This window comes from Ambystoma mexicanum, chromosome 1p (genome assembly GCF_040938575.1).
Source record: "Ambystoma mexicanum isolate Mex_15411 chromosome 1p, UKY_AmexF1_1, whole genome shotgun sequence".
In the NCBI taxonomy this organism is placed as follows: Eukaryota; Metazoa; Chordata; class Amphibia; order Caudata; family Ambystomatidae; genus Ambystoma; species Ambystoma mexicanum.
The window spans coordinates 1,116,408,126-1,117,491,290 of record NC_090921.1 but is presented as its reverse complement, the minus strand read 5'-3'; the positions used below and the strand labels follow the sequence as shown (position 1 = coordinate 1,117,491,290).

Genomic DNA, 1,083,165 nt, shown 5'->3' with positions numbered 1-1,083,165 from the left:
AGCTATATGTAAATTTGTAAACTCTTCATTTCTCAATCGCATTGTTCCAGATGAGATGAAGCAAGCCTGTGTTACTCCCCTTTAAAAAAAAAAAAAAAATCCAACCTCGATCAGACGGTCCCTACCAATTATAGGCCGATAACCAACACCCCCTTTCTGTAAAAAAATATTGGACCGGGTTGCATATACTCAAATTGCCCAACATCTTAATGCACACCCGATTCTCAATTCCTCTCAATCAGGTGTCAGACAAGGCTTCGGCACCGCGACAACTCTACTGGACCTTAAATCTCAATTGCTACAGAGACTGGATAACCAGCAGATTTCGCTGTTAATCTCGTTGGACCAATCTGCGGCATTTGATCTCGTCGACCCTTCAATTCTGACAGACAGGCTTATGTCAGTTGCCAACTGCTCCCAGGGCGCCACCAAATGGCTGCTCTCATTTCTATCAGAGTCAGCAGGGTGTGTGCCAATGAGGAAAAGGCACCGGCCATTCAGGTGCTCTTTGGCGTTCCACAAGGAGCTAGCTCCAATCTCCTTGTATTTACAATATATTCATGGCTCCCTTCTTCGCCCATCTTACTCGAGGGTATATTATTTTCTAATTATGCTGGTGACACAATGTGTCATCCCTCTCACGGCTCAGCATGACCGGGATGAGAAGGAACTCAATCGCATATTCTCAATTTTCGAACAATGGATTATGTTAAATAACCTTGCTCTCAATTGCAGTAAGAATGAACTTATGGTGGTAGGATCGGAGGGCATTTTAGCTAAACTTGATCCAGTTTATAAGCATTTCCAGTTGGGGGGATTATCAAATCCCCACCCTCCTAAAGTAGAAATCCTGGGTGTGGTCCTGGATCAGTCGCTTAACATGAAACCCTATGTAGCCATTATAGTTTCATCTGCCGCCTACTATATCAAATTGTTGGCACACTTGAGACCGTTCATCTCTCAACAGAATGCCGAGTCTATCGCCCGAGCGATTGTAGGCGCCAAACTTGGTTATTGCTGCAGTCTGCTAGCATGCGCCAGTAAATCCACCATCAATCGTCTCCAGGTGGTTCAGAATGGCGCGGTCAGAGTCGTAGTGGGACTCTCATATAGAGCCCATGTCTCTGAAGCGCGTCGAGCTTTTCACTGACTCCCTGTGGAGTCTCGGATACCCTTTAGACTTTTGGTTATCACCTTTAAATGTCTTAAGGGAACAATGCCCGGAGCCCCCTTACTTGCAAAGGCATATAAGAAAAAACCCTGCCTCAGAAATGTACGATCTAACAATCTTAACCTCCTTAACCAGCCAAGATTTAAAACCAAAAAAGTGCAATTGGGTGCCTTTGTGTTTGAGGCCCCGGCACTTTGGAATGCCCTGCCTAGTCACCTGAGTAATTCCTCAGTCCTGAGTAATTTTAAAAAGGGTTTAAAAACATTCCTTTTTAAATAAGCATCCATCTGATAGCCTCTCTCCGGCAACTCCTTGACCTCAGGACCTTCTGCCTGTTTTTGTTATGTTTGTTTTTGTCCGCGCCCTCACACCCAAGGGTCTATGGCTGCGCAATACAAATGTTATAAAGTAAAAGTAAAATAAAGTACATGTACACAACTGTTTAACACATACATTTGGGAGTGCTGCCTGGGTCGTCGTCATGTGTGTTTTTATATTACTGAATGCAATTAATTGTATGGTGATGGGCCCAACATATATTATCCTGGAGCATCAGCAAAAAGCATGTGATCCATTGCATCGGTTTAGAAATAATGTTATTGTTAAATTAATCGTTTCACACAGTTCATTATGACATCAAAAATAGAATGCATTTCAATTCTAGTAAAAGTATCAGCCAATCATCAAATGAACAGTTATAGATTTAAAAGTTAGAAGAAACTAAGCAAGTTCCAATACAATGGTAATACATTTTAGTAGCCACAATAATCGGAGATATCTGTTGTCCGTTAAGAATTCAATACCAGAAATGTTTGGTATATAGAGATGGAGTATAAGTGACAGAAGGTTATAGTTCTCAAATCATGTAATTTTATGAACCAGTGTTGGCAGAGTTACATAGTCTAGAGATATGCAATTCATACTTTACATTCAGTCTGCATCCAATCATGTCGTAAGTCTTATGCACATTCACGAACGAAATTATGACATGCGTATTTAGATGGACAATTGACTAGATAATGCAGGGATGCAGTTTCTCTTTTTCCCTTCCAATGGCAAGTTGGAAAATAGCCTGAAAGAGGACACTGAATTCCTGGTTAAGCACCAATCACAATCCCAAAGAGCTTTCATTATCCTCAGCTGATTGGCAATTAGAACCTCTCTAGTCATGCCAATATTGAAAAAGATTTGATCGCAAGCGTTAAGATACATCGTTAAAACCTAGCAATCACTCTTCATGGCTGAATTTATCAGTAGTGGAAATAAAGAGTTTACGGGGCAGTGCCGCATTTGTCAAAATAAGGGAATCTTTTGCCACTAAATGCTGGCTACCAGGGACGCAAGCCCTAGTTCAAACCTCATTACTGTGCAAGGAGGGGAGTGTAAAAATAATTAAGTACGTTGCATTTTTAGCTCTATTGATGTTGCTGCGCATATTTTAGTGAATTGCACTGTAAAATGTCATTAAGACTGGTTGCAAAGCATTTCCGCACATTAAATTGAGTACTGTTTGATTTAGGTCAAGTAGAAAAACCCTTACCCTGGAAAGGTCTAGTAATGCAGTACTGAAATTATCCACCATGGAAATGGGGCATTTTCTCTGGCTTTACAAATATGGGGGTATTTTAGATCCATTAAATTGCAAATAGTTGTAACATCTTCCTGAAAGGTCTTAAAAAAAAAGCACCTCAAATGTGATTTTACACCTATAGACAAATCAAAACATTTTACTGATGTGATTGCTTTTAGTCCTGTCTGGTACTAGGCAAGCCGCAGGGCCGTAAACCAATTAAATGTCCAAAAGCGGTGGACCCCAGCTTATCTTGGTGCAAACATAATAAGTCGACGCTGACAACTTTGGGCCATGAGGATCTGTGCATAATCCCTGTGGTATTAACAGTAGCACAAAGGCAGTATTAAACCATGCACACACAAGCTTTCTGAAAGACAAGATCAACACATTTTGCAGTCTATCTACCGAAGTAGCTGGTTATTGGAGTTGTAAGCAGACTTGGGTATGAACCCTACTTGAATATGATATTCCCCCTAATGCATGGCCACTTAATATAAGATTTCGCTAGGTAAACTACCTTTGTCTGCACTTAAACATGCGTGGCACATGATCCATTCTGACATGTGCCCAACTTGCTCTGTGGGTAAAGACGTACATTTTCTTTCTCTTCCCGCTATATAGAGACTTGAGAGCACTTTACTTAGTATATTCAAACCTAAGTTATTCTTGCTACACCTAACTGAATAGCTTATTTTGTGTGAATCCACCGACAACAATTTAGCAATCTGTGACGTTTCTAGATTTAAATACAGAACATGGTTAATGATGAATAGCATGTCTGTGTAGTAAATATACTGAATGCACTGCAAATGGTAATGAATCATATTGATCAGGATAGGTTTTACTATAATTGTCACCAGGCCTGGACTGACCCACTGGGACTTCCTTGGTAGGCCTTGGGCCGCTTTTCTTGGGTGAAGGATACATTAAAGGCGACAGATCAGCCTGAATTGGCCTGAGTGGCTCGCTGGCTAGTGGCTGCTACCTCCATGATTGTTTCCGGGCCGTGGCTTGCCTCGCACCTGCGCATTGTGGTTGGTTGTGTTGCGCATCATTGTGAGGGCTGCAGGGAGCAGCGAGGTGTCGTACTTTGCATGTGGCGAGGGGAGGGAGCTTGCAACTATCTTCACTGCTGAGGCCACTGAAGGCGTTATTCAGGTTTTAAATACAGTAAACTCACCCACACGCTGCAGAACGAACGATAATGCAAACACATCAATACACAGTCGTTTCATGTGTATCTTTTGTGTTACGCATGTGTGTATTTGAGTGTTTTTTGTTGTAAAATTGCCTTGCTAAAAATATTGTTGATCTGGCAGTCATAATGTTACCTAACTGAAACAGTAATTCAAAATGAGAGAGAAACAATCCATCGGAAACTGTATTCGGGTATACGTATTCATTGCTGCGCTTCATTAGCAGAATTTTAAAAATGAAATGTTAATACAAATAAGCTGCAGTTGCAATTAATGTTTCTTTGAATCGTGGTTCTGTGTGATGTTGATCACCAAATTGCTGCACTGTACACGTTGTGTTGCTTCAACTGAGCCAAAGGCTTTGCCCTAACTTGGTCTCAGTGTATACAAAGCAGCATATTTCAAAATAATAATACTCATTTATTCTTTTTCCTGTTTTTAATATGAGGGTATTTCAAGGAAAATAACGTGCATGAAATAGCAAATTTATTAATGTACAGCTATGCCAGGGGCATCTCTTAGCAAACTGCAATAGTCCAGATTGCACAGGACCTCGTTCCAAATGTGGGGTTTAATTAAGCGGGTTCTAGTTATTTGCGCCTTACTCCATAAAACGTTTTACAAATATTTCGATTTGCGTATAAACACGAAGCGAAGAGGGGGTAAAAATCAAGTCTCCCTTATTTTGACTGTGTGCAGAGCGTAATTGGTAGTCTCGATCGGGGGTCGGTACTTGCATAATAATTAAGAGCAGTACATTAATGTGATATTCTGCACCCATCTCAAATTATCCGCAAGGACATTTTTTCTTGCACGTCTCGCGTATAGAGGGGTCCAACTGCTCTACTGCCAATCAACATCTGTGCAGTTAATAATTTGATAAACAGCTAATACAAATAAGCCCTCAATTGCCCCCTTAATGCCAGGCCCTTTGTAGGATTGCGGGCCCCGCCAGGGTCCCTGAACACAGGGGGGGGGGGGGGGGAAGTATTTTACGGAGCCTGCATTGAGGCGCCTGCCTGTGGCCACGCACTTGCTTTCCTGCTTTATACTCGTAGCCCAAAGCCACACCCCTCCAGAAGTCAAGAGCACATTATAAACCAGAGTCGTTTTTGCAATCAAATAAAGGAGGGATATAGTAGGGAAGGGATCAAGTACTATATTACTATAATATAGTAGTAGCAATATTTTAATGAAAGCATATATTCCCAGGTGTGATAATCCTTACCAAAGCCTGTGCCGCCCACCGATAGATTGCCAGTGACTGGCTTGTTTACACGAATAAGGATCAGGGACGCCTTGTGCAGCCCCTGACAGATGCAGGCTTTAAAGGAGGTGCAACCCCATTGAGATGCAGTTATTGTTAGCCATTGACACTGATACCGCCGTGAAGAGACACAATAAGTCTTGTGTGCTGCTTTAGCAAGATTGTGAGACTTGACTACTCCTACAAATATAAATACTTGCACAATGTTTTTTTAAACGTTAAGTTTCATCAAGTGTAAGCGGGCAGTCTGTCACCCTAGGCTAAATGCCCAAGTGACTCTAATGTTGTTATATTGAGGGAATCTCATGCCAGAGAAATGCACGTTTAGGTCCAAACACATCGCACACCTGTGAACAACCGGACCATTAGAATTCCCGGGTCACCATGTATGTCCTGGGTCCAGTGTTGCTCTGTGCCTTACTGTTCAGGTGCCTGAAGGCCAGAAGGATGTGCTTGTTTATCAGGAGATTGGATGCGAAAACTGCCTTCATGACAGGTGATATGATCAACTCTAATGTCATGGGTCTTTACACATTTCTACCTTCTCAAAAACGCTTTTAGGTTGTCAGTTTGTAAGAAAAAAGGTCGTTTTTCCAAAGTATGCCTACACTTGTGCATGGATAAAGTTCGTTAGGTTATCTTTGAGTTCATGAACGTGCTGATTTTGTTTTTTTCACACAGCATACATTTTTTACGTTGGATAGCTAATTTGGTAAAATCCGTAGCATAGGTACGTAGGGGTCTTTTAAGAGTGCCAGGGTGATCTCTCACTAGTCATGAAAAGACACTTTTCAACGTTTCCTTAGTGGTTATAGCCACTTTCACTTTGTAGATTTTCCCACTTAAAATGTATCTGTCAACTGAGAGCTGGATGTCAGTTAACATTAGAGTTCTTAGCCGATTTACTGCATCCACCTCAATCTATTTATGGGGTTGTTACTTTACAGAGCAAGCTGTGAGCACCCTCTTTCAGCACTGCTGCAGGGTCACTCTGAAAGCACAAAACCACTCCTGCACCGAGTGATGTTAGATTGGATAATCATATACCTTATTCGGCCTGTGGGGCCTCCCTTTAAAATTGAATTTCTCCTACCCTTATTTGCCCCCTTGTGCTCCTATATATACTGACCGTCTTTTAATATCACTGTATCTTTTTAAAAAAGAAATGGTGAAAAGTTCCTCGTTGGCTGTGCTGCTCACTTCCCCACAGACAACACAGCTATGGAGACTCACACATCCCCTCCCAGGCAAGTGAAACAATTACTGCAAGGAACCAGGGTCTGTTATTGGGTAAGGCTAATGGGCTTCCTAGGGTACCACTGACGGGGTCCCTAGATTTGGCTGTTATAAGCTGCAGAGGGTGCCACTCGGTCAAATGGAAGGGATGATAAAAATGTATCCATGATCAGGGTACTACAAATCTTTGTCCCTCCCAACACTACACCCAGTCAGAGCACGTTCCTATACTCAACCCTGGACCATTGTCCGTCTGTCATTGAAGATCTACATTGTGAGGTCATGAACTTATTTAAAACATGACATTTTAATCTGCGTATGTTAAAACATGCTGTAAAGGCACTCATTTTGCCATTTTCTTGAGGATTCTCCCAATCCCCTCATAAGAAGGGTTGAGCTTGCGCGTTGTGCTCGCACATTCAGCGAAATATGGGCCCACTTTGAAAGAAATTTCCAGGGCCACTTTTGGTTCCCAGTCCAGCCCTTATTGTCACAATGCATTGATGTTTATTATGGAAGTAAACTCTTATTTTTTGGAATTATATCAGCAATATACTCCAAATAGCATTGGCCATTTTATACATAGATTGTGAGAAGATACATTGAATTCAACAAACACCTTGAAACATTTGCCTTATACAATCTAGAGCAGCATAACTTTTAACACACAATGCTTTGAGGACAAATGTTCCAATTGATGGGCATTATTATAACACGGATTTCTTGGCATCCTGTGAAATTAATTTTAACACATTGTACATATTTATTTTAAGAAATTGCTTTTTTGAAGTCAAATACAAAATAAAGTATGTTGGACGTTACTTGAATTAGTAAACAACTGTTTCTTGTATAAAATAATCGAAAGACTCATGCACCGACATGGTTACTACTGACTTTCGTGGTTCTGTGTAATCAGTTTTGTGTATAGTTTCTATGACAAAAAGGAATGAAACAAAACCTTCAATGCTTTACAATTGAGACTTATTTGATTATATAAGGACATGCTTAATACATGAAAATCACGTGAAGCCCAAATTCCATGTGTATTTATGTTGGTCACACTACTCCACATTACCCAAGTGAACCTTGCCAGATCTAAGCAACGAGTTCTAGTCCAGTCTGTCTTTCAAAACCTAGCTGGTCAGCAATATTTGAACAAGTTAATAGTTGATGGATAAAAGAAAACAATGTTAGGGCAACTACTTATGGAATTATTTGGGGTTCTCATATATACTGTAATTGTGTTTTTGTATTATGCCTGGCAAGAGCGATGTTTTATTAAAACAAGCAATACATTGTGACTCCAATGTATAACTATGGAAATAGTTTAATTCGTAACAATGTACATGGAAATCCACTCGGTCCCCTGATGTTGCCTAGAATATTTGTGCATGTCATATTACTCCATTTTTTTACAAGTGTGTGTTGCCTGGCCTAAAAGAAATAAAAACATGTTGAAAGAACTGGTAACAAAGCGTAATACCCCAACCATTTGTTTTTACAGATAAGTGTGAATATGCGACCTACTGATTAAAACTTGTAAATAATCACAGGCCAACATCACTTATCTGTGTATTGTGTATTTTTCAGGTAAAGGTGAAATTATGTGTGTCCGATCAATATTTTCAAGGGAAGAAATAATGCTATTGCAGACATATTTGAACACGTTGCCATCCATTTGCTGCATGAAAAAGATGTATTGCCCCTTACAGGGGCATAGTGGTTTGTGTTTTAGTGTTCCATCCAATCCATTTGTACTTTGTCTGGCTGGAGCAATAATTTCTACGAATACAAGCAACAAAGCATGACCTTAAATGTAGAAATATTTGACTATTCATTACAGTAATAATAATAATACTCTGAAATGGGAATAACACTGTGGTGTGCGCTGGTCCTAGTATTAATAGTTATGTGGTCTGTGTGCTGCAACTACCAGCATGTGTGGTCCCCCTAAACACACACCCTTAGAATACAAGATACAAACGTGATGCTGTATTGCGCAGATAGTCTTGAAAAAAGATACTATAAATACAAAATTATCACAAATTAATGTCCACAAGTTGTGTTCAGTCCATTGGTAAATTCCATTTAATTGGTACAGCCGACAAGTGTTTCGACCTATGGGTCGTCCACAAGGCTGTGAATTAGTTGCCAAACATATAATAACAGATTGAAAATGAAATAACCAATTATCAGAGGAACATATATAACAAAAAATAGTTACATACCCATTACAAAAAGTCCATGGAAATGATGGTGAGAGAAAACGGGGATTATAATATATAAATAAAAACACAAATTACCAAACATCAAATATCAATGTGTAGCCACATTGCATAAAAGTATGACATGGTTCACAATGAATTTGAAAGCACAAAACATTGTGAGTTCATTGCCAACTCCAAGTGTGACACCACAAACCGTGACCAAAACTATGAAGTCGAATAACGGTGAAATAGGTTCTCAAATCCTCACACACTGCACCCACATGCTGTGGTGAATTACACCAGTGCATTAAAAAACCCTCAAGTCAAAAGTGATCCTGGTGACTGCATGTGGTGGTACCAATGAAAAGTGGAAATGGGGGCGGCGGGGGGATGAAAATAAGATGGGCCGCACACTCACCAAAAATGTTCTGTTCAAATAAACAGATTTGCCAATGAGGGCGCAAACTTGTACCAATTATCCTTTTCTCGTCGAGGTCCTTATAATTGCTTTGTTTCTGACATGAGGGAGCAGGAGGGGAGGAAGGTGAGCGCATATGCATCTAACCAGATGCAAGCAGAACAAATATTGAGGCTTGTGGATCTGCTCAAAATCACATGCAGTGCAAATACCAGTAGAACGTGGTGGGTAGCAGCAAAAAGATGTCTTAACACTGCTTGACCCACCTGTGAATCACCCTTAAAATGTGTATTGTGAGGGGTCATAAATGTGAGGTGGACACCTTTTGGGAAGACATTTCAAAAGATGCCGTTTTATTAAATTAAAAGGTCGTTTAAAAGCTTATCTATCCCTATTCGGACAAGGATTTCTCTTCCTAAAATAAACTAAGGTGCCACTCTAACAAAGGATATCTGTCCATCACATTTATACATATAATAAATCCATGGGACTGAATGGGCCTAGTAAAACCTTAAAGGTGTGGACCCTGCAAATTGGGCATAGTCCTCACTAACCTGTTTGAGAGTATTGTCAATAAATTGGAATTTCTGTCTTCTTGGCGCTCAGCCTATGTTGTCCCTATCTATAAAAAAGGTAATGGGAATGAGGCTATTAGCTATCGGCCAATGACATTAATTGATGCTGATCGCAAAGTATTTGCTACTGTGCTACTGACACATTTAGAAAGTTGGGCTCATCTGCTGGAAGAATTTCCAAACTACAAACCGCGTTCAGACGGTGACACACCACAAATCTGAATGGCTTTATTATTAGGATTTTGCAAGAATATGCTTGGTTGGTTCAATGATTTAACAGCCGCCTTTGATTTGGTAGACCGTAAGAGATTGTGGTCTAAACTCTATGCTTGGTGTGTGCCGAAGGGTCTTCTGTTATTAATTAGGTGTTTATACGAAGACTCTGGCATACGATTAAGGAAGGTGACCTCTCGGAGCGTATTGATTAAGCGCTGTTCTAAAACAGGGATGTGTGCTTGCACCAATGCTCTTTAACCTTTATGTATCTCTAGCCCTTCGGTCTTTTGTCCTCTCACCTGACCCCCAAGCTTGGCATAACAACGATTGCATATGCAGATCATTTTGTTGCTTCTGTACAATACTAAGATCGGTCTCCAGAGGCTATTATCATTCTCAAGTTATGCGGCAGAGAACGACATAACAACAAACCCAATTAAGATGAAAATATTGTTTTTCAAAAATACAAAGCCAATTGATTGTACCTGGCTTTTTGAGAATACTGTGGTTAAATGATCTGCTAATGTGGTGTACTTCGGTTTCCATATAACAGGACTTTCAGCTGACAATATCTGTACAGGTTTGTGCAGAAGGCCAAACCCTTACTAACCAACTGTTAAGGATGGACCATAAATATGGAATGTTTTCTCTGAAACCAGCTTTGGCCTTTTATGAAGGGAGGCTGATGCCAAATATTACGCATGATGTGGAACTTGGTTTTCATGATGTTTTAGTCAGTTTAGATCAAATTGAAGCTTGGATACCGAGGCTTAGTTTGTGTGTCCCGAATCCAGTAGAACCGGCTGCTATAAGATTCAAACTGGGTTTATTCTCACGGTATCCTTTGGAAAATGCTCTCCTTGTTTAGAGGCATTGTATCGCCAGTAAAGGATTCCCAATATTCAGAACTGTCCCAAGATGCGGATAGTCCCTCTTTGTGGGGCCTAAAACATTTGTAAGCTTATTGAAGAAGTGTCTTAACAGTATTGAATGAGTTGAATTATGACACTGATGATTTGATAAAACGACTGACAAAAGTAAAGGTAGCCCTTTACGATGCTGACTGGATAATCATGATGGAAAGCTTTCCTAGTTATTCCTCCCTACAGCTCTTGGGACATGAGCATTAAAAAAAAGAGTGTTAGCTCCTTATCTAATTCTGTTTCCAAATCAATATTACTGATCTTTATACTTGCGCTAACGATGGAATCTTATACCAAATAGAAATCTTTTGATTAGAAGAGGTATGATTAATAGCGAAGCGCCACATTGCAGATAAAGACCGCATTGAAACCAAAAAACATATACTTCTCTATTGTACAGCACTGGAGAGTCTAAAGAAAAAATATCTGGACCCACACATTGATATAGAATGGCTGAACAATGAACATTATGGAAATTCTGATATAGTAACAGTTGCAGCCTATTGTAACTCACTTCAACTGTTAGCCTGATGAATTGTGCTTGGTTTATTGTTGACTTAATTGTAATCTGTACTTTGTTATTGGTGTTTGAGCTGTAGGCTGTAAATTATATAATTGGGAATGTTCTATTTTAATTAATAATTAATTTGTATTTGTTATGGTGGATAATGATGTAAAGGTTTTTTAAAACCACAAACATTAATAATACAACCAAAACAAAATCAATAAGGTCATGTATGGCACTTCAGTGGCAACAAGGAACATGATATAACACTCGAATTTGTAATATGATAAAAGTCTCTCCTAATATTCTGGTGAATTCCCCCTTCTCCAGATTAAAGTAGGATTCTGCTCCACAGTTCCAAAAAGAAATAACAAAATCCTGCTTTGTAACAAAGTTCCAACACAGTTCTTCGTAACTCCTAAGTGACAACCAAATGTCCCAGCTCTCTAGTGATTCAACAAAGAGAATGGAAGGTTCTTTCTTATCTTGAGCAAGATTCAGAATGATCATCTTCACATAAAGAATATTTTCTTAGTTTATCAATAGCAACAATAATTGTTATTGTCAGGATAATGTGCCTCAATAGTGTTTTTCTGAAGAAATGCCACTCCAGTTCTTCCTTCACCACAAACAACTTTGCTTTGTCAGGTTGACTTTACAACAACTTCTACCTGGTTTACCTCCATGCCAGACCCCACTGCTTCAATCACACCTCCATTGCAATGCCTACTACTTCAAAGGTTTGATGTCTGGGTATTCTCCCCGGCCCAAACAGCGTTTCACAAATAGTATATGCGTATTCTAAGAATAAAATAATTGTGAATATAAGGATGGTCCCCAGTCTGACAATCTTGGAGTATATATTTTGACGAAATTGTTATAACATTACACAATTACAGATATTTCTCATAATAGTAATGTAGTTGGTGCCTGTTAAATGCTGCAATCTTTAGCAAGGATGTTTTTAGCACTATTATGGTAAAAAGATTTTTTACTAAACCAAGGAACAAACCATGACATTTATGTAAATGCTTTAAAAAAATGTTACCCAGGCTTTTTTTTTATCCTGTTTGCACATTGCAAATATTATATATTTTAGAGAAATTTGATGTGGAAAACAATTGAACAAACATCTTTTTAAGTTTTGTGTACAATGATCTTACATTGAAATGTATTATTTGCTTGAATAATTTGTAAAGGTGTCCTTTTCTTTTGTAAACCAAAAAAAATTTAAATAACAAATAGTAAGTGCTTCTGTGGTGAAGATAGCTTTACAACCCCAGCATTAAACTTTTAGCAACTCTTCAGGGAAAACAAGATTCACATTGGTGCTCTTTAATACTTTGCAAGTTATGCTCCTCACCTTCTGAACAACGTTTCAAGGACAGCCTTTTTGCAACTTTCGTTTTCCCACTTCACAAGTAACCAAATACTGACAAGGATTGGGTCCTATACCGCTTCTTCCTTGGCTATGCTTCTCAAAGTATGAGTAAAAAGCTTCACAACCTTTGGAATTGTCATTAGACCCCAATATTTGTTGCATTTGAATTGCCTTGTTTTTGGTTTATATTGGTTTGGGCAATGGTTGAATGTATTAGCTTTTAACAATATTACCCCGTTGGGTTGCTGGGTTCTCCACAAACTCACCCGTTTAAAGTTAGTCATTAGCAAATAAGACTTTTGATGCTTTCTGAGAGTTCAGTATTCAAAATTACTTCTAGTATCACTTTCACTCCTACACAAGTGTTTGCTGCTTGTTAAACGCCTGCTTTAAGCACGTGAGCGGTCACAGTATGCACTGCCGATCCCCTCGCTGCTCACAGGTGTTCTGCTTCAGTGCCTCCTCTCGGTCCGGCAAACTGCTACTCCCAGGCCAACGTTGCGCATGCCACTTGTAAAAGGAGCTTGCTTTGCTCCGAAGGCTCCCTGGTGCTTGCCAGCCACCGTAGACAGTATCTTGGGAAGGAAAGCTTTCCCTGCCTTTGCTTCCCGCTGCACAACCTCTTCTAGGTCTTCAGAGAGCAAGCACCCCTCTTCCACGCTTCCCGCTGCTCGACCTCTGCCAGTTGAGCTTCTGGAGGCACAGACCCTCTCAGGACTGGCAACTGTTTTCTTAACAGTGGTCCCGGTGTCTTCTCTCCCCTCCAATTTCTGCATCAGCTGCATACGCGGATCACACTGCTCTTCCTGCTGCACCTGATAGGGCCTTTTAAGCCGCCCAGGCTCGCTCAGGTGTGGGTCAGTTCCATTTAACAACCTGAACACTCATGCAGCTTTGTTCCTCATTAGCTTTCTTCTTCATCCCAGTACTGGGGGAATAATGGGACTGGAAGTCCCTAATAAAGTACGTTTTTGTCACTTCTTCAATTTTACAATACCAGAAGATTGGGGTTTCGGGGAAAGTTGAACAAGGTTTCCCATTCCGCCTGACTAGCTTCTCCCTCTCGTGATCCTCCCGCAGAACACCACCCGACCAGCTTCTCCCTCTCGTGATCCTCCCGCAGAACACCACCCACGGGGTCGGGGTCAGAAAGTGTTTGGTGAGGGGGTGTGGCTTGGCACCGAGCGGGAAGGCAGGCTAATTTCTGTGCTCTTCACACTTTCGGAAAATAAATTATGCTTTGAAAGTCCGCTTTTCTTACCCGCTTTGTGTCCGGGTGATGTGAAAGAAGGAAAGCCCTGATGCGATGTTTTGAAGACCTTGAGTGCTGTTAAGGAGCCTGTGAGAGTCGGTCACTCAAGGCCGTAAAGCGGCATACTGCTGTAGTAACGCTGCTGAGGTTCCTGTCAGCTGCTCCGGCTGATGCAGTGCATGCGTGCTGCCTCAGTGGAGAAGCACATTTCCAGCACAACACGTACCGTTTTAAAGGCAAAGCACAGCCATGAACATTTCACCTTTTTGTTTCTTATTGCTACATGTATTTAAAAGGTTATAGCACTTACTTTTGTCACCAAGCTAATGCAGTAAGGCTATTTTCTGTGACTCCCAAAGGCAAAGTAAATGCTGAATAATTGCTTTGTTGAAGTATCTCTACAATTTCAATGAAGTATACGTCCTCTTGTGCATGAAAGTGTACTTTTCCTCATCTAAGTAACTGAAGGTTTACTCTTTAAGGTACTAGTAATTATTTTGAGTTTCTATAACACTAAGAGAGTATACCCCTCAAGGCTATCACCTCTACCAAAGAATTATGGCTACGCCCAAGAAAAACCTTGGCAAGGATTCCACCTCAACAGCCACAACATTAAAAAGGCAAAAAAAATAATCGCTCATTCCCAATGAAGAAGGTATGGACCCAGCCGTGCTTACTATTTTTTAAATGAAATTACAGCCCTAAAACCTTTTATGAATGCAACTAACAATAAACTGCAACTTCTAGATGACAAATGGTCAGTGTTTCATTCTAGGATTTCTGAGGTAAAGCAGAGAGTTAGTGATCCAGACGATATCACAAATAGTTACCAACTTAGTAAACTCGGACACAGCGCTTCAAACACATTCAGAAAACCTAGAAAATGGGAGAAACAATCTTCGCTTTGTAGGCCTTCCTGAAGGTATTGAAGGAGATGATGCCATTTAACGTCTTACTAACATGTTACTTAAGTTATTGGATCTCTCCCCTCCCCTTCACTGCAACGTAACATTCAACGTGCTCAACGAATTGGCCCTATACGCCCTTTGGTTAGCACTAGGAATGCATCAAGAACCTTACCTTTGCTCTCCTAGACTTCAAACATGTGCAATTTATAATGAAAAAAGTCAAGATGATTGAACCCCTTGGAATGGAAACAATATTGTCTTTTCTGAAGATGTTGCAAATACTACTGTCGCAAGAAGAAAATAACGCCTTGCTCTAAGGCCAGCTCTGAAACAACCCAACATCAGATATTGCATAGTTAATCCTGTATCCTTTAAGGTAACTCTTAAAGGCCATACAACGTCTTTTGACAACCCAGGAGATCTAAGAAAATGTATTCAGTCTCAAAGATTGGATGAAATGGGTCCTTCTAAAAAAACGCTGCTTCTTACAGCCTTCGAAAATGTTTTTTTCTTCAACTATTCCAGTATAACTGTGCAAGAGTGTTGCATTGGAAGGCCTGGTCTCATTTGGCTTACCGCCCTCATTATTGATTTTTCTCTTCAACATGAAGTGCTTGAACATGAAGTGTTTTGGCTGTTTCCTGTTAGCCATACTGTTATGTCATATTAAGAGTTATAATCTACTTTTAGGCATGTTCATGTTGTTGTTTGTCACTCCTTACGTTTCTCTTTATCTTTTTGTTTCTCCCCCAAGGGTACTGTAACAGTCATAATATTTGATTGCTATATCAAAATTATGTGGACATCCTTATATTCTCCCAATTCTTGCTTAACTATTTATTTCAAGCTTATACAGTTTACCTTTGAAGCGCCATGCCTATAAATATATCATCTTGGAATGTTAACTGTCTTCACAATCCCATCAAAAGACAAAAGGTACTTTCTTATCTGAACAGAAACAAAGCTGCTAAACCTGAGAAGCTCTGGGTGGGGAAGTATTTAGTGCAGCACAGGATAAGAAAAAGTGTTTTACCCTGGTAAATAAAGATTTTGATTGCAGAATCATTAGCTCAGAAACCGATGACTCGGGTGGATGGGGTCCTTCTAAACCTTCTCTCTAACTCTATTCATTACTCAATTTTAAATGTTTATGGTCCTAATGCAGCAGATCCTATTTTCTGTAAACCACATAAAGAATGTCTGCTCTGCACAAATATACAAAACCACCTTGTATGAAGAGATTGTAATGGAATAGAAGACCCATTCATAGAAAGAAAATCTGAATGTCTTTTTAAAAATTCAGTCCTATAATCAATTTCTAACGTTCATCTCTGAATTAAGCCCGACTGATGCTTGGCACTTGCATCACCCTTCAGATAAGGAATTCACCTTTTCACTCCATGCACCATGATTCATTTTCCAGAATTGATTATATCTTCATGGAGAACTCTTTAACTTCAAATGCTAACATAATAGATTCTTCTATAGATTCTATATCCTTGTCCGATCATGCTCTTGTCCATATTAAATTTTATTATATTAATCCTGCTTTCAAATCGAACAGATGGAGATTTAACTCGGCCCTATTAAAAGATGAAAATGTGTTTCTTTTCTAACAAATGTCCACAAGAATTATTATGAGATGAACAAATCTGAAGATACATCTGTCCCTTAATTGGAATTGCTATGAAGCAGTACTAATTATTTCTTTTGTTGCAAAAAAAGGTATAAAATGTATTCATTAAATTCTATCATCAGTTATACTCCTCTCAATCTACAGCCAATAACCCAAACACTGCTGCCTTGCTACAAAATATGACACAATCTATCTGATTATTAATGTTGACTCATTTGAAATCATCAAAGGTATGCATGAGCTTAAAAAAGGTAAGGCACTAGGACCAGATGGATTTTCAATTGACATCTATGTTCATTTTAATTCATTACTTACCCGACAAGACTATATGAACTTTTCACTCACTCACTTTGTCTAAAACTCAAAATCTGAAGTCACCTTTACTAACGCTATGCAGCTGGCATTTCCTAACCCTAATAAGGATCCGGAGCAGCCACAAGGTTATAGACCTATTTCCCTAATCAATACTGACAGTAAAATCTTCGCAAAAATCTTAGCTAATACTCATCCTTTTTTTGCCCAAATTAATTAAACGGGACCAGGTTGGGTATGTAAAAGGAAGACTTTCAGCATTCATTGTTAGAATATTTTTAGATGCCTTGAATGTGGCAACCCTCTGGAGTGATCCCTATGCCTTACATGTTCAAAATGCATTTGATGAGAGGCGTGGTACTACATGTTTGCTGTGTTGGCATGGTCTTCATGTAACTTTTATATCCATGGTTACAGTTCTTTACTCTAACACTATAGCATCCATTTTGTTATTTATTTTAGAAACTGTTGGACTACATCCTTGTATCCAGGAAATATCGTTTGGTGAATCTGCATGTCAAACTGGCAGCCCATGCTTAAGAGACTGAGTTTAGGGAATTTGCTTGATATTGTATCAAATTTTTCGTTAGCCTCAGGTTACAAATTGAATATGGACAAATGGGAAATTATACCCCTAAATATTTATTGTACCAAACATCTTTTTCAACCTTGAGGCATGAAATGGTGTCCGAGAATATTAAATATCTAGGACTGTAAATGTTTGCGCATGTCAAGGATATTAAACAAAATACTAATATTGCATTATCAAAATTAAAGGTTCCTGGTCCCTTTTTATATTTATCCTGGTGGGGTCATCTTCAATCCATTAAAATTATGATTTCCCCAACCATCTTGTATATTTTATAAATGCTTCCTGTACCAATTCCCACAAAATTCTTTAAAGATGTTGATTCATGTCTTGCCAAATATTAGTGGGGTAAGCAAAAGCATAAGATCTGCCTTGGACTAAAGAGGAAAGCCATATTGGGGTAAGGGGTGGAGGGGAGCAGGGTTTCTAGTTTTGTCTAAATATCGTTATGCCCTCATATTAAAGCAAGCACAGTGCTGGTTTCCTCAAGCTGAAATTTATTTTACCCCACATGGGTTTGTGTGGAAAGCAGTATGGGTTGGCCTTTTCCTCTATTTGACTGTTAATTTGATAATAAAAATAGATGTATTAAAAGTAAGAATGTTCAATTTACGGCCAAACCGATAAGCATGTATTTCATCTCTACAAATCACTCCAAGTTCGTATGATTCAGTAATCTTATACGGATTAATGGCAAATAATTAGTTGGAAAAATTGGATAAAAGGGCTTAAATATGTACATCCACTTTTAATCAAGAGATACTGTTAACATTTAATGAATTCGGGGAAAAATTCCTCTCTCAAGTCTCTATCACCGATACTCTATTAATGGATGCTATTATAGAGAATTTGCAACCCCTGATGGAATCCTTCAGACTAACCTGTGTGGTCAGACAAAATCATATGTATAATTATCATCTTTCAGCCTCTCTTCTATAAAGAATTTACCAATGTTGTGATGGAAAATCCTCTGTGGAAAACGCAGCATGAATGGCAACAAGACTGCTCTCTTACATTAGAAGACTGGTTGGCCTTCATTTTGGAAAATGACTCAACCAGAACTGTCAGCCAATCTTACCCAAACTATTTTTCTTTTTTTGTCACAGATTATTTATTACCCCTGCTATGCTTTTTAAGTGTAAAATAGCCTTAGATAACAAATGCTGGAACTGTCATGATGCTGAAGGTTCTTTTAAACATGTTGCAATCCAAGTATATGAAAAAAGTTTGGACAACTATATGGCGCATCATAAAATACCTTTAAAGTAGATTAATTTTCATTTTAAGATTTTAGATCAGGGGAGTGATCTTTTTTAACATCATTTAGACATGATCTATTTGATCTTTTTATTTTGATTGCTGTTCAAGTTATCACGCCTAATTGGAAGACTTTTGACCAGATTAAAATATGGTGGAGCTCCATTTGCAATATACATGGAAATTAGGGATGTATTGCTTCAACCCCAATACTGCATCACAAATATCAATTGAAATGGGGAATGTCTTCTGATTTCCCAACGTCAATGGATTACACTATTTTGAATTCTCTTTAGTATGGTTTAATATAGTATCCTTATATCTTTTACCTGGCCCCTTGTCCCTTCCCACTACCTCAACTCTCTTGTCTGTAATGTATGTTCCCACTACCTCAACTCTCTTGTCTGTAATGTATGTTCCCACTACCTCAACTCTCTCGTCTGTAATGTATGTTATGTTCCCCACCCAATATTTTAAAGGCAAGTCTTTTTCTTTTCGCTTTGACTCATACATGGTCCAAATCCAATGCGTCAAGTGTTATATCAGCAATCTATGTTCCTAAAATGGACTATTATACAAAATGTTTGAGCCTTATTTTACTCTGGACTATGCTGTATTTGTATTGTTGGATGTCTTTATGGGTCCCAGGCCAGGTATTCTGGGGGAATCATTGCTGATAAATCACATTATCAAAGCATTAATGTTGTGTAAAGTGTGAGTGGAACTCAGTAGCTGCCCTGCAAATGGCTTCTAAAGATAAATTTGCAATGAAAGGTAAAGTAGCCCCTGTGCCTCGAGTACAGCGTGCTCCAAGCGTGAAAGGTAAAGTTCTCTTTGAAAGAGAATAACACATTTGGATGCATTTCACAATCCATTTTGAAATAGTTTACTTGGAGACAGGATCCCTCCCCATTCTCTTCCAGTGTCTATGGAAATAAATAATTGGTTTGATTTCCGAATGGGTTTGTCTTATTGAGAATACATCACAACTCTCCTTACATCTGATGTATGGAGGCTTCTCTCTGCTGAATCTGGAAGGATTTTGGAAGAAAGCTGCAAGTTCTATAAACTGATTGATATGGTACTAAGAGATGAATTTAGGAGAGAATTGTGGATGTGCGCGCAAAACCATTTTGTCCTTGGTGACAAAAGGATCTTGAACGGAGAGCGCCTGCAGTTCACTCACCCTCTTTATTGATGTAATGGCCAGGCTTGTATTACAAACCTGCCTAGTCGAACATCGAAAACAAGATGCAATACTCTGCACCTACCACTAGATGTTGACGTATGCACAGCATGGTATTCTAAACCGATCCACAAGCTTCAGTAAGAGGGTTACTCTATTCTGCCTTGCCCATACTGCATTTACAAGAAAATGCCAACCAGCATAATGCCTGGTGTATGTTTGTGTAGAGACATTTTTAAACATGTACCACCTGTTTAATGCATGACAAATTATGTAGGTCCCTAATCTTTTAATATACTCCTATATATTTAAGTGAATTTTGCCTTACATAAACATGTAAACAATGAGTGTCCATGGTGATCCACTGATATTTGTGGATTTTTTATAACTTCATGTAATTCGATTGCATGTTACTAGGCCAAATAATTTCCTTCTCTGAAAGTAACATGCCACTTAGTGCATTCATACACAGAAATAATTGCATAGGTAAACATATAATTACTTAAAGATCATGCTGGTGGCTCGTTTGGTTTTATCAGACCGCTTAATTTTTATTAAAGTATATGTTGACTCGTCAAAAACACTTTCACATGAAAGACGAAATACACCAAAACCTTTCTCTGAAAGGAAATGACTTGTGTAAAACCTGAATCTTGGTCAAGTGATTGTGTTTTTTTTTCTTTTTCCATTTACTTAACATCCAACTGAAACTTTCTTGGCCCTATCGTCAATTTCCAAGCAACAAAGACTTCCAACCCATGCGTTCATAGGCAGAAATATTTGAATCTAGTAGTTAAAAAAAATGTAATGCATGAAATCCTGTTCAGTTCACATGTATGGGCAGGGTGACGTTTGTTTTCATGTTGCTTTATGTGAGTTAATGGTGTATTGCCAAACCTTAAATTCATTATCAAAAAAGTAAAAACACAAGACCTCTAGTATTTCAAATGCTTCCAAAGGAAGTTACTTAATACATGTAATGTTGGTATGTTTGGGTGTCTCTCACTCTACTCCATATTACACAAGTGATATTAGCCTGACCCCCAACATCATTTTCCAATCCACAAATGTTGGCCCCAATGTGATTCGATGCAATAATGTTGGTAAACACTTTTAATGCATATACATCACCCTCACCGACTGATGGGGGCATTGCTATTTTGTGGCCAGGTGATGTGCAGTGCTGGAAGCCCTTTCTTGTTACATATTTTATATTTTCTTCATACTGCTCCATGAAATCATTAATATATTGATTGTCTTGAAACTATTTAATATCAAAATAAGCAATATACGTTTTTCCTGAATCGCTATGGGCATGAAGATTTTTTAACATTCAGATGGAATCTTTTTCCCACAAAGCACGTACTTTTTATCGGCTGTCAAATTTTGAGAGATGAAGCCTTCTGCCGTTTTTGTAAGGATGAAGCTGAGCTTGAAACGTTAAAACATTTGATTTTGTATTGTAAAGCATTACTGCGAATTGAATAATGTATTTTAAAAATCTGGTGCCTAATATAACCAGTGTTGACGTTGATGCTCTTTGACGGAGACACCTGGGTGGCTTTTCATACTTCGGTGGATATCGCTGTAGCAGGATTAAGCAAGAATACCTAATCCCCCACACTAGCGTGAGAAGGGGGTTTAGATTCTATTAAAGACAAGTAGGCGAATATTGTGCATTACAATCTTTACTCTGAAACCACAGGAGCAAAGAAGTAAAAACTTTGCAATACAACTCATAACAGATCCAACAGTGTAATGGAAAACATCCCTTTCAAAAATGGAGGGCAGGTCATGCCCTTGGGGCAACCAATGGGCTGAGAGCCAATCCCATAAAAGTCCATACCTGTTAACACTTACATAATCCCATAAAAGTCCATACCTGTTAACACTTACATACACAATAATGGGGGGAGGTGTGTCGAGACTCTCCCCCGAACCACAGAAGCCAAATGTAGTCGACCCTCCCCCGTGGTAGGCACAGGTACCTGGGATGTAATTACAGGATACCACGTGGCAGCCAGTGGGGGGGGGGAAGAGGGTTAGGGAGAGGTTGCGGACAGGGAGGGGGATGTAGGAAACCCGGATAGAGGGTTAGGAAATGCCTAAGGTGGATAGGTATGAGGGAAGAACAGGAAACAAACCCTACACTGTCTTATCACCTGTAACACCATAGACCAGAACCCTAACAAGACCGACCTCGATAACCCACTTAATACTGGTTACAAATGTACCTCCTTGAAGCATGTGCCATACCTAATGCCCCTTAAGACAGGCACAGGTTGTCATTCACATACATAGAACACATGTAAGCAAGCAGAATACCCCTTAATACAGGCACAGGTTGTCATAGAACACATGTAAGCAAGCAGAGATGAAAACAGACTTCTGGGAGATATTTCCCATATGAAAAAAGCAACACATGGCCCTCTGGGCAAGCATCAAGCATTAGCAACACATAGCATTAGCAACAGATATACACATAACACTTCTAGAGTCCTAGAACTGGGTTGATAATGGTAGAGCCACCCACTCTGAGTGATCAAGTTAGCAGCACTGATACTTGTGTGGGTTAATTTGATAGCAGCCAGGAAATCAAAAATACATAATCATAGCACGTTAAGATTCGAAAGAATCCCTCCTGAATCATAAACCCGCCACAGCAGTGGAATGCAACAAAACCTCTTTGAACTGATCTTTTCGTCCTGGAAGCAAATCAGCCTTCCTGGACTTAATGTTGTGTCGCCTTGAGAGTAGCACGGATTCTAATGTAGCCGAGGCATATTCGAAAATAACATAACATGCTTTTCGCAACATCAAAGAAGGAAACAAAACCTGTCGGCACTTATCTTTTTGTCCGTGAAGCTAAAGAGCATTCTCGGACGTAATCTGATTTCGCCTAGATAACGCGCGTCGTCTTCCCATGGTCTGCCGCTCGCAATCACCCCAGTTCAAGAAGGGAAAAGCAGTTGGAGACGCGATCATAGGTCCTCAATCCTCCGGCATGGCTTCCGCACGTACAGACAAAATAAGCCACACCTGCCGTGCGCCGTTGGCCCATGATAAGCTGCAACTAATCAGTCAGCTGGCCATACGCGCGCACGGCAAGAACTACTGGATACCAAGGAGGCTGCTGGGCAATGTAGTTTATAACCCAAACATGTCTTTTTAAGCCTTCTGAAGAACCTGCTGACATTGCTTCCGTCTCCACCAACCCATATTCCTAACATTACGTCCTCTCCCAGGACCCTTCCGAGGGCCTAGTTTTTCCGGATGTTTCCGATGGAATTGTTCAACCAGCCTTGGAGCATGCACCGCATCTGCGGGTTCCCAAGAAGTCTTCTGGTCCATAACCTTTCCACTGAATTAGATACCACAATTTACAATTTCTTTTCTTCACATCCAAAATCCGCTGCACTTCATATTCTTCTTGGTCTTCTTTCATGATAGCGGGAGGTCGCTTCGTAGTCATGCTGCAGGTTTAAGTAAAGAGACATGGAACATTGGGTGTATAGGCAAAGAGGTAGGTAAACGCAATTTCATAGCAATTGCAGAGATACATTTACTAATCTCGTAGGGTCCAACAAATCGCGGTAGAAATTTCCGTGACCCTTGTAAAGATAAATTTCGAGTAGACAACCAAACTCTGTCCCCCACTTTATATTGAGGACCTTCCTGATGGTGTCTATTTGCTTGCTCTTTGTACTGCCTCTTGGCTTTCTCCAGATTTTCCCGTGCCTTCCCTCTCATCTCAAGAGGCAACTGTTTGCGCTCTTGTAACACTGCCATATTTCCCAAATCCGGCAAATGTTCTGGTAACATATTTAATTCATGGCCATATAAACATTCATGAGGTGCCATTCCCAAAGATGTATGATATGTGTTATATGTAAATTCTGCCAACCATAGGGCCTGTACCCATGATTCTCTACCATCACCCAGATAACCTCGTAAATATTGCTTAAGGGTTTGGTTCACTCTTTCAGTCTGACCATCTGTCTGGGGATGATAACTGGTGGAAAGCGCACAGTTGATTCCCAACATACGACAAAAGGCATGCCAAAATCTGGAGGTAAATTGTGAACCTCTATCCGAGACTATACTTTGTGGCAACCCATGCAGCCTTACCACATGTTGTAAGAATAACTCGGCCAACCTACCTGCCCCAGGTATTCCCTCACAGGGAATGAAGTAGGCTTGTTTTGACAGAAAATCTACCACTACCCATATGGTGTCATATTGATTATCGGGCGGTAGATCAGTAATAAAATCCATGGAAATGTCTCCATGGTTGCTCAGGAGTAGGTAATGGCTGTAATAAACCTCTTTTCATAACATGCTCTGCTTTGTTACGTGCACAATTCTCACATAATGCCACGTATTTTTCCATGTCCAATCTTAAAGTGGACCACCAAAAGTATTTTTCTAACATGGTCTGCATCTTTCTCAACCCTGCATGTCCGGCTAAAGGAGACTGATGACACCAAAATAATGCCTTGTAACTTCTTAGTTGGCAAATATAACCGCCCTTGATGATATGGCAACCCTTCTCTTATCTTTCGTGCCGGATGACTGTTCTTCCACTCTAACAATTGTCGTGAATTTAGGGTTTTCTTGATTTGTTCTGTGACCTGCGTGGTAATGGCCCCAACAATCTTATCTGATGAAATCACAGTTTTCACCTCTCCTACAGTATGGTCCAAATTTTGCTGCCTAGACAGCACATCTGCCTTTCCATTTTTGCGGCCTGGTCTAAAAGGAACTACAAAATCAAATTCATTAAAGAACTGAGACCATCGCAATTTTCTAGGACTAAGCATGTGAGCTGTTTTAAAATATTGCAAATTTTTGTGATCGGTCACCACCATCACCTGATGTCTAGCTCCCAGTAAATAATGTTGCCACTCAAGAAATGCAGACCGAATTGCCAACAACTCTTTATCAGTAATAGAGTAATTCTGCTCACACCCTGACAATTTTCTGGAATAGAATGCTACAGGATGCCATACTTCCGTCTCATCTTTTTGTGACAAAATGGCTCCTATAGCCACGTTACTTGCATCTGTCTCAACTTGAAATGCCCTTTCAGTGTTAGGATGTTTTATCACGGGAGCGGTAGTGAAAGCTATCTTCAACGCCTGAAAGGCTTTTTCAGCTTCAGAAGTCCAAGTAAATTTCACAGCCTTTGTTAACAAATGCGTGATTGGAGTAACAATTTTAGAGAAATTACTGATAAATCGTCTATAAAAATTGGCAAAGCCTAGAAAAGATTGTATGTCCTTGATGCATTGTGGCGAGGGCCAGTCTCTAACTGCCTGCACTTTCTTAAGATCCATCACAATCCCGGTATTGGTCAAAATAAATCCCAAAAATTCTACCTGAGTCACATGAAATGCACATTTCTCCAATTTGACACACGGGTGACAATCTTGCAAACGCTTTAGACTGTCTTTAAATGTCCTACATGCTATTCCTCTGATTCAGAATGAATCAAAATATCGTCAATATAAACAATGACAAAAACATCAATAAATTAATGTAAAACTTCTTGCATACAGAACTGAAAAGCGGCAGGAGCATTGCATAAACCAAAAGGCATAACCCGATATTCAAACAAACCAAACTTAGTCCTAAACGCTGTCTTCCACTCATCCCCCTCCTTGACCCGTATCAGATGGTAAGCACCCCTTAAATCCAATTTGGCGTACACTTTGGCGGACCTCACTTGATCTAAAAGAACTGAAATCAATAGTAACGGACATCTGTTTTTTATAGTTAGCTTATTTAAGGCCCGATAATCAATGCAAGTACGTAAGGTACCTTCTTTCTTGGGAACAAAAAATAAAGGTGAGGAGACTGGGGACGTGGAGTGTCTGATAAACCCCTTAGCCAACATCTCATCCAAATATTCTCGCAAATACTGATTTTCCTGTTCAGTGAGTGCATAAATTCTGCTTCAAGACCATTTTGCTCCTTCCTCTAAATCAATAAACACAATCATAAGTTCTATGCGGAGGTAATTGTTCTGCCCTTTTTTTTGTCAAAAACTTCACTAAACTCCCGGTATAGAACAGGGATTCCTGAAGGTTGTGTCTGTGCTGCATTTCCTTGGCACTAGCACCTATCAACACACGGTCGGTGAGCTGCACGGCATATCACATCCCTGTTTCTGGAAAATCCTGGTACAGGTACTGGATGCCCTTTTGCGCAATGTGTCGGAACACATAGCCCTACCCCGTACCCTCCCCGAGGTCATTGCCACAAAGTTGGCCTTCCATGCCATAGCAGGCATGCCAAATTGCATATGTGCACTTGACTCACCCACATTGAGCTGACAGTACACGTGCAATTGAGATTGTGTTCCGCAATAGGAAACAGTATCACTCACTGAATGTACAGATGGTATGTGATGCCACGCTACTGATTACACACTGCTGCACACTTTTCCCAGGCTCAACCCATGACTCAATGGTACTGCGGAATTCCACGTTGCCACGGTACATGGAATACTATGCCGGAAAAAGCACATGGCTATTGGGTGAGTACAGCTGACAATGCTCTGACCCTGTTGAAGCGTTTTGTAAGTGTCCAGGCCAATGAGCAATGTGAGTGTGCCGCTGGACCGCACATGCATCACCCCCTCCCATCTACCAAATAGACAGCGGATACCAAACATCACAAAGGAAGACATGACAGGTCACCACAGTGTGCCTGTACACACCCCATCCTGTCACTGTCCCATACACCTTGTGCCACTGCAGACACCCACCCACAAATGGAACACTGCCCTCCCTATGCACGAGATGCCTGTAAATAAGACGTCGTGCATTGACTAATTCAGTACAGTGGAGTCACTCTGCCATGTGTGCACATCACTGCACTATGACATACTCACAATCCAATGTCACCCGCAGGGCACAGTACACATGCACATAAATGTGCAGGCCAATATTCAGTTGGGGACATCCACTGTGATGCCCAATGAACACTTCAAACCACTGCATGGCACATATGCATGAATGAACAATGAAACAAGATAGCACAGTATCCGATTAAGACATGATACCACAAACACTGACATGTCCCCCTATCTTCATCCCATGTAGTTGATGCTGGATATGCACTCAAGCCATTGATGACACCTGTACGGAGACCAAGGAACAAGCATGAAGAGGCATTCAATAGGGCACCTGCCCGCACACGTGGAATGATTGAGAGGACATTCGGACTACTGAAGGCCCGTTTCCGCTGTCTGATCAGATCTGGGGGAATCACCGCTGTACAGCCCAGTGAAGACGGGTAAAATCACGCTCGTATGTGCCATGCTGCACAATCTGTGCCTGCGCAGGAACATCCCAATGCCCCCAGATGAAGAAGATGCGGATGGGGATGGGGATGGGGGATGGGGATGGAGATGGCACCACCTCCCCCTGGGGGTGCATTTGATGTCCAAAGAGCATGGGATGAGCTGATTCGCATTTACTTTTGAGACACAGCACATTCACAGCAATGCATAGAGTGATGACAATAAATAATTTGTTGTACTACAGATGAAATGATAGATGTCAACACATGTTGTACTACAGATGAAATGATAGATGTCAACACATGTATGTTTTGCTTTCTAATGATGATATATTGATGAATTCACAACAGGGAAGGAGGTGAAATGGTTAGGGAAGCTGTACACCCAAGCCCACCCCCACCCACGCCCCAATGTTCAAACACCCAAAACAACCTCCCCCACCACCCAAACGTACCCACCCCCACCCAGGCCCCAATGTTCAAACACCCAAAACAACCTCCCACACCACCCAAACGTACCCACCCCTCACACCATTCAAGTGTGTGCGCTTCTGTGCCTGTGCATCCTTGCCCGAGAGCCCTGTTAGCCGACTTGAGCGCCTCCTCGGACTGGCAGTAGTGGAGCTTGATGGGGTGGTGGTATTTGATGGCACAGAATCCGGTATGGATGGCATCCGTGCAAGATTTGCCTGTTGCCCAATCAACATGGCCTCAATGAGCCTTGAGGTGTTGTCGTTACCCTCCCGCATATGGCGTGCCAGGGTGACTATTGTGCTTGCAAAGCGTCCAATAGACCTTGAGAGGCGACGCACTGACGTGCTATAGCACTCCCTCTGCAGCCTAGATTCTTCAAGCTGCCTCTCCACCAGCTGGGTGAGGGTTGCCTGCTGCTCCTCCATCCGCTGCATGCGGGAATTCAGCTTTGCCATGGATGGGGTGGGTGACCTCATGGGACTTTTGAGTGAAGTGGAAGGAACCCAGGTCATCCAATGTGGGCGTCACCCCCTGTGGCCCAGTATCAGAGTGCTCTACCGGGGCACTGTTGTCACTACAGGCCGCCTCCTCTGCAGTGCAGCTGCCTTCTGTGTTGGGTTGGGTGGGCATGGTGGGTTCCCGTGGCACCTGTCTTGCCTCAGGCAGTGTGTAGACGGTGGGGATGTCGGTGGTGGTGGCCGGCACATCTGTTGCAGTTGGTAGTGGGGGCTGAGATGCCGAACTGCTGGCAGCATCCTCTTGTGTGGGGGCGGTGGCTTGGGCACGTGCCGGTGCGGATTGCCTGGCCTGTTGTGCAGTGTCACTGGATACAGCTGTGGGGACACAGAGGACATGCAATTAGTGTTGTGGTTGTGGCTGATGGGTGCATCACATGCATCATACAGGTTGGTCATTGTATAGTGTTCGTTACATGCATCTTATTGCTGGGGGTATGCATTGTTGTGATATTGGGTGCCATACAGATCTTGATGGGTCCTTTGGGCCAGTCATGCACTGCCGGGGGGTTGGTGGGGTTATTAACGGGTCCTTTGGGCCAGTCATGCACTGCCTGGGGGGAGGGAGGGTTATTAACGGGTCCTTTGGGCCAGTCATGCACTGCCGGGGGGGGGTTATTAACGGGTCCTTTGGGCCAGTCATGCACTGCCGGGGAGGGTTTATTAACAGGTCCTTTGGCACTGTAATGCCATCAACATATTCTCATATGGCATTCATGTTTGACAACTTACCAGCATCTGCAGGTGGGCTCACTCCTGCCTCAGCCTCCCCGATCCCATGAACGCCCTCAAGGTGGAGAACACTGCTGCAATGCTCCTCCCATGCTTGCAGCCTCAGTGGGGAAAGGGGTTCCTCCACCTGTCCCACTGCTGCATTGGCGGTGTGTGGAGATGAGGTTACGAACCCTCAGCCTGAGTTCGTCCCACCGCTTGTGGCAGTCCTTGACGCTCCTCACTGTCACGCCCACAGCAGTGCACTTGCGTGCTGCTTCTGCCCACACTTCCTTCCTCCGCTGCTGTGTGGCACGCCGTTGATCGGCACTGAACAGCATCTCTGCATGCTCCACTATGTGCTCCACGAGCACAGTTAGCTCCGCCTGACTGAAGCGCTGTTTGCGCTGGAATCCTGGCAGACATGCTGGTGTGGCCCCTTTTGCCTTCTCACAGTATGGATTGTGCTTGTGCTGACTCTGGATGGCAATGGATTGTGCTTTATATGATGGCCGCCTCTCTGTTTCCGGTTTTTGGCAATCATGGTATTTCCGTTTCCGTGGCGACGGAGGCGGACACGGGTTTTGCGCTACTTGTGGCAGCACTATGTCCATTTCTATGGCTTTTTCCGTGACGGCGGTAACAACGTTTCCGCGTCCGTGTGGTGCGCGCGACCGACAGCACGTAATCGTACGGTGTTTCCGCAACCTTGCGGACACGGAAACTTTATTACCGCTGTCACGGAATCACCGCGATCCGAAGCTGCCAGGTTGTAATGAGGCCCAGTGTCTACCAACGAAAACTGTTACTATCCCGAATGTAACAAACAGGTTCTTCCCATACATGGAAGCAGGCTAATGGAGATTCTTAACTACCATCTGCCTTTAAGGATTATTAAAATCAGTGACTTAAAATTTGTTGAACAGTGCCTGGACTTTGTAACTAAAGACCACTGTTACTCTGAAGAAGTGGTATCCTTAATCAGGGATGCAGTCCCGGATTACAATAGACGGGACTATGATCTCGACTGCATTTATATTGTGAATAAAGCTGATAAGTTGAATGGGAAGAAGGCAGATAATGACAGACTGCGTGTAAAAACTGACCTTACTGCTAAAAGCGACGCTATTGTGAAATCGCATTGGGAGTCGCTATGTTCTTTCCTTCCCCCTATAATTAAATACAAATGAAGTGATATAAAAATCTCCTGGAATACTAAAGGCCATCAACATTTATTTGGCCACAATGGATCCTACAGTCTCCTTAATAAAGCAGAAATGATATTTTGGAGGAAACATGACTTTTAGACTCTGCCCAGTTTGATGGATATACCTCATACTTTAGGCATGTCAATAGAGGAGAAAAAGGTAGACCATATGGGAGTCTGGCTATACTGGTTTCCAGTGATATTCACTCTATAGAGTGTTCTCCAAGAGAGATTGACCATAATGTACTAATGGTGGAAATCCAGGTTCAAAAGGATCTGAAAATTCTATTGGTGATTGTTTATGACCCTACCGGTGACAATCTCACATTGGCCATACAGTTAAATATCTTGGAAATCACCAGCAATTATATTAATAATATTTCCACCTATTGCGTAGTTATTAATTACATATTCAATGTAAATGGCCTTGTCGATATTTGATCAACCAAGGCTAATAATGGTGCTCTAACTAAAAGCTATCATAAAAATCTGAGGTGGAAAACCTTTTTTGCATTGTGAATGGGTCTGTAAAAGACGATATTCCGGCTGGTTCTACCTGGAATAATGGTTCGTTTTTTTTACTTTAGACTACCTATGTGTTAGTTACATACTATATTCTCTGATAGACCTGCACATCTTTTTTAATTAATTTACTTGCCTCAGTAAAAAATAAGCCATTGGTAAGGTTGGTGAGGTAATGGCGACTCATAATGGAAACAGTCTAGCCTGGTCTGATCGAAATCTGGACAAAGCCAGAAACTGGAGTAGAGGCCTTAGGGCAAATAAATGGCCATGACAAAAGCAGATGAGATTGTAAGTTGGCTATCCGTTTGTATGCATGGCTTTATACCCATGGGCAAATCTTTAACCATGAACCAGGGTTCGAATTCAGGGAGTCCATTTGATAAAATATGCCTGAAAAAGATGCCATTGGAAATCTGAGCAATCGATTGTACACATGCTTATAGATGAAATAATCTCTAAGAAACGAAAAAAGAATACAGTAACTGGCTCGCACATCTGAAGACAATATAGTTTGGCAAAATATGCTGAGGATACTGTTGGATGGGCATACCGAAACATTTTGGTCCAATTTTATAAAAGTCACCAATAGTGGGCAACACACGCTTCTATGTAGTATTGATGAAATACATGGGAAAGTACCTCACTGATAAATTCTCTGGTGAAGTAATATAAACTATTTTCAATTTCACTATAGACATAACGAGTTAATAGCTGTTATTAAGAAGCTGAAGTCATCTACGGCTCAGGGCCCTGACGGTTTATGTAAATTAATTATCAAAGATAACTCAGAGCTCTGGTCTATCATCTTTGCGACACTCTTTGAAAAGATAATTAATACAGGTGTGATACCTGAATCCTGGAGAACCTCAAATAAAAATAACAGTCTTAAAAAAGGGATCCTAACAATTGCCTGAAACTATCGTCTTTTGTTATTAACTGATGTCTCTAGTAAAATCTTCTGTACCTTGGTTCTGAAGGAGATTGATGCATGGATAATTAGGGACAATATCCTTGGCACGTTCCTGATGGGTTTTAGACAGGGAGGTGCTATTGGTACTAACATTATAAACTCCTTTCTGGAACAAACCAAGTGTAGAGGTGAGTTGCCGCTTTACCTACTATATGTGGACTTTTCATCAACATTTGATAATGTTGGTAGATCCAAACTTTGGGCAAAATTAGAAAAAATGGGTATGCCAGAACATTTATTATATGTGCGTAAGATGATTTACAAAAATAATACAGCCAGAGTCAGGTTGAGTAATCTAGGTCACATGTCTTGACAGATTCCCATTAGAAAGGGAGTCAGACAGGGGTGTGCTCTTGCGCCCATACTATTTGATCTGTTCCTTGCTGACTTTGGCAAAAGCTAAATGCATTCCCAAAAATAGAGATCAATAAAGTGGGATAGATTGGTTACGTGGATGACCTGATTGTCTTAGATAATATCTTTATTGGCATCTGCCATAGCGTCGAGGCTGTATTCAAATAAGCTGAATTGAATGGCCTAAAAATAAATTTGGAAAAGACGCAATTTTTGACAGTAGGCCAGATGTGCTCGAATAAGGCCTTTATAACTAGCCCCTTTGGTAACATCAAAAGGGTCACTTGGTATAGATACCTGGGATATGAACTTGCATCTGAAATAAAAAAGATAACATAATGCTGCAGAATAAGCAGGCTAAAGTACTATCAACAATGTCTGCTGTAATGTTGTCCAAGAGGATTGCAGGAATGTATACAAGCAGAGATTGTCTGCAGCCTTCTTATATGCCCTGGAAACATCGTATGAAGACTGGTTTTACTGGTCTGATCGTATAGAAGGGCTAATTTGGATAAGGATCCTGGGAATTACTAATTGTACCCCTATTGAAACCATACGTTTGGAGCTGGGGATGATATCCCTCTCTACTCTTATCAAGATGAACAGAGGCAAATTGTATATAAAGATCATGTATGCAGAATCTTACTCCCTCTTGTTTATTCTGAAATCTGCTATGATTGAGAATAGTTGTGACCTCTCGCAGAACTTTTAAATAAAAAATGAGAAGTTCTTTGGTAACATTGGATGGCAACCACATTGGGAATATGGAGAAGGCGCTGTCTCTAAAGCACTTGCAGAAAAATGGGATTGGGTGATGAGCCATGATAACGTTGCCAGAATGAAGTCCCTAAGTACGTTCTCTGGGATGTACATTGCGTATAAACGACTACAAGCTTATCTTGGGCTCTTACAGCCTCGCAGAGAATATTTATGAATATACGGCTAAATAGTTTGGAGGTCTTGGAGGTTAGAGGAGCCCAGATTGGGTTTACAGATTGAAAAGAGATCTTGTAGAATTTGTAATGACACGCAAGCCACTGAGTCAGCCAGGCATGTTCTCACCTCTTGCCTGATTATGAGGACTGCCTATGAATGTAATCTGAGTAATTATGTGGAGAATCTGGAAGCTATCTCCAGTGAAGTATTTTGGTTCAGATGTGTGTCGGGATATAGTGGTGGTTTAACCATTGCAATTTCACAGGTATGGTAAAGTGTGCGTAAACATCTATCGAAATTTGAAGAGGACGTAAAACTGGTCAGATTTCTAAATTGTGTTTAGCTGGCAGAAAGTTAGTTTGTAGCAAGAATAATACGTATGTCTGCCATCTATTCTATTTAGTTTTCCTTTATTGACTTCCTTGGTGGGCTTTTTTATATATTGTGTAGAGGTATATTGGACTTATTTTTTAGTTGCCTTTTTTGTTGTAGTCATTTTATTTGAATTTTAATTGAATTCTACCTCTCTACCTTTGTCTTTATTGCTCGTATTGTATTTGTGGTTGTAATATGTGTAAACATTTGATTTAACTATTTACACAATAAAAAAAGAACAAACCATTTACTAGACTTCATTAAATTCCAGTTCTGTATAGAGATTCTTGCATTGAAAACAGCAAGGGAAATAAACAATGTCAGACATTTTTAAATGTATGTAAGACTACCCAGAACCACTGAGAACATTTATTTTCTTTTGCCCAATATTGCCACTAAGTAAAAAAAGGCTTTCTCTAATGATGGTTATAAATGATTGGTCTTTCTCCTTTACCTTTTTCATAATATTTGTGGATTGAAAAAGTTTTCTTTTGACACTAATGGGATGCACTTACCTTTTTCCCCAAAAAAGAAATTAAAAAAGCATACATTCAATTTTTTGTCTGAGAAGCAAACCTAATCCACTTGAAAGTTGGCCATCTACCTAATGAAAGCAATAGTATTCTGAAAGTGCTACCTTTGTGGTCAGTGATATATACTCTTTACTGTGATACTTGTCCACCATATTTAATTATGTCATGTGGCCTCAGGGTGAGACGCAAACATGTGCTTTTTGGCTCCTTTATAGAGGAAAATGTAATGAAAAAGAAAATATTTGGTTATCCTCTACTATTATGGATTTCTAGTGAGCTACAGCAGTTTGAGATGAAACAGCTAGAAATCAGAGAAAATAGCATGGTACTGAGGGTTTTCCAATGGACAAATATGGTTAAGCCATTTAATGAGCTCTCGAAGTAACAGTCACGCAAAGATTTTCCCAGGAATGTCCAACAAGGCAATGGGAAGATAATTTATGGGATCATTTCAATCCCCCTTCTTGAACACGAATTTTAATCTACTCTTTCCATGAGTTCGGAATTTGACCTGTCATCAATATATTTCGAAATATGGTTTCTAAAATAGCAGCCCATTGATCAGGGTTGGCTTTAAGTGTCATATTTATAATGCCATCCGGGCCAGGAGCTCTAGAAGTACTAAGTTTATTAATTAATAAAAAATATGGTGTGATCAACGACTAACTCTGTTGTGAGAAATTGGGGAAGAACAGGCAGGCCAGATACATTTCAGAAGAGCTCAGAGAAGTGATTCACCCAACCGTGTTCACTTACTGCATTTGACAGCAGGGAAGAAGAAACGTTGGCATTGCCTTCCTTGAGTAACCCCTATATTCTTGCACTTGATTTATTGGTTATTGCAGCCATCATTCGTTCCCCATCGATTTGTTTTTTGGACAACTTGTATTGTTTAACCGCATTTGTATAGTGTGTGCGAAGTTTCCTTCTTTGTCTTTAGAGTTATCCTTTTTAAGGTTCTTCAGGTTTCTACGCAGTTGCATTTTCAACGAATGAGTGACCGAATTATAATGATGTTTATGTTTAAACATAGGTCCGAAACGCTTAATGGATTTTTCAGTAAAAAGATGCAGGGTATCCGTGTATACCAGACCTCTAGGCAAAGACGACATGATGAGATTGGTTTGTAGTTGATTTAAGAAGGATTCTAATTTGGGAACCGACCATTTTATTCTATTTATACCCTCAAGTGCAATTTGATGATCATAGTAATCTCGCGGCAGTCTCTCAGGCATCAGCCTCGTAATTTCCCGTATGTTATGATCGCTTGTTAAGGAGGGAAGAACAGAAAAACATTTGATTCTATTAACGGCACCAGCTGAGATGAGAACTTGATACAAAATCACAGTGCCATTTAACATATTAAGGTTCCTTACATACATCAAATGTATCCATCTTTCTACTCTCGATGCAGGGACTTTGTTAGAATTTGATATGCATCTGATATTCGAATCACCAGCCACAAGTGTTTTGTATTTGGTTGTTGTGTGCAATCAGTTCTAGTATTTGATTTATAGGGTCAAAGAATCTGTCATCTGAAATAGCCACTGGGTTCCAATATAGGTTTAAAATCACTGAGTGTGCCCAAAGGAAATAAGGAATATGTTGAGGATAGCTTGGTTCATTGTATACCGGGATGCAGTGAAGCCCATGCCTCTAATTTAATTCCTAAGTACAGATTTACCTCTGTCAACATTCCTGCAGCGGGACGACCCTTGGCCTGCTTTATTGCCGGGATGCAGGATATTTCATAATTTGGCCAAGTGGGTTTAGAAGTTATCAATGTTTGCTGCATAGTAATGAGGTCAAATTTAGCTAGAGAGATTGTATTGTCTTGAAGTAAAGTTTGAATCTAGTTTTCCAAAGGGCCATGGTGAGATTCTGATTTAGCAAGGTCTCCAGGCGTTAATAGTTTTTAGTGTGATCGGTGTCCCTAATGGCTATTTTGAGCCACTGCCAATTTCGCAGACCCTGATTCGAGGGGCCATCTTTAAAGTAGACTTCCCATTAAAATTGACGTCTCTCACCCTCACAATTCATAAGTACAGGTTCAAATTTGGGCTGTGCGGAGTTAGGTATTGCATGCATTGTATTGGCTGCTTCGCATTATCTGAATTTATGGATCTTTGAGGATAATGTTCAGCTGTGGCATGCTTGCGATGTGATTGCCGGTTCCCATTCAATAGTTCAAAACCATAATGCTGCAGTTTATCCCTTGTATTCCACAACAACTCCTTCATAATCTGAGAAGGAATAGATAGCTTCACCATATCCATCATTCCATCATGTAGCCTGTATATTAACTATCTAGAGTTACATTTTTCAAAAAGTTCTGAAAGCACATTACGCTGTGGAAGGCCCTGGATTTTCACGGGCTCCCCTCCTGAAACTTGCAAAGGCTGTAAAGGATGCATCCCCCCAGATGCACGTATTTACTGTTTAAGTAATTCACCATATGGTTGCAGACCTTCCCACATCCTATGTGCCAAACACCACTGGTTTCACTTTGGGCATGAGGAATTCTGCAATGTGTATTTCCACTGATCCCCTATGTTGCTAACAGCTTTTCTTAAGGCTGCCAGAATCCGCAGCTCCAGAGCGCTAAACATCAATGGTGTTTCAGTTTGAACCCTAGGAATGCTGCAACGTGTATTTTCATATTTTCAGGGACACACAAGTGTTGCTAACAGCTGTTTTTTTCTAAACTGTGACGGTGTAAGAAAAGGAAATTCCAAAACTCCCCTTAACTTGCACACATTACAACACAGCATTGCTTCACAGATGGAGCCCGCAATAGCTATAAATACCAGCAGGCCGTAGTTTACACAAATTGCGCAAAACATTGTCCTGCAGAATCTCCACACCGCCCAACGTACAGCTATACCTTCAGGACCCCACAACCTAGACTTTTCAAAGAACATATGCATTGCTTAACAAACCTGGCGTGCTCAGAACTAACACGCCCTTTTGACACATTTATTTTTGGAGATTTTCTTTGCTGAAATCTTTTTATACATATTAGGATTTATGTTCACGCTTTATTATAACGAAACCCAAAAGCCAGCGCAATACTACAAACCTCTTTACCAAACTACCGGCTCAGCAGTCAGAAAGCATTATAGATCTATTTAACTATTGTGCAGTTACTGGAAAATTATATTTTGTAGCCAAACTTAGGCACAACCCTGGCGACACAATTATGTTGTTGAAATGATTGGTATTAATCACAGGAAAAACTTGAAGTCGTCAGCATGGGTGTCTCGCATTGTGTGGCTACTTCACAAGCTAATTGCTTTAATTGATTGGTATGCGAGAAAATATCACTCTAGTGTGCCAACCTTTAAACTTGTTGAATAAAAAGTGATTTACTCTGCGTGGTGAGTCAAATAAAATGTATTGCCTTAGTGTTATTTTCACACTAAACAAGATTTGACTTTAAGTTATATTTCCACATTGCCTTAGTGTTGTTTTTACAATGGTAAAGGTTTAACATAAAGTTTTATTTTCAAAGAACAAATTAATTAATTGTCTCGACACGTGTGTCCCCATTGTCAATTCCAATGGTTCCTCAGGAGAAAGAAAAATACTTTTTTGTCCCATTAATGTAACTGTCTAAGCATGATTTCCTTATTCATTTATTGTAATCCAGCAAATTGTCAATAAGTCTGATTTCTTTTGAAATAGTTAACCATTTTTAGTGGGCTTAGTTCAATGGAGCTTTCTCTTCAAAATAACACTGATTCCTGGCCCTGGTAAGCCCCTCTCGTCCTCGGAAGCTTTCGCCTGTTACACCTTCAGGCTTGGTTTAACAGTCCCGTCAGCATGATAGCCAATGCTTCAACAGGTATGTATACCTACCCATAACTCTATTGAGGGCACTGTGCAAGCAGGTTTTCCCCGGGCTTCAGGAGCGGCGTATACCTCCCTCCAAAACATTGTTGTGTATATATAAACCATTCACGCCAGGCCCTAAAGGCGGCACCGCACAGGCATTATCTCCAGGGTGCACTATTAAAAACTGTGACACTTCCGTGTGATGAGTTGGACACCCCCAGAGCAGGGCTTATTCAACAGGGCCACTTTTCATGACCGGGGCAAAGTGGTCATAACACATACCCACAACCTAGAAGTGGGAAGACTGTTAGATAAACCTCACTAGGCCACTTCCCGGATAGGTATTCCAAAAGGGGTGGACTTCTGGGTGGGGATTGTTCAGGGCTATTAGGTAACACCTATGTCACATCCGGGGTAACACTTCCACTAGGGCCAAAGTACCGGTTAACCACCACTACCTCACTTCCGGGATAGGCCTTCTGCTAGGGGAGGGCTTCCGGGTCAACCACATGATGTCACTTCCGGAGCGGGACTTCCATTTTAAAGAGGTGTTCCCACCTGTCAGGTATCTTATTCTACTGAAATCGATGTTTAGACCCTATTTCAACACTATATTTGAAACAAGTATTAATTTACTGTCTTTTCTACTCAAATACATACTATAATACGTTAATTCTACATATTAACATAATAAACATTTGTTCATTTTTGGCAATTTTATGCCAAAATCCGAAAGTCTGAAGCATACTAATTTGTTATCGGTACAGTTTAAAATCTAGTTAGACGATCAATGGGTGCTTCATTAGCTATTGCATCAATCCATATCCAGGTGAATTATATATGTGCTACTTTCAGGAGAAGTGTATAGTTAATAAGTATTGTGTATCAATCAGACATTATTAGAATGTCATCAGGGATGGCATAATAATCATTTTTATTTTTTTTAGTTTTTCACATGAGATTTCTACTGCTCTAAAGAACTGTAATAAATTATGTTACTATTATCCAATGTAATGGTATTAAAAGCATCAATATTGTAAGGATGAAATGCTGATTAGAGCCTGCTATGATACTTGATGTTCGCTCTATGTGAGATGATAGGATTAAACGTGAGCTAACAAGAAACACTGCACAGATGTGCTAACCATAACATTGACATGTCTTCTGAAGTCGGGGTGCATGATTTATGAAGCATTGTTTAGTGGGATTTTACCCTTGAGGACTTGTGTAATCAAGTCCCATTAATCAGATTTTAACATTCACTTGTAGATATGTTATGGCTGTGAAACTAATATTAGAAAAACATGCAGATACTCCAGTGTAAAAAATACTCCTAGGTATGTAAAAGCTGTGTGCATTATGTTTAAATGGATAATTTGTAATGTTAATGTGAAGATTACACTTACTTCTGCTAATACATATTTCCGTACTGCAGGCATTGTTTGCATTACAAAAATTATCAATGTTTAATTCAAAATAAATAGAATGAATTCAACTTAAAACCTTTCTGTCCAAAACTATCTACTAAATCTGTGCATTGAGAACCTTAAATAAAAATATTGTCCTAGTGAATAATGTAAAATGTCAATATTGTGAAATTTACATTTTTAAATACTATTGGTATGGCGTGTAAAATCTTTGTTTTCTTACATCATTTATGAGCCAGCTTCCTAATGCAACATGTCTTAGATTTGTCTTCCAAAAGCATGCTAACAAAAGAAAGGGTTTCAAGACCCTTTGCACAGAGTGGACTGTTACCCACTAATGCTAAACTTTCCTCTTCATTACCACACTCATTCAAATTTTCTTCAGATGCTCCTTTTATGGAAGAAGCATTGTTTCGAATTAATATATGTAGCTGTCAAATATTTAGATAGTTAATCATCCAAAAAGTTGCAGAATCACATGTTCAAAGATATGCATTTAAATCTTTTTGTTATTCTCCCACATAGTGTATTATAGTCATAAGCACGTTGCAAGTATAAGGTAAAATATGTACAAAACGTAAAAATTATTTAGTGGATTGACATCTTAAATAATACTTTCTTACTATGAATTCTCTTGGAAAATCACACATTCATTTTATTGTTGTCTTGGAGAAAAACAAAATAGAAAAATTGAGCTGACAGACTACAGTAAACCTTTTGATCATAACCCCTGAGATAGCCACAGGTACATTGGGAAAATAACAACAAATAACTGCAAGATTGTGAAGACATTCTGCCCACTTGCATATGACTTGTGCAGAGGAAAATTGCATTGCCAAAACATCAGCATGTTCTAGGCTGGTGGTGATAACGACCACTGAATCCAAATGTAAAAAAAATATTTGCACAAGTATATGACTTGTGTGACTAATCTTAAATGAACATGGTGCGTGTTGAGTGTGCGCTGAATGTCTTGTGTGGCTTGGATTTCTGCTGCTGCTCCAAGCGCCCCTGTGACAAGGATAACACTTGTGGTGGCGTTTGGGATGCCTGGAGGCAATCTAACTTCATTGTGGCTGGATCTGCCATCAAACTTTCTACGATCCTCAGCCTTTAAAGACATAACTCGAGTGCGTCAGCGCATGCGTGTTGAGTGTCTTGTGTTCTGGTGGGCGAGGGGAGCAAGGCTTTCTTTTCTCTGCCCCCCTATTAACATATCTGTTATCACCTGCCGCGGCTACTAAAGGTAAGAACATTTAATAGTGATCTCCTCTGTTTAAAGAAATGACACGAAAAGCAACTTTGCGCAGTGCTGCTGCACACAATACGCGTCATTCTATGAGAACCCAAACCATACACAATCTGGTTAAAAACAACACACATACCTTACCCTCTCAAGCGGAAATGACAGCCTTTTTTGGGTCAAAACCCTCCGCAGCCCCTCGTCATTCATCTGTAACATTGGACGAGGAACATGAACAATGCCTTTCCCAGGCTATCGATAACAATTCTTTGTTGAAGCTTGTAGTAAATCGGAAACGGGCATCTATGGGTGGTGAACTGACTCGGCCTGAAATAAATTATCTGGAGGATGCTATTGATATCAATTTAGCCAATACACCGGATATGGCGGTCTTTGCATCACATTCTGATTCAGCTAGTACCGATGAGTCTCCAATGAAGCGAGAAAAGCCTTAAAGCTACCCTGATCTCTCCAAGATGGATTACTAAAATTGACCTTCAATACTCAACTTTGGCCTTAATAATGGAGGAACAGCGTGCTAGCAAAGCACTTCTGCTTAAATTGATCTACCCCATTTCAACTTCTACAAAAAATACTGAGCAGCAAACTACTACTAATGATAAAATCAACAGCATTGGGGGTCATCATCAGCCCGGCACACTGTGCAGTAAAGACGTTGATAGAAAAGAAAGGTGAAAACGATATTAAACTATCATTGCTTCTTGAGATGATTAAGAAAACGTCCTCAGTGTGCTGGGATTTTGAGGAAGTACACATCGCCCCCACTAAACCCCCAACAGAACAAAAAAATGTCCTCAAGAATAAGCACCTACCACAGATTACATATTTACCACCCGTAGCACAAAAGCCCTTGACCTTAATAACTAAGACAAAACAAAATGTAGCTCATGGAGTGAAGAATGACTGCTGTTGTAAGGGTACACTGATTGAAAAATGCGCTCCTGACGGTACTATCCGTCAGGCATAACTGCAGGGCCCTTTGAAAATAGGGGGAAAAGACTGCTTGCGAAATTGCAATCAATGAAGGTCCACCCTAAAATAAGAGCAGATAATCGGGGGTGTTGATTTTTCTTCATCTGACCTGTCCACCCCTGTAGATAGTTTCGTAAAGAGTGAGCAGGCGAAGGCGTTAACAAATCATACGCCTCCACAGTCTGTGGAATCTAAGATTATTCTAACAATTATACATCCTAATGCCCTCAAAGACAAGGGAACGTGGATCATCCTGGAAGAGAACTCTCAACAATGTATAGTCCTTTTCTAAATAGGTCGACTCTTTTGTCCATTTTAAAAAAACTGCCATATCTGGATGTAATACTATCAATGAACATATTGAAAATTGAGCAACCTTTATGGAACAATGCCACAAACTGGGCACTGGTTGAGGTTGTGCCCCCTTTAATGGTGGCCCTCTTGAAAACCCAAGCAGAACTTTTGTTCCAAGCAGGATACACCTTGATTGCTTGTAGAAAAATCCAAGGCTCCACCCAATGTGAAGATAATAAAGTACCTGCATGGGACAGAACAATCACCATGCAAACATCTGAGTGTGCTGTGCTGAGAGCCATGCACAATCAAAGCCCTCAAGCATGTGAAGAAGCAATAGTCAACAAATTCTGGATGCCAGTGTGCCCTCATAATTGGTCAAATTGAACAACTGAATCAACATTTTCTTTACGTTGGCTATCCTGGAACACACAGGGTTTTTGCTAGTTTTTGGTGCACATAGAGGGATAAAGATTGGTTGGTCGAGGATTCAGACATATTCGCTTTACAAGAGACATGGTGCACTAAATCAATTTTTATTGATGGCTATCAAATATGGTCTAATAACGCAAACCCCACTAAGAAGGGCAGGGCCAGTGGTGGCATAGCCATTGTAGTAAAAGCTCATAAAAATTGTCCCCTTTCCCAAATGTGAAGCAATCCGTAAATGTTTTAATGGAAATATTGCAACTCCCCTTGTATAAATTGGAGGAAATTCTGATCATAAATATTTTTTGATCCTCCAGGTGGTGCTCAAACCAGTATTGTGCAAAATATTCAGATAAATGCCGTCTCTTACTTGCTCGATAGATCACCAAATGGTCACATATTAGTGGGAGACTTTAATAAAATGGCTCTACATCTGTATGATAACACCTCTACTAGGAGATATAATTCCTGGCTTAAAATCACTGATTTGTATGACCTAAGGTTCCTTGGTTTATCACTATAAATCTCAATATGCCTGGTCAAATGGAATTGTAAAATAATTTGATTATGTGATGGCCAATTCGGAGTGAAGTGCCCTGTGTAGCCCTATTACTATCATTCATAATAAATTAAGTGATCAAGGGGGTTTATGTTGGAACATGAAGCTAAAAATAATTTACATCACCCTCTAACAGTTTATTCCACCAAGAGTTGGCGGATCATAACAGGCCTGCATAACTATGCCCAGATATAAAATCCTTAAGTGTGGTCTCCTGGAACATCCGAGGGCATAGCCACCTTAATTCCACCACCATTGGGGATCTGGTTGATATTGACATTATTGCCCTCCAGGAAACCTGGCTCTTGCTGCCACCAATATGGGACTCACATGCCATATTGTTTACATCAGCAGAGAAAGGTTTCTTTGGGAGGCCAAAGGGTGGGCTCTTAATAGCAGTGAAAAAGAAATGTGGGCTGAAATTGACCACTTGTAAGTCTCCATCTCCATCATTTCAAGTGGCAAAGCTAACTAACAGCCATCAAAAAATAGCAATTGTCAATATTTATTGGTGTTCCAACATGTTGAAATCAGAGGATTTTTTCAATCAGCTTGTGAAAATATTAGATGCATTGACCCTAGAGGTCGGATTAAAGTACATTCTAATACTAGGCGATCTTAATTTGCATCTCATTACAGAGGGAGACTTTGCTCTGACAGGAGATGAGTTGATATGGTCTACAATTATGGCTGAGCGCAATTTCCTGATGCTAAATGGAAATGTGAGGGGCGACTGCCCCGCCTAGGCCACCTGGCAAAGAGGCGCTCAGCATGCCATAATAGACTATATTTACACCAAAGCAAAAGCATTTAGTTCTGTCCAAAAGTTGGAGGTTATTCAGACAGATTTGAGTGATCATCACAAACTAAAATTATCCTTGCAGATTGGACAAACACAAATGACACAGTGGACGAATGCAAACATAACAGATGTTGTAGTGAATAGTGGGAGAAACAGATTGAACTGGGACAGAAAGAAATTAAGAAGCCTGGATCATAATCTCAGGAAAATATATCAAAGCCATGGTCTTTTGGAAAAAGATTATACAACTGCCATGCAGATGTTTAAATGGGTTGTCAGTGGTAACGGGTTGACTAAACAACAACATAATCATGTCTATGATTCGGAGATAAAATATCAAAAAGCTGAGCTAAGATATGAAATTCGACAGTTACTAAAGTTAAATGAAACTGAATCTGCTACAAAAATCAGATCAGCGAAGCAGAGATACAAAAAATGGCTCAAAACAAGAAGAGCTAAGCTTTACGACCAGGAGGGGGCATCCATGCTGAAGCAACTCGTATCGAAATCAATAGCTGGTATCTGGGCCCTGCTTAATCACACCTCCGACACACCTCAACTCGATATCAGATGTATTTTCAAAAATGATCTCTCTCTCTCCTTTCCCTGGCATGCGATTGTGTTTCAATTTGATCTCAGTACCTGGAGAATTCCCATTTGATATTGATGATATAAAACTCTGCATTAAAAAATTGAGTTCTTCCCGCGCAATAGGTCCTGATGGCCTGCATAATGCTATGTTGAAAATGCATGTTAAAGAATGGGCAAGTATTCTCCATCGTATCTTTAAATCTGGCTTTATTCCCGAGACTTGGAAAAAGTTCATCATTCTTGCCATCTTTAAAAAAGGTAATCGAGAGAATCCTAAGTCCTATAGGCTAATAGCATTATTGGACTGCCCGGGTGAACTGTTTGCCAGGCTGCTCTTAAAAATATTCAATAACTGGCTACAGGATAAAAATCTTCGAGACCCATTCCAAACGAGGTTCCTGCAGGGTACATGTACTGGAGTAAACATCATTACCTTATTAAGTCTCATTCAAAGAGCCTATCAACGGAAACAGCCCCTGTATCTCGCATTTATTGATTTTAAAATGGCTTTTGATGCTGTTCCGAGAGAGCTTCTGTACAAAAAATTTGCTGATGCTGGCTTCCCATGGAACATTCTGAAATGGATCATACAATTGCACACTAATACCTCGATCCAGGTCAGACTGACCAATGGCGGACTGTTAACATCTCCGATTGCAACTGCCAGAGGCCTAAAACAGGGTTGTTCACTAGCATCAGCATTATTTAATTTTGTTATTTCCGACATTCTCCAAACCTTTGCTAAATTGATATCTGACTCTCCGAAAATGATGGGGGTCCAAATACAATGATTATTATATGCCGATGACATGGTGCTAATGTCACATACCCCTAAAGGCTTGCGACATCTATTGGGTGCCTTGGATCGATCAAAACAAACGGCATAACCATTAACATTGTAAAGACAAATATAATTCAATTTGGTACTAGAAAAGAAAGTCTTGCCCAGTTACATTGGCCTCTGCAAAATTGCAAGATCACACCAATGTTTATGTGCACTTGGGTATGATTATATCCAATCAGTGCGCACTTGATCAGTACTACAAACAAAGGTTGCATAAATTACAAATGTTGATCTCACAAGCACGTATCATTAAAGCGAGATACTGTAAATTTTCCATTTTACCAATACTCACCTACTTCAAATTAAAAGTTGTGCCTGTCATTCTCTATGGCTCAGAGACCCAGAAAATAATGTCATACTCTTACTGGGCCCTCGGGGAAGGTCGATTTTGGAGGCAAGTTCTAAATTTGCCAAACCCACAACCTCTACCACTTTTAAGATATGAATTGGGCCTAATTTCGGTTTATGCAGTTTACAAATGGAAATTGTGTGCACTGTATCGTAAATGTCTATTGAATCAATTTACAAAAGGGATTACTAACATCATCTCCACATATTTATTGAGTTCAATGGATATTTTTCCGAAAGTATGGCGTTAAAAATTCAATCCATACTAGAAAAAGCCCAGATAGACTCAACCTTGTTTAATGGAAAACCCAAATAAAGCGAAAGTATAAATCTGGGAAGCAGACTGGATCCACACACGTCTTGCATGTGCCAACTATAAAAATTTTGAGGAAAATCCATTTGAACTGAAGCGTTACAATACTGTGGCAGATTACATGGTGAGATCACCTAGCCCTAGCCATCGAAATGGCTTTGAGATTCAGGCTAAACCTGTGATTGACAAATGACGTGTTGAACAGACGTAGCAATGTTGGTTTTGATCTGCCTTGTCGGTTCTGTAAACAGCAGGCAGAAACTCTTAAGCACCTATGTTCAGAATGCGATAAATTACTATTGGTCCGTTGTGTTCATTTTAAGCCTTTATTCATGGACCAACAAGTCTTGACCTCAAAAAATGAATGGGATCTATTATTCTATACCAAAGGAAAGGCAGTAAGATATGCTGTTGTAAACTACTTGCACCAACTAAAAATAGCAAAATATGCAGCGACAAAATGATGATTGTTTTGATGTTTTATTATGATGACTTGGATTTGTTTGTAATTTTGGAAGTTTAATGTGAGTTTTTCTACTCCTTTTAATATGTTAATACTCTTTATCATTTTTAATTATGTATGTATTTTAAATTGAAAGGTCTCGAATTTCTTTCGGTGACCAAAACAACTGTCAAATAAAAAAAAAAATAATAATTTTCCCGTTTGTAGGAAAATGTTCCATGGTGTTGACAAATTATGGAGGGAAATAGACTGATGGGATATTAAGGATATCAAAACTGTGAATGGGATTATACACCATAGCTTACCTGCCCTGGTGACTGCTTTCACTGGAGCAGAGTGGCACCTGGGAAGAATGGTTATCGCCGAGATGCAATTGCCTGTAAATGTGACGTGGAGAACCAGAACGAATAATAACTTGTATAGTTCAACTCCCTATGATTATGCCATCTCAGAAAGAAAGACTATCATTGGGAACTATGATCATTCAAACTAATCCCAGTATAGGCCCCCAGCAAAAAACACATTTCTGATACATTTTCAGAAATTGCCTAAGTCATCAATAAGAGGATCAAACTGGCTGAAATTATTTCAGTGTATTTCACACATCCCTCTCACCGACTGAAATGAACCTTATATCCCAGGCAGTATGGTTATATATTCAACTGTTATATTTTATTCCATTGAATTAATCTATGGAACCTAGGCTGGTTGGTCCTTTTGAGTCTGTTAATATCGAGGCAGTGAAACTGCCCACTCAGGGCTGAAATGAATGAAGAAAATGTGGTGTGTTTAATTGTAAAATCTAAAGCTTTGCGTGTTCCAGTCCCTGATGGAATTCCTTATACAGTGTTTAAGGACGATCCGATTCTGTGGGCGAGGGTACTTGAGGTATTCTTCAATCACATTATTCGGACTGGCTATATACCAGATTGTTGGCAGAGATCCATACTAGTTCCGATCTTTAAGAAAGGAAATTTACTCGAGCCATCAAACAATCGCCTGTTGGCAATGATCGACTCCAGCCAGAAATGATTTGCAAACATGCTCTTGGAGTAGCTAGCTAGTTGGTTGGAGGAAAAGAACATCTTGCGCATTTTCCAAACGGGTTTTAGAAAGAGGTATAATATGATTACTATCATCGCCACTCTACAGTTTCTTACAGATCTAACATCCAAGGTGAAGGGTAAACTGTATTGTTATGTGGACCATACCAAGGACTTTGATTTGGTCTCATGGGCTAAATTGAAAAAGTGGGCATAGATCCACAACTGTTATATTCTATATAGTCACTTTATACAACTACATCAGTTGCAATTCACTTTAGCTCTGAGGGTCATCATTCAGAAAATACATCTACAAATTGGGGATTGAAGAAAGGCTGTGTACTGGGCCCCATCTTGTATAATGCGTACACTGCAGATATGGAACCTGTCCTTAAGTCCAAAAGTAATATTCCAACAAGGATAAACGGCATTAAAGTAGTCAGCATGTCATGTGCCGATGATATTATCCTATTTGACCAGACCCAAATTGGCTTATTGGCTTGCAGCGTACATTGGATGCATTATCCAACTACGCCAGGGAAAATGAAATGGTCATTAAATAAAACAATGCCTAAACCAATGTGCTTGAGGGTTGAGGGGGTCTCACGGAGCTGTGGATAAATTTAAATGGCAGATGGAAAACACTTGCTCAAGAGGTATTATATCTAGGTTTTCCCATAACGACTAGACCAACGCCAACTTCGTCTAATTATGAAGCATTTATACACGTGAAGATCTGGAAGCGATGGCTGGTGATCAAAACATTATATTGAACACTGCAGGGGACGAAATATTCAAGGCTTTGTTGAGATTTATCTATATTATACTGGAGGCAAAATTAATACGGTCAATTATATACCTCCCTAAAGGAGTGCCAGTGGAAGCTTTAAGGCTGGAATATGGTCTTCAATCCCTGTTTTCTATGCTCTCTGTTAAAGTACTGTTCGTGAAATTGCGTAAAAATGACTGCCGTTGACTTGTTGAAATTGCTGGGTCAAAAGATGTAGACAGATTGTCAATCATGGATCATCATGGATCTTCGAACCTTCAATAAAACGTATGTCTGATTTGGGTTTCCAATTGGAAGTGTTTGAAAGTCGCCCAGATTATGAAAGAGTACACGCAAAGCATTGCAAATGGACTTAGCTATTAGCATTGACAAGCTACATAACCATAAAAGATATAGTGAATATTTGCTTCAATCCTTCAAGGGTGGATTGCCTCACAGTTGTCTAATCAAATGGTCTAGCCCAGATTTCAGGCGTTTCACAATGCAAGTTCGCCTCAATATCTTGCAGAGCAAAGAATTTATTAGCCATTGAAAAAATGCTTTAATACAATACGAACTATGTAGGTGCTGTAAGTCAGAGGTTGAGACCAGCCAGCATATATTGACTTCCTGCCCGGGATTGAAGAAATGTTATAGAAGAGGGTATAGGAGATTTGTTAGTTCAGTTGAAACTGTAAGTGGGGATCAATTTTGGGCCACAATTGTTGGTGATAAATTCGGCAGCTCTTTTTATTTGGAAGCTAGTCTCGAATATAAAAATAGATGGATACGTACACAATGTATTTTTTATTCTTACTAACGATATGTTAAATTGACTGTATGACTTGACTAGGGTGATTAATGAGATTGTTTATGGTTTTGTATATCCAAAGAAGGTTTTTATATCGCTGATTATGGCGAATTGAAAATGTTTTGCTGTTTTTATGGATGTTTTTATATCTTTTCACATTTTGTTAAAATGTGCTTAAAGTTTTGTAATTAAACTAATGCACAGTAAATAAAAAAGAACAGTGTGGGCTCATGATGGTCTGTCACAGACAAAAAGGCATCCCAATTCACAACCCAGTGCACTTTAAGTATAATATTTGCACAATTTTTATTTTTGTCTGGTCTCCTCTGTCACAGGCCAGACACAGAGAACCAGGTGCCCGGCTAACAATACTCTGAAAAGACTTGGGACTGCAATGGTCATTAGAAAATAGAAGCTTTCATGTGTTGTATGAACATTGCATTTTTTTTGTCTACTCCCTAACCTTTTCACGTCTTTGATGCTGGTGGAAATGTTAAAAGTGCATTTTTGATGGGCCCTTCAAGGCTTACCCTATGATACCACCAACATTAACCAGTGAACCATAAGTAAACTGGAATCTTCAAAGTGAACATTTGGATTTTCCTAGATCATCTGGCTGAAGGTGCCTCATACCAACTATCAGATCATTCTTTGCTACGTAAGTTCCCTATGTCGACTGAGGTCCTCGGAGGAGACGAGACCGATGTATCACAAAACGATGCAGGTTGTAATCAAGTCTCTGTCCCCACTGATTTTATGTATTGGCCCTATCGTTTATTAGAGGCACTTTCTATCACTCAAACATTAATATTCTGTATGAATAGATGTTTTATTTGTTCATAATAATGTTTCTGCTCACCTAATTTTTTGAATTTATTGAATGTATCAGTCAAAAAAGCTTAATGTTTTCCCTTTGGTGATTTTTGTATTTGAAATTCCATTTCATTTTCATCGTGATTTTTCAAATGCTTTTTGAAGCATTTTTGCATCTAACAAGGAAAGAATGACTAACCATAGTTCTATATAAATCATCAAGTTAAATATACACATGGATGTTTTACATGGTATATCTTAAATAATTTGTCTAATTTGCGAACGGCTATGAACAAAAAGAAAGGACTGGAAAAGCAATCTGGATTTAAAACTGGATAATAATTCACCTGCTGTAATTTTTTTTATCATTTGGTTTTCTCGAAAGTGCGATTTTATTTTTTCATTTTGTAAACAAAATAAAAGGCGAATTGAAAACACAATGTGAGTCTTTCATGTTACAAAGTATCAGTTGGATCCATACGCTGTGTTCATTTGTTCAGCTTCTGCAGTATTCACATCCAAACAAGTCAGATACTAACATGATGCTCTGTAACATTTCCTCTGTTTTGTTTCATGAAAACGATCATATAAAGATAATCTTTGATTTGTACCAGAAATGGGATGCTGTTTCTGGCACTGTTGAATTTTAGAACTCTATCTGCATTGCATAGGATTGTTAGATTTTAGGTTCTTTAACCATGGGATTTCAATATTGTGAGTCTTATCTGTGGCTTTCTTAATATTTGTCTTAATTGATTCACAGTCTTCCATCATTAGGCTGGAAGAATACTTGCTGTGTTCTGTTTGTATGTCTAGCAACTTAACCAGCAATGTTGGTAATGTATATAGTAGGTGGGAATTCAAATCTCCTTAGCCCATCAGAATGACCTCTTGCTGATTCTTGCGTCACAATGGGGAACTATGACAAATTACTGAATTAATGCAACCCATGTGAAGGACTCCTTCTGCAACAACATAAAATGCAAACAGCCTTTGCAGTACATGATCTCATAGTTTTATTCTGATTATGTTTTGCTTTTTTTGTAAAGTACCCTGTCGAAACGTCAAATGGAGTATAACATTAAAGGTAAACATTAAAGACATGCCAAAAATATCACCATGTATAATTATTATATTTAATTTGAAGATAACCTCAAATGTGCCGTATGCAATACTAAACAATTGTAGGGAGGCATAATTTGTGAGACCAAAATAGACTTTTTATATAATGTTACCTTACAAGAACAACACAAATTTAACATAATTGTTTGCCTTTTGCCCAAAATGTTTATACAATCGAATTAGCTAAGCATTTTTATTTCATTTGAACTCATGCCTCCTCCGGTTTTCTGAAGTGAAAACATTTTGGGGTACATTTCTTTGTAGAGAACAAGCTCTTGAAGTCAGTTTATTAGGACTGTTCTGGATCCCATCCCCTATACATCCAAGATTTGGCAAGCACTAACCAATTCCTCTTTTGATGCCTGAGAAAATGTTATCGAAGCATATGATAACCATATCTAGTGTAATGAGAGCTTGCATTTAGTATAAAAATAATTAAAACACTATTAATAATTTAAACAAAACATTAATGATGTGAGAATTTAAATAACAGATTTAAGTATACATGTGCTGTTTGAAAATAAAAGATTATGAAAAGTGGCATGTAAGAGGATTCAATTCAGCACTACAGCCAAGTCAATGCCTAGTCTAGAATACTGAATGAAAACCCTTATTGATATATCTTTATGTCCAGTTCGTGCGTTCTGGATGACTACCCCTATATAACACCCCTCTCTTGGAATCCTCCTGACCCCACTGAGCCAAGAAGTAGTTCTGTTTTGCAATTTAAAAGGTTTAATTGATAATTTAAACAATAGATATATCACACTTTAGAATAAATTAATAATTGAATAGCACACTTAATCTGATATGATAAAGATTAACAACGGAGAATCTGGCACTAGCACACCTCTTTATAATCGCTAAGGAGTTGACATGAAATGGATAAGGTAGCACACTGGTGAATAGGAACAGAAGAATAAGGTTGTAGAGAATACTTTATATAAGTTCAGATGGATGTAATGTTGAATGAAAAATGCAATACAGAAAATACTCAATATGATTTCAACATAACAATGTAATCACTTTTCTCTGGCAATCCCCTCCCCCCTTTATGCAATGCAAGGAAATTGAAGGAAAGCACACAGTTCTCAGAAATGCAATCAAATGTAATTCAGTTCACCCCAGCAAGCTTAGACTACAGATCGGAGTTTTAAACACAGGCCCAACATGCTTTTACATGTGCTGGCAATGAAGTGGAAAAATATGCTAAAATGCTTTTAATTCCCTCTAGAGGTTCAGGGTGAGTGGTATGAAGTTAATATTAGTCCAGGCTCACTTTAGCAAGGTTCTAGGGTGTAACTAGCAGGTTAAACAAATTTTTGGCAAATGAAAGCAAGAAAACTGCTGTTTTCACACGTTGAGAAACTTGCAAATCGCGGTAAATTCGCGAGTGCGCTTTTTGCGATTGCGGCAAAAGTATCGGGGGTAGGAATGCGGTTCTAGGTTCGTAGAAAAGCCACGATTCCCAGCTTTCAGAGGGAAGTTACTGCAAGTCTCTAGCACAAACGGTTACGGAGATATGAGCGATTAAATGAAGGTCGTTTTTCAGATTTGAAATTTTAAAGTTCAAAAAGACAAGTGACAGCTAGCAACTAGAAAATGACAGGTGACAGCTTTGCAAATGACAGGTGAGAGTTAGGAGGCAGTTCTACTTAGATTAAATAGATTTAATTATATTATTTTAACTAAGAGATTGGTTCTGCACGGTTTGCTAGGTACTCACACTATATTCTTGAATTAGAATGGGCCTCGCCACGGATCTGTTCAGGTTTTCTTCACTCGCCCCGGACGGTCTCTGCGCACAGCGTCTGGGTCAGCTCTACTCTGCTGGTCTGGTCTGGGTCTCTGGTTCTGCTAACAATGATCTGGGTCAGCTCTGCTCTCTCTCTGGTTCTGGAAATTTGATAGATTTGAAGTCTCTATGTCTGCTCTCTGAAGGTTGAGGGAGGTAAAGTATGGATTTTCCCGGCAGAGCTTCCAGCTGCAAATGGATTTGAAGGTCCCTATCTGTCCTGACTGTCTGCTTTTATCTGTTTTTAAAATGGGTGGAGAGGCTAGCTTCCTAGGCCCTACCCTTCTCCCCTTGTCATTGGCCACTTCATCCGCTTCCCCTTGATTGGGGAAGGAACTGTGAGTCAGAGCGATGTCATTTTACAGCCTGCAGAAAGTTCACTCCTCCTGTCAACTTGCACACAAATCTAGATTTGAACCAAATACATATTTGCAGAGGTACATATTCGTTTAAAATTACACGCACCCCTCACATCACAGGAGGTATACCCTTGTCCAAATCTGCTCTTCCTGGGAGCTTGCATTCAGAAATGGCACATATTTCACTTTTTAACTGATTTTGCAATTTCGGACATTAACCCAAATTTACACACATGTGCGCAAGGAGTATGGACATTAGTTGATGAAGTGTCAGATTTTTCACATGCACACATTTTGAGTAATATCCTTTTTTCCGCTAAAACCCCCCTGAACATACCACCGGGTCCTAACACGTCTTAAAATGTGGGCAGAAAAATCACAAGAATTATGGTGTCATTTAAATAATTTTCACAAGTCCGTACTATGAGTTATTCATCTTTTTAGAGTTATGTTCTGGCCCCAAAGGGGTGTGGTTTCCCCCCAGCACAAGGTTGAATTTCTGGTTTTTCCAGTTCTGCCAAGCCAGCTTGCTCTCACAGGCAGTGCCCCTCCCCTGTCCTTCCAGGAGGAAGCTCCATTTACGACTCCCGCCAATAAAACATTTGCCTGAGTCAGGACAGGGCTTCGTTCAGAGCTCCTGTATTCTGTGGGGGCTCCCCTTAATTCAATTATCAGAGAGATGGCATATCCTTAGTGTGGCCAGCAAAAGGCAGATAGGCCTGGGAACACAGCTGTGACTCAAGTTTCACTTCTGATGGGGGGTAGTTGCCAGGCAAAATTGGAATCTCTTTAAGCCAGTTTTTAGCTACCTGTCATCTCTGTTCCCCAGCTTTCTGCATTCAAATAAAACTAAACATTTTTACATATGCAGCTAGAATGCTGATTCTAAGTTTAAAACTATGACATTTAAACAATTGAAACCTATGTGACACTCAAAAGTAGGTCACTCAGTCAATTTAAACATTTAGATTTTGTGTCTTTCAGTCCAAATTTACTGAAATCCACAGCTCAGCCAGTCTTGTTATAAACCTTCAAGTCACTTCAGAATATAACTTTACATTGGATCCACCTCTCAGTAAGTCTTTCTTTGGCTTGCCTTGGGTTCATTTATTCAGTTTTACACAAAATCTGGTGGTTTTAAAACGCCGGCTTTCTGATAGTGGTGAGTACTGGTACTGCACCCCTTTTTGGGATTTAAGAAAATGAATTCCCAACAGTTATGGGTTTGCTTTTGGCAATCAGCATTGCCATTCCCAATGGTTTCAGACTACTGTGTGGGTAGTCCAATGGTGGTTTTAGGCAGTGTCCTTCTGTGCCCATAACATCGGCAAAAATGAGTGGCAGCCCATTCTTCATGCATTTCCCTGTGCATTTTCTGGGACGCTCTGGCCATCATGATGTTTTCCATGTCAGTACTGCACGGTTTTTGAGGTAGGGCTCGGATGCATGGGTAAAAACATCCCACAGGCATCATTTAAGAATTTTTATAGTATTTGTTGAAAAGCAAATGTAGTATGAAAGAGATGTACACCTTTCAAAATAATGCAAAGTTCAAAATGTATCTGGGCCTCATGAGTACAGTGTTAAAGGTAAACACATACAGTATTTAATTGCCACAGTTTAAAAATGATCACCTAAATAAGTTTTCTTTGCATGCAATATTTTCAACATTGGGGCATCGAGAAAGTACTGCATTAAGTTAATGGCCCATATTTCCACCATGCAATAATGTCTATTTACACATTAAATACCCCACACAATAACACCTCCCAATTTGTGGTATTTAAAATAATTCATTTTTTTACCATTACCAACATCCTCCCATAGAGTGCTTTAGTTGGGTACATGTCGATATATATATATCCACTTGGCACTTCAAATATTAGCAAAACAACAAAAAGAGTTTCTAATATGCAATATGCTAAGGAAGGTGGCGGTGAGTGTTGTTGGTGAACTGGATTAAACAAAACAGACTAACCTTAAAATGCAAAGTGGCGGCGAGTGGCAGTCCTGCAGTATCCCCTACCTGCAGAGTCTGCCTTCCCTATCCTCACTTTTGGAGGCGAAGTTGGCCACACGTGGATGATCCAGCGGTGGCAGAGACTGAAGTAACCGTACCCTGCAGCCGAGTCGCAGTCAAAGCTATCATACACTGCGACGCAGAGGCAGGAGAAGGAAACCCCGACCATTGGAGGCGTGACTCTTCGGAACTGGCATCGAAGGCGTGCCTGATGCCTGTGACTATGGCGCCCTCGTGAATTCACCAACAATGTTAGACAAGCCGAGCACCATCACTATACCGGCTCAGCCAAATCAAAGAAAACGCCCTAGACACTCGCCTACAGTCCGCAACATGAAAAGTAAACGACCCGAACGGGAAAATAAAAAGAGGGCTGTGTTTACACAAGGGCATAGTCACCAAGAAAAACAACAATGGAATGACAGCCTATATTCGAACAGAACAGGAAAGGGAATGCATAACGCCACCTCACAAAACCTGCTCACAAGTTTTTTCAACTCTAAAAACCCCCAACGTCCACTTTACACAGCAGAGCTCACTGATATTGAAATCTTGGAAGCGCTCCAGGATAGCCAACCAATGTTGAAACACAGGAAGTTGGACCACCGGACGTTCTGTCCACAATCGCTGGTGGCCCTTGCAGCCTCTAATTTCAACCAAACTCAGAGAGGTTTTACCTCCCAACACCCCAGAGCAAACTTTAACTCCGCCAAAACAGAAATCGCAGGATTTGAAGACGGACGGGGTGGCGCTCCAAAAAGACCTCCGTGAACCATCAATGGTATCGCCTTGGACAAACCCTAGTTCAAATGATGACCAGGGACTAGGAGACCTAAAAAAAAGAAACTTTAATGGCAACACCTCAGACTCCCTACTTGTAACTACTAAAGCGCAAGTGCGTGTTCCATCTAGCACACCAAAAAACTTTTCTGAAGACAAATCATTAAAGGCACCGCAGGGCCTAATTCCAGGGCTACCAACGTCCAGAATCGAGACATATATCAAAAACATTGCAAAGGAAATATCTCGGACTTTCAACCTTTAGTGCTTGAAGCACAAGTACCAACAAGCCCCCGAGAAGAGGAAAACCAACACAGTCCTCAAACACCGCGGCGGGACATAAGGTCCCCGGTAGACCATGACAAGACTGATGTCTCACTAGCGGCGAAAGGTCGTCCCTCGTCTGGCCTCTTGACAGCTATCTGCATGGGGCATGGTTTAAATTTTACTGCTAAAATGGCCTCACCAAAGTGACCGTGATAAGAAAGAACAAAGCACGCCCCTAGCCATCCTGAAGACATACTGAAATCCAGCCAAAATAGAAACGTCAACCTTCCTCAGAGAAATGGAATCAGAAATTGATGAGATCTTAACAGCCCACTCAGTGACACACACATTAATTTGTGGAGCCCTCAACGGCGTATGCTCATCACAAAAACCTAAAAAATCCTTGACCCCGGCCAGTTCCAAAGTCTGGATTCGGTTTTTCCTGACCAGTCCCATCCACCGCTCATCACAAAAACCTAAAAAATCCTTGACCCCGGCCAGTTCCAAAGTCTGGATTCGGTTTTTCCTGACCAGTCCCATCCACCGACTTAGTGCAACGGTGTGTCTCAGTCATCAATCGACCACATATTCATTTCGCGACCGTTCCTGGATCTGATCACGTCCTTTGAGGTGAAACAAACCAAGGCCAGTGACCACAATCCTCTAATTGCATCGTGGCAAAGCGCAAATGACTCAGTGGTTACGCTGACCTATCAGCCTGAACTAAATGCACAAGGAAACCGACTACGCCTCTCAGTGAAAGACATCAAAGATCTGTCAAACAAGTACAACAAGGCCAAATCCAGTGAACTGGAGTATGTGACTGACTATGGTCCCCTGCTAATAACATACAAGAAGCACGGCCAAACGAGACCACCCTCTAAATCTGTGAAGCACTCGTACGACATATTGCTAGTAGAAAAACGACGAGAATACCGAAAAGCCACTAGACTTGCGGCTAAGCTTGACAATAAGCAAGCGAAAAGCACCAAAGCGAAAGCAAAATCCATCTACCGCTCCTGGCTAAAATCACACCAAAGAATCCTATATCAACAAGATTGCGAAGACACACTGAGATCCATTTGTACAAAAAATTCGAGAGACTTCTGGTCATTGTGCTCCTGATGGATAGCTCCATGTTACTGAAAAGGTTCCAAATATGGGCCCATGACGCTCCGTGCAACGATCCATTTCAATCTGGATTTAAAAAGAACTTGGGAACCGCAGCTAACATCCTCTTAATAAGCATTCTGAAAACCAAAGTGCTAGAAGGGAGGTCCTGGCTACATCTGGCCTTTATCAATTTTTCTCAAGTGTTCGACAGAGTCGACAGGACCCTCCTATGGAGCAAACTGAAAAACTGGTCCTGTCCCGAGGCCATACTGAACCCCATCAAATCTCTGCACACAAAGACGTCAGTACGAGTCAGACTAAACTGTCAAGGATCTCTATCAAAAATTATTGTGATCCAAAGGGGAGTCCAGCAGGGATGCCTGTTGGCCCCCGCACTCTTTCTGGCCTATCTTGGTGACTTTCAAACATCAGAAACCTCTGTGAGATCGTTCCCACCGCGGTTGGGTCAACAAAAAATCTTTTTTTGATTCATACAAATAAATTTAAAAAAAAGGCAATTGAAATATTTACAATTATTCAATATGTTTTCACTGTATTTTAAAATAATCATTTTAAATCTTATAACACAGTTTAAGTGACACTGAAACAGCTACATTCCCCAGCAGAAAACAATTTGAGAAAAGTGTAATTCATTTCAATTGAAGTTTCCTAAAGAAATAAGACCTCTTCAATAGTTTTTTTCTTCTCTATAAACACTTTCTTCTATAGGCTTTAATGGAAGTATTTTCTTCTCTTCAGTTTCTGGGGCCAAATATCCCAATCTGCTTGAACTCCCAATCCAAGGTACAACATTAGAATGGTTTAATTCAATGTAATATTTGTTTTCTTTGTTACCTTAAATATGAAGCCCGCGTGGAGGAAAGGGCGCTTTTATCTGCTGAACGACTGGGACACTCATAAACTGCTTTTTCTCACCTGAAAGATCTCTGAAAGACTCTTTTTACTTCACCCGCTCCGATTTGCGTAAGCCTGTCCGCTTGAGCAAGCCGACAGCAGTTGAGGCGAGCGGGAGCTGCAGGACGATTTGCACTGTCACGTGATTGGATCACGTGTCCTTGGAAGCCACGCCCCTGATCAGCCTTTAAAATCTTAACAGCGCGACCCCTGCGGCGTGAAGCCTGCGTGGAGGAAAAGGAGCGCTGTTATCTGCTGTACGGCTGGGATCGGTGGGATTTACCGGTAAGTGTATAGAAGTAAAACAGAAACATAAAGACATCATGAAGTGTTTGTTAAAACTACTCTATATACAAAGGTTATTTATCCCTTCTAAATGGAAGTGACCAAACCCCGTACAAGACTACAAGAGAAACTTGAAGAGTCAATAGCCTTATTTAACAAAATCACACACCGGCCAGAGATGATTCCGAAACCTAGCACACCCACTAAAAGTAAAAATGTGAGAAATGGCCCATACAAAACTAGTGAGACGGCCATAAAAAACAAAGTCCAAAAGAGAAACTGGGCGAGCAGCCAACAAAGGCATTCATGACTACGGATGGTAATATGGCAGAGCAAGATCATAACACTACTAAAGATGCTACAGACCTGACAACGGGGTTACCTACTGTAACTATACCACCAGCTAAGGACAAAGCGGGTAATAGGTTACCAATACAGCCAGACATCAAATCCTACAAAACCAACAGCGGGATCTCTCAATTACCAACTACAGAGAAAGTGCATCTGGATAACTCGCCACTTGACATTCCAGTACCGACAATCCAACACCAAACTAGAATACCAAATAAAAAATTACAAAAAGCCAAATCTGAAGATACCACTTTCACTCCAACACTTCAGGAGAGAGCCAGGATAGCGAAACAGCAATGGCATTCAACATACTATACTACAGACTCCATTAATGATGACTATACCAAATCTTTACCCATTCGAATAGGAAGGCTGTCGCTTGATATCACAGAAATAGATGCAATAATGGATTCCCAAGAAAAAATTGCAGAAGTGTTTAATCGAGTCCTTACACCTGCTCAAAATAAACAGATTAACACAGCTACACCGATCATACCTAATGGAAAGCAGCAGAGCCCGCTAAAGATAAATTTATAAACACCTTGCAACCGTACAAAGAACCAAAGAACAGAGGATTCTAAATCCCAATCTGAGTATGAAAGATGAGTCTTTAAGGAATATGTCCATATCTCCATATAGAGTGCCGACCACGATGCTAGACCTACAGAACACCTTGGTAGCAGTACTTTCAAATGCAATGATCCCTTTCTTAAAAATACAGGAATATATGGTTGACGCAACAAAAGATGTAGCAACCCTGCTTGCAATGATAATGACTAAACAAACGCAGCTTGAATCTTTCACAAACGCCATACAAGAAAGACTGAAATATGAAGCTGAAACTTCCAGGATGTGGCGAACAAGATTAACAGACATGGCAAGAGTAGATTGCATAGACAAACAAAACTTGATGGAAACTGTGTCTACTATAACAAAAAGACTGATAGACGACAAAGCAAAAAAACAAACACAAATACCGGCCCAAATATCACCTCTGGCTAAAGAAACACAAACTGAAGAAAAAATGGAGGTCATGAATTCTGATCAAACACCACAATATGAAATGCAAAATATTTCTATTGACCTTTGTGACATTCCAGTCCCGTCAATTCCGGGCAATATCAAACCACCAATATGTACTCCCTTTGACATTTTTGATTTGGCCAAATGAGGGACAGTAGATCAAAGCTTGCCAAATAAATCATTCCATAAAAAAGCCATTAAGAAAACGCAAACGGGTTCCCATGCATTCCTCCGTAAAATGCAAACAGTTCAAAAATCGTTAAGTGAAAAGACCCAAACAATGCAATACTACTAAAAATACGGTGGGACAGAAGGTGAACTTACCAACAATCAAGAACTTGACAACTATACCTCAAAAAGAGAATAACATCCAGACTGAACCATTGGATGAGTTATTAGCAGAAATTAAGTAGGACACATCAAACAAACAAACAAACTCTGCCAATTGGTGGAGAGATAGTGATAAGCGAAGATCTGTCAGAAAGTAATCTATCCTCCATAAATTCACAAGACGGTGCATTAATAATCATAGTTGAATATGATGATACAACCATGAACACTACAAGCAACACACAAGGCTCAGATGAACCATACTCAGTTGTATCGAATGATGAAACGTGGTTATCCGCAGCAGTACAAAAGGGAACAAGAGGAAACAAAAGATCCGTGCATTCTGGACTGATATTGAAGTAATCATCTTCCCAAATAAAAACCATATGGAAGAAGTGAATATTGATTTCTACTCTGAAGAAATTATGCAGCGTGTACTTGCAATGAATTACCAATTAGGAAAATTAGGATTTAATACAGAAGAAATCTTTGTAACAAGATGCATGGCGGAAAAAAAATCCAAGAATATAGCACGCTCAGATCAAATCCAAAAAGAGAGAAAAATAGAGCAAACAAACAGAGGCAAGAATGGGAGAGAACCAAAGAGTTCTCCAACATTAAGACCAGAATTTAGAAGAGTATATCAAAGCCAAGAAATGAAAAAAACATACTTATAACAACCAAAAAAGCAAGAAGATCAGCTAAATAAAATATCTTTAACATCATGGAATACGCGAGGACACAAACACCTCCTAAAAGCTGCTTCACTAACCCTGGCAGATTCAGAAATAATCTGTCTGCAAGAAACATGGTTGGCAGAAGAGGTGCTCTGTGAGGGATACATAACTTGGAGGAATCCTGCAATAACTTCGATTCTTGGTCGGCCTGCATCAGGAATGATGATTTTAATGAAAAACATTCCTTCATGGTCAATAGTAGCAAGAAAAAATATACATCCATGGGCTCAATACATCACCATTAATTTGGATGGTGACGAAGACAACTTGACACAGTCCACGAAATCCGGGTGTATATCAGTTTTTAACATCTACTGGAATCCGACAGCAATTAATGATGACAAACTAATTGATTCGATATGCGATGAAATTGACTACATCACTCTGTCCAATAGCAACAATGGATTTATCATTGTAGGAGATCTTAATATACACCTATTCAATAAAAGAGTGGACAAATGTAACACAATAAATGACAAGTCGTGCAAGAAAATGGACGAAAGAAATGAGAATCCGCAATATCACCTTATGCGAACAGCCTATGAATGATAAGGGCTTACCTTGTCCAACCTGGACACATGAACATTCTTCCTCAATCATTGATTATATATTCACTTCAGTGAGTTTACAGAAACTAATAATGCCGACCAATAATTTACCGCACTTTGCAAGCGATCATCACCAAATATCTATGACGGCAAAAATTCAACAACACCAAGTACCAGAAATACTTACTCTACTGGAAAATGTGGTTCTGAAAGATCGAGCAAAATTGAAATATGGCTGGATACTAGAAAAATATAAAAAGGCCAACTCAAAGCCCAAGTATACATCAAACCATATATACAAACAACAGTATAACAGTGAAATTAAACAAACAGCAACACCAGAAAAGATTGCAACAATTGGAAAAAATGAAAGAACCGGACTATAAAATTCAAATCGGAAAAGAAAAGGCAATGATGAAACAAAAAGATGCGGAAGCAATTCTTGCCGCACTCCAATTAAAAAATATGAGATATCTTTGGTCAATGATGAACAACGCATCAAAACAACAAACAATGATTCAAGAAGTAGCGTCCACTTTATGGGTCAAGCATTTTACAGGACTGTATAAGAACAAAGAGCAGAAGTTGATCAAAGAGATCGAAAAGGATATTTCATCGTGGAACCTTAATTGGAATGAAGAAGAAGTTATAAATACCATCAAGGCTCTAAATTCGTCCAGCGCCTCAGGCCCAGATGGACTTCCAAATACAATGCTGGCAAAGTTTCTACTCCATCTGTTCCAAATCATGGAAAAGACAAAGGAAATCCCTGATACCTGGACAACTGCCATCTTGATTCCGACCTTCAAAACAGGTGATAGAAAAAACCCAGGTAATTATAGACCAATAGCACTTCTAGATCCCCTGGGAAAGCTTTTTGCAGGTTATCTTCAAAACAATCTTAATAACTGGGCAGCAATCAACGGAAAACGAGCAAAAAGACAAACAGGCTTTGTAACTAAGATTGGAACGAACGTAAATCTTTTGTTATTGAACATCTTAAAAACGGAAGCATTTACCAGAAACCAACAAATTTATGCTCTCTTCATAGACTTAAAAATGGTGTTTGACTCAGTGAACCGGAACAAACTTTGGATCAAATTAAACTCATGGGGCTGTCCTTCCAACATCCCAAATACAATAAAAAACTGTATGCAAATACATCTGTGCGAGTATGACTAACATCTGAAGGAACAGTCACTGAATCCATCCCAACTTGGAATGGGTTAAAGCAAGGATGTCCCCTAGCAGCATGCTTATATAACCTGTATACAAATGACTTTGGAGAAAAAATCCAAAATACCAAAGCAAATCCACCTAAAATTAACAGCGAACCAATACAAACACTAATATACGCTGACGATATCGTCATTCTCGATAAAACTGTGAAAGGATTACAACAAACCTTGGACAAAGCACAATATATGGTGGAAAATGATTTACAAATCAACACTGACAAAACAAAAGTGATGAAATTGTCAACACAGAAGACAACAACTCAACAAAACGGAAAACTCATGTTAAAAAGTCAAGTAATTAATACAACAAAGACAATAAAATACTTGGGTGCCTTGATTAACCCTTCGAAGAATGAAAACGAATGGAAGGAACATATCGAAGGGAAAGCGAGATTCCTGGCAAGACAAGGGCAATTTTTCCACTTGAAATATGGAACATATTCGGCTAAAGCAACAACTTTGCTATATAAACAAAAAGTAATTCCGATACTAACCTATGCAAGTGAAACCCTAGTCAACCAGGAAGCAATCAAATGGTCTTATATTGAAGGAATATACTGGCGAAAGACGTTAGCTCTTCCTAAAGCATTTCCAACAGTCAGAATTAGATTCGAATTTGGACTACAATCCATAGTGCTATGGAAGCAGATGGATTTGTATAGAAAAATAATATCTGAGGATAAGATTCCATCACTAGAAATTTTAAAAGAATAAAAACAAGCGATGCAAGTATCAGCATTCTCAAAATGGACTGCAGAAATAAAAAAGAAAATGCTGACAAAAAGACCACAACAGGCGAAATGAAAACTAAAAACAAATGACTGGATAAAGACGATAGAACTTCAAACAGGCTATAAACGACATCTTAAAGGCGGAAATGAAGTGTCACGACTCGCTCCCGTTCCCACCACTTGGGGGCATGATTTGGGGTTTATTCCCTACTGGACCTTTCCTCCGAACCTTATGCTACAGTGCTGTGATGAATGGGGAGCGCTAAATCCCTATTTTCCAAGCTACTTCCCTTCCGGATCCATTCCAGGTTTTTGGCAGCCAGCATGCTTCTTTAACCTAAATGACTATGCTTCCCAGAATGCCTGGCCCACTGCTCCACCTCCACCCTTGCAGGAAAAGGTTGGGTGGAGGATAGGTAACAGCTGTGGCTGCAGGTGCAGCAATCAGCACACCTGAGGCGTGTGCTCGTTAAGCAGCTTTAAAAGCCTCAGTCTTACTTCAGTCCAGCGCTGGTCATCGTTTGCTGTGTTCCTGTTGTGACTAGTCCCTTGTTCCTTGTTCCTTGCCTTTGTACCTAGTTCCTGTTTTCTTGTTCCTCCGCCCTGAATCTCGGATTCATGCGCTAATTGATTTCTGCTCCCTTGATTCCCTTTTTGTCTTCCTCTGTTTGCAGGCAGCATTTTTCAGTGCTTTCCCTTTTTAGATGCAGCCCAGTTTGTCTGTGTTCTATATTTCTTTGACTCTGTCCTTTGCTGCTGTAAACCCGTATGCCTTAGCCTTCCTCTTAGATTAGCTTCCTGTCTTTTCCTTGGAGGGGTAGGGAGAAGTTTGCATTGGTTATTTCGTTTTTCCCTGCTCCTGATCCTTACTTTCTAGTGGGATCCATTCTATGTTTTCCATTGCACTTCTGCATTTATTTCCCATTTGATTATTAGGTGTGGTGTAGCTAGCTCCTGTGTGAATGCTTGTTTTCCTCACTAATTAGTAATCACTATTCCAACTTAGGTATTTAGTTTTCCTCCCATTGCTGTTCTAGCCTTTCCTCGCGGTCAGGTGCTTACCCCCACATCCCTTTTCATATATTGGTTTTGTTGTCACACTCTATTTGCACTCCTGGGTTCTAGCATACATGAGTCGTTGTTCCTGTGTGCACGTAGTTTAATTTGAAGCTATTCACTGTGTGATTTAGTGCACATTTCCCTTGCCATATTCGCTGCCTTTGTACTCGCCTGACTAATCCTGACTGAATGACCAGCCCAAAATTCCCATTGAATATGGCAAGTTTAAGAAAGAAAGGCAGCAAGGCCTCTAACAAGTTTGTACAGAAAGCTTCCCCTACATTTACCTGTGACAATCAAATCACTAGTCCTGACTTAAATGAACAACTTGTCGCAAAGTATTTTTCCCATAGGACGGCACATCCTACATTGCCTGATCCTAGTTCTATCTTTTGTTTTGATCCCGATTGTATGTCAGCGCAAGCCTTAGCCGCAGAAAACAACACACTGTTAGACTTATTTTACAAGAGTACCTCTGTTGTTGAACCCCATGATTCCAGTTGTGCTTCACCTCAGATAGAACAGTTTCATGGTACAAACATAAAGAATGGAGGGGTTCCTTGCATAACTTCTGTTTTCTACCCTCAGTCTAAAGCATACTCCTTTGCACAGGTACATACTGTAGTCCCTAATGCCAAGAGGTCTAATGTCAATAGTTTGCTTAAGGGAAACACAGACCAAGTTGGTAAGAGAAACTATAAATCACAGAACCCGCAAGCAGTAGAGGACAATGTACAATCGGTGCACATCCAGATTGCTAGTGCAGGATCCAGCCCTGATGCCACTATGCCTAGGTACATACTGTAGTCCCTAATGCCAAGAGGTCTAATGTCAATAGTTTGCTTAAGGGAAACACAGACCAAGTTGGTAAGAGAAACTATAAATCACAGAACCCGCAAGCAGTAGAGGACAATGTACAATCGGTGCACATCCAGATTGCTAGTGCAGGATCCAGCCCTGATGCCACTATGCCTCCCCCTGTGCCTACTGATAGTGATGTACAGTTAATGCAGGGCATGCTAAGAGCTAAGCTTGAGGAGTTAAGACAAGAATTCATTTCTTTACAAGAGGAGAATAAAACCTTGCACTCTTTACTGAATACACCTCAGACTTTATCTGTTGATGTTGAGGAAGTGAACACTGTTCAGCCCCTGAGTGCAGAGAATTTGGTAAACCATGATATTTGTCAATATGTTAGATCTATTGGGAGTGAAGGTCTTTCGTCTAGCACAGCGCTTAATCTGGGCACAGTTTCTAACAATTGTTCTGCTGTTTGTCAGGGGTTGCAGTTAGCTGAAGATTTACAAGCCACTCCTTTACCTAAAATTTCCTGTGTAGCAGTTTGTCATAATTCTGAGCTAGCACACATACAAGCTTCTGATTTCCAAACACAATCCACAATGGTGGCATACACAGATTCAGTCACTACAGTAGGCTTAGGCCCTGCTCTTGATACAGCTGCTGAGACTGAAGTAGATGTTAAAGCTGATGTGGAAAACTATGTTACCTCTGGGTTCACTCTTCCTTCTGCCAATTCTGATCAATACGAACAGTCAGAGACAGTACAGATTTCATGTTCTGATGGACTCATTCCACAGTATACAGAACCAAAAAACCGGCAGGCGATTCCTGAACTGTTGATTGTTAATCTGCCTCTTTCAGAAGCTAAAACAGAGGAATGGACAATTGACGAAATCCTGATTAACAGAGACTTTACTATGGTGATTCCACTGGTTGATTTTGACTTCTACAAAGAAAGAGACTCTGTGTCACCCACTAAAGAAAGGGACTGCAAGGGTACAGCTCAGTCTTTGGTTACTGGTGCCAAGGAGTCTACTGCCCTAAAGGTGCCCTCCATTCCTGAGCCACCAATGTGTCTGTCAACTTCTGGCTGTCCTCCTACAACCATTGACTCTTCTATGATCCAATCCACAGCCCTGCAGTCATCTTTGGCACACGTGTCTTCAACCAATGAACCGCTGCCATGTCTGCCATTTACTCAAGAGCCAGTCCCAAAGACCTGGACATGTTTGTATCCAGCAACCGAGATTGCTTCAGCTTGCATGCCTTCAGCCTCAAGGTTTCCCCTGGCCTGTCTGTCTTCAGCTACAGTGACTCATCCTGCAGATCATCCTTTAGCTTTAGAGCCTCCGGTAGTCCATCAAAAGTGCATGTCTTCAGTCCCGGAGTATACTGAGTATTTGCCTTCAGTTCATGAGACGCCTGTATCCTGCTTAGCCTCGCTGCCAATATCAGAGGTATACCTGTCTACACCATCAGATCCTGCTGTATTTTCTTCTGCTCCAGCGATTCCTCCTGAATCCCAACCATTTACTGTCGATGAACGTCTAGCTTGCCTTTCTTTTGCTTCAGGAGGAGCAGCAGAATGCCTGCCTTTTCCACAAGACGATTCTCCCAACTGCTTCACTTTAGCATCAGAGCCTCCTAAAAATGCAGCATCAGAGTTTGAGACTTTTGCCAGCTCCCGCTTCAGAGTCATCAAGCTGGACCAAGTGGTGAGTCAGAACCAGTCAACTGGGTGTGCACAGGGGGTGGTGCAGACTGGCGTATTACCTACAGGACTTGTGCAACAGAATTCCGCCAAGAAGCACCAGTTGGGTGCTAGTAGCCAAAGGAAGGGAATGACTGCTGCAGTTGAAAATGTGTCTGTTATTGCTCCTTCTGCGAGTGTGCCTGAAATACCAAGTACTGCGTCTATCACTCCTATCAGTATGCCAAACGTCCCTGCTGTTGTATCCCACGTGCAACAAGGTGGTTACACGACTGTCACCAGGAGTACCAGCCTTGTACAACCCATTGGACTTTCAGGTCCCCAAGGCGTAGAATATGTGCAGTCAAACCTTAGTCACTTTCAACCACAAGCCTTTTCCCAGATGGATGACAGAAGAAAATCTGAACCTCTACCTCAGCCGCCACCTTCTCTAATGGCTGAACATAAACCTTTCCTGAAGCCAGCAATTTCCTCACCTCCCGCATGTCCACTCTCGGCAGAAAGGCTAACAGGGCTTCTACCATTGTCTAAGGCATGTTGCACCAGCCTGCATCCCTCGTCAAAGACTTATAAGGGTCCAGTCCCAGTGACTGAGCTTCCTGGACCTTCCAACTCTGCTTCAGGTCCTGCAAGTCCTTCATGCCTTTCTTCGAACCACGAGTCTCTTCCTCACCAGAAGCCACCGTTTCCATCAGTACCACCTCCAAAGACAAAGCACTCCTATCATGGAAGTCCATCTGCCTTTGCCCACAGGCCACCATTTCCATCAGTGCCACCTCCAAAGAAAAAGCACTCCCATCATGGAAAGAAGATGTCTTGTGCGGGTGGCGGGCACCCGAAGACGGCCGTAGGAGGGGGTATACTGTCACGACTCGCTCCCTTCGCTCCCGTTCCCACCACTTGGGGGCATGATTTGGGGTTTATTCCCTACTGGACCTTTCCTCCGAACCTTATGCTACAGTGCTGTGATGAATGGGGAGCGCTAAATCCCTATTTTCCAAGCTACTTCCCTTCCGGATCCATTCCAGGTTTTTGGCAGCCAGCATGCTTCTTTAACCTAAATGACTATGCTTCCCAGAATGCCTGGCCCACTGCTCCACCTCCACCCTTGCAGGAAAAGGTTGGGTGGAGGATAGGTAACAGCTGTGGCTGCAGGTGCAGCAATCAGCACACCTGAGGCGTGTGCTCGTTAAGCAGCTTTAAAAGCCTCAGTCTTACTTCAGTCCAGCGCTGGTCATCGTTTGCTGTGTTCCTGTTGTGACTAGTCCCTTGTTCCTTGTTCCTTGCCTTTGTACCTAGTTCCTAGTTCCTGTTTTCTTGTTCCTCCGCCCTGAATCTCGGATTCATGCGCTAATTGATTTCTGCTCCCTTGATTCCCTTTTTGTCTTCCTCTGTTTGCAGGCAGCATTTTTCAGTGCTTTCCCTTTTTAGATGCAGCCCAGTTTGTCTGTGTTCTATATTTCTTTGACTCTGTCCTTTGCTGCTGTAAACCCGTATGCCTTAGCCTTCCTCTTAGATTAGCTTCCTGTCTTTTCCTTGGAGGGGTAGGGAGAAGTTTGCATTGGTTATTTCGTTTTTCCCTGCTCCTGATCCTTACTTTCTACTGGGATCCATTCCATGTTTTCCATTGCACTTCTGCATTTATTTCCCATTTGATTATTAGGTGTGGTGTGCGGTTGTAGCTAGCTCCTGTGTGAATGCTTATGTTTTCCTCACTAATTAGTAATCACTATTCCAACTTAGGTATTTAGTTTTCCTCCCATTGCTGTTCTAGCCTTTCTGGGTCCCAGTTTCATCAACAGGATTCGTGGGCTAGCTGACATTCAAGAGGTTTATCTCGTCCTCGTGAGTACAGTTCTTTAGTTCCCTTATTTAATACCATCAAGAGTGTTAGTTCACAGATCCTGTCATTGCTTGCCCTCCACGTGGGTTTAGCGCTGTCAGTACCTGTAACAGCAATTGGGGGTAAGGCGCTTGCCGACTTTCCTCGCGGTCAGGTACTTACCCCACATCCCTTTTCATATATTGGTTTTGTTGTCACACTCTATTTGCACTCCTGGGTTCTAGCATACATGAGTCGTTGTTCTTGTGTGCACGTAGTTTAATTTGAAGCTATTCACTGTGTGATTTAGTGCACATTTCCCTTGCCATATTCGCTGCCTTTGTACTCGCCTGACTAATCCTGACATGAAGTAAGATCACTCAACGAACTTCCCCAATACTTACAACAATTTCCAGATACTAAGATCCGTGATCTCTTTCTGCGGTTTTGACTCAACATTTTACCAACACGAGACTATTTAGCGATGATCGACAAACAAGCTAATATATCTCCCGCATGTCGATTTTGTAGAAAACAGGATTAAAGAGAGACCCTATTTCACTTGATTATGATTTGCTCAGCATTGAAAGAAAAAAGAGAATTGTACAGAGACTTTTAAGATTTCGCAGAAAAAAATTACGACAGAAGAGAGATGGGCACAATTGTTACAAGGAGAGGACAAAGGGCTCATTATCACAGTAATTAAATTTTGGATAGAAATCACAAAAGTCTTAATTGCATGTAGAAACGTGAAAGAAACTGTCGCATTATAATTGATCTAGATAAAATTGTGTGAGAATATAAATAAAGTTTGTAAAACCAAACAAAACATGTTAATTAAAAAAATAATATATTGTGGAAAACAAAATGCTTTGGGTGGTAAATTACACACTATAAAGGAATATATTTAAAAATCTAATTGGTTTTGCTTTTTCAAATTCAAAGCATAAACTCTGTAAACTAAATCGTTCAACATAAAATCCTCTCACATTAACAATTACATGGAGCAAATTAAAAGCATAATATTGCTGTTGCCAAGCACAAGTCATTGGAGATTTCTCATTGATAATTACTGTGAGAGAGAAAGCTAGATGTCTGCATAGAAATGGTGGGATAGTCCAAAATTAGAGATAATGGGCATCAAGAGGGCACATGTAGAGGGAGATGAGATGGAGAACTGGGACAGAACCTTGAGGAATACTCTGAAGAAGAGGAAATAGTTGGAGAGACATTTCCTGACCAAGGGACAGAATAGGTGCTATTAGAAAAATAGGAATTAAACTAGTTAAGTATAGAACCTGAAAATCCAAGGGAGGAAAGAGAACAAAGTAAGAGCGAGCGAGAGGGAGATGAACAGTAGCAAAGGCTACTGATGGATCAAAGAGAATTCAGATTGAAGTGTGGTTAGCATAATGGCCAGAAAGAAGAGTTAGACTGAAAGAACATTCTCAAAGGAATGATGAGTGGGAAAGGCAGATTGGAAAAGAGAAAGCAGTGTAATGAAGGATGGCATTTGAAAGTAGGCCGAATGCTGCAAGAGCTTAGAAAGGAAAGGAAGAAGAAGGTATATGGGATGACAATTAGAAGGCAGAAAGGGATTCAGGGGGTGTTTTTTCTTAGATTGAGAGAATAGTAGCATGCTTGACCGGTGGAAAGAAGAAATGGAAAAAGGGGATTGATTTTTAGAATAAGAGTTCATGAAACGGGATCACGAGGGTCTGAAGTGGGGTGTGCCTTAGCCCGCAAAGCAGTGGAAGCAGTGTCTGAAACATGGATAAAGGAAGACAGTGAAGCTGATGGTAGAGACAAAGAAGAGCACGTTTGGGAGGATGGAGAGGATAGAGAAGATTGCCATTGCAGGAGAAGTACAAGTCCAGGTTGCTGGCAGAAAGGGAAGATGAGAGAGCAGGATCAAGAGAAAGTTTTGAAAATATGATGAGGATAAGTACGAATGAAGGCGTTCAGAATAGCATGATTGTTTTGCAGAGAGACGGGCAGCATCGAACGCAGATTGAAGAGAAGATGGTATCTGTGTCGGAGCACCAAAAGATATGCCAGTTGCGTTCAGTTAGGTGAAGATTATGGTGCAGGGAGCAAGTATATGAGGGATATGGGGTGAGCCAAGACTGGAGTTTTGGGGATAGGAGAAAAAAAGGAGATGTTATGTTATGACCATTTCTAAAGCACAGCCTTCACCAACTAGGAAATCATGGTGTTCAGGATGCAATCCTGGAGGGGAGGCAGAATGAAAAGATAGAATCAAGCTAAAAATAGAAACGCGCCAGAATGGCAGTGATCACGAATACCACAAAGGGACAGAGGAAGGTAGTTCCTAACTGAAAAGGAACGTCCTTCAACACGAGAGCGCTTAAAACGAGGGACAGCGATACGCAAAGCGTCAGAGCGAAGAGGACGAGAAGGAGTGTTCTGACCGAATTTTGTCTAAAGATACTTGTGCCCCGTTTGTAGAAGGCCCGATGAACAATGCAAAGAGCTTACATTTAATCAGTTTGGGCATCGGCAGCCAATGAAGGGAGTTCAGGAGCGCACAAACTGAAGAATAGCGGGATGTGTCAGTGGCCAGTCTAGCCTCAGAGTTTTGAAGATCTTGTAAACGTTTGCAGAAGGTAAGCCTGTTGTGCAAGATAGTGTATTGCAGTAATCTAAGAATCCCATGAACAAATAGGATAACACCAGAGGACTTTATGTCTATAAACACCCATTCATCATTTACTATATTGTGGAAAGCTAATTCCCTGGGGATATATTTTAATACTGAGATGAACATGGATTGCCAAACTCTCAGCCATTGTTGGCTCTAGTCATTAACTTTGTTTGCTCGGCTAGTGAAGACCATTCATCAGAGTCCAATGCTTGCTGTTTAGCCAGGGCCATTCTAGGGACTAAATTCACTATGACAATAAACTCACTGTGACAATGCAATGCTTGCTGGAGCAACGTCGTATGGGATTGCAAGGCTCCAGCTGATACCAAATGTTGTGGCCAACATTCCCAAAATGTCCTGTATCACATAGTGAGGGGTTTGCCAACCCCATTTAAGTTAGTTGTCTGCCTCTCATTTCTGAATCCTAAGTACAGAGAAAGTGAGCCACAAGATGGTAAAATCTCAGGGGGTCGTATGCCAGGTATTATGAATGATGAGCATAGTAGTTGCAAGGGAGGAAATGTGATAGAGAGAAGACACACAGCTACCATCCGTTGATAGCACAGACAGCAGTGCAGTGACTTCTCCACACTTCGGTGGGGCTTTGCCCAGTTTGTGTAATTGTTTATTGTAACATTGACCATGATTCTGCTTTTGTTTAATCCCAGTTTTTAAATTGGACAATAATAATCCATCATGCCGCATGTTAAAATTACAATGAGGGTATGTTAAGAACAAAAGGTGAGATTTAATTGAAGGCATGAAGGATAGTATGATATGCTCTCTTCATGATTTTGTTAACGATTAATTGAGTGCCAATATTATGTTTGTGCATTTATATAGGTCACAGGTTGGTATTCATATGGGATGTTTCTTCCAGATTCAGTGCACTGGCTGGCATCCCATCAAAAAGAATTAGACTTGCTGTTGTGTCTATGGAGATTAAATTGTGGGAAAATAGGCAGGACACTTTAACTCAAATGAACATTAATGGCAGAACTATGCAAATTGTTTTGTTATTGGTGCACAAATAAATAAAAAGCGATTCGTATAATACTGACCTCCATGTCTCAAATAAAATCTAACTTTTATTTTGTAGGCTTGTATAATTATAGGTAACAAAGCATGTTTCACAATGCCGACAGAATGTGCAGCATGATCCATATCACTGGTGGTTCTTGCACAGAGTAGGAGCATAAAATGCAGGGGAAAAACCTGAATATCTTTTCCTGTTTTTCGATGGACACATTGGGGGTCATTCCAAAGTTGGTGCTAAGGGAACAACGATGCAGGTAAAGGAATACCGCCATCGATTACCGCTACGGCTATTCTGACCAGCCCGACAGCTATTAGCTGCATCGTAAAGTACAGTGCCGTTACTAGTGGTCTGGGCGCGGGCACGCGATCCACCATGCCGGCAATAGCGGCATGCTGTAAACTGGAGTAGCTCACAAGTGAAGCGGACTTGCAAATAACTGCCTCATGAAGGCGGAAAAAGTGGTTACCGGCATGCCATAAATACCGGCATCACCGACCTACCGTAAAATGCCTTGAGCAGTGTTCCCAACTGCAACAGGTGCACACAATCAGCACAGGTGGAGGCAATGGAGTCTGGCCCAGTACAAAAGGAGCACACCCACACACCACACCCTCTCCCACACCAAGATGATTCCAATGGTAGTAGCATTACTGGAGCTGGAGGACATGCTTGCATTGCCACAACAGCCGGCACCACAGAGGAGACGCAGGTGAAGAGGGTGAGACAGGCCCAGCATTCCCCACGAGTGCAGCCACCACTACCACGCCGGCAGCCCCCAATCCCTTGCATCAGAGCCAGTCCTTTCAACCTGAGCAGATCCACACCCTGTACCATCTGGACCGGGACACCATCACCACCATAGTGGACCTGATACACAACGACATAGTGAGCCTCATAGAAATACGCACTGCCATCCCCCTCTACTGAAGGTAGTGTCTGTGCTCCACTTCCTTGCCACAGGCACCTACCAGCACACAGTGGGGCACATGCATGGCATATCACAACCCTTATTTTCTCGGATTCTGAACGAAGTGCTGGATGCCCTCCTCAAGCACACAAGGCACTACATATCCCTACCGCAGACTCCCCAGGAGATAATTGATACAAAAGTTGCCTTCCATGCACTGGCAGGTATGCCAAATTGTGTAGGTGCCCTCAACTGCACCCACGTGGAGTTGGTGGTCCTGCATGCCATGGAGGTGGTGTACCGCAACCGCAAGCAAGATCACACATTGTTGTGCCCGATATCCCGGATCAACTCATGGCTCTTATGTTCCGGCAGAACTCTACGCTACCACGCTTCATGGAGCGACATGCTGGACGACGTGCCTGGCTGCTTAGTAAGTTGCAGGAGTGGCACATGGCATTGAAATGGGTGGAGAGATGCACACACCACCATGCTGTCAATGTTGATGTGACTGCATGATGTGCACATCACCGAACACTGTGCCCCAAACCATCACAAACGGTACATGACACCCAAATCCCATATGTTAAAGGACATTTTGTACCGTGCACTATCACCACCGAAGTGGTCCCCTGGCGCTGTGGCGGCTCTGAAAAAGGCGAGGAGAAGGGGTGGGTTAGTGGGAATAAGCTGGAAAAGTGCAAGAGAGCAGTGATGTGCCGTTGGCTGGGCTTGAGGTGTTTCATGGTCCGTAGTCGTCGTGTGCTGTTGTGCAAGTCTATGTGTGGTTTGTTTTGTTGTGAAGTTTGTGCGGATTGCTGCGTTTAAGGCTTGTGGTTGTGTTTGGTTATAGTTTGAGAAGTGTATGCAGAGGGATGGAATTGTTAGTTAGTTGGCATTGCTGTCCTTGCAATTGTGGGATTCCATCTAGGTGCGGTACATGCCAACAGTCACATTTCTGTCTAGATGCGACGCAAGCTAAAGTTCAGATTTCCATACTAGTGTGGCACAAGCTAACAGTCAGAATTCTGAACCTAGCTTGTGTCGCATCTAGATAGAAATGTAAGTGTGGTGCATGCTAAGAATCACATATGCTAACAATCACATTTCTATCTAGATGTGACGTGGGCTGAGCTTGAGAATTCCATGTAAGTGTGACATATGCTAACAATCACATTTCTGAAATTCCATCTAAGTGTGCCATATGCTAACAATCACGTGACGCAAGCTAAGATTTCAGCAGAGTGTGGCACATTCTAACATCGGCGTGTATGTTAGTGCGTTGTGCAATGCAACATTTATAGCCCATTCAAGAATGGATTTAGGCTGAAGTTAACAAATCTCTCTAAGCATGCAAGTTGTAAAACTATGGCAGTCCACATTATGGAGAGGCAAGGTAGAGTGGCGAGGGCTTTCTGGAGCAGAGTAATTGCTCTGCCCCCCACCCATGCCACACTCACGGTTTTGTTGGTGTCTATTGACTATTATTGACATAATCAAAATACCAAATGCACATAACTGAAGCCTTTCAAATTCCGTAAGTAAGCGTTTGTTTGCGCGGCGGCCATCAAGCACAAAAGGAATTGCCAAAAGCCTGCAGCATGGCCAAGCAACGATAAAAACATCCCCAGGAGAGACCGGACCCTGGATTCGATCTCCGGTCTCCCATATTGCAAGAGCGGGCATTTACCGCTTGTGCCACTAGATGCTGTGCTGGGAAACGCAACATTGCAGCCAGTATACAGGTTACCATTTTCAAGCAATTGCAACTTTGCAATGACGTGGCGACCATTAAACGTAAAGCATCACAATTTCGAAGGGCGCGGTGTCTGTCTGTGGTTAACCCTTTATCTAGCCCAGCGGCTGGAGAAACGACAACATTTATAAGCATGTATTTATGCGCTGCCGGTGCGCAACCCCCCCTTCTCCCCATACTTACCCCTTCCAAAATTAGGCGCCAACGAGTAGACGATCAAGAAAGGCGGGAGCTGCAGGATAAAGAAGTAAGGTCGACACCTATCACTACATGACTAACAGGAAACCACCCCACATCCCACAACACGTGCGCCACTCATCAGCAGCCGTCGCCCTCCGTAACGCCATCCAGCACCTTGCAGTGCATATGCACTATGTTGTTGTCTCCAGCATATCACCACACAGGGCAGGCATCCCTGTGAGTGCATCAAACTGAACCTACTAGGGAATCCATTGTCACAGGGCCGGCACACCCCCAGGAGTGATGCATGTCACCATGTGAATGATCAGTGCTCTTTGCCCAATTTTGCACAGACAACTGCCAACGCTCCCTCTAAGTAAATCTGACAGAACACAACACCTCATTAATTTGACACTAACACAGCTGTATGCGTACACGATGCATGTGCAAAAAGACATCGGTGCACACCATGTATCATCTTGAAGATGCAATCCACACCATTAGTTCATGGCACAGGACACATTGAGGGACTGAAAATGGCGTCAATACATCCAGGGACAAGTGCATGTGGGCAACGATAACCTGCGGGCATGTGTGACTAGCACAGCTGTCCATCATGAATCGCCTAACATTTACCTTTAATTGCCTCTCATGCAGGTGATAGTGGCTATCCCTTGAAGCCGTGGCTCCTCACCCCTGTCCGAAACCCACAGAACAGGCACAAGGAGGACTACAATTGTTCCCATACCCGTACCCGTGTGGTCATCGAGCAGACATTTGGCCTGTTGAAGGCACAATTTCGCTGCCTCAGTCGGTCGGGTGGGGCCCTCTACAGGCATGAGAAGGTGGCCAAAGATAATCATGGCATGTGTCTTGCTGCACAATATGTGCATCCGCCGGAACGTGCCCCTGACATTGAACTGCTACCATCTGGTGATGATGAAGGGGAAGAAGATGTGGCTGGACATCATCGCGGTACCGATGCACAGGAGGGACGTGATGTGTGCCAGTCAGTGATTGCACAATGTTTCTGACACATGGCAGCAGAGGGTGACGTGATGGTTGGACAGAAGGCACTGGGTGTGGTGGTACATGTACACTATGCACTGTAAATTAATAAATGACACATGCGCAATGATGAATGTCCACTCAGGTCTTGATTTTTACACAACGGGTGTATTAAATGTAACAATGTAAATGTAAGTGCAAACCCCCCCCGCCCCAACTCCCCCACACTTGTCCCATCGAGTCTACAATGCCTACATGAGGCTGCTCTGACGATCAATTGGCACTCCCTGGTCCAGGTGGCGGCATGTCTTGCCGGCGCAGGGTACGTGCTGACCTGTGGAGCGGGCTTGTCTGGGTAGAACTGGATGAAGACGAGGGTGGCTGCCTGATGGGATAGTGAAGCAGGATGCCCTGGCTCCATGGCATCCGCTATGCGGCCCAAGACCTGGCGGAGGGGCGAGACCTCGCAGAGGCGGCTGGTGTTGTCAGCAAAGGATTTGGCCATGGAGGCAGTGTTGTCCGTGATGGACCTGCCTAGCGAGGCAAAGTTTTGACGTCACTCCTGTCTGGCCATTCTGTTGTCCTCGACAAACTCCTGCACAAGGGCAGTAAGCAGGTCAGACCTTTGCAGCCCTGCGGGTTGTTGGTCCCTGCCTGTCCGGCCCAGCCTGCTCAGCCTCCCTAGTTGTCAAAATGGCACTGAAGTGCCCTTCTGTCTGTTCCTGACCAGACTGCTCCGGGGTGGTGGCGTGCTCTGTATCGAGTGACGATATTAGTGGGGATGCTGGTGGACTTGGCATACGCACCACTTCCAATACACCATCCTCAATGGGCACCCATATGTCGTCCTGTGGGTCCTAAACTGGACTCCTCTAACTGTGGTGCCTCGCCTGATTCGTAAGGATGGCCGATGGGTGGTGGTGCTTCGCCCTCTACTGGCCTAGGTGGCATCGGTGTTATGGCTACCTGGGTGCTTGGCGGCCCCTGGGTTGTTGCCTCGAGGTCGAAGGGCAGTTGGCATCATCCCGGGACCTCTTCCAGGGTTGGGTGTGTGCAGGGGTTGCGTCCTGCCCATTGCTGTCATAGTCGGAGCCTGTGGGGGTCGAAGAGAGGGACAGTATGAGTGATGTTTTGATGGGCATCATGCATATATTTGGACAAGTGATCATCCACAACATTGGGGGTAATAGGCATTTGTGTTTGGATGAGCAGGTTGTTTGATACACGGGTGGGTTATGAAGGCATATGTCGGCGTCACTCATGTTGGCCAAGAGCATGCTACCTGACATGCATAGTATTTTGGGCCTGCACGCTGTGTGACTATGGCATTTACAACTTTGTGTGGTATGTGTGAGGTACAGCATTGCCTTGCAGCAGGCATCTGCATGTGTATGTGATGGGTCCGCCTACTTTGCTGGGAGTGTGTGTGTTGGACCATGGCTTGACTCTTTGGACTGACATTGGTTGACTTTCATCAGACTTGGCATTACAATGTTTTATTAGGACAATTGCCTCCATCGCCCGATGTTGTGGCGCCACACTCCATCTCGCCAACACCTTCAATCCCCTCCATTCCTATCATACTGGCGCAGATGTCCTCTTGTTAGGGGAACTGGAGCCTCCTCCTGTTCCCATTGCCTTGCTGCGGTTCACTGAGAGGATATTTCGTACCCTAAGTCGCAGGTCATCCCAGCGCTTGCGGCAGTCTTTGATCGTGCGTGGGGTGTTCCCCACAGCACTGAACTTCTGAGCGACAAGTGCCCAGATCTCCTCCTTCGGTACTGCCTCTCTCTTCATGTTATTTGAGAAAACTATGGCAGCATGCTCCTGCAGTGTGTCTACCAGCATCTGCAGCTCATCCTCTTTCCTCTGGTGGGCAGCTCCCTTCTTCAGGGCCTTGGGCATTGTGATCTTATAGGTGGATCTTTTCACGACAACAGCAGATTCCGAAGGGTCCTGTGTTGTGAGGATGGCAATGGATTGTGTTTTTAAAGATGGCCGCCATGCTCCTTCCTGTTCCTGTGCGATGACGTTACTTTCGGTTCCGCTTATTAGCGGTGACCGTTAATTATAGTCACCGCTAATGCAACATTGGACCTTGTCGGTAGTGTTATCTGCCCTATGCTTGATGCCGCTAAGGGCATTTTAGGTGCCTTTAACGGCATGGCGCTAATGACCTTACCGGCATGGCGTAAAGCTTGTGCCCGCGAAGTCGTAATAGTCCTCTATTAGCGGACTGAAGACTGCCCGGACACGCTATTTACGCCATGCTGGTAAGGCGCGTTACTTACCTCCAAACTCAGAATGAGGGCCATTGTCTTTTTTAAACAGTTAATTGAACGATGCATAGGAGAACGCAAAGCACCCTGTAATATTCACATACGCCCTCAACCACAAAGGTTGCCTTCACTATGAAGCAGGTCCAGAGTTTGGGAGGTGGGTCATGGGATCGGACAACAGTGGAGGGCTGGCATTAACAATTAACCGGGCAAAAGTGGGATTGACATGTATAGATCAAATTAACTGAAATGCAGCAGGATTAAGAAGGCATCAGGTAGCCCCTCTAAGGCTAACTCCAACATGGGACAATGTAGGAGAACTTTGGCGATTGGGTATAGGGAGAAGCTGCTGGTGCATTAGCCAGTGATATGGATCAAGTGGGAGTCCACTCCCTGAAGTGTGAGCATGCATCTTACTAGGGCTATATTAACTATTCAGCGCTCAATTACATTTTCAGTAAGGGGCACATCTTCAGCACCATTGAATGCTTAATTTACACACATAAATAAACAGTGGAGCAATTTGTTTTTGAGCGGGTTGCTGGTTAATTTTTTATTTCAATGTAATAAAATGCCTGTTTCTGGCTGTACATCCAAATTGCACACATGGGTTTGTTCACAATTCAGAACCTAACGCACACTACCGTATAATGCATCACAAAACACTAACTTTGATTTCAGTTAGAAATTATTTAAATATTTTAAGTCAACTGAATAACATTATACCGTTGAAAAGACCCCATGCAATTATTTTGTTTTCTACATAATCCCAAGCATTTTTGATGTTGACTTTTAAGTCCACTTCTTTATCATGACAAAGCATCAGCCTTTTAAAGAAATGCACTATTAAAATAGTAGACAAGGAAATGCATTTTATTTTATACACATACATTTTCAATTGTGTGCAGTGAGAAAATAGAACAAGGCATGTGGTATATTTAGCAAGTTGTAGACAGAACTGTATACAATAGCTTCCTTGAGCTCATCATATATGAACAAGGAGGAAGGAAAAGAAACATGAGACATTAAATATGGATATTTCTTCACATGAAGAATCTAACCAGATGAAAGTATCAGCTATGGGAGTAATGATGTAACCTTTTCTGAAGTCAAAGCAGAAAAAATAATTGTTTTGCTCTATGAATTTTCTTGATTCCAGTGTTGGCCATACATAATTATTTTATCTACAATAATTACTAAGAATGCACCTTGAAGCGTCAATGAGTTCAGTAAACAATTGTTCATACAACAATCACACAACCTTTGTGCCGATTTATGACCAGTATTTAAATTCCATTATAGTTGCACTGCGTCCATGTTTCATATTTTCATAAAAGGAGTACATCGAAAAATATTGAGATTGTGTCGGGAAAACTGACCACAGTGCCACTGCATGGCGAATCGCCGCCTGCGGACCATATGGTGGCGATGGAAGGGCCTACAGCCTTTTCCAAGATGGCGGTCATGAGCCTGCCTACACCGGGACTACAAAGGACACCCGGATTGGTTCTTAATACCCTGTCCATGTCCAGCATCTTGCTCTCGCAAGTTGTTTGTCTCCTTACTACTGCTTCTTGGTCATTCGTGCCGGATGCTCTTCTGCTCCAGCGATAATCATTTGCTGCGCTTACTATTTTTCTAGGATATCCATGTTTTGTGCATCCTGCATCATTCAAGCTTCTGCGTGACTTTAAAGGTTTTTTTTCCCAGATATTGGGTTTCCTCATGCTTTGGACATGTACTCCGAAGGTAGCCTTCAAGCCCCTGTTACAATCACAGGTGGCGAGGTGGATTCTTGGGGAGCCAGGCCTTACATCTTCACCACAAAGCACCGTGAGATTCTCCATGTAAGGCCTGTTGCTGGTGGATTGATTAAGACAAAAAATGAGGCAGATGTTCAAAGAAATTGAAGAAGAAAAAATATATTGTAATTAAATTGCACAAAAACCTATGCCATTTAAATTTGTTCTAAAAATAACAATTGAATATAGGCAGCTGTAAATAGAAGAAAATTCAAATGAAAAATACTTTAAAGGAGAAATAAAAGTTATATATTAAGCATGTATTCACTGGGAATATCAAATGAAAGTTTCCAGTTTGCATCTGCTATTGGAATCTCAGGATGGTAACCATATTGAATGCAGAAGTTGTCAGAATAGTTTCTCATTGCAGAGAAATGAAAGAAAGCCTTCCCAAGTGTATCATGATGACATTGTATCCCCATAAAATCCTCCAATAGCAGTGTGGTTCTAGTGCATTATAATTAAATTACTGCCATTATAATGTTACAGAAAATGTATATGTTGCACTAGTCCACATAATTCACATTCTTTTAATAATGTATTCATCTTTATGAAAATAAAATAAACCCACATCTTCATTGCCAATGAATGTATTCCCTACTTTGATTTTGATGCTCAGTGTATCAATGTGATGCATGACTCAATGTGATTTTGCTCCAGTGTAATGCAGAACAGAAGCCAGATTATCTAACATGTGCACTGATGCAATACACAGATACACAAAAAATAGAATCGTAATGCTAACTAGATGAGCAATCTGGTTTTGTTCCAAATAGTATTATCTAAAAACATTTGCAGTTTGGCATGAATGACTGATAATTTGAGAAGCGTATAAAAACATACACTGGACTACTGAAAAGTAAATTCAGTTGGTGTACATATGAATACAGGTAGCATGTCACTATATCGCTATTTTCTTGAAATAATAAGGGAACATTTTGCTCATTGCTCAATATCATGCTTAACAACTTTTCAAACTGGTTTATACAATTAGTTCTGCATGATAAATATATCTTTTGAAACTGTCATGAGTATTAAAATAAAATACTTGAAATGTAGTGGTTAAAAGAATGCAGAGAGGAATTGTCAAAAACACCCTGTAATTAAAATTGTGGAAGCCTTTTGTATATTCCTAAAATTGTACCGGAGTACAACCAATTGGGCAAATCTTCCCAAAAACATGAATACCTGGTTAAATAACAGAAACGTTCAATGTTCATGAAATAAATTCTTGTTATACAGTTCAACACAAATATTACCAGAACACTGTGTGGTGCTACAAGATGGAGAATACAATTAAATTCGTATTTCACAAATCACAGTTCGAATTTTGGCTTGATTTTCTTGAATTTTTAAATTATTTGTATGTTGTATTGTTGAATGTGAGATAAATAATGTCTGCATTAATTACTCTTTAATGCAAGTCTAATTCAAACTATTTTGTTTTAGCTTAGGTACAAGAGTTCCCACTTGGGGGGGGTATTCAAGTATTATGCTATGGGACATTTGTGAAGTACCTTTGTTAAGCCCTAGAACCATTGTGGGTTGTATGGGAATATGATTGACTTCACTACAAACTTAGCATTATAAACTGTACTTTACAGTGTGTAAAACAGTAGTTTGGGTCATGGGAGTTTGTCACCTAGCTGATTCGGCCATGAGGTACAACATGATTTTGGAGGAGGACTTTTGAAGTACACGGAAGAGAGAGTAGAAAGGCTGCTGAAACGCTGATAGTGATATCTGGCCTTGTGTGTAGAGAGAGACAATTATGACACTGAACATAGTATGGGAAATAGACTGATGAGGCTGTGCCATCACTGAGAAGCTCCAAAAGGGATGCGGGGAGGCAAGCAGTGTCTTGTAAAATGTTTGCAGGAGGAAAGAATTACAAGATCTATAAGTGAAGAAGAGCAGCGCGTGCAATACCACACAGGGGATGGGCAGAGATGCCCAGAATTAGAAACCACAGTTAAGGTGGAAAACTGAAGCTCTGAGGTCAAGAAATGCAGGACATTGACTAAGGACGTAGTCATTGACACCAGAAGCTTAAAGACAGACTAAGGAAGAGCTCTGTAAATATAGAGGCTGAGGAAGAAAAATTGCAAATATTAAGATTGTGATTGTAACAATTCAAACAATAGACACAATCCTGAAATGGAATGAGAAAACATGTTAAAAGAACAGTACACATTGAAGCCTTGGACATGACTATTTGTAGCATCTTTCGCAGGCCTTAAATCTTGGGGGCACTGCAGCCACGAAATAGGAACTGATACATTCTGGTTAAATGGACATAAAGCAAAATGTCTATGGCATCAGAAACATAAAGGGCATGAAGCTGAGCCTGTTGTCTTCATCCACGCACATTTAATGTCACAGGCACATTAAAGTGGAACGATCTGATATTCCTCCTGTGCAATTCCTCCTTAGTTGCGTGATGGCCCGTAAACAAGAGCAACAACAACATAGTTGCTAGAGTCATTGAACCTATGTTTTCCAATACCTTGAGTATTGTCTTAATAGGCATATGAGCAAAAAACACACAATTTAAAAAAGTTGTTTGTCTGCCCACCAGATTTGTGTCTAACACAACTGCATGCACCATTAAAACAAAGCAGAGTAAGGATCTAACCGTCCTTCCCATGATGTCCGAAGCAGCAACACTCCATCTACCAGGGAGAGATCTGTTGAAGAAACAAGTCACTCACCAAGCTCAATGAGCTCAAAATATAGCACATAATTGGTTACCTCATAATTAAGTCGGCAAACTCCTTATATTACACTTTAAAATAAGAGGCAGCATGAAAATTCAGAGCTGCATTTAAAGCAATAGAATGGAGCAACAAATGACACAATGGGCCTTATTACGACCCCGGCGATAAGTGAAAAACGATGCCGGTAAATGATTACCGGCATTGTTTTCCGCTAGGTCCGATCATGACCCGTGACCGTTAACTACGATGCCATTAGCGGCAATGTAGTTAACGCTCCCGCTAACTGCACCAAGGTTGCACGCACGCGACCTGCCACGCTGTAAATACCGGCATGGCGCAAAGCTAAGCGGATCACGACCCAAGCGGACAAGCACCTAACGCCATCACAAAGCCCTTTAAGTACCTTACCGCCATGGTGCTAATTACGCCATCGCGAACCAACCGTAAATGGCCATGTAAAGTGAACCCAGCTGCCACAGGTGCACAGAATCAGCACAGGTGGAGGAAGTACAAAAAGAGCACACCCCACCCCTTCCCACACCCAGTCACACTCCACAGTGATACCAATAGGACTAGCAATGTTGGGGCTGGAGGACCTGATAGCAATGCAAGTGCTACAACAACAACAGGCAGCACAGAGGAGACCCAGGAGGAGAAGGAGGGCAAGGGAGGGGCAGCAAGCCCCACCAGCACAGCCAGTGCTACCACGCAGGCAGCCCCCAATCCCACGCATCAGAGCCAGTCCATTCAACCTCACTGCTGAGCAGATCCACACCCTGTACCGTTTGGACCGGGACACCATCACCGCCATCGTAGACATGACACACAACGACATCGTCAGCATGATAGAAACACCAACCGCCATCCCACCCCTACTGAAGGTAGTGTCTGTACTCCACTTCCTGGCCACAGGCACCTACCAGCACACAGTCGGGCACTTGCATGGCATTTCACAACCATTATTTTCACGTACACTGATCCAAGTGCTTGATGCCCTCCTCAAGCACACAGACGACCACATCTCATTACCACGGACTGTCCAGGAGATTGCAAACACCAAAGTGGGTTTCCATGCACTAGCCGGCATACCTGGTTGCATTGGTGCCATCGACTGCACCCATGTGGAATTGGTGGTTCCACATGCCTTGGAGGTACCATACCGCAACCGTAAACTATTTCACTCAATCAACGTGCAAATGGTCTGTGACTCAACAGGATCATCACACATTGTTGTGCCCGATTCCCCGGAGCAACCAATGATTCAATGGTCCTGAGGAACTCCACAATACCACGCTACATGGAGCGACATGCAGGCCCAAGATCCTGGCTACTCGGTGAGTCTAATGTCATGACCATGGAAATGTGAAGTGGGTAGGTGAACTATGTACCAATGCATACTCCACCTGGCTGAAAGGGGGGGGGGGATGATGCATACTCCACCTGGCTATGAGTAGCACAGACAACGGAGCCAGATCATACCCTAAAGCAAAACAAACTTCACCCAACACCAGTAAACCCAATGCCTTATGTATGCAGCCCTACCATGTGAATGAGGTTGTGTCCCAACCATGACACAACCATCTGCAAGTGCATTGTACCAATTCAGACCACATTGACTACAACGAAATGCACCTATATGCACGTCACCAAACACCATCAACCGAAAGGCCTGTCCCCCATAACTGCGCACGAAGGAGGCACATGACGGACAGAAACATCAACACACCATCACACAGACAGCAGGGCCCCCAAAATGTCCCTATAAACATCAGTATTGCTCACTGGGGTCATGATGAGGCCAACAGCAATGTTGCAATGATGTGAGCATTGACATCACAGGACACGTGCCAGGCCACCAAAACAAACGGCATGAAGGAACACAGTGGATGGGCACTCACAAGGCACTTGACCCCCCTGCATACATTGGTTGATGGCATGCAAAACAGGCCATGAGAGCCATGAGCATATACCGGTCGCTTAGTGTGAATCCATTAGTGCATTTAGAAGTGGTCCAAAGTAGCAGTTGGATGCAAGCCATGGTGGCACATCATGTTTCGAATTAGACGTCATGACTGACACATACATTCTCGCCCACATACAGGTGATGCAGGCTATCCCCTGAAGAGGTGGCTCCTTACACCAGTCCGGAACCCACAGAACCAGCACAAGGAGGACTTCAACCGTGCACATACACGTACCCGTGTGGTCATTGAGCAGGCATTCGGCCTATTGAAGGCAAGGTTTCGCTGCCTCAGCAGGTCTGGTGGGGCACTCCTGTACCGCCATGAGAAGGTGGCAAAGATCGTCATGGCATGTGTCATGCTACACAATATGTGCGTCAGACGAAATATGCCCCTGCCGAAATATGCCCCTGCCCCTTGACGCAGAACTGCAACCACCTGACGAGGATGAGGAGGGTGCAGATGGGGCCGCACCTCATGGAGGAGGTGATGCACAGGAGGGGCGTGAAACGCGTCAAGATATCATCAACCAATGCTTCTAGCACACACGGCTGGTGTGTATGACATGGAGACGGCACTTGGGGCACTGTGTGTGTTGGGGACATGCACACTGTGGACTGCACACCAATAAAGCACACATACGCAATGAACAATGTCCACACATTTGATTTGTGCAAAATGAAAATGTGTATTTTAAATGTGAATTGTTGTGACACACCGTCCCCCCTCCCCCCCTGAACACCCCAACACACCCTCCCCCCTGGACTCCCCAAAACACACCCTGTGACTAAGTGGCTAATGTTGCATGATAACGGTGGGCAGCCGCTATTGCAAGCCCCCTCTCCCGGCCCCCGGGGCACCCCTGCCTGTGCTGCGCAGGTTCCTCCCCGATCGGCGGATGGGGCTGCTTTGGGTGGAACTGGCAGCGGAGGAGGTCCCTGCCTGCTCATGTGCACACATGTCCCGAATGGAGTTGGCTAGCTCTGAGAGCACGCGCCGCAAGGCGGCAAGTTCCGCACACATGTCCTTTGAGGAGGACTGCATTTCAGCCCTCAGGGTCTCTGTGCTCCGCTCCATTTCAGCCCTCAGAGTCTCTGTGCTCCGCTCCATTTCAGCCCTCAGAGTCTCTGTGCTCCGCTCCATTTCAGCCCTCAGAGTCTCTGTGCTCCGCTCCATTTCAGGTCTCAGTGCTCCGCTCCATTTCAGCCCTCAGGGTCTCTGTACATTGCTCCATAGCAGCCCTTGCCCCCCCCCCCACTTTCTGCAGCATGCTCATTCATAAGCGAGGAGAGTTGTTGCTGGCGCGTGATTATCTCCTCCAGGGAATGTTGGCTCTGCTGGCCCATGCCTATTGCAGATGGTGTTACGAAGGGGCTGCTCCCCTCCTGCTGATTTTCGACAGGCATGGGGTGGATGGCCAGTCCTCATCTTCTGAATGCCCTGTGTGGGATCCTCATGGGGGCTGTTCTGGGACAGACGGGGGGAATGATGGTGGTCAGTGGGGGGTCCGTGAAAAATGGGCCCCTGTGTCACTTTCAGAGCATGCTGCAATGGCAGCAGTTTCACCTATGGTACTGCTTCCTGCATAACATTGTGGGGATGTGTGGTGCTGCTGCTGCCATGCTGCCTGCTGGGGTGCCTGTCAGTGGCCCGACTGTCAACGGATTTGATGGGTCTGCGGACATTGGAATCGCGATGACTGACATCATTTTGGTTACTAGATGCAGCACATTTGAAGCAGGGGCATACAGGTTGTCTACTTTTTGTGTGGCTTTAGCATGGAGGTATGTGGGTGCCTGCAGTTAGGGTGTGCATACTACATGTGTACAGGGTGGAGGTCGGATGTGGCTGTGGGCAGTCTCCTGCTGATGTGTTGCATTGACACTGTAGGGCAACATTGTGCTGTGCTACACATGAATCGACTTCAGTGACTATTGCATGGCTTGATTTGAGGCACCTACCTGCATCTCCTGATGTCGGTGCTCCTCTCTCCATCCCTCCTACCCCTTCTATGCTCTCCATGCCGATTGTGGAGGCACAGATTTCCTCCCATGGCTGGAGTTTAATTGGGGAATCCGATCCTCCCCCGGTTGCCAGGCCCAGGTTGCGGTTTGTGGAGAGTATGCTCCTGACGCGGAGCCTCAGGTCGTCCCACCTCTTTCGACACTGCTGTGCGTTGCGGGGTACGGTTCCCACCGCACTGACCCGCTGTGCCACCAGGGCCCATATGGTCTTCTTAGCAATTGCCGGCCTGGTCATTTGTGTGGAGAAGACCACCGCCGCATTCTCCTGGAGGGTCTCCGCCAGCATAGTGAGTTCCTCCTGAGTGAAGCGGTCATGCTGCTGCCGATCGCAGGCTTTTTTGACAGCTTTTGGCATTTTGTAGTGGGAAAATGGGTGGGTAATGGGTTTTGACAGGTCTCAGGGTCGGATGTAGACTGGGTGGGGAGGATGGCAATGGATTGTGTTTGTAAAGATGGCCGCTGTGCTCTTTCCCGTTCCTGTGCAATGACGCTACTTCCGGTTCCGCTTATTTACGGTGACCCCTAATTACAGTGACCGCTAATTACGGTCGCTGCTGTGATGGATGGCGGTAGTGCACCTTGGGGTCTTTTATGGCATGGCGTAGTTTACATTACCGGCATGGCGTAATGCTCGTGCGCGATGGGTCGGAATGTGCCGGACTTTATGGCATCGGACCAGGGCGTAAACGTTAATTACGCCATTCTGGTAATGTTGAATACTTACCGCCTGGTTGTAATGAGGGCCAATGAGTGAAGAAAGACAATGGGCCTCATTATGGGTCCTACGGCAACCGTGCAGGTTCTACTGGCAGGTTGCCGCCGGACCTGTAATGATTTACCGGCGCCTGACTTCCCGGTGCCACCGGAAGATTATAACCCCCAGTGCCACCGGAAGATTATAACCCCCCGATTATAGTCCCATAGGACGCTAGGGAATGGGGACTTACAATTTACCGGCGCCTGACTTTCCGGGACGTCGGGGTTATAATCTTCCGGTCCTATGTGACGCTAGGGAATGTGACTACGGAAGCACCAGCACCGTTTTCAACAGTGCGAGTGCTTCCGTGACAGGTCTGCCTACCGTGGCCACTGTGCCCGGCAGGGAAGGACCTGTCTGGCACAGCGGCTAAAGCCGGCAAACCTGTAGTTTGCCAGTCCAGAAACAAGCTTATCGCACCGTTTTTACAGACCGGCAACCTTAGAATTAGGCTCAATGTCATGAAACGTTGTTAATGACAAAATCCCCCAAATCAGGGAACAGATTGAAGCAAAGAAGCATCCAAGCCAAACTCAAATAATGTAAAGCAGTTGTAAAAATTCAAACTCATCATCCAAGAAGATTTGTGCTATCTTTAAATCCATTGTGCGCGCCACATGTTTTATTTACTTATTTCATTTATAAAGCGCCCAAACAACCCAGAGGCATCATGGCGCTGTTACATATCAGTTACTTGCAATCAACAGGAGAATCGCATATAGGCTGTAGTAAGGGAGGTAGGGGTCTAGTCAAAGAGCCAGGTTTTTGTGGGAACTTCGGAATGCCGAATATGAAGGTTCAGCCCTCAAGGTAGGTGGCATGGAGTTTCACTATTTAGTTGTAATATATGGGAAGCTCACGCCTACATCTTTAAAGTGTCTGCCATTGGGTTAAGTGAGGCGGTGGGTATATGGGGTCATTGTTGGATGGGAAGAGTGAGCTCTTGAGATTTTTTGTGAGAGGTTTTGCAGGGCCATGTTGGAAAAGCACTTATGGGTAATGGAAAGGGTTTTGAAGATGATACGTTGCTGGCTAAGGAGCACGTTGCTGGATAGGGAGCCAATGTACTGCTCTCCTTGCTGCCATGATGTTTTCCCTCTTGGGAATGTTGAGGGCTGCTTGGAGGTTGTTGTTTTGTATAACTTGCAGTTTTTGGAGTTTTTTTGCAGCGGTGCGGGCGAAGAGGATGTTACTATAGTCCTGCATCGAACCTAATACTGCTTTCGCAATGGTAATGCAGCTATCTGTGGATAGATAGGGCCTTGGGCATTTAGCACTTTGGTCCGTAAGCTGCAGAGGAGGTGATTTGCACTGACCCGGTCGGACATTGAGAGGGTGGCGTCCTGCTAGACCCCTAGTGGCTTCACTGAGGAAGAGTCAGCATTCCATATCAACTTCATCCGGGTCACTAAGTATTGGTGGTTAAGGATTTTCAGTACAGCAGGGGGCCCTACGAGTAGAAGCTCAGTCTTATCCCCATTCAGTCAGAGGCTGTTCACCGCCATTCATGCCTGAATGGTGGAGTAAACGTTGTTGAGGGTGTTGGAACACATTGTAGTATAAGTGCTAGTGAGTGGGAGGAGGCTCTGTGTCATCGGCACATTTTCAAAAGGAAGGGCACAGTGGTGATGGTCTATAGTTAGGGGCAGTGGGGTCAAGGGAGGTTTTTTTTGTAATGGGCGTACCCAGGAGTCCTTGAGGCTAGTGGGTACTGTTTCTACGGAGAATGATGTGTTTATGAATAAGATGATGAATACTTCTGAGCAATCTTTGAGAATGGTGGCGGGACAGGCATCTCCTTTACAGGTGGACGGTTTTAAGCTCTTGAGGATGGCTAGAACATCTCTCTGTGACCTCTTTAGAATGAAACCACGGGTCGTGGAGCTCGGGTGAGTGTGGGTGGTGTCTGAGATGCATTGAGCTGGGTGCAGGCTGGCTTGATTAGAGAGGATTTTCTTGTTGGGCATGTCTATTTTGTTTGCGCAACGCTGATTGGATGTTGGTGCAGTAATGATTGCATGCTTATAGTGTTTGGTGGACTTGGAGTATTCTGCTCTCAACGTGTCGGATGTTTGCAGTGTACCATGAGTTTGGGTGTCTGACCAGTTTGTCTTTACGGGGAGTTAGAGGGTCAAAGGTGTCTACGGCTGTAGTTAGGGTAGAAGCATATAGGTCTGCCAGGATGTTGGGATCCTTTGAGTTAGGGGGTGTAAGCTTAGACGTGTCTGGCAGGGGCAAGTGGCGCTCTTTAGTTAGCTTGCATGAACTGTGTGTGAGAAATGGTGGTAGAGGCACACTAGTGAGTTTGGGGTTTCTTTTGATGCAGGATGCTGAAGTCAGAGCACGGGCATAGGGGTGTTAGATACAGTAGAGATCATGTACTTAAGATCTGCAATCTAGTCCAGTACACGACCCTTGGCATGGGTGGGTTTATCAATGCACTGCCTGAATCCTAGGGTTTTAAGGGCGTTGTCTAGTGAGGAGGCCTGAAGGATCATTAAGGCCTAGGTTTAGGTCGCCAAGCACAATGGTTTTTGAGGAAGTCTTGATGTTGTCTCCTATGATGTGGAGGAGATTTTCTAAGAATGTTCGGGTAGGGCCAGGAGGGCGGTATATGAGGTGGATTGTGATGGTGCACGTGGGCAAAGGGGACAGTTTGAGTGAGAGGATGGCTCCATTACCTTCTAGGGTGGTGTAAAGCTGTCTAATGGGAAGCAAATACTTGGCCAGGAGGGCGAACCCCGCTTCCTCTGGCATTCAGTTCTTTTAGGTAAATTGAGTAGCCTTGGGGGCGGGGGGGCTAATGTGAGGGCTCGCCCAGATGCTTCATGGAGCCATGTCTTGGAGATGGCAAGAGCATCTAAGTTACGAGAGGTGAGGAGGTAATTTATGTCGAGGGCATGTGCAGGTAGGGAGAGAGTGTTAATTAAGGCACAGTTCATGTAATTGGCCACATCTTGTGGAGTTCAGAAGTTCTTGGGTAAGGTGGGATTTGTGGTGACAGCTCTAGCGCTGCTTATGAGAGTGTGATTGTTGCTCGATAATGCCGCATCCATGCAGGTAGCATCATGTGAAGAGCTGGAGGCAGTTATGGTGATGCTAGCATTGTAAGGTACATTTTCTGGAGCAGTGTAGCAGACATTCAGTGGGGAGACAATGTTTGGTACATTTGTGGCCTAGTGTTGAGCAATGGCAGGTGAAAAATGAGGTAAATCCTAGCTTACAGTGGCAGATACGGTATGAGGCAAATCAAACCTTAGTGGCAGGAGCAATATGAGGCAAATTATAGTTTACGGTGGCAGGTACAGTATTAGGCAAATCAAAATTTATGGTAGCAGGAGCAACACGAGGCAAATCACAGCTTACAGTGGTGGGTACTGTATGTGACAAATCATGGCGTACATCAATATGGCATTTCACTTGATATCCCTTGTGATAGGGTTGCTTAGAGTGAGAAGGCAAAGTGGACAGTGGCATTGGATTGCTGCTGGTAATAGCATTGTTAGTGGTGTAGTCCTTGGATGCTGTGGGTCCTGCAGGCCTGATAGCTGCAGGGTGCCCTGTGCACACTCTGAGACAGTTGTTTCTAGAAATAGTCTGGCGCGGGTAAGTGGGCTGCTGAATGTGCCAGGTTCGTAGGCCCAATGTTAAGTTGCGGATCTCCCAGCATTGTGGGCTGTGGGTAAGCGTGGCTAAATATCGTTTGAGATGCGGTTGTGTGTCTGCGATGCAGGCTTGGCCACGTTTTATGGGTGGTGAGCAAATATGAGGAGGACAAGATACATCCCTTAGAGGATGGGATGAAGGCTGGCATGATTTGGCAGGCATGAAAGGTACCGGCTTGATCTTTTGGTGTGGCAGAGGCTGTAGGGCGTGGCGAGTGGTACTCGGGTTGAGTTGGCTCGGTGTGCATTCCATGCAAGGAGGGGCAACGTAGGTAGCTGGCTGGTGTGGGTGTTACAGCTTGGCCAGAGAGAGATTGCCCATCTTCTTTTGATGATTCTGAGTGGCGGAAGGGTGTCGGAGGTGTTGTGGGGATTGATGAAGCACATGAGAGCCTAATAGGCCATGCAGCAGTGTGTGAATGAGACTTGCCTTGCCCACAGTCTACCAGGGTGCAAGGGGCATTCTGCTGCTGGTTGCAGGGATATAGTGGTGTGCTGTAGGCATGGCGATGTTGCAGCATGGCATGCTTTGTCTCTGTATCGCTGGCGGAGACAGAATGAGGCCTTGACTCCTGGCCTTTGCTCTGGGCTGGCTGTGGCTGCCGGCTCAGTGATTTGCTTTGCTTTTCATATTCCGGCATCCAAGTAAGACTTTAGGTTGCTGCTGTGTGTGCGCCGAACAATTGTGTATGATGTTCTTCCATCCACAGTCAGAAAACCAATCAATGTCAACTGCTGATGCCCACCTCTACGTGATCAATGCACCACTATCGCAAACGACCTTCTCCAAAAACCTAATAGCATGCTTTATAGCCTTCTGCTAAAAAATCTGGATCTAGAACCAAAATGGCTGACAATAAAATCACACATCAACATTGCTCTACTGTAAAAGGTTATCATCAAACATTGCCTCCATGCTTACAGTATCATCACTTTACAATAATACTGCTTCTGTAAATACTCCTCCTTACAACATCTGTTAATTACTTATGTGAATAAGACTGTACATGTAAATATTATCAATGAATACTGTATGTCTATTCTTACGGGTTCTCGGTATCTGTAAATACCTCATGACTGTAAATTATGTTGAATCCGATATATGTTAAGCATATGTCTTCCATAGTTGCCTGTGGTAACTCTTGTAATGTGTATTACCTGCTCTCCAGCGCCCAGATACCCACGGGTTTGGCGTGCTCTACAAATGTTAAATAAATACATTAAAAAAATTAGGCCTGCAACCATATGAGCAACGTTGTCTCCTGAAAGATGAGTAATCTCAGTTCAGTACTAATGTTCCTATGAAAAATAAGGCCAGTGCTGCAACCCTCGAAGATAAGAACATGTGTATAATGATTGTCAATATCACATTTGGATGTGGATGATGCACAAATCTAGGCATTGACACCACAGCTAGACGTGTGTGTGTGTGTGTGTGTATATGTATATGTGTGTGTGTGTATGTGTATATATATATATATATATATATATATATATATATATATTTTTTAGTTGTTTATTTGCATTTTGAACATTGAATAACTGTGTTTCTTACAGTCTTATTCAACATTAGCTCCCAACCCCCTCCTTCCCCCAATCCTTGATCTCTGCATTCAGGGGTCAAATGTTCGGTCAATAGTAACACCACTCAGGGATGGGTGCTCAGTACTCTTAAATCCCCTTCTGCACCCTCTCAGTCTCTAAGTCAGTCCCCTGTGCCCTCCAACGTGGACATCAATGGCCCCCATTCCTCTGAAAATGACACCATATAATCATTAACAATGGTGGTCAATCTCTCATGATGATATTACATTTTACATTCCCACTCTCGTCTTGAGGGCACCCTTCCTGTCTTCCAATGTTCAGTCACCACCTGTCGATCTGCTTGCCGGATCGCCTCACACACCCTGGGCAATTGGTACCCCTCCCAGTCCTTGGCTGGGATTCCCAGCAATATCTTGAGTGGGTCGAGTCTCAGCTGGATCCCCACAAGGTCCTTAATCCAACTAATCAGCTCATGCCAAAAAAAAAGCGGGAGCAATGTCACCACATGTGCAAGGGACCCCACCATCCCACAACCTCTAGGGCACAGGGGGGGAAGCACCCGCAATTTTTTTTTTTTTTAATCTTCAGCGGGTTCTTATGACACGCTTGGAGCATCTTGAAATTGTGTTCAATTGTGGAGGTGAATATGTTGCTGTGGAACGTCACCCAAATGATTCTGACCCAGTCCTCATAAGTAATTTCACCCCCAATAATTCTGCCGAAATTTCTTTTGACGGTATACCTCCCCACCTCTGGGGTTGAGACCAGCATTTTGTATTTACTACAGAGAGTCCCCTTCGGGTAGTGGTCCCATCGAGCCACTTCTCAAACTGGGTGAGGTTCCTGGAGAGCCGGGTGGCACACTTCGGATCGGGAAGCAACCCCTTCAACCTCAAGTATTCAAAAACTGAAATCTTGTCCCAGCCCAACGCCTCCTGCACTTCCCCATAGTCTCGAAAGCACGCCTCCCCGAACAGCTGTCCCACCCTTCCCAGGCCATCGTCTCACCATTGCTGGGCATCCCTCATCACTTGTTTCATCAGGTTAAAGGGGTGGGGCACACTGACGCCATAGGTGAGAGCCAAGTGGAGAGGGATCTATTCGCACTGTTCCTCCACAGGTCCCACAGGTTCCCTGGCATGGGGTGCTCTCGCTGCCCTCGATGGGAACCATAGGAAGTTCCTCACCTTCATGGGCCCATAGGAAGTTCCTCACCTTCAGCGGGTGCACTACCAGGTCCTCTAGGTAATACCCGTAGGTCCTGAGGCTTTCCTTGGAGTGTTCTAGTATTACTTTTAGCTGGGCTGCTTTATAATATAAATACGGGTCTGGGAAGTCAAATCCCCCCCATATCTTGTGAGAGCTTCATGGTAGCCCACTTAACTCGTGGTCTCCTGTACTGCCAGATGAATCTGGATAATTCCCTCTTCAGCTCCCCAAAGAAGCCCTCTGGGAGTTTCAGCGGGAGGGCGGTAAACAGGTAGGGCAACCATAAGAGCATAAGGGGCCTCCATCTCTAGAGATCGTATTTAATCTTGAGTAATATCGGGTCAAAGTTCGCCCTAGCAAGGCCTGTGAGGTCCCTCGTGAGAGTCACCCACAGGTACTTGGTTTGGGTTTGTTCGACTCTCATACCCGAGTATCTGGTGCGCTCGTTTCAATCTGGGCAGACTGTCCCCACTGGCATAACAGTGGAATTATCCACTTTGAACTTTAACCGCAAGAGGTGACAATATCTCACTATTTGTTCTAAGAAATTAGGCAGCGAGGACCTCACCTCAGTGATATAGGTCAGAATGTCATCCGCAAAGAGGGAAAGTTTAAGCTCCACCTCCCCACAGCGTATGCCCTTAATCCCCTGGTTGGCCCTGATCGCGATCGCCAGAGGCTCAATTGTGAGAGCATACATGGCAGGGATATCGGGCGTTAGGAGGCGCATCTCTCTGGGTTACGGCCCTCTTCATGTATTGTCACAATCAGTGTGCGTTGAGCTCGGCATGGGATCCCTGAGAGCACTGCATTGTATACTCGTGCCATATATGGGGTCAACGTGTATCTAAACTGCTTGTAAAATTGCGCTGAGAATCCATCACTCCTCGGTGCTGTACCAGACTTAAGCCCTTTAATGGACTTCACTACCTCTTCCTTGGGTATGGGTTCCCCCAGGCGCTGTGCGTCCCCCCATTGTACCCCGGTAGGTCAAGGGAATCCAGAAACGTAGCTATTTGCCACTCGTCACCCTCAAATTCTGTCGCATAGAGCCCTTCATAGAATTTTGCGAATTCCCTCCCCTCTTCCACCGGGTCATGCACCATCACCCTTAAGGGTCCCAATTGTCTTCTTTTACCTCTCTGCCCCCAATTTCTAAGCTAGGATTTGATCTGCTCTCTCCCCTCGCTTGTGGTATTTCTGTTTCAAGAAAAATAAATTCTTCTGTGTGCTGGACTAGGATTGCCTTGTAGCGTAACAGCCTCGCCGCACTAGACATCGTGAGATACATCCCCCTAGGCCCGCCCAGCTGTAGGTCACAGATCCTGCCCCTCTGCTCCTCCTCCTCTTAACCCCCAAGTCCTTGTGGGGTGTCACTGGACAGAGATCTGCATCCCTGGGCTCCCTTTATTTAGGTCCCCTTTATTTCCGTTGTGCTCGGAGCACACAGAGCCAAATCCATCTCTATGCACCCCCTGGTGGCCTCCCATACTTTAATATTTTGCATTTTCTAATGCACTACACAGATTCAGAACACAATTTACATTTTCTGTGTCACATACATACATAGATATTTTAAATATGCTAATTTAAAAATTCTATTGTGTATAAGCACAGCCTTGACAAGAAGTTTGATAATCACCATGCACACCTATATTGTGAGTGTATATAGTAATGATTCAAAGTAGTTAAATCAGGAATAATAAGTAATTTGAGGTGCAGGGGAGAGGTGCTCAGCCTTGGTATCTAGGCTGGAATACATACATGGAACAATAGTTTCCTATTTAAGGAAACCCGCGTCCCCTGCACACTATCAACAAGAGGCTAAAAGCCTGTATAGAAGTTTTAATAGGTACAGTCAGTAGCCTAGTAGTTTTCACAGTTTTTAAATAAATTTCATTGCTTTGTTTAGCTCACAAAGTTATTCTTAAATCATCCAATTATTTCTTGACAACTTTTCTGTTTATCCAACAAACAGTAGTTTATTCATTTTATAACAACAAATCACAATTTAATGTGGCCCAACGTGTTTCGAGTATCAATTTTCACTCTTCATCAGGGGCAATGTGTTCTGTATTCTTAACATTCAATACAATTTCTGTAGAAAAAAGTAATACATTAATTATCTAATATGTATTCATGTTTATACTTATGAACCAAAACAAGGTACTTCATTAGTTAGACAGGAGTACAAAAAATGACATCATCGCATGTTTTCAACCAATAACATTAGTTTGAGATTTAGTCTTGTAACAAAGGATGAACTTATTCACCAAATGCTTGGGAGCCTATTGAGTTTGTAGACAATACCATCAATAGAATCGGAGTGTGATTGGTAACCTATTAAGAAAAAAAAGTGGGGAATGGTGTAACAAGATCCTGTTCCTGTGCTATTTAGACATGTAAGAACTACAATGGTGACAAATGCCAAGTACCCGTGGTGATTTATGAAGTGTAGAATAAAACCTAGACTCACTTCACGATGTCATGTAGGACACCCCCAGTAGTCTTTTAAAGGGATCAGTGTGAACTGGTTGTAGTATTCTAAAAAAGAGAAATAGCATGGCTATATTATAAAGAAAAGGTCAAGCCGCCTAAGAAAAGGTAGCCTTAACCCTTTAAGTGCCATGGGTATTTCTCCCCAGTGCCAGAGCCTTTTTTGGTGATTTTGGTATGTGGCCATTCAATGACTTGTAACTTTTTCGTTACATGAGATATCTCGGCCAAATTTGGCTCCTTTTTTTCCCACATGTAGGCGGTCGTAACGCCACGCAGGAATCCCAGGTTGCTGTAGGGGGGTGAGAGAAAATAAGGAAAATGTGCGAAAATTTTGGGTTTTTTCAAAAAATGCCAATAAAATGATGTACAAAGAAGCCTGTGGTTTTTTCCTTGTAAGAGCTAGGAACAAATGGTTTGCTGTGCTGAGTTCCCCAATGTGTTGGCCTTCAGGAACAGGTTGAGTGGAAATGGAAAAAAAAATATTTTGATGGGGTTATCAACCGTTTTGTGAGAGGTAGGCGATTTTTGCCAATTGGACATGCATGGACGGAATGGAAGTAAAGGGCAGGAAAGCCAAATTGGAGGACAGAAAGGCATATATTTCTGAAAAGTAGACAAAATTCCAAGTTTAGGAAGGGGTGATTTGCATAGGTCAGGCAACAACTAGGTAGGGGAAACTGCCATCGAATGGGGGAAAAGCGGGAAAATGACTGAAAAAAAAGGTATGTGTTGGACATGGTTGGCTTGGTACGGCAATGGCTTCTATGAATTTTGAGAAAAGCAATGCTCCGCTACATTCCCCCGACTCTTGCAGTTAGGAGAGCATACCATTTTTGTAGTGTTTGTACAAAACAAGCAATACCACAAGCCAAACACTGAGCCATGGTACACAGGAGTTTTACGCTCACGGCCTGACCAGACGCACTTAGCATGTGTAAATTGGGAAAACCAATGTGGTGAGGAACGGCAGCCATACATTTTTTGAAAGAGCACAGGCAGACCTTTTCAAGGGTAGGTGACTTGTGCAGGTTACAAAAGTGTATGGTGGCTAAAGCAGCGACTAAATGTAGGTCACATTTGGGAAAAGAAAGGGTTGTGAGACAAAGGGCTCCAGCAAATGGGTCAAAACGTTATTAAAACCGCACAAACACAACACATGGCCTACCGTCCCGCGTTCCCACAGGTGTCCCGATGAAAACGGCACCCCGCATGTGTGGGTTCACCTACCTGGCCGGCAAGGGGAAAGCCTAAAACACAAGTAACCCCAAGTCTGTTTTCAGAGGGAAATCTCAGACATTCTGCCGACCGCCACGATGTACAGATATGGGCCTCGGGTGTCCAAGCCACCAAGGAAAACAGGGAGCCCCATGCATTTCCGAAAAGAGGACACCAGTGGGAATCCGCAGAGGTGTGATTTGCGCACATCGCCCCAGAATTTATTACCCAGACACACCCGCAAAGTCCGGGGCACATTTCGGACTTTGCGGGGGTGTCTGGGTAATAAATTCTGGGGCGATGTGCGCAAATCACACCTCTGCGGATTCCCACGGGTGTCCTCTTTTCGGAAATGCATGGGGCTCCCTGTTTTCCTTGGTGGCTTGGACACCCGAGGCCCATATCTGTATGTTGTGCCGGTCGGCAGAATGGCTGAGATTCCCCTCTGCAAACAGACTGGGGGTTGCTTGCGTTTTCGGCTTGCCCCTTGCCGGCCAGGTAGGTGCACCCACGCATGTGAGGTACCGTTTTCATCGGGACACCTGTGGGAACGCGGGACGGTAGGCCATGTGTTGTTGGGGGCGTGTTTCGATGGGTGCGTCGAGCGAAATGTGCGGAATAAGCGTTTTTTTGCCCACATTTCGGACTTTGCAGGGGTGTCTGGTTAAAAAATTCTGGGGCGATGTGCGCAAATCACACCTCTGCGGATTCCCACGGGTGTCCTCTTTTCGGAAATGCATGGGGCTCCCTGTTTTCCTTGGTGGCTTGGACACCCGAGGCCCATATCTGTATGTTGTGCCGGTCGGCAGAATGGCTGAGATTCCCCTCTGCAAACAGACTGGGGGTTGCTTGCGTTTTCGGCTTGCCCCCTGCCGGCCAGGTAGGTGCACCCACGCATGTGAGGTACCGTTTTCATCGGGACACCTGTGGGAACACGGGACGGTAGGCCATGTGTTGTTGGGGGCGTGTTTCGATGGGTGCGTCGAGCGAAATGTGCAGAAAAAGCGTTTTTTCCCCACATTTCGGACTTTGCAGGGCTGTCGGGGTAATAAATTCTGGGCCGATGTGCGCAAATCATACCTCTGCGGATTCCCACGGGTGTCCTCTTTTCGGAAATGCATGGGGGTTCCTGTTTTTCTTGGTGGCTGAAGCACCCCAGGCCTAAATCTGTCGGTTGCCTCCCCAAACCCTTTGGGGGGGATAGCAGTGTTTTAGGCTTTCCCCTTGGCGGCCAGGTAGGTGCACCCACACATGTGAGGTACCGTTTTCATCAGGACACCTGTGGGAAAGCGGGACGGTAGGCCAGGTGTTGTTGGGGGCGTGTTTCGATGGGTGCGTCGAGCGAAATGTGCGGAAATGCGTTTTTTTCCCCACATTTCGGACTTTGCGGGGGTGTCTGGGTAATAAATTCTGGCCCGCTTCGTGCAAATCAGACCTCTGTGCTTTCCCACGGGTGTCCTCTTTTGGGAAATGCATGGGGTTCCCTGTTTTCCTTTCTGGCTTCGACACCCTAGGCCCAAATCTGTAGGTTGCCCACATGAACAAATTGTGCTGTGGCGAAAGGCTTGGGGGTTACCAGCGGGTTACCCTTTTCCTTTTGCGACCCCGGTAGGTGCACCCACACATGCGAGGTACCTTTTTCATCGGAACACCTGTGGGAACACGAGAAGGTATGACATCTGCTGTTGGCAACGTGTTTCGGTGAGTGGACACAGTGAAATGTCTCTGAAATTGGCCGGAAATGAAGACAAATCTCAGACATTTCCCTCTGGCCACTCACCGAAACACACCGCCAACAACACGTGGCCTACCTTCCCGCATCGCCACACGTGTCCCAATGAGAGGCTGACCTCTTGTGTGCAGGTGTGGTACCTGAGTGACAATGGGTACATCTTTAGTATAGTAACTTCGCTGTAGTGCGCTTAGGAAACAGTAAAGTACTGGCAGTAAGCCATTTCACATGCACCTTTCCTCACACTTCCCATACATACCAGACGCAATGCAGTTAGACACGCAAGGTGGGATTTAGCACAAGGACAAACCTCCTTGTGTTGCACAAGAAGGTTTGTCCTTGTGAGCAGTGATGCCACGACAAGGCACCCACCGTATCACTGGCCATTCGTATCCCTTTCGTGTCTGCAGTCAGTTGGCATCCATTTCAGCAGTTGCACTTCTACCAAATCACTAGCACCAGAGCAAGTGTATCTACACATGAGCATATCTACACACTTATACCACATGGACATGTGTGTACAATGCAACTGTGTCTCTAGCAATATCTTAACTATCATTTGGCATCAATTTCATAGCAACTGTGTCTGCATGCAAACTTTGTGCCGGCAATCACATGTGGACAGTGATAGCAAGTGCATACTGGCTGAGTTCGCTATCCTGCCCTACAGGCGCTATCTTCCACACCAGCTTTCAGTATGCCCATAGCAACTATGGGCAAACATTCTTATGTTCCACCATACCCACACAAAACAGCCATCCTGCAACATGACAATCATTTCGGCAGTGCTGGAAAAGTCCATTCACAGAAATTGCATCTGCATGTTCTTTGTATCTTTACCTAATTCACACAACAATCATATCTAATTAATTCCTACAGAAGACGTGTCACTTACACCACACATAACATTACTCGCAGTAAAACAATAAACAAGGCAGGATCTTACGAGGTACGTAAGACACCGCTGCCATATAGTTGGTGTCCAAGTACCACTTTCATGACACTTAGACCTCAAGGGAGGGAGCCAAAGTGGCGTGTATTATTTTGAAAAGACACCCCTTGAGTGGATGGAACCTGAATGGTGTTCTGGTCTTCCACAACGCACGGCTTGAGTAGAGGGAGCGGGACTGGCCTTTCTTTGCTTGCCAAACCTTAGGTGGAAGGAGCCAGATTTGGGTTCCTGTCCAAAGTACGCCGGAAGCGGATGGGGTTTTCCAGACGTTTTTTTTTTTTTGTAAGGCAATCCCGAACAGGAGCAAGCTGCACTCCCATAGGGGAGTGACCCAGAGTGCTCCACCCTTCTTCTCCATGGCCCGCCTCAACTAGAGGCGGTGGAGTGGCATTCCTTTCCAAGATGCGCCTTCTTTGGAAGAAACAAGCATTGCGTTACTTTGCAAGGCACACCACGCGCAGAGGGAGCTAGACTGCCTTTTCCTTATGAGGCAGACCTGAAGTGAAAGGTACCGGGGGTGATGTCTCTTTCCCAGGCAGGCCTCAAGTGGAGGGGGCAGGACTAGCATTGCTTGCCAAAGCACGCCAAAGGGGAGTAAAGCAGAGTGCTGTCCCCACCTACTCCAAGGCACACCTCAAATGGAGGGAGCTAGAGTGGCATTTCTTTCCAAGATGTGCCTGCTTTGGAAGAAACAAGCATTGCGTTACTTTGCAAGGCACACCACGCGCAGAGGGAGCTAGACTGTTTCCTTATGAGGCAGACCTGAAGTGAAAGGTACCGGGGGTGATGTCTCTTTCCCAGGCAGGCCTCAAGTGGAGGGGGCAGGACTAGCATTGCTTGCCAAAGCACGCCAAAGGGGAGTAAAGCAGAGTGCTGTCCCCACCTACTCCAAGGCACACCTCAAGTGGAGGGAGCTAGAGTGGCATTTCTTTCCAAGATGTGCCTGCTTTGGAAGAAACAAGCATTGTGTTACTTTGCAAGGCACACCACGCGCAGAGGGAGCTAGACTGCCTTTTCCTTATGAGGCAGACCTGAAGTGAAAGGTACCGGGGGTGATGTCTCTTTCCCAGGCAGGCCTCAAGTGGAGGGGGCAGGACTAGCATTGCTTGCCAAAGCACGCCAAAGGGGAGTAAAGCAGAGTGCTGTCCCCACCTACTCCAAGGCACACCTCAAGTGGAGGGAGCTAGAGTGGCATTTCTTTCCAAGATGTGCCTGCTTTGGAAGAAACAAGCATTGCGTTACTTTGCAAGGCACACCACGCGCAGAGGGAGCTAGACTGCCTTTTCCTTATGAGGCAGACCTGAAGTGTAAGGTACCGGGGGTGATGTCTCTTTCCCAGGCAGGCCTCAAGTGGAGGGGGCAGGACTAGCATTGCTTGACAAAGCACGCGAAAGGGGAAAGACCCGCATGGCACAACTCAAGTACAGGGACTCATAATGATTACTATTTCGTAGGCACGCCTCCAATGGAAGGAGCCTGATTAGCGTTCCTTTGCAAGTCACGCTTTGAGCTGAGGGATCTAGACTGATGTACATTTTCTTGGCAGGCCTCAAGGGAAAGCTACGGCTGTGGTTGCCTTTCCAAGGCAGGCCTCAAGTGAAGGAAGCAGGACTAGCGATGCTCGTGAATGCACGCTAAATCAAGTGAAGTGAGTTGACATCCTGTTGCATTTTCATTGAAGGTACTCCTCCAGGGCAGGGTGCAAGAGTGCCATTCCTTTACAAGACATGCACGATTTCAGTGGCTAAGGGTCCCTTTCAAGGAATGATGGGCATTTTCAGAAATCGGTCGATCTCCCAATAATATTCCTTTGTATGATACAAAAGGAAACAAGGCTGAAAGCAGAGGGCAGGCTGGGAAGGGCATTGGGGACAGTACACCCGAGTATCCTTCCTCTTTCCTTGTTTTGTACACACCTTACATTTTCGGTACGGTTGTGCCTTCGTGGCAGTGGGAGGAACATAATCACCAAAGTGTCGCTCTTGCAATCTGGCCACATCTTCGACCTCTGGAAAGGAGGGAATTTGTACATGAACATTAGCCAGAGATTGAACAATTTCTAATTCAAAATCCAAAAAGGAGACCTTGTTTTGTGGAGTAGCTGCACGGTACACCACATAAGCATTGTACGTTGCCATATGCACAATGTGTGTGGCTAACTTTTTGTACCAGAAACGCGACTTGCGTTCAGCGTGGTATGACTCAAGCACTTGGTCATTTTTGTCTACTCCACCCATGTACTTGTTGTAATCCAGAATGCAATTGGGCTTCAACACTTGCTGAGTCTGCCTGCGCAGAGGGACAGCTGAAGTACTTTCATCATGAATAGTACTTAGCATGTACACATCCCTTTTGTCGCAGAATTTCACTACTAACAATTCATCCTGCCGCAATGCCATACATTGTCCCTTGGCCAACTTCTTACACACAAGTTGTCTGGGGAAGCGTTTGCGGTTACTGCGGATTGTACCGCAAGCCAGTGTGCCCACATTGAACAATTCCTTGAACAGTGGAATTCCGGTGTAGAAATTGTCTACATACAAATGATGTCCCTTGTGGAGCCATGGTGTGAGAAGATCCCAAACAATCTTCTCACTTGTCCCTAAATGGGCTGGGCAGCCCGGAGGGTTTAGGGTAGAGTCTTTACCGGTGTAGACTCTCATGCTGCTGACATACCCAGTGGTACTTTCACACAACATGTACATTTTAATCCCATATTGTGATCTCTTGCTAGGAATGTATTGCCTGAATACAAGGCGACCTTTGAACAACACCAACGATTCATCAATGGATATGTTCTGGCTAGGAACATACACCTCTGCAAATCGGTAAGTGAAGTGGTCCAGAAATGGCTTAAGTTTGAACAGCCTGTCAAAGTTTGGGTCCGTTTTGGGTAATGCTGGCGAGTTGTCATTGAAGTGCAACATACGATGCAGTGCTTGAAAGCGATTTCTGCTCATTGTAGCTGAAAAAAACGGGCAATAAAGTGGTGCTACAGTAGTCCAGTATATTGCGACAGACGGCTTGTGTCCAATTCCCATGAGCAAAATGAGACCCCAAAACTGTCTCATTTCAACATCGTTTGTGGGTACCCATGCTTGTGCTCTAGAGTGGGACCCCTAGACCTCATGAACTGTGCAGCGTATAAATTGGTTTGCTGAACCACATCTACAATGAACCCATCATCAACAAAAAGGTTGAAATAATCAATAGGCTGAAACCCTTCTGTATTCACTGTGCACCCTGATATACCAGTGAAAGGGGGCACAACAGGCTGAGCCATTGCTGGAGGCACCCAGAGCGACTCTTGAGTCATGTCAGGAACTGCCACATTGCGTGGCCGTCTTGCACGTCCCCTCCCCCTTACAGGTCCCCTGCGTGTGGGAAGTGTGCGAAAAGGTGGACGCACTCTTCCTTCCTCTTCATCATCAGATGATGACGATGATGAGTGGGAGGAGGGACTTTCGTCAATGGCCATCTCACTTCCCCAATCACTTCCCTCGTGCCCCTCAGAAGCACTATCTGTTTCAGAATGCATGTACACATCTGTGCCTTGCTCTGAGCCAGACTCCATCACTGCAGCTAATGCCTCCGCACCAGACATTGATCGCCGGGAAGCCATGAGTACCTTCGCTATGGAACCCTTCACTGCCCAAAGACCAGATGAAGACTGAAACAAGAAGTATGTGTGCTTCTGAAAGTATGGAACGTAGCACAGTAAGTGGTATTCAGTGCCACAAACCTACTCCACACAAGTACACCAAAAGGTCCAGACTTTGCTCACAAACTGTAGCAGCCCTCTGCAATATGACTTACTCCCTGCACGCTACAATAAACGGAGTAGTACTTTGCAAACACTCACGTGAAATGCTAAGGACCAGCTGACTGCTTTCCTACAAGTGGTTAGACAGCTACAACACACCTGCACCTAAAAGAAAGAGAACAAAAAATCTATGGACAATGTACTATTCCGCTAAACTGTACAGAAATAAAAGCGTGGGGACGAGGATTTCAGCCACACTACCTATTCAGAAACAGCCAATATGCTTTGCACCATGCCCTCCTCCATGGGATGCTTGTGGATGGGAAATCGAGGTGAGAAGGAACCATGCAACGTATTAGTAATTGGGTGAGTTGAAAAGCCATAGGCAATGAAGAAGCAGAAAGGGAAGATAAATAAAGTACACGGCAGGCCCTTCCGGGCAACTGCTGGCACACTTTTGACAAAAACACCTGCTCATTCATATAGGGGTGTCTATTGTAAGGGGAAAGCTCACAAGGACAAAATTATTGCAAGGCCAAGCAAATTGATGTAGGCTGAAGCAAGTAGTGATGGGTACCTAAGAAATAAGTAGCAGAAACATACTGAATGCTTTGACATGCCATGAATGCAAACAATTGCTAGAAAGTGGAAGTCTCACTGCCAACATACTTACTACCATTTCTATTCACTTTTCACATCTTCCAGTGTGTCCATCAGTCACTGGGCAAACTCCCCCTAAAATAGCGTCTGGGCAAAATCCATTATGTTTCCAATGAACAGCTCCATGCCTGTTTTGGAAAGGTGCACCCCATCTCTGTGAAACATCACAGCACCTCTGATATTGCCATGGTGAATGGTCCGTATTCTGGTGTTGCCCTCTGTCAGTCTAGTGAACTCGTCATTCATTTTCCACACCGAGCGGTTGATGGCCCTTCTATTCCCTTGAGTTCTCCAATCCATCCTGGGAATCATCTGGGACCAGGCCACCACAGTGTTTGGAAACCTCTGTGCAATCCATTCAAGGTCTGCCATGAGCTGCTCCCGTACCCCTTTCCGTCCCACAGACGCAAAATCATTTCCTCCCAGGTGAACCACTATAAGGTCAGGGGGGGGCCTTTCCTTTTGCTTGGGCAGCGATGATGGCTCCTCGGAGCTGGTGAAGGCGCATCCCCCCCCCAAACCAATGCACTGCAAGGCCATCCCTTCCAGACCCAGATGTAGGTGGCCCTCGGAAAAGTCGTGCAGCCCTTTGGATATAAGAGTGGCCGAAAATCTCACAACCCTCATCCTCACTAGGAAATGGAAACAGGAAAACCCCCATGATTATGGCTACACATACATTTTACCACATTACACAACAATTGCACCAATACATGACTCTTGTAACAATCCCAGACACACACTTCACCCATTCGGAAACCACCTCTCATTTGAGATAACAGTAGGTCGACACATAATTGCCACATTATTTTCAGGGGAAGGAGGTGAAGAAGATAGTATGTCACCTTGTGCCAATAACACAGTTGTGCTGGCGCAATTGTTATCAGTAAAAGTTGTCTGCTCCTGTGGCCCACCGCCTGCCCAGCACGGTGATAAGGTGACTTGCACATGCTACATCGTTACAATTTGGCAGGGTGACTAGTCTCACAGAGGATATGAAGTCCACAGGAAGTGTGCTTTGTACGCTCTCTGAATATAGGTACCCTGACAGAATGTGCCACATTTACCACAAATGGGTGCACCTTCAGACACTTTCAATGTGAGTGTTTCGGCCATAGCTCCAGGACCACTAGTGACCTTGGGGGCACTTCATTACCAAGGAAGGGAGGTGGCCAAGGTCACACCCATCACCCACCACTACCCTACATAGCTTCCTGGTCAGCACTACAGCTTTCCTCTCCTGGAAGGGATTGGACCCTGCCAGGGCACCCTGCACCCACTGCTGAATTTGGAGGACAAAATATCCACCTGGGGGACGGACGCCCAAGGCCAATGACACCCCCCTCTCTAGCTACCCTGCGTTACAGTTTTTCCCCCTGCAAAAGGATGGGGACCCTGACAGAGCACACTGGGACCACTGCTGAAATTGGACCACAGAAATGGTGAACTTTGCAGTGAAAGGAATGAGCTCTGTAACAAGTGTGCATAGCATGCTCAGAAAAAATGACCATCTATATAACTACTGGAAATTTTTTTAAAAAATTTGCTGCTACTTGTCGGCCAAACCTTTCCTTCTGCAAAGCAGCTGCCTTACTCAATGCAAGGCACACCCATCACTGGCCCCCGACCCTCCCCACTACCCTTTCCCACCCTTATCACTGACAATGCAGCCACAATTCCTTCCACCACAGTAACCCTCCACCCACACATTACCGAGTAATAAATGTTGTACTTACATAAGTCAGCAATAGCTTTTCAGTAGCCGCAACTGCAAAGGAAACATAAAAGAATTAAAATCAATGCTTTGCCTACCAATTACACATCCAAACTGTCTGGCAACTATCTGTACATTTTTCACTTCCTTCCACCAGTTCCATGACACTTCTCAGTCATCTACCACTACGGAAGACTAGACTGCACACGGACTGGAAATGGAAATAAGACAAGTGGGCATATGGCATCCTGCAGAAAAAGCATAAAAATAAATAAATCCCGGAAATCTGGCACCAAACCATCACTGTTTGGAAACATCTGTGCTATCCATTCCAGTTCCTCCATTAGCAGCTCATGTATCCCTTCCCCTCCCACAGACGCTAAATCTTTTCCTCCCAGGTGGACCACTGTAGGGTGTTGGGGTTGCATCTCCTTTTGCATGGACATCGCTGATGGCTCCTCTGAGCTGGTGAAAGCACTTCCCCCTAACCCCAAACCAATGCACCAGGAGGGCATCCCTTTGAAAGCCAGATGTGGTTGGCCCTCGGAAAATCGTGCAGCCCTTTGGGTGAAAGAGTAAGCAATTATCTACACAACCCTCATCGTCACTATGATATGGAAACAAGTGAACCCCCATGAATTTGCCTATACATACAGTTTACCAACTAGCTGAATGATTGTGTGAACACATAGCTCTTGTAACAATCCCAGACACACACTTCACCCATTCGGACATGCACCTCTCATGTGAATTTACAGTAGGTCATTACGTAATTGGCACTTGTGTTTTAGGGGAAGGAGGTGGCAAAGAGGTGAGGAAGACAGTATGTCACCTTGTGCCAATAACACAGTTCTGCTGGGGCAATTGTAATCAGTAAAGGTTGTCTGCTCCTGTGGCCCACCGCCTGCACTGCACGGTGGTAAGGTGACTTCCACATGCTACACCATTACACTTTGGCAGGGTGACTAGTCTGACAGAGGATATGACCTGTGCAGCAAGGGTGTTTTGTAACCTCTCCGAATATAGTTCCTCTGACAGAATGTGCACCATTCATTACACATGCATGCAAATTTGGACACTTTGATTGTGGGAAATTGGGGCACAGCTCCTAAAGTACTGGTGAACTTGGGGCCATTCACCTGCCAAGGTCACACACATCAACCACCACCACACTACATCTCTGCCTGGCCAGCACTGCAGCTTTCCCCTCTAGGACGGGATGGGGACCGTGCCGGGGCACCCTGCACTCACTGCTGCTTTTGAGGGACAAAATATCCATCTGGGAGATGGACGCCCAAGGGCAATGACTTCATCCCCCACCCCTCCTGCCCCTCTAGCTACCCTGCGTTACAGCTTTTCCCCCTGCAAAAGGATGGGGAGCCTGGCGGGGCTCGCTGGGACGACTGCTGGAAAAGGACCACAGAAATGGTGATCGTTGCAGTAAAAGTTGTGTTCACTGTATCAAGTACGCGTACCATGTTCAGAACAAAATGACCATCTGCATTACTACCGGCAACATTTTTGAAAAGGAGCTGCTACTTATGTCAGCCAATTTTTCCTTCTGCAAAGCAGCCACCTTCCTCAATGCAAGGCACTCCCATCACTGGCCCCCGAACCGCCCGACTACCCTTTCTCACCCATACCACTGACACTGCAGCCACAGTTTCTCCCACCACAGTAACCCTCCACCCGCACATTACCAAGTAATATATGTGGTACTTACATAAGTCAGCATAAGCTTTTCAGTAGCCGCAACTGCAACAGAAACATAAAAGATTTACATTCAGTGCTTTGCCTACCAATAACACATCCAAACTGTCTGGCATATATCTGTACATTTTTCAGCTCCTTCCACCACATGCATGAAACTTCTCAGTCATCTACCTCCACAGAAGGCTGGACTGCACAGTGATAGCAAACTGGCCTAAGACCAATGGGTGTATGGCAACCCCCAGCATACAAAAAAACATTGCACAGATGGCTAAGTGGCAAACTGCCCTCCCAGGGAAACAGCACTGTTCAGCTGCACTGGGGGGGCGTTTTGTCCGCAACCCGGGCAAGTGTGTTCCTGGCCACCCCAATCCCTCCCCAGAGCACCCACTTCCTTCACAACAGAACACTACAGGCCCTGTTCACCCCCAACCCAATAGCAATGTGCCCTCCACCCACTATAAAATGTTGGAATAAGCAAAATTTCATACGTACATAACAAGGGAGAAGCTTGAACTGCTCAAGACCTGTAAAGGAAGAACAAAACGTATATTATCTGTGTCAGCCCACCCAAATACCAGACCACCCATATTGGCCCCCCCTGTTGCATTGGCCTGTACGTTTTGGGCACCCCGGCGCCAGACTGGCACACCAATGTGCCCCTCTGCACCAAGGCAGGTATAGTAAACGAAGAACCCAATTCAAAATGGCAGGCTGCCCTTTTGTGGGGGCGGAGGGGCCCCCTACACCGCTGTGGAATTTCCTAACGTGATGGGGGTTGCACCTCTCCACCACCACCCCAATTTGAGGGGCGGCCCATCTCATGTAGCCCTCCCAAGGGGCAGATAAGGGGGAAGGCTGTCCTGCACTCCTCCCTAGGCTCAGGCGTCCATTCTAGGAGCAGATATCTGGTCCCAGGGAGGGCTGCATGACATGGCACCCACTCCATTGTGGGCAGGGGGGGGTTAACGCCCCATTCCTTTAGAAGCTTTCCCAACCCTTTGGGGTGCTCCACCGCCCCCCCTAAAAAACCTTCCAACAATTTCACTGTTTTCCTTTGGTAACCCAACTCCCCTTTGTGCACAGGGGCACATTGGTGTGCCAATATGGCGCCAGAGTGCCCAAACCCTACTGCCCCATCTATTGGGGGTCCTGCCCCACCTTTTGGGGTGCCCCCCTACCCCACCCCCAATGGCTGGGGGACACACCTCATGCAGGCCTCCCTGGGCCTCCTCCAAACGGCTGCGTGAGGTACACCCCACCTCCATTTGGGGTGAGGGGGGAGAGGGCCACCCCAAAAGGTGGGGCAGGACCCCCAATAGATGGGGCAGTAGGGTTTGGGCACCCTGGGGGCAGATAGCCTTACTAATGTGGCCATCTGCACCAAGCAAAGTTGGTAAACAAAAAACAAAATGCAAATTCACAGGCTGCTTTTTAGGGGGGGCTGAGGGCCACCCTAAATTGGCAGCGCATGATGGCCACCCTAAATTGGCAGCGCATGATGTACCACAACGGGGGGTGGCCCTCAACCCCCCCCACCCCAAATGGAGGGCCCCACCTCATACAACCCTCCCTGGGGGCAGATATCTGCTCCTAGGAAGGGGCATCTGACCCCAGGGAGGGATGCATGAGGTGAGGCCCCCCCTATCTGCGCCCAGGGAGGGTTGCATGAGGTGGGGCCCTCCATTTGGGGTGGGGGGGTGGTTGAGGGCCACCCCCCGTTGCGGTACATCATGCGCTGCCAATTTAGGGTGGGCCTCAGCCCCCCCTAAAAAGCAGCCTGTGATTTTGTGTATTTTTTTTTGTTTACCCAACTTTGCTTGGTGCAGATGGGCCCATTAGTGTGGCTATCTGCCCCCAGGGTGCCCAAACCCTACTGCCCCATCTATTGGGGGTCCTGCCCCACCTTTTGGGGTGCCCCCCCACCCCACCCCCAATGGCTGGGGGACACACCTCATGCAGGCCTCCCTGGGCCTCCTCCAAACGGCTGCGTGAGGTACACCCCACCTCCATTTGGGGTGAGGGGGGAGAGGGCTCCCACCCCAAATGGAAGGCCCCACCTCATGCAACCCGCCCTGGGGGCAGATAGGGGGGGCCCACCTCATGCATCCCTCCCTGGGGTCAGATGCCCCTTCCTAGAAACAGATATCTGCCCCCAGGGAGGGTTACAAGGGGTGCCCCCTTTCTACTTCGGTTGGGGGGGCACCCCCCCATGGGGGGACATCCCCCTTTCACTCAGTAAAAAAATCCATGGTGGCTAGTGGCCCCCACCCCTTCCCCCAACCCCGTTTCCCATAATTTCATTTTTATTTTTTATTTTACATTCCCTTGGGGCAGATGGTCAGCCATCTGCCCCATGGTTCACATGCACGTGCCCCCATGCTTTGGGGTTGGGAGGGGGAGAGGGCTGCTTACTTGAAGCAGCCCCCTTCCCCCCCCCACCTCACAAAGAGATCCATGGTGGTCTAGTGGGTTGCTGGTCACGGATCGAGCGCTCTGCGCCGATCCTTGACTAGCAATGCCTCATATGTGGTGTCCTTGGAAAGGGGAGAAAGTCCCCTTTCCAGGGACACCACTTTTAGGTCAATCCCTGGTGGCCCAGTGGGCCCCAGGGCCCAAAACCCCCTCCCTCCTTCCCTCGAATTTTTCCCCCCCCCCCCCCCACTCCTGGGTGCAGTGATCATCTGCCCCCAGGGGTCCCTGGCGCTGTGGCCCCATGCTTTGGGGCCACGGGGGAAGGGGGCCGCTTACCTAGTAAGCAGCCCCCTCTCCCCCACGCGTCACAAAAGGATCTTCGTTTGATCCGTGACGTTGCTGCCCGCGGATCGAGGCGCCCTGCGCCCGATCTGCGGGCAGCAAAGCCACACAATGGGTATCGTTGGAAAGGGGAAGTTCTCCCCTTTCCAACGATACCCGCCTCGATCTCCGGCTTGAAATACAGCCGGAGATCGAGGCGGAACAAGAAGGGCACTCACCTTCTCTCTCCAACGCAGCAGCCGAAAATGGCTGCTGCGGTGGAATTACTTTCCGTTTCACGCCGACATGCGTCACGCACGTCGGCGTGAAACTGAAGGAAATCCAACCCCCGGTCAGTGAGGGGGGACCTCCCCCTCACATAGCCCGGGGGTTGGATTACAGTTTTGAGCGATCCCTGCAGGGATCGCTCAAAACAAGGTGCCGAAAAGGACGAGATACCTCGTCCTTGGCACTTAAAGGGTGCTTACAGTACAAGAAGGTGACTGCTGGTAAGAGGTAGAGTATGGGCATTCTCCATCCGCACCCGAATGCCGGATAAGAGTGGTATGTATATTTATAGTCCCGAGTGACGTCACTCGCGCATGCGCGTGATGACGTCACGTCGCGAGCTCCAATTCTGATTGGATTTAAGTGTAAACATGGTCGCGAGTGACGTCACCCGCGTGTGTTGCGTGATGACGTCGACGCAAGCAACCACGCACAAAATAATCGTGTAGAGGGAATCATGGGAATTGAAGTTTGTTTTCCCATCGTACTGTATGTCAGACGGCAGGATCTTCTAGAACGCAGAATATGTTTTCCTACTGGGAGGCTAAAGGTGGTAGTCCGCCTTGTTTGTCTGTAGATGAATCTGTATATGTATGGACGCTCCCTAGATGCACTAAATGATCGTGTATGAGTGTTTCTGTGTGTTATTCAAGGCTTGAAATAGCTGAAATAAAGTGTTGAAAAAAAGTGTTATTGCACATAATAAATGTCACTGTGACCAGTGGGAGAGTGGGCAATGTATGCCCACAACCTAACTAAGTGTTGTTAGTGAGATAGAATAAATATTCAACAAAATAATAATAATTTGGTGAGCAAGTAATAAAAACAAAATAAGATAAATCGTCTTAAATACAAAAGAGACTCCCATGCATTTTTCAAAAAATGGTATCAGAACACAAATAACACTGTGTATCTAGATGAATCTGACCCATGAATGGGTGTACATTCTAAAAATCAAAGTATACACTTGTAATAATTTTATATGTCTATTATATTCCATTTGAACCCAGAATTTGAAGGGTTTTCATCCTCTTTGGTAACAACGTGTAGTTGGACATGCTACAATTTAGGGAACTTATTGAAAATCAATTATATTAAAAAACTGTATGGTATTAAAAATCAGGGGTGGTCAAAGGAATCAACAAATAAGAGAAGAGGTACCATGGCTGTGTATCCAGATAAGTATACAAGCTCACAAGAATGGACCCAAATGGTCTTCTCTGGGATATATTTTCTCTCGCCCCCCCCCCTTGAAAACAAAGAACTCATAGATTTTTAATTTATCCCCTCAACACGTGTTTCTCAATCTTGTGTCTATAGATGGTTCATCAGGACGGTTCCAAAGCAAAGTATCGAATGCGTTAACCTAAAGCAAATACAAAATACTGTATGTAAGATGTAATGTTATGCCTGTTAATGATACTATTTAAAGTTTCAGGTTCAACTAGAAATCCAAATGAGTAAAATATTTGTACTCACTATTTGCTGTGAGCATTATGGTCTAGAATGAATTCTTTTTCTTGCATCACTCTTTGAAAGCACTTATTTAAAAATTACCTTTATTGATCTTGAACATTGTATACATTGCTGTCACTTCTGGGCAGTATGGACAATGTGTTTCGCAGTTTGGACAATGTGTTTCGAGTGGAACACATTATAATGGTGTTTTTTTGTCTTCCATAGTCAAATTCTGAAGGAGCACTTTTGGAATTTTTTTTTTTATATGTAAACATTCAACTATTTTCTTCATATGGATACTGTTTTGGTGGGTACTCGATGAATCAACAGTAATTAGATCATCTGTATCAGCTGAGTGGTCATCACAGTCAATACCAAGAATACTGTTGCTATTTTCATGGTCTTTACCTGGAAAAACCACCACATTAAAAGTTGTCTATGAACGCAGTTAGGAGCCTTGCAGCTTCCTTTACACTGGCAGTGCCAATTTCTGATTTTCGTATCAAATGCGACACGTATTGTTTTGAAAAGATAACAGTAGTCTTGCTTGCCAGTGTACACAGAGAAATATACATATAGATCTGAAAAACCTTGTTCTTTGTAAAAGACTGGGTACACAGCACAACCACCTGTATCACACACAGCTGAAACTATTTCCTGGCATTCTTTTTCTCTTGTTGGGGAAATAAGGTTTTTGTTAATCATTTCTTTTAATGAGATTTTAAGCAGTTCATTAGGGAACTGAAATGGGTCTTTCTTTTTTCCATTTCCAAATGTTTGCATTCTAATACTGAATGGCCAGTGCGGCAAGCTAGTGCCATAAATTCCCTACATTTGGAAATTTCATAAGCCGTAAGTTGATTGGCAGATGTTTTTTGTATGTGTATTGGTGCTCGTTGTCCACTTTTAGCACAGATCAAAAATACATTCCATTTTGAACGGGATACTAGAAAATAACAATGCTTTGCTGCTGGTTTCGTCTCAGTGAAGATTGGATGGAAAATTTAGCATCACAATTATCAGACTGTACTGTTTTATAAGATTGTTCATGTTTATTTGTTTCTATCTGGATACTGGAATAGGTATAATGGTTATTGAAAACCTATTATTGTGGATGAATTTAGCTAAGTTCATTCAAAAAGATACTTGGACATCTTTATAAATGATTGGAAGTAAAAAGTTAACACATAACAGCATAATAGGTAAATGTACATATGGTAGCCGATTTAAGTACATTTTTGCAATTCTTATATTGCAAAAATGTCATTAGTTCCGAAGTAACCATTTTTTAGATGGTTTTAAACACTGCCAAAAAAATATTTAAGATGCTTATTTAAATTTGCACCCTAATGGCAGGAGCCAGCCAATCTGGTGTCTAGTAACACGGACTGAAACCAGCGATTTCAGCCCGCATTCCAAGCTGCATGACTGCCGGGTCCCCAGCTACCATCTTTCCCTCACCCTCCGTCCCCTTTAAAAAAAATGTTAATTCCCACCCTCCCACTTAACTCATTTCAGTGGCGGCAAGTGCTGCACCCGCACCTTCCTCTCTGCTCATGACAGCCATCATGGAAAGCGATGAGGGGCAAGATATGGAGCCCCGCCTTCCCTTTTCATGGTGGCCATCTTTGAACAGTCTTTCATTCTGGAACAAAAATACTTTCAATTAGCCCTGTCCCAGCCCATAGGATGGATGCTTATGGCGTTAAGCACCAGTTCCAACGGATGCAATAGGTGGCAACGGCCCAGTGACCTAAAGGAAATGTGCCCAGTGAAACATTCACTGAGCCTATTATGTAGTAAATACTACTTCAAAATGTTTCAACCGTTCAATTTTGTAGAATTTAATTGTCAAAAGAAATTCAGTAGTCCTTTTGAGTATATTGTAGTCTGATATTTTTCTTTTTAATTTTCACTTTTAGTGCAGAAGCCAAAGCCAATGCATTTCAGACACATGGGCCCTCATTCAGAGTTTGGAGGTAAGGGAAAAACGATACCGGTAAAGGATTACCGGCATCGCTTACCACTATGGGCTATTCTGACCAACCATACCGCTATTAACGGCACTGTAAAGTACAATGCTGTTAATAGCGGGATGGGCGCGCGCACGCAACCCACCATGCCGGCATTGGCGCCATGCCTTAAACCGGAGTAATCACAAGTGATGCGGACATGCAAACAACGGCCTCATGAAGGCGGAACAAGTGCCTACCGGCACGGCGTAAATACCGGCATTGCCAACCTGCCGTAAAGAGCCCTGAGCAGTATTCCCAACTGCCACAGGTGCACACAATAAGCACAGGTGGAGGCAATGGAGTCAGGCCCAGTACAAAAGGAGCACACCCACACACCACACCCCTCCCACACCAAGATGAATCCAATAGTAGTAGCATTACTGGAGTTGGAGGACCTGCTTGCAATGCCTCAACATCAACTACAACAACAGCCCGCACCACAGAGGAGACGGAGGAGGAGGAGTGTGAGACAGGCCCAGCATGCCCCACCAGTGCAGCCACCGTCACCACGCCGGCGGCTCCCAATCCCTTGCATCAGACCCACTCCCTTCAACCTAACACCTGAGCAGATCCACACCCTGTACTGTGTGGACTGGGACACCATCACCACCAGAGTGGACCTGATAAACAACAACATAGTGAGCCTCATTGAAATATGCACCGCCATCCCCACTCTACTGAAGGTAGTGTCTGTGCTCCACTTCCTTGCCACAGGCAACTCCCAGCACACAGTGGAGCACATGCATGGCATATCACAACCCTTATTTTCCCGGTTCCTGACCCAAGTGCTGGATGCCCTCCTCAAGCACACAAGGGACTACATATCCCTACCACAGACTCCCCAGAAGATATTTGATACAAAAGTTGCCTTCCATGCACTGGCAGGCATGCCAAATTGTGTAGGTGCCCTCGACTGCACCCACGTGGAGTTGGTGGTCCCGGCTGCCATGGAGGTGGTGTACCGCAACCGCAAGCAATACCACTCCATCAATGTGCGGATGGTATGCGACGCCAGCAAGATCACACATTGTTGTGCCCGATATCCCGGATCAACTCATGACTTTTTGTCCTGCGGAACTCCACGCTACATGGAGCGACATGCTGGACGACGTGCCTGGCTGCTTGGTAAGTAGCAGGACAGGCACATGGCATTGAAAAGGGGGGAGAGATGCACACGCACCATGCTGCCAATGTTGATGAGACTGCACAATATGCACATCACCAAATAGTGCCCCAAACCATCACATACTGTACAAGACACAAAATTCCAATATGAATGAAGTAAGGTCCACACCTATAACGACATGACTAACGGGAAACCACCCCACATCCCACGACACGTGCACCACCCATCAGCGACCCTCACCCTCCGTAAGGCCATCCTGCACCATCCAGTGCATATGCACCATGTTGCTGTCTCCAACATATCACCACACGGGACAAGCATCCCTGGGAGTGCATCATACTGAACCTACTAGGGAATCCACAGTCCGGCACAGGGCCGGCAAAATCATAGGAGTGCTGCATGTCACCATGGGAATGCCAATGCTGATTGTCCATTATTGCACAGACTAATGCCAAATCTCACAGGACACATCACCTCACTAATTTGACACTTACACAGCTGTATGCATACACCATGCATGTGCAACTAGACGTCCGTGCACACCATCATCATGAAGATGAAACCCACAACTTTAGACCATGGCACAGGACACATGGAGGGACAGTAAATGTTGGCAATGCATCCTGGGACATGTGCATATGGGCAACCATAAACTGCAGGCATGTGTGACTAGTACAGCTGTCCTCCATGATTCCCCTGACATTTACCTTCATTTTTATCTCATACAGGTGACAGTGGCTATCCCTTGAAGCTGTGGCTCCTCACCCCTGTCTGAAACGCACAGAACAGGCACGAGGAGGACTACAATCGTTCCCATACCCATACACATGTGGTCATCGAGCAGACCTTTGGCCTGTTGAAGGCACAATTTCGCTGCCTCAGCTGGTCAGGTGGGGCACACCTCTACAGGCATGAGAAGGTGGCCAAGATCACCATGGCATGTGTAATGCTGCACAATTTGTGTATCCGCCGGAAACGTGCTCCTGCCCCCTGACATGGAACTGCTAGCACCTGATGATGATGAAGGGGGATGAGGAAGATGTGCCAGGACATCATCATGGTGGCGATGCACAGGAGGGATGTGCTGTGCGCCAGTCAGTGATCGAACAATATATCTGACATACATGTTAGCAGAGGGTGACATAATGGTTGGACATAGGGCACTGTGTGTGGGGGTACATGTACACTATGAATGATTAAATGACACACGTGCAATGATGAATGACCACTCTGATGGTCTTTTTCACACAACCGGTGTATTGAAAGTAACAATATTAACGTAAGTGTCAAGACCCTCCACCACCCTCACCCTCTCCCCCCACAACTCCCCAACACACCCTCACCCCATGGCACTCCCCCACACACCGTCACTCCCTCCCCCCACAACGCCCCCACACAAGTCCCATAGAGTCCACGAAACCTACATGAGGCTGCCAGTACTTCCACTCAGCACTCCCAGAGCTAGGGGGTGGCATGTCCCGTCGGCGCAGTGCACGGACAGACCGGCGGAGCGGGCTGTTTTGTGTCGAACTGCTGGTGGATGGTGTGCCCTCCTGCTGGGGTTGTAGAGCCCGATGACCTGCCTCCAAAGCATCAGCGATGCGCCGTAGCACCTGCCGGAGGCCCGAGACCTCCTCGCAGAGGCGGTTGGTGTTATCCGTAAAGGACCGGCTCAGTGCTGACAACTCAGTGCGCCACTCCTCCCTAGCCTGGCAGTTGTCCTGTACAAATTCCTTGATGAGTCCAGTGAGCAGGTCAGCCCGCTGTGGTCCTGCTGCTGCACCTGTGGCTGTGCTCGGAATCTGCCCAGCCTGCTCATCTTCCATGACACTGCTGGACTGATTATGTCCCTGAGTGTGGTCTTGGCCAGACTGCTCTGTGGTGTTGGTGTCTACGGTATCGCTCGTAGATACCTGGGGTGATGCAATTTGGCTTGGGTGTGGACAGCATCCATTGTATCATCCTCAATGGTGCCCCAGATGTCATCCTGGCTGTCTTCCACTGTGATGGGTGCCATGACTGCCACCTCCCCACCCACACTGGATTCCTCAGAATGGGGTTTCTCACAGGTCACCCTAGGCAGAACAGTAGGTGGGGGGTGGTGCTGTGGCCTCCACGGGCCTTGGTTGTACTGGTGCTGTTTGTACCTGTGGTGGCTTTGGTGCTGGGACACAGCGCCCCCTGGCTTGTCCCCTGGAGGTAGACAAACGGCTGCTGTCCTTCTAGGACCTCTTACTGGGGTCTGGCCTGTGCAGAGGTGGTGTCCTGCTCTTCGTTGTCATGGGAGAGAGGGACGGCATGAGTGATGTTTTGATAGGCATCATACATACATTGGGACAATTGCTCATCCACACATTTGCGGGTAATAGGCATTTGTGTTTGGAAGGGCACCTCATTTCACACATGGGTGGTAAATGCAGTCATATGTCGGTGTCACTCATGTTGGCCAGGAACAGTGCTGTCTGACATGCACACTATTTTGGTCATGCACGCTGTGTGCGTCATGGAATATCCTGCTTTGTGTGGTATGTGTCATGTACGATATTGCCTTGCACCAGGCATCAGCATGCGTCTATGATGCTTCGGCCAACTTTACGGGGAGTGTGTGTGGCCGACCATGGCATGACTCTTTGGACTGCATTGGCATTGACTTACATCAGATTTGGCATTGCCGTGTTTACTATGTTCATTCACCTCCATTGTCAGATGTCGTGGCGCCACACTCCATCTCACCCACACCTTCAATCGATTCAGGCCCGATCATGCTTGCACATGTGTCCTCCCACGGGGTGAGCTTTATGGGGGAACTAGGTCCTCCAGTTTCCATGGCCTGGGTGTGATTTAACGATAGTATGTTGCGCACCCTTAGGCGCAGATCATCCCACCGTTTTCGGCAATCTTTCACCGTGCGGGGTGTGTTGCCCACTGCACTAGAACAAGTGCCCAGATCTCTTTTTTGCGCAGCACTGCCTCTCGCCTCATGTTGCTGCTGCATACTGTGCCTGCATGATCGTGGAGAGTGTCCACGAGCATCTGGAGCTAGTCCTGGCTGACTCTTTCCTTTGGAGGCGGGAAGATCACTTCTTCAGAGCTTTAGGCATTCTTGGGTAGTAGGATGAAGTTTTTAGACTATCACCAGTGTCCCAGAGGGGTCCTGTGTGCTGATGGTGGCAATGGATTGTGTTTTTAAAGATGGCCGTCGTGCTCCTCCCCGTTCCTGTGCGATGACGCTATTTCCGCTTCCGCTTATTTACAGTGACCGTAAATAGCAATGTCCGCTAATTACGGTCACCGCTATTTACGGTCACCGCTAATGCCGCTCTGGACTGTGGCGGTAGTGCTATCGACGATACGCCTGATGCCGGAAAGGGCTTTATGGGGGCCTTTTGCGGCATGGCGCTAGGTACCTTCCCAGCATGGCCCAAAGCTCATGCCCGCAAAGTCGTAATACTCTATTAGCGGACTGGTGCCAGCTCGGACACGCTATTTGTGCCATGCCGGTAAGGGACGATACTTACCTCCAAACTCGGAATGAGGGCCATGGTCCTTCAGGGCGAGCTCTACAAGAATACAATCTAGTCTATAGATACAATGTCTCAATTCATAACATCATAGTAGAGACCTTTGTAGTCCTCCTTCTAAATCATACCTTTATGAATACCACCTATTTTCCTCCTATTGTCACTCTTTGTTGTGCTATGGTGTTACATCTGCCTCCTATCCATCTGTATGTATTGCCTAATTGAAAAAAAATGCTGTTATTCAAATGCCCTCACCTTGACAATATATATGTATACTTCTTTCTCATCACCACTGTATAAAATAAAGATTACCTTCACTGTTGTTCAATTGTCCTATTAATAGATCCTGGACATTTTTGTCTTTCAAGGCAGAAGTAGACCAAGGCATCAGATCCTTTGTGTAAGTTCACATATAGAATGGAAATAAGCAAAGGAGGAGCTTTAGGCAGCGTGGATGTAAGTATGTGTGGGAAATCTAGTGCCAGTGTGTTCATCCACTTTTTGAGTAAATAACATAGTTTATAATCTTACCAACAATTAATTACAGATTAAATGTCTCTAGCTGCTGTTAGATCGATGTGGTTGTCCTACGTTTGTAGCAGGGATGCCTAACGTGTAGGAGATAGTGATATGCTTACATGCTTTGCGCGAGCGATAAAAATATAAGAATATTGGTATGGTTCGCGTAGGAAGAAAGGTTAACGGGCGGTCCGTGTTGCTTACCTGTTGGGCAAGCAGTAATTCTCCTGCTCTGTGCCTGGGGTCTTGGCACATCTGTTGCCTCATGGAACGCAACCGTTGTCATAGGAACAGACACACTGGGTCTATCCGAAGAAATATAGTTAACGTCACCACGCAACTGCCCGATGACATGGAATGAGGAAGTAATGTGTTCTATTGCTCTATGAATCATGGGATTTGTGGTTTTAGGGTGGTGAAACCTACGTGTGTAGGTTAGCTAATGCTGTGATTCCAAAATAAATGGTGAGATAGGCACCCGTTATATATACACGGTATCCTTGGGTTTATCGTTATGTTCAAGTTGGATCTTAATTGCATGTATTTGCTCGCTCCTATTACTGGCTTTAAAATAATATGGAAACCGAGACCCGTATTGGTAAGCTCCTTTCGGAGAGTCAATCCATATACTATTTACATCAAAGATTATCCATGAATTTAAGATCCATTATGGTTATGCAGGCATAATTAGTGTGCCAAAAATGTTTAGGTGTGGACAGTGTTCAATGGGTACTTGGGTGTATACATTGGTAAATGCAATGTAAGGTCATATAGGTTGACAAATAAGGCCAAAAGCGATTGTATTACTTATTGTTCCTAACTACAATGATAATCAAGCGTGCTTTTTCTGTGGTTCTTGCATACTATAAGTCACCTTCAATAATTATATTACAATAACATCTGGCTGTAAAGTCTCTACAGTATGCAAGTGATATCGGCCCGGTGACCTCATTATAGGCCTTTGCTTCGCGCGGGCCCATAACTCCCAGATTCCGGGCTCTCCTCAATCCCTGTCCCTTCTACATTTACCACTTTTGACCCCCCACCCATATCTGACGTACCACATGCTGGCCAATGCTTTCTCTCGTGCCTTTCAGGACAGCCAACACCAGAGATCATAGAGAGGGAGAACCAAACGTGCAGCTCACAAGTGCCAGTGAGATTAGACCATTGAGTACTACAGACTGGCAATCCAGACAAAGGATACAAACACAGAGACTGACTTTGTTTTTAGCCAGACACCATTGCAGGCACAGGTGGTGCCGTGATCAAATAGGGGGCACGGTTGAAATGGGGCTTTATGCTTTCCCAGCTCTGCAACCCAGGCCCAGGAGGAGAGCAAGATGGACATTGGAGCAAAGAACCAGTTGATGCACAGATGCAATGGGAGGTATAGGAGGAGGATAAAACGGGACCGTGTGGGTTGTTTAGGTGGGGTGAATGGAGGAGTGGGCAGACTTCAAGACCTGGCGGATGAAGGACAGTGATGCAATCCTTCTCTTGTTATGCACCCATCCTCTGGAACTCGACCCAGGTGTCTGCTCTTAATGCCCCCACAATTCTACAATATCGTGAATCTCACAAAACATGACACTTTCAACAACACCTGACCAAGGACTAATTCCAATGGACGCACATACTGATGCACAGACCTCACAGTAATGAGCTACTATTACAAAATGTCAGCCCAAATGCTGGCTACCCACACTCTGTACAACACTCCACTGCTCTACAGTTGGGTCCTTGCTTTAAACAATAAAATACATTGAGTGGACCTTTCTGTGACAGTTGCAAATTGAGCCAGTTGCATTTTGCTGCTTTTAAGAAAGGGACATGTATTTGGGGACACACACCATGTTTTCACATTTGTCAACTATGACTTTCGTAAATGAAGATACCGTATAATATGGAACTTATTGCACTTTGAGATAACATATCGATAATGTTAGCAGAAAATGTAATAAAGTGAGTCTTACACTTGATCAATAACAGTTCATTACACTTGTACATTTGCTGAATCCATTTGATAGAATGCTATGTAATAAATTAAGCAGTATTTGTATTCCATTATGCTTAGTATAAATTAAAACAACTTACAATTTGTTCACAAATGGTTTCTAATGTTGAATGAATTCGTTATTAGGATGAAGAAAATTGTACATTGGCAGTGGTTTGAATTTTATTTTTGTAGTTGTCATTTTGGGCAATTGCAAGGAATTATGTATCCATGTGTAGAATTACAAATAATGCATGTTGTATTACGAAAACAGAAAACTTGCAAGACATAGTGTATTAAATTGATGAAAATGAAACCTCTCTTTTAATGATGTGAATTGGATACTCATCTTTGTCAGTCCTTCTCCAGCATGGGGTCTGGCATGGATGTACTGCTCATTAACAGTTACACTTTTTTTTATAAACTGTCTTTCTCCTATAAACCAATCACTGAGCTCTGGGTCATAATGCCCCGAGCCAAGGATTGCCCTCTCCCTAAGCCCCTCCTCTGGCAGCCATCTTCAGATTTTTACTGCACGTACAAGTGTTGGGAGAAGACTCCAGAGAAGAGGATGCCGGACCTCAGACTGAAGCCGACCCTTCTGGACCCGAATAAAGTGGGGGGGGGCGTGGAGGAGCTACAGGGCACAGATATTTCTAAGTACAATGAGGAAGACGTTGTTTCCGTCCATACAATCCCGTAGGAGATTGGTGACAACGAGAAGGCTGAAGAGTCGCTCGCCGGAGGCGGCGACGTAGGGGGTGACGACACAGGCACTGGGCCCAGCGACCCAGTCTCCCAGGTACCTCCCAGAGATCTGTCGAACCTCCACACAGTGGTGTCGGAGATTCAGAAGAGGGTGCCGACGGCGCCACCAGCGACTCCACAGCCGAGGACCATGTTGACACTGGGGACACCACCACCGAAGAAAAGGGGGAGGCACCATACACCTCCTCTCCAACCATCACTGCCCTAGGGACACAGGGATGGACACGGCTACGACGGACACAAACGACGACGGACCCGATGACGGTAGGGCTTCTCCGCCAGACGAAGTGGGATGCTTCCACTCCATGATCGCTAGTGCATTAGAACTTTTTCAGTTCACCCCGAAGTAGAAGAAAAAGGAAGGCTTCCTGTATCAACGCTGGTGTCACGATCACACTTTAAAGGAAAGGAAGAGAGCTCTGCACTCTCCCCCGAACCACGGAAGCCGAATGAACTCGACCCTCCCACCGTGGTTGGCACAGACGCTCGATATATATAAAACAGGTTGCCACGTGGCAACCATTGTGGGGGAAGATGGGTTAGGGAGAGGTTGTGGATAGGATGGGGAATTTAGGAACACCGGAAAAAGGGTAAGGAACTCCTACTTTGGATGGGACAGGGGAAACACCAGGAAAGAACCTTCATCTGTCCAGCATGTAACGCTGTCCACGTATATAACCTGACCTCCTACCTAGTACACCTTAATACGTGTACTAACCCCTGTTGGTTCACAAGAAAACACATAAGCAAGCAACATAATGAGAACAAACATTAGGAAAACTTCCCATCATGATAAATAAGACACATGGCCCTTAGGGCAGCAAAGCAACATATAACATAAATGATTTCCCTCCTACACTAGTTTACTGCACCAGTGAAGATTTGGTGAACTTGGTAAACGTAATGTCCATGTATCATATTGAGTCTTTTGTCAGTAAATAGTTCATTACTCATAGACACCCATTAAAGATGCAGATTCACTATTGCTTGATACACACTAGGTTTGCCCAGCACAACCGTAAATGAGTGAACACCCTGGATGTCCCAACGCAGCAGTACATGAGCGCATACACTGTGTTTTCTCAGCACAACATTCCAAAAACATTCGCCGCTACTTATCTTATGTCTGGGAGCCCCTCGGGACTTCCCCAGACGAAATGCGACCCGCTGTAAATCACTCCCAACAATGTAAGCAATCACCGTGCATTTCCCCGTACTTATCTTTTTTCTGGGGAGCCCCACAGGACTTCCCAGACAATGACCGTAAAGCCGTGATCCTTATCTACACTCTCTTGCTCCTTCCGAAATGCGGCCGTCTGTAGTTCATGCAGTCCTGCTCTCCATCGTTCCTCTCTGCACGCGGCCTGCCTGCCTCCACGCTGAATCAGAATAAGCCACACCTGCACACTGCCGTTACCAGTTAATATGCTGTCCTTAATCCCAGACAGCTGGCCAAGCGCGCACGTGTCGAACTGCACGCAGACCCAGAGAATGCTAAGAATTGTAGTTTCTAGATCTTCCCAGTTTAAGAGGCATACCTAAACACTCCTCGTCTTTGCCAGCCCTGAGTCCTGACAGCCGGGAGGCGAAAAGGAAGACCATTCTGTTGATACCGCTCCTAAATGACGTCTGGGATGAGGAGCTGGCACTTCTAAAGAACCCCTCCTCGGCTCCGGCGAAGATGGACTGGCTGGAGAAGAAATATCGAGTGCTGTAGTCTGCGCCCAAATGTCTGCGGTCGCAACCATCGCCAGTCTTGGCTGCGGCAAGGAAGATGTCCAACCCGTCGTCAACCTCTGTTCCCCCGGACGGCGAGTGGAAGAAATTGGATGTAGTGGGACGGAAAGTCATTTACTCGGCAGCGACAACGGTCAAGGCGGCGAATGCCTTTGCGATCCTGGCCAGGTACGACCGGGAGCTATGGCATTGATTCTGGATTTCCTCATCGAGGTCAAGCGGGTAGAGGCAATGGCGATCATTCAGTAAGACAAGGTGGCGTCAGACCATGCCGTCACCATGGCACTGGACATTGCAGACACAGGTTTTCTGGCTTTCGGAGGTGGCTGTCTTCAAGGCTCCTAGGGTGGCACGCCAGCCTCCAAGCAGGATTGAACCGGCCAAGATGTCCGCCTCTGCACCCCAGTGGGAGGCCTGCTGGCAAACTTCGTGAGCATGTGGGAAAACATCTCCACCGATCAATGGGTGCTGTACACTCTAGCCCACAGACACACTTTGGAGTTTCAGCGAGTGTCTGCGAAAAACACTGGTAGCCCAGCCGAAACAACACATCCCTCAGCTGCTGCTGGAGGTTCAGGCCATGTTCAGAAAACGGGTGATAGAGCTGGTATCGAAGCGACTCCGGGGCTCTGGAGTTTACTCAAGAAACTTTCTAGTAAGAAACAAGACCAGCGGCTGCAGGCCCATACTCGACCTACGACGACTCAACAAGTACATCAAGTCCCAGAAGTTCAGGATGGTCACATCGCAGCACATGCTCAGCCAACTGGAGGAGGGAGACTTTCTGTTGTCGTTGGATCTGGAAGACGCATACTACCACGTCCCCATTCACGTAAAACAGTGCAAGGTCCTGCACTTTGTCATACAAGGTAAGCACTACCCATTCAAAGCTCTCCCGTTCGTAAAGACTCTGGGCGACGACTTCAGACCGAAGTGCCTGGCCCCAGTGGTGGTCCATCTACGATTGCAAGGACTTCATGTGTTCCCATAACTCGACGACTGGCTCATCCGGGCCAAGTCGAAGAAGATAGTCGTCGATCACACGGAGCAGACCATCCGGTACTCACGGATCTGGATCTGATATGGGGTTCTCGGTGAACTTTGAATCCTGCTTGACTTCATCGCAGAATGCTCTGTTCCTGGGGTCCAGGCTCAACACTGCGTCCTGTCTGACGGCTCCGTCGGAGGAGAGGGTAGCGGCCATTTTGGGCAAAGTTCAAGGGCTGTTAGCACTAAAGATTGCCACGGTGAGGACCATCAATTCACTGCTGGGCATGATGTCGTCATGCATCTTACCTGATCCGGCTTTGCAGTTTGCGAATGCAACTGCTCCAGTAGTGCCTGGACGCCCGTTGGATCCAGATGTCCAGAAGTTTCAAAAACAGGATTATGCTCAACGAGCAGTTCCTTCAAGCGATAAGGTGGTGGGGAGTGCGCTCCAACATAGCTGGGGGCACATATTTCCAGAGCCCTCCACAGCAGGAGACTGTCACGATGGGCGCTTCCATGGAAGGGTGGGGAGCACACACTGGACGTCTTGGCCGAAGGAGAATGCGCTACACACAAACGTCCTGGAACTACGGGCCGTGTTTTGGGCCCTCAAGTAATTTCTTCCATCCCTCAAGGGCAAAGTTGTGAGGGTCTTTGCGGACAATACCACAACAATATTTTACATCTGGAAGCAGGGTGGCACCAGATCACCGGCATTCTCCAGAGAGGCGCAGGAGATGTGGCACTAGGCCGTCACCCAGGGGATAGTCGTAATTCCTTTTCACCTGGGTGGAGTCAAAAACACTGTTGCCGACTCTCTCAGCAGGGAGCTGTGCTCTTGCCACAAGTGGGAGCTTTGGCAAGATCAAGTGGACAACCTCTTCCTCAGGTGGGGCCGTCCCTAGATTGATCTGTTTGCGATGGCGATGAACACCAAGTGCTGGCCAGGTGGGGAGCCTGGAAAGGCCTGTTCCTTTAGGCGTTGCTGCTGCTACTGTGACTCATCAGTCAACTCAAGACCGTGCCGGTGCAGGATGATCCTCGTCGCACCAGTGTGGCCGAGGCAAACTTGTCAGCATCCCCTCCAGTCAAACTGCCAGTGGTCGCTGATCTTCTCGCCAGGGAAGGAGGCGCAATCCTGCACCACGACCCAGCATTGCTGAACCTTAAGGCCTGGCTCTTGCAGCACTAGAGTTCGGTGGTTATGAGCTGCATGCGGACTGTAAGGAGGTCCTGGCTGAGGCCAGGTCGTCGTCGACGCCGGAGTGCTACAGACACAAATGGAAGCGTTTTGCGACTTGGTGCTGGTCGCAGATGATTAACCCCCTGAGGGTCACACACCCCCACGTCTTTTCGTACTTGTTGTTGGCTAAATCGAGGCTAGCGAATGCCTCCATCAAGGTGCATCTGTTGGCTATCTCCCGCTACACCAGGTCTGCAGGACGGTCTTCTCTTTGGTTGGACTGTCTAGTGAAGGAGTTCAAAGTGCCAGGCTATTATTGAAGTCTATGCAAAAAGGAGGAGCATACTCGTCCTTGGCACTTAAGGGGTTAAAGGACTGTTCAGTTTGTTCGCACGGTGAAGGCATGGGAAATCAGCGTGGTGCTGACTAGGCTCATGGGGGGGCCCCATTTGAGCCGATGCATCAAGCTCCACTTGAGTTCCTGTCTTGGAAGACTGCTTTCCTCGTGGCCATCACCCTTGCTAAGAGAGTAGGTGAGATCCAGGCCCTGTCCTGCAAGCGCTCTTACTTGACTTTTCACGAGACGAGGGTGGTGCTGTGGACGAGCCCTTGGGGTTACCTGTGTTTTTTCCGACGCCTTCATAGCCGGCTGAAAAGACTTTGCTCTTGGTGGATGTGGCTCGAGCGCTGACGTTTAATGTGGCCTGCACAGAGTTTTCTGAAGACTTCTCAGTTTTTTGTGAACTTTGTTCCTGTGAACCATGGGAAGGCCTTGTCCAAGGTTTCCATCTCCAGGTGGCTCTTCGGCTGCATCACTCATTGTCACCGGTTGGCAAACCGACCACTGTCTCGCCGTCCAATATCCCATTCTACCAAAGAAATTGCTGCTACAACGGCATTCCTGTCTGGTGTGCCCCCTGCTGGACATCTGCAGGGATGCTACATGGAGGTCAACGCACACCTTTACGAAATTCTACTGTGTCGAAGGGATTCCAGGGATGAGTCCAGAGTCGGCCAAGCAGTGCTATGCAACCTGTTCGCTTGAAGGTGAGCCTGGTGAGGAGGTAAGAGTAATTGCTTCTGTTGTGACACAGAAAAGCATTATGATTAATCTCCTTTTAATACTGCTTAACAACAGCTTTTTAAATCTTAACTTTTTTTAACAGTTGAAAACTATACAACTGGCATAAAAAACAAACTTCCATCCAAAAAGGATCTGCAGATAAACCAAGGGGGGGGGGGGTGATCCAACTACAGCTCCCATGAGTCCCAGTAGGCCATTAGTCCCTAGCCTCAGTCCCAGCATCCAATGAGGGCTCCTCAGTTAGCATAATTCCCTGTAGCACTAGGTGCCTTCCTCTTCTGTTTTGATGAACTGATTTCACTGCAACCACAGTCTAGGTAAATAGTACAGTCAAACTCTCTCTGGCATTGCTATCCTGTGCAGTCTTTTATCCACTCCGCTGCACTGCCACATATTCACCCTCAAACTCTTCTGCTCTTCCCCTAAAAGAAAAGAGAGCAAGATCTTTAGGGAGGGGAATTCGCTGTCACCCATATTAGCACATCTTATATATATGATACATCTCAAGCTAACAGCGACATTCCTCTTGGGAGGGCTAACGCTCACCTCCGTGTCTTTAATAGAATCAAGACTTCCTGCGCTGTGCGTTTGGTCAATCTTCATTCTATGACAAGACCGGAGGCAAGTATTGTGCCCGTTCAAAGCTTTGCACTACTGCTGATGCAATGTTAGATAGTTGCTTAAAATAGAAGGTTCTGAACACTGAGTCACTGGACCAGTCTGCTGCCTTCATGATCTCCTGCAGCGGAACACTGGCTGCAAAAGCTCCGGAAGCTATAGCTCCTCTGGCCGAGTGAGCTCAGAAGACAGAAATGTCTATTCCCGCCAACTCCATCACTTCTTTCACCCATCTCGCTATGATAGCAGGAGCGACTGCTTTGAAAGGTTTCCTTTGTGCTATTAGGAGCCGAGTCACATTCTGCGTCCTTACCGCTGCTGTCCTTGGCTAGTTCTGCTAGCATCTTGGACCTCGTGGCTCCTAGCTTGTTGATATATCTTACTGCTGAGGTATTGTCCTCCGCAATAGAATGCAGCGTTGCGCTCTGTCTGGCAAATGCCTTGACTGCGAAATATGCAGCTAGAAGCTCTAGACAGTTGATGTGCAACGCTAGTTCTCATTGAGAGCATTTTCACCTGTCTCTACGTAGCCGCACCTGGCTCCCCAGCCCGACTTGCTGGCGCCTGATTCTATGATGAGCTCTGCTAGGTCTCTGAATATGGCTCGGCCATTCCACGCCTTCATGTTGCTGAGCCACCAGCGGAGCTCTGTCACGCTGTTGTTGTCTAGATGTACTTGGTGGTGATATCTCCATCCTTTTCTGCAAGTATCTGATCTTGAGCCTCTGAAGGGCTCGATAATGTAAAGGGCCCGGAAATATCGTCTGGATAGAAGCCACAGGAGTCCAACTATCCTGGGTAGATTCCGAAGCGATATAACCGGTCTTTTCAGAGCTGTCCTCAGATCCCTCTTTATTGCCCTTATCTTGGGCGCCGGAAGCTCTAGCGTGGCTTTCTTCGTGTCTACCATGAAGCCTAGAAATTCTATTCTTTTGCATGGCTCTAAAGCCGATTTACCCATATTGATTAGAAATCCTAGCCCTGAGATCAAGGATGTTGCCCATTGCATGTGCATCTGCAACCTCTCCTTGTCCTCCGCCATAAACATTATGTCTAAATAGATGATCATGCGAATCCCCTGGTCTCGTAAAGCCGATGCAAGGGCCTCAAAAGCTTGGTGAAGACCCGTGGCGCAGAGGCAAGGCCGAATGGCAGGGTCTTGAATTGCCACCTCTGCTCCTTCCCCATAAATTGTAGAAAGTACTACTACTGTGGTGCTATGGGTAACGTCAGATAAGCATCCTTCAGGTCTAAGCGTGGTAGCCAGTCTCCCTTCCTGAGAAGATCTGCTAGTAGATGGATTCCCTCCATTTTGAAATGTCTCTAAACTAACCAGCTGCTCAGTTCTTTCAAATTGATGACAGGTCGTACCTTGCCTTTTCGGTGGGCTAAAAACATGTTGCTCAAGAACCCTGCTGAGTGAGGTTGTGCTCTCTACTTGGCTTGCTTACGCGTTAGCGCTTGGATTTCTGCATCTAATAACTTCACTTCCGCTTGAGAGCTGTGCGTGCGCGACGGGGGACCTTGCTGTATGGGAGGCTGCAGGAACTCTAAATGATAGCCCTGTGCTGTTTGTAAAATGCATGTGTCTGCTGAAAGCTTGCACCAATTGTGCATGAAGAGCAAGGTTCTCCCTCCCACCGGGGGTGGTACATCGCTCTGCGCACTCTCACCTGAGTTGTTGTTCTGGCGTCTGAAGTATCCTCTCCCCCTGCGGCCCCTGAAGCCTCTTCTATTTAGAAAGAAGGCGTCTTGTTGGTGGGATTCCCAGTATTCGGCTCTCGGGCCCTGGGGCCTCCTGTTTGAATTGAATCGGCCCGTCGAATGGCCTCTATATCGACTGTCCCCGGCAAAAACCCATCCAGGGAAAACCTTCCATATTGAAGCTTGTGCTTTTTCAAGTGCTGTATAAATTCCCACAAACTTGTTCATTTCCTTGACAGACGTGTCTCCGAAGGACAAACCTTGAGTCCCTTCTCCAGCTTCGTATGAGGCCATGTCCCCGAGCTTACTTTCTATTTTTAGCAGCTTTGATCTCCTCCTCTCAGCTGAGATGGCACAATTCGCGCTCCCAAGTAAGCACACAGCTCGTGGCGCACAGCCAGCCCAGATAAACGGATCTATGAGTTCCCCCATGTCATTGGACCTCTCTGCCAGGTCCATGATTTTTGCTATGAGCCTTGTGAGGTCCAGTATCTTGTCTTGACAAGACCTCCATGCACGCCCATACCCTTCCTGGCGTCCTTGCCTGCTTTGTTGACAAAGGTGAGCATTTTAGCGTCCGGCTCTGGGGTATCGGATACCTTCCTGCTAAACTCTGGGGCATTTTGACCTAAGACGAAATCTAATTTCCTTCTCTGACTTTTTAATCTTCTGGGCCATATATATTACCACTCTTGGAGATGGGGTCCACTCCGTGGACCAAGGGTGTCAAATAGTATCTGGCTCGAACATATTGGATATGTCCTTTTCCTCAGGGATACGCTCCACTATGCTGGATTTATTGCCACAGGCTACCTTGTCCTGTACTGTTATGCTCTTTTTACTGAAACTTCTGTCGTCCTCCTCCTGTTCCTCATCCTGCCTGAACTCCTCAGAGGATTAAAGAGCCTCCCCTATGTTTTTGCCCGTGGGGTAGGGGGTACGAGGATGGGTACTGCTGATCTTGCCAGAACACATCTTTAACTCTGTGAAAAGCATCAGCTGCCTCCTGGGCCTTCTCTCTCTTTCCCATATCAGAGCCTGCGGTGGGGAGGGGGCTTTGGGGTGGCAGAGGAGTGCTTTCTCTTCCGGGTGACCTTACTCCCCCTCTTAGTGTTTTCCAGAGGCTTAATTGTGGAGGTCCCCTCACCTGGATCATCTTGTAAGCCAGCTCTGGTGCCCAATATGTTCTCTAGGACTTGAAGTCTCTCCTGGATAGGTTGTACTCTCTGAGCCACTGCTCTTACCAGGGAATCACCCAACACTCTCTTGAAACTGAGTGAGAGATCCATTTCCTCCTCCTGCAGCTCTTGCTCCTGCTCGCTGTACTCTTCCCAATATTCCTCACCCCTGTCGCATGCCATGACTGCTGTATGCCAATACAGGGAAAAGGTCACTGTAGACCAACAGGTCCGTACCGATCGACCTGTATGCTGATTTGCTAGCTTGGTCAAGTGTTTGTTGGAACTTTATTTTCACTTTTTTATTTTTTTTGTCTAATTAAATGATGCCTCTGAATGCCAGCTGAAACGCTTAATTGCAGTGTTTCCCTCGGGCGTACACATTATGGAGCGCTGCTTCGTACTTCCTGATGATCACAGCCACCGTTAGGGACTGAGGAGGTCGACCGCGCATGCCTGAACATGTGCAGGCTGTCGGCCCTGTGCCCCACAGCCCCAGTCAGGTGTGCGGAAAGCCGGTGACGAACTGGGGCTTTTTGCGTTTTAAACCTTATGAAAGGTATCCAAGCCCTAATGCTAGCGAGATCGCTCGCGGGCCGGTCCTTTCTTCCTGACACACTGAATTCAACTTTGCGGCGGACTCCAAACGGCAATTTGCTCGGTGCAAAACAATTACCACAGCGCACCTAGTTACTCACTGCGCATTTGATCTAATATGCAGATATGTTATACATATATAAAGCATATATCAACAGTGTCACGCGCCTCCAATGATACATCGTAATGGGTAGTTAGCTGTGCAAGCAGCAAGAAAGAAGAGGAAGGCCCCTAGTGCTACAGGGACTTATACTAACAGAGGAGCCCTCGTTGGATGCTGGGACTGAGGCTAGCGACTACTGGCCTACTGGGACTCATGGGAGCTGCAGTTGAATCACTCCCCTTGGTTTATCTGCAGATCCTTTTTGGATGGAAGTTTGTTTTTTATGCCAGTTGTATAGTTTTAAAAGCTGTTGTTAAGCAGTATTAAAGGAGATTAAGCATAATGCTCGCCTCTGGTCTTGTCATCGAATCAGCCTTGTGAAGAGTGATTGAGCCATTGATGGCATTGTAAGCCTTTGGCATGCAAAGAAAGACAAAAACTAGTAAATATAGTATGAGATAGTTAGTTGCGTCTATCCTCCTAGGAGAGACGTTCTTTAATTATGAAGATTACCGAGGCGTGTAATAGAATAAAGACTCCCTGCGCTAAAGACACTGAGGCAACCATTATGCTTGAACTCCTTTAATGCTACCATCCAGCAGCCTTCAAATCTCAGAAAACAATTTCCATAAACCACTTTTAAAACGTTTTCTAAACATGTTTTCTAATTACTTTAAATCCATTGGAAATTATCTGGGGAAAAAACTCCCATGAGTCCTTTTGCTCTTCCAGTAGTTTACTCTTGCAAAACCGACCAATGAGGTCCTTCCAGGCTTCCCCATGTCATGTATTGTCCGGGTCCCTTCCTCTTCTTTTTGACAACTTGAACAGCCAACGAAGATCAATGCACACGAATGTCACATGAACAACCCCAATGCAGGCAACCATACAACCAGTCTGCTAGAGGATCAGCTTTAGCTTCTCCACTACTCCGGACGCACTCCTGTATCATGCCCTCTCACAGGGTCTTTGTTGTACGTATTCCCCACCCTAGTAGTACAATCCTCCTTACAGTTATCCCTTTAACCCATGTATTTCACTGGGCGGGATAATGGTTGCCTCTGTCTGAATAGAATCAAGACTCCCCGCGCTATACGCCTGCGTAATCCTCATTCTGTGCCAAGACTTGAGGCAAGCATTGTGCTTGTTCAAAGCTTCTCACAACCGCTGCTGCTAATGCAAATACCGGCTTAAAGTTAAGTCCTTAATGTGGAGTCACTGGCCCAATGGCCCAATCAGACGCTTTGAGAGAAGCTATGCCCCCCCCTCACAAAATGTGTGCCAAAAACGGAGGGATCTATACCCGCAAGTGTTTGTATCTCTTGAACTATCTGGTTTTAGTTGCCATTGCTTGAAAAGGCTTCCTGCGCGATACGCCCTTGGGCCTAACTGACACTGATACTCGTTCATACTCCTTAATACACTGCGTTACACAATAAATGGGTAAGATATGATGTCCGAATTCCCTTTGATCTGTCTGGCAATGTTAAATTCCACGCTATCCGGATCGAAGACTTTCCTGTCGATCTACAGGGCACGGACAACGGACACAAGCCTACAGATTGTTGCTCTACCATTGCGTGAATAAGTCCAGAACTCTGTAAACATCCCACAATATTTCACTTAAGGCGACTTAACCAATTTTCCCCTTTAAGCAGCCGGATCACTGATGTGTGCTCACCCACAGGGGTGCCGTCTACAGGCTGTGACTGGCGGATATGGCCGATTTGGGATAATGATGCTAGAAAATGTAGCACCTGTACTACACGGGCTGAAACGGGATGTACACCCTGCTGCTGTCACCACTTATCCCACTGCTACCATGCTGCATTATAGCTTCTGTGTGTGGAAGGAGTCCAGGATTCTCTGATAAAGTCGCTTGTTCTGAAATTCCTGGCATCTTCCATTTTTGCCCGAAACTCTGCCCACCAAAAGCTTGAGGCTCTGCACCTGAATCAGAGGATGAGGACGGACCTCTGGATTATATAGGTCATTCCGCCATGGAATCTTAAATCCAAGGAAAGTTCCATTAGAACTTGAAACCATGCTTGCGATTTCCACTTGGGTGTTATCACTACCACCTCTCCTCTCTCCCGGTGTAAATCATCGCCAGGGTCCAGGCCATCATGATAAATGGGGGGGGAAGGCTTAGTGTGTGTGTCCTCCAAAATTGGGCCGAAGTGTCATGGCCTCCGCATCCAGTCTCCAGCTGAATTAACTAGGTAATTGTGCATTCAGCTGGGTTGCAAAGAGGTCTGTGTGCAGGGGATCCCACAGATCCAGAATCCTCCCGAACATCTCCCTCTGAAGCCTCCAGTTGCTAGAGTCCCTCCATTTGTGGGAGTTCCAATGTGCAATGGACACCTGATTGTTGAGGATGTAGTGCCAGAAGTCCTTTGCTAACTCCGTCAGTATTATCGATCTGGTACCTCCCAGATTGATATAGCCGATCGCTAATGTCACTTGTTTTTTTAATACTGTACAGAGATATGATACAATGTGGAAAGAGAGAAAAATCATCCATATGGGACTACAGGCTAGTATATCTATCTACTGGCGGGTCAGCGCTAAGCAAGTCTGCTGGTATATAAAGAGACTTGCTTACCCCCGTGCCTTTATAGCTATTTTCTTTCTGGTCCCTGCACTACGCCACTTTTTACTCCTCACAGGCACCATTGTTGTGATATGTTGAATTTTAGGGACTGTTTTTAGGCATCTTGGAAAACTTAATAAAAAAACATTTAATTTCGATTTACATTCTTGTTTGTTGTGTGCTGACTTCTTTACCATTTTTGTCGCATTTAGTGCTTCCAAAAGTTTTTTTGGAGCCTTTAAATGACTGCTTTCCTACACATGCTTCCTGAACTACAATTCAGTCCGCTTGCAAATATTAACTTGGGTCAGGTGCGTCAGCACCAAGCAAGTCTGTGCGAGTCCGCACGGGATGCTGACCCGGGACAATTGTGGAATTACAGATTCTTCTTTTTGATGGGTAGTATTTCCGGTTGGCTGCAGCAGCTTGTTTGTTTTTAGTAATACTATGGAATCCGAATTGTGTGCATTGCTGGCTATGCAGAAATTGGCTTGCCAAGCAAGCACACAAAAGTATTGTACCTTGGACACAAATGCTGTTGCACTTGAGTCAAGGACAGCTGCAACATCTCACTCAGGCCCCCAGCACAAATTAGATCACTTCTGATGGTCTTGGGGACACTGAATGGCCTAGTAAGACTCTACAATGATGATGATGATTTGGGAAACGGTGTCAGTGCATTAGACATTCAAACTGGTGATGGGACCAAAAGTCACAGATTGGTTATATACTTTCACAATAGTACAGAAACTGCATTGACAACTAAAGTACAAGACTAACAGACAGGCAAAACTGCTAAAGATACTCCGGCAAGATAGCTGGAGGAGGACAAACTCACAATATATCTTTACTTAATCCTCGCTCAATGGACAAGCACACCATAGATATCCGCAATTATATTTTAGATAATAAAATAGACATCATGTGTATCACGGAAACCTGGCTGAAAAATCCTGTGGTCCTAATATTGATTTAGCAACCCCTGAGGACTACGAGTTTGTTGTACAAAATAGAGATCATAACAAGGGCAGTGGGGTTGCAATCTTTTCCTGCGAGGGATGTGAAATAATGTTGAGTTACCCCCGCTCCTAATGAGTGTGTTAACATGATTCTACTATACCGCCCCTCCCCCCCTTAACAACATGCCTACCTTTAATCAGGAAATTGCGGACATTTTAACCTCGTTGGATAGACCTAATAGCTCTGACATATTATTGGGTGATGTTAATGGATGGTTAGGCAATACTGTAGATACTGAAGCTATGCTTCTAGAACAAGTGCTTCAGAATAGTAAGTTTGTCATCCATAGTAAACAGCCAAGCTACATTAAGGTAAATGTGTTAGACTGGGTGGCAACAAGGACACTTTATCTTGGTCCTTTGGATATCGGACCATATATCTGGTCGAACCATTGTTTCATCAACTGTGAACTTAATCGACCGATTATGATAGTTCAAAAAAAGGACATGCTTAAGAAATTTCTCGGTAGAAACTTGACGAAGGAATGTGCGGGAGAATTAGGAGACTGTATGGCAAGGCACATGGAGGCCACATCAAACACTGATTGCATGCGCAGTAGCAGATGGATAGAAAGCCACTTAACTGCACTATTTAATAGAATGGCTCCTAGGAAAGAAAAGACAATAAGGGAAAGGTCCAATAACCAGAATTGGTTCACACCGGCTCTTACAGCCCGTAAACAAGAAAAAAGAAAAGCTAAACAGGGCTGGGTAAAAGTTAAGATAGAAAAAAATAAGGAAAGCCTTAGAAAAATTGTACAGGAATGAGGCAAAGAAAAATGTGTTGAATACACAGATTGAAGAAACGGGATACAACACCAAAAAATTGTTTGAAACTCTTGAGAAATTAGAAAAATCACATACTCGGTCAGATCCCTTAATCCTCACAAATGACTGTACGGTGGTCCAGGTAGCTTTTTCTGCGGACAAAGTTAGAACAGCTCATCTCAAAATTATTGCTAATACTATGAAAACTACTAATTTGATTGGAGACAAGGTTTTAGCACAGACCCTCCTTAATATGTTCTCCTTTGACCCCCATATCAGAATACCAAATGGAGAATACATTGAGAAAGATGCTTCCAGCAACATGCCCTGGGGACATTCTAAATGTTGAATTTACCCCTTTCTGAACACGCTTCTCTAATGCTACATTTTGAGAAAGCATTAAAAATGTGACAGTTACCCCCCCTGATTTAAAAAAAACCTGGTAAAGACCCTGAGATAATTCCTTTTTTGTTAAGAATAACGGACACATCGTGTTTCAGGTCTTACAGCACCGAGAGTGCCTTGGTGGACCTACAATCTTGTATGTTAAATATCATTGACAAAAGTAAATCGGGCTGCTGATGTTATTGAATCTGTCAGCACCCTTCAATCTTGTGGATCATAAGAAGCTCCTTGATATCTTGTCAAGTACAGGGTATTGCTCTGGAAAAGCCACAGAATGGATCAAGTATTTCCTTACAAATAGGAAGTCAAAATATGTTGGGGGAATGCTACTTCAGAACCAGAGCTGATTACCTGTGGTGCACCCCAAGACTCCTGCCTTTCTGTGGTGCTATTTAATGTGTGTATTCGCACCCTATGTGACCTTCTGGTTATGTTGAGGACACTCAGCTCATTATTGAGATGAGTGGGAATTATGACAAAGATGTAGAGAAAATCCTACACATTTACAAAAGGATTCAAGATTGGATGACAACTAACGATGCCAAGACTGAACTGCTTGTTCTTAGCTCGGTACAAGCAAGAGCTAAGTTCGGTGCCCAGTATGCAAGATTCTCTATTGATAACCAACATATTGAAGTAGCAAAAAAGGTGACAAACCTAGGAGTTTTGTTTGAAGCTTCCTTAGGGACAGACACTCAGGTAAGCAACGTGGTGAGAACATCTCAATACCATATGAGATTGTAACGGCTGGTTGAGCCATATGTCCCAACAAGAAATTGTACACCACTCGTTACAGCGACTGTAATGCTGAGGCTTGAGTATTGCAAAGCCTTGCTGAGCGGTGCAAACAAAGGCTGTATAAGAAAATGACAGATCCTGCAAAATGATGCAATCCTCATCAAAGGGTGTGCCCAGGAACAAACACATCTCTGCATAGAAGGGATCTGCACTGGCTGGTTGCGGCCAGAGTCTCTTTTAAGATCAACACCTTGACGCATAAATGCTTGTATGGATTGGCACCATCCGATTTACGGGAAAACTTTGTGCAGCAACAGTCTACACGAGTCACACAGTCTAGCAGTGCTATGTATCTAACCTGTCCTCAGAGTAAGTGTGCTGGAGGAAGTGGCTGCTCTTCTCCTGTTCAAGTAGCCCTGGCTTGGAATAAGTTGCCAGAGGATTTACATATGGAAAAGAATCTGTTTCGTAAACGTCTGAAAACCTTATTGTTTATTTGGCATGTCCACCGGCCCATCATGTCTTTTTAGGATGTTATTGTTTGTTAGTTTTTGTGTGCACCCTGATGCCCGCGGGCTCCGGTGTGAAAAAAGTAAATGAAATAGTCAGACTACAGGTCGACAGATTGTGTTTCGGCCCCTGGTACAAGTTATGTCTGTTAATGTGGATGTAGATATGGAAACCCCTTTCCTCATCTAGGAAACTAAGACATTAACAGTATATATGTTTTTTAAGTATTTCTGAGAAGTATTTTATTGGTCATCTCCCAACCATAACCTATTTCTTCTTCTCATATGTTTAGGGCTCTTTTGTATGGCTCGCTTTTCATGTTTAGATTCATTCACGGTCAGTGGCGGTTTCTCACTCCTTAAAGGAAACAAGAAACCACCAATGAGTATATAATCCTGAAGAAAAATGGCTGTGTGTGTATATACACTTTTAGTCATAGTTATTGCGACCAACCTTGTTTTTACTTCTAAAGTAATTTCAGATGGTCATGTAAATGGATATTCTTTTCTTTCTTGTTTACTTTTAACTTCTTTCTTTTCTGCTACAAAAAACAGTCTGAAAACACAATTAATGTGTCATTTTGAGGATTAATTAAACCTGTCCTATCATTTTTAATATAACTCCTTTTTGTGCTCATAAGTGTGTACTAAAGTTGGTTGTATTGAACGCTGGTCTACCATTTCAAATATAACCTATTCATTCAACCTAGTCCTATTCGTAGGATTGGAATTTAGAAATGACACCCAGCATGTGGATGACCAGGCGTGTTGGTTTGGGACTTCATATGTCTTTACCATGGCTAATGCATTAAAACAAGCACACTGTTCCATCTCAGTGCCACATACTGTGGCGTCACTTGCCTCTTTGCAATCAAGACTATAACCGTGGAATGTTTGCCATTATAAGAGTCTGCCTAGCTCAAGCGAGACCCGCAGTGTAATTTCACATCATCGCACCCATATTTTTCTACTTACATCTTTCCAAGTGTTTTCCTGCTGGCTTAATGTAGATGTACGAACAAAGCCAAGTGTCAGTGTTGGCACAAGTGAGAGCTATGCTATACTCTTGTGTGTGTTTAAGCTTGGAAAAAGCCCTCGTTTCGTTAACAACTCGGCGCCATTTTGAAAAGGACTAACCACTTAATTACGCTATTTCAATGAATTACCATAAATAATCACACGTTGGATGGACTCAAAATCAGAATCTTTACTTCACATGTGTTTGTGACTGGATTCCACTGCACACGCTTAGTCATTCATAGATGGACCATTCTTTTAGTGCATCCGTATTGGTCCATAATATGGCCTTTCTGATGTGAAACAGTGCCCTTATGGGAACAGCATTTTCAAAACAGACTTTCGACTTCATTACATTATGCCATTTCAATTGGTGACCATGTAAAATCAGATTTTTCATGTTTGATGGACTCAAAAAAGTGTAACCATTTCCTTCATATGCGTTTGACTGGATTACACTACTCACTCCTAGCTACTCTTAACTGGACAAATCGTTTATTGCATAAATATTGGTCCCTAATAAGGCCACTTTTATTTGACATCAGTGCCCCCATGGGAGGGCCCTAGCCTAATGCATGTTCAGTTAACTCGATCAACTCTGGCTGGAAATGATGCACTTATAAGGTCATACTTTGTATGCTCTAGCGCAGTGGTCTCCAAAATGTCGATCGCAAATGACCAGGGGCTCGACAAAGCCTTTTCAGTTGCTCGTGATCCACAATCAGGAAAAAAAGACAGTTTTATTTAATTGAATGTGATATAGTTTTCTAAACAAAAACTTTACACATAAATCAACAAATTCATACATTATTTTTTCTCTTAATTCATAGATTCATAATCATCTTAAAACATAAACATAGACATAAATGTAAAATCAATAGAAAAATATTCCTTATATGTTTTCCGCTCTAAAAGTAATAAATATCTGATAAATCACATAAAACACATTCAATCAATGCCTCCTATTGTAATTTGCTGTTTTGTTAATCATTATTGGTTACTCATATGGTTTTGGCTTAATTACCCAGTATTGATAAACTTGCTAGGGATTCTAACATTAATTCTACTGCAAACAGCATGACACTGATTTACTTTCATAATTCCATCTTTTGTTGACTATAATCCACACTCTGAATGCTAGTCTCCATTTAGCACTCTATAACGTATTAAAGTATATGTGCCAAAACTCATCCTCTTTAATATAATCCAAATTGTGGACATATCTGCCACAATGCTTGATATAAATTTAGCCCATCTCCGGGCATAGCATTAGGATGTGTCTTGCAGTTTCTAGTGCCGCTCTACTTTTACAAATTCGATAACAACGTTCACTTTTAGGCAACGATCATTCACGCCCTTTCACCGCTAATATTGGTAGATGGTCAATACGTAATAACAATAGGAACCGCCTTAGGTTGTCCGAAGGGCAAAGATTTAGATATTCTTGGGCCTTTCTAAAAGTATACAGTACATGAGTGAAAAATCTATAGCTCTTCAGACATTCCAAGTGTGCATAATTATGTTGCCAATCCCACAACTTCAAACGCTCTCCCAATTAATATTGCACATTTTCATAATCTTCACCGCACTTGGGAATTGCTGTTTAATGCAAAGAAGTGCTTTGACCAATCACAGCGCAGCAAATCTCTATAAAACATAGAAGGAATGCTGTGATTGGTCAGAGCAAGTTCCTTACTGAGACCTGCACCCCCATTGGCCATTAGGTTTTCTATAGGATTCCCTATACTGGTTTAGGCCAGGCTATTTTCGTTTAAATGACTGTGTTGCTGCTGGGCATGTCCAAAGTTTGTAGCTGCGGACTAGAGGGAGAACTTCACACAGAGAACAAGAGAAGGCAGCGGATTAATCATTTCATCAAACACCGGAGGCTCAAACTGTAATAGGAAGTAAGACAGTCGATATCCAGTCCGAATCATTTGCTACATTTAGGATGACAGTTGTGTGCTTTAAATCACATGCTGACAGCTATCAGCGGGGTCAGGAGAGGTGGGTGGCAGCAGCATCACGGGAAACTTGTTGTTTTTTACACTTCTATGCAAGCTGCTGCAGACTCCCCTCCTCTCATCATGCACAAAGCTGTTTGCACTATAAGAGGAGGGGATACAGCTCAACAGCAGCCACTTCTGCGATTTCCATGTATATTAAAGTCCCTTATTATATTTGGAGGACCTTTAATGTCTCAGTTTACTGGACATATTTTCTGTCAAAGGCGCTACATTTATAAACAGCACGGCCACGTGAAAGCTGCTGAAGACCAACATCAGTAAATCAGCAGCAGTCATTCTCACGGACGCTGTCAGCCTGGCACACTTGGGGAAATTGGCAGGGCGTGCTCATTGGAGCTGTACTATTTCTAAATATGGCTCCTTTGACTGAAAATACTTACTGGACCAAACAGAGTCGAAACGGAAACATAACAGGAACATGATTTGTAGAAGCCTGTTTCTTTACCTAGAAAAATCTTGCCAGGAAAGAAACTTGCTTCTATGAATCTTGCCATCAACTCTTTTAGCTCTGAAAAAGCTGCTTCTCTGCCTCAAACAGCCTGCGCTTACGGGATCAGTGCTGGTGATTGGGTCGGCTATTGCGGATCCGAGATCCGGCACCAGATGTGTAGCCGGATCTTGCAATCTGGCCAGAGTCAGCCGCCCCAAACCCATGCTCTGCGCTGGATTAAAGCACGTGCAACGTCCTGGAGTAGGGTGGCATAGCAGCACATTGCTGCTATGAGTGCTCTTCTGGCTCTGCCCCCTATGTGTACACAGCTGGACACTAGGCCAAAGGCCTTCTTAAGGACGGCCTGGCCTGCACTCAGCCCACGCCATCTTGAGGAGCCGCCACATTGTCTTCATCAGCCTACTTCCATCGCCATCATTATTCTGGAGCAGCCAACGCCATTTTCCTACTCGCCGTCAGCACTGGTAAGCACTTTTCTCTGTATCTTGTCGTCGATCCTGCCCTGCTGTCATTTTTGCATTTCTTTCCTCCCATACTCTCCCCATCTCCCTCTGCGTCTCTCCCTTCCTCTCTCCCTCCCTATCTACTTGCGCCCTCCCCCCCACTATTACATTGTTTCATTGCCATAATTGTATATGGAGCACTGGGCTTATAATTAAAAAAAAATATCTTAATTTGGAGCACCATGGATTCTGGCTGGGTGGAGCGCCCAGTCGCCGGCGCTGCTGTTGGCAATGAATAATGTGAAGGACGGCCGGGCCAGGTGTGCAGCTGCCCCCCCTAGCCCAATCCCATGGACAATTTGCGCAAACCACACCACACACCAGGGAGATGCTGTCAGATACCCACAGGAAACCCCCTTCTGTTTAGAGTAGACAAAGCAGCACCTGCGTGATAGGAGCAAGCTCTCAGCGCACTCCTTCAGCTTGTGGTCTGATGGAGGGGGGCAGCGCAGGGGGCGTACATCGGCGGGAGAAGGGTGGCTCACAGGAGCACATGGCGCTCCGGGGGCTAGCACATTACAGTACTGGGGATGGGCGGTGTCGGCGTGTGTTGGTTGGGTAAGCTCCCCTTATTGCTGTTACCCACAGCTGCGGGGGCAGAGAGTATGCACACAGCATCTAAATCTTTAAGAGCAGGCAGTGCTGACAAGGGTGCCCGATGATGGAAGTGCACACTGCTGGAGTCTATAGCAGGGACAGATCACTGCTGTGGGCGTGGGGCAGGAGGGGGCACGACCACACTTGGGGTTTGGTATAGCAGAGACAGGTCACACGGATGGAGGAAGAGGGTCACTCTGCTAGACTGAGTCCTAAACCGCTGATGGTGTTGGGGCCATGTAGCATTGCTAGACCCCTGACTGGCGAAAGTTCTTTTGTGTTATTATATGGTACTTAGCTTATTTTCTCTTTGCATTCTGGCACCTGTAATATTGTGTCAATAAAGCCAGGCAAAAACCCCAAAAGGATTTGAGGAACTTATCACATGTGGCAAGATCCAAATTGCGAGCTTCTGCCAAGTGCACTAGAGTATGAAGGTCACATTGCTGGTCCTTTGCAGTATTGAGAGGGACAGCTCACTGAAGGGGCACTGCTAAGAGGACTCTCACTTCACCCAGCTGGGTTCTGTGGTGAAAGCGGGGCACTGCGGTTGAGGGGGTTCAGCTCAGACTATGACACTGCCACATATTTCTTTCATTATTCACAACATTAAATGTGCACAACGTGCATGCTACATGCTGCCTTTGCTGTGTTTTGCGGTGCACACGATTACAGGTCTCTGGGCTTCACTGTTGATAAGCATATTTTTTTGGCAATTGAAATTGTGATGTGGGGTGTGCACTTGGATGCCCTCTCCTGTCCCCCTACCCTTCCAATCACCGCCCTGCCATGGAGCGATTGGAACGTTAAGGGAGACAGGAGACAGCTCATTCTCACATCAGCCCTTAAGTGTGTGGTTTCAGATCTTACGGAGAGAGTTAACTACTTGTAGCATTGAAGCTGCTCTAGAATAATCTCATTAGAATGTGTAAAGGAGTTAGATGGATCCCTCAAGTTTTGTTGAGCAAAGTGGTGATGAAGCAATATTGCATGCTAGGTCATTTATGTATGTGTGTGTATATGTATTGTGTGTGTCTGGAAACTACATATGGTTGTCATTTGAAAGAACACGCACTATGCATGCTTAAGCATACATTAAAGTCACCTTTAAAAGACTGATTGGAACAAGATGAACAGCCCAGTTTGGGACTCCATCACTGCAAAGTTATAGGATGGTGCACATTCATTCACCTCACCACTTCTGTCATTAGTTCAGGAAGCACAAAAACAATGTTTCACATAGGGGAAAAATGTTATGCGTCCTTGTGACAGACTCCTCCTTAGTCTGACTTGTATGCATCAATGTTCTCACAAAAATGCAATATCCTATTGCAGGCCAGATGATTGATTGCCTGTGTTCTCAATACATTCCATCCGCGTAGTGAAGATGATCCACTGCCGTTCTGGCTTGGCAAGTAGTCACTGCGGCCATCTGTACTTGTTTCAATAGCTGTGGAACCAATAACCTGTCTTGTTGCTAAAGTGTATTGTGAGCGGTTATTTAGTGTTCTTGGGCTATTGTGTCAGACCAAAGGTAATGCCTTAATTACACACAGCTGAAAGAGAATACTGTCATAAAAAGGCAGCAGCATTTGCCTCCAACAACCAGTGGAACCACTCTCTTTTGGGCTTACTGCACACAAACACCCAGACTTGTTGGTAGTGGAAAAGGTTGCTTTAATGTGACAGCCGCGAACCTGGCTCCCTGGCCTCAAAGACTATTTGTTATCTTTGGCCTAACGCAAAATGTTTTAACAACCAATTTAATAATTCAACACTTTAATTTCCCCCAACAAATAAATAATTAATTAATTCTACTTCCTCCCTACCTATCCCTTGGTCCCTACCATCTCCTTACCATCTTCTCAAGGCGTCCCACTTTCTCCCGGGGTTATGCCCATCCATCTTCAATACCTGTTCCCCCGGGGTAGGCTGTTTGTGCAAACAGAGTCACCCCCATCATTTCCTGATCTATTCCCCCATTGTGCTTCACTCCCCCCTCATCTAAAGGGGCCATGCCCCCGGCAACAGAAAAACCCTCCACTGAGGTGTTATTTTTGCCCCACCCCTACCCACTCCTTTTACTTCCAACTCCTTATTATCTCTTGCACCTACAAAGTCAAATCCAAAAGGTAATAACTGTTCCCATAAATTGATAGGTGAACCCCATCCTCCCTGAAAATCTTGAAATCCTCATAAACTATTTCTTTGTGCTCCAAAACCTTCACGGCCACCAAGGCACAACATTTCTCCATCTCACTATTTCTTCCTTTCCTCCCCCGCTCTATTGCTCCCTCACTTCTCGCTCCCCTCCAAACTCTCCGCGGAAACAGCTTAGCCCAGACTACACTTGCTTTGGGCCACATTTCCCAGACCCATACCAAATCCCTTTTCATTCTTCTCAGCAGAGCCACACCTGCGTCCCTTACTAGGTCATTCTCTCCGGCATGAATAATCACCCCCTTTGGAGACCCATAGTGCTCCTTCAACCCCGCCAACATAGGCAGCAGCTGATCCCAGTGAAGCTCCCCTAAACCTGACCACCTTACCAGTGCCACTCTGTAGCTGCACCCCAACTGTGTGCCAAAACCCTTGTCTCCGCCTCCTTCCCCCGCCCACTTAAAAATAGAGTGGCCCACAATCCAAATCTGCGGCATCTCCCCTGGCCTCTGGGCAGCATCTGAAAAAGAAATTAGAATGTCACTTTCCAGTCACGACTACTCCACCACATTCAACCCTCACCTACACCCTGACCCTATTTCAAACAGCCCCTTTACCCAAGTCCCTTATATACCCTTTGTACTTCCCGGACTTTCACCTTATCCTTGGATAAGTCCAACCGACTACCTTCAGATGCTGCACCCATCCTAAATGAATGAGTTCTAAACTCCTCCGCCTTTTCCCCAACCACTACCAGCACCTTCCGTAGCACCCCCAAAACCTGCGTTACTGATACTGCCGCCCCATCCTCATGCCGAAAAACCAAACCCGTCCTTCCCCCACATAGCTCCTTCCATGGCAAACCTGTCCTCACAGGGCACAAATCCTTACAACACCCAACAGCCCTTTCCTTTTTGATCCATCATTGACCTGTTAATCCTGATATGCAGTCCCAACTCTGAAAAATAAATATCTTCCCAGCGCAGGCCATTTACTCCACTCTTTCCTCCCACCAGCTCAGAAACCCTAAAGGCCCCAAAGAACAACCATGTAAAGCAAGTTGCAAACATCACTCCCTCCCAAGCCGACCAGCAGACCCCCTCCACAGCCCGACACAACCTGACCAATAGAGCCGCCGATACCGGCCTCCTACTGTACTTCCCCCTCTTACTCTCCCTTGCCCATCCCTCTAACATTCTGCTCGCCATTTCTCCACAGCTCAGCTGGAAACCCCAAAACCATTTCCCACAGAAAGCGACCCCCGCAATCTTTCCCGCTATAGTTGTCTTAGCCCAACCCTTATCCATACACCTCAAGAGGAGTTTACTACATCATCCCTTCTCTGCTCTTCCGCATCCCCCCTGCCCTTCCAACTACGAGCTCCCCCTTTTTACGAAATCCTCCCATGCTCTCCTGTATGCCTCCCTAGATGCTGGGGCAAGCAAACCCTCCACCAAAGAAAGCAATCTCAGCTTCCTATCTTCCACAGCTCCTCTGGGATCCGCTGCTCCACCTGTTCCACTCCTGGAGCCAACCCACAGAATATCTGCCATTGAAAAAGAGATAATGCATGTTGCCCTAAATACCACATTCTATTCCATGCAACACAGAAAAAACTCTCCCATTAATCTTGCCACCCTGTGATCCCTTGCGGACTGCCTGTTCACTACATGACCACGCATTCGTTGTCAATTATGAAGTTCACTTTCCTGTTCTGCAACTCCATCCCCCACAACTCCATTGTAACCAACAAAGGAAAACATTTGAGAAATGCTATGCTTCTCTCTTTCTTCAACCAACGCGATAGCCACTTCTCGGCGCACCATTTTCCTCCCCAAAACACTCCAAATCCACCCCCCCCCCCGCACCTGCTGCATCTGAGAATATCTGCACTTCCCATGACACGGGATCCCCTTGCAGCCACATGGACACCCCGTTAAAGCTCTCCAGAAAATGCAACCAAATCCTACAGTCTTCCCAAACTGCCCCCGACACCCTTACCCGATGGTGTGGGCACTTTGCTCCCGCCATAGACCGTGCCATGTTCCTTCAAAAAGTCTACCCTGTAGCCACCACCTTGCATGCAAAATTTAAATGCCCCACCAGCCTCTGCATTTCAACGAGCATCATCTTCCGATCCCCCACCGCTTTCTCTAGCAAACCTATCAATCTGCTCACCTTGTCGTGCATCAAGCGTGAGGTTATGGCCACTGACTCTAATTCAATCCTTAAAAAGTTCAACACCACTGCCTCTCCCTCCATTTTGTCTTCTGCCAACAGCACCCCCAACTCTCCCATCAGGTCCTGAAACATCCTTAGCATCTCCGCCCCCCACTCTCTCTTTGTCCGCCCCACTATATGAACAGAAAATCATCTAGGTAATGCAATACCTTTTCCAATCCAGAACTATATGAAAAAACCCACTGCAAAAATGAAGTGAAACGTTCGAACAAGGCACAAGAAATTGCGCACCCCAACGGCAAGGCCTTGTCAATGTAAATGCGGTCCTCAAATTGCATTTCCGAGCAGCCAAAAATCCTCCGGGTGCACCAGCAACAACCTGAAAGACGCCTTAATGTCGCACTTGGCCATGAAGGCTCCACATCCCGCTTTCCTCACTAAACCCACCGCCTGATCCACACTTGCGTATACAACCCCATACCCTCTGGAGCAATAAAATCGTTGATTGACATGCCCTCTGGCCATGACAAATGGTGTATCAACCTAAATTCCCCCACAAACTTCTTGGGTACAACACCCGCGGGAATACCACTAAATCCCCTGGCAGATCAGCAAATGGCCCTACCACCCTACCCGCTGCTATCTCCTTGCTCAATTTCTCTTACCACTTCCATATTTTCCCTGGTGGACTTCAAATTCTCCGCCCAACGACGCACCCTTGGCCCCTCGTAACCCAGCCTGAAACCATAACGAAAACCGTCTCCCAAGATCTCTGCCCCCTCCCTGTCCGGATAAAATTCAAGCCACTTCTCCAACACCTCCAATTTAATTGGAGTAAATGCCTTTCCCCACAACCCCCCTGCCTGCTCCTCGCCCTCTCCCCCTGTCTCTTTGCTGGAAACACTGAGTAATTGGGTGCCTCCCTGCACACTTACTGCATTCATGTCTAAACCTACACACCGTCCTTGTGCAGCTGTCCTTATTAAAGGCCCAGCATGCCGCTGAGGGTTGCCCTCTGCCTCCTCCCCCACCCCCTTGTGGGTCGGGCGACCAAGAAAGGGCCGGAAAGGCACAGGCAAACCACTCGCTGTGTGCAATGTCAGTGCTGGCCTCGTCGGTGTCATCCACTGCAGCCAGAGAACCATATCTATTTCACCCCAGACCGCCTGGCTGTCCTCTGCCATCCTTGCCCTAAATTCTTCATTCTAACGCACCCACGCGAAACCCCCAAAACTCGTAAATGCCTTTCTAATCACGTCCATGTACTTTAGCAGAGCCACACATCTCTCTGGAAATTTCTCACAGTAGACACTCGCCTAGACAATAAAAGCAGACGTCCAATTCTCGATCGTCACCTGTACCTTTGGGTGCAAGGCCTGCTCCCTCTCCTCCTCCTCCTTAGAACCCTCTTTGGCTCTCACTTCCCTATGAAGCAGCTTAAACACATCCACAAATTCCCCTGCCCATATTTTATCCTTTGTTGTCATGAAATGTGCTCCCAAAGGTTTCGTAATGCCCATGTATGGTAGCTTTTTCTCCTTGCCCTTCACCTCTACCTCTTTTTCCTTTAGAACCTGTACCTCCAGCGCCAAGGGCTCACTCACCTTGTCTGTCTGCACCTCCACTGAGCAATTCTCCTTCTCCCCAACCAAGGCTCCAATAGCCTGTACACCAGTCTCTCTCCTCACCCCTTGCAACATTGCCCCTTCCCTTCTTGGCCCCATCCTTGTCTCCCCGCTCTGCCATACCGCTGACCAGTCCCCTTCCCACTCACCTCTTTCTGCCCTGCCATCACCCGACTGCAGCCTGGCCTCAGCTCTGATGCTCCTCATCTCCTTCCTTACTGGGCTCCTGCTGCAGGGACAAAACATGTCTTGCCCCCCAGTCCCTTTGCTCCTGTCTTTCCCATTCCCATCGTAGGCCCCTTCTCGCCCTCCTCCTTACAGCACTATACCCTTCATCCTCCCACTGCCCCACATATTCTTCCATCCTTTAATTATCACCCATGTAATAACATTACTGTTGCAAGCACATGCTCGGGCCGGGCAGGTCCTCATTTTGTGAGCCATGGGCGTCCGCCCGCCACTCCGTCGGTGACTTATTTGCACGGCCGCAGAAACCCCATCCTGGTCCTCTTCTCTCAGGCGAGGGGTCCTCCCCTCCACCCTGTGATCTTCCTCGCGAGCGGCCGTGCTGTGCTCTCTAGACTGTCCTCGCAAAGTTTGTGGACGGGCCGTTCTTAAACCCTCTCCATATTCCACCTCTGCAATAGCGCGGGTTGCTCTGTGCCCTCCGCCCAAAATCCTCCTAACCAGGGGGGACGTTCCATGCCCCTCCCTAACCTCACTAATCGAAGGGAACCACACTCTCCTCCCACCGGCACTCTTCTGCATGTATTTACCTCCCTTGCTCCTCTGCCCTGTCGCCCCTCTCTGCACCCCGTCACCTCCACCTTCATGCCCCACTCGGCCTACACCTTTTGGGACACTTCTAACTTCCCCTTCATCCACCTGTTCATATCCCCAAAACCCTTTCTGACCCCTTTCCCAACTGCACTCCCCCCTAGAAGCTCTCCTGTCAATCTCCCTCCTCATCACCCTACCACTAGACTCCCAGACCTCCCCTCTACCCGCCACAGGGCTGCAACCCACCACTGCTGCGAGACCCCCTTCTGACACTGCTCTCCGCTGCGGCCTACCTCCACCTTCCTCCCCTTCACCCGTAACCTCAACCACAGCCCCTTCCAGCTGGGCTTTGGATGCCCTGCTAATGATCTCTAAAGCTTCCCTCAGCGCCTTGGCATCCACCAGACCCTTCTTCTTTGCCCCCCTGACCCACCATGGCGCCCAGCACTATTCTAACTGGGTGCTAATAATTTTTTTTTTATATTAGCCCCCAAGCCCCAGCTGGCATGCAGGTTGAACACCAACTAAATAAACCTCTGTCCTGCTAGCCCGCAGCATAGGTTTAATTGGCTCAACTAACTCCTAAGCAGAGTTAGTGCACACGTGGAGAAAAACCGTATTGCTGCTCTCCTGTAAATAGTGTGCGGCCCTTTAAGGGCTCCGCATTGCCCCCTGGTGGACGCTGCACCACACCGCGTGCACCGTCTCACAAACAAACACCCAACAGCACAAAAGACATTCGCCTGCTCTTCCCCAATGCACCCCCCCTCCTTGAAATACCAAAACCTGCCGCCGGCCCTAAAGAAAGACCCCTCCCAACCTCCACCCCCTATTCCTGCACCGACGAGCTGGACCTGCACCGAATAACTGCACGCGTAGAGGGCCGGGTTGGAGAACACCTCCCATCCGTCCCCACTCTAACAGACACTGAAGAGGGGACTGTGCAACTAATGCGGTAAGGGGGGGTACCTCATTTACAGTACCCCCGGCTAATTTATATAATTTTAAAAACAAAATACCATTCCCTACTACTATACCTAACCTCCCCTATTACATGCCAAAGAAAACCACCTCACCTCCACTAAACCGACAAAAATCTAGGCCCAACGCTCAACGAGGTCCAAACGCAGGGAAAATCTCAGGAGCAGGTGACCTGAACAAATGCTCGTCCTAATTGTTGCCTGCTCCCGGACCCTCCCTGCCCCCTTAAATATCCCTGGGGGCGCGCTACGCACAGGCCATCTCATTGGCCTGTGTGCAGCGCCCAAAATAACCCTGGGGGGAAACCCTTCACGTTACCCCCAAGGCCCCCCAATTCCTAGTACCACACCCACAAACTGGAGGCTCTGTTGCAGTTCATTTGGATCTGTCAATGTGAAAACCTACAGGTTAATTTTTCCGGAAGTCTCCCTGTCACCATGCTTAGACTTTTTGTGCCTTCTTACCCACTGACCAGTCATCTAGGTTTAGTGTCCCCATTGCATCTACCATTGCCACCTGATGCAACTCCCCGACTGACAAATGCCAGGAAATGCAGGCAGTAAATGCTTGCATGCCTCATCACTCTAGCTCTACCTACTAGCCCAAATGGCACCCTAAATAATACTAACACCAACAGGATGCCCTGGTGCTGTTGGTGAAAAAGTGGCCCTTTGTGTGGATGGTGCCACTGTGTCAGGCTGTGCTGCGATTTTTAGGAAGCTCACAAAGGGGGTGAGGGTCACTTGCTACAACATTACCAGAAACACACTACTTTGGCACTCCTTTTTTCATTGCTATCACCTCTATAGGATTCTGTAGTATGGGGAGTCTGTGGCAGGTGGTGAAAACTCTCCATGCATATCCTTGTGTGACACTTGACAGCACTTGAGCATCTCTATGGTGCCAGGGCACTCTTAGACGGGATAACCTGCTTAACTAACTTTTGGCAAAGTTGTCATATCACTATGCATTTGTCCCAGTGTCAGACTTACCCCCTGGCAATCTGAAGTAGTATCGGACCCATGACCCAGGTGTGCTGTCACATGGGTGGAGATGGCATCCAACCCACCCAAAATGTCTTAAAGAAAACATAAGACTCCTTGGCCACTCTGCAGAAATCTCCTTGTCGTCCTTGTAAATCCTACTCTTCTACCTCTTTCATTATTTCCTCCACCCACGTGTGGTTTTTCTTCTCTACCTTCCTCCACCTCTAATCTGAAAACTCAATTTCTCTTTCTTCTATAGCCATTCTCCTCTTTCTCTGATGCTATATCTTCTTCCCAAATTTCCTCCACTAGCAATTCCTCTCCTCTAACAGACCATTACCATAGCTTTACATTTCTCCACATCCTGTAGCTCTACCCTTGCTTTTCTTTTAACATCCCATCTCCTCCTCCCCCTCCAACAACCCATTTATTTGTCCTTTTACCATCATTGCTGCCACCATGTCACACTAGTGTTCCTTTCCTCCTCTTACTAACTTTTATCTTCACCACATCGAAAGTCTCGCCTTAACTCCACCACTCCATTTATTCCTTGCCGCCACACCATAGGCTATTTTCTTCCTCCACTTCACAATTTTGTTCCTTGTGTTTTGACATGCTCTGCTTCCTCATCTCTCACTGCTTTCCAACTCCCACATTTTATGCCCTTCTCTCAGCAAAATAACCTGGCACTCCGTATACTGTGGTGGCTACTCATTCATGCTCAGCTGTCTCTTCTCAGTAACGGAGCCAAGGCATTGGTTGTTGGATTTCAAACGGATTTGTAATTGGTCCTATTGGTTTGCATGCCGCCGTGAATTATCTTTGAAATCCAAGATGGTGATCCACAATATTCAGTCATTCGCTATGCTGGCAACAGAAATGGCACCCTGCATGTCCTGATTTTGCTAACAGCTTTCTGCAGCACTGATGTTCACTTTGGCATTGCTGTCCACAAGCACTATAACTCCTTGCTTGTTATTTGTGGATTTAGACAACTATTGGACATGTCGGCAAGCCAACTGTGAATGTCTCTATTGTCATGTCAGCTGGTTCCCTCGGTTCCTATTCATGGACAACTCTCAGAGAGGGATGCAATTCTGTATCCTTTAATGATAACAAATGTTGCCTGACTGACACATTGAGGTGGACAGGTTACTGAAGTCTTTAGCCTTAAGGAAGTCTCCCGCTTTCCAGGGACACCCCATGGTGTTTCTAAATTGCTCTTGGGTTAAGGAAAGGGTCCCTGAATTAACCTAGACAAGGGATGGGTTTGGGAGGCACTAGGGAACTCCAACCTCCTCTGGGTCGAACATTACAATGCAGGGTTTGGAATCCGATTCCCAAGTTCTTCATATTCCTTTTGCCCAACCTAAATTATGAGACTTCATCACACTCTCGAATACCTCGACTGCCCCATCCTTTCAGTTCGACCCTCATTCTCTAAATGTTTCTAGAATAATTTCACTCTTAGCTATTGTTTTATTTTTTAATTATTAGGATTATCAGGAGGGCAGCACCTATACCGAAACGTTGTAATAAAATGCATCAAAATACAGGTGCCTCCTGCATTTGTAACACAGGTTAGTCCCAAAAACAGAATGGTGCATTTCAGTTTATCAGAAAAAGCACAACACATGAAAAGTTATTTTAAAACTCAATATGTAGGGCATTTCTATTGTATTTTCAACTGAAATAAGCACTCAGGGCCCGATTCTCAACAAGTCGCAGTGAACGTGCTAAATAGCACGATTCACTGCGCCATTTTGCGACGCCCAGGCACCACTGCTATTCTGAAGTGGGCCTGGGCGTCATCGCAAAGCACGACAGTGCTTTCGATAATATCTGCTTGTTTCCTTTGGAACCAGGCAGATGAAGATTCTCGGCAGCAGTTTCGCTAAATAACTTGTTTAACGAAACTGCTGACGACCATCAAAACAAAACCACGTGCTGCCTGGAGCCCTGCAGCTAGCCGGCTGTACTGCATTTTAATGCATTTTTGTCCATTATTTGCCCATATTGAGTGGACAGCAGTGCACAGGAGTGAAAACAAAGAAGCTGTGGGCCTTTTTGGAAAGTTGTGAGGGAAAGTTTTAGCCCATGGTCATGAGCTGTAGGTGCAGCATTGGCAATTTCAACACCAACATCAGTGCACTGGAGTGCAAACTGTGTTGTTTTTTGCCAAACAAAAATCTTTATGTACAATTTGATGACATTTGCTTAGATTTTTGGAGCATTTGGGCTGCAATTGGACATTGCACAGGAGTGCAACAAGGTGTTGGTGTGTGTGCAATTTTAGAACTTTCTTGTGGAATTTTGGAAGCTTTTTGTGATTTTGCCAAAGATTACATATAGCAGGCTACCATGGCTGATGGGGGGGGAAAAAAGGCTGATGCTCAAAGTGGAGAGCGCAAAAGAAAGGCGAAGTTCAGTGAGGTGGCACTGGGCATCCTCGTGGACGAGGTATTAAAGTACGAAGTGCTATTATTTGGTGCAATGTCCCACAGAACCCCTTTGTCTGAGAAAAACTGCCTGTGGGATAGCATTGCTCTGAAAGTTAACGCAGTATCAAACACCTTACGCACAGTAGATGAAATGAAAAGGCGCTGGTATGATGTTCGTCGCAGGGTTTGTGAAAAATGTCTGGAAAACAAAGACCACTGCAAGGGCACAGGTGGTGGTTCTCCATATGAGCCAAATTACGCAGCTACAGAATAGAAGGTGTTTGCAGCAATGGACCCCGGGAGCCTGGAGGGTGTTGGTGGCATGGATACGCTTTGCAGTGGTAAGTGGATGAACATGTGCTTTATTGTATTGCATCATTTTTGTTCATTTATATTGTGCTCTTTCCCCATTTGTGTGGCCTCAGTGCGCTTTTCCCTTGGTTGAATGCCCTTGGCGACCATAGTCAATGTGGTTGAAAAATTGTAGGGGGACAGCTTATGGAATGTGAGTGTGTGTGTGTGGGTGGCTGACCAGGCTCAAGCAGGCCAGGTCAGACACATGGGTGGCTGATGTTGGGGGTTAAAGGTAGATTTGAGAGTCCTGTATAGTGGGGGAAAGGCCTAAACCTGACAATGCAGTTAGTTTGTAGACAGATCACTTTGTGTGAGGGCAATAGCTTCACTTTTGTGCATGCAAACCCTAGTAAAGCAAGTCTGTTTCAGTGCTTTGGGTATGCCATGGTGTTAACATACTATTGTGTTGGTAAAGGACGTGCACTACCGCATGTGAAGGGTTGGTCACGGTTATCATTCATTGTCAATGACCATTATCGGAATGTGGTTGATGCATCAGCAGTCTAAAGTCTACATTGTTGTTTTGCTTTGTGTAGGTTACTCTTTAGGAGGTGATGTGACAGTGCAATCCATTGCAGACGCAGTGACTGTACCTCCTGAAAATACGGATGTTGCGGAGTCAGATGATGTACAGGAGGATACAGAGATAATGCTCTGAGTATTATGGAGATAACAACAATGAGGTCCATTATGTAGAGGAAGCAACCATTCCGGAATCAATCCCTGTTGACATCTTGCCCACCCAAACTCAAGCAGCGGAGTGCACTGAGACAACAAGTGGTGTAGGTATATAGAATGACGACCCTTTGCTTCACTTATCAGAAAAGCAGACCTTAGCTTTGGATCAAATTCGTGCCCACTTGAAGAGTGAACTGATTGCATTTAGGAAAGCCAGTTCTGTAGCTCATGCTGACATGAGTGTGGCGGGGGCCTTGATGGACATGAAGGGTGATATGGGAAAAGTGTGGACATCGGTTGATCATGTGGCCAGCGCAGGAGTGCAGACATGCAGAGTGAATTAATGAGGGGAAATGCTCAAATTATGAATGCATTGAAGGAGGCTGTACACATGTGCTCAACTGCCGCAAAGGTAAATGCATTGTGCCTTCAGAAACTGACTAACTTACTGGAGGTGCAGGAAAAGGAGTACTCACTACTGACAGCAAGCATTGCTGTCCCTGTATCTCAAGAGAAGACTGCTATAGAGGAATCGTGCAATGCACACACTACCTCGAATGTTGGCAAGGATGAAGTCGTGCTGCCTAGCAGACCTCTGCGACAGAGTAAGAGGAAACTAAATAAAAAATTACAGAAAAAGACATACATTGTGTGAAGTCAGATGCATCCCATTTGGTTGTTGGTAGATTGTGGTAAGTTGCCGAAGTTCAGAAACACGGGTTGTCCATGGCAGTTCATGGGTTAATGGTTATCTGTTTTCAAAATATGGTGATGGGGGTGCTTCACACACACACATGTTGTGATGGTATGTCACATGCACTTGTTTGTTGCAGTTGCACTCATTCTTTTTGCACACATTTGCACATAATGTACGTTGTTAAATAGTTGTGGTTATGCCTTTGCATGTAAAGTTGTGTTTTCAAAATGTTCTCCTTTCCGCATGTGGTTCAATAAGTTATTTATCAATGCAAATGGAAAGTTACATGTCTCATTTTATTACAAAAGTCATTGTAGAATGATTTGTACATTTACATGCTTTCAGATATTGGTTTTACGAGAAACAATGTTTAATAACATTACGACACACGTCTCCACCTTCCATCACACAATCCACATTGAGTATGGGGTCCTCCACCTCCTCCAATATCCCATCTCGTGGTTCTGGTAGTCTGCTTCGAATTGCTAAATTGTGTAGCATGCAGCACAACACTAATTTTACAAACTTTCTCAGGTGCATACATAAGGTCCCCTCCAGACACATGTAAAATGACTTTTCAAAAGTCCAAAAGCATGTTCTATTGTGTTCCTTGTTTTGATATGTGCAGCATTGTATTTTTGTTATGCTGCACTGTGTGAATACAAAATTGGGGTCATGAGCCATGACTTAAGAGGGTAAGCTCCATCCCCCAGCAGCCAGCTGTTGTCTGGAGACATACTAAACATCACCACAGGGAGGTTGCTGCTGTGTAAAATGTATGCATCATGTGCAGACCCACCCACACCTTACCAGTAGCCCTGCATTGTTGTATATTATATGTCCAATACATAAATACATACACTACTCATGAATTTACTTGTGTGCACTTTATAAAACTTTTAAAAGCAACCACATGAGACCTACTAACTACGTGCCCATTGGTGCACCTACTACTTACATCAGCCCATGACCTTACCATCAAGTCCTATTCAACGTTTTTAGTGGTTTCGAAGATTAACAATCTTTTTTTACTGTATGATAACGAAAAAATAAGTTTTCTTTTTTTAAGGTTACCAACAATTCCGTGGAACAGGGGGAAAATGTGCTTTCTTTTGTCTGTTTTTACACAACTGTCTTCGTAGTAGTTTGACATTAGACATTTGGCCTGCCACATGAAATGGTAAATTGTTGCTTTTATTTACCGCTTTGGTGCCATCTGGTATGTGGTTGTGGGTTCCCTCATTAACTATCTTCTCCCCCAGTGTTACTGCTCTTCCTCTGCAATTGTTCACGTAGTAATCAGCACATGTCCAATATATTTTTTTTCTTCCTTTTCTTTGTTCATTATAAAACCTTTTTCATAAAAGCAGTTTTTTCCTTTTTTTTGATTCAATATATTCCAGGCCGTCACTCATTGTGTTGCACTCTCAAATGAATGAAATACCTTGTTTTACTAACTGAAATGTCATTTTAGAACCCTATAGAATTCAGCTATTGCCTCTTTTAAATGTTCAAATTATTAATGTTTTACATAACTTTTACATTATAAAACTTACCCGAGCAGTTGATAGGCTGTGTTTTGCTTTTGGATTGTATTTCTTCCTTCACTCTCTTCAGTCAAGTCACGGCAGTGTTTTGTCTATCAATTTAACTGTCATTGAACCGTTGCTCTTTTATTCAAACATACTTCCCCATTAGGGTCCTTTTCTCAGAGTTCTTTGTTTACTATCGATGTTTGTTCAGTTCGTTATACACGTTTCGTTATATGAACTGATTGCATGTTTTCAATTGCATTTCGGTAAATCTGTTTTTGTTATATAATTGTTGTTTTGTTTGTTTATATAGCATGCCAAACCCGAAGTTATCTGGCTGCATTAGCAAGGATACAAAGTATTACATAAAGAGAAGGACAAGCACATTATTTACATTACGTTGGTGAGGTGAGCAGTGTACATTCTAAATTACAGGATTACAATACAGTGCAGGTATATACAAGAATAGTATGGTGGCTCCAGTTTAGGCATCATGTGAGAAGAGCCATATTTTAGTTGTATTTCTAAAGCTATGGAATGGGAGTTCTGACCTGAGTGCAACAGGGAGGGAATTCCACAATTTGGCTGCCAGAACTGGAATGCTGCTACCCCCTGCTTTCGTCAGTTATATCTGGGAACCTTAAGGCTGTGAGAGTGTAGGGTTCTGGTAGGTTGATTTGATGTGTTTTTGGAGAATTTTTCTACTAAGTATTTAGGTGCTGAATTGGCGAGGCATTTGTGGGTAATGGTTAAAGATTTAAAGTTAATTCTATCCTTCCCAGATACCCATTTTGTGGTGCCTTTAATATCTGAGATGTGTTGTGTTCTGGGAATGCTTAATTCCGTTCTTGGTGCGTTATTTTGCAAGATTTACAATTTGTTGATATTGTATTTACTCGAGCCTATGTATAAGGCATTACAATAGTCAATTTCTGACAAGATTAGTGCCCTAGCCAGGGTAGTACAGCTTGATGTAGATACGTTTGCACGCATTAATTAACTTGCAAGTGTATGCTGTAGCGGAGTGTTAAGGATTTCAATCAGGCGACACACACCTTAGTCTCGGCCCAGTATGCAGCGCGCGATTGAAATGCTTATGTTAGATTAGATTCAATATTGAGATGATACACCACTCATATCACACCACCTTTTCAAATACCCCGGGTCACAATGGACCATGAACCAGGCTGGTTGGTAAAATATAATATTTATTTGAAAATTAGAAGAAATCATACTATTTTTTAATATGGGGCCACAATCGCCAATGTGGTGGTAAGAACAATAGGAATGTAAGCAATGCACTTAGTTTAACCTTTTATTGACACAACTACAAAACACTAGGTAATAGGAGCACTTTTGATTTTAGGTAAGATAGAATTGATTATTTGTGGGTACACTGCAGGGGGACATTCTAACTCGGGTGCTAAGTGGATAAACGGAAGCAGAAGGTAATCAGGAATGACAAATGGAAAACAGAATTAAAACCCTACTTTTACTCCCCAAACAAGAGAGAAAAACGGATTTTAAACCCTGGCAATGCTAAAAATTCCACTTGGAAATGGATGAATAAATGAATGAATGTGTATAAAACTCTTGAAACAAAACAATTCTTTACTGGAGCAACACTGGAAAGATACTAGCAATCACAAGCAATGGATTGAGCAAAAGCATACAATTCGGAATTAAAGGGAAGATTTAAAACAGTTTATAATCAAAATGACACGTTGTAAAATTAGCAAACTTTTGCAATTCCCGCCTGAATTTACCAAAACGGTTTTTAATACAAACTGGTGAAATATTGTAAATCACGATGCTGTTTTTGTGTTGGGGTGTAGCTATGGATCATAGGTACAATATGGAAGTGAAATGAGATCTCTAGCTGTTAAATTGAGTGAGTTATCCAAGATCTAGTGAGGTGCGTTTTTGAGAAAATGAAGGCACTAAAAGGAAAAGAAATCAATTTTGACAAGAACAGTTTTACTCTACACGAGAGCATTCAGGCTAGGCTACCAGATTGAGACACAGTATGCTCTGGGGTTGACTCGCAAGTTCAACCTTAGCACCTCTGCGCCCGCCCTGGCGGACCCAGTCCGATCACTCAAAACAGGATTAATAGCTTAGGATTTTACAAAACAAAATGACTACAGAGATGGCGCTAGCATAAGAATTAAAAGCAGGGTAGCAAGAATGATTGCAACAGTTTTAATAAGATATCGGGGCCAGAATAGGGTAATTTAGAGATTGGGATGAAACAAAGCAAGGCAAGGTATACCATGTTTTTTATGGTTCCGATTGAAACTCAGTCCACTTTTTTTAGTTTTGGGATTTTTGGACAGTCAGCGCTCTGGTCACCACACGGATCTGGTCTAACAAAGGACACTCGGACAAAATCAGAGGGACAGGATCAGCTGGACATGGACTGGTTACTGGGTAGCACTTGTGGTTACTGGATAAGATAGGGCATCAGGAGAGCAGGATGGGAGCAGCGTGCAGTGAGTGGCAAGCCAGGTTAATTCAGGATGCTTCCCAAAACACCACAGCTTTTCCCTTGGTTATTGGAATTATTTTAGAATTGAGGCCCAGCTGAAGCAGGATCAGCAATGCTTGGCCTTGTGGTTGGCGTTTAGATTGATAAATGCAAGATGAAGACAGGAACAAACAGGACGCCGGCATAGGAAATCAGGAATCAGTGTGTGTCTAGGGTCTTGTCAGGGACCCTTATTTATAATGCAAAATGACATCAGGCTGGGCAGGGTTAACTACACTACGGCTGCTCCTAAAATCCTTGGATTGGGCAGGGGAGCTAGTCTCCGCCTCGCTCTCAGTTGGTTGGATTTCTGTAACGCTCACCTGATTCCCGTAGAGGCGCCGGTCTTGACTGGGCGTATACCGTATCTGCAAAGGTGATGTGTAACACACGGCTGGCTCTTTGGGCTGGACCTCTGTGCACTGTATGTCTGACTTGAAGGGTAAGATGTCTGCAGATAGAAAATATGGGATTAAGGAACTGGGTTATTGAATGTCTCTCTCTTCTTCCCTTTCTCTTCTCCTGTAGAACCCCAAAGGTTAACGCTCTCACCTTAGGTAAGTGAACGCCGTGCTCTCCATCTGCCTCGGGGCAGGGTGCTGTAACCAGTTTCTTCACTGGATAAGGGGAGCAGGCCTCTTGACTTCAGAGGACTGCTGTCCGTCGTTTACTGCACGAACTGTAAGTTTCGAGTAATTCTAATGTCTTTAAAGTCTTTAGTAATGATGTTTCTTGTTTTGCAGGGTTCCGGCGATGGCGGATGACGGGCTGAAGTGAGTTGAAGATGGAGCCCGTGTGATGAATAGAAGCGCCTGGAAGCACGTAAGTAAGCGCTTGTTGCCTGCTTCACGATGCGCTCTAACTGTCTTTTTATTTTGCAGGTACAAGTTCGGAGCGGCTGCAGGGTGCCGGAATACCCACTGGGTTAGATGTGGAAAGGAGTAATGGCACGTGAGTATTAAAGTTCCCCAATGTCTTTAAACGCACCTTGTTTTGTCTTTCAGATGCGGGATGCAGCGCCGAAGGCCTCCGGAGCGTGCGAAGAGTTGGTAAGCTTTTGTCTTTCAGATGCCGGAATGCAGTGTGAAGACCTCCGGAGCGCACGAAGAGTAGGTAAGCCTTTGTCTTTCAGATGCCGGAATGCAGCGCGAGGCGTTGGTGACAGCCGATGGACCAGGTAAGTGAAGAGCTGTCACTGAAGACCGTAATGCTAACCTGTTCTTCCTTGTCTTTATAGGTGTTGCTGAAGACTGGATTCAGGATGGTAAGCCTTTTTCCTTAGGCCCAGGATCAGATGCAGAAGACACGATGAGCGTTCTGCTGCAGAGGATGCAGAATAACGCAAAGCAAGATTCATCCATCGGGTGTGGTTTAAATAGCCTCCTGTAGTGCTTAGGTGTCTCCTTCCACAGCCACGCCTAGGTAAGAAAAGAGTTCCTGCTTTCCAGAAGAGTTCCAGTGTTCTGAATCTAGTGAGTGGCTCCTGCCCCACCCAACAGGAAAAGTAGTTCCAAACAGAAGAGGATCAGAGGCTCAACTGGCAGGCAAGTAAGCAGCATGGTCTGCTGCAGGTAAGTCCACCCAAGCATTATGAGCCCGGCGCTTCCAGCGCTGGGACTGGGCATATTTATGAGCCTGGTGCCACTGGCGCCAGGAATGGGTCCAAAAGGTCCCAATTGGGACTGGTTGGCACTCGGAACCTGGGTTATGGATCTGCTTCCAAGGGAGTTGGGAAAACCCTGACCTTTTGGAAGCAGAGATCATGACAATTTCCAAGGGGATGATGTCAGGTTTATGAGGTGAGGTTTACAATGTCCCAACACTCCCACATTTACTTAACTTAAAATTGAATTTTGCCAAAATCCTACATTTCTTCACTGGCAATCTCTTGGCAAATTATACACACGGTTCACATATTATGTGCATCACATCTCCGTCCCATCCTCAGGTCTCTGTGACCTTGTTTCGCCTTTCTGATGCATTTTGGTGGTTTTACACATTAAAGATTTGGCCTACAATTCCAGTTTTATACACCAATGTGAATTGTCCCCACGGATTTATGTACAAAATCTTAATGTTTGCCACATTAATACTTTCCTTGGAATCTGTCATATTTCATAACTTCTGTACCCCATGCGGCAATGATTTCTACCAAGTTTTAAAAGATAGCCCACACAATTAGATTTAACACTGCAAACTTTTAAAATGTTTGCTACTTATTGCTACAGAAATAAGTCTTTAAAGTTTCTTTATAACATAGTCTCTGTAACCAAAAGGCAGTCCCTTTGTTACTAGATCCTGTTTTTTTCTTTCTTCCTCCAACTGCAAGCAGCTGTCATTTCCTTCCAAGCAAGGGGGTTTCCAGTCGTAATTAAAGGTTGTATTGCCCCTTCACACTTGACAGGTGAGTGTCCCAGGACTGCTATTGTCCCAGCCTGGAGCCCAGACGAATGTCTGATGAGCATGTGAACTTTCATTGTTCTGTCCCATACAAAGTTTTTCAAGCTGGCACTTCGCACCTACATGTCCTGGATTTATGGTGTATCTCCCTTCCTTGGAGGAGTTTCATGGCTGGCAACTGGAATAACAGGTTTTTCTGAGCGCTTGCAACTCCAGCCTAAGTGTTTTAAACTGTTTAATTTCTTACTTTGGTCTTGAATTAAACAAACCTATGACAGAAGATATCCTATGTGTGTATTATCACCACTAACATAATTCCTTTACATTGCTAAGTAAACAGGCTTTCGTTAACAATTTAGTTTTAAACAGCCATTTTATTTCTCTTCAGTCAGCACAGACCATTTTTCCATATGTGTTGAAAACTGATAGCATTTCTTTCTTTAATTCGGTTTGCAGCTCCTCAGATTGCCACTGTGTTTGCAGCTGTAGTCCTTTTCCTTGCCGCAGGAGTCTTATCTAAAGTATAGATACATTTATCCTTGACCTGGCTCGGAGAGTAAAAAGTCTCTTTGAACTGCTGCGCCTGGATACATTTTGGCAAGAAATAAAGGCGTGTTCCCGTGCGAGTGAAAAGAAAGTTGCTGGTTGATTTCTTTCAAATCTACTTTGACAGGACCTGTCATTCAGGAATTATGCCCAGTTTCTCTGAGTCACAATGACTTTCCCTGGGCCTGGCAGGGCCATCACAGTGGTTTCAGAATGTACAGATGGAAATAGCATAACACAGCATTTTGAAAGGGTGGAAAAATAGGTTTCATTCTGAAGGGGAATTTTTGGCTTTTGCAGCAATGCAGTGCAGCTGGTTCACTTGATTCCATATATATGTCTCAGAACACACTGGCATACTTTTTCAGTATGTCCCCTTATTCCATCTTGCCTGAAGTGTACTAGGCAGGATGGTGCAGCCATCTTTTGTTGCTGCCAAAACACAGTTTTGAGGTCCTGGTGCGCACCGGAGACAGCGCCACTAGGTTGCTAGGTTGCTGCTTGGTGAGGTCGTGCAATGGTGTTGAGTGGGTTAATATATCCCACAGGAGGCTGTGGCATTGACTTGTCTTCTCAAGTTTAAAGCGGAGTCAAGATAAAAACGTAAGGGTTTTATTTCCTTAGATACTTTGATATTGTTGCCTTCGATGTTGAAGGAAGTGTAATGGCTGCTAAATTTGTTTAGACTTGCTGTAGAGCCTATGAGCAGGAGCTCTGTCTTTTAATCGTTAAGACAGAGCCCATAAGTGGTCATCCATACTTGGGTTATGAGATAGATTTTGTTCACCATGGTAGAGTCCGTATCGTGATCGCCAGTGATAGGTATGAGAATCTGGGTGTTGTCAATATAGTTAGTGTAAGAGACACCCAGATTGTAAAGGTCAGTGAAGAGGGGCTTAGTAAATATATTGTACATTGTAGGCGAGACACACAACCCCTGTGGTACTCCACAGGTGATAGGTGCAGGTTCAGAAGAGATGGTAGGGGATAAGACCCTTGTGGTGCGATTATACAAAAAGATTGTATCTTAGCGGTGGCCTCAGGGGAAAAATCGACCGCTGATTTTAAGTGATTGCATAAGACTTTGTGATCCACTAAATCAAATGCTGCTGGGAGATTTAAGAAGAGGAGGAGGAGGAGGAGGAGGGCTAGTTTTCCTTTGTCCCTAATGTCATCCATTTGGTTTTTCAAATCTATTAAAGCATATTCTCTTCCGTGTTTGGGTCTAAAGCCAGATTGCTGCAAGCCTAGAAGGTTGTTTGATTCAAGGTAGGCTTGTATCTGTAAATAGGCTGCCCTGTCTAGTATTTTCAAGAAAAATGGAACAGTGGTTATTGGTCTGTAATTAGTTGGGATGTTTTGGACGAGGTTAGTTTTTTTGAAGAGTGGAAAGACCCATGCATCTTTTAGATTAGTCGGGCCGTACATGTATCAAAGGAGGAGTTTATTAAAGTCATGTTGATTGGCGCTAGTGCCTTAGCTGCCTCTTTAATTATAGGTCCCGGGCAGGTGTCCCCTTGGCATCTGGATGGTTTGAGGGAGGCTATTATGTACTCAACATCATGACTGGAGACAGAAGTGAATTTGAAGCGGTTGCAAGGTTTAGTTGAGGTGGTCTGTACTTCAGTAGGGGGATGTCCCTTGAAAGGTTGAGTTTTTTATTTTCAATTTTCTTTTGTAAGAGGTCAATTTTCTTCTAAAGTGTCGCTTGGATATTTGTGCACCAAGACTTGTCTTTGGTGCATGTTTCCGTTGGAGGGGTGGTTGACTCTAGTTCTCTTAATATGATGAAGAGTTCTCTGGTGTTGGAATTAGCTTTATTGATACGATCATTATAGGTATCTTTTAGTTTGAAGGATCTCAGATTTATATCTAGCAGTGATTTTGGGGAGTTTTTCCTTATTCTCCATAAGGATGTTTTTCCATACGGATTCTACATTTCGTTTTTTATTACGTAATGCTTTGAGATTATGTGTGAACCATGAGTTTGTGTGCTCGAGGTTTACCTTTGCACAATTTCAAAGGACATGGGTGAAGAGAATGCCACAAAAACAGCTACCCGCCTACCCACGTGCTAGGTGTGACTGGTTGCAAAATGTGCTACCTTTCATGTCGGTTGAATAATTACGACAGAAGTAATAGGGATATACCTCTTTTAATTTATAGAAAACACTCAATAAGATTTATATAAAAAAAAGAGACAAAAATGCATTTTGTTTATACATAACTTCACATAAAAAACATATAGTGGAAATCAATATTTTTAACTGGTAAAAGTGTGAGGTGATCATTTTGTTGTTGAATGAAACCTTGGAAAACAATTTGTTTGTCCTTGACTCTGTCAGAGTCTGCCCCCTTGTGACTGTCTTTTTTTAATATAATGGTTTTGTAGCTTGGTGCACAGCTTTAAAACAGTTTTTTAACTGACAGAGTCAAGGACAAACAAATTGTTTTCCGAGGTTTCATTCAACAACAAAATGTTCACCTCACACTTTTACTAACCTCACAACATCAGTAGTACACGATGATTGTGTTAAGTTCAAAAAAATTGTTTTTGGTTAAAAATATTGATTTCCATTATATGTTTATGTGAAGTTATGTACAAACAAAATGCATTTTTGTCTCTTTCAATATAAATCTTATTGAGTGTTTTCTATAAATTAAAAGATGTATGTCTCTATTACTTCTGTCGTAATTATTCAACTGACATGAAAGGTAGCACATTTTGCAACCAGTCAAACCTAGCACGTGTGTAGGCGGGTAGCTGTTTTTGTGGAATTCTCTTCACAATCTACCTCTATGGCGCGCTTGAATGAGTAATCCAGAATTTGCATGGGCTAAGTTGACTACGATACAATAGGCATTAAAATCCCCTCCTAGAACAATCTCACATGTAGGATGTCGAGTCAGAACCTCATCAAAAAGTGTGTCCAATTCTTGAAAAGCATCTGATTGATTGAGTGTTACTGGGTTGTGATATAACGATACTACTAGAAGAAGTGTTACCGGCGGGCCCCAGAGCAAAAGCAAAGCAGCCAGCATTACATTTGCATGAAAGACATCCAATACCAATATGTTTAGATGTATATTCAAACAGATCGCGAGCCCACCATAAGGTCGACCATTTGTACTACGCTTCGCTCTAGTTTGAAGAACGATAAATCCGGGCAACAAGAGTTCATGTACACACATGGTTTCTTGACATAACATGATGTCGCATTCAGTTCCTAAACACGGTTTACAGAACCAAGATTTAAGATTGTTAAACCCGCATGAATTCCAGGATAGAAGAGTTTTGGGTGTTTTGGAGAGCAGATAACCATGACCAGTCCTTATTGGAGTTGGATAAACTTACCAATTAGGCAATCACTTCTGTATTTAGACCAGTCACTGGAGCCCCAACGGCCGTATTTGGCAGTTGTAAAGGCGGGGGCGCCAGCGGCGTTTCATTGAATGCAATGGCATCGTCAATTAAATCGAACGGATAAAGCATTAATCCAATGAAACGTAACTCTCCGGTGAATTGCACAAGGAGATTGGTGATGATGGCTGATTACACCTTGCATACCATGCGATGATTTTGAAATGGTGGCAATGTAATCCATTCGATGTCATTAGAGTGCAGTGTGCGAAGCCCGGGTATACGATAGAAAGCTTGCATTAAAGCTGAGCGATTAAGTCGCTTTGTACCATTGCTAAATGATATAATTTCCCACCCTATAATGGTTGCGGAATGCTTAGTTGGTTCCCCTAGTATCACGGATCCCTCCTTAAGCCCCTCTAGGGCCGCCCCGTGGAGGTTTTGTTTAACCCATGCACCCTTTGTGTCAGGCAGGGGGGAGATTTTCCTAGCATCCCCATGAGTAGGATCAGAATGGGAAGGTTTCAAGAATTCATCACTGCATTCGGGCAACTCAGCGGCAGTCCTCGGAGCCCTCACCATCTCAATGGCATCATCGAGAGCCCCTTCTACCTTTCCTATTTGCGATGTTTTATTCCCAATTGGTTTAAAGAAGTTAGGTAGTTGTGTCTGAGATGAAGAGTGTTCACTCTCTTCAATTCTAGACTGTGGCATATGGAGAAGAGATTTTTTGGAATTTTTATTAGATATATTTTCTCCTAGGTCCGTCCCATTCCCAGGGATTTTCATCGTAGCAGGCTTAGTCTTTGAGTTGACTGCAGTGCTATTCACAGATTTTGTTTTTTTTGTATCACTTGGTTTTAAATTAAAACGCAATTCCTCTTGGGATGTTTTTAGGTCCTTTTTTCGATCAGCTTTTCTTTTCAAGGCACGAAAGAATAGCCTTTTCTCTTTCCTTGAAATAAAGGACCGCTCCGCGGAAGGGGGAGAGTTTTGAGCAACAACAGATTTCCTATGTGGAGGTGTGGCTGCAATTGCAGCAGGTATAGGATCAGATGGGTTGGATGTCTCAAATAGTTTAGTTAACGCCGAAGGGGTATCTGGATAAAAAACCTGACCCCCATCAACGCAAGTTTGAGAGAGCCTCATTCCTTCCTCCCCCTGACTAGGTTGAAGAAAAAACAGGAGCTGCTCTATTTTTTCAGCGTGGGATGCCACCGCCTTACATAGCTGTGCATGCGTAAGGATGTGGCATGTATTCTCAGCTTTAGGGGCAATTAGTGTTTGTGCAAAGGATTGTGGAAAGGCATATGTGACCTGGGGAGGCATTGTGATATTAAGGTCACTCCCTGGAAAATCTAGAGCATCTGTTTGAGTATATGCAGAACTATTTGCTGGGACCTCTTTTTGCGTGTATTTGAGATCACCTAGTTCATGTCTAATGCTGTCCGCAAAGATGAAGCCTTCTAATTTGTTAATTTTTAGTAAGACTTCTGTCAAGGCGGTTTTGCAATCCCTTAGTTCGTAGTGCGTGTATTCATGTCCACGGTCAAGTAGGTTGAGTATTCTTGTTAAAACCGGGTAAGAAGCTTCAAGGGAATGCATGTCACCAGTCGGTTCCAGAATATCGAACCCCAATGGGTTAGTCAAAGACTTTTTATTAGGGGAATGGAGAGGCTCAGTCATCACTTTGTTGGACCTAGGTGGAAACGAGGTGGGGGAGGAGGGCCGCAGAGGGGATGATGGCCACAAGCTAGACATCGGAATGGCGGTGGGGGGGATGCCTTTATAGGAGGTGCTAGGGAGGTGTTCAAATCCACCATATGAATGGCATCTTTGCGATGAATATGTACATCAGCCTTTTTAAATCCCGGAAAGGTAACTGGTGTTGAAGGTCCCTCTGATAGCCTTACCCGTTTTTCCAGTGTGGCAAGTATTACTGGAGCTAAGAGCGAGTTATCAGAGGGCGAAGCGAGGATATCCTCAGTGGAATGAGAGGGCTCAATTGGTGCGGTGTCCATACGCATGCTCAGGAAGCTTTTACGAGATGGATTATGTTAGGCAGAAACCTGTGCAGTTCCCTTGGGGAACACTGCAAAAGATTTAAGACTACAGGTATAGCAGTAAACCCACTTGGTAGCAGTCTGCACCACCCAGATTTACCTGGTAGCTGTGGCTGAGCAGTCAGACGTCCCTCAAGAAGAGTTAGGCAGTATGCAAAGTATACACAATATGTACTCAGACACAATAGCACAAGCAAGCACTGACCAGAGCTTGGTTTCAAAAGTATATAGTTATTTATTTTAAGAACACATAAGTTGAAAACACTCTAGCAATATATAGTAAAACACTCCAAGCACAGTTATATGGAAAGCAGTCCCGACCCTTATTTCTAACTAGACAACTCTTGGTTAACACCACATAATTCAAACAGAGGTGAGTGCTTAACTTTAGATGACACTCTAGTAGGTTCAAAGAAGGGAGGGAGAAAGAGCAGAATTAGGCTAAACACACCACTCTAAGGTCAAGAACAATTTCAGTAAGCTCAAAGAAGCACAAAGTCACAGGTGAGCAAAAGTCACTAGGCAGGGCCCACTCTTAGAGCGGACAGAGCGAAAACGTGCCCAAGATCACACCGTTTTTTGGGATTCAGAGTCTTGCAAAAGAGTTCGGAAAAGAGTTAGAGAGGCTTAGAAAGTTTAGCCAAGGTGTCCCAGGCAATCCCAGGATCGAAAGCCGGGGGCTAAAACTACCCCGTACAGTCGGTGGCAAGGGAAGCCAGGCGGAACACGGTACCTTAACGGGAAGGATCCTCCAGCGGTGGCAGTTGTTCCAGGCAGTGGCAGCAAGGCTCGACGTCGGTCAGGGGAGAAGATCTCGCTGAAGAGCAGAAGAAGAAGGTCGTTGCACTGCCCGGGAAGAAACCAGCCACGGAGTCCTCCGGTTAAAGGGTTGTACCGACTTTCGCGGTTGTGGTACAAGTGGGGGGTATTCCGGTTGCCGGGGTGCTTGGCACTGGCAAGGCGGCCACGAGATACCTCGAAGAGCGGAAAGAAGGTGAAAACTGGTTGTCCCCACCAGTCAAGGGAAGGAGCCACTCCGTTAAGAGTTCTCCTCGGTCGTCGGGAAAAGTGGTGAGATGGTTCAGCAGGGCTCCACCGGCGGTGTCGTCGTAGCAGGTCAGCTCAGCTCTTCCCTCGTTGGATTCTTAGGTCCTGTGGCGACTTCTAAAGTTCCAGTCCCCAAAGCCCTGCTTTTATGCAGCAAACCCCCATTCACCCAGCCTAGCTGTCACTCAAACATGCTAAGTGGTGAGCCGGCCGGCTCACCACTTGGGCCAATCAGGATGGAGTGCGACTTGAGTTACCTAGGTAACTCAGTCCAGGGTGCCTAAATCCCCCTCCACCCCTCCTAAGTACCCCAGACAGAGTGGCACCACTTTGGAGGGCTTCTGTGGAGAAGCCCGCCAAAAGTGGGACAAAGGGCTCCACTTTGGGTCAGAGTTACAGAGGCGAATGCCAACGCCATTTTAGAATCAAGTTTTGGCAAAAAATCCCAACCGGAGTTATAATAATAAATATATAAACCGGCGGTATGTTTAAGGCTACCGTAAATAAATAATTAAATGTGTTAGCCTAAAACAATGGGAAATCCCATAGGAAAATATTCGCGGTCGAATATAAAAAGTAGTTTCCACTGCCACCAGCCAAAACTCGATCAGGGGGGACGGAGACGTGCCCCCTCGACTAACAGACCCTGGGGCAATCGAATTGCCCCAGCCAGTACGTCCACAATATGATGGTTTGTACTGGTTCTGTTCAGGATTTAAGACTAGTAAAGTCTTTGGTGACTTTACATGCCCTGGGAGACAGTAGTCAGTCCCAGGGTATGGAGTCTATGTTGGGGAGTCCCTAGGACACCCCTGGGTTACGGCACGGAGGGTGCTGTGTAACCCATATTACAAAAACACATGAGGCCCTATGGGGTAAAAGACCCCATAGCCCATTCAACACAAGGTAAACCACAGGAACACACTTCAAACATGCCCAAGAGTGAGGGTAAAAGAGTCTCACTCTTGGCAGGAGAAAAAAAAGAAACCCCAGAAATCCAGCAAAGCTGCTGGGGGACTCACTAGGTAGGGAAATTCAGCCTAAACAGAGAATTCTCCCTAACAGATTAGGAGGTAGCTTTGTGGAGGGTACATTGCATGCTAAGGGGAGAGACCGACTTTGTGCTATTTGCAGCGCCTGATCACGCGCATATGAGAATGCTACTTCGTCCCCTATATCTTTTTCCCATCGCTGCCTGAGAGGTTCCGTGGAGCCCTCACCTGCTTCTATTAGTACCTTATATAGGGCTGCAATTAAACCTTTCGTTTCTGTTCTGGAGTCCAATATGGTTTCAAACGGAGTGAGTTCCCTTCTTAGTTTGTCCTTCCACTCGGGTTTCGTCAAGACACCATTAATATGCAGGAAGAGGAACACAGACAGTGTACCCACTCCCAGTGCTTCCTCCAGCTCAGGAAGCGAGATGAATGAATCTTCCTTAAGGAGTTGCCCCACCCTCTCTAGACCTGCTTCGTAAAAGGACTGGAATCTCTCCACATTGGGAATCTGGTAATTGATGCCAGGGGACCACAGGTGACTCAGTGGTGACGGCCACATTGTGATCTTTGCCATATCTTTGCCTTCCCGCCATATATCGCATGTGGTTTCGAACATCGGGTGTGCTTTAGTTCTCTGTAACACCCTCCTCCTAGGGGACCATAGCCACTCAGAAACTGTTGCCGGGGACAAGTAGTGGTTATCCATGGCAATCCACTGGGGTAATTTTTGGTTGCGGAGATGGGAGATGAGCACCCGCAATTGGGCCGCCTCGTAATATTTTTGAATGTCAGGGAGGCCAACCCCACCTTTGTCTTTAGTCAGTATCAGGTTAGAGTATGCTATTCTAGCCCTCTTCCCCTGCCATAGAAATCTCATAATTGCCTTCCTGACCTCCATGAAAAAGTGTTGCGGCATCTGGATAGGGAGTATTTGAAAAAGGTATAGAGATCTTGGAAAGCAGGCCATTTTTATTGCGTTAAGGCGTCCTAGCCAGGATATAGTCAGTTTGTCCCACCGGGCGAGGTCCACTTGGAACTTTCCGAGAAGCGCCGGAAGTTAGCATCGTAAAGCTCACGCAATGATCTTGTGACATATATCCCTAGATACTTTAGTTTATGGTGTTCTATCGTGAGGCCTAAGGGCTGATATTTATCATTGTTCGTTTCTACTGACCCCTGGAGAGGGAAAAGTATGGATTTGGATTTATTAACTTTAAACCCCGATATGCAGCCATATTCATCTAGGAGGTTGAGTGCTCTGGGGATGGATGTGTTGGGGTTAGTCACGTGGAGGAGTAAGTCATCGGCGTACAGCGCCACCTTATATTCCACTTGCCCCAGCCGCATGCCCTCTACTTGGGTGTCCTCTCTCAACTTTTGGTCCAGGGGTTCAATCGATAAGGCAAAAAGAATGGCCGAGAGTGGGCATCCCTGCCGAGTACCGCATTTGAGCTCGAACCACCTCGAGTACCCCCTGTTGACTGCTACTGATGCTTTAGGTGAGGTATAGACTGCCTGTATACCCCTTCTGAGTTTTGGTCCTATCCCCTCTGTGCGGAGGACTGCGACTAGGAAGCCCCATTCTACTCTATCAAAGGCTTTTTCAGCGTCTATGGAGAGTAAGGCGGGGTCGTCGCACCTAGTTTGGGAGGCAGAAATTAAATGGAGTGTCTTCCTCATAGTATCCGCTCCTTGTCGCCCAATTATAAATCCAACCTGATCGGGATGGATAAGGTGGGTCATATGGGTCTCCAATCTGGCGGCAAGTACCCTTGTGTACATTTTGGTATCCAAATAAGTAAGGATATGGGGCGATACAACCCGCATTGCTTGGGATCTCTGCCTTCCTTGCGGATGTCTGTTATAAGTGCAAGGACGAAAGAGTCTGGGGCAACCCCCGATTCAAGAATTTAATTGAACAACTCGGCTAGGAATGGAGTAAGGAGGGTGCTGAAGGTTTTGTAGAAGCCGGCTGTGTATCCGTCTTCGCCAGGGGATTTGCCTAGCGTTAGTCTATTGATCGCTCCTTGTACTTCTTTGTCTGTTATGGTGGACTCGAGGAGGGCCGAGTCCATGGGCGCAACCCTGGGGAGATCGATGTTGGCCAGGTAATTGTCTTTCTCACTTGCATTAGGATCAATTTCGGAGGTGTAAAGGGATTCATAAAAGTCAGCAAATAATTCAGGAATAGAGGGTTTGGGTTGCTCCTGAGTAGGGTCAGCGTGTGTTATCTCTGTTACCCTACGTTCCGCCCGTTGAAGCCAAAGTCTAGCTGCCAGTACTGCGTTGGCTTTATCTCCTTTTTCGTAAAACTTTTGTGTCAGTAGATGCAGCCTGCGCACTATCTGGAGTTCTTCCCTTTTTTTTTGGCCTCCTGGATCTTACTGGGGTCCGTGGTGTCACCTTCTCTGGCCTCTTCATCTAGCCGGCATATTTCACCCCTGAGTCTGTTTTCGATGAGCACTCTTTCCCTTTTCTTCCTGGCCCCCTCCTCTATGAGGATTCCCCTCCAAGTTGCCTTTGCTGCTTCCCATACTCCCTGTTTAGGGACTTCCCCAATATTGTTGGTTTTAAAATATTCTCTGATCTCTGTTTCCAATTCATCCTTAAAGACCTGGTCTCTCGAAAGGGCCTTGTTACATCTCCATTCCCCCCCACTAGTCGGCAAATCCTCCCAGCGAATATCATTTAGAACCATCTGGTGATCGGACCAGGTTATTGGGGTGATTTCTGAGTGCGATGTGGCGTTATACAGGTCTCGTGAGAGGTAAATATAATCTATGCGAGTGAAAGTGTTGTGGGGGGCCGAATAGAAGATGTATCCCCTTTCCTCGGGGTCAGTCAGCACATATACTTGCATCATACTAGCATAATCATTGCAAACCCCTCTTGTTTCATCATCTGCGGTTGGGTTGCCCGCCTTTCGGTCTAAGTCCCGATTCGCCCAGAGGTTAAAGTCACCACCCAGTATAATGTGACCAGTAGCCTCCAGCATTATTTTCGGGATGGTTCTGGAAAGAAACCTGAGCTGTCCCAGATTGGGAGAGTAGATCGTGGCCAGCGTTACTTCAACCCCCCCAATAGCCCCAGTCACCAACAGGGCAAGACCCTCTTCATCCGACCAGGTTTTAGTGACTTGGCATTTGATCCCCTTTTTGATAAGAATCCCCACACCCTCTTTGCGCAGTGCCCCCGATCCCCAGAATTCTATTCCACAATTTCTCCCCAAGACAGGTCTCTCTTCCCCTCTCATATATTTAGTTTCTTGAAGAAACAGAATGTCAATTTTGGCCCTCCGGAATTCCCTGGAAACCAATGATCTCTTAGTCCGGGAGTTGAGTCCCTTAACATTAAGTGTCCCCACTCTCAGGGGGCCTTGTGTGTTGCCTTCAGGGTTGGCCATCTATACACAACATGAAGACATTCACATTTGTAAGCCACCCTACCCCGGGCATCGCTTCTTCTACCTGCACTGGTGTTTTACCCTTCCCAGCGGTGATTAGGGAATTTGTGTCGTATTTTATCTCCCTTATGTCTTGGAATCCCACCCCTCTCCCTTCTTCTCCCTCCCCATACAACGGCGTCTGCGCGGGTCCAGTTGATCGCACTGAACCGGCCACGAACCACCAGCAGGAACCGTTACCTCACGGTCGCTTCACTAACAATAACCACATGAGTCTGAGCCCTCATTACGCCCCCCCCCTTTCAAACCTTAACTTACAGCAGTTGAGCATAAGTCTTGCACTGGGTCAAAAGTAGGCACCTTTTGAAGCATTAGCATCATGCAAGGTCTTTTGGTGCATCTCTGGTATATTTGGTTCATTTGCCCCCCTCCGGGGAAACATTGCCTCCGATATTTCCTCGACCCCCTTAACTTTCTGTCTTTTGGGGCCTTGGAGCCTCCATTCTCTCCCTTCATTCGTCGGTGCGTCTCCATCGTTCCTCTTTTCATTCGCCTCCACTAGTTCAAATATACATGCCTTTATTTCTCACTCAGATCGCAGCCTGATCCCCGCACCATTGTGTTCAAAGGTGAGGGAGAAGGGGTAACTGAGTGTCATAGCAGACAGATCCTGATATATCGTTATTTGTGCTCCGTTAAGAGTGATGACACCACCGCGCCTCGCTTTCTCGATCTTGGCCTTATCCTGGTATCTGTGGAAGCGGGCGAGGACCGACCTCGGTCCTCGCGCCGGCCCTGTGGATTCGTTCTGTCCTTGGTTCGTCGATCTCGTCGTCAGCAACCAGGATCTTAATATCATGGAGTGTTGATCTTAGGCCTTCCTCTGTCTCTCCGTCTTGTTCCGGGATTCCGAAGAAGCGAAGGTTGTTTCGTCGCTTCCGGTTTTCCAAGTCGTCCATCTTCAACCTGTCGTCCTCCTCCCTCCGCTCAAGTTCCGTTATCCTATGTTCCAGCTGCATCTCCATGGTGTCTATCGAGGTTTCGTTGTTTTCCACTCCGTCCAGTCTATCCTCGATCTTGTCCATGCGTTCAGTCATCCTATCGATTTTGCCGCCTATGTTGGCCCCCGTATTCTTTATCTCTGCCAATAAGGTTGCAACATCGTCTTTCGTGGCGGCTGTGTCCCCCTGTGTTGCCGCTTGAGTTGCCATTTCGGGGGTAGTAAGTTTGCCGGAGGGAGGTGCGTAGGCGTACGTAGCTAACTTTTCTCTTGCTTGCATATATTCCAATGTCCCAGCCCTGAGTGTAGTGGGAGTGGGGTCTGGACTCACTGGTTATGCCGTGTGTGCACCGGTAGCTTGTTCGTGGTGCTCCCACACAGCGATTCCCGGCCTTAGGGAGCTGGCTGGATGCGGTCGCGAAAAGTTTGCTACCTGAGGTGGCACACGCCCCTGGTACGGGGGCCCAACCCTCAGTCCTGGTAGCTTTCCCGTGAATTGAGAAGTTTGGTGCAAGATCTCTCGATCTGGCTGAGTAGAGGGTCCCTCTGGTCGGAGTTTTTCAGCAGGGGCAGGAGGGCCTCAGGAGTCAGTACCTGCGGCCCCCATGTGAATATGATTGTAGAGTGCGGGAACTGTGTTTAAAGTGTCCACCCTACGCCATATGAGGTGCCCCTATTCCACTCAGTTGTCGTGTGTAGGTTCCTCAAGGGCTCTCCTGGGGGGAGGGCAGCCGCATCATCGGGCGCGCGAACACTTCACTTCATTCACTGTAGCGGCCGCTAGGCCCTGTCACCTTGCCGGAGAGTGTCGCCCATAGGCCTTCGGCAGTAGTATGGGGTTATGCTGGCTGCTTAAAAGGAGGCCCCGCTCCGCGTGTTGTGTCCTGATTCCGTCCGGTTATCATGCACAGGTTCTTCAGGGGCCCTCCTGGGTGAGTGGGTACTCCACTTAACTCGCCAGGGTGAGCGCTGGGCCTTCTCTCCCCGCCGGAGGGTGTTGTTTGAGGGCCTTGTGCGCTACGCGGCCCTCAGCAGGAGTAGGGGGAGGGGGAGGAGTAGGCCTCATCGCGCCAGGGATGTGCTGGAGGCTTGGAATAATGCTGTAATAGCGCTGAACAGTTTTACGGGCTCCCGTAGACAGGAGGAGAGGGACGGTCGCTTACCTTGTCCAGTTGAAGGGGACCCGTCTGGGTCCAGCCCACGCGGCCATCAGCGCCGAGCCAATTCTCAGCTCGCGGAGCCCGGCCAGTCAGACTGGTTGGGGCGAACACGAGTTCTGGAAGGATTCTCCTGGGAGCGCAGAGCAGAGGCCCAGGGCAGTCTCTCTCTCCAGGGTCGTTGTTCGCTTCGTCCGAGGAGGCCGTGCGGGTCAGCCTTCCCCTCGAGCGTAGGCCAGCAGGGCTTCACTTCAACCACGTAGCTGCGCAGGTCGCGGCCAGGGGCTCCTGACGTCTTTGCCTTTTTCTAAGTGAGGGCACCTCCGATTTTAGTTGAGTTTTTTCCTGGGTGAGGGGGGTCACCTTCCCACACCTTATGCTCCGCCGCCAGCTCCGGCGGGGGCTGCAAAGTGGGGGCTCAGGTCCACTTTCAGGACCTCGGGTGCGGAGCTCACACGGAGAGCAGGCTCATCCGTGTGCCCCCCGGTGGCCGATCCGTTGCCTTTTGGTCTCCCGATCTGTTACGGAGCCCTCAGCAGGCGGGCCCGCTGCATCTTCTCGGCGCCGCTGCCTCCTCCCACACTCTCCCAGGGGGGGGTGTTCCATTGCTACTCTTGTGTGGCGTGGTTCCGTTCCCTCCGATTGCCGCTCCTGTTCCTCTTGATGCGCCCGTACCCTCGGGGGGAAGGGGGCGCCTGCCTCGGGCACAGTTGGGAGCCGTCCGGGACTTCTGTCACCAGGCGATGCTGCAGCGCCCCAGCCACCGATTGTTCCAGCCTCCACACTGCCGGGCGTTCTCCGCTGTTTTCAGATGTCTGCTAATGTTGAGCCGTCCGCAGGCCAGGGGAGGCGCGAGCCGCCTTTTGCTGGATGAGTGTATTAAGGCACAGTGCGAGACGCCGCCCCCCTCACCCTTCTCACTGCTGGTCCGCGGCTCCATCCGCCATCTTGCCCGTCAGGGGGCACCTGTTCAGAAACCTCGGTCTGCGGCCGAGGAGCTCAGATTTTCTTCATTTTCGTTGCGATTGTTGGCAGGAACGCTTTGTCTATACGTGGATGTTGGTACAATAGTTGTTCACCTCCATTGCCTTGAGAATTAAGGATCATGGCCATGACGGGAGCTCTGTTTAGGCACGCACTCACTCCATGAGCCCCAGGCCACGCCCCCCCATGGAGAATTTTCCTAGGTTGTAATGGAGTATATGTGTCCCTTTTTTAAGTTGCATCATTAAGCTCACGCAAATTCACAGGATGGGATACATGTAATCTGAACTAGAGAAATACAGGTCTGCTCATTCAACGAGAAACTCATGTTGCTCTATATTTTATTAAACATTTTAAAAAAGAGGCTGTAAATAGTGAGTTTCCTTTGTTGGAGTCTGAACTTGCTTTCCAGTTGAAGTCCTAGATAATAACCTTTGTTGGTTGTTTATTAGGCTATGGTGTGTATGGATTTAGATTATTATGCAGTAAAGGAGAAGATGACCCATCGACATGCTGGTAGCTATTCATATACTGCCTTTGCAACAGAGAGTTGTACAGTATGCTTATTATGCAGCACACTTGCAAGGAGGATCTTCATGAGGTAGCTACACTACAACTTTCTTTTTCAGTAGTACACAGGATAGCACACCCTATCTTTTTAGAAAAATAAAACATTTGTTTTCTCTGCCATAATCTGATATTTGCTGATTTACATCATGCGGTTTCCATTATAAAAATGTGATAGATCATTAGCATCTTGCATCTCGTTTACCTTTTCTTCTTCTGGCCTTCAAATTCCTCTGCTCCCAAATGCTAGCCTCTTTTTTTTTTTCTGTCGCCGCAGGTTGCGCCAGTAGTTTTTGCTGCAACTGTAACAAAAGAATACGTTATTTATGGGTATTCATTTTTGAATGTGTATGTTTTGAAACACTACTTCTTGTGTAACGTATGAGCACCCCACCTGTCTGGCACTTGCCGGTAGTTTTTACAGCACAAATGACCGATCATAGCATTTGATCTGTACATGAAATAGGGAGCACCAAATTTACATTTACACATGTTATCTAGTATGTCATAAAAATGCCTATCGGGGCTGTTGTACATGCATAACCATTTTCAAGCCCATATTTTTTGCACAGTGAGGGTTAGTACAGGTTGTGACTTACACGGTAGTGGCTGTGTAGTTATGGTTAAGTTGCTGTTTCCATAGGAAGAGCACTTTTTGGGCGGCCTATAACTCCGCTCCCCCTGGACTAATCCTCACCAGAATTTGCAGAAAAAGGTATATGGGCCACTCTGATTTGTTTTGGAAAGTTTGGTGATGTTTGGTCCAGGGGGGGAAAGTTATAGGGGGGGTTCCAAAACGTCTTTTTTTCCCATAGACTGAATGGGGGAAAACTTTGCGCACGGATTTGCACCAAATTTGTGGCAGGGGCTTAGGCGCGAAAGCGTGCTTTTGTAAATTTTGTGACAATCCATTCAGTGTTTCCCTGAAAAACCAACAAAAAGTATGTCTGTAAAAATTAGTGATATCCATGTCCGCTCCGCGGACACACTTCCCTGTTTGCTCCGTGGACAAGATTGCAATTGGTTATTCCGTGGCGTGCTGGCCGCGACCATGTTGCGCTTTCACCGATGGTTGTGGCACAGCATGAAGTGCGTCGTAATCTTTCTATACGGCCGCCATATTTACTTTGTTTTCTGTTCAATGCAAACATCGGCTCTAACAAACCTAACCGAAGAAGACACCAATGCACTTGTTGCACTTATGGAACACTGTTTGGAAAGGCGAGCATTAAGGAGACGTGGTAGTAGAAAAACAAACATGGAAGAATTATTGATAGCACTGTCATACGGTAGGGTGCGCCTTACTACTCATTGTACGAAAAGAACTTACTGCGTTCATTGTACAACACATACACATCATTACTGCGGTCAAGCTGGCATCCTACTGTTTGAAATCTGAGAATGCCACCTGCACTATTTCGTATCCACAAGTGCAGAAGATTAGCCGTTCTCATGAATAGTCGCTGATATGTTGTTGCAAAACTGAAAATGTATTTGCATTCAGAGTGAAGGCCACTGCGTTTTCTGTTTTCGATATGCGCTCAGTACGGCTGCATATTTGTCGACACCCATAAGGGTCCCTTGTTTTTTAACCTTGACGTACAGGGAAAGAGTAGAAAGAATGTAGGGAGTAACAGTTTGAAAAACATATCACTTGATAAGGTTATGCTTCAAAAACATGTGCTCCGACCATGCAAAATTAGTTCCCGAAGAGCCACTGATCTCCATATATTACTTTATGCCTGCAGCGCCCGCAATAGAGGCCGTCCAAATTATGTCAGTGTTTTTCTGCCGACTATATACTACTTTGACGTTATTTCATCACTTTGCCCATATAAAAAAAAAGTTTTCCCTAATGATTTACAAGATTAATGCTCAAGTGCAATTTTTTTGCCCACTATGGACATTGCACATTGTCGCTGTTTGTATGATACCACTACATTTTCCCAACTTCTAATAATATTTAATTAAAAAAGTATGTGTTAAAATTTTGTTTTGTAGAAAGGTTGGGTGGTGATACAAGTTTTGTTTGCCATTCCATCGCGCTGCTACCTCCAAACAATAATTTTATTATTAATTAGGACATTCCAGCTTTCAGTGCCGTTCCATTTTCTAACCCACATATGGTCATTGTACATTGTCGCCTTCCATAGGTTCCCACTGCATTTCGTCCTATTGAATTAAATTTTGAATAAAAAAGCTATCAGTGATGTCATCAATGATATTTGTGATGTCATGTTTGATGTCCTGAGTGTTAGTCTTAGCAATGCACGTAGATGGTAGGAGTTATGGTTGCTAAGCTTAACATAATGGGGGAATGTGCAGTGTTTGGTGTCACTGTGAAGTATAACATCCCTTTAACAAAGTTTTTTACCGAATACATAATTAAATATGGCAGGGAACAAAAACAAAGGGGCTAACCATGTATTGCCGTCAGTGATGTCATGAGTGACATTTGAGATGACATCTTTCATGTTCTGGGTGTTAGAGCTAGCAGTGTACAGTGGTGTTGGCAAGTAAGGGGGCTCAGTCTGCCATACCTGGCGAATTTCAGGGGTTTTTCGTTTTTAATGTGAAGCATAAAAGGGAGGGCGAACATTTTTTTTTTTGTAGTAAAGTGCACCGGTATTTGGTACGGCAACTTAACCATAACGTCCCCTCAACAAAGTTTTTTTTTGTAGTGAATATAATTCGTACAAACACCCATAAAATATGGGGTTGAAAATGGTTATGCATGTACAACGGCCCCGATAGGCTTTTTTATGACTTACACATTTGACAAATTCTATTATCTAGTATATGTAAATTTCGGTGCTCTAATTCATGTACAGATCAAATGCTATGATCGGTCAAATTGTGCTGTAAAAACTACTGGCAAGTGCCATACAGGTGGGGTAGCCTATGTCCTTGTGTTATATAAACTGTCCTATACCCTCATGACATAGGCCCCCCCATATCAAAAAAGAGGGCCCTCACCCCTTATATACTCTAAACATATGAGCACCCTGCTGGGGGAGCCAGCCAATCAGGAAGCTCTGAACGCGGGCCGAATCTGCTGATCCACGCCCCCATTCCAAGCTGCCTGATGGCTGCTTGCCCCATCCGCCATCTTCCTCCCACCCTCCCTTCCCTTATTTTTGAATGCCCCTTTCCCCACTCACCTAATTGCGGTGGTGGCGGGACCTGCCGCCGCAGCTGCTTCCACTCTGTTGTGGGCACCATAGAAATGGAACACGGGCTCCATACGGAACCCTGCCTTCCTGCTTCATGGCAGCCATGTTGGGAAAGTATTTTCATTCAATGAATGGGACACCACCAGGCAGCCCATTCACTGAATGGAAATCCTTTCCACTTTGCTCCTCCACTCCACAGCCCAGCGTTATGTTCCCATTCCATGAGCTGTACCGGCTGGCAACCTCCCCCCACCTCGCAGCCCTAGTGATACGCCCTCGCTATGCCCAGGCCTCCTACGCTGTTACCTCCTGTTACAGTGGAACAGGGATTTAATGTTTAATCACAAAAGGACAAACTATGAAGAGTAGAATTTCAGTGTTACATTCTAAATGCCATTGTTTTCTTAAAACTATTTCATACTGGTGGACTATCATTTTACCAGCCCTTCTTTAACATGACACTTCCTTGTGGACTTCTAAATACAATTCAACCAAATTACTAGTTCAACCCTGGTTGTCTCTTTCCATGTACGTTAGTAAAGCAGCCTGTGAAACTAAACATTGGACGAGTTGCAGGACCTAATCATTTGCATTACTGGGGTTACATTGATATTTTCTACCTTCCTAGGTCGGACTGAGTATTAAGACTGTACATTGATACCTCCAAATGCCATGTACCCCACAACAGAATGCACAAAATAATAACCACCCTGTTTAAATGAATAATGCATATGTGTATCTCTGATCATTAGAACCTGATTATCAAATACGGTATTAATATATATTTTTTCAAATAACTTTTATTTAAATCAACATGTTGTGAGTACAGAGACACTCTTCGCTTTAATACAGTAAAATATAACAATTTTGGGGAGGCGACCGCGGAATACACAAGATTTGCGGAGTCACCGCTAGAGACAGGCAGGGATAGAGCACATCTCGGACCGGCTCACAGCAGGGAAAACTGTTGCAACGTTGGGGGGTTTTAACAACCATAGCACAGTATTTTTCTGCAAAGTTAATGACCAGTGCCCACACTGAGACATACCTTGCATAGTGTCCCTCGTACAGTGCTGTGATTTTGTCTTCCACCAGTATGTCCCAGACCCTAACCCAACACATGTGTGCCGTGGGCACCCTGTTCCATATGCTGTGGGCGTGCCCCAAGGTGGGTCTTTACTTGAAGAAAGTGCTGGCAAAGACATGCGATTTAATGATTCCAAGTATAAAAGTTTTCATGTGCCGGGGAGGACTGTGGGCCTGGCACAGAACCACCACTCAAAACAAGGAAAAAAAAAGAAGAGGATCCATAGGTAGAATCCTCCCGTGCCCTGCACACTTTGTAGAGCTGTTGATGACAGTAGGCAAAAACGATTCAAATGTTATCCTTATGCAAGTATTATAAATGATTTCAGCAAGACTAGCTAGTTCAGATTTTGTGAATAAAATATTCAATTTTAATTGTAGAAAGTTTCAGGCAAAACAATCTGCATTTCCGGTATCATTGGCTGACGTGTTTCGAGGATGGAGCCTCTTCTTCATGAACCTTATGGACTGCAGAAGAAATATCATACAAAAGAACAGATTCAGTCAAGTATAAATCGAGTCAAGTGAGTATAAAATCTTTATAACGGATGTACATAACAGCAATAAAAAATTGAGGAGCATGAAATTTAAGTGGGCCAGTTTTCATAATTATTCCTTGTGTACATGGAGCCATCTGTATGTGAATTATGGTTGTACAAATCCTCAAAATTGTATGGTGGTGGTTAGCTTGATGTTGAATCACTATATTTTGCTTAAAAGATCATCATAAACATAAAGGACCGACAAGTTTACTGAATAGTACCTAATTTTAGACCCGTAATGAGACTCTCATGTTCTTTATAAAGGTAATTGAGCCTTTTCTCTTCTTTGCTCTCTGCAGACTCAACGGAGTGTACAGTGTACTTCTGGTCCTATGGGAGAACGACATCCCATGGTAAGCCCGAGAAGGGGATCTTTTATGTTCAACTAACTTTGTATATGTACAATGGCTAATGATACGAACGCTCATGAACACAAGTGGGTCATATACGAAAGTACAATTCAACAGTAGGTATTATAGAGAAGTGAGGGCACTCACCACCCACAGTGGTGCTACCATTTAAGGGTTCAGCGATGAGTGATGCGCTTGAGGAATCTGGAGCCCGTAATGGCTCTGTCATTCACCATCCAGATAAACCAGAGTTCGTAAAGCCTATTAAAAACTATACATACAGGCTCCTTGAAAGGATGCATAGATCTATAGATCTATTAAACCATATATATATATATATATGCATGCTGTTACCATGTATTGGATTGTAAAAATAGCACTCACCCCCTGTGCACTAGCTCCAGTGGCTGTTCACGCTACAGTTGAATTTGCGGGAAAGTAAAGCAATATTCACTTCAGGCCCATAACATTGTGTGTTGTGGAAAACAAACATGTGTTCATTCTGAGGATAATGTACAAAAAGAATATATTAAAGTGGGTACCCCAGGAGCGAGCAGTAGCTCAACTCCTATCTCCTGGAATATTTCCTTTAGTCAAGCGGCATACCCGTGCGGCGTGTCTGTCGCTGCTATCTCCTGTAGTCTGAAGGATGTTGGTGTCCGTAGTCACAGCAACAGTCCTAGCTGTTGGTGTATGATCTGTGCCATATTACAAAAGTTCAAAGACTCGATCGAGCTAGTGATTAAAAGACAGACTAAGTAAATGGCATAAGATGCAGCGCCCATCTTGGAGTGCATAGAACATCACAGGTAAATTACATAGGTACACGTGGAGGACCATAATGGCCCTAAAACTTAAAGGGGTACATACAATTACATACATTAGTGAAAAAATGCTATGGTGGCAATAGTCTAATGTGACAAAGGTTAATTCGAGAATTCCAATTGACCAAGGAAATCGTAGATCAACACCTAGTTGGCTTGCATGTTTCACTACTAAATATGTTACAATTAATGATAGGATCTGCTCAATGTCACTTATATGTACGAGTAAGAGGGCAAAAAGGGGTACGGGGCCTCAATATAACAAATTCATCAAAGAAATGTGTGCCCCTATCCCAATCTCAAAGTGAGAAGAAATTTTGTTTAATTGGGTTACAACACGCCATTAGCTTGTGGATGTCGGGTGATGTTCCTTGCTTGTCGTAACACTTTTTTTTCGTGCAATTTTTGGACAAAGCATCTGAAGGCAACCACTCACGTTACTCGTGCATATGTAACCTCAATTATATGAGGAATAAGAAACTCAAAGAAAAAATCAAATTAGTTTTATTATATGTACGAGGGCAACTTCTTCTATAACTCCTTCACCTGTACCTCTTACATTTCTCTTAGTCCTCACATATTGGGACTCCTTCAGTCAGTGATAGTTATTTTATTACATCTTGCAAATATCCTCATTAGAGTACAGGTGAAATAGCAATATGTAGTAATTCAGTAGATCCAAAAGGTCTTCTGCACTTATAAAGTTGCATTATGTGAAATCAGAAATTGTTTATTTTTACATAGTTCAGACATCTATCTTCATAGTCATTCATATATCTTCATAGTCATTCATATATCTTTATAGTCATTCATATATTGTACGTTGTTCGTGTCACAATTGATGTAATGGTGTTAACAGATCCCTCCATTGACACAATATCTGTGGTATTCATGTCAGAAAGCGGACAGGTACAAAATGGTTAACAAAAATAGTTATGTACGCAGGGGTTCAAGCATTGTACTGTGATTACCGGGTGGTGTTCTAAAGGGCGGATTGTATACAGTGAACAGAAAACAATCAGAAATTAAACATTCCTAAGCAGCACACTTATTGTGGTATACATGTCTCAATTTCAAGCAGGAGTGGGTACACTTGGCATATAAAAAAGTTCAGTGAACATTCCTCATTGAGGCCCTTTGGTTGAAGTGTCCAAGAGATGGATCCAATACTTCTCTATTTGTGAAAGCATGGAATGGTAGTTGCCACCCCTCAGTGGGCGTTTAACCACTTCCAACATCTGGAATTTCAATTGGGCAATTGTGTGGTGTTGCTTTACAAAGTGCCTAGCTACCGGTGACTTGACATTTTTACATCTTATGCTAGATTTGTGCTCCGTCCATCTATCTTTCACGGGTTTAATAGTCTGTCCTATATATAGTTTCCTACATGGACATTTTATGGCATAGATTACTCCTGGGTTGAGGCGGTTGAGAAGTCTCTTAACTTTATCTTCTTGCCGGTTTGGGGATGAGAGATTGTGCCCCCTTTTATGACATTATTGCAGTGGGTACAACAGAGGCATGGAAATGTGTAACCACCTTAGTTTTCAAGAGCAATTGTTTTTCTTTTTCTTTTGGAGGTTTCTCTGCCCTCACTAGTCTGTCCCTCAAGTTCCACCCTCTCTTAAATGCCATCAGAGGAGCCTTTGGGAATAATTTGAATAGTGTGGGGTCATTATGGTGAATACTCCAATGTTTTCTGATAGTTTTACTGATTTGGAAACTCTGCCTAGAGAATTTCAGGATGAACAGAAGGGATATCTCCTTATTTCTATCCTTAGGGGTAAGTAGCTGATCCTTTTATTCCTGTGGATCTTGACCTGGCCTCATCCAGGATCCCTTCCGGATACCCTCTTGTCTTGAATTTCTCAATAAGCGTTGAACATTCTGTCTCCAGTCCTGCAGGGTCGAGATTATCCTTTTAAGCCTCAAAATCTGGCTGTATGGTTAACTCTTGAGCATGGCCCTCGGGTGGAGACTTGTGTAATGGAGTAGGTTATTAGTGTAAGTCGGTTTATGGTAGATGGATGTCGCTATGTTCCCATCCTTGATCTCGAGACTTGCATCCAGAAAGTGGAGTCTAGGTGATCCAATGCCCATTGTGAATTTGATTCTAGGTTCAAATAGGTAATAAATGATGTAAGTTCTTCCTTAGGTCCACATCAGATGCCAAAAATGCCATCTGTAAACCCCTTCCATATAAGTATATTGGGTGACCATTCAGGATGATCAAGTACAAAATGTTGTTCAAATTTGTACATGAAGGTGTTGGTGTATACTGGTGCCATTGCTGACCCCATAGACATGCCCGAGGCCTGTATGTAATATTTACCTTGGTATCGAAAGTAATTGTTATACAGAATTAGGTTCAGTAGCCCGAGGACAAATTGTGCATTACCTCTCAGTTCAGAGGAGTTAAGTAGGACCCATTCAATCGCCTCTAGTCCTTCCTCATGGGGAATAGACGTATACAGGCTACATAGGGTACATTCCGAGCTCAAGGCTGAAATCTCTTCAAAACAGTTGAGAAAATCAGTTGTGTCTTTGAGATATGTTGGTATTTCTTTGTATCAGTGGTTGGAGCACTTTGTCTACATAGATAGCAAGAGGGTTGAAAATACTCTCTGTACATGCTGCTGTAGGTCGTAGTGGGGGATTATTGCAGTCCTTGTGTATCTTAGGTAGACCGTAGAAGACCGGGTTAATGGGTGCCTGTTGAGTAGAAATTGGCGGGTCTTTTCACTGATCCATTCATTCTCATGGGCTTTCTCAACCGTCTACTCAATCAATGTCTTGATTTCATTAAGGTGGTCACTGTCCAGCCTGATGTAAGTGGATTCATCGTTAAGAAGTTCCAGACATCTTGTGGTGTAATCGGTGGTGTCCATCACAATGATGGCCCCACCCTTATCAGCGGGTTCGATGGCGAGTTCCTCATCCTTCGCTAGAGTTTCAATATGTTCAAGTTGACAGTTTTTGATGTTCAGAGGAGTAGTCCTCTAATAATCCTACTGAGGTCTGTTAATACGCTTTTCTCAAATAGGTTTAAGATGGAGTTCTGTATTTGAGGATCAAATTCACTCTTAGGGCGCATCTGTAGCCTGCCATGCATTGGTGGTGGTGATTCCATGTTGAATTGTGTCTCGAAGAATATTTTAAGTCTCACTTTTCTAAGGAGCCTATATAGACAGACTTTCTCATCAAAGAGAGATGTGTTGCAAGTGGGTGTAAGAGATAGTCCTCGATTGAGGATATCTAACTGGCCACTTGTGAGATTCTTGCTCAAGATGTTAATGACAAGGTTCTCACTTATTTGTTCTTATGTTCCTGTTGCTCCCGATGCTGTCTGGGGTTCAATGGTTCCCCCTACCACACTACCTGATGTTTCTCCTTGATTGTTAGGGATATTGATGGGTGGTTGTGGTCTGTCAGTTTGGATCGGTTCCCCTATACTGCTATTACTACTGCTACTCCCTGTGTTAGGTGAACCGGTTTGCTGTGGTCTACCTCTATTGAGGTTTCTGTGGTGGTAAAATTCCGGCAGGTGTATACAATGTCGTTGAGGTACTCAAAGGTATACCGTTTGAACTTCCTCAACTTTCTCTGCTCAATGTCAGATTTATAGCTAGTTAGTTTGGAATTTACTTCAAGCAGCTGGGTAAGTTCTTGCTCTGATTTGAATTCTAATAGCTGGGTCTTAAGTGATGTAATATCTGCATCGATAGATGTGAGGGATTTAGATAGTTTGTCGATTGTAAGGAGGATCAGATCCAAAGAGCACTTGTTCAGGATCTGGTCCCACTTTGCTACAAATTTGCTACAAATGCTTTATTTTCAATACAGAGAGTTGGTCTCAGGTAGACCCTGAGGACCCTTGGGATCCTCTGTGATTTATAGTATTCCACTGGTGTGCTTGCGTGAAGTTTTTGAGAAATTTCATGTCTTAAGAGTTTTTCTAATTTGAATATTAATTTGCCCGGGTTGAGTCCGACATCCAGTGGTCACTGCGGAGTATTGCATTTTGTTTTTCGTAGTCGAAAAGGGGACGTCGACAAGGCGTGTCTGTAACACTATCCCTATAGTGCCGTGCGGTATACCCACAATTCCTCACGCGTCGAGGTCCCTCTGTATTTTTTCTGCCCTGAGGGAGCCTTCTAGACGTGAGTACAGAAAAGAGAGATATAAAAAGATGTCTGTTTCTTCCATCCGAGCGGGGAGGAAGGGTGGGCGCATGTGAATCTAAGCAGATACAGCCATCAGAAATGCTTTTACAGTAAGTAATGCATTGTCTTCTGATGTTTGTTAATCTGCTTAGAATCACATGCTGTGCATAGACTAGTGAGCAGTACCCGGAGTTGTAGGTGGGTTGTGAGAAGGAACAGTAGAGAAAAGATGTCTTAATACTGCTTGTCCCACCTGGGAATCAGATCTAGAGTGGGCATCTAGACAGTAGTGTTTTGTAAAGGTGTGTAGAGAACTCCAGGTTGCCGCTTTGCAAATGGACTCAAGGGGAACATTTGCAATGAATGCTATGGATGCCCCAGTGCCTCGAATAGAGTGTGCTCTTGGCTTGAAGGGTAGTTCTCTCTTAGCAGAGTGTAACAGAGAGTGATGCATTGAACAATCCATCTAGATATAGTGGACTTTGAGACTGCATCTCCTTCTCTTCCTGATGCCACCGAGACAAAGAACGGATTAGTCTTTCTCAGTGGTCTAGTTCTTTCCATATAAAACATGACAGCTCTGCGCACATCAAGTGTATGCAGGCTTTTTTCTCCCAAATTTGAAGGGTTTTGAAAGAACGTTGGTAGTTCTATTGACTGGTTGACATGGAATTTGAGATGAATTTCGGTGCAAACCTCAGGGTATGTGCGTAGAACCACCTTATCTTTGTGAACCTTTACAAAGGGGTCTAGAACAGAAAGAGCCTGTAGTTCACTTACTCTCCTAATGGAGGTGATAGCGATTAGGAAGGCAGTCTTAAGAGAGAGGTCTTTAAGAGTTGCCTTGTGCATGGGTTCAAAGGGTGAGCCCTGGAAGCCTGGTAAGTACCACATTTAGGTCCCAGCCGGGAGCTGGGTTTGCTATTGGACGGTGTATTCTCTTTACCCCCTCCATAAATGCTTTAATAACTGGGACTTTCCACCATGACACTTTAATTTGGGAAGTGGTTTATGCAGAAAGTGCCGCTAGGTGGACTTTAATAGAATTGAATACTAGACCTAAGTCCAGTAAATGGGTCAGGAACAGAACAATTTGTGGGGGAGAGCAGTCAACAGGGTTGATGTTTCTTCGTCTACACCAGATGACACATCTCTTCCATTTGCTAGAATAACAGTGACGAGTGTTAGGCTTTCTAGCCTCCTTGAGGATGTCCATGCATCTCTGCGGGAGTTGTAAATATCCAAATTCTATGATCTCAGGAGCCAGGCTGCTAAATTCATGGTCTGAGGGCATGGATGCAGTGTCCTGCCCTTGTCCTGTGACAGCATGTTGTACGGGCAGGGAAGTTTCACTGGAGGAGATAGACATCTCCATCAGGTGAGCGAACCATGGCTGCCGGGCCCACATAGGGGCCACTAGTATCATGGTAACTTGTTCCTGGTGCATCTTGTGCACAATCTTGTTCAGAAGGGGAGTCTGGGGGGGGGGAAGCGTAAACAAATTTCCCTGACCATGGAATCGATAGACCGTTCCCCTTGGATTGGTTCTGGGGGTACCTGGAGGCGTAATCTTGGCATTGTGAGTTCTCCAGAGTTGCGAACAGGTCTATTTCTGGGAATCCCCATTATGTGAAAACGTCTAAGACGATGTCTCCGTGTAAACGCCATTCGTACTCTGAGGGCAGGGGGAAGTCTCTGCTGAGTTCGTCTGCTAGCAGATTGAGTTCCCCTGGTACATGTTGTGACAGTAGGAACATGTTGCGTCTGAGAGCCCACTTCCAGATGTTCTGGCACAGCTTGGACAGTCCTGGAGAGTGAGTGCCCCCTTGTTTGTTGAGGTAGTACATGGCTGTGGTGCTGTCCGTGAGGACCATCACTGTCTTCCCTTGTAGGTGTGCCTGGAAGGCTTTTAGTGCCTTGAACACAGCCAGTAGCTCGAGTAAGTTTGTGCTTGGATGCTACGCTCAGAGTCCAAACTCCGTGAGCAGTCTGATGGGATAGGTGAGCCCCCCATCCTGTGAGGGATGTGTCTGTGGTTAGAGTGGCTTCCACTGCGGGGGTGCCGAATGGTTTTCCTATTACCAGGTTTTCCTTCCTTCGACCACCACCGTAGTGAGAGAACCAAGGCCTGCGAGACCACCACTAGATTGTCCCATTGTCCGCTGGCCTGACACCTCTGGCTGTTGAGCCACTCTTGCATTGGGCGCATGCGCAGGCGCGTGTGGGGTACCAAATAAATACATGACGCCATCATTCCTAGCAAGCGCATTGCTTTGCGTACCGTCACCTCACGACCTGCCACATATTGAGGGATCTGAAACAGCATGTTTTGGACCCTCTCGTTGGAGGGGAAGACGAGGCCGTCCTTTGTTCGAATTAGAGCCCCTAGGAATTGTTTGACTTGGCTGGGGTCTAGGCTGGACTTCTTTTTGGTTGATGGAGAAGCCCAGTTGGAACAAAAGGTCTACAGTCTTTTGGGTATTTGAGAAGCATGTTTCGTTAGAATCCCCTGTTATGAGCCAATCGTCGAGGTAAGGGTATACTGGGATGGACAACCTGCGCAGGTGGGCCGCTGCCACTGCCTGTACTTTCGTGAATACCCTCGGTGCTGATGCTATCCCGAAGGGTAGCACTCTGAACTGCTAGTGTTTGCCCTCTATCATGAACCTGAGGTATTTTCTGTGCGCTGGCAACATTGGACATGAAAGATGCATACTTTCATATTTTAGTGTTGTCATGTAATCTCCTTGTGATAGCAGAGGGATCACTTCCTGTAAGGTCACCATATGAAACTTTTGAAGTTTGACAAATTTGTTCGCTGGGCGCAGATCTAATACAGGGCGCATGGTTAAGTCCTTTTTGGGTACAAGGAAAAAATACCTTCCGTTATCTGAGATAGAGGCATGACCTCTATAGCTCCTTTTTCCAGTAGCTGGTCCACTTCTTGCAGAAGGATGGCGAGGTGTTCTGGTGTCATGCGTCGTCCCCTTGGGGGGTCTGTACGTTGGGGAACTGTTGAGTTCTATACAGTAGCCGCGGGCTATGGTTCAGAGTACCTAGCGGTCTGATGTTATTCCCTCCCATGCTGGAAGAAAGAATGTTAACCGGCCCCCGACCGGCAATGCATGGGAGGGGAACCGAATCTTCGAGTCATTTGTTGTTGGTGGCTCGGGAACCTCTAGGGGTGGAACCCCGACCTCTCCCTTTGCCACAGCGTTGTCCTCTCTGGTTGTATTGCCCACTGGTGCCTTGGTTAGAGGACCAGTTGTTTGCAGAGTATTGCTGCTGCTGATTTTGCTGCTGGCGTTGGCCTCGAAAAAAGTGCCTATTGCCATAGCCACATTTGTTAGGAGGCCTAGAAATCTGGTCTAGGGTTTTGATGGTGTCAAACTCTTTCTTTGCTGTTTCTAGTGACTCATCAACCGCCTTTCCAAAGAGGTTGGCATCTTCTATAGGCTTGTTGATTAGAGATGCTTGTGTTTCAGGTTTAAACCCCGAATTACGCAGCCAGACATGGGGTTTGAGGAGTATTCCGTGGACTAGGGAACGGCCAGCCATTTCTGCAGCATCCAGAGTGTTTTTCACGATGCTTTGGTTGACTAGGGTCCCTTCAGTAATCGTGGCCAGAAGCCGTGTACGTAGGGGTTCTGGTACCTCCTTGGCGTCCTTATGTAGCTTGCTCCATTGTCCATCTGTGTAACTTGCTAGCAAGGAGTTGTTGTTTGCAATCCTTGCGGAAAAACCAGCGCAGGCTGTGATCCTCTTCCCTAGGGCATACCATTTTTTACCCTCTTTATCTGGTGGTGCTTCGCTGGTAGACAGCGGGACACCTGCTCTTTTCCTTGTATTTGTCACCACTAGGGAGTCTGATACTGAGTGGCCCCTGACGTACAACGGGCCTGAAGGAGAGGGACTGAATAGTTTTTATATCCTCGGGTTGACCCCTCTGACCAACGCTGGTGTAGATAGTGAAGGGATAATTCATCTCCTTACTGAGGCGAGGAGGGGAATGGTTTGGCTAACGAGGGGTTTCTCCTTGATTACATTCTCCACAAAGTCCATGTCAGGAGAAATCTCCCCAGTGTCTATTTCGAAATGCGCTGCTGTCTTGCATAGTAGTGCATTAAATGTAGGTTGATCGTCTATATGTGACGTTATCCTATTGGGTGAGTCCTCGTGAGGGGCCAGGTTTAGTGCATCAGGGTCTGAAAATGCTGATGGGGACTGCCAGGGCTGTGAAGCACCTTCCTCCTGGGTCTTCTCCGAAACCCCCCCCCCCCACCTATATCTGGATTATCTTCAAAACCCTCCTCCTCTAGGTTTTGTTCCTCTTCGTTGTCTAAAAATTTGTCGTCCTCCTGAAAGTGGGGGTCCTCTTCAGTGACGTCATATAAATTTACATCCACTTGGGAGGGATTAAACAGCCTAGGGATGTTAGCCCTCGGGTCCACTTGAGGTCCCTCTCTTGCCCTTTTGAGTGGTGGTAGGTTTTGAGTCTCCATAAACCTCTCCATCTTCTCCATACAGAACTGGGGTCTCTCCAGGGTCTCATGAGGTACCCCTGAGCGGTCGGGGGGAAAAAAATAGGGTTTTTGGCCTGAAAACGCTTTGACCTCTCCCATAACGTCGAAGAAAGGTTTTCGTCGCCGTCTGAAAAGCCTTCTGGCAGGCTAGGAGTCCCTCTAGATGAAGGGGGCAGTTCCTGCCTTCCTTCCAGCCTTTTCGGCGTTTCTCTAGCCTTTTGAGCGGTATTTGGCGTATCTTTCGCCGTCCGCCTCTGGCTATCGGCGGAAACGATCCTCGCCAGGCTCTCGATGACTAATCTGTCTGTGGAGGGCTCTGGTATTGACGTTATGGGCGTCGCGTGTTCTATGGCGATGGGCGCTCTCTGACAGAGCGCTTCTTCTGGCGGTTTGGGGGTAGCGCCCTTATCTGGGGGAAAGCCCAGTCGCTGGTCGCGTCTGCGGTTGCGAGGGGGGCTTAAGACTCTTACGGTCTGAGGAGGACGCCGGTGGAACCTGCGTCTCCGTTGGCGCTGATGGTTCCTTCGTCTTTGACGAAGAAGAGCCGTGGGTTATGTGTTTATGGGAGTGTTTTTGTGTGCGTCAGTGTCGCTGGGGTGTTCATCCCACAAGCAGGGCGTGAGCCGAGCTTGCCGGCGACAGACGAGGAGCGCGAGCGTTCCTTAGAGAGGTCTACGACTTACGAAACGGATGTCGGGTTATCACATTCCTCGTCACTTTCTGCTGCGGCTGGTGAGGCGTAGGCCGCCCACCTTTTGACCCTGCGGTCCTTTAAAGTCTTAGGCTTAAGAAGCTGACCAGCCGAGCAGCCGTCTTCCTTGTGGTCGAGGGTCAAGCAACGGTTACACCGTTTATGCTTGTCTTTCCAGGTGAACTTGCCCTTGCAACGCGGGCAAAACCTAAAGGGTGTCCTCTCCATAGCTGAGGAAATATTTCAATGTGATAACAACCCCGAGGGAAAGGTATTCTCAGAGAGAAACAAAAAATGTCCCACAACCCCACTCTCCCTACTGCCTTTTGGCCGGCGAGGCCAAGCCACGTGTTCGGCAGCGCCGAAGGATCTCCTCCGTCTCGTCCCCGCCGTCGAAGTTCTTACTCGGCGGAGAAACAGCTTCGCAGCTACGTCGAGGGAGGGATCTATGTAATAGATATTAATAAGTAACGACCAAAGGTTGAGTAAATGAATTTGAAATGTCTCTCGAGGAGTAGAGCTTGATTTTAGAAAATGACATCTTTTTGAAGCCTAAATGTGTAGGGTGCTACCAGTTATTTGTGCCACACTAGACAGCAAGTGAACAAATATATATCCAAGGGTTACTGGTGCACACCAAAATTCAGATTAAATATTCTATGTGACTTAATGATTCCAAGTACAAAGGTTTTCAGGTGCAGGGGAGGAACTGTGGCCCTGGTACAGAACCACCACTGAAAACAAGAAAAAAAAGAGGATCCATAGGTAGAATCCTCCCGCGCCCTGAACACTTTGTAGAGCTGTTGATGACAGTAGGCAAAAAGATTCAAAGCTTATCTTTATGCCTGAAACTTTCTACAATTTTAATTGGAGAAAGTTTCAGGCATATTTTATTTACAAAATCTGTGCTAACTAGTCTTTTTGAATTCAGTTATAATACTCGCCTAAGGATAACCTTTGAATCTTTTTTGCCTACTGTCATCAACAGCTCTACAAAGTGTGCAGGGGACGGGAGGATTCTACTTATGGATCCTCATCTTTTTATTTTCTTGTTTTGAGTGGTGGTTGCTAGGACCACAGTCCTCCCAGGCACCTGAAAACATTTATACTTGGAATCATTAAGTCTCATGTCTTTGCCAGCACTTACTTCAAGTAAAGACCCACATCTATGAAGCGCCTTCCCTATGTAGTAGAGAGTATATTTGGTTGTTGCAAGCAAGGAAAAGCCCTCCCTCCTGTCCCAGGTGTCTCCCCCTTCATATAAGGCAGCCATGCCAGGTCACTGAGCCTGTTCAATGAGTTTCCATTTTAGCGGCGAGGACTTTCTACTCCATGTAAGATCTGAGCATCTAGACTGTAACGGAGCATGTCCAGAACCCCCAGTCCTCTAATCCTTGCGGGTCAATAAAACCGTTTTGGATATCAGGGCCCTATTGTTCCCCCAGATGAAGCCTAAAATATTTCCCTGCAGAATACGAAGGTTTTGAGTCCGGAAACCTCACCCCCAGAGTCAAGCTCACGTCTGACCGCCGCTATGTGGCCAAACCAAGAGATCTCCTGTTGTCCGGACCTCATCTCCAGTCAGTTCCCCAACCAGCAGAGGAAACTTGGCTCGATACACCTCAGAAAGTCTGCTTGGAATGCGGACCCCCAGATACAGGATAGAATCCCAAGACCACTGTACAGGGGCAAGAGATTCCCTGTCTCTGGGCCTAAGGGACACATCCAGGCTGTGTGATTTGTCGTAGTTCACCCTGAACCCAGAAGCCCGACCAAACTCATCCAGCTCCCCCAGCACCGCTGCCAGGGAAGCAGGACATTGTCCGCGTAGGACACCTGAAAGTCCTTGGCCCCCACCCTTACACCCTTCATTGTCCATGCTGATCGAATGTGACTGGCAAACGCCTCCAAACACAAAGCAAAACTTAGGGGGTAGAGCGGGCAGCCCTGCCTTGTACCCCTAGTGAGTTTAGCCTGGCCGTTGTTCCCTCCCCCCATTCATTCATAGGTGTGTGAATTGATTCTGGTAGATAACCATGATCCAGTTAGTGAAATTCGGCCCAAACCTGAAGCGTTCTAAGACCCTCCTCAGATAACCCCAGTCTACTCTATCAAAGGCCTTGTGGATGTCCAAGGCGATTATCCCCAAGTCTAGGCCCAATCTTACACCTAGCTCCAACAGCCCTAGAGTACGCCTCCCTTTGTCCTGCGCACCCGACCTGAGATAAATCCCATTTGGTCCCCCATCTATGAGCCCGGGCAGAACCCCCATCATCTGGCGGGCCAATATTGTAGAGAATAGTTTTGAGTCCACGTTGTTGAGTGTAATGGGCCAAAACGGATCACACATGGTCAGGTCCTTCCACGACTTAGGCAGAAGGACCGTCGCTGAGGCGCCCATAGATGGAGTGACCCTACCAGAAGCCAGGAAACAGTTGAATAACCATACCAGCGGGGGGACCAAAATGCTGCTGAATTTTTTTATAGAAGGGGCTTGATTCTTTAATGATTTATATCCCACTCCACTTCCCCATGTGATATTGGTGCTTCAAGGCCTTCTTGATCCTCCTGTGTTAAAACACCTAGGCAGATGTGCCTCCCCAAGTAACGGCCTTGAGTCTCCCCAACGGGAGCTCTCCCTTAAATACTGCAGAGGAATGTGTCTCCAAGATTCCCATTTTAGTGGTCTCGTCCCGTTGCAGCTTCCCTTCCCCATCCCGTAGTGCCTGAATCGAGTTCCAGGTCTAAAATGTACACAGTTTGGCCACCAGCATCCGATTAGCCCAGTTCCCCTTTGCATAATAGTATTGCCTGGTTTTCATTATTGCTTGGGCTGTTCTATCCGCCAAGTGTGCTTCTAGCTGTTTCCTTGCCACCCTCAAAGCTCGCAATGCTCTGCGTCACCCTGACTTCTTGTGTTCCCCCTTAGCTTGGTCGACCTCCCCATCGAGCCTCTCGCGGACCAATCTCCTTGCTCTGGTGTATGCTGCAGTCCTGCTGATAAGTTCCCCCCTTACCACCGCTTTCATAGCATCCCATACTGTATCCTGTGGGGGGCCGGACCCTTCGTTCTCCTTGAAGTTTTTGGATATTACTTCCCCTATCTCCCTAGCCAGGATGGGATCCCTGAGCAGCAGGTCATAGTTTCCATGGGTGCCTGGGTCTAACGGGTCTGTCTGCGACTGCCAGTGCTACTGATACAGGAGCATGGTCGGACAATGTGCGTATGCCTATATTCGTCTCACAGGCTCACGGGTACAGTCTGCTAGGTATCGGTATTAAGTCCAGTCTTGAGAAACCACCATGAACATGTGAGTAGAAAGAGAAATCCCTATCATCCCCATGATCCAACCGCCAAACGTCCACCAGCCCTAGCTCCGGGAGGAAAAGGCAGAACGCTGTGGAGTGTTTAAAGTATAGCTTAATAGGTGGGAGTGTTTTATCCTGTATAGGGTTTCCGACCAGGTTAAGTTCTCACCCAAATAGGATCTGCCCCTCCACAAAATATGATATCTTGAGTGTGAGGCCTTCCAGGAAGCCATCTTGCCCAACGTTTGGGGCATACATGGACACCAGGGTGAATGCTTGATCCCAAAATAGACCCTTAATGCAGATATCTCACCTGTGGGTCTTCGAGAACCTTGATTTTTGTGATTAGAATTTGGCCGCTTATCAAAATAGCCACTCCCCTCTTTTTCTCCCCTCCCGAGGCAAAGTATTGGTGCGGAAATTCCCTATTTCTCATGTGCCCCTCCTCTTGAGGCAACAGGTGAGTTTCCTGCAGGAACACAATAGACAGTGTCATATCCCTCAGTTTGCCCAAGCAAGCACTTTCTCTTATTTGGGGAGTTCAGACCCTGGACATTCCATGTGCCCCAGAGCTATGTTGTTCTCCATCCCATTTGCCCTTGCTCCATCAACAGCTATGGACCACTGGTTTTAAGTCGCTATCTTGCCACCCCATTCCATGTGTCATATCTCCCACACCCTCATGATGATGGTGTCTGCCTCACGAACAACATTTCAACGTTGAATAATCCCAACCATCCCCCCCACCTGCCGCCCCGAAACCCCCAAACAAGCTCCAACATGAACAACTGTTGAACATTGGGTAGAACTATTGATGGCGCGAATTGGAGGGTGGAAGAGCTCAACTTCCATTGGTATCCCATGCCCCTCCAATATCCCAGCCCAGCCTGGGAACCTCCTTCCCTCCCTCGCTCCGCTCCAACCATCCCAAACCCCCAGTCACCATCAGGGACTCCAAGGGCAAACTTCTATGACCTCGACCACTTCAGGTCTTCCTATTTGGACCCCTCAGTCGCTTCCCTCTACCCACCTTGCACCATTTCTGCTGGGACCCCAGCTCCGCCACTTCATCAGGCTCCCACCCCTCCCCTGGAACTCTCATCCCCCCTCAGGGCTCCCCTGGTTCAGCAGCCCCTCTGCCAAGGAGCGCACAAATGCAGGGCAGTGTGGAAACCACACCGATAGGGTATCTCTTTTGTGCGCAGCCATTCAGCTAGTATGCGCAGTGCCTTGTGTTTCATTAGGGTTGCTGCCGCCAAGTCTTGGTACAAGGGAAGCGAAATGTTATGAAATGTGATAGTTGCCGTGGGTCTAGCTGCTGTCATAATGCGCTCCTTTAGTTGGAAGAAATTGACCCCGAGTCAGAACGTCTGCAGGCCTGTCCTGAGTCAGGGCAATGCGTGATCTAGTGCGGTGCGTCCGGTCCAGCTCCATGTCCTGGTCCGCTGGTGCTTTGAGAATGAAGCAAAATAGTCTGCTACAAAGGCTGGTAGTTCCTCGCCCCTCACTGTGGCTTAGATACCCCGAATGCGAATATTGTTCCTGCGGGAACAATTTTCCCCCTCCTCCAGCTTTTACTCTATGGTCTTGCAACATGCCTCCAGAGATTGTAGGCGCTTGGAACATTCCTCCACAGCATATGATTGCTCACAGAGTGTGTCCTCCACCTCAGACACCCTGTGTTGCGCTTCAGCAACTCTCGTATTTAGTGCCAGGATTTTGTGGGAGAGTTCTTCTGTACTTTTATGTATCAACTTCTGGATTTCGGCCAGCTGGTCCTGCAGGTCAACTTTTGTGGACATCTGCATGAGCATTTCGGGCAAGGGGTCCGTATTGTGGATCTGGGCTGTCACTGTCTATGTTCGTTTGCCCCTGTCCACAGTTTGCAGCATATTTGAGATATCCCCCTTGTTTGCCACTCTTCAGGGTTGAGGCCATTGCAGATGACATGGGGGCTAGAGCCCTGGGCACCTGGGTGCCTGCTCAATTTAGCTATCTACCTCGCGGGGGCATGGGCCCCCTACGGGTGGGCCCTGCTTCAGGAACCCCCACCAGATGTTCAAAGTGTGAATGCGGTGCCACCAGCCAATTCCGCCAGTAGTCTGTGCTGAAACCCCCTTTTACTGCTCAAGGTTCTGCTTAGGCTGGCTGTGCTCGAGGAGTCAATACGATTCTGCCATTGGGGGATGATCCCCTCAGACCTCACACGGCTGCTGTGTGGCTCATGAGCTCCCTGCACACTTCCTCCCCTTCAGGCTCCTGTTGTCGTTTCAGGACGGTAGCAGCTTTTGCATTAGGATTAATACATGTGGAGGATCCCCATGCTGGGCTGGTGTGGAATAGTGGCTCCTGAAAACAGCATGCAGGCTGGTGACCACTCCCCTCCGCTTATTGCATCTCTTCAATCATAGCCCTGGGGAGCCATTATGCATCATGGGATGTCCATTCCTAAGCCCCTGCTCCCTCACAGGACACCATCCCATCCCTTGCCATTGCTGCCGCTCTGGGCCCTGTCAGCAGAGCTCAGCCCGCACCGCCGCTCCTCCAAACAGAGGGAAGGGAGGGCCCTCACTGTCGCCCGCACTTCTCTCTGAGGGGCACCCTCCCCCCCAACCGCTTTCCTCACCGTTCCAGACCGGGGCGCTGGTTGCGGCTCTCCCTCAGCCACTGGGCACTCACCAGCACCCACCTGGCTTGCTTCTCGCTCTGCTGTCTGGTGTGCATCACGGCCTGCCACGCGGCTCATCCAGGATGGCTCGCAGCAGGCAAGTGCAGGTACCCCCAGGGACAGCAGGCCCAACAAAATGCAGTGGGCTACGTGCAGAGGCTCATTCCACCATTTATTTCAGGGAGCAGATCCCATGGGTGTTTTTCCTCCTGCTCTGCCCTCTCGACGCCAGAGGCTCTTAGGTGGCCATCTTGCCAACGGTGCCCCCACTGCATTAATATATTTACACACAAAGGTGTATGAGTGTTTCTGTGAAGTATCTCACATCTTTTATCTTTTGTTCCTTACCCTCTTTAGTCCATATTTCCTCTATTCCTCCACTTGTCATGTTTCGTCTCTAAGTGCAAGTTTGAACAGATGGGCAGAGGAGGTCCTACGGTCCTAGACTCTTTTGGACCTGTGTGCGGGAGTTAAAGGCTATCACCTACTTAGGGGAAGACTGAGCGCAGACAATATGGTGACCTAGGGGCAGACTAGTTGGTGGTTGAGTCAGCTAAGGTAATCCAGGTTGTCCCAGCAACCTCTGAGGAAGGATACATGAGGGGTAACCGGGAACAATAATTTCTAAAGATATTTGAACGTGCACTTACACCTCATTTTTTGAGGAGGGAGATAATCCTGTCAATAGTGGTCTAATGAGTGGGACCTTAATTATTCCAGAACTGGAGCCCCTACTATTGTTCCACTCTAGGTGGCTTTTAGTCACCATCCTTTTGCATTATGGTCTGGTCATAAAGGTTATGAGGAGGCCAGATGAACCAGGGCTTATCAGTTGGTAGCACACAAATATCTCTCTTGGGAGATAACTCGGATACAGTTGACCCATGTATCAACACATATAGATGGGGGCATTAGCTTGAGAGAAGCCAACGGCCCCAGAAGCTGGGCACCTTAAATCTAGGGCAAACTTCACTTTAATCTAATTTGGTCAAACAATATGCTTGGGTTTAGTTTTATGTGCTCATCTGATAATTAATGAGACAAACTCATTTAACATTGCGACCTGACCGAGAAAATATTAAGGGCCCAATTCATGGAATTGACTGCGCTGGATATTTTGCAGACTTGTGTTGATTACCAGCATGATCTGCGTGTCACTGTGAGCGGCTAAGTGTCACGATCCACTTCCTAAACCCCCCCCCCCCGGCAGGTACATGGGCCAGGAGGGGTCTCGGCATCCTTTGCCTAGGCCCTCTTGGGGCCAGTCCTGGCACCTTTGGTGCCAGGCTCATACTTAATGAAGACTTGTGCTTTGGGACTACTTTATTTCAGTGCCAGTCAACATGGAGGCTTCCACATAGCTTGGCCCCTTAGAACCAAGCTAGGCGGTATAGTGTTTTGGGTGTGGTAGCCTAGGGTCTATTTTACCTGGACTCCTTTCTTGATGCTATTTAAACCACACCCGACTTGGATAACACGCTTCGCGTTACTTTGCAATCCTGCAACGTGACGCTCATCGTGTTCAGCTGCATCTGCGAACCTCGGAAGAACAGCATCTGAAAAACAAAAGGACATCATTAATAGCAGCAGCTTACCTGTGATTCCCCCACAAGCTGCCCTCCGCTCCTGCAACCAGCATCCAAGGAACACTGAGTCTCCCAGACCGTCGGATCTGCAAAAAGGAGAGAAAAGGGACATCAGACATTTTACAATTGTGCCGGCAGCTGAGTCGCTCATCGACCAGCATCGCCTTGGGACTTCTTGCTCCGGGTGAGCACCGCAACCTACGGGAACAAAAGACAACAGGTTAGCAAAGGCAAGGCATCATAGCGCTGCGCATAGCGCCTACTTACCGCATCAAAGCGCTCTCGAAGCACCATCACCTGCCAGCGAGTCCCAATTCAGCCAACGTTCCACAGCGAACTTCCGCGCTCCTAAGGAGAGGGAAAAGACATGATTTAAATCCAAGAAAGGCATACAGTTCCAGGCAGAACTTCTCTGCTGATTATACCTGGGAGCGGCTGAGAAGGGTACCAGAGTCCCCGCAGCTGGGTGGCGTCCCCGTGGGTACCAGGTGAGCGTAACACTAAGTGCCTTGGGCGAGGGACCAGGCAGGGCTTGGGTGATGCCTACGCAGAGGGTGGATTTGTAGGCAGCACACCGAAAATGGGGAACAACATGCCAAAAAGTGGCTGGTACGAGGGATGGCACGCAGGCAGTCCATCGCACGCCCACAATTGCGCACGACAAAGCATATTCATGGATGTGACCGCACAACCTCTCGCCTGCAAAATGCTCACGCAAAGCCCTCAAACTTTCTGCCACCTGAAAGCAGGCGTACAAACACGCGCGAAGGAGTCACAACTTTGTAGGTGAGTTTGCATGTCGGATTTAGGGGTGGGTGCACACAGACTGGGTTCCGGTCATAATTTGGGGTGCGTGTACGCAGTTTAGTAGGGTGCAGGAAGGGTTAATGGGGTTTGCATGCAGAGTTATAAGTTACGACAAATCTTACGCATGTTGCTGGGGTTCCGGTGACCATGCTTGCGGGGATCCCATACACTGTTTAAAGGGTACATGTATGCTCATCTGAGGAGTTAAATCAATGGATTCCAAAGCGGTATCTGCTTGCTTTTTACACCCTCAAAAAGCAGGCAGATTACATAGGAATCCATTGTAAATTTTGCTTGGCAGGCAGCCTTTGCTCAATCTGCCTTGCGTAGTGCAAAAACAAAGGCTTGCAGGTGAATATGGATGCATTTACACCTTTGTATTGTATTTGCAGTGTAAATAAAGAATATTGCCCAGATGGGACCTGTTTGTCCATTAGGGACCTGTTAAGTTTGCACTTCTGGCAATTTAATTCCAGGAAGAACATTCCTTCCTCTGTGTTTATGTCCATTTGTGCAGCTTACATCAGAGTTTACCATTTGTTTCTTCAATGGATGCATCTGGGTTTCCCCCCTCATATTTTCATGTAATTGAGATCTTAAGGCACAATTGTTCTTCCCCAAAGTGCTGTAAAAAAGAAATTACATGGTGAATGACCCATTGATAACGTATATGCTCTGAATTAAAATGTGAATATCTGAACTGAAGAATGGATAATAAAAATTGGAAAGGTGTTGCACTAATCATCACCGACAATATGCATGCAATTTTGTTGATTTGATTAAGCACAAAGAAACACACATTCACATTTCTAAAAACTCCAACAGCTGTGTCTACAACAGGTTGACAATATATGCAGTCCATTTGCAAATGGGGAGCATCACTGCTGCCCTCCTTTTAACCACAGAGTTGATTGTGGCCAATCCCTCACTTCTATAAATCTGTATTAATCTGCAGTTAGATTTTAGTGAAAATATTAGCAAAAGAAAGTTTACCACCTTAGTTATATATACACTGCCAATTATCAAGATCGCAATCGAAAAATGCAATTTACCAGCAAGTGGTTGCAGAGCTCTTTTTTTTTTTGCTTAGGAAACTAGAAACATTTTTCACACTTCATTGATTGAGAAGCTGGGGAACAGAACCTGGGGAAAATCGCTTAGCCACGCAGTTAGCTTGGAATGTGGGCTTCGCTGGCTGTTAAATTATGTTTTTCCAGGATTGGCTGATAGCTCACCCTCAGGTGCTAATAACATATCTGGCGTGCAGATAATGTATCAGAGTAGGTCTCACTGAAAAGATTTAAGAGATTTCACTTTTGCCGAGATTGTGTTGAATTCTACTTTATTACAATTAGGCTTGAACAAATCTATAGTAGGGCTTTTTCTTTTTACAGACAAATACATTTTAGTCACTACAAATATGCAATTGCAAAATTCAGAGAGGGGAAGCAGATTTTCTATTATGTTAATGTAGTAAAAAACACAATAATATTGTCATACTCCTCTTCTGTATCCCACATTGGCATGTTCTCAAAATCGGTGTAGTATTTATAGCCACATTCAAATTTCACAGAAAAGAAAAACAAAATGGTAGCAGACCTAAAGACTTCTATCCCAGACTCAGGACTACAATGCATGACTGACACTGAGCATGCTCAGACAGTACACCTTCTCAGTCACTAAGCAAAAAGCTATTAAGTGTGTCCTACCAGACCCGGGGGCCCTGAATGTTTTAAGGAGACCTGCCATATGCCTGGCCGCTAACAAGTTACTGGGCATAGCATCGGCTGATGATATTGCAGGGAACACCCCTGGAAAGTTTTGTTGTCCAGCATCCTGTTGCTGTGCAGCTTAAGCGGCACCATCATCCTGGCTGTGATGTGAGCCTGGGGCTGGTAACGATCAAGGGGAGTAGGAGATGGCCTGGAAGGAGCGGCCCGTTCGGAGGAGCTTGCTGGGGCTGCTGGAGACCGGGTGTATTCAGACTCCCAAAGCACCTGGAAGCCCAGCAGTGGCGAGTGGCTGTTAGGTTTGTGTCTCACGCTGGGAGCGCTGAAAGCTGCTGGTGGGGGCTCGACCCTGGCAGACACTGCAGCGAGATTTCTCGCTCGCCGAGGTGAGGCTGCAGGAAAGTAGCTGGGGCCATGTCCTTCCTTTGGGGGCACGTGAACTACATATCCCAAGAGGTAGTTCACTTATGCCTTGGCAAAGACAATGGTGCACGCTCTATGGTGGGCTGGCTCACTCATAGGATCGGGCTGAATACACAGAATTGAGCAACGGGGCCCCAGTGGCTTGGATTGCTATTGGAGAGGAGGATGCTGTGCTCCAACAGGGGCTCAGTGGTGTGCGGAGAGGAAACTTGCCGTGCGACTGGCAGTCTGGGGACACTACTGTTTTCACGTGGTACATCCACCACCATTTTTTGTTTCTAGTGCTTTTGGCTAAAATCGAGCTTAGGTGTGCATCCACCACTTCTTTGTGCTGTTTCTAGTGAGTGCTTTGGGCTAAAATCGAATTTAGGTGTGCTACCAATTGTTAACTGATCTGCATATCTGGGCATTTGCACCGTGCTCATAGATATGTCTGCTTGGCTGCCTGGTCTGATTCTACAGTTGCATGGTGCTTAACCCTCTCCCCTGGTATCCTCTGGCTTCACCACCTCCTCCTCTTCTCTCACCCCATGGCACTCTCCGTCTCTCCTATCTTTTCTTGCTACTTCTCCGTCTCATACCCTCCCTCTCTCATCTCACTAAGTCTGGTAGGAAGAAACTAAAAAAGGCCTTCCTGAATTCCAACCCTGGTCTGCCCATCACAGACATCTACATCAATGTCTCCTCTAGACAGACTATCACTGATATTCTCTTTGACGTTCCTTCTGCTATCCTATGGGCCCCCCTATGGACATGGTCTCTGTCCTCTCCCATTACTGGCGGCACCAGATGGGAAGTTCTCTTGGCGCTCTTTGCATCTTCCAAATTCCCCATTAATGTCTTAATGGCACTATCATGGCCCATGACTCTCGGCCCAAACTCTGCCTTCTCGACAGGCACCTTCCTTGACGGTGTCCAGACAAATGGTCGAATAAAAACTGGTCGAAATTAATTTGGTCGAATAAATATGGTCGAATTACAATTATCTCGAAATGCATTTTGGTCGTTAGTATTATTTTTGGTCGAAATGCAGTAAACTAAACTACATGTGTAATTATATATATGTATTGTGCTTTTGTAATTGCTTTAAACATTGTACAGCAATACAGTTTGTATTAGTGTACAATGTTTTAATTACAAATACAGTTTGTATTTGTAAATGTTTTATTTATTTTTATTTCTTAATACAATTCTTTAGTGATATTTGATAAATAAATATTTGCAATGTAATTTTAAACTGAACAAGTTATAACTGTGTTTCCAACTTTTACCGCTAGATGGTGCTATTTCACTATTATTTAAAGGATAGTTCCGGGACTTTTTTTTTATTGTTCCTATGGTTCGGCCATGTGTTTTTAAGCATAAATCGGTAGATCGTAGAAAACTTTCCTATGGACCTTACGCGACTTTTCGTCCATTAACGCACTCAAAAACAGCTGCCATTTTATGATAATCCTATCATTTCCTCCCATCGCCCTGGCTCACCTGCTTTTGCGGCACTAAATCAAATCCCCCGCCCCTGAAACAGACTTGATCAAAACATTCATATTCCCCGCCTCTATCCGTGACGTGACTGAGCTGCGTAGGCAAACGCGCCCAGGCGTCTTCTACGCGACTCCACACAGAACCAGGAAATCAACACAGATGAGCTCACACAACACAGTGCGCCACAATTGGGAATATGAAACTGTACTTTTAAATTAAACCGCAAGATTGTAAATTTGGTAAAGTACATTTATTTGACATCAAATGTTTTGAGAATATTCAGCGATTTTGCATTTTTATTTGCTCACGTTCCAAAAAGTTCGTTTCGAGGCAAGCGATGTTCGTGTGCAGTACACAGGGTGTTGGTTTACGATAAAATAAGCTCTTCGGTCGCACTGATAATCGCATGGCTGTTCCAACAACGAGGCACTAGGCCACCACAACGGTCTGTATGTTGCATCTAGCCGTTAGTACCGCGTAAGGGCATACTTGTACTTGGCGATCGTCCCATAAAATGGTCAGGGTGGTAACGTTGTTCACGCGGAGAAGCAACTGGCGGTTGAAAAATCCATCCGCCGGTGTCTGGTACTCGTGACACAGACAATAATGGATGATGTACCTGTTTGAAAAACATAAAAAATGAAATTAGTCTCACCATCAGATCTTTATTAAAATTATTCATTTTATATATTAGGTCGGGAAATTATTTCATAGCTAGGACAGTGCAACTGGGTATTATACGTCAAGGGGGGGCTGTAGGATACTGAGACAGTCCCCCAGTGCAGGGGTTGACAGGGAGGCAGTGCAGGTGGAGAGTGGAAGGGCCCAGGACCGAGGTCGCAGACAGTGGACCAGTTGTAGCAGGGGAGAGGGAGAGAAAAAGCAGAAGCAAAGAGGAAGGTTTTTAGGTGCTTCCCTAAAAGGAGATGGTTCTCCTCAAGATAGTGCGCGGTACAAAACAATATGCCACATAGAACGAACAAGTACAACTTAACCCGTCTTTAAAGCTACTGTATAGTAATTAAATTGCGGTATAAACTCATCTAAAGAGTTACTTACATTATATTTGCATTTTCCATTGTGTCTGTGCGTAGGGCAGCCCCGAAATACCACTCCTTCTATGCCGACGTTATTTCTTCTAATGAACGAACATGAAATGGCTTTCGTTTCTGAAATTATATTCATTATCGTTTCTTACGTTATTGCCCCACACCCCCAAAAAGAAGTCTTTCGGGATGGTCCCGGCCTGTCAAGGTCAAATAACAATAGAACCTTATACTGAGTCGTGGGCCATTCCGGCACCCGAGCAAAAAATCAAAGCAGCTGACCTTCACTTTGAACGAGCACACATTCCTAGTTAGCTACATTCAGTGTAAGGCCATCTCACAGGACTTGAAATTTACACTCCATCTTTGCATTTTGTCTGCGTGCATTTGCAGCCCCAGAGAACCATAAATACGGAGACATTCTATATTTTTTGAAAAATTATTTATAATACTGTTTGGTTTAATTTAATGCGCAAATGAACAAGGTTGGATAGACACATTGCATGTACACTGAGCAATCACTTTTATTTACACATTACATAGATACACATATTCAATGGGCCTGCGACATGAGGAGACTCGAGAGAGAATCTTTTCAATGGCTTTGTGAGTGGGTGATGAAGGAATCAACCACTTCTTCTTCCGTGCCTCCTCTGTGGACAAATGGCCATGTTCACAATTGTGGAAATGTTGGTTTGTGTTCCAACAGTGAACGTTGGTACAGTGTAACATTACTGACCGCCATTTTTCCAGTAGAATTTCCAACGACCCTCCACATGTTTTTGAGCTCCACCAAAGATGGTTGCTGATTGACTTGGACCACTGTGAAATACCTTGCATTTCTTTTTTTTTACCTGCAGCAGACATTTTTTTGATTGTTTTTGCAAGATGCCAAACGTCAAATTGGTGATTTATATTTTTGTACTCTTCTCTCATTGTCTTGGCAATTGAAACGTGTCTGTCCGTGGCTATCAGGTCGATCACCATTCCCCGCGATTGTAGTTCTTGCAATGATGCTACAAAGCCAACTTTCTCCATGGCCACTGAGGATGTACTTTGTGACACCTGCACGACCACCGAACTCACAATTTTCTTACTTTCCATGTCCTGAAAGTGGTAGGTGCAGTACTTGGCTGAAAATCCTGGGCTGTCGCACTGTCCATCACCGGCTAGCCTGAACCGTTTGCCCGCGAATGTACTATCAATAGACATTTTTTCCATTCTCCAAGCTTCGCTAATGGCTGGAAATAGATAATCGGTTTGGTATTTGTAGAACTGAGTTTTCGCAATGAAATGGATTCCCACAAACTGAAAGACTCTAACTTTTTAAAACTTGAACCACTAAAAAGTGCAGCCGCTGCACAAAGTAGATTGCCTGCTGGCAGTTGCCCCAGCATGGGTTGTGCAGACCATGAGAAAGGATGATATTTTGTACAGGTGGCATGTATTTTAAGGTTAGTGCCTCGAATTGCACGAATCACATTAATCAATGGCTCCCCACATACTTCCCCACCTACCGAATGCCCACATTTCAACCGAATAATAATATCAATCAAACAACTATCGAATACAATGAATTTGGCCTCTTTCCTTATACTGTCACTCTGCATCCCAGCTGGTTCAGCCTGTAACGTTGAGGACATGTCACTCACATGAAAGGTAGAATCTCTGATATCGTCTTCCGCTATGTTCAGTGATATTGATGGTGTTTCATTGTAATCCACTTCATTCTCTTCCATTGCAACATCTGTTCCTTCTCCGGCGATGGGTGAATAAGACAATTTCTTCAACTTTCTCACGGTCTTAGTTTTTGCGGGTGTGGATTCTGTGAAATGATCTCCGACTGCATCCGAACTACCAGGAGGACATTCACTATCAATGGCTGGTGGTGGTATAGCTCCGTTGTTAATCACTTCATATTCTTCCCATTGGCACGATGCATCTCCAGTCTCAAGTCCCTGCCAAAAGGTTTGACAAGCAACATCTCTCGTTCGCTTCACTGTCTGTGTAGATCTAGTTCGTACACCCACTCGCAACTAGAGGACAGATTGGAAAAGGGATGTTCAGTTTAAACACAACTTACAGTATTGAACTATTAACAGTGAAAAACAACATAATATAGTGACCAGGACACTAACCTTCTTTTGCTTTCTTTTCTTTGAAACTTTCTTGCCTCGAACTTCAACATCAGGACGCTGTTGCTCCGACTCGTGTGTGCATGTCTCCACTTCCTCTTGCGCTGCAACGACTATATTTTCATGATAAGCACATCCATCACGCACTGACGCTCCATCGACTCCCTGAAACATAGAACTTTCATTAGTTTGTATAATAATATCGAAAACACAAAATGTACTTGGGGACCAATACCCACGTACATCTCAATAGCAAAACACAAATGAACGCTTTGTGTAGAACATTCAAACGACAATTATTCACGCATTGTTGATCTAGTTAGATGGAACTGTCAAGATCCATACCTCGGGCTCCTCATAGACTTCCATTGATGATATTATTGAAGATGATGCTTCAGTAACTCCCTGAAACACAGTAATTGCATTAGTATGGTTTTCTATTTTGATAAAAAGAACAGAAACTTTGTGCAGGCGTCAACGGCTCATCTAAATAGACCTGCAAAAATGATCAGTTGTCTAAAATAAATAATGGATATGTAAATATGATTCGATTTGCTCGATCGTTGTAAGTGTCACCACCCAGAGATCTGCATCAACTACTAGGGGTGATGTTCTTGTAGAAGAAGGTCCGTCATCTCCCTGAAACATAGTACTTGCGTTAATAAAGAAGGAAGTATAGCGGATGTAATCACGTCATATGATTTCGCTTGATCGAACTGTCAGTATCCATACCTCGAAATGCATAAGAACATCAAGGGACGATGTAACTGCGGTGCACACTTCTGCAAGCTGTTGCGCCGACCCGTAACTGCATGCTCCCCCTTCTTCTTGGACTAATGCTCCATCGACTCCCTGAAATATAGGACTTTCATTAGTAATGAACACAATATTGAAAAAAGAAGACACATAGGAGGGCGACGACAGAAGGACATATGAATGGCTAAAAACGAAAGAAACATTGTGTGTAACAATCACGCTACAAGAATGCAAGATCTGATGATCTCCATCGATGGAACTGTCCGGAAACGTACCTCGAGCATCTGAGTGACATCAACGGTAGTCGTCAATACGTTGGACTCCTCAGCATCTCCCTGAAAGACAGTACTTGCATTATTATGGATAACTATAATTATAACTTAAAACAAAGACTAGAGGACGAGTACAAGGGTGTACCATTAGGTAAAATAATTACACGATAAATTAAAACTATTGATTTACATGCCTAAAACAAGTCAGTGGCAGAATAGCCAAGTAAGATTACCCGATAGGCGCTTGAAGTGGCTGATGACTGCAATAACGACACGGATGGAGAATCTTCCGCCTTCATATTGAGTGGATACATAAATGGGGAAATTATTGTTAGCTAATGCTACACACTACCGCAAGGCCGAGAGATAAATACGTAAACTTGACTCACCAGTGGAGGGATGTGGACGAATAGAGTGGGAATAGCGGTTGAGAGCAATTTTCGCCTCGCTCGCGGTGTGTTCTTCTTTATTAGCAATGATGTGGAGTACATGTCAGAGGTAAAGTGCCTGCTGCAGATGCGGTATCGATCACCCCTCTTGTCCGCAAAGACTTCTATGACTCTACTTTCAAGCTCAGACGGTGGATATCTGCAATATCGGACCCATTCTCTTATCTGATCTATTGTCTTAGGGAAAACATGCATTATAGTACCTTCAGATTTATTATGGGTCTTCGAAGGGCAACCGCCAATGGAACAGGCAGGCATTGTGGAAAGTTCTGAAAAGTAAACATCAACAATTCTCTATAAATACCAATGTAAACTCAGAACATGTGACTAGTTCCTTGCATGTACTGTCTTGAACGAAAAGAAATTGGACGCAAAATGATTATGGTACATGGCCTTACCTTGACGAACAAACAGTTAGATGCAGGGATCAGAGTAGTTTCTTGTCGTAGAACAGGGAGCAGTTCACAGGTTGCAAACTGAGGAGTTTCCTCGAAGTGGTCACGGAAGTTCACAGAGACGAAGAGCAGATAACCAGCACCTTCACGGGTTGACAAGCAAAGCGCAAAGAAGTGCTCATTAGAAATATAAAGTGGGTTATAAAGGATTCGAAACTGGGGTGTGTTTGTGAATGAATGACGTGTATATGTCGTGGCATTATGCGGTTTGCAGGGGGGCGTCCAGCGTGAGGGGGGATGCTTGGCAGGAGACACGGGGTCTGGAGGTAGACATGGGAACAACAACCCATGCTCTATAGACCACTTTGAAGTGTACATGGTCTTTGGCTCCTCTTGGCCTTTATCGCTCCCTGAATGCTCCACTTGCCAGCGCAAGTACCCCGGTGCGAACTGCCTTTGATAGGGCGGGGGGTGGATTGGGGCGGTGGTCGTGCAGACAAGACACAGGAAGACTCGTGAATGGAGACACACTTATGTGGATTGCAGGGGGGCGTCCAGCGTGAGGGGGGATGCTTGGCAGGAGACACGGGGTCTGGAGGTAGACATGGGAACAACAACCCATGCTCTATAGACCACTTTGAAGTGTACATGGTCTTTGGCACCTCTTGGCCTTTATCGCTCCCTGACAGCTCCACTTGCCAGCGCAAGTACCCCGGTGCGAACTGCCTTTGATAGGGCGGGGGGTGGATTGGGGCGGTGGTCGTGCAGACAAGACACAGGAAGACTCGTGAATGGAGACACACTTATGTGGATTGCAGGGGGGCGTCCAGCGTGAGGGGGGATGCTTGGCAGGAGACACGGGGTCTGGAGGTAGACATGGGAACAACAACCCATGCTCTATAGACCACTTTGAAGTGTACATGGTCTTTGGCACCTCTTGGCCTTTATCGCTCCCTGACAGCTCCACTTGTCAGCGCAAGTACCCCGGTGCGAACTGCCTTTGACAGGGCGGGGGGTGGATTGGGGCGGTGGTCGTGCAGACAAGACACAGGAAGACTCGTGAATGGAGACACACTTATGTGGATTGCAGGGGGGCGTCCAGCGTGAGGGGGGATGCTTGGCAGGAGACACAGGGTCTGGAGGTAGACATGGGAACAACAACCCATGCTCTATAGACCACTTTGAAGTGTACATGGTCTTTGGCACCTCTTGGCCTTTATCGCTCCCTGACAGCTCCACTTGCCAGCGCAAGTACCCCGGTGCGAACTGCCTTTGATAGGGCGGGGGGTGGATTGGGGCGGTGGTCGTGCAGACAAGACACAGGAAGACTCGTGAATGGAGACACACTTATGTGGATTGCAGGGGGCGTCCAGCGTGAGGGGGGATGCTTGGCAGGAGACACGGGGTCTGGAGGTAGACATGGGAACAACAACCCATGCTCTATAGACCACTTTGAAGTGTACATGGTCTTTGGCACCTCTTGGCCTTTATCGCTCCCTGACAGCTCCACTTGCCAGCGCAAGTACCCCGGTGCGAACTGACTCGTTTGTCGCAGGGCCTCACCAAGGAGAGGCCATCTAACTGCATGTAAGAGGCAGGCTGCAGGATCTAGTACATGGAAGGCAGGGGGTGAGTTTATAAATACCTCACCCTCCCAGGAGAATATATGGGTGCAGTTCACCCTGGAGACCCTGGATGCCTAGGCAGTTAGTCAGCAGCAGGCTGGCCTGTGGTGGCAAGGCGGCACGGGCCAGAGGGGGTCATCTCTGTACCAGGTGCCCAAAAGGATGATTTATTGGGCGGCCTGCGTGAGGGAGGATGCTGGCCGGAGACATGTGGTGTGACAAGACAAGGCACAGGAAGACTATTCAATGGAGACACACTAGATTGATTTAAAAAATCAAAACAACCATTGTTAAAATATATGTTGGGTTTTATTTTAGATCTTAATTTCAATTGAACATAAATAATAAAGATTACACATTGTAAAGTTCCGGTTGCAGCACATCCAGGGAAAATCCGCGGTATTGTCCACTGTCGCTGGGGAAATGTTGTGTAATGGCAAGTACCGCACAGGCAGGTATTACTCTCCGAACGCGGTGTCCGAGCCTCCCGTGAAGCCACCAAGTGAAGCAACGATAGGCCACCAGCCTGTACCACCTGTGAAAATGAAAGACGCAAACTGTATTAAAATGACAAAACTTTCTTATCACTGTCGATTCAGGTAAAAAATGTCATTCTTCTTTGAAAAAAATTCTATCTAGAAAATGCACAATATGGAACCAATTTACATGCATTCGAATGATATGTAGATGTAATTTTATATGTGGGAGACGACCATGACATAGTAGTGGCATCACTGACATCACAACCAGAGTATACTTACTCGTTACTCGGATTACGCGGACGAACAGTGCCGCGAAGTTCGTGCATAAGCACCATCATCATCCTCAACACGGTCCGTGAGAGGCAGGCTTCCCTGAACTCTGGCAGCTCGGTGATGCATTGCGGACTTGGCTCGCCTTCCGAAATGTAGGCCAAGCACCCGGAATTTTCACGGCAGCAGCAGTTCTCCTCCTCAGTTGGCATTAGCTCGCACTGATTGCACGTGCACCAGGTGGAGACGCCGTCCATGCGACATGGTCCAGGCTCTTCATCCGTTGACTGGTCCTCCCAACTGCCGTCCGAATCCCCATCGTTTTTGCGTGCTTGCCTTTCCAGTAGTTCTTCCTCAGTGTACTCGGGCTCGTACATATACGGCATTATTGTAGCCATTGTGTGGTAAAGAAAGTAAAATAATTTACAGAGATGGTACAGGTGTTCACAAGGCCTAGAAGCGGCGAAGGTAGCTGACCAGAGCACAGAAACGAGTCACAGAATACTCAAAGTAACACAGAGAGAGGAATGGAATCGAAAATCTGCTGCTGTGTGTTGTGAAACGGTGTGTTTATACTTATTGAGGAAAGAGGCGTCCTGCCATTTCCATGGCGACACTTCATTAGCTGAGGCGCAGCGATTGTTGACACGAAACGTGCTTTGGCGTTGGGAAATGGGCGGTACGCGTCTGCTGATGTCAGGCTCAGGGGCGGGGGATTTGATTTAGTGCCGCAAAAGCAGGTGAGCCAGGGCGATGGGGGGAAATGATAAGATTATCATAAAATGGCGGCTGTTTTTGAGTGCGTTAATGGACGAAAAGTCGGGTAAGGTCCATAGGAAAGTTTTCTACGATCTACCGATTTATGCTTAAAAACACATGGCCGAACCATAGGAACAATAAAAAAAAAAGTCCCGGAACTATCCTTTAATGCTATTGTAAATCCAACTGTAGTAAACTTTGTAACGCATGACGTTGTACGTACGCGACGTAGACGCCATTTTTTAAGTTCCTTCGTTCCTGTAGGATGCCTGTTGCTCGCGCTCCGGACCTGCTTATGGACTATTATTATTTTTTTTCCTGTTTTTTTTTTTTTTAGATGGAGTTTTCAATGGTTTTTTTTCTCCTGGTTGGATTTTATTGCGTCGGATCGTCTTTTTGATGGGTTTTTTTAACGGATCTGCTTTTCTCACCAACGGATGTTTTTTTTTGCAACTTCCGGATCACAGTCTTTCTTTGGATGTTAAATTGGATTTTCACTTTCTGGATGCATCTTTTCGTTTCGTTTCCTGGATGGATGTTCAAAAGGACTTGGTGGATTTTACATTGGATTTTTGCTTTCTTGTACTTTTTTCATGGAATTTTTTTTTTGGTGGACCGATGCATTAGTGGATTCGGTGGATTTTACATGGATTTTTTGCTTTCTGGATGCATGTTTTCTTGCATTGAACCGGAGTTCTCTGTTTGGTGAGTTCATTCTATTTTTCTTTAACATTTTAGATTATATGCTACTGTTTCAAGATATTGTATTGGCTCAGTTTTTTCAAAATTCTGCACTATGCTCGATATCCTCTCTTCATGGTCTCTGTATTTTCTTTTTGCCATTTGTCGGTTTTCGAGTGACAGTGTCTGGGACACCTTTATTTCTTGTAAATTTTGTTCTTTTTTCAGACTTTTAAGGAAGTGCCATAATGTTGGGTTGTGTGAATTGAATTCTTTATTTATCCTGCTGTGCCATCCCTCCTGTACGTTGTTCGTTCTTGGGGTTTTCTTAATGACTGATGTGTAGCAATTCCAAATTTTAATTTCATATTTCCCTTTTCGTCTTGTTCCATGTCGCGTAAGTTGCCCAATCCATGTGTTTTCCATGTAGTCTAGTAATGTGCTTAACTGTTCGTCATGATTAGTATAGTAACTAGAAGCAATCAAAGTGTCATAATACGTAGTAACCATGTCCTCTCTTACAAATGCTAATGCGTATAATGGTTTGATTTGGTGCTGAAATTCGGTATCACCTATGTACAATGTTCTTAACCCTAATTTTTGAATTCTTTTCCACAGTGATTGACTAAAATGAAAAAAGCACCCTTGAATATGTGTCTCATGATATATTTTAGCAAAAGCGTTCATTTGTCCCTGTTCATAGTCCATGATCATAGTCTCCGGGTATTTTTCAGGCATTGATTCTTGTATTCATTTATATAAACAGCTGTACATTTCTTCGGTTTTTCCTGGCATTAAAACGTAGATTAGAGGTGTTACGGTTTCATTTACTGTGCCGTGAACGCTATAAAATTGTTGAAATGGAGTTGGGCAGGTTTTGAATGTAGCGTCCCCATGCCAAGTCTTCGAATTGCCTAAATGTGTTAAGTTTTGAAAAGTAGTAAAAACTAACATTTTTTCCTTTTTAATTTCCAAAATTTTCCATAGAAAATGCTCTCCCTTTTCAGTTATCTGTAATACCTCTGGCATAACCATATTTTCATAATTTACTGGTGCCATGGGTAAGTTTTCTTTCTGTTGCTTTTGGCGATTTATATTGCGTTTTACAGTTGTCGTGTTTGGCATCTGTGCCGTTATATGTAGTGGCAAACTTTCATACGCCTTGTTAACCTGAGAAGTCGATGCTTCATTCGTATTTTTCTCGACATTTTCCTTTAATATGTTCAGTGTTTTCTTCATGAAAACCTCTGTATTGTCCGGCATGTGGTTATGTTCGCACGTTAAATGTATGTTTTCGCCAACCGTAATCGCCCTTCCTTTGCAGTTATTTTTGGTGTACTCTTTACATTTCCAGTAGTTTCTTTCCTGCTTTGTGCTTTCTTTATTGTATATGTAGCCTTCATGTGTTAACTGATCGGCGCCTCTTTGTGATTTTATGAATTCCATTTTTCTCTCTCAAGTAGTATCTGAAATAGCAAAATAATAAAATGATTCTAAATAATTCACTTGTTTTTCGGTACATGAGTTTGTATTTATAGTTTTGTTACGTCAAAAATGCAAAATCGAACATATATATGTGCTGAAAAAAATGTGTGATTACTTATTCAATTGTTCGGAAGGTTCGTATTTCTATAAAAAAATGTATTAAAAAAACAGGGGGTTGGGGGGGGAACCCCCCCATTAGTAATATGAAATTGTGTGAACCACTATGCAATTTGTTTATTTAACGTGTGTAACTCACCGCTGTTTTATGTACGTATATGTTGTACCAGTGAATGTTTTCATCAGCTGTGCTCTCTGTCACTTTCATGAAATACTGACAGTTTGTTTTTAACCGTCATCTGTGATCACCGGTGTCATATGAGGTTCTTTACTCGTGTGTTTATGTTTTTTCCTGTGACCCTTTTCTATGTTAATGCCATCTATATCTTGCGCATATGCTTGTCACATTAGTCACTCGGTTGTCGACCATTTCACTTTCGATCATTTGTTTTCGACCTATTGACCTGTTTACATTATTTCTATCTGTTGTCGACCATTTGGTTTTCGATCATTTTCATTCGATCAGTTTGTTATTCGACCATTTTTTTTCGACGAAATGACTGGTAACCGTCCTTGACATGATACAGCATTTATAACGCACCTATACACAAGTGTTTAAACCCCCACCTCCTCAACGCCTCGCCCCCCCCATTTGTGGCCACCCCACCCATGCCCCCCAGTGCAAAGCTTTTAAAGGGGTCAACCAACTCTACTTAGCCACCCTAAATTCTCGCTCTGCTATCAAACACTCCTCTGACATCTGTCACCTCCTTGAAGACCTTGACGTCCTTGTTCTCACGGAGGCCCTGCTTTTGACACTCTTCTCCCTGAAGGCTTCGAGATCCTGTCCAATTCAGGCCCTCACAGGCTGGTAGTAGATTTACAGGGTTAGATCTCACTCGCCCACACGACCCCCGTCCTGCAAGCATGCAATAACGGAGGCGGGCACCAGAGAAGAGTTGCATTCGCGTCTTTATTCAATGTGTCCTAAAGCTTAACTAACTTGCCCCCTCCCATGATCCTTCCAGTCCCTTTCCCACGTGACACGGGCGTCGACTTCAGTGCACCTTCACACCCCTCAACTCCCTGACCCCTCCATCCCCGTTCGCAACAAAAAGTTCCTTTTCAGTTCATTTCTACTACGTCTCTGGCGTCTCTTCGTAGGCCTCTGGGCCCTCCCTACTGGACTTAGGGGTGGATGGTCACGTCTCCCTCTCACAATTAAACTGACCTGTTCTTCACTGGAGTCTGCGCTATCACCTTCATAAGGAGTATCCCACTCCTGCTGATCAAACTCTTACACTGACAGACTGGTTGCAATGAATCCCGGCATCTTGAAGTGTGAGGAGTTCCTTCTTATCTCCTCCTGCTCTCCTTCGGCAGTGACGAGAGAGCCTTTCACTCGGGTGACAGCCAGTGGCTCCGTGTCAAACACAACTGTGAGTTTTTTGGTCTGTGGTTGGCGCACATCAAGACATCTCCCACCTCCAAGTCATTTTCACAAGCTCTCCTGGTCCCATCCGCCTGCCTTTTTATGACTTCCTTAGCTCTCGTGTCTTGCTCTCTCATTGCCACATCTTCTATGTATTTTTCACCAGGGTTCATGACATGTGGAATTCTTGTGCGTACGTTTTGTCCGAACATCACTCCAGATGGTACTTTTGCTGTGGGGTGTGTTTCGGTAATCCATCAATAGTTGGTATAGGGCATTTTCCACAGGCTCTCCGGTCAGCCGTGTGATCTGTACACTCTTCGTAATGTTGCTAATAAAGCGCTCTACAGTTCCATTAGCCTGTGGCCAAAGGGATGTGATCCATCTGTGGGTGAAGCCCATGTACTCTGCGAAAGTCTTTAAATCTTGCCCTGTAAATGGAGGTCCATTGTCAGATTTTACTATTCACGGTATCCCATAAGCAGAGAACATCCTGTCCAGTACAGGTATGGTGTGACAGGCGAAACTAGAGGTCACCAATTGTATATCTGGGATATGAAAGTATTGATCAATCGCTACAAATACTCCCCTTGCCCCCTTCCAGAGCTCCAAAGAAGTTCTCATCCCAGATCTTCTCGGGTAGTTCCATCATGTGCAGGGGTTCTGCATGAGTTGTGGGGCTGATAACTGCACACATGGGACATTGCCGCAGTACTGTTTCCACTTGCGAGTCCAGTTGCGGGAACCATACTTGCTGTCGTAGCATTCTCTTAGTGGACACAATGCCTCTATGCCCTTCGTGTGCCAGTTCCAACATTCTTCTCCGTAGTGTTCGAGGAATTACTATCTTGGTCCCTTTCAGCATGAGCCCTTCTGCAGAACGGGTCAATTCCTCCCTTATAGCCACCAAACTGCTGATATATTGCCTGGTGTCTGGGTTGGTGCTCTCACCCGCCTGCCTGGCTTGCTTCCATCAACCTAACTCCAGGGTTCTCGGTTTCCTGTGTGATGTGTGTTGTTTCTATGCCTTCTGGGCTCGCTGCATATACGACAGTGTATGTATTGGTCATCTATGGAGGGAGTGGACATGGGTTCCTTGCGGGGGGATCTTGATAGAAAGTCAGCCGTATTGCTATCCTTCCCTGGGCGATGAATGAGGCAGAACCGATGGTCTTGCGGTCTCAAGTCCCATCGTGCAATTCTGGGAGGCATTTTTGCTTGAGTGAGTGTTTCAATAGATGAAGAGTAGGGCTTGATGGTCTGTAACCACAGTGAAAGGTTTTCCATAGAGGAAAAGATGAAACTGTTCACAAGCCCAGACCACAGCTAGGCCTTCTTTTTCGGCTTGGGAGTAAGCTTGCTCAGTTTTTGACAGACTTCTGCTAGCGTATGAAACGATGTGCCGCACTCCATTGTCCTTGGAATCGAACTGTGTCAAAATTGCGCCCAAACCTACGGGACTGGCATCTACAATCCGTTCTGGTTCCCTTGTGGTGTTAAAGTATGCCATCTTTTTGGCATCAGCAATTCTTTGTCGAATTTGTTCAAATGATTGTTGGCACTCTTCAGACCATTCAAAAGGTGTTTGTTGTCTCAGTGCTGCAGGGGTTCACTTACTGATGTGAAATTTGGATATACCGGGTGCAATAGCTAGCGAGCCCTATGAAGGATCTGTGGTCAGATATGTTCGTTGGTGGGTTTGCTTCGGTGAGGTTGGTCACTGTCGCTGGGTTAATTCCTTGTGCCGAGAATAGGTGTCCAGAGAATCGAAGAGTGTGTTTCCTAAATTCGCACTTTACCCTATTTAGGGAGAGGTGGGCTTCTTCAAGTGCAATGCGCACTCGTGTGAGGGTATTGTCATATTGATCTTGATCGTGTCCAAATACCAAAATATCCTCACTGTAATTTAAGCATTTGGGGATATGTTTTATGATGCTGTTTTTCTCTGCCTGGAAGATCTCAGCGCCTGAGGAGACACTAAAACGGATGCGTTTATATCTGTAAAGACCTACATGAGTTACAAATGTGGCTATATATCTTGACTCCTTGCTCAGCTCAAATTGGTGATATCCTTTATATCCTTTATTGTCCAGTTTCGAGAATACGGTAGCACCGTTTAGTAGGTGTACTATGTCTGTGATCCGAGAGGCTTGATGACGCTCCCTCAGTATGGCCTTGTTTGGTCAGTGCATGTCTATGCATATTCTGATATCTGATGAGTCCTTTTTGGGCACTGGAACGATTGGCGACACCGACTGTGTAGGGTTGTCTGCCGGTTCTATGATGTCAGCTTCCAGTAGTTTGTATAGCTTTTCCTCCACCTATATTTGTATGTTCACCGGGAGGCCTCGTTAATATTGGGTTATCGGTGGCACCTGTGGATCAATGTGTAAATTGATCTGACAATCTTTTTGTTTGCCCAGCCCTTTGAATAGTCTTGGGAACGGAAGTTCTATTTTGGCCGAAGGATCTAGATATTTGTGGGCCATGACCCTGTAGAGAAAGTGTATGAGGCCCATGTCGGCTTTGAAACTTAGAATGCAGCCACTGTCTGTTGCAGCCTTCAGGACGTGCATTGGTATTTTCCTTGTTTGTACTTTGTATCTGCATTGTGCCATGAAGTATACCTTGCAGGGTAGTGGACTCTTTCATCCTTATAGGTATATGTGTACCTCTGCTGGACGTAAACCCATGGCGTGAGGAAGGTTGTTGTAGACTTCGTCACTGATAACATTTAGTGTGGCTCCTGTGTCTACCAGGAATTTGGCCGCCATGTTGTTCAATTGAAGCAGCAGTATTGGGCTTTGCTCTTTTGCCATAGGATTTCCCAGGGCATAGATATCTTTTCCGTGGCTCTTTTCAAGGGTTTTCTTTTATCCTCACGTCTTCTTTGGACGATGCACCGGATCTGCTGTCCGTCTGCGACTGTTCCACTAGGTATTGCACATACCTCTTTGGTTTCCTTCTGGATCTGGACGTTGTTCATTTTCTCGACCTCGATTCCCCTAATGTCTTTTCTTGTGTTTTTCATTCTTCTCTTCTGTCTTATTGCCGTCGATGAGGTGGCTCATATGGTTGGCTTGTAGTCTCTGGGGGGACTCTGCAGCCCTCTATCTCTTCTTTGTGGGGTTCTTCCACCACTTCTTTCACCTCGTGCTTTGCTGTGGCATATATGGCATTCGGCCTTGAAGTGGTTGTCTCCTCTGCACTTTGAGCATTGTTGTCCAATGGCCGGGCAGGTGCCATCATGAGGGAACTCATACCCGCACCTGTAGCAGAATGGTTCACCGTTTCCTTTGCTTGGGTGTGTCTTCTCTCATTTGTGGACATTCTCGACTTTGACATCAAAATCTCACATGGTACTCGGGCCCTCCACTTGAAGCGCCAGGGCTGCGTCTGACTGTGCTATGTGTAGTATCTCTTCAAAGGATCTGGGCTTTTGTAAAAGCCTTTTCCTGAAGTCCACGCATTCGCACGCTGCGATAATCTGGGACCCTAGTGCTTCATCATTCGAATAGTTATTAAAGCCACAATGTTTTAGTCTAATGTGTAGCCCAATGACATATGAGTCCATGGATTCCCCTTTTTGTTGTTTGGTGGTATGAAATATGTGTTGTTCGTAGTCCACATTGGTGTGTTGCATGTAGTAGTCAGAGCAGTTTTGAAGTTAGCGTAGGTGCCTGTGGTTCCAGTTGGGAGTTCATCCACTATAACCCGCACATTGGGGACCAATGGATAGGGTCAGAAGGCTGTGCTTTTTGTCCTCCTCAAGGGGGATGATGGCTTTGATGTACACCTCCAAAATCCCTCATCCATCTTTTCCATCAGGACCTAAACTGCTGGTCTGACATTTTAAAATGAGTGGGTAATTGGGTGATTCTCCTCCTCCGACATTGTAGTGCTGTATCTGTCACAGGGTTTGGACGAAAGGGTTGTCTCTGCTGAGATGTACTGTGGCAAATGTTAGTGAAACACGATAGCTCCTCACCCCACCCCCGGGCTGACTGATGGGTTGTGTGGGTATGTGCTTCCTCGAAGTTAAACCGTTGTGAAACGAAATGTTCACAATATTCGGGGCTGGTTAATCACACAGAGCACGTGGGGATTGACTGACCTTTTTCTTTGCTTTTCCTCAGCAGATACGTGCTCTGTCTGCATTGTGCTGACTGCCGGGTGTGCTTATTTTGGGCCATGTGCCTTAGGCCGTAGTGGAACTTGTGGAGCAGTGCAGGCCTTCAAGCCTTGCATGCAAGCTCTGGCAAAATCCCCCAGTTGCGGTGCGCATGCACGGGTGCGCTTTGCGTCTGCCTGGACCCCTTTCGGGCCATCATGCCCGTCAATTGTGTTGCTCAACAACTTAAGCAGGGCACAAGGGACCACCGCGCCTGCTGCTGCTTTGCTGCAGCTCCACCGCTGCCAAGAGCAGGCCTGACACCTGCGCAGGGACCCGACGCACATCGGTCAACCCGCTTCATCGCCAATTTAATATCTATCCCCGACAGGGTGAGATCTCACTTGCCCACACGACACCCATCCTGCAAGCATGCAATAACGTAGGACGGACACCAGAGAGAAGGTGCATTCACGTATTTATTCAACTTGTCTTCTGTCTTAACTAGCTGCCCCCTCCTCTTCCCCTCCCTTGAGCCTTCCAGTCCCCTTCCCATGTGACACGGGCGTCGGCTTTAGTACGCCGTCACAGTGGATTGGCTCTAATCTTCTCTGAGTGGGTTCCTACCTCCATCATCCCCACCAAAACCAACTCATCCTTTGAAAGACTAGTTTGCAGGCTGTCTGTCTCACCTACTTTCTTGCTTACTTTCGATACCATCTACAGACCCCCACAACTCCGGACCACCCTCCCTCTTCCTCTCAGAATAGGCTCACCTGTCCTCCTATCTTCTTGCCTCCTCCCCAGACATATCTTCCTTGGGGACTTCAATTGTGCTGGTGATTCGCGCTATGTCTATAGTAGCTTGTAGTAGTGCTAAATGCCCCTTACTTGTCGGATGTACAGTACATTAATCTTAAGAGTCCTCAGATTGTCCTGTATTAACTTTTTTTGTTTTTTTGCTTCAGCCGTTTTCAAGGCAAAAGTCGTCTTGTGGTGTTCCCCTTGTTGTGATTTGTCTCAGGACCTGATGGTTAGATTTCCATGTCCTGTTAAAATTGGTAAGTCAGAAGTGTGCTTGCGCACATCGATTAGATTCTAGTTAGCGGTTCTCTTTCAATATTCGGCTCTGTCCCAGACGACACACAGCTCTCCCTCAAGCTGCCATCTTCTGCCTCCTCCTCATCCACCCTCATGCCTGACGGCTTTTAAGCCATGGTGCTCGACCAATGATCTCTGCCTTGATGCCAGTAAGACAGAAATGCTACTCATTGGGACACCTGCTCCTTGTGTCCCCCAGTCTCTCTGGCCAGACTCGGGGACACCTGCTCCTTGTTTCCCCCAGTCTCTCTGGCCAGACTCTTTGGGTCCCATCTCCTCACCCACCTGAGAGGCAAAAAACATTGGGATAATCGTTGACTCCTCTCCCTCTTTCTCTCCACACACCAGGGGCCTTGCCAAGAAGGCCAACTTTCAGTTCTACCTTCTCGGGGGCATTCTACCTTCTTCCCGTTCCCCCAGAAGCTCAATGTCTTCAGAGCCCTGGTTCTCTCTAGGCTTGACTACTGCAACCGCCTCTTCCTAAATCTGCCTATTTCCTCCCTTCGCCCCCTCCAACTAATCCAGAATAGGACAGCAATTCTTATCCTTGGCCTCAAGCCCAGGGACCAAAATCTCTCCTGCCCTAAAATCTCTCCGCTGGCTCCCGGTGACAGCACGGATTAAATTCAAGACCCTCTGCATCATCCACAAGCTGTCTGGGGCCTGAGTCCTCTTTACATCCAGCTTTCCCTCCCTAAATACCTCCCGACCAGAGTCCTTCGGTCCTCTGGCTCCTACCTCCCACTCTCTGCTTGGAGAAATGTTTGACCTGCAGAGAGTTGATCTTTCTGCGGCTGGCTCCTCCCTCTGGAACGGCCTTCCTTCCCCCCCTCAACTTCTCAAGTCTTTCCTTTTCTCCTCTTTTTTCCCTCTCCCCCTCCCTTGCTAACTCTCCCTGCCGCTACGATTCAGACAGGGGCCAGACCATCCCCCACAATTCCCCCGCTCCTTCATCCTTTGCCAGCATTTGCCCTCAGGCTCCATTTCCTAGACTAGCCCAACTTGTCCAGCCTGCCCACCGCACTCATTCTCCCTTTCCTCCTTTTTTCCTCCTTGCACTGGCCTTCGTGGCCTCCCACCAGCACTTCCCTGTCCCCTTCGCTGGGCCCACTCCTGCTCCCCCCCTGCACTTACCACCTTTTCAAGCACTTGCCCAGTAGGATTGGCACAAGGCCAATATAACTGTCTTTTGTTATTTGATGAAGTAAAGTGCAAGGAAGTATTTCATGATGGGCTTGAAAGTAAACCGAAAACCGCACTGTAACTGTTAAATAGAAGCCCACATTTGCTTGTGTAAACCCATTGTTTTTAAATTATTGCATTAACTATTTTTCAATATTTTCATGAAGTCTGGTGTCTGTAATATTTAAACAGATATTTGAACACCTTTCAAGAATGACATCAAATTGTATTTCTTCACGTGAACCCCTATTTTACAAAACAATTGTAGAGACATGATGTTGGGATGGCATAGGCATCATATGTGAAGAATCAGCAGGACTCTATAAAGACAATTGCTTTGCTTGTGAAGATATTCTGCATATTGAGGGAGCAGGTTGCCGTTGTGCCAAGAGTGGTTGATTAATTTGGCTTGGTCTCGAGGATTCTAGCTCTGATTTACCAAAATGGCTTGGCTTGCTCATACATAAAGCCAGAAAAATAAACATGACCAGGATAACGGTGAAGTTAAATAGATCTACGTGGTGTTGGGGTTGAGAAGAGGAGCAGGGTGTGATGTCATCCACAGATCCATAATGTGTGCAATACATCAGTAAATATGGTGGAAAATGTGGTCACTCAACAAAAAAATACACATTTGTAAAATTAGTATATAAAAGTTATCATTGTGAATGGTGAAGCTTTAATACCGTCTTTCAAAACAGAGGGGGGGGTCTGAGAAACTCTCTACCAGCACAAACACAGCCCATTGACTTGTTCTTGGGTGGATGGCCCCTGGGAGAGCCTCAACCAAGTCTTTAGCTCACTGTTCTTTTCACAGAGAAGAAATGTCCCCGCATATCAGTCTTTGCCCTGCCGAGGGGCAGTCCAGCACCGACATGCTAGGGAATTCTCCTCTGAACAAGGGTACCACAGCAACCCCATACACGTGTTTCAGCCTAGTTGGGCATCATCGGTGAGGTGAAGATGTGCCTCTCTAAGATCAGTGAGCAATACTGTCTTAACCTCTTCTGTTTTTTGATTTTTTTGCCAGTTGAGCTTAGAGGTCTTCAATTGTTTGCAATGACTTTTTCTATAAAAGAAAACCCGCTAGATTAACATTTTAAGTTGCTGTATTCATTTACATAATTTAAAAGTAATGTACAAATGATAATGCTTAAACAACCAATCCCCAAAGACTAATTACTGGCCACGGGTGTAATTGCAGGGTGATTAGCAATTCCAGTTGCTCACTTTTGAGAGCAACAAAATTAAACTTGCATAGAAGGTGTACATTTAGCCGTCTCTTTCAAAGGCAGTTGTATCACTATTTGCTCAGTTACTTTGTGGAATATCCATCCTTTTTAAATTTGACTTTGCCAAGCAGCACTTGATTGCATGCTTATAATCAATTGCAGTCAGAGCAATGGGCGGTTTTAATCAACAGAATTAAAAATACCAACAGCAATGATTTGATCTCGGGATATACTAGCGATCAAAAGACCACCAGCTTTTTTGTCCACTTTCACTAACTCCAGTCCTTCAAATGGGTGTGATCACAACCACTGTTTAGGAATTCTGTATGTAGTTTGTTCTTAAAGGCATGTTTATGTCACCTCAAAATGAAACGCTGTCAAAAACTGGGAATGCACTGGTTTTCAATTCAGAGAAATATCACTGTGATTGTGTCATGAACGTGTTCCTTACCGAAACACACACCTGATTTTTAAGCAGCTGTTTCTGAATCTGCAACATTTCTGATATGCTAATATGTCTCGGTCACTTATCTTGCTCCTCTTGGGCTCGTTCCGTATCTCGTTCCGGGCAACCCTGAACGTCCAACCATGTAGTAGCTTCCTCCGGGGTATCAAAAAAAAACATTCTACTCTTGTGCAACACTTTCAATCTTGCAGGATACAGAAGCATATATTTGATACCGGCCATGCGCAGTCTCCTCTTCACTGTCACATAGCTGTATCTTTGCCGCTGGACCAGCATTGTATAATCGGGATACGCTGTAATAGTAGTCGAAGCTCTTCTACATCCGACGCCTGACGCAATTCATGCCAATGTTGATCACTGCATAAGTATTAGAAAATGACTAACTACAAAATAACATGAATGGCATTCACAGAATAATTAATATACTTCTCAGGTATTGGCAACAAAGGTCAGCCCCATAGCTTGCGATCACAAGTAAACGCAAAAGTCCCAAGAAAAATATTGTCTTCCTGTTCTGTGTTGTAAGTCTGGCATGAGCATTTAAATTAATTATAGTTCTTTTTTTTTAAACTTCTTTTTATTCATTTAGCGTGGGAGCAAAAAAGGGACAGGCGAACATCGCCAGACAGGTACAATACAAGTACAATAAGTATACAGTGCAGGTAATCAGGAGTTACAACACAGATGAGCATAGCCATTGAGCACTTTTATAACATAAACAACAAAAAGTCCGGGGGTTTATGGTGGAGGTGTGAACTCTGGTCGGCGGGGAGAGGCGGCCAGGGGAGATGTGGCTGGTGTCACATTCAGGTCTGACATATAAGAGCGGAATCTGAGCCAGATATTCCTGGGCCTAGAGTGTGTGGGTTGTAGGCGAGACCAAGTTTCCTCCGAGTCCGAAGCCCACATGACCGCTCTCAGCCATTGGGTGTGTGTGGGAGGCCAGGGGCGAAGCCAGCACAATAGGATGGAGCGGACAGCAAGGAGCATGCAGAGGCCCGCTAGTTTTCTGGAGTTCCGAGGAAGGCCCGGGAGGTCGTGAAATAGGCATACCACCGGGGAAGGATTGATGGGGTAATCGAGCATGGCCGACACCGTCGAGCAGACCGTCTCCCAAAACTGTGAAAGGCGGGGGCAGGACCAAATCATATGGATGTAATCAGCCGCATCATGGCCACACCTAGGGCAGTTAGAGGGGTGATCGCTGGACATGTGGTGCATCTGATCGGGGTGTAGTGTAACCTATGTAGGATTTTAAACTGTATCAATTTAAAGCGGGAGTTGAAGGACACCCGGTGTATGCGATCGCACAAGTGCGCCCAATGCTCATCAGACATTTCAACGCCCAGGTCCACCTCCCATGCCCGCCTCAGCTTAGTGAATTCTGGAATAGATCTGGATTGCAGCATGGCGTATAGTCTAGATATTTTACCTCTAGTGGGTGAGGGTGAGGTGAGCTCCTCGATGATAGGGTCATCCGGTGGTAGAGCCGGGAACATCGGATAATTGCGCTTAAGGGTCCTGCGAGGAGATGAGTATTGGAGCCACACACTCCGGCCTCTTCTCAAGGGCAATGGGAGGTCGGGCCATTCGACAAATATTCCCTGATCGAACACATCTCGCAGCAGCTCATATCCCGCCTCAGCCCAGTGTTGGACCATGGCCGATGGCACCCGTGGGACGCCAGGTAGGAAGTTCCAAAGAGGGAGGTTACCATGGAAGGCATGAGCAGTACCAGACAATTTCCATGTTTTGGACAGTGCCAAGGATGTGCAGGCAACCGGGCTCTGTGAGTCCAGCTCCAGAGGGGTGGGCTGTATCAACAGGGAGCGAATGTCACGGTCACAGACCGCAAGTTTCTCGAGTTTGACATGTGGGGGGGGTCCGTTACGTCGAACCAGTAGGATGTATATTGAATTTGGGATACCAGCCAGTATTTAAAGAAGTCGGGGGCACTAAAGCCTCCGTAAGCCATAGGGGTAGATAAAGTGTCCAGTTTAAGGCGGACCGCGCCCGAATGCCAGAGAAAGGAATTGACCGTGCGAGTCAGCTCCCGGAAGAAAGCATCCCCCGGCCACAGGGGAATGTTAGCGAACTTGTAGAGTAGCTGGGGTAACACCACCATTTTCAGTAAGCCTATCCTGCCTACGAGGGATATTGGGAGTTTGTCCCAGACTAGGACCTTAGATGACAAATGTGTGAGATACTTTTGATAGTTCTCGTTGAATGTCAGCGCTCGATGGCGCGTTATCTCGATCCCCAAATAAGTGAATGTAGACTGAGCCCATGTGAACCCCAAGGTGTCCGGGGGGGGAGAGTGGATTCTGTAAGAGGGAATAGTGTAGATTTCGAGCAATTCACCTTGAGGCCAGAGATTCGGCCGAAGTGCTTGACGTCCTCCAGTATTGGGGATAAGTTGACAGAGGGAGAGCGTATAAGCAGCAAGGCGTCGTCGGCGTATAGAGACACTATGTCCGCCCGGCCCGCAGTACGGAGTCCCCTATGTGCGTGGAATTGACGGAGCATGTCCGCGAAGGGCCCTTCACATTTGGTATACAAATGCTTAAGTCACTCCACTGCCTTGTCACAAAAGCGGCACACTGTGTTCCCTGGTGCACCTTGATGTTTTAAGGCCAACATTTCTTTTGTTGCATATAGATTCAGGCGTAGACGTAGGAAATGGTCCCGATGCTATCTGGAAGGACATTTGTCTAAATATTTTGGCAAAATATTCAAGGCTTTAGCTTCACTTCCCAGATTTAGCGTTGTCACATATTGGCCTCGGTTGTATTGAACGTTTCCGCTTGCACCACATCAAGGTGGGGCAGCGCGATTTGCGACAGTGCGTCCTTTCTTTCATCAGTTCTGCTCCTCCTCCTGACAATACAGGGTGTCAGAGTAATTAGTGAACACTGCATTTATGTCTGATTGCGTCCACCACATAATCCCGCTATCGTCCTCAATTGCGAAGATCATATCCCCTTTCCTCTTGTTCATGAGACAGCCACGCGAGTAACCTCCCTGATTTATCCGCCCTCCCCCTCATGTAGTTTCTCTGTGTATCTTGCGCAATCAAATTTGCCTAGCCTATCCCAGTGCGCCATGCAGTGCTGTCTAAGCTATATCGGCGCCCCCCCGGGTCCTCCTTCCTCCGCCTGCCCCCCGTTCTGCTATCACTATCTCCTTCTCAGTATCGGGCATCAGGAAAGGCTTACTGAGGGATCTCACTATGTGTAGTCCTCTGCCAAACAGTCACCAGCGGCGCATGGTCTAAAAGTGCCCACAGCAAATATTCTGTCCCCTCAAACTCCTCCTTGGTCTCTGCCCCGGGGGAATAAATAGTCAATACATGTGTGCAAGTCATGTGGGATGAATAGTGCGAGTAACCATGTGCCTGTCCATGCTATAACCTATGTGTATTTATTAACGTCAGATTTCCCAGTAGCCCTGTCAAGGTCCTAGCCGGAGGCTCTCTTTATTATATTTGTCATCAAACCTATCAACTGAGGTATTCAGCGTACAGTCGAAGTCCCCCCGCAGCCCCCAATCCAAAGAGCCCCTCTATATGCAGACAAATGGGGGTACAGGGAACTAAAAAAGGGACCAGCATCATGGTTGGGTGCATATGTGTTGACAATGCAGACTTCGTGATTTTCTAAATAACTGTGCACCAATACCATCCATCCCTCCTGTTTTGTCTCCAAGACCTGAAGGGGACAGTAGAGGCTACCCAGATCAAGACCCCTCTAGCAAATGCAGAGTAAGGGGAGCCCACCAGCTTCCCCCTCACTTTTTTGCCAACGTGTTCTGTCTCTCTGCAGGGAGGTGGTTTTTTTGCAGGAGCGCTGTTCCAATCCCCTTCCTGCACAAATAAATATGCACTCTGTCTTTTTATGTAGCTATTGAGGCCTCTCACCTGTCAGGTGACTATTTTCACCTCACTAGCCATCCTTTTCACTAGTCGGGCCCCTAACTCCCAGGCCACACTCCACCCCAAAGTACCATATCCTCCCTCTCTGTCGCTTCTTGGGCTGCAACTCACTGAGGACGCCTTTCAAAATTCCAATAGTGTACCTCACGGGACATCCCCGTTTCAACTGTGTTAACAAACCCAAGCCAGAACGATGGGGAAGACCAACTTGCCTGCCCTGAAAGGGTAAAGCAATGGCCCAATAGCTCCAGGCATATTCAGGCCCATCCGCTTCTCTTACCTCCACCCTCTCCCTCCTCTGGCGATGTGCAGTGGCGAGTACCTCCGAACTGGTTTCTCGCAATGATATGTCACTTTAGTCATGGACGTTACCAGGTGTCAGATCAGCCAATCCGCCGACCTCCACCCTGGCGCCAGGTGAGTCCAATTTGCTCACAGCATGCAGCAGTCGCCCCCTGCCACTCATTCATATCTCAAGTTCCTGCCTCTACTTCTCGTACACCTATGTCAGTCGCCTCTACCAGCCTTCCTCAGGAAGCAGCTTCTTGTCTCCCATGTAACGGAGGCATGCTGATTGAGTCCATCCATGCCTGCGCTCCACTAGTACTGTCAAAGAAGTGTGAAGTGCCATTGTGGAGCATTAGCTTGGCCGGGAATATCAACATGTATTTCATGTTTGCCTGACGCAGCCGCTCTTTCGTGGGACCAAAGGCCGTGCTTTGCTTCTGTACATTGATGGTGTAGTCGGGGTACACTGCTATTTTGTCTGAGCCACTCTTAATCAGCCCTCGTCAGCCCTCCTTGCCTTAAACGCCAGTATCGCTTCCCTATAGTTTCAAAGTCGTGCAATCAAGGGTCATGGTGACGCGCACGGGGGCTTGGGGAATGTCTCCTGGCCAAGGACCAATGGGCACGTTCCACCGTGAAGCCCTGCGACAGGTTCCCCACCCTGACTTCCTGCAGGAGCATGCTTTCCCCATATGTCGTGGGGTCTCTCCCTTCCGACCACTCGGGTAAGCCCAGTATTTGATTGTTATTCCACAGGTTCTCCCCTCTGCGTCTTCAGCCCTGTGTTCCAGCGCCGCCACTTCAACTTCAATTCCCGGACCTATGACTGGGTTACTACCACTTACTGCTTGTTCTCCTCCACTTGCGATTCACTGACTGTGCTTTCTCCGCCAGCCCCCATACGTCTTGTCTCAGGAGCACCACATCTATTCTGACTTCGTCGATCCACCTCTCTAGGGTAGTCTGGAGTGTGTCTATAGCATTCGGGATCTGGTTTTCATCAGTTTTCCCATCCGGTTGCAGGGACGTGCTGCCATGTGAGGACTCGCCACCTCCCTCTCCTTTGCGAGTGAATGCCTCCATCTTAGTCTTGTTCAACGTTGTATCTGAAGACCAGTCTGCTGATTTCATTATATTCTGCAAAGACACCCCTGCCGCAGAATCTCTAAATCCCATCGTGCCTCTAGCTGTACACGCCAAACACACTCCTATCGATGCCTGCATGATCTCCCTGACCCACCTAGCTATTGTGGCGGAAGCAAATGTGTGATGGGGCTTCCTACGCTCTATTAACAACTGGGTCACCCCTACTGGCCTATCGCCTGCTGTTGCTGTCTCATAATGTTTGATACACTGCGTTTTACAGAGTTTAGGCTTATCTGGAAAATAAGGATAAGAGATTACTTTGGAAGCACTCTGTGTGTTTAGCTATACTGAAAACTTCTCCTTCTGGATAGAAAATCTTTTCTGTCTAGCTCCAGCACCTTCACGTCTGACACTCTCTTGCAGGCCACCAAACAGAGCAACATCGCTAAATTCACTGACAATCTTAAGATTGGCAACTGACTGTTGTCTGGCCAACTCAGTAATAACCAAAACACCTCCTCTACATTCCACAGTACTGCATATCTGAGTGCGGGAGGTCTACACAATTTTACAGCTCGCAGAAGACACACTACGACAGGGTGCTAACCCTACTGGCATTCCGTCTACCTTATCGTTTCCGGCTGATACTGCTGATTTATATACACCGAGGGACATGAACGCATGACAGTCCTCCAGCAGGCCAGCTCGGAAATTGAGATCCTGAACTATAGGTGCCGAAACAAGATGAAAACACTGTTGAGTGCATCAGCTTTCCAATTCGTCCCATGCAGTGCTGTAGTTCCGAAGTGTGGAAGGAGCCCATGAATTTCTGAAATTCCCATCTCTGCCTGAAACCCTGCACATTAGCAGATGTAGACTCCCCAAGTCGACTAATGGGTGTGTCTGACCGACTGGGTTATGCATCAAGTTCCGCCTGTACGGAATAATCCTCGGAAAATCCAAGGAAGGTTCCATCATTCAAAGGAAATCAAGCTCCCAGCCTTCCACAATGGCACTGCCACGACTTATTCCGCCGCTTCCCTTCGAACCTTTGCTAAGACTCTCATCAGCATGATGCGGGACGGGGAGGCGTAATGGAATGCCCCTGTCTTCCGCCGCTTCCCTTCGAACCTTTGCTAAGACTCTCATCAGCATGATGCGGGACGGGGAGGCGTAATGGAATGCCCCTGTCCAACTGTCATGATGCCTACCCCTGGGCATCAGGACCAAGGCCCTCAGCTCCGGGAGCAGTCATCCAGACATTTGTTTACACCTCAGCAGCCCCGGCTAGGGGCTGTCTGGGTTCAGTCTTGGCGCCTTAAGCGCCAGGCTCATCATAGAAATCAGTCCTGGCGCCATAGGCGCCAGGCTCATAGACTTTACTTACCTGATGCAGACCATGCTGCAAAAGAGTCCAAGCCTACATGAGTCCTGGATGGGACTATTTTGTTACAGGGACTATTTTTTTACTTGGGCATGGCTCTAGGGAACTTCTTACCTGGAACTACTTTGGAGGCTATTTAAACCACACCCGAACAGCAGCACATGCTTCGCGTTATTCTGCATCCAGCAGCGTGACGCTTACCATGCCTGCAGCCAGCATCCAGGCTTCTGCCACGCCCGCGTGCCTGCAGCCAACATCCAGTCTTCTGCCACGCCCGCCTCGAATCCGGAGCTCCTAGAATAAAGAAGAAGAAAAGGACAAGGTTAGAAAACAAACTTATTTCAAATTCCTCACCTAATTCCGGAACAATTTCATCTCCGGACCTGGAAAGTACATCAGTCCTGCACGCGTCGCTTCGCCAGCTCCAGCACGGCGCCATACTCACCAGTTCTCACAGCATCTTTCGATCCGGCACTGTCTCCATCATTTCTTCGCCGTACTCCGGCACCTAGGGGCACAAGAATAACAAGGTGAGCCAAGGGAACCAACAAATACCTCTTACCACCATAGACTTACCTGATTTACCACCGGCGGTATTATTCTCCATATCTTCATATGCCGCATCTGTAAAGAGGGAGAAAAACAACACGTTAACGCATGCAATAGTTACCGGACAGCATTGGGTAACACAGACTCTTACCTGAACGCCAGCAGCAGCTACGAGACCTTCTTCTCACGAACTCAGTTGCAACTTAAGGAAGGAAGGGGACAAGAGTGAACATCGGGCACATTGAACTCTTTGAACTTGATACTTGCCAATCCCGCCAGGGTCTTCAGAGTCAATACTTACCGGAACTCTCCCAACGCCTTCAAACCAGTGAAGTAACTGGTATCTACGCACCCCTGCAAGACACGCAGGATGGAGAGCTCATCTTTTACGAACATAAGGTGAGGTTACTAAGGGGATATCGGAGGTGATTAATGGAGGAGAGCGAGAACAGTTGGGAGGCCATCACTAAAACCCACAGGTGGTTAATCCCTGTCTCCACTTGCAGGAAAATACTTCTTTGGGTCCAGCAGACAAGACTAGGCGGGCCAGTCCAGACAGTCATATCTGCACTACGCATCACGTTGAAGGTGACCGCAGCTGTCCGGGTCCGATAGACACCCCTGTGGGGTCCAGGTGAGCGTAACACCAACTGTGGAGAATAGCGTCCGTTCACAGAGCTCCCAGATCCAGTCTGCAACTTAAATAACTGGGAATCTGCGTGTTCAATCTGGATGCAAAAAGATCGATGACGAACAGACCCCACATTACCCGCAGCTTCATAAAGACTGCCATATGCAACCTCCAGGTAGCGTGAATTCCAGTCCTCTACTAAGTTTTGCTCCCCGACAGGAACTCCGCCGTCACTACTATGTTCTTCTCCAGGCAGTGGTGCTGAAAGTACTTCGCCAATTCAATCAACATTTTGGACTTCGTGCCCGCCAGTCGATTTTATGTACCAGACTACTGAGTTATTGTCCATCTTTAGCAGAAGGCAGCAATTGACTCTGTCCTTGGTGAACGTTCACACTGCAAAGCAACCTGCTAGCAACCCTAGGCAATTCATGTGCAGCTTTAACTCCTCTTCGGACCATTTGCACCCGGTCTCTAGGTCGCCGCACCTGGCACTCCAACGAGCCCTGCTTGGGTCTATCAATAGCTCTGTTACATAGCCAAAGATAGCCCGGCCATTCCACGCTTCCATGAGTGGTGATAACCAGCACCCCCTTGTAGATATCTGATTTTTCAACATTTGTAAGGCTGTGTAATGCAGTGGCCCAGGAACAAATTGCCTGAATTGACGCTGCCAGAAGACACACAACTCTGGCTAGATTGCAAACCGAAATACTCTGCTTCCTGATCACTTATCTCAGCTCTTGCTTGATGGCCTTCATTTTCTGTGAGGGAAGCTCGAGGGATGCTTTCTTGGTTTACAAACCCTAAGAACTCCTATCTCTGTCTGGTTTTCAGCTCTGATTTGTCTAGATTGTTCAGAAAGCCCAGGGAAGTGATCAAAGCGCATATCCAGTGCATCTGCTCAGAATCAAAATGTCTTCCGGCCTCATCACTTTCGTGAATGCCCAGGGTTCCGAGGCCAAGCCAAAGGGTAGTCATTTGAATTGCCATTTCTCCTTGTTCCATCGGACGCCTCAGAATTTCTGATGCTCCGTCGCTATCGGAAACAGCGAGGTAAGCTCCCTGCCGGAGAAGATCTCGGAGGAGATGAATTCCCCCCGCCCCCCTCTGGAAATGTCTGTGAATCAGCCATCCATTTAACGCTTTAAAATTTATCAGTGATCTCGACTTTCCTTTTCTGTGCACCAGAAACATATTTCTGTAAAGCCCTAGTTCCTCCAGTGTACTGCGCTCTATCGCCCCCTTGCTCGCTAGGCTGCGCAACTCTGCTTGCAATAAAATCACTTCCTCTTGCGCCATATGAATGGGGTGGAGCTCCCCCCTCAGCGTAAGCATACCTGCGAATTCTAGGCTCAAGCCAACTACTACCTGCAACACCCAGGAGACACTTGACAATTCCTGCCATTTGCTTAAAAATAACTTTGTCCTGCCCCCTACTGCATGAAGGTGTCCGCTTTGCGCACTTATTGCCTGAGGCATTCTGCTGTCTATAGGTACCTCTCCCTCTGTGACCTCTCGAGCGCCGGTTTCTTGTAGGGAAAAAGGTGTTGTGCTGTCTAGTTTCCCAATATTGGGCCCACGGATCCCGAGGCCTTCTCTGCTTGCCAAAACGACCGGTCCCCCGCAAACTCATCCCGGGAAGATCTTGCTTATTAAAGATTGAGCCTTCTCCAAGGCAGTATAAGTCCCGACAAGTTGTGACATCTATCTTGCGAATGTGTCCCCGAATGGCATACCTTGTGCTCCCTCGCCTGCCTCGGAATCGGACAGGTCACTGAGCTTACTGTCTATCTTTAAAAGTAGATTACTGCTCCTTTCTGAAGAGAGCGTGCAGTTGGTATTGCCCAGAAAGCAAACCATGCGCTGCGCCCAATTTGCAAGCGTTTGTGCATCCATGGGTTGCCCCGTATCCTTGGCTCTCTCTGCCAGCTCCATAATTTTGGCTGAGGGCCCTGCCAAGTCCAGGACCTTGTTCTGGCATCTCTTCCATGCTTGATCTATGCCCTTCGTTATCTCTCTGGGCGTCTTCGTGACAACGATCACCATTTTGGTATCCAGCTGCGGGGTATCCGGGACTTTGCGTGGCAGGTCTGGCCTCGGACACTCCGCTGTCATGCAGAACCGCACCTCACGTTCCAGCGGCTTTCTAATGTGCTGCGCTTTATACAAGGCCTCCTAGGGCGAGGGCACCCACTCTGCTGACTTGGGGTGCCTGACATATTGTCTGTGTTTTCGTCCTCGTACCCTTACTCTGGGATGGTATACTTTTGCTGGACCTGCTAGCTGGGACACACGTCCTAGTCATTCTCGTCTTTGAGCGAGTAACCGCCATCATCTCCCCTGCATTAATCGTCCCTGGGGTAGGTGGGGCACGGTCGCCTTTTGCAAAAAGGCACTGTTTCATTTACTGAAGGCGTCGACCACCTCACAGGGCTCTTTGTTATCCCCTTCTTTATGGCTCGGGGTTTGCGGGGTAGAAGAGGCTGGCCCCCTCTCACCTTTCTTACTCCCCACTTGGGGTGTCCAGCAGATGTACCCTCTCCTGGGTTATTCGCCCTCCTCTTCCTGTGCACTCCTTCCACTCCTGTACCCTTAGTGGCGGCTAAAATGGATTCAAAAACCTCTAGCCAGTCTTTAATAGGCTTCACTCCTTGGGAGACTGCCATCATGAGGGAATCTCCTAGGATCTTCTTAAAGCTTAGGGACAAGACCGTGTCTGCATCTGGGATGTCTTCAATCCACTCCTCCTGTTAGGCAGAAACCTGTGCAGTTCCCTTTGGGACCACTGCAAAAGATTTAAGACTACAGGTGTTGGCAGTAAACCCACTTGGTAGCAGTCTGCACCGCACAGATTCACTGTGGTAGCTGTGGCTGAGCAGCCAAACTTCCCTCAAGAAGAGTTAGGCAGTATACAGAGAATACAGAATAGGTACAGAGACACAGTAGCACAATCAAACACTAACCAGAGCTAGGTGTAAAAGTATAAACTTATTTATTAAAGGTACACTCATAAATTACACCAGCACACTAGAAAAGATAAGGAAGTCAAACACAGTTACTATTACTCATATGTACATCCCTAATCATTCGTTGGTCAATTCTAAGTTAACACCACTTATTTCCAAACAGAGGTGAGCGCTTAACGTTAGATGATACTCCAACAAGTATTACCAAAAGGGAGGGAAAAGACAGAAATAAAGAGAGCAGTAAGGTAAAACACTTTTCAAATAAGGTTAGCAAAGGCAGTCAATGGTGGAACAAGGAGAATTAGTTTGGGGCCCGCTTTAGAGGGAGCCAGGCGAAAAATGTGCCCAAGATCACACAATGTCATCAGTCTTTGCAGGTGAGAGAAAAAGGTTTTACTACGGTTCTGAAAAGTTTAGTTAGGGTGTCCCAGGCCTACCCAGGTTCGAGAGCCGAGGGCTAAATCTACCCCGTACAATCGGTGGCAAGGGAGGCCGGGCGGATCACAGTACCTTTAAAAGTGGAAAGATTCCTCCAGCGGTGGTAGTCGTTCCTGGTAGTGGGTGCAAGTCGCGGCGTCGTCCCGAGGAAGAGGTGATCTCGACGGGGAGGAAGGCTGCAGGTCGTTGCACTACCAGGGATGAGGCCAGCCGTGGAGTTCTTCGGTCACCAAGGATTTTACCCCTCTTTCGCGGTTGAGGTAAAAAGTGGTATCCCGGTTGCCGGGGTGCTTGGCACAGGCAAGGCGGCCACGAGATGCTTCGGGACGGCGAAAAGAAGGCAGCAACTGGTTGTCCCCACCAGTTAAGGGAAGAAGACTCTCCGGCGGGAGATCTCCTCTGTCGTCGGAAAAAGTGGTGAGACGGTTCTGCAGGGCTTCACCGGTGGTGTCGTCTTGGCAGGTCGGCTCGGCTTCTCCCTCTTCTCCCTCTTCGGCTTCTTAGGTCCTGTGGCGACTTCTGAAGTTCCAGTCCCCAAAGCCCTGCTTTTATGCATCAAACCCCCATTCACCCAGCCTAGCTGTCACTCAAACATGCTAAGTGGTGAGCCGGCCGGCTCACCACTTGGGCCAATCAGGACGGAGTGCGACTTGAGTTACCAAGGTAACTCAGTCCAGGGTGCCTAATTCCCCCTCCACCCCTCCTAAGTACCCCAGACAGAGTGGCACCACTTTGGAGGGCTTCTGTGGAGAAGCCCGCCAAAAGTGGAACAAATGGCTCCACTTTGGGTCAGAGTTACAGAGGTGAACACCGACGCCATTTTAGAATCAGGTTTTGGCAAAAAAATACCAACCGGAGTTATAATAATAAAGAAATAACCCGGCGGTATGTTCAAGGCTACCGTAAATAAATAAAGGTATTAGCCTAAAACAATGGGAAATCCCATAGGAAAATATTCGCGGTTGAATATAAAAAGTAGTTTCCACTGCCACCAGCCAAAACTCGATGAGGGGGGACGGAGACGTGCCCCCTCGACTAACAGACCCCGGGGCAATGGAATTGCCCCGGCCAGTACGTCCACAATATGATGGTTTGTACTGGTTCTGTTCAGGATTTGAGACTAGTAAAGTCAATGGTGACTTTACAGACCCTGGGAGACAGTAGTCAGTCCCAGGGTATGGAGTCTATGTTGGGGGGTCCCTAGGACACCCCTGGGTTACGGCACTGAGGGTGCTGTGTAACCCATCTCACAAAAACACATGAGGCCCTATGGAGTAAAAGACCCCATAGCCCATTCAACACAAGGCAAACCAAAGAAACACACTTCAAACATGCCCAAGAGTGAGGGAAAAAGAGTCTCACTCTTGGCAGGAGAAAAAAATAAACCCAGAAAATCCAGCAAAGCTGCTGGGGGACTCAATAGGTTAGGAAATTCAGCCTAAACAGAGAATTCTCCCTAACACCTCCTCACTCCACTCTGGAGAAGTGATCCTGTATTTCAGGGGTACAGAGGGTACAATTTAGGAGGAATCTGCAATGGGCTTAAATTGAGCAAGCTGCTAGTTGACAGTGCAAACCTCTAGGAGTCACAGGTACAGTGTACTGGTTTGTTATAATGCTGTGCCAACCTTGTGCTTGAGCACAGCAAGCTGCTTTTGAGGGTCACCTGCTTATCCAGAACAATCTCTACAGATTAAGCTACTCGTGTGGCTGATGCCCCAATATCATCTGTAGACTCTGCATGTGGCAGAGAATGTTTCTCTAATTCAGCTGTGGACATAAAACGCAGTTCATAAGGCTGTTCACATTGCAATTTTATTATTTGCAGCACAGAGTGCTTATGATGTCGTTATTCGGCTCGCCCGCGTTCGATTTGCCGGCTTTGAAATTGCAGAAATGTCATGGACCACACTGCTGCCGTAAAACGAGTCAAGCTTAGCACGACAGATGCCGTAGGTGAAGTGCACCTTGCGCTTCCTCCAGAGGCTTGAGCGTCTGATTTCAATGCCTGTAACTCTCCTGCAAGAGCGAGACCGGCAGCCTTGAGTGAGCGTGTTCCCTCAGGGTTCCGGCCATTCTCTGCATGCCTAATAGTACATTTCTCCGAACCTCTCTTAATAATGTTTTGTATTTCCCACAGTAGATTTGTACGCACTATGTAAAGGATATCAGTAACGTGTGCTCTCTCCTAATGCGCCCCTGAACAATATTTATCAGAAATGCAGTTATGAATTTTACAAGCACACAGCAAAATAACAGAGCACACAATCTCCCAACTTATCTGCGGATTGAGCAGCTAAAAAAAAGAGGAAGAGACCCATGCAGGATGTGGGTCATAGGAGGACCTGAGACACGATTGGTGGACTTTTGTTGCTACACGACTACAGAGAGCAAGGTACTTATGGGGATTTGTAGTCCCTTGAGTGTTTATTTTAAGTAGTAAAAAAAAGAAAAACTGTTTAAGTTTTTAAAAGCTGCTGAGGAGCAGAATTAAAGAAAGTTAAGCATAATGCTTGCCTTTGTTCTTGACATAGAATTGGGGGAAAGCAGTAGTTTGTTACTTGTGTGAAACCTGCAAAACTCCAAGGTAAAGCTGTAAAGAAAGTAAAGGGGTCACAATTATCCTTAATGACTGTGATCCAGCACTTTCTATGGGAGTAGAATAAAATGTCTACACTGGCCACACATATGTTACCATGTGGACTTCTATGTTCCATCCTTACCTTTTAGTAACTAAAAGGTTCACTTTCATTCTGTGTCCTTTATGCTAAGCAAAAAAAAAGAATGTGCTGGATTGTTACCTGCATGGTAGCATATTAGTACAAGGACACATAGTGAGAGGCTTACCTTTTAATTCAGATGTGCTATTTACATTCAAAACAATCATTTAATTGATTATTGGCTCAAAAGTGCAGCTACATTGACCTACATGAAAATTCTGTGGCTTTAAACAGATATGTCTATTGCATAGTGACATGGTAGTGGTTGTTGGGAAAGGGTCAGTCCATAGATCTGATCCCTTATGTTTACCTTGTATCCGATGGAAAAGGCCTCCTTAAATGGGGCTTCGGCAAGGAGTGCAGGTTTCTAGAAGAGCTGTGTTCCCACTACTTAAAGGGAAAACACACTGCAATTCAAAAACACAAAGAGCCCTAAATTGCGTTTTGTTCAGATTGTGGTCCTTCTTGCATATTCTGAGTATGTCAATGATTATTCCATTGCTTAGTAGCAAAAGCACTGGTGCATATTTTGGACACAGCAAATTGTACATTGCAAAATGGAGACCAGGTCCTGCATGCAAAATAGAAAACTAATTGAAGCCATTCCTGGCCTTGTTCCATCCTCTCTGAATTGGCTTGATGTCTGTGCGTTCACCTCTTCTGGACATGAAGCAGATTAGCAAAACTGCACTGGCAGCAGTACTTAATGGCAATATCAATGTTGAAATAAATGACAGTGGGTGTGAATAATTTCAGTTCTGGTAAGGTTTATAATTCTGCAGAAGCCTTTGCAGCTCTAAATAATACATAACATGCACATGTCCTCCTCTGGTTGTAAGAATAACAGCGCCCAATGGGAATTCATTTTCTATTCTTTCCAATTTTCTCACATGTTGAACAGTGCAACAGAAAAATATGATCAACAATAGCCACCATTCTTACAGTTGGCAAGGTGGGAACATTGCTCACTTGTCAAGCCTATTATTTATATATTCATGAGACCTCTAAGCACTATAATTCAAACAAAATAGAATATCTGAGACAGGGTTTCAAGACTGCAGGTCACATTTTTAATATACAATATGCATAAAAATAGCAAACACTCGAGTGGACCTCAGTTCAAACCACTACCAATTTATGGCGAGTACAATACAGTAGTGAATTTCCTGAATGATTCACCAGGCTGCTTTTTATACTAATCTGAGCCTGCATCACCAGAGGTCATGTGTTATTCATTTGCAAAAGTTAATAACGCAAACATGTTCCAACTACATACACAATAATACACCTATTCCCAAGAGGGCAGGACAAATGGCATATTCGACGGATGTTCCTGCTATGTCAAGAGTGTTTACTTTGCTTTATGGCTCAGTCACATACTTTACCCACCAGTTCACAGTCATTGACTTATGTTTGAGGTCCTTAAACACAGAACCCGCCTGCCCTTCGTTCCAACAATGATCACCCTATTTGCACAACCTTTTAAAGATAACTTTCATGCTTTTAACAAGAATAGAAGGGTTGAATATTATGATTGTGTGTAACTAACCTTTGCTTAGTGCGGTCAGTCTTTACATAGCATTTAGCTAAGAGAATGAAGCCATATTGAAACAGCTTTTCTCACTTCGCTGAATGGGAGGTCCTGTTTTTAAACTTATTCCACCTAAGTTTATCAGTGAAGGGCAGGCAGCCAAAACATGCCCTCTGCATGAACCCAGTCGTCTTGTGTCATAACACGTTCTTATAATGACTGACAGAAAAAGCCACAAAACCATTTCCATTTTGATTTACTCTGTGAAACTGATAAATGCAACTCCCTTTGAACATTGCTAAAAGAACGGGATTTTGATTGCAAAAAGGGATTAGCCTAGCGCTAAGAAAAATGCATATTATTATATTCTAACATACATACAATATTTCCTTGTTGACAGTGGCTGCATTCGTGGTTACCCTCAATGAGGACAACTTTCAGATTTCAATATATTAACCAGTGTCCCACGAGGAGTGTTTCTTACCATCTGGCACCAAAACCTGCCTTTGCCTTATGGGGCTGTTCCCCGGATCAGGCAAATGTACTCCTGGCCAAGAGCATATAAGTTAAAAGACGCTCACTAATTGGGCTCCAAGCGATTGTGAGAGAGGCTCTTTTGAAAGCAGTGCGCTTATCAGAATGGGGCAAGAAAAAGGTATTTCCAAAATTGGAAAAGATTCCTCAAATGTTACTGACTGTTCTGTCTGACAAATTGGTTGACCAAGACCAACAAAGAAAGCCTGTTGCTTTAACAATTTCTACTTCATGGAACAAAGAACACTACATCACAGAATGATCCAGTGGATGACCAATTGCACAAATGTTAAAATGATGGAGACGGGTGAGACATTCTTCCAAGCTGAGTTTTATCGTGTCCAAATTAGTCACAAAGCTAAGACTCCAGTAGCCACAGGGTTATGCATGGCAGATATTGTCCTTATCAATCCAGATGAGTACTAGTACATGGGTACTCATGTAGTTCACAATGGGGTTACAGTAGATGGAGTATATGTACATTAAGGGAAAATCTGTCTAGACCACTTGAACCCTGATTACACGTGCTACTTAGTGACTTTAAGGTTTGCTTTTTGGGGAGCCATGTCACGAATAACCTAAGTATTTGCTACCTCACTGGCCAACAGAACAAACCCACACAAATGCACAGTGATTAATGCAATGCTAGCTTGATAAGTTCTTGCCAATATTGAACTTTCAAGTGGCGTCTTTGTTTCCTAATTGTTTTACAGGAGCAGTAATGTCTAGCACAACAGAAGGAGTTGCTGAGGCTAAAAAGCAGGGGACAGCGATTTAAACCTTTGTCTTTGGAATGGAGTCAATTAGCTAGCATCAATGTGCACTATGTTTCAAGGCCAAGTGCACAAAGAGGATGGGACAGTTGGAAAATGTGTCTTCATAACAGGGACACAGCACTCAAACATAGATGCAAGCATGGAAGAACTCCATGTGATTGAACATTTAAGCAGCATCACAAAATATGTTAGAGTCCCATATTTAACACCATTTCTGCAAGTAAATATATGAAATGGTACAGCTCATGTGGCGAAGCACAAGGTTTCCAGAATGACCAGCTAACAGGCAATCTGAGATCTCATCAAACCTGGACATAAGTGTCAAATGAAGCCTCTGCGTAATTTGTGCATCTTCTCCAGCTGACAATGTTAATGTTAAAGGTATTTGTACCGTGCACCGTCACCAATGGACTTGGTCCCCAGCCGCTCAGGCGGATCTTTTAAGAAGAAAGAAGGATAGGGTTAGTCGGGTGAAGAGTGAGTAGGAAAATGATATAGGTGATGTCCTGTTGGCAGCTTCAGTTCGGTTTTTCACCGTACGCTGAGCTTGGGTGTGAATCTCGGATCGATGTGAGTCTGTGTATGCTGTTGGTGCTACTTCTGTGTTTGTTGGTTGGTGTGGTGAAGTGCATGCTGTTTGTTGTGCGAGAAGGTGGTTGTGTGGATTTTTGTGTGAGTTAAGTATGAAGAAATTTGAGCTTTTGGGTTAGTGGGTTATATGTCTCTTAGTCCTTATAATTCTTGTTCTGTGTATGTTTTTTTCCTATGGGGTAGGCATATGCTTTCTCATTTTCTTTCCTGTCCATCTAATTGTTAGGAGTGATGGCGTGGCAAGTTCCCAGCTGTGTTATTTTTTACCTTTGTGTACTATGTTGGAGCGTGCACTGTCCCCAGCTCTGGTATTAGTGCTGTACATTTACCTGCTCCCTTCCTATCTATTCCTGTCGGTGGTCCATTGCTGTCTGTGTTTACTTTGTAGGCAAGGTGTTACTGATGTATCATCCTTATCGTTCCATCCCAATGTCTCTGTGATCGTTCTTTGGTATGATTCTAGCTTATCTATCCTTCAGTTGGTAAATTGATATGCCGTAGATTGTTCTTCCCTTCTGTTGATGGGCTATAGCTTGTGGAGATATGGAGGATCGGTTTCCTCTCTCAGCATTGTTTCAGCTGTGTATGTACCCCCATGGGCATTCTTTCTAGTTATGGGGCGAAAAGCCCAGATTTGCAGAGTTTTCTGAATAGGAGGTGATCTCTTGTGTTACCTATGTTCTTTGATAGCTCGTTCTAGGTTTTTTGGGCGAGGTGAGAGAAACAGGATCCTCCTAATGTTCTTTAGTGGTATGGTTTTGGTTCCAAACTGATGTCGCTGCTGGATCTGAGCGGCCTTGTTGGGCGATTTACGTTTGTTTTCTTTTAGGAACTCTGTGCCTTGATCGTGGATTGCTCTGTGCGCTATTTTGTCCATCAGGATTCCCTGTTTTTTTTACAATCGATGATGGAGCTGGCTGGGGTTGTACCAGGGGATGTAGTGGTTGTCTCCTCCGTTTTTTGTAATGATCATTATTTCTGTTTTGCCTGGGTTGAGTTTGAGGTAGTTCGAATTTATCCAATTGTATATATCACAAAGGCAGCTCGCTGTAGACTATTTGTGTGTCTCAGCGTAGTTTTAACAGGTGAGGTCATGTCTTTTAATGATCTTGAATAGTTGAGACAGATGGATGTTGAATAATAACGGGGAGAAGGATGATCCTTGTGGTTTTCCTCATGTGGATTCTCTTGGGTTGGATTTGAAAGGTTTGATCCATGTGGTTTCTGTTCTGTTTGCGTAGATTGGAATAAAGATTCCAATTTCTTCCAATCACCTGATGAAGATGTCGTGGTTAACTGCGTCACATGCTGCAGAGAGGTCTAGAAGTAGCAAAGCAGTACTATTGTCGGAGTCTGCGTTTGCCACTAGATCATTCCAGATGGAGAGAATTGCTGTTTCCGTTCCCCTTATTGTTCTAACGCCTACTTGTGCCTGGTCCAATAGGCGGTGCTCTTCTATGAATTCTTGGGTTCTATATATGTATGTTTAGCAGTTTATCTGGGTGCGGGATGTTAGAGATAGGGCTGTAATTGGAGACCTTGTTTCCTGCTGTATCCTTGAGGAGCGGCTTGATGTATGCTGATTTGAAGGATTGTGGCATTTTCCCTGTTGAGATTGATCGGTTGAAGACGTTTCTGTAGTAGTCCATGGGTGTTCCTGTGAGAGGATTGATAGGTATATGTCAGGGGGGCAGCGATCCGCAGTGAAACCTGTTTTGTTGCTTTGGTTTACCAGTTTGATGAAAGTCTCTGCTGATATTTGGGGTAGGCTTTGGAGTTTGTTCCGGCGTTCCTCGTAGGGGTGGGTAGGTTGTATATTGTGGTTGCATGGTCATGATTTTGTTTTTGAAATGGTCTGCAAGGTCATTGCATAGTTTCTTCGATGATATTGGAGTTTTGTTGCAGCCAGGTGAGTTTTTAATTTCGTTTATGATTTTAAAGAGTTCTTTTTGGGGGTTTGGTGCTTTGAAGATTCTGTTGTCATAGTATTTGCTTTTTTGTATTTCCTTTTTTTATGAGCGGGTATGTTGTTGGAATTATTTGAATTTCTTTTCGCAGTTGTTTTTGATCCTCCATTCTAGTTAAAGTTTTCAGTTTTTTTCTTTTAATGGCGCAGAGTATTGGGGTAAACCATTTTGCCGTAGCTCTTTTGCATGTTGTGGTGAAAGGTTTTTCTTTGGCAATCTCGTCAAATGTTGTCGTGATCCAGTTGTGAAGTAGTTCTGTTTTTTTGTCCAGGGCAGCTTCGTCCATAGTTGTTGCTTGTGGTTTGCTGATTTCTAGTAGTTCAGTTAAGTTGGACTTTTGATAGTTTTCCAGTTTCTTTTCACTTGTCCTGTCGCTTGGTTATTGGAGTGACCAGTCTGATTACGAAGGGAATGATGAGGTGGTCGCGCCAGAGGATCTGGATTGGTGGCGCTGTGCTAAAGAATTTTTTGTTGGCGAAGATTGCGTCTGGTGTATGTCCTGCTGTGTGGGTTGCTCCTTTGACTAGTTGATGTAGTTTCATTGTTGCTAATTGGCTGGCTAGAGATTTCTGTGTGGTTGTGGTTTCTTCATCAACCCAGATGTTAAAGCCCCTGAGGTTAATCAGGTGATTGTGCTCGATGGATAGGTTGGTGATTGCTTCCGTAAAGGCATCTACGAAGGTTGCATCGTAAGGTGGTGGTCTGTATACCAGTATGAATTTCAGGTTTGCTCTGGGGTTTGTTGATAGGCAGAGGATTAGAGATTCACATTTAGCAATGTTTAATGGGTCTTCCAGTTAATTTCCAGGTGTTCCTTGTGGATGATTGCCTGTCTGCCACCTCTTTTGTTTTTTTTTGTTTGCTTGGATGAACTTTAAGTTATCGGGCAGGCAGTTGTTGAGAGTTATCTTGTAGTTGTCATCGAGCCATGTTTCAGTTACGAATAGGATGCCGATACCTCTGTCACATAGGAGGTTGTAGATTTCGGTGGCAGGTTTGGACATTGACCTTGCATTGCAATCATTTTGGTGTGGTTTGATTTATTTGTTCCCTGTTTTGATTTGTGGGTGTTCAATTGGGGTGCTTCTGTGTGGACGCTGGTTGGTTGAGGCTCCGTGGAGGCTGCTTCATCATTAAATCTGTGTAACGCTCACCTGATTCTCGCAGAGGCGCCGGTCTTGACTGGGCGACTACCGTATCTTCAAAGGTGATGTGTAGCACCCGGTTGGCTCTTTGGGCTGGACCTCTGTGCACTGTATGCCTGACGTGTAGAGTAAGATGTCTGCAGATAGAAAATATGGGGTTAATGAACTGGGGTTATTGGGGTGTCCCTATCTCTTTCCTCTTCTCCTCTCCTGTAGACCCCCAAAGGTTAACGCTCTCACCTTAGGTAAGTGAATGCCAAGCTCTCCATCTGCCTCGGGGCAGGGTGCTGTAGCCAGTTTCTTCACTGGATAGGTAGCACAGGCCTCTTGACTTCAGAGGACTGCTGTCCGTCGTTTACTGCACGAACGGTAAGTTTCGAGTCATTCAAATGTCTTTTTAAAGTCTTTAGTAATGATGTCTCTTGTTTTGCAGGGTTCCGGCGATGGCGGATGACGGGCTGAAGTGAGTTGAAGATGGAGCCCGTGTGATGAATAGAAGCGCCTGGAAGCACGTGAGTAAGCGCTTGTTGCCTGTTTCACGATGCGCTCTAACTGTCTTTTTATTTTGCAGGTACGAGTTCGGAGCGGCTGCAGGGTGCCGGAATACCCACTGGATTAGGTGTGGAAAGGAGTAATGGCACGTGAGTATTAAAGTTCCCCAATGTCTTTAAACGCACCTTGTTTTGTCTTTCAGATGCGGATGCAGCGCCGAAGGCCTCCGGAGCGTGCAAAGAGTTGGTAAGCCTTTGCCTTTCAGATGCCGGAATGCTAACCTGTTCTTTCTTGTCTTTATAGGTGTTTTTGAAGACTGGATTCAGGATGGTAAGCCTTTTTCCTTAGGCCCAGGACTGGATGCAGAAGACACGATGAGCGTCCTGCTGCAGAGGGTGCAGAATAACGCAAAGCAAGATTCATCCACCGGGTGTGGTTTAAATAGCCTCCTGTAGTGCTTAGGTGTCTCCTTCCACAGCCACGCCTAAGTAAGAAAAGAGTTCCTGGTAAGAAAAGAGTTCCTGCCTTCCAGAAGAGTTCCAGTGTTCTAAATCTAGGGAGTGGCTCCAGCCCCACCCAACAGGAAAAGTAGTTCCAAAGAGAAGAGGATCAGAGGCTCAACTGGCAGGCAAGTAAGCAGCATGGTCTGCTGCAGGTAATTCCACCCAAGCATTATGAGCCCGGCGCTTCCAGCGCTGGGACTGGGCATATTTATGAGCGTGGTGCCACTGGCGCCAGGACTGGGTCCAAAAGGTCCCAATTGGGACTGGTTGGCACTCGGAACCTGGGTTATGGATCTGCTTCCAAGGGAGTTGGGAAAACCCTGACCTTTTGGAAGCAGAGATCATGACAGTACCCCCCCCTCAAGGCCCCTCCCAAACCGGGCTTCTCCGGGGGTTTTGGCTTGTCAGGAAATGTTCGGTGAAATCTTTTGATTAGGCGAGGAGCGTGGACATATTCAGCAGGTTCCCAGGATCTCTCTTGGGGGCCGTAGCCTTTCCAGTCAATTAGGTAGAATAGTTTAGATTTGGAGATCTTGGAGTCCAGAATGCTTTTGACTTCAAACTCGAGTTCTCCATCCACTAGGATAGGTTTTGGAGATTTGGTTAGTCGGGTTTGAGGTTGCACGGGTTTTAATAGAGAGACGTGGAAGACCGGATGTATCTTCATGTGCGGGGGCAAGTCCAACTTGACCGCTACTGGTTTACTATGGTAGTGATGGAATAGGGACCAATGTATCTTGGGTTGAATGTGCGTGGCCCTTTTAGAGATAGATATTTGGTGGATAACCAGACTTGATCCCCTACTTGATAGTGATGGGCTTCCTTCCGATGTTGATCTGCTCCTTTCTTGTATTGTTCTTTAGCCCTTTGAAGGTGAGAAACAGCTTCCTTAAAGGCTTGGGTGATTGTAGAATGCAGGTAGTCTACTCCTGGTGTTTCAAGATCTTGGAGGGGATCCAACTCCGAGGTTCGAGGGTGACTGCCGTACAAAAGAAAAAACGGGGTTTTCCCAGTTCCCGAATGGACAGAGTTATTGTAGGCATACTCGGCTATCCAAAGGATATCTTTCCAAGTTTTTTCAGTTTGTTGCAGCATGCAGCGTAAATACTGTTCCAGAGTTTGATTGGTCCTCTCGGTTTGTCCGTCGGTCTGAGGGTGGTGACTGGTCGATAGTCTCACATCAATTTGATCCGACCGACAGCAACTTCGCCAAAAATGAGAAATAAATTGACTACCTCGATCCGAAATTAGAACCGAAGGAAAACCGTGCAGTCGGACTATGTTTTCGAGAAATTCTCGGGCCAGAGTTGCTGCTGTTGGCAAGCCTTTGAGCGGAATGAAATGCGCCATCTTGGAGAATAAGTCCACGATTACTAGAATCGTATTGTATCCGGAGCATGGAGGTAGATCGGTGATGAAGTCCATAGAAAGCGTATGCCAAGGGCGAGGTGGGATGTCAATAGGGCGTAAGAGGCCTGCTGGTCTTTCCTTTTGACTCTTGTTTTGGGCGCATACTCCACAGGACATTATAAAGTCTCTGATATCTTTTTTCCAAGACGGCCACCAGAAGTAGCGCTTGATCTTTTCTGAGGTCTTGGCTATACCGGGATGACCTTCCATTAAAGAGTCGTGATAACAAGAGATTACTTTTTTCTGTAAATCTGTGCTGGGTAGGTATAATCGTTCTTGGAAATACAATAAGTTGTCCTTTACTGCAAAGTCCTTTCCCTGCAGATGCCAATTCTGTATATCTGCTGGAGTTACAAGTTGCCTGGCTTTATCCTTAACTTCCTCTATGGATTCTGTGGCGATTACACCCAGAATTCTTTGTTCGGGAATGATTGGTACAGGTTTAGGGTTGATCAAGTGTTCTTCCACTCCCATCCGAGAAAGGGCATCGGCTTTACCGTTCTTTGTACCAGGTCGATAGGTAATTATGAAGTCAAACTCGGCAAAGAATAATGCCCAACGGAGTTGTCTAGAGGATTGGGCTTTTGCGGTTTTCAAATATTGCAGGTTTCGGTGATCCGTAATCACAGTAACGGTGTGTCGGGCCCCCAGCAGATAATGCCGCCAAGCCTTAAAGGCAGACTTGATAGCCAGAAGTTCCTTGTCAGTAATCGTGTAATTGACTTCAAGAGGCGAGAATTTGCGGGACCAAAATGCCACGGGATGCAACTGATTGGTTACCGGGTCCTTTTGTGATAGAACTGCCCCCATGGCAAGGCTTGAAGCATCAGTTTCCACGATGTAGGGGAGTTCGGGGCGAGGGTGTTTTAAGATTGGTGCAGAGATAAATTTAGTCTTCAAATCCTGGAAAGCTTGTTCCGCCTCGGTAGACCATTCAAAACGTTTGTTTTTCTTTAACAAGGCAGTGATGGGCTGGACTATTCGAGAGAACTCTGGGATAAACCTGCGGTAAAAGTTAGCGAAGCCTAACATGCTTTGCACACCTTTTACGGAGGATGGTGATGGCCATTTGAGAACTGCATCGACCTTCTTTGAATCCATACGCACTCCGCCAGGTGATAATATGAATCCCAAGAATTCAACTTCAATCACGTTGAACACACATTTTTCCAACTTAGCGAAAAGTTTGTGTTGACGCAATCTTTCGAGGACCATTTTCACGTGTTTCCGATGTTCAGATTCCGATGAAGAATAAACGAGGATGTCGTCAATGTAAACAACAACACATACATCTATGAGCTCTCTGAGGACATCGTTCATAAAATATTGAAAGGCGGCCGGGGCATTGCAAAGTCCGAAGGGCATGACCTGATATTCAAATAGCCCATACTTGGTGCGGAAGGCCGTCTTCCATTCATCGCCCTCTTTTACTCGTACCAAGTGGTAAGCTCCTCTAAGATCCAGCTTTGTATATATGCATGCTTTTCTGACTTGGTCCAGGAGTTCAGGGATCAAAGGTAACGGATATCTATTCTTAACGGTGATCTGGTTCAGGGAGCGATAATCGATACAAGTTCTAAGGTCTCCTTCCTTTTTTGGAACGAAGAACAAAGCTGAAGAAGCAGGGGACTTGGAAGGACGAATAAACCCATTTGCCAGGTATTGATCCAGGTATTGTCGAAGGTGAAGGTTCTCAGGCTCGGTGAGGGCATAAATTCTACTACAAGGAGGAGTAGATCCAGGTATCAGGTCTATCTGGCAGTCATAAGACCTATGAGGAGGTAGAGAGTTAGCCTGATCCTTCCGGAAAACATCTTGGTATTCTAGGTATTCGGGAGGTAACTGGGGAGTCTCTGAAGAAATTGCGGCCAGTGCAACACCAGGTGGAGGGTGACAAGTAGAGACACATTCTGGAAACTGGACCGTTCTTGCTCGCCAATCGATCAGAGGATTGTGTTTCTCTAACCAAGGTATTCCTAGAATAATCTGAAACTGAGGGGCCTTGATCACATCGAACACGATCTTCTCATGGTGTCCATCTTGACTTACTAGCGTCACTTCTTGAGTGGTATGCGTTACTGGCCCGGAGGCTATCTCCGTACCATCCACCGTAGTAATGACGTCCTTTACAGCCTTGGGACAAAGAGTTAGATTCATCCTCAAAACCATTTCATGATCCACATAATTGCCGATGGCACCGCTGTCGACGTAAGCTTCAATTGCATGTAATCGATCCGGATTATCAGGGCTAATGAGGACCATAGGTATCACGAAATGCGAGGTCACGGAACTGGTTTTTACGCTCGGCAAGAGGACCTCTATTCTTGTCGGGCGAGGTCGTTTCCCTGCTCAGAGTTTGTAACTTTGGTAACTGCAGCTCCTACTGCCTTCTTGGCAGGTTTCACCGGACAGTCTCGAAGAAAGTGCCCTGAGTTTCCGCAATATAGGCATAATTGCAACTGTTTCCTCCTTTCCCGCTCCCGTTGTGTTAGAGGACCTTTCAGACCCCCTATTGCATGGGTTCCCCGGAGTCTACTCCTTTGGAAGGAGTTGGCGGTTTGGAAAATACTCGAGCATCAAACTTGGAACGATCGGCCTTCCTGTTCTGCAGCCTGTGATCTATTTGAACGACCAAGTCTATGTAATCCGAACAGTCTTGTGGGGGATTCACTACTTGGGCTAAAACGTCTTTGAGCTCTCCACGTAGACCTCTATGAAACAGCGTAATCCTTTTGTCCTCAGGCCATTGAGTTTCCACTATTAGTCTATTGAAAGATGCAATATAAGCCAAAAGGTCTTGATAACCCTGTCGCAACGAAAGAAGCTCATTGTCCAAGGCCTGCCCCTGTGAATGTCTTGCGAACAGTTTTTCCATACTAAGCTGAAAGGCTTGAAAATCATGGAGAACCGGATCATCTTGATGAACTAGAGGGATCGACCAGTCTGCCGCATTGCCACTAAGGTACGAAAGTACAAAAGCTACTTTAGCTTGATCAGTTGGAAAGGCTGCTGGCCGGCATAAGAAGTGCAACCGGCACTGATTGATAAATACTGCAAACCTCTTTGGGTCACCAGAAAATCGCTCGGGCGGGGCCAGAGGTACATTCCCAGGTAGGTTGATCTGCACTGGATTCATAGAGGATGTTGAAGGAAGATTTGCCCCTGATGCGGGTAACGGGGTCTGTCCGGCTTGTGACTGTAGCACTTGTCTAGCAAGATTGTCTGTTCTCTCCTTGGAAATAATTAGTTCCCTTCTTAGAGCATTCGTTTCCTGACGAGTTGCATGCACTTCTGCCCTTAGTTCCCCAAGTAACCGGGCTAGGGGGTCAGTATCCAAGGTTTCCATACTGCCTGGGCGAGAGTTTTGCAGTAGGCTTTGCGTTCTGTAACGCTCACCTGATTCTCGCAGAGGCGCCGGTCTTGACTGGGCGACTACCGTATCTTCAAAGGTGATGTGTAGCACCCGGTTGGCTCTTTGGGCTGGACCTCTGTGCACTGTATGCCTGACGTGTAGAGTAAGATGTCTGCAGATAGAAAATATGGGGTTAATGAACTGGGGTTATTGGGGTGTCCCTATCTCTTTCCTCTTCTCCTCTCCTGTAGACCCCCAAAGGTTAACGCTCTCACCTTAGGTAAGTGAATGCCAAGCTCTCCATCTGCCTCGGGGCAGGGTGCTGTAGCCAGTTTCTTCACTGGATAGGTAGCACAGGCCTCTTGACTTCAGAGGACTGCTGTCCGTCGTTTACTGCACGAACGGTAAGTTTCGAGTCATTCAAATGTCTTTTTAAAGTCTTTAGTAATGATGTCTCTTGTTTTGCAGGGTTCCGGCGATGGCGGATGACGGGCTGAAGTGAGTTGAAGATGGAGCCCGTGTGATGAATAGAAGCGCCTGGAAGCACGTGAGTAAGCGCTTGTTGCCTGTTTCACGATGCGCTCTAACTGTCTTTTTATTTTGCAGGTACGAGTTCGGAGCGGCTGCAGGGTGCCGGAATACCCACTGGATTAGATGTGGAAAGGAGTAATGGCACGTGAGTATTAAAGTTCCCCAATGTCTTTAAACGCACCTTGTTTTGTCTTTCAGATGCGGATGCAGCGCCGAAGGCCTCCGGAGCGTGCGAAGAGTTGGTAAGCTTTTGTCTTTCAGATGCCGGAATGCAGTATGAAGACCTCCGGAGCGCACGAAGAGTAGGTAAGCCTTTGCCTTTCAGATGCCGGAATGCTAACCTGTTCTTTCTTGTCTTTATAGGTGTTGCTGAAGACTGGATTCAGGATGGTAAGCCTTTTTCCTTAGGCCCAGGACTGGATGCAGAAGACACGATGAGCGTCCTGCTACAGAGGGTGCAGAATAACGCAAAGCAAGATTCATCCACCGGGTGTGGTTTAAATAGCCTCCTGTAGTGCTTAGGTGTCTCCTTCCACAGCCACGCCTAAGTAAGAAAAGAGTTCCTGGTAAGAAAAGAGTTCCTGCCTTCCAGAAGAGTTCCAGTGTTCTAAATCTAGGGAGTGGCTCCAGCCCCACCCAACAGGAAAAGTAGTTCCAAACAGAAGAGGATCAGAGGCTCAACTGGCAGGCAAGTAAGCAGCATGGTCTGCTGCAGGTAAGTCCACCCAAGCATTATGAGCCCGGCGCTTCCAGCGCTGGGACTGGGCATATTTATGAGCCTGGTGCCACTGGCGCCAGGACTGGGTCCAAAAGGTCCCAATTGGGACTGGTTGGCACTCGGAACCTGGGTTATGGATCTGCTTCCAAGGGAGTTGGGAAAACCCTGACCTTTTGGAAGCAGAGATCATGACAATCTGTCTGTTAGATTGTTGAGGTCTACTGCTTCATCATCTCCTGTGGTTTGATGTGGATATCGGTAGTGCTCTTTTGTTCTTTTGTTCTTTTGATATATGGAGTAAGGGGATTGGTATCATCCCATTCTTTCTTAGGTCCTCCCGTCTTTTTTTTCGGTTGTTTAGGGGGATTCTTTGCCTGTCTGGAGATGTCAGTGTCGTTGAAGTAGCGAGGATCGGCAGTTGCTGCGAGGTACAGTGTAAGGATTTTTCTCTTATGATGTTTGTTCTGTTGATTGTATTATCTGGTAGGGTGTGTTCTGTATTCAAGGCAGCTTCAACTGGAGGCGGTTGAGTTTGTGTATCCGTATTAGTTGTTCTATGTTCCTGCTCTCTTCGTCGGCGTCCAATTCTGCGTTGGGCAATTATGGGTCTTTGTGGTAGGAGTTGGTATGGGCATTGCGTTTACAGAGGCAGTTGCCCACCTTTCATGCCTTGTGCTAGGATAATGTAGTTTTATTGTCTTATGTTGTGATGCCTGGATGCTCTCTGAGGGTGTCTGTCGGTTCAGTCGGTTGGGTTAGCGTGTTTCTCTTTCTATGGGCAGACTGTTCAAGGGAGTAATAGGCGTTGGACGTGTGGTGTGGTTGGTTATGGGGGGCTATGGGGTGCAGGTTAACTAGGGTAGTAATTTTGGTTCGTAATTACTAGCTTTTAGTGGCTGCTGGGTGTTCTTGGGTGTGGGGGGGTGTCGGGAGGGGCTAGGACTCAATTATGGCAGGTACTGATAGAATACCCAGAGGTTTGAGATGACAAGATAGTTTGGAGCCTAGGTTTCACAGGTGGTTTACAATGAGATAGTACTCTTAGATTTAGGATATCAGAGGGTGGGATAGCGATCTAGGTTTCAGCGAATGCCAAGCAATAATGAACACCTCGATTCCTGACACCTAGACAGGAGAAAGGCCTAGCCTTCACAGAATGGCAGGCAGTGATCAACACCAAGATTTGGGAGACCTAGATAACGAGAGAAAAGCCTAGGTTTCACAGAATGGCTGGCAGTGATCAACACCAAGATTTGGGGCACCTAGATAACGGGAGGGAGGCCTATCTTTCACAGAATGACAGGCAGTAATTAAAACACCTAGGTTTGAAACGCCTTGAAAAACTGGCGAGGACTATGTTTCGCTGTTCTATTTTAATGTGGCAGAGGCTAATGGTCACAGTCCCCTCCAAATGTGACAGAAGGCAATGTTCACAATTCTCTTGTGTGGCGCAGGCTAATATTCACAGTTCTATCTCAATGTGGCACCGGCTAGTATTCACAGTTCTATCTTAATCTGGCAGAGGCCTGCGACAGAGGCTAATATTCACAGTTCTGTCTCAATGTGGCGCAAGCCAATATTCACAGTTCTATCTCAATGTGGCATAGGCTAATATTCACATTCCTCTCTAGTTGTGAAGCTCGTTAGTATTAAAAGCCTGGCCTGCTATGTTCTGAGGGTAGGTAGAGTGACAAGGCTTCCGGAGTTCAGTGATTGCTCTACTCCCCGCCCAGGCCACACCTCCTTTGATGGTCACTGCTGGTTGACGGCTGGCCATTGGCCTTCCCTGCTGACACCTGCAGACACAGTCTGGAGCCGCCTCTGTACGAGCCACCCTTTGCCTTGGGGCCCCTAGCCACAGGGGCTGCACAGGCAGACGTGCTGCCTTGGAGGTGTGTTATGAGGGTGAAATGAACCAATCATAGGGGGTGGGAGGGCAGGCAGGGATGCATCATGAAACGGAGTGAGGAAGGGGGCAGGGAAGAAGGGGTCAAATGCGCACCCCGTGCTCTATGTGCTTTTTAAAGGACGATCGCTTGAAAAGTCAGCTGGTTATGGGCCCCAGGGGTCTGGAAACACTCAACTTCACCTCCTGGTTGTGTATAATCAATGTAACATCAAAGTGGTGCAATGCTCATTGAATGCTTATGGGCCAGTCAAGAGAGTGTGGGCTACAATGTACAGTGTAACGCCTGGTACGTGGGCAGGCTGCAGGTGGGACTGGGCTATCCACTGTGATGTGTGGGGGGATCCAAATGCCTAAGAGATTGAGTCATAACATTATAAGTGTGCACATCGGATTGGAAACTGAATGAAACTTATCGCCTAAGAAGTTGCTGGAACACACGTGTTCCAAAAAGTGAGGCCTAGCCAGGTATTTACTGTTGGAGGACGAATTTCTTGGGAAGGTGAAGCAAAGACTATAGTGATGAATGGTACCACTTACCTCCAATGAGAACTTTGTGTTAGCTACACAGATGGAGACGCCTAACATGTATTGGCCCGCATTCTGAAAGTGTGGATACATTTAAGTGCAAGATACGTTTTTACTGGTCATCCATCGTGCCTTATTCAGGCCTCCTGATATGCGTCGTACTGTGCCTTTTTACACATTAAAATCTTGTAAATATGTCACCTTTTATCTTTCCATGCTTATTTGCGCACCAGTTGAAAGCAGAGGACAATGCAAAGAGCAGAAGCCAGAGCGCTTCTTTTGATTCTGATCTGCGTGGAAGAAATTGCAGGCCATGAATGAGTGAATAGGAAAACACATTTTTCTCTGGGTTTTGTGCACTGTGCAAGCCAGAAACAGCAGTGAAATAAGGAATCGGTTCTTTCTGTTCAACTTCTGCTGTATACTGCGACTATAAATGCTCTGGGAGAAGAGGATTACACGCGTGCAGATTTACTTTCCTAGCATTTTAGGATCTTCACAGCAATAAGATGGAGAACTTAGTTATGAATGGATAGTATCTTTTTAACAAATGCCTTTTCAGTGAATGCTTGCTTGCATTGCACAAAAGTATTTTTGAGAGTTTCCGTGTTGTGTGCATTTATCGTACATATTCATCTATGTGGTGTGCTCATACACATTAATGTGTAGGAGAACGTTTTACACAAATTAAACTTGAACATGAATAGAACACCTAGACAAAACAGTTGTAAAGCAAATAGATCTGGCTTCAAATAATGAAGTCATGTTTCTTTTGCCTGTTTCATACTTTTTACACTCTTGCCGGAGCAAATTATGTTTACTGTTACAATTTAATTTACACTTTAAACATAATTAGAACAGTGTGTAAAATAAAATAGCTCCTTCTTAAGTGGACCTATTCTGTGTGAGCTTGGAAGGAATGCTCAGAGTTAGTGCTCATTTGTTACATTTGTGAGTGGGTGTTTGTTCTACTGCACTTAGTGCGTTATCTGTTAATTGTGAGAGACGCCTACTTTTCTATCAGAATGTGTATCTCTGCGGCACGATGATTCCCATACAGTTGGATCTTTTTGCATGCGTCGGCTGTCCGTCGCATACTTTTTACTCTTGTGAAGGAGAAAACTCAGGTTTAGTCCCTTGATATCACATTTACTCTCAAATATTGAGTAAAATACTCCCACCTCAAAGTCGTATCCGGAGCACTGGCCATATGGTTTTGAAATTTTGCTCAAATGATTCTCTGGTACAGAACACAATGTTGAAGAACTGTTTTACAAGTGATATTAGTGAATGAAAAGATTTCCAATTAGGGCTCTGAGCAGTTGCTTTCTGCAACTGCCGAAATGTTAAAATGCTCAGAACCATATATGTGGGCTATTCCTTTATCTTTTCCTTTGTTGCATGTTCACACCGAAAGAATACCCCTGATAGCATAGAGATAACTATCACCGAGCTGAAGCAACAGTAATGAAGCAGATGAGAAGGCAAACATTATACTGTGTGAGCTGAGACTATTAACTGGACTAATAACATGCATACATATTTTCAAGCTGTAGAATATATTTTCTGATTTTCTTTTTAACAAAGTTTATTTTGTGGTGCTCAAAATGTAGTTTATTAACAAGGCGTCATTATAAGGCAAAACAAAGTTTATGACCATGTGGTAAAATCACATGGTTAACAAGATTTATAATTGACCTTGCAACTATTAAAACATCCTCATTTAGATAAACATTGAAGGAACAGTCCAAAATAGAGGTTAAGTGCAGGATGACATCTTCCTTGCTATCTGTTATTAACACCGCCCCAACTTGTCACTTCGCTACGCGTTTTGGAACAATATCCATCTTCAGGCACTTGTAGACTGCCTCCCTATGATAATAAATATAAAATCTATTAACTGGTTTACCAATGAACTAAAAAATCCCTACTTTTTATTTAATTATAGCATTATTTAAACGCCCAAACCCAAAGGTATCACAGTGTTAGTTACATAATATCAGTTACAGTCACAAGCATATGAAAGGTAAGCACGTGGCATTACTCATCTTTGTCCAACAACCCTGTTTTGATCCGTTTTTTAAAAGCAGAGTAGGATTGTTCATTTCTTATAGGTGAGGGTATAGTGTTCCAAAGAAGCTGCAACTAAGAAGCTGGCACCTCCTGCCCTTTTGCTCTTGTATCACAAGACCTGATGCTTCAAGGTACGAAATCTAATGTAACCCAGCTGTTGAAATCAATGTGAAAAATTAAACCCCAATACAAATATAATGTACTTGTGACTTTAAATGTATCTCTGTGCATTCCTAGAGTAGTTCCTGGAAATTAATTCAAGATCATCCAAAAAGTACTCAGACTTCACAACCACAATTCAAAGCCCCCTCCAACTGTAGAACACAACCTTTGACGATTGTCTAAAAAAGAAGACATCAATATCTATGACACTCTCCCAAGTATCAAATGACCGTGTAAGAACACACCGGACGGGTGGTGCTTTTAACCAATATTAGTCTTTATTGACTAAAAACTCAGGAATAAGGAAAATCAAAGTTCAGGATATGTCTCCCAATTGATGTTCAGAGTGGTATAGCTGTCTTCTTCCTCTGGTATGGACTGAACCTGGGTTTAGTCCCCGTAGGCCCAGCGTAATTCAGGTGCTCTTCCTTTGCCCACGTCTCTGTTCTGAAACAGAGAGGAAAAAAATACATCAGTCCTTCATTGATGTCTGACTTATATAGGGGATGTGCCCCTCTAAACCAATCAGGAGCCTGTTTACTGGGTAGTGTGTAACAAAAAAAAAACCTACAGGCTCCGCCCCCTTCTTCCCAGCATGAAGGATGCCATAATGGAGGAAGTATGCTGAGGGCGTTTGGCGTATTAGGTAAGTGTATTACAGGGCTCATAATGGTATCCCTCTGGGTTGTTGCTGACTTGTTTTCCCCGCCCCCTCCCCTGGTGCAGACCCCTTCCTTGTTTCCCAATAGGTCCGTGGTTGCACATAGGCCGGCGTTCTCAGCCCCGACTTCCCCTCCTTCTTGTGGCGTTCCCGGGCTTCTTTCTTCTGTGCCGTCCATGGCTGCAAAAGACACTACGGTCCCTTTTTGCAAGGTGCCCGACCTCCGACACGCGGTCCACGTTCTTTGTGCTGTCTGGGGCTGATTTGATACTGCCGCCCTTACTTATGTCGTTCCGCAAGTTGCCGGACCTCTGACAGGCGGCCCTCAATTGCCGTCGGTCCGTTGTCTGCCCGGGGCTTTGACATCAGATGGCCCCAGCTGACGTCTTCCTCGGCATCCGCGTCCGCCTGCCTGGCTTCCTGGGTCCACCCGTCTTCCCAGGAATGGTGTTCCCTTGTGAGGCCTGTTGGCAGAGGAGGGGGCTCACATACACCCCCCCCCCCCAAGGAATCGAGCCGATCCAGGCTTCGCGATAAATAATCAGGCACCACTTGAAAGGCTGCAGGCTTGTGCACAGTTTTGAAATGGAATGCTTGTAGAGTAAGAAACCACCTTAAGACTCTGGTTGGAATCCTTGTGTTTAGCCAACCATTGTAGGGGTGCGTGGTCGGTAAAAACTGTGAAGGACCTGCCCAATAGATAGTACCAAAGGGATTCAATGACCCATTTAATGGCGAGACACTCCTCCTCTAGGGTTGAATATGCCACCTCGTGTCCCAGGAATTTCCTACTTATGAATGCTACTGGGTATAGGTTATCGTCTGTACCCTGTGACAGAACTGCACCCAATCCTGATCCAGATGCATCTGATTGCACGAAGAAAGGCTTCTCAAAGTCAGGACATTGTAACACTGGCAGGGCTGCAATGTGATTTTTGAGGGCCCAGAATGCTTCTATGACCCTGAGGTCTTGTAGGATGTTGCCATTGTAGGAGGATTTAAGGGCCTCGGTGAGCGGCCCGGCAATACTGGAAAACAAGAGTATAAAATGCCAGTAATATCCTACGAAGCCCAAAAACGCCTGTATTTGTTTCTTGTTGCTACGCATAGGTAGTCGTGTGATTGCTTCCACTTTGTCCAAGTTGTGGTTTAATTACACCTCCACCTACCATATAACCCAGATATCTGGTTTCTTTTGCCGCTAGGATAGTTTTCTTTGGGTGTATATGCAATCCAGCTTTCCCAAGGTCTGCAACCACCTGTTGTAGGTGTTTTAAATGTTCCTTCCATGTTCGGCTGAATACAACTATGTCATCCAAATAGGCGGAACTGTAAGCAACTTGAAGAGCAAGCACTTTATTCATTAAGGCTTGGAAGTCGCCGGTGCTCCATTTAAGCCAAAAGGGAGCACAGTAAATTGGTATAATCCGCATGGGGTTGAGAACGCAGTTTTTATCTTATCTTCCTTCCGTAGCGGTATCTGCCCATATGCTTTGGTTAGATCAATAGTGGTGAGGTATTGGGCTGTACCCAGCCTTTCCAACAGTTCATGAATCCTGGGCATCGGGTAATCTTGATAGGTGGAGATTTCATTTCATTTTCTGTAGTCCATGCTGAACCGGGTGGAACCGTCTGGCTTCGCAACTAAGACGATGCTGGACAACCAATGACTAGTGGACGGCTCTATGACATCCAAGCGAAGCATTTCTTCCACCTCCTTTTGAATTGTTTCTCTTTTGTACTCTGGTGATCAATAAGGTCGTATTCTTACTGTCTGAGCAGGGTATGGGTTAATTTCGTGTTCTACCAGGTTGGTTCTTCCTGGAAAAACTGAAAATACATGTTTCAATGCATGGAGATGATTTTCCAATTTGTTTTTTTCTTGGCTGGTTAGCTGCGTACCCCATTGGACTGCACTGAAATCCGAATCCGAGGGGTTCACCTGTAGGTAACCGATACTCAATGGCTCTGCTGTGGACTCCTTCCATTCTTTCAAGAGATTGATATGGTAGTTCTGGGTTTTTTTCTTTTCGATCTGGTTGTTCCACCAGATAGTTTACTTGGCCTAATACGGCTTTGATCTTATAGGGTCCTCGCCATTGTGCCAGCGTTTTGTTTTGGGGGATGGGCAGCAATACTAATATCTTGTCACCCACCCGGAATGTCCGTACTCTATCGTGTTTGTTGTAATGGTTTTTGGCCGATGTCCAAATAATAATTTGAAGGGAGAGAACCCTGTGGACAACTGTGGCGTATCCCTTAATACCATGCGTACCCAGGGTACAACTCTGTCCCAACCCTTGCCTGTGGGTGCAGTGACTTTTTTTTAGCATTTATTTGATGGTCTTGTATCTCTCTAACAGTCCCATCGGTCTGAGGGTGATAAATGGACGTACTTATTTGTTTTATGCGTAGCTGATGGCATATTGTTTTCATTATCCCTGATACAAAACATCTTCCCTGTTCGGTTATGATCTCAGAAGGTATGCCCACTCTTGAAAAAAATTTAACGAGTTGATTACACACTTGCGTGGCACTGATACCACTCATGGGGAAGGCTTCCGTGTATCTCGTGGCATAGTCCACAATGACAAATATCCATGGCTACTGGGCTCTAAAAGTCCTACCAAGTCCATACCTATCCTGGAAAAAGGTTCCTTTATCAGTGGCATTGGATGCAGAAGGGCTTTTTGTTTGGCTTATGGGTACGTTTTAGCAGTTTGTCTTGGATTTTTTCCTTGCCCAGATGACCACCAACTATGTCATCATGTGCCAGTTTTAAGACTTTGGGTCTGAAGCTCATTGGGACCAATAATTGTTCGACTTCTCCCTTTTGTGGGTCTGCTGTTTCTCGATAGATCAAACCTTTTTTTGACTTAAACCAGGGATATCCATTCCCTGTCCCTGGACTGGGTGTTGCTTGTTGTCTAGCAGCTCTCAATGTTGGATCAATTAACAGTTCATTCCTGAAGGTGGTCTTCTGGTATCCAGTCGAATAAGCTTATACGTCTGTTTCCTAGCCCATTCTCTTTTGGCTTCTCTGACCTCCGTCCTAGACTTCTTTTGGTGGTTACTATTTTGGGAGTTCATTTCGGAATTATAATATGGGGCAATTTTGAGCCATGCCCTATCTTTTTTACACATTTTTGAAATGATGGTAAATCAGTTCCTACCAATACCGTAGTGGTTAAGTTCGGCATTATGGCAACCCTCATTCTGGAAATTACCCCATTAACTTCTAGATCCACTTCTTTTGTTGGGTAAGACTGTGTGTCCCCATGGAATCATTTTATAGGCATCATAGGTCCCCCCTCTATTTTGTCCCCACTTACTTCTGGTCTTATGGCTGACTGTTCACTTCCAGTGTCGAGCAGCCCTTGGCGTGGGGTTCCATCCACTCTGACGTCCACAAGATGGGACTCCCTTCTTCGTCGGAATTCCTTAGGCTGCGCCTACCCAAACTCCATTGGCTCTACCGTTGGCTTCTTTGGACAAAAGCGGGCGATATGTCCCCAGTCGCAGCAATCAAAACATTGTGGTTCTCTATTGATGACTGGCCAACCGGGTCCCCTTTTTCTGTTCTTGTGGGTTTGGGTTCTCCAATGCTAGCTCCTCGTGGCAGAGTCTTTGGTATTTCTGTAGGAACAACCCGGGAGGGGTCCGGCTTTCTGAAAGGCTGAGGAAATGTCTATTGCTTCAGCTAGGGTAGGTCTGTGATGTTGTCGGATCCACCTTTGCATGGCGGATGATAAGGCTTCTATAAATTGTTCTAGTTTGATTTTGTCCATAATTTCTTGCACTGATCCAGTTGTAGGGTTGAGCCATTTTTCGCTGAGATCGTGTATTCTATAATACAGTTGCCTAGGTGTCTCCCCATTGCGGAGTCTGGTTTCTCTTAGCCTGGCCCTGAAGGCCTCTTGTCGACCCCCATTCTCTCCAAGATGATCTTCTTGATATCAGCAAAGCTCGAGTCACCCGCAGGATTAGCAGCCTGATAGGCCTCTTGCATGGGACCTATTGATAATGGAGCAGTGAAGTGTCCCCATTTATCCACAGGCCATTGGGAATTCCTGGCAACTCTCTCAAAATTTGTAAACAAATAGCCTGGGTCTTCTCCTTGTTGGAATTTCTGCAGGACATTGGTGGGGGCTATGCTGGTAGTCCTTGCAGCGGCCATGGCTTCAGTGTCTTCTTTTAATGCATCTTGATTGGCGGCTTGTATCTGTAACGCCTGTTGTAGGACCTGTCTGTCAGCTTGCGCTTGATGGCTCTGTACTTGCATGAGTTGTTGTAGCTGTTGTTGGCCATCGGTTAGGGCTTTGATGATGGCCTCCATGGCGTGTTTCTGAATCCCACCGCTGCCACCAAATATGTGTAAGAACACACTGGACGGGTTTGCTTTTAATATTATTCTTTATTGACTAAAAACTCAGGAATAAGGAAAATCAAAGTTCAGGCTATGGCTCCCAATTGATGTTCAGAGTTAAGTTTTGGTATAGCTGTCTTCTTCCTCTGGTAGGGACTAAATCTGGGTTTAGTCCTCGTAGACCCAGCGTAATTCAGGTGCTCTGCCTTCGCCCACGTCTCTGTTCTGAAACAGAGGAGAAAAACACATCAGTCCTTCATTGATGTCTGACTTATATGGGGCTGTGCCCCTCTAAACCAATCAGGAGCCTGTTTACTGGGTAGTGTATAAAAACCCCTACAGGCTCCGCCCCCTTCTTCCCAGCGTGAAGGATGCCATTATGGCGGAAGTATGCTGAGGGCGTTTGGCATATTAGTTAAGTGTATTACAGGGCTCATAATGGTATCCCTCTGGGTTGTTGCTGACTTGTTTTCCGCACCCTCTCCCCTGGTGCAGACCCCTTCCTTGTTTCCCAATAGGTCCCTGGTTGCACATAGACAGGCGTTCTCAGCCCCGACTTACCCTCCTTCTCGTGGCGTTCCCGGGCTTCTTTCTTCTGTGCCGTCCGCGGCTGTAAAGACACTACTGTCCCTTTTTGCAAGGTGCCCGGCCTCTGACACGCGGTCCACGTTCTCTGTGCTGTCTGGGGCTGATTTGATACTGCCGCTCTTACTTATCTGTCATTCCGCAAGTTGCCGGACCTCTGACAGGCGGCCCTCAATTGCCGGCGGTCTGTTGTCTGCCCGGGGCTTTGACCTCAGATGGCCCCAGCCAACGTCTTCCTTGGCGTCCGCGTCCTCCTGCCTGGCTTCCTGGGTCCACCCGTCTTCCTGGGATGTGTTCCCTTGTGAGGCCCGTTGGCAGAGGGGGCTCACAGACCGGTACCAAACTACGTTCATGAAGATCTTACCTCTACCAATAGTCAATACAACCGAGCAACTGGGCAGGAACAGCTGGAAGGAAAACAGCCTCCTGCCCGCCCTCGATTAACAAAAATTCAAACCCAGAAGCTCACAACAGATTTTTTTTAACAGCTTTCTGGTTGCTTCCCTCAGGTGAAAATGATTGTAAACAACTCATCCACTTTGTTGGCAGTATCTCAGGCTTGTGGCAGAGAAAGGGCAAAACAAATCTGAATGTTCTTGAGTAGTTCTGAGGAATCCAAATTATTGAAGTCCTTCTATAAAACGATTTAAAATATAAAACATAAATCAATGTCGAATGCAAATGCCACATTTCTATTTCTCTCACTCCTGGCCCAATTTCAGTTTAATAGCCTGTGTCAGTTCAGCTGTGTTCTACAAACCTTTCTTGTAGTAAGGGTGCTTCACAGCCCAGCAATTTGGGGGCCCTATACTCTGTAATGTGATAAAGTTTCTATATAATATCAATCAACCACTGTCTACAGTAAACAGCCATGCTACCTTGTATAATGTGCTCTTGTTGTAATATTACCCTTTTGCTCCTATTTAGAACTACTTGTCAGTGTTTCCTATGTTGTGGGTAACTTATGTAGTGTGCCAAATTCATGAGAACTAGGTATAGGCTTACAGATAGGCCTAGCCTTGGTGAGTTTTTGAAATGCTTTGTTGGCTATTTCATTGTTAACTTTGCCCTTAAGATTGGCAGTTGTATAAGCTTTCTCTTAATAATGATTTTGTTATTCCAATAAAAGGTACTACACAAAATAATGTCTGTCCTAAGCATGCCGATGACCGGTATTGAGGGTCTCCAAAGCAGCACAAATCCCCCTTTGATCTATGTGATTGGTTCCCAGTGATTGTGCTATGCAAAAAACGAAATGAAAATCAGAGTCGTTGTGTCAATGTATCACAAACCTTTAAAAAGGGTCACAGACACGATTAACTACATGACAAATGAGCATATATTTTTTCAACAATGCCTCCGCATCACATGATTGCACTGTCCGTAAACAACCAGGGGTGGCTAAGTAATCAAAGCCTTCAGCTATGGCAGTCTATAGATCCATTAATGTGGACGAAAAGGCTATCTATAAGAAATGGAAAATAAAGTGCTAGATTACGCCACATTCATAACATAATTAAGAAAAGCACAGTAACATCTTACATTTGCCTGACTGTACTGAGCTGTTTTGCTAAAGGCTATTCACCTTTTTCTCAAGATACATTCAAGAATACAATATTGTATAACAAACTCCTGTCCTACGCCTCCAGAAATAGCTATGTTTAGCTAATAGAAGATATTTTCCATTAACCATTTCTTTTTACTAGTCTGGGGAATAAGCACTTTCCTTGTGCTTCAGAGAAAGGCAATCCAAAATCCCTGTGAAACGTCACTGATTGTATCTGATTTTTTGATTGAGAGCAACTTTTGACAAAAGGCACCTTGGTCATCTTGGCACTAAAGGGAATGATCACACAAATTGTGGCATGATTGATATAGGTAGGTAGAGGAATAAAGAACCATTAGCAGAATAAAAGCATGTAGGTTAAAACAACAAGACCCAGTAATTGACAACATGCAAGAATAAAGATTAAAGGGTTTACAAGTTTCAAGATGTCAGTTTGTGAAAGGTATCCAGAATCACTCACACACTGTAGCCCAAGTGAAGGAACAAGAATCAGTGCAGTACTGCCTAATAAAAAGAGGCAACTTCATCAGGCTAATACAGGACAACAGTTGAATTGGACACCAAAAGGTCTGGGGGTAGTGGGGATGGATCCAGCCACTGCAAGAGACCAGCTGAAAGATGGTCCAGGTTCAGCCATTCACTGAACTGGTATGACATAATTTCATCGACGGATGTTTTTTCGCGGGGTTTATTGCTGTACATTTTTTAAAAAAAAAAAAATATCACCAAATGTTTTGGGGGGTTAAAAAATTATATAAATTGGGTGTGGGTGTACGGGGATATAAAAATAATTAAAGTGGATGGGGCTTGGGGGGCAACCCCCCCCCCCAAAACAAAGCATTGTTTTTTTTTCAAAAGAATTCTGCGGTAAAAAACCCTGCGATGAAACAGCAGGCGATGAAATCACATGGAGCCCACAGAACTAGCAGCCAATAATGAATTAATCCTACATTACATGCAAGTAACGGGTTACTTACTTTTGTGTTAGAACATCTTCACATTCCTAACTTCATTGTAGCTTTTCTAGTGAAAGAGTATTGGAAGGGGAATCGGACGAAATTACAGAGGTAGAAAAGTCCTACTCCCATTTATTCACATATGTATATGTGGGGGGGGGGTAATGTTAGTAAAAATGGATAGGTGTAAGGTGGTGGGCGTTGGGGGGGGGGGGGGTCTCTCCCCACATATATATATGCAAAAAACCAGACTTTTGGTGGTCGGACTTTTCAACTTGGTAATTTCACACAGATCGATTGGAAAGTGGGCTTGCCAAAGAGCCCCCAATGTGTCAGTGAAAAAAGTTGCACAGAACAGTCTCCACACATACAACTCTTTCTAAACATGACATACACAAAGTGGAGCTTATGGAAATCATTTGAATATCCCATTAAGCCACCTTTCAGATTTCAGAGATTGATATGTGTTTGAATGCTACAGATGGTGCTGTTGTGGGGAAAAAAGATCTGAATTTTGTGGCAATGAAGGAAAGATCTAAGCAGGTCATAAATATTGTTACACTGCATGAAAATCATGGTTTACTAATTTAGTAAACTATGGAAACCTGGTCAAACTAAAAGTTTGCACATGTTTACACACATTTTAAAGGTATACAGTGTTTATAAAGAATCATGTTTCAACACATTTTCTATGAAGAATAACCCATATGTCGAATTTTTTTTTGTTGAAATATTTAATGAATACATTCAACATTTGTATAATTCATCTTTTCCTTTAAATGTTGATAACATTTTAAATACATGAACTGTTTTATAAAATTCATTTTACAAAACAGTTGATATATTTATGCAATATATTGTTTGACCAGTAAGGGTCACTCTATATAGTTTATTTTTCTCATTGAGATGTATAGGAAACATTGCAGCCATTTTGAATTTTTCACATTGGAGTGGATGGAGTGTGTCTCCGGAGTTCCTTTTTAGTTTTTTGGTTTTCGCATGGATTTTTGGATTAATTTGAATTTTTTTTCAAATGGAATAATTTTCTGTGGTTTTCCTGGACCGTGGATTGGATCCGTTTTTGGTTTTTCTGTAGAATTCCTGGACAATGGATTGGATCTGGGGTTTTTTTCTTCCTGTTTTAGTAATTTTTGGGTGTTCTTTGACTATGGATTCTTGGTATTTTCTTCATTTTTGGAGGGATTTTCTCCATTTGGATTTACTTGCAATATTTTTGTTGTGTGGATATTTGGTGTTCCTAATTATGGCATTTCGCAGTAGTAAGTCAATATCTTGTTTTTCAATAGTTTATATGAAATGCAATACTCTTCAGATAAGCTTGTTTTTCTTGCTTTTCGATTGCAAGTACACATTCTTTCATTCGTTGCTGGTTATTACGATATTTTTTTCTTTGTACTGTGGTTTTATTTCTCTCGATATACATTGTGCAATTTGCAGTTCCTAATATTTCTTTTTTCAGATGTTCCAAAAAGCTCTAGAAAGTCGGATTGCAAGTCGTCAATGACTGTCTGATTCCATTGTGCCAGCCCTCTAGTTTATTGTTCATTTTTGCATTTTCGTGTATTACTGATGAGTAAAAATTCCAGATTTTTTCTAAAAATGTGGTCTTTGTCGTGTCCCACTTCTTGTCAGTTGTCCGATCCATGTTGAATCAAAATAATCTAAAATTGGTTCTGAAAATTGTTCATTTACGTTATAAAAGTCAGTTTGTATCAAAAGTTCACAATATTCCTCTACATGATTCTCTGGTACAAAAGCTAATTCGAACACTAATTTAATGTTGAAATGAAAGCTGTTGCGATTGTCCTTTAAGGATTTTGTTTTATTGGCAGTTAAAGTTTGTTCAAACTAGTGCAATTTACCTTTTACATCAATTGCGTTCAGATTATTAGCAGTGTAATTTCTTTAAACATTCTTAAAATTACTTCAGTTCAGTGGTTTAATCCGACTTGTACATTTCAGCTTTTTCATCGATTTGTATGCAGAGTAATGGCAGTTCTATGTCCTTCAGTTACTTCACTGTTGCATAGACTGTTTCCTTGAATTGTACTTGTAGCCTTTTCGACTGCCTAAGTGATGCCTCAAATGCTGTTTGCAGTGTACACTTGATATTGATTTTCAATACTGGCTCTTCTAGGTTGGCTATAGTGAGGGGCGGTTCTTCAGGAGAATGGATTAAATTCCCTAATAGCTATAGGTTTCCCTGCAAATGGGATATAATGTATGTTAGAGCTGTGTTTTATTTTCTATCACACTATATTCTTACAGTGTTTGAATTTTTCTAATATATACCAGGCCAATACTTACTGGTAAGACAATATTGGATGGTGTTAAATACTTGGGATTTGTCTTCCTAGGTTCAGGGTGGTGTTCCTAAAGAAAGGGAACTTACATATTTGTTTGATACGGTTGCTTTATCTTTAAGTGAAGATTCTAACATTGGGGCTTAGTTACATTCTAGATGGGGGATTGCATTATTAAATGCTCTTACCTGTATGTTTATTTGATGGTTCTCGGTCTATAGTGGGATTCCGAACGTTGTGGTCGCTAGAACGTTCTGCGCTTCCTTTCGTTATACGAATTACGCTTGTAGTGACGTCATCGCGTGTTCAGCGCGGTGACGTCATTACGTTTTTACGTCACGGCCTCCATTTTGGTTTGAGATTGATTTGATAATAGCGTGATGGTGTGTATTGGAGATAAATGTGATTATTATTCAATGAAACAATAGAAAATACTGATAATTGATGGGCTGTTGCCAGGGCTTGTCAAAAGGCCATGGAAGGTAGATCATGTGTTGCTATTTTATTTGTTTGGGAGCCCCGATTTGTCGGTGTATTTGATGACAGGTGAGAGTTGGTCAAATGACATGACTATTGCGGTTCTAGTGACTACTGTGATAGGTGTGTCAACTGTTGTGATTGGATAGGTGGAGTTTCTTGCCCTGGGAAGAAAAGGAATTACAGATTGTGACTATCTGCTTGACAAAAATAAGAAATGAAAGGTTAAAGAGAATTAATTTCAAAAAGGTCAAACATTATCTAAAATTTGAGTAATTTGGATCTTCTCTGGGGTACAGCTCTTAGTTGGTGAGTCTCTGGTATTTTGCAATTTTAAATAAGAGGCATCTTTATAGAAAATGGTATAGTTCTTGGTCCGAATTTAGACCCGAGTCATATTACAGATCCATTTTGCTTCATGTTTGTGTAAAATGTGTTCAGTATTTCCTCCTCTTGGTGGTGGTTTGATTTTTTTCAATGCTGTAGAATCTTAGACCGATTAGATCATCATCCACATTGTTGTTAATGATAATTGCCTTTAAGAGGTGCCTGTAGCCATGTTGTTGCTATAGGTGTTAGTTTTGCTTTAGTTTTGCTTTATTTGTTGTAGCTTGAACATGTGATGGACTCCGTTTTGTCTTTAAGGCTTTGTGCTTTCTGAAATGTTATAATTGGATGTTTGTCCAAGGTGTCTTGTAAGTCTTGGTCAATTCGTAGGATGTTCCAATTTTTGGATAAGATTTTCTTTATGGTATTGCTATTGGAACTGTGTGTGGTGATGAATCTGTTTTTTGGAAAATGGGTTGTTGTCCTGAGAGGTTTTCTGTCTTGAAGCAGATGTGCTCTGGTCCTAGTTGATGTTTTAAGATGGCTTTTAGTGACCAAAGATTTGCTCTACCCTCTCTGAATAATGTTTTGTTTCATTTGGTCTGCATGTTTTTCAAAGTCGGCTTGTGTTGAACAGTTTCTCTTAATTCTCAACAACTCCCAAACGGATGTTATTTATGACATGTGTCGGGTGGTTGCTTGTGGTATTCAGTGTACTGTTTACTGCTGATGGTTTAATTTAAAGAGTAGTCAACATTCTATTGTCTTTGATGTATAAGTTGATGTCCAAAAAGTTGATTGTTGTTTTGCTGCTTTGCATTGTCAGGTTGAGATTATAAGTGTTGGTATTGAGATACATGAAATATTGGTTCAATTGTTCCTGACTGCCATTCCAAATGAGTATGATGTTTATGTATCTCGCCCAAACATTTTTTATTATCGTCCGTAAATGATGGGTGCCGCCATGCGTTATCAAGCTCATAATGCCCCATGTATAGGTTGGCATACGATGGGGTGAACTTGGCACCCATGGCGGTCCCTTGGATTTGTCTGTAAAGCTGATTGTTGAGAGGGAAAATGTTGTTCAGAGTAAACTGTAACATTTCTAATATCACATTGTTTTGATCACTGAAGGATATGGATCTAGTTCTGATGAAATAGTTTGTGGTATGTAGACCCTTTTCATGTAGAATGCTAGTGTAGAGTGAGGAAACGTCCATGGTGACGAGCATGAATTCAGGTTCCCAAAACAGATTTTCCAATTGCTGAATAATGTTTTGTGTCACTTACATAGGAGGAAAGGTTGCAGTTGCAGTTGATGATTTATATATTCCGAAATGTACTCTGTGAATGATCCGATGCTGTTGATAATTGGACGACTGTTTGGAAGATGGAGATATGGTTTATGTATTTTTGGCACAAAATATATGGTAGACATGATTGGAAATTGGACATTAAGGTACTGGTATTCTTCATCTGTGATAAGGTTTTGGTCTCTCCAATATTGGCTCATTATTTGCCAGTCTTCCTGTAGTTTTGGTACTGGATTTGAGTTCAGTTTCTCATAGCATGCTTGATCATTCAATAGTGACATAGCCATGTGCACGTAATCAGTTGTTTTTAGCACCACTATATTTCCCCCTTGACCGCAATTTTCATGGTTAGTTCTGTGTTTGTTTGTAGTTCTTTTAGTGCTTTGCGTTCCTAATAAATTAGGTTAGGTTATGTTTTTGTTTGATTTTGTGTCCTTTCAGGTAAGTCTTCCTAAAATCTTGCTGAGTTACTTTAAAAAAAGTATCAACGTTGGTTGAAATGTTGAAATGTAGATTTCGGTTTGAGCGATGTTTCTGATGAAAGTCCCAGAGTGATGATGATGATTTGTTATGTTGCAAAGGTCTCCAATGTGTATTGTTCGCTCGGTTCTGGTATATTCAAAAGTTGTATGGTTTGTTCCACGTGCTCTACTGAGTGGTCTGACGGTGTGACCGTTCTTGTTTCCTCATTTCTGTTTGTGAAAAGAATTTTCTAAGTTTGAGTTTTCTGCAGAATTGGAATAGGTCAACGGTAGTCTGAAAATAGTTTTAATGGTTTGTTGGACAGAATTTAAGTCCTTTATTTAGTGCATGTGTAAATCAGTTGATATTTCTTGTTCCATAAGGTTAATAATTACGTTTTGCGTTGTGGTAATGGGATTTGAGACCTGGTTTGTACTCCCGATTTTGTGAAGTTTGTTTCGATCCTTTCCCCCTGTGCCTCTTGGCTGGTAAGCTGAGATGTTGATGTATTTGCTTTTATTGCGTCGCTTCTAGCATAACTTCTCATGAGTTTTTTTTGTAGAAACTCTTCTAAAAAAGATGATGGGCTTCCTAGGTTTTTCCTGGAATATTCAATTGTTCTATTTTCTCTTTGGTTTCTGTGATTTCTTTGATTAATTTATCATGTGTTTTGCATTGTGGATGAGTCTATGTATCATTTCCGTAGATGTGGTTGTGAGCATTTCTTCACATTCTTGAAGTCCTTGAATGTCATCTTCCTCAAATGGTGGGAAGATGTATATCCTAAGTCCACGGGGTCTGCGTTCCACTTGTAGATACTTTTCCAAAGTTTTGATCTCCCACCACCTGAATAGTTTAAGTAATTGTTCTGATTTTGTGAACAGTTGACTTAATGATGGTGTGGTGTCTCCTTCCACTGTTGGAATCTTGGGATTGGTGCCTGAAAAAAGTAGTTCTGCCTCGTATTCCCTTTGTAATTTTATGTTGAATTGAAATTCTAAAGCATCAGTATGTATATCTATTTTGCATTCCATTGTGCTGTATTTTATGCCATAATTGTGTACAATGGAAAAAAATCCTTGTATTCTACTTTTCGCTAAGATTTCTGTTATTACCTTGATTTGTTGTATTTCAAAATCTAAAATTATTATTTCTGGCTCATGTGGATATTTTCTCTATATATTTCTTTGTAATTTTACTCAGATTTAGATGGCATTAGTGCGAATATTAATGAAACTAAAGTGTCTTCTAGAATCCCGTGCACACTGTAAAACTGTGAGAATGGTTTTGGGCAGACCTTGAAAGTTGTCAACTTGCCATTGTTTTGCATATTTTAAATATTCAACGTTTTTAGTGGTTCCAAAGATTAGCAATATTTGTTCTATTTTTTTGTTATCCTACAGTTAAAAGTTTTCTTTTTTTGAAGTTACCAACAATTCCGGTGGAATTTTCACATCTTAAAATCTTTGTGGAACAGGGGGAAAATGTGATATCTTTTGTCTGTGTTCACACAACTGTCTTTGTATTAGTTTGACATTAGGCATTTGGCCTAACACGTGAAATGGTAAATCATTGTATACCCTTTTTATTATTGATCCACTTTGCTGGTTTTCATTTGAATCTACAAATGCCTTAATTTCTGATATTTTCTTTTTATTTACCACTTTGGTGCCATCTGGTATCTGGTTGTGGGTTCCCTCATTAACTTTCTTCTCCCCCTGTGTTACTGCTGTTACTCTGCAATTGTTCATGTAATAATCAGGACATTTCCAATATATTTTGTTTTTTCCTTTTCTTTGTTCATTATAAAACCTTTTATAATCAGTAGTTTTTTCCCTTTTTTTATTCAAATATTTCCATTATTCATTATGTTGCACTCTAAAATGATTGAAAAACCTTGTTGTACTAACTGAAATGTCATTTTAGAACCCTTTAGACTTCATCTATTGCCTCTTTTAAATGTTCGAATTATTAATGTTTTACATTAGCTTTTATGTTATAAAACTTCCCCGAGCAGTTGATAAGCTGTGTTTTGCTTTTGGATTGTATTTCTTCCGTCACACTCGTCAAGTCACTGCAGTGTGTTGTCTGTCAATGAACTGTTATTGAACCGTTGCTCTTGTATTCAAACATACTTCCTCATTAGGGTCCTTTTCTCAGAGTTCTTTGTTTACTATCGATATTTGTTCAGTTCGTTATACACGTTTCGTTATATGAACTGATCTCATGTTTTAAATTGCATTTCGGTAGATCTGTACTCGTTATATAATATTCGTTGTAAGATAAATTCGATATATGGGTTTCGTTATAAAGACATATAACCATTTTAAACTGTTTTGTAAACCCACCATGTAGTTATGCAGGTCCATTTGGATGTCACGTTTCAGAATTTTGTAAACATTAGATACACCATGGTTTACAAAATAGATGTACCTTGCAAACTTTGTGTACGCTACGACGGTAAACTCTGGTAAATATTCTGTTTAGCAAACACAATTTTGTAAGCCAGTTTAAACTGATTGTAGACTTAAAATTGCAAAATATAGTAAACATTTAGTTTACAACTTACTCGCTATTTGTGAACCGTTGCACGTTGTGTGTATGGAAAATAGGCTTCAATGCAGTATACTTTCAGTTTACAAAAAAATGTGTAGACATTTGCAAACTAAAGGTGTACTACTGTTACAGTATTTGATAGCAGTGTCCCAGATTCACAAAAGTTGCAGTTGCAAAATGTTAGGCATAACGTGCACTTTGTATTCTGCATCTGGCATGCAAGTACCTGATTCCGACACGAGACATGCAAGGGGTGTAACTGACTATGTGCAACGGAACCACTGCCTTCCACTCCTACACATCCAAGTGTCTGGCCCACACCTGATACCTAAATGTGCATTGGGTCCCAGCACACATGAGTTCTGGGACTGCATTTGCAGTCGCTGGTCTTCACTGTAATTGTTTAAATTTCTGTTGGTTTAATCTCTGTTTTCGGGTCTGACTGCAGTGAAATATTGCCTGCTTTATGTAAACGGGTATAAAATCAGTGAAACATGAAAGTATTTATTTTGAACATTTCAATATGCCACCATATGTCCCCACTTGATTGAAGTGCAAAAGATGAACTCGGAACAGACAAATACGGTCATAGTCATGGGTGATAGATAAAGTGAAATCAATGCATGCATGCAATCAATACACAGCAAAATAAATTGTAAATATTTTGTTGTATAACATGGAACATATCCATTCAAGTGTTAAGATGTAGTTATTACTTTAAATAGATGTTTGAAATGATTTCCCAGAGGGGTACATGAGATTTTGTCTTCCAGAGGACTACAGACCGAAGCTTTTACAATACTCCCAGTTTTAATACTGCTGCGTCAATGGCAAGCATCATCAAGCATCCATTTGAACTCCTGGCCTACGTCTGGTTTCTGCCTTGTGGAATAGTCTGGTTTCTGCCTTGTGGAATAGGAACCAGATGGGCGGTGTACATAGCTCTGACGACTTTTCAAATGCTGCCCATGTGCAATGTCACATTTTGTTTTGGCATTCTTGAGCAGGTGAGATTTCCACTTTATTTTTTTGATACATTTCACGTGGATTTTTTCTCCATCCCTGAATGGATCTACCTCGCCAGATTTCTCTCTACTCTGGGTAACTTCTGTTGGCAGCATCAGGAATGCTCCCTTTACCATTGTCTTCTCTTCTACCGGAAGTGTGGTCACATCAATGGCCTCAAATCGGCGTTTACATTTCTGCAGAGAGCCAAGGATAACTGATGAAATTATATTTACAAATATGGAATATGCTTAAAATGCAATGTATCTGGGTCTAAGATTCAGCAATGGAGGGTACTTTTGCAGTTAGGTTAAGTACAAACTGAACCAAAGATGCTCACTGTGGGAATGGTCATAGCCACAGTGGCCACAGCCTCGAGTAGAATAGTCATACTCCATTTACATCATAGGAAAATTATCCATGAAGAAAAACCCTAACCAGCCATTGGTTCTCTAAAATGTATATGTGTCTCCAAGAGGCTTCAGTATAAATAGTGAGTTTCCTTAGTTGGAGTGTGAACTTGTTCTGAAGTCCAAGATAATACCCTTTGTTGGTTGTTTCTTAGGCTATGGTGTGTATGGATTTAGTTTATTATGCAGTATAGGAGAAGTTGACTCATCAACAGGCTGATAGCTGTTCATAGACTGCTTGCAACAGAGAGTTGTACATTATGCCTATTATGCACCACACTTGCAAGGAGGATCTTCATGCGGTAGCTACACTACCACTTTCTTTTTCAGCAGTGCACAGGATAGCACACCCTACCTTTTAGAAAAATAAAACATTTGTATTTTCTGCCATAATCTGATATTTGCTGATTTACATCATGCGGTTTCCATTATAAAAATGTGATAGATGATTAGCATCTTGCATCTCGATTACTTTTTCTTCTTCTTCTGGCCTTCAACTTCCTCTGCTCCCAAATGCCAGCCCCTCTTTTCTGTTGCCGCAGGTTGCGCCAGTAGGTTGTTGGTGCAACTGTAACAAAAGAATACGTGATTTATGGGTATACATTTTTGAATGTGTATGCTTTAAACACTACTTCTTATGTTACATATGAGCACCCTGCTGGTGGAGCTGAATCTACTGATCCAAGCTCCCATTCCGAGCTTCCTTATGGATGCTTCCCCCACCCATTATCTTCCTCCCACCCTCCCTTCCCATGCCGCCGCAGTTTCTTCCACTCTGGAACGGAGGCTCCATACGGAACCCTGCAATCCTGCGCTAATAGTGTTAAAGACATGGTCTAGTAAAAATGTTTATTGTCCCAACGGGTCGGCAATGTTTTTTTTAAGCCTAAGTGGCTCGATTTTAGAAAACTTTCCTATGGACCTTACCCGAGTTTTCTTCCATTAAACGCACGCGAAAACAAGCACCAGGCAGCCGCATTTTTCTGATAATCCTATCTTTTCCCCCGATCGCCCTGGCTGACCTGCTTTTGCGGCACTAAATCAATTCCCCGCCCCCGAGCCTGACATTATCAAAACATTCATATTCCCCGCCTCTCTCCGTGACGTTACTGTGCTGCGTAGGCAAATGCGCCCAGTCGCCTTCTGCGCGACTCCACACAGAACCCGGAAACCAACAAAGATCAACTCACAACACAGCGCGCCACAATTCGGAATATGAAACTGTACTTTACAATGAAACAGCAACACGGTACATTTGGTAAAGTACATTTATTGGACATAAAATGTTTAGAGAATATTTAGCAATTGCCATATAAACTCCGGAAGGCATTTATTTTCTTGTATCTGTATCCGCAATAAATAACTGTCCCGTTTCATCTTGAGTCACGCGGTGTTCCTTTATGGTACGCAGGGTGTTCATTTTCGTAAAAAGAATCACTTTGGAAGCGCGGTGAACCGCAAGGCTGTTCCATCAAATAGGCACTAGTCCAGCCTAAAGGTTGTTATGTTGCATCTAGCCACTAGTACAGCGTAAGGGCATGTGGGCCCTTGGCGATCGTCCCATAATATGGTGATCGTGCTCCAGTTGTTGACACGAAGCTGCAGGTGTCTGCTGAAGAATCCATCCGCCGGTGTCTCAAACAGATGGCAGTGGCAGAAAGGGATAAAATACCTGTTATGGAAACAAAAAAATGATAATTAGTCTCGCTAGCCGAACTTCATTAATATTACTCATTTTATTTATTACGGCCGATCAGAAACTATTTGCTTGCAAGGATAGTTCAATGGAGTATGTTTATCTATAGATTCAATGCGAAAAGTAACGAGATAAATCGAGCCAAACACACAATGATAAACAACAGTTAGTCTACATGCGTGAGGAATGATATGATATATGATATGCCATTTGTAACGCGCCTATACTCGTGTTTCTAGGCGTGACGAGGCAGGTGGGGAACAAGGGCAAACAGACAACGTTCCTACTAGGCCAGGTGTCTTTCTGATCGCGCATGGGGAAGGGCTGTACATGGTTAGTTGAATACAAATTAAATAATAGGGCCAGCTGGTGGCAAGTGCAAGGTAAATGCCGGGAGAAGGGGCTGAAGGATACAGAGACAGTCCCGTAGTGCAGTTAGGCAGTGCAGGAAAAAGTGGCTGGGCCAAGGACCGAGATCGGTGCGACCAGTGGACCTGCATGCCCATGTGCCCACTACGAACACGTGTTACTTGCTTTTCCTAGCTCTTCATTCATTCATTTATTCATGCATCCATTCATTAAATCTTCATTCCGGTATAAAAGCGTGTAAAGATTTACTTACATTATATTTGAAATTTCCATTGTGTCTCTTCGTAATGCAGTCTGTAAAACGGACCGTGCTCTTGACAACGATTTTTCGTATACTGAACTAAACTGAAACTCTAGTTTCTGAATTTTCTGCCTTATCGTCTCTTACGTTATTGCGCACTCCCTTCAAATGTAATTCTTTCGGCATGGTCCCTGTCTCAAGGTCAAAAAACAATAGACCCTTATACTTCCAGTGCGACTTGTGGGCCTCATCTGGGCGCTGTCCTTCGCATTCTTTATTTGCAAAATCACGTAGTATGGGCATCTATGAGAACTTGAAGTTTAGAATCCGTCTATGTAGTGCGCCTCAATGTGCAAATGGGAACTGGCTTCTCTCCCAAATGCCACTGCCCGCTTGGCTGGCGCGTTCTAAGTGCCCCAATTTTGTCGCCGTTGTCTGCGAGCTTTGCAGCCCAAATTGAGACATTTAATTATTGGCGGAAGGTCAGGGAAAGTATAAAGTACCACAGGAGTTGAGTTAAAAGTGAGATTTATAGTTTTTTTTATTATTTGCAATACGCAAGCCTCCCCTCCGTTAACAGTGCGCAGCATTTACATTTACATGAGATGAGACATGAGAAAAATATATACATACACATATGTGAGGTGAATAGAGAGAATTCAAAGATGACACCCAGCTTGTTCGCCACCCATAATGGTGAAGTTAGGGGTGAGGTTTAAAGGTACACTGTACAATAACATTTATTTACAAAAAGACAATCGTATTGCAATTATTTAAACCGGGATTTGTACTTCGCAATCAGCTGCGCCTCGGGTGGCCATGGCACAGTCGCAATGTTTGGTGGCAATGGATCACTGCTCTGTACAGAAACGTCCAGAATTCCATATCTGTGCTTCTCTAACACAGCAACAATAAGGCCTTTCACAAAGTCGAACTGCATTTCATCATAGACTGGTTTGATCACCCATTGCTTACTTCGTTTTGAAAACACCTTAGTGTAGCGAGGCATCCTTACTTTGCCCCTAGTCATAGATTGTTCACGTCCGACATTGCTGTTATGGGCCAAGACCCCTAGTAGAGTGCGATGTTTCATGCCCCGAAAGCTAAAATGCAAGCGCTTTGGCCTGTACTTTAGGCACATATTGTGGAACACCTCCAAATCTCCTGTGTGACAGAATTCTGTCAGTCCTCTCAAATCTCTTGATAGAGTTTTGTCGAAAACAATCTTCTCAATGGCTCTGTGTGTCGGTGAAGATGGAATCAACCACTTCTTCTTCCGTGCCTCCTCTGGGGACAAAGGGCCATGTTCACATTGGTGGAAATGTTCATTTGCTGTACAGCGGTGAACGTTGGTACAGTGGTGCATCAGTGACCGCCATTTTTCAAGTAGTATTTCCACTGACCCCTCACAAGTTTTTAAGCTCCACCAAAGATGGTTGGTGATAGAATGTGACCACTGCAAAATACTTTCAAAACCTTTTTTTTTTTCCTGCAGCCGAGATTTTCTTATTTATAGATTTAGCAAGATGCCATACGTCAAATTGATGTTTAATATGTGGGAACTGCTCTCTCATTGTCTTGGCAATTGAAACGTGTCTATCCGTGGCTATGAGGTCGATGTGCATCCCCCTCGATTGTAGATATTCCACTGATTTTATAAATCCTAGTTTCTCCATGGCCACTGACGATGTACATTGTGTTACCTGCACGACCACCGAACTCACAATTTTCTTACTATCCATGTCCTGAAAGTGGTAGGTGCAGTACTTGGCAGAAAATCCAGGGCTATCGCACTGTCCGTCGCCGGCTAGCCTGAATCGTTTGCCTTCGAATGTACTTGCTAGAGACAATTGTTCAATTTTCCAAGTATCACTAATGGCCGGAAACAGATAATCACGTTGGTATGTGTAGTACAGCGCTTTAGAAATGAAATGGAGTCCCACAAACTGAAAGAAAGCCTCTAACTTCCTAAAACTGGAGCCACTAAAAAGTGATGCTGCTGCACACGGTTGCCAGTCAATTCGTCGAAAAAAATTGGTCGACCAGACAAATGGTCGAATCAAATTGGTCGAAAACCATTTCGTCGAAATTTTTTTTTTTCTATTTTAACCCTTTTTTTTTTTTTTTTTTGGGGGGGTCCCCCCCCCAACCCCCTTTTTTTCTCTAAAAACCCATTTTTTAACAAAACGAAAACCCAAAAAATAAATATATAAATAAAAAAATTTTTTCGACGAAATGGTTTTCGACCAAATTGCGTCGACCAAATTGCAGTCGACCAGTTTTTTTTCGACGAGTTGACTGGACACCGCTGCACACAGTAGATTGCCTGCTGCCATTTTCCCCAGCATTGGTTGTGCAGACCATGAGAACCTATGATTTAATCTACAGGCGGCATTTATTTTGATGTTACTGCCTTTTATTTGACGAGTCACATTAATCAATGGCTTCCCACATACTTTCCCTCTAATGGAACGCTCACATTTCAGCATACTTATAATTTCCATCAAACAACTGTCGAATACAATGTATTTGCTCTCTTTCATTAGACTGTCATCCTGCGTCAACGTTGTTTCGGCCTGTGACGTTGTGGAGATTTCAACACATTGGAAAGTAATATCGCTGCTATCAAGTTCTGAAGCGTCTATGGATGTTGCGGCTGGTTCATCCTCTCTCATTTCAACATCTGCTACTTCAACATTGATGGGAGAACACAACAATGTCGACATGTTTTTTGGTGGCAAATTTTTGGCGGGTGTAGATTGTGTAAATTGATCTGCAACTACTTCAGAGCTATCTTCAATACATTCAATAACATCTTCTTGTGGTGGTCCCGTCACACTGTAGCTGTGGTCCAATGCAACTTTGCTGTAGTCTCCAAATACAGTTAATTCGTGTTCTGGCCATTGCACATGAACATCTCGGGCCTGAACACGCCTCGCCTCAATTAATAGTTCCTCCATGGTGTACATGGTCTGGCAAGCCACATCTCTCATTCGCTTCACTGTCTGTGTGTGTGTATAGTTCTGACGCCCACGGGTAACTGGAGGAGAAATTGGAAAAGGGATGTTCAGTTTAAACACAAGATGGAGTGTAGTAGAATTGACTGGAAAAAAACATAAAATAGTCCCCACCACAAAAAAATGTTTTAAGTTATTAACTGTTTGTAACTAACCTTTTTTGTTGTTTTTTCTTTGCATCATTTTTGACTCGACCTTCAACATCTGCACGCTGTAGCTCTGATTCGTTTCTGCATGTCCTCCCTTCCTCTTGCGCTGCAAGGACTATATTTTCTGTATCCGCATAGACAGCACGGAATGAGGCTCCATCGTCTCCCTGAAACAAAGTACTTTCATTACTATGTATCAAAATATTGTTAGCATAAAACACACGTGAGGACGAACACACAGGTACATCTTAATAGCCAAATATGATTTAAACATTGTGTGCAACAATCAAAGGACAAGTATTCGACCAGTGATGATCTATTTCGATGGAACTGTCAGTATCCATACCTCTGGCTCTGCATGGACTGCCATGAATGGTTGTATTGGAGAGGAGGCATCCGCATCTCCCTGAAACACAGTACTTGCATTAGTATGCTTTTCAATATTGGAAACACAACACACAATTGGGGTCGAACGCACAGGTACATATAAAGAGATAACCGCGAAAGATGCATTGTCCAAAAGAATTAAGGAAAATCCAAATATGATCACATTTAATCGACTAATTTCAACGATTCCTTTACATCTGCATCATCTAAATGAGATGTTGTGATTGTGGTGGAAGCTCCGTCGTCTCCCTGAAACACAGCACTTGGATTAGTATGGTTTTCAATATTGGAAACATAACACACACTTGTGTTCGAACGCACAGGTACATATAAGGAGATAACCGCGAAAGATGCATTGTCCAAAAGAATCAAGGAAAATCCAAATATGATCACATTTCATCGACTTATTTCAACGATTCCTTTACATCTGCATCATCTAAATGAGATGTTTTGATTGTTGTGGAAGCTCCGTCGTCTCCCTGAAACACAGCACTTGCGTTAATAGGGAAGAAAGTATAGCAAATGGAATCACATTATACGATCACGCATAATGGAGCTGTCATTATCCATACCTCGTGCTGCTGAAGAATATCTATGGATGTTGCAAATGTAGTGCGCACTTCCGAAAGCTGTTGTGCCGATTCGTATACTTGAATGTCAGGCTCTGCATCAAGTGCAGGGGTTGACGCTCCATCAACTGCCTGAAACATAGTACTTGCATTAGTGAGGATTACAATTGCGAAAACATAAAATACACCTGGGGTCGACAGCACAGGTACATATCAACGGCTAACCACGAATGAAACATTGTGTACAACAATCAAACGTATCCATACCTCCTGCTGGTGAGGAACATCTAGAAACGTTGTAGATGTGGCGGACGCTTCAGCATCTCCCTGAAAGACAGTACTTGCATTAGTATGGATAACACTAATTATAACTGAAAACAAACACCAGTGGACGATAACTAAGGTGTATATTAATTGGAAAGCAGTAACCGAACATTCTGTAAAATAATTACACGATAGAATGAAACTATTACTAGGCATGCATAAAACAGGTCTGTAGCGGATTAGCCTAGTAAGATTACCTGATATGCGCTAGAAGTGGTTGATAACTGCGACCACGTCAAGGATGTAGAATGTCAAGGGATAGTCAAGAAGTTGTAAAGGTCAATTAATGATTGATAATGAAATGCCAATATTAAAAATAGCCATGTAAGCCAAAAGAATACTTGAAAAATGCTCAATACAGCACAGTTCCCTGTCCCCATATATATATATATACATTGCGTTTGTGGGTTATGAAATGGAAAAAGAATATATTGATAAATGTCATTATTCAAAAAAGTATACACTCATAACAATATCGAAATTATTACAAGGGATAGAACACCTACAATATCTATTAATCCATTCGGCTACACATTACCGCAAGGCCTAAAGCTAAATCCGGACACTTGACTCACCGGTGGTGGAATGTGGACAAATAGAGTGGGAATAGCGTTTTCGCGCAATTTCCGTGTCGTGCGCCTTTTATTCTTCTTTGTTACCCAAGAAGTTGTGTACATGTCCAAGGAAAAGTGCCGGCTGCAGATGCGGTATCGATCACCCCTCTTGTCCTCTAAGACTTGTTGGACTCTACTCTCCAGCTCATCCAGTGGATATCCGCAATGTCTGACCCATTCTCTTATTCGATCAACAGTTTTCGGGAACACATGCATTGTAGTTCCTTCAGATTTCGCATGGGTCTTCGAAGGGGAACCGCTAATCGAACAGGCAGGCATTGTTGATGAATCTGAAAAGTAAATATCGACATTATTTTTGGATCTTCAAGAGTAAAGATTTGATACAAAAGTAAATGAATCATACGATGATCAATGCAAGGTTTGTTTTGGTCGCAGGAACTATACCAGTTCATTATGTGCTGCTTAGTATTTGCATAAGTTGCAGAAATGTATAATTGATGTGACTGAAATCTGAACATGTGACTCGTCCCTTGGATGTTCTGTCTTGCACGAGAAGGAAACATGCTAACATTATTGACTGGACCCCCGAAGGATGCAATTCAATCACAATAGTCACAGATGAAAATAAATAGATCTATTGATAGCATAGCAATGGAAACTGAAGTCAATACCAATGAGACCAATGAAGATAGCACTATTTTGTACTCTACTGGAAAACAGATAGAAATTTAAAAATCTGCGAAATATAACCAGGATACATGGCCTTACCTTGACCAACAAACAGTTGGGTTCAGCAAGCAGAGCAGTATGTTGCGGGAGAATAGGTGGATGGCCACAGGTAGTGCACTGATGGGTATGCTCGAAGCGGAAGCGGTCGGTCACAGAGTTCACGGATAGCACGACGACAAGCAGATTAGCATAGATCTCAGTGGTTCCCAGGTAGCACGGTCAAGAGTTGACTTGCAAAGCACAAAGATGTTCTCATGAGACATATCGAGTGGTTTTTAAAGTATTAGAAACTGGGGTGTGTTTGTGAATGAATGACGTATGTATGTCGTGGTATTAGGGGGGGCGGCCTGCCTCAGGGGAGGCCTGCCTCAGGGGAGGCCTGCCTGGAGCCACGGGGTCTGAGGAGTCCATGTGACCGATGGCCTCTTGGCGTGGGATACCTTTTGAAGTGTACATGTAGTTTGGCACCTTGGCCTTTCGCGCCCCTGACAGCCCCCCGTGCCAGCGCTCATCCCCGGGGGTGAACCGCCTTCATATCTATATACAGTATATCGCCTTTATATCAATGATAGTATATCGTTGCTTATCAATAACAAATGCCACATACCGGAGATTCTTGTGAGCACAGACCCACACTTCAACCGGTGTATTATAGTGGCCAAGACCCTAGGGCCTGTATAATCCAATGGTTATTGTTAGTATAGATATATGTGTGACTTTTATAGAGACATAACCTACTGAAAGACTTTGAACAAGTGTTATTTAGTGCATGCATTATCGAGAATATGTTATGTTAGCTTAGATAGATAGTGACCACCCTGCACAGGTGTCTGACGTCCATCCTTGAATGGAGACACACTTGATTCATTTAAAAAATCGAGACAAACGTTGTTAAAATATATGTGGTGTTTTATTTTGTATCTTATTTTCATGACACAAAAATAGAAGACTTGGTCAGGTTGCAGCACAGCGAGAGAAAATTCCCTGTACTGACCGCTGTCACTCGGGAACGTTTCTCTAATGGCACGAACGGCACAGGCGGGTATCACTCTTCGAACGCGGTGTCCAAGCCTCCCGTGAAGCCACCATGTAAAGGAACGATAGGCCACCAGCCTGTACCACCTGTGAAAAGGAATGAAACAAACTGTTTTTAAATGACCCAGATAAGTTTAATAAACGTTTGTTGTCAATGACAATTCTTGTAACTAATGGCATTTTACACGGACAAATGCTATCTAGACAATGCACACTATTGAATGAATTACATGCATTACAATGATATGTAGATGTAATTTTGGATATAGTAGAAGAACATGAAGTAGGAGTGGCATGACAAGCAGAGTATACTTACTCGTTACTCGGATTACGAGGACGAACAGTTGCTCGAAGTTCGTGCATAAGCACCATCATTATTCTCAACACGGCACGTGTGAGGCAGGCTGCCCTGAAGTCTGGCAGCTCTGTGATGCATTGCGGTCTTGGCTCGCCTTCCGAAATGTAGGCCAGGCATCCCGAGTTTTCTCGGCAGCAGCAGTTCTCCTCCTCGGTTGGCATTAGCTCGCACCGATTGCATGTGCACTAGGTGGAGACGCCGTCCATTCGACTAGGCCCAGGCTCTTCATCTGTTGATTCGTCCTGCCAACTGCCGTCCGAATCCCCATCGTTTTCGCGTGCTTCCCTTTCCAGTAGTTCCTCCTCGGTATACTCGGGCTCGTACATGTAGGGCATTATTGTAGCCATTGTGTGTTGAACAAACTAAAATAATTTATAGCGGTGGTACTGGTATCTGTTCACACGGGCTACAAGCGGCGAAGGTAGCTGACCAGAGCACTGAAACGAGTCACAGAATACTCAAAGTAACACAGAGAGAGGAATGGAATCGAAAATCGGCTGCTGTGTGTTGTGAAACGGTCTGTTTATACTTATTGAGGAGAGAGGCGTCCAGCCATTTCCATGGCGACACGTCATTAGCTGAAGCGCAGCGAATGTTGACACGAGACGTGCTTTGGCGTTGGGAAATGGGCGGTACGAGTCTGCTGATGACAGGCTCAGGGGCGGGGGAATTGATTTGGTCAGCCAGGGCGATCGGGGAAAAGATAGGATTATCAGAAAATGGCGGCTCCCTGGTGCTTGTTTTCGCGTGCGTTTAATGGACGAAAACTCAGGTAAGGTCCATAGGAAAGTTTTCTAAAATCGAACCACTTAGGCTTAAAAACACATTGCCGACCCGTTGGGACAATAACATTTTTTACTAGTCCATGCCTTTAAGTCCCCCTTCCATGAGCTGTACCGGCTGGCAACTCCCCCGCCCCCCACCCCCACCCTCGGCAGCCCTAGTGAAACGCCCTCGCTATGCTCAGGCCTTTAACTCGGGGCCCATGCTGTTACCTCCTGGTACAGCCCGTGGAACGAAGATTTAAAGCTTAATTATAAAAAGACGAACTAAGAAGAGTAGAATTTCAGTGTTACATTCTGAATGCCAATGTTTGCTTAGAACTATTTCTTACTGGTGGACTATCATTTTACTAGCCCTTCATTAACATGACACTTCCTTGTGGGCTTCTAAATACAATTCAACCAAAGTACTAGTTCAACCCCGTTGTCTTTCCATGTACGTTAGTGAAGCTCCCTGTGAAACTAAACATAGGATGAGTTGCAGGACCTAAGTACTTGCATTACTGGGGTTACATTGATATTTTCTACCTTCCTAGGTCGGACTGAGTATTAAGACTGTACATTGATACCTCCAAATGCCATGTACCCCACGACAGAATGCACAAAATAATAACCACCCTGTTTAAATGAATAATGCATATTTTATCTCTGATCATTATAACCTGATTATCAAATACTGTATTAATATATCTTCATTTTCAAATAACTTTTATTTAAACCAACATGTTGTGGGTACAGAGACTCTCTTAGCTTTAATACAGTACAATATAACAATTTTGGGGAGATGACCCCGGAATACACATGGTTTGCTGAGTCACCGGTAGACGCAGGCAGGGATAGAGCACATCTCGGACCGGCTCACAGCAGGGACAATTGGTGCAACTTAGGGGGTTTAACAACCATAGCAGGGTATTTATCAGCAAAGTCAAAGAAAGGGGCGCACACTGAGACATACCTTGCATAGCATCCCTCGCACTGTGCAGTGATTTTGTCTGCCACCAGTATATCCCAGACCCTAATTCACCACATCTGCGCTATTTGCTGCTAATAGGAGATGCCCGGTCAAGGTAGCCAGTAAGCTGATTAGGGGGAACACCTCCCCCCATGCATCCCGTATGCCCCAGGATCACCACTCGTGGGTCCGTGGGAAGGTCCAACCCCGTGATCTCCTTTATCTTTGCCAGGACTTCCTTCCAGTAAAGGCCCGCCTTAGGGCACACCCACACCTTATGGAACAGGGTGCCCACAGTCCCACCAGCAGGTCGGCCGAATAACTTCCGCACATGTGGTGTAGCCTCTCAGGGGTAAGGTACCACCTTAGCAACATTTATAGAAGCATTCCCTGTCTGTAATGCACCTGCAGGACTTAAACATCTGTCCCCATATTTGTAACCACTCATCTTCTATGAGGCCCTCCAGATCCTCTTCCCATTTAGACATGTATGGCAGGTGCATCACAGGGTCACCCATGTCCAGAAGCTTATACAGCCTAGGTGCCATCCTGTAGTGTCAGCTCTAGGGCAGAAAGAGTTCTCATTGCCTCTTCCCTTGTGTGTGAGTGAGAAGCCCAGTGCCTCAATTAGGTGTATCTGAAGCGTTCTGATTCTTGTATATTGAAGGTGAGTTTACATTCTTCGAATGACAATGGTCCTTTGTCTTAGTACAGCTGCCGTATACATTCCAGCCCTCTCCCTATTCCCATCTACAAAGCGCCCTCCCTATGTAGTAGAGAGTACATTTGGTTGTCGCAAGCAAGGAGAAGCCCCCCTCCTGTCCCGGGTGTCTCCTCTCAGGTCAACCGGTGACTAAGCCTGTTTGATGAGTTTCCATTTTGGCAGAGAGGCCTGTCTACTCCATCTAAAAGCATGTGAGATCTGAGCAGCTACACTGTAACGGAACACATCTGGGACCGCCAGTTCTCCAACCCTTGCCGGCTTCAATAAAACCGTCTTGGATATCTGGGCCCTTTTGACCCCTGCAGAGTACGAAGGTCTGAGTCTGGAACCCTCACCACCAGAGCCAAGCTCATGTAAAGCAAGCGTGGTATCAAATTCATTTTGACTGCCGCTATGCAGCCAAACCAAGAGATCGCCTGCTGTCCCCACCTCCCTAAGTCTCTAGTGAATTCCCCAAACTGCGGAGGAAAGTTGGCTCGATACACCTCTGAGAGTCTGCTTGGAATACCGGCTCCCATGTACGGGATATAATCCCTAGACCACTGTATGGGGGCAAGAGTTCCTATCTCTTTCCTGTCTCTGGGCCTAAGGGACACGTCCAGGCCCGGTGATTTGCAGTAGTTCACCCTGAACCCAGAAGCCCAACCAAACTCATCGAGCTCCCCCCAGCACCGCTGCCAGGGAGTCGGTGGCATCGCTCAGTGTAAGTAGGACGTCGTTCGCATAGAGGGACACCTTAAAGTCAGTGGCTGGTGACCGCTTCCCTCCGCTTATTGCATCTCTTCAATCGTAGCCCCGGGGAGGCATTATGCAACAGGGAATGTCCATTCCCCCCTCTCACCTCTCCCTCACGAGACACCATCCCGTCCCTCGCCAGTGCCACCGCCGCGCTGCTCCGTCCCTCGATGCTCCGGCGCTCTGGGCCACGTCAGCAGAGCTCAGCCAACGGCGCCACTCTTCCGAGCAGAGGGGACGGGGGGCTGTCACTGTTTGCTGCACCTCGCTTTTGGAGGGGCTCCCCCCACCACTCTCCTCAGTGTTGCAGACTGGGGCGCTGGTCTCCACTCTCTCTCAGCCGCCAAGCACTCCTTCTCACCACCGGCACCCACTGCACTCCAGGTGGACCGCGGCAGACGCGGCCCGGTGTGCCCTAGTGCAGGACTCTGGGCTCAGCACCCGTCGGGCCTCGTCGAGCAGGCACCTCCCTCCCTCAGCTTGCACAAGGCACTCGCACCCCATCAATCGGAGCCACAGGTGGTTCTGGCTTGCTTCTCCCAATGCTGTTTTGTGTGCTGTGGCCGCCATTGTTGGCCTGCCACGCCGTTCCTCCAGGACGGCTCACAGCAGGCGAGTGCAAGAACCCCCAGGGCCAGTAGACCCAACAAAATGCAAGGGGCTACGTGCAGAGGCTCATTCCACCATGTATTTCAGGGAGCAGATCCCATGGAAGGGTGTTTTTCCTCCTCTGCCCTCTCGACGCTGGAGGCTCTTGGGTGGCCATCTTGCCAATGGCGCGCTAAGCCACGCCCCTCACTGTATTAATATATTTACACACAAAGGTGTATGAGTGTTTTTGTGAAGTGTCCCACATCTTTTATCTTCTGTTCCTTCCCCTCTTTAGTCCATATTAACTCTGTTCACTGTTCCTCCACTTGTAATCTTTCCTCTCTAAGTGCAAGTATGAACAGACGGGCAGAGGAGGTGCTAAGGTCCTAGACTGTTTTGGACCTGTGTGGGGAGTTAAAAGCTATCCCCTAGTTGGGGAAGACGACTGAGCGTCAGACAATATGGTGACCTAGGGCAGACTGGATGGTGGTTGAGTCAGCTAAATTAATCCAGGTTGTCCCAGCAACCTCTGAGGAAGGATACATGAGGGATAACCGGGAACAATCATTTCTAAAGATATTTGAACATTTTTTGCATGAATCAGGCCCTTAAGCTTTAAATATGCATGAACCTTTATAACCTTTAAACCACCATACTTTAATAATTATATTTTTCTTCATTATATTTCAGAGTGGGAGAGCTCACTTCAATAAATGAATGATCCACTGTAGAGCTCATTTTCTGAGGGCTCCGAGACTTTTTAAAGGTGCTAAAGAAAATTCAGAGAGAGGAAGCAGATTTTCTATAATATTGTCATACTACTCATCTGTATACCACATTGGCATGTTCTCACAATCTGTGTAGTATTTATAGCTGCATTCAAATTTCACAGAAAAGAAAAACATAATGGTAGCAGACCTAGAGATTTTTATCCCAGACTCAGGACTACAATGCATGACTACCACTGAGCATGCTCAGACAGTATACCTTTTCAATCACTAAGCAAAAAGTTATTAAGTGTGTGCTACCTGACCCGGGGACCCTGATTGTGTTAAGCCGACCTGCTATATCCTGGGCCGCTACCAAGTTACTTGTTATACCATCTGCTGCTGATATTGCAGAGAACACCCCTGGAAAGCTTCGTCGTCCGGCATCCTGTTGCTGTGCAGCTTAAGCAGCACCATCATTCTGGCTGTGATGTGAGCCTGGGGCTGGTAACGATCAAGGGGAGTAGGAAGTGGCCTGGCCTGGAGGGAGCAGCCCATTCGGAAGAGCTTGCTGGGCCTCTGAAATCTCTTGCACACAGGACCCGACTACGTGGGCTGCTGGAGACCGGGCGTACTCTGACACCCACAGCGCCTGGAAGCACAGCATTGGTGAGTGGCTGCCAGGCTTGTGTCGCATGCTGGGAACGCCGAATGCTGCTGGTGGGGGCTCGGTCCTCGAGGACACTGCAGCGCGATTTCCCACTCGCCTAGGTGAGGCTGCAGCTGCAGGTAACCCTGGTGGCTGGGGACTGCAGGAAAGTAGCTGGGAACATGTCCTTCCTTTGGGGGAACGTGAACTAAATATCCCAAGAGGCAGTTCACTTATGTCTTGGCAAGGACAACGGTGCACGCTCTATGGTGGGCTGGCTGCATAGTTGCATGGTGCTTAACCCTCTCCCCTGCTATCCTATTGCTCACCCACCCCCTCCTCTTCTCTCACCCCATGGCACTCTCCGTCTCCCCTATCTTTTCTAACTGCTTCTCCATCTCGTACCCTACCTCTCTCACTAAGTCTGGTAGGAATAAAATAAAACGGGCTTTCCTGATTTCCAACCCTGGTCTGCCCATAGCAGACCACTACATCAATGTCTCCTCTAGACAGACTATCACTGACATTCTCTTTGCCGTTACTTCTGCCAACCTATGGGCCTCCTGCCCATATGGTCCCTGTTGTTGTGTCCAGAGGACTTCTCTGGACGCTTAGCCACACGACCTCAGGAGGCGGAGAAGGGAGGAGATTAAAGTACGTCTTTATTCTCAACTTGTAACAATTGTACTACCCTTTCCTGCCACCAGCCCTTTCCTTTCCCGTTGCTACTGGTCCCTCACCAGGTGATGTGGGGATTAGCCTTAAAGTGACAACATCACACCTCACCTGTACTAAACACAATGATGTACCTTAGTCCATCTCCTCAATCAGTCTTTGAGGTCGAATTCAAGCTCCCTGAGGTCCCACATTCATTCTCTGGTTGGAGCTGTCCTGAACCTCAGGATGTGTCATGACTCTCTCTTCACAAGAGTCTTCGCTGTCCCCTTCATATGATGGGTCCCACCTTTGGGACAGGGGTTCTGATGGGCGTGATCTCAACAAGATGACACCTGGCATTTTTCTTAAATTAGAGGAGTTTCTGGTGACGCTTCGCTGTTTACCTTCAACTGACAAGAGAGCATTTCACACAGGTTACTGTCAAAGGCTCTTCATCAAAAGCAGTCATGCTCTTTCTGTTCTGAGGTTGCCGCACTATGACATCTCCTGTCTCCAGGTCATTTTCTCTGGCTCTTCTACTTTCATCAGCTTGTTTTTTTCATGCTCGCCTTTTGTCTGGCATCCTGCCTCCTCATCTCAGCATCTCCTTGATATCTCTCGTCTAAACTGGTTGCATGTGCTATTCCCGTTCTTATGCTCCTGCCAAACATCTCGGATGGCGTCTTTCCGGGTGTGCTGTGAGGGGTGTTGCAGTAATCTCGCAGCAATTGGTACAATGCCTTCTCGACCGGTTCCCCAGTCAGCCGGGCCACTTGTACATTCCTTTTTACGTTGCTCATGAAACGTTAAACTGTACCATAATTCGACGATGCGTGAAACCCATATATTCGCCAAATACATTGAAGTCCTGTCCTGTGAATGGAGGTCCATTGTCAGATTTTAGGACCTTGGGGATGCCATATGTGATAAACATCCTGTCAAGGGCGGGTATGGTGTGGAAAGCTGATGTGGACGGTACCAGCTGTAGGTCTGGGAACCGCAAGTATTCGTCCACAGCTACTAGAGTGGTCCAAAGAAATCCATAGCAATTTCATCCGATGCTTTATCTGGGAGATCTGTCATGCGCAGGGGTTCAGGTCGAGTGTGGGGATTAAGTACGGCACATGTGGGGCATTGTTTGAGTAGACTTTCGACCCGAGAGTCCAAATGAGGAAACCATACTCTTTGCATTATCTTTCTCTTCGTGGATACTATTCCTCTGTGGCCTTCATGTGCCAGTTCTAATACTTTTAGGTGTAATGTGCGGGGGATCACCATTTTGGTTCCTTTGAGTAGTAATCCTCCCTCTGTTTTGGTAAGTTCCCCCTTGACAGCTAGCAGGTTGCCGATGCCCAGCTTTGCTTCCTCACAGGTGCTCTCCCCCACTTGTTTAGCTTGTTTCCAGTGTCCCTTTTCAAGGCATCCGAGTATCAACTGTGCTATTTGGTGCCGGTCAAGTCCTTTTGGCGTGCTACCCTGCACAATGTAATGTATATATTGATCTGCGATGCAGGTGGCGGGCTGTGACTCTTTGCAGGGATGACGTGATAGGAAATCGGCCGGGTTGTGATCTTTCCCCAGTCGATATGTTATCTGGAAGCTGTAGTCCTGTAATCTGAGTGCCCATCAGGCGATCCTCAGCAGCATTTTTGCTTGTGGGTTACCATATATGAATAATAAGGCCTGGTGGTCGATGACCACTGTGAATGGTTTACTGTATTAACGAGGTGGAAGTGTTCATAGGCAAAGACGACCGCCAGGCCCTCCTTTTGTGCCTGTGAATAGGCCTGCTCCTGCTGGCGTATGATACAATATGTCTTGTATGGTTGTCCTTGGAGTCCAATTGGGTTAGGATGGCACCTTACCCTACCGGGCTGGCATCAACTATGCGTTCTGTCTCCCTTTTGGAGTTGAAATATGCCATCTTCTTTGCATCCGATATGTGTTGTTTTATTGTTTGGAATGCATGTTGCCAATCACTGTTCCACTCAAACGCTGTGGGGGTCACTACAAGTTTGCCGGTCAGGGAACTACAGTACCAGTAACCATGCCGGTACTGTAGTTCCCAGATGGGCAAACTACGAGTTCTGCTCCCGGGTGCCATTACGGCCACCAGGTCAGACCTGGCGGCCATACAGGCTCCCGCGAGCAGAGCTTGACGGTAGCACCGGCACCGTTATTAACGGTGCCGGTGCTACCGTGCTCCCCATTCCCATTGAGCCCTCTGGGGGAACACCTTCTTTGTTCAAGGTGAGATGGGCCTCTTCGGGAGCCATGCAGACTCGAGTTAGTCTGTTGTCATGCTGCTCCTGATCTTGTCCAAACACTAAGATATCATTGCTGTAATTCAGGCAATTTGGTATGTGTTTTATGACATTGTGGATTTCGGATTGAAATATTTCTGCTGCGATGAGACTATGAAGCTGAGGCGCTTGTATCTAAATAGGCCCACTTGTGGACCATGAGCCTGTATAACACGCTTATGAGGCCCATGTCGATGACGGCTTTGTAGCTCACGAAGCACCTGCTTTCGGTGGCTGCTTTCAGTACATGCATCAGGATCCTTTTTGTTTGCCCTTTGTAGGAGCATGATGCCATAAAGTACCCTTTGCATGATCGGGGTGTTTTGGGCCCACATCTGCTGATCGAAGATGGGGAGCCTGCGGTAGAAGGGTTTATACTTCCTCGCTTATCACATTGATGGTCGCCCCGGTGTCCACTAGGAATTTTCGGCCTCCATGTTGTTCATTTGAATTAGGAGAATTGGACTGTGTTCCTTCGCTATTGGATTCCCAAGTGCCTACAGATGGCCCCTTTTCTTGGGCACATCACAATGTTTTTCCTTCCTTCGGATGTCCTCCTCCGAGGATGCACTTGATCTGCTGTCTGTCTGGGAGTGTTGAACCAGATAGCGTACATACCTCCTGGGTCTTCTCCTTGATCTTGATAATGTCGTCTTGTCTCGCCACCCTCCTGACTTCCTCTCTTGAGGTGTTGTCTCCTCTTTCTTGTCTTGCCCTCCGCTGAGGTGGCTTATACGGATGGTTCGCTGATCTGGCCTGGCTCTGTGCTTGCCATTCTTTTCCTTGAGGTCGTCTCCCTCCTGCTCCTTCTCCTCTCATTTGACTCTGGTATATGCGACACACTGCTTTAAGGTGATTTTCTCCCCCGCAGGCTGAGCACTGTTGGCCTATTACGTGGTACAAACCTTCCTGCGGGAATTCGTAGCCCCATGTATAGCAGAACGGCTCACCATTGCCTTTGGTCATCAAGTCCAGTTTGTTGATGCAGTCACCTTTGCGATAAGTGATTTTGATGTTGCGTAGATTCTCATTTTGGGATGCTAGAGCTGCATCTGAACATGCAAGGCTTAGTGAGGGAGATTTCTGCAGTAGTCTCTTCCTAAAGTCTGCACATTCACAGCCAGTAATGATTTGAGATCATAAGGCTTATTCATTGGAGTAGTTATTGAAGTTGCAGTGTTTCATTTTTAATCTCAGTCGCATGACAAAGTTGTCCATAGATTCGCCTTTAATCTGTTTCGTCATATGGAATATGTGTCTCTCATAGTACACATTTGTGTGAGGGATGAAATAGTCCTTTAGTGCGGCTTTGAGGTTTGCATGTGTCTCTTGAATCAGTGGGGAGCTCATCTACTATGTCCCTAACATTTGGGTCAATAGCCAGGGTGAGGAGGCTGAGATTCTTTTCTTCGTTCACTGGGCCAATCGCCTTAATGCATACTTCAAAATCTCTGACCTATCTTTTCCAGCGTGGTCCTAGGCTGCTGGGTTCAGTGAGGTCGAGGTGTGTGGGCAATTGGGTAATGAGGCTCTCTTGGATCCTGGATGGTAGTGTTAGGGCGGAGTGAGAGGAATGGTGAGCGTATCGTCCCCAGACATAGCACCCATTAGTTGCTTCTTTCTGTGAGATGGCTTGATGCTCGGTTTTCTTCCCTTCCCCTCTCTTTATGTTGAGCAAGTGTCCGTGGGCCTCTTGAGTAACATGAGCGATCTGCACCGTATTTGGGGCTTGCCCTCCTTTGCGCAGTGACAATGACCTTTTCTTCCTTTTTTCGTGCTTTTTTGCACTTAATGCGTTTTGTCTTCCACGTGGCTGAGTGAACGTGTGCCCGCGGTGCCTTTGGCCTGTTCGTGTATGCCGTGCGTGCAAGCCTTCGATTCCCTCCGCTCTCCTAATGGACCCGGATGCGCCCAGTTAGCAACTTGGTAAGAACCTTTTATGCGCACACGTGCGCTTGCGATGTTTTAATTCTGTATTCATTCTGTATGAATTTGTTTTCATCTTCGCTGGCCTCTCCTTGGCCGCCGCACTGTGGAGTATTTTTATCCACGCCACTGCGCCACACTGCACCCCTTTGCCAAGGGGGTAAGAAAACTGCCAAAAATGGAGGCAATAACCCCTGTGCGCACTAAATCGGCAAGTCCTGCCACATACACAGGCAAAGTGGTGTAAAAGCAGGAATCACTGCTGTCATCTGTCACCTGAAACAAGGCCACAGAACAGCCTAATCCGAAAATGCACTTACAAATTCAGTCATTTTCCCAGAGAATTATGGAAAGGAAAGTGTGCTGAAATCATGGATTTTCCAGGCAGTCAGAGGAATCCAGGCATGACTGCCTGACAGCTGCCTAAGGAAATTGGCTGTCAAACCCAGTTTAAACGTATTTTCTTTTTCCTGAAAAATTGCAAAATCCACTATTTCATGTATGTTTGTGATGGGCTAATTCTTTTAAAATGTTTAAATCCTTTATAAAACTGTGCTTATATTTTATATGGGAAATGAAAAGACTTTAATGTCAAAGAGCCAAGTCTTGGGCCAATCCACTATTTAATTCTGATCTGACAGCCTGGTCTGGGAAATCTGACATCTCCGCTTGACACTGCCTTGAGAACAGGAAGGCTAATGGCTGTTAACGGTTCCCACATAATGCCAACAAGCCACACAATGGGGCCGCATTAGACATTTGTCTGCTGGCTGAACAAAGGACAGGCTGAGCATTGACCCCTGCAAGGAGGGGCAGGATGTGGAGGAGGTTTCTCAGTGAATTTCAAAGGACTGGACAGCTACTGCCTGAAAAGGGGGGGTTACACAGGACTACTTTGGTGTGAAATTCTTATTTTTGATTAAAGTTTAAAACTCTTTAACTAAGTAACTTAAAGCGGGATAAATCTGAAACTTAGTAGACATTAAACTAATTTCAGCCTTGTGATTTGAAGACATTGAGTAAACTGGTACCATTAAAGGACCAAAGTTATGAAAAATGTCTGATTGTGGCAAAACTATTAATGTTGCAAACTTACAATTGTTTGTACACGATCCACTAATAAGCGCCCAGAGATGTATCAAATTAGAAATGATTAATCCAAAGTGTTATGGGTGAAATTGTCTACATTTACATTCACTTCCCATCTTTGTGAGAGCTGTATTGGTCATTCTATGGATTTCGAATATAAAGTATATGTGTCCAATTTTATGAGGGTACATAATGGTAGAAATGTACATTTGTGCAAAAGTATGTTTTGGGTAAAAATCCAGGTGGGAGTTCCTAAATCCTGTCATAAAATGACAGCTCTTTTCAGGCTGCCAACCGAAACAAAGCACATGCCTGTAGCCACTCACAACCGTGGGGGTGTGTTTTGAAGTTCTGCCCATGCCATAAACTTCGTAATGGATAAATAGAGCAGTTTCACTACACATAGGGACAAACACTGCTTCCAGAAGCCATCCAGATGTCCGTGCAGCACCTTATTGCAGAACCTTTCATCTTGTAGCTGACTTCAGAATTCTTTTAAAGATCCAGATTTCTTTGCAGAATCCAGACTCTAGCATTGCAAAATTATTGCTAGCCTGACCCAGTTGCAAACATCCCAAACTTGAAGGGATTTAATTCAGATTCAGCTTGGCTTGCTACCATTAAGGCTTGCCCGCTTAAAACTTGCATCCTGCTATCTACCATGTCCACTAACCAGAAGGGGCCCTTCCAAATCCAGGCTGAGGTGCAGTCCAAATTGACCAGAACCGCCTTGCTGATCCAATCCCGCTAGAGGTGCCCTGCTGCCGGTAGACCTGATCCAATTCATTGACCAGAGCTGACGGTCCAATTTAATAACTTGTTCTGTAAGTATTAATAGGAAGATCAGTGACATCTCCATTGTATTATCCCTATCTCAAACCCATCCCATCTTTAATTCAGAACTCCAGTATTATTAGAATCATTCTTGCGCTGATTGTCTCACCTGTGTTCATAAACTATAACTCCCTAGTGATTCTGAATAACTACTTCTTCCTGGGATTTAATTTAGAGTATCCACAATGTGACAGGTTACGCTGATCACTTGACTGTAAGATCCATTTGTGACATTCTTTTGGTCATAGTATAGTGTAATCAAACCCATCTGTCATTTTCAAAAGCGCATTTGTTTTCATTTGACCCATTCTTCAATATTGCATAGTAAGTTTGCAGCGAATTTGCAAAATTCACACATTCACACGGGTTATTGCCCCATTTTAAAGTGTTTTTTCCATCCCATCCTGATCTGAAGTGTGTATTATTGTTTATATTATAGCGCATGTATGTTAGGACTTGATTAGTGTTGCTTTCTTTAGAACTTGTCTCCATTTAAGTATTGTTGCACCCTTTGCAGTATTTCACAAAGCCATTTTCACCTGTCATTTTCAAAGTGTCATTTACCCAAAATAAGGTTTTCACTCTTGTTTAGGAGGGAGGATTGCCTATAAACTTTAGACCTTCTCTTTTACTCCTGAATACCTGCTGATTACTCACATTGGTGTAGGATTGCTCCTTTGTATTTAAACAAAATTTTGCAGGGGCAAATAGTAACCTAAAACGCTATCTGTGTACAAAACAAAACTGTTCTCTTTCCTGTGTTTCTATTCTGCATTAGTATAAGTGAATTCAATTGCTTTGCTTATTTTTGAATTGTATTGTCACCCTTTGGGTGATTACTGCCCAATATATATATCTATGGTAAATCTATGTGTGATTTGAATATTTAAATACATAAATATTTACCTTTACAAACTAGCCTGATTCCTGGTTCAGTATGACCTGGGGGGTATTTTTAGAAGGGTGGTATATCATACAGAATATTGAACTTATAGACAAAAATAAATAAGGCTTTCATTGCGTACTACATTGCTAGGCGAGACCCGGGTGTGTGCCTGATTGAAATTACTTACAGCACGTGAGCTTCACATGGTCGAGTGTCTGTGCACTTCGGTGGGCGGAGATCACTCTCGCGCGCCCTTTCCAAAACGGGAATTGGATCAGTCCTTGATACTTCCTTTGTTGGCTCAGACTCGTGGAGACCGCTCCACTGTTACTCACCACTCCGAATAGGTCAAAGATGCGGAGAACACGACCTTGGAGATGTTGGTAGCATAGAATTCCGAATTCAGCCTTCCATCCCAGCTCCCCTGAGTACAAGACTCAGGCTTCCTCAAAGAGGGGCTCTTTTCCACAATGTACCTCTCTGCTGTTTCAGTAGAACAGACAGAGATGTCAATTGAATAAAAGAGTGGGGAGAACGCACACCGCCAATACCAATGCTGCAAAAGAATACCAAGATATTAGACTGTGTTGATGTTAAACAAGTGATTAGAACAGTAAATGATTGGACAACTACCTATATGGATATTGGAGTGGAATTGCGTTTCCCCGGGATAATCTACAAAGAATAACACAAATGAGTGGAATAAATCTAAATCAGTATCGTTTCCCACTTTAGCTATAGAATTGATAACAACTGACCTGAGTAAAGATAAATGGAGTAGGAGGAGTCCAGGATTGAAAAAAAGAGTTCAGAATTCCAGAATCCAACAGAAAACAATGTCCATGGAAGACGATAGATATGTACCTGAGTACACGATTATGGTTGAGTAGTTGTTGAGATGATCCGGATGAAAACAGCCAAAATTGATGTGCAGAGCGGCAACCAGGGAACAACCGCAAGACACAGAAGAGAGCCGTATCCAGAAGCGTTCCGAGTCCAACAACCAGACAATCACAACAAGAACAAGGGCGGAGACGAAGCAATCCAAATTTCAGGCAAAGGGTCAAAACCAGGAGTTCAGATAAGGATTTGTGTAGGGATACACGAAGAAGAAACGGATGAAACCGCGTGTAGCTGGTAACGCTAATTAGCAGCAACGAGCCCCTTGGAAGACGATGGTTTTATAGTTGTAAGAGGGGGGTGGCTTGCTGTACGTCTTCCACGTACAAGGCGTGTCAGGTGACCTGGAGTGCGTCGACGTTTGTACAGACGCCATGGTAGCTTGTACCTGGACCATAGAGGAGCCTGTAAAGAAGTTGTATTCTGCAAGGATGCCGACGGGGACGTCTGAAGTGTAATATCCACGTGGACTGCTGCTGCTTCAGGCATTTCTTATGCCGTGTGAATGCCTTTCCCTCTGCAAAACAAGCTCCTTCGCAAGGAGAGATTGTAGCATGCAGGGTCTTCGTACCTCTTCGTCGCCAACGTCGTGTCCAGAGGCCTTCTGTGGACGCTTACCCACACGGCCTAAGGCATGTATACGGCAAATCATGAGGCGGAGACAGGAGGAGATTAAAGTACGTCTTTATTCTCAACTCGTAACAAGTGAACTACCCTTTCCTGTTGCTACTGGTCCCTCACCAGGTAATGTGGGGATTAACCTTAAAGTGACAGCATCACACCTGTCCTCTCCCCTTTCTCCTCTTCCGTTAGTGGTGGCACCAGATGGGAAGTGCTCTTGGTGCTCTCGGCATCTTCCAAATTCACCGTTAATGCCATAATGTCACTATCATGGCGCAGGGTTCTCAGCCCAACCTCCGCCTTCTTGACAGGCGTCTTCCTTCTCTCTTCAACACCCCCCTCCTTCTCTCCCCCCAGCTCCTGCACCTCGGCACACATTTTTTAAAGGGGGAAACCAACTGTACTTAGCCACCATAAATTCTCGCTCTGCTATCAAACACTCCTCGGACATCTGTCCCCTCCTTGAAGACCTTGACGTCCTTGGTCTCACGAAGGCCAGCGCAGTCACTGCTTTTGACACTCTTCTCCCTGAAGGCTACAAGATCCTGTCCAAACACAGGCCCTCACAGGCTGGTGGTAGATTTAATGTCTACCCCACCGACGGGGTTAAATCTCAGTCGCTTACACGACCCCATCCTGCAAGCATGCAATAACGGAGGTGGACACCAAAGAGGAGTTGCATTCTCTTCTTTATTCAATGTGTCCTCAAGCTTTACTAACTTCCCTTGGCCCCTCCCACGATCCTTCCAGTCCCCTTCCCATGTAACATGGGCGTCGACTTCAGTGTGACGTCACCCCCCCCCCCCCCCGGCCCATTCTTAACAAGAAGTTACTTTTCAGTTAATTTCTACAACAAGTCTCTAGAGTCTATTCCTAGCCCTCTGGGGCCTCCCTACTGGACTTAGGGGTGCATGGTCACGTCTCCCTCTCACAACTGAACTGACCTGTTCTTCACTGGAGCCATCACCTTCATAAGGAGTATCCCACTCCTGCTGATCAAACTCTTCTGCTGACAGAATGGTTGCAATGAATCCCGCCATCTTCTTGAAGTGTGTGGAGTTCCTTGTTATCTCCTCCTGCTCTCCTTCAGCAGTGACGAAAGAGCCTTTCATTCAGGTGACAGTGGCTCCTTGTTGAACGCAGCTCTGTTTTTTCTGGTCTATCGTTGGCGCACTATCAGGACATCTCACACCTCCAGTTCATTTTCACAAGCTCTCCTGTTCCCATCTGCCTGCCTGTAGGGTGTGTTGCACTGGTTGGTAAAGGGCATTGTCCAGAGGCTCCCCAGTCAACTGTGTGATCTATACACTCGTCTTAATGTTGCTTATAAAGTGCTCAACAGTTCCATTAGCCTGTGGCCAAAGGGGGGGTGATCCATCTGTGGGTGAAGCCCATGTACTCTGTGAAAGTCTTGAAAGCTTGCCCTGTAAATGGAGGTCCATTATCGGATTTTACTATTCACAGTATCCAATAAGCAGCGAACATCCTGTCCAGTGCATGTATGGTGTGACAGGCGAAAGTAGAGGGCACCAATTGTATATGCGGGATACGAGAGTATTCATCAATCTCTACAAATATGTACTCCCCTTCTACCCCACCCAGAGGTCCAAAGTAGTCCACTGCTATCTCATCCCAGTCCTTCTCGGGTAGGTCCATCATGTGCAGGGGTCCTGGATGAGTGGTGGGGCTGATGACTGCACACCTGGGACATTGTAGCAGCAGTGTTTCCACTTGCGAGTCCAGTTGTGTGAACCATACTTTCTGTCATAGCATTCTCTTGGTGGACACAATGCCTCTATGCCCTTCGTGTGCCAGTTCCAACATTTTTCTCTGTAGTTTTCGAGGAATGACTATCTTAGTCCCTTTTAGCATAAACCCTTCTTCAGAACGAGTCAATTCCTCTCTTATAGCCACCAAACTGCTGATGACTTGCCTGGTGCTCTCACCCGCCTGCCTGGCTTGCTTCCATCAACCTAACTCCATGCATCTGAAAATGACTTGCATGACCGGATCGTTCTCGGTTTCCTGTGCGGTGTGTGTTGTTACGATGCCTTTTAGGCTTGCTGCATATACAACATAGTGTATGTATTGGTCAGCTATGGAGGGAATGGACATGGGTTTCTTGCGGGGGGGTCTCTTGATAGAAAGTCAGCAGGATTGCTATCCTTCCCTAGATAATGAATGAGGCGGAACCAGAAGTCTTGCGGTCTCAAGACCCACCGTGCAATTCTGGGAGGCATTTTTGCTTGAGGGATTCCATAGATGAAAAGTAGGGCTTGATGGTCTGTAACCACAGTGAAAGGTTTTCCATAGAGGAACAGATGAAAATGTTCACAAGACCAGACAACAGCTAGGCCTTCTTTTTTGGCTTGGGAGTAAGCTTGCTCAGTTTTTTGACAGACTTCTGCTGGCGTATGAAACTATGTGCCGCACTCCATTGTCCCTGGAATCGCACTGTCAAAATGGCACCTAGCCCTACTTGACTTGATTCTACTGTCAGTTCTGTTTCCCTTGCAGTGTTAAAGTATGCCATCTTTTTGGCATCAGAAATTCTTATACCGGTTGCAATAGCTAGCGAGCGCTACGAAGGATCTGAGGTCAGATATGTTTGTTGGTGGGTTTGTTTTCTCTGGATCCGGGGTCATTCCTTGTGCCGAGAATAGGTGTCCAAAGAATCGAAGAGTGTGTTTCCTAAATTTGCACTTTACCCTATTTAGGGTGAAGTGGGCTTCTTCAAGTGCAATGCACACTCGTGTGAGGGTATTGTCATGTTCTTCTTGATCTTGTTCAAATTTTATTTGTATTCATTTATAGCATTTGTTATATGCCCAGACCCGGAGGTATAACGTCGTAGGTTACAGAAGATTTTAGCTTGTCTGGTAACAAAGATGAGAGCAATACACAGATGATCATATACAGTTGGAACATAGTACACGTTAGTAGTAATGCACTAAGCGCTTATTTACAATGGGTCACTATCAGGTAAGGTAGTACAGTGCTGACATTATGATAGTTACAGGGTAACCATGGCTGAGTTAGCGAATAACACACGATGCAGGTATGTATTTGTTAAAGAGCTAAGTTTTAATAAGACTCTTAAAACGAATACCAAAATATCATCACTGTAATTTAAGCATTTGGGGATATGTTTTATGACGTTGTGTATCTCTGCCTGGAAGATCTCAGTGGCTGAGGAGACACCAAAACTGATGCGTTTGTTTCTGTAAAGACCTAAATGAGTTACATAGGTGGTTATATATCTCGACTCCTTGCTCAGCTCAAATTGGTGGTATCCTTTACTAAGGTCCAGTTCCGAGAATACGGTAGCGCTGTTTATTAGGTGCACTATGTCGGTGATCCGAGGGGCTTGATGAGGCTCCCTCAGTATGGCCTTATTTGGTCAGCGCATGTCTATGCATATTCTGATGGATCCTTTTTGGGCACTGGAACGATTGGCGACACCCGTGTAGGGTCTTCTGCTGGTTCTATGTCGTCAGCTTTCTCCACCTGTGGATCAATGTGTACATTGATCTGCTGATCTTTTAGTTTGCCCAACCCTTAGAACGTCTGTTCCCAACACTATTCAATTTTGGCCGAAGGATCCAGATATTTGTGGGCCGTGAGCCTGTAGAGAAGGTGTATGAGGCCCATGGCGGCTTTGTAACTTAGAATGCAGCCACTGTCTGTTGCAGCCTCCAGGACGTGCATTGGTATTTTCCTTGTTTGTGCTTTGTACCTCCATTGCAGGTTAGTTGGCTTTTTGATCCATATAGGTATGTTTACCTCTGCTGGACGTAAACACTGGGCGTGAGGAAGGTTGTTGTAGACTTCTTCACTGATAACATTTAGTGTGGCTCCTGTTTCAACCAGGAATTCGGTGGCCATGTCGTTCAATTGAAGCAGTAGTATTGGGCTTTGCTCTTTTACCCTTGTATTTCCTAGGGCATAAATATCCTCTTTTCCGTGGCTCTTCTCAAGGGTTTTGTTTTATCCTCATGTCATCTTTGGATGATGCACCGGATCTGCTGTCAGTCTGCGACTGTTCCACTAGGTATCTCACGTACCTCTTGGGCCTCCTTCTGGATCTGGACGTCGTTGATTTGCTCGACCTCCATTCCCCTGATGTCTTTTCTTGTGGTTTTCCTTCTTCTCTTCTGTCTCTTTGCCGTCAATGAGGTGGCTCATATGGTTGGCTTGTGGTCTCAGGGAGACACTGCAGCCCTGTATCACTGCTTCTTTGTGGGGGTCTTGCACCACATCTTTCACCATGTGCTTGGCTGCAGTACTTACAGCATACGGCCTTGAAGTGGTTGTCACCTTTGCACGCTGAGCATTGTTGTCCAATGGCCGGGCAGGTGCCATCATGAGGGAACTCATACCCGCACCTGCAGCTGAATGGTTCACCGTTGCCTTTGCCTGGGTGTGTTGTCATTAATTTGTAGACGTTCTCGACTTTACCATAGGAGATTTTGATGTCGCTTGCGCCCTCCACTTGAAGCGCCAGGGCTGCGTCTGACTGTGCTAGGCATAATCTCTTATAAGGATCTGGGCTTTTGTAACAGCCTTTTCCTGAAGTTGACGAATTTGCACACTGTGATCTGGGACCTGAGTGCTTCATCATTCGGATAGTTATTAAAAAAAAACAATATTTTAGACAAATGCGTAGCCCCATGACAAATGAGTCCATGCATTCCCCTTTTTGTTGTTTGGTGGTATGAAATGCATGTTGTCCGTAGTCCACATTGGTGTCGTGTGTAGTAGTCGGTAAGAGCTGTTTTGAAGTTAGCATAGGTGTCTGTGGTTCCAGTTGGGAGTTCATCCACTATATCCCGCACATTGGGACCTATGGATAGGGTCAGTAGGCTTTTTGTCCTCCCCAAGGTGGCCGATGGCTTTGATATATACCTCAAAATCCCTCATCCATCTTTTCCTTCAGGGACCTAAACTGCTGGTCTCCTACAGGTCAAAATAGTGGGTAATTGGGTGAAGAGATTGTCTTGTAGTCTCGAAGGCAGAACAGCAGATGAGGCACCATCAGATTCTCCTCAGACATTGTGGGGCTGTAGCTGTCACAGGGTTGGGTTTGGACGAATGGGTTGTGTTTGCTGAGATGTACTGTGGCAAAGTTAGTGAAACACGATAGGTCCTCTCGCCCGCCCCCCCCCCACCATTCCCCGGGCTGGCTCTGATGGGGTTGTGGGCATGTGCTTCCTCTGAGTTAGTTAAACCGTTGTGAAGCAAAATGTTCACGATATTCTGGGCTGGTTAATCACACACAGCACGTGTGGATTGACTGACCTTTTTCTTCTCCTCAGCAGATTTGTGCTTTGTCTGCATTGTGCTTATGGTCAGGTGACTAGTGCTTTTTTTGGTCCATGTGCCTTAGGACGTAGTGGAACTTGTGGAGCAGCGCAGACCTTCAAGCCTCGCGTGCAAGCTCTGGCGAAATGCACCACCTGCTGTGCACATGCATGGGTGTGCTTTGCGTCTGGGTCTGCCTGTACTGCTTTCGAGCCGCCCCGCCCATCGATTGTGTTGCTCACCAACTTAAGCAGGGCACAAGGGACCATCGCGCCTCTGCTGCTTTGCCGCAGCTCCACCGCTGCCAAGAGCATGCCTCACACCTGCTCAGGGACCCGACACACGTCGGCCGACCCGCTTCCTTGCAAATTTTATGTCTAACCCCCGACAGGGTTAGATCTCACTTGCCCACAAGACCCCCGTCCTGCAAGCATGCAATAACGTAAGACGGACACCAGAGAGGAGTTTCATTCACATCTTTATTCAACATGTCCTCAGTCTTAACTAGCTGCTCCCTCCCCTCCCATAAGCCTTACAGTCCCCTTCCCATGTGACACGGGCATTGGCTTCAGTGCAACGTCACAGTGGAGTGGCTCTGATCTTCTCTGAGTGGGCTCCTACCTCAATCAACCCCACCCAAACCAACTCATCCTTTGAAAGACTAGTTTGCTGGCTGTCTGTCTAACCTGCTTTATCGCTAGCATCTACAGACCCCCCGGACCATCCTCCCTCTACCTCTCAGAATGGGCTCACCTGTCCTCCTCTCTTCTTGCCTCCTCCTCCAGCATATCTTCCTTGGGGACTTCAACATCATCTCAACTCAATCGATGGGGCCACTGTTCTCTTCCGCAACCTTTGTGATGCTCTTTCCCTCTCTATCCTTCCTTCTGACCCAACCGGCTCGGCCGGACACACCCTTGATGCTCTCATCTAAACTGACATCCCTCTCTCTAACTCTCTCATTACCCCTCTCCTGGTCTGAACACTCTATCCTCTCCTCTCACCTTGACCTTCCCTGTCCCTTGATACCTCCACCAGCACTGTCGGTCTCCTCCGTCATTCGACCGATGAAGCGTGTTAGCCACTGCATTTGCCTCTTAATCCCTCCTCTGCCTCGCTCATTGGACTCCCTCTCCCCTTGCTAACCTCCATCTCTATTTCCAACGCCCTTGACATCCTTGCCCCTGCCATGAGGATCCTAATGAAGCCTTCCTCCAAATGCAACTCTTGGTACGACTCCAACTTGGGTGCTGTTAAACGCAAGTCCAGAGTGGAAGTGGCAGGCATCTAGCTCATCCTCTGATTTATGGCCTTCCACCAACTTCATAGGCAATGCCGCCTCTCCATCTGCTCCAAGGAGAGGGCTCATGTCCAAGTGTCATGCCTGCGCCATGGGCACATCCATTTATGCTCCATTTGGACTTTGCTGCTTAATGATTATTGTCAACTAACTACGCATACCATAATGCACCTGGCCGCAAGCATTGTTTCCTGGCCGTTCCTATTGGTTTTCTATGCAACTACACCCCCCAGAAGCCTTAGAGTCTGGTCCTGCTTCCACCAGCCCAGGAACAGAAAGGGAGGTGGCCGATTGCCTGCAGGTGTGATTCGCCAGGTGAAACCAATTAGCCTGCCTCTGTGCTGGGCTAGGCAGTATATAAGGCTGCTGTCTGCAGTGGCTCAGCCTCTTGCATTGAGAGTCCTTCCTCCACCTTTCGCGTCTGTCTTCGGATCCTTGTATGCTGTTTACCCTCACTCCTGCTTGGACCCTGCCTTGCAGCTTGTTACACCCTGCTGCCTACAGCCCTAGCCTTTTGGGCTCCCTGCCTTGTTGCTTACTCCACCCTGCTGCCTCCAGCCATAGCCTTCCAGGCTCCCTGCCTTGTTGCTTGCTCCACCCTGCTGCCTCCAGCCATAGCCTTCCAGGCTCCCTGCCTTGTTGCTTGCTCCACCCTGCTGCCTCCAGCCATAGCCTTCCAGGCTCCCTGCCTCTCCGCCCTTGCCCTGCCGGGCTCTCCACACTGCAGCTGATCACGCTCTGCTGCCTTCCAGTCTCCGCCCTTGCCCTGCCGGGCTCTCCACACTGCAGCTGATCACGCTCTGCTGCCTTCCAGTCTCCGCCCTTGCCCTGCCGGGCTCTCCACATTGCAGCGGATCACGCTCTGCTGCCTTCCAGCCTTCGCCCTTGCCCTGCGGGCTCTCTACATTGCAGCTGATCACGCTCTGCTGCTTTCCAGCCTCAGCCCTTGTCTTCTGGGCTCCCTGCTCTGCAGCCTACCTCACACCGGCTGCCTTAGCCCTTGTCCTCAGGGCTCCCTGCTCTGCAGCCTGCCTCTCTCCGGCTGCCTTTTCCCTTGTCCTCTGGGCTCCCTGCTCTGCAGCCTGCCTCTCTCCGGCTGCCTTTGCCCTTGTCCTCTGGGCTCCCTGCTCTACAGCCTACCTTTCTCCGGCTGCCAACAGCCCTTGTCCTCTGGGCTTCCTACTTGCAGCTTATCACGCTCCGCTGCCTACCCCCTACCTTTTTCCCCGCTGGGTCCTCGGCCTAGCAGCCCTCTACAGCCCTCTGCAACCTTCTACATTCGGCGGCCCTGCCCCTCAGGGTTCACTCCTTACTGCCCGGCCCTTCTGGGATCCTTGCCGTGCAGTCTGCTTTACTCTGTTGCCCTAAGCCCTTTTCCTCTGATATTTCTACCTTACCGTCCCACTCCTGTGGGCTTACTCATTGCCTTCCTGCTCCTCTTAGCTCTCCGCCTACCCTTCTGTCCTCTGTCATCATATCCTGTTACTCGACTTTCCCTTCATATCCTTCTGCTAGTTTGCTATCATCTCCTTTCCTGGATTTGTCTGTTGTATCTTCTCTTGTACTGTTTGTAGACCCTTTGTACAGAGCTTGTCTGCTGGTTCCCATCAGTCAACCTCTGCCCCTTCCCTTGTCTCGTTTCTACATCACAGACACCCATAGCTGCTGTTCCAAGTCATGAGCAAATAGCGTGGGCCTCTGTTATAGCAAACTGTGCAGAAGGCTAGAGTATTTCCAAGGTTCGTGGAATACTCTTTTCCTATATCTGCATACACCCCAAGAGGGTATTCATTCTGTATCCTTTCCCTTGCTTCTCTTGCCCACTCTTCGCTCCCTTTCCTTTCCGCTGTGTGTGTTCCTATCTGTCCACTTTATTTGGCACACCACCCAAACCCTTTCTGGGTGTCCTGTGCCGCTCTTAATAGAGTGCCATCCTTGACACCAAGCCTGTTTCTCCACGGGGCCACCAATAACACTGCTGTACTCTTCAAGGAACTTGCCAATCCCACCGCAGCCTCCTCTTCTCATCCCCTCTACCAGGCCATTTGCTCTGCACTGGCCACCTACTTCTCCTCCAAAACTTTGGACATCCTGTTTTTGGTCTTCTGCTCCCCCTCTAACCCACTCTCTTGCCTCCCCTGACCCCCCCTACTCTCCTCTTTCTCTCCCATTCCACCAGATGAGATCTCTAGAGTCATCCTCTCTATGAAAGTCTCCTCTAGACGGGTACTCCCCTGCTCCTCCAGAACCATCAAGGACAACATTACCTCTCTCGCTCCATCATTGGTTGGCCTCTGCAATCACTCATTTGCCACTGACTCCTTCCCACAACTCCAGCCCAGATACCAACTCCTCGTCTGTTCTGATCCTATTTGATCTCTCTTCTGCCTTTGACACTGTTTGTTTATTTATATTGCGCACCAGTACAGGGGGTATCAGGGCGCAGTAGTTACAAGAAGGTTCAATAGTTACAACAGTAGGTTACACATGGCAAGTGGAAGGATAAAAAAATAAGGCAAAAATTGGAGTTACAAGTTACCACATGCATAGAATATATATACACACGAAGATATTATGCAGATATCTGGTTACAAAAACTTTCAAGTTATTTACAATATGGGAAGAGTGACAGGCCTCAGTAGCCAGTTGTCTTGAGCCAATTAATGCTTTCATGTCTAAAGTTAAGTTATGATTGATCCGCACGAAGAGAGGGTGGCAGGGAATTCCAGAATTGAGCGGCTTTGACAGCAAAGCTAATACCCCCAACCTCTGATAATTTAAATCTAGGAATAGTGAGGCTATTGGTGTTAACTAGACGAGTGGGCCTAATTGATGATCTTCTGTGGAATCTCTTGGTGAGATAGGTGCAGCATTGTTCAGAGCTTTGTAAGTTAGCAAGGCAGTTTTTAGCTGGATTTTGGCGTTGGTAGATGGGCAGTTATTTTGACGCCTGATCTTAGAGATGTGCGCTCTCCTTGGTACACCAAGGGCCGCTCTGAGGGCGTTATTTTGGAGAGTTTGGATTCTTCTGGTAATATACTTATTGGAGCCGATATAGTGGGCGTTAGAGTAGTCCAGTTTGGACAGGATGAGGGCTCTCGCCAGGATAATGCAACTGTTATTGGACTGTTTGCCAGCTCTGATGAATTTACATGTGTATGCGGTGGCAGATGCCATGGAGTTAGCTTGTTTGGTGAAGGTCAGAGTGGCATTGAGGTAAAAGCCTAAGGTTTTCACCTTATTAGCAACTTTGATCGACTTGCCATCAATTATAAAGGAAGTATATTCGTGTCCACGTTTTTAAGATTAGTAGGGGTCCACAGGATGATGAGCTCGGTTTTGTCATCATTCAGGCATAGTCCGTGAGTTGCCATCCATGCCTGGATGATGAGGTAAACCCTATTCACCACGGCCAAATCCTTGCCATAATCCCCAGAAAGTGGAAGGAGAATCTGGGTATCATCAGCGTAGTTGGTGTAGGTGATACCAAGAAGGTCCAGATCGTCGAAAAGGGGCTTGGTGAATATGTTGTACAGGGTGGGTGAAACACAAGAACCCTGGGGTACTCCACAGGAGATGGGAATGAGGTCTGCAGCTACTGAGGGAGAGAAGACCCTAATAGTCCTATTAAAAATGATACAATCCAGTCTATAGCCTCCTTAGAAAAGTGCACGGCCGAATCTAGATGGCTGCAAAGGACCTTATGATCCACAAGGTCAAATGCCGCCGAGAGGTCAAGGAGAATGAGGGCTGATTGACCTCAAGGTCCAAATTCACAAGCTCACGGACAAGGGGAAATTAGTGCAGTTTCCGTTCCATGTTGTGGACAGAAGCCTGATTGGCGTGCTCCTAGTAGGTGGTGAACTTCTAAGTATTTCTGATTTTGTAGATACGCAGCCTTATCTAATATTTGAAGGAGAAATGGTACCGTAGTAATGGGCCGGTAGTTGGTTAGTATTGCTGGGTCTAGAGGTTTTTTTTTTTTAACAATGGGAGTACCCAGGATTCTTTGAGGTTATAAGGGATGGTACCTAAGGCAAATGAGGCATTGATGAGCTTGGTTATAAAGGGAGCCAAGTCCCTCGCTGCATTCTTCATAAATTGGGCTGGACATTGGTCGCCCAGGTACTTTTAAGGTTTGAGTGAAATTATGACTTTTTCAACCTCCAGAATTAGGGACTTTAGCGAAGTTGAAACGGGTAGGCGGGATGTGGGAGGACACAGGAGTATTGTTGGGTGTGGTCAGAGTGGTTAAAGATGCTTTTATTTGTGCAATTTTGTCCTGACGGGTGGTAACTTTATTGGCTAACGCATACTGAATGTCGGAGCACCAAGTTTTGTCTTTAGTGCAAGTATCTTGCACGGGGATCGGAGTCTCTAGTTCTTTTAGGATAGTGAAAAGTTCCTTCATGCTGGAATTAGCTTGAGAGATGTGGTTATTGTAGGATTCTTGTTTGGCTAGACAGATTTCTTTTTTATAGAAGGATGATATATTGGTAAGTTTGGTTTTGTTTTCCTCTGAAGGGAGTAGTCTCCAGGAGGCTTTGCAACTTCTTTTTCTTTTTTGTCGCAAGTCTTTTAGATGTGGGGTGTACCACATGTTCAGATGAGCTTTGGTCTTGCTTTGTCTCATTTTGAGCGGAGCGATGGAATCCAAGGTTGATGTCATCATTTTATTATATTCATCGACTAGCAGGCCAGGAGCCATGCTGTCAGGTTAAGAATTAAGGGTGGGGACAATAAGGGGCATAACTGTATCCACCGTGATATTCTTTTTGCTCCTTGTTAATGTGGGGGCGGGGGGCAAGTAATGGAGTAGGTTTGATGGTGGCTAGTTTGAATGACAGGAGGTGGTGGTCAGTCCAGACTTGAGGAGTGATGGATGTGATAGCGACTTTGCAGTTATAATCCGCAACCCAGTCAAATATTCAACCTTTATTGTGTGTAGGTGCATTGACTCTTTGAGTAAAGCCTAGTTCTGACAGGATGTTGGCTGTAGACTGAGTGTTTATCTAGTGGGTTGTTAAAGCCCAGGTTCAGGTCTCCTACTAGGAGTACTTGTGAAGTATATTTTAGATTGTTTGAGAGGATAGCCGAGATATTCTCCTCAAAGACCCAATGAACTTCACAAGATCGGAAGTCTTGGGAGGGGGCTAATCTCATGGATAGGCTGGATTTGAAGATGTTGGCAATACCTCCTCCTCGCGCCTCACATCTATCTGCTCGTAGGATTATATAACCGTCGCAAACCGCTAGCATTAGCCTAGGGCCTGCAGCAGGGTGCAGCCAGGATTCGCTGTTGGCAAGAAAGTCATATTTTTCTGCCCGAATCAAGACGACGATATCTGTGGCATGTGCGACTAGAGATCTGGCGTTTATTAGTGCCCCCGTAAGAGGGGGGGATAGGGTTGTCTGGAGCTGGCGGGGGGAGAGAGGTTGGTAACAACACCAATAGTGGGTTGTTGGGCACGGAAATGCTTAGTTTGTTTAGTTGATTGTTAGCATGGTTGGTCGTGGTGAGAGGAGGTGAAGTGTTGTCAGTGGATTTGACTTTAATTATCGTTTGGCTTATAGGAGGTTGGTTTTTATAAACCACTCCATCCTCCTAAACCGTCTCTGTGATACCCTAGGCATCCCAGACAAGGCACTGGGATGGCTTACCTCCTTCCTTTCAAACAGATCCTCCCATTTGCAAATGGATTCTTTTCTCTCCTCCGCCACACATAATTGTCAATGGGGTAGCTTTAAAGCTGTCATAACCTCTTCTCAGTTTTTTTTTTTTTTTTGCCAGTTGAGATTTGAGGTCTTCAATTGTTTCCAATGTCTTTTTCTATAACAAAAACCCTCTAGATTAACATTTTAATTTGCTGTATTCATTTAAATCATTTAAAAGTCATGTACAAATGGTAATGCTTAAAAACAAGCAATTCCCAAAGACTAATTACTGGCCACAGGTGTAATTAATTGCAGGGTGATTAGAAATTCCAGTTGATCACTTTTGGGAGCAACACAATTAAGCTTGCATAGAAGGTGTACATTTAGCTGTCTCTTCCAAAGGCATTCATATCACGGTTTGCTCAGTTACCTTGTGGAATATCCATCCATGCTTTTTAAATTTGACTTCATAAGCATGCAATCAAGTGTCGCTTGGCAATCAAATGGAGTCAGAGCAATGGGCGGTTTTAATCAACAGAATGAAAAATACCAACAGCAATGATTTGCTCTGGGGATATACTAGAGATCAAAAGAAGACCAGCTTATTATCCACTTTCACTAAGTCCAATCGTTAAAATGGGTGTGATCACAATCACTGTTAAGGAATTCTGTATGTAGTTTGTTCTTAAAAGCATGCTTATGTCCCCTCAAAATGAAACGCTGTCAAAAACTGGGAATGCACTGGTATCCTCAAATCTGAGAAATCACTGTGGTTGTCATGAACGTGTTCCTTACCAAAACACATACCTGATCTTCAAGCAGCTGTTTATGAATCTGCAAAATTTCTGCCATCACCTCCTGGTTGGCTTGTGTATCCTGGCCATCTGCACCTGACTCATTTCATTCCAATGTTGATCACTGCATAAGCATTAGAAAATGACTGACTATAAAATAACGTAAATGGCATTCAAAGGATAATTAATATACTTCCCAGTTATTGGCAACAAAGGTCAGCCACATATCTTGCGATCACAAGTAATTGTCTTCCTGTTCTGTGTGGTAAATCTAGCATAAACATTTACATTCATTATAGTTATGATATCAAATGGGCCTTGGTGTTTATGGGAGGAGGGGGATTTACATTGATGACTAACATCATAAAAATAGCACCAATGTATTTGAAGGGAAGCACTAGATCAAAATCATTCTGATTTTAACTGAGTTGTAGAGCAACTACTCAGATTTAACGTGCGACTGCTAGATTTATCCCAAGTAACAAGTTGAATATAGTTATTACAGTCAAGTTAACACAATACTGGAATGAATGTGGGGTTGCAGAGGAAACCTCTGTTTAGTAAAAAGTGTAAGTAACACAGATTATGTCACCAAATAAAAATCGTCATGTCATGTACATTGTGAGGTGTCATGGGCTCAACCAGCAGACAACTTCCCAATAAAATAGAATTTAGATAATGCAAAGTATGTCACTACATACTAAAAGTGCCCTACTACTGAAGCTATCTCTTATTGTCGCAATGTTAAATAACCACACAAGTATGATATTGGATGGCATTAGAATATGGAGATACAATTGGATTGCTGAATCAGTATACTACTTCTATAACAGCATTTCTAAGTCTGCTACTTGTAAACACTGACATAATAACTGAAGAATCTGTGTATACTCCTTAAAAAGCATTGCAATGTAGTATCTCAGTTGTAAATAAACTAAAGAAAGCACGATAGATTATAATCCATGTTTATTCCTCTAGGTGTCAATGCTTCCAGGGGATCAATCCAGGTAATTTCTTTCTGAAGTAACAATTTAACTAAATTGCCTCCTCTGTGCGGTTGCTTCAATTGTTCCAGAATTATAAATTGCATTTGTGATATTGTATGGCGAGATGCCTTAAAGTGTTGTGCTACTGGAGATCTTACTGAATCAGTGCGGATGTTAGACTTCTGTACATCTCGTTTTTTCTTTTCTTGTAGTTATTCCAACATAGTAGATGCTTCAGGGACATGTAATTCCATATACCACATTATTGTTATCACAGGTTGAGGTATGTTTTAATGGTATCTGTTTCCCTGTATATGGGTGATTCAAAGACTGGCATTTTATGATATCATCGCAATGTTGGCAATGCATACATGGTAATGTCCCTCTGTAGGGTGGTGGTTTGGTTACAGTAACACTGATATCTGCTCTTAGTAGCAAATCCCTAAGTGGGTTGCTTTTTTTGTAAGCAAAGATGGGTACAGTAGGGAATACTTCCACTAATGTTGAATCAAGGTGTAAAATGTTCCAAATTGATTTAAGGATGCGTTTAATTTGAGGACTTTGATGTGAATAAGTCATCACATAAACATGTCTCGCTGAGGTATCTCTTTATCTTTGTAAAAAACTGTGTCCTTGGAATTTCATTAACTTTCTGAACCGCTTTCTGAATAATGTTAGTGGATTAACCGTCTTCTGGAAAGTATTGGATAATTCAATGGATTTTTGAACGATTTGCTGATTGTCAGATTATTCATCGGAATCTTAAGAAATGACTGCATGGAATGTTTGGTATGGTGGTTTTTGAGTGAAAGCTTGAAGCCAATAGAATGCTGTTTTGTCAATGGGTTTAGAATAAATTGCGGTAATTAAGTTGCTGTCTTGAACGTAGATAGATGCTTTGAGATTGTGCAGCAGCCATGGCTCCTCTGAATCGAGTGCTGGCCGAGTATGTTTGAATGCTGCAAATGGAGTGAATAAACCCCTCTGGGTGTATAGATTGACTCTGTACTTTATTGCTTGATCGTATGGATGTTTCCATTTCAACTTGTTCATTACTGAATTGTGAATTGCAGTCTTGATCCCTACATTTGTGGAGGTGTGGCGATACTCTAGCGGACTGTGACGCTTTGTTGAAGTATTGATTTCTCATTTGGAGGGAAACCAGCAAATTTGTCATTCTGTGACGTGCTTTGAAGTTTCACCATTTAAAGGCTTGGAGTTTGTTTTCCTTTTACCCTCTTGGGTGCCTGAATCTACCCTTTCAACACGGTGTGGAAGAAATTAGTGGATGCTTTTTAATTTATCCCCTGAAGAATGTTCGCCTGAACTGGGCAGTTAAGAACAGAAACATGTTGGGATGCTTGTTGTTTTAGTGACACATTGAGATTTTTTTGTGTGTTATGTGATATCTTTTGTGTCGTATAAATAAGTTATTTGATGTTTTACATTTGTTTTATATTTGTTTTTTAATGTTTAGTACACTGTGTTAGGTGAGGGTATTGTTTTTTGTTTAAATTCAGTTTAAGTTATTTGAATAATAAACTTGATATACATTTGTCTAAATCAGTTATAGCAGACGGTCCATTTTTTCAGGACTAGTGATGCTGGAAAACCTTATAGAGTTTTTGTGTGAGGGGGTTGGAGGCAAGTAAACAACACGTATCATCTTGCTCTTTATTGTATTACATTGAACGTAGATTTCAACATCGAGAAATTCTAGTGTAGAAAGACAGTTTTTTAGTAAACTTGATCCAAGGAGTTATTTGATCGACTCAATCAAAGAATTTCTCAGTTCTTTTGCAGTCCCTGACCAAATACCCAAAAAATCATCAATATAACGATAGTAGCATTTCTAGTATTTCGTCCAGTTGTCATTATGTGCCATGTAGGTCTTGGCATAAGTTGGTGCCATTGCTTCGCCCATCGATGTTCCTGCTATTTGAATTAAATAACGATCTTCAAATCTGTAAAAGTTGTTATTCAAAGCAATAGTTAACTTCAGGGCAAAGATCCTGTCTGCAGGACATTCAGATGATGACAAAAGTAACCATTCTACTGTGTCAATTCCATTAGTGGTTAATGTTTGTGTATCAACTGATGACATCCATCCTCAATAGAATATCTTTCTCTGCTTCACATTGAAGTTCATTGATTCTCAACAGAAAGTCATTAGTATCTTTGAGATAAGATTTGGTTTTTTGAACCAATGGTTTAATGACGAGATCAATATATTTGGCCAAGGGTTCCAGTAGACGGATGGTGGCCGCAATCATTGGATGTCCAACAGGATTGGTCAAGTTTTTATGAATTTTTGGGAAATTATATAGAACGGGCATTATAAGGTGATCATTAGATAAGCAGCCTTAGTCTGATAGTTGATAAACGTATTGCTCTCTGCTTCATCCAGTACTTGGCGAATGAGTAGTTTCACTTGCTCAGTAGAATCACAGTCCACTTGCATGTAGGTGTCTGTGTCACTTAGTTGATTTTCAGTTTCCTGCTTGTATTTGTCGAGATCCATAATTACCAGAGCTCCACTCTTGTTAGCTGGTTAAAGTATATCCTCTGGATTAGTCCAAAGCTGATTGAGTGCTTGCTGTTCCAGATGTGTAAATTTACTTCTCTGCTTCTTCTTGAAGTTGATTTTTTTAAGATGGTTCAATACGTATTTCTGAAAGGTATCCAGTGTGGGGTTTTGTAAAGTAGGCATACATTTGCTTTTCTGACGTTGTTCCAAATATTCACTTTTCAGTATGTTCTTCTGGTTCTAATGATTCAAAGAATAACTTCAATTTCGTTTTCTAAATAAATGAAAAATGTCTATTCTTAATGTAAAGAGCTGGTGTAATGTGGGACGAAGGAAATACCCTTCTGCATTGTCTTCTGAAACTGGGTCAAACGGTAAAATGAAATAACAACTAAGTCCTCTTTGGAGGGAGTTGTACCTTCCTTGACACATTTTTTTCTTCTTACTTCTTCTTGTAATTTGTCTCTTTCTAAAAAAGGACTTCCAGTTGTAAATCTTCCAAGCGTCGCAGTGGTAGCACTTCTTGTCTATCTTCTGGACTAGTAGGTGTTTGATCTGTTTCAACTTTTGCACTGGATATATCCGAAGAGTAGGTTCCTGAATAAGGTTTGCGAGGTAATCTGGAAAAGTTTGGATTTCTTGTTTGATTAACTCTTTGATGCTAGTTTGCTTCCAGGAATATACAATATCCAATTTGTAGTCGAGTGTATCTCTTCCAAATATTCTTATTTTTGTTAGTTCTTCTTTCGATAGAATTGGTATGATAGAGTACTTAAGAAGTTCTATATCGGCTTCAATAGAGTATACAGAATTGGCTAATTCTTTTGTTAGCAGAATTAAGTCCAAAGAACATTTATTGATAATAAGTCTCCATCTTTTTACAAATTCGGGGTTCTCCTTACACAAAGTGGGTTCCAGGTCAATTCTTAAACCTCTGGTTATACATTGAGCGCGATAGTAAGTAGAAAGTGTTGTAGCATGTAGGCGTTGGCAAATTTCCCTCCTGATCAGACTTTCAAGCCGATTCACAAGTTCCTCAGGTTCATGTAATTCTTCTCCTGTGGTTTTATTAGGTTTAAAGTATGTACTGCTTCTGCTTCAGAAAAAGCAAAAGTACCTGCCCTATTAGTAGTGAGTGCTTCAATACGCGAAAAGGACATTGTTTGGTATGTTCCAGTCAGTAATGTATTTGGAGGGAGGCACTTGATTAAAAAATGCTGAGTTTAACTGAGGTGAAGAGCTTATTCAGATAGATTTAAAGTGGACTGCTAGAGTTATCCCTGGCTAAACGGAAATTAATCAAACACATTTTTTTATTTTTTGTATTTCATGAAAAGTACTACAGTTTAAAACACAAGGTTTAAACTTTTGTTTCAAATTCCTTAACACACATACGAACATCGTTCTTTTAGCTTTCATAATCAGAAATTCACATTTTTCATTTCGCTACACAGACAAATAAATCCGTTAATTACATTACCAACTCAGTTTAAATCAACCCACTCTGCGTGGTTTTAATGTCATGTGATTCCTAGAGATCAATTTTCAAAAGCATATCCATATCAAATTAGTCTGTGCGACAGTAAATTATGTTATTGCCAGAGATAATCTTGGACCACCACGCAACCATGTCGTCGTCGAGCAGGGCAAAGTTTCCGAGGTGTAGAGAATGTTGATTGCGAGTTTGTTCACAAGCGATTATTAGATATTTTAAAAATTCGATGGACGAGCGACAAAAACGGCAAAGGTTATCTGTTATTGTTTTATCATGTCTTTGCCAGATAATATCTTTTGTTTTCAATGTATTTGTTCGCAATCTAAGGAATTGTTCTCGATGATGATGAGACGGGCAATGGAGCAAATACAGAGCCTACACATTTTGTTTTTTTTATCACACCCTAGAGAATTTATAGAGTGTAGCATGCCTCATTTTTCTTGATTCGTTATCCATGCCCAGACATTGTATATTTTTGGCACATTGTGGTCGTTTTAAAAGATCTTCTTTGTTGATGTCCGACGCGGTAAAAAATGCTAGTATTTGATGAATCCATAGATTTAGTGAATTTGGACTCGTCAAGTCGAACTCATTAACAAAAATTTGATAGGCCGGAGTTGGAGATTCGGGAGAGATTTTAAGCAACACAGAGATGGATTTCCAAACAATTCTACTATGGCGCGAATTCAGTGACAGTTCATGCCTTAATGTCGTCATGGATGCAGATTGAGGCATTTTTAAGACATGACGCCAAAAGCGCCCCTCCAGCATATGCCAGATTTGATATCAGACGAATAGCAGTGCACTCAATTTAGGGGAAAAAGGGAATTCCTCAATGAATATTTAAGAAAAAATGTAAACAGTTTGTGAAATGTAAACATTATGTAATCAAGAAAATGTCTCAGTTCAATCAAGTGTAATAACTCATACTGAAAACTTGGCTGCAAACTAATGTACCAGAGTTCCTAGGTGCCGCACATGCAGCTCTGAAATCAGCTGCTGAGACCCTTCGTTGAGCCGCAACATTACAGCGATTGGCCCCGCCCACTTTCCCTTTTGAAAATAAAGGTGCCGGGCTCCTGAGGCTCGCTGAAAACTTGGCTGCAAATTAATGTACTGGATTTCCTAGACGCTGCACATGCAGCCCTGAAATCAGCTGCTCAGACCCTTCGTTGAGCCGCAACTTTGTGGCGCTTGGCCCCGGCCACTTTCCCTTTTGAATATAAAAGTGCCCGGCCATTACCCTTGCAGCGCTTAAGCCCTCGAGGCGAAAAGGGCGTGACCCATCTGTTGAGCTCTTGCGCAGGAGTATGTGCTCCATATTTGAGAAGCTTCTCTCCCTCTGCCTGATGGTATTTGAACAAATGTTTACTAGTGGGAATTATTGAAATTTTCATATACTCCAACTTGCCGGTGAAACTGCCCTAAGCTATATAATTATAGCATATCACCAATTCACCTCTAAAATGTTATCAAACAGGGTGGGGGGGAGAGGCGGACTCTGGCTGCTCCCCAAGCTATCGGGCGTTCCTCACCCTGCTAACCTTTTTGTGTTTGCAATGCGGCGATAAGCAGTTTTGGAACTTTTTTCCCATATACCAGGTTATTTTGTGACCATAATACTGACTAAATATTTAGCGCTTAAGGTGGAGGGCTGCAAGGATACCTCTCCTTGTTTGTTGAAACAGACCTGTAAAGGACCTGAATTACGGTAACTTGTATTTTTTGGCATAGCAGCTTTTATTTAATATTGCATTGTGTAGAGAATTTTAGAAATAATTTTTAGCTAATTGTTGTTTTATCAGAAATTTTATAACTAGCAATCTGGGGATTACCTTATCTGTTGCCTTTTATCATAGAAAATAAATATATTGTATACTATGTCAAAATGTTCGGAAGAAGGGTGACTTTGTAACCCCTAAAACCCAGCCTCCTATAGCACTTTCTATAACACAGAAAGGAAAAAAGGGTAAGAAGGAAAATAATACCCTGGAACAGCCCAAAATCTCAGACTTTCTAACTAAAGTTGACTCTCCCACAGATCTCCCTAGGGGAAACATCCTCCCTATGCCTGGCAATAGTTCAATGATTGATAATAACTCATTATTGAATATGTGCCAGGATTTCAGACGACAGTCTATGGGCATCCAAGTAGGCTGCTTACCTTCCCAACTTGAAGGAAGCATTGAAATGGTCAACAGTATGAATAATATTATTGGCACAAATCTATACATGACTCCGGATTTAGACCAAATAGCAAAGGAGGATATAGATTCTATTCCAGAGGATGAGATAAATGATGCTTGGAATGATTCAATACTAATGGAGGGTAATAACTTCATTACAATGAATGGAAAAATGGATTCATTAATTGTTACTGTAGACATTCTTTTAGGTATTTGTACTAGATTGATCAATGAAAAACAAATTATGAAAGACCTGGTAAAGTTGATTACAAAAAATACAAATGAATTGCTTACTGTGACCCCTGCTGAGTGGTTGAATAGCAGCAGGCATCACAGTTAACACTGATATGGAGGAGTTGCCATCTAGTGGGAGAGTTGAGGAAACAGCTCTAGAGATATCGTTAGAACATTCCCAAGGACATAGACATAGACGTAGATTGCATAGGAAAAGAAAAGTGCTAAAAATAAACGTGGCAAATCGGCTAAAACCAGTAAGAAAGATTTTACCAGAAAGAATAGGCTGGCACTTGCAGAAACCACTCTTAATGACATAGAATGTATAGAGATTGCAAATAGGTTTGAACTTAATGAAAAGAGAATGCCTATAGTTAGTATTGTAAATGAAAAAACATTTAAGCCTAAAACATTGAGTAATTGGCTCAATGGTAAGAATAAAATGCCCATTAGCGAGGAAAGAGTAGAGCCTCAAACCAAGGCTAATGTCACAGGCATTGAAGATAATTGTGACACTGTTGATATCACTCCTCAGGCTGAGAAAAAGGAACCGACAGTGAGATTTCTAGATATATTGGTAAACCCAGAAAGAGGGGGATTGAAACCTGGAGATAGGAAGATATATGATAAGGAAATGGAAAGATTGGCCATGAGTGGCAATAACAGGAGTAAGGAACAGTCGTATGAGGAAATGAGAGAGGATACACAACTATTCTCAAAAATTAGGGGCAAAAGTATAAACATTATAGAGAAAAAGCCTGCTGAGGATAGCCCCTATTTGAATAGAAAATGGTTGCTGGAACGATTTGGGAGTATACCACAGCTACATAGTATAAAATCATAGGATATAGAAAGAGTAACTCTACCAAAGGTAGGCAGCTGGAAAAACTGGGCAATTGTTCAGTTTGGCACAGCTGTTATTGTTCAATTGCTTAAGGTATATACTGGTGAGAATTGGAATGACAAATATGAAATTATACTATGTAACAAATTAGAATGTCCCAGCAATACCGAACCTTGTGCAAGGGAACATAATATACCAACAACTACCAATCTAGGCGAATCTTTAAAACCTTCGTATTGGACTCCCGATGAAAATTATAGCTTGAGAAATTGAGCAGAGGAATCTGCATTTACAGTAATTTCATGGAATAGCAGAGGCTTCTGCTCTATCCTACAGAAGGAAAGTATCCTTTTAAAGAGCAGCAAAATACTGCGCTGCAAGAAACGTGGGTTCTTGGTACTTGTGATGGATGGTTATAATATAATGAAACCGGCATTAGCAGCAGATAGGGGGAGATCAATGGGGGGGGGCCTCTGCATTGGGGTTAAAACCACTTATAATGCTAGAAAATATGAGCTTCCGGCCTCCTCGTCCTGGGTATTGTGTGTGATTATTGAAAGAATCATCACAGGGAAAGATCTGTTAATAATTAGTGTACTCCAGGCCCGGTGGGGAGGATTTTCAAAGTATAGGCAAAGTTATTAGACAGACAATGATTGGAAGGTGAATTCTCCGGAAGGGCATGTTATGTCGGTGGGTGATCTAAATAGTTACTGTGACATGGCTCTGAAAAAAATGACAGATTGGACAGACAAATGCGGCATATATGAGGCTATACCCCCTACCATTATTGGGAACTTAGACTCAAAAAATTATGCCCCAAATTAAGAATGGCATTGCCTGGTTGAATTTACTTCAGTATTGGGATTTACAGTTTGTAGAACCCTCTAATTTTTTTTTTTTAAATATAGTTTTTATTAGCATTTTTTTAAGGTTATTACAACAAACATGTCATTTCAATTCGGTACCATTCCCTCCTGGCTCAAAACCCAAACAGGCCAACAGTTCATGGGCTCACCCCTCAGGTCGACCACTCATACTTTTCAAAGAAGGGGAGCCAGAGTTCCTCAATGTTAGATCTGGATTCATCCAGGACATGGGTCAGAAATTCCATATCATATATCGTGTGAACCTTCGCAACCCATTCCCTCATCAGGCATGTGCGGATTCGTCCACTTCTGGGCCAAGCAGCACCTGGCCGCAACGAGCATGACCTGCAACATGTGGCCCTGGGTGTCCTCCTGGTCATCACCCACCTCGATGCCGAATAGAAGCAACCAGGGACAGAGAGGCCTAGAGACACCATCCACCACCTTGACCCAGGATGGGACCTCTCCCTGATTGCACCCTCGGGCAAGACCACCACATGTGCATGTAATCTCCTTTTTCCTTTTGGCATTTCCAGCAGTGTGGGTCGTAACCCGGGCTCATTCTGGCTATCAACTGTGGAGGGGGTAGTGCCATCTGTGTAAAACCTTGAGAGCTTGGTGTCTGTACTGGGGGGAAGGTCGTTGAGCGGTGGGCCGGATGCACATTTTAGTCCACCTTTTATCATCTATTGCCGTGCCCAAATCTTTTTCCCATTGTGTCCATGCTGGCGGTGGATCCCTGGGTATCGAGAGCAGGAGAAGTTTGTACAAACGGGATATGACCCCCCTGGAGCCCTGTGTGGAGATGATCGTTTTCTCGAAGTCCATGAGTTCCCTCCTGAGTGTGTCCCCCCATGAGGGTTCAGAGAGGACTCCCTTCAGTTGAAGGTAGCGGAAAGGTGAAAGCTTGCCCAGCCCCAGGGCTTCCCCCAGGTCCACAAGGGGCATGAAGGAGCCACCCACCCACAAGTGGCATGCCCTAACAAGGCCCGCCTCGTACCACCTCTGATACGCGGCCGGCTCTGCCACCTTGGCTATGAATGGTGGCGCCCAAATACAACTTAATGGGGAAGGGCAGGTTGTGAGCCATCTGTAGTAACCCCCCTCCTTCCAGACAGACCACAGGACACCCAATACCGGGTGCTCCAGAACACGCCTGGGATGTGTGCTCTAGGGACCCACAACCACTCATGGAGCGTGACCGGGGAAAGTAGCCTATTATCCAGTACTACCCATTGTTTTTCTGACCCAGGGTTGAAATGGTCGACCAAAATCCTCAGCTGGGGAAGCCCTGTAGTATGTGTCGAAATCTGGGAATCCCACCCCTCCGTCTTCCTTGGGTCTCGTTATGACGTCGTAGGAGATCCTATGTTTTTTCCCAGCCCAGAGGAACCTGAGCAGGGTGCGTTTCATTGACTGTAGGAACGCGGCAGGGACCTGAGTGGGGAGCATCTGGAAGAGAAATAGGAATTTGGGCAGTACCACCATTTTGATCAAGTTGAGTCATTCCATCCATGAGAACCTCTCTACATTTCTCTTGACCTCAGTCCACAAAGGGGTGAAATTGCTCAGGAAGAGGTCCTTTGGGTCAGGTGTGATTTGGATTCCCAGGTGCCGGAACCCCTCTCTCTGCAATTGGAAGGGAAGACCCTCCACATACTCCCTCTCGGTGTCTGGTAATCGACCCCCCCATTAAAGCCACAGATTTGCCCAGATTGACCTTGTACCCCGAGATGCTCCCATAACGCTCCAGTGCCCGCAACACATGAGGGATTGTCTGTCGGTTTAGTGAAATAGAGGAAAGTGTCGTCGGCGAACAGGGTGATCTTACAGTGGGAGCCGCCCATCTGTACTCCAGTGATAGCCTCATTGTTACGCACCGAGATCGCCCAGGGTTCCATGACAAGGGCGTATATCAGGGGGGATAGTGGACAGCCCTGTCTCGTTCCTCGCTCTAGGGGAAAGGCTTCTCATTCCATCCCATTGGCGGCCACCCTGGCCGTGGGGGCGGAATATAGTGCCGCCATCCATCCCAACCATCTCTGGCCCATCCTTATTGCCGAGAGGACCTCCCCCATGAAGGTCCAACTCACCCGGTCGAAGGCCTTTTCTGCGTCCAGGGACAGCAGGAGGACCCCCTCGTCCCGGGTTTCCCTTGAGTGCAGCACATGGAGAGTTCTGCGCATGTTGTCCAAGGCTTGTCTGTTTAATATGAAGCCCGTCTGATGTGGGTGAACCAGGCGGGGCAGGCATTTCTCCAGGCGAGTGGCCAGGATCCTGGCAAATATTTTAGCATCAAGGTTTAAGAGGGAGATGGGTCTATAGGAGCCGCGTTCTGTGGGGTCTTTTCCTGGCTTGGGGATTACCGCGATGAGGGCCTGTAGGAATGTGGGGGGATTGTCTCTTTGTTGCGGATTTGGTTGAACAATTTGGCCAAGGGTTCCGTCAGCATGGGCTGGAATTGTTTGTAGAAATCAGCCGTATACCCATCTTCCCGGGGGGCCTTCCCTGCTTTAAGTCTCTTGATAGCTGCCTCCACCGCTATGTCCCCCTCCAAGCCCCGCAGCTCGGCCTCCGTTAAGCGGGGTAGCCGGTGTTCCTCCAGATAGGCCCGGATCTCCTCTGGCGATTCCCCCTCTTGTTTTGTGTACAGGTCCCTATAAAAGGTTGCAAAGGAGCCCACTATCTCTGCCTTTTTATTGAGGGCCATGCCCTCCCCATCTTTAATAGGTCCAACCCTCCTCTCCAGTCTACAACCCCTAGTCTACGTGCCAGTAGGGTCCCCACCCTATCCCCCTTTTCGTAGTACCTTTGTCACGTATATCTCATTTTCTTGACCACCTCCCCAATGAGGACCGTGTGCAGAGCTTGCCGTTTCTCAAGCATTTCCAATAGGAGGGACTCCTTGTCATCGCCCTCTTGGCTAAGCCTACCCCGCAGGCTCTTGAGTTCCGCCCGTATCTTGGCCTCAATGAGCCCTCTTTCCCGCTTACGCCTAGAACCCTCGGCTATAAGGAGACCGTGAAAGGTGGCCTTCGCCGCCTCCCACACTGTCACCATATCCGTCTCCCCATTGTCGTTTGTCTCGAAATACGCCTCCATTTCGCCTCTCAGGAATTCTCTGAAGACCGGGTTCCTCAGGAGTGTGTCATTACACCTCCACCGGACTGACCTGGGGGATAGGGGGAGCGACCAGTCCGCCACAAGAAGCTCATGGTCGGACCACATTATTGCCTCAACCCTTGGGGCTGTAGCCACCCCACTCTTTAGAAGTCAAAAGGAAATCAATTCTGGTGTAGGTGTGGGGTGGGGGAAGAATGTGTATCCCCCAGGCTCCGGGTGTGCTGCTCGCCAGACGTCCTCCCAGTAGTATTCCCTCAGCAGGGTCTGGAACGTTAGGTTATCTTTGGTTATCCCTTTCGGTTCAGTTGCCGTCCACCAGTCCAGCCCTGGATCCATTATGAGATTGAAGTCGCCCCCCAGTATCATGGCCCCTTCAGCCCATTCATCCATTACCCCTAGGATCTGGGTTAGGAAACCTATCTGGAGTTGGGAGCGTAGAGGGTGGCTAGGGTTATGCGTTCCCCTTCGTAAGTACCCTTAATCCCCAGGAACCTCCCCCCAAAGCCTCTCTTGGGTTCTGTATTAGTAAGGTGGAGTGTTTTGCTCAAGAGAATCCCCACGCCTTCCTTCTTCAAGCTTCTGTGGGAGGCCCAGAAGTTGGCACCGATTTCTTTCCCCCCCTGATGGGTGATTCCTTCCCCTGCCTGTAATGGGTTTCTTGGTGGAACAGCACCATTAGCTGCTGTTTGCGGAACATATTACTGGTCAGACCTCTTGTTTTGTGAATTGAGGCCCTTGACATTGTGTGCCTATCTTGCCTTCAACCATTGTCGTCTAGGTAGTCCATCTCCAACTTCACCGTAGTATAATGCTTGCGTATGACCTGCTGTAAAATGGAAGATTCCTGTTTGGACTGGCTAGTCCCCCTCCCCCCCTTCCCGTGAACCCCTCTAAGTGTTACCATTTCGGCCTTGATGATGGTCGTTCTCTCCCTCCCCCCCTGCCACTTTCCCCCTGCCCCCCGTCTTGAGGCGTTCATCCATGTCACCCGATCTCCTTCGGGACGGTCAATGAACCACCAAGGACTCTACCCCAGCCCCGGGTAGTGTAAACGTGTGGATAACCCCTTATCTTTAAATCTGAATGAACGTGTGCGAACCTTTAAACCAAACTTGTGAGACGTAACCCTGCTCCCGAGGTCCCCCACTTCCCCCCGTGTCCCCAGGCGCAGTCCCGACGCAGAGGTCCATCGAACCAAATAACAAACATTATGGAAAGTTACAGTCACTTCAGGTGGTCCTCAGAGGCCGATGATGGGTGCCTAGTTTTTTGGAACTTGCGTGCCCCCTTGACCTTGGTCTTGCCACTGGGTTGTCCCAGTCTGTCGGAGCCCCGCGGTGGGTTCCTGGCCTCGCCCCCAGATCCGCCGGACGGACCGCCACGATCTCCCACCAGGTCGCCAGTGGCACGCAGGATGTCCTCCTCCATCACCAGGTGGTGTCTTTCCGGCGACCACTCGAATGCCAGGTAGAAGGGGTGGCCCCAGCGATATCTGACCCCCTTACCCTGTAACCATCTGGTAAGGGCTCCACATTTCTTTCTCATTGCGAGGGTGAGGGCCGAGAGGTCCTGGTAGATTGCCACCTTAGAGTCTCCGTATTGGATATCACCGAAGTTCCTTGCCTTTTACAGGATCCTGGCTTTGTCCTTATAGTAATGCAGTCGGGCCAGCACCGACCTCGGGCCTCTACCACCTCCGCCGGCTCGATGCACCCTGTCAAATTTAATCTCGATGTCGGCCTCCGCCCCCATGACGACTCTTATGATATCGTGGACCTTGTCTTCCAGTGCCTGCAGGCTCTCCCCTTCGGACTCCACAAGGCCAAAAATACGCAAGTTGTTCCTCCTTTCCCTGTTCTCCATGACATCCACCTTGAACCGTAATTCCTCCTCCCTTCGATGTACCTCCTGGAACCTGGCCTCCATTTGCGTCTCCAGGATCGCCGTGGACAGCTGGTTGTTCTCGACTCCCTCCACGCGGTCTTCCAGGGTGGTGACCTTAGTGGTAAGGTCGGCCAATTTAGCACCCATGTCGGTTCGAATCCCACGTATCTCTTCCAAGATCATCTGGATGTTATTTTGGATGGCTCCCAGGTCGGGAGGCGGCACTGATGGGGACCCGGCGGCCATTTTGTCCCCTCCGGCCGCAAACTGGTACTTGGAAAAGGCCTCCTTCCAACTCATGGGATGTTGGTTGCGGCAGAGTGTGTGGGGAGAGACACTGGGTGGGGGAGGCACCCTCGGAGTGACTGTCTGTTTGTGCCAGCCGAATAACTCAAGGGGTTCAGCGCCAGTGGGAAAGTGGCCAATCATGGAGTCCTGGCCCGAGGGCCTCTCACCTGGAATGTGCCTTCTCCAATGTCCCCAGCCGGATATAGTGTGGGCGCGCGCCTGCAACGGCCCGTGCTGGGGAGTTCTGATGTGCGGTTAGGTGGGCCTGTTCAACCCCGTGGGTGGGTGGAGTGATTGGGCGATTCAGTACGCGTTCAGCTCCTCAGGTGTCTTCGTTGAATGTCGAGCGTGGCCTCGCACCGGCCCCGCACCACCTCGCTACACCCGGGCACGGGGCACCAGGGGTCCTGGGGCGCGGTGGCACCTCCGGGGTCCCCTGCCTCCGACTTCTCCTCGCTCCAAGTGGATACTCCCCCCGCAGGCGGCCGCTGTGCTTCCCCGCTCCTGTGCTCTGCTGCGGCCTTGGCGCGCACCGCCTGTGTGTTGTTCAGGACCGCGGGGGGAGGGGCCGCAGAGACCTCGGGCGGTCGAACTCGGCCCGTAGGTGTCGTAGAAACTCCAGGTTTGGATCCCCTGGGCGGGCAGGGGTTCACACCTCCTTTTTTGAGAAGTTTGCGAGATGGGCTCCTTCTTCCTGCTAAACTCCGCAAATTTCCCGGGGCTGGGTGCGGAGCTGTCGGCTCAGACGGCCATCTTGCCTGCGCCCCCTGGTGGCCTGAGAACCCTCTAATTTGGATACCAACTATGATACTTAGAGTAACGGTATGGTGAGCCACAGACTAGATTATGTTTATAGATCAAGGATTGAAAAATAATGTAATACGGTTTGAACATGTCCCTTCCCTGTTAAGTGATCATAGGGTGTTAAAATGCCTTTTTAGAGGCAATAGGGACAACAAGATTATGGTAGGCGAAAGTCTGAATGTACAAGTTAATGGACCCTCAGATCGTATTTGTTGGACCAAAAAGAACTAAATAGATTCGATGAGCCGTTTGATTATTTACCTATATTGGACCAGGAGATCACTTTAAATGGTCGTAAGGTGATTGTAGATCTCTTAAATATGGTGATGAAAACTAATAGTAGGATTATATTGACTCAATTTAAGAGAAATAAATCAAAGAAACGTAAGTATCTTTATGATTGTCAGATCCAAGAAAAGAAAATGCTATTGAGGAAGGATATTTACAAAATTCAAAAAGATGTGGACATTCTGAATACAGATAAAATATTGTTGGTTAGACAAAACGCACAAAACTCAAAAATTGGATCAGGTTGCATAAAAGTTGTTTACAAAATGCCAATTGGAATATGATCTTGTCCTTATGCCACACCCATGACTCCACATCTCTATAGACAATATCTTACTGAGGAAACTGATTTGGTTATTAATACTATATCTTTGGATCTATGAATTAAGCATATTAATACCCTATATTATGTTGAAAATGTACCTAATATAGGACATGAAATGGGGTCGTCTGGGGAGGATAGAATCTTTCCATTCAATTTACATAATATCTTGGTCATAATTAAGAAGATGAAAACATCAAGGGCTCCTGGTCCGGATAAATTAGCGAATATTGTGATCAAGAGAAATCCTTTAAAATGGGCCAAGATATTGTTGCTCCTGTTTACCCAAATCTGGAAAAGTAGCAAAATCCCAGATAGTTGGAGAGAAGCCCTCTTTATCCCTATATATAAAAAGGGGAACAGAAACTGCCCTAACAATTATAGATTACTAGCTATGATGGATTCCAGATGTAAAATCGTCTGCTCGCTACTTTTGTCTATTATTAATAGGTGTATTAAAGACAATAAGTGCCTATCCCTTTACCAAACAGGCCTTAGAGCTGGCTTTAGCACCTTGGATAACATGATAGCTTTAAACTGCATGCTCCAGAGCTTTTGATTGTGTGAATAGGGATAGACTATGGAGCAAATTAGCTAAATGGAATATGAATCCGCTAGTATTGCATCTTTTAAGGGAAATGTATAGATATACTTCTGTCACTATCTGTTTGAACAAGGGTACTATCTGGTCCTCTCCTATATCCACTAACCTGGGACTTAAACAAGGAAGTGCCACCTCCCCGGTGTTATATAATTTATATGTAGCAGATATGGGAGAGAGATTCGATGATGTAAGAAATTTTCGACCTAAAATTGAGGGTTGTCAAATGTGTTGGCTATCCTATGCAGATGATACTGCGTTGAACAGGACACCGATTGGCCTGCAGAGGTTAGTAGATGAACTACATGGATATGCGGCAGAAAATAATCTCAAGATAAATGTGGGAAAAACTAAAATCATGGTCTTTGGGGGAAACCACGGTAAGTGTAGACAATTGAAATATCAATGGAAAATTCATATGCAAACCATCAAAATTGTATAGGCTTACCCATACTTTGGTATGCCAATATGTAAAAAACCTACCAACAACTATCATGAGATGGCAGCAGCTAAGGTCTCCAGAAAATGGAATGTGATTAGATCATACATTTCCACTAAAGGAAGTTATTCAATGGAAGGCCTATTGGAAATGTATAAAAGCTGTTTTATGCCGGATGCATTATATGCCCTAGAATCTTTACCTTTGAGATTTTTGGCACATTTGGAAAAAATAGAAGGCAAATTATGGAAACCAGCATTGAGACTCTCTAGAGCTACTCCTATGGCCGCTATTAAATGTGAACTAGGCCTTTCCTCGCTTACTACACTATGGAAACTAAATTGTTGCAAGCTTTATATAAGAATGCTATCCCATAAAGAAGATGGTTTATTAAAATTGATAGGCAGTGGTATGATTAAGAAGAATAATAATAATTGTGTTATGAATGATTTGTTATATACTGCCACTAGTTTTTTAAAGGATATAAACTATACACTTCCTGATGAAATGATTAAGCCAGAATTTATTATAAAAACTTTGAAAAAGAAAGCCATATGGTGGGATATGTGCAACAATTTCGATTCCCTGGGAAATAAGAAGCGATTTACGGAATACTGCCTACAAGGATTGGAAGCGTCTAAACCTAGAAGCTACATCCTTAAAGTTGCAAATATGGAACTGTCTAGATTTATCATGCTATTAAGATTTAACCAACTCCTATGCTTGGAATATGTAGGAGGATGGACAGGTATCCCAAGGGAAAAAAGAATATGCAGGTTGTGTAAAGATGAGCTGGAAACTATTAGACACCTACTTACTAATTGTAACAAATTAACCGAGCTATGCTATAGGGGATACAAAGACTTGACTAGTAATCTAAAGATGATATCAACTGATCAGTTTTGGTCAAGTATTTACATGGCCTCTGCTTTGATGTATGTAGGTGCAGCGTTTTATATCTAGAAAGAGATTGTTAAGAAATGGGAGAATGTTACAACTTCTTGAGTTACCTTATTTTGGCTCACCTAAGGAGATTGGAGGCTCAGAGACCTAAATTGATCAATTGCACAACCTAACCAAATTTATACTTGAAATTAATGTTAGCATTGTAATGCCCCTATGCTTTTGTAAAGTTTTTATAATATGGCATTTTTGCCTCTATTTTAGTATTATAGGACTTTAGGTATCCCAGGGTTTGCTAATAGATTATTGAATATATAATTACATGTGGATTATGAACAATTAAATTGAAATTGAGCAGTTGCACTTTTATCACATAATTTGAATAACTGACCTAGACTATTATCAATTATGCCTCTATGTACAAATGCTTTTAATATGTTTTCATAATATGTTTTAATATGTACCTGTTTAAATGACATTATATTTGTATATTCGTATAAGTGTTTAAGGTTTTAATTAACCAATTACACTATAAATAAAATAAAAAAAATTACCCATAGATCAAAAATCATTGTTAAAATTCAACACAATATAATCAAAATACACATGATACGTTCAAAGAAAGTATGTTGTCTTCACATAATTTGTCAAACAAACAGATGTCGGTCAGTTCATCAAATTTGAGCAATTATCTAGGAATGATATAAGTCCAATATAACAATGTCTTTCAAAGCTGGTCCTCAACTGTGTGTGGTAAATAGTTTGGTTGAAAGATGAACTGTCACTATGCGTTTCGGGTATCTAACTCTTCTTCAGGCGATATGTACTCAAAATGATCTATGGAAGTTTAAGAACACAGTTCTTAAATTAAATTGTTTGGTTAAAAACCTAAACAACTATAGTGTAGTTTGATGGTAAATATCAGCTTAACTGCTATAAAAGGAGGTACAACTAAACTTTACTTCTTGTGGGTGGTAGTACGCATCTGTCAAAGAAAAAATGTCCATGACGATAGGACTACCCAATCCGGGATGAATGGTCTGAACAACTCTGGTAATCTAATTATAGAAGTAAAAAATGCTTCATGAATGAAAATGTCATCCAAGTTGTACCTGATGTTAGTAAATGAATTGAATGAACTTATGTGTCTTAATGCAGTAACATACACTGGTGTGGTTTTAAGTGAGTAGAGTACCTTGACTCGTTCCCTGCAAAATGAATGATAGATTTCACTGATTCCATCCTATTCTAGTATCAAAAATATCTTGGCGAATTCAGCAAGAGTAAACTCCATTAACGCACCTTGTTCATGTCAATTAAAAAAATGCTGAAAAGTCGAAGCGCACGCAGACGAGGCAGCAGCCAAGCAGCTTCCCGTCCGCTGACTGCCTTATATTACGGATGTCATGTGACTTAGGCGTGCGATAACGTGGACCATTATGGTCATATTCTTTTTGTACTCTATTACCAAAACGGTTCAGAGTCACAGGTAGGGATAGACTGCTTGCTCTGTGAGCATACACTTTTTTTATACAAAAAGAAAGTCCGGTATTTCAACAGGTGTCACTGAACACTCTTACCCCATCAAAAGTGGAGTCAGTTATCACAAAACTTTATTTAAATCTAATACATTTCATAAAAACAATCATAAAAATGATCATAATACGTAAAACATATACAATATGTTATAACCACACAAGTAAATACACCATAAGTGAATAATGTTATAGTCATTTCTTTAGGATCACACACTCTGATTCCTATGCCACACTACTGATGGCCTATTTCCTATTGGTGTAATGTAAACAACCCGACTTGTACAAGTTTCTGTCCTTGAGATACAATAATGTAGGACATTCTTCAGGGGAAATTGTCTTGTGCCGGAATTAATTATTCTTCTTTAGGGGAGAACCCTGTTAATAAAAAGCAATGGACACCCTATTAGTATCTAATAATCAAGACTTAATCTTACTTTCCATAAAATTAAAATTAAACCTTCATCCCTAAGAGGGTGAACACGGGTATGAATCTGACTACATACCTCTCTTCCCATTAATGAATCTTGGGCCTGTTCTGAAATTCGCTGCAGATTCCCAATTTCTTCAGAAATTCTTGCGTTTCCTTATTCTCTCCTTTCTATGGTAATGTGTAATATGGGCAAAATTAGTATGGGGGGACTTTACCTGTCCCATTTCAATTCACTGACAATCAACAATATTGTAGTAAATCTTACCTATCTCAATGATGGTCTGTTATGCAGTAAGGTAAGAACTCTCAGTTCTGTGTTAACTATTCCACAAAGGACTCTCCCATCTCAGTGGTAAGAAGAAACCTTCCACCACCCTTTATGGCTCAAATATCTGAAAAAAGACACGGAACCCCTATTTAGAGACCTCATCTCCCCATATGTCGTGGTATTATCTCGCCCAATCATCAGAAAGATAGAGGACCTTTTCTTTACTTACTTTCAAATGTCACTTTTTATGCCTCGCTACTCCTCTGTCATCATCAGCATCTGGGGATTCGCAAAGAAATTTGCGGGTGAAAAGCCTCCCCTTAAGTACCTGCCAGCACTCGTGAACTCACGCGAGATTCGTGGGTCAAAACGTGACGTAGTGACGTCATCGCGCACTCACGGCACGCGATGATGTCACGGCGCCGCGAACGTGCACCTCCCGGCGAAAAAAACCTTATTTCTGGGACTTGTTGGCACCACGTGGCATACCGCCAAAAACAGTGACACTCTTCACAAAGTGTCCATTGCTCTCAGGGGAAAAAAGGTAAAAACATCAAACTTAAGTGCATGTTTTTCCTTTTAGTTCGTATGCATCCATTCATGCTTTAATGCCAGAAAGCCATGTGTAAGACTACCTCACATGCATTCTTTGAAAAGATACAGTGGACACCACTTGATAATTGGTGGCTATTGTCTCCTCATAAAACTCTGCGACATTACTCCCATTGGCATCACATAGGGTCATGACCACTCTGTTTTTACACAATTCAAACATAGGACAAAGCTTTGATAGTCACAAATGCATAAACAAAAATAAATGAGCATAATCTCAGCTATTGTCACATTACTCACATGGGCATTACATGCTGTTGTACAACCTTTGGTATTACATTATTCAGAAAACAAAGGGTAACACCAGAAACCACAACTACACCGCACAATACGGAGTCATAGGGACCACACATCCTGATCTTCCTCTTCAAAGTCTGGTTATTACAAAACGTCGGAGGGGGAAAAGACTAATGAAAATTTGTCATTCATCTCCACAAACCTCTTAGGCATTATGCCACTCAACTCCTTTGTTCAAACCCTTGATATGACTTTTGGACAGAAAAATGAGTTTCTGTTCTAGATGTAATAATTTTTTGTTGATCATCACCTGTGACTGTCCTTTGATGTGTTTCAAAATACACCATTCAAAGTCATTATGTGAATGTTTCGTTTCTATAAAGTGCTTGACCATAGGGGCCTGTTCCACCTTGTTTCTAATGCAGCTTTTATGCTCAATCATTCTAATTCTGCATTTCCTGTTCGTTTTGCCAATGTAAATTTGTTTACATGGACATACGATCAAATAGATCACGTTATTTGTGTTACAATTCATATGTTCATTGATGTTCCACATCCTATCTAGGCCCAAATCTACGTTAACTGTTTTCTTTGTTTGGGTGCACATACAACAGTTTCCTCAAGGGAAATGCACAACTACTGGGCGAAGACCCCATAAATTTGTTTGTTGCAATGGTTTCTTTTTAATGCTCACATCATTCTTCATTATCAAATTTCTTACAGTGGTGCTTTTTTTGAACGCTATAATGGGCCTACCAACTTCCTTGGTCATGATCTTATTCCAATTCCTTGTTACAATGCCCTTAATTTTATAAGACAAGTTGCTGAATGTATTGACAAATACAAGGGGCGTATCCTTTGTCTTACTTTCTTTCTGAATCTGATAATCAAGGAGAGATTCTCGATTATTGTTGAACGCTCTCTTGGCTGCTTTCTTGACCAAAGGGGTGGGATAGCCTTGGTATACCAATTTAGTGATCAAATTGTTTGCTCCATCCTCATATGCTTCATTGGTGCTGCTATCCTTTTTCAATCTCAAAAATTGCCCAAAAGGGAGATTGTTCTTAACATGTTGGGCATGATGACTTCTGAAGTGCAACAACGCATTTTTGTCAGTGGCTTTAGTATACGGTCGGACCAATAAAGACCAGTTCTGATGGTATATGCAAATATCTAAGTAATTAACTTCCTTATTACTTACATTGCTAGTAAACTTAAGGTATCTATTTTGTTGATTAAGCCACTGTAAAAAATGGTCCGTTTCCTCTTCATTCCCTTTCCAGATTATAAAACCGTCGTCCATATAACGCAACCAACATATGATATTACTCAGAAAGGGATTGCGTTCACCGTTTCCTCAAACATATTAACATACAGATTGGCGACATTTGGGGCCATGGCTGAGCCCATAGCTGTCCCTTCAATCTGCTTGTAAAATTGTCCCATAAATTGGAAGAAATTTTGTGTGAGGGCCATCTCTGTGCACCATTTAATAAAAGAGTTGGATACTTGATTTTCATTATCTCTTTTCAATAAAGTCTCCTCTACTACCTCCAAAGTAGCCAACTGAGGTATGTTAGTATACAACGCTTGAATATCTAAGCAAATAAGTAGGTTGGCCTCGGGGTCAAAAGTCTTACCTTCTATTCTATTAATAGCGTCCGTGGTGTCCTTAATATAACTCTTCATATTAGGAATGAAAGGTCTCAAATAAAAGTCTACACATTTGGAAAGTGGTTCCAAAAGAGATCTCGCCCCTGAAACAATAGGTCTACCTGGCGGGTTCTCTAAATTTTTATGTATTTTAGGCAATGTATAGAAAATGGGCACCCGGCCGTTCTCCCTAATCAGATATTCACCCTCTTGCTTGCTAATCATATGTTCGTCTCCAGCCTTTTGTACTTTGTCTCGGATAATATTCAAAAGGTCATTACTAGGGTCTTTGTCTATTTTTTGGTAATGATGCTCATCTGATAATAATCTTTCACATTCTCTGATATAATCACTCCTGTTCAAGATTACAATAGCGCCTCCTTTATCGGCTTGGCGGATAATTCCTGGTGTTACCCTTTGTTTTCTGAATAATGTAATACCAAAGGTTGTACAACAGCATGTAATGCCCATGTGAGTAATGTGACAATAGCTGAGATTATGCTCATTTATTTTTGTTTATGCATTTGTGACTATCAAAGTTTTGTCCTATGTTTGAATTGTGTAAAAACAGAGTGGTCATGACCCTATGTGATGCCAATGGGAGTAATGTCGCAGAGTTTTATGAGGAGACAATAGCCACCAATTATCAAGTGGTGTCCACTGTATCTTTTCAAAGAATGCATGTGAGGTAGTCTTTCACATGGATTTCTGGCATTAATGCATGAATCGATGCATACGAACTAAAAGGAAAAACATGCACTTAAGTTTGATGTTTTTACCTTTTTTCCCCTGAGAGTAATGGACACTTTGTGAAGAGTGTCACTGTTTTTGGCGGTATGCCACGTGGTGCCTACAAGTCCCAGAAATATAAAGTTTTTTTCACCGGGAGGTGCACGTTCGCGGCGCCGTGACGTCATTGCGTGCCGTGAGTGCGCGATGACGTCACAACGTCACGTTTTGACCCTAAAGAAGAATTATTAATTCCGGAACAAGACAATTTCCCCTGAAGAATGTCCTACATTATTGTATCTCAAGGACAGAAACTTGTACAAGTCGGGTTGTTTACATTACACCAATAGGAAATAGGCCATCAGTAGTGTGGCATAGGAATCAGAGTGTGTGATCCTAAAGAAATGACTATAACATTATTCACTTATGGTGTATTTACTTGTGTGGTTTTAACATTTTTTATATGTTTTACGTATTATGATCATTTTTATGATTGTTTTTATGAAATGTATTAGATTTAAATAAAGTTTTGTGATAATTGATTCCATATTCTTTTTGTAAACATTGTTTAAATACACTATGGGATACTCCCGGGTATACTCAGGGTGTATCATTCGGCGCAAGAATCACTGCATGGCCGTGTATGGATACTGTTTGTTCAAATGTATAAATGCTCGGGAACATGATATTTATGTTCAAACATTTCACTGACAACTGTACAGACGGAAATTAAGATATGTTTAGGAACTCTTTCAATGTCCATGTGACACCAAATATTAACTGACAGAACAATGTTCGCTCTATTGATTGGATAATTGTTTTCTTAAGACTTAAAGGACCAATTGGATCACCATAGAAACGCCAGCCAACTAAAAGAAACTGGGATTCTGCTTCTACATTGGTAACAAGTAGTAGTGCAAATCTTTAACCATGCAAATGTAAAGTAAAATCATTAAGGAATGTTCTTGAAAAATAGTTGGAAATATTTGCTTTTTTAACTTAATTATATTTCTTTCTACTGATTACAAGAGCATCAAGAAACCATTCACATGTACTTAAAAAAGCTGAAATCATACAGGCATACTGCAAAAAGTATCTCCCAGTTTGTAAAGTAGCTACTTGGTGATATTAAGGCAGTAGATGCATAACAATCATAATTGTGTAAAAGTGCAATTACGTGGATTACAAAAACATTTCCAGTAGTTAGATTAAAATGTAACTACCATACTTCATGTGTTTATGTGATATACATTTGCTTGTTTCTTATATTTGTACAATTTGCAAAGTACTGGCTGAACATCCGCTTTTAGTGCTAAATTGAATTCATCAAATGTCGATGACATTTGATCTTGTTCCGACATAACATTTACTAGTCTGGTATTATTTTCAGTTATTTAAAGACTCTTGATTTAATGTGCTGCTTTCTTGGTTGTTGCACCTTCTTTTCCTCCTCTTCATTTCAGGTTTAGGCTAGTCCTGTAGCTAATCCTTTTCCTACCCAACAAGACAAAATATATATTACATTTGGTTTCATAATCCCAATTCATGAAAAGATGTTATGGCAATCCTGCCATTCCATTACAGATAGATATGGCAAATTCTCCTCTGCAATTAAAGCTTGTTCAAGTATATATTATGGAACATGACACATGTAAAAGACCTAACTTCAGCGCAGAATTACAAGCAAGTATTTACACTGATTTTAGATGAAATGGGGCTCAGACTCCATTGAGCTCAGACTTGGGTTGGAAAGAAAATCTATGTCTTATTCAATTGGTCTTTCAGCCTGCAGTGGTCATAACCTGTGGCATTCACCCAAAGTCACCAAGGGTAACACTGTCATGATCACCTCCAGGGTTGAAAGTTTGGCACCAGGTATGCAGGCTAGCAAGGTTTCTTTGTGCAGATCTGTGGGGGCTAGATGGTTACAGCATGGTGTACCAGGCATTCTTCACAATCCTCAGTATCAGATTCACAGTGGGCTCCCATAGAGATCTAATGGTTAACTAATTACCTTAAGATGGCTGCCCTGCGGGTCGCAGACTGGGTAGCAATAGGGAACTAGTAGTTGGGCATGGAGGACTATATAAGCCCCACCCATGCAGGACAGGCACTTTGCGTTAGTTCCGCTGACAGCGGTGTAACGCTCACAAGCGCTCTGTTCATAGACCTGTAAAGACAATAGAAAAGTCATGTTATCAACTTACAGAATTAACAGAAAATCCACAGACCAAAGATTCAATGTACCTGACAAGATTTTCCGCAGCATCAGCAGTCCACCAGCAGGTGGAATCTTCCAGCGAGTTCTGCAGTGCAGTCAGCTACCTTCTTCTTCAGCCGCAGCTTCACCGTGGATCCTCCAACCTCCGTTCAACCTGCAAGACAAGGTATTACAGTTAAAGAAAAACATTTAAAAGATTAGTTGCAAATGAAAATAAACTATGCGCTTACTTACCTGAAGCTCCTTTGAACTTTTCCGAGCATCCTCATGACAAGCTGAAGATTCTCTCTGTATCACTGCGCACCTTTCCATTTACGCGCGCATGCTTACCTCCAGTAAAGACGTCATGTTTTTTCATCAAGAAACTTACCTCCTTGAGGCTGTCAACGCTTTTCAGTCTTGAGTATTCTTGTGCCTCATTATCAATGCACCCCTGCACGAAAGCAGGGCGGAGAGATGCCTAACAAAAAAACACAGGTGAGAAGGGGAAAACGGGACATTTAGATATTATAAGGGCACTCAGCAGGTTGGGAAGGTGAGAGCCATAGTATAGTGACCCGCATTAGATTAATTCATCCCCCCTTTTTTCTCTCTTTGATGACAGGGGAAGTTCCTGTATATCCAGTATTTGCAGAACACTAAAGTATTCGGGCCATTTTATGCTCCTGCAGAGATAAGGTAAGCATTACAAACACAGCCTTTAAGGTGTTATGTAACCAAAGCGCTACACCCTAATATATTAAGTATTATTTCATCTCTTAAACAAAGTTCAACACAATTCTTAGCAGTGTTAATCCACTTCAGTTTTCAATGGGTAGCCAACACGTGTTCTTCCTCAGGCCTTTCTTATCGCTACACCTCATGGCCTATGCAGGATCGACTTTTGGACACCTAAGGTTGTGACAGTAAGTGTCTAACATAAAGTGCTGTATATATGTGCCTTAATGCTTGCACTTGTGATGAGGGAGTTCCAGATGCTCCCTAGTAACTTAATCAGCAGGTAAATCCAAAAGAGCAAACGTTCTCTTCATGCGTTATTAATATGCATATAATGTAGCTAGATTTCACTCGGAATGTCGTGCGACCTGAACATATGGTGGAAGGACTCTAATAAAGTAATCTAGAGCATGGGAATGCTATTGTGAGTTTACCTTTTAATCAACTTGTACAATCCGTGGAGTGCAAAACTTTCAAGGTATGACTGTAGCAAGGGTTAAAAAAAATAATGTGGATGCCGTGAGTTAAGAGAGATTTAAAACTAAGAAAACACACAGCATTCAGGACTGTCGACTATCTCCCATCCATGCAGTTGCTGGGATCGACCCGCCTTAGTTTCGAAGCGAGGAAGAATCCAGCCCGCTTAGGCCATGTTTCTCTAAGTGGACTTGTAAGGTGGGCTCATTTATTAGGCCACGTGGCCTTACGGGGCTGACCCCTTCCTCGCTTTGAAGCTAAGCAGAGTTCGTCTCAGTTTCTGCCGGGAAGGGAAACCAGCTGTCACTGTAAAAATATCACATTGTTTGTTATTGACTGGGAGACTACAAATACCAGAATGCAATTCAGCAAAATGGGCCGGTCCGTTTCTCTAAGTGGTCTTGTATCTTTGGCTAATTTATCGGGCAACATGCCCTGTGAAGGCAGGCCCCTTCCTCACTTTGAATCTAAGCAGGGTCTGTCTTGGTCACTGCATGGATGGGTGACCTGGATGGCAATCATGTCACTGCCCATGATATTTCACCCCCAACTTCACTATAGCTGTAAAAAAATATCTTTATTAAAAAAAACTGTGACCGCGGGTACTGAACTACACATACCCTTGGCTATCTGTAGTCCTTTATAGGCTCGAATATAGCTGCAAATATCGGCAAAACGTCAGTAAAAAACTGCTTTCGTGCCCTCCAGGCCCTCACTAAGTGCCCCCCTCATCTGTGGCAGCATCCTGTTTCTGTGGCACAGTTTGCTTTGAGATGTCGGCTATTTGAGTTTACAGAAAGCTGTGTGTTGCAAACTCATTCCCTAGACCCCCAAGTAGTTGCGGACCTAGTCCAAATCCGTCCAGCAGTTTCGGCTATGCACATTAGGAAAAATTGACCATGTTTGTCCATTGGAAAATGAATGGGAATTAGGCCATGCTTTTTATGAAATCCTTGCAGTCTGGGGAGTCTGAGAGTCCGTAATCACTTGAGAAATTTCAGACAAATCCGTTACTTGCATCAAGTTATTAACAATAGAATTTTAAGCGGTCCCTATGGGAGCCTGACTCACCTTAACTATAGGGCGGCTATCGCCACCCTATGAGATATGTTAGTTTATTGCAAACTTCAGTTTTACATTTGGCATATCATATTACTACAATTATGTTTTAATCCCATCCTTTAGACTAAAGAACAGTCTAAAATGTACTCTAAATAATCATTCACCAAGTCAAAATGTCAGTGCATTCCTATTTTGATAAAATCTTGTCAAGGAAATCTATTGCTGCACATATTATCACGTTCCTGCCTAGTAACAGATGTTGCCACCATTCATCCATGTTTCCATTTACTGTGGCAGACTTTCCAAGGAATTGACTACGTTTATTCACAAGACCTTCACATTCGGTATACCAATGCTTAAGTGACTCCACTGCCTTGTCACAAAAGTGGCACTGTGTGTTCCCTGGTGCACCTTGATGTTTTAAGGTCTACATTTCTTTTGTTGCATATAGATTCTGGCGTAGACGTAGGAAATGGTCCCGATGGTATCTGGATGGAAATTTGTCAAAATATTTTGGCAAAATATGTTGGCAAAATATTCAAGGCTTTAGCTTCACTTCCCAGATTTAGCGTTGTCACATATTGGTCTCTTTTATTTTGAGTAGCAATCCAATCGCTTGTTAACAGTTTAGTCTTTGCTGCACATGGATTCTTTTGCAAAATTTCTGTGTCTATATTTGTAGCTACTAATTGTTCTTGTATTTTTATAGACCAGCATTTTAGTAGCCCTTCATCCGATTTATCTGGTAGGGGAGCCAACAACTGGTGTGGCAGTGTGACCGGTTCTTGCATAATTTTTCTCCACATCGAGATTGACTTCCAAAGAACCATAGAGTACAAGTATTGTAAAATGAGTTCATATCTTATTGATGCGATGGGGTCACATCTCGGTAAGCGCAGCACTTTCTGCCAGAATTTCCCTTTCACTTCATCCCAAGTAGCTCGCCTGATATTGAAACTGGCTTCACTGCCAAATGTCATTATCGCCATCACCTTTTGGTGATGGAACATAATAGGTTTCACAGTGAATTTCCCATAGGTAGCATGTATTTTCATACCTTGTAGGGCCACATTTCTCATCCTGGATTTTAAATCTTGGGTCCATGTCCATTCACTTACTGACTTGTTAAACATGATGCCCAATAACAAATTGATGTCACTTTTTCCAGTTGAACTCCGGCAACATACCATTTAAAATGATTACCTTTATAACCAAGCTTGGAACCAAAGGCCATGATTTTCGATTTGGCTACATTAATTTGCAAGTCGTTATTTTTCAAATAAGTCGCCAAATCAGTTAATAATCTCTGGAGGCCAATTTGTGTTTAGTCCATCAGCACTAGATCTGCATAAATAACCCATCTGATTTGTTGGTTATTTAGCCTTGGTGGAAAAGAAATGGTTGTAGTGAAGGCCATTTGCAGATCGACCATATAAAGCTTGAATAACAGTGTAGCAAGGGGGCAGCCTTGCTGGACCCCCTTTTCTGTTGTGATGTTGGCAGAAAGATCTCCTTCCGTATTACGCCTCACTCTTATAGAAGTGTTGGTATGGAGGGCTTTAATTGCCTGAAACAGGGCTGCTGGGGAGTTCCAATGTTCTCATTTTGCCCACAGTATGTCACAGTTGACGTTGTCAAATGCTTAACGAAGCTTAATCAAAAAAACACATTTTCTCCATTTTTTCATTGTTTCAAACTTCAGCAAGTTTGGTAATGTCTGATTGAGTTCAACCCCGACTCCTTTGGTGAAGCCGGTCTGCCTTGGATCCACCATTCCTACCTCCATGTCCCACTTTTACTAGTTGTTGTTTTTACAGGAAGGAGGCAAATAGCTTACCAATCACATCGAGCAAGGCAATCGGACGGTAGTTATTTGGGTCGCTTCGGTCACCTTTTTTAGACCACTACCGCCGATTGCCAAGATGCCGGGATCCTCGCCAAAGCATTAATTCATTTGAACAGTATTTGAATAAAGGTCGCCCACTCGTCTTTGTTCTTTTTAAGGATTATATTGCTTAGCCCATCAGAGCCAGCAGCGCCTGAATGTTTTCGTTTATTTATTGCTTCCATAATCTCAGAGTGGTTTGTTTCTACTGACCCAGGTATTTTCAATTCACAAATACTGGCTCCTCCTAGTTTATTGGAATCTTTAAATACAACTGAATAATGCCATTCCCAAACATCTGCACCGATGTTAGTTGTCTTATGCGCTTGTTGAGATAGGGAGCCCTCATTGAGGATAGTCGAAGTATCTCTGGTATTTTTTTCTATGATCGTTTTCAACATGATTTCACCTCTTTCTTGATCACAAAGCATATTAAAAGTAATTAACCAGTTCCTATATTGCTGACAGTGTTTTTCAATTGCACTTCCTGAAGGTAGATCTTTTATTGCTTTCAGCGTTTTGATGTCTTTCTGCAGTTGTTTTTTTGCGGCTTAGATTTGGTTGGTAAAGTGATATTTATCCATTTGAAGTTCAACACAAGAGCCAATTTTTGCTGATTGAAATTGTAACAGAAGTGACTCATAATTTACCTGCCCCATCATTAAGTGCTGCTAGCAGTGCATAGTGCCTCCATATTGGTTCTATTGATCCGCAAGCGATTCAAACCGTAATTCAGTCGCAAGGTAGTTCCATAAGGGCCCAGTGATGACGTTTCATCCGTTAGCCAGGTTAATTTAAGGGCATTTTGATCATGGTTAGCCATCTTTATTGCTTCAAGAGTTTTAATTTTTGAAGTCAAGTTGTTTGAGGCCCAAATATAGTAGATAGTTTTATAACTGCCGTTTCTGTACCACGTTGGGCGGGCAGGAGTGTCGCCAGTCGTGTTTCCATTTAACATCTCACAGTTTCTGTACGCTAGTTCATCTTCCCAACAGCGTCGCCATCCAGCATGTTTATTAGAGGACCTTAATGATGTTGTTATCCTTTTCTGATTGAACCAACAAACGTTTAAATCTCTGCAGATAATAGTTGCATATGTACGTATTAATTCGTCTATTTGCAATGTCACTGCGGATACAAACTTCATTGTCGAAATCCTCGCTGGATTCCAGTAGGTATTTATAATGTAGAGGTATTTTGGGTTTCTGCACCCATCACTCTCCATTCTAATTACTAACAAATTGGGGTTCATTGATTTGATAATTTTTCAATCAAGATTATATTTGATTAAAGTCAAAAGTCCTGAAAAGGGACGACGTTGATGACCTTTCCCTGCAGAATTGACAACGGTCGTATAGCCATCACAAATCGGAGGTTCCCGTAACCAAGATGCTTGCAGACAGATTATTGCATATGATATTTTATCCAGTCCTCCTTCACAGAACAAATGACGAAAACCTCTTGTGTTACAAGAGATTAATGCACAACCTTTAGTTGCTAGTTGCTGTCGACGCTACTGCTGACATGCCCAATTTCGCCTTCTAGATATGGATTTGTTTGATTTTTCTACTTCATGCTAATTTTGAGATAGCTGTTGTTTAAAGCTTTCATGTTTGTTCAAAATGGTTCGTCTATGTTCATTTTCAGACGTCCATTTACTCACAGGTTTTTTCTCTAGTAAATTGCTCATCTTGGATGTCATTATCTTCACAATGATTACTCAAATCATATCCAAAGGATAGAAATGTGGTACTAGCCGATAAGTGTTTTCAATTACGAAAGAGTGGAGCTGCAAAATAACCTGGTCTGATTCCAAAACATATTCGACTATATCAATGTCTTCCGTCGTAATTGTACGTAATGACAGGATTGAGTGAAGCAGATTCAATAAGTTGTGTCCGTTTAGGTTTACTTCATTCCTTGCACCAGCAACATTTTCAATTTGCAATTTCCACTTGGAACTTGTTACTTTGTTTCTATGTGAATTGACCACACCTTCTGATTTTCCTTTTTCCCATGCCTGAGCTGCAGTGTATTTCGGATTTAATTTCAATGCATTTGCATCTAAACCATTATCAGATTTTGAGTATTGGACTGTTCTCAGTTTTTCCGGCAAAGATGGTCCTGAGGACTTTTCCATATACGGCACAGCACAGGCCAAGTTAGGCATACTTGGCAGCCGCATTTTTGAATCATCATCAAATTTGTCATCATGACTTCTGGTGTGGTGATTGTTGTGACTTGAGTGTCGTGTAGGCAGAAGAGGCCTGCGTCCCCAAATGCCGCACAGAGACAACCTAAAGCCACTCTCTGTGCAGCCGTTAAGGCCACAGGCGAAGATGTTCAAGTCCGGGACCGCGAACCTCTGGGACCCCACGCTGCTGCAAGAAAATGCGGATTAAGTTCCAAGCGATAAACAGTAACCACAGTGTTTAGGAAAAACGGAAAGGTCTTACCAATAAGGGTCAAGGAAGAGGTGGTGAACCTAGTGGAGAGGTCCGGGACCCACGTGGACTGAAGTACCCCAAGAGGAGTAGTCCTCAGTTGTTCGTCTGTTAGCAGGAACTGTGGAGCAATGAGACAAGAAGTCCAAAGAGCCAAGGTGCAAGAAGGAGATCCGGGAGGCAAACCAATAACAGTCCGTGGTCAAGAGCCGAATATCACTATGCAAACAAATCCAAAGGGTAGATCCAAGAAGAGTCCAGTAGAGCAGGCCAGGTCGATTCCGTGAGCAGTCAGTGATCCAAAGGTACGTAACGCCAAACAGGATGCAGAGCACAGCTGTGAAGCAACGAGTACCTAGGTTTCCGTGTTTAAGTACTCGCGCTTCTGATCACGTGATGCGCGGCTGAGTCACGTGATGGGGCAAGAGCGTCACGTGACCTTACAGTCCCGCGACGCGGAAGCTCAATGCTAGTCCTTCGTGATCCTAGTCGCCAAGGTAACTGCCAGTGAAGAAACGGCCGTAGCCTGACAGCAGTCCTGTTACGGACCAGGCGCGGGCGCGCGCGCAAGGCATGTGAGTGTCCACGTGAGTCCCGGAGAGGGGAGGGAGAAAGGGATGAGTGAGACGGGGGGGGGGGGCAGGGGAGCGCCTTGGGGACCACATGATTTGTAGGTGTGTGCGTGGAAGGGATCGTGACAGTGATCCACTCCGTTGCTATCCTCGTGGATTGAGTCTGAATCGGTCTCTTTCACGGAATCATACGTTATTGAATAGGTTCAAAGATTTGCCAGGTCTTCAGAAGTGGACGGTGTGACTTGCTTGAATCCCCATCATCTACTCGCAGTCTTTTGGTTGGCATTTCCAATTTTCTGACACGTTGCTAATAGTTGGGAGATGTTCATCGTTGGTTTGGATGTTAATTTTAGTTTCTCCAAAGCGGAACGTCGCTCAAATACCGCAATCCGAGGAGGGGTGGTAAGATTCTGATTGAAATCTTTGGAACTATTTTATTTGCACTTTTTGTTCAAATGGCTAGTGACAACCTTTGAATTTTTAGTAAAAATCTGGCCATCTTTGCCTCTTTTGCTGATGTCCTTCGGATGCGTTAAATTTGGCCTTTTTTCAAAAGTTGACGTTTGCTTGAGCAGGTCAACAAAAGGTAAAAGCGGATAATCCAGGGCTATCACCCCTTTCGAATCTTGTTCCACACTTCGGTTGTCATTACTGGAGTTCACTTTCGACAACTTTGTTTGATCTTTTTCTGTTATGGGAGGTTGTGGGATTGACACATCGACTATAGGTATTGGAGTCTCCATTTGTTTTTGTTGTTGAGGGAGTGGATCCATTTTCAATTGTAATTCTTTAGCAGGGGAAACCACTTGGAGTCTCTCAACTGTCTTTGCTTTGAGGCTTCTGTTTTACTTATTTTTTTCCTTACTTGCAAGGATCTTCTTGATGCTAATATTAGGTGTACCATCCCGCCTTATTTCATCTACACCTACCTTCATGCAAGGACACGGACCTCCCATACAATTTAACGGCATTTGGTTAGGATTATGCTGTATCCATTTCGTACATTCCAAGACTGCATCCATTAGTCAGTTTTTCCCCTCAATCTCATTTCTGGTTATGTCACCTAATCGATTCTGCCATCTTAATGATGATTCAGCTTCATAATTCAGCCTTTGCTGTGTTTGATTGGTGAAGATTTCTAAAGATTATATTTTTGAATTAATTTACACCAAGCAATGATACTTGATCTTTAATAGTGTAATTCAAAGATTCATATAATTTCATGAATGGTAGTAATGCAGTCGTTGTCACTGCCATCACATTATTGTACAATCGTGTATTCATTGCAGCGAGAGCCAAATCCTGCTTGACTGGTAGTACAATGCTCTCATTTTGCCTAGAAGAGACAGTTTCATTCTCTGCTTCCTTTAGCAATGAATTAAGAGGCATTGCAAGTGTAGATGGATCGGTTGCAGAATCAATGGTACGATGCATGTATGAGTGCCGCATCAGATGAGGAGGAGAAAGACTTTCAGATCCCTACAAGGTTGTCTTGTTGGGGAGACACTAGACGAGGCCTGGAGTTGTTTAGAGCTATGTGGCTCCCTCGTTATCAGCTCAGCCTGTGTCGATACATCTTTTAATTGTGGAACAATATCTATTTGCATGGTGTCTCTAAAAACACTGCATTCGTTTCCAGATGCGGTCATATCGAAGCTGGCATTCAGCCTTGCCCTTTACCGGGCAAAGTCTGCTTAAAGGCATCTTGCAAGCCGTGCTTATCTCTTAATCAGGTTGTCACATTTATTGAATGGAGTAGATGAATTCCTTTCTATTTGATGTACTCCAGTTGTACAATTTACAGTTTGACTACACAATGGACGACTAAGTGGAGAATCTTGATGGGCGAGATTTTCAATCTGTCCTTGGTTATCCATCAGATGGCCTGCAACCGAAGAAATAGAGTTCGGGCATGGTACAAGAATGCCTGCGAATCTTGACGGTGTCAGGGACAGACCAGTTAATTGCAAGCCACGTTGTGGTAGTGCGTCCAGCTCTGATCGCTGTACATAATTTCCAAATGGACTGAAGTTGCTTGTGAATCACAACATGTCAAACATTGAATTTCAAGTTGGCCTGTGCTGATTTCATTGTGGCACATCAGTAGTTCCTTTTTTTGGCCACTGGTAAATTACCTGCTGTTGACTATATGTGGGTCTACTAAGGCACTCTGATGGTCCTTGATGCTAAGCATGATTTTTGAATGTACATTATCTCCTTTGTCATTCAACCATACTTACTTCAAGAAGTTCTGCATCAGTAATATCTGCATTTTTCATTATTTGAGTCATTTGAAGTGTTTGAGTGTCAGGACTGAAAATGACTGAGCCAAAGACCGTATCACGTGTAGCTGATACCCAATCATGTAAGTTACAAGACAGGTTTTGACTGACAATGACTTCATTAGATCGTTGTAACTTCACAATAGACGTCGCGATTACCGTAGTAATTTTGTCTCCTTTTTCTAATGTTTTCAGTTGGGGGTACACTGGTAATAAAGTTATCGCATATGGCTCCTCCCCTGGCGTTTCACTTGTGGGTTCAAGTTCCATATGACCTTCCCTGCCCACAAGTGTACTTTCAGGGTGCACCTCCCGCTCGAACGATTTTCGACCAGAGTAAAGATCATTTTCGCGACGTGGCTTTTGCCGCGTTAAGGGACCTGAATGTGACATTATCCAACGTTCGTCGATTCAACAAGGAGATAGTCTAATGTAACGTGATGTATATCTCAACTTGTTATTGTTAGTGTATGTGCCGGTGCAAGTCTCTCACCTCGAGTGTCATCGCCGCCGCAGCTCGCAACTGCCAAGGCCCCAACTTCTTTTTCCCAAGTTTCTCAGGTTGCTATGCCTTCCTTGCCTTGCTTAGAGCGTAAAGAAAGTATAGCTGCGGCAGGACACAGGATATGAAGGACTTCAGACTTCAAGCAGTTGTGGCGATGTTGTAGCGAAGGCTCAAGGCTTCCAAGCTCGGCTCCCGGCTTCCAAACTTGGTTCCCGGCTTCCAAGCTCGGCTCCCTCACGGCTGACTGCAGGCAGACCGAGCTCACCTGCTGAACTCTGCGCCTGGATGGCTTTATGTAGGCAGTCCCAGTCCTTAAAGCCAAAGTAGCAGGAGCACAATCCACGGCAAAACAGCAGGCACAAGTGATCCCAACAGATACTGCAGGCAGTCTGAACTTGCCTGCCAAACTCTTATATATGATATATATAATGAAATGATTGAATTATCTTTTATTTATATCGCGCTCATACACAAGTGTTTCAGAGCTCAACCAGGCAAAGGGAGGGGAACAGGGGAGAGTAAAAACAAAATCTTACTAGGCCCAGTGACACTAAGTATGCGCAAGTGCATTGGAAAGGGAAAAGGGGGAAAGTGCATGGAAGGGGGAAGAGGGGAAGAAGTGGGAAGTGCAGAACAGGAGAGAAACAGAATAAATATTAATAAGTAGGATAAATAAATAAGTAAAGGCAATAAACAGTGGTAGTGCAGCCAGCAAGTGGCAAGTGCTAGGTTAGTCAGGGTATATCTGCAGAAAAAAGTGGGTGGGGACTGTCTGGGTACAGATACAGACCCCAGTGTAAATGGTGGCCCAGAGGCAGTGCAGGAGGGTGCCAGGGTGAGCAGGTACCTGGGCCCGAGGGACAAAGGGGGGCCAGGTGCACGGTGCCGAGAGAAGAACAAATCAGCAGGGGAGAAGAGGGGAAACGGCAGAGCCAAAGAGGAAAATCTTGAGGTGCTTCCGGAATGGCAGATGGTTCTCCTCAAGTTTCAGTGAAAAACGACTGACCTTGAGGGAGTTAGAAGTAGAGGAGCAAGGGCTCGAGGGGGGGGGGGTATTTCTGGAGGGATAGTTGCAGTTATTTTGGATTTTTACCCCAGAAAGCCTAGTGGGCAACGCAGAGGGTTTTAAATGTAATCCGTGCATCCACTGGGAGCCAATGGGGGGACTTCAGAGCTGGAGAGATACAATCCCAGGGCTTGAGGCCAAGGACAAGTCTCAGTCTTGTTCTGGATTAGTTGTAAAGGGCGGGAGTGGAGGCAGGTAAATTTAGAAGTAGTCCAATCTGGAGAGAACCACAGATTGGGAGACAGTGAGCTTCTGAGGGAAGGAGAGGAAAGGCAGAGTACCTCTGAGGAGGTGCAGTAGGAAGTTAGATTTTTTTAGAGACTTCAGATGTGTGAGAAGGACAGTGGAGAGTCAAAGATGACCCCTAGGTTCTTAGCCCCGCAGGTGGTGGTAGGAGGGCGGCCAAGGGAGGCCGGCCAGAGAGTGAGTGGAAAAGGCTGGTGAAGGTGCATTTTGGCATATTAAAGCGTGTGTTTACATATTTATACCATGTTGGTTTGTTGTGGGCATAATTGTGTGAGTGTGTGCAAGGAAGAGATTTAGTGCTGCAAAGTATAAATAACATTTTCTGTTTTCATAACCTAAATAAATGAAAAAGTACAGTCTTTTCAAGGACCTTTTCTCGATGACTTATTTTTGGTTGAGGGCAGGTTCATTTCTTTTACAGTTATTTTTTTAACTGGCCACATATATTACACAATAACAATTTCCACATAAATCACAACATTTTCTGCTGGCAAGTGGTCCAGGTGGACCATGGCTCTCCGCCCCACCGGAGCGAAGCATGGTGGTGAGGCCCTGTCCCGTCCCCACCATGCTCTTCACGTGAGGCAGCGCTCCTTTTTTACCGGGCCCAGCTGCACCCCGGTCCTGCCGCCCCCTCTCACTGCCGGGAGGCTCTGGTCGCTGTGCCCCATTCTGGCTCTGGACTCTCCCGGTAAGGGATCTCGGTGACCCCATGGTCCTCCCCCCATCTGCCACAGGGGTGCAGACCCACCAGTCCATATCCCCTCCGAAAAACCTGCAAAATTCCTAAGTGACTCCTAAGTAGAAATGCAATTAGGGTACTTGAATGAGGGGATCACTGCGCTTCATCGGGTGAAATGTGTGATACCCTGCTGCGTGTACTTGTTTGAGAATAGAATGTCTATGATAGTAACAAGACAGCCTAGTTGATTTTGAGCAGCCTATATTTATTCTTTTAGCTGACACCTGTTTCGACACAACTGGTTCATTTTCAAGGCTAAGGTAGAAATACATGTGAAAATAATGTAAAAGTTGTTTATCCGAATAGGGTTTTTTTTTAAAAAAAAAGTTGAAAGACCCTATAAACACTATTCGGGTTCACAATTAGTTGGAGCTAGAGAAGGAGACATGATGCATCCCAGTACACAGTGTTCTTTTCACATAGCATTTTACCATACTAACATATCTCAAAGTCATTTATTCACAGCTTATAAAATACCTCATACAATCTCTAGGTCAGCACAATGTTTCTACATATTTGTTGCAATAAAACTACCTTTCATTGTTTATCTCAACTCACAAAGAATTCAAACACCTTTGTTTGGTAAAGAACGTGTTTCTTTGCAATAATCAAAACACTCAAAACACTCTGACAATTTACAATCATGCGCGTTAATCACATAGCAGCTTTTTCAAACCTTGCATGGGGTATAAGCCACAATTCTTCTTAGACAAAGACAAAAAGCCCTGTCCACTCTTCAAGACCATTACAGTTCTAATATATTGCTTAATTCAAAGCAACCCGAACGTTTTTAACCAAAGCTAACAATCAAAATGCCTTATATTTATAAAATGCAAAGCACATCTCATTATAATATGAACCACGATTCACTACTTCAATATGAAAGGAAAAAAACATCATTGGAGCACAATATTCAGTCCAGCAATCCCATTCCATTAAATATGACTAAAGGGTGCTGCTTAATAGCAGACACCAACTGCCCTTTCTGACAGGATTTCAGCTGCCCCTTTCTCAGCAAGTCACTAACCAGGAGCCTATGTTGGTTTTCCTGGTGTTTGTTTAGGGCTAAAATGGTAAGTTCCTATTTATAAAACCTAACTATCCCTCGTTGGGCAGATCAGAAACTTCTAATTCAAATCAGCTTCTATTTCTTTTTATTTTTTTATTTTAATGATTTTTATTGAAATATATAATACAACCATAAAGTCATTGTTTAGAAACAATGCAGTAATCCATTGGTTAATCTTTTAAAAGAAGATAATAAGAAAAGAGAAATTCTAAAGAACAAGTAAAAGGATGCACTATAAGCTTATTTTGCTTGTATGTTACTTCAACGATGAAGCACTATAAGGATGAGAAATATGGAACGACTTAGCATACAAAGATTCTGCATAGCGATTTATAAAATGGGGGGAGACATACACGAGACAAACATAGAACAAACAAGAGACAAAGAGGGGAAGCATGGGCAGCTGAGTAAAAAAGATAGGGCACATTAGCATATAATAAAAATATTCAATATGGCATCAGGAATTATTTACAAATAGAAATATACAAAGAACATCTGAGGAGTGTGAGAGACATGAAGAGGTCGCGTTCCATGCATGGTTACATTAAAGCGATCCAAATAGCGAATGAAGAAGGACCATTTAGCATTGTACTTGGAAATAGAGTTTAGATCGTTTGCCATGCACAGTTCCATCCTTTGCGTGTGACATGTTATTCCACCAGCTTCTGATACACAAGGAACAGGAGTCTTTCCAATTGACAGTTATGTTTTTCAAAGCCATGCTGATAAAAAGATCGTAGCGTTTGGTAGCTCCAGATGGTAAGAGGGTGGTTATAGCATGACTTCCCAAGACAATGTTTATGAAAGAAAGTGGGATATCGGTGAAACAAAAATAGATTTAATGTATTTCCATACTTGTTGCCAGAACTTGAAACTTTAGGGACACTTAAAAAGAAATATGCTCGTACGAGGCAGAAGCAACTCCACATGCCCATCAGTTATCATTGCTACCTATCTTAGATGAAGATAATTTAGCAGGTGTGATGAATGCTCTATGTATAAAGAAGAAAAAATGTTGAGAGATATATGCTGATGTAGAGATATGTTTAATTCTGGAGAAAAGGATAGACCATGCGTGATCATCTAAAATGTGACCAAAATCATTTTACCATTTGGAGTGCACAGTACACATCTTTAAGGATGCTATAAGAATGTTGTAGAATTTTGAAGCCTTGATGTCTGAAAGCATTGTTAGCTGTAGTAGTCTAAAGGCATCAGGAGTTAATATGTCATTAGAATAACTATGAAGTGCATCAAAGCAAGAGTTGACTAATTTGTTGTCGAAATTGAATTCTGTATTATGATTGGAAAATTGTTGTTTGAGTTGTTGAAAAGATAGAATAGAGGGCCCATCTATGATTTGTTGTATAAATCTAATACCCTTTTTTAACCAGGATTTTCTGTTTAGAGCTCTATTATTAATCGGGATCTTTTTGTTATGCCATAATAAAGAGAAATTCATTTTTTGGAAGTTTTGTATGAGGAAAGAGAAAGAATTGAAGGGCTGATATAGTAGCTCTAATAGGGTCTGAGGTGGCCGATGAGGAATGATTAAATACATATATACGATCAGTTATTTCTAAGGGATGGACCAACTATTTCTCTATGGTACACCATGTGGGAATATCAGATATTTTGGGACATGCAAAGCAACATCTAGATTTTTGGATCTGTCTTTGTGAAGTTTTTAACCTGATACTAGGCTAAATTGAGTAAGTAAGGGAGGTGTGATTTAGGATTCTTAATGAGAATAAGGATGTCATCTGCATATGCAGCTATTTTTATGAGATGTACCACCATACCCAGAATATTTTTGTTAGATCCGATTAGTTCCAATAGCGGTTCTAATGAGAGAATGTATAAGATGGCTAAGAAGGGGCAACCCTGTCTGGTACCTCTGTGTCATGATGCCTACCCCCGGAGCACCAGGCCAGGCCCAGCACCCCCGGAAGCAGGCATCATGCCCTCGGGTAAAAGCCCAGCGGCCCCTTATAGGGGCTCTTTGGACTCAGTCCTGGCGCCTTTGGCGCCAGGCTCATGTTGGACATCAGTCCTGGCGCCATAGGCGCCAGGCTCATAAAGGGAGGTGTTTTGTGCACTTACCTGATGCAGACCATGCTGCACGCTTCAGGCCTCCCTGAGACCTGATAGGGACTATTTTTTCACTCGGGCGTGGCCAGGGAAGGACACATACCTAGTTGGGGAAGGATACATACCTGGGACGACTTTGGGGGCTATTTAAGCCACGCCCAGACAGCAGCTCATACTTCGCGTTGTTCTGCTTCCTGCAGCTTAACGCTCACCGTGTCTGCTCCTGCTCCTGGACTCCAGCCACGCCTGCCTCGAACCTGGAAGACCTGCAAGGAAGGAAGAGAAGAGAAAGGTGAAAACCAAGGACTATTTCAAACTTCTTACCTGCATCCGGAATCTTCTCGCCAGCATCCCTGAAGAAAGACTTCCATTTAAAAGCATCGCGTTGCTCGCTGCAGCGCCACGCTTCACTCACCTGGCTTCGAGACATCTCCCGGCTCCATCGCGGCTGTCAGCATCGGACGCCACATCTCTGCACCTAGGGGAGAGAGGAAGAAACAAAAGGTGAGCAGAAGGAACACAGAAGGAAAGCCTGATTAACAGCCATAATACTTACCGGCTTTTCTTCCACATTTCGGGTCGGCGCCGCCCCATTGGCAGGTACCGTACCCCAACCCCTATGGGGAAAGGACAAGAGACATTTCTGGGGAATGATAAGGACATTTAGAGGGATCGCCCTCATCACTACTCACCTTGGCAGTTTAACCCCTCGACGCATCGCCTTCATTCTGCACCTGAAATAAAGGACAGATCACAGGTTAGAAAGACAACATAAAGGGGGCCTCACTTGAACTTTGAACTTTCATACTTACGGCGCATCGCTCAGGAAAGTCAAGTGGATTTTGCCAGCGCCATTCTGAAAACCAGTGAAGTAACTGGACGAACGCGCGCCCCTGCACCAGAAGCAGGATGGAGAGTTCATCCTTCCAAACCATAACGTGAGCTTAAACCGGGGTTTGGAGGAAGTTGGAGAGGAACGAAGGGGGAAAGGGGGGAGCTAGCACACTATTCTGCAGACTGTTAATCCCCTTTCTCATCTGCAGAAGGATATTCCTACGGGCCAGGCAAGCACGATTTGGAGGTCCTGTCCAATCGGTGTTCCGGGTCCTGCGCATCACGCTAGAAGAGGCCACAGCAATCCAGACTAGACCAGCGTCCCCGTGGGAACCAGGTGAGCGTTACAGAACGCGAAGCCTTCCTACAAATTCCCACCCAGGCGCTATAGAAACTTCCGAAACTGACCAGTTGGCCCAATTACTGGGGGAATTACGGGCCGAAGTACACGCCGCTCGTCAAGAGACTAGTGCCCTCAGGAGGGAAGTGATTGTAATAAAGGATAGAGCTGATGACCTGGCTAGACAGCTTTTGCAAGGTCAAGCTGGACAAACTCCTTTACCCGGTTCCGGGGGGAACCCCGCTCCTGTGGTTTCCAGTAACCTGGTGCAGATTAATCTACCTGGAAACATGCCGCTGGCCCCACCTAAACGCTTTGCTGGGGACCCCAAACGATTCGCCGTATTCATGAATCAGTGTCGTTTGCACTTCCTATGCAGACCTGGGGCCTTCCCTAATGATCAGACCAAGGTAGCCTTTGTGTTGTCATATCTCAGCGGCTGTGCTGCCGATTGGTCAGTCCCACTGGTAACTCAAGATGACCCGATTCTTCGTGATTTTCAAGGATTTCAAACAAGCATGGAAAGGTTATTTGCTCGACACTCCCAGGGACAGGCTCTGGATGACGAACTTCTATCTCTGCGACAGGGCAATCAAGACCTTCTATCCTACATTGCAACCTTCAATAGACTAATTGTGGAAACTGGTTGGCCAGAGGATAAAAGAATCACGTTATTCTATCGAGGTCTACGCGGAGAACTTAAAGATGTCCTGGCACAGGTTGTAAATCCGCCCCAAGAATGCACTGAATATATAGACTTAGTGGTCCAATTGGATCACAGGCTGCAAAACAGAAAAGCAGATCGGTCCAAGTTTGAAACCCGGGTGTTGGCCAAGACCCACGCTAACCCCAAGGGGGCTGATGGCTCGGAGCCTATGCAAATCGGAGGGGTTAAAGGACCCCCAACTCAAAAAGAACGGGAAAGAAGACGACAGATGCAATTATGCCTTTATTGTGGGTCCTCTGGACACTTTCTACGAGATTGCCCGGTTAAGCCGCCCAAGAAGGTGGTAGGAGCCGCTGATAAAATCCATGGAAACTCTGTATCGGGAAACGACCACGCCCGGCAAGCGTAGGGGTCCGCTTGCCGAGCTTGAAAACTAACTCTCAGACCTCGCATTTCATTGTGCCAATGGTCCTCGTAGATCCGGAACAGCCTAAACGGTTGCATGCTATAAAGGCATACATCGATAGCGGGGCTATAGGAAACTATGTGGATCGAGAATTGGTCTCTAGGATAAACCTCCCTCTGCGTCCTAAAACCAACAAAGATGTCATCACCACAGTAGATGGAACCAAAATTGCCTCTGGACCGGTAACACATTCCACAGCTGAGGTGACACTTGTAGGTCTGGATGGCCATCGGGAGGCAGTTGTGTTTGATGTAATCAAGGCTCCACAGTTTCAGCTTCTGCTACCCAGAAAATCCAAAGATTAATCTAGCATCAGTAACCTCTGTCCCCGTGCAACTACCTCCAGAGTACCAAGACTTTCAGGACGTCTTCCAAAAGGAACAGGCCAACACGTTACCTCCCCACAGATCGTACGATTGCCAAATCGATCTGGTGCCCGGTGCACAATCCCCTTGTAGCAGGATTTACGCCCTTACTGAACCAAAGAATCTGCCTTTGAGACAATATTTAGATCAATACCTCGCCAATGGTTTCATTCGCCCGTCAAAGTCCCCGGCATCCTCAGCTTTGTTCTTCGTGCCTAAAAAAGAAGGCGACCTTAGAACTTGTATCGATTACCGCGCATTGAACCAGATAACTGTTAAAAATCGTTACCCTCTGCCTCTGATCCCTGAACTCCTTGACCAGGTGAAGGACGCTTGCGTATACACCAAGTTAGATCTCCGGGGGGCTTATCATCTGGTACGAGTAAAAGAAGGCGACGAATGGAAAACGACCTTCCGTACAAAATATGGACTATTCGAATACCAGGTGATGCCTTTCGGGCTGTGCAATGCGCCTGCAGCCTTCCAATTCTTCATGAACGATGTCCTTCGGGAACTCATCGATGTCTGTGCTGTCGTGTATATCGATGACATTCTTGTGTACTCCTCTTCGGAATCTGATCACAGAAAGCATGTCAGGGCCGTCCTAGAGAAACTGCGCCAGCACAAACTGTTTGCCAAGCTGGAAAAATGTGTTTTCCATACCACCGAGGTTCAGTTTCTCGGATTCATCCTGACACCTAAAGGGGTCCGAATGGATTCACGGAAAGTGGATGCCATCCTCAAATGGCCATCACCTAGTTCGGTGAAAGGTGTCCAAAGCATGCTTGGTTTTGCCAACTTTTATCGCAGGTTTATCCCGGAGTTTTCACGTGTGGTGCAACCCATCACTGCACTCTTGCGAAAAAATAAACATTTTGAATGGACCGAGGAAGCCGAACAGGCCTTTCAGGAGTTGAAAGCTAAGTTCACGTCCGCACCTATTTCGAAGCACCCGCGTCCCGATCTCCCATATATAGTCGAAACCGACGCGTCCAGCTTAGCTATGGGAACTGTCCTGTCTCAGAGAGACCCTGAAGCCAACCAACTGCACCCCGTAGCATTTTGGTCCAGAAAGTTCTCGCCGCCGGAGATAAATTATGCGATCACCGATAAGGAACTATTAGCCATTAAGTCCGCCTTTAAGGCTTGGCGGCATTATCTCCTCGGCGCCCGGCATACCATCACCGTGATCACTGGTCACCGAAATGTACAATATTTAAAAACTGCCAAGGCTCAATCGTCTCGACAGCTCCGATGGGCTTTGTTCTTTGCTGAGTTCGATTTTGTAATCACCTACCGCCCCGGCTATAAGAATGGTAAGGCGGACGCTCTATCCCGAATTGTAATGGAAGAAATAGACACAAACTCAGAACCTGTGCCGATAATTCCCGAACAAAGAATTTTGGGGATAACCACTTTACAAACCCTTGAAGACATTCAAGCACGAGTGAAACAATTCCTGGACTCTTCAACCTTGCAGGATTGGATCAAAAGGGGGTCTAACTTTTTAGTCAAGGATGGCTTACCTTACTTCCAAGGACACTTATTTTTGCCAGAAAAGGAATTGCAAGAACTGGTTATTTCCCGTCATCATGATACTCTGATGGAAGGACATCCTGGCATTGCCAAAACAGAGGAAAAGGTTAAACGACAATTCTGGTGGCCTTCCTGGCGAAAGGATATTAAATCTTTCGTGATGTCCTGTGGAGTTTGTGCCCAAAACAAAGGTCAAAAGACAAGACCCGCCGGTCTTCTTCAGCCCTTAGACATTCTACCAGCACCTTGGCACACCCTGTCACTAGATTTTATCACGGACCTGCCCTCTTGTAATGGTTACAATACTATTCTGGTCGTGGTGGATTTATTTTCCAAAATGGCCCACTTATTCCGTTGAAAGGATTACCTTCAGCCTTTGTTCTTGCCAAGGATACCTTCAGCCTTTGTTCTTGCCAAGGAATTCCTCGAAAATATCATCCGTTTGCATGGATTCCCGTCCATACTAGTCTCTGATCGGGGAAGCCAGTTTATTTCTCATTTTTGGAAAAAGTGTTGTCAACTGGCACAAATCGACGTAAGACTCTCGACCAGCCACCACCCACAGACCGATGGTCAGACGGAGAGAACAAACCAGACCCTTGAACAATATCTACGATGTATGTTGCACCAATCGGAGGGTAATTGGAAGGACATTTTATGGGTGGCTGAATATGCATACAATAACTCGATACACTCTGGAACTGGTCAGAGCCCCTTTTATACCCTATATGGACATCACCCTCGTACTTCAGACTTGGACTCACCTCTGAGCCTTGAAATGCCCGCAGTGGACCATTTGCATTCTACGATTACTCAAGCCTTCAAGGATGCAACTGCACATTTGCAACATGCGAAAGGGAAATACAAAAAGAATGCGGATCTGCATCGAAGAGAGGCGCCTCCATACCAAATAGGGGATCAAGTATGGTTGGCTACCAAACACCTATCACTCAAGGGGCCTCGAACTTTTAATCCAAGGTATTTAGGCCCTTACTCGATCAAAGCTATAATCAACCCAGTGACAGTCAAGCTCGATCTACCAGCTAACATGCGGCTTCACCCCGTTTTTCATGTGTCACTTTTGAAACCAGTGCACCCAGGAACCAGATTAACAAAGCCACCAGAACCGATTCAGATAGATGGGGAGCCTGAATTCGAGGTGAAGAAAATTTTGGATTCTAAGATCTCAAAATCAAAACTTTTCTATCTAATTGATTGGAAAGGGTACGGGCCTCAGGAAATGTCTTGGGAACCCAGTGATCACGTACATGCACCTCGGCTGGTAAAAAGGTTCCATCGGAATTTCCCAAACAAACCGAAACCTCCAGAAGGAACAACCTTGGGAGGGGCCTTGGGGGGGGGGGGGGAGTGCTGTCATGATGCCTACCCCCGGAGCACCAGGCCAGGCCCAGCACCCCCGGAAGCAGGCATCATGCCCTCGGGTAAAAGCCCAGCAGCCCCTTATAGGGGCTCTTTGGACTCAGTCCTGGCGCCTTTGGCGCCAGGCTCATGTTGGACATCAGTCCTGGCGCCATAGGCGCCAGGCTCATAAAGGGGTGTTTTGTGCACTTACCTGATGCAGACCATGCTGCACGCTTCAGGCCTCCCTGAGACCTGATGGGGACTATTTTTTCACTCGGGCGTGGCCAGGGAAGGACACATACCTAGTTGGGGAAGGATACATACCTGGGACTTCTTTGGAGGCTATTTAAGCCACGCCCAGACAGCAGCTCATGCTTCGCGTTGTTCTGCTTCCTGCAGCTTAACGCTCACTGCATCTGCCTCTGCTCCTGGACTCCAGCCACGCCCGCCTCGAACCTGGAAGACCTGCAAGGAAGGAAGAGAAGAGAAAGGTGAAAACCAAGGACTATTTCAAACTTCTTACCTGCATCCGGAATCTTCTCGCCAGCATCCCTGAAGAAAGACTTCCATTTGAAAGCATCGCGTTGCTCGCTGCAGCGCCACGCTTCACTCACCTGTCCTCGAGACATCTCTCGGCTCCATCTCGGCTGTCAGCATCGGACGCCACATCTCTGCACCTAGGGGAGAGAGGAAGAAACAAAAGGTGAGCAGAAGGAACACAGAAGGAAAGCCTGATTAACAGCCATAATACTTACCGGCTTTTCTTCCACATTTCGGGTCGGCGCCGCCCCGTTGGCAGGTACCGTACCCCGGCCCCTATGGGGAAAGGACAAGAGACATTTCTGGGGAATGATAAGGACATTTAGAGGGATCGCCCTCATCACTACTCACCTCGGCAGTTTAACCCCTCGACGCATCGCCTTCATTCTGCACCTGAAATAAAGGACAGATCACAGGTTAGAAAGACATCATAAAGGGGGCCTCACTTGAACTTTGAACTTTCATACTTACGGCGCATCGCTCAGGAAAGTCAAGTGGATTTTGCCAGAGCCATTCTGAAAACCAGTGAAGTAACTGGACGAACGCGCGCCCCGTACCAGAAGCAGGATGGAGAGTTCATCCTTCCAAACCATAAGGTGAGCTTAAACCGGGGTTTGGAGGAAGTTGGAGAGGAACGAAGGGGGGAGCTAGCACACTATTCTGCAGACTGTTAATCCCCTTTCTCATCTGCAGAAGGATATTCCTACGGGCCAGGCAAGCACGATTTGGAGGTCCTGTCCAATCGGTGTTCCGGGTCCTGCGCATCACGCTAGAAGAGGCCACAGCAATCCAGACTAGACCAGCGCCCCCATGGGAACCAGGTGAGCGTTACACTCTGCTGAGGGAAAAGAATGGGGAGGTTAGACCATTAACACATATTGAAGATTTAGGGGAGGAGTAAAGTAACTTAACAAGGGAGAAGAACCTATCACCACAACTGTGCCAATGTAGAGACTGAAACATGAATTCCCAATTGACCCGATCGAAGGACTTTTCTGCATCCAGTGCTATGGCAGCGCAGCCCTGCTTATCTTTTTTTATTTTTGGCTGATAGGTGGATAGCATTCAAAGGTAGTCTGGCATTGGAAGAAATATTGCGCCCTTTTACATAACCGACTTGATCAGGTTTCATTAGGGCAGGAATAGAGGACTCGATCCTGTTGGCTAGAATTTTTGCAAAGATTTTGCTTTCGACATTAATAAGAGAAATGGGCAGATAATTACCAAGGCGTGAAGGATCCTTGTCAGGTTTGGGGAAGAGTATGAGTAAGGCTTCTGAAAAAGATCCAGAGGAGGCTTTTTGGGAAATAAAGTAAGAAAATATATTTTGGGGATGAGGGATTGAGACAGGCTATCAAATAATTCAGTGGAAAGACCATCTGGGACAGGAGCCTTTCCTTTACCTAAGCCTTTAATTGCTTTGGAAATTTCAGGAAGGGTGATTTTGTTATGTAAGTGGGATAGATCCAATTGAGGGTATGAGGAACTGTTAATATTATCAAAAAAGGATGTAATGCTATGGGGAATAGAGTTCTCAGGAGTGTATAGATTAGCATAACATTTTTTGAAGCAATTTAGTATATCGTTAGGATGATGATATATGGTGCCGGATGAGTCTTAGATATGGGAAATAAGAAATGTCTTTTTTTTGTTTTCAAGTAAGAGGCTAGTGCTTTTCCGGCTTTATTGGATGTTTGATAGATTTTTGTTTTATATTTAAGAATGGTCCAAGCAGCAAGATCAGTGATCTCATAATTAATTTGGAAGAGTATGGCCAATACCTGACGAAGATCAGTAGGGTTGGAGTCGCAATAATAATGTTGTTCAGCTAGAGTAAGCTGAGAATAAAGGTCGTCAAGATGCTTTTTGCGTAGAGCTTTCTTTTTCCCTGAGTAAGCTATAATGTGGCCTATTAGAGGAGCCTTACATCGGCTGTGAATAATTGGGATGTGTTTATCAGTCTAGATTATCAGTATAGAACTGTTGGACAAAAGATTTAACGGATAGAATAAATTGAGGATCTTGTAAGAGAAAATTATTAAGTTTCCATTGAGATCAAGGTTTATGCACATCTGAAAGACTTAAGGCGGTACATACCGGGGCATGATTGGATATAATGATATTTTCTATTTTAGAGTCAACAATGGAACCTGTAAGGGTTTTAGTAGATAAAATGTAATCTAGGCGGGAGAGAGTGTTATGTGAGGATGAGTGGAAAATATAGTCAAGTTGGGTGGGATGAGATAATCTCCATGTATCAATAAGCCCGGTTTCAGCAAAACAACCCAAAAAGGATTTGTGTGACTGTCAAGAAAAGGATCAAGGACCTGAATTGTATCCCCACACATGATTAAATTAGTGAAATTATTAGTAGGACCGTAGATGTTTAGAATGGTAACCATGTGTAGATTCTATCCGGAGTTTGACCCAGACCCATCTCCCATTTGTATCGGCGCCTTGGTCAAGAATTTTGAAGGGTAATTTCTTGCTAATTAATATAGCTGCATCGATTTTCTTAGCAACAGCTGCACTGGAAATGATTTCCTTAACCCAAAGGGATTTCAGTGGCATTGCTTCTTTGTTAGATAGATGTGTTTCTTGTATACATGCTATGGAAGGGTTGAATTTGTTAAGATGAGAGATGAACTTACATCTTTTAATGGGGTTCTTACAACCTTTGATGTTCCATGTGACACATTTGAAGATCATTGTAACATTTCAAAAATTATGATAACATAACCTGAAACCATGCAGATATAGAAATGTAGTGCCAAAAAACTACATTTTAAATCATAAATCTTCAGGAGGAGACACAAGAGGATGACACATTGGGTAAAGGAAGGGGAAGTAGGGGGTCTGATCATGAATATGTTAAGTAGGGTACTAGATATTAAAACAAAAAATAAAGATCAGACGGGATAAGGGAGACAACAGGAGAGTAAAATCGCAGGGATGGGTGACGCCCGCTGAGTCATCAAAAAAGGGGAAAAAAGTGACTCAGGATGGAAGATGGACATTGCAAGGACACCCGTCCCACAGGTTATAGTAAAATGATAATCATGGCATTACATAGATGATAGAAAAACTTATGAGGGAGAAACACATTCATGTGATAGAGGAAGTGGAGGTGCAGGCAGGAGATGTGTCCATGCCTTCGGATTTGATGGAGCATATAAAAGCTCTGAGGTCAGCAGGCTCATCAAACATGGTTGTACGACCTTCATGTATTACTTTGAATGAACAAGGGGGGTATAGACAGACCATACCGAATATTAAGCTGCTTTAAGGCTGGACGGAAGGCTAGAAATGTTTTCTTGCACTTGGCCGTGCTTTTAGCAACATCTTGTGTGATATATATCTTATTACCATTCCAAATGAGGGATTTTCATTCCCTAGCAACAGACAAGATGAGCTGAAGTTGGGAATATTCCAGAAGGTAAAAAATCAGTGTTCTGGACAATGTTTTTGGCGAGGTAGAGATGGATGATAGACCGATTCTATGCGCACATTGAATGTTGAGTATTACATTAGAAGGTAGGTGGAGCAGGGTGGATAGAAACGTTTGTAAAAATGCAATGGTGGTGTTTCCTTCTGAGCCCTCCGGCAGACCTGAAATGTGAATATTAAGTCAGCTACGATTTTGTAAATCTTCATTGTGCCTTTGGAGGTCTTTGATTGACGTCTCAAGTAGTGCCACTTTAGGAGAAACCTCCACTGAACCAACTCTTCTCTCCATTTCATCCATTCTAATTTCAAAACCCTTCCATCTGTCATCTAATTGTTGTCATTTTTTATTTGTGGTCTCGATGAAGGGTTTGAGTGATCTAATTTCTGATAAAAATGGCATCAATGGCAGGATCAGAGATACCCAGCAGAGGTGATGATTCACTCTTGGGTCTCTTAAGGTTAGAGGCTGAGACATTGTAAGGAGACATTGGTCACGGGAGGACAGCTCAGGTGCAACGTGGACGCCTTGGAAGCAAGACGCACGGAGCACCACAGGTTCGATCCCTGTGTCCACGCGGAGAAACCTCTGGGTATTAAGCACGTTATAAATAACCTATCATATCATTATGTTCTTTTGTTGTCGTATTTTTTTACTGGCAGCCCTGGTATTAGTTGATATCAATATGAATATATAGATTGTCGAAATATTTGAATAAGTGTATACATGTTGAAAAGCTCAAAGATGCTAATATTATCTGCAGCATATGCCAAAATCCAGTAATAATGTAGTCTTAAAGAAGGCTTGTGGTGTTGTCTACAGACTAATAATGACAGGTCTGTAGACGTTGTATCCTTCAGTTTACAATTATTATTTCCATAATATGCATGTAGTGTTGTTCCTGTTAAAGGAGGTTAAATGGGAACACTAGAGAATAGTAAACCAAGGAGTGATTTATGAAGAGCCATGAGTCATGTGGTAGTGATAATGCGTCTAGCACGTACAGTCAAATAATTCAATAAGAGTCAGCGTGGATTTTTTCTTCCCCACTGCTTCCAAGTGTATTCCTTTAAGTGAAGGCAGAATGTTTATGTATAGACATTTACTGCGGGAGGTATTCGGATATTTGCACCGTTAGTTTTATGTGCAAAATATCCTTATAACAACTTATGCGTGAAATAGTATTGCAAATATATGACTGGGTAATGCTATTTTCCAGACCTCGTGTGAAGAGATAGTATGCAGAGGATGTATTACAATAAAGTACTGTTGTACCTTTAAACGTTCTGAGTCATTAAGGGAACGTTACCAGGAAGATTATTTTTCCTTACTTGCAGAGACGTAACAGCAGGCGCCAGCGGCGGCAGTATTGAGAGGGAAGGGCCGACCAGGCCACAGCTGGTACGTCACAGTGGCCGCGATGCTGTCATTCTCCTCAGGAAGGGTGGACATTCGTGGCTGCGGTCTCTGAAGATGGAACGCCGGAGCTCGCAGAACAATGAAAAGAGGCTAAACAGCGTCGGGAAGGCAGCCGCAACGTGAAACAGCAACTGAATGCAGAATATTGAGGAAAGGTAAGTGAGAAAGGTTTTATAAAACGAAAAAAATTACGTATATAGTGACGCGTGGGAAAGAGCGGCAAGACTATGCGTCCATCTTCTTTGGCATCAGGCCACGCCCCCATCATCAGCTTCTATTTCAATCTATGTAACATAGACGTTAGTTCCCTCCTCACATGTATGATGTACATAAAAAATTTGGAAGCAATTTCGTCTTTTAGCAGGTTGGAGATATCCGTTCTTCGTAGGTTGGTACAAAAACATCAAATCATAGCGAGTAGCTAAAGACATCATGTCTTAGCAAGTTGCCTTTCACAAGTTGCTTCTTGAGCATCTTTGCCGTTTTAACCATGTAGAGCCTGAGTCAAGGACTCCACGTCATATTTTTGTTTTGCGTTTTCCATTGGTTCTGACACAGGCAAACTGCTGTTTATTTCTTAATATGGAGAATAAACGGGAAATTGATTTCACTGGCCTACTGCGTCAGTTTGTAAGCATATGTGGGCCTTCTACTGACTTGCTTAATTCTACACGTATAGGCATCGTAGCATGTGTCAATGCATGCATGTATGAAGCCATTTAAACTGCTAAGTGTTTTGTTTTAATAAAGTACACTTTTCACTATGTTATTGCTTTAGAAAAATGGAGCCTAAAGCGCTTTAAAGCACCAGTATTGCTTTGTGGAACTACATTACCATTCTAAATGTCATGTTGCAGCATAGACTGCTTTCTAAGTGTACAGCACTTTACTTGCTTCAAGGCACTTTCTTCTACTGGCCTTGTCAAGCCAGTCCTAGGCTACTTATGTGGGGAATTCTGGCATGGAATGGTGTCTCATGTGCTTCTGTTACACAGCAGAGGCAGAATGGGTGAAATCCCATCTCAGCAGTATCGTATGATAACAGCACCAGGCCTGTCAGTAAGACCCTCAAATGGCAGAGGCATATAACATGGGGCCCATGCTTTTAATGATAATTCAGCCTGTCGCTGCAGGTGTTCTTGCTTAAGTATTAAAAAAAACAGGTTTCTAAGAGATGGAATTAGAGGGTTCGTACATGCAGCAACCTAGATGCAAACCTATATGCAAAATGAGCTTCCCTTTCCATACTAAAACATTACAAGAGAAGGGAATTTCCATGTCAATGTTGTGGCGTCAAACAAATGTTTCTGAGCTGGTCTATTTGTATAAATCAGGTGGCTGCTGGTAAAATGAACACAAGAAACTAGTCTTACAATCTAGCACAGACCTGCTAGAACTGACAACTCACTGGCCATGTTAAAACATCTGAGTGTGTGTGAAAACCTTTCTGCTTTTAGTAACTTAATTACAGCACAAGAGCTTTTACTACTGGGAAATACATGAATGGTTCATTGAGCATGAACATGACATAGCAGAGCAGTTTTCAGAACATGCATGAACTGAACCATTTAAGAGCATATGAGCTTTCTTTTCTGCAAATAAAATTACCTTCTAGCCTGATCACAATATAAATCTAATGAAAATAAAACTGCTTACCCCAAGGCTTTGTGAAAAAAAGATGAGAATAGTTTGTAATCTTTTGGAAGCACTGCTGGGGTCTCGGCCATGTGTAACATGCAGGATCTGAGAGCTGGCTTTTGTAAACTATGGGAGGCATAAGTAAGATGAGACCCTCACCACATTTAGGCTGCAAACACCCCCCCCCTCACATTCCTGTCCATACTAATCACCTAGAGGATGGGTCTTTTTTAAACTTAAAGAACATTCAATTGTCTGCCCCTGTGCCACCATTTCCCAACCTCTGCCCTTCCCACCACCCCTGAACCGCTAGCAAGTCAAGATAATCGAGTAGCAGCAGCAGTGGGTTGCAAGTAGGGGTGTACAGAATAATGAATGTACGATTCAGCCGAATAGTCGTTTCTTATTAGAACATAATCAAGCACATGATAAATGTGATTTCACAAACCGATTAAAGTCACCCGATTACATGTACGCATGTTAAGTTTATAGATCACAATTACATTTATTAAAGAACAAGGTCATTTGTTCACTTTCTTTACACATATCCCACTATTATGTGGCATTTCCCACCACTTCAGTGCTTCTTTGTTTTTAGGGAGAAAACGCTTACCGAAAAAGATTCAGTTCAGTGCCCAGTGTACTCATTGTCTTGCTCACACTGCTGTCTGCAGATTGTTCACCGACACTATCCCAGAAGGACCACCTTCCTCCTCATGGTCTGTTTCTTGGCTGCCAGCTCTTCTTGGCTGTCAGTTCCAAACACTTTGAAACACAATTTAGTTGCTGAATAAGCACCTTACAAATGCACAATAAAATACACAAATAAAAATAAACTCTGCAGTTTGCTCCTCTGTGTGCGATGTATGTTCATCCAGCAGTTTTAAGGCAGTTGAGTGGATTGTATATTTGACATATTTCACAACATCAGTGCTGAAGAGCCTCAGCTTTAAGTGTGGATCTATTCCTGTCACCACAAAGTAAATTGGCATTTCCTGAAGTTCACCAAAATAACAATGAATTGCCTCGAGTAGTTCTTCTTTCACACGATTAATACCTGTGTCTTTTGCTTCAGAAGAGCCCTGGTATCCAATTAAAGCTTTGACAGCCGGAATAACAATGAAAATGCTTGCTGTGTGTGCGCAAATCTCCTTTGTTAGCTTTGCAAATGGGGCCAGCAAATGACAGTTCATACTCCGTCGTATGCCACTCACTGGCAAAAAGATTTGTCACTTTTCCTTTTTAGTGCTGCAGTGTTTGGTCGAGCAGAGGCGGGCATTGAGCTCTACATTGCAGAAGATGATAGTTCCCACAGATTGACACATCTTGGAGTTCCTTTTCAAAGACACAAAATATTTCAGTATGGAGTGGAAGCAAGAGGTGGAAGAACTAGAATGTTTAAACGCCAAACAAGCCTTCTTGCATTGGCCAGTATGCCAGAGACAGATCTGTGTGCAAAAAGTACATAGTGTATGCATAATTGCAGGGTACATGCAAAACACAGCACACTTAGAGTCGTCTTCTCTAAATGCTTTGGACATGTTTTCTGCATTGTCTTGCACCACAGAAGGTGCTTTAGAATGGGCAATTTCCCATTTCTGGAGTATTTCCTAGAAATCTAAATCTATCTTAGCCCCCCAGCATGGCCTCCGTCAAATCCTTCGCACTGCAACAAAATACCATGCCTCAACATGTAGCTCTGCGTCCAGTGGCCTATCAAATTCATAACGTTTTTCTGAGGTCTATTTTCAGTGAATGCCATTTTCTTGGCACACTGCCCCTAAGTTGCAATATTATGGCACACTTTTTGTTAAATATCAGGGATTACAAAGGTGGAAAAATGCTTTTAGGATGTCAGTTTGTTAAAAAGCTGGAGTCTCGTTACAAAAGCACAAAGCCTAGATCTTCTACAAGAGAAAATGGTTGCAGATCTAACGCAAGCATTTCACCAATGTTCTTGTGCAGAGCGGTTGTTCTGAGATCAGATTTTCTTTTCCATGCAGTGCTGGATGGTGGGCTGGGACAATAGCTTTTTGCTTTTCTTGCTGTCAGATACGGTGCACTGGGTGTTCCCTGCGACTGCTTCTCTTTTCCTTTCATACTCTGTAAAGTCATTTGGTGCTTTGCACGCCGGTTGTGTGGTGAAGCAGATTGGCAACACTATGAGAAGAAAAAAAGGTGAGTATACGGGCCCAATTAGAACAGCCCTGGGTTGGCCTGTCCAAAAATATAAATTGGTTGCAAGGCTGCTGTGTTCCTACAGGTATGGTGGCTATGCCCTTTTCCACCAAATGGCTGGGTCTGGGAGGTGAGTACCCGTGTCAAAAACATGCAGCTCCTTCAAACGTCCACGGTTGTTGCCCTATTATCAGATGGGCTACACTGTTGAGTTAACTGGCCCACAGGATAAAATTGCTGAGCACACACAGCTTTTGAGTTATCACCAAGCTTGACTGTTAAGTAATCCCAAACAGGGCTTGTTGTCTCCTTAATTCTGCTCATGATCAAAAAACCGTGGTGCAACAGAAGGTACAGTGTATTGGAGCCTTGTCAGGGGCTGGGCTGGTGTCTTATTATCTCCAGCAGTCTATCAAGGATCTTGGCGCAAACTGAAATGTCTGTCTCCCAAAAGAATGTGAAGCAAAAGTCACACGACTGCACGATTTATTGAAAAGGTCTACCTAATGCTGGATTTGACTCAGCATTTAGCCAGTGCAAGGTTTTACTTCAAAAGGTTTGAGGTACAACTGTACTTCTTTTCAAACACTTACAAAAAATAGAAAAAACTTGGATAAGGTTACACCCCCAAAAAGTTTTAAAAAGCATTGGCAAGACCTACTCCACAGTCCACACAGTACAAAGGGAAATACTTTGAAAAGATGCGGTTTAATCAAAAAATGTCTAAAACATTAAATATGGGTACTTTTTTTTCATTCCAAATACAAAAAAATGCCTTTTGACAAGGGCATCCTGGCAAAGAAATGGGTTTAGGAAATATTTCACTAGACCCGAGTGCTGCCTGCCCACTCCAGGAAATGCTCAGAGGCAAATACATTCTGTACCCTGTTCCCCCGTCTCTCCAGCAGGCGGTTACCAGTTTGCTCTGTGGTGATCACAGGAAGATGGACCGGATTCTTTCGGTGCTGGCTTCTTCTCACAGCAGTTTCATCACATTACCGCTAAAATGAAATAACTAAATTTCTGTCAGGGGAAGGCATAACAATTTGGCCCAGTGGGCCACCCCCCTACACCCCATATTCCTCTTCGCCAGCAACATGGGGGCTGGGGGGGGAAGAGTCGAAGGCCTCCCATATTTTATTTTTTAAACCGTGTTTAATAGGGCTTGCCAGGCCTATCCCCTGATGCTGCATTTTAATTTTTAAACAAGTAGCATGGGGGCCGTCAGTGATTCCCCTGTTGCAATTATGTTTAAAGACAAACCCTGAAGGTCGATCAATTGCACCTTTTGGCGTTGCTGATTATTTTTGTCCAGTTTTCCAATAATGCCAGATGATGCTGATCAATTATGTTTCTGGCATTGCTCTATAATGCCTCTGAAGAACCCGCAGTGGTTCACCTCAATTGTACCCTGTTGCACATCTCAATTATGCACTTCAGTTATACCCCACAATGGAGCCCAACTATGCCACTTGGTTATTTTAAGTTTTGCTCTATGATGCGCTTCCATTAGGCCTCATAGTCTGTTATGAGTCTATTCAATAAATGGCAATCATGCTACTAGCACAAGCTAATTATACTGTATTGTGCATCTCACTTTGTTCCCTATGCTGCTCAACTATGCTTCTTATGCCCTGAAACTGTCCAGTTACTCTCCTGTTATACTGAACGTTTTAAAAACTAGTGTAAAACCGAATAGCCAGCATAAAGATGATCTCCATGCTTTAGAAAGGCTGACCCATCCCACAACTCCCCAGCAACAATTGTGGGTGCTACCGGTGCAAGGTGTGGTGACTCCTCGCCACGCCCTAGATACAACTGCAGTGTCCATGTCCCCCGAGCCCACCGGCCTCCCCTGGTCCACATTTAAAAAAATAAATGGGGAAAGGAACTTACCCATTGTCCTCTTTAGAAGTTGAAGAGCCTGGCTCAATTATGTTGAATATGGGTTCAATGGGGGGAAAACTATAATGAATATTACTCGAGCTTACAGCTCAGGGGTCTTGATTCTATTAAAGACACAGAGCCGAGCATTATGTTTAACTTCCTTTAATTCCGCTTCTCAGCAGCTTTTCAAAACGTTAGCTTTTTTTTTTTTTTACTATTTAAACAAAATAAAAACTCAAGGGACTACAAATCCCCGTAAAACACTTGTTCTCAGTAGTCCAGTATCCACAAAAGTCCACCAATCGTGGCCCAGGTCCTCCCATGACACGCATCCTGCCTGGGTCCCTTCCTCTTTCTTTTGGCTACAAACTGTATAATGTTTTCACTGTTCCACTTTTTTGATCTGCTAGATAAAAAAGGTATTCAGTTTACCAACTATGGGGAGTCATCCCATTATCTGGCAACAATGAGCAGGACACCACAAGATTGAATGAGGTTCATGACATCATTCAAGGATCGATGGTGGAGAATGGTCTTGCGTTAAATAAAGTAAAAGCAGAACTAATGGTAGTTGAGACAGCAAATCAAATCAAAAAGCTTTGGGACAACTACAAGATGTTAAGTGTGGCAGGCTGTGATCTGGAAACTAAAACAAAGGTTAAAACCCTGGGAATCCATTAACCAACATCTTAGTATGAAGGCGCAAGTGAGCAGCTTGGAATCTTTATCAGCAAATTACATAAAACTGCTTACCCAAATTCGGCCATTTATCTCAAAATCTAATTGTGAGATAATTGCAAGAGCCATCATTGTGTCAAAGATAGACTATTGTAGCAGTCTGCTTGTGGGCATTAATAAGTCAGAGTACGCTAGACTTCAGGTCATACAAAATAGTTAAGCGAGAGTGATCATGTAACTAAAACAAGAAGAGATTTACATTGGCTACCTATTGAAGAAAGGATTAAGTTCCATCTTTTAGTTATGGTGCACAAAAGCCTCACTTGCACTGGGCCCTCATATTTGACTGAGGTATTGTCCTTAAAGACCAAGACGAGAACGCCCCGATCGAACATATACATGCCCTCCCAGAAGAGCTCAGAAAAACTTAAGAAACTAAAGACATTTCTTTTCAATAATCTGATAAATACTGTGTGTAGTAGTTTTACTTTATCCCTGTCACCCCACATGTTTTGTTTGTATATATCGTTGCGCCCATAAGCCTCTGGGTCCTGAGGTGCACAATATACATTTCGAAGGGATTGGGTCCTCCGACGTATTCCATATCTATGACAGGTAATCACCACAGCTGTGCTGCTTCGGAAACTTTTTTCGGAATCTGCGTCCTGCGTCGATGACGTCCGATGTGATAAGTAGGACGCATGACGCCTGTAGCCTCAGTTCCGTTTTTTCCACGAACGTGTTGCTTCGTGAATCTCGGGTAACGCCTCGACTCTTTGGAGTTCTGTTCTTCTTGGTTCTTCGAACCTGTTCGTTTTTTTGTGAGAATCTCCTTCGTGTGAAGATGTCTTCTACTTCGTCTTCGACCCCGCGTCCGGGCTTCAAGAAGTGCGGGCAGTGTGGGTCCAAGATGTCGGTGACGGACTCGCACAACGCCTGCCTCTGGTGCCTCGGGGAGGCCCACGACACGGATGACTGTATCAACTGCCAGTCGCTCATGTCCAAAGCCTTACGTGAACGTAAGAAGAAGTTGTCGGTAGGTCGGGTGTCCAAGCCCCGGAAGTCGAAGTCTGCGGGGCTTTCGACGGATGATTCGAGAGGAGACTCTCCGCGTCATCGTCGGAAGTCTCGTGGGTCTCCTTCTAGGAGTCGGTCTCGCCACTCCTCGGCATCTTCGAGGCATTCTCGGAAGCGCCGACAGCGGTCGTCTTCCAGGTCCTCTTCCAGGTCCTCTTCTGAGGACTCTGCCCGGCACGTCGCTTACCCCACCAGCCGTGCGACGCCGGAGGAATGGACTTCCTTCGGGAAGAAAATGCTGGCGATTCTCGAGTCGCAGGGTACTAAGCCGTCCGCGCCCCCGAGTGGGGTCGGTCGTGAGAGGTCGAGAGACAACGCTCGCAAGAGTGGTCGGCACGAGTCACTGGAGAGGTCCCGTTCGGACAAGGGGACTCGTTCTCGACGTACCCGTTCCAGGTCCCGGTCCTCGACGCGTTCGGGAAGACATCGACGTCTGAGGCGTCGACAGGCTCTCTCGAGGCTCCGGCTCCGAGGAAGTCGTCGAAGCCGTCGACGCTCAGGTCGTCGAAGGACACGCTCGTAGCTCCGGCTTCGAGGACTGTGTCGATGCTGGCGGCGCTGCATCTGATGTCGACGCCGATTTACTCGACGCCAATCCTCTCGGTGCCAATGCCTGTTCTCTCGACACCAGCGCCGATTCACTCGACGTCCTCGACGCCTTTCGAGGCCGGGGTGTCGGAGGTACCCCGTGGCACGGGGGAACCCCTAGGAAGGCTCTGGTTAAGAGCAAGCACTCTCGGGTGCCTTCTTTTCGCCACCTGGAATATATTTCGGAGGTGGATGAGGATTCTGATTGCCTGGTTCCTAGTCAGGTTCCAGATGAAATTGTCTCAGGCCATAGTCAGTTTGACGATTTGAGGCAGTCACTGCATGATGCCAGTGGACTGGACACCTCTTCGGAGGTGGAGTTTTGTAGGCCTGAGCCTGGCTCTCATGCCGATTCCTCGTAACGGCGCCTTATGGCTAGGGTTTCCGAGTACTTGGGTTGGTCTGCTCCCCCAGGGGAATTTGTGCAGGATGATCTCACGGACATCCTTGATGTTGGTCCCCCAACTGACCCGGTACTGCCGTTTCATATGGCTCTACAGAGAAGGGTGGCGGTGGCTTGGACTGCTCCGGAGAGTCTCCCGGTGGTGGTCAGGTCCTTGTCGCGAAAATACCGTCCAGCCAGTAGTGACCCCTGCTACTTGACCAGGCACCCCACTCCGGAGAGTTTGGTGGTGCAGGCGGCCACAGCCCCGGCGAAGCAGGCGTCGTACCCTACCATCCCTCCTGATAGGGACGACAAACGTTTTGATGGCTGGGCGAAGAAAGTGTTTTCTTCTGGTGGTATGGCGCTTCAGGCGGCCAACTCCATTTGTGCCTTGTCTCGTTTCACACACACTCTGTGGAACTGTGTTGCGTTAGCGGCTGAACATATTCCCGAAGGGGACGAACGGGATGGTTTCCTTGCTATGGTCCAGGATGGTAAGGATGCCATGTGTGAGTCCGTTCAGTAGGGTTTGGACATGGCTGAATGCGTCAGCAGGTCCATGGCGGCGAGCACCGTGATACGCAGGTTTGCGTGGTTGCGGAAGTCGGGGTTTGCTCCTGATGTGCAGTCCCGGCTCCTCAACATGCCCTTTGACGGTGAACACCTTTTTGGCAGCAAGGCTGACGAGAGCCTTGAGAGGTTGCAGACCTCAAAAGCTGCAGCGAAGTCATTGGGCGCTGCATTTCACCAACCTCCGCCTTTTCGTCCTAGGGGACAGCAATGGAGGGGTGGTTCCATTCGCTATTACTCATCCTTCAGTAAAGCGAGAGGAGCTGGCAGTCAAAGAGGCCAACGCAGGGGTACCGGAGGTGGACGACAGGGTACCTGTGGTGCCAAGGCCGCTCGGGCAGTTGCCTCTTTGCCCTCCGGTAACGCCGCAGCCGCTACCACTCATTCATGAGGCCATGTCCCATGGTTCGCCGGTTGGGGGAAGGCTGGCGCAGCATCTTGTAGAGTGGCGTGCCATTACTTCAGATGTGTGGGTTCTGGAGATCATAACCCACGGCTACTGTCTTCCTTTTCGGCACAGGCCTCGCGACAATCCACCGGGGAACCTCTCTTTGCAGAGTCCGGATCCGCTCCTTGCGCAGGAAATTCAAGCCCTGCTGGAGAAAGGCGCCATAGAACTGGTGCCTGTAGCGGAGAGGAACAAGGGATGGTATTCCCCTTATTTTTTGATTTCGAAGAAAGACGGGGGATTGAGACCCATCATGGACTTGCGCGGTTTGAACAAACTCCTCAGGAAGGACAAGTTCAAGATGGTTACTCTTTCTCAAGTCCTCCAGGCCCTTCAGCTTCAGAACTGGTTGGTGTCTCTCGACCTCAAGGATGCTTACTTCCATGTGCCGATCCATCCCAAGCACAAGAAGTACCTGAGGTTCGCGGTTGGCGACTCGCACTTTCAGTTTCGGGTCCTGCCGTTCGGATTGACCTCCGCCCCAAGGGTTTGCCGTTCGGATTGACCTCCGCCCCGAGGGTTTTCACCAAGCTCATGGTGGTGGTGGCAGCGCATCTCAGGCAAGGGGGGATTCACGTCTACCCCTACCTGGACGATTGGTTGATCAGGGGGAGCTCTCCCGAGCAAGTCCTGGATCACCTGTCCGTCACCTGCCACTCCCTTCACAGGCCGGGCTTCTCCCTCAATTTAAAGAAGTCCCATTTGACGCCAACACAGCGGCTCCAGTACATCGGAGCAGTGCTCGACACTTCCCTGGGGCAGTGTTTTCCTCCCCAGGTGAGGGCTCTTCACATTCAGCAGATGGTGCACAAGTTTCAGCATGCCCAGACGCTCCCGGCGTTCGAGTTCTTGAGGTTGCTCAGCCTTATGGCATCCTGCATTCTTCTGGTGCCAGAGGCTCGCCTGCGGATGTGATCTTTGCAGTGGGCACTCAAGATGCAATGGTCGCAGTCCTCCGGCAGGATGTCGGACCCGGTTCAGGTGCCGCCCTCGGTCGCCCGGGACCTTCTGTGGTGGGCCGTCGAAGGCAACTTATGAAGGGGGCTCCATTTTGGCTTCCCTGGCCGGAGGTGACGATCGTGACGGATGCATCCCTCGCGGGATGGGGAGCTCATGCCAACGGGCTGACAGTCAGCGGTCGTTGGTCTCCGTCGGAGTCCAGACTCCATATCAATCTGTTGGAGCTGAGGGCCGTCAGGCTAGCCCTGAAGGCTTTTCTGCCGACTGTGCGAGGAAAAAATGTCCTGATCCTGGCGGACAACACAGTGGCCATGCACTACCTCAACAAAAAGGGGGGGACAGGGTCACTTCCTCTGTGCAGGTAGGCGATGCAGCTCGAGTTCTGGGCCATGCAGCAGGAAGTTTCGATCTCGGCAGGTCATCTGGCCGGAGACGAAAACGTGACGGCGGACGCTCTGAGCAGGCAGAGCACGATCTCTCACGAGTGGGAGTTGGCTCAGGAGATTCTCCTGGAGATCTTCGCTCTTTGGGGGACCCCTCAAGTGGATCTCTTCGCCTCCAGTGTCAACCGGAAGTGCGAGAGGTTCTGCTCGCAGGAATTTCCTCCAAAAGGAGCCTTAGGAGACGCGTTCGTGGTGGAGTGGTCATTCCCGCTGCTGTACGCGTTTCCTCCAGTCCCCGTCATCCCGCAAGTGCTGCGGAGGTTACGGAAGTTCGGTTCCCGGATGATCCTCATTGCTCTGGCGTGGGCTCGGAGGACGTGGTACCTGGACCTTCTCGACTTGTCCATCTGCCCTCCACGTCGTCTTCCCTACCGAGACGATCTGCTCTCACGGGAGGGGGGTCAGGTTCTCCATCCAGAGGTCAGATCCCTCAACCTTCACGCTTGGCTTCTGAAAGGTTGAGGTATAAGGATTGGGACCTCCCTGAAGACGGAATGGAGGTGTTGCTCTCGGCCCGAAGGCCAGCAACAAAGTCTCTGTACCGTTGCCGTTGGCGTAAGTTCTGCGACTGGTGCAGAGTTAAGAATGTGGATCCTTTTGCATGTGACATCCCCATGGTTCTGTCCTTTTTACTTTCTTTGGCCCACAGGGGCTTGCAAGTGGGTACCATTAAAGGTTGCCTGGCGGCGCTGTCCATCTTTAAGCGCTCGTTTGAAGAGTGTTCCTACTTTACAATCCCTTTAATTTCACAGTTTCTGAAAGGGCTCACTAATGTGTTCCCTCCGTCACCTTTCCTGGTGCCCGATTTGGATTTAAACCTTGTTCTTAAGTTTCTTATGGGTGCTCCGTTTGAGCCTTTGCATTCTTGCCCTTTGAGGCTGTTAACTCTGAAAACTGTGTTTCTGGTTGCGGTTACTTCCTCTCGCAGAGTGAGTGAGTTACAGGCACTTTCAGTTAAGCCACCCTTCACTGTATTTCATAAGGACAGGGTTGTCCTTAGAGTTCGTTCTTCTTTTCTTCCGAAGGTGGTTTCGGAATTTCATTTGGCCCAGAAGGTTGTTCTTCCGGCATTCTATCCTCCTCCGCATTCTGGTAAGGAAGAGGAGAGGCTCCATAGGCTTGATCCTAGGAGAGCTTTAAGCTTTTATGTTTCACGCATGTCCCGGGTCAGAGTGGACAATCAACTCTTTATTGGTTACGCTGGAAAGCGTTTGGGACAGGCTGTGACGAAACAGACTTTGTCTCCCTGGATTATTTTGGCCATCTCGGAGTGTTACCGCTTGGCGGGTAAGGACCCGCCGGCTGGCTTGCGGGCCCATTCTACCAGGGGTATGGCTGCATCTACTGCCCTGCAGAGGGGTGTTCCTATTCGCAACATCTGTGATGCAGCCACCTGGGCTTCTGTACATACATTTGTACGTCACTATTCCCTCGATTCCATCCGGGGACAGGATCTGGCCTTTGGCAAGGCGGTCCTTTGCTCTGCTATTTGATTGGCAATTCTAAATTTTGATTCTAAATTCTTTCCCTCCTCCTTGCTCTGGTACTGCTTTGGGAGTCTGTCAGATATGGAATACGTCAGAGGACCCAATCCCCTCGAAGAACAAGTTACTTTCTTACCTGGTAACGTTCTTTCGATGGGATGGTCCGACGACGTATTCCATATCGCTCCCGCCTTGCCTTCCCCGCTGCAGAATTTCTTTTGCGATTGCAGCTTACGTTCCGCAAGGCTTTGTGTCTGACTGGCAGCTGACTGACGCACGTTCTGGGGGGAAAAAACTACAACTGAGGCTACGGGCGTCGTGCGTCCTACTTATCACATCGGATGACGTCGGGGGAAGTCCTCGACGACGGCGCATGGACGTCATCGACGCAGGACGCAGACGCCGAAAAAAGTTTCCGAAGCAGCACAGCTGTGGTGATTACCTGTCATAGATATGGAATACGTCGTCGGACCATCCCATCGAAAGAACGTTACCAGGTAAGAAAGTAACTTGTTCTTTTAAAGTAAAGTAACGATCGCCCAACTCCTGGGAAGAACTCAGTGTCGCATACAATGGTAATTCCAATGAAAACTTGAATAGAGCAATGGTTCTGCTAACACCAGAAACTTTGTGTTGCATCCAATCTCAAACAAAACACATAAGTTAGCCATCCGGCTCAGCCTGAAGAATCACAAGTTCTTCTGGTCATCACCTGCGAGACAAGAACAAATTCACACCATTAGGGTGGGGATACGGTAACATCTTTCAAATACATGTCAGTGTGTCATACAAACAGTATACAACCCCAGCTTATCAAGGGTGGGGTAATGCTTGCCTCTGTGTCTTTAATAGAATCAAGACTCCCCTATTGGTTTTACATAATGAAATAGTCAACACTTTCCCTGGCCAATGCCCCTGGCCCCCACCAATGTCCCAGGGGTCACATGAATTAACCACTTGTCTCAGTAAGCATGTTAACAAATTGTTCTTCAGATATCTAAGTTCACAAGCTGTGTGGGAGGTCTTATATCATAGTGACGCCTCAGGTGTCCCAAACAAGTCTTTCTCCCATGATAGTGTGGCAATTTCATCAGGTTTATTGAGACCTCTCAGGATGTTTATACAGCAGTCTATACATGGGTGCCCCAACATAGCAATCATGGTTCCCTTTATTCTCTGTATTCCCAGTGCTCACCCACAGCGCAGCCGGCTTTCTCCACGGGGGACGTCAGGTGGACAATCAACCATTTCCATCCCCATGCTGATCATTTGGGAGGTGAGCCCCCCTCTACACGCAAACAGTGTACCAGCTGGGTACCAAACATTGCCTGGGTGAACATATTCCAAGACATCACATCTTCACTCCCTTCTCTCAAGACTCTGCGCACTGCCCTGTGCCATACAATTGACTCCACCATTGCCCATCTTTGTAGGTCTCCCCACCGTGCATTAATATTAGGACCATCTGCCAGTTTCCAGGCCATGGCTATCCTGCGCTTTGCCAGTATACAGATTAGATTCTTCATTCTTGCCAAGTGCGCAACACCCTTTCCTTGTTCACTCCTCCTCCCTCAGGGAAACAAGCCCAGCAAGCAAGCCTCAGGTGACCACTCATGTACCTTGACTCCTCCCCTGGCCACCCTGTCTGCGACTGACATCCAGAATTTTCATTCCTGCCCCCTCCCCATCACATATGGGGCAGCACTGTCTGCTGGCTCCTGGGAGCAAAGATATCCTATGTGGTGTCTTGTACTTGCAGTGTTACACAACTACACCAGCTTGAACCTAGCATTCCTCTAGACCTTCCTTGTGTAAAGCAGGACCCTTGTCCACTCCGCATCAGTAAAAGTCCTGCCAGGTCTGTCTCCCATCCCACGCTTGTTTGTAAGTCTGCTGCCCCCCTCACCTCCTGCCGGTCTAGCAATAACTCATACAGTAGAGACAGTACATGTCCCCCTTCCGACATATCATATATATAGCCTCCAGTGTCCTATCATTGTCAATACCAGTTCGTACCTCTGGCCACTTCCTCAAGACTTTCCGAGCCATACGCATAGACGTCAAACATTGCCCTGTTTTAACACTGCTTTTTTTGAGTTAGCTTCTCAAAGTCCATTAGCTTCCCTTCCTGCAGTAAGTCCCCTATCCTTGCCACCCCTCTGTCATCCCATTGCGTCGTGTTGGTCTTCCTCACCTCTCGATCTCCGCCTGCTATCGCTAGCAATGGGATGTGTGGGGAGTAGGGTTACCTGACACATAGTATTCTCAAAGCTCTTCTACACAGCTTCCTACCATGGGTTAGTAAGTGTGGTTTCTGCAGTAAATTCCCTTCCTCTTCCCAAAGTACCTTTTTAAGTAAGTACCTTTTTAAGTAATGGGGTTCCACCCAGGGCTGCAGGAACTCCGTGGCCAGCGATGTCTTGTCCGCCAGCCAATCAATAACAAACTGCAGCTGTCCCGATACATAGTATATCTCAAAATAAGGCCCCTTAATCCTTCCATTGATTTAGTCCCTCTGGAGTGTGTTCAGCGCAATCCTGTTCCCCTCCACCCCCCACTCCATAAGAATCCCTCCCCAAAAGAATTCCCTAGTGACACTCTCCGCTATCCGCAAGAACTTGCTGCGAATGTCATACGGGATATTCACCAGATGATACATGCCCGGGAGTGCCACCGTCTTCATCAGGGCAGCTCTTCCTCCCATTGAAAGCGGAAGTTTCTTCCAGTATTGCATGGACCTCTCGAGACCCTCCATTTCCCTCTGCATGTTTTGCTTCTGGGCATCTACTAGGTTATGCCAGATATTTACCCGTAGGTAACTAAATGTCTGCAAAGACCACTTCAATCCTAGTGCCAGCAGCTGCTCTTTGTCACAGTCCCTCAGGCGGCCCTTCGGGAACAGGCAAGACTTTTCACGTCTGATCCGTATCCCAGAGAGCCCTGCATATCTATCTAGGACATCTAACACAAGAGGGAGGTTATCCTCCGGCCTACTCAGATAAAGCAGCATGTCATCTGCATATAGCGATATGAACTGTTTCAACGCCTTCACTGAGATGCCCGCCTCTGCATATTCCGTCCTCAGGAACCCTGCCAGCGGCTCCAGAGCTAGGTTCAACAACATGGGGGACAAGGGGCAACCCTTCCTTGGACCCTTTCTCAGTTCCCAGCTATTCAAGACATGTTTCCCTGTCCGTTGGCGTTGTATAAACCACATGTACCCATCTGTTGATCAGCAGGCGGGAGTCAGAAATCGGGTTTTACACAAATTACCTTTATTCAGGCAATCCCAGATATGCGCATTGTTTCTCATAGGATGAAAATGTCACTTAACAAAAAGCAGTGCTCTGAAATTCCAGTGCTGAAGTGAAGAGAAAATCAATGTTCATTCATGGAACTCACAGCCTCTCTGGTCGGCTTGATGGATAAGAAAAGGAAATGTCTTTAACATAAATCACCTCTCTGGGTTCAGCACTGTTGTTAAGAAAACAAAGGTTCATTCACAGAACTTACAGCCTTTCTGCATTGGTTCTGTGGTTGAGAAAAGAAAAAAATGTCTCAACATAATTCCCTTTTCTGGACTCAGTGCTGCAGTTCAGGTAACAAATGTTCCTTCACAGGACTCGCAGCCCCTTCTGGGTCAGCTCTGTGTTAAGAAAGGATAAATGTCTCTCCACACTTCAGCTCTCTGGATTCGGCTCTGCTGTGCAGAAAACGAAAATGTTCAGTCATTTAAAAAAAATTGCTTCTTGGCTCCATAAATAGAAGTGACCAGGTTCCTCCACTGCAATCTTCCTTTCACAGTATCTGCTCGACGTTCCTGGTATTTTTTTGGACGTGCATATGGACTCCCCCTGTGCTGGGGTTGACAGCCTCAATAAGCATACTCGAAACCAGCCACGTCCTCTGTCCACTCCTCACGACTCTCCCTCCGGTCCTGGACGGAAACACGGAGAGCCCTAATGAGTTCACGCCTGCAGGTTTTAACCATCTCTCCCCCTCTTCCCCTCCCCTCCCCAGGTGTTTTCAATCCCGCCCCTCTCTTCTGCGGAATCCCCTCCCTTCTTTTCTGGTCTCGTGGCGTTTCCTCTGACACCTTCTCGACCTGTTTATTACTTTGGTCATCCCGCCACTCCTCTGTTCCTCTCCGGCTACTATGATAAGGTAAGTGTATTCTTTTGTTTATTTTGAATGTCTGGGGTTTTGGAGTTTTCAGTTTTGGTGCAGTTCGCCATGAACCAGCCAGGGTCATTATGGGAGTCGTAGTTCTCATATATACATTAGTTGAAGAGTTAATATCTGCCACTACTGGCATAGTGATATCGCAGCCCTGTTTCTTTTCTTCTCCCTGATGCTGTTCTGTTGCATCGCTGCCATTATATGACCTTAGTTCCTGGAGGTTACTGCTTCCTGTAAATACCGGCCCTTCAGTCCTAGTCAGTACTTGCTCTTTTGCCACAGCAGGGTTTTCTTGTTGTTTCCTGGGCTCTGACTGCCATACCTGGTCACAACCTCGAGATCCGAGAGGTCCAGCCTCACACCATCTTAGGAAAACTGGTCCTACCCAAAATGCCCCAGCATTGCCTAAAGCCAGTCCCACCTGACAATGCTTTCACAGCGTCCAAGAAGGCCACCCCGCATTCCTCGCCCATTCGATTGGTGTAATCTATCAGGTGATGTAGTCTCCTCAGGTTCCAAGTTCCAGCACGTGCTCCTGCCCGGGACATATCCCGTTTGATCCGGATGGACCAGCGCCCCTATCACCTTCTGGAGTCTATTTGCTAGGACCGCCGTGAGGATTTTGCAATCCGAATTAGTTATAGAGAGCGGCCTATAAGAGCCACATTTCAGAGCCGCCGTCCCAGATTTCGTGATTCGTACAATTATGGATTCCCATATACTCTGCGGCAATTCTCCCTTCTCATAGACTACCTCAGGCATCTCCAGCAGTCTGGGCACCAGCCCCACCATGTATTCTTTATAAAATTCCCCTGACAGCCTGTCTGCCCCCAGCGTTTTGCCATTGGTTTGCGCCCTAATGACCTCTTGCAATTCCTCTGCTGTCAGTTGGGCATCTGACGTTTCCGCTTGCACCACATCACGGCGGGGCAGCGCGATTTGCGACAGTGCTTCCTTCATTTCATCACAGTTACACCCCCCCCTCCTCCTCACAATACAGGGTCTCATAGTACTTAGCGAACACTGCACTTATGTCTGATTGCGTCCGCCACGTAATCCTGCTATCATCCTCAATTGCGCAGCTCATTCCCCTTTCCTCTTGTACACGACACAGCCATGCGAGTAACCTCCCTGGTTTATTACTCCCCGCACCCCTTATGTAGTTTCTCTGTATATCTTGCACAATCAAATTTGCCTAACCTATCCCAGTGCGCCATGCAATGCTGTCTAAGCTATATCAGCACCCCCCCCCCCCCGGGTCCTCCTTCCTCAGTCTGCCTCCATTTTGCAGAAAGCCTTTCCTGATGCCTATGTGCAGTCACCAGCGGCGCATGGTCTGAAAGTGCCCACAGCAAATATTCTGTCCCCTCAAGCTCCCACTGGGTCTCTGCCCCAGGGGAATAAATAGTCAATACATGTGTGCAAGTCATGCGGGCTGAATAGTGCGAGTAACCATGTGCCTGTCCATGCTCTAACCTCCATATATCTATTAAGGTCAGATGTCCCAGTAGCCCTGTCAAGGTCCTAGTCGGAGGCGCTGTTTTTTTATATTTGTCATCAGACCTATCAACTGAGGGATTCAGCGTACAGTTGAAGACTCCCGCGCCTCCCCACCCCCCAATCCAAAGGGCCTCTCTATATGCAGACAAACATGGGTACAGGGAACTAAAAAAGGGACCAGCATCATGGTTGGGTGCATATGTGTTGACAATGCAGACTTCGCGATTTTCTAAATAACCGTGCACCAATACCATCCATCCCTCCTGTTATGTCTCCAAAACCCTGAAGGGGACAGTAGGCGCTACCCAGACCAAGACCCCTCTAGCAAATGCAGAGTAAGGTGAGCCCACCAGCTTCCCGCCTCACTTTTTTGCCAACGTGTTCTGTCTCTCTGCAGGGAGGTAGGTTTCTTGCAGGAGCGCTATTTCAATTCCCTTCCTGCGCAAATACATATGCACTCTGTCGTTTTATGTAGCTATTGAGGCCTCTAACGTTTCACCTCACTAGCCATGCTTTTCACTAGTCGGTAGGGGTGGAGTGTGGCCTGTGAGTCAGGGGCCCATGTCCTCCCTCTCTCTGTCACGTCTTGGGCTGCATACCGATGTGGACACCTTTCAAAATTCCAATAGTGCCCCCCCCCTTTCAACTGTGTTAACAAACCCAACTTAAAACCAGAAACTTTGGGGAAGACCAACTTGCTTGCCCCAAAACCATAAAGCATTGGCCCAATATCTCCAGGCATATTCAGGCCCATCAGCTTCTCTTGCCTTCACCCGCTCCCTCCTCTGGCGACGTGCAGTGTCGAGTACCTCCAAACTGGTTTCTCGCAATGAAATGTCACTTTAGGCATGGGCGCTACCAGGTGTCCGACCAGTCCAATTTGCTTACAGCATGCAGCAGTCGCCTTCTGCCACTCATTCAAATCTCAAGTTCCTGCCTCTACTTCTCGTACACCTATGTCAGTCGCCTCTACCAGCCGTCCTCAGGAAGCAGCTTCTTGTCTCCCATGTAACGGAGGCATGCTGATCGAGTCCATCCAAGGCTGCGCTCCACTAGTACTGTCGAAGTATGAAGTGCCATTGTGGAGCACTTTTAGCTTGGGCGGGAATATCAACATGTATTTCATGTTTGCCTGACACAGCCGTTCTTTCGTGGGACCAAAGGCCACTCTTTGCTTCTGTACTTTGGTGTAGTCAGGGTACACTGCTATTTTGTCCGAGCCCCTCTTAATCAGCCCTCCTTGCCTAGAGAACGCCAGGATCGCCTCCCTATCCCTATAGTTTTGAAGCCGTGCAATCAAGGGTCGTGTTGGCAGTGGTGGCGCGCCTGGTCAATTGAGGGGTGTCTCCTGGCCAAGGAACCGTGAAGCCCTGCTACAGGTTCCCCACCTTGACTTGCTGTAGGAGCATACTTTCGCCATATGTCGTGGGGTCTCTCCCTTTCCGACCACTCAGGTAAGCCCAGTATTCAAATGTTAATACACCAGGCTCTCCCCTCTGCGTCTTCAGCCCTGCGTTCCAGCGCCGTCACCTTCAACTTCAATTCCCGGACCTCTGACTGGGTTACCACCACTTCCTGCTAGTCTCTTCCACTTGTGATTCACTGACTGTATTCTCTCCGCCAGCCCCCTTACGTCTTGTCTCAGGAGCCCCACATCTATTCTGACTTTGTCGATCCACCTCTCTAGGGTAGTTTGGAGTGTGGCTATAGGATTCAGGATCTGGTTTCGACCGTTTTCCCATCTGGCTGCAGGGACGTACTGCCATGTGAGGATGCGCCACCTCCCTCTCCTTTGCGAGTGAATGCCTCCATCTTAGTCTTGTTCAAAGCTACTTATTACTGTTGCGGCAATCTCAGACACTGGCTTAAAGTAAAAGGTCTGAAACGTAGTATCTGAAGACCAGTCTGCTGATTTCATTATATCCTGCAAAGACACCCCTGCCGCAGAATCTCTAAATGCCATCGTGCCTCTAGCTGTACATGCCAAACACACTCATATCGATACCTGCATGATCTCCCTGAGCCACCTAGCTATCGGGGTGGAAGCAAATGTGTGATGTAGCTTCCTATTCGCTATTAACAACTGGGTCACCCCTATTGGCCTAACGCCTGCTGTTGCTTTCTCATAATCTTTGATACACTGCGTTCTACAGAGTTTAGGCTTATCTGGAAAATAAGGATAAGAGATTACTTTGGAAGCACTCTGTGCATTTAGCTATACTGAAAACTTCTCCTTCTGGAAAGAAAATCTTTTCTGTCTAGCTCCAGCACCTTCATGTCTGACACTCTCTTGCAGGCCACCAAACAGAGCAACATCGCTAAGTCCCTGACAACCTTAAGATCGGCAACTGACTGTTGTCTGGCCAGCTCAGAAATAACCAAAACACCTCCTCTAGATTCCACAGTACCGCGTATCTGAGTGTGGGAGGCTTACGAAATTTTACACCTCGCAGAAGACACACTACCACAGGGTGCTCCCCTATTGGCATTCCGTCTACCTTCTCGTGTCCGGCTGATATTGCTGACTTATATTTGTTTATTTATTTGGATTTGTAGAGCGCGCTAGCAGCCCAAGGGCATCAAGGCGCTGTAAGATGGCTAAAGGAGGCTTACTTAAGGGTTACAATGAAGCCGCCCATGAAATAACTTGTTAATTTTACAGGGTCACACATTTTTAGAATATAGTATGTTACTTAACAGAGTACATTAGAGCATAGTATGTTACTTTACAGAGTACATCAGACAAAGAGGTTCGTTTTGATTGCTTTGCGAAACGCTGAGTGAGAGTCAATGAGCCTGAGGTGTGGAGGGAGGGCATTCCACAAGGTGGGTGCGACTGAAGGGAAACTAGAGCCGCCTGCACAAGCTTTGTGTGTTCTAGGGATAGATAGTAGGTTAGAGTACTGAGATCTGGATGGTTTGTAGGTAGAGGGTTTGGTGATTCTTTGTGCAAGATAAGGAGGAGCGAGGTCGTGGAGACACTTGAGTCCGAGCTAGGGCTTTGAGAGTGATCCTTTGCTTAACTGAGAGCCAGTGGACCTGTCTCCTGCGTTCTGAAATGTGTTCTTTACGCGAGAGACCTTGTGGCGGCTCTGAGCGCTTTGATTTGAACAACTTGGGAGTTTGGCAACATTCTTGGCAGAGGTGCCTATGAATAGGGCATTACAGTAGTCGATCCTTGATCCTATGATGGCCCTGGCGATGGTTAGGCAGTTTTGTTGGGAAAGGAAAGGTCAGACTGCCTTGATACGTTTTGAGTGGTAGGCTGACGTGGAGGCTATGGCATTGGTCTGCCTGTTCATGGTCATGTCCGGTTTTAAGAAGACCCCTAGAGTCTTGATGGAGGGTCAGATGGAGATGGGAATGTTGTCCATGGTGAATGAGGAGTATTCAGTGCCCAGTTTACTCAGGGTGGAGGGCGAACCCACCAGCAGAAGCTCGGTCTTCTCACTGTTGAGGCATGGCCAGTTTTCTGCCATCCAGGATTGGATTGTTGAGTAGACGGAGTTCAGGGTATTCTGGTCAGACAGGTAATCACCCGAGAGGGGGGATCAGTACCTGGGTGTCATCTGCATAGTTTGTGTATGAGATGCCCAGGGAGTCCAAGATTTGAAACAAGGGCCTCGTGAAGAGGTTGTAGAGGGTGGGGGCTGTGCAGGACCCTTGCTGAACCCCGCATTTGATAGTACTTGGGTCGGAGCAGGCGGAGTCAGAAAAGACCTTCATAGCTCTATCTTTAAGAAAAGAGTCAATCCTTTTGCAAGCCTTGTCCGAGAAGTTAGCAATAGAGGATAAGTGTTGGCATAGGGTTTTGTGATTGACCAAGTCAAAGGCGGCTGACAGGTCGAGGAGCAGGAGGAGCGCGGGTTTGCCGGCGTCTCTGAGGTCATCGGTTTGGTTTTTGAGGTCAAGGAGAGCCGTTTGAGTCCCATGACACGGCCCGAACCCTGATTGTCTGAGTCCAAGGATGTGGTTTTCCTGTAGGAATTTCTGAATTTGCAGGTAGGCTGCTTTTTTCAGTAGAAATGGTACAGTGGTAATGGGCCTATAGTTGCCTGGGCAAGCGGGGTCAAGGGGGAGGGCTTCTTGAGGAGCGGACAAACCCACGCTTCCTCTAGTCCCAGCGGGACGGAGCCGGTGCGAAAAGAGGCATTAATGAATCCCGTGATGATGGGGGCTAGGGATGGGGCACAGTCCTTGATGACTTGTGCTGGGCAGACATCACCTTTACAGTTGGAGGGTTTGATGGTTTGGAGGAGTGAGATGACCTCTGTGTCACTCATATCTTTGAAGTTGAATGAAGGGGATGAGTTGGCATGGGATTTTTCAGAACTGGTGATCAGTTTGGTGATCTCCTTTTGGTGGGCAAGGATTTTGGCCTGTAGGGTCTCAAGTTGTTTTAGCATGGCAGATTGGATGGAGTTGCACCAAGATTCGTCCTTCACAATTGGTGTGGATGGGGCAGAAGGGGTCTCTAGTAACCTGAAAATGGCAAAGATTTCACGGCTACCGTATTTAGCATTGGTAATCCTGGTATTGTAAGATGTGGCTTTGGCGTTGGAGATGGACGTTTTGTAGAGCTTAGAGATTGTTTTAAAGGCGGTTCTGCGAACTACTGTTGGTTTATTGACCCAGGTAGTGAGGGCAGTTCTTTTTTGTCACCGCATCTGTAAGAGGTCTTGGGTGAACGAGGCATTACAGTGCTTGTTTTTTTTGCTTTTCTGAGGGCGCGAGGTGCTACCAGGTCAACGGCCTCGGATATAGTCCTTTTAAATTTGTTGGCGAGAACTTCAGGGTTGTTAGAGAAGGGAGGTAACAAGGCGGGTACCTTGAGATTAGGAGCTAGGTTGACATGGGTGAGGAGTTTAGAGCTGCGTGAAAGTGCAGCTGGATGGGGGATGGAGGGTGGTTGAGGGTGATAATGTTGAAGGAGATGCAGTGGTGATCAGAGCAGGGTAGTGGCGAGATCAGCGGGGGGCTGAGAGGGCAGTTGTGCTGTGAAACCCAGTCCAGGATGCTGCCCTTTGTGTGGGTAGGGCTAGAGATGGTTTGCGAGAATCCAAGAGTGGCCAGGGCTTTGAGGGCTGAGGCATGTGTGTCTTGGGGGTCATTCAGTCCCAGGTTGAGGTCCCCTAGGAGCAGAATTTGAGAGGTTTTTTTGAGGTTATCGGAGAGAGAGTGTGTGAGGGCTTCTTCACTAGAGTCACTAGAGGGGCTAGGAGGTCGATAAATGAGGTAAATGGTGATGGTGCAGTTGTGGGAGCGCTTAAGTTTGAGTAGAAGGTATTCGGAGTTTTGATCGAGGTCCTTTTGGATTGTCCTGATGGAGAGTGAGTCTTTGGCAATGACGGCAACCCCCCTCCCCCCACCTCTGTGTGAGGAGCGGTCGCGTCTATGGATAATGTAGCCAGCGGGAATTGCTAGGGCAATGGCGGGTCCAGATGTGTCGTTCAGCCAAGTTTCACTGAGGAATAGGAGGTCAAGGTTGTTTTTACTGATTAGGTCATGAACATCCAAAGCATGCGCGTGTAGAGACCTAGAGTTGATGAGGGCACACTTCAAGTGGGCTTGGGGTGGGCTTGAGGAAGCAATCGAGGGAGATGTGGCTAGGCAGCGCTGGTGACTGGGCAGTGGTGTTAGTGGGAGCTGTGGGCATATGGGGGTAGGGCTTGGATAGGGTCCCTTTAGTAGTGGTGCTAGCAATGGAGCAAAGCAACATCAAATTAGGTAGCATAGGCATGGTATCAGTGGAGCAAGGCAACATCACATTAGGTAGCATAGGCATGGTATCAGTGGAGCAAGGCAACATCACATTAGGTAGCATAGGCATGGTATCAGTGGAGCAAGGCAACATCACATTAGGTAGCATAGGCATGCTATCAATGGAGCAAGGCAACATCACATTAGGTAGCATAGGCATGGTATCAGTGGAGCAAGGCAACATCACATTAGGTAGCATAGGCATGGTATTAGTGGAGCAAGGCAACATCACATTAGTTAGCATAGGCATGGTATCAGTGGAGCAAGGCGACATCACATTAGGTAGCATAGAGTCAATGGGGCAGGGTAGCAACACTGATGGCATCAGAGTTGGTGTCCTGTTTAGCATTAAGTCTTGGCTCATGAGTGGGACAGGCATTCCTGGCCGCATGCTGGTTGCAGTAGCGGCATTGCTCAGTGCATTGATTATACTGGTGGGCGGGACCGTGTCATTGCATATCGGCTGCAGCAGGGGACCCGAGAGGACGCATGCCGAGGTGGGCAGAAGGGGGAGCCTTAGGGAAGAATGCGGTTTTATCGTAGTGGTTGCCGGAGATATCAGGTGATATGGGGGGCTTGCACTCGGCTCAACAGGGCATGTGCGCAGAGGCGTTGAGGGTGCACCTGCAAAGCCGTTAGGGATGCGAGCGTGGTGGTGCAGCGGGAACCTAGCTCTCAGGCGGGCCCGGGGAGTTAGCTTTGGGGTGCGCGCATGCAAGCGCTGATTTCTTGCGGTAGCGCTGAGGGACATGCAAGCATACGGGCGGAGGGGCGTGGAGGTGGGCTTTCCTTCCGTCCACAACGTCAAGCAGCGAAGAGCTGCTAAGAGCGAAATAGGCCTTTTCTCACAGCCTTCGGGTGCTCCTCCCCTCCATTTAAAGCAGGAGGGGGGGGGCCTGCTGAGGTGTGGTGGCCAATGGGGCAGCAAAGCAGAGTTGTGCTTGGGGGTTGCCATGGGGATTGTGGCGGCGGCCATTTTCTGGTCGTTCCGAGTCTTGTGGAGAGGCTGGCTTCTTCGGTGCACTGATCCCGCACGGGTGTGCGGATCAGCTGTTTTCATCGCCAGCATCTTGTTGGTGGCTCGCAGCAGAGCTGCTAAGAGCGAAATAGGCCTTTCCTCACGGCCTTCGCTCTGCGGCTTCGCCTCGCGGCGTGCCTCCCCTCCATTTAAAGCAGGAGGGGGGAGGGCCTGCTGAGGTGTGGTGGCCAATGGGGCAGCAAAGCAGAGTTGTGCTTGGGGGTTGCCATGGGGATGGTGGCGGCGGCCATTTTCTGGTTGTTCCGAGCCTCGTGGAGAGGCTGGCTTCTTCGGTGCACTGATCCCGCACGTGGGTGCGGATCAGCTGTTTTCTTCGCTGGCATCTTGTTGGTGGCTCGCAGCGGAGCTGCCAAGAACGAAATGGGCCTTTCCTCTCAGCCTTCGCTCTGCGGCTATATACTCTGAGGGTCCTGAATGCATGACAGTCCTGCAGCAGGCCAGCTAGGAAACTGAGATCCTGAACTATAGGTGCCGAAACAAGATGAAAACACTGTTGACTGCCCCAGCTTTCCCATTTGACCCATGCAGTGCTGTAGTTCCGAAGTGTGGAAGGAGCCCATGAATTTCTGAAATTCCAATCTCTACCTGAAACCCTGCACATTAGCAGTTGCAGACTTCCCAAGTCGACTAATGGGTGTGTCTGACCAGCCAGGTTATGAATTAAGTCCCGTCTGTACGGAATCATCCTCAGAAAATCCAAGGAAAGTTCCCTCATCACTGGAAACCAATCTTTGGACTTCCACAATGGTACTACCACGACTAATTCCGCCGCTTCCCTTCGCTGGGCGTCTGCGTGTTCAATCTGGATGCAAAGAGATCAATGTCGAACAGACCCCACTTTACTCGCAGCTTCATAAAGAGTGCCGGATGCAACCTCCAGTCGCTTGAATCTACAAGGTAGCGTGAATTCCAGTCCGCTACTTAGTTTAGCTCCCTGGCAGGAACTCCACCGTCACTACTATGTTCTTCTCCAGGCAGTGGTGCTAAAAGTCCTTCGCCAATTCAATCAACATTTTGGACTTCGTGTCCCCCAGTCTATTTATATACCAGACTACTGAGATTTTGTGCATCTTCAGCAGAAGGCAGCAATTGACTCTGTCCTTGGCGAACGACATACTGCACAGGAACCTGCTAGCAACTCCAGACAATTAATGTGCAGCTTTAACTCTTCGGACCATTTGCCCGTGGTCTCTAGGTTGCCGCATCCGGCACTCCACCAGGCCCTGCTCGCGTCTGACTATCACTAGCTCTGGTACGTCGCCAAAGATAGCCCGACCATTCCACGCTTCCATGATTGGTGATAACCGGCACCCCCTTGTAGATGTCTGATTTTTCAACCTTCTGTAAGGCTGTGATATTCAGCGTGCCGGGAAGAAATTGCCTGAATTGACGCTGCCAGAAGAGAGACAACTCTGGCTAGATTGCAAAGCAAAATACTCCGCTTGCTTCCTGATCACTTATCTCAGCTCTTGCTTGATGGCCTTCATCTTCTGTGAGGGAAGCTTGAGGGATGCTTTCTTGGTGTCTGTTACAAACCCTCAGAACTCTTATCTCCGTCTGGTTTTCCTGCTCTGATTTGTCTAGATTTATCAGAAAGCCCAGGGAAGTGATCAAAACGCATATCCAGTACACCTGCTCAGAATCAAAATGTCTTCCGGCCTCATCACTTTCGTGAATGCCCAGGGTTCCGAGGCCAAGTCGAAGGGTAGTCATTTGAATTGCCAGCTCTCCTCGTTCCATCGGAAGCCTAGGAGTTTCCAATGCTCCGTGGCTATCGGAAACCGTGAGGTAAGCTCCCTGCCGGAGAAGATCTCGGAGGAGATGAATCCCCTCCATCTTGAAATGTCTGTGAATCAGCCATCCGTATAATTATTTCAAATTTTTAACTGATCTCGCCTTCCCTTTTCTGTGCACCAGAAACATATTGCTGTAACTCCCTGACTCCTCCAGTGTTCTGCGCTTTATCGCTCCCTTGCTCGCTAGGCTGCGAAACTCTGCTTGCAATAAAATCACTTTCTCCTGCGCCATATGAATGGAGTGGAGCTCCCCCCCTCAGATTTAGCATACCTGCAAATTCTAGGCGCAAGTCCACTACTACTTGCAACACCCAGGAGACACTTGACAATTCCTGCCATTTGCTTAAAAATAACTTTGTCCTGCCCCCTATCGCAGGAAGGTGTCTGCTTTGCGCACTTACTGCCTGAGGCACTCTGCTGTCTATAGGTACCTCTCCCTCTGTGACCTCCGGAGAGCCGTTTTTATGTAGAGAAAAAGGCGTTGTGCTGTCTAGTTTCCCAATATTGGGCCCAGGGATCCAGAGGCCTTCTCTCCAAGCCAAAACGACCGGTCGTTCGGCCTCGATGTTGACTGGATCCCGCAAAAACTTGTCCCGGGAAGATCTTGCTTATTGAAGATTGAGCCTTCTTCAAGGCAGTATAAGTCCCGCCAAGTCGTGACATCTATCTTGCGAAGGCGTCCCCGAATGGCATACCTTGTGCTCCCTCGCCTACCTCGAAATTGGCCAAGTCGGTGAACTTACTGTCTATCTTTAAAAGTAGATTACTGCTCCTTTCTGAAGAGAGCTTGCAGTTGGTATTGCCCGGACGGCAAACTGTTCGCTGCGCCCAAACTGCAAGGGATGTGCATTCATGGGTTGCCCCATATCCTTGGCTCTCTCTGCCAGGACCATATTTTTGGCTGAGGGCTCTGTCAAGTCAGGACCTTGTTCTGGCATCTCTTCCATGCTTTATCTACGCCCTTCCTTATCTCTCTGGACGTCTTCGTGACAGAGGTCCCCATTTTGGTATCCAGCTGCGGGGTATCCGTGACTTTGCGTGGCGGGTCTGGCCACGGACACTGCGCTGACATGCTGACCCACTCCTCACTTTCCAGCGGCTTTCTAATGTGCTGCGCTATATACAAGGCCTCCTTGGGTGAAGGCACCCACTCTGTTGATTTGGGGTGCCTGACATATCGTCTGTGTTGTCCTCGTCCCTTTACTCTGGGGTGGTATGCTTTTGCTGGACCTGCTAGCTGGGACACACATCCATGACACACCTAGTCATTCTCGCCTTCGAGCGAGTAACCGCCATCATCCTCCCCTGCATTAATCGTCCCTGGGGCAGGAGGGGTAAGAGGTGTGGCACTGTCGTCTTTTGCTTTTGAAAAAAGGCACTGTTTAATTTACTGAAGACATCGACCACCTCACGGGGCTCTTTGTTATCCCCTTCTTTATGGCTTGGGGGGCGGGTTAGAAGAGGCTGGCCTCCTCGCCTCTGACCCTTCTTACTCCCCACTTGTTCAACCCCAGACCTGGGGTGTCCGGCAGAAGTACCCTCTCTTGAGTTATTCGCCCTCCTCTTCCTGTGCACTCCTTCCACTCCTGTACCCTTAGTGGCGGCTAAACTTGATTCAAAAACCTCTAGCCAGTCTTTAATAGGCTTCACTCCTTGGGAGACTGCCATCATGATGGAATCTCCTAAGACCTTCTTAAAGCTTAGGGACAAGTCCCTGTCTGCATCTGGGATGTCTTCCATCCACTCCTCCTCACTCCACTCTGGAGAAGTGATCCTGGATTCCATGAGTACAGAGGGGTGTCCAGTCATATCGAATCAAAAATGTCGAATGTCAAAAAAGTCGAATCAAAAATGTCGAAAATAAAAATGACGAATTATTTTTTTTTTCGATATTTTTTTTTTGCTCTAGTTTTTATTAAAAAATAGGTAAAAACTAAAAAAAAAGAAGCGGGGGTTAGCGGAGGGAACCCCCCCATTTCGAAAAAAAGTAATAAAAAATAAATTCGACATTATTTTTTTCGACATTATTTTTTCGACTTTTTGACTTTCGAAATTTTTGATTTCGAAATTATGTCTATAAACCGTACAGAGGGTACAATACGCAACAGGCTTGAATTCAGCAAGCTGCTAGTTGACAGTGCAAACTTCTAGTTTTCACATGTACAGTGTACTGGTTTGTTATAATGCTGTGCCAACCTTGTGCTTGAGCACAGCAAGCTGCTCTTGAGGGTCACCTGCTTATTGTGCTTGAGCACAGCAAGCTGCTCTTGAGGGTCACCTGCTTATCCAGAACAATCTCTGCAGATGAAGCTACTTGTGTGGCTGATGCCCCAATATCAGCTGTAGACTCTACATGTGGCAGAGAATGTTACTGAATTCAGCTGTGGATGTAAAACGCAGTTCATAAGGCTGTTAACATTGCAATTTTATTATATGCAGCACAGAGTGGTTATGATGTTGTTGTTCGGCTCGCCTGCCGCGTTCGATTTGCCGGCTTTGAAATTGAAGATATGTCGTGGACCACACTGCTGCCGTAAAACGAGCCACGCTTGGTACGACAGATGTTGTAGGTGATGTGCACCTCGGGCTTCCTCCAGAGGCTTCAGCGCCTGACTTCAATGCCTGCAACTCTCATGCAAGAGTGAGACCGGCGGCCTCGAGTGAGCGTGTTCCCTTAGGGTTCCAGCCATTCTCTGCATGCCTAATAGTACATTTCTTTGAACCTCTCTTAATAATGTTTTGGATTTCCCACAGTGGATTTGCACGCACGATGTAAAGAATATCAGTAACGTGCTCTTTCTCCTAACGCGCAGCTGAACAATTGTTTATCAGAAATGCAGTTATGAATTTTAAAAGCACACAAGATATACAGCAAAAGCACAGAGCACACAATCTCCCAACTTATCTGCAGATTGAGCAGCTAAAAGAAAGAGTTAGGGACCCATGCACAATGTGGGTCATAGGAGGACCTTAGACACGAATGGTGGACTTTTGTTGATACAGGACTACAGAGAACAAGGGACTTATGGGGATTTGTAGTCCGTTAAGTGTTTATTTTGTTTAAGTAGTAAAAAAAAGAAAAACGTTTAATTTTGCTACTCAGCAGCTTATTTTTTTTTTTTAAACCTTTATTTTATTATGCTTGACACTGCATAGAGGGGTAAGTAGGATGTCACATTCATTGATTCTAACAAAAACCATACAATAGACCATGCATTTGCAATGATAGACATCGTCATGACAAAGTAACATTAGTAGTTAGATGCTGAGGGTACTTGGGATGACAAGAATGGACCACACATTCATTGGGGATTATTTTGTAATGGGGACTGTACAGGGGAAGAGGTATCCATAGCTGCCAAATAGGAGCGGAATCTAGGCCACACATCCCTGGGCCTAGTTGCTTGTGGCAGTTGAAATGACCAAGCCTCCTCAGTGTCAGAGGCCCAGGTCACGGCTGCTAGCCACTGATCATGCGTGGGTGTCCGGGGTCGAAGCCAGCACAGAAGAATACACCATGTTGCTAGTAACATGCATAACCCTGCAAACTTTCGGGAATCTCGGTGAAAGCCTGGAAAATCATGGAAGAGACATTTCGATGGTGAGGGCGTGAACTCATAGTCCAGCATTGATGAGGTTGTGAAGCATACATCAGACCAGAATCTGGTAATGGAGGGGCAGGCCGAGATCATATGAATATAGGTTGCTTCGTTTGACTTACATCTGGGGCAACAGGGTGCGTGGTCTGGGAACATGCGGTGAAGACGTATTGGGGTATAGTGGTATCTATGGAGGATTTTGAATTGTATCAGCTTGAAGCAGGAGTTGAACAAGACTTCATGGGTGCAGGAACACATCCGCTTCCAACGTTGATCGGTCAGTTCTAGTTCCAGATCTCCGGCCCAAGATTGTTTCAGTGCTCCGAATGTAGGGAGGTCACGGATTGTAATAATGAGTATAGTCTGGAGATTTTCCCTCTAGTGTTCGTGGTGTTCATTATTTCGCCGTGAATTGGGTTATCGGGAGGTATGACAGAGAAGCTAGGGTATCTCTTCTTAAGTATACGGCAAAGGGCTGAGTATTAGAGCCAAACTGGAGCACCTTGCTTTTTGGCGATCGACAAATCCTCCCACTCAATAAATTGGTCCTGAACGAAAACATCGCAAATGCTCTCATATCCGGCTTCTGCCCAGGCACGTGCCACTGGGATGGGAACAGAGGGGATTCCGGAGAGGAAGTTCCACAGTGGAATGCCACCATGATTATCGGATAGTGTCCATAGTCTGGCTAGTGCATGAAATGTGATGCCTACTGGATCAAGAGGGTTATCACTATGGTTGGGAGGGGAGAGCATAAGGGGCGGATATCGCGGTCACCCACCATACTTTGCTCTAGTTGTAAGTGCGATGGACGATTAATGGTGGAGAACCAATACGAGGCAAATTGTGCTTGGGCTAACAGTTGGGGGCACCAAAACCTCCAAGTTCTGGTGGGGGGGGGGGGGGCAGCTAGAGTATTATTTTTGAGGCGCACTGCTCCCGAATGCCAGAGGAATTTCTTAAGTATGCAGTTTAGAGATTTGAAGAAGTCCCTGCCATCCATATGGGAAGATTAAGGAAGTGGTAGAGAAGCTGGAGGAGCACCACCATCTTCAGTACACCAAGTTTTCCTGCGAGGGACACTGGGAGTTTAGCCCATCCCTGGCATTTCCGTGTCAGCGTGGTCAAATAGTTCTGGTAATTGGCGTCATAGACCCTGTCGCGCGAACGTGCTACAACCACGCTGAGGTATGTTGTTTCTGATTGTGCCCAGGAGAAGCCCAGGAGGTCATGGGGGGGAGGTGACGTCAGTTAATGGGAATAATGTTGATTTGGTGAAATTTACTTTGAGACCGGAGAGCTCCCTGAACTCCACAACGTCTTCGAGGATCGGGGCAAGATTATGCTCGGGTGAACGGATGAAGAGTAGGGAGTCATCTGCATATAGGGAGATGTCTGATGCGTCTAGTAGACGTAAACCTCACTGCGAGTGCGCCTGCCGTATTCTATCCGCTAGGGGCTCGATGGCAATTGTAAAGATTAAAGGGGAGAAAGGACATCCCTGTCTCGTGCTCGGGATATACAGTAGGGGGGAGAGAACATACCCTCGTTGCAGACCCTGGATACAATAGAATTGAATAGAGTAGTTTGACCCATGAAATAAACTGGGGTCCAAAATTGCATTTTGCAAGTACTCTCCAGAGGTAACCCCAAGACATGGAATCGAAAGCCTTCTGCATATCAAGAGCTGCCGCCACCGCATGAGTGTTTGGATTGATCCTGCTAACGATGTTGAAAAGGCGGCGCAGGTTTAGAGAAGTGGAGCGGCCAGGGATAAACCCAGACTGATCCGGGTGTATAATGTGCGGCATATATGGGGTTAAGCGCATGGCCAGTACCTTGGCGTATATCTTGATGTCACAGTTTGAGTGATAGGGGCCGATATGATCCGCATTGGGTGGCCGGTTTACCAGGTTTAGGTAATATGGTTATGACGGCCTCCCAGAGAGTGGGTGGAAGTATGCCAGATGTACAAGATTCTTCCCATAGCGCCAGGCGGTGGGGAACCAGGCGTGATTAGTATTGTTTATAAAACTCGACGGGGAAGCCGTCGGAGCCCGGGCTTTTGCTCGATGCTAATGAGTCGATGGCCTCGGATATTTCCTCAGTTGTGATAGGGGAATCTAGAGCAGTGCTAGTGTAATCGGAGAGAACAGAGGGGAAGTGCATCTAGATATGCATCTATGTCTGATTCCGGGAGAGTGTCAGTGTTTGTGTATAAAGCAGAATAGAACGAGCGGAACTGGTCGTTGACGTCTGGTAGAAGGGTAGCCAGGGAGTCATCCGATCTTTCAATGGCAGGGATGTGAGGAGCACCCACTTCCTGCCGGAGAAGTCTGGCCAGCACGCGGCCAGGATGCTCACCCTCACCATAACGTCTTACTAGTCCAGGAGTGTCTATGATATTTCTTTCCCCTTTGACATGATTGCGAAAGGTGTCCAGTTCTGCACCGATGCTGACCAGGGTAGTTTGTGAATGATGTAGGGCATATTGGGCCTCTAGAGAGGGGAGCGTTGATTCGCTTATTGAGATGTCCCTGCGGATGGTCCTGAGGATCCCGGACTCTTTAGAAATAGCCACTCCCCTGATGTAGGCCTTAAACGACTCCCATAGGGTGGCTTGTGTAGGGACAGACCCAGAATTCAGAGTAAAGTAGTCGTCTATTGCCTACATCAGGTCGGACCTAAAGGCCACATCCAATAGGAACTGGGGTTTTAATTTCCATGTGCGGGATGTAAGATGAGGCCCACCCCAGGCGAACGAGATGGTCACTGGGGAGTGATCAGAGTATACATTCTGGGAAGAATTAGCATTTTCGTGACACTTCTGAGCAGTGTGTTTGAGGTGATCCATCTGTATATCCTGGAGTGGGAGTCATGGACCGAGGAGTAAAAGGAGTAAGTCCGGGAATCGGGGTGTATTATTCTCCACGCATTGGATAGCTCTAGTAGTGGGAAGGATTCCAGAATGATTTTGGCAGCTCTGAAGAGTTGGCGGGGCCTGGTGCCCGACCTATCCCATTCGACATCCAGAATCATGTTAAGGTCGCTGCCCCAGAGGATGGGAATCAGGGGGAACCCGAGTAGTAGTGTGATAAGACATGAGTAGAACTCGGAGTCATCGATATTGGGACCATACACATTGAGAAGTATGATCTCTTTGCCGTTCAGGTTTCCATGAAGCAGGACATATCGCCCTAGAGAATCTATATGAGTGGAGATAAGATTGAACTTAATACTTTTATGCATCAGAATCAAGACACCCCTGTTCTGGGTAGAGTAGTCTGTATAGAATCTCTGTGTGCCCCATGACTTTGCAAATGTGAGGCATCCCTGTTACCTGGTGTGTATCTCCTGCAGAAAGGGAATCTTCGCACCATGCCGTTCTACGTAAAATTGAATGGACCTCATGTTTTTGTAATTACCCAGTCCCCTCACATTCCAGCTTAATATGGTCAGGTCTTTACCAGCCATTAGGAGTATTTGAACGTGAAAATAGCAAGCAAGGACATTGCCACTTATTGTAGAAGACTGATTGGTACATTAAGAGTCCGTCTAGTTCAAGTGCCAAAGGTGGTACCATCCCATCCCCTTATTCACCAACTCGAAACCTGGCAACTTCGCCTGGGGGCCTTAGCACCAGTCAAACATTAGCACACTCGTGCTGGGATCGTTACTAGGTTAATATATAGCAGGAGCACTGAGACAATGAACCATTTCAGGGACAAGGCAGCATTTGAAGGAGTCTTATCGCTGCTCGAAGGAGCCATTGTAGTAGGGGGTACATGGCCAGGTCTCCTCGAGGAGGGAGCCGCAGGAGGAGGAGTGACCAATGTTATAGGTAGCTGGGGGGGTCGGTCACAGTAGCACGTCCCTCCATCCACAGGTGCAGTACCAAGAGGTGATGCCCCAGAGGGGGGAGAAATGGCAAACATAGGGGAAGTGAGCAGTAGTGTAGTGAGCGCAAATAGGTATTCACGCCCGGTGTCCTTTGTGCCGAGATTAGCCATGGAAGTGTTCCTCTATGAATTTATTCGCTTCTTCAGGGATAGTGAAGAAGAGGATCCGGTTTGCGTGCTCGATCCTGAGCTTGGCAGGGTATAGCATGGAGTATTTCACACCCAGGTCACGCAGTCTCTTCTTCACTGATAGAAAGGGCTTATGCCGGTTAAAGGTGAATTCTGGAGGACCCCAGGAGTAATTCGGCCTTGCCTCGCGCAGCCCACAGCAGGGTGTCCCTATCACGGTAGTTTAGGGCCCTCGCAATGATAGGGCGAGGCGCCCGGTTTGGGTTTGGGTTTGGCCATGAGGGAACGGTGAGCCCTCTCAATGGCGAACTGCGGGGATAGTTTGGGGCTGTCCAGCAGGGTCAGAAGGGTTTGTTCCACATACTCCTCCATGGGTCCGTCGATGTTGTTTTCAGGTATGCCAATAATTTGAATGTTATTGCGCCTAGAGCACGATTCAAGGTCATCGTTCTTCTTGCTGATGTCTTGGACCCTGCTGGTCAAGGTGTTCACCTCACCTCAGCTCGGTGGGAGGAGATTTCATCTTCAGCAGTGCTCACCCTGTTTTCGACCTCCGTGACCCAGCCATCGGTCTTCTCCATATGTGCCTTAATCGAGCAGATCGTCCCACTCATTTTGTCCAGTTTAGAATGGAGAGCCGTGAACCCCTCCCTCATATACTCAAACATTTTTGTAGAGTCTTGGCTACCAGACTCCGAAGATAAGGCCATCTCTGGTTCTGGACGTGATTCCGCCATCTTCTGCATGGATTTAGTAAACATAATGATTGTGTTTTGCTTCCTGTTGTTCCGGCTGGCATACTGCCCGTGGAATGTTTGCCAGACAGTGCTCCGGTAATATGTCAGTGTGCTACGGGCTGGCTAGCAGTGATTGAAATGGAGGGTCTGATGAGAAAACAACCGATAACTGCGGTGCCTATGTGTGGGTCCCGACGGTACAAAACAGCCATGTGGTATTGACAAACAGTAATTGTGAGATCAAGTATCCATGTGCCCCCGGGCAGGTGTGTGCCGCTGTGGAGGAGAGCAGCTTCGGTGAGGCCAAAGGGTGTAATCCGTTGTCAGGTCAGTTGTGTGGTTCCTCTCGAGTGGGTCGTGGCCTCCCTCGTAGCCCGAGGAATCAGATCTTATAGCAATAGCGGCCCCGCTATTATGGGCTATCTCAGCATTCCAAGTCCGCCTCCGATTGCCACAGTATCAATTAGTTGTGCTTTATATGGACCGAGTACGGGCGCCAAACATGCAGTTCGCTTATTGAGCATAGGGGAAGAGGGGCCAGGTATGCAATATGTCCAGGCTACCAGCCGCTGGGTATCCGCTGTACATCACGTAGGTCTCTCCAACACAGGGAAACCCCCGGGCTCCACCCAGAGGGACTGTTTATGTCCTGGAGAGTTTAAGGCCGGCTCAATTGTGGTCCTGTGCCAGGCAGCAGTGTGGAGTGACGGAGTATCCCCTTGAGCGAGCAAGGAGTAGATGCTTAGTAGAAGGTTCCGCCGGGAGCATTAACATGACCTAGTTGGCCACCACGGGCATATGGTATAGAGTGAGGCACTCTCCGCTCGGAGCAGGTGGTAGGGAGATGATGATGAAGTTCGCAAAGCTCGTGTGACCACAACAGTTGGATTGCTCCAGCTGTCTTCCAGTACACCCCCCCCCCGCAGTGCAGTCGGTCAGGTCCTACCTTGTCGCCAGTTGGCCTGCGGCGAAACGCTGGCAGAGGAACGATGAGAGGGAGACCGTCTCAGCGCCTAGGGTGTCCTCTCATCTTTTAGAGATAAAGGGCGAGAACGAGGCGTGGGCCCAGGCCAGCAGCACCTCTTCCCCAACAGGCCTGTAGCGCCCGCCCTTGATTGCCAGCAGAGGTGAGCCATATGGAACCACAGCGTGGGTAGCCCCAGGGGATTCCGGCGGTTAACTGTCAGCAGCAATCACTCTGCAGATATAGCCCCTCCGAGGCTAGGAGTCGGCCGACGGCTGCGGGCACCCAGTATGTTGTAGTCAGCCCAATGTCGATGAATGGCACAGTGCCACAGCGGATTACTTAGTCTTGAGGATAGTCCCAGCTCAGAGCTCGCGATTAAGCCGCCATACTCGATCAAGCGTAACAGCACCCCCCTCCTCAGAAGCTTTTCAAAACTAAAGAAAGTTAAGCATAATGCTTGCCTTTGTTCTTGACATAGAAATGGAGGAAAGCAGTAGTTTACTTGTGTGAAACCTACAAAACTCCAAGGTAAAGCTGTAAAGAAAGTAAAGGGGTCACAATTATCCTTAATGACTGTGATCCAGCACTTTGTATGGGAGTGGAATAAAGTGTCTTCACTGGCCACACGTATGTTACCATGTGGACTTCTATGTTCCATCCTTATCTTTAGTACCTTAATCCAGCACGTTCTTTTTTTTTTTTTGCCTAGCATAAAGGACACGGTATTGAAGTGAACCGTTGTTACCTGCATGGTGGCATATTAGTACAAGGACACATAGTGAGAGGCTTACCTTTTAATTCAGATGTGCTATTTACAGTCAAAACAATCATTTAATTGATTATTGGCTAAAAAGTGCAGCTACATTGACCTACATGAAGATTCGGTGGCTTTAAACAGATATGGTCTATTGCATAGTGACATGGTAGTGGTTGGTGGGAAAGGGTCAGTCCATCGATCATCTGATCCCTTATGTTTACCGTGTATCCCATGAAAAAGGCCTACTTAAATGGGGCTTCGGCAAGGGGTGCAGGTTTCTAGAAGAGCTGTGTCCCTGCTGCTTAAAGGGAAAACACACTGCAATTCAAAATGTGTGTTAATAATTATTCCATTGCTTAGTAGCAAAAGCACCAGTGCATATTTTGGACACAGCAAATTGTACATTGAAAAATGGAGACCAGGTCCTGCATGCAAAATAGAAAACTAATTGAAGCCATTCCTGGCCTTGTTCCATCCCCTCAGCATTGGCTTGATGTCTGTGTGTTCACCTCTTCTGGACATGAAGCAGATTATCAAAACTGCACTGGCAGCAGTACTTAATGGCAATATCAATGTTGAAATAAATGACAGTGGGTGTGAATAATTCCAGTTCTAGTACGGTTTATAATTCTGCAGAAGCCTTTGCAGCTCTACATAATACATAACATGCACATGTCCTCCTCTGGTTGTGAGAATAACAGCACCCAATGGGAATTCATTTTCTATTCTTTCCAATTTTCTCACATGTTGAGTAGTGCAACAGAATAATATGATCAACAATAGCTACCATTCTTACAGTTGGCAAGGTGGGAACATTGCTCACTTGTCAAGCCTATTATTTATTTTTACATGAGACCTCGAAGCACTATTATTCAAACAAAATAGAACATCTGAGACAGGGTTTCAAGACTGCAGGTCACATTTTTAATATACAATATAAATAAAAATAGGAACCACTTGAGCGAACCTCAGTTCAAAGCACTACCAATTTATGGCGAATGCACTAGTAAATTTCTTGAATGGTTCACCAGGCTGCTTTTTATACTAAGCTGAGCCTGCATCACCATAGGTCATTTGTTATTCATATGCAAGTTAATAACACAAACATGTTCCAACTACATACACAATAATACACCTAATCCCGAGAGGGCAGGACATATTGCATATTTGACAGATGTTCCTGCTATGTCAAGAGTGTTGACTTTGCTTAATGGCTCAATCACATACTTTATCCACCAGTTCACCAGTCTGCTTTTTATATTCAGCTGAGCCTGCATCACAATAGGTCATTTGTTATTCATATGCAAATTAATAACAGAAAAATGTTCCAACTACATACACAATAATACACCTAATCCTGAGAGGGCAGGACAGATTGCATATTTGACAGATGTTCCTGCTATGTCAAGAGTGTTGACTTTGCTTTATGGCTCAATCACATACTTTATCCACCAGTTCACGGTCAGTGACTTATGTTTGAGGTCCTTAAACACAGAACCTGCCTGCCCTTCGTTCCAACAATGATCACCCTCTTTGCACAATATTTTAAAGATACCTTTCATGCTTTTAACAAGAACAGAAGGGTTGAACATTATGATTCAGTGTGTAAGTAACCTTTGCTTAGTGCGGTCAGTCTTTACATAGCATTTAGCTAAGAGAATGAACCCATATTGAAACAGCTTTTCTCACTTCGCTGAATGGGAGGTCCTGTTCTGAATCTTATTCCACCTAAGTTTATTAGAGAATGGCAGGCGGCCAAAACATGCCCTCTACATGGACCCAGTAGTCTTCTGTCATAACACGCTCTTATAATGACTGACAGAAAAAGCCACAAACCCATTTCCATTTTGATTTACTCAGTGAAACTGACAAATGCAACCCCTTTTGAACATTGCTAAAAATGGGATTTTGATCGCAAAAAAGGATTAGCCTAGGGCTAAGAAAAATGCATATTATTACATTCTAACATACATATAATATTTTCTTGTCGACGGTGGCTGCAGTCGTGGTTACCCTCAATGAGGACAACTTTCAGATTCCGAAGTATTAACCAGTGTCCCACGAGGAGTGTTTCTTACCATCTGGCACCAAAACCTGCCTCTGCCGTATGGGGCTGTTCCCCGGATCAAGCAAATGTACTCTCACTAATTGGGCTCCCAGCGATTGTGAAAGAGGCTCTTTTTAAAGCAGTGCGCTTATCGGAATGTGGCAAGAAAAAGGTATTTCCAAAATTGGAAAAGATTCCTCCAATGTTACTGACCCTTCTGTCTGCCAAATTGGTTGGCCAAGACCAATAAAGAAAGCCTGTTGCTTTACCAATCTCTACTTCATGGAACAAGGAAAACGACATCACAGAATGATCCAGTGGATGACCAATTGCACAAATGTTAAAATGATGGAGACGGGTGAGACATTCTTCCAAGCTAAGTTTTATCGTGTCCAAATTAGTGACAAAGCTAAGACTCCAGTAGACACAGGGTGATGCATGGCATATATGGGTTTACAGTAGATGGAGTATATGTACATTAAGGGAAAATCTGTCTAGACCACTTACAACCTGATTACACGTGATACTTAGTGACTTTAAGGTTTTCTTTTTGGGGAGCCATGTCATAAATAACCTAGTATTTGTTACCTCACTGGCCAACAGAACAAACCCACACAAATGGACAGTGATTAATGCAATGCTAGCTTGATACAGTTCGTCTTGCCAATGTTGAACTTTCAAGTGGCGTCTTTGTTTCCTAATTGTTTTACAGGAGTAGTAATGTCTAACACAACAGAAGGAGTTGCTGAGGCAAAAAGCAGGGGACAGCGATTTAAACCTTTGTCTTTGGAATGGAGTCAATTACCTAGCATCAATGTGTACTATGTTTCAAGGCCAAGTGCACAAAGAGGATGGGACAGTTGGAAAAGGTGTCTTTATAATAGAGACACAGCACTCGAACATAGATGTAAGCATGGAAGAACTCCATGTGATTGAAGATTTAAGCAGCATCACAAAAAATGCTAATGAGTCCCATAATTAACACCATTTCTTTAAGTAAATATATAGAATGGTACAGCTCATGTGGCGAAGCACAAGGTTTCCAGAATGACCAGCTAACAGGAAATCTGAGAACTCAACAAACATGGCCAGAAGTGTCAAATGAAGCCTCGGTGTAATTTGTGCATCTTCTCCAGCTGACAATGTTAATGTTAAAGGTATTTGTAAAGTGCACCGTCCCCTTTGGAATTGGTCCCCAGGCGCTCAGGCGGATCTGCTAACAAGAAGGCAGGGTAGGGTTAGTCTGGTGAAGAGTGAGTAGGAAAGTGACAAAGGTGATGTCCTGTTAGCAGCTTCAGGTCGATTTTCACTGTGCGCTGAGCTTGGGTGTGAATATCTGATTGATGTGAGTCCTCGTGTGCTGTTGGTGCAACTTCTGTGTTATTTGTTGGTTGGTGTGGTGAAGTGCATGCGGTTTGATGTGCGAGAAAGTGGTTGTGTGGATTTTAGGGTGAGTTAAGTATGCAGAAATTTGAGCTTTTGGGTTAGTGGGTTATATATCTCTTAGTCCTTATAATCCTTGCTTTGTGCATCTGGTTTTGTCCTATGGGGTAGACATATTATTTCTTTTTCTTTCCTGTCCATCTAATTGTTAGGAGTGATGGCGTGGCAAGTTCCCAGCGGAGTTATTTTCGACCTATGTGGACCAAGTTGGAGCGTGCATTGTCCCCCACTCTGGTATTAGCGCTGTACATTTACCCGCTCCCTTCCTATCTATTTCCTGTTGGTGGTCCATTGCTGCCTGTGTTTACTTTGTAGGCCAAGGTGTTACTGATGTATCATCCTTACACTTCCATCCCAATGTCGCTGTGATCATTCTTTGGTATGAATCCAGCTTATCTATCCTTCAGTTGGTAAATTGATATGCCTTAGATTGTTCTTCCCTTACTTCTGTTGATGGGCGATAGCTTGTGGAGATATGGAGGATTGGTTTCTTCTCTCAGCATTGTTTCAGCTGTGTATGTACCTCAATAGGCATTCTTTCTAGTTATGGGGCAAAGAGTCCAGATTTGCAGAGTTTTCTGAATAGGAGGTGATCTCTTGTGTTACGTATGTTCTTTGGTAGCTCGTTCCAGGTTTTTGGGGCGAGGTGAGAGAAAGAGGATCCTCCAAATGTTCTTTAGTGGTATGGTTTTGGTTCCAAACTGATGTCGCTGCTGGATCTGAGCGGCCTTGTTGGGCGATTTACGTTTGTTTTCTTTTAGGAACTCTGCGCCTTGATCGTGATTTCTCTGTGCGTTAGGCATATTGATTTGAACTTGATTCGCTGTTTTTATTGGTAGCTAGTGTAGTGTTTTCAGTGCTGGTGTGATGTGTTCTCTTCAAGTTAGTTTGAGGAGCACTCTGGCCACCGCATTTTGTATGCGTTTGGAGGTTTTTTTAGAAGTCGTCTGGTATGCCTGGATATAGGCTATTAGTGTAGTCTACTCTGGACATGACGAGAGCGAAGACGATGAATGTTTTGTTGGCGAATGACAGGAATGGTAGGATCCTTTTTACTGCTTGCAGGAGAAAGAAGCATGTCTTGATTAGAGCGTTTACTTGTGGCTCTAGATTAAGTTTGTTGTCCATCAGGATTCCCAGTTTTTTTTTTTACAATCGACGATGGGGCTGGCTGGGGTTGTACCAGGGGATGTAGTGGTTGTCTCCTCCATTTTTTGTTATGATCATTATTTCAGTTTTGCCTGGGTTGAGTTTGAGGTAGTTCGAGTACATCCAGTTGTATATTTCACAGAGGCAGCTCTCTAATGTTTGTAGACTATTTGTGTGTCATCAGCATAGTTGTAACAGATGAGGCCGTGTCTTTTAATGATCTTCAATAGTTGAGACAGGTAGGTGTTGAATAATAACGGGTGCTAGGCCATAAAGGCCGCATATGGAAACTAAGGCACAATTACCATATACTAAAATTACACGTCAGACGTAAGGTTAGTTTTCCAAACAAGTCTGGTTTATTTCAGAGTATTCTCAGTCAGCCAACTGGGTCTCACCGCCTCACGACGTGTTTCCAAACACTGAGATGCGAGAGAGAGAGAGAACAGCGTTCAAGCAGCAATATATATACATTACATATCCTTTGCTAAGGCAATTCAACCTGCCCTCATACATGTCATACAGGCTAGGGTTATGTGATTGACAATTATGACAAGTTATGACAAGTCTTTATTCAGCCTAAACATAGTTATTTTAGCAAAGGCAGCAGAGACTGCCTTCTGTTATGAGGAACATGGAGCTCTGGCTTGGCAAGGATATCATGTTCTTAGCAGGGAAACTTCCTTACTACGTTATCTGTGTGTTTCGGCTCATGAGCTAAGGGTCAGATAGTTCTGAAGCAGAAAATACCACTCTCCAGCGAAGGAGCACCGCTAGGAGAATATAATTCATGTTTAACTGCCTTTTACAACAGCGCCTGCAAGACAACCCGGGACCTGGACTACTGATTAGATGCGGCTTCTGCTCGACTTCAAGGATTTAGTGAGGGAGAAAAAGAATGTATTTCTGCACAGTTTGACATTCCCGTCTGTGTTAGTATTTCAGCGTTCAAGCCGTGGCTTCGCACGATGTGCGAGTTTAACACATAGAATACATTTGCAAAGCGTTTTGACAGAAAAGAAAAAAGCAAATGGCCGACATTTCACAAAATGGACGCCCTTTGGTTACATTGACGATTCTAGGATTGCGATGTTTGTCACATGATGCGATTGGCTTCTGGCCAACATATTATATGTATCATTCGACTATAGGGTGGCTTTTCTGGTCTAACAGAGGGAGAAGGATGATCCTTGTGGTTTTCCTCATGTAGATTCTCTTGGGTTGGATTTAAAAGGTTTGATCCATGTGGTTTGTGTTCTGTTTGTGCCTTCTATGAATGAAATTCTTCCTAACAGTCGGTGATTCCAATTTCTTCCAATCTCATGATGAAGATGTCGTGGTTAACTGTGTCAAATGCTGCAGAGAGGTCTAGAAGTAGCAAAGCAGTACTATTGACTGACTCTGCGTTTGCCTCTAGAACATCCCAGATGGAGAGAAGTGCTGTTAACGTTCCTCTCATTGTTCTAAAGCCTACTTGTGCCTGGTCCAATAGTCTGTGCTCTTCTATGAATTCTTGGGTTGTTCTCTATATGTATGTTTCCTGCAGTTTAGCTGGGTATTGGATGTAGGACATAGGTCTGTCATTGGAGATGTCCTCCATGTTGCCTGCTGTATCCTTGAGGAGCGGCTTGATGTATGCTGATTTGAAGGATTGTGGCACTTTCCCTGTTGAGATTGATTGGTTGAAGATGTTTCTGTAGTAGTCCATGGGTGTTCCTTTTTGAGAGGATTGATTTGTATATGTCAGGGGGGCAGGGATCCTTGGTGGAACCGGTTTTGTTGCTTTGGTTTACCTGTTTTATTAAAGTCTCTGCTGATATTTAGGGGAAGCTTCGGAGTTTGTTTGGGCGTCCCTCGTAGGCGAGGGTGGGTTGTATATTGTGGTTGCATGGTCTCTTGGATGGGCATGATTTTATTTTTGAAATGGTCTGCAAGGTCATTGCATAGTTTCTTCGATGGTATTGGAGTGTTGTTGCAGCCAGGTGAGTTTTTAATTTCGTTTATGATTTTAAAGAGTTCTTTTTGGGTGCTTGGTGCTTTTGAAGATTCTGTTGTCGTAGTATTTGCTTTTCGTATTTCCTTTTTGTGCGAGAGGGTATGTTGGAATTTGAATTTCTTTTCTCAGTCGTTTTTGATCCTCCATTCTAATTCAAGTTTTTAGTTTTTCCTTTTTATGGGTTGAGTAGTGGGGTAAACCATTTTGCTGTATCTCTTTGGCGAGATGGGGTGAAATATTTTTCTTTGCCGATCTCGTCAATTGGTGTCGTGATCCACTTGTGAAGTAGTTCTGTTTTTTGTTCAGGTCAGCTTCATCAATAGTTGTTGCTTATGTGTTAGGCAGAATCCTGGGCAGTGCCCTTAGGGACCCCTACACAAGATTAAGACTACAGGTGGTACACACATTTCACCTTTGGTACAAGCCTGTACTACACAGTTAGAGTGGTAGCAGTAGCGGAGCAGCCAGACTTATCTCAAGAGCAAATGAGCAGTAGTAGAGATTACACAAAGGACTGCAATTAATCTGACTCAAGCAAACACTCACTCAAGGTTTTTAGTTAACAAGTAAAAGTACATTTATTTTAAACCATCTGTTCGTAAAACACTTCACCTCTATTAAATTGAAACCACACTTCAAAATACACTACACACAACCAATTCCCCTTGTGCAGAACAATTCAAGGTAAGCACATTTGGATTTAACAGACAGGTGTTGTGAAACAAAGACATTACCGGGGGTTATCACGCAATCACTTTTTGAATCATAATGACAGTTCGGTCTTACGAAAGAGAAGCGTACCCGCGAACAGAAATGTTACCATAGTCAAACACACTTAGCACATGAATTAACACAAGAGAGTTGGGATAAAAATCATAGGCAATACATTTGTCAAGGCAGATAGAATCAATAGACACTTTCTAAAACGTAGATAAAAGTCAATAGGCCTGCACCAGTGTCAATGGGACGGGTCCTGTTGTCGAGGATCACAAGGTTAGAACAGTTCACGATTTGAGATTGCCAGGAGTACTTAGAGATTGTCCAAACGGAAGCAAAAGTTATAAGAGGGAAGGAAGATAAGGACAAGCCTTTGGTGAAGAGAAAAGGGTTTACCCTAGTTCCTCGAAGTCGAACACAGTACCTTATTCATATGAAGAAGAGCTAGTGTCACGGCAGTTGTTCCTGGTAGTTCCTGCAGACTCACAGTTCCTGAAGCCTCAGTCGTGGAGACAAGGAGGACGTCTGGAGCGATCTGCACTACCCAGGGAAGAAGCCAGCAGCAGCAAAAGCAACGGGGAATAAAAGGTGCGCTCTTTTAAAAAAGGAGAGGCTCTTCAGATGGCTATCCGGACCAATACAGCTGTGTGCAACGATTTCAACCAAGAAGAGGATCCTCTGCCTGTGGAAGGTGAGCTGGTTGATCCCACCAGGCTCAAGGGAAGAAGACTCCGGACTGGATCTTCTCGTCGTTGAAGGGTAGCTAGCTCAGGGCCGCAGCAGGGCTTCACCAGGACTCGGGAGTTGCAGCAGCCGTCTTCTTCTCCGCTTCTCTTCGGTTCTTTGCAGTTCCAGTGGCGACTCTGACTTCCAGCTTAAGAGTCCTGCTTTTTATGCCAAAATCCCCCATTCACACAGCCTGGCTGTCAATCACTCAGCAGGGGGGTTGTCCGGACAACCACCTCAGCCAATCATGACAAAGTGCGACTTGGGTTTCCAAGGATACCCTGTGCAGGGGGGGGTGACTACACCCCTCCCTCACATTCAGCCCAGGTAGACACCCAGACGCCAAAGGATGGCTTCTGGACAGAAGCCCGCCAAAGGTCGGCGAACAAAGGAGGCAAAACTGGTTTGCCATGCAAAGTAAAACACAAGAAGGTCTTTAACAAAAAGAAATGGCGATAAAACCAAACTGGAGCCGAAATAAAAAGTATTTGGTCAAGCAGGTTTAAGTTCAAGGCTAATATAATAGCCTAAAACAGTACCATGTTTATATAGTATAATCGCGGTAGAAAAGTTAGGGTAGATGCCACTGCCACCAGCCAAGTCTTAGTGTTAAGAGAGCGAAATAAAGCTCAGAGAGGTACAAACAAAAAGGGATAGGAATGAACCCTTTCCAATACTCCATGTAAGATGGGGTGTACTGGGTCTGTAGGTTTAAATGACTACATAAAATAAATGGCAACTTTACCTGTTTCTGGGGGACAGTAGTCAGCCCCAGAAAAATGGACTCAGAGGGAATTCTCAAAGACAACCCTGTGTCACTGTCAGAAGTCTAGGCGGAGAGTACAGGGCAGAGGCTATCTCTCACTGTATGCAAGTAGATTAAGGGAGATTCCAGAGACAATGCTAGAATATAACAGATTAAAGGTACATACCAAGCTGTTAGTTGAAACAGGTATTCACAGGAACTGCAGGAGCAAGCTATAAACAAAGAGACAGAGAAAAGGCAAAGACAAGCAAGTACGCTGGGCAACTTGGATTGATCAGAAATAAGGGTGTACTGGAATATAAGGGGTCTCCGGGGATTAAGGAAAGCCCTTGGGATGGGTACCAGCAGATTACTCTTAACAACAGTCATACAGCAATGTCATGACTTAGGCGTGCCGAGGAAACTGTTGTACTCTGTGCAAGGGTAAAACTGAAAGACCATATACTGAGGCAGGTACGTCTTCAACGGACTAGGTGAAGGCAACAGAAGTCTTCCCTTATCTGATCTGAACAGAGACCAACCCAGGGTCACACTGTAAAATGGATTCAAGTGGAGACACCACAGTGGACCAAGATGTATACAATTAGAAAGCAGTGTTCAAAGAAATAACCAGGTACAGGCAGTGCTCCAGATAAGATTTTGAGGTGGGAGTATTTTACTCTCTATTTTTAAACTTTGAGAGTAAATGTGATTTTAAGAGAGTAAAAATGACATTTCTCCTTTGCAAGAGAGTTAAATGTATGTGACATCCAGCCAATGTGTGCAAAAGCTGTATGGAAATCATTACGATGAGGCAGCTTTCTGCATTGTGGCAGAATACACCTTTAATTATTTCTCTAGCTTCAGAGAAATACATTCCGTTTCAGAGGCATTTATCCCTGGCTTGCAATTACATCCATGCAGAAAAAAATCAAAAGTAGCCTTCTGGTTTCTTTCAAGTAACCTGACCTTTGCACTGCCCTCTGCTCTAAACTTGTGTGTAAATATACACAGGAAAATAATAATGCTGTCGTATTTACAAGATTTTCATGCGTAAAAAGGCCTAGTACGCACCTTATCTGGAGGGCTGGGTACAGGATAGGATATCAGAAGTTGGAACAGGCAGGAAGCAAGGCGAGGAGCCCAGAGGGCAGAGGAGTGTAGCAAGGCTGCCAGGCAGGGAAGCCCAGAGTAGAAGAGCACGGCGGAAGGCAACGGAGTGCAGCAGCGCCGTCAGGTGAGAGTCCACAAGAGCAGGGCAGAAGGTACAGGTGGGAGCCCAAAGGAGCAGGGCGTAAGGCAGCAGAGTGCGGCAGAGCCGTCAGGTGGGAGCCCAGAGGAGCAGACTGGAAGGCAGCAGAGTGTGGCAGTACCGTCGGGTGCGGACCCCAAAGGAGCAGGGCGCGAGGCATGGGAGTGTGGCAGTGCCGTCAGGTGGGAGCCCAGAGGAGCAGGGCGAAAGGCAGCGGAGTGCGGCAGAGCAGTCAGGTGGGAGCCCGGAGGAGCAGGCTGGAAGGCAGCAGAGTGTGGCAGTGCCGTCAGGTGGGAGCCCAGAGGAGCAGGGCGGAAGGCAGCAGAGTGTGGCAGAGCTGCCAGGTGGGAGCCCAGAGGAGCAGGGCGGAAGACAGCGGAGTGCAGCAGAGCCGTCAGGTGGGAGCCCAGAGGAGCAGGGCGGAAGGCAGCAGTGTGCGGCAGAGCTACCAGGTGGGAGCCCAGAGTAGTAGTAAAACAAGGAAATAAAGGCATAGACGCATGTATCAGTCTTGGGTGGCAGGCGAGTAGGATTGTGACAGTCACTGCACGGAAGGTGCTGTGTAACGCACACAAAAGTGGAGCTCATGGAGTGGTGTAGCACCAGAGCCCAAGATCACATAAACCGTAGAAATACGCGTGGCAAAACACATGTAAGAGTGGGAAAAAGGGCTCACACTCTTACCAGGTGGAAACAATAAACCCCTGAAATCCAGCAAAGCTGCTGAGGGACTCACTAGGTGAGGGAAATTAGCCATAAATGAGAATTCTCCCTAACATTGTGGTTTGCTAATTTCTAGTAGTTCAGTTAAGTTGGAGTTTTTGATGGCTCTCCAGTTTCTTTTCATGATGATCAGTGGCTTGGCCTGTCGCTTGGTTATTGGAGTGGCCAGTGTGATTACTAGGGGAATGATGAGGCGGTCGCTCCAGAGAATCTGGATTGGTGGCACCGTGGTAAAGAGTTTTTTTGTTGGCGAAGATTACGTCTGGTGTATGTCATGCCGTGTGGGTTGCTCCTTTGACTAGTTGATGTAGTTGTTGCTAACTGGCTGGCTAGAGATTTGTGTGGTTGTGGTTTCTTCATCGAACCAGATGTTGAAGTCGCTGAGGATCATCAAGTGGTTGTGCTTGATGGCTAGGTTGGTGATTACTTCCGTGAAGGCGTCTACAAAGGTTGCATTGGTGGTGGTCTGTATACCAGTATGAATTTCAGGTTTGTTCTGGGTTTGTTGATAGGCAGAGGATTAGAGATTCACATTTATCAATGTGTAATGGGTCTTCTAGTTTAATTTCCAGGTGTTCCTTGTGGATTATGGCCCGTCCGCCACCTCTTTTGGTTTTCCTGTTTGCTTGGATGTACTTGAAGTTATCGGGCAGGCAGTTGTTGAGTGATCTTGCAGTTGTCATCGAGCCATGTTTCAGTTATGAATAGGATGCCGATACCTCCGTCACATAGGAGGTCGTAGATTTCGGTGGCAGGTTCGGCACAGTGAAGCGACAAACAAATATGTCCAACAAAGTACACATAACACGTGCCTCTTTATTGAGGGACACCATGTAATTACCCCCAAAACAACTAAACTAGATATTGTTCATGGGACGCCTGAAAAGCTCTCCTTGCATTTACCTCAGAGTCAGGAGTTTTCACTGGCGTAGTTTTAGTCAGTGCATAACTCATTGGCGTGTTTCCTCACACGCACAAGCAATTTCATTTCAGAATAAAGCAGCATAATACAACATGCCTCAGCTGTAATACAAAAGATTTCAGTGCACTTAACTGACGGTCCGGATGCCTCACAAGGACACCCGGACCCTGAAGACCAAAGCCCAAAACGAGAGAAGAAGCTGCTCGTAAATCACCACCGCGGCCCAGGCTCCTGCTCCCTCATGCTCATGATCACTGTCATGCCCCGGCAAACAACCCAACAGTCCTTCGGCGTCCCAGTGCTTCCTGATTTTCTCACGTCCTCCAATGCCGCCGTCCGTGCTAATAATCCGTAATTATCTGCACTCAGGCATGGGCGGTTGAGGACTTTAAGCAGTTCCCTGATTGCCAGCTGGCATGCCGCGCGAAAACACAGAACTACACCACTCCCAAAGCAGGCTGGTAAGTGTAGATTTTTGCTATTTTAGCCCCTTTTCTTGAAGAATCAGTGTCGTCTCTTGCCCCAAACCTTATCCCTGACAGTACCTCTTCTCGCAGGGCCCTTTCCAAGTTTTGCTTTCTCCGGATGCCGCCAATGAAATTCCACCAACCGAGATGCATGAACCGCACTAGCCGGTTCCCATGAACAATCCTCTGGTACATACCCCAACCATTGAATGAGATACCACAATTTTTTCTGTCTTCGGCTTGAGTCCAGTATTTCCTTCGCCTGCCCATCCTTGGTAATTGCTGGGGGTCTCTGCACTCGCGTCCCAGGAACTGCGGGTTTAAGCAAAGACACATGGAACACTGGATGTATCTTCAATGTTTGAGGCAACCGCAATTTGACCGCCACCTTAGATATACATTTCACAATCTCATATGGTCCAATAAACTTAGAGGCAAATTTACGAGGTCCTTTCAATGGCAAATTGTGAGTAAACAACCATACCTTATCTCCCACCTTATACTGAAGAGCCTCTCTTCTTCTCTTGTCTGCATATTTTTTATACTGTTCCTTAGCCTGTTCTAAATTGGCTCGGGCCTTCTGTCTGATGGTCAGAAGTAACAGTTTTCTTCCCTGAAGCATAGGAATATTCTCCATATTAGGTAAATGCTCAGGTAACATATTTTGCACTTGGACATACAAACATTCATTTGGAGCCATACCCAATAATGCGTGTTCTGTATTATTATACGTGAATTCAGCCAACCATAATGATTGCACCCAAGATTCTCGACCATCATTTAGATAACAGCGCAAATATTGCTCAAGCATCTGATTGACCCTCTCTGTTTGTCCATCCGTTTGTGGGTGATAACTTGTGGAAAAGGCACAATCAATTCCTAACATCTGACAGAAAGCACGGCAAAATTTAGAAGTGAATTGGGGATCTCTATCTTCTACAATACTCTGAGGTAGACCATGTAATCTGACCACATGTTGCAGAAACAACTTTGCCAATTTCCCCGCTCCCGGAATACCTTTACAAGGCACAAAATGGGCTTGTTTAGATAGATAATCCACCACCACCCAGATAGTATCACACTGATCATCAGGAGGCAAATCAGTAATGAAATCCATGGATACATGTGTCCAAACCTTTTCAGGAGTTGTTAGGGGCTGGAGCAACCCCGCTTTCTTGGTATGGGATGTTTTACTATGTACACACGTTGAATGCATTTGAGTCCTGTCTTAATCCTGGCCACCAAAAATACTTCTCTAGCATACCTTGTGTCTTTTTACTTCCAGAATGTCCTGCCAAAGGTGAATTGTGACACCAATGCATTGCTTTCTTTTGCAAAGCAAGCGTGGGTAAATACAACTTTCCTGCATAAAAGGGAAGACCATTGCGAAAAGTTTCTAATGGATTCTCCACTCCCCATTTCACTCTTTCCTGTCTTTTCATTTCTTGTTTCACCTGTCTCAGCAAATGAGTCATTACAGCTCCCACTAACTTTTCCACTGGAATGATAGTTTTAACTTCTGTCATACTGCTTTCCAGATTTTGCTGCCTAGACAAAGCATTAGCTTTTCCATCCTTTTTTCCTGGTCTAAAAGTTACCAAAAAATTAAACTCATTAAAGTACTGTGACCACCGTAATTGCCTGGGACTCAGAATATGTGCCGTCTTGAAATACTGCAGGTTCTTATAATCAGTGACCACCATCACCTGATGTTTGGCCCCCAGCAAATAATGTCGCCACTCCAAAAAAGCTGCTCGAATTGCCAATAGCTCTTTGTCAGTAATGGAATAATTTTGTTCACTACTAGTAAGCTTACAAGAGTAGAAAGCCACTGGATGCCACAACCCTTCCTCGTCCCTTTGAGACAACACTGCCCCAATCGCCATATTGGACGCATCTGTTTCCACTTGGAAAGGTTTCTCCGGATTCGGGTGTCTCAATACCAGAACTGACGTGAATGCTTTCTTCAACTCCTGAAAAGCTTCTTCTGCCTCAGAGTTCCAACAAAAACGAGTGGCCTTCCTTAGTATTTTCGCGATAGGTGTCACAATTTGTGAAAAATTGGAAATAAATCGCCTATAAAAATTAGCGAAACTCAAAAAGGACTGAATATCCTTGATGCATTGAGGTGCTGGCCATTCTGTAACTGCTTGAACCTTTTTCTTGTCCATCACAATACCAGAGGGGGTCAAATAAAAAGCGAGAAATTCCACTTGAGTGGTATGAAAGGCACATTTTTCCAGTTTTACATACAACCGATAGTCTTGTAATTTTTTCAACACTGCTCTAACATGACCTATATGTTGCTCTTCAGAAGATGAGTAATTCAAAATGTCATCAATCACTCAACGCCTCCTGCATAAAGTATTGAAATGCTGCAGGAGCGTTAAACAGTCCAAAAGGCATAACAAGGTATTCGAACAAACCAAACTTAGTCCTAAAGGCCGTCTTCCACTCATCCCCCTCTTTTACTCGAATCAAATGATGGGCCCCTCTCAAATCTAGTTTTGTGTAAACCACTGCTGTCTTAACTTGGTCCAATAACACTGAAATCAAAGGCAAACGATATCTGTTTTTTACCATCACCTTATTTAAAGCCCGATAATCAATACATGTCCTAAGAGTTCCCTCTTTCTTTGGGACAAAGAATAAAGGAGACGAGTGAGGTTGAATGTCTAATAAAACCCTTACTCAACATACCATCCAGGTATTCCCGTAAATGCTGGTTTTCTGTTTCAGTCAAAGCATAAATTCTGCTACCAGGTAACTTAGCCCCTGGTTCCAAATCAATCACGCGATCATAGGATCTATGGGGCGGTAACCTGTCCGCTCCCGCTTTGTCAAAAACCTTAGACAAATCTTGGTATTCGTCCGGAATACTCACATCCACTGCTCCCACCATTTGAGGATCCGCCACTTGCTCCGCCAAAAACAATGCAGGGCTCATTGCCTCCTCCATGTGCCCCTCACACTCCAACCCTTCAAAGGCAACCTCCCGCGTGACCCAATCAATCCTGGGATTGTGCTGAATTAACCAACACATGCCCAAAATGAGTCCAAACTGGGGAGCCGCTATTAAATCAAATACAATTTCCTCCACATGACCGGACCCACACCTCGTTTGAATGGGCTGTGTTTGTTGACAAATGGGCCCAGACATCAAGGGTGACCCATCCACCGATTGCACCCCCTCCACCTGAAATTTTTCCCTCACTGGTAAACACAACCTTTTGGCCAAGCCAATGTCAATCAAATTACCTGTGGCTCCAGAGCCCACCATAGCTGACACTATCTGTTTCATACAGGCAGAAAATAAGGTCACCAAAATATACAAATGAGAATTTCTTTTTCCTGCTGTATTGGCTATCCAAATGGGGAACCTAGTCTCCTCTGGGCCTGTCACCTGAGTTCCTCCTAAGGCCGGCCCAATCCTTTTCCCGCCTCTCCCTTGCTTCTGTACCCTCCTGCTCCTTTCTTTGGAGTATTAGGGCAGGTCCTAATATAATGTCCTGGTTGCCCACAATATAGGCACAAATTATTAGCCTTGCGTTGCTCCTTTTCTGCTGTAGACAACGGCTCTCTCACTCCACCAATCTGCATAGGTTCTCCTTCTACGTTCCTACTTCCCTTACCTCGATCCAGTCTGGCAAAGGGCACTACTTCTGGTCTTTTTTATCTCCCTTGCGCTCATTTATATGATGATCTAATCTTAACGCTAAATCAATCATGGCCGTGCATGTATTAGGTTGGGGTTCTACCTGAGCGATAGCATCCTTCAATTCTACTTTTAGCCCTTGGTAAAATAAGTCTGTTTATCTGTTTCAATCACTAACCTGTTAAATTGGGTAACATATGAAACCAAGTCGCGAGTTCCTTGTCTTAAGGCCAAAAATTCTTTATCTTGAGCCAGAGAAACTTCCCTGCGATCAAACAGTCTTCTAAATTCCCCCAGAAAACCATCCCAATTATACAATAAGGGATTATCCTTATGCACCAAAGGCATTGCCCAGGCGGCCGCATCCCCAGTTAAATATGAAATAACGAATGCTGTTCTAGCCTGTATGGTCTCAAAGGCCATGGATTTACACAAAAAGTGCAAGCGGCACTGTGTCAAGGTGGTCATATATTTTTTTGGATCCCCTGTCAATCTTTCAGGTGCCGCTAATGGCACACTACTAGGGGGCTGCACAATCACAGTAGATGGGGCTCTATCTGTTGTAACCCCTGTAGATGATCCAGCCCCCTCTAGTGCGGTGCTTTGTGCTACCAAATCCTGCACCTGGGCTTTCAGAGTACTTGATTCTTGTCTAGTCTGCACTAATTCCAATTGAATATCTTGCAGTGCCTTAAGCACTTCCGCTAGAGAGGTAGGATTCGCATCCATTTGGCATTGGTGATTCAATTACCCCGAATTCGGGGGCAGATAATTCTGTCAAACTAGCAAAAGGGATGATAGGGGACTCGACCCCCTCTCCCGAATCAAAGAAGCCGAATAGATCGACCCTCCCACCGTGGTTGGCACAGGGGCGCCTGAAATGAATAACACAGGGAGCCACGTGGCAGCCAATGGGGGGGAAGACGGAGTTAGGGAAAGGGGATGGAATGACAAAGGAAAGGAGGGGAAAACATAACAAGCAGGTACATAACAATGACTACCCTGTATAATCAAAACTCCTATACCTGTACCCTAAATCCTGAAAACCTGACCTCACCTCCTAAATCCAAAATGAACCTATTGCATACCAATCTTAATGAAAAAGGGGTGTACTCTAAGAGTATTGTATACCCTTCGGCACAGTGAAGTGACAAACAAATATGTCAAACAAAGTACACATAACACGTGCCTCTTTACGGATGGACACCATGTAATTACCCCCGAAACAACTAAACTAGATATTGTTCATGGGACGCCTAAAAAGCTCTTCTTGCATTTACATCAGTCAGGAGATTTCACTGGCGTAGGTTTAGTCAGTGCATAACTCATTGGCGTGTTTCCTCACACGCACAAGCAATGTCATTTCAGAATAAAGCAGCATAATACAACATGCCTCAGCTGTAATACAAAAGATTTCAGTGCACTTAACTGACGGTCCGGATGCCTCACGAGGACACCCGGACCCTGAAGACTGAAGCCCAAAACGAGAAAGAGCCGCTCGTAAATCACCACCGCGGCCCAGGCTCTTGCTCCTTCATGCTCCAGCTACTCATGATCACCGTCGCGGCCCGGCAAACAACCAATAATCCTTCGGGGTCCCAGTGCTTCCTGATTTCCTCACGTCCTCCAACGCCGCCGCCCGTGCTGATAATCAGTAATTATCTGCACTGAGGCATGGGCGGTTGAGCACTTTAAGCAGTTCCCTGATTGCCAGCTGGCGTGCCGCGTGAAAACACAGAACTACACCACTACCAAAGCATGCCGGGAAGTGTAGTTTTTTGCTATTTTAGCCCCTTTTCTTGAAGAATGAGCGCCGTCCCTTGCCCCACACCTTATCCCTGACAGGTTTGGACATTGACCTTGCATTGATTATATTGCAATCAATCTTTTTGGTGTGGTTTGGTTTATTTGTTGTTCCCTGTTTTGATATGTTGGTGTTCAATTGGGGTGCTTCTGTGTTGACGCCGGTCGGTTGAGGTTCCGTGGAGGCTGCTTCATCATTGAATCAGTCTGTTAGATTGTTGACGTCTACTGCTTCATCATCTCGTGTGATTTGATATGGATATCGGTAATGCTCTTCTGTTCTTTTGATATATGGAGCAAGGGGATTGGTATCATCCCATTCTCTTCTTGGATCTTCCCGTCTTTTTTTTTTTTGGTTGTTCGGGGGATTATTTGCCTGTCTGGAGATGTCAGTGTCGTTGAAGTAGCGAGGTTCGGCGGTGGTAGCGAGGTACAGTGTTAAGGTATAAGGATTTTTTTCTTACATTGTTTGTTCTGTTGATTGTATTATTTGGCACTGTGTGTTCTGTATTCATGGCATCTTCAACTGGAGGCGGTTGAGTTTGTGTATCCGTATTAGGCGTTCCATGTTCCTGCTATTTGTCTGCGTCAGGGCATTTTGGGTCCTCAGTGGTAGAAGTTGGCCTGGGTATTGCGTTTACCGGGGCAGTTGCCCACCTGTCGTGCCTTGTGCTAGGATAATGTAGAGTTTTATCGTCTTATGTTGCGATGCCTGGATTCTCTCCGAGGGTGTCTGTCTGTTCAGTCGGTTGGGTTAACGTGTTCCTCTTTCTATGGGCGGACTGTTTAAGGGAGTACTAGGCGTTGGACGTGTGGCGTGGTTGGTTATGGGGGGGCTATGGGGTGCAGGTTAACTAGGGTCGTGATTTTGGTTTGTAATTACTAGCTTTTAGTGGCTGCTGGGAGTTCTTGGGTGTCGGGGGGGGGGGTGAGGAAGGGCTAGGACTCAATTATGGCAGGTACTGATAGAATACCCAGAGATTTGAGATGGCAATATAGTTGGGAGCCTAGGTTTCACAGGTGGTTTACAGTGAGATAGTACTCTTAGATTTAGGTTATCAGAGGGTGGGAGAGGGATCTAGGTTTCGACGAATGCCAAGCAATAATGAACACCTTGATTCCTGACACCTAGACCGGAGCAAGGCCTAGCCTTCACAGAATGGCAAGCAGTGATCAACACCAAGATTTGGGACACCTAGATAACGGGAGGGAGGCTTATCTTTCACAGAATGGCAGGTAGTAATTAAAACACCTAGGTTTGAAACGCCTTGAAAAACTGGAGAGGACTATGTTTCGCAGTTCAATTTTAATGTGGCGCAGGCTAGCATTCACAGTTCTATCTCAATGCGGCGCAGGCTAATATTCACAGTTCTTTCTCAATGTGGCATAGGCTTATATTCACAGTCCTCTCTAGTTTTGAAGCTGGTTAGTATTAACATCCTGGTGTGCGATGTTCTGAGGGTAGGTAGAGTGGCAGGGCTTCCGCAGTACAGTGATTGCTCTACTCCCCACCCAGGCCACACCTACCTTGATGGTCACTGCTGGTTGACAGCTGGCCACTGGCCTTCCCTGCTGACACCTGCAGACACAGTCTGGAGCTGCCTCTGTAGGAGCCATCCTTTGCCTTGGGGCCCTGAGCTGCAGTGGCTGCATGGGCAGACGGGCTGCCCTGGGGTGTGTGTTATGAGGGTGAAATGGACCAATCATAGGGGGTTTGTGAGCGGGCTGGGATGCATCATGAAACGGAGTGAGGAAGCGGGCAGGGAAGAGGGGGTCAAATGCGCACACCGGGCTTTATGTGCTTTTTAAAGCACGATCGTTTAAAAAATCAGCTGGCTATGGGGGCCGGGGGTTTGGCAACACACACCTTCGCCTCCTGGTTGTGTTTAATGGCGCAGATGGCGTGCGGGCAGTGGGTCTTTGGTCCTGCCACTTCCCACAACACAGGCCTAATCGGGTAGTGTGGGAGGGCTGGGAGGCTGGATGAAACCGAGTGAGGAAGCGGGCAAGGGAGAGGGGACAAACATGCACACCGCGCTTAATGCACTTTTTTAAAGCGCGATCGCTGGAAAAATCAGCTAGCTATGGGTACTGGGGGTCTGGCAACACTCGCCTTCGCCTCCTGGTTGTGTTTAATCAATGTAACATCAAAGTGGTTCAATGCTCATTGAATGCTTACGGGCCAGTCAATAGAGTGTGGGCTAGTATGTACAGTGTATCGCCTGGTATGTGGGCAGGCTGCAGGTAGGACTGGGCTATCCACTGTGATGTGTGCGGGATCCAAATGCCTAAGAGACTGAGTCATAACTTTGTAAGTGTGTACATCGGATTGGAAACTGAATGAAACTTATCGCCTAAGAAGCTGCTGGAACGCATGTGTTTGAAAAAATGAGGCCTAGCCAGGTATTTACTGTTGGAGGACGAATTTCTTGGGAAGGTGAAGCAAAGACTATAGTGATGAATGGAACCACTTACCTCTAATGAGAACTTTGTGTTAGCTACACAGATGGAGACGCCTAACATGTATTGGCCCGCATTGCTGAAAGTCTAAATACATCTAAGTACGAGATACGTTTTTACTGGTCATTCATAGTGCCATATTCAGGCCTCCTGATAAGCGTGGTACTGGGCCTTTTTACGCATTAAAATCTTCTAAATACGTCACCTTTTATCTTTCAATGCTTATTTGTGCACCAGTTGAAAGCAGAGGGCAATGCAAAGAGCAGAAACCAGAGCGCTTCTTTTGATTCTGATCTGCGTGGAAGAAATTGCAGGCCATGAATGAGTGAATAGAAAACCACATTTTTCTCTGGGTTTTGTGCACTGTGCAAGCCAGAAACAGCAGTGAAATAAGGAATGGGTTCTTTCTGTTCAACTTCTGCTGTAAACTGCGACTATAAATGCTCAGGGAGAAGAGGATTACACGCGTGCAGATTTATTTTCCGAGCATTTTAGGATCTTCACAGTAATGAGATGGAGAACTTAGTTATGAATGGATAGTATCTTTTTTAACAAATGCCTTTTCAGTGAATGCTTGCTTGCATTGCACAAAAATATGTTTGGGAGTTTCTGTGTTGTGTGCATTTATCATACATATTCATCTATATGGTGTGCTCATACACATTAATGTGTAGGACAACGTTTTACACAAATTAAACTTGAAAATGAATAGCAAACCTATCCAAAACAGTTGTAAAGCAAATAGATCTGGCTTCAAATAATTAAGTCATGTTTCTTTTGCCTGTTGCATACTTTGTACACTCTTGCCGGAGCAAATTATGTTTACTGTTACAATTTTATGTACACTTTAATTATAATTAAAACAGTGTGTAAAATAAACTAGCTCCTTCTTGTGTGGACCTATTCTGTGTGAGCTCGAAAGGGATGCTCAGAGAGTTAGTGCTCATTTGTTAAATTTGTCAGTGGGTGTTTGTTCTACTGCACTTTGTGCTTTATCTGTTAATTGTGAGAGACGCCTGCTTTTCTATCAGAATGTGTATCTCTGTGGCATTATGATTCCCATACAGTTGGATCTTTTTGCAGGTTTTGAAATTTTGCTCAAATGATTCTCTGGTACAGAAGACAATGTTGAAGAACTGTTTTACAAGTGGTATTAGTGAATGAAAAGATTTCCAATTAGGGCACTGAGCAGTTGCTTTCTGCAACTGCCAAAATGTTAAAATGATCAGAACCATATATGTGGGCTATTCCTTTATCTTTTCCTTTGTTGCATGTTCACACCGAAAGCATACCCCTGATAGCATAGAGATAACTATCACCGAGCTGAAGCAACAGTAATGAGCAGATGAGAAGGCAGACATTATACTGTGTGAGCTGATATTATTAACTGGACTAATAACATGCTAGACACAGACTGAAAATAAAGGCACATTTCAAACACAGCATTCAGGGCTAGACCAACCAAATGATTGCAAAAAAACTGACCTAAAAAGAAATGAATGTGGGGAAAGTGTGCTTCTAAGCACAAAACGGGTAACTGTCAAAAACAGTTTGCATGTTGTTTCATGAGCATTGGTTGAGTAGAACAGCACTGCAGCCATGATTAGCAAAAAGATGTAGCAAGGCCACGATTGGCTGAAAGAATCTGGAAATTGCCATAAGGCTTTGAGACTGTGATGTTAATCTCTGCTGTGTACATAGGCTTCCAAGTGATGTATACCCAGTCACAAGTCACACATCTGGGGGCGAGGTATTCTTGGCTGAGAACTGGAATAAGGTTCACATGGGTGCTAGACACCAGACTATAGGTCATTGCGTATGGTCAAACAATCTGCTACAGGTGGAGATTGTGTCACATGATTAGGCAGAGTGGATTTAGTGGCGAACCAGAAGGAGGACTCGGGCAAATAACTGACATTATTCAAGGGTCTTTATTCAAAGTAAAAGAGAACTCCTAAAATGTCCTATCTCTATTAGGAAAGTTCCCTACGTAGAAACTAAAACTGATGGTGCTCATCAAAAGTAAACATTCCTTAGTCGAAAATCCTATCCAACTAATCTGGCCCTACCACTTTAAGAAAACTTAACTAAAAGAGAGGATGGAGCAATGGCATCTATCGTAGGCTTCTGCCTGGCCCAATCACTTAGATGGTTTGTAGTTAGATTAGATGGAATTTTATCAATGGGATAACAGTTCACAATTTTCCTGTATACTTTGCTTGATCAAAAGAAAGTATCCTCTGTATGGTTCCCTCTTAGCACAGTTCTCTTTATAACAGTTTCATGGCTTTTGGACTCCCTGAATTCCTGCAGCCCTCTCACACATTTGTGTGCTCTCAATCAATGTAATTTGAATAGGGCACTTGTCCCATTCGGGTTTCTCAGAGCCTCGTAAACTTGTCGGCTCTCCCAGCCTGGATGCAAAGTGTTTGTAAGTATTTCAATCTGATTTACGGAGGGCGTTTGCCCGTTCATGTTTCTCAGGGTCCCGTAACCTTGTCTGCTTTCCCCACTTTGATTCAAAGTGTTCGTACCTCTCTCATTCTGATTCACAGGGGCTGCTTGCTTGCTCCGGTTTCTCATGTTCCCGTAATCTCATTGGATTTCATAGCCTTGTTCCAAACTGTTTTAACCTCTCACAGGTAGTCTCTCTGGGAATGTTTGCTTCCCTGTTGCTGCTTTTCTCTGCACCCAATGTCCTTCTGGCGTAGAGCTCTGGGTTCTGGGCTCTCTCTGGCATTCGATTTTGTGTCTGTTACCGGGCCCCAGGTCCACAAACGATTCTCTGCATTGCGCCACCAGAGGAAGCGGGTGCTTCCTCGTCTCCCAACCTTGGCTTCTTGGTCGGATGGGACATCAGACTTCTGGCATACAGCTAGAGTTGGCTCACCTGCTGGCTCGACGGTTGAGCATGGCTCTTCTCCTCCAGGACATCTTCACTCCAAAGGCTTGCCTTTGCATAGGAATCATTATTTGGGAGGGTTCTCTCTGGAGTAGGATCGCCTCCCTAGCGTCACAGGGGGTGCCCCTCCACCCCCCCCCCCCCCCCGGGGAGAAGGGATGAATTGCCGAAAAGATACAAAGTAAGAATGCAGTACAATATAATTAGTGTACTAGATTTGAGTAAAATTAGAATTGACTTAAGGTGCTCTGGTCTAATCCCCGGCTAGGGTTTAACTAACAATTAAAAAAAGTGGCTCAACAAACAACGAAGAGGAACCCAGGCACACAAAAGGAAAAAACTCCCAACAAGGAATTGCTCATATTTTCAAGCTTTAGATTGTATTTTCTGATTTTCTTTTTAACAAAGTTTATTTTGTGGTGCTCAAAATGTAGTTTATCAAAAAGGCATCATTATAAGGCAAAACAAAGTTCATGACAATGTGGTAAAATCACATGGTTAACTGCATTCATAATTGACTGTAAGAAGATTCAATTCAACACTACAGCTAAGTCAATGCCTAGTCTGGGATACTGAATGGAAACCCTTATTGATATATCTTTATGTCCAGTTCATGAGTTCTGGATGACTACCCCTATATAACACCCCTCTCTTAGAATCCCCCTGACCCCACTGAGCCAAGAAGTAGTTCTGTTTTGCAAGTTTAAAAGGTTTATTTGAGAAATAAGACAAAATATAGATACCACGCTTTTATAATAAATTAATAATCGATATCGCCCTTATAAATATAATGTTAATCAACAATGGGTAATCTGACACTAGCGCACTTCTTTATAATCAATGAGGTGTTAGTATAGGATGGATCAAGTAGCAAAAATACTTTTATGATTTCAAGGGAAAAGCAATGAGGAATAAAATGCAGTACAGAAATACTTGAGATGATTTTAGCAAAAGATAATATCACTTTTTCTCTGGCAATTCACCCCCCTCCCCTATGCAATGTAAGAAATGGAAGTAGATGGAAAGAGGAGCACACAGTTCTCAGGAATGCAATCAAATACAATACGAAATTCAGTTCCCCCCAGCAAGCTTAGAGAAAACCGGTATGAGTTTTAAAACACAGGCCCAAGTGCTTTGAATGTGGTGGCAATGAAGTGAGAAATATGCTGAAAATGCTTTTAATTCCCTTTAGGAGGTTCAGGGTGAGTGAGAGATACTTGGGATGAGTTCAGGCTCACTTTAGCAATGATTCATGGTGATTAAGAGGCAAACAAATTTTTAGCAAGGAAAGAAATGACTGCTGATGGTTACACGTGGCTGGATTTTTAACCAAATCGCGGTAAAATTCGCGAGTGCGTGAATCGCGATTGCGGAAAAAGTATAAGGAAGTCGGTTCTAGGCTTGTTGGAAAGCTTAGATTCTAAGCTTTCGGAGGAAAGTTAAACCAAGTTCGTAGCCCAAACGGTTCCAGAGATATGAACTATTTTGTAAAGGTCGTTTTTCGGATTTAAAGTAAACTCAAAATGACAGGTGACAGCTTGCAGCTTCAGAATTGACAAGTGACAGTGGTGCAGCTTTACAAAATGACAAGTGACAACTTCTAGGAGGCAGTTCTGGTTAGATTAAAATAGTTTGGATTAGATTATTTTAAACTAAGGGTTTATTTCTGTCACAATCTGACCTAAGTACTCACAATATATTTTGGAAGGACTGGACCTCGTCACGGATCTGATCAATCAGGCTAGCGGCACTTCACAGCGATCTGGTCTATGGGTCTGCGGTTCTGCATGGTCTGGTCTGCTCTGGCACTGATCTGGTCTGTCCGGATACAGCGGTCTCTGCACGGGTCCTGGATCTCTGCACTGGTCCTGGCAAAAGTTCTTGGCAAGGGGTTCAAGTAGCTCACCCGGCTGTGAGTAGCTTGCAATGATTTGAGGCCTGCTGCAGAGAACTCAGCTTGTGGTTTTAGGCCTCTGATTTAGGTTCTAAAGTATAAGTTCTAGGTTCTGGAGTATGTAGCTGGAGTCAGTCTGGAACTGGTATCTTCTGGATGTTGTGTGGTCCGGCAAAACGCTCCGCAGCAACTGGATTCGACTGTCTCTACCTGTCGCAGCAGTCTCTTTTTATGTGTTTTTTAAAATGGGTGTGTGCCTGGGCCTAGCTAAGCCTGCCCCTCTCTACTTGTCATTGGCCCAATTCTCCCCTCTCCCATGATTGGGGGAAGGAAATGTGAGTCAGAGTGATGCTGTAGGTTTTATGGGTCAGAGGATCCTCCCCTGGTCAGTTTGCCCACAAATCTATATTTGATTCAAATACATCCTTCCCAGATATACAATTTGTTGAAATTACATGTGCACATTATATATTCCTTATGGTCCATGCTTGTCCGCCTCTGATCTTCCTGGGGGCTTGCATTAAAAAATTACAACATTTTGCGTTTTTTAACTGGTTTTGCAATATCGGACATTTACCTAAATTTACACACATGTGCGGAAGGAGTATGGACATGAATTAATGAAGTGTCAGATTTTTAACATGCAGACATTTGGAGTGAGACCCTATTTTCCGCTAGCAACCCCCCAGAATATACCACAGGGTCCTAACGCATCTCAAAATGTTCACAGAAAAATCACAAAAATAATGATATTACTCAGAATTATATATCTTTTTAAAATTATGCTCTGGCCCAGATGGGTGTGGTTTAGGTTCCAAAGCACATGGGGGAAGCTTCTGCCTGTCCCTGCCTCCAGCTCGGGTGGCTCCGAGAGGCACTTCTCCTCCCACTTCTCCCAAGAGGAAGCCACTTTTACGACGCCCCCAATATAACATTTGCCTGAGTCCAGGACAGGCCTTTGTTCACCTCCCTGTAGTCCCCAGCTGCTCCACCCCTGATCTAATCAGAGTGGTGACAACTCCTTTTGGCAAGGGGAAGAGTGGCTGAGCAGGTTTTAACTCCTGTGGGGGTAGATGTCAGGCAGAATTCAGTTTCATTAAGCCAGGTTTCAGCTAAAATGTCACTTTTTGTTCCCCAGTTTAAGTCAATACAATTTTTACATATGCAGCTAGAATGCTGATTCTAAGTTCAAAACTATGACATTTTAACAGTTACAAACTATGTGACACTCAAAAGTAGGTCACTCAGTTAATTTAAACATTTCGATTTTGGTGGTTTTAATCCAGTTTCAGTTAGGCTGCTGACATGCATAGCTCAGCCAGTTTTGTTATGAACATTGTTTTGGGCTCTTCATCTTCCCAGATTTTGTATGCACACATACTTCATTCTGCCAGATGTCCGCTGGTGTTGAGTGAGATTTTTGGATGTGTTGCAATGTTTGAAAATAGGCATTTTGAGCTGGCATTCAGAGAAACCAAAGGTAATTTTAAAGCGTTTTTGAGCTAACAGGCGCTGCTGTTTTACCTTTGGCACCCATTCCACTCATGGCACCCTGGCCCATCATGCTCGCACTGGTGGGTGGCAAGTTAGACAGCCATTTTGGTGTACGCACAAACTGCGTGGTTCTCCTGGATTCTGGCGCACATGTGGGCTTTTTGGCCATCTTGGATTTTCTAAGCCCACAGCACCAAATGTTGCAGCATTATAGCTCAAACGTGGGTCAGGACACCCAACATGACCTTGCAACTATTAAAACATCCTCATTTAGAGAATTATTGAAGGAACAGTCCAAAATATAAGTTAACCTAACACCGCCCCATCTTGTCACTTTGCTACGTGTTTTGGAACAATATCCATCTTCAGGCACCTGTAGACTGCCTCACTATGATAATAAATATAAAATCTATTAACTGATTTACCAATGAACTCAAAAATCCCTACTTTTTATTTAATTATAGCATTTGTTAAACGCCCAAACCCAAAGGTATCACGGGGTTAGTTACATAATATCAGTTACAGGTACAAGCATATGAAAGGTAAGCACGTGGCATTACTCATCTTTGTCAAACAGTCAGGTTTTGATCCGTTTTTTAAAAGCAGGGTAGGATTGTTCATTTCTTATAGATGAGGGTATAGTGTTCCAAAGAGTGGGGGCTTCAACTAAGAAGCTGGCACCTCCCACCCTTTTGCTCTTGTCTCACAAGATGTATGCTTCAAGGTACAAAATCTAACGCAACCCAGCTGTTGAAATCAATGTGAAAAATTAAAGCCCAATATAAATATAATGTACTTGTCACTTTAAATTTATCTGTGCATTCCTAGAGTAGTTCCTGGAAATTAATTCAAGATCACCCAAAAGTACTCAAAGACTTCACAACCAGAATTCAAAGCCTCCTCCAACTTAAGACCACAACCTTTGACAATTGTCTAAAAAAGAAGAAAACATCCATCAATATCTACGATACTCTCCCAAATATCAAATGACCGGTACCAAACTACGTTCATGAAGATGTTACCTCTACCAATAGTCAATAAAACCGAGCAACCGGGCAGGAACTGCTGGAAGGAAAACAGCCTCCTGCCCGCCCTCGATTAACTACAATTCAAACCCAGAAACTCACAACAGATTTTTATACCGCTTTCTGGTTGCTTCCCTCAGGTGAGAATAATTGTAAACAACACATTCACTTTGTTGGCAGTTTCTCAGGCTTGTGGCGGAGCAAGGGAAAAACTAATCTGAATGTTCTTGAATAGTTCTGAGAAATCCTAATTATTGAAGTCCTTCTATAAAACGATTTAAAATATAAAACATGAATCAATATCGTATGCAAATGCCACATTTCTATTTCTCTCACTCCTGGCCCAATTTCAGTTTAATAGCCTGTGTCAGTTCAGCTGTGTTCTACAAACCTTTCTTGTAGTAAGGGTGCTTCACAGCCCAGCAATTTGGGGGCCCTATACTCTGTAATGTGATAAAGTTTCTATATAATATCAAGCAACCACTGTCTACAGTAAACAGCCATGCTACCTTGTATAATGTGCTCCTGTTGTAATATTAACCTTTTTACTCCTATTTAGAACTAATTGTCAGTGTTTCCTCTGTTGTGGGTAACTTGTGTAGTGTGCTAAATTCATGAGAACAAGGTATAGGGTTACAGGTAGGCCTTTCCTTGGTGAGTTTTTTAAATGCTTTGTTGGCTATTTCGTTGGAAACTTTGCCCTTAAGATTGGCAGTTGTATAAGCGTTCTCTCAATAATGTTATTCCAATAAAAGATACCACAAAAAATGTCTGTCCTAAGCATGCCGATGACCGGTATTGTGGGTCTCCAAAGCAGCACAAATCCCTCTTTGATCTATGTGATTGGTTCCCAGTGATTGTGCTATGCAAAAGGATAAATGAAAATCAGAGTCGTTGTGTCAAAAAGAGAATGTATCTCAAACCTTTCCAAAGGGTCACAGACACGATTAACTACATGACAAATGAGCAGATATTTCTTCAACAATGCCTAGTCATCACATGTTTGCACTGTCCGTAAACAACCAGGGATGGCTAAGTAATCGAAGTTTTCAGCCATGGCAGTCTGTAGATCCATTAATGTGGACAAAAAGGCTATCTATAAGAAATGGAAAATAAAGTGCAAGATTATGCCACATTCATAACATAATTAAGAAAAACACAGGCACATCTTACATTTGCCTGACTATACTGAGCTGTTTTGCTAGAGGCTATTCACCTTTTTCTCAAGATACATTGAAGAATACAATATTGCATAACAAACTCCTGTCCTAAGCCTCCAGAAATAGCCTATATTTTCCATTAACTATTTCTTTTTACTAGTCTGGGGAATAAGCACTTTCCTTGTGCTTCAGAGAAAGGCAATCCAAAATCCCTGTGAAACTTCACTGATTGCATCTGATTTTTTGATTGAGAGCAACTTTTGACAAAAAGCACCTTGGTCAACTTGGCACTAAAGGGAATGATCACTGAAATTGTGGCATGATTGATATAGGTAGGTAAGGGAAGGAGAGGATTAAAGAACCATTAGCAGAATAAAAGCATGTTTATAAAAGTAGGTTAAAACAACAAGACCCAGTAATTGACAACATGCAAGATTAAATGTTGAAGGGTTTACAAGTTTCAAGATGCAGCAGTCTATGAAAGGTATCCAGAATCACTCACACACTGTAGCCCCAGTGAAGGAACAAGAATCAGTGCAGTACTGCCTAATGAAAAGAAGCAACTTCATCAGGCGAATACAGGACAGCAGTTGAATTGGACATCAAAAGGTCTGGAGGTAGTGGGGATGGATTCAGCCACTGCAAGAGACCAGCTGAAAGATGGTCCAGGTTCAGCCATTCACTGAACTAGCAGCCAATTACTGAGGTAGAAAAGTCCTACCACCAAAAGGCTGACCCCCATTTATTCACAAAGTTAATAAAAATGTATAGGTGTAAGGTGGTGGGATCTGTGGCCCATATATATATATATATATATAGATATATAGATAAATAGATACATATATATACGAGAAAATGGAGAGGAAAAAAACAGACTTTTGGTGGACGGACTTTTCAACTTGGTAATTTCACGAAGATCCATTGGAAGGTGGGCTTGCAAAAGAGCACCCAAGATGTCGGTTAAAAAAGTTGCACAGAACAATCTCCACACATACAACTGTTTCTAAACATGACATACATAAAGTGGAGCTTATGGAAATCATTTGAATATCCCATTAAGCCACCTTTCAGATTTCAGAGATTGATGTGTTTGAATTGGTATGGGGAAAAAAGATGTGAATTTTGTGGCAATTAAGGAAAGATGTAAGCAGGTCATAAATATTGTTGCACTGCATGAAAACCATGGTTTGCTAATTTAGTAAACTGTATGTAAACCTCTTCAAACTAAAAGTTTGCACATGTTTACACACATTTTAAAGGTGTACATTGTTTATAAAGAATTATTTTATAACGAATCATGTTTCAACACATTTTTTTATAAAGAATAACATATATTGAATTTGTTTTTGTCTAAATATTTAATGAATACATTCAAATTTGTATAATTCATCTTTTCCTTTAAATATTGATAACATTTTAAATAAATACATTTACTGTTTTATAAAATGCATTTTATAAAACAGTTGATATATTTATGCAATATATTATTTGACCAGTAGTGTCGCTCTATAGTTAATTTTTCTCATTGAGATGTATAGGAACCATTGCAGCCATTTTGGATTTCTCGCGTTTGAGTGGATGGTGGTTCTTCTGGAGTTCCGTTTTGTTTTTCGGCTGGATTTTTGTATTCATTAGGGGTTTTTTTCAAATGGAATTATTTTCTGTGGATTTCCTGGACCGTTGACTTGATGTATTTTTGGTTTTTCGGTGGATTTCCTGGACCGTGGATTGGATCTGTTTTTGGTTTTTCTGTAGAATTCCTGGACCGTGGATTGGATCTGTTTTTTTTTCTTCCTGTTTTTGAACTTTTTGGGTGTTCTTTGACTATGGATTCTTGGTATTTTCTTCATTTTTTGATGGATTTTCCCCATTTGGATTTACTTGCAGTATTTTTGTCGTGTGGATATTTGGTGTTCCCAATTTTGGCATTCGCAGTCGTAAGTCAACATTTTGTTTTTCAACAGTTTAAATCAAATGCAATACTCTTCAGATAAGCTTGTTTTTCTTGCTTTTCAAATGCAAGTACATATTCTTTCATTCGTTGCTGGTTGTTACAATATTTATTTCTTTATAGTGTTTTTTACTCTCAATATATATTGTGCAATTTGCAGTTCCTGATAGGATTTCTTTTTTCAGATGTTCCGAAAAGCTCCATAAAGTCAGATTGCAAGTCTTAAATGACTGTCTGATGCCATTGAGTATTACTGATGTGTAAAAATTCCTGATTTTTGCTAAAATGTTGTCTTTGTCGTGTCCCACTTCTTGTCAGTTGTCCAATCCATGTTGAATCAAAATAATCTAAACTTGGTTCTGAAAATTGTTTATTTACGTTATAAAAGTCAGTTTGCATCAAAAGTTCATAATATTCCTCTACATGATTCTCTGGTACAAAAGCTAATGCCAGCAGAAATTTCATGTTGTATTGAAATTCTAAAGCATCAGTATGTATATCTATTTTGCATTCCATTTTGCTGTATTTTATGCCATAATGATTGTGTACAATGAAAAAAACATCCTTGTATTTTACTTTTCGGAAATGTTTCTGTTATTACCTTGATTTGTTGTATTTCAAAATCTAAAATTATTATTTCTGGCTATTATGGGGATATTTTTTCTATATATTTGTCATTTTCCTCAGATTTAGATGGCATTAGTGTGAATATTAACGGAACTAAAGTGTCTTCTATAATCCCGTGCACACTGTAAAACTGTGAGAATGGTTTTGGGCAGACCTTGAAAGCCGTGTCAACTTGCCATTGTTTCGCATATTTCAAATATTCAACATTTTTAGTGGTTACAAAGATTAGCAATCTTTGTTCTATTTTTTTCGTTATCCTACAGTAAAAAGCTTTCTTTTTTTGAAGTTACCAACAATTCCGGTGGAATTTTCACATCTTGAAATCTTTGTGGAACAGGGGGAAGATGTGATTTTTTTTTTTTTTTTTTTAACCTTTGTATTAGTTTGACACTAGGCATTTGGCTTAACGCGTGAAATGGTAAATCATTGCATACCCTTTTTATTATTGATCCACTTTGCTCGTTCTCATTTGAATCTACAAATGCCTTCATTTCAGATATTTTCTTTTTATTTACCACTTTGGTGCCATCTGGTATGTGGTTATGGGTTCCCTCATTAACCATCTTCTCCCCCTGTGATAATGCTCCTCCTCTGCAATTGTTCACGTAATAATCAGCACATTTCCAATATATTTTGTTTTTTCCTTTTCTTTGTTCATTCTAAAACCTTTTATAATCAGCATTTTTTCCCATTTTTTGATTCAATATATTCCAGGCTGTTATTCATTATGTTGCACCCTAAAATGACTAAAAAACCTAGTTTTACTAACTGAAATGTAATTTTAGAACCCTTTAGAATTCATCTATTGCCTCTTTTAAATCTTCAAATTATTAATGTTTTGCATTAACTTTTACGTTATAAAACTTATTCGAGCAGTTGATATGCTGTGTTTTGCTTTTGGATTGTATTTCTTCCGTCACACTCGTCAAGTCACTGCAGTGTTTTGTCTATCAATGCACTATTATTGAACCGTTGCTCTTGTATTCAAAAATACTTCCTCATTAAGGTCCTTTTCTCAGAGTTCTTTGTTTACTCTCGATATTTGTTCAGCTCGTTATACACGCTTCGTTATTTGAACTGATCTCATGTTTTCAATTGCATTTTGGTAGATCTGTATTTATTATATAATATTGTAATATGCATTCGATATATGGGTTTCGTTATAAGGACATGTAACCATTTTAAACTGTTTTGTAAACTCTTTGTTTACATATTGGTTTACATGCGAGTAAACCATGTAGTTATGCATTTCCATTTGGACCTCAAGTTTCAGAATTTTGTAAACATTAGGTACACCATGATTTACAAAATAGATGTACTTTGCAAACTTTGGGTACGCTACAATAGTAAACTCCAGTAAACGTTCTGTTTAGCAAACACAATTTTGTAAAGTAGATTAAACTGATTGTAGACTTAAAATAGCGAATAAGTTGTAAACTAAAGGTTTACTATATTTTGCAATTTGCAAAACGTTGCACGCTGTGTGTATAAAAATAGGCTTCAATGCAGTATACTTTCAGTTTACATTTGCAAACTAACTAAAGGTGTACTACTGTTACTGTATTTGATAGCACAGTGTCCCAGATTCACAAAAGTTTCAGTTTCCAAATGTTAGGCATAACGTGCACTTTGTATTCTGTATCTGGCATGCAAGTACCTGATTCTGACGCGAGACATGCAAGAGGTGTAACTGACTATGTGCAATGGAACCACTGCCTTCCACTCCTACATATCCAAGTGTATGGCCTACACCGAACACCTAAATGTGCATTGGATCCCAGCACACATGAGTTCTGGGACTGCATTTGCAGTTGCTGGTCTACACTGTAATTGTTTAGATTTCTGTTGGTTTAATCTCTGTTTTCTGGTCTGACTGAAGTGAAATATTGTCTGCTTTATGTAAACGGGTATAAAATCAGTGAAGGATGAAAGTATTTATTTTTAACATTTCAGTATGCCACCATATGTCCCCCATCTGATTGAAGTGCAAAAGATGAACTCGGAACAGACAAATACGGCCATAGTCATGGGTGCGTAACCTCGTACAGTGAAATCAATGCAAATACACAGCAAAATAAATTGTAAATATTTTGTTGTACAACAAGGAAAATATCCATGCAAGTGTTAAGATGTAGTTGTTACTTTAAATAGGTGTTTCAAACGATTTCCCAAAGGGGTACATGAGATTTGGAATTCAAGAGGACTACAGACAGAAGCTTTTACAATACTCCCAGTTTTAATACTGCTGCGTCAATGGCAAGCATCCAGCATTCATTTGAACTCCTGTCCTACGTCCAGTTTCTGCCTTGTGGAATAGGAGCCAGATGGGCGGTGTACATAGCTCTGACAACTTTTGAAATGCTGCCCATGTGCAATGTCACATTTTGTTTTGGCATTCTTGAGCAAGTGAGATTCTCACTTTATTCTTTTGATACATTTCATATGGACTTTCTCTCCATCCCTGAATTGATCATCTTCCTCCCCAGATTCCTTTGTACTCTATGTAACTTCTGTTGACAGCATCAGGAATGCTCCCTTTACCATTGCCTTCTCTTCTACCAGCAGTGTGGTCACATCAATGGCCTCAACTTGGAATACGCTTAAAATGCAATGTATCTGGGTCTAAGATTCGGCAATGGAGGGTACTTTTGCAGTTAGGTTGAGTACTAACTGCACCAAAGATGCTCACAGTGGGAATGGTCATAGCCACAGTGGCCACAGCCTCCAGTAGAATAGTCATACATTTTAGAGAACCAATGGTTGGTTAGGGTTTTTCTTCATGGAGAATTTTCCTATGATGTAAATGGAGTATACGTGTCTCCAAGAGGCTTCAGTATAAATAGTGAGTTTCCTTAGTTGGAGTGTGAACTTGTTCTGAAGTCCAAGATAATACCCTTTATTGGTTGTTTCTTAGGCTATGGTGTGTATGGATTTAGTTTATTATGCAGTATAGGAGAAGTTGACTCATCAACAGGCTGATAGCTGTTCATAGACTGCTTGCAACAGAGAGTTGTACAGTATGCTTATTATGCACCACACTTGCAACGAGGATCTTCATGCGGTAGCTACACTACCACTTTCTTTTTCAGCAGTGCACAGGATAGCACACCCTACCTTTTTAGAAAAATAAAACATTCGTTTTTTCTGCCATAATCTGATATTTGCTGATTTACATCATGCGGTTTCCATTATAAAAATGTGATAGATGATTAGCATCTTGCATCTCGTTTACTTTTTCTTCTTCTTCTGGCCTTCAACTTCCTCAGCTCCCAAATGCAACCCCCTTTCTTCTGTCGCCGCAGGTTGCGCCAGTAAGTTGTTGCTGCAACTGTAACAAAAGAATATGTGATTTATGGGTATACATGTTTGAATGTGTATGCTTTAAACACTACTTCTTATGTTACATATGAGCACCCTGCTGGGGGTGCTGAATCTACTGAAGCCCCCATTTCGAGCTTCATGATGGCTGCTTCCCCAGCCCATTATCTTCCTCCTTTCCCATATTTTTGAATGCCCCCTTCCCCACTCACCTAATTGCGGCGATGGCGGGGCCTGCCGCCGCAGTTGCTGCCACTCTGGCACGGAGGCTCCTTAAATCCCCCTTACAGGAGCTGTACCGGTTGGCAACTCCCCCTCTCTCGTGCCCCCCGCATCCCTAGTGAAACGCCCTCGCTATGCTCAGGCCTTTGACTCGGGGCCCAGGCTGTTACCTCCTGGTACAGCCCATGGAACGGAGATTTAAAACTTAATTATAAAAAGACGAACTAAGAAGAGTAGAATAAAGATTTTCCATAATGTCTTACTAGAAAGTCTTAATTCTATTAAAGACACGGAGGCGAGCATTATGCTTCTCTTTCTTTTATTTAATTAAGAAAGGCTCAGCAGCAAAAATATTTTCTTTAGTGCTTGGAAAATATGTAACTGAAAACATAAACAGGTAATCATGTCAAATGTCTTTAACAGTCCTGAAACACATAAAACTCCATTTCCCAGGAAGCCTGAGGAAAGTCCAACGTGATGTCACCAACATGTGACTAAATCCTCCAATGAGATAAACATATCCCTCCATAAACAGTCCAGGATATGATGACACTTCCTCTTTCGAAGCTGCGAACTGTCCAGTAGAAGGTGTGAAACTGAAGCCATCTCATAGAAGTGAAAGTATGCCGAGTATTAGGCCAGTCCAGGATATGATGACACTTCCTCTTTCGAAGCTGCGAACTGTCCAGTAGAAGGTGTGAAACTGAAGCCATCTCATAGAAGTGAAAGTATGCCGAGTATTAGGCAGACTTGTCTGTTGATGCTGTCAAGAGAGAAAAAATCGCAATCAGTTCATGTATATTACAACCCTAGTTCCCATATAGGGGTGGGAGAGAAATACGTTGTTACTTTAATGAACAATACTGTATTCAAAATCAAGCAATCATTTTGCAATATATGTATAACCATTCAGAATGATGTGTTAAAATTTCTCGCCGGGTGGGATAATGCTCGCCTCCGAGTTCCAGAAGAACTGGATACCAGGTCTGAGAGGTCCAGACTGGTGCTATGAGAACCAATTCTGTTTGTTCCTGACGGACCTTCGCCAGGGTCCTCGCAATCATGTTGAAGGGGGGAAAGGCATAGTGCACCCCTTCTGTCCAGTGTTGGAGGAAGGCATCCGTCGCCGTCGCTGCTGGATCCGGATTCCAGCTGAAGAACACTGGAAGCTGAGTGGTCAGGCGAGAGGCAAACAGGTCCTTGGACATGGGACCCCATATTTGTTGAATTCGGAGGAAGACTTCTCTGTCCAGTCTCCAATCGCTGTAGTCTGTCGTGTTCCGGGAGTACCAGTCTGCCACTACGTTCGTAAGGCCTGGCAGATACTCCGCTGTGACCGAAATCCGGTGTTGTAGACAGAAATGCCAAAAATCTTTGGCTAATTCCGCTAGAAGTCGAGATCTGGTGCCACCCAGATGATTGATGTATCTTACTGCAGAGACATTGTCCATTTTCAGTAAGATACAACAACTCACTTTGTCTTTGGCGAAGGAGCGTACTGCGAAGGAACCCGCCAAGAGCTCTAGGCAGTTTATATGCATCTCGAGTTCTAGAGGAGACCAAGTTCCTCCTGTGGCTACTGAACCGCATCTCGCTCCCCAGCCGGAACGGCTGGCATCTGACTCTATCACTATGTCTGGTGCAGACCCGAAGATAGCTCGGCCATTCCAGGCCTCCATGTGCGTAAGCCACCAGTTGAGTTCTGTTCTTGCTTCCGGTGACAGAGTCATCCGTTGTGAATAAGAGAGACTGCGTCTTAGGTGTTGTCCTTTCAGTCTCTGTAACTCTCGATAATGCAGAGGTCTGGGAAAGATAGCTTGGATAGAGGAGGAGAGAAGTCCTATTACCCTTGCTAAATCCCGAAGAGAAATCTCTTCTCTCTGTAGAAGTCTGCGGATCTCCCGTTTGGTAGAATGAATCTTGGCCGTGGGAAGACGAAGTTGAGCTAACTCGGTGTCTACCCCAAACCCTAGAAACTCTAGGCTTCTGGATGGAAAAAGGATTGATTTTTCCCAATTTATGAGGAATCCGAGACTGTGCAGTAGGTCTATGGCTAACCTGGTCTGTTGCTCTACCAGTGCTTGAGACTGAGCCATAAAGATCATATCGTCCAGGTATATGATCAGTCGAACACCTTGTTCTCTTAAATGTGCTACTACCGGTCTCAGGAGTTTGGAGAAAGCCCAAGGAGCTGAAGAAAGACCAAAGGGCAGACTCGTAAATTCCCAGTTCTGAAGATTCCAAGAAAATCTCAGATAGCTTGCGTGGTCCTGATGTATGGGTACCGCGAGGTACGCATCTTTCAGATCCAGACGCATAAGCCAGTCGTTGGGTCTCAGAAGGTCTCTGAGCATGTAAATACCCTCCATTTTGAAATGGCGGTAGACGATGAAATCGTTGAGAGTCTTCAGGTTTATCACTGGACGCACTTTCTTTTTTCTGCGTACCAGAAATATTGGACTGAAGAAACCGCCTTGGCTTGTACAGGGGCGAATTGCTTGTTTCGTCGCTACACTGCGAATCTCTTTGTCTAATGCAACCTCGTCCTCTTTGGACATTGGAATGGGAATGGGACGAGCTGTTTCAAAGGGCTGTGCGAAAAGTTCTAGGCGCAAGCCGCGAACTGTATCTCTGACCCATGCGTCCCCTGATAAGGAATCCCAAGCATGCGCAAAAGGAGCTAGCCTCCCTCCTATAGGCATTTGCGGCGCTGGCGCTGCAATGGGTAGACTGACCTGTGGCTTGTTGTTGAGTTGGATATCGGCCGGCTCTCCTCCAACCGCGACCTCTTCCTCGCCCTCTCGATGGGAAGAAGGTATTTGTGCGATCTTGCCAGGCTTGTTGATCCCTGGATTGTTGAGGTCTTCTATCTAAAGAGTATCGGCCGGAAGAGCGACCTCTGCTTCGTCCGGCCCTGGTGAAAATTTTTGAAGAAAAAACTCTTCTGATGGATGATTGCGCTTTGTCCAGCGCAGTGAAGGTGCCCACAAATTTTGACATCTCCTTCATGAAGGAGTCTCCGAAAAGGAGACCTTGGGCTGCCGCTCCAGATTCCGAATCTGCTAACTCACTTAGCTTGGCGTCAATTTTATAGAGAATACCTTTGCGGCGCTCGGTTGATATGGCACAGCTGGCGCTTCCGAGCAAACATATGGCTCTTTGAGCCCAACCTGATAGTATCAGAGGATCAATGGGTTCCTCTGTATTTATGGCTGCTTCAGCCAGGTCCATTATCTTTGCCAGTGGACCGGTGACGTCCAGCACTCGGTCTTGGCATGACTTCCAGGCACGATCTATGCCTTTATGTGGATCTTTAGTATTCTTTCCAAGGAAAGTGATCATTTTGGAGTCTAACTCCGGTGTGAGGGCCACCTTATCTGGGATCTCTGGGCGTGGACATTCTGCCCTGAGTCTTGCTCGGACTTCTTTATCCAATGGCTTACGTAGCCTGTCTTTAATGTAGTCTGTCGTCCTAGAAGATGGTTCCCAGTGTGAAGACCTGGGGTGCACTAAGTCCTCTGGAGCAAACATCCCTTTTGAGGAAAGGGAATCTTTGGCTGGCTTACTAGGGATGGGGACTGCCGCAATCCCTGAGGTTGAGGGTTGTGACCCTAGTGCCTGGGCATCTTCGTCCGAAGAAACTGGAGATTGACTGTGACGGTCATATTCCTCTGGGTCAGAGCCCAGATGACATCTCTCTGGGTTAAAGGGTCCGAAGTCCCTGTTTTCTTCCTCGTGGTAAGAGGGTTCGTCACCGGAAGGGAGTTCCTTCCTATTCAAAAAGGCCTTTTTCAGCCTGGAGAAGGCGTCTGATAGGGCAGCAGTGGCTGGTACTGGCTGGCTCGGGGGGGTCGTAGAGTCTTTACTCAGGCGAGCCGGTATACATCCCCCATCTAAAAGGTGCTTTCTTTTTTGTGTCTTTTTTCTTGGTAGGGATTTTTCTTGTTAATGCTCCTCCATGTTATCTAGGCGTTGCTGTATAGGCAGGAGCATTTCTGACACAGCTTTCTTGATGCTGGTCTCCACCGTGGAACCCAGCACTTTTTCCAGGCTGGAAGCCATAGCCACTTCATCAATATCCAAAGTATCTTCCTCGTACCCAGACCAATCCTGGCCCTCCTGAGGGAAGTACTGAGCTGCCATGTTGTTAGCACCTTTAAATTACCCTACTTTTTTTTTTTTTCTTTTTCAATATAATTATTTTTTTTTTTTTTTATATATATATATATATATATATATATATATGTGGGCAGACCACCTTCTCTCTATGCCCACAGTATGAAATTGGGAGTCTTGTATTAGCCCAGAAGGGCATAAATTAGCTGTTGCTGTCTCCCTTTATTTTCTCTCACTTTGAAATGATGCTACAGCTTCTGGCACTCGCGATCGCTAAATTCGTTGTGAAATGCAACGGAAAAGCGATCGCGGGCGCCAGAAAGCTGAGGAATGGACCTGCAGCAGCAGGTGCTCCCTCTGGTGACCGCGAGTGGAATCGCGGTCAGCCTGAGATTAAACCGCTGCTTCCCGAGGCCCGGCGACGCAAGCCGCCTCGGGAAGTAAAGCGGAATACGATCGCGAGGGTCTATGAAGACAGGCCCTCGCAAATAAAGAAAACGCGGCTTGTAAAAGCCTAATGAAGCCTAAACACCTCGCGCAGTACTATCCGACGCCAGCAGGAAGCAGCTGGCGTCGGAGATAATTCCAGTCACGCTCGACTGACGCGAGCGCGTCAGACTGTAAGGAATTAACCCTTTAAATAACGCGCGATGAACGCAGCGCGTGTAAACATAAAATGTATATTAAAAATTCAGTACAATCAAGGTAAATTCAATACATATAGGGTAAACAACATAATCTAGAATATGAGGCACTTATCTCTTGCTGTGAGCAGCAAAGAAAGAGGAAGTGTCATCATATCCTGGACTGTTTATGGAGGGATATGTTTATCTCATTGGAGGATTTAGTCACATGTTGGTGACATCACGTTGGACTTTCCTCAGGCTTCCTGGGAAATGGAGTTTTATGTGTTTCAGGACTGTTAAAGACATTTGACATGATTACCTGTTTATGTTTTCAGTTACATATTTTCCAAGCACTAAAGAAAATATTTTTTCTGCTGAGCCTTTCTTAATTAATTAAATAAAAGAAAGAGAAGCATAATGGGAGCCTCCGGTCTTGACATAGAATTTCAGTGTTACATTCTGAATGCCATTGTTTGCTTAGAACTATTTCTTACTGGTGGACTATCATTTTACCAGCCCTTCATTAGCATGACACTTCCTTGTGGGCTTCTAAATACAATTCAACCAAAGTACTAGTTCAACCCTGGTTCTCTTTCCATGTACGTTAGTGAAGCTCCCTGTAAAACTAAACATTGGACGAGTTGCAGGACCTAAGTACTTGCATTACTGGGGTTACATTGATATTTTCTACCTTCCTAGGTCAGACTGAGTATTAAGACTGTACATTGATACCTCCAAATGCCATGTACCCCACAACAGAATGCACAAAATAATAACCACCCTGTTTAAATGAATAATGCATATTTTATCTCTGATCATTATAACCTGATTATCGAATACTGTATTAATATATCTGTTTTTTCAAATAACTTTTATTTAAACCAACATGATGTGGGTACAGAGACTCTCTTAGCTTTAATACAGTACAATATAACAATTTTGGGGAGGCGACCCTGGAATACACGAGATTTGCTGAGTCACCGGTAGACATAGGCAGGAATAGAGCACATCTCGGACCGGCTCACAGCAGGGACAATTGTTGCAACGTAGGAGGTTTAACAACCATAGCAGGGTATTTTTCAGCAAAGTCAATGAACTGGGCCCACACTGAGACATACCTCGCATAGCATCCCTCGCACCGTGCTGTGATTTTGTCTGCCACCAGTATGTCCCAGACCCTAATTCACCACATCTGCCCTCTCAGCCCCTCAGTCGTCTTCCAAGTCCGGGCGATGGCCAGTTTTGCTGCTAATAGGAGATGCCCAGTCAAGGTAGCCAGTAAGCTGGTTAGGGGGAACACCTCCCCCCCTATGCATCCCGTATGCCCCAGGATCACCACTCGTGGATCTGCGGGAAGGTCCAACCCCGTGATCTCCTTTATCTTTGCCAGCACTTCCTTCCATTAAAGACCTGCCTTAGGGCACACCCACACCATATGGAACAGGGTGCCCGCAGTCCCGCCAGCAGGTCGGCCGAATAACTTCCGTCCATGTGGTGTAGCCTCTCAGGGGTAAGGTACCACCTTAGCAACATTTATAGGAGCATTCCCTGTCTGTAATGCACCTGGAGGACTTAAACATCCGTCCCCATATTCGTAACCACTCCTCATCTTCTATGAGGCCCCCCAGATCCTCTTCCCATTTAGACATGTATGGCAGTGCATCACAGGGTCACCCGTGTCCAGAAGCTTATACAGCCTAGGTGCCATCCTGTAGTGTCGGCTCTAGGGCAGAAAGAGTTCTCGTCGCCCCTTCCCTTGTGTGTGAGTGAGAAGCCCAATGCCTCAATTGGGTGTATCTGAAGCGTTCTGATTCTTGTATATTGAAGGTGAGTTTACATTCTTCGAATGACAATGGTCTTTTGTCTTTGTACAGCTGCCGTATACATTCCAGCCCTCTCTCTACTACATAGGGAGGGCGCTTCGTAGATGGTAATAGGGAGTACATTTGGTTGACGCAAGCAAAGAGAAGCCCCCCTCCTGTCCCAGGTCTCTCCTCTCAGGTCAACCGGTGACTGAGCCTGTTCGATGAGTTTCCATTTTGGCAGGGAGGCCTGTCTACTCCATCTAAAAGCATGTGAGATCTGAGCTGCTACACTGTAACGGAACACATCTGGGACCCCCAGTCCTCCAACCCTTGCCGGCTTCAATAAAACCCTCTTGGATATGTGGGCCCTTTTGACCCCTGCAGAATACGAAGGTCTGAGTCTGGAACCCTCACCGCCTGAGCCGAGCTCATGTAAAGCAAGCGTGGTATCAAATTCATTTTGACTGCCGCTATGCAACCAAACCAAGAGATCTCCTGCTGTCCCCACCTCCCTAAATCTCTGGTCAATTCCCTAAACTGCGGAGGAATGTTGGCTCGATACACAACTGAGTCTGCTTGGAATATGGGCTCCCAGGTACGGGATAGAATCCCTAGACCACTGTATGAGGGCGAGAGCTCATATCGTTTTCCTGTCTCTGGGCCTCCAGGCCGTGTGATTTGCCGTAGTTCACCCTGAACCCAGAAGCCCGACCAAACTCATCAAGCTCGCCCAGCACCGCTGCCAGGGAGTCACGGCATCGCTCAGTGTAAGCAGGACGTCCTCCGCATAAAGGGACACCTTAAAGTCTGTGGCTGGTGACCGCTTCCCTCCGCTTATTGCATCTCTTCAATCGTAGCCCCAGGGAGCCATTAAGCAACATGGGAAGTCCATTCCCCCCGCTCACCTCTCCCGTCCCTCGCCAGTACCGCCACCGCGCTGCTCCGTCCCTCGATGTTTCTCCGCTCTGGGCCTCGTCACCAGAGCTCAGCCAACAGCGCCTCTCCTCTGAACAGAGGGGACGGGGGGCCGTCACTGTTGCCCGCACCTCGCTTTTGAAGGGGCTCCCCCCACCACTCTCCTCAGTGTTGCAGACCGGGGCGCTGGTCTGCACTCTCTCTCAGCCGCCAGGCACTCCTCCTCACCACCGGCACCCACTGCACTCCAGGTGGACCGCGGCAGACACGGCCAGGGGTTCTTTCTTTCTTTCTTTCTTTCTTTCTTTCTTTCTTTCTTTCTTTCTTTCTTTCTTTCTTTCTTTCTTTCTTTCTTTCTTTCTTTCTTTCTTTCTTTCTTTCTTTCTTTCTTTCTTTCTTTCTTTCTTTCTTTCTTTCTTTCTTTCTTTCTTTCTTTCTTTCTTTCTTTCTTTCTTTCTCCAGACCCTGAGGTATCACGGCGTAGTTAACATTCAGAATCGGTACAATCTTAGTAATTAGACGATCATTAGAGTAACACATTAAAGAAGCAGTACAATAAGAGTTACAATACTGATTTATCTCCAGTTTGGATACTTTTGTCTACGGTGTGGGTGTGAGATTGGGGAGCGTGGTGTTAGGGCTCAACTTAATATTGGTTGAATAACCATGTTTTAAGTAGTTTTTTGAATAGTGAGAACGATTGTTCCTTTTTGATGTTGATAGGTAGGGTATTCCAATGCCTGGGAGCGAGTACTTTAAAACGGCTGCCTCCTGCTTTTTCTCTTTTGTAGCGAGGGATTTCGAGGTTTTTGCTGTTGTTAGATCTTAGCAGTCTGGTATCGTGTTTCTTGGAGAGTGTGTTGAGAAGGTATTTGGGAGCTTTATTGGTGATACATTTATGAGAAATGCAAAGGGTTTTGAAGAGAATTCTAGCTTTGGTTGGAAGCCAGTGGTTTTGTCTCCTGATATTAAATATGTGATCGTTTTTTTTTAAGCCTAGTGCAGCTCGGAGGGCTTTGCTCTGCATGAGTTGGAGTTTGGCTAGATTGGTGATGGACGTGCCTAGGAAGAGGATATTACAGTAGTCGAGCTTTGATAGTATGAGCGCTCTTGCAAGTGTAATGCAGTTTTCTGGTGTTAAGAATTTGCGACTGAGAGAAATGAGTTTGGCTGTGTAGGAGCTAGAGGAGGCTAGGGTGTTTACTTGCTTAGTCATAGTGAGTGTTGCATCAAGGTAAACCCCTAGGGTCTTTAATTTTTTTAGCACTGGGATTGTGGTGCCGTCGATGGTGAATGATGAGTATATCGGTTTAAGGGTGGCGAGTTTGGACAATGAACCTAGTATGAGTAGCTCTGTTTTGTCATCGTTAAGACAGAGGCTGTTGTTGGCCATCCAGTTTTGGATGATTGCATATATTTCATTGATGATCAGGGAATCTTGCTCATGGTTACCTGTTAGTGGGATAAGGATCTGGGTGTCATCAGCGAAGTTGGTGTAGATGACACCCATAGCGTCCAATGCTGCAAATAGCAGTTTGGTGTAGGCGTTATATAAGGTCCGGGTGAGACAGGAGCCTTGAACACCTAGCGGGACTGGTATAGGGTCTGCTGATTCTTTTCCAATGGCAACTCTTGAGGTCCTATCTGCGAGGAGAGATTTGATCCACTCTGTGGCATTATTGGATAGGTTGAAGTTGTTGTTTAGGGAGGTGCAGAGTTTGTCATGGTCGACCAGGTCAAACGCTGCAAAGAGGTCAAGGAGCATGAGTAGGCAGAGTTTGCCTGACTCTCTCGAAGGATCCATTTGGCTCTTTAGGTCAAGTAGGGCTGTTTCGGTGCTATGGTTAGGGCGAAATCCTGATGACGGTCGCCTAGCAGTCGGTGCTGTTCTAAACCATTTTGAATTTGTGAGTAGGCAATTTTATCGATGATTTTCAGTAGAAATGGAAAGGTAGTGTGTGGGCGCATAGTTTGACTAGATGTGAAGGGAATTGGTCTTCTTTGCAGTTGGAAGCTTTGAGTTTCGTGATCGTATCAAGTACTTCTTTTTTGGTGACTGGGGTAAATTGGAATGGACTGGATGTGGTCAACGTGGGAGTGCTGGCTGTTATGTTTGGTAGTTTTTTTTTCCTGTGAGGAGTGTTTTTTTGCTGCCTATTTTGTTCTGTAGAAGAGTAATTTTGGAACCTAGGGCGTTTGTATTGTAGTGCACCAGGCTTTGCTGGAATTATGGGGTGCTGTCACTTGGCAAGGGTTCTCAAGTTCTCTGAGAATGGAAAAGAGTTCTTTGCTGTCCGAGTTGGCATTGGTTATGCGTGTATTAAGGGCATTAACTTTGTGCGAGATTATGGTTGTTTTTTATTTTTTGGTGGCTTTTATGAATTCCTGTGCTGATTCGTTAGTATTAGTTTTCCTGTGTAGGTGCTGGAGTGATCTTTTGGTACATCTGAGGGAGACTAGTTCCTCGTCAAACCAGAAACAAGATCGTTTATCGGATTTCCACGTTTTAGTAGTGACGAGAGCAAGTAGATCAATGGTACTAGTGAGGCTTTGTTGATAGCAATTTGCTAGGTAGTTGGGGTTGTTGGTGTTCGGAGTGACATTGGCTAGGGCCAGTTGAAGGGTGGGTGAAAGGTTGTCAACTAAGTTTTTTTGATATTTCTAGCTTCAAAGGTGTCGGGTGCCTTGGGGTTGGTGTAGTCAGTAGTTTTATATTCCAGAGTAAAGGTGATGATAGAATGGTCTGACCAGGCTACCGGTAGGTTAGACTCTATAGTAACTTGTGAATTGAGGGATAGGATCCAGTCCAGTGTCCTGCCTTTGGAATGAGTAGGTTTGTTAATCAGCTGGGTAAAGTTCATGTCTGACATGGCTGTGTGGAAGGCAGTCGCATTCTTGTCAAGAGGATCGTTAAAGCCTAGGTTGATGTCACCTAGGATGATGAATTTAGTCTTGGGCTTGATAAGGGGCGTGGGTAGTAGGGGAATGTCTAAACTCGGCTGGCTAGCTTTGTTGGGCGATCTGTATGTTTCTAGGAAGTTAGTAGTGTTAAGATGGATTTCTTAACTCTGTCCTGGAGGGGCAGAGGTTCAGAAGGCCAGCCTAGTTTCTTGGAACAGGGTAACCTCTGGACAAGTCAGACCAATCAAGGTAGCGATCGCGGCGGTTAAGACTAGGTCTCAAGAGGAGTGAGGTTGACTGAAAGCCCTCAACGAGCACACAAAGCAAGGACACTTACAAATTACTCCAAGCAGGTGTTATAATAAATGTGTCTATATTTTTAATATAAGGCCTCTGTAACATTCACCATCGTAAAGAATCACGGTAAAACTCAAGTAAACCAACACATCACAATCAAATACAATATATATACAATTACTGAAGGGTCTAAAGAGTTAGAATCACAAAATATGCAGACCACCTAGATGGGGAGGAAAACAGGCAGTGCAAGTAATCGTTTAGACCGAGTTCGCCTTCAGAGGCCACCTAACAAGAAGGAAATACGAGCCCTACGAAGAGTGGAGCCTTGTGCTCAAAAGTACCTGTACACCCTGGTGCCAACGGGCCAAGGGGAGTCTCTTCAAGGAAATCGGGCAGTTCAGAGCAGTGAAAAAACGAGGACGAACAGATCTCTGCTACTGAAGCGCAGCCTCCACTTGTGGGCAGAAGCAGGGCGCGATTGCGAAAAAGGCGTGCTGTTTAACACAGCGAGGAAAAGCTACAGGCTACTGCAGGAGGGCGACCGGTTCCTAGCGTTGCTACTCACCGGTCCCCAATGCAGGCAGACCCAGGCTTCTCCGCGTCCGTTTCAGTGCTGGCAGGTTCAGGTACGAGCAGGGGACGTCTCGGCGTCGTGTAGATTCCGCGGTGGCAGAAGTTAGAGTTGAGGATGTCCCAAACGCAGTGAACCCGTACAGATTGTTACCACAGCAGGGCAACAAAGCGGCTGTGTGTATTTCAGCCCAATGTACACTTCTCACTTCAGACCTGGGAATGCCAAGTGTACGAATCGTGTGAGAGTGTCAAGGACTCGGAATACAGCAGTAACCGGACGGCGGTGACAGAGCAAGACTCCTTGGTAGGCTGGTCAGTCCACTGGATGGCCCAGAGACGCTTCCGAAGGCTTACGTGCAGGAGATGATGAAGATGCCGAGAATAGTTGTTCCCACTATTCCAAAGGGTCGAAGTACCAGTACAGGCCTTCTCGTTCGATCAGAGGCAGAATGGTTTCACAGAGCGACAGCAGTGCAGAGGAGCAGTCCTTCAGCGGGTCACCAGCGATTCCTCGGTTCAGCCTCTTGGTGGCAGGATACTTGGCTCCTGTATCCGTCGTTCGTGAGAACTCAGGAGATCGACATGGTAGTGGTGTTTCCAGCCTCCTCTTATCCAGAGTTCCCTTCGCGCCAAAACGGAGAGGACCCAATGGGAGATCTGCTCACAAAACACTCTCACACCATACGTGGACCTATATCAGACCACTGTGGTCCCAGGCATTCAAGACACACTAGACTCTCTGGCACCCAGGATGTTTATTGGGACCAGACATCCCCGCCCACATCCTGGAGGCTCACACCAGGCCTGTAGAAGCCTGCGAAAGCATCTGTGTTTCGCGGGAAAGTACATGCCCAAATAAGGAAGGCCCCGGGTCGGCTCGACCTGGGGAAGGGGAAGGGGGCAAGACGGTCAGCGGGCAGGACAAAGAGCCTCGTGGTTTGGCCATTTTGGGAGCCAGGCCACCATTTTGGGCTAAGCGCCAGAAACACGCTTAAACAGCCAAAAGGAGCTCAAAACACAAAGAAACGATCGCTGCCACCAGTCCCGTCCGTGATTCACTTGCACCGTTCGTTAACAATCCAATGAGAGTTTCTAGGGCCTGTAGAGTGACTAGAGACCCAAGAGAGCAGTAACTTAGCTTACAGTGCCCTCTTGTGTCATGTTGCGCGAAAGCTGCAACATGAGAGAAAACTACGGAAAACAACGTTTCCCGGTACTGACTGTTTTAAGGGCATATCAGTTTCCCCCTAAGAATGGAGCGAAAGCCCAGAGGAGTGCGGCAGGAGGGCGTGCTTCTCTGGCAAAGTCTAGATCAGGGTGTAAAACAACAGCAAACATTTTGGGAGTTGCCACTTGGAAGGAAAATTACCTACAGTATGAAATCTTTCCTAACAAGTAGTAGTTTTAGGGTTAGGGGAGAATTTGGCTAGAAGGAGTTCATAGCCCTGTACTTGTTCCACGGGGCTAGCTCTGAAATGCAGAGCTGATCTAGCTATTATTCCTACTCTGCCTCCTTGGAGGTCGCTCCTGTCTGTTCTGTGGATACTGTACCCTGGGGGGATGGCAATAGCTAGTAGAGGTCTTGCCGCTGGGTGTAGTCAGGTTTCGGTGACTACTAAAAGGTCAAGTTGTTGATCTACGATAAGGTCACAGATTTCTATGGTATTCGCACATAGAGAGCGAGCATTGATGAGTGCACCTCTGATCAGAGGCATAGGCTGAGTGATGGGTGTGGTTCCTAGGCTAGGGAGCTGAGATTTGTTTTTGGCTACTACCGGAGGATTGTTTTGTTTCCTGACGGAGGTTTTAGATGGCCTATTGTTAGTGGATAAGGCTAAATTGGTGCCGGTGTCTTTGTTAGCGATGGGTCTGGGCATTTGAAAGTTGGGTCTGGTTCTGGCTCTAAGTCTATTTAATCTATTTAGTCCCAGAGAGGGAGTGGTTTTGTGGTTGGTTGTGTTGTGTTGCGTGCCAGGGATAGAGAGTAGTGTCGGGAGGGAGTGGAGAGGACTTTTGGGGTGGTGTTTGAGATGTTGTCAGTGTTATAGTGTGCACTTGTGATGGGAAAGGGGGGAGCGAAGGGAGGAATGGCGTGGGGCAGGGAATGGGGTGGTGGCATTGGCAGCCTAGTCTAACGAGTCCACTGTTGAACGAGGTGAAATGACCTCCTGTACAGGGCATGGAATTTGGTATTATACAGAACGGGATCATGATGATGGTTAGGAGAATTAGCAGCATTGGGCGTGGTGGTTTTGAACAGAGCTGGTGCTTATTAGGGTATGGGCTGGATGATTTGGTGATCTGCACTATGCTGGTCTGAGTTATAGGTGTTAATTGTCTCGGGTTGGGTAGAGCACGGCTTACTACTGGTAGCAGCATCAAGTGGACAAGTAACAGCTAGCAAGGTCAGTGGGCAGATAGCAGGAGGCTACAGTACCAAGTAAGGCATATGTGGGCTAATCCAAATGCAGTGCCTGTGCAAATAACAAGTAAGGCATAGGTGGGCTAATTCAAATACAGTGCCTGTGCAAATAACAAGTACGGCATAGGTAGGCTAATTCAAATGCAGTGCATGTGCAGATGGCAAATATGGAAGATGCTGGTTCAAAAAGTATATTTAGACAAAGGTGGGCTGCGCCTGGTGTCGGTAAACAAATAGAGGCAGTAGGGTCTAAGGACAGTTAAGTAGGGCAATAGTGATGCAATAAATAGTTACAAAGATGGCAGCAGGGCTGCGGCGTAAGGCTTATGTGAGTAACACTTTTATATTGACATAATACAGTTTGCAGTGTTATTAGCGGTTACGGTTGTGCATATGGCCGATATGGATCAGGAGAATGCTAGTGGTGCCGAGGCACAACAATCTTGGAGTCTGCTGCTGGTGAGCACGTTAGCATTGATCATAGGCTTGGTGAGGGTAGAAAAGTACTTGTGACTGGCCTGTGGTCTAGGCATTGTTTCCTGGCAAAGGCGGTCCGGCGGTCACGGCAGGCACAGACAAGCTTCCTGTGCCTTAAGAGGTGCCTTCGGGGTGGCCGGCTTGCACCTTCTGGTGCCAGCGGTGTGGATGTGGGACTTGCTCTCCAATCAGGAGCAGGCAGGTTGCTTAGCAACCTAGAAACAACAGGAAGTGGCCATTACCAGCGTCTCCATGCGGTCAATGGTGCCTGAACAGCTGACTGTGGCTGCGTCTCGGCGTGTGAGGGGAACTCGTAGTTGGTAGCACGGAGGAGGCTGCGGGTTGTTAGTGGGGGCGGTGGGCAATGCTAGTGGGCAATGCGTGTGGTCTTACCCAGCCAGTAGGTATAGTAGCGCATCAGCGTTACAGGCCGGCATCAGTGCAGCAGAAAGACGGGGGATCACGGACGGGCTCTTGCCCTCTTGGCGAACCGATGAGGAAAATCAGTGCAGGACTCCGGGCTCAGCACCCGTCGGGCCTCGTCCAGCAGGCACCTCTCTCCGTCAGCTATCACCAGGCACTCGCACCCCACCAGAGGCGGCTCCGACCCAGGGCATCAATCAGAGCCACAGGTGGTCCTGGCTTTCTTCTCCCAATGCTGTCTTGTGTGCTGTGGCTGCCATTGTTGGCACGCCACGCCGCTCCTCCAGGGCGGCTCTCAGCAGGCGAGTGCAAGATCCCCCAGGGCGAGCAGGCCCAGCAAAATGCTGGGGGCTACGTGCCAAGGCTCATTCCACCATTTATTTCAGGGATCAGATCCCACGGAAGGGTGTTTTTCCTCCTCCGCCCTCTCGATGTTGGAGGCTCTTGGGTGGCCATCTTGCCAATGGCGCGCTAAGCCACGCCCCCACTGTATTAATATATTTACACACAAAGGTGTATGAGTGTTTTTGTGAAGTGTCCCACATCTTTTATCTTATGTTCCTTCCCCTCTTTAGTCCATATTTCCTCTTATCACTGAACATTTGTCCATGAATCGGGCCCTTAAGCTTTAAATATGCATGAACCTTTATACCAACATACTTTTCAATATAATGAAGAAAAATATAATTATTAGAAGTGGGAGAGCTCACTTCAATAAATGGATGATCCTCTCTAGAGCTCATTTTCTGAGTGCTCCGAGACTTTTTAAAGCTGCTAAAGATAGGCATTAAAGCAGGAGGTGGTGCTGAATGGAAGTGACATTTCTGCCTCCCTTTTCCCATCCACCTCCAAAAACCACATTGTTCTATGCCAGCATAACATGTTCATGCTGGCATGACATCAATGGATTCCTAAAGCGTATCACTCTCAAAAAGCAGGCAGATTACATAGGAATCCATTGTAAATTATGCCTGGCAGGCAGCCTTTACTCAATCTGCTTTGCGTAGTGCAGAAAAAAAGGCTTGCAGGTGAATATGGATGCATTTACACTTTTGCATTGTGTTTGCAGTGCAAATAAAGATTATTGCCCAGATGGGACCTGTTTGGCCGAAGTGCAAACCTAACAGGTCCCTAATGGGCAATTTACTTCCGGGAGGAACATTCCTTCATCTGTGTTTGTGTCCATTTGTGCAGCTTAAATCAGAGTTCATGCACATATTACCATTTGTTTCTTCAATGGATGCATCTGGGTTTGCCCTCCTCATTTTAAGGCAAAATTATTCTTCCCCAAAGAGCTGTAAAAAAAAGAAATTACATGGTGAATGACTCATTGATAGCGTATATGCTCAAAATAAAAATTTGAATGTCTGAATCGAAGAATAGATTACAAAAATTGGTCAATAAATGTTGAATTTAACATGGTTAATCACATACATTTAATTCTCACAAAAATAGAAAGGGATTGCACTAATCATCACCAGACAATATGCATGCAATTGTGTTGATTTGTGTAAGCACAAGAAAACATGCATTCAAATTTCTAAATATTCCAACAGCTGTGTCTACAACAGGTTGGTAATATATACAGTCCATTTGCAAACAGGGAGCATCACTGATACCTCCTGTTATTGTTACTCACCACTAACCGTACAGGTCTGTGCGTTGCTCAACCTTAGAACACCAGAGGAGAGGGAGCTGCTCCAGTAAGTGTTCAGTTCAGTCTAAGATGGAATTGTTCCGATTGAGGAACAGAGGAGAGGGAGCTGCTCCAGTAAGTGTTCAGTTCAGTCTAAGATGGAATTGTTCCGATTGAGGAATGTTCCAGAATCAGACCTCCTCAACCTGAGGAACTCTAATGCAACACACCCCTTTGTTGTTATATTGATAAAATCAAAGGAATTGGTTACCCAAAAGAGCGGGGATACACACACCGCCACACCAATGCTGTAGGGAAGGAATGAAACAGTTACATATTGTGTGGAATGCAGTACAACACAAGCGATTAGCAAGAGAGTGGAATACCTGAAATAGGCCTGGCGGAGTTGCAAGGATAACAGGGATTGCAGTCAGGGCCACAAAAACTGAGAGGAAAGAGAATATAGGTTAATCCCCAGGATTACTGTATGTAACCCAAAGATTGCACAACTATGTTGAGGCTTACCCTAAGAGCAGAGTGGTTTGGAGTAGAATCCACAACGACAGGATACAATAAAAAATAGGAAGTTAGTATAGGAGGTTACCTAGGGCGGTATGAGGGACGCAACTAGTTTCGAGATGGTGCACTGATCGGGGTAGCGTTCAGGAGTGCACAACAATACCGTGGAGCAGTAGTCCAAAATCCAAGATGAACTGAAAAGTCCAGATCAGAGGAATCCCAAGAATGAAGACCAATTTGAGTACTGAATGGAAAATGTATATCAGTTCTTCAGAGCAAAGAAGCAGAAATGAAGGAAACAATCTTACCCTTAGAAAGAAACAGTAAGCAGTTCTACCTGGCGCGGAAACTGCAGTTGGCGTGCCCTCTGCCGGACCAACGGTATGTCAGAAAGTTGGAGCCTGATGTTCGTACTGAGGAGTTGCAGGTAAGAGGCTCGTGGAATCGGGAAACTGGTTGTTTGAGCCACGTTGGAGGGAGTTAGTACACTGACGCTGGCAGCTGTTTGGACAGACCGCAGCGTCTGAACAGCAAAGAAGTGCTTTTCCCAAAGCAGAAAAACAAAACGCCAAAGGGCGAAAATGTTCAACAAGCAGGCGGGACTGCGGCCGAACAGCGAGGTAACCAGATCCAATAAGGGTTGCGATGAGAGTAGTCGGGGGACGTTCCGTAGTCAGATCAAAAAGTACTTGGGATAGAAAGTTTATGGCAAGGTAAACGCTAATCAGAAGCAGCGTTCTGTTCTATCTGAGCTTATTTGAATCCCTCCTCTGTGTGTGGGAGCGAGTCCTACCCAGCCGTAGTAGTGACTGATACGTCACATGACCACCATGATCCCAGGAGGCTGTGACTCCACAAGTCCGTGGCAACTGCCAGCATTGCCATAACGGAGAAGCTGAAAAGCGAGCGGACTGACTGGGAGTCAAACGCAGTGATTTCAAAACAGTTATACCACAGTGTAGATTGTGACCAATCCCTCCCTTCTATACATCTGTATTAATCTGCAGTTAGATTTTAGTGAAAATATTAGCAAAATAAAGTTTACCACCTTAGTTAGTAATACACTGCCATTTATCAAGATCGCAATTAAATGAAAAATGCAATTTAACAGCAAGTGGTTGCAGAGCTATTTTCTTTGCTAGGAATCTAGAAACATTTATCACCCTTCATTAATTGAGAAGCTGGGGAACAGAACCTGGGGAAAAGCGCTTAGACACGCAGTTGGCTTGGAATTTGGGCTTTGCTGGCAGGTAAATTGTTATTCCATGATTGGCTGATAGTTCACCCTCAGGTGCTAATAACATATCTGATGTGCAGATAATGTATCGGATGAGGTCTCAATGAAAAAATGTGAGACTTCACTTTTGCAGAGATTGTGTTCAATTCTCCATAATTACAATAAGTTAGGCTTGAACAAATATATAGTAGGTTTTTTTACAAATATATTTTAGTCACTACAGATATGCAATTGCAAAATTCAGAGAGAGGAAGCTAATTTTCTATAATTTTGTCATACTCCTCATCTGTATACCACATTGCCATGTTCTCACAATCGGTGTAGTATTTATAGCTGCCTTCAAATTTCACAGAAAAGAAAAACATAATGTTAGCAGACCTAGAGATTTTTATCCCAGACTCAGGACTACAATGCATGACTACCACTGAGCATGCTCAGACAGTATACCTTTTCAATCACTAAGCAAAAAGTTATTAAGTGTGTGCTACCAGACCCGGGGACCCTGATTGTTTTAAGGCGACCTGCCGTATGCTGGGCCGCTACCAAGTTACTTGTTATACCATCTGCTGATGATATTACAGGGAACACCCCTGGAAAGTTTCGTCGTCCGGCATCCTGTTGCTGTGCAGCATAAGCAGCACCATCATTCTGGCTGTGATGTGAGCCTGGGGCTGGTAACGATCGAGGGGAGCAGGTGGCCTGGCCTGCAGGGAGCAGCCCATTCGGAAGAGCTTGCTGGGCCTCTGAAATCTCTTTCACACCAGACCCGACTACGTGGGCTGCTGGAGACCGGGCGCACTCTGACACCCCCAGCGCCTGGAAGCACAGCAGTGGTGAGTGGCTGCCAGGCTTGTGTCGCATGCTGGTAATGCCGAAAGCTGCTGGTGGGGGCTCGCTCCTGGAGGACACTGCATCGCGATTTCCCACTCCCCGAGGTGAGGCTGCAGCTGCAGGTAACCCTGGTGGCTGGGGACTGCAGGAAAGTAGCTGGGAACATGTCCTTCCTTTGGGGAACGTGAACTAAATATCCCAAGAGGCAGTTCACTTATGCCTTGGCAAAGACAACGGTGCACGCTCTATGGTGGGCTGGCTCACTCATATGATAGGGCTGAATACTCAGGATTGAGCAGCTGTGCTCCAGTGCCTTGGATTGCTCTTGGAAAGGAGGATGTTGGTGGTGAAGGAGCTCTAAAGGGGGCCCAGTGGTGTGCTGAGGAGGAAACTTGCTGTGCGACTTGTAGTCTGGGGACACTACTGTTTGCACGTGGTACATCCACCACCATTTTGTGCTGTTTCTAGTGCTTTTGGCTAAAATCGATTTTACGTGTGCATCCACAACTTTTGTGCTGTTTCTAGTGCTTTTGGCTAAAATCGAATTTAGGTGAGCTACCAATTTTTAACTGATCAGCATATCTGGGTATTTCCAACATGCTTATTGATATGTCTGCTTGGATGCCTGGTGTGATTCTACAGTTGCATGGAGCTTAACCCTCTCCCCGCTATCCTCTGGCTCCCCCACCCCCCCTCCTCTTCTCTCACCCCATGGCACTCTCCGTCTCCCCTATCTTTTCTAACTGCTTCTCCATCTCGTACGCTACCTCTCTCACTACGTCTGGTAGGAATAAACTAAAACAGGCATTCCTGATTTCCAACCCTGGTCTGTCCATAGCAGACAACTACATCAATGTCTCCTCTAGACAGACTATCACTGACATTCTCTTTGCCGTTTCTTCTGCCAACCTATGGACCCCCCCCACCCATATGGTCCCTGTTGTCGTGTCCAGAGGACTTCTCTGGTCGCATACCCACACAACCTTAGGCATGCATACGGCACATCATGAGGCGGAGACAGGAGGAGATTAAAGTATGTCTTTATTCTCAACTCGTAACAATTGTACTACCCTTTCCTGCCACCAGCCCCTCCCTTTCCCGTTGCTACTGGTCCCTCACCAGGTGATGTGGGGATTAGCCTTAAAGTGACAACATCACACCTCACCTGTACTAAACACAATGATGTACCTTAGTCCATCTCCTCAATCAGTCTTTGAGGTCGAATTCAAGCTCCCTGAGGTCCCACAGTCATTCTCTGGTTGGAGCTGTCCTGAACCTCAGGATGTGTCATGACTCTCTCTTCACAAGAGTCTTCACCGTCACCTTCATATGATGGGTCCCACCTTTGGGAATGGTGTTCTGATGGGCGTGATCTCGACAAGATGACACCTGGCATTTTTCTGAAATGAGGAGTTTCGGGTGACGCTTCACTGTTCACCTTCAACTGACAAGAGTGCCTTTAACATGGGTTACTGTCAAGGGCTCTTCATCAAAAGCAGCCATGCTCTTTCTGTTCTGAGGTTGCCGCACTATGACATCTCCTGTCTCCAGGTCATTTTCTCTGGCTCTTCTACTTGCATCAGCTTGTTTTTTTTCATGCTCACCTTTTGTCTGGCATCCTGCCTCCTCATCTCAGCATCTCCTTGAGATCTCTTGTCTAAACTGGTTGCATGTGGTATTCTCGTTCTTATGTTCCTGCCAAACATTATCTCCGGGTGTGCTGTGAGGGGTGTTGCGGTAAACTCGCAGCAATTGGCACAATGCCTTCTCGACCGGTTCCCCAGTCAGCCGGGCCACTTGTACATTCCTTTTTACGTTGCTCATGAAACGTTAAACTGTACCATAATTCGACGTTGCGTGAAACCCATGTATTCGGCAAATAAATTGAAGTCATGTCCTGTGAACGGAGGTCCATTGTCAGATTTTAGGACCTTGGGGATGCCAAATGTGATAAACATCCTTTGCTAACGGATGTGAAGTCTTTTATGTAGCGAGTGCAATAGCTGGCTAACCACAGAAATGAGCGAACGTCTAATATGTTTTTGGTGGTTCTGTGTCTGGTGTCATACCATTTGATGAAACGAGGTGTCCAAAGAATTGGAGTGTTTGCTTTCTGAATTTGCACTTCTTTGTTCAAGGCGAGATGGGCCTCTTCGAGAGCCATGCAGACCTTGAGTTAGCGTGTTGTTATGCTGCTCCTGATCTTGTCCGAACACTAAGATATCATTGCTGTAATTCAGGCAATTTGGTATGTGTTTTATGACATTGTGGATTTCGGATTGAAATATTTCTGCTGCGGGTGAGACTCCGAAGCTGAGGCGCTTGTATCTAAATAGGCCTAAATGTGTGATAAATGTGGTGATATATCTGGAGTTTTTGCTCAATTCTAACTGGTGGTACCCTTTGTTGAGGTCCAACTTGGTGCACTTATTAAACAGCGCGACCGTTTTCTCCATGTCAGTGATGTGTGATACTTGGTGTCGTTCCCATAGAATGGCCTTGGTCGCCTCTTGTCCATACATATGCAGATGTCGGTGGAGTCCTTTTTTGGTACCGGGACAATGGGGGATACCCAGGGTTTGGGCCCGTCAGCGGGCTCGATAAGGTCTGCTTCAAGAAGTTTGTGGAGTTCTTCTTAAACTTGTTTCTGTATATTTATGGGGATTCCTCAGTAGTGTTGTGCTACAGGTGGTACTTGAGGATCAATGTGAAGTTCAATTTGTCTCCCTCTCAATTTCCAAGGCTCTTAAATAGTGCTGGGAATAGTTTTTCGATCTTGGCAGCTGGATTGACGCACTTGTGGGCCATGAGCCTGTATAACACGTGTATGAGGCCCATGTCGATGGCGGCTTTGTAGCTCACGATGCACCCGCTTTCGGTGACTGCGTTCACTACATGCATTGGGATCCTTTTTGTTTGTCCTTTGTAGGAGCATGACGCCATAAAGCACCCTTTGCACGATAGGGGTGTTTTGGGCCCATATGGGTAGATGTGGACTTCTGCTGCTCGAAGACGGGGAGCCTGCGGTAGACTATTGTATACTTCCTCGCTTATCACATTGATGGGCGCTCCGGTGTCCACTAGGAATTAGGCCTCCATGTTGTTCACTTGAGTTAGGAGAATTGGACTGTGTTCCTTCGCTGTTGGATTCCCAAGTGCATACAGATGGCCCCTTTTCTTGGGCTCATCACAATTTTTTCCTTCCTTCAGATGTCTTCCTCTGAGGATGCACTTGATCTGCTGTCTGTCTGGGAGTGTTGAACCAGATAGCGCACATACCTCCTGGGTCTTCTCTTTGATCTTGATGATGTTGGCTTGTCTCGCCACTCTCCCGACTTCCTCTCTTGAGGTCTTGTCTCCTCTTTATTCTCCTGCCCTCCGCTGAGGTGGCTTATACGGATGGTTCGCTGATCTGGCCTGGCTCTGTGCTTGCCACTCTTTTTTTTCCTTGAGGTCGTCTCCCTCCTGCTCCTTCCCCTCTCATGTGACTCTGGTATATGCAACCGCTTTAAAGTGATTTTCTCCCCCGCAGGCGGAGCACTGTTGGCCTATTACATGGCACGGACCTTCCTGCGGGAATTCGTAGCCCCATCTATAGCGAACGGCTCACCATTGCCTTTGGTCGTCAAGTCCAGTTTGTTGATGCTGTCACCTTTGCCATAAGTGATTTTGATGTCGCCTAGATTCTCAATTTGGGATGCTAGAGCTGCATCTGAACATGCAAGGCTTAGTATTTCTTCTAGTGAGGGAGATTTCTGCAGTAGTCTCTTTCTAAAGTCTGCACATTCACAGCCAGTAATTATTTGAGATTGTAGGACTTATTCATTGGAGTAGTTATTGAAGTTGTAGTGTTTCATTTTTAATCTCAGTCGCATGACAAAGTTGTCCATGGATTCGCCTTTAATCTGTTTCGTTGTATGGAATATGTGTCTCTCATAGTCCACATTTGTGTGAGGGGTGAAAAGTCCTTCAGTGCGGCTTTGAGGTTTGCGTATGTGTCTTGAATCAGTGGGGAGCTCATCTACTACGTCCCTGAGATTTGGGCCAATGGCCAGGGTGAGGAGGCTGTGATTATTTTCTTTGTTCACTGGGCCAATCGCCTTAATGCATACCTCAAAATCTCTGACCTATCTTTTCCAGCGTGGTCCTAGGCTGCTGGATTCAGTGAGGTCGAGGTGTGTGGGCAATTAGTTAATGAGGCTCTCTTGGATCCTGGATGGTAGTGTTGGGGCCGGAGTGAGAGGAACGGTGAGCGTATCGTCCCCAGGCATAGCGCCCAGTAGTTTCTTCTTTCTCTGAGATGGCTTGATGCTGAGTTTTCTTCCCTTCCCCTCTTTTTATTTTGCGTGAGTGTTTGTGGGCCTCTTGAGTAACATGAGCGATCTGCACCGTACTTGGGTGCAGGCGGGTTTGAATTGGGGCTTGCCCTCCTTTGCGTGGTGACAATGACCTTTTGTTCCCTTTTTCGTGCTCTTTGGCACTTGCTGCGTGTTGTCTTCTACATGGGTGAGCACCTTTGTGAACGTGTGCCCGTGGCGTCTTTTGCCTGTTCGCGTATGCCGTGCGTGCAAGCCTTTGATTCCCTCCGCTCTCTGAATGGACCGGGATGTGCCCAGTTAGCCACTTGGTAAGAACCTTTTATGCGCACACGTGCGCTTGCGATGCTTTCATTCTGTATGAATTCTTTTTCATTTCCGCTGGAGTATTTTTATCCACGCCACTGCGCCACACTGCACCTCTTTGCCAAGGGGGAAAGAAAACTGCCAAAAATGGAGGCAATAACCCCTGAATGCACTAAATCTGCTAAATTGTGCAGAGTTCATAAACCACCAAAAGAGCTGCAAGCCCTGCCACATACACAGGCAAAGAGGTGTAAAAGCAGGAATCACTGGGGTCATCTGTCACCTGAAACAAGGCCACAGAAGAGCCTAATTCGAAAATGCCCTTAAAAATGCAGTCATTTTCCCAGAGAATTATGGAAAGGAAAGTGTGCTGAAATCATGGATTCCCCAGGCAGTCAGAGGAATCCAGGCATCAATGCCTGACAGCTGCCTAAGGAAATTGGCGTTCCAACCCAGTTTAAATGTATTTTCTTTTTCCTAAAAAATTGCAAAATCCACTATCTCAAGCATGTTTGTGAAGGGCTAATTCTTTTAAAATGTTTAAATCCTTTATAAACTGTGCTTATATTTTATATGGGAAATGAAAAGACTTTAATGTCAAAGATCCCAGTCTGGGGCCAATTCACTATTTAATTCTGATCTGACAGCCTGGCCTGGGAAATCTGACATCTCTGCTTGACACTCCCTTGAGAACAGGAAGGCTAATGGCTGTTAATGGTTTCCGCATAATGCCAACAAGCCACACAATGGGGCCGCATTAGACATTCGTCTGCTGGCTGACCAAAGAACAAAGGAAAGGCTGAGCATTGACCTCTGCAAGGAGGGGCAGCATGTGGAGGAGGTTTCTCAGTGAACGTCAAAGGGCTGGACAACTGCTGCCTGAAAAGGGGAGGTTACACAGGAGGACTTTGGTGTGAAATTCCTATTTTTGATTAAAGTTTAATTTAAAACTCTTTAACTAAGCAACCTAAAGAGGAATAAATCTGAAACTTAGTAGACATTAAACTGTCAGCCTTGTAATTTGAAGACATTGAGGAAACTCATACCATTTAAGGGACCAAAGTTATGAAAAATGTCTGATTGTGGCAAAACTATTCATGTTGCAAACTTACAATTGTATGTACACGATCCTCTGATAAGCGCCCAGAGATGTATCAAATTAGAAATGATTAATCCAAAGTGTTATGGGTAAAATTGATAAAAAATCCATAGAATGACCAATACAGCTCTCACAAAGATGGGAAGTGAATGTAAATGTAGACAATCGGATATAAAGTATATGTGTCCAATTTTATGAGGGTACATAATGGTAGAAATGTACATTTGTGCAAAAGTATGTTTTGGGTAAAAATCCAGGAGAGAGTTCCTAAATCCTGTCATAAAATGACAGCTCTGTTCAGGCTGCCAACCAAAACAAAGCACATGCCTGTAGCCACTCACAACCATAGGGGTGTGTTTTGAAGTTCTGCCCATGCCATAAACTTTTGAATAGATAAATATAGGAGTTTTGCTACACATAGGGACACACACTGCTTCCAGAAGACTGCTTCCAGAACCCATCCAGATGTCCGTGCAGCACCTTTTTGCAGAACTTGTCATCTTGTAGCTGACTCCTGAATTCTTTGAAAGATCCAGATTTCTTTGCAGAATCCAGACTCTAGCATTGCAAAATTATTGCTAGCCTGACCCAATTGCAAACATTCCAAACATGAAGGGATTTAATTCTGATTAAGCTTGGCTTGCTACCATTAAGGCTTTCCCGTTGAAAACTTGCATCCTGCTATCTACCATTTCCAGTAACCAGAAGGGGCCCTTCCAAATCCAGGCTCAGGTGCAGTCCAAATTGACCAGAAACGCCTTGCTGATCCAATCCCGCTAGAGGTGCCCTGCTGCCGGTAGACCTGATCCAATTCATTGACCAGAGCTGACGGTCCAATTTAATAACTTCTTCTGGAAGTATTAATAGGAAGAACAGTGACCCATAGTATATCTGCATTGTATTATCCCTATCTCAAACCCATCCCATCTTTAATTCAGACCTCCAGTATTGTTAGAATCCTTCTTGCGCTGATTGTCTCACCTTTGTTCCAAAACCATAACTCCCTAGTGATTCTGAATAACTAAAGTAAATCCCAGGAAGAAGTAGAGTATCCACAACGTGACGGGTTACGCTGATCACATGACTGTAAGATCCATATGTGGCATTCTCTTTTTCATAGTCATAATATAGTGTAATCAAACCCATCTGTCATTTTCAAAAGCGCATTTCTGTTTTCATTTTTGGGAAATTTCAACTCTCACTGATCCCCAACATCCACAACTAAAAACCGCATCGAAACATTGTATTTGATCCCTTTTTCTTCAAAATTGCATAGTAAAAGTTTGCTGCAAATTTGCAAAATGTACAAGTTTACATGTGTCATTTCCACAATTTAAAGTGTTTTTCCATCCCATCCTGATCTCAAGTGTGTTGTTTATATTAAAGTGCATGTATGTTAGGACCTGATTAGTGTGGCTTTCTTTAGAACTTGTCTCAATTTAATTATTGTTGCACCCTTTTGCAGTATTTCACAAAGCCATTTTCACCTGTCATTTTCAAAGTGTCATTTGCCAAAATAAGGTTTTCACTCTTGTTTGGGAGGGAGGATTGCCTATTAACTTTAGACCTTCTCTTTTACTCCTGAATACCAGCTGATTACTCACATTGGTGTAGGATTGCTCCTTTGTATTTAAACAACATTTTGCAGGGGGAAATAGTAACCTAAAACGCTATCTGTGCACAAAACAAAACTGTTCTCTTTCCTGTGTTTCTATTCTGTATTAGTATAAGTGAATTCAATTGCTTTGCTTATTTTTAAATTGTACTGTCACCCTTTGGGTGATTGCTGCCCCATATTTATATATATATATATATATCTATAGTAAACCTATGTGTGATTTGAATATTGAAATAAATACATAAATATTTAGCTTGATTCCTGGTTCAGTGTGACCTGGGGGGTATTTTGAGAAGGGTGTGATATGAGTGTTATATCATTCAGAATATTGAACTTGTAGACAAAAATAAATAAGGGTTTCATTGCGCACTACATTGCTAGGCGAGACCCAGGTGTGTTCCTGATTGAAATTCCTTACAGCATGTGAGCTTCACGTGGTAGAGTGTCTGTGCACTTCGCTGGGCGGAGATCACTCTCGCACGCCCTTTCCAAAACGGGAGTTGAGCAGGCCTGGATACTGCTTTTGTTGGCTCAGACTCGTGGAGACCACTCCACGTGGGCTGCTGCTGCTTCAGGCATTTCTTATGCCGTGTGAGTGCCTTTCCCTCTGCAAAACGCGCTTGGTCACAAGGAGAGTTTGTAGCATGCGGCATCTTCGTACCTCTTCGTCGCCAATGTCGTGTCCAGAGGACTTCTCTGGACACTTACCCACACGGCCTCAGGCATGCATACGGCACATCATGAGGCAGAGACAGGAGGTGATTAAAGTACGTCTTTATTCTCAACTCGTGACAAGTGAACTACCCTTTCCCGCCACTTGCCCCTCCCCTTCGCTACTGGTCCCTCACCACGTAATGTGGGGATTAGCCTTAAAGTGACAGCATCACACCTGTCCTCTCCCCTTTCTCCTCTCCCGTTACTGGTGGCACCAGATGGGAAGTGCTCTTGGCGCTCTCTGCGTATTCCAAATTCACCATTAATGCCATAATGCCACTATCATGGCCCAGGGCTCTCAGCCCAACCCCCGCCTTCTTGACAGGCGTCTTCCTTCTCTCTTCAACACCCTCCTTCTCTTCCCCCCCCCAACTCCTGCACCTCCGCACACATTTTTTAAAGGGGGAAACCAACTGTACTTAGCCACCCTAAATTCTCGCTCTACTATCAAACACTCCTCAGACATCTGTCACCTCCTTGAAGACCTTGACGTCCTTGGTCTCACGAAGGCCAGCTCAGTCACTGCTTTTGACACACTTCTCCCTGAAGGCTACAAGATCCTTTCCAAACACAGGCCCTCACAGACTGGTGGTAGATTTAATGTCTACCTCACCGGCGGGGTTAGATCTCAATTGCTTACATGACCCCATCCTGCAAGCATGCAATGACGGAGGCAGACACCAGAGAGGAGTTGCATTCATGTCTTTATTCAATGTGTCCTCAAGCTTAACTAACTTCCCTTGCCCCCTCCCATGATCCTTCCATTCCCCTTCCCACGTAACATGGGAGTCGACTTCAATGTGATGTCACCCCCCTCACCACATCGCCCATTCTTACCACAAAGTTACTTTTCAGTTAATGTCTACTATAAGTCTCTAGAGTCTATTCCTAGCCCTCTGGGGCCTCCCTACTGGACTTAGGGGTGCCTGGTCATGTCTCCCTCTCACAGTTCAACTGACCTGTTCTTCACTGGAGCCATCACCTTCATCACCTTCATAAGGAGTATCCCACTCCTGCTGATCAAACTCTTCTGCTGACAGAATGGTTGCAGTGAATCCCAGCATCTTCTTGAAGTGTGTGGAGTTCCTTGTTATCTCCTCCTGCTCTCCTTCAGCAGTGACGAGAGAGCATTTCATTCAGGTGACAGTCAGTGGCTCCTTGTCGAAGGCAGCTCTGTTTTTTCTGGTCTATGGTTGGCGCACTATCAGGACATCTCCCACCTCCAATTCATTTTCACAAGCTCTCCTGTTCCCATCTGCCCGCCTTTTCATGACTTCCTTAGCTCTCGTGTCTTGCTCTCTCATTTCCACATCTCCTTTGTATTTTTCATCACGGTTCATGACATGCGGAATTCTTGTGCGTATGTTTTGTCCAAACATCATTTCAGATGGTGCTTTTGCTGTAGGGTGTGTTGCAGTAATCACGCAGCAATTGGTATAGGGCATTTTCCACAGGCTCCCCCGTCAACTGTGTGATCTATACACTCGTCTTAATGTTGCTTATAAAGCGCTCTACAGTTCCATTAGCCTCTGGCCAAAGGGGGGTGATCAATCTGTGGGTGAAGCCCGTGTACTCTGCGAAAGTCTTGAAAGCTTGCCCTGAAAATGGAGGTCCATTATCAGATTTTACTATTTGCAGTATCCCATTAGCAGCGAACATCCTGTCCAGTGCAGGTATGGTGTGACAGGCGAAAGTAGAGGGCACCAATTGTATATGGGGAATCGAGAGTATTCATCATTCGCTACAAATATGTACTCCCCTTCTACCCCGCCCAGAGGTCCAAAGTAGTCCACTGCTATCTCATCCCAGGCCTTCTCAGGTAGGTCCATCGTGTGCAGGGGTTCTGGATGAGTGGTGGGGTTGATGACTGCACACGTGGGACATTGTCGCAGCAGTGTTTCCACTTGCGAGTCCAGGTGCGTGAACCATACTTTGTCATAGCATGCTCTTGGTTGACACAATGTCTCTATGCCCTTCGTGTGCCAGTTCCAACATTTTTCTCTGTAGTGTTCGAGGAATGACTATCTTGGTCCCTTTTAGCATGAACCCTTATGCAGAATGAGTCAATTCCTCTCTTATAGCCACCAAAATGCTGATGTCTTGCCTGGTGCTCTCACCCGCCTGCCTGGCTTTCTTCCATCAACCTAACTCCATGCATCTGAAAATGACTTGCATGACCGAATCATTCTCGGTTTCCTGTGCCGTGTGTGTTTCAATGCCTTTTAGGCTCGCTGCATATACAACATAGTGTATGTATTGGTCAGCTATGGAGGGAATGGACATGGGTTCCTTGCGGGGGGTCTCTTGATAGAAAGTCAGCAGGATTGCTGTCCTTCCCTAGATGATGAATGAGGCGGAACCAGTAGTCTTGCGGTCTCAAGACTCACCTTGCAATTCTGGGAGGCATTTTTGCTTGAGGGATTCCATAAATGAAAAGTAGGGCTTGATGGTCTGTAACCACAGTGAAAGGTTTTCCATAGAGGAACAGATGAAAATGTTCACAAGCCCAGACCACAGCTAGGCCTTCTTTTTCGGCTTGGGAGTAGGCTTGCTCAGTTTTTGACAGACTTCTGATGGCGTATGAAACAATGTGCCGCACTCTATTGTCCTTGGAATCGAACTGTGTCAAAATGGTGCCTAGCCCTACTGGACTTGCATCTACAGTCAGTTCTGTTTTCCTTGCAGTGTTAAAGTATGCCATCTTTTTGGCATCAGCAAATCTTTGTCGAATTCGTTCAAATGCTTGCTGGCACTCTTCAGACCATTCAAAAGGTGTTGTTTCCTCAGTGCTAGCAGGGGTTAACTTACTGACGCGAAATCCTGGATATACCAGTTGCAATAGCTAGCGAGCGTTACGAAGGATCTGAGGTCAGATATGTTTGTTGGTGGGTTTGTTTTCTCTGGATCCGGGGTCATTCCTTGTGCCGAGAATAGGTGTCCAAAGAATCGAAGAGTGTGTTTCCTAAATTTGCACTTTACCCTATTTCGGGTGAAGTGGGCTTCCTCAAGTGCAATGCACACTCATGTGAGGGTATTGTCACGTTCTTCTTGATCTTGTCCAAATTTTATTTTTATTCATTTATAGCATTTGTTATACGCCCAGACCTGGAGGTATAACGTTGTAGGTTACATAAGATTTTAGCTTGTCGGGTAACAAAGATGAGAGCGATACACAGATGATCATATACAGTTAGTGCATTACTACTAACGTGTACTATGTTCCAAGAGTTTAGTTACAATGGGTCACTATCATGTAAGGTAGTACAGTGCTGATATCATGATAGAGTTACAGGGTAACCATGGCTGAGTTAGCGACTAACGCACGATGCAGGGTTAGTATTTGGTAAAGAGCCAAGTTTTAATTGACTCTTAAAACGAATACCAGAATATCGTCACTGTAATTGAAGCATTTGGGGATAAGTTTTATGACGTTGTGTATCTCTGCCTGGAAGATCTCAGTGGCTGATGAGACACCAAAACTGATGCGTTTGTTTCTGTAAAGACCTAAATGAGTTACATATGTGGTTATATATCTTGACTCCTTGCTCAGCTCAAATTGGTGGTATCCTTTATTAAGGCCCAGTTCCGAGAATACAGTAGCGCTGTTTATTAGGTGCACGATGTCGGTAATTCGAAGGGCTTCATGACGCTCCCTCAGTATGGCCTCGTTTGGTCAGCGCATGCCTATGCATATTCTGATGGATCCTTTTTGGGCACTGGAACGATTGGCGACACCCGTGTAGGGTCTTCTGTTGGTTCTATGGTGTCAGCTTTCTTCACCTGTGGATCAATGTCTACATTGATCTGTTGATCTTTTAGTTTGCCCAGCCCTTTGAATAGTGTTGGGAACAGAAGTTCTATTTTGGCCGAAGGATCCAGATATTTGTGGGCCATGAGCCTGTAGAGAAGGTGTATGAGCCCATGGCGGCTTTGAAACTTAGAATGCAGCAACTGTCTGTTGCAACCTCCAAGACGTGCATTGGTATTTTCCTTGTTTGTGCTTTGTACCTCCATTGCGAGGTAGTGGGCTTTTTGATCCATATAGGTATGTGTACCTCTGCTGGACGTAAACACTGGGCACGAGGAAGGTTGTTGTAGACTTCTTCACTGATTACATTTACTGTGGCTCCTGTTTCAACCAGGAATTCGGTGGCCATATCCTTCAATTGAAGCAGTAGTATTGGGCTTTGCTCTTTTACTGTTAGATTTCCTAGGGCATAAATATCCTCTTTTCCGTGGCTCTTCTCAAGGGTTCTCTTTTATCCTCACGTCTTCTTTGGATGATACACCAAATCTGCTGTCCGTCGGCGACTGTTCCACTAGGTATCGCATGTACCTCTTTGGCCTCCTTCTGGATCTGGACATTGTTGATTTGCTCGACCTCCATTCCCCTGATGTCTTTTCTTGTGGTTTTCCTTCTTCTCTTCTGTCTCTTTGCCGTCGATGAGGTGGCTCATATGATTGTCTTGTGGTCTGTGGGGGGAGTCTGCGGCCCCTTATCTCTGCTTCTTTGTGGGGGTCTTACACCACATCATTCACCATGTGCTTGGCTGTGGTATTTGCAGCATACAGCCTTGAAGTGGTTGTCAACTTTGCACGCTGAGCATTGTTGTCCGATGGCCGGGAGGTACCATCATGCGGGAACTCATACCCACACCTGTAGCTGAATGGTTCACCGTTGCCTTTGCTTGGGTGTCTTGTCACTAATTTGTGGACGTTCTCGACTTTACCATGGGAGATTTTGATGTCACTTGCACCCTCCACTTGAAGCAACAGGGCTGGCTGTGTCTGACTGTGCTAGACATAATCTCTTCTAAGGATCTGGGCTTTTGTAACAGCCTTTTCCTGAAATCGACGCATTTGCACACTCTGAAGATCTGGGACCTTAGTGCTTCATCATTCAAATAGTTATTAAAAAAAAACCAATGTTTTGGACTAATGCATAGCCCCATGACATATGAGTCCATGGATTCCCCTTTTTGTTGTTGGTGGTATGAAATACATGTTGTTCATAGTCCACATTGGTGTGTGGCATGTAGTAGTCGGTAAGAGCTGTTTTGAAGTTAGCGTAGATGTCTATGGTTTCAGTTGGGAGTTCATCCACTATTATCCCACACATGGGCACCTATGGATAGGGTCAGTAGGCTGTGCTTTTTGTCCTCCCCAAGGGGGCCTATGGCTTTGATGTATACCTCCAAAATCCCATATCCATCTTTTCCATCGGGGACCTAAACTGCTGGTCTCCGACAGGTCAAAATGAGTGGGTAATTGGGTGAAAAGATTGTCTTGTAGTCTCGAAGGTAGAACAGCAGATGAGGCACCATCAGATTCTCCTCAGACATTGTGGGGCTGTAGCTAGCACAGGGTTTGGACGAAAGGGTTGTGTTTGCTGAGATGTACTGTGGCAAATGTTAGTAAAACACGATCGGTCCTCTCGCCCCCCCATTCCCCAGGGCTGGCTCTGATGGGGTTGTGGGCACGTGCTTCCTCTGAGTGAGTTAAACCGTTATGAAGCGAAATGTTCACGATATTCGGGGCTGGTTAATCACACACAGCATGTGTGGATTGACTGAACTTTTTCTTTTCCTCAGCAGATTTGTGCTCTGTCTGCATTGTGCTTATGGTCAGGTGATTTGTGTTTTTTTTGGCCCATGTGCCTTAGGCCGTAGTGGAACTTGTGGAGCAGCGCAGGCCTTCAAGCCTCGCGTGCAAGCTCTGTCGAAATGCACCACCTGCTGTGCACACGCACGGGAGTGTGCTTTGCATCTGGGTCTGCCTGTACTGCTTTCGGGCCGGGCCGCCCCGCCCATCGATTGTGTTGCTCACCAACTTAAGCAGGGCAAAAGGGACCACCGAGCCTCTGCCGCTTTGCCGCGGCTCCACCGCTGCCAAGAGCACGCCTCACACCTGCCCAGGGACTCGACACGCGTCGGCCGACCCACTTCCTTGCCAATTTAATGTCTAACCCCTGACCGGGTTAGATCTCACTTGCCCACAAGACCCCTGTCCTGCAAGCATGCAATAACGTAGAATGGACACCAGAGAGGAGTTTCATTCACATCTTTATTCAACATGCCCTCAGTCTTAACTAGCTGCCCGCTCCCCTCCCATGATCCTTCAAATCCCCTTCCCATGTGACACGGGCATCAGCTTCAGTGCAACGTCACAGTGGAGTGGCTCTGATCTTCTCTGAGTGGGTTCCTACCTCAATCAACCCCACCCAAACCAACTCATCCTTTTAAAGACTAGTTTCTGGCTATCTGTCTCACCTACTTTCTCGCTACCATCTATAGACCCCCCGGACCATCCTCCCTCTTCCTCTCAGAATGGGCTCACCTGTCCTCCTCTCTTCCTGCCGCCTCCTCCAGCATATCTTCCTTGGGGACTTCAACATCCATCTCGACTCTCTCGATGGGAAAACTCTTCTCTTCCGCAACCTTTGTGATGCTCTTTCCCTCTCTATCCTTCCTTCTGACCCAACCCGCTCGGCCAGACACACCCTTGATGCTCTCAGCTAAACAGACATCCCTCTCTCTAACTCTCTCCTGGTTTGAACACTCTATCCTCTCCTCTCACCTTGACCTTCCCAGTCCCTTGGTACCTCCACCAGCACTGCCGGTCTCCTCCGTCATTCGACCGATAAAGAGTGTGTCAGCCGCTGCATTTGCCTCTTCCTCCCTCCTCTGCCTTTGCTCATTGGACTCCCTCTCCCCTTGCTAACCTGCACGTCTCTATCTCCAACGCTCTTGACATCCTTGCCCCTGCCATGAGAATCCTCATGAAGCCTTCCACCAAATGAAACTCTTGGTATGACTCCAACTTGGCTGCTTTGAAACGCAAGTCCAGAGTGGAAGGGGCTGGCATCTAGCTCATCCTCTGATTTATGGCCTGCCACCAACTTCACAGGCAATGCCGCCCCTCCATCTGCTCCAAGGAGAAGGCTCATGTCCAAGCCTGTTTCTTTGGGGCCACCAATAATACTGCTGTACTCTTTAAAATCTTCAAGGAACTTGCCAATCCCACCGCAGCTTCCTCTTCCCATCCCACCTCCCAGGCCCCCTGCTCTGCACTGGCCACCCACTTCTCCTCCAAAACCTTGGACATCCTATTCTCGGTCTTCTGTTCCCCCTCTCCACCCTCTAACCCACTCTCTTGCCTCCCCTGACCCCCCCTACTCTCCTCTTTTTCTCTCCCATTCCACCAGATGAGATCTCTAGAGTCATCCACTCTATGAAAGTCTCCTCTAGATAGGTACTCCCCTGCTTCTCCAGAACCATCAAGGACAACATTACCTGTCTTGCTCCATCCTTGGCTGACCTCTGCAATCACTCATTTGCCACTGACTCCTTCCCACAACTCCAGCCCAGATTCCAACTCCTCGTCTGTTCTGATCCTATTTGATCTCTCTTCTGCCTTTGACACTGTTTGTTTATTTATTTATTTTGCGCACCAGATCCGGGGGTATCAGGGCGCAGTGGTTACAAGAAGGCTCAATAGTAACAACAGTAGGTTACACATGGCAAGTGGAACGATCAAAAAATAAGGCAAACATTGGAGTTACAAGTTATCACATGCATAGAATATATATACACATGAAGACATTATGCAGATATCTGGTTACAAAAACTTTCAAGTTATTTACAGTATGGGAAGAGTGACAGGCCTCAGTAGTCAGTTGAGCCAATTAATGCATTCATGTCTAAAGTTAAGATTGATCCGCACGAAGAGAGGGTGGCAGGGAATTCCAGAGTTGAGCGGCTTTAACAGCAAAGCTACGACCCCCAACCTTTGATAATTTAAATCTAGGAATGGTGAGGCAATTGGTGTTAACTAGACGAGTGGGCCTAATTGATGATCTTCTGTGGACTCGCTTGGTGATATAGGTGCAACATTGTTCAGAGCTTTGTAAGTTAGCAAGGCAGTTTTTGGCGGGATTTTGGCGTTGGTAGATGGGCAGTTATTTTGACGCCTGATCTCAGAGATGTGCTCTCTCCTTGCTACACCAAGGGCCGCTCTGAGGGCATTATTTTGGAGAGTTTGGATTCTTCTGGTAATAAACTTATTGGAGCCGATGTTGAGGGCTTTACAGTAGTCCAGTTTGGACAGGATGAGGGCTCTCGCCAGGATAATGCAACTGTTATTGGACTGTTTGCCAGCTCTGATGAATTTTCATGTGTATGCAGTGGCAGATGCCATGGAGTTAACTTGTTTGGTGAAGGTCAGAGTGGCATTGAGGTAAAAGCCTAAGTTTTTCACCTTGTTAGCAACTTTGATCGACTTGCCATCAATTATAAAGGAAGTATATTTGTGTCCAAGTTTAAGATTACTAGCGGTCCCCAGGATGATGAGCTCGATTTTGTCATCATTCAGGCATAGTCCGTGAGTTGCCATCCATGCCTGGATGATGAAGTAAACCCTATTCACCACGGCCAAATCCTTGCCATAATCCCCGGAAAGTGGAAAGAGAATCTGGGTATCATCTGCGTAGTTGGTGTAGGTGATACCAAGAAGGTCCAGATCATCGAAAAGGGGCTTGGTGAATAAGTTGTACAGGGTGGGTGAGGCACAAGAACCCTGGGGTACTCCGCAGGAGATGGGAATGAGGTCTGCAGCTACTGAGGGAGAGAAGACCCTAATAGTCCTATTACTTAAAAATGATTCAATAGCCTCCTTAGAAAAGTGCATGGCCAAATCTAGATGGCTGCAAAGGACCTTATGATCCACAAGGTCAAATGTTGCCGAGGGGTCAAGGAGAAGGAGAAGGAGGGCTGATTGACCTCAAGGCCCAAATTCACAAGCTCACGGACAAGGGGAAATAAGTGCAGTTTCCGTTCCATGTTGTGGACGGAAGCCTGATTGGCGTGCTCCTAGTAGGTGGTAAACTTCTAAGTATTTCTGATTTTGTAGATACGCAACCTTATCTAATATTTGAAGGAGAAATGGTACCGTAGTAATGGGGCGGTAGTTGGTTGGTATTGCTGGGTCTAGAGTTTTTTTTTTTTTAACAATGGGAGTACCCAGGATTCTTTGAGGTTATAAGGGATGATAACCGAGGCAAATGAGGCATTGATGAGCTTGGTTATAGAGGGAGCCAAGTCCCTCGCTGCATTCTTGACAAGTTGGGCTGGACATTGGTTGCCCAGGTACTTTGAAGCTTTGAGTGAAATTAGAGTATTGTTGGGTGTGGTCAGAGTGGTTAAAGATGCTTTTTTTTGTGCAATTTTGTCCTGACGGGTGGTAACTTTATTGGCTAACGCATACTGAATGTCAGAGCACCAAGTTTTGTCTTTAGTGCAAGTATCTTGCACAGGGATCAGAGTCTCTAGTTCTTTTAGGATAGTGAAAAGTTTCTTCATGCTGGAATTAGCTTGAGAGATGCGGTTATTGTAGGATTCTCGTGTGGCTAGACAGATTTCTTTTTTTTATAGAGGGATGATATATTGGTAAGTTTGGTTTTGATTTCCTCTGAAGGGAGTAGTCTCCAGAAGGCTTTGCAACTTCTTTTTTTGTCGTAAGTCTTTTAGATGTGGGGTGTAACACATGTTCAGATGAGCTTTGGGCTTGCTTTGTCTCATTTTGACCGGAGCGATGAAATCCAAGGTTGATGTCATGATTGTATTATATTCATCGACTAGCAGGCCAGGAGCCATGCTGTCAGGTAAAGAATTAAGGGTGGGGAGAATAAGGGGAATAACTCTATCCACCGTGATATTCTATTTGTTCCTTGTTAATGTGGGGGGGGGGGGCGATGGGAATAAGTAAAGGAGTAGGTTTGGTGGTGGCTAGTTTGAATGACAGGAGGTGGTGGTCAGTCCAGACTTGAGGAGTGATGGATGTGATAGCGACTTTGCAGTTGTAATCCGCAACCCAGTCAAGTATTCAACCTTTATTGTGTGTAGGTGCATTGACTCTTTGAGTAAAGCCTAGTTCTGACAGGATGTTGGCTGTACACTGAGTGTTTATCTAGTGGATTCTTAAAGCCCAGGTTCAGGTCTCCTAGTAAGAGTACTTGTGAAGTATATTTTAGATTGTTTGAGAGGATAGCCGAGATATTCTCCTCAAAAGACCCAATGAACTTCATAAGATCGGAAATCTTGGGAGGGGGCTAATCTCATGGATAGGCTGGATTTGAAGATGTTGGCAATACCTCCTCCTCACGCCTCACATCTATCTGCTCGTAGGATTGTATAACCGTCGCAAACTGCTAGCATTAGCATAGGGCCTGCAGCAGGGTGCAGCCAGGATTCGCTGTTGGCAAGAAAGTCATATTTTTCTGCCCGAATCAAGGTGGCGATCTCTGTGGCATGTGCGACTAGAGAGCTTGCGTTTATTAGGGCCCCCTTAAGAGGGGGGATAGGGTTGTCTGGAGCTGGCAGGGGAGAGAAGTTGGTAAAAACACCAATAGTGGGCTGTTTGGCATGGAAATGCTTAGTTTGTTTAGTTGATTGTTAGCATGGCTGGTCGTGGTGAGAGGAGGTGTAGTGTTGTCAGTGGATTTGACTTTAATTATCGTTTGGTTTATAGGAGGTTTGTTTTATAAACCACTCCATCCTCCTAAACCGTCTCTGTGATAACCTAGGCATCCCAGACAGGGCACTGGCATGGTTTACCTCCTTCCTCTCAAACAGATCCACCCAAGTGCAAATGTATTCTTTTCTCTCCTCCGCCACACATCATTGTCAATGGGGTAGCTTTAAAGCTGTCGTAACCTCTTCTCAGTTTTTTTTTCCCAGTTGAGCTTTGAGGTCTTCAATTGTTTCCAATGTCTTTTTCTATAACAAAAACCCTCTAGATTAACATTTTAATTTGCTGTATTCATTTAAATCATTTAAGTCATGTACAAATGGTAATGCTTAAAAACAACAATTCCGATAGACTAATTACTGGCCACAGGTGTAATTAATTGCAGGGTGATTAATAATTCCAGTTGACCACTTTTGGAAGCAACAAAATTAAGCTTGCAGAGAAGGTGTACATTTAGCTGTCTCTTCCAAAGGCATTCATATCACTGTTTGCTCAGTTACTTTGTGGAATATACATCCATGCTTTTTACATTTGAATTTATAAGCATGCAATCAAGTGTCGCTTGGCAATCAAATGCAGTCAGAGCAATGGGCGGTTTTAATCAACAGAATGAAAAATACCAACTGCAATGATTTGCTCTGGGGATATACTAGAGATCAAAAGAAGACCAGCTTTTTATCCACTTTCACTAACTCCAATCATTAAAATGGGTGTTATCACAATCATTGTTAAGGAATCTGTACGTAGTTTGTTCTTAAAAGCATGCTTATGTCCCCTCAAAATGAAACACTGTCATAAACTGGGAATGCACTGGTATCCTCAAATCAGAAATCACTGTGGTTGTCATGAACGTGTTACTTACCAAAACACATACCTGATCTTCAAGCAGCTGTTTATGAATCTGCAAAATTTCTGCCATCACTTCCTGGTTGGCTTGTGTACCCTGGCCATCTGCACCTGACTCAATTAATTCCAATGTTGATCACTGCATAAGCATTAGAAAATGACTAACTACAAAATAACGCAAATGGCATTCACAGGAAAATTAATATACTTCCCAGTTATTGGCAACAAAGGTCAGCCACATATCTTGCGATCACAAGTAATTGTCTTCCTGTTCTGTGTGGTAAATCTAGCATGAACATTTACATTCATTATAGTTATATCAAATGGACCTTGGTGTTTATGGGAGGAGGGGGTTTACATTGATGACTAACATCATAAAAATAGCACCAATGTATTTGAAGGGACGCACTAGATAGAGTTGTAGAGCAACTATTCAGATAGATTTAACGTGCGACTGCTAGAGTTATCCCTGGCTAAAGAGATAAGGTAACATACAAGGACAGAAAGTGTGTCATCTGAAATTAATCTGACGAATAGCAGTGCACTCAACATAGGGGAAAAAGGGAACCCCTCAATGAATATTTAAGGAAAATATTAAACAGTTTGTGAAATGTAAAACATTTTGGAATCAATGTAATAAAAAAGGTTCACAAATCAATCAAGTGTTATAACGTAAATATAGATAAAAAATCACTGTTTAAATTCAACACAATATAATCAAAATACACATGATGCATTCATAAAAAGTATGTAGTCTTCACATAATTTGTCAAACAAACATAGACAGATGTCTGTCAGTTCATCAAATTTAAGGAATCCTCTACGAATGATATGAGTTAAATATAAAAATGTCTTTCAAAGCTGTTCCGGAACTTTGTATGGTAAATAGTTTGGTTGAAATATGAACTGTCACTAAGCGTTTTGAGTATCCAACTCTTCTTCAGGTGATATGGACTTAAAATGGTCTCTGTAAGTGAACGAACACAGTTCTTAAATTTAATTGTTTGGTTAAAAACCTAAACGACTATAGTGTAGTTTGATGATAAATATCAGCTTAACTGCTGTAAAAGGAGGAACAACTAACCTTTACTTCCTATGGGTGGTAGTATGCATCAGTAAAATAAGAAATGTCCCTGGCGATAGGATTACCCTATCCGGAATTTATGGTCTGGACAGCTCTCAGGTAATCTACCCATAGAAGTAAAGAATACTTCATGAGTGAAAATGTCATCCCACTTGTACATGATGCTAAGTTCAGTGGTACAAACGATGTACTTGGTTAGTAGATAAATTGAATGAATTTACATATGTCTTAATGCAGTACCATACACTGGTGTGGTTTTAAGTGAGTAGAGTACCATGACCCGTTCCCAAAAAAATGAATGATAGAATTCACTGATTCCATCCTATTCTAGTATCAAAAATACCTTGGCGAATTCAGCAAGAGTAAACTCCATTAATGTACATTGTTCATGTCAATTGAAAAATGTTGAAAAGGCGAAGCGCGGGTGGACGAGGCATCAACCAAGCAGCCTCCCGTCCCGTGATCGCCTTATATTACAGATGTCATGTGACTTTTGTGCAAGCTAACGCGGGCCATTATGGTCACATGATCGCGTCATATTCTGTTTGTATGCACTATGGGATACTCCCGGGTAAATCGGGGGAGTATCGGTAGACACGAGAATCACTGCATGGGCGTTGAGAAGCCCAAAGAGTGGATACTGTTTGTTCAAATGTATAATTGCTTGGAACCATGATATTTAAGTTCAAAGATTTCATTGACTGTACAGACATAAATGAAGACATTATATTGACAATATTTTTGGTATTTGGTCAGGGACTGCAAAAGAACTGAGGAATTCTTTGATTACGTTGATCAAATAACTCCTAGGATCAAGTTTACTAAAGAACAGATTTCAACATCCAGAAATTCTAGTCTAGAAAGACTATGTTCAAGACAGCAACTTAATGACCACAATTTATTCTAAACCCACTGACAAAAATAGCATTCTATTGCCTTCAAGCTTTCACCCAAAAACCACCATAGCAAACATTCCATTCAGTCAATTCTTAAAATTCCGATGAATAATCTCTGACAATCAGCAAATCGTTTAAAAATCCATTGAATTATCCTATACTTTCCAGAAGACGGGTTATTCCACTAACAGTATTCAGAAAGCGGTTCAGAAAGTTAATGAAATTCCAAAGACACCAAGTTTATTACAAAGATAAAAAGATACCTCTGTGAACAACTTCAATTTCATTTTCTAAATAGATAAAAAAAAAGTCTATCCATTAAGTAAAGAGCTGGTGTAATGTGGGACGAAAGAAATACCCCTATGTAGTGTCTTCTTCTGAAACGGTAAAATGAAATAACAATTAAGTCCTCTTTGGAGGGAGTTATACTTTCCTTGACAGATTTTTTTCTTCTTACTTCATATTGTAATTTGCCTCTTTCTAAAAAAGGACTTCCAGTTGTAACTCCTCCAAGCGTCGCGGTGGTACCACTTCTTATCTATCTTCTGGACTAGTAGGTGTTTGATTTGTTTCAACTTTTGCACTGGATATATCCAAAGAGTATGTTCCTGAATAAGGTTTTCGAGGTAATCTGGAGAAGTATGGATTTTTTGGTTGATTATCTCTTTGATGATAGTATTGCTTCCAGGAATATCCAATATCCAATTTGTAGTCAAGTGTATCGCTTCTAAATATTCTTATTTTTTTGGGTTCAATTTCCCATGTGTAACTCCAATTTTTGATGTCTTCCAATATCGATGTTAGTTCTTTCGATAGAATTGGTATGATAGAGGACTTAAGAAGTTCTATATCGGCTTCAATAGAGTGTAAAGATTTGGCTAATTCTTCTATTGTTAGCAGAATTAAGTCCAGAGAACATTTATTGAGAATTAGTCTCCATCTTTTCACAAATTTGGGGTTCTCCTTACACAAAGTGGGTTCCAGGGCAATTCTTAAACCTCTAGGTATACTTTGAGCGCGATAGTAAGTAGAAAGTATTGTAGCATGTAGGCTTTGGCTAATTTCCCTCCTGATCAGACATTGAAGCTGATTCACAAGTTCCTCAGGTTTATGTAATTCTTGTCCTGTGGTTTTAATTAGGTTTAAAGTACGTACTGCTTCTGCTTCAGAAAAAGCGAAAGTACCTGCCCTATTAGTAGTGAGTGCTTCAATACGTGAAAAGGACATTGTTTGGTATGTTCCAGTCAGTAATTGGCTATGCAGCTCCTCTGAGTTTAGCCGAAAATCAATGTAGCACCAATGTAATTATTCAGATAGATTTAACGTGGACTGCTAGTTATCCCTGGCTAAAGGGATACGGTAACATACAAGGACAAAAATTGGGTCATCTTAAATTAATCAGACGAATAGCAGTGCACCCAACATAGGGGAAAAAGGGAATACCACAATTAATATTTAAGAAAAAAGTTAAACAGTCTGTGAAATGTAAAAAATTATGTAATCCATGTAATAAAGAAAATGTCAGAGTTCACAATTTAATCAAGTATGTTGTCTTCACATAATTTGTCAAACAAACATAGACAGATGTCTGTCAGTTCATCAAATTTGAGCAATTCTCTAGGAATGATATGAGTCCAATATAACAATGTCTTTCAAAGCTGGTCCTGAACTGTGTGTGGGAAATAGTTCGGTTGAAGGATGAACTGTCACTATGTGTTTCGAGTATCTAACTCTTCTTCAGGTGGTTTGGACTCAAAATGGTCTCTGTAAGTGAAAGAACACAGCTCTCAAATGTTACTTTTGATGGTAAATATCAGCTTAACTGTTGTAAAAGGAGGTACAACTAACCTTTACTTGCTATGGGTGGTAGTACGCATCCGTCAAAGAAGAAATGTCCCTGGCGATAGTATTGCCCAATCCCAGATGTATGGTCTGGACAACTCTCAGGTAATCTTCCTTCATGAAGTATTCTTTACTTCTATAGGTAATGTCATCCCACTTGTACCTGTGGCTAAGTTCAGTGGTACAAACAATGTACTTGGTAAGTAAATGAATTGTATGAACTTACTTGTGTCTTAATGCAGTACCATACACTGGTGTGGTTTTAAGTGAGTAGAGTACCTTGACCCGTTCCCTGCAAAATGAATGATAGAATTGATATGATATGGCATTTATAAAGCGCCTATACACAAGTGTTTCAAGGTGCGGAATTCACTGATTCCATCCTATTCTAGTATCAAAAATATCTTGTGGAATTCAGCAAGAGGAAACTCCATTAACGTACCTTGTTCATGTCAGTTAAAAAATGTTGAAAAGTCGAAGCGCAGATGGACGAGGCAGCAACCAAGCAGCCTCCCGTCCCGCGATCGCCTAATATTACGGATGCCACATGACTTATGCACGCGATAATGCAAGCCATTATGGTCACATGATTGCATCATATTCTGTTTGTAATCCTTGTTTAAATACACTATGGGATACTCCCGAGTATACCGTTGGTGTATCGGTAGACGTGAGAATCACTGCATGGCCGTTGAGAAGCCTAAAGTATGGATACTGTTTGTTCAAATGTATAATTGCTCGGGTACATGTTGGGCAGAATTATATGCAGTACCCTTTGGGAACACCACACACAATTAAGACAACAAGTGACAGTACAAATTCACCTTTGGTACAAGCCTGTACTACACTGTAAAGTGGTAGCTATGGCTGAGCAGCCAGACTTATTTCAAGAGCAAGTGAGCAGTATCAAATAGGACAGCAATTACTGTGAATCAAACAAACACTGACTCGAGGTTTCTGAGTAAAAGAATATACACTTATTTACACATCAGTTGTAAAACATTTCACTAAAGTAAAGCAGTTGAAAAATCACGTTACCAATACACCACACCACTCCCAAGAAATTCTGGACAAGTTTAAACTCAAAATGAAGTAAGAGCAAAATGGCACTCCAGCAATTTAAAAAGGGAGGGAAAAACAAAGTTAGGCAAAAATTGAGCAGCACCAACAGGTAATTAAGCAGGGCAATCTTGAAAGAGCAACTACAGTGACGGAATTTTATCAAAAAGGCTTAGGGCCAAAGTCAATAGGACAAAAGTCTTTTGCTTAAGATCACACAGTTCAGGGTAGTTCGCGGTTAAGTCTTTGCCAAGAGTTCTGGACGAAGTTGGTCATCAGAAAAGTTAGTTTAAAGCGTAGAGTAGGACAAGCCCTCGGATTGGCGAAAGGTTTGACACTCCTTCACCGCGGCTGGACGAAACAAACAACCGGATTTGCACAGTATCTTTAACCGGATTTGCACAGTATCTTTAAATGGAGAAGATGATGTAGCTGAGGCGGACGTTCCTGCAGGCTCACGGTTCCTGAAGGGACTGTCGGACTGACATGAAGTAGGAAGACTGGATGGTCCTGCACTGCCCAGGGAAGAAACCAGCAGCAGAGCAAAGCAGCAAACAAAAGGTGCGCTCTTTAAAACCCAAGCAGGGTCCGACCTTCCTGGCTATCCGGTTCACTGTAGCGTTGTACAGCAAATTCGACCAGAGGAGGGAGTCCTTGCTTGCAGTTTGGGCGAACTGGTTGGTCCCAACAGCTCAGGGGAAGAAGATTCCTGGAGGATCTCCTCTGTCGTTCGAGTTTGAAGATTCGGACCTGCAGCAGGGCTTCACTGGGCGGTTCAGTCGTTGTAGGGGTCCTCTTCTGTCAGCTCCTGGTCGGTTCTTTCGTTCCAGTGGCAACTCTGCCTTTCCAATCCCAGAGACCTGCTTTTTATGCAGTTTTCCCCCATTCACACAGCCTGGCTGTCAATCACACAGCAGGGTGGCTGTCCCGCCAGGACAGTCACCTAGCCAATCAAACAGGAGTGCGACTTGGGTTACCAAGGGAACCCATGGCAGGGGTCCTAAAACCCCTCCCTCACATCCTGCCTACTCAGACTTTCAGGTGCCTAAGGGAGGACTTCTGTGGAGAAGCCCACGAAAAGACAGTGAACAAAGGAACCAAACCTGGTTTGGCGTGCAGAGTAAAACACGAGAAAGCCATTTTCAAAAAGAAATGGCGAATAAACCCAGCCACAACCGTATAAAAACGTATATGGTCCAGCGGATTTAAGTTTGAGGCTACCAAGATAGCCTAAAACAATACCAAGGTTATTTAACATAACCGCGGTCGGAAAAATAGGGTAGTTACCACTGCCACCAGCCAAGTCTTGATGAAAAGGGAGCGAAACAATGCTCCAAGAGAAACAGACAAAAAGGGATAAGTATTAAACCTTTCCAGTACTCTATGTAAGATAGGGTGTACTGTGTCTGTGGGTTTAAAACACTAATAAAGTTAATGGCAACTTTACATGTTCTGGGAGACAGTAGTCAGTCCCAGAAAATGGAGTCTGAGTTGGGAAGTCTAAAAGACAACCCTGTGTCACTGCACTGAAGGTGCTGTGTAACACACAATAAAAAGATGCCTATGGAGTAGGTGAGGCTCCACAGTCTATGAACACAAGAAAATGTTAAACACACACAGCAAAACCCATGTAAGAGTGGGAAAAAAAGGCTCACACTCTTACCAGGTGAAAAAAATAAATCTTAGAAATCCAGCAAAGCTGCTGAGGGACTCAGTAGGTAAGGGAAATTAGACATTCTTGAGAATTTCCCTAACAGTACATGATATTTAAGTTCAAACATTTCATTGACAACTGTACAGAGATAAATTAAGACATAATGTTTAGCAACTCTTTCAATGTCCATGTAACGCCAAGTATTAACTGACAGGACACTGTCCACTCTATTGCTTGGATATGTGTTTTTAAGACTTAAAGGACCAATTGGAAAATCATAAAAACGCCAGCCAAGTAAAAGAAACCGGGATTCTGCTTCTACATTGGTGATAAGTAGTAGTGGACATTTTTAACCTTGCAAATGTAAAGTAAAATCATGAAGGCATTTTCTTGAAAATAATTTGAGCAACAAATAGTACGAAATATTTGCTTTTTTAACTTAATTATATTTCTTTTTACTGATTACTAGAGCGTCAAACCATACACATGTACTTTACAAACTATGAGAAAAGTGTAAAAGTGCAATTACGTGGATTACAAAAACAATTCCAGTTGTTAGGTCAAAATGTAACTGGCATACGGCATGTGTTTATGAGATATACATGTGTTTGTTTGTTTCTATATATATAGAGATATATATATATATTCAAAAAGAAAGAGGAAACGGCAAACCGCACTCCCGCAGGCCAAGGCACTAATGCCATTTTCCAAAGTCCGGACAAAACACGAAGGAGACAATGTAAAAATTACTAGTATCTTTAATGTTAAAAAAATGAAAAATGCATCGTACAAGGCAATGTACAACACATAAGCAGCAGCAACATAGAAATAAACAAAAGCAGGACGCTGTGGTGTAGCAGCCCGCAGACAACGCGTTTCGCGCTACACTGAGCACTTGATCATGTGGGGGAAAGGAAGTTTAGCAGATACAAATACACAAGTAGAAAGCAGTCCTCAGACTATGTCAGTGACATAAACAAACTGAGGCTACATGAGGAAACAAGAGCGGCCATATTGGAAGGGAGTGGGAATGCATAAAAACTCATAGTGCCAATAATAAAAGCACTGAGCCAACCTCTCATGCAAATAACAATATAGGGGAAAGGCTAAGTGCACAGTGCACAAATAGTTTATATGCATGTTACAGTAGTACGGCCAATTATAGATGGCCAGTAACATAAAGTAAACTATGCACTCCCAAACCTGACATTACATTAAGTCTTGATTAAAAATAAGTATACACGGTTATCAAATCGGCTGGATCGATATGGCACATAATCAATAAAGGCAGTAAATATGCACATAAAGTCCGAACCCCATATTAGCAGATCACTAATATGAAGGGATAGCAATCATCCAATATTAAAATCATGAACACATATGGGGAATGTTACCATAGCCAGAACATGCACAGTAAAACCGCAAATACTAATAAACCTCATAATATAAACCAATGAATCATGTTGTGCTCATAGATCAAATAAAAACAAAAACAAGCCAGCCAAAATATTTGAAAAAATGGTCAGTGAATACGGCTATTCCAACATTGTGTCCAATAAAGTGCCAGTGCAGGAAACATTATTTTTCTGTGCAAAATGCAAAACTAGCAGCAAGACAACAATGTGTCTATCCAATCTCATAAAATGAGGATGTATTAAAGTGCAAGTGCATAAACATGCCCAAAGGTAAATACCATAATGGGGATGATAATAGAAACATAATGTTAAAAGCCCAAAATCACATGACCAAACATAATTGAATCAATGGCTGAACAGGCAAGATCAAGGATTAGAGCACAACAAACAAAAACAGTAAATAAGAAATCACAGACATACAGAAAACCGCATATGGACCTCCAAGTGAGGTAAACATTATATGTGTATCGCCCCCCCTGCATTGCAAGATATCCAACTAAATCATTTAAAGAAAAATGAAAAAAGGGAAAGAATGAAGAAAATAATAAATCAATCAAAACCTAAACAAAAACAAACAGGTAAACCAAAAAATATAATCCAAGTGGACATCCCACTGCCGGAACAAGAGGCTGTAAAGGAGGACAACAGAGCAGAAATGGCGAAAATTACATGCATAGGTAAAGAACAAATAATCAAGTGCCCAGGAAAGTGTACAACTCCTCGTCTACATTGTGACCCTTGGGATACTTGGTATCAAAGTCCAGAATAAATCTGGTTTCAAGTTGTCTCAGCTTCAAAATACGGTCGCCTCCCCTAGGATGAAGAGGTACATGTGCCACTGCAAAGAACGTTAACATTTTCACATCATTTTCATGTTCAAATTTGAAGTGTTTGGCCATTGGGTATGTCGGGTCAGAATTCTTAATGGCTCCTTAAATGTTGTAAAATTCTGAGTTTCAATTTACATGTCGTACTCCCGACATACCATCTCAAACAAGTGCAGGAAAGCACATAAACAACAAAAGTGGTATCACAATTGATAGAAAATGTTATCCTTTGCTGAATTTTTGTGATTGGATGCACAAATGATTTCTGTGCAGTGGCATGGGCACAAGCTTTACACTTCATGCATTTAGTAAATCCCATAGAAGAGGCTGGGAGCCAGGTAGTTGAAGACTGATTCTTACCACCTGGAGGTACAAAACTAGACACACATTTATCCCTCAAGGAAGGCACACGTTTGTACGTCAATGTAGGACGATTGGCCAAAATAGGCTTCAAGTCATTGTCTAGAGTAAGAACATGCCAGTGTTTCTCAACAATTTTTCTAATGTCAATAGAAGCAGTATCAAATGAGATAATGAGTCTAGGGTAATCATTGGTGACAATTTTATCAGATAGTAATGTATGCCTGGACATTCCACGCGCTCGAAGATAAGCAATTTCAATCGTTCTCTTATCATATCCTTGTTTAAAAAAATCCCTGGCTGTCAATGCACAATGATGGTCAAAGCAGGCAATGTTAGTAGAGCTGCGGTGATACCGAATAAATTCACCGCAAGGAATGGATTTTTTGCATAGTGTAGGATGACAACTGTTTGCATGGAGCGGTAAACCAGTATTTGTAGGTTTCTTATGTAGTGCCGTATAGATACCGGAGTCATCCATCTTTATAATGACATTTGTGATGTCATCTTTGATGTCCTGTGTGTTAGTGTTAGCAGTGCACGGTGGCGCGAGTTATGGTTGCTTATGTTACCATAACTGCCGAATTTCAGGGGTTTTTCGGTTTTACTTTGAACCATAACGTCCCTTTAACAAAGTTTTTTCACTGAATTTCATAGGTTTTTAGTAGCGCAACTTAACCATAACGTCCCTGACTTCATATGAATGTAACATAGAACATACTAACCCCCTCGTAGTGATTTTCATGTCCGCGGACTACTGCCATGTCCGCGGACATATCGAAAATCTGAGCGTGGTGAATGTAAATTCAAATAGTGTGCCCCATTTCCCCTTTGAAGTTGGCTCTGAAAAGAGCCGTTTTTTTTTTTTTACAGATGCTTGACAGACACCTGTTATTTTGTATTTTTTTTCTTGTTTCTTTTTCTTACTTTACTCCTAAAATCTTCACATAACCTTCTCCAAAGCAACCCTTACATTCCAAAATAGAAAGGCATTTCCCGTAAAAGATAAAGAAATGCCATCTTCTTTAAAATTAACAGCATTACTGGCATCAATATTCTCATTATTACAGAAGAACATACCAGCTCTAAGCATGAAGGCTCACATGCCTCGGTTGATGACACACCTAGCAATGTTTTGCTGAGGACAAAAAACTGAACTATTGTCCCATATTGCCCTAGGTAGTAATCCAGAAAAAATTACTTTCGCATTTGGAAGGATCTTCATTACGGCTTGTTCCAAATCAGCCAACAAAGTAGGGGCACTGACGTTGCCCAAATGGAAAGCACCAAAGTGCAAAACTACCACATGCGGACTGTTCATCGTGGCCATATCCTCACAAACTTGTACAATTCCCTGTACATTGCAATCAGGCACAGTGCTCCACACCACCTCCACTCCTTTCACATCAAAGTTCTTTGCAACATGCCTGCATTGAGCATACTGTTGTCAACCATACACAAACATATCTCCAAGCACCAACACCCTGACTTTCTCTACTTCTGCCATCTTCACCACACAGTCTCTTTCAACACAAATCCACAACCTCGACATCTGATTGGCTGATCCGTACAGTCTTCTTTCCATGTTGGATTTCCTGGAAAAACCCGGATGTAGCACGCCCTGTCCACGAACAGCCGCGGTGTCCGCGGACGGCGTCCACTTTACTCTCTGTGCCATTCCCTCATTGCATACAGCTAAGCAATAACACAATACGAATAACGTCCTCAGAACACCCCCATTTTGTGAATTTTCGAACATTTCGGGACAATCATCATTTCATTATTCAACATATTAACATTACAAATATTATACTTTCATCTTGTACTCTGCACACAATGCTATGTTTCTCCATTAGTAGCTCAGTATACTAGATAGAATCCCATAATACAATGCTATTTATATCAATGCATCGTTCAAAGCACTAATAACGGTATGATATTTATTGCAATATCCTTGACACTTTTTTCGCAACATTATAATAAAAATCCCTAGTACACAAATTCCATGAAAAGTACATACACATGTGATGTCATCAGTGATTTCATCAATGACATTTGCGATGTCATCTTTGATGTCCTGGGTGTTAGTCTTAGCAGTGCACGGTGGTGGCGCTAGTTATTTTTCATAGCTTACCATAACTTGCGATTTTCAGGGGTCTTTCGGCTGTACTTAGAACCATAACGTCATGGCGTGCAAAAACCAACTTCTCACAGATGGCTTTACACAGAATGTTGCAAAGTAAGAATTTGTGCTCGTTCACAGTGAAGGTCAGCTGCTTCCATTTTTTTCTCGGGCCCCGGAGAGGCTCACGAAGCGGACTATAAGGTTGTATTGTGTTTTGACCTTGACAGACAGAGATTGTGATGAAAGACTTCTCTTGAAGGAGTGTTGCTAAAACGTAAGAGAAGATAAGGATGAAATTTCTCAAACGAAACCACTTTTATATATTATAGCACACGCGGAGTCGTATTTTGGGACTGCACTACTCGTAGACAATGGAAATTGCAATTGTACTGTAAGTAACCCTTTAGATTATTTTATACCAAATATAATTACTATAGCTTAGCATTAAAGACCGCTCAAGTTGAACTTGTTCGTTGAAAGTGGCATAATGTTTTCTACCGCGCACTATCACCGCCGAATTGATCCCCTGTCGTTTAGAGGCCTCTGAAAAAAGCAGACGACACAGGGTGGGTTAATAGAAATAATTTAACCGGTCTATAGGCGGTCAAGCGCTCTACTCGCTGTGCCACTTCACTGTAGCCTGTCAAGTGGCACAGCGAGTACAACGCTCGCTTTGACATCCGTGTACAGCTTGCTAACACAAGTTCGAATCCCGGCAAGGCCAAACTCAGCCTTTCATCCTTACTTGGTCGATAAATGAGCACCACACACCGTGGTTAATAATAAGCACCGCTTAGATATCTCACAGTTCTTAGCGCTATATGAATGGGAAAATATTATTTTATTAACATACTCCGTTGCACTATCTTCGATAGCAAATAGTTACACGCCCTAATAAATAAAATGATTATTTTTAATGAAGATCGGCTGGTGAGACTAATTTATGTTTTTTAAAACAGGTATGTGGCCCCATTTTGCCTATGTCACGATTTACAGACTCCAGCGGATGGGGTCTTCAACTGCCAGGTGCAGGTCCAAATATGCAACTTCATGACCCTCACCATTTTATGGGACAATCGCCAAGGACCTTGCGCAGTACTAGCGGCTACAAACAACATACCAACCAATAGGGTGGTCTAATGGCTCGTTGTTGGAGCAACCTTCCGATTATCAGAGCGACCATTTACTGCTTTTATCATAACCCAACAGCCTATCTACCGCAAAGGAACAACGTGTGGCTCAAAATAAACTTTTGCTGATCGACAGCAGAGACAATAGCAAATCGCTGAATATTCACTAAACATTTCATGTGAAATAAATGTACTTTACCAAATGTACAATCCTGCTGTTTACTTTTAAACCACAGTTTCATATTGCGAATTGTGGCGCACTGAGTTGTAAGCTGATCTAACACCCTCTGTACCGCAAAGGAACATCACCTCAACATGAGCTTTTGCGGATCGACAACAAAGACCAATGCAAATTGCTGAATATTCTCTAAACATTTGATGTCAAATAAATGTACTTTACAAAATTTGCAATCTTGCTGTTTGCTTTTAAATCACTGTTTCATATTCCGAATTGTGGCGCGCTGTGTTGTGACATATGTGTTGTCTTCCGGGTTCTGTGTAAAGTCACTTAGGACTGCAGAGGACTGGGCGTGTTTGATGACGCACCCTGTAACGTCACGGAGAGAGGCAGGGAATATGAATGCTTTGATAATATCAGGCTTGCAAAAGCAAGTCAGCCAGGTCAATAGCGCCAGTCATAGGATTATCACATAATGTCGGCGCACACCAGCCGGATTTATCGTTTCTTTAGTGGACAAAAAGTCAGTTGACGCCCATAGGAAATTGTACTATCAGCGGACAAAAGGAGTGGTCTTAAAACACTTTCACCCTGACAACGAACAATACAAACAGCGTTCTCAGAACACCCCCATTTTGTGTAATTGCAACCATTTCGGGACACCGCAAGTGTTCTTAGAACACATTCAACTAGACAGATTACAATACGGACAGCGTCCTGAGGACACCCCCAGTTTGTGTATTTACGAACAATTAAGTACACTGCGAGTGTTCATAGCTCATTTTTACCTTCCTTGCGAACAAAAATGACGCATACTCCGTCCTCTAAACACCCCACCATTTAGTTTATTTACAAAATGTCAGAACAGCCGGGTTCTCCGCGGACAAATCGAACGCAACAAAAACGTCTAGCACATAAAAAAACAAAACATCGAACCTATCTCATACTCCCCCACCCTCCCCAAACACTTACACACCAACACACGGCACTAAATACAATTTTTTATCCACGTTTCACCATGCTGTACGCGGTCGACAGCGAATACAAGATGGCGGGCGCCACAAAAAATCTGACGCGCTCCACGCCCCGCGCCGTCCAATCAGCGAACACGTCGCATGTCTGCGGACATGACGCAAGGCCATGGGCCAATCGGGGTGCTGTCCGCAGAGCGAACAGGGAAGTCCGTCTGTGAAGCGAACACAGATATCACTAATTGTTTTGCCTTACGTTTTGGTCATTTTATAAAAAACTACTGGACGGATTTACACCAAATTTGCAAAAGCACGCTTTCGGGACCAAGCCCCCGGTCCGGCTGCAAATTTGGTGTAAATCCGTCCAGCGGTTTGGCCTGTGGCCGTGCCCATAACTTTCCCCCCCGGACGAATCCTCACCAAACTTTGCAAAAAAATTCAGAGTGGGCCATATACTTTTTTTGCAAAGTTTGGTGAGGATTCGTCCAGAGGGAGCGAAGCTATAAGCCACCCAAAAAATGCTCTTCCTATGGAAACACCAACTTAACCATAACTACATGAACGCTACCGCGTCCATGTAATATATATATATATATTAATATTACACGGCCCACGTAGTGGTCATGTAGTTATGGTTAAATTGCTAATCCGATAGGAAGAGCACTTTTTGGGTGGCTTATAAATTCGCTCTCCCTGGACGAATCCTTACCAAACTTTGCAAAAAAAGTATATGGCCCACTCTGAATTTTTATGCAAAGTTTAGTGAGGTTTGGTGTAGGGAGGGGCAAAGTTTTATAAGGGGGGTCCCAAAATTAGAGTGAATGGGGAAAAAACTTTGCTCACGCCTACAGCTCAAACCGCTGGACGGATTTGCACCAAATTTACGGCAGGAGCAGCGGCTTGGTCCTGAAAACGTGCTTTTGAAAATTTGGTGTAAATCCGTTCAGTAGTTTTTTTTTAAACAACCAAAAAGTAGGTCTAAAAAAATGAGTGATATCTGTCCGCTCCGCTGACACATTTCCCTGTTCCCTCCACGGACAGGACACTGATTGGCTAATCTGTCTGCGTCATGTCCACGGACATACAGCGTGTTCATGTGTGAATCCAGTCGGCTTCCAGTTGTTTTTTGGACCATCTGCATTGTAACGTAAAAGCATTAGTATTACGTATTTACTATGTGTTTGTATTTGTAAGGTGGAGCGATTATCTGAATTGCAGGTAGTACATAATCTGCCATGGTTTGCATTTTGTACAAGTTGCTGAAATGGAATGGATTCACAGTTAGGTATTGATACATACACGAAACGCTCATTAGGGATGTGTTCCTGTGCCACATGGTTGCAGAGAGTGCATGTATGTTTCCACATGTATGAAATCTGGAAGATTTCATGTATAGGTATGTTTTTGTTTTCCAGTACTTGTAGTAAGTAAATTAGAAATTCTTGTGGATCTTCTTGTGAGTTTATAGTGAATTTCACCATTCCAGCACAGTAGTCCAATTCTTGTCTTATTCCATGAACACTGTATGTGTTGTCAGGATTGTTAGTTGGATTTCTATGAAGGACTAACATTTGCAAACACAATTGGTCTGTATTGTGTAAGTAAATGTTGTCAATAATTGGTGGCAATTGGAATAGAATATTTATTGCTACATTTGCGTAGCAATTTACACCATTTATATTTGAAAATTTGAATGGACCTGATAGTTCTGTGTCCAAGTCATTTCTTCGGAGTATGTGTTGCTTCTTTGAAGAAGTACCTGAGTTACTATGAGTAGTAGATTCTTCTTTGGTTGTAGTAATTGATGAAGTATTAGCTTCTTTACTCTCTTTGGAGGATTTGCAGTGAGATCTTGTTGCATTTCTGTTTGAAGTACTTTTATTTTACAACATTTTGCTTTTTGTGGAACAGGATAATTTTTTAGATGGGGTGTACAGTGAACGTATTCTATTGTATTCTGAAATGCAAGGAATATCAGCATTTACTTTACTTGCATCAAAGTTGATTAGAAATAGACCGTCAAGTGTACGTAAGCGTCATAGTGCTATGTAGCTCATGCCTTCTTTAAAGACTATGTCCCCAATATCTATCAATGCTTTATCTAGCGTAAGACCTTGTGATTTGTGAATGGTGACTGCGTATGCTAGAGTTAGAGAAAATTGTTCTCTGCGCACATGCATGTCTTTGAAAAGAAGGAATCGGGCTGTTGAGCGTCCTATCCTTTTAACTTCTGATAGTTTGTCAAAGAGAATATTGACAAACTGAATGTTGTTGTCACGTGGGTATGTTTGAAAGCCAACAACTGTACCAAGTGCTCCATTAACTAGTCCTTGCTCCACGTCAATGTTACGTTTAAGCATTACTCTGCAGTTTAAAGATAATTTTAATATTTTCTCCAAGCCAGCTGTGTTGGAGATAGTTTTCTAAGGTATTTAGTCTTGTTGTGGCTTGTTGACACATGGGTAGTGGCATACCATGTATGTCCAGTTTGTCTGTGGAGCAAATTTCAATTATTGGTTGCATTTCTTTTTTCAACATTGTTTCATTGAATTTTGAACAGCTTGCAAGAGTTGGCATCAAGGACATACAATTGACATTTGTGTTTGCTAATTGTTCCATGACATCAGTAGCACATGAGTTATGGCCATAGAGTGCATGGATGTGCCGGGTTTTTAATATTGATTGTGCTTCTTGAGATAGTACACCAACTCTAATACTTTTTAAAATATTGGGGTATGTGAAGTCTGCAGACTGGCGCATGCTTTCTGTTAATTCTCTCTATTTCTCTTGCTGCAGGGGCCTCCCTCTGGAACAGCCTTCCTGCCTCCCTGAAACTTGAGGAGAACCATCTCTGGTTCCGGAAGCACCTCAAAACCTTCCTCTTTGCCTCCGCTTTCTCTCCCCCTCTCTCCTGCTAATACTACTGAAACTGCACTGAATCTGCAACTGGGCCACTCACCGTTCTTGGTCCTTGGCCCAGCCACTCTCCCCTGCACTGCCTCCATGGCAACACCTGCTCTACGGGACTGTGTCTGTATCCCTACAGCCCCCCTTCCCAGCACTTGTCTGCACTTACTTCGCACTTGCCACCAGCTGGCCCTTGTTATTTATCCTATTTGCTGTATGCTATTAACCCTGTACTGCACTTTCCCCTCTCCCTTTCCCCCTTGCACTTTTTCCTTTCCCTCTACCCTTTGCACTTGCGCGATCTGAATGACACCTGGCCTAGTAGGATCGTTGTCAGTCTCCCCTTGTCCCCCCCCCTGCCTCATCGCGCCTTGAAACACTTATGATGTGTATAGGCACATTACAAATGCCATATCATATCATATTGGAAATGTTGCCAAAAGTTAACATTATCAATGCTGCCAACAGTTTTACGGCAGAGTTTGTGCCCTAAGGTTTTAAAAATAGGTTCACCTTTCAGTGGTGTCAATTGAAGATCATCTCCGAAAACAATAATGTGTTTTCCTCCAAAGAGCTCTTTGTAGTCTGTTTTGAGTACTTCTTGTAATCTGAGGTGAATCAAAGCCAACATTATGTTGGAGACCATGCTCACTTCATCTATTAGTAGTATTTTCATTTGTTTCAAAACTCTCTGTAGTTCCATTGCAGCTTCTGTAGAAGGTTTGTAATAATCTAATTTGTTTTGGTGTTCTACTGGAAGGAGTAGTAATCGGTGTAAAGTGACACTGCCTATGTTGTAGGCAGCTAAACCTGTGGGGGAAGTTACAACAGCTGACAGTTTGTTGTTTGTCAATTGTTGAAGGAACTTGCTGATGATTTTGATTAAGAATGTTTTTCCTGAACCAGCTTGACCACTGACATATAGTAGTATAGGTTTGTAATTTTGGCAGTTACACTTTTTATTTTCATGTTGTACACCATGTGCAATTTCTTTTGTTACTTTTTAAAAAATGCTCATTCAGTTTTGATTTCAGTACAGTTAAGTCTTCTGTATCTTCTTCATAGTGACACATGGTGTTTTCTACTTCTGTCCTAGCTAATTCTGCCTCATTTGCTATTAGTGGTTGTCCCAGTGGTTTTTGGCTTCCTGTTACAGAAGGTTGACTACTGTCGGGAGTGTCCTTATGTAGTTGGGCCTGGAGTTCTTTTTCGTGTTGCTGTTCATTGTGCAACATTGTTTTGTACTGTGTAAAGATTACATTTGTTATAGTGCTTTCATTTGCTTTGAAAGCGTCTACATGGGAGTCATAGATATCTAGTAACTCTTCTTCTTTCCTCCATGGTTTAAAAAGTTGTAGCAGGACATGCAATATAGTTCTTTATGTTGAGGAGTTTTTAATGACAATTTGATATGATTAATTAAGCTTTGTTTGGTAAGTTTCACTAAGCTGCCTTCACAATTTGTCACTCTGTATCTACCTTTGTTTTCATATGGTTTTATATTATTTTTGTATGTGAAGTTTTGGGCTATGTGGTATAGACACATGGTTTCCAAAGTGGTACTCCTGTTTGGGTAGTATGTGTCTAGTAAATTGTTTTTCAAAATGTCTTGGCTGTTGGGATAGTTTTTGGCTATTGTTTCTATGTCCTCGTATGATTTGAGAACTCTTTTTCTAGATTTAGCAGGACCAAGACTTAGCCATACTATATTTTCAGATTTTCCATACAAAGCAGGATCGGTTAAACAGTCTGTATCTTCATAGCAGCCACATTCTCTATGAGAAAGCATTTTTATGCGTAAGCTGTACAATTTCTGAGGCAGTGTTTTGTCCGATGATAGGTCATTCCAGAGGTCTTGAAGCTCTGTTTTTTCTGCTTTGTTTACGTGGGCTGTAACATATCGTCCAACTGCAGTGGAATTGTCTGCAATGTACTGCACATCTATGTTTGCATTCCATAAGAGGGCAATGATTGCATTGTAATCATTGATATATTTTGCTTCTTCTGTTCTTTGTATCTAATATGTGTTCTTAGGTGATTTACCTTTAACACTATGTCTAACTAAAGACATGAAGTTGTTTACTTGACCTGTTGCTGTAACTGGTCTAGGGAAACCAAAGCGGCATTTGGTGTAGTATTTCCCTTTGTTTTTTTATTTGCGACGACAATATTTCCCACATTTGTGTCTTTGAATTTGTAAAATTTGTGCATGAAGATCACTATTTGTTGTTTGTAAAGGAATTTCACAAGTGACATATTTTTCGATAAACTCTAAAACAGTGGCATAACTGTCTTGACCAAATTTAGGAGCATCTTTAATCCATAAAAGCATGTGGATATGTGGTGCTCCTTTGGCTTGGTATTCTTTTCTCCTAAAGAAGTATTGCACTTCTCTGAGGTGAGGAACAGTTTTATTACAAATAAAGTGTAGCATAGCAATGAAGCGATGATGGAAATATCTTGAAACATTAACAGGATCTACAGAGCACAGTTATCCAGGTGTTAGTATATCTACGTTTGTTTTGTTTTTGTTTGATATGCGTAGGAAATCATGTAAATCTTCCCATGCATATTCTTCACAACTTAATGTAACAAACCAAGTGTGTGGGCCAAGGCTTCTTATCATACAACGTGCATCTCTGTGACATCAGAACCAGTATTCTTTTGTACCACGCATGTTTGCTAATAGATTTGTAATGCTTGATTGTAGAACCTCATCTTTTTGTTCCATTTTTGTACTAATTGCGTAGCTGACATATTTTGAAAATGGGTACCTGATTTCAATGTGTGTGCAACTCCGTAGCATAGAGTTGCTAGTTCACTTTCAAAGAGTAGGTGGAATATGTTTTCCACCTTTTGTCTAAATCTGGGATCTTCAGAATACATTTGTAATGAGCGGTTTTCTAATGCTGTTATCTGAGTGGGTCTATCATCGTATCTTCCTCCTTTCCCAATAGGAAAGAGTAGAGGAAAAGCAGGTGCTTCTATCCTTTTTTTCCATATGCTGATTGGTGATCCTTTGATTTGACGCATTTGGTATGTTTCTAGTGCATCATCTATGGTGTCTTTAGAGTGTAATGGATGAATTGAATAATGGTCTAAAATATTGGATACTGTAGCAGGATCTAGAAGTTCAAATTGACCAGTTTCTGGTGACTCTTGAACTATTTCAGTGGTTTCCCCTCAGGTTTTCTTCAATATTAATTTCTCTGTAGTATTCATTATTGTCTTTAGATATTGCAAGGCTTGTCTAACTTTATGTAAGTCTACAAGTTGTTGCCAATTTCTTTGGTCTTTTGTAGGTACACCATTTACTAAGACAATTAAAGATTGATCTATTGGATGTTGCACTGCTATTTTTATAATAAGTTCTGCGGCAACACACACACACATGGTTTGGTACTTCAGCAGATGTACTTTTAAAATTTTAGTATTTCTTTTTTGTAGGTGTGTAGTAGAAGGTTGCCATTTGTATAATTGTTCCTAGTCTGTTGTAAAGCTATTGCATTTTGTAAGTGGCTTTCAGTTCCAAAATATTTTCTCAGCATATGCTCTATTTTACCGAGTAGGTCTTTGGCTGTACCATGTAGAAGATTGTTATTTAAATTGCCTAATGCTAAAGCTGGACTTTTAGCATAGTACAGTTCATGGACTAGATTTCTTATTGTTGAATGATGTGTTGATATCATTTTGATAGGATGGAAGGTGCTTTTGCAAATAGGTCCTGAAATGCAGGCTGATGAATGTCCTTGTAGTCCTGTGTATGTGCGCACTGGACTGGTATCCATATTTTGTAGTAGTTTCATTTTGAATTTGTCTTTGCCTTTCACATACTGATTGACAAAAAAATCTTTCAAATCTTTACGCTAGTTTCTCAATGTTACACATTGACATGCATGGCCATTTGTACACTGGACGTTTTGGTTCAGTCGGATGGAGAGGTGATACTGAGGTTTCTGGGGACATTTTTGTAAGCAGCATTTTGTGTTCCATTATGGTATTAAGTTTTTCATACTCTTGTCTGCTGCTATGTATGGCAATTGTGTTTGTTTGCTTTTGTTTGTATGCTTCTTCATTGAAATATTGTTCTGTGCTCGTGGTGTGACTCCATTCACCTCCACAGATATTTAAAAAGTTATTTTTGTTGACATTCTGTTTATTGAGAAGTCTTTTTTGTAGTTAGTTTTGTTAGTGGTTTCATTCTGTTAAAACTAAAATAAATAACTTCCTTTTGAGAAGGATTTCACTGTCTATGAGAGCTTCTAAGATAAATTTTCTACGGTAGGTTTTAAGGGTTGTGCATGATTTCTCTCCTGTTTTTATAAGATTCAGAAGGACTCTGTGGCGGAAAGTTTTTTGTAAAATACTTTTTTTGGTATGGTTACTTGCCACTACATCAAGAATTATAGGAGCAGTGTTAGCAGTAGTGGTAGCTGAATTCTTGTTAATCACTTTCTGTTTCATTTTACATTTTGAAAGAGGAGGCAACATTTTTGTACTGGAAGCTTGTTAATGACGCTATTAGATCTTTTGTTTGAACTTTTTGTACAAATTCTTCTAGAGATGGATGCTTATTTTGGACACTTTTATTTTCATTTGCTCTACTTCTGCGTTGCTTTCTACAGACTTGCTTTTTGGTAGGCATTCTTTGGGGTCTGTTGAAAAAAAAGAAGGTATGGGTTGAGCTGTTCTGCAATGTATGTGTGCTGTGTGCATGAGTGTCTGAGTATGATGGTAAGGATGTATGTGGAGGTGTGTGATTGTGCATTGGGCAGCTACAACTAGTTTGGAAGGCTATTCTTGTATTTGTGTGTTACTATACTGGGGTTCAGATGACAGTGCAAAGTAAGCTAGTGGTGAGGAGAAGCACTAATACTACATATAATGGTATAGAATTAAAACAGTTCTTTGTTCTGCAATACTTACATTCTAGGGGCTGATTTATGGAATTTGTGCGCCGAAAAACAGGGATTGGTGCGCCATTCTGCCCGGACGGCTGTCCGCAGGACACGAAATGTGCAGGGACGGTTGTGCGCATGCGCGCGGGTGTTCTACAGACAGTGTTCAGGTCCTCAAACTAATTAAAAGTGCGGCACACGTGCGACGAACAGTTACGGACAGGCGCGATCTTCGTAGGACCTATGGGTGTGGTGCGCATGTGCGTTGATGTTCTACTGACAGTGTGGACACTGCAGTACGAATATGTATTGTGTCCTTGGGACACCTCCATTTTGGTTACCTGCAGATATCCCGGACACCGGGTGTGTTCTAAGAACAGTTCCATTTTGATTGCGGACAGTACGGACAGGTATAGTGTCCTTGGAACACCCCCCATTTTGGTTAATTGCGGACACTCCGGACACCCACGCTGTCCGCAGACACCCCAACTGCCTTTTACAAAATAAGAAGACACAAAGGACTCAATTAAAACACACACAATTTTTTTATTATGTACAAATATAAAATTTATGAAAGACTGGGGGAAGCAGAAACTGACATACAGGGGAATTAAGGTTTTGGAGAGGATGGATGGGAGGGGATGAAGGGATACAAGTCTCATAACGTTTTTCTAGGTACTGAGGGTTTGGGGATAGTTGACTGGGACATGGAGAGGGGGGAACAGGTGCATGTGGGACAATATTTAATTTTTTCTTTTATGTGGTCCTCCACAAAATGTTTTAAACGATTGAAATTTTCCATAAGCATATCCATTTTTTGTTCCATGGGCTGCAGAGCATTTTCTAATGTCTCTTTTGCTGTATTATGTTCACTGTTTGTATGGTCTGTTAAAAAACAAAAAATGTGTTAAGTATACATAAAGTAATGATTATTAATTTGCTTATATAGAGAAGTGTCTACCATTAGCATCACTGTCTTTACTCATTTCATCACGTGGGAAATTTTCTTCAAGCCAATGATTATTAATTTGCTTATATAGAGAAGTGTCTACCATTAGCATCACTGTCTTTACTCATTTCATCACGTGGGAAATTTTCTTCAAGCCATTCCAAAGTACTGGATATTTCTGTGGTGATATGCTGCAGTGGTTGTGGCCAGCGCCTACTCTTGGGTGCTTCGGCCATGCACCCAAGACTCTAGACCCTGGCCACAACCACTGTAGCATAACACACCCATGCAAGCAAACATTTTGACTGTGGTATGTGGGCTGCATAGGGGGTATGTTTTCAAAGGTTTGTGTACTGGTTGCCAGTAGTGTAATGGTATTTATAGGACAGTGGACATGGTGTGTGGTAGTTGGTTTGTTGGGCTGTGTTCAGAATGTTGGTACCTAAGACTCTAGGCATTTTGGGTTGCAGTTAGTGGTCAGGTGTTCGATTGCATGGGTGTGTTATGTTGCAGTGGTTGTGACTCCAATTATTCTATACTTACTGTTTGCTTTGTTGAGGTTGTATGCAGTTTTTTCATGGTATGGGAAATTGGAGCAGACGTTGTTTTTACATTCTCTGTGATAAAAGAAAAGATCAAATGTTAGTTAAGGTAGTGAGTTATTGCATTGCATAGCAGACATTTCTGTACTTTGTCGACCCTCATAGTTAGTACTTTACAAGCACTATCCTTCAAACCAGTGTACCTTGCAATTTGCCCAGTTCCTGTGTTCATAAAATCATTGGGTCTGTTGGAAAAAAAATCCATGCAGGATTTAAAAAAGTCTTTCTACGTTATGGTACAATATTTTTTGGTGGTTGATTTCAGTAGGAGGAGTTAAATAGGTATACGATTTTTGGTTTGGAAGTGGTGGTACCAGGGGCGTTGCTAGGTTTTTAAAAGATCCGGGGCTAGAGCCCATTGCAAGTTTGGACGTCATATAACTACATGATATGAATGCACGCGCCACGTTGCAATTTCAAGCATTAAAGGATAGTTCCGGGACTTTTTTTTTATTGTCCCTACGGTTCGGCCATAAATAGATAGATCGTAGAAAACTTTCCTATGGACCTTACCCGACTTTTCGTCCATTAACGCACTCGAAATCAGCCGCCATTTTGTGATAATCCTATCATTTCCCCCCATCGACCTGGCTCACCTGCGTTTGCGGCACAAAATCATATCCCCCGCCCCTGAAACAGACTTTATCTAAACATTCATATTCCCCGCCTCTATCCGTGACGTGACTGTGCTGCGTAGGCAAACGCGCCCAGGCGTCTTCTACGCGACTCCACACAGAACCCGGAAACCAACACAGATCAGCTCACAACACAGCGCGCCACAATTCGGAATATGAAACTGTACTTTTAAATCAAACCGCAAGATTGTAAATTTGGTAAAGTACATTTATTTGACATCAAATGTTTAGAGAATATTCAGCGATTTGCATTTTTCTTTGCTCTCGATCCAAAATAGTTCGTCTTGAGGCAAGCGATGTTCGTGTGCAGTACACAGGGTGTTGATTTACGATAAAATAAGCTCTTCGATCGCACTGATAATCGCATGGCTGTTCCAACAACGAGGCACTAGGCCACCACAACGGTATGTATGTTGCATCTAGCCATTAGTACCGCGTAAGGGCATACTTGTACTTGGCGATCGTCCCATAAAATGGTCAGGGTGGTAACGTTGTTCACGCGGAGAAGCAACTGGCGGTTGTAAAAGCCATCCGCCGGTGTCTGGTACTCGTGACACATACAATAATGAAGGATGTACCTGTTTTAAAAACATAAAAAATGAAATTAGTCTCACCATCAGATCTTTATTAAAATTATTCATTTTATATATTAGGTCGGGAAATTATTTCATAGCTAGGACAGTGCAACTGGGTATTATACGTCATTTCCAGTAACCCACCCCCTCTCCTCCGCCTTTTTCAGAGCCGCCTGAGCGCCAGTGGACCACTTCGTCACTGATATGATATAATATGGCATTTGCAACGCGCCTATACACAAGTGTTTCAAGGCGTGGCGAGGCAGGGAGGGGGGGGGAACAAGGAGAAGACAGACAACGATCCTACTAGGCCAGGTGTCATTCAGATCGCGCAAGTGCAGGGGTAGGGGGAAGGTAAAAGTGCAAGGGGAAGGGGAGGGGGGAAGTGGAGTACAAGGTAAGTAGCATAAAATAATAAATACATAGGGCCAGCTGGTGGCGAGTGCAAGGTAAGTGCAGAACAAGTGCTGGGAAGGGGGGGCTGTAGGATACTGAGACAGTCCCCCAGTGCAGGGGTTGACAGGGAGGCAGTGCAGAAGGAGAGTGGAAGGGCCCAGGACCGAGGTCGCAGACAGTGGACCAGTTGTAGCTGGGGAGAGGGAGAGAGAAACCAGAAGCAAAGAGGAAGGTTTTGAGGTGCTTCCGTAAAAGGAGATGGTTCTCCTCAAGATAGTGCGCGGTACAAAACAATATGCCACATAGAACGAACAAGTACAACTTAACCCGTCTTTAAAGCTACTGTATAGTAATTAAATTGCGGTATAAACTCATCTAAAGAGTTACTTACATTATATTTGCATTTTCCATTGTGTCTGTGCGTAGGGCAGCCCCGAAATACCACTCCTTCTATGCCGACGTTATTTCTTCTAATGAACGAACATGAAATGGCTTTCGTTTCTGAAATTATATTCATTATCGTTTCTTACGTTATTGCACCACACCCCCAAAAAGAAGTCTTTCGGGATGGTCCCGGCCTGTCAAGGTCAAATAACAATAGAACCTTATACTGAGTCGTGGGCCATTCCGGCACCCGAGCAAAAAATCAAAGCAGCGGACCTTCACTTTGAACGAGCACACATTCCTAGTTAGCTACATTCAGTGTAAGGCCATCTCACAGGACTTGAAATTTACACTCCATCTTTGCATTTTGTCTGCGTGCGTTTGCAGCCCCAGAGAACCATAAATACGGAGACATTCTATATTTTTTGAAAAATGATTTATATTACTGTTTGGTGTAATTTAATGCGCAAATGAACAAGGTTGGATAGACACATTGCATGTACACTGAGCAATCACTTTTATGTACACATTACATAGATACACATATTCAATGGGCCTGCAACATGAGGAGACTCGAGAGAACAGACAATCAAATTACAATCATTTAAACCGTGATGTGTATTTCTCAATGAGCTCTGCTTTAGGTGGACATGGAACAGAGGCAATGTTGGGTGGCAATGCAGTTGTCCCCTGCACAGGTTCGTTCACAACTCCATGTATGTGCCTATCTAGGACATCAACAATAAGTCTCTCAATAAACTCGTATTGCATATCCTCAAACACTGGTTTGATCACCCATTGTTTACTTCTTTTAGTGAAGGCCTTATTGTAGCGAAGCGTCCCTAAAGTTCCGGTCGTCCTACTTTGTTGACGGCCAACATTATGGTTATGTGCCAAGACCGCTAGAAGAGTCCGATTTATCATGCCCTCCATGCCAAAATGCAATCGTTTTGGCCTGTACTTTAGGCACATATTGTGGAACACCTCCAAATCTCCTGTGTGGCAGAATTCCGTGAGTCCCCTCAAATCTCTTGTTATAGTTTTATCAAATACAATCTTTTCAATGGCTTTGTGAGTGGGTGATGAAGGAATCAACCACTTCTTCTTCCGTGCCTCCTCTGTGGACAAATGGCCATGTTCACAATTGTGGAAATGTTGGTTTGTGGTCCAGCGGTGAACGTTGCTACAGTGTAGCATTACTGACCGCCATTTTTCCAGTAGAATTTCCAACGACCCTCCACATGTTTTTGAGCTCCACCAAAGATGGTTGCTGATTGACTTGGACCACTGTGAAATACCTTGCATATCTTTTTTTTTACCTGCAGCCGACATTTTTTTATTGATTGTTTTTGCAAGATGCCATACGTCAAATTGGTGATTTATATTTTTGTACTCTTCTCTCATTGTCTTGGCAATTGAAACGTGTCTGTCCGTGGCTATCAGGTCGATCACCATTCCCCGCGATTGTAGTTCTTGCAATGATGCTACAAAGCCAACTTTCTCCATGGCCACTGAGGATGTACTTTGTGACACCTGCACGACCACCGAACTCACAATTTTCTTACTTTCCATGTCCTGAAAGTGGTAGGTGCAGTACTTGGCTGAAAATCCTGGGCTGTCGCACTGTCCATCACCGGCTAGCCTGAACCGTTTGCCCGCGAATGTACTATCAATAGACATTTTTTCCATTCTCCAAGCTTCACTAATGGCTGGAAATAGATAATCGGTTTGGTATTTGTAGAACTGAGTTTTCGCAATGAAATGGATTCCCACAAACTGAAAGAAAGACTCTAACTTTTTAAAACTTGAACCACTAAAAAGTGTGGCCGCTGCACAAAGTAGATTGCCTGCTGGCAGTTGCCCCAGCATGGGTTGTGCAGACCATGAGAAAGGATGATATTTTGTACAGGTGGCATGTATTTTAAGGTTAGTGCCTCGAATTGCACGAGTCACATTAATCAATGGCTCCCCACATACTTCCCCACCAACCGAATGCCCATATTTCATCCTAATAATAATATCAATCAAACAACTATCGAATACAATGAATTTGGCCTCTTTCCTTATACTGTCACTCTGCATCCCAGCTGGTTCGGCCTGTAACGTTGAGGACATGTCACTCACATGAAAGGTAGAATCTCTGATATCGTCTTCCGCTATGTTCAGTGATATTGATGGTGTTTCATTGTCGTCCACTTCATTCTCTTCCATTGCAACATCTGTTCCTTCTCCGGCGATGGGTGAATAAAACAATGTCTTCAACTTTCTCGCGGTCTTAGTTTTTGCGGGTGTGGATTCTGTGAATTGATCTACCAGGAGGACATTCACTATCAATGGCTGGTGGTGGTATAGCTCCGTTGTCAATCACTTCATATTCTTCCCATTGGCACGATGCATTTCCAGTCTCAAGTCCCTGCCAAAAGTTTTGACAAGCAACATCTCTCGTTCGCTTCACTGTCTGTGTAGATCTAGTTCGTACACCCACTCGCAACTAGAGGACAGATTGGAAAAGGGATGTTCAGTTTAAACACAACTTACAGTATTGAACTATTAACAGTGAAAAACAACATAATATAGTGACCAGGACACTAACCTTCTTTTGCTTTCTTTTCTTTGAAACTTTCTTGCCTCGAACTTCAACATCAGGATGCTGTTTCTCCGACTCGACTGCAACGACTATATTTTCATGATAAGCACATCCATCACGCACTGACGCTCCATCGACTCCCTGAAACATAGAACTTTCATTAGTATGTATAATAATATTGAAAACACAAAATGTACTTGGGGACCAATACCCACGTACATCTCAATAGCAAAACACGAATGAACGCATTGTGTAGCACGTACATCTCAATAGCAAAACACGAATGAACGCATTGTGTAGAACATTCAAACGACAATTATTCACGCATTGTTGATCTAGTTAGATGGAACTGTCAAGATCCATACCTCGGGCTCCGCATAGACTTCCATTGATGATATTATTGAAGATGACGCTTCATCAACTCCCTGAAACACAGTAATTGCATTAGTATGGTTTTCTATTTTGTCAAAAAGAACATAAACTTTGTGCAGGCGTCAACGGCTCATCTAAATAGACCTGCACAAATGATCAGTTGTCTAAAATAAATAATGGATATCTAAATATGATTCGATTTGCTCGATCGTTGGAAGTGTCACCACCCAGAGATCTGCATCAACTACTAGGGGTGATGTTCTTGTAGAAGAAGCTCCGTCATCTCCCTGAAACATAGTACTTGCGTTAATAAAGAAGGAAGTATAGCGGATGTAATCACGTCATATGATCTCGCTTGATCGAACTGTCAGTATCCATAACTCGAAATGCATAAGAACATCAAGGGACGCTGTAACTGCGGTGCACACTTCTGCAAGCTGTTGCGCCGACCCGTAACTGCATGCTCCCCCTTCTTCTTGGACGAATGCTCCATCGACTCCCTGAAACATAGGACTTTCATTAGTAATGAACACAATATTGAAAAAAGAAGACACATAGGAGGGCGACGACAGAAGGACATATCAATGGCTAAAAACGAAAGAAACATTGTGTGTAACAATCACGCTACAAGAATGCAAGATCTGATGATCTCCATCGATGGAACTGTCCGGAAACGTACCTCGAGCATCTGAGTGACATCAACGGTTGTCGTCAATGCGTTGGACTCCTCAGCATCTCCCTGAAAGACAGTACTTGCATTATTTTGGATAACAATAATTATAACTGAAAACAAAGACTAGAGGACGAGTACTAGGGTGTACCATTAGGTAAAATAATTACACGATAAATTAAAACTATTGATTTACATGCCTAAAACAAGTCAGTGGCAGAATAGCTAAGTAAGATTACCCGATAGGCGCTTGAAGTGGCTGATGACTGCAATAACGACACGGATGGAGAATCTTCCGCCTTCATATTGAGTAGATACATAAATGGGGAAATTATTGTTAGCTAATGCTACACACTACCGCAAGGCCGAGAGCTAAATCCGTAAACTTGACTCACCAGTGGAGGGATGTGGACGAATAGAGTGGGAATAGCGGTTGAGAGCAATTTTCGCTTCGCTCGCGGTGTGTTCTTCTTTATTAGCAATGATGTGGAGTACATGTCTGAGCTAAAGTGCCTGCTGCAGATGCGGTATCGATCACCCCTCTTGTCCGCAAAGACTTCTAGGACTCTACTTTCAAGCTCAGACGGTGGATATCCGCAATATCGGACCCATTCTCTTATCTGATCTATTGTCTTAGGGAAAACATGCATTATAGTACCTTCAGATTTTTTATGGGTCTTCGAAGGGCAACCGCCAATGGAACAGGCAGGCATTGTGGAAAGTTCTGAAAAGTAAAGATCAACAATTCTCTATGAATACCAATGTGTTAAAAAATTAAATGACACATAAAAGGTTCAATGCAAGGTTCGTTTTGGTTCTTGGAACTATACACGTTATTCACATGCGGATAAGTATTTGAATAACTTTAAAAAAAATAGAAAAATAATTTGACTAAACTCAGAACATGTGACTAGTTCCTTGCATGTACTGTCTTGAACGAAAAGAAAACATGGATGCAATTTGATGACTACTAGCAAATAGATATAAATTAAAATATTGGACGCAAAATGATTATGGTACATGGCCTTACCTTGACGAACAAACAGTTAGATGCAGGGATCAGAGTAGTTTCTTGTCGTAGAACAGGGAGCAGTTCACAGGTTGCAAACTGACGAGTTTGCTCGAAGTGGTCACAGAAGTTCACAGAGACGAAGAGCAGATAACCAGCACCTTCACGGGTTGACTAGCAAAGCGCAAAGAAGTTCTCATTAGAAATATGAAGTGGGTTATAAAGAATTCGAAACAGGGGTGTGTTTGTGAATGAATGACGTGTATATGTCGTGGCATTATGCGGTTTGCAGGGGGGCGTCCAGCGTGAGGGGGGATGCTTGGCAGGAGACACGGGGTCTGGAGGTAGACATGGGAGCAACAACCCATGCTCTATAGACCACTTTCAAGTGTACATGGTCTTTGGCACCTCTTGGCCTTTATCGCTCCCTGACAGCTCCACTTGCCAGCACAAGTACCGCGGTGCGAACTGCCTTTGATAGGGCGGGGGGTGGATTGGGGCGGTGGTCGTGCAGACAAGACACAGGAAGACTCGTGAATGGAGACACACTTATGTGGATTGCAAGGGGGCGTCCAGCGTGAGAGGGGATGCTTGGCAGGAGACACGGGGTCTGGAGGTAGACATGGGAACAACAACCCATGCTCTATAGACCACTTTGAAGTGTACATGGTCTTTGGCACCTCTTGGCCTTTATCGCTCCCTGACAGCTCCACTTGCCAGCGCAAGTACCCCGGTGCGAACTGCCTTTGATAGGGCGGGGGGTGGATTGGGGCGGTGGTCGTGCAGACAAGACTCGTTTTCCGCAGGGCCTCACCAAGGAGAGGCCATCTAACTGCATGTAAGAGGCAGGCTGCAGGATCTAATACTTGGAAGGCAGGGGGGTGAGTTTATAAATACCTCACCCTCGAAGGAGAATATATGGGTGCAGTTCACCCTGGAGACCCTGGATGCCTAGGCAGTTAGTCAGCAGCAGGCTGGCCTGTGGTGGCAAGGCGGCACGGGCCAGAGGGGGTCATCTCTGTACCCGGTGCCCAAAAGGATGATTTATTATGATCAACCATATTGATTATTTACCTATAACCATGGTTTGTATCAATACAATCCAACGGCCTTTTATTGCCAACGCTTGAACAAAGTGGTGTGGTAAGTATTTTTGGGGGAGGAGGCAAGGCCGGGAGGCTTGATGCCAACCCGCAAAATAACATATGTATGTCTGCTGCATATGGGTTCAACGGTTATGTGGATTGAAGGTGGGCGGCCAGCGTGAGGGAGGATGCTGGCCGGAGACATGTGGTGTGACAAGACAAGGCACAGGAAGACTATTCAATGGAGACACACTAGATTCATTTAAAAAATCAAAACAACCATTGTTAAAATATATGTTGGGTTTTATTTTAGATCTTAATTTCAATTGAACATAAATAATAAACATTACACATTGTAAAGTTCCGGTTGCAGCACATCCAGGGAAAATCTGCGGTATTGTCCACTGTCGCTGGGGAAATGATGTCTAATGGCAAGTACCGCACAGGCAGGTATTACTCTCCGAACGCGGTGTCCGAGCCTCCCGTGAAGCCACCAAGTGAAGCAACGATAGGCCACCAGCCTGTACCACCTGTGAAAAAGAAAGATGCAAACTGTATTAAAATGACAAAACTTTCTTATCAATGTCGATTCAGGTAAAAAATGTCATTCTGCTTTGAAAAAAATTCTATCTAGAAAATGCACGATATGGAACCAATTTACATGCGTTCGAATGATATGTAGATGTAATTTTATATGTGGGAGACGACCATGAAATAGTAGTGGCATCACTGACATCACAACCAGAGTATACTTACTCGTTACTCGGATTACGCGGACGAACAGTGCCGCGAAGTTCGTGCATAAGCACCATCATCATCCTCAACACGGTCCGTGAGAGGCAGGCTTCCCTGAACTCTGGCAGCTCGGTGATGCATTGCGGACTTGGCTCGCCTTCCGAAATGTAGGCCAAGCACCCGGAATTTTCACAGCAGCAGCAGTTCTCCTCCTCAGTTGGCATTAGCTCGCACCGATTGCACGTGCACCAGGTGAAGACGCCGTCCATGCGACATGGTCCAGGCTCTTCATCCGTTGACTGGTCCTCCCAACTGCCGTCCGAATCCCCATCGTTTTCGCGTGCTTGCCTTTCCAGTAGTTCCTCCTCGGTGTACTCGGGCTCGTACATATACGGCATTATTGTAGCCATTGTGTGGTAAAGAAAGTAAAATAATTTACAGAGATGGTACAGGTGTTCACAAGGCCTAGAAGCGGCGAAGGTAGCTGACCAGAGCACAGAAACGAGTCACAGAATACTCAAAGTAACACAGAGAGAGTAATGGAATCGAAAATCTGCTGCTGTGTGTTGTGAAACGGTGTGTTTATACTTATTGAGGAAAGAGGCGTCCTGCCATTTCCATGGCGACACTTCATTAGCTGAGGCGCAGCGATTGTTGACACGAAACGTGCTTTGGCGTTGGGAAATGGGCGGTACGCGTCTGCTGATGTCAGGCTCAGGGGCGGGGGATTTGATTTAGTGCCGCAAACGCAGGTGAGCCAGGTCGATGGGGGGAAATGATAGGATTATCACAAAATGGCGGCTGATTTCGAGTGCGTTAATGGACGAAAAGTCAGGTAAGGTCCATAGGAAAGTTTTCTACGATCTACCGATTTATGCTTAAAAACACATGGCCGAACCGTAGGGACAATAAAAAAAAAAGTGCCGGAACTATCCTTTAATATTGCAAACTATACTGCTCAGTGCTCATGCTCATTTGGAAGATTTGCCACTCCAAAACCTGAACATTCATTCCGCAGTGCTATGTAATACTTTGAGGTTATATAAGATAAAGAAAAGCCTTTGGACAGGACAGCCAAAAACTTGGCATGGATTGAGAAATTGTATTTAAGCAGAAACTGGAGAGATCTGTTTTCTACATTAACCATACAGTCACTTACTGCTGGTTGTTGGACTGACAGGGGGTAGCTACTGGGCTTATGAAGTGGTGTGACATAACTGATGTAATTGTGCAATGTAGCGAGCAAGCCTCATCTTCACCATGGTGGTACGGGGGCGGGTCCCGGTCCCCCCCACCCACCCAAGAACATTTTTGCAAAAATGCTGTCAAAATTGCACACATTTTAGCCTGATTCTTCCAAAATAACCAGCATAGTACATATGTTTCTTAGTGATCTAAATAGCTGCTGAATACTGTACCACTAATAAGCTGCAGCAAGCATGTGGGACACAAATACCCATTATAACATAACATAACTAACAAATGAAAAGCATTTTCAATTCCAACATACCTTTTTAAACAAGTACATTTGTGGTTTCATTCCATTTGCATGTTGTTGCATTTAGTAGAAATGCAGTATGGACAGAACATACTGCAGTAAAAATGAAAGACACATTTCCAATTCCAACGGTTGTTAATAAATTCAAAGATACATAATACAAAATAAATATGATCCTTTGCAATAACTGAGCTGTACATAGATACTGCATTGGGTGCCTATACAAACCAATTAAAACAAACCATGTGAAATATAATTTAACAAACTGTATAATATCACAATCTCAAATAGATTCATTTAACATTTCGAAGAGTAACAGTAAGTGCTTGCCTTCGTGGGTGCATGCCAGCAAAACGATCAACAATAGCATCATCAGAAACTGATTGTAGCACTATTCTCTCTATTGAAAGTACAGCAAGGTTCTGTAATCTAGATTTCCCCATTGTACATCTGAGCCAATTGTGACGCCTCTGTAAAGCACTGAAAGGTCTCTCACAGCTACAACTGCTCACTTGCACAGTTGAAGCAATTTGAATCATTTTTCTTACAGTTGGAAACATTAGAGGATCTAAAAGCTTGTACACTTGATCCATTGAGAGGGTTTGACTATTCAGTTTCATGTTAGCAAAATCATTTTTTACTACAAGTGCTTTCTCAGACTTAAAGCCTATGTTGTAATGGTTTGCAATTTCCCTTAAATCTTCAGATAGGAAGTTTGGGGAAAGTGAACCCTAAGCCTGAATGCCTCTCATCATCTCTTCTTTTACATTCGAGAACCGATTTTTAGTTCAGAGATCATCCGATCCAAGCACGGGAAAAATAACTTTGTTCTAAAATCATCTTTTGTACTGAAATGTTCCTGAGAAGAACTTTGTTCAACCACAAAGTCTTCCATGCTCTTTTGCTTTTTTCGTCGTTCCACTACTATTTCCTCGCCTTCAGTGTTGGTATCCGTGAGCAAGGATTCTGCTTTTTGCAGCAGCTCTGAAACTCATTCTGGAGTTCGAATAGCTTGTAGTGTATTGCACACAGCATCTTTCAAATCAACTGCTTTAGCTAAATCGAGAGTTTCTTTTGGGAGGATTGTGTGGAAGCCCTCTGTGTGGTGGTAAGCAAAGACTGGAACATAAAGAGACAAAATACTATTGATAATTTTTGTTGAACTTTAACAATAAACCAGTTGCTATACTGGATTCGATTTCTGAAAGGCACCGATGGACAGCTGTGAAGTTATTTATCAGTGCATTTACAGAGCGTACCTGACAAGACCAGCGTGTGTCTGAAAGCTGGACAAGCTCACCTTGTTTTAGTCCCGGAGTGTTTTGAACCACTTTGAATTTATGGTGATGAAGAAGTGAAGTACTGAACCATGTATATAGATTTTCCATTGTACTGAAGAAAACTTTGTCATCCTTTATTGCTTTGCAGGTGTGACACAGCACAAGGTTAAGTTCATGGGCTTAACAATGAACATAAATAGCTTCTGGATGGTATTTCTTAAACTTTGCCTGCACAGCACCACTTACTCCACTCATAACAGCTGCACCATCATAAGTTTGAGCAACACATAATATACTATCTACCCCATGTTCTTTTAGACATTCTTGTTAAGACTCTGTGATAGCATCTGCATAAAAAATCTTCCAATTCCCTGACTAGAAAATGTTCTTTAATTTCACCACTTATTGGTAAAACATAGCGAACACAGATTGCCAATTGCTCTTTATGATGATCTCTTGCCTCGCCTGCCATTATTGCATACATGCCAGAAGATTTCAGCTCATTTATTATTTTATGTGTATCTTCCTCAGAGCAGCAGTGGATGATTTCATTCTGTGATGATGGGGAAGTGTAGGTAGCATTGTCAGGAGGTATATACTTTTTAAGAAAAGGGTAAAACTTAGAAAGTACATTCAAGAATTCTATGAAATGTCCCTTGTTGTCGCTATCCTCTGACTCATCATGCCCCCTAAATGAAATTCCTTATTTACCAAGGAGCTTTATTACTGTCACAATACAGAGAAGATAGTCTCGCCTTTCTTTGATTTGAAGTTCACTGCCTGTTTGCATATGATGGACTACATTGCCATGCACTAGAGCATCCGTGTACATTGCCCATGCCAACATACTTGATTTGTGTGCTGCTGTCATTTCATGGTCTTTATATGAATCTAAGGCATGTTTCCAGTTTTTATATCCACTAGTACACAATGAATCTACATTTAACCGGTTATGTTTTGACACGAAATGTTTACAAGCAAAACAAAGAGAGGCATTTCCTTTGACAGAATATTCCAGCCAAGAGTATTTTAAAAACTAATTATACTGAAATTAAAGTTTTTGTAAACCAAAAATGTCATAAGGATATTCGACTAATTTGACTTGTGCTGGGCCCTTATCAATATCTCCTAAATCTGTTGCCTCACTAGATCTACTGACAGCCATAGGTCCACCACTTAATCTTTCTGGAACTGTACTCTGACATGTGTCTGTACTTGAGCCTTCCTGAGCATGTTGCGAATAATCAACCTGAATACTCTCTTCTGCAGTCTCAGCTTCTTCTTGGTGCTGTTAAGACTCATTGTATGTGGATGATGAAGATGCGGTTGCTTCTGCTGCTGAACCCTTATTGTCAAAGTACTTCCTAATATCCATTTCCTAAAGTAAAAAAAATAATTTCAGATTCTGCCTTGTTTTCATATGTATCTTCTTAGAAGCCTTCCCACTTATTGAACAGTTCATGATACAGTCACACTAATATGTCATCTCTGGATAGAGTGCAGCAATAAAGACTAGAGGTTGGATCATTAGGAATTGTATGGTTTAAAAGGCTGCAGATATCAGATGGTGCACATAAATAAGCAACATTCTCAAATAAGCAACAGCAACACCTCAACTCAACAAGCATCAAACAAGGATACAGTACTGGGATGTACATACCACGTCAGCTCTGTAGTGAGTTTCTCTGCTGGGCTTGTACTGTAGTAATTTGATTGAATGGCAAGCTTTGGAAGATGTAACTTCTGTGGAAGATGTGACTTTGGAAGTCCAGCAGTCGACATTGCTGGTTTTTGGGCTCAGGGCTGACTGGGTGGCCTAGATGGATTGCCTCTGAAAGGTGGAATATTGCAAATATGACTAACCACGTGCAGTCGCTCAACTAACCTAAGAGCAAAACACGCATTCTGACAATCCCCCATCTAGAGACTGGGCGGTATAAGGACGTTACACATTTAGCAGATAAAAAAAAACAAATTTGTCCGATATTAAAGGTGCCCAAACAGCATGCATCCCTAATCCATTTCGTCCTATTCCCGTGCTACGAAGGGCACACAGATAAAAGGCATTCTTAAATGAGCATTGGCAATGCAAGTTTTGCTTTTGTGTAGGCATGGGAAAGGCATTTGCCAGGCGCTGATATTAACTGGACTGTAGCAGCTGCAAAGTGGTGAGAATACCTGGGTATATAATAGTAAAGTCTTTTAGGGGCTGATCAATTTAAGTTGTGAAATGGTAGTGTCACCTCTTTGGGGGTGATTACTCTAAAATTATGGAGGGATGAAAGATGCATGTTCTATTACACACTTTGTGCTGGGCTGACTGTTCCTTTGGTGTACACACTTTCTCAATGATCATGTCTCGGCTCTGCAGGCCTACACATCACCAGCGTGCCGCAGTGGAGCTTTTAGGAAAGAAAAGAAAAGGAAACCGCAGAGAACGTTACAGAAAAAAGCACTATTTGGCAAACTGGCACTTTTCAGATTCGGCACGCATAACAACTAAAAATAAAAAAGACCCAAATATCTCCCTTGGAGTGGTAGAAGCATATTGATGCCAAAACGCCACCCTGCATTGTTATCAGTTGTCCCGTCCAACACCAAAAAGGGAGGCCTGACATTTTCCCCAAAAGAAATATCAGTGATTCTAATGTGGCTTTCTATCTGTGGGGTCGAACCAGAAGACAAGGATAGAATCATGAATAAAATGTTAGCTATCTAGGAAATTGTTTCCACCTGTGCAACTCTCTTTTCACATAGAATCAGTAAGCTACCATAGGATATTGAAAGGATTGCCAACTCACGCTGAACCAAATACTTAGTTCTCATGTACCTCACCTCAGGCAGAGATTCAGCACTGGTCGGTCATAGCAGTAAGCATATGTTTTGGTTTGGTCTATTAGGTCGCTTTAGAGCCACCTATAAGCCAAAACTATTGCATTAAAATACAGATAGGGAGAAATGGCATATGAGGAGGGACACAAAGCTTGTAGGTATTGTTTGGTTATTTGCCCACCGATTGACTGCCATGGACATGCTAATCCTTATGGCCATTTCCAACCAGTTTCTGCTTCTCGACCCCTCCCCGCCCAAAACACCTCCTCATGGGAACTCTTTGAGCTCGCTTTAATCAAGTCTTCCCATCAAACTTTGCACTCAAAGTGCCTCCCAGTGTTTTTTTTTTTTTAAAGCAGTCGTCTGAGAATTAATGACTGATGTACTGAAAATGTCTTAACCAGGTCTGCCTTCAGCCACTCCATGTATAAGCAGTCTACGTGTCCTTCACTGAAGTGCTGTTAAAAACAAGCATTGGCAAAGCCAACAGTTTGGTTTTTTTGTGCAGGCATAGGGTAGGCACTTACCAGGCATACTGCCAGGTTGGTTCTGCATGCCCAGAAGCAAGCAAAAAGCAAGGTGAGAAACACCCACCTAGTCCCTACAATGTTGGTTCGAAACAGAAATGTGGTGCAAGTACACATAACTCCATGTTTAAAAGGGCGGCAGACCGTCCTTCACAATTAGGCATCAGAGGTGATTATTGCAGTGGGGCTTGCATGGCTCAAATAACATTTTATTGTACTAAAGTCAGACATGAGAAAAAGTGCAATAATCTTAACGAGCTGAAAAAACGGAACTCCAGGAGAGGAGGAAAAGTAAAACGACCCTGCTGCTTAAGCCGCAAACACGACCCCACTATAGGACATAAGAAGTTTCTTGGTTGTACATGAAGTTAAGAGGGACAGCTCGGAAAAGGATAGCGGTCACAAAAGTGAGCACAAGTGGACCGAGGCTAGTTCAATGAAATTAAACTTTAATACTAAGAGATTGGGATGCGAGTCATGTGTGCCCAACCGTATTATCACAATTCTCAAGAAGAAATCATAAAAGGCATGTGGGTTTGAAGCCAATATTCAAGCTGAAAAGCAAAGGCCGACATTTCTAAGAGCTATTGTTGAAAAAACAATCTATGATTTCAACAAAACTACAGGAATAAATATGCCCCTTTTCATTTGTAGCTTCGAGAGAGTTAGGGATTTGCAAAATGGGTCCCACCATAATCCAGTCTGTACCCTATTTTTGAGTTTTTATGGTGTTTTCCAGAAACATGTAGACATACACACTATTAATGGTTTCAAACGCTGATGTTCATTGCAATTTCAGCTTCGTTGTGAATTACAGATGCATCCGATAAAAGCCTATATGTTCATATTACAGTGCTATAAAGACAGATGAGGTTTGGCAGACATTGCAAGCTCTTGGGCGCCACGATTCATCAAGTCACCAGAGCGCCTCAAAGCCATTGTAAGGCCACAGTTCCTGGTTCTGTACCAGCTGCCACCAGTCATCTTTTCTGCACACTAATGCAGCTTTGTGGCCAAAGAATATACAGAAGCCATTATTGTCACCTTCATGTTCCCGGGGGGGCCTTCGGATACACATGGGCAGCACAGCAGACAGAGGCGGGGCCTTTTTTCAACATCTGTAAAATGTCTTGCCGCGCCTTTCGCTGCAGACCGTTATGCGTGTCTGCTCAGTGAGTAGGTTTGCAGGGCCATTTCTCATCTCATTAAAGATTAATCCAGAGCATAGGACTGGTTCCTAAATCCCTCAATTTCCTGATTCATTACTTTTTGCCTTCGCCTCTGTAGCAGGACTCCCAGGACTGGAACCCACCTGATCAGAGACCCTGCCTACCCTGTCACCCCTTTAGTCTCCCCAGACCCCTGTTTTGGCAGCTGGACCTATAGCACTTCATCCAATCGGTTTGCATTGAACCTGGACCTCCCATAGCCTGTCTCACCTTTCCCTCACCTTCTTCTACCCTACATACATGCCCCTCCTTCCCCACCCCCTCCCCCACTCCCATCGCATTGAAGCAGCCCTCGCTGCCAGCTGGCACGGTACAAAACACCTAAGTAAATGGATGAATACACTTTCCCACCCCAGCTACTCTCATCTAAATGTAACATGCGCACAGCAAGTGACTGTTATCTTGAAACGTAGCTTACATATCTTTCAAGAATTCAAATGGATGTTCTAGCGGCTGCCATTTGCCACCAACATTCGAACAAATGGATCTTGAACGCCTTCCAATTCCTGAAGCAAGTATCCAAGCAACGGGATTCCGCTCAAAGCTAATGACACGCAGGGGGTTTCCCTGTGGGTGACATGATAGTGCTGGTGGAGGAGGCAGTGCCGGTGTTGTATTCGATCCTGCATCCCCATGGTAGTCCATGGTAGGCAGTGTTCGTCAATCTTCGGATTCACGCTCACCCATTAGCCCGCCCTCAGAGCTATCAGGTGGGCGTGAGCTACCAGGTGGGCGTTGTTTCAGGGCCTTCACTCTGTCATGGGAAGCCGAATATCATACTGTATGGTATAATATACGGCTTTCGTGTTGGGGGTTTTTGAATACTGTGCAAAGTTACATATTGCAAACTACAGTGGGATAGTGATATGGGGTGTGCACTAACACAGCTTTCCACACAGCAGGATCTGGGAGCTACCTAGCATTCGCTCAGTTGTCCATTTGCGCATAGACTCGTCAGCATGTTTTTATTTTAAATGGTATGCAGACTACAGTCAAAATAAGAAAGGTTGTACTGTGACGAGATGGGGCGCTTAAACATTTTTTATGGCATAATTAACCTTTCTATATTTGATTCCAACATCAAAACACGACCAAGCACTGCATGAGCCTCTCTTAAGGATAAAGGGGGAGGTGGGCTGTAGCATCGTTGTATGTCACAGGGCTCAGGTAGTCACACAACATAATGAAGGGGGTGCACGGTAGGGTTTCCCTTCAACATGTGTTATTGGGAAGGACAGTCAACAGTATTTTACGTAATCCTTGTTAAGCTCCCTGGTCACCCCCGGCTTGGTAAACTGTGCACACGATCACACACTGCTGCAAGTGACTGGTATGGGCTGCGCTATGTCTTGGATACAACACCATTGGTTTAATGAGGCTCCAGCCCCCTCCCTGAAACGTTGGGCTGTTTGTATGGGGATGAAATGCAGACTAGTGAGAGTCTGCGTAATTACTTTCCGTTTGTCCTCTGCCGTGCTGTTCTTCGGCATGCATTCAGCCATCACGCACTACAATGGGGCATTTCCAACTGAAAGCCCCCCTTCCCCTTACAGCTACAACTATCAATTCTGTGTCTGCTTCCAAGACAGATCTATGTGATTACTGTGCCCCAATTACTGTGACCCCCCTAAATGTTGACTTTTTTTTTTTTTGACCCCATTTTCACCCCATATATATGCAGGGAGAGACGCCAGCAATCCCCCTACATGTATTACAGTAATTTGCATCCCCTGTCTACCTGGGGTTAACTCACAATGACACAAGTGGTCATCCTGTTTTATGTTTACTCTGGTCCCAAATGATGTAGAGGCACCACCTAGCCCTTCCCTGGATACCTCCATACCCTTTGATTGTGGGGGTGCAAGATATCATTGCCTGAATGCACCTATGGTAATTTCGCATCCCCTGCCTCCCTGAGTTTTACTCACACTAACACACTAACACAAGTTGCCATCCTGTTTTATGTTTAATCTGGTCCCAACCAATGTAGATGCACCATCTAACTCCTCCCTGGACACCCCCATACCTTTTGAGTGGGGGATGCAATATATCATGGCCTGAACACACCTATGGTAATTTGCATCCCCTATTTCTCTTGGTGTAAATTCACACTAACACAAGTGGTCTTCCTGTCTTATATTTACTCAGGTCCCTAACCAATGTATCGGCACCATCTAACCCCTCCCTGGACACCCCCATACCTTTTGATTGTTGTGGGGGGGGGGGGGTGCAAAATAACCGCAAATAATCCTGGGTCCTCCCCCTGCTTAAAAAACAAACACTAGACCCCACCATCCCCACCAACTATAGATCGATTATCACTGTCCCACTTCTACTTAAAATGATTGATAGAGTAGCCTATATTCAAATTCAGGAATACCTAGAAGCTAAGCACCTACTAGGATCACGACAGTCTGGCTTCCGCCCACTCCACGGTATGGAAACTGCCCTGCCAGACCTTAAGACTCAAATTGACGAGTTGAAGGACAAGGGACAAACAGCTATGCCACTTCTCCAGGACCTCTCTGCAGCGTTTGACCTAGTGGATCATGCAGTCTTATGCAACCATCTTAGTGGGGAAGGATTGGACCCAGGCTATGGCTTCCCCTGAAAAGTGCGCCGCTGACCTAACGGCTGCTGACCCAACTCAAATTTCCTGGGGAGTACCCCAAGGATCCTGTGCCTCACCCACTATGTACAACATCTTTACTAAGCCTCTGTTCGACAAATTGGACAGACTGGGTATCACCTACACAAATTATGCAGATGATACCCAGATCCTCATTCCCCTTTCTGGCAACTTTTTGGAGGACACAGCCTTAGTAAACAGAGTATACCTCCTCATTCAGGCATGGATGGCATCTCATGGCCTCTGCCTGAATGACGATAAAACTGAGATACTAATCCTAGGCTCTGAAGCTAACATAAAAAACTTAGCCCTAGCTATACTACCTTCAATAACGACAACAATCTCATCAAGGTGATGCCAGTCGTTAAAACCCTAGGCTTCTATCTTGATGCCACTCTCTCGCTTAAGAAACCAGTCAACTCACTCGCATCCTCCACAGCTTATACCTTTAAGCTTATCCGAGCATGTAGACCATTCCTCTCTACCTCGAGTTGTATCACCTTGGCCAGTGCCCTCGTAATGTAGAGATTAGACTACGGTAACGCCCTCTACTCAGGTGCCAACAAAAATATCATCGATAAAATACAAAGAATGCAAAACAACGCCCTAAGAGCAGCCCTGAATATCCCTAGGAGAGAACACATCTCTGATGCCAGAAGAGAGGTTCATTGGCTAAAAATATCTGACAGGATACTTCTAAAAACAGCCTCCCTTAACTCCAAATGCTTAAACCACTTGGCCCCACCCTACCTTGCTGAAAGGATAAACAGAAGTTCGTCCACACGTTCAATGAGAGCAGCCAATGCCCATACCTTGGAAACACCTAGATTTAAACGTGTTACAGCTGGAGGACTAGCTTCCCAGTTATTGCAGCACAAACTTGGAATGCATTGCCGCATGACCTCAGAAAGGAACAACCATATCCTAAATTAAGACTCAATGTAATTAAATGACTACGAACGAATGACTGATGGCCTACCTTGTCGGTACCCTGCACTCCTGTCTCTGCTGCATGCCTTTTACCGTGCTTCCTTCCGTATGCCACTGTAACTATCCCGGCAGCATCTATTTTCCAACTGTTTTGTATATTATATGCTTCTCTGTACAAATTCTGTAACTAAGCTTGAGTTGTCTTGACCTCTACTGCACCTGGCTACCTAATGGGTTTGGCGCGCAATACCAAATAAATAAACAAGCAAACAAAAATATCATGGTCTGAACATACCTATTGTAATTCGCATCCCCTGCCTTCCTGTGGTTAATTTACACTGACACACGTGGTCATCCTGTTTGTGTTTACTCTGGTCCTAACCTATGTAGAGGCATCATCTAGCCCATCCCGGAACACCCCCATACCTTTTGATTGTGGGGGGTGCAAGATATCATGGCCTGAATGCACCTATGGTAATTTGCATCCTCTACCTCCCTTGGTTTAACTCCCACTAACGCAATTGGTCATCCTGTTTTATATCTAATCTGGTCCCAAACAATGTTGATGCACCATCTAACCCCTCCCTGGACACCCCCATGCCTTTTGATTGTGAGGGGTTCAAGATATCATGGCCTGAACACACCTATGGTAATTTGCATCCCCTATTTCTCTTGGAGTAATTCACACTAATTCAATTGGCCATCCTGTTTTATGTTGAATCTGATACCATCCAATGTCGATGCACCATCGAACCCCTCCCTGGACACCCCCCATACCTTTTGATTGTGGTGGGGTGCAAGATATCATGGCCTGAACACACCTATGGTAATTCGCCCCTTCCTCCTTGGGGTTAACTCACACAAGTGAATGTGGTCATCCTGTTTTATGTTTAATCTGGTCCCAACCAATGTAGGTGCACCATCTAACCCCTCCCTGGATGTCCCCATACCTTTCGATTGTAGGGGTGCAAGATATCATGGTCTGAGCACACCTATGGTAATTTGCATCCCATGCCTTCCTTTGGTTAATTTACACTGACGCAAGTGGTCATCCTGTTTTGGGTTTACTCTGGTCCTAACCAATGTAGAGGCATCTTCTAGCCCCTCCCATACCTTATGATTGTGGGGGGTCCAAGATATCATGACCTGAACGCACCTGCGGTAATTTACATCCCCTATTTCTCTTGAGGTAATTCACACTAACACAAGTGGTCTTCCTGTCTTATATTTACTCAGATCCCTACCAATGTATCGGCACCATCTAACCCCCTCCCTGGACACCCCCATACCTTTTGATTGTGGAGGGTACAAGATAGCATGGCCTGAACACACCTATGGTAATTCGCATCCCCTGCGTTCCTATGGTTAATTTACACTGACACAAGTGGTCATCCTGTTTTGTGTTTACTCTGGTCCTAACCAATGTAGAGGCATCATCTAGCCCCTCTCGGAACACCCCCATACCTTTTGATTGTGGGGAGTGCAAGATATCATGGCCTAAATGCACCTACGGTAATTCACATCCCCTGCCTCCCTGGGGTTAGCTCACACTAACACAACTGGTCATCCTGTTTTATGTTTACTCTGGTCCCAACCAATGTAGAGGCACCATCTATCTCCTCCCGGGGCACTCCCATACCTTTTCATTGTGTGGGTGCATGATATCATGGCTTGAACGCACCTATGGTAAATTTGCATCCCTGTTTCTCTGGGGTAATTTCGAGTAACAAAAACACTAATCTGGTAATATATGTATCGTCGTCACCCCAAACGATGTATAGTCACCTCTAGCCCCTTTGTAGACACCCCAAAACCATTTGATCAGTGAAGTGCACACATGGTAAAACCGAGTGCTGATGTATTTGAGGATGACTTGGATAGGGGCACAGTCTGTGTGGGAGTAGTACCCAGTGGCGAGAGTGGAGCTGCGATTGTGAGTGTATGTGAGATTGAGTGGTAATGTACTGGTGTGCAGGAGGTAGAAGAGCGGTAGGCGAAGAGTGTAGATGTCGAAGGAGAGCAAAGAGAGTGGAAGTGAGTGGTAGAGCGGGGAAGGTAGAGGCAGGAGTTGTAGAAGGCACGTATAAAGGGGTGCGGACTCATAGGTGAAGGAGGGGAGTGTGAGAGATAAAAGGGTGAGGCGTGTGAGAGGATCAGAGGGACAGAGGAGAGAGGTAGGAGGAGACAGGAAAAAGACAGAAGGGGAGAGAATGGAGGCTGTCGGTAGTCGGAGAAGCTGGCAGAGTATTGCGGCAAGAGTTCAGAGAGTAGAAGACAAAATAAGAGAGTAAGGAGGTATAACATCATGGAATGGGGAGTGAAAGAGAGTGAGAGAGTATGACTACCCAGTTCTATTTTTATGCACAATTAATTTCTGCACCATTAAGCTCTTTCCTGCATCCCCTGCTCTTTTTTATTGTTAGGCTACAAGCGATCATTGCCCCATACACATCTATGATAATCTGCATCTCCTGATACAAAAGGGTACCCACTTATACAGCAGGTTTGCCTCTTTTCTATTTATTTGATTCATCTGAACTATGCAGCAACAACTGTACATTCCATTAAGTGTTCACATATATGCACTATATTACTATTTTTAACAGGGCCATCATGCTGTCTCTTGCATTGTTTTAGATTTGTACACTGCTACCTCGTTGTAGCGCATTTGCGCTATGCAACTATGCTGCAAAATTACATGCACTTGCACTTTATTCCATTTGCCTGAATGCTGCTGTTTGCCTTGTTTACACATATTGCTATTGTCACTTTTATCTTTCAATTTTGCACACTAATTGGCTGCTAGAACTGTTTTTAATAACTTATTAGGCCTCATTCTTCGGCATTAGTTATATATATCTACGTACTATGATGCTCCAGATTGATGTCATTTATCCTTTAGTGTTATTGTTAGATGGTGTGTTTATTTCCATTTTTATATAATGGTTTTATTCATTAGGGGCGGATGTGTAAAATATTTTTTTTGACTGTCAGTACATCATTGATTCCAATTCTGTACTACTACTGTTGCTTATATTTGGTGGTACCCTGGAACCATGGCCCTGCCCTACATGGAAGACGTGCTCCCGATTTTAACTCGTGGTCATTCTGCCATGATTCACATTTCTATGCACTTACTGCTATTTTTAATGTGGCGCCACTTGGCCTCTAATTCCGCTTTTTCTGCCATTCCTTTCCAATATGGCCGCCGCCTTTTCCATTTGTCCAGGTACCCATGTAGTTCCAGGGAAATAGTAAAAGGACTTTCTTTGTCAAATTATAAAAGTGCTCTAGTCCTTCCTCTCTTCACGTGAACAAGCACTCAGTTGAGTGTGAAACGCGTTGTGTGCGGGTCGTGTGTACTAGGTGTCCTGCCTCTGTTTTTGCCGCTGCTCCCCAGCAGTATTTTGTGTATTTTTTGTTTATTTTTTGGTCACATTAAATACTTTAAGACCTTTATTATCTTTGTGAGCTGTGCTATGTGTTACCTCATGGATTTTGGTCTTTTCATTGACCGCGGAGAGTGCGGTTCACTTTCTCCTCTTTTTTGTTTTATATATATATATATATATATATATATATATCAAACCATATGCCAAATTTAGCCCCTATCGTACCTCATCTGGGATTATTTATATTGATAGCCAGAAAACTCCACCTCCTCTCGATTCCTCATTGACCAGTACATCTTTTTCATTTGAAATATTTCTCACTGAAGGCTCTCAATTCATGTTACCGTAGATCAGCGGTATTCAAACTGTGGGGCGCGCCCCTCTGGTGGGGCGCAGCCTCATGCCCATGGGGGCGCGCACCCATAGCCTGAAAAGGGAAAAAACAATAAACGGGATAGATTACAAAAGGATCCGGCTGTTGCTTCATCAAGCAGCAGCCCGATCCACGGCCCCTGTCCTTAGTGCGACAGGGGCCGGGCCTTTTGTGCGACCTCAGGCTCCATTAAGAGCCGATTTAGGAAGACGAAACAAAAAAGCACACACCTTCTTTTGCCGTGATGACCAGTCATCGCGGCAAAAGAAGGTGTGTACTTTTTCTTTCGTCTTCATGGAAAGGCTCCTAATGGGGCCTGGGCCACACAAAGGCTCAGCCTGTGTCGCACTAAGAACAGTGGCCGGGCGTTTGTGTGGCCTCAGGCCCCATTAAGAGCCTATTTATGAAGGTAATTATTGTCTGATGGAAGGTTATCATTCCAAGATGGGCAGTCTGGTACACTCTTCTTTGAGAGTGGGAAAGGGGACAAATGGCACCAATGAGGATTCCTGTATGCTTTGCATTAAATCAGAGCATTTCAGGACTTATACCAGTGATCAGAGATTTGATAAACAAGTCTGTGATAAAAGGATTGTATGTGTGAATCTCTAAATTCATGACGGATGCGTGGCTTGGTGCTCACATCACGGTTCACAATACTCACCCTAACATTAAAATGTTAGGAACCATGTACCATAAATGTTTTTTTGGACAGCTTACGTTTTTGGAAGCAAGTATAAAATGGCCGCAACATCAGCCACACAAATGTGGTCCAAGGGCTCTTTTGCTTCTTGTTTCTGAAGAATTTTAGAAGAGGAAGGGCTGGGTCTCAGTGTGGGCTTCCCCAACCCCAATACAGAAACAACGTTAGGGAATTATATCTACAGACAGGGCAGGATACTGCACAAGAGAGACCCAATAAACAATGCACAGAAAGGCTAAACAGAAAGGATTGTACCACTTTCAAACTTTAGCCTGACCAGTAATAAGCTGATGAAGTGTTTTAAAAAGAAACGTCTACTAATGCATGGTAGAGGGTGCACAGATCCTCAGCCGATACCTCCTCAATATTATGCAAGCCTCAGGGGTTATTTCGGCAAAAAAGAGCAGGCCCATGCTTTAACAGAGCTGGCATTAGCATCTCTTATAAGTGCTGGCCTGCAGCTAGTGAAAATCATGGTGTGGCAGTGTAGAAAGGGCATTTGGCCTACTGGATTTACAATGTGAGGCAACTTCTTTGATTGCTTTATGTGTTTAAATGTGGGCACAGTATGGCATGCTCATCGGAGCCACATACACAAAACGTTCCAGTGTGCTTGTGTATGGACGCATTCCGCAGCCATCTCTATAAATAAAAATAAACACCAGCACAAAGGGGCGGAGCAGGGGGTCCCGAACAATTTATTTTTTGCTCATTGGGGCCTTGGCATAAAAAGTTTGAAGACCACTGCCGTAGATGTTCCCAAATACCGTTTCCCTGAATTTGTATTTGTATTTATTTATTTATAATGCGCACCAAACCCACGGGTAGCCAGGCGCAAAGGCAGCAAGAGGGTTGCAAAGCTTAGTTACATACAGTAGGGTGAGGTCCAGCTGCGGTTACATTGCCGGACGTATCACACCAAATAGGAAGGGTAGGACATAAACATTGTAGGCTGCACTATATACATATTTACATTCAATGAGGTAAGGAGCCACATGGTAGTGGCGCATCTGGGCATCGGAAGTCATTATGAGTCGAGAGATTTGAGCCAGTGGACAGTCCTGGCTCTGAACTGGTGGTAGGGTAGGTCCTCCCTACAGGTGGGAGGAAGGGAGTTCCAGAATTGCGCTGCTTTTACTGGGAAGCTATTACCTCCAGACATTGTACGTTTGAACCTGGGCACCAAAAGAAGGTTAGAATTGGCCGTTCTCGAGGGGCGAGAGAGGGTGGGTCTAGTAAATCTGGCGATGAGGTATTGAGGGGCTGCTTGGTGGAGGCATTTATGAATCAGAGATACCGATTTAAGGAATATCTTGTCCTTGGTGGATAGCCAGTTGACAGATCTTCTGGAAACTGAGATATGGGCTTTCTTCGGGATACTGAGGGCCGCTCTGAGGGCATTATTTTGGAGGATTTGGATTTTATTTGAGATATATTTGTTACAACCTACATATAGAGCGTTACAGTAGTCCAACTTTGACAGGATCAGCGCCCTGGCCAGGGTGGTACAGTTGGTGGGGGAGAGAAAGGGCTTGGCTGCCCTAATGAGTTTGCAAGTGTAGGAGGTGACGGAGGCCATTGCATTCACTTATTTGTTGAAGGTGAGGGTGGAGTCTAGATAAAAGCCGAGGGTTTTAACCTCCTTAGCTACTTTGATCTTGTTGTCGTCAATTATGAACGATGAGTATTTGTGGCCCAGTTTGTTGAGGTAGTGTGTAGATCCTAGAATAAGGAGTTCCGTCTTGTCATCATTCAGGCATAGACCGTGTGAGGCCATCCATGCCTGGATGATGAGGTACACTTTATTAACGAAGGCCAAATCCTTGTCATAATCCCCCGACAACGGGATGAGGATCTGGGTATCATCGGCGTAATTAGTGTAGGTGATACCCAGATCGTCTAGATCATCGAAAAGGGGCTTCGTGAAAATGTTATGAAGTGTAGGGGAGACGCAAGATCCTTGAGGCACGCCGCAAGTGATAGGTGTAGGGTCGGCTGCTGCTGACAGTGAGAAGACTCTCATCATGCGGTTATTGAGGAAGGATTGGATCCAGTTGGTTGCTTCTTGAGAGAAGTGGGCAGCTTTTTGTAGGTGGTTGCACAAGATCTCATGGTCGACCAGATCGAAGGCCGCAGAGAGATCGAGGAGTAACAATAGTGCTGTCTTGCCCTGGTCTCTCAGCTCGTCTATCTGTGCCTTGAGATCTATAAGTGCAGTTTCGGTTCCATGCTGTGGCCTGAAACCCGATTGTCGGACGCCTAGGAGATGGAAGTGCTCAAGGTAATGTTGGATCTGGTGGTATGCTGATTTGTCGATGATTTTAAGAAGGAACGGTACTGTGGTGATGGGGCGGTAGTTAGTTGGAGTGGAAGGGTCTAAGTTTGTTTTTTTAAGCAGAGGGAGGACCCAGGACTGTTTTAAGTTATTAGGTACGGTGCCTGATGTGAAAGACGCATTTATTAGTTTGGTAATAAATGGTGCAAGATCATGGGCTGCATCCTTAATCAGTTGAGCGGGGCATAGGTCTCCGTGGCAATTTGAAGGTTTGAGGGTGAGAATAGTATTTTCTACCTCTTTGGTGGATACTTTATGGAAGTTAAAGGTGGGGTTGTGCACTGAGGGGGATGATTGAGTCGGGTGAGCCTTTTTATGGGAGGCGGTACTCGGCTTATTAGAGGAGAGCAGAGTTTCTTTTTTAATGCTTATTTTAGTCTTAAGGGAGGAGATTTTGTTTGCTAGGGCATTTTGTATGCCAGTGCACCAGTTTTTATCTTTGATACATGAGTCGGGCACTTGGATCGGGGATTCAACCTCTTTAAGTATTGTGAAAAGCTCTCTAGTGTTGGATTTAGCTTGTGAGATTCGCGTACTATAAGACGTTTGTTTGGCCAATATAATTTCTTTTTTATATTGGGAAGCTAGACTGCTCAAGTTTTTTTTATTATTTTCTGAGGGGTAAGCTCGCCAGATTTTTTCACAGCGTTGCTTTTCCTGCCTGAGGGCTTTAAGATGAGGCGAAAACCAGGAGTTGATGTGTTTCCGGGGCTTGCTCTTTTTTAGCTTTAAAGGCGCTATGGCATCAAGGGATGAGAGCATGATTTTATTATAGATGTCCACCATCGTAAATGGATCTGTATGAGCCGGGATGGCATTCAAGGTTGGTGTGATTAGCGGGATCAGGTTTTCGGGGGTGATGTTTTTTTTATTTCGGGATTGGACAGCTGGGGCAATGCTGTTAGCTTGTGCTGGGGTTGCCTCTAGGGTGAACGAGATCAAGTAATGGTCTGCCCAAGGCTGCGGGAGTATGGCAGTGACTAGGACTGGGCAGTTGTGCACAGCTAGCCAATCCAGAGTTCTCCCTTTGATATGGGTGGGCTCAGTGATCTTCTGGGTGAAGCCCAGTTCCTCTAGGGTGTTATTGATTGTACTGGCATTGGCGTCTGCAGGGTCGCTAAATCCTAGGTTAAAGTCTCCTAGTAAGATGCGTTGTGAGGAATTTTTAAGATTGTTTGATAGGATGTCTGTGAGGTCTTCTTCAAATGACCCTAAGGGGCCCGGCGGTCGGTAGATAAGGTGAATGGAGATGGATTGGGTATTAGATAGTGTTAACTTGGCGGTTAGAGATTCACAGGAAGTAACATTAGTAGGTGATTCAATTGTAATAGGGAATTTAGTTTTGGCTATGATGGCAAGACCCCCGCCTCTGGAGGTGGTGCGATCAAGTCTTAATAGCGTGTAGTCGTCTGGTACCGCTAGCATAATTGCAGGGCCTGCCGTCGGGTGGAGCCAAGATTCGGTGACTGCTAAGAAGTCCAAGTCTTCGTTGTGTAGCAGGTCGGCAATGTCTGAAGCATGGGCTACCATGGAGCGGGCATTTATTAGTGCACCCTTAGTCCCGAGATTTACTGGGTATAGGGGTGGTGGTGCAGACGCGTGCGTACTTTTCTGGTCACGGATGGGCTCACGGTGGAGTCTACTGTTCAGTTGAAGAGGATGTAGGGATGGAGTCCTAGTCATCTTATTGTGGGCTAGTTTAGATAGAGGGTCATGGAGTCTTGAGAGCCTGGCACGTAATCTAAAGTTCCTCATGAGAACAGGGCAAGGTGTGGAGGTCATTTCAGTTGATGTGTATGGGTTATATGCAGGCTCAAGTGCTAGTAAATTGGGTAGCATGGTTAGGTATTGGCTGTTCAAGATGTGCAGTATTGATCTCAGTAACACTGTGTAAAGCGCATGGAGATACATTGTGGTATTGGGCAGGATAAGGCTAGTACAGTGTAGTTGTTATCCAGTAGCGTAAGGTCTAGTCTAATGGGTCACTTAAATTCGATTTTTTCGAACGAGGCATAGGTCACTAGCAGGGTGCATAGGCAAAGGGTCACCTAGGTTCGATTTTAGCAATCAAGGCACAAAAGCATAGGTCACTAGCAGTCAAGGCACAAAGCGTAGATCACTAGCAGGGTGCATGGGCAAGTGGTCACCTAGATTCAATTTTAGCAATCAAGTCACAAAAGCATAGGTCACTAGCAGGGTGCATAGGCAAAGGGTCACCTAGATTCAATTTTAGCAATCAAGGCACAAAAGCATAGGTCACTAGCAATCAAGGCACAAAAGCATAGGTCACTAGCAGTCAGGGCACAAAAGCATAGTTCACTAGCAGGGTGCATAGGCAAAAGGGTCACCTAGATTCGAGTTTAGCAATCAAGGCACAAAAGCATAGGTCACTAGCAATCAAGGCACAAAAGCATAGGTCACTAGCAGTCAGGGCACAAAAGCATAGTTCACTAGCAGGGTGCATAGGCAAAAGGGTCACCTAGATTCGAGTTTAGCAATCAAGGCACAAAAGCATAGATCACTAGCAGGGTGCATAGGCAGAAGGGTCATCAGAAACAAAATTAGGCAATACCTATGTGCTAAGGCTAGTAGCAATTGGGGGCGATCAGACTCAAGTTCAAGTTGTGAGGCGCAACAGAGTTCGGCTATACAATTATCCTAATGTTGGCGTCAGATGTGGGCCTAATAGGTAATGGACAGTGCAGCATATACAGGCATAGTCCAAGTGTCATTGCATGGTAATTCTTAGTGGGCAGAGCAGTAGTTAGTTAGCGGGGCTGGAATGCATTCAGTAGGTCAAGCATTGCAGGTTATCAATGAGAGCTGGTTTTAGACATAGCGCCAACAGCAACTGACTTTGAATGGCAGATGCAATATTACAAGAGTTGCGGGTCAGGTACAGTATAGTGATATGAGTCCTGCAGTAAATGCCCCTAGGGCCTTACCGTGTGAGTCTCAGTGGAGCCGGAGAGGTAGAAAGGTGCAGCGCCTGTGCGCTAACAGGCGCAAACAGGGCCTTTGTACGGCCTTCGTGCAGGGGAATGGGAAATCTTTGACGTTTTGGTAGGATAAGTGGTTAATTTAAAAATGATAGATGGGGGTGGGGTAAGGGTATAGGATAAGGTAGAGGTGAAGTGGGGCGGCGTCAGGGGGTCTCCCCCCGCATATAAAAAAAAATGCAAAGAAAAAATAATTTGAAGATTTCGGTTACCAGACATTTGGTCGAAAAAAATTGGTCGACCAGACAAATGGTCGAACCAATTTGGTCGAAAACCAAATGGTCGAATTTTTTTTTATTATTATTTTAACCCTTTTTTTAATTTTTTTGGGGGGGTCCCCCCCCAACCCCCTTTTTTTCTCTAAAAACCCCTTTTTTTACAAAACGAAAACCCGAAAAATAAATATATAAATTAAAAAAAAATCGGCCATTTGGTTTTCGACCAAATTGCGTCGACCAAATTGCAGTCGACCAGTTTTTTTTCGACCAATTGACTGGACACCGAAGATTTCTCCATTAGGGAAATGTATTTGGTGAAATCACATACATCCCTCCATTCATACTCAATATAATTTTCTTTTATCATATAACATAGCATTGAACCTCTCCATTTCAAAGATATCTATCTCCAGACACCAGGGTATCTAGTTTTGTATTTATTGGAATCTCAGGACATAGTTCTGTATCGTAGCACTCTCATAAATGACCCCCATCCTATTTTATTGTGGTGGTTAAATATACTACAGCCCCATACCCACCCATCAAAATTTGCATCCCCTGCCCTTTTACGGTTAACTCATGGATGGACGCCAGGTAAACTGGTTTTATGTTTGTGTTGCAAGGAATTGTTCTCTACCAATGCTTAGATTAACTTTTTTATTACAAACATTTTAAACAACACAGATTGATAACAATAAACAACTTTTATGAAAAGGATTAACTGGAAAACAGAAACACAACTGTTTTTAAATACTGCAATTTTAGCTCAAAAGGAGGCACCAGTTCTAATGGAGACGGCGCCTTAGGGTCTAACGCTGAAAGAGTAGTGATGGCAGCAGCAGGGCTTCAGTCACTTTATACGGAGTAAGTTGTGGCAACAAGGCCTGTACAGTAGTAGTTGCTGAGGTATTGGTTGTGGCAACTTGAAGAGTGTATTGTTCAAATGTTGCTGCTTTTGCGATGAGGCCATGAATTTAAGAAGCCTTCGAAGCAATAGGTCTTCTAGAGGATGCTGACCACTAAGGGATCAAGTTGCGCAGCCTTGTCTTCTGGCAGCTCTTGAAATTTCCTAGCGCACTCCTTTCAGTTCTCATTATGCCATCATATGGTCTGTAGAACTACATGAGAAAGTCCACCCAGTGTTTTAGATCTCTGAGCAACCTGATGCATGGGATCGACAGCATGGTTTCGATCCTGTGAAGGGCACCTCGGTTACATCGAAATCAACAATTACGAGTACCTCTGAGCAACTCAATCACCCTCGATTGTGTGCATGGAAGAGAGTTACACAAGTCCCACTCAACAAAGACCTGGAGGAAACAGCTGCATAGGTTTGCCTGCAAAAAAAGGAAATACTAACGTTTCGCATTTTAAGGTTTACATAGATTATTGCCAAAAAGAAAATAATGGGCCTCATTATGAGTTTGGCGGTAGTCGTGCCGGTAAAAACGGTGCGGCTGCTGCCAAACTTGTGATTTTACTGGCACCCGTCAATGGGGACGAACGTGGGCATTCCGACCTGGGCAGACCCGGTCCTTCCCCATTGCCGGCTGCCGGTATTCTTCCCCATTCCCATTGAGCCCCGTAGGGCTCATTGGGAATGGGAAGGTTGGATGCACCGGCACCGTTCAGAACGGTGCTGGTGCATCCGACATGCTGTGCTCGCAGGTGCCGTCCGACCTGGTGGGCAGAAAGGCACCCGCAATCACAACTCGTGGTTTGCCGGTCCGGGAACTACAGTACCGGTAAGCTTACCGGTACCGTAGTTCACGGACCGGCAAACTCCTAATGAGGCCCAATGTATTTGTTTATAGTACCTACTTTAGAAACCATCACTGTTAACTAAAAAAGCCATTACGCTTTAAATGCACGGCATTGCAAATTAATTTAACTGCTTTAAGACATACATATTTTTTAAGAGTATTTTAATGCTCCTATGTGGTGAAGTCTAGCATGCTCACATGAGATGCAATCAGGTGCTTGACAACTTCTTTTGACATCTGTTAAACAGAAATTGTGCCTTGTCCACATCTACCGGTCTTTGTTTTTATCCACACAGTTCCAATGGAACCACAGTTTGCATGCATCACACGCAACCTGAAACAAGTTAAATCATATTAACAGAACAATTTTTATTAATAAGTGTAATTACATTTGGTATCCAATTTCTACTTCCCATTTTTACTACTAGCAGTCACTTCTTTCTCACACTAACACAATCAGAAAGTCAGACATTAATTAAATATATATCAAATAGTACAGCAAATATGGGTGGTAATCATATACTCTCATTAGATAGTAAGAGAGAAGGCGAGATATATATGACATGCTTTACATTCTGTAATAGTATTTCTGATTATTGTATCTGCTTAGAATCGCATGGTGTGCATATAGTCCGACATCTAGTGGTAATCGCAGAGTACTGCTTCTTGTCTTTCGAGGATTGAAAGGGGACGTCGATATTGCCGTGCTTGTAACACTATCCCTAACGTGATGTGAAGGTTACCCAAAATCCCTCACGCGTCGAGGTCCCTCTGGTTGTGTTTTTTTTTTTGCTGTGAGGGAGCCTTATGTCTAACTTGATTGAGTACAGATGTAGAGAGAATAGTAAGATGTCTATGTTCCTTCTACTCTGAGCGGGGAGGAAGTGTGGGTGCATGTGAATCTAAGCAGATACAATCATCAGAAATGCTATTACGGTGAGTAATGCATGTCTTCTGATGCCTGTGGATCTGCTTGGAGTCCCATGCTGTGCATAGACTAGCAAGCAGTACCCACAGATGGTGGTGGGATGTGTGAAGGAACAGTAGCAAAGAGATGTCTTAGTACCGCTTGTGCCACCTGAGAATCAGATCTAGGCAGTAGTGTTTTGTAAAGGTGTGCACAGAACTCCAGGTTCCTGCTTTGCAAATGGCCTTGAGAGGAACATTTGCAATGAATGCTGTGTAAGCCCCAGTGACCAGAGAAGAGTGTGCTGTAGACTTGAAGGGCAGATCTCGCTTGTCAAGAGTGTAGCACAATGTGATGCAATTTATAATCCACTTTGAGATGGCTGATTTCGAGACAGGGTCACCTTCTCTACCAGACGCCACTGAAACAAAAAACTGGTTTGTTTTTCTTAGTGGTTTTGTCGTTTCCAGATAATATATGACTGCCCTACGCACATCAAGCATGTGTAGGCTTCTTTCTGCCACGTTAGTGGGCTTCTGGAAGAAGGTGGGTAGTTCTATTGATTGGTTTTGATGCATCTTTGAAATGAATTTAGGTGCAAACCTTGGGTCAGTGCGCAAAACCACCTTATCCTTGTGAAATGTGACAAAAGGGTCTTGAATGAAAGGGCCTGTAATTCACTGACTCTTCTTATTGGAGTGACGGCCACTAGGAAGGCGGTCTTGTGAGTGCTTTAAGGCTTGCCTTATGCATCGGTTCAAAGGGAGATCCCATTAGTCTAGTTAATACCACATTTAGTTCCCATCCGGGAGCTGGATTTGAAATAGGGGGATGAAGTTTTTTAATCCTTTCCATAAAAGCCTTGATTACTGGGATTTTCCACCACAACACCTATTTTTGGGACGTATTATAAACTAAAAGTGCAGCTAATTGGAACTTCAGGGAATTAAAAACCAGACCTGAGTCAAGAAGATGAGTCGGGTACAAGACAATATGTGTTGGTGAACAGTCTATGGGATTGAGGCTCTTATAATGGCACCAGATAAAAAAGTGTTTCCATTTATTGGAACAGCATTGTCTGGTGTTGGGCTTTCTAGCTTCTTTAAGAATGTCCATGCATCTCTGAGGAAGTTGGAGGTGCCCGAACTCTGACTTCAGGAGCCAGGCTTGTAATTTGAGAGTTTGCGGGCATGGATGGCGTGTTTCCCCTTGTCCTGTGAGAGCATTTTGTATGGGAAAGGTAGCTTCATCTGAGGAGGGATTGACATCGGCATCAGATGGGACAACCAGGGTTTTGCGAGCCCACATTGGCGACACCAGAATCATTGTGACTGGTGTCTGGTACATCTTGTGCACCATCTTGTTGAGTAGGGGAGTCGGGGGGGGGGGGGGAGTGGGGGTGGGGGATGGGGAGTGAACCATAGACAAATTTCCCTGACCATGTTATCCAGAGACCGTTCCCCTTGGGTCGGTTCTGCGGGTACCTGGAGGCGTAATCTGGGCATTGACTTGTTTGCAACTCTAGAGAATGCACAATCTCTCGGATGCCCCATTCCGTGAAGACGTTTGAGCCATTCGTACTCTGTGGGTAGTGCGAAGTCTCTGCTGAGCACATCTGCCAGAAGATTGAGTTCCCCTGTAACGAGGCAGTAGGAACATTGAGTGTTTGAGAGCCCACTTCCAAATGTTCTGAGACAGTTTGGATAGCCCTGGATAGCCCTGTTTGTTCAGGTTATACATGGCTGTGGTGCTGTCCGTCAGTACTAGTATTGCCTTCCCCTGTAGTTGTGTTTGAAAAGCCTTTAGGGCTTTGAACACAACTAACAATTCCAACAGGTTTATGTGGTTGGATGCTACTGCTGGGGACCAAACGCGGCGCGCCATGTGATGAAGAAGGTGAGCCTCCCACCCCGTCAGAGATGCTTCTGTAGTGAGTGGCTTCTCCTGCGGTGGTGGTGAAGGTTTTCCCCTTCAAGAGGTTTTCCCTCGACCACCACTGCAGAGAAAGAACGAGGGCTGCTGAGACAACCACGATATCATCCCATTGTCCGCTGGCCTGACACCATTGGCTGTTAAGCCACTCTTGCATGGAACACATGCGCAAACGTGCGTGTGGGACTAAGTGTTGTGGGCAAGGCATTCCATTTTTTTGGCGCTATGAATAGGAAGCAATGCCGAAGGGAAGAACCTTTAACTGATAGTGTTTGTCCTCTGTTATGAACCATATGTATTTTCTTGGCGGTGGCCGCATTGATATATGAAAGTATGTGTTAGGTAAGATTTGGAGCAGTACCCTTAGGGTGAACTACAACAAACCTTGACCTCCTGGCAATAGGAACCCAACCTTTGGTATAAGTCTGTATTACGCAGGTTGGTAGTGTGGTTGAGCAGCCAGGCTCATCTCAAGAGGCGCAATGTGAGCAGTAGTGCAGCTACACAGAGATTCACAGTGACAAGTATCCGAATAAACGTACTCATTTATTTAACAGTCAGTTTGAATAAGCCTTCAGAAGGGAGCAATATAATGGCAACACACAAATACACTTCAAACTACACACTGTTAGTTTCTCTAAATCAGCAAATATCCATTTTGGATGGCACACACACTTCCTACACCCTCAGGTGACTTAAATAGCTAGGACACTGTGGACATTGATATATCACTGTAGCATTTAGAGCAATGCTGAGATGAGTGTCAAAGAAAAGGGTTACTGGGATAAACAAGAGATCAAAAATATTCTGAAGCAGGTAAGTACTTTTGAACCTCTCCCCCCAATGCAAAGTAAGTTAACCCCCTCCTGGAAGGATAGGTTCAACACAATGTCAGAGGAGAGAAGAGTCATTCAGGGAGCCAGGCTAGCCAATGTCAAGTTAGCAAATGTCTAAGTGAGCTGAAGCACTTCTTGCAGGTAAGTAAAAGTCTTGCACAATGTTTTAGAAGTCTTTGTAGAAAAAGAAGAATCAATGTAGGGCCACAAGCTGTTAGGCGTGTGAGAGTAGAAGATGCAAGCAACTCTACAGAGCAACCAAGACAAGTCACAACTGAGAACAAGCAAGGCTACACACGAAGAGGTAAGTTCTCTTAGACTGTACAGTACCTTTTGGTTAGAAGAAAAAGGTGGCAGATGACTTCTGTTCCTGTGCAGCTCTGCAGATCCTGTTGTTCCTGGGCCTCAGTCGTTGGGACAAGCGGTAGGACTTCTGGGGACTCCTGCACTGCAATGGGACGGTCATTGACAGCAACCAGCAATCTTCAAATCAGTGGCACTTTGCGGTTTCAGCTCCTTGCATCTATAGCAAATAGCACCACTGCGGTTTCTGCCTGTCGAGATGGACTTTCCTTGCATTTGGGGTCCAGTACTCTGTTGAGGTGGCTCAGGTTCGGTCAGTCCCCGCAACCCCAGGATGAACAGGTGACAGGCACCCACCAAGAAACAGGTGGCGGGAGACCCGGCAGAGGTAGGTGGAATAAGAAAAGCCAAGAGACCAATGGGAGTAATAGCCCTTGTCAAAGCAATTACAAACAGAATAAGAAAAGCAAGAGGGCAACGGGAGTAATCGCCCTCATCACAGTGACTGTAAGAACTGTACGAAAACCGAAGAATACTACAGGAGTAATCTCCCTTGTAGCAGTGATCATGAAAACCCTAAGAAAAGCCAAGAGGAGTATGGGAGTGGTTGCCCTCATCGCAGTGGTTGTAAAGTTTATGGAAACAGCAAAGTTGACATCCTTGGACACTTGATAAAGACACAAGAAGCAACCTTGAACTGCATGGGCTAATCAGTACTATTGCAAGAGACTATGAGATCGGTCACTAAGGCTGAGTAAGCCAGGCCAGGACAAGGGAGTCATCCTCCTGGGCCCCATTTTTGTTTTACTGAATCCCTTTTTTATTAGTAGTAAGGGTCAGAATAGGATAGTTTTTGGACAGAGGATGGACGTTTTTTTCCTTTGGACAAACCACCTTGACAAGCACCCTAGTTAGTTTTGATAGGTAGGGCAAACAGAGGTCTTTTTCTTATTATTTTAATAAAAGCAGGGTGTATGAGTATGCCACCACTTTGTCCAACTCCGTCTTCTAATATTGCACAATCCCTGAATCCTACTCGGAGTGTAGTTAGCTGGGAGCCCCAAATATGGACATGGTTTAATTAGCAAGTCTGCCGAAACTAAACCTACTTGCCCAGGAGTCCGGATCCAAAAGCTGATGACAGTCTTGCAATGTTGTCCAAGTTCAGGAGATGTTCACTAAGGTTGAGTACAGCTGCTGGCTGCAAAGACAAGCTTAGCGAGATTGTGCCCTTGGCAGTGGTTGGGCAGGCTATAACGATATTGGCCTGATAATCCATCCGTGGCTGACAGAGAAGGAATTAATGTTCATTTTATACTCACCTGCAACCTAACAGTGAAGGAATTAATGGTCATTTTATACTCGCGTGCAACCAGTTTTTAGGGCTCTCAGAAAATGTAGTCGGTCTTGGAACTGTGAGTGACACTTTGTTTTGGACTGGCACTTTTTGTAATGTAACGTATATATTTATAAAGTGCCGAAAGCCTGCAGGCATCAGTGCGCGGGTTGACATTCTATTAGCTTTTTTTGAAGTTGGCTAAGGAAAGACCTGATGAAAAACCTGTGTAGAGCCTTGAGAACATTTGCTGCATATTTCATTTCTTCGGTCCTCATCACCTTGCTGGAAACATATTCACCCTGGTTCTCACGTTTTGTTCCACAATAGTGGTATTTGTGTACAGTAAGCCTTGTTTTGCAACATTTCACTTGTATCAAATCCTCTGAGGATTCCCTTCTTGCTCATAGTATGTATTTTGTTTTCAGAAAAGATAGGGATAAAAGGGTTTTTTATTTTACTAACAAGTTGTCTGTCAGGGTACCTATGCACCTCGCTAATATAGACTATGACTGATTACTATGACTCATACCAATGAAGTGCACCACTTATAGCACATTTTTCCAAGGAAAAGTTAAATAGGAACGAGAACACAAAAATAACAATTACCCATTTTCCATGTGCTTCACCTCTTACTTCCGCATTTGATGTCCTCTCGCCACATATATGGCACAGGTCTTGTGTGTTATCTGCAATAAAATAACAATATTAGTATTGTAAATGCATAATTACTTGTATAGTTCTTTTCCAGTGCCTTAATTTTAGGTGACAATAAGCTATGCATGGCATTTTATTTTAACAATGTATGTATGGATGTATGTATGATAGCGGATAAACTAAACAGGGCATGGCATACGATAAAATAAAAATGTCTCACTGTAGGGACTCATGCATGTTTTTACATGTCCTCCCTTCCAACAGCTTTCTAGGAAGGCCTTACTCTCGTTACATTGATTGGACCATGTCTTGCAAAGCAAAAGAAAGCAATGGAATGACGTATGCAGACGGCACCTCCTTACAGATTCAACACATTTGGTGCATCAGTCAAACCCTCCCCTTGAGAGCCATAATAAGAGTTAATAGCAGGTAATGGTTTAGACATCTGTAGCAAGTGGGATACAGACAAGGTGGTGGACCAACAGAACACATGGCACATAAATCAAGTGTTAAGGTTATTTATTGTAGGTGTCAGGATGGGTATAGGATAAATGGGTACTGGAGTTGTCATCAGGCAATCAGGTCTTGTCTTACAGCCTAGTATTTATGGTATGCTTTCCTACTCTATATGATTGGGTATAGAAGCACCCATCTCTGAAGAATAATACCATAACTTGTTACCATTATTAGAGGAGTTGACCAACATGGGTACCTTGTAACTGCCCCTTAGGGGCCCTAGAACACAGTGATGGGTGTGGAGGGGAAACGCTACAGGGTCTCGGGAGAGCCCTGCAGTAGATAGCGAGGTCTCAGTATGCAACTTGCAAGAAGATCGCTCAGTTTGTGCAAACTTTCCACGGTCTCCAACTGGCATCAGTAAGCTACAGCCCTTCCAGAACTTGCATGACAAAGTCCCAAGCGGGGATCTTAGAATGTAGAACGACTGTAAGGGTCTTGGAAAACAAGCATTACAAGGTGCCTGTGCAGGTGAAATAGATGGTGCGGACAGGGCAATGGTGTCGGGGTCCAGCCTAGTGCTGTGGAAAACAAGGTAAAAGAAATGGCCTAAGAAAACCCCAAAAGAAATGTGATCACATCACTTATGGTTGAATCGCAACTTGGCACGAAATGTCTGGTCTGTTCTAGCAAAGAGACGTGACTGCGGTATGAAATACAGTGAGTGCATGCAGAGGCTGGTTCCGGGCCTTGCAAGACTCATGCCACAACTGCTTACATGGCTCTAGTCACTTCCTTTGGTTAGCAAAAAATGTTCCCATCTCTCTACATAAGAGTACAGATAACTGATGAATCCAATGGAGTCATCACGGAAACCCGGGCGTTGACCTCCTTCCATGTGGCCTCGGGACGGCAGCCGTTACCTGATCCTGACCCTGGGGGCAGCTTCATGAGAGAGGAGCACATGGGAGGAGACAACTACTGGCGAGATGTCATGATTTCATTGACAAGACGCGGTACGTCCACCTTTCCCATGTGGAAGATCATTTAATACCCAGGGCCTTTTTCCATGAGGAAGACCCTCTAATAACCAAGACCTTAATGCCCTATTGTCAGCTCTTGTTCCCCCTTTTATAAGAAGTCAAGAATCCTGTTTAATAAATATAGTCAAATGAAAATAGAACAGCTTTGTATCAGGTTTAATTTCTGACCCTTCACATAACACAGGAGTCTGAAGAAAGGAGGACAGTCATTCAACTTACACTTTGAATAATGCAGCAGTACTGAGAGCATTTTCAAATACTCACCGGCTTTACTTACTATTTGAAATGCCCTCAAATATCTTATAATAGCTAGGGACATAACCTCTTGGCACTTAAATGACATACATTCATGTTTCCATATATCATACAAAAGTACCAAATCTTTTGTTGCCTAATCTTATAAACACTGTTTTAGTAAGGCTCTTGTAATGCATGACAAGCCGGGCAACGATATAATGGCTTCCCAGTTATGTGCAGTAAAAACCTGTTTGGTTGACATTACGATTAATACTTAAAATGTCAGTTTAAAAAAACTGAACTATTTCTAAACAATCCAATCCTGCCCACAAGTACTTGGCAAGCCCATAACACACCATAACGAGGATCTTGTTTTTGGCCGCATTGTTCAAAATACATACAGTACACACTTAAAACTCGAACATGCCTCATTAAGGTATATCTTGAGATTCCATTGTACTGAAATTCGTAATAGGATACAAAGTCATGAACATAATATTTGACATTATATTTTTCTCTCACTCTGTGTCTCTTGCAGTCTTACATATCAATAAATCAGTGTGTTATTTTTTCACATTTATTCTGCCCTATTAAGTCATGCATATTTTTCAGTCAACATTGCACCAAGTGATTCTGCCATTATTAATGCATTGTAAAGCTCACCTCAAAGCAGAAATACCTTTCATAATATCTCTATTCAGTAATTCCACTTTTAAATTTGAATTTGTGTTTCTTAATCGCTCTAATTATGTATTATGCCCATTTTGTCCCATAATACTCTGCTATCTTGCAGGTTAAAGACTAGCTTATAAAGGCACCATTCTACTGAGCGAAAACATAATGACTACTGTGACATGTGAAGCTGAAGACATGTTTGTTTGATTTTGTACTCGCTATCACGCTTAGTTAATATGAAATGTTCTCTCCAATAATTTCAACCTTCGTAACTTGAATATCTGACTCAGTTATTAAAGTCTCTGCTATCTCCCTTCGATAACCATTGATAACTTCGGTGCTATTCAGGAAATCAACTACTTCCTCTGTTAAAATGAAGTCTGCAAACTAAAATGAAAAATAATTTTTAGAAAATATTCAAACATTCTAAACAGGAAATTAAAAAGGTTTCTCTCTGAAACTGCACTGCATTTTCTTTTTTAATGTAGCACAAATTAGTTGTTCATGTATGGTCTTTGCTTACTAAAGTTAACATGGCTACAGTGATCTGTCCAGTGTTTGTTATTAAAAGGGCAGGGTACTTTTCGGTTTATAGAGCAAAGAATCTAAGTTTAAATACCAAAGTCATCATTTTGCAGATCGAGACCAATGCGGATTACAGAAAATGGTGCGCTAATTGGCAGGTCTGACTGTGCCTGCATGAGGTTTCTAACCACAAAAGTGATGGGTGGAAGGTTTCAAATGAATCTAAACCACTGGCAATTGCTCTGGGCAACCTTCCACTCCACCGTTTTTTAGCCCGTCTGCGCCATTGCAAAAGGGGACCAGCCATGTGCAAATCAGTCAGCAGCTGCCGCCACCGAAGGTAGCAGCCCAGCCCGAACTGCTAGGCCAGGTCCCCTCTGCACAGAAAACCAAGCAACCCCAGACATGTTTCGGCCTTGTTGGACTGCCTCAGTGAGGTGCAGCTTGGTTCCCTGTGGCGCAGCGAGCAAGGGACCCACGTCTGGGCATACCCTCTCTCACAAGGAGAAACAAACTGACCACAAAAATGATGGGTGGAAGGTTTCGAATGAATCTAAACCACTGGCAATTGCTCTGGGCAGCCTTCCACACCACCTTTTTTAGCCCGTCTGCGCCATTGCAACAGGGGACCAGCCATGTGCAAATCAGTGAGCAGCTGCCGCCACCGAAGGTAGCAGCCCAGCCCGAACTGCTAGGCCAGGTCCCCTCTGCACAGAAAACCAAGCAACCCCAGACCTGTTTCGGCCTTGTTGGACCTCCTCAGTGAGGTGCAGCCTGGTTCCCTGTGGCGCAGCGAGCATGAGGTTTCTAGCCAGATCACTGCAGAAATGTTTTAAAGTACATCACAAAATAATGCAAAGGCAGAGCAAATGGTGCTTTCCAAAGATAATCAAACTCAGTGATCATCGGAAGAATAAAAAGTATACACTCCTGATTCTGAGTAGGGAGACTCTGCACCTCAAGGGCTTGGGGAGAGGGTTATGCCTGCACATAAAAGATGCCTTGTATTGTCTTTGTTGCAGGTGGTAAGCTACATACAAACTGGGAGGGAAGCACCTCCAAGACTAAATGTCAAGATCAGGCCTCGGTAGACCTGACCTGGTGATTACACTCTGAATCCGATTACAGGGTGGAGTAAGATTAAATCAATCTGCTTTGTATCTATGCCTGATCTGGTAAACTGAAATGCGATGGCATCAAGCAGACATATATATGTACAGGAAGAATGCACTGCAATCTAGCTCTTGATTCCATCCAATCTTGCTCTCCCTAGAGGGATCATGAAACATACACAAAATTTGAATATTCATGTGTATGTTAATAAACGCCGAATGCACTATTTAGCCAATGCAAAATTTTATATTATGGCATCACACAAATCATGCAGTATACTGTATGAAAAAAGATTTACCTTGCAAACAAAAACACCACATGATATGCTGTCCTGTTGTTTGGGGTGAATAACAGTAGAACAAGCCCACCTCGATATAGGTACATCTTTGTTTCTCAGGAATGCCCTTAAAAATTTTGTACAAATAGTCAAGTCCCAAAATCAAGACACAATAAGCATAATTTAAGTGAAATTAGACTTTGTAATATTACTCATTTATTAACACAGGCCAGCCCATTCCAGAGTTTGTTTCAGAGTTACATAAAATACACCAGCCACCCACAGAGTTGACGTAGTCCACCCAGAGCCCTGATTGTATGCCAATAGATAATACATGGAGGTTACATGTTTATTATCTACGAATGGCTTTAGTGGCTAGTGCAGCCATAAAGAGCAGTGGTTTAACTTCCCTCCAGAAGATATGGCCCTCGCCTTCAGCTCAGGATCATAACTTCAAGCAAGCATTTACACTGTAATATTGTAGTCAATACTTAGATGTGTACCACAAAATGTATTACAATATTTTTTATCGAAATGATCTGCATTCAATGAATTTTGCCTTAGCGCCCAGAGTGCAATGTTCAGTTCCAGCCAGCCATTCAGGATCTCTGGCTTCTGGAAAATAGTACCCAATATTGTATGGAATGGCAAGTGGCAAGGATTCCGATGGTAGCATGGGGCTCTCTGGAAGTCTACCTGCATCTCACTTGTCTGCAATATGACTCTATTGCAGATGAATAAACCACTTTGCACCTACTCCCCTCTCTCTGCAATGCCTGAACACTGTGCATGCATCCACACAGTCCATGCAGTGCATAGCAGGTTTGTGTGCGGTCTCCCAGAGCTGTGGCTAATTTGTTAGTACCTTGTGCATAGAACCATTAACACAATCCACTGGCCTTAGTAGAGACTAGGCCCCTCTGGCATGTGCTAATAGCATTGATTTAGCAAGGGCATTTAGGGCCATCATTTCCGGTTTTACTTGTGATTATTACTGCTTAATTAAAAGCAGTGAAGTAAACATGGGCTACAACTGTAATAATCAAAATGCAAAGTAATGTAGCTAATACCTTGTAACTTCCTTGCATTTCTTGATCTGCGATTCAACCTCACCGAGAGGATAGAGGTATATAGCTGTTTTTTCACGAGGATATACAGCCTACAATATCCACGACAGTTTCATCACATTCAGTAATGTGTTGTTTCTCTTTATAAACACATAACATATACAGATGAATCAGAAACCTCAAATGCTCCGATAACCCAATACTGTTCAGCTCATTTACTTCCATTGCATATGTGCCTGAACAAAAACAAATGTTGTTTGCCCCATAACGTGTGCAAAAATGTAATGTCAAACGTCATTTCAAAATAAAATAAATATTATATATAATATATATAATGGCTTAGTAACCAGCAATTCTTGGGATACAGAGACTGCATTTACCAATCCAAAGTAAGGTATATAATGGTGAATTACTTATTCACCCTACTCCACCAAATAAATGGAGTGAGTAGGCCTTGCAGAAAACACGGGAGGTTACCGATGTAACTATTACAGTTGATGGCTATAAGAAAATCAATACCTATTCGCATACATAAAACTGTGGTCCTATTTTTAAAACTAATTCTAGTGATTGTAAGGGTCTTGCAGTTAAAGCCAAGATTATGAGAAAACATGGATGTGTGGATAAAATACATTAATATGTTAATGCTGCCAGCAAAACATAGCATCTTATGTTTAGACTATTACATGTTGTAAACTTGGCTTTATGTAATATTAGGTCCTAATCTGTCAAAGTGACAAATACATGTTTACCACTAATGTCCAGTGATGATGCTCATTGACTGCACCCAGTAACACATGATACTTTGAAGTATCAACCTACGGCAAAATGTGACATAAATCATACACTTCAGTAAATAATTCATGCAGGAAAATGCAGGTCATGATTTACAAATGCTTGCTTAATTTATCGCAGAGATTGCAAAGAGTGAACATTTGAAAGGACAAAACATGAATATGGTAGCTGTATACGGACAGAATATTTGCATTTTCTCTGGCGCAGTGACACGCATCACGGCTAGAGGGTTCTCTTACGGCCATCGTAACAGAGGGTAACCTATAGAAACTACAGAGGCACAACAAAGAGGAAGGAAGTGTACAGTGTGTTAGGCAAGAATTGATGTAGTAACCCTGTGGAAGACTACACAACATGTGTCCTTTGGTATTAGGTAACCCACCTTTTGGTATAGGTCTGTACTAGACAAGTTGGTAGTGTAACTGAGCAGCCAGGCTTATCTCAAGAGGGATAAATGTGCGCTGTAGAGCAATGTAATCCACCAATACAGGAAGCCAAGTAACACTTACACTCAGGGTTTGTTATAAATAATTATTTATTTAACAGTAGTTTTTAAATAAGCATTCTTTAAAAAGGGCAATTCGTGTAACAATCAAATATACTTTGAAATACTTTTCCAGAACAACACAAAGCTAGTAGATACTCTTTAGGAGATTCTTTTTACACACTTCCTACACCCTGAGGTGACTTCACTAACTAGGACAGGATTGGGATTTATATATCACTAGTAAACTTTGTAGATTCTGAGGTTTTGTAGAAAGGGAAGGTTAAAGGAAGGAAAAGGGTTAAACAGGTTCTCAGAGCATGTGAGCACTTAAATCTTCAAATAAAGTCTAGATGAAAACCTTTGCCAGCAATAATACTTAAAAACCAAATTATCACCTGTGAGGTGAGGGACAGTAAGTATCAAAGTCAAATGGACGAGAAGAGTCTGCAGGGAGCCAGGACAGCCAAAGTCAATTGGAGCACTGTCCATGGAGCTGAGGCCCTTCTAAGATGGTAAAGTCTTGCACAAAGATGGAGTTTGTTGAAGAAAAATGACTGTAGGGTCACAGGCTGCTACACTTGTGAAGGGTAGAGCTGATATCAACTCTAGCAATGTAGCTACTGCAAGTGTCAACTGAGAAGAGCAAAGCTAAAGACACTGAGGTAAGTACCCCAAGTCAGAACAGTACCTTTGATTAGAAGAAGATTGGGCCAGCTTGCTTGTGTCTGGTTCCAGTGATGCAGATCCTTGGTTCCTGTGCCTTAGTCGTGGGGACGTCTGGATACGCCGGAGGCAGCAATTCAGAGGTTGCCGGCAGCTACGGGCTCTTTGCAGATCAGCAGCACTTCGCGGTTTCAGCACTCGGTAAACAGCACCACTGCGGATCTTGGATACCGGTTGGGCTTCCTTCACTCCTTGAGTCCTGCATTCTGGTGAGGGGACTCGAGCTCTGGTCGTCCTGCTTCTCGGGGGTCCTGGGGAGACTCCTGGAGCTTCTAAGTCTTAAAATCCAGCAAAAGAGCTGGGGGTCTCTATGGTGGGAGAAATTAAGCACTAAAATTAACTTTCTCCCTAACACAGTAGAGGTAGGATAACATGAAGGAAGAGGGGAGAGGACAAACTAAGATGGAGAAGGTGAAGAGCTAGCAAATGGGAACAGTTATGTTTGGAGAGAAAAAAGGTAGAAGTTAGGTCAGTGGATAGGCAGAGGTCCTTGGTGGCACCAGTTCAGCAATAGTCCAAGTCAGACAGTGGCAGTCCATCCACTGTTGGGGAGAAGTAGGAAGAGGAACAATCTTAAGTTAAGACCAGAGAAGAGGTCAGTCAGCTCCTTAGAGACAGACCCCCTAAGTCAAGAGTGAGCATCGGTATGGAAAGTAGGAAAAATATTTATTAACAGGATCAAGCCGGAGACAGACATGCACCCCAGGCCTAAAAGGTCCTGATGTACCCCACCTCTGGCAAAGATATTGCCCCACCATAAAAGTTGTTGTAACTAAAGGTTGTAACTAAAGAGAATGGGTGACATCAAGGAGAGACATGAACAGACTTTCTGAAAACTTATCAGAAATAATTATACTTTTCTTTTGTTTACCTTTCTGACCCCTATTTTCATGTTGCAAAATAAAATCCTTTGATATTCAACCATGAGTTACTTTCTCTGTGAAGTCCACTTTGCTTCATGAAAACAATTAACAAAGGTTTTGAGTTGGCTTGAATTACCACTGAACCGTTCACATATTAAACCAAATGTCTAACCTTCCTCATGACCGGTGGAATCCCTTCCTATATTTTGTTCATGGCAAAGCTGTCAATCAGGCAGGCTTTATGGGCTGATCTGATGTGTTTTGTAATTTGGGAGAACAGAGAAGCGTTAATCACCTGCAAGAGTAAATTATGGTAGTTTATGTAACATACAATAATGTGCTTCATAATGACACTTTTCCATACAAAAACTACTGTTTCTTAAAAATCTATTCACTTGCCACTTATTTGCCACTTCAGCCAGTTAATTGTACTGTGCATTCCTAACCCGATTACAGGAGACACATTTAATGCATCTTAATCTATAAAAGTTCAGTTGCTATTAAAATGTCAAACCGCATACAAAATTCAACCTTCTAAATGACACCTTTGTTCTTTTGAAGTAACGTATCAAAGAAACCTAGTTTTACATAACAGTAAGGACTTTTATTAAATGAGTCAAATGTAAAACATTTAACACTGAATGGAATGACTTAAGATGTTCAGGACACTTAGCCTTGTTGCTCTGGTGCCCTAAAGGCTTAGTGTTACTATCTATTAGACAGCTGTTAATGTAAAATGCTTTCTTGATGTTCGAAAATACCTGATTTTTCCAGCTCATTGCCAGATTTGAGTCATTGAAGGTCTGTGTCCCAAATTTTGTATGACGCAATTTTTGTAATCAATATTTGCCCTGTGACCACATTTCATGCATCATTAACACCTGTAAATTGATTAAATTATTTCAGTTGATGCCTAGTTTCTTTTCAGTACCGATAACAATATAAAAAAACAACTTACATTGATATGGAGATGTGTCTGTCCCATAGTCTGCATTTGGTAGTACCCTTTTATTGAGTTCCACTGACTTTGTAGATGTCCCTTTAGATAATTGGGACTCTGGTTTATTGCTAGAGACCTGCGTTGCACTTTGTGGTTCACTGCGATTTTCGTTAACTGTTGTCACTGGAGTTGGATGAGTAGGTGTCACTATAAGTTGTGTTCCAGTTTCACCTTGTGATGGTGCAATGACGGTACTTTGTGAAGTATGAGGCTTGTCCTCACATACTTTGGTCTGTGTCAGTTTTTCCACCTTGGTTTTCAGATTTTTGGGTATGTGTTCTGTTAATTATTTAAATTTTTGTAAGTGATCCAAATTTACTTTCTCTATTTTCTTTCCTTTTTTATCTTCAAGATCAACGGACTTTCCAGTTACTTTGAGCACTCTAAATGGACCAAGGAGATTGGGGTCTAACTTGCCTCCTTTCCTTTGTTCTGAACGTACATTTCGCCTCCAAACTTTATCCCCAATCATAATCGGTGACAATAATTTCTGATTGGTGGTTTCATTTTTTGCCTTTATTTTTTCTGCCCTTTTCTTTGTGTTCCCTGACCAGATCGAATAGTGTATATTTTAAAACCAATTTTTGCATTTGAAAACATCAGAAAAACGAATTAACAAATGAATAATGTTTAATAAATGTTCTTTTCAAAGTGTGTTTACATACAAAAGAGCAGGAACATTGAGTACACACTCAGGATCAAACCAATGGAGCGCCATTCATATTGTGTAATTTCCCATTTTGAATTATTAAAACACTAAAGGAATAAGCCCATTTTCAAAAAATTCTACAATGCAGTAAGAAGTGGAATGGGAGAAAGGTGAAGGAAGAGAACAAATGGGACAACTACAAACCCACCCTCTAAAAACAATGTTGCACTCAAAGAAGGTCAGGTGTGCTTGGTCTGTGGCTCCGTGGACTAATGCGTTCACTATAGGAGTCCTTTCGTCATTTCGAATTTGATAACATGAGTACCATTTAGATGGCTAACCATCAACATCAGTTATATAGATATAGTACCAAGATACCCTTGTGGGTTTGAATATGTGTTTGACAAATAGCCCTGTAATGTTATGCAAGTCCCAATTCTTCACAAAATCTGGATACATCTTCAGACTGTTCAAAAGCCACACCCAAAGGCAAGTAAGGAGCAAAAACAACCACAGTACAAGGCTACAAGTAATATATCTCAAACCAACCCATCCTCAAGACTCTCCATAAAAGAAACAGCTGAACATCTGTGAAAACATTAATTTATTAATAATGTGATACAGTTTAGATTTAAGCTTTACACATAATTATAAATTGTTTGACTATATAATCAAGCAATCTCTCGAAAAGCAATAGAAGAAATAGAAAAATGAACAAAATTAAATATACCTAATAATAATAATAATAATGGAGAACAGGAAAATATTTCTAAGTACTATCATAATTAAAATTTAAAGTTTTAAAATTTTAGAACTTAAGATTCCCAGCAATTGTTGGTAACACTTTCTATTTACGCAGATTTCAAAATTGTAATATCAAGTGTATTCAGATAGAAATGTCCAAGAGTCTTTCAATAATTAGCCAGACATTAAAAGTAGCAATTTGCAGTTGCAAACTTTGAGTATTGATGAGACGCTGCCAGAACATAGGTTCACGTATAGAATCATTGTCATGAACATGATTACTATAATAGGGTAGGTACACATCAATCATGTTTACACATTTAGTCAATAAATGTTTTGCAGTTTCTTTGGATCCTCCATCTTTGCATACACGACATGCTCTTTCCAAGGAAGGTCGAGCACTATAGATGCTTCTATTTGTCAATACCGGCAAGTTATCCAACCTCAGCAAGAGTATGAAGCGTCTAAGCTTAACTGAAGGGCAAAGATTCAGATAATTCTGCATTTGTTTAAACGAGTAAAGCATATTATGAATGTATTGATATTTACGAAGTGACCCAAGATGACAGAGCAATTTTTAAGGGATGGGTGAATTTAACACTTCTATTAGTCCAACAAATTTCCCTCAGATATATTTCAGTTGTAGTTTTCAGGTGGCAGTTGGTTGCTTCTTTAGAGATTTCTGAGTAAATAGCTCTCAAAAGCTGATTCTCTGAGTTATTACTCATCCTTAAATACAGAATACAGTTCTGTTTCTCCTTTTCAGAACAATGGACTTTAAAGAGGAAATTCCAACTTCCAGTCTGAGTATCGCCATTGGGATAGATTGGGGAAGTCCTAGTATTCTCCGCCAGAATTTCCCTTCAATCACTTGCAGCCATCTCATGTCCATCTGTAGCAATGCCTCTAGGCCATAAACTACCATAGGGGTCAGAACCTGTGTGTATAGTTGGCGAATTCCACACAGGCTGAGGCCACAGTTGTTACTTGAAAATTGATTTATAAGTGATGTTACTTGAGCAGCCGTGATTTTCCTTGATTGAATACAGGAATTATAGCCGTTCTTTGCATCCACTTCAACACCCAGGTACTTATATTGCTGGGTATATTTAATTTCCACTTCGTGCAGCATAAGCCGGGGGCGGGCGATCTTCTTGCCGGAGAAAACCATTAACTGGGTTTTCTCTTGGTTGATTACCAGGTCATTATTCGCTGCATACTCCCATAGCTTCATAGCTGATCTTCGGAGTCCGCTGAATGTATGATCCATGATAATGAGATCGTCGGCATATGCTAGTACCGGACAGTGGGCTTTACCAACTGTAGGAGGACAGTTATGTTCCATGGTAATGATAATAGGTAGGTCATACGTGAAGAGGTTGTATAAAAACGGGGCCATAACGCAGCCCTGCTTAACCCCTCGGTTCTGGGCGATTGCAGGAGTCATATTCCCCTGGCTGTCAAGTCTACATGCCACCAAGTTGTTCTTGTGCAGTAGTTTTAGGTAATATAACAGTATATAAGGGCAGCCCAATAATTCTAATTTAGCCCACAATTTTTCTCTTCGAACCGAATGAAAGGCTGCCCGTAAGTCGACAAACAGGGCATATAAAGGTGGATTGCCGCTCTTCAAAGCCTTTGATCGTAAAATATCGAGAATGATGATGTTCTGAGTCGTAGAATAACCTTTCCTAAAACCACTTTGAAAGGAGTTAAATATTTCAGCTTTAGTAGCCCACTCCTCCAATTTCTCGAAGTAAAGATGCAAACATTTTACCTGTACAATCTAGCATTGATAACAGTCTGAAGTTTCGGAGGTCCTTCTTGTCGCCTTTCTTAAAGACTGGTACTAGATAGGCGAGTTGCCATGAATTGGGAATCTTTCCCTCCGCCAATACTTTTTCAAATAATATTTTTAGTAAGTTGGCCCAGAACTCAGGTTGACTTTTCAGTACAGTATTTGATAAGCCATTAGGACCAGGCGCACGTGAAGATTTGAGTCTTTTGATTTTCAGAATTAAGTACTCAGTTGTGACACTAAAGGGAGTTGTCCACAGAGTCACTTTTGCTGCCGGGTGCCCCACCTCACTGTGAGGTATGTTTCGGCTAGCAAGAAAATCCATCCATTGCTTTACACCTATAGGGTTGATCATATCAATTTTACCACATCCCCTTGTTTGACCAAGTAAAGACCATATGCTTCTACTGTTCTTGGAGCATATAATTGCACCATATTCTGCCATCGCTTGTGTTTTTGTGTAATCCTTTTAGATTTAACCCAAGCGCTATACTTGTTTTTTAGAGCTCTGCAGGTGGTATGGCAGGCACTTGGTGATAAGCTGGTTAGTTTTGCTCGTCAAACTTCTGCTCTTAGAGTTCGTTTTGCGTCCCTGATAGTTTTGTCGTAAATTTCTGGAAGTTTAACATCTTTAGCTATCATGTTAAAAGTGGATGTCGCATGCGTTGTAGAAAATGACATGATCCAATGTTCAATGTCATTTAAAGACATATTCTGGAACTGGTGCAAATCGTTGCTATACAGGGACTGAACCATGCCTGCTGCTGCACTGATTTTTTTATCAGCCCATCGTATTTGCGTACAAGTAATCAATTTGGGGCTGCCAGCATTAAACTTCAAAGTAAGCGAGGAATGGTTGCTCCAATCATTTGCGGCGATCTGTAAATCAGTAATATACAGGGCCATCTCTGGACTTACAAATATGTAATCCAAAGTACTTTTAGCTGTCCCATTGTGCCATGTGTAATTTCCTGGGTTATCACTGAGTTCTGCCATTAATCATCACCAAATCCCATTTATTGAAGAAATTCAGCCAAGATATTCCCACCGGGTCTTCCACGTTGTGCTTCATAATACTTTTAAAATTAAGTAAGGGATTGGTGGAAGCACAAGTTGTCCCTTTCATATGACAATTAAAGTCTCCAGCAATAATTACCAGTTTGTTACCCTGTATCAATGACCATGCGGCTAACAACTCATGTATGGCTTCCTGTAGGGATTCTGCATCTTGTCCTCCCGAGGGATATACAAATTAATTACCAGAATACTTTCACCAGAGACTTCACTTGTAGCCTCCAGTTCCACTGCAAGGATTTTATCGTTAAATAAGGTCTCTATCTGTCGTGACTTAACTGTGTGTCTAATAGCAGTAATCAGGCCCCCATAGAGTCTCCCCCTCCTTCCCTTATTAGCCAAAGCCTGATAGATAGTATATCCATTTGAGAATTGTAATTGAAGTCAGCCAAGTTTCTTGTAAACATATGCAGATATTTTTAGTGAGAGGTTGGAGAGACCCCATAGGGGGAAAACAAATGCCTAAACCCACTACAATTCCAAGACACAATTGTAGAATTTCACTTCAAGCTCACCACTTTTGACAAAGATGATGTAAGCCAGGTTAGGACTTTCTGAACATCAGTTATCTCAATCTGGTCCCCTTTGGGTATAGGCGGGGAGCCGGTCATTTCTTGTGTTTCCGCAGTGATCTTATTTGGCCAGTTAGGGTCTTCCAAGTCGGGATCGGCGTCCACTTTGATATCAACTACTCGTAGACTTTCCTTGTAGATACGTATCATTTGGGCCGATGAGATACATTTGCAGTGGATAGCAGTTACGTTTGCATTAGTTACTTGTAGGGGCTCGAATTTGAAATCTTCAGATCTTAGTACCCGTAACTGAGGTACTACTTGGAGCCTGTTCATTAGCTTAGTTCTCGTTAACCAGCTCGATTTGCTTTGTTGGTAGAGGTTCTTAATGTGACATATCCTGTTATTGGATTGGGTAGCCAGGTTATCTTTGGTAGTTCCCTTTGCTTTCATTCTATTCGTTTTGTTGTCAACTGATTCGTTGAGTTTGCTGGGCATTGTAGGGTTCTCCTCTGACTCCTCAGGGGGACCTACGTTTCCAAAGTTAGGCAAGTCTCCATCCTCTCCATCACATTCAGCCTCGTTGTCCGATAAAAGCCAGCTCGTTAGATAGCCTGCTTGTTTGTCGTTGCATTTTTTCCTGCTGCAGCTGATTTCTTTGCCTTTTTGATGCCCTTGCCTAAGGGTGCAGTGTCCGGTAATGGTGAAGCTACTACACATGCTTTCTTCCTCATTGCCGCTCTTTTGGCTAATCTCCGCTGCTTGCGAGAGAAGAATACTTCTGGTGTAGATGCTATTTTAGGATCTGACTCCGAATTTTCCTTGGCTATAGATACCTCAATATCTGGGACTACCGACTTAACAGACTCTATCTCCATCGCTGTCACTTTAGCAGGATTTTGAGGTATCAGGCTAGTTGTTGTTTCCAATATACGCCCGCTCATCTTAAGCAAAATTTTAAGAGCAAACTGTAAGGAGGCTACAGAAGACTGCAGCTCAGCCATGTCTGAAGGACTGGTGGATGTAGTGTTACTCACTTCGACAACTCTTCCTTCCAGGACAGATTTGCTCTGTATGTTCAGATTAGGCGAGGCTGACAGTCTCGCTGATCCGGTTCTCTGAGGTTGAAAGTCTTCCGCTGTGTGATCGCTCAGTTGTGTTTGCCCAACTTTTGCAACTGCTGGTGTCATGGATCTTTGCATGGATAGACAAAGTTGCAGCAGTGAGTTGTTATCAATGTCGCCGTAACTCAATTGCTCCTGAGGAGTAGTATTGTTAACAGTTATGGCCTCTGCTTCATCCATGGTAGTAGAGTTGTTTTCAGGATGAGCATTTACTGGAAAAGTCTGTGATTGCTCCTTTGGTTAAGGGTACTTGCTTTTTTTGTTTGTCCTTGGACATTGCACAGTCGTCAATAGATGTATTACTCCTCGTGTTTCTCGGACGCAAGTTGTAGCGAGCCTGGTGAGCCTTCTTACGTGTAGGCATATGATATGCACTGCTTATTTCTTATTTGCTAAAGGCAAGTACCAGGACTGTCTTAGTCACCCTCCGGATATTAATCGGTTAATAAGGCTCCGTAAAAAAGTTAAATCAACATTGATTGAGCTGTCTTTGCGATTTTACTAAAATCTGTCCAGTTACTGGGATTGTAAGCCTGTGGCCCCGTGTATTTGTGGATTTCAAGGCTTGGGTGGTTTGAATATTGCACCGAGTAGTGGGCAGGATCAAAGAGAACTCTCCCCGCAGTCTCCTACTGGTAACCCACGTGCATACAGCAAGTCCTAGTTTAACATAAGGACTATCACGTCATATACTATACACTATATACTGTGTGCTGCTATGAGTATAACAACTTTTTAAGGTGCTCAATATCTGCCCCAGCACCCTCCTCAAGCTGTAGTCCACTAATAAGTATACCCACGCGCCACTCGTAGCCCTATCTCAGGCCCCCGTAGAATAGAGGCACTGATGTGGGCAGGAGGGCAATAGTCAAATAAGGTGAAAATCAACGAGATAAAAGAGCATTTGCCTCATCTCATCACCAGCACGGTATGATGTAAGCAGCCCAGCAGGCGCGGGCTTTCAAGAGCCTTTTAGAACACAGCCGTAACCAGAAGAAGGGAGGTAGCAGATATAAAGATTGAAATGCTGCCGTTCCCCTTTTCCAAAGCATATAATAATGCCTTGCGAGTAGTCACACGGTATTCTATCGATACCTCAGGGCATGCAGCTGCTAGCTCCTACCTCTGCTCCAGGTGGTCCAACTGGTCCACTTGAATGTCAGGAGCTGCGCAGTTAAAGGACAAGTCGTGGGCGGGAAAATAATCAGATTTGTACTTGCAGGCGAGCCGTCCGCAGCCGCAGTACCCGTTCTCAGCTCCCAGCCACCAGCCCCCGGGCAGGCACCGCGCTTGCCCTGCTTCGCTCGCTGACTTCGCCCAGCGTTACGAGGAAAGAACCTCACAGCGTCTCTGGACGACTCTTCGCACGTCGAGCGTGTCAAGCCGCACATCTCAAAGCTCAGACTGAGCTTACACAGCACCAAACCACACAGAGGCCGCTTCCGACACGATATTAATGTGGTAACTGGTCATTATGTTTCCTTTTTATAAGCACATTTCAACCTTGCCAGATATGGCAATATTGCACCCACCATCTCCTCAGAACATTCTTTCTACCACCCATCATCTTCTTTATTTTGCCCGTGAACCACTGGTAAAGACCCTGGAACACCTGTATCCTCTTTTTTTACCATGATATATTTCCCCCTTTTTAACCACCAATTTCTGCAATGTCTCCGTCATCATTGGATCTTCGAGAAACAAAATTATTATACATTCGGGGTCCTGACTATCCCTTGCATCAATCTCTAACATTTGTCAATAACCAATGGATAAGAAACTAAGTCACAGAGGACATTGCTGCATAGAAGAACATTTAGGAAAACTCTGAGCTTCCCCATCATGTCCTGAGTTGAGAACACAAGCACACTTATGTCTGCTTCGCGCTCTGAAGCACTTGTGTACGAGCGCAATAGAAATAAAATATCAATATCATGCCCAAGTTTCCACCAAAACGAAATCAAGATTGGCCTCCACTAGATTTTTGGGAGTGCAGTACAGAACATTTTGAGGTGTACTCTTGAATGTCCTCCATATCCAAAGAGATCTCTCTGACATTTGCATCATCTCCCTAATCTTCACTAGATACCCTTCTGCTTGTGTCACCCACCTGGCAAGATCGTTAAGGCCTATTGTTAGGCCGAATCATATGCAGTACCCTTAGGGAACACTACATACAATTAAGACTACAAGTGATAGTACAATTTCACCTTTGGTACAAGCCTGTAATACACAGTAAAGTGGTAGCGATTGCTGAGCAGCCAGACTTATCTCGAGCAAATGAGCAGTACTCGGGATTACACAAAGGACTACAATTACTGTCCGTCAAGCAAACACTGACTCAAGGTTTCTGGTTAAAAGATACAAGTACATGTATTTTGAACCATCTGTTCACAAAACACTTCACTTCTATTATATAAAACCACACTCTAAATATACTACACACAACCAATTCCTTTTGTTCAGGTCAATTCAAGGTAAGTACATTAGGATTTGACAGACCGGTGTATCGAACCAAAGACGTTACCGTGGGTTAATACGCAATCACTTTTTGACAGTAATGACAGTTCGATCTTAGGAAAGAAAAGCGTACCCGCGGGAAGAAATGTAACCGTAGCCAAACACATTTAGCACATAGAATTAAAACAAGGGAATAGTGGATAAAAATCATAGGCAATACTTTTGCCAAGGCAATAGAATCAGAGGACGTGTTCTAAGAGGCAGATAAAAGTCAATAGGCCTGTGCCAGTGTCAAATGGAGCAGGGGCTCTGTTGTCGAGGATCACACGGGAGAACAGTTCAAGATTAACGTTGCCAGGAGTACTGGATATTGTCAAAGGGAGGCAAAAGTTTTAAGATGGAAGAAATAAAGGACAAGCCTTTTGGAAAGGAAAAGGGTGCACCCCGATTCCTCAAGGTCGGACGGAGAGACCAACCAAATGGACACAGTACCTTATTCGGCTGAAGAAAGCTGGTGCTACAGCAGTTGTTCCTGGTAGTTCCTGCAGACTTGCGGTTCGTGAAGCTTCAGTCGTGGGGACAAGAAGGACGACGTCTGGAGCGATCTGCACTACTCAGGGATGAAGCCAGCAGCAGCAAAGCAACAATGAATAAAAGGTGCACTCCTTAAAAACAGGAGAGGGCTCTTCTGATGGCTATCTGGACCACTACAGCTCAGTGCAGTGATTTAGACCCAGAAGAGGATTCTCTGGCTGTAGAAAGTGAGCTGGTTGATACCACCAGGCTCGAGGGAAGAAGACTCCGGACTGGATCTTCTCTGTTGTTGAACGGTAGATAGGTCAGGACTGCAGCAGGGCTTCACCGGGATCCTGGAGTTGCAGCAGCCGTCTTCTTCTCCACTTATCTTCGGTTCTTGTAGTTCCAGTGGCAACTCTGACTTCCAGCCCAAGAGTCCTGCCTTTTATGCCAAAATCCCGCGTTCGCATAGCCTGGCTGTCAGTCACACAGCAGGGGTGTTGTCCAGCCCGGACAACCACCCCAGCCAATGGACACAAAGTGCGACTTGGGTCTCCAAGGAGACCCTGTGCAGGGGGTTACTAAATCCCTCCCTCACATTCAGCCCACCTAGACACCCAGATACTTAAAGGAGGGCTTCTTCGCAGAAGCCCGCCAAAGGACGGCGAACAAGGAAAGCAAAGCCAGTTTGGCTCAAATAGCAAACAACAAGAAAGACCTTTCCAACACAAAATGGCGAAAAACCACGCTAGGACCCACAATAGAATTTCTATCAGGTAGCAGGTTTTATGTTCACGTCTGTCACCACAGCCAGAACACTAACACGGGAATCAGTGTACAAATGATAGTTACCACTGCCACGTCGAGTCGGCAAGGGGGACACAAAGTGCCCCTTGAGTTACAGAAGGACAGGGGAAAGATAGTCCCCTCCAGTACTCCATTGTAAGATGGCTTGTACTGGATCTGTATTTTTAAAAGGATTAGTAAAGCCAATGGTGACTTTACATGTTTCTGGGGGACAGTAGTCATCCCCAGAAATGGAGTTCACAAGGGAAGTCTAAAAGACATCCCTGTGTAACTGCACTAAAGGTGCTGTGTGACACACATGTAAAAAGATGATGCCTAGGGAGTTGGTGACACTCCATAGCCCATGAGCACAAAAAGTACAACATACACAAAAATACACTGTAAGAGTGGGGAAAAAGGCTCTCACTCTTACCAGGTGGAAAAAATAGACCCCAGAATTCCAGCAAAGCTTACGAGGGACTCACTAGGCAAGGGAAATTAGCCATAAATGAGAATTGTCCCGAACACCTATTCCCATGGTGGAGACCTGAGGCTCCCACCCATTCAGCGATCTGGCCTCTTAAGATTGTCTGTGCCTGAAGAAGTCCGATCCGGAAACAGTGGGCCCTTTTTGCAGGTTCTACAATGGATGGCACAGACCAACCACTAGGATTGCCCCTGGGACACAAAGGATGCCACTCCTCTGTAGTACATGTGAAAAACCAAAGGGTGTTTCACTGCCTAGACCCTGGGGATCGCTTGCTCAGGTAGCCAGGGCACGGCCATCGCTTTTGGATCCAGACGCTGGGGGTGGACAAGTGCGAGAGGATCCCTTGGATGGGGGGTCCTCAGGGAGAGAGGGAGGAGCACCAGACGGTGAAACGCAGTATCCCCCCTTTCCTAATACCCCTACCCCATCCTATTCTATGGGATATTCAGACTTCTCAGTCCCCCCCTTCCTACATAAACACTGAGCCAAGGAAGAGAAGGTCTGAGACTGAAAGAAAGATTACCACCCATGCAATACACTGGACATGTCCCGCTAACGAGATCAGGCAGGGTCAAGCACTTGACTTTAATCATACACACCTAGTACCTATTAACTCTCGCCACATGGTTAAAAGGTGGAACACTGAGACACACTTTGAGCAAGGCGGTAGACGGGAAGGACCAGTTCCTTCAGGTTGATGGCAAGCCATGCAAAGAAAAGCGACAAACCGAGGGCTTGTACCGAAAGGGCAGTAAGCAAGAGAACACTTGTATACAGGCGTGTTATAAATGCCATATCCTATCATAACCCCCCTGCAAGGTAGCCCGTAAGGATTACGCTCAACAGCCCAGCTACAAGGGTGAAAGAGTTTTCCAAGCGCTACAAGGTTACCACCCACGCACCCGGATGAACTGCAGAGTTGGGGAGGCACAGAAGTGGCAGGGTAACAGCCTTGACTCCTACATCAAAAGCGCAAAAGACAAAAAGCATCCTAACATGACCGGTGAGTTGAAAGGATTAAAGAAAGGCCGGTCTGTGTTTAATTGAAATGCTTGCGACAGTCTCCGAGGGGAGGGGAAGGGAAGGGAAAGTGAATCCATTGTAGAGAACTACGAATAAGAAATACAGAGTAACAAAGTGATCGGGCGAAGTGAAATTGCCCAATCAAAAGTCTCTGTGAAATTTCTTAAAGCTGCAGATGCAGCAGTAACCGATAGAAAGTAACTGCAAAACCGCATGAAAGAAAAGTAAGATAGACTGGATCTATGAGTACAGGATATGAAAGCAAGTCATACGTAACAAGTAATTTTCCAAGAGGCATTGCAACTGAAGGAAAATATGTAAAGTGGCAGAACAGAGAGAAAGGAGGGTCGAAGTGGTCATGTGAAGGTGAGAGCAAAAATCCTCATTTTCGAATGTCTTCGACAGTGAAAAATCAAAACAAAACAAGTGGCTTGAACCAAGCGGAGGGAAGCCCATGTGTGGAATGTGATGGAAGCTTGGGGAAGGAAAACCCCAGAAAAAAGAAGGGGTCTGAGCCCGACCGGGGAAGTCCCATGAAAAGTTAAATTAACGAACTGTGATGTTAAAAATGGAACCTATATTGTTCTGCGACCAAATACTATCCTCAGAAACATTTTTGTTGAAACTGTGTAAAAGCTTGAAGGTTGACCTGGTCTTGTGTGATGTGAACCCTAGAGGTTTAAACCTGTGAACTTGCGACCCAGACTTGAATGGCCAAGAAGGCTCTGGAGGGCAGAGTAAGCCGCCTAAACTGTGTTTGAACATTTGATGGCTGAACACACATTGGCTTGCAATCAAACGCTGTGCTATACAATGCGGGGACGAGAATTAACACTGATTTATATAGCCATTCTGACATTTCTTTCCAACACTGATATTTCCTTTTTGAGATACATAACCCTATATCACATTAGTTGTATTAGAGTGAGTGCAGGCATTAGGTTTTGTTAGCATAGGCCTTTATTATTTGACTAACACTGACTAGGACTGTTTCTTCATTATTTGATGGTCGAGTTTACTCCCATCTTAGTTCTAGGGACAGGTAGGCATTTTTCCAACTCCCTTGAAACTACAAATAAAGGTTTTGAAATGTACAACTCTTGTGTCGGTGTCTACTTTTGATACCATGCCTTTCTCACATACAGCACATGACTGTCATCTGTGGGATCAGTAGGGGTGGGTGGGGAAGGCTCAACCACCCGCAACCACCTACAGGATAGCTAGCCCTCCTCTACCAACCTCAGATTCATTACCTGCTATAACTGTAGTGCAAGGCCCATTGTTCCTATCCTGCAACTCTTAATATTGTTCCCCTAATGTAGCAATTGCTGCCACACTGTATGTGCCTCCAGATTGTTGCATGGGTTAACTTTTACCCCACTACCTCCTGAATGCTCTGTGCTAGGTCACTGCCTGCCACCGTAGTGGACTTTTTACCATGGAAGTGGAAGGATAAGACCGAACATGTCTCCATAGAGTGCGCGGCAGAATGACCAAAGAAATATGACAGATACCATCACCAGACTGCGTATTAATGCAAATGACATTGGCACTGGCGTTTATTGTGGGCAGTTAACATTTACACCCTTTAATAGGCATTATTTAAGGATTGAGAGCTCCAACGTGGGCCATATTGATTTATCCCAAAATAATGTCTTGTGGAAAGTTTAGGATTTCCATATTTTATGGTATCAGTAGTGATCGTCACTGGAATACATGAATAACACAAAGCATCCTGAGAATAATGCATTTCAGCACCATTCTAACATTTCACTCAAAAGACATATTTATACTTGAGATACATACATCAAAGGTTTCAGGCACTTCCAATGGGTATCTTGCCTCATGTCCAAACATTAAGAAGTATGGGCTGTACTTTGTGGTCATCTGTTTTTTTAGTTCTTAGTCCAAAAAGTACAGCCTCCAAGCATATATTTCAGGTCTCTGGTTTCCTCTTTACCAATTTACTCTGTGCTCTGGAAACCTAACACATTTTGTTAATTTTCTGGGATCTTTAATAGGAATCAAATCACAGGTTAAGCTACAAGACATACAAAATCCACCTGTAAGTCAAATATGTAGGACTGGAAATTAATTAGATTCACTTAAATAACTAGCACAAAAAATGAGCACACTTTTTTTTCTTTAAATCATTGCTGGATTTGGTGATCAAGAATTGTGTAAGATGTAGACGATGTATTTCAAATTGTTTAATGGTAATGGTTTTTCAGATGAAACAATGTTTACCCATGACTGTAGCCTGTGACATAAAATTCTTGTATGCCTAGAAGCCAGATGTATTGTCCCAAAGATATTGATAGTCATTATGGAGCGTTAAATTCATGTACGTGGCAGTACTTAGCGTTATTCCTCATAAGGGCTTGCAAACACCAGCAAGCCACAAGACCATGCACATAAATGACCAATGCAAAGGTAAATAACTTTGAAACAACCAGGATCATTAAAGGTCGGTGACCATATGCTGAGTAAATGGAGGATGAATGATGGGACTCCCACTTTGTATTTATTTTGGACATGGTGTTTCGACAAGATACATTTACAGTAGTCAGGGAATTACAGTAGAATATGTGTAATGGACGGTGAGCCAGATTATATTAGGGGAAGGTAGGATTTGGGGGCAGTGCGTACATACAGGGGACCAGGTAGAGATATATACAGGGACTAGGGATGTAACGGTATTACGGTAAACCGTTAAAGATACCGTGAACCACTTAATTGAACAATAATAACCGTCACATTGTTTATACCGGTATACCGTTCATACCGTTAAGTGGGCTTTTCAATCTGATTTGGAAAGGCTGCACTAAGCAAGTCCTGCACAGTCTTGGTCTTGCACTGTTGGATGTGCCGTCTGCTAAGTAGTTTCAGTTTGAGCAGTTTTTAATGCCATTCCATAAACCACACGTGCCTGACAAAAAAGCAATATGTTAGCAATAGGAAGAATAAATACAGTGCCAAGAAGGAAGAGGGTTTTTTTTTATGTACATTTTTTTTAAAGCGCTCATACAGCCTGCGGGCATCGAGGCGCTGTTAAAGAAATTGGTTTTGTTTATTTAGTTGCGTAATTGTTTTTGTCTTTGTTGCGTATTTATAACGCACTTAAGCATCCAGAGGTTTCTAAGCGCGGACCCAGGGATCGAACCTGTGTTGCTTCGTGTCGTCTTGCTTCCAAGGCACGCACGTTGCCGCTGAGCTATCCTCCCGGGACTTTGGGTTGGTGGCTTTGGGGTTTATATATTTATAATGGATAATGTTTTCTAAACATATGACAATGGTGGATTTGCCTGGTTCTTTCATTGAATTTACATATAATAAGTCACACTGCGAAATGTAATCATCTCTGTGGGTATTCCCTGCTGCCATACCAAAGGGTAACATGTCTGTGATTACTGAACACCTTTTGGCCCGGAAGTAAACTAAAGGCTGTAACATAAAGAGAGAGAGTGTGTGTGCGTGTGTGTGTGCATGCGCACAAGCGTATACTACCACCAGACTCCATTGATCTGTGGCATGCAGATTATCAAGCTGGCAACATGTTCATCTTCACCAGTAGCCAGTGGGGGGATCTAAAAGCCTAAAGGACCATTTAAGAAAAGCTATTCAGTTTGCTTTGCCAGTTGCAGCAGGCCCCCCCCCCTTTCCACACGTGTTTGTGTTTGGTGGAAGCAAGGGGTGGCATTTCAGTGGAAAGTATGTTGAAAAGCCCAATTCTGGCCCTGGGTGCCTGGTTTTATTTGTGATGATAAACCTGACAATTTATGACCTTTTAGAAAATATTTGTTAAGATTAGTTAACTCCACCTGCTATACCGCGATAACCATGATATAGCGTCATTTGGCAAGAAGGTTATTGTACCGTCAAAAAACTAATACCGTGACACCCCTAACAGGGACATGACTTTAAATTGTTCAAATGTTCTGGCAGTATTCGTGATACATTACAAGAATTCTAATTGTTCAAAAGTGAATCAAATATCCTAGTCCAGATAGTACTTAAACTTACAATTGAGTAGTTCCATTCATTCTTGCTACAAGGCCATTTGTCTGTGGGTGGTATGCTGAGGAAAGACTGTTGAATATCTAGAACACTGCACAGAGCTGTGTTGAGCTGTCAAAATAAATATTACCATGAATATGTGCACAGTTGGTGAAAAGTGTATGCTGCTATTAAGATTAACTATTGTGATTCCATTAAAAGTACAGCATATTGAACTAGTAAAAGAATAGGTTAGTTCTCTGTTTTCCCTTTGTGAACATGGTTACCTGTGGAAAATGTGTAATGTAGTTTGTATACTCATTCCTGGTGAAAGTGCACATTGTCAGAGGTTGAAACGGAACACCCTGATTTCAAGGTCTTTACCAGGTTTATTAACAGAATAAAAAGAGGAATATGAAAACAGGATGCCCTTATAGGAGAAGGGTGGTACCTTCTAAATGTTATTGTTGCTTCCACTTTCCCAGTCTCCCTGCCGAATAATGTCCATAAACTGGTCTGGATACTCCCAAAAATAAGGAACAACACTGAAGCTTGTCACCCAAGGCAAGACTGTCCATGTTCCCAGTTCCCTGTTCATTGCAGGAGTCTTCAACTTTTGACAATTCCCCTTCTTGGGTTTTAGGGACGGGTTGGCTGAATTCCAGTGGGAGTTAGTTTTTCCTCTTATACAACTAAATGGGGCAGTTATCTAATCAAAGTGTCAGTATGGGTGAAACAATATAATATAAACCCTATTCTATATGCAATGATGGTCCTGAGTCCAAACCCTAGTCTATAAAGCAAGGTTCTTGGGTAATCATTCGAACCAGTTTCCGACAAAGGTCACTTGCCTGTGCATTCTTGTACTATGGACCATCACTGACTCGAGGGCTGAAGGGAGTTGTACTCCAAAACCTATTGAGAAACAAAGGTTGCAGATACCTAGGATAGGATGTTCATTGGCCTTATTATAGTCAATTGCTGGTTCTGCAGCATTTCGGAATGTCCCATGGCATCAGCGCCATCTTGAAATTCTTAGTGTGTTCATGGGTCTGCAGCAGTTTTCTACTGACTAGTGTCCGCTGGTTAAGTTTGTGTGGCATCCCCACCTGACAGCACTGTCCATGGGGATTCTGGAATCTGCCATCTCCTCTGACAAACAGCTAAGATGGTTCTGCTGAATGATTGCTGTTAGAGATAAACTCTGCTCCACGATCATTCCAAGATTAGGGACAGAGGCTGCGAAAACGTGCAATGCATTTGCGATATGCTAAGGTCTGGTATCCCCAAATGGGAAATTATATTACTGTGCCTTAGAATCGGTGACAACCCAAGGGAAAGCTGATCTATCCACCTTCTTGCAAACACAGGGAAAATGGCTGGAATGTTGCAGTCGCCTGTGGCCCGCCCCATCATAGCAGAGGATGCATGATGCCTCTAACTTACTACAGTAGCCAGAGGCAATTTTTGCTGTTCTTGGATGTATGCTGGGTACAAGTCTTTTATTGTTTGTGCCCCAACTAAGCTTCCCTGATACTGTATTGAAAATACTCCCATAATCCAGAGATGCCATGCTAACCTTTTTTCTCATCCATCAATTCATCACAAAATCCTGTTAAGAATCATCTATTGAAAACCTGAACATGCTCTGCTCACCACTGTCTCCTTATCAATGTCAGATCAGCTATGTTAAATATAATAAAACTTCACGAATGAACACTAGATCTCATTCTAGCTGTCTTAATAATTGCAGACATGTTGTTCAACACTTCTTTGGCCTCATTCACCCTACCGGCTGCGACTTGGCTGCTCATTTTGTTAAACAGATCAGAAGGCCGAGTTGTTGATTCTGCAATATCAATTTAGGCGGTATACATAGATCTATGGATCAGGTTAGTGTAGGTTCTTGGCCACAAATAAAAGTGGACAATGTCTTAAGTGTGGAGATTTACCATAAAGGTTGTATCAATGCATGTGTGAACTTTCCTTCTGTGTCCCCGTAACTATCCAACTTGCTTCCCTTGACCTCTTCCCAGTTTTCCTAACGTCTCCACAAACTCCCCCTAACCCTCTTCCACCCATTGCCTGCCTCGTCGTCCTCTGTTGTGTACAAAATCAGTAACTCGTACCAACCAAGCTGGGTTGGTTCTCCATTCAGCTTCCGTGCTTCGGCAGTGAGTGTGGATACACCCACATTCCCCTTGCTGCTGAGATTAAGCTCAACTCATTTGAATTCATTAACATTTAACCACACATCAGTCTGCTACACAATTCTTGTATGCTATCGTACCCATGACCCCAAATGTTTTTGTTGACTTTGTCACTCCTAACAGAATTCTGCATTACTTTGATCGACCGGATAATCGCAGAGGTTTTGAACATCTATCCTCCCTCAACATCCTCTCCAGAACACCATGTCACTGTAAAGACCACTGTCCAGATACTAAAATGGCTTACAGCAGTCCATCCGTGAATACCTGCAACCTGCCTCTTAGCTTGTCTGATAACACCATGATATTCTTCTCATGCTTTGAACCTCCTCCCTCTTAGAAGATGCAAGCCTCAACAAAAATCTGCCTCTTCTAATCTATCTAAAACATGTCATACCCGTCTTAACAAAAAAGCCCTACCAATCATCCCCAGTGACAAAAAGCTTCTTAGTGATGGGTTATTTGATCAATGCCTGCTTGGACTATGACAATGCCCTTTATGTTGGAACTTCTAACCGCCTAACAGAAAGAAAAAAAAAAACAAAGTGCAAAATGACACCATCTGTTTAAGTGTGCCATTATACAAACACATCATGTATCCCTGCTTCGTAAAAACCCTTAGTTGGCTACCAATGGACCCACCTTGAATGCTCCATCTTGGAATTATAACAGTTAGAGGCAGGGGCGTGGCTTGGACGGCCATGTAGGAGGCTGTGCTTTCACAGAGCTCCGTAGATCCGGAACCGATCCTGTGGAGGGGAGCGGGTGCGGTGACCAGCCGGCACTGGAAAATTGCATACCAGTTTATGAATACGATAGGGCCACTCGCTGAAGATTTGGTGTGTGGGGAACGCCTGGAGTCTGAGTTCTCCCCACTGTGCCGCTGCGGGTCCCGGATCGGGGACACAGGCAAAATGGCGGCCCGAACAATGCAGAAGGCAGGAGTCACGGGTGCGCCGCTGCAGTCACGTACTTAGGACTTGCAGGGCCCCCCGCGACGAACTTTCCGCTTGTTGCCCGAAGGCAAACTGAGAAGCAGAGCGGGGACGCTGTGAGAGAGTGCGCCGGGGGCTGCGGGTATCCAGGGCAGGCTTGGACTCACGGGCTGCAAGCAGCCGCGAGCCTGCTTTGTGACCGACCCTCAGAGACTGGGCCCGTAGCGGAGCTACTTACCAGCCGGCGCTCAGGAAGATACATTGTAGCTGCGCACGGGGGAAGGCCAATGTGATCCCCATTGGAAACAAAGTCGCCGCAGATCCCGCGAACGGCGAACTCGCGGGAGCGGCTGTTACTGCGGGCCCCCTGGCACTGTGCACTGGAGGGATGCGTAAGGAGGAAAATAAAATAAAAAAACAAACCCCTGTCGGAACTGTTGACGGACAGCAGTGGATCCTCTGTGTGCCCTGCAGGCTCGTGAACCGGACAGCCTGGTAGGAGGGCACTTGTGTGCGCCGTGGGGGTGCGCTGGGCCCCCCCCTTGAAGACACTGGGGACAGTGGCCGGGCCCAAAATAAACACAGCGCACCGGATAAGGGTGCACTGATTTACTGGCGCTGTACCCTCACATTGGAACATCGGCACGGGCCTCCTGAATGAGCTAAGTTGGACCATAGCGAGCCCCTTGCTGCCAACTGGGGTCCCCTGATTGGCACTCACGGGGGCCACCCGAAACGCGGGAGCCCCATAGTTGAGATCACCCCACATGACGGAAGCCTTTGTGATTGGAAAGAGGAGGCACCCAGGGACTGGGGAGCGCTGTTCATAAATCATATACGGCAGAGCCCGTTAAAATAACGCAGGGGGTGCGCGAGTACGTGGGAGGACACAGCCCACTCGGAGCGTGTGCTGCGGACGAGAACAAGTTTGGACGGCAGTGAATGGTCTGCGACTATGCGGACAGTGATGTGAGAGGAAGCACGACAGGAACGAATTCAACTGACGCGGCAGGATGTCCTCTAAAGTGGTGAGACCCCGGACCAGGCAGCCCACGATGGAGGCCTACGCCAAGTCGCCCCCGGGCGCGGAGGGGGGGTAAAAACAAAGAGACCCCTGCGACGGCGGCAGACCCACCAGTCACCGTCCGAGAGGTGCTGGCAGCAATTGCTGACTTGAAGGTGGCCTGGGAAACAAAGCTGAGCCTAGCCATGAAAGAGTTGCAGGAGGGTCTAGACCTCAAGATCGGAGCGGTCCAGGAAGAGATGAACCTGCTAAGACAGGACGTGCAAATGATCGCGGAGCGCACTGGGGCACTGGAAAAAGAGTTGGCCCCGAAAACGGAGGCGTGCGCTGCACATGCTAAGGAGCTTCATGCCCTCGTGCAGCGAGTAGGCAACCTGGAAGACAGAGCAGAGCAAGCAGAGGGGCGTGCCAGACGCAATAACATTCGCATAGTGGGTGTCCCGGAAGGGGCGGAAGGATCGAACCCCACAGAATACATCGAAACCATGCTTTTGCAGGAGATCACAGGCGGGGAGTTGACTCAAGGGTTTGCGGTTGAAAGGGCGCATAGGGCCTTGACCAGAGGACCGGCCCCAGGAGCTCCCCCACGGCCGCTGATCGCAAAGATCTTGAATTATCGTGACTGTGAGAAGATCCTGGAATTTTTCCGGAAAGGCGGAACGATAGAAAGGGGGTCAGCGAAAATAACGGCATACCCGGACTATACGCTTCTTGTGCAGCGCAGTCGAATGAACTTCGGATCGGTGAAAAGGAGGCTCAGAGAAGCAGGCCATCGCTACATGTTGCTCTATCCTGCAAGGCTAAAGGTGTTCTACATGAACAGATCCCTTTTCTTTGAGACGCCGACGGAAGCGATGGAATGGCTGGATATGCAGGGTCGACCTCAGGAACCGGATGCCCAGACGGGAGCGGCTGGAGATAAGTAGCATGCCGTAAGGGCACCTGAGGTGCCATAGTCATGACATTGGGACTGGAATATAGAATGGTATTGAGCTTGTGGGAATGAAGTTATGGTATCTGCCGGCGGGTCCCGTTGGACGCACCTCTCCTAAAATAGATGACTGGGAGCTCCTGGGAAGCACCCTCTGAACCCTATAGTAGTATACTTAGTTAGGTCACCATTAGATTGGTGACGCCCTGCGGGGTCCTTGTCCTCAGATGCAAGGCAGGTCCAGACGTGGGTAGGCCTGAGATCCAGGGATGGAGCTGGGCAATTGTTGGGGGTTGGTAGGGAGGGGAGTGGGAGGGCGTTGTGTGCTCTGGTGTAGAATTGGGGGATGGGGAAGGGGGGTTTTGTTTGTAAATAGTAGGGTGAGAGCCAGAAAACTAGCTAGCAATGGGAGCATTAGGGGAAGGGTTAAGATGGGGATAGTCAGAATAGATGGCGTCGGGTAACCTCAAAGTTGTGACCTGGAATGTACGGGGCCTCAACAGCTACCTGAAACGGAATAAAGTGATGCTATACTTAGAGGATACGCATAGACATAGCCCTGTTGCAGGAGACCCACCTTACTAGGGAGAAGCTGGAGGTGGTTAGGAGGAAATGGAAGGGCACCGTTGTTGGTGCAGCATACTCGGCGTATGCTAGAGGGGTCATCACCTGGGTGTAGCCGCATGTGCCTTTCCGGGTGCTCGGCTCTACAGTAGACCCGGAGGGTAGGATGGTGGTGGTGACGGGCCTCCTGGAAAGCAGGGAAGTGCACATCATAAATTTGTACGCCCCCAATAACGATACAGCGGCCTATTTTAGGACCCTTTACAGTAAACTTGGGCCCCTGGCAGGGGGTACGGTGGTGTGGGGGGGAAGACTTTAATTGTACCCTGAATCCCAGGATGGATAGGTCAATAGACAGAGCGGGGAAAAAGGGCGCCGGCGGCCAAAGCGCTGGGAACACTACTGAAAGACCTAGGCCTAGAGGATGCATGGAGGAGGTCGCACCCCGTGGACAGGCAATATTCACACTACGCAGTGCCGCATGATCTGTACACTAGGCTAGATCATATATTTGTAACGGCTGAGATAGTGGGAGACATAGTGGGAGCGGAGTATAAACCCCTAGTATTATCTGACCACTCGGCCCTGGTGGTGGAGTGGAGACACCAGCCCCCAAGACCACGGATCCCAACATGGAGGCTCAGGACCGAGGCGCTGCAGGACGAGGGCTTCCGGGAGGGTCTGCGGGATTCCATTGAAGAATACTTTGATATAAACACGGGAAGCGTACGTTCCGTGGGCACTCTGTGGGAAGCGTTCAAAGTGGTGGTGCGTGGTGCAGCCATCGCCAAGGCCAAAGGGCTCCAAGGGGGTATAGAAAGGGAACTCCAAGAAGAGGAAAAGGAGCTGTAGGATCTCACGCGTTGTGAAAACACTGCCCATGACAACAGAACCAAGATAAGAGAGCTACAGGCGTCCTGCAGCGCACTCTGGGATAGACTATGCAGACTCAATTACAGGAAATATACAGAGAGGATACATGCAGGGGGTGACAAGCCGGGCAGGTTGCTGGCCTGGCTGCATAAGAGTGAGACCCCCCCCGCTCGGTGATCAGTGAGGTTAGGGATGAGGGAGGTTGCATTCGCAACACCCAGGATGGGGTAAACAATGCGTTCCTTAAGTTTTATAGACACTTGTATGAGGACACAGGGGAGGATATGTGTCAAGACATACTGGACACATTGGAGGACATAGAGTTGCCCACCCTGGACAACCTAGAACGCACAGAGTTAGACGCGCATGTCACCTCGGATGAGCTGGAGGTAGTGATTCAGAATCTGCCCACATACAAGGCTCCTGGTTCAGATGGGTTGCCTGGTGAGTTTTACAAAACATTTAAGCAGGAGCTGCTCCAGCCACTGCTTGCCATGTTCAACGAAGCCTATGAGCAGGGGGAACTCCCATTGTCCCTCCGCGAGGCCGTGATTATCCCACTCTTGAAACCAGGCAAGCCGGCCGGGGAGTGCGGGTCTTACAGACCGTTGTCCATGCTCAACCAGGACAGCAAAATACTTACTGCAGTGCTGGCTAATAGGCTGAAGAAGGTGATTGGGAAGCTGATACACCCAGATCAGACGGGATATGTTCCAGGCAGGAACATCACCGATAACCTTAGGAGGCTACACCATATCATTGACCAAACTGAGGAGGATACTGGAGAGCTGGCCATAGTGTCGTTTGACGCGGTCAAAGCCTTTGATTCGGTGAGATGGCCCTGGTTGAAGGCGGTCCTGAGAGGATAAGGAATGGGACCTGGATATCTCAGGTGGGTCCAGTTGCTCTACAGCTCCCCGATGGCGAGAGTCAAAACAGGGTCCACAGTCTCGGACACCTGGCAACTTAGCAGGGGGACCAGACAGGGATGCCCCTGGTCACCCATGCTATACATACTAGCATTAGAACCATTGGCAATATACCTGCGACAATAATATGGGGAGGTGGGCATAAGCACTGTCAGTGGTAGGCACCTAATATCACTATATGCGGATGACATGCTTCTTTACTTGCGTTATCCAGAAGAAAATCTGCAGTATGTGTTGGAGGTAATGGAACGGTACGCCACCCTTTCGGGCATATCGGTCTAGTCTGTTTCCTTTGGGCAGATACAAGAATGTCCCGTCACAGAGGTTGCCTATCCTGCTAATACCATGGCAGACAGAGACATTCAGGTATTTGGGAGTAAATATATACCACAAGGCAGAGGCGGAACACAAACATAACACGGAAAGAGCGTTGGAGGGGATCAAGAACAGCATGGTGTTCTGGGCCAGATTGCCCCTGACCATGATGGGTAGGACGGCCCTGCTCAAGATGGTGGTCTTGCCTAGACTCTTGCACTTTTTTCGTGAATGTCCCGTTTTTGATTCCCAGAAGTCTATTTTTGAAACTCCATAGTGTGTGTCGGGGCTTTGTATGGGGTAACACCAGAAACAGGGTGGCCCTGGGGAAGCTCCAGAACCCGTATGACAAGGGAGGTATAGGCCTGCCAAATTTCGAACTCTATTACCTGGCGGGGCAGCTGCTGTATGTTGCCAGGTGGCTTTCGGCGGAAGACTCGGCAGAGGATAGGCTTCTGCGTGGAGATCCGGCCCCATACTTCTTGAAAGAAGTGGTATGGTTGCGTAGGGACAAACTGGTGGGCAGGGGGCGGCTGCTGGAGCTGGGCTGGGAAATCTGGCAAAGGACCTGGAAATTGATGGGGGATCCAGAGCCGTACTCCCAGCAGGCCCCACTGGCGGCGCTGTGTGGGAGCGACTCTCCTACTTGAATCGGTCCGGAGATACTGGGAACAGGTAGGCCTGGCCACCCTCGGAGATATATTGCAGGAAGGGGAGGCACTGGACTTCCAGAGGTTGCAGGAAGAGACGGGGTGCATGGTGGCCAATTTATAACTTAAGTTAGGCTTGTGAAAAAGTCTAGAGAAAGATGGCCCGAGACAGTGCTAGCAGAGGATCCTGACGCCTCCCTGGAAACCATGTATGACGTATCAGAGGGTGGGCACGAAATCTCGAGGATATATGAGCTCCTGCGAGTGAGGGCGGGAAAGGAGGTACTCCAATTAAGACAGGATTGGGAAGAGGAGGTGGGAGATTCCATGACAGACGGGCAATGGGAGTGGGCTCAGCGGTACCACAAAAAGGTGTTGGAATCTCGCATTACGGGACAACTTCAACTGTACGTTACTCACAGGGCCTGACTCCCGGGAAGATTGCGAAGTTTGGGGGACTAGCTGTGCAGCAATGCCCCAGGTGTGGGGAGGTGGATGCGGGGCTGCTACACATGTTTTGGGCTTGCCCGGAAATGCTCAGGTTCTGGGATGAGGTTAAAACGAAAATGGCTGGCGGGGGAGTAGTGTTAGATGTGGGATCGGCCTGGTCATGCATGCTTGGTCTTTTCCCTCGACCCAGGCATTCAAAACACATAAGCAAGATGAAGGGCTTGGCCTATGTCCTGGCCAAGCGCAGGATTGCAATGGGCTGGAAAGCGACCCATAGGCCTAGGGTGGAGCTATGGTGGGCGGACCTCCTGAAATGGGCGGAAGCTGAATCCGTAGTCTGATTCGAAGCGGCCACCTGGGGGGGCGAGGAGGAAGTAGGGCCCCTGCTGGCCTGGCGGCAATTGGTGGCCTCTATGGCAAATCCTTACCAAGCCAATAACGGAACAGAGGACTCGGGTGATGATCAGCTAGGTGTTGTGCACCCTGATAATGCTCCAGTAGAAGTCACGTGCGAATTGGCTCTAGTATAAGGGGGGGGGGGAGTTGGGGAGTTTTAATGAAAATATGATGGTCTAATGATGATTCTTTTGCGTATTGAAACAGTTGTATGGTGTGTTTTGTTTGGTTTTGGAAATATAATAAAAATATATTTTTTTAAAACAGTTAGAGGCAATTTGGTTTGCAGTTTGTGCTTAACAAATTAATAAACAAAAGTATGGAAGAGAGGAGACAGGACATAGGAGTAATGCCCATCCTAACATTGTGTCTTTTCCCCACCCACTGAGAGGGCTTGAGGCATCTGACAACACTTTAAAGGATATGGATAAGAGCACAAGTTCATGCTTTAAAGCAAGCACCTTGGCCACCAATAGCTTACGTTTTGAATGAAGTGGAAGATGTTGCCAGTTATACTTTATTCAGTGATAGCTTTTAATCTAAGTTTATTTAAATGGGCTGTCTACTATCCAGCACACTTACTGAGATACCTAGTGAAATTAAAATAAGTTACTCACTGTAGTGAACTTTGTAACCTTTTCCACTGTCGCACTACCTCATGCCCCATCACTATAGGAAATGATAACCCACAAGTATGGAAGAAACTGGATGTGAGTACAAAAGATTTAAGCTTGATAAACTATCTGAATGGAGAGTAAAAAAAAATGACATACATTTAAGTTACCTCATTAATAAAATCTTTTCCATGATCTGTCAATATGCGCTTTGGTGCACCGAAATAGTAAACAGGTTTTACAATACACTCGGCGACTTCGGCTGCAGTCTTGGTTCTTAAAGGATATGCCTCTACCCATTTGGTTAAGTAATCGGAAATCAGTATATATGTACAATTACTGTTTTCTGTTGAAGCTAGTGGCCCAATGAGGTCCACACCGACAAGCTCCCATGGTTCATTCACCTATAGAAAACAATGATAGAAAATTTGAATTCATGTATGGAAGGCTAAATGTTGAAGAAGCAAGACAATGCAAGTCTGGAGGTAGGCGGCCAAGATATTCCAAAACAAAGAGGTATGGTGAGCCCTAACAAGCAGATACATGTGTTTCTGGCACTTGAAACAGGACTGATGAAGAGGAATGTTGAGGAGTGTGGGATGTATTGACCGACCCACTTTGCTATACTATGCGGCCTCACTCTGCTATCTATGGTGCAAGAAACATTAAAATGGCGGCAAAAACCTTTGTGAGCGCCAAAACCTGAAAAACTGTGTGTTTCAACACACAAAAAGATGGCAGCTCAACCTGCTACCCATGGTGCATGTGTGGTGGAACAGAGCACACACTGCAGAAAAAGTGCCAGTGGGCTCCATGACAAGGAAACATAGAGTGCAGAGGTAGCAGCAAGTGAAACTCTAAATGTCATTTACAGGCGAATTTTGCTTTGCTGCTGAAACTTCAAAGGGCGTGTACAAATCACTGTCCAACACTCAAAATCTTGCTTGGCGCTAAAATTCATTTAATCTAATGAAGCACTGTGAATGTACAAAGTCCTAAAAGGTTAAGAGCAAAACATTTTTCAGCAAAACTGGATTGCCTGTGAATGACAGTTGATGTCAAAAATCTGAGTGCAGCACAGTGGGCTATCTGTGAATGGCAGTTCCTGTCAAATGGGCTCTCCTGATTAGACTTTAAAGTTATCTAAACTAAAAGCCTGCCGTATTAGCAAAAAGAAAAGGATTGTTGCTGAAAGAAACACAGATTTCAGTTGTTTTTGATCCCACAGGTTTAAATCTAAGAAAGTAATTTACCTATGTCATTTGATGCAACAAGTTTGTTTTCTGCTGGATTTTAAGTCAAGAAATTAAGAATAAATTAGCCTGGCTGGGCTGCAAGAAGTGGAAAAACAGGTTTCCCCCAAGGAGAGGGCATTCCTCTCAGCAGTTATTCATTGACATATGATAATTGTGGGGTAGGACAGAATTTTGTCTGCAGCCAGAGACTGAACAATGGCCGATTCTCCAGGCCAGGAAATGGACGTGTGAAGAGGTCATAAACTTGGCTTGCAGAAGGTTCCCAAAGGTGGGGGATACTCCTTGAACTCCAGGGAGAGACAAAAGGCGGACCATTTTCTGCTAAGAACATGTAATCAACAATTTTTAGAGACTCATAACTTGTTATCAGAAATGGTGAAAAATATAAAAAGGGCAGATTTGTTAGTCTAATTTTTGGCGCTACGTTTCAAAACGTAGTGGAACTATGTAACATATTCGGAACAGGAATGGCGATGTATGTGGTTTTATGGGAACTGTATTTATGCTTGAATTGTTAAACTTTACACACACATCCCTATGGTAAACACAAATTTGTGGAAATTTGGAGAAAGTTTGGAAATTGTTTTCATGAAGAATTGGTCAGAATGCTACAAAAAGGCGAAACAAGATCTCACAGCTGCGGGATTTTGATGAACAGATACTCCATAAAATATGGAATCCTTGTATGTAATTTTCATAGAGGTTACAAATGTACAAATATGTAGTTTGGACAAAATTCGATTTTGATACTAGTAGCTAGGGGAGGTTTCTAAGGATTGTAAAAACCAAACCATAAACATGACATCACCTGTGTTTGATCCAATCACTCAGATTCAAGGCAGAGATGAGGCGCTGATCCAATCCCAGTCCACAGGAGCGAGTTTAGTTAAGCCGGCCCATACACCCGTTTTTGTGATGTCATTTGAAAGGATAAATAGAGACAGCTAACAACATATAGGAACTCACTCTTCTGATTCCAGCGAAGCACTCACATCCAGCATTCAACATCCTCCCAGATCCAGATGGCAAGGACCAGGCCAAGCAGTAGCTGAACCATTTTCAGCAAGGCCTCAATCCTCAAACTAATTCTTAGAACCCAGTGAAGCACTGTGGTGTGAGAAAGCATCCTGAAAATAGCATCCTGAAACTATCTGGCTTGCTACCATAATGCTTGCCTGATGAACTCACCATCCCGCTGATTTGAAATACCCAGAAACAAGAAGGGCAGATCCTGTGCAGTTCCGGTGACCGGCCTAGCTGATCCATTCCCGCGCCTCATGTGCTGTCTTTCCTTGATAGACCCAATCCATTGACCAGAACCTGGATTGTCCAAAAATCTTAAATCCCAGTGAATTGTGAGTATTAACAGGACGCTAGAGAACTATTGTATACCTTGCTTATCTTGTTCCACTCTAATCTCTGAACTATCCCTACTTTCATAACAAGTAACGGTGTCAAAATCTTTAGTGCTATCTTATTCTGCCTAGTTGCTAAAGCGCCTTTTTTATAGTCATCTTGATTTGTGTAACTCTGATCCATAAATTCCACTTTGAGTGTTTGGACCGGTGCCGCTGGGGAAGGTGATGGGGATCTGTTACTGAAGTCATGAATCAGTCTCAGAGCTTACTTCGTCCTGACTTGGTTGCCTAGCCTTGAATGAAAGCACAAGCCATATTTTCTGATTCTAAACTGAAGTCCTTGTCCAAAGTCGTATCTTTATTCTCGAAAAACACCTCTCACTAAAACCTCTATTACTCCCTCCGTTTAAAGTTTTTTTTCAAATCCCACTTGTACCTAACATCCTTAGCTACATCTACAACTCAAAATCGCATTTCGATTGACCTGTTATATCAAAATTCACATAAGTAAAAGTTTGCCGCAAATTCACATTTGGAAAAGTTTTACACGTGTGAATTACCTTTTAAATTATTTCCCACTTGGCCTTTGAGATCCCAACTCTCTCCTTTTGATTAAATCATTGCTTGTGTTTGCTTGGATCTGTTCAAAGCGGCTCCCGTAGGAATTTATAATAATTTAAGCATGTTGAACATATTTTGTGTTTTTGCTCAGCCAATTTCAAAGCCATTCTGACAGTTGAAAAGTCAAATCCGTTTTTCTCTTGTGTGTAAGGTGGGAAGGTGGGAGTGATATTGTGTTTGGTCTGCATTATTCCTGAATACCTGCTCTCTCCTCACATCTATTTAAATTGCCTATTGTGGGTGGAGGGATATTGCAGGGGGGGACCTCTAACCATAGTGCTATCTGTTCCAAACAACCACAAAAGTATTATTTTCTTTGCTGCATTCTTTTTGTGTTCATTACTTGATTCCTAGTGCATTAAAGATATTATTCATTGTTCCCGTCACCCCATTGGTGATTGTTGTTAACTATTAAAACTATATTGTGATTTTAAATTCTAAATAAATAAACAAATATTTTCCTTTATAACTAGCCTGATTCCTGGTTCAGTGTAACCTGGGGGGTGTTTTGAGAAGGGTGTGACATGAGTGGTATATCATTCAGAATATTGAACATATAGATAAAAAGAAATAAGGGTTTCATTTGCGCACTACATGCCGTGGGAGACTTGGGTGTGTGCCTGATTGAAATGACTTATAGGAGGAAAATGAAGTCATTTTTTTTTTTATAAATTACCAGTATTGGTGTGTATTGGAGCGGTGATTTAATATTGATTTTTTCCATTTGACACTCTGTGCACTGCGAAACCTAAAACAACATTGAATTTAAATGTTATTTATACACATTTACCCTTACACTTTACAATTGTATCCTCTGAATCCATGTATTTCAGGAAAAATAAAAAGATGAACATAGTTTTCCATTAATTTGTAATAACACATCAAACCTTCAAATACTTTGGGTGATGCGCACCCAGTGTCCCACACTGCATGTTAGTTTCTTTCTTAAAGAGAATCTTTGAAATCTCTGCCATTATTGCCTGCAAGCCAAATATCTTGATCACTTTCTTGCACACCTCATCGATTCGGACTGAGCTAGATCCCTCTGTCTCCTTCTTGACTTAGCAATCCTGAAGTTGTCTGATCTCACTTTTCACCTCTTATTTCTAGCAGGGTGCACCATGCATGTATGCCTTTCTTCTATTTGTATCCAGCCCCATGTGCACACCTGCTGCTCTGAACCTACTACCAGTGAGGGTCATAGAAAAAAAGAAAAATGACTTCTATTCCTGTGTGCCTCCCGTCCTGTCACACGGTAGCCTTCTGTGAACATTTTGAATCGGGGTACTAAATTCAGGGGACCTGAGAGCTATTTAGCTCCTGCTTGCAGCCTAGAACCGCCTGATTAACTTGACACCAACAACTACCAGGAGCTACTTTTTGCCCCCAAGCCAAATTATGCCAAACATTCCTATTAGACTTTATATATAAATAAGCATTATAACAAATCTGCACAACATGTAAAAAAGCATAAGGGGTCCTAAACAATGGACAAAATGTTAAGTTTGCACGTGACGTAGTAGTTACATTTGTGGAACGCCATGTACTAGCCCCTCGTTCCCCAGTGGTAGCTCCTCCACAATGGTTAATGCCGGATACCCAGGAGCTGCATTTAGCTCCTCCTTCTCCAATCTTAATTTCGATCCCCATGAATGAATAAATATTGGGTATTATGCTGTGTTTATGAAAATGTAACCCAGTATCCAAACTTGTCTACGGGAACCCACCGTGGGGATGCTTCATTTAAATTTCTTTTTATTAAGCATTAATCACAGGAAATAGCTTGAAATCATTGAACAGAGGAAATAAGTCGCCAGTCAAATTAATCCAGCGTAGATAATGCTAATGGAAACAGGAACAAATCTGAGGAGCTCAAAGGGTTGGGGAGTTCCTTCACGAAACGGGAGCCTTTGCCTGACCCTATTAACAGGACATGTCCAATGAGATATCTGAGTGTTAGATTTTCTACTCTCAAGCGGCCTCCTCCTTGCACCAGTGTTTGTGTAGAAAGGGGGCAGAGTTGGGAGAATCCTATAAAATAGGATGGGGTGTGGGTACAGGAAAGGGGGATACCGCGTCTCACCAGGGCTGCTCATCCCCACTCCCTGAAGATCCCTCACCCAGGTGATCCTCCTGCACTGGTCCACCACCAGGGTCTGGATCCAAAGGCGGGGACTAGCAGGTGAGACACTCTTTGGTTTCTCACAGCACTGAGTTCCTCAATGTTGATGCCAAGGTTAAATAGGTGGTGCCTCCAATCTTGGCTAAATTGGAGACGGGGACCACTAGGAGGAGGGCAGTACTTGACCTTAGACTGTGGCATGGGTGGTAAGGCGTAATCTTTTCCTGTCGGTATTTTGGCCCAGCTTTGTGCACCACTAAGTGAGTAATGCACAGGATTTTGAAGGTGACCCTTGGTCTAGTCGGGAGCCAGTGTAGTGTCCGGAGTGCAGGTGAGATGATCCCCTGGTCTGAGCGCAAGGAGCCGTCTGGCAGCCGAGTTTTGGACTCTTTGGAGTTTGTTTATTTGGTAGGCCGGTGCATCCAGGTAAAGTGAGTTTGCATAGTCAAGTCTGGACATGACAATCGACATAATTGCTGCCAGTCTATTGAGGTAGGTGAGGTAAGGGAAGGTGCGTTTCAGAAGCCTAAAGTGCAGGTGGTAGGATATGGAGACATTGTTAATGTGGTGTGACAGAGTTAGGCCAGAGTCCATTATGCAGCCAAGGTTTTTGACAGTGGTGGAGTTTGGGCGTGCGGGGGGGCTGATCCACGTTGTGAACTGCACCCTTGCATCCAGTGCCAGAGTGTGTCACCCAGTCTGAGTGTGCCACCTTACCCCGTGCTACACAAACGTGGGGAGAAAGTTTGCTCATCTATCTTGACCATTGATTTGAATGCCGAGTTTCCTTTTTGCGTATACATTCCCTTTTCACTGTTATTCTACAAGTGTAAGGGCAGGCATTAGGTTTCTTAGTATAGGCCATTTTTATTTTGATTAAAAGACTGACTAGACTAGACTGTGTTTTCTTTTATTTTGATGGTAGAGAATTTTACATTTGTAGTTGTAGGGCAAGGTAGGAGTTTTCCAACCCCATTCAAGTTAAAATAAAGGTTTTGAAAACTTGCAGCTCTTGTGTCAGTGTCTCCTTGATGATGATATGCCTCCCTTACAGATAGGAGTATGCAGTGCGGGCAATGAGTTTTGCCACGAATCAGGTGTTGGAAATGGGCCTGTAGTTGGTAGTTAGGAGTGGGTCGAGGGATATTTCTTTAGGAGGGGCTTCACATGCACGATTTTGAAGGGTTCTGGTTATTTGTTAGAGGTGAGGGAGTCATTAAAGATGGACCTCGCCAATTCTCCTGCACATGTGGAGGTGAACATTTATTTGCGGAGAGAGGCGGGACAAGAGTCAGGGGGAGCCGGAAGGTTGGCTGTCAGTAATTTGATGAACTCCTTGCTCGAAATGGGGTTGGAAGAGCAGAACAGAGGAGTGTCATGGAGCATGAGGGTTGGTTCTCGAGGAGCAGTTGTTGGGTAGGAGGTGAGGTTGGAGAGTTTAGCACTGAGGTCGGACGTCCTGTCTCGGGCTGTTTTGTCAAAGTGTTCAGAGATGGAGTTGCAGAGTGATTGCGAGGAAGAGGTGCAAGAAGGGTTCAGGAATTCCGTGATTATCCTGTGGAGTTCTTTGCTGCTGCTGGGGAATCTCAGCATTGTTTTATTGTAGCAGGTTTTTTTGACGTTTAGGATCTCTGATTTATAGTTTGGGTGATTGTGGGCGTACACTGATTTGCTTTGAGGGGTTCTGGAGATTCGCCATTTGCGCTTGAAGGAGCAGTTTCGAGTTTTGAACGCCTTTAGGTGGGATGTGAACCATTTGTGGGTCGGTCCTTTGTGGGAGGGGGTGAAAGGAAGGAGTGAGTCATTCAGCCAGGAGTCAAAGAGCTCGATGGGTTGGGATCTATCTGTGGTCAGGAGTGAGGGGAGCCCATGCAGCAGGGCTTCTGCCAGGTCAGGTATTATCTTGACCTTGTTCCAGCAAGTGAACTGAAACGGGAGAATAGAGCAGGCCTTTGGAGGGGCGGCATTGGCGGAGAGAGAAGGGTATGTCTGAGGGGTCAGTCCAGATGAACGTTGTAGGGTTGGACATTGAGATGAAGTTGGATGAGCAGAAAATGGCATTGCTGGTGTGGCCGGCAGTGTGGGTTGGTCCTGTGTCGACCAGGGGTTGCTTGGCACGTCAAACCAGATATTGAAATCCCACAGTAGGATGAGTGCTGGGTGGCTTACTAATGTGGCTGCTAGCGAGTCGCATAGGGTGTTGTCGAAGTGTCTCTAATATGTGGGGGCCTGTAGATGAGTAGGAAGCTGTGGGGGAGAGCGGGCGGGAGAGAAAGTTTGACTAGTAGGGAGTTGCAGTTAGCTTTATAAGGCTGTGTATCAGTGAAGGATGTGTGGAGGATGGCTACTCCGCCTCCTCTAGAGGAACTGTTGTGGATGATGAGCAAATAGTAAGATGGGAATGCTTTGCGATCAGTTTGAAATCCTCAGAGAACCAAGTTTCATTGATGAATATGAGATCAGATTTCAGAGGTTAGGAGGTCATAGATGCTGTGTCTGTTTTTGGCCACAGAGCGGGCATTGATAAGAAGGCAGGTGATTATGTGGGAAGTAGAAGTGGAAGGGGCAGTGCTTCCCCCGTGTGTCCGTGGCTGGCAGGACTGGGGTGGTCAGTGTTGCAGGTGGGAAGGTATTGCTCACTGCGAACAGCATTGTAATTAGTCGGACTGGGTCGGTCGGTGTTGCTGGAGGGATTGTGTTGGTCAGAGGGTGGCATTCTGTTGGAGCTGAGTGTGTGGGTGATGGATCGAGAGCTGGAAGAGTGAGCAGGCGGTCACAGGACTTGGAGAGAGGACTGGCATGAGGTGGGAGTTTGGGTTCAAAGTGAATGGCTCGGAGGTCGGTGAGGTGGCAAAAGGGGTGTGGGCATACAGAGGTGGGGGGCTAGGTGCCGATTGGGATTGGTGCCCAGAGGGTGGCTGAGGTGGTGGTGTTGTTGTGGGACAGGGGAAAGAGGTGTATTCACAGAGGGAGGTGGAAGGCATAGGTGACAGAGGGGAGTGAGAGAGCTGATGGTGAGGAGTGGTCCACTGCCTTTGTGTTTTCTGTGTTTGGTTGGGAGAGGTGTGTGCAAGCGGGTCGAGGGAGGCAGGGAAGGGGGTTGAGGCGATGTCTCAGGGAAGGGCAAGACATGCCATACTGAGGGAGGGGAAGAAGTGGCAGGGGGTGGTCTTGTGATGGTGGTCGGGGGTATAGAGGGGTTAAATGGTCGAGGGATCATGTTTGTCAAGGGAGGTGTGGACGGGGTAGGGGAAATGGATGCTCGGGACAGGGAAGAGGAATCGAGTAATGCAGAACAGAAAAGACCAAGAGCACAGGATCCGCTCTAGTTGTTGGCAGCCCAGTCCTGTAGCAGGGAGATTTAAACCGCAGCTACAGCTGACGGGGATGCGCTGCTGGAAGGAGAAAGCTGCTTCTCTCAGGATGCACAGAGAGACTGTAGAGCTGCAGAGGCCTTCGTTGAGCAATCTGGCTCAGGTAGACAGAAGCGGGAAGTGGACCGTGAGAGGAGACATGCTCTGAATACACGAGAAGCCAGCACATGGCTCCTGGGCATCCGCAGGTGCGGAGCGGCAGAGTTTCCTTTTCCAAAGCAAACCGGAAAACAGAAGAGCCCAGCAGGAGCCGTGGGAAGTGTATCAGCCAAGGAACGAAAGCAGCGAAACTGAGAGAGAAGTCAAACGACCACCTCAGGCTGATCGCAGGAAGATAAAGGAACGCCAGCAAGAGCCAGTGAGTTCCCTACGGGGGAAGCAGGGACACCGGGGTGCACAGGTAGATACGCCTAAGATGAATGAATGTAAAACATGTGAATCAAAGACGAGAGAGAAAAGGAAATGCTGAACCCTTTACAAAAAAGGAAAGCGAACTAGAAGCAAGAGACATTACGTTTTGCAAGTGTATGCAATACATATAGAAGATAAGCCCTGACAGGATAGTGTACCAGGCAGCTGCTGTGTTAGATAAAGTAGACTCAAGAGAATATTACATTTAAAGGTGTGGGCAGATCACACAGGACCGGAAGCCCCGACAGGAGACTACCAGGCAATTGCAAGAGTGTAAAGAAAGCCCTGGCAGCATAGTATACCAGGGAAGAACAAGCATGTCTACAGGCAAACATCCTGGTAGATCAACACACAACACCACACAACATACAAAATAAAGTGAACAGTGTACAAAGAATACATCAGCAGAAAGGGGTCCAGAGAAGTATATATCAGGCCAAGCAAAAAACGGTGTAAAACTAAGGCAACAGAATATTACCTTTTGAAAGTGTGTATAGGGCAAATGCAAAGGAATCCCGGGCAGTGGTACCAGGCAAGTGCATACGGGAAAGTCCTGGTAGGGGAATACAACAGGTGAAGACAAGCTGAACAGTATACAAAAAATATATCAACAAAAGTGGTTCTGATAAGTATCTATGCGGACCAGCCAAAGGTTGGATGAAACAATTCTAACAAGAAGTGAACACCTTGCAGGAGAGTACACCAGGGATTTTAATAAGATAATGATGAAGTACCAAGTTGTTTTAGTGGAACAGTTGCACTGTGAATTAAGAGAAATTCACAGGACTGATATCGTTCAGCATATAACAGAAGGAAGAGAAAACCAGGGAAAGGTAACTACCCTATGGAAGAAGGAGCTCTGTCCCTCTGGAACCTTTGTGTTAGTTAAGCATTCTTCTTTTGAACATTTATAAACCATTTAAACCAAAGACATTTACGCTTTTCAGCATAGAGTTTACTTTGTTAGAGTGTGAGGGCCAGAATAGTACTTTGAACACAGGACAGTTTTACTTTGGGCCTCTTAACTCTGACAGACTCTTAGTTTTTGTTTTAGGTACGGAAACACCTCTAGTGCAGGGATGGAGGCATTCCCCACCCCCTTTTTCTTTGAATAAAAGTCCTTAACCAAAACTGTGACCCCCTTGTGTCCGAGTCTCATTCCTGGCTCCTCACACCGCCCTCTCTGTTGTATTCGATGCGTGGCCTGCTTTGTGCGCAGTACAGATCCATGAGGCAAGACTATCATGGAAATCGCTACATACCCTAGACATGCAATTGTTGACAGTGTGCTAAAGAGTGTTAAGTGTGAAGCGAGAAGAAGGCAGCTGAGGAACATGTAAAACTGCTACAAATATCCGAGTAAGATTAAGCAAGAATACATGAGGGACACCAGAGTTGTAATGCAGGGTTCGAAATTGAGGAGAGCTGGGAGCTATTTAACGCCTGCTTCTAGCACGGTAGAGCCTGGTTAGGTTGAAACCAATCGTTACCAGGATCTACTTTTGGCTCCTTCTGCCAACTGGTGCCTTCTGACCATGTAAATGTGGCATTAACTTTCAGTATTTGAGAATGTTAATAAATAAGAATTAGAAGACATCTAATATACATTTAAACACAATGGTTCATACAAACTGGACAAAAAGTTAAAAGGAGCATCTTTGGTAGCTAGTTCCCCAGCAGTAGCTCCTGCCTAATGGGTGATGCCCGACACCGAGAAGCTGGTTTTAGGTTCTGCTCATCGAATCTCAATTTCAAACCCTGTAATATTTTGAGTAAAGAAAATGTGGTGTTGTAAAACATCAGGGTCAAGAGTTAAGAATTGGATTTTGTTTGAAGAAAGGTGTGATATCCAAGCAATTGAATTATTTAATACTACAGTCGGCCAATAACTGGACTCATAAATTGGTATGCAAAAAAAGCTTATATAAAAAGCATGCATGAAGATATGCAAAACATAAAATGCTTGAAATGAAATAAATGCTAACGGACGTATCACGACTGCTTCTATAGACTTATGCAAAATAGCCAAGTTATAGTTACCCAGTTCCTAACATCTGCATAAATGTTTGCTTAGTAGTAGCGCTGGGCAATTGTATCACAAGCCTTATCAATGCCACTGTGGGCACCAATTCCACTGCCATGGTAATGTTGAAATATTTCTTGTGCCTTTTTAGTTCTAGACACCACTTTTTCTGAAGTTCTCGTGCCGTCCCTTTTAACAATAACGTGGCACAAATCTCCACCTGTAGAGCGGAATAATGGCAACATAGATGAGGATGACAAAGGTATTGTGTATGAGCAGGATATATTATTCATATAAAAAGCCATGTAGGTGGCTGCTCCACCATTTACTATCACAGAATTGATTTTAAGAATAATCTTTCTTTTTGTGATGTTTGTTCATCTATTGGTTTTATACAGTATACATTTGAACAATAATTGATAATTACTACAATGCAAACACAAATCCACATGTAAGAAATGATTGTGCATTTGCAGATGCAAATATTTCAATGGGAACAAGGATGATTATTATTAATTTTTTAACTCTATTTATAGAAGAGCTTGGCAACGCAACAGCGGAAACCGACAGTACATACTTGATCAGTGAACATACATCAGGTGTACAGTCACAAATCGTTCATGAGCAGCAGAACAGCTGTTTAAGGTGACCAGGGGAATGACATCAACACAAGTAACATGAGTATAGCAATACAAAGGGACTAAGCAACTTCAGGAGGGGGGGGGGGGGCTGGTGGCTCGCTGACCTCGTCCCCCGAACTGGCAGACAGGAAGGAGATGTATTACATGGTCTAGTTCTTAATGGTTGTAGTAGTAACCAGCATTCTTCATTGTCAGCTGCCCATGTGATCGCGCAGTCATTGTTCGTGCGAGGGCGGGGGGGTTCTGGGCCGGAGCCAAAGTAAGAGAATGCACCGGGTGGCGAGAAGCAGGCACAGATTCACCAGTCTCCTGGAGCCACGGTTTAACATGGGAAGATCGTAAAAGAAACACGTCAAGGGGGATGGGGCGATGGTACACTCCAGAGAGATGCAGACACTTCGGTCCAGAATTGGGTAAATAGCAGTCATGACCACAGTATGTGTATATAGTCTGCGCTATCAGAATTACATCTTGGGCATGTGGCGGGGTGGTCCTGTGACATTCGGTGAAGCCTGATCGGTGTGTAGTGGAACCTGTGTAGGATCTTAAATTGCATAAGTTTAAAATGTGAGTTGAATGAGATGTCGTGTGTACGAGGGCACATATGTTCCCACTGTTGATCTGAAATCTCAGTTCCCAGATCCCTGGTCCACAGTTCCCTGAGCCTAGTGAGCTGCAGGGATATCCCACTCTGAAGGGTAGCGTATAATCTGGAGACCTTGCCCCTGAGAGCCGTAGTGTTTAATAGTTCCGATATTGTTATCTTGAGGAAGGGAAGTTAGGGAGTCTGGACTTTAGTGCGCGTCGCAGGCCCGCGTAGTGTAACCAACAAGAAGGCCTGCCCCGCAGGGACCACGGAAGATTGGCCCATTCCGTGAAAGTGCCCTGTACAAATATATCATAGATCGGCGGGTTCAAATCTGGTATCGCAGGGGAGGAGGACTATGGTACGGATATCTTTGCTATCCACAGCAAGACGCTCCAATTTGACATGAAGGGGAGGGTCAGAGGGCATGAACCAGAATGATGCAAAGTGGGCTTGAGACGCTATCCAGTAGACCTCGAAATTCCTAGCTCTGAATCTTCCCTTCGTTATTGGGGCAGTTAGTGTTGCTAGCTTCAGCCAGACCACGCCAGAGTGCGATAGAAATGCGTTAATGGTACGAGTGAGTGTAGCAAAGAATTCTCGGGCCCAGCCACAGTGAGACATTTAAGAACCTGTAAAGTATTTGTGGCAGTACCACCATTTTGAGAATGGCTATCCTACCAGATAGGGTAATCAGCAGGTTTAGCGGATTAGAGTGGCTATGTATTTACCGAGTTTAGCATCATACAACGTGGCTGGATCACGAGCGACTACTACGCCCAGGTAGTAGCAGCAGAACCTTCATTTAACCTATTCAAACACAACACGAAGTGTTGGCTTCACAACATGGACTCTGACAGCCTAACCTCCTGATCCCAGCATGATTGACTGCTTACGGCACACTTTTGTAATTAATGTATTTATCTTAGACTATGTATGTATGCATTTGCAATACTAACTATGTACCTACCTGTAACTGTAACGTAACCCTTGTTGACCGCTTTTAATTGTAACTGTAACCAGATCTAACCTACGCGCCCGTATGCCCCCGGGCCTGGCTGCGCTTTATAAATAAATAAATACAAAATACAAATACAGGTATGTAATCGCATTCTGGGCCCATGTGAACCCCTGGAGATTCGATGGTGGGATGGTAGCTTCGGTCAGCCGGAATAATATGGACTTGGAGCAATTAACTTGAAGGCCTGACAACTCGCCAAAATTAATAACGTTTTTGAGTATTGGGGGAAGGTTGAGCTTGGATTGGCGAACAAAAAGGAGAGCATCATCCGCATATAGTGAGATGATCTCTGATGGGCCAGCCAATCGTATGCCTCTGTGTGTGTGTCTCTAGTGTATACTATCGGCAAGTGGTTCAATAGCCAGGGCAAAGACTAGTGGTGAGAAGGGGCAGCCCTGTCTCGTGCCTCTTGGTATAGGGAATTGGGTTGAGCACAGATTGTCGGTGCGGACCCTAGCAACAGGGGAGGAATATAACAGTTTGACCCATGCTCTGAAACCGGGACCGAAGTTGCATTTCTCAAGTACCGGCCAAAGGTATCCCATGAGACAGAATCGAAGTCCTTCTGCATATCTAATGATGTTGCAACTGCTTGCGTGCTGGGATCAATGCGCCTCAGTACATTAAATCATCGGCGTAGATTGAAGGAGGTAGCATGGCCAGGAATAAAACCGGATTGGTCCGTGTGTATAATATAGTGCATGTATGGGGCCAGACACAAGGGTAACACTTTGGCGTAAATCTTAATGTCACAATTTATGAGTAACAGAGGGTGGTTGGAGCCTCACTGTGTGGGGGGGTTTGCCCGGTTTGGGCAGAACTGTTATTACTGCTTCACGGAGGGAAGGGGGCAGGGCTCCCACAAGGCACGCCTCATTACATAAAGTCAGGAGTGGCAATACAAGATGGGATTTATGTTTATAAAATTAGACCGTGAGACCGTCGGATCATGGAGCCTTTCCCAAAGCCAGCTGGTCAATTGCGTTAGATATTTCGTCTGATTCTGATCGGGCATCAAGGGCATCTCTAGTTGCCGTAGAAAGAGCCGAGAGTGTTTAGAGTAGAGCTTCTCATAGAAGGGTCAGAATTCAGTGTTGACTTTTTGCGATGTCACAGCCAGAGTGCCATCAGCCCTTTCTATTGCCGGGATATGTGATGCACCCCGTTCAAGTCTGATCAACCTGGCAAAAACGCGACCTGGGCATTCGCCCTCCCCGTATTGCTGTGCGGCCTGGGGCTCAGCATGCGCACGAAACATATCTAGTTCAGTGCCAATATCAGCCAGAGTGTAGGTTGTTTGTGTAGTGGCATATTGGATTTCAAGAAGGGCGGGCCTCGTTTCACTTTTATTAATGTCCCTTCTAATAGTCCTGAGGATCCCTGCCTCCTTGGCGATTGCCATGCCCGCAATAGAAGCCTTAAACACCTCCCATAGAGTAGCCTGGGATTGGACAGTGCATGTGCTTAAAGTGAAGAAGTCCTCAATGTTAGTGCCCAGTTCAGATGCTAAGGCAGTATCTAACAGGGAATGTGGTTTAAGCCTCCACGACTGAGTTTTGGGTTCATCAGTGGCCCACAACAACGAGATTGTCACTGGGGAGTAATCGGAGTATGTCATAGGGAGAGTAGACATATTGGAGATGCTCCCAACTAGGGTATCTGCGAGGAGCCATCTATCGATGCGAGAGTGAGAATTATGCACCGAAGAGTATAATGAAAACATCAGAGAGTCGGGTTAAAGTAGACGCCATGAATCGTTAAGGTTGAATTGGGCTTGCAGTTCCATAATAGTTTTAGCTGCCTTGGACAGTTGACAGGGTTTGGAGCCTAATCTATCATAATGAACATCAAGAATGGTATTGAAGTCACCCCCCCAGAGAATTGGTACAAGCGGGAATCCAACCATTAGCGAGGAGAGATATGTATAGAAGTCGGGGTTGTCGATGTTGGGGCCACAGATATTGAGCAACAGTATTTCCCTGCCAGTAACGGCCCAAAGAGTAGGACATACCGCCCTGCAGGGTCTATGTGTGCTTTCTTCAGCTGGAGTTGAAGACTTTTGTGGATGAGTGTCATAACACCTAATTTCTGGGAGGAATAAACCGTATAATACCGCTGGGAGCCCCAGGAGTTCGCGAATCCCTCGCATGAGCCTGTGTAAGTGATTTCAGTCCGGCACACACCCAAGTCAAGCCCAGTATGTGGTGCACAATTGAAACCCTTATTTATTTTTGTCTATAAGTTCAATATTCTGAACGATATACCATTCATATCACGCTCTTCTCCTGGAACCCCCCGGTCACACTGAACCAGGTATCAGGCTGGTTTGCAAAGGTAAATATTTATTTATGTATTTAAATTTTAATCGCAACATATTTTAATAGGTAACAACAATCACCAATGGGGTGACAGAACACAATGGGCCTCATTACACGGTAGGCGGTAAGGGAATACCGTTGCCGGTAACGAAATACCGGTAACTGTATTTTCCCAAGCCGATCACGACCCGGACCCACCGCTATTAGTGGACCCGTAAAGTACGGCGCCACCAATAGCGGCGTGGCCGCTTGCGCGCGACCCCCACACCGTAAATAGCGCCATGGCGCTAATAGCACGCAATCACAACCCATGCGTACACGGCAATACCGGCATCCCAAAGACCCAAAAAGCATTTACCGGCATGGCGCTAATAACAGCATCGAAAACCACACGTTAAGAGACCTGAGCAGTGTTCCCATCTGCCCCAGGTGGACACAGCCAGCACAGGTGGAGTCAATGGAGACAGCCAGCACTAAAGAGCACACCACACCCCTTCCCACAGCAAGATGGTCCCAACACCAGCAGCATGACATTGACATGGGCCTGCGTACATGACTGCAGTGCAGCACCACCAACAACAACAGGCAGCACCGAAGAGACGGAGGAGGAGGAGGAGGAGGAGGAGGAGGTCGAGACTGGCGCAGCAAGCACCACCGGGGCACCCAGAAACACCACAAGGGCAGCCAACAAACCCCCGGAATCAAGGCGAAGATGACCATGGTATGTGTAAGGCACAACTAAATGTGCATCTGATAGAATGTGCCCATGGCACCATGCAAACACCAGATGAGCATGATGTGGATGAGTATTGTTGAAATGCCCAGCCCGGACATGCAAGAGGCGATGGCATGGCGGGACAGGATCCGCGTCAGCATCTGAATCAGGAATAGCATCAGGAACAAAGGTGGAATATCATGCATGGAGAGATGTGCATTGTTGCCCTTGTGGCCGTCTTGAGGCCCACAAAGGGCCCTCTCCCAAAGAAAATCACACATACACAATGATGGAGACCATGCCTGTTTTTCAACTGCAGAAGAGTGTATTTTGAACATAACGTGAACAGAAAGTGCATAACCCCAACTGTGCAAACACCCTCACCCCCCTCCCCCCACAACACCCCCGAATACACCCTCCCCCACTCCCCCCACAACACTCCCACGTGAGTCTCAAGGCGTGAACATGTCCTTCCCCAAATGTGGCCGATATTCCTTGATGGCCCTATTTGTCCGCTCCTTCTTCGGGTGTTTGCAATGTTGTGCGCCTGAGGTTGCGCATAGAGCGGCGTAGGGGGCTTGTTTGCCGTGAACTCCCAGAGGAGGCTGGGCCTGTTTCCTCCTGGGTAGGGAGTGGACATCTGCGCTCAATAGCCTCTGCAATGCGGTTCATGGCCTGCCTGAGTTGCCCCATCTCATTGCAGAAGCGGTTGGTGCATGCCTCCATGCCCTCCCTCGTCTGCCGTGCGAATGCACCAATGTCCTCCCTCAGGTGCCCTGTCTCAGCCACATGTTGACCTACCAGACCAGCCATTTCGGTCTGCCTCTGGAAGATGGCTGATAGGTCAAGTTCCACGGTGTCTGCCGGTGGAATGGCTGATGCGCCTGGATCAATAGCACTGGCATCAGGTGTGGATTCCAGGGGGCTCCATGACACATCATGTGTGTGGGTGGGCGATCCGCCTTGGCTAAACGGACCTGGTGAAAACATTGGGGATGTGAGTAAGTGGCGTGTCGGGATGGAGCTCTGACTCAGATCCTCAATCACCGGTGCTTCCTCCGCATCGGAAAGTGGGGCAGTGGCTGCTGCCTCACCCGTAGAGCTGGTGGCAGCAGAGTGCACTCCCTCCATGCTGCCTTCAATTGATGGGAGACACACTCCCGTTGTTACCACAACAGCGGCAGGCATGGCCTCTGGCTGCGTGGCACTGCTGCTCCTGCTGCCTTTGTCCCAGTCACTACTCTTGGGTCCCCTAGAGGATGTTGCGTGGTCCCCGGTGGCATCCCTCCTGGCTTTTTTCATGGGTGTGGGAGTGGGTGCTGACGTGCGTGGCTCCTCATTTTCCGTGTGTGATCCTGCAGGGGTGATAAAAAGGGTAAATCATCATATATGGGTCTACCTGCTTTATGGCAGATGTATACGTCATGCAGTTTGATGCATTTTGGGGTCATCATTGTGGAGGCATGGAATGGGGATGTTGGCTGGCTCATGCATGATTGGCCCTGTGTTGGCGGGTATGTGATGATGCATGCATGTCTGTTTGTGGCTGGATCCACGGCATTCATATGGACACATGATTGTGGGACCCCTCACCCTTCACTGCGCATTTTTGGGTGCATACACTCACCTCCATCCGATGAAACAGCCATGCCATGCTCCATATCGCCGACCCCCTCTATCGACTCGACTCCAATTGTGGAGGCACATATCTCCTCCCACTCCTTCATCTTCAAGGGGGACTCTGCGCCACCTCCTGTGGCCATTGCCATGTTGCGGTTCACAGATAAAATATTGCGCACACGCACCCGGAGGTCGTCCCACCTCTTGCGGCATTCCCTGACACTCCGGGTGGTGGTGCCCACCGCACTGACTTTTAGCGCGACTTCGGCCCAGATGGCCTTCTTCTTAAGGAGGGCCTCCCGCCGCATATCGTTCACAAATACTACTTCTGCATTTGCAGCAAGTGTGGTGGTCAGCATCATAAGTTCCTCATTAGAAAACTTTTCTTTGAGCTGGCGATCAGCAGTTTTTTTAAGCACCTTCGGCATCCTCGAGCTATCCGGTATGGTTCCTGGTCGGAGTTGCCTGGATATATGTCCTGGATGCAGAGGATGGCAATGGATTGTGTTTTTAAAGATGGCCGCTGTGCTCTTTCCCGTTCCTGTGCGATGACGTAATTTCCGGTTCCGCCTTTTAACGGTGACCGATAATAGCGGTGTCCGCTATTTACATGTAGCGGGAGGGCGGAGGCGCTATCGGCGGTTTTGCGGGCGCCGGTAAGGGGTTTTTGGGGTATTTACGGCATGGCGCTATGCTCGTGTCCGCGTACTCGTGATGGGACGCTATTAGCGGCCTCTTGCGAGGGCGGACACGCTAATGGCGCCATGCCATAAAATTCCGATTTTTACCGCCTACCGTGTAATGAGGCCCAATATCTTTAATAATATTTTTATGGATCAAGGAATGAGCACACAAACAAATGCAACAGAGAAAAGAATACTTTTGTGTTGGTTTGGTATAGATGGCTCTATGGTTAGAGGTTCCCCCTGCAACACCCCTCAACCCCCCCCAATAGGCAATGTAAAGAGATGGGAGGAGAGAGCAGGTATTCAGGAATTGCGCAAATCAAACAGAATATCAGTCCCACCTTCCCCCTTCAAACACAAGAGAAAAACAGGATTGACTTTTCAGCTGTCAGGATGGCTTTGAAAATATCTTTAGAATTGACTGGGCAAAACACCAAACGTGGTCAAAAATACTTAAATTGTTATAAATTCTTATGGGAGCCACTTTGAACAGTTGCACACAAGCAATGATTTGGTCAGCAGAAAACAATCGAAATCTTAAAGTCCAAGACGGAAACAAATTACAGCTATTTCGCACGTGTAAAATTTCTCAAAACTGTCATTCGCAGCAAACTTTTCCTTGCGCGATATTCGCAATAACGGGAGAAGCTATGGATGTTGAGTACAAGTAGGAGTTGAAATTTCGTTTCTATTACAAAAACGGAGGGATTTATAGAGGTTTTTAGTAAAGGTCGTTTTTGTAAATAAGGCACGAGAATGGAAAACAGAAATGCACCCTGAAAATTAAAGATGAGTTTGCTTAAACTATATTATGACTATGAAAAAGAGAATGTCACACGTGAATTTCCAGTTACGTGCCCAGCGTAACCCTTCACGTGTGATACTCTAGTTTCCGTTCTGGGATTTACTTTTCTTACTCAAAATCACTAATGACTTATGATTTTATAAAACAATTGAGAAAAATCAGCGCAGGAAAGGTACTGACAATACTACGATTCTGAATTTAAAAGATAGGATGGGTTAAGATTGGGATTTGGCAATGCAAATATACTAGAGGTCACTTTTCTTCCTATGAATATTCACAATATAAGTTATTAAATTGGACCGTCAGTTCTGGTCAGGGATTGGATCTGGTGTAGGAAGAACAGCACCTCAGGCATGGGATTGGATCGGCTAGGCCGGTCACCGGTTTTGCACAGGATCTGTCCTTCTTGTTTGTGGATATTTTAATCAGCTAGATAGCGAGTTCCTCAGGCAATCCTAGTGGTGGCAACCATAGGATTTTAGGATACAGGTTGAAAAGGCCTTCTCACACCACACAGCACTTCACTGGGTGGAGAGAATAAATTGGAGAATTTGGGCCTTACTGAAATCAATAGTTCTCTATTGCTGGCAAGAGTTTTGGCATCTGGATCTGGGAGGATGTGAAAGCTTCATGTAGAATGCTGGATCAGAGTGCTTCACCGGAATCAGGAAAGTGGCTGGATCCGTGAGTCCCTATGTGTTGTCAGCTGTCTCTATTTATGCTTTAAAATGACATCACAAAGTGGGTGTATGGGCCGTCTTAGCTAAGCTTGCCCCTGTAAGTTGGAATTGGGTCAAAACTTAATTTCCGCCTTGCATTTGAATGATTGGATCAGGGCCAGATGATGTCACATTTTATGGTTTGCTTTACAGTCGTCAGAGACCTCCCTTTAGCCACTGGTCTCAAACTTGGATTTTATACTAACTACACATTTCTATATTGGTCACCTTTATACAAATCACACACAAAGATGCCATATTTTATGTAGCATCTGTTTCTCCAAACCCTGTAGCTGTGGGATCTTGTTTCAACTTTCTACAGAATTGTGTCCTTTTTGCCATGAACACAATTCCCAAACGTTATGCAACTTTCCACAAATGTGTGTGTTTAACATAGGGATGTGTGTGTACATTTTCACAATTCTAACATGAATACATTTCGCATAAAACCACATAAATTGCCATTCCTGTCCAGAACATGTTACATGGTGTTGCCACCTCTTAACACGTGCAGCCAAAAATTAAATTAACAACACTGTCCTTGGCATATTTTTCACCCTTTTGGATGACAAGTTATGAGTCTTTAAAGAATTGTTCTTTGTTCATGTTTAGCAACAGGTGGTCTGCCCCTTTTTGTCTCCCTGCAGTCCAGGGCCATCCCCCTCCTTGTTTGTTCCTTCCAGGAGCCATTTACGACCACCTTCACACCTCCAGTTACCTGGGCTGAAGTTCTGTTATTGTTTCTTCTCTTTCTATAGACAAATGCCTGTGCTAACCCGCAATTAACATCTACCAGGGAGTTTCTGCTCAGAGGAAGGCCCGCCTCCTGGGAGAAACCTGCTTTTACAGTTCTTGCAGCTCAGCCAGGCTAATTAACTTCTTAAATCCAGCAAGCCAAATTTGTTGCATCACACATAAATACATTACTTTCTTAGCCTTAAAATCTATGGGATAAAAAGCAACTGAGATCTATATTCTTTTTACCAAAAATCCTTTTTATGTTTGCTAATACAGCAGACTTTTTTAGTTTTAGATCCCTTTAAAGTTTCATCAGTAACTCATCTGACAGCTGTCTTTCAGGTAGGCCAGGGTACTGCACCCAGATTTTGACAGAGGCTGTCAGTTTGCAGACAATCCAGTTTGTCTGATGAATGTTTTGCTCCTCACATTAGGACTTCGTATGTTCGCAATGCTTCATTAGATGACATGAATTTTAGCACCAAGCAAGGTTTTGGGTGTTGAGAAGTGTTGTGTTATGGGCATTTTTGAGTTTTTAGCAACAAAGCAAATGTCAATTCTAGGTACATTTGGGGGTTTCACTTGCAAAGTGCTGCTTCTCTTTCTGCACTCTGTTTGCTGCCATGGAGCCCCCTGGCACATTTTCTCTATTCTACCACACATGCCCCATGGGTTGCTGGTTGGGCATCCATCTTTTTGTGGGCTTGAGAACGCAGTTTTTGTAGGTTTTTGGCGCACACAAAGGTTTTGCTGCCATTGTTGCAGTTTCTTTCATCATAACTGGCAGGGTGATGCCGCATAGCATAGTGGGGTGGGTCAATACATCCCACACCTGTAAGGGCATGTGTTTCCTGTAAGAAAAGCAGATTAATCTGGTGTCGTTCAAAATACAGTTGCAATTTCCTCATTTTGACATAATTGCCCATCCCACTGATATTCCAGCTCATGCACTGTAAATAATCAGCCATCTAGACATCAGTAGTATGATTCTAGAAACAAATGGTCTCGGTCGGGGGTAGGAGTAGAGTGACCCGGCCAAAAAATATGGATCAGAGATTTCACCAACCTTGCAAGAAAGAATAAGGAGATTCGAGCTTCATGTCGCTTGCCAAGCATTTTTTAACTATAACTCCCTCCCCACATCTCCCTCTCAATCAGAGAAGTGATACCCAAACACAACTTAACCCGAAACACATAACCAGTGGCGACATTGCCTGGGGGGCTTAGTGCCAAACGAGCGGCAGCACGACCGCGTCAGGGTGTTGACTAGACATGATGCAGTGCATAGCATAGTGGTATTGCAATAGTAGAGACAGAAAAGTATTGAAGTAGTGGGTTAGGGCCAGCCATCCAGGGAACCAATGAGGGCCAGACCCAAAGTAGAAACTGAACAATAGCATTTGGAAGGTTTGGGATTGCCTCTAGGGCACCATCCCAGGTGGGGTGGGGGGGGTCACCCGGGGAAGTGTTCCTCAATAAACATGGATGCCGCCTCAGGAATGTTGAACAACAGGGCCTGGTTGGAATGTTTGATTCTACGTTTGGCAGGATACAGCATTGAGTACTTGACCCCAGGTCCTGAAGTCTGTTCTTGACGCCCAGGAATGTTTTCTGCTCTTGTTGAATTGCCGTGGAGAAGTCCGGGAAGAGGTGGACCCTGTCATGATCTCTGCTTCCAAAAGGTCAGGGTTTTCCCAACTCCCTTGGAAGCAGATCCATAACCCAGGTTCCGAGTGCCAACCAGTCCCAATTGGGACCTTTTGGACCCAGTCCTGGCGCCAGTGGCACCAGGCTCATAAAAATGCCCAGTCCCAGCGCTGGAAGCGCCGGGCTCATAATGCTTGGGTGGACTTACCTGCAGCAGACCATGCTGCTTACTTGCCTGCCAGTTGAGCCTCTGATCCTCTTCTGTTTGGAACTACTTTTCCTGTTGGGTGGGGCAGGAGCCACTCCCTAGGTTCAGAACACTGGAACTCTTCTGGAAAGCAGGAACTCTTTTCTTACCTAGGCGTGGCTGTGGAAGGAGACACCTAAGCACTACAGGAGGCTATTTAAACCACACCCGATGGATGAATCTTGCTTTGCGTTATTCTGCATCCTCTGCAGCAGAACGCTCATCGTGTCTTCTGCATCTGATCCTGGGCCTAAGGAAAAAGGCTTACCATCCTGAATCCAGTATTCAGCAACACCTATAAAGACAAGAAAAAACAGGTTAGCATTACGGTCTTCAGTGACAGCGCTTCACTTACCTGGTCCATCGGCTGTCACCAACGCCTCGCGCTGCATTCCGGCATCTGAAAGACAAAGGCTTACCTACTCTTCGTGCGCTCCGGAGGTCTTCGCACTGCATTCCGGCATCTGAAAGACAAAAGCTTACCAACTCTTCGCACGCTCCGGAGGCCTTCGGCGCTGCATCCCGCATCTGAAAGACAAAACAAGGTGCGTTTAAAGACATTGGGGAACTTTAATACTCACGTGCCATTACTCCTTTCCACATCTAACCCAGTGGGTATTCCGGCACCCTGCAACCGCTCCGAACTTGTACCTGCAAAATAAAAAGACAGTTAGAGCGCATCGTGAAGCAGGCAACAAGCGCTTACTTACGTGCTTCCAGGCGCTTCTATTCATCACACGGGCTCCATCTTCAACTCACTTCAGCCCGTCATCCGCCATCGCCGGAACCCTGCAAAACAAGAGACATCATTACTAAAGACTTTTAAAGACATTAGAATTACTCGAAACTTACCGTTCGTGCAGTAAACGACGGACAGCAGTCCTCTGAAGTCAAGAGGCCTGCTCCCCTTATCCAGTGAAGAAACTGGTTACAGCACCCTGCCCCGAGGCAGATGGAGAGCACGGCGTTCACTTACCTAAGGTGAGAGCGTTAACCTTTGGGGTTCTACAGGAGAAGAGAAAGGGAAGAACAGAGAGACATTCAATAACCCAGTTCATTAATCCCATATTTTCTATCTGCAGACATCTTACCCTTCGAGTCAGACATACAGTGCACAGAGGTCCAGCCCAAAGAGCCAGCCGTGTGTTACACATCACCTTTGAAGATACGGTATACGCCCAGTCAAGACCGGCGCCTCTACGGGAATCAGGTGAGCGTTACAGACCCTGGAGGATCCCAAAAAGAGGTCACCCTTGGCCTCAGTAGCACCTGTCGTGGTAATTCATCACCTGTGCTATTATGGGGCGAGGGGCGGGGGCAGGTCTTGGTTTCGCTGCCAAGCACAGATGAACCCTCTCAATGGCGAATTGTGAAGACAGCTTTGGGGACTCTAGTAGCGATAGCATGCGATCTATATAGTCTTCCATGGGGCCCTCTATGTTGTCTTCCGGGATACCAATAATGCAAATGTTGTTGCGTCTAGAGCGTGATTCGAGATCTTCATTCTTCTTGCTGATTTCCTGGACCCGCCTGGACAGGGCGTTCACCTCAGAACGGAGGGCTCCAATATCATCTTCGGCAGTGCCCACCCTATTTTTCACCTCATTCACTCTGGAATCTGTCTTCTCGATGTGAGCCTTGATTGAGCATATAGTCCCACTCATGTCATCCAACTTACAGTGTAGAGCAGTGAAGCGCTTGTGCATGTATTCAAGCATTTTTGACGACTCTGGGGCGTCTGAGAGTGCAGACGCCTCTTGCTCGGACTGCAGTCTGCCTGATTTTTGCAGTGTATTTCTGTACATATTAATATAACACTGCTTTTTTATTGGCCCCCTTTGTCATGGTATCAAACGTTGTGTATAACAAAGCGGCACAACCCGCCCTATCGCAACCGAAGGGGGGGGCCCTCACCCCGATCCGAGGCAGCAGATACAGGATGTATGCCCTTCAATGGTTGCCAGCTGAGTCCAGCACACATTATGATGTGATGCCACAGGGCGAGTGCCCCTTAGGTGCTGCGGGATAGGTCAGTCTGGTATCTGGGCCCAAATCGCCCAACTCAATTAAGGGGAGCCCGCACCATCACACAGGCATAGGAGGGGTACACACATGTAGCACAGATCCTTACAATAGTATGATCGGGGAGGGGACCCTGATGTACAAAGCTTTAGAGTTGGGAGGTTGATGGACCATAGGGACGTGGCTTGGTGTAAGCCTGGACTGTGGCCCCCCACGTAGGTTTAAGAATGCAAAAATTACAACAGGAGGGCCAGTGCCGCAAGTTACTATGCCAGACCAGTAGTCCCCTTCAGCACAACTAAGTCACAGCCTGCTGAGACGCCCAACACCTGTGAGCTGGCGCTAGCAGTAGTATGCAGGCAGAACCACCGGCGCAATCAAGGAGCATTGCGCTCAGCCGTGCCCCCACGTGCCAGGTTGATGAATGCACCCGCAGCAGGCAGGATTTATGAAAGGGGAACAGTGGAGGCTGTCAGACAGTGGATGTCCGTGTCCTGCCAACGTGGACGCTTAATTATGAATTCTCTGCAGTAATGTGAGAAGCCAGCTTGGGTCTGTGTTTAGTTAGGGGACTAGGAGCCGGGAAGGGGGGATAGGTAGAAGGGGGACAAAGTCAGGCCGACGCGCCAGGGTGCCCAGCGCGGCGTATGATCGTTGACTCCACAGTCCCCACGTGTGGCACTAGAGCAGGCAGTTCTCTCCGCCTGGCATGCTACAGCAGTAGGTGGCGAGGAAGTCCTTATAACCTACGAGGGTTTGTGGATCCCCCGCTTCTCATGCGCCGCCGTGCAGTCTCCATGCACTGCAGGGCTTCCCAACACCCCCGCAGTGCCGCCGTTGTGGGTCCTACCTTGCCCAAAGATGCGTCACGTCATGCTGGTGAGCGGCGGGAGGGGAGCCACAGGAGCGCCAGGAAGCTAAGCCAGGCACCGGTGCCTCAGTCTCCAGGTGCACACAGTTTGGTGGCCTCCCGCTGGGCAGAGTGGACCGGAAGATGGGGGCCGAGCGCCAGTCTGGGAGGATCTCCAGAAGTCAATGGCCGCCCACCAAAGAGCCGCGGACGTGATGGGGGGTGCTGTCTCCAAGTGCCAGAGGGCTCAGCCGCGATGAACACAGTGGCGACCAGCAAGCATAGAACCGCCCGAATAATAGTGCTGCAGTATGGCCATAGAGCCTTCCTCCCGTGCACAGCAGCACAGGCGAGGCGCGCGGTAAGGGCAGTGACGCCCCTCCACCACCAGTCCCGCAAAGCCTCACCTCTCGATTGTAGAATGAGCAGCGCCGCGTGGAGCTGCGTCCCGGGTCCTCACAGGGGAGTCCCGCTGCGATCTTCAAGCGGTTGTAGCTCCCAGGTCTACGGACTCCCGAGCTGCATGTTTGCCAATATCTGCAGGAGTGGGAGATGTAGAGTTTGGCCCAAGATATTTAGTGTTTAGTGCACCGCAGCAGGTCATTTGCAGAAAAGGATTTTCCCCATCGTGGAGCCCAACGTTCAGGCGGCCATACTCATCGAGCGCAACAGTGCCCCCTAACAAGGATGATTTGTGACATGTTATGAATGGTTCAATCACAGCTACTGAGTAATATGATTGTGAATTACATGTCTGAGAGTTGTATTGTGAAATATTTAACGATTCATGTGTGAAAAATAAGCGTGACCAAAGACATTTTCATTGACGATTACTGTGGCTGATTGAGCTGGTGATTTCTCCATGTTTTGAGCCTCAGTTTCACTGTAATTCAAATAAATATGAAAAAGCAGGCTTAAAATAGAAATATGGAAAAAAGATTTTCCCTGATAATTCAACATTTGAGACTTGTGTGCTTTTCTGACAACTAATGGATATTTTGTATTTGACTTGTAATCAATTATTTCTTACATTTTTTGGGGATCCATTATCTAAAGGAAAACATTAAAAATATGATGCTGGTGGAATATGGGAAACATGGGCATATACAACCAACAATGCATCCACCATGAAGGGTACAAAAGATTACTTAAATACAGGATTGAAAGCAGGAAGCCGTCATGAACGCCTCCCACCCTAAACTCTACCCCATTCCCTGCCTACTGTGCTGGATCCTATGGATCCCTCACCAAATGCCTGACTAAAGTCTCCTCCCAGGTGGCCAGGGAAAGGCAGACACTTCCTGATCCTGAGCTTGGAGGTGGTGCTCTGCGGGAGGATCATCAGGGAGGAGACCAGGCTCAGAGGTGAGGGACACCAATGGGGTAGAGACACAGTATTTAACTTCCTCTGAGGAAGACAAGTTACAAATGCCAAAATACCTAATTGCTTATTTCCACAATAATCTAACTGTTCCACTTGTTGAACATATACATGTAGGTAAAATCAGCCAAAGCTACTGTGGTATAAAAGAGAATACTCATTCTAAAGACCCTAGAGCTCATTGGTTCCCTAACTCAAAAGGGGGTAATGGAACGATGCCTGTGAATAATAATCACAAAAAGCCTAGAACCCCTTAATCCTCTTTTCAAACAAGAATGGTCACTGAATTGTATGAAATTTCTTCAAAAATGTTGTAGAAAATAGAAGGCAAATCAGCAAAGCACAAAGAGCTAGCTTTGTTGCAAGGGATTTCAAGTCCAATAATTCCCTCATTACTGGGACGAGGAAGAGGGATGGCAAAGAAACACCACTGTGGGAGTGATCTCCTAATTGGTGTAAATGACCTACACCTGAAGGGGACTGAGAGGCATAAAAAGCCCCCTCAGGTGCAGGCATTAGAGAGAGAGAAGCAGAGCAGCGGAGGAGGAAGAAGCAGCATGGGCCTTGGTTGCAGCTGAAGGGGAAATCCGTGGCGAGAGAAAACTACTGGTCCTGAGAGAGTCTTTGCCATTGCCTCTCCCTGTTGCAGAGGTCGTTTGCCCAGTGACATCTCATTGTGAAGAGTTTGTGCAGCGGGAAGCAGCAGTAGCGAGGGAATTGTTCCCTCTTCGGAGGTTCCAGGTGGCTGGGTTGCACCTGGCCCTCTCAGAATCAGAGGAGGCTCCATTCCTGAGTGGCGATAGCGGAGGAGTTTCAGAGGAGGCCATTCACCTAACCACAAGGAGCTACTAGTAGCGAAGACATGTGAACACTGAGCGAAGTGTAATCGAGCGACTTACCCAGTGAGTTCAAAGCTTGCAAGTGACACTGGAGCTCTCCAAAGCTGTCCGTGTGTTCGCGGCAGCCCGCTTCACTTGCGAGTGTATGAAAGCAGCAGCAACAGTAACTAACAAAAGTGGTGCCTGTTGAAACTAAGTGGCTGTAGAAACAAGCGCATGACAGCGTGGAAAGCCCAAAAGCACCAAGGGAAATCTTTAAACAGTCTAAAAGTTACCAGTAATACCCAAGCCAAGAGTGTATAGCCAATCAGCAATACCAATATAACAAACAGCACTCAAGGCCAGAGAACAATACTCGGAGGCTTAATGATTGTGAGACTTACTGCTTATGTGCTGTGAAACACAGATCTTATGCTGATAGAAACATAAATAGCCAAAGCCGAGACAGAGTAAAAGTGAGACTATCTGTTGAGCATTATTTGTTATCAAGCTCAGCTATGAAAGGTTGTATGTCTGTGATATCCGTGTCCACCTCCCCTTCCTCCTCACCTGTCTCTTCTGATGAGATCTCGTGTTTGTGTACCTTCTTCCTTGGCTTCTTCTTTCTTGTGAAGAGGTACGGTCTTCCGTGGTAAGAAGCCACACTGATACCATGTTATACAGTGAAGCAGAGGACCTCTCTCCCGCAGGGACCAGATGGAGAGGAAAAAAGCAGCTGCTTTAAAAAAAACCTCTGAGATCAGATGCTGTAGCGGGTATATGGTTGAACCAGATAGTCCTGTGGTTGGATGGAAAGGTGGCCTGGATCTTCGTAGACTGGAAGTTTGAACAGTGAGGATCCAGTGGCTCCGTAGCGAAAGGCAGTCCTTGGTTGAGCAGAACGCTGTATGTCCGTAAAGGCAGGGATAACAGAAAGGCAGACTGTAAACAAAGACAGAAAGATAGGGGAAAGAATGAAATAACGGAGCAAGGTAGCGGGAAGAAAACAGGAGTGGAGAGGAAGAGACAAAACAACAAACTGGAAGGCGAGGAAGAAAAAACACAGAGGAAAAAACTGGAGAAAGCGAGGGAAGCGGGTAAGGCGAGGACGAGTTACGGGAAACTCAGGAACCAGGGGGAAAAAAGGAAGGAAGAGAGAGAAGGCAAACTTTTGAGCGGGTCAATAACCGGACACGTGAGAAAAAACACAGCAGCGGAGCGAAGGCAAAAGTTGCAACGCTCCGAATCAGAAAAGAGGGCGGGGTTAAATACAGAAACGGAGGAGGCAGAAAACAAAAAGACTAGAACGCTAACCAGGAAGTGAGGAGGGCAAAACGGAACGACTCAATGGCGCCACCAGCGCCAAACGTTCTACAGCCACCAGTGGCGTTGGCGAGTCGGCGGCATGACATTTGTTTTTTGGTACAGAGGGGAACAAAAGGTGACAAACAAGCTGCCCTCTGGAGAAGGTTATCCAGAGAGAGAGGAGCATAGTTGCCAAGAAGTCTTAAAGAGCACTAATGTTGTTTCTTGTTTCCCCACAACTCGTTTAAAGTTTTATGTGGAAGAAGCCCAATGAAGTTGTTGTTATTCTAAGTTGGAAGTTACCAATGAAACACTTTTCTGTTTTGTTGTTGAAGTAGACTGGCAGGCGAGTATACCTGTAGGGCAGAAGTTGTTCCCTACACGAGCCTGGCAAAAGAATGAGCCAGGTAGTAGTTGATGCATGTGCTGAACTATGGTTCTAACAGAAACCACTCATACTGATTAGTGACATTGGAATGGTTCACTGCTATCTTGGTTTCAAAGAGAATTGTTTTTTTTCTCCAACCAGCTCTTACAATTCTTCTTCAAACAAACACATTTGTTGTTGCTACAAAGGGGAAACCTGTTCTTACTCCAGGAGGAGTTGGAATAATGTATTTCTTTTTTCAAAAGTTGTGACAGTTATCCTGACAAATACATGTGTTAATTGTTGCTTACTTGGAGAAGACAAATGTGAAACAGTTCTTATTCCATGGGGAGTGGGAACTTGTGGTTTGTTCAGACACTTTACTGAAGCAACAGAACTTTATTTAATCGAGTACCAAATCTTAAGAACTGTATCAGATGTTTGGTTTCCTTTGAACTGAGAAGAAAAGCGGTGTGAGCCCAGAGGGCAAGAGAGGAATGCAGGGTTAGCTGTGCTTTCATTGAAAAGTCTAATTTAAATAGCTAGTTGTGCTACACAAGTGTCAAATTAATTAGCAAAACTACAGAATTGTATAGCAAATTACTATGCAACACTGCTTATTTTTCCTTTTAGTCTGTGGCAAATCAATGCATTAAAGTGTGCAGCAATGATTTGTGTGCTGCACAATTCACCACCCAGTTTGTTAAGGTGTCTGTGTCACAAGTCTCTCCCCTTCTCACCTGTTTCTCTTTACTTGCGACCTTCTTGGAAGTGGTTTCCTTCTTTCGCACTGTCCGCAATTTATATAGGCCCGTGCGTGGGTCTTCGGATTCCAGCGTGAAGTTTACGAGTGTCCTCTGCTGGGTAGCGTTCAAACAACCAGGACTGGGAACCAGGAAGGAAACAGTGTCCTGGCTCGGAGGTACAGAAGCGGCGTAGGACCGAGCACAGAAAGGATCCAGGAATGAAGTAGGTAAGGAAAGGAAAGGGAACGAACGGGAAATACAATTAGGAAGATATGAACAAGGATCGGAAGAGAGCACCGAGCGGACTCCGGCAACACACGTCTAACTACTCCAAGCAGTAGGGTTGAGATGCGCAGAGCCGCGGGGGCATGGCTGTTTAGTAGGACGTTGAATGTAATGCGCAAGGGCTGGTAAGCAACGTTTCAAAACTGACGGCCATGTTGGAACGATCAGAGTTCAGACCACGATGCATCATGGAACACGAAGTCCAGAATGGACGTAATCAGCGGTTCATGACAGTATGCCTCCTCCTAAGCCCCGCACCTCTGAGTTTGCCTGGGTGGATATGATGATACCTTTGTATCAATCGGGTGGCATGGAAGACTGGATGAATCCTTTTCCACGACTCTGGAAGTTGGAGTCGAAAGGCCACTGGATTAATAATTTCCTTTATGGAGAAAGGTCCATAATACCTGGGACCCAGTTTATTTGGTCGTAGATGTCTAGGAAGGAGTTTCGAAGACAGCCAAACCCTATCACCCATTGCATAAGAAGGACTAGGCCTCCTTTTGGTGTCTGCATATTGTTTGACATCTTTTCTGGCCTTAGCGTCCTTGTGTACGTTGATCAGTGTTTCAAACCAGGAATCGACTGCAGGAACTGGGGTAGGATGTGGAAGAACGGATGGTAGAACTGAAGGGTGAAATCCTTGACTGCAAAAGAATGGACTGGTCTTGATAGCTGAATGATCCGCATTGTTGTAAGCGAATTCAGCTACAGGAATCAAGAGCGATCATCCTGGACTTTGGTGGCGAAGCAACAAAGGTACTGTTCTAGGGTCTGGTTGACTCGTTCAGTTGCTCCATTGGTCTGTGGATGATACCCCGAGGACAATGCATGCTGGATTCCCAATATTTGACATAGTTGCTTCCAAAACTGGAATATCTACTGGGGCCCTCTGTCGGAAATGATTTTGGAAGGTAGTCCATGAAGCCTGAATATATGTTCCAGAAAAATCCCAGCCAATTCAGATGAGGATGGTAGCTTGAACAAAGGTGTAAAGTGAGCCATATGTGTAAACAAATCGATGGTAACCATTTTGGTTGTGTATCCTCTGGATGGGGGTAATTCCACGATAAAATCTGTGGCAATGGTTTCCCAAGGTCGTGTCGGTATCGCTGGTTGGTGTAAGAGACCCGCTGGTCTTCTGTTATCATATTTATTCTGATTGCACAGTGCACAGGATTGGACATAGGTTCTTACGTCGTCTTTCATCCTTGGCCACCAAAACTGCCCCTGTATAAGACGTAGGGAGTTGGTGATTCCTCGATGTTCTGAATGGAGGGTATCACGGCATAGATTTGTGATCTTATGTCTCAGCTCTTGTGTGGGAATAGCCAGCCGTCTTTCCTTGAAAAGATACCCATCCTTCAACATGAGATTCCTTAGATTGCCTCCTTTATATTCCTTCCACAGTTCGGAAGAAGGTGTCTTGGCTCGAATATCCTCCAGGAGAGTAATGGCTTGAGCTACGAACACTGTGTTAGGAAACATCTTGGGGAAGGTCCGGGCTTCAAGGGGTTCATAACCTCACAGCTGATGCCTTGTACAGACGTCCTGATTATGTGTTCCAGGAAAGTGTTGGATTTGAAATTGATATTTGGCAAAAAAGAAGGCCCAACGGGCCTGACGGCTATTTCTGCTTTCCAAGGACTGTAGGATTTGTAGGTTTCGGTGATCCGTGCGAACCTGTACTGGGTGTTTGGCTCCCAAAAGGAGATGACGCCATTCGGTGAAGGCTTGCTGGATAGCTAATAGTTCCTTCTCCAGGACGGAATAATGAGTCTCACTAGGAGTCAAGGTACGAGATAGGTATGCAATAGGATGCTCCATCTTGTCCTCAAGTTCTTGTTTTAGCACTGCTCCAATGGCATAGTCAGATGCATCTGTCTCTACCAAAAAGGGTCGATCTATATCAGGTTGAGCTAGGATAGGAGCACGAGTGAATTCCAGTTTCAGTTGTTGAAAGGCCTTCTCTTGAGTCGCAGGCCAATGGATTGGAGTGTCTTTCTTTAAGAGCGTTACAATGGGATGTACTATGTCAGAAAATGTGGGTATGAATTTCCTGTAAAAATGAGCAAGTCCCAGGAAGGCTTGGATCTGTTTTACTGAAGTGGGAGCGGGCCAAGACAGGATAGAATCAACCTTGGATGGATCCATTCCGATACCTTTGCAACTAAGCACGAAGCCAAGATAATTAACGGTTGATACATGGAAAAGGCATTTTTCAGGCTTGGCCAGGAGCTTGTGTTCACGTAGGCGTTGTAAAACTGCTTGTACATGTTCTTGATGGGCCTGAGGTTCTTTGGAGTAAATTAGAATATCGTCCAGATAGACTATGACAAAAAGGAACAGCATGTCAGAAAAGACCCGATCCATGAAGCGTTGAAATACTGCAGGGGCATTGGCGAGACCAAAGGGCATCACCAGATACTCAAAGTGGCCAAAGGGAGTCCTGAAGGTAGTTTTCCACTCATCGCCTTCTCTTATGCGAATGAGGTGGTAAGCACCCCTGAGATCGAGTTTAGTGAAAATGACAGCACCTCTCACTGCCTCCAGAATGTCTGAAATAAGTGGTAATGGATAGCAGTCTTTGAGTGTGCATTGATTAAGGCTACGGTAATCCAGACAAGGTCGAAGTTCCTTAGTGTCTTTTTTAGGAACGAAAAAGAGAGAAGCACCGGCTGGAGACTTGGAAGGTCAGATAGTGCCGTTTGTCAAATTGGTGTCCAGATACTCTCGAAGGGCTTTCTTCTCAGGTTCAGACAAAATGAACATTCTCCCAAAGGGAATTACCGCAGCTGGGCCTGTATCAATGGCACCATCCTCGGGTCTATGAGGTGTAAGAGCTTGAACAATGGCTGTTGAAAACACATCTGAGTAAGCTTGGTATGCCTAAGGAATCTGGATAATGTTGGATACAGTTACGACTGGTTTCTTGGGCTCCTGGAAGGCCGCGGAAGGACTTTGTATGTCCCATTGTTTATCTCTTGCCACATTGCAATGTTCTGAACCTAGAAACAAGGAACCTGCTGACCAATTGATATATGGATTGTGTTTCTGTAGCCAAGACATGCCTAAAACCATGGGGCGGTGGGCAGACTTTATGATGTCAAATCTAATCATTTCTTGATGGTTGTTTATCGAAAGTAATATCTCCTTGGTTTGATGAGTTATGGGTCCAGAAGACAAGGGTCTGCCATCGATGGCTTCAGCAGGTTGCATTATTTCTTTGGTTTCCAGGGGGATGTTATGGCTGACGTCCCAATCATGATCTATGAAAATGCCCATGGCTCCGCAGTCCACTAAGGCCAGGATGGGGTAGGATTCTTTTTTGGAAGGTGACAGAAATGTCTGTAGAATCACAAGATTGTTCTGTCCTGGGGATTTCAAGGAAGGAATAGATGAGGAGCAGACATCTTTCTCCCGAAACTGTGCTCCACTTAGGATCGGGAACTGGCGTTTCCTGAACGCCGAGGCGGCGCTATAGTACACTCTCTTACAAGGTGTTTATCAGAGGCACAGTACATGCACAGTCCTGTATTAATCCGACAGATCCTTTCTTGGGGAGAAATTGGTCCTCGGAAGGCGCCTAGTTGCATGGGTTCTGAATCTGAGGCTTGAGATGCAGCGGTTTCTTTTTGGCAAGGGTAACCTGTGGCTGCCTTTGGGGTTGTTGACTTAGACTTCCTTTTCTCTGCCTTTCTTTCCTGGATCCGGAAATCAATCCGTAGGGAGAGATCCATGAAAGCTTGGAAGGAGCTTGGTCGAGCTACCCTAGCTAATTCTTTCTCTTAATTCAGACCTCTTCAAAAGGGAGAAGCTGGCTTCTTGGGACCAATCAGCTGCTTTTACTAGCTGTTTAAAGCGAGTCACATAAGTGAGCATATCCTGAGTTCCTTGTTGGAATTCAAGTAGTCTTTCTTGTGCACTGTAAACGAGTTCTGGGCGATCAAACATGGCCTTAAGGGCTTCCACAAAGCCATCGTAATCATCCAGGAGAGCATCGCCTGCATTGACTAAGGGAGTTGCTCAGGTTAAGGCATTGCCTGTGAGATGGGATATCATAAATCCCACCTTTGCTCTTGGGGTGGAAAAATAGTACGGTTTGAAGGTAAAATGTACCAAACAAGAATCAAGGAAGGCACAGAGGGTTTTTGATGAGCCATCGTATTTGTCCACTACTCCACCCAACAGGACACTTTATTTGGCTGCAGAGTCACGAGATAAGACTAACTGCTTTAATGCCGCATTCTCAGCTTTGAGGTTCTGGACTTCAGTGGTTAATTCTTGCATACCTTGCATGAGGTCTTGAACTGCGGCTTCCATATCTGCCTTTGTATCAGGTTTGAGGCGTCTCAATCTGTCACAAGTCTCTCCCCTTCTCACTTGTTTCTCTTTACTTGCGACCTTCTTGCAAGTGGTTTCCTTCTTTCGCACTGTCCGGGATTTATACAGGCCCGTCTGCAGGTCTTCGGATTCCAGCGTGAAGTTTACGAATGTCCTTCGCTGGGTAGCGTTCAAACATCCAGGACTGGGAACCAGGAAGGAAACAGTGTCCGGGCTCGGAGGTACGGAAGCGTCGTAGGACCTAGCACAGAAAGGATCCAGGAATGAAGCACGGAAGTAGGTAAGGAAAGGAAAGGGAATGAATGGGAAATACAATTGGGAAGATATGAACAAGGACTCGGAAGAGAGCACCGTGCGGACTCCGGCAACACGTCTAACTACTCCAAGCAGTAGAGTTGAGACGCGCAGAGCCCTGAGGGCGTGGCTGTTTAGTAGGAAGTTGAACGTAACGCGCAAGGGCTGGTAAGCAGCGTTTCGAAACTGACGGCTATGTTGGAAGGATCACAGAGTTCAGACCACGATGCATCATGGACCACGAAGTCCAGAATGGACGTAATCGGCGGTTCATGACACTATGTGCTGCTCCGCTATGTAAAAGCACATGCCTGTTTTTGTCTGATTTCCCATTTCCATACAATAGCACAGTCAAATTGTTTGTGTATGTAGCTCTAACAAGTGTGCCATACTGTCCCCACACTTAAAAGTATTCAAAGAAGTTGTCTCAAATTGTACACCTAATAGGCCAAACACCCTTTCTACACTGCCACACCATGATTTTCAATAGTTGCATGCCAGCACTAATAAGGGATGCTAATGCCAGCTGTTAGATAAACATGGGCCTGCATTTTTGCAGAAATAACCCTTGAGGCATGCACAATGGTGAGGAGGTTGTGGCTGAGGAACTGTGGCCCCTTTACCACGTATCGGAAGCCGGTTTTGTTAAAACAATACATCAGTTTCTCCAGCATGGGGTCTGGCATGGATTCACATGCTCAGGAATATTCCCCGTCGTCAGGCCGGGAATCCTCGGTATAGAAAAAAATCAGTATCAGTTTCGTTTCTGATCTGTCTTTCTTAGTAGTAACCAATCACTAGTCTCTGGGTCATACTGCCCCCAGCCAATGACTGCCCTCTCCCTAAGCCCCGCCTCTGGCAGCCATCCTCAGATTTTTACCGCACGTTCAAGTGTTGGGAGTCCTCGTGATGTAGCTCTCGAGCTTTTGCTGCATTTTCGCACTTTTTCAGGAGATTTTTCTCATTTTTCGGTTAAATAGAGCCTCAAGCTCCACTGTTTCTACATCCGATCAACGGGGATCCGTGAAGATTTCGTCGAGTTACGCTTTTGTAGGATTCCAGAAGTTCCGAGGCCTACTTCGGACATGGCCCAGTAGAAAGGAAGCTCGACGCCCGGGAAGCTGTTCAGGACCTGCCCTGGATGCCAGCTTCAGAATGTTTTCAAGGAGGACGAGCATTCATTATGCCTCTACTGTCTCCATGAGGACAAGACGCACACGGAGAAGGACTGTGCGTTTTGTGGGGACATGTCGGAGCAGACCATGAAGGATCGCCACCTCATTCTCGCCAACTGGATGGAAGGGAAGAGCCCATCAGGCGAGAAGAAGAAAAATAAGTCCGAGCGGTCTTCTAAGTCCTGTGAGGGTACCCCGGCGACGGGGGCCCAACAAAAGGCCAAGCACCGCGAGTCCGCGGGCACCGGGAGCGCCGAACGGTCGGGCTCCTTGGCTGCCAGGCAGGGCGCATCCTCCCCGGCGCCATCAACCACGAGCCAACGCTCTGGCTCGGGTAAGAGGAAGTCCGAGAACCCGGCGAAGCTTCTGGAGAGGCCCCGGTCGATCTCAAAGATTCCGGCAGAGGGGGAGCGAGGCTCGGACCCTCCCCCCAAGGTGAAGACCCCAGGCATACAGAAGGTGACAATGGCCTTAATTCACCCTGCTAAGACCTCGATTGAGGATGTCGCAGCAGCCCTGGATCAGCCTGTGGAGGTTACGCCAGTGGAGGCGACCTCAGGACCCAGAGTCTCCCTGCCACCGCGGAGAGAGTCGTCTTTCAGGCCCATTGAGAAGACCCCGACGAAGTCCTCGTTGGAAAAGGTGGGGAGGGGCAGGTGGCCATCGTGGATATGGACACGACCTCTGAAGAAGAGCTCATCGAAGTCGTGGAAGAGGCCCAACCCATCGGGAGGGATCCCGACGAGGGCGACGATGAGAGCGACGTTGTCGCCGACGAGGTTCCTCAAGAGACCTCGCACCCGTCGTTTCCGGCGCCGCAGGACACTTCGGCTGCCATTTTGTCAGCGATTCAGTCCTTATGCTCGGAGATAAGGACAAGGTTGCCCCTCCCCCCGACGGAGGTACCTGAGCCAGACCCGACGGGGTAACCGGAACCAGGACCTTCGGAAAGTCCACCGCATAAGAGGAGGAGGACGCATCCTATGCCACCTCTCCCACCTCTGCGGCCTGCTCTGCCTTCCCCCCGGTCTACTACCCACGGGGACGATACAGGCACGGACACGGCTACGACAGGTACAGATGACGACGGAGGCGACGATGGGACGTGTCCCTCGTCGCCCCCTGCTCGGGCGTCCCCGCCCGACGAGATTGGATCCTTTCATGCCATGATTTCCAGGGCATCCGAGCTCTTCCAGCTCTGCCCAGAAGAGAAGAAGAAGGAAGGGTTCCTTTACCAATGGCGCGAGGCTAAAAGGAAGACGGTCCTCGCCGTACCACTTCTTGATGACATCTGGGATGAGGGGCTCGCCCTCCTCAAGAACCCTGCCACGGCGACGGCAAAGAGGGACCAGTACGAGAAGAAGTACTGGGTCCCCGACGCTGCCCCCTTGTGCCTTCAGGCGCAACCTACCCCGGATTCGGTCGTCTCGGCGGCGGCAAAGAAGAAAGCTGGGGCGGCATCTGCCTCGACATCAACTTCCCCGCCGGACGGCGAGGGCAGGAAGCTGGACACGATGGGACGACGGGTCATCTCATCCGCACACAGCGACGACTATCAAGGCGGCCAACGCCCTGGCTATCGTAGCCCGCTATGACAGGGAGTTGTGGTTCAAAATCGCCCCTCTGTTGGACTTCCTTCCGGACGCCAAAAGGGCTGAGGCCCTTGAAATCCTACAGGACGGTGAGATTGCTTCGGACCACGCCATCACGGTGGAAACGGACATCGCCGACACCGGTTTCCGTCAGTTGGGCAACAGCGTTTGCCTGAGACGACGAGGATGGCTCAAGGCGACGGATTTCCGTCAGGACGTACAAACCAAGGTTTTGGACATGCCCTTCGACGGGAACAACCTGTTTGGGAAGGCGGTTGATGAGTCCCTTCAGGCCATCAAGACAGACATGGAGACTGCCCGGGTACTGGGAGTGCTCCAACAATGACGGCCGTCCTTTCGGAGCTCCGGAGGCAGACAAGGTGCCTCCAAGGGATCAGGCAGTGGCTCCTCCACGTACCGCCAAGCGGCAAGATCTTCATCCCAGGAAGCCTACAGGGGACGCGGCAAGTCAGGTGGTGCCCGTCGTCGTTGACAGGGAGGTCAAGGAGGCAAGGCGGCCTCCAAACAAGATTAAACCGACCGTGGGGTCGGGCCCCCGCCGAAGCACCCCGGTGGGAGGCCGGCTGGCGAGGTTTGTCAGCGTGTGGGAGTCCATCTCCACCGACCGTTGGGTGCTGGATGCCCTGGCCCAAGGGCACGCCCTCGAGTTTCAGAAGAAGTGCCCTCGCGTTCCACCTGTGGCCAGGAAGGAAAATCACGTCCCTCAACTACTGTTGGAAGTAAGAGCGATGCTCAAGAAGGGTGCCATCAAGCTCGTCCCAAAGAGGCTTCGGGGCTCCGGAGTTTACTCAAGGTACTTCCTCGTAAAAAAGAAGACAGGAGGATGGCGCCCCATCCTGGACCTGCGACGACTGAACAAGTACATCAAGGCACAGAAGTTCCGGATGGTCACCCTCCAGCATGTGCTGGGACAGCTGGAGGAGGGCGGTTTCCTGTCGTCGTTGGACTTGGAGGATGCGTACTTCCACATCCCCATTCTAAAAAGACACCGAAAGTTCCTCAGGTTCGTGGTCCAAGGGCGGCACTACCAGTTCAAGGCCCTCCCGTTCGGATTGAAGTCGGCACCCAGGGTGTTCACCAAGTGCCTCGCACCAGTGGCGGCGCGGCTGCGCCTACAGGGGATCCACGTCTACCCCTACCTGGACGACTGGCTCATCTGGGCAAGGACAAGGGAGCTCGCCGTGGAGCACACTGCGAAGACCGTCCAGCTGCTCACGGACCTGGGATTCTCCATCAACTTTCCAAAATCCCACCTGGTTCCGTCGCAAGTCGCTCTGTTTCTGGGAGCCAAGCTCAACACAGTGGCGCGGCTGGCCTCGCCGTCTGAGGAAAGGACCAGGACCATTCTGGGCAAGGTGCAGCGTCTGCTGGCCACAGACATGGCCAGGGTAAGATCTATCAAGTCCCTCCTCGGGATGATGTCCTCCTGCATTTATCTGGTGCGCCTTTGCAGGCTTTGGATGTCCGCCCCTTACACGAGTTCCTCGACGCCCGCTGGGTCCAGTCGACGGGCAGCTTCGAGGACAGGATCCCTCTCAACGAGACGTTCCGTCAGGCGATCCGGTGGTGGGGTACCCGCCCTCATCTGTCGGCGGGCATGGACTTTCAGATCCCAGCTCACCAAGTGACGGTGACGACGGACGGCCCCCTGGAAGGTTGGGGAGTGCACTCCGGAGATCTTCACGCAAGAGGCCTTTGGCTCCCGGAGAAGTCACTCCACATCAACATCTTGGAGCTCCGCGCAGTGTTCTGGGCCCTCAGGTCCTTTCTTCCGTCCCTCAAGGGCAAGGTGGTGAGGATCTTCACCGACAACACCACCACGATGTTCTACATCCGGAAGCAGGGCGGAACCAGATCCCCGGCTCTATCCAAGGAAGCCCAGGATCTGTGGCCTTGGGCCGTCGCCCAAGGGATGTTTCTGGTGCCTCTTCATCTGGCAGGAATAAAAAACACGATCGCCAACTCACTCAGCAGAGAGCTGCGCTCGTGCCACGAGTGGGAACTACGCCAGGATCAAGTGGATCGACTCTTACGACGATGGGGCGAAACCCAAATCGATCTCTTCGCGATGGCGACGAATTCCAAGTGCCGGAGGTTCGCCAGCAGGTTCCCCCAGCCGAGGAGCATGGGCGATGCTTTCTCGTTCCCCTGGGACAGCCTATTTCTTTATGCGTTCCCTCCGCTGCCGTTGCTGCTCCGGCTCATCAACCAGCTCAAGAGGTCCCGGTGCAGGATGATCCTCGTCGCACCGGCGTGGCCGAGACAGATCTGGTTCCCGGACCTTCTGGACTTGTCAACGTCCACACCAGTCAAGCTGCCGACGGACGCAGACCTTCTCTCCAGAGAAGGAGGCGCCATTCTTCACCACAACCCGGAGTCGCTGAACTTGCAAGCCTGGCTCCTGCAGCACTAGAGTTTGGAGGGTACGACATCCCGGCCGACTGCAGAGAGGTTCTTGAAAAGGCCATGGCGTCCTCAACTCTCAAGTGCTATGGACATAAATGGAAGAGGTTCTCTGTCTGGTGCCGTGCACAGAAGATTAACCCTCTGTGGATTACGGCCCCCCCAAGTATTGCCGTACCTACTGTCATTGGCCAAGGCTGGACTAGCTCACGCTTCCATCAAGATACATCTGGCCGCCATCTCACGATACACCAGAACTACGGGACGGGCGTCCTTGTGGTCTCATCGACTGGTGAAGGAATTTATGAAAGGATTGTTCTGATCATTCCCGCCGGTGAAGGCCCCTGCCCCGGCGTGGGAGCTCAACGTGGTGCTGACCAGGCTCATGGGGCCCCCATTAGAGCCTATGCATTCGGCACCGTTGAAGTTTCTGTCATGGAAGACAGCGTTTCACGTGGCCATCACCTCCGCACGACGAGTGGGAGAGATCCAGGCCCTATCTTGCAAGCCGCCATACTTGACGTTTCACGACACAAGGGTGGTGCTGAGGACGCACCCCTCCTTCATGCCCAAGGTGCCATCGGACTTCCACCTCAACGAACCCTTGGTGTTGCCAGTTTTCTTCCCGTCTCCTTTGTCGCCGGCTGAAAGGACTCTGCACTCGCTGGACGTAGCTAGAGCGCTGAAGTTCTACGTGGAACGCACAAAGTGTTTTTGGAAGACATCACAGCTGTTTGTGAACTTTGGGACTGTGAATCAAGGGAAGGCTCTCTCGAAGACTTCCATTTCCAGATGGCTCTCCGGCTGCATCATGCACTGTCACCGGTTGGCAAACCGACCGCTGCCCGGCCGTCCGAGAGCCCATTCGACCAGAGCGATCCCTGCTACCACGGTGTTCCTGTCTGGTGTGCCCCTGCTGGACATCTGCAGGGCTGCGACGTGGAGGTCGACGCACATCTTCACAAGATTCTACTGTGTCGATAGGGACTCCAGGGAGGAGTCCAGGGTCGGCCAAGCAGTGCTGCGCAACCTGTTCGCTTAAGGTGAGCCTGGTGAGGAGGTAAGAGATGCTTAATGTTGAGTTGTTGTATTGCTTAATGTTGAGCCTGTTGCCACCTCCCGTGGTTGTGCATGTGTGCACTGCTATGTATTCTCTTATTCATGAGCATGTGAATCCATGCCAGACCCCATGCTGGAGAAGGAACAAGTTACTTACCTGTAACTGTTGTTCTCCAGCATGGGTCTGGCATGGATTCACATGCGAACCCTCCCGCCTACCCCTCTGCGGCTCTTCACTTGGTCATACTGCCACTTTACGTGCTACCAAATCTGAGGATGGCTGCCAGAGGCGGGGCTTAGGGAGAGGGCAGTCATTGGCTGGGGGCAGTATGACCCAGAGACCAGTGATTGGTTACTACTAAGAAAGACAGATCAGAAACGAAACTGATACTGATTTTTTTTCTATGCCGAGGATTCCCGGCCTGACAGGGAATATTCCTGAGCATGCGAATCCATGCCAGACACATGCTGGAGAACAACAGTTACAGGTAAGTAACTTGTTCCTTATTGCTGGTCAGGCTAAAGTTTGTAAGAAGTACAATCCTTTCTGTACATTTTTCCATCTTTATTGGGTGTCTCTTGTAGGTTATCTGTTCCGTTCTATAGATATAATTCCATAAAGATGATTCTGTATCAGGGACTGGTATGCTCAGACTGAGACCAAGGCCTTCCTCATCTAAACTTCTCCAGAAATAAGAAACAAGAGAGCCCTTATCCCACATTTGAGGGACTGATGTTACAGCCAATTTTTACTCGCATCCAAAAACTTAAGATGCCAGAATGAGTATGTATGGTTCATGGTTACAAACATTTTGATGTTAGGTCGAGTGTTGTGAACAGTGATGTAAGTCTTGTGTCTGGTATGTATTTACTGGTTCACACATACAACCATTTTATCAGACTTGTTCATCAAATATAGAGATCTCTGATCATTGTTATATTCCCAAAATGCACTGTGATTTAATGCAAAGCAGACAGGAACATTCATTGGTGCGATTTGTCCCCTCTCATCTCTCATAGGGGTGTTTTGAGAGAGTACAAAAGGAGTGTACCAGACTGTCCACCTTGGAATGATAACCTTCTATCAGTTAGTCTAGTGTTAACCCTGATGGAAATTAAAGTGATATGGTTAGAACAGAATGCCTGCAACACAGGGCCAGTCGTCAGTGGGCCCTCATACCGTGGCAGGCTGGTCACACCACAGTGTGCTACTATGGACAGTTTGAAACTGCATTCAGGCAAGGCATTCCCTAAGAGCAGGTGATAGAAAAAACATTTACTTGGACAGCAACAGCTGTCTTTTCACATTCAATTTATTTTGTAAGGTACTTGAATTACAATGTAATGAAACCAGCTTCCTTTGTTTAGTAACTATTCCTGGATATTGAGGAGGATTTTGTTGCACGACACAAAGATGTAGTTTGGGAGTGACAGTTGCCAGTCAGTGGAGGTGCATTCTAGTTTGCATTGGGCACCAAGTTGGCTAGGAACTGCCCTGGTTGGGGGATGGGCATGATATTCCTAATGATCGATGCCTTGCCTTTGATCTGACTAACATATGCAAATGCAGTACAACTTATGTAGTTACAATCATCATGGTTCTGCCATGGGGATGTTGTATGATATTCTGCATCGCCATGGCAGAATGATGGAAGTGGTGTTCGGAAGTCTTCAAAACAGCGATACAGTCAGGCCAACATGGGGAAACTAGAGAATGGGAGAATCTTGCAGTAAGAATTTAATATCTCCAGCTACACCGCACCTGTTGACTTTCTTAAGAGCTTCATGAACCCTCTTGGCTTTTCCCAATGCCTCGAACGAACTGCACCCGATCCTTTTTTATTAATTGTTAATTTCGGGCAGAAAAGTAGGGGGGCACATACACTTTAGAACGTATTATACACACACACACACACGTTATGCCAGGTAAGTAGCTTGAGACTACTGCCCTACACGTTTTAATTTCCATGAAAAGTATTTGTGAGTTCTTTAACACTTCACAATGTCATGCGTACATATTTTGGGCTAGTTGAACTATTTAATGAGATATGGTGAGATAAAATGCGCTGGGGGGGAAAGGAGAGCTGAAAAGATAGTCCGTTGTAAAACATTTAATCCAAGTTGAACGTTAAGTAACTGGTTCTTGAAATACGTACGCGAGTGTTGCGATTTCTCACTTGTCTAACAGTTGTTAATGATTCTGCCTCTTGTTTGCTTACTTTACCTATATAAGCCCCATATTTGTATGCATTGTGGTTTCTTTATATTTTGTGTGTATTAGTACAAGTATGTTATAAGTTATGCATTATTAGCTACTTTCACAATACGGAAAAGTCTAATACCGAAGCATTCACTGTTTTACTATCTAACATTGGAAAATGACAAATATTGCACCTATATGGTGTTTGCTGCAGCCAATGCCTACATTTCTGTATGAGTAGGTTCTGTACTAGAAAGAACACTGCAATTGAATGTTCTTTAGAATAGTACATTGCGTAATGAAGTATGTAGTTCATTACACATCTCCCGATCACCCCAGACACTTTTTTGCCAACATTATATTCACAATCCCTTGTAGGGACTTCCTATGAAAAGTAAATGCACATGTGATGTCTTCAGTGATGTCATCAATCATATTTGTGATGTGATGTCAACTTTGATGTCATGGGTGTTATTCTTAGCAGTGCACGGTGGCGGCACGAGTTATGGTTGCTTAGCTTACCATAACTGGCGAATTTCAGGGGGGGTTCGGTTTTACTTCTAACCATAACGTCCCTATTAAGAACATTTTTTTTCACTGAATTTCATAGGTTTTTAGTACCTCATCTTAACCATAACATCCCTTTAACAAAGTTTGTTCACTGAATATATATTTAGTTATGTTTATGGTTATGGTTAAGTTGCTCATCTAATAGGAAGAGCACTTTTTGGATGGCTTATAACTTCGCTCCCCCAAGACAAATCCTCACCAAACTTTGCAAAAAAAAGTATATGGCCCACTCTGAATTCTTTTGCACAGTTTCGTGAGATTTGGCCCAGGGGGAGCAAAGTTATAGGGGGGTCCCCAAAGTTTATTTTTTTCCCGTAGACATAATGGGAAAAAACTTTGCTCAAGCCTACAGCCCAAACTGCTGGACGGATTTTCACCAAATTTGCGGCAGGAGCAGCGGCTTGTTCCTGAAAGCGTGCTTTTGTTAATTTGGTGTAAATCCATCCAGTAGTTTTTTTTAAATGACCAAAACGTGAGGCAAAAAAATGTGTGATCTTTATGTCTGCTCCGCGGACTCACTTCTCTGTTCGGTCCGCGGACTGGCCTCTGATTGGCTGTACTGTCTGCGGACTGGCCTCCGATTGGCCAAAAAATTTGCGGACTTTTGCGCGGGCGAACATCGGGACGTGCTTGCTGATTGGCTGGTGGGAAAAAGTGGATTGCGTCGCAGTGCTGTGGTGTTCACGGACACTTCAGATGTCCTAGGACTTCTGTATCTATTTCTGCATTACAGGGTTGGGGAAAAGCAGATTTTGGATGGCTTAACTTTTGTGCCATCCAATGGAACTGCATGTAATTTTGCAATTTTATTCTAGAACTAATCCTGAATGGTTTTGCAAAGTTTTGTGGGATTCTGTCAAGAGGGGGCAAAATTAGAGGGGGGGTCCCAACATATTGTAAAGGCATATAAATGTGGTGTCATTTGACGAATCTGCACAACATTTGGCAAAACGATTTTGGATCTAGATATAAATGGTTTTCTAAAGTTTGGTGGGATTTTCTCAAGAGGGGGCGAAATTAGAGGGGGTTCTTAACATTTTTAGATGGCTTATAACTTTGTTGCTATTTTCCGAATGTGGACAGACGTTTTGAAAGGGATTATAGACCCAACCTTCAATGTTTGTGTAAAGACTGAATGGATTTTGTCAAGTGGGGGTTAAATTATATGACTATTGTATGTACATACATTTTGACACTTTAAAAAAAAATAAAACATGGGCGGATTTTGAGCAAACTCGTGAGGAGCATTGGCAAGGACATTAAAGCATGGTTTTGCAAATGTACCCGTGTTTTCTTTTTTTTACAAGTGTAATAATGTAGGTACAAAAAAAAAATAGTCATATACCTTTTGATTGTCTGGGTCATGGCATAAGGTCATGACGCGGACAATCTGGCTACTGGCCATGACCGCTAGGGATGAAAAATGGTGTTAAAGTGGCTTTTGTCTACTGTGGTAAAGTTATTCGAAGGTAGGATAGGTTTGAAAGGGAATCATCAATGATATTTGCGATGTCATCTTTGATGTCCTGGGTGGTGTTAGTCTTAGCAGTGCATGGTGGTGGCGCGAGTTATGGTTGCTTAGCTTAACATAACTGGCGAATTTCAGGGGGTTTTTGATTTTACTTGTAACCATAACGTCCTTTTAACAACATTTTTTTTACTGAATTTCATAGGTTTTTATTTCACAGCAAATCATAAATGCATTCCCAAAATCGTGACAAATTAACAATTTCCAGATAATTCTCAACATTTTCTGCTGGCAAGTGGTCCAGGCGGACCATTGCTCTCCGCCCCACCAGGGCGAAGCATGGTGGTGAGGTTCTGTCCCCTCCCCACCATGCCCTTCACGGGAGGCGATACCGGGAGGCAGTGCCCCTTTCTTACCGGGCCAAGCTGCCCCCCGGTCCTGCCGCCCACTACCCCCGCCGGGAACCTCCGGTCGGCATGCCCCATTCTGGGTCCTGAGTCCCCCGGAAAGGGATCTCCGTGTCCCTATTGTCTTCCCCCACCTGCCACAGGGATGCAGACCCAAATGTCCATATCCCCCTCCCCCCGAAAACCTGCAATTTCCTAAGTGACTCCTAAGTAGAAATGCAACTAGGGCACTAGAATGAGGGGATCACTGTGCTTCATCGGGTGAAATTTGGGATACCCTGCTGCGTCTACTTGTTTGAGAATAGAATGTCTATGACAGCCTGGTTGATTTTGAGCAGCCTATATTTATTCTTTTAGCCGACACCTGTTTTAACACGTGTTACGACCCAACTGGTTAATTTTCAAGGCTTAGGTAGAAATACATGTGAAGATAATGTGTAAAGAGGTTGTTTAAAAATAAAATAAAAACCTATTCGGATAAAGTTGAAAGACCCAATAAACACTATTTGGATTCACAATTAGTTAGAGCTAAAGAAGGAGACCTGATGCATCCCAGTACACAGTGTTATGTATTCACATAGCATTTTACCATACTAACATATCTCAAAGTCAAGAATGACTAACGTATAAAAAGAAGCATTTATTCACAGCTAATAAAATACCTCATACAATCTCTGTAGGTCAGCACAATGTTTCTACATATTTGGTGAGATCAAACTACCTTTTGTTTTTTTTCTGAACTCACATAGAATTCAAACACTTTCGTTTGGTAAATAACATGTTTCTTTGCAATAATCAAAACACTCTGACGATTTACAATCATGGGCGTTAATCACATAGAAGCTCTATCAAACCTTGCTTGGGGTATAAGCCACAATTCTTCTTGACGGACAAAAAGCCCTGTCCACTGTTCATAAAAGTTCAAATACAATGCTTAATTCAAAGCAACCCTAAGGTTTTTAACCGAAGCGAACAATCGAAATGCCTTATAATCATAAAATGCAAAGCACATCTCATTATGTGTACCACGATTCACTGCATTAATAAAACGAAAAGAACATCATTGGAGCACAATATTCAGTCAAGCAACCTGATTGCATTAGAAATGGCTACAAGGTGCTGCTTAATAGCAGACACCACCTGCCCTTTCTCTCTGACAGGATTTCAGCTGCCCCCTTCTCAGCAAGTCACTAGTCAGCAGCCTATGTGGGCTTTCCTGGTGTTTGTTTAGGGCTGAAATGGTACGTTCCTAATTATAAAACCTACTTGTCACTCGTTGGGCAGATCAGCAACCTCTAATTCAAATCAGCTTCTATTCCAATCTATGTAACATGGTATCTGGACTACCCATTGAAAATTGATTCATCGAATTGAAATCCAACTAAATGTTTTCATTGAAAATCATTTCCATTGAAATGCACTTTCATTGAATACATTTACTTGGATTTCGATTGGGTGTGGGGTTAGGGGGCGGTGCCCTTGGGGGTTGGGAGAAACCCTCCCCCACCGCCCAAATAAAGAAAATGTTACATAAAGCTGGCCAGTGTAACATTTTAACATTAAAAATAAATGCAAAGAAATATCTTTTACATTTCAGAAGTACATATCCATCGAAACTTGTCCATTCCTACATTCAATGGACAAGTTTCGATGGAAATGTACTTTTGAATGTAAAAGGCAGCATTTCGATGCATTTATTTTCGTTGTATTTTTTTCGATGGATTTGCTTTTCGATGGTTGGGATTCGATGGAAAGACCATAAACCATGTAACATGGACGTTGGTCCTTTCCTCACATGTATGATGTACATAAAAACATTTAGAAGCGACTTCCCCTTTTAGCAGGTCGCTGAGATATCCGTTCTTTGTAGGTTGGTACAAAACCAACAAATCATAGCGAGTAGCTAAAGACATCAGCCCTTCGCAAGGTGCTTTTGGAGTATCTTTGCCATTTTATCCATGTCGAGCCTGAGTCAAGGACTCCACGTCATATTTTTGTTTTGGGTTTTGTTTTGGTACTGACACAGGCAGACTGCTGTTTATTTCTTAATATGGAAAATAAACGTGAAATTGATTTCACGGCCTACTGGTTCAGTTTGTAAGCATATTTGTGCCTTTTACTGACTTGCTTAATTCTACAATTATAGACATCGTAGCATGTATACATGCATGCATGTATGAAGCCGTTTAAACTGCTGAGTGTTTTGTTTGAATAAAGTACACTTTTCACTATGTTATTGCTTTAGAAAAATGATGCTTTTATCGCCCTCTAGGAGCCTAAAGCGCTTTGAAGCACCATTATTACTTTGTGGCATTACTTTGCCATTCTAAATATGTCATGTCGCAGCATAGTGTTTTCTAATTGTACAGCACTTTACTAGCTTCAAGGCACTTTTTTCTACTGGCCTTGTCCAGCCAATCCTAGTTACTTATGTGGGGAAATTCTGACATGAAATGGTGCCTCACATGCTGCTGTTACACCGCAGAGGCAGAATGGGTGAAATCCCATGTCAGCAGGATCGGATGGTAACAGCACCAGGCCTGGCAGTAAGACAATCACATGGCACAGAAATATAACATGGGCCCCATGTTTTTACTGATAATCCAGCCTGTCACTGCAGGTGTTCTTGCTTAAGTATTAAAAAAGAGAGAGAGTCCGTACATGCGGCAACCTACATGCAAACCTATATGCAAAACGAGCTTCCATTTCCATACTAAAGCATTACAAGATTAGGGAATTTCCCTGTACATGTTTTGTCATCAAACAAATGTTCCTAAGCTAGTCTATTTGTATAAACTCAGGTGGCTGCTGGTAAAATGAACACAAGAAACTGGTCTTAAAATCTAGCACATACTTGCTAGAACTGAATCCACTGGCCACGTTAAAACATCTGAGTGTGTGTGAACTTTTCTGCTTTTAGTAACTTAAGTAGAGCACAAGACCTTTCACTACTGGGAAATACCTGAATGGTTCAAGGAGCATGAAAATGTACTTGCAGAGCAGTTTTGAAAACTGGCATAATCTGAACCATTTAAAAGCACATGAGCTTTCTTTTCTGCAAATAAAATTACCTTCTAGCCTGATCACAATATAAAGCTAATGAAAATAAAACTGCTTACCCTAAGGCTTTGTGCAAAAAAGGTGAGAATAGTTTGTAATCTATTGGAAGCGCTGCTGTGGTCCCGGCCATGTGTAACATGCAGGATCTGAGAGCTGGCTTTTGTAAACTATGGGAGGCATAAGTAATGTGAGACACCCACCATATTTAGTCCGGGCACCCTCCCCCTGCACAACCCTGTCCATACTAATCACCTAGAGGATGGGCCTTTTTTAAACTTAAAGTACATTCCATTGCTTGCCCCTATGCCACCATTTCCCAACCTCTCCCCTTCCCACCACCCCTGAACCGCTAGCAAGTCAAGATAATCGAGTAGCAGCAGCAGTGGGTTGCAAGTAGGGGTGTACAGAATAATGAATGTACGATTCAGCCGAATAGTAGTTTTTTATTCAAACATAATCAAGCACATGATAAATGTGATTTCACAAACCGATTAAAGTCTCCCGATTACATGTACGCATGTTAAGTTTATAGATCACAATTACATTTATTAAAGAAAAAGATTTTTTGTTCACTTTCTTTACACATATCCCACTATTATGTGGCATTTCCCACCTCTTCAGTGGGTGTTTGTTTTTAGAGAGAAAACGCTTAGCCAAAAAGATTGTCAGTTCAGTGTCCAGTGAACTAATTGTCCCGCTCACACTGCTGTCTGCAGATTGTTCACAACACTATCCCAGAAAGGCCACCTTCCTCTTCATGGTCTGTTTCTTGGCTGCCAGCTCTTCTTGGCTGTCAGTTCCAAACACTTAGAATTTAGTTGCTGTATAAGTGCCTTACAAATGCACAATAAACCACAAAAATAAAAATAAACTGTGCAGTTTGCTCCTCTGTGTGCGATGTATGTTCATCCAGCAGTTTTAAGGCAGTTGAGTGGATTGTATATTTGAGATAGTTCACAACATCAGTGCTGAAGAGCCTCAGCTTTAAAGGAATGGTTCGGTAAACATTTTTTATTGCCCCTACGGGTCGGGCATGTCTTTTTAAGCCTAAGTCGCTCGATTTTAGAAAAATTTCCTATGGACCTTACCCGAGTTTTCGTCCATCAAACGCACGCGAAAACGGGCATCAGGGAGCTACCATTTTGTGATAATCCTATCATTTCCCCCATCGCCCTGGCTGACCTGCTTTTGTGGCACTAAATCATACCCCCCGCCCCTGAGCCTGTCATCGGCAGACGCGTACCGCCCATTTCAAAACGCCAAAGCACGTCTCGTGTCAACATTCACTGCGCTTCAGCTAATGACGTATCGCCATGGAAATGGCAGGACGCCTCTTTCCTCAATAAGTATAAACAGACCGTTTCACAACACACAACAGCAGATTTTTGATTCCATTCCTCTCTCTGTTACTTTGAGTATTCTGTGACTTGTTTCTGTGCTCTGGTCAGCTACCTTCGTTGCTTGTAGCCCGTGTGAACAGATACCAGTACCACCGGTATAAATTATTTTAGTTTGTTTAACACACAATGGCTACAATAATGCCCTACATGTACGAGCCCGAGTATACAGAGGAGGAACTACTGGAAGGGGAAACACACGAAAATGATGGGTCTTCAGACGTCAGTTGGGAGGACGATTCAACAGCTGAAGAGCCTGGACCTAGTCGCATGGACGGTGTTTCCACCTGGAGCACATGCAATCGGTGCGAGCTAATGCCAACCGAGGACGAGAACTGCTGCTGCTGTGAAAACTCGGGATTCGTGGCCTACATTTCGGAAGGTGAGCCACGACCACAATGCATCACCGAGCTGCCAGACTTCAGGGCAGCCTGCCTCACACGGTCCGTGTTGAGGATAATGATGGTGCTTATGCACGAACTTCGCGCAACTGTTCGTCCTCGTAATCCGAGTAACAAGTAAGTATACTCTGCTTGTCATGCCACTCCTATTTCATGGTCTTCTACTATATCCAAAATTACATATACATATCATTGTAACGCATGAAAGTCGTTCAATAGTGTGCAGTGTCTAGATAGCATTTGTCCGAGCAGAATGCCATTAATTACAAGAATTGTCATTGACAACAAACGTTTATTAAACTTATCTTGGTCATTTAAAAACAGTTTGTTTCATTCCTTTTCACAGGTGGTACAGGCTGGTGGCCTATCGTTCCTTTACGTGGTGGCTTCACGGGAGGCTTGGACACCGCGTTCGAAGAGTAATACCTGCCTGTGCCGTTCGTGCCATAAGAGAAACGTTCCCGAGTGACAGCTGTCAGTACAGGGTATTTTCTCTCACTGTGCTGCAACCTGACCTGTACAATGTGTAAAGTCTTGTATTTTTGTGTCATCAAAATAAGATACAAAATAAAACACCACATATATTTTAACAACGGTTGTTTCGATTTTTTAAATGAATCAAGTGTGTCTCCAAGGATGGATGTCAGACATCTGTGCTCCGAATGGGTGAAGGGCAGGTTGCTGTGAAGCAGGGTGGTCACTATCTAAGCTAACATAATATATTCTCAATAATGCATGCAGGTATTGAGGACACGTTTGTGGAGATGAACAAGCTATGTGCTTAGTTCAGGCTGGTTCACATGCAGGGCAGTGATAGAAGAGGAAGAGTGATGTGTTACATTTATTAGCTGTTGCAAATACCTCTGGAGTTTTCCAGTCAGAGTGGGAACGAGGGTGGGGTCATGTGCTGTGCGCAGTGAGGCCTGGTCACCAAGATGGATTGGAAAGGGGGTACAAAAATGGATGCCCCGTGTCCTGCTCAGTGGTCCCATCTACGCGAATGTCAACCAAAGTTATCATCACATAAGGGCAAGGGGCGAACCCACTACTGGAGGCACTTGGTCCAAATTTCTACTGAGAAGTAAAGGATGAGAGGGGCCTGATGGCCCCTCGCTCCCACACACTTGCCTGCATGCCCACCGGCCCATCCATCCCACCCCCCTCTATCAAAGGCGGTTCGCACCCGGGGATGAGCGTTGGCATGGGGGGCTGTCACGGGCACAAACGGCAAGGTGCCAAACAGCATGTACACTTCAAAAGGTATCCCACGCCCAGGGGCCATCGCTCACATGGCCTCCTCAGACCCCGTGTCTCCAGGCAGGCCTCCTCTGAGGCAGGCCGCCCCCCTGCAATCCACATAAGTGTGTCTCCATTCAGCAGTCTTCCTGTGCCTTATCTGCATGCCCACCGGCCCATCCATCCCAACCCCCTCTATAAAGGTGGTTCGCACCCAGGGATGAGCGCTGGTATGGGGGGCTGTCACGGGCACAAACGGCCAAGGTGCCAAACAGCATGTACACTTCAAAAGGTATCCCACGCCCAGGGGCCATCGCTCACATGGCCTCCTCAGACCCCGTGTCTCCAGGCAGGCCTCCCCTGAGGCAGGCCGCCCCCCTGCAAACCACATAATACCACGACATACACACTTCATTCATTCACAAACACACCCCTTTTTCTAATACTTTATAAACCACTTGATATGTCTCATGAGAACATCTTTGTGCTTTGCAAGTCAACTCCTGAACCTTCTACCTGAGAAGAACTGAGATCTATGCTAATCTGCTCGTTGTCGTGCTATCTGTGACCGCTTCGAGCAAACTCGTCAGTGTGCTACCTGGGGCCATCTACCTGTTCTCCTGCAACATACTGCTCGGCCTGCTGAATCCAACTGTTTGTTGGTCAAGGTAAGGCCATGTATCCTAGTCATATTTCGGTCATTTTTACATTTATATCTATTTGCCATTACAGTGCCCAATAGAGCTATGGTGATTCGTCTCATTGCTATTGACTTGAGTTTCAATTGTTATGCTATCAATAGATCTATTTATTTTCATCTGTGTCAATTGTCATCGAATTGCATCCTTCGGGGGAACAGTCTATAATGTAAGCATGTTTCCTTTTCGTGCAAGACAGAACATCCAAGGGACGAGTCACATAATTTAAAATATTTCTGTAACTTATGCAAATACTAAGCCGCACATGATGAACTGGTATAGTTCCGGTGACCAAAACAAACCTTGCAATAAGCATGGTATGGTTCATTTACTTTTTTATGACATTTTTATTCATCAAGGTTTTATAATAATCTTGATATTTACTTTTCAGAATTTTCAACAATGCCTGCCTGTTCGATTAGCAGTTGCCCTTCGAAGACCCATGCTAAATCTGAAGGCACTACAATGCATGTATTCCCGAAAACTGTTGATCGAATAAGAGAATGGGTCAGACATTGCGGATATCCACTGGATGAGCTGGAAAGTAGAGTCCAACAAATCTTAGAGGACAAGAGGGGTGATCGACACCTCATCTGCAGCTGGCACCTTTCCTCGAACATGTACGCCACATCTTGGGTAACGAAGAAGAATAAACGGTGAACGACACGAAAATTGCTCGCAAATGCTATTCCAACTCTATTCGTCCACATTCCGCCACTGGTGGGTCAAGTGTCCGGATTTAGCTTTAGGCCTTGCGGTAGTGTGTAGGTAGCCGAATGGATTAATTGATATTTTAAGTGTTGTGTCCCTTGTAATACGCCCTTGTAATACTTTCGATAATGATATAAGTGTATAGCTTTTTGAATAATGACATTTATCAACAAATTATTTTTCGATTTTATAACCCCCAAAGGGCTTTATGGGCACAGGGAACTGTACTATATTTTGCATTTTCAATAGCAAGTATTCTGTCGGTTTACATGGTAATTTTTTAATATTTGCATTTCATCATCAAACAATAATTTACCTTTACAACTGCTTGACTATCCACTGAATCTGAAGCAAGAACATTCTACATCCGTGACACAGTTATCAACCACTTCTAGCGCGTATCAGGTAATCATACTTGGCTATTCCGCTACAGACTTGTTTTATGCATGTCAAGTAATAGTTTTTATGTATTGTGTGATTATCTTACCAATTGTTTGGTTAGTGCTTTCCAATTGATATACACCTTAGTTGTCGTCCCCTGGTGTTTGTTTTCAGCTATAATTAGTGTTATCCATACTAATGCAAGTACTGTCTTTCAGGGAGATGCTGAAGCGTCCACCACATTGACAACAGCCCTAGATGTTCTTCAGCAGCACGAGGTATGGATACTGACAGCTCCAGCGACCGTGATCATCAGGACTGGAACACTTGTCGTTTGATTGTTCTACACCATGTTTCATTCGTGGTTAGCAATTGATATGTACCTGTGCGGTTGACACCAAGTCTGTGTTGTGTTTTCAATATTGTAATCCTTACTAATGCAAATACTATGTTTCAGGCAGTTGTTGAAGCGTCAACCCACACACTTGATGCGGAGCCTGACATTCAAGTAATTCCATGGGAAGCGGGACCATGTGGATACGAATCGGCGATACAGCTTTCGGAAGTGCGCACCACATTTACAACATCCATAGATATTCTTCAGCAGCACAAGGTATGGATACTGACAGCTCCATCGAGCGTGATCATATAACGTGATTCCATTTGCTATTCTTTCTTCCCTATTAACGCAAGTACTGTGTTTCAGGGAGACGACGGAGCTTCCACTACAATCACAAGATCCCATTTAGATGATGCTGATGTAAAGAAATCGGAGAAATAAGTCGATTAAATCTGATCATATTTAAATATTCCTTGATTTTTTTAGACAATGCAACATTTGTGGTTATCTCTTTATATGAACCTTTGCCGTCGACCCCAAGTGTGTGTTATGTTTACAAAATTGAAAACCATACTAATGCAAGTACTGTATTTCATGGAGTTGCTGATGCCTCCTCTTCAATACAATCATTCGTGGCAGTCCATGCAGAGCCAGAGGTATGGATACTGACAGCTCCATCAAACTAGGTCATCAGAGCTCGAATACTTGTCGTTTGATTGTTGCACACAATATTTAAATCGTGTTTAGCAATTGAGATGTACCTGTGTGTTCGTCCTCACGTGTGTTTTATGCTAACAATATTTTAATACACAGTAATGAAAATATTATGTTTCAGAGAGTCGATGGAGCCTCATTCCGTGCTGTCTATGCGGATACAGAAAATATAGTCGTTGCAGCACAAGAGGAAGGGGAGACATGCGGATACGAATTGAAGCAACAGCATGCAGATGTTGAAGGTCGAGTCAAAAAGTTGCAAAGAAAAGAAACAAAAATAAGGGTAGTTACAAACAAGTCATAACTTTAGAATTTGTTTTGTGCTGGGGACAATTTTATGTTTTTTTCCAGTCAATTGTACTATACTTTATTTTGTGTTTAACTGAACATCCCTTTTCCAATCTATCCACTAGTTACCCGTGGGTGTCCGAACTATACATACACAGACAGTGAAGCGAATGAAAGATGTTGCTTACCAGACCATTTACACTATGGAGGAACTATTAATTCAGACGCCGCATGTTGAGACTAGAGATGCTCATGTCCAATGGCCAGAACATGAAATGAATGTGTCCGGAGAATCCAGTAAAGTTGTAAAGGACCATACCTACAGTGCGACCGCACCACCACAACAACATGATACTGGATGTATTGAAGATAGCTCTGAAGTAGTCGCAGATCAATTTACACAATCTACACCCGCCAAAAAATTGCCACCAAAAAAGCTGTCGACATTGTTGTGTTCTCCCATCAATGTTGAAGTAGCAGATGTTGAAATGACAGAAAATGAACCAGCAGCAGCATTCACCGACGCATTCACATATTATAAGTATGCTGAAATGTGGGCATTCAGTTAGAGGGAAAGTATGTGGGAAGCCATTGATTCATGTGACTCGTCAAAAACAAGGCAGTAACGTCAAAATACATGCCGTCTGTAGATTAAATCATACGTTCTCATGGTCTGCACAACCAATGCTGGGGAAACTGCCAGCAGGCAATCTACTGTGTGCAGCTGCCTCCCTTTTTAGTGGGTCCAGTTTTCGAAAGTTAGAGTCTTTCTTTCAGGTTGTGGGACTCCATTTCATTTCATAAAAGCAGTACTACAAATACCAACATGATTATCTGTTTCCTGCCATTAGTGATGCTTGGAAAATTGAACAATTGTCTCTAGCAAGTACATTCGAAGGCAAACGAGTCAGGCTAGCCGGCGATGGACAGTGCGACAGCCCTGGATTTTCTGCCAAGTAGTGCACCTACCACTTTCAGGACATGGATAGTAAGAAAATTGTGAGTTTGGTGGTCGTGCAGGTAACACAATGTACATCCTCAGTGGCCATGGAGAAACTAGGATTTATAAAATCAGTGGAATATCTACAATCGAGGGGAATGCACATCGACCTCATAGCCATGGACAGACACGTTTCAATTGCCAAGACAATGAGAGAGCAGTTCCCACATATTCATATTAAACATCAATTTGACGTATGGCATCTTGCTAAATCAATCAATAAGAACATCTCGGCTGCAGGGGAAAAAAAAGGTTTGGAAAGTATTTCAGAGTGGTTCCAGTCTATCAGCAACCATCTTTGGTGGAGCTCCAAAACTTGTGAAGGGTCAGTGGAAATACTATTTGAAAAATGGCGGTCACTGATGCACCACTGTACCAACGTGCACCGCTGGTCAGAAAACCTACATTTCCACCAATGTGAACATGGCCCTTTGTCCCCAGTGGAGGCACGGAAGAAGAAGTGGTTGAATCCATCTTCACCTACACACAAAGCCATTGAGAAGATTGTTTTCGATAAAACTCTATCAAGAGATTTGAGGGGACTGACAGAATTCTGTCACACAGGAGGTTTGGAGGTGTTCCACAAAATGTGCCTAAAGTACAGGCCAAAGCGCTTGCATTTCAGCATACAGGGCATGAGACATAGGACTCTACTTGCCGTCTTGGCCCATAACGTGAATCTCGGCCGTGAACAATCTAGGACTATGGGTAATCTAAGGATGCCTCGCTACACTAAGGCCTTTTCAAAAAGAAGTAAGCAATGGGTGATCAAACCAGTCCATGAGGAAATGGAGTTCGACTTTGTCAAAAGCCTTATTGTTGCTGTATTAGAGAAGCACAGATAAAGAATTTTGAACGTTTCTGTGCAGAGCACTGATCCATTGCCACCCAACATTGCCACTGTGCCATGTCCACCCAAAGGAGAGCTGGTTGTGAAGTACAAATCCCGGTTTAAATAATTGTAATACAATTGTCTTTTTGTAAATAAATGTTATTGTACAGTGTACATACAAAGTACGCTAACCCTAACCCCTACCTTCACCATCCTGGGTGACGAACAACCTGGGTGTCATCTTTGAATTCTCTCTCTATTCACCTCATATTGCTGACCTTGTCTATATGTGTATGTATATATTTTTGTTGATGTAAATAATTTTCGCAATCTCATGTAAATGCTGCACACTGTTAACCGAGGGGAGGCTTGCGTATTGCAAATAATAAAACAAACAAACAATAAATGTCACTTTCAACTCAACTCCTCGGGTACTTTATACTTTCCCCTGACCTTCCCCAAAAAATTAAAAGTCTCAATAGTTATGGTTCTTTGGGGCTTCAAAGCTCGCAGACAACTAGGACAAAATTGGGGGCCTTAGAACGCGCCAAGCGAGCCGTTGCAGATGGGAGAGAAGCCAGTTCGCATTTGCACATAGATGGATTTGAAACTTCAAGTTCTCACAGATGGCTTTACTACGGGATGTTGCAAAGAAAGAATGTATGCTCATTTTTAGTGAAGGTCAGCGGCGCCCTGAAGAGGCCCACAACTCGCACTGGAAGTATAAGGTTCTATTGTTTTTTTGTCCTTGAGAGACAAGGACCACGCCGAGAGAACTTCATTTGAAGGGGGGCGGGTGCAATAACGTAAGAGACGGTAAGGCAGAAAATTCTGAAACTAGACCGAGTTTCATGTTAGTTCAGTATACGAAAAATCGTTGTCAAGAGCACAGTGGGATTTACGGACTGCATTACGCAGAGACACAATGGAAATTGCAAATATAATGTAAGTAACTCTTTAGACGTTTTTATACCGGAATGAAGAATTAATGAATGGATGCATGAATAAATGAATGAATGAAGAGCTAGGAAAACGTTTGTGGGATCGTCCTTGTAGTGGGCACATGGGTCGTTTATCATTGTGTGCTAACCTCGATTTATTTTGTTACTTTTCGCATTGATTTTAGAGCCGAACATACTCCATTGCACTATCCTTGAAAGCAAATAGTTTCAGCTCGACCGTAATAAATAAAATGAATAATATTAATAAAGATCGGCTGGCGAGACTAATTATAATTTTTATGTTTTCAAAACATGTATATCCCTCCCTACTGCTACTGCCACCAGTTTCAGACCCCGGCAGATGGTTTTTTTTTTTTCAACCGCCAGCTGCAGCTTATCGTAAACAACTGCACCACTTTGACAATCTTATGGGACAATTGCCACGGGCCCATATGCCCTTATTACTTACTAGCGGCTAGAAGCAACATATCAACCTTTACGCTGGCCTAGTGCCTACTTGATAGAACAGCCTTGCGGTTCACCGTGCGACGAAAGTGCTTCTTTTAACAAAAACCAACACCCTGTGTACCATAAAGGAACAGTGCGTGACTCACGATAAACTTTTACGGATTTGCGGATAGAGATAAAAGAAAATAAATGGCATTCCGAGTTCATATGGCAATTGCTGAATATTCTATAAACATTTAATGTCAAATAAATGTACTTTACCAAATGTACCGTGTTGCTGTTTGATTTTAAAGTACAGTTTCATATTCCAAACTGTGGCGCGCTGTGTTGTGAGTTGATCTGTGTTGGTTTCCGGGTTCTGTGTGAAGTCGCGTAGAAGACAACTGGGTGCGTTTGCCTACGCAGTACAGAAACGTCACGGACAGAGGCGGGGAATATGAATGTTTTGATAATGTCAAGCTCAGGGGCGGGGGATATGATTTAGTGCCGCAAAAGCAGGTCAGCCAGGGCGATGCGGCAAGTGATGATAAGATTATCACAAAATGGCGGCGCCCTACTGCCTGTTTTCACGTGCGTTTAATGGACGAAAACTCGGGTAAGGTCCATAGGAAATTTTTCTAAAATCGAGCGACTTAGGTTTAAAAACACATGGCCGACCCGTAGGGGCAATAAAAAATGTTTACCAAACGATTCCTTTAAGTGTGGACCTATTCCTGTCGCCACAAAGTAAATTGCCATTACCTGAAGTTCACCAAACTAACAATGTATTGCCTCCAGTAGCTCTTCTTTCACACAATTAATACCTTGTCTTTTGCCTCAGGTATACAGATAAAGCTTTGACAGCCGGAATAAATATGAAAATGCTTGCTGTGTGTGGGCAAATCTCCTTTGTTAGCTTTGCAAAGGGTGCCAGCAAATGACAGTACATACTCCGTCATAAGCCACTCACTGGCAAAAAGATTTCGCACTTTTACATTTTGGTGCTGCAGTGTTTGCTGGAGCAGAAGCGGGCGTTGAGCCTCTACCTTGCAGAAGATGATAGTTCCCACAGATGGACACATCTTGGAGTTCCTTTTCAGTAGACCCAAAATATTTCAGCATGGAGTGGAAGCAAGAGATGGAAGAACTAGAATGTTTAAAACGTCCAACAAGCCTTCTTGCATTGACCAGTATGCCAGACACAGATCTGTGTGCAAAAAGTCCATCGTGTGTGCATAATTGCAGGGTATGTGCAAAACACAGCACACTTACAAAGTCGTCTTCTCTAAATTCTTTCGACATGTTTGCGGCATTGTCTTGCACCACCGAAGTTGCTTTCAGAATGGGAAATTTCCTATTTCTGGAGTATTTCCTAGAAATCTAAATCTATCTTAGCCCCCAGCATGTCCTCCGTCAAATCTTTCGCACTGCAACAAAATTACATGCCACAACATGTAGCTCTGCGTCCAGTGGCCTATCTAAATCAGAAAGAGTTTTTCTGAGGTCTAAATATCTTCAGTGAGTGCCAATTTCTCAGCACACTGCCCCTAAATTGCAATATTATGGCACACTTTTTGGTAAATATCAGGGATTTACACAAGTGCAAAAAAACTTTCAGGATGGCAGTTTGTTAAAAAGCTGGAGCCTCATTAAAGCGCACAAAGCCTAGATCTTCTACAAGAGAAAATGGTTGCACATCTAACGCAAGCATTTCACCAATGTTCTTGTGCAAAGCGGTTGTTCTGAGATCAGATTTTCTTTTCCATGCAGTGCTGGATGGTGGGCTGGGACAATAGCTTTTTGCTTTTCTTGCTGTCAGATACGGTGCACTGGGTGTTTCCTGCGACTGCTTCTCTTTTCCTTTCATACTCTGTAAAGTCATTTGGTGCTTTGCACGCCGGTTGTGTGGTGATGCAGATGGGCAACATTTGAGAAGAAAAAAAGGTTAGCATACGGGCCCACTTAGAACAGCGCTGGGTTGCCTATCCAAAAATATAAATTGGTTGACAGGCTGCTGTGTTCCTAAAGGTATGGTGGCTATGCCCTGTTCTACCAAATAGCTAAGTCTGGGAGGTGAGTACCCATGTCAAAAACACACAGCTCCTTCAAACGTCCATGGTTGTTGCCCTATTCTCAGATGGGCTACACTGTTGAGTTTACTGGCCCACGAGATGAAATTGCTGAGCACACAGCACACACAGCTTCTGAGTTATCACTAAGCTTGACCGTTAAGTAATCCCAAACAGGGCTTGTTTTCTCCTTGTTTCTGCTCATGATCACAAAAACCGTGCTGCTGCCACGAAAGGTACAGTGTATTGGAGCCTTGTCTGGGGCTGGGCTGGTGTCTTATTATCTCCAGCAGTCTATCAAGGATCTTGGCGCAAACCGAAATGCCGGTCTCCCCAAAAAATGTGATGCAAAAGTCACACGACTGCACGATTTATGGAAAAGGTCTACCTAATGCTGGCTTTGACTCTGCATTTATCCACTGTAAGGTTTCACTTCAAAAGGTTTCAGGTGCAACTGTACTTATTTTCAAACCCTTCTAAAAAAAAAAAAAAAAAAAGAAAATACTTGGATAAGGTTATACCCCCAAAAAGTTGAAAAAGCATTGGCAATATCTACTCCACAGTCCACACAGTACAAAGGGAAGTTGTGGTGACTCCTCACCACGCCCTAGATACAACTGCAGTGTCCTTGTTCCCCCTAACCCTCGGGCCTCCCCTGGTCCACATTTAAAAAAACCAATGGAGAAAGGGACTTTCCCATTGTCCTCCTTAGAAGTTGAAGAGCCTGGCTCAATTATGTTGAATATGGGTTAAATGGAAGGAAAACAATAATGAATATTACCCGGGCTTACAGCTCAGGGGTTTTGATTCTATTAAAGACAGAGAGCCGAGTATTATGCTTAACTTTCTTTAATTCCGCTCCTCGGCTCCTTTTCAAAAACCACTCACGGGACTACAAATTCCCCTAAGTCCCTTGTTCTAAGTAGTCGAGTATCAACAAAAGTCCACCAGTCATGGCCCAGGTCCTCCTATGAACCACATCCTGCCTGGGTCCCTTCCTCTTTCTTTTGGCTACAAACTGTATAATGTTTTCACTGTTCCACTTTTCGATCTGCTAGATAAAAAAGCTATTGAGTTTACCAACTATGCGGACAGCACTCAGTGTGTCATCCCATTATCTGGCAAGTGTGAGCAGAACACCACAAGATTGAATGAGGTTTATGACATCGTTCAAGCATGGATGGTGGAGAATAGTCTTGCATTAAATAAAGAAAAAGCATAACTAATGGTAGTTGTGACAGCAAATCAAATCAAAAAGCTTTGGGACAACTACAGGATGTTCAGGGTGGCAGGCTGGGAATCCATTTGGACCAACATCTTAGTATGAAGGCGCAAGGGAGCAACTTGGAATCTTAATCCGCATATTACATAAAACTGCTTACCCAAATTCGCCCATTTATCTAAAAATGTAATTGTGAGATCATTGCAAGGGACATCATTGTGTCAATGATTGACTTATTAATACCCACAAGGAGACCGCTACAATAGTCTTAAGTACGCTAGGCTTCAGGTCATACAAAATAGCGCAGCGAGAGTGATTGCGGGTCTCAGAAAGAGTGATCATGTAACTAAAACAAGAAGAGGTTTACATTGGCTACCAATTGAAGAAAGGATTAAGTTCCATCTTTTAGTTATGGTGCACAAAAGCCTTACTTGCACTGGGCCCTCTTATTTCAGTGGGGCGCTGTCCTTGAAGACAAAGCCGAGAACGCTGAGAACAAATTATACACAACAGCTAAAGGAGCCGAGATGTCTGCTCACCCAAGTGAAAAAAAGGTGGTCTCTAGGCAGCAGCCCCCCGACCTGGAATGCCCTCCCAGAAGAGCTCAGAGATCAGTCTGATCGAAAATGTTAAGAATCCAAAGACATTTTTTTTCAATTAGCTGATAAATACTGTAAATACTGTTAAATTGTAGTAGTTTTACGTTATCCCTGTCATCCCACATGTTATGTTTGTATTTGTCATTGCGCCCATAAGCCTCTGAGTCCTGAGGTGTGCGGTATACATTTTTAAAGCGAAGTAACGATCGCCCAACTCTTGGGAAGAACTCGGTGTTGCATACAACGGTAATTCCAATGAAAACTTGAATAGAGCAATGGTTCTGCTAACACCAGAAACTTTGCACTGCAGCCAATCTCAAACAAAACACATACGCCAGCCATCGGCTCGGCCTGAAGCCTCACAAGTTCTTCTGGTCATCACCTACGAGGCAAGAGCAAATTCACACCATTAGGGTGGGGATACGCTAACATCTTTCAAATACATGTCAGTGTGTCATACTAACAAACAGTATACCACCTCAGCATGTCAAGGGTGGGGTAATGCTTGCCTCTGTGTCTTTAATAGAATCAAGACTCCCCTGAGCTGTAAGCCTGGGTAAATCTTCCTTCTATGTCAAGACCAGAGGCAAGCATTATGCTTGTTCAAAGCTACTTAAAAAAAAAAAATGTTTTATTGGTTTTACAGAATGAAATAGTCAACACTTCCCCCGCCCAACCCCAAATCCCCCCAATGTCCCAGGGTGTACCAAAGCATCACATGAATTAACCACTTGTCTCATTAAGCATGTTAAATTGTTCTTCAGATATCCAAGTTCACATGCCGTGTGGGCGGTCTTTTATCATAGCATCGCTTAAGGTGGCCCAAGCGAGTCTTTCTCCCATGATAGGGTGGCAAGTCCGCCAGGTTTATTGAGACCTCTCAGAATGTTTATACAGCAGTCTATACCTGGGTGCCCCAACATAGCAATCATGGTTCCCTTTATTCTGTCTTCCCAGTGCTCACCCACAGCGCATCCGGCTTTTTCCACAGAGGTCGTCAGTTGGACAATCAACCATTTCCATCCCCGATCAATTGGGAGGTGAGCCCCGCTCTATACGCAAACCTTGTACCAGTGGGGTACCAAACATCGCCTGGGTGAGCATATTCCAAGACATCACATCTTCTCAAGCCTCTGCGCACTGCCCTGTGCCATACAGTTGTTTCCGCCATTGCCCATCTTTGTAGGTCTCCCCACGTGCATTAATATTAGGACCATCCCCCAGTTTCCATGGCATGGCTATCCTGTGCTTTTCCAGTATACAGATTAAATCCTTCTTTCTTGCCAAGTGCGCAGCACCCATTCCACGTTCACTCCTTTTCCTCCCTCAGGGAAACAAGCCCAGCAAGCAAGCCTCAGGTGACCACTCATGCATCTGGACTTCTCTCCTGGCCACCCTGTCCGCGACTGACTTCCAGAATTTTCTGATCACAGGGCATTCTCACCCCCTCCCCATCACATCTGGGGCAGCCCTGTCTGCTCGTCCTCAGGAGCAAAGATATCCTATGTGGAAGGTTGTGAACGACCTGCCTAGTAGGTAGTATTTTAGGGACTCCACTGCCCACTTAATGGCGAGGCACTCTTTTTCAATTGTTGAGTATGCCAGTTCATGTGGTAATACTTTGCGACTGATGAAGGCCACAGGATACAAGTCATCCACTAGTCTCTGTTAATATACAGCTCCCAAGCCGGTACCAGAGGCGTTGGTTTGTAGATAGAACCTTTCAGAAAACTTGGGACATTGCAAGACTGGTAGGGCCGAAATAATGGACTGCAACGGCCATGCACGAATTTGCTGAATGCGCGGATGGCCTCCTCGTCGGAGAGCAAATCCCCCTTGTATGTAGCCCTGAGAGCGTCGTTAAGGGGGGGGGAAGTCAGGGAGGAGAACAACGGGATACAACGTCTGTGATATCCTACAAAGCCCAAGAAGGCACGGACCCGTTTCCTGTTCACCGGCATTGGTAAGCATAGGATAGCCTCAACCTTGTCCAATTGGGGTCTGATAACACCCCACCAACCAGGTATCCTAAGTTTCTGGTTTGTGTGGTGCCAAAGGAGGTCTTCTTGGGATACATTTTTAGTCCAGAGGCATCGAGCGCAGCCACCAACCCCCTTCCCCAGATGCTCTAGGTGTTCTTTCCAGCTGTTGCTGAACACAATGATGTCGTCGAGGTAAGCTGAGCTATAAGCGTTGTGGGGAGTCAAAACAAGGTTTATGAGGGACTTGAACGTTGCCGGAGCTCCGTGAAAGCAGAACGGCAAAACAGTGGATTGATACAGGCCAGAAGGGGTGAAAAAAGCAGTCTTTAATCCATCTTCCTTATGGAAAGGTATTTGCCAATACCCTTTTGTAAGATCGATGGTACTTGGGTACGCCGCAGTGCCCAATCCCTCTAGAAGCTCATCAATGCGTGGCATAGGTGTCATGTCCCGGCTTCCGATCCCGTTGTACAGATGTAGGACCAAGAATACCTGGGGATTGCCGTGGCCTATGTTACAGCGCAGACATCAGGGAAACTACATTTCTCAGCATTCCCTGACTAAAAACGGTCACGTGATGCGGAAGCGACGTGCCTCCCGAATTCCTTACTGCAGCACTACTAGTATCGTTCGGAAGCACACCTCCGATGCTCCTTAACTGCATTTTGTACTCGAGTTAAGTCGCATCTGTATTTGTTTTTCTGGTATCCTCATTTTCGGATTATTTGAAGGACTGCTTTTGTCCATTCCTTGTCTGTTTAATGACGCCCGATCCCTTCCACTGTTGTCTACCTGGTTACCAAACTATTGGACTCCTCCCCGACGCCGCTAATCTCAAGCCCCTGAACCTGAGAGACGCTTTGGTAACTTTCTATTGCTTGTCAAGCCCTGCGCACTTGCACAGACTTCTTTTTATTGCTACCCACATGGAAAACTGTTTGGAGCAGGAACTGTGGGTTACTTTGGTTTCACCTTCCATTCAACAACCTTTACCTTGGCACCCATTCCTGTGAACGCTGAACGCTCTACTGCACTCTTCCCTGCTGCACATCTTCCCTTCAGTGGCCTCTGGACGCTCTGCTGTATTTTCCCTGGTCACCTACCTGCAATTCATCTGGAACGCTTCACTGTCTCTATTTGGATTTGTTGGAACTTACTTAGACGCGCCCTCGTGCCGTTCGGGTTAGGTTTTTTGGACTCTGCACTTGGATTGAGACTTTTTCTCCATTTCTTCAACATCTTTCAGTGGATACGTAGGTTCTTCGTCTTATCACTTTACTCAGCAGGTAAGAGTGGGGTTCCTGAAGGGGGTGTTGTGGAGTTATGTGACCAGAGGTTTGTTGCTCATATTGTGGTTTTGTTTTTTCCCTCTAGCTCTGTTGCTGATCCTGACTTTTCACTCAAGCCCCTGGCCTGGCAGGTATTATTTCTACTCTGTATGCCGCGCTCTTGGGAGAAAGGTTTCTTTGTCTTCGGTCTACGGTTTTGGAGGTTTTAAGCCAGCTCACCCTCATTGCCATAGAGATCACGACAATAGGGTATGTTTGATAGGTGGATATAGAGTTCAGTTGCCGGAAGTCCATGCAAAACCTGGTGGTGCCAGCTGGCTTTGGCACAAGAACTATGGGGGATGACCAATGACTGGATGACTTGTAGACGGTTCGATAATACCGAGTCGGAGCATCTCCTCCACTTATTCTTGGATGGCCGCCTGTTTGGTTTCGGGAAGACGGTATGGATGAACCCTTAGTGTGGTTGGGTAATGTGTCTATGGAGTGTTCAATCAGCATGGGTGGGACGCCCAGAGTATTGTGAAAAGACATGCCCTAGCGGTTGAAGTGATGTCTTCAGTTCCTCTTTCTCAGCTTCTCGGAGGTCGGTTCCCCACTTTACTGACTGAAGGCCAGTCTGGTCTTCTCTTCGCTTGGGACCCTCTCGAGGGCAACCTTAAGCCCAGGCACAGGCTCAACAGGTTCCTTTCACTCCTTTGAGATTGATGTGGTAGTTTCTGTCTTTGTCTCTTCGGTCTGATTGATGTATCATATAATTAACTGGTCCCAATATCGCTGACACAGTATATGGTCCTTCCCCCTGAGTGAGCATTTTGTTGTGGGAAGTAGATAACAGAACCAACACATTATCCTCCACCTGAAAGGGTCAAACCCTGGTGTTCCTGTTGTATTTGTCTTGGGTGAGTTGGGTTCTACTGTGCCAGCACCCGCAGTTTCAAGAGGTGGGATCTTAATTCCATGACATAACCAGTGAGCGTGCCCCTTTCCTCCTGACCTTCCCATTCGCTTCAAGCAATATCGAGGACAGTTCTGGGCGTGTGACCGACAATTAATTCAAACGGGGAGAACCCGGTGGAAGACTGTGGGGTATCTCTTAATACCATCAGTACCCAGGGGACTGCTCGGTCCCAGTTTGTGCCAGTCGGGGCCATGACCCTTTTTATCATTTGCTTTATGGTCTTTTTACAGCGTTCGACTAAGCCATCAGTCTACGCGTGGTAAACGGATGTCTGGATTTGCTTGAATCTACAGCTTTTGACAAACCTTTTTCATGCCTTAGGAAACGAAGTTCCTCCCTTGATCCGTGACAATCTCACTGGGTGGACCTAATCTGGTGAAATACAGCACTAGTAGGTTGCAAACCTGGGTTGCGCTAGTTCCCCGCATGGGAAAGACTTCGAGATATCTGGTTTCGTAATCCACCACAACAAGGAGGTATTGATGGCCATGACTGTTGGGTTCCAGAGGGCCTACAATATCAATCCCTATTCTATGAAAGGGCTCCATGATGAGCGCCATCGGTTGCATTGGAGCACGTGAAGGTATCCTTGGGTTGGTCTTTTGGCACACTGGACACTACTCACAGTACTTTGAGATGTCTCTGTATACACCTGGCCAGTAGAACCTTTTGAAAACCTTGTTTTGGGTCTTCTCCCAGGCTAGGTGTCCCCCAATAGCCTCGTCATGGGCTAGTCTAAGGACCGTTTAGCGGAACCCAAGGGGTACCAGTAGTTGTTCGAATTCTTGGGTTGACTGGTCCATCGTGATACGATACAGGAGTCCCCTCTATGATTTGAGCCAGGGACATACTGAAACCTTATCTGGATCTGTGAACGCCTCTTCCCTTGCTCCCTTCAATGTGGGATCTGTCAATGTTTCGCTCCTGAAGGTAGGCTTCTTGTTGTCCGGTAGCCAGTCTGAGACCACTAAATTGGTTGACTTCAGCCCTTTCTTTTTTTACTTTCCACTCTTCCCTGTGGCTCACTGTCATGATCTCTGCTTCCAAAAGGCCAGGACTTACCCAACTCCCTTGGAAGCAGACCCATAACCCAGGTTCCGAGTGCCAGCCAGTCCCAATTGGGACCTTTTGGACCCTGTCCTGGCGCCAGTGGCGCCAGGCTCATAAATATGCCCAGTCCCAGCGCTGCAAGCGCCGGGCTCATAATGCTTGGGTGGACTTACCTGCAGCAGACCATGCTGCTTACTTACCTGCCAGTTGAACCCCTGATCCTCTTCTGTTTGTGACTACTTTTCCTGTTGGGTGGGGCAGGAGCCACTCCCTAGGTTCAGAACACTGGAACTCTTCTGGAAAGCAGGAACTCTTTTCTTACCTAGGCGTGGCTGTGGAAGGAGACACCTAAGCACTACGGGAGACTATTTAAACCACACCTGATGGATGAATCTTGCTTTGCGTTATTCTGCATCCTCTGCAGCAGAACGCTCATCGTGTCTTCTGCATCTGATCCTGGGCCTAAAGGAAAAAGGCTTACCATCCTGAATCCAGTCTTCAGCAACATCTATAAAGACAAGAAAGAACAGGTTAGCACTACGGTCTTCAGTGACAGCGCATCTCTTACCTGGTCCATCGGCTGTCATCAACGCCTCGCGCAGCATTCCTGCATCTGAAAGACAAAGGCTTACCTACTCTTCACGCGCTCCGGAGGTGTCACAATACACAATAATAGGAGGAGAGGTCGACATTCTCCCCCGAACCACAGAAGCCGAATGAAGTCGACCCTCCCACCGTGGTTGGCACAGGTACCTGATATATATATATAGACAGGACACCACGTGGCAGCCAGTGGGGGGAAGAGGGTTAGGGAGAGGTTGTGGACAGGGTGAGGGGTTTTAGGAACACCGGATAGAGGGTATAAGAAAACCTAGTTTGGATAGGACTGGGGGAAGTACAGGGAAAAAGCCTACACTTAGTAATACTTATAACATCATACTCTGCAATACTCTGATTACTTGATTTCATATGTGGTATTACTGCCTGTTACCTGATAACCCATACCTTGAGAACATCTTAATACATGTATCTCACACACTGTATGTCATTGACATGAAACAACAAAGCATGATTAGCAGATGAAACATACGATGGGAATACTCCCAAGATGAAGACATGACACATGGCCCCCTTGGCTGGTAAATGCAACACTTATAGCAACTAACAAATACAACAAGCACGACAATAATTAAACGTGTAGAACATAAAGATTTGTCGAATGCTTCCTTGCAGCAGAACAGAAAAATGTGCACAGTCTCTCAACGCCGAGTACTTCTATGAGCATGCTCGTAATCACATGTGCATTTCATTAATGACCAATAAACCCTTTCCGCACTTATCTTGTGTCCGGGAAGCTCCTGAGCCTTCCCGGACGTTGAATGCTGTTGCCCGTAGCAGCCGTGAAGATCACTCCTCTCCCCGCTGCAAAGTGCTCACGCCCGCCGCCTCCGTGTTCCTGCCAATTTCATAGCGGGTGGCTCCTGACTTCTCTGAATGCTGCTCCGACCGACGCAGCTTCGACCTCCAAACAAAATAAGCCACACCTGCCGCGCGGCGTGGGCCGCTCATAAACCGTTAGCAATCATGATCAGCTGGCCCACGCGCGCACTGCAGTAAACTACCCAGCCTCCCAAGTACTGCTGGGAATTGTAGTTTTGTTGGACTTTTTCAGTGTTTTAGCCCTCTGAGCCCAGTGTACACATGCTTTCCCTTATTCCTGACATTACCTCCTCTCCGAGGGCCCTTCCCAGGACCTGGTTTACCCGGATGTTGTCGATGAAATTGTTTAACCAACCTTGGAGCATGTACTGATTCCGCCAGCTCCCAAGAACAGTCCTCCGGCCCATAACCTGTCCAGTTAATCAGGTACCATAACCGTTGATTCCTTATTTTTGCATCCAGAATACTTTTCACTTCATACTCCATCTGACCTTCTTTCATGATGGCTGGTGGTCTCTTAGCAGTCATCCCCGGAGCTGCGGGTTTAAGTAAAGAGACATGGAATACCGGATGGATAGGTACATTTTTTGGCAAACGTAATTTCATTGCAGTGGCTGACACACATTGAATTATCACGTAGGGCCCAATGAAACGAGGCAGAAATTTTCGCGAGCCTATCAAGGCTAAATTTCGTGTGGATAACCACACCTTATCTCCCACTGCATATTTAGGACCTGCTTGTCTATGTCTGTCAGCTTGACTTTTATATTGTCTTTTGGCTTGTACTAAATTTGCCCGTGCCTTTTGCCTGATCTCCAGAAGCAACTGCTTTCGCTCTTGTAACGCGGGGATTTGTCCCACTTCTGGCAAATGTTCGGGTAGCATATTCTGCACTTGTCCATATAAACATTCATTTGGTGCCATTCCCAGGGAAGTGTGATAGGTATTATTGTATGTGAATTCTGCCAACCATAACGCTTGTACCCAAGAATCTCTGCCATCTCCCAAGTACCCTCTTAAATATTGCTCTAGGGTCTGATTAACGCGCTCTGTTTGCCCATCAGTGTGAGGATGATAGCTGGTAGAGAGCGCACAGTTGATTCCCAGCATCTGACAAAAGGCACGCCAAAACCTGGAGGTGAATTGTGAACCTCTATCCGATATTATACACTTTGGTAACCCATGCAATCTGACCACATGTTGCAAGAATAACTCTGCCAACTTTCCTGCTCCTGGTATTCCTGCACATGGAACAAAGTGAGCCTGCTTAGACATGAAGTCCACTACTACCCAAATGGTATCATAACCATTATCAGGAGGTAAATCCGTAATGAAATCCATCGAAATGGAAGTCCATAGCTGACTTGGGGTTGGTAAGGGCTGTAACAACCCTCTCTTCTTCCCATGCTCTGCCTAGTTACGTGCACAATTCTCACACAACCTTAAGTACTTCTCCGAGTCTTGTTTTACTGTGGGCCACCAGAAATATTTCCCTAGCATCTCTTGCATTTTTCTCAAACCTGCATGCCCTGCCAATGGAGAATTATGGCACCAGTATAATGCTTGCTTCTGTAATTCCTTGGTGGGCAAGTACAGTCTACCCTGATGATAGGGTAAGCCTTCTCGTAGGGTATGTGCGGGATGTGTTTTACACCATTCCTGCAGTTGTCTAACTGGTAAAGCCTTCTTGACCTGCTCAATGATTTTCTGTGTAATAGCCCCGACAATTCTTTCAGGTGAAATAACAGTTTTAATTTCCCCTACTGAATTATCCACATTTTGTTGTCTAGACAAAGCATCCGCTTTTCCATTCTTACTACCTGGTCTGAATGTAACCACAAAGTCAAATTCATTAAAATATTGAGACCAACGTAGTTGCCTAGGGCTTAGCGATTGTGCCGTTGTGAAGTATTGCAAGTTTTTGTGGTCTGTTACCACCACCACCTGATGTCTTGCACCCATCAAATAATGTCTCCATTCCACAAATGCTAATCGAATGGCCAATAATTCTTTATCCGTGATAGAATAGTTTTGTTCACACCCTGACAATTTCTTAGAAAAAAAAGCCACAGGATGCAAAATTCCCTCTTCATCCTTCTGTGATAGAATAGCTCCTACTGCCACATTACTAGCATCAGTTTCCACCTGAAAGGCTCTCTCTAGTTTAGGATGCCTTAACACAGGAGCGGTAGTAAACGCTGTTTTTAGTTGTTGAAAGGCTTGCTCTGCCTCCACACTCCATGTAAATCTCACTGCCTTTTTTAGTAGTTGTGTAATTGGACTAACGATCTTGGAGAAATTGCCCATAAAACGTCTGTAGAAATTAGCAAACCCCAAGAAGGATTGTATATCTTTTATACATTGTGGAGAAGGCCAATTCACTACTGCTTGCACCTTCCTTGGGTCCATCACAATCCCGGTGTTTGTCAATATAAAACCCAGAAATTCCACCTGACTTACATGAAATGCGCATTTCTCTGATTTCACACATAATTGATATTCTTGTAACCTTTTCAACACTGCTGTTACATGTTTTACATGTTGTTCTGGGGAATCTGAATAAATCAATATATCATCAATGTACACAATTACAAAGAGATCAATAAACTCATGCAATACTTCTTGCATAAAAAACTGAAAAGCAGCAGGGGCATTACACAAACCAAACGGCATGACAAGATACTCAAATAATCCAAACTTTGTTCTGAATGCCGTCTTCCACTCATCTCCCTCCTTCACCCGTATTAAATGATAGGCTCCCCTTAAATCCAATTTGGTATAAATCTTTGCATTCTTTACTTGGTCCAATAGAACCGAAATCAAAGGTAAAGGGAATCGATTCTTGATGGTCACCTTGTTTAATGCCCGATAGTCTATGCATGTGCGTAGCGTCCCTTCCTTTTTAGGGACAAAAAATAATGGAGAAGTAGAGTGCCTAATAAATCCTTTAGACAACATTTCATCAAGATACTCTCGTAAGTGTTCATTTTCCTTCTCTGTAAGGGCATATATTCTACTACAAGGTAATTTCGCCCCTTCTTCTAGTTCAGTGATGGGCAACCTTTTTGGCGTGGTGTGTCAAAAATCGGCAAAAGATCGAGCATAACTCGCGTGGTGTGTCACTTCGACAAAAAACATAATTTTGCGCAATTTATAGTAGTTTAAACTACAAAAATGTATAATTGCAATATATAATTGTATTTAATAAACCAAAAACAAATTATTTAACATACCTGCTTAGTAACTTCTTTGTTCATCAGTCGATTTCGTATGTTGCCCTTGATATTATTGAACTTATTTGGGGTGCCGTGAACCAGGGCTGTGGAGTCGGCTGCTTCCAGCTCCACGTCCTCATCAACATGCCACTCCAGCCCGCCCCTGCTATGAATATTCCTAGTTACGTGAGGGCGAAGATTATGAATATTCAGCCCTGCCGTGAACTGAGATAAGTGAGGGGGAGGGCAAATTCTTTAACTAACCTGCCTATTAGTGACTTTTTTGTTGCTGAATTTCATTGGCTAAATCTTCAATTGAAGGTTGGTATTTTGTACACTTCAGGCCCAAGCAAGCGCTAGTAACCTCATCTGTCAATCTGTTTCTTTTGTTGGTTTTGATATTATTAAATGCTGAGAATAAGGTCTCACAAAAGTACGTAGAAGGAAAAATTGTGAGTAAAGCTGTTGCTATATTTGTCAGGGTGCTAAAAGTGTCTGGTAGTCTGTTCCAGGCACTCCAAATTTCCTGTTCGTAGTGGCACTCATCTTTATTCTCCAAGCGGCCCCTTTCCAGATTCTCAAGCTTTGACCTCAAGTCGACAAACACCTGAGCCCAGATGCTGTCTTGAAATTCTGCAAGCTGCATCTCCAAATCATCTATTTGCATCCATTGGAAACCATTTAATTCCAAACTATTGTAGACTACTACATCAGGATACTTAATTATTTTCATGGTCTGTTCTAGGCTTCTAAATTGACTAAATCTATCAGTAAACTGGTCAAGTAACGAGTCTAAAACATGCTGGTACTTCATATGCAAGAGTTCCACTTCATTTCGTACAGCTGCACTGGCCTTCTCAAAATGCTTTTGTACTCGAGGAAAATACTTATACGTTTTAGTTTCTACATCTCGCTTGAAAATTTTTACTTTACTTTCAAAAGCTTTTATGTATCCAAACATAACATCAATACTTTTGCCAAAACCTTGTAACTTTAAGTTCAGTTCATTAACATGAACAGAGAGATCTGTAAAAAACATCAGGGTGTTGACCCACTTATCATCATTGAGCTGAGGAAAGTTTCTCAGACCCTTCTCTTCAAGAAATATCTTAATTTCTTCAAAGCACTCCACAAAGCGCTCAAGAACCTTGCCTCGGCTCAGCCATCTTACATTATTGTACATCAGCAGTCCACTGTAGGTGGAATCAACCTCCTGTAAAAGTGCTGAAAATTCTCGTTTGTGAAGGGGGCGAGCAGCTATTAAATTAACTATTTTTGTAACAACTGACATTAAGTCATTTAAGTCAGTGAATCCTGCCTTGGCACATAAAGCCTCCTGATGGATAATACAATGAAAAGGCACAATCGGATGTCCAATAGCATCTGTAAACAATTTCACAAATCCAATTTTTTTCCCCACCATGTTTGGGGCACCATCTGTCGTCACTGACACAACTTTAGATATATCAATGCTTAGGTCGCAGAATGTTTGCATAACAACCTTACATATTTCGCTTCCTGATGTACTTGTTGGCACTGATACTAACTTTATCAACTCTTCTCTCATTGTGTGACCATCAGAATATCGACCAATAATGGCCAACTGAGCATGCGATGTGACATCAGTAGTTTCATCAAGAGAGATGGAAAAATATTTACAATTCCTTATGTCTCTCTTTAATTGATGTTGTACGTTTGTGTTCAGTCTCATTATTCGGTCTTTTATGATGTTTCTACTGAGTGGTAACTCAGATATTCTCTTAATAATTGCATCTTTATTCTGCATATCGTGAAATAGAACTGGCGCACATCTTAGGAGAGTTTCTTTAATAAATTCTCCCTCATTAAGCGCTTTTGCATGCTGAGCTATGGAGTGAGCAATGCTCAAACTTGCAGAGTTTAAATTTGTAGAGCCTTTTATAAATTTAAGGATGGAGTTAGATTGGCTCTTATAAAGGTGTAGCTTCATGGAAATGTATTCCCTCCTTTCATCCTCACTTTTTTCCAAGAGCTGGGAATGATTAGTTTCAAAATGTCTATTTATATTCCACGTTCTGCTTACTACCGTTTCAGTACATAGAACGCAAAATGATCTGCCATTTTTTTCTATAATGCCATACATCTCGCTCCATGTCTCTTGAAAGGGTCGGCCACTGGTACTACCACTCCCTTTACTTAACCTTTGTTTTTTATTTTTTGGGTGCTCCATCAGTCGGCCAGTGACAGCAGATAGAATTATAGATAGCTTGTTAGGCTAGTTAACCCCTAATTGGCTAACACAACCTCCCCCTCACTTATCTCAGTTATTGTGGGCAATTACAAGTCCATGGCACCCCAATAGTTGTTGCTAATGGCGCTCACAGTTCCCCCCGGCACTCCGCTGTTCCCTGCTGTGGTGCGGTCGTAACCGGAAGTCCCAGGAGTAGACTCTCTGTGCCGGAGTTCAGGCCTACAGACAAAAGGGGTTGAAACTTTTATTACTACATGACTACAACTCCCAGCATGCCTGTATACAGCCTACGGCTCTGCAGCTACGCCAAATCTAAAACTCCCAGCATGTTGCACTTGACTATTATAGGGGGACCTTTTCTTACAAGTGTAAATTGCAATCAGGGGAGTGCCAGCATTAGATGCGGTTGGGTCCCCTGCATGCAACTGTAAACATCTGCAAGGAGTGTGAAATTAAAGAGTAAAAGTAGGCACAATCCCCTTCACTCGTCACTTTTAAGCTCCGTTTTGCAAAAACAGTAAACGCAGCTTGAAAATGATGCTTTGCAGGCGACTTTTATTAACAGATTCCTATGGAATCCGCCTGCTCATTAGCATGTGCAAATGTAAAACGGATTCTAAAGGAATCCAATGGTTTTTTTATGCCTGCATGAAAATATCATGCAGGCCTAAATAAAACTGGGTGCTCATCCAAGACGGGGGGGGGGGGGAGGGAGTAAAGCAGGAATGCAAAACTCCCTCTGTGCCCCTGCAACGCATTGGAAGGGCAAGAAAATGAGCTGAAGGTCCAAATGGAAGCGTGAAAGCAATGCCGCCTGCTTTTGGGTTTTCATTTTGCAAAAACCACTCAGTGTGAAATCACACCATAATATGTAAGCTACAAGTTACAGGGGGGGGGCAGAAGGGAGATGGTCGTGCAGCCTGGCTCCCCTCTGGTGCCCAGTGCACCCGACAGCCTCCCGCGGGCGCCGTATTGGCCACCCCCCTGGCACCAAAAGCTGCCTCTGCTACTGGCCACAACTGTACACTCATTTAGCCAGGCAACCCGGTGTAGCATGAATCCGTCTTTCCAAGTCTCCAGTGAGCTAAAGACTTGGTTGAGACTCTCCCAGGGGCCATCCACCCAAGACCAGGTCAATGGGCTGTGTTCGTGCTGGTAGAGAGACTCCCAGACCCCCCTTTGATTTTCATGTCCATTACAGCTGGGCTTGTTAGAAACCAGATGTGTAACTTCAAACTATTTAATGAATACGCTGATCAATTTCCCACTCCATTCATTGATCTTGAAACCGACGAACAGGTGTCCAGCCGTATTTTTACTATTCTTAAATGGTAATTCACAAGGGATCAGCATGAACACTCTTTGTAACTATTATATTTAATTAATCATTTACACTACAACCAACATCAAAGGTCCTTGTTGCTTATTTCCCAAATGAAGTGCAGGTTCTTGCATTTGAGAATGTCCAACATAAGCTCGATGTTTCCCTGCAAAAAAGCAATGTTTGTAACTTTTAAGCCTGTTCTTAAATGACTACTTCAATAGTCTACTTTGGCTTAGCACCCACTAATATAGTAGTATGGTTATGGTGCAACATGCGTGTAGTTTTGGCTCAGCAGCAGTTCAGCTGAGCCAAAACTACAACGCCCAGCATGCCCTGATAGGTTTGGGGTCTGCAGCAGACCCCAAACCTAAGTAGCATTATTGCTAATAATATATAAAAAATATAATCTTTCCCCACTTTCCTTCCCCTGCTTACCGTGAAGGTCAGTCTGGCAGCGACTGAATTGCAGCCTGACTGGAGAGAGGAGCGCACTGTTCCCGCGCTCCTCTCCTGCGGGTCCTCCCTAACGTCCTTGCCGTGCTGGAGAGAGGCGCGCACTGTTCCCGCGTTCCTGTCCTGCGGGTCCTCGCTAACGTCCTTGCCGTGCTGGAGAGAGGCGCGCACTGTTCCCGCGTTCCTGTCCTGCGGGTCCTCGCTAACGTCCTCGCCGTGCTGGAGAGAGGCGCGCACTGTTTCCGCGCTCCTCTCGCCGTGCTGATGACGTGTGTGCGCCAGCCCCTGCGCTCAGAAAGGGGCTGGGCTGGGCTTCACTGTCAGGCGGCGGCGATACAGTAAGTGAGTGTGGGTGGGGGTGATCACACGTCCCGCCCCCCCGCCCCTCCAGCACAGATTCTTTCATCCTCGGCGGCCGTGCAGGAGCCGAGGATGAATCGCATGAAATCCAGCGCGTGTCACCCCAAATGGCTACGCGTGTCAGCACTGACACGCGTGTCATAGGTTCGCCATCACTGTTCTAGTTCAATAACACAATCATAGGTCCTATGAGGAGGCAACTGCTCCGCCACTCTTTTGTCAAACACTTTTGCAAATTCCATGTACTGTGAGGGAATTCCTTTTTCCACTGCTCCCACCACTTGGGGCTCTACTACCTTCTCAATTAACAATGCTCTGGGGCCTGTTTCAAGCAGCATGTGTTCTTGACACCGTTGTTCATCAAACCTTACTGTCCGTAGTACCCAATCAATTTGCGGGTTATGTAATCTTAACCATGGCATTCCCAGAATCAACCCAAATTGCGGGGCTGCTATAAGGTCAAAGGTAATTAGTTCTTGAAGACCTCCTTCACAAATCATTTCCAATTCCTCAGTCTGTTGTCGTATGGGACCTGATATTAATGTTGAACCATCTACCGACTGGACTCCTTCTACCTGCTGCTTGTCAACTACAGGTAACCCTAACTGAGTAGCCAGTGATATGTCTACAAAGTTACCTGTGGCCCCTGAGTCCACCATCGCCCTAACCTCCTGTTTCGTCAAAGCAAAACATAATGTAACAAGAATGTAAAAATGGGAAGTTGTCCCACCCACCGTGTTTGCAATCCACCTGGGGAATCTTACTTCTAATGGGCCTGACACCTGTGTTCCCCTCAAGGCCGGCCCAATTCTTTTCCCGGCTCCTTTGAACTCTTTTCACCACTCTTCTGAGGAGTATTGGGACATGTTCGTATAAAATGCCCTGCTTGCCCACAATACAAACACAATTTATTGGACCTACGTTGTTCCTTTTCTGCCGCCGATAATGGCCCTCTGACACTTCCAATCTGCATTGGTTCTGCTTCACTTGCCCTTCCTCCTCTACTTCTGTCTAGTCGTACAAAAGGTGATACTTCCGGTCTCTTTTTATCACCTTTCCTTTCATTCATGCGATGATCCAACCTCAGCGCTAAATCTATCATAGCAGTACATGTGCTCGGTTGAGGCTCCACTTGTGCAATGGCATCTTTTAATTCCTCCCGTAATCCTTGGTAAAACAATACTGTTTGTTTGGCTGTTGGCCAGTCTGTCTCTATGACTAGCCTGTTAAACTGAGTTACATACGTTACTAGGTCCCGCACTCCTTGTTTTAATCCCAACAATTCCTTATCCTGAGCTAGAGATACCTCTCGGCGATCGAATAGCCGGCCAAATTCTGTCAAAAACCCATCCCAGTTATATAATAGGGGATCATCCTTTTGTACCAAGGGCATTGCCAATGCTGCAGCATCCCCGGTTAAATAGGAAATGACAAAAGCCGTTCTAGCTTGAATAGTCTCGAAGGCCGTAGGTTTACACAGGAAATGTAATCTACACTGTGTAAGGAACATCATGTACTTTCTGGGATCACCCGAAAAAACGCTCAGGGGCTGCCAAGGGGACACTACTGGGAGGGTGGACAATTACCGTGGAATTCTGACTAGAAGAGGCAACTCCCATTGCACCTACCCCCTCCAAAGGAGTTCTCTGAGCAACCAAACTTTGAACTTGAGTCTTCAAATTATCAGCTTCTTGTCTTGTCTGAGCTAATTCTAACTGCATATCTTGTAGGGCCTTTAGCACATCGGCCAAAGGCGGAGGAGTCGCTTCCATTTGGCTTGGGTGGTTTGAGTATCCCAATATGGGGGTGGCTTATTATGTCACAATACACAATAATAGGAGGAGAGGTCGACACTCTCCCCCGAACCACAGAAGCCGAATGAAGTCGACCCTCCCACCGTGGTTTGCACAGGTACCTGATATATATATATAGACAGGACACCACGTGGCAGCCAGTGGGGGGAAGAGGGTTAGGGAGAGGTTGTGGACAGGGTGAGGGGTTTTAGGAACACCGGATAGAGGGTATAGGAAAACCTAGTTTGGATAGGACTGGGGGAAGTACAGGGAAAAAGCCTACACTTAGTAATACTTATAACATCATACTCTGCAATACTCTGATTACTTGATTTCATATGTGGTATTACTGCCTGTTACCTGATAACCCATACCTTGAGAGCATCTTAATACATGTATCTCACACACTGTATGTCATTGACATGAAACAACAAAGCATGATTAGCAGATGAAACATACGATGGGAATACTCCCAAGATGAAGACATGACACATGGCCCCCGGGGCTGGTAAATGCAACACTTATAGCAACTAACAAGTACAACAAGCACGACAATAATTAAACGTGTAGAACATAAAGATTTGTCGAATGCTTCCTTGCAGCAGAACAGAAAAATGTGCACAGTCTCTCAACGCCGAGTACTTCTATGAGCATGCTCGTAATCACATGTGCATTTCATTAATGACCAATAAACCCTTTCCGCACTTATCTTGTGTCCGGGAAGCTCCTGAGCCTTCCCGGACGTTGAATGCTGTTGCCCGTAGCAGCCGTGAAGATCACTCCCCTCCCCGCTGCAAAGTGCTCACGCCCGCCGCCTCCGTGTTCCTGCCAATTTCATAGCGGGCGGCTCCTGACTTCTCCGTATGCTGCTCCGACCGACGCAGCTTCGACCTCCAAACAAAATAAGCCACACCTGCCGCGCGGCGTGGGTCGCTCATAAACCGTTAGCAATCATGATCAGCTGGCCCCACGCGCGCACGGCAGTAAACTACCCAGTACTGCTGGGAATTGTAGTTTTGTTGGACTTTTTCAGTGTTTTAGCCTTCTGAGCCCAGTGTACACATGCTTGCCCTTATTCCTGACAGGAGGTCATCGCACTGCATTCCGGCATCTGAAAGACAAAAGCTTACCAACTCTTCGCACGCTCTGGAGGCCTTCGGCGCTGCATCCCGCATCTGTAAGACAAAAGAAGGTGCGTTTAAAGACATTGGGTAACGTTAAATACTCACGTGCCATTACTCCATCCACGCCGAACTCAGTGGGCATTCCGGCATCCTTCAGCAGCTCCGAACTGGTACCTGCAAAATAAAAGGACAGTTAGTGCGCATCGTGAAGCAAGCAACAAGCGCTTACTTACGCGCTTCCGGGCGCTTCTATTCCGCATACGGGTCCATCCTCAACTCACTTCAGCCAGTCAACCGCCATCGCCGGAAACCTGCAAAATAAGAGACAGCATTACAAAAGACTTTTAAAGACATTTGAAATATTCGGAACTCACCGTTCGTGAAGTAAACGACGGACAGCAGTCCTCTGAAGTCAAGAGGCCTGCGCTACCTATCCAGTGAAGAAACTGGTTACAGCACCCTGCCCCGAGGCAGATGTAGAGCTCGGCGTTCACTTACCTAAGACATCTTACTCTTCGAGTCAGGCATACAGTGCACAGAGGTCCAGCCCAAAGAGCCAACCGGGTGCTACACATCACTTTTGAAGATACGGTAGTCGCCCAGTCAAGACCGGCGCCTCTGCGAGAATCAGGTGAGCGTTACACTCTTCTTCTGGGATCTTTGCAATGGTTTTTACTTTGGTTGGGGCAAGGGGGCGCTCAAAAGCCAGTCGGTATCCTCTACACACTCTCGGAAGGCGGGAAGATCTGTCCCCAACAACCCTGGGGCCGGTAAGTGAGGCATGATGGCAACCCTTAACTCGGAACTGATCTCCTTCACTTCCATCGTTACCCGTTTTGAAGGATAGGCCTTGGTATCCCCATGCACACATTTGACTGGTATAAAAGGCTCATCCCCCCCCATCCCAGTCCCACTTACTTCGGGTCTGATGGCTGTTTGTTGAATGCCGCTGTCTAGCAGTCCTTGGCGAGGCGTTTGTCAACCCGGACCTCCACCAGATACGGGTCTCTGCTTCATCGATATTCTCATCCCTGCATGTAGCTGATCTCCATTGTTTTGTGCTTGGGTTTTCGTGGGCAGATTCTGGCGATCTGGCCCCACTTTCCACAGTTGAAGCACTGTGGTTGGCGGGGTACACTCGGCCAAGGAGCCCCCTTGGCTTCAGGGCGGGCTGGTTTTGGCTCGACAGCAGCTTGATCACGTTTGATTCCGGACTTCGGTACCTCGAGTCTCGGTGCTCTGGTGGTTCCAGCCTTCTGGAATGCGACGGCTATATCAATGCCTTCGCTCAGAGAAAGTCGGTGATGCTGTCTCACCCACCATTGAATGGGTCCCGGAAGGGCTTCTATGAACTGTTCCAGCCTGACTCGTTCAAGTATTTTGGAGATGCTGCTGGTGGAGCATTTCAGCCACTAGTTCATCAGGTCTTGGATTCTGTAGTAAAATTGCCTTGGCGTTTCTCCTGCACGTAACCTGGTGTCTCGTAGTCAAATCCTGTATGCCTCATCATCCATTACCATCCACTCCAGGATTGTTCTTTTGATCTCTGCATATGAGGTGTCTCCAGTAGGGTTAGCAGCCTGGTACGCTCCTTGCTTTACATCGCCCCTTTATTGACGGGTGCAATGTCCCCACCTCTCGACTGGCCATTATACATTGCGAGCAACCCGTTCAAAGTCAGGAAAGAAGTAGCTAGGGTCCTCTCCAGGTTGGAACTTTTGCAGAACGAGGGTAGGGACTATGGGTTGCCCTTGTGAGGTCATCATGGCCTCTGTGACCTACTTCAAAGTGTCTTGGTTGGCTGCCTGGACCTGCATAGCTTGTTGGAAGGCCTGCCTCTCTGTTTGTGCTTGATGGCTCTGAACTTGTATTAACTGTTTGAGTTGTTGCTGGCCTTCTGCCAGTGCCTTGATGATCCCCTCCATGGCGTTGTGCTATCCCACCGCTGCCACCACTTTGTGACACAGATGAGGAAGACACTGACGGCCTGAACAAAAGGTTGCTTATTCGAAAAGGAAAAAGAAAACGTTTCTCTAATCACAGAAACTCCTGGACCTGTCTCAGTCTCTTGGAAACCCCTTTTCCTTGGGTTTCTTTAATAAGGATGAGCAGATAGGGCCCGTGTGTCAGTCCTTGTATGCTGTCAAGATCTGAGGTCCACGAATATTATTATACCTCCGTTCCCAAGTACCAGTCAGAGAAGAGCTATCCACTCGCTGACCGATTGAGGCCACAGGTGGTAGGCAGGAACAGAAAACGCCGGGTCCCGGATGGCTTTAAGGGAGAGAGAAGGGTTAGCAGGCAGGAACACCTACCCTAGGGGTATCCGGTGGCAGCTTGGAACCTAAGTTTTCCCCCTGAAGGAGTGAGGACAAGGTGGGAGGGTCCTCAGTGATGGGGAAGTATCACCTGGGAAGCAATACTTAGTTCCCAATGCAAGTACCTGATCGGGGTAGGAAGCAAGGCAGTGCAGGAAGCAATCCAGAGGTCTTGAACAGTTCAAGTGAGGCAGTCCAAAATAACCAAATCCAGAGGACAAAAACTGAAGGCAGTCCAATAAGCAATCCAAGGGTCTAGTCAGTTCCACTATACAGAGTTCCAAGGGACAAATCCAATAAGAGATGATCCAGAAGCAAAACAAGGTCAGGAATCAAGGAAATCCAAAAACAGGAGTACAAGGAGCACAGAAACGCTACTTGCTGAAGGAACAGCTGAGAAGCACTGACTGAGAGCGCTGGAGCTCTATGCAAGAGAAGGTCACGTGAACGATTAGCGGTCACGTGACCCGGAAGAACCCTATAAAAGCGCTGTGCCCAATGAGCTCCCGCGATGAATGAAGGAGCTTGCGTGCCTGCAGATGCCAGGGTGAACCCCAACGTGCTCGGGGAAGCAGGCGCCAGGGACGCCACGGCATGCAGCGTGCTCTCGGAGGCCAGGCAGGCACAGGAGCGGACGTGATCCACGCCGGTGAGATACCGCCAGACCAGGTGAATGGGACGAGTTCTGGGGGCTATGCTGTTGCGAGAAGTGCATGACATATGCCCAGTGTAGCTCCGTCACTGTTTTTTCTTCCACGGTACGTCAGTTCGGAAAAAAGCGGAAAGAACTTCACACAGTCAGTCTTATAATGGGGCTGGTGCGGCCAGAGCCAATCAGAGACTGGTAATTAGAAAAACCCATTTAAGCCCCCACAGGCCCGCCCCCTTTTCCCCAGACCACAGCTTGCCACAATGCCTCACTAGATGGCCCTGACGTATGGCACAGCACTCTGCGTCCGGGAGAGGACGACCCTTTAGGAGCATATAGTAAGCAAACTGACTCGTGGAGGGGCGTTCTGCTCTGCAAGTGTCCTTGAAGCGGTATGGGCAGGGCTAGCGGCTCATATTCATGATACCTCACCTCTGCCCCCATGGCGGAGTCCGCGTGGTCCCTAGAGCTCGGACAATCTTGAGTGGGCCAGTTCCCAACTGGTTCGGTGTCGGCCTCCCTCCACCCCCCAGTCTAGCATGTTAAGTCATGAATCCGGCTGTCAGCTACCCCGGCCGAATCCGGTGTAGGTGGTCTCATTTTGCATGGCAGTGCCCCAACACTCGTTCGGGTTTCGGCTGGGCCGTGTCAATTGGCAGAGTTCACTTCCCTGTACCCGCACCCTTACAATAGGCTTCACTCCATGGGAGACTGCCATCATGAGGGAATCTCCTAGGACCTTCTTAAAGCCTAGGGACAAGTCCATGTCTGCATCAGGGAAGTCTTCTATCCATTCCTCCTCACTACACTCTGGAGAAGTGCTCTGGGATTCCATGGGTACAGAGGGTACAATTTAGGAGGAATCCACAATGGGCTTGAATTCAGCAAGCTGCTAGTTGACATTGCAAACTTCTAAGAGTACAGATACAGTGTACTGGTTTGTTGTAATGTTGTGCCAACCTTGTGCTTGAGCACAGGAAGCTGCTCTTGAGGGTCACCTGCTTATCCAGAACAATCTCTGCAGATTAAGCTACTCGTGTTGCGGATGCCCCAATATCAGCTGTAGACTCTGCATGTGGCAGTGAATGTTGCTCTAATTCAGCTGTGGACGTAAAACGCAGTTCAGAAAATTGAAATTTGAACAGCCTTATTATTTGTTGCATGGTGGGCTTATGATGCCATTATTAGGCTTGCCCGCGTCCGATTTGCCGGCTTTGAAATTGCAGAAATGTCATGGACCAGACCGCTGCCGTAAAACGAGTCAAGCTTGTTGCGACAGACACCATAGGTGAAGTGAACCCCGCGCTTCCTCCAGAGGCTTAAGGGCTTGACTTCAATGCTTGCAACTCTCATGCAAGACTGGCGGCTTCGAGTGAGGGTTCCGGCCACGCTCCGCGTTCCTAATAGTACATTTCTTTGAACCTCTTAACGTTTTGGATTTCCCACAGTAGATTTGCATGCACGATGTAAAAGATATCAGTAACATGCGCTCTCTCCTAACGCGCAGCTGAACAATTTTGATCAGAAATGCAGTTATGACATTTACAAGTACACAGGATATACAGCTAAAGGAAAGAGGAAGGGACCCACGCAGGATGTGGGTCATAGGAGGACCTGAGACACGATTGGGGGACTTTTGTTAATACAGAACTACAGAGAACAAGGGACTTATGGATATTTGTAGTCCCATGGGTGTTTATTTTGTTTAAGTAGAAGAAAAAAGTTTAAGTTTTGAAAAGCTGCTGAGCAGCGGAAATAAAGAAAGTTGAGCATAATGCTTGCCTTCGTTCTTGACATAGAGTTGGAGGAAAGCAGTAGTTTGTTACTTGTATGAAACCTGCAAAACTCCAAGGGAAAGCTGCAAAGAAAGTAAAGGGGTCACAATTATCCTTAATGACTGTGATCCAGCACATTCTATGGGAGTGGAATAAAGTGTCTTCACTGGCCACACGTATGTTACCATGTGGACTTCTATGTTTCATCCTTACCTTTAGTACCTTAACGGTTCACTGCCATTCTGTTTACTTTATGCTAGGCAAAAAAAAAGAATGTGCTGGATTGTTACCTGCATGGTGGAATATTAGCACAAGGACAAATAGTGAGAGGTTTACCTTTTAATTCAGATGTGCTATTTACATTCAAAACAATCATTTCATTAATTATTGGCTCAAAAGTACAGATACATTGACCTACATGAAAAATCTGTGGCTTTAAACAGATGTAGACTATTGCATAGTGACATGGTAGTGATTAGTGGGAAAGGGTCAGTCCATAGATCATCTTATCCCTTATGTTTACTTTGTATGCCATGAAAAAGGCCTCATTAAATTGAGCTTCAGCAAGGAGTGCAGGTTGCTAGAAGAGCTACTTAAAGGGAAAACACAGTGCAAATCAAAAACACTAAGACCCCAAAATTGCATTTTTTGCAGATTGTGGTCCTTCGTGCATGTGGATATCCTGAGTATGTCAATGATTATTCCATTGCTTAATAGTAAAACCACTTTTTTGGGTTTTATTTGGGACACAGCAAATTGTGCATTGCTAAATGGAGACCAGGTCCTGCATGAAAAATAGAGAACTAATTCAAGCCATTTCTGGCCTTGTTCCATCCCCTCAGCATTGGCTTGATGTCTGTGTGTTCACCTTTCTGGACATGAAGCAGATTAGCTAAACTGCTCGGGCAGCAGTACTTAGTGGCAATATCAATGTTGAAATAAATGACAGTGGGTGTGAATAATGTCAGTTATGGTAGGGTTTATAATTCTGCAGAAGCCTTTCCAGCTCTACATAATACATAACAAGCACATGTCCTCCTCTGGTTGTAGGAATAACAGCAACCAATGGGAATTAATTTTCTATTCTTTCCAATTTTCTCACATGTTGAACAGTGCAACAGAATAATATCAACAATAAGCACCATTCGTACAGTTGGCAAGGTGGGAACATTGCTCACTTGTCAAGCCTATTATTTATATATACATGAGACCTCTAATCACTATAATTCAAACAAAAAAGAACATCTGAGACAGGGTTTCACAACTGCAGGTCACATTTTTAATATACAATATACATAAAAATAAGAAACACTCGAGTGGACCTCAGTTGAAACCACTACCAATTTATGGCGAGTGCAGTAGTGAAGTGCCTGAATTGTTCACCAGGCTGCTTTTTATATTAAGCTGAGCCTGCATCAACATAGGTAAATTGTTATTCATTTGTAAAAGATAATAATGCAAATATGTTCAAACTACCTACACAATGATGCACCTATTCCCAAGAGGGCAGGACAAATGGCGTATTCGACAGATGTTCCTGCTATGTCAAGAGACTTTACTTTGCTTTATGGCACAATCACATACTTTATTCCCCAGTTCACGGCCAGTGACTTAAGTTTGAGGTCCTTAAACACAGAACTCGCCTGCCCTTTGCTCCAACAATAGTCACCTTATTTGCACAACCTTTTAAAGATACCTTTCATACTTTTTACAATAATGGAACGGCTGAACATTATGATTCAGTGTGTAACTAACTTTGCTTAGTGTGGCCAGTCTTTACATAACTTTTAGCTTCGAAAATGAAGCCATATTGAAACAGCTTTTCTCACTTTGCTGAATGGTTCGTCCTGTTTCAGTCTTATTCCACCTACGTTTATCAGTGAAGGGCAGGCGGCCAAAACATGCCCTCTGCATGGACCCAGTCGACTTCTGTCATAACACGTTCTTATTATGACTGACAGAAAAGGCCACAAAAACATTTCCATTTTGATTTACTTAGTGAAACTGACAAATGCAACCCATTTTGAACATTGCTAAAATAACAGGGTTTTGATCACAAAAAGGGATTAGCATAGGGCTAAGAAAAATCCATACATATATATAATATTTCCTTGTAGACAATGGCTGCAGTGGTGGTTACCCTCAATGAGGACAACTTTCAGATTCCGAAGTATTAACCAGTGTCCCACAAGGAGTGTTTCGTACCATCTGGCACCAAAACCTGCCTCTGCCTTATGGGTTTGTTACCCGAATCAAGCAAATGTACTCCTGGCCAAGAGCATATAAGTTGAAAGACGCTCACTAATTGGACTCCCAGCGATTGTGAGAGAGGCTCTTTTCCAATTTTGGAAATACCTTTTTCTTGCCCCATTCTGATAAGGGCACTGCTTTTAAAAGATTCCTCAAATGTTACTGACCCTTCTGTCTAACAAATTGGTTGGCCAATTTGTTAAAGCAACACGGAAAGCCTGTTGCTTTACCAATCTCTACTTCACGGAACAAGGAAACTACATTACAGAATGATCCAGTGAATGACCAATTGCACACATGTAAAATGATGGAGACGGGTGAGATGTTCTTCCAAGCTGAGTTTAATCCTGTCCAAATGAGTGACAAAGCTAAGACTCCAGTAGCCCAGGGGTTATGCATGGCAGATATTGTACTGATCAATCCAGATGAGTACTACTATATGGGTACTCATCTAGTACAACATGGGTTTACAGTAGATAGGGTGCAAGTGGTCTAGAAAGATTTTCCCTTAATGTACATATACTCTGATTACACATGCTACTTATTCGTGACATGGCTCCCCAAAAAGCAAAGCTTTAAGTCACTAAGTATTTGCTACCTCACTGGCCAACAGAACAAACCCACACAAATGGACAGTGAATAATGCAATGCTAGCTTGATACAGTTCTTGCCAATATTCAACTTTTTAAAGTGCTGTTTCTTTTTCCTAATTTTTTTACAAGAGCAGCAATGTCTAGCACAACGGAAGGACTTGCTGAAGGTCATAAGACGGGAAAAGTAATTTAAACATTTGTCTTTGGAATGGAGTCAATTACCTAGCATCAATGTGCACTATGTTTGAAGGCCAAGTGCACAAAGAGGATGGGACAGTTGGAAAAGGTGTCTTGATAACAGGGACACAGCACTCGAACATAGATGCAAGCATGGAAGAACTCCATGTGATTGAAGATTTAAACAGCGTCACAAATATGTTAATGAGTCCCATATTTAACACCATTTCTGCAAGTAAATATATAGAATGGTACAGCTCATGTGGCGAAGCACAAGGTTTCCTGAAGGACCAGCTAACAGGCAATCTGAGATATCATCAAAACTGGCCAGAAGTGTCAAATTAAGCATCAGTGTAATTTGTGCATCTTCTCCAGCTGACAATGTTAATGTTAAAGGTATTTGTACCGTGCCCCTTAATTGGTCCCCAGGCGGATCTGCAAACAAGAAGGCTGAGTATGGTTAGTCAGGTGAAGAGGGAGTAGGAAAGTGAAAAAGGTGATGTCCTGTTGGCAGCTTCAGTTCGGTTTTCACCGTGTGAATATCGGATCAATGTGAGTCCTTGTGTGCTGTTGGTGCGACTTGTGTTTATTTGTTTTTGCGGTGTGGTGAAGTGCATGCGGTTTGCTGTGCGAGAAGGTGGTTGTGTGGATTTTGTATGCAGAAATTTGAGCTTTTGTGTTTGTGGGTTATGTCTTTTTAGCCCTTATAATTCTTGTTCTGTGTATCCAGTTGTCCTATGGGCTAGGCATATTATTTCTCTTTTTCTTTCCTGTCCGTCTAATTGTTAGGTGTGATGGCGTGGCAAGTTCCCAATTGTGTTATTTTTGACCTTTGTGTACCAGGTTAGAGCGTGCATTGTCCCTCACTCTGGTATTAGGAAGGGAGCAGGTAAAAGTACAGCACTGTTTCCTGTCAGTGGTCCATTGCTGCCTGTGTTTACTTTGTAGGCCACAGTGTTATTGATGTATCATCCTTACCCTTCCATTCCAATGTCTCTCTGATCGTTCTTTGGTATGATTCTAGCTTATCTATCCTTCAGTTGGTAAGTTGATATGTCGTAGATTGTTCTTACCTTACTTCTGTTGATGGGCGATAGCTTGGGGAGATATGGACGATCGGTTTCCTCTCTCAGCATTGTTTCAGCTGTGTATGTACCCCCATAGGCATTCTTTCTAGTTATGGGGTGAATAGCTAATATTTGAGGAATTTTCTGAATAGGAGGTGATCTCTTGTGTTAGTTCTTTGGTAGCTAGTTCCAGGTTTTTGGAGTGAGGTGAGAGAAAGGATCCTCTGAATTTTCGTTTGTACAGTTTTAGTTCCAAACAGATGTCCCTGCTGGATCGAAGCGGCCTTGTTGGGCGATATATGTTTGTTTTCTTTTAGGAACTCTGCGCCTTGATCATTGATTGCTCTGTGCGTTATGCACATTGATTTGAACTTGATTCACTGTTTTATTGGTAGCCAGTGTAGTGTTTTCAGCACTTGTGTGATGTGTTCTCTTCCAGGTAGTTTGAGGAGCAGTCTGGCTGCTGCATTTTTTGTCCACTGGAGTTTCTTTAGATTTCGTTCTGGCATGCCCAGATATAGGCTATTGGCGTAGTCTACTTTGGACATGACAAGAGCGACGACGATGAGTGTTTTGTTGGCGAATGACAGGAATGGCAGGATCCTTTTTACCGCTCGCAGGAGAAAGAAGCTTTTCTTGATTAGAGCGTTTACTTGTGGCTCTAGAGTAAGTTTGTTGTCCATCTTGATTCCCAGGTTTTTTACAATCTTCGATGGGGCTAGCTGGGGTTGTACAAAGTTCTGTTGGCCAGGGGATGTAGTGGTTATCTCCTCTGTTTTTTGGGATGATCATTATTTCTGTTTTGCCTGGGTTGAATTTGTGGTAGTTGGAGTTCATCCAGTTGTATATTTCATGAAGGCAGCTCTCTAATGTTGTGTTTTCTTCTTGTGTGTCTTGTATTTTGTAGACTATTTGTGTGTCGTCAGCGTAGTTGTAACCAGCGAGGCTGTGTCTTTTTTTATAATCCTGATTAGTTGAGACAGGTAGATGTTGAATAATAACAGGGAGAAGGATGATCCTTGTGATACTCCGCATGCAGATTCTCTTGGGTTGGATTTTATAGGTTTGATCCATAAGGTTTCTGTTCTGCTCGTTAGGCAGGATTTGATCCTTAGTAAGGCGCGGTGAAGATTCCAATTTCTTCCAATCTCATGGTGAGGATATCGTGGTTAACTGTCGAATGCCGCAGAGAGGTCTAGAAGAATCAAAGCGGTACTATTGTCTGTGTTTGCCTTTAGATCATCCCAGATTGAGAGAAGTGCTGTTTCCATTCCTCTCATTGGTCTAAAACCTACTTGTGCCTGGTCCAATAGGTGGTGCTCTTCTGTGAATTCTTGGGTTGTTCTATATATGTATGTTTCCAGCAGTTTAGCTGGGTACGAGAGGTCTATAGTTGGAGAGGTCTATAATTGGAGAGGTCCTCCACGTTTCCTGCGGTGACCTTGACGAGTGGCTTGATGTATGCTGAATTTAAGGATTGTGGCACTTTCCCTGTTGTAGAGGTTTCTGTAGTGGTCCATGGGTGTTCCTTGTGAGAGGATTGATTTGTAGATGTCTGGGGGGGGCAGGGATCTGTTGGGGGATCCTGTTTTGTTGCCTTTGGTTACCAGTTTGACGAATGTCTCCACTGATATTAGGGGGAGGCTTTGGAGTTTGTATGGGCATTCCTCATTGGGGTGGGTGGGTTGCATATTGCCGTCGCATGGTCTGCTTTGTATGGTCATGATTTTGGTTTGAAATGGTCTGCAGAGTCATTCCATAGTTTCTTCGATGGTATTAAAGTGTCGTTGCAGCCACGTGGGTTTTTTATTTAGTTTATGATTTTTAAAGAGTTATTTTTGAGTGTTTGGTGCTTTGAACATTCTGATGTCATAGTATTTCCTTTTTTGTATTTCCTTTTGTATGTTGTTGTAATTTGAATTTCTTTTCGGCGTCGTTTTTGATCCTCCGTTGTAGTTCAAGTTTTCGACGATTTTTCCTTTTCATGGCGCTAAGTAGTGGGGTAAACCATTTTGCTGTTTCTTTTTTGCATGATGGAGTAAAAGGTTTTTCTTTGGCGATCTCATCTATTGTTGTTGTGATCCAGTTGTGAAGTAGTTCTATGTTTTGTCCAGGTCAGCTTCGTCCATAGTTGTTGCTTGTGGTTTGCTGATTTCCAGTAGTTCAGTTAAGTTGCAGTTTTTGATAGTTCTCCAGTTTCTTTTCATGATGATCGGTGGCTTGTCCTGTTGCTTGATTATTGGTGTGGCCAGTGTGATGATGAAGGGAATGATGAGGTGGTCGCTCCAGAGGATCTGAATTGGTGACGACGTGGTAATGAGGTTTTTGTTTGCGAAGATTGCGTCTAATGTATGTCCTGCCGTGTGAGTTGCTCCTTTAACTAGTTGAGGTAATTTCATTGTTGCTAATTGGCTGGCTAGATATTTTTGTGTGGTTGTGGTTTCTTCATCGAACCAGATGTTGAAGTCACCGGGTATAATCTGGTGATTGTGCTCGATGGCTAGGTTGGTGATTGCTTCCATGAAGGTGTCTACGAAGGTTGCATCGTCAGTTGGTGATCTGTATGCCAGTATAAATTTCTGGTTTGTTGATAGGCAAAGGATTAGAGATTCACAGTTATCAATGTTTAATGGGCCGTTCAGTTTAATTTCCAGGTGTTCCTTGTGGATTATTGCCAGTCCGCCACCTCATTTGGACTGCCTGTTTGCTTGGATGCACTTGAAGTCATCAGACAGGGAGTTGTTGAGAGAGATCTTGTAGTGGTCATCTAGCCATGTGTCAGTTACAAATAGGATGTCGATACCTCTGTCCCATAGGAGGTTGTAGATTTTGGTGGCATGTTTGGACATTAACCTTCTATTGATTAGATTGCAGGGGATGTTTTTGGTGTGGTTCGGTTTATTTGTTGTTCCCTGTTTTGATTTGTTGGTGCAGTAATTAAACACCTAGATTTGAGACACCGAGACAATTGGAGAAAGGCCTAGTCTTCTCAGAATGGTAAGCAGTAACTAAGACACCTAGATTTGGGACGCCTGCATAGAGGTTAGAAAGTGCCTAACACAGGGGGACAACAGTAAGTGCAATAATAACCGCTAGTATGTGACACCTATGCAATAGTAGCACCTAGATCTTGGACCCCCTGATAGAGGGAGAAAGGGCCTAACAAGGGGGGCACAGCAGTAAATACAATAGCAGTAGTAACAGTAACACAAAGGCAGGTAATAATCAGAAGGACTCAGTTTTAAATTCTTGAATGGTGCTAGTTGGCAAAGTCCAGCCAATTCTGATAGACGGTTGTCTGTCTCAGTCATGTTGTCTCGGACAGTCAGGCTAAATGTGAGATGCTGCTATCTGGCCCATGTGGCTGGGGTACAATCTACTGAAACCAATGTTTGACTTGGGGCTGTCTGTAAGGCACTATTTGGCTAGGGGTTGAATCTAACTGTGATAGGACTCAACAGGTGGGGTTAGAATGATTTTCGATGAGTTTGGACAATTTACAGAGGAGCATCAACTGCTGGTCTCCTACCTTGTCGGTCGCTGCTGGTTGACAGCTGCAGGAACCACAGGCTAACATGGGCAAACACGGTCTGGAGCTGCTTCTTTGGGAGCTGGGAGCTGCCCTTTGCCTTAGGGTCCTTAGCGGCAGTGGGCTGCCCTAGGGGGTGTGGTTAAAAGCCTGCCTCCTGGATGGAGACAGCAATCACGGACAAGGCGCAGGGGAGTGGTCACACAGGTGCAGCAGAGAAATGGAAAAAGACAGAAGGTCAAGTAGAAATGCCTGCCAGGAGCAAGGCAGAGACACACCTATCTATTCTAACCAATTGCAAGGGGGAGGGCGGGGACTGGGAGAAAGCTAGAGACAAACAAAGGACTACACCCCAGGGACTGCACACTCTAGATGCAGGCCAGCTAAGAAAAACAGGGTCAGAAGTCACAGAAACCGATGCCTGTTGCACCAACAGACAAGCAATACACATAGGACTGCAGGTACCACAATGCAATTGAGAGCATCCCTACTCATCGAATGTCACATTTCAACGCTGCATGAAGACAAATCAACACTGGCAGCAACTCATGCTATGTACTCCGTCAATCATGTATGTGAAGACATAACAGAAGTAAAGTAACTGATGCCCCACAAACCTGCACGATTACAACCAATCACCAATCAGGGCACATGTATGATATCAATGCACAGGCCCAACACAGCCAACATGCATACCACCATGCCATTCACAGACCAAGAAAGCGACGCATGCTGTCCGTGAGCCGTTGGCATGGTGTGGCATGACAAAGCACATGGCTGTGTAGTCATTTACTATGGGGGGACAAGTACTGTGAATGAATATCATGACGTACCGAATATTCTGAAAAATGCACCCACAATCAATGACATTTGTGATATCATCTTTGATGTCGTGTTAGTCTTAGCAGTGCACGGTGGTGGCATGAGTTATGGTTACTTAGCTTACCATAACTGACGAATTTCAAGGGTTTTTCGGTTTTACTTGGAACCATAACGTCCCTTTAACAAAGTTTTTTTACTGAATTTCATAGGTTTTTAGTAGCGCAACTTAACCATAACATCCTTTTCAATGGAGGAAGACCACTATCATCCTAGGTTCTCAAAGTGGGAACCCGGGGTGGTAAAACATTTTTTTTTTCCCAAACCAGAACGCCGCAGGCAGGCGTCCCGGTGTAGGAAGGAAAATCTTTTACCAAAATGGACACCATCGAAAGGGAAGGCAGGGTATATAAAGAGAACACAACAGGACATCGGCGGGGGATCGGGAAGACCAGGAGAAGAGACACGGGGCATGAGTGGGGGGGTAACACGAGGGAGACACGGGGCATGAGCGGGGGGTGGGGAAAAGGAAGACACGGGGCATGAGCTGGGGGTGAGGGGGAAAGAAGGGAGACACGGGGCATGAGCGGGGGTGGGGGAAAGAAGGGAGACACGAGGCATCAGCAGGGGGTGGGGGTGGAAAGAAGGGAGACACGGGGCATGAGCAGGGTGTGCGGGGAAAGAAGGGAGACACAGGGCATGAGCAGGGGGAGGGGGTGAAGAAGGGAGACACGTGGCATGAGCGGGGGGTGGGGGGAAGAAGGGAGACACGGGGCATGATCGGGGGGTGGGGGGGAAAGAAGGGAGACATGGGGCATGAGCGGGGGGTGGAAAGAAGGGAGACACGGGGCATGAGCAGGGGGTGGGGGTTGGAAAGAAGGGAGACACGGGGCATGAGCGGGGGGTGGGGGGGAAGAAGGGAGACACGGGGCATGAGCGGGGGTGGGGGTGAACAGGGGAGACACGGGCCATGAGCAGGGGGAAAAGGAGGGAGACAGACACGGAGCATGAGCGGGGGTGGGGTGAACAGGAGAGACACGGGGCATGAGCGGGCGTAGGGCAAGGTGGGGCCCCCACCCCCGCTCATGCCCCGTGTCTGCCCTGTTCCAACAGGGCTGACTCGGGGCATGAGCGGGGGGTGGGGGGGAACAGGGCAGACACGGGGCATGAGCGGGGGGTGGGGGAGGAAGAAGGGAGACATGGGGCATGAGCGGGGGGGTGGGGGAGGAAGAAGGGAGACACGGGGCATGAGCGGGGGGTGAGAGGGGAAGAAGGGAGACACGGTGCATGAGCGGGGAGGGGGGAAGAAGGGAGACACGGGGCATGAACGGGGGGTGGGGGGGAGAAGGGAGACACGGGGCATGAGCGGGGGGTGGGGGGGAAAGAAGGAAGACACGGGGCATGAGCGGGGGTGGGGGGGAAGAAGGGAGACACGGGGCATTAGCGGGGGTTGGGAGTTAGAGGAGGGAGTCACGGGGCAAGAGCGGGGGGTGGGGGGTACAGGAGAGAGACACGGGGCATGAGCAGGGGGTGGGGGGGGAACAGGGCAGACACGGGGCACGAGCAGGGGGTGGGGGAGGAAGAAGGGAGACACGGGGCATGAGCGGGGGGTGGGGGGGAAGAAGGGAGACACGGGGCATGAGCAGGGGTGGGGGGGAAGAAGGGAGATGTGGGAGCGGGGGGTGGGGGAAAGAAGGGAGACACGGGGCTTGAGCAGGGGTGGGGGGGAAGAAGGGAGACATGGGGCATGAGCGGGGGGTGGGGGGAAGAAGGAAGACGCGGGGCGTGAGGGGGGGTGGGGTTACAGGAGGGAGACACAGGGCAAGAGCAGGGGATTGGGGGGTACAGGAGGGAGACACGGGTCATGAGCGGGGGGGGGAACAGGGCAGACACGGGGCATGAGCGGGGGTGGGGGAGGAAGAAGGGAGACACGGCATGAGCGGGGGGTGGGGGTATAGGAGGGAGACAAGGGGCATGAGCGGGGGTTGAGGGGAGCAGGGCACACACAGGACATGAGCGGGGGGTGGGGATGGGAAAGGAGAGAGACACGGGACATGAGCGGGGGGTGGTGGGGAAAGGAGGGAGACACGGGACATGAGCGGGGGGTGGGGGGAAAAGGAGGGAGACACGGGGCATGAGTGGGGTGGTGGGGGGGAAACAGGACACACACGGGGCATGAGCGGGTGGTGGGGGGAACAGGGCACACACGGGGCATGAGCGGGGGTGGGGGGAACGGGAGGAACACACAGAGCATCAGCGGGGGAACAGGGGAGACATAGGGCAAGAGCCACGACGCACTGCACGCTTTCACCGCATCCAATGAGAGAGCACGTCAGATGTCCGCGGACATCACGCAACCCGCTTGCCCAATCCCTGTCCTGTCCGCGGAGCGAACAGGGAAGTGTGTCCGCGAAGCGAACACAGATATCACTAATTTTTTTTACCTACTTTTTGGTCATTCTAAAAAAACTACTGGACGGATTTTCACCAAATTTGCAAAAGCACGTTTTTGGGACCAAGCCGCTGCTCCTGGTCCAAATTTGGTGAAAATCCGTCCAGCAGTTTGGGCTGTAGGCGTGAGCAAACATTTTTTCCCATTCAGTCTATGGGAAAAAAAGAAATTTTGAGACCCCCCCTATAACTTTTCCCCCCCTGGACGAATCCTCACCAAACTTTGCAAAAAAATTCAGAGTGGGCCATATATGTATATATATATATATCAGCTTATAACTTCGCTCCGCCTGGACGAATCCTCACCAAACATTGCAAAAAAAGTATATGGGCCACTCTGAATTGTTTTGCAAAGTTTGTTGAGGATTCGTCCAGGGGGGAAAAGTTATAGGGGGGGTCCCAAAATCTTTTTTTCCCATAGACTGAATGGGAAAAAAAAGTTTGCTCGCGCCTACAGCACAAACCGCTGGACGGATTTTCACAAAATTTGGACCAGGAGCGGCGGCTTGGTTCCGAACAAATGTGGTGTAAATCCATCCAGTAGTTTCTTTTTAAATGACCAACATGTAAAGCAAAAAAATTAGTGATATCTATGTCCGCTCCGCGGACTCACTTCCCTGTTGGGTCCGCGGACTGGCCTCTGATTGGCTGTGCTGTCTGCGGACTGGCCTCTTATTGGCCAGAAAAATTTGGGGACTTTTGCATAGTCCGTGAACACCGGGACGCGTCCGCTGATTGGATGGTGAGAAAACGTGAAATGCGTCTTGAAACGCCCGCCATCTTGGATTCGCAGACTTTTTTGGGGTCCGCGAACAGCGCAGTGAAAAGTTTTTTTTAAAAAGCAGCATTTCACTTGTCAAACTCGACAAACAATCTCTGAGGAGATGGGGGGGTGAGGATTCGATTGGATATGGCCATAAGAAGCCAAAAAACAGGTTGTTTCACCCCCTGAAGGTCTGCAAACACTCTGGATGTCCTGGAACAGTCCTGTGGTGTTCGCGGACACTTCAGATGTCCTAGGACATCTGTACCTATTTCTGCATTACAGGGTTGGGGAAAAGCAGTTTTTGGATGGCTTATAACTTTTGCGACCACTCAATGAAACTGCATGTAGTTTTGCACATTTTTTTGGGATTCTGTCAAGAGGGAGTAAAATTAGAAGGGGGGTCCCAAAATATTGTAAAGGCATATAAATGTGATGTCATTTGACGAATCTGCACAACATTTGGCAAAACGATTTTGGATCTAGATATAAATGGTTTTCTAAGGTTTAGTGGGATTTTCTCAAGAGGGGGCGAAATTAGAGGGGAGGGTCTCAACCTTTTTTGATGGCTTATAACTTTGTTGCTATTTGACGAATGTGGACAAAAGTTTTGAGAAAGATTATAGACCAAACCTTCAATGTTTGTGTAAAGACTGAATGGATTTTGTCGAGTGTGGGCTAAGTTATTTGACTATTGTATGTATATACATTTTGACACTTTTTAAAAAATAAAACCTGGGCGGATTTCGAGCAAACTCGTGAGGAGCATTGGCAAGGACATTAAAGCATGGTTTTGCAAATGTGCCCGTGTTTTATCTTTTGACAAGTGTTATATTGTAGGTACAAAAAATAGTCATATACCTTTGGTGACTGAGGTATAGCCTGTGGCCGTGGGCAGTAGCCAGATTGTCTGGGTCATGGCATAAGGTTATTGCACAGACAATAGGGACGGAAAATGGTGTTAAAGTGGCCATGTCTACCTGGGACCGGCTATGTGGTGAAGATATTCAAAGGTAGGATAGGTTTGAAAGGGAAAAAAAGTGCTTGTGGTAATATGTTCATAGGGTTTTGCGGGCTGCCATGGCAAGGGAAGAGGGGCTGTGTATGGAGCCCCGCCTCTTTCCATTTTGGCTGTCTTGGAAAAGGATTGTCCTTCCTACAGCGAGACGCCACAGGCGTCTTGATATAGGAAGAAAAATCTATGTATTAGCACCCTGGGTTCCCGCTTTGGGAACCAGGGGTGCTAATGGTCTTTATCCCCCATTTCAGGGGCTGCAATGGACGATAAGGGTCCGTAGCCCTCCTTATTTATTTATTTATAACGCACCAATGCCCGCAGACATCAGACTGTGTGGTTACAGTATTTGTTGAGGAAGATGAGGTGGAGGAAGACAGTTTACTACTTGCTGAGAAAGTTTTTTCATTGAATTTCATAGGTTTTTATTAGTGCAACTTAACCATAACGTCTCTTTAACAAAGTTTTTTAATTATATATATATATATGTATATATATATATATATATATATATATATATATATATTACACTGCCACGGTAGTGGCCGTGTAGTTATGGTTAAGTTGCTGTTTCCATAGGAAGGGCAGTTTTTGGGTAGCTTAGAACTCTGCTCCCCCTGGATGAATCCTCACCAAACCTTGCAAATAAAGAATATGAATATTTTTGCAAAGTTTTGTGAGGTTTGGTCCAGGGGGGAAAAGTTATAGGGAGGGGTCCCAAAACGTCTTTTTTTCCCATAGACTGAATGGGGGAAAAACTTTGTGCACACCTACAGCCCAAAACGCTGGACGGATTTTCACCAAATTTGCGGCAGGAGCTTGGTCCCGAAAGCGTGCTTTTGTAAATTTGGTGCCAATCTGTCCAGCAGTTTTCTTTAAAACAACCAAAAAGTATGTCTCAAAAAATTAGTGATATCTATGTCCGCTCCGCGATCACACTTCCCTGTTTGCTCCACGGACAACATAACGATTGGCTAATGGGCTTGCATCATGACTGCGGACACGCGACGTGTCCGCCGATTGGCTGGAGTGAGGCGTGATGTGCGTCAGATTGTTCGGATGTTCCCGACATCTTGGATCCGCCGACAGCCCTGCGGCGAAATGCAGTTTTGGGGAGTGTTTTGGTGTGTCAGAGTACTTGGGGAAGGTTAGAGAGTAAGAGATGGGTGAAATACTGTATTTGTTTAGGCGGCAGGTGCTAATGATGTATTCACCATGCCCGCGCTGTCCTGGATGTTTGTAATTACTGAAAATGAAGGGTCTCATAAGGATAGTGTTTCCGTCTGTGCTGTGCGCAGGCAAGTTGAAACTGGTTGTCATGATGCTTACCCCCGGGCATCCGGATCAAGCCCATCAGCCCCGGGAGCAGGCATCCAGACATTTACAAAAACCCCAGCAGCCCCAGCTAGGGGCTGTCTGGGTTCAGTCCTGGCGCCGTAGGCACCAGGCTCATAATAAAAATCAGTCCTGGCGCCATAGGCGGCAGGCTCATAGACATTACTTACCTCATGCAGACCATGCTGCAAATAAATCCAAGCCAACGTGAGGCCTGGATGGGACTGTTTTACTACAGGGACTATTTTTTACTCGGGTGTGGTCCTGGGCAACTTCTTTCCTGGGACTACTTTGGAGGCTATTTAAACCACGCCCGAACAGCAGCACTCTCTTCGTGTTATTCTGCATCCAGCAGCATGACTCTCACCGTGCCTGCAGCCAGCATCCAGTCTTCTGCCACACCCGCGTGCCTGCTGCCAGCATCCAGTCTTCTGCCACGCCCGCCTCGAATCCGGAGCTCCTAGAATAAAGAGGATGAAAAGGACAAGGTTAGAAAACACTTATTTCAAATTCCTCACCTGATTCCGGATCCATTTCATCTCCTGACCTGGAATGTACATCTGTGCTGCACGCGTCGCTTCGCCAGCTCCAGCACGGCGCCATACTCACCAGTTCTCACAGCATCTTTCTATCCTGCACTGTCTCCATCATTTCTTTGCCGTACTCTGGCACCTAGGGGCACAAGAATAACAAGGTGAGCCAAGGGAATCAACAAATACCTCTTACCACCATAGACTTACCTGATTTACCACCGGTGGTATTATTCTCCATATCTTCATATGCCGCATCTGTAAAGAGGGAGAAAAACAACACGTTAACGCATGCAATAGTTACCGGACAGCGTTGGGTAACACAGACTCTTACCTGAACGCCAGCAGCAGCTACTAGACCTTCTTCTCACGAACTCAAGACGGGCACATTTACTTAACAATCCCGCCTGGGACTTCAGAGTCAATGCTTATCGAAACTCTCCCAACGCCTTCAAACCAGTGAAGTAACTGGTATCTACGCGCCCCTGCAAGACACGCAGGATGGAGAGCTCGTGTTTTACAAACATAAGGTGAGGTTACTAAGGGGATATCGGAGGTGATTAGTGGGGGAGAGCGAGAACAGTTGGGAGGCCATCACTAAAACCCACAGGTGGCTAATGTCATGATGCCCGCTCCCGGGGAGCCGGTTCAAGCCCTGCGTCCCCGAAAGCGAACATCCAGTCCCCAAGGAAGGACCCAGCAATCCCATATAGGGGCCCTTTGGACAGTGTCCTGGCGCCTATGGCGCCAGGCTCATAAAAGACATCAGTCCTGGCGCCATAGGCGCCAGGCTCATTATGGGAGTGCTTGGGTGCACTTACCTGATGCAGACCATGCTGCAGGATCCCGGCCTCCTTGAGGCCTGAAAGGAACTACTTTACCTGTGGGACTAATTTACCATCCAGGCGTGGTCGGGGAAGGATACATACCTGGAACTTCTTCCAAGGCTATTTAAACCCCACCCGAACAGCCACACGTGCTTCGCGTTGTTCTGCATCTAGCAGCTGGACGCTCACCGTGTCTGCTCCTGCATCCTGACTTCTGCCACGCCTGCCAGCATCCTGGATCACCTGCAAAGGAAGAGAAGAAGAGAATAGAAGAAGGAAAAGTCCTTACCTGCTAAATCCGCGTCCCGGAGACATCTCGCCGACAATCCTGAAAAGGAAGACTTTTATTTAAAAGCTCATCGCGTCGATCGCTGCAGCGCCGCATTCCACTCACCTTTACAGGGCGCCTCCATGTTCAGCAGCGATCATCCGGATTCGCAGTCACGCCCCAGCGCCTAGGGAGAAAAAGACAAGAACAAAAGGTGAGAGAGAGAAGGGAATAAGGAAAGCTAAATCTCCATGTTAAGACTTACCGGTTGATTCATTCCCTCATCATTTCGGGTCCGCGCCACATCCTGGCATTTCCGGATCCCGGCCCCTAAGGGGAAAAAGAGACATCAGCGTTAATGAGCGAATGAAAAGACATTACCAAAAAACGCTCATTAAAGACTTACCTGATTTCTACAAGGATTTGACCTCTCATCTCGGGTCGGTGCCTGTTCCCCGGCATTCCGTACCCCGGCCCCTATGGGGAAAAAGACACTAGCATTAGTACATTAATGCATGGACACAAGGGGAATCTCTTATCAAAAAACTTACCTGAAAGCCAAGCAAGTTTGGTTCTCACCAATCCGAAAATCCAGTGAAGTAACTGGATACCAACGCGCCCCTGCATCAGAAGCAGGATGGAGAGCTCGTCCTTCCAGACCCTAAGGTGAGACGCTACGAGGAATCACAAAAGGGTTTCGAGGAGGGTGAGAGCGGAAAGTGGGAGGCCGATTGCATTACCCCGACAGTTAATCCCCTATTTTTGCCTACAGAAGGATACTTCTGCGAGCCAGACAAGCCAGATTTGGGGGCCCGGTCCAGTCCGTCATCCGAACCCTGCGCATCACCTTAGAAGAGGTCACAGCAGCGCGAACCAGGCCAGCGCCTCCGTGGGAGTCAGGTGAGCATTACAGTTGTTGTGGCAAGGACCTAGAGTCTTGGTTGCATCGCCGCATGCCGTAGGCTATACACCCAAGACTCTAGGCTCTGGCTATTTTTTACATTACTTTAGTACTTGGAGGAAATATTCTTTTTCAATTTTTGTGATAAAATAAAAGAGCATGTTAGTATATGTATTTTATAAAGACTAATTACATAGCATAATGGACATTTTAGCTTTTTTTACCCTCATATTTAGTTTACAAACCAGTGTACTGTGCATTTTGCTCAGTTTCTGTGTTTGTTTTTCAAATCATTGGGTCTGGGGGGAAAAAAACCTTGTCGGATTAAAAAACTTTTTTTTTTGCTATGCTACAAACTATTTCTTTGTTTCCTTTGAGTGTTCACTTGTTGTTTCGGGTTAATGTTCTATCTGTTGGCCTGTTGCAGATTTTTGAAGCAGTTAGATACCTGTTGGCATATTCTAACGTGTATTTCCTTTACAATTCAGTGCTATTCATTTATCTGTGTGGTTGTTATACAATCTTGGTCAGTTAGATACCTGTTGGCGTATTCTAACTGTTTATAGTCTTTTAATTGCATTTTTGTTAATGTTGAAGTACAGATTAGTTATTAAATTTTGGCTTTAAGACGATTAAATAAGCGTTTGTAAGATTTGCTGGTAATCTCTGCTTCAGAGTAATGGTACTATCATTACATTCGACCCATCCACATTTCTTTTTAATATATGCAGTGTATTGACCTGCATTGGTTGTGCCTCCTGCGTGGTAGATTATACATATTGTTGTGAAGGTTTTCTTACCAAGTGACACTTGACCGTGTGTGAATCCAGTCACCTTGCAGTTGTTTTTGGCACCATCTGCATTGTAACATAGAAGCATTACTATTACGTAGTTACTATGTGTTTGTATTAGTAAGATGGAGCGATTATCTGAATTGCAGATAGTACATAATCTGCCATGGTTTGAATTTTGTACAAGTTGTTGAAATGGAATGGATTCACAATTAGGCATGGATATATACACAAAACGCTCATTAGGGATTTGTTTTGTGTCACATTGTTGGAAAGAGTGCATGTATGTTTCCACATGTATGAAATCTGGAAGATTTCATTTATAGGTATGTTTTTGTTTTCCAGTACTTATAGTAAGTACATTAGAAATTCTTGTGAGTTTATAGTGAACCTCATCATTCCAGCACAGTAGTCCAATTCTTGTCTTATTCCGTGAACACTATACGTGTTGTCAGGATTGTTTGTTGCGTTTCTATGAAGGACTTACATTTGCAAACACAATTGGTCTGTACTGTGTAAGTAAATGTTGTTAACAATTGGTGGCAATTGAAATAGAATATTCATTGCTACATTTGCGTAGCAACTTACACCAGTTACATTTGAACATTTGAATGGACCAGATAGTTCTGTGTCCGAGTCATTTTTTTAGAGTTTGAGTTGCTTCTTTGAAGAAGTACCTGAGTTACTTTCAATAATAGGTTTTTCTTTGGTTGTGGTAATTGGTGAAGTATTAGCTTTTTTTACTCTCTTTGAAGGATTTGCAGTCAGATCCTGTTGCATTTCTGTTTTAATGAGTTTTCTTATACGCTTTCCTTTTTGTGGAACAGGATATGATTTCAGATAGGGGGTGTACAGTGAACGTAGTCTATTGTATTATAAAATGCAAGGAATAGCAGCGTTTACTTTACTTGCATCAACGTTGATTAGAAATAAACCGTCAAGTGTACGTAAGCGTGATAGTGCTACGTAGCTCATGCCTTCTTTAAAGACTGTGTTTCGAATATCTATCAATGATTTGTCTAGGGTAAGACCTTGGGATTTATGAATGGTGACTGAATATGCAAGAGTTAGAGAAAATTGTTCTCTACGTACATGCATGTCTTTGAAGAGAAGGAATCGAGCTGTTGAGCGCCCTATCCTTTTTACTTCTGAAAGTTTGTCAAAGAGAATATTGACAAACTAAATGTTGTTGTCTCGTGGGTATGTTTGAAAGCCAACAACTTTACGCAGGGTTCCATTAACTAGTCCTTGCTCCACGTCAAGGTTACGTTTAAGCATTACTCTACAATTTAAGGATCATTTTAATATTTTTTCCAACCAAGCTGAGTTGGATATTGAATTTTCTGAGGTATTTAGTCTTGTTGTTGTTTGTTGACACATGGGTAGTGTCATACCATGTACGTCCAGTTTGTCTGTGGAGCAAATTTCAATTATTGGTTGCATTTATTTTTTTAACATTGTTTCATTGAATTTGAAACAGCTTGCAAGAGTTGGCATTAAGGCCATACAATTGACATTTTTGTGCGCTAATTGTTCCGTAACATAAGTAGCACATGTGTTATCGCCATAAAGTGAATGGATGTCCCGGGTTTTCAATATTGCTTGTGCTTCTTGAGCTGGTACACCAACTCTAATACTTTTTAAAATGTTGGCATAAGTGAGGTCTGCAGATTGACACATGTTTTCTGTTAATTCTCTATATTGGAAATGTTGCCAAAGGTTGACATTTCCTATGCTGCCAACAGTTTTACGGCACAGTTTGTGTCCTAAGGATTTAAAAATAGGTTCACCTTTCACTGGTGTCAATTGCAGAAGATCTCCGAAAACAATAATGTGTTTTCCTCCAAAGAGTTCTTCATAGTTTGTTTTAAGTACTTCTTGCAATCTGAGGTGAATCAAAGCCAACATTAGGTTGGTGACCATGCTCAATTCATCTATTAGTAGCATTTTCATTTGTTTTAATACTCTACGTAGTTCCATTGCAGCTTCTGTAGAAAGTTTGTAATAGTCTAATTTGTTTTGGTGTTCTACTGGAAGGAGTAGTAATCGGTGTAAAGTGACACTGCCTATGTTGTAGGCAGCTAAACCTGTGGGGGCAGTTACAACAGCTGACAGTTTGTTGTTTGTCAATTTCTGAAAGAACTTGCTGATGGTTTCGATTAAGAATGTTTGCCTGAACCAGCTTCACTACTGACGTACAGCAGTATAGGTTTGTAATTTTGGCAGATACATTCTTTATTTTCGTGTTGTACATCATGTGCAATTTCTTTTGTTACTTCTTCAAAAATGGTGCGCTGGTCTTTAAGTTTTGATTTTAGTAAAGTTAAGTCTTCTGTATCTTCTTCATAGTGACGCATGGTGTTTTCTACTTCTGTCATAGCTAATTCTGCCTCATTTGCTATTACTGGCTGTCCTAGTGGTTCTTGGCTTCCTGGTACAGAAGGTTGACTACTGTTGGAGTTACTTATCTAGTTAGGCCTGGAGTTCTTCTTCGTGTTGCTGTTCATTGTGCAACATTGTTTTGTACTGTGTAAAATTAACATTGGTGATAGTGCTTTCATTTGCTTTGAAAGCGTCTTCATAGCACTCATAGTTATCTAGTATCTCTTCTTCTGTTCTCCATGGTTTAAAAAGTTGTAGCAGGGACATGTAATATAGTTCTTTCTGTTGAGGAATTTTTAATGACAATTTGACATGATTAATTAAGCTTTGTTTGGTAAGTTTCACTAAGCTGCCTTCACAATCTGTCACTCTATATCTACCTTTGTATTCATCTGGTTTTATATTATTTTTGTATGCAAAGTTTTGGGCTATGTGGTATAGACACATGGTTTCCAAAGTGGTACTCCTGTTCCAGTAGTATGTGTCTAGTAAATTGTTTTTCAAAATGTCTTGCTGTTAGAAACAATAGCCAAAAATGATCCCATGTCCTCATATGATTTGAGAACTCTTTTTCTAGATTTAGCAGGAGCAAGACTTAACCATACTATATTTTCAGATTTTCCATACAAAGAAGTACTTGTTAAACAGTCTGTAGCTTCATAAGCACCACATTCTCTATGAGAGAGCATTTTTATGCCTAGGCTGTGCAATTTCTGAGATAGTGTTTTGTCTGATGATAGGTCCTTCCAGAGGTCTTGAAGCTCTGTTTTTTCGGCTTTTGTTAAGAAGGTTGTAACATATCGTGCAACTGCAGTGGAATTGTCTGCAATGTACTGCACATCTATGTTTGCATTCCATAAGAGGGCAATGATTGAATTGTAATCATTGATATATTTTGATTCTTCTGTTCTTTTTATGTAATGCGTGTTCTTAGGTGATTAACCTTTAACACTATGTTGAACTGAAGACATGAAGTTGTTCACTTCACCTGTTTCTGTAACTGGTATAGGGAAACCAAAGCGGCATTTGGTGTAGTATTTCCCTTTGTTTTTGTATTTACAATGACAATATGCGCTACATTTGTGTCTTTGAAATTGTACAATTTGTCCATGAAGGTCACTGTGTCTCGTTTGTGAAGGGATTTCACAAGTGACATATTTTTGGATGAACTGCAAAACAGTGGCATCACTGTCCTGACCAAATTTAGGTGCACCTTTAATCCATAAAAGCATGTGGATATGTGATGCTCCCCTGGCTTGGCATTCTTTTCTCCAAAAGAAGTGTTGCACTTCTCCAAGGGGAGGAACAGTTTTATTACAAATAAAGTGTAGCATAGTAATGAAACGATGGTGGAAATATCTTGAAATATTAACAGGATCTAGAGAGCAAAGTTCTCCAGGTGTTAGTATATCTATGTGGGTTTTGTTGTTGTTTGATATGCGTAGGAAATCCTGTAAATCTTCCCATGCATATTCTGCACAACTTAATGTAATAAACCAAGTGGGTGGTCCAAGGTTTCTGATCATACAACGGACATCTCTGTGTCGTCGGAACCAGTATTTTTTCGTACAAGGCATGTTTGCAAACAGATTTGTTATGCTTGATTGTAAAAGTCATCTTTTTCTTGCACTTTTTGTATTAATTGCATAGCTGACATATTTTGAAAGTGGGTTCCAGATTTCAATATGTGTGCAACTCTGTAACATAGGGTTGCTAGTTCACTTTCAAAAAGTAGGTGTAATACGTATTCCCAGATTTAGACAAAATGTGGATATTCAGAATACATTCGTAATGAGCGGTATTCTGATGCTGTTATCTGAGTGGGTCTATCATCGTATCTTCCTCCTTTGCCAGTAGGAAATAGTAGTGGAAAAGCACGTGCTTCTATACTTTTTTCCCATATGCTCATTGGTGGTTTGTCGCATTTGGTACGTTTCTATGTTGTCATTAGAGTGCAATGGATGAATTGTATATTGGTCCAAAAGAGTGGATACTGCAGCAGGATCCAGAAGTTCAAATTGACCAGTTTCTGATGACTCTTGAATTATTTCAGTTGTTTCCCTTAAGCTTTCTTCAATATTTATTTCTTTGTAGTATTCATTATTGTCTCTAAGATATTGCAAGCCTTGTCTATCTTTATGTAAATCTACAAGTTGTTGCCAAATTTTTTTGTCTTTTGTTGGTACACCATTTACTAAGACAATTAAAGATTGCTCTATTGGACATTGCACTCCTAGAGTGTGCACATTTTCTGTCAGATCTAATGGTAAATAAACTACTTTGCCACGAATGCCTTTCACCAATTCAGAGGGAGGTAATTTTGCTGTTTTTGGTTGAAGGCGTATTATTGCTTGAAATGGGTGTACTGTTTGAATTATGATGCTCTCATACAACTTGAGTTGTTGCAGGGGTTTTGGTAGTGGGAATAATTCCAAGTTATTTGTGATAGCACGTGAAGGAGTTTGGTTGTTGTCAAGTTTTGTAGTGCAGTGACTGCAACATATTAAGGGTTCACTTATTTTGGATTTGTTTTCTGCTAAAAGGTAGAGAGCTAATTCAAAACATTTGGAGTCTTCATTGTCTTCTATTTTGTATGTTACGTCTATAGTTTTTGTGTTACTTTTTTAAAAAGTTCTGCAGCAACACACACACACATGCTTTGGTACTCAGCGGATGTAATTTAAAATGTTCGTATTTCTTTTTTGTATGTGTGTAATAGAAGGTTGCCATGTGCACAATTGTTGCTAGTCTGTTCTAAAGCTATTGCATTTTGTAAGTGGCTTTCACTTCCAAAATATTTTCTCTGGATACAGTCGATTTCTTCTTGTAGGTATTTGGGTGTACCATGTAGAAGAGTGTTATTTAAATTGGCTTGTTCTAAAGCAGGACTTTTAGCATAGTACAGTTTATACATTAGATTTCTTACATTTGAATGATGTGTTGATATCATTTTGATATCATGGAAGGTGCTTTTGCAAATAGGTCCTGAAATGCAGGCTAATGAATGTCCTTGTAGTCCTGTGTATTTGCGCACTGGACAGGTATCCATATTTTGTAGCACTTTCACTTTGATTTTGTCTTTACCATTCACATACTGATTGAGGAACTGGTGTAAAGATTTGAAAGATTTGTTGGGAATGTTACACATTGACGTGCACAGCCATTTGTTTACTGGATGTTCAGGTTCCGTCGAATGGAGAGGTAATTCTGAGTTTTCTGGGGATACTTTTGTAAGCAGTGTTTCTTGTTCCATAATGGTATTATTGATTTTTTCATATCCTCGTCCACTGCTATGGATGGCAATTGTGTTTGTTTGGTTTTGTTTGTATGCTTCTTCATTTAAATATGGTTCTGTGGTCGTGGTGTGACTCCATTCACCTCCACAGATATTTAAGAAGTTATTTTTGTTGACATTCCGTTTATTAAGAAGTTTCTTTTGTAGCTTAGTACTTAGTTTTGTTAGTGGTTTCATCCTGTTTAAAACTAAAATAAATAAGTTCCTTTTGAGAAGGATTGCACTGTCTACAAGAGCTTCTAGGATTAATTTTCTACGGTAGGTTTTAAGGGTTGTGGATGATTTCACTCCTGTTCTTATTAGATTCTGAAGGACTCAGTGGCGGAACATTTTTGCAAAATATTTTTTTAGTATGGTTTCCTGCTAGTATATAAGGAGCACTGTTAGCAGTAGTGGTAGCCGAATTCTTGTTAAGCATTTTCTGTTTCGTTTCACATTTTGATAGAGGAGGCAAAGTTTCTGTAGTTGAAGCTTCTTTTGTTTCGCTTGAACGTTTTGTACAAACTCTGATAGAGATGGATGCTTATTTTGGACACTTTTATTTTCATTTGCTCTATTTCAGCGTTGCTTTCTACAGACTTGCTTTTTGGTAGGCATTCTTTTGGGTCTGTTAAAAAAAGAAGGTATGGGTTGGTCTGTTTTACAATGTATGTGTGCTGTGTGCATGCATGTATGAGTTTGATGGGGAAGTTGTTTGTGGTGGTGTGTGCATTGTGCATTGGGCAGTTACAATGAATTGAGAAGGCTATTTTTCTGTTTATATGTTAATACACTCTAGTTCAGGTGAGAGTAGAAAGTGAGCTAGTGGTGAGGAGAAGCATTAACAGTAAACGTAATGGTATAAAATTAAAACAGCTATTTGTTTTGCAGTAATAACATTCTAAGGCTTGAGTATGTTATTTGTGTTCCAACAAAACGGGGATTTGTGTGCCATTCTGCCTGTTAATCTCTGTTTACTAAATGGGGATTTGTGGGCAGAATGGTTCAGCAATCGATGTTTTTTTTGGTGTGCAAATTACATGAATGAACCACACAGTCTCTTTGAGGAACAGTAAGAATATAAAAGTAGTATTCTACTTACTTTTTTTGTGTGGAATGAGCAGGTTTCTTCGGATAGGTTGTTTGTAGTTTAGATGCTGTTGATTTTCAGGAGAGTGGTCTTCACTGCAATTCTAAAAGGAAGAAGTTAGTAATTTTGTGTGTTTATAGCACTGAAGTTAATGTACACGTTAACTTTTATGTTTTTGTGGTAGTATTCTCGTTTGATATCTGAACATATTGTATGCACGCTTTTTATTTGACTATGTGCAGCCTTTATTAGTTCAACCTGCTTCACAAATGAGTACAATTTTAAGTTCATGAAATTCCCTTGTTGTTTTGCAGCTGTGTTGTAGATAGAGAGGTTTGGAAGTGATAGTTCATTATAGTAGATGGAAACAATTTGAATAATTTCATATTAAAACTAGACATGCGAACGATCGGGAGATTTAACTACAGCACTTTTTCTCATACGATCACATTGGGATTAGCATTAATTCAGGCGGGAGACACAAAATAATTGTGACATTTTTTAATGAAAAATCGAGTTTCGCACGTAAATCGGGAGGGTTGGCATGTATGTATAGGTTATGGGGGAGATAGTAAAAATAGTCTGATTTTTCAATGAAAATCGGGAGTCTCGCGCTTAAAGCGAGAGCGTTGGCATGTATGTATTAGTGGCATTACTTTGTTTATATGGATTCATAAGAGTTGTACATGTACTCTGAATAAAATATGCATACCTGTACTTTATAATCTTGCATGTGGATATGCATGGAGCTGTAAGTAGAAATCTTTGAGACTTGCACAGTAGTTTTTGTAGTAGGTGCTTTCCAATTATGAGACTTGTATTCAGAGTGATCGACAGTACATTTGAAGTGCGGAATTCTGATGATGGAGTTAGATGTAGAGGTCTTGGATGTGATTGGTGGATGGTTGTCTGACTGCTTAGCTGTGTCCAATGAGGGAATGGATTTGTGAGTGATGTGGAAAGGGTAGAAGGGCTGGCTAAGAGTTACGTGGTGCACGGACACAGCGCCTGTCCATGGGTAGGGCGTACCACATAAAGGGTTTTACAGCAAATCCAGCATGAAACGGTGACTGTAGGGATCAGCCAATCAGATGTTGACGTTGTTGATTTGTGTAGAAAGAGAGTGTGTGTAGTGAAGATGGCAGAGGTGGAGACAGTCAGGGTGTTGGTGCTCGGAGATGTGTTTGTTCATGGTTTACAGTACCATTCTCAATGCAGGCATGTGGCAAACAATTTCAATGTTAGAGGAGTGGAGGTGGTGTGGAGCGCTGCGACTAACTGCAATGTAGAGGCAATTCTCCAAGTTTGCAGAGATATGCGTAGGATGAACAGTCCCCATGTGGTAGTTTTGCACTATGGTGCTTTCCATTTGGGCTAGGTGAGTTCTCCTACTTTGTTGGAAGATTTGCAACAGTTGGTTCAAGCAGTAATGAACATCTTTCCAACTGTGAAACTAATTTTTTCTGGATTACTTCCTAGAGCAAAATGGGACAACAGTTCTGTTTGTTGTCCTGATCAAAGCATTGCTAGGTGTGCAATCAATCGAGGCATGCGTGCTTTCATGCTAAGAGCTGGTATGTTTTTCTGTAGCCACGAGAACATTGTTTCGAGTAATGCGGCTTATTTCAAAGCAGATGGTGTTTCTTTATCTTTTTTGGGAAATGCCAAAATGTAAATGAATGGAATGTAAGGGTTGCTTTGGACCAGGTTATGTGAAGATTTTAGGAGTAAACTAAGAAGAAAAAAAAAATAACCGGTGTCTGTCAGGCGTCTGCAAAAAAAACAAAAAAAACTGCTCTTTTCAGAGCCCACCTTAAAGGGTGAATGGGGGACACTATTTAAATGTACATTCGCCTCGCTCAGATCTTCTACATGTCCGGGACAGGGGGGTAGTCTGCGGACAGCACGTATTACATACAGGGATTCTGGGTGGAGAGGCATGCAAATGAGAATGAGCGGAGCTAGGGATTGGTCAGTAAAGTTTAGTGGGTGTGTTGTGTACGGAGAGATTTAGTGAAGTCGTCTTTTTCCTGAGAGGAGAACAGACAGCTATGGCTGTGTGTGCTTGAAAACAGATTATCTGGATTTTGGGAGACTCATGGATACATTGAAGGTGCATGCAGAACATTGTGGTATATCTGCAGATTTTGGATTCCCTCATGTGGAAGTGCACTGGCATGGAGTTTGTGGAATGAAGTGGTTGGACTTGGTACCTCTCTGTGCTACTTAACAGACAGAGCGTCATCCTGACATAATTATAATTCATTGTGGAGGGAACAGTGTAGGACACGTGTCCGGAATTTCTTTGCAATTTGCAATGAAGGAAGGACTTGAGAAGGTCATGGACATGTTTCCAAATTGCCAAGTAACTTTTTCATGTATTGCACAAAGACAAATGTGGCTGCGTTCTTCTTCATTTGGTCCACAAATGGAGAAAGCGAGGCGCAATGTCAATAAGGCTGTTTGTGCCTTTCTAAGAGATTTTGGCATGTCTTCTATCCACAATGAAAATATTATGTTTCGTAGCACATTCATTTTTCGCAGAGATGGAGTCCATCTTGCATATGCTGGCAATCAGATTTTTATTCGAAATGTACAAAATGCATTGCGACCTTTTTTGGAAGTATAGTCATCTATTTTGCAGTACATGTTGACAAATCCAAGTTTTTGAAACACACAAAACATCACCAAAAGGCTCTTTTCAGAGCCATCACTTACTCCCAGAGAAAAGTGCATTGGTTTTACTAGGGTTGCACCCCAAAATTTTATCTGTCCTAGGACTGTCCACAGACTTTTAAAAATGCGCGGGGCCTGCACCGTTTACTTCATAATTCTATTTTTAAACTGAGAAAGGCGGCCCTGAAAAGAGCTTTTTTTAAAACCTTTTTGTTGTTTTATATATTTTTGGTGGCTTTTTCTACACCCGACGCACTAGGAGAGGGGAAAGGAGGGTAAGGAAGGGACACGGGGATAAGAATCGGCAGGTGGAGAGAGGAAGATGTAGCGTGGGCCTTATTTAGGTAGGTAGCAGCTCTTCTGGTGCTCCCTGACCGTAGTCTCGAAAGCACTTCGAAGATTCTCCCCCCTGCAGAGTACTGCATCGCAGTACATACACCATATTGTGACCCTCGAAAGGTAAGGGTCAACAGCATCCGAATGGCCTGTGAAGCAGCTGGAGGGATGTGCTCTCCCACAGGAGTGTCTCTTGTGGTGAGAGGATCGGAAACGGAGGATGCTGCGGAGGAACTCAACCTACTACGTTCTTTACATGGTACAACTTTGCGAATGTCTGCACCATGGAACGAAGTTAGGTGTCACTTTATAGATGTCGTACCAAAGCTGTACGAACCACGTCTCCCACGACTCAGCACCACATTGCACTGGTTACAGGTGACCTTGTTCGCACGTGCTTTTGGTACGTTACCATGAACGGTAAACAACCGCCACACCCACGACTCCCGGCGAGTGCTGGTAGTAGGGAATTCCTCAACCTCATTCTCTTAATCCTCTTCATCCTCGTTTTCCACATCTTCGCGCGTATTCCCCTTTGCAGGCCCTTGGGGAGATGGTGGTGGTGGGGGGTTTGGGGGTGGTACTGAGGCTGATGTAGCAACAGCAGTCATGGATGCCATTAGGGTTGGTGAGGTAATCTCCGCTAGAGCACTAAAGGCAGCAAAAGTCAATCTCCAATAGCCAGAAGTACAATGAAGATGAGCTCTGGGGCGTGGCCTTTTATAGGGGCGGAGGGGTGCACCTCGTGACCATATCGATCACTCAAAAGCAATCAAAAAGTTCCAAAAAACATGTGGAAAGCTAGGGCCATTGTCTGGGACATGTGAAATGGTGATTTTTTTACTGTAAAATAATTTGGATTGTCTGCATAAGTTCTTTTAAAATGTTGGGGAAGCGGGCAAAGTACTCAAATTAGGACACACGCTCAGCGTGGGTGCAGTCACATGATGACGTCGTGAACACTCCCGCGAAGGGAATGGGTGTCCACAGGACACCAAATGCACAGGAACGGTTGTGTGCATGCGTGCGGGTGTTCTACGGACAGTGTTTGGGTCCTGAAACTAATTCAAAGTGCGACACAAGTGAGACGGACATTTACGGACAGGCGCGATGTTCACAGGACTTACGGGTATGGTGCGCATGTGCTTAGATGTTCTGCAGACTGTACGGCCAGGTATAGTGTCCTTAGGACACCTCCATTTTGTTTGACTATGGACATCGCGGCCACCGTGCCTGTTCTACGGACATTTCCATCTTGGTTGCAAACGGTAAGGACAGATATAGTGTCCTTAGGACACTGCCATTTTGTTGATTTACGGACATCCTGGACAGCTGGTGTGTTCGAAGAACAGTTTATCTTGGTTGCGAATGGTACGGATAGGTGTACTGTCTTTAAGATATCCATATTTTGTTAATTACGGACAGGCCGGACAGGTGCGCTGTCCACGACCATTTTAACTGTTTAAAAAAAAAAAATTGGAGACAAACAATTTCAAAACTAACATAACATTTATTTTATTATACACATATACAGCAATTAAGAAAGAGAGAGGGAAGCAGAAACTGAAACAAATATAGGGGAATTAGGGGTTTGCAGAGGATCGTTGTGAGGGGATGAAGGGATGGAAGTTTCATCGAAACGTTTGTTGTTCGTGAGGGTTTGGGGATACTTCACTGGGACATGGAGAGGCAGGACAGGTACAGGTAGTACAGTGGTATCTAATTTTTCCTTTGACGTGCTCCTCCACAAATTTCCTTAAACCATTGAAATTATCTTTCAGCATGTCCACTTTCTGTTCTATGCGTTGCAAGGTGTCTTGCATTGTGCCTTTTGGTGGGATTTCTTCAATCTTTGCATGGTCTGTTAAAAATAAATATATATATGTTAAGTACACAAAGTACTGACTATTAATTTGCTTATGCAGAGAAGTGTGTACCATTTATTATCGCTATTTTCCGACATTTCGTTACGCGGAAAATTCTCCTCGAGCCACTCCAAAGTACTGCACATTTCTGTGTGAAAAACACAAATACATTAATTGTTCTGTACCTCGTAGAAAAAGTATACAACTATATAAGAAACATGAAGTTTACTTACTAGTTTCTGGTAATTTGTATTTGTTGTGTTTGTGTACTGTCGCTCCTAGCTCTGCAGTTTCTGTGAGGAAATTATGTTGGAGGCATATCTTTTTAGTTATGGTATAATCCATTTCATTACATATGGTATTTAAATGGATGGTTGATGTGTTAAACGTGTAGGTTCCACTGCTTATTTATTATTACTTATAATGTGTTTATGTGCTGCTTTTTAAACTTGTGCAGTTTTTCTATGGTATGATAGAAAAATTTCAGATACCCTCTGAGTGTTTGGGTAGTGTTGATGTCGTCCACGCCCGTCCGCGGACATACGCACAGTACGTGGCCTTAAAAAATCTTTAGCGGGGGGTTCAGTGTGTTCTATGTTAATGTATATAAAGTAATAAAGTAAGGGAATCCTAGTAAACATCTCCCAAATTCACACAATGAAAGTGTATATTCAGTAAAAAAACTTAGTTGAAGGAACGTTGTGGTTCAGTTGCGCTACTAAAAACCTGTGAAATTCAGTAAAAAAACTTTGATAAAGGGACATTATGGTTCCAAGTAAAACCGAAAAACCTTTGAAATTCGCCAGTTATGGTCAGCTAAGCAACCATAACTCGCGCCACCACTGTGCACTGCTAAGACTAACACCCAGGACATCAAAGATGGCATTTTGGGTTGTATTTATTGGTTAGGTGTTCGTTTGCATGGGTGTGTTATGTTGCAGTGTTTATGAGTTTAATCATTATATACTTATTGTTTCCTTTGTTTAGGTTGTAAGTAGAGTTTTGCCCAGGGCATCCAGTCAAGATTGTAGGGTTTGGCAACAAGCACTGCAGCATAAGATACCCATGGAAGGAAACAATTTGGATTGTGGTCTATGATCAGATGTTTACTTCAATGTGGTGTTTGTGAGTCCAATCATTATATACTTACTGTTTGACTTTTGTGGTTGTATGCAGTTTTTTCATGACATGGCTCATTGCAGCAGACATTCTTTTTCAATCTCTGTGATAAAAGAAAAGATGAAATGTTAGTGTAGGTAGTTTATGAGTTATTGCATTGCATAGTAGACATTTCTGGATTTTGTCCACCCTCATTGTTAGAACTTTAGAAGTACTATAGTTCAAACCAGTGTACTGTGCGATTTGCTCAGTTCCTGTGTTTGTTCATTAAATCATTGGGTCTGTGGGGAAAAAAATCCTGCTTGATTTGAACAATAGGAGGAATTGAATAGGTGTATGGTTTTTTATTTGGAAGTGGTGGTAGTATTGTTGCAATTAGATACCAGTTGGTGTATTCTAATTCTTTATTTCTTGTTCCATTTTACTGGTATTGATCGCCCTGTTTGCTTGTTGCAGAATTTTGGGGCAGTTAGATACATGTTGGCGTATTCTAACTGTTGATAGTTTTGAAGTTGAAGTTGTGTTGATGTTCATACGCAGATTAGTTATTAAATGTTGTTTTTAAAAATATTAAGTAAGCATTTATAAGATTTGCTGGTAATCTCTGAGTAATGGTAGTATCATTACATTCGAACCATCCACAATTCTTTATTATATATATGCAGTGTAGTGACCTGCATTGGTTGTGGCCCCTGCGTGGTAGATTATACCTATTGTTGTGAAGGTTTTCTTACCAAGTGATACTTGTCCATGTGTGAATCCAGTCAGCTTGCAGTTGTTTTTGGTACCATCTGCATTGAAACGTAAAAGCATTACTATTACGTATTTACTATGTGTTTTGTATTTGTAAAATGGAGCGATTATCTGAATTGCAGGTAGTACATAATTTTCTATGGTTTACATTTTGTACAAGTTGCTGAAATGGAATGGATTTACAGTTAGGTATGGACACAAACACGAAGCGTTCATTAGGGACTGTTGCGCTCATCTGACTCCCACGGAGGCGCTAGCCAGGATTGTGCTGCTGTGACCTCTTCTAAGGTGTTGCGCGGGGCTCAGAAGATGGACTGGACCGGACTCCCAACTCCTGCTTGTCCGGCTTGCAAAAGTATCCTTCTTAGGGTCTTGAAAGGGCGAGCTCTCCTTCCTGCTTCTGATGCAGGGGCGCGTTGGTATCCAGTTACTTCACTGGATTCTTGGTTTTATGAGAACCAAACTTGCTTGGCTTCCAGGTAATTTCCTTGAAAGGTTCCCCTTTTGTCCTTGCATCAATATGCTAATGTCAATGTCTTTTTCCCCATAGGGGCCGGGGTACGGAATGCCGGGGAAAAGGCACCGACCCGAGATGCGAGGTGCAATCCCTGTAGAAATCAGGTAAGTCTTGATGAGCGTTTTTGGGTAATGTCTTTTCATTCGCTCATTGACGCTAATGTCTTTTTCCCCATAGGGGCCGGGGTCCGGAAACGCCTGGATGCGGCGCTGACCCGAAATGAAGAGGGAATGACCCAACAGGTAAGTCTTAACATGGAGGTTTAGGTTTCCTCATTCCCTTCTCTCTCTCACCTTTGCTCTTGTCTTTTTCTCCCTAGGCGTGGAAGCGTGGCTGCGAATCCGGGTGATGGCTGCTGAACATGGAGGCGCCCTGTGAAGGTGAGTGGAATGCGGTGCTGCGGCGGTCGATGCGATGTGCTTTTAAATTAAGTGTTTTCCTTTGCAGGATCGTCGGCGAGCTGACTCCGGAATGCGGATCTTGCAGGTAAAGTCTTTTCCTTCTCCTATTCTCTCTTTCTCTTCCTTTGTAGGTGATCAGGATGCTGGCAGGCATGGCAGAAGTCCGAATGCAGGAGCAAACACGGTGAGCGTCCAGCTGCTAGATGCAGAACAACGCGAAGCATGTGCTGCTCTTCGGGTGTGGTTTAAATAGCCTGTAAAGTAGTTCCAGGTATGTATCCTTCCACTCAGGTATGTATTCTTCCTCAGACCACACCCGAGTGATAAAGTAGTCCAAAAGATAAAGTAGTCCCATTCAGTCCTCAAGAGGGCCTGGATGAAGCAGCACGGTCCGCTTCAGGTAAGTGCACATTAAAACACTTACACACATGTCTTGCTTTATGAGCCTGGCGCCTAAGGCGCCAGGACTGGGGTCCAGAATGAGCCTGGCGCCGAAGGGGCCAGGACTGCGTCCAAAAGGCCCCAACTTGGGCCCGCTGAGACGTTCTTGGGGAAAATGATGTCTGCCTCTGTGGTTGCTGGGCTGGGCCTGGCTCCTTGGAGGTAGGCATCATGACAGTACCCCCCCACAAGGCCCCTCCCAAGGTTGTTTCCTCCGGGGTTTTGGCTTGTTCGGGAATCCACGGTGGAACCTTCGTATTAATCGAGGTGCGTGAATATGGTTACTAGGCTTCCACGATCTCTCATGAGGTCCATAACCCTTCCAGTCAACAAGATAGAAGAGTTTTGACTTTAACATTTTGGAGTCTAAAATGTCTTTCACTTCGAATTCTAATTCCCCATCAATTTGAATAGGATCTGGAGGCTTGGACAGTCGGGTTCCTGGTTGTACCGGTTTCAAAAGTGATGCGTGAAAAACGGGATGAATACGCATGTTGGAAGGCAAATCCAGTTTAATAATAATAATAATAATTTGGCATTTATATAGCGCTACGAACCCTCAGGTATCTGAGCGCTGCTTATTATTACCCACGGTGTGGTGCTCATTTATCGACCTCGGAAGGATGAAAGGCTGAGTTTGGCCCTGCCGGGATTCGAACCTGCGTCAGCAGGCTCTGCACGGATGTCAAAGCGGGCGTTCTACTCGCTGTGCTATCGGACCGGCATTAAAGGCCACTGGGTTGATTATGGCTTTGATGGGGTAAGGCCCAATGAATCTGGGATTGAAAGATCGTGGGCCCTTGAGAGATAAATGTCTAGTTGCTAGCCAAACCTGGTCTCCTACTTGGTAAGGAGGTGTTTTACTTCGGTGCAAATCAGCGTTTTCTTTGTACTTTTTCTTGGCTTGCTGTAAATGAGTTGTAGCTTCTTTGAAGGCTCGGGTTATTGTGGAATGCAGATGATTTACTGCGGGCATTTCCAGGGTCAGAGGTGGATCTAGGTCAGAGGTTCGAGGATGGTGACCATGCAAAGTATAAAAAGGAGTTTGACCGGTTCCGGAATGCATAGAATTGTTGTATGCATATTCTGCGATCCAAAGAATGTCTTTCCAATTGTACTCGGATTGGTGCAACATGCACCGAAGATATTGCTCGAGAGTCTGATTTGTCCTCTCGGTTTGTCCGTCGGTCTGGGGGTGGTGGCTGGTGGATAATCGCACATCTATTTGTGCTAGTTGGCAACACTTCCTCCAAAAATGGGAAATGAATTGACTTCCACGATCTGAGACTAGTACGGAAGGGAAACCATGTATTCGAACTATATTCTCCAGGAATTCCTTGGCCAGGATGGAAGCTGAAGGCAATCCTTTTAGAGGGATAAAGTGGGCCATTTTGGAGAACAGATCCACGATTACTAGGATAGTGTTGTAACCACCACACGGAGGCAGGTCCGTAATGAAGTCCATAGACAAGGTGCGCCAAGGTGCCGGTGGAATCTCCAAGGGTTGAAGTAGGCCGGCTGGCCTGTTCCTCTGACCTTTATTTTGGGCGCAAACTCCGCAAGACATCACAAAAGACTTTGTCTTTTCTCCAAGAAGGCCACCAGAATTGGCGTTTGATCTTTTCTTCCGTTTTAGCGATACCAGGGTGTCCTTCCATTAACGATTCATGATAATGAGCAATAACTAGTTCTTGCAATTCCTTACTTGGCAGAAATAACCGCTCTTGGAAGTACGGTAAGTTATCCTTAACGGTGAAGTGGGGACCCTTTTGAGTCCATTCCAGTAAGGCTGAAGGGTCAAAAAGTAGTTTGACTCGAGTTTCAACGTCCTCGATGGTTTGCAATGAAGTCAAACCTAAGATTCTTTGTTCAGGTATTATCGGCACAGGTTCTAAACACGAATTGGGTTCTTCCATGCCAATCCGGGATAAGGCGTCCGCTTTGCCATTCTTGCAGCCAGGGCGATAGGTAATTACAAAATCAAATTGTGCAAAGAATAAAGCCCATCTGAGTTGTCGTGAAGATTGGGCTTTGGCCGGTCTTTAAATACTGCAAATTTCTGTGATCCGTAATTACAGTGATGGTGTGTCTTGCACCGAGGAGGTAATGACGCCAAGCCTTAAAAGCAGATTTAATGGCCAGTAACTCTTTGTCGGTAATTGCGTAATTAATTTCAGGAGCTGAGAATTTCCTGGACCAAAAGGCTACAGGGTGTAGCTGGTTAGTTTTCGAATCCCTTTGCGACAGGACAGCTCCCATGGCTAAACTGGATGTGTCAGTTTCAACAATATACGGGAGATCAGGACGCGGGTGCTTCAACACAGGTGCGGAAGTGAATAAGGTCTTTAGGTCTTGAAAGGCTTGTTCGGCCTCTGGAGTCCATTCAAAATGTTTATTCTTACGTAAAAGAGCAGTGATGGGTTGGACTATTCGTGAAAACTCTGGGATGAATCTTCGATAGAAGTTGGCAAAGCCAAGCATACTCTGAACCCCTTTCACTGAACCGGGAGATGGCCATTTGAGGATGGCGTCCACCTTTCGTAAATCCATTCGAATTCCTTTAGGAGTCAGAACAAATCTGAGGAATTCAACCTCAGTGGTATGAAAGACACACTTTTCCAGCTTGGCAAATAGTTTGTGCTGGCGCAATTTCTCTAGAACTGCTCGAACATGTTTTCGATGATCTGACTCAGAAGATGAGTACACCAGGATGTCGTCGATATATACAATGACACAAACATCGATAAGTTCCCGCAGAACATCGTTCATGAAGAATTGAAAAGCTGCAGGCGGTTGCACAAACCGAAGGGCATAACCTGATATTCGAAGAGCCCGTATTTGGTGCGGAAAGCTGTCTTCCACTCGTCACCTTCTTTTATTCGCACTAGGTGATAAGCTCCCCGGAGATCTAACTTGGTGTATATACGAGCATCTTTTACTTGATCAAGAAGTTCAGGGATCAGAGGCAGGGGATAACGATTCTTTATCGTTATCTGATTTAAAACGCGGTAGTCAATACAAGTTCTAAGGTCTCCTTCTTTTTTAGGCACGAAGAACAAAGCAGAAGAGACCGGGGACTTTGATGGGCGAATAAAGCCATTGGCAAGGTACTGATCCAAATACTGACGCAAATGCTGGTTTTCAGGTTCAGTGAGAGCGTAAATCCTACTACACGGCGGTTGAGCATTGGGAACTAGATCGATCTGGCAATCGTAAGAACGATGAGGGGCTAGCGTGTTAGCCTGTTCTTTCTGAAAAACGTCCTGGTATTCAAGGTATTCTGCTGGTAGTTGAACAGTGGCGGGGGTTCCTGTGGCTAAACCAATAGCTGGATTTCTAGGCTAACAAGTGGGACCACAATCTGGAAAAGTTATTCTCTTTGCTCGCCAGTCTATTCGAGGATTGTGTGTTTCTAACCAAGGAATTCCGAGGATTACTTGAAATTGTGGAGCCTTGATTATTTCAAACACTATTGCTTCCCGATGTCCATCCTGACTCACAAGTGTCACTTCTGTGGTGGAATGCGTTACCGGCCCAGAGGCTATTTCGGTACCATCAACCGTAGTAATGACATCCTGGTTTATTTTTGGATGCAGAGGAAGGTTCATCCTGGAGGCCAATTGCCAATTCGCGGTCCACATAGTTTCCGATAGCTCCGCTGTCGACGTATGCTTTGATGGCATGCCACCGTTGGGGCTTTTTTGGATCCACGAGCACCATTGGCAAGACAAAATGCGAGGTCAGAGAGTTTGTTTTCAAGCTCGGAAAGCGGACCTCTATGCTTGTCGAGCCAGGTCGTTTCCCGAAACAGGTTCCATTAAGTTGTTGTCAGAGGCACCAACCACCTTCCTAGGAGGTTTTACCGGACAATCACAAAGAAAGTGACCGGAACAGCCGCAATAGAGGCATAGTTGCTTTTGTCGCCTTCTCTCACGTTCCTTCTGAGTTAACGGCCCCTTAACTCCCCCTATTTGCATAGGTTCCGAAGCTTCGGTATTCCTGGGGTTTACGAGGGTTCTGATCGGTACTCGGGTTTCAAACTTGGACCGATCTGCTTTCCTATTCTGAAGTCTGTGATCCAGTTGTACCACAAAGTCAATATATTCTGCGCAGCCTTGGGGTGGATTCACTACTTGGGCCAGAATGTCTTTTAGCTCTCCGCGCAGACCCCGGTGAAATAAAGTGATCCTTTTATTTTCAGGCCATCCGGTTTCCACCACCAGTCTGTTAAAGGAGGCTATATAAGACAAAAGATCTTGACTACCTTGTCGTAGAGATAGCAGTTCGTTGTCAAGGGCCTATCCCTGCGAGTGTCGAGCGAACAACCTTTCCATGCTGGCCCGAAAGCCCTGAAAATCCTGGAGAATTGGATCGTTCTGGTTCACCAAGGGAACAGACCAATCGGCAGCACAGCCACTTAGGTACGATAACACGAAGGCCACTTTGGTCCTATCATCAGGGAAGGCTCCTGGTCTGCATATAAAATGTAAGCGACATTGGTTCATAAAAATGGCATATTTCTTTGGGTCCCCCGCAAAATGTTCAGGCGGTGCTAAAGGCATGGATCCCGGCAGATTGATCTGAACAGGGTTACTCGAACCCAACGAAGTGGAAATTCCCCCGGGACTAGGTAAAGGAATTTGTCCAGCCTGACTCTGTAGCAATCGTTTGGCCAGGTCATCAGTTTGTTCCTTGGAGAGAATGAGTTCTCTTTTGAGGGCATTAGTCTCTTGGCGAGCTGAGTGTACCTCTGCCCTTAATTCCCCCAACAGCTGGGCCAGCTGGTCTGTCTCAGAAGTCTCCATAGCGCCCGGGTGGGAAATTGTGGGTAGGCTTTGCGTTCTGTTGCGCTCACCTGACTCCCACGGAGGCGCTGGCCAGGATCGGGCTGCTGTGACCTCTTCTAAGGTGTTGCGCGGGGCTCAGAAGATGGACTGGACCGGACTCCCAACTCCTGCTTGTCCGGCTTGCAAAAGTATCCTTCTTAGGGTCTTGAAGGGCGAGCTCTCCTTCCTGCTTCTGATGCAGGGGCGCGTTGGTATCCAGTTACTTCACTGGATTCTTGGTTTTATGAGAACCAAACTTGCTTGGCTTCCAGGTAAGTTCCTTGAAAGGGTCTCCTTTTGTCCTTGCATCAATATGCTAATGTGAATGTCTTTTTCCCCATAGGGGCCGGGGTACGGAATGCCGGGGAAAAGGCACCGACCCGAGATGCGAGGTGCAATCCCTGTAGAAATCAGCTAAGTCTTGATGAGCGTTTTTGGGTAATGTCTTTTCATTCGCTCATTGACGCTAATGTCTTTTTCCCCATAGGGGCCCGGGGTCCGGAAACGCCTGGATGCGGCGCGGACCCGAAATGAAGAGGGAATGACCCAACAGGTAAGTCTTAACATGGAGGTTTAGGTTTCCTCATTCCCTTCTCTCTCTCACCTTTGCTCTTGTCTTTTTCTCCCTAGGCGTGGAAGCGTGGCTGCGAATCCGGGTGATCGCTGCTGAACATGGAGGCGCCCTGTGAAGGTGAGTGGAATGCGGCGCTGCGGCGGTCGATGAGATGTGCTTTTAAATTTAAGTGTCTTCCTTTGCAGGATCGTCGGCGAGCTGACTCCGGAATGCGGATCTTGCAGGTAAAGTCTTTTCCTTCTCCTATTCTCTCTTTCTCTTCCTTTGTAGGTGATCAGGATGCTGGCAGGCATGGCAGAAGTCCGAATGCAGGAGCAAACGCGGTGAGTGTCCAGCTGCTAGATGCAGAACAACGCGAAGCATGTGCTGCTCTTCGGGTGTGGTTTAAATAGCCTGTAAAGTAGTTCCAGGTATGTATCCTTCCACTCAGGTATGTATTCTTCCTCAGACCACACCCGAGTGATAAAGTAGTCCAAAAGATAAAGTAGTCCCATTCAGTCCTCAAGAGGGCCTGGATGTAGCAGCACGGTCTGCTTCAGGTAAGTGCACATTAAAACACTTAAACACATGTCTTGCTTTATGAGCCTGGCGCCTAAGGCGCCAGGACTGGGGTCCAGAATGAGTCTGGCGCCGAAGGCGCCAGGACTGCGTCCAAAAGGTCCCAACTTGGGCCCGCTGAGACGTCCTTGGGGAAAATGATGTCTGCCTCTGTGGTTGCTGGGCTGGGCCTGGCTCCTTGGAGGTAGGCATCATGACAGGGACTTGTTCTTGTGCCACATGGCTGCAAAGAGTGCATGTATGTTTCCACATGTATGAAATCTGAAAGATTTCATTTATAGGTATGTTTTTGCTTTCTGGTACTTGTAGTAAGTACATTAGAAATGTGTGGCTTTATAGTGAATTTGACCATTCCAGCACAGTAGTCCAATTCCTGCCTTATTCCAGAAACTCTAAGTGTTGTCGGGATTGTTGGTTGCATTTCTGTGAAGGACGAACATTTGCAAACAATTGGTCTGTCCCATGTAAGTAAATGTTGTCAATAATTGGTGGCAATTGGAATAGAATATTGATTGCTACATTTGCTTAGCAATTTACACCAGTTGTATTTGTAAATTTGAATGGACCTGACAGTTCTGTGTCCAAGTCATTTGTTCGGAGTGCCCGTTGTTTCTTTGAAGTGGTAGTTGACTTTGTTTGTGCACTAGATCCTTCTTTGGTTGTGGTCCTTGATGACGTACTAGCTTCTTTTAATTTCTTTGGAGGAATTGCTGTGAGATCCTGCATAATTTGAGTCTGTAGTAGTTTTCTATTACAAACTTTTGCTTTTTGAGAAACTGAATAGGTTTTTAGATGGGGCATAGAGTGAACGCAGTCTATTGTATTCTAGAATGCAAGGAATATCAGTGTTTACTTTACTTGCATCAGAATTGATTAGAATTAGTCGATCAAGTATATGTAAGGGTGATAGTGCTACATAGCCCATGCCTTCTTTAAACACTGTGCTACCAATATCTATCAATGCTTTATCTAGGGTAAGACCTTGTGATTTGTGAATGGTGACTGTGTATGCTAGAGTTAGAGAAAATTGTTCTCTGCGTACATACATGTCTTTGAAAAGAAGGAAGCGCACTGTTGAGTGTCCTATCCTTTTAACTTCTGAAAGTTTGTCAAAGAGAAAATTGACAAACTGAATGTTGTCACGTGGGTATGTTTGAAAGCCAACAACTTGTCCTTGGTCAACGTCAAGGTTACGTTTAAGCATTACTCTACAGTTTAAAGATAATTGTAATATTTTCTCCAAACCAGAGCTGTGTTAGAGATAGTTTTCTAAGGTATTTAGCCTTGCTGTGGCTTGACACATGGGCAGTGTCATACCATGCACGTCCAGTTTGTCTGTGCAGCAAATTTGAACTATTTTGCATTTCTTTTTTCAACATTGTTTCATTGAATTGTGAACAGCTTGCAAGAGTTGGCATCAAGGTCCTACTGTTTACATTTTTGTGTGCTCACTTTTGCATGACATCTGTAGCACATGATTTATGGCCATAGAGCGCATGAATGTGCCTGGTTTTTAATATAGATTGTGCTAGATAGAATGTTGGCGTATGTGAGGTCTGCAGACTGACGCATGTTTTCAGTTAATTCTTCGAATTGGAAATGTTGCCAATGGTTGACATTTCCTATGCTGCCAATAGTTTTATGGCATAGTTTGTGCCCTAAGATTTTAAAAATAGGTTCACCTTTAACTGGTGTTAATTGAAGATCTCCGAAAACTATAATGTGTTTTCCTCCAAAGCGTTCTTCATAGTCTGTTTTCAGGACCTGTTGTAATCTGACGTGAAGGAAGACTAACATTAGATTGGAAACCATGCTTATCTCATCTATTAGCAGCATTTTCATTTGTTTGAAAACTCTGCATAGTTCTATTGCAGCTTCGGTAGAAAGTTTGTAGTAGTCTCATTTGTTTTGGTGTTCTACTGGAAGAAGTAGTATTCAGTGTAAAGTGACACCGCCTATGTTGTAGGCAGCTAAACCTGTGGGGTCAGTTACAACAGCTGACAGTTTGTTGTTTGTCAATTGTTGGAGGAACTTGCTGATGATTTGGATTAAGAATGTTTTGCCTGAACCAGCTTGACCACTGACGTATAGCAGTATAGGTTTGTAATCTTGGCAGGTACAGTTTTTATTTTCATGTTGCACACCATGTTCAATTTGTTTTGTTATTTCTAGGAAAATGCTACGCTGCTCATTGTTCAGTTGTGATTTTATTACAGCAAAGTCTTCTGTAGATTGTTCATACTGACACATGGGGTTTTCTACTTCTGGCATGGCTAATTCTGCCTCATTTGCTATTAGTGGCTGTCCAAGTGGTTCTTGGCTTCCTGTTACAGAAGGTTGCCTACTGTTGGGAGTTTCCACATATGGTTGGGCCTGGAGTTCTTCGTCTTGCTGTTCATTGTGCAACATTGTTTTGTACTGTGTAAAGTTTGTCTGTTATAGTACTTTCATTTGCTTTGAAAGCGTCTTCATAGGAGTCATAGGTATCTAGTAACTCTTCTTCTTTTCTCCCTGGTTTAAAAAGTTGTAGCAGAGACATGTAATACAGTTCTTTATGTTGAGGAGTTTTTAATGAAAATTTGATATGATTTATTAAGCTTTGTTTGGTAAGTTTCACTAAGCTGCCTTCACAATTTTGCACTCTGTATCTACCTTTGTTTTCATCTGGTTTGATATTATTTTTGTATGTGAAGTTGTGTGCTATGTGGTATAGACACATGGTTTCCAAAGTGGTACTCCTGTTTGGTTAGTATGTGTCTGGTAAATTGTTTTTCAAAATGTCTTGGCTGTTGGGATCATTTTTGGCTATTGTTTCTATGTCTTCATATGATTTTAGAACTCTTTTTCTAGGTTTAACAGGACCAAGACTTAGCCATACTATATTTTCAGATTTTCCATACAAGGCAGTACCGGTTAAACGGTCTGCAGCTTCATAGCAGCCACATTAACTATGGGAGAGCATTTTTATGCCTAAGCTGTACAAATTCTGTGACAGTGTTTTGTCAGATGATATGTCATCCCAGATGTCTTGAAGCTCTGTTTTTTTCTGCTTTGGTTAAGTAAGCTGTGACATACCGTGCAACTGCAGTGGAATTGTCTGGAATGTATTGCACATCTATATTTGCATTCCATAGGAGGGCAATGATTGCGTTGTAATCATTGATATATTTTAATTCTTCTGTTCTTTTTATGTGATATGATTTACCTTTGACACTATGTCTAACTGAAGTTATTAAGTTGTTTACTTGACCCGTTGTTGTAACTGGTCTAGGGAAACCAAAGCTGCATTTGGTATAATATGTTCCTTTGTTTTTATATTTGCGAAGACAATATTTCCCACTTTGTGTCTTTGGAATTGTAAAATGTGTGCATGAAGGTCACTATGTGTTATTTGTTAGACATTTCACAAGTGACCTATTTTTGGATAAACTGCAAAACAGTGGCATCACTGTCCTGACCAAATTTAGGAGCATTTTTAATCCATAAAAGCATGTGGATGTGTGGTGCTCCTCTGGCTTGGTATTCTTTTCTCCAAAAGAAGTGTTGTACTTCTCCGAGGGGAGGAACAGTTTTATTACAAATAAAGTGTAGCATAGCAATGAAGCGGTGATGGAAATATCTTGATACATTTACAGGATCTAGAGAGCAGAGTTCTCCTGGTGTTTTTAGAACTAGGTTTGTTTTGTTTTTGTTTGCTATGCATAGGAAATCGTGTAAATCTTCCCATGCATATTCTGCACAACTTAATGTAACAAACCAAGTGGGTGGGCCAAGGTTTCTTATCATACAGCGTACATCTCCATGACGTTGGAACCTGTATTCTTTTGTACCACACATGGTTGTTAAAAGATTTGTAATATTTGACTGTAAAACCTCATCTTTTTCTTGCACTTTTTGTAGTAATTGCGTAGCTGACATGTTTTGTAAATGGGTACCTGATTTTAATGTGTGTGCAACTCCGTAGCATAGAGTTGCTAGTTAACTTTCAAAGAGAAGGTGGAATATGTATTCCACATTTTATCTGAATCTGGGGTCGTCGGAATACATTCATGAAGAGTGATATTCTGATGCTGTTATTTGTGTGGGTCTATCATCGTACCTTCCTCCTTTTCCAGTAGGAAAGAGTAGAGGAAAGGCACGTGCGTCTATACTTTTTTTCCCATATGCTGATTGGAGATCCATTGGCTTGTCACATTGGGTATGTTTCCAGTGCATCATCTATGGTGTCTTTAGAGTGTAATGAATTAATTGTATGATGGTCAAAAATATTGGATTCTGTAGCAGGATCCTAGAAGTTGAAATTGACCCGTTTCTGGTGATACTTGAATTATTTCAGTGGTTTCTTTCAGGTTTTCTTCAATATTAATTTCTTTGTAGTATTCATTGTTGTCTTTTAGATATTGCAGGGCCTGTCTAACTTAATGTAAATCCACAAGTTGTTGCCAATTTTTATTTGTCTTTTGTAGGTACGCCATTTACTAACACAATTAAAGATTGATCTGCACTCCCAGAGTGTGTACCTTTTCATTGAGATCTAATGGTAAATAAACTACTTTGCCACAAATGCCTTTCACTAATTCAGAGGGAGGTAATTTTGCTGTTTTTGATTTAAGGTGTATTATTGCTTGAAATTGGTGCACTGTTTGAATTATGATGCTCTCATATAAATTTAGTTGTTGCAGGGGTTTTGGGAAGTGGGAATAATTCCAAGTTATTTGTGATAGCACATGAATGTGTTTGGTTGTTGTCAAGTTTTGCAGTGCAGTAATTTCAAAGTATTAAGGGGTCAGTAATTTCATATTTGTTTTCTGCTATAAGGTAGAGAGCTAATTGGAACCATTTGGAATCTTCATTGTCTTCTTTTTTGTACGTTCTGTCTACAGCTTTTGGGCTACTTTTATAAAAAGTCCTGCAGCAACACACACACCCCTGGTTTGGTACTTCAGCGGATGTACTTTGAAACTTGAATATTTATTTTTTGTATGTTTGTAATAGAAGGTTGCTATTTGTACAGTAGTTGCTAGTTTGTTGTAAAACTATTGCATTTTGTAAGTGGCTTTCATTTCCAAAATATTTTCTCTGGATATGCTCTATTTCTTCAAGTCGTTGTTTAGCTGTACCATGTAGAAGATTATTTAAATTGGCTAGTGCTAAAGCAGGACTTTTAGCATAGTAGAGTTTATGGACCAGATTTCTTATAGTTCAATGATGTGTTGATATCATTTTGATATGATGGAAGGTGCTTTTGCAAATAGGACCTGAAATGCAGGCTAATGAATGTCCTTGTAGTCCTGTGTATTTGCGCACTGGACAGGCATCCATATTTTGTAGTAGTTTCATTTTGAATTTGTCTTTTCTTTTAACATACTGATTGAGGAAGTGGCGTAAAGATTTGAAAGATTTTTTGGCAACGTTACGGATTGATGTGCACGGCCATTTGTAGACTGAACGTTTTGGTTCAGTGGAATGGAGAGGTGATACTGAGTTTTCGGGGGATATTTTTGTGAGCAGCGTTTCTTGTTCCATAATGGTATTAAGTGTTTCATACCCTCGTCCACTGCTATGTATGGCAATTGGGTTTGTTTGCTTTTGTTTGTATGCTTCTTCATTAAAATATGGTTCTGTGCTCGTGGTGTGACTCCATTCACCTGCACAGATGTTTAAGAAGCTATTTTTGTTGATATTCCGTTCATTGAGAAGTCTTTTTTGTAGTTTAGTAGTTAGTGGTTTCATTCTGTTTCAAACTAAAATAAACAACTTCCTTTTGAGAAGGATTGCACTGTTTATGTGAGCTTCTAGGATTCCTCTTCTACGGTAGGTTTTAAGGTTTGTGCATGATTTCTCTCCTGTTTTATAAGGTTCTGAAGGATTCTGTGGCTGAACATTTTTTGTAACATTTTTTTTTTATATGGTTACTTGCTACTACATTCTGATTTATAGGTGCAGTTTTAGCAGTAGTGGTAGCTGAAGTCGTGTTAATCACTTTCTGTTTCATTTTACACTTTGAAAGAGGAGGCACCGTTTCTGTACTGGAAACTTGTTTTGTTTCGCTTAATGACTGTATTAGCTGTTTTGTTTGAACTTTTGTACAAATTCTGCTAGAGATGGATGCTTATTTTGGACACTTATTTTGATTTGCTCTACTTCTGCGTTGCTTTCTACGAATTTGCTTTTTGGTAGGCATTCTTTGGGGTCTGTTGGAGAAAAAAAGAAAGTGTGGGTTGGGCTGTTGTGCAGTGTATGTGTGCTTTGTGCATGAGTGTCTGAGTATGATGGTAAGGATGTATGTGGAGGTGTGTGATTGTACAATGGGCAGCTACATCAAGTTGGGAAGGCTATTCTTGTATTTGTGTGTTACTATACTGGGGTTCAGATGATAATGCAATGTTTGCAGCTGGTGAGGAGAAGCACTAATACTAATTCTAATGATACAGGCTGAATACACTTGTTTGTTCTACAATACTAGAAATCTAGTGTGTTTGAGTAACAGTTAAAACATTAAGATAGTATTGCACTTACTTTTTTGTATGGAAAGAGTAGGTTTCTTCTAAATTTTTGTTCGTACTTCAGACGCTGTGGCTTTTCAGTAGAGTACTCTTCACTGTAATTGTAAAAGAAAGAAATTAGTAAATATGTGTGTTTATAGCACTGTTGTTAATGTAGATATTGATTGTTTTGTTTTTGCAGTATTAGTGTTTTCTGATAACTCAGCATTGTATGTACATGCACTTTCCTTTCCCTGTGTGCATCCTGTATATTTTACTTAGAATCTGTTAGTTGAACATGCTTTACAAATTAGTATAGAGCACACTTGGCTTCTTAAGGCTTTGTTATGGGATGTTAGGAGATAGAAGAAATAATCATATGTTTTTTGGCTATTTTTACAGGGTAAATGGCAGCAACTGTACAGAAAAGCATGCAATGTATGCATTTGTGAAGGTGTGGGAAGTAAAGCAGAAGGATTTGATGTCGAGGCAGTGGTGTTTCAGCTGAGAGCCTTTGTAATGATATTGTTTATCTGTGTGCATGAGTAAAGATGCATGTACTCATCCTGTGTGTGTGTCATTTTATAATACACTACAGAGCCTTTTTCCACTATTATACTGTTATTTCTCTCATCTTTTAATATGAAATAACACTTTTTTAAGATTGCTCCACGAAATTTTGTTTACACACACAGCTGACAGGTTTGCAAGTGACACTTGATCATAGCAGATGGAAGAAATGACAGTAAGTTTATTTTACAGGTTATACACGGTAAGTGGCAGTTAATCTGTTTATATGCATTCATATAAGAGCTTACATGTACTGTGCAGAAAATATTTGTTAGGGAGAATTCTCTGATAAGGCTAATTTCCCAAACCTAGTGAGTCCCCCAGCAGCTTTGCTGGATTTTTGGGGTTTGTTTTTTTCTCCTGCTAAGAGTGAGACTCTTTTACTCCCACTCTTAGACATGATTTGAGGTATGTCCTTGACTTGTTATGTGCTTATGGGCTATGGGGTTTCTTTTTTACTCCATAGGGTATCATCTGTTTTTCTGTATGTGTGGTACACAGCACCCTCAGTGCAGTGCCACAGGGGTGTCACAGTGACCCCCAAACATAGACTCCATACCCTGGGACTCACTACTGTCTCCCAGGGCATATAAAGTCACCATTGGCTTTACTAGTCCAAAATTGTGAACAGAACCAGTACAAACCATCATATTGTGGAAGTACTGGTAAGGGGTAATTCGATTGTCCCTGGGTCTGTTTTTGAGGGGGCACTGTTGCGTCCCCCCTCGAGTTTCAGGCTGGTGGCAGTGGTTACAACATGAAATATTCCCCCGGAATATTCTTTATGGGATTTTCCCATTGATTTTAAACGCACCACTTTTTGGTGCAATGTTAAAGATACCGCTGGTTTATTTATTTAATATTAAATCACGGTTGAGTCTTTTTGCCAGAACTCGATTCTAAAATGGAGTTTGTGTCCGTCTCTGTAACTCTGATCAAGGTCGAGCCCTTTGTTCCACTATTTTGGCGGGCTTCTCCACAGAGCCCTCCAAGTGGTGCCACTCTGTTTGGGTTTCACAGGAAGGGTGGAGGGGGGAATTGTCACCCTGGACTGGGTTGCCTTGGCAACCCAAGTCGTACTCTACTCTGATTGGCCCAGTGGTGAGCCGCCCGGCTCCTCACTTAGCATGTGTGATTGACAGCCAGGCTGATGAATGGGGGTTTTTCTGCATAAAAGCAGGGCCTTTGGGACTGGAACTTCAGAAGTCGCCACAGGACCTAAGAATCCGAAGAGGGAAGAAGCTGAGCCACCTGCAACCGACGACACCACCGGTGAAGCCCTGCTGCAACAAACTCACCACTTTTCCCCCGACAAGAGAAGATCTGCTGGAGAGTCTTCTCCCTTTGAGCTGGTGGGACCAACCAGTTCACCCTTTTTCACTTCCAAAGACGTCACTTGGTCGAATCGCCCGTGCCAAGCACCCCGGCGGCCGGATAACCAAGCTCACCACTTTTGACCGCGAATAAAAGGACTGCACCTTTTAATCGGGAACTCCGCGGCTGGTTTCATCCCTGTGCAGTGCAACGACTCCACGTTTCCTCCTCGACGAGGTCTTCTCTGCCCCTGGTCGGAACCACAAACCTCAACCACTGCCAGGAACAACTGCCCCCGCTGAAGCTTCCTTTCTCTTTAAGGTACTGTGTCCTGCCTGACCTCCCTTTCTACAGATTGCTAAAAGTGACCCTTAAATCCTTGGCTTCTAAACTGGGTTGGCTCCAGGCCTTCTAACTATAACTTTTGACTTACCCCAACCTCTTTTGAACACTCTGCAAAGACTTTCAGTGCACTTTAAACCGTGTGATCCTGGGCACATTTCGCTTTGCTCCATTTAAAGTGGGCCTATCTATGAACTTTGGCTCTACAGTATAACCTGCCTTTCTCCCCTTGCTCTGAACTCTTAAGTGTTGGGACCTGTTTTATTTTATGTTCTGCCTTTTCTCTCCCTTTTTAACTTAAACTATTGGAGTGCCATCTAGGTTAAGCGCTCACTTCTGTCTTAACAAATAGTTGTGCTTTACCCCTGACTTGTCTGATAGTTATCAAGGGAGGTGTGCATACTTACCTGACTGTGTTTTAGATTACTTTTCGTTGATAGTGTTAGTGTATTACTTAAAGTGTGTTTTAAATAAATAATTATATACTTTTTATACAAAGCTCTGGTCAGTGTTTGTTTGCTCTACTGTGTTTTGAACCTATTGTGTATACTCTGCATACTGCCCTACTCTTCTTGAGAGAAGTCGGACTGCTCAGCCACAGCTACCAGGTAAATCTGGGTGGTGCAGACTGCTACCAATTGGGTTTACTGCTGCTCCTGTAGTCTTAATCTTTTTGCAGTGTTCCCCAAGGGAACTGCACAGGATTCTGCCTAACAATATTCATACCTGTAGTTTGTGTTAATGCGTGTGGATGTGCATGAATCTGCAAGTAGAAATCTTGGAGTTTTATAGTAGTAGTTGTTGTAGGTCCTTTGCAGTCACAACTCAATTGTACTGAGAGTGATCAATAGTACATCTAAAGTGCTGATCTGTCATGATGGAGTTAGATGTAGAGTTCTTGCATGTGATTGGTGGATGGTTGTGTGACTGCTAAACATTAGCCAATGAGGGACTGCTGTAGATAGTGAAGTGGAAAGGGTAGAAGGGCTGCCCCATTGTTACGCGCTGCGTGGACACCGCGGCTGTCTGCGGACAGGGCGTGCCACATATGGGATTTCTCAACATATCTGGCATGGAAATAGGACTGTAGGGATTAGCCAATCAGGTGTTGAGGTTGTGGTTTGTATTGAAAGAGGCTGTGTGTAGTGAAGATAGCAGTGGTGGAGAAAGTCAGGGTGTTGTTGCTCGGAGATATGTTTGTTGAATGTTTGGAGCAGTATGCTAAGTGTAGGAATGTGGCAACGAATTTTGATGTAAACGGAGTGGAGGTGGTGTGGAGTAATGTGCCTGGTTTTAATTTGCAGGCAATTTTGGAAGTTTGTCAGGATATAGCCAGGTTCAATAGTCCAGATGCAGTGCCCTGCACTGTGGTGCTGTGCATTTGGGCCATGTCAGTGCCCCTACTTTGGTGCAAGATCTGCAAAACTTAGTTCAGGCAATCATGAAAGTCCTTCCAAATGCCAAGGTTATTTTTTCTGCTTTGTTACCTAGGGCAGTATGGGACAATAGATCTGTTTTTTGTCCTCAGCAAAATGTTGCTAGGTGTTTAATTAACCAAGGCATGTTTGCTTTTATGATTAGAGCTGGGATGTTTTTTTGCAATAACGACAACATTGAATCTGGTAATGTTGTTTACTTTAAAGCAGATGGTATTTCTTTATCGTTCATGGGAAATGCCATGCTGTTTTGGAATATAAGGATTGCTTTGGAGAAGCTAATGTGAAGATATTTGGAGGAAAATAAGAAAGAAAAAAATACAAAATAAAAGATGTTTCTGAAGCATCTTCAAAAAAAAAAGGCTCTTTGCAGAGCCAACCTCAAAGGGGAAATGGGGTACACTATTTCAATTTTCATTCAACTCTCTCAGATTTTTAGATTTGTCCGCGGACAAATCGTATTACATACAGGGATTTTGAGGTTGAGAGGTATGCAAATAAGACTTAGCAGAGCAAGGGATTGGTCAATAAAGTTTACTGGGTGTGATGTGTAAGAGAGTTTGTCAGAAAGTCTTTTTCCTGAGAGGAGAGCACATAGCTATGGCTGTGTGTTTCAGAAAGCAGATTGTTTGTATTATGGGAGATTCAAGGATAAATGGGTTGGAGGTGCATGCAGATCGCCGTGGAGTGGCTGCACATCTTGGATTCCCCCATGTGGAAGTGCACTGGCATGGAGTGCGTGGAATGTAGTGGCTGGATTTGGTACCTCTCTGTGCTACTTTGGTGACACAGCATCATCCAGACATTATTATTATTAATTGTGGGGGGAATAGTTTAGGACATGTGTCTGGTATCTTTGCCATTTGTAATGAAAGAAGGACTTGGCAAAGTCATGGATATGTATCCAAACTCCAAAGTAATGTTTTCCCTTATTGCGCAGAGACAAATGTGGCAGCATTCTTTTTCATTTGGTCCACAAATGGAGAAAGCAAGGCGCAATGTTAACAAGGCTGTCTGTGCCTTTTTGAGAGATGTTGGTATGTCCTCTTTTCAGAATGAAAACATTATGTTTCGTAGTACACACATTTTTCGCAGAGATGGAGTACATCTTACTTATGCCGGTAATCAGATTTTTCTGCGAAATATACAAAATGCATTGCAACCTTTTTTGGAATTACAGCAATCCATTTTGCAGTAGGTGTTGACCATTTGAAGTTTTTGAAACACAAAAAAAACACAAAAAGGCTAATTTCAGAGCCACCACTTCCTCCTGGAGAAAAGGGCAATGGTTCTGATAGGACAGCACCCCAAAAATGTTAAAAGTCCACAGACTTTTAAAAATGCGCAAGGCTATGCAGCATTTCATTGACACTTCTATTTTTGAACTGTGAAAGGCGGCTCTGAAAAGAGCCTTTTTTAATATATATATTTTTTGGTTTTTTAAACATGACACACAAGGAAATGAGAAGAAAGGAGGGTAAGGCAGGGACACCAACCATGGGCATAAGAAAGGGTAGGTGGCGAGAGGAAGATGTAGGGTGGGCCTTATTTAGGTTGTGGGCAGTCCTTCTCATGCTCCTTGACTGCAGTCTCAAAAGCACTTCAAAGGGTCTCCCCCCTGCAGAGTACTGCGTCACAATACATACACAATACTGTGACCCTCGAAGGTTAAGGGTCAACAGCATCACGTATGGCCCGTGAGGCAGCTGGATGGATGCACTGTCCCACAGGAGCCTCTCTTGTGGTGGCAGGAGCGAAAACAGAGGATACTGCATGGGAACTCAACTTACGTTTATCGTAAGGTACAACCTTACGAATAGACCCACCATGGAACAACCTTAGGTGCCACTTCATTGATGTAGTACCATAGCTATATGAACCATGCTTGCCATGACTCAGCACCATCTTGCACTGAGTGCAGTGCACCTTGTTCGCACGTGCTTTTGGTACTCCATCAAGAGTGGGAAATAACCTGCACACCCAAGATTCACGATGAGTGCTAGTAGTAGGGACTTCCACTACCTCATCCTCTTCATCCTCTTCCTTACCCTGATCTGCATCCTCACGCCTGTTCCCCTCTGCAGACCCTTGGGGAGTTGGTGGTGGTGGTGGAGGGGGTGGGGGAGGTGCTGAGGCTGAAGCAACTGCAGCAGGAACAGCCATGGATTCCATCTTCTAAGTTCTTAGGAACTAGCAAGAACTCCGGACTTGAGGAGCACAAAAGAGCAATCCGGCAGTGGGGAGTAGTGTCTCTCCTGGAAGTCCAAAAACAGAATGAGGAGCAGCTCTGGGGTGTGGCCTTTTATAGGGGTGCAGGTGCGCGCATAGCGGACACCCGTGCTGTCCGCGGACAGATCGAACACCAAGAAAGAGATCAAAAAGTTCCAAAAAGTATGTAGATCGACAGGGACATTGCCTGGGACATGTGCAAGGGTGAACTAATACTGGAAAATACCTTCTATTGCTCAAAAAAGCACTTTTTAAATGTTCGGGGGCCCAGACAGTGTTCGCGAACAAGGACCCACACTCAGCGTTGGTGCGGTCACGGGATGACATCGCGGACACGTTCGCGAATGGGACAGCTGTCCATAGGACACGAAATGCGTGGGGTCGGTTGAGCGCATGCGTGCGAGTGTTCTACGAACGGTGTTCCTGTCCCCGAACTAATTAAAAGTGCGACACACGTGCAGCAGACAGTTACGGACATGCGCGATGTTCGTAGGACCCAAGAGTATGACGTGCATGTGCACGGGAGTCCTATGTACAGTGTTCAGGTCCCCGAACAAAATAAGTGTGTCACACATTTGCGAACAGGCAGACGTGCTACGTGTTCTACGGACATATTCATTCTAGTTGCGGACAATGCGAACAGGAACAATGTTCTGAGGACACTTTAATTTGCATAGTTACGGACATGCGGACGGCTTTAGTGTTCTGCGGACACCACCATTTTGCCCACGGACAGTGCGAACAGGTATAGGGCCTCATTACACGGTAGGCAGTAGGGGTTTACCGGTACCGGTAAACCCCTACCGCCTTACTACGAGTTCCCTTTGCGGGACCCAACTTTAACGGCTGGTTTTACCAGCCGTTAAAGTTGGGTCCCGCAAAGGGACCTCGGAGCTAATTACCGTACCGCATTTTGCGGTACCGTAATTAGCACCTTCCCCATTCCCATTATGCCCTATGGGGGCAAAAATGGGAATGGGGAAGAGCCTTGGTGAATGGGGAATTACCGCCCCCGCTCACCTTGGAGTAGGGCGGTAATTCCGCCATCCACCAAGGCGGACACGGTAAAATACTGGCGGCAACCATGGCGCTAATAGCGCCATGGTTACCGCCTACCGTGTAATGAGGCCCAAAGTGTTCTTAGAACACCCCCATTTTAGTTAATTGCGGACAGGCGGAAATCTTTTGTGTTCTAAGGACACCTCCATTTTGATTGCGAACAGTGCGAACAGGTATAGTGTCCTTGGGACACCCCCATTTTGGTTAATTGCAGACATTCCGAACACACGCGCTGTCCACGGACATCTCAACTGCCTTTTAAAAAAAAATAAGACACAGAGGAATATACTAACAACACACTTCATATTTTATTATTGTATAAAAGTATAAAAATTACGAAAGAGAGGGGGAAGCAGAAACTGAAACAAATACAGGGGATTTAGGAGTTTGGACATGATTATTATTATTAATTATTATTATGTATGGGAGGGGAGGAAGGGATGGAAGTCTCATTGTAACGTTTTTCTTGCTGGGGAGGGTTTGGGGATAGTTGGCTGGGACATGGAGAGGGGGGAACAGGTACATGTGGGACAGTGATATTTAATGTTTTCTTTTATGTGGTCCTCCACAAAATGTTTTATAAGAATGACCTTTTTCATTAACATATCCATTTTTAGTTCCATTAGCTGCAGAGTATTTTCTTATGTCTCTCTTGGTGTATCATTTTTAGTTTCTGTATGGTCTGTTAAAAAAGAAAAAATATGTTAAGTACACATAAAGTAATGGTTATTAATTGGCTTATATAGAGAAATGGTGTGTCTACCATTAGTATCACTGTTTTCACTCTTTTAATCCCGTTGGAAATTTTCTTCCAGCCATTCTAAAGTACTGGACATTTCTGTATAAAAAAATATATATATATATATTAGTTTTAGTGTACATAATACAGAAAGTTTATAAATATATAAAATAAATGTAGTGTACTTATTAGTTTCTTGGTAGGTTTTGCTGTTAATGCTGTGTAGGTCTACTGTTGCTTTTTGCTGTGCAGTTTCTGTGAGGTAATTATGTTGGAAGCATATTTATTTTGTCTTCCATTCTGGTGCATATGCTATTTAAATGGACGGTTGTTGTCTTATATATACAGTTTCCACTTCTTATTTATTATTGAATGTAATTTATTTATATGCTGCTCTTTGAACTTGTTTAGTGTTTCTATTGCATGATACAACAATGTAAGATGCTCCCTGAGTTTTTGGATAGTATGTTGGCCGCATAGTTTGCGGACATCTAAAATCACTAGCGTGGGTCAGAGGGTTCAGTATCTTCTGTGTTATATGTATATAAACTAAGGCAATCCTAGTAAACATTTATTAAATTTATATTATCTACATGTATATTCAGTGAAAAAAATGTTTTAAAGGAACATTATGTTTAAGTTGCGCTACTAAAAACTTATGAAATTCAGTGAAAAACGTTGTTAAAGGGACGTTATGCTTTCAAGTAAAACCGAAAACCCCCTGAAATTAGCCAGTCATGGTAAGCTAAGCAACCATAACTCGTGCCACCATGGTGCACTGCTAAGACTAACACCCAGGATATCAAAGATTATTATTATTTATTCGGATTTGTAAAGCACACAGCAGCCCTGGGGCATCGTGGCGCTTGTAACATACATGGCTTGGTTACATATACATGATCATACAAGAAAGTTACATGCAGTGTGATATTTACATATTTACAGAGATGGTTACATTTTACATATTTACAGAGATGGTTACATTTTTACTGCGCAAGGAGTGAGATCTTGAGTTTCCTACGAAATGCAGGGAGTAAAATTTCTGCTCTGATGTCTTTAGCCACAATATAGGGGAAGCCTAAGCCACTGGCATTGGCTCTATTGATACGTGGGATGTGGAATTGGTTTGTGTATTGTGTCCTGGTGGGACGTGTAGATGAGGAATTAGAGAGTCTCAGATAGGTATGAGGGTGCGGACATGGTGAGGCATTTATATGTGAGGGTGAGGATTTTGAATGTGATGGTTGTAGGTCAACTGGTCGAATCTAAATGGTCGACAGGACAAATGGTCGACACCAAAAGGTCAACAGGTCAAATGGTCGCATTTTTTTTTTCCACTTTTTTTTCCCCCCCAACGCCCTTTTTTTTTTGCTAAAACCCCTTTTTTCCCTAAACGAAAACCTAAAAAAATATATATAACTAAAAAAAAAATTGTGTCAACCATTTGTCTGTCGACCATTTGTCTGTCGACCATTTGTCTGTCGACCATTTGACTAGACACCGAATGTGATTCGATATTTGACCGGGAGCCAGTGAGCTGACTGTCTAACCTGGGAGATGTGTTCCCTTATTGGGATGCATAGGGTGGCACAGAGGGCGTTATTCTGCGTGACCTGAAGCCTGTTGAGATTTTTAGCGCATGTGCCTGCCAGAAGGGCATTGCAATAGTCTAGTTTTGCTCCAATGGTTGCTCTAGCTATTGATAGGCAGTTGGGTTTGGATGGGTATGGTTTTATATTGTTTATTAGTTTGGTGGTATGTGCAGAGGTGATAGCGCTGCCCTGCCTAGTCGTGGTTAGTGAAGAGTCTAGGTATACTCCCAGCATCTTGACTGCTGTAGAGACAGGGATGGTGGAATTGTCGATGGTGAAATTGGCATACAGTTTGTCAAGCTTAGCTAAGTTTTTTTTTGGTTAGTATGATAATCTCTGTCTTGTCCCCATTGAGGCAAAGTCCATTTACCGCCATCCAGGCCTGGATAGTGGAGTAGATTGTGTGAAGTGCTTTGGCGTCGTCGTAGTATGATCCTGAGAGGGGTAGAAGTACTTGTGTGTTGTCAGCGTAGTTTGTATACGTGATACCAAGTGTGTCAAGCTTGTCGAAGAGGGGCTTTGTAAACAGGTTGTATAAAGTGGGTGCTGTGCAAGATCCCTGCGGTACTCCGCAGTGGATTGTGATAGGTGTAGCATTAGCTATATCCGAGAAGACTTTCATGGCTTTTCCTTCGAAGAAGGAGGTGACCCAGAGAGCTGCTTCTTTGGAAAAGTTGGCTGAGTGTGTGAGGTGTGATGCGAGTCTTGTGGTCAACCAGATCGAAGGCGGCTGAGAGATCTAGGAGGAGCAAGCAAGGCCAGGATTTGGGCGATCTGGTTCTTGGGAGGGAGTGTGCATTGTTGAGCGCACATTTGATGTGTGGTGTATGCAATTTCTTTTTTTTTTTGACCTGGTGTCGGTGACATCGGGTTATGCATGTGTAGTGGCAGCGATGGGCCTGATGTGGTTAGTGGGTGATTGTTTGCATGTATTCAGGTGATCAGGGTGAGGGGTGTGTTTATAGGTGGTGTGTGAGCCTAGTCTCTTGTTTCTGATTGCTGTGGAGATGGTTTGCGTGCTGAGTTCTGCAGTTAGCGTGGAGTCTTTCCAGTCTGCATATAGTGGTGATGCAGGGTGGTGAAAGGCATGTGTCGGTTTTTGATGAGGTATTCATGGCCGTAGATTGAATGGGAGTGGAGGCAGGGCTGAGTGGTGGTGGTGTTTGTTTAGGGTGGGGGTGTGGTGAGGAGTGAGAGAGCATAGAGTGCGATAAGAAGTGTGAGCAATGTGGTGGGATAGACGGAGAGTTTTCTGGTGGCTATGGGCAGCATTGTATGCAGGGTGGCCATAAAGCAGCAGTACGCTAAAGCAGATTTCAGCAGTGCGGCCTAGAAGACAACAGTATGCTAGTTCAATTTTCAGCATTGATGTCTAGAAAGCAACAGTAGGCTAGTTCAAATGTCAGCAACGAGGCCTGAAAACAGCGGTAGGCTAGTTCAAATATCAGCAGTGAGGCCTAAAAACAGCGGTAGGCTAGTTCAAATACACCGGTAAGCTAGTTCAAATAGCAGCAGTGAGGCCTAAAAAACAGCAGTGTGCTAATTCAAATTTCAGCATTGATGCCTAGAAAGCAGCAGTAGGCTAATTCACATGTCAGCATTGATCTATAGGAACAGAAGTAGGCAGAGATGCACATAATCGTGATTTGAGTAAGTATCATTGCATTGAGAAAAAAAAAGTTCAAGAGGACATAGGTGCATGGCTACGTAGGGCTTGTATGATAGCAAATTCGCATGAAGCTGGGGTCAAGGTAGGTACATGTGCCAATAGGATTCCAATAAGAGAAAGGTGCTAGTATCTGGACCGGGCTATTGTTGGTGGCAGAGGGCCGGCATATATATGAGAGCTAATATGCAGGTCTGCAATGGTAACATTGTATAACCAATTGTATCATAGCGGTGGTGGGTCGGGTGTGCCGTGCTGTCCTAATTAGTGAGGGGCATGATTACATAGGTATTTATACTGAGTATCCACTGTCTCGGGTCAGAGTGGGCGTAGGTGGTTGTTGCGGCAGTGTGTTGAAACAGTGTATGTGGCGATCATAGGGCTAGGGTCAGCAGCATGTGAGCATATTTATGAATTGACCAGGACTACAAAAAGCAGACATATTGTAAGAGCGTTGATCCCTTAGCACAGGCAGCGATAGTTGAGGGCTTACAGGGGCACATAATATGGGTAGTCTATTGTGTCTCATGAATGGAGAGATGAGAGGAAGTTCTTACCGGGTTGATGCGAGCGTGTGGGGTCCAGCGCCCATCCAGCTCCAGACAGGCAGTAGCCTTACTGCTCGTGCCTTCGTGGGAGTGCCGGCTTCAGCCTGCCGGCTCTCGATTGGTCAGATAAAAAGGGTCGGTGTTGAGGCTGATGGTGTGTTTCAGCACAAGGAGAGTGGAGAAGAAATGGCGGCAGCCATTTTAAAGACTGCAGCAGGGTCAGCCAAGATGATTAAAATTATGCTTTGGAGGATGGAGAGGCCATCCAAAGAGTTAGCATTCATCAAGAAACAGAACGTGGTAAAGTCGTGCCGTGTAGATCGTCGTGCTCCTAATACAGGCAGGGTATCCTGGCTTTCACCCAGATACCCCTCGAGGGCACCTCTGCACATTGATTGTCTCCACTGATGACATCACATGTGTGGCTCACTCTTTTTTCCTTTACTGACGTATGTAGGCCAGTAACAGTCAGGAAATAAACATTCAAAAGTACTATATTTGTAGACTTTTACTTCAAATATGTTCTTACAGTAATTCACTTGGGGTTCACTCACAACATAAGAAAGATATACATAGAAGAAAACACAGATTTGGAAGACAGCCATGCTTCCTATGTATGAAGATTATCAGTAAATGTATCAAAACTTTCTTATAGTTTTTTTTAAAAACAATTTTATTAATTTTATCAACCAAACAATTTACAACAAACCTTGCAGTATGTGTCTTAACATTTCACAATTTGCATACATCATTCGCTGTCAACTGCTTCCCCAAATCCCCCCCCCCCATTCGAGCCTACTCCACTTCGTAGCCCGCATCTTCTTCTTCCGAAGAGGTTCCGTTTCCTATGTCCTCGCCAGAGTCCTGGTCGCTCCACCATTCCTGGGAGGGCCCGTATAGTGTGGCCACTAGCTGTTTCCAGGCTGTCTGCGTTTCTGCCTCTTCCTCCCCACCTCTGTACAGAGGAGCAGGGTTTTCACTGACGGGCCCATAGATCAGTGCGCACCCTCTAGTACCTGTTAAGACAAGATAGATACACCGTGTGAGGAATGGGGTGCAGGATTCACTTACTCCAACACGACTTAATAATGAGGACTGAGTAGTTTGGCAAAGGGAAGTCCGTTTAATGACAAGTACATCAGAGAAACAAATGGAAATCAGCAGCATTGCGATCACCTGTCTCGCTCCAACTTCCTCGAACTTCAGTAAAACAACCACTTTTATAGGCAAAACTTGTCACCACTGGTGTCTAACTCTACAAATTTGTCATGCAATATAATTGGTTAGGAAAGGTAATTTAAGTATAGGTGTTATATCTGTATATTACAACAGAGCATGCGGATTGGATAACGCTTATCGAGTGGGCGTATGCACCCAACCCTCTACATCACGCATGAAAGACGTCACTACAACTACGATGTCCTATTGGTTACAGTGTCTATAGGACCCTAGATTACATGGTCCATTGTGATTGGACAAGTTACACCCCTAAACATAAATCTCCACTTTAATTAGCAGCATGCAGAATGGATACCCAGATGCCTAGTGCCCCAGGATTCACCTTGCCTCCTTTCCATCAATCAGTGTTTTAGGGCGATGTGTCAATTAGTTGGCTGAAGATAGCCTCAAAACTGTAGTCTCTTATCAGGAAAAGTTATGTCATCCTGGGTTCTGGGTGACATCAGGTGGTGGTACTTCTTCGCGCCTGGCTGGTCACGTGTTAGTTCACCATGAATCTGCTTCAGTTTCCAGCTTTTAGTGTATTTAATTCTCCTTTTGGCCCCACCACCTGCCTGGGCCTCCTTATCTTGACCTTCACGGGGCAGGCTGGTATGCTCTGAAGTTTCGATTCTTCTTTGCGGAAGCTCTCCTCCCTTTCTCAGGTTGACCTCGACTTCCCAAGCATAAACTCCCCTTTGTTGAGTTTCGATTCTGCTCTTTCTCCAGGCTGGCTGAGATGTGAAACCCAGCCCGTTAGGCCTCGGCCGCATGGGCATACTTCTGCTTTTACAAAATGGAGTCGCACTTGTATAGCATGCCTTATTTGAGGTAGATAAATGATTGGCGCATGCCGCTCTATTCTTCTACTAAGCATTGCAAGCAGTATCGATTTCTTAGCTTCTTGCGTTAAAAGCCTATTTACACACATTAGCTGCTTCGATTCTTCCATCTGGTTTCACAGCTATGTTTCTTTTACGGTTCAGCATTGTTTTGTCCTTCGTGTCTCTTGAATTTATTTTTAATGGCGCTCGCTCTGGTGTGTTACTTTTGTCCATGTGCAAGTCTGTCCAGACCCGTGTTTCGTTACCATTTGCCTTCCATCAGGGCTCTTTGGGTTTCTTCATGGACAGTCTGCAAATACTCATCGTTTCGTATCAGTGGCTGGTATGGTTGTCTAATTGGGTACTGTGCTGCCCAGGGCTGTCTGGTTATGGGCGCTTCAACAGGTATAGCTCTTCTAATGTACACTGGGCACAGTCCCAGTGCAGCTCTTTGTTGGTTCATCTGCTCCTCATACTTCACATACCTTGGCGAGTACTTTCCTGGTACCTCGAAATGAGAGGCAGGGGTGCAGGCCATGTCTGGGACCTCCTCTACACTCCCCCCTCTGGTCGGTTCATCTCTCAGGTTTGACAGGTTGATCAAGTACAGTGGCTATACAACTAGCCCCACTAGCCCACTCCTCACCTGATGAATCTGCTGGAGACGCAGTAGATTCGTCTGTAGAACTTTCCTTCTTCTTTTCTCTCCAGGTGGCTCTTGTGGACTTGGTTTCGATCTTGCTGTTGGATTTGAAGAGAGAAGGACGGGCTCGCCTAGAGTCCACTTTGCCAAAGAGGCTATGTGCCCGGCAGCGGGGACTCCAGGGAAAAACTGGATGAAAAAACCCGGGTAGATCTTGATATGGATGGTATCTGATGCAGTCCGTAGAGAAATCCAGTAAGAGTGAAGGCGAGAGTAGTATTGCCTACAAGTACCAGAATGCACTGGTTGTCGTAGTAGGCGGTTGCTTGTTGTCCGGGTAGAAGTCCAGCAAGCGTGCGGTTAACACGCGGAGATAACGGAACACAAGGAAAGGACCGTGTGTCAGGAACACACGGCTCCGACGGTAGACACCGCTCACAGAAAACAATGGAAGCTGGGGAACCGCCCAGTGCGGGAGAGAGTACAGCAGTAGCAGGAAGGGCTGAGAGAGAGGCAAACAGGTTACGGCGACAGACACCGCGCAAGCGGAGAGGTAAGTAGTCTAGAATGAAAAGAGGCAAGGAGCCATTAGAGTGGGAAGCAAAACCCACTAGCAAACGACAAAAAAGGTAAGCAGAAACCGGGGAGAGAACACAAGAGGGAGCGTAATCAAACTTACTCGTGGGTACAAAGTAAGGAAGTTGCAACGCACAGGTGCTTCTCATCTGCTGGTCTTTAAGGCGGCTAATACTGGAAGACTAGAACACGCTGTGCTTTGCATGGAATAAATCAGTCCTTCTTCCATATCGACCATCTCCTCCATACTTTCCATGGGCGATATGTGACAGTTCATCGACCACTTCTGCTTCCTCCTTTGTATTCATTTGCTCTGATTCTTCAGTGTTTTGTTCATCGTCTTCAGGGTTGGTACTTTATGGCGTGAACATGTGCGTCTTTGGAGTCCATATTTTTATCACACCTTTCAAACTTCCTGCAGTTTTTACATGTTCGTCTTTGTTCCAGGTCATTAGCTGGTATTGTCCATTTGGACTGCAGTAGATCCATTTTCCTTCATACCTTCTTCGCTTTTTAGGATATGTGAACTTTGTTCCTTCTGGCGCAAATTCACTGGCTTTCACAAAGTGTCATGAAACACCCATGGAGCCTGTGGAAGAGATGGAAACAATGGAAGAAGGACTGAGCTCCTCCTTTACCTGGACGTTACGTTCTAGCCTCGCTGGAACAGAGGCTATATTTAACTGTCAGGTGTGGCAACCGGTGCGTTGCAACGGATTTCTTTCCCAATGCTAGTTGACAGTGCTCCTGTCTAGTGTTACTCCTTGTTTTTCTACCCATGTGCCTTTCCATTGTTTGTCTGCCTGCCTTTTATCGTACATTTTGCCACCACGCTTCCTGTGGGGAATATTTCCTCTTTATTTTGGACCTTTCCCTGCCCGCATTTTCTTGTTAATTTCCCAGCGTGTGTGTTTGTTATTTTGCTGGAGTCAGCAGACACCTGCGTTCGCTCTGGGGCTTTTTTTTTTTACCCAGCGAGCGGGGACTTGCTATCTGCAGTTCTTTTCAATACACGCTTTTCCAAGCAGCTGTCACTTCAACTCGTGCCCCCTGAGTTGTGTGCTTCCTCTGACCTGTGTAACCTCTCCTTCTGTCTATTTTACTTAACCTTGCTCACGGAGTTCTTGGAATCTTTTCCAAAGCTTAGACATTGCACCCAAGTGCATTCTGGTAAATGTAGTACTCTAAAGAAGTGGGATTCCAAGAAGGATTGCGAATTACCCATTCGCTGAGCAGTATTCCAAGAAGGATTGCGAATACTTATTTGAACAGACCAACGCACCTGAAACTACCCAGGGTTTTTCTGCTGGGTGGGCTCCCCGGAGTCCCCGCTGCCGGGCGTATAGCCTTACTGGCAAAGTGGCCTCCGGGGGAGCTCGGCCCTATCTCTTCAAACAAAAGGGCAAGACGGTGAAAAAGAAGAACCCAAGAGCCTGGAGAGAGAAACCTGTGGAGACTTCTTCAGACGAGTCTTCGGAAGCCAACTCAGAAACCGCAGGTGAGGAGTGGGAGAGTGATACAGGTACAATTGTAGACACTAAACAGCACGAACCTGAGACAAAGTCTTTTATTTCTTCATCAGTCAGGTCTCTGGGCTTCCCCCCTGGTTCGACATCGACCATGATTTTCATCCCAATGGCTTTCTTTGCAGTTTTCTGGCACTGTGTGATGATTATTTTGATAACACAGAAACCTAGTATCATTACTAGCAGGGCTCCCAGAAACTTGAGTATATTAGCCATCCATTGTGGGACCCATGAGAACAGGTTCCCAAACCAGCCCGTCATCGTCTATTACATCCGTTTCATCGATCATCTGGTTCTTTAGATTTGTCAACATGCTTATGGCCTCTGTTAGGGTTCCATTTTCTTCATCGTGCGATGGTATAAATGTGCAACACGATTCCCCGATTTGTGCGCAAACACCTCCATCCGTTGCAGTGATCATGTCAAGCACGTATCTGTTCTGGAGGGTCATCAGTCGGACTGCCCTTAGGTCTTCCTTGATCGCGTTGAATCCTTTTATGGTGGTATTGATGGTCTGAAGTAATTCCCATCTGGTTATCTGCAACCAGTTAGTAGTTGCACCAACTTGGATGTGCGGCAAGAGTATTGTTGTGAATACTGATGAGGTTAGGCTAAACAGCCTGTGTTCGTAGGGGATTGCATAAAATGCTTCTTCTGATTTGGCAGAAAAGTAATTTTCTCTCTTCATTCTTGAAATCAGTTCCACAGATCTCCTTTTCCTTAGATGTGCATCTGCTTTCGGGAAACTGTCCAAATTCAGGTCATTTTTGGGGATCACTAGTGCAGGAACATGGACATTCACTAGTGTGCATATGCCTCCCCAATTCTTCGGTAGTCTTATATATGTCTTGGGCCCACACGCCCATGAATGGTCCATTATGACTGCGGTTCCTTGTGTCATTCCTGGGGCTTTATTTATTTGTCCGCAGTTTTGATTCTCTCCCATCTTTCTTGTGCCATTACTTCTGAAGCATAGTTTCGGGCTTTCCAGGGGTACTCTTTGCGGGGGTGTTCCTCTGTCTTCGACCCACGTTAACAGTTTTTCCAATTTTGGCCATAGAGATTTGCATAACCTCTGTGAATTTTCTATTGATTCTTGGCAGGCTCCAAGGACCATCCAAGCTCGGCAGATTACTACTCCGTCTTCCCATCCATTTGGGGAGACCACTGACCCGATATCTGCATTTGGCCTCTGTTCTTCCAGATTTGAGCCTCTTCCGCAGTTTTTCCTTGGATGTTCAGTCTCAGGTTTATTTCCCATCTTATTCCTGATCATTTGACGTCACGGTTTGCATATCTGATCACGTGATTCTTGGTGTGCGCCCTGTTTCTTGTTTTAATGTCTTGGACGAAGCCATCTTCATCTGGGTAATCCTTTTCGTTGGCCCTTATCAGTGAGGCGTCTCTTCCCATAAACTCTCCTCTGGTGTTGCACATTGCTACGTGTCATCAAATTTTCATGAGCTGCAATGATCCTCTTTTTAGGGGCTGAGTGGGTGAGGATGATTAAACACAAAATCAACAAAGAATCCCACAAATCAGCTTCCTTCCCTTACCTCACTGAGTGAGCTACCCTAGATGTATACATATTAAATCCTATGCATTTTTTACCCCAAAACAAGGGCTCTTGACCATGTAGTTGTTAAGAAAATATACATCTTTTAATATTTATCACAACATAACATCAATTCGAATATACAATATTAAAACAACACATACATTTATTCAAAACACATACTTAACCACATATTATTGTGTGTGCATTTCCACTAGATGCATAACAACACAATCATCAGACACCTTGTTTCTGCCTTTCTATGGTGTATCCTCCACAGGGAGTCACCGTTTTTGTTTATGCCCTTCCCAATTTATACAGGCAAAAAAGGAATGTGCCAACACTTGATACAACAATGTGTTTCTAGAACCAACATAGACATTTATCTCTTAGAAGATAAGCAAGGCAAATATTTCCTATTGCGTATCCTGTTGGTGCTGTCATCAGGGCACTCGGGCTAAGTTCATGTTCTGGCTTTCACACACTGAGTGGTATACCATAATTTGCAATCTCTCTCTTGTTGAGTCTTCAGCTTCGATCCTTACCTGAATTCTGGATCCACCGCGCCTTCGACCTGGAAGAAAGAAGCATTTTACGCGTGCCGCCTCGTCTGCTGCAGCGCCGCGCTGAACTCACCGGCCTTCGCAGCATCCTCACGATCCACCGCATCCTTCTGCACCTTCCCGCCGCACTCTGGCACCGAAGGGGAACACAAGAACAGCAAAGGTGAGCCAAGGGAATAAACAGAGGCAATGGTAACTACCCCCATAAACTTACCTGATTACCGCCGGGGCTACTATTCCTCTTTACGGGTCGGCACAGTCTACATTGCATCCTCGCTGTACCCCGGCCCCTAAGGGGAACAAAAGGACAACAAGGTGAGACGAAAGGACAAACAAGGGGAACTCTTCTCACCACAATAGACTTATCTAATTTTACCGCCGGAGGCATTATTCCCCGAACTTCATATTTTCTCTCCACACCTGAATAAGGGAGCAAGCCACAGGTTACATTCTGGCCTTACTTTATTGAACTGTATAGGATAAGCCAAATCCTTACCTGAACTTCGTCAGCTTCCACGAGGAACTCTTTGCTGGGGTCAAGCTGCAAACTGCAAGGAATCGGACAAGAGTGAAAGTCAGACATGTGAACTCTTACAAACTACATACTTTCCGGAGTCAAGATTTTTCTGGAAATCACCAATTCCTTCGAGCCAGTGAAGCAACTGGTTATCAACGCGCCCCTGCGCTCAATGCAGGATGGAGAGCTCATCTTTTCAAACCATCAGGTGAGACTATAAGAGGGGACATCAAAGGTGATCTGTGGGGAGAACAGCGGGGGTTGGAGGGATTTATGCTCAACTCCACGGGTGGTTAATTCCCTTTCTCCATTTGCAGAAAAATATTCCTATGGCCCAAGCAAACGAAGCTAGGTGGGCCAGTCCAGACGTCATCTCGGCCCTACGCGTCACATTGGTGGAGACCGCAGCTGTCCAGGTAAGATTGACGCCTCTGTGGGAGCCAGGTGAGCGTAACAGAGTCCTGGGCAACTTTCGATTATTGAAAGAACAATGTGAAGGTGAGTTCTTCAACGCCTGTTTGTGGTGGAAGCACTTGTGTCTTTTTCAATATGCTCGGGTAACTCGGCCATAAATTCTGTGAACAAAGTCTCGGTACTGGTTGCTTCAGGATACTGTGTTGGGTTCTAAGAAATGTCTTGTCTGTAGTTTATCAGAGTCTTAGTTTTTTACACTGCTTGCGACTTGACTCAAAAGTTCATGTTATCAATGTTATTGTGGCTTCGGATGCGCTTTTCTTTGACCTGCAACTAGTATGCACAGTGTTCATTTCTTGTCCTTCATCACCTTTTCTTTCCTCAACAGCCTGTCTAGTTTTGAACGCCCTTGATTTTGCTGCTCATGCGTCCTTCTTCCTCGCCATAGATCTGGTCTGCACGTGCTGAGGTTCTTCCCCGTTGTCAGTGGTTTCTTTGCAGTTGGATGCAGCAGGATGGCTTTCCCCTATATACGGTTTAATGTCATTTATGAAGATCCATGCTCTTCTGCCCTGGAGCTTGACGGCGGAAAGGGTGCAGTCCTCCACGTTGAAAGGGCCATTGAATCATGGCTCATCCCACCTCTTTCTGGCAAAGTTCCTCACAAGCACTGTGTCACCAGAGAAGATGTTGGGCGCACGTAGACTTTGCACGGTATCTGCTTCAGAACTTCATGATGTGTTTTGTGTTTTGTGCTGTGCTTTCCCCTTTGGCCGTCGCTGCAGCTGGCCTGAAATGACAGGTGCTGGATGTCATACAGTTCAGGTACTCCTGTATCTCTGTTCCCAGAGCCTCTCAAGTTGGCTGGGCATCACATCTAGCTCTATCTCGGGGGGTAAGAGGGGTCCTCATCCTTCTGCCTGTAACTATCTCGTGTGGCGTGAGATGGTCGGATCCGGGTTTGTTCCGAAGTTCATACAATGCCAGTGGTAGACAGTGCAGCCATCCCCTTTTTAATGTGAGCTTCAACTTGGCTATCCTCTCTTTTAGTAAGCCGTTGATCCTCTCACATATGCCGTTCCCCTCAGGATGATACGCCGACGAGAATTTATGCTTTATACCAAGCAACAAGCTAATCTGTTCAAAAACTGAATTTACAAAGTGGGCCCCATTATCTGATCTCATTACCTCGCACACCCCCCATATAGGGAACACTTCCCTCACCACAAACTTGGCAGCACAGGTAGCGTTGGGGTGTGTACAGGGACCTGCTTCTATCCATCTAGAGAATGGACACACCACCACAATTATATACCTCCCACTACTTTTAATGTGTGCCCAGTGGTGAATTGCTGGCAGATTATGCAGTTCACCATGAAAAATGCAACGTGCTCTGCTAAATTTGGCGTGAAATTTCACACATTGCATTAATTAACCAAATGTACATACCAACAGGTAGGTGAATGAGACAATGTTAGATTCATCCGTTCATAAATTGATGAAGAAAAAAGAAACAAAGGGTAGCATTCATTAATATCAATGTGATTTGTAGTAAAGTGCACTGCCTAGCAGTCCGTATACGTTAAATGCTAATTTACCTTAGCTTTTTCACAAAACATCTGATTGTTTCCTCTATACGCGTTAGTGATACAGGAGGGATTCCCTGATGAAAAAGACATGTGATCAGATTCTCTGTCTCTTCGAGAAAAGGAAAGGAAATTCATTCTGATCATGCCCGGCGTACGAGCACGAAGCAGCTTACCTGCACACGTTCACAGCCTTGCGTCTTGCGAAGTGGGTCGCGAATACTTCTGGCTGCCGGAAGCCTTTGCTTTACTGTTGTCATGGCGATCGTGGCGTCATCACTCATCCAGGATTGGACCGAGTGAACGCGCCTCCATTCCCACCCCCCACAGGAAGTAGATGGGCGGGACTGGGTGCCATGGCAACTGAGTATACATGTACTGTTCGCGCTGTGTTTACTTGGAGCTAAGGTTTAATGTGGGAACCTACTGTGTGAAAACAGTATCATCGGTATGTACGCTGTTATAATTGCTCAAGGTTCCGGATGATTCCTTAGATCCATCTCATGAACCATGTTGCGTGTTTATGGCCGTAACGGGGTGGAACACCCACGTATACGGATTGATCCATTAAGGTTACAGTATATCCAAAAAATGTAGCCACACTAAACTCGTGGGAAAAAACACTATATGTTCCCATTAGAAAACATAAGCATTGCACATAATGTTTGCTAATATCTCTTGATGGGGCTACTCTGTCATTAATTTATTCCTCCTTATTCTTATCTATCGTGCATATTGCTGTGAATCCCCCAATTGCCTCCAAAAGGACATGGTCTTTATTTTCAGATGCGCACCATTCTATCACAGATTATACAGTTCAACTTATCACCCTATAACCTGTATATTTCTTTCATACATCCCCTTCGTGATATACTGTTTGAACATTTACAAATATGTACAAGTTATAGGTGTAATATAGACCCCACTGTAGTTATTACAGAAAACAAGCATAATTGATCTCCTCATTCAGTCCCTTAGGTGTCAGTGTTCCAAGTTTGTCGATCCAGAAGTATTCCCTCTGGTCCAGCCTTTGTTGTAAATTAATGTGTGGTTCTCTCCTTTTTACCACCTCTAGTATTTGGAATATGATTTGTGCCAGATTGTGCTTCTTCAGATCCCAGTGCCTTGCCACTGCCAAATTTTTGTTGTGGTTCCGTATACATGAGTGATGCTCGTTCCATCTCACCTTCGCGGTTCTTGCTGTTTGTCCCACGTTGTACAGTCCACATGGGCATTTTATTGAATAAATGATGTTGTTAGTATTGCAGGTTCCAAAATTTCGGAGTTTTATTTTTTCACCCGTATGTGGATGGTTGATTATGTTCCCTTTAAGTATATATCCACAATTTGAGCAAGTAAGACATGGGAATGTTCCAGTTTTGGTTGTGTTCTGTTTAGTCTTAAAGTCCCTTGTTCTTTCTTACCAGTTTGTCTTTTAAAATGTGGCTCCTTTTGTAGGCAAAGGTGGGTAGTTCCTTGAATAATGTTTCAACTCTCTCATCTAGGGCCAAAATGTTCCAGTTCTTTTTGATTATTTCTTTGATACGTTTACTTTGCTTAGAATATTTGGAAACAAACACTATCGGGTGTGTCTCCTTGACTTTTTCTTTTGACATAAGCAGCTCTTCTCTCTTTCTTGTCAAGTCTCGCCTCCGCTTCTTCAATTTCCAGTGCAGTATAGCCCCTATTCAGGAATTTTTCTCCCATCTTGTTTATTGCTTCTTCGAAATCTGTGGGTTCACTGACAATTCTTTTCACTCTTAACATCTGGCTGTAGGGTAGGTTTCTGATTAAACCTGGTTGATGAAAGCTCTGCTTGTGTAAAATGTTGTTCCTATCAGTCGGTTTTTGGTAAATATTAGTTCGATATCCTGAGGTCTCCTTGTTGACCTCTACATCCAGAAAATGAATGCTTTTTCTGGAGAATTCTGATGTAAACTGGATTCTTTGGTCTATGTTGTTCAAATACTCCAAGAATTGTGTTAGTTCTTCTTCGTTTCCATGCCATGTTCCAAAAATATCATCGATATAACGAATCCATAATCCAATTTTCCCTTTCCACTCAACGTGTTTCAATACGTGCTCCACTTCAAATTTGTGCATGAATGCATTGGCATAAAATGGTGCCTTTATTGCACCCATCGAGGTTCCTGCTGCCTGTAAAACGAATTCTTCTTTGTATTGAAAGTATAAGTTTTCACTGATAAATTCCAAAAGTGTCATTATGAATTCTTTTTGAGCTGGAATATCCCCTTCTTGGAGTAACAACCACTCTACTGCTGCTCTTCCTTGGTCATGTGGGATGGAAGTATAAAGGCTTTTCACATCTATCGTGAAAAGAATATCTGTTTCTGTGTATTCTGTTAAGAATTTCAAAAAGTGCATAGAGTCCTTCACATAAGTGCTGTCTTGCCTCCACAACCCGTCAGAGGGGTTTAAAGAACACCCTCGATGCTTCCACAAATTCTTCTCCTCCTGAGGTGCCTCCCCTTGGAGTTCCATTAACTAAGTCTGCCCCAGGTTACTATAGGCCTCAGGTGTGGCTCGTGCCACCGTCATCCTCTCATGGGTACGTGCCACCTCCACGTCCATGATTGTTTCATTGTTGGTTGCCATGTGCTTGGCTTCCGTGTCCGTTTCATGATTTCCGCGTGACACGAAATCTGTCCCTTTGGTGTGGGCGGCGCATTTCATGACCGCTATGCCCACTGGGAGCTGTAGTGCTTGTATCAACCTGTCCAATATGGTTGCATTCTGCACTGACGTGCCGTCCGCTCAGAGGTAGCCCCTCCTTTTCCAGCGTGCTATGCCTGCGTGCACATTGATGTCACATAGGCAGAGTCCCTGTGCACCTTTACTTCCTGATCTGCATGATTCTCAATGGCGAGTATCAGCGCCACTAGTTCTGCAACTTGAGCTGAATAGTGAGATGGTATTCGCGCACTGACGCGTACCTGAAACTCCCTATTCGCCAGCTGTTTCACTACGGCCACGCCTGTGTATCTTTATCCGTCCTCTTGGTCGATTCTTGATGAACCGTCAACGAACGCGATTTCACCACCCGCCAGGGCGTTTTCCTTTACCCTGGGGATTTCATCATAGAATTCCTCATAATTCGCACAGTCGTGTATATGTTCTCCTTCTGTGACTGGCTCAGCTTTGAATGTAGCAGGGTTTACAGTTTTACATCAAACTATTTTGATCGATGGGTTGGAGATAATCACCTCATAGGCAGATGCTCTGTGATGTCAGCATGCCTTTTGGCTTCTCTAGTATGACGAATAGCGAATGCTCAACGTAAAATGTCATGGAGCACCCCATCACAATGGATGACACCTTCTCCATGGCGAACGTGGTGGCAGCTAGATTTTGTTCGCATGCGAAGTGGCCCCTCATAACCGGTTCCAGACTCCCGCTGTAATACGCTAGGGGCTTGTACCCCAGTGATGTTCGTTGAGCGAGTACTGCCGTTATAAAGTTGCCATTGGTATTTGAGAAGAGGTAGAATTCCTCTGCATAATTAGGAATCCCGAGAACTGGGGCCTTACAAATCGCCCCTTTGAGTTCCGCAAACCCCTTTTCCATCTCCTCAGTCCATTCAATTTTCTCTTTAGTTGCCTGGGCTTTCTTTAAGGCCTGGAGCAAGGGCTTGTTATACAAGCTGTAATCGAAGACCCATGCTCTGACATAATTGCTCAGGCCTAAGAAGCTGTGCATTTGTTTTATCGTGAGTGTCTTAGCCGTGTTCATGATAGCTTCAGCCCTCTCTGGGGTTAGCTTTTTCCCTTCATGAGAGATTAGTTGCCCTATGTACAACACTTCCCGTTGACAGTACTGCAACTTTTCCTTATCAACTTTGTATCCCTTCTCAGCCAGTATAGTTAGTAGCTGCACAGAGTCGTGCCTGCATTGCTCTTCAGTGGTGCTGCAGATCAGAATGTCATCTACATACTGCAAAACAGCACTGTCCACTTCAATACTGCTTAGGTCCATTTGCAGGACTCTGTTAAAAATGGATGGAGACTCACATTATCCCTGTGGCAATCTCGTGCTTTTCAGGCGCATTTGCCTGAAGGTAAATGATGTTAGATCTTGTGAGTCACTGTGCAACGGGATAGAGAAAAAAGCATTTTTCAAGACGATCACCGTGAAATATTTTGCCTCAGTGGGTATATTGCATAGAATTGTAGATGGGTTAGGAACTAGAGGGAACTCGGCTTCAACGATATTGTTTAATGCCATTAAATCTTGGATTAAACGCCAAGACCCTCCCTTCGATTTCTTGACCGGGTAAATCAACATATTACAGGGTGATTCTGATGTCACTAGGATGCCCTGCTCCATCATGGCGGACATTGTCTTCGCAATCCCTTCATCCGCTTCTCTGGACATGGGATATTGTTGCGCTCTTGGTAGGATTGCTCCTGGTTTTAGCTTGATTTTCACTTCTCCTGCCCCTTTCAAGAGTCCTACATCATAAGGTCCTGTAGTCCATACTGTGACGGGCACCTGGGCCATGTCATCCTCAAAGTATTCTGGACATACCAGCGCCAACATCATTCTCTGTGGCACTTCTCGTTTAATCATTTTGACCCAGAATATGAGACTTACTTCCACCCTTGTCTCTTCTAAGTCAGGGTGTTCTTCGAACAGATAGTCATCGGTGACGTCAGTCACTCGATACCCTTTCTCAATGGTGATAATCGCACACCATTGTCTACCTTAGTCATCGTATCCTTCTACCAATACCACTTTCCCTCGCACTGCGGCAGATTGTTTCGCCAAGGGAAATACTTGTCCCTCTTCTTCATGCATAGGTATTCTAGGTCTAAATAGGAACTCATCAGGTGTCCTTATGGTTCTATCTGCGAGGCCTGGCAATCCCGCCATAAGCACACGCACGCCATATGCGAAGACTTCTGGCTCTAACGGTATAGCTCTCGTGGCTATACATCCTGAGTATGCTCTGATCATTTCGCACACATTCGAATAATGCATTCCTGAAGTGGAGCAAACTATACCATTCTCGGTAAACGAGATTGTCATATTCAATTTTGTCATCAAGTCCCGAAACAGGATGTTTACTGGGGTCTGACGTGAATACAATCAAGGTACATTCATTTCGCACTTTCCTACAGAGACTGGGAGCGTGTCTGTAAAGGGAACTCTACTGTGAGCTCCTGTGAAACTGAGTATCTATGGTCTCGCCGGATAAAGAAAACTTGCCTTCTCGTATTCACGAGCGCATCACACCCGTGTCGACTAAGAAGGAATATTCTTTACCCCCTATGACGACATTCACCCTAGGTTCCCTGTTAGGGTCTGGTGTCACTGATACGATAGAGCACATCAGAGTTCCCCATGAGCTGTCCTATTTTATATATAGTTTCGGCCCACTGTACGGTTGCGGAGTACCCCCATTCCCAGGGTTGACTCCCCCTCCAGTGTTTGTTCCCTGGGGCATTGGCAGCGGTGCCTGTTGTGGTTGCCCCTGTTGCAAGTTCCCCATGTTCGAGGGTTGAACCCCCTTGCTGTGCACCTTGCTGCAAGCCTGTCGCCTGCTGCTGCACTCTGTAACCCTGTGCACCACCTTATTGTAGGGCGGCAGGCTGATTCACCATATCTGTTCCCACTCCTTGGCCATTTTGCCACATAACTTGGTTTCTGCATATGCGCGCCACATGTCCTGTCATTCCACACAACCAACAAACTGGCAGAGGTCGGACCATCTGCCCATCTGTCATGGCTGGACTGCCCATCTGTACATTTTGAAATCCACCTTGGTTACTCTGAAAACCTCCCTGGTTGCTCTGAAAACCTACCTGGTTACTCTGCCATCCTCTTCCTCTAAATCCTCTACCCCTTGGGTAAAATCCCGCATCACTCTGGTTATTCTGCGATGGATTATTCGCTTGCTGTGCGCTTGATTCATCTGGGCTGGTCAACATGGCTCCTTCGAGAGTATACTTCGGGAGCTTCTTTTGCACCAGCTTCGCTTCCTCCCCTTTACGAGTTGCCTCCTTTTTCCGTTTTTTTTCTTGTAACATCCTGCAGTAGTGAGCAATTGTCAATTGGATTTCGGCCCACGGTTTGGCTTCTATTCCCACCAATTTCTTGAGCTGTTTTTGCGCTGGTTCTGGCAACTCTTGGCACAATATGTGGTAGAATATAGGGATAGATTTTGACCAAGACTCATGCGTTTCGAGCACCCACGCGTCTTGAAAATTCTGGATATAAATCAACGGATCCTCAGATTTTTTCATTTTCCGAGTCATTATAGCTCCCATATCGGAAGTGTCTGGGTACAGCATTCATAGCGCTTTCCACACTGCTGCTCTACAATTATTGAATGGTGCTCCGTCATGGGTGGTGTTAGTTATCGTTACCCTCGGGTACCTGGCCCGCTTCCATACATCGTCAGCCCTTTCACCAAGTATGGCGATCAGGAGGCCTTTAATATCCCCTATAGCTAAGGTGACTCCCCCTGTCATTTTCTCTAACTTGTGTATCCACTTCCCAGCTCCCGATGTCAGTATTGGAAGCTTGTTTTTCAAGTTTTCTCTGTCCATGTGTGGCCATGGAATATATTGTGGTCTTGCTCCCCCCTTTTCTAGCAGCGGGAATTGAAACACACAATCTTCCTTTTCTCTTCCCATAGCTCTCCTGTCTACCGCTGGGGCATCATTCCCGCTTTGCCATCTACCTGGCAATGCCCTTAATCTATCTGCATAGGTAGATGCTGGCTCCCCCCTCTGACCGTGGGGAGTTCCCTCATATTGGCCATGCACCCTGGCAGGCTTTGATGTCCTGAGCTCAGATTTGCTAGCATCGGACCATCGTACCCCCGGCCCCTTGGGAGCCTTTTTTTCGTGCCGTCCTCCCTTCTTCTTGTGCCTCGTCCTCCGTTTCCCCACCGGAGTTGGTTTCTGAATGATCTTAGTTTACGCAGCTCCTTGCATCTTCTTCGTTCTGCCTTATCTCCAGCCTGTCTATGGACAGTCCCCTAGTCCCACTACTTTGGTTGACATCCTCAGTGTCATATAGCTAAGTGCTTTCTAAGCGCTCGTCTTCCCTTCCCCCTTGGGAAATGTGTTCTAGTCCCATCTCCTCATATATTTTATCAATCGTTTCCCCAATGCTTCTGGTGTCGAATTCATCTTCAATATTTGTCCCACTTGTACCTGGTACCGCATCGCTTGCAGGAAAGAATTCTTCTATATCTTCCCATTCTACTGTAGGATTGGGTTTTATAACTTCCCGCTCTAAATATTCAAGATCCCGTGCCCTTTGTCTGCTTTTACATTCTATTTCCTCGTCTATTTCTTTGCGCTTCCTTGCTTCTTCTCTAGCCTTATCTACTTCCCTCATTCGTTCATTTCTACGTTCCTTTGCCCTTCTAATCTCTTCGTCTTCTTTTCTCTTCTCTCTCTTCTCACGTACCCTTTGCTCTTCTTACATCCTTTGCTTATCCTGTTTATACTGGTCATAGGCTGCCCTCTGTTTGCGCTCGAGCTGTTTATGTTGCTCTTCGCAATATAGTTGTTCTCGCCTCAGCCTATCCTTTCTTCTTATGCTTTCGTCCCGCATTTCCTCTTTTTCTTTCTCCCTTATTTGCGTTTCATCAGGCCTTTCTCTCGGCCTTACCTCATCACTTCCCTTCCCATCTAATTTCAATAATATCTGTCCTCCCATCCATTCGTCTTTTGCGAATGCTATCTCATCGCTTCCTTTCCACTTCTTTCCCTCTCTCTCTTTATCAATAGGTGCACTAGTCTGTGCCTGGTCCTTCCTTCCTTCCATCATCGCATCTCTCCTTGTCCCTTTGGACTGCGGAGGCCAGATTAATTTCCTGCTCCTTCTCATTGATTTTGGCACTACTGTATCTAGGTGACTCATATGCGGGGTTACTATACCCCGTGGCTGCCGTGAGTACTCTTAGCGGGTAAAGTCCCACTGACTTACTTCCCTCGATGACTGGCTCTGGCGGGGCTGGTGGCGCGGTAGGAGTCTCACCTCCCTCCGTACATACATTTAATATCCAGTCTGCGGTTGGTTCTTCCTCCTTCGTCTGCTCGAACATTTTTCAAAGTTCGAGAACAGAGAGGCATTTCTCTAACTTCTTGCCGGTATATGTGGCATGTAGGAAAGTCGTCATATGCAGTATGACGGCTTTAGAAAGGGACCCATTCTGTGGCAAAGACATAAGCATCTTGTGGGCGGTACCCATAACCCACTCTGTGCTATACTTCTTGAGTTTTGGTGCATGCTTGGGTAGCTGTTTGCACAAATGTGCAAGCGGGGTAACTTCCTCCATTCTTAATTTTGTCACTAACAATATTTATATAGGGGGTCATTCCAAGTCTGGAGGTAAGGTACAAACCATGCCGGTATTGATTTACCGGCATGGTTTTCCGCTCCATGCCTTTCCGACCCCTCAGACCGTAAATTACGGCACCGTAAACTACAATGCCGTAATTTACGGTCTTGGGTCGCGCGCGCATCTCCATGGCGAAATTAACGCCATGGCGTAAACCGGAGCTGATTCCAAGTAAGGACCACACGTAAATTACGTCCTCCTCAAGGCCGTAAAGTACCTTACCGGCATCGAGTACATACAGGCATCTTAGAGAAGGAGTAAAGAACCCTGAGCAGTGGGACCCAGAGCCACAGGTGCACACATGCAACACAGACGGAGGCCAGGAGTCTGGCATAGTAGAAAAGGAACACACCCACACACCACCACCCTCCCACACCAAGATGACACCAATTGAACAATCAAGTCCACAACCACACAAACCCCTGCAACAACACCAGTCCCCCGACCCCCCACTGAGGAGACACAGGGGTAGAAGGAGGGGGGAGACAGGCCCTGCATGCAGCACCAGTGCATCCTCCGTTACCACCCCTGCAGCCCCCATGCACACGTAGCATGACTTGACGCTCTAGGAGAAGGCCTACCAGACAGACACCCCTGACCACCTAGACTGTGACACCGTCACCACCATATTGCGGCACAGACACAAGACAAGCGAGCACCATACAAATGTACAGTGCCAACCCGGCACAAGTGATGATGTTGCCTGTGCCCCACACCCATGCCAAAGGCACCCACCAGCACACAGTGGCATGTCACAACCGTCCATTATGCGGCCACATATCCAAGTGCCCTTACACCCCCCCAAACACATCCCCAAACACACAAGGGTCCACCGATCCCCAACATGGACCACCCATGAGACACACAACAGTAAAGCTGGACCAAAAGCAAATGGAGGCATGGCAAATGACAATGTTGCCCCTGACAGCACCCACCGGTCCTATGTGGACCAGCTTGGCATGCACGTTGCGGACATCAACTGCAAACAATACCACTCCCCCTACGTGCAGATGGAATGCAACACTACCAAGAACCGCACACATGGGTGGGCCCGACACCAAACAACTACACATGACTCAAAGGGCCTGCTGAAATGACATGATATGGCATTTGGAACGCGCCCATACACAAGTGTCTCAAGGCGCGACGAGGCAGGGAGGGGGGAACAAGGGGAAGACAGACAACGATCCCACTAGGCCAGGTGTCACACAGACCGCGCAAGTGCAGGGGTAGTGAGAATGGAAAAAGTGCAAGTGCAAGGGGACGGGGGAAGTGCAGTACAAAGTAAGTCGAATATCCAAAAATAAATTAATAGGGCCAGCTGGTGGCAAGTGCAAGGTAAGTGCAGACAAGTGCTGGGAATGGGGGGCTGTAGGGATAGAGAGACAGTCCCGCAGTGCAGGGGTTGCCAGGGAGGCAGTGCAAGTGGAGAGTGGATGGGCCCAGGCCCGAGGTCGGCGAGAGTGGCCCAGATCCAGATCCTGTGCAGTTTCAGTGAAGAATTCCGCAGGGGAGAGGGAGAGAGAAAGCAGAAGCAAAGAGGAAGGTCATGAGGTGCTTCCGGAACCAGAGATGGTTCTCCTCAAATATCAGGGATGCAGGAAGGCTGTTCCAGAGGGAGGCCCCTGCCGCGGAGAGAGATCTACCCCCAGCTCATTGCTCTGAGAAGCGGCTGACCCTGAGTGAGTCGGAGACGGATGAGCAAAGGTCTTGGGAAGGAAGACATTCAGGAAGAGAGAGTAGAAGGTATTCATGCCCCAGGCCCCAGAAGGCCTTGTGGACAATGCATAGTGTTTTGAACTTAAGGGAAGGAGGGAGTGGGTGTGCCGATGAGGAGAATCTCAGTCTTACTAGCATTAAGGCAGTGTTCATTGGCTGAACACCATTCCTGGATATCAGACAGACAGTCAGAGATGAGGGAAGGAGAGGAGGACGCCGAGGGTAGGCTGAAAATTTGCCGGGTATCGTCCGCATAGCGCTGAAAGTTTGGGCAGAGGGTGGCGATGCGGTGGCCAAGGAGTGCCAAATACTGGTTGAACAGCCAGGGAGGGAGATTAGATCCCAGGGGAACACCACAGGTGGAGGAAAAGATGTCAGAGAGGAGGGCCCCAAGTTGGACCTGGGAGGGTCGATTGAAAAGGAAAGAGGTCAGCACGCTACCGCGCCACATGGCCCAACATGCAGGATGACCTGTCTGGCTGGCTGTTGAGTCGTCTGACTGTGTCATGCAAGTGCACTGGTGCCACAGGGTGGGTGCCTGCATGAACCAACTGCGTAGAAAAGATGGAGCCATTGTACGTTGTTCACCCTGACAACAAACCTGCCAAAGAACCAGGGCAACGGCACATATGAACATATTTTCACTTTGCCAGAATAAGGCACCCACATCACACTACATCTACACCAACTGACAAGGGATAGGCACACTACACCAGCACCACTCATTGGCGGACACCACAACTGCAAGTGCATATCCGAGGGCACACTGCACATTCACATTGCGGCATCCCCCAGCCTGGCACCACATTGGAGACCCACCCCTGGAAGTGGAATTCACGGAGGACAGCAGGGGTACGATATCACGTCACTGGCATGGCACCCCCATAGGAGTGTTGGGAATCACCATAGAATGGATCAGAGCGGATGATGGACATGATCCACAGGAAAATGAGAATGTACACAGTACACAGCACCAGAATGATCCGACGTCAGAACAGCAGCATGTGACAAAGGAACATGTACCCCAAGATGTCCACACCACCGTTCACGGACCATCATGTAGACACAGCACCCCACAGCATTACATTGCATCGGACACATATTTGTGTCCATGATCGTGCCGAATATATCTATGTACATGTACATATGGCCATCATCGAAAGCCTGCCATGACAGCCAAGTACCGTTCACCACCATGACAGTCCACACACCCAACTCATTTTGCGACACATGCAGCTGTTGGTGGATGTACCCTAACAGCAAGCCACATGACCCCTGTCATGAACCCCCTGAACAGACCCATGGGGCAACCAGACTATGGCCATACTCGTGCATGCGTGTAGATGCAGCAGTCACCATGTTTGCGTGATGCACATATGTGCCCGCGAACCTGGACTGGTGGCTGACCCCTCCACTGATATCTGGTGTCGAATGGGCCCATGCCATATGTGCAGATGGACAAAAAGTGCAATGAAGAATGTCCACAACGGTTCAACTTTGCAACACCAATTGTGTATTGAGATAACAAGAAATGAAAAAACAGTGCTTACTTCAGCAAATGCCCATGCCCCCTCCCCCCTCCCCCCAACTCCAGACCACAGCATCACCCCCCTCCCCCCAACCCCAGAACACAACATCACCCCCCTCCCCCCAACTCCAGAACACAACGCCACCTCCCTCCCCCCTCCCCCCCAACTCCCGAGCAGTCGTCCCATGTAGGATCTGGGGACCACATGTGGCAGGAATGGCTAATGTCCCTTGGAGCCCTTGTCTGGGGGAGGCAAATCCCGTTTGCGCAAGGAACGCCGGAGGCGTCTCTCCGGGCTGCCTTGCATGGCCTCACTTGTCTCGGACGTGCCCTCCTGCTGTGGCTCTGGATTTTGACTCCCTGCCTCAAGGGCATTAGCAATGCGGTTGAGGACATGGCATAGCCGGGTTGTATTGTCCGTCAGGGAGTCGCACAATCTGGTGGGGCAGTCGTTGAGGGACTGGCGCTTTTGATCGAGTTCCTCATGCAGTCCAGCCCTGGTCTGGCGATTATCCTCAATATAGTTCCCTTTGAGATCGCTCAATTGCTGAACTCTGAACTGGTCAGGTGAAGGGGGCAATCAAATGATCTACTTGCACCAGCATGCTGTGCAGGGGGTTGTATGGGTGGACTGGGGGGAACGACGTCACACCCCAGCGGGTCAAGTTCAAGGCTGTGCACTGGTGATGGTGCATCCCCGAAGTCACTGCATGACGCCAGTGTCACGAGGCATGGTTCCAGCATTTGCATGCTCTCCTGGTCGTCCACCGACATGGGCCCCTGGATGGGTGGCGGGCTGGGCTCCCACTCATCTGGTGCGGTAGCGGCAGCCTCCCCTGAAATGCTTGATTGTGCTGAGGTAGGGGTCTGTCGGCTGCTGCCGCGGATGTTGTGTGGCTTGCTGGTCAGCCAGCTTCAAGTGGCCTTTCCGTAGGCTGAGGGGTGGTTTTCTTGGCTGCTGGCTTCGGCCTGGCCCTAACAGTACCCGCGGAGGTGCTTGGCCGGCTTCCTTGGGGCTCTGTGCTGTCATGGTCTGTGCCTGTGGGGGTAGGAGAGAGGGACAACATTAGTGTATGTGCTATGCCCTATTTGCATACATGGTTGCATGGACATTTCAGTCATTCACGGGTTGTTCAGTTTGGGGGGTAGCTATGGCAGTGGTACATGTGCATGGTGATGACATATACACATGTTTGGGAGTGATTTGTTGTGCCCTGTTCATGTACATTTCGGCAGGTACTATGCCTACCACGCTGGATGGTGTGCATGATGGGCTGTGCAAGTCAGTCCAGTATGGTTGATGTGCGTTATGTACTCGCACTTGGGCCAGCATTAGGCGGCACTTGCCTCAGCATTTGTTGGATGGAGGGATGCGTTGGATGGGGGGAGGGCAACACGAGAGGGTGCCTTCGATGGCCCCTGGATCAGTTTACATGATGCAATGGACATTGCCAGTGTGCACTGTCAACACTCACCTCCTTCTGCAGAAGTCCTTCCGCCGCACTCCATGGTCCCCACGCCCTCTATGGATTCCGTGCCAATGAGCTGCGTGCAGGTCTCCTCACACGGCTCTAGTTGGACCTGTGTACTTGGCCCACCTCCCGTCTGCAGGGCCTGGCTGCGGTTGGTAGAGAGGAGGCCCCGCACCCGCAGGTCGTCCCACCGCTTGCGGCAGTCCCTTGGGGTGCGGGGGGTGCTTCCAACAGCACTCACCCTCTGTGCCAGTTCCGCCCATATGGTCTTCTTGCGGAGGGTTGATTCCTTGCGCATGTCGCCGCTGAAAACTACATCAGCATGCTCTGCAAGGTAGTCTACCATGACCTGCAGTTCATCGGTCGAGAATTTCACCTTGCGGACGCCATCCGCCGCCCTTTTTGGTGCTTTCGGCATGTCCTGCGGTGCCTGGTCCGGTTCACGACTTTACTTTCCTCACAGGGCTGCTGGCAGCTGCGGATGGCAATGGATTGTGTTTTTAAAGATGGCCGCCGCTCTCCTTCGCGTTCCGGTGCGATGTCGTAATTTCCGGATCCGTTTTTCGGCGGAGACCGTAATTTACGGTTTCTGTAAATTACGGTCACCGTAATTTACGGTCACCGTTATGCACTGTCGCTGATGCTTACAGGGCGGTGTAGTACTTTACGTGTCGGTTGCATGCCGGTAGGGGTTTTTCGGGGGGTTTTGCGGCAGGCCGCGCGGTCCTTTTCCGGCATGGCTGAAAGCGCGTGTTCGTGAGCTCGGAATGGCCCGTAATTTTCGGACTTCAACCAGCACGGTGTCGTACTTTACGCCATGCCGGAAAATACAGATACTTACCGGCATGACTCGGAATGAGGCCCATAGTCTTTTAACCTTCCAATGGCATGAGCGAGCACCAAATACGCAAGCTCCAATCCAATCTTTTCCCGCCAAAATTTATACTATCATTTCACTCAAAACCCATCAATTCACTGGCGATTCCCTCTTAGTTACAGATCGCGTAAAGCCAAATAGCATTTCGAACAATCAATGATACAATTATTTTACATTCGACGTACAACAGAACACATATGACAGACACTTGACAGACTAGACGGACACCAGCTGGTCATACATATATACCTGCCTTCTAATCAATACCCCGTCATGGGGTTTAAACAAACTCCCTTGATGACGTCTTTAAATGTCCCCGTAGCCTAATTGTCCCCCCTCTGTGGGCTATGAGTTCATGTTTCTTCTGACTGCTGTATTAAAGCGCATCAACAAGGCGAATCCTTACATTTTTATCTCAGGTGCCCCCCTGGTAATCCTTTGTTTTTATCTTGGGTGCGCCCTCCCCCCCGGTAATCCTTCGTTTTTATCTCGGGTGTCCCCCCGGCAACACTTTATCTTATACTCAAGTCATTAACCCCATATATATATATATGTGTATATATATATATATGTATGTATATATATATATGTATGTATATATATATATATATATATATATATATATATATATATATATATATATATATATATATATATATATATATACACACAGTCTTCTCTACTTCTAAATATTTTATTTTTCTCTGCCACCCCCCTTTACCTTTCCCTTACTTGCTCTAATGCCTACAAGACAATTGCCAAAGTAATGAGTTTATTGTTTCACTCACTGCTCGCATCTTTTCCTCTCTGGAACTTCGGGATCACTGCCCCTTCCTCTTCCAGCCTTTTTAAGGTTTTTTCGTCCGATTGGCTGCCCGTGGGAATGAGAAGGGTTATGCTTGTAAAGCAGGTTCCTTCAGACCCACTGCAATTTTTGAAGTTTACTCTATAATTGTCCACGGGAAGCTTCTCAGCCTACTCAGCCGGAATGGCGAAAGGACTCATGATATTGTCAAAGGCCTAGAGTTACTTGGTGCTGTCGGTCTAAAGGTGTCTTAGTATTATATAATCAATAATCAATGGCCGAATCCATCCTCACGCTACCAAGTGTACTGAGGAGCGGGGTTTTCACTGACGGGCCCATAGATCAGTGCGCACCCTCAAGTACCTGTAAGACAAGATAGCTGCACCATGTGAGGACTGGGGTGCAGGATTCACTTACTCCAACACGACTCAATAAAGAGGACTCAGTAATTTGCCAAAGGGAAGTCCGTTTAATGACAAGTACATCAAACTGAGAAACAAATGGAAATCAGCAGCATTGCGATCACCTGTCTCGCTCCAACTTCCTCGAACTTCAGTCAAACAACCACTTTTATAGGCAAAACTCGTCACCACTGACGTCTAACTCTACAAATTCGTCATGCAATATAATTGGTTAGGAAAGGTAACTTAAGTATAGGTGCTATATCCGTATATTACAACAGCGCATGCAGATTGGATAACTCTTATCGAGTCGGCGTCTGCGCCCAACCCTCTGCATCACGCGTGAAAGACGTCACTACAACTACGACGTCCTATTGGTTACAGTGTCTATAGGACCCTAGATTACATGGTCCATTGTGATTGGGCAAGTTACACCCCTAAACATAAATCTCCACTTTAATTAGCAGCATGCAGAATGGACACCCAGGTGCCTAGTGCCCCAGGATTCACCCTGCCTCCATCCCATCAATCAGTGTTTTAGAGCGGTGTGTCAATTAGTTGGCTGAAGATGGCCTCGAAACTGTGGTCTCTTATCGGGAAAAGTTATGGCATCCCGGGTTCTGGGTGACATCAGGCGGTGATACTTCTTTGCGCCTGGCTGGTCACGTGTTAGTTCACCATGAATCTGCTTCAGTTTCCAGATTTTAGTGTATTTAATTCTCCTTTTGGCCCCACCACCTACCTGGGCCTCCTTATCTTGACCTTCACAGGGCAGGCTGGTATGCTCTGAAGTTTCGATTCTTCTTCGCTGAAGCTCTCCTCCCTTTCTCAGGTTGACCTCGACTTCCCAGGCATAAACTCCCCTTTGTTGAGTTTCGATTCCGCTCTTTCTCCAGGCTGGCTGGGATGTGAAACCTAGCCTGTTAGGCCTCGGCTGCTTGGGCGTACTTCTGCTTTTACAAAATGGAGTCGCACTTGTAAAGCGTGCCTTATTTGAGGTAGATATATGATTGGCGCATGGCGCTCTATTCTTCTACTAAGCATTGCAAGCAGTATCGATTTCTTAGCTTCTTGCGTTCCAAACCTATTTACACACATTAGCTGCTTCGATTCTTCCATCTGGTTTCACAGCTATGTTTCTTTTATGGTTCAGCATCTTGTTGTCCTTTGTGTCTGTTGTATTTATTTTTAATGGCTGCTCGCTCTGGTGTGTTACTTTTGTCCATGTGCGACTCTGTCCAGGCCCGTGTTTCGTTACCATTTGCCTTCCATCAGGGCTCTTTGTGTTTTTTCCTGGACAGTCTGCAAATACTCATTGTTTCGTTACAGTGGCTGGTATGGTTGTCTAATGGGGTACCGTGCTGCCCAGGGCTGTCTGGTTATGGGCGCTTCAACAGGTACAGCTCTTCTAATGTACACTGGGCACAGTTCCAGTGCAGCTTCTGTGTTGGTTCATCTGCTCCTCATTCGTCACATACCTCTGCAAGTACTTTCCTGGTACCTCGAAATGAGGAGCAGGGGTGCAGGCCATGTCTGGGACCTCCTCTACACCTCTATTACCCGCTTCTTGCCACACTGCGGTTTCAGCTTCAATCCATTTCTGAATGTCTGCCCTCCAGACTTCTATCCTAGGTCTTTTGCATGCCTTCCGACCCATGGCGATTCTATGCTTGGCGAGTATGTATGCCGACTCCTTACATGTTTCAATTGGCGTGGCCTTGGGAATCCTCCTATCAAGCATGCCCACACTGATTCGACATCTGTTTTAATCCCTTTCTCCTTTAATCAATGGGCGGCTACTTCCCAGAATTTCCCAATTTCAGGGCATGCCCAAAACATATGAGTCATCCTCGCGTTTTCCTCCCGGCATTTAGGGCATGCTTGTTGTTCTGCGTTTTTAAATTTGGCTATCTTCTGGGGTGTCATATATGCTGTGTGGGTTATATATAGCTGTACTTGCTGTAGCCTCGCGTTCCTAGATACTTTCTTATGGTATCCTTGAGCCTTCTTCCATCACTCATGGGTACACCCGCTTCTTCTTCCCAGTCATATCTTAATTGTGCCACTTCTTTTCCCACTTTGGACATCAGTAGCTCATATAGTCTAGATATCTCATGTCCTCCCACCTGCTACATCAAATATGGTTTCTATGGTAGCGTCAGGTGGCTCTTCTAGTGATATTTCCGACCATGTCTCTCTGATCTCGATCTGTTATATGTAATATATTGCCCAGCATGTAACCCTGTTTCCTCCACCAGCTCCCGAATACCTTAATCTCTCCTTCTTGCCATATGTCTCCCACCGTTACAATTCCCACCGGTTCCTCATAATCGCCTTCATTATGACCCATGGCGATTCTACGCTTGGCGAGTATGTATGCCAAGTCAATATGACCAGCGGTACTTGCAGAACACGGGGTTCGGTTTTCCATGACCTGGCAAGCTCTGCGCCATACTTTCCATCCCAATACCAGCATCTTCGAGCGCTCTTTCCCCTCTAATTTGGGCAGCCATATTACTTCTTTTAGACAATACGGGGCACACTCCAGGCTCAACAATCTTGATTCCGAGGTCAGGTCTTCTGACAACCATTTGGCTACATATTGTAGTTGACTAGCTAAGTAGTAGATTTCATAGTTTGGCAGTTTTATTCCCCTTTATCATTCAGGTTTTGTAATTTCCAAAGGGCGATTCTGTTCCTAGTCCTGTGCCATAGAAATTCCCTGCATATGCTCTGTAGCTTAGTAAAAAATCTCCTCGGTATCAGGTATGGTATATTTCCAAAACAATGCAATAATCTCAGCAATACGACCATTTTCAGCAGCGCCCCTCTTCCCATCATTGCCAAGGGGAGCTTAGCCGAGAACCTCATACTGTTTTCGATATTTTTAATCGCTTTCTCTGTGTTATGCTGGTGTTCTGCCTCTACCATGTGATAAATGTCTATCCCCAGGTATCTGAACGTATTTGTCTCCCATGGTATTTGTAGGATTGGTAATTCGCCTGGTGGGATGCTTATATATCTCCCCAGTGGGAATATGCATGATTTTCAGGGGTTCACTGTTATGCCAGATAGCGACGCAAATCGCTCCCTCACGTCCAGGATATATTGGAGGTTTTCTTCAGGATATCATAAGTACTGTAACATATCATCTGCGTAAAGCGAAACCAAATGCGGCTCCCCTGTTATGCTGATCCCTATTACCTCATACTGCTGCCTCAGGTATATCGCTAGGGGCTCCAGTGCTAGAATGTACAGCATCGGAGACCACGGGCATCCTTGTCTGGTTCCCCTACTCAATTGCCATCTTTCCGAATTGATCGCCCCCGTTTTGACTCTGGCTAGCGGTGCACTGTACAGTAGTTTAACCCATTTGAGGTACCCCGGCCCTATCCCATATTTGGTCAGGGCTGCAGTTAGCCAGGGCCATTTGACAGAATCAAAGGCTTTTATTGCGTCCAGCGATACAATTGCCATCTTACCCACATCCCCTTTTGTGCTCTATCACCCAGTGAAGTCGTCTGAGATTATCTGATATGTTCCTGCACGGGACATATCCTGTTTGATCATGGTGTATCAGTTTGTTAATGATGTTTCATTCTGTTTGCCAATACCGCCGTAAGTATTTTACTATCTTGCTTCAGCATCGATAGCGGTCTGAACGATCCGCAATCCTTACCTGGCTTATTGGGTTTGGGGAGTGGGATAATGATTGCTTCTCTCAGGGATTCTGGTAGCCGTCCTGTTTCAAATGCCTCATTCAGCGTTGCTAGCAGTGGGGGAAGCACCTCCTGTTTTATACATTTTGTAAAACTCACTAGGGAGTCCGTACGCCCCTGGGGTCTTACTCGTGAGTAATTGTGTTACCACCTCTTCTAATTCTTCTAGGGTGATTGGGGCCTCTTGGGCTTCCCGCTCCTCAGCACTTATTTGTGGCATGCCTATGTCCTCCAGTATGTCCATTATCTCACTACTGTCACTCCCTCCTCCATCCCCATACAATTTTTGGTAGTATTCAAGAAACTCTCGGTTCACGCCCTCTTGGGTGTCCACTATTTGCCCATCCTCCCTCGTTATTGCTCTAATCACAGGTCTAGGGGTCTCGCTTTTGTATAACCATGCCAACATCCTCCCCGGCTTGTCACCCCCCGCATGTGGCCTCTCTACTTATTTTTTATAATTCAAATTACATGATCTTTCCCAGTGTTCTGCGAACTCCTGTTGCAGTTGACTTATCCTTTCAGTGTCCTCTTTGGCTCTACCACCCCTACCCAGGACTGTTTCTAGCTTGGTTTCTGCGACCTTCAATTCCTTTAATATTCCTCCTTGTAGCCCTTTAGACTTGGCTATAGCTATCCCTCTCACCACCACTTTGAAGGCTTCCCACAGTGACCCGTCCGACTCGACACTCCCTGTATTGACCTCGAAGTAGCTTATCATTTCTTCGCTTAGGTCTCCCTGAACATTGTATCTTTCAGTGCTTCAGCGCTGAGTCACCATGTTGGAATCCTAGCCCTTGGAGGTCAGTATTGCCATGTCAAAATCAAAGGCGAGTGGTCCGAAAGGACCCTCGTCTTGTATTCTATCTGTACAATTTTTACCATCACCTCCTGCGTAGCAAACATGTAGTCTAGTCTGGTATGCAGGTTCTGTGGTGCGGAGTAGTGCGAGTATTGTCTTGTGGGTGGTGCACCCTCCATGTATCCTCTAGCTTAAAATCTGTCATCGGGGTCTGCAGGGCCTTAGCAGCAGGAGAGGGCCTATCTTGTTTATCATCTGACCTATCTACCTTCGGGTTTAGTGTACAGTTGAAATCTCCACCCCAGATCACCGCCCCTCCCAGATATAAGCGCAGTTTGTTGTATAGGGTCTTGAAGTATGTCACTGTGTCCTGATTTGGGGCATATGGATTTACAATGCATATTTCTTTATTTTCCACCAGCCCTCGCATTACCACCATCCTCCCGTCTTCTTCAACCATGGACTGTGTTAACTGAAATGGGACCTGTTGTGCTACCCAGGTGATTACCCTTTTGGAATACGCCTAATATGTTGCACCAATCACCGTCCCCTTCCACTTCTTCTGGATCACCTCTAATTTTCCTTTTGTGAGGTGAGACTCCTGTATCAGAGCAATATCTATTTTCTGCCTTTTTAAATACATCATGACCTTGTTCCTTTTTAGGTAGCTATTGAGCCCCCTGACGTTCCAAGAGATTACTTTAAGGTCCCCCATATTCTGGCCGCGTCTGTTTCCCTTTTGTATTTCTACAACCTCTACTGGAGCGCTGTTGCTCGTGTATGTAAGCTTGTTCCCCAACTTAAAACCCACAACTCCCCTCCCGTTTCCCCCCGGTCCCAACATTAACTCCCTCTTTAACCTTCCTGCAAACTCCCCAACAGTCCCCCCCTCCTCCCTCCCTCCCTCCCTGCCAGTCCCCAACTGTAGCCCAGCTCCATCCCTGGATCTCAGTCCTTCCCGCATCTAGTCCTGTTCCAATTTGCTCAGTGCTAAAACCCTGCAGGTGGTTGCCTCACTACTGGCAACCAAACTATCTACCTAATATGGTGCGAGTCGGGGTTCCTGTTTCCCCCCACATCGAGTTTATCATGTTATTTGCCGCCTTGTGTTTATCTTACTTTTTGGCTCTCCTAAACAGCACTATATTCAAGCCCCAATGTCATTGCGTATACAGCACCTCAGAGTTGGAGCCCGATGCTTTACCTTTCGTCGCTGCCCTCTCGTCGTCCCTCTGTTCCTTGTGGGCCATTCTGTGTGTCCTGCCATCCTGCCATCATCCAGGCACCATACTAGGGCTACTAACCACTACCTGCTCGAAACCCCCAGATTCAGACGTTCCAAAGCAGGCGGAGCAAGCTTCCCTGTCAGAGCTGCCCAGGCCTGGAACGCACTGCCTATTGCACTGAGAGCCAACTTACCCTACTCTAATTTTAGATGCAAGGTAAAAAACTGGCTCTGTACTAACGACAACTAACTCTCGTGGCACCTAATGACCACGATACCGTTGTCTAAAATGACTCTGTTCTCATACCTATACCTGTACACTCCCTCAAAACTGTAATATGCTAGTTTTTTTCTTCCACACGGCGTGTAATGACATGTTCTTTACATGTTCATTTCAACTGCACTGTTATGCTGTTTTTTGTCTATACTCTGTATGTAACCTAAGCTTAAGTAACCTTGTACCTGCTGCGCCCGGCTACCCATGGGTATTGTGCGCATTATCAAATAAACAATACAATACAAAACAATACAATACTGCCAGTCCATTGCTTCTTCTGGGGTTTCAAAGAACAGTGCCTTATTTTTGTGAAAGAGTTTCAGCTTCGCTGGGTACATAAGCATGTATTTGAGGTTCGCTTCCCGTAGTCTCCTCTTCACAGCTCCAAAGTTTAGTCGTCGTCTTTGTACCTGAAGCGTGTAATCCGGATATGCTGTTATTGCTGTAGTTGCTCTTGTTATTGTGCCCCCCTTGCAAAACTATTCTAGGATTCTCTCTCTGTCCCGGTAGTTTAGTATTTTGGCGATGATGGGCCTTGGCGGGGCACCCGGCACCGGTCTGCCTGTCAGTGCTCGATGAGCTCTCTCCACCGCGAATCCTTGGGCGAGTGCCCCTCCCTCTATTTCTTGCAGCAACATAGATTCTATGTATTCAGTAGGATTTGTGCCTTCTTCGCCTTCCGAAAGTCCTATAATACGTATATTATTTCTTCGGGCTCGTCCTTCGGCCTCTTCTGCCCTATTTTTCAAGTTATTTACTTGCTGGCGGAGTATGTGGATCTCAGCGACGTTAGCCTTGCTAGTGGTGGTATTTGATTGGACCTCTTTCTCCATCATGCTCGTGCGTTCTGCAATGGCTCTAACGTCTTGTTGCAGGAGGGTGACCTCCACTTGTACTGCGTTGATCTAAAATTCGAGTGACGTCTTCAGGTTCGCTATGGCTGCTTCCAGTTTGGTCTCACATGTGACTATTAGGTCTGCAATCGCCTCTAGGATGTGTCTTTCGCTGCTTGCCTGTTCTGTGTCTGTCTGTGGATTTTTCTCCTTATTTCTGGCGCCTTCTGTTGGTTGTGGCGTTCTGGTGTATTCCTCTATGGTGGGCTGCTTCTCTTTCGATTTGGGGAGGGCCTTTGACGCCATCTCTGCATTTGCTGGGGTGTGTACACTCCCTTAGAGTGGGCTAATGTCTATTATTGGGTGCCTCCTTATTCGATATATTATTCTCGTTATCTCCCCTCCAGTTGGGTTGCGGGTCCTTCGCTTGCCTGCAATCCTGCAGCTTACCAATGCGGGCAACACAGTGCCAAGAAGAATGTTCTGTCTCTTGGTCTTATGCCTAAAGTTGGGAGCGGAAGGCTGTTTCCACCTCAGGCAGGTTCTCTTTATGATACCTGTTTCGTAATGTGCTGTTTCCTCCTTGTTTGGGGGTTATGAGCAACCTCCCCATGTTGTCCTGTGTGCCTGCCCCTAAGGACGGGCCGTTATTCTACTGCGTAGTCCTGCGTTAGCTTGGCAGCATTTTGTTGGTTTTCAGTGCCCCTGCGCGGGCTGAGCTGTGGTGCCTGATGGTGGTGCTTTTACTGTAAGTGCTACCTATTAGGCGTGTCCAGGTCCGGATTCCGATGCGTGCACTGTCTTCTCTCCTGGGGGGGTATGGCACTTATTGCCTGCTCCTTCTCTTTGGGGCCTCTCCGTTGTTTGTTGGCCTCGCCCCTTCTCACTGCAGGCCGAACGTGGTGTTTCCCCTGGGGCTACCCTTCCTCGTTCGCCCGCATGGCACTCCCCAGCCCTTAGTCCTTGGTCCATCACTTCTTGTGTTTACAGTTGCTGCAGGCTGCACAGATTAGCGGGCTTGATGCATTTTCAATTATAATTTGCGGGGTCACTTGTTGTGATTTCACTGCTCCCAAGCTCCCGCGGCTGGGGTGTCAGGTCCGCACCGCGTTGCGTCCCGTGCTGGATTTTGATACTTGGGGCAAAGTTCGCTTTCTGCCCAGCATTCCGTGTCTCTGCGCTTCACAGAGCTTACTTCTATCCTCGCTGCCATCTCTCGCCCCCACGCTTGCTTGGCTCTTGTCTCCGTATGAGGCCGCTTGTATTCTGCGGCGTATCTGCGGTGGCCCCGGGCTGGTGGCGCTTCTTTGCTTTTCACCATGTCCTTTGTCGTTAGCAAGAGGATGAATCAGGCGGTGGTCTTTCGGACCTCCCTCCTTCCGCAGCTCGAACTGCCAGCACAAAGGTCCGTGTCACACAATTCTCCAGGCAGCAGGGATCGCGTCTATGTAGCTCCTAATCATGTACCGGCAACAGCTGGAGTCATTCGTCACGGCAGGAGAGTTCTTGTATTCCATCTCATCTGCTGCTCGCATGGATTTCGTTACATCAGCATTCTTTGTCCATTTTAGGTGGGCTACCGCAGGGGTCTCGAATCTTCAAGTTCGCAATTTTCCTGGTCCTCAGAGGTCAATACCTGGCACTACGCAGCGCATTAAGTGCCGCTTGTTTTCATGTGCTTGGAACCTTGTTTAAGTGTGTTTTCCCGTAAACTGCCGGCGGGCATACTCGGTATACGAACGGATCCGCGGGAGCCCTCAGGTCCTTCAGCCTCTCACATGGCTAGCTAGCCACGCCCCTACACTTTCTTATAGTTCTGCTTTTTTTAAATTACTTTACTTTCCCCGGATATGCTCATATTTGTAAACATTGTATTCACACTACTTTCCTTAGGGTCCAGTCACATTATATGATAGTTATACATAGGGAATGAGTAGCTTTGAAGCAGAGCAATCATTTCTGTGCATGAAGATAATCAGTTAGGGTATGAAGATTGGTTGGTAAAACTGCTGTTTTTTTGTTTACTTCATTTTCCCTGTATATGCTCATATTTGTATGTGTTGTTGTCTGTGTTTTGTTTCCAATAATGCAATTATGTAGTAAGTGGGTTTTATTAGCTACTTATTGAATGTTTCACAGTAGGCAAAACTGGAATAAGAAAACATTTATCATGTTACTATTCAACATGGCAAGATTATTAATATTGCACCTCCATCATGTATGCTGCACACAATGCCTGTTTCTTCATGACTAGCTTAGTATACTGGAAAGAACCTGATAATAGAATGGTATTTCTATCAATGCATTACTTAATGCACTACGTACCTCATGATATTTATTCCAATAATCCTTGAAACTTTTTTATTAACATTACAATAGGAATTCCTTGTACAGACTTTTCTTGAAAAGTAAATGCACATGTGATGTCATCAGTGATGTCATCAATGACATTTGTGATGTCATCTTTGATGTCCTGGGTGTTAGTCTTACCAGTGCACCGTGGTGGCGCGAGTTATGGTTGCTTAGTTTACCATAACTGGCAAATTCCAGGGGTTTTTTCGGTTTTACTTGGAACATAACGTCCCTTTAACAATGTTTTTTTCACTGAATTTCATAGGTTTTTAGTAGCTCAACTTAACCATAACGTCCCTTTAACAACATTTTTTTACTGAATATATATATTGGCGTGTAGTTATGGTTAAGTTGCTAAATCCATAGGAAGAACACTTTTTGGGTGGCTTATAACTTCGCTCTGCCTGGACGAATCCTCACCAAACTTTGCAAAGAAATTATGTGGCCCCCCTCTGCATTTCTCTGCAAAGTTTCGTGAGGTTTGGTGTAGGGGGGGTGTCAAAGTTATAGGGTGGGTCCCAAAATGTATTTTTTCCCATAGACTGAATGGAGAAAAACTTTGCTTGTGCCTACAGCCGAAACCGCTGGATAGATTTTCACCAAATTGGCGGCAGGAGCGGCGGCTTAGTCTCAAAAGCGTGCTTTTGTAACTTTGGAAATCCGTCCAGTAGTTTTTTTTAAAACAACCAAAAAGTAGGTCCAAAAATACTTGTGATATCTGGGTCCGCTCTGCGGACACACTTCCCTATTCGCTCCGCGGACAGGACACCGATTGGTCAAAAAAAGAAAGTGTGGGTTGGGACGTATGTGTGCTATGTGCCTGAGTGTACGATGGTAGGCATGTATGTGGAGGTGTGTGATTGTGGAATGGGCTGTTACTTCAGGTTGGGAAGGCTATTCTTGTATTTGTGTGTTACTATACTGGTGTTCAGATGACAATACAAAGTGTTCACCTGCTGCGGTGCAATCAGTAATACTGAATCTAGTGCAGTAGGGTTGATACAATTGTTTGTTCTATAATACCAGAATACTACAGTGTTTGAGTAACAGAACACTACGACAGTATTGCACTTACTTTGTTGGATGTAAACAGTAGGTTTCTTCTTGGTTCTGTCTTGTACTTCAGGCGCTACTGGTTTTCAGGAGTGTGGTCTTCACTTCAATTGTGAAAGAAGGAAGTTAGTACATATGTGTGTTAATGGCACAATAATTTCACTTGAAGAATAGATTAGTTACATGTGCAGAAGGATCTCTTTCTAGGAAGAGCTACTGTATGTGTTAAATTGCATAGCTTTGTATATGAATGGGGATTTTGGATGATCAGCATCATTACTAAGGGGGTTAGTGGAATATTTATAGGTGTCCTATCAGGTGCACTTTTGAAAGTGTGTGTTCCTGTTGCACTGTTTAGGAGAATGTTTTTGTGTGTGGAATTGCAGCAATTTTTTGGTGTATTGATGCTTGCTACATGAGTGCTGGAAACCTTTCAGTTATTTGACTTTGTTATCCACATTCCTATTAGCACTGTTCTGAATGTACACTTGTATTTGTTTAGTTTTGCAAGTATGGCAAGTGTCAGGCATTCTGTTTAAATAAATGCATTGTATGTACTTGAAATGCTTTTGTAAGATACAAGCTGGTCTCCTGTTTTGTGTGCATTCTAGGAATGTATAATAGTGTGTTAAGGGGTAAGTGGTTGTGAAAATGACAGAAGGAAGTAAGAGAATAATAGTTTGGACATTGCAATGAGTAATATGGGAAAGCAGACATATTGGTAAGTTAACTTGAGTATAGGAGATGGGAGAAATTAGAGTATGCTTTTTTTGCAGATTATGCAGGGTCAAGGGCAGGTACCCTGTTCCTATACATTTATAAAAGAGTTGCAAATGTACTGTAAACACAATATTCATACCTGTAGTTTGTATTGATGTATGTAGATGTGGATGAATCTGGAAGGAGAAATCTTGAAGGGTTTTACAGTAGTTTTAGCTGTGGATGCTTTGCAATCACAGGACACTTGTACTCAGAGTGATGAACAGTTCATCTAAAGTGCTGAATTGTGATAACAGTTAGATGTAGAGTTCTTGGAAGTGATTGGTGGATGTTTGTGTGACTGCTTATGTGTATCCAATGAGAGAGGGGTGCAGACAGTGATATGGAAAGGGAAAAAGGGCTGCCCCTGTGTTGCGGGTTCCACGGACAGCGTGGCTGTTCGAGGACAGGGTGTACCACATCCAGGGGTTTCTCAGCAAATCTAGCATGGAAAGGGGACTATGGGGATCAGCAAATCAGGTGTTGTGTTGTTATTTGAAGGAAGAGAAGGGTGGTGTGTAGTGAAGATGGCAGAGGTGAAGAAAGTGAGGGTATTGGTAGTTGAAGATCTGTTTAGACATAGCATACCTCTCTAAAACATTTACAAACATGTGGCTGCCAGTTTTGGTTTTGAAGGAGTGGAGGTTTTGTGGTCTACTGTGCCTGGTTCCAATATGCAGGCAGTGGTTGGAGTTTGTAAGAGTTTCTCCATGTGGCGCAGTCCAGATGTAGTGGTACTGCATTGGGGTGCTGTCTATTTGGGATACATCAGTGCTCCTAGTTTGTTGAGTGCTCTTGAAAACTTGGTTCGGGCAGTGATGGTGGTTCTTCCAAATGCCAAGGTGATTTTTTCTAAAATGGTGCCTAGGGTTGCATGGGACAATTGTAATGTTTTTTGTCCTCAGCAAAATGATGCAAGGTGTTTTAACAGAGGGATGTCTGCTTTCATGTTTAGAGCTGGGATGTTGTCTTGTAACAATGACAATATTGATTTTGTTAATGGGGACTATTTCAAAGCAGATGGCATTTCTTTATCCATATCGGGAAATGCTATGTTATTTCAAAATATAAGGAATGCTTTACAGAGCATAATGTGAAGATATCAGGAAGAAAATAAGTGAGAAAAAAATAACAAAATGAAAGGTGTTTTTTTAGAAGCACTTTAAAAAAAAGGCTTTTTTCTGAGCCACCATCAAAGGGGAAGTGGAGTACACTATTTAAATTTGTATTCCCCACTTTCAGATTTCACGATCTGTCCATGGACACCGTGACTGTCCGCGGATCGTGAGTGTTACATACAGGGATTTTGAGGGTGAGAGACAGCCAAACGAGACTGTGCAGGCCAAGGGTTTAGTCAATAAGGTTTACTGGGTGTGATGTGTAAGGAGGGACTTTGGCAGAATATCTGTTTCCTGAGAGGAGAGCAGATTGCCTTCTGAAAGACACAGCCATAGCTGAGTGTCTGGATTTTGTGCGACTCGTGGATAAATTGGTTAGAGGTACGCATGTGCACTGGCATGGAGTGCGCGGAATGAAGTGGCTGGATTTGGTTCTTTTGTGTGCTACTTTGACGACACACTGTCATCCAAACATTATTATTATTCATTGTGGAGGGAACAGTTTAGGACATGTGTCTGGAATCTCCTTGCAGTTTGCAATGAAAGAAGGACTTGGGAAAGTCATGGACATGTTTCTAAACTCCCAAGTAAATGGCTGTGTTCTTCTTCATTTGGTCCACAATTGGAGAAAGCGAGGTGCAATGTCAACAAGGCTGTTTGGGCTTTTTTGAGAGATGTTGGTATGTCCTCTTTTCACAATGAAAATGTTTCGTAGCACACACATTTTTCGCAGAGATGAAGTACATCTTACTCATGCAGGAATTAGATTTTTCTGCAAAATATACAAAATGCTTTGCAACCATTTTTGGAATTATAGCAATCCTTTTTCCAGTAGGCGTTGACCACTTGAACTTTTTGAAACACAAAAGAACACCACACAAAGGCTCTTTTCAGAGCCACCACTTACTCCCGGAAAACAGTGTAATGGTTTTGATAGCGCAATACCCCAAAAATGTTAATGTTCGTGGACTGTCCGTGGACTTCTAAAAATGCACAGGGCCATGTAGCATTTTATTGGCACTTCTATTTTTAATCTGTGAAAGGTGGCTCTGAAAAGAGCCATTTTTTTGTTGTTTTGTATTTTTTTTTTTAACAAGACACAGAAGGAAAGGAAGGGAAGGGGAGGCTAAGGAAGAGGCACCAACCACGGGGATAAGAAAGAGCAGTTGGAGAGTGGAAGATGTTGGGTGGGCCTTTCTTAGGTAGGTGGCAGACTTTCTCATGCTCCTGGACTGTAGCCTTGAAAGCACTTTGAAGTGTCTCCCCCCTGCAGAGTACCGCGTCACAATACTGTGACCCTCAAAAGGTAAGGGTCTACTGCATCACGTATGGTCTGCGAGGCTGGTTCAGGGATGTGCTGCCCCACAGGAGTGTCTCTTCTGGTAGCAGGAGACGATACGCAGCATGTTGTTGAGGAACTCAACCTACTACTTTGATCGAAAGGGACAAACCTTCGAACTGCCGCCTTGTGAAAAGATCTTGGGTGTCGCTGCTTGGAAGTGGTCCTGTAGCTATACAGACCCTGTTTGCCACGACTTAGCACTAAATCACACTCAGTGCAGTGCACCTTGTCTGCACGTGCCTTGGGTACCCTTTCAACGGTGGAAAAGAGCCTCCACACCCAAGACTCACGCTGGCCGGTGGTAGTGGGGACTTCCACTACCTCATCCTCGTCTTCCTCTTCATCCCTCTCTACATCTCCATGCCTGTTCCCCTCTCCAGGCCCTTGGGAAGGTGGTGGTAGTGGAGGGGGGGTGGGGTGGTGCTGAAGCCGAGGCAGCTGCAGAGGTGGAAGACATGGTTGCCGTCTGGGATGTAGCACAGCAGATACACCACACACAGCACAGAAGGTAGAGGTCAGCAGCCAATGAAAGTAGCACACCAATATTAAGCAATGCTCTCTCTGGTAGCCAAAAAGAGAATGAGGAGCAGCTTTAGGGGGAAGCCTTTTATAGGGGTGCAGGAGCACGCTTTGCGGACAGCGTGGCTGTCCACGAACTCTTCGAACACCAAAAAGGGCCTAAAAAGTTCCAAAAAGTAGCCAGATCGCTAGGGACATGGTCTGATACATGTGCAAGGGTGACGTTTCTCAGTAAAACACCTTGGATTGCTCAAAAAAGCTCTTTTTTTGTGTCCGGGACCTGGACTGTGCTCGAGAACAATGGCCTACGCTCAGCTTGGGTGTGGGTCACATGATGACATGGCGGACACGTTTGCTAATGTCATGATGCCTACCCCCTGGGAACCAGACAAGTTCCAGCAGCCCCGGGAGCATGCATCACGTTCCCGGGGAAAGGCCCAGCGACCCCTGTTAGGGGCCATCTGGACACAGTCCTGGTGCCGTTGGCACCAGGCTCATAAGGGGAAAACTTACCTGGACTTACCTGATGCAGACCATGCTGCAAGGGATCCAAGCCCTCAAGAGGCCTAGAAGGGACTACTGTACCTAGGGACTCTTTTGCCACTCGGGTGTGGCGGTGGAGGAATACTTACCTGGAACTACTTTGGAGGCTATTTAAACCACGCTCGAAGAGCAGCCCATGCTTCGCGTTATTCTGCATCCAGCAGCGTAACGCTCACCGTGCCTGCAGCAGCATCCAGACTTCAGCCACGCCCACCTCAAACCCGGAGCACCTAGAAACAAGGGAAAGAAAGAGAAAGGGTAGAACCAGAACATTTACCAGCTTCTTACCGGATTCCAGAGCCATCGCATCGTCGAACCAAAGGAAAGACTTTATTTTTAAACATGCAGCAGCGCAGCGCTGCACTCACCATTCCTCGCAGCATCTTCACGTTTCACCGCAGCCTCCCGCATGTTCCAGCCGCATTCCGGCACTTAGGGGGAGATAAAGACAATAAGGTGAGCCAAGGGAACATATAGAGGAATACTGGTTACCACCCTAAAACCGACCTGATTTACCACCGGGGGAACCATTCCTCTCCTTGGGTCGGCACAGCTCCCACTGCACCATCGCCGTACCCCGGCCCCCTAGGGGAAACAAAAGCTCAACAGGGTGAATCAAAAGGACAATCAAGGGGAGCCACCTCCCGCCATAGACTTACCTAATTTTACCGCTGGAGGTATAACTCCTCGACTCTGGTTTTCTCTCAGCACCTGAATAAAGGAGAAGACCACAGATTACGGGATTGGATAGGAGTGATGGTCAGGCATTTGAACTCTTACGAACTGCATACTTACGGCGTCTTGCCGGGAGAGTCAAAATAGCCCTGGAACTCACCAATTCCTTCGACCAGTGGAGCAACTGGTCCATCGCGCGCCCCTGCGCTCGAAGCAGGATGGAGAGCTCACCCCTTCAAACCATAAGGTGAGACTTTAGAGGGGACATCGGAGGTGGTCATTGAGGAGAACGGGGGTGGGGGGAATTTACGCTCAACTCCATGGGTGGTTAATTCCCCTTTCTCCATTCACAGAAGAGTACTCCTACCGGCCAGACAAACGACATATCTCGGCCCTACGTATTACGCTGGAGGAGGCCGCAGCAGCCCAGATCAGACCGGCGCCTCTGTGGGAGTCAGGTGAGCGTAACAGCTAATGGGACGGCTGTCCGCAGGACTCCTATTCCACGGGATCAGATGTACGCATGCGTACGGCGGACAGTTACGGACAGGCATGATATTCGTAGGGCCCGGAGGGCCAGACAGCGTTTGGGTCCCCGAACTAATTAAAGGTGCGTCACAACTTTGCGGATATGCAGACGGGTTATGCGTTCTACGGATACCACCATTTTGATTGCAGACAAAACAAACAAAAAGAGTGTCCTTAGGACACCCCCATTTTGGTTAATTACGGACGGGCAGACAGGTTATGTGTCCTACAGACACCCCCATTTTTATTTTAGACAGTACGAACAGGGATAGTGTCCTTAGGACCCCCCCGCATTTTGGTTAATTACAGACAGGCGGACAGGTTGTGTCCTACTGACACCCCCATTTTGATTGCGGACAGTACGAACAGGCATAGTGTCCTTGGCGAAACCCCCATTTTGGTTAATTGCAGACATTCCGGACAGTCGCACCGTCCGCGGACTCCCAAACGGCCTTTTTAAAACAAAAAAACAGACACATATAGGAACAGTATAGATAATACTTTATTAGTATACAAAAATATAGAAATTATTAAAGAGAGGGTTTAGCAGAAATGGAGACATATGCAGGGGAATTTAGGGTTTTCTACATGTAGGGTGGCAGGGGAGGAAGGGATTGATGTCTCATTATAAGGTTTTTGGTGATGGGGAATTTTTGGGGATGGTTGACTGGGGCATGGAGAAGGGGTACAAGTGCACGTAGGACAGTGCTGTTTAATTTTTTTCCATGATATAGTTTTCTACAAATAATGAAATCGGTCATTAATTGATCAGTTTTTTGTTCTAAATGTTGTAGATGATTTTCCACAGTGTCTGTTTGTTGTTCCATTAGTGCATGATGTACTGTTTGAGTATTATTCTTATTTTCTGTATGTACTGTGAAAGAAAAAAGAAATGTGTTAGGTACATGTGAAATAATGTGTATTACTTGGCTGACTTTGAAAACTGTAGTGTCTACCATTATTATCACTGTTTTCAGTCATTTCATCCTGGGGAAAATGTTCTTCAAGCCACTCCAGCCATTTCTGTGTAAAAAAAAAAAAAGACACATTATTTTTAAGTGTATCCTACTAAAGAACGTTTATAACTATAGGAATTAATGTAGTGTACTTAACAGTTGGTTTTTCAGTTTAGATGTTACTGCTTTGTAGGTGTGCTGGCGATATTTGCTGTGCAGTTTTTGTATAAAGCTTAATTGAGGTAATTCTGCTGGAGGCATGTTATTTTTTTTTGGGTATGTTCCATTATGTTTTATATGCTATGAAATGGGAATGTTAGTGTCTTACATATACAGTGTGTACTTCTTATTTAATTTTTAATGTAATTTATTTATATGCTGCTCTTTGAACATGTTCAGCGTGTTTGTTGTATGATACAAAAATGTAAGATACCCCCTGAGTTTTTTGTTAATGTTGACCGAGTCCGTCCACAGACATTCGCATGGTCCGCGGACATTGCAGCCACTAGCCTGGGGCAGGGGGTTCGGTATGTTGTATGGTATATCTATATAAACTAAGGGTATCCTACTAAAAACCTATCAAATTCATGATATTTATATCTATATCAGTGAAAAAACGTTGTTAAAGGGACGTTGTGGTTAAGTTGTGCTACTAAAAAACCTTTGAAATTCAGTAAACAACTTTGTTAAAGGGACATTATGGTTACAAGTAAAATTGTAACCCCCCTGAAATTTGCCAGTTATGGTAAGCTAAGCAACCATAACTCACGCCACCACCACGCACTGCTAAGAATAACACCCATGACATCACAAATATCATTGATGATTGTCTCTGTGTGTGTCCAAAGGAAAAAAGTTTTAAAAAAATCCCTCATGGGGGTCCCTTGGATTGCATGAAAATGCAGGAGCTGTTTTTTTCAAACTTGCAACATTGAAATGTGATCTGTCCAAGTTTGTATGCCGGTTGACTGCTGCGTGCACCTCTGGCCGTTATTACTTTGACTACAATGAGGGTCGGTAGAACTGGTAATTGTGAGAAAGGGCATATTGAAGGCAAACAGGAAATGTAGCATTGCACGAGTGAGCATAAGGGTGCTGTTTCACAGCACGAAATGTGTTCCCTTTTTGTCTTGCGTTTTGTTTCTGGATTAGCAGGGACTGGGAAGAATGGCAAGAAAACAAAGTTCAATCACAGTTGCAAAGCATGGGCAATGGTGGAGACATGGCACTGTAGCGGTGCATGGACACTGCCGTCACAAAGCTCCGTACAGTGCACACAGAGAAAGTGTGTGGTAAAGTAAATTGATAATTATGCATACAGAACTGCAGCCACATACATTTTAATTCTAATACACATGTACACAAGTGCACGTCAAATTGCAGTGTACAGCGTATTCAATCGTTGCAGACTAGCTTTGGGGAACATGGGCAGAGCAAATGCAGTGTAAGTTATCTCTCCTTTTTTTGTACAATTCTATACAATTTCTGCCTATGGCGCTAATCATGCTTCCCACTCAAAGCTGTTTTACAATGAGCATTTGTCCTATTGAACGAGAGGTATGTTAGGTTTCGCTTTCCGGAGATGATGCTGGAAAAAAATGGATCCAGGCAGCAACGTGTTTCCATTGTACCATGCATTTCCAAATGTTGGTAGTGTCATTACGGTGAAGTTATCACGATGTATAAGCAGAAATGTTGGTGCCGTACACATGCTGCACTGAATGCACAGATGGCAAAATACATCAAATGTGCATTTACAGTCCCTAAGGAACATTTATATGTGCAGTGTGTTACGGGGCAACTGTGGATGATGGCAGACTGTGTGCGCCCTGGATCAGTGTACGTGGGTGGCAGGGCCATCGTACGCAGTTTGGTGTCTTGCAGCAAGAACATGTCTGGGACTGTAATTAGTTGTAGGAAGGGTCTACAATATTGAGCGCATGGCTGGAGCCCGTACACTGTACTGGGTGTATTGAAGCATGTAGGGCGTTGCCACAAGCTGTGTAGTGTTTCATAGGTGTACATTGCAAATTGTGGCATTGGTATGTGCATTGCAGCAGTAAGTGCGCACATTGCAAAGACGTATGATAGCAATAACTTCATACGTACTGTGTGGATGGGGGAGGACCTGTGTTGTTTTTTGTGTATGGAATGTTAAATTGTTGTATTGTAGTATTTGCTGCTGCATTATCTGTGGGGAATGAGAACAGAATATGTTAGAGCAGGTATTTCGTTACTTTGTAGTCCACAACATTGCATATATTTGTTTAGTTTGTGGACCCTTATAACTAGTACTTCATAAGTATTATACTTTGAACCAGTGTACTGTGCAATGTGCGCAGTTCCTGTGTTTCTTTGCATAATCATTGGGTCTGTGGGGTGGAAAAAAATCCATGCTACATTAAAAAGAAATATGTCAAAATTTCGTTGTTGCTATGGTGCACAATGATGTGTAGAAACGTTTGCCGTGGTTACAGCAATTTTTAAGGTGTGTTCTTGAAGGAGGAGGAAAACTAATGGTTTACCATTTCTGGCAAATACTTGTTTATGGGATGGGTGGCGTTGTATAGCAGTTGGTGTTTTGGTAATGTTTACCTGCTTCCTTTTTTTGCAGCACTGTTTCTTTATGCATCTGGTTGCTGCTGGTGTTTTTGTCCCGATTCCACATCGGTGATACGCCAGGTGGGTCAGGGCCAGGAGGATCTCCCCCATGACATTGTAGGGAGACAATGGGCCTCATTACACGTTGTGCGGTAAAAAATGGAATTTAACAGCATGGCGCTATTAGCTTGACCGCCCTCGCAAGAGACCGCTAATTGCGGCCCATTACGAGTACACGGACACGAGCATAGCGCTATGCTGTAAATGACCCTACCGCCATGCCGCAAAATCCCCCAAAAAGCCCCTTACCGGCTTCGACCAAAGTGCTGATAACACCTCCGCCCTCACGCTACATGCAAATAGCGGTCACTGCTATTTGCGGACACCGCTATTAGCAGTCACCGCTATTAACGGTCACCGTAAAAAAGCGGAACCGGAAATAGCGTCATCGCACAGGAACGGGAAAGAGCACGGCGGCCATCTTTAAAAACACAATCTATTGCCATCCTCTGCATCCAGGACCTATTACCAGAGAACTACGACTAGAAATCATCCCGAATAGCCCGAAGATGCCAAAGGCCCGAAAGAAAGCTGCTGATCGCCAGTGTAAGGAAAAGTTTTCAAACAAGGAGCTGATAATGCTCACCGAGACACTTGCAGCTAATGCAGAAGTTGTATTCAGCAATGATATGCGCCGGGAGGCCCTCATAAAGAAAAAGGCCATCTGGGCCGAAGTTGCCCGCAAAGTCAGTGCGGTGGGCACTACCATCCGGAGTGTGAAGGACTGCCGCAAGAGGTGGGACGACCTCCGGGTTTGTGTCCGGAACATACTATCGGTCAACCGTAACCTGGCAATGGCGACAGGAGGTGGCGCAGATTCCCCTTTGAAGCTCAAGGAGTGGGAGGAGACCTGTGCCTCCACAATTGGAGTAGAATCCATAGAGGGCGTCGGAGATATGGAGCTTGGTGTGGCCATTTCATCTGATGGAGGTGAGTGTATACATCAAACAATGCACAGTGAAGGGTGAGGGGTCCCCCAAATGTGTCCATGACCAGGCCATTGATCCAGCCACAAACATACATGCATGCATCACCATATACACGTGCAACACAGACCCATCCATGCATGACCCACCCGACATCCCCATCACAAGAATCAATATAAAAGAGGCCCCAATGCATAGAGCCGCATGACGTAAAGATTCTGCACAAGGCACGTAGAACCATTAACTATGATATACCCTATTTATGTCCCCTACAGGATCACCGACAGACACCGAAGGCACATACACTGCAACACGTACTGCCCCAGCAGCCAAAAAGGCCAGGATGAATCAGAAAGGGGACACCGCCACCACCTCCAGGGGCACTGGGAGGAGTGTCCATCATCAGAGGGCCAAAGGCAGCAAAAGCACCACTTCCACGTAGCCTGAGGGCACGGCTGCTGTCATTGCTGAACCCACGCCAGTGTGCCCCATCATAGGTGAAATCATCACAGAGGGCACGCACTCCGCTGCCACCAGTTCGACTGGTGAGGCAGCAGCCACTGCACTACTCACTGACGAGGAGGACGCCATTGATGTCCTGGATCATAGCCATACACCCAGCCCAACACGGTCCATTGAGGAAAGGCCAAGGGCAACATCCATATCAGGTAGCCATGGAGGAAATGACACCTACACCGTTGAAGGGGCATGGAGCCCTCAAGTGTCCTCACCTGATGCGGGAAGCACGGACCAGGGCGCACCAGCCAGCCCAACAGCACGCACCCCCCAACCTGACCTTGCAACCGTTTGTCGGAGGCAGGAAGAAATTACTGGCCTGGTCGCCCAACATGTGGTCGAGGCAGGCCGTCTAAGGGATGACCTCAGCACATTAGCAGGGCAAACAAGCGAGGCCATGGAGGCCTGCACTGACAGGATCTGTAGGGAAATGTGCCAACTCTGCCAGGCCATTACACGCATTGGGGACATCATGGAGCCGCAATACCAGCCCCCAACACAGGAGCAGCCAGGCACTTCCTCCTCGGCAAGTTCCCAGCAGACAAGCCCCCTGCGCCGCTCCCAGCGCAACCTGAGGCGCCCCACATCACAACCACCCAATGGTGGAGGAGGCCCTGACGCTTAGGTCCAGCAAGGACTAGGTGGCACATCTTGGAAAGGCACGTAGACACTATGCGGCTCACATGGGGGTGTTGTGGGGGGAGGGGGGAAAGGGTGTATTTGGGGGTGTTGTGGGGGAAGGGGGGAAAGGGTGTATTCGGGGGTGTTGTGGGGGGAGGGGGAAAGGGCGTTTACACAGTTGGGGTAATTCACTTTTTGTCCACATTTTGTTCGCAATACACTGTCCTGAAGTTGAAACACAGGCGTGGTCTCCATCATTGTGTATGTGTAATTTATTGTGGACAGGGTACTTTGTGGGCCTCAAAAAAAGCATCAGGGCAACAATACCCATCTCCATCCATTATATTTCACCTTTGTACCTGATGAAATTCCTGATTCAGATGCTGACGCACATCGTGTGCCTCCTTGCCATCGCCTCTTGCATGTGGGTGTGGATGGATGGGTGATATCTGGAGACATTGTTTTCAACATTGTTTTGACATTGGATTGTTTTCAATGATGTGCAGCTCAAATATGCATGTGAGGTATTCTCAGGTACATTGTGGCCTTCCATGATGGACATTGCCGTACATCTGTATGTCCATTTGTCCGACACACGACAGTCAACACCCAGTTGGAGTATGTATCTCTCCCCCCCAATCACACCACCATGTGCGTGCCCTGCTACTCACTAACTTGCCACGATTGTCGTCCAGCTTGTCGCTGCATGTTGCGTGGTATGGTTGAGTTCTGCAGGACCATTGAATCATGGGTTGATCAGGGATATCTTGCACTACAATGTGTGATTATCTTGTTTGCGTCACATGCCATTTTGACTCATATGGAGTGTACTTGTTTTCTGGTTTCGATAGACTACTTCATTGTGATGTGGGCCCACCAATTCAACATGGGTACAGTCCATGGGCACAATGGTACTTCGGATTCCTGCCAGTGAATTGAAGGCAACTTTGGTGTTTGCGATCTCCTGGCCAGTCCATGGCAGGTACATGTGTCCACGTGCATACTTCAGGAGGGCATTGTGTACCTCGTTCAGTGTGCATGAGATTACTGGTTGTGAGATGCCATGCATCTGCGCCACAGTATGCTGCTAGGAGCCTGTGGGCAGGAAGTGGAGCACAATCACCACCTTCAGTAGAGGGGGGATTGCAGTTCTGATGTCTATGAGGGTCAAAATGTTGTCATGTATCTTATCCATGATGCTGGTGATGGTATACCAGTCCAGACGGTACAGGGTAGGTATCTGCTCCGGTGTTGGGTGAAATGGACTGCCTTGGATCCTGGGGTTTGTTGGCTGCCCTTGTGGTATTTATGGGTGCCCTGGTGGTGCTGGCTGCGCCAGTCTTGCCCTCCTCCTCCTCCTGTGTCTCGTTGTTGGGGCTGCACTGCAATCATGTACTCAAGCCCATGTCATGCTGCTGGTATTGGGACCATCTTGGTGTGGGAAAGGGTGTGGGAAGGGATGTGGTGTGCTCTTTTGTGCTGCCTGTCTCCATTGCCTCCACCTGTGCTGCTTGTCTCCACCTGTGCCAGATGGGAACACAGCTCAGGTCTCTTAACGGGTGGTTTTAGATGCCGTTATTAGCGCCATGCCGGTAAGGGGTTTTTGGGTCTTTATGATGCCGCTAATGCCATGTCTGCATGGCTTGTAATGGCGTGCTATTATCGCCATGGCGCTATTTCCGTACTGGGGGTCACACGTGCACGGCCTTGCCGCTATTAGTGGCACCGTACTTAGCGGGTCCGCTAATAGCGGGGGGTACAGGTCGTAATTGGCTTGGGGAATTAACAGTACCGGTAATTCTTTACCGGTACCGGTATTCCCTTACCGCACAACGTGTAATGAGGCCCAATGGGTTTTGTGGAATGGCAGGCTGGCAGAGGCGTATATGGACCAAGGCGCCAACCCATCCCAACATGGCTGCCAAAGAGGAACCAACTGTGGAACCCAACATGGCACCAGATAAACACATGAATCTGACATCCTTGGTGCTCTAGTACTGACAGGACTCAGTCCGCGGCTATGAAACCACGCCCCGTACCACACCCTGCCCTTAGCGTTTCATCTGCTTCCTAACAGAACAGTGTTGCGCTTACCGCTCCTGTTTATTTTGCATGTACAACTGGCACCTACACGAGTTTGTAGCATTCTCACCCGCAATGGAAGAACTACTTGCCCCGGTGAGCTTCTGCTTCGTGTTCGGTCTTGGTCCTTACCTTCACCTCGGTAAGCCTTGTGGCGTCCCATCCTGGTAACCTGGTGTGTCCGGTCGTTCGTCTTCCGTCCACAGTAATCACAGCTCCTGGGAACCTGATATCAGAAAACGACAATAGTAAGAGACTGAAATACCACATATTTCCTAGTTCCCGTACCCGGTTTAACTTGGACTCACTTGCCTACAAGTTGCAGCTTTTACGCTCCGCTCAGAGTCCAGACAGCTTGCTGGTGTTTCGCCTAGAAGTGCCGAAATAAAGAGCCTATTAATATTGAACGCATCAACAAAGACATTCTACATACAAGCTATGTTTAACATTGAGAAGCGGCCAAGATCTAGAATAAGTCCTCACTAGAACTTACCTGCTCATCATCCGTATCCAGTGCGTTGCAGCCGGACTGGATCACTAGTCTTCAGTGAAGTAACTGGAGTCTGATACCTATCAGCTAACCTTGCCCTTCAGTCCTCAGTTCATTATGGTGAGCAAAAGCCGCAACATGCCAGACAGCTACCTCAGAGAAGGGGAGGGACGAGAGGAGGTAGAAAAAGCAATAGAAACCAATACTTAATACATACATACCTTTAGGTTATCCAGACCTCCCGAAGACCATTTTCCAGAAGAACCAAGTTCATCCAGGTCCCTCCCAGCCTCACGGTCCTCTGGAGGTTAAGCTACCGGCAGACCGCAGGGGGAATAGAGTGGCTGGGGTATTCTTCAGTGCACAGTTAACCCGAGTGAGGGGCAACGTGGTAGAACAGTCTGGACCAGGCACTCCTGCAGGGCACCAGAGGTAAGCGTTACATTTTTGCAAGTATTGTTCCATTGTACTGTGCTTCTGCAGAATTGTGATGGTAGTTACGTACCTGTTGGTGTACTGTACCTGCTCATACTTTGGAAGTGTTTGAGGATATGTTTGTAGCACAGTGGTTGTTGAAGGTTGAGTTAGGTTGTTGTAATGCTGCAAATAACATTGTACTATTATGGTTTAAGGTACATACCAGGTGGCGTATTCTAACTGTTTACAGTGTCCCATTCCTGTAGGGTAGGTTTACAAGCTCGTGCATTCATGTTGCTACTTTCACATCTGTGTACATTCCAAAGTGGTGGTGTACCACTATGGATTTGCGTAGTGTTAGTTCCATATGTATAGCATTTGTATGCCTATTCTTCGAGAGGCGGTGAGCCATTTGCGTACTTGGTGGTTTCAGAGGTTACTGAGGATAGTTTTGAACCCTCATACTTAGTACTTTCCTTTTTGAGTATTGTGGAAATTAGACAATACGTGTACACAAATGACAGTAGCACTGAGTGTACTCATTGGGTTCACTGGGGATAAAATTATCCAGTACACACTTTAATGCATTTCTTGAATGCGTGCTGTATGGTAACTTGCTTTAGGGCGACAGTGTGGAAGGTAATTCTTTATTTGTGCCTTTATGAGGGTACTGGTTCCTGTTGGGGAATAAGGTATATAAGTTTTGTATATCAATGAAGATTACCCGTGCTAGCTGCGCAGGGAGTATTCATTCTATTAAAGACTAGGAGGCGCGCATTATGCTTCAACTTCTTTTATTACTACTCCTCAGCAGTTTCAACAAACTATAACAAAACTCTGAAAAAATGTCTGAATGTGACTTTTCTTTCTTTAAACTACAACTCCCATAGTCTCTGTAGTCCATCTCCACACATGCTCAGCTATGACCACATCCTGTCACCGAGCTCCTCCTCTTTTACGTGCTCCAAACTGTCACTTAAATTCCACAGCTCTGTCCTGCCAACAGCGCGAAGACTTCTTCCATTCAAAACTGGAGCGCCGATACATCCCTGGCTACCTGCTCGAACCTTGGCGACCAGCCTCCCTTCTCAATTATTATTCTGCTCCTTTCCTAAGGAAAATACAAAGCGGACCATCAGGGTAGCGTTCATGCATTATTATCTTACCAAACACATTAATCAACAATACATGCATGGGTGGGAAATTAATACTTGCCTCCTAGTCTTTAATAGAATTAATACTCCTTGCGCAGCTAGCAGTGGTAATCTTCATTCTATGACAAGACTGGAGGCGAGCATTATGCTTGTTCAAAGCTTCCCCAACACTGCAACTGCTAGACTCTCAGTTGGCACCCCTTAAGTGCCAAGGACTAGCTATCTCGTCCTTTACATTACCTCTGTGTTGCCAAGGACGAGATAGCTTGTCCTTTTTGGCACTTTGTTTTGAGGATCGCTCAAAACTGTAATCCAACCCCTGGGCTATGTGAGGGGGAGGTCCCCCCTCACTGCCAGGGGGCTGGATTACCTTCAATTTCACGTCGGCGTGCGTGCCACCTTTCTCCCCCCTCAATCTCCGGCTGTATTTCAAGCTGGAGATCGAGGGAGGTGTCGTTGGAAAGGGGAGATTCTGGGCACAGATCGGGCGCAGATCGCTCGATCCCCGCCCAGCAATGCCCACCAGACAACCAGGGATTTGCTTTGACAGCGGGGGGCGGTGGAGGCTGCTCACAGTAAGCCGCCCTCTCCCCCCGGCCCCCAAAGCATGGGGGCACTTATGGATAACCCTGGAGGCAGATGGCTGATCATCTGCCCCCAGGGAAGGGGGCAAAATAAAAAAAAATAATGAAATGCAATGGGGGTGAGGGGGCCACTAGGCACCAGGGATTTTTTTGCCCCCTGAAAGGGTGGTGGCCCTCCCCCTCCCACACCAAGTGGAAAGGGGGGCCACCCCTTGTGGCCCTCCCTGGGGGCAGATTGCTGGGGGAGGGCCACCAGGAATAAGTGTGCAGGTCCCCCAAAGGATGGGGCCTGCAGGTTAGGGCCCCCTGAGGGCAAATGGATGATCACCTGAACCCAGGGAAGGGGGTAAAATGAAAAAAACTAAAACAAAAAAACAAAAGGGAGATTTGGGTGGGGGGGCCACTAGCCACCAGGGATTTATTTTACGGAAAAGGGGGGTGGCCCTCTCCCCCTCACCCCAAGGGGAAATGGGGGCACCCCTTGTAGCCCTCCCTCGGGGCAGATATCTGCTCCTAGGAAGGGGCATCTGACCCCAGGTAAGGCTGCATGAGATGCCCCCCTCTTATTGGCCCTCAGGGAGGGCTGATTGAGATGGCCCCCCTTTCATTTGGTGTGGGGGGGAGAGGGTCACCCCCCTTTACATTGGAAAATTCCCCAGAGATTTAGGGTGCCTCTCAGCCCGTCCTAAAGTGTAATGTATCATTTTCAATTTTTTTCTTTGTTTACCAAACTTCCCTTGGCGCAGATGGGCACATTAGTGTGACAATCTGCCCCCAGGGTGCCCAAACCTTACTGCCCCACCCACTGGGGGGCCTGCCAACGTTTTTTGGTGGCCCTCTCCTCTCCCACCCCAAATGGAGGGGTGGTGTACCTCATGCAGCTGTTTGTAGGAGGCACAGGGAGGCCTGCATGAGGTGCCCCCCAACCATTTGGGGTGAGGGGGGAAGAGGGCCAACACAAAATGTCGGACTGTCCCCAATGGGTGGGGCAGTAGATTTTGGGCACCCTTGGTTCAGAATGGCACACTATTGTGCCCATCTGCGCCAAGGGGAGTTGGGTAAACAAAGCAAAAAAGTCAAAATGTTAGATAGCATTTTAAGGGGTGCTGTGGGGCACCCCAAAGGGCCGGGGCTTTTTGTAATGGGAAGGTGTGGTAGCCTCCTTCCCCCCACCCACAATGGAGTGGGGGGGCCATGTCATGTAGCCCTCCCTAGGGGCAGATATCTGCCCCTAGGAAGGGACACCTGACCCCAGGGAGGAGTGCATGACAGCCCCCCCCTTATCTGCCCCCAAGAAGGGCTACATGAGATTCCCCATCCCTCCATTTGGGAGGGTGGAGAGGTGCACCCCCTTCACTCCAATTGGGAGGGTGGAGAGGTGCACTCCCTTCACATTACAAAATTCCCTGGCAGTTTAGGGTGCCCCTCAACCCCTCCTAAAGTTCGGTCTGCCATTTTCAATTTTTTTCTTTGTTTACCAAAGTTGCCTTGGCGCAGATGTGCACATTGGTGTGCCAATCTGCCCCCAGGGTGCCCAAACCCTACTGCCCCATCCATTGGGGGGCCTGTCTGAAGGTTTGGGCTGTGCCTCTCTGTTTCTGAGTAATCAATTCTGGGCCGATTTGCGAAAGTCGGATCTCTGCGGATTCCCACGGGTGTCCTCTTTTCGGAAATGCATGGGGATCCCTGTTTTCCTTGGTGGCTTGGACACCCTAAACCCATATCTGTATGGTGTGCTCTTCTGGAAAAAATTGTGAAATTCAACTGTTGGAAATGACTTTGGGTTAGCCGCGTTCTAGGCTTTCCCTTTGGCGCCCAGGTAGGTGCACCCACACATGTGAGGTACCGTTTTCATCAGGACACTTGTGGGAACGCGGGAAGGTATGACATTTGTTGTGTTTGTGTGGTTTTCATAACGTTTCGACCCATTTGCTGGTTCCCTTTGTCACACAGCCCTACATTTAGTCGCTGCTTTAGCCGCTATGCTCTTTTGTAACCTGCACAAGTCACCTACCCTTGGAAAGGTCTGCCTGTGCTCTTTCAAAAAATGTATGCTTGCCATTCCTCACCACATTGGTTTTCCTGATTTACACATGTTAAGTACATCTGTTGAGGCCGTAAGCATAAAACTCCTGTGTACCATGGCTCAGTGTTTGGCTTGTGGTACTGCTTGTTTTGTGAAACACTACAAGAAATGTGTGATTTCCTAACTGCAAGAGTCGGGGGAATGTAGCGGAGCATTGTTTTTCTCAAAATTCATAGAAGCCATTGCCGTACCAAGCCAACCATCTCCACCACATACCTTTGTTTCAGTCATTTCCCGCTTTTCCCCCCAAACTATGGAATTTTCCCCTACCTAGTTGTTGCCTCACCTGCGCAAATCCCCCCCTTCCTAAACTTGGAATTTTGTCTATCTTTCAGAAATGTATGCCTTTCTGTCCTCAAATTCGGCTTTCCTACCTTTTTCTTCCATTCCGTCCATGCATGTCCAATTGACAAAAATGGCCAAAATCGCCTACCTCTCACAAAATGGTTGATAACCACATCAAAATATTTTGTTTTTGTTTCCACTCCACCTGTTCTTGAAAGCAAGGAAACTGGGAAATTCAGCACAGCAAACCATTTGCTCCTAGCTCTTACAAGGAAATAAACACAGGCTTCTTTGTACATCATTTTGTTGGCATTTTCTGAAAAAACCCTTAACGTTCACCCTTTTTGGCTATTTTTTATCGCAGCCCTACAGCAACCTGGGATTCCTGGGTGGCGTCACAACCGCCTACATGTGGGAAAAAAGGGGCCAAATTTGGCCAAGATATCTCATGCAACAAAAAGTTACAAGGCATTGAATGGCGACATACCGAAATCACCAAAAAAGGCCTTGGCACTGCAGGGGGAAACCCATGGCACTTAAAGGGTTAAAGTAGAACTCTTTAAAAGTACGATCACTAGCCCAATCTGCTGCTAGCATAATTTCTTGCAATGGTGCTCCTGTCATAAAGGCCCTGGAGGCCATAGCCCCTCTTATAGAGTGCGCTCCATACCTTCTCAAATCAATACATGTTGTCTGCATCACTTCCTTGACCCATCTAGCAATGGTGGCCGTCATCACTATTTGAAACGTCTTTCTGGTCGCTATGAGTAATTGGGTAGTACCCGCTGCTCTGCTCTCCGCCGTCCTATTCTCATACTCCTTAATGTAGCTCGCTACACACCACTTGGTATAACTCGGAAAATAAGGATAATGAACCCGTTGAGGTCCCTGTCTTAGTCCTCTTTACTACTGAAATGGTTACTTCTTCCGGCCCAGAGGATCTTCTATTAATCTCCAGTGCTCTGACATCCGATAGGCGCTTACAGGATACAAGACATAACAGCATTGCCAGCTTGCCAGACAACTGCTTAAGGGACAAGTATCTGTCCGTTGGCCAGCTCTCCAACAGACGCAGTACCGCAGTCACATCCCATAACGTATTATATCTAGGCTCTGGTGGCACTTTAAATCTAGCTCCTCTGATGAGTTTACCACTGCCGGGTGTTCCCCCGCCCGTACTCCTTCAATCACCAAATGCCCTGCTGAAATCGCCGATCTGTACATCCCTATGGTACGAAAGGCTTTCCCGTCCTGCAATAACTGCACAAAAAAATTAAATATATTGCCATTACAGGGGCTGAAATGGGATGAAGACTTCTCCCTTTACACCAATTAGTCCACTTGGCCCAAGCCGTGTCGTAGCTCCTCTTAGTGGAAGGAGCCCAGGATTCTGCAATAAGCTCTGCAGCTTGCACAGAAATGCCTGGCAGCACCCAGCATCTCCCGATATCCTGCATGTGATGAGCGGGAGTGTCCCTCTCACTCTGAGGATGATGCGACCCAACTGGGTCCTTGAGCAGTTGATCTCCTTCAGGGAGCACTCTCGGCAGGTCTACTGCGAGCTCCATTAGAGTCGGGAACCACACTTATGACTTCCATAGCGGTGCTACTCAAATTAACTCTGCGCTCTCCCTCTGACACTTCACTAGAACTCTGCTCAGCATCATGAAGGGATTAAAAGCATAGTGTAGGCCGCTGAACCAGTTCTGCAGGAATGCATCTGTCCCTCGAGCTCCTGGGTCCAGCCACCAGCTGAACTTAATCGTCTGTCTGGGTGTTGGCACGAGACACAAAAAGATCCAGGTGCACTGGCCCCATCCTCCGATCCAGCATCTGAAACACTGTCTGGTCTAACTTCCAGTTGCTGGAGTCCATAAGGTACCGCAAGTTCCAGTCGGCCACTACATTCAGTGCTTCGGGAAGATACTCCGCTGCCACTGACGTCCCTGACTGGATGCAGAAATGACAAAAATACTTCGCTAGCTCGGTCAGCATCTTGGACATTGTTCCTCCTAGGTGATTTATGTATCTGACTGCCGAGATGTTGTCCATCTTTAGCAGGACGCATGACTTCACCTTCCCTCTCGTGAACGCTTGATTGCGAAAGATCCCGCCAGAAGCTCCAGGCAATTTATGTGAAGACGAAGGTCCTCCTTGCTCCACTTGCCACTTGTCTGCAGATTTCCGCACCTTGCCCCCTAGCCTAGTCGACTGGCATCTGATTTTATAATCAAGTCTGGTCGGTCTCCGAAAATGGCATGCCCATTCCATGCGTCCTATTCTACAACCACCATTCCAATTCCGTGTCCAATGGCACTCGCTGATGATACTTCAAACCTTGCTGCAAGTGTTTTATTTTCAACCTCTGGAGCGCTCAAAACTGTAAAGGACCTGTAAATATGGCCTGAATGGAGGCTGCTTAAAGTGCTACTATCCTTGACAGGACTCTGAGGGAAATCGCTTGCTTTCTCAGGCATCCTTTGATCTCCCTCTTGATAAATCGTATCTTGCGGGCTGGAAGCTCCAAAGTAGGTCACTTGGTGTCTAGGACAAACCCCAGAAAATCTAGCCTCTGTGCTGGCGTGGTATCTGATTTTTCCACGTTCACTAGAAACGCCAAGGTTGAGAGCAGGTCTTGTACCCATCTCGTCTGGTACACTAGTCCTTCCCGGTCCTCTGCCAGGAGTAACAGATCGTCCAGATATATGATCAGCCTTATAACTTTCTCTCAAATCATCGCCGCCACTGGCTTCATCAATTTGGTGAAAGCCCAGAGCGCTGATGCAAGCCCGAAGGGCATCGTCTTCAACCGCCAGAACCGCTTGTTCCAGCGAAAAAAAGCTAGAAACGTTCTGTAGCTCTCCTGCACTGGGACCGTTGGGTAGGTGTCCTTCAGGTCCAGTCTCCCTCTCTCAGGGAGTCTCTGAGCTGATGAACGCCTTCCATCTTGAACCAAGCATCGTTGAAAAGTGCGTGCCAACTTGCCCAGAACTTACTGTTCCTCCCCCCAACAGGAGGGTAAGATACTGCTCTCACCTGGTGTAAAACCTTGGCCTCGGCCGGAACCTCTTCCGTTGCGTCCTTGTCTGTCACAATCACACTTTAAAGGAAAGGAAGAGAGATCGACCCTCTCCCCCGAACCACGGAAGCCGAATGAACCCGACCCTCCCACCGTGGTTGGCACAGACACCTGATATATGAAACAGGTCGCCACGTGGCAGCCAATGGGGGGAAGAGGGGTTAGGAAGAGGTTGTGGATAGGATGGGGAATTTAGGAACACCGGAAAAAGGGTAAGGAACTCCTACTTTGGATGGGACAGGGGAAACACCAGGAAAGAACCCTACTCTGTCCAGCATGCAACACTGCCCACGTATACAACCTGACTTCCTACCTAGTACACCTTAATATGTGTACTAACCCCTGTTGGTTCACAAGAAAGCACATCAGCAAGCAACATGATGAAAACAAACATTAGGAAAACTTCCCATCATGATAGACAAGACACATGGCCCTTCGGGCAGCAAAGCAACATATAACATAAATGATTTTCCTCCTACACTAGTTTACTGCACCAGTAAAGATTTGGTGAACTTGGTAAACGTAATGTCCATGTATTATATTGAGTCTGTTGTCAGTAAATAGTTAATTACTCATAGACACCCATTAAAGATGCAGATTCACTATTGCTTGATACACACTGGGTTTGCCCAGCACAACCGTAAATGAGTGAACACCCTGGATTTCCCAACGAGGCACTACATGAGCGCATACACTGTGTTTTCTCAGCACAACATTCCAAAAACGTTTGCCGCTACTTATCTTATGTCTGGGAGCCCCTCGGGACTTCCCAGACGAAATGCGACCCGCTGTAAATCACTCCCAACAATGTAAGCAATCACCGTGCATTTGCCCGTACTTATCTTTGGTCTGGGGAGCCCCACGGGACTTCCCAGACAATGACAGTAAAGCCGTGATCCTTATCTGCACTCTCCTACTTCTTCCGAAATGCATCCGTCTGTAGTTCATGCAGTCCTGCTTTCCATCGCTCCTCTCCGCCCGCAGCCTGCCTGCCTCCCCGCTGAATCAGAATAAGCCACACCTGCACGCTGCCGTTACCAGTTAATATGCTGTCCTTAATCCCAAACTGTTGAACTACACGCAGACCCAGAGAATGTTGGGAATTGTAGCTTCTAAACCTTCCCAGTTTAAGAGGCATATCTAAACACTCCTCGTCTTTGCCAGCCCTGAGTCCTGACATTGTCAGGCTGGACCTCCTCCTCCCCTGACTCCTCCTCACCTGTCTCTTCAGGAACCTCCTCCACGCTGACTTTACTCTTCTTCGTCTTGATCCTTGCCCCTTTACCAGGTTTCTTCTCTTTTTTTTTGTCGTAGGTAGGGCCGCGCTCCCTCGGCAGCTTCCGTGGTCTGAATATACTACAGATCCGGAGGTGACCCAAGGAGCACGCCCTAAAACGGGGAAAAAGCCGATTGGCAAAAAACCCCGGTTGGAATCCGGTCCGTATTCAAGGTTGATAGCAATAACTAACAAGAAGTCTTGCTGCTTGTAGAGGATCTGGTCTGCCGATCCCACGGATACAGAACTCCGATGATGTAGGGGGAAACAGGTAACTGATTCCACTCGTTCCTCCTCCAGATTGAGATAGACAGGTGGGTAGTGAGACCGTAGAGAAAGTGCGGTCACACAGTCTTCCGGGAAGAACACCTAACAGGCGGAACGTAGAAGAGGCGTTCCGAACAGGATACAAAAGCTGCACAGAAAAGGAAACGGAGATGACAGAACCAGACAGTTAAATAGTGATAAGAGAAATTAACAACCCGCAAGAGCGGATACCTATCGCTGAGGCTAAGAGAAGTCGCAGAGAGAGACACACACACGGAATACGCGCAGTGGTTGAAAGTACGCGTCGTGACTGCAAGCACAGTTAGATAGATCCCGGTCACCTTACCTGCAAGCTTAGAGACACCGTGAGTGGCAGTATAAAGAAAGGTCAGGAAAGGCTTGAACAAAGGGAAATATGGAAAAGAGAAGTAAGGCTAGTCGCTATGAGAGACTGGCAGCGCACATAACAAGGAATGATACAACGCGCAGTGCGCTGGTCTGATTTGCCAGTTATAGGGTCCGTCGGCCATCTTGAAATAAGCTAGACCGTTGAAGTTGGGGAACCGGAAGCCATGTTAGTAGTACTTCCAATGGTGAACCAATTTCCAGGGCTGGTGCATGACAGTCCTCTAGGGAAACGTCCCCTGGCTGGGAAGTGTCATGATCCCTGCTTCCAAGGGGTCAGGACTTGCCTCACATCCTTGGAAGCAGGCCCATAACCTTGATCCTGGGTACCAGCCAGTCCCTATCGGGACCTTTTGGACCTTATCCTGGCACCAGTGGCACCAGGCTCATAAAGATGACCGGTCCCGGCGCTGGAAGCGCCGGGCTCATAATGCTTAAGAGTGCTTGGGTGGACCTACCTGCAGCAGACCATGCTGCTTACTTACCAGCTCGATGGTCTTCTGATCCTTCTCTGCCTGGAACTACTTTTCCTGTCTGGGTGGGGCAGGAGCCACTCCCTGGAATCAGAACACAGGAACTCTTTTCTTACCTGGGCGAGGCTGTGGAAGAAGACGCCTAAGCACTACAGAAGGCTATTTAAACCACACCCGATTGATGAAACGTGCTTCGCGTTATTCTGCATCTGCAGCAGGACGCTCACCGTGTCAGCTCCAGTCTTCCTGAGATTCTTCAGCTCCAGTTCCTGTGAAAACGAATTCCTTACCTGCTAGAGATCCGATCCTCAGCTGCACCTGCCAAGACAAAACAACAGGTTAGCAGAATTCAATTCGAGAGCAGCGCTCTTACTTACCAAATACGGCGGCATCTTCCAAAGCCTTCCGCCGCTTTCTTCGGCTCCCCATCGACATCTGCAAAGAAAAGGACTTGATTAAGCATTGCATTCTTGAATTGCTTACCTGCGCTCCGCACGTTCTGAACTTCAAGAAGCGCTGCATGCCGGCATCTGCAAAACAAAGGGAGACATTTTAAGGCGCATTCTAAACCAACCATAAACTTTCTACTTACGCGCTCGCACGTTCGCCGGCATCCATCTAGCAACGCTCTCTGCATCCACGATCTGCAAGGACAAAAGAGACATTAAGGCGTGCTTTTGAAACAAACAGCAGTCATTTTACTTACGTGCACCGTGCTTCATCTTCTTCGTACATACGTGCTTGCACGATCCTGGGCACTTATTCATCAGCGTCCATTGCACCTAAACCTGCAGGACAAAGAGAGACATTAGAAAGGGTGACAGCAACCGGTCATCTTTCCTACTCACCTGCTCGCCGCATCATTCCTCTACAATTTCAATCTTGACACCCTGAGACTGAGCAAGGGACTAAATTAAGGGTGCTCCAATAACTATCAAGAAACCGCTCGTGCGGTAAACGGCGGTATCTTCCAACATCAACCTCTGCAATCAAGAGGATTGTCAGTGAACCAGTGAAGTAACTGGTACTTGCGCCCCTGCAAAGACGCAGGATGGAGAGCCCGGCCTTAATATATCTAAGGTGAGCAAGCCACACCTTTGGTTCGAATAAGAGGACTGAGGAAGGAGAAGTTCAGTCAATCCAGTTCCTAAATCCTTGTTCTTCCGTCTGCAGACACCTCACTCTACACGTCCGGTACATCGTGAGAAGGGGATCAGCCCTAGGAGAAGGCCGAGATCTACGAGTCACACTAGAAGACACGGCGACAGCTCAGTCCAGCCCAGCGCCTCCGTGGAAATCAGGTGAGCGTTACAGGAAGAAGGCATCCTGCTGTCTGTTTTCCCAGTATTGTGCTCTGAGGTCGGGGGGGTCTTCTCGCTCCTTGATTTTGACCAGCCGCACGACCCCTGAAGCGGCCGGTCCCGGCAAAAACTATGTTCAGGAATATCTTCCAAATGGAGGCTTGTGCCTTCTCCAATGAGGTGCAAGTGCCGACAAACCGGCCCATCTCCTTCCCAAAATTTTCTCTGAAAAGGAAGCCTTGTGCTGCCTATTCTGCTTCGTATGAAGCGAGGTTGCACAGCTTCGGGTCGACTTTGAGCAGCAGACCTCTCCTTCTCTCTGAGGCAATGGCGCAGTTAGTGTTTCCCAGAAGGCAGACGGCCCTTTGTGCCCAGTCTGCTAGGGCGTCGGTGTTCACTTCCTCCCCCGTGTCTTTAGCTCTCTCCCTAAGATCCATAATCTTCGCAAGAGGGCCTGCCAAATCTAGCACTTTTTCTTGACAGCTTTTTGTTAGGTAGAAGTCTCATAAATGTGCTAATTTCCCTTACCTTTTGAGATCCCCAGCAACTTCGCTGGATTTCTAGGATTTCAATTTTCCACCTGGAAAGAGTGTGAGCCTTTTTCCCACTCTTTCATGTATTTTGATGTGTGTTTTACTTTGGTGTTCTTTGGATATGGAGTTTTAGACAACTCCATAGGCATCATCTTTTTCTTGTGTGTCACACAGCACCCTCAGTGCAGTGGCAATGGAATGTCTTTCAGACTTCCCAAGGTTTAAATACCTTCTCTGGGACTAACTACTGTCTCCCAGTGAATGTAAAGTTAAATTGACTTTACTAGTCTCTTTAAATTCATATACCCAGTACACACTATCTTCCTATAGAGTGCCGGAGGGGTTGCCTAGCATCCCCTGGGTCTAAAAACTCATGGAGCAGTCAAATGCTACCCTTTCCTCTTGGAATGGCTGGTGGCAGTGGTTTTAGAACAAACTACCATGATTTTGCCCGACCGCGAACACACCAGTAGCTAAATCGGGTCAGCCATGTTTTTCAATATTGTGCCTAAGACCCTTCTATAAAAACAGACTCCGGTCATCTTTTTTCGCTGTTTCTTTTTGGAAAGGTCCTTCTAGTGTTTGTCTCTGTGCGCCAAACCAGGTTTGGTCCCTTTGTTCGTTGGCCTTTGGCGGGCTTCAGTGCTGAAGCCCTCCTCTGGTGCCTGAGTGTCTGGGGTGGACAGGATGTGAGGGAAATGCCCGAAACTCCCTGTGCTTAGTGTTAGGCAGAATCCTGTGCAGTGCCCTTAGGGACCACTACACACAATTAAGACTACAGGTGGCAATACAAGTTTTACCTTTGGTACAAGCCTGCACTAACTACTATGTCAGAGTGGTAGCAGTGGTGGAGCAGCCAGGCTTATCTCAAGAGTATATGAGCAGTAGCAGAGATTACACAAAGGGACCACGATTACTGTGACTCAAGCAAACACTGACTCAAGGTTTCAGGTAGAAAAATATAAGTACATTTATTTTTAAACCATTCGTTATAAACACAACACTACTATTAAACTTAAACAAAAACCACACGTTAAATATACTACAACTAACCAATTCACTTTGTGCAGTATGTCTCAAGGTTTGGGATACGATTGCGATCACTTTTTGACAGTTCGGTCTACTAATTAAACGCGTATCCTTGACATGAAATGCTACCGGGGCAAAAACACAATTAGCACCTGAGATACTCAGAGGGAGTTGGAGGCAAAAATCACAAGCAATATTTTGGTTAGGCAAACAGAATCAAGAAACACTCATAGACAAGAGTTCAAAAGTCAAAGGGCCGGAGCCAGGGTCAAGTGACACCAGAGCCTGTTGCCGAAGATCACACAGTCAGATAGTACACGATTCAACGTAGCCAAGAGTACTTCGATATTGTCAATGTTCAGAAGCAAAAGTTATAAGAAGGAGTTAAGACAAGGGCAAGCCTTGGAAATGAAGAAAAGGGGTTCACTCAGTTTCCTCAAGCAGAACACAGTACCTTATTCCAATGATGCAGCTGGTGCCCTGGCAGTTGTTCATGTTGGTTTCCCGCAGAGCCACGATTCCTGGAGCTTCGTTGTGAAGGAGGACGTCTGAAGGGGGTCTGCACCACACAGGGATGAAGCCGGCAGCAGCGACAACTAATAAAAGGTGCGCTCCTCAAAAAAACAGAAGAGGCTCTTCAAATGGCTATCCAGACCACCACAGCTGTGTGCAGCGATTTCGACCCAGGATGAGGATCCTCTGGCTGTGGAAGACGAGCTGGTTATCCCCACCAGGCTCAAGGGAAGAAGACTCCGGACTGGATCTCCTCTTAGTCGTTGAAGGGCAGATAGCTCAGGACTGCAGCAGGGTTCACCGGGATGGGGTAGTTGCAGCAGCCGTCGTTCGCTCCACTTTCCTTGTAGTTCAAGTGGCGACACTCTGACTTCTAGCCCAAGAGACCTGCCTTTTATGCGAAAAACCCCCATTCACACAGCCTGGCTGTGTCACATATTGCCCATGGAAAGTATGGAGGAGATGGTCGATATGGAAGAAGGACTGATTTATTCCATGCAACGCACAGCGCGTTCTAGTCTTCCAGTATTAGCTGCCTTAAAGACCAGCAGATGAGAAGCACCTGTGCGTTGCAACTTCCTTACTTTGTACCCGTGAGTAAGTTTGCTTACGCTCCCTCTTTTGTTCCCTCCCCGGTTTCTGCTTACCTTGTTTGTCGTTTGCTAGTGGGTTTTGCTTCCCACTCTAACGGCTCCTTGCCTCCTTTCATTCTGGACTACTTACTTCTCCGCTTCTGTCGCCGTAACCTGTTTGCCTCTCTCGCAGCCCTTCCTGCTACTGCTGTACTCTCTCCCGCGCTGGGCGGTTCCCCAGCTTTCATTGTTTTCTGTGAGCGGTGTCTACCGTCGGAGCCGTGTGTTCCTGACACACGGTCCTTTCCTTGTGTTCCATTATCTCTGCGTGTTAACGGCACGCTTGCTGGACTTCTACCCGGACAACAAGCAACCGCCTACTACGACAAAAACTAGTGCATTCTGGTACTTGTAGGCAATACTACTCTCGCTTTCACTCTTACTTGATTTCTCTATGGACTGCATCAGCTACCATCCATATCAAGATCTACCAGGGTTTTTTCATCCAGTTTTTTCTGGTTTGGGGTGGGCTCCCTGGAGTCCCCGCTGCCGGGCACATAGCCTCTTTGGCAAAGTGGACTCTAGGCGAGCCTGTCCTTCTCTCTTCAAATCCAAGAGCAAGATTGAAACCAAGTCCACAAGAGCCACCTGGAGAGAAAAGAAGGAATGTTCTACAGAGGAATCTACTGCGTCTCCAACAGATTCATCAGGTGAGGAGTGAGCTAGTGGGGCTAGTTGTACAGACACTGTACTTGATCAACCTGTCAAACCTGAGAGATTGCAACGCCCGAAAAGAATGTCTAGCCTCGAGCAATATCAGGAAATGGCCAATGCCATACAGGCTCTAACTGTGGAAATGCAAAACCTCCGAGCGGATAACGCCGCTTTGAGACAGCAAGTTCAACAGAGAGAAGACACCAAGGGAGACTTACCTCCTATTTCCCTACCGTGTGGAAAATTTGATGGAAACCCAAAAAAGAGGAAGGAATTCCTCGATGCTTGTACAATACATTTTACCTTTCGCCCTAAAAGATATGAGCTGGACAGGGCTAAGGTGGGATTTCTGATTTCCAATATGGTAGGTAACGCCCTGTCCTGGGCAACTCCCTTGGTGACCGCTACAGATCCAGCCTTAAACAACTATGGCACCTTTGTAACACATTTCAAAACAAGATTCGAAAGACCCGAAGTCTTCTATTCAACTTTTGAGAATCTACTGGACATACGTCAAGGAACCTTGGACCTACAAACATATGTCACCAACTTTCAGAAAGTAGCAACCGAAGCCGGATGGCCGGGGACGGCTCAACAGGCCATTTTCCATCGTGGTCTGCATGAAGACTTAAAAGATGAATTGGCTAGAGTGCCCAGGCCTGCGTCTTTCCAGCAACTAGTGGCCTTGGTTTTGCAGATAGACTACTGTAGGACTGAAAGAATACACATGTTTCAGTGGCTGCAAACTCTCAAGTGGTTAATAACCACTGAACAGGTTATCATGTCTGTTCTTGCGAGAGAGGGGCGCCCGCTACCTTTGTAAAACTGTTTTTTAAGGAACCTGGGATTGGTAACCCTAGGTCTCCTGGGGGCAACCAGACGTGGTCTCCCTCTCACTGTGCTTAGAGAGGCATCAGCTTCACCTCACTGATGATCCCCAACAAGGGTGAAACATGTGTATGGGGTTGCTGGTGGTACTCTCGTTCAGATTGGAATTGCCATTGTATTTCGGTGCTGGACTGCCCCTGGGCAGGACAAAGACTGATATGCAAATGGATATTACCCATCTGTGAAAGGCACAGTGAGTAAAAGCAGTGGCTGCGAACTCTCAAGTGGTTAATAACCACTGAACAGGTTATCATGTCTGTTCTTGCGAGAGAGGGGCGCCCGCTACCTTTGTAAAACTGTTTTTTAAGGAACCTGGGATTGGTAACCCTAGGTCTCCTGGGGGCAACCAGACGTGGTCTCCCTCTCACTGTGCTTAGAGAGGCATCAGCTTCACCTCACTGATGATCCCCAACAAGGGTGAAACACATGTATGGGGTTGCTGGTGGTACTCTCGTTCAGATTGGAATTGCCATTGTATTTCGGTGCTGGACTGCCCCTGGGCAGGACAAAGACTGATATGCAAATGGATATTACCCATCTGTGAAAGGCACAGTGAGTAAAAGCAGTGGCTGCGAACTCTCAAGTGGTTAATAACCACTGAACAGGTTATCATGTCTGTTCTTGCGAGAGAGGGGCGCCCGCTACCTTTGTAAAACTGTTTTTTAAGGAACCTGGGATTGGTAACCCTAGGTCTCCTGGGGGCAACCAGACGTGGTCTCCCTCTCACTGTGCTTAGAGAGGCATCAGCTTCACCTCACTGATGATCCCCAACAAGGGTGAAACACGTGTATGGGGTTGCTGGTGGTACTCTCGTTCAGATTGGAATTGCCATTGTATTTCGGTGCTGGACTGCCCCTGGGCAGGACAAAGACTGATATGCAAATGGATATTACCCATCTGTGAAAGGCACAGTGAGTAAAAGCAGTGGCTGCGAACTCTCAAGTGGTTAATAACCACTGAACAGGTTATCATGTCTGTTCTTGCGAGAGAGGGGCGCCCGCTACCTTTGTAAAACAGATTCCAGAACCTGCAAAGCCGAAAGTACAAACAATGGTACACAGATCCATAAACAGTGTAAGCTTGATACCTATCCAATACCAAGAGTATACCGATGTGTTTTTAGACACTCAGCCATGGAATCTTCCACCTCACCGAAAGGAGGATTGCAAGATCGAACTGGTTCCAGACGCAGAAGTACCGTTTGGAAGAATGTTCCCTTTGTCACTACCTGAAAAGGAGGCCCTCAAGGAATACTTAGCCACAAATCTAAAAAACGGACTCATCCGTGAATCCTCCTCATCGGCAGGGGCATCCCTTTTTTTATTTCAAAGAAAGGGACGACCGAACTAAGACCATGTATCGATTACCGAGGACATAATAGTCTAACCATAAAAGACCTGCATCCCATGCCATTGATGAAAGACATTATAGAGGCTGTGCAAGGAGCCCGGGTTTTCACCAAATTAGATCTTAGGGGAGTGTATCATCTTCCGAGAATCCGTGAAGGAGACGAGTGGAAGACGGATTTTAGAACACCTCTTGGACATTACGAGTACAGGGTCATGCCCTTTGGTTTAGTGAACGCACCGTCCAGTTCCAACGGTTTATGGACAAGATATTTGCAGATGTCCTATATTTTTCGGTTGTAGTATATTTGGATGATATACTTGTTTTTTCCAACACTCTGGAAGAACACCGCCAACATGTTCAGGAGGTACTACACAGACTAAGAATGAACAGTCTGTTGGCAAAACCCGAGAAGTGTGTCTTTGAAGCTACAACCATACCTTACTAAGGGTTTATACTCTCAGCAGACAGCGTTCAAATGTACCCCTCCAAAACACAAGCAATAACTCAATGGCCGGTACCCACATCAGTGAAGGACATATAAAGATTTTTAGGTCTTGCCAACTTTTACCGTAAATTTATACCCAACTTTTCAGAAATCATCTTGCCCATTACTAATCTCTGAAAGAAGGGTGTTAAATTTGTTTGGAACCTAACGACAGAACAAGCTTTCCAAAGACTCAAGACAGCTTTTGTGACTGCTCCCATATTGAGACGACCAGTCCTTACCTTTCATTGTGGAAACCGATGCTTCAGGCGGTGCAATTGGGGCAGCGCTACTGCAAAGGAAGGAGGATGGATTGGAACACCCCATCGTCTAATACTCTTGTACGCTTAGCCCAAGCAAACAAAATTACTCTGTCTTGGAAAGAGAACTCCTGGCTATTAGGCAAGTATGCGAAGAATGGAGACATCTATTACAAGGAACCATTCATCCTTTTCAGGTTGGTACTGACCACCAAAATCTAAAGGTACTCCAGAAGATGGAATGCCGGAATTCCAGACATGCCAGATGGGCCTATTTTTTTCTCTGTTTGACTTTGTTCTGACATACTTACCAGGAAAGGACAATCCTCTTGCTCATGCTCTCTCACGTAGTCAAGGAGACTTTGGAGGTTTTCAGGGTCAGGAGATCCTTTTAGCAGGGAAGCGGTTTGTTAATACCCTTAACACTTTTCTGCAACAAGTACAATCTGCCCAGAGCAAGGAAAAAGACCCTCTAAACAAGGGTATGACTCAAAGGGGAGAACTGTTATTCAAAGAATGTGCGTTGTTTCTGCCTACGACCGACTTACAAGAACAAGCAATGGCCTGGTGTCATGACGTACCGTTAGCAGGACACAAGGGACAAAATGCCACTTTAGCATTGGTTTCTTTTGGTGGCCCAGGATGGCAAAAGATGTCAGGAACTATGTTGCCTCATGTCCTGTATGTGCCCAGAGTAAGTAAGCATATTGCAAACCCCTGGGTCTTCTACAGCAGGAAACCCCTCCAGAAGGTCTGTGGCAACACATCTCCACTGATTTCATTGTAGACTTGTCCATTTCTAATGGGTACTCAGCCATCATGGTCACGGTCGATTCATTCAGCAAATTGGCTCATTTCTCACCCTTAAAAGGGTTACCCACAGCAGGCATTACTGCAGAGGTGTTTTTGAGAGATGTGGTCAGATTACACGAACTACCCCAGGCCATAGTATCAGATCGCGGCTCACAATTAACATCATAATTTTGGACTGTTCTGTGCAAATCTCTAGGAATAAAAAGATCCCTTTCGTCTGGGTTTCATCCGGAAAGCAAAGGAAAAACTGAACGTCTCAATGCCACTCTAGAACAGTAACATCAGGTATTTTTGTAATCAAGAACAGAGTGATTGGTATCAGCTTCTGCCCATGGCAGAATTTTCCTACAACAACACCAGCCATTCCTCTACAGGCATGAGTCCCTTCTCATGCACCTATGGATTCCATCCCAGACACATACCTCTGTTTGGTCAGAATTTCTCTAATGTACCCTCCATTGATCTGCTCATGAATACTCTGCAAGATCTTCACAGGAAGACACGAGCCAACCTTGAGATGGCACCTCATAAGAGCAAAAGGTGGGCAGATCTCAAGAGACAACCCAACCCTGAATGGGAAATTGGTACCAAAGTATGGTTGTCAACCAAATACCTACCCAGGTGGATACACCGAGGCAAGTTCTCTCCCCGTTACATTGGACCCCCCGGATCACGGCTAAAATTAATCCAGTAGCCTTTCGCTTGGCTCTGCCAGCCAAACTACAAAGAATCTATCGGGTGTTTCACACCTCGTTACTGAAAGAATACACAGAGGACTTACACAAAAGAAAAAGAAAAAAGACAATCGGATTCCAGCAAAAAGAAAGAACCAAGGAATACAAAGCCTCCAGACTCCTTGATTCCAGGTACAAGAATGGCACCTTGCAGTATCTGGTACTATGGAAGGGTTACCCAATGTCGGAGAGCTCTTGGGAACCTATTAGACATATATCAGCACCTCGTCTCAGTCAGAAGTTCCATCGACTGCACCCGGGAAAACCAGGAGGGTGTCTACTGAGAAGGGGTCAAACTGTCACATATCGCCCATGGAAAGCATGGAGGAGATGGTCGATATGGAAGGACTGATTTATTCCATGCAACGCACAGCGCGTTCTAGTCTTCCAGTATTAGCCGCCTTAAAGACCAGCAGATGAGAAACACCTGTGCGTTGCAACTTCCTTACTTTGTACCCGCGAGTAAGTTTGCTTACGCTCCCTCTTGTGTTCCCTCCCCGGTTTCTGCTTACCTTGTTTGTCGTTTGCTAGCGGGTTTTGCTTCCCACTCGAACAGCTCCTTGCCTCCTTTCATTCTGGACTACTTACCTCTCTGCTTGCGCGGTGTCTATCGCCGTAACCTGTTTGCCTCTCCCTCAGCCCTTCCTGCTACTGCTGTATTCTATCCCGCGCTGGGCGGTTCCCCAGCTTTCATTGTTTTCTGTGAGCGGTGTCTACTGTCGGAGCCGTGTGTTCCTGACACACGGTCCTTTCCTTGTGTTCCATTATCTCCGCGTGTTAACCGCACGCTTGCTGGACTTCTACCCGGACAACAAGCAACCGCCTACTACGACAACAACCAGTGCATTCTGGTACTTGTAGGCAATACTACTCTCACCCTTCACTCTTACTGGATTTCTCTACGGACTGCATCAGCTACCATCCATATCAAGATCTACCAGGGTTTTTTCATCCAGTTTTTCCCTGGTTTGGGGTGGGCTCCCTGGAGTCCCCGCTGCCGGGCACATAGCCTCTTTGGCAAAGTGGACTCTAGGCGAGCCAGTCCTTCTCTCTTCAAATCAAAGAACAAGATTGAAACCAAGTCCACAAGAGCCATCTGGAGAGAAAAGAAGAACGAAAGTTCTACAGACGAATCTACTTCGTCTCCAACAGATTCATCAGGTGAGGAGTGGGCTAGTGGGGCTAGTTGTATAGACACTGTACTTGATCAACCTGTCAAACCTGAGAGGCTGTCAATCACCCAGCAGGGGCGGTTGTCCAGCCCGGACAACTACCCTGGCCAATCCTGACAAAGTGCGTCTTGGGTTTCCTAGGATACCCTGTGCACCCCTCCCTCACATTCAGCCCACCTAGACACCCAGGCACCTTGAGGAGGGCTTCTGAGCAGAAGCCCGCCAAAAGACGGTGAACAAAGAAGGCAAACCTAGTTTGCCGCGCAAAGTAAAACACAAGAAGGACTTTAACAAAAAGAAATGGTGAATAAAACCAACCAGAGCCAAAAGAAAGACTATTTGGTCAAGTGGGTTTATGTTCAAGGCTTATATAATAGCCAAGAACAATACCACGTTTATCTAATACAATCGCGGTAGAATAGTTAGGGTAGATACCAGTGCCACCAGCCAAGTCTAAATGTTAAAAGAGCGAAACAATGCTCTAGGAGGTACAGATAAAAAGGGATACGAATTAACCCTTTCCAGTATTCCATGGAAGATGGGGTGTACTGGATCTGTGGTAGATTGACTAAGTAAAGTTAATGGTAGCTTTACCCTTTTCTGGGGGACAGTAGTCAGTGGGAAGTCTAAACGACAACCCTGTGCCACTGCACAGAAGGTGCTGTGTGACACACACAAAGAAGGGGGCTACTGAAGTGGTGTACTCCTGAGCCCACAATCCCAAAAACAGGTAAAAACACATAGCAAAATACAAGTAATAGTGGTGAAAAGCTCACACTCTTACCAAGTGGAAAAGAAACAACTCCAGAGATCCAGCAAAGCTGCTCATGGACTCACTAGGTAAGGGAAATTAGTCATGAAATGAGAATTCTCCCTAACACTTAGTCTCCTAGGAGACCTCAATGCACTCTGGTGTGATTGGCTGGCTGACTGTCCAGCAAGGACAGCCACCTTGCTGGGTGAGTGACAGCTAGGCTGGAATGAATGGGAGAAAACTGTTTAAAAGCAGGTCTCTGGGACTTGGAAGGCAGAGTCGACCACTGGAACGAAAGAACCGAAGACTAGCTGAAGGAAGACGACTGCTGCAACTCCTGGACCTTTGGTTTGCCCGGTGAAGCCCTGCTGCAGGTCTGAATTGCCTGAAACTCCCCCAACAGAGAAGCCATTCAAGGACGACGTCTTCCCTTGAGCTGGTGGGAACAACCAACTCAAAAGCCACCTGGAAACCATCTCCATACTGGTCGGATTTTCATCAGAGTGCTGTTGAAAACCGGATAGCCAGTGAGAAGGATACCAGATTGTGGACTTTAAGGCACTCACACCTTAAACCAATGTTTTGCCATGCTGTTGGCTTCTTCCCTGTGCGGTGCAGAAACCTCCCGACGTCCTCCCTCTTGTCCCCACGACTGAGGCTCAGGAACAGCGAGATCTGCAGGAACTGCCAGGATCAACTGCCTCAACTACAGATTTTCTTCATCCATAAGGTACTGTGAAAGTGCGGTAGAGAAATCCTCTTTGCCGCGGTTAAAGATTGTGAAACTTACCCAACTTTGGAGTCTTTTTGGCTCCTATTGCGATATATAACTCTTTTCCTTGCAAACTACTTCAAGAACATTGGCAAAGACTTAACCGTTTACTACCAGAACTGTGCTATCCTATCCAAGACACTAAACCATTGACTTTGGCCCAGGCCTATTGAATTGAATTGCCTCTTGTAGTAAACTGAAACTATTTGCCCAGCCTATGAAAGTAACTGTGTGTTGATTCTTATGACCTTTGTCTTTCTACCCCTTTTGAAAGTTACTGAAATGCCATTTTGCTCCCACTTCAGGGGAGCCTAACTTGTTCAAAAACGTATTGGTTGAGTATTGTAGTGTATGATAGTGTGATATTGAGCTGCTTATTATTAGTGGAATGTTTTCTAACTAAATGTGTAAAGAAAGGTGTATTCTTTTACCAAGAAACCTTCAGTAAGTGTTTGTTTGAACTACTGTGATTGCAAGTCCTTTGTGTAACATCTTGTAGTGCTCACATCCCTCTTGTGATAAGTCTGGCTCTTCAGCCACTGCTACCACATAACTGTGTTATACAGGCTTGTACCAAATGTTAGATTGTGCTTACACCTGTAGTCTTAGTTGTGTGTAGTGTTCCCAAAGGCCTTCCTCAGTCTCACTGTCATGTACTGTGCAACTCTGGGAGACGGTTGCCAGTCCAAGGATCTTGGGTTCCGGATACTGTCCTGGTCAAACATGTCCTCCTGATCCTCCTCGAGGCGTTTCTCCTTGCGGGCTCTCTTTCCCACGCTGGGATTAGCCCAATCTTCTTCTACTGTCTCCTCTCCCTCCTGCGAGGAGAGGTCTTCCTCTGACGGCTCCTCTTCCGAGCCTGGGTCATCTTCTCCACAATTCTCCTCCCCTGGAGCGGGGGTCGTGAGGCTTGGCACTGCCTGGTGCTGCAAATAAGCTTCTTTGAGCTTTGCGAAGGTGTCGGCAACCTCCGGGGCCTTTTATTTTGCCCCATCCGATGGGCCCTGAGGGTTGCAAGAGGACTTCCTCTTTCGGGCCTGACTTTTCCTCATAGACCCTGTATCTGAGGGTTCCGTGGGCGTGTGTACAGTCTCTTTGGTGGTACCTTTTGGGCTGGTTCAGCATCGCCTCCAGCGTCTCTTGCAGGGGTCTCACCCCTTGGGCCACAGCATCGACCAGCACATTTCCCATCACCTCCTTAAAGCTGGCAGCAAGATCTAGGGACTGCTCCTCCTCCTCTATCAACTCGAATTCCAACATCTTCGGGAGTGTGCTGTGTGCCTGGTACCTGTGACAGTGTCTTGGCACGGCCACTCTCAAGGCATAAATTAGTTTTCAAAAATTGATTAGCAGATTTTGCTAATAAAATTTTATTTGATTAGCAAATGAACTAATTTGATTAGCAATTTTGTACTAATATTGAATGTCACCAGAATTAGAGGCCTTCTACGAGCACAAGGCTGCATTATTACGGCGGGTGCTGGGTGTTACAGAGCAGGCGCTCTCTAACACCCAGCACCCGACAGATAAATTTATGAAAAGGGCCCAGCTCCCCCACCCAAACCTCCTTACAGTGGAAGCCGGAGTCGCGTGTGAGAGGGGGGTGGAGATCCTCCTCTCACGTGACGCAGCACACAATCTGGGCTCACATTGATGCAATGTTTTGAGCCCAGCCCGGGTGCTTCTGCCTGCCTCGTCTGCAGTGCATGCTGTGCACAGATGCAGGCATTTTAAAGGAAACATTTTTTTTTGGGTGAAAATCATATCGCAGTAACTGCGACATGATTATGAACATAAACCGCAAAAGGGCTTAATTATATCACAATTTGCGATGCGATACCGCTTATTTTATGCCTTGACGCTGCTTGGTCTGATGCCAGTATACTCCTTAATCTCTTAATATCTTTTATTATTAATGCTTTTCTCTTATTATTATTATTTTTTTTTTATGTGTCTACTTGTGGCTGCACCGGACTATTATCTTCTCACCGCCTGAGATAGGCTGAATGTGTGCAGGCTGCCTCTCTGGCGAGGCTTCATGTGCCTGAGAAGGCTAAAATCTGCATTGTACGTAATAGGAGAGGTTTGCTTCTCCTCGTGGACTGATCCGCTTCACAGATGATTCAGCTTTTGCTGAGCCGCGTTGCGTCGTTAAAAATAATAAATAAATCCCTTTTGAAAATGCGCATGATATGCCTGGGATGTTCACCGCCAGGCCTGGCTTCCTCTCACTGCCGTGTCACAGATCACAATGCGACCACAGCACCGAGGAGGCTCTGCCTCGGCCTCCCCGAGGGTGGGGGCCGGAGCGCTCCTCTGACTTGCTTTTTAAGTTTGAGGCTTCTCAACTACACGCTGAGCTCTGCGGCGAAGCCGAACCCCTGGCATGCTGGTAATACGGTACGGGGCCGCTCACCACAAAGACTAGCAAAAATTACTTGTTAAGAGCGCGGCTTCGGAACTCGCCGGCCGCGGTCGCTTCCCCCAATGTTGCCGCCGGCGTGCCGACCTCCCTATGACAATATGCATAAAATATATATACTCTTCACTGTCCGAACTGTGCTAAAACGCTAGGAATACTGGCTTATGACCCTGCATAACATTTCTTTTCTAAATACCCTTGTAAAATTACACTTGACATCGTATTATGAAGAGGTGATAGAATAGTACTTATCTGCTTGAAGGGCAGGAGCTCAGTCACAGGAAGTGGTCATAGCTGAGCATGTGTGGAGATGGACTACAGAGACTATGGGAGTTGTAGTTCAAAGAAGAAAAAAAAGTCACACTTGTCATTGAATGACGACATTTTGCCTTCAAGAATATTAAGTAGGCATTTGCAAGATTTCCAGGTCCTCTCTGATTTTGGAATGATGGAAGTATCATTGCATGACCATTGCTTTGTAATGTATGCGGTACAGTGCCCTCCACTGGTCTCCTGTGTGGTAGATTATGGCTACTGTTGTGAAGGTTTTCTTGACAAGTGATACCTGACCATGTGTGACGGCTGTACGTTAGCTGTTGTTTTTGGCTCCATCGCCATTGTATCATAAGAGCATTACAATTACATATTGACTATGTGATATGATATGGCATTTATAACGCACCTATACAAAAGTGTTTCAAGGCGAGACGAGGCAAGGGAGGGGAAACAGAGGGAAGACAGACAGTGGTCCTATTAGGCCAGGTGTCATTCAGATCGCACAAGTGCATGGAGAGTATATGTACCGTAGACCGATTATCAGTGTTGCACAATGTACACAATATGCTATAGTTTGCATTGTGCACTAGTTTCTGAAATGGAGTCAGGTTTTGGTACATACACAAAGCATTTGTTGGGGACTAGCTCCTGAATGAGATGGTTGCAGAGACTGCATGTATGTTTCCACATGTAGGAAATGTGAAAGACTTCATTTATGAGTATGTTTTTGCTTGCCAGTATTTGTGGTAAGTACATTACAAATTCCTTTGTATCTTCTTGTCAGTTTAACGTGCATTTCACCATTCCAGCACAGCAGTCCAATTCTTGCTTTACTCCTGAGACACTGTATTGTTGCCAGGATTACTTACTGCATTTCTGTGTAGGACGAGCATTTGTAAACACAACTGGTCTGCACCATTTAAATAAATGCTTTGCGCAATTGCTGGCATTTGGATTACAACATTTATTGTGACATTTGCATAGCAATTAACACCTGTTGTATTGGACAATTTGATTGGACCAGTTCCTTCTGTGTCCGAGTACTTTGATGGAAGGGTACATGGTGTGTTTGAAGAGACACTTCTCCAGCATGGGGTCTGGCATGGATTCACATGCTCATGAATATTCCCCGTCTTCAGGCTGGGAATCCTCGGTAAAGAAAAAATCTGTTCAGTTACAGTTTTGTTTCTGAACTGTCTTTCTTAGTAGTAACCAGTCACTGGTCTCTGGGTCATACTGCCCCCAGCCAATGACTGCCCTCTCCCCAAGCCCCTCCCCTGGTAGCCATCCTCAGATTTTTACCGCACGTTCAAGTGTTGGGAGTCCTTGTGCTATAGCTCTCGAGCTTTACTGCGTTTTGCGATTTATCAAAGAGTTTAATCTAATTTTTTAGGTCAATCGAGCCTCAAGCTCCACCGTTTCTACTTCCGATCAACGGGGACCTGTTTCAGAATTTTCTACGCCCCTCAAGGGTGGAATTATCATTGAGTTTTCACTTCTTGGAGGATTCCAGAAGATCTTTGAGGCCTACCCCGTGTGGACATGGCCCAGGACAAAGGAAACACGACACCCGGATCCAAGCTGTTCATGAACTTACCTGGATGCTGACTACAGAATGTCTTCAAGGAGGACGAGCATTCCCGATGCCTCTACTGCCTTCACGAAGACAAAACGCACGTGGAGAAGGACTATGCATTTTGCAAGAACATGTCGGAACGGACTATGAAGGATTGGTGTATCCGCCTCACCAACTGGCTGGAAGGAAAGAGCTCAGCCGGTGAGAAGAAGAAGTCCGAGCAGTCTTCTAAGTCCTTTGAGGGCGCTCCGGCGACGGGGGCCCAACAAAAGGAAAAGCACTGCGAGTCCGCAGGCACCGGGAACGCCGATCGGTCGGGCTCCTCGGCTGCCCGGCAGGGCGCACTTTCACCAACGCCATCAACCACGAGCCAACGCTCTGGCTCGGGGAAGAAAAAATCAGAGACCCTGGGTAAGCTTCTGGAGAAGTCCAGGTCGATCCCGACGGAGACAGCCGAGAGGGAGTGTTAGGGAGAATTCTCTTATAAGGCTAATTTCCCAAACCTAGTGAGTCCCCCAGCAGCTTTGCTGGATTTTTGGGGTTTGTTTTTTTCTCCTGCTAAGAGTGAGACTCTTTCTCCCACTCTTAGGCATGATTTGAGGTATGTCTTTGATTTATGGTGTGCTTATGGGCTATGGGGTCTTTTACTCCATAGGGTATCATCTGTTTTAGTGTATGTGTCACACAGCACCTTCAGTGCAGTAACACAGGAGTGTCATAGTGACCCCCAAACATAGACTCCATACCCTGGGGCTGACTACTGTCTCCCAGGGCATGTAAAGTCACCATTGACTTTATTAGTCCAAAATTGTGAACAGAACCAGTACAAACCATCATATTGTGGAAGTACTGGAAGGAGTTAATTCGATTGCCCCTGGGTCTGTTTCCAAGGGGCCACTGTCCAGTCCCCCTTGTCGAGTTTCTAGCTGGTGGTAGTGGTTACCACGCAAAATATTCCACCAGAATATTTCCTATGGGATTTTCCCATTGATTTTAAATGCACCACTTTTTGGTGCAATGTTAAAGATACTGCCGGTTTATTTAATTAATATAAAATCACCGGTTGGGTCTTTTCGCCATAACTCTTTTCTAAAATGGCGTTTGTGTCCGTCTCTGTAACTCCAACCAAGGTCGGCCCTTTGTTCCACTTTTTGGCGGGCTTCTCCACAGAAGCCCTCCAACTGGTGGCACTCTGTCTGGGTTCCACAGGATGTGTGGGTGGGGGAATTGGCACCCTGGACTGCGTTGCCTTAGCAACTCAAGTCGCACTGTGTTCTGATTGGCCCAGTGGTGAGCCGCCCGGCTCACCACTTAGCATGTATGAGTGACAGCTAGGCTGTTGAATGGGGGTTTTTCTGTATAAAAGCAGGGCTTTTTGGACTGGAACTCCAGAAGTCGCCACAGGACCTAAGAAATCCAAAGAGGGGAGAAGCTGAGCCATCTGCAATGACACCACCACCGGTGGAGCCCTGCTGCAACGACCTCACCACTTTCCCGACGACAAGAGATCATCTTCGGCTGGTGGGGTCAACCAGTTCGCCATTTCTCCTTCCAGGACGTCTCTTGGTCGAATCGCCCGTACCAAGCACCCCGGCATCTGGATAGCCAAGCTTCACCACTGTGACCGCGAATAAAAGGAACGCACCTTTTAACCGATGAACTCCGCGGCTGGTCTCTTCCCTGGGCAGTGCGACTCCAAATTTCCTCCTCGACGAGATCTTCTCTTCCCCTGGTCGAAACCTCGAACTGCACCCGATGCCAGGAAAAACTGCCACTGCTGGAGCTTCCTCAACTTTAAAGGTACTGTGTTCCACCTGGCCTCCTTTTCTACAGTTTGCTAAAGGTGACCCTTAAATCCTTTGCTTTCCAACTGGGTTGGACCCAGACCTTCTAACTTTACCTTCTGAATCAACCCAACCTCTTTTGAACATTTTTACAAAGACTTGAATGTATTTCTAAACTGTGTGATCTTGGGCACATTTCACCTTGCTCCATTTAAAGTGGGCCTGGCCTATGAATTTTAGCTGTACAGTAGACTCTGCCTTCACTAACTTGTTTTGGTCTTGGAAAAGTGTTGGGAACTGTTTCATTTTCATGATCTGCCTTTTTCTCTCCCTTTAACTTAATTATTGGAGTGACATCTAAGTTACGCGCTTGCATCAGTTTTTACAAATAGTGCTGTTTTGACTTAGACTTGTCTAATAATTCTTAAGGGAGGTGTGTATACTTTTCTTATTGTGTTTGAACTTGCTTTGATTTATATTGCTAGTGTATTTCCTTAAGTGTGTGGTAAATCTGGATGGTACAGACTGCTACTAATTGGGTTTACTGCTTACTCCTGTAGTCTTAATCTTCTTGCAGTGGTCCCAAAGGGAACTGCATAGGATTCTGCCTAACAGGGAGCAAGGCGGTGGCCCTCCCCCCAAGGCGAAAGACTCATGCGCGCCTAAAGTCGCAAAGGCCCTGATTCACCCGGCTAAGGCCTCTATTGAGGGAGTTGTGGCGGCCCTGCCGAAGCCTGTGGAGGCTACCCCAGTGGAGGCAACCTTAGGGCCTAGAGTTTTCCCTGCCACTGCAGAGGGAATCCTCTTTTCAGCCCATCAATAAGACCCCCGTAAAACCCCAGTGGAAAAAGAGGGGGGCGGTAGCCATCACAGACACTGATACAGCCTCTGAAGAGGAGCTGGCTGGAGTCGCTAAGATCCTGGACAGAAAGTTCGAGGAGGTCCGATCCCGGGAGGGATCCCGACGAGGCGGACGAAGAAAGCGACGGTGGCGCTGACGAGGGACTAGTGGAGGCGGAGGACTCCACTCCCCAGCCGACCTGCCCGTCGCAGTCGACACCTGGGCCACAGGACAACTCGGGAGCAATCTTGATGGCGATCCAGGCTTTGTGCATGGAGATAAGGACGAGGTTGCCCTTACCTCTAACGGATCCAGCAGAGCCTGGACCATCGAGAAGGCCTCCAAACAAGCAGAGGAGAACTCGTCCCCCCCCCCCCGCCTTTCCAGCCTTCACTGCCTTCGCAGCCTTCATCCCCATCCCCTGAACCGAGGGTTGACATGGGAACAGAGACGGCCATGACGGGGATGGAAAACGAAGGTGGTGACGACGGGATGGGCCTTCCATCACCACCTCCATGGGCCTCCCCGCCAAACGAAATTTGCTCCTTCCATGCCATGATCACCAGGGCATCCAAGCTCTTCCAGCTTTGCCCCGAAGAACAGAAGAAGGAAGGCTTCCTCTATCAACGGTGTGAGGCCAAGCGGAAGACGGTCCTTTCGGTCCCGTTACTTGACGACATCTGGGATGAGGGACTGTCACTCCTGAAGAACCCGTCCACGACTCCCGCCAAGAGAGACTGGTACGAGGGTCCCAGATTCCGCCCCTTTGTGCCTTAGGGCACAGCCGACCCCGGATTTGGTCGTATCAGCGGCGGCCAAGAAGAAAGCGGCCGGTGCGACGGCTTCAACTTCAACCTCCCCGCCGGACGGCGAGGGGAAGAAACTGGATGCCATGGGATGACGACAATTAAACAGCCAACGCCTTAGCGATTGTGGCCCGATACGACAGGGAGCTTTGGTTTAAGATCGCTCCTCTGCTGGACTTCCTTCCGGGACGACAAGAGGGCGGAGGCCCTGGAGATCCTGCAGGAAGGTGAGGTGGCATCGGACCACGCATTAACGGTGGCCACGGACATTGCTGACACCGGTTTCTGCCAGTTGGGCAACAGCGTTTGTCTTCGATGGCGGGGGTGGCTCAGGGCGACCGATTTCCGCCAGAACGTACGAACCAGAGTTTTGGACATGCCCTTCGACGGGACCAACCTCTTTGGCAAGACAGTGGATGAGTCACTGCAGGCCATCAAGGCCGACACGGAGACTGCTCGGGCCTTGTGAGTTCTACAGCAACGACGCCCGCCCTTTCGGAATTCCGGAGGCAAGGAAGGTGCCTCGAAAGGATTCGCCGGCAGTTCCTCGACGTACCGCCAGGCGGCCCGCTCCTCGTCGCAGGAGGCCTACAGAGGACGCAGCAAGTCAGGAGGATCTCGTCGTCGTCGCCAAGGCGGCAAGGCCGCCGCCAAGCAGGACTGCACCGGCCGTAGCATCGGGCCCCCACCTGAGCACCTCGGTTGGAGGCCGGCTGGCGAAGTTCGTTAGCATATGGGAGTCCATCTCCAACGACCATTGGGTGCTGGATGCCCTGGCCCGCGGGCACACTCTCGAGTTTTTAAAGAAGTGCCCCTGCATTCCTCCCGTGGCCAGGAAGGAAAAACGCGTCCCTCAACTGCTGCACGAAGTAAGGGCGATGCTGAAGAAAGGAGCCATCTAGCTCGTCCCAAAGAGGCTCCAGGACTCCGGAGTATACTCCCGATACTTCCTCGTAAGAAACATCCCCATTCTAAAAGGACATTGAAAGTTCCTGAGATTCGTAGTCCATGGGCGGCACTATCAGTTCAAGGCCCTTCCCTTCGGATTGAAGTCAGCGCCCAGGGTGTTCACCAAGTGCCTAGCACCAATGGCGGTGCGGCTGCGCCTGCAGGGGATCCACGTCTACCCCTACCTGGACAACTGGCTCATCCGAGCAAGGACAAGAGAACTCGCCGTCGTGCAAACAGCAAAGACAGTCCAACTACTTACGGAGCTGGGATTCTCGCTCAGCTTTGCAAAATCCCACTTGGTGCCGTTGCAAGTCGCCCTGTTCCTGGGAGCCAGCCTCGACACAGTGGCGCGATTGGCCTCTCTGTCGGAGGAAAGGACGAAGACCATCCTGGGCAAGGTGCAACTGCTGTCGGCCATGGAGGTAGCCAGGCTGAGGTCCATCAAGTCCCTGCTTGTCATGATGTCCCCGTGCATCTACCTCGTGCGCCTGTGCAGGCTGCGGATGCGTCCACTGCAAGAATTCCTCGACGCACGCTGAATGCAGGCAGAGGGCAACTTCGAAGGCAAGATCCCGTTCAACGAGACCTTCCACCAAGCGATCCGGTGGTGGGGCAACCGCGCGCATCTGACGGCGGGTATGGACTTCGAGTCCCCGGTGCCTCAGGAGACGGTGACGACAGATGCCTCCCTGGAGGGGTGGTGAGTGCACACTGGAGATCTCCACGCAAGAGGCTTTTGGATCCCGGAGGAGAGGTCACTACACATCAATGTCCTGGAGCTCCGAGCCATGGTCTGGGCCCTCAGGCCGTTCCTCCCGTCCCTCCAGGGCAAGGTGGTGAGGATTTTCACCGACAACACCACCATGATGTTCTACATCCGGAAGCAGGGTGGCACCAGATCCCCAGCCCTATCCAAGGAAGCCCAGGTTCTGTGGCACTGGGCCGTCGCCCAAGGGAGGTTTCTGGTACCCTTCCATCTGGCAGGAATAAAGAACACCATCGCCGACTCACTCAGCAGGGAGCTGTGCTCGTGCCATGAGTGGGAACTGCGTCAGGATCAAGTGGATCTACTTTTCCAACGATGGGGCAATCCCTAGATCGACCTATACGCGACAGCGGCGAACGCCAAGTTTCGGAGGTTCGCCAGCAGGTTTCCCCAGCCGGGGAGCATGGGCGATGCCTTCTCATTCCCCTGGGACGGCCTGTTCCTGCATGCGTTCCCGCCGTTGCCATTGCTGCTGCGACTCATCAACCAACTCAGATGGTCCCGGTGCAGGACGATCCTCGTCGCACCGGCGTTGCCGAGACAGATCTGGCACCCAGACCTTCTGGACATGTCAGCGTCCCCCCAGTCAAGTTGCCGACAGACGCAGACCTCCTCGCCAGAGAAGGAGGCACCATCCTCCACCATGACCCAGGGTCGCTGAACTTGCAGGCCTGGCTCCTGCAGCACTAGAGTTTGGAGAGTATGATATCCCGGTGGACTGCAAGGAGGTGCTTGCAAAGGCCAGGGCATCCTCAACTCTCAAGTGCTATGGACACAAATGGAAGAGGTTTTCTGTCTGGTGCCGGGCACAGAAGATTAAACCTCTGTGGATTACGGCCCCTCAAGTGCTGCTGTACTTGCTATCACTGGCCAAGGTGGGGCTGGCCCACGCCTCCATTAAGATCCATCTGGCGGCTATCTTCCATCTGGCGGCTATCTCCCGCTACACCTGAACTCCGGGGCGCTCATCGCTGTGGTCCCATCGCATGGTAAAGGAGTTCATAAAGGTACTGTTCTGATCGTTCCCGCCGGTGAAGGCTCCGGCACCGGCGTGGGAGCGCAACGTCATTCGAGCCTCTGCATTCGGCACTGTTGAAGTTCCTGTCGTGGAAAACCGCGTTTCCTGTGGCCACCACCTCCGTACGATGAGTGGGAGAGATCCAGGCCCTCTCCTGCAAGCCTCCGTGCCTGACTTTCCATGAGACGAGGGTGGTGCTGAGGATGCACCCCTCCTTCATGCCCAAGGTGCCGTCGGACTTCCATCTCAACGAGCCCTTGGTGTTACCTATTTTCTTCCCGTCGCCGGCCGAGAGGACTTTGCACTCGCTAGATGTAGCTAGAGCGCTGAAGTTCTACGTGAACCGGACAAAGAGATTTCGGAAGAAATCACAGCTGTTTCTGAACTTTGGACCTGTGAACCAAGGGAAGGCCCTCTCAAAGGCTTCCATTTCCAGATGGTTCTCCGACTGCATCATGCACTGTCACCGGTTGGCAAACCGACCGTTGCCCGGCCGTCCGAGAGCCCATTTGACCAGAGCAGTTGCTGCTACCACGGAGTTCCTATCTGGTGTTCCCCTGCTCGACATCGGCAGGACTGCTACGTGGAGGTCGACGCACACCTTCACTAAATTCTACTGCGTCGACCGGGATTCCAGGGAGGAGTCCAGGGTTGGCCAGGCAGTGCTGCGCAACCTGTTCGCCTGAAGGTGGGCCTGGTGAGGAGATAAGAGATGCTTAATGTTGAGCCTTGCCACCTCCCGTGGTTGTGCATGTGTGTACTGCTATGTATTCTTGTATTCATGAGCATGTGAATCCATGCCAGACCCCATGCTGGAGAAGGAAAAAGTTACTTACCTGTAACTGTTGTTCTCCAGCATGGGTCTGGCATGGATTCACATGCGAACCCTCCCTCCTACCCCTCTGCGGCTCTTCACTTGGTCCTACTGCCACTTTATGTGCTACCAAATCTGAGGATGGCTGCCAGGGGAGGGGCTTAGGGAGAGGGCAGTCATTGGCTGGGGGCAGTATGACCCAGAGACCAGTGATTGTTTACTACTAAGAAAGTAAGTTCAGAAACGAAACTCAAACTGATTTTTTTCTTTACCGAGGATTCCCAGCCTGATGACAGGGAATATTCATGAGCATGTGAATCCATGCCAGACCCATGCTGGAGAACAGCAGTTACAGGTAAGTAACTTGTTCCTTTTTGTGTGTGCGCAGATGGGTATGTCTTGTCTTCTTCACTCCTTTTGTCTGTGCTTTTGGTAGTTGCTGTAGTATGAGCTCATTTCAATTTATTTGGTGGTAATCTTGGCAAATCATGTAGTGCTGTGCCTTTCAGAGTTTTAATGGGCTTCTTACAACAAAGGAAAAGGGGCATATAAATTCTGTAACACTTTACATATTACCCTTTACTTGCACACATTCATAGCCACTATTCGAAAATGGAAGGGAGACCAGAAACGGATACGGTTTATGTGGGTGTATGTTGCTGTGGAAGAGGTGCCGCTTTTGGTCTACTCCTGTATGTTCTTTTAAAGAAACAAATGTTTTAGTATACATGAAGCAATATATTGTAATTGTGTTACTTTTTACACTGCGTGCTCTACCTATGGGGTTAGTATGGCCACTCATTTCATCATGCGGGAAAATCTCCTCCAGCCATTCTAGCGTGCTTGCACTTGCAGTATTCTTTCCCTTTTGACACTGTGGTGCCTACCAATGGGGTTATCGTCCTCATTCATTTTTTCATGCGGAAAATTCTCTTCCACACATTCTGGGGTGGTTGCCATTGCTGCGCTAAAAAAAATATATATATATGCTTTCCTACTATTGTACACTACAGGACCTGTGCACTTATAACATAAACTTTAGTGTACTTAGTATGTTGCACTTACGTTCTGCTCTCCGTAGTTGGCATCCCTAACTCTGCCTCTTCGTGCTTTGTTGGAATATGAAGCAGGTGTGTGGTAAGATTGTTGAAGGCAGATGTTAGTTCTCTTCTTGGTTCATTCCATTACGCTACATATCCTATGCCTTTGCACTGTTTGTTTCGAAAGTACTGACTTTGTGCACCTACTGCATTTTCCCTTACCATTCCCACACTTGCTGCTGTTTGTATATGTTTCTTGTCTTTGCTGCATGGTATCACTTTGTACGACCACCCCTCCCTTTATCAGCAGGTTGGACGCCACTCGATGTCCATGAACAGACGTACTGTTCGGAACCACTGTGGCTATTAGTATGGAGGAACCGGCTTTAGTGTGCTGTACAGTATATCTATACAAAATAAGACTATCCTCTTAGAAACCTATGAAAACCAGTGAAAAAAACGGGACGTTATAGTTCACTTGCGCTACTACAACCCGATCTCCTTTACTGAAGAAACTATGATAAAGGAATGTTTGACCATTGAATTGCATAGGTTTTTAGTAGCGCAACTTAAGCATAACGTCCCTTTAACACTGTTTTTGTTAGCAATATATATAATCAGTCACCCTTTGGAAACAATCTGTAGGGTGGTCGAGGGGCACACGTTGAGGTCACTTGGAGTCTTTGGCGGTATGGCCTGTCTGGCTCTACTGCTTCGAATGAGATGCAGTCTGTCACTCACTGTGCTACAGTTGATGAAGTAGATTATTTAGTTCAGTTACGAAACTTAACTTGCAGCCTGGAAGCTAATTTAAGTTTGTTGTTTATGCTTGATAAAGCTAGCTCAAAGAGATCCTAGGAGGTTGTGTTTTGCACGGGGAATGGTAAGAAGTGGGTGGGAATCGCCATGGGGATTAGCTTGGCCATGGGTAGTCAATGGGTGGGTAAATAACCATAACGTTTAAGTTATGTTTTTTAAAATAAGGCAACACATTTTGGTGGGGTGGAGGGACTAACCCTTCAAATGTAGGGAGGGTAACTTTAGAGACTTTGGGGAAAGGGCAAACTCACTTGTGTGGGGGCATCTAACTTGTGTACACATTTTAATGAGACTATTCTGGTGCAGCCCTTTGTCAGATCAGTCTCTCGCTTTCTCTTTACAGACCATCGAAAACACCTTGCATGAACATATCCAACCTGTCCAGGGTAATTGTGAAAGTAAAAACATCAGACTCAAACCTCCATAGTGCACCATCAGGGATTTGGTTTTCCCATAGCCTGAGAAGAAGTTCATTGCAGTGACCATTCTCCAGAACGAAAAGGCAGGTGAGTCTTTTGTAGAGTTGGGTGCTCAGGGCACTCGAACTATGTTTGGGTTCTTTAGTAAAGAAGGCACAGCTATCTTGCTTAAACAAATTAGAAAAGAAGCCCATGTCTGTGGGGATCACAGAGGTGGGGAAAATCAGATGGACAGTACAGACTAAAGAATGGTATCTATGGCTAGCTGAGAGGGTGGCATGTGAAAATGGAAAGTCATAAGACATATAATACTAAAAAGCCTGCTTATGGGTCAACTGAAGCAAACCTATTGTCTATTTAGAAAGGATAGGATTGAGTGGTGGTTCCCACTTACCTCATGGTGTCCTGGTACCGGCCCGTTGAATGGTATACAGTGATTTCAGTTTTACAGCTGAAAAATCCCACGACCTTTGAAACATCAGAATGCCTTTTTTCTTTACCATTGCTCTCACAGTGCTTGGGAGGGGTAGGGGTTGTGATACAGTCCGAAAAATCAAAGTGCATTTCTCCCCACATTGTAAACAATATTTTTTTAGAACAGTATTAATACAACAAACTTTCTTCATTTCTTCCATAAGTACTCATTTGCCAAACAAGCTGCAATACGTACTGTGTGGCTGATGTCACGGTTTCTAATGGGTGCATCTATGTTAACTCATGCATAGATCAGCAATTATACCCAACTCAACTGTACTGGTCAATGACAAGTACAGCTGAGTTGGGTATAATTGCAGATGTTATCTGTGCCTAATACCGACAGATTATACTTCTGTGTTATTAAAGAGCATACCTTTCAACAATTACAACATGTGTCACACGTCTAGGCAGAGGGTACAGGGCAGAGGCTATCTCTCACTGTATGCAAGTAGATTAAGGGAGATTTCAGAGACAATGCTAGAATATAACAGATTAAAGGTACATACCAAGCTGTTAGTTGAAACAGGTATTCACAGGAACTGCAGGAGCAGGCTGTAAACAAAGAGACAGAGAAAAGGCAAAGACAAGCAAGTACGCTGGGCAACTTGGATTGATCAGAAATAAGGGTGTACTGGACTATAAGGGGTCTCCAGGGATTAAGTAGAGCCCTTGGGATAGGTACCAGCAGATTATTTTTAACAACAGTCATACAGCAGCGTCATGATTTAGGCGTGCCGAGGAAACTGTTGTACTCAGTGCAAGGGTAAAACTGAAAGACCATATACTGAGGCAGGTACGACTTCAACGGACTAGGTGAAGGCAACAGAAGTCTTCCCTTATCTGATCTGAATGGAGACCAACCTAGGGTCGCACTGTAAAACGGATTCAAGTGGAGACACCACAGTGGACCAAGATGTATACAAATAGAAAGCAGTGTTGAAAGAAATAACCAGGTACAGGACAGGATAGGATATCAGAAGTTGGAACAGGCAGGAAGCAAGGCAAGGAGTCCAGAGGAACAGGGCAGAAAGCAGAGGAGTGCAGCAGAGCCGTCAGGTGGAAGCCCAGAGGAGGAGGGCGGAAGGCAGCAGAGTGTGGCAGAGCCGCCAGGTGGGAGCCCAGAGGAGCAGAGCAGAAGGCTGCAGCAGACTGGAGAGGGAGCTGCAAGCATCAACAGCAACAGGAATCAAAGGCCAAAAGAGGATTTCCAGGAAAGGTCAAAAACTGGTAACGGGAGCACCAGCACGAACTCCCAGTGGAGCAGTTGACTGACAACTGCTTCTTTTCAAAGTGAGTTTATAAAGGCCCTCCCAGCCAGCAGGCCAGCAGGGTGGAGCCGATTGCAGACTCTGGCAGATGTGTTCAATTAAGCCCAGCCCCGGCCTCAGTAGTCTACAGCAGTAGCAGCAGTGGTTTCTAATCAAGTGCTCTCCAGCTCTCTGCAGTCTAGCCTGCAGTAGCTTGGAACAGTATGCCTCCTCCAGCCCTCTGCCTTTTGGACAGCATACATGTCCCAGAATGCATCTGCTGGTTTAACCCAAAAGCCGGAATGGAACATGCAATTAGATTAGTCCAAAACTGCAGCGGTAAAACAAGGAAATAAAGGCAGATATGCATGTAGCGGTGCTGGGTGGCAGGCGAGTAGGATCGTGACAACATGATCCCATATACATATTTACATAATAATTTTGCCTATTAACAAATGTCACTCTTGCTGAAAATGAATGGGCCAGATAAAAAAATTGAACAATCAGCAAAAGATATGGGAAAGGCCTACACACACACATTTTCCATGGTTTGGTATGAAAAGAAGACCTGGCTCTCTTGTAGCATTGCTAAGAGTTCTTTGTTCTGCTTCCCCTGCCTGCTGTTTGGAGGTGAAACGACCTGGACGAAAACAGGAGTCACTGACTTAAAGCATTTGTCAGAAAAAATCAAGAGACATGAATTGTGCAAATCTCATATTGAGATTACACTTCCGAGCCTGCGCAGCTGTAATATAAACATTGCAACACAGTTGGACGATGCCTATCGCCGGAGCGTGATGAAGCATGATGAGGATGTGGATAAAACCCGATATAGCTTCTCAAAGTTCGACTGTGGGTGTTTTTGCAGTGAATTTGAATTGGCTTTACATTGCCATGATGAAACTGAACATTCTTTGAATGCTGGTGTATTTAGAGGTCTAGTGGATTTTTTATCCAGCATAGACAGTGCAATGAAACTGCATTTAAACAATGCAACGGTATTCAAGGGCACTTCAAAAACAATTCATAATGAGCTGCTGGAGTGCATGCTCACAGTCACAAGAGAGATCATTGTAGAGCAGTTAAAACACAATGATGTGGCTATTCAGGCAGATGTTACAAACCGTTGTTTCCACTAATGCTCAGTCTGTGCTAGTCTATCGCTACATTGACGAACGATTCAGAATTATCGAAAGGTTTTATGGATTTACTCATCTGAAAGACTCTAGTGCGCAGACCATTGCTAAAATTGGACAAAGTATTCCCTGAAGATTGCTACAAAAAAAGTCATTGTGCATACATATGATGGTGCAAGTGTAATGAGGGGTGTGTCTGGTGGAGTCAAAAAGAAAGTAGCTGAAGTGTATCCAAATGCCCATTATGTACATTGCTATGCACACCAGCTTAACCTCATCATGGAACAAGCTGTTTCCAAAAATATCGGAAGCTCGCATTTTCTTTACTGATATCGTTGGCTTCTGTACATTTCTTTTCTTGTTCTCCAAAAAGAACCAAAGTTCTCGATGAGGTATTGCATAAAAGACTTCGAAGACCATCTCGCACTCAATGGAGCTACCATATTCGCATAGTAGAAGCCATATAATCAGCATAGGGACGCACTCCGTAGATGCTTTGAGATCATTAAAAACGGGATGATTTTGAGGGAGTTACTGTGCATGAGGCCCGGGGATTCATCCGAACTCTAAAAGAGAAGGAGTTCCTTTTCTTCCTTTTTTTGTTCAATGACACAGTGCCCCATGTTGACATTCTACATAACCAACTTCAGAAGCGAGATATTGATTCTGTGTATGTGCAGAAAGCTACTGCAACTTTGATCAAGTGCATTGGTACGTGAAAGCACTGACCATTTGGAAGCTAAACTTCCACCAGAGGCAACTTTTGCAAGTCGCAATATAAATATGGCCACTTTAAATCATTTGGCAAAAGTAGTATGTGATGTGATATAGTTATACAAGCCCAAGAATGCTTTGCATTTACTAAACACTTGGAGGGGGCCAAATTGTTGCGGAGTGACCTATTTCAAACACATGGACAGTCTTTTCCCAATGATACACTTACTGCAACTGTCCAAGCGTACCCCATGTTAAACAAGGATAGACTGCGCACTGAGCTTTCAATTGTTTATGAGAGACCGGAATTCTATAATGCAAGTGGGGCAATTTCTTTATTAAAATTGTTCATTGAAAACAATCTCAAAGAAGCATTTTGTGAGACAATGCAGTAATTAAAAGTTCTGAATACTACACCCATGACAACAGCTGAGTCTGAGTGCTGTTTTGCCAACATGAAGCGAGTTAAAACATTGTTGAGAAACACAATGACTGATGATCGTCTGAATGCTTTGACCATGCTGTCCATGGAAAAATAACTAAGTCAAGAGATCCCTGACTCAAATCACCTCTTTTCTCTCTGAGTGGGCTGACCTCTCCTCCTCTCTCGTGGCCTCAACCACTCAACTCCTCCTCCTTGGTGACCACAACATTCACCTTGATTCTCCCTGACCCTCAGCTTTGCTCTTTCACAACCTCTGGGATTCCCTCTCCTTCTCTATCCTCCCCTCTGGCCCACCGCACTCTGCAGGGCACACACTTGATGACTTCATCTCCTCTAGCTTCCCTCTCCCCACTCCCCTCTCTTGGAATGACCACTACCTCCTATCCTCTTATCTCTCTCTCTATCTTCCCCCCAAGCCAAGCCTACCCCAACACTGCCACCTACCTTCCTGGATATCCAGGCCATGAAGCGTGTGTCAGTCGAGGCTTTTGCTGCCACCTTCTCCCCCCCCACGTACTCTGGCTGACTCACACCCTGACACAGCCCTCTCTTTTCTCTATTCTTCCATTTCTGATACTCTTGATGCTCTTGCCCCTGTCATGAGGGTCCGCTTGAAGTCCAAAGCCAAGGGCAATTCCTGGTATGACCTAGCTAAACTTAAACGTAAGTGTAGGGAGGCTGAGAGAAATGGAGGGATTCCTGTTCATCCTCTGACAAACTGGCCTGTCGGCTACTCCAAAGGCAATACCGTCTCTCTCTTCGTACCAAGAAGAGAGTCCACATTCAAGCCTGTGTCTCTACAGCATCTAACAGCTCGGCCGAACTCTTTAAAATCTGCAAGGAGCTGGCCAACCCGGCTGCAGTCTCCACCCCTCCCCTTGCCTCTCAGGCTCTTTGCAATGCCCTGGTCTCTCACTTTATCTCAAAAACCCAGGACATCTACCCTCTCCTCCCCTCCCTCTCCTCTCCCCTCCCCCTCTATACTCACTGACCCTCCTCCAGGTATCCTCCCTCCCTCCTTCTCGGCCGTTCCTCTTTTCTCCCCTGATGAGGTCGCTAGACAAGTCCGATCTATGACAGCTTTGTCAAAACAGGTTCATCCCTGTTCCTCAAACTATCAAGGACCACATTGATACCCTCGCTCCGGCCCTTGCTGACTTCTGCAACCACTCCTTTGCCTCAGGATCCTTTCTCTCCCCTCTTAAGCACTCCCTTGTGCATCCTCTCCTCAAGAAACCCACAGATGATCCCTCTTGTCCGGCCAACTATCGACCAATTTCCATTACCCCTTCTTGGGCAAACTCCTTGAAAAGCTGGCCATCTCTCAGCTAATCCTTCATTCTGATTCTGTTGGCTGCCTCCATGACCATCAGTCTGGCTTCCGATCCAGCAGAAGCACAGAAACTCCTCTCCTGAACATCTGTGAAGATCTGCTTTCCAACTTTGACTCTAGCATTCCCTCTGTCCTCATCCTACTCGATCTCTCCTCTGCCTTCGACACGGTCAACCATACCATCCTGCTCAACCATCTCTGTGATAACCTGGGCATCACCGATCATGCTCTGGCCTGGCTGACCTCTTTCCTCTCTGATCGACCCTCCCAAGTCCAACTGGGGTCCTTCCTAACATCCATCTTCCTCTCTACCTGTGGTGTTCCCCAGGGGTCTAACCTCTCGCTGTGGCTTTTCAACCAATACCTAGCAACTCTCGCCCACTGTATTGCCATTTTCTGCTCAAACTTTCAGTGCTAAGCGGACGACACTCAACTCATTTACGTGCTGCCCTCGGCCACCTCCTCCACCTCTCTCATCACTGATTGCCTAACTGCCATTCAAGATTGGTGTGTCGCCAACGATCTTTGTCTGAATGCCAGCAAGACTGAGATCCTCCTCATCGGCACACCATCACCTTCCTTTCACCTCACTCTCTGGCCAGCCTCCATTGGCCCTTCTCCTATCCCCACCTGCGAGGCCAAGAACCTTGGTGTCATTTTTGATTCCACACTCTCCTTCTCCGCCCACATCACTGATGCATCAAAAAAGTCAAACTTCCTGCTGCACCTCCTCAGTGGTACTCTTCCTTTCCTCTCATTCCCCCAGAAGCTCACTGTCTCCCAAGCTCTGCTTCTCTCTAGGTTGGACTATTGCAACAGCCTCTTTCTTAATCTACCTACCTCTACTCTCCGCCCTTTGCAACTTATCCAGAACAGGACTGCGAGACTTGTCCTTGGCCTCAAGCCCTGGGATCATATCTCTCCAGCTCTGAAATCACTCCATTGGCTCCCAGTGGATGCAAGGATTAAATTCAAAACCCTCTGCATTGTCCACAAGGCTTTCTGTGGCCTGGGTCCAACATACCTTCAGCTATCCCTCCGCAAATACCTCCCATCTCGAGCACTCCGCTCCTCTACCTGTAACTCCCTGAGGGTCAGTTGTTTCTCAAAAAAACGAGATGGGGGTAGATCTCTGTCTTCGGCTGAGGCCTCCCTCTGGAACAGCCTCCCTAACACTCTAAAACTTGAGGAGGACCATCTCCGGTTCTGGAAGCACCTCAAGACCTTCCTCTTTGCTTCTGCCTTCGCCCCCCTCGTCCCCTGCTGATTCTGCTCTCCCTCAGCACCATTCACTTGGCCACCCTCTTTCCTCCAGGCCCAGGTACCTGCTCCTCTTGACACCCTCATGCACTGCCTCCAGGCCACTCCTTGCACTGGGGTCTGTATCTGTACCCATTCAGCCCCCCCTTTGTTCTTCCTGCACTTATCAGACCTTCCCAGCCTGCTGCCTTAATCCCAGCACTTGCCACTTGCTGGCTGCACTCCCACTGTTTGTTGCCTTTTTATTTATTAATTTATTATTTATGGGTTTTTTTTCCTCTTCGCTCCACACACTCCTTTTGTTCGCCCTTCCATGCACTTCACCCCCTTACCCTCTACCATGCACTTGCACGTTCTCAATGTCACTGGGCCTAGTAAGATCGTTGTTTTTGTCCTCCCTGTTTCCCCTTCCCTTGCCTTGTCGCGCTCTGAAACACTTGTGTATGAGCGCGATAGAAATAAAATATCAATCAATCAATCATTGTGAAACCTAATGTTTTTTATGTCATATTTCGGTGGGTTTGGCCAGTAAATTGCACATTTTGGAGGCCGTTTTTCAAATATTTTTGCGGGGGAGAACCCCCCGAAATCCCCTTGGGTGGTGTGTGCTCAGGCGCTGCGCACGCTTGCTCCCAAATTCCAACAGGAAACTTTACACCCCACCAGCTTTCAAACTCACCAGCCGCCACTGCACAGCTTGGGTATTTCTTTACAAAGTGGCCAACGAATCTATTAACCCCGCCGGACAACACCTTCCGACCCGAGCACAGATCACAACATTTTCCTGTTAATGTTGTCAAAGGCTGTACTCTGGTCCATAAAATTGAGCTATATTGGTTCATGCTTTAAATAGACTGAGTTGGCCAGTCAAATAAAGATTTAAAATGTGTTCACTTTCACCCAAGCCTCGATGGAAGCCTAACTGTATGTCCACAAGAATATTATTGGTATCAATCCAAAGTTTAATTTTGCCCAGCAGCACTCTTCTGAATATTTTGAATGGGGAATCAAGAAGAGAAATCTTATTTACTTATTTATTTTAATTCTTATAACGCGCTGCATGCCCGTAGGCCCCAGGGCGCACAAAAAACACAGACATAGACAGGACAACACGATCAGAAAGGGGTCATAAGGATTACTCCATGTTAAAAAGGTAGGTTTTTATGGCTTTTTTAAATAGCAGGTAGTTTTTGATTTGTCGTAGCCCTGCCGGCAGAGCATTCCAAAGTAGCGGGCCCTGAACGTCAAGCGTGATGTCTCCAAATTTTGCGGTCTTAAATCTGGGGGAAGCAAGGACTGTGGCAGAGGATGAAGGAAGATTTCTTCCATTGTTCTTGATGTTAATGCGTTCAGACAAGTACATGGGACTGCTGAAAGAGAGGCATTTATGTGTCATAGTGAGCATTTTATGTGTAATGCGATGTTTGACTAGTAGCCAATGAAGCTTCTTCCTGAAGATGGGGATATGGGAACGACGAGATTGAGTGAAGATGGTCCGCACGGCATTGTTCTGGGCCACTTGTAAGGATTGGATATTTGCGGCAGTAGTACCAGACAATAGGCTATTGCAATAGTCCAGTCTGGAGTTTATCAACGGCGTGGATAGAAGAGCACAGTTTTTGGCTGTTAGAAAGGGACAGATGTAATTGATTTGCCTATTGATCAGTCCGCAGCTAGACCCGATGTAAGAGACATGCAGCTTCATGGATAATTCGTCGTCTAAGACAACTCCCAGAGTTTTTACCTTCCTCTGGACTGTGATGATGTTGCCTGCAATAAGGAAGTTGGAGTAATCAATATCTAGTTTGCTCTGGGTGTTCTTGGAGGATACTATCATTAGTTCGGTTTTATTGTTGTTTAAGGCTAGAGAGTTACAAGCCATCCAATCCTGGATGGCTTTGAAGATGTTATTGATGGTTTCAACATCATTTCTGTACTGACCACTAAGCTGTATGACCACCTGTGTAGTTCGTATACTGAACACTAAGTTTGTTTAAGAGGTCCAGGAGAGGGCGAATGTACAAATTAAAAAGCAGTGGCGACAGGCAGGAGCTTTGTGGGACACAACAGGTTTGAGAGATAGGAGTGGAGAGGTGACTCCCTACACAGACCCTAACCATGCGAGGCCCCAGAAAGGTGGCAATCCAGTTAGATGCCATTGAGGAACAATTTGCGACCTCTCCGAGCCTTGTCAGTAGTAAGCTGTGATCTACCAGATCAAAGGCTGCAGAGAGGTCAAGAAGCATCAGTAGTACGGCTTGATTCTCGTCAGCAATGCTCGCCAATGTGGATTTAAGGTCGAGCATGGCTGTTTAAGTACCATGTTGAGCCCTATAACCTGACTGTCGGGTGCTGAGGATCTTGTGTTCTTCAACATGAGCCTGGAGTTGTTTGTAGGCCAGTTTGCCCAGTATCTTCAGTATAAAAGGCACGTTGGTTATTGGCCTATAATTATCCTTGTTGGTGGGGTCTACATTTTCTTTTTTCAGCAAGGGTGTTATCCAAGCTGATTTTAGCACATCTGGTTACCACACCTTCGTCAAAAGATAAGTTTATCAACTTGGTGATCCAGGGTACTAGCAAGTCAGTCGATTCTTTGAAAATGTTCGTGGGACAGTCGTCACCAGGGCAGGAAGTAGATGAAGATCTTGTATGACCTTGAGCACTTCCTTTTCAGAATAGTGGGAAAAGGAGAATTGGGGTATTTTATCTTCATTGTTATTGAGGTGCTCGGCATTTATTGTGGGCAGTGGTTGTGTTACGTTGCTAAGGGCTTTATTTTGTCTTTATGAGAGTCAATTTTCGAAAGAAAAGCATTGTGGATGTCTTGACACCATTTGTAGTCTTTAGTTAGGTTATTGGAAGGTGGAGGCTGGTCCTGAAAATCAGATAGGATTTTAAACAGTTCACCAACATTGGATTTAGCATTTATAATTTTTTTTATTGTAATGTGTGGCTTTGGCATTAGTGATAAGTGTCTTGTATTCATGGGTGGATTTTTTGTAGGCATCTAGTGTGTTGTTGTTAGGGTCCTTTCTCGAGGATCTTTCCAGAGCCCTTTTGTTTTGTCTGGCCCTAACAATGTCATCTGAGAACCAGGTGTTTTTTGTAGTTTCAGACTTGATGGATTTCATTTTCATGGGTGCTAGTTCATTCACAGCTTGTTTGATAGAGAGAGTCAAGTGGTTAACTAAGGCGAAGGAGTCCGCTAAGTTAGTTATAGGTTGAAGCTTGGATGCTACTAGGGATGAGAATTTCGGAGATGTAATGTTTTTCAAATTACGAGTTTGTTTTCGCAGGCGCGGGTTGGTGTTGAGTTAATGTGGAGGACCTAGTAGTGAGATTTTTGCCTGGATAAGAGAGTGATCAGACCATATACATGGTGTAACCAAGATGTCTGAAATAATAGCATTTTGTGAAATGAACCAGTCAATTGTGTGTCCACTCTTTTGTGTGTGTTTTAATCCACTGGGTTAGTCCAATAGAGGTGATTGAGTCCTCTAGAGTGAGTCCTATTTTGTCAAGATGGTTGTTGGCCCAGTAGTTAAGATTGCCCATGATGATAAGAGGGCTTTTACTTTGACCAATTTGTGTTATGAGGTCAATGAGTTGTTCTTCAAAAAGGGGCATGTCCTTTGGTGGCCGATAGACTGAGTACATTAAGAGGTATTAGAGGATGTCTTAATATTTGGCCACAAGGATTCACAACCATCAGTTGAATTGTGTGGTAGTACATGACAATTTAGGCTGGATTTGCACATAAGTGCCACTCAGCCTCTTTTGCCCTGAGAGCGATCTGCTCTAAAGAGAGTGTATTCATCTGGGGTTGAGAGAGTTGCTTGAGTAGGAAAGCTGGAATTGAGCCATGTTTCAGTAATACCGAAAAAGTTAGGGTTGCAATCATTGACATGGTCTGTAATTTCGACAACATGTTTGTAGAGAGATCGAGTGTTAAGCAAGGAAAGGGACAGTACTAACAAAGGCGCGATGTTGGAAGCAGTTTCACTAGTAGCGCGCCCTGTTTTGTCTAGGCACATGGTTAAGTATAGTACACACCTCTCACTAAGTCCACTGAAAGTGTGTTAAATGAATAGGACTTAACAGTGAAGTTGTTTGACGCACAGTCAAAGTTTAAGGAGAGCACAGGAGCCTAGCAGAGAATAGGAGCCAGTGACCCAGCGAGCTGCGGCGATGACCGGTGAAGACTGGCACCTCCCAGAAGCGCCGGCGCTGAAGTGCACGGACTTCCAAAATATACCTTACACATAGCATTAAAGCAAGCTGTCAAGATTGGTGCCCATAGATCTGCATTTTCTCTAAATGAGTCTGCTGGAATACTATCTGGGCCCGATGAATGGTCACATTTCTGATGGGTAATTGAATCTACTACTTCCGAGAAAGAAGATAGCAGTAGCACTTCCTCTGTAAGTTGGACCTTTCCACATATCTCTTGGGCATCAGAAAGGTCAGAGCTCTTAACAGCAATTCCAACCTCAGAAGGATTATGAAGAGTTGCAAAAAAAGAAGTCCAATTTCCATCTGCAAAATTAGTTTCTAGCCCATCGCCAAATATTTTATACTTTGGGCCAAAAGAAACTAGGTCCCAGAACTTCTTAGTGTCATCGGACTTGGCAGCCATCACAAAATCATCCCAATCTCTCTTTCGCTTAACCACTATCTGCTTGTAGTTCGCTGTAGCTATCTGTATAAGGTTTCTAATTACATCTTTTCTTTTTAACAAATCCATCAAAGATTGTTTTGTCTGCTTACACTCTTTATCAAACTAGCAGACCAGTTTTTTGGGGGAAATGTTGGCAGTCTCCTTCTGACATCGCGCTGTCAGCCTCCTACACAGACCAAAGTCATGTAAAATGTTAGTGACTGGGTGAGATTCAACTAATGCCTCCATCACGCCAATATGTATGGGCAGAATGTTGTTATAGATCCTCTGCAGCAACTTGCCTTTAGTCTCTGGTTTATTTATTTTGACATTTATATGCCACCTAATCGTATGTTTAGTACCTTCCAAAACATTCAGACCCTGCTCCCTTCCACCATGGTGTTCACAAACTCCAATTCTAATGGGTGATGATCACTTAGACCAGGAAAAAAAACCTTTACAATAGAACCAAAGATTCCCATATACCAGAGGATGTACTATTGGCCTTAGTATGATCATTAATTGATCTCAAACCCCATTGATGCAACCAATATGTTAAACTAAGCCCATCTCCACACATTCTAGGATCCATCAGGTCTGGCTTAGGAACTCAGAGTAGCAGATCCTCTGTATTATCCAGAAGATCAAGTGGGGGGTCAATTTCCAAATGTTACATTGAAATCCCCCACCAAGAGCACAATGTGCGATCCCTGATCAAAATCATGAAGATGATCATCAAAAATGTTTCAATTGGATCAAACAATTCCCATTGTAGGATTTATGTGGGCTATTATAAATGTTCACCAAAATAACATTCATATTATGTAGGTTGACCTTTGTTACTTGCAAACAGCATCTAATACGATAGGATAACATTCATAGATGGACTTAACAAAAATAGCCATCCTCCATAAAATCGGCCCCTGGTCGTCTTTTGTGCTAGAATCTCAAATGATTGCATCTATAATCTGATTATCCCGAGTCCAGGTCTCCTGGAGAAAAATAAATTCAAATTGCTGCATTAAATCACTTATATCTTTCCTTTCAAATTTAGACCTGGCCCCTGCTATATTCCAAGAGAATGATACATTGTCACTATTTGAGGCGTCAACTGACAAAATGGCTACCTGCTCCGGAGAGGGGACATAACCACTTGTGTCATTAACTTGGTCCCCTTGCCTGTGACCTTCCACTATCCCAACCCTATTCTCCTTCTTTCCTGTTAGCCCATGATCCCCTAGAGCTGCTTCAGTGGGGGGGGGGGGGAGAATGACAAATCCATAAACCTTCTCCAGTGCCTGCTTGAAAACTTGATTGTCCCCAAAGGTGACCTGGCTGAGCCTCTGCTCTAACTCTGTTCTTGTCAGGTCAATAATGGGGGGATTAGGATCAACAATGACTTCCTTTCTCTCACTCGACCCATCACTTCCAATGGCTACATCAGGCTCATGTAAAATACTACCATAAACGTTCCAGGAATTATGCAAACTACATATATCTGCCTTGATATCATCAAACACCTATATCCCCTTCATCGCTATGGCATCCCAGCAGTTTAATATACATAAACAGACATTTGAATTGTCAAAACAAAAAACAATAACTGAAGTTGCACTCCTTGCAAAACTTGCAATCTGATAGGATGCGAATGGTAGGGAACAATTTGGATGAGGTGTCATTTTACACCTAGGACCTCTGATAAGGCTATCGCCAGAGCTCTTTTATAGGTGTTTTTGTTGCTGTGTGTTAGGCGCTTAAAACAGCATATTTAGTTCATGTCACGCCAACCAGCCGAGGGGTCTTCTTTGGACACCCCCTTCTTCACTACACAATAGAAGGTGAGCCTGGATCCAACAGGGCTTTGGGTATTGGACATGTCTCAAACCAAATGTCCTTCCTTGCTGCCAGACACTCTTTGATGATTAGATGCCATGTTATTGTCCCCGTCCGATTTTGTACTTTGTGTGGAAATACTACTATGCCCCTTTGCAATCTTCTGCCCCAAGGTTGTGCCCACCCCGCCAATGCACTCCCTTGGGCCCACTTCGGCATCCACCGTTGACATGGCCAGAGGCTGGGTTCCTGGGTTGTCCACAACAACCGTAAGCACCTATTTACCAACAGAATCAAACCCAACCCAGGCCCCCGATTTATTATTATTATTTTTTAATGATTTATTTTATTATTTTCATATACAACTGGGAGCACATAACCATCCCCCAACTTCCCCCAACCCTCCGCCCTCCCGCCCCGGAAGAGTCCAATTATCTCTGTTGCTCCTGGAAATGCCTATGATCTGAAAATGTCCGATATTTTTATATTATGGGGGCACCATTGTTTCATATAGTCTGTTTGTAAGTAATCCAGAATCTCTCCCCATTCCTTTGTAAAAGTCTCTTTTGATCCTTGTAGTGTGTGAGTAGGTTTTTCCATGGTCAGTTGTGCCCAAACATTTTGGAGCCATGTATATATCAGTGGGGGTTCTTGTTTTTTCCAGTTTTGGGCTATTGTCGCCCATGCTGCTATGAGTAATCACATGCAACTTCTCCATTGTGGTTTCCTAAAATTTCTTAGCCGTCTGATCTTTTATTCCGCAAAGCCAAACTTTTTCCCCTAGTTGTTCTGCCTCAGGGAATATCTTGATTATTTCTGTCTTTATTTCCAACCAGAAAGCTTTGATCCCCCTACAGTCCCACCAGATGTGTTTCCACATGCCCACCTCTGAGCAGCCTCTCCAGCACGTGTTAGGTGTTTGACGGTACATGGTGTGCAGCCTTTCCGGTGTGTAGTGCCATTGGGTTGCTATTTTTAGCCACATTTCCTTTTTTTGGACCCAACGGGTCATTTTTGGAATGGTCTTCCACAGATCTTCCCACTGCTGTTTGTGGTTCTTGCCCACTTGACCATATATGCCCATTTGACTTCCTCTTCCTTGGAGTTGATAAAGGCATAGAGCGAGGAGACCAGTTTTCTCGATCCAGAATTGGTTGTTAGGAACTTCTCAAATGGCTTTAGTTCTCTTGTGGCTGCTGTTTTGACGTCTGGATTTGCCAGCCAGTGTCTGAGCTGATCATATTTGTATCTGTCTGCTTCCGTTAATTTTAGTGTCATTTTGCAGTCTTTGAATGTTCTTATTTATTCATTTTGGAACATTTCGCCTATTTTTGTGTATCCCCCTGCCTCCCATTTCTCATAGGCTCCCTGCTCCATTCCCGGTGGGAACTGGGGATTCCGGCATATGGGTGAAAAGGGATCATTCACTGTGGTCATGATACCCCTCCGTGTTTGTTCATCCCAAGCCTCTAGGGTGGTTTTCATGATCTCACTTATACGGAGGTTGGGGTGCCTATGTTGTTTTGCCTTCCATAGGGTTTCTTCTAAGGGGGATCTGGCTAACGCCCGGTCTTGTGTCACCCATACTGTTTGTTGGTTGTCTCCCAGCCATTCTCTCAGGACCCAAAGTTGTGCTGCCTGATGATATTTGTGGAAGTGTGGCAGGGCCATTCCCCCCCTCCCTCGTAGGTGCTGTAAGGGTCGCTCTGGCGATCCTTGGGGGCTTTTCCAATTATAGGAAGAGGTTGCTTTGGAGAGTGTTTTAAAGAAAGCTTTGGGAACTTTGATTGGGAGAGTCTGAAAGTGATATAGCATTTTAGGGAGGACGTTCATCTTTACTGCCTGAATTCTACCCCAACATGACACCATTAGGGGGGTCCAGCGCTCCAGGTCCCTCTTTACCCGTTCGAGGAGGGGGGTTAGTTCCCGCCGTAAAGTGCTTCTATCTTGTGTGTTAGGGTTATCCCCAGATATTTGATTCCTTTGTCAGCTATTGTCAAGTTTAGTGATGCTGCTATTCTTTCAATTTCCGGCCTCTCTCCGGCCAAGAGTAACAGTTCTGATTTTTTCTTGTTTATTTTTAGACCCGAGATTGCCCCAAAGATTTCCAGCTCTCTAATTGCTTTGGGCAGTACCGTCCCCGGGTTCGTTAGGGCTAGCAGCATATCATCTGCGTACGCTATTACCTTGTGATGTGTGCCCCCCATTTCTATCCCCGTTATGTGGGCTGACTCCCTGATTCTAATTAGGAGCGGTTCCAGGAAGAAGGCATACAGGAGGGGGGACAATGGGCAGCCCTATTTGGTGCCCCGTGTTATCTCAATTTTGTCTGTGACAGCCCCATTTATGGCAATCCTGATACTTGGGGAGGTTTAGTTGGCTTTTACCATTTTTATAAATTGTTCCCCAAATCCCATATGCTGTAGAGTTTTGAACAGTATAGACCACTCCACCCTATCAAAAGCCTTTTCGGCGTCAAATGATAGTAAGGCAGCCGGTGTGCGAGTGATCTCCGTCTTCTCCACTAGGTGTATTATTCTTCTCAGGTTATCGTGCGTTTGTCTCCCTGGGATAAAGCCTGATTGGTCTGGGTTTACTATGGACGTGAGGAGTGGGGATAGCCTGTTTGCCAAAATTTTAGTATATAGTTTGGCATCTAAATTAATCAGTGCAATGGGACGGTAGGAGCTTGGGAGGGATGGGTCTTTCCCTGTTTTATGGAATACTAACACCTTTGCCTCGTTCACTGAATGAGTCACATTGCCTGTGTCATTAAAGGATTTTAGGAGTCTCGTCATGACTGGGACAAGTATATCTGTGTATTTTTTGTAAAAGGGGGCGGTAAAGCCATCCGGGCCTGGATCCTTGTCGTTCGGAAGTGCCGCTATTGCCTTTTTTACCTCCTCTTCCGTGATCGGGTTCTGTAACGCTTCTCTGTCTTCCTCTGGAATTATCGGGATGGGGAGAGATTGCAGATATGTGTCTTGGTCCGTTTCATTCGGGCGATCTGAGGCGTGCAGTGTTTGGTAGAATTCCCGGAAGATTCTGCCTATGTTCTGGGTTCTTGTTTGTATTTCTCCTTTTGAGTCTTTAATGCCCATTATGTTTATAGACTTTTGTTTTTCTCGGAGCTGTCTCGCTAGAAGTCTGTCCGCTTTATTGGCTTTTATGTACAGATGTTGTTTAAGGTATTGGAGGGATCTTTCGGCCCTTTTGGTGCAAAGCATTTCTAGTTACCCCTGTATGTGTTTTAAGGCCGCCTTGAGGGTTCTGGAGGGATGAGACATTAGTTCTTCTTGCGTGTCTGTTACTTTTTTTCGAACTCTTTTTCTCATTGATGTCTCTGGATTTCTTTAGTGGCCCTTAGTGCTATGAAGTGTCCGCGCGTTACCGCTTTGAATGCCTCCCAGACTGTATTTAGTAGGACCTCCCCTGTGTCGTTGTGGGTAAAGTATTCTATTATCTTGTCCCTGATCGTTTCTCCCAGTACTGGGTCCTGGAGAATATCCTGTTGGAGCCTCCAGCACCAGAGCCCTCCCCCATTTATTGGGGTCGTTATGTCTAACCAGAGCGGGGCGTGATCTCTGAAAGTGATATCCATCCCGTTTCTATATCTTGGATTTTACCCAGGAGGCCCACCGATACCCAGAAATAGTCTATCCTTGACATCGTATTATATACGTGCGAAAAGTATGTGTAGCCTCTCGGCTGGCCTTTTAGGTGCTTCCATACATCACAGAGTGCCAGTTGGTCCATTTTTTGTACGAGTAGCTTGGAAGGGGCACCCTGGGTGTTAGGACCCCCCCATGCTCCTATCTATTTGTGGATGCCATGCAAGGTTTAGGTCTCCCCCCATTATAACTTCCCCTTTTGCGAATCCCTCGGTTTTCTCCAGGGCGTCTCGAATGAAGCCATCCTGACCTGTGTTAGGTGCGTATATTGAGGCCACGGTCAGGTGGCATCCATCTATCTGAATATTAACGATCGCGAGCCTTCCTTCCTTACCAGTTAGCTTGTTTGTTAGGACTATATTCGCCCCTTCTTTTATTGCTATCAGGACCCCTGCCTTTTTCTCTTTGGCGTTGGATTGCGCCCATATCCGGTATCCCCTGATGTGTATTTTCTGTTTGTCCTGGGCTTTAATGTGTGTTTCTTGAAGTAGGAGAATGCTCGCCTTTTCTCTCTTCAACAGGGACTCTACTTTCTTCCTCTTGACCGGAGAGTTCAGGCCTCTTATATTGTATGTTAGAATTCTAAGTTTCAACAACAAGCAGGAGACCGAGTAAAAATACTAGGTCACACAGCTGCTCTCAAAACAAGCCCAGAAACGGGCGTCAAGTTATAGAGTTCAAAAAAGGTTTTGTTATATCCATAGGTATTTTCAGTTCTCAAAAGAATAAATGCAATAAGTTATCCGTTGGTTTTTCAATAATTATAAGTTTATCCAAAATGTAGCTGTCACTAATACTTTCTTAGTGAGAGGAAGGTGAACCCCAACACATATGTACAATAGACTAGGGCCAATGCATTTCGGAATATCCTTCTTCAGGGCCAGTCTTAATGGTGTTGCAAGGGAGAGAACAAACGCTGTGGCTGGGGAGCCCAAGAGGACAGCGTTCTGGCGTGCGTTATGGCGTGCTTACAGCCGCCGTGGTATTACTGAGATTACTTCTGCGTGTGGATTTTCCTGCTCCGTGCACACAGAGATCACGCGATCTCAGTAATACCACGGCAGCTGTAAGCACGCCATAACACTGTCCTCTTGGGCTCCCCAGCCACAGCGTTTGTTCTCTCCCTTGCAACACCATTAAGACTGGCCCTGAAGAAGGATATTCTGAAATGCATTGGCCCTAGTCTATTGTACACATGTGTTGCGGTTCACCCTCCTCACTAACAAAGTATTAGTGACAGCTACATTTTGGATAAACTTATAATTCTTGAAAAAACAACGGATAACTCATTGCATTTATTCTTTTGAGCACTGAAAATACCTATGGATATAACAAAACCTTTTTTGAACTCTATAACTTGACGCCCGTTTCTGCGCTTGTTTTGAGAGCGGGTGTGTGACCTAGTATTTTTCCTTGGTCTCCTGCTTGTTGTTGTGTTTTTCAGTCCGGGTGTCTCCAGACTGGTCGCAGCCAGCTCCTTATTAAATTTCTATGAGTAAAATAGCATGTATAGACTTTGGATTAAATAATATTACTCAACAGTGGTGCCCACTTACGCCCCAGTTTGAGAATTCTAAGTTTCCCCATTTTGTATTATATCGTTGTGAGTTTTAATGATTCCCTGTGATGTGCGTTCTTGGCTTCTTCCGGTGCTATTCCCTCCCCCCCTCCCGCCCTGTCCCCCCAATTTAGCCCCAACTTCGAACTGTAGAACAAAGAACTTCCCGAGGAGGGCCCGGGTACCTAAGGTTGCTAGGGCGTTGAGCCTATCGCTCCCGGCCCTCAATATGCTCGGTATCAACTTCGCGGGGGATCCTAAACCCTGCATTTCCTCAGACCTTCGTGAGTTTCAGTCCCAGGGGCTCTTTACCGGGCCCCCGGTTTATGCTTTCCATGGACATTTAAATGTGTTACTTTGCTACCCATTTTGCTTCTTCTTTTTCCGTATCTCTTCCCAACCTCTCGGCCTTTTGTGGTACCCATCGCTCGTTCTGTTGGGCATTCCCGTCGCCTCCTCTGTTTGTATGTCCATTATGTGCAGACCTTCATCGCATGTGGTCACTCTTCTTTGTTTACCTTCCCATGTGAATAGGAGGCCAAACGGGAAAGTCCATTTGTATCGTATTTCTTTTTCCACTAGTACCTTGACTAGTGGTGCCTTATCTCTCCGTTTTTCCAATGTCACCGAGGCGAGATCCTGGTGTAGGTGGATGTCCGTCCCGTTCATCCTGATATGATCCAATTGTAGCACCCTCTTCAGAATTTGTTCCTTTTGTGGGTATGAGGGATATGGCTGGTAGGACATCTCTAGTTCTTTCTCCGGGCGCCCCTGTTCTTTTCGGGCCCACTCTGTGTACTCTATTGATCCCTATGGAGTCTGCTTCCTTCTCTTCCAGAATGTCTCTGAACACTTCCTGGACTGCCTTCTTGAGATACTTGTCCAATACCGACTCCGTGATGTTCTTGATTCGGATGTTAGATCTCCGGGAGCGGTTTTCTAGGTCCTCGCACTGGATCTCTAGGTTGTGGGTTAAGCGCACCAAACGTTCCTGAGTCTCGCTGTATTGGCGTGTTTCGTCCTCGAGGTTTTGGATGATTCTTTCAGCTGTGTCTGTCCTCTCTTCTAGTTTGGCCTCGTCCCTCTTGACTTCTTGGACCACCTGTTTCATTTCATTTCTCATTGTTGCGAACTGATCCTGGACCGTGGTCATGAACTTGTCTTGTAGCTCCACGGACCATGCGTGCATGTCCTCCCTTGATGGAGGTGGTGGGGGGGTGTTGGGGTGGGTGCAATCCTCTGGGGGATCCTCCTGACCCCTACCTCTTGTATGGACCTTGGAGTCCGCCGACCACATCTGTACTAGGTTTGCATCTTGTTTGGCAGGCTGTGAGTTCGGGAGTGCAGAGCTCCCCTTCCCTTTTGCTTTGGACATGCCTTACCTTATATATATATCTTCTCCTGAGGTTGCTGGGAGGTATGATATGCTTTTAGGGGATTCCAGGGGCTGTCTCTTGTTCGCCGGCCTTACGGTCTTCTCCCTTGTTGTGCGGATGGTCGTGGGGGGCCGCGGGTCTTCCTTTATGAGGCCGGAGCTCTCGTGGGGGCTACTGTCTTAGGCAGCGTCTTTAATATCCTTTGTTCCCCCTCTGCCCCTCGTTCTCCCCTCGGCTCCAGCGTTGGGGCTCAGTGTGGATTTTGGGTCGGAAAAGTGACCGCCGGTGTTCTCTTGTGCTGAGGGGTGGGGGGGGCGCTCACCTTGTGCGCCTCCGGGCGGCCGACGGTGTGCAGCGTGTTGATCTACCCGCGGCCCCTCACCTCCACTGCGCGAGGCCACACGGTCCCGCGTTATCCTCGCTGGCCTACTGCTGCTCGTCTCCCCTCCGATGGTGGGGTTGCCTTTCTGTCACACGCGAGCCCGCTCCGGGAGCCCTGCGGTGTGCGCCGTGCTACCGCGGCCGCTCATGTGTCCCCGCTGGTTCCCTGCCCTTGCCGCGGGTAGTGGCTGTCTCCGGTGGGGGAGGGGCAGCCGCGTCGATCAGTCTCGGAAGCCCCGAGTCTCCTGGTCTCTGCTCCTGCGAAGGCGAGTGACTCCTGCTGGGTGCCGCCCCAGGTATATCGGGTAGGATTTTGTGACAAATTACACGATTCTGTCAGGCTTTATTGTAGTTTCAGTGGCGGCCCGGGCGGAGGGAGATCTATACGCGACTCCCTGTCCCAGCGGCCATCTTGGATATTGGGCCCCCTATTTCTTAACGCTGTCCCTTGCCGAAATGTTTCAGGGACTTTGCCAGCGTGCTGATAACCCTCGGACTAACATCAATTTTTCCAACATCTCTCTTGCACCTATCCAACAACAAGCTAAATGCATCCTTCATCTCCAAGTAAGTGTAACGCTCACCTGATTCCCGCAGAAGCGCCGGTCTTGACTGGGTGAATGCCTGTCTTCAAAGGTGATGTGTAACACACGGTTGGCTCTTTGGGCTGGACCTCTGTGCACTGTATGTCTGACTCGAAGAGTAAGATGTCTTAGGTAAGTGAACGCCGAGCTCTCATCTGCCTCGGGGCAGGGTGCCGTAACCAGTTTCTTCACTGGATAAGGGTGCAGGCCTCTTGACCTCAGAGGACTGCTGTCCGTCGTTAACTGCACGAACGGTAAGTTCTGGGCACTTCAAATGTCTTAAAAGTCTTTTGTAATGATATCTCTTGTTTTGCAGGGTTCCGGCGATGGCGGGCTGATGAGAGTTGAGGATCGAACCCGCGTGAGGAATAGAAGCGCCTGGAAGCACGTAAGTAAGCGCTTGTAGCCTGCTTCACGATGCGCACTAACTGTCCCTTTTATCTTGCAGGTACAAGTTCGGAGCTTTAGAGAAGCTGAAGGGTGCTGGAATACCCACTGGATTCGGCGTGGGAAGGAGTAATGGCACGTGAGTAATAAAGTTGCCCAATGTCTTTAAACGCACCTTCTTTTGTCTTTCAGATGCGGGATGCAGCGCCGAAGGCCTCCGGAGCGTGCGAAGAGCTGGTAAGCTTTTGTCTTTCAGATGCCGGAATGCAGTGCGAAGACCTCCGGAGCATGCGAAGAGTAGGTAAGCCTTTGTCTTTCAGATGCCGGAATGCAGCACGAGGCGTTGGTGACAGCCGATGGACCAGGTAAGAGATGTGCTGCCACTGAAGACCGTAGTGCTAACCTGTTCTTTGTTTGTTTTTACAGGTGCTGCTGAAGACTGGATTCCAGGATGGTAAGCCTTTGTTCCCTTAGGCCCAGGATCAGAAGCAGAAGACACGATGAGCGTTCTGCTGCAGAGAATGCAGAATAACACAAAGCAAGATTCATCCATCGGGTGTGGTTTAAATAGCCTCCTGTAGTGCTTAGGTGTCTCCTTCCACAGCCACGCCTAGGTAAGAAAAGAGTTCCTGCTTTCCAGAAGAGTTCCAGTGTTCTGAACCTAGGGAGTGGCTCCTGCCCCACCCAACAGGAAAAGTAGTCCCAAACAGAAGAGGATCAGGGGTTCAACTGGCAGGTAAGTAAGCAGCATGGTCTGCTGCAGGTAAGTCCACCCAAGCATTATGAGCCCGGCGCTTCCAGCGCTGGGACTGGGCATCTTTATGAGCCTGGTGCCACTGGCGCCAGGACAGGGACCAAAAGGTCCCAATTGGGACAGGCTGGCACTCGGAACCGGGGTTATGGGTCTGCTTCCAAGGGAGTCGGGCAAGTCCTGATCTTTTGGAAGCAGAGATCATGACAGTAAGTAGCAGAAAGCCTATTTAGATGTTTGTATAAGATATATCTGTGTTTGCATTCACTCTTGGCCCTTCAACTGGTTCACCCTCCAGATTCAAAGCAGATAATGGAGGTCCAAGAGTGACCATTGAACTGCAGTGATCTTAATGGGCATGGTAACTCGGCCTCTAAAGGTCCATCTAAACGACCATCAGGCTCAAAGTCCCAAAATAAACTCTGTCCCCTGTGTTTCTCGTATAACTCCATAATCCCTTTGCACACGCACAAGCTAATTACTAGTAAAATCCTTGATTATCGTAGGAATAGTTGGGAGCTCTTTGAATTGTCTTTTCCTGCATCTACTGCCACCACCATCACCTGCAAAACCGCCTGTGGGGTTGGTCAGCATCTGCTCCAATTCAGAGTTAGCATTTGAGTCACCTATACCACCCATATCAAAGAAGTCTGTGCCTGCTTCCGAGGGTACTGTGATGAATTCTGCAGAGTCATCACTGACTCCCCAGCCTAAAGTTTCCCACCATGTGGCCAAGGGAAGGTAGCCGCTAACTGATCCTAACCCTGGGGGTGGTATTCTGATCCCAAAGTGTCCAATAGCCTTCTGTCATTATTCAGAACCTTCTAATTTTAAGGACTTGAAACCTATTTCTGATTTCTGTTAAAAATCTTAAACATAACTTTATTAATTCTTCCTATATGCATAACCTCCCTAAAACTCATTTGACATCTAGTGTTCATGATGATTGTTATGTAGACAAAAGTGTTCAACAAAACAACTTGAATGACTGTGAAAATCAAAATCCCAGAAAGCTTTTAGTACTGGGACGAGGACAAGGATTAAAGAGTCAATAAGGATCAACAGCAACACTGAGAGTAAGGTGCAGTCTAGATGTTATGCATTCAATCCATTTCACTGGACATTTAAATCCAAAAATTACTTGCAGTTGAAAAAAGGTGAAGGATAAGTCAGAACAGGCTGCAGAGTATGTAGCGCACGAAGCGGAGCTGTGGAGAGAGACGTGCCGGGCCACGCCCCGCTGAAGAGGAGAGGTGCTCCTGGACTGCCACTGGTCCACCCGACGTAACACAGTGGCGGAAGACCCAACAGAGACAAGAGGACGCCAGGGTAGTGCAGCAAAGGAACCAGCAACTACAGACATGTTGTCCACGATGCTGTCAAATCCACAGACAGCAACTGTACTGTTGAGGAACCACAAAGCCGACAGAGGCCCAGAAAGGGTGTTTGACAAGCTGCAAATGTCACTCTGAGGCAGGGCTCTGCCACTACAGCAAACCATGAGTCCAAGATGCCAGAAGATACAGGTGAGTTGGCCCTTATGTAGTAGTGACCCCGGGGATTTCCGACTGGAATATGGACAATTAAATACAAGTTTTGAATACCAACCAAAAAAATATATATAACGAAACCGAGGGCAAATATGTTACAATTCTCTTGATAAGAGTTGTCATTTGGGGAAAACCTGAAACCAGTATTGTTATAAACCAAAAGACATTGTAAGTGGAATAAAGAGGCAGAAGTTGTACAATTCTCCTGACATGAGATCTGGTTGGAGGAAACTTGGAACAAGCATGACAAGAAACATTGTAAAAGAGGTTGACAGAACCAGCTTGAACAAACCCTCATATAGGGGATGCCATTATGGGGGAAGTTGGGGCAAGTGTTAACTGAAGTCAACAAGGTTGTGCCACTGAAGAGGTGCAATTGTGAGAATATTTGAGAGGAAGACCTGATAAGAACATCAGGTGGTGAAACCTTTATGAAAGAGATACCTGGCAGGAGAGTACACTGAGATCTGTGCGAGTCAAAATGGGGATATTGCTGGCAGGAGAGTAAGATATCCTGACCTTTCAGTTAGACCTTCTTTGGGAAAACATACCTGGCAGGAGAGTACATGAGGGGATCTGTGTGAGCCAAAAGGAGGATATTCCTGGCAAGGGTGTATGTGGAAAAGCGTTTCTGTTCTATTAAGTACTTTTTTTGTTTTGGTTGAAATTAAAAATATTGCTTTGTCATCCTGAACAATTATAAGAGACTATTTCTTGCTAAATTCCAAATTCATTGACTTTTATTATATGAAGTCTTCTGTTAAAATTGAACATTTTTGTGTTGCCATCCTAAAGACTATAAAAGACTGTTTTCCCAATCCATTTGTACCTGTATTGCAGAAAGAACATTACCCTTGTCATCTTAAGGGTAATACCCAGGAAAGAGACAGTTCCCATCCCCTTCAATATTAACTTTGGTGAAACAGAGTATTTCAGATGCCTTTCCCTGGAAAGGGAAGCTAAACCCTGGAGACGATTGTTCTGCTGAAATTGTATCTGTTTATGGTTTTGCATAACTTGACTGAAGTGACAAGAATTATATTGTGCCTTTTGATTGTGTTTGTTTGCATGAGGGTCAGATGTATTTTGGACACAAGGTCAACTTTCTTTAGTCTTAGTTTTATAGGTAGGGACCTTTCCTTTTGGTAAGGGCAAGAGGGGATTTTTTCCACACCCATTTTCTTTGAATAAATATGGCTACTGTTGAGAAACGTGCAACTTTGTTTACAGCAAAAAAGTGGAGAGACGCTGAAGAATGTCGAGAGAGTACTGTGAGGGGTCAGCAATGGTAGGCAGACACAGTTCTCAACATAATACTGATCAATAAAACGCACTAGCACTTCCAAAATTGATCGGTCTGAGTGGCCCGATGGCAGCTGTAGGTCCTTGTTCCACATTAAACAGTTCATTGTTTGACTCAAGCGGTGATAAGGGAACACCTTCAAGACCAGATTCAATCCCAACCCCTTGGTGGTTAGGTGTCAGGTTGGAAGATGCATCGGGACATACATTTGCACTTGCTGGAGGCCGTAGAGGGGACTGTGCTCCTTCCCTTAAGGGTGAATTCTGCACCCTACCCGTTTTTGCCACCTCTACCGAGCCACCTCTCTGTGGCAAGACTAAACTGTCTCCTTCAGCGGCCAGTACTGAACAACTAGGACTAACCACAACATCAGGCACTTCAGTCAACTCATTCACCACCATTGTGGTGGCCAGGCCCGTGGCCTTCTGGCTTAGAGCAACTCAATTGATGATAGATTGCTTAGTTGGTTTGGCGCCCAAGCAGCCTTCATGCAAGAATTATTGGCTATGGAACCCCCTTTTTTGATGGTTAATTTCAGCGCCTGGAGTTTCGCCACCATGGCGACAGAACTTGCACAAACAGCAACATACTTCCTACCTTAATTCAAGACCAATTTTAACGTAATCAAGCCTCCTGTGAGAAACCAGAGGGTGTCTCACCTGCTGATCCCTAGGGATCTCTCTCAGGTGGCCAGGGCACAGCCATCGCCTTTGGATACAGACCCTACGGTTGGACCAATGCAGGAGGATCACCTGGGTGAGGGGTCTTCCGTGAGTGGGAGTGAGAAGGCCGATTGTGAGATGCAGTATTCCCCCCTTTTTTTCATCTACCCCATCCTATTTTGTAGGATTGTCTGAAGTCCCAACTCGCCCTCTCCCCCCCCTTTTTTACACGAACACTGGGCTGAGGAAGAGGGTGACTGAGAGTAACCAGACTAACTGTCTCACACTGTACTGGACATGTCCCCTTAATCGTGTCAGGGACTTTACACTTGATACCAGTTAGCTCTCCTCACACGAATAAAAGGCAACGCCTAAAGACACTCTGAGCAAGGCGGAACACACCCACTGTAGCAGAGCAACAGACCAAGTGACAAGAGCAGCGGGCTGAAAACCCCAAGGGTTCCCTACTGGAGGTTGTTGCCTCAGACAGACTGCAAAAGACACGTGGAGAAGGCCAGATCCCACAAGTGAAGATTGCCGTTCACCCAGGAAGATCTCTGGTGTCCTTGGAACACAATGTAGAGTTGGGGAGGCGAGGCGAACCCTCTGGTACTAACCTTGACGCGTGAATTGAAAATAGCAAAACAAGAAAGAAGCACAAACAGCCGGTGAGTTGGCAAGCGACCTGAAAGACTGGTGTGTCTTAAAACGAATGAAGTAACAACATTATATCAAAAGTAAAGGTTGCACCCGTGTGGATGAGACATAAAGAAAGGCAGACCTGTGAATGAGCTTTGAAGTAAAAGGCAGCTGTGAGATCAGCGATACTAAGTAATGGAGTGGTGCGGCGAAAGGAAGTAGCCCATTCGAAAGTCTCAGTGAAAGCTACATTGTTTAAAGTTATAAAGCGAAAAAACGGCAAAAGTAAATAAATAAGAGTAACCGTGAACTTTGAGTTGAAGTGGTCCTGCGGTGGTCCTTAGAGAGAGCCACGCACATTCACAAGTCTTCGACACATGGCAAAGGGGTCTGAGTCCGATTGAGGGAGACTCGAAGAACAATAAGATTGGGGACGGGAGCTGCCTGGCAAGTTTGTGTTGAACTGTGATGTGAAAGGTCTGAGCCTGGCAGAGGGGGACCTACGTGATTTGTGTGCTGTAAGGTCTGAACCCAGCAGAGGGTGACTGTTACGCTCACCTGGTATCCACGGGGACGCCACCCAGCCCTGGTTCGATGCTTTGCACTCTCGAACCCTCTCTCGGTCCCTTGGTAAGGCCTCTGTTTAAAGATGGGTCTTAATATTGTGAAAGGTGGATTCTCCATCCTGCTCCTCGTGGCATGGGCTCGTAGATGTGGGGGGCGAGCAGCGACCAAGTTACTTCACTGGTGCAAGCCCCCCTGTGAGAATCCAGGCCTACTGCGACTCCATAGGTTTGCTGCTTTACAGTCTTTATATGCAGTTCTTATGTTCCTCTTTGTTCGAATAATAATGTCTTGCTTCTTTCCTTTTAGGTATGGAAAGGTATTTTGGTGCTGTCATGCAGTTTGAAGATGATCATGGGCCGGTAGGCGAAAGCGCGGTGTGCGCGATGCTGTCCGGTGAGTAATGCGCGATGCGCTGCGCTGTTTTGCTTTTTATATTGCTAACCTGTGTCTTTTCTCTCCTTGCAGGTTGCGGTGTTCCTCGCCGAGCGCTGTAATGTTTCAGCAATGATACTGACCAGGAGATGACTACCCAGGTAAGAATTGTGTGGCTTTCTTCATTCTGGAGGAAACGTGAGTAAACGCTTACTAATGCTGCCTTTCTTTCTCCTCTTTCCAGGTTATGGTATTCCAGGATGCATGTGGTGCCGGATGATGGAGTTCGTACCTTCAGGTGAGAGGAACTGAAGTCAGCGATGGATTGAAGACAGGATACTGTTCCAGGTAAGTTTCGTAGTGTTCTTTCTCTCTCTGCAGCTCCTTGGTTTCAGGTCAGCTGGCATCAAAAAACTGGACACGGTGAGCGTTACGCTGCCCACAGCAGAATAACGCAAAGCATGTTCTGCTGTTTGGGTGTGGTTTAAATAGTCTCAGGTAAAGTAGTCCAGGTAAAATAGTCCCAGGCCTGCCACACCCAAAAGACTAGACCGCATAGCTCACTTCCTTGTAACTGAGCTATGTGTGTGCCTCCATGTTGGCTGAACCCCCCACCCCCCAAGTTAAATGGTCCCAAGTAAATGGTCCCATTCTAATGTTGGTTTTCATGATGGTTATGAGCCTGGCGCCAGGACTGACTCCAAGAGCGTCTTGGATGAGGTTTTAAGGCCTTTGATCTGGCCCTAACTGGAAGGCTGATTTGCCAGTGAGGGCCAGGGGCAAGGGTCATGACAGCGACCTCTGTGAATTTTCCATTGGAATACAATTTTGAGAGTCAAGAAAGAGACTTTTAACATGGAAGGCCTGGCGGGCCTCAATCTACAGTTTGGAACTGCTTAGAGTGTCAGAAACCGAGCCAGAATGTGTCATCCTGCCTGCAAAGGACAGCCTTACTCCATGAGGTTTAATGTGAGGAGGAGTGCTGGTTCAACTAAATTTATTCTTTTGAACACTGCATACATTTCTCCTTTTTTCACTTTTTGTACAAGAGATAGGGCAGGCCATGAGGTTTGTGTTAGCATATGCCATTTTGATTTGATGGAGTCCATAGGACTGTTTCGTTTGTCATTTGATGGTCAAGACTACTCCCATCTTAGTTATAGGGCAAAATCCGACCCCGGCATTTTCAATAAAGGTTTTACAAAGTGTATCCATTGTGTCAGTGTCCTACTTGTGATACCATGCCTTCCCTACACTCCCAACAATAAGTAGGGCACAGGCTATTCTTTCTCTGTGTTGTATCCAAGGGCATTACTTCACAATCTGATAAACCTACTCAGCCAGGTTCCATGTTACACCCCTCAGGCATTGCAATGCTAGTATGGTTGGCAGTACAAAATGTAGCTGTAGTTCATAGTCAACAGACACCAAGGTCCACAAGACCGCTGGGAGGCCCACGGGACCAGGCAGCTGCCCAGCGCCAGGAATGGAATGCAGCTGCTGGCCAAGCCCCACACCCTCTGCAGTTCTGGCGGAGCTTGAGGAAGTACCGGAAATCCGTTCGATCACTAGATTCCCCAAATATTACCCATGGGTATGGGCGATTACGCCTCTACAGCCAACAGCAAATGCTGCTGGCAGAAACAGCGGACACAGGCTAACTGTTCCTTATGCCGATCAGAACACGCCACAGCCAAGCCGCTAATTAGAGGAAAGGACCTAGTCATAACTCTATTCAAAGCAGAGCTCAGCAGCAAAGCAGCAGAGGCCGTTTTTGGACAATTGCAATTATTACTTCTACACCTTTCTTTTTATTTTCTGGGTTTTGTTTGTCCGTTGACGGTGGCGTTGGTAATTTCAGTTGATATTGATTTGGTTTTCCATCAGATTGTGCCTTTGATTTTATTGTTTCTGTATCTTCATTGAGTAGATCAAAAAGGTTGCGTTTTGGGTTGGTCTTTTCTTCTGAGTTGTCTGCTTGCACCCGTGATTATCTGTGTCACAGTAATTTTATGTGAAGAATGGTGTGTTGACGTTGTTTTGTTCAGTTGTGCTTCTGTGGATTTCACGTTTGTCTGTGTTTTTAGCAATCCTCCTTGTGCGCTTACGGTTCTTATGGTTGGTAGGTAGCTCGATAAGTAGAGTGATTTTGGTCCTGTTCCAGCAAAGGGGGGGTCTCTTCCGTTGGGCAGGTAGGTGTGCTATTTCTTGGTGTTGGTCAAAATGGCACATTGGTCTTAAATCCCAGTTTAAACACAGTTTGTGATCCTAGACCGACCATTTTATGTCACTGTGCATTGTCTACAAAAAGAGAGAAATCCCTATAAATGATTCAGTTTAGAAGGTAGCATATGAAAAAAGCCCCCCCTATGCTATTGCTTTTGTATGTGGTTGTGACGTGGATGTGACAGTAATGTTGAGGTGTTGATTAACAGTGGGAGAAATTATGTGCATCCACTCTGAATTTTCGCTGAAGTTCATAGTAAAAACAACCACCAAAAATGCACGTTTTCAATGCATTTTGATAAATACACAATCCTGCATACAACATGAAGGTGAAATCATAAAATTGTGAACGTGAGAAACGAAAATCATTCATATTTCGTGCCATGCAATTTTGCCCTTTTATTTCCGCAGAAGGGGCAAAAACTAATTATAAAGTCAAAATATGGCAATTTCACTTTTCCTACAGTCATTTTGCCCTCCTCTATATGTCACGAGAAGGTGACAGGGAGCTCAGCCACTCAGTAGAGCACAGGGAGTTGACTTTTCCTTTTCCACAATTAAAATCTGGAGTAAATCCAATAAAAAGGGCAGTTTGAATTTAGAAATAAGTTTCAACAATTGTTTTACAAATTTTAAATCCAAATTGACTCCAATAAAATGATGAAAGTTTTTCAGCAAACACGCGTGTCTGGCAATTAACACAATAATTTGTAATGTGAAATAAGCTATTACTATCCTAAATACATCCTACAATGTAATTCAATAAAATCTCCTGTAATAAATGCTAAAATATTTCACAACTTGAAAATAAGACGTTATTAATACAAAAAGAGAAACGCTGTGAATTCACAGGTGCAAAGCAGACGACACATGAACATTCTGCTTATGCTTTCATTAACGTATGAACAGACCCTACAAGTCCCTACATTCTTGATATTGGAATTCATACAGAATGGGTTTCCTTGTCTTCCATGTAGCACTGTCACTATTCTGAGCCTGTGATAAAAGGCAGCGTCTATCTAGTGAGCATGGCGGCCTTTTATTCCACACTGAGCAGGCCTGGGTGAGCAGTGTCTGTTCTATGCGCAGGCGTAGTTAATCATCGCCCAAAATCCGAATCTTGGTTTTGAGAACCAATATTGCCCTCTAATTACCTGCTCGTGTCATGTTTAGGAATAATACTTGAGAGCGCGCGTTTTGCCCGCGGGCGCTTTTGTGTAGTGTTTTTGGAAGGGCAGAAAGGATCCGTGGGTCTCTTGTTTGTTCCCTTTCAACAGACATCTCCACATATAACCGAATTACAATGAAAAACAGAAAAGAAATGGATCATCCTTGTACGGACCAGGTGCGTAACATCCTTGGGTCGATGTCAGTGTTTTCATGAGGATTGTCATTTTATTGTTTTATTAACAGCTGTAGTGGCCAATTGTAAATGTTTTCAGTGTTGTATGAGCAGATGATTAAAATGCTTTCTTCTGGATCCAGTTGGTTGTGAGTTTTGAATTTTTGGCCACTGGATTGCCACTTCCCAGTGGATATTCAAACGGTTAAATCGCATGCCCAAGTTAAACTCTTTGAATTCATTGTACACCCATAACAGCTTTCAGGATAAACTCGAATTTTGACAGTACTGTTGCATGTAGTAGATGCCCACATTTTGTATGTCAGAAATTGGATCCAGTAGAACCCATTTACAACTGGTACACTGACATGTCCATAACAGCCTGCTTTAATTTTCTACCTTTCACTTGCAGAGTTGTACAACTGCTCTTCAACATTGCTTGTAGAAGAGCTTAAACTAAGGCATCTAAGCATTTGTTTGTGTGACTTTTGTGCTCTAATGACCTGCTTACTTACGAGTAATCTTCATTACTCCTAGTCTTACTCTTTCTCATAGTACTTACCAGTGAGGTTCCGACCTTCATCTCAGAATCCGTTCCATCTTTTTACTATCACATATGCCTGCCCCACCCCATCCCTGGGAGTACAATGCTCCCAAACCCCCAATTGTGCCAGTTCAATACCAACTAACACAGCAGGGAAGGATTTTTCACCCCACATCAGGGCACGGACGAGGAGGGTCGTAAGTAGGGTGACGGGGAAGAGTAGGATTAGGAGTAATGAAGATTACCAGTAGGTAACCAGGTAATTACTGCCACGTCCCTCTTCCTCGTCCCAGTGCTTATTTGTGAGGCATACCAAAGATGGGTAAAAAAATTATCCATGGTTAAAAACACAGAACTGCACTTGGTCTAATACCCCATCACCAATGTATTCCCTAACACCTCAACAAAGAACCCTTGAATATGTGTACCAGCTCTCAACACTCCCTCCCCGAAGGAGGAAGAACCTTGCACATGCAAATTGAGGCGAATGTCTGGTGAACGAATTTGGGATGGCCCAGGTTGCTGCCCTGCAGATATTCTGAATCTAGACTCCTTGTGCCTCAGCCCAAGATGTGCCTCGGCACAAGATGCTGCCATGCTTCTAGTAGAGCAACATTGAACAGAAGCTGGTAAAGAAACATGCCCCCTGAATAGGCTAAAGCAATTGCCTGCCAAATCCATCAGCTAATCATTGCAAAAATCGGCTTCATGCCAGGTTTTTGACCCCCAAATGTTACAAAGAAACCGTTCAACTGCTGAAAGGTAGATGTCCAGTCCAGGTATACCAAGACAGACCTCTCAGCATCCAAGAAGAAGGATGGAAGCACTGTGTCCTGCTCCTGATGGAACTTAGAGATGGAACCCCGGATCACACAGGAGAACCAGGTAATCCGGGAGAACATGCAGCAACAGAGCTGTACACAACAATGCTCTAATTTATCGTAGCTGAAATTATAGCCACCAGAAAAACAGTTTTGCACATGAAAAACTTCATTTTGACTGACACTTCCTGTTTAAACAGAGAGTCCTGTAATGCCTATAAAATCAGGGGGAAGGGTCCCAGGGAGGTGCCCAGGACACACCATGGGCTTGGACAACAGGAAACATTTCAACAGCTGCAAGATCAATGGCACAAAGCCAGTACTGAGTACCCAGGGCTCCCTGAAAGCCTGGATTGCCGCCTACTGCATGGTTCGTAATTGAGGGGAGCCGACAGCTGTTTAGCTCCTGATTATAGCCTAAAAGAGCCTAGTTAGCTTGACACCAACAGCTACCAGGAGCTACATTTGGCTCCCCAGGCCAACCGATGCTGAATAAAGACTCTAGGTAAATTCAACTCTGTGCAATTGGAACAGTCTATAAATATACATTCAGACATATATATACAGCAGGAAGGGTTGTAAATGATGTTGAAAAGTATATATTTGCATCTTATGTGGAAGTTAGATTTGTGAAGCGCCATGTACTAACTCCTGGTCACTGGCTAATGCTGTACACCCAGGAGCTACTTTTAGCTCCTACTATTCCAATATTAATTTCGATCCCTGCTACTGGGACCTAAGAGATGATACTGCTAGACCCATGTCCCAGCTGTCTTGTAGGAACTGCAAAATCATGGGCACAGTGCAGTCCAGGGCCTGCACAGACTTCTTATCGCACAACTGTGCAAACGTCCTTGGATGCGCCTCCTAGTCCTTCAGAGGCGACAGCCACCTGGACTTCTGTATCTTCATTGCCGACTGCATAGTCAAGCCTTGTCTGCACAACTCGTGCCTCTCAACTTCCAAACTCCCCAACTCGGAATCCGTGTGGCAGAAGACCCCTGCCCAACCTGAGAGGGCACGTAGATGAGGCTAAGAACCAACCCGGAACCACTGCCAGTTCTAGTAGAAGAGGATGTCTGCAGCACCTTGGCCACACCGGTGCCAACAGAATCACCTCTGACCCAGAGTTCCAAATCTTCAGTAGGCCCTTGGGAAGCAGAGGAAATGCATAAAGAAGCCCCTTCGGCCAGTCCAGTGTCAATGTATCCACTCCCAAGACCCCAGAGGCGGGAACCTGGAAGAAAACCGGGGCAGTTTTGCATCTAGGGGTGAGGAAAACGGGTACAGGACCAAACTCCCAAACCACCGGCAGAGGAGGCGAAACAGACATGCGCAAGATCCAACTGGATGAAGGGAAAACTCTGCTCAAACTGTCTACTTGGATGTTATCCACCCCCTGACATGTATTGCCCACAAGGACAGCAAGTTGCGCTCCACCCAGCATCCCAACTGGAACATTACATATTCCAGCTTACGTGACCTAGTGCCACTCTAGCGATTCACAAATGACAAGGCCGATGTGTTGTCCATCTGCAACAGAACAGCCGACCACAGGATGAAGCTGGAACATTTTTTCAGTGCCAGAAAAATCACTGCCAATTCCCTGCAATTGGAAGACTCAGAGGCCTGAGCTGGCATCCAAAGTCCCTGAGCACTCTGGGTACCAAACACTGCACCCCACCCAAGGCCACTTGCGTTGGTAGTAACTATGTTTGTCATGGGGGTGAACCAATGGAAATTCCCTCAGGAGATTGTCCAAGTCCATCCACCACTGAAGCTGGACCCACAGTTCCGGTAAACAGGCAATTCAATGCCTCGTAAATATGGAAATCCATCATCCAAGAGCGGTGCAAGTGCAACACCAATGGACGCATGTGAAGCATAGCCCACAGAACCACAAACACATAAGCGGCCATGTGCCCCTGCCATTGCAGTCCAAAAGCAGCCCCTTTGTACTAAAGTTAAGTTCCTGGAATGGCTCCAGACAAGATTTGTCCAAATTTAGCAGGAGCCCCAGATATTTCAACACTCCACAGTTGACCTCCACATGCTCTATGAAAAGCACCGTGGAAGAAGCCTTAAGCAGCCAGCCAGTTAAGGTAACACCTATATCCCCCCGGGCCTTAAAGGCGTGCCAGCCCCTGGCCCAACACCTTCGTACACACCCTGGGAGCAGTCTAAAGGCCGAGTGGAAGAGCCCAGAATTGGAAGTGTCGTCCCAGGAAGAGAAATCGCAGATATTTCTGATGAGACCTCTGAATGGGCACATGGAATTTTTGGCATCCCTGCACCTCTAGGACGCGTACATCCATCTCCTCGATCAACAGGATTATCCTCTGCAGACTCTGTCTTGAAATGCAGAGTCTGCATGAACACATTCAGTCTCTTGAGGTCCATGACAAGCCTGTACTTGCCTTTCAGTTTTGGTACCACAATTGTGACAGAGGAGAAACCCATAGCCCTCTCCTTCCTGGGAACTTCCTGGATCCTCCCTTAATCCAACGACTCCAGGACAACCTGCATCATGGCCAGAGTGTTTCTGCGCTCCTGGGAATAAGAGTCTCCAGTGCTCCTGAGCACGGTGGAGGTGAGGAGAACTCGATCTGGTAGCCCCCACCAAACAGTCTTCACCCAAACATTGGAAGACACAGCCCTCCATGTGCGCTAGAACCAAGGGTTTTCCACACTTCTGTGGGATCTTAGAATGACTCCCACCAGGGGGCTTACGAAAACCCCCTTTGGGCACAGTACGACATCCGAAACATCTTAAGCCCGCCAGATGTACCAACACGGGGCTTTGCATCAGAGCACCTCCATAGCTTGTCAGCCTTGAACACTCATTACACCCTGTCCTCTAGAGAGTTGACAAACATCTTTCCGTCAAAAGGAATCTTCATGGCCACCGCCTTCTGATGACCATCAGAGTGCCAACCTCAGAGGTGCAAGTGACAGCGGCACGATACTGCAACCCCGATGATCACTGTGACATATGCCAAATCTGACAGAAGCTCACCTGCGACTGCATAGCCTGCAGCAGCTGAGCACAGTCTGCCGCTTCTTCCAGTAGCTGAGCTAACTTCCGAAAGCCACCCAGTGAAGTCTCAGCCGTGTATGAGGTGTATGTAGCCGCCCAAAAGGCCATGTGCGCCCCAGCGTAAGACCTTCAACGCCAAATCCGCCTTTTTGTCCACTGTACAACGCATGACCGATTCCTCAGCCACCATCGCGAGTGACTCATCGGCCTCGACGGAATAGTATCCACCTGAAGTACCTGTGTAAGCACTCCCTTCTCACCATGTAAGGGATAAAGCTTGGACATAAAGTAAGGACTTGCCACTTTTGCCAGCTTCTGCCAGTCTCCAAGTACCTCCTGAATTAATTTCTGGAAACAACCACAGCCCCACCTTGATTGTATGTTTAAACAGTCATGGAGGAAGCCAGGACCCAGGCATCACACTAGCCACGGGAGGCAGATTCCATCGGCACCAGGCATAGCTGAAGCCTCAGCTCCCACAACCTCACAATCGTTTGGCGCTGCAGGAGCAGTGTTTACAGCAAAAGCAAAAAATAAATGTAAGCCCAGTTGTGCTTTCACTGAATTGGGGATCGAAAAAAAGAGACCTTTTTAAAATACTGCCAACAAGCGCACATCATGCGCATTATTGAAGTGAATAGGCTCTGTTTGCTTTAATCACAAAGTGCTCTCGTTTGGGTGCACGTTGAAGGTGTTAAACCTTCCTGTGGCCATTTGCTCCTTTTCCACCACAGAGCTTCCCACTCTTGAAGTTGGCCGACCCTTCCTAGGGTTGAGGAGCCACTCATTACTCGACAGTTGGTCCCCTGTGATTGGCTGTCTCTTTATCATCAGCCAATCCCACGCGCCGGCAGGCAGAAGCCGGCCCCGCCATCGAAAGCCCACATCTAAGGCCCACATCTGAGCCTGTCCGGGCCGAGACGTCCCCCACCTTTTGTCGCCCCTCCTCAAACTGTGATTCGCCCTCCAGACTTGCATACTGCTACCCCACGAACCTGGGCCTTTGGACCTCTATGCTCCCTGCAGTTCTACCAGTGAGTGATGGCTGAGATCTCCCATTGCCTCCTCCACTAACTTTCTGAACCAATTACTGTGCCTACTCTGCCGTCCTTGCCTCATCTAATCTTCTCTCACTGCATTTGTGCCAATGCTTTTGAAATTAATTTTAAGGTGTGTGCGCTTTTTACATCTCTTGCATTTGTGCCCCTTGTTTTTTGAAATTCGCATTTCCTTTTTTCCATTGCATTTGTGCCTTTTGTGACTACTAAGCCACCCAGTGAGTTTAGCAACAACTGTGCTGTGCAGCCACTCTTCTTTCATTCCTCAACTAACCTCTGCCGCCCCTATGGCTCTCAACTACCTTTCCAACTCCTACATTATCACCTATCCTCCTTCCCTCACGAAGTCTGGAATGAAAAAAGCACAAAAAAGACATCCTGTCCACGAACCCTGGCCTACCATCGCAGACACCTACGTCAGCCCAACTTCCAGACAGTTCTTCACCGATATCCTCTTCTCTGTCCCTTCCCCATATCTATGGACTCCTCATCTCATCTCCACTCTCCACCCTTTGACATCCTCTCCCATTAATGATGGCATCAAGTGGGAAATCCTCTTGGCCGGCTCTCATCACGATGCATTGTTATGTCTCCCACACAGGCATTAACTTGGTTCAGGGTCCTCAACCCAACCTCTTCCTCTTTGACCAGTGCCTGCTGTTCGTCATTAACTTCCTTCACATGCCTCTCCTCCTACCTCTGCCTCTCTGTCCCTTCCCCCATCTCTATGTCCCTTCACCTCTGGCTGGTGTACCACGGCCCTGTACTCCACCTCAGAAAACCTTCAAAGGTGGAGACCTCCTTCACCTGGCTACTTTTAACGCCCGCTCAGCCAACAAACACTCTGCCGACATCTGCCTCCTTCTTGAAGACACTGACCTCGACATTCTCGCCATTCTTACCGAGACATGGTTCAATGCCAGTTCAGTCACTGCTTTTGACTCCCTGATGGCTTCACGTTCATCTGTAAGCCACAACCTCACCTTGCTGGTGGTGGGGTTGCCTTAATCTTCCCTGAGTGAGTTCCTTCTTCCATCATACCCACCCAGCCCTACTCTGCTTTTGAGAGCCTGGTCTGCAAGCTGGTCATCTCTCCCTCCTCCTCCCTGACCGTTGCTAGCATGTAGAGGCCTCCTGGCGCTACCACCCTGTTCCTCTCTGAATGGGCTGATTTCTGTTCCTCCCTACTCTCAACAAGCTCTAATCTCCTCCTGATGGGTGATGTAAACGTCCAATTGGACTCCCCTGTCACAGCATCCACTCTCTTCCTTGACCTCTGCCTATCACCATCTCTCTCTCCATTCTCCCTTCCGACCCAACCCACTTGGCTGGACACACTCTGGTCGCCCTCATCCATTCTGGTCTCCAACCTCCCCCGCCTCCTTCTGGTCACTCAACTCTCTTGGTCAGACCATTCTCTCCTCTCACCTGGGTCCCCCCTGCTCTATGAGCACCCCCTAAAAGCCCTGCCATCCTCGTTCACGAACATCCATCCGATGAAACAAGTGTTAGCTGCTGCCTTCGCATCAGCCTTCATGCCCCCCTCACCCAACCACAGATTCTACCACTGACTCTGCTCTCAGCAACCTCCATTTGGCCATTACCAACACCCTTGACATTCTTGCCCCATTTCATGAGGATCCTCCTGAAAACCGCCACCAAACGTAACACCTGGTACTACCCTGAACTTTCAGCCCTGAAACGCAAGTGCAGAGCTGTGGAACGGAAGTGGCTAACCTCAGGCTCACCCTCTGACAAACTGGCCTGCCTCCTGCTCCAAAGGCAATACAGACTCTCCATCCGTGCCAAGAAAAGGTCCCACATCCAGGCATGGGTTTCGGGTGCCTCCAACAACACGGCTGAACTCTTTAAAATCTGCAGGGAACTAGCCAACCCTTCCGCAGTCTCCTCCTCCCCTCTTCTGTCCCAGGCCCTCTGCAACGCACTGGCCACACACTTCACCTCTAAAACTCTGGACATCCCGAGCACCCTTGCTATCCTCCGACCCAACCCCTCCCTCACTCCCTTGCTACCCTCCCACCTAACCCCTCCCTCACTCCTTTGCCTCCTACAGATTCTCACCCTCCTTCCTCTCTCTCCTTGTTCTCCCCCTCTCTCCTCCTTCTCTCCTGTCGCTCCTGAAGAAGTCACCAAAGTGATCTGCTTCATGGAAGGTCTCTTCCAAACCGGTTTCCGCTTGCTCCTCCAGAAACATCAAGATCAACATTAACTCTCTTGCCCCTGTCTCTCTGATCTCTGCAACCACTTTGTTGCCACTGAATCTTTACCCTCTTCCCTCAATCACTACCTTGTGTGCCACCTCCTGAAACCATCAGCTACCAGGATGTACTTTTGGCTCCTAGTGCCAACTGGTGCCTGTTAGACCCATGGGCTAAGTCAGAAGTGGTGGCTTGACACGTCGTGTAGCAAAATATGCTTCCCTGCAATATACCCCTCAAGAGTACTAAAGCACGGTTTGAGGTGAGTATTGCCCGAAAGATGAGTTGCGCCCTGGTACACCGCTGGCTGCAAAGGAAAACAAAGGATTAAGCAAATAGCAGCAAACAGATGGAGGGCTAAACATGAACACAACAAAAGTACTCACTATGGTGAAGTTTAGATCTGTCTAGTGTTTCAGGCAAGGACATAAGGTGTAACCCCGGGAAACAGAACAGACTGTTACTCAGGCATAAAGTATAACAAAAGTAGAGATGAGATAGGATTTTACTCTGCTTACCGATTTGAGAGATGAAGAGACCTGAGGAATGGTCCACAGTGAATCAGCAGCAGGTGTAAAAGGACAAGGTTCCAGAAGAATTGTAGCACCCCTATTCCCGCCGGCATGAGGATGCCTCTAAGGAAGTCCAAGGGTTAACTTAACACCGCCGAAACGAGGACGCCTAAAACCAGGTCCTTAATCCTTGCGCCAATGTCCAAAGTAATATGCGCCAATGTCCAAAGTAATATGTCTGTTGCAATCCAAACACTGATGCGTGAAAATCCAAAGAAATGCAGAAATGAAGAGGCTGGAGTTTCAGGTGCCGTGGCGTGGGTGAGTCACAATGAGGAAACAGAAGAGGGAAATCCGAGGCAGTCCAGATACAGTTCCGAAGTCAGCAAAAGGCGGGGGCAGAAGCACAAGGGGAAACCAATGGAGTCCAGGTACATTCGAGTCAGAATACCAAGCAAACGTAGGACAAAACAGGAGAAAGAGCAGGGAGTCCAATAAACAGGCCAATGAATCAAAATACCAAGAGACAAGAGTTCGTAACGCAATGCAGCTTACAGAAACAAATTCAGAAGCAGCGCCTTGCGAGCTGGGCGGCGCTTAAATCATGAACAGCTGATTGTACGCACGGCGTCTCGCCGTACGCCTGAGAGTAAACGTCTGTGCATTGGTTGCCAGCGTTTCCATGACAATCCATAACGTTCTCTGAAAGAACGAGTGCGTGCACATGAAGCTATCGTGTGAGGCGTCAGCAAACGCTGTTTAACCCTAAAGGGCCGGGTCAGAAAAGCAGACTTCTTGGAGACAATAGGGTGTCTAATTCTGCAAGCAGATTGACCAACACGTGGGAAAGGTGATCTGAATACACCGGGCCTTAATCGAGGCAGAACCCTGACAGTTCTCCCTCCCCGCCCCCCAAAGATACATCTCTGGCACGGGAAGCAAGAAATCGAAACAAAGGGACCGGAGCGTGTAAATTAGATTCAGGCTCCAATGTACGGTCCTCTGGACCATAACCTTTCCAATCAACAAGATAATGGTGCACCCAACGTAGGATCTTGTTATCCAAGATGGCATAAACCTCATACTCCTCAACCCCTTGGACAAGGACAGGAGGCGGACGGGAAGAAAGACGGGTCCCAGAAGGGCATGGTTTCAAAAGCGAAACATGAAAGAGCGGATGGATCTTCCAATGGGAGGGCAATTCCAAACAAACCACCAGAGGATTGAGTGTCTCTTTTACAGGAAACGGTCCCACAAAACGAGGCAACAAACACTTTCTACCTGGAATGCGATGGTTTTTGGATGCAGCCATACCAACATCCCAGGCTGATAATCTGGTGCTGGGGTACGATGTCGATCAGCGTAGATTGTGGCTTGCTTATGAGCAGTCTCCAGGTGCTCAACAACCTGCTCCCTTAAAGCAGCAAAATCACGTAAGCACCCCTGAATGGCCAGGCTATCCACAGCAGGTACCAAATCCAAAGGAAGTGTCCTAGGGTGTTGCACATAAATAGCAAGCGTGGTGCTCGTAGAAGTATGGACTGAGTTATTATATGCAAAATTGGCCGCTCCCAATTCTTCTAACCAGGATTCCTGATTTTGTGTGATCAAACAACTTAAGAACTGTTCCATAGTTGCATTGGCTCTCTCCGTCTGCCCATCTGTTTCAGGATGGTAAACAGTGGAATAGCGTCCGTCAATGCCCAAAGCAGTAGTGATGTGCCAGAAATGTGAGGTAAATGGAGTACCCAGATCAGAGACAATGATTTTGGGTAACCCAAAACATCGAAAAACATTATGCAGAAACAGGTCCGCCAGAACGGGTGCAGAAGGAAGACCTGACATGGAATGAACAAGGCCATTTAGGAGAAATAATCAGTAATGACCCAAATAGTATCATAACCCCGGACAAGAGGCAGTTCCACCACAAAATCCATAGAAACCATAGCACAAGGCCTTTTTGGGATAGGTAAGGGTTGCATCAATCCCATAGGCCTGGAAGTGGTACCCTTACATTGGGCACAAATGGCACATTTGCTGATGTAGTCTGCCACATCCTTGCTCACAGATGGCTAGAAAGACCAGCGCTTCAGTTGTTCAAGGGTCTTGCGCCTGCCAGGATGTGCCGCCATTAGGGCATCATGACACCACTGAAGGGCTGTTAATCGGGTCTCGGTGGTAGGGAGATGTCGCCCTTGTACATAAGGTAGGGACTGCACAACATCCATGTCATAATCATAGATCTCAACATCCATGTCATAATCATAGATCTCAGGGGGGTTGGTAGACACGCATTCTTGGTCTTTAGAGACAAATCTAATGTACAAGAAGAAACAACGTGAGAGGGTTGTAAAACAAACCCTTCCCAGGAACGTGAGGAATTCTCCCGTTCAGTCGGGACAAAGCATCTGCCTTGGAGTGCAGAACACCTGGCGATAGGTAATAATGGAACAAAATTCATGCCAACGTGCATGACAAGCTGTAGTACAGCGTACAGATTTGAGGGCAAGGAGGTTACGATGATCTATATAGACTTGTAGGAACTGTGGTTCCAAGAAGATGATGTCTCCAAACCATGAAAGCGTCTCGTACCGCAAGTAACTCAAGTTCAGTAATGGTGTAATTCATTTCGAAGTTCGTGAGCTTTCTGGAGTGATTGGCCACCGGATGTAAAAAACCTGTATCTGCACATAACTGTGATAATACAGCCCCGATAGCATGGTCAGATGCATCAGCTTCAACAATGAACGGACAAGCCGAATCTAGATGTTGGAGCACAGGGGCTGAAGTAAAAGCAAACTTTATGGTATCAAAGGCATGTTTCGCCTGATCAGTCCAGATGAAAGGATGTTTTGAACTGGTAAGTCTCGGCAATGGAGTTGTGGTAGCCGAAAATGAAAGGATAAACCTCCTATAAAAATTTGAAAACCCTAAAAAGGATTGGAGGGACTTAATGGATGTAGGGACAGGCCAGTACAGATTAGCCTGGACCTTGGTATTGCTCATTTTCACACCATCGCTGGTTATATCGTAACCCAGGAATTCCACTTGGGTAACATGGAACACACACTTTTCAAATTTGGCCTAGAGGTTATTATCACTCAATCTTTGTAACACTGTGAATACGTGTTGACCGTGCATTTCATAGTAAGGCGAGTATATGAGAATGTCGTCGAGATAGACAATCATAAAACAATCCATTAAATCCTTGAAGACAACATTAATGAAGTACTGGAACGTGACAGGGGCATTGCACAAGCCAAACAGCATGACCAGATATTCAAACAGCCCGTATTTGATCTTAATGGCCGTTTTCCATTCATTGCCTTTCCGTATCCTAACCAGGTTGTAAGCACCTCTTAGGACCAACTTGGTAAAGATTATAGAAGAGCCAAGTTGATCCAACAGTACTGAGTTAAGTGCAATCGGATATTGGTTACGGATTGTGATTGCATTCAACTCCCTCTAATCAATACAGGGACGTAAGTCCCCCTCCTTCTTGGGAACAAAAAAGAGAGGAGAAGCAGCAGGGGAGCGAGAGGGATGTATGAAACCTGAACTTAATGCCTGATCCAGGTAATCTTTAAGTACTGCATCCTCCTTTTGCGTAAGTGAGTATACTCTACTCGAAGGTATGGTAGCGTCCGGGATTAAATCGATAGGACAGTCATAGGGACGATGCAGAGGTAGTACTTCCGCCGCTTTCTTATAAAAAAAAACGTCCCTGTAAGACTCATGTTCCTTGGGTAGGATAAGAGTAGTGACAGCCACGATTACTGAGGCTGAATCCAAAATCATGGAACCGGGGCTATAAAGGTTCACCTTAGTGGACAGACGGGTTTCCCTACAATAGTCAGAAACAAAGTCCAATGACCCTGTACACCAATCAACTGCCGGATTGTGCTTATTTAACTAGGGTAATCCTAATATTAGCTTGAACTGAGGGGCCGCAATGACATCAAAAGTGATAATTTCAGAATGCACAGAACCAAAAGTCATAGTGAGATCAACAGTGTGCTCCGTAACCAAACCGGAGAGCAGGGTAGTACCATCCACAGCATTCACCAGTTCTAGAACTTCTTTGGAGACAACTAGTATGGAGTTTTCTCGAATATACTGTGCATCCACATAGTTTCCTGTAGCTTCGGGATCAAGAATGGCCTCAAATGGCCAAGGTTCCCTCGAGGGGTAAGACAAGGTAGCAGAAACAGAGAAGGGAACCAACCTCCTGGGATCCATAACAGCATGGCTCGACAAAGGGACCAGGTCTATTGTCGGGCTTTGGCTTTTTCCCGCCTTCTTAGGTTTCTTTGGGCAGAGTCAGATGAACCACAATAAAAACACAGATGTTTTTTCTGCGATGTTCTCTTTCTGTGCTAGAAAGCGGACCTCTCAAGACTCCAATTTGCATGGGTTCAGCAATCAAAGCTGGGGTTATTACAGGAGGACCTAAGGAGGATGACCTCTTCTCCCCTTTACGTTCTGCCTTGCGAGCGTCTATTTGCAACACAAGGTCAAACAAACTTGTAGCAATAAATGTCTTCAGGGTGAAGATCAAATTCATACTGAATTTGAATTGGTGGAGGAAGGCAGTAATTGCTTACCTTGGTGTATATTGAAGTCAGGTCTTGCAAATTGGTTTTAGGTATAGGTCTAGTAGAAGCGTACTCTCCATGCCACTTTATAGGTGTATAACAAGAATTGGAACTGTTAATCAACTTGAAGACATTTATTGCTACAAGTTTGTTTGGCTCAGGTATACTATAAAGTGTATACTTGTGCTACCCTATTGGTGATTAGGGATGGCTAGGTTTAGTAATCAAACCCAAAATGCCCATTTAGTAATGTGTTTGTTTGCATGTACCCTTAGATATAGGAACCGGGATTATAAAGGAACGAAAAAAGACCTACAGACAGCACAAGACAAATTTCTGCCCCTGAAGAATGTCCAGTTACTTAGAATATCAAGGAGAGAAACTTATATAAGTTGGGCTATGTTGACACAGTAGGAAGCAAGAGAAATTAAGTTGCTACTGTGTTTGTTTCAAGCATTTTTTAACTTGATTCTGTGAGGTGGAATAATTATTTTTATCATTGTATACCGATATGTTGTGTATATGTGTTTTTTTAATGTTTTTTGATACTTGTGCTGTGAATAAGTAAATGAATTAAAGTATGACATTTTAGGAAACTTTGCATATGTTATTAATTACACTATACACAGCCGATATTTGCTAATAGGTTGCTCATAGTTCCTTGATATCTGAGGGTAGCATGTTGTGTTATTGAGTATGTATGTGTCCCTTCTTTTGGTTGAATAGATGTATTGTATCCTCACTTGGTAGGAGGGATCATCACCACAGTGTGGGACAACCCTGGAATGAAATAACTTGTTTGTTTTCCATTACATAACATTTTGTGCAACTTTAAACTTATTAAGAATGGATTCAATGTATGTTTTTGAAAAGTTTAAAAACGTTAAAATGCACGTATCAGAGCTAGTTAAAATCACAATCTCCCAATAAGTTTAATAATTTGCATGTCATGGTAAATATTTTGTTTGTCAACACTATTATTTACTAAGAAGCAGAGATCTTTCCACGGTTCTGGCACAGCTGCGCAACCAGTTTAGTTGGGCCAAATGCACCGTTCATGTCTCGTATTGTGGGCCAGATTTTCCATGGGGGTGACCAGGTGTTAGGGGGATAGATGTGCTAATTTAAAACCAAAGAACGGTGACATGTGTTTTGTATGTTACGTATTACATTTTGTTGAGTTTTCTGACTGTTGAAAAATTATATATTAAGGTTACAGAAATAATAAGGCAATAGGAAGCAAAACATTCACAATGAGCACAATTAAATTAAACAGACAAAAGTACTTTACAAATTGTAAGTAACTTAATATTTGTAACCATGACGGCAGGTAAAGTGAATTGCCTGCCACTCCCAACACTTTTAATAATACCTAATGTACAACTCACCATTAGGACTTAAGTAATCATAGTATCTGACTGAATACTGTTATCAGCAATCATCATTACACCTAGTCCTTCTCTCTCATCACTCCCTACTATTTTGAAGGTAGTCTGTTTCCCTCCAGTCTTTCTTCGAGACATTCCTCCTTTTAAAAAAAAAAAAGAAAGTTTTGAGTTCCTCTTCACCCACACAGGCTAACCTACTCCCACTCTTCCTGTTCTTATACTCAAGGAGTTGGGGCAGTTGGTTAATACAGTTAGAGAAAGGCTGGTATCAGCACTGTGGCGAGGAAGTGGATGACCAGGTGTAATTTGGATTACTGATAAAAAATGAATTGGAGCATGACCTCCATGTCTTCGCTTCCTTGTCCCAGTCAGTCCTCTCTCGGAGTTTAGCATATAACAGATTGTTCTGATAAGCCTAGAAATTAAACTGGTCCATCCATGCCGCCATGCCAAGTGAAGCATGATGGTTTCATCTCATGAGAGAAGCCTGGAGGACTGTAGTGGTAAAGTTGTGATTCGCTGAACCATGGCTATGGAGCCGATAGTGTTCATTAGGTAGCCCATGTGGTGGCCCTATAGATGTTCATCAAGGGGGTATTACTCACCTCACCCCAATAGGTGGCCAACCCTCTGGTTAAACACCCGTCCCGCCCCCCCAGGGGGTGTAAGACAGGAAACGGTGTCCTTAAACCAAGAGCTGATGCAGAGGGAGAAGGCTGTTTCCTTTGCTCGCTTCCAAGAGGAGACGAAGATGCTCAGGATCAGGAGGATGGTGCTCTATCCAGGTACATGGGAAGGACTGATCTGATGTGCAGAGTATTAATGAGGTCCCTGTTCCATTCAGGGGAGGGAAAAATAGGGTGTTGTCCTGTGAAATGATAAATGGGGTGACCATGTGGCTTGTGGGGAGGTGCAGAGGAGAGACTGTCCTCCTGACTAAAGTGAATGCCACCAGCAAGCCTCAAATTCTTAAAAATCCTGCCAGACCTGCAGGTCAGGTAACCTGGTTTATTTTTTCAACCTAAGTGAATTGTGCTCAGCCCATGAACATGACGACATAATATTTTAGGTATTGAAAAGGTATGGTGAAGCATGAATTAACATTACAGCAATGTTCATGTGTCTTTTCAGTATTCTCCTCCTTCTGGACACATTGGAACACAATCACCCATAGGCCACAGAGAGTATAAGATCCCCCACGTGTGAAGTTGCATTAGGAGGCTAATGTGATGGTTATAATAAGGGCTCCAATTTTTATGTTTTTACTGTTTGCTACACACACATTCAGACTGAAATCACACTGATTAATTTCAGAATTTATTTGAACAAAATGGAAAAAGGTGGAAATTAGTTTGTCTTAATTAGCTCTTCAGGGGCCAAATTAGGGAAACTTTGTGACAGTTCAAGTTATTATTATTATTATGGTATTTATTGAACGCGGACCTAGCTGCGAGAAACAACGGAGCACTTTACAGAGGTATACACCAATACAGATACATAACTGAGCACTTTACAGAGGTAACAGAACAGATATACAGCGGGGGTATAATACAGAGGGACACAGAGCAGGGGATACAGCTCTACCAGGTGGTGGGAAGGAGAGGGGTTGGCGCTGTCTAGCGAGTCCGGTGGTGCGAGGGGTGACGTGATGGCCTAGGTGTTGAAGAGGAGAGACTTCTTGAAAAGGTGGGTCTTGAGTTCTTTTCTGACATATAGGAGCGTGGGGCCGAGTCTGATGCCGACGGGGAGGAGGTTCCATTATCTTGGGGCATAGGCAGAGAATGCTTGTTTACTGGTCATTTCCTTTTTGCAGCAGCAGATTTCATGGTAAAACAGGGCTGCTGCTAAGCTCCCGCTCTTCATTCACGTTCTGTTTTATTACCATTGGGCAACTTTTAATTTTATTTCCTTTCACAGGCTGTGTACTGCACGCAGCATGCGCTTGTGACTGGGTGCATCTTTTCCCTATAGCTGTAATCGGCTTACATGATCTAGTTTTTATTTGGTTTTCTTTTTCACTTTAATTTGATTTATTTTATTTTATATGTATACCGATTCATCGCGGTGGAGGTTACCTGGTCTCGTGCGGTTTGGTGTCCTGCGCCCGTCTCTGCCTGCCGTTACGGGCTTCTTTGTCATTTTCTTCCGTGTGCACATTCTACTGCAAGTCTTTCCGCCCTGGCCATCATAGTACTGCAGCAGATTGCCTCCTGCCTCGTGTGCTTTTTTAGGAATGCCGCGCCCCTGGCAGCGCAGCAGACATACGCAGAGGAAGCGCCTCGTCTGCTCCAAAGTCCGGACCATCTACGTCCATCCGTGCTCCAGGTGCGATATGGGCAGACCCCCAGCACCCTGCATGGGTTCACAGGTGTGTCTTGTGACATGCTGGCTGATTCAGCACGGCCCGCCACTGTGCGGCCCCCAGGATGACTTCTCACCCTCCCTATTGCTTCCCTCGCACCTCCTGGTGTGCCCAGGCTCACAGGGCTTCCTACTTAACATGTGGTCACTGAAAGCTCATGCTCTCTGGTTTTGTGAGCTGCTCCAGGAACATACGCCAGATATGGTGTTTGTCACGGAAACCTGGCTTAACGAGGCTTCTGCCCCTGCCTAGTTCAAGCTTTGCCATCTGACTACTATATCCTGCGCTTGGACTGTCCCCCTCCTCATGCAGGCGGCGGAATAGCCCTGGTGCACTACTCTAGCATAGCATGCTCTATCCTCCCATTTACTCACGATATGAAAGTGGAAGCTTTTCTGATCCCTGTCGGTTTATCAGCAGTAAGCACAGTCTGTGTTGTTTACCGCCCAACTGCAGTGGACTCCCTGTTTCTACTTGCCTTTGATTAAATAATTGCATTTCTTCACCTGCTATAAAGATTTAATTATTTGGGGTGATTTTAATGTACACCCTAATGACCCATCGGATTGTCATGTACACCTCCTGATTTCCGCTTTCTCTGACCTTGGTCTTTGCCAACTGGTCACAGGCCCGACTCATATACAGGGCAACACCTTAGTCTTTTGTTCTTGGTCCCGGGTCTGGTGTCCGTCCGACCAGCTAGCCCCCTGGTGTGGACTGATCACTTTCTGATTCCCTTTGTTCCGAACTTGGGGCCTCCGGTGACACATTCCAGTGTTAGTGGCCCACCCTACCGCAGTTGGCGTGCTATCAGTATGCCAGACTTGGCAGACAACATAACATTCATTTGTCGCTCCCAACTTGATACAGATCTTCTGACCCTCGCCTCTGCGCTGACTTCCGCTTTTCTGGCTCCTTTGCAACAATCCAAACCGCAGAGACTCCCTTTGGAGCAATGGTTCTCCCCTGAATTGGCAGCCTTGCGCCTGCTCCGCAGGCAGGCTGCACGCAAATGGCAGGTCTCCTAAAGCCCCTCCAAGCGCTTGGAGCTATGCAAGGCTAAGGCCACCTTTCACAATGCAGTGCTCACGGCTAAGCGCATTTTCTTTCCCTCACGGCTGACGGCTGCTGTGAACCAACCCAGAGAATTATTCAGGCTAGTTCAGTCTTTATCAGTCTTTATCTTCCTCTTCGGAGCAGTGTGACTCCCTGGCTGAGTTTTTTGTTGATAAAATCCCCACGATGCACCAGAAAATTGTTGACTCCCAGTCTTTCCCTGCCGCTGGTTCGGTCAGTTGTTCCCCACTCTCATGGAAACTGGGCTTGCTTCCCTGTTTTCAGCGAGGAGGACTTCTTAAGGGCTACACTTGCCCTTAAATAAGCCTGCCTCACTGATCCCATCCCTCTCTCCATCCTCAAGAAGCTTATCCCTCTGATCGCCCCCTGCGTGGTGCCATCTGCCATTAATCACTCCTTCTCTCACAGCTCTATCCCTGCTTCTATTAAGCACGTCCTAGTGAGCCCACTGTTGACAAAACCCTTATTGGATCCTTCTGAACTCTCAAACCTCTGTCCCATCTCGCTTCTCCCTTTTTTCATTAAGCTCTTGAATCCCTGGTGATGCCTTTACTACGCTCATTTCTTGAAGACTCTGGCCTCTTGGATGTTTTTTGGTCTGGTTTCCACCCAAGGCGCGGGACAGAGTCTGTGCTGGTGTCCGTCGTGTACGACCTGTCCCACATGGTAGATCAGGGTGGTGTGGGGGGCGCTGATTTTATTAGATCTATCGGCATCCTTCGACACCATCGATCATGCCTTGCTGCTGGACAGGCTCGTCCTGGCGTGCATCTCGGGCTCTGTGTACGACCTGAAAGAAAGGAACTGAACCAGGCGAGCACAGTCTCCTCTCCCTATTCCCCTCTGTCCCCTCACCCGTCTCTTGTGGGGTTCCACAGGGTTCTTGCAACAATGCGACCCTGGCGGCGGCTTAACTCCCACCACAGTAGTTCGGGTTGAACATAATTCTGAGAGGCTTGAAGTCCCCTTCCTAAACCGATCGCTGCCTGCTAGTTTTCCTAAGCCGTAGTCTGGCTTCCACTGTACATGTCTTCTTAAAGTCTGTATGTTAGTGCATTATGGCTATCAGGTCTCATGAGTGATCCTTCCACACCATTGGGTTATTTGCATATGAGGGGCTGCAAGCATTTACACAAACTCTTCTTGCGTTACTGCAGTGCTGTAGCCGGCCTAATGGCAAAATAATAAACGTGCAGACAGAATGTATATGTCACTGTCCTCTAACTATAGAGCTGTATACCTGTGTTATTCGTGTAGTTGAATGTGTGTGTGTCCAGAGTGTGTGGATAGCATGTGTGTTTCATGTCTAATGTAGCTAAGTCCTCATGGTGTCTCCAACGACAAGTGGCTTGGTTTCTTAGTGCTTAGTCAAGTCTGTCAATGTAAATGTCTACAGCTCCATCTTGTGTCTCCTTGTTCAATCTGGGTAAGATTTGCACTGCTGCTGGATTGTAGGGTCTGATGGGAGGGTATCTCTCGTTATAATTATCCATCGTGGGAGCAGTGGGAACGGATGCAAGTTCATATGACTGACGGCCATATTGTTGCAGATTCTTCTTCCTGTTGAAGGGTCTTCCGGGACAGAGGGCACATTCTGATTCTCCCTCTTCAGATGAACACGAGGAAGGGGAAGGATGGGAAAGCAGGAAATAGATGCTGCAAATAGAGTGGGAGTGATTGAGCAGGGTAAATACATTTTGCATGGGTGCATGTCAGTCCTGTTAGCTGCTAAATTGGATGTGACTCTATCCGTAAGTCTATATTTAATTGGGTTGTGATTCCAATGCAGATTCGAAGAATTGTAAGTTGGTAGACAATGAAGATTGATGGATTATTTGCCTGTGCATCTTTATACGTTGTACCCCAGGACAATATCCAGAATGTTAATTCTGGATTTTGCCAAGCCTGAGACGAGAGTAGCCTAGTCAATAATAGATTGTGTGTAAGGGTGGATTTTGGCAGTAATAGAAGGTAATGGAATTAAGTGTAAAACTAATGTGGTGACATTGAAAAAGTCAAAAATGTTATTATGAAGTCTGTTCTATGTATTGTTGTGTGTGATGAATCTAGGATATTTGTTCCTTCTCCCCAAGTAAGAGCCTCCCGCTTTGAGGCTAAGGAGGGGTCTGAGCAAGTGGGACCTCACTGGGAGAGCTTCCTCTGAGGAACTCACTACACCATCCCCCATAGTAGCATATATAGGACTCTTAGATTTGAAGAACATTGTAAGATCCAGAGATTTGGCTGAAAACAAAACTAAAATACATCATTATGTACGAAAAAAGATCTGTCTTTTTAAGGAATGGCGTACGTATAGCTGAGACGAGTAGACTGAAAAGAGACAGCATGCCAAGGAGAGGCCGAGCACTAAGAAAGATTGACGAGCGTAAGCGGGAAAAGCCTCCTGGCAGTGTGACCCTGGAGAAGGCACAGACGAGTAGAACTGCGGAGCCCGTGACTGAGAGAAGTCCTAAACACCGGAGACATGGCGTTTTCGGGCAGAGGACAAGGGAGTCCTAATCCCGGTGGTGGCGTGACCACGATGACTTCGTTGTGGGTCGTGCACCATCGAACAGCGCTGAAACCACCCAGCTGGGGAGTCAACGAGACACCATACTACACAACACAGACAATATTGAGAAGCACGAGATTTAAAGCAGAGGACAAGAACCCAAGCAATAGCGTTCCCCTGCGTATATAGATGTAACAGGGAGAACCGGGAGGTCACCTGGGCATTGTTATGGAACGGGAGAAACTCATCCCAGTGAAATTAACAAGATACTGAATATAAAGCCATGTCAGCAGATCTGTGTTAAGGCGAGAAAGAGATTAATGAATACGCCTGGAAGAGAAATCATTGAGAACTGGGTACAAATACCCTGGAAAGAGGGGAAAGTACCCCATGGGTTACAGAGTAAAGAGGGGAGCCAAACCAGAGAAGGAATTCTATAATTATTAATGTGAAGTGAAATCAAGTGAACCAGAGAAGAGGAGGGAATCCAACTGAACAACCCCAAGAGAGTGGGAAGGTCGGGTCACAAGAAAATATACTCAATTCAAGAAGGCCTGGGTTACAAGAGTTGTAAAGTCACGTTAGCCTATATCAAAGTATAAAAGAGTGCTAAAAAGGAGTGCCGAAAGACTCTGCCTAAAGAGGGGATAAAACCCAAGTGTATTGTGAAAGTATCATTAACTTATCAAGAAGGTGCAAGAGACTATTTTAAAGATATCATACTAAAGAGAACTTTGAAGTAAAGAAGAGACATTGCCATAAGAGACAACCAGTAGAGGGTATAATTTAATTGAAGGGAAAAGTGCAGGCAAAGGTCAACCTTTAGGCAAATCTCTTAAAATGAAGCTGTGGTACAAGTTGTCGTAAGCAATCGTGCCCCGTTATTGCGTCTGCCCAATACCGTACAACAATTTGAAAAAAGAAAAGTGGGGCACGTAAGGATTGCGCCAACTGTCGATCTTTAAGAAATGTAAATTTTGAAACAGTCAAATGTTGAAAAGAAAACGTTCTTTAATTGGAACCTCATGGGTTAATTCCCAAAGAAATAAATGAGGTAGAATAATTTTCATATCCTCAAGAGTATGTTTTCTAACCTCAGCACGTGTATCTCCACTATCCTTCTAGTGGGTCATCAGAAGGTATTTACTAGCCACTGTTTTACATTTGTCTAAAGAAAAGAAAAACAAATAAACATTGTTTCAAAATTCTATACAACATGACCTTAGAAGCTATCATTGTGTCCTAAAGGACCATTACATGCATAACAATGTTTGGTAGATGCTCACCCTTTGTTGTGCTTAGTCAAGATAGATTAGCATGTCAATTGTCTTAAGGGAAATTGTATGACTGAGTTGGAGTTTCCTATGGGTAAAGCAAATTGATCTTGTTGTTAATATAACATTGATGCAGTCTGCATACTAGAGATGCAAGCTAGAATTCATAGTAAATTCGCTATGGGTATCTCTTTTAAAAGTTACCTGATAGTTTTGTGGCACAAGGATGCAGTTGTCCTCCTAGTTTTTGCAAATGCTGTCCCCCGGAAGGGATCAGCGTTTCAAAATGGCCGCTGCTTTATTTAACAATGCGATTGTGTAGGCAAAATGACACAAAACAGTGTTGAGGATGCAGCATTGTGCTTTGTGGTAATTGAATAAGGAAAAAGCTTTTTTGTTTAAAAGAGAAGACTCCAGGAAGAAGGGGTGATATTGAGTACACTGAATTATGAAAATATAAATTTTTACAAATAATGAAAGTCAAAATAAAATGGAACAGAAATTATATAAGTCTCCTATTTACATCCATTGTTAATGGATGAGATTTGGGAAATGTATCTAGGTAGACAGGGAGACTTAATGGCGTTCATGCATGGGGGCAGAAGCTATCTGCACGGCTCCTGTTTAGAATTAAAGGGCAAATACCGGTTAAAGTGGCCTATAATTGTGGGCAAGGTTTATTTATTGAAAACTGGACATTTTGCTGTCTTGATTGAGGCCAGTCATGCAAACGTCCATGAGGTTGATCCATCTTGCTTCTCTTCTTCTGAGGAGTAACTCTTTATTGCCTCCTCTTGGTGGTGATTCCAATTCTTTTTTTATACTTATATTTTTATTCAAGTTTCGAATAACATGCATCTCAGATGACATCAGGTGATCATTCATTGAAAGACAGCATTACATCGAAAACTCTTTTTTTTTTTTACCAACATGTAACTTCTGCTTAGCATAGCGATTTAATCAATAGGTGCAGTTTGAGAATTAAAATGCAGGGATAGGATATGGTGAATGGGAAAGAGCAGGAGACGGAGAGAAAAGAGAAAATAAAAAGTGAACACTGCCAAACATCAGGGTTTCATAAGGTGTTTCAACAGTAGCAGCCGAAAGAACATCTGCTCTCTATCTGAAACTTAGTCTAAGAATGGCGCCCATGTCCGTGTGAACTTGGGCAACTTCAGCTCTACCATAGCTATGAGCTTCTCCATCCCCAGCAGCTCCCAAACCTTCACCCACCAAGCTGTGTGTGGCCCATATACAGTTTTCTAAAAGCGTGCTTGTGTGATTTGGGCTGCTGTGAGTAATTGGGAGATCAACTCTGCTCTAGGGCCCGTCATTGGCAACGACCCGTTGTCCGGGACATCCCCCAGTAACAGGACTTGTGGATCCATGGGGAGCAAGGCGCTGGTAATTTCTTTAATTTTGGAGCGTATATCCAACCAGAACGACTGTATGACTGGGCAGTGCCACCACATATGGGCTTGGTCGCTTCGCTCGCCACCCCCATGCCAGCATGTATAAGGGTAGGTGGGGTTCATCGCATTCAGTCGCCCTGGGGGTAGATACCACCGGAAGCAAAGTTTAAGGGCTCCCTCCTTCACTGTGGTGCATCGGGAGCTTTTCTGGTCCCTGCCGCATATCCTTTGCCAGGAATCCCAGAGATCTCTAAGCCCAATTCTCTTTCCCATGTAAGGGAGCTTCTCCTCCAACGACGCATTTTCTAGGAGCCTGTAGCAAGTGTCCAATTTATGTGTCTGTTGCCCTTCCAGGACTTTGACTTCTATTCCCGTTAGGATTCTCGAGGCTGCTTGTCGAGTGACTGTATTGGTCAACTAGTGGCAAAGTTGTATGTAACTGAAACGCTCGGATTCAGGCAGTTTGAATTTCTCCTTGCATTTTACGAAAGTTAGGGGTTCTCGAAACTACATATAGGTGTGAATTGCAGAGGCTCTTCCGACTGCCAAAGCTGGAACAAACCTGCCTGGAGGCCCGGCGTGAACGCCGGGTTTTGGGTAATGGGCAAGAGTGGGCCAAGGCCCGACTTGATCCCCCCTCTGCGCACAGGCTTCATCCCAGCCGTCATTAAGTTGGTATGCAAGATCGTGCCCATTGTTTACAGATTTTCCTGGGGAGGAATGGGAGATGACACAGGGGTCAGGGGGTTGCGGCTTGCTCAATATCTCGCCATTTAGGAGCTTCTGGCGCCCTCATCATCCCAGCTCAGCATTGCAGTGACCTGGGCCGCTCGGTAGTACCGCGGGATCGAAGGGAGCCCCAGACTGACCAGCATTTTCTCTCTTGTGAGAAGCTTGCGAGGGATTCTGGGTTTTTTGCCCTGCCGTACAAATTGGCCTTCTGCAAGGCGAGAAGCTCCCGCTCTGGAATCATCACTGGTAAGGCATGGAAAATATATAAAAGCTTTGGGAGGAGAGTCATTTTAACCGCACTAATACGGCCCAAACATGAGATTTCCTAGGAGTCCCATTGTAGAAGACATTCCTTGGCTTCCCTCAGAAGACCGGGAATACTATTCTTTGAGTCCTGAGTATGTTGGGGTACGCTTTATTCCCAAGTAGGGGATGTCTGTAGTAGACGAGTGAAAGGGGAATGCTTCTTGGAGGGATGCCAACCCACAGGGGGGAGGGGTTCCGTTAAAAGCCCATACCCACCGATTTCTATGGGTTCACTGTGAACCCTGAAACCGCTGCAAATTGGGCTAAAAGATCAATTGGGGACGGGAGAGAAATGAGAGCATTATTTAGAAAGCAGAGCTCGTCATCTGCGTATGGGGCAGCTTTATGGCATTGTCCCCATATTTGAAGCCTTGAATTTTTGGATGAAGGCGGATCTGCTGGTCCAGGGGTTCCATCCCCAAGGCAAATCCCAGGGAGGACAGAGGGCAGCCCTGTCTAGTACCTTTGCCAAGGTTATCAGGGGTGGTTCACTGCGAGTTGACCTTGACGCGAGTCGAGGGGATTTGGAAATTTGAAAGAATCCGTTTAGCAAACCTTGGGCCAAAACCGAATCCCCTTAGAACTAATTTCAAGTATTCCCAGGGCATGCTGTCAAAGGCTCTGAGCGTCTAAGGATAGTAGCAAAAGTTTTGCCATGGATTCTGAGGGCTAGGGCAATTAGGTTGATTGCGTGGCGAATGGTGTCGTGTGTTGAACGGTTGCAGATAAAGCCTGTCTGGTCCTTATCTACTGGCATCGGGAGGATATCCCCCAGGAGGCTTTCTATTATTTTGCTCAAGAGTTTCGCGTCTCTGTTGAGCAATGCAATAGGGCCATAGGATGTACATTCCGTGGGGTCTTTTCCTGGTTTTAGGATCAGTACGGTGGCGGATTCTGCCATTGATTTAGTTACGGACTAGGCGTGTCGCGTTCCTCCCGGTGGAAGAAGCACCACATCTCTATGAATGAGTATTTGCGCAGGAGTGTGGTGAGTGCTATCAAATTTCTTTTGTCGTTGGCGGTAGAGATTTACCCACTAAGGGGTTAACCACTGCATTAAACTCTCACCCCAGAATAAGGTTCCCCTCTGCATATTCCCCCAGTGTCTTGAATAAAGAGGCAAAGAATAGCTCCTGATGGGCGTTGGGGGAATACAGCAAACCAGGGTCACATTCCGCCCAAAAAGCATTGCTACCAACAGAATATATCTCCCTTCCCCATCTCGCAGTTCTTTCAGCACTTTTAAGGGGGTACCCTTGCGCACCAGAATGGCAACCCCTCGCTTCATCAGCCCACAAGAGGCACAAAACGTTGTGGGGTACAATTTGTCATTGAGGCAGAATTCATCTGAGGGCAAGAGGTGGGTCTCTTGAAGCAACAGGAGCGAAGAGTTAAGGTGGCCAGTCTCTGAAACAGAGACTTTCATTTTAGGGGGGAATTTAGGCCTTGTACATTCAAAATGAGCCAGTTAATGTCAAGGGTCGCTCGGGTGTTTGCATAGCTCGATAGATGATTATCCCCCCACCAGGAAGCCGAACCCGGCGGCCTCCCGCAGCTGTGTCCCCAGATTCAGCTGGTGCATGCGCAAGCCCATCAGGGATCGTGGAGTGGGGCACCCAGGGGGCCGGCTCGGCCATTGTCTGAAGTCTCTAGAGGGTGGTCAGTGCTGGCAGTGTTTCAGAGTAGATATGAGAAATATGGAAGGCATTGTGTTATGGCGTGAATAGGGGTTCATGAAGATATGATAAAAACAAAAAAAAGTTAGAAAAGTTGTGGGAGAGCTTATCTGAGCTTTCCCTAGTTCAACCAGCATCAACTCTAAATCAGCAGTAGTGGGCGCAATCCGTTCAGGGCGCCTGATCGGCATCAACTTCTGTTCCCTCTGCTTCTAATCGCTAGGTGTCCAAAATTATAGTTCAGAATTCGAGTGCGTCTTCCCAGCTAGCAGGTCTCCCTCAGTAAATTTTGATCATACGCTAGGTGTCCAAAAATATAGTTGCCAAAACAAGTGTGTCTTCCCTGCTAGCGGGGCTCCCACTGTAATTTCTACTTCATAGGTATGCAGCCCTTGTCCGCATCAACAATTGTTCTTCTGCCCCAGGCATTATTCAAGGGTGTTTGGAACTTCGAGGGGTTTATCGCGCATTTAGGTGGGATCTGCAGACTCCGAGCGTGTAGTCCCCCCATGGAGGCCAAATTTTTAATTTCCAAAAAAGGTAATTGCTTCTGATTTTGCAGTAGGAGGAACTGTGTGAAAGTGGTTCCCCAAGTGATATTTGAAGTCCCGGTCGTTAATCCCACAGAAGTGTTCCATTATTCTTAATTTTAGAGCACTTATCGTGCTAACTATATATAGTTTGTTGCATGTGTACTGAATTCCGTATACAACACATTTGGTACTACAATTGATGAATTGTTTGATCTTAATTTGTTTGCCATTTGGTAATTGTATTGAGTCTTTTCCGTTGATCATTTGGGGGCATACTTTGCAATTACCACATTTGTGGTTTCCTTGAATAGGTTTTAAGTGCCACAGGGTTCTGAGATTCCGTGTTTTTTTTTTTATTGTTTGAGGAAACTAGGGGTTATAAGTTTTTTGATAGTTGACACCTGTCATGCTCTCACCTTGGTTTGTGCCCAGACTGCCTGCAAACCTCCCTCCTTGCTCTGGCAATCAGGCGCATTCACTGCGCAGGTGCAGCCCGAGACCACTGCTCGCGGCAACATTTCTTGTACCTCGGCGAGTGGTTTTCCGGGGTTCCGCAGTTTCGTGCTGGCAACGTTGGCATTTGCAACTGCCATGGCATCTGCGGGCACGTCGGCAGCCGGCCTCCATGGCTTCCGTTGCCCAGAGAGCGCGATCACGTTTGCGGGGCGCAGCCTTTGCCTTTCCCAGCCATGCAACTCCCCTTCCTACTCACGTAACCTCCGTTGCATAGGGCTGGCTCTCACATCACGTAATTCTTCTCACGTGCTGATCACACGCTCATGTGACACCTAGCCGGAAGTATAAAGAGACTCCAGGTACGCCGCATTACGCTTCTCAGCTGTTTATCCAGCAGCGTTTGGCGTTTGTTCCTGCTTTTGGTCTTCTTCCTGGATTCTGGACTTGGCTTCGTTCTTTTTGGCTTACTATCCGTTTTTTTCCCTTGGATTTGGCGCCTTGTATTGGATGAAAACTTTGAACTGCTGTGACTCTGGCTAATGGACATTGAATTGCTTTGGGTCTTGCATTTTGGATTGTGGTGCTTTGGACTTTAACCCTTTGCCTGGCCCTGCCTCTGAACTATCCTGCTACCCATCAGAATACCTTCCTATCCCCTACTTACCTATGGTGGCCTCCCATTGCTGTCTTGATAATGTGACAACCCTGTTGATTCAATTCTGTCACTACCACGACATCTCATAGACACAAGGAGGGAACAAAGTGTGATCTATTCTTTCTTCGGTCTCCCTGTTGTTAGGTGCCTCTACAATTCCTGTTTTGGGTTTATGACAGAGTGCAATCGTTTGTTTAACCTTGACTTGCCTGTTTTCCCTTGCAGTCCCCTGGGACCCGGAGTTTGCTGTTCCTACCACCTGTGGCCTCAATAACTGGTCAGTGAGTCCATTGATTTCTCTCTGACTGGTGCTTGGGGACGGAGGTGGTATTAATCTACGTGGACCTCAGATCTTGACAGCACCCTCAGATATGTAATAGCTGATTTCTCGTCCAGGTAATTTGTCAAGTCTTGGTCTTGGTCTAGTTGTAGAATATTCCAAGGTCTGTTTAGAGTTTTCGTAGCACTTGGGTGTCGGAACTGTAGGTTGTGATAAATCATATTTTCTTTGTGGTTGTTTTTCGCTCATTGATTTCTTTGTTACCAAGTAGATCCGGTCTAGCCTTCTCTTTAACTTTAGTCATGGCCTTGGTGAGGGCTTTTTGGTTATAGCCGCTTGACTTCACAAGGGTGGACGAGGATTAGGTTTAGATGCAATGAGGGAGTCCAACAGGTATGTGTGGTTTGGGATGTGGCATCCACCTAAAAGCAAAAGGACGTTCCCATGAAAGCACGAATTCAAGTTAACCTTACTGGTAAAAATAGATTTGGGAACAAAACACATACATTCTAGCTAATTAATATTGTGCAACATGTCCCTGCAGCTTACAATTGTCATTCATGGCATAACAGAACACAACATACCTAACTTCAAATCTGACCAGAGGATCGCGACGACAGCCATTGGTAGCATAGCGCAGCCGCATCTCAAACCTGCTACAGCTTATCATACCAACCTAGCTACTTTCGTGTCTCAGTAGGTTAGAGAGGGATTTGTATCTGTGCTGAGTGGAGGTGCCGAGCGAACCGCAGATGAAAGCTCAGGAAACAAAGAGAGAGGAGAAAGTAAGTATAATGCAGCCTTCTTTAATCCCTTGTGCCGGTGTACTGCCAGGCGCAATACATGCTAGCCCGCATGGGCAAGCGTGCGGTGCTCCTATTGGCGGCCAGTCCGGATGACAAGTCAGGCTTGTCATCTCTATAAACTATGTCCTTCCAGAACATGACATTTCCCCTGTTGGGCAAAAGATTGTTACTCAAAGTTCTTTCTTAGATTTCCTAAATCTTACTGGTCTCCTGATGCTTCTCGTTGGAGGCTCCCTGGCAGCTTCTGTGTTTTCACTCCTTGGAACAACCTCACTATTCTCTTCCTCATTGTTCTCTTCTTCCCTTTCTTGCATAATTTGAAGTGAGAAATATTCTGAGTAATGACCCTGTCAGGAGAACGGGCTGTCACTGTCGGCCCATTTACATGAGACACGACCATATGATTGGGATCAAACCTTGAGTCTGACTTTCTTTCTTGTCTTCTGTACATGAGAACTGTCTCTCCTGTTTGAAATGTCGAGCTCTTGGCATTTCTTCTTGTGTTGGCATATCTTTTTATGCTTTTTTTCTTGGAGGCGTCTATGCTAGAAGAACTTTGACACCCTTGTTCGGAGGACTCGCAATGTAAGGAAGTCTTGTGTTCACCTTCCGCCCAAAAAGCAGTTCAGGGGGACATCGACCTGTTCCATGCAGTGAATTCCTGTAGTCACGAAGCATGTTGCATACTGCCTGACTCAGTGACATTGACCGCAGCTCATTTTGCTGAAGTGCCTTCTACCGACTGCCCATGAACTTCACCACCATGACGTTAGCCTGAAGCTCAAGGAAGCGCTAAGCGCCTATTCCGACACCCAACTGGTCCCACATAGGTCTCTACTTCATCTGGTGGGAAAGTGGGTATTAGATCTTCCACTTCATCGCCTACTAAATTTACCAGCAGTCTTCTGGCAAATTTGCCAGTTTATCATGTGTTGCAATGTAATCCTCAAATCTTCGGGGCCAGTTCTCCCATCGTGGACCATGGACCTGCTGGGCACTCATATCAAAAGGAGCTGGCCTGCAGAAAGCAGCTGCACTGGGCACATTTTCCTCTGCCTGTTCTGTGTCTGCCATTTGCTGACTTGGTAATGTATATGTATATATATGTCCGTAGGAAATTTGACACCAATGAGGTTACACAGTGATTTTGCACACTGACCTATATGGACAATCCTGCGGATCCCCCACTAACCTCTGCCTAAGTCTCCTTGTAGGTGGCCAGGAGAGGACAGACTCTTTCTGATCCCAATCCTGGGGGGCGGTGTACTGCGGGAGGATCACCTGGGTGAAGACCAGGCCCAGGATGGTGGGGTGATTTCACAGAATGAGACACAGTATTTATCCTTGGAGAGGCATATACTGGCCGCTGGGTTAAAGGAGGAATTGGCCTATCGTCATTTTGATATATCTCAACCTCCTATTAAGGATGGACGAATAAACTCCCAGGGTGTAATCCAAAGAACAGGTCCTTTTTACCCCTAAAATCATATATCCTCCCCAATGTTAAAAGTGTACCAAACAAATGAATGAAATATGACCTTTTCTAGCCCATCTGCCTCATAAAAGATTAAGCCCTGCAATCTCTCTTCTAAAAACATCAAGGGAGGGGAAATCACAGTTGAAAATAGTAAAGAAACAGGAAATCAGAATTTCCTTAAAAAGGACTACATGTTCCAGAATCCCTCAGGTACTGTGACAACAAAGAGGGCTGAAGAGGCATGTAGAGTAAAAGGAGAGGCGGCAGGTCTAACAGCCTTTGGCAGGGTCAGGCAATTCGTACTAAGGACCTGCTTCTGAGGCCAATTAACCCACCTGAGGGGCATAAAAGGCTGAAGCAGAAAAGAGCAGTAGAAAGTAGCTGGAGGGTCAGCAGCAGTAGCAGAATAGGAAACGGAGCATGAGGCTGGGAAGTGTGACCACAGAAGGGACGCCAGAACGAAGTAAAAGCAGATTCCACCTTCATGCTCTGTGTTGGTCCTGTGCTCACAAACCCTGTTAGGCTGTGGCTGCATTGGAAGAGACTGGGAGAAGCTGGTAATCTTTCCAGGTGGGCCTAATTGCGGTGAATGCAAAACTGAATTACCGAGTTTACCCGAGGCTTGTGTGCAGAAGCAAGCTGAGGGAAGCTGGAGAAAAGAAGACTCTCCATTGTAGAGGCCGGATCTGAGACACCCGTACTGCAGAGGGGTGTGGGTCCAAATAGAGCCTGTAGCAGTAGGAGCAGAAGCAAGAAAGTCGGGAAGTGGAAGCTGCCCGCAACCGCTGTGATTTTGGAGCTGGTGAGTGAAACTCTGTACTCCAAATCACATAAAACTCCTTGCCGGTAATTGTAAACAGCTGAATTTACACTTGCAAATAAGTTAAATTGAGTGAAATTGTTTGCAGTCGTGGGAAGTCGTTGATAATAAAGGGAACTGTATCACGCGCATATTCAGTGTCGGTTAGAGTGCTTGCGTAAGAAGAACATATTTCTTTTCCTATTGTTGCACCCAAATTCTTACCAGAGAGCTTGCGTGTCTCTATTAAGAGGAGAACGTTGTTGGTAATGGTTCAAGAAGTAGCAGCTGACTTTCCCAAATAGTTCACATCAAAGAAAGGTTGTGTCTAAGGCCTTGTTTCCTGATAAACGTTAATGTAGAACGCTGCATGAATAAAAGAGAACACAAGTTCATAAGTTGAAGTTTGTCATCGAAGTGAGATTGCGTGTACCTACATTTGTTTCTGAACTGAAAACTGACTCTTGGAACATTTAGAACAAAGACCTAATAGTTGTAGAAGTTGCTGAAATCACGAAAAGAACAAGTATTACCCAAGCCAGTAGCCAGCCCAATTAAGATCTGAACATCAGGGTTTTGAAGTTGTTGAAGCTATAATAAACCCAGAGTCCTCTGATACAAGGGTGACAAGGTTATCCAAGTCTGGAAGAGGGGCAATACAGCTTTGGGGTAAATACTGGAAACCATAAGATGTACACAAAGTTGGGGAAGGGAGCGGAGTGCTTGTTAAAATTAACTAATCAACCATCTGTGAATCTGAGACTGTTGAAGCCGAGAGATAGAGAAGCAGTCTAGAAGCTAAGAAATATTTTGTGGTAGCGTTAAGACAGACGGAAGAGCCTGCCATTTCTTATGATAATGGAAAGAAGAGTGCCTTGCCTACATGTAGAGGTCAATAAGTCTTGTATGGGTTGAAAATACATTTTCAAAGTAACAGGTTGCAGCAGAAGCAGTATAAGACAGACAGAAGATGCAAAGAGACTGCCCTTTCTTATGGTACAGGAAAGAAGTTTCTTGCCATCCCAATAGAGGTAAAAGAGTCTTGTCTAAATTGACTAATATATTTTCAAAGTATCAAGTCGTAGTAGAAGCAGCAGGACTGTGGTTGTCTATAATTTTATCAGAACCTCTTTTGAATGTAGTTGAAGCAATAGTAGACTGAAGCAAAGCAGTAGTAGACTGTGAAGCAAAGCAGTAGTAGACTGTGAAGCAAAGCCGTAGTAGACTGTGAAGCAAAGGTGCCTGTTTTCACAGTATAAAGGAGAGAGCAACCGCCTTAGAAGAACCATCCGGACAAATTGTATTCAATACGCTGCAGATGTTAAAATAGAAGAGTTAATGTTAAATCAGAAGTGGTATTTCCTTTGTTTTGAACACTATCCATTCTACCCTGGAAGGAGGTTATCCAGGATTGCCATTGGTGCCGTTTTCTTTGTGGAACTTGGAAAGGGGAACTTTTCAACGAATGAAGAAGGAACTGTTACCAGTGGATTTTCGTTTGAGTGAACTTTTGTTTCTTTTGAACTTTGCACAAACTGATTTAAAACTTTATTTTTCCTTTGGGGGAAATTAACTTTAGACATTCTTGGGGAAACTAGATCTACCCAGGACAAGTAGAAGTCATCCAAGGCACTAGGTATCTGGTAATCATTTATTTATGTTGTTTATTCTTTGTTTTGATTATTCTTTTTAGTGTAAGGGCTAGTTTAGTATATGCTTGGAGATTCTTCCTTAGATTCTATGTTATGTATGGAATCTTCTGGTAGAGTAGGCTTAGTTATGTATTATTTGTTTGAAATATAAGGTCAAATATTGAGAAAACTAGAAGCAGTTGTCTGCCTCGCATTACTGACCCAACACACAGGGCTGCAGCTTAATGGGAGTTTTGTTTTCCCCCTGAAGACCCCACCTTTGTTGGCAATTTTGTGTCTCAGTGGATCAGAGGGGAATTGTATGTAGGTTGAGTGGAGGCGGCAAGCAAACCGCAGATGAAATGCGTGGGAAAAAAAGAGAGAAGACCGTAGTATAATGCAGCTTTCTTTAATCCCTTACACCGATGATCTGCCGAGCGCGATACATGCTAAGACGCTTGCGCAAGTGTGCGCTTCTCCCATTGGCGGCCTGTCCGAAAGACAAGTCAGGCTTGTCATCTCTATTAACTATGTCCTTCCCAGGACATGACGGCTACCTTTGTGGTTCTGTTATGCTGAGTTACAATATTATTTAATAATATATTAGAGTTGGTGCTGCATGCACATACACACAGTCGGACACAGCTCCAAGATTTGAAGTCTGCTCCCTCTGGAGGTTGACTGGCAGAATGGGGATGTAGTTTTGAAGTGGACAGGGCCAAGAACTTAGACATGGGGGACTCAACCTTTAACATTTTTTCTTCATTTCATCCTCTGGCAAATTGCTCTTTCCTTTCACTAAGGGACGATAAAATAAATATAAAATGCTTGTTTTGGTGATCAAACTGTTCAGGGAAGATATTGATAACATCTACTGTTGATCAATCACACAAGGGTAATAGGGAATTGTTTGCTCAATATTCAGGGTTTAGGCTCAGGACAATTTTGCTGCCCACTAGTAAACCCATTAGGTGCGCAGGGACCAAGGTTTTCTTGCACAAAGTGCAGAATGCCCCTCTCTCCAGACCTTGTGTCTGATAAAGCACTATTCTCTTCCGTAACCACATGTGGGCATTTTAGCTAGCTGTATCAGAGATGGCGGTTAAGACACTTGCAAGCGAAAAAAGCTGAACATCATAGATACAGATATTGACAATGCAGGAAAAAGAAAGCAACATTGCCAGAATAGAGGTAATGCAGGAGCTGGAGTCCGCAGCCCCCTGTAGAATGGCAAGCTCTGCCACTGCTCCCTGTTTGGCTCAGCAAGTGCGCCCCAATTCACATGCATGTGTCAGGCAGTTGTATTGATTTACCACCCTCCTCCTCACATGGACCTTCAGACGAACTGTCCTTGGACTCCGTTAGATTCTTCTTCCTTGATCTCTTGTGTTCGGTGAGCACACCTTCCTTGGATGACGACTTCTTCTTGTCGTGTAAGTAGGGTATAGCTTCCCCAGAGGCCACCTTGACAGGGATGGGAACCTGTCTAAGGGGAACCCCGGGGAGCTAGACCCCAAGAACAGGGAAAAAGCCTCTGGGCAATAAAAAACCCTGGATGAAGTGGCAGGGATAGGTTCCTCTTTAGGTGCTCCTGTGGTTAGGTACGATGGATTGCAGTCCACAATAAAGTCTTACAGGAGTCCTGAACTGGAAGAAGAGCTGGACCAAGAACCAATGATGAGGAGATGGATTCAGTGGCTGAAGAGGTCTGTATGATGGGAAGTCCTGAATGGTGCAAGAGGACAGAAGTATTCTCCCCAGACTGTATAGAGAGATCTAGGCAGTCGAGAAGTATAGGATGGAGATTTCTGAACTACAGAACCCAGAATGCAGTTGGAAGAGGTAAAAAAAAATAGTCAGCAGAGGCGCGGAAAGCCGCCTGTTAGGGAGAATTCTCATTCTATGGCTAATTTCCCTTACCTATAGAGTCCGCCAGCAGCTTTGCTGGATTTGAAGGGTTTGTTTCTTTTTACCTGCTAAGAGTGAGACTCTTTTTCCCACTCTTAGGCATTTTTGCTATATGTGTTCTAGGCTCTTTTTGTGTTTCATGCCTATGGGATTTTCTCTCCCCCATAGGAACCATCTTTTCTCCAGCATGGGGTCTGGCATGGATTCACATGCTCATGAATATTCCCCGTCGTCAGGCTGGGAATCCTCGGTAAAGAAAAATCAGTATCAGTTTCGTTTCTGATCTGTCTTTCGTAGTAGTAACCAATCACTGATCTCTGCGTCATACTGACCACAGCCAATGACTGCCTCTACCTAAGCCCCGCCTCTGGCAGCCATCTTCAGATTTTTACCGCACGTTCAAGTGTTGGGATCCTCGTGCTATTGCTCTCGAGCGTTAGTGCTATTTTTTTCACGTTTTTTCTCAAAAAATTTCTCTTTTTTCGGTCAAAGAGCCTCAAGCTCCACTGTTTCTTCATCCGATCAACGGGGACCCGTGTCGGATTCGTCTACGCCCCTCAAGGGTGAAGATTTCGTCGAGCCACGCTTTTGGAGGACTACAGAAGTTTCTCAGGCCCATCTCGGACATGGCCCAGGAGAAGGGAAGCTCGACGCCCGGAAAGCTGTTCAGGGTCTGCCCTGGATGCCAGCTTCAGAATGTCTTTAAGGAGGACGAACACTCCCTTAGTCTTTACTGCCTACATGAGGACAAGACGCACGTGGAGAAGGACTGTGCATTTTGCGGCAATATGTCGGAGCGGACCATGAAGGACCGCCATCAACGTCTCGCCAACTGGCTGGAAGGGAAAAGCCCGTCAGGCGAGAAGAAGATGTCCGAGCGGTCTTCTAAGACCTTTGAGGATGCCCCGGCGACGAGGGTCCAACACAAGGCCAAGCACCGCGAGTCCGCTGGCACCGGGAGCGCCGAACGGTCGGTCTTTACGGGCGCCAGGCAGGGCGCATCCTCCCCAGCGCCATCAACCACGAGCCAATGCTCTGGTTCGGGTAAGAGGAAGGCCGAGCACCCGGCGAAGCTCCTGGAGAGACCCCGGTCGAGCTCGAAGGCCCCATCGGAGGGGGAGCGAGGCAGTGACCCTCCCCCCAAGGAGAAGGCGGTGAGCACACCTAAGGTGGTGAAAGCCTTAATCCATCCGGCCATGGCCTCTATCGAGACAGTCGCGGCGGCCCTGGCTCAGCCTGTGGAGGCTACACCAGTGGTGGCGACCTCGGGGCTCAGAGTCTCCCTGCCACCGCGGAGGGAGTCCTCTTTTATGCCCATCGACAGGACCCCCGTGAAACCTCCGACGGATAAGAAAAAGGGGGGGCAGGAGGTCGTCGTGGATTCGGCCTCAACCTCTGAGGAAGAGCTGATCGAAGTCTAAAGCCACGGCGTTGGTGTGGAAGAAGACCAGCCCGTCGGGAGGGACCCCGACATAGCAGACGACGATAACGTTGAGGGTGCCGACGGGGCTCCTGACCGCCCGTCGGACTCCCCTCAACCAGTGCCGCAAGACAACTTGGCAGCCATTTTGTTGGCTATACAGTCCTTATGCTCGGAGATAAGGACGAGACTGCCGTTACCACCAGCGGAGGAACCGCTCCCGACGGGGGACCCGGAGCCAGGCCCTTCTGGGAGCTCTCCCCCTAAGAGAAGAAGGATTCATCCTCCACCTCCTTTTCAGCCATCGCGCCCTGTTCAGCCCTCCTCCCTGTCCACGACATGTGGGGATGATACAGGGACTGACACGGCCGCGACGGGTACAGAAGACGAGGTTTACGACGAGGATCTGCCGTCGTCACCTCCCACCCGGGCTTCCCTGCCCGATGAGATTGGATCGTTTCACTCCATGATCGCCAGGGCATCCGAGCTTTTCCAGCTCTGCCCGGAAGAGAAGAAGAAGGAAGGTTTCCTTTATCAACGGCGCGAGGCCAAGAGGAAGACGGTCCTCTCTGTACCTCTACTGGACGATATTTGGGATGAGGGCCTCGCCCTCCTCAAGAACCCATCCACGACGCCGGCTAGAAGGGATCGGTACGAGAAGAAGTACCGGGTCCCGGACGCGGCCCCCTTGTGCCTTTGGGCACAGCCGACCCCGGACTCGGTCGTCTCCGCGGCGGCCAGGAAGAAAGCGGGGGGGGCGCAGCCTCTACGTCGACCTCCCCCCCGGACGGCGAAGGAAAGAAATTAGATACAATGGGACGCAGAGTCATCTTGTCTGCGGCGACGACAATTAAGGCGGCCAACGCCTTGGCTATCGTAGCCCATTACGACAGGGAGTTGTGGTACAAACTGGCCCCCCTGCTGAACTTCCTACCGGACGACAAGAGGGCGGAAGCCCTAGAGATCTTGCAGGAAGGAGAGGTGGCGTCGGACCACGCCATCACGATTGCGACGGACATCGCTGACACTGGATTTCGCCAGTTGGGCAACGGCGTGTGCCTTTGGCGGCGTGGATGGCTCAAGGCTACTGACTTCCGTCAGGACGTGCAGACCAGAGTCTTGGACATGCCGTTCGACGGAAACAACCTGTTTGGGGAAAACAGTGGACGATTCCCTTCAAGCCGTCAAGGCAGACACGGAGACAGCCCGGGCTCTTGGGGTTCTCCAGCAACGGCGGCCGCCCTTTCAGAGCGGCGGAGGCAAACAGGGTGCCTCCAAAGGTTCCAGCGGCGGATTTTCCACCTACCGTCAAGCAGCCCGTTCGTCGTCACAGGAAGCTTACAGGGGACGAGGCAAGTCAGGCGGACCCCGCCGTCGTCGCCAAGGAGGACAAGGCGGCAAAGCCTCGTCCAAGCAGGACTGAACCGGCCGTGGGGTCGGGCCCCCACCGAAGCACCCCGGTGGGAGGCCGGCTGGCGAGCTTCGTCAGCGTGTGGGAGTCCATCTCCACCGACCGTTGGGTGCTGGATGCCCTAGCTCAGGGTCACGCGCTCAAGTTTCTAAAGAGGTGCCCGCGCGTCCCCCCTGTGGCCAGGAAAGAACATCACGTCCCTCAACTTCTCTTGGAGGTAAAGGCGACGCTGAAGAAGGGCACCATCGAGCTTGTCCCAAAGAGGCTCCGGGGCTCCGGAGTTTACTCAAGATACTTCCTCGTGAAGAAGAAGACGGGAGGATGGCGTCCCATCCTGGACCTACGACGACTGAACAAATTCATCAAGACAGAAGTTCTGGATGGTCACCCTCCAACACGTCCTGGGTCAGCTGCAGGAGGGCGATTTCCTGTCGTCGTTGGATTTGGAGGATGCCTACTTCCATATTCCCATCCTAAAGGGACACCGAAAGTTTCTCAGGTTCGTGGCCCAAGGGCGTCACTACCAGTTCAGAGCCCTTCCCTTCGGATTGAGGTCGGCACCCAGGGTGTTCACCAAGTGCCTCGCACCGGTGGCAGCGCAGCTGCGCCGAGGGGGGATCCACGTCTACCCCTACCAGGACGACTGGCTCATCCGAGCGAAGACGAAGGAGCTCGCTGTGGAGCACATGGCAAGGACCGTCCAACTACTCACGGACCTGGGATTCTCAATAAACTACCCCAAGTCCCACCTGGTGCCCGCGCAAGACGCACTGTTTCTGGGAGCGAAGCTCGACACAGTGTCGCTTCTGGCCTCTCCGTCGGAGGAAAGGACGAGAGCCATCTTGGGCAAGGTGCAGCGGATGCTGGTTGCGGACACGGCCAGAGTGAGGTCCATCAAGTCCCTCCTCGGAATGATGTCTTCTTGCATTTACCTCATCCGCCTGTGCAGGCTCCGGATGCGCCCGTTGCAGGAGTTCGTGGACGCGCGCTGGATCCAGACGACGGGCAGCTTCGAGGAGAGGATCACACTCAACGAGAGTTTGTGACGAGCGATCCGGTGGTGGGGCACCCGCGCGCACCTGACGGCGGGCATGGACTTCCAGACTCCCGGCCACCAGGAGACAGTGACCACGGATGCCTCCCTGGAAGGGTGGGGAGCGCACACCGAAAATCTGCACGCGAGAGGCCTTTGGCTTCCGACGGAGAAGTCCCTCCATATCAACGTCCTGGAGCTCCATGCAGTGTTTTGGGCCCTCAGGTCCTTTCTTCCGTCCCTCAAGGGCAAGGTGGTGAGGATCTTCACCGACAACACCACCACCATGTTCTACATCAGGAAACAGGGCGGAACCAGGTCCCCAGCCCTGTCCAAGGAGGCACAGGATCTGTGGCATTGGGCCGTCGCCCAAGGGATGTTTCTGGTGCCGTTTCATCTGGCAGGGATAAAAAACACCATCGCCGACTCGCTCAGCAGAGAGCTGCGCTCGTGCCACGAGTGGGAAATACGACAGGATCTAGTGGACCGCCTCTTCCGACGGTGGGGCACACCCCAGATCGATCTGTTCGCGACGGCGACGAACTCCAAGTGCCGAAGGTTCGCCAGCAGGTTTCCCCAGCCGAGGAGCATGGGCGATGCTTTCTCGTTCCCCTGGGAGGGCCTGTTTCTATACGCGTTCCCTCCATTGCCATTGCTGATCCGGCTCATCAACCAGCTCAAGAGGTCACGGTGCAGGATGATCCTCGTCGCACCTCCGTGGCCGAGGCAGATATGGTTCCCGGACCTTCTGGACTTGTCAGCGTCCCTTTCAATCAAGCTGCCAGTGGATGCGGATCTTCTCCCCAGGGAAGGAGGCGCCATCCTCCATCACAACCCGAAGTCGCTGAGCTTGCAGGCCTGGCTCCTGCAGCGTTAGAGTTTGGAAGATACCACATACCGGCCGACTGCAGAGAGGTTCTTGCAAAGGCCAGGGCGTCCTCAACTCTTAAATGCTACGGACACAAATGGAAGAGGTTCTCTGTCTGGTGCCACGCACAGCAGATTAACCCTCTACGGATTACGGCTCCCCAAGTACTGCCGTACCTACTGACGCTGGCCAAGGCTGGACTGGCGCACGCGTCCATCAAGATTCATCTTGCTGCGATCTCCCGATACACCAGAACCACGGGGCGGACGTCTTTGTGGTCTCATCGTCTGGTGAAAGAGTTCATGAAGGGACTGTTCAGATCGTTCCCGCCGGTGAAAGCTCCGGCCCCGGCGTGGGAGCTCAACGTGGTGCTGACCAAGCTCATGGGACCTCCGTTCGAGCCTCTGCACTCGGCTCCGTTGAAGTTCTTGTCGTGGAAAACAGCGTTTCTTGTGGCCATCAACTCCGCACGACGGGTGGGAGAGATCCAGGCCCTTTCCTGCAAGGCCCCGTACTTGACTTTTCACGACACGAGGGTAGTGCTCAGGACGCACCCCTCCTTCATGCCCAAGGTGCCGTCGGACTTCCACCTCAACGAACCCTTGGTGTTGCCTGTTTTCTTCCCGTCGCCTTCGTCGCCGGCTGAAAGGACTTTGCACTCGCTGGATGTGGCTAGAGCGCTGAAGTTCTACGTGGACCGCACAAAGTGTTTTCGGAAGACGTCACAACTCTTTGTGAACTTTGGACCTGTTAATCAGGGGAAGGCTCTCTCAAAGGCTTCCATTTCCAGATGGCTCTCCGGCTGTATCATGTACTGTCATCGGTTGGCAAACCGACCGCTGCCTGGCCGTCCGAGAGCCCATTCCACCAGAGCGATCGCAGCTACCACAGCGTTCCTATCTGGTGTGCCCTTGCTGGACATAGGCAGGGCTGCTACGTGGAGGTCGACGCACACCTTCACGAAATTCTACTGCGTCGATCGGGATTCCAGGGAGGAGTCCAGGGTCGGCCAAGCAGTGCTGCGCAACCTGTTCGCCTAAGGTGAGCCTGGTGAGGAGGTAAGAATTGCTTAATGTTGAGTTTGATGTAATGCTTAATGTTGAGCCTTTGCCACCTCCCGTGGTTGTGCATGTGTGTACTGCTAGGTATTCTTTATTCATGAGCATGTGAATCCATGCCAGACCACATGCTGGAGAAGGAACAAGTTACTTACCTGTAACTGTTCTCCAGCATGGGTCTGGCATGGATTCACATGCGAACCCTCCCGCCTTCCCCTCTGCGGCTCTTCACTTGGTCATACTGCCACTTCACGTGCTACCAAATCTGAAGATGGCTGCCAGAGGCGGGGCTTAGTTAGAGGGCAGTCATTGGCTGTGGTCAGTATGACGCAGAGATCAGTACTACGAAAGACAGATCAGAAACGAAACTGATACTGATTTTTTCTTTACCGAGGATTCCCAGCCTGACGACGGGGAATATTCATGAGCATGTGAATCCATGCCAGACCCATGTTGGAGAACAACAGTTACAGGTAAGTAACTTGTTCCTTTTCACATGTGTTACCCAGCACCCTCAGTGCAGTGACACAGGGGTGTCGTAGCGACCCCCAAACATAGACTCCATTCCCTGGGACTGACTACTGTCTCCCAGGGCATGTAAAGTCCCCATTGACTTTACTAGTCAAGTCTTATGAGCTTAAACAGTACAACCCATCTTACTATGGAGGTACTGGAAAGGGTTAATAGTTTTTCCCTTAGGTTAATTTTCGAGGGGGTACCGTAAAGTCCCTCTCTCTAAAGTTTCTGGCTAGTGGCAGTGGTTACTACCGTAAATATTCGACTGCGAACATTTTCCTATGGGATTTTCCTATTGTTCGAGGCGACCGCTTTTTCTGACAGCCTCTAACATACCGCCGGTCTATTTCATTATTAACTTTACTCCGGTAGGTTTTAATTGCCAGACCTTTAATATAAATTCTTTCTCGTGTCTTACTCTAAACTCCTAACCCAGGTCGGGGTTCCTTTGTTCGTCCTTTTGGCGGGCTTCTGCCAAGAAGCCCTCCTTTTGGCGCCACTGAGTCTGGGGTGGGTCCATTGTGTGGGAGGCGGAGTAGGCCCCCTGGACAGGGTTGCCTCCGCAACCCATGTCGCACTCTATCCTGGTAGGCTGGAGGGTCTCCCGCCAAGATGACCACTCCACTGTGTGAGTGACAGCTAGGCTGTATGAATGGGGTTCTTTTTGCATAAAAGCAGGGTCCTGAGGACTGAAAGGGCAAGACGTCGCCACTGGAACTACGGAACCGAAGGGGAGAGAAGCCACGGACATCTTCAGCACCTGCACCACCGGTGAAGCCCTGCTGCAGTGTCTCACCACTTTTCTTCCACACGACGAGAGGAGATCTTCTTCGCAAGAGCCTTGATCCCTTGAGCTGGTGGGGCCAACCAGTTCGTCAATCGCTTCCTCTGACCTGTCTTGGTTGAATCGTCAGTGCCCAGCACTTGGAGGCTGGATAGCCAGGTAAGCATCCACCCGAACTGCGATTTAAAGGAGCGTACCTTTTTTTCGTTTGGCAGCACCGCAGCTAGTTTCATCCCTGGGTAGTGCAGTAACTCGAACCTTCCTCCACGATGAGAGCCTCTCTTCCTCTGCTGGATCCCCCGAACTGCAGGAACTACCAGGAACAACCGCCACTGCAGGAGTCACTTCTTCATTCAAAGGTACTTTGTTCCGCCAGGCCTCCCTTTCTGCGTGGTAGCCCTAAAGGTGTTTTAAATCCTTTATCTACTTGTTGGGTTGGCCGCACCTTCGTCTAACATTGTCTTTCGCCTTGCATTTACCTTTTCACCATTCGTTAACCTAAGACTTGACTGCAGCTGCAAGAACATTTTTGCTCCTAAGCTCTTGGTCCTGTACCACTGACTCTGGCTCAGGCCTATTGACTCTGGCTGATTTGTTAGATCTGCTCTCACTAGATTGATTCTCAATAAGAAATGTGTTGATGCTCCTAAATCTTCTAAACCCCTCTTCCTTCCTACTGTTTTAACTTGTGAAGTGCCATTTTGCTCAGTTTTCAATTACTTATCTTTCTGCTAAAGTATTACTGTGCATTACTTGTTCACAAAACTTCAGGGAAGTGTTGCTAGGGGGTGTTTGAAGATATTTCGGTTTAACTTGTGCTTTCCCTCCCTTTCGCTAAATTGTTAGTGCAATTTGTAGTTGGTTTTCACTGTGCCGTTTTGCTCCGTTTTCACGCTACCGCAAACTTGTCTACAATTGAATAGGGAGTTGTATATACTTTCCTTGACTAAACTTAACTTGCTTCATCAACTGTGATTGATGTGTTGACTTAGATGTGTATAAAATAAATCTATATATTCTCTTTTTGATACAAAGCTTTGATCAGTGTTTCCTTGTGCCATAGTGCTGTAATACCTATTGTGTAAACACTGAATACTGCTCATCTCCCTCTTGAGATAAGTCTGACTGCTTAGCCACAGCTACCAACTAAATCTTTGTGGCACAGACTGATGCCAAAGGGGATTTTCTTGCTCATACCTGTAGTCTTAATCTGGTGTAGTGCTCCCTAAGGGAACTGCACTGGATTCTGCCTAACACCGCCGCAAGAGGAATCCACTTACCGGAGATGAAGGAGCAACACCGCGAGTGAATTGTAAGTATAGGAAGCGTGAAAGAAAAGGAAAGTAAGAACGCTACGTACCGAATAATTGGTTCGGGCGGAGGCTGTGAGCGAGAGAAAGATTAGAGCAGCTGGAGACAGAGCTAAGATGGGATATATAGGCGGAAAGGATAGCTTGGACAGAAGTGAGTAGCGCGAAGGAAGGTATGGGAATACCTGAGTAATGAAGAAAGGGAGAGCAAAGCTGTAGAAAGTCGTGAGAAGGAAAAACCGGTAAGCCCGGAATAAGAAGGATGAAGGGATGAAAAGGCTGCAGAATGTAAGGCAGAGTATTGAAGCGCTGAAAGTAGAAAAACCACGAACAACAGATAAAAAGCCAGGAGACGTGGCCGTGGTTATCCTTTATAGCCTCAGCCGCCATATTGGATGAGGACTAGACTGGGGAGTCTATTCCTTGGAGTTCTGTATGGGCCAGGCATTCCACAGTTTCCATGGACGGTGGATCCTGACAGCATGTGAAGATGGAATCGAAGGTAGGGGAGCACCTATTTCAAGGCTCTAGCTGCGTCAGACCGAGTGGAAACACCTGATGCCTTTCCACCCATCCAATTCCTTGCTTACAGTTATCTACTGTCACTGGTGAAGCCTGTAATTCAGGGTTTGGCCCAGGGGCAGCGCTTGGGAACATATATAAATGCGGGGACAATAAAAGTGAGTGAGCGTTGCAGCAAGGCAGAGAGCTTGGAAGATGCAGGAGAAAGTGGTTTAGATGCAGCTGAAGGTCTAGGGGGGTGTGGAGATAGGTAAAAGTACAGGAGCGGGAAGAGGCGTTGGAAGCTCCGAAGGTGCAAGGGTTCTGGGTGAGGCATGGAGCGAAAAGGAGGAGGAAGTGGTGTGGCGAGAGAGAAAGATCGGAAGATGGTAGAGAAACAGGAGAACTGACAGAGTTGCTGAAAGTAGACCTGTAGTTCCCAGCACCTGCTTCTCACTGACTGACACTTGCTCTCCTTTATAAGGCCTTTTTTGTAACACTGCCCCACAAAGTACCTCCACTGACAGCCTGCTGTGGTTGGTTTTAGAACACAGCCTGCAAGTAAGCTAAACATAGAAATCCCCCAAAAGAAACCACGTGCGTTAATAAAAATGAAAATGGCCTGCTAAAATCTGACCAGAAGAGAGAAGGTGCGTCTATGGAGATGTGTCGACCCGACATACAGTTAGTTACCTCTTGCTTGGCAGTTCCTACCTCCTTATTTCAAGCATGGGTACTATAGCTCAGATGCAATGTGCTCGTCTTGGAAGCAAGGCGACGCAGAGCAACACAGGTTTGAAATAAGCACGTTATAAATAACCAGTTATACAATCTCATTTGCTTTCAAAATAGACATGAGGGAAACCAAAAATGTGGCTGTTCTGAGAAGGCGGTGATCTGGCAGTGTCTTCAAGTCAGATCTGTGATAAATCCAAGTAATTTGTCCCTTCTCCAGCCTGGGGTCTGGCATGGATTCACATGCTCATGAATATTCCCCGTCGTCAGGCTGGGAATCCTCGGTAAAGAAAAAATCAGTATCAGTTTCGTTTCTGATCTGTCTTTCTTAGTAGTAACCAATCACTGATCTCTGGGTCATACTGCCCCAGCCAATGACTGTCCTCTCCCTAAGCCCCGCCTCTGGCAGCCATCCTCAGATTTTTACCGCACGCTCAAGTGTTGGGAGTTCTCGTGCGTTAGCTCTCGAGTTTTTGCTGCGTTTTCGCACTTTTTCAGGAGATTTTCTCATTTTTTCGGTTTAATCGAGCCTCAAGCTCCACCGTTTCTACTTCTGATAATGGGGACCCGTTTTGGAATTCTTCTACGCCCCTCAAGGGTGAAGTTTTCGTCGAGTTTACACTTCTTGGAGGATTCCGGAAGATCTGCGGCCTACCTCAACGGATATGGCCCAGGACAAGGGAAGCTCGACGCCCGGATCCAAGCTTTTCAGGTGCTGCCCTGGATGCGGATTGCAGAACGTTTTCAAGGAGGACGAGCACTCGCGTTGTCTCTACTGTCTTCATAAGGACAAGGCGCACGTGGAGAAAGGACTGTGCGTTCTGCAAGAACTTTTCGGAACGGACCAAACAAGATCGTCGTTCCCGCCTCACCGCCTGGCTGGAGAAGGGCGCAGCAGGTGAGAACGCAAAGAAAAAGTCTGAGCGGGCTTCTAAGTCCTGTGAGGGCGCCCCGGCGACGGGGGCCCAACAGAAGGCCAAGCACCGCGAGTCCGTGGGCACCGGGAGCGCCGAAAGGTCAGGCTCTTCGGCTGCCTGGCAGGGCGCTACTTCCCTGGCACGTTCGACCACGAGCCAGCGCTCTGGTTCGGGGAAGAGGAAGTCTGAGAACCCAGGTAAGCCGCTGGAGCGGACCCAGTGGATCTCAAAGGGGGAGCGAGGTGCTGACCATCCCCCCAAGGCGAAGGCCCAGGACGCACCTAAGGTGGTGAGGGCTTTGATCCATCCGGCAAAGGCCTCTGTCGAAGTGGTCGTTGCGACCCTGGCAAAGCCGGCTGAGACTAGGCCAGTGGAAATGGCCTCTGGGCCCAGAGTATCCCTGCCACCGCAGAGGGAGTCCTCTTTCCAGCCCATCATTAGGACCCCCGTGAAGCACCGGCGGAAAAAGAGGGGGGGCCGGTGGCCATTACAGACTCGGAATCAGCCTCTGAGGAGGAGCTGGTGGAAACCGAGAAGGGCCTCAACGAGAGGTCCATAGGCCTCAACGAGAGGTTCATAGGCCTCAACAAGAGGTTCGAGAAGGTTTGATCCCAGGGGACGCTCCCCGCTGACGTGATCGAAGATAGCGACGATGGTGACGTAGAGGGCCCAGTGGAACGGCCATCCCGTCGATCGCAGCCATTACCCGAGCCCCAGGATAGCTCGGCGGCCATTTTGTTGGCAATCCAATCCTTATGTACCGAGATAACTTATGTAACTGTTGTTCTCCAGCATGGGTCTGGCATGGATTCACATGCAAACCCTCCCACCTACCCCTCTGCGGCTCTTCAATTGGTCATACTGCCACTTGGCGTGCTACCAAATATGAGGATGGCTGCCAGAGGCGGGGCTTAGGGAGAGGACAGTCATTGGCTGGGGCAGTATGACCCAGAGATCAGTGATTGGTTACTACTAAGAAAGAAAGACAGATCAGAAACGAAACTGATACTGATTTTTTCTTTACCGAGGATTCCCAGCCTTGTTCCTTCTCCCCAAGTGGGAGCCACCCCCTTTGGGAATAGGGAGGCAAGCCCACTACGCAATACCCTCGCTAGTGGGCAGGGGAAGCAGAATCCCACCGAGGATTACAACCTCACCTTTGGGGACAAGGAATGCCCAAGTAGGTAGGGATACGATCTCACGTGCCCTCACATCAAAATCCCCCATGTTTGTTTGTTATATGGGAGTTGAACGGGGCAAACACGCACAGGGCCCCTTTAAAGTGGATGGCTTGGTTTCTGACCTGTATCCTTCTGTACCGGGGCCAATTGAGTTCTCCCTTTTATTCCAGAGAGGCACTCCAATACAGCGGAACGTCAGGCAAGAGCGAGAGAATCCACCACAGAGCAGACAGCACCCACTTGTGCGGATGCTCAACATAGGGGACACTGTCAGTCACAAGGAGCTGACTGCCACGCAGTCGGTGTGGCAGGCGGAGCCTCACAACAGCCCATGGAGCACTGCCAATCCAAGGAAACCAAGACTTCTGGGGAAAAAAGGGAACAATGGGAGAACCAGAGAGTACCGAGAGAAAAAAGACATGCCACTGATATCCTTTACCAAAGCCCAACAGCAGAAGAGGTACCACGAGACAGCAGACCACATGAACCAACGCACGGCCAAGAACGTCAACTCGCATGGGCCATAGGGAACACCTCCAGCTCAGACCATCACCGCTGTCTCAGAGGTAAGTGTCAGTGTCTGAGGAGCATTTGGACGGTTGAAAGGCTGTACCGAAGCCCACACTGGGCTAACGATCTAAAACAAAATAACGATTTGTTCTCTAGAGATGTACCCCAGTGTCAGAGTAGTATATCTCTTCAGGGGTGTATTATATCTGTTGTCTTTATTCTGGGTGCGGGTGGGGGAAACAGCCCTGGCACAAGGCTGACTAGTATATGAAGAGAAAGAAAGAGTCCTAAAGTTAAGGACCCTCGCGCCCCCTGCACTCCACTGTACTGATATCAGTCAATGATTAGGTACCAATGTACATATGAAATACTCTAAATATCTTCATATGAAATCATGTATTAAAAAAGCACAGTCATTTTAATCGAAACAAATTTAACAAGGAAATGATGTATTGCAAAAAAAATCTTTTACATAGCTCTACTCGGTTCGGGTTTATAACCCTTCTTTAGGAGCAACAAATTTGTTAAATCATAGGTGCAGATTCTTAAATTTCATAGCAACAAATCAAGTTCATTAGCTTATTGATCTCATCTACATAGTCTCATTATTAGAAAAAGTGAATAGACTCCCATATTAAGGCGTAAACCTTAACCTGGATTCATTTGGTTATTCTGTCCAAACAACCAATGGACTTCTTATTAATTAAGGGGCAAAGGCTGCTCTCATGCACTGCAAGGTCAAGAATAATACACTAGAAAACAAGAGAAAAGTGGATAATAAGGTCATGCTATCGGGTATTAGTCTAAATCTCAGTATTATGCCTTCTGGGGCATAACCAAACCTTGCCTTTAGATCCAAGGTTACCTTGTTGCCTAATAATTGACTGATATCAGTACAGTGGTGTGCGGGGGGCTCGAAGGTCCTTCACTTTAGGACTCTTTCTTTCTCTAACAATCGAAAACCTCAGAAGGGGGTGGAAACAGCAACCGACCAAACAGGGCTGCACAGGCCAAAAGCCCACATAGGGCTAACAAACCAAATACCCCAAGAAGGGGTGAACAAAACCACTGACCAGATTGGGCTGAGCGGGTCTGATGAGCATACAGGACCAACAACCCAAATACTCTGATAATAGGTGAAAGGAGCAACCAACCAAATTGGGCATAGCAGGCCTGAGGCCCACTCACAGCCAGTGATCCAGCTATCCTAGGAGGAGACAAAAGAAGCATTCAGTCCTGAAGCCCATGAAGGGCTAGCGAGTTGAGTAACACAGAAAGGGTAAAGAACTAACTCCTTTGGTGGACACATCTGTCTCTATCCATAAGATTGAAAATGACTATGCTTGCAGAACAGTGAGTCTTGATTCTATTAAAGACCCGGAGGCGAGCATTATGCTTCAAATTCTTTAATTTACTCTTAAGAAGTTCAACACGTAATACACTGAAAATGAACAACATTTTCTTTTTTATTTATTTTTTTAAAACTGCATTTCCCTCTTTCCTGTTCCATTTTTGTATTCCATCACACGTCCTGTCTCTGCAGCCCTCTAGCTACTTCATGCCTATGGCTCCTGCTCTTGTTTGGATGTTCTGAACTTATGTATCGCAGCTGTAACAACTCGAAAGTCAACAGTGTTCCTGATAAAACTCATCAGACTCGAACCTCCAATGAACAACCAGCTCCTTCCCCATGAAATGAGCTCACGCAAACCTTCCTCGCACTCTATGCTGCTCAGCCATTATTCTGGTCATCACCTGTAAAATCAGAAGGACAAAATTAGGGAGGGAGAATGCACTGACCTGTTCACCAAATGGGGGAAAAATAGAGTTAATACAATGTCATCATACAGTGCATGCGTTGGGCAAGAAAGTATTGCTTGCCTCTGCGGGCCTCATTACGAGTCCGGCGGTAACCTAGGCGGTAAAACCGCCTGGTTACCGCCAGACTCGTATTACCATTCCGCCTCCGTGATTCCCGGAATTACCGGGGCATTACAATTGACACGGGAATTCCGGAGGCGGAATGGTGTTAATCCCCATTCCCATTGAGTCCGATGGGACTCAATGGGAACAGGGATCATGGAAACACCGGCACCATCTCGTGATGGTGCCGGTGTTTCCTCGTCTGCCTGCGGGCGGGCGCTTTTAAACCCACCAGGTCAGACCTGGCGGGTTTGACGCCCGCGCCTGCAGGAGTTATGATCACCTGGCATGGAAACAACGGTGGCGGCGGGTTTACCGCCACCGTTGTTTCCATACCGAGTCAGTTGTAATGAGGCACTGTGTCTTTAATAGAATCAATAACTCCCTGTGCTGTAAGCCAAGGCAATCTTTATTCTAAGTTAAGACCAGAGGCGAGCATTATGCTTGTTCAAAGCTCTGCACCACTCCCTACCGATAAGAGTGGTTGAAATAAAAAATCTTAAATGAACTGTCACTAGACCACTCTGCCGCCCGCAAGATGTCTATGAGCGCTATGCCTGCTGGAAACGCTTTGGACGACATAGCACCTCTCACTGAGTGTGCTCCGATCGAGCCAAATCGATACGTGCCTGCTGCATGATCTCGCTGACCCATCTGGCAATAGTGGCAGCCGCCACTGCCTTAAAGGTTTCCTGCGAGTGATCAGCAGCTGCATCGCTCCTGCTGGACGGAATTTCGCTGTTCTGTTCTCGTGCTCCAGAATGCAAGCCGCCACGCACAGCTGTAAGGTATGAGATGGAAGAAGAGTTAGTCTTGGTCCTCTTTGCAAACGTAAAAGTAACGCCCTACGGGCCGTAGATCTACTTTCAATGCTCTGAAATTACACCTGATAGAATAGCGTTGCTAGTTTTCCTGACACCTGTCTCATTGAGACGCACTTGTTCGCTGCCAGCTACGTTCACGTCCCATAGGTCTGCGTATTTTGGGACCAGAGCACCCGAAACCGTGCCCCCTTCATGAGCCTAACTACTGCTGGGTGATCCCCTCGAGGAGCACCAGCAACAGCTGTGTATGCAGCTGATATTGATGATCTATAGACCCCTACCATCCTGAAGGCTTTGCCGTCTTCCAGGAGAGAGTCTGGAAAGTTAAGGACTGATACTACAAGGGCAGAAACAGAAGGAATACATCTCCTTTTGCACCATAGCTCCCACTTGCCCCATGCCGCGTTATAGCTCATGTGTGTGGAAGGGGCCCAAGATTCCACAATGAGCTGGGCAGCGTGGCTCCAAATGCCTGCCATTGCACATCTTCTCCCAACACCTTGCAAGCCATCAACAAGAGCGCGTCCCTTGCTCTCAGACGATGCAACGACCCGGCTGGATCAGTGAGCAGATGCATCTCTGGTGGGAGGATCCACGGAAAATCTGAGGAAAGTTCCATGAGAGCTGGAAACCATACCCCTCACCCTCTGTATTGTGTCCAGTCACCGGAATACATCAGGTAACGCGTGTCCCACTCTGCTACAACTTTGAGAGACCCCGGAAGCTACTCTGCTGTCACTGAAATCCTGGTCTTCAGGCAGCAGTGCCAAGTCTTTTGCCAGCTCTATAAGGAATGTGGACATTGTCCCCTCCAGGTGATTTATGTAATTGACTGCTATATTCTCCATCTTTAGGAGGCTGCTGCAGTTCACACTGTCCTTCATAAACGCCTTGATAGCGAAGGACCCAGCTAACAGTTCTAGACAGTTTATATGCAGATAATATTTTTTTGGAGCCCATTAGCCCCCTGTCCCTAGGTCGCCGCACCTTGCTCCCTAGCCTGCTATGCTAGCATCTGATTGTATGAAGAAGTCTGGCCTGTCTCCAAAAATGGCACGCCCGTTCCATGCTTTCATGTTCTGTAGCCACCATAGTAACTCTGTGTGTGATTCCTGATCTAAAGGAATTTTCTGATGCTATCTCAGACCCTGTTGCAGATGCCCCATCTTAGTCTCTGAAGGGCTCTGTATTGGAGAGGTTCCAGACATATGGCTGGAATGGAAGATGCCAACAACCCTATTATTCTCGCTAATGAGCGGAGGGAGATGACCTCTTTGTCGACCCACGTCTTTATGTCCTTCTTTATCTCCTTCTTGATATCTCGTATCTTTGTCGCTGGTAGCTCAGTGTCTCTTTCCTTGTGTCTACCACAAAGCCCAGGAAATCTAGACTCCTGGTTGGGGACAAGTCTGACTTCTCCTGCTTGATCAAGAATCCCAGGGACGACAGGAGTTCTCCTACCCATCCTGTCTGATATATCAAGTTCTCCCTGTTGTCTGCTAGAAGGAAAGTATCATCAAGATATATTATGTAGCCATCCTTTTCTCTGATCGCCGCTGCTACCGGTCTTACAGGGCTGAAGCAAGACCGAAAGGCAGCAAATTGAATTGCCAGAACTGCCCTTCCCAGCTCAAAGCCAGGAAAGGACGATGCTCTTCTGCCACTGGGATCGTCAAGTATGCGTCCTCCAGGTCTATTCTGGCCAGCCAGTCTTCTTTTCTCAGTATGTCTCTTAGCTGGTGAATGTCCACCATCTTGAAGTGCCTATAAATCACCCAGCCGTTCATCTCTTTTAGGTTTAAAACGGACCTTACTTTCTCTTTCCTGTGAACCAGGAACATATTGCTAATGAATTTGGGGGCCCATACCGCACATAGCCCGATGGACCACTTCATCTTGAGCTTGGTAAGCTCACTGTGTAGGAGCACCGGTTCTGCCTGCAACATGTAAATAGGGCATGGCCAGGCTACCTGTATCAGGTTTTGAATGAACCGTAGATGAAACCCCAGGACTGTTTGGAGCACCCATGCATCGCAGGATAGCACATGCCAATTTTGCCAAAATTGCAACGTTCTCCCCCCTACCAGGGGACATGCTATACATAGTTCGCTCACTTGAGATCGCTCCTTCAGCTCTTCCGGCTCCTCTGCTACCTCTGAGGTTCCTTCCTCTGGTCGGGAAGAAATAAACTTACTGTCTCGATTCCCAGTAGTGGGCTCTGACGCCCTGTGGTCTTCAGGACGATGAGAAGCGACTGACTGAAAACGACTGTCCCGGGCAAAAATCCTGTTTGGGATAATATTCTTGATAGAAGCTTGCACCTTCTCCAGGGAGGTAGGTATGCGTGCCAACGAACCTCCCCATCTCTTTGCCAAATGCCTCCCTGAAAAGGAGCCCCTGTGCTGTCTCTCCAGCCTCATAGGTGACAAGATCGCTCAATTTGGTGTCGATCTTCAGGGGGAGCTGCCTCTGTGTCTCTGAGGAGATGGTGCAGTTGGCGTTGCTAAGAAGCATACTGATCGCTGTGCCCAACTAGCTAGTGTCACAAAGTCATTTCTTCACTGGCCAGGTCCATAGTCTTAGCTATGGGTCTGGTGAGGTCCAGCAGCTTCTCTTGGCAACTCCTCCAGGACCTATCCATACCCTACCTGAGATCCTTTGAGGTTTTCGTAACAAAAGTGAACATTTTGGGGTCTAGTTCGGGGGTTTCGGCTACTTTGCCCGCCAAATCATAGAGCAGGCGTTCTGCCCACATGCGCAATCTGGTGTCCTTATCTAACTGCTTCCTGCTCCTCTGCGCCATGTATTTCACCACTCTAGGTGAGGGTTGCCAGCAGCCCTCCAGTTAAGGGGCATATTGGCCCTTTTTACGCATGTAATTCTTGCAATTACGGCACATTTCCCTTTTCAATGTCTACATTTATGCTAGCTTGTCGCAGTGTATATATATATATATATATATATATATATATATATATATATATATATATATATATATATATATATATATATAGTCCTCTTTCCGCCGCCAGTAGGTGGCACTGAGGTCTGCATCATTAGTTCTGTCCATGCAAGCTTCAGATCAGGATGATTGGGCGAGAGCCATTCAGCGCTGGATGGTTTGGCACAGCCCATTCGGTGTAACTCCCTTTTTTGGCACGCTCTGTTCGCTGTGGCCAGCAGGGCGCAGGGACCTATAGGCACCAGTATGTTTTGGTGCACAATTGCTGGAGATGGGGCGAATCGCCTTTGCAGGTAAATCCTTCATTCCTTGCACATGGGAGAAGAGATTACAATGTCTTGTGTATATAGTTATGCTGCATAACTTCACTGAGCTGCCTGAGAACACTTAGTTTGACTATGTGAACACTCATGCTACCCACATAAATGGTGATGGCATACATTTAAAAATTACAGTGTTTACTCAGTGATAACTAAAAGATGCTATATGTTGTGAGTAAAGCAAGTGATTTCCTTACGAGTCCCATGTATATAGACATGTTATATGTTAATAATCTAGGTTAATAATAATGTATTTCTTGTACCAGTGACTGAGAATTAAATTAAAGCACAATTATGCAACCGTGGTTCTTTTAAATACATAAAACAAGAGAGAGATCCATCTGTATTACCATTTCTTTGGGGTATTTTTTTTTTGCTCAACACGTTGCTATGGCAATGTCTCTATTGTCAGGTTGGTACTGTTGTCGGACTGTGTTTATTAATTTTTCTATTTGCTAATCGAATGTCTGTCATTCTCCATCCAGAGTCTCGCTGCCATATTCGGCCTGCATGCTTTTTAGAAACCCAGGTATTTTTTTCTTCTATTAAGCAATGATTATATTTATTCAGGGGGAAGACGGTGTGTGGACCATGATGGACGGATTAGGGGTGTGGGCAAGTCTGTACGACGTCTTTTCATCGCCGGATTTTTCAAAGCCTGCCTCTTCAACGTGCACTAATGTTCATCATATTTTTTAGGGGAGCAGGGGGTTACGGAATCCGACACATAGGTGGCAGAGGGGGGTTTGGTCCCCCCTTCTCCTACAAAAAAATAATTCAATGAACATTTCCACGTTGAAATGCCAGACATGGAACCAGGCATTCCTGGACCGGATGTCTTATGTTTCTGCCTATTCTGCATGTTTAGCATATTTACTGTGACACTCAGAAATGTAATCATTTCTGCAGAGTACTTTAACTCTGGGCACCTGTCAATATGCAGACACAAGGCTAACACTGGTGTATTCAAAAGATAAAGAACCACTTGATAGCATTGCTGGGCGATACCTGCGGCATGCAGAATGCGGTTTGCGATCGTAGCGAGTTTGAATGAATTCTTAGGAATAAATAGTGACCATTCTAGTGTGTCTCACTCTGATGTTCGCGCATCTCAGTTCTCACTGATCTGCCAATGCGAAAATATTTTTATAATTTTCTTTTTTACAGGTCTGTTTAGGCCCCCATTTTATATAAGCATTATGTGGTTTATGCAACCCTTCAATACCATATTATGGATGTTTTCCTCACACCTCTCTAGCAGATTCAATTGGAGACATGTGAGACAAGCTTTGAGGATTCCATGCACTGGTGTGAAGATTAACACTTTCAAAGATCCATTTCACAATTGCAGCTACCGGAGATATCCCTAATGTACACAACATCAGGCTGATTTTTCCACAAGAATACATCTTCTAGAGTATCATGCAGCATGTAGATTTGTAGCAATGTCTACGATATGTCAACTTTATATGAATGAGAATAGAACATGTTAAATTAATCCTACTCAGAATGGATCATGAGTCTGTTCTGCTAAGAATATGCTAGGTGTCGTTGTTGGAGAAGGCAAGTGACTTAAAGAACAAATCCTGACATTTAGCACCATTTAGTGCCCAAATCACTGTTGCGCCAAATGAACTTGCGCCACTGTGGTTATGCCAAAATGGTTCTGCGGCCAAAGGACTGTGCTTAATGGCATGTGCCAAAAAGGGGCGCACCATGTGAGCTTTGTGCACAGGCTCTTCAGTGCCATTCCTGAATATCCTTTCCAAATGTCGGGCTGCATAGAATGGTCAATGCCTTAAGATGAGCAGCATGTTTAAAGGTAGGTACTACCACCGGGGCCGTGCAAGCACCAGGGCAGCAGTCCTCCACCCCCCCCCCCTTTATATTGCTCGCTCGTGTACGCGTCAGTCAACACTGCACATTAGTGGCCGCACTTCGGTCTCGCGGCCTCACCTCATTTAATTATACAGCATCACTACAGCAGGTGCCAGCCATGGAATATATGGTCATCTGTGCTTGAAGCGTCACTAGCCATTATTTCCTTTTAATAGCTCCACGGAACTTCTGTTTGTATAAACCTGCAAGTGGTAAGCGCCAAGTGCCCTTTCAGTACGAAATCTGAACTGTACATTTGTTTATTTATTTGTTATGCCGGAAGAATCTGACATTATAATGTAGCTGCAGCACTTAGGTCTGTTACTCTCCTCCTGTATGTGACCCTGCGCAGGCCAGATGTGTGTGCTGATCCCCTGCAGTTTTTTGATATTTTCAAACCTGTTTGTCAGTTTGTCTAGTGAGCAATGGCGCGGAAGATGCTGTCTGGATGGAATGGTGTGTTAAAAAAAGCATGGGGGGATAAAAAAGCAAGAGTACATGGCGGTGCAGATGTGAGAACTAGCACAAGTGTTATGATGAGAATGTGTGTGCAAGCAAAGCACGTGAAAGTGCAAGGATGCATGAAAGTGAATGTGCGAGAGAAAGAGCAAGGATGAGCGATGGTGTGGGAGGGCGAGGGGGGCGACGAGCTGCAAGGGTGGAACTGAAGAGTGAATCGAATGGGTGTAAGAAAGGGGTCAGTATATGGACCTAGCACAGCTCCTGATACTGAGTGAGCACGTGTGTTGCTGTGCTTTTGCCAGTTGTTGCTGGACATAAGACACTATCTTTGAGATTCAAGCAGAAAATCGGCTCTATTCGTTTGCACTGCCCTTCAAAGCAAAGTTATTTTGAGAACAATCCTATGCCTTTTTGAAATGCAATAAGGTTGGGCATACACCCTGCAGGATCGACGCCCTCAATGCTAAGCCTTTCATTTTTCTAATCTTTGATTATGCCTATCAGACGAGTTGTTAAAACGTCAGGACACATGAAGTATCTGAGTTGAATGGGATAGCATTTAAAGTGAAGCCTATGGATAGCAGGGGGTTCATTATGGAGTCTGCTTTCCCACAGCTGGTAAGACTTTGGAGACTAGGCAAATATGTACACTTGAAAGTGGATGTGTGTGGGTGTCTCTGTCTAGAATGGCAATGCATGAACCTCCAATACTGAATCAGGTACAAGATTACTGCAGTGTGTTAATACACTTGATGCAGAGATCTGATTATTATCTGAGATTCACGGGTTTGAAACTTGGCAAGTATGAGTCTGCTTTATTCGTGTTATTGAAAGCGCTAGCTTCATCTCTGTTTTGTTAACCCTCACCCTGGTCACAGTGATTGTTACAAGTGGTCGATTTCTCTCCGCAATTGTTCCGTGAACCTTCAAAGGCATTCAGAAGAACCCATCTTTTGTAGTTGATCTCGAGCTCTTACTGTCACTGAATTCAAAAGGAGAGAAAGCCCAATGGGGAAAAATGATGATCTCTAACAACATTTAATGTCAAAGCAGTTTAATGTCCCGCCATCCATCTCACCCAAAAGTCCTCGGATGACAACCAGTCTCTTGAGGCAACGAAATGCTCCAGATATTGTTTTCGAAAATCCCATGTTCCACGGCAAAATCTTAGTATGTGCTCAATGGTCTGGTCTTTTGGATCCTGACATTCTGGACATGAGTCTACTTCTAGCCCCCCGCCCCCAACGGGCGAGAACAGATCCCGTCTGAACCAGACCTAGACGCACTCTAAGAAAGTTGTTTCTCGCAGTTGCATCTGGGAATCTTGACGGATAGTTTGGTAGATATCCGAATCTCTTATCTATCGGTGAGAAAGAAGGTGCCACTTTAGAAGACCGAGCTTGAGCGATTGTCTTTATCCAGTCGGTAGTTAATAGCGCCCTCTTTTTCTTCAGAGGATTTGTGATTAGTGTATCCATATTACTATTACAGCTAGTCAGAATCTCCTGCGAAGCTCTTTGTAGATCACACAATACTCCTGGAGAGTCTGACTTCAAGTGGACCCATAGATCTTCATATAGTGTATTTTTCCTGGGGTTGGATATCAAACTGAAGAGTGAGAGGAGTTTCCAGTCAACCTGCGACCTAAGTGACCGGAGACCCAGCTCAAATCTTAGCCTAGTTATTGGCAGACTTGTTGGCAGGGACAAAGCTTTTTTCCAGATCCTGCCCTCAATTCTCTGGCAATCTATAACCCACGTCAGTGGTTTGGCCTCTAAGCCATACAAGAGGACCGGGATGATCTTAGCTATATAAAAGCAGATTGCTGGTAGGAGGGAAAACGTACAGTACTGTTTCATCTTCTGGAACTGCGACGTTAATTTGGGTTCACTTTTGTAATGTTAATATCTCTTCCCATTTGAGGCTAGCTCTCGGTGTGGCGTATAAGGTGAAACCCAAAAAATGACTTTCTCCACCACCGGAATCTGCTGACCACCCACCGTCCAGCAGAAATTGCCTCTTCCGATCCCTTTTTCTCCAAAAATCACCACTCTTGACTTTTCGGGATTTACTAAGAGGCTGTTATCCTTCATGTATTGATCTAAGGCATTCAACAACCTCTGAAGGCCCACAGGTGTTTTGTCCAGGAGGACAATATCATCCGCACACATTAGCCACTATATTGCTTTAGGGCCAATCTTGGCACTGCCTAATGCTGCAGACTCGACCTCCTGGCCAAAATCTCAGAGGAAGGAGTTGAAGAGGAAGGGGGCAACCATGCAGCCCTGCCTCACCGCCCTTTTTACAGGGATATGTTCGGACAGGAAGCCTTCTAGATTTAATTTTACTTGCACAGTGTTTCCTTCATGCAAGGAGGCTAATATGTCGATAGGTGAGATTGGAGCGCCCCCTACTTTTGAGTTTAGACCACAATCTGTCTTGGTTCACCAGGTCAAAAGCACTTGATAGGTCAATGAAGACGCCAAATAAACGTGATGTTTTCCCACCATCTTGATTATTACAGAGGGTAGATAGCACTATTCCATTTAGGGACGTAGAGCGACCTTTCCGAAACCCAGTTTGTTGCTTCAGAAGAATGTTATTTACATCTGTCCAGGGCCCGAGGTCTCTCAATAGTAGACTGGCAAACAACTTGCTTTCCACGTCAAGCAGAGTAATGGGTCTATAGTTTTTTGGGTCCTTAATATTCCTTGAAACAGCATTTTCAAAAGTTTAGCCCACCTCTTTGGGTTTCCCTTTAGGACTTGATATGTTAGGCCGCTAGGCCCTGCTGCTCTAGAGGACGAGGATTTCCTTATTAGATCAAGAATGTCCTCTTCTGTGATGTCCAAATTCCATTGACCCTCAGATGTACAAAACGTTGTCACCCCTTTCAACTTGGAGTATTTTTTAGAAAGGTAATTTACCCACTCTAGTTCCTGCACACTGTTTGACAGGGCGCTGACTTGGTCAACTGTTTGTGTTGATCAGTGACCAGAAATTTCCCAAGTTTTTATTGAGGACAGCCTGGAGCATAGACTCTCCGTCCTTCTGCAAGCGAATCATTTGCTGTTGTTTAGACCATGTTTATAATTATTTTTAATGGCCTTGAGTTTCGCTTGCCGGAGAGTTTTAGCAGCAACATCCCTCTGACCAGCGCATCTTGCGTTTCTTCAGCCAAGTACTTTCATCGAATGTATGTTTGTGATCTATACTCCTTTGAGATGGCGTAATCTGAGGTGCCTCAACTGACCACAGGAAATCATAGAACGTATAGGCATTGCAATTTCCAATTAGACCGTTATCACTGAGGTTCTGATCTGCTTGTTCTAGGGCCTTGTTTAGTTGTTCACCATCTCTTCTGTATTTCACCAGGCGATTATTTATTACTAAATAGTCTTCCCGCATCTTTATTTTCTTTTTGAAGTGTAATCTAAATGAGATTTCTAAGCGCCTATGATCACTTAAACCTCCCTCCCTCACACAAAACTTTTCAGTGTTCACAAAAATTGTTCGATAAGAAAATATAGTCCAAGATGGATTCTGATGGCCCTCGAGACCATGTATTTGCTGGAGGAATATCCCCTTCCAAAGACCCATTTGCAACTTTTAAGTCCCAGTCCATGAAGAAAGATATCCATCTTTTCCCATTTGGTGAGATCCCCTTAAATTTTGGCGCCCCTTCTCCTTGTCGGCTTTCCTCACACTGGGAATTTACCATGCTACCAAGACATGTGCATCCGGATGATGTAATTTTATATGAGTCAACACACCCAATAGAGAATCCAAGAAATGTGCAAGCTTCGAACCCACAGGGTTCCAGTACAAATTTACGGCTGCTATGTACTTCATCCCCTTAGAATTTGGCGCCACAAATTTGGCTGCCAAGATCCTCACTTGTTTACAGGTAATTGATATTACCTCATTAAAGAAGATGTTTTTGCATGCCATCATTAAGCCACCCTCAGCCTTCCCTTTTCTATCGTCGTTGCTGGTTGTGTGAATATTGTGAAGCCCTCTAAATCCGGCGAGTTGACTAACCAAGTCTCCTGGAGGAGAATCAAATAATTTTTGCCAAATACCTCTGCTCTCATTTTTGGGTTTCTGAATGAACTGGATCCCTGCGTGTTCCAACTTAACCCCCTTCGGCTCTCCTGACTAAAGCTGAGTCTCTCTTACTCCCAATTTCTGCCAGACCTGTGATAATCTCAGGCAGCACCGACCACAGAGCTGCCTTGTCGCCGCTAGCCAAACCTTGCTCAGTTGATGTAGTTTCTTTGGCTTGATCTTTGTTTGTCTTTACTCCTCCATTTGGGCCAACCTCCTTTTTGTCCCCTCCACTCAAGTGTAAGGGTAGGGATTCATAAGTGGCCAGCGCTACTTTTTGCAGAAGGTCAGCCTCTTCCAGAATGCACTTGCTCCTATCTTGGATGTGAACCCTACTTCCACTAAAAAGGTCAAATGTCTGGAAACTTGACATACTCGATGTCTTTGGATGCAAAAAGATACAACTCTGGTATCCGTTTAAGAAGTGGGAGGAGTGAACCTCTATTCAAATATATGAAATTCATTTTCTCTTTTTGACCATGAAACCGGGGCAACGAAAGGAGTGATTTTCTCAAAGGGCGATTTAGCTTTCTCAAGTACTTTATCACCCACTTCTGATGGATTTCCTTTGTCTGTCCTTGTTGTTTGCCCTTCCTGCGTCTGATTCGCTGGATGTTCTTTGTGCGGAGTCAAGTGTACTGTTACGTCCCGTACCCTTTCCTCCATACTTATGGGACATTCCTCCGTCCTGTGGGACGGGACTGGAGCACTTTGTAAAAGCATCAAAAAAATGTTGTTAAAATGTTTGTCCTTCCTCTCTTTCTGCGCGGGGTACGGCACGCGGCCGTAACCCCACCCACCTTGTCTCCGCCCCACGCATCAGTCCTTTTCTCCGCTCGTTCTGGACTGGACGCACGTACATCTGCGGAAGAATTTCTTCCTTTTTTCCTCCTCTCTGGCTCTCGCTAGCTATCGCATATTAGTCTGTCTATGTCGTTTAAACTAGACTTTCCAAATTGTAACTCGTGTCAACGGCGCTTCGCGAGGGCGGACCCCCATCCTCTCTGTTTAGAGTGCTTGGGTCCCGATCATCATTGGGACTCCTGTTTCTATTGTGATTCCCTTTCGGTCCAGGCCCTTCAACATCGGTTAGAGCGGTGGGAGGAGGTTTTTACAGCGTACTCCTCCTACGCACTTTCAATCCTTCATCGACGAAAAGAAGAAATGCCCGGTGAGTAGTTTACTTTTCAGAGCACCCCGGCCGGGGGCCTCCTTCCCAGGGTCTTCCCCGACCGGGAGGAGCGTCGACCGCTGTCACCAGGGCTTGCCCTGAGGTGCCTTCTGGGCCTAAAAAGTGTACCAGAGTTTTCTCCAAGGGTCTCCGTAAGGGGCCTGTGGACACTGGATTACAATCCGAGGCCCCTCCTGTGGGGGCTGCGTGTAGACCTAGTTCTGAGTCGTGGGGTACTGGAGCTCGCTCCAAGGCCTCCTTATCGGCTTCCCTCAAAAGTACTGGGGTGCGCCCGAGGCCTCGGCTGGGCTTGGTAAAACCGAACGTATGTTCGGAGCTCGCTGTGAAGAGGCTTCTACCGGACTCAGGTCCGAGGTCCCTCGTATGGAGGCTAAGTGACCAACAGTTCTGAGAAGCCTGTGAAGGCTTTATCGGTGAAAAATCTTTCACACTGGTCCCGCTCTTGTGGCGACACCAGAACCGTTGAGGGGTGCAAGGGTTGAGCTTTTGAATCGAAGTTCCTCCTTTACCGGCAGTGCCGAGGTCCTTCCTGTGAACGCTAGTTTGGCTATTGGTATGTTGCAGAAAGATTCCAGGCCGCATAGTACCGGCTCGGCCGAGGTTCCTTGTGTAAAAGCTGAAATGAAGACCCCTGATCCATCGGGGGGGACCCCTGCTTCACTTCCAGTCGTGCCACAGTTCCCCTCAGGTGATGGCAAAATGGCGGCCGTTCCCACCACAACCTCAGCGGCCATTTTGGGCGCTTTCCCTACACCTACGCCATCGGCCTCAGGTGTAGGGTTTGGTTCTTTTGGTGAACATAAGGTTCCTTGGGGGTATCCTTTTCGTCCAGTTTACGACTGGAACGCTCGGATGCCTCTTCCGCACAACATCTCGCTGCCTGTGGGTTCGGCACCCTTAATTTATGTGGACACCTCTGGGGATGGGCCTGTCTGGCAACCCTCCCCTCTGTGTCCCTGGAATTATCCTCCTCATGAGAAGCCGCCTCCGGTAGCTCCAAAGCCTTTTCCGGAGGATGCTTTTTTCGGCAAGTTTTAGACGCTCATGCGTACCGACCCCAGGAGGGAGTATTTTAAGGGTCTTTTCAGGGAAATATGCCCGCCTGCGCCTCCGGCTCCACCCGCGCCTCCAGTGGTTCAGCCGGTGCCGCCTTTGCCTGCGGTTCCTCCCCCCAACCCTTCCGCCCTTGCCCCCGTTGTCCCCGATGGACAAGACGGTGCCCGACGCAGCTCAGCAAGACCCTGACATGTCGGATGATGCGCAGGGCGACCAGGACAGCAAAGACCAGCCCCGCTCTATTCGCGCTTTCCACGACCGGGTACTGGACATGATGTGTCTATTGGATGTCCCAGTGCCTGAGGCACCCGCTCTGCAGGAGGGTGTGCTTTCAGGGGCGTTCACCTTATCTCCTTCGGAGCGTACCGGCCTGTTCTTGCAGAAGGACGTTCTGGCCGAGGTCCGTAGAGTCTGGGAGAAGCCACACTCTGGACTCTTGGTTAATAAGAAAATTGACACGGGATATAAGCTGCATTCTTCGGAAGAGGTGGCCCTAGCGTCTTGTCCACCCGCCTCCCCAACGGTGGTGGCTGCGGCCACTTTACATTCCAGGCCTGCAGCATCCTCTTCTACGACAGCTGCTCAGGTTCTGGGGAATGAGGGCAAGCTCCTCGACTCCCTCAGGAGGAAGGTTTTTGCCAACTCGGCCCTGCAGCTCCGGCAGGCCAATGCAGAACTGGTGTTGGCGGGGGCGAATATGAAAATGTGGAAAGGTCTGTCGTAGTTCGAGGAATTCATTCTGGTCGAGAAGCTGGAGGACTTCAAGGCGGGATTATCCGATGTGAGGGTCTTGGCCCAGGATCTGCTGGAGGCCGCTGCTCATCACGTCGACACTTTGGCTCGGGGCCTTATGCTGGGAGTTGATACCTCTCGACAAGCGTGGTTGCATGCCACCAAGTTCTCAAAGGAGGTGCAGGACAAGGTGTTGGACCTGCCGTTTGACGGTAAGGAGCTTTTCCATTCCACAATAGATGTGGAACTTAACAAAACGAAGGACAGCACCCAGACAGCTAAGTAATTGTCCGTCCTGGTTAAAGCTCTTTTAGAACCCAGAGACTGTTGCCGCAAAGCCGGCCCTCCTCTGCTTTCAGAAGATTTCTAGATCGTAAATCCTGCAGAGCGGATACCCCTTTGGGTAATAACCGCCGGAGGCAGCAACGGACTCGTTTTTTCTCCCGCTCCTCAGCCTCTTTCTCAGGTTCTGGTGGTAACACCACTGAAAAGCCTGCCAAATTAGGGTTCTCCGCGCTCACACGAGACCCCGGTGGGAGGACGCATTGCGTCTCATTGGGAGGCGTGGCAGACCATCACCGAGGACCGGTGGGTCTTGTCAGTCGCTCGGGCGGGCTTCCGCTTACCCTTACCCCCTACCCCGCCCTTCTACCCTCCTTTCCAACAGTCGGGTCGTCCTCCATAATAGAAGAGGTTCAGAAACTGCTGGGCCTCAGAGCTGTGGAACCCGTTCCCCTCTGGGAACGAGGGGAGGGCTTCTTCTCCCGGCTGTATACGGTGCCCAAACCCAACCAGGCTGGCCTGTGCACCATCCTAGACCTTTCCCAGTTTAATCTTTTCTTACCCCAAGAGAAATTCAAGACGATTACGCCAGATACTGTCCTCTTTGCAGATGGGCGATTGGCTCAGCGTGGTGGACCTTCAGGATGCGTACATGCATATTCTGACCTGGAATCCACACAGGAGATATCTCTGTTTCTCTGTGGGAGAGGAGCACTGCGCCGTGTGTCTTCACGAAGATGATGTAGGTGATTGCGGCCTATCTTTGTCTGGTGGGTATCCATGTATATTCGTATTTGGATGACTGGCTCTTATGCAGCCCTTGACCGTTAAAAGCCGCGTGCAATCTTCAGTCTCTCCTTCAGCTCCTGTTCCTTCTTGGGCTGTCGGTGAACTGGCGGAAATCTTCCATGACGGTCTCGCAGGACTTGATTTTCCTGGGTTTTCGCTGGAACACGATCGACTGCAGAGTGTACCTGACCGGGGACAGAATGGGGGATCTGTTGGCCACGTGTCAGATGTTTGTGCAGTCGAAGAGCATGTCGGCCTGGTGGTTCCAGAGGTTTCTGTGCCTCATGGTCTTGTGCGTATTGGCTCTTCCTCTTGCTCGTCTGAAGATGAGGCGCACTCAGATGGCTCTTCGGAGTTCTTGGCTTCAGGCTGTGGATCCGGACTCCAAGTTGATATTGATTCCGGTTTCCATGAGAACGGACCTGGAGTGGTGGTCGTCTCTCAGCAACCTGTCGGTGGGTGCGAGTTTTCAGGACCCAGCCCCTATGGTGACGGTCACAAATGACTCCTCCCTTCTGGGATGCGGTGCGACGTTGGACCTTCTTCAGGTCTCGATCTTTGGCCGCATCAGGACAAGCTTCTCCACATAAACCATCTGGAGCTTCTGCCGATCTTCCTAGCACTCAAGGCATTCATACCGATTATTGCCAACTATCTGCACGGACAATGTGGTGTCGATGTATTACATCAACAAGCAAGGGGGCACCAAGTCTCCCCCTCTCGTGGACCTGTCCATCCTGATTTGGGAGTGGGCGGTTCGTCATGGTGTCTGGCTAGTAGCAGTGCACATTCCGGGCCAGCTGACTGTCACGGCAGATGCCCTAAGTCAGCGGATGATGGTCAGCTACGAGTGGGAATTGAAAGCTGAGATCCTCTCCTGGATTTTCCTGTGTTGGGACATTCCGGAAGTGGACCTCTTTGCGACAACGGCATACAAGAGACTTCCCCTGTATGCCTCCAGAAACGGGCTGGGAGCCTCCTCTCTAGGGGTTGCTCTCGAGATTCCATGGCACAACATGAGGACCTATGCTTTACCGCCTCTTCCTCTGATTCATCGGCCGATTTGCAAGCTGAAGAACACGGCAAACTGTTCTCTTCTGCTCATAGCCCCATGGTGGCCGGTCAAGTTTTGGTTCTCGAAACTTCAACACCTGTCGTGTATCCACCGATCAGGCTGCCGGTGAGTCCCAACCTGCTTCAGCAGGATCAACAGCTGTGGCATCCCTCCCGACAATCATTCGGCTGGGCGGCATGGTACCTGAGTTCAAGTCATTAGAACATCTCAACCGGTCTGCGGATAACATGCGCATTATTAAGGCAGCCAGGAAACCATCGACAAGGGCTCAGTTTAGAAGCAAATGGCTTAGGTTCTGTCATTGGTGCTTAGACAAACAGCTGGACCCAAGGGCGGCTACGATTGACACTGTGTTGTCTTTCGTGTCCCACCTAGCAGAGTCGGGTATTCACGTTCTGTCTTGCAGAACTTATCTTTCAGCGGTATCCGCCTACCTATCCACGGACCAATGCTCGTACTCTCTGTCTAATCCAGTGATTAGGACCATTTCGCGGGTTTGACGCGCCTTTATCCCCCGGTTCGCAAACCGTACCCGGCGTGGGATTTGAATGTGATTCTTACGGTATTGTCAAAAACCTTTCGAACCAATGGCCACGTTTGACCTCAAGCACCTTTCGTGGAAGGTGTCCTTTTTGGTTGCTGTTACTTCAGCAAGGTGTGTGAGTGAAATCCAAGCTTTATCGGTGGAGCATCCCTTCTTGGTTTTGCACAAGGATAAGGTGGTCCTACGGACAAATCCTTCTTTCCTGCCGAAGGTGGTCTCTGATTTCCATCTGAACCAATCGATCTCCCTACCAGTCTTCTTCCCGAACCCTGCTTCAGAAGCTGAAAGGGTTCTGCATTGTTTGGATGTGAGAAGGGCTCTTAAATTGTATCGAGACAAAACATCTGAATTCAGGAACTCTTCTCAACTGTTGGTGACCTTTGGTAATCCACAAGGTAAACAGGACTTTAAGGCGACCATCTCCAGATGGATCCCTGCCTGTATTACGGAGTCTTACACTTTTCAAGGACTGTAGCCTCCTAAAGGTATTCATGCGCACCTTGTGCAGGGCAAAACAACTGCAGTTGCTTTTCAAAAATACGTCCCCTGGGAGACCATCGCAAAAGCAGCTACTTGGGCCGCCCCATCGGCTTTTTGTAAACATTATTGTCTAGATTTGAGCTCCAGAGCTGATGCTCAGTTTGGTCAGGCTGTGCTGAAGAACTTTTTTCAATAGAGATTTTCCATCCACCCGTAGCTCCTGTAAGGAGTGCTTGGGAATCTCCCATAAGTATGCAGGAAAGGGGACGGGACGTAGGAGTATAACCAGATTACTCACCGTAGTGACCACCTTATTCCTAGTCCATAGTCCCCTTTCCTCCATACGCCCGCCGTCCCCTCTAATAAGGTTCCTTTATTATTGCCTAAAGGTCTGTGACCTGGCGATAGAAAAGGACTGATGGGCGATGAGCGGGGCGGGGTTACGGCCGCGTGCAGTACCCTGCGTAGAAAGAGCGGAAGGACAAAAAAAGTGCACATTTTTTTTTATGCTTTTACAAAGTGCTCCGGGCCCGTCCCACAGGACGGAGGAATGTTCCATAAGTATGGAGGAAAGGGGACTATGGACTAGGAGTAGGGTGGTCACTACGGTGAGTAACCTGGTTGTGGGTTGCTTCGCACCGAATTTGCTGGAATGGATCCAGTCAGGGTGTCGCCGCTGGTTTCGGCCCTTCTGTCATCTTCATGTTCTTCTTTTGTCCATGGAGAAATATCCGAGCTATTTTCAGAGCAGCTCCTAACTGGGACGTCATGACTTTCTCTGATTTAGGTCTTGGCTGAAATATAGGTGCCCAATTTATCGGTTTGCCAGTTCTCTGGGGCTGCGGCACCCAAAGACAAAGGGGTGTAGGGACTCCACATTTTTGCAGCAGCTAAATCTGTTTGTCTGCCTACCGTTTTCTTGTGCACTTTACTGGGATCAGGCCTCTCTATGTCACTTGGCTCATCCTTATTATTTCCTGTAGAAGGCAGTCCTTGTTTCTCCATGTTATGGGCTCCTGGTTGTTTGTCCCCCTGTGCTGCCTTTTCCTTAGATTTTTTTAGATAGGTTGCTCAAGTTATTGATGAATTTGTTGATATCAATGTTTGATGCTTTTTTGGTCTTCATGTTTTCCGATTTGTTTTCCTGTCTACTAGGTTGTTGAATTTTCTGTGCCACATGTTTTTGTTTCTTTTTCCTCATCCTTCTACTTCTTCGATTGGATGCGAACTTTCCTTCCACATAGTCTCTCCTTCTTTAATGTCAGTTTGTTTTGGAGCTGGCTCTTCTTCTATGCAGATCACAACATCCTCTGGGACAATGTCCGCCAGCTAAGCTAGGCGACAAAATTCCTCCATCACCGATTGAGACAGAGGAGTGTCGTCGCAAATAGGGGGGGGGGGTCGACTTTGTTTTGGCACAGTTAGCAAAGGCTGGTCAGCCACCTCAACATTTTCTTGGATGTGAATAAGTTTTAGTAGCAGCGATTTTGTTTCCTTCCATACTTATATTGCGGAGCAGGGTGTTAGTATCTGCTAACTGTCTTTTGTAGGGCCAAAGCGTCTGCAAGCGCTGAGAGTGTTGGTAGAATTGCATTATTTATAACATTGCTGAGACCCACTATTGATGACTCAAACAAATCAATATCTTTAGACATTTCTAATAAAATACCAGTATGTACTTGAATGTTTTTTTGTTGCCTCAAAGACCCCTACCAAGGAATTTAGCACAAAGTTCAAGACTGTTAAGGTGATCTCACTTGCCATGGGCCCTTCCATTGGAATTCTAGCCGGAGGGGGAGATCTGGGGGGCGTCTGGACCCCTAATTCCCTTCTGGTATTTTCTGTGGAGTTTAACAAAGGGCCTGGATTTGGTACGTATTGTATTGAAATTGCGGAAAGGTTACTGCCCTGTGACGGATCTAAATTCGCCACTTGTTGGGTAGCGTTTCCCGTCTCTACCATGAGATTTGATTTCAAATACACAGGTATTTGTGAACCCGCTTCAAAGTCACATAAACTTCTGTACCGTCCCCTTGTGAAATAATGGTCTATTGACCCCTTGATATTTGAGGCTGTTGGAGTGAAATCTTTTCCTCTTTTTAAGGTTGAGACCAGGGAAAATGTTCCATCTGCAGTATCCTCCCTTTTTGTTTTGAATATGCAAAGTCATGTATTTGCGCATTGGTGGTTATCACCTGGCCCGCGGGGACACTCAATTGCAACTGTGAGTTTAGTCCACCTTCAAGCGTTGGTGATTTCTGAGTGGGAGCCTCTTCCCATTCTGGGGCCCTTAGATCTTCCACCAGTGGGCCACTCTTGAGATTGTTTCTATTTAACATGATGAAGTTGGCACATGGGGTATGGAAACTTCCAAACAACCTGCTTTTCCGGATGGGATCAAAGGGTAAAAGAACCCCAACAGTCTCCCGTCCTGACGTTAGATTGTCCGTGTGATGCTTGTGAAATCGTCTCTCTCTGCAAATTGGTGAAGTCTTATGGCCATTATCTTTAACATAAATCGTTTGGCCTTATTTTCGACCGAGCACACAGAAACGTGCAACGGCCAAATTACATATCAAGATATGTAGGTGTTCATGGTGGTATTTCTGGGTCCTGTGTAAGTGTAGTTGTCTGTGCATGCTGACAATTTTGTTTATCCACCAGTGTTGTAATTTTACATCCGGTTAAAATTAATGCCATCATTCTGACAACCAAATACCAAAAATATGGGCCCTGCACACTTAAGTACAATAGAAAAACTCCATTTATCTACAACTTTCATGTCTTCCGAAACTTGCTTTAGATGCTCAAGTTGTTTGATATTGGACTTCAATGTTTTTTCACAAAAAAGTATAGTTGTTCCTTATGGTTTTGAAGTCAGAAAAAAACAAATTTCTTCTATATTGAAGTAGCACATTGAATCAGGAAGGTGTCCACATTGACTCAGATAGTGAAAGCTCTCTCTCTTGGTTGTGAGAGCGGCAGGCTGTCTCATCAGCACACCTTGCCCCCTTGAAACAAGGAAGCAGATCAAATCTCTGGAGTGATGGGCCAACAGTCCAAAAATATAAGAGATGATAATCAATGTGTGGCAAGTGAAGTTCTTTTCACATTTAGATCAGTTGTGCAGGTAAAACTATGTTTTCTGAAGGCATCACTAAGCAAGACACTGACAACTGATTCAAAGTTCAAATGAAAAGTATTTATTAACTTAAATGTCAGGATAGTGTAAGGCCTAACTTGCTCCATACTATGGTAGGATTTCCCTACCTAAATAAAGTAAGGATGGTTCGAGTCAGTAAGTTCAACTTAAAAGTTGGGTTACCATTAGTTGTGAGGGCAAGTATACGTTTTGGACACATACAATGTGTAGGGAGGTCCGCAACAAAAGTAAGTGTTCAAACTAAAGTTCTGAGCTTCTTCCAGCTCCAGGCTTGCTCTTGACTCCATTCCCCAAGTTCAACACAGTTCCACAAAATGGTATTAGGGTTCCCTTCCCCAAGTTCAACACAGTTCCACAAAATTATCTCTGGGTTGCCTTCCCCAGGTTCAACAGAGTTCTTTAGGCTTCAAATTCACAGTCTCATCAACTTGTTTGCCTCTACTTGAACAACTTTAGGCCGACCAGCCTCAGCCTCTTGACTTCTCTTGGTTTACTCCAAGGAAGAGTTCCTCGGTCTAGGTGCTGTTGCATCACAGATCAGGCAACCGATAACCCTTGGCACTTTTCAGCAATCTATTCTTTCTTATAAGACTTCCTTAACAACACATGTTTCCTTTCTGCATTCTGCAAAGTTCCCTTTACTGGCTTCTTGCCTTTATCAAATGTGACTGACACTTTCCTTCTTGGTATTTCTCCTGGTTACCACCTTGCTTTCATACTATACAATAGTGTTTTGCTTTTCGCTATTTTCAGTTTGCTTGCAAATGCTGTTTCTTTAAATTCCTTTCATTTGCAAATGCACTTCTCTTTCAATTTCATTTGTACAATATTCTAATTTCTTTCTCTTCAGTTCAGCATTCAAAAACGTATTCGGTGCTTCACAGCTTGTTCGGTATTCAATAGTTTATATTTGGTCATCCGTCGCATTTAGTAGTATTCAAAACGCATAACTTGCTTGGCAATTTCTTCAGTATTCAATAAGTCAATTGTTGGTCTCCAGGCCCCTTTATTGTATTTTCTTGCTTGTTCGGCATTTAATGCAACCCACATAATGCCCCTGGCGTACCCACGGCCTGAGTGAACCTTCCCTGACACTCACCGGTGTGCAGCCGCTCCTCCCGGTGCTCTAGTTTCGCTCCTGGCTTCTCGCTCTACTCTCACTCCTGAGGATCCCCGCCGAGCCGCGCCCTCTCCAGTCATTCCTGCAGCAGTTGGCGGCATCTCTGTTCCCTACTCCCAACAGGGAACACAAGGCAAAGGGCTTTGCACAGCTCCAGACCCTCTTGCTGCCTGCAATGGCCTCAGCGTCTTCCTGGCTTCTCTGCTGCCGGCATCCTTTTCACCGGTCTATATTCTGCCCGCTGGACCTTGGATGGCTGTGCTCTCTGGCCAAACTGGTTCCCCTCTCTGCTGCTTCTCACTCTTCTTATACACCTGCTACCATTCAACAGGTTGTAGGCGTTGAACCCTTAGTTTCACTTGCCTGACCATAGTTATTGGGATATGCCTGACCCGCAAAGTAGTTCTCAGGCCGCCTCCTTGTCTCAGCAGAGTGGTGAAATGACCTGTTGGTGTTCACTACTCTTAGTTGCCTCTTTTTCGTCCCAGTACTATAATGGTTTGAATGCGGAAAAACAAGGGGAGATGGTTTACAACAGCTTAAGGGAGGGTGAGATTGATTCTCATTAGGAAAAGGGAATACCATGTCTTACCATTGAAACTCCTCATCCCATAAATGCATCTGGGATTAAGGGTTCCTCGTGGAATGGAAATGGGGGATATCGCATCTCACCTAAGAACATCCTCCCGCCACTCCCCAAGTCTCCCTTACCCAGGTGATCCTCCCTTGCATCTCCAACCGCAGGGTCGGGATCCAAAAGCGATGGCCTTGCATCACCACCTGAGCAGAGGATGTTGGGGAGAAATGAGTGAGGACGTCTTTAGTTTCCTCACAGTTCACATTTACTAGTTCGTAAAGCTATAGTTTTCACAGCTTTGATTAATGGGATGAAATCTGCTGGGACATAGGCAGCCTTACATTCCTTGTGTTCACGAAAACTGTGCACCACATTTCCTCTGAGTACTTTGCAAATTTGCTGTACGTCTTTGTCCCCCTGGTGAATACCAATGTATTCATGCCATTGCGGTCAGTTGTCACGACTGTGCCACTGGTGCACCAATTGGCACCCATTGTGGACTATTTGGGACTCATTAATTTCCGTAATACTCCGTGGACAACACCTATTCATATTATTGTCTTTATTTTCCGTTTGCAAGGCTTTGGAACTTTCTTATTTACTTTTACAAGCTAGATGTCCCATAATGCACCTTGTGGCAGTTCCCATTCCATGGCTATTCCTATGCAGCAATTCTAGCACTACAATCCCCAGAAGCCTTAGAGAACAGTGCAGCTTTCGCTTTCCCAGGACTAGAGAGGGAGGAGGCCAATTACATTCAGGTGTGCTGCTCCAGGTGCTGCTAATTAGCCTACTTCAGCACAGGGTAGGTCAGTATTTAAGCAGCTGCTTGCAGAAGCACAGGTCTCTTGCATTGAGCTTTCTACCAGCCCTTTGTTGCCTTGTTCCTTGGAAATGTGCTGTGTCCTGTGGTTTCCAGTTCCTGCTCTTGTTCCAGAGCCCTGTGCTTCCTGCCTTGCAGCCCTGCTTCTCAGCCTTCTCTCCACTGTGCTTCCCATACTGCAGCCCAGCTTCCTTGTTTGCAGCCCTCTGTTCCCTGGCTACAGCCCCCTTGATCTCTTCCTTGTTTGAAGCCCTCTGTTCCCTGGCTACAGCACCCTTGCTCTCTTCCTTGCTTGCAGCCCTCTGTTCCCTGGCTACACCCACTTGCTTTCTACCATCAATTATCTTGTTCCTTGCCATGTGCTGTGCCCACTGACCATGATTCCTGTCATTAGCTTCCTTGAGTCTTCAGTCTTCCCCTTTTTTCATCCACATCAGTAGTACTGTTTTCTTGTTTTCTCTCTGCTAGCTTACTCTTGTTTTTCCAGCCCTGAGTTACTGTTCTTGATTCCTGTGTACAGTTTCCGGTCGCCGTTCCCTGCATTTAGATATTTGTTTTCTGCCCTTCTTTTCTTCAGGTTCTCTGTCCTGAACCTTGCTCTCTTTGACTTCCTTTTCCCCTGGATATTTACATGTAACTAGGGTCCTTTCTGGTTTTCTGTATTCTTGTTGTCTCTCTAAATACTTTCTTTACTTTGGTCAATCGCCTGTTAGCCTACTATTGTATTTTCGTCTCCTGCATCCCAGATTTTGACCCACATGTAACCAGGGTCCTTTCAGGTTTTCTGTATTCTTGTTGTCTCCAAGCTATATGCCCAGCCATGTCTGTGAGCTTAAGTTTTCAAGCGCCCAGTTACCTCAGGGTTAGGCGCTCGTTACAAATATTGAACAAATACAAAATTCAGAGTGGGTCACTGTAATAGCAACCTGCTCAGAAGGCTGGAGTTTCCCTGGTTCCATGGGAGACTCTTCCCCCATTCCGCATACACCCCAAGAAGGAATCAAACGTGTTTGTTCTCTTTGTATTCCCTGCCCCTTTTTGTTCACAGCCTCTGTTGCCTATCCTTTCTTGTCTGCAGGACTCCTTGTAATCCAGCTTCTTGTGTGCCTTTCTCCCTTTGGCTTAGTGGTCCTAAAAAAAAAAAAAAACATGTGAGTGCAAACATACCATCGGGGGGTTAACAATGCCAGAAGCTGCAGTGCCTTGCAGCTCAAGCATGTAAAACATAAAATAAATTCTCATATTGTAGTCATTAGCAGCAGCACAAAGGTAAGTGACTTTCCACTAAAAGTACTTGACTCATGAATTGGCAGACATGTTTCATTCATTTTGTATGGGCCCTTTGCAAGCTGTTTTCAAATGTCAGTAGCAATGTGGTCTATGATAGATAGCAGCGCAGGAATTGCTTCAGTCAAGACCCCAGCCCATGTTCGATCCCTTCAATTGTTGTACAGATACATCAACCTTCATATCTAGATATGGCCTAGCATATTCCAGATGTCTTATTGTATAGTAAGTGTAAAACACACAGCATGATGTTTCCTATTCAGAAACATGCAACTGCATGATTTTCAATCTTTTTTTTCTTTTTTAAAGAATCGTGTGCAGTAACATGAGCAACAGAGCATTTATGCTCTCAATTTACTTTCGAAGTGATACTTGCTGCTTACTTTTGTCTTCTCCATTGTGTGACTTTATATTTCACCGCAGCTCTTAAACCTTGAGACTTGTTTGCACCTAATGCCCTCATTGACATACTTGTGGAGCAACCTGTTTTTTTGTCTCTTAATAATGGCAGAAATACTGCATTTGCTTATTACTTTCAAGAGTCTGGTTTGGCCATTCTGCTCTCTTTAGTAGCAGAAGCAAGGCTTTGTAGATTTGGGCTCCATTGCACGGAACGGCTGCTTCACCAACATCTCATTTGTTGTCCTTTTACACATTCAGACTCCATCTGTTTCCTTTTTGCAGCCTGATGTGATGAATCTGATGGACTCATCACTGTTTTCCTGGCAGTGAGCTCCTCCCATGTGGCCCGGGGACGGCAGCTGCTACCTGATCCTGACCCTGGGGGGCAGCTGTATGAGAGAGTATAACATGGAAGGAGACAACTACCGGGGACATGGCATTACTTCAATGGAGGAGTCACAGTATTCCTCCCTTTCCTATAAGAAAGGCCTCTTGACCCTGACATCCTTTATGGCCTATTGTCAGCTAGCGATACCCCCTTAGAGGAAGTCACAAAACCTTTTCTCTACATCATTCTAGTCAAGCCCCCACCTTTCACCCAAACACTCACAACACCTTTTGTTCTTGATGCACCTTTCTGTGAAAACCATACAGGAGCTGAAAGCCCAAAGAAGGTTATGGACTTCAACTCCCCTGAGACAAGGAAAAGGACAAAAGTATTTGTGCAGAGTGACAGGAGCTCGAAGTGTAACATGTGGACTAGTTGTTTTTCTAAACCTGCAATAAGTTGGACATTTAAAAATGGCAACTCCGGGGGGGCGTGGCTTGGAGCGCCATCGATGTGGTCGCTCCCTTGAGGCCGCCCGTGGGATGTCCGCCGCCGCCGTCAAATTCAAGCGGTTCTGATTGAGTATCCGAGTCGCCAATGCCATCTACAGCGATCGGAACCGATGAGGCACAACCTGGCCCACAATGACCTCCGAACGCAGGAGCGTTCCCCTAGAACTTAGCGACCGAATCGCTCCCCCGTCACCATTCGAAGAAACCAAGATGGCGGCCGCGCCGGAACTCAACAACATACTACGAACCCGATGGTGCCGAGGTTCAGGGGGACCGGAGAAGAGTAACGGACGGACCCGCCAACACGGATCCAGCCGGATCGTATTGGGGTTGCCCGGAGAATATGTGAGAAACTTCATCCGGGGCTGCATACGGCCAGGTCGACGGGGGAAATACGGAGGCCACGAGATAAGCCCTGAGAGCCACCCAGAGAAGCCACGACCTTGCGGGCCATACTGCAGCGACACACCTCCCCCTCCCTCCACGCACCATGCACTAGTACTTCCTGGGGCGCCCCGGGCCACTCATCCAGCTAGCGACCCAGACTACTGCGGAATCACGGCTACTCCACCGACTTCTCACTCGCTTGAACTCTCCTGGGCAGCTGGCGCCGAAATCACTCGACCTCCCACCCCTACAACGCACTAAATTCTGCGGACCTAGAGGGGGCTGAGTGCCGTCTCCCACAGCTTTGGTCCCGCTGCAACTCTTCCAGCCAAGTCCGCCAAACACGATCATCATGGACAGGCAAACGAAGGTTGGCAAGGGCGCAGATATCTCCACCATGCTCACTGCAATAGATAAAAGCAAGAAGCAAGAGCCCCCCAAACTCACCCCACAGAAACAACAAGACGACGGGGGAGCCCTCGCTACCAAAGGGGACCTGATAGCCTTCATGGCGGACATCAAGTCAGAGTTTCGCTCATGCCTGTCAGAACTCACCACCAAAATCGAACAGACAGACCAAAGGGTTACGGAGGTCGAACAGAGGCTCGGAGAAATCGAAGATCACTCTCGGGACCACACTACCACCCTAGGGGAAATGCAAAGAGCCATTGACTCCCTGCATCAGAAATGCGAGATCCTGGAGTTTAAACATGAGGACCTTGAAAATAGGGCGCGCCGCAACAATCTTCGCATTCGGGGGGGTCCCAACCTCCGTCCCCGACAACAAGCTAGCGGACTACGTGGGACGCTTCTTTGAGGCCCTCCTCCCGGACCTGGATAAATCTCAGCTCTTGCTAGACCGGACCCACAGACTCCGCCCGCGTCAAGGGGCAGTCTCTGACCCCCCCCAGATGTCATTACGAGGGTCCACTTCTTTACAACCAAGGAAGCGATCTCTGCGATTAGCCACCAAGGGGAGGAAATTACTTTTCAGAGCACGCCACTTCAAATTTACCAGGATCTCTCACCACTCACCCTTCAGAAAAGAAGAGCGCTCCGACCCCTGGCACTGTTCTTCCAGGAGCAGCAAATCCGCTATAGATGGCTGTTTCCAGCGGCTCTACAATTCACATATAAAGGCACCCTATGCCGGATCAGTCACTTGGAGGATGCGGAGAGGATCATGCATCCAACCTCGCCCCAGGAACTCCCTACACCCAACCCGGATGGAGCTGAGGACTCTGGCCGCTTTCCTCCCCAAAACCTAAACGTACGCCATGGTCATCAACCCAGCGGATCAACAGAAAGAGATGAACAATGGCGCCCCCCGCACCCCCAGGTTTCAACAGCATCTTTCCCTGGTCTCCTCTGACCCGATCTGAACTCGGACCCGCCACATAACGCTTAGTCTGATGAGCCTTGAGGGCGGAGACGGCGGACCATACACACGGTTCACACCCACTCCGAAGACACTTTCCAACTTCCGTTCCTTGGAAACCCACAGTACTTGATACGCGATGGGACAACCGGCCCCGTTGGCCAAGGGTACGCCCGTACTTACAATGTCGGTCTACCCACCAGTTAAAGTTGCGGCCCCCCGTTGGGGCTCCGTGTTAAAACCTCAAGTGCAGGATGGTACCACAAGAACTCACGACAAACATGGCAGCTGAACCACCGACTCAAACGCCCCCCCCCCCAACCCAAGAGAGAGAGAATGGGACACCACTGGACCACCAAGTTCTGCAAATCCTCTCCCTAAATGTTAACGGACTGAATTCCCCTAACAAACGAAAGGCAATCTTATTAAAGCTCCAGGACGAAGACGCAGCGATAGCTATGCTCCAAGAGACCCACTTGCTGCCGGCGGACGTGATCCGGCTTCGCTCTCGATTATTCCCGCTTCAATTTTTTGCCTCCGGCCCAAGCAAAAAGGGAGGCACGGCGATCCTCTTTAGAAAAGACTTGAACCCGCAAATCCTGGAAACAAAAACATGCCCGGAAGGCCGATACACAGCAGTCAAATGCCTCCTGTTGGGAGACCTATACACCCTCATCTCGGTATATGCCCCTAACACTTGACAATCACACTTCTACGACTTCTTGGGCACAACTCTCGCTAGTTTTGTGGAGGGTCAAACAATTGTCGGAGGGGACTTCAATGGGGTTCCCGACCCCACTAAAGACCGGTCACACACCCCGAATCCAAGCGATTTCGCCCAAGCACTTAGCCTCCTCTGGCTTCTCAGGTCTCTGGAGATAATAGACTCATGGCGGGTGTTTCACCCCGACGAAAGAGACTGCTCCTTCTACTCGTTCGTACACCGCACCTTCTCAAGGATCGACCTGTTCCTGATCTCCCCGCACACCTTCCCCTCAGTCAAAGAGGTCTCCATCGGCACGAGAGCCATGTCCGACCACGCTCCAGTGTTCCTGGAACTCCGGGTTCAGGACCCCAACCTCAATAACCCACGCAAATGGTCCCTATATGACCCGATTCTCAGTGACATTGCTACGAGAGACAAGATCGCGATGGGAATAAAAAACTTCTTTGACGAAAACCCAGCCTCGGACACTTCACTAGCGAATAACTGTGATGCCATGAAGGCAGTAATCAGGGGCTCCCTAATTGCTCAAGGAGCGGCCTACCACCGGAACAGACGCCAGACCCGGATAGCTCTAGAGGACGAGCTAAGAGAGGCTGAGGCAATCCACAAGGAAAAAGGCTGGTCCCCTAAAACGCAACGGATCATGCGAACAGCGAGGAAAAAGCTTGAAGCCCACTACGCGGAACAAACCGCCCTACTGATGGCAAAAGCCAAACAATCATATTACGCGAAGGGCAACAAGGCGAACAGATTCCTGGTGGCCAAACTAGCCAAACTGAGACGCGTCAACACGATCGCAGGTCTGCGTGATCCTGAGGGGGTCACCCGGTACTCGGAGCCCGAAAAACGACAGCTCGCAACAGACTACCTGACCCAAATCATGAAGGCAACCCCTCGGAACCTACCGCAACAGGTGGAATATCTGCAGAGGTCAGCGGTACCCCGTCTCGCCAACACAACGAGAGACGAATTGGAGGAGCCCATTACGGGGGAGGAGGTCGAGGAGGCGATCAAGTCGCTTAAAACACGAGCCCCAGGTCCGGACGGCTTTTCGACCAGGTTCTATAAACTATTCAGGCCACAACTGACTCCCCATCTGGTGACCCTGTTCAACTCTCTCAGGGACACAGGCTCCGTAACCCCGTAGATGCAGGAATCAACCACCATCCTCCTGCCCAAACCAGGAAAGGACCCAAGGAGTCTAACCTCCTACAGACCGATTGCACTCTTAAACATTGATGCAAACATATACTCAAAAATCCTGGCAAACCGCCTGAACCGCGTCCTCCCGAAGATCATTCACCCCGACCAAGCAGGCTTCATCCTTCACCGGTCAACGGAAGACAACATACGGAGAACCTTGAACCTGGTGGACCTTGCCTCCCGGAACTCCCAAAAATTGGTCCTAGTGCTCTGGACGCAGCCAAGTCATTTGATCGAGTGGATTGGCCCTTTATGAAACTCACCCTAGAGGCCTTCGGCTTCGGGTCAACTTTTCAGACAATTGTTCTAGCCAACTATAAGAGCCCAAGTACGAGTCTAAGAATTAATGGACACAGCTCAGCTCTGATCCCCCTGTCATGCGGAACCCGGCAGGGCTGCCCGCTGTCGCCCTTACTCTTCGCACTCACCATGGAGCCTTTGGCCCAAAGGATTAGGGGAGACGACCAAATTAAAGGGCTGCAGAACGGCCCCACGCAACACAAAATCGCCCTATACGCGGACAATGTCCTACTCACGATCTCAGAAGCCCAATCATCACTGAAACAGGCGATACGAGAACTTACCACCTATGGGGAGGTCTCAGGCTTCACTATAAACTTCGACAAATCCTCGGCCTTGGGCATCGGGCTCACCCCAGCAGAACGGGAGCCACTGACCGCAATGTGCCCGATGACATGGGTGAAGAAGGCCTGGGGGTCCACATCCCGGCTAACCCAAGAGACACATACAAAACCAACTTCCCCCGGCTACTGAAAGAACTGGAAGGTGACTTGAAACTATGGGAGACCCAAGAGATCTCACTGCTGGGGCGCATCACAGCATGCAAGATGAACCTTCTGCCAAGGTTCCTGTACGCCTGCGCCTCCCTCCCAGTAGCGATTCCCTCACCAACCCTCAGGGACATCCAAAGGAAAATGCTGAAATTCATCTGGAAAGGTAAGAGAGCGAGAATCCCTCTCAAAACGATGCAGGGGGGCTCCAAGCTAGGAGGCCTGCGGGTTCCGGACTTGCGGGCCTATGGTGTGGCAGCACAACTAGCACAGATTCAGGCATGGCAAACTATAACAAACCGCCCCAGATGGGTAGAGCTGGAACAATCACAAGTACCCCTACCCTTGCGATTTCTGCCACACATCCCGCCCCCCCTCAGAACACACTGGGGAGACCTCCTTCTATCAACTAAACACACCCTTAGCTCCTGGGACTGGGCACTAAAGCAAAAGGGAGTGCCAAGAGGACTGAGCCCACGCTCCCCGGTCTTCCATAACCCATCCTTCTCACCCGGAGCGGACCCCTGCAATTTTCGGAACTGGATAAAGGGCGGGCTGGAGACCATAGACCAGCTATATATGGGAGGGACACCCCTCACCTTCGGCCAATGTAAGGAGAAGTTCCAACTCCAGGAAAGGGACAGATTCACTTATATCCAGCTACGCCACTGGTGCTCGCAGCCCCAAACTCTGCAGGCAGCAACACGCCCGCCCACCGCCCTGGAACTGACACTAGGGGACCTTCCAACCCGGGGCAGGGTATCCACCCTATATAGGCGCTTCTTAAGGGACTTCCTGTCCACAAAGACCCGCTGTATGGCTCAATGGGAGGCGGACTTGGGTCATCCGGTCGAGGACCAAACCTGGGTGGACATATGAACCAGAACACATACCTCCTCCACCTGCGTTACCAATAGGGAATGTGCGTACAAGGTGCTCCTCCGGTGGTATTACCCGCCCCTTCGACTTCACCACATGAACCCACAAGTGGATCATGCCTGCTGGAGAGGATGTGGCCACCCAGGCTCCTTCTTCCATATGTGGTGGGCTTGCCCAAAGATACGACAATTCTGGAGGACATGCCTGGAGACCATCACACAAATTACGGGAACGGCGATTCCTCTGGAACCTGAACCAGTTTTGCTGGGAGTTCCGATCCCCGCGATCTACCCGCGCTCCGGGACCAGGTCTAAGCTATTGACACACTGCCTTCTGGCGGGAAAAACGGTGTTGGCCAGGGCCTAGAAATCCCCAGAAGGCCCTCGCATAGCCCAATGGTGGTCTAAACTCTGGGACATCCTGATTGCGGAGAAGGTGACGGCAGCACAGGCGGGAACGCTCCACCGCTTCCAGAATGTTTGGAGCCCAGTGCTGGAATACGACCAGCGCTTCCCCGCCCAGACCTATAAACCGACCAGGGCCCGATGGATCCTGAAACACCAAGAGAACCCTGAGGAAGACACATAGACGCTAAGGGGCGAACTGGATAACCCAAGAGGGAAAATTCCGCCTCCAAGCCTGGTGGGGGGAATGATGACTGGGGATCAAAAAACCTGAAAAAGCATTGCTTGTAATATGTTGTGATAGGTGTATTTGCCATCCTGCCTTGATTTAAAATAAACAAAGTTAAAATAAAAAAATAAAAAAAAATGGCAACTCCGCTATGGAGAAAAGGTGCAGGTACAGCGAACTGTGCAGAAGGAGATATTGTCATTCACGCCAGGGCTCCTGAACGCGAAGCACACTGACGGAGCCAGCAAAGTAGATGAGGTCCCTGGGGAAGGAATAGTATGCTGCGTGCAAGCAAGAAGGACCGTTAAGATGACAGGAGCAGTGCAGAAGCTCCTGGAAGATTGATCGCTCTGTGAGGCAGCAAACCTCACCCTGGGCCAAGAATGAGAAACTGGTGTGTGACCGCAAAGCCGTGCCAGGTGATGGGAAGGCATCCACACACTTCAACCTGGAAGGCAGAGGAAGAAGCCATAACGCAAAGGTGCGAGCCACTTTGGGGAACGCTGAAGAAGACAGGTGACTCTGCCTAGGGCAATTGGAGACCCTGGGGCATTCAGACAACTGTGCAAAGCAATGATGGATTGTTACAAGATTGCTAATGCAGAACATATACAAAGGCAAAGTATGTTTGAATGCAGTCATGGCAAAGTACAGATTCAATACCCAATAAGAATGTATGATGCAGAAAATATACAAAGGCAAAGTTAGTTTGAATGTTGCCAAGGCAAAGTGTAAAGAAAGGCAAAGTTTGTCTGAATGCTGCTAAGGTAAAGCGTAAAAGCAAGATTTAGTGAGAATACTATTTGAATGCAGACAAGACAAAGTTTAAAGGCAAACCCCAATGAAATACAGAAGCATGGGATGCCAATGTGGGGGAGAAGTTTAAACAAGTACATTTGAGCCAAATATTACCACAACCAGATATACCAAGCAGCCCATGGTAAATGCTACTGTGGTATATCAAAGAACTGTGAAGTGCTTAAGATACCTGGCAGGTGAATACCCCATGCAGCTGAAGCTAAGGAGAGTACAACAGGAGATCTGAAAATCCTAAAGAGAAGTCTTGGCAGGCGAGTTCACCAAGCAGTTGGGAATTGAATCTACAAAGATACAGGAACTCTTATAAAAAGATTGGTACAGAACTTTTTGCTTGAACAGAACTTGTTGGTTGAGCAAGAACTTGTGAGTCCATTAACGGCACCAAGGAACTGTTAAAGAGACATGTTTGCCATCCTGTTTAAGAATCCAGGGGAAGGGGACCATCCTCTGGATCCATGGGTCTTCACCTTTGGGAACATTTTCGTTGGAGTCATTCTTAGACTTTTGGTTTTGAACACTTTTTCTAACATCAAGTCAAAGACATGTCCTTGCACCTGTTGTTGTTTGTTAATAAGTGTGAGGGTCAGGATAGGTTGGCTTGGACACAAGGATGGCTTTTTTTTTTTTTTTAATTTTTTTTTTTATTTGGTTGGTTGATAAATCAACCTTTCAAATATAACACAGTAGCAAATATTTAAGAACTAATGATGACAATTTGCAATGTACAATATAAATAATACAATTAAAATTGCAAATGAAACATTTTTACAAGAAAAGGAAAAAGGAAAGAGAAAGAAAAAAAAAAAACAATAAGACATGTTTAACCTTAGAATAGTTATAAATTTCTATATTCATAACAAATCTAGAAGTTCTGTAATCAATCCTCACCTAAATTGGCTTCCGACAACACATTATCCAGGAATTGCACAATTGCAATTCTAAGTCCCAGCTTGTTACTTGAAAAGATTTTAAACCAAATTTCGTCATCGGTCAAAGGTACGTATATCTGTAATTGTTTGCTGAAAAATGTCTTTCTTGTCTTGTCTAAGGCAGGGCAGACTACTATTATATGTTTCAATGTCTCACAGCACATTGTATTCTGGCAGAATCGACAATGATTTAGATCATGAGTAATCAGACCCCTCCTAGCCAGGATTTCAGTTGTCGGATATAAATTAAACCTGAAACGCAGATATTGTTGCCTTATGTGAGGTGATGGGAATTTCAGCAAATAATCTGATATCACCCGAAATTTTTTATGACCAAACAACTGAGTGTCAAAATCTTTGTAAGTAGAACATTTCTCCCTGGTGCGTATCCAATCTGTCTGATACAATTTTTGCTTTGCTCGATTTGGATTTGACAAGAGTACATGTAATGTTATGGAAGCATCAGATAGAGCATTTAAAACGCAATTTCTCCAAGTACGAGGAAAAAGATGGTTAGAGTTCACAAGATAGTATGCAACAGGACTCAGTACATTGCGGTTTTCAAGACCTAAGAGACATTTGCGTAGGAAGGAACACATTTTCCATACTAATTGCACATAAAGTGAGATCAGACCAAGTTCATACCTTATGAGTGACAGTGGGGTGCAGTTCGGAAGTTTTAACAGAGCTTTCCAAAATTTAGATTCAAGCATGTCCCACATTGATGGATTATGCAATAGTTTAGTTTCGGCACCGTACAATAATATAGGAACCACTTTTGCTTGATAAAATGACACAATATGCTGAATTGAGAATTTACCGAATTTGAACATTAATATGATGGCCTGTGATTTTAGTGTTTGAAGCTTGTATGACAAAGAATCTACATATGATTTTTCTGAAATTTTATTATAGATTATAATGCCCAAATACTTGTATTCAGAAACATTCTGCAATTCAACATTTTGCAAATACCATTTGTAGGTTCTTTTACCAGCTGTTTTTACATTTGGCAAGCAGGTCACTACTTGAGTTTTTTCCAAATTAATAACCAGGTTATTGTTTAAGGAATAGGTGGATAAAGAATCAAGTAGATTTTGCAACCCTCGTGGAGTTGTCGACAAGAGAACCAAGTCATCTGCATATAGCAGCCATGGGACCAATTGCAAGCCCAGTTTAGGAGCATCAGTTAGTACATCAGAAAAGGACTCACCAAGATCTAAAATGAACTGATTGAAAAGAAACGGGGCCAATATGCAGCCCTGTTTAAGGCCTCGAGCTGTGTGAATGGGCACAGATAATGAGCCTTCGGTTGTCAACCTAACCTGGAGAGTAGTATTTGTGTGTAGAAGTTTGATTATTGCAAGAAGTGAGGGTGGACATTCATATCGCACTAGTTTATTATACAGTAGATTACGATCGATAGAGTCGAATGCAACCCTAAAGTCTATGAATGCCAGGTATAAAGGTTGTTTTTGGGTGAAACAATGAGATCTTATCATGTTTAAGGTGATAATGTTAGGGGCAGTACCCAAACCAGACACAAAACCTGCCTGAAAAGGATCTCTTTTCTGTTGATTGGAGGCCCATGCATTAAGATCTCTAAGTACGATGCGATTAAAGATTTTACTTGGTGCATCTAGTAATGCTATGGGCCTGTAGCTGGCAGGGTGAGTTCTATCACCTTTTTTGTGGACTGGTAAGATTATGGAATGGGTCCAAGTTTCCGGAATGGTTTGTGTCAGATTAATGTTGTTGAACATATTCCATAGAATGTCAGTCCAAATGTCTGGGTATTGTTTCAGGGTAAAATTGGACAAGCCATCGGGTCCTGGAGCCCTTGAGGTGGTTGCTTTCTTTATGAAGTATGAAATGTCTTCTTTGTCAAACTTCAACAGAAATGTGTTTGGTTCTACAGTGGCTAGTCCACCAAGTGAAGTTTGCGGGAGCTCGTACAGTTGCGTGAAGTGCGTAACCCAAGCTTGTTGTGGAACGTTGTTACATAATAATGCTGTTTGGTGCCCTGTTGAAATCTGATTAATGGTAGCCCATATTTGGGCAGTATTCTGCCCAGCAATATTTCTTAGCATACATGCACTGTCATTTTGATATAGCGTGGCTTTCATGGTTCGCATCCAATTCTTGTGTTTAGTTTTCAATTTTAATAGTAAGCCATTCCTTTGCTCTATTGGTAATTTTAGAATTTGTCTCTTATGAGATCGATATGACTTTTTCGCAGATTGAATTTGCTTACTAAACACATGCAAATGTACTGAACTAGGCTTTGCCTGGTGTGATAGATTAGATTGAAACAATTGCATCAAGTTATGGTATGCGACATTTTTGGTACTCACCGCACTGGTTTTATGTAGTTCCGTGGCATAGAATTGATTAAAACGTTTTAAGGACGTTTCAGACCATCTTAATCTATTGCAGCCTGAATTGATGGAGAGAAGTCCAGCTGCGCATTTAGAATATGTACTTTCCAAGATTTCTGTCGAGACCCAATTAGCAATTAGAATGTTATGGTCGCTTAAGTTAGTGTCTTTGAATTGAAAACTGACCACATTGTTGATTAAGCCCTTATTGACGTATATATAATCAATTATTGCCGTGGACATACCCCTATGCCACGTGGGGTGAGGAGGAATATCGTCAACAAAAGTACCATTCAACATTTGCAGACTTCGAGATTCAACAAAATGCAACCATAAAGCCAATCTAGTCTTGTCATGAGTTGGTTCCAGACAATGTAAATTGAGGTCACCTGCTAGAATGACATATGGCACTGATTTGTCAACATAGATTAAGTCCATTAAGTTATTCAAGTCTTTCATAAAAGCATGATCAGATATACCAACTGGGTTCCAGTACATGTTAATTAAAACATAAGTGGAGCCACCAGCTTTGAGTTTCACAGCTTGTAGAAAGGGATTAGGGGAAAGCCAGTTTTCCGAGGAAAATGAAGGAAGTTGTTTAATTGCAATGAGCAGACCTGATGTCGGTCTTCCCAATTTTTTCTTAAGAGCGGGATTAAGATATAAATCATAATTGTCCCAGATTGGGAGATCAACAAGCCATGTTTCCTGCATCATTAATATATCGGCGTTCATAGTGCCCAAATTAGGACTATTAATGAGATGGCGATGACCCCTCGTGTTCCAACTGACTAAGGTGACCAAGGATTTTTTTTTTTGGGAAGATGGCTTAGTTAGTGCATGTCAAACTCTCTGATACATGTACAAAGCATTTTGGTCAAATCCCTTATATTTAACTCAGGATTTTTTGACATATCACACTTACTCTCAATTAAATCTGATCGTGAAACAACTTCTGGAAGTGATGCGGTCGATGAATTTATGTTAAGAATAAATCCTAAATCGTAAAGTTGTCTTTTGGCAAGCCAAATTGTGTTCAAGACCACTCGTGAATTGATCCATACTTTCACTGAAGAGAGTGAGTGCTCATTATCAAATTCAACTAACTGCAAATCAACCGAATTAATGTCTTCTAACGCAGGAATCTCTGAAAATATTGTTAGTATAGATCTGCGGTTCAGGTCATAGTGCACACTCGGAGGAGGCCTGCAAGCTATGGTTAAAGAATATAAAGCAGGTCTTTTGATGTTTGCTTGCAATTGTTTTTTCACAATAGTTGATTGAGGTTTTACCTCGGCAACAGATGATGTTGCTTGATTAGAGACTTCACTAGCTTTCTGCAACGCTAATTGGAGTATATGAAGAAATTGTGATGGTAGTATCACCAGATCACTACCCTCTCCAGTCTTCGTGCCCAGTTCCTCAACAGTTTTCAGCGGAGGGGGAGCGTTAGATAGAAGACTGTTCTGAGGGTGTGAAGTTGAGGATGAACTCAGGTTTGTTTGGTTTGTGTGATGTTGGATTGAACATAGACCAGGAACTTGACAAGAACTAGATTGTAAAGGTAACAAAGGAGTTGATTTGGGTGCATTAGTGCCAATGGGTATAGAGAGAATTTTGTGTTCACTATTCACCTGTTTTGGTAGGAGGCTAGTGGCAAGGGATGATTTTATAGGAATTGTATACTGCTGAACTGAAGTTTGTGTCGTATCTGTTCTGTTTTTATGCTCACAACAATTTAGAGTTTTTTGGGGTGGTTGCCTATTCATATATTCATCAACAGCATATCTAATTTCTTTCCTTCTTAGTTCAAGTGCCTCTTGTGTGGATCCATCAGACTGACCTACACATCCTGCCTTATCTGGTGAGGGGGCAGTGGTAATCTGTGAACTTTGAGCTCGATCCATATCAACCGCTACCGCTAACAGGTCGTTAAGAGGAGTATAAGATGTAACCTTCTTTAGGGGCCTAGAACCCGCAGCATCTTTCCGAGCTTGTGCTTGCTGCTGATATTTTTTTGCAATAGCATTAGAGACTAACAGTTTGCCTTTTTGCGTGTTAGTAACTACTTTGATGAAGTGTTTAGTCTTTGAAGGACCATTGTTTTTTGGAATGGACATGTTTTTTGTTTTCTTCACATCAAGAAATCTAACGTGCTTCTGTTTATCTGACCGTGTTGGCTCAAATAGTGTGTAAACAGGTGACTTAGCTGAAGGCTCTGAATTAAGTTGAGGATCAGCCTGCAACGCCTTAACAGTAATGTGTCGCCCCGCAGGTTGTCTCTCCTGGATCGTATCTAGTGAGTTAACAATATCTTTGGGGGGCTGAGTGAGTACGGCCAAAGGTCCAGTTTTAGTGGAAGGAGCCGTTTGAAATTTGTCCTGAATAGGTTCTGAGAGGAGTGGAAGTACAGGGTACTTATTCTGCAGAACTACAGGTTTTATAACGGAAGGACTCAATACAAAGTCTGCATGGCAGTCAGTTTGTGTAGCTACATTGGCAGAGTTTAATTTAGGTTTAACACTGCTAGAATGATGCTGTTTTTTTAATTTCATGGCTTGCATAAAGGCGGATTGCCATGCTAATACTTTTTCTATTTGTAGATTCTGATTTGTCAGTTTCAAATCAAGGGTCTCGAACAGTTTGGCCATTGATTGAATTGCCAAATTTACTGAATTTAAAGTAATTTCTAGTAAATTGGGCATTGGTTTGGCCTCTGCTTTTTTAGGGGTGTTAGAGCCGTTGATGCGCGGGTTGCGCGGCGTTGGGGCCATATATGAGAATTCTAAAGCCGAGCGTGAGTGATTGTTGTTTGAAAATAACTCAGGTGAGGCAGAAAGATTTAGTGTAGAAGAGTGAGATAGGTGAGAAGGTGTAATATTTTCTTGCGGCAGAGACGCCTGCTCACTGTTTGTGCCATAAGTATTTACTATAGTTTCTTGGGCAGGAGCTGTAAATATATTGCCCAATATGACACTATCAGTAAGTGACCTGTCTGAAATGGCAGTTACTGCGGCAGGGGTAACGTATTCATCAGCATTGAAACACTCACTTGGAATGCCAACGCTGTTAGTGTTCACAATTATAGGTGTAGAAAGTGGCGAATCGGGAATAAGCAGAGGAGGGATCACTGCTGATATACTATTGCAGGTGTTTTGCATCATGTCAGAGTGATCTTTACAAAACTGACGAATGTCAGCGTGCCCTGCAGATTTCAAACCCCTCTTACTTAACATATGAGATTTTCGTGCGAGCGGGGTTGAAGTGTCCGTGCAACTTTTGGGTAATCTCTTTGAGGCATGCACGTGTGGCCTGTGCTCATTAGTACCTCTTGTTAATGGTCCCATGTTTGGCATTCCCGATTTTAAGGTCATTAGGACGCACTGCATAATTTAACAAAGATAATACTTACAGAACGTATATCTAAACGAAGATCAACAGAAATAAGAGTATCCAAACGTGATGTAGAGATTAAATAATAAAAAAAAAAAAAAAAAAGGTTGCAAACAAACGGGAAGAAAAACAAAAAGAACCGCAATCGAGCGGAGCTTCACCGGTGCTTGCGCGATGGATTACGGTGCACAATACAAATATGAGTTTAAAACCATATACCAGCAAAAGCAGCAAACAGCTAACAGTACTTTCATGTACTTTACGTGTGCGCGCGCGAGTGCGCTGGGCACGCTATTTTTGAATTCAAGTGGGCGGGATCCAAGAAAAAAAAAAAAAAAAAGGAAGAAGGAGTCACTGGCCCAATCAAAAGGGAGCTGCAAACAAGTAAGAGAGGGGAGGAGTTTAGTTCAGCCACCAGTAAAGAAAGAAGTCAATATGCGTTTACGTTCCAATAAAGGAACTTAAGTCACTCTCACTGTTTTTTTTTTCTTTGATGGAAAGTCAGGCAGCTTCCGTGTGTCTTTGTAAAGACGTCCGCTTCGTGTACATTCAGAAAGACAGCAGAGACACGAGCGAGCAGGTTCTGGAAAGGAACACAGACGTCCGTAGTGTAGTCAGTTTCACCAGCGTTCTCTCACAGCTAACAGTACTTTCATGTACTTTACGTGTGCGCGCGCGAGTGCGCTGGGCACGCTATTTTTGAATTCAAGTGGGCGGGATCCAAGAAAAAAAAAAAAAAAAAAAGGAAGAAGGAGTCACTGGCCCAATCAAAAGGGAGTGTTTTTTTTTTCTTTGATGGAAAGTCAGGCAGCTTCCGTGTGTCTTTGTAAAGACGTCCGCTTCGTGTACATTCAGAAAGACAGCAGAGACACGAGCGAGCAGGTTCTGGAAAGGAAAACACAGACGTCCGTAGTGTAGTCAGTTTCACCAGCGTTCTCTCACAGCTAACAGTACTTTCATGTACTTTACGTGGATGGCTTTTCAGTTACTGACATGCTGGCACAGACAGATGCTTAGCTTTAGTTTCTAGGTAGGGATGTTACTCTTTAGAATAGGGCTAGAGAGGTTTTTTCCAATCCATTTCTACTTAATAAAAAATAGCTTTGTTTGAAAATACATCTACCTTGTGTCCGTCGCTCATTTCTGACTTCTCACACTGACAAGTGACCTTCTGGAGCCACTGAGGCAAACTCAAATCAGTACGTTTTCTATGAATCCACCAAGCGTTTCTCTGTTTTTGTTACACTTACTAACTCAATAGTGGTCTCATGGTCTCATTAACCTGACTAGAATCCCTGACTTCCGCACTGACAATTTCAAAGAGAAAAATATAAGGAAAACATGTAAATGTTTCTCACTGTTTTACACTAATTTAGTCAGTTTCTTGGAAAAAGGGTTATGCATCCGTACAATTTACAACAAAATTACTTTATTGCATTAAAAGTGTGCAATCTATATCATGCATGTATATGAAGATTGTGAACTTGTTAATGGTTAATCAAGGTGATTGCTTTATTGTAGACAAATACATTTTTTCTGTGTGATTTTATATGCATACGATGTACTCCCTTTTTGCTACTGCTAAAGTCCTCAGATATTTGTGTTTTTTGAGTGTACACTGACTCTATTGATTTTCTGTAACACAACAACATTATGATGTTTTCAACGAATAATCCAAATCTGCACAGATGAGTGATCTTTTGATGTCCTTGATTCACGCATATTCGGTGTGGTTAAAATGTGTGTGTTCGTCTAAATATATTAAAACTAAAGACAAAGCCCAATCATTGACATAATACTTTATTTCCCTTACCTCTGTTTTCTTTAAAATAATGATCCTTATGAATTTGGAGAGTCAGGCCTCAAACACAAACTTCACAGATGGTATGCTGGCAGTGTTTAGGATGCAGCAAGGGGGCCATCGGTGAATTTGATGAGATTAGATTTGACAAGCCCTCAAGGCTCTTCACATTTACTGCCCAAAAATACGGTGAGAAACCTCAGGGTATTCTCACTTCTACATCCCTTGGATCCTCTTCTCAGGTGGTCAGGGAAAGGCCATTGCTTTTGGACCCTGACCCTGTGGGTGGAGAAGCGAGGGAGGATCACCTGGGTGGAGTGTCATTGAAGATTGGGAGTGGGGTGCCCACAGACGAGACATGGTATCCCCTTTTCCTATGGAAGACAAACCTAACCCTCCCCTGGCCTTTATGGGCTATTATAGAACCTTTTCCCTCATTTCCCCTAATTCAACCTGGCACGAGGAAGAGATGACTAGGAGTGATGAATACTAAACCTTCCTTTCACCCCTCTAGTACTGGGAAGAAGAAGATGACTGCAGAGTACTTGCAAGGTCGAGCATGTCCCTTTAATCACAGTCAGGCAGATCCAATTGGGAATCCACACCCTGCAACCTGTCAAGTGGTTGCAGGTATACAAAGGGAGACCCGTGAACAAGCAGGGAGACCAGCAGAGAACCTGTGTCATGAGGAGGCAGCAGTGGTGGGACCTGTAGAGGAGCCAGGACGCCGGCCTACATCCCAGAGAGCATGTGGAACCCAAAGCAAGTGGGCCATGCATTTGCCTCCAGAGTGGAAAGCGAGCAGCCGCAGCCACGAGCAAGGTAGGAAGAGAGAGGACGCTGTCCACATCCGTGCAGGAGCACTGGAATTCCCAGCATGCAGAAGACATCACCCGGCATGCGAGCGGGGCTCATGGAGAAGCAGACAATAGCAGGAGCTGCCGGAAAGGAACGCTGAGGACCGGCGGGTGTCAGAGGAAGACACTCTCAAGCCAGAGCGCTCCTAGCAGACCGCATGTAGGTAAAGTGATACCGAACTAAATAAAAACTTGAAATTTAACCTGAACTATGCATATTGACTACCGAACAAAATACAAACTTGAATTTAAGCTGAACAATACTTATTGAATAGCGAACCAAATACACATTTGCATTTAAGATGAATTATGCATATTGAATATCGACCCAAATATAAACTTTAAATTAAGTTGAATCATACCGAATTGAATGAAAATAAACAACTAAGCAGAGTTACGCACATTGAATATCAAACTGAAAGAAACCTTGAAATTAAGCATTCTGCATGATAAAGGGAAGTAAAGCTTTATGGGTAAAGCAAGTAACTGATGAAAGCTAAAACAGGAAAGTCCCCAAGTGAAAACACCCTATGGAAACGAGCAGAAACAGAAAGGTGGGCAAGCATCAGACCACCTCAAAGAAAGCAATCGAAACAGTGCAGCAAGGCCCAAGTCTGGCGAGTGTTGTGTGGCACGGTATGGCAAAGGCAAGAGGTCGAACCAAGAGAAGCCAGGAGAGTGTAAAACCGCCAAGAGGCCTACAAAGAGAAGCATAGGGATCCTGATTGCGCGACCTGTGACAGGTAGACTGTGTGGTCTGACAACTGAGCCTAGAACAGTGAGCCTTGAATTGTGAAATTCAAAGACTTTGTAAGATGCAACCAAGGAGAAGCACTGTAACGGAACTGGTAATTCCATTCACGAAGGTCGGGTTGACCAAAAGTTATGGTGAACTTTAATATGCAAATACTAGTGGTTACATTAAAGACTAGGGGAGCTGCAAGTGCTGTCTTGAGGACGGAGCCTCAAGACTTGTTTATTTTTAACTGTGTTGCTTGGAACTTGGGGAAGGGAACCCCGAGGATTGTGTGGAACTGGATTACCTTGGACTGGAGAAAGATAATCTTACGACTTTTGTGGAACTGTTTTGAATTTGGGGAAGGGGAGTTGAAGAAGAAGCTAGGGCTGGAAGAAGCTCTGAACTTTGTGTTGATCACTATTTCTTTGGTTATTGACACCCCTACACATTGTTTATCTTTAGTTGTGAGGGCAAGTATAGGTTTTGGAAACAGACAGATTTTCAAGTTGAACTCTTCGATTCAGACTTTCCTTAGTTTTGTTCAGGTACAGAAGTCCCATTGTAGCATAGGGCAAGTTAGGCTTTCTGCCATACTGACATTTACTTTAATAAATCAGATTGTTTTGAATTTTGAATCCGTTGTCTGTGTCTTGCTTCATGATGCCTTCACAATACCCACACATACATTAGCTTTGAAGACAGTGTTTCTATTTTGGCTGTAATTAAGACAAGCCTATAAATTAAATGCTTTTATGGAGTGGAAGGGGGAGGTTTATTGGGTGCCCATAATAAACCCATCCGTCAAGTGTGTGTTTTCTTTGAATGGAGTTACAGAATATGTAACAAAATGTTTCTTTTCAAGGCACAGATTATATTCCAAGATGTGTCTGCCTATTTCTCAGCTGAAGAGTGGAAGCTTTTACACGAATGGCAGAAGGAACTGTACAGCAATGTGATGATGGAACTTCACAGAGCTTTGATTTCACTTGGTAAATGTACTTTCTTTATCTACGTGGTATACTATGTATTTAATTGTTGCTGTTTTAGAACATGCCACATCCCAATGAACGATCATGCAAACTGCCAATTGGAACAAGGAAAAAGAAAAGGGGAATAAGTGAAGATGTGAAGTATGGAGGTGAGGAGATGATGTGAGACAGTCCAGGCCCTGACAGATCTGAGAGGGGAGGACATACTGTGGAAGCGAAGAAAAGGGGTGGGAGCAAAGGGCATTCTCAGGGAAGCCCGGAAGCCACATTCCATATTCTTCAAGATAGGTTAGGGAGAGGAGATGGAGTGAGGGTTATAAAAGGGTGAGAGGACAGGGAAATAAATGCTAACAAATAGTACGTGAAAAAATAAAGACAACCATATAATGCTACATGATGTGAGGAGTCCAAATTGACAGCAGGACTATGTACTGAAAACAAAGGAAGACAGGAGGATAATGAATTAAGGGAAGGATTGAGCAGTCCTGATGGTAAAGGGCAGGGAAAAATAATCTGCATTTTAAAGAGCTTAGATGGAGAGTTGGCAAGCACCCAGAGCTTAATAACATAATGAAAACCTGAAAGAAGCATCAAGGTGACCGGAAAGAGGTTGGGAAATAAAGGATCTACATTGTTACATCAAATGTAGTGACTGGGTGGACATTTACCTTGTTTTAATTACTTCTTGGCATTTTCTTTTTCTCTTTTAATTGTGCCGGGTCTCCGTAACCCTCTACAACCCTCTTATGCACCCCTCCCCTACACTAACCTTGATTCCTCAACATAAACACACTTATGAGAATCATCAGTATCGAAGTGACAGTATAAACCAATAAAAGAGTAATAGAACACAGATTAATTTGCTTCATCTTCACAAGATAGGTCTTCAGGAAGAGTTGCGTGCAAACATGCTTTGTGTATTAAGGATTTAAATATTGCCTATTTGAACAGTTTTCAAGGTTAGATCTTTTTGAAGCTTTCAAAGGTAGAGTGGTTGGCAAGGCAGAAGATAATTGTTTTTAAGAAATGAACGTCCCGATAGGTTGTCCTGTTCCAGGGCTTCTGTTCAAACATGAGTAATGCCTGTTCTTGACAAGCAGCCTGTGTGTTTTGTTATTGAGTTGTATACCATGTTCTGCTGCCATTTGCATGGCATCTTTGTGCGCTGACGGATATGAAAGACGGGGGAGCTGGGATGGACCAGTAAGAAAATGCAAGATAACTTTGCTGTTTTGTTGAAGTGTGAAACTCTGAAGTACTCTGTCGCTGTATGGGCGTGTCTCTTTGTATGCGGTTTGTGTAGAGAGCACTTAAGGTTTGTGTATATAGAGTGTGATCCTTGTGTGCCTGTAATGTAAGGATGCATTGGTCAGGACTACTATCGATGATGGTTTCGAGCAGTGTGGTGTTCTGATGTTCGTCTCTGAGGCGGGGTGTTCAATTGCCTCATGTGGGTCAATTAGTTGTTGTGTGCATTTGCTGTTGCAAGGTAAAACCTTAGCTTGTTAGTGCAGGGAGCAGTCAGTGGAGACCTTGATTGGCTTTTGGAGCTTCCATCTGATGTGGCCAAGCAGACATTTTGGTAGCGGTTTGCCTCAGGTAAAATAGCTGGGAGCAATCCTAAGGCACCCAGGAACGGGCCGGTGTTCCTAGCAGAGGACAGCATGCACTGCTGGGGCCTAAATCACATTGGAGCATGGGTGTAATTTTAGGGGGGTGCCAAGGGTGTTTGACACCCCCTGACCCCCAACGTTTGTGGCACACCATTTTGTCCTACTCATTTGGCAGGGGCCCCTTTCATTTAGATATCCTGCTCCCCCCTCAACATTTTCAGCAATGTTACTCCAGTGCATTGGAGAAAGATTTTAAAAGACATGGGAACAGGCAGCAGTGAGTACCAAGTAAAAGGGGAGCGAAATTGCTCCTGGGGAAAATCCCTTTAGGGATACTTAGATGCTGAATTGCCATGGGGCACCTGGGAGGACAATTACAGTGGAACCCATATGAGCAAAATCACAGTGGGGCAAAATTATAGTGGGGCATGCAGGAGAAACACCAAAGTAGATGGTAGAAAGTATTTGCTAACCGCCCCGCGCCTCGAGGCAGCAGTGCAGGACTTCAGCCAACGTCCCTTCGCTTGTATGCTGACCTGCCTCCCGGGTCTCCATGTCCCGGATCTCATACTCTGTTTTTTCTAGCTCTGTCAGCGTTTTGCGGGGACCCCCAGCGCTAGCTATAACATTCCCCCCTTACCACCACTATCCGAGCTTCCCATACAGTGCCCTACTCCTGCACACTGCCCACATTGTGCTCTAAAAACTCCTCCAGTGTCTTGTGTAGTTCATCCCTGAGGATTTGGTCAGTCAGGGCATCAACTGGCATACGCATACGTAAAGGAGAGTGATCAGATAAAGTTTGACCCAGATATTTCGCATCACTAATATCAGCCATTTGTGTCCGCCCAACAAAAATGTTATCAATCCTGGTGAACACAGTTTGGGGCTTTGAATAAAAGGAGTAACCTCTACCCCCAAGGTTCAATTCCCTCCAGACATCAACCAAGTCTAGATTGGTCAGAGCCACGTTGGGAGCCCCTGCCGCTGGTGATGGGCCTCCTCTGCGGTGGGGTGGACCTGTCCAGCAAGAGATCCCTTGCACAATTAAAATTACCTCCCCATATGAAAAAACACTCCTTGTGATGGGCAACCCTGGCACAGAGCGCATGAACATGGGGTGGAATACCATGGTTCGGGAAATAAAAGTTGACTATACACACCTTGACGTGATCTATGTAGTCCTGCAGAATGAGATACCTCCCCTCCTTGTCCACCTCCTTCAGCTGGAACAGTGCAGAGTCACTTATCCACGTTAACACCCCTCTGGCATATTTGGAGTATGCCACCCCATGCCCCCTCGCCCCTCATCATTTTGGACCGCCTCTAATGCCTCAGCTGTCAGGTGGGTCTCCTTTTGCAAGGCGATAGACTCCTTCCTCTGATGTAAGAACAATTTCATCCGATTTCTGCGTAGATAACGTCCCCAACCCCCTCACATTGCAGATCAGCACCTTAATAGAGGATATTTTGAAGATGTCTATAGCTCAGTCCGTGTGCCAAATCTACCCACCCCATCCAGTTTTCCAGGCCTGACCCCAACTCAAGCATCCTCCTTCGACTCCCAGTCCCCCTCCACCCACCCAGCCAATCAATTCTTGTATGTGACAAACATACCCAAGACCTCAAGGATAGCATACTAACCCAAAAGCGTGGAAAACATTGAACCAGTAACACAGCAAACCAAAACAATAGTAATTTGCCCAGCTACTGCACAGAGTTTACAGTGCTCAGACACACTCAAACCATTAGGGCCTATCCAGGCCATCCATGTGTCTGGTAATGGGAGCTAGCAACAGGCCAGCCCCCCACTTATGCGTATGGCGTTCCAACAAGACCAAGGGCCGGTGACCGAACATTGCCCTTGTCGCATGTATGAGTAAATGTTCAGACAGTTATAAGGTTTGTGTATCAAACACTGCACTTCAAGCAACTTGGCAATAGTTATAACCAGTGTGCTGTTTTATAGCACAATCAGCAGGACACAGTCACCAATCCCACATCCCGTCCTTCATTGGTAACTCTTAACAGCGAATAATGCTGCCTGGTATGCACAGATATTTCGACCGCCAACCCCGCACAACCAGCCTCCTAAATGTCGCCCCCTGGGCTAAGTGTTAGGCTCGTCGCCATTAGCAAAATTGTTGTGTTCCAGCCACATGTTAGCAGCCGCAGGAGTTCCAAGGAAGTGTGCCCTGCCTTTTAAGGTGATTTTGAGCATGGCTGGGTATATGAGCATATATTTAATATTTTGATGCCTAAGTCTCGCCTTGAATGGCACAAAGGAGTTCCTGGCTGTTTGGACCGCCAGTGTGTAATCCAGGTAGATGGCAACTTTGGAGTTGCCTCTCTGGATCTCACCGCCTTCCCTGGAATATTTCAAAATCACCTCCCTGTCGCAGAAGTTCAATATTTTTTCAATGATGGGTCTAGGGTGAGAGCCCGGGGGAGGCTGTTTCTGTAGAGAGCAGTATGTACGCCCAACCGCGAAACCCTGCAACAGATTCCCAGCCCCTACTTCCTGCAGTAGTAAGTTCTCAACATACTGGGTGGGGTCCAGGCCTTCCACGAGCCCAAGCAGCCATACATTGTTTCTCCGGGCCCTCCCTTCAGTATCTTCCGCCCCTAGTTCCAAAGTGGTGTTCCTCCTCTCCAGCTACTGTACTCAGGTTTCCAGATCTTTCGTAGAGCCTCTCGAGTCCTTAAGCTCCCTTTCTGCCAGCTGTCACATGTCCTGTCGCAGGAGGTCCACCTTAACCTTCGCAATTTTCGTCTCTAGTGAGGATCTCAGCGCAGCTATTGCCGCTAGCACCATATCCTCCTGAGAACCTGCACTCGCCACACCTGTCTTCATCTGCGTCTCCGGTGCACTTTGTGGGGGTTCACGGTTCTTACCAGAGCTTGCGAAGGAGTCCATGATCGTGTTTTTACCTTTGCCCTTGTCGGGGACATACTTTCAACCGTGGCCAACAGTGACAGACTTCGGTTACCTCAATGATCCAGGCGCACTGCCCACAGCAGCAAGAGTCAGAGAGGCAACCGGACATTGAGGTGCCCGGCAATGGCTCCGGCCCCTGTGTGTGCTGAGATAAACACCCCCGCTGAATCAGTACTTTAGCGCAATTACAAGCGGCAACCAACCGCCAGCCGTGTCCAGCCTTGTTTAGCCTTGTTTAGCACTGGTTCCGCTCTTTGGCGTGACAACTGAATTATGTGCCTCCACCTTATCACACTTTTGTCCCCCAGCCAGTGAGGCCGCACTGTGCGTGTCAGTGGGGATGTGGTCAGGCGGTCACTGTCAGCAGTCCAGCCTGCCAGGTACCTTCAATGTCAATGAGTCCTCTCCTTGCAGGAGCAGGGGTGCTAACAGCTACGTGCGCCAGAGTTGCACTGCCCCAATCACCAGAGACAGCCAGCAGGGTAGTGCAGTGCCGTTCTGCCGATCCAATCTTTCACTCCTCCAGCAGATACCCTCACCATTTGACTTATTCACACCCTCGGGCGTGTGCATGTTGGGGCCTCCCTGACACTGGGGCAGTCCTCGCCCAACACCAGGCAGACAAAACACTCCTGTCCTCGGGATCCGACAGTACAGTCTATGAGAAGCAGCTCTCTACTTTCATTCTCTTACCATGCTGCCTCTTCTCACTGCAGAGTCTCCATGTCCAACGCAACCAGCAACTGCGCAACTAATGCCATGTTATCAGTAGAATCTCCAGCAAGCCTCCCAGAGCCCCAGGCTAGGGCAAGTTCAACTGTTGCCTGTCCCGAGTTGCAGCGAAGGCCTGAGATTGGCCTCAGCAGGTCTAGCTGTGCGGGTGCCAGCAGAGGAGGGAGAACACAAGTCCTGTAGCTAGCAAGTTTGCAGCCCCTTGAATCTGCTCCTACCTCCGTCCCGCGTACGTCAATGTGTCAGGGTCTGCAAACAACGAGAGCGGACCCGTTCCCGATCCCTCCCGGGTCGTTTCAAAGTAACGGGTGCCTGCTGAGAGGCTTCCTCCTGCTCCGGGCCGCCTCCATCAGGCAGGAGCCAGCCTGTGTATCTTTGCCCGCTCCTGGGCACACTCCGGCAGCGGCGCCCCACAGAGCAACCAGGCGCTGCGTTCGCCTGGAGTCTTCGGGCTCTCTTTCTCAAGCCCTGCACACAGGGCTACTCCCAAGCACCAGCTTAGTGTTTGTTATAAGTGGGCACTCGAACTCTGAGTGCCCGCTAAACAGCAATCCAGTGTACTCTGGCAGTGGGTACGCTGGAGTCAATTTCTTTGCAAAGGATGCACTGGGCGGGCTGGGCATGGCGGTCGCGTCTCCTCTCCACCACTCCTTCACTGCAGCGTGGCTGCGGCCGCCATCTTTTCTCGCAGAGGGTCATAGTTTTCAATCGCTCGTTCTCCTTTGTAATCACTCCGATTCTGTTCGGGACAACGCTGCCCAGCAGGGTACCAGCTTCCCCTGCATGCAGATGTCTGTGCATGTACTTATCTATCCCTCATACCGTCGTAACGCAGGATCTAATAAGGATCATGACAGGAGCTTCACCAGATCACAGCCTCACACCATGGGTTCAGGCCACGTCCCCCACCGGTCGAGAAAGTAGTTTACTTTATGGCAATACGTTTTGCTGGAAGTCACCTGATAATTTATAGTCAGCTGCTGAAGATAGCCAAGACGAATATTCCCTCTGATTGTGGGGTCTTGCAATACTCTTTGCTTTTTATTACACAACCCAGCTTTCAACTGGGATTGGTTGTGTGCTGTTGTAATACCCTTTCCAGAATGCTGTGAGAAGATGCTAGGTGTGTCCGTGTGATGGCCCCTAACAGGGATTATGTCTTCCTCTCAGTTTCCAGTGCCGTTTTATGCCTTTTATGTGCCTCGAGATCAGGTTGGAACAATACCCCAATCAAACGTTCTGAGGGCTCTACCTTACATCTGTGGAATGGGGGTGATGAACCTTGTGTTATGTCCGGTAGTTGCAGGGGCTGCTGCTGATGTCTTACCGACTTGCGCCTGTCCCTGGTCACACCCCGTGGGCGTGTTTTCTTTGGACCACCCGCAGCCGCCCAACTACCTCCAGCCACTCAGCCGTTTATCGAGTGCCAATGTGAAGTTTCTCGGCAGGGGGGGTGAAAACGTTCCCGTCCCTCAATCCGCCTGAAGAGTTGTAGTCAGCTGGCGACGTGAAGCTTCCTGGCGAGGGGCGCGCTCTCTCCCGTTCCTTAATCCTCCTGCCTGGTTGCAATCAACTGGGCCGAATCCTCCGAGCCACGTCCCACTCGAGATATCGTGTAGCTGATCGCACAGTCGGGTGGAATGCTGAGGGCCGTATTCATCTTTTTCTTGTTCCCATTTACACCAGAGTTCACGCGACCGCTGTCGGACTAGCAGTTTGGCTCATATTATGGATCTAAGCCATTAAAGAAACAGGGTTCGTCGTAGCGGCCTGCAGGCACTTCTTTAAGGTGTAGCGGCCATCTTGGAATCAAGAAGACCATTTTTAAGACCATTGTTTTTACATTTTAATGGACTGTAAAACTGTCAGATGAAATGAGCTCAAATGCAATACTGGATTTTCTTGGCAAGACTTGGGCGATAAAAATAATCTTTTTGGATTCTGAATTCTGAGGCTTTTATGTATTTTAAATACTTCAAGGCTCATTATTTCCCCCGGTCTGAAAAAAATGCCAGTAATTCCGGCACCGTAATTGTTTCCAGACTGGGGAAACACAAGTTTGTTGATCGGGGTAGTGAAATTCCAGCAGGCCTTACCGGGATATCACTGGTGCCGATAATCCCGGGAATCCCATTCCATGAAGTCCTATTGAACTCCAAGGAATGGGAACTTAACGTCGTCTCCAGCGCATGTAATAACCCAGTAATACCGCGATATTGGTCAGTGGAAATGGTGCAGCAGATGGTCTCGTTGAGATGTTCAACAGAATCCTCAAACCTCTCCGGACAAAGGTTGCTGATCCAGATGGACAGAATTGGGATGTCTTATTGCCCTGGGACCTCTTTGCTGCAAAGAAGACTCCTTAGACGTCTATCAGCTTTTTTTCTTTTGAACTACTTCTGTACAGTAGTATTCCCTTTGATTTGCTGGATATGATCTGAGGGAAATGGGAAGACCTTGAGAATCCCAGTATGAATTTTGCAGCTTCAATAAAGAAGATCTTAGAATACATAGGATTAGACAGACTGCGTCTATGAAAATCTAGAGGAAGCTGTAAGTCTTTGGAAATCCTACTAAGACCAAAATGCATGCGTTTGCACCTTAAGGTGTGCTGCTGATACCTAATACTGAGAACAAATGACTCCTTCGTTTGCATGGCCTATAAGGGATGATGGATTGTGTCTAAATTAGGTACACCAACAAGACACACAAAGAAAAAAAGGAGTATCATGAACTGCTTAAACCCTTGATACCTAGAGAAGAAGAAGCAGTTCTTCATATACTCAATACATTAGTAAAATAGTCAGGATAACCTGTAACTTGCCGATTAATCACAAAGGTCATCAGCAAATCAATAAGACCCTGATGAAAATATTCCTCCAGCTCAATTATTTTCAATTGTAAAATACAGGGGAGACCTTAAAACATCTCGTTCCACATTCAAAATATTGAGGCTCTTGCTTCAGCGCACCTCTCCCTGCAAGCCACTAGATAAAAGGCTTTGTCTGTCTAGCACTTGAATGGCAGAGACTTTGTGTGCACTTTCATGCCGCTCCTCTGCCTGCATTTAGTCAAAAAAGTGACAGAAGCCTTTTTTTAATCCTCTTAAAGGATGAAAACACAGGTCTGAATGTTTCCAGGCACAGTCAAAGCAGTAATTATTCATCACTCAAAGCCAAATAGTTTCCTCTCCAAAATGCATTAAGTAAGTATTTTGCCGAAGCTAAATATCTTTTATACAGCTGAAATTCTTCTGGCAACGTACTCTAAGGTGATTTTCAGTACACCCCTCACCGCTTGTCAGTGTGCACATCCTTCTCAAGCCTCATCGCGCGCGCGTGCGTGCGTGCGTGTGTGTGTGTGTGTGTGTGTGTGTGTTTTGAGGGTGTGTGTGTGTGTGTGTTTTGAGGGTGTGGGTGTGTGTTTTGTGGGTGTGGGTGTGTGTTTTGAGGGTGTGGGTGTGGGGGACGGGGGAATCTGTCACTGTAGTTTGTCTTTCAAGTTTTGACACACAATGACAATGCTAGAGTTTCATTTGTACGTGCCACAATGGTGTGATTAAAGTCTGGCCTTCAATACATATCCCATGTCAGTAGACAAGACGATTTTTGTGCTATTACATAAGGACATATGTATTAAGTATCCGTTTCTTTACTTTCAATGTCAGGTCCTCTTATTGCCACAACTGTCTTTTCATTAAGAAGCAAAGAAAAGCAAGAGCTGTTCCCCCAGGACAACCAAACATCGGAGAGAAGATCTGGAACAAACACTTCCCAAGGTCAGTAAGAAGTGCAAAGGTTGCAAACTAGCACAGTAGAAACAGATTTTCTCCATGGCACAGTAGAATGCACACACATTCAGGCACATAGTTACCTGCCTATATAGACACCAGGACAGAAACATGCAGGTGCATTCACACTTTCACAGACCAATAACACAACAGGTAGCCTCAAAAGGTGTGGGAAGCCTGAGGGTATTCACACTCCTACTCCCCTTGGATCCTCTACGCAGGTGGCCAGGGAAAGGGCATCACTTTTAGATCCAGACCCTGGGGTGGAGAAGTGAGGGAGGATCACCTTGATGGAGGGTCCTTGGGAATTGGGAGTGAAGTACCTTTAGGCGAGACATGGTATCCCACTTATCCCCATGACAAGCAGAATAACCCTACCCCGACCTTTATGGGCTAATATCAGTCTTATTCCCTTCATCCCTGCAACACCCATTTCGATAATGGGAAGAAGAGGCAGCAACTAGGAGTAATGCAGATTACCCACTGTAAAACCCACTTTGGTACTGGAATGAGGAAGAGAGGATTAGAGGCTTTTAGCTATCTGAGTCAGGTAGGTCCCTTTAATGAGGACAGACCAGGTCAGGCAATTAAGAGTAATTTGCATTACCTGCAGACCCTTAATAATCAGAAAGTGTTTTAAAGGTATGAGCAGAAGCAGCGTTGTGAGCAGCAGGAGACGTTTCATCAGGAGACTCGTAGATGTAGGCAGCCGTGGTGGTCTGAGGAGCCATAGGTCGGAAAGTTACCCGGAGGACTCGCAGAACCCAGGGGAGCAGGGATTTGTAGATTCTTGGAGCCCGGTAGCTTTGCAGTGCTGGCGAGAGCCAGAACCAGCATGGAAGAGAAAGGAGCAAGCAAGTAAGGCTTGCCGCTTTGAACGTCCGGCTACCTGGTAGAGAGAGGGAAGCAGCAGGAGTCACAAAAACCAAGACAGAAGGTGCGAACAAGTGAAGCTTACTGCCGTGAGCGTCCCACTTCCTGAGAGAGAGAGAGAGAGGAGGAAGCAGCTAGAGCCACGGGCGCACACTGAAAGGTAAAAGGAGTGTCGGAGCAAAGCTTCGAACTAATGAACTGTAACGAAATACTGAGAAAGTATAAAGCGAATGCCAAAGTGAAGGAAATCACTGTATTGAATGGAACAACTGCAATTGAGCATTTACTGAATACCGAACTAAGTAGAAGTAATACATTTAATATGTTATGACAAGTCTTGAATAGTGAGCCACTACTTGAAAGCCTGAAATAAATGAGGAAAGGCCTGAAGGTTTAACTTTAAGATTGAATGTGGCAGCAGGGCTGGTGATCCCATTGAGTGAAACTTTAATAAATTTTGGCAAGAAGTGCTGGCGTAGACCACTCAACTAAAACTGTATCTTGCTATTTTTCTTGCCGAAGGAGCGCCTCACAAAACCTTTGAATTTGTGGGCTTCTGAACATCATCTAGGGAAAACCTGTGGTTGCTCGACCTGTGATTGGTGGACCGTGTGGTCTGACAACTGCACCTAAACCATTGGGTTTCCATATGTCAACGTTACTATCAGGAGCTAATTTACAAGTAAGACTGTTGGTTTCTGGTTGCGTGACATGTAATGGGTGGACGGTGCGGTCCGACAACTGCGCCTAGACCAAAAGTCACAAAGTGGCTGACAAGTGGTAAGAGGTGTGATACCAACCAAAGGAGGGGATCACGTGGTCCCTATGTTTTTCTAAGTACTGCGAAAGCAACTAATTGAAAGAGTGACTGTTGGGGAATGGAACCCTGAGAGGTACAGTTTGGAGACATTTTGTCTTGGGCAAGGGAATCCCGAAACAGTGTTGTGTGAACCTTTGTATTGCATTTGAACTTGGTGGAGGGAGACCCCTTGCATGCCGTTTTGAGGTGATCTGTAATATTTGCAAACCTTCTAAAAGGTGGCTTCAGAGTTGGAGCCGTCCTGGCTGAGAAAAAGCTGTATTGGAACTGTGTCTTGCTTTGATTGGACAACTTTGACTTCACTGAAATTTGAATTAACACTCTTTGAACATTTTTGCTTTGGAACACGGATTTTGGTTGAGAACATTCCCCCACTAGTTTGTTTTAGTTGTGAGGACAGCACAGGGTTTTGCGACACAGACAGGAGTTTTGCTTTTGGACTTCCTGACACAGAGTTTCCTTAGTTTAAGTTAGGCAGGGAAATCCTGCAATAGTATAGGGTTAGTTAGGCGTTATACCAACCTGAAAATAAAGTTGTTGAATTACAGTTTCGGTGTCTGTCTCATTTCTCTTGGTACCATGTCTGTCTCAGATAGGCAAGAACCAGCACAGGTGCATGTACATTCACCCAGAGAGAGAGGGCACAGAATCATTCATATGTGTTTCCACTTGCCCACATGCACAACCCACTGTAAATACAATCAAGTGTACAAAAACCAATAAACACAAACCGACTTAGACTAAGGAAAATGCAGTTGCCTTCACCCATAGGTGCACACCGGCACAAACATATATAGCTGCACATATATGCTTGCCCACAAGTAAAGGTAATGGAAGACCTATGAATGTGCTTTAAAGGTTTCCCCTGTGGCACACACATTGCATGCTTATATGTAGACGCATAAATACACAAATATTTACAGAATTATGCATAACCCAACCCCATACAGGGACCACTGCAGGTGTTTAAACATGTACTGCTACAGGCACAGGCAGGAGTACGAGCCCACAAGAAAAGACAATTGAAGATGCATAACAACACATACTTGCCCACATAAGCACAGCCTGACACACATGGGTGCAAGTTCATACATACACAAACCCAGCCACACATGAAACACATATAGATACATACACAAGCTCAGACGCGGTTGCATATAACTCGCACTCACAAATAGATGAATGCAGATACATGCACGACGAATGCACCAAAACGCACAGACACAAGCACACTTAGTCCTAACCCTGAATTTCCCCTGTGTTGTCACCTGGATCAGGTTTCAACTGCTCCTGGAATTCCCCATCCATGTTGGGTAGGTCTTAGAGCTAGTGCAAGTTGATTTTGCTGGCTCACAAGCATTGTGGGCATGACCCAATAATAACTGCCATTGGCAAAGACAACTTTCCAGACCTTTCTCTAGTGTTTGCTGAATATGCGCTTGTATGTTTTTGATTATTTCATCTGAATACGATATTGGCATGTTGTGGGAATTTCATCTTAGAAGGCAAGGTGATTGTCCCACTTCACTTCTTACCCCCCTGAGCCGTTACAATGTACATACACAGTAGGGAAGTGTGAGAATCTCCTAGCACTCTTCGGTGGGGCTGCTTTACTTGGCAGATAGTACCAGCATGTCGCTGGAGGGCTGGTATTCATTCAATGGGGAAGTACAACATTTCTCTGCATGGTTGCTCTATTTTTAAAGGGTCAGTTCTCGAACCTCTTAGCAGGGCTGGTGTTCTTTTAATAAGATAATACAAGATTTTTCATCGTGGCTGATGTGCAGTTTTACAGTTCTGTCACTTGTTAGAACTCTCAGCAGAGAAGCCAAATACTAAACCTGACTTTTATACTACTGGCTGTAGCTGACTGTACATCAATTGTACCAGCATTTTATAAATATCCGCTGTCGGAGTGTATGTGATCGTGCAAGTTGGTGAGTAGTTGGACATCCTGCTCTCTCCTAGCAAACCCCTAATCTTACCCCAAATTAAAAGTATTGGTTTTCTGCTAGGTATTCACCCTGTTAGCTTTTTTAGCAGGATAAGGGGAATATAATGAGAAATGAGCATTATCACAAATTGTGCAATCTTGTTATAGGATTAATGTAGAAATAAAGAAACACTGATGACAGTATGTTTAGAAAAAAGTCACATTTTTAATTGTATTCACAAATGCGTACAGATGACTCTTTTTGCAGTTTTGTATGCAAGTCTAGGCTTCAAGCCAAGCTATTGTTTGTTTTGGTACATGGGGAGAATAGAGTAAATCCATTGCGATCCAATGGCAGTTTTGTTTATGTAAATAGTACCCAGTGTTCCAGTAAACTATAAACAATGTTCGAAGGGATTGTGTCCTCCGACGTATTCCTTATCTTAGATATCTCTTTCCAGCTTTGCTGGCCTCGGAACATTTTTCTCTAGAGGGCGCTGCGCGTCGGTGTCCGCCGAGTCGATGTCCCTCGACAGCCGCCGTATCGACGTCATCCTGCCTATGAAGGCTGCGTGCAGCGTCCGTTGCTCAGTTCCGTTTTTCCCCGCTTACTCAGTGCCTCGGAATATCGTTGCTCAGTTTCGTAGTGAATTTATCCTATTTCCTCGAGATATTCGATCCATACTCGATGGCTTTCTCGTCGGAACCGACGACCCCTCGGTCCGGCTTCAAAAAATGCCGAGACTGTGGGAAAAAGATGTCGCTGACTGACCCTCACAGAGTTTGTCTGTGGTGTTTGGGAGCTGAACACCATTGTTCGGAGTGCGAGGACTGTATGTCCATGACAGCTAAGGCCCTGAAGGATTGTAGGGGGAAGCTGGAAAAAGGTAAGACTTTAAAAGCTTCTTCTTCCTCGACGAAGTCGAGACATTCGTCTCCTCGTCACCATTCGCGCTCCAGGTCTCGGAGTGGGTCCCATCACTCCTCGAGATCGAAGCACTCGAAGAGGAGACGTCGAAGATCCCCTTCTCCGTCCTCCTCTTCCTCTGTTTCTCCTAAGAGAATTCCTTGCCCCACGAAACATAGTTCCCGGGCTGAATGGGAGGAATTCCGCAAAAATATGATGAGCGTCTTCGAGAAAGCGGCCTCGACCCCCTCGAAGACTGCCGAGAGCGATGCTCTGGTCGAAAGACCCGAAGGTCAAAAACGCCGCGAGTCGCAGTACCCGGCGAAGGAAGCTTCTCGAGCGCGTCACGAACCCTCGAGTAAAGCTATGACCTCTAAACCTTATTCGAAGGTTCCGTCGACGCCGAGGTCGGTGTCTTAGACGCCGTTGACGAAGGTTCCGTCGACACACGGGTCTGTCGACTCAACGCCATCTTCGACACTGGCGTCGACGCCAAGGAAAGTCACGGTTGCGGCGCACCCAGTGGCTATCCCCAGGTCCTCAATGACGATGGCGTCGAGATTGTCGACTTCCTAGAGCAGAATCCCAATTCTATCGAGGACCTCGAGGCCTCCGCCTTTGTTTTCGACGCCACGCTCGAAGCCTTCGGCGTCGACGACATCGACGTTTTCGAGGCCGATTACAACAAGTTTGGCACCCTCTGCCTTGGAGATGGGTTTCACACCCTTTGTGAGTTCAGAACAATTGAGAACTATGTCCTCAATTATGGAAGAGGGAGAACTATCTGACCAAGAAGAGACATTTGAGTTGCAGGGACCTGCAACCCCAGTTCAAGAGGAGTTATCCTCAGAAGAACGCAGGTTAAAGGATCTCCATGATTCCTTACATGAGGCAAGTGGGTTAGACACTTCCCCTGAGGTGGAGTTCGCTAGGCCAGACCCGGGGGAGCATGCTGAAACCCCCTATAGAGCCTTAACGGCCAGGATCACAGAATTTATGGGGTGGTCTACACCTTCACAGGCTTTCCAACAAGATGTCCTCACGGATATTCTTGATAAAGGTCCACAGGAGGATCCTGTAGTGCCTTTTCATAAAGCTCTTCAAAGGAAAATCATGACGAACTGGGAAACCCCAGATGTCGTCCCGGCAGTAAATAAAAAACTGTCTACTAAATACAGGGTATCTTCTGCAGACCCAGAGTTTTTGTCAAAACACCCATCCCCAGAAAGTCTGGTGGTACAGGCAGCATCTTCTACTGACATCAAGACTGCTTACCCTACTGTCCCACAGGACAGGGACGATAAGAAATATGATGCTATGGCAAAGAAAGTTTTTTCGGCATGTAGCATGGCGTTAAAATCTGTTAATGCTACTTGCACCCTTGCTAGATTCAGCCATACACTTTGGGAGTGTGCTTCTACAGCGGCTGACTGCATCCCGGAGGGAGAAGAAAGGGAGGCGTTCCTAAATATCATACAGGACGGTAACGACGCTATGTGCGAATCCCTCCAGACAGGCATTGATTCGGCTGACAGTATCAGCAGAGCAATGGCGGCAAGTACAACAACCAGGAGATTCGCTTGGTTGAGAAAGTCTGGTTTTGCCCCAGATGTGCAAGCCAGACTCTTGAACATGCCATTCGATGGCTCTTCTTTGTTTGGGAAAAAGGCGGATGACAGTTTAGAAAAACTGCAAACATCAAAGGCAGAGCAAAATCCCTAGGCGCTGCAATCCGTCAGACACCTTTTTGTCCCACAGGAACCTCTGCGAGAGGCAAGTCCTTTCGCTTCTACTCTGCATTCGGAAGAGGTAGAGGACGACCGGCTCAAAGGGGACAAAGAAGAACTACCCGAGGTGGACGGGGTAGATATTCAAAAGCCGCAGCAACAGCAGGTGCCTCTTTACCATCGGCATCTGCATCAGCCGCCCCAAAACCACTCTGAGGACTTCCCTCACAAGACACCTGTAGGAGGCAGGTTAACTCAACATCTGGCGGAATGGCAGGCTATCACGTCAGATGCTTGGGCATTGGAGACAGTTGCACAAGGTTACTGCCTGCCTCTCCTACGCATACCTCAGTCATCCACCGGGGATCAGCTCTCAAAAAGCTCCAGATCCGCTCCTCTTGCAGGAAATTTTAGACCTGCTAGAGAAAGGTGCCATAGAACCGGTACCTGTAGCAGAGAGGAACAAAGGCTGGTACTCCCCTTACTTTCTCATTCCAAAGAAAGACGGAGGACTGAGACCCATGTTGGACTTGCGAGAATTGAACAAATTCCTCAGGAAAGACAAATTCAAGATGGTAACTCTTTCTCAGATCCTTCAGGCCCTTCAGTTCCAGGACTGGTTGGTATCTCTGGACCTTCAGGACGCTTATTTCCATGTGCCTATCCATCTCAAACATAGGAAATACCTGAGGTTCGCAATTGGCAACTCTCATTATAAATTTCGAGTGCTGCCATTTGGGCAGACCTCCGCCCTGAGGGTCTTCACCAAGTTAATGTCGGTAGTGGCTGCAAGTCTAAGGAGGGAAGGGATTCACGTCTACCCCCTACCTGGACGATTGGTTGATCAGGGCTGTATCTTCAGAACAAGCTAAGATCCAGCTAAATCACGTTTGCCACTCCCTTCACAGACTGGGCTTCTCCCTCAATTTAAAGAAGTCACAAATGATACCATCGCAGAGACTCCAGTTCATCGGAGCGATCCTGGACACTTCCCTGGGAAAAGCCTCGCCATCAGAGGCGAGGGCTCAAGATATTCTACAGATGGTTACCAAGTTCCAAAATGCCCAACGTCTCCCAGCCTTTGACTTTTTGAGGTTGCTAGGCCTCATGGCATCCTGCATTTTCCTAGTGCCAGAGGCTCGTCTGAGAATGAGATCCCTCCAGTGGGCACTGAGAACTCAGTGGTCACAATTCTCAGGAAGAATGACAGATCTTCTTCAGGTTCCCGACAGGGTAGCTTGAGACCTTCAGTGGTGGGCCTGTCAGGAGAACATTCTGAAAGGAGAACAGTTTTGGCAACCCTGGCCGGAGATAACAGTAGTCACGGATGCCTCACTCACGGGGTGGGGAGCCCACGCCAACGACTTGACCATCAGCGGCCGTTGGTCTCCATCGGAGTCCAGACTACATATCAACCTGTTAGAGCTGAGGGCCATCAGACTTGCGCTGAAGGCGTTCCTGCCATCTGTACAAGGGAAGAATGTCCTGATAATGACGGACAACACAGTGGCCATGCATTACCTCAACAAAAGAGGAGGCGTAGGATCACTACCTCTGTGCAGAGAGGCGATGCAGCTCTGGTTTTGGACAATCCAAGAAGGAATCTCTCTATCGGCAGTTCACCTATCCGGAGAGAAGAACTTGACAGCGGACGCTCTGAGCAGGCAGAGCACAGTCTCCCACGAGTGGGAACTAGCTCAGGAAGTCCTTCAAGAGATCTTCGCCCTTTGGGGAACCCCTCAGGTGGATCTGTTTGCCACCAGTGTCAACAGGAAGTGCGATCTGTTCTGTTCAAGGGAATTTCCCCCGAGAGGAGCTCTGGGAGACACGTTCATAGTGGACTGGGAGTTTCCGCTTCTGTACGCGTTCCCACCGGTCCCTGTCATTCCTCAAATGATCAGGAGGTTGAGAAGATTCCAGAAAACCATGATCCTAATTGCCCCGGATTGGGCCAGGAGAACGTGGTACCCGGACCTTCTAGACTTGTCCATCTGCCCTCCAATTCGACTTCCACTCAGAGAGAATCTGCTCTCACAGAAGGGAGGTCAGGTTCTCCATCCAGACATCAAAACCCTCAACCTTCACGCTTGGCTTCTGAAAGGCTGAGGTACAAGGATTAGGACCTCCCTGATGATGTTATGGAGGTGTTGCTTTCGGCAAGGAGGCCAGCAACAAAGTCTTTATACCGCTGCCGTTGGAACAGATTTTGCAGCTGGTGTAGAGAAAAGAATATCGATCCCTTTTCATGTGGTACACCAATGGTTTTGTCCTTCCTACTCTATTTGGCGAATTCAGGCCTTCAAGTTGGCACCATTAAGGGCTATCTCGCAGCGCTATCCATCTTTAAGCGCACTGCGGAAGAACCATCCTATTTCAAATTACCCTTGGTAATACAGTTTCTAAAGGGGTTAACTAACGTTTATCCCCCAAGACCATTCCAGGTACCCCTATGGGATTTAAACTTAGTCCTAACTTTCCTGATGGGCACACCTTTCGAACCACTCCATTCTTGTTCGTTAAGATTTCTTACCCTTAAAACTGTTTTATTAATAGCACTTACATCTGCTAGAAGGGTGAGCGAGTTACGAGCTCTTTCTTGTAAACCCCCTCATACAATCTTTCACAAAGACAAAGTTGTCCTGCAAGTGAAGCCTAATTTCCTCCCAAAGGTGGTTTCTGAATTCCATATCACTCAGAAGATTACCCTTCCATCTTTCTATCCTCCTCCTCATCCGGGGGAAAGAGGAAGAGAGGTTACACAGGCTGGACCCAAGAAGGGCTTTAAGTTTTTACATCAGTAGACTGGCTAGGATAAGACAGGCAGGCCAGCTGTTTGTAGGCTACGCAGGTCACAAGCTGGGGTTACCGATAACTAAGCAGACCATTTCCAGATGGATCATTCTAGCCATTTTGGAATGTTATAAACTGGCAGGAAAAGAGTCCCCTCAAAATCTTAGGGCTCATTCGACCAGAGGTATCGCAGCTTCATCGGCCCTCAAAAGAGGAGTGCGGGTTAAAGACATATGTGCGGCTGCCACATGGTCGTCCGTCCATACCTTTACACGGTTTTACAACTTGGATTCCTCCTCCAGTCAAGAGACTAGGTTTGGAAGGGCAGTATTGCACTCTATTCATCAATAAGAGGAAGCATGAAGTCAGTACTCCCACCTCCAATAACAGAATACTGCTATGGGAGCCTATCTAAGATAAGGAATACGTCGGAGGACACAATCCCTTCGAAGAACAAGTTACTTCTTACCTTGTAACGTTCTTTCGATGGGATGTTCCTCCGACGTATTCCTTATCGACCCTCCCATCCATCCCCGCAGTACTACTTCCCTTGTTGTTGCAGCTTACGCTCCTTCAGGGTGATTAGTCTAGTCCAGAAAGAATAATTGTGGGCTACAAAACGGAACTGAGCAACGGACGCTGCGCGCGGCCTTTATAGGCAGGATGACGTCGACATCGATACGGCGGCTGTCGAGGGACATCGACTCGGCGGACATCGACACGCAGCGCCCTCTAGAGAAAAATTTTCTGAGGCCAGCAAAGCTGGAAAGAGATATCTAAGATAAGGAATACGTCGGAGGAACATCCCATCGAAAGAACGTTACAAGGTAAGAAGTAACTTGTTCTTCTGATGGATTACAATGGAAGTGTGATGTGGCATCCGGGCAAGGCCGGATGTGCCTGAGGATTTTGTTTATACAAACGCTTGATCTCGGAGCATATGCATGAACATCCTAGAGAAGCTATATAAAGCGAGAATCTGGGGTGGCTCAGTGCTGTTTGGAGATCGGGAGATGCTGTCAGATTGGAGGCAGAACTAAAGGCCTCAAGTAAGGTGGATCGCCTTCTCCATTCTGGCTAACGGAGAAAGGACGGGCTCAATTTTTCTCCTTTTTCCCGGCCTGGACTTTGCAGCATTGAAATGGATTTTTGATTTTAGAGGCTCTAAATCTTTTCTTTTTGTTTTTTGAGACAACTATCCATTTTTTTATAGAGCTACTTAAGGAATCACTAAGTTCTTAAATACAGAAACTCAACACCATTGGGCTGTCTTTTTAAGATATGGCATATGTTTGCATCATGGTGAATTCCAATTAACACTGCATTTCTTTTAAGGCTTTGTTACAGCCATTAGAAATTCTTGATGGATTTGTAGGTGGTTTTTGATATTTGATATCATATTTTGTGGATTTCCTCCTTAATTTTGTATGGTACAAACTGAATAAGCCTTCGTCCAGCTAAAGGCTTTCGACCCGCTGCTATCGCAGAAAACTATTGTGAGTATAACAGATGGTTTTACCCACTTTTAGTATTGTATTAAGAAGATAGGCATTGCAAGGGCAGTTCTATTGATGAGGCTTTTTAGTGAGAATTGATGAGCATGCAATTGCCTTTAAGAAACTATTAGGGTTTTTTAGTAGGTCGATTCATGTGATATGATATGGCATTTATAACAAGCCTTTACACAAGTGTTTCAGTAGAGGAGTAGAGATATAGGGTTGAAAATGATAGAAGTATTTTCATTGATAAACTTTCTCATATTGAGTGTGTTGTGTAGTCACAATAATAGTTGCAATGCTTTCCTATCACTTCTTTCTCTTAATGAAAAGAAATGCACTTTGCAGGTGAGTGTGGGAGCATTCATGGAGTATTCTTTATTCAGGCTATACATGAACATGTGTGCATGTGTATTAAGTGTGGGGCATCTATAGCAATAGTCGTGTATTGTTTTGTAATATATTGTGCATGTTTTCATAAGGAACGGTTGGTAGGTGTTTGAACAGTAGGCCCCCTATAAATTATATGATATTAGTAAATACGTCCTGTGTGGATGAGTGAAGGTTACTAGCCCACTTCAGGGGCTTATTGACTACTCTGTCATTTGATGTGTAGCGAAAGGTGTTCGCTTTTCTCTACCTCTATTTCTAACACAGCCCCTACTGCAGGTAGGGGGGCGGTCTACACTTCCTTTGCGGTGGAGGAAAGGCTCTGGTAGTAGAGGTGATAATCACATCAAAACCCTCAAGCAAATACCTCTAAGGAACTGCAAAAAACACAAAATGTTCACAAGCACCTAGAACAGATGCAGCACAAGGGGCAGATGCACAGGTTTCCTTCACGCAGGCAAACAAGTTCAGTGCAGACAGGAGCAGGGAAAGCTTTGCCAATGCACAGAGCATGTGAAGTATAGGAAGCGGCGCTGAAAGCTTTCTTGAACCAGGTAAATTGTGCATGGACAGCAGCACACTACACCACAGGCAACAACAATGTAAACTTCACTTGCACACAGAACTGGTACACAAGTGTAAGCAACTCACAATACACAGAAGAGCAGCAGCAGAGGCACAAAGTGTACAAGCAAGGAGCCAATAGAGCTACCTTTCTGTGCTGTATCATTGTGCATATAATATAGTACTCCAGCATTTAAGCTTTAACACAGCCCAATGCAAAGCAACACAACCCTACAGACAATAGCTAATATTCTCTCAGTGAAAAACTTGCAGATCCCACAAGGAGGTACTTACTTGCCAATGCCTTATTTCAAACACTGCACTCCAAAGGAGTACTGCTGCGCAGTCCTGCAGTGATATGCAGTGATATGCTGCTGTTCCATTTTGCGTATTGCATTACAACGGTGCAGCAAAGTAATGTCCCATTCCATTACCATAATGATTTGTATTCAAATGGGTGGGTGTACGAGTCGGCAGGTGTGTGCGCTAGTCAGTGTGTTTGGGTGTGCAGTGGGGATAGGGATGTGGGTGTGTCAGATAAAACAATAGATATATACAATTATTAGATCCGATCACAAGTACAGCCATGGTAGTACATTCATTCAGTCTCCTAAATTACATAGCTTTATAATTTGCGTATGGATTCTTCGGGTATGGATACCAATCTGACACGACTGCCCGCTAAGTCACGTTTATAACTAGAATGTAGGCAAAGTCCATTTTGGGATCTAGTAGTTTGTGCAAAGGTGCAATTTTAAAGTTAGACAAAGCAACAGATATCACAAAAGCTGATTTGTGCTCAGGGCGTTGTTCCCAACTTTGTCCAACCTTAGGATGGCCTTCCAGATGATGAACTAAGCTATGTGCATAGTTTTGTGCCCGGAGGTAAAACAATAAAGTCAGAAAGAATCAGTCTTTGTTATTACAACCAGACACAAAATATGTAAATGATGATTCGTATGTGAACATTCTACAAACCCTATCATGCACTTTGTTTTAAATCATTAATTTTTCGTATTTTTGAGGTAATGAAATTTGTGTCCTTGGATTTTATACTTTTGCAAAGGTTCTACATGAATGTATTCTTGTAAAAGAACTAAAAGTTAATTTAAAAAAAAGGGGGCTAAGCATCTTTATATATAGAGGTCCATGCTCCCTACATTCTGTCAGGATGTGCTGTGCGGTCTCAAATTTACTGGTAACTCCACATGATCGACAGATTCTATTTTCTTTTGGGATGCTCAGTTCTGGGCTAATGGTAGTTAGTAATGGCAATTTGATGATTCGCAGCAGGAGAACAAATCTATGCAGCTCAGGAAGGGGACAGTTTAATGTAGCCTTGGGCAGTCATTAAAAATATGCACCAATGCGTTAATGACGGGACGGAAGCTGCTTAGTACAGTGAGAGGGTTATAGTTAGCACACAAGTTCCATTGAGCCAACTTGACACTTGATTTCTTGATCAGTACATGCAGATTATCTTCCCAACACAGACTCCATCCTGTAGTGTCAAAACTTGCAAGGCTCAGGGATACCAGAGTCGGAAGGTGGGAAACAGGGTGAGGATCGGACAAATTGGTGATTTACAAGCTTTTAGAAATAATATGTTTCTTCATTTCCGTGCCATGGATGCCAAGGACATAAGGCCCAGCCCTAAGCCGGGAAAGGTTCTTTATGCTAATAGCATCCAGGCCATATAATACAGTTGTGCAAAAACATTGTTTATACAAAGTCAATATCCCATGGAAGCTAAAGCCTGATGCCGCCTTCACACATTTATGTAACATGTTCAGCTTTATCATTGCCTTCCTTTTCCTGGCCCTCACCAATTCGGCATAGTCAGTGTTGGTGGTGAATTCAACACCCAAGTATTTAAAACTACGGACTTGCTCTATGACATTCTCATCAATAACCGGGGTGGGGGCCTTAACGAACATGACCTTGGTTTTCTCATTATTGTCGTAACTTGAATGTCGTGTAGGCAGAAGAAACCTCCATCCCCAAGTGTCGCACAGAGAGAACCCAAAGGCACTCCCTGTGCAACCCTTGAGGCCACAGGTGGGAGATGTTGTACTCCGGCACCACGAACCTTTGTGGACCCCAAGCTGCTGTAAAGGAAATACCGATTAAGTACCAAGCCAAAACAGTTAACAACAGTAGTAAATAACTTGGAACGGGCTTACCAGAAAAGGGTAGAGGATGTAGCTAACGCTTTTAGGTTGGGGTTCCAGGACTCACGTGGGCAGCGCTCCTCAGTGTGGAGCAATAAGCGGAGAAGCCTGCTGAGCAGTGTGGTCTTCGGCCCACCTGATAGCGGAAGCCAGATCCAGGTAATTGTGAAGGACTTGGTAGAAAGCCAGAAGAGCAAGGTGTCAAAGGGTAGTCCAAGAACAATCCAAAAACAGTCTGTGGTCATGCAACAAAACACATACAAGGTACCAGTAGCCAATAAGGATTTTCCAAGCGAGGTCCGTAATTCCAAAGCCGAGGTCGAGTCCAATGAATCCAAATGAACGAGTGCAAGACACCAAACAGAGTTACAGGTAACAGCTGTGAAGCGGCGAGTATACGGAGAGCTTCTGTTTAAATACTCGCACTACTTCCTTGTCACGTGACGCGCGACCGCATCATGTGGACGGGCTCGAGGATCACGTGAGCGAGAAGCGTCGGTCACGTGATGCAGAGCTGTACTGCAGCCTAGCCGGTCCTTCAGGCGCCAGGGAGTTTCCAGTGACGAAACGGGCGCAATCGCTAGTTCGTCCCGCTGAGGAGGACTCGCGTTTGCACACGAGAGGTAGCAGACTGCAGACGTGAGCCCCTTAATTTGAGAGAGGAATGTGATGGGGTCGAGGGATAAGGGCGAGCCAAGGGAACTTCGGGGTGAGTGGCAGGTGTGTGCTTGGAGGAGGAGTGCGTGACAGAGGAGTGCGTGACAATTATTCAATATTAGGTCATGTTCATTAGAGAAGCTTAACAGTGCTTCCAAAGATCTTTTGAGGCCGGCAAAGGTATGGCAAAGGTATGGTCGAACAAGAACAAATCGTATGCGGACAGTTGTGCACCTTCTCAAGCATGTGCAGCAATTCAGCTAGGTATACATTGAATAGTTGGGGGGGCGGGCAATGAGCATCCCTGTTTTTCACCTAGGTTCGAATTAATTGATGCCGTTACCATACCCCTACAATCAAGCCTCACCTGTACTGAAGTATTTTCATGCAGGCCCATAGTTGCCAACAATAGATCCCGCGGGCAGCCCAGACAATTCATTTTATCCCACAACTTGGTCCTATTTACTGTATCAAAAGCTGCCCGGAAGTCTCTCATGGCAACATATAAACCAGGCTGCACCTTTGTCTTGGCCCTTCTAGTCAGGTAGTCGAGGAGCCACAGACAATGGGATGTTCCCAAGCCTGCTCTAAATCCCATTTGGCAGTTGCTCAATAGGCCTATAGTGTCCACCCAATAGGATAGTATGTTGAGTATTAGAGAGGCAAACATTTTCCCAGTGGAATCTAACATGGCTAAGAGTTGGAATTTCTCGGGGCATGCTCTAGGCCTGTTCTTATGTATGGGAACAAGTACCGATCGGCGCCAGGACTCGTACTACCTCGATAATGGAACGTTTGCTTGGACTGTCTTTTGGATTTTCCCTACCTGGATTTTGGCGTGCTCTCTGATTACCTGGAATTTGACCACTGGCTTGGATACTGGACTTGGTACTTGGATTTCCCTGTCTCCAGTTCTGTCTTTTGGCTCCTTACCTCGGATTGTGTTTTGGATTGATCACGGATTACGTTCTTGTTCCATACCTAACTCAGGTGTCTCCCGGAGTGTCGTCAGAACACCTCAGCCTGCTGCTGCTGTCAGCAGTACTACCTGCCTATGCCTACAACTTCCCACCTGCCCACTACAGGTAAGCTGCTGTCACATTGTCACTACTCTCCTTACCATTGTTGTCAATTATCACTGCTTAACATAACCCTTCATTGCCTTACTTAGTGGTCAGGGGGTTCTTCCGGCGTTCCCGGTTCCAGGCTGACGACACTCTACACCTGTGGCCTCAAAGATTGCTTGAGTAGTGTTTTTTGCTCTTACTCGTGTGGTACTTGGGGACGGAGGTATTATTTATCTACACAACCATCAAGTCAGAACATTATGGCACCATCAGGGAGCGTTGAAGTCCCCTCCAACATAAATCTGGTCATGTTCATTAGCATTTTTTATGTCACAGATCATGCTCATTATACAATCGTTAATATCATCAGTGTTTGATGTGCCAGGAGGATCATTTATCTTAATGATATTAATGGTGCTGCCAAGGTTCTTTGTGCTCACTTTAACTGCCACTTCATATGGGTGCTCAATGCAGGTCTTGATTCTTACTGCGTTCCGCTTTTTTTTTTTTTACGCCAATTATGAGTCTTCCATAAGGGCGGCCTCTAGGCCCTTTATTGGCCAGTGTTTGGAAGATTTGGTAGCCGTCAATTAGGATATCTGTGAGCAGCCAGACTTCCTGAAGCAGGAGTATATCGCTTTGTGTGATCAATTCCAGAGATCCCTCTGGCTCAATCAAATGGGTGAAATCTTTTGTATTCCAGGATGAAATGGCTAAATCTCAATTTCCACCTTGCTGAGTAATATCATTGTTTTGTACCAGCCAGTTCAAAATACCCAGAGTATTGGTTTGTAGGGCACTGTTGGAGTTTACGCCCATAACCTTATTTCCTAAGGATTTCATTTTATCCTTTAACAGATTAAGGTCTTGATTTTGTGAAGGGGGGAGCAAGGCAATGCTCCTCAACGACATCGAGTTCATTGCCAAGATCCAAGTATCGGTTTGTATGTGCTATGATCATCTGCTTAACAGAGACTTTGGGTCCCTGATTAGTTCGAGAAAGTCGAAGTCTCGGGCGTCCAAGATCCTAAGAGGAAGGACTTTTCTGAGTCACGGATAAAAAATCAGTTCGATTAATATGAGGGTTAGCCTTAGATTTACCCTGGTTTTTATTTTTAATGGTGATCGTTAAAGAAGGAAAGAGGGAAATGAGAGGGCTCCTGCGACGCAGCCTCAAGGGTATCGTCACAGACAAGATTGTGGCCTGGTTCTCTTTCTGAGGGCCCATTGGTAACTACCAGAGGTCCCTTTATCTGTAGCTGAGGTTCGCAGTTATTATCGGCGATATTAGGCAGCAGGGTTGGGGCCACATTGCTACCCTCAGTTTCAGTCAGAGAGGCCTGGTGTCTGTCATTTAGAGCCAAACAAGTTAGGGTACCTTTAACCTTGGGTGCCCCTTTTTCTTTTCCCATTGGCTTTCTTGTTATTGTTACAACACCCCTCATATTGCACCATGTTGGTGCCTTCTTGGCAGTTGACAAACTCGGATCCCCCATTTTTAGGGGCAGTGCACCTATTCATTCTCTTTTTTTCCTATGCTGTTTCCGGGTAAGGAAAATGGTGGAAGTATCACTGAGAGATTCAGCTGTTTCATCCACCACCAGCTCAGCATCAATGATGCTGGCCTCCTCAGGGACAGCATTTTCACTGTGTCGGTCAAGATAGTCTGAAGTAAGCGGGACAGCTACCTCGATAAGCTTATCTAGCTCTTAATCATCATCTAGTTTAGGGGCGATATTGATGGAGAGAGTAGAGACCTCCTCCAAAACGTTGCCACACATTTTTAATACTACCTTCATGGCAAACTGGAGCACTGACAGTTGGGTTTGGAAATCACTATGCTGTACAGAGTCCTCAGTACTAAGCTTACCAAGCGTAGCAGTTTCTTCAAGGGGATTCATTTTGGGGATGCAGAATGCCTAGGACCCAAATAGTTTTCTTTGTTGGATTCAAAAGTGGGACCGGAGGGGCTACCTCCATCCGAATTATTAGGTCTGCCAGGTAACATGTCATTAACACCTTCCTGCAGCCCCCCCTTGAACCTGCGTTGTGGTAGCTGGTACCAATGAATCTCGTAATGAGTAACACAGGGCCAGCAGAGAATGCTTGTTGTCCGTAGCAGAGGAGGAGACATCAGAGTGGTCTGTATTATTGCTAGATTCGTCAGGTATTACATCTCCTGCTGTGAAATTAACAACCACCTGCGCATTTAAAGGTACCGGGCAGAATGCGGATTCAAAGATGCAATAAGAATCGATAGTCCTGGTCCCACACCCCTTAGAACGGGCTCTGCTTGGAGAGCTTGTAATATGTGATTTAGTGGGGTTACCTCGGTTGCCTTTTGCCTTTTCTCTATTACCAGCATGTATTTTGGGGAAGGGTACTTTTTTTTAGCTTATTTTTTTATTATTGGACCTCGGGCATTGATTTCCGGGCATTGCAGGTTATGATACAGTGCACTTTTCTTAGCACAGCGGTAGCCAGCTGTGATCCACAGTCTACAGTTAGCACAAGCGGTCGTTACAATAAAACTCAATTGCAATTGCGTTGTTGTACAGCTGTGGTCCACACTCTATGAACAATCTTGCAAGTAGTTCCAATAGAGACTGAATTAATATAAAAGTCTACCTGATATCCTCAATCATTTTGTTCAGAAGTCATCAATAACAGCAGCTCCGCTACATAAAATCATAAGTGGTTAATCCCCCGTTTATAGGGTTCCATGTCATTTCATCGCCTGCTTTTACATCGGCAGGCTTTTAAACGTGCAAATTTCTTCGAATGTGCTCATGGTTTTTTTTGGGGTTTTTTTTTTGGGGGGGGGGTCACCCCCAAGCCCTCTGCCCACACTTATTTTTTTACTATTGCCCACCTGCCCAAACCCTAATTTGCCCTTTCCCACCTCCCCCTAAAAAATTTGATGAGCACATTCGATGTAATGTGCAAGCTTAAAAGCCTGGGGATGTAAAAGCAGGCGATGAAAGATGTTTTACCGTTTATAGTCAATAGATTGTCAAGCTCCAAGGACCTTGCAGTTTGTGAACAGTCTTGATCGCAGGCCCTCGGCAGGAGTTACAAAAATTGATAAAAAGGATAGATAGATACAAATACAGGCGTCAAAAGGAACACTTAAACTCCAAGTGGAAATAAGAGCAGGAGTATCATGCAATTGTGGGAAAATTCAGAAGCGCTGATTGAGCCGGGGTGCAAGAAATCTAGGACAGGCTGCGGCAGGCTATGGAAGCCCCTGTATAGGCGTGGGCACCACACTCCTGCGTGCACTCCCAGTCCAAGCACAAATGCAAGCTTACGGCATGTGGCCACAAAGGCTGGCAGCAGTGGTTTGCTTGTATAGTGAGGCAAACGCAGTAGTAGAAAATGCAGCACTTTGAGAGCACTGAATTAAAACACAGCTGCGTGTAAAAGACCAGCTCGCCTCAAATCCGAAAAGTACCTTACAACATCATGCCCTCTGCGGACCATGGCAGACCACGCTCCACTTGTCTCCGCAGTATAATGAGGCAAATCAAGGCACTGCAAACTTCAACAGCAGAAGGTCTGCCTCCAGTGCAGTGGAAATAAAGAAAATACTCGACCGCAGCAGACCACGCTTCACTCGTCCTCACTCACTAGGGTGACATGGGTTTGCCCTGCCTAACACTATGGACCTTGTCATCAGGAAGGTAGTTCAGTCCGTCCTCCATCCAAAAAGCTAACCTATTCTAACCCGCTGTCATGACCCATCGGACACGCCCCTTCTGGGCCTCCTGGTCCCTGTCACGTCGGGGCTTGCACTCTGTTGTACTACCAACATGGCCGCAAACTCTGAACGCTGCCTGCCAGCCTTTACGTTCATTGCAGCACGCTCGATAAAATAGCCACACCCCCGCTCTTCCGCGCGTCTCAACGCTACTGTTAGCTGTGGCTAGACGTGTGCTCGGTAGTTTGCCTTCTCAGAACTTTGTTGCTTTCCTGGTTCCCGGACCCTTCCTTCATTCTATCCCTTCTCCTTCTTACCCAACCTTCTCCCGGAATCTGTGCACCCGCCTCCGAGTGCTTTTCCTTATTTTTCTTCCTCGATTTCCTGGAGTTTACTATCGATCCCGGACAAGAAGTTGAACGAACACTGGAAGCCGAAGACGGCCGAGCGGGCTTGTACAAGACCCGAACCATAAGGAAGAAAACTTGTACAACGGAATCCATCAAGCAGCGAAAACAGGTGAGAAAGGGGGAAACCTGTGACAGATTGAGACTCCACCTGCCCGAAGTCGATACAGACATGGAGGCGGCCGTTCAGGATCTTATGCGCGGCATGCAGAAACTAACGACCGAAGTACAAAACCTAAAGGCAGAGAATGCCGCGCTAAAGCAATTGGTTTTATCCCGCGATTCTACCAGAAAGGAGAGCATTATTGACAAATAAGATGGATCAGCAAAGAACCTTTGTGGATTCCTAGATTCCTGTTTGGTCCACTTTACTTTTAAGCCCTATTATTTCTCCACCCCCAGGGCTAAAGTGGGCTTTATTATTTCACACCTTACCGGGAATGCATTAACCTGGGCCCACACCATTAGTTAATGCCGGAGATGCCCTCCTGGATGATTATGACGGATTCATTTGAGCACTTAAGACCATGTTTGACCGTCCAGATCAGGTCTTCACTGCTCAGGAACGCCTTCTCGATTTCCAGCAGGGTTCCCAGGATATGCTCACATATGTTACACGATTTAATCAGTTGGCTAAAGAAGCAGACTGGTCCTCTGAAGCCTGTTTCACTCTCTTTCGAAGAGGGTTGAACGAAGACATCAAGGATGAACTGGCCAGGGTGGCACGTCCAAGTTCATACCAGGCCCTTATGGATCTTGCTCTACAGATTGGCTTTCGCATACAGGAAAGGAAGGCAGAGAAAAAGAAAACCAAGTTAACCTTCCAGAAGAATCCCATAGAGACCCCCACGAAATCTGAAGACAGTTCTGCCACTATTAACCAACCTGCCCCCATGCAATTAGGGGCTTTCCGTGGACCAATATCCCCCCAAGAAAGATTACGAAGGATCCATACCGGCTTATGCATGTATTGCACATAGGACAAACATTTAGTGAGAGAGTGTCCTATAGCTCCTCCACGGCGTTCGGGAAACGCCAGCTCCCGATCCTAGATTGAGCGCAGTTTCGGGAGAGAGATGTTGGCTCCACATCTATACCATCCTTGAACTCTCTTGGACAGAACAATCTGGTAATTTTACAGGCCTTTCTATCGCCATCCAAGAAGAGCACATACCCCATTCTGGCATTAGTGGACTGTGGGGCCATGGGAATATTCATAGACCAAGAATGGGTCCTTAAACACCATATTCCCTACGAATCCCGGAATGTCATACAACCGGTAGAAGCAATTGATCGGAGACGCCTTTCTTCCGGACCAATAACCCTCCAGACTAAGGAAATTGAGCTAGCAATAAACCACCATTGAGAGAAGATAAGGTTTGACATCATAAAGTCCGCCCATTACCCATTGGTTTTGGGAATGCCCTGGCTACAAAGACACAATCAATACATCAATTGGGCAGCAGGTTCCTTGTTCCTGGGTTCCGAACATTGCGTGTCTCATTGCCTACCCCTTGATCCCGCTCCGACACCAGTGGAAGGACTTCCGCAAACCATCTAGGTCCACTCTCGGTCTCAAACATCATCCAGGTTCCTAAAGTCTATCAGGAATACTCCGATGTGTTTTCTTCTGCTGTTGTTCAAGCCTTTCCTCCTCATAGACCAGAAGACTGTGCTATTGAAACCGAACCTTCAGCTGTGATCCCCTTTGGGAGGATGTTCATTTTATCCGAACCCGAGAAAAAGGCTCTCCGTGAATACCTAGATACTAACCTTGAAAATGGCACAATACGGCCATCCATATCTCCACCAAGAGCATCACTGTTTTTTGTCCCAAAGAAAGACACCAATGAGCTCAGACCTTGCCTTGATTATCAAGGCCTAAATCAGTGCACCCTAAAGGATCGATATCCGTTGCCCTTGATCTCAGACATCCTGGAAGCAGTACGAGGAGCTGTGGTATTCACCAAATTGGATCTTAGAGGTGCCTATCATCTGATCCGTATTAGAGAAGGTGACGAATGGAAGACAGCCTTCAGGACACCCTTTGGTCATTATGAATACTTGGTCATGCCCTTCGGACTTGCTAACGCCCCGGCGGTCTTCCAACGTTTCATGGATCGGGTGTTTTCGGATATGCTATTCCTTTTTGTCATCGTGTATCTGGATGATATCTTAATATTCACGAAGGACCCACTCAAGCATGAGGAACATGTTAAGGCAGTGTTACAACGGCTACGTGAACACAAGCTCCTGGCAAAACCCGAGAAGTGCCTCTTTCATGTCCCTACTGTCCACTATCTAGGATTTGTTCTTAGCCCAGAAGGTATTGGAATGGATCAATCCAAGGTAAAGGCTATACTATCCTGGTTAGGTCCGACCCCAGTGAAACAGATCCAGTCCTTCCTGGGCTTAGCTAATTTCTATAGGAAATGTATACCTTCCTTTTCCGAGGTAGTCCAACCGATTATTGCCTTGTCGAAGAAAGGCGCTCCCTTTCATTGGGGAACAGCTCAGGAGGAAGTCTTCCAACGCTTGAAAACCGAGTTCACTCAAGCTCCCATCCTGGCTCAACCTGATATCAATCGGCCCTTCTTAGTGGAAACAGACGCCTCTAACTACGCCATTCGAGCATTTCTGAAACAAGAATTTGACGACAGACTTGAACATCCTATTGCTTATCTTTCACAGACCTTAACTCCCAGTGAAACCCACTACTCTGTTTTAGAAAAGGAACTGTTAGCCATTCGTCAAGCCTTTACCGAGTGGTGTCATTTACTCTTAGGCGCAAAACATCCGGTCCAGGTTCGCACGGACCATTGAAATCTTCAAGTATTACAGGCCTTGGAATGTAGAAATAGCCGTCAAGCCCGTTGGGCCTTCTTCTTTGCCCAATACCAGTTCCAGATTCCCCATGTCCCTGGAACGCAGACGTCCTGATTACGAACCTCCTGAAGACCGGACATTCCCTAAGATGTTTCCCATACGATATTTGTAGCTCACGCAATCAACCTCCTGGAAGAAATTTGCTTACAAACCCAGTCCTCTGAACTCTGGAAGAACATTTCAAGGAAGAATCAATGGGATCCGAAGACCAAAGACGGATATTTGTTCAAAGATAATGCTTTAGTCATTCCCACACAGAAACTACAACAAAGGATAATAACCCTTTGCCACGGTACACTTCACTCTGGACATCGTGGCATTACCAATACCCCGTCTCATACAAAGGCAATTCTGGTGGCCTAGAATGAAGACTGACGTTAAGATGTACGTCCAAGCCTGTTCTGTCTGTAGTCAGAACAAACATGATAACAAGAGACCAGCGGGTCTTCTACTGCAGCCTACACTACCAACAAGGCCCTAGGAATTTATCGCTACAGACTTCATTGTGGAATTGCCAGCTTCCAGGGGATACACAAATATCATGGTCACCATTGACTTGTTCGCTCATTTGGCTCATTTTACACCCTTGTATAAACTACCATCCTCATCAGAACTTGCTGGAATTTTCCTGGAACACATATTCCGGCTTCATGGTCTCCCTTCCAAGATAAAATCGGACAGAGGACCCCAATACATTTCTCAGTTTTGAAAACACCTTTGTTGAATACTAGGAATTCAACATGCTCTCTCCTCAGGCTATCATCCCCAAACCAAAGGAGCTACTGAACGTGTGAATCAAACCTTAGAACAATATCTTTGATGTTTTGCTACTAGGGTCCAGGATTATTGGTCCCTTTTTAATACCTGTGGCTGAATTCGCCTATAATAACTCGGATCACTCGGCTGTTAAAACCAGCCCTTTTTTCTGTAGCCAAGGGTTCCACCCTTCAGTTCTACCTTCTGTCCTCCCCCATCCTACACCGGTTCCTACAGTCAATTCCTGGATTGAAACACTTATTGATGTACAAAGAAAAGCCAAAGAACAGCTAGAAAGAGCCCGGAATCAGACCAAACATTATGCAGACTCAAAAAGAAGACCAGGGCCCTCCTACGCAATAGGCGATAAAGTATGGTTATCCTCGAAACTACTGCCTCGACATCTACGGCCAAATAAACTGGCTCCCCAATATTATGGGCCTTTTCCTATAAAGGAAATCATCAACCCAGTGGCCTTCCGCCTCAAATTGCCAGATTCCTGGAAGAAGATCCATCCAGTTTTTCATACATCTCTAATAAAGCCATACATCCAGACCTCTCGGACTAACCTCAGACCTAGCCCTGTCCTTGTCAATGACCAACTGGAATGTGAAGTCTCCCGAATATGTGACTCCAGATATAAACGTGGTCAGCTCCAGTACCTGGTGGAATGGAAAGGATATCCACCCAGGGAATGCACTTGGGCACCCGTCTCCAATTTGAATAACCCCAGGTTACTCCGAAGGTTCCATCTCATACACCCGGGCAAACCTGGCGGGACGGGTTTTCAGAGGAAGCTTGCTGTCATGACCCATCGGACACACCCCTTCTGGGCCTCCTGGTCCCTGTCACGTCGGGGCTTGCACTCTGTTGTACTACCAACATGGCCGCAAACTCTGAACGCTGCCTGTCAGCCTTTACGTTCATTGCAGCACGCACAATAAAATAGCCACACCCACGCGCTTCCGCGTGTCTCAACGCTACTGTTAGCTGTGGCTAGACGTGTGCTACGTAGTTCGCTTTCTCAGAACTTGGTTGCTTCCCTGGTTCCCAGACCCTTGCTTCATTCTATCCCTTCTCCTTCTTACCCAACCTTCTCCCGGAATCTGTGCACCTGCCTCCAAGTGCTTTTCCTTATTTTTCTTCCTGGATTTCCTGGAGTTTACTATCGATCCCGGACAGGAAGTTGAACGAACACTAGAAGCCGAAGATGGCCGAGCAGGCTTGTACAAGACCCGAACCATAAGGAAGAAAACCTCTACAACGGAATCCATCAAGCAGCGAAAACAGGTGAGAAAGGGGGAAACCTGTGACACCCTACCATTAATCAAATATAAAAAGGAAAGAAAAGGTCCAGGAGAATGACTCCCTTCTCCTGGACATGCTTTTTCCAGCCTTAATAGTCTATTTTCAAATAGTTATTGGTAACCATGTGAATTAAGTCATTTAATTTTTGTAGGGCACTTTTCCATCTTGTGTGTCCCCCCTTGTAGTGATTTTAACAGTCACTTGGTTTCCCACAATATGCTTTTGACCCTTATCCTATTTGTATTCTTGCAGTGTTTCTATATTGCTTTCTGTCCTTGGTTTACACCTCCATCACTTCCTGGACTTAATGAACTGTACTTCACTTTCTTTAAGGTATTCACAACGACTGGGACGAATATAATAAGTCACCTTAGGCTCTTCCTGCCCTGTTCCCCTCCCGGGTCTTCCGCTGCTCCTGTTACCTCTATCCAGATGGATTGGCATCACCAGTTCTTACCGTGGGGTAGGGCTGCCTCTTGTACCTGTCTAGCATTTCCTCTTTCTTCCCGCTACAGTACGTGGCTCAGCAGCGTCTTTCCAGTTGTGGTCTTGGCAACATTTGGGGACCCGCCAGTCCACTGCTTCAGGGGAACTCCACAACCTCGACACTCCTTCTCGGGCATACATGGTTTGGCTGCCTGCCCTCTCTGTGTCTCCTTCGCCTCATGGTTGCCGGTGTCCTCTTGGACGAGGACCTCCTGGAGTTTCCAGGTTTCTCGCTCTCGCCTGCTTCGAACCTCCCGGGCTCCACCAACATCATATGTTGGTTCTTCTGTTTGTATGCGGGAAGTACTGGACCTTACCCTGCATAGAACAATAGTCCTTTGAGCGAGTGAGAAAGAGCACGCGCGCAAGAGAGAATCTTCTATGTCCCAGTATGGTTGGCTACAAACCACTGGGCAATCTTTATTTCTGCCGTACTTTTTCTTCTTCTCAGTATGTTTTCTATTCTGTTGGTAAGTTGGTGTGACATTATAATAACAAACAGTGGTTTGTGGAAGCTGTTTCTCCGGAGGTCTTGATGGTTCTTCATAGAGGGACTTAGAGAGTTCCTTGATGGAACGGGAGTCCTTCTCCCCAACAGGGGAGTTTCACCCTGTGAGGTCCCACTTACTGCCTCCCTTAGGGGGAATGTCACGTAGCGGGCTCACCTCCCTAGCCTCACAGGCAAAGGCTCCCCTCTGAAAAGTGACGAGATCCTGTGAATTGTCACATACCCTTTCCCTTATGAGCCTGCCTTCTTCCCCTTCTTCAGAAATTGGAAACCTGCTGACGAAATCCATGTTCCCTTGCTCCTTTTCATTTCTGTGTTCTATGGTAAAGCAGTAGGTTTGAAGGTCTAAAAACCACAGCGTTATTCAAGGAGACTTCGCCAAGTCAGTGGAGAATGGTCGGTCACTAATCATTTGCTTCTGGTTAGATAGTACTTTAAATATGTTACAGCCCACTTGATGGTGAGGGCCTAAAGCTCCATAGTGGAGTAGTTCTGCTCTCTCTGTAAGAGTTTCCTGCTAATATACAGGACAGGATATTCCACTCCCTTCTACTCCTGGCAGAGTACAGCCCCAATACCTATCCTAAAGGCATCTGTTGGTAGGGTAAAGTCGCTGTTGAAATTCCAGACATTGAGGACGGGCTCAATGCACAGAATATGTTCTAACATATCAAAGCTATCTTGTTCCTGTTTTCCCCATTTTAGCTTTTGGGGCTCTGTATTTTTAAGATACATCTGCAGTAATACCCAGTGAGTCCTAAGAAACCTCTAAATTATCTTTTTGTTTTTGGTGGTTCTGTATGTTTTACAGCTTTGAACTTTTTCTACCTGGTGTTGTACCAAATCGGTACCTACAAAAAAAACCTGTTGTACTTAACCCCTGACTGTCCCAGGTGACATTTCTTAGGGGTCGCAGTTAGCCTAGCCTTCCTTAATGCTCTTCAGAGGCCCTGCTGGGGGGGCGGGAGGGGTTGTGAGGGGCTATAGCCCCTTTTCTTTTGCTTGTAGCCGCAGATAGAAACTCGGGAGCTAGCTCTGGGTCCCGACAGTCCCGACATAAGCATAGCCCCGGATGTTTTCCAGACCTAGCAACACCCCTGATGCTCTTACGACCTCATGTAGATGGAAGAGATGTTCCTCCATGTCTCGCTATGTATTAGGATATCATCAAGGCAGGCGCTGCAGAAGTGTGAAAAGGGTTTGCAATACGTTGTCCATAAGTGCTGGAAGGTGGCCGATGCACCATGTAACCCGAAAGGGAGAACTTTAAACTGAAATACGGGAGTGGAGAAAGCTGTGTTTCCCCAGTCTGGGGGATTTAAGGGGACTTGACAGTAGCCCTTTGTGAGATCAATTGTGAAGATGTAGCTTGCTTGGCCCAGTTTGTCTATTAAATCATCAATCCTAGGCATGGGATAATTGTGAAACTGGGAGATCGAATTTAACTTTCTAAAATCGATCCACAACCTCCATGATTGATCATGTTTTTTGCGACTAGGACTATTAGTGAAGACCAAAGGCTTTCTGATGGCTTGTTTATATCAGCCTCCCGCATACTGGCCACCTTCCGGAAGATTGTTTCCTTTTCGATTTCTGGGATCCTATAAGGTTTTAAATGTACCACCTTCTCTGGAGAAGCTCTGATGTAGTGTACAGAATTGTTGGCCCTCCTTGGATGGTCACTGAAAACATCATTTAATAGGTCTAGAACATCTTCCAGTTGACTTGGGGATAGTTTAGTAGAGATGAGACCAGTTACCTGTTTTTGGTCTGTCAATAAAGTGGCCATGGCTACTGGGGTATTTTCAGCGGGGTCCACCCTCCATTCCTTTAAAAGGTTTATGTGGTAAATTTGATTAATCTGCCTTTGCTCTGGTTTAGCAACCTCATAATTATACAGACTATTCTCATCTATGATCTCATAAGGTCTGAACCACTTTGAGAGCCTTTTCTGATCTGAGGTAGGTAACAATACTAGAACTTTTTGTCCCACCAAAAAAGGAATGCAAATGACCTTTTTTATCGTATAGGGACTTTTGATTGGCTTGCGTCTGTTCTTAATGTTTAGTTACTACCTTTCAGACTATTATAATGTGTTGTTTTAAGTGTTGGGCAGTTTGGGATATGGGTATCACTGCTTCTTCCCAGGTCTCCCGGACATATCCAGGACAACTCTGGGTTCTCTCCCGTAAAGTAGTTGAAAGGGTCAGAATCCTGCACCTGTGTCTGAAGAATCCGATTCCCTGCGAGATGTCTTATGAGATGCCTTTTTACTCTTCGCCTTGTCTCTGATCTTGTCCTTAAAGAGATAGGGCTGATCCTGACCCGCCGCCACTATGACCCTCTGTCTGTTTTAACAAAAGGACAAAGCGGCAGGCAAGTAGGATTTGGCCAGATTGTAGAGGGAAAAGCCAATAGGCATAAAAGCAACCTCTATGTTGATGTAAGTAAAGCTGCAAAATGCTCTGTTGTATGTTAAAGCTGCAGTAGCCTTTGCTATTGGACACAGCTGAAATAGGCTCTGTTATTTGTCAAGGCTGCAGTAAGATAAAGCCAGGAGAGTCAGAAAGCAGGTATGAGCAAACAGCGAGAGTTTCTGAGAAAAGCAGGGCTGAGAGGAAAAGGCACAGCTCCAGAAGAGAAAGAACAGGCAAAACGAAGGCAGCAGAAGCAAAGCTGGGAAGCAAGAAAAGATAGCCAGAGGGGAGCAGGGAAGATAGGTACCAGGGGGTACAAGTGAAAACAGTGTCTCATTCAAAAGACCCGGGCGACAAAGGTTGCAACGCAGTGCGCGTTGGTAGCACTCCAGTAATGACCTGGGTTGCAGGGAAGGGAATGAGGTGTTTTAGATTTTGGTGACATGTTATTTCGAAGGACAAATGCTTCCGGGCACTGTGACGATTCGTCAGTCTCGTCGGTTCTCCCCAGCGGGAAGCCCTTTCCCATAAGGGTAGAGAGGTGCGTCCACTACCCAATAGTCCCCCTAGGGATGTTTTAATAGGGGAGGACATCAAGGGGAAGGAATCCGCCTCTGGGGATAAGGATGATCACCTTGTGTACAACCCGTTGTATAACATCACACCCCCACATGCCTTACCCCCCCCCTTTTCAAAGCACTATATTAAAAGTAAACCTATGTATTTCTGTAGTGCCTGGGGTACAGCCAATACAGAAAATACTAGGACGAATAGGAGCACAGAAAACATGAGAAATACTGAGTGTGCTAGTACTTAGACAAGGTGGCTCACAGGAGACATGAAAAATACCAAGGACAACAGGTGTTGATGTTATGCTGGGGCGGAGTAAGCCACATATAATGGAAAGAGAAGACTGTCTCAGCGTCTCCGTCTTCCATCCTAGTCAGAAAATCTGGGAGTTTTCCGAAGTCTGCACTCGTCCCAAAGAAAGGGTTCTCCAGAGAATGCCTGAGGGAGTCCATGACAGATCCTGCGTCTGCAGAACCGAGCCCAGTGGGAAGCGGGCGTGGAAATTGTGCAACCTCCAGAAGGAGGTGGACCACGTGGTCACCGAACGGTGCAGAGTCTCCAAGAACCACAACACGAGGCGTCTAGGTAGAAGCAATATGATAACTTAGTAATTGCAAAACATGTGTTTTGCAATGCATTTAAACAGTAGTAGGCTTCATCAGAATGGCTTAGTTATCATAGAAATATGACAACTTAGTCATTCTGATGAAGCCTACTACTGTTTAAATGCATGTGTTGTTGGTTTAATATGAGGTTCGCTGACAACAAAAAATCTTTTGTATATATTCACATCAGTAGATGCATTACTTTAGGAACAAGGAGATGCAAGATTTAAACTAATTGAATGGTGCTTACATTGGAGGAACAAGGAGGGCTCGTAATCAGGAACTACATGTTTAACTTAGTGGCGGAAGGCTACCCTTTAAACCGAACTTTAGGTTTTAATATAATATGTATGACTAGTGGGCAGCGTGCAGTTTGAGAATACGGGGATCATTCCCACAAAATGGTCGCAGAGACGCGGTGACGTCGCGCTTAAAATGCATAACGTTACCGTTTGTTTACAAGCATTTAAACCATCCAAATGGCGCTCGAGATGCGATTTTGCATGAGGGATGCTTGAGAAGCCTCACTTGAGGAGAGTCGGGTAAGGACTGTTGGAGTCTTTGGTCCAAGAATTAGGAAATTGCCCCCAGGGTTTTTTTTACTATGTTCTTTGAGGGATAAAAATCAAACAGAATTAACAAGTCAGTCTTTAAGGGACTTGGGCAGTCTGACCTTTTTTTTTTTTAATAGGCAATATGAGCAGAGAGTGTGTACTATGGGAGAGGGTAGACCCATCTTTGTAGCGACCAAGGCGTAGAGGAGTTCTTTATGGGTAGCTGAAATATTCAAGGAACATATGAATAGAGATTCTCTCAATTGAATAGGTAGATGAATATGGGATTTTTTACAGGACCAAGGGAACTATATCCGATATAGGAGTTGGAGGAATTCTCCTGTCTGAACCAGAAAAAAGTACAAGGAATTACAAGAAAATGTCGAGGATAATGGTGGCGAGTAACAATCTCCATAGACATATTGATAAAGTCTGCAATATTCTTTATGTAGGTCACAATGAAGGGGGATTGTCACAAAGGGTGTACATATTGGAGTATATGTACAAATCAAATGAATGCTAATAAAAATCGAACTCCTAATAATCATGTTGGCATAAAGAGCTATGAGTTGAATCACTCGGGAAAGTCACTTGGGGTTTTTTGACAAATTAATTATGAACGAGGAATAGTGACTTGTAGTAAACGCGAGAGTGCCAACATTATATATGTATAGATACACTAAACAATTCAAAGATGTATAAATCTAAAATGATCTCTAATGTAAATATTAGTGTAACTAATGATGTATGTTACTGTCTCTCTTCTTACCAATCCTACTTAACACCAATTCCTATTGTCAGTCCATATAATTAATGGTTTGTACATATACGTAAAGATAGGACATGTGTGTTCAGTAACATTTAGCCCAGTTTTGAGAAAGGCATGGATGGCCGAAACACGTGTCAACACAAACGGGCACTTAATCAACTCACAAATAAACTGCAAACATGAGCAAAAATAGACCTTGAGAGAATATTTGAATGCCTGGCGTAATCTTAGAGTACAAACAACTACAAAACCTAAATCAAATATCAGGAAAGGGGGTGCCTTACAGTATTCTGTGGATGCGACAAACATAACTTTTACTTGATTAAGAGATCTATATCGCAGGGCGATAGCTCATGTACCCATTTTTTTGCTGTGAATTAAGTTTAGATTACTTACAATTATCCAAGGGTAGTAGGCCCCGTCAGTCATGCAGTGACATTCAGCTAAGAAATCACTTAGTAAACCAACCCTGTTACCAGGATACTTTTCTGAATAGTGAAACACAAATTCATGGAACAATATAAACCTATAACTACATTCAGGATAACACTCAGTTATACAAGGTAAGACCTAATGTTGTAATACACTATTACAGATGCTGTTTAGATCAGTGAAACACAGACTAAGGTAAGCAATAATCGTAACACTAATTTAGAATGGCACAAGGCAGACCAAGGTTAGTAAAAACCCACAGTACACTTATTAAGAATGGCACACAGCTATTTCAGGTAGGTAAAACTCAAGGCAGACTTATTGTAGACAGGCTATACAGCGGGTTACAGGAAGCCAAAAGTATTACTTTTGGGAAGCAGGGGACCCAATTTACAGGTGAGTAAAATAACCTTATATATACTGTTTAAGAATGGCAAAACTCATTCATAGGATAGTAAGCACTTTTGTAACTGCTCATATTTCAGAGGGACAGTTACCAACCAACTCTTTCACAAGTAACTTTTAAACATTTGTTACATTTCAGGGCAAAAGGCCCAAACCTTTTAAGTATTTCCGTATTCTTGAAGCATGCATATTCTCAGGGGCAGGAGGGGGTCACTACTACTCTAGTGTCCAAAAGACAGACCAGGATAGGCACAGCTGTAGGAAATGTCAGAATCCCTGAGGAAAGCTCTTCAAAACAAGTAAGTATTTCACCTTAGAGTTGTAGAATGCTTCCAGGGACTTCAGAGAAGACGCCCTACAGGGATTACAGCCTTGGGCCTGGGCGAACTGGATGAGAGGGCTCCCAAGCACATGAATTCACCCACAAAGCTTCAGAGGCATCGCCAAAGGTTTAAGGTAAGTAATACACCAGCCAATACAGTACCTCAGCACAGAAGAAGAGTTTGCAGCAGTATGTCTTCAGGATCTGCATCCAAAAACCCGGTCGATTTAATTCCTTGTCATGATGAATGAAGACAGGACACTGGAAGGGATTTTGCAGCAGAGATCAAAGGGGAAGGCTCCATGCAAGAGTTTCTTCGGAGCTGGATGCAGCCCTGTGGTTTTAGCACTCTTTTTCAGGAGTCAGTAGAAGACGGAATATCGCAGTCTGATTATCGTTGCTAACCTGGTCCAGCAGTCTGGTGAGGGGACTTCAAGGACACAAATCAAGTCTCTGGAGGTCCAGCAGGATGCCCCCAAAGTTTCAGCAAGATTCGGAATTCAGTGCGCCGAGTGATGGCTTGAGGTCCCATGATATTGCAGTCCAACAAGGTCGCAGCAGGCCGTAGGTTGGCTTAAAATGCAGGTATTCTGGAGTCTAGTGGATTGCATCAGGCTCTGGGTTTTGGTCGTTGTCTTCGGGTCGCTTGGAAGGAAGGGTAACAGCAGATTCCAGTTACACAGCAGGCTCGCCGGTCTCTGGAAATTGTCTCAGCCGGCTTTTCTTCATCTTCCTCTTCAGATTTGGTTCCAGTGGTCAACTACCTCTTCAGCTTCCAGGATCAGATCTTTATACAGGAACTCAGCCAATCAAACAGACGTGCAACATTCAAACCTGAGTGGGTAGCAGTCCTTTACGGACAGCCACCCTCCCAGTTGGGACTGGCTTCTAGCAGGCAGGCTGGAAGACGAAGGACTGTAGAGTTTTGGACTCCTCCCTCACTTCCTGCCGTCCCAGACACTCTGGAGCCTGGGCAGGCTCGCCCAAGGTCTCCCTTCAAAGACCAAACCCGCACAAACAAATTTGCCGCCCTGGAGAGTAGGGAAAGGACCAAGAAAAGACAAGAAACTCAAAAATAGTCTAATAAAAAGACGGGCAGTTTTGGTAAAATGGGCACGCAAGGGAGCCCTCACTGCAACTGTGGAACCAGCCTACGAGTAAGGTGCACCGAATTAGTAAAAAGATTCACTGCCAACAGCCAATTAGGTTACTAAACTGAAAATCTTACCTAACAGTCGGACCTGAGACACCCGTGCTGCAGAAGGGTGTGGGTCCCAAGTGTGCCCAAAGCCATAGTAGAAGTAAAAGAAGTCTGCAGGCTTCTTCACCTTCCAATCGCATTGTTGCTGGAGCCGGTGATTGGAGCTTTCCATTCGGGTTCAATCCGAAAACCTTGCCGGTAACTGTTCCCAGCTCTAAAGTGGCTCGCGTAAGAGTAGAAGCGAGTATAAACTGTTTGCCGTGAAAAGTATTGCTAACAATGGAAATGTATCACGCGCACGCACTTCTAGTAAAAGTCCTAGTGCTCGCATAAGACAAAGTATCTGATTTCCCATTTTGAACTATTAACATTGCCGGAGTGGTCGTGTGTCCGTAATTGAAGAGGGAACTCTTGGTAAAACATTCTGAAAACCCTAATGTTGACTTTCAGAATGGTTACAAGTATTTGCAGCATCAAAAGAAGGTCACGTTTGGCCAATTGTGATTCCCGGCAGGAGTTAGAAAGCATCTCCGTGATAAGACGTGGGAATAAAAGCACATTTAAGGTTAAAGATCTACCTCAAAGAGTGATCGTGTGTGCCTAAATCTGTTTCTCCTTTGAAGACTTAACATTGTAGCATTAAGAACAAGTATTCTTTAAACATAGAAGTTGTTTTACTAACAAAAAGAACAAGCATTCCTCAAGCCAAGAGGCAAACCCTTTCTATAGGGAAGCAAGCCCTGTTTACATCTATACACCTGATCTGCAAAGTTGTTAAAAGTCCAGTGTCCTCTGATACAAGTTTGACATTATAACCCGAAGTTGGAAGTGTGGCAATACAGCTTCAGGGTAGCTACGTGGAACCAAGAAGGTGTACATGAAGCTGGGGAATGGAGTCGGGTGCTTATAAGAAGATTGAGCAAATAATCTGTAATGCTGAGACTTCTGAAGTTGAGTCAGTCTTGAAGCAGAGGCAAGTTATAGAAATGGCAGTAAAGCAGACAGAAGAGGCAGAGGCTGCTCTTTTCTTGCCGTATAGGAAAGGAGAGTGCATTGTCTACCTGTGGAGGTCGAAGAGTCTTGTCTTTAATTGTCTAACAATCTTGAAGTACAAAGTTGAAGCAGAAACACTAGAACTGTTTTTTTTTTATTTTGTATTTTTTTGTAATAGTTTTAACAAAGCATAAATACAAACTTAACACAACAACAACATCATGTGCAAATTCACTATCCTGTTCTATATATCCTACTCTACCCCAACGTTCGCATCCCCTTCACTCCCACTCCTACCCCATTCCCGCCCTTCTTGCCTGCATCATGCTTTGTGCCATAAGGCACTCAATTACAAGCAGTTAGGAGCCCTCTGCTAACTTGTCCACGTCAATCAACCCCAGCTTCTACCGTGGCTGCTTCTGTGAGAGACCGTAGCAACACCTCCCATTCCATAATTCCCCCCGTAGCCTCCTCGTGACCCCTCTCCAGCGCCCCCTTCTATGCCACAGTTTCCGCCCTGCCCCATCTATACAGGTATCTCCACCACTCCTCTATCTTAGGGCCTCTCTTTGATTTCCATGCCATGGCAATTATATGTTTGGCTAAAATATACACGAGATCCTTCATTTTGATAATATGTTTCCGACCTTTTGGGCGGGAGAAGCAGCCCAACAAGCATGCTCCCGGGGAAAGCGCTTCCAATGCTACCCCCCTTTTTATTGTCTATCCGCTACCCCCTTCCAAAACAGCCCCACCACTGGACATGCCCAGAACATATGTAGCATCTCTGCATCTGTTGCATTACACCTGGGACATCCCTGTGCTGCCACCCCTGCAAACCTTGAGATCCGTTGTGGCGTCATATATGCTCTGTGTATCACTAGGAGCTGTATGAGCTGTGAGTGCGCATTACGGGACACCTTAGGATAACCCAATATCCTCCCCCATTGTGCTTCTGTAAAAACTACCCAAGGTCTTCTTCCCATTTGTCCCTTGTAACTAGAGGGGGGGCAGGCCCATTAGACAGTAGGTCATATATCCACGATATAGTATGCCCTCCCTCCGCTTTGTCATATAATACGTCTACTATCAAGTGCTTCTCCAGTAATTCACTGTATGTAGGCCACCTACGCATGATATCTCTTTTGATAGCACTATATAGCATATATTGACCAGTGTGCATGCCTGTCCGACTTGTCAGCTCTAAGAAGGGTATAAAAGCGTTATCTTGTTACAAGTCCCCTATGGTGACCACCCCACAGACCTCCCAGTATGTACGTATTCCCATTCTCGCCTGATTCGAAAAAGACCTTATCGAGACCAGAGGGATTTGTGCCGAGACTGGGTCCTTCAGCCCTATCACTGCCAAAGCCCTGCCCCATACCTTCAACCATAAGGCCACCAGGAGTGACTGTTGGCTGCTGCAGGGCCCCCCAAACCACAATATCTCCTTTAAATAATAACGCAGCCCTGTGGATTGCAACATCCGTATGTCCGGAGTAGGGTCCTCAGCAAGCTAGTCCACTACGAATTGCAGCTGCCCTGCTATATAATATAGCACAAAGTGCAGAATCCTGATACCTCCCTATGCATACAGCCTATATAGCGATGACAACGCTATTCTGTTCTGCCCATTTTGCCACAGGAAGCTTCTACAGATACCCTCCAGGGTCCTAAATAAAAGGGACTTGATATGTAAAACGGGACATTCACGAAGAAGTGTAGTTGTCATGTCCCCTGTCGTGAAATCCCGTTCTTGCAAACCTGGTTCCCCCTTAGGTACCCACCGATTCCCCTCTAGATCCCAATTACCTTCACATACCCGACGGCAACAGTTGAGTGACAAAACCCGGCACACCCGGAAGAGGAGAGGCTTGAATAGCAACCCGGGATCCTTGCGACCCTTCGTCCACTGGCAATTACCATGGCGTGGCGTTCTCCTACGTTGTACCGTGGACATCGACAGTACTTGGGTGCGCGTAGGTCTCCGCGTCACATAGTCAGGAAGTAGCGGTTCCCGTTATCAACACGGAACACGTGATACGGAGCACGCGCCACGTCACTGAAAGTCATGTGACTGATCCTTGCAGTCAAAAGGATCGGTTAACGTGCAAACAACGCTTCACAGCTGCTTCTTGCGAGTACTGTTTGGCGTTTCGTTATTTTGGATTTCTACAGCTACTTTGACCACGAAAGTTGTACGGACTTCTTTGCCTCTCCTTGGATTTGCCGCACTCTTTTGTCTTTTCTGGTACTTCCGACCCTTGGCTCCGTTACCTGGTTATTGATTTGGATTCCCCTGAAAGTGACTTTACCTCCTGGCTCCTGACCTCGGATTGTTTATCAGACTGCCTACGGATCTACCCGTTTATGCACTCTGACCATTGTTCTTCTCTGCTGGCTCAGGTGTTTACACTCCATCCAGAGTGCTACTCAAGTTCTTATCTGTCTTCTGCTGCCGCCGGTTATCTGCAGACCCCTGCCCCATTTATTCCACTCAGGGCATCTGTCCACCTTCATTGGGTAAGTCTTCTTGTGTTCCTTCCCTGCTGCTCTGATTGGTACTGCATTGCCATTGTCTGATATAATCATTGCTTGCCTTGTAGTGGTCGGGGGGTCCTTCCAGCGTTCCTGGTTCCAGTCCGGCGGCACTCTACACCTGTGGCCTCAAAGATTGCACAGGCAGTTAGCTTGCTATCTTCCCATGTGGTACTTGGGGACAGAGGTTCTATAATCTGCACGACCATCAAGTCCGAACAGTAGTAGTCTAGGCAACACCACCATCTTCACCAAAGCCGCCCTCCCCATCATAGAGATGTGTAATTGAGCCCAAAACTTCATGGAGCCCTTAATGCACTCTAGGGCCTGCAGCGTGTTGTGTCTGTGTTCTTCCGCTCGGTCGTGGTACACGTTAACTCCCAGGTATCTGAACGAACGCACCTTACATTGTAAGGCCAGCACGGCCAGCGCTCCTCGATCTATCCTGCACAGTCCCACTATCAGGAATACTGCCGATTTATCCATACTGATGGTAATCCCTGACAGCTTTGCAAAAAGTGGCAAGGCCTCCAGCAGCAGCTCCAGATTATCCTCCGGTATCTGGATACATAACAGCGTGTCGTCCGCGTATAGGGATATCAAATGTCTGGTCACATCTATTTCAATACCATCCTCCTTATATTCGGTCCTGACGTACTGGGCAATTCGTTCCATGGTGAGGCCACACAACAACGGTGGCAGTGGGCATCCTTGCCTCGTACCCTTTTTTCTAGTTCCCACGCCTCCGATATACATCTACCCGTTTTAACTCGTGCCATCGGCCTAGTGTACACCAATTGCACCTATTTGATGTATGTCTGCCCAAAGCCAAATCTGCGTATAGTGGCATATAGCCAGTCCCACCTTACTGAATCAAATGCTTTCACTGCATCTAGCGTAGCTACAGTCCACGGCGTATCCCAGGATGCCGTCCTATCTATCACGTGATACAATCTCCTCAGGTTCCAGGCCATACTTTGGCCTGGTACATAGCCTGTATGGTCCGGCTGCACTAGCTTATCTAACACCTTTTTCATTTTAGTTGCTAATATGGACGTCAATATCTTATTATCTTGATTAAGCAGCGAGAGGGGCCTATAAGAACACCCTGTCTGTGTTTTACAGGGCTTGAGGAGGTGTATAATTATGGACTCTCTCAGGCTAAGTGGGAGAACTCCCGCTTCATAAGAGTCATTGAAGGTACTAAGCAAATGGGGGGCCACTACTTGTGCATATTCTTTATAGAGTTCACTAGGTAGCCCGTCTGAGTCTGGCGTCTTCCCTGTCGGCAAACCCGTGATTATATTGTGTAGATTTTCTACGGTGATGGGCACCTCTAGACTATCCCTTTCCTCCTGGGTCATGCCCGGGAGCTCAGTCTCATCTAACACATCCCCTAGGTAAGTGCTCGGTGCTGAGGGTCCCACTTGGTACAATCATTGGTAGAATTCACGGAACGCCTCATTAACCCCGTTTTGGGTGTGACATAATTCCCCTTGTTCTGTATTTATCGAGTGCATGGAACTTCGTTACCCCTCTTTCTTATTCACCCATGCTAGTAATCGGCCGGGCTTTTCCCCCTCTATTTGCTGCCTCTCCCAGCAGTCCATGCATTTTTGTCTTAGTTCCCCGGCCTTCTCATTTCTGTCTGCATCTTGCCCTTGGGACTGCTCTAGTTCCCTCAATCGCTCCTCGGCTGAGGAAAAATCTCTGTTGATGGTTGCTTGGACACTACTGGACCCTGCTATAGTGGCTCCTCTAAACACCACCTTCAATGCCTCCTAAAAGATGCCCGCACTGGGTACACATCCCAGATTGTGGGAAACGTATACAGTGATGCAATCTTTAATACAATCACGAAACAGAGAGGATCTCTGAGCGATTCACTCCTAAGCCTCCACATAGGGATCGGGGCCCTGGCAGGTACATATTGTCACTGGAAGCTAAGCGGGGCATTATCCGACAAGACCCTTCCTCTGGACTGGGCATGTGTAATATTTTGTGTCAGTTTCTTTCCCACAAAAAAGTAATCAATCCTCGAGTGTTCCGGTATGCAGCGCTGAAAAGTGTGAATAATTTCTTGTGTCTGGGTTGAGAACTCTCCAGGCATCTTCCAGAGCAAAAGAAGAATCCAGGAGCGTCTGTAATGTCCTGGCGGGCGGAGCCCGTTTAGTATATTTGTGTCTAGAATTGGGTTCAGCGTACAATTAAAGTCTCCCCCCATACCATATTACTATCTCTATATGGGCCTAGCCGTCGATATAAAGTCTGTAAAAACATAGCTGCACTGTGATTGGGGGCATACGTGTTTACCAGACATATGTCAACCTTCTCAACGAGGCCTTGCACTAGCACCATCCTGCCCTCATCTGTTTTGATATGCGTAACCTTGAAAGGTACCAAGGGCGCAATCCATATAAAGACCCCACGTGCATAAGATGAATACGGGGAACCAAATAGCTGCCCTCTCCATTTACCCGCTAATAATGCCCGTTTGTCAGCTGTGAGATGTGTTTCTTGCAACATGGCCACTTCCACTTTACACTTCTTAAGATATGCAAATACCCTATTTGGCTCACACAAAAAAAATGCAACCGCCTTACATTCCATGTAAGTACAAATAAGGTTCCCGCCATTTGCTTCTTTTTCCCTCTAGATGACCCATTATCTCAAACAACGCAGCTGGTTTCCCCCTCGCCCCATGTGATACTATAGCTCGGAATACTGTACTGCTTATCCTTTTCAGCATACAAACAGGCAAACCCCCAGCCCCCTTTTTGAACCTCCCCAACTAGAAACAACTGCCCAGCATTGTTACCCTTGCTTAGGCGTTTCCGCTTCCTGCATTCGCCCCGTGCCTCCCTGCTTGAGGCTGGTGCACAGCGGGTGGGCAGCAAAACAAGTGCCCTCAAAAAGTAGAACATGAGGGGTGTGACGAGTACAGCCATGGGCACGTCCCTCTCCACCTTGTAATGAAGCATTGGCCAATACTGACCAATAATGTCTCCCACCATATATAATGTAAGACAATTACAAACGTCCAGGGCCAGTTCCAGGGGGAGCTTGCCTCCTATAAAAAAAAGGCCATTGGTTTCAGGATGTTTATTTAGTTGCTGTTCCGCCAGTAGCTGTGCACTCGGCTATGCAGCACCAGCAGTCCAGAATACCTTAGTTTCTCTTGGCTTTGGGTTGGGTAGCACTTCCTTTAAGTCTCCTTCGACCGTCCTCTCCTTCCTGTTCGCCGGGGCCTATCTTCTCTCTATCCATCCATGCCTGTGCTTCCTCCGGAAGGTCAAAGAACGAGCTCTTGTTTTTGTATATAACCTTGAGCCGTGCTGGGTAGATCAGCATATATTTCAATCCAGCCGTGCAGAGTCTACCCTTAGCTGCTGAGAATTGCGCCCTGCTCGTCTGCACTTGGAACGTGTAGTCGGGGTAAACCGCCAAATCGGCTGAGGCCCACTATACGTATATTATTTTTTCAGGCTTGTCCTTCTGCTTCCTCTGCCCTGTTCTCCAGTAGGCCCACCTTTTGCTGCAGGATATGGACGTCCACTTGCGTGTCTCGGAGCATGCACAAATTGTCCTTTACTTGCGTCTCTAGCTTGGCGGTGCGTTCTGCCAAGCTCCGGACATCCTGGCGCAATAATCCCATGACTAATTTCACTGCTTCTATTTGTGTCCCTAGTGAGGCCTATAGATTCACGATGGCAGGCATCACTTGGTTGCGCAAATCAATGCTGCCCTCTTCTTTCGTCCTGCTGCAGTTCCATTTTTCTCCCTGCTCCTTGGATCTGGCAAAGCTGTCCAATGTCGGTTGGTTTGCTTTTGTTTTCCTCAACTTGGAAGGCATTCGGCCTGCCTTCCTTGTTGCCAGTGGTCCGCAGTCCATATTTGTGTTAGCTCACGCTGCTACACGTGCCCTTGGTCAAGTATTGTTAAGGCCGCCGTTCTTGTTGGCTCACGCAATGTTCTATAAGCCCCAGTAACTGCAGCCCCCCGGGTGGGATTCTCTTGTGTGATACACTGGAAGGGGGCAGTTTCCAGGTCTTCAGGCTCCTGTAGTTTCTCAGGCGCCAGTGGGTGGTTTCCTTAAGCTATTCCCCAAACTTTCCCGTCCTCGGGGCTTGACTCACAGTTCGTGCCCAGTGCTTAATTTATAGCATTAAAGGTGTTAGTTATTCTGTTTATGGAATCTGCATCCCAATAGCATTTCAGTGTGTCCGTTTTGGCTGCTTCAGTTCAAATTATGCAAAGGTGACACTGCAAACTTCACCCCCCAGCACTGGTTTCACCACTCACTGCTCCAGTGGTTGCAGCCTTTAAGCCATCTGCAGTCACTTGTCCTGGCTCCTTTATGCCCAATGTGGCAGGGACCACTCTTCTATTCACCATTCGGCCCAGGTTCATTTACCACACTTCTTACTGCCACTGCTGCCGGTCAGCCTGTTTAATTTCTTCTCTCCCAGTGCAGGCGGTGTGTGGCAGTTCTCGCCTCGCAATGTCACCACATGGCCCAGGTTTACAAGTTCTCCCCTCTCCTGGCAGCCATCTTGCTGCCGCACTTTAATCCTTCCATTGTCTGCCACTTATCCTGTATTGCAGGGGCTGTTGACTTATATCCACTACTCAGTCCAGATTCACTTAAGTGCCTTCCGTGGCCGCTCCTCATTGCATAACGGTCCAATACCCTGACTCACCGGGACTGCACGCCGCTGAACCCATGCAGCTTCTACTTGTTCCTTTCTAGTAATGCGCAGTATCCCTTTGTTCTTGTTTCAATAACCGGGTGATTTTGCCTGCGTTCACTGTTTTGGCCCTTCCGCTGTCGGCCCGTTGGGACTGGGGCCGTCAGCATTTCTTCACTGCACGGCCCAGATTCCCTTGTTCGTTGTCCCTGTCCACTGCTGTTTACTTCTGTACCCAGCACTCCGGGTGTATCCAAGCAACCTGTGCAGCCCCCATGTGTGCCTCTGGGGGAATATTTCTGCTCCCTTCATCTTCTCCTCGGTGGCCGGATGATCTGACATGCTATCCGCCTGCGCTCTCGGGGGAATCCGTTGCAGTCTGGGAAGTCTGTGCAGCACTTACCTTACACCGGCCATGGTGCCGGCATATCTTCGGAGGGCCGCGGTCGTTTCTCTCCCCTCTTCTCCGCACAGCTGGGCAAGTCTGGTCTCTTGCGTCCCTACTTTGTTGTAACAGGTCCTCACACCCTTCTCGGCAATTGCAACTCCCGTCTTGTCTTCTTGTCTCTTCTTCCCCTCGGTCTGCAGGTTTGCGGCTTTTCGCTCTCCTCTGCAGGCCACCTCAACACACGCCCGCCATCTTGATTTCAGGCTCCCCTGGAGGGCACTATGTTCGGCACGGCGTATCTCACAAGCCCCTGCTTCTCCTCTCACCAGTATTTGGCTGAGCACTCCTCTGAGGTTCATTTACAATCCCAGTTGCTTGCCTACCATGTTCACATCGTGGCAGCTTTGTCTTTCCATCGAATCATGTAGGATCAGGCCGGAGCTGTCTCGGAGGTAGACCTACTCCATTGACTGCTTGCCATGTCCCCACTAGAACTGCGGTTATGTATAATACTGTCAGTGGACGTTACATTGAAGTTGGTTGAAGTCGTGGTATACTGTGGATCAAAGGAGTCTGTTCCCATAGTAACAGTAGTAGAAGGGTAGTTGTCAAGAGGAAAGCAACAACCCAAGCAGAAGCATCCGGACAATTATATCAAATACAGGGCAGAAGTCATAACCACTTGTGAAGTTGTAGAAGGAGAAGTTGTTAATCTATTCTCTGAACTGTGTCAAAACAATCTTGGAAAGAGGATATCCATGATTACCATTGGTGCTATTTTCTTGGCTGAAATTGGAAGGGGATCTTTTCAACTGGAAGCTGAAGAACTGTTACCAGTGGATTTTTGTTTTGATGAACTTTTGTTATATTTGGAACTTAAAAGAACTGGTTCAAGACTTTACTTTTTCGTTTGAACATTTGGGGAATGAGGCTCCTACTCAATAGTCCCCGTAGGGGTGGTTTAATGCGGGAGGACCTCATGGGGCGGGACTCCCTCCTTGGGCACACGGACGACCATCTTGGAGTTAGCCCAGAGAATAATAAGACATTGCTACATTCTCTAACCCATCCTTCCATCCCCAACGTTGTTGTTGAAAGCAGAACCATATACTACTGTAATGCAAAAGAAACAAATGGCCTAAAACACCAAGACGAGGAAGAGCACAGAAAACGTAAAGACTGCTCCCAATACAGGTAGTAACACGAGGTGGCCCGAGGAGACAGAGATCAACCTGCCAAAAGTAACAAGGGACTTTGACAGCCCGCCCCTCAAGAACGAGCTACATTTCATAAAAACTGACAATGAACTAGTAAAGTTATCAATCCCAGCGTGTAGCGCAACTGCAGCGCCTGCTGGGAGAAGCAACAGACGCAAACCGCATTCGGCGTGGGAAATCCAAAATGTGGTTGCAGACCTGAGGAGAAGAGGAACAGAGGACGCCAGCAGGCGGCTGTGTGAATCCTCACAGGGCTCCGCAGAAGCAGACCCGTGCACAACGTCAAGCAGAAGAAGAGTTGGGCGGGCCAGTAGCTGGAGACTCCGCAGAGCAGCAGAAGCAGACAGGGAAACCCGAGCTAGCCGAGAAGACGGGCCGCCATCCCTGGGATCCCCAATTACATACCAAAGCCCGGAAGCAGGTACACGGTGATGCGGTAGACCCCATGGGGGAGACAGGCAGGAGGTGCACAGGCAACCATACCCGGCTTCGTACAGGACATACCACTGGCAGAATCCTGGAGGTACGAGAGTGCATCCAACCTCCTCCTCCTTGTACCAGTGGGGAGGAAAAGCCCACTGGCAACCAGCGAAGTGTCTGGGACACTGTGCACCATAGCAGTGGGGATGAGAAGCTCTGGACCTTGCCTACCATAACAGTGGGAAAGAGTAGGCCACTGGCCATACAAGAAGGGCCTGGGACCCCAACAGGAGTCTATCAAAGCATAGAGGAAGTCTTACTCGTTATAGTGGCGGGGATACGTCCACTCGTTACAAGAGAAGTGTCTGGGACCCCAGCGTGAATGAGCAAACCTCTTGAGGAACTCTTCATCACAGTGGTCAAGAGGAGACAGCTAGAACCCAGAGAAGGGTCGGACTCTTAGCAATATTTGGGACATTTGTTCAAACCAAGTCACAGAGGCAAAGTGAATATCAAGCTGGAAATAGTAAGAAGGAACTCTATCGAGCTATACCGGGAGAATGGAGCCATTCTCCTGGTACCAAAACAGAAGTTGTGGTAGATGTGCCATGGGAAGGCAGTCGTTCCCCCTTGCTTTTTGGTGAACTGTGCCAAAGCAGACCAAGAGAAGGAAGGCATTCTATTGTTCTGAACCGAGAGTTGAGCTGAAGAAGCCAGGGGAAGGGAGTCATTCCCCCTGGCCTTGTTGTAAATTGTGCCAAGCCATACCAGGGGAAGGGAGTCATTCCACCTGGTTCTATTGTAAAGTGTACAGAGCCACAGCAGGAGAACAGCCATTCTGCTGAAGAGAACTTTGTGCAAAGACTGTCTCAAACCTGCAAGGGAGTCATTCCCTCTGGTATGTTTGTTTTGACCGAACATTTTATTGAACTCCATCCAAGAAGCAGGAGAAGGGAGCCATTCTCCTTCAAGAAGGAACTTTCTGTTGGTTACCTTTTTAGTTGTAGTGTAAGGGACATAAGTAGGTTTTGACACAGGGCGGCGGAATTTACTTTGACGGACATTCTGACTGACCCTTTTAGTATTAGTTTAGAGGCAGGGAAAACCCTCTTAGTAATTAGGGATAGTAAGGATCCTTTTCACCTCAAAATAAAAGTCTGTAACCAAAGTCATGCCAAGTTTGTGTCTGCATCCTTCTTTGACACCCTTAGAATATTTATTTCCCAACTTGGATGGTTCCAATGGCTTGACAGTCCATTCCAATGCAGGGAAAAAGGTACCTCAATAATGGGAAGAGATTGGAGTGGTGTAGGTAAAACCATTGGGTTAGCCATTTTTTGGCAATTGGGGCAAGTTGTCACAAAGGTTTAATGTTAGCGTGAACCCCTGGCCAATAGAACTTTGGGGCGACTTGACTTTTTTTTACTCCCTGTTGACCCGATGTTAAGTGAGAGAGTGCCAGTTCCAGCACCACCCTTTGGTGGCTCAGCAGAATGACTAATTGGGTTCTAGGTATTCCGTAAGTGATAGTGTGACCACAATCTAATAGACCCCTTTTCAGGAAAAAGAAGGGACCATCCTGAGACCTACCTTCTGTCTCTGTACTACTTTGGAAAAAGCTTCAGTTAGAATGGGGTCATTGTGCTGAGCCAAAGCGAAGTCTGGTATAAGCTCAGCTTCCTCGATCTCTGGGGTCAGTTTCTCCTGGGGTGCTCGATCTGCCTCTCCAAAACCTTGTACACCTCTTTAAGTAGCCTCATGCTTTTGCACTTCTTGTGGGATGAGAAGGATGGCATTCTCAAGTATACCTTGTGCATTTTCTCCCCCCATCTTAACTTGTGATTGTGCATCAGGATTTTTATATCGCCTCTATAATCAGGGTCGATAAAGCCAGCCATGCCACCAAGACCATATTTCCATGCCAAACCAGATTTAGAGGACAGTTTAACGTAAGTCCCTTTTGGTGGGGACCACACTAGACCAATGGGAATTAATTGGCGTTCTCCTACTTCAATGGTGACTTCCACACTACTATGGAGATCAAAGCTGATGGACTCGGAAGTAGCCACCATAGGCGGAGATGCTCAGGGAGTCAATTTCCTAAACATCAGGGCCTCCCCTACATTTATCAGTTGGGCACAAACCCACTCCTGACAACCTAAGTGGTACATCAGAAGAAGGAGGCAGGCCAAATGGTGGCATCCTCACAATTCTCTTTATTAAAAGAATCGGAAAAGGCCTATCTATCTCTATCAGGAGGATTGGCCCTAACTAACACAAAACTAACTATGGGCCTTGTCATAAGGAAGGTAGTGCAAACCAAGCTTACCTATTCTACCCTACCACTAATCAAATATCAAAAGGAAAGAAAAGGTTCAGGAGAATGACCCCCTTCTCCTGGACAGACTTTTTCCATCCTCAATAGTCTGTTTTCAAATAGTTCTTGGTAACCATGTGAATCAAGTTCTTTAATTCTTCTAGGGGACTTTCTCTGTCCCCTTTGGTAGTGCTTTCAACACAGTTCCTTGGTTTCCCACAATAGGCTGTTGACCCTTATCCTTTTGGATTCTTGCAATGTTTCTATATTGCTTTCTGTCCTGGTTTGCACTTCCATCACATCATGGACTTAATGAACTGTACTTCCCTTTCTTTAAAGTATTCACAACCACTGGGACTAGCATGACTCCCCCCTTTGTACTCTTCACTTTCAGTAAGGTATCCACAACTACTGGGACGAATATGATGAGTGCCCTTCGAGTCTTCCTGCCCTGTTCCCCTTACGGGTCTCCCGCTGCTTCCGTTACCTCTATCCAGATGGATTGGTGCCACTAGTTATTCCTGTGGGGATAGGGTTGCCTCTTGTACCTTGCACACGTCTACCGTTTCTTCTGGCTTGTGTGTGTGTGTGTGTGTGTGTGTGTGTGTGTGTGTGTGTGTGTGTGTGTGTGTGTGTGTGTGTGTGTGTGTGTGTGTGTGTGTGTGTGTGTGTGTGTGTGTGTGTGTGTGTGTGTGTGTGTGTGTGTGTGTGTGTGTGTGTGTGTGTGTGTGTGTGTGTGGGAATATGGATGTGTGTCTGTTTGTGCGTGGGGGGTAGGGAGGGATAGGGATGCGTGTGGGGAGGAATAGGGGTGTGTGTGGAGGGATGGGGTGTAGGGGTGTTTGTGTGGAGGGGTAGGGATGTGTGTGTGTGTGTGTGGGGGGGGAGGAATAGGGGTGTATGTGTGGATGGAGAAACTGGTTTATAAAAGATGTTTCTCTGGGGGTCTTGGTCTTTGTGGTACTTTGTAGAGGGATGTGTGTGTGGGGGGATATGGATATGTGTGTGTGTGTGGGGAGGGATAGGGGTGTGTGTGTGGGGGGGTGGGGATGTGTGTGGGGGGAGCGATAGGGATGTGTATGTGTGGGGGAGGGACAGGGATGTGTGTAGGAGGGATAGGGATGTGTGGGGGATAGAGATGTGTGGGGGGGTAGGAATGTGAGTGTGGGGGAGGGATAGGGATGTGTGTGTGCAGGGAGGGATAGCAGTGAGGGGAGGAATATGGATGTGTCTGTGGGAGGAGGGATAGGGATGTGTGTGTGGGAGGAGGGATAGGGATGTCTGTGGGTGGAGGGATAGGGATGTGTGTGTGTGGGGGGGGTGGGGGATAGATATCTGTCTGGGGAGGGATAGGGTCTAGGGGTGTGTGTGGGGGGTCTGTGTGTGGGGGTAGGGATGTGTGTGTGGAGGGGTAGGGATGTGTGTGTGGGGAGGGATAGGGGTGTATGTGGACGGAGAGAGGTGTGTGTGTGTGGAGGGATAGGGGTTTCTGTTGGTAAGGTGGAGGTATGTGTGGAGGAATGGGATGTGTGTTTGTGGAGGGGTAGGGGTTTGTGTGGAGGGGTAGAGGTGTGTGTGTGTGTGTGGGGGGGGAGGGATAGGAATGTGTGTGGTGGGGTGGATAGGCATGTGTGAGGGGTGGGTGTGTGTGTGTGGGGGAGGGAATAGGAATGTGAGGGGAGTGGATAGGCATGTGTGTCGGGAGGGATAGGGATGTGTGGGGTGAGGAATAGGGATGTGTGGGGAATAGGGATGTGTGGAGGGGTAAGGGGTGTGTGTGTGGAGGGGTAAGGGGTGTGTGTGGAGGGGTAAGGGGTGTGTGTGGAGGGATACAGGTGTGCATGGAGGGATACAGGTGTGTGTGGAGGGATAGAGGTTTGTGTGTTTGAGGAGGGATAGTGTGTGTAGGGAGGGATTGAAGTGTATAGGGAGGGATAGAGGTGTGTGGGGAGGGATAACAGGGTGTGTGGGGGGTTGGGTGTTGATGGGTGGGGAGGAATAGGGTGTGTGTGTGGAGGGGCAGGTATGCGTGTGTGGAGGGCTGGGGATGTGTGTGGGGTGTGTGTGTGGAAGGGTGGGTGTGTGTGGGGAGGTGTAAGGATGTGTGTGTGTGGGGAATAGGGATGTGTGTAGATGGATGTGGAAATCCCTTTTCCTATCCCTCTACCTAGGATAGCTTTGCTTGACCTATGTATTTGCTGTTTGTATCAGATTCACTGGGACCTCTCACCAATCCCCAAGGGTCATACTGGGTGTCAGGCTTTAAGGTCTTTGCAAATAAAAACACTGTGATGAATCCTGTGGTCATCACTGGACCCCAGCCTAAAATCTCCTCTCATTTGTCCACGGGAAGGCAGCCGCTACCTGATCCTGACCTCTGGGTTGGCATCACGGGGGAGGATCACATGGGAGGAAATGGTTGTCAGGGGGAAGTGGTGACTTCTCTTGAGAGAGACGCGATATTCATCTTCTTATGTGGGTGAGAATCCTATCATTCCCAAATATCTAATGCCATGCTGTCCCTCCATTAAGAAAATCCAAAGAACATTCTTTGACAAGTCACCTAGACAGAATAAGTTTTATGCTTCAGGAATTCATGAATCACATGTGACGTCCTCTAGTTGTCATGATTCTGTCTTGGGTAAAAATCCTAACCCCAATCCTAAATCGCATTTCTTTCCCATAACGTAACCAAGCTCTGATTATACTCGGTTTACAAATCAATCCGAACTAAAGAGACATGAAAGAGCCATAACCACTATGGACTTCAAGATCCATAATGCCTGTGGTACTGGGACGAGGAAGAGGGACCCAGAGTCAATGAGGATCAAAGGTGCTACTAAAAGGGATGTGCAGTCTAGTTGTTGGAAGTCAAGGCACCTTAGCGGGACATTTAAACCTGGGTATGAGTCACAGCTGAGGTAAGGAGTAGCAGAGGCAGAAGCAGTTAGGATAGGGGCTGAAGTGCTTGGAGCTGAAGCAGGAGTGCGAGTCCCAGAAGCAGCCGACGCAGGAAGAGAAGGCATGCAGTTTTGCAGAGTATACGCAGCAGGAAGCAGAATCATGGTCTGCAGTGGGGAGAGAAGCCCAGCTGTAAGGGTGATGTGCTCCCAACCCAACGTGATTCGCTCAGAGGTGCTGGAGGACGCAGAGACCCGACCGAGTCGATGGAGCTCCAGAGCAGGGCTGTGCAAGCGGTGGCAGGTGCAGTAGAGCTGTCAACGGAATTGCCGGTCTGTAGGGGGTCCACCAAAGCAGCGAGGAGTGACGTGGAGATGCCGAAATGAGCCAGTGAGTTGGCCTGCAGGAAAAAGTTATCCCAGGATGCTCCGAGCAGAACGTTTGCTAATACCAGACAATTCTGAATACCGAGCAAGCAGAATTAAAAGGCATTGCTCATCCCTCCTCACATGGGATACTGGTGTGGAGAAACTTGGAACAAATATTGCAACTAATTGTAGTAGTAGGAGTTTGTCCTTCTGGCTGGTGAGTAAACCAGGAAAGGGACCAGTTGTAGTTGGTCCTGGCAGGCGAGTATACCAGGGAAGAAACTGTTGCTTTGAAGAAATGTGGTTGTGGTAAAAAGGTGTTGTGGAAAGAATCTGTTAACTTTATCATCCTGAAAAACTGTTGCATCACAAAAGGCAGTTGCTGTGCTATCCTGACAAAAGTATTCCATTGGAAGAATTGTGATATTATAATATCTGCTTTACATGGAAGGATACTGTGTGGAGGAAAACAATTGCTTTGATTTTGAAGAAGTGTTTTGTGAAAGAGACATTTACTTTACCAAGTGGAATGTTGCATTGGATGGAAAAGACATTTTGTGTTGAACTGAACAGAACTTTGTTGAATCAGAACATTTTCAAGGGTTTTGAATCAAACCCTGGTCACAATGAGTATTTTATAAGAACTATACGTTTGAACTTTTGCACTGTTTTGTTAAATTGAAGTCAGATATATTTACCTTGTGCATTTTGGTTATGTTTATTAGTGTGTGGGTCAGATACATTTGGACACTCGGTCACCTATCCTTAGCTTTAGTTTGCTAGGTATGAAAGTCCTTGTTAGGATACGATTATATAAGACGAAATTGAGCAACGACATATTAACCTCACATAGAACAAAAAGGCACTAGAACCTGTTAGTCAGTCCATACAATGAAGAGAAAAATCGGACAGCTACTTTAATTCAAATTCGAGACATACATAAGTAGCCAGGATTAACTTCAATTAATCAAAGTTGGCATGGGACACTCAAAAGTAAAAAGAACATGTAAACAAATTATACAGGTAGAACAAACCAAACATCAATCATTCAGTTTACAATTAGGCAATTACATTTCATAGTTATCATTGCCAAGAGTGACATAGTGGCATCATAAAGTAATTGCAGTGTGAATAGTACAAGTATTAGAAATTTGAAAAATAATGCGTCAACACAACTGTGTTTCGGCCTTAGGGCTATCTTTTTTTTTTTAATAACACATTTTGTTTTTTTAAACATACATACAGAACATTAACAAATCCCCCCCACTCCCGGGTTGATTCATCACCCCATTCCCGTCTTGCCGCTTTGCACTTTACTTTCGGAATCTGCATTCCTCACCATGTCCCGTATAGTTATGTCCGTTTCTTTTTCTATTTTACCGGCGAGGTCTATACCACTTGGTTTTCCCACTTTCCCCAGATCTTGCTGGCTTTTGCCAGGCATCCCCGTGCTGTATAGATTCTATGCTCTGTCGCTGCACATATGTCCATTTCATTTGAGCATTGGGCCACTGATGGGCTTTCTGGGGCCCCCCATTTCTGTGCTATATCGTGTTTTATCAAGCCCATTGCATTGGAGAGAAAGATACCCTCCCATTTATCTGAAATATCCTCATCTGGGGCCCCTAGTAACATTATAGCAGGTTGTGGGATTATTGTGTGCCCCAGGGTTCTCGTTAACAGTTGACAACATTGCACCCAGAAGTATTTGATTTTAGGACATTCCCAGAGGAGGTGGATGAAAGGGCCCTCCGACATTTCAGACAATTAGGGTCCTCCGCCCTTCCCCAGCCAAATAGGGCCCCTCGGGGGTAGTACACCCTGTGAAGTATCTTAAGTTGTACCAGTCTTATTCTGGAGTCTATTGCGATTTCGCGTAGGTGCATCAATATTTGGATCCAGTCCTCTGGTTCAATGGGCCCCACGTCTCCCTCCCATTTATTTTTAAGACTGACCAGATCCGGAGTAGCAAACGTGTTAATCGCCTTGTACAGAATGGTGGTGACTTTTTCGGGGATCTGTTGTGGTAGTAAATTGCGTTCCAGAGGTGTGTAATCTGGTATGTCGTCGAGCTCTTGCCCATGTGCATTAATGGCGTGAGTCGATTGCAGGTAGTGGTAATGTTCTGTAGCAGATATTCCGAACCTCTACTGCAGGGTTTCAAATGGAAGGATGGAACCATCTGCAATAATGTCTCCTATTGTGGTTATCCCAGCCTCCACCCACCGGGTCCATACAGTCAGCTTCCATACCTCCTTCAATCCATGGTTATGCCATAATGGTTGTGCCATAGTGATCCTGTTCCCCCAGCCTATGTGGGTGTGTGCCTGCCTCCAGATCATCGCGATATGGGTAGACATCTTTCATGCGGGGGGTCTGGTATGGTGTTTCCAGTGGTGGGGTGCCTTGGATTATGGGCTCCTCCGCTCTAATGTGTGGTCGTTCGGGGTCTCCATGAAGGAGGTCATTGACTCCGTTTAGTTGACAGGCCCAGTAGTAGGACCTGGGGTGTGGAAGTCCTATGCCCCCCTCCCAGATGGATCGTTGCAACGTGGTCAATGCTATTCGAGGATGCCCGCCCTTCCATATCAGTTTCCTGACTAGGCGTTCTACCCGATTAAATTCCGCGTTTGGTATGGCTAGTGGGGCATTCTGGAGTACATAAAGGAAGCGTGGGAGCGCCATCATTTTGAAGAGAGCCGATCTGCCCCTGAGTGTGGGAGGAAGGAGCATCCAGTGCTGTACATTCCCGGCAAAGCGGTCGATTAGTGGGTGCAGGTTATGCGCTACGTATTCCGAGAGAGTCCCTGAGACCCATATGCCCAGATAGTGGAAGCCTCCTCTTTCCACCTGATATGGCATGCCCCGGGGGACTGCCAGGTCGTCACCCTTCACTGAGAACAAGACTGATTTCCCCCAGTTAACTCTGAGTCCACTGAATTCCCCAAAAGTCGTCAACATTTGGGTTATGATTGGGCATGCGTGGTCTGGGTTGCTGAGATAGAGTAGCAAGTCATCTGCATATAGGGATACCCTGTCCTCCCGTCCGTCTGGCCAGCAAAAGCCCGACCATGTGGTGACCTGTCGGAGCCATTGGACAAGCGGTTCAATCGCTAGGGCGAATAGAAGGGGGAATAGAGGACAGCCCTGTCGGGTGCCTCTGCCCAGTGGGAAGGTCCTAGAGGTCCAGCCATTTAGCCTTACCGCAGCCATTGGGGCCACGTACAGCAGTTGAACCCAGCTGAGAAAGGTCTCGCCAATGCCAAAGCGCCTCATTATTGCCCACAGGCTTTCCCACACCACCGAGTCGAACGCTTTCTCGAAATCACTTGCTAAGAGAGCAAGTGGCGCGTCGATGCTCGGGGCTTTTTCCAGGAGTAGATGCAACCTGCGTAGGTTCATTCTGGTCGATCTTTGCGGCATAAAGCCGCACTGGTCCGTATGCACCAGTGAGGGTATTACCTGTTGAAGTCTGTTGGCCAGTACCTTGGCCAAGATCTTTGCTTCGCTGTTAATAAGCGATATAGGCCTGTATGATGTGCACCGGTCAGGGGGCTTTCCTTGTTTGGGAATGACCACAATGTTGACCTTTCGTAGGTCCAATGGAAGGGTGCCCTGTCCTCTGGCCGTCAGGAATAAGTCCCGGAGAGGGGCTGCCATCTGGTTGCTGTCCAGCTTCCTCCAGGTCTCGGCCGGGAAGCCGTTTGGGCCTGGTATCTTCCCGGATTGTAACTGTGACATGGCCTCCATGATTTAGGCCTTGTCCAGTTCCCTGTCCAGATATGTTGTCTGCTGCTCCGAGAGGTGCGGGAGCACGATCTCGTCCAGATGGGACCGATCTACTGGCGAAGTTGGGGCGGCGTAGAGTGCGCCATAGAAACTAGCGAAGGCCTCCGCTATTTCCGAGTCTGTTTGGGCTAGTCCACTGAGGTCTACTATGATCTGCCTGACATGTCTGTTCCCCTCCTCCCGACGTTCCAGCCAGGCCAGTAGTTTGCCGGATTTATCTCCGTGTTCATAGATTCTGGTCCTTGACTCCCTGTGCGCTTGCTTTGCGTTATCTAGTGCTGTGTTGTGCAGGGTTGCTCTGCCCTTCGCGAGGGAGCGGTGGGCGTCAGGGGTGGGGTTAGCGACATATCGGTTTTCCCATTCCTTTACGGCTTCCTCTGCTTCCACAACTTTCCTATGGTGTTCCCTCCTTTTATTACACGTCCAGGCCGTTATTTCCCCTCTAAGAACCGCCTTATGGGCTTACCATAATGTCACCGGATCCTCTACCGAACCCGTGTCAATTTCAAAGAATTCGTTGGATTTTTCAGTAATGTGCTCCTTGAATTCTGGAAGGCCTAAATAATTATTTAGCCGCCAAGTCTTGGGAGGCAGGGGTGGGTCTGTCTGGAGCAGTATCTCCAGGTGAGATATGCCGCGGGGAAGGAATTCTGCCGCTTTTACCCTATACGCTTCGGGAGTCGGAAGGAAAAAGTAATCCAGCCTGGACAGGGACGCGTGGGCTCTTGAGTGAAAGGAGATGGAGGTCTCTCCATAGGTCACTTAGGCCTAGAGTTGATGCGAATGTCGCTAGCCGTGTGGGTTTATTTGGGTTTCGGTTCCGTATGTGGGTCCGGTCCCGTGTATTGCACATAACATCATTAAAGTCCCCCCAAGGATCCATAGATCAGGCTGTTGTTGCGCCATCAATGCCGTGATATCCCTCAGGAGAGCCAACCCCGGTGGGGAGTATATCGCCTGTCATGATGCCTACCCCCGGGCATCCGGATCGAGTCCATCAGTCCCGGGAGCAGGCATCCAGATACTCATTAAAACCCCAACAGCCCCGGCTGGGGGCTGTTTGGATTCAGTCCTGGCGCCTTAGGCGCCGGGCTCATCATAGAAATCAGTCCTGGCGCCAGGCTCATAGACTTTACTTACCTTATGCAGACCATGCTGCAAATGAGTCCAAGCCAACGTGAGGCCTAGATGGGACTATTTTATTACAGGGACTATTTTTTACTCGGGTGTGGTTCTGGGGAACTTCTTACCTGGGACTACTTTGCAGGCTATTTAAACCACGCCCGAACAGCAGCTCATGCTTCGTGTTATTCTGCATCCAGCAGCGTAACGCTCACCGTGTCTACAAGTCAGCATCCAGTCTTCTGCCACGCCCGCCTCGAATCCGGAGCTCCTAGACAAAAGGAAAAGAAAGAAGAAGAGGTTAGATCACGGACATTATTTGATTACTTACCTGATTCCGGACCCAGCACATCTCCGAGACTGGAAAGGACATTATTTCAGCACGCGTCGCTTCGCCAGCAGCAGCGTCGCGTTATACTCACCAGTCCACCGCATCTTTCAACTCGGCGCTGCCTCCATCATTTTCTTCGTCGAAACCCAGCACCTGGGGGAAAACAAAAGGAATAACAAGGTGAGCCGAGAAAACCGACAAAGACAATCTCTTTGCCACCATAGGCTTACCTGCTTTACCACCGGAGGTATTACCCTTTAATACACCTCATCTTCATATGCCGCACCTTTAAAGGGAGAGAAAACAGCAAGTTAAACTCATGCAACTTTTACCGGACAGTGTTTGATAATACAGACACTTACCTGAACGCCATCAGCTGCCTCCAGGCAATATTCTTTTGGACCCAGCTGCAACCTAACGAGGGAATGGAACAAGCGTGAACATCGGACATATTGAACTCTTTGAACTTTATAGACACTGGAGTCAATATTCCTCCGGAACTCCTCCAGTACCTTCAAACCAGTGAAGTAACTGGTATCAACGCGCCCCTGCATGCCATGCAGGATGGAGAGCTCATCATATAAAAACATAAGGTGAGGTTACCAAGAGGGGATATCGGAGGTGATTATTGGGGAGAATGAGAACAGTTGGGGGGGGGGGCATCACTAAAGTCCACAGGTGGCTAAATCCCTTTCTCCACTTGCAGGAGAATACTTCTACGAGTCCAGCAGATAAGATTAGGCGGGCCAGTCCAGACTGTCATCTCTTCACTACGCATCCCGTTGGTGGAGACCGCAGCTGTCCGGGTCCGATCGACGCCCCTGTGGGAACCAGGTGAGCGTAACATCGCCAGAATAGCCACCACCTCCCCCCATAGTGTGCCTCTGAGTAGCACGAAGCGGCCGCTGGGGTCTAGTTCCACTGCCGTCAGTGCAAAAGGAGCCGTTTAAGTAGGAGGATCAGGACACCTCAGGAGCACATCTTGTACCCTGCGTGATAAGCTAGTCGATAGTTAGTCCTGCGGAAGAATCGGCAGCTCGAGCCTGCTAGGTGTGTCTCCGTAAGCAGAGCAATGTCAGGGGAACGCCTGTTTCGGAATTGCATTATAAGCCGACGCTTGATACTTGAGCCCATGCCATTTACGTTCCATGTGAGGATCTTTAGGGATCTGTGACGTTCCATATCTACCATTGGGACATACGCGTCTCCCCCTGTGAAGCCGTTATGTTGTTGTGTGGCCATTTCTGTCTAGATGTCTGTGCCAGATGCGTGTGTGATATGTATGACTGTGAGAGTACCGTGGTCGTGCCCGGTGGGATTGTGGGTGTGGGGCATGATATGTTTCGCAGCCTTGTGATGAAAATTAGGGTTGTGTACCTTCCTGGAAAATCCCTAACATATAATAACTCCCCATCCCCCCTCCCCATACTCCTCCCCAACATGAAGTATCTGTCGCCCGAACTCTACTGGCGCTAAAGAACTGTGTCGCCAGATCAACTTGATATAAACTGTTATTACTTCCCCACCGACTTACTACGAAGGTAGTCGGTCAGTGTGCTCTTTTTGATATTTCCAGCCGTTGTTTCGTTTAGCCAATGTCTCTGTTGCTAGGGATTGGGGCCTCCATTAGGTTCATTCTGATTCTCCAGCATCGCTTGTCGGGTGGGTCTTTCCTCCCTGGTCTCGGTCTTGGTCTTCCCCTGCGATCTCGATCGGCCTCGGTCCAATCTCCTCCGATGTGCGTCTCTGCCCATCTCCATGCCTCCTGTGGATCAGTGAAGTGGACTGTTTTGCCCTCATGTTGGATCTTCAGCTGTGCCGGGAACAGCAGCCCATATTACACATTCATGGAGTGAAGTTTCCTTTTCAAGTGTTCAAAGGACTGTCTGGCCTTCTGAACTTCTCGGGTGTAGTCCGGGAAGAAGGCAATCCTGGATCCATTATACACCACCGTCCCTTGTGTTCTGGCCATCTGTAGGATGTCGCAGTAATTAAGAATTTTCGCGATAACTGTCCTTGGGGGCGCCCCCGGGATTGGATGACCCGTGGGCACGCCATGTGCACGTTCCACCGAGAAAAAGTTTGAGAAGGTTTTCGGCACGAAGAGATCTACCAGCCATTCCTCCAGGAAGAGTTCCATGCTGGGGCCCTCTGGGCGCTCCGGCAGGCCTAAAATGTTATTGCGTCAGGACCTGCCCTCTTCCTCCTCCACTCGGGCTTCCAGGTTTTTCAGGCGGTTCAGTGTTTGTGTGAGCTGCTGGTGCACACCGCCTAGGTCGTCCTCCATGCTAGATATCCGCTGCTCCGCTTCTCCCGTTCGGGATGAGAGTTTTTGGAGGTTGTGGTGAAGGAACGAAACCTCGGTGGAAATAGTGTCCATTTTTTGCTCCATTGAGGAGCGCGAACTGGCGATTGCGGTCATCACGTCCTTTAGGGACAGGGGTTCTTCCATTGGAGGGGGGGGTCGTCCCCGGATCTTCCGCGTTTGGTGCTGTCTTTGTGCGCGTGGCATATTGATCCTTGGTGCTTTGCGTCGGGTTTCTCTTGTTTATTTCCTTGCTCATGATATGGAGTCCCATAGGGATGTAAGTGAGGGGACCAAAGGTGGACTTGTGGCCGCGTTGCCCCTGCTGTGTTACTTCCGTGTTGCAGTGTGCGTGAGTGCGGCTCTAGCCTCCCCAGGGCTCGGAAGAAGTTGTGGTTGTTGAGCAGAGTTCGGCGCGGGGTTCCAGTTGTTATAAAAGATTGTCTGTGGAGAAAGAGAGCTACCTGCTCAGTGGGGCTCGGATCTATCGGACTCGGTCGCTTCCCGGCCACGTATCTCGGGTCATCTCACCTCAGGTCACGCGCTTTGACTGTGCTGTTAGTCTAGGGGGTCCTGTCGCTGGTGGGTGTCCCGCTACGTTGTTCCTCCCTGGAAGTTTCCGCCGCTGCGTTGGTATGCGGGGGGGCTTCCCTCGCAGCGGCCAACAAGTCACGGGCCGTCGCGCAGGGGTCCTCTCCGGGCAGCAGGCTGTCCTCCAGGGTTTTCCCTTGTGGTCGCCGGCCACCGGGGCGTATCCTACGCTTGGGTCGGCGCGACGGGCATCCAGGTCCAGGCTTATCCTCTGTGGGTGGCCCCGGTCGATATCACCAGCCGGGGTTTTTTTAGAGCGAGGGCAGGTTCAGCAGGTTGGGATCATGGGCGGGTTCCTCCCGGCCTTCTCTGTGTTTTAGCGCAATTCATGCGTGGCTGCCATTTTGTTTGCCGTCGGAGGTCCCACTCCGATATTTTCCTGCGCCAATATCTTACTCCTCACGCCGCGGTTTTGATCCACATCTGTCATGTGCAGCCACTGGGTTCCGCTGCACGAAAATATCTTTTTTGCTGGAATCAACTTCCCAAATCACAGGATATCAGCAGGATATTTCGGGCGGCCACGGGAGCAACGGGAATCACGTCTCCATTGCTTGCTCGTTGGCCAGGCCCCCCGGCCTTACGGCTATCTTGAATAGCAGAAAATGGGTCGGCCTTCCTCAGGACGTGGACAAGTATACGTAAGAGATGCTATCCATTCGTGGTAAGGTGCACACAGGCACGCGATCTGAGAGGGCACATCTTCAGATGCAGGTAGAGTGGGAGAAATCTCTGGTGAAAATTCCAGTCAATCTTATCACGATATGATGTAGACTTATTTTTCAATCAATCGTGAAGTGGTCCAAACTGCTCACAAACATTAGCTTGGAGATCCTGTGCAGCTAGTAGAGGTTTGTTCAATTTGAATCGGTCATGTCAGATGCCCGTGAATTCAGGCAGGACCACCGAACCGTTGTGTGTATCAATTTCACAATTCACCAAGGAGCTTGTGCGGCTCAGCCGAATGGCGGGGACTGAAAAGAACGGTCTCTCGTCTGCAGCACGCAAAAGCTTTCACGCGATCTGAGAGGGCACGTCTTCAGATGCAGATAAGGTGGGAGAAAGAATAAATCAGTTTTGTTTCTGAACTGTCTTTCTACTAATAAACAATCACTGATCTCTGGGTCATACTGCCCCCAGCCAATGACTGCCCTCTACGTAGGCAGCCATCTTCAGATTTTTACCGCACGTTCAAGTGTTGGGAGTCCTTAGCTCTCAAGCTTTTACTGCGTATTGCGTTTCTTTCAAAGAGTTTGCTCTTATTTTTTCAGTCGAATCGAGCCTCAAGCTCCACCGATTCATATTCCGATTAACAGGGACCCGTTTCGGAAATCTCTACGCCCCTCCAGGGCGGAATTTCGTCGCATTTCACTTCTTGGAGGATTACGGAAGATCTTTGAGGCCTACCCCGCGTGGACATGGCCCAAGACAAAGGAGACTCAACGCCCGTTGTATCCAAGCTGTTTAGGATATGCCCAGGATGTGGACTACAGAATGTATACAAGGAGGATGAGCACTCCCGGTGCCTCTACTGCCTGCACTCCGACAAGTTGCACGTGGAGGAGGACTGTGCGTTTTGCATGAACATGTCCGTCCGGACCATGAAGGACCATCGTACATGACTTGCTAACTGGCTGGGGGCGATGAGCCCAGCAGCAGGTCAGAAGAAGTCTGAGCGGTCTTCTAAGAACTTTGAGGGCGCTCTGGCTACGGGGGCCCAACAAATGGCAAAGCACCGTAAGTCCGCGGGCACTGAGAGTGCCGCTGGTTCGGGCTCCTCGGCTGACATGCTGGGCGCAACATCGCCGACGCTGTCAACCACGAGCCAATGCTCCAGCTCTAAGGGAAAGTCAGACAACCCGGGTAATCTTCAGAGAAAGCCAAGGGGTAGCGACGCAGTGAACCTCCCCACACGGTGAAGGCCTTGGACGCGCCTAAGGTCGTGAAGGCCCAGATTCACACAGCTAAGGCCTCGATTTGAGGGAGTTGTGACGGCCCTGACGACTTCCAGGCCTAGAGTTTCCCTGCCATCCCAGAGGGAATCGTCTTTCCAGCCTATCGAAAAGACCCCTGTTAAACCCTGGGCCGAGAAGGAGGGGGGCGCTATAGACCTAACGGACTCGGGTATCTCCTCCGAGGACAAGCTGTCTGGCCTCAAGTCAGTCCTCGAGAAGAGGTACGTCGAGGTCAGGGCCTACGGGAAGGATCCCGACGAGGCGGACGTGGAGAGCGAGGGTGGAGCCGATGAAGAACGGCAGATCGACAAGGAACCGGACAGCACGCCTCTGCCGACGCTCCCGTCGCTACCGATGCCACTGCCGACGGACAGGTCGGATTACATTTTGCTGGCACTGCACACATTGTGCACAGAGATAAGGACAAGGTTGCCCTTACCTCCGGCGAACGATCTAGCGGCACCTGGACCGTCAGGGAGTCCTCCAGCCAAGCCGAGGCAAGTCCATCCTCCCCCGCTCTTCCATCCTTCACCTCCATCCCGTCCGCCGAGGGATGAGACGAAGACGGCGACGGGGACCGAAGACGGTGACGATGACGGAACATATCTCCAATCGCCCCCTCCCCTGGCTTCCTCTCCTGACGAAATTGGCTCTTTTCACGCCATGATCGCCAGGGCATCAGAGATTTTCCAGCTATGCCCCGAAGAACAGAAGAAGGAGGGGTTCCTTTATCAACGACGTGAGGCCAAGTGGAAGACCGTCCTCTCAGTCCCGCTGTTGGACATCTGGGACGAAGGGCTGTCCCTTCTGAAGAACCCGTCCACGGCCCCTGTGAAGAGAGACCGGTACGAAAAGAAGTACTGGGTCCCAGAATCAGCTCCTATGTGCCTCAGGGCGCAGCCGTCCCCAGACTCGGTGGTCTCTGCTGCAGCCAAGAAGAAATCGGCAGGGGCGACGGCATCGACTTCCACTTCGCCGCCGGCGAGGGGAAAAAGCTAAACGCCATGGGACATTGGGTCATCTCGTCGGCAGCGACAACCTTCAAGGCGGCCAACGCTCTCGCTATCAGGGCCCGCTACGATAGGGAGCTGTGGTTCAAAATGGCCCCCCTCCTGGACTTCCTTCCAGACGACAAGAGGGCGCAAGCCCTTGAAATCCTGCAAGAGGGCGAGGTGGCGTCGGACCACGCCATCACGGTAGCCACGGGTATCTCTGACAGCAGTTTACACCAGATGGCCAACTGCATTTGCCTTCGCCGGCTCGGTTGGCTCAGGGCCACCGACTTCCATCAGGACGTACAGAGCAGGGTACTGGACATGCCCTTCGACGGGAACAACCTGTTCAGCATGGCAGTGGACAAGTCACTGCAGGCCATCAAGGGAGACACTGAGATGGCTCGTGCCTTGGGCACGCTACATCAGCAACGGCCGTCCTTTCGGACCTCCGGAGGCAAGTCTCAAGGTGCCTCCAAAGGATTTGGCGGCAGCTCTTCATCGTACCGATAGGCGGCCCGCTCTTCGTCACAGGAAGCCTACAGAGGCCGCAACAAGGCCGGTGGATGTTGTCGTCGCCAAGGGGCCCAAGGTGGCAAGGCCTCGACGATGCAGGACTGAACCGGCCGTTACGTCGGGCCCCCACCCGGGCACCCCGGTGGGAAGCCGGCTGTGAAATCCGTCAGTGTGTGGAAATCCATCTCCACCGACCGTTCGGTGCTGGATGCCCTGGCCCACGGGCACTCTCTGAAGTTCCAAGGGAAGTGCCCACACTTTCCACCGGTGGCCAGGAAAGAAGACCACATCCCATAACTACTTCTGGAGGTACGAGCAATGCTGGCAAAGGGCGCAATAGAACTCGTCCCGAAGAGACTCCGGGGCTCCGGTGTATACTCGCTGTACTTCCTTGTCCGAAAGAAGACCGGCGGCTCGTGGCCTATCCTGGACCTCCGCCGCCTCAACAAATACATAAAATCCCCAAAATACCGGATGGTCACCCTTCAGCACATGCTGGAACCGCTGGGAGAAGGGGACTTCCTGTCGTCGCTGGACCTGGAGGATGCATACTTCCACATCCCCATACACAAAGGACATCGAAAGTTCCTACGCTTTGTGGTCCAGGGGCAGCACTATCAGTTCAAGGCACTGCCCTTCGGTTTGAAGTCGGCACTAAGGGTCTTCACCAAGTGCCTGGCACCGGGAGCGGCGCGGCAGCGCCTGCAGGGTATCAACGTCTACCCCTATCTGGACGATTGGCTCATCCGAGCGAAGTCAAGGGAACTCACCGTCGACCACACAGCGAGGACTGTCTGTTAGGCATAATTATATGCAGTAACCTTTGGGAACAGCACACACAATTAAGACTACAAGTGACAGTACAATTTCTCCTTTGGTACAAGCCTGTACTACAGTTAATGTGGTAGCAGTAGCAGAGCAGCCAGACTTATCTCAAGAGTAAGAGAGCAGTATCAAATAGTTACACAAAGGACAGCAATTACTATGATTCAGGCAAACGCTGACTCATGGTTTTCAAGTAAAAGAATATACATTTATTTCACTCTTCAATTGTATAACATTACACAATTATAAGCAGTCTAAAAATCACACACTTAATACACCTCACCACTTCCCTTAAATTCCAGACAAGTTAGGCTCACAAAATGAAGTGGGAGCAAAATGGCACTTCAGCAATTTAAAAGGGAGGGAAAGACAAAAGTTGACAGAAATGGATCCACACCAACAGGTAAGTACTCAGGGCAAGCTAACAAGAGAGACTAAAATGATAAAATCAGATAGAAAAGGCTTAGGGCCAAAGTAATTGGTTCAAAAGTCTTTTGCTCAAGATAATACAGTTCAGGGTAGTTTGTGTTAAAGTTTGTGGCACGGTTTCCGGACGAGGTTGGTTGGTAGAAAAGTTAATTCAAAGAGAAGAGAAGGACAAGCCCTCGGATTGGAGAAAGATTTCAAACACTATCACCGCAGCTGAGCGAAACGCACAACTGGATTTGCACAGTACCTTAAAACGGAGAGGGAGCTGTAGCTGAGGCAGAAATTCCTGGTAGTTCCTGCAGGCTCACGGTTCTTGAAGCGACTGTCGGACTGATCAGAAGTAGGAAGACTGGAGGGTCCTGCACTACCCAGGGAAGAAACCAGCAGCAGAGCAAAGCAACGAATAAAAGGTGCTCTCCTTAAAACCCAAGCAGGGTCCGATCTTACTGGCTATCCGGCCCACTGTAGCTCTGTACAGCGAATTCGACCAGAGGAGGGGTCCTGGCTTGCCGTTTGGGTGAACTGGCCGGTCCCACCAGCTCAAGGGAAGAAGTTTCCTGGGGGATCTTCTGTCATTGGATTCTGGAGATTCGGACCTGCAGCAGGGCTTCACTGGGCGGTTCAGTCGTTGTAGGGGTCGTCTTCTTCCAGTTCCTCATTGGTTCTTTCGTTCCAGTGGCGACTCTGCTCTTCCAGTCCCAAAGACCTGCTTTTTATGCAGTTTTCCCCCATTCATACAGCCTGGCTGTCAATCACACAACAGGGTGGCTGGCCTGGCAAGGCCAGTCCCCTTAGCCAATCAGACAAGAGTGCGACTTGGGTTACCAAGGGAACCCATGGCAGGGGTCCTAAAACCCCTCCCTCACATTCTGCCTACCCAGATTCTCAGGTGCCTAAAGGAGGGCTTCTGTGTGGAGGCCCTCGAAAAAGCGATGAACAAAGGGACCAAACCTGGTTTGGCGCGCAGAGTAAAACACGAGAAAGACTTTAACAAAAAGAAATGGCGAATAAACCCAGCCGGAGCCAAAATAAAATGTATTTGGTCAAGCGGGTTTATGTTTGAGGCTACCATAATAGCCTAAAACATTACCACGTTTATATAAGATAATCGCGGTAGAAAAGTTAGGGTAGATCCCACTGCCACCAGCCAAGTCTTAATGTAAAGGGAGGAAAACAATGCCCCAAGAGGCACAGACAAAAAGGGATAAGAATTAACCCTTTCCAATACTCCATGGAAGATGGGGTGTACTGGGTCTGTGGTTTAAAGTGACTAAGGTAAAGTCAATGGCAACTTTACCCTTTTCTGGGGGACTGTAGTGAGCCCCAGAAAATGGAGTCGGTGGGAAATCTAAAAGACAACCCTGTGTCACTGCACTGAAGGTCTACATCCGGAAGCAGGGGGGCACCAGATCCCCAGCTCTCTCCGTGTAAGCACAGGATCTGTGACACTGGGCCGTCGCCCAGGGGATGTTCCTGGTACCCTTTCACCTAGCAGGAGTGAAGAACACTGTCGCCGACTCACTCAGCAGGGAGCTGCGCTCTTGCCACGAATGGGAGCTTCGGCAAGATCAAGTAGATCTCCTATTCCGACGATGGGGCAATCCCCAGATCGATCTGTTCGCGACGGCGACGAACACCAAGTGCCGGAGGTTCACCTGCAGGTTTCCCCAGCCAGGGAGCATGGGGGATGCATTCTCCTTCCCCTGGGACGGCCTGTTCCTCTATGCGTTCCCACCGTTGCTCCTGCGTCTCATCAGTCAACTCAGACGGTCCCGGTGCAGGATGATCCTCTTCGCACCGGCGTGACCGAGGCAGATATGGTTCCCGAACCTTCTGGACATGTCAGCATCCCCTCCAGTCAAGCTACCGACGGACGCAGATCTTCTCACCAGGGAAGGAGGCGCGATCCTGCATCACGACGCAGGATCTCTGAACCTGCAGGTCTGGCTCCTGCAGCACTAGCATTTGGAGGCTACGACATCCCGGCGGACTGCAAGGAGGTACTTACCAAGGCCAGGGCTTCCTCAACTCTTAAGTGCTATGGACATAAATAGAAGAGGTTCTCTGACTGGTGACGTGCACAGAAGATGAACCCTCTACGGATTACAGCCCCTCAAGGGCTCCCGTACTTGCTGTCGCTGGCCAAGGCTGGGCTGGGGCATGACTCCATCAAAATTCATCTGGCGGCTATCTCCCGCTACACCAGAACTCTAGGGCGGTCGTCGCTGTGGTCTCACTGCCTGGTGAAGGAGTTCATGAAAGTACTGTTCCGCTCGTTCCCGCTGGTGAAGGCTCTAGCCCCCGCGTGGGAGCTCAATGTGGTGCGCTGACCAGGCTCATGGGCCCGCCATTCGAGCCTTTGCATTTGGCGCCAGTGAAATTCCTATCATGGAAGACAGCGTTCCTTGTGGCCATCACCTCCGCACGACGAGTAAGAGAGATCCAGGTCCTCTCCTGTAAGCCTCCGTACCTGACATTCCACCAGACGAGGGTAGTGCTGAGGACGCACCCCTCCTTCATGCCCAAGGTGCCATCGGACTTCCAACTCAATGAGCCCTTGGTGTTGTCTGTTTTCTTCCCGTCGCCGGCTGAGAGGACTTTGCACTTGCTGGATGTGGCTAGAGCGCTGAAGGTCTACGTGAACCGCACAAAGAGTTTTCGGAAGACATCACAGCTGTTTGCGAACTTTGGCCCTGTGAACCAAGGGAAGGCCCTCTCCAAGGCTTCCATTTCCAGATGACTCTCTAGCTGCATCATGCACTGTCACTGGTTGGCAAACCGACCTTTGCCCAGCCGTCCGAGAGCCCATTCTACCAGAGCGACCGCTGCTACTACAGCGTTCCTGTCTGGTGTGCCCCTGCTGGACATCTGCAAGGCAGCTACATGGAGGTCGACGCACACCTTCACGAAATTCTTCTGCGTCAACCGGGATTCCAGGGAGGAGTCCAGAGTCGGCCAAGCAGTGCTGCGCAACCGGTTTGCTTGAAGGTGAGCCTGGTGAGGAGGTAAGAGATGCTTAATTTTGAGTTGTTGAAATGCTTAATGTTGAGCCTTGCCACCTCCCGTGGTTGTGCATGTGTGTACTGCTATGTATTCTTGTATTCATGAGCATGTGAATCCATGCCAGACCCCATGCTGGAGAAGGAACAAGTTACTTACCTGTAACTGTTGTTCTCCAGCATGGGTCTGGCATGGATTTACATGCGAACCCTCCCTCCAACCCCCCTGTGGCACGTTTCTTGGTCCTACTGCTGCTTTACGTGCTACCAAATCTGAAGACGGCTGCCAGAGGAGGGGTTTAGGTAGAGGGCATTCATTGGCTGGGGGCAGTATGACCCATAGACCAGTGATTGGTTATTAGTAGAAAGACAGTTCAGAAACTAAACTGAAACTGATTTTTTCTTTACCGACGACAGGGAATATTCATGAGCATGTGAATCCATGCCAGACCCATGCTGGAAAACAACAGTTACAGGTAAGTAACTTGTTCCATGCTAAGGTGGAATTTCCCTACTAAAAGAAACTAAGGATAGTCTGTATCAGTGAGTCCAACTGAAAAGTCTGTATGTTGTGAAGGCAAGCATAGGTTTTGGACACAAAGACAAAACCATGTGCAGGGTTGTCAACCATAAACTAAACTGTGTTCCAAAAGTAAAGTTCTGAGCTATTTCCAGCTCTGGCTTAATCTTTTGTTTCCTTTCCCCAAATGTCAACAAGTTCATCACAATGTTCAAATTACCTTCTCCTGGACTTCAAATACTAAAGTTCCACACCTTTATAAATGTCAAGATGCCCTGCCCCAAGTTTAATATAATTCCAGGGCAGCGAGTCTCAGGCGTCCCTTCCCCAAGTTCAACATCAAAAGGATGTCACAAAAGAAGTATCTTGGAGCTTTGTCTTTAAACTCTTTCAGCATTTCTTAAAAGCTCAGGGTTCCCTTCCCCAATTCTCATATGAATCAATAGTAGTTTTCCTTTCAACACAATGGCAGGTTTCCTTGTTAGCATATAGTGGTTCTGAGGTCTTTGCATAGATGTTGGACCGCACGGTCCACCCATTACAGGTCACGCAACCAGGAATCTGGAATTCTCATCCAGCCATTTATTATTCAACATATAGGAGTTCTCTTTGTATAGTTCAATATTCAAGTAATAAGTTGTTTCTTACATGCAATTTCTTGCTGTTTCATTCAGTTCAATATTCAATAAGCAAGTGGTTTCTTAAAGGCAGCTTCTTGTTGTTTCGTTCAGTTAATTATTCAGTGTTAGCAATTTGCTTGTGCATTTACATTCAGTATTCAATTTTAGCAGTTTGCTTATTTTCATTCAGTTCGGTATTCAATATTAGCAGTTTGCTTATTTTCATTATTTTCATTCAGTAGAGTATTCAAGATTAGCAGTTTGCTTATTTTCATTCATTTCAATCTTGCTTGGGGATTTTGCTCATACTTCGATGATTATGTGGCTCCCCTGCTTATAAAAAGGCTTTCTTTTTTTCCACAGAGACCTTCGAGAACGTATCTTTTGATACACGACCACTCTGTTACTCAGTATCACTTAGCCTTCTATTTTCATCATTGTTCATTCACTTAAAGTTGTTCTGAGATTAAGGACGTGTACTTGTTCACACGCGGTTACCTGGTTACATTGAATTCACTCGTGCCTTTCACATGCCAGGTTTCTTCTCTTTTGAAAGTCACCGGTTGTGTACTTGGCTTCCCACTGGAGTCGAGTGAAACGTCTTTTTAGTGCTAGGACAGGGCCTCGCTATCTGCCCCTCAGCCACTCCTGGGCTTGCTTCTCAGCCTAGGGGAACAGGCATTTCTCTGGAATCATTTGACAAGGGATCAGCACGCCTTCCAGCTTCGTTTTTTTGACTTCTCTGGCTTGCTGGAGACATTGCTCCCTCTCCACATTACTTATTACTGCCTCACTTTGCAGACTCTCGGCGTCACAGGGTCTCATTCTCCACCAACTGATCCTGGGTAACTCTGGCGTCTCAGCTGCTCTCACCACTCGCTCACCTTCCTTCCAGTGACTACTTCGTTTACACGCTCCTAAGACTTCGATAGGTTGCAGGTGGGCATACTTAGGTTCAGAAAAAGTCAGGCAATTGAAACCATTAGTGGCACATGGCTGTTCGGTATACTGTTGAGCCTCTTTAGTCATCTTCTTCGTCCCAGTCCAAAGTGGTGAGAGTAAGTGGTGTTCATTACTCTCAGTGGCTTGTTCTTTTTCTCAGTTCCAGAGTGGGAAAAGTGTGGAGTTTTCATTGCTCTGTTGTTTCTTCCTCGTCTCAGTACTGTCCTGTACCCCAAGTCGTGAAGAAAGGAGAACGGACCTGCAGTAGCCCATAAAGGACAGGCGAGGGTTAAACCAGTTGTCTCTAGGATAAGGCAGATACCATGTCTCGTCTAAAGGTACCCCAATCCCCAAGGACCCTCTCCCCAGGTGATCCTCCTTCACTTGCCCACCCCCAGGGTCAGGATCCAAAAGTGATGGCCTTTCCCTGGTCACCTGCATTGAGGACCCAAGGGGTGGGGGGCTTCTCACATTGCAAAGAGCTGAGGAACTAGAGTCCTCAATGTGGTTCTCTCACCCTCGTGCAATTCGTATCAGAAAGAAATATTTCAGAGGCAACCATATAAAGCCCCTTGTTAGCTTCATTTTCTAGTTTTATGTATTGCTTGCTAAGAGAGGTGATTCTGCTAGTTCCTGATAGGTTCATTAATGGGTTTTCTCTTGGTAAACAGAAATCATTTTCATCTTTGCCTCTGAAAGATTTCCTCCAGTACACACAGCCCTTCACATAATTTGCATACCAGCTACTGTGTGTGTGGAGGTGTAGGGGTGTGGGTGTGTGTGTGTGGAGGGGGTAGGGGTGTGTGTGGAGGGGTAAGGGTGGGTGTGGAGAGTTGGGTGTGTGTGGGAGTATATAGATGTGTGTGGAGGGATAAGGGTGTGTGTGTGTTGAGGGATAAGGATACGGTTGTGTGTGTGGATGGCTACAGATGGGTGTGGGGTGGAGTGATAAGGGTGTGTCTGGAGGAATAGGGATGGGTGCGTGGGGGGATAGGAATGTGCTCATGTGATTGCAGACGGATGTGTGCATGCTCGGAGGGATGTGTATGGAGGGGTGTGCATGTTTGTATGTATGTATGTGAATGTGTGTGTCCCCACAGAGAGAGATGTGTGCGCACACAGGGATTTGTGCATACACACATGTGTAGGGGTGTGTTTTATGGAGGTGGAGAGGCTGTGCTTGTGCATGTGTACAGAGGGATGTGCGCACGTGGATGGATATGTGTGTAGGTGAAGGGTATGTTTGTGTGTATGTAAGAGATGGGGGTTAGCTGTTTTTAACTTGCCCATTATAATTATACTTCCTTAATACTGATGCTCTTTTTTTTGGCACAGATAAGGAGCCAGCTTCAATTTACATTGATCATCTTGGTGCAGAAGTGGGAGAAAGCAGCACAGCCTCTAGCTCAGGTAATTTAATAGTCTTCCATAATCCTTACACTGCTAAGATTTGAAGGGATCAACTTGTCCCTCCACCCCCTCCTAAAAATAACTGAAAATCAAATTGAAGCTTTAAATGCATCTTTATATTGGAGAAATCCCTAACTTGAAAACCTGTGTTGTTCAAGGACGTGCAATGGGTACTTAATGAAATATAAACAGTGTTTAAATTGAAGGTCATCAAAATGCAACTAACTAATTCTACCCAAATCATTTGTGTTTTATAAAACTATTGAATTTGCTTTGTGAACACAGCAGCTAACAATTAAAAGGAATTGCATTTTCAACCAAATAAACAATCTAACAAGATATGTAAAGACTTGCTCCCTTATGTGAAAACCAGCACATTTGTACAGCTCCGGTTTTTATTCTGTGATTGCTTTATTTTGAAAACAAAACGAAAATTCAGATACTGCCAATGCTGAGTACACATTGGCACAGCTTACAGGGCTGTGTGCTTGTTCACATTATAATTTGGAACAGTAAAAGAGTTTCGAGGGGATTGGGTCCTCCGACGTATTCCATATCTATGACAGGTAATCACCACAGCTGTGCTGCTTCTGAAATTTTCTGCGTCAATGACGTCAACACGCTGTCCTCGAGGGCCTCTGTCGAGCCGACGTCGCCGGATGTTATAAGTAGGACGCACAACGCCCGTAGCCTCAGTTCCGTTTTTTCCACGAACGTGTTCGCTTCGGAGATCTCGGCGCGCCTCGGTTATTCTGATTTCTGTTCTTTAGTTTGTTTGTGAAGATTTCCATGATGTCATCGTCTTCTTCTACCCCGCGGCCGGGTTTTAAGAAGTGTCGGGACTGCTGGGCCAGGATGTCATTGACGGACTCGCACGACGCCTGCCTCTGGTGCCTCAGTGAGGACCACGACACGGATGACTAGGTAGACTGCCAGTCGCTTACATTGAAGGCCTTGCGGGAGCGTAAGAAGAAGCTTTCTGTTGGTAGGGTGACCAAGCCCCGTAAGCCTAGGTCCTCTGGGCTTTCGACTGATAATTCGAGGGGCGACTCTCCGCATCGTCGTCGGTCCGGGAGGTCTCGGTCCCGGAGTAGGTCCCGCAATTCCTCTGCCTCTTCGAGGCACTCACGAAGCGTCGTCATCGGTCGCCTTCCCGGTCCTCGTCTGAGGACGCCGCCCGTCGGCGGGTTGCTTGTCCCACCAAGCATTCCACTCCTGCCGAATGGGATTCATTTCGGCAGGAGATGATAGCGATTTTTCAGTTGCAGGGCTCCGGTCCGTCCGCGCCTCCGAGAGGAGCCGGCCGTGACCGTACTAGAGACACCGCTCGCATGCCTTTGGGCTCGGGTGGTCGGCACGATCCGCGGGAGAGGTTCCGCTCGGACAAGGTGGATCGTTCTAGTCATACCCGCTCCAGGTCCCGGTCCTCGACGCCCTCGAGACCGTCGGAGCCTGTGAGGTCTTCGAAGAAGAAGACATCGACGCCTTCGGCGCCAAGGTCGTCGAGGGACTCTCGAGGCTCTGCCTCCGAGGAAGCCGTCAACGCCATTGGCGCCGTGGCTGTCGAAGGACACGCTCGGGGCTCTGTCCTCGAGGACTGTGTCGAAGCCGTCTGCGCCACGCTTGACATCGACGCCCTCGATGCCTTTCGAGGCTGTTTTGTCGGAGGAACCCCGTGGCACGGTGCAACCCCCTAGAAAGGCTCTGGCCAAGGCTAAAAATGTCTTTGTCCCTTTTTCTGTGCCCTAATTCCAGGCTCTGGATTATATTTCTGAGGTGGAGGAAGGGTCTGAGGAAGAAGGTTTGGTTCCTGCTGAGGTACCTGATGAGATGTTGTCTGGTCATAGCCAGCTTGAAGACCTGCCTCAGTCGTTGCACAACGCTAGTGGTTTGGACACCTCTCCGGAGGTGGACTTCGGTAGGCCTGAGCCTGGCACCTACATTGAGTCCTCGTACCGGCACCTGGTGTCGAGGGTAACGGAATACTTGGGGTGGTCTGCGCCACCAGTGGACTTTCTGCAGGATGACCTGACGGATATCCTTGATCAAGGTCCGCCAACTGACCCGGTACTGCCATTCCACATGGCATTGCTAAGAAGGGTGGCAGCGGCTTGGAATGCTCTGGAGAGTCTCCCGGCAGTGAGCAATTCTTTGCCGAAGAAATATCGTCCAGCCAGTAGCGACTCCAGCTACTGGACTACGCACCCCACTCCGGAGTGTTTGGTGGTGCAGGCGACTACGGCCCCGGCGAAACAGGCGTCGTACCCTACCAGCCCTCCTGATAGCAACACAGCTGTGGTGATTACCTTTCATAGATATGGAATATGTCGTCGGACCATCCCATCGAAAGAACATTACCAGGTAAGAGAGTAACTTGTTCTTCGAGGGGATTGGGTCCTCCGACGTATTCCATATCTATGACATGTAATCACCACAGCTGTGCTGCTTCGGAAACTTTTTTCTGCGTCAATGACGTCGATGCGCTGTCGTCGAGGACCTCCTCCGACGTCATCCGATGTGATAAGTAGGACGCACGACGCCCGTAGCCTCAGTTCTGTTTTTTCCGCGAACGTGTTGCTTCGTGAATCTCAGGTAACGGCTCGACTCTTGGAGTTCTGTTCTTCTCGGTTCTTCGAACCTGTTAGTTTTTGTGAAAATCCTTCGTGTGAAGATGTCTTCTACTTCGTCTTTGACCCCGCGTCCGGGCTTCAAGAAGTGCGGGGAGTGTGGGTCCAAGATGTCGGTGACGGACTCGCACGATGCCTGCCTCTGGTGCCTCGGGGAGGCCCACAACACGGATGACTGTATCGACTGCCAGTCGCTCAAGTCCAAAGCCTTACGCGAACGTAAGAAGAAGTTGTCGGTAGGTCGAGTGTCCAAGCCCCGGAAGTCGAAGTCTGCGGGGCTTTCGACAGATGATTCGAGGGGTGACTCTCCGCGTCATCGTCGGAAGTCTCGTGGGTCTCCTTCTAGGAGTCGGTCTCGCCACTCCTCAGCCTCTTCGAGGCATTCTCGGTAGCGCCGACACCGGTCGTCTTCCAGGTCCTCTTCGGAGGACTCTGCCCGGCATGTCGCTTACCCCACCAGCCGTGCGACGCCAGAGGAATGGGCTTCCTTCAGGAAGAAAATGCTGGCGATTCTTGAGTCGCAGGGTACTAAGCCGCCCGCGCCCCTGAGTGGGGTCGGTTGTGAGAGGTCGAGAGACACCGCTCGCAAGAGTGGTCGGCACGAGTCACGGGAGAGGTCCCGTTCGGACAAGGAGACTCGTTCTCAACGTACCCGTTCCAGGTCCCGGTCCTCGACGCGTCCGAGACCGTGTGCACCTGTGAGGTCGTCGAGGCGTCGACAGGCTTTCTCGAGGCTCCGGCTCCGAGGAAGTCGTCGAAGCCGTCGACGCTCAGGTCGTCGAAGGACACGCTTGGGGCTCCGGCTTCGAGGGCTGTGTCGACGCCAGCGATGCTGGCGGCGCTGCATCTGATGTCGACGCCGATCCTCTCAGTGCCGATGCCTGTTCTCTCGACGCCGGCGCCGATTCGCTCGACGCCATCGACGCCTTTCGTGTCGGAGGTACCCCGTGGCATGGGAGAACCCCCTAGGAAGGCTCTGGTTAAGAGCAAGCACTCTCGGGTGCCTTCTTTTCGCCACCTTAAATATATTTCAGAGGCGGATGAGGATTTTGATGGCCTGGTTCCTAGTCAGGTTCCAGATGAAATTGTCTTGGGCCATAGTCAGTTTGACGATTTGAGGCAGTCACTGCATGATGCCAGTGGACTGGACACCTCTCCGGAGGTGGAGTTTTGTAGGCCCGAGCCTGGCTCTCATGCCGATTCCTCGTACCGGCGCCTTATGGCTAGGGTTTCTGAGTACTTGGGATGGTCTGCTCCCCCAGGGGAGTTTGTGCAGGATGATCTAACGGACATCCTTGATGTTGGTCCCTCAACTGACCCGGTACTGCCGTTCCATATGGCTTTACAGAGAAGGGTGGCGGCGGCTTGGACTGCTCCGGAGAGTCTTCCAGCGGTGGGCAGATCCTTGTTGCGAAAATACCGTCCAGCCAGTAGCGACCCCTGCTACTTGACCAGGCACCCCACTCCGGAGAGTTTGGTGGTGCAGGCGGCCTCGGCCCCGGCGAAGCAGGCGTCGTACCCTACCATCCCTCCTGATAGGGACGACAAACGTTTTGATGGCTGGGCGAAGAAAGTGTTTTCTTCTGGTGGTATGGCGCTTCAGGCGGCCAACTCCATTTGTGCCTTGTCTCGTTTCACACACACTCTGTGGAACTGTGTTGCGTTAGCGGCTGAACATATTCCCGAAGGGGAAGAACGGGATGGTTTCCTTGCTATGGTCCAGGATGGTAAGGATGCCATGTGTGAGTCCGTTCAGTCGGGTTTGGACTTAGCTGAATGCGTCAGTAGGTCCATGGCGGCGAGCACCGTGATACGCAGGTTTGCGTGGTTGCGGAAGTCGGGGTTTGCTCCTGATGTGCAGTCCCGGCTCCTCAACATGCCCTTTGATGGTGAACACCTTTTTGGCAGCAAGGCTGACAAGAGCCTTGAGAGGTTGCAGACCTCAAAAGCTGCAGCGAAGTCGTTGGGCGCTGCAGTTCGCCAACCTCCGCCTTTTCGTCCTAGGGGACAGCAGTGGAGGGGTGGTTCCTTTCGCTATTACTCGTCCTTCGGTAAAGCGAGAGGAGCTGGCAGTCAAAGAGGCCAACGCAGGGGCACCAGAGGTGGACGACAGGGTACCCGTGGTGCCAAGGCCGCTCGGGCAGTTGCCTCTTTGCCCTCGGGTAACGCCGCAGCCGCTCCCACTCAGTCATGAGGCCATGTCACATGGTTCGCCGGTTGGGGTAAGGCTGGCGCAGCATCTTGTAGAGTGGCAAGCCATTACTTCAGATGTGTGGGTTCTGGAGATCATAACCCACGGCTACTGTCTTCCCTTTCGGCACAGGCCTCGCGACAATCCACCGGGGAACCTCTCTTTGCAGAGTCTGGATCCGCTCCTTGCGCAGGAAATTCAAGCCCTGCTGGAGAAAGGCGCCATAGAGCTGGTGCCTGTAGCGGAGAGGAACAAGGGATGGTATTCCCCTTATTTTTTGATTTCGAAGAAAGACGGGGGATTGAGACCCATCATGGACTTGCACGGTTTGAACAAACTCCTCAGGAAGGACAAGTTCAAGATGGTTACTCTCAAGTCCTCCAGGCCCTTCAGCTTCAGGACTGGTTGGTGTCACTCGACCTCAAGGATGCTTACTTCCATGTGCCGATCCATCCCAAGCACAAGAAGTACCTGAGGTTCGCGGTTGGCGACTCGCACTTTCAGTTTCGGGTCCTGCCGTTCGGATTGACCTCCGCCCCGAGGGTTTTCACCAAGCTCATGGTGGTGGTGGCAGCGCATCTCAGGCAAGGGGGGATTCACGTCTACCCCTACCTGGACGATTGGTTGATCAGGGGGAGCTCTCCCGAGCAAGTCCTGGATCATCTGTCCGTCACCTGCCACTCCCTTCACAGGCTGGGCTTCTCCCTCAATTTAAAGAAGTCCCATTTGATGCCAGCACAGCGGCTCCAGTACATCGGAGCAGTGCTCAACACTTCCCTGGGGCAGTGTTTTCCTCCCCAGGTGAGGGCTCTTCACATTCAGCAGATGGTGCACAAGTTTCAGCATGCCCAGACGCTCCCAGCGTTCGATTTCTTGAGGTTGCTCGGCCTCATGGCATCCTGCATTCTTCTGGTGCCAGAGGCTCGCCTGCGGATGAGATCTTTGCAGTGGGCACTCAAGACGCAATGGTCGCAGTCCTCCGGCAGGATGTCGGACCCGGTTCAGGTGCCGCCCTCGGTCGCCCGGGACCTTCTGTGGTGGGCCGTCGAAGGCAACTTGATGAAGGGGGCTCCATTTTGGCTTCCCTGGCCGGAGGTGACTATCGTGATGGATGCATCCCTCACGGGATGCGGAGCTCATGCCAACGGGCTGACAGTCAGCGGTCGTTGGTCTCCGTCGGAGTCCAGACTCCATATCAATCTGTTGGAGCTGAGGGCCGTCAGGCTAGCCCTGAAGGCTTTTCTGCTGACTGTGTGTGGAAAGAGTGTCCTGATCCTGACGGACAACACAGTGGCCATGCACTACCTCAACAAAAAGGGGGGGGCAGGGTCACTTCCTCTGTGCAGGGAGGCGATGCAGCTCGAGTTCTGGGCCATCCAGCAGGAAGTTTCGATCTCGGCAGTTCATCTGGCCGGAGACGAAAACGTGACGGCGGACGCTCTGAGCAGACAGAGCGCGATCTCTCACGAGTGGGAGTTGGCTCAGGAGATTCTCCTGGAGATCTTCGCCCTTTGGGGGACCCCTCAAGTGGATCTCTTCGCCTCCAGTGTCAACAGGAAGTGCGAAAGGTTTTGCTCGCGGGAATTTCCTCCAAAAGGAGCCTTAGGAGACGCGTTCGTGGTGGAGTGGTCATTCCTGCTGCTGTACGCATTTCCTCCAGTCCCCGTCATCCCGCGAGTGCTGCAGAGATTACGGAAGTTCGGTTCCCGGATGATCCTCATTGCTCCGGCGTGGGCTCGGAGGATGTGGTACCCGGACCTTCTCGACTTGTCCATCTGCCCTCCACGTCGTCTTCCCTACCGAGACGATCTGCTCTCACGGGAGGGGGGTCAGGTTCTCCATCCAGAGGTGAGATCCCTCAACCTTCACGCTTGGCTTCTGAAAGGTTGAGGTATAAGGATTGGGACCTCCCTGAAGACGTGATGGAGGTGTTGCTTTCGGCCCGAAGGCCAGCAACAAAGTCTCTGTACCGTTGGCGTAAGTTCTGCGACTGGTGCAGAGTTCAGAATGTGGATCCTTTTGCATGTGACATCCCCATGGTTCTGTCCTTTTTATTTTCTTTGGCCCACAGGGGCTTGCAAGTGGGTACCATTAAAGGTTACCTGGCGGCGCTGTCCATCTTTAAGCGCTCGTCTGAAGAGTGTTCTTACTTTAAAATCCCTTTAATTTCACAGTTTCTGAAAGGGCTCACTAATGTGTTCCCTCCGTCACCTTTCCTGGTGCCCGGTTGGGATTTAAACCTTGTTCTTATGTTTCTTATGGGTGCTCCGTTTGAGCCTTTACATTCTTGCCCTTTGAGGCTGTTAACTCTGAAAACTGTGTTTTTAGTTGCGGTTACTTCCGCTCGCAGAGTGAGTGAGTTACAGGCACTTTCAGTTAAGCCTCCCTTCACTGTTTTTCACAAGAACAGGGTTGTCCTTAGAGTTCGTCCTTCTTTTCTTCCGAAGGTAGTGACGGAATTTCATTTGGCCCAGAAGGTTGTTCTTCCGGCATTCTATCCTCCTCCGCATCCTGGTAAGGAAGAGGAGAGGCTCCATAGGCTTGATCCTAGGAGAGCTTTAAGCTTTTATGTTTCACGCATGTCCCGGGTCAGAATGGACGATCAACTCTTTATTGGTTACGCTGGAAAGCGTTTGGGGCAAGCTGTGACGAAACAGACTTTGTCTCGCTGGATTATTTTGGCCATCTCGGAGTGTTACCGCTTGGCAGGTAAGGAGCCACCGGCTGGCTTGCGGGCCCATTCTACCAGGGGTATGGCTGCATCTACTGCCCTGCAGAGGGGTGTTCCTATTCGCAACATCTGTGATGCAGCCACCTGGGCTTCAGTACATACATTTGTACGTCACTATTCCCTCGATTCCATCCGAGCACAGGATCAGGCCTTTGGCAAGGCGGTCCTTGGCTCTGCTATTTGATTGGCTATTCTAAATTTTTATTCTAAATTCTTTCCCTCCTCCTTGCTCTGGTACTGCTTTGGGAGTCTGTCATAGATATGGAATACGTCGGAGGACCCAATCCCCTCGAAGAACAAGTTACTTTCTTACCTGGTAACGTTCTTTCGATGGGATGGTCTGACGGCGTATTCCATATCGCTCCCCCCCTGCCTTCCCCGCTGCAGAATTTCTTTTGCGATTGCAGCTTATGTTCCGCAAGGCTTTGTGTCTGTCTGGCAGTTGACTAATGTCACACGTTCTGGGGGAAAAAACTACAACTGAGGCTACGGGCGTCGTGCGTCCTACTTATCACATCGGATGACGTCGGACGTCGGAGGAGGTCCTCGACGATGGCGCATCGACGTCATCGACGTAGGACGCAGACGCCGAAAAAAGTTTCCGAAGCAGCACAGCTGTGGTGATTACATGTCATAGATATGGAATACGTCGTCGGACCATCCCATCGAAAGAACGTTACCAGGTAAGAAAGTAACTTGTTCGTCTAAAGAACACTTAAAAATCCTTGTGGTGTTCAGCTGATCCTGTGTGTCTCGTTCTAAACTAAATGGAGATTTTCAATAGCGAAACACCTGTGTATTTTTTCCCATGTTAAATGTAAAAATAATTAGAATTACATACATTCATACTAATAGCTTGTCAGGCCTGTAAAATTGTTCCAAGCAGGATTACATAGAATATGCAACAGTATAATTTTAAAACGGTATTAACTTGGTCAGAATGGTTGCTACGAATGCTGTTGGAGCCTAGGGGTTTTCAACTGCAACACAATAACTAGACCAGTGGTGTCAAAATAAGGTAACTGAAAATGGTGCAAGGGCCTACCTAGCTAGGGCTTCATTATTCCCTAACGTAAGGGATGGACTCCGGGATCTAGCACCAGGCTCGCTTCTTGACTTTGTCTAACAATTACTCCCACCCTTCCCCCATTGTATTAGAAACGTGTTGAGCATTGATATTATCACCCTCCAGCTGCAGCGTAATGCACACCTACTAGCAAGTAGTTCTTTCCCCTTTGTCTCGGCTTCCTGTCAGGCTTTTTTTATTCTAGCCCACCAGCCACCGGTTGCGCATCTGTGCTCTAAACTCTTGGTCAGTAATGGGAACCAGTCTGGTCTCTTCCCTGTCCGGTCTCCCCTGTTCCCCCTCCTAAATTCTAAGAAATAGGGCCTCATCACAGGTTGGGCGGAGTGGTAAAAAATGCGGTGGTAGCGCTATTACCGCTGCATTGCCACTCCGTCCAATCCGGAGTTTGGCCGATAAATTGGGAGATTCACCTCCAGCTTCTAGCTGGAGGTAAATCTTCCTACTTTCCGCCCATTTTCCGTGCATTTACCACGATGCAATTTGCGCCACTGTAAATATGCCGAAAAAGCCCCATAGAGTCCTATCGACTCTTAATAAAATGCTAATTGACCGGTCGAGTTGCGGTAATGCTATTTGTGTTGGGCGGTATCCCAGCGGATTTACTGCTGGGACACCGGCCAACTTGTGAAGAGGCTTTATAGTCCTTTGCAGGCTGTGAAAATGTCCCCTGCTTGAGTGCAAATAGAGCTGGATTGTGTCCGGTCAAATGATCGAATCAAAAGGAACGAATAACATTTTGTTTGAATCCAAAAGGACCGAAAAAAAGGGTTGATTATTTATTTATTTATTTATATATATCTTTTTTAAGTTTAGTGTCCATAAAAAAATGTATTAAAAGAAAACAGGGTTGGGGGGAACCCCCCCCCCCATCAAAACATAAATAAATAAATAAATCGACCCTTTTTCGGTCATTTTGGTGTCTAAAAAAAGGCATTCAAGCCTTTTGTTTTCGATCATTTGACCTACAACGGAGCTGGATTACACCACCTACTCTGTAATTCAGGCCCTCCGATTGCTTTTAGGAAGATCCCCTGGTCACTTTGCCAAGAAAAGAGGCTGTCAGGTTGGCGGTACAACTTCATGTACATATTTTTGAGAAACCCAAAACGCTATCACTATCAACACTCTTGCTGACTCAGCCCTGTTTACACTCTACTCTTATATCTCTGATACTCTTGATGTTCTTGCCCTTGTCATGAGGATCCGTTTGAAGCCCAAAGCCAAGTGCAATTCTTGGTATGACTCTGACATAGCTACGCTTAAACGTAAGTGTAGGGCGGCTGAGAGGAAATGGAAGGCTACTTATTCATCCTCTGACAAACTGGCCTGTCTCCTGTTCCAGAGGCAATACCGACTCTCTGTCCACATCAAGAAGAGAGCCCACATTGAAGCCTGTGTCTCTGCGGCATCTAACAACTCGGCCAAACTCTTTAAAATCTGCAAGGAGCTGGTCAATCCTGCTGCAGTCTCTACCCCTCCTGTCGCCTCCCAGGCCATTTGCACGGCCCTTGCCTCTCACTTCATCTAAAAAACCCAGGACATCCTGTCCAGCCCCTCTCCCCTCCCCCCATTCTGTGAACTCAGACCTGTTAGGAACACCCCTAGAAGTCTTTGGAAACACTGGAAGATTCACCATCATCGGCGCACCCAGTGGAATCCAAGATGGCGCCTGTTGGATCACGTTTCCACTACCTAACGGTACAGGTCTAGTTCTCGCACTCAGTTCCACGTGACCACTCCTACTTATACACAGGAATACTAACACACTCTGCGTTGCTACTCGCTCCCGTGTATGCATTGCTTCCTAACCCTTGGTTCTGTGCTCTCCAGCACTCCTTTCCCTCGCATTTTCATTTTCCTTCTTCAGTTCAGCTTTGCCGACCCTGGCATTGCGGCGCCTTTTTTCCCCGCTCGGCTTTTGCCGTATTAGCTGCTCGCAGCGCCTGTCCTCAGCTTGGCGCCTACCAAGCTTTGGCAGTTCGCCGCTTCCTTTTCCACACGGCTTGCCGTGTTAGCTGCTGCTAGCCATTCTCGGCATCTTCTTCTCCGCTCCGGCGCCTGCCACTCCTGTGCTCGCAGCTTCTGTTGCACTTACCTCTCTCTGCTTCTTTCCGCCGTCGGCTTCTCCCTCCCGCGGCTCCTCTCCTCCTGCTGTCATTTTGTTTCTTTCTCCTCTCTTACCTCAGGAGTCTCGTCTCTCGAAGTGACAGTTCGCTTCTCCCGACACTGTTGGGGGTTTTCCCCAGCTCCTTACCTTGGATTATTCATATTCCGCATCCAGTCTTCAATTGAACATCAAGCTCACTATTCTACTCTTCATTGATCCTGCGGACTACCATTCTACACAATCGGAACCTGTCTGATTCTGGGTTTTCTTCCCCACGAGGGTTTCCCAGGAGGGTGGCCCCCTAGGTGCACAGAGTACTACTCACGGTCTCTGGACTCCTGGGGGGACGTCTCTCTCTTCTCTACAAACATCCGGATAAGAACCGAAGATTCGTGAGTACCATTCTTGGCATAAATAGAAGGCGAGGTGTGGAAAGAGATTGAAAGAGATTGTAAGAAGACCCTCCTTCAGCCACCCTCTTTCTCCTTTTTTCTCTCCTGATGAGGTCGCTAGACAGGTCTGATCTATGAAAGTCTCATCAAAGCAGGTTCATTCCTGTTCTTCTAAAACCATAAAGGACCACATTGACACCCTCGCTCCTGGCCGATTTCTGCAACCTCTCCTTTGCCTCAGGAGCCTTCCCCTCCCCCTAAAGCACTCTCTTGTGCATCGCATTCTCTTCTCAAGAAACCCACAGCTGATCCTTCTTGCCCTGCTAACTATCGCCCAATCAATTTCCATTACTCATTTTCTGGGCAAACTCCTGGAAAAGCTGGCCATCTCTCAGCTTAACCTCCATTCTGATTCTGTGGGCTGTCTTCGCGACCATCAGTTTGGCTTTAGAGTTGCCAGAAACACGGAAACTGCTCTCCTGAACATCCATGAAGACTTGCTCTCCAACCTTGACTCTAACATTCCCTCTGACCTCTGCCTTCTTGATCTCTCTTCTGCCTTCGACACAGTCAACCATACCATCCTGCTCAACCAGCTCTGTGACAACCTGGGTATCACTGATCATGCTCTGGCCTGGCTGACCTCTTTCCTCACTGATTAACCCTCACAGGTCCAACTTGGGTCCTCCCTTTCTACCTACGATATTCCCCAGGGGTCCAACCTCTCACCATGGCTCTTTAACCCTTGCAACTCTCGCCCACCGCATTACCATTTTCTGCTTAAATTCCCAGTGCTATGCTGACGACACTCAACTCATTTTCAGGCTTCATTTGGCCACGTCTTCTCTCATGCCTATCTGCCATTCATGATTGGTGCGCCGCCAACAATCTCTGCCTGAATGCCAGCAAAACGGAGATCCTCCTCATCGGCACACCTGCACCCTCCTTCCCTGTCACTCTCTGGCCAGCCTCCCTTGGCCATCCTCCTACCCCCACCTGCGAGGCCAAGCACCTCAGGTTAATCTTTGACTCTATGCTTCCTACTGCACCTCCTCAGAGGTATTCTGCCCTTCCTCTTCCTCACCCAGAAGCTCACTGTCTCTCGAGCCCAAGTTCTCTCAGGGTTGGACTACTGCAACAGCCTCTTTCTAAATCTACCTGCTTGTACTCTCCGCCCTTTTCAACGTATCCAGCACAAGACTGCAAGACTTGTCCTTGGCCTCAAGCCAAGGGATCGTATCTCTCCAGCCGTGATGTCTCTTCACTGGATCCTAGTGGCTGCAAGCATTAAATTCAAGACCCTCTTCATTGTTCACAATACTTTTGGGGGCCTGGGTCCAAAATACCTTCAACTGTCCCTCCGTAAATAACTTCCCTCGTGTGCCCTTTGCTCCTCCACCTCTAACTCCCTCGGGTCAGGTGTTTTTCTAAGAAACAAGCTTGGGGTAGATCTTTCTTCGGCTGGGGCATCCCTCTGGAACAGCCTCCCTTTCCACTCTGAAACTTGAGGTGAACCATCTCTGGTTCCCGAAGCACCTCAAGATCTTCCTTTCTGCGTCTGCCTTCTCTCCTCCTCTCCCCTGTTGATCTGTTCTGTTCTCGGCACTGTGCACCTGGTCTCCCTCTGTCTTTAGGGACCAGGTTCCTGCTCACCCTACCACCCATCCGCACTGCCTATGGGCAATCCCTTGCACGGGGGTATGTATCTGTAACCCTATAGCCCCCCCTTTTCTTCTCTGCACTTATTCAGGCACACCCTGCCTGTTGCCTTATTCCTAGCACTTGCCACTTGCTGGCTGCACTACCACTGTGTTGTTTTTTGTTATTTATTTATTCATGTTTTATTTTTACTTATTTTTATCTTTCTTGTTCAGCACTTTCCACCACTCCCCTCCTCCCTTGCACTTTCCCGTCGCCTTCCCCCATGCACTTGCGTGTTCTCAATGTCACTGGGCCTATTAAGATTGTTGTTTTTTTCTCCCTTGTTCTCTTGCCTCGGTGCGCTCTGAAACACTTGTGTATGAGCGTGATACAAATAAAATATCAATGTCAGGGGAATGAGAATGGTGATCCTGCTAGCCATTTAACATGGGCCCATTGCAGTTGGGCAATGTACTGCCCTCTGGACTGCATAATTGTGTTGTGATATCAAACCTGCTTTCCAAGAGCTGGCTGTGCAGAGCAATTGTGGTGCTTGGTGCTTCTGAGCATGTGCGATAGAAAACCATTACGGCAGACTTCGAATGGATTTTGTCCTCCAACGTATTCCACATCTTTGACATGTAATGTCCACAGCTGTGCTGCTTCTGAATTTCTTTTGGCAGAGGCCGTCCTGTGTCGATGGCATCAGGTCGATGTCCCTCGAAGGCCTCTGTCGAGGGTGATGTCACCGGATGTTATAAATAGGGCGCACGGCGCACAGAGCCTCAATTCCATTTTTTCCACAAACGGGTTTGCTTCGAGAACTCGGCACGCCTCGTGTGATCTTCTTTGAAAGAAAAGTCTTCATTGTCTACCCCTCCAACTCTGTGGTCTGGTTTTAAGACATGCTGGGACTGTAAGTGCTGTCTGGGTGAAAGTCATGATACCGATGACTGCTTGAAGTGCCAGTCATTGACTGCCAAGGCCTTGTGGGAGCGTAAGGGGAAATTATAGGTAGGTCAGGTTTCTAAACCCCGAAAATCCCAGAAAACTGTGGGTATTTCCACCGACGATTTGAGGGGTGACTCTCCTCATCGGAAGGAGTCCCAGGGATCTCGATCACGGGTTGGGTCCCGCCACTCATCCTCCTCTTCTCGGGACTCCCGGAACCGACGCCACTGGTCGCCTTCCCCGTCCTAAGATGGCTCTGCGAGGAAAGTGGCTTGTCTCACAAAATCTTCGACCCCTGAGGAATGGGAGGCATTCAGGGAGCAAATGCTGGCGATTTTTCAATCCCAGGGCACAGTTCCGTCCACGCCTTTGGAAGAAGCTGGTAGGTAACGGTCTCGGTCCGATGTTCGCACTCCTTCGGGTCCAGGCACTTGGCACGATAGACATCGGGAACCGCTGAGGTCCCGTTCGGACAAGGCTCCGGTGTATCGCCAGAGAGACGTGCCAGATCCAGGTCTCGGTCTTTGCCCCCCGCGAAACCGCAGAAATCTGTTAAGGGTTCGAGGTCGGTATCGACACCATTGGCGTGTGTCCGTCGAATACGGCTGTCAGGGCTTTGCCTTTGATCCAGCCCTCAGAGCTTTCGACGCTGACGCCAAAGCCATCGGCGCCCTCGACGCCTTCGGGGCTTTTTGGCTGGAATTTGCCAGAGGAGGCCCCTGGTAATGTAGATCCTCTGAGAAAAGCGTTATCCAAGACGGTGAGGCCTGTTGTGGATTCCAGGGCCGCTCCTGTCCCTAGGAAGGAGTACTTTAATTCTCTGCATGTGTCATGAATCGTCCCCACTGGAAGCTATGGGAGCAATGGAGGAAGGGATTAGCCATCTCCGCTTCAGTGAAGCTAGTGCAGCATACTAGTGTTCTGTCCTTGTTTTGATGACATGTTTAAATACGCGTCGGAAGCTTCACTCGGCGCGTTGCAACCCTGCGCTTCCCTTCGGGTTTACACGCAGCTCGAATGTTCCGTATACTACACTCTTTCACTCATTCCTCCATTCTAACTCTGTTCCCCCCTCTTTGTCTTCCTCCTTTTTGTTCTGCTCCTGAGCCGCCTCTTCCGCGTTATTGTTTAACGCTTTCCCTGGGCTCAGTAGCGGTTACGGTTACCGTGGTTCAGTGCCGCCTACTTTATTTCGATACTTATTTCCTCATCCTCCTACTCCACTTACCTTCTGGATTCCCTTCCTGTTGGTTAGGGCGACTCCGATTCCACTCAGTTGAATCCAAGTTCCTTGTCAGCCACGCATCCTGTCCCGGTGCATCTTGGGAATTGTAGTCTTTACAATCGGAAAAGTAACCAACACAGAGAAAAGATCATATTTACCTGGGATTCAAGATACCATCAACAGAAGGTCTACATCAGGGTTTTTCAGTAAGGCTTTTCCCTGAAGTGGGGTGGACTCACTGGAAGCCCCTATTGCCGGTTTATTGCTTTTAGGAAGTGTGGCTTCCAGAAGAGCTTATCCTAAAACCTGCAAAGAAAATTCTAACAACTCCTGGCGAGAAAGAAGAGACATTTCTTCCGAGAACTCATCTGACGAAGCATCCACAGGTGAGGAGGCGGAGGAGGTGGGAGACTTCAAGGGTGAATCTCTAACTGCTGCCAAGTCTGAGAGTACGATATTTATGAGGATGAGGAGAGGTCAAATATGGTGTTTGAGCCTGTTAAAACACATGAGGCTCCTGACATGGTATTTTCTGAGGACAGTCAGTTGGAGGAGTTTCGTCAGTCGTTGCATGATGCCAGTTGCCTCGACACGTCTCCAGAGGTGGAGTTTGGTATGCCAGAGCCTGGGGCACATGCTGAATCCTCTTATAGGAGGTTGATGTCTAGAGTTACAGAATATCTCGGGTGGTCCGGTCCTCCGGTTGCATTTGATCAGGATGACCCGACTGATATTTTGGATCAGGGTCCGTCCACTGACCGAGTGTTGCCTTTTCATTTGGCATTGCAAAAAAGGATTGCAGCTACTTGGCAGACCCCGGAGGCTCTTCCAGCGGTCAACAAATCGTTAACTAAGAAATACCGCCCATCCAGGAGCGACCCCAGCTACCTATCCACTCACCCCTCTCCTGAGAGTTTGATGGTTCATGCGGCTATGGCCACCATGAGGCGGGCGGTGTACCCTACCATCCCTCCTGATAGGGACGACAAGTGCTTCGATGGTTGGTGACACAAGGTATTTTCTGCTGCGCTGAAGTCGGCCAACTCCACTTGTGCCATGGCAAGGTTTTCACACACTTTATGGAATTGTCTCTCTAGCGGCTGAGCATATCCCTGAGTGGGAAGAAAGGGATGGGTTCCTTGCTCTTGTGCAAGATGGCAAGGATGCCATGTGTGAATCCTTTCAGTCTGGGTTGGACACGGCTGATAGTGTTAGCCGGTCCATGGCTGCGAGCACAGTGATATGTAGGTTTGCGTGGTTGTGGAAGTCAGGTTTTGCTCCGGATGTGCAGGCCTGTCTTCTGAACATGCCCTTTGATGGCTCTCATTTGTTTGGCAGCAAGGCTGACGAGAGGCTTGAGAGGTTGCAGACCTCAAAAGCTGCTGCTAAATCTATGAGGGCAGCTATGCGTCAACCTCCGCCTTTTCATCCTAGGGGACAACAGTGGAGGGGTGGGTTCCTTTTGTTAATACTCCTCTTTTGGTAGAACGAGAGGAGCCACTAATCAAAGGGGCAACTGTAAAGGTACCCGTGGTGGACAGGGAAATAGAGGTGCCAAAGCCGCTCAGGCAGCTGCCTCTTTGCCTTCATACGCTGCCACAGCCGGTCCAAAACAGCTATGAGGCCATGTTCCATTGTTCGCCGGTTTGGGGCAGAATGTCTCATAATCCCGAAGAATGGCAAGCTATTACATTCGGATGCCTGGGTTCTGGATACAATAGCCCACGGCTACTGCCTTCCCTTCCTAAAGCAGCCTCACGACAATCCACCAGGTAATCTCTCTTTGAAGCTTCCATATCCGCTCCTTCCTGACCCTACGGGAGAAATGCGCTATAGAACTAGTGCCTGTGGCGGAGAGGAACAAGAGATGGTATTACCCATATTTTTGATTCCAAAGAAAGACTGGGGACTGAGACCCATCTTGGACTTGGGTTGGTTGAACAAGTTCCTCAGGAAGGAAAAGTTCAAGATGGTCACTCTTTCTCAGGTCCTTCAGGCCCTTCGACTTCAGGATTGGTTGGTGTCTCTGGACCTACAGGATGCTTATTTACATGTGCCGATTCATCCAAAGCACAGAAAATACCCGAGGTTTGCAGCTGGCAAATCGCACTTTCAATTTCGGGTCTTGCCATTCGGATTGACTTCCACCCGAGGGTCTTCACCAAGCTAATGGTGGTGATGGCAGCGATTCTCAGACGAGGGGGGGGGGGTTCACCTCTACCCCTACGTGGATGACTGGGTGATCCGAGCACGTTCTCCCGAACAAGCTTTGGACCTACTCGGCCTCACCTGCTACTCCCTTCACAAGCTGGGCTTCTCCCTCAATTTCAAGAAGTCACATATGACACCTTCCCAACAGCTCCAGTACATCGGGGTAGTGCTGGACACGTCCTTGGAAGTGCTCGCCTCCCAAGGTGAGGGCTCATCACATTGTACAGATGGTCAACAAATTTCAACGTGCCCTGAGTCTTCCAGCTTTCAAATTCTTAAGGTTGCTCGGCCTCATGGCATCCTGCATTTTTCTGGTGCCAGAGGCTGGACTGAGGATGAGATCCCTTCAATAGGTTCTCAAGATGCAGTGGTCGCAATTCTCAGGCAAGATGTTGGATCCCGTTCAGATTCCATTCCTGGTCTCGCAGGTGGTGGGCCAGTGAAGGGAATCTGATGAAGGGGGCGCCATTTTGGCAACAGTGGCCGGAGGTTGACGGTGGTGATGGACCCTTCCCTCACAGGATGGGGAGCTCATGCCGACGATCTGACCGGAGTCCAAACTCCACATCAACCTGTTGCAGCTGAGGGCCATCAGGTTGGCCCTGAATGCTTTTCTGTAGTCTGTGCGGGGCAAGCGTGTCCTGATCATGACGGACAACACAGTGGCCGTGCATTACCTCAACAAAAAAGGGGGGTTAGGGTCACTCCCGCTATGCAGAGACACGATACAGCTCTGGTTCTGGGCGATACAGCAAGGAATATCACTCTCGGCAGTCCATCTAGCCGTCGAGGAGAATGCGGCGGCGGACGCTCTGAGCAAGCAGAGAACGGTCTCCATGAGAGGGAGTTGACTCAGGAAGTCCCTCTGGTGATTTTCGCCCTTTGGGGAACGCCTCAAGTGGATCTGTTTATGACCGGTGCCAACCGGAAGTGTGTGTCAAGATCCGAGTCTACCTCCCCTTTCTCCTCACCTGACTCTCCTGAGGTATATCCTTGAAGGTCAGTCTCTGTCTTCTGGTGTCTTCTCTTCGTCCTTGAACCTTTGACTCCAGGTGCTCGAACCTTCTTTTCGTGTAGGTAAGGTCTGGCCCCTACGGAGGCCACCTTGGCAGAGGTTAAGACCTGCCCTAGGGGAACCCCAGGGGGCCAGCCTCAGTACTAGGGAAAAAGCTTGAAGGCAGAAAAACCCTAGATCATAGATGGGTTCAGATGATGAGTTCAAGAGTTGGCACAGATCTTCAGGTACAATGTCCGGGATAATCGTAATCATGGAATACACAATCCAAAAAGAGGATAATGATAACAATGGATAAAAAGAGGAAGAGAGAGAGCTAGGAGGAAAAAAACTACAAAAGTAAGGAAGGAAGAATAACCAAGAAAGGGTTGGAAAACAAGGAATAAAGAAAGTAGCGGAGAGAGAAAAGGAGGAAGTAAGTTAACGGTAGTACACACAAGAGAATAAGCAAAAGGGGACACCTTATTAGGCTCTGCTGAATGCGGTGCAAGAGGCGACGCCGAGGCCGCCAGCAAGAAGGAGGCAGAAGTCGAGCTGACAGGGAGGTAAGCAAGGAGTATGGAAGGGTTCCGTGAACGAGGAGCCGAAGCCGACTACACAGAGCGGTAGGCGAGCTAGAATAGTCAGGAGGAGAGGAGGAAAACAAACAGCTGAGCAGTAAAGGAAAGCAAAAGAAAATAGAAGTACGGAACCAAGGAGGACAGGTAGAAAGAGAGGGTATAAATGTAGTACAGGCTACTACAGGAGAGCTGTAGAGGAATCGGCAGTACAGGAGGGAAGAATGAGTACACAAGTCTCGGAGCGTTGAATGAAAACAAAACACAGATACAACGCACCGAGTAGTAGGCGGGGCCTACATTTATAGGCGCCAGCGCCATGTTGGGTGAGGACTAGAAAGTTCATCCAAGTCTGAACTTCCAGCGACTCCAGCATTTCCAATCCTGGTTCCTGACAGTATGCCCCCTTCCTCTCGGGGGACCCCCGGGTTTGCCCGGGTGGAGACGATGGAACCTTCTCAGAAGTCTGGGTGCATGAATATGGCTTACCGGTTCCCAGGACCTTTCTTCCACTGGATAGCCTTTCCAATTAACCAGGTATTGGAGACGACCCTTGCGGTATCTGGAATCCACCAGGTATGCCACTTCATATCCTTCTGGAATCGGTCTTATCTGGGCACGACCCTTGTGAATGGGTCTAAGGAACGGATCTTCCTTATATTCCTTGAGCAAGGAGACATGAAAAACCGGATGGACTCTCTTGAGATAGGCTGGCAGTTTGAGCTTATAAGCAACAGGGTTTATTTGTTGTAGAATGGGAAATGGTCCAAGAAATCGAGGGGAAAACTTTCCAGCATGAACCCATCTAGGTAGAAATCTGGTAGATATCCAGACTAATTGTCCTAATCCCCAGTTGGGATTAGATCCCCTTTTCTTATCTGCCCATCTCTTCTGAGTTTGTTGACTGACCTGGTGTGCCTTCTTGGCGAGTTCATGAACTTCATGTAATTCTTGCAAGATACCATCCAAGGCAGGGATCTTTGTGGTTGGAGAGCTGAGCCCAGGTAAGTGTTGGGGATGAAACCCATAGGTGCACAAAAAAGGACTCATTTGGATTGAGGTATGCAGCAAATTATTGTAAGCAAACTCTGCTTGCGAAAGGAAATGGTGCCACCTTTCTTGTTGCGGACTGCAAAAACAACACAAGTATTACTCCAGACTGGCATTTAACCTTTCCGTCTGCCCATTACTCTGAGGGTGGTAACCCGAGGAAAGGGCTTGGTGAATACCCAAAGTCTGACAAAGCGAAGCCCAGAATTTAGACGTGAACTGAGGTCCCCGATCGGATACTATAGTCCGGGGTAACCCATGCAGACGGACTATGTCTCGGAGAAAGACATCTGTGGTCTCTGAAGCTGAAGGTATTTGTTTGAATGCAGAAAAGTGGGCCAGTTTACTGAAAGAATCTATTGTGACCATGATTACCGTCATGCCGTCAGAAGGTGGGAGATCGACAATGAAGTCAGTAGAAATATGTTCCCATGGTCGTGACGGCAAGGAATGTTGCTGCAAGAGACGGAGCGGCTTACCCGTTCGGTATTTATTAGAGGCACAAATCGAGCATGAAGTAACATATTGGTATACATCCGTTCTTAAATTTGGCCACCAGAAACCTCTTTGTAGTAGTTCATAGGTCTTTCTAATGCCAGGATGTCCCGTCAAGTGAGAATCATGACACCAGGATAGGATGAGTTTCTGGAGTCTCTTGGTAGGAATGAAAAGAGCGTCCTCATGGTAATATAACCCATCACTACCTTGGATGACTGTAGAAGGGAGCTCTGTGCAAGTCTGATATTGAGGTACCAGATCTTGGAGGAAGGAAACAGTAGATACTAAGACCTTGAGATTGGGGAAAATACGGTCATGTCCTTCGTAATTCCCTAAGCTGTTCCCAATGCTTTGTGACAAGGCATCTGCCTTCTTATTTTCAGAGCCAGGAATGTATGTCAATACAAAATCGAACTGTAAAAAAAAATAAGCCCATCGAGCATGATGGGCATTGGTACATTCCATCTGTTGGAGAACCCGGAGGTTACGATGGTCAGTTCTGATCACAAAACAATGGATTGCACCCTGTAGGAGATGGCGCCACTCTTGGCAAGCTAATTTGATGGCCCAAAGCTCTATTTCCAGGACTGAGTAATTTCGTTCGCTACTGGTAAGGGTCTTAGAGAAATATGCCACCGGGTGTTCGTAGTTATCAGCAGCCTTCTGCAAGAGGATGGTACCTATTGCCCCTATTGACGCTTCAGTTTCTAAAATGTAAGGTTTAGTCTGATCCGGCTGTACCAAAATGGGAGCAGAGGAGAAACACTCCTTAAGGGTTTGAATAGCCATCTGTTGTTCCTCTCCAAAGATGAACTTGACACCCTTTTTTAGCAGGGAAGTAAGCGGAAGCACTACATTGGAGAAATTGGGAATAAACCTCCTATAAAAGTTGGCTAATCCTAAGAAGCTTTGTAGCTCCTTGACAGTGCTGGGTTCTCTCCATTCCCTGATAGCCTTCACCTTAATGGGATCCATCTCTATGCCCTTACCGGACAAAATGAATCCTAGGTAGGATACCGAAGTGGCTTCGAATTGGCATTTCTCGGGTTTAACCAAAAGCTTGTGATCCTGAAGTCGCTGTAGTACCCTCTTAACCAGTAACCTATGCTCAGGTAACGTCTGGGAGAATACCAGGATATCATCCAGATACACCACAACTGTTACAAACAACATATCGGCAAATACCCTGTTCATGTACCTCTGAAAAACAGCGGGGGCATTGACAAGGCCAAAAGGCATCACCCTGTATTCGAATAGTCCAAAAGGAGTGCGGAATGCCGTTTTCCATTCATCCCCTTGTCTTATTCTTAAGAGGTGGTACGCGCCCCTTAAATCCAGCTTGGTGAAATAAATAGCCCCCTGTACCGCCTCCAGGATGTCTCGGATCAATGGCATGGGATACCTGTCCCTAATCGTCACCTTATTTAGCCCTCTATAGTCGATGCATGGGCGTAATTCAGCGCTACCCTTCTTCGGAATGAAGAACAATGAGGCTCCACAGGCGGATCTTGACTCTTGAATGAGCCCATTTTGTAGATTGGAGTCCAGGTAGCTTCGCAGGGCTTTCCTTTCAGGGAGAGACAAAGGATACATCCGCCCGAATGGAACCACAGCGTCAGGAACAAGGTCAATCCCACAGTCTTCTGCTCTGTGGGGAGACAATTCCCGGGGTTGAATGTCTAAAAACACCTCAGAAAACTCCTGATACTGTGTTGGAATCGAGGCGATTAGAGCCGGACCTAGGGCCGGACCCGACGTCACTTCTTCCCATGTGGAGAATACAGACTGGTTCAGACAGGTCGACTTGCAAAAGAGTGAATTAAAACTCACCTTATTGGCCTTCCAGTCTATGTGAGGATTATGTTTTCTTAACCAAGGGATTCCAATGACCACAGGAAAATGTGCAGCTCTGATCTGATCGAATACCAATTATTCTGAATGATGACTCAGCTCCATCCTTAAGGGTATCGTCTCTCTGGTAATTGGTCCGGAGGACAAAGGCCTGCCATCCACCCCTTCCACCAGAATCGGAGTAACTTTAGGTTTAGTGGATACATGATGTTCCCGTGCCCAGTTGGAGTCCATAAAGTTCCCGGCTGCTCCACAGTCTAACATGGCAAGCACCTCTGTGGGACCAGAGTCGGAAAACCACAATTTAACTCGGAACACCATCAGACTGTTCTCCTCAGGGTTGTTCATGGTTCTTGAGTGGTTGCAAGGGTACTTGGCACTTCCCCCGAAACTTTCCTTGCAGTAGATCGGGGGCTGAAGTTTTCCTTCCGCCTAGGAGGCACTTCCGCACAGTTTCTTAATAAGTGTTTAGAGGATCCGCAATACATACATAATCCGGCTTCCCTTCTACGTTTGCGTTCCTCAGGAGTGAGAGGTCCTCGGGTGGCCCCTATTTGCATGGGTTCCTCAGGAGTGAAATTTGTCCTGGTTGTGGGAGAATGGTTAGTTAGACTGATAGATTGAGGGGTACCTCTGATTCGTCGCCGTTCCGTCAAACAGAATTCTATCTGTAGAGAAAGGTCATCAAATCTTGGCAGGATACTGGTCGGGCCACACGAGCCAACTCATCTTTGATTTCATCGCGAAGTCCTCTTCTGAATATGGTTTGTTGAGCAGAGTCTGGCCAGTCTGCCTTAGCCGCCAATCTCTGGAAGCGGTATATGTAAGTTTGGACGTCTGTATTCCCTTGTATGACATCCAAAATGGCTTCTAGAGAAGAGTAGAATACTTCGGGTCTGTCAAATTTTTCCTTGAAGTTTACAACAAAACGATCATAGTCATTCAAGGAGAGGTCGTTTCTGGCTACCAGCGGGGTAGCCCAGGCTAGTGCGTTCCCTGTGAGATTGGCTATTATAAATCCGACTCTAGATTTCGTGGATTCAAAGGCATGGGTTTGAAAGGCAAAATACACATTACAGGCGTCCAGGAAGTCCTTCAATCCTCCCGGATGACCATCATACTTGCCGAAAGAAAGGGGCATAGCTGGTAGATCGCCGTGGTCATCCCTATGTAAGACTACCTGCTGTCGGAGAGCGATATTCTCTGTTCTCAGCGCCTGGACTTCTGCCGTAAGGTTCTGCATAGCTGCCACCAATTCTTGGTATTGTTCCAAGGAGGCCATGGTAGATGTTGGGCGTTGTATTCTGTCAAGATCTGAATCTACCTCCCCTTTCTCCTCACCTGACTCCCCTGAGGTATATCCTTGAAGCTCAGTCTCAGTCTTCTGGGGTCTTCTCTTCGTCCTTGAACCTTTGACTCCAGGTGCTCGAACCTTCTTTTCGTGTAGGTAAGGTCTGGCCCCTCCGGAGGCCATCTTGACAGAGGTTAAGACCTGCCCTAGGGGAACCCCAGGGGGCCAGCCTCAGTACTAGGGAAAAAGCTCGAAGGCAGAAAAAACCCTAGATCATAGATGGGTTCAGATGATGAGTTCAAGAGATGGCACAGATCTTCAGGTACAATGTCCGGGATAATCGTAATCATGGAATACACAATCCAAAAAGAGGATAATGATAACAATGGATAAAAAGAAGAAGAGAGAGAGCTAGGAGGAAAAAACTACAAAAGTAAGGAAGGAAGAATAACCAAGAAAGGGTTGGAAAACGAGGAATAAAGAACGTAGCGGAGAGAGAAAAGAAGGAGGAAGTAAGTTAACGGTAATACACACAAGAGAAGAAGCAAAAGGGGACACCTTATTAGGCTCCGCTGAATGCGGCGCAAGAGGCGACGCCGAGGCCGCCAGCAAGAAGGAGGCAGAAGTCGAGCTGACAGGGAGGTAAGCAAGGAGTACGGAAGGGTTCCGTGAAAGAAGAGCCGAAGCCGACCCCACAGAGCGGTAGGCGAATAAGCTCCGCCGAATGCGGCGCCGAGACCGCCAGCAAGAAGGAGGCAGAAGTCGAGCGGACAGAGAGGTAAGCAAGGAGTACGGAAGGGTTCCGTGAACGAGGAGCCGAAGCCGACTACACAGAGCGGTAGGCGAGCTAGAATAGTCAGGAGGAGGAAAACAAACAGCTGAGCAGTAAAGGAAAGCGAAAGAAAATAGAAGTACGGAACCAAGGAGGACAGGTAGAAAGAGAGGGTATAAATGTAGTACAGGCTACTACAGGAGGGCTGTAGAGGAATCAGCAGTACAGGAGGGAAGAATGAGTACACAAGTCTCGGAGCGTTGAATGAAAACAAAACACAGATACAACGCGCCGAGTAGTAGGCGGGGCCTAGATTTATAGGCGCCGGCGCCATGTTGGGTGAGGACTAGAAAGTTCATCGAAGTCTGAACTTCCAGCGACTCCAGCATTTCCAATCCTGGTTCCTGACAGTGCGAGAGATTTTGCTCAAGGGAATTTCCTCCGAGAGGAGCCTTAGAGGATGCATTCATCCACGCTGTCTTCCCCACAGAGAGGATCTTCTCTCTCTCTCTCTCTCTCTCTCTCTCTCTCTCTCTCTCTCTCTCTCTCTCTCTCCCTCTCTCGCGCTCTCTCTCACACTCTCTCTCTCTCTCTCTTTCTTTCTCTTTCTCTCTCTGGAGCGGAGGGGGGTGGGGGGTCGGGTTCTCCATCCAGGGGTCAATCAGCCACGCTGTCTTCCACACAGAGAGGATCTTCTCTCTCTCTCTCGCTCTCTCTCTCTTTCTCTCTCTCTCTCTCTCTCTCTTTATTTCTCTCTCTTTATTTCTCTCTCTCTCTTTCTCGCTCCCTCTCTTTATTTCTCTCTCTCTCTCTCTCTCTCTCTCTCTCTTACTCTCTTTTTCTCTCTCTCTTTCTCTTTTTCTCTCTCTCGAGCGGAGGGGGGAGGGGGTTTGGGTTCTCCATCCAGGGGTCAATACTCTCATCCTTCACGCTTGGTTTCTAAAAGGTTAAGATATAAGGATTGGGACCTCCTGGATGACGTGATGGAGGTGTTGCGTCCCGCCAGGCGGCCGGCAACCAAATCCCTGTAACGTTGGTGTACGTTTTGCGACTGTTGCAGGGGACACAATGTCGATCCTTTTCAGTGTTCTATTCCGATGGTTTGTTCTTTCTTGTTTTCTTTGGCCCACAGGGGTCTTCAGGTGGGTACCATTAAAGGGTTCCTGGCGGCGCTGTCTATTTTCAAGCGCTTGTCTGAAGAATGTTATTATTTTAAGAATCCTTTGATTTCCCAATTTCTAAAAGCGCTCACGAATGTGTTCCCGCCGTCCCCGTTTCAGGTGCTGGTTTGGGATATGAATTTGGTCTTGAAATTTGTGATGGGTGCTCCGTTTGAAACACTGCACTCTTGTCCTTTGAGACTGTTGTCTTTCAAGACGGTTTTCTTGGTGGCAGTTACATCTGCTCGCAGAGTGAGTGAATTGCAGGCACTTTCGTCTAAGCCACACTTGACTGTATTCCACAAGGAAAGGGTTGTGCTGAGTGTACGTGGGTCCTTCCTACCTACGGTAGTTTCATCTGAGCCAGAAAGTGATGCTTCCTGATTTCTATCCTCCCCCCATCATCCTGGTAAGGAAGGGGAGAGACTCCATAGGTTAGACCCTAGGAGAGCTTTGAGCTTTTATATTTCTTGGATGTCCAGGGTCAGAGTGGACGACCAGCTTTTTGTGGGGTACACTGGACACCGATTGGGCCAGGCTGTTAACAAACAGACCTTGTCCAGGTGGATTATCCTCACCATTACTGAATGCTACAGATTGGCGGGCAAGGACCCTCCTGAGGGATTGCAAGCTCACTCCACTAGGGGCGTGGCTACATCCACAGCCCTGCAGCGGGGAGTTCCCGATAAAAATATTTGTGACCCAGCAACTTGGTCTTCCATCCACACCTTTGTGAAGCATTACTCCCTGGATAAGCTCTATGGTCAGGATATGGCCTTTGGTAAAGCGGTGCTTTATTCTGCCATCTGATTGGGTGTTCTAAATTCTTCGCCCTCGTTCATTCACTGATACTGCTTTGGGAGTCTGTCAAAGATGTGGAATACGTTGGAGGACACAATCCATTCGAAGAACAAGTTACTTACCAACCAGTAAAGTTCTTTCGACTGGATGTTCCTCCAACGTATTCCACATCGCCCTCCAAGCCTGCCCCTCTGAAGAATTTCCTATGCAATTGCAGCTTACGTTCCCGCAAGGCTATGCGCAGTCAAGCAGCAGTTGTGTACGAGCATGTTACACGTTATGGATGAAAAAACATGAACTGAGGCTACGGGCGCATGGTGTGTCCTATTTATAACATCCGGTGAGGCCTTCGAGGGACATCCACCCGATGCCATCGATGCAAGACGCCCTCTGTCGAAAAAATTTCCGAAGCAGCACAGCTGTGGACATTACATGTCAAAGATGTGGAATATGTTGGTGGAACATCCAGTCGAAAGAATGTTACCAGTTGGTAAGTAACTTGTTCTTCTGAAGCTGTGGCCCAGAGGAGGTGTAAAGTCCATGCTTCTCAATCGGATGCATGAGGTAAAATGAATATTTGAAATTAATCACTCCCACTCTATTCAGAAAAAGAACACCCAGGTGCAGACCCTTCCTCACACTTGCTAGAACACATGGTGAAAACAGTAAAGACATACACAATGATCACAGTTCAAGGGTGTTTATTGAACCATGATTTCAGGGTGATTCTCATCAATTGCCTGAATTAGTCTGACCCTTGTATTGGGACATGTCAGGTAACCGGCTCTGGTGTTAGTCCGTTGTGCGAAAGTGTTCATGCTAGGAAAGGGGGGCGGGGGGCAGTGTTTTCGAATGTCCTACGTGGTAGGATGGGAAAGAGGTATTGAAGGAAGGGGGATACCGCGTCTCACCCGTCAGTGTCCCACTCCCAATCCCAGAGGACCCCCCATCCAGGCAGCCCTCCCTCACTTGTCCACCCCCAGGAACTGGATCCAATAGCAATGGCAGTGTCCTGGCCACTTGGATTGCAGATTCCCGGGCACAAGCCAGGGAGACTCATTCAGTTTTCTCACACAAGTTTGACCCAAGGTGATGGGAGAAGGCCCTATATGAGAAAGCACGGCAGCACATAGGTGTAAGAGTTGAGTTTGAAGAAGGTTGGAGGGAGTAGAGGAGGTAAAGTAAATATATATGATGGTGCTGTAGGAGAGAGGAATTGAGTGGTAGTGAAATGGATCAGAGGAGGGGGTAAAGAGAAGAGCAGAGGGCAAGAGGAGGAGGAGGAGGAGGACGAGGAGGAGGAAGAGGTTGGTACTCTGTGAGAGGAGGAAGGTAGTACAAAGATGTGGCAGAGCACTGAGGAAAGGTACACAGAGGTGTTAGAGAGTCGGAGAATGGGGAGGTTTGAGTAGGCCCCATAGGAATGAGCTTATGTCAAGGGGGCAAGGATGAAAGTAAGAGTGGTTTGCGGTGCGCTGCTGGAGCCTTGGACAGGAAGGTGAACAAACAACCACCTAGAAACCCTCTAAGCTTGCCTCACCTCTGGGAGAACTGGTGGGTTAGGTCGATCCCCTGGCCTAGTTCACGGCTGGTGCTGCATTCATAATTAACAAATAAAGCCTAGAGTCGTGATCCATTCAAAACAAACAAGACATTCAGGGCTCTGAGTGATATTGAGGAGGGGCATGGAGGGCGTGTTAAGAAACATTTTGCCTTTTTGGAGAGGAGACATTTTAAATTGAGAAATTCCTCTCTGATAGTGTGTAATGTCACTAATAAATAAGACTACACTTTTATTGTCTGACTTTGTTGAAACCATTCTGTTTTGAGACGAGGTTCTTGGGCTAGGTTACTTAAACATCGTTTTCTTGGGTCTGGTTATTCTTCACTGGGTCATTCTGTCTAGTCTCAGCATGCAGGTCAGTACTGCAATCAGTGACACTCGACAGGTCCCTGTGCTGTTTTATAGGTCGGCTGATTACCCTATATGTCCAATATTGTTTTTTTTAGGTTGTTTACACTTTCTTTTGGACTGTGATAGTATTAACCCTTCTCAGTTATTCTCGGCCGAGTGTTGTTTCTAATCTAATAAGTACTTAGTCATGGATGTTTACAGTCTCCTGTTGGAAATCCTTGCTAATTTGGTGCTGCATGGAGACTGTTGAAGGCTGAAGAGGTTGCACCACCATTTGGAAGTCAGGCAGAAGTAGTGTTTCACGGACGCGGCTCAGTAGCTCAAGGTATAGTCTCCTCTGTGTGTATGGGAAGACTGACAACTGTTCTTGTATACTGCAATTGGGATTCCCCTCTATGTAAGAACATAAACTGTATTGTGGCTCCTGAGCATGGTATCTGAGATCCTAGGCTGACATACCAAATCTCTTTGTCTCGACCCGCATCCTTTGCTGGAAGATCCGCTGGAACATTGCTGCCTTAAGGTAGTTTAGTGCCTGAAACAATATGAAACAATAAAGGGTTTGGGAAGGTGTGTGATTCCATAACAAGGAGGGAGTCAGTGTGCCAGGTGCAGGGGCAGACATGCTACTACCTTAACCCAGACCTGGGCTGTAGCAGATGTGCAGCGATAATAGGAGACATGCTGTGGGAGGTGATGCATAGAGTCTCTGGGGAAATCTCCAGTCTGCAGCCTCTAGATTGATCTTCAAGTAGCCGGTGTGCATCCATGTGCCCCAAAGCCTCTCTGAATCATAAAGGAGTGTTATAAAATGTGACGCCCACATCAAACCCCACATGCAGTCCCAAATCCACACATTGCATGCTTACTCAGTTATTTAAAGCTCTTCCATGCACTTTGCCATTTCACAATACAGTCTTTTAAGACAGCTAGAGCATGATCATATTTATCGGTACCAGCCACAGACCACTCCACCCCACCCCCAGTGCATGCCAGTGCAAAAGGCCCTTTCGTATAACTGTAAACAGTGGCACAGTACACTCTTAATCTCCCACCTCACAAGCGCATTCCTTCCTTCTGATTGATATTCAGTTCTCTATGCTAGACTGTTCTGCTTACATCTGTGTATTTATCTAACAGGACATGACATTTTTTCAATCCACATAAAAGATGAAGAGGAGACCTATTGCATGGACTACGATAACAGCTTGACAATAGGAAGTATTAGCCACAACACAGGTGAATAATTTTTTCTTCACTCAGTGGAATCAGCCAGTAGCTTTATATTCTATTAATCAAGTTTGTATTCATAACCTTCCAGCGTTCCACTCACTTGATACACCCTTTTAATACATTACTGCTGGCTAATTCTGTAAAACGATTCAATCTGCAATCAATCATGTCTTTGCAAAGCCCTATGCATGTGATTGTGTCCCATTTTAACTCCATGCCTCCCTCTCTTGGTACGTTTCTGCTCATGTGATTGATGTGCTATAGACAATAACTCTTCTCTTCATACACACCAGCAGCTAAGGCCTTTTGGTAAATATGTGCACATTAGCATATCATCTCCCAGGCTGTTTCATATACATGAGGAGATGGGGTGTTCGCTAGGTACATGTTGGATAATGAACATTCCATGGAACTATGAAGTGAATCCTTCCTTTTCATTTTAAGTTCCATCACATAGATACTCCTCAATTTGTCATTAATATTTATGTCTGCTTGCTGCTCCAGTATAATCTAATTTATGTTTTCATATAGCAGGACCCGATGCATTTTCATTCCCTAAGAAAGAAAAGGAAGAGACCCATTATGTGGACCATAATGAAAATGCAAGAAAGGGAAGCAGCAGTCCCTTAGGTAAGTAAATAGTGCTTATTTGCTTGGAATCTGAAGAATTGTCACGTTTGGTCCACATTTTAAACAATTTTGGAAGTACTATCTTTGGCTTCTTTCAGTCCTCATTGTAGACCATCAAGGTAACCTCCCCTTCTATGAATGCCCTTTGACACAGAGTAGCTGATGTCTCAGTCAGCAAGCTAAGCACTTCCTTCCACCAGAATTGATTGCTGACTCGATGGTTCTCTCTGGAGGTCTGAGGCCCAGATCGTCTTGGGGGCATTTACGACAAAGGTTCAAAAACAAGCAATTGCTAACTAGGCCAACAACTCCCATGTATAGGCTCATACAAAATGCAAGGTGAAAGAGCGAAACAATACACACACAAAGCTTTAGTGAGCTACAATTAGCCTACAGATACTGAGTGGAAACGGATGCAGGGGAGTGCCAGGCTACCAGCCTACAAAGCCCAGATGTCGCGCCTAACTCATTAAAGGTAGTTAATGAGTTTGTTTTTGAGTTGCAGAAGTGTGAAATTTGAGCTGGGTTGTACCCAGATAAAAATGCAAAGTCAGTAAAGATATTCTTTCCCAGTAGGGCATGGTATATACTTCGCAACTGTACCTGGTAGAAGTCTCAATCGTCCAGGTAATCATAACATATCTATACAGAACAATGATCAAGACCCATAGTCTCAGACAGGGCTAGTCATTCATGAATGAATGCCTTTTAACCTTCTTGTATCAACCAAAGTTGTATAAACCTTTTATTAATTTAATTAAAAACACACCATAACAATTCATAATGTAAGAATGAACGATTTTAATCAACACACACCTCATTTCATCAGTAGGGCATGGGACAGCATGGCCTGGTATCTAATGTTCTCATATACTCATTTGACAGCCCCCTTTCATCCATGCGACTGTATGTCTGAACCACAGGAAGAAACTACCATCATTAACATGTATTGTGATGATCCTTCAGATGGCTTCAGTTCTCCCCAGTGGAGAACCCATTTCCATAAGGCTAGGGAGGTGAGGCCACTAACCAATAGTCTCCCTGGGAGTGGTAAAATGCGGAAGGATCTCTTTGAGAGGGACTCCTCTCCTGGGGATGAGGAAGCGATTGGGAGGCACAGCCCCTTTAATCCCAAACCGGTAGGCTGATGATAGTACCTGAACCTTTTGTGTGGAACCTCATGTCCAAAACCATGTGTTATTGTGAAACATCAAACCATCCTGATAACGTAGGTACTGAGATGAAGAAGCGCTCACCAATGCTGCTTTAGAGCTGGATGAAGACTAGAACAGCTGCTGTCAATTGGATGGACGTTATGATGGGCCCGTCCCTGCTATTTAAACTGAACAGCAAACGCGGACTGTGTTCGTCATTCACTGACCCGTGCGGTTCTGGCAAGCTGGAAGCTGTGATAGAACCAGGTGCCTGAGGGAGGCCGCATTGAAGCCAGGAAAGCTGATGCGGGCCTTTGGAAGATTGCAACAAGGCTTGTCTGCAAGGACGAGAAGAGGAATACCCCGAGAAGTGTCTTGCGAGTCAGTTGGGAAACGGCGTGATAAACTTGAAAGGTGGTGGCATAACCTTTAGTGGATGGACCTCATGGTCCGACAGTGGTGCCAAGACTGCCTATCTTAGCCTAATGCAGAACCGCATAGGTGACTTTCAGGAGAAGGCGATAGACCGCAGAGGGGGTGTAAACTGTCATGGTGCGTCTGAGGGGTCTGACAGCTACACCGAGGCAGTCCACAACAAATCGAGGTGGATAGAGGCGAGACACGGAAGACTACTAAAAGATGAGGTTAAAGTAGGAAGAGCAAGCCCATGACCCCTGGCAAAACCGGTGAAATGTTCCCCAGGAGAAGGTAACAGGAACAAGTCCAAGTCCGAGAGGGGGCCGAGAAAACCATTAACCATTTTGTGATACAGTTCCCAGGTTAATTCCATAAAAGGATGATACTGGAAAGTGATGAGGGACTCCAGGAACGGCTTCATCGTCCCAGTATGGGCAGAGCAAAAGAGGTGCAAAACCCAGAGAACTAAAAACCTTGTTAAGAACTGTGATAGACATTGGGGAACCAGCTAGGAGAAGGGAATCATTCTCCCAGCCCCACAAGAACTTTATGTAGCCATTTGATATTCGGTTGGGATTCGGAGAACTTGAACTTTTATGGGACCTTTTGCTTTTTAACAACTCGAGAGGCATTTGGATGCTTTGCATCCAGGAGAAGGTAGTCATTCTCCTGGAATACTAACAGTAGTTGGACTTTATAGTATTTTGTTGTATCGGCACGGATAGATTAGGAGCATTAGTGACTGTGACAGTGCCTTTTTGTTTTGACGCACACGGAATGCCTGACGAGCACCTGAGTTTCTTTAGTTTAGGTAGGGACATCCCCTTACAGTTCAGGATAGATAGGTTTTGTTTTTCATTTAATAAAAGTCTATACCAATCACTATGGCACCACTTGGTCAGTCTCTTCATTCCTTGTCGCTGTAGCATACACTAGCATATTGTCAGGATGTGCAGCTTCATAGAGACAGTCCCAAAGACCTAACTCTCCCTAGTCCATCGGGTATTACCCATAAGGAAGATAGCGGAGGTAAGGACCCCAATGGATTCCAAAGAAGAATGACTGTCTCTGGACTCATCTAGCTGGAAAGAAGAAAAATAATATGATCAATAACAGGCTTAAAGATATAAGGAGTAATAGAACAAAACTAACTAGATGTACCTCGGACCACTGGTAGAGATACTATACAGTCAATTGGGTAGAGAAGGAGTAGAGGGATGAAAGCAGGTGGTCCCAACATTAATGGTATATGTTAGCTGTTCAATTGTACCCAACAGCAAGAGGATCCTGGCTCCAAGCCTGACTGTATGAAGATGCAGGGACCGAGACGGACAAGAGGTTGCAGAACCAAAATGAAAATCCATATGGGTATCCAGAACAATTCAATGGGCCATCCTGGCAAGCCAGGAAATCAATGCAAGCGCAATCAGTCAATAAGAAGTGATGCTCTAAGAGCAGTCCGATAAGCTAGCCACTCCAACAGAGGATCGAACCAAAAAGTATGAATCTGAATGCCAAATCAGAAGGAAAATATCAAGCAGATCTGGAGACAAGAAAGGCAGGCCAAAGAAGAGGACACTCAACAACCACTAACCACCCTAAATGAACTAATTATGGAGTAATGAGTTGCATTCTTGGCCCATTATTCTCACTACAAACCAGTAAGATGGTTGCCCCACATGGCCAGTAGATACTCCTAAATGATGGTAAGTGACTCGGCTGTTGCAGTTAAGTTGTACGCGTTTGAGGTGTTTCCGTGTCGTGAGTGTCACAAACAATAAAAGTAGTTTTTGGCTTTTGTTTTAAAGCAACACACCAGTGAATAATCTATTTTTTCAAAAAAGGACTGAAGCATAATGCAAACCTTGCAGATGACAATAAGCAAATCGTGAACATGAATTGCTCAAATCCATTGGCAAAAGTTGTAATTTTTTTTTATTTATTTTTTATTTTTTTTATTTTGATACAGCTGAATAAATCAACTTTTCAAAATTATCAAACAGATATACATTTCCAATTTCATTCAAAACAATTAATAACAAACAAAAAATTAACAATGATAAAAGGTTACAATACAGAGCATGGCAAATAAAACATAATTTGAGTGATTAATATGGAGATTTAAAACTTAAAATCTAATACATTTCAATTGTTTTCTTGAGTGCTCAAAAATTACTTTGAGTATATACAAATGATATTCATAGTTCAAATTAAGTTTGTACATAAATTTCACCAGGTAAAATGGCTTCCAAAAAGTGCACCAAGGCCTTTATGACCGAAAATCTTGCGTTATTAACTAATATGCTCCATATCTCATTTTCATCCAGTTCCTCATGCAGATTCAACAGATTGGTGAAATGTTTAGCCCACATGTCCTTCAACTTAGGGCAAGATATTATCACATGTTGTAGGGTTTCCCTCACAATATGGGATTCACAAAACCGACAAAAATTTAAATCAGCAGAAATTATCTTACCCCTCACCAACACTTCCCTAGTCGTCCATAAGTTAAGTCTCAAGCGCAGAAATGTATTCCGTACATTCGCAGAGGGGCATTTAAAAAGATAACCTGCCACTTCACCCAGGCGCTTAATTCCAAAATTATTATTATTGAAATCTTTATATTTGGTACAGAGGTCATAATTTTGAATCCAATCCCATAGATTGGATTTGAATACAACTTTGATTCAACACCATAAAAAAGAACAGGAATGACTTTTTGCTCATAGACCATTAAGAGATGCTTTAAAGTAAATTTCCCGTACTTATAGAGAAGTATTTTGGCTTGTGAGATCAAAGTCAGCGCTCCTCCCCTCGCATTCATTCCCAGAACCCCTTATCATGCACCTGCAGGACGCTCCGACTCCCTCCCTGTATTCATCCTTCGGTGGACAATACAATAACTATTGTAAACAGTAAGTCCACTCAGCAATAATATTTATTTAGCTATGTGACCTTGCTCTGCTTTCGCTACTGAAATGCTCGTTTATTTTCCGAGGCATGCGGGGACGCAGGCTTTATTACCGCAATGGGAGATGAGTGTCCAAAATGGCTGCACACCAACGCCATGTTGTTCTAGCTCTCATTTCGCGCAAGCATTACAGCCAGGAGGAATCAAGGAACCCTGAGGGGGGGGGGGTCTGAGCGGCAGAAGGGCAGGCAGCAGACACTGTGGTGGTCTAGAAGGCAAAGCAGAAAAGATATCTGGGTACAGTGGGAGTGCCTACCCCCAGTGTGTCACACAGATGGTGAGGTACTGGTGAAGAGTTCTGGAGTAAGGCTGAGTGGTGCCTGGTGCTGTGAGGCAACAGTGGAGGCCCTTCAGAAGTTTCAATGGCTGAGTAGACCGTCTAGCCCCCAAGATGGATCCAAAGGGGCCAAAGACGGACACTAAGGGGGGCAGTGAGATGGGGGCAACGAAGGGCATTGTGTGAAATGTTCTGCATGAACTCAAGGCCCTCGGATTGGACATTCTGACATTGGCAGCTGAGTTGCATTGAGGGGTGGACAAAATTGGGGAATGAAATGGAAGGGATTGAGGACAATGAACAGTCGACTGAGGTACTGGAAATTAAGATGACTCGCGTTTGGTAGACCTGGAAACAAGGAAAGCAGACCTGGAGCTCAAAGTAGATGACCCAGAGAATAGGTGTGTAGAGAAAAGTGAAGAATATTGTGAACATTCTGTTCAAGAGTAAGGTGGTAAAGAGATTAGCATTGAAAGGGCACACATGGGTGGGGAGGCTCTAGGGCCCTAGGTCGGTAGTGGTGTAATATACAAGCTGAAAACAGAGGTGCTCCTGAGGGTCAGGAAGCTGGGTTAAGAGGACTATGAGGGGTCTCAAAAGTGGATCTTTTCTTCCAGGAACTGTTGGGACTGAAGTTTGTCAAACTTAGGGAATGCAAACCACTTACAGTCTGGCGCACTACGAAAAGAGTGCCGTATTGATGGGGCTTTCCCTCCGCCTTAATTTTTTAACTCAGAGGAAAAGACTACTGGAGAACCAAGGCTGAGGAGGTGGATTGAACTCTCAAAGCTGTGGGGGCTGATGACGCAGAAGGGAGGGTTGTTGTCACACTTTGCCTGAAATCTCACCTGTTTGTCTTTCGAAGTCTTGGACTGGTTCTTTTCCTTTTTCCGAACAGCTCGGGACTTGTAAAGACACCGGCGTGTATCCTCCGTCGCCAGCGTGTAGATTATTCTGACAAGGGATTCTGCGTTCAATTCCAGGAGGGAGCACAAGTAACTAAGGTCCCGGAAGGAAGGAGACCAGGAAGGAACCAGGAGAATCAATGGAAGAAGCGAGCGCTACGGGCAAAGGCCCTTGATAAGGGGCAGCGCTGAAGGAGACTGGGAAAGAGAAGCTCTAAGATCCAGGACCGAGGGTAAGAGCACAGGAAAGTACGAGTACACTTGCCGAAGTTCGGAAGTCTAGCATTGAGACGCGAAGCGCCGTCGGGGCGTGTCCTTTTTCAAGGGACTCGTGAACTCCTGGAAACGCTAGCGCGGTACTCGCGCACTAACGCCGGCCATGTTGAGTGTGCCTTAGAGCGAGTGTAGCAATGCCTTATGGACAGCGTAGTCAAGAAGAGGCTGAAATGGCGAATCATGACAGCATGCCCCCTCTTAAACTGCGATCCTCCTGGTTTGCACGGATGGGTTAAATGAAACCGTCGTAGCAAACGAGGGGCATTCATGTTGGACACTGGTTCCCATGTTCGCTCACTAGGTGGATATCCTTTCCATTCCACCAAATATTGGAGGCGACCCCTTCTGTATCTGGAGTCACAAATCCTGGCAACTTCAAATTCGACCTGGTCATTGTTGATCAGGGGGGTAGGTCGAGGAGAGGACCTGGTGTCATGCAAATAAGGTTTCAGCAGGGACGGATGAAAAACTGGGTGAATCGTTTTCCAGGATTGGGGCAATTGAAGCATGAAGGCCACAGGGTTGATTATTTCTCTTAACGTAAAGGGTCCATAGAAATGTGGAGCTAACTTGTTGGGTCTCAGATGTCTAAGAGCCTGGAGGAAAGCCAGACCTTATCTCCGATGGCATACTTAGGCCCTGCTCTTCTCCTGGAGTCAGCATATCGTTTTACATTTTCCCTTGCCTTTTCCAAATGACTTTTCACATCCTTGTGTACTGTAACCAAATGGTCTATCCAGGAATCAACCGATGGAACATGAGTGGGTTGAGGTAGCACAATAGGTAGAACTGAAGGCTGAAATCCCTGGGAGCAGTAGAACGGACTGGTCTTAATGGCTGTATGATCGGAGTTATTGTAAGCGAACTCAGCCACGGAAATCAAGACAGACCGATCATCCTGAACCTGGGAGGCAAAACATCGTAGATATTGTTCGAGTGTTTGGTTGACTCGTTCTGTAATTCCATTGGTGTGGGGATGATATCCAGAGGACAAGGCTTGTTGGATGCCTAACACTTTGCACAGATATTTACAGAACTGGGAGATGTACTGGGGACCCCGATCCGAAATGATTTTGGAAGGAAGGCCATGAAGTCTAAAGATGTGGTTTATGAAAATTCCTGCCATTTCTTGTGCTGAAGGTAGCTTTTCCAAGGGAGTAAAATGGTTCACATGGGAAAACAGGTCGATGGTCACCATTATGGTCGTAAAGCCTTTGGAAGGAGGCGGTTCCACAATAAAGTCAGTAGCAATAGTCGCCCAGGGGACGGTCAGGTAATGCAGGCTGATATAGGAGTCCTGCTGGTTTCTTATTGTTATGCTTATTCTGGCAGCAGGTTGCGCAAACTCGGATGTGATTTCTTACATCTTCGGCCATTCTGGGTCACCAAAAGTTCCTCTGAATGAGCCTGAGAGTTGCTAATATACCTCGATGCCCTGAGTGGAAGGTATCATGGCAGAGTTTTATGATCTTTAACCTCAGTTCTTGTGTAGGTATCGCTAAACTCTATTCTTTGAACAGGTATCCATCTTTCACTGAGAGTTCCCATCTATTTGTCTGAAGAAATTCCTTCTAGAGATCAGATGAAGGTGTCGCAGAATGAATATTATCCATTAATGAATTCGCCTGGGCAACAAAGACGGAATCGGGAAACATTTTAGGAAGGGCACAAGTTTCCTCTTGTTCATAGTCTGGTCGTCTGGACAAGGCGTCAGCGATAATGTTGGTCACTCCAGGAACATGGTTTATCTGGAACTGATATTGAGCAAAAACAAAAAGGCCCAGCGAGTCGGACTACTATTTCTAAACTCTGAGGACTGAATAATTTGTAAGTTCCTGTGATCAGTCCTGACTTGGATCGGAAATTTGGCCCCCAAGAGCAGATGGCGCCATTCTGTAAAGGCTTGTCGGATGGCTAGTAACTCCTTATCCAAAACAGAATAGTGGGTTTCACTGGGATTTAGAGTTCGGGATAGATAGGCGATGGGATGTTCTTTTTTGTCTTCCGATTCTTGTTTCAGAACAGCTCCTATGGCGTAATCCGAGGCATCTGTTTCCACCAGGAAGGGTTTGTCAATGTCAGGTTGTGCCAGGATGGGACCTCGGGTAAATCTTTGTTTTAACTCCTGCAAGGCCGATTCTTGGTCTGTAGTCCAATTAAAAGGAACGTCTTTCTTTAGTAAGGCGACTATGGGTTGTACAAAAGCAGAAAAGGTAGGAATGAATTTCTGGTAGAAATTGGCAAGATCCAGGAAGGACTGTATCTGTTTTACAGATGTGGGACTGGTCCAAGATAGGATTGAGTCGACCTTGGCAGGTTCCATTTCGATTCCTCGAGGACCTAGGATGAACCCCAGGTAACGAACCGTTGGAACATGGAAGATGCATTTCTTCGGTTTAGCAAGTAGATTATTCTCTCGTAAACATTGTAGGACCATAGAAACATGTTCTTGATGTATTGCTGGGTTCTTGGAGTAGATTAAGATGTCGTCCAAATAAATGATGACAAAGAGGAACAGCATGTCGGAGAACACTCTATCCATGAACCGTTGAAACACTGCTGGTACATTAGAAAACCCGAAAGGCATTACCAAGTACTCGAAATGCCCAAAGGGTGTCCTGAAGGCAGTTTTCCATTCATCACCTTCTCTTATGCGGATCAAATGGTAGGCTCCTCAAAGGTCAAGTTTGGTAAAGATCACAGCTCCTCGGACCGCTTCTAGGATATCTGAGATGAGTGGTAGTGGATAACGGTCCTTTCAAGTACATTGGTTGAGCCCCCTGTAGTCCAGACAGGGTCGAAGTTCCTTAGTATCCTTCATAGGCACAAAGAATAAGGATGCTCCTGCTGGGGATTTCGATGGGCGAATGGTTCTGCTGGATAGATTAGTGTCCAAGTATTTACGTAGGGCTCGTTTTTCAGGTTCAGAAAGTATGAACATGCTCCTGAATGGTATGACTACGGAATCATCTGTTTCGATGGCACAGTCTTCGGGTCTGTGAGGAGGTAACGCTTGCACAATTTCTGAAGAAAATACATCTGAGAATCGTTGGTAAAACTCAGGTATCTGGGTGACAGTAGACACACTAATGGGTGGGTTCTCAGTCTCCTGGGTTTCCTGGACACAAGGTTGAGCCTTTTGAGTCAGACAATGCGAGAGACAATACTCTGATTCCAGGAACAAGGATCCCGCGGTCCAGTTAATGTACGGATTGTGTCTTTGAAGCCAGGGCATGCCTAGTACCATAGGATAGTGAGCAGCCTTTATTAGGTTGAAGTGTAGCATCTCTTGGTGGTTGTTTATGGACAGTAAGAGTTCTGTGGTTTGTTGGGTTATGGGTCCTGAAGATAACAGACTTCCATCGATACCTTCGACCGCCTGGATGATGTCCTTGGTTTCCCAGGAGATATGATGTTTCAGGGCCCAATCATGATTGAGGAATATCCCCATTGCTCCGCAGTCCACCAAAGCCAGGACAGAATATGTTTCATCCTTGGTCACTGATAGAAACACTTGAAGAATCACCAGATTGCTTGTGGTTTGACAGGGTTTACTTGGAGAAGACTTGGAGCACGAATCTTTCTCCCGAAACTGGGCTCCGTTCAAGATTGGGAGCTGGCGTTTCCCGAACGCCTGGGAGGAGCTATTGGGCAATTTCTTTCTAGGTGTTTGTCTGATGCACAATACATACATAGCCCCGTCTCAATCCTATGGGTTCTTTCTTGTGGAGAAATGGGCCCCCGTAAGGAGCCAAGTTGCATCGGTACAGGATCTGGCTGAGGACTGGGAGTCGTCTCCTTACGACTGGGATATTCTAATGGGACCTTTGTTGGCAGGGAACGTCTCCTTTTCTTTTGAGATTTTCTTTCCTGGATGCGGAAATCAATTTGCAATGACAAGTCCAATAAAGCCTGGAACGAGCTTGGGCGGGCTACCCGGGCGAGTTCATCCTTGATTTCGTCGTTCAATCCACGGCGAAACAGTGTAAAATAATCTTCCAGAGCCCAATCAGCCTCCTTGGCCAATTGTTTGAAATGGGTGACGTATGACAGGATATCCTGAGAACCTTGTTGAAACTCCAATAGCCTCTCTTGAACACTGTAAACTTGCTCAGGTCGATCAAACATAGTTTTAAAGGCATCCACAAATCCTTAATAGTTGTCCAGGAGTGGGTCCCCTGCATTTACTAGAGGTGTTGCCCAGGCCAATGCGTTTCCTGAAAGATCAGAAATTATGAAGCCAACCTTGGCTCTGGGAGTTGAGAAGTAGTAGGGTTTGAAGGTAAAATTAACCAAACACGAATCGAGAAAGGAACGCAATGTTTTGGTGGTTCCGTCATATTTGTCCACAATACCCCCTACTATGGCGCTTTCTTGGAAGGCAGAGTCCCTGGAGAGAACGAGTTGTTTCGAGGCAGCATTTTCCGCCTTCAAGTTCTGTACTTCAGTTGTCAGCTCTTGCATACCTCTCATGAGGTCTTGGACGGCGGATTCCATTGTAGAATCAATATTCAATCCTTGGCGTCTCAAACTGTCACACTTTGCCTGAAATCTCACCTGTTTGTCTTTCGAAGTCTTGTACTGGTTCTTTTCCTTTTTCCGGACAGCTCAGGACTTGTAAAGACATGGGCGTGTAGCCTTGTCGCCAGCGTGTAGATTATTCTGACCGAGGGAGTCTGCGTTCAATTCCAGGAGGGAGCACAAGTAACTAAGGTCCCGGAAGAAAGGAGACCAGGAAGGAACCAGGAGAATCAATGGAAGAAGCGAGCGCTACGGCCGAAGGCTCTCGATAAGGGGGAGCGCTGAAGGAGACTGGGAAAGAGAAGCTCGAAGATCCTGGACAGAGCGTAAGAGCACAGGAAAGTACGAGCAGACTTGCCAAAGTTTGGAAGCATAGCGTTGAGACGGGAAGCGCTGTGGGGACGTGTGTTTTTTCAAGGGACTGGCGAACTCCTGGAAACACTAGCGCGGTACTTGCGCACTAACATCAGCCATGTTGAGTGTGCCTTAGAGGGAGTGTAGCAATGCCTTACGGACCACGTAGTCAAGAAGGGGCTGAAACGGCGAATCATGACAGTTGTGGTGCAGAGTAATGTTCTTGTTGGGGAAGGGAGTATGGCAGTACAACTGGTCCGAGAAATAGATCTTGTTGGGGGCCTGGAAATTAAGAAAAATGAACATGCTGCCGCTGGTTGGCTGAAGCAGGGCTGGCCCCCTCTGTGGTAACAGCTTGGTGGATTTCCCACAAGCACTGAGAACACTGTAGGGAGAGAAGGGGGAAGGTTGGGGGGAGTTTTGTGGGACTGTTGTGATGGTAAAATGATCAGTTATGCGAGAGCCAACCAGGGGCGACTTTAATCTGGTAGCGGAAGAGGCCCTAGAAAAGAGGAGCCCGGGAGAGCAATGGAGTAGGGGCTTCCCAAAGATTTCAGCTTTTATCACAATGTTCTCACTTGGTTCGGGCTCGGACCATGGATCTCCCTCGTTTGGGCTCAGATCCCTTTTGATATCAAAATCAAAGACTTCAGAATGTGCAATGGGTTTTGCTTAAACCGTCGCAGGACCACTTCGAGAAACTTTACACAATTATTTTTATCAATCTTCTACTTTCGTTTCTCTTGGCAGGATACCTTACTCTGTCAACGATTTCGTATCTTTCCTTCATCAGCAGTTTGTTAAATGCGTGTAATGAAAGACGCGAGTAAAGCTTATGTTAGTTCCAGTGCTCGTTATACAATGTTGCTGCTTGTATCCTTGACTTCAACACAGAGCAGTCTTGCATCAGTCTCCCCAACTCATTGGCTGTGTTGATCTTTCTGGCACTTATTTGTTCTTGGGGCCAAGGAAGATACCAACACAGCGGCTGTTGCTCCGCCTCCCCACCTTGGTCAGTTACACGCGAGGGCCTTCGGTATCTCCGACACAATGCAGGATTCTTCAGTCTGGTTTCCTGGCATTACCCTTTTATACCTCGAAGGTTTCTTGAAAGTAGTGGCATCTTGCCGAAAAGGTCATGGGTAATTCTCTTCTTACGAACCCTTCTTGGTTTGCCGTCTTTCTCCCCTCGTTCAGCTGCCGACTTGAAACTGCTGTACCTTTGTGTGCTTTGCCTCGCTCAGAGAGTGCTTTTGCGCTCTGCCTTTTATCCGTTTGGGAAAGTTTAATGGAAGTCAGGTGTGAGTGATTGTCAGTAATTGCCTGACCTCTCCTAACCACAGTAGCGGGACATGTCGGATATTCTGCTTGGGTGTGAGTCTGTTTTCTCCCAGAGCGGGCTGTCCGTGTGACAGTGCTGGTAGGGGGGCGGGGTGTCAAGGTTCCCACATATCTTAACTGATAGGATGGGGTAAAGGTGTTGCAGAGGGAGGGATACCGCGCCTCGCCATCCGGTGTCTCACTCCCCCTCCCCAAAGACCCCCTCACCCAGGTGATCCTCTCGCACTGGCACACCCCCAGGAACTGAATTCCAAAAGCGATGGTTGTGTCCTGGCCACCTGGATGACAGATCCCCGTGGACTAACGGGTGGGAAACCTGCTGGTTTCTCACAACTCCCCAAAGGGGCTTTACAGTGAGGAGAGTACTGAAGCACGAGGGAAAGGTAAGAGTTCTTGGAGGAACTACATCTCCCTGCTATTGATTTGCAGAAGGCAGCACTGATAGATACATTGATCACGAAGGAGGAAGTGGGAGAGGCGATCAAGGGAATACAGTCAGGGAAGGCCCAGGGGGAAGATGGGTTCACTGTCACCAAACAGTTTGTAATCTCTGGCTCCCTTCTTTTTTGGCCAAGCTATTCAATGCTATGATGGATGGAGGAGATATGCCACAGTGGAGCGTTGATGCAAAATGTTGCGAAAGTGTTGGCCACTAGAATGAACCTGGTGTTCCTGATGATCAAGTAGAATTCATAGGGTGGACGTAGGCGGTAGACACGGTCCAGAAAACACTGAACCTAATGGTGCACTCTGTAAGGGAGGGGAGAGACCTGGCGCTGCTTTCTCTGGATGCAGAGAAGGCATTCGATCTGTGAATTGGTCCTTTTTGTTTGATGTGCTACAGGGATTGGGATTAATTCCACACTTAAGGAGAGAGGTTGAAGCATTGTGAAGCCCCATCAGCTCAATTGACAGTGAATGATAGTCGATAGGAGTGGTTTGGTTTGGAAAGGAGGACCAGACAGGGGTGTCCATTCTTCCCTCTTTTGTTCATGCTGGCGCTGCGGCCCCTAGCATGGATGAATCCAGATGTTAAAGTGATAAGAGCAGGGGATTGTAAGTTCAAGTGACAGCATTGTAACGCTAAAGGAAACACTCTAACAAAGGATATCTGTCCCTCACATAAACAAAGGAAATGCATGGCAACTCAAAACAATAAGGATTGAATTCACAATGTAACCACAGTCTCTCTTCATAACCTGGGTGAACTCCCCTTCCCCAGGGTTAAGCGTGATTCTGCTTCACAGTTCAAGAAAAGAACACAAGGAAATCCTGATTCGTAATAAATTTCCAATACAGTTTGATGCAATTTCAACTGGTCAACTGAAAGTTCCAACACAGAAGATATACAGCTCTTTTTCCTCCTTAAAAAAGTTCAGATCCTCTGTAACAATGATGGTCTTGGTCAGGATGATTAGCTACTCTGACAACTCAAAGGGATACAACTTCTCTGTAACAGCCTAGCATGGATCTTCCTCCAGCACTACTAACAACACAAAATCTCTCAGTCAGGACTACCTTGTAGCACTCCTTCAAATTCCACTTGGCCTGCTTTCATGCCAGGCCTACAGTCTCCAAAGGCTTGCTATTTGAGTGTACTCCCCTGCCTGAACAGCGTTTCACAACGACAAATGCGTTTGTGGTCAAAGTCAACGGACAAGAGGTTTACAACAGCATCACAGCATTCAACAAATTGCAGCTTCAAGACTTTCAACAACCTTTCAGGGAAAACAAGATTCACATTGGTGCTCTTTAATACTCTTATGCAAATGATGCTCCTCCCTTTCTGGATATCATTTCCCAGAAGGGCCGCCTTTTTGCCATTCTTGTTTCCCCACTATAAAAGCAACAAGAGACTGACAGGGATAGGGTCTCTTCTTGCCTCTCCCCTGATTTTGGCAATGTGTGGGTATCCCAGCTTCTGTTGAGGCTGTATATGATATGGGCAACCTAATTCAGCAGTGTGTATAGACCTTGCATTAGCCCCCTTCTGCTGGTGGCAATATTGGCTAGGCTGTGTTTTGCATGGTTTCAGTTTCTCTTGGTTTGGGCAATTCTTATTGACGTTCACTCTTAACAAAGATGCCCCCAAAATTTGTTGGGTTCTCCACAAACTCACACTTTCAAGGTTACAGTCATTTGGCTTTGACATAGTAGGTTCTTGCTGCTCTTCCCTAGTTCGGTATTCCGAATTGACCTGGAAATCGGTTTCACTCATACGTGAGTGCTGCTTCTGCTGTTTTACAATAGTTCAGAATTTTAAAAAATGTGTGAATCACTTTCATTCACACGCGAGTGCTTCTTCTTCTGCTTTGCACTCAATCTGCTTCTACACATGTGCTTCTCACTCGCCAAACACCTGCTTCCATCCCGCAGGTGGGGACAGAGCGTTCTGGGGTCACTGACAACATGTGAACTCACCAGATCAGATGATCTCCTCTGTTCCACTCGCCACTTATAGGACTTCTGATGGTGTGGCTCCTCGCAAACTGCCAAACCGCTTTGGCAAGTCTGCCTTCACAAACGCGACTTCCAGTTGGAAGTCCTCTTGCTCCTGAGGTACTCTGGTGCACACCAGCCACCGGAGACAGCCGCGAGGCCCTTGGGTGCACACAAGTCACCTGAGACAGCCTCCTGCACACTTCCCGCTGCGCAGTGTCTGCAGAACAGGTCACAAGGTGTGAAGCTTTCGTTCTGCACGCTTCCTGCTGCGCAACCTCTGCTTTTCAGATTTTTGGGGGAACAGACCCTCTCAGGACTGGCAGCTGATATCTGCCAAGTAGTGGTCCCGGCATCTTATTTCTCTCTGCCAGCTAATCCTGGGCTGCCAACACGAATCGTGTTGCTTCTGACTTCCTCTACTCCTCACCAACAACGCCAACTGTATGGCCTGCACCTGAGGGGGTCTTTTGAGCCTCAGGTGTGGGTCATCTGCATTAATGAACTAACCACTCATACAACATTGTACCTCTTCTTCGTCCCAGTACCTTGGGAATTATGGGACTTGAAGTCCCTAATAGAAAAATTAGGTTATCTTATGTCGGTTTCATTTTTAAACTCCAGTTTGTTTCTTATAACATTCTTTAAAGGAACGTCATGAGAATTAGTCATTAACCTTGATTGTACAGGGAGGTGCAATTCTTTTACACTGTGTTATTCACAAATTTCCTTTCACTGTTCCTTTGTGTGTTGGGGAGCTTTTCAGCTGTACAGGTCTCTTTGGCATTGCAGAGCCATCCTCCTTAGAAGAAGACAAATACTGTGTCTCATGCCATGGATTCCTCTCACTCCCCGAGGCCTCATCTCCTCCTATGTGATCCTCCCAGAGAACACCACTCCCAAGGTCAGGATCAGAACGTCTGCTTTTCCCTGGCCACCTGGGAGGAGACTATAGGCAAGGAATTAGTGAGGAATCCGTAGGATTCATCGCAAGAACCAGAGATAGCCGAAAAATAGGCCCATAACTACATTACTTTAATTATTAAAATCCTGAATAAGATGGCTACCACCCTACTGGTCCTCTGTGTGTCATGCAAATCAGTCTAGAGCAAGAAAACAAGTCTTTCCATGAAAGAGGAAATTCTGATACACTTGATCACCATACACCAACGGTCTTCATGCTCCTTGATCTATTGGCTGCTTATGATACAGTCCACCAATACAATGAGGAAAAGGTCAGATGGTATTCAATGGTAGTGCCTTGAAGTGGATCACCAACTAGCTTGACGATCATACCCTGAGGGTTAAAATGGGAGATTTGAACTCAGGAATGTTCTCCTTAGTGTGTTGTTCCCAAGGGCTACCTCTTATTTCCATGGCTATTTAATGTTTACATTAAAGCCCTAGCAGACCTTGCTGAACTCTTCTCAAAATCAATTATACACAGATGATTCTCAGGAACCCGGAACCTGATAACCGCAATGTGTTTAACTGAACTCCTCCAGAGAATCTAGGATTGGACCATAGATAATATCCGTCTTAACACCTCTAAAGCAGACAATATTTCCTTTGATATCCTACCTCCAGCAACACCACCCCTCATGTGTATGGCACCCACCATGTCCTACCTGGTAACGAACCGAGATATCATTTTCAACACGAAAAACTACCTACAACCACAAATAGTCTTGATACCACAAAAATCACACTTCCCGCTCCACATCCTTACGAGAATTGCCCCCTTTGTTGAAATGACACAGGAATTTGAGGCGATCTGAGCCCTTTCCCTCCCTTGCCTAGGGTATTGTAATACTCTCTGTATAGGAATAAACAAACAACTAAGCCAAGTGTAACATACCCAAAATGAAACAGCTGGACTTATTTTGGGACTCGAACCCTGGGATCGTGTCTCACCAATCCTGAAAAAACCTCAACTGGCTCCCTGCTGCAAAGAGAATAACACACAGAATAAACTGTATTACTTCCAATCCTCCATAACATTGCTCCCAAATACCTTATCTGTAACATAAACAAATATGTAACTACAAGACTGCTATGGTCTTCACAGGTCAACAACCTAACTACAACCAGATTCAAACAAACAGAAAACATGGAGGGAGAATACTCAGAGCTCTAGGTCTGACATTCTGGAACAACCACCCCTGCAAACCTGAAAACAAACAACACACAAAACATATATATTCTATGTTGTATATACAAAGCCATTTGGCTCTATGTATATGAATAAATAAATAAAACAGGATATACCTTGAAGAGGATCAAAAGAATGTGAAAACTTGGCTCTGTGAACAGAAGATCTTACTCAGATTTGTCCATGCACATTATCAAAATAACTTTGTCTTCCAATGACTTGCATACATTACTCTACCACACTTATACCATCCGACTATCACTTTTGCCAAATTTAGCCATTACCGGATCACTTAAAATGTACCTGCCTAGACCCTGCTCAAGGTTATTGTACTTGCTACTGCATCGATTTGTTTTGTTTGTTGTAATATGAATAACCTGCACGCACCAGAATTATTGGAACCGATGGTGCCTAGCAATAGCCTCAACCACTCTGTGTAAACCAACTGCCCACTCATATCTGATACCGACTGTAACCAAGCAGACTACTTGGCATGTACATTTATCCAATACTTCCTATTCCTTGTGTGTATGTCATACCTTTGTATTGTAATTCATTTCCTGCTTTGTTTTTCCCACGTAGTTTGAAGCAGCACTCCTGCTAGTTAACACATTTTAAAACTCAAAAACAAAATATTCTTAAGGATTGCTTCGTTAAGTCACCTAGCAGTAAGAAAACAGGCCATTCACCCAGGTGATTATTAAGTGATAGCTTAAGTATTACCCCATCAATGTGCATATTGTTGGAGTCTTGAGTTTTGTCCATATTTGTATTAGAAACATTGAAATGTTGATTTGTGAAAGACCCCGGGGCTCTAAGAGTAAACCACTGTTTTTTTATTTTGTATATTAGTGCATGTGGTTATACACAATAGTGAAACATCAAACTTAACATTAGTTAATACATACAATTCATGATAAGAATTGTGCAAATATGCAAGAATATAAAAGGACAGCTAATGATTATCTAAAAAATATAAAAGTTCCATAAAATATTAAAAACAGTTAAGATCCCTTGAGTAGTGCTATTAAGGGAATGACTCCGTTCCAGACATGAAAAGCAGCTGCAGAAATAACAATTGATTCAGCCCCATATATGGAGCTCCAAAACTGATCTGTGGCGGCAAAATGAACATTAGGAACATAACCGGAATAATTCTTTACATAGCTGGACTCCAAAACAAGGCATTTGCAAGTAGATGGCAAGCTGTTTCTAATGTCGAATTACAGAGGCAACAAAGCCACTCATTATAAGACGATTTATGCCATCGACCTAAGTGTTCTTGTGTAGGTAATTTGTTAAATCGCAGATGGGTGATAAATCTGCATATTCTTAAAGAACATCATTTTGTTAGGTAAGAGCAAAGCTGCTCGAACCGAAAGCCCTGTGTGCTATCCACTGCATACATTTTCTTATTACTTGTACTCTGCCGGTCCGGTAACAACGGTGCCCGGTAAGCCTACCGGTACCGTTGTTACCGGACCGGCAGGGTTGTAATGACCCCTATTGACTCCATAGGGGAGCGGGTAATGGAAATGGAGGAGCGCTTGACAGAGCTGGATACAAGAGGACAGATCGCGGAGAGACAACATTCGAATTAAAGATCTGGGGGAGGGAGTGGAAGGCCCGCATTTGGAAGTCTGCATCCGAGAGTGGTTTGTAAATCTAGTGGTGGGGGGGGGAGGCTCGAAGCATGGAGATAGAAAGAGCGCACAGAGTGGGCAGCCGGAGGATGGACCAGGTGCAAGACCCCGGGATATACTAGTGAAAATGCATAATTAAAAGGACAAAGCGCATCTAGTAGGAGCAGCTAGAAAGAAGGGGAAGATCTATGTGCAGGTGTGTGAAGTCCAGCTATTTGACGATTTATCCCAAGCTACACTGGCTAGTCAGACCTGGCGGGCGGCACGGCACCCGCCTGCAAACTGTGACGGTGGCACCAGCACCATTATAAATGGTGCCGGTGCTACCGTCTTCCCCATAATGGTATTCCCGATTCCCAGTCCAGTCATATGGGAATGGGGAATACCATTTTTCCAGCGCCTGACTTCCTGGAGCGCCAGGGTCGGAATACCCTGATAATTCCGGGAAGCCAGGCGCCAGAAAGATTTGCAAGAAATTTGCTTGTAATGAGGCCCAATGTCTTTCTTGTAGCTTATGATGGCCTGCGACAGTTCTTCTCTTATTGATACTGATATTTTATTTGTATTGCGCTCATACACAAGTGTTTCAGAGCGCGAAACATTTATGCTTACTCCTTCCGCCTTGACAGATTCCGTCAGCTTACCTTTGAATTGAGCCAGTGCTGCCAGTAGATCCTCTTTGGTAAGCGCCATTCCCCTGTTGCTATGGTCTGTCAAGTTTCCAAAGGGGAGCTTTGTTTGAATATGTCCCTTGTGGTGCCCTTCTCCTTCCTGCTCTCCTGGGTTAGTATTCCTCTTCTTTGGGCCCATCGACTTTCCTTAATTACATTCCTGGAGGCACCCCTGTCTGCTATCTCCCCGGTGTTCTATTTCTCTTTGTTGCCCTTTTTCAGCTTACTTGCCTTCCCCCTTCTGCTCTCTACAGTCTGGCCCTTTTTCCTGCCTTTGGGGTTACCCCCTTGATGGCTCCTACTGCCCCTCCGCTTCAGCGGGGCCCCCTTTATGCTTTGTTCCGGGGTTGCTCTCCTGGTGCCCCCCTGGGCCTTTCCTTTGTCTCACCGTTATTCTTACCCATTGTTGTCGTGGGCATAAGGCCCCTTTGCTGCTTCTTTTGCTCTTCTCTTAAGTCTTTGAGGGGTGCTTCTACCCCTCTCCCTGTAGTCCTCTTGAACGCTGGTACCTCTAATTCCATCAGGCTTTCCTGAGCTGTCCCATGTTAGTAAGAGGCTCTTAAAACGGGTCACCTCTCCACACACTTCCAGGCCCCACTGGGCCTTCTGTTAGTCAAACTGTTAGCTGGACCTCCGGGGTGTGTTATGTTCCACTGCCTCTTGCATCAACTTTCAGAGCTATCGTCAGGCCCTGACCCTCCGAATTCCTTGAATATGTGAGCCCACTTTCCCCCTTTGACAGGCTGTATCCAGACTCTTCACCACCCTTCTCTCTCTCTGTATCCTTGTCCGGCTTTCACCCTTTCCGGCCTGGGCTCCTCCTCACCTGAACTCCTGAGGCTCTTCCCGGATCTCTCTGGCACTCCTTGCTCTCCCAGCAGCCTCTTTCTAGCTGCTCTCCTCTCCCGTCATTGCTCCTTGCCTCTTCCCCTTCCGGGCAGCAGCAGCACGGGTGAGTGGGCCTTTGAAAGACCGGGTGCCTTCTGCCTTAATTCGCTGCACCGTCTCTCCTCACCAGCAGTGTTCTGCTCGATGGGTTGCCCACGGCTCCTCCGCTCCTGGCCATCTCCCACGCCGGTCCTGGTGACCTTCTTCATCGCTGCGCTTCCTTCTTCACCCGTTGGCACGCTCCTCCTCAGCTTTTGGCCTCCTCCGGTGCTGCTGGGCTGCTCGCCCATTGCCACGCACCCTCTCTCCGGGTCTCTCACCACGCTGGCCGCCTCACAAAGCACCCTGCAGTCGCTCTGCTCGCACCATCACCGGAGCCTGTCACAGACCAACCATCCTCTTCTTATGGGACTGCCTCCCCGTCTTGCCGGTGGGACCTCTCAGGACTGGGTCCCTTCTCGCTGTAGTCTGCCTCATTGCTCTGGGGTTAGCGAGAGCCGCCCGCCATTTTCCCCTCAGGGCCTTTGCACCACTGCAGCTGTCTCGTCCACACCTCACTTCTCCACTCTCCGCTAGAGGTCAGAGTACTTCTCCCCGCTCTACGCGGTCTTCTCCGTTCCTGCTACTCTTTTCTCCTCCTTACAAGTGTTCCTGATGTCGGGTTCGCTCTCATTTCCTCGGGCCGGAACGGGGCCCCAGCATTCCACGTTCACACAGTCCGCCATCTTGGCCTTCCCACCCGCCTGAATCTTTTACACTGCTAATGCCTTCTTCCATCATCCCACCCTCGGCGACCCATCTAGCAGGACCTAGTAGGTTCATTCCAGACTATAAGCCTGTGGCTGTTTGTTTGGCAATTCTGTGTGTGAAAGCATTGCCTTTCCCAATACTGTCACTGATTTTCTGTTGGGCTGCGCATTTCATTATTGCTAGCTGTTCAGGTAATGCTAATGCTGATAAAAGCTGCACTATCAAGGGACCATGCTGAATCTTGGTGGCATGGGAAGTTAGAAATACCCTTTCGGCCCATAGTTTCCCAATATTGTGAGCTGAGCTACACCAAAGGCGTACTGGCCGTATACATATTTACTTCCAAACCTTGAGATACTTCACAAGCTCGAGTTAGGGCAATTATTTCTGCTGCTTGGGCAGAGTTGTAAGGGTTCCCCTAGTTTCTACCATTGTATCTAGTGTGGTGATTGCAAAGGCAGCAGTAGAAGTGCCGTTCTGGATGTTTAAATAAAGAACTTTGTGTTGTAAAGCCTTATGCTAGACATTCAGGATGCATCACTGAAGTACAGACCAGCTGTAGTCTAGGTTTGGTTCCAGGTAGGCTTTATTCACATATGTACAATTTGTACAATACTCCAGTTACTCTTCGTGTATTTACAGCACGCGTAGACATGGACAGGAACATAGGAAGGTATAGACATCACTAACAAAGGAGCAGATCCACCGGCCATCCATTCAACCCAGCTCAGGCCCTCAACTGACACTCACAGAACATTCACACACAGGTCCACCCAACATTCACATGAGCTGCATTCATGCACCAACATTCTACAGCAAACATCCAGGCCAGTGGCAGGACAAGACTACATTACAACATCTCCCTTTCATACCAGACTCACCACACACAACATCTCCCTTTCATAACAGACTCAATGCAGACTCACCACAACATCTCCCTATCACCAAAACCATCTAACCAAAACAAAAACCTTCCATTTGGACCTGCCACATCCAAACACAGAGCCTGCCACACTCTGGCACCAACTATACACAGCCAGAGAAGCCAATCATACATCCGGGTGGGAAAACAGGGGGGATCACGCATTTGCCCCGCCACGGACCCGGTGTCACCACAACCATGACACCCAAGGGATAGTAGTCCAAGTCCAACCATCTAACACACAAAGAGAGGTGTTGCCATGACAGGTCAACAATTGCAGAGGGGCTACTGAGATCACTCCTCTTCCTCTTTACACCCTCACAACACATCCAAATACAAATCGCTCCCACTTAACTCCCACATACATCCCACACAATCACCAACACGCTGAAAAACAGTTACTACCACAACCAACAATCAAACTACAACCATTCAGGGAGAACATTCGCACATAACACTGATAACCAAAATCATGCAAACCAGACACTACTAGAACCATGCCAAGACACCAAAAAACAAATGAAATGCTCCTGGTAGCATTAACTTATTGTTTAACATTGCTATAATAACTAAAACCATAACAGCTTAAAATATTTGGGCACCCTAATAACCTATACATTGTTTACTGTTCTTAGTGCACTATATTTAAATTCGAAATTCCCATTAGGCATAAATCCACATTTCCCATTTGCCATAAATCCTGAGGCCTTTTCTTCTTTTACTCTATATTCTTTACTCTACTAAGTGCACATTAACAGCATTTGCATTATCTTTTATAAACCTCACACGTTTAATATTTTTACTCAATAAGCGCGCATCTACTGAAGATTGCCACACCATCCAAACTTTTGTGGATGTCCCCATACAACTTTGCATTTTCATTTTGCATAAACTTCACACATTTTATATAAGTGCGCAATTAATGAAAATTGTCGCACAATCCAACCAAAACAACTTGGAGGATGTCCCCAACAACATGACCTCAACCACACCTGCAAAAACAAGCGGTGTGGCCGCCAGAAAAATTAAAAAATGTTCCCTTTACAGTGTTATGCATCAAACATATACAAATTCCACTTTACTTTTTCTGTATTTACTTTTGAAATATTCACCATTGTGACAAACTTTTCCCTGTCACTAAACTCGTCACTAAAATATATAGTCTAGCAACCATGAAGTCCTGGGCCACAACATAAATAAACACGAGGCAAAGGCCCATTCACTTAATCACAAATAATAAAGTCTACACATAAGATTTATTTTTCATTACACCAGTGACCCATAATGGTTTGACATTCCCCATAATACCCCAACAAAAAATTGGGACTTTTTTTTCCATGTTTGACTCTAACACAGGAAACCCCTTACACTGACACACTAAAATTAAATCACAATATTTAAAATGTAAGATCTGAAAAATCTTGCACCAGACCGTATAACTGTCACTCAAATCGTTAGTCCACATGAAATGTGTTTGTATATCAACAGAATGGCATGTATAAAAATCTTTTCCTATTCACCAAACCTCAGCTGTACTTGATTAACAGATCACCAATCCCCAAAACATTTGTTACCTTGTATAATATATTTTTACCTGCACCACGTTATTAAATAAATGTACACCTAGAAAAAAAACATTAGTAGTGCATAAATTCATTTGAAAGCTATGAACTTTATTTTTACTCGCTGGCATTTCACTACATTGGTTCAGCATTCTACTGTCACCGTAATTCCTTGCAGTATTGTATACGCACATTACCAAATATTCTATTGTCATCCGTATTCCTATAAGGATCATTTTGGCACATATCAAATGAAAATTCATCTCTGCAGCAGTTCTGCGCTTTTATACAATAAGTGAATCCATGCCATGAATGCCTTCCGACTGAATAAACATTCTTTCCTTTATCAGCCGAATCATTTGAAAACACTTCCTGGTAACGTTTCCCACGTTGCTGGGTACTTTCCTCAGATGCCTTCCATCAAGAACACTGAGGTCTCCCTGATCGCTCGCACAACAAGTGCGTATCATGGCAGTTAGTATAAAGAACGTTGGTATGTTGCATTATCTGGTCTGATGCACACCAATGGCCATACCCTGGAGTTCCTCTCACTGCCTCACTTTCCTGGACTGATCCTTCTATTCCCTCTCCTCACTTGAAGCACTCTTTTCCTCTAGCACTGGCACACCCTGCGTTGCCTCCTGCCTTCGCGGTCATCCGACCCATGAAAAGAGTGTCAGTGGTTGCCTTTGCCTCCACCTGCTCTCCTCCTACAAGCCTGCATCTCCGCAGCATGGCCAAACTTTTCAAAGTCTGCAAGGAACTGGCCAACCCTACCGCAGCCACATTCTCTACTGCACCCACCCAGGCCCCTTGCTTGGTCCTAGCGGCACACTTCACCTTCAAAACACAGGACAGTCTGTCCTCTTTCTTCAACACCCCCTCCTGCACCAACATCTCTTGGGCCCACCTTGGCCACCCCGCCCCTCCCCCTCTTCTTTCCTCCTCCCTCTCCACTATCACACCTGTTCAGTTATCTAAACAAGTCTCGTCTATGAAAGCCTCTTCCAAACAGGTGGACCCCTGCTCCTGCCCTCCAAAACCATCAAGGACAATATTGACACTCTCACTCCAACATTGGCCGACCTCTGCAACCTTTCCTTCGCCACTGGAGTCTTCCCCAATTCTCTCAAGCACTCTCTTGTGCACCCTCTGCTAAAATGTATCCCTGCCGACCCTTCTATTCCGACAAACTATTGCCCGATCTATATCACTCCTTTCCCATGCAAGCTCCTGGAGAAGTTATCTATCTCTCAGCTTACCCTCCACACTGAATCTGTTGGTTGTCTCCATGACCGTCAGTCTGACTTTAGAGCATCCAGAGGCACATAAACTGCTCTTCTGAACACAGGTGATGACCGGCTCTCAAATCTTAACTCTAACTCTTTTTCTGTCCTTATTCTTCTTGACCTCTCTTCTGCTTTTGATATACCTAATCACAACATCCTGATCTCCCATCTATGTGATACCCTGGGCATCACAGATCAGGCCCCGGCATGGCTCGCCTCCTTTATCTCTGACCAACCTTCCCAGGTGGAACTTGGGTCCTTTCTCTCCTCTATCACTCTATCTACTTGTGGTGTACCCCCAGGATCTAACCGGTTCCCTTGTTTTCCAAAGTTTTCATGGCTCCCTTGGCCCACAAGATCTCTACCTTTACTTCGAACTTCCAGTGTTATGCGGATGACATGCAGCTCTCTTTCAGGCTACCCTCGGCCTCCTCCCCCTCCTCGTTCATCCCCGACTGTCTGCAATTCATTCTTGGTGTGCTGCTAATGATCTCTGCCTCAATGCCAGTAAGACAGAGATCGTCCTCATTGGGACCCCTGCTTTTTCCCACTTTCACTCTGGCCAGCCTCCGTTGGTCCTGCGCACCCACCTACTAATGAGGCAAAAAATGTGGGGGTTATCTTCAACTCCACTCTCTCCTTCTCTTCTCACATCTCTGACATCTCTAATAAGTCTCATTACCTACCTTTTCTCACCTTCCCCCAGAGGCTTACCATCTCCAGAGCCCAGGTTCTATCTAGGCTGGACTACTACAACAGATTCTTTCTCAACCTTCCTACTTCTACTCTCCGTCCTCTACAACTCATCCAAAACAGAATCACAAGACTTATCCTCAGCCTCAATCTCAGGGACTGCATCTCTCTGGCACTGAAATCCCTCCACTGGCTCCCTGTGGTTGCAAGGATCAAGTTCAAGATCCTCTGCATAGTCCACAAGGTTTTCTGGGGCCAGGGCCCACACTATCTACAACACTCTCTTCCTAAATACTCTCCCTCTAGAGCCCTCGCTTGTCCTCCTCCAACTCTTAGCTAGTGAGACGATTTTCCAAACAAGAGATTTGGGGGTAGATCCTTATCCTCTGCTGGTGCCTCCCTCTGGAACAGCTTCCCTGCATCTCTGCATCTTGAGCAGGAGCATCTTAAGTTCCAGAAACTCTTCAAGACATTCCTCTTCCTCCTCTCTCTCTCTCCTCTGCTAACCTCCTTCCTTTCCCTCCTTCCACCATCCTCCTTCTCTTCCCTAACTTTGTTCATCTTTTTGTTGCTAACTGGTCGCCTGGTTCACCTCCAGAGCCTTACAGGTCCCCCACCAGTCTTCCACTTGTCTCCGGGCCTCTGCACTATGCTCAGTGTTACTGCACTTTCAGCTCACGGTCTATGAGATGGGTAAACCCTCTGCAATTAACCCAGGGCGCTGCTGGACTGTTTCCCCCATCCCCCTGCCTAGCACTTCGTCTGTACACCTGCACGACATGAATGTACTAGGACTAATGAGTTTGTCTCCCTCTCTCCCCCCCCCCCACAACACTCTTAGGTCTCTACTCCCTAGCTTGGTCGCGCCTGAAACACTTCATGCACTTGCACTAGGAGAAATGTTGTCAGGCCTAGTACGCTAGTTTTGTTAGATCATTCAGAAACTTCAAGGCCTAAGAATGACTACTGTATTCCCTTGTTCCTGTCCCACCTTGAAGCGCTTTGGAGCACTCCTCCTATGTATAAGAGATGTATAAATGAACAATTACAATAAACAATTGCAATTACAACATCACAAAATATCTGGGGATGGCAGAGATGTGTCAGTCAAATCCATTCTCCCTTTGGTTTCATTTTCAGTGATGAAGATGCAATCATGATTGGTATTAGAAATGCTACTCTCCTCTGGGGGAGGTAACAGTTGAGCTGGGTTAACGTGTTACATCGTTTAATTTGGTTTGAGGTGCAAACAAAAGGCGATTGTATCTAGTAACGTGAGCAGATGTGAGATGCTGGGTTTGCGTTCTGTTCAGTAGTACATCTATTGAGTGAGGCACCATGACAGTTAAAGAGGGACCCAAAAGCATCCCTTCGCTCTGTTTTACTGATACAGCGGCAGCAGCTGAAGCTTTCAGACATTTTGGCAAAGTGCATGCAACAGGGTCCAACGTTTAGGAAAAATAGCCGCACAGCCTGTTCTTGCATGTTCCTGCATTAAAACAAACAGCCAAAGCACAACCATCTCTTTCATGCACAAATAACACAAACTCCTTAGTCTAATTTGGTGAACCCAATACTGGCGCGGAACACAAAGAAGTTTTGAGCATATCTGAAAGCATCTTGACAAGCTGCATCCCAAGGCAGAGGTCGAGCTGCATGTTTTTGTTTTTTGTTAGTGCTAAAAAAGGGAAGAATTCTGAATTCCTGCTTGCAGTAAGGGCACTGGTTCTTATTCACTATCCCAGTGTGTTGTATACCCTGTCCCCTATTTTGGGGATATCCTCGAGGTGCCCTAGCTACCTGCTGTAACAACACCTGTGTCTTCAGATCCACTTTCTTCTTTTCTATCCTTTCCTTCTCATTGTTAACTCTGTTCTCATAACACTGAGCCATCTGTAGTATTTTGCAAGGTGTCTTTGTTTGTCAGGCACTCTCTGAAGCCGTGATTTGTGAATGTTTGAATTTCTGGGCAAGAGAGCATGTACACACATGCTAACAAGCTCTTTCCCAATTCAGTGCTAAAATACTGTCTTCTGTAGTCAGAAAATACCTGCTCAAATCTAATCTAAAAAAAATACCCTGTTGCCCCTTCAGATTTCCCTTGCATGAAGGCCCTTAATTTGTCCCATATAATCCTTTTCTCTGGTACTAAAGTCTTAAGTTTGGAAAGGATGGTGTTAGGTAATGCTAATATTTTCTGTGGAGTTTTCTCACCTGCTTTTCTAGGGATGTCGGCCAGCATAAGTTCTGGCCATGTTCCCCCAATATCCCATTATTGTATATTTTCCTGATTTGCTTCCATAAATTGGAAGGTAAAATGACAGGAAATAACAAATCTGTATCTTTCAAGGTAAAAATGGATGAAGACAAGTTTGACAGTACTTCCTCCTTAAGTCTGGGATGGATAGCTTAATCGTGTTAACTTCTTGTCAGGAAAAGGGGACATATACAAATTGTTCAATATAATGTCCCCATTGACTGGCTCCTCTCTTTGTGGGACGAGTGTCTGAGGCACCACTCTCATGGGCACCTTAGCGGTGGCCTTTTCAATCCTATTGTTGAGCAGTAAAACTAAGTTGAGGCACGTGGAAGTGAGTGCAGTGTCATTGATGAAGGTGCACTTGTATATTTTCATAACATCTGCTGTACAAGACGAGTTATTTTTAATGTATTCGTCTTGCAGGTATTCAGACATTATTTGCAATACCTGTTTCTGAATGGATGGGGAGTATAGCTTAAATGTGTCATGGATCTCCATAGGAGAAAGGGATGTATTAGAAATCCATCTAATGGCGTCTCTGATGATGTGCATTTCTGCAGTATTTTCACAGCATTTGTGGAGATTGCTCTTTTGAATGAACACGTTGTTTATTAAAGGATGATATATTCCTAAAGCATCTAGCTTTGCTATCTGCAGTTCATCTAGTTCCTCCTTATGTGAGAACAGCTCAGATAGGTGCTGATGTGCGTCTTCTAGTGTATTGATGGTGCATGCTGAATTATTTCAATGTTGCAATTCTCTGGGTTCTGCGGTATTAGTGAGTTTGCACCATTCTCTGGCGTTCAGTTGTATGGTAGTCAGTCGAAATATGTGAGACAGCTAATGAATTCCCCTCCAGTACATAGTATGCTGCTGATTCTTCTAACCTTGCCTTCTTTTCTCCTTCAGTGCGCTGCGAAGCCCTGATCTCTGATCACTAAGCAGGCATGAATATTGCAATAGAGGGGTATCGGATTTGGAAGTGGCAGGGGAGCTAGGTTGCATAGCCTTAAGGAGCTGTGTTGTGAGAGGTGTAGGAGGCCAAGAGTCTGTGTCTGGTACACATGGCACTGGTCGAGGCAGTGCTGGCGCCGAAGGTACATAGGAAGGTGGTGCAGTTGGATGTTCTCGTCTTGCACTCAATAGTACGTCCATTAATTTATCAGCTGTGTGCAGCTCTTTGGATGGGTATATTTTGCATATGTCTAATTGTATTGCTATATCTGTGGGCCTATCAGTCTTCCTTCTGCTTTTGGTCATGTACTAAAGCCTTTAATGTTTGGATCATATGTTTGCGAGCTTGTTTCTGTCTACATGTGATATATGATTGGTTATTTATAAGGCGCTTAATACCCAGAGGTTTCTAAGCGTGGACCTGTGGATCGAACCTCTGTTGCTTCATGTCGTCCTGCTTCCAAGACAAGCACGTTGCCCCTGAGCTATCCTCCCGAGCCATGTGCTGGGTTGCCTCTTTGCGCCAATCCCTTACTGCATCAAAAGCAACTGGCCTAGCCTTTTTCTGCAATAAAACTGGCTCCAAATGCTGGATCCTTGCCAATTGAATTGAGCCATAATCAGGCCATTGTAAATCAGGTATATGTCTGGTCTGGCGATGCCTAAGACTATTGAAAACAATTGCCCCTAACCCATATTTAGTAGAATATGGACAGCCTGCCACACCTGAAGGTTCTCCCTCTTATGACATTTATAACCCAGTGGGTTGTTTTCTATGACAGCACAACATTGCCCAACAAGTATTTTACTGAAATCAGGCATTTTTACACAAAAGGGTATATCTCACCTGACAAAATATTTTTGTACAATCAACTCGAAACAAACTCACCTGATTTCAATCAAACTTCCCCTATCAAACGAAATTTGTGGCTCCACAGCTACGGTCCGTAACCCTCGTCGGGATGATCGATGGGTAGAGAGGCCAATATGGATCACTAGTAGCAGCTGCAAGAAACTGTCTCAGTTTTGGCAGGGAGTCCCGGTACTCAGTGGTACCAGAGCTTGGTCACTCCGTCCTCGAAATACGATGGATCACCCTTGAAAGGGCCCCATGTTGGGCGCCAATTGTAAAACCAAAATCTGGTAACTGTACTGCAAATAAGATGAGACCAACAGACAAAGAGCTAAGTATAAACAGAGTTTATTCACTTCAAGCGGACCCAGTTTCAACACAATAGCTGTGGAGAAGTGAGCAATTTACAGAAAGGATATCACGTCTTTTATGCACCCCAGTTTACATGAGTTCTGCTGCGAGTGCTATGTCATAGATGTCTATGAAAACATAAATTCGGCAGTGATTTTGTGCTTGTACATTCTAACTTTCTGACCTTATCCATCTTAACAATAACTGAATTGGAAATACGGCTAACCATAAATTCTTTAAAGGGAGGTAAGATGCCCGGCAATGATGGCCTACTGCCCGAACTGTACAAGACATTTTTGGATGTCCTGGCCCCTCAGTTGAAACAGTTATAGGACTATGTCTTTCAGTTGGGAACCTTACCACAATGTTACTCACCACTGAGCTGGCCGGGGCGTTGGTATGAAGACCTCGAGTCATCTCACTGTTCCATTCGTTTGAAACTCCCTGGGTCACCGCTCGTCAGCGAGAATTCACCAAGTACTCGGGCCTCCTCAACTTGAGAGAAGTCTTCTTTATGATATACCCCTCTGCTGTTCTAACGTTAGACAGACAGAGCTGTTGATCACACAAAAGAGCGGGGAACACAAGCCCCGCCAAACCAATGCTGTAAGAAAGTAAAAACAACAGATTAACACAAAGTTGGAGTAGAACAGTACAGACAATGCCCTGAATGTATCCTGTAATACCTGAAACTGTTGGCGTCTAAGGTGTGTGCGGTCTGAACCTATGGAAAACCAAAAGTACTATTAACCCACTTAAACCTGGGAGCTAGCGTTTAGAAAGAGCACAAGATATGGAATGAGGAGACAAGCTTACCACCATGGAGAATGAACTGGATTTGAATGGATGTCACTAGTTCAGAAAATGATGGGAGAAAATAACAAAAAGGAATGTTAGTACAGGATGTTTTCCCAGGCGGCACAACGGACGGGTTGGTACACCAATCAGCAAAGCGTCCGTGAGTGCATGTGATGGAATCCTGATGGGTTTGTTCATGAAAGTCTCTTTGTGCAATGTTTGTTTGGAGAGAAGGAACAATGAAGTTTCAGATGGATACAAAGGCGCATGGAAGTAGCCACGAATAAGTGAACCCCTGAAGGTAAACACTGAATGATGCCTTAAATGCGGTCTGATGTAAAGGGGTATGAAGCGTAGCACCCAAGCATACAGAAGTGTTAACAGAGTTTACCGGGCGTATATGCAGTAGTTGCGAGTAGCGGGATACTGGCAGGAAGTACCTTGTAGAAATTTGAGATGCAGGCTAGGGTCGGCAGCGGCAGGTCAGATCGAGGCAAAACGTAAGACTAAGGCAGTCCCGGAGGCGTTCCAAGTTGTCAGCAGACGGTCCGTAGTATCAAGGAATAGGCGAGTGGAAATCTGTTTAACGTAGCTGTAGTCTGGTAGCAAAACAAGGTTCAAAGATACAGAGTAACGCTACAAACAGAAGCACAACAGCACGCCACTTTTAAACAGAGGAAAGAAGGTGGAGTCTGCGGGGCCACGTAGCGGGTGAGAGCAGCTGACGTGTCATGTGACACAGAGTACGCGTGTTCCGCATAGACACCGGAGTTGTTGTCCGTTTCCAAGGCAACTTCCACCGTTGCCAAACAGGAGCAGTCACACAATGGGCCAAATGAAACCCTGCCGGCGTGCGGTGCATGCAACTTATGTGTAACACAATCTATCTGGGAAGCAACTATAGTGGTGTTATTGGAGCCTGTTAAGGAGTCCAGAAATTGCAGCTCTTAGCGCCTGATATCCCCATTGAAGTTGACATGAAAATATTGGGCAAAATCATAGCGGCCAGAATATTGAAGGTTGCAACCCACACAGTGCACCCAAACCTGTCTGTATTCATAAGGGAAAACAAAGAGGTGATAGCTGGAAGGTTTAGAATGAATCTTAACCACTGGCGTTGCTCTGGGCAACCCTCCAGACCACCGTTCTTCGCCTGCCAAGCCATTACAGAAGGGGAAAGACCATATGCAAATCAGGCTTGGCCCCACCCCAAAAGGGGCAGTCCAGCCCAAACTGCTAGTTCACATCCCTTCTGTACGAGACCACAAGCATCCCCAAACATGTTTCGCCCTTGTTGGGGCTCATCAGTGAGGAGTAGCTTGGGTCTCTAGGCCCAGCAGGCACGGGACCCACGTTTGGGCATACCCATCCCAGTTCGGGCTGGACTGCCCCTTTTGGGGTGGGACCAAGCCTGATTTGCATATGGTCTTTCCCCTTCTGGAATGGCTTGGCAGGTGAAGAACGATGGTCTGGTGGGTTGCCCCGAGCAATGCCAGTGGTTTAGATTCAGTCTAAACCTTCCAGCCATCACCTCTTTGTTTTTGCTTTGTATTCATAAGGGGCAGGAATACAACCTTGAATAGTCGTAGTGTACACCACGTAATGGAAGCAGCACAGAATACTGATTAGGAAATGGCTTTGGTCTCTCCTGAGGCCCCCAAGGTGTTTCATTCACTGGGGTGGGATTGGTTGTTTGCAGACCTGGACAGGTATGGGCTGGGGGGCAATATTATGAAATGGATCAGATTGCTGTACAATGAGCCGAGTGTCAAGGTGAAAACATGATGGTAGATTTTGCCAAGTTGGCAATTGGGAAGAGGCACACGTCAGGGGTGTCCCTTGTCACTGGTGTTATTTGTGTTGGCACTGGAGCCCCTTACCTTCGTTTTCCACAAGGAGAATGCAGTGGCAGGCACAATGGTTGAAGGGCCGACTCATCTTATATCGCTCTATGCATTTGATGTGCTGCTGTTAGGGAGAATTCTCTCTTTAGGCTGAATTTCCTAACCTAGTGAGTCCCCCAGCAGCTTTGCTGGATTTCTGGAGTTTGTTTTTCCTCCTGCCAAGAGTGAGACTCTTTGTCTCCCACTCTTGGACACGATTTATGGTGTTCCTTTGACTGTTAATGTGTTTTATGGGCTATGGGGTCTTTTACTCCATAGGGTATCATCTGTTTTTCATGTGTGTTACACAGCACCCTCAGTGCAGTAACACGGGTGTCATAGTGACCCCCAAACATAGACTCCATACCCTGGGACTGACTACTGTCTCCCAGGGCATGTAAAGTCACCATTGACTTTACTATTCCAAAATTGTAAACAGAACCAGTACAAACCATCATATTGTGGAAGTACTGGAAAGGGTTAATTCGATTGCCCCTGGGTCTGTTTTCAAGGGGGCACTGTCCAGTCCCCCCTTGTCGAGTTTCTGGCTGGTGGCAGTGGTTACCACGCAAAATATTCCACCGGAATATTTCCTATGGGATTTGCCCATTGATTTTAAAAGCACCACTTTTTGGTGCAATGTTAAAGATACCTCCGGTTTATTTATTTAATATTAAATCAACGGTTGGGTCTTTTTGCCAGAACTCTTTTCTAAAATGGCGTTTGTGTCTGTAACTCTAACCAAGGTCGAGTCCTTTGTTCCACTTTTTGGCGCCTTCTCCACAGAAGCACTCCAAATGGTGCCACTCTGTCTGGGTTCCACAGGATATGTGGGGAGGGGAATTGGCACCCTGGACTGCGTTGCCTCGGCAACCCAAGTCGCACTCTATTCTGATTGGCCCAGTGGTGAGCCGGGCCAATCAGAATGCATGTTTGAGTGACAGCTAGGCTGTTGAATGGGGGTTTTTCTGCATAAAAGCAGTGCCTTTGGGACTGGAACTTCAGACGTCGCCACAGGACCTAAGAATCCGAAGAGGGAAGAAGCATGAGCCATCTGCAACGACAACACCACCGGTGAAGCCCTGCTGCAACAAACTCACCACTTTACCAACGACAAGAGAAGATCTTCTGCTGGACGAGTCTTCTTCCTCTGAGCTGGTTGGACCAACCACTTCGCCCCTTTCGCCTTCCAAAGACGTCTCTCGGTCGAATCGCCCGTGCCAAGCACCCCGGCGGCCAAGCTTCACCACTTTGACCGCGAATAAAAGGAACGCACCTTTTACTGACGAACTCCGCATCTGGTTTCATCCCTGTGCAGTGCATCGACTCCACGTTTCCTCCTCGTCGAGATCCTCTCTTCCCCTGGTCGAAACAACAAACTGCAACCACTGCCAGGAACAACTGCCACCGCTGGAGCTTCCTCTCTTTAAGGTACTGTGTTCTGCCTGGCCTCCCTTTCTTCGGTTTGCCCAAGGTGACCTTTAAATCCTTGGCTTTCCAACTGGGTTGGCCCCAGACCTTCTGACTTTAACTTCTTGAATCACCCCAACCTCTTTTGAACATTCTGCAAAGACTTTTAGTGCATTTTAAACTGTGTTATCTTGGGCACATTTCGCTTTGCTCCATTTAAAGTGGGCCTTGCCTATGAACTTTGGCTCTACAGTGTATACTGCCTTTATTTCCTTGCTGAGAACTCCTAAAAGTGTTGGGACCTGTTTTCTTTCTATGCCCTGCCTTTTTCTCTCCCTTTAACTTAACTATTGGAGTGCCGTCTAGGTTACGCGCTCACATCTGTTTTAACAAATCGTGGTGTTTTAACTCTGACTTGTCTAATAGTTAGCAAGGGAGGTGTGTATACTTTACCTGACTAGGTTTTAACTTGCTTTTGATTTAGAGTGCTAGTATATTGCCTAAAGTGTGTTTTAAATAAATAATTCTATACTTTTGATACAAAGCTCTGGTCAGTGTTTGTTTGCTCTACTGGGTTCCTAGCCTTATTGTGTATACTCTATATCCTGCCCTACTCTTCTTGAGAGAAGTCTGACTGCTCAGCCACAGCTACCAGGTAAATCTGGGTGGTACAGACTGCTACCAATTGGGTTTACTGCTTACTCCTGTGGTCTTAATCTTTTTGCAGTGTTCCCCAAGGGAACTGCACAGGATTCTGCCTAACAGGGATACAAACCTTTATTCCTTTATTCAAAGTAGAACAGATTGGAAAAAGGCCTATCTTGCCCTATGCTAAGGTGGGATTTCCCTACCCAAAGGAAACTAAGGATAGTCTGTGTCAGGAAGTCCAAAGAAAACAATCATCTGTGTCCAAATCCTATACTTGCCCTCAAATCTATTTATATACACTGGGCCTCATTACGACCCAGGCGGTAAGTTACCGCCTGGGTCGTACCCTTGCCACCATGGTGTAAACTACGTTTACACCATGGTGGATGGCGTATTTACCGCCCCATTCCAAGGTGAGTGGGGCGGTAAATCCCCATTTCACCCTTCCCCATTCCCATTTTTGCCCCATAGGGCATAATGGGAGTGGGGAAGGTGCTAATTACGCCACCGTAAATTACGGTGGCGTAATTAGCACCATGGTCCCTTAGCGCCATGGATTTTAACGCCTGCAAAAAGCAGGCGTTAAAATCACCATGGCACTAAGGGACCTTGTAATCAGGCGTTAAGGGTCGGCGCCGTTTACGGCGCCGTTAACCCCTTAACGCCTGACTCGTAATGAGGCCCACTGTGTGGGATTCTCAATGTCAAAAGAAGTAGTGTTCAAATTAAAAGTTCTGAGCTTCTTACAGCTCCTGGCTTTCCCCAAGTCGCAAGATTATTCACAATAACAGCGGGTCTTCGACGGTAAACCATCTAGTTCAGTGTTAGAGCTGATGTCCGATGTCCGTCTTCCTCAGGACGTAAATGTAGCATAGGCTGATTCCTTGTGTATTTCTAATCCTCTTACACCATCCTGTGATGTCTCTATGAATTCTAAAATGACATAAACACATATATAATCCATTAAAATCCACACTGCCTGTCCGCAGCCCACCACACTATCTCATTAGCTCACATATTCAAATTGTAGAGCATTTACCATTTGCTTATTATTGATTATATGGCGGGGAACACCTCTGTCTTCAATAACAAATGTAGGGAACCATACCTGTAATGGCATAATGCAAAATAGCACATTAACCTGTCATTCTCATATGTGGTACTGAAAAAAGCATGCATTCTCTAGTTAGGGTACAACGAAATCACTAACCTCCACCACGTACATAGTTCTTCTGGAAGTGGGGCATATTCACTATTCCTCAGAGTAGAATTACTCTCAGCAGCTCATTTGTGCAAGTTTAAATACCAGTCTTCTGCGATTCTTGAGAAAGGCATATAAAGGTCTACAAGAGCAAATTCTAAACCCATTAGAATCCATCAATTATATTTAATTCTTAATATGTTGTCTCCTTTTTTTATCTACAAAAATGTTGTTTTTCTCAGCAAATGTTAAACTCACCTGCTTTTCTGTTTTTAAACACTCATGTTGGTGTTTTTTCTGGGGCGAAAACAGCCAGCTCATTTGCAACGCAGTAATAAACGTGGTGCTTCCGCGTCTTGGAAAAATGTCTGTGCCTTTTTCTTTTCCTGCAGATCGGTCTATAGGCCTTATCTGTGACCAAAGATTCTCTACCAACTACGAAATCTTGCAAAAGTATAATTTGTCATTTATTTTCCTTTCGTTTTTAATTAATTTACCAAAAACACTGCAAAAGCTTCCCTCATTATTTTTTGCTATTTTTAACAATCCATTATTAGTGCAACTGACATCTTAGCTTACATCAAGCTGCTATGTATGGTAGAATATGCATTATCTACCTAAACCGTGCTGTTGAATGCCGTAATCCAGACACTGAGCTGCCAAACACTATATTAGCCTATTTTACCTAAAACAATTGACCTAATGAGCAATTTAGTCGAATCTTGCATGGGTGATTTGGCCTTCGGGTCAATTTGGTTGCATGTCTTGCAAAATACCTACCATGGAGACCAGGGGTTGCAGGGGTTTCCCCCACTACCCATGTTGGATATTTTGCAAGTTTGGGGCGCGGGGGCGTCCCCCGCTTCCATAAAATTGGAGGTGGGGGACAAACATTAAAAAAAAAAGTGCGTTTAAATTGGGACCTGATCAAATTCATTTTCGGTCAGTTTGCCACGATTCAAAAACATTCGGTAAAACATACCCAATCCGCCAAACCCATGTCTACATTCAGTGCTTTCAGTGAAGTATAACTTTGATGCAAGTTATCCTTGTTTGTGCGAATGGACCAATACATTTAATTGAAGGAACCTTGTGTGTATCAGATGTATGGTTCCCATACATAATACAGGCATGAAAACTACATAGTAAGTTATTTTTACAGTGATCTATTATGTATTTAATATTTGGTCTTAGACCAAGTGTGCCTTGCCAGGCAGCCAGTCTTGCACTCGACACTGAGAGGCCATGCTTTTTTCGAGTACAGCTCCAGATGTCTAGCACTCACTACTGCCTAGGCTTTGATGCTCACAGATATTGGCCCAGTTCTGAGTCAGATGCAAGACTTTGACTTATCTTGATTAACTTGTCTGATCATTTGAATTGTTAATTTGCACAGCAAGCCATTGCTCTCTTTGGTGGAAGTAGGGTTGGACGATAATTGTTCATGCTCAATTGCACAGCTGGCCTCTCCTATACCCTATAATATGATTATTGAATGCCAGTTGATCTTTTTGCATGTGGCTTCCATTCATTGGAGCACAATATAGAGTGACCCTTGGGATTGTGGCCTTATTTGCATTCTCAATAATGGCACACCTTTAAAGTTCATCTTCTATTTTACGGTACAATATTGTTAAATAGCCAGGTATTTTTATGCAGAGTTGTTTTGCCTGAAAAAAAACTTAGAGAAAATGTGGGGGAGGGGGAGAGGTGGTATAATGGGTAGAGGCGTGTGGGGAACAGGTACTAGATAATAGGGAAGGAGGGGGGTGAGGAAACTCCCCTCATATTTTAAAACAAATCTGAGGTTTTTTCGGCTGAAGGTTTTTGGCAAAAAACTCTGCGAAAAAATACCTGGCAATGGAAGAACATAGAAACCTATTTTACACAATTCTTAATTTGATTTTGCTTCTTGTTATCGGCTAAACATATGCGAAGGATTTCCCTGCCCTGTTTGCACATAACATTCCTCACATAGTATTCCTTTGCAGCCTAGAATCTCCATTGACTTGCGTTTGTCTTCAATCCAACAGATGAAAGAATCAGAAAGAGGAAAAGAAAAACTGGGTTTCCTGTTGAATCTGCTGGGAACATTGTGCCATGCAAAGATCTGTATGAAGGAGGTCAAGTGGAGGTGCGCACGAGTACGGAGGCGGAAACGCAGTCCTGCAGTCAGCTGTGGTCAGAAAGGGCTCGAGAACTGGAAGGAGAGAAATCTGCTCAATGTGAAAGTGGTTTCATGTATCTGCAGCATCCCTGCAGCTACCCAGAAACCCTTGATATCGAGAAATCCAGTGCATACAATCATTTCAACAGTAATCGGCTGGATGAAAATCTTCTGTGCCGACCAAACACTCAGAGCTATGTCAGACCATATGCATGTCCCGATTGTCAGAAACTTTTCAAAACAAATCAGGATCTTACTAGACATCAAAGAATCCATTCCGGAGAGAGGCCTTATCATTGTACAGAATGTGGAAAGCGCTTCAGCCGACGGCATCATCTGATTGGACATCAGAGAACTCACACCGGAGAGAAACCATACCAATGTCCTCAGTGTGATAGAACCTTCAGTCTGAAGGAAAACCGCAGAAAGCACCAGAGAACGCATATGCAGGAAGAGCAACGCAACTTCTAGACATTATTCCAGATAAATTCCCATGCAAATGGACCATATTAATTTCAATTGTAGTTAATTTATTTCTAAAAATGCGTAACAGTAAGACAGTATCTCACACCAGAGACCACAACAAAAGCACTTACCCAAAATAAATATGATCCTGACATTCAAAAGCATAAACATAACTTAGCTTGGGTTAAATCAAATTCCAAATTGTATTTGTTAGAATATGATAGTCGCATTACAGCAAACGGGGCAGTTAAAATGTCTCTTCAATATCTACACATCCAAAAGCAAAACTCAATTTGAAATCTCTGGTAAACATTTTTAGGAGATAGCAACAACTTAATAGCGTGGTTGGGTAGGTGAACTCTTGCCTACTCCAGGATGAATTAATGTATGGCTGGAGGGTGAAGATGTAGAACCATGGTACATAAAGAATACATTACCATGTGTTGAAGAAAAATGCATAATGACAAATGATTGCCGAAGTGAGGATTCATGGGCATCTTTCATACACAAGCCACTTGATACATTATGGACATCACCCACAACCCCAATAGGACAGTAGAGACTCAGTGCCAACAATCGCAGCAGCAAAATCACCAATCATGTAGGATCTCGTCTACGGTCCACTCAGAAAATCTTAAACTGCATCTGTTTGAACAAATACATGAAACTTCAATCTATAAACTACCCGCAGCATAGCCAGGTGCTGCAAAGAATTATCATTTCCCTTCTTGAGCAGTACTTTTTTGATTTCATGCATTTTCTGGTACGAAATCAGCCACCGCCGCCCCCATGAAATCAGAGAAAACAAGGATTTACACTTTCAAAAGAGAGACTCCTTTTGCTTAGCAAGAGTCCGCAAAATTAATTCTCTTTCCTTTGGCTGACCAATTCGGGCATTCAAGTACATACTTGCCTTACTTTGGAAGACGAAAGACATTGTGTAGAACAACTGGAACATCATCATCCAAAAAGACTTTGACCATGTCTATTAGGTCTTCAGTCTTTAATAGCTCTGGTGACCTTAGCAGACAGACTGATTGTATTTTATATGCGCTTGATTCTAAATCAAACATGCTGGTCACACAAAAAGCAAAGGACCATTCAAATAAAATAATGCATCAAAGACAATTCGATTTCAGGGCCACAAGCAATCAATAAAAGACATTCAAACCCCCAGATGAAATTAAAACAAAGGTATAAATGCTATTAAGCAAGAAGGGAGTGAATCGATAAAATGGACCAAGGGAACACGCAGCCATGTAAAATAATCATCTGTCAGTTCTTCAAGTCTGTGTCCTCCTAAGCACTTCAGGAAGAAAAGAAAAAGGTGCTAAGTGCTATGGTGGGGTGACAGAACACAAGTGCTCTCTTACTTTCCAGCTTGCCACTAAAAAAAGGAGCCCACACACCTTGAACTTTGTTGTCAAGGTCTCCCAGGAGAAAGGCCATAGACTTCCTAACAGACACGAGGTTTGTTGTTCTGAAAGGATTCTTAAATGTCTCTGCTCTAATTGCAAGTTTCCTTGGAGAAGTATGGTTTTCATACTTTCACTGACAAGATAAATCTACTTTTTACATTGCACGGATGAATTTGATTCTGACTCAAGCAAAGAGAATCACTTCTAGAAGCTCAAGAGACAGCAAAGAACTTAAATTATTGTTTTTGTGCAGCGTGCTGCGTCCCCTCATTCTAGAAGCACCTACTTCTGCTATGGACATAAAGACTACCTTTCAAAAGACTGAGTCATCTTCAGAACGGAGATAAGGCCAAAAAGCCTCTGTAGCAACTTGACATGTCCAATGTCACAATGTGTTGTCATTTTGGTCACTTACACTTGTTTACGTCTCTGTCCTCATGCTGGAATCAACATTAATAAAAAACAAAATTGAATCCACATTATGAAAGTGATTATACTGTTTTGATTTGCCTTTACAAATAGTGAAATCGTAGATTAATTGAGTAACTGTCCATTTTCAAACCAAGATCATCCTCAAAATGGCCCAAGTATGTCCAAGGCTATGGGTAGTGTGAGAAACCTGATGTATTCTCCCACCTACCCCTCGGGATCTTCCATTCAGGTGACCAGGAAAGGGACATTGCTTTTGGATCCCAACCCTGGGAGTGGACAAGCGAGGGAGGATCACCTGAGTGGAGGGTTACGAGGGATTGGGAGGAGTATACCCAAGGGCGAGACATGGTATTCCCCCAGTCCCAATAATACCCTAACTTACTCTCCCTCAGCCTTCATGGGGTTCTTTCAATCTCACTCCATCTTCCGCTCCCCATTTCCAACAAATACTGAGACAAGAAGGAGGCAACCAAGAGCAGTAAAATAGTAATCATAGAAACAACATGGGAAAAGTAAGGTAAACCTACCATGGAAAGAACTCAAGCTGTCCCATTATGCTCCAGGCCAACTCTACCAGTCCCTGGTCCTCCCCCATTGTATTAGTGGAAAAGCCAGACAAAAGTTGGAGGTTCTATATAGACTTCCGAAAGGTGAATAACATCTCAGCCTTCGACGCCTACCCAATGCCTCGTATTGACAATCTCATTGACAAATTGGGCACTGCCGTCTATTTGTCCACCATAGACTTAACCAAAGGGTACTGGCAAGTCCCCCTACATGGACCAGATAAAGAAAAGACTGCTTTTGCCACCCCGATAGGTCTTTATCCGTTTAAAGTCTTACCCTTTGGGTTGCACGGTGCCCAGCAACTTTCCAAAGGTTGATGGACAAGATTCTCCAACCTTATTCGGAATTTCGCGGGGCATCCATCGACGATATTGTAATCCACAGTCCAACCTGGGAAGATCATTTATACCACCTATACACTGTAATAAGAGCCTTACAAAAAGCCGGGTTAACAGCCGACCCAAGAAAATGCAAGTTAGCTCGGCCTGCCGTAAAATACTAAGGGTTCTTTGTCAGAAATGGCAGTATTCAACCTTAAGAGGGTAAAGTTAGAGCTGTCTTAGAGTTCCCTACGCCCAAGACTGAAAAGAATTAAAGATCTTTCCTAGGATTAATTGGGTACTATCAAAGGCACATACCTAAGTTTTCCAATAAAACATCCAGATTGACTGACAAACTATAAAACGCAGAACCCCAGAAACTTAAATGGAATAAGGAGGACTAAGTATGTTATTAGGCCCTGAAACAAACATTATGTCAAAGCGATATTCTCAAGGTAGCAGACTGTTCTAAGAACTTCATATTACAAATTGAGGCTTCTTTGACTGGTGTAGGTGCAGTATTATCCGAGATCCATGACGTGCTAGAACACCCCATTCTATATACTAGTTGAAAACTGTTCCCCCGGGAAAATAACTATTCAGTGATTGAACTAGAAGCTTTAGCAATCAAGCGGGCCATCATACATCTCAAGCATTACTTATTGGGCCAAAATCTTTGATTAATCACCAACCACTCCCCCATAATATGGATCAGTCAAAGGAAAGAGTCCAGTCCAGTGGTTATGCAGTGTTTCTTGGAATTGCAACCCTATTGCTTCTCAGTGGAACATCGAAAAGGGCAAAGAACAAGGAAATGTAGAATTCTTTTTGAGGTTCCCCTGTGAAGCTATTCAGTCAAAACCGCATAGAGGAAGGGTTTGTGAGAAACCTGATGGTATTCTCCCACCTCCTCCCTCAGGATCTTCTATTCAGGTGACCTGGGAAGGGTCATCGCTTTTGGATCCCGACCCTGGAGGGTGGACACGCGAGGGAGGATCAACTGAGTGGAAGGTCATGAGGGATTGGCAGGAGGATACCCAAGGGCTAGACTTGGTATTGCCCCAGTCCCAATAATACCCCAACCAGCTCCCCCTCAGCCTTAACGGGGTATTTTCAATCTCGCCCCATCTCCCCCTCCCCATTTCCAACAAATACTGAAACGAGGAGGAGGCAACCAAGAGCAGTAAAGATTACCCATAGAAACAACATGGGACAAGTAAGGGAAACCTACCATAGAAAGAACTCAGGTTGTCCCACTAATAGAGTCAGGCATTTAATAATGACCACTCACACCTGACTCCACTTGTCAATTTTTTTCACTAGAAAAGTTGCGGTTTCACACAAGGAAGTGAGCGAGCTGGGTATGATGTCAAGACCCGAGAAGCCAGGGAGCAGAGAGCAGAAGGATAAATAGCCTGGAGGATAATGGCTTGCTGAGACGCTGGCCCGGGGCTTGAGAGGGACTGCAGCCTGGCCTAGGAGCCGTGCCTCCAAGGAGTCGGACAAAGGTTATGCCCTTTGGGCTATGCAATGCACCGGCAGCATTTCAGTTCTTTATGAAAGATGTACTCCATGAATTATTAGATATTTGTGTTCTAGTTTACATCGATGACATCCTCATCTATTCAAAATCCAAAGAAGACCACGTGGGACATGTGCGGGCCGTTCTGGAAAAACTCTGCCAACATCGACTATTTGCCAAACTGAAAAAATGCTCCTTCCATGTCACAGAAGTCGAGTTCCTGGGCTTCATGATAACCCCACGAGGGGTGCACATGGACACTCGCAAGGTAGAGGCTATTCTTCAGTGGCCGTCCCCGACATCGGTCAAGGTAGTACAAAGCGTACTCGGATTTGCTCATTTCTACCGGCGATTCATTCCAGGATTTTCCCAAATCGTGCACCTTATTACTTCTTTATTAAAAAAGAATAAAAAGTTTAATTGGTCTCCCGAAGCAGAAAAGGCCTTTCTGGAATTAAAATCGGCTTTCACCTCAGCACCCATCCTTCGGCATCCTCGACGCGATCTGCCCTATATCGTTGAGACCGATGCCTCCAGTGTGGCCATGGGGGCAGTATTATCTCAAAAGAATCCAGACACGGGACAGTTACACCCCATAGCATTTTGGTCTTGCAGGTTTACAGCGCCAGAAAATAACTATGCCATAACCGACAAAGAATTACTGGCGATCAAAGGAGCTCTTAAAACTTGGAGACTCTATCTCCTGGGAGCTAGACATACTGTCACCATTATTACAGATCACCGTAATCTGCAATATTTGAAAACTGCCAAGGCCCAATCTTCTCGTCAGCTTCGCTGGGCTCTCTTCTTCGCGGAGTACGATTTTGTGATCACCTCGGCCAGGAGTGCGTAACGGAAAGGCAGATGCTCTGTCACGAATGGGAAAGGAGAAGGACGCCTTTATGCCATCAGAACCAGTATCTATCATCCCAGAAGAACAGATTCAAAATCAAATCGCTGTAACCGCCTGCTGGGAAGATTTAAAGCTTGACCTCCAGTCTCAAATGGATCAAGTCGCCCAACAAGAATGGTTACACAAGGCGGACCAGTACTCCATTAAGGACAACTTACCCTATTTCCAGGGGAGGCTATACATCAAGGACAATGAAACTCAAAACAAGATCATTGCGAATTACCACAAATCATTTGTATAAGGGCACCCCGGAATTACTATGTCCCGAGCCAAAATCAGGAAAAGTTATTGGTGGCCTACCTGGAGAAAAGACGTGGCCCAATTTATTATTACCTGCAGAGTTTGCGCTCAACAGAAATCCCAAAAGTCACGTCCCGCAGGATTATTGCATCCACTAGCTATACCACCGGTCCCTTGGCACACATTATCCATGGACTTTATTACAGAGTTACCTCCCTGCGATGGCTTTAACACAATCTTAGTAGTGGTAGATTTGTTCTCCAAGGTGGCACACTTTATTCCCCTTAAAGGACTTCTGACCGCTGGAGCTCTGGCAACTGTATTCCTAGAACAGATAGTGAAGCTACATGGTTTTCCTTCGGTATTAGTTTCTGATCGGGGAACGCAATTTGTCTCACCATTTTGGAGGAGATGTTTTGCAAGATAGCGCAGATTGACCTTCGCCTCTCCACCGGTCACCATCCCCAGACCGATGGTCAAACGGAAAGAACTAACCAGACGCTGGAACAATACCTGAGATGCATGCTGCAGCAAACCGAAAAGCCTTGGAAGGATTTTCTCTGGTTAACTGAATTTGCGTACAATACAATAACTCCATCCATACCTGTACTGGGCAAACCCCATCCTATATTATGAATGGTCGGCATCCCCGGACGTCCTCCTTTGACCCGTTTCATGAGCTAGAAATGCCAGCAATTACCTCCCTACATAAGACAATTACTCAAACTCTGAAAGAAGCAACCAGGAATTTGACCAAAGCCAAGGAACAACAGACCTGACACCAGCCGCTTCATCGCTGAAGGTGCGCTTACCTGACTCCAGCCGCTCCATCGATGAAGGCATACCTACCTGACTCCAGCCGCTCCATCGCTGAGGAGAGTCCACCTGATCCCAGCCGCTCCATCGCTGAGGAGCGCCCACCTGATCCCAGCCGCTCAATCGCTGAAAGCGCACCTACCTGACTCCAGTCGCTCCATCGCTGACGGTGCGCTTACCCGATCTCAGCCACTCCATCGCTGTGTGCGTACCTTACCTGCATTCCGTCGCAGTTGGGGCTTCCTCTTCCCTGATTTGGACTTCCAGCGACGCTGGAGCCTCTCGCTTCTTCTCCGCTGGATCTTCCTCCGGAGCCATCAGACTGTCTTCAAGTCTCTGGACTCTGCTCCACGGCGTCGCACCACTCCTACAAGGGAAAAGAACACGACACGTTAGAAATCTCATAATCACGAACTCTGGGCTGCATCTTACCTGAGTCTGGACTTCCATCATAACAGCCAGTTTACCTGTTCACCTTGAGAGTCCATCATCCTCAGGGGAATCCCAGGATTCGCTCCACGCTTCCGATCATCATCTTCAGACCTAGAGGGAAAGGCAGAGACATTGCAAGACATCATTACTGCTTACCACCAAGTCAAGACTCATCGCTAAAGACACTATTGAAAAACCAAAGACTTACCCTTCAGGTGGATTGGTCACAGCCACTCTGGATCGCCACTTCGCAGGCCAGTGAAGCAACTAAGCCCATTCTACGCGCCACTGCTGAAGGAAGCAGGACGGAGAGCCCAGCATTACAAATAACAGGTGAGGTTGCATGGGAAGGCTCGTGCGCAACCTGTTCTGGCACGAAAGGGGCGAGGGAATTCGTACCACCTCCGAGCCATCCTCATTTCCTCTCCTCCCAGGGGCAATACCAACATCCAGACCAATATTCTCCGCGGCAGCTGTGGAAGACAGCCGAATCTGGGGAGCCAAGTCGAGGGAGGCCTCCAACCGTGCCCAAACGCTCCCACAGAGACCAGGTGAGCGTAACACCTTGGGGCGTTTTCCCCGAAAATTGGGCTTAGCCCCAGGAGCACCTCCTCATCTCCTTTACATTATCGGAGCACAGGAGAGGATTCTGGGGTCTTCTTCAGCTCCCATCGGAAACCCAGGACTAGATTTCTACGACAAAAAGACACCACAAAGAAAAGACAACTCAAAGAACAGGCAAGTTCTCACTTAGTCTTATACAATATTACAATTGCAGCAAACGCTAACAGAAATAACGAGAGATGTTGAAGATAAGTGGTCACGTCTAGGAGGAGCAAAGAACAAGGCTGTTTCGAAAGTCTCTGATTGCACCTCACAAGTGAAATGTGTGTGGAAGAACTGTGTTCAAAAGGAAAGGTACATCCTGATATGTTGCACTGATGTTTGAGCTTGGGGAAGGGAACCCTGAGAGGCCTAACAAAGAAAGCGAAGTGCATTTTGATCAAACTTAATTTGTGTTGGAAACTGAAAGGGGGCTGAGTGTGCGGTGGGGAACCCTGAGAGGCCCAAACAAGTTGGAGACTTATTGTTTATGTAGTGTTGAAATGATTAAAACTTGGGGAAGGGAACCCGAGAAGCTTCAAAAGGAATTGTGTTAAATGTCTTTTTGGTTTGAAGCTTGGGGACGGGAACCCCAAGTAACCTAAAGATACTGATGGTGTTTGAAACCTCTGCAAGGGCTCTGTGGAGAAGGTTTTACGAACAGCCCTTTCTGATTCAACTCATTTTTGTGACATTGACTAAACTACACCTGGTGAGAAGACCACCTGAAACCAACTTAGGAATTCTTTAAAAAGGGAAAATAGTTATTTAATAGAAAAATCGAAAACCAGTCACATTTTTGTAAAGTGAGGGCAAGCATAGGTTTAGAGACAGACAGACATTTATTTTGAACTAGTAGACATCGACAGCCTTTAGAAAACATCCCTTTAGAGTTAGGGCCAGTCAGGCATTACACCAACCCAGGAACTCTAGTAAATATAGGTTTTAAAACGAACACTTCTTTGAGTCTGTGTCTCTCTTGATACCATGCCTGTCTCACAATAGACAATATTTCCCTCTAAGTCTGTAACAAAGTATCATTGTTCCCATCACAGATTCCTAGTTAATTCCCTTGTATGCAGATCTCAAGCATACTCCCCACCTTAGAGTCCGCTTTTACGGGATTGCAATAAAATCTCCTGAAAATAGATCAGAGGCAAGAGGGCTGCTTTAAAATGATAACCAATCCTTCCTCCTTCAATGAAATCTTTGAATGCCAGAGCAACTCTCTCTGTATGGGCTGTAAGGAAGGCATGGTATCAAACAGTGAAGAAAGACACAAGTGTTCACAGTTAAAGGATGTTTATTGAACTTCAAATGGGTTGGTTGAACGCCTATCTAAACTAAGGATGGGAGCAAGCTACGACCATCAAATAATTATAACGCAGTCCTAGTCAAGTCTCTGTCAAATAAAATGGCCTATACTAATGAACATATTGCCACCCCCTACTTCTAAATACTAAAGGGTGTGGGACCATGGTGTATGCAAAAAGAAATGTTTTCAAGAAATACTATGTCGGGACGGTTGAGCAGTTGGCTTCCCTTCCCCACGTTTTCAGCACGGGGCAAGGCGACACATTCGAGCTTCCTACACACTCTGGCTACTCGGTCACAAGGATACAGTTCAAAGCATAGACATCAGGGCCTTCTGCCAAAGCCTCTTTTCCAATAACAGTCTCTTACTGCAGAGGGTCTGTAGTAACAAACAATTTCAAATTTCCATTCCTATCAGGATTTTCACATGCACAAGTTCTCGTTTTCAATGTTCGTCCTGGGTCTCCCTCATCAGGCTGAGACCCCCTTTTTATCACAATGCTCACACTTGGTCTCCCTCATTTGGGCTCGGACCATGGATCTCCTTCTTGATATGGATCTCCCTCCTTTGGGCTTGGATCACCTTGATATGGATCTCCCTCATTCGGGCTCCGATACTCTTGATATCAAAATCGAAGACTATGTGCAATGGGCTTTGCTTAAACGGTTGCAGGACAACTTCGATTAACTTCACACAACTATTCTCATCAATCTTCTACTTTCGTTTCTCTTGGCGGGATACATTGCAGAGACCTTCGATTAAGCACATCCACGATGCCAGACCACTTTGTGAACGGTATCGTATATTTCCTTCTCAAGTTCAAACATTGATCAGTAGTTTAGCTTTACTCATGTCTTTCATCACACGCGTTTAACAATGTTCATTCCAGCGCTCGTTATATAATGTTGCCGCTTGCAACCTTGACTTCAACACAGACTGGTCTTGCATCGGTCTCCCCAACTCACTGTCTGTGTGGATCTTTCTTCCGCTTCTTTGTTCGTGGAGCCAAGGACGATACCGCGGCTGCTGTCAGTTACGCGGGAGGGCCTTCGGTATCTCTGACACACAATGCAGGATTCTTCAGTCTGGTTTGCTGTCCTTAAGCTTTCTTGAAAGCAACAGCGTCTTGCCGAAAATGGTCAAGGGTAATTTCCTTTTTAGAAACCCTTCTTGGTTTGCCGTCTGTCTCCTCCTGCCGACTTGAAACTGCAGTACCTTTTGTGTGCTTTGCCTCGCTCACAATGTGCTTTCATGCTCCGCCTTTTATCTGTGTGGGGAAGTCTAATGGAAGTCAGGTGTGAGTGATTGTTAGTAATTGCCTGACCTCGCGTGACCCCAGTAGCGGGACATGCCAGATAAACTGCTCTGGTGTGAGTCTGTTTTCTCCCAGAATGGGCAGTCAGTGTGAAAGTGCTAAGATTGGGAAAGGGGTAAGGGTCCCCCATATCCTACCTGGTAAGATGGGGTGAAGGTGTTGCAGGAGGAGGGATACCGCATCCTGTGTCCCACCCCTAAAAACCCCTCCCCCATGTGATCCTCCCACACTGGTCCACCCCCAGGATCTGGATCCAAAAGCGATGGTCGTGTCCTGGCCACTTGGATAACAGATCCCTGGGGACTAGGCGGTGAGACACCTTCTGGTTTCTCACAGGGCCCAAAGGAAGATGCCTGCGCCCCAGCATCTTGCATAAAACCGGCACATCACTGTGGTAGAACAGAAGATAAAACAGGCAAAGCTTGATATTGGTAGGAAATAATGGTTGGACATTTAGGAAGAAGACATTTCTGTGCTTCTAGTTATGTTGAAACTTACCCTTTTCTGGGCAACATCTTTCTTCACATGCAGTGGCCGTATATCAACCACTCTTCTGCCCAAAAGAATCATTTGATCATTAAGATCTGCCCCTTGAAATCCCGGATAGCTGGGGCAACATGCTCGCCTTGCAAACAAGACGACGCAAAGCAACAAAGGTTCGATCCCTGAGTCCGAGCTTAGAAACCTTTGGGTATCAGGTTATTTATAACACGCTATCATATCATACCATACTTGCTTTATGTGCAAGAAACTATTTGGACCTCTCATATTATTTGGAACAAGTTTCTTTCGCATGTTAAATATTATGTGGATCAGTAAAATTATCGAGGTAAGTAACGCCAACAACTCAATGATTGAAAGCAGACTAGTCAATATAGTGGTAGCTCCCAAAAGAAATTGGTCAGTTGTACTTGCCAATTGCTGCCTCAAGTAAGAACCACCAACAGTTGATATCTGAACTTTAAAGTGAACAGCAGCATAGTTGTTAGTACTTCTCATGCCTAGCAGACCCATTTTGAAGGCCCAACACTGATATCAATGTAAGATTGCCAACTGGCTGAGGCAGCATCTCATGAGTGTACTGTCAGTCACTGACCAATGCAGCATTTGGGCTGCATAAGCACCCACTCACTATGGATCACCATACGAATTGCGGGCTAAACGATGACACAAAGCGTATGCCAGCCACTGCGTTTTCTTGCATCTCCCAAGGAGTGCGTCAGTTGAAAAAAAACGGATGCAGGTGGCAAGAGTGCTCAGTATAAGAACCTTTAACATAACAAACTGATATGTTAAGCACACTTCTTAAGCGCACGGTCGCTGAGGGGCCTCATGGCGCTGAAGAGGGAGAGACATAGTACCATAAAACGAAGAGCCACAAGATATTACTGCAGGTTAACAAAATAGATGCGTTTTAGGGCTTTCCTAAAGGCAGATGGTTTGGCAGTCTATTCATAGCCAGCAGGAGATCATTCCACAACTGTGCCGCCGCAATAGAAAAAGCATGTCCACCAATCTAGGTGCGACGGAAGGAGGGAATACATAGCGAAGCCTGCCGATGCTGAACGCAAAGAGCGTTTTGGAAAATAGCAGATATTGTGCCCCCTGATCATACAGAGCCTGATGGACAATGCGGAGGGCCTTAAATGCTGTACGTTGAGACACCGGAAGCCAGTGCAGGGAGCGAAGAACTGGAGAGATGTGGACCCCATAGGGTGACCCAGTTGCCACACATTCTGCAAAACTTTGGACCTGTTGGACCAAGCCCTTAGGCTGCGCCATATAGAGTTGCAGTAGTCCAACCTGTTCAATACCATGGCTGCCACAACCGACGGACGCAGTGGTGCCGGTATCATGTGAAGAACCTTTTTGTTAAATGTTTAAATGGTAGAACCCCGTCTGGCATACCGCTGATACTTGGGCAGCCATGGAAAGTGTGACTGACATGATCACCCCTACATTCTTTACCTTGGCTGTGGGAACAGGAAGAGAACCAAGAGCGGACGGCCAAAAAGAAGAGATCCAAAGAGAAGAGTCAGGGGGGGACCCACTACCAACACCTCTGTTTTGTCCCCATTCAACTTCAGCTAGTTAAGGCCCATCCACTCTCCCACAGCAGTCGGGCACCGATGAAGGCACGACGACACCCAGCCTGATCCAGACCTTAACGGATCAGAAGCTGGGTTTCTTTGGCACAAGAATAGCACCGGATGCCGAAGGAGAGGATGAGACATACTAATGACCAAATGTAAATGTTGAAGAGGATGGGGGACAGAGCTGAGCCTTGTGGCACCCCACAGCAGAGGTGGCAGGACCCAGAGGAGAAAGAGGCAAGAGAAAGTGATTGAGATCTTTCAGCCAGGAAAGAAGAAAACCAGGCAAGCACGAGATTCCGATCTGGGCTAGACAGGACAGCAGGGTAGAATGGTCCATGGTGTTGAACGCTGCAGAAAGATCTAGTAAAATCAGAGCGCCGACTCCCCCTGCGTCTACCAGCCTGGCCATATCGTCCTGAACAGAGACCAGGACACACCCTGTACCACTGCCAGGCCGAAAGCCTGACTGGGTTGGGTCAAGGAGTACAGATGAATCAAGAAAAGAAGACAACAGAGGAGAAACCAACGATTCCAGAAGTTTCATAAGGAAAGGCAAAAGAGAGATAGGACGGAAATTAGATAGCAGGGAAGGATAAAGTGACATCTTTTTCAGAAGGAAGATCACTCTGGTGGCTTTAAGCTCTGGAGGGATTAAACCCAGATTGACAAGAGGAGTTTATGGCTACTGTAAGGTCAAGGGAAATCTCCTTCATGACTCTCAATGGCACTGCATCAGAAGGAGCGCTAGATTTAATTTATAGAATGGCCTTGGCTACCGATTCCTCTGAAAAATTAGGGAAGAATGACCGACAAAGCAGCACGCACACCAGGCTCGGAAGAGGAGTTTCCGAAAATAGGTGTTGTACCCACCGAATTGGAGCTAGCTGAAATATTGGCACGAATCGTCTCAATCTTCTCAATGAAAAACTCAGACAAAGAGTCATAGAGCTCCTGGGTATGCTTAACAATAGGTATGCATTTGGCCGAGGACGACAGGGATTTAACTGCTCCAAAAAGGGCCTTAGGCTGACATAAGGAGGATTCGATTTCCTGAGAGTGATAGGATTTTTTGCCGCTAAAATAGCAGCCTAGTAGGCAGCTGAACAGACCTTGTGCTGGGACTTAGGCGGAACAGAAATGGCGCACTGATTACGATCCTTTTCTTAAGTTTCAGACAGGCAGAATTCAACTGTTCCGAAAACCACGCAGAGGGCAGCCTACGTGGTTGAGTGAGCGGAAGTGGGGCCACTTCATCAGCTGCTGCCTGGAGAGCCAAAGACAGGTGCGAAAGAGAGGGAGCAGTAGCTACTGCACATTTTGCTTTAACAGAAGATACCAAGCCCTGTAGATTAGCCGAGCGCCACTTGCGCTGCGAGACTCAGTACAGCCTAAGAACATGCCTGTCAAACACTAGAGCAAGCGGACAGGTCACCAAATAGTGATCAGTCCATAGTATAGGCTCAGCAGATTGAGAAGTAAGAACGTTTTTATCCGCTAATACCACATTGAGTGTGTTGCCGAGCTTATGGGTGGGCCCAGCAACGTGCTGTAAGAAATCAATGTCGGACAAAATAACAAAAAATTAGGTAGGTTAAATTTCAGGTTTAGATCACCAGCACAATCAGGTGAGTATGTTTCATTTGGAGATCAGCTATAAAATCCACTAATGGTTGAAGCAGACCAGCGTGGGAACATGGGGGGTGATGCATAATCAGAACAAGACACATAAAGGCAGAGGAAATCCCACACCTTAGTAGCAAGGCCTCCACCATCAAGGAATGGGGGCCACAAACCTGAGTAAAGATAAATTCAGACTTGAAAATAGCAGCTGGCTAAAATAGCAGCCAACTATGCTGGCGTGCAGGCCGATCCAAATGAATAATTTTATATCTGTCAGGGATAGCCTGCACAAGCGCCAGAGCTGAGCCTTCCTGTAACCATGTTTCAGTAAGAAACCGCATAGCAGGGTGACGATCAGATGGCAAAACATGCATTTCTGTAGCATGCACAGGCAATGATCGGGCATTTAACAGCAACAATGGCAGTGCCATAGTCGTGAAATCCACTCGAGGCTGCTGTCACGTACATGGTGTTAGAAATTTAACAGAACCGTCTATCAACCCGGACGGAAATAATGTGCTCAAAGGAACCAGTGACACAGGTTTTGCCCTAGAGTAATATGAAGTGCCTCCGTCTACGTCCGTTGCACAGACTGGCACAGATGGGCTTGCCTTAAGTGCACCTTTGGTGCGCTGTCAGCGTGCCCGCTGTGCCCGTCCGATGCACGGGCGAGTAATACAGCTCATATAATGCTGGTATGGTGAAGAGAACGAGCCAGAGACCGCCCCCTCACCGAACACAAAGAGAGGACTGACTACCTGCTAGGTTGACGCAATCAAGTTTGTCATAATATGTGAAACACACACTCGTAGTAAAATAAACATTAGCAGCATAAGGATACTCCAACATTTTAAAACAGTATAAATCACAGCGCTGAGTGGCTTTAAAATGGCAGTTGGACCAAGAACAGCCTCACCTCTCACAAGAGGTAGCCCACAAGCACCTGTGTTTACCTGCTTCTAAATGTTCCACAGAAAGGTTGGTTATGGAAATGGACCTCCTGCCGATTCCTCTTGATGCATTACAGTTACCAAGATAACTGACTGACAGGTACTGTGCTGAAAAAAGTAATTGTTATTTACTATAAAACATCCAATAGTCCACCCTCGATCAGGTAATCCATATCTGAAAGGGTGTACACAGAAGATAATTTACGACTAATCCGCTGTGGATGGCCCTTCATTCCATTCTAAAGAGACATTCTGCTTAAGAAGCTCCTGCTTCTTTTAGACTGCAATAAGTCAGAATCAGGAGAAAAACAAGGTGGCATCTTGGTCAAAAGGATTTCTTTATTTTGAAGCTCTCAAAGTCTAATCTGGCCCTAGAGATTTTGCCCGTAATCTAAAGAAAAGAAGTGCTTATCAGGATGTCTAATAACAATAACTACAGTCCGCCATCCCAAAACCTATTCTAGTGTGACTTCTGACAAAGAAAAATAACCTAACAAAAAGGTACAACAAGGGCCGTTGCCCAACAAAGGAATGGTGGCTAGTTCCCGACCCCATGAAATGTCTTTTTTTCCGAAAGATTCAGACCTCCTTGCTGTGTGGCACAGTTCTAATTAGGACACCAAGTTTCTCCTCTTGGGTGTTGAGCCTCTTTTTAAGGTTAGTCTTTTTGGGATTTGCAGATACTTTGTTTCAGTCTTAACTATGTGTTCAGCCATTAGGTGCTTCCAGGGGGACATGTCCACACCCAAAAGCCCAACCCAGATATCTTGCTGTACTCTCTCCACTGAGTTGTCGCCTGTTTTTTTTACCCAATCCTGGGGTCTCACATTCTTCATCCCGCCTTGGGGCCGGGTTTCTTTCACCCAGTGTGGGGGTCTGGTTTCTTTCACCCTACCTTGGTGCCTTGTTTCTTTCATGCTGCCATGGGGTCTGGTTTCTTTCACCCCGCATTGGGGTCTGGTTTCTTTCAACCTGCCTTGGGGCCTGTACTTCACTCAACCTTGGGATTTATACTTTACCCCGCCTAAGAGGGGGGTCACTCCCAGTGAGATCTGGATGTGGTGTTAAGCTTAGGGTGCCCACTTCCGTAGTCCCAGAGGGGGGTGTCTACTGTGAGAGGTCAGTAAGGCAAGGCAGACAACTGCTTGTAGTTTTCCCAGTATTTGCATTTTTTTACCATAAATAATATGTCAAAGAAAACCCAAGGTTTAAGTTACTTATGTGAGAAACCAGAAGGTGTCTCAGCCACTAGTCCCCGGGCATCTGTCATCCAGGTGGCCAGGACACAGCCATGGCTTTTGGTTCCATTTCCTGGGGGTGGACCAGTACGGGTGGATCACCTGTGTGAGGGGTCTTCGGGAAGTGAAAGTGGGCCATGTTACGTGAGACGCTGTATCCACTTCTTTATAACACCTTTTCCCCATCCTACCAAGTAGGATATTTAGGAACTCCAACCCGCCTCCCCTTTACAATACAAACACTTTCTCACGGACAGCCCTATATGAGAGACAATGGACTTAAGACCCGAGCCGTATACCTGATGTGTCCCAATACAATGGTCAGGCAATTACTGATCATAACACACACCTGACTTCCATTAAACTTCCCCACATGGATAAAAGGCGGAGCATAAGAGCACACTCTGTTTTCTTGTGTGCTTTTGCCTCGCTCAAACTGCCATCTTGGAAATGTTAACAAGGGGAGAAAGATGGGGGGGCGTGGCTACATGGCCGCGTGAGTGGACGTGTTCATGGACAGCTCCCGCAGATCCGACATTGATCCTTGGATATGAACGTGCTTCACCTTTGCCACATGAGCCTGCTGCACACCCATGGATGCATGAACGTCAGGGGCATGAATAGAGCGTAATGAGGGCCCGATCTGCGGCGTGACGGGTGTGGGACGGACGCTGGAAGTTTTGAGGAGCCCGAGTCTCAGGGTTGAACAAAATGGTGGATGGTGAACAAAGGGCCATATGAACCGACCGCTGCGTCGCAGGGAGAGGTGGCAGGCGAGGCGCAGCGGAGAACGAGCCCGGCGTGTGCGCCAGCGAAGGAGGACCTTTGAGGACTGGCTGTGACTTTGCCTGGTCGTGATGAAGGCGCCGGGGCCCACGGAGCGCAGAGGTGCAGCATGAGGCTGCGGGTGGCACTGTACAGCCTGGAAACACCCCTGGCGCGGCCCGGCTGGGCCCTAACACTAATAGCAGCCTGTAACGCTCACCTGATTCCCGCAGAGGCGCCGTTCTTGACTGGGTGAATGCCGTATCTTCAAAGGTGATGTGTAACACACGGTTGGCTCTTTGGGCTGGACCTCTGTGCACTGTATGTCTGACTCGAAGAGTAAGATGTCTGCAGATAGAAAATAATGGATTAATGAACTGGGGTTATTGGGTGCCTCTCTCCTCTTCCCTTTCTCTTCTCCTGTAGAACCCCAAAGGTTAACGCCCTCACCTTAGGTAAGTGAACGCCGAGCTCTCCATCTGCCTCGGGGCAGGGTGCCGTAACCAGTTTCTTCACTGGATAAGGGTGCAGGCCTCTTGACCTCAGAGGACTGCTGTCCGTCGTTAACTGCACGAACGGTAAGTTCTGGGCACTTCAAATGTCTTAAAAGTCTTTTGTAATGATATCTCTTGTTTTGCAGGGATCCGGCGATGGCGGATGGCGGGCTGATGAGAGTTGAGGATCGAACCCGCGTGAGGAATAGAAGCACCTGGAAGCACGTAAGTAAGCGCTTGTAGCCTGCTTCACGATGCGCACTAACTGTGCCTTTTATCTTGCAGGTACAAGTTCGGAGCTTTAGAGAAGCTGAAGGGTGCTGGAATACCCACTGGATTCGGCGTGGGAAGGAGTAATGGCACGTGAGTAATAAAGTTGCCCAATGTCTTTAAACGCACCTTCTTTTGTCTTTCAGATGCGGGATGCAGCGCCGAAGGCCTCCGGAGCGTGCGAAGAGCTGGTAAGCTTTTGTCTTTCAGATGCCGGAATGCAGTGCGAAGACCTCCGGAGCATGCGAAGAGTAGGTAAGCCTTTGTCTTTCGGATGCCGGAATGCAGCGCGAGGCGTTGGTGACAGCCGATGGACCAGGTAAGAGATGCGCTGCCACTGAAGACCGTAGTGCTAACCTGTTCTTTCTTTGTCTTTACAGGTGCTGCTGAAGACTGGATTCCAGGATGGTAAGCCTTTGTTCCCTTAGGCCCAGGATCAGAAGCAGAATACACGATGAGCGTTCTGCTGAAGAGAATGCAGAATAACGCAAAGCAAGATTCATCCATCGGGTGTGGTTTAAATAGCCTCCTGTAGTGCTTAGGTGTCTCCTTCCACAGCCACGCCTAGGTAAGAAAAGAGTTTCTGCTTTCCAGAAGAGTTCCAGTGTTCTGAACCTAGGGAGTGGCTCCTGCCCCACCCAACAGGAAAAGTAGTCCCAAACAGAAGAGGATCAGGGGTTCAACTGGCAGGTAAGTAAGCAGCATGGTCTGCTGCAGGTAAGTCCACCCAAGCATTATGAGCCCGGCGCTTCCAGCGCTGGGACTGGGCATCTTTATGAGCCTGGTGCCACTGGCGCCAGGACAGGGTCCAAAAGGTCCCAATTGGGACTGGCTGGCACTCGGAACCGGGGTTATGGGTCTGCTTCCAAGGGAGTCGGGCAAGTCCTGATCTTTTGGAAGCAGAGATCATGACAGCACCCCCCCTCAAGGCCCCTCCCAAACCGGGCTTCTCCGGGGGTTTGGGCTTGTTAGTAAATGTTCGATGAAATCTTTTGATTAGACGAGGCGCGTGGACATATTCTGCAGGTTCCCAGGATCTTTCTTGGGGACCGTAGCCTTTCCAGTCAATCAGGTAAAATAGTTTAGATTTGGAGATCTTGGAATCCAGGATGCTTTTGACTTCAAACTCGAGTTCTCCATCAACTAGAATAGGTTTTGGAGATGTAGTTAGTCGGGTTTGAGGTTGCACGGGTTTTAATAGAGAGACGTGGAAGACCGGATGTATCTTCATGTGAGGGGGCAAGTCCAACTTGACCGCTACTGGATTTACTATGGTAGTGATGGAATAGGGACCAAGGTATCTTGGGTTGAATGTGCGTGGTCCTTTTAGAGGTAGATATTTGGTGGATAACCAGACTTGATCTCGTACTTGATATTGGGGGGGCTTCCTTCCGATGTTGGTCTGGTCCTTTCTTGTATTGTTCTTTTGCCCTTTGAAGGTGAGAAACGGCTTCCTTAAAGGCTTGGGTGATTGTAGAATGCAGGTGGTCTACTGCTGGTGTTCCAAGATCTTGGAGTGGATCCAACTCCGAGGTTCGAGGGTGACTACCGTATAAAAGAAAAAACGGTGTCTTCCCAGCTCCCGAGTGGACAGAGTTATTGTAGGCATATTCGGCTATCCAAAGGATATCTTTCCAAGTTTTTTCAGTTTGTTGTAGCATGCAACGCAAATACTGTTCCAGAGTTTGATTGGTCCTCTCGGTTTGTCCGTCGGTTTGAGGGTGGTGGCTGGTCGAAAGTCTCACATCAATTTGAGCCGACCGACAGCAACTTCGCCAAAAATGAGAAATAAATTGACTACCTCGATCCGAAAATTAGAACTGAAGGAAAACCGTGCAGTCGGACGATGTTTTCGAGAAATTCTCGGGCCAGAGTTGCTGCTGTTGGTAAGCCTTTGAGTGGAATGAAATGCGCCATCTTGGAGAATAGGTCCACGATTACTAGGATCGTATTGTATCCGGAGCATGGAGGTAGATCGGTGATGAAGTCCATAGAAAGCGTATGCCAAGGGCGAGGCGGGATGTCAATAGGGCGTAAGAGGCCGGCTGGTTTTTCCTTTTGACTCTTATTTTGGGCGCATACTCCACAGGACATTATAGTCTCTGATATCTTTTTTCCAAGACGGCCACCAGAAGTAGCGCTTGATCTTTTCCGAGGTCTTGGTCATACCGGGATGTCCTTCCATTAAAGAATCGTGATAACAAGAGATTACCTTTTTCTGTAAATCTGTGCTGGGCAGGTATAACCGTTCTTGGAAATATAATAGGTTGTCCTTCACCGTAAAGTCCTTTCCCTGCAGATGCCAATTCTGTATGTCTGCTGGAGTTACCAGTAGCCTGGCTTTATCCTTAACTTCCTCTATGGATTGTGTGGCGATTACACCTAGAATTCTTTGTTCGGGAATGATAGGTACAGGTTTAGGATTGATCAAATGTTCTTCCACTCCCATCCGAGAAAGGGCATCAGCTTTACCGTTTTTTGTACCAGGTCGATAGGTAATTATGAAGTCAAACTCGGCAAAGAATAGTGCCCAACGGAGTTGCCTAGAGGATTGAGCTTTTGCGGTTTTCAAATATTGCAGGTTTCGGTGATCTGTAATCACAGTAACGGTGTGTCGGGCCCCCAGAAGATAATGCCGCCAAGCCTTAAAGGCGGACTTGATAGCTAGAAGTTCCTTATCAGTAATAGTGTAATTGATTTCAGGAGGCGAGAATTTGCGGGACCAAAATGCCACGGGATGCAACTGATTGGTTACTGGGTCCTTTTGTGATAGAACTGCCCCCATGGCAAGGCTCGAAGCATCAGTTTCAACGATGTAGGGGAGTTCTGGGCGAGGATGTTTTAAGATCGGTGCAGAGATAAATCTAGTCTTCAAATTCTGGAAAGCTTGTTCCGCCTCGGTAGACCATTCAAAACGTTTGTTTTTCTTTAACAAGGCGGTGATGGGCTGGACTATTCGAGAGAATTCGGGGATAAACCTGCGGTAAAAGTTAGCGAAGCCTAACATGCTTTGAACACCTTTTACGGAGGATGGCGATGGCCATTTGAGAATTGCATCGACCTTCTTTGAATCCATACGCACTCCGCTAGGTGATAATATGAATCCCAAGAATTCAACTTCAGTCACGTTGAAAACACATTTTTCCAACTTAGCGAAAAGTTTGTGTTGACGCAATCTCTCGAGGACCATTTTCACGTGTTTCCGATGAAGAATAAACGAGGATGTCGTCAATGTAAACAACAACACACACATCTATGAGCTCTCTGAGGACATCGTTCATAAAATATTGAAAGGCGGCCGGGGCATTGCAAAGTCCGAAGGGCATGACCTGATATTCAAATAGCCCATACTTGGTGCGGAAGGCCGTCTTCCATTCATCGCCCTCTTTTACTCGTACCAAGTGGTAGGCTCCTCTAAGATCCAGCTTTGTATATATGCATGCTTTTCTGACTTGGTCCAGGAGTTCAGGGATCAAAGGTAACGGATATCTATTCTTAACAGTGATCTGGTTCAGGGCGCGATAATCTATACAAGTTCTAAGGTCCCCTTCTTTTTTTGGAACGAAGAACAGAGCTGAGGAAGCAGGGGACTTGGAAGGACGAATAAACCCATTCGCTAGGTATTGATCCAGGTATTGTCGGAGGTGAAGATTCTCAGGCTCGGTGAGGGCATAAATTCTACTACAAGGAGGAGTAGATCCAGGTATCAGGTCTATCTGGCAGTCATAAGACCTATGAGGAGGTAGAGAGTTAGCCTGATCCTTCCGGAAAACATCTTGGAATTCTAGGTACTCAGGAGGTAACTGGGGAGCCTCCGAGGAAATTGCTGCCAGTGCAACACCAGGTCGAGGGTGACAAGTAGAGACACATTCTGGAAACTGAACCGTTCTTGCTCGCCAATCGATCTGAGGATTGTGCTTCTCTAACCAAGGAATTCCTAGAATAATCTGGAACTGAGGGGCCTTGATCACATCGAACACGATCTTCTCATGGTGTCCATCTTGACTTACTAGCGTCACTTCTTGGGTGGTATGCGTTACTGGTCCGGAGGCTATCTCCGTACCATCTACCGTAGTAATGACGTCCTTTACAGCCTTTGGACAGAGTCAGATTCATCCTCAAAACCATTTCATGATCCACATAATTGCCGATGGCACCGCTGTCGACGTAAGCTTCAATCGCATGTAATCGATCCGGATGTTCAGGGCTAATGAGGACCATAGGTATCACGAAATGCGTGGTCACGGAACTGGTTTTAACGCTCGGCAAGAGGACCTCTATTCTTGTCGGGCGAGGTTGTTTCCCTGCTCAGAGTTTGTGACCCTGGTAACTGCAGCTCCTACTGCCTTCTTGGCTGGTTTCACCGGACAGTCTCGAAGAAAGTGCCCCGAGTTTCCGCAATAGAGGCATAATTGCAGCTGTTTTCTCCTTTCCCGCTCCTTTTGTGTTAGTGGTCCTTTCAGGCCCCCTATTTGCATGGGTTCCCCGGAGTCTACTCCTTTGGTAGGAGTTGGGGGTTTGGAAAATACTCGAGCATCAAACTTGGAACGATCGGCCTTCCTGTTCTGCAGTCTGTAGTCAATTTGAACGACTAAGTCAATATAGTCCGAACAGTCTTGCGGGGGATTCACTACTTGGGCTAACACATCTTTGAGCTCTCCACGTAGACCTCTATAAAACAGCGTAATCCTTTTGTCCTCAGGCCATCGAGTTTCCACTATCAGTCTGTTGAAAGACGCAATATAAGCCAAAAGGTCTTGATTACCCTGTCGCAATGAAAGGAGCTCATTGCAAGACATTCACAGGGGCAGGCCTTGGACAAACAGTTTTTCCATACTGAGCTGAAAAGCTTGAAAATCATGGAGAACCGGATCATCTTGATTAACTAGAGGGATCGACCAGTCTGCCGCATTGCCACTAAGGTACGAAAGCACGAAAGCTACCTTAGCTTGATCAGTTGGAAAGGCTGCTGGCCGGCATAAGAAGTGCAACGGGCACTGATTAATAAATACTGCAAACCTCTTTGGGTCACCAGAAAATCGTTCGGGCGGAGCCAGAGGTACATTCCCAGGTAGGTTGATCTGCACTGGGTTCGTAGAGGATGTTGAAGGAAGATTTGCCCCTGATGCGGGTAACAGAGTTTGTCCGGCTTGTGACTGTAGCAATTGTCTAGCGAGATCGTCTGTTCGCTCCTTGGAAATAATCAGTTCCCTTCTTAGAGCATTCGTTTCCTGACGGGCTGCATGCACTTCTGCTCTTAGTTCCCCAAGTCACTGGGCTAGCTGGTCGGTATCCGAGGTTTCCATAGCGCCTGGGTGGGAGTTTTGCGGTAGGCTTTGCGTTCTGTAACGCTCACCTGATTCCCGCAGAGGCACCGGTCTTGACTGGGTGAATGCCGTATCTTCAAAGGTGATGTGTAATACACGGTTGGCTCTTTGGGCTGGACCTCTGTGCACTGTATGTCTGACTCGAAGAGTAAGATGTCTGCAGATAGAAAATATGGGATTAATGAACTGGGGTTATTGGGTGCCTCTCTCCTCTTCCCTTTCTCTTCTCCTGTAGAACCCCAAAGGTTAACGCCCTCACCTTAGGTAAGTGAACGCCGAGCTCTCCATCTGCCTCGGGGCAGGGTGCCGTAACCAGTTTCTTCACTGGATAAGGGTGCAGGCCTCTTGACCTCAGAGGACTGCTGTCCGTCGTTAACTGCATGAACGGTAAGTTCTGGGCACGTCAAATGTCTTAAGTCTTTTGTAATGATATCTCTTGTTTTGCAGGGTTCCGGCGATGGCGGATGGCGGGCTGATGAGAGTTGAGGATCGAACCCGCGTGAGGAATAGAAGCGCCTGGAAGCACGTAAGTAAGCGCTTGTAGCCTGCTTCACGATGCGCACTAACTGTGCCTTTTATCTTGCAGGTACAAGTTCGGAGCTTTAGAGAAGCTGAAGGGTGCTGGAATACCCACTGGATTCGGCGTGGGAAGGAGTAATGGCACGTGAGTAATAAAGTTGCCCAATGTCTTTAAACGCACCTTCTTTTGTCTTTCAGATGCCGGAATGCAGTGCGAAGACCTCCGGAGCATGCGAAGAGTAGGTAAGCCTTTGTCTTTCGGATGCCGGAATGCAGCACGAGGAGTTGGTGACAGCCGATGGACCAGGTAAGAGATGGGCTGCCACTGAAGACCGTAGTGCTAACCTGTTCTTTCTTTGTCTTTACAGGTGCTGCTGAAGACTGGATTCCAGGATGGTAAGCCTTTGTTCCCTCAGGCCCAAGATCAGAAGCAGAATACACGATGAGCGTTCTGCTGCAGAGAATGCAGAATAACGCAAAGCAAGATTCATCCATCGGGTGTGGTTTAAATAGCCTCCTGTAGTGCTTAGGTGTCTCCTTCCACAGCCACGCCTAGGTAAGAAAAGAGTTCCTGCTTTCCAGAAGAGTTCCAGTGTTCTGAACCTAGGGAGTGGCTCCTGCCCCACCCAACAGGAAAAGTAGTCCCAAACAGAAGAGGATCAGGGGTTCAACTGGCAGGTAAGTAAGCAGCATGGTCTGCTGCAGGTAAGTCCACCCAAGCATTATGAGCCCGGCGCTTCCAGCGCTGGGACTGGGCATCTTTATGAGCCTGGTGCCACTGGCGCCAGGACAGGGTCCAAAAGGTCCCAATTGGGACTGGCTGGCACTCGGAAGCAGACCCATAACCCCGGTTCCAAGGGAGTCGGGCAAGTCCTGATCTTTTGGAAGCAGAGATCATGACACAGCCTAAAACTTTACTAAGCCTTGGGGCTGCAAGTTGTGGGGCTTGCCCGCACTCCTTTGTTCTTAAAGGTTTATTGGACATCGTGTTGTGACAAAGGGCAAGCAACCCACGCTCGACGAATACGCTAGATCATCACCGGGTGCTGAAGGACCCAGGAGCAAAGACAAAATCCCTGTTGGGGGCACAGCCACCATGGGCACGAACCAGGAGATCCTTGCTGCGATCGCGGATCTGAAAGTGGCCTGGGAGACCAAACTGGGTCTGTCCATGACCGAATTGAAAGCAGCACTAGAGCTCAAAGTTGGAGCGGTGCAAGAGGAGGTGAATCTCCTCCGACAAGATGTCCGGTCATTGGCAGAACGCACAGGGAACTTAGAAAAATAGGTGGCCCCGAACACAGCGAAGTGCGCAACCCATAAATCGGAACTTCACACCCTAGCACAACGCGTGGGGAACCTGGAAAGTAGGGCGGAGGAGGCAGAAGGACGCGCCCGTAGGAATAATATCCGCATCGTTGGTCTGCCGGAGGGAGCAGAGGGACCGAACCCCACGGAGTACATTGAACCAATGCTGCTGCAGGAGATAACCGGTGGTGTGTTGACCCAGGGGTTTGCTGTTGAGAGGGCGCACAGGGCCCTGATGAGGAGGCCGCCGCCGGGGACCCCTCCTAGGCCGGTGATCGCCAAGATCCTGAACTACCAGGATCATGAAAAGATTCTCGAACACTTTCGGAAAGGCGGAACAATACAAAGGGGGTCGGCACACATCACCGCATACCCGAACTACACCTTGCAGGTGCAGCGCAGACACATGAACTTTGGGACTGTGAAGAGAAGATTGCGTGAATCAGGCCACAAGTACATGCTGATCTACCCGGCTAAACTGAAGGTGTTCCACAAGAACACGAGACCCCGGAAGATGCTATGGGATGGCTGGACATGCAGAGCTGCCCCCAAGAACCGGATATCCAGACAGGAGAAGGAGAAGATAAGTAATAGAAATCTGGGGCACCCAGGGTGTCGCAGCCAAGGACAATGGGACTATAGTCTGAGACATGGCATACGGGTGGGTGTTGCTATGGCCATACAAGTATGTAGAATCCGTTGGCACTGAGACACTTTGATATTAGGGTGGGAGCCTTACAGAGCCTGCCCTCATACCCCCACAACGAGAAGTCTAGTTAGGTCACCGGCAGTCCAATGACACCCTGCCGGGTTCCTGGCCTTGGCATTTCGAGGCAGGACCAAACGCGGGGGAGCCTGAGATCCAGGGATGGAGCTGGGCACGTGTTGGGTGGGGTGAGGGGTGGGAAGGGGTTGTGTGCAGTGGTTTAAAGTTGGGAAGGGGGCAGGGGGGCGTTTGTTGGAAATGTGAAGGGAACGAGCCAAGTTTTGTGTCACATCAGACATGAGGTAAACTGGGAGGGGAGGCGGGATACTTCATAAATGGCGTCAGGTAGCCTTAGAGTGGTCACCTGGAATATGAGGGGACTCAATAGCTATTTGAAGCGTAACAAAGTGATGATGTACCTGAGAAGGATGAGGATAGATATAGCACTGTTACAGGAAACCCACCTTACTAGGGAGAAACTTGAGGTGGTCAGGAGAAAGAGGAGGGGGAGCGTTACGGGAGCCACATACTCAGCTGTTCTCATATGGGTGGCACCACATGTACCATTTCAATTGATTCAATCCATGGGGGACCTGGAAGGTAGGATGATAGTAGTGCGGGGGATGCTGTAAAACCGAGAGGTGAGCATTATAAACGTATACGCCCCTAACCAAGATACAGCGGCCTATTTTAGGACTCTGTATTGGAAAATTAGCCCCCTGCTGGGTGGCACAATCCTGTAGGGAGGGGAGTTCAACTGTACACTGAATCCTAAATTGGATAGATCAGAGGGTAAACTATACAAACCCACCCCGGCCGCAAAGGCGTTACAGGCCCTGCTGAGAGATTTTGGACTCGCAGACGTTTAGAGGCAGCTGCATCCAGTGGACAGGAAGTATTCACACTACGCGGCACATCATGATCTGCACACAAGGCTGGATTATGTGTTTGCTGC

General features: G+C 45.6%; 2 protein-coding genes across 3 annotated transcripts; one reads left to right on the top strand and one right to left on the bottom strand.

Annotated features, from left to right (window-relative positions):
• Positions 1 to 361,666: 361,666 nt before the first annotated feature.
• On the top strand, positions 361,667 to 1,058,919 carry LOC138449261 (zinc finger protein 684-like). Of its 2 annotated transcripts, XM_069604757.1 has the most exons (8): positions 361,667 to 361,914; positions 790,299 to 790,461; positions 911,777 to 911,903; positions 920,854 to 920,964; positions 988,799 to 988,873; positions 1,018,087 to 1,018,185; positions 1,018,711 to 1,018,809; positions 1,056,426 to 1,058,919. In XM_069604757.1, the coding sequence occupies exons 3-8, from the start codon at positions 911,870 to 911,872 to the stop codon at positions 1,057,028 to 1,057,030; spliced, it is 1,023 nt and encodes a 340-aa protein (XP_069460858.1). In that variant the 5' UTR covers positions 361,667 to 361,914; positions 790,299 to 790,461; positions 911,777 to 911,869; the 3' UTR covers positions 1,057,031 to 1,058,919. The 2 variants fall into 2 exon arrangements, with proteins under 2 accessions (XP_069460858.1, XP_069460857.1); XM_069604756.1 differs by lacking the exons at positions 361,667 to 361,914; positions 790,299 to 790,461 and adding an exon at positions 820,613 to 820,851.
• On the bottom strand, positions 638,467 to 639,981 carry LOC138528016 (general transcription factor II-I repeat domain-containing protein 2A-like). Its single transcript, XM_069639457.1, has one exon. The coding sequence runs from the start codon at positions 639,979 to 639,981 to the stop codon at positions 638,467 to 638,469; it is 1,515 nt and encodes a 504-aa protein (XP_069495558.1).
• Positions 1,058,920 to 1,083,165: the final 24,246 nt, after the last annotated feature.

Excerpts from the sequence above, each read along its gene's own strand:
- LOC138528016 (XM_069639457.1), bottom strand. The coding sequence starts at position 639,981 with ATGCAGAATAAAGATGCAATTATTAAGAGAATATCTGAGTTACCACTC.
- LOC138449261 (XM_069604756.1), top strand. The coding sequence starts at position 820,810 with ATGAAAAACAGAAAAGAAATGGATCATCCTTGTACGGACCAG. Across the intron at positions 920,965-988,798 it reads TGGAACAAACACTTCCCAAG|ATAAGGAGCCAGCTTCAATT; the intron begins GTCAGTAAGAAG and ends TTTTTGGCACAG. Across the intron at positions 1,018,810-1,056,425 it reads GGGAAGCAGCAGTCCCTTAG|ATGAAAGAATCAGAAAGAGG; the intron begins GTAAGTAAATAG and ends TCAATCCAACAG.